This window comes from Phyllobates terribilis, unplaced genomic scaffold (genome assembly GCF_046119375.1).
Source record: "Phyllobates terribilis strain yellow unplaced genomic scaffold, ASM4611937v1 Scaffold_5__5_contigs__length_657084704, whole genome shotgun sequence".
In the NCBI taxonomy this organism is placed as follows: domain Eukaryota; kingdom Metazoa; phylum Chordata; class Amphibia; order Anura; family Dendrobatidae; genus Phyllobates; species Phyllobates terribilis.
The window spans coordinates 43,108,375-44,202,140 of record NW_027362765.1 but is presented as its reverse complement, the minus strand read 5'-3'; the positions used below and the strand labels follow the sequence as shown (position 1 = coordinate 44,202,140).

At 45.8% G+C, this 1,093,766-nt stretch overlaps 9 protein-coding genes, 2 long non-coding RNA genes and 3 pseudogenes across 16 annotated transcripts; 5 read left to right on the top strand and 9 right to left on the bottom strand.

Moving 5' to 3' along the window:
* Positions 1–16,349: 16,349 nt before the first annotated feature.
* Positions 16,350–176,608, top strand: LOC141271428 (uncharacterized). Its single transcript, XM_073681508.1, has 18 exons — positions 16,350–16,404; positions 89,785–89,934; positions 90,064–90,243; positions 90,327–90,450; positions 90,534–90,631; positions 90,830–90,920; positions 92,587–93,925; positions 94,403–94,412; positions 94,455–94,520; positions 124,438–124,581; positions 124,711–124,890; positions 124,974–125,097; positions 125,177–125,274; positions 125,474–125,564; positions 144,019–149,137; positions 152,800–152,892; positions 176,205–176,346; positions 176,476–176,608. Exons 2-15 carry the CDS (start codon positions 89,839–89,841, stop codon positions 145,449–145,451), a joined length of 4,074 nt encoding a protein of 1,357 aa, XP_073537609.1. The 5' UTR covers positions 16,350–16,404; positions 89,785–89,838; the 3' UTR covers positions 145,452–149,137; positions 152,800–152,892; positions 176,205–176,346; positions 176,476–176,608.
* Positions 112,028–112,907, bottom strand: LOC141270712 (uncharacterized). Its single transcript, XR_012321734.1, has 2 exons — positions 112,829–112,907; positions 112,028–112,505 (listed from the first exon to the last, which is right to left on the bottom strand). It is a non-coding gene; the product is annotated as an uncharacterized lncRNA (long non-coding RNA).
* Positions 153,300–247,209, top strand: LOC141270656 (uncharacterized). Its single transcript, XM_073680744.1, has 7 exons — positions 153,300–153,360; positions 240,036–240,182; positions 240,312–240,491; positions 240,575–240,698; positions 240,782–240,879; positions 241,022–241,112; positions 244,342–247,209. The coding sequence occupies exons 2-7, from the start codon at positions 240,105–240,107 to the stop codon at positions 245,352–245,354; spliced, it is 1,584 nt and encodes a 527-aa protein (XP_073536845.1). The 5' UTR covers positions 153,300–153,360; positions 240,036–240,104; the 3' UTR covers positions 245,355–247,209.
* Positions 187,004–231,379, bottom strand: LOC141270653 (uncharacterized). 2 transcript variants are annotated; one of them, XR_012321715.1, is made up of 2 exons: positions 231,210–231,379; positions 187,004–187,103 (listed from the first exon to the last, which is right to left on the bottom strand). XR_012321715.1 is itself a non-coding variant. In XM_073680741.1 (2 exons), the coding sequence occupies exon 2, from the start codon at positions 218,391–218,393 to the stop codon at positions 216,768–216,770; it is 1,626 nt and encodes a 541-aa protein (XP_073536842.1). In that variant the 5' UTR covers positions 218,394–218,401; positions 231,210–231,379; the 3' UTR covers positions 216,750–216,767. The 2 variants fall into 2 exon arrangements, 1 of the variants encoding a protein (XP_073536842.1); XM_073680741.1 differs by lacking the exon at positions 187,004–187,103 and adding an exon at positions 216,750–218,401.
* A 35,422-nt stretch (positions 247,210–282,631) lies between the features above and the next one.
* Positions 282,632–1,023,830, bottom strand: LOC141270660 (uncharacterized). Of its 4 annotated transcripts, XM_073680751.1 has the most exons (8): positions 422,334–422,408; positions 289,747–289,804; positions 286,898–287,048; positions 286,589–286,768; positions 286,382–286,505; positions 286,201–286,298; positions 285,912–286,002; positions 282,633–285,000 (listed from the first exon to the last, which is right to left on the bottom strand). In XM_073680751.1, exons 3-8 carry the CDS (start codon positions 286,973–286,975, stop codon positions 284,126–284,128), a joined length of 1,446 nt encoding a protein of 481 aa, XP_073536852.1. In that variant the 5' UTR covers positions 286,976–287,048; positions 289,747–289,804; positions 422,334–422,408; the 3' UTR covers positions 282,633–284,125. The 4 variants fall into 4 exon arrangements, with proteins under 4 accessions (XP_073536854.1, XP_073536852.1, XP_073536853.1 ...); XM_073680752.1 differs by lacking the exons at positions 289,747–289,804; positions 422,334–422,408 and adding an exon at positions 1,023,801–1,023,830; XM_073680750.1 differs by lacking the exon at positions 289,747–289,804 and having other exon boundaries at positions 422,334–422,409.
* Positions 508,189–589,524, bottom strand: LOC141270624 (uncharacterized). The gene is made up of 7 exons (XM_073680696.1): positions 589,450–589,524; positions 518,846–518,992; positions 518,537–518,716; positions 518,331–518,454; positions 518,150–518,247; positions 517,861–517,951; positions 508,189–510,501 (listed from the first exon to the last, which is right to left on the bottom strand). Exons 2-7 carry the CDS (start codon positions 518,921–518,923, stop codon positions 508,625–508,627), a joined length of 2,448 nt encoding a protein of 815 aa, XP_073536797.1. The 5' UTR covers positions 518,924–518,992; positions 589,450–589,524; the 3' UTR covers positions 508,189–508,624.
* LOC141270706 (uncharacterized) lies at positions 589,553–592,594 on the top strand. 2 transcript variants are annotated; one of them, XR_012321728.1, is made up of 3 exons: positions 589,553–590,640; positions 591,909–591,976; positions 592,064–592,594. It is a non-coding gene; the product is annotated as an uncharacterized lncRNA (long non-coding RNA). The 2 variants fall into 2 exon arrangements; XR_012321727.1 differs by having other exon boundaries at positions 590,622–590,714.
* Positions 644,105–686,338, bottom strand: LOC141270672 (gastrula zinc finger protein XlCGF66.1-like). The gene is made up of 7 exons (XM_073680768.1): positions 686,236–686,338; positions 677,023–677,165; positions 676,713–676,892; positions 676,507–676,630; positions 676,325–676,422; positions 676,038–676,128; positions 644,105–645,473 (listed from the first exon to the last, which is right to left on the bottom strand). The coding sequence occupies exons 2-7, from the start codon at positions 677,092–677,094 to the stop codon at positions 644,602–644,604; spliced, it is 1,437 nt and encodes a 478-aa protein (XP_073536869.1). The 5' UTR covers positions 677,095–677,165; positions 686,236–686,338; the 3' UTR covers positions 644,105–644,601.
* Positions 775,236–797,789, bottom strand: LOC141271427 (gastrula zinc finger protein XlCGF66.1-like). The gene is made up of 4 exons (XM_073681507.1): positions 797,705–797,789; positions 797,620–797,663; positions 797,242–797,332; positions 775,236–775,969 (listed from the first exon to the last, which is right to left on the bottom strand). Exons 1-4 carry the CDS (start codon positions 797,787–797,789, stop codon positions 775,365–775,367), a joined length of 825 nt encoding a protein of 274 aa, XP_073537608.1. The 3' UTR covers positions 775,236–775,364.
* On the bottom strand, positions 805,264–820,548 carry LOC141270629 (uncharacterized). The gene is made up of 6 exons (XM_073680704.1): positions 820,366–820,548; positions 820,057–820,236; positions 819,850–819,973; positions 819,679–819,773; positions 819,390–819,480; positions 805,264–807,138 (listed from the first exon to the last, which is right to left on the bottom strand). The coding sequence occupies exons 1-6, from the start codon at positions 820,546–820,548 to the stop codon at positions 805,526–805,528; spliced, it is 2,286 nt and encodes a 761-aa protein (XP_073536805.1). The 3' UTR covers positions 805,264–805,525.
* LOC141270682 (uncharacterized) lies at positions 882,943–898,702 on the bottom strand (annotated as a pseudogene).
* On the bottom strand, positions 996,560–997,203 carry LOC141271426 (uncharacterized; annotated as a pseudogene).
* Positions 1,023,831–1,023,905: 75 nt separating the features above from the next.
* LOC141270681 (uncharacterized) lies at positions 1,023,906–1,047,840 on the top strand. Its single transcript, XM_073680778.1, has 10 exons — positions 1,023,906–1,024,027; positions 1,026,019–1,026,168; positions 1,026,298–1,026,477; positions 1,026,559–1,026,682; positions 1,026,766–1,026,863; positions 1,027,287–1,027,436; positions 1,027,566–1,027,745; positions 1,027,831–1,027,954; positions 1,028,037–1,028,134; positions 1,047,706–1,047,840. The coding sequence occupies exons 1-10, from the start codon at positions 1,024,013–1,024,015 to the stop codon at positions 1,047,718–1,047,720; spliced, it is 1,134 nt and encodes a 377-aa protein (XP_073536879.1). The 5' UTR covers positions 1,023,906–1,024,012; the 3' UTR covers positions 1,047,721–1,047,840.
* Positions 1,047,723–1,048,490, top strand: LOC141271425 (uncharacterized; annotated as a pseudogene).
* The last annotated feature ends 45,276 nt before the right edge of the window (positions 1,048,491–1,093,766 follow it).

Below are 1,093,766 nucleotides of genomic sequence, written 5' to 3'. Positions count from 1 at the left end.
AATGTTGCATTTGGAGAGCCCCTGATGTGCCTAACCAGTGGAAACCCCCCTCATGTGACACCATTTTGGGAACTAGACCACTCAGGGAACTTATCTAGATGTGTGGTGAGCACCTTGAACCCCCAGGTGCTTGACAGAAGTTTATAACATGGAGCTGTGAAAATAAAAAAATCAAACTTTTTCCATAAAAATGATGTTTTAGCCCCAAATGGACCTCAAACACTTTTGTGCAATTTCTTCTGAGTACGCCGATACCCCATATGTAGGGAAAATATACTGTTTAGGTGCACGGTGGGGTTCAGAAGGGAAGTGGCACCGTGGGACTTTTTGAACAGAAAATTGGCTGGAATTGAGAGCTGATGCCACGTCGTGTTTGAAGAGCCCCCTGATGTGCCTAAATAGTGGAAATCCCCCACAAGTGCCCCCATATTGGAAACTAGACCCTTCAAGGATTTTATCAAGGGGTATAGTGAACATTTTGAACCCAGAGGTACAACACAGAAATTGATAACATTAGGTCATCATATTGAATAACTTATCATTTGTCTTGAGCGAAAGTGCTCACTACATGAGTTTGCATCAGGTACTCAGGTATGCACCATGTATCACAGATGCTCGAGTGACATGCTCTAGTCCCCGCCCCGCATGTTTCCCGGTTGTTAGACACCCAAAACAAAACACGCGAGGATCACTCGTGCATGGCAGGCAATCCCCGCAAGGTTATTTTGGCCATGAAGCATATGGGGCGGAGACTCGAGCATGTCACTCCAGTACTCGTGATACTCGGTGCATACCTGAGCACCCAATGCAAACTCAAGTAGCGAGAACTTGCTCTCAACACTAGTTCCCATATCGTCATCATTTTTTTTTCTTTACTTTTGAAAAAAATCCAACCCCAACACAACCCTAACCCTAGAGTTTATTTTTTACGCCGTTCCTCGTGCGGTATAAATGATTAAACTTTATTCTTCGGGTCGTTGCAATTACAGCCATACCAGATTCATATCGGGTTTTTATGATTGACAGTTGTCACACTAAAAGACGCTTTATTTTGCAAAGACTAGTTTTTGCATCGCCATATTTTGAGAGCTATAATTTTTCCATATTTCGGCCGACAGTCATGTGATGGCTTGTTTTTTGCGGGACGAGTTCACATTTTTATTGGTGCCATTTTCAGGCACGTGACATTTTTTGATCGCTTTCTATTCCGATTTTTGGGAGGCAGAATAAACAAAAACCAACAATTCAGGAATTGGGTTTTTTATGCCGTTCCACGTGTGGTGAAATTGATAAGGCTGTACCATTTTTATTTACATCCGTCTTTTTGATCGCGTTTTATTCCATTTTTTGTTTGGCGGTATGATGATAAAGCATTGTTTTTTGCTTTGTTTTTTATTTTTTACCGTGTTCACTAAAGGGGGTTAACTAGTGGGATACTTTTATAGGTCAGGTCTTTCCGGACGCGGCGATACCAAATATGTGTACTTTTTTGTTTTTTTTTCATAATATTTATTGATGGGTACATTATATATATTTATTTATTTATTTTTTTTACTTTTTGACAGTTTTCCTACTTTTACACTTTGTCCCACTATGGGACTTTTCCTTTTTACAATCTGATTGGCATCCACAATTTTAGGTAGGAGTCTATCAGCATGGCACATTTAGAATTGTCCATTTTGTGATGTGCAGTGTTGGCTTTTTGCCAAACGTATATTTTGGAATTGTGGACAAAATGTTCAACCTTGGTCTCATCAAACCATAATACGTTTTCCCACATGCTTTTGGCAGACTTTAGTAGGTTTTGGCAAGACATTTCCGAACTTAGATGTTTTTCCTTGTAAGAAAAGGCTTCCATCTTGCAACACTACCCCACAAGCCATTAATATTAACAATATGGGAGACTGTTAACCCTTTCGCGCCAGAGCCTGTTTTCGCTTTTGTGACCAGGCTAATTTTTTCAATTCTGACTACTGTCACCTTATGAGGTAATAACTCTGGAACGCTTCAATGGATTCCACTGATTCTGAGATTGCTTTTTTGTGACATATTCTACTTCATGATAGTGGTAAAATTTCTTCGATATGACTTGCGGTACTTTGTGAAAAAATCGGAAATTTGGCGAAAATTTAGCAATTTTCAAACTTTGAATTTTCATACCGTTAAATCAGAGAGATATGTCACACAAAATAGTTAATAAATAACATTTCCCACATGTCTCCTTTACATTAGCACAATTTTGAAACCAACATTTTTTTTGTTAGGAAGTTACAGGGGTTAAAAGCTGACCATTGATTTCTCATTTCTCCAATAAAATTTACAAAACCATTTTTTTTCTTATTTGAAGTGACTTTGAGGGGCCTTTATGACAGAAAATGCCCAAAAGTGACACCATTCTAAAAACTGCACCTCACAGTGCTCAAAACCACATTCAAGAAGTTTATTAACACTTTAGGAGATTCACAGGAATTTTTGTAATGTGGAAGAAAACAATGAACATTTAACTTTTTTCACAAAAATGTTCCTTTTAGACCCCAATTTTTTTATTTTCGCAAGGGTAACAGGAAAAAATGGACTACAGAATTTGTTGTGCAATTTTCTCCTGAGCATGCCGATACCCCATATGTGGGAGAAAACCACTGATGGGGCGCACGGCAGGGCTCGGAAGGGAAGGAGCGCCATTTGACTTTTTTAATGTAAAATTTGCTTGAATAATTAGCGGACGTCATGTTGTGCTTGGGGAGCCCCTGATGTGCCTAAACAGTGGAAACCCCCCACAAGTGACACCATTTTGGAAACTAGACCCCTCAGGGAACTTATCTAGATGTGTGGTGAGCACCTTGAACCCCCAGGTGCTTCACAGAAGTTTATGATATTGAGCTGTAAAAATAACTTTCACATTTTTACCACAATAATGTTTTTCATCCCCCAATTTTGCATTATCGTAAGGGTAACAAGAGAAATTGCACCATGAAATTTGTTGTGCAATTTCTCCTGAGTAAGCCGATACCCCATATATTGGGGAAAACCACTGTTTGGGCTCACGGCAGGGTTCGGAAGGGAAGGAGCGCCATTTGACTTTTTGAATGTAAAATTTGCTTGAATAATTAGTTGAGGCCATGTCGTGTTTGGGGAGCCCCTGATGTGCTTAAACAGTGGAAACGCCCCAAAAGTGACCCCATTTTGGAAACTAGACCCCTCAGGGAACTTTTCCTATTTTTCGGACTCTAAGATGCACTTTTTTCCTCCAAAATTTTGGAGGATGAGCGGGCCACAGGAAGCAGCAGCCAACTGCTGCAGCCTATCCTGTGCCTGCTGCTAAAGAAAATTAATATTCCCTGCCCCCCACAACCATGGGCATGGAGAGCAGGGAATATTCATTTTCCTTAATAAACTGCACACTGTAGCAGCAGCTCGGCTCCTGCTGCTGCTCCGCGGTATGTGTGCCCGCTATTAAAGTCCATGAACATTCGCTACAACCCACTCCCAGGAATGAGGGGCCATACATACCAGGATGGAGGATATTAACAGAATTGGGGGACATTACCCCAATACCAGTGTCAGCAGCAGACCCCCCCCTTCCCCCATAACAGTGCATCATGACCACATTTTTTGCTTACATTTCTTTTTCTATTTTCCTCTTCTAAAACCTAGATGCGTCTTATGGTCTGGTGCGTCTTATAGTCCAAAAAATACGGTATCTAGATGTGTGGTGAGCCTTCACCCCCCAGGTGCTTCACAGAAATTTATAAAGTAGAGCCATGAAAATAAAAAAATCCAGCTTTTTCCACAAAAATGATCTTTTAGCCCTAATTTTTTTATTTTCACAAAGGTAAGAGGAGAAAATGGACCCCAAAAAACTGTTATGCAATTTCTCCTGAGTACGCCGATACCCCATATGTGGTGGAAAACTACTTTTCAGGCACAATGCAAAGCTCATAAGGGAAGGAGTGCCATATTACAATGCAGATTTTACTGTTGTAGTTTGCATGAGACATGACCCACTGGGAGAGCCCCTGCGATCCCAGAAGAGCAGAAACCCCTGCATAAGTGACCCCATTTTACAAACTACACTTCTCAATGAATTCATCTAGGGGTGAAGTGATCATATTGACACCACATGTGACTCACAGAAATTTATACCATTGGGCAGAGAAGAAAAAATAATTATATTTTTACCACAAAAATATTGTTTTAGCCTCGGATTTTACATTTTCACACAGGGCAATGAGTAAAAATGGTGCCGAAATGTGTCACACAATTTCTTCTAAACGTGGCAATACCCCATATGTGGCTGTACAGTACTACTTAGCCATACGGCCAGACCCGGGAGGGACGGAGCGCTATTTGACTCTTGGAGACCAAATTATTGTAGAAGTTTGCGGACTTGACATACAGAGCCCCTAAGTGCTAGAAGAGCAGAATGGCCCCTCAAGTGACCGCATTTTGGAAATTACACTTACAGGTGTAATGACAATTTTGACTTCATGGGTGTTTTCCAGAAACAAGCAGCAGTGGATGTTGCTGAGTGAAAATTTCAAACTGCCGTTGAAGTGACCAGTACGTTGTAGAGACCAGTACATTGTGCCCAGCTCGTACTTCTGGAGACATGCACGTGTAAATTAGGCAGGCTCTCATCGCTACAGGAATGCCAAACATGTGGACCCTAAATGTAGTTTAGGCACATAGTGGGGCTCAAAAGGGAGGGGGGCATTTGGATTTGGGAGCACAGAATTTTCTGAATTTCTTTTGAGGGGCAAGGGCCATTTAGCTTTTCCAGAGACTTTGTGTTACCAGTAACGTGGAAGCCCCTTATATTTTCGTTAACAGATGACGGACCTGAGTGGGGACTAGCTTTTTTTGAGGACTGAGTTGAAGCTTTTGTTGGGAACATTTTACGTAACATTTATCCGGCGCTCTAGGCTGAGCACTTGCATCGGGGTTTCCATCTAAATCTCCAAGTGATGTAATTCAGATGAAACCCCTGTGGGATCCATTCACTGTAATGAGGCAGCAGAGTTACTCTGTACTCAGTCTGGCCTCTGTTTAGCGGTGTCCTTTTTTTCAGAAGTGCACAAATCTGACCAACCGCACTTTTATGCACGCCTAAAAAAACTGACACCGTGGGATCACAGGCCAGACGCCATCCACAGTGGCCTATATCTGCCTCATTACAGGGAATCTTCCGCTGGGAGTTCTGACTGAGTCACGTATTTCAGAGATTTACACAGAAACTCCGATGTAAGCGCTCAGCGCAGAGCACAGGATAAATGTGAGCCGCAGCTTACTGCGTTGTTTTGGGAAGCAGAATGAACAAATTAGCCGCAGGTGAAGAATTGGTTTTATTTATTTTTTACGCCATTCCTCGTGCGGTGTAAGTGATTAGACGACTTTATTCTTCGGGTCGGTGCGATTACAGCGATGCCAGATTTCTATCGGGTTTTTATGATTGACAGCTGTCACACACTAAAAGACGCTAAGACGGTAACTATGCGGATTTACCACATGTAATGACAGCCTATTGGGGGAAATACACAGCGGAGACGCTACAGCAATTGACATGCTGCAGCTCGTAAACACGCACCGCGGGTGAGTTTGCGCAGCATTAAATAAAAGCACAGTGGGCATGAACTTTCTATAAATGCCATCCACTGTGCTTGTAATGTAGAACACAATGTTTTGGACGCAGCAAAAATATTTTGCATCCAAAATGCTACTATTCCCGATCGTGGGCACGTACCCTTAGCTGGATTAGAAGACCACGTAGGGTGGTCGTGTACAACTCGATATATGAACCTTTGTTTAGAATTTACAGTCTCTGGATTTCTGATAAAATGTACTTTAAGCTTTTTTCCCTATCCTGTTTAGCTCTGTGACACAATTTTATGAGAATACCGCGCACAGACGCTTTGTGAACTCCATACCGAAAAAAGGATTGTCCACTGATCCCGAGTTTAATTGGAAAAACCTCTTGAAATTGACTTTCAAGTATTCCACATGCTGGGGGTTAGCCAACATAAGAGTTGATTTTCCAGGGTGAATAAGCAGGACTTGAATGCTTCTCATCTATATGCAAAAGAACTGGTGCGTGATCTGAAAAGGTAATTAGATTAATGAAAGAAGAGATATAATTCTGTCTAATAGGGATCTGCTAATTAAAAATAAATCTATTTGTGAATAAGATTTATGAACTGAAGAGAAAAAGGTATTCCTTTCGTTGTCATTTTGCATTCGATAAATGTCCTCTTTATGTAGAATCAGGTTGCAGGGACGTTTTACGTTTGGGAGAAGTTGAATCCAGGTGTGAAGAATATTGAAGATATAATCCCATGTCGATCGCTGTGCCCTGTTTGGCGGGGGATTATAGAGGTCTACAATGTACAGCTGTAATCGGACAACTTCTGCAGCTAAAGAAGAAGGGAGGGGGCTGAGGGACAGTGAGTGACAAAACCCCCACCTTCTGCTGTGGAGCTGCCACAGGAAGACCCCCTGTGGACCCCAGCCATGCGGCATGTCCTTTGTGTCAGACAAGTATAATTCAATACTGAGTTATGGGAATACGATACATCCCAGCAATACACCAAATAGATTTTTTGAATCACACGAACAGGAGGAATGTCACCCTAGCTTCCAGCACAATCTAGCACGTAGGGATGAGGAGATACACGGCACAGCCTTTCAAAAACCCCTAGGGCCACTGAGTTTGGTCTCCACACATAGCAGGGGCCCGGCTGGATCCAATGACACCAGAACCGGCTCCCTAGGATCGTCCATTAAAGAAGTATAGCCCATTTTAGTTTTTGGAGTTTTTAGCTGAGAAAGGGCAGGGATGGAGATTTAGGTCCAGCCAGGAGGCAATAGGGGGATTGACCTAGAGGGGTTAAGAGCTCCAGCAGCCCTAGCTCAGTGTCTTTTTCCTGGGAGGTCGCGACGACACATCGTGTGGGAGAAGTCCGGCAACAAAGGGGACCACAAGCCTCCCATGTGGCAGCCCCTCCCCCACAAGCCAGGCCTTCCATCTGACTTGTAACTGACTCTTAATATCTGCTTTTATCGTTTGTACCACTACTATTGTGTTTGCATTTCTGACCATTATGTATGTATAACCCTTATGTATATAGTGTATTGTCTAGTGTGCCCTTAAGGTGATTAAATATATAATTTAACCTTGGGCTGCTCTTTTATCTCAATCCACGAACTCTCACATCCATTGTTTGGTCCAACGCTCACGCTACCGGGGCTGGTTCCTGGCCCGATATAATCCCCTGATCCTAGCGGGAATTATATTTAATAGGAACTGGTGGCAGCTCTACCAGGCCGAAAAGGTTCTGCTTCACTGGAGCTAGTGAAGGGGCTTCTCAGCATGTCAGGGGTGGTGAGCGAGTGTGGTGCCACATCAGTGCCTGAGTGGGCCACCTCTTCTCACTCCCGTGCCTTCCTGTACCCGTGTGAACAGGGGATGTCGGTGTAGAACTCTACCAATCTGACCTTACGCGTCCCCAAAGGGGCGTGGAACGTCATGTTGGTGCAAAGGGAAGATCCGTATCACGTGATCCATCTGACGTAATTGTGACGTCAGGCGGGTGGCGGGGTGTGCATCCCTCACAAGTGGTAGCAGCGGTGGGATTTTGCGGGGTCTCTCTGGTGCCATTCATCACACCAGGGAATTATCATGTACCAAATTAAAGTCCCCACAATATACCACATGTGTTTATCAAGAAGAGGACACCGCACAAAAGGCACAGTAATCTGGGCTGGAAGCATATTCTCCACAGTAAGGTGTCCCCCCACATAGTATCATGAGTAGAAAGGTGAAGTACTTCTATATGTAATGTACACCAAAGAAATTGGAGTCAGCCATGATCACCAAAAAAAGGGATTGATAAAAATGCAAAAATATTTATTAATTTAAAGACACAATTCTAAAACATAGATACAGGTCCAAAAAGATTAAATAAAGGTACAATGAGCAGAAAAGCAAAATCAAGAAGTACAGGTAGTACATAGGCAAATACTTCGGCCAAAGCAAAGAAATTCTATATTTTCAAACAGTTATGTAAGAAACTGACATCCCAAGCAAGGATGGCACTAATTAGAAAAGCAGCCAAGAGGCCCATGGTTACTCTGAAGAAGCTGCAGAGATCCACAGGTTAAGGCCAGGGCCCCACTCAGTATTTTGTCGGTATTCGGTTAATATTTTTTCTCAGGAGTGGGAGCCAAAACCAGGTGAGGAAAAATCTGAGAAAAGGTATAATAGAGACAAGTGCACCAATTCTGCATTTATCACCCACTCCTGGTTTTGGCTCTCACTCCTGAGAAAAAAACAGTGACTGAATACTGACCAAATACTGATAGTGGGGCTGTGGCCTAAATGGGAGAATCTGTCCACAGTACCACTATTAGTCATTTACTCCACAATTCTGCCTTTTATGGAAGAGTGGTATGAAAAAAGCCATTGAAAACCAGCCATAAATAGTCTCATTTGAAGTTTACAAAAAGCCATGTAGGGGACACAGCAAGCATGTGGAAGAAGGTGCTTTGGTCAGATGTGAACAAAGTAGAACTTTTTGGACTAAATGCAAAACGCTATGTTGGCGGAAAACTAACACTGCACATCACCCTGAAAACACCATCCCCACCCTCAAACATGGTGGGAGCAACATCATGCTGTGGGGATGTTTTTCAACAGGAATAGGGGAATCTCGTCAGAGTTGATGGGAAGATGGATGGAGCTAAATGCAGGGCAATCCTGGAGGAAAATCTGCTAGAAACTGAAAATGACTTGAGACTGGGGTGTAGGTTCACCTTCCAGCAGAACAACAATGCTAAACATACTGCCAGAGCTACAATGGATGGTTTAGATCAATTGTGTTTGAATGGCCCAGTCACAGTGCAGACCTAAATCCCATTGAGAATCTGTGGCAAGACTTGAAAATTGCTGTTCATAGACGTCTCAATCCAATCTCACTGAGCTAGAGTTAGTTTGCAAAGAATGGGCAAATACGTCAGCCTCTAGATGTGCAAAGCTGGTAGAGACATTCCCCAAAAGATTTGCAGCGAAAGGTGGTCTTACAAAGTATTGACTCTGGGGGCCTGAAACCAAATGCATGTCATATTTTTTTAAATATTTAGAAAACCATGTATCATTTCCTTTACACTTGCTACTTATTGTTGTTATGTTACATAAAATCCCAATAAAATACATTTAAGTTTGTGTGTAATGTGGAAAAGTTCAGAGTATGAATACTTTTTCAAGGCACTGTATTTCCAACAACGGAAAAGTAACTTTTTATGCTCAGAATATGGGAAATGTATTATTCAAAATTCAAGTCTTGTTAGACATTCTAGAAGTCACATAATGGAGAAGCCATACTCATGTTTATAATGTGGAAAAGACAAAAACACATCTTGTAAAGCACCAGAAATATCATGCAAGGCAAGGAACAAACCATTTTTTTGTTTTAAAGAATGTGGGAAATCTCTTGTCCACAAAAATATTTTCTTAAGTGTCAACAAACTTTTCTGGCTTAAGATTTATTGTATGATTTCTTAGTAACAAATTTGAACAGTTCAGGTCCATTTACCCTGCACGATTTTCATAAATGAGTGTTTTTAGGAACAATCATTTCATGATAATTGTGCAATCTAAATAGGCTGCTGATCACACGACGAATGAGCAATACGCACACGACGAATGAGCAATACGCTTGTCCGTCGGGTCAAATGATGGTTGGCCTGGAAGACAGTAGACCGTCACTTGCAGTGAGAGGGAGTGGATGCGTGACAGTGTGGCAAATCAGGGATGTTCATGGGTGGAGCCGATTTTTTTTGGCGAGAACAAGCCGGAACCCCCAACACGAACCCCTAACTTGAAATGCCGAACAAATTCGCTCAACACTAGTGTGGACCTCAAAAGAGGGGAATATAAATGAGGGATGACCTGAAAAGCACATTTTGATGAAACAAGCAGCTCAATACATCCATTTTGTCTGTTCTCCAGTTTAGGGATATGAGAAAAATGTAGCCCCTAATACAAGAGAGAGCAACAAAGGTGGCATCTGACTGTCGAATCCAGGTTTGAGTGAGAGCTTGCTTTATACATAAGATTATCATTCTTGTAAGTGCATCATCCTGTATATACAAGGCCTGCGCTGCCGAGAACAATCGCATTATTACAGATTGTTGGACAGGGAAACATGCTGCCTGTGGGTGAACATTTAACATCGCACAGTGTAAATGGAACCTCAAAAAGTAATCGTCATTTTAATTTTTATTTCTTCAATGAATACTACATATGAAAATAAGCAACTTTGTAAGAAAAACTTTTTAACAGAAATGTGCTTTTTTTCTCCTCCTGAATTGATTTTACATTCTCATACAGTAAAGACAGATTTTCACATACCCCGTGCCCAATTTAGGAGCTATTTTTGCTACAAAATGAAAAATTAATTTTGAAAATTAATAGGTTTATCCAAAATAGCTTTCAAATGTTTGTCTTGGTACAACATAGGAATGTAATTATTTTCTTAATGTGTGTGAACTGAGGGCTTTATGTTGTAACAAAGGGTAAATTAGACAATTGTTTTGAAGTCGTATTTCACTGGTCATTTTCACTAATTTTAGTGTTTTTACCCACAATATCATCTACTATATCTTATTGTTTCTCTCTATAGTCCAGCTGGGATATTTTCTATAGTTTAGAATTATTACAGGTTATTTTAGACTCCTTAAAGAAGCACTCACACCAAATTTTTATCCTCCTAATATATTGCAGCCATCATATTATATAGCACTGTGTACTTACAATTGCTCATTTAGCCTTTCTAACCAGCTACTTCTTCTCTTTTCCATTAGGTCTATGACATCACGTGATTAAAAACTGACTAGCTGAATCCTTGGAAGCTCTATGTAGAAATAGGAGGTCAATTTTTTCTGCACAAGTCATGAGTCACTGTAAAAGTCGATGGCAGGGGAGAGACGCGGAACAGCTGGGTTAGGAGTTGAAGAGGAAGATGATAAATGCAGGAACAAGAGACTTCCTGTTTCTACATACAGCAGAGAAAAGATAATAAACTGGATAGAAAGGGAAAATGAGCAATTGTAAGTACACAGTGCCATATAATATGATGACTGCAATATATTAAGAGGATAAAAACTCTGATAGGGTGATTCTTTAATATGTCTATTTCAGTGCTACAGTATTTCCTTTGGCTCTGATCAGTTCTTTATGCAATTTATAAGGACAGAGCTCTAAAACACTTTTAACTCTTGTATGATTTATTCCAATTTGTTTTACTGATCTCCAATACTGAAGATGAATTTTATCAAGGCATGAGACCCACTGCTGGATCTTATCTTATTTCTTCTTACATTCATCTTGTCGTGCTCCGAGAGTTCAGGATGTGCCTGACCTGCATAATTAGGAAATAGAGATAAGCTGACTTTGTTTTTAAATTTACGTTTGTTAATGGATTTGCTACATCTATTAGCTGCTGTGTTGTCACGGGTGTGTCAGGTGTAATAGACAGTCACTCTGGATCTAGCTGTAGAAGGTCACTGCGCTTAGCATTGCAGACACCTTCTTACTCCTTCTTCCTTTAAGACCCAGCCGCGACCTCCCTCCTGCCGCTGATTGACACACCCTTGCACGGGAGTTAAAAACCCTCAGTTTGCTCCAGGCAATCGCCGGTGATACTTCTATGTTCTTTTGTGCATACTTGGAGCACTAGCTGTTGGCTGGCTTCTTCTCTGGTGCCCTTAGAGGACAGTTGCGTTACTCCTCTGGTGTCTGCTCAAGTTAAGTTAATCCCCTTTGTCTACCTTGTTATCTTTTGTCTGTAGTGAGGCCTGACCAGTGCTCACCCCTCCCCCTCCCTATCTAGGGCTAAGCTCTATGAATATACAGGGTTTAGGGTCCTGCTCGGCGATTGGTGTGGAACCAATATAGGGACGGTAGGGTGTCATTAGATCTGTCTAGGGGTCCCCAAGCCCCCCTTTCCCTAGTGTTTGGGCTTCCTCCCCCTCTTCCCTTCATGTTGCACTTAGTCTTTCCCACACCTTTCGTGACACGTGTCCCAACATGAGAAAATTACTCTAGTCAGGGATTGGAGTACATTTCTGTTGTAATTTACGACATTTTTGCGTTTTAAATTATTATGAATCAGTCGGTCATGTTTGACCACACCCCTCTGCTGGAATCTCCACCCAGTCTTCAAAGTGTTGGTGGTGCTGGCCATGACTTGTGTAATCACTGTTGTAAATACAGAAAAAGTTGAATTCTGGCAAAACGATTTGATGAATTGAGCCTATATGTATTTTTTATATTACAAAAAGAAAATAAATGAAACTGGATGCAACTTTTCTTTAAGAGAATATGTCACCAAGTTTTTGCTATGTAATTTAAAAGCCGCACAATGTACGGACAGAGACCCTGATTCCAGCGATGTATCACTTTCTGGGCTACTTGGTAGAGTTTTTTGATAATCTGATAATAAAACAATAATTTTATCACACTATTCATGACCTGTTTAATCTCTCCCCCCCACCACTTATTCGCAACTTTCTACCTATGCACAGTACACACAGAAAGCTGCTAATCAATGCTGTGGTTGGAGTTATATAGAGCATCAACACTGCAGTAAGTAGCCCAATAAGTGATACATTGCTGAAATCAGGGTTTCTGCTCCCTACATCGTGCTGCTTTCAAAATACATAGCAAAAAAAACTGGTGACAGTTTCTCTTTAATTGCAAAAAAATTGCTGATTTTGTTGGCTCCATAAAGGAAAAATAAATTAATGTATGATTTTTATTATGTTTATTCTAATATTAAATTCAATAACCCCAAAATAAAATCAGCCATGAAATCATTCAAAGAATGGTGACTATATTTATCTACATCTTATTACATTTTGCTCAAAAAAAGACAAAAATAAAGGGCATTTTTTATTTTGCACAAAATTCATGAACCGTGCCAAAAAATGGAGAAGAAAACTTGATTACAAATAGAGAAAAGAAATATTATGTAAAATCTGGAGAATAATGACCACCAGACAGAAGAATCGACGCCTTTGAAATGTGGTGCTGGACAAGAATGCTATCAATACCATGGATGGAAAGAGAAAAAACAAATCAATCTTAGAACAAATCAAGCCAGACATGTCACTCGAAGTAAGGATCACCATACTATGACTTGCCTACTTTGGACACATCATACAAAGAAAGTAATCACTGGAGAAGGACATCAGGATTGGAATAATAAAAGGAACAAGGCGAAGAGGAAGACGAGCAACCCGAGGGCTGGATACTATCAAGATAACGGCGGAGAAGACCCTGGTGAGCCATGCCAAAAGATGATTGGCATGATTCAAAGTAGAGCGAGGCGTCAGACAAGGCTGCGTCTAGTCACAGTTTCTCTTCGGCTATGTGCCCACGATGCAGAAATGCTCCGGATTTTTCCTGAGCGTTTCTGCATCTCCCTGGCAGAAAAAACGCATGCGGATTGTACATGTGTTTTCCTGCCAGGGACATGCGGATGTAAAGCGTTCATTTGCATTTCCGCATGCGGGTTGACAAGCGCTTTCCAAGCAATTTTAGCATCACATGTAAAGTGCTTGACAACTTGGTCACAGTATATAAATCCATGCAAACGACATGGATTTATATATTGTGACCTGAAAGAATGGTAAAAAATAAATATATACTTATCTTCCGATGGCCCCCGCAGTCTGGCTTCGCTCTGTCATGGCTTGCCGGCAGCTCGCGGTACACTGAAGGATCTGCCATCACATGACTAAATGACGTCAGCGCAGGTCCTTCAGTCCACCGCGATCTGCCAGCAAGGGAAGACAAGGAGACTGGGGGCCATCAGAAGGTAAATATCATATTTTTTTTAATTCTTTTTTTTACAGGTTCCATGGTACCCGGGTCCGGAGGAGAGTCTCCTCTCCTCCAGACCCGGGTACCATCCGCACATTGAAACGCATGGAATGCGCATCTACATATGCAGTGATGCGTAATCCATGCGTTCCAATGCAAGTCAATGGCGGCGAAAACGCAGCGCTTTCGCAAAATAATTGGTAGTGCTGCGTTTTTTTCCGCAATGATAACCCGCAGCGGAAATTTCCGCAGCATGTGCATAGCACATGCGGATTATCATTGGGGAACATGGCAGGCCTTCTACCATGCGTTTTTTAAGCGTTTCTGCAGCGTTTATGTCGGTGCGGAAACGCTTAAAAAAACGCATCGTGGGCACACAGCCTTCAATTTATGTGTATAAGTTATTTTCAGGAAGGCTGGACTTGCCGAAAACAAAGAAGGAATAATAATAATAATAATTATAATTTTTATTTCTAAAGAGCCAACATATTCAACAGCACTTCACATTACAGAGGGAACTTGTACAGACAATAAAGACATAACAGAGTAAACACAATTCAACAGATACCAAGAGGATTGAGGTTCCTGCTCACAAGCTTAAAATCTATGAGGAAATAAGAGAGACGTAAATGGTAAAAGTGCTTGTATTGTATGGTCAAGCCATCAATATAATAAATAGGGTATTCAAATAATGAGTCAAAATTGCTGGATGAAACATCAACAATCTTAAATACACAGATGATACAACATTGATAGCAAGAAGCGTAGATGGAATGAAGGACTTATTATGGAGTGTCAAAATGGAAAGCTTAAATATAGGACTTCTACTCAATAAAAAAGAAGACAAAGATATTGACTACTGCCAGGTACAACCTGGACACATTAGAGATGGACGGCGATGAGCTGGAAGTTGTAAATGACTTCAACCTACTCGGATCAATGATAACTCAAGATGCAGCGACGACACCGGAAGTCAATAGGAGAATAGCTATGGGCAAACAATGAAGTCAATGGACAAGGTCTTCAAATCGAGAAACATTTCACTGGCAACGGAGACACGGCTGGTCTTTTCTGTAGTAACATTGGTGCAAAACCTGGACAATAAATTTTACATGCGTTTTTTTCTGCCAGGTAGAAGTGTTTGTCAAGCGTTCTTCCAAAAGATTTTAGCATCACTTGGAAAGTGCTTGACAACTTGGTCACACTATATAAATCCATGCAGCCGGCATGGATTTATAGTAGTGTGACCAAGTAATAGCTAAAAAAAAGAATAAAAATGTTGAAAAATAAAAAAAAAATTACATATGGCTCCGTTCCGTACACCTTCTACACACGCGGCTCCGCTCCATACATGTCCACACGTGGCTCTGCTACATACACCTCGCACACACATGGCTCTGCTCCGTACACCTCGTACAGACACGGTTCCGCTCCATACATGTCGTACACACGTGGCTCTGCTATGTACACCTCATACACACGCGGCTCTGCTCCGTACACCTCATACACACGCGGCTCTGCTCCGTAGACCTAGTACACACGCGGCTCCGCTCCGTACACCTTGTACACACGCGGCTCTGCTATGTACACCTCGTACACATGCGGCTCTGCACCGTACACCTCGTACACACGCGGCTCTGCTCCATACACCTCATACACACGCGGCTCTGCTCCATACACCTCATACACACGCGGCTCCGCTCCGTACACCTCGTACACACACGGCTCTGCTCCATACACCTCGTACACACGGCTCTGCTCCATACACCTCGTACACACACGGCCCCGCTCCGTACACCTCGTACACACGCGGCTCTGCTCCATACACCTCGTACACACGCGGCTCCGCTCCGTACACCTCGTACACACGTGGATCTGCTCCATACACCTCGTACACACGCGGCTCCGCTCCATACACCTCGTACACACACGGCCCCGCTCCGTACACCTCGTACACACGTGGCTCTGCTCCATACACCTTGTACACGCGCGGCTCTGCTCCGTACACCTCGTACACACGCGGCTCCGCTCCGTACACCTCGTACACACGCGGCTCTGCTCCGTACACCTCGTACACACGCGGCTCTGCTCCGTACACCTCGTACACGCGCGGCTCCGCTCCGTACACCTCGTACACGCGCGGCTCCGCTTCGTACACCTCGTACACACACGGTTCTGCTCCGTACACCTCGTACACACGCGGCTCTGCTCCGTACACCTCGTACACGCGCGGCTCCGCTCCGTACACCTCGTACACGCGCGGCTCCGCTCCGTACACCTCGTACACACGCGGCTCCGCTCCGTACACCTCGTACACACGCGGCTCTGCTACATCCACACTGTAAACCCCTCCTGACCCCACACATAACCTTCACCTCATCCAGCACCATGACAACCAGCACAGCAGAGTCCTGCATCCACTGAGGCCCCTGATCATGTGACCCCTGACTCCTCCCCTCCTGTGACCTCATCACAGGTCCTGTGCGCACAGAACAGCCATATATGTGGTGGCGGCTCTGCAGGTGGAGGTATGTGGAGAGACCCCATTACTGGGTACAGGGGGCATTAACCCCTCCATTCCCGGAGATAGTGCCCCCTTCCCCCAGTTCTGCCATGTGTATATGTACAGTAATATAACGGTGGATGTGCTCATGTATACAGGGGACATTAACCCCTCCATTCCTGGAGATAGTGCCCCCTCCCCCAGTTCTGCCATGTGTATATGTACAGTAATATAACGCTGGATGTGCTCATGTATACAGGGGGCATTAACCCCTCCATTCCTGGAGATAGTGCCCCCTTCCCCCAGTTCTGCCATGTGTATATGTACAGTAATATAACGCTGGATGTGCTCATGTATACAGGGGACATTAACCCCTCCATTCCCTGAGATAGTGCCCCCTTCCCCCAGTTCTACCATGTGTATATGTACAGTAATATAACGCTGGATGTGCTCATGTATACAGGGGGCATTAACCCCTCCATTCCCGGAGATAGTGCCCCCTTCCCCCAGTTCTGCCATGTGTATATGTACAGTAATATAACGCTGGATGTGCTCATGTATACAGGGGACATTAACCCCTCCATTCCTGGAGATAGTGCCCCCTTCCCCCAGTCCTGCCATGTGTATATGTACAGTAATATAACGCTGGATGTGCTCATGTATACAGGGGACATTAACCCCTCCATTCCTGGAGATAGTGCCCCCTTCCCCCAGTCCTGCCATATGTATATGTACAGTAATATAACGCTGGATGTGCTCATGTATACAGGGGACATTAACCCCTCCATTCCCGGAGATAGTGCCCCCTTCCCCCAGTTCTGCCATGTGTATATGTACAGTAATATAACGCTGGATGTGATCATGTATACAGGGGGCATTAACCCCTCCATTCCTGGAGATAGTGCCCCCTTCCCCCAGTTCTGCTATGTGTATATGTACAGTAATATAACGCTGGATGTGCTCATGTATACAGGGGACATTAACCCCTCCATTCCCGGAGATAGTGCCCCCTTCCCCCAGTTCTGCCATGTGTATATGTACAGTGATATAACGCTGGATGTGATCATGTATACAGGGGACATTAACCCCTCCATTCCTGGAGATAGTGTCCCCTTCCCCCAGTCCTGCCATATGTATATGTACAGTAATATAACGCTGGATGTGCTCATGTATACAGGGGACATTAACCCCTCCATTCCCGGAGATAGTGCCCCCTTCCCCCAGTTCTGCCATGTGTATATGTACAGTAATATAACGCTGGATGTGATCATGTATACAGGGGGCATTAACCCCTCCATTCCTGGAGATAGTGCCCCCTTCCCCCAGTTCTGCTATGTGTATATGTACAGTAATATAACGCTGGATGTGCTCATGTATACAGGGGACATTAACCCCTCCATTCCCGGAGATAGTGCCCCCTTCCCCCAGTTCTGCCATGTGTATATGTACAGTAATATAACGCTGGATGTGATCATGTATACAGGGGACATTAACCCCTCCATTCCTGGAGATAGTGCCCCCTTCCCCCAGTTCTGCCATGTGTATATGTACAGTAATATAACGCTGGATGTGCTCATGTATACAGGGGACATTAACCCCTCCATTCCTGGAGATAGTGCCCCCTCCCCCCAGTCCTGCCATGTGTATATGTACAGTAATATAACGCTGGATGTGATCATGTATACAGGGTGCATTAACCCCTCCATTCCCAGAGATAGTGCCCCCTTCCCCCAGTTCTGCCATTTGTATATGTACAGTAATATAACGCTGGATGTGCTCATGTATAGAGGGGACATTAACCCCTCCATTCCCGGAGATAGTGCCCCCTTCCCCCAGTTCTGCCATGTGTATATGTGCAGTAATATAACGCTGGATGTGATCATGTATACAGGGGGCATTAACCCCTCCATTCCCGGAGATAGTGCCCCCCTTCCCCCAGTTCTGCCATGTGTATATGTGCAGTAATATAACGCTGGATGTGATCATGTATACAGGGGGCATTAACCCCTCCATTCCTGGAGATAGTGCCCCCTTCCCCCAGTTCTGCCATGTGTATATGTACAGTAATATAACGCTGGATGTGCTCATGTATACAGGGGGCATTAACCACTCCATTCCCGGAGATAGTGCCCCCTCCCCCAGTTCTGCCATGTGTATATGTACAGTAATATAACGATGGATGTGCTCATGTATACAGGGGACATTAACCCCTCCATTCCTGGAGATAGTGCCCCCTTCCCCCAGTTCTGCCATGTGTATATGTACAGTAATATAACGCTGGATGTGCTCTTGTATACAGGGGGCATTAACCCCTCCATTCTCGGAGATAGTGCCCCCTCCCCTAGTTCTGCCATGTGTATATGTACAGTAATATAACGCTGGATGTGCTCATGTATGCAGGGGGCATTAACCCCTCCATTCCCAGAGATAGTGCCCCCTTTCCCTAGTTCTGCCATGTGTATATGTACAGTAATATAACGCTGGATGTGCTCATGTATACAGGGGACATTAACCCCTCCATTCCTGGAGATAGTGCCCCCTTCCCCCAGTTCTGCCATGTGTATATGTACAGTAATATAACGCTGGATGTGCTCATGTATACAGGGGACATTAACCCCTCCATTCCCGGAGATAGTGCCCCCTTCCCCCAGTTCTACCATGTGTATATGTACAGTAATATAACGCTGGATGTGCTCATGTATACAGGGGGCATTAACCCCTCCATTCCCGGAGATAGTGCCCCCTTCCCCCAGTTCTACCATGTGTATATGTACAGTAATATAACGCTGGATGTGCTCATGTATACAGGGGGCATTAACCCCTCCATTCCCGGAGATAGTGCCCCCTTCCCCCAGTTCTGCCATGTGTATATGTACAGTAATATAACGCTGGATGTGCTCATGTATACAGGGGACATTAACCCCTCCATTCCCGGAGATAATGCCCCCTTCCCCCAGTTCTGCCATGTGTATATGTACAGTAATATAACGCTGGATGTGCTCATGTATACAGGGGACATTAACCCCTCCATTCCTGGAGATAGTGCCCCCTTCCCCCAGTCCTGCCATGTGTATATGTACAGTAATATAACGCTGGATGTGCTCATGTATACAGGGGACATTAACCCCTCCATTCCTGGAGATAGTGTCCCCTTCCCCCAGTCCTGCCATGTGTATATGTACAGTAATATAATGCTGGATGTGCTCATGTATACAGGGGACATTAACCCCTCCATTCCCGGAGATAGTGCCCCCTTCCCCCAGTTCTGCCATGTGTATATGTACAGTAATATAACGCTGGATGTGATCATGTATACAGGGGGCATTAACCCCTCCATTCCTGGAGATAGTGCCCCCTTCCCCCAGTTCTGCTATGTGTATATGTACAGTAATATAACGCTGGATGTGCTCATGTATACAGGGGACATTAACCCCTCCATTCCCGGAGATAGTGCCCCCTTCCCCCAGTTCTGCCATGTGTATATGTACAGTAATATAACGCTGGATGTGATCATGTATACAGGGGACATTAACCCCTCCATTCCTGGAGATAGTGCCCCCTTCCCCCAGTTCTGCCATGTGTATATGTACAGTAATATAACGCTGGATGTGCTCATGTATACAGGGGACATTAACCCCTCCATTCCTGGAGATAGTGCCCCCTCCCCCCAGTCCTGCCATGTGTATATGTACAGTAATATAACGCTGGATGTGATCATGTATACAGGGTGCATTAACCCCTCCATTCCCAGAGATAGTGCCCCCTTCCCCCAGTTCTGCCATTTGTATATGTACAGTAATATAACGCTGGATGTGCTCATGTATACAGGGGACATTAACCCCTCCATTCCCGGAGATAGTGCCCCCTTCCCCCAGTTCTGCCATGTGTATATGTGCAGTAATATAACGCTGGATGTGATCATGTATACAGGGGGCATTAACCCCTCCATTCCCGGAGATAGTGCCCCCCTTCCCCCAGTTCTGCCATGTGTATATGTGCAGTAATATAACGCTGGATGTGATCATGTATACAGGGGGCATTAACCCCTCCATTCCTGGAGATAGTGCCCCCTTCCCCCAGTTCTGCCATGTGTATATGTACAGTAATATAACGCTGGATGTGCTCATGTATACAGGGGGCATTAACCCCTCCATTCCCAGAGATAGTGCCCCCTCCCCCAGTTCTGCCATGTGTATATGTACAGTAATATAACGATGGATGTGCTCATGTATACAGGGGACATTAACCCCTCCATTCCTGGAGATAGTGCCCCCTTCCCCCAGTTCTGCCATGTGTATATGTACAGTAATATAACGCTGGATGTGCTCATGTATACAGGGGGCATTAACCCCTCCATTCCCGGAGATAGTGCCCCCTTCCCCCAGTTCTGCCATGTGTATATGTACAGTAATATAACGCTGGATGTGCTCATGTATACAGGGGACATTAACCCCTCCATTCCCAGAGATAGTGCCCCCTTCCCCCAGTTCTGCCATGTGTATATGTACAGTAATATAACGCTGGATGTGCTCATGTATACAGGGGGCATTAACCCCTCCATTCCCAGAGATAGTGTCCCACTTCCCCCAGTTCTGCCATGTGTATATGTACAGTAATATAACGCTGGATGTGCTCATGTATACAGGGGGCATTAACCCCTCCATTCCCGGAGATAGTGTCCCCTCCCCCAGTTCTGCCATGTGTATATGTACAGTAATATAACGCTGGATGTGCTCATGTATACAGGGGACATTAACCCCTCCATTCCCGGAGATAGTGCCCCCTTCCCCCAGTTCTGCCATGTGTATATGTACAGTAATATAACGCTGGATGTGCTCATGTGTACAGGGGGCATTAACCCCTCCATTCCCGGAGATAGTGCCCCCTTCCCCCAGTTCTGCCATGTGTATATGTACAGTAATATAACGCTGGATGTGCTCATGTATACAGGGGGCATTAACCCCTCCATTCCCGTAGATAGTGCCCCCTTCCCCCAGTTCTGCCATGTGTATATGTACAGTAATATAATGCTGGATGTGATCATGTATACAGGGGACATTAACCCCTCCATTCCCGGAGATGGTGCCCCCTTCCCCCAGTTCTGCCATGTGTATATGTACAGTAATATAACGCTGGATGTGCTCATGTATACAGGGGGCATTAACCCCTCCATTCCTGGAGATAGTGCCCCCTTCCCCCAGCTCTGCCTTGTGTATATGTACAGTAATATAACGCTGGATGTGCTCATGTATACAGGGGACATTAACCCCTCCATTCCCGGAGATAGTGCCCCCTCCCCCCAGTTCTGCCATGTGTATATGTACAGTAATATAACGCTGGATGTGCTCATGTATACAGGGGACATTAACCCCTCCATTCCCGGAGATAGTGCCCCCTTCCCCCAGTTCTGCCATGTGTATATGTACAGTAATATAACGCTGGATGTGCTCATGTATACAGGGGGCATTAACCCCTCCATTCCTGAAGATAGTGCCCCCCTTCCCCCAGTTCTGCCATGTGTATATGTACAGTAATATAACGCTGGATGTGCTCATGTGTACAGGGGGCATTAACCCCTCCATTCCCGGAGATAGTGCCCCCTTCCCCCAGTTCTGCCATGTGTATATGTGCTGTAATATAACGCTGGATGTGCTCATGTATACAGGGGGCATTAACCCCTCCATTCCCGGAGATAGGGCCCCCTTCCCCCAGCTCTGCCTTGTGTATATGTACAGTAATATAACGCTGGATGTGCTCATGTATACAGGGGACATTAACCCCTCCATTCCCGGAGATAGTGCCCCCCTTCCCCCAGTTCTGCAATGTGTATATGTACAGTAATATAACGCTGGATGTGCTCATGTATACAGGGGACATTAACCCCTCCATTCCCGGAGATAGTGCCCCCTCCCCCCAGTTCTGCCATGTGTATATGTACAGTAATATAACGCTGGATGTGCTCATGTATACAGGGGGCATTAACCCCTCCATTCCCGGAGATAGTGCCCCCTTCCCCCAGTTCTGCCATGTGTATATGTACAGTTATATAAGGCTGGATGTGCTCATGTATACAGGGGACATTAACCCCTCCATTCCTGGAGATAGTGCCCCCTTCCTCCAGTTCTGCCATGTGTATATGTACAGTAATATAACGCTGGATGTGATCATGTATACAGGGGGCATTAACCCTTCCATTCCCGGAGATAGTGCCCCCCTTCCCCCAGTTCTGCCATGTGTATATGTACAGTAATATAACGCTGGATGTGCTCATGTATACAGGGGACATTAACCCCTCCATTCCCGGAGATAGTGCCCCCTTCCCCCAGTTCTGCCATGTGTATATGTACAGTAATATAACACTGGATGTGCTCAGTGTATACAGGCGACATTAACCCCTCCATTCCTGGAGATAGTGCCCCCTTCCCCCAGTTCTGCCATGTGTATATGTACAGTAATATAACGCTGGATGTGATCATGTATACAGGGGACATTAACCCCTCCATTCCTGGAGATAGTGCCCCCTTCCCCCAGTTCTGCCATGTGTATATGTACAGTAATATAACGCTGGATGTGCTCATGTATACAGGGGACATTAACCCCTCCATTCCTGGAGATAGTGCCCCCTCCCCCCAGTCCTGCCATGTGTATATGTACAGTAATATAACGCTGGATGTGATCATGTATACAGGGTGCATTAACCCCTCCATTCCCAGAGATAGTGCCCCCTTCCCCCAGTTCTGCCATTTGTATATGTACAGTAATATAACGCTGGATGTGCTCATGTATACAGGGGACATTAACCCCTCCATTCCCGGAGATAGTGCCCCCTTCCCCCAGTTCTGCCATGTGTATATGTGCAGTAATATAACGCTGGATGTGATCATGTATACAGGGGGCATTAACCCCTCCATTCCCGGAGATAGTGCCCCCCTTCCCCCAGTTCTGCCATGTGTATATGTGCAGTAATATAACGCTGGATGTGATCATGTATACAGGGGGCATTAACCCCTCCATTCCTGGAGATAGTGCCCCCTTCCCCCAGTTCTGCCATGTGTATATGTACAGTAATATAACGCTGGATGTGCTCATGTATACAGGGGGCATTAACCCCTCCATTCCCGGAGATAGTGCCCCCTCCCCCAGTTCTGCCATGTATATACGTACAGTAATATAACGATGGATGTGCTCATGTATACAGGGGACATTAACCCCTCCATTCCTGGAGATAGTGCCCCCTTCCCCCAGTTCTGCCATGTGTATATGTACAGTAATATAACGCTGGATGTGCTCATGTATACAGGGGGCATTAACCCCTCCATTCCCGGAGATAGTGCCCCCTCCCCCCAGTTCTGCCATGTGTATATGTACAGTAATATAACGCTGGATGTGCTCATGTATACAGGGGACATTAACCCCTCCATTCCCGGAGATAGTGCCCCCTTCCCCCAGTTCTGCCATGTGTATATGTACAGTAATATAACGCTGGATGTGCTCATGTATACAGGGGGCATTAACCCCTCCATTCCTGAAGATAGTGCCCCCCTTCCCCCAGTTCTGCCATGTGTATATGTACAGTAATATAACGCTGGATGTGCTCATGTGTACAGGGGGCATTAACCCCTCCATTCCCGGAGATAGTGCCCCCTTCCCCCAGTTCTGCCATGTGTATATGTGCTGTAATATAACGCTGGATGTGCTCATGTATACAGGGGGCATTAACCCCTCCATTCCCGGAGATAGGGCCCCCTTCCCCCAGCTCTGCCTTGTGTATATGTACAGTAATATAACGCTGGATGTGCTCATGTATACAGGGGACATTAACCCCTCCATTCCCGGAGATAGTGCCCCCCTTCCCCCAGTTCTGCAATGTGTATATGTACAGTAATATAACGCTGGATGTGCTCATGTATACAGGGGACATTAACCCCTCCATTCCCGGAGATAGTGCCCCCTCCCCCCAGTTCTGCCATGTGTATATGTACAGTAATATAACGCTGGATGTGCTCATGTATACAGGGGGCATTAACCCCTCCATTCCCGGAGATAGTGCCCCCTTCCCCCAGTTCTGCCATGTGTATATGTACAGTTATATAAGGCTGGATGTGCTCATGTATACAGGGGACATTAACCCCTCCATTCCTGGAGATAGTGCCCCCTTCCTCCAGTTCTGCCATGTGTATATGTACAGTAATATAACGCTGGATGTGATCATGTATACAGGGGGCATTAACCCTTCCATTCCCGGAGATAGTGCCCCCCTTCCCCCAGTTCTGCCATGTGTATATGTACAGTAATATAACGCTGGATGTGCTCATGTATACAGGGGACATTAACCCCTCCATTCCCGGAGATAGTGCCCCCTTCCCCCAGTTCTGCCATGTGTATATGTACAGTAATATAACACTGGATGTGCTCAGTGTATACAGGCGACATTAACCCCTCCATTCCTGGAGATAGTGCCCCCTTCCCCCAGTTCTGCCATGTGTATATGTACAGTAATATAACGCTGGATGTGATCATGTATACAGGGGACATTAACCCCTCCATTCCTGGAGATAGTGCCCCCTTCCCCCAGTTCTGCCATGTGTATATGTACAGTAATATAACGCTGGATGTGCTCATGTATACAGGGGACATTAACCCCTCCATTCCTGGAGATAGTGCCCCCTCCCCCCAGTCCTGCCATGTGTATATGTACAGTAATATAACGCTGGATGTGATCATGTATACAGGGTGCATTAACCCCTCCATTCCCAGAGATAGTGCCCCCTTCCCCCAGTTCTGCCATTTGTATATGTACAGTAATATAACGCTGGATGTGCTCATGTATACAGGGGACATTAACCCCTCCATTCCCGGAGATAGTGCCCCCTTCCCCCAGTTCTGCCATGTGTATATGTGCAGTAATATAACGCTGGATGTGATCATGTATACAGGGGGCATTAACCCCTCCATTCCCGGAGATAGTGCCCCCCTTCCCCCAGTTCTGCCATGTGTATATGTGCAGTAATATAACGCTGGATGTGATCATGTATACAGGGGGCATTAACCCCTCCATTCCTGGAGATAGTGCCCCCTTCCCCCAGTTCTGCCATGTGTATATGTACAGTAATATAACGCTGGATGTGCTCATGTATACAGGGGGCATTAACCCCTCCATTCCCGGAGATAGTGCCCCCTCCCCCAGTTCTGCCATGTATATACGTACAGTAATATAACGATGGATGTGCTCATGTATACAGGGGACATTAACCCCTCCATTCCTGGAGATAGTGCCCCCTTCCCCCAGTTCTGCCATGTGTATATGTACAGTAATATAACGCTGGATGTGCTCATGTATACAGGGGGCATTAACCCCTCCATTCCCGGAGATAGTGCCCCCTTCCCCCAGTTCTGCCATGTGTATATGTACAGTAATATAACGCTGGATGTGCTCATGTATACAGAGGACATTAACCCCTCCATTCCCAGAGATAGTGCCCCCTTCCCCCAGTTCTGCCATGTGTATATGTACAGTAATATAACGCTGGATGTGCTCATGTATACAGGGGGCATTAACCCCTCCATTCCCAGAGATAGTGTCCCACTTCCCCCAGTTCTGCCATGTGTATATGTACAGTAATATAACGCTGGATGTGCTCATGTATACAGGGGGCATTAACCCCTCCATTCCCGGAGATAGTGTCCCCTCCCCCAGTTCTGCCATGTGTATATGTACAGTAATATAACGCTGGATGTGCTCATGTATACAGGGGACATTAACCCCTCCATTCCCGGAGATAGTGCCCCCTTCCCCCAGTTCTGCCATGTGTATATGTACAGTAATATAACGCTGGATGTGCTCATGTGTACAGGGGGCATTAACCCCTCCATTCCCGGAGATAGTGCCCCCTTCCCCCAGTTCTGCCATGTGTATATGTACAGTAATATAACGCTGGATGTGCTCATGTATACAGGGGGCATTAACCCCTCCATTCCCGTAGATAGTGCCCCCTTCCCCCAGTTCTGCCATGTGTATATGTACAGTAATATAATGCTGGATGTGATCATGTATACAGGGGACATTAACCCCTCCATTCCCGGAGATGGTGCCCCCTTCCCCCAGTTCTGCCATGTGTATATGTACAGTAATATAACGCTGGATGTGCTCATGTATACAGGGGGCATTAACCCCTCCATTCCTGGAGATAGTGCCCCCTTCCCCCAGCTCTGCCTTGTGTATATGTACAGTAATATAACGCTGGATGTGCTCATGTATACAGGGGACATTAACCCCTCCATTCCCGGAGATAGTGCCCCCTCCCCCCAGTTCTGCCATGTGTATATGTACAGTAATATAACGCTGGATGTGCTCATGTATACAGGGGACATTAACCCCTCCATTCCCGGAGATAGTGCCCCCTTCCCCCAGTTCTGCCATGTGTATATGTACAGTAATATAACGCTGGATGTGCTCATGTATACAGGGGGCATTAACCCCTCCATTCCTGAAGATAGTGCCCCCCTTCCCCCAGTTCTGCCATGTGTATATGTACAGTAATACAACGCTGGATGTGCTCATGTGTACAGGGGGCATTAACCCCTCCATTCCCGGAGATAGTGCCCCCTTCCCCCAGTTCTGCCATGTGTATATGTGCTGTAATATAACGCTGGATGTGCTCATGTATACAGGGGGCATTAACCCCTCCATTCCCGGAGATAGGGCCCCCTTCCCCCAGCTCTGCCTTGTGTATATGTACAGTAATATAACGCTGGATGTGCTCATGTATACAGGGGACATTAACCCCTCCATTCCCGGAGATAGTGCCCCCCTTCCCCCAGTTCTGCAATGTGTATATGTACAGTAATATAACGCTGGATGTGCTCATGTATATAGGGGACATTAACCCCTCCATTCCCGGAGATAGTGCCCCCTCCCCCCAGTTCTGCCATGTGTATATGTACAGTAATATAACGCTGGATGTGCTCATGTATACAGGGGGCATTAACCCCTCCATTCCCGGAGATAGTGCCCCCTTCCCCCAGTTCTGCCATGTGTATATGTACAGTTATATAAGGCTGGATGTGCTCATGTATACAGGGGACATTAACCCCTCCATTCCTGGAGATAGTGCCCCCTTCCTCCAGTTCTGCCATGTGTATATGTACAGTAATATAACGCTGGATGTGATCATGTATACAGGGGGCATTAACCCTTCCATTCCCGGAGATAGTGCCCCCCTTCCCTCAGTTCTGCCATGTGTATATGTACAGTAATATAACGCTGGATGTGCTCATGTATACAGGGGACATTAACCCCTCCATTCCCGGAGATAGTGCCCCCTTCCCCCAGTTCTGCCATGTGTATATGTACAGTAATATAACACTGGATGTGCTCAGTGTATACAGGCGACATTAACCCCTCCATTCCTGGAGATAGTGCCCCCTTCCCCCAGTTCTGCCATGTGTATATGTACAGTAATATAACGCTGGATGTGATCATGTATACAGGGGACATTAACCCCTCCATTCCTGGAGATAGTGCCCCCTTCCCCCAGTTCTGCCATGTGTATATGTACAGTAATATAACGCTGGATGTGCTCATGTATACAGGGGACATTAACCCCTCCATTCCTGGAGATAGTGCCCCCTCCCCCCAGTCCTGCCATGTGTATATGTACAGTAATATAACGCTGGATGTGATCATGTATACAGGGTGCATTAACCCCTCCATTCCCAGAGATAGTGCCCCCTTCCCCCAGTTCTGCCATTTGTATATGTACAGTAATATAACGCTGGATGTGCTCATGTATACAGGGGACATTAACCCCTCCATTCCCGGAGATAGTGCCCCCTTCCCCCAGTTCTGCCATGTGTATATGTGCAGTAATATAACGCTGGATGTGATCATGTATACAGGGGGCATTAACCCCTCCATTCCCGGAGATAGTGCCCCCCTTCCCCCAGTTCTGCCATGTGTATATGTGCAGTAATATAACGCTGGATGTGATCATGTATACAGGGGGCATTAACCCCTCCATTCCTGGAGATAGTGCCCCCTTCCCCCAGTTCTGCCATGTGTATATGTACAGTAATATAACGCTGGATGTGCTCATGTATACAGGGGGCATTAACCCCTCCATTCCCGGAGATAGTGCCCCCTCCCCCAGTTCTGCCATGTGTATACGTACAGTAATATAACGATGGATGTGCTCATGTATACAGGGGACATTAACCCCTCCATTCCTGGAGATAGTGCCCCCTTCCCCCAGTTCTGCCATGTGTATATGTACAGTAATATAACGCTGGATGTGCTCATGTATACAGGGGGCATTAACCCCTCCATTCCCGGAGATAGTGCCCCCTTCCCCCAGTTCTGCCATGTGTATATGTACAGTAATATAACGCTGGATGTGCTCATGTATACAGGGGACATTAACCCCTCCATTCCCAGAGATAGTGCCCCCTTCCCCCAGTTCTGCCATGTGTATATGTACAGTAATATAACGCTGGATGTGCTCATGTATACAGGGGGCATTAACCCCTCCATTCCCAGAGATAGTGTCCCGCTTCCCCCAGTTCTGCCATGTGTATATGTACAGTAATATAACGCTGGATGTGCTCATGTATACAGGGGGCATTAACCCCTCCATTCCCGGAGATAGTGTCCCCTCCCCCAGTTCTGCCATGTGTATATGTACAGTAATATAACGCTGGATGTGCTCATGTATACAGGGGACATTAACCCCTCCATTCCCGGAGATAGTGCCCCCTTCCCCCAGTTCTGCCATGTGTATATGTACAGTAATATAACGCTGGATGTGCTCATGTGTACAGGGGGCATTAACCCCTCCATTCCCGGAGATAGTGCCCCCTTCCCCCAGTTCTGCCATGCGTATATGTACAGTAATATAACGCTGGATGTGCTCATGTATACAGGGGGCATTAACCCCTCCATTCCCGTAGATAGTGCCCCCTTCCCCCAGTTCTGCCATGTGTATATGTACAGTAATATAATGCTGGATGTGATCATGTATACAGGGGACATTAACCCCTCCATTCCCGGAGATAGTGCCCCCTTCCCCCAGTTCTGCCATGTGTATATGTACAGTAATATAACGCTGGATGTGCTCATGTATACAGGGGGCATTAACCCCTCCATTCCTGGAGATAGTGCCCCCTTCCCCCAGCTCTGCCTTGTGTATATGTACAGTAATATAACGCTGGATGTGCTCATGTATACAGGGGACATTAACCCCTCCATTCCCGGAGATAGTGCCCCCTCCCCCCAGTTCTGCCATGTGTATATGTACAGTAATATAACGCTGGATGTGCTCATGTATACAGGGGACAGTAACCCCTCCATTCCCGGAGATAGTGCCCCCTTCCCCCAGTTCTGCCATGTGTATATGTACAGTAATATAACGCTGGATGTGCTCATGTATACAGGGGGCATTAACCCCTCCATTCCTGAAGATAGTGCCCCCCTTCCCCCAGTTCTGCCATGTGTATATGTACAGTAATATAACGCTGGATGTGCTCATGTGTACAGGGGCCATTAACCCCTCCATTCCCGGAGATAGTGCCCCCTTCCCCCAGTTCTGCCATGTGTATATGTGCTGTAATATAACGCTGGATGTGCTCATGTATACAGGGGGCATTAACCCCTCCATTCCCGGAGATAGGGCCCCCTTCCCCCAGCTCTGCCTTGTGTATATGTACAGTAATATAACGCTGGATGTGCTCATGTATACAGGGGACATTAACCCCTCCATTCCCGGAGATAGTGCCCCCCTTCCCCCAGTTCTGCAATGTGTATATGTACAGTAATATAACGCTGGATGTGCTCATGTATACAGGGGACATTAACCCCTCCATTCCCGGAGATAGTGCCCCCTCCCCCCAGTTCTGCCATGTGTATATGTACAGTAATATAACGCTGGATGTGCTCATGTATACAGGGGGCATTAACCCCTCCATTCCCGGAGATAGTGCCCCCTTCCCCCAGTTCTGCCATGTGTATATGTACAGTTATATAAGGCTGGATGTGCTCATGTATACAGGGGACATTAACCCCTCCATTCCTGGAGATAGTGCCCCCTTCCTCCAGTTCTGCCATGTGTATATGTACAGTAATATAACGCTGGATGTGATCATGTATACAGGGGGCATTAACCCTTCCATTCCCGGAGATAGTGCCCCCCTTCCCCCAGTTCTGCCATGTGTATATGTACAGTAATATAACGCTGGATGTGCTCATGTATACAGGGGACATTAACCCCTCCATTCCCGGAGATAGTGCCCCCTTCCCCCAGTTCTGCCATGTGTATATGTACAGTAATATAACACTGGATGTGCTCAGTGTATACAGGCGACATTAACCCCTCCATTCCTGGAGATAGTGCCCCCTTCCCCCAGTTCTGCCATGTGTATATGTACAGTAATATAACGCTGGATGTGATCATGTATACAGAGGGCATTAACCCCTCCATTCCCGGAGATAGTGGCCCCCTTCCCCCAGTTCTGCCATGTGTATATGTACAGTAATATAACGCTGGATGTGCTCACGTATACAGGGGACATTAACCCCTCCATTCCCTGAGATAGTGCCCCCCTCCCCCCAGTTCTGCCATGTGTATATGTACAGTAATATAACGCTGGATGTGCTCATGTATACAGGGGACATTAACCCCTCCATTCCCGGAGATAGTGCCCCCTCCCCCCAGTTCTGCCATGTGTATATGTACAGTAATATAACGCTGGATGTGCTCATGTATACAGGGGACATTAACCCCTCCATTCCTGGAGATAGTGCCCCCTCCCCCCAGTCCTGCCATGTGTATATGTACAGTAATATAACGCTGGATGTGGTCATGTATACAGGGGATATTAACCCCTCCATTCCCGGAGATAGTGGCCCCTTCTCCCAGTTCTGCCATGTGTATATGTACAGTAATATAACGCTGGATGTGCTCGTGTATACAGGGTGCATTAACCCCTCCATTCCCAGAGATAGTGCCCCCTTCCCCCAGTTCTGCCATGTGTATATGTACAGTAATATAACGCTGGATGTGCTCATGTATACAGGGGACATTAACCCCTCCATTCCCGGAGATAGTGCCCCCTTCCCCCAGTTCTGCCATGTGTATATGTACAATAATATAACGCTGGATGTGCTCATGTATACAGGGGGCATTAACCCCTCCATTCCCGGAGATAGTGCCCCCTTCCCCCAGTTCTACCATGTGTATATGTACAGTAATATAACGCTGGATGTGCTCATGTATACAGGGGACATTAACCCCTCCATTCCCAGAGATAGTGCCCCCTTCCCCCAGTTCTGCCATGTGTATATGTACAGTAATATAACGCTGGATGTGCTTATGTATACAGGGGGCATTAACCCCTCCATTCCCAGAGATAGTGTCCCGCTTCCCCCAGTTCTGCCATGTGTATATGTACAGTAATATAACGCTGGATGTGCTCATGTATACAGGGGGCATTAACCCCTCCATTCCCAGAGATAGTGTCCCCTCCCCCAGTTCTGCCATGTGTATATGTACAGTAATATAACGCTGGATGTGCTCATGTATACAGGGGACATTAACCCCTCCATTCCCGGAGATAGTGCCCCCTTCCCCCAGTTCTGCCATGTGTATATGTACAGTAATATAACGCTGGATGTGCTCATGTGTACAGGGGGCATTAACCCCTCCATTCCCGGAGATAGTGCCCCCTTCCCCCAGTTCTGCCATGTGTATATGTACAGTAATATAACGCTGGATGTGCTCATGTATACAGGGGGCATTAACCCCTCCATTCCCGGAGATAGTGCCCCCTTCCCCCAGTTCTGCCATGTGTATATGTACAGTAATATAATGCTGGATGTGATCATGTATACAGGGGACATTAACCCCTCCATTCCCGGAGATAGTGCCCCCTTCCCCCAGTTCTGCCATGTGTATATGTACAGTAATATAACGCTGGATGTGCTCATGCATACAGGGGGCATTAACCCCTCCATTCATGGAGATAGTGCCCCCTTCCCCCAGCTCTGCCTTGTGTATATGTACAGTAATATAACACTGGATGTGCTCATGTATACAGGGGACATTAACCCCTCCATTCCCGGAGATAGTGCCCCCTCCCCCCAGTTCTGCCATGTGTATATGTACAGTAATATAACGCTGGATGTGCTCATGTATACAGGGGACATTAACCCCTCCATTCCCGGAGATAGTGCCCCCTTCCCCCAGTTCTACCATGTGTATATGTACAGTAATATAACGCTGGATGTGCTCATGTATACAGGGGGCATTAACCCCTCCATTCCCGGAGATAGTGCCCCCTTCCCCCAGTTCTGCCATGTGTATATGTACAGTAATATAATGCTGGATGTGATCATGTATACAGGGGACATTAACCCCTCCATTCCCGGAGATAGTGCCCCCTTCCCCCAGTTCTGCCATGTGTATATGTACAGTAATATAACGCTGGATGTGCTCATGCATACAGGGGGCATTAACCCCTCCATTCATGGAGATAGTGCCCCCTTCCCCCAGCTCTGCCTTGTGTATATGTACAGTAATATAACGCTGGATGTGCTCATGTATACAGGGGACATTAACCCCTCCATTCCCGGAGATAGTGCCCCCTCCCCCCAGTTCTGCCATGTGTATATGTACAGTAATATAACGCTGGATGTGCTCATGTATACAGGGGACATTAACCCCTCCATTCCCGGAGATAGTGCCCCCTTCCCCCAGTTCTGCCATGTGTATATGTACAGTAATATAATGCTGGATGTGCTCATGTATACAGGGGGCATTAACCCCTCCATTCCTGGAGATAGTGCCCCCCTTCCCCCAGTTCTACCATGTGTATATGTACAGTAATATAACGCTGGATGTGCTCATGTATACAGGGGGCATTAACCCCTCCATTCCCGGAGATAGTGCCCCCTTCCCCCAGTTCTGCCATGTGTATATGTACAGTAATATAATGCTGGATGTGATCATGTATACAGGGGACATTGACCCCTCCATTCCCGGAGATAGTGCCCCCTTCCCCCAGTTCTGCCATGTGTATATGTACAGTAATATAACGCTGGATGTGCTCATGCATACAGGGGGCATTAACCCCTCCATTCCCGGAGATAGTGCCCCCTTCCCCCAGTTCTGCCATGTGTATATGTACAGTAATATAACGCTGGATGTGCTGATGTATACAGGGGACATTAACCCCTCCATTCCCGGAGATAGTGCCCCCTGCCACCAGTTCTGCCATGTGTATATGTACAGTAATATAACGCTGGATGTGCTCATGTATACAGGGGACATTAACCCCTCCATTCCCGGAGATAGTGCCCCCTTCCCCCAGTTCTGCCATGTGTATATGTACAGTAATATAACGCTGGATGTGCTCATGTATACAGGGGGCATTAGCCCCTCCATTCCTGGAGATAGTGCCCCCCTTCCCCCAGTTCTGCCATGTGTATATGTACAGTAATATAACGCTGGATGTGCTCATGTGTACAGGGGGCATTAACCCCTCCATTCCCGGAGATAGTGCCCCCTTCCCCCAGTTCTGCCATGTGTATATGTACTGTAATATAACGCTGGATGTGCTCATGTATACAGGGGGCATTAACCCCTCCATTCCCGGAGATAGTGCCCCCTCCCCCCAGTTCTGCCATGTGTATATGTACAGTAATATAACGCTGGATGTGCTCATGTATACAGGGGGCATTAACCCCTCCATTCCCGGAGATAGTGCCCCCTTCCCCCAGTTCTGCCATGTGTATATGTACAGTAATATAACACTGGATGTGCTCAGTGTATACAGGCGACATTAACCCCTCCATTCCTGGAGATAGTGCCCCCTTCCCCCAGTTCTGCCATGTGTATATGTACAGTAATATAACGCTGGATGTGATCATGTATACAGGGGACATTAACCCCTCCATTCCCGAAGATAGTGCCCCCTCCCCCCAGTTCTGCCATGTGTATATGTACAGTAATATAACGCTGGATGTGCTCATGTATACAGGGGGCATTAACCCCTCCATTCCCGGAGATAGTGCCCCCTTCCCCCAGTTCTGCCATGTGTATATGTACAGTAATATAACGCTGGATGTGCTCATGTATACAGGGGACATTAACCCCTCCATTCCTGAAGATAGTGCCCCCCTTCCCCCAGTTCTGCCATGTGTATATGTACAGTAATATAACGCTGGATGTGCTCATGTATACAGGGGACATTAACCCCTCCATTCCCGGAGATAGTGCCCCCCTTCCCCCAGTTCTGCCATGTGTATATGTACAGTAATATAACACTGGATGTGCTCAGTGTATACAGGCGACATTAACCCCTCCATTCCTGGAGATAGTGCCCCCTTCCCCCAGTTCTGCCATGTGTATATGTACAGTAATATAACGCTGGATGTGATCATGTATACAGAGGGCATTAACCCCTCCATTCCCGGAGATAGTGGCCCCCTTCCCCCAGTTCTGCCATGTGTATATGTACTGTAATATAACGCTGGATGTGCTCATGTATACAGGGGGCATTAACCCCTCCATTCCCGGAGATAGTGCCCCCTCCCCCCAGTTCTGCCATGTGTATATGTACAGTAATATAACGCTGGATGTGCTCATGTATACAGGGGGCATTAACCCCTCCATTCCTGGAGATAGTGCCCCCTTCCCCCAGTTCTGCCATGTGTATATGTACAGTAATATAACACTGGATGTGCTCAGTGTATACAGGCGACATTAACCCCTCCATTCCTGGAGATAGTGCCCCCTTCCCCCAGTTCTGCCATGTGTATATGTACAGTAATATAACGCTGGATGTGATCATGTATACAGGGGACATTAACCCCTCCATTCCCGAAGATAGTGCCCCCTCCCCCCAGTTCTGCCATGTGTATATGTACAGTAATATAACGCTGGATGTGCTCATGTATACAGGGGGCATTAACCCCTCCATTCCTGGAGATAGTGCCCCCTTCCCCCAGTTCTGCCATGTGTATATGTACAGTAATATAACGCTGGATGTGCTCATGTATACAGGGGACATTAACCCCTCCATTCCTGGAGATAGTGCCCCCCTTCCCCCAGTTCTGCCATGTGTATATGTACAGTAATATAACGCTGGATGTGCTCATGTATACAGGGGACATTAACCCCTCCATTCCCGGAGATAGTGCCCCCCTTCCCCCAGTTCTGCCATGTGTATATGTACAGTAATATAACACTGGATGTGCTCAGTGTATACAGGCGACATTAACCCCTCCATTCCTGGAGATAGTGCCCCCTTCCCCCAGTTCTGCCATGTGTATATGTACAGTAATATAATGCTGGATGTGATCATGTATACAGAGGGCATTAACCCCTCCATTCCTGGAGATAGTGGCCCCCTTCCCCCAGTTCTGCCATGTGTATATGTACAGTAATATAACGCTGGATGTGCTCACGTATACAGGAGACATTAACCCCTCCATTCCCAGAGATAGTGCCCCCCTCCCCCCAGTTCTGCCATGTGTATATGTACAGTAATATAACGCTGGATGTGCTCATGTATACAGGGGACATTAACCCCTCCATTCCCGGAGATAGTGCCCCCTCCCCCCAGTTCTGCCATGTGTATATGTACAGTAATATAACGCTGGATGTGCTCATGTATACAGGGGGCATTAACCCCTCCATTCCCGGAGATAGTGCCCCCTTCCCCCAGTTCTGCCATGTGTATATGTACAGTTATATAAGGCTGGATGTGCTCATGTATACAGGGGACATTAACCCCTCCATTCCTGGAGATAGTGCCCCCTTCCTCCAGTTCTGCCATGTGTATATGTACAGTAATATAACGCTGGACGTGATCATGTATACAGGGGGCATTAACCCTTCCATTCCCGGAGATAGTGCCCCCCTTCCCCCAGTTCTGCCATTTGTATATGTACAGTAATATAACGCTGGATGTGCTCATGTATACAGGGGACATTAACCCCTCCATTCCCGGAGATAGTGCCCCCTTCCCCCAGTTCTGCCATGTGTATATGTACAGTAATATAACACTGGATGTGCTCAGTGTATACAGGCGACATTAACCCCTCCATTCCTGGAGATAGTGCCCCCTTCCCCCAGTTCTGCCATGTGTATATGTACAGTAATATAACGCTGGATGTGATCATGTATACAGAGGGCATTAACCCCTCCATTCCCGGAGATAGTGGCCCCCTTCCCCCAGTTCTGCCATGTGTATATGTACAGTAATATAACGCTGGATGTGCTCACGTATACAGGGGACATTAACCCCTCCATTCCCTGAGATAGTGCCCCCCTCCCCCCAGTTCTGCCATGTGTATATGTACAGTAATATAACGCTGGATGTGCTCATGTATACAGGGGACATTAACCCCTCCATTCCCGGAGATAGTACCCCCTCCCCCCAGTTCTGCCATGTGTATATGTACAGTAATATAACGCTGGATGTGCTCATGTATACAGGGAGCATTAACCCCTCCATTCCCGGAGATAGTGCCCCCTTCCTCCAGTTCTGCCATGTGTATATGTACAGTAATATAACTTTGGATGTGCTCATGTATACAGGGGGCATTAACACCTCCATTCCCGGAGATAGTGCCCCCTTCCCCCAGTTCTGCCATGTGTATATGTACAGTAATATAACGCTGGATGTGCTCATGTATACAGGGGGCATTAACCCCTCCATTCTCGGAGATAGTGCCCCCTCCCCCAGTTCTGCCATGTGTATATGTACAGTAATATAACGCTGGATGTGCTCATGTATACAGGGGACATTAACCACTCCATTCCTGGAGATAGTGCCCCCTTCCCCCAGTTCTGCCATGTGTATATGTACAGTAATATTTCGCTGGATGTGCTCATGTATACAGGGGACATTAACCCCTCCATTCCTGGAGATAGTGCCCCCTCCCCCCAGTCCTGCCATGTGTATATGTACAGTAATATAACGCTGGATGTGGTCATGTATACAGGGGATATTAACCCCTCCATTCCCGGAGATAGTGGCCCCTTCTCCCAGTTCTGCCATGTGTATATGTACAGTAATATAACGCTGGATGTGCTCGTGTATACAGGGTGCATTAACCCCTCCATTCCCAGAGATAGTGCCCCCTTCCCCCAGTTCTGCCATGTGTATATGTACAGTAATATAACGCTGGATGTGCTCATGTATACAGGGGACATTAACCCCTCCATTCCCGGAGATAGTGCCCCCTTCCCCCAGTTCTGCCATGTGTATATGTACAGTAATATAACGCTGGATGTGCTCATGTATACAGGGGGCATGAACCCCTCCATTCCCGGAGATAGTGCCCCCTTCCCCCAGTTCTACCATGTGTATATGTACAGTAATATAACGCTGGATGTGCTCATGTATACAGGGGACATTAACCCCTCCATTCCCAGAGATAGTGCCCCCTTCCCCCAGTTCTGCCATGTGTATATGTACAGTAATATAACGCTGGATGTGCTCATGTATACAGGGGGCATTAACCCCTCCATTCCCAGAGATAGTGTCCCGCTTCCCCCAGTTCTGCCATGTTTATATGTACAGTAATATAACGCTGGATGTGCTCATGTATACAGGGGGCATTAACCCCTCCATTCCCGGAGATAGTGTCCCCTCCCCCAGTTCTGCCATGTGTATATGTACAGTAATATAACGCTGGATGTGCTCATGTATACAGGGGACATTAACCCCTCCATTCCCGGAGATAGTGCCCCCTTCCCCCAGTTCTGCCATGTGTATATGTACAGTAATATAACGCTGGATGTGCTCATGTGTACAGGGGGCATTAACCCCTCCATTCCCGGAGATAGTGCCCCCTTCCCCCAGTTCTGCCATGTGTATATGTACAGTAATATAACGCTGGATGTGATCATGTATACAGGGGACATTAACCCCTCCGTTCCCGGAGATAGTGCCCCCTTCCCCCAGTTCTGCCATGTGTATATGTACAGTAATATAACGCTGGATGTGCTCATGCATACAGGGGGCATTAACCCCTCCATTCATGGAGATAGTGCCCCCTTCCCCCAGCTCTGCCTTGTGTATATGTACAGTAATATAACGCTGGATGTGCTCATGTATACAGGGGACATTAACCCCTCCATTCCCGGAGATAGTGCCCCCTCCCCCCAGTTCTGCCATGTGTATATGTACAGTAATATAACGCTGGATGTGCTCATGTATACAGGGGACATTAACCCCTCCATTCCCGGAGATAGTGCCCCCTTCCCCCAGTTCTGCCATGTGTATATGTACAGTAATATAATGCTGGATGTGCTCATGTATACAGGGGGCATTAACCCCTCCATTCCTGGAGATAGTGCCCCCCTTCCCCCAGTTCTGCCATGTGTATATGTACAGTAATATAACGCTGGATGTGCTCATGTATACAGGGGGCATTAACCCCTCCATTCCCGGAGATAGTGCCCCCTTCCCCCAGTTCTGCCATGTGTATATGTACAGTAATATAATGCTGGATGTGATCATGTATACAGGGGGCATTAACCCCTCCATTCCTGGAGATAGTGCCCCCTCCCCCAGTTCTGCCATGTGTATATGTACAGTAATATAACGCTGGATGTGCTGATGTATACAGGGGACATTAACCCCTCCATTCCCGGAGATAGTGCCCCCTGCCACCAGTTCTGCCATGTGTATATGTACAGTAATATAACGCTGGATGTGCTCATGTATACAGGGGACATTAACCCCTCCATTCCCGGAGATAGTGCCCCCTCCCCCCAGTTCTGCCATGTGTATATGTACAGTAATATAACGCTGGATGTGCTCATGTATACAGGGGACATTAACCCCTCCATTCCCGGAGATAGTGCCCCCTTCCCCCAGTTCTGCCATGTGTATATGTACAGTAATATAACGCTGGATGTGCTCATGTATACAGGGGGCATTAACCCCTCCATTCCTGGAGATAGTGCCCCCCTTCCCCCAGTTCTGCCATGTGTATATGTACAGTAATATAACGCTGGATGTGCTCATGTGTACAGGGGGCATTAACCCCTCCATTCCCGGAGATAGTGCCCCCTTCCTCCAGTTCTGCCATGTGTATATGTACTGTAATATAACGCTGGATGTGCTCATGTATACAGGGGGCATTAACCCCTCCATTCCCGGAGATAGTGCCCCCTTCCCCCAGTTCTGCCATGTGTATATGTACAGTAATATAACGCTGGATGTGCTCATGTATACAGGGGACACTAACCCCTCCATTCCCGGAGATAGTGCCCCCCTTCCCCCAGTTCTGCCATGTGTATATGTACAGTAATATAACGCTGGATGTGCTCATGTATACAGGGGGCATTAACCCCTCCATTCCCGGAGATAGTGCCCCCTTCCCCCAGTTCTGCCATGTGTATATGTACAGTAATATAATGCTGGATGTGATCATGTATACAGGGGGCATTAACCCCTCCATTCCTGGAGATAGTGCCCCCTCCCCCAGTTCTGCCATGTGTATATGTACAGTAATATAACGCTGGATGTGCTGATGTATACAGGGGACATTAACCCCTCCATTCCCGGAGATAGTGCCCCCTGCCACCAGTTCTGCCATGTGTATATGTACAGTAATATAACGCTGGATGTGCTCATGTATACAGGGGACATTAACCCCTCCATTCCCGGAGATAGTGCCCCCTCCCCCCAGTTCTGCCATGTGTATATGTACAGTAATATAACGCTGGATGTGCTCATGTATACAGGGGACATTAACCCCTCCATTCCCGGAGATAGTGCCCCCTTCCCCCAGTTCTGCCATGTGTATATGTACAGTAATATAACGCTGGATGTGCTCATGTATACAGGGGGCATTAACCCCTCCATTCCTGGAGATAGTGCCCCCCTTCCCCCAGTTCTGCCATGTGTATATGTACAGTAATATAACGCTGGATGTGCTCATGTGTACAGGGGGCATTAACCCCTCCATTCCCGGAGATAGTGCCCCCTTCCTCCAGTTCTGCCATGTGTATATGTACTGTAATATAACGCTGGATGTGCTCATGTATACAGGGGGCATTAACCCCTCCATTCCCGGAGATAGTGCCCCCTTCCCCCAGTTCTGCCATGTGTATATGTACAGTAATATAACGCTGGATGTGCTCATGTATACAGGGGACACTAACCCCTCCATTCCCGGAGATAGTGCCCCCCTTCCCCCAGTTCTGCCATGTGTATATGTACAGTAATATAACACTGGATGTGCTCAGTGTATACAGGCGACATTAACCCCTCCATTCCTGGAGATAGTGCCCCCTTCCCCCAGTTCTGCCATGTGTATATGTACAGTAATATAACGCTGGATGTGATCATGTATACAGAGGGCATTAACCCCTCCATTCCCGGAGATAGTGGCCCCCTTCCCCCAGTTCTGCCATGTGTATATGTACAGTAATATAACGCTGGATGTGCTCACGTATACAGGGGACATTAACCCCTCCATTCCCAGAGATAGTGCCCCCCTCCCCCCAGTTCTGCCATGTGTATATGTACAGTAATATAACGCTGGATGTGCTCATGTATACAGGGGACATTAACCCCTCCATTCCCTGAGATAGTGCCCCCTCCCCCCAGTTCTGCCATGTGTATATGTACAGTAATATAACGCTGGATGTGCTCATGTATACAGGGAGCATTAACCCCTCCATTCCCGAAGATAGTGCCCCCTTCCCCCAGTTCTGCCATGTGTATATGTACAGTAATATAACTCTGGATGTGCTCATGTATACAGGGGGCATTAACCCCTTCATTCCCAGAGATAGTGCCCCCTTCCCCCAGTTCTGCCATGTGTATATGTACAGTAATATAACGCTGGATGTGCTCATGTATACAGGGGGCATTAACCCCTCCATTCCCGGAGATAGTGCCCCCTCCCCCAGTTCTGCCATATGTATATGTACAGTAATATAACGCTGGATGTGATCATGTATACAGGGGACATTAACCCCTCCATTCCCGGAGATAGTGCCCCCTACCCCAGTTCTGCCATGTGTATATGTACAGTAATATAACGCTGGATGTGCTCATGTATACAGGGGAGATTAACCCCTCCATTCCTGGAGATAGTGCCCCCTCCCCCAGTTCTGCCATGTGTATATGTACAGTAATATAACGCTGGATGTGCTCATGTATACAGGGGACATTAACCCCTCCATTCCCGGAGATACTGCCCCCTTCCCCCAGTTCTGCCATGTGTATATGTACAGTAATATAACACTGGATGTGCTCATGTATACAGGGGGCATTAACCCCTCCAATACCGGAGATAGTGCCCCCTCCCCCCAGTTCTGCCATGTGTATATGTACAGTAATATAACGCTGGATTTGATCATGTATAAAGGGGACATTAACCCCTCCATTCCCGGAGATAGTGCCCCCCTTCCCCCAGTTCTGCCATGTGTATATGTACAGTAATATAACACTGGATGTGCTCAGTGTATACAGGCGACATTAACCCCTCCATTCCTGGAGATAGTGCCCCCTTCCCCCAGTTCTGCCATGTGTATATGTACAGTAATATAACGCTGGATGTGATCATGTATACAGAGGGCATTAACCCCTCCATTCCCGGAGATAGTGGCCCCCTTCCCCCAGTTCTGCCATGTGTATATGTACAGTAATATAACGCTGGATGTGCTCACGTATACAGGGGACATTAACCCCTCCATTCCCAGAGATAGTGCCCCCCTCCCCCCAGTTCTGCCATGTGTATATGTACAGTAATATAACGCTGGATGTGCTCATGTATACAGGGGACATTAACCCCTCCATTCCCTGAGATAGTGCCCCCTCCCCCCAGTTCTGCCATGTGTATATGTACAGTAATATAACGCTGGATGTGCTCATGTATACAGGGAGCATTAACCCCTCCATTCCCGAAGATAGTGCCCCCTTCCCCCAGTTCTGCCATGTGTATATGTACAGTAATATAACTCTGGATGTGCTCATGTATACAGGGGGCATTAACCCCTTCATTCCCAGAGATAGTGCCCCCTTCCCCCAGTTCTGCCATGTGTATATGTACAGTAATATAACGCTGGATGTGCTCATGTATACAGGGGGCATTAACCCCTCCATTCCCGGAGATAGTGCCCCCTCCCCCAGTTCTGCCATATGTATATGTACAGTAATATAACGCTGGATGTGATCATGTATACAGGGGACATTAACCCCTCCATTCCCGGAGATAGTGCCCCCTACCCCAGTTCTGCCATGTGTATATGTACAGTAATATAACGCTGGATGTGCTCATGTATACAGGGGAGATTAACCCCTCCATTCCTGGAGATAGTGCCCCCTCCCCCAGTTCTGCCATGTGTATATGTACAGTAATATAACGCTGGATGTGCTCATGTATACAGGGGACATTAACCCCTCCATTCCCGGAGATACTGCCCCCTTCCCCCAGTTCTGCCATGTGTATATGTACAGTAATATAACACTGGATGTGCTCATGTATACAGGGGGCATTAACCCCTCCAATACCGGAGATAGTGCCCCCTCCCCCCAGTTCTGCCATGTGTATATGTACAGTAATATAACGCTGGATTTGATCATGTATAAAGGGGACATTAACCCCTCCATTCCCGGAGATAGTGCCCCCTTCCCCCAGTTCTGCCATGTGTATATGTACAGTAATATAACGCTGGATGTGCTCATGTATACAGGGGACATTAACCCCTCCATTCCCGGAGATAGTGCCCCCTACCCCAGTTCTGCCATGTGTATATGTACAGTAATATAACGCTGGATGTGCTCATGTATACAGGGGAGATTAACCCCTCCATTCCTGGAGATAGTGCCCCCTCCCCCAGTTCTGCCATTTGTATATGTACAGTAATATAACGCTGGATGTGCTCATGTATACAGGGGACATTAACCCCTCCATTCCCGGAGATACTGCCCCCTTCCCCCAGTTCTGCCATGTGTATATGTACAGTAATATAACACTGGATGTGCTCATGTATACAGGGGGCATTAACCCCTCCAATACCGGAGATAGTGCCCCCTCCCCCCAGTTCTGCCATGTGTATATGTACAGTAATATAACGCTGGATTTGATCATGTATACAGGGGACATTAACCCCTCCATTCCCGGAGATAGTGCCCCCTTCCCCCAGTTCTGCCATGTGTATATGTACAGTAATATAATGCTGGATGTGCTCATGTATACAGGGGGCATTAACCCCTCCATTCCCGGAGATAGTGCCCCCTTCCCCCAGTTCTGCCATGTGTATATGTACAGTAATATAACGCTGGATGTGCTCATGTATACAGGGGGCATTAACCCCTCCATTCCCGGAGATAGTGCCCCCTTCCCCCAGTTCTGCCATGTGTATATGTACAGTAATATAATGCTGGATGTGCTCATGTATACAGGGGGCATTAACCCCTCCATTCCTGGAGATAGTGTCCCCTTCCCCCAGTTCTGCCATGTGTATATGTACAGTAATATAACGCTGGATGTGTTCATGTATACTGGGGGCATTAACCCCTCCATTCCTGGAGATGGTGACCTCTTCCCCCAGTTCTGCCATGTGTATATGTACAGTAATATAACGCTGGATGTGCTCATGTATACAGAGGGCATTAACCCCTCCATTCCCGGAGATAGTGCCCCCTCCCCCAGTTCTGTCATGTGTATATGTACAGTAATATAACACTGGATGTGCTCATGTATACAGGGGGCATTAACCCCTCCATTCCCGGAGATAGTGCCCCCTTCCCCCAGTTCTGCCATGTGTATATGTACAGTAATATAACGCTGGATGTGCTCATGTATACAGGGGGCATTAACCCCTCCATTCCCGGAGATAGTGCCCCCTTCCCCCAGTTCTGCCATGTGTATATGTACAGTAATATTACGCTGGATGTGCTCATGTATACAGGGGGCATTAACCCCTCCATTCCTGGAGATGGTGCCCCCTTCCCCCAGTTCTGCCATGTATATATGTACAGTAATATAACACTGGATGTGCTCATGTATACAGGTGGCATTAACCCCTCCATTCCCGGAGATAGTGCCCCCTTCCCCCAGTTCTGCCATGTGTATATGTACAGTAATATAACGCTGGATGTGATCATGTATACAGGGGACATTAACCCCTCCATTCCCGGAGATAGTGCCCCCCTTCCCCCAGTTCTGCCATGTGTATATGTACAGTAATATAATGCTGGATGTGCTCATGTATACAGGGGGCATTAACCCCTCCATTCCCGGAGATAGTGCGCCCTTCCCCCAGTTCTGCCATGTGTATATGTACAGTAATATAACGCTGGATGTTCTCATGTATACAGGGGACATTAACCCCTCCATTCCCAGAGATAGTGGCCCCTTCCCCCAGTTCTGCCATGTGTATATGTACAGTAATATAACGCTGGATGTGCTCATGTATACAGGGGGCATTAACCCCTCCATTCCTGGAGATGGTGCCCCCTTCCCCCAGTTCTGCCATGTATATATGTACAGTAATATAACACTGGATGTGCTCATGTATACAGGGGGCATTAACCCCTCCATTCCCGGAGATAGTGCCCCCTTCCCCCAGTTCTGCCATGTGTATATGTACAGTAATATAACGCTGGATGTGATCATGTATACAGGGGACATTAACCCCTCCATTCCCAGAGATAGTGCCCCCCTTCCCCCAGTTCTGCCATGTGTATATGTACAGTAATATAATGCTGGATGTGCTCATGTATACAGGGGGCATTAACCCCTCCATTCCCGGAGATAGTGCCCCCTTCCCCCAGTTCTGCCATGTGTATATGTACAGTAATATAACGCTGGATGTGCTCATGTATACAGGGGGCATTAACCCCTCCATTCCCGGAGATAGTGCCCCCTTCCCCCAGTTCTGCCATGTGTATATGTACAGTAATATAACGCTGGATGTGCTCATGTATATAGGGGGCATTAACCCCTCCATTCCTGGAGATAGTGTCCCCTTCCCCCAGTTCTGCCATGGATATATGTACAGTAATATAACGCTGGATGTGCTCATGTATACAGGGGACATTAACCCCTCCATTCCCGGAGATAGTGCCCCTCTTCCCCCAGTTCTGCCATGTGTATATGTACAGTAATATAATGCTGGATGTGCTCATGTATACAGGGGGCATTAACCCCTCCATTCCCGGAGATAGTGCCCCCCTTCCCCCAGTTCTGCCATGTGTATATGTACAGTAATATAACGCTGGATGTGATCATGTATACAGGGGACATTAACCCCTCCGTTCCCGGAGATAGTGCCCCCTTCCCCCAGTTCTGCCATGTGTATATGTACAGTAATATAACGCTGGATGTGCTCATGCATACAGGGGGCATTAACCCCTCCATTCATGGAGATAGTGCCCCCTTCCCCCAGCTCTGCCTTGTGTATATGTACAGTAATATAACGCTGGATGTGCTCATGTATACAGGGGACATTAACCCCTCCATTCCCGGAGATAGTGCCCCCTCCCCCCAGTTCTGCCATGTGTATATGTACAGTAATATAACGCTGGATGTGCTCATGTATACAGGGGACATTAACCCCTCCATTCCCGGAGATAGTGCCCCCTTCCCCCAGTTCTGCCATGTGTATATGTACAGTAATATAATGCTGGATGTGCTCATGTATACAGGGGGCATTAACCCCTCCATTCCTGGAGATAGTGCCCCCCTTCCCCCAGTTCTGCCATGTGTATATGTACAGTAATATAACGCTGGATGTGCTCATGTATACAGGGGGCATTAACCCCTCCATTCCCGGAGATAGTGCCCCCTTCCCCCAGTTCTGCCATGTGTATATGTACAGTAATATAATGCTGGATGTGATCATGTATACAGGGGGCATTAACCCCTCCATTCCTGGAGATAGTGCCCCCTCCCCCAGTTCTGCCATGTGTATATGTACAGTAATATAACGCTGGATGTGCTGATGTATACAGGGGACATTAACCCCTCCATTCCCGGAGATAGTGCCCCCTGCCACCAGTTCTGCCATGTGTATATGTACAGTAATATAACGCTGGATGTGCTCATGTATACAGGGGACATTAACCCCTCCATTCCCGGAGATAGTGCCCCCTCCCCCCAGTTCTGCCATGTGTATATGTACAGTAATATAACGCTGGATGTGCTCATGTATACAGGGGACATTAACCCCTCCATTCCCGGAGATAGTGCCCCCTTCCCCCAGTTCTGCCATGTGTATATGTACAGTAATATAACGCTGGATGTGCTCATGTATACAGGGGGCATTAACCCCTCCATTCCTGGAGATAGTGCCCCCCTTCCCCCAGTTCTGCCATGTGTATATGTACAGTAATATAACGCTGGATGTGCTCATGTGTACAGGGGGCATTAACCCCTCCATTCCCGGAGATAGTGCCCCCTTCCTCCAGTTCTGCCATGTGTATATGTACTGTAATATAACGCTGGATGTGCTCATGTATACAGGGGGCATTAACCCCTCCATTCCCGGAGATAGTGCCCCCTTCCCCCAGTTCTGCCATGTGTATATGTACAGTAATATAACGCTGGATGTGCTCATGTATACAGGGGACACTAACCCCTCCATTCCCGGAGATAGTGCCCCCCTTCCCCCAGTTCTGCCATGTGTATATGTACAGTAATATAACACTGGATGTGCTCAGTGTATACAGGCGACATTAACCCCTCCATTCCTGGAGATAGTGCCCCCTTCCCCCAGTTCTGCCATGTGTATATGTACAGTAATATAACGCTGGATGTGATCATGTATACAGAGGGCATTAACCCCTCCATTCCCGGAGATAGTGGCCCCCTTCCCCCAGTTCTGCCATGTGTATATGTACAGTAATATAACGCTGGATGTGCTCACGTATACAGGGGACATTAACCCCTCCATTCCCAGAGATAGTGCCCCCCTCCCCCCAGTTCTGCCATGTGTATATGTACAGTAATATAACGCTGGATGTGCTCATGTATACAGGGGACATTAACCCCTCCATTCCCTGAGATAGTGCCCCCTCCCCCCAGTTCTGCCATGTGTATATGTACAGTAATATAACGCTGGATGTGCTCATGTATACAGGGAGCATTAACCCCTCCATTCCCGAAGATAGTGCCCCCTTCCCCCAGTTCTGCCATGTGTATATGTACAGTAATATAACTCTGGATGTGCTCATGTATACAGGGGGCATTAACCCCTTCATTCCCAGAGATAGTGCCCCCTTCCCCCAGTTCTGCCATGTGTATATGTACAGTAATATAACGCTGGATGTGCTCATGTATACAGGGGGCATTAACCCCTCCATTCCCGGAGATAGTGCCCCCTCCCCCAGTTCTGCCATATGTATATGTACAGTAATATAACGCTGGATGTGATCATGTATACAGGGGACATTAACCCCTCCATTCCCGGAGATAGTGCCCCCTACCCCAGTTCTGCCATGTGTATATGTACAGTAATATAACGCTGGATGTGCTCATGTATACAGGGGAGATTAACCCCTCCATTCCTGGAGATAGTGCCCCCTCCCCCAGTTCTGCCATGTGTATATGTACAGTAATATAACGCTGGATGTGCTCATGTATACAGGGGACATTAACCCCTCCATTCCCGGAGATACTGCCCCCTTCCCCCAGTTCTGCCATGTGTATATGTACAGTAATATAACACTGGATGTGCTCATGTATACAGGGGGCATTAACCCCTCCAATACCGGAGATAGTGCCCCCTCCCCCCAGTTCTGCCATGTGTATATGTACAGTAATATAACGCTGGATTTGATCATGTATAAAGGGGACATTAACCCCTCCATTCCCGGAGATAGTGCCCCCCTTCCCCCAGTTCTGCCATGTGTATATGTACAGTAATATAACACTGGATGTGCTCAGTGTATACAGGCGACATTAACCCCTCCATTCCTGGAGATAGTGCCCCCTTCCCCCAGTTCTGCCATGTGTATATGTACAGTAATATAACGCTGGATGTGATCATGTATACAGAGGGCATTAACCCCTCCATTCCCGGAGATAGTGGCCCCCTTCCCCCAGTTCTGCCATGTGTATATGTACAGTAATATAACGCTGGATGTGCTCACGTATACAGGGGACATTAACCCCTCCATTCCCAGAGATAGTGCCCCCCTCCCCCCAGTTCTGCCATGTGTATATGTACAGTAATATAACGCTGGATGTGCTCATGTATACAGGGGACATTAACCCCTCCATTCCCTGAGATAGTGCCCCCTCCCCCCAGTTCTGCCATGTGTATATGTACAGTAATATAACGCTGGATGTGCTCATGTATACAGGGAGCATTAACCCCTCCATTCCCGAAGATAGTGCCCCCTTCCCCCAGTTCTGCCATGTGTATATGTACAGTAATATAACTCTGGATGTGCTCATGTATACAGGGGGCATTAACCCCTTCATTCCCAGAGATAGTGCCCCCTTCCCCCAGTTCTGCCATGTGTATATGTACAGTAATATAACGCTGGATGTGCTCATGTATACAGGGGGCATTAACCCCTCCATTCCCGGAGATAGTGCCCCCTCCCCCAGTTCTGCCATATGTATATGTACAGTAATATAACGCTGGATGTGATCATGTATACAGGGGACATTAACCCCTCCATTCCCGGAGATAGTGCCCCCTACCCCAGTTCTGCCATGTGTATATGTACAGTAATATAACGCTGGATGTGCTCATGTATACAGGGGAGATTAACCCCTCCATTCCTGGAGATAGTGCCCCCTCCCCCAGTTCTGCCATGTGTATATGTACAGTAATATAACGCTGGATGTGCTCATGTATACAGGGGACATTAACCCCTCCATTCCCGGAGATACTGCCCCCTTCCCCCAGTTCTGCCATGTGTATATGTACAGTAATATAACACTGGATGTGCTCATGTATACAGGGGGCATTAACCCCTCCAATACCGGAGATAGTGCCCCCTCCCCCCAGTTCTGCCATGTGTATATGTACAGTAATATAACGCTGGATTTGATCATGTATAAAGGGGACATTAACCCCTCCATTCCCGGAGATAGTGCCCCCTTCCCCCAGTTCTGCCATGTGTATATGTACAGTAATATAACGCTGGATGTGCTCATGTATACAGGGGACATTAACCCCTCCATTCCCGGAGATAGTGCCCCCTACCCCAGTTCTGCCATGTGTATATGTACAGTAATATAACGCTGGATGTGCTCATGTATACAGGGGAGATTAACCCCTCCATTCCTGGAGATAGTGCCCCCTCCCCCAGTTCTGCCATTTGTATATGTACAGTAATATAACGCTGGATGTGCTCATGTATACAGGGGACATTAACCCCTCCATTCCCGGAGATACTGCCCCCTTCCCCCAGTTCTGCCATGTGTATATGTACAGTAATATAACACTGGATGTGCTCATGTATACAGGGGGCATTAACCCCTCCAATACCGGAGATAGTGCCCCCTCCCCCCAGTTCTGCCATGTGTATATGTACAGTAATATAACGCTGGATTTGATCATGTATACAGGGGACATTAACCCCTCCATTCCCGGAGATAGTGCCCCCTTCCCCCAGTTCTGCCATGTGTATATGTACAGTAATATAATGCTGGATGTGCTCATGTATACAGGGGGCATTAACCCCTCCATTCCCGGAGATAGTGCCCCCTTCCCCCAGTTCTGCCATGTGTATATGTACAGTAATATAACGCTGGATGTGCTCATGTATACAGGGGGCATTAACCCCTCCATTCCCGGAGATAGTGCCCCCTTCCCCCAGTTCTGCCATGTGTATATGTAAAAGTAATATAACGCTGGATGTGCTCATGTATACAGGGGGCATTAACCCCTCCATTCCCGGAGATAGTGCCCCCTTCCCCCAGTTCTGCCATGTGTATATGTACAGTAATATAATGCTGGATGTGCTCATGTATACAGGGGGCATTAACCCCTCCATTCCTGGAGATAGTGTCCCCTTCCCCCAGTTCTGCCATGTGTATATGTACAGTAATATAACGCTGGATGTGTTCATGTATACTGGGGGCATTAACCCCTCCATTCCTGGAGATGGTGACCTCTTCCCCCAGTTCTGCCATGTGTATATGTACAGTAATATAACGCTGGATGTGCTCATGTATACAGAGGGCATTAACCCCTCCATTCCCGGAGATAGTGCCCCCTCCCCCAGTTCTGTCATGTGTATATGTACAGTAATATAACACTGGATGTGCTCATGTATACAGGGGGCATTAACCCCTCCATTCCCGGAGATAGTGCCCCCTTCCCCCAGTTCTGCCATGTGTATATGTACAGTAATATAACGCTGGATGTGCTCATGTATACAGGGGGCATTAACCCCTCCATTCCCGGAGATAGTGCCCCCTTCCCCCAGTTCTGCCATGTGTATATGTACAGTAATATTACGCTGGATGTGCTCATGTATACAGGGGGCATTAACCCCTCCATTCCTGGAGATGGTGCCCCCTTCCCCCAGTTCTGCCATGTATATATGTACAGTAATATAACACTGGATGTGCTCATGTATACAGGTGGCATTAACCCCTCCATTCCCGGAGATAGTGCCCCCTTCCCCCAGTTCTGCCATGTGTATATGTACAGTAATATAACGCTGGATGTGATCATGTATACAGGGGACATTAACCCCTCCATTCCCGGAGATAGTGCCCCCCTTCCCCCAGTTCTGCCATGTGTATATGTACAGTAATATAATGCTGGATGTGCTCATGTATACAGGGGGCATTAACCCCTCCATTCCCGGAGATAGTGCGCCCTTCCCCCAGTTCTGCCATGTGTATATGTACAGTAATATAACGCTGGATGTTCTCATGTATACAGGGGACATTAACCCCTCCATTCCCAGAGATAGTGGCCCCTTCCCCCAGTTCTGCCATGTGTATATGTACAGTAATATAACGCTGGATGTGCTCATGTATACAGGGGGCATTAACCCCTCCATTCCTGGAGATGGTGCCCCCTTCCCCCAGTTCTGCCATGTATATATGTACAGTAATATAACACTGGATGTGCTCATGTATACAGGGGGCATTAACCCCTCCATTCCCGGAGATAGTGCCCCCTTCCCCCAGTTCTGCCATGTGTATATGTACAGTAATATAACGCTGGATGTGATCATGTATACAGGGGACATTAACCCCTCCATTCCCAGAGATAGTGCCCCCCTTCCCCCAGTTCTGCCATGTGTATATGTACAGTAATATAATGCTGGATGTGCTCATGTATACAGGGGGCATTAACCCCTCCATTCCCGGAGATAGTGCCCCCTTCCCCCAGTTCTGCCATGTGTATATGTACAGTAATATAACGCTGGATGTGCTCATGTATACAGGGGGCATTAACCCCTCCATTCCCGGAGATAGTGCCCCCTTCCCCCAGTTCTGCCATGTGTATATGTACAGTAATATAACGCTGGATGTGCTCATGTATATAGGGGGCATTAACCCCTCCATTCCTGGAGATAGTGTCCCCTTCCCCCAGTTCTGCCATGGATATATGTACAGTAATATAACGCTGGATGTGCTCATGTATACAGGGGACATTAACCCCTCCATTCCCGGAGATAGTGCCCCTCTTCCCCCAGTTCTGCCATGTGTATATGTACAGTAATATAATGCTGGATGTGCTCATGTATACAGGGGGCATTAACCCCTCCATTCCCGGAGATAGTGCCCCCCTTCCCCCAGTTCTGCCATGTGTATATGTACAGTAATATAACGCTGGAAGTGCTCATGTATAGAGGGTCATTAACCCCTCCATTCCCGGAGATAGTGCCCCCCTTCCCCCAGTTCTACCATGTGTATATGTACAGTAATATAACGCTGGATGTGCTCATGTATACAGGGGACATTAACCCCTCCATTCCCGGAGATAGTGCCCCCTTCCCCCAGTTCTGCCATGTGTATATGTACAGTAATATAACGCTGGATGTGCTCATGTATACAGGGGACATTAACCCCTCCATTCCCGGAGATAGTGCCCCCTTCCCCCAGTTCTGCCATGTGTATATGTACAGTAATATAACGCTGGATGTGCTCATGTATACAGGGGACATTAACCCCTCCATTCCTGAAGATAGTGCCCCCTCCCCCAGTTCTGCCATGTGTATATGTACAGTAATATAACACTAGATGTGCTCATGTATACATGGGGCATTAACCCTTCCATTCCTGGAAATAGTGCCCCCTCCCCCCAGTTCTGCCATGTGTATATGTACAGTAATATAACCCTGGATGTGCTCATGTATACAGGGGACATTAACCCCTCCATTCCCGGAGATAGTGCCCCTTTCCCCCAGTTCTGCCATGTGTATATGTACAGTAATATAACGCTGGATGTGCTCATGTATACAGGGGGCATTAACCCCTCCATTCCCGGAGATAGTGCCCCCTTCCCCCAGTTCTACCATGTGTATATGTACAGTAATATAACGCTGGATGTGCTCATGTATACAGGAGACATTAACCCCTCCATTCCCAGAGATAGTGGCCCCTCCCCCCAGTTCTGCCATGTGTATATGTACAGTAATATAACGCTGGATGAGCTCATGTATACAAGGGACATTAACCCCTCCATTCCCGGAGATAGTGCCCCCTTCCCCCAGTTCTGCCATGTGTATATGTACAGTAATATAACGCTGGATGTTCTCATGTATACAGTGGACATTAACCCCTCCATTCCCAGAGATAGTGGCCTCTTCCCCCAGTTCTGCCATGTGTATATGTACAGTAATATAACGCTGGATGTGCTCATGTATACAGGGGGCATTAACCCCTCCATTCCTGAAGATGGTGCCCCCTTCCCCCAGTTCTGCCATGTGTATATGTACAGTAATATAACGCTGGATGTGCTCATGTATACAGGGGGCATTAACCCCTCCATTCCTGAAGATGGTGCCCCCTTCCCCCAGTTCTGCCATGTGTATATGTACAGTAATATAACGCTGGATGTGCTCATGTATACAGGGGGCATTAACCCCTCCATTCCTGAAGATGGTGCCCCCTTCCCCCACTTCTGCCATGTGTATATGTACAGTAATATAACACTGGATGTGCTCATGTATACAGGGGGCATTAACCCCTCCATTCCCGTGGATAGTGCCCCCTCCCCCCAGTTCTGCCATGTGTGTATGTACAGTAATATAACGCTGGATGTGCTCATGTATACAGGGGAGATTAACCCCTCCATTCCTGGCGATAGTGCCCCCTCCTCCAATTCTGCCATGTGTATATGTACAGTAATATAACGCTGGATGTGCTCATGTATACAGGGGACATTAACCCCTTCATTCCTGGAGATAGTGCCCCCCTCCCCCAGTTCTGCCATGTGTATATGTACAGTAATATAACGCTGGATGTGCTCATGTATACAGGGGACATTAACCCCTCCATTCCCGGAGATAGTGCCCCCTTCCCCCAATTCTGCCATGTGTATATGTACAGAAATATAACGCTGGATGTGCTCATGTATACAGGGGACATTAACCCCTTCATTCCCGGAGATAGTGCCCCCTTCCCCCAGTTCTGCCATGTGTATATGTACAGTAATATAACGCTGGATGTGCTCATGTATACAGGGGACATTAACCCCTCCATTCCCGGAGATAGTGCCTCCCTTCCCCCAGTTCTGCCATGTGTATATGTACAGTAATATAACGCTGTATGTGCTCATGTATACAGGGGACATTAACCCCTCCATTCCCGGAGATAGTGCCCCCTTCCCCCAATTCTGCCATGTGTATATGTACAGAAATATAACGCTGGATGTGCTCATGTATACAGGGGACATTAAACCCTCTATTCCTGGAGATAGTGCCCCCCTCCCCCAGTTCTGTCATGTGTATATGTACAGTAATATAACGCTGGATGTGCTCATGTATACAGGAGACATTAACCCCCTCCATTCCCGGAAATAGTGGCCCCTTCCCCCAGTTCTGCCATGTGTATATGTACAGTAATATAACACTGGATGTGATCATGTATACAGGGGGCATTAACCCCTCCATTCCCGGAGATAGTGCCCCCTCCCCCCAGTTCTGCCATGTGTATATGTACAGTAATATAACGCTGGATGTGCTCATGTATACAGGGGGCATTAACCCCTCCATTCCCGGAGATAGTGCCCCCTCCCCCCAGTTCTGCCATGTGTATATGTACAGTAATATAACTCTGGATGTGCTCATGTATACAGGGGACATTAACCCCTCCATTCCCGGAGATAGTGCCCCCTTCCCCCAGTTCTGCCATGTGTATATGTACAGTAATATAACGCTGGATGTGCTCATGTATACAGGAGACATTAACCCCTCCATTCCCAGAGATAGTGGCCCCTCCCCCCAGTTCTGCCATGTGTATATGTACAGTAATATAACGCTGGATGTGCTCATGTATACAAGGGACATTAACCCCTCCATTCCCGGAGATAGTGCCCCCTTCCCCCAGTTCTGCCATGTGTATATGTACAGTAATATTACGCTGGATGTGCTCATGTATACAGGGGGCATTAACCCCTCCATTCCTGGAGATGGTGCCCCCTTCCCCCAGTTCTGCCATGTATATATGTACAGTAATATAACACTGGATGTGCTCATGTATACAGGTGGCATTAACCCCTCCATTCCCGGAGATAGTGCCCCCTTCCCCCAGTTCTGCCATGTGTATATGTACAGTAATATAACGCTGGATGTGATCATGTATACAGGGGACATTAACCCCTCCATTCCCGGAGATAGTGCCCCCCTTCCCCCAGTTCTGCCATGTGTATATGTACAGTAATATAATGCTGGATGTGCTCATGTATACAGGGGGCATTAACCCCTCCATTCCCGGAGATAGTGCGCCCTTCCCCCAGTTCTGCCATGTGTATATGTACAGTAATATAACGCTGGATGTTCTCATGTATACAGGGGACATTAACCCCTCCATTCCCAGAGATAGTGGCCCCTTCCCCCAGTTCTGCCATGTGTATATGTACAGTAATATAACGCTGGATGTGCTCATGTATACAGGGGGCATTAACCCCTCCATTCCTGGAGATGGTGCCCCCTTCCCCCAGTTCTGCCATGTATATATGTACAGTAATATAACACTGGATGTGCTCATGTATACAGGGGGCATTAACCCCTCCATTCCCGGAGATAGTGCCCCCTTCCCCCAGTTCTGCCATGTGTATATGTACAGTAATATAACGCTGGATGTGATCATGTATACAGGGGACATTAACCCCTCCATTCCCAGAGATAGTGCCCCCCTTCCCCCAGTTCTGCCATGTGTATATGTACAGTAATATAATGCTGGATGTGCTCATGTATACAGGGGGCATTAACCCCTCCATTCCCGGAGATAGTGCCCCCTTCCCCCAGTTCTGCCATGTGTATATGTACAGTAATATAACGCTGGATGTGCTCATGTATACAGGGGGCATTAACCCCTCCATTCCCGGAGATAGTGCCCCCTTCCCCCAGTTCTGCCATGTGTATATGTACAGTAATATAACGCTGGATGTGCTCATGTATATAGGGGGCATTAACCCCTCCATTCCTGGAGATAGTGTCCCCTTCCCCCAGTTCTGCCATGGATATATGTACAGTAATATAACGCTGGATGTGCTCATGTATACAGGGGACATTAACCCCTCCATTCCCGGAGATAGTGCCCCTCTTCCCCCAGTTCTGCCATGTGTATATGTACAGTAATATAATGCTGGATGTGCTCATGTATACAGGGGGCATTAACCCCTCCATTCCCGGAGATAGTGCCCCCCTTCCCCCAGTTCTGCCATGTGTATATGTACAGTAATATAACGCTGGAAGTGCTCATGTATAGAGGGTCATTAACCCCTCCATTCCCGGAGATAGTGCCCCCCTTCCCCCAGTTCTACCATGTGTATATGTACAGTAATATAACGCTGGATGTGCTCATGTATACAGGGGACATTAACCCCTCCATTCCCGGAGATAGTGCCCCCTTCCCCCAGTTCTGCCATGTGTATATGTACAGTAATATAACGCTGGATGTGCTCATGTATACAGGGGACATTAACCCCTCCATTCCCGGAGATAGTGCCCCCTTCCCCCAGTTCTGCCATGTGTATATGTACAGTAATATAACGCTGGATGTGCTCATGTATACAGGGGACATTAACCCCTCCATTCCTGAAGATAGTGCCCCCTCCCCCAGTTCTGCCATGTGTATATGTACAGTAATATAACACTAGATGTGCTCATGTATACATGGGGCATTAACCCTTCCATTCCTGGAAATAGTGCCCCCTCCCCCCAGTTCTGCCATGTGTATATGTACAGTAATATAACCCTGGATGTGCTCATGTATACAGGGGACATTAACCCCTCCATTCCCGGAGATAGTGCCCCTTTCCCCCAGTTCTGCCATGTGTATATGTACAGTAATATAACGCTGGATGTGCTCATGTATACAGGGGGCATTAACCCCTCCATTCCCGGAGATAGTGCCCCCTTCCCCCAGTTCTACCATGTGTATATGTACAGTAATATAACGCTGGATGTGCTCATGTATACAGGAGACATTAACCCCTCCATTCCCAGAGATAGTGGCCCCTCCCCCCAGTTCTGCCATGTGTATATGTACAGTAATATAACGCTGGATGAGCTCATGTATACAAGGGACATTAACCCCTCCATTCCCGGAGATAGTGCCCCCTTCCCCCAGTTCTGCCATGTGTATATGTACAGTAATATAACGCTGGATGTTCTCATGTATACAGTGGACATTAACCCCTCCATTCCCAGAGATAGTGGCCTCTTCCCCCAGTTCTGCCATGTGTATATGTACAGTAATATAACGCTGGATGTGCTCATGTATACAGGGGGCATTAACCCCTCCATTCCTGAAGATGGTGCCCCCTTCCCCCAGTTCTGCCATGTGTATATGTACAGTAATATAACGCTGGATGTGCTCATGTATACAGGGGGCATTAACCCCTCCATTCCTGAAGATGGTGCCCCCTTCCCCCAGTTCTGCCATGTGTATATGTACAGTAATATAACGCTGGATGTGCTCATGTATACAGGGGGCATTAACCCCTCCATTCCTGAAGATGGTGCCCCCTTCCCCCACTTCTGCCATGTGTATATGTACAGTAATATAACACTGGATGTGCTCATGTATACAGGGGGCATTAACCCCTCCATTCCCGTGGATAGTGCCCCCTCCCCCCAGTTCTGCCATGTGTGTATGTACAGTAATATAACGCTGGATGTGCTCATGTATACAGGGGAGATTAACCCCTCCATTCCTGGAGATAGTGCCCCCTCCTCCAATTCTGCCATGTGTATATGTACAGTAATATAACGCTGGATGTGCTCATGTATACAGGGGACATTAACCCCTTCATTCCTGGAGATAGTGCCCCCCTCCCCCAGTTCTGCCATGTGTATATGTACAGTAATATAACGCTGGATGTGCTCATGTATACAGGGGACATTAACCCCTCCATTCCCGGAGATAGTGCCCCCTTCCCCCAATTCTGCCATGTGTATATGTACAGAAATATAACGCTGGATGTGCTCATGTATACAGGGGACATTAACCCCTTCATTCCCGGAGATAGTGCCCCCTTCCCCCAGTTCTGCCATGTGTATATGTACAGTAATATAACGCTGGATGTGCTCATGTATACAGGGGACATTAACCCCTCCATTCCCGGAGATAGTGCCTCCCTTCCCCCAGTTCTGCCATGTGTATATGTACAGTAATATAACGCTGTATGTGCTCATGTATACAGGGGACATTAACCCCTCCATTCCCGGAGATAGTGCCCCCTTCCCCCAATTCTGCCATGTGTATATGTACAGAAATATAACGCTGGATGTGCTCATGTATACAGGGGACATTAAACCCTCTATTCCTGGAGATAGTGCCCCCCTCCCCCAGTTCTGTCATGTGTATATGTACAGTAATATAACGCTGGATGTGCTCATGTATACAGGAGACATTAACCCCCTCCATTCCCGGAAATAGTGGCCCCTTCCCCCAGTTCTGCCATGTGTATATGTACAGTAATATAACACTGGATGTGATCATGTATACAGGGGGCATTAACCCCTCCATTCCCGGAGATAGTGCCCCCTCCCCCCAGTTCTGCCATGTGTATATGTACAGTAATATAACGCTGGATGTGCTCATGTATACAGGGGGCATTAACCCCTCCATTCCCGGAGATAGTGCCCCCTCCCCCCAGTTCTGCCATGTGTATATGTACAGTAATATAACTCTGGATGTGCTCATGTATACAGGGGACATTAACCCCTCCATTCCCGGAGATAGTGCCCCCTTCCCCCAGTTCTGCCATGTGTATATGTACAGTAATATAACGCTGGATGTGCTCATGTATACAGGAGACATTAACCCCTCCATTCCCAGAGATAGTGGCCCCTCCCCCCAGTTCTGCCATGTGTATATGTACAGTAATATAACGCTGGATGTGCTCATGTATACAAGGGACATTAACCCCTCCATTCCCGGAGATAGTGCCCCCTTCCCCCAGTTCTGCCATGTGTATATGTACAGTAATATAACACTGGATGTGCTCATGTATACAGGGGGCATTAACCCCTCCATTCCTGAAGATGGTGCCCCCTTCCCCCAGTTCTGCCATGTATATATGTACAGTAATATAACACTGGATGTGCTCATGTATACAGGGGGCATTAACCCCTCCATTCCCGTAGATAGTGCCCCCTCCCCCCAGTTCTGCCATGTGTGTATGTACAGTAATATAACGCTGGATGTGCTCATGTATACAGGGGGCATTAACCCCTCCATTCCTGGAGATAGTGCCCCCTCCTCCAATTCTGCCATGTGTATATGTACAGAAATATAACGCTGGATGTGCTCATGTATACAGGGGACATTAACCCCTCCATTCCCGGAGATAGTGCCCCCTTCCCCCAGTTCTGCCATGTGTATATGTACAGTAATATAACGCTGGATGTGCTCATGTATACAGGGGGCATTAACCCCTCCATTCCCGAAGATAGTGCCCCCTTGCCCCAGTTCTGCCATGTATATATGTACAGTAATATAACGCTGGATGTGCTCATGTATACAGGGGACATTAACCCCTCCATTCCCGGAGATAGTGCCCCTCTTCCCCCAGTTCTGCCATGTGTATATGTACAGTAATATAATGCTGGATGTGCTCATGTATACAGGGGCATTAACCCCTCCATTCCCGGAGATAGTGCCTCCTTCCCCCAGTTCTGCCATGTGTATATGTACAGTAATATAACGCTGGAAGTGCTCATGTATAGAGGGGGCATTAACCCCTCCATTCCCGGAGATAGTGCCCCCCTTCCCCCAGTTCTACCATGTGTATATGTACAGTAATATAACACTGGATGTGCTCATGTATACAGGGGACATTAACCTCTCCATTCCCGGAGATAGTGCCCCCTTCCCCCAGTACTGCCATGTGTGTATGTACAGTAATATAACGCTGGATGTGCTCATGTATACAGGGGAGATTAACCCCTCCATTCCTGGAGATAGTGCCCCCTCCTCCAATTCTGCCATGTGTATATGTACAGAAATATAACGCTGGATGTGCTCATGTATACAGGGGACATTAACCCCTCCATTCCCGGAGATAGTGCCCCCTTCCCCCAGTTCTGCCATGTGTATATGTACAGTAATATAACGCTGGATGTGCTCATGTATACAGGGGACATTAACCCCTCCATTCCCGGAGATAGTGCCCCCTTCCCCCAGTTCTGCCATGTGTATATGTACAGTAATATAACGCTGGATGTGCTCATGTATACAGGAGACATTAACCCCTCCATTCCCAGAGATAGTGGCCCCTCCCCCCAGTTCTGCCATGTGTATATGTACAGTAATATAACGCTGGATGTGCTCATGTATACAAGGGACATTAACCCCTCCATTCCCGGAGATAGTGCCCCCTTCCCCCAGTTCTGCCATGTGTATATGTACAGTAATATAACGCTGGATGTTCTCATGTATACAGTGGACGTTAACCCCTCCATTCCCAGAGATAGTGGCCCCTTCCCCCAGTTCTGCCATGTGTATATGTACAGTAACATAACGCTGGATGTGCTCATGTATGCAGGGGGCATTAACCCCTCCATTCCTGAAGATAGTGGCCCCTTCCCCCAGTTCTGCCATGTGTATATGTACAGTAACATAACGCTGGATGTGCTCATGTATACAGGGGGCATTAACCCCTCCATTCCCGTAGATAATGCCCCCTCCCCCCAGTTCTGCCATGTGTGTATGTACAGTAATATAACGCTGGATGTGCTCATGTATACAGGGGAGATTAACCCCTCCATTCCTGGAGATAGTGCCCCCTCCTCCAATTCTGCCATGTGTATATGTACAGAAATATAACGCTGGATGTGCTCATGTATACAGGGGACATTAACCCCTCCATTCCCGGAGATAGTGCCCACTTCCCCCAGTTCTGCCATGTGTATATGTACAGTAATATAACGCTGGATGTGCTCATGTATACAGGAGACATTAACCCCTCCATTCCCGGAGATAGTGCCCCCTTCCCCCAGTTCTGTCATGTGTACATGTACAGTAATATAATGCTGGATGTGCTCATGTATACAGGGGACATTAACCAATCCATTCCCGGAGATAGTGCCTCCCTTCCCCCAGTTCTGCCATGTGTATATGTACAGTAATATAACGCTGGATGTGCTCATGTATACAGGGGACATTAAACCCTCTATTCGTGGAGATAGTGCCCCCTCCCCCAGTTCTGTCATGTGTATATGTACAGTAATATAACGCTGGATGTGCTCATGTATACAGGAGACATTAACCCCCTCCATTCCCGGAGATAGTGGCCCCTTCCCCCAGTTCTGCCATGTGTATATGTACAGTAATATAACACTGGATGTGCTCATGTATACAGGGGACATTAACCCCTCCATTCCCGGAGATAGTGCCCCCTCCCCCCAGTTCTGCCATGTGTTTATGTACAGTAATATAACTCTGGATGTGCTCATGTATACAGGGGACATTAACCCCTCCATTCCCGGAGATAGTGCCCCCTTCCCCCAGTTCTGCCATGTGTATATGTACAGTAATATAACGCTGGATGTGCTCATGTAAACAGGGGACTTTAACCCCTCCATTCCCAGAGATAGTGGTCCCTTCCCCCAGTTCTGCCATGTGTATATGTACAGTAATATAACGCTGGATGTGCTCATGTATACAGGGGACATTAACCCCTCCATTCCCAGAGATGGTGGCTCCTCCCCCCAGTTCTACCATGTGTATATGTACAGTAATATAACGCTGGATGTGCTCATGTATATAGGGGACATTAACCCCTCCATTCCCGGAGATAGTGCCCCCTTCCCCCAGTTCTGCCATGTGTATATGTACAGTAATATAACGCTGGATGTTCTCATGTATATAGAGGACATTAACCCCTCCATTCCCAGAAATAGTGGCCACTTCCGCTAGTTCTGCCATGTGTATATGTATAGTAATATAACGCTGGATGTGCTCATGTATACAGGGGGCATTAACCCCTCCATTCCTGGAGATGGTGCCCCCTTCCCCCAGTTCTGCATGTATATGTGTACAGTAATATAACACTGGATGTGCTCATGTATACAGGGGGCATTAACCCCTCCATTCCCGGATATAGTGCCCCCTCCCCCCAGTTCTGCCATGTGTATATGTACAGTAATATAACGCTGGATGTGCTCATGTATACAGGGGACCTTAACCCCTCCCTTCCTGGAGATAGTGCCCCCTCCCCCAGTTCTGCCATGTGTATATGAACAGTAATATGAAGCTGGATGTGCTCATGTATACAGGGGACATTAACCCCTCCATTCCTGGAGATAGTGCCCCCTTCCCCCAGTTCTGCCATGTGTATATGTACAGTAATATAACGCTGGATGTGCTCATGTATGCAGGGTACATTAACCCCTCCATTCCCGGAGATAGTGCCCCTTCCCCCACTTCTGCCATGTGTATATGTACAGTAATATAACGCTGGATGTGCTCATGTATACAGGGGACATTAACCCCTCCATTCCTGGAGATAGTGCCTCCCTTCCCCCAGTTCTGCCATGTGTATATGTACAGTAATATAACGCTGGATGTTCTCATGTATACAGGGGACATTAACCCCTCCATTCCTGGAGATAGTGCCCCCTCCCCCAGTTCTGCCATGTGTATATGTACAGTAATATAATGCTGAATGTGCTCATGTGTACAGGAGACATTAACCCCTCCATTCCTGGAGATAGTTCCCCCCCTTCCCCCAGTTCTGCCATGTGTATATGTACAGTAATATAACGCTGGATGTGCTCATGTATACAGGAGACATTAACCCCTCCATTCCTGGAGATAGTGCCCCTTCCCCCAGTTCTGCCATGTGTATATGTACAGTAATATAACGCTGGATGTGCTCATGTATACAGGGGGCATTAACCCCTCCATTCCTAGAGATGGTGCCCCCTTCCCCCAGTTCTGCCATGTATATATGTACAGTAATATAACACTGGATGTGCTCATGTATACAGGGGGCATTAACCCCTCCATTCCCGGAGATAGTGCCCCCTTCCTCCAGTACTGCCATGTATATATGTACAGTAATATAACGCTGGATGTGCTCATGTATACATTGGGCATTAACCCCTCCATTCCCGGAGATAGTGCCCCCTTCCCCCAGTTCTGCCATGTGTATATGTACAGTAATATAACGCTGGATGTGCTCATGTATACAGGGGGCATTAACCCCTCCATTCCTGGAGATAGTGTCCCCTTCCCCCAGTTCTGCCATGTGTATATGTACAGTAATATAACGCTGGATGTGCTCATGTATACAGGGGGCATTAACCCCTCCATTCCCGGAGATAGTGCCCCCTGCCCCCAGTTCTGCCATGTGTATATGTACAGTAATATAACGCTCGATGTGCTCATGTATACAGGGGGCATTAACCCCTCCATTCCTGGAGATAGTGTCCCCTTCCCCCAGTTCTGCCATGTGTATATGTACAGTAATATAACGCTGGATGTGCTCATGTATACAGGGGGCATTAACCCCTCCATTCCCGGAGATAGTGCCCCCTGCCCCCAGTTCTGCCATGTGTATATGTACAGTAATATAACGCTCGATGTGCTCATGTATACAGGGGGCATTAACCCCTCCATTCCTGGAGATAGTGCCCCCTTCCCCCAGTTCTGCCATGTGTATATGTACAGTAATATAACGCTGGATGTGCTCATGTATACAGGGGGCATTAACCCCTCCATTCCCGGAGATAATGCCCACTCCCCCCAGTTATGCCATGTGTATATGTTCAGTAATATAACGCTGGATGTGCTCATGTGTACAGGGGACATTAACCCCTCCATTCCCGGAGATAGTGCCCCCTCACCCCAGTTCTGCCATGTCTATATGTACAGTAATATAACGCTGGATGTGCTCATGTATATAGGGGGCATTAACCCCTCCATTCCCAGAGATAGTGCCCCCCTTCCCCCAGTTCTGCCATGTGTATATGTACAGTAATATAACACTGGATGTGCTCATGTATACAGTGGACATTAACCCCTCCATTCCCGGAGATAGTGCCCCCTCACCCCAGTTCTGCCATGTCTATATGTACAGTAATATAACGCTGGATGTGCTCATGTATACAGGGGACAATAACCCCACCATTCCCGGAGATAGTGCCCCCTTCCCCCAGTTCTGCCATGTGTATATGTACAGTAATATAACGCTGGAAGTGCTCATGTATACAGGAGACATTAACCCCTCCATTCCCGGAGATAGTGCCCCCCTTCCCCCAGTTCTGCCATGTGTATATGTACAGTAATATAATGCTGGATATGCTCATGTATACAGGGGGCATTAACCCCTCCATTCCCGGAGATAGTGCCCCCCTTCCCCCAGTTCTGACATGTGTATGTACAGTAATATAACGCTGGATGTGCTCATGTATACAGGGGACATTAACCCCTCCATTCCAGGAGATAGTGCCCCCTTCCCCCAGTTCTGCCATGTGTATATGTACAGTAATATAACGCTGGATGTGCTCATGTATACAGGAGACATTAACCCCTCCATTCCCGGAGATAGTGCCCCCCTTCCCCCAGTTCTGCCATGTGTATATGTACAGTAATATAATGCTGGATGTGCTCATGTATACAGGGGGCATTAACCCCTCCATTCCCGGAGATAGTGCCCCCCTTCCCCCAGTTCTGACATGTGTATGTGTACAGTAATATAACGCTGGATGTGCTCATGTATACAGGGGGCATTAACCCCTCCATTCCCGGAGATAGTGCCCCCCTTCCCCCAGTTCTGACATGTGTATGTGTACAGTAATATAACGCTGGATGTGCTCATGTATACAGGAGACATTAACCCCTCCATTCCCGGAGATAGTGCCCCCCTTCCCCCAGTTCTGCCATGTGTATATGTACAGTAATATAACGCTGGATGTGCTCATGTATACAGGGGGCATTAACCCCTCCATTCCCGGAGATATTGCCCCCTTCCCCCAGTTCTGCCATGTGTATGTGTACAGTAATATAACGCTGGATGTGCTCATGTATACAGGGGACATTAACCCCTCCATTCCAGGAGATAGTGCCCCCTTCCCCCAGTTCTGCCATGTGTATATGTACAGTAATATAACGCTGGATGTGCTCATGTATACAGGGGGCATTAACCCCTCCATTCCCGGAGATAGTGCCCCCCTTCCCCCAGTTCTGACATGTGTATGTTCAGTAATATAACGCTGGATGTGCTCATGTATACAGGGGACATTAACCCCTCCATTCCAGGAGATAGTGCCCCCTTCCCCCAGTTCTGCCATGTGTATATGTACAGTAATATAACGCTGGATGTGCTCATGTATACAGGGGGCATTAACCCCTCCATTCCTGGAGATAGTGCCCCCTCCCCCCAGTACTGCCATGTGTATATGTACAGTAATATAACGCTGGATGTGCTCATGTATACAGGGGGCATTAACACCTCCATTCCCGGAGATAGTGCCCCCTTCCCCCAGTTCTGCCATGTGTATATGTACAGTAATTTAACGCTGGATGTGCTCATGTATACAGGGGGCATTAACCCCTCCATTCCCGGAGATAGTGCCCCCTTCCCCCAGTTCTGCCATGTGTATATGTACAGTAATATAACACTGGATGTGCTCATGTATACAGTGGACATTAACCCCTCCATTCCCGGAGATAGTGCCCCCTTCCCCCAGTTCTGCCATGTGTATATGTACAGTAATATAACGCTGGATGTGCTCATGTATACAGGGGGCATTAACCCCTCCATTCCAGGAGATAGTGCCCCCTTCCCCCAGTTCTGCCATGTGTATATGTACAGTAATATAACGCTGGATGTGCTCATGTATACAGGGGGCATTAACCCCTCCATTCCTGGAGATAGTGCCCCCTTCCCCCAGTTCTGCCATGTGTATATGTACAGTAATATAACGCTGGATGTGCTCATGTATACAGGGGGCATTAACCCCTCCATTCCTGGAGATAGTGCCCCCTTCCCCCAGTTCTGCCATGTGTATATGTACAGTAATATAACGCTGGATGTGCTCATGTATACAGGGGGCATTAACCCCTCCATTCCCGGAGATAGTGCCCCCCTTCCCCCAGTTCTGCCATGTGTATATGTACAGTAATATAACGCTGGATGTGCTCATGTATACAGGGGACATTAACCCCTCCATTCCTGGAGATAGTGCCCCCCTTCCCCCAGTTCTGCCATGTGTATATGTACAGTAATATAACGCTGGATGTGCTCATGTATACAGGGGGCATTAACCCCTCCATTCCTGGAGATAGTGCCCCCTTCCCCCAGTTCTGCCATGTGTATATGTACAGTAATATAACGCTGGATGTGCTCATGTATACAGGGGACATTAACCCCTCCATTCCCGGAGATAGTGCCCCCTCCCCCCAGTTCTGCCATGTATATATGTACAGTAATATAACGCTGGATGTGCTCATGTATACAGGGGGCATTAACCTCTCCATTCCCGGAGATAGTGCCCCCCTTCCCCCAGTTCTGACATGTGTATGTACAGTAATATAATGCTGGATGTGCTCATGTATACAGGGGGCATTAACCCCTCCATTCCCGGAGATAGTGCCCCCTTCCCCCAGTTCTGCCATGTGTATATGTACAGTAATATAACACTGGATGTGCTCATGTATACAGTGGACATTAACCCCTCCATTCCCGGAGATAGTGCCCCCCCTTCCCCCAGTTCTGCCATGTGTATATGTACAGTAATATAACGCTGGATGTGCTCATGTATACAGGGGGCATTAACCCCTCCATTCCCGGAGATAGTGCCCCCCCTTCCCCCAGTTCTGCCATGTGTATATGTACAGTAATATAACGCTGGATGTGCTCATGTATACAGGGGGCATTAACCCCTCCATTCCCGGAGATAGTGCCCCCTTCCCCCAGTTCTGCCATGTGTATATGTACAGTAATATAACGCTGGATGTGCTCATGTATACAGGGGGCATTAACCCCTCCATTCCCGGAGATAGTGCCCCCTTCCCCCAGTTCTGCCATGTGTATATGTACAGTAATATAACGCTGGATGTGCTCATGAATACAGGGGACATTAACCCCTCCATTCCCGGAGATAGTGTCCCCCCTTCCCCCAGTTCTGCCATGTGTATATGTACAGTAATATAACACTGGATGTGCTCATGTATACAGGGGACATTAACCCCTCCATTCCCGGAGATAGTGCACCCCTCCCCCAGTTCTGCCATGTGTATATGTACAGTAATATAACGCAGGATGTGCTCATGTATACAGGGGACATTAACCCTTCCATTCCCAGAGATAGTGCCTAGTGCCCCCTTCCCCCAGTTCTGCCATGTGTATATGTACAGTAATATAACGCTGGATGTGCTCATGTATACAGGGGACATTCACCCCTCCATTCCCGGAGATAGTGCCCCCCTTCCCCCAGTTCTGCCATGTGTATATGTACAGTAATATAACGCTGGATGTGCTCATGTATACAGGGGACATTAACCCCTCCATTCCTGGAGATAGTGCCCCCCTTCCCCCAGTTCTGCCATGTGTATATGTACAGTAATATAATGCTGGATGTGCTCATGTATACAGGGGGCATTAACCCCTCCATTCCTGGAGATAGTGCCCCCTTACCCCAGTTCTGCCATGTGTATATGTACAGTAATATAACGCTGGATGTGCTCATGTATACAGTGGACATTAACTCCTCCATTCCCGGAGATAGTGCCCCCCCTTCCCCCAGTTCTGCCATGTGTATATGTACAGTAATATAACGCTGGATGTGCTCATGTATACAGTGGACATTAACCCCTCCATTCCTGGAGATAGTGCCCCTCTTCGCCCAGTTCTGCCATGTGTATATGTACAGTAATATAACGCTGGATGTGCTCATGTATACAGGGGGCATTAACCCCTCTATTCCCGGAGATAGTGCCCCCCTTCCCCCAGTTCTGCCATGTGTATATGTACAGTAATATAACACTGGATGTGCTCATGTACACAGGGGACAATAACCCCACCATTCCCGGAGATAGTGCCCCCTTCCCCCAGTTCTGCCATGTGTATATGTACAGTAATATAACGCTGGATGTGCTCATGTATACAGGGGGCATTAACCCCTCCATTCCCGGAGATAGTGCCCCCCTTCCCCCAGTTCTGCCATGTGTATATGTACAGTAATATAACGCTGGATGTGCTCATGTATACAGTGGACATTAACCCCTCCATTCCCGGAGATAGTGCCCCCCTTCCCCCAGTTCTGCCATGTGTATATGTACAGTAATATAACGCTGGATGTGCTCATGTATACAGTGGACATTAACCCCTCCATTCCTGGAGATAGTGCCCCTCTTCCCCCAGTTCTGCCATGTGTATATGTACAGTAATATAACGCTGGATGTGCTCATGTATATGTGGCACCCCAGGGGTCTGGTTTCCACAGTAACAGCAATGTTATGTCTGAGAGCAGGTGGGAGGTCTCTTGGTCAGGGATCTTATGCATGCCACACCTCCTGCCCAGTCCTGGGAGGGGAAGAACTTCCCCTATATAAACCTAGGGCTGAGGCAGGGTTAGAGAGTAGAGAAGAAGTAGAGACAGAGAAGAGAAGCAGATCTAGGAAAAGAACATCAGGAGCTCTGTGGGAGCAGTGCTATAAGGAGTCAGGGGCTGGCAGCTGCAGAGCTCGCCCTGACTGAGAAGCTATCACCGGACCCGGAGTCCGAGGCTGTGGGGACTAATCTTTACCCAGCAGCAGAAACCGCCCGGCAGGGGATTTCAGGTCCTCTGGCCAAGAAACCCGAAGGCACGGTCACACGCGTGGGACCAGCACCGCCGTCGTGGAGCGGACGCCACTAGAAGGCCCCGAGTCACCGGCCATACGGGTGAGCACCACACGGTACACTCAGGGACGTGGGCTACTTATACCCGCCTCTAGCAAGGTAGCCAGAAGAGTACAGTCAGTTTGGGAGGCCTACAACTCCGCCTGGCCAGGGGAGATCCCATCTGCTCAAGGACTGACCAGGCCCCGACCGCTAGCCAGTACTCCGGGAGGGTCTATCTTTATCACCAGTAAAGACCCTGAATTACACCGCATCGTCTCTGAGTGATTCTTGCTACCCCCATCATCCACGTCGGCTGCCCTGAGGCCATACCACTCCCGTTGGGGGTGATACTATCACGCTGCACAATCCTACCACCGGCCTCAGCGGTCTGCCCTGCAGCGGCAGCTCCTTCGCTGCATTCAACGGGTGGCGTAGTTGTCCAACATCTACCGCTAATACATCGCCGCTCAGTTTGACTCCCTGGGCACGGACCGGGTCACCGCCACGAGACTACAACCCTCAACAGATCCGGCTCCGGGTAAGCTCCCGTGCGCGCGATGCCGCGCGACGAAGGCCCAAGGGTGCGTCAACTTTTGGCGTAGTCGGCAGGATCTCGTGCCCGCAACCACCGGGTACTGCGTGCCTGAAAAAGACTGTTCAAACTTACCTGTGGTGAAGATTCCCGCCATCCGGCGCCATCTTCCGCTTCCTTCCCGCCATCGGTGGAGTTTTCCCGCCATTCGGCGCCATCTTCGGCCTTCTTCCCGCCAGCCGTGGAGTTTTCCCGCCATTGGGCGCCATCTTGAGGACTCCGCGCGGGAAGAAGAGGGGCGTGGACTCCGAAAGCGCGCGAAAAACTGAAGCCCCGCCTCACGTCCGGACGTTGCGTAAGGTCCTGGAAGGAGCCCAGCAGACGCCGACGTCACAGGAGCGCGACGGAAGGTCCTCAACCCTGACGATCCACTGCGGAGCCGCGGCCTACGGAAGAGGATCATCGCAAGGTAGGCCACGGTCCACTAGGGGGGAGAAGGATGTCGGATACGGAGGAGAGCTTCACCGCTTCAACCCCCGCCAGCGCCACCGCTGTTGCGGTCATGCCTTTCACCATGCCCTATATCCCGGGGGCAGCCTGGCTACCCCAGTACTCAGGGGAGTCACATACCCTGCATGACTTTAGAGAAAAGCTGGATAGCCTCTTCCAGGTGTATCCCCTCACAGAGGAGCAAAAAGTGAGCATCCTGGTGGCCCAATTAACCGGGGCAGCCCAAAGGGAGGTAAAGTCCTGGCCACCTGGGAGGAGGACTGTCGCAGAGATACTAACCCGGCTGAGGGTCACCTTTGATACCCGCACCTCAGCCGAGATCAAGCTTAGATTCTACGGGTGCAAACAGCGGGCACATGAGAGTATAAGGGACTATGCCCTGAACCTACAAGAGGCCCTGAGAGCCATTAAGCAGACCGACCCTGACGGCGTGGGAGACGAGGACAGGCTGTTGACTGAACAATTTATAGAGGGTTTATATTGCAATGCCCACCGAACCCAGTTGCGGGCAATGGCCTTACAGGACCCTCATCTGGGATTTGCACAGTTCAAGGACAGAGCCATCCGGGTGCTCCGAGAACCAGCACCAGGTGGCGTTGTGACCCACAGACGCCCCACTACCACTTACCACCAGGAGGCGGCGCCCTTGTCGGCAGGGCCTGTGGGAGCTGATGCGCAGGCTTTGAACAATGACCCGGCTCCAGACCTGCACCATCAGGTCCAAGAGCTAGCTAAAAGTGTTGCTGCGCTAACCCGAACTGTGCAGTCTTTACAGGTTTCCACTCCAGGGAAGATCCAGCTGGCATCCGGACCGGAGGACATCCCGTGGCGTCGACCAAGGAGGACCCCACCGGCCAGAGGAAGACCCAGCGACCGATACAACGAGGACGGACAACCCATCTGCCGCCGCTGCAATCAACCCGGACATATGGCAAGGTACTGTCCTTTAAACTGGCACAACCTGGGGTAGAGGGCCAACCCCCAGGAAAAAGATCATCAGGCCCATCGAACTGGCGCGACAGATATGTGGGAGGACGTCCAGTCTTGCCTGTGGTACTGGATGGCATCCCTATGAGTGCCCTATTGGACACCGGGTCACAGGTCACCACTATCCCGTACGTGCTCTTCAAGCAGTACTGGAATGACTCGGATATCACCCGCTACCCTGACGACGACTTGAGTATCATCGCCAGCAATGGTCAGCCCGTGCCACAGATTGGATTTAAAGAGGTGACCATTAAAATCGGTAGAGTCGAACTGGCAGCACAGGGACTGATCATTGTAGACATTGATAAACACGAGAGTCACCCAAAGATAACACTAGGAACTAATGTAATTGAAAATTGTCTTGCAGAGGTGATTTTCCTTTTACAACAGGTTGCCAAGAACGCCAGCTCCGGCCAGCAGCGAGTGCTCCAGAAAGAGATCCGGGCACTGATGCGACGGCAACAGATAGAACTCTCCGGTGGTGAGATTGGTAGCGTAAGAATGTGTGACCCTTTCCCTATTGCCATGCCCCCAAAAAGTGAAATGATGATTTGGTGCCGGGCAGCTATTGGTCTGAGAGGTAGAGATTACCAGGCAATGGTAGAACCAGTTTACTCAGACAGTAGGCCCACCATTTTGACAGCACGGGGGGTGGTCAATGTACGCCATGGGAGGGTGCCCGTTCGCATAATAAATATCGGGAAGAGGGAAGTGTACCTGCCCCGGTATGCCACGCTAGCCAAATTGTATACCATCAATCAAAATTCCATACAGTCCGTGGAGCCCTTGCCTCCATCTTCCCCGGAGGAAGGTAACGGCTCTAAGGAAACAATGGAGGACTGGTGTCAGCAACTACATTTGGGTACTGACTCCACTCCCTCACACCAGAAACAGGGAGTCTATCGGGTGGTTCAAGAGTACGAGAGAGTGTTTAGTAAACACCCGTTAGACTTCGGGCGAGTCAAAGGGGTAGAACACCACATCCCCACGGGAGACCATCTTCCCATAAAAGAGAGGTATCGACCCGTACCCCCTGCACACTACCAACACGCCAAGGGGATGCTTAGGGACATGAAGGAGGCTGGGGTGATCAGGGATAGCTGTAGCCCCTGGGCAGCTCCACTAGTCTTAGTCAAAAAGAAAGACAACACCATGAGGATGTGTGTAGATTACCGGAAAATTAACCGTATCACACACAAGGATGCGTACCCCTTACCAAGGATAGAGGAGTCTTTGGCTGCTTTAAGATCTGCTAACTTCTTCTCTACCTTGGATCTCACTAGCGGGTACTGGCAGGTTCCTGTAGCAGAGGCGGAACGGGAGAAGACCGCATTCACCACCCCGATGGGACTTAGCGAGTTTACCTGCATGCCGTTCGGACTCTGCAACGCACCGGGAACCTTCCAACGATTAATGGAGTGCTGTCTGGGCCACAGAAACTTCGAGACGGTCCTGTTGTACCTGGACGATGTCATCGTATATTCCAAGACTTATGAGGACCACCTGAAACACCTGGCGGAAGTGTTCGAAGCTCTGGCAAGCTACGGCTTAAAGGTAAAACCCTCCAAGTGTCACCTCTTGAAACCAAAGGTGCAGTACCTGGGACACGTGGTGAGCGCTGACGGAGTGGCTCCCGACCCTGATAAGATCACCGCAATTAAGGAATGGCCAAGTCCCTCCAGTGTAAAGGAAGTGCGGCAGTTCCTCGGGTTGGTAGGCTATTACCGCAGATTCATCCCCGGTTTCACCAAAAAGGCAGCTCCTATGCAGGACCTCCTGATAGGCCAGTCCCGGAAGGCCAAGAACCAGAAGCCGCCCTTCAAATGGGAGAAGTTAGAAGAAGAGTCCTTCCGCCAGCTGAAGATGGCCCTCACGGGGGATGAAGTCCTGGCGTACCCTGATTACAGCCAGCCCTTTATCCTCTACACCGACGCAAGTAACATCGGGCTAGGAGCCGTACTGTCCCAGATCCAGCAGGGGAAAGAACGAGTAATCGCTTACGCTAGCCGAAAACTGCGACCCACCGAAAGAAACCCTGAGAATTACAGCTCATTTAAGCTAGAGTTCCTGGCAGTGGTGTGGGCAGTCACCGAACGCTTTAAGCACTACCTCGCTTCTTCCCGGTTCACCGTGTACACGGATAACAACCCGTTGACACACCTGGACACGGCAAGACTCGGTGCCCTAGAGCAGAGATGGATGGCCCGTCTGTCCAACTACGAGTTCACAATCAAATACCGGGCAGGACGCTCCAATACCAACGCGGACGCCCTGTCCAGGATGCCAAACCTACCGGACGTAGGAGAAGATCCAGAGGGACTGGAAGAAGTCGAACTCCCCGCGTTCCACCGTCATGGGACTATCCAGTATTCCCATCGGGTAAGGAGTAAGCAAGCCGCTACGTTTAACCCCTTGCCTCACTACAACTGGGAGGAAACGCAAGACAGTGACCCTGCCGTCCGGCTGGTAAAGGAGATGCTGACTCGGCCAGAGGCTCGCCTTGACCCAGACGCTCCGGAGGAAGCCAAGCAACTGTGGGCTGAGAAGAGTCGACTGTTCCTTTACAAGGGGAAGTTGTGCCGCAGAATGGTTAACTCCCGGACGCATGAACTAATCTGGCAAGTAGTGGTGCCACGGAGAGACGCAGCCATGGTGATGGAGGCATACCACGACGGGGCTGGACACTTCGGATGGAAGAAGCTGGAGTTCCTGCTGCGTGGGCGGTTCCACTGGGTAGGCATGAGGGGAACCATCGAGAGGTGGTGCAGAGACTGTGGCCCGTGCAACCTAAGAAGGAAGGACCGTGCCAGCCAGAAGACTCCCCTGCAGTCCATCGTCACCCGGCAGCCGTTGGAACTGGTAGCCTTGGATCATGTAAAACTGACCCCAAGCAGAAGTGGCTACGTCTACGCGTTAACCATTGTGGATCATTACTCCCGGTTCTTGGTTGTCGTCCCCGTTAAGGACTTAACGGCTCAAACAGCAGCTAGAGCCTTCCAGCAGCACTTCTGCCGTCCACACGGGTACCCGGACCAAGTGCTGACGGACCAGGGACCTGCCTTTGAAGCGGAGGTCTTCCAGGAATTCTGCAATCTGTATGGCTGCCGGAAGATAAGGACGACACCCTATCATCCGCAAACTAATGGACTTTGTGAGAAAATGAACCAGGTGGTAATGGATCTTCTGAAAACGTTGCCCCTGGAAGAACGCAGTCTGTGGCCTGAGAAGCTGCCCGACCTGGTGGACCTATATAACTACATCCCTGTAGGTTCCACCAACTGTACCCCGGCTTACCTAATGAGGGCAAGGCCTGGTAAGCTACCTGTTGACCTGGAGATGGGAGTCCTGACACCCGAGGACACTTCACCGGAAGCAGACTGGGACACAGAGAGGCAGCAGCAGTACCGGAAAGTACAGGAGAGCGTGGAGCGAAGTCTCTGTCAGGCTAGGGAAAGACAAGAGAAAACTTACAACCAGTATGCTCCCGCTGTTCCCCTGGTGTCCGGAGAGCAGGTCTTGAAGAGGAAAAGACGGCTCCACAAGTTGGACGACCAGTGGGAGAAGGACCCGTACACCGTACTGCCCTCAAGCCACGAGAACCCGTAAGTCTGTACCATCAGTAAAGACGGAGGGGAGACCATAGCCATTGTATCCCGGGATCACCTGAAGAAGTGTCCTGAACAGCTACGGAACCCTGAAGAGGAACAAGAAGACCATCGACCCGTAGAGGAAAGGGAAGATATGGTTAGTACTGTGCTCGGAGACTTCCCTCGGTCCTGGACTCAAGTCAATGGTGCAGTTGTGGTACCCGTCCTCACGTTCCTCCAACCAGCATCCCAAGTGCCTACGGAGCAACAGGTAGAGCTGGAAGAGCAGCCGGTCCAGGAGGCAGAAGACTCCACACAAGCAGAACAGGAGGATCAACCCTCTGCTTATAGTGAGCCTGCCGTACCCCTAGTGAGCCAAAGAGCCGGTAGACAGCTGCCCAGTTTACCCTTGACAGCTCCTACACCCTGTAGTTCAGGGCTAGACAGTCAGCTCCGTAGGTCCACTAGGGCCACTAGAGGCCAGTTACCCGCACGTTGGAGGATTTGAAGTGTATAAATTGTTTTATTTGTGGTTACCTGTTTTTCTTGTTGCTTGTGTATAATTATGTGTTTCTAGTTATTTATAGGAGTCCTTGGTGGATTTACCGGGAATCCTTGTACATGGTTGGAGCGTAACCTAGGAATGGACTAAAGACTGTTAAGAACTCGGGGCAGGACAGACCCCTACCTGGTTACGTCTCCCTGTTTTGGTGAAATGGACACCTTGCTTTTCTTCAAAAACTGCACCCGGTTGCGGACACGCCGTGACCATCTTTATATGTTTTTCTTATTGTACTATTATTGTTTATACCTTGTTATGTTTAAAAATATGTTTAGTCCCGGAGTACTAAATTTCACTAGGGGGGAATGTGGCACCCCAGGGGTCTGGTTTCCACAGTAACAGCAATGTTATGTCTGAGAGCAGGTGGGAGGTCTCTTGGTCAGGGATCCTGTGCATGCCACACTTCCTGCCCAGTCCTGGGAGGGGAAGAACTTCCCCTATATAAACCTAGGGCTGAGGCAGGGTTAGAGAGTAGAGAAGAAGTAGAGACAGAGAAGAGAAGCAGATCTAGGAAAAGAACATCAGGAGCTCTGTGGGAGCAGTGCTATAAGGAGTCAGGGGCTGGCAGCTGCAGAGCTCGCCCTGACTGAGAAGCTATCACCGGACCCGGAGTCCGAGGCTGTGGGGACTAATCTTTACCCAGCAGCAGAAACCGCCCGGCAGGGGATTTCAGGTCCTCTGGCCAAGAAACCCGAAGGCACGGTCACACGCGTGGGACCAGCACCGCCGTCGTGGAGCGGACGCCACTAGAAGGCCCCGAGTCACCGGCCATACGGGTGAGCACCACACGGTACACTCAGGGACGTGGGCTACTTATACCCGCCTCTAGCAAGGTAGCCAGAAGAGTACAGTCAGTTTGGGAGGCCTACAACTCCGCCTGGCCAGGGGAGATCCCATCTGCTCAAGGACTGACCAGGCCCCGACCGCTAGCCAGTACTCCGGGAGGGTCTATCTTTATCACCAGTAAAGACCCTGAATTACACCGCATCGTCTCTGAGTGATTCCTGCTACCCCCATCATCCACGTCGGCTGCCCTGAGGCCATACCCCTCCCGTTGGGGGTGATACTATCACGCTGCACAATCCTACCACCGGCCTCAGCGGTCTGCCCTGCAGCGGCAGCTCCTTCGCTGCATTCAACGGGTGGCGTAGTCGTCCAACATCTACCGCTAATACATCGCCGCTCAGTTTGACTCCCTGGGCACGGACCGGGTCACCGCCACGAGACTACAACCCTCAACAGATCCGGCTCCGGGTAAGCTCCCGTGCGCGCGATGCCGCGCGACGAAGGCCCAGGGGTGCGTCATATACAGGGGGCATTAACCCCTCCATTCCCGGAGATAGTGCCCCCCTTCCCCCAGTTCTGCCATGTGTATATGTACAGTAATATAACGCTGGATGTGCTCATGTACACAGGGGACAATAACCCCTCCATTCCCGGAGATAGTGCCCCCCTTCCCCCAGTTCGGCCATGTGTATATGTACAGTAATATAACACTGGATGTGCTCATGTATACAGGGGGCATTAACCCCTCCATTCCTGGAGATAGTGCCGCTTCCCCCAGTTCTGCCATGTATATATGTACAGTAATATAACGCTGGATGTTCTCATGTATACAGGGGGCATTAACCCCTCCATTCCCGGAGATAGTGCCCCCTTCCCCCAGTTCTGCCATATGTATATGTACAGTAATATAACGCTGGATGTGCTCATGTATACAGGGGACATTAACCCTTCCATTCCCGGAGATAGTGCCCCCTCCCCACAGTTCTGCCATGTGTATATGTACAGTAATATAACGCTGGATGTGCTCATGTATGCAGGGGACATTAACCCCTCCATTCCTGGAGATAGTGCCCCCTTCCCCCAGTTCTGCCATGTGTATATGTACAGTAATATAACGCTGGATGTGCTCATGTATACAGGGGACATTAACCCCTCCATTCCTGGAGATAGTGACCCCTTCCCCCAGTTCTGCCATGTGTATATGTACAGTAATATAATGCTGGATGTGCTCATGTAAACAGGGGGCATTAACCCCTCTATTCCTGGAGATACTGCCCCCTCCCCCCAGTTCTGCCATGTGTATATGTACAGTAATATAACGCTGGATGTGCTCATGTATACAGGGGACATTAACCCCTCCATTCCTGGAGATAGTGCCCCCTCCCCCCAGTTCTGCCATGTGTATATGTACAGTAATATAACGCTGGATGTGCTCATGTATACAGGGGGCATTAACCCCTCCATTCCCGGAGATAGTGCCCCCCTCCCCCCATTTCTGCCATGTGTATATGTACAGTAATATAACGCTGGATGTCCTCATGTATACAGGGGACATTAACCCCTCCATTCCCGGAGATAGTGCCCCCCTTCCCCCAGTTCTGCCATGTGTATATGTACAGTAATATAATGCTGGATGTGCTCATGTATACAGGGGGCATTAACCCCTCCATTCCCGGAGATAGTGCCCCCCTTCCCCCAGTACTGCCATGTGTATATGTACAGTAATATAACGCTGGATGTGCTCATGTATACAGGGGGCATTAACCCCTCCATTCCTGGAGATAGTGCCCCCCTTCCCCCAGTTCTGCCATGTGTATATGTACAGTAATATAACGCTGGATGTGCTCATGTATACAGGGGACATTAACCCCTCCATTCCCGGAGATAGTGCCCCCTTCCCCCAGTTCTGCCATGTGTGTATGTTCAGTAATATAACGCTGAGTGTGCTCATGTATACAGGGGGCATTAACCCCTCCATTCCCGGAGATAGTGCCCCCTTCCCCCAGTTCTGCCATGTGTATATGTACAGTAATATAACGCTGGATGTGCTCATGTATACAGGGGACATTAACCCCTCCATTCCCGGAGATAGTGCCCCCTCCCCCAGTTCTGCCATGTGTATATGTACAGTAATATAACACTGGATGTGCTCATGTATACAGGGGGCATTAACCCCTCCATTCCCGGAGATAGTGCCCCCTTCCCCCAGTTCTGCCATGTGTATATGTACAGTAATATAACGCTGGATGTGCTCATGTATACAGGGGGCATTAACCCCTCCATTCCCGGAGATAGTGCCCCCTCCCCCAGTCCTGCCATGTGTATATGTACAGTAATATAACGCTGGATGTGCTCATGTATACAGGGGACATTAACCCCTCCATTCCCGGAGATAGTGCCCCCTTCCCCCAGTTCTGCCATGTGTATATGTACAGTAATATAACGCTGGATGTGCTCATGTATACTGGGGATATTAACCCATCCATTCCTGGAGATGGTACCCACTTCCCCCAGTTCTGCCATGTGTATATGTACAGTAATATAACGCTGGATGTGCTCATGTATACAGGGGACATTAACCCCTCCATTCCTGGAGATAGTGCCCCCTTCCCCCAGTTCTGCCATGTGTATATGTACAGTAATATAATGCTGGATGTGCTCATGTATACAGGGGGCATTAACCCCTCCATTCCCGGAGATAGTGCCCCCCTTCCCCCAGTTCTGCCATATGTATATGTACAGTAATATAACGCTGGATGTGCTCATGTATACTGGGGATATTAACCCCTCCATTCCTGGAGATGGTACCCACTTCCCCCAGTTCTGCCATGTGTATATGTACAGTAATATAACGCTGGATGTGCTCATGTATACAGGGGACATTAACCCCTCCATTCCCGGAGATAGTGCCCCCTTCCCCCAGTTCTGCCATGTGTATATGTACAGTAATATAACGCTGGATGTGCTCATGTATACAGGAGGCATTAACCCCCTCCATTCCCAGAGATAGTGGCCCCTTCCCCCAGTTCTGCCATGTGTATATGTACAGTAATATAACGCTGGATGTGCTCATGTATACAGGGGGCATTAACCCCTCCATTCCCGGAGATAGGGCCCCCTTCCCCCAGTTCTGCCATGTGTATATGTACAGTAATATAACGCTGGATGTGCTCATGTATACAGGAGGCATTAACCCCCTCCATTCCCGGAGATAGTGGCCCCTTCCCCCAGTTCTGCCATGTGTATATGTACAGTAATATAACGCTGGATGTGCTCATGTATACAGGGGGCATTAACCCCTCCATTCCCGGAGATAGTGCCCCCTTCCCCCAGTTCTACCATGTGTATATGTACAGTAATATAACGCTGGATGTGCTCATGTATACATGGGACATTAACCCCTCCATTCCCGAACATAGTGCCTCCTTCCCCCAGTTCTGCCATGTGTATATGTACAGTAATATAACGCTGGATGTGCTCATATATACAGGGGGCATTAACCCCTCCATTCCTGGAGATAGTGCCCCCCTTCCCCCAGTTCTGCCATGTGTATATGTACAGTAATATAATGCTGGATGTGCTCATGTATACAGGGGGCATTAACCCCTCCATTCCTGGAGATTGTGTCCCCTTCCCCCAGTTCTGCCATGTGTATATGTACAGTAATATAACGCTGCATGTGCTCATGTATACAGGGGGCATTAACCCCTCCATTCCCGGAGAAAGTGCCCCCCTTCCCCCAGTTCTGCCATGTGTATATGTACAGTAATATAACGCTGGATGTGCTCATGTATACAGGGAACATTAACCCCGCCATTCCCAGAGATAGTGGCCCCTTCCCCCAGTTCTGCCATGTTTATATGTACAGTAATATAACGCTGGATGTGCTCATGTATACAGGGGACAATAACCCCTCCATTCCCGGAGATAGTGCCCCCTCCCCCAGTTCTGCCATGTGTATATGTACAGTAATATAACGCTGGATGTGCTCATGTATATAGGGGACATTAACCCCTCTATTCCCGGAGATAGTGCCCCCTTCCCCCAGTTCTGCCATGTGTATATGTGCAGTAATATAACACTGGATGTGCTCATGTATATAGGGGACATTAACCCCCCCCATTCCCGGAGATAGTGCCCCCTTCCCCCAGTTCTGCCATGTGTATATGTGCAGTAATATAACGCTGGATGTTCTCATGTATACAGGGGACATTAGCCCCTCCATTCTCAGAGATAGTGGCCACTTCCCCCAGTTCTGCCATGTGTATATGTACAGTAATATAACGCTGGATGTGCTCATGTATACAGGGGGCATTAACCCCTCCTTTCCTGGAGATGGTGCCCCCTTCCCCCAGTTCTGCCATGTATATATGTACAATAATATAACACTGGATGTGCTCATGTATACAGGGGGCATTAACCCTTCCATTCCCGGAGATAGTGCCCCTTCCCCCCTGTTCTGCCATGTGTATATGTACAGTAATATAACGCTGGATGTGCTCATGTATACAGGGAACATTAGCCCCTCCATTCCTGGAGATAGTGCCCCCTCCCCCAGTTCTGCCATGTGTATATGTACGGTAATATAAAGCTGGATGTGCTCATGTATACAGGTGACATTAACCCCTCCATTCCTGTAGATAGTGCCCCCTCCCCCAGTTCTGCCATGTGTATATATACAGTAATATAACGCTGGATGTGCTCATGTATACAGGAGACATTAACCCCCTCCATTCCCGGAGATAGTGGCCCCTTCCCCAAGTTCTGCCATGTGTATATGTACAGTAATATAACACTGGATGTGCTCATGTATACAGGGGGCATTAACCCCTCCATTCCCGGAGATAGTGCCCCCTCCACCCAGTTCTGCCATGTGTATATGTACAGTAATATAACCCTGGATGTGCTCATGTATACAGCGGACATTAACCCCTCCATTCCCGGAGATAGTGCCCCCTTCCCCCAGTTCTGCCATGTGTATATGTAAAGTAATATAACGCTGGATGTGCTCATGTATACAAGAGACATTAACCCCCCTCCATTCCCAGAGATAGTGCCCCCTCCCCCAGTTCTGCCATGTGTATATGTACAGTAATATAACGCTGGATGTGCTCATGTATACAGGGGACATTAACCCCTCCATTCCCAGAGATAGTGGCCCCTTCCCCCAGTTCTGCCATGTGTATATGTACAGTAATATAACGCTGGATGTGCTCTTGTATACAGGGGACATTAACCCCTCCATTCCCAGAGATAGTGGCCCCTTCCCCCAGTTCTGCCATGTGTATATGTACAGTAATATAACTCTGGATGTGCTCATGTATACAGAGGACATTATCCACTCCATTCCCGGAGATAGTGCCCCCCTTCCCCCAGTTCTGCCATGTGTATATGTACAGTAACATAATGCTGGATGTTCTCATGTATACAGGGGACATTAACCCCTCCATTCCCAGAGATAGTGGCCCCTTCCCCCAGTTTTGCCATGTGTATATGTACAGTAATATAACGCTGGATGTTCTCATGTATACAGGGGACATTAACCCCTCCATTCCCGGAGATAGTGCCCCCTTCCCCCAGTTCTGCCATGTGTATATGTACAGTAATATAACGCTGGATGTGCTCATGTATACAGGAGACATTAACACCCCTCCATTCCCAGAGATAGTGCCCCCTCCCCCAGTTCTGCCATGTGTATATGTACAGTAATATAACGCTGGATGTGCTCATGTGTACAGGGGACAGTAACCCCTCCATTCCCAGAGATAGTGGCCCCTTCCCCCAGTTCTGCCATGTGTATATGTACAGTAATATAACGCTGGATGTGCTCATGTATACAGGGGACATTAACCCCTCCATTTCCAGAGATAGTGGCCCCTTCCCCCAGTTCTGCCATGTGTATATGTACAGTAATATAACGCTGGATGTGCTCATGTATACAGGGGACATTATCCCCTCCATTCCCGGAGATAGTGCCCCCCTTCCCCCAGGTCTGCCATGTGTATATGTACAGTAATATAACGCTGGATGTGCTCATGTATACAGGGGACATTAACCCCTCCATTCCCAGAGATAGTGGCCCCTTCCCCCAGTTCTGCCATGTGTATATGTACAGTAATATAATGCTGGATGTGCTCATGTATACAGGGGACATTAACCCCTCCATTCCCAGAGATAGTGGCCCCTTCCCCCAGTTCTGCCATGTGTATATGTACAGTAATATAATGCTGGATGTTCTCATGTATACAGGGGACATTAACCCCTCCATTCCCGGAGATAGTTCCCCCTTCCCCCAGTTCTGCCATGTGTATATGTACAGTAATATAACGATGGATGTTCTCATGTATACAGGGGGCATTAACCCCTCCATTTCTGGAGATAGTGCCCCCTTCCCCCAGTTCTGCCATGTGTATATGTACAGTAATATAACGCTGGATGTTCTCATGTATACAGGGGACATTAACCCCTCCATTCCCGGAGATAGTGCCCCCTTCCCCCAGTTCTGCCATGTGTATATGTACAGTAATATAACGCTGGATGTGCTCATGTATACAGGGAACATTAACCCCTCCTTTCCCGGAGATAGTGCCCCCTTCCCCCATTTCTGCCTGTTAGAACTCTCCTGTTAGGTTTTTTCTATCTTGCTGGTCACATGACCTTTTTTGCCTATTTAATTCTGCTCCGCCCTTCTGGCCTTGCTGGACTTCATCGTAATTTCTACTCTTAAGTTAGCCTGGTGCTTCGTTACCTTTCTCAGTCAGATTAGCTAGGTCTTCGGACCTTTATGTTCTATGTTGTGTGTTTGTCTTTTACTGCTACAATTTCTGCTAGGAGGTGTCCAACTTTATCCCAGTCCCTAGTTCTTGTAGGGATCCCTCCCTTGCATCTATAGGTCTTCGTACAGACTAGCCGAGGACTTTAGCGGGTCTGATCGCAGGATCAGGTTCCCCGTTACATCGTAGGGATCTAGCTTAGTTCTATTGTAGGGACAGATCTCCTTTCTTTCCTTAGTGCTTGTAGCAGATCATAACACTGCCATGTGTATATGTCCAGTAATATAACGCTGGATGTTCTCATGTATACAGGGGACATTAACCTCTCCATTCCCGGAGATAGTGCCCCCTTCCCCCAGTTCTGCCATGTGTATATGTACAGTAATATAACGCTGGATGTGATCATATATACATGGGACATTAACCCCTCCATTCCCAGAGATAGTGCCCCCTCCCCCCAGTTCTGCCATGTGTATATGTACAGTAATATAACGCTGGATGTGCTCATGTATACAGGAGACATTAACCCCCTCCATTCCCGGAGATAGTGGCCCCTTCCCCCAGTTCTGCCATGTGTATATGTACAGTAATATAACACTGGATGTGCTCATGTATACAGGGGGCATTAACCCCTCCATTCCCGGAGATAGTGCCCCCTCCACCCAGTTCTGCCATGTGTATATGTACAGTAATATAACGCTGGATGTGCTCATGTATACAAGAGACATTAACCCCCCTCCATTCCCAGAGATAGTGCCCCCTCCCCCAGTTCTGCCATGTGTATATGTACAGTAATATAACGCTGAATGTGCTCATGTATACAGGGGACATTATCCCCTCCATTCCCAGAGATAGTGGCCCCTTCCCCCAGTTCTGCCATGTGTATATGTACAGTAATATAACGCTGGATGTGCTCATGTATACAGGGGACATTATCCACTCCATTCCCGGAGATAGTGCACCCCTTCCCCCAGTTCTGCCATGTGTATATGTACAGTAATATAATGCTGGATGTTCTCATGTATACAGGGGACACTAACCCCTCCATTCCCAGAGATAGTGGCCTCTTCCCCCAGTTCTGCCATGTGTATATGTACAGTAATATAATGCTGGATGTGCTCATGTATACAGGGGACATTAACCCCTCCATTCCCAGAGATAGTGGCCCCTTCCCCCAGTTCTGCCATGTGTATATGTACAGTAATATAACACTGGATGTGCTCATGTATTCAGGGGACATTATCCACTCCATTCCCGGAGATAGTGCCCCCCTTCCCCCAGTTCTGCCATGTGTATATGTACAGTAATATAATGCTGGATGTTCTCATGTATACAGGGGACATTAACCCCTCCATTCCCAGAGATAGTGGCCCCTTCCCCCAGTTCTGCCATGTGTATATGTACAGTAATATAATGCTGGATGTGCTCATGTATACAGGGGACATTAACCCCTCCATTCCCAGAGATAGTGGCCCCTTCCCCCAGTTCTGCCATGTGTATATGTACAGTAATATAACGCTGGATGTTCTCATGTATACAGGGGACATTAACCCCTCCATTCCCGGAGATAGTGCCCCCTTCCCCCAGTTCTGCCATGTGTATATGTACAGTAATATAACGCTGGATGTGATCATTTGTACATGGGACATTAACCCCTCCATTCCCGGATATAGTGCCCCCTCCCCCCTGTTGTGCCATGTGTGTATGTACAGTAATATAACACTGGATGTGCTCATGTATACAGAGGACATTAACTCCTCCATTTCCGGAGATAGTGCCCCCCTTCCCCCAGTTCTGCCATGTGTATATGTACAGTAATATAACGCTGGATGTGCTCATGTATACAGGGACATTAACCCCTCCATTCCCAGAGATAGTGCCCCCTCCTCCAAGTTCTGCCATGTGTATATGTACAGTAATATAATGTTGGATGTGCCATTGTATACAGGGGACATTAACCCCTCCATTCCCAGAGATAGTGGCCCCTTCCCCCAGTTTTGCCATGTGTATATGTACAGTAATATAACGCTGGATGTTCTCATGTATACAGGGGACATTAACCCCTCCATTCCCGGAGATAGTGCCCCCTTCCCCCAGTTCTGCCATGTGTATATGTACAGTAATATAACGCTGGATGTGCTCATGTATACAGGAGACATTAACACCCATCCATTCCCAGAGATAGTGCCCCCTCCCCCAGTTCTGCCATGTGTATATGTACAGTAATATAACGCTGGATGTGCTCATGTATACAGGGGACATTAACCCCTCCATTCCCAGAGATAGTGGCCCCTTCCCCCAGTTCTGCCATGTGTATATGTACAGTAATATAACGCTGGATGTGCTCATGTATACAGGGGACATTATCCCCTCCATTCCCGGAGATAGTGCCCCCCTTCCCCCAGGTCTGCCATGTGTATATGTACAGTAATATAACGCTGGATGTGCTCATGTATACAGGGGACATTAACCCCTCCATTCCCAGAGATAGTGGCCCCTTCCCCCAGTTCTGCCATGTGTATATGTACAGTAATATAATGCTGGATGTGCTCATGTATACAGGGGACATTAACCCCTCCATTCCCAGAGATAGTGGCCCCTTCCCCCAGTTCTGCCATGTGTATATGTACAGTAATATAACGCTGGATGTTCTCATGTATACAGGGGACCTTAACCCCTCCATTCCCGGAGATAGTGCCCCCTTCCCCCAGTTCTGCCATGTGTATATGTACAGTAATATAACGCTGGATGTGATCATGTATACATGGGACATTAACCCCTCCATTCCCAGAGATAGTGCCCCCTCCCCCCAGTTCTGCCATGTGTATATGTACAGTAATATAACGCTGGATGTTCTCATGTATACAGGGGGCATTAACCCCTCCATTTCTGGAGATAGTGCCCCCTTCCCCCAGTTCTGCCATGTGTATATGTACAGTAATATAAAGCTGGATGTGCTCATGTATACAGGGAACATTAACTCCTCCTTTCCCGGAGATAGTGCCCCCTTCCCCCATTTCTGCCTGTTAGAACTCTCCTGTTAGGTTTTTTCTATCTTGCTGGTCACATGACCTTTTTTGCCTATTTAATCCTGCTCCGCCCTTCTGGCCTTGCTGGACTTCATCGTAATTTCTACTCTTAAGTTAGCCTGGTGCTTAGTTACCTTTCTCAGTCAGGTTAGCTAGGTCTTCGGACCTTTATGTTCTATGTTGTGTGTTTGTCTTTTACTGCTACAATTTCTGCTAGGAGGTGTCCAACTTTATCCCAGTCCCTAGTTCTTGTAGGGATCCCTCCCTTGCATCTATAGGTCTTCGTACAGACTAGCCGAGGACTTTAGCGGGTCTGATCGCAGGATCAGGTTCCCCGTTACATCGTAGGGATCTAGCTTAGTTCTATTGTAGGGACAGATCTCCTTTCTTTCCTTAGTGCTTGTAGCAGATCATAACACTGCCATGTGTATATGTCCAGTAATATAACGCTGAATGTTCTCATGTATACAGGGGGCATTAACCCCTCCATTTCTGGAGATAGTGCCCCCTTCCCCCAGTTCTGCCATGTGTATATGTACAGTAATATAAAGCTGGATGTGCTCATGTATACAGGGGACATTAACCCCTCCATTCCCGGAGATAGTGCCCCCTCCCCCAGTTCTGCCATGGGTATATGTACAGTAATATAACGCTGGATGTGCTCATGTATACAGGGGGCATTAACCCCTCCATTCCCGGAGATAGTGCCCCCTCCCCCAGTTCTGCCATGTGTATATGTAGAGTAATATAACGCTGGATGTGCTCATGTATACAGGGGGCATTAACCCCTCCATTCCCGGAGATAGTGCCCCCTTCCCCAGTTCTGCCATGTGTATATGTACATACACATATGAGTTTATCACAATTTCTGTGTTTTTTTCTCCCACTTTTTGATGATTGACAACAGGTTCTCAATAGGATTAAGATCTGGGGAGTTTCTTGGCCATGGAGCCAAAATGTAAATGTTTTGTTCACACCCAGGCACTTAGTTATCACTTTTGCTTTGTGACGTCTCCATTATGCTGGAAAAATAATTATTCAACACAAAATTGCTCCTGTTTGATTGAAAGATATTATTATTGTTTTTTAATTTTTTATTTAGGAACGAAACAAAAATACGGCAATTACGGTATACAGATAAAGCCATACACTAGACATATTTTTGGCATAACATGGTAGAATACAAAAGTATCATTGAACTCTCAATATATATAAGAAAAAATAAAAAAAATCACCTGTAACGTGATCAAGAATCCACATTGTGACTTTAGTTTCGTCCAATTTTCACATTAAGACCGGAACTAGAAGAAGAGCGGAGAGGAAAGAATAGAACTTTAGGCATGAAGGAAGAGAAAAATAGAAGAGTAGACAGGGGAAGAAATAAAAGGGTAAGGATAAAATAAAAGGGTGCGGGGGAAGGGGGAGAGAGCCATCCAGGCACCCATTTGAACAAAAACCCAAATGGCAATCAAGTCTGAGAGTTGAGTTGCACAAGGCTTCCATATTCATTAGAGTGCTTGAATTCCATCCAATAGAACCATGTTTTATAGAAGTCCTCCATGTACATTAAATCATTAACTTTAGATATCCAGAGGGACGGGCTAGGTGGATTAGCTTTCTTCCATAACAACGGAATACAAGCTCTGGCAGCCATCACCAAAAATCTTAGTAGATACTGTTTGTAGGAGGAAAGAGGTTTCACAGAGCTGTAGAAGGAATAGTTCAGGACCCATTTAAGATGAAATGCCTGTAGTAGACCTGATAATGCTTTTCACTTTAGTCCACAACGGTTGTAAAACCGGACAGGACCAAAAGATATGAAGGAAATCTCCCTAGCCTGATCCACATCTTCAACAGATAGGGTCATTTTAGTGGGACATTTTGTTTAACTTAACCGGGACCCTGTACCACCTTGAAAGAGGCTTTACATTCACTTCTTGAAAACTTATGGAAGATTTATGTGCTAAGGGCAACACCTTTTTCCTTTGTTCTATGGAGAGAGTGATGCCCAGTCCTCTTCCCATTGTCTTAAAAATTTGGAAGGAGGCTGATCCATTGGGTTAGTTAGCATTGAGTGTATGGAGTAAAATGCATGACGAATCTCCCCCTCCCACATACAAAGACAAACACGGAAGGGGTTCTTGTATATTAAGCGTAATTTGGAATGAAGCGAGCAAAGTGATGGAGTTGAAGAGAACGCCATGTGTTCAGTGGTAAGGGATCAGTAATAGCTTGAAGTGACTCTAATGACGGCCAATTATTATCAACGCCTATCGGTAAAGCCCTAAACTTTCCCTGAGAGATACAAAGTGTGAAAACAGGATCTGACAGACTAGGGGAGAAGTTTGCATATCTTTAGTCTGGAGCAGCAAGAGTGTAGCACTAATTGTGCGATGAGATTTCAATGAAGATCATAGTGAAGTAAGCCAAGACTCCAACTCCGACTCCTCAATTTCCATGACACCGACTCAAACTCCGACTACACGACTCTGACTCCCTCATACATGGCTCATGTTTAAGTGATAAATTTACTGTAGCACAGATTCATCTCAGCTAAAAGTCTAGACTCTTAGATCAGGAGTAGGACAGACATTTATAGGACATTTCATAACTTTCCCAAATTCTTATGAAAAAAATATTCCCCACAAACTGCATTGAACTACTGTACCCAATTTATTATATATTTTAGGAGTTGGAGTCGGTCCATTTTATACCGACTCTGATTCCAACTCCACCAAAATGGACACAGACTCCGACTCTCCGACTCCAACTCCACAACCCCGGAAAGGAGTACTGTAAAGAGAACCGATCCACTTTATCATGGAGCTCTGCAACCCAATGGATTTCAGCACCTTTTCCATGAACACCCATTTAACCCAATCGATAGTCTTTTTGATATCTGTGGATGAGAGGATAAAAGGAGTGCCATCCAATTTGGCTCTATAAATGAGATTCAAGGCCTTAGTGGTATTGTCCCTCGCTTCTCTACCGGGCATAAAGCCCGCCTGGTGAGGGTGAATAATGTCTCTGAGCAAGGGCGCTACTCTGGTTTCTAGTAAAGATATTGGATGATAGCTGGAGCACTGAGCAGGGTCTTTACCTACTTTATATATAACCGTAATGTTGGCAGTTAGCGCATCTTTGGGGAGCGGAGATACCGATCAAGCAGATATGTTATTGATGGCCGACAAGGGAGAGAATAAGTAGGAGTAGAGTGTTTTGTAATATATCAGGGTGAGACCATCTGGACTTGGGGCTTTACCTGTAGAATTCTTGACTGCAATTTTAAGCTCCAGCTCAGAGATAGGACTCTCCAGGGCAGTGATATAGTCACTTTTCAATGAAGGGAGGCCAGAGTTTTTGATATAATCATGAATACGGTTCCGGAAATCTGCCCTGGCAGAATCAGAGAAAGATTTATCGATAGAGTATAGAGAGGTGTAGAAATCCTTAATTGAAGAAGCAATGTCTTTTGGCAGAGTTGCTTTACCGCCTGAGGGGGTCTGAATCATTGGGATATAACCCTTTGACCGCTGGGTCCTCGGGCTCTAGCAAGCGTTCTGCTACATTTATTCCCAAATTCATAAAAATATGTTCTACATTTAGCTAGGGCACACTTAGCCTTATGAGACAGAAGGGATCTCAACTCATCTCTTCTGAATGAGAACAATTTTTGTGTTGTGATCAGGGAGGCCCTTATGTTGAGTTTCAAGTGGACGAATGTCGGCCAGCAAATCATTGATAGCTGAAGCTCACTTTTTTTTTTTACAGCGACCCGTGTTTAATAAAGATCCCCCAAACCACACATTTATGCACTTCCCAGATTATGTTGGGGGACATTCCCTCAGTAGAATTAGTGGCAAAATAATCCGTTAAAGTATCCTGGATTCCTTGAATAGTAATCTGATCATTTAATAGTGACCTATTTAATATTCATTGCCAATGTCTGGGAATAAAATTGGATAGTGAGAGAGTGAGAGTAACCAAAGCATAATCTGAGAAAGATATACTGTCAATTGAGACATCTATAAGAGAGTGTGAATAATGGTACTTCAGTAATCATAGAAAAATCCTACTAAAAGATAAAAAAAATACACTGAAGCAGCAAAAATGTGAAAAACAACATTTCTGTCAGTCAATACACTTTTGGCCACAACTGTACAATTTTTTAATTTTCTTTCCTTTCAGGTCCCTACAATATTGGATCCTCTCAGTGGAGATCTTCAATATAAGAGAATTTTCATGATTGACCCATCAAGGATGGATAGGGACAGGGACAAGATGGCAGAGAGGATATTACACCTCACTCTAGAGATCCTCTTCCGGCTTACTGGAGAGGTGAGAGATTCTGATGACATCACATTACATCATTCTTATCTATGGGAATAATAGATGGACAGAACTGGAGAGGTGAGGACTCTGGAAATGTCTGTAGTGAGATTTATTAATGTGTCTCTCCATAACCAGGATTACACAGTAGTGAAGAAGACCTCTAGTGAGCGCTGTCAGGCCCCTGTGTCTGAGGGATGGGGAAGACCCCTGAGCCCAATCACGGGGCCTCCACCTCACCCCCTGATACATGAGGACATCAATGACCAGAAGATCCTAGAACTCACCTACAAGATGATTGAGCTGCTGACTGGAGAGGTGACGCTACTGGGAACGCTGGGACATTATACAGTAATGCTATGAATGAATCGAGAGGATGACGGTATCATTGTATGTGTCAGGTTCCTATAAGGTGTCAGGATGTTGCCATCCATTTCTCCATGGAGGAGTGGGAGTATTTAGAAGGACACAAAGATCTGTACAAGGACGTCATGATGGAGGTTCCCCAGCCCCTCACATCACCAGGTAATAGACAGGACTATATATACATGGCCTATAATTATCTGTATGTAAAGAATGATTTCACTCCCTGTATGTGTTTCCTCCAGTTCTATCCAGTAAGTGGACAACACCAGAGAGATGTCCCCGTCTTCTTCTTCCTCAGGGCTGTAAACGAGAAAATCCCAATGTTCCTCAGGATCATCAGGTAGATGGAGAGAAGGTGTCATGAGATCTCCCCTATGATGTGTAGACGGCTGTGAAGGTCTTGTGTTCAGTCTTCTTTTATCCACCAGTATTATATGTTTTATACTTGTGTAATGAGAACGGAGGAGATGGCAGGATTAGAGCTGATCATAGATGTGTCTTCTCCATCTGTCTGTGACTTTTACAATATTTGTTTCAGGGTGAAGATCTGCCCCATATTAATACTACAGAGACATATGTGAGGGGTGATGAGTGGTGTAAAGAGGAGATTCCTACATATGATTACCCAGGTGAGTAGTAACCACTAAATGCTGAGAAGTCACAGATTCTTCTCAGTCTCTTGCTGATACCATTTTGTATTACTTGATGTGAGCTCTGATCTTTCAGGTTTTTTAGCTTTAGTGTCAATCCTTTTGCCAGAATACTTAATCAATATGGATTAAAATGTGATATTGTTATAGGCGATTAAATAAGGATATAAAAATACAGCTGAAATTTGCCAATAGAGGGAAAAAAACGTGGTGGATCCGTCCATCTGAACTATTTCTTATTAATTATTTTCAGTGCAGCTCAATAACAGCTGATGTTGGAGTTTGGATCATTTAAAGCAGTTAATAGTCCTTTTGCACAGTATTGCCATATTATGACCAATAAATCTCTTATTTCTCAGAATCTACTGACATTTTGATATACATATGCATGAGGTCTTATGGGATATTTCTAAACTTTAAAGCATCACTCCAGCGTTTTATTTCATTGCATCGCTGGAGTGGCGCTTTAAATGTAAGTCCCCTGCCCCCTGTTTCATACTCGCCTGCCTCTGCCTTCATAGTCTTCCAGCGTCGCTCCCGTCGGTCTCCAGCGAAAAGTGACTTGCATTGAGAGCTTGTGACGTAGCTTCTGACTTCCGACCAGTCAGAAGCTGCGCTCACAAAACGGCGCTGTCTCCTGATGATGTCCTGTATCATGGGGAGTGATGGAGAAGAGACTGCTGCTTTAGTGGTTGTCACCACAATTCTTCTGTACTCGTCACTTGCATGTTCAGTGGCCGCCACAATCCTTGATTTTATCACTGCTTTCATGAGATGTCATCAGAGAGCGGTGATAGAAGCCAGCAGCAGTGCCGCACCACAGCTTGAACCACCAAGCAGGGTGAATGATAGCAGTGCTGCCACCTGATGGCGGGGGGAAGGGGGTGATGATAGAAGCTGCGAGGAAGAGACTGCAGGGCCAGCCTCCTGTGATGTCCCCTCAAATGAAACGTCACAGGAAATAAAGTAAAAAAATAACAAATATAGGGATTAGTAGGGTAACGACGTGTAGGAAATATTATACTAAAGCTAATTGCAAAAGTGGTTGGGGCTTAAAGATAGATATTTATATAGGGCATTATATACAAACAAGAGAATACAGCAGCCTCTGTAAGTGCTAAGATGCCTGCAGACATTGAATATATGAACTGCACTACTGCTATATGGTAGATACTTGGCACATAAATTGGCCAACTCATGAGAGCCCATTAACCACGACAAGGGGTACCTTTCTTTGATGGGACCCGAATTTAAAAATGTATCAAATATACCTCTCTCGGGCTATAAGCCTACACATTTAAAGGGCAGGTACTATCTAGCAGTTATTAAGAACATCCTTACGCTGATGGGAGGAGTGCTCAGTCAGAAAAAAAGGCAGTCACCACCTCCAATAAAATACTATAAAAAAACAAAAAATGAAGGGCATTATATATATAGTGGACCCCCTATTTAATAATACTACATGGCATTACATAGTGTTTTAGCAGATGACACTTTGTTTGTCTCAGATTTTTTATACCTTCCCTTTAAATTGAATTTTGCTACTCACCCTATAATTTGTATGAAAAAGTTTATATAGAAATATTTTATAAATCATAATAATATTATTCTATTTTATAAAAATAATGAGTTTTATTCTCTGCAGGTGACAGTGTCAGAACCTTAAAGAGGCATGTGACATCTTCAGATTTTAAAGCTACAGAACATGGTATCACACAAGATACATATGAAGAGAATGCCATTGTCCTAGATATACCATCAGCCCCTCACAGTGAAGATCTATCAGCTAATCCTGTTCAAGAGGTCTTATCTTCTGATTCATTACAGACTGTTAAAGAAAATACTTATAACAGAAAAGATGGTGAACATGAAAGATCTCACAAAGGGGAGAATTCTGTTTTCAGTTTAAAATGTGGAAAATGTTATGTAGATATATCAAATCTTGTTGAACATGAGAAAAGTCACACAGAAGCAAAGGAATATTCATGTTCAGAATGTGGGAAATATTTTACGCGGAAGTCAAATCTTTTTGAGCATCAAAAAACTCACATTGGCAAGAAGCAACATTCATGTTTTGAATGTGGGAAATGTTTTAAGAAGAAATCACATCTTATTAGACATGAGAAAAGTCACACTGGGGAGAAGCCGTTCTCATGTTCGGAATATGGATCACATTTTGGCTCTCAATTGAATCTTACTACACATGAGACAAGTCACAGTGGGGAGAAGCCATTTTCTTGCTTAGAATGTGCGAAATGTTTTTCTCAGAAATCATATCTTATTAACCATAGAAAAACTCACAAAGAGGAGAAACCATATTCATGTTCAGAATGTGGGAGATGTTTTAAAAAGAAGTCCGTTCTTCTTAACCATCAGAGAGTTCACACAGGGGAAAAGCCATTCTTGTGCACGGAATGTGGGAAGTGTTTTGCCCAAAAATCACATCTTCATGAGCATCACAAAACTCACACAGGAGAGAAACCATTTTCATGTTTAGAATGTGGAAAATGTTTTTCTAACAAAAGAACTCTTGATTACCATGAAAAAACTCACACAGGAGAGAAACCATTTTCATGTTCAGAATGTGGGAAATGTTTTACACAGAAGTCAGATCTTGTAACTCATCAGAGAACTCACACAGGGGAGAAGCCATTCTTGTGCACAGAATGTGGGAAGTGTTTTGCCCAAAAATCACATCTTCAAGGGCATCAGAAATCTCACACAGGAGAGAAACTATTTTCATGTTTAGAATGTGGAAAATGTTTTTCTAACAAAAGAACTCTTGATTGCCATGAAAAAACTCACACAGGGGAGAAGCCATTTTCATGCTCAGAATGTGGGAAATGTTATGCATGGAAATCAAATCTTGTTGAGCATCAAAGAGTTCACACAGGGGAAAAGCCATTTGTATGTTCAGAATGTGGGAAATGTTTTAAATTTAAGTCATGTCTTGTACCACATAAGAGAACTCACTTAGGAGTGAAGCCATTCTAATGGGAAACGTTTTAACCATACCTCACAAATTTTAAAAAAGATCAAAAGGGACAGATTACACTGTTCTACATACTTTCAAAAGTTGTCAGGTTCAGTTATGAAATAATTATTTTGACCTCCTGAATTCAAATCTGACAAGACAATTTTTAGTGTGCTTTTGTTTCTATGATATCAAAGAATTTTTCTTTTACTGCTACATATAACTAATGCATTAAAGTTTCAGTACTTTGAAACATTATTATTTTTGCAAATATAAAGATGCAGAATATTTTGTTATGCCAATTTTCTGATATTTATTTAGAGGACACTTAACAATTCAAATAACTAAAGCATGTCTAAACACTATTGTGAATTATAAACAGTTACAGAAATTACACTACAATATTTGGTTCTCATTCAGTGACAACTCTTTTTTAGCTTGTCTCTTGTACTCCTGCATGGGATCATCTCTTACAATTGTCCAACAGTAATCTGCAAGTATTGATAGATTCCATTTTCCTTGATATCTTTTCTCTATAGCTGCAGTATCTTGGTGAAATCCTCAACATGCTCATCGCTCACTGCTCCTCAGTTTGGTGGAAGAAAGTAAGTTTAGATGTGAATGTAAAAAATTAATCTTTATTGACATGTTACAGCCAAGATCTTTGTTTTGATGAGATTTTCCACCAACTCTTCATAGTTATCTGCTCTTGAGTTTCACAATAAAATAGTTACCACTAATGCGAATGCTACCTATGCAGCCTTTTCCTTGCCCTGGAACAAATTGAGAAGCTCCTCATCTTGAACAATCTTACAAATCTGAGGTCCAATTAAGACTCCTTCCTTTATTTTTTCTTCACTCAACTTTGGAAATTTATCAATGAGATACTTGAATGATTTTTCATTTTTATCCATTACCTTTACAAAGTTTTCTTAATTGGGCCCAACTTGATATACAAGTTCTTCTCACTAAATTAGAATGTCATCAAAAAGTTAATTTATTTCAGTTCTTCAATACAAAAAGTGAAACTCATATATAATATATAATCAGTACAAACAGAGTGATCTATTTCAAGTGTTTATTTCTGTTAATGTTGATGATTATGGCTTACAGCCAATGGAAACACAAAAGTCATTATCTCAGTAAATTAGAATAATTAACAAAAAACACCTGCAAAGGCTTCCTAAGCATTTAAAAAGGTTCTATAGTCTGTTTCAGTAGGCTCCACAATCATGGGGAAGACTGCTGACTTGACAGATGTCCAGAAAGCAGTCATTGACACACTCCACAAGGAGGGTAAGCCACTAAAGGTCATTGCTAAAGAAGCTGGCTGTTCACAGAGTGCTGTATCCAAGCATATTAATGGAAAGTTTAGTGGAAAGAAAAAGTATGGTAGAAAAAAGGTGCACAAGCAACCGGGATAACCGCAGCCTTGAAAGGATTGTTAAGGAAAGGCCATTCAAAAATTTGGGGGAGATTCACAAGGAGTGGACTGCTGCTGGAGTCATTGCTTCAAGAGCCACCACACAGACGTATGCTGGACATTGGCTAAAAGCGTCGCATTACTTGTGTCAGGCCACTCATGACCATTAGACAACGCCAGAAGCGTCTTACATGGGCCAAGAGAAAATGACCTGGACTGTTGCTCAGTGGTCCAAGGTGTTGTATTCTGATGAAAGTAAATTATGCATTTCATTTGGAAATCAAGGTCCCAGAGTCTGGAGGAAGAGTGGAGAGGCACACAATCCAAGCTGCTTGAGGTCTACTGTGAAGTTTCCACTATCAGTGATGGTTTGGGGAGCCATGTCATCTGCTGATGTAGGTCCACTGTGTTTTATGGACCAAAGTCAGAACAGCCAGCTACCCGGAAATGTTAGAGCACTTCAGGCTTGCAGATGGAAAAGCTTGACTTGGCACCTGTCCACACTGCCAAAGGGACCAATACCTGGTTTAAAAACAACAGTATCACTGTGCTTGATTGGCCCGCTAACTCGCCTGACCTTAACCCCATAGAGAATCTATGGGGTATTATCAAGAGGAAGATGAGAGACACCAGACCCAACAATGCAGACGAGCTGAATGCTGTTATCAAAGCAACCTGGGCTTCCATAACACCTCAGCAGTGCCATAGGCTTATCGCCTCCATGCCATACCGCATTGATGCAGTAATTGATGCAAAAGGAGCCCCGACCAAGTATTGAGTGCATTTACTGAACATACATTTCAGTAGGCCAACATTTCGGATTCTAAAATCATTCTTCAAGCTGTTATAAAGTATTCTAATTTACTGAGATAATGACTTTTGTGTATTCATTGGCTGTAAGCCATAATAATCAACATTAAAGGAGTTGTCCACTACTTCCACATTGATGCCCTATCCATAGGATAGGGCATCATTATATGATCGGCCAGAGTCCCGCACTCTGCACCCCCGTCGATCAGCTGTTATTCGTGTCGGCGGCGGCCTCCGCCGGCCAGAAGTGCTTGCCTGCGGTGCTTGGCCGTCAAGTTGTAGTGGCCGCCGCAGGGTACTGCACATCCACCTCCTATTCAATTCAATAGGAGGCGGATGTGCAGTACCCTGCGGCGGCTACTACAACTTGACAGCTAAGCACCGCAGGTAAGCACTTCCGGCCGCTGCCACTGGCAGGTAATACAACTGATCTGAGGGGGTGCCGAGTGCGGGACTCTGGCCGATCATACATTGAAAGTAAGGGACAACTCCTTTAACAGAAATAAACACTTGAAATAGTTCACTCTGTTTGTAATGACACTATATAATATATGAGTTTCACTTTTTGTATTGAAGAACTGAAATAAATTTTACTTTTTTGTGATATTCTAATTTATTGAGAAGCACTTGTACAATGGTGGCAATGGTAACAAAATCATATTTGGGTCAACAAACGTTGGATGCAGGGCATCTTGATTCCCCGGCTGAAATGAATGCCTGAGAGGCAAGTCTCTTTTATTGTAGTGATATTCTCTTGCACGACTATCCCACTCACGCAGAAAGCAGCAGTAGTTTGTGTATCCATCTGGAGACCAAGTGTGAGGAGCTGGCCACGGACTAAAAACTATTGGACCAATGGGTGTAGAGCAGAGTCCACGGTTCTAAGGGATACAGACTTTTTCAAGCACGTCGATCTTATTGTTGTGTTTTATTAGAGATTTGCTTGCTTGTCACTTTAAGGTGCATAAATCTCCTGGAAAATATTCAGTCTCAGAAATCAATCTTTCCATTCAGTGACAGTAAGCAGAGGAAGACGTGCGGGCTGGATCTCATATATACATAAGGCCTACATTACCATTTCTGTCCTGCATCTAGTGGGGGCATGTGTGTCTTTGTGCCTCCCTGCAGGGGGGCATTCCTAATAGACAACCCTGCACACAGGTTGGAAACTGGGCTTCTGGAACATTCTTCATCCTTTTGAGCTATCTGTAGCAAATTTTTAAAGGGGTGGAGTGTTAGTATTGTAAAAGACATACTGATATTCATGCTATGGCAACTCCATTTTGTCTGCTTGCTTCAAAATCATGTTATTATACTCTTTGCATAACATACATTCTTTCCTTCTTTCCTCTTGATTCACAAGCTACTTTCCCACACTAACCTTTTCTCTCATGAACATTCTATGACACACCCTGCTCCTGTTATCTAGCTAGTCTGAGCTGGGATGTACGACCTTGTAACTTTCCACCATGTGCCGAACTAACGATAATATGACCATATGTGTATTTCCGTAATAATTGTACTAACATTGGTTCAAGCTTGTAGTATGGCTGACGGTGATTGGACACTAATGAACTCAAAACAATATAAAATGCTAAGTAGAAATAAACGGGGTTAGAGAGATTCTCTGAATCCTCCCATACAGAGCACTGTCTCTGTTTGGTTTTCTGTGGATTGCAATCAACCTTATAACATAATAATTTGACACTCGGTCAACAGTGAAGGGTCATTACTGCCCTCCCTCAACAGTATCTCAGCACAACCAGAGGGCTGATCACAGGAGAGGTAGATCAATTAGCCAAATGTTTAGTGAGTGAGCTTGTGCGGTGACGTCGAGGGGCGAGGATCTGTTGCTGAGGCTAGGTGCTGGTGCCAGTGTATGGATGGACTATGGAGATTGGAGGTCAGTTTCCGGCTGGAGCTGGATATATGTGCTACGGTCGGGGTACCTGTCGTCTGGATTTGAGGAACTATCCTGTTGCCGGCAGGCGCTGGATACACGCGCTTCGGTCGTGGTATCAGTCTTCTGGAGGAGCATAGGCTGTGACTGCAGACTATACCTGCGGGAGATAGAAAAGCTGTAGGCCAACCAAAAGTTGGTATGGGGAAAATGGAACTACCAGCCCCGGTTTGGGATCTTGTGGACTTTGGGCATTGCATTGTGGCCAGCTACCCAGAGTTGTTGTAAGACGATGGGAGATAACAAATAAAAATAGTTGCATTATTAACCTGCCTAGGTGATTATAACAACCCACAACCTCAGATTCTCACACCAAGTAAGAGGGCAACCACCTTTTAAAGGAATGTCACCACATTTGACCTATCCAAACTATTAATATCGTTATATTGTTTATAGACAGCTGAAAAGACGGCTGAAAATCTGTATATCCGATAAGTTCACCTTATAACACAAAGTGAACTTAACGATTTAGTTAGAGATTTGGATCTGCCCAAGAGTAAGGCTAAGCTCTTAGGTTCCAGGCTACAGCAGTGGAATCTCCTAGTGGGCGATGTTTGGATTTCTTTGTTCTGCAACAGTGCCACAGATCTTGTCCAATACTTCTTCATGGAGGACGTACCTGTATGGCAAATATCAGCGGTCTGCTTGCAGAGAAATGTAGTTTCATAAAATCGGTTTTCACATGCTTGGCGCCCGGAGGACGCAATGAAATGCTCGCCTACCTACTTAGGCGGGGATTTCTGAGCTTCCTATCATCATATTTTGCATATTCTCCCCCCTCCTGTGATGTGCAGGGGAGGGGGGAATATGCAAAATAAGATGATAGGTGGGGATTTCTGGGCTTCCTAAGTAGGTAGGTGGGCATTTCTTGGCAGCCCCAGGGCGCCAAGCATGTAAAAAAACGATTTTACAAAACTACATTTCCCTGCAAGCAGACCACTAATATGGGCCATAAAGATACAGTTGTGCTCAAAAATTTACATACCCCAGCAGAATTTTTCCTTTCTTGGCCTTGTTTCCGAGAATATGAATGATAACAAAAAAAACTTTTTCTCCACTCATGGTTATTGGTTGGGTGAAGCCATTTATTGTCAAACTGTGTTTTCTCTTTTTAAATCAAAAACATCCAAATGACCCTGATCAAAAGTTCACATACCCCAGTTCTTAATACCGTGTATTGACCCCTTTAACATCAATGACAGCTTGAAGTCTTTTGTGGTAGTTGTCGATGAGGTTCTTTATTTTGGTAAAGCTGCCCATTCTTCTTGGCAAAAAGCCTCCAGTTCCTGTAAATTCCTGGGCTATCTAGCATGAACTGCGTGCTTGAGATCGCCCCAGAGTGGCTCAATGATATTGAGGTCAGGAGACTGAGATGGCCACTCCAGAACCTTCACTATGTTCTGCTGTAGCCAATGACAGGTCGACTTGGCCTTGTGTTTTGGATCGTTGGCATGTTGGAACGTCCAAGTACGTCCCATGTGCAGCTTCCGGGCTGATGAGTGAAAATTTGCCTCCAGTATTTGCTGATAATGTGCTATATTCATCTTTCCTTCAACTTTTACCAAGTTTCCTGTGCCTTTGTAGCTCACTCATCCCCAAAACATCAGCGATCTACCTCCGTGCTTTACTGTAGGAATGGTGTTCCTTTCATCATAGGCCTTGTTGACCTCTCTCCAAATGTAACGTTTATGGTTGTGGCCAAAAAGTTCAATTTCAGCAGCAGAAGGGAAGGAAGGGAGACACAGATTCTCTACTTCGTGGGTAGGCGGAGCCCCATAGGATAGTCACCTCAGATTGGAAAAAGACGACCGGCCCCTCCAGTATATAGGCTCCTCCTACTCCCATGTTCATCAGTCTTTTTATCTGAGGTCTCAGAGGATAGTCGCTGCTTCGGCAGCTCCTCAGAAGAGTTGTTATTTTATATCCAGCGAGTCCTGGACCCACCGTGGTCTAGAGGTCTCTGGGGGTCTCGGCGCTGCTGAGACCCCTGACCCTCCCCTGGCAGCTCTGTGTACCCCTTGAGGAGGGTTCCCACTTATGCCTGCCGGCCCCGGGGGATACAGGGCGCTTCCTGGCGGAGGCGCACACCACACATCTGAGAGGGTCCCTGCGTGCTCCGCCATAGGGGGGAGCAAAGGGCCATGGCGCCACACATCCCTGAGGATCCCTGTGGCGTTCAGCTGGGTAAGTGCTCTTTGGTCTAAAGAGTATCTTTGACGGCTACGGCAAGTGTACTGCCTGTGTGTTTCTTGTCTTTTTCAGACGCTGCCTTGACTGGGGAGCAGAGACGGAGGCCAGTAATTTTTATTTTTTATTTGCGCATGCTTTTTCGTTTTTGCTTCCTGCCTTCATTGAGGCAGGAAGCTCCCTGTATTGGCGCGCGTTTTCTTGCTTTTATTGACTTGCTTCCTGCCTTCATAGAGGTAGGAAGTTTTCTGCCCTCATTTTTGTTGTTTGAATAAGGCGGGGGGCGTGGCCCAGCGGGGGATTGGCCTAGCGGGGCGTGGCTTAGCGTCTCCTGGCTTCCTGCCGTCATTACTTAGGCAGGAAGCGCTTGGTTGAGCGTGCGCTGGCGGTCCCTGCTTCTCCCTCCGGCGCCCAGCGGCGCCTCCTGCTCTCTGCTTCCCGTCCGTCCACACACTTAGGAGGAGCGGTCGCCGCATTACCGGTGAGTCCCCTCTGCCTCTGGCAGGGGTTCTTTGTCAGTGCTGTCTCTCCAGGCTACCAATTAGGAGTCCTCAGGAGCACTGCCGCTTTCTCTCCTAAAGCTATTTACTTCACTGACCTTTTAGGCTGTGTAGTATTATAGTTGCTGTGATGTTAACCCCTTCTGAAAAAGTGGAACTTTAGGGGAAACACATGGTGTTTAAGGGAGTTTCCCCCTATTGATTTTTTTGCTCGGCATTTCTGGGGTAGCTCTTTTCTAAGGGTGAGCTTTAACCCTTCAGAGCCTGTCGCATATATATATATATAAAAAAAAATAATTAAAAAAAAAATTAATAAATAAATAAATATAAAAAAAAAAAAAAAAAAGTGAGTTTTGAAAACAGGCTGTGCAGCTTTCACACTTTTTTGCCATCCTTGTTGTATATCCTGGCATCTGGTGTGGGTGGCATGTCGGATCAGGGGCCTGGGAGTGCGGATCGGTCTCCTGATCCGTTTCAGGTTCAGTCGCACGCCTCTGATACACTCAGGCCTTCTACTACATCAAGTTCAACGCTCAGTGATGTTAAGGTGGAGGCGCTCACTCGCTCCATTGATAGTCTCTCTAGTCTCCTGGGACAGTGGGTGTCAGCTAGATCAGACCCAATGCCACGAGGTAAAAAGCGCCGCAAGACTATGGTGGCGTTGTCTCCCTCGCAGAGCACATCAGAGGCTTCGGATTCACCAACAGATTCGGTTGATGAAATTTCTGAGTCCGAAGAGGAGGATCAACAGGATCGCTCTGTTTCTCTTTCTGGTCGCGTAGATGGGCTTATTAAGGACATGCGGGAAGTATTAGAGCTGTCTGAAGAGCCGACAAGACCGTCTAGGTCGGGCCGTCTGTATCAGAAGACGCGCCATGTTCGTTCTACATTACCTGCGCATGAGGAACTTAACGAAGTGGTGGAGAAGGAGCGTCAGTGTCCGGATAAACGCTTCCGAGGAACGCGTTTTTTTGATGCCCTATATCCCTGTGCCAAGGAGATGGTTACTAATTGGGCTCCCTCTCCTGAGGTGGATATATCTCTGTCTCAGCTGACCAAGTCTTCCCTGCTTCCTGTTAAAGGGAGAGCCAATCTTCAGGATCCTTTGGACAGAAGATCGGAGTCAGCGGCGAAATCAATCTATGAAGCCGCGGGTCATGGTTTCCGAGCGGCCTTGTGGGCCGGTGAGGCTTCTCTGCGGTGGTTGGATCAGCTGCGTGCGGCGTGGCAGGATGGGACTTCGCGTTCAGAAGTGGAAAAGCTTTTTCAGCGAATGGAAGAAGCTATGTGTTATGGCAGAGATGCAGTTCTGGACACTGCTTCAATTCTGTCCAGGGCTCAGGCTTCGGCAGTCACGATTAGAAGAGCTCTGTGGCTTAAACAGTGGACCGGGGATGCAGTATCCAAACAGGGATTGCTTAGTCTGGCATATAAGGGCGGTCAGCTCTTTGGTTCAGATCTTTCGGAACTAATTGCCAAAGCTAAAGCTAAGGATGTTACTCTGCCTGGGAAAAAGGCAGTGGCATCCACAGCCAGCAGGACAGGGCCCGGCAGAGGTCTTCGGTCCTTTCGGGCCAGGGGACGATTCAGTCAGCCTTCTTGGAGATTGGGTCGTCCCTCATCCTCCGGCAGATCCGCCCAGAAATCTTGTACTCCTTGGAAGCAACGGTCCCGTCAGGACAGACGGGAGGTTGATAAAAAGTCCGCTAAGGCTGACTGACGCCAGGGATTCCCCCGAGGGCTCTCGGGTGGGAGGTCGTCTGCTACATTTCGGGTCGATCTGGGCATCCCACATAGCAGACGCCTGGGTGACACGGGTTATGTCGGCAGGCTATTTCATAGAGTTTCATTCGCTGCCTCCAGACAGGTTTCGTCTGATGGGCATTCCGTCCGTGCCAAGACTGGCTGCCGCACTGTTTCAGGAGGTCGACTCTCTCCTACAGCAGGGTGTGGTGGTTCAGGTTCCTCCTGAAGACCAGGGAAAGGGTTTTTATTCCAACCTTTTTGTGGACCCCAAAAAAGGAGGACAAGTTTCGTCCGGTGCTGGATCTCAGGGATTTGAATATTTACATCCGGACACGGAAGTTCCGCATGGAGTCTCTCCGATCGGTGATAGCGACCCTGTCGCTGTACGATTTCTTGGTGTCCATAGACATCCGCGACGCCTATTTGCATATCCCTATCGGCAGGGCTCACCAGCGTTTCTTGCGTTTCGCTATAGGTCAAACCCATTACCAGTTTGTGGCCCTGCCTTTCGGGTTGGCCTCAGCTCCCAGGGTTTTTACAAAAATTCTGGCTCCTCTCATGGCGCTTCTTCGAAGACAGGGGGTTACGATCCTCCCCTACCTGGACGACCTGTTCATAGTGTCACCCACAGCGGAGGAGGCAATAGCGGCTCGCGATCTCTCCCTTCAGTACCTGATGGACTTCGGGTGGCTGATCAATTGGAAGAAATTGTCATTGGAGCCAGCACAGTCCATTCTTTTCCTGGGGATGCAGTTCGATACTGTTCAGGCAGTTGTGTCCCTGCCTCCTGTCAAACAGACGAACCTTCGTCTTCTGGTCCAGGCTATGAGGTCGGCGCTGTCAATGTCCCTTCGGGAATGCATGCGCCTTCTGGGTCAAATGGTGGCAACTATGGAAGCAGTACCATTTGCACAATTTCATTCCCGGGATCTCCAGAGCCTTATTCTGACCCATTGGGATTGATCGCTAACTTCTCTGGATCGCTCGGTCATTATCTCCCCGAGGGTGCGAGAATCTCTTGGATGGTGGTTACGTCCGGAGACTCTATCCGTGGAGAAATCCTTCCTTCCTCCGAGATGGTCGGTGGTGACAACCGATGCCAGCCGGACAGGCTGGGGGGGAGTTTGGAACAACCTCTGGATTCAGGGAGTCTGGTCGCCAAAGGAGTCGTCTCTCCCGATCAACATTTTGGAGTTGAGAGCAATATTTCTCTGCCTCCAACATTGGGCGGTCTTATTGAGCGGTCTACCGGTCCGGATCCAGTCGGACAGCGCTACGGCTGTCGCGTACATCAACCACCAAGGCGGGACGAGGAGTTCCAGTCTCATGTCGGAGGTCTCTCGGATCCTGGTCTGGGCCGAGTCCAAAGTTCCAGCAATCTCTGCAATTCACATTCCAGGGGTGTTGAATATCTCGGCGGACTTCCTCAGTCGCGAGCAAGTGGACCCTGGGGAATGGAGTCTCCATCCAGAAGTGTTTTCTCTGCTGTGTTCCCGTTGGGGGACTCCTCAGGTGGACTTGATGGCATCCAGGCTGAACGCCAGGGTTCCGACGTTCATGTCCAGGTACAGGGACCCGGAGGCGGTGGCGGTGGATGCTCTAGTGGCCCCGTGGGGTCAGTTCACGCTGATCTATGCGTTTCCGCCGATATCCTTACTACCTCTGGTGATCCGACGGATCAAACTCGAAAGGGTATCAATAATTCTGATAGCACCAGACTGGCCGCGGAGGACATGGTATTCGACGCTGGTGTCTCTTCAGGCGGCACCTCCGTTTCCGCTGCCCCTTCGCCCGGACTTGCTCACTCAGGGGCCCATTCGTCATCCGGACCTGAGGTCCCTTCGTTTGACGGCGTAGCTCTTGAGACCGAGATCTTGACCCGTCGCGGTTTTTCGCTCGAGGTCATTGCTACCTTGCGGGCGGCCCGGAGTCCAGCTACATCCAGGATTTATCACAGAACTTGGGAGTCTTTCTATTCATGGTGTTCTGGATCCTCAAGAAACCGGAGGGTTTTTTCCATCACCAACTTCTTGGCCTTTCTGCAATCTAGTCTCTTTCCGCACTTTTTAGGAAGGCTATTGCCTCTCGTAGGGATGTGCGCTCTTTTTTTCGCGGAGTCGCACGTCAGTTTCCGCCACGGAGGGCAGTTGTGGCTCCATGGCGGCTTAATCTAGTCCTGGAAGCCCTTCAGCATAGGCCTTTTGAGCCTATGGATTCTGCTAAACTTTCACTACTTTCTTGGAAGGTGGCCTTCTTGGTGGCAGTCACCTCTTTGAGAAGGGTATCGGAATTGGCAGCACTTTCTTGCTCACCTCCTTTTCTGGAATTTTTTCCGGATCGCGTGGTGCTTCGTACTCGTGAAGATTTTTTGCCTAAGGTAGTGTCACAATTCCACATTAATCAGGACATTGTGTTGCCTTCTCTTTGTCCAGGACCTAAGAATCCAAGGGAGCGGGCCTTGCACTCGTTGGACTTAGTGTGGGCATTGATGTTCTATCTTACGATCACTCAAGGTTTTCGGAAGTCGGACTCTCTTTTTATAATTCCGGCAGGTCGTCGGCGTGGTCAACGTGCTTCCAAAGACACGATAGCTCGGTGGATCCGTTCAGCTATCCTGGAAGCGTACCGGCTCAAGGGCGAGCCTTGTCCGGTTAAAGTTAAAGCTCATTCCACGAGAGCCATTGGCTCATCGTGGGCTTTTCGTCAGGGGGCCTCGGCAGCGCTTTTAATAAGTTTTATAAGGTGGACGTAAGTGCTTCAGCCGATGCGGCCCTGGGACGCAGGGTCCTGCAGGAGGCGGTAGTTTAAGTTATCCCTTTACTTAGTTTTCCGTTATTTTAGCGCGGTTTGCGCTCTTGCCTAAGTTTTGGGGTATGGAAGCTTCTGCCTCTATTTCCCACCCTTAAGTAGGTACTGCTTTAGGACGTCCCACGAAGTAGAGAATCTGTGTCTCCCTTCCTTCCCTTCTGCTGCTGAAAGCCGGATTTTGGTAAGAACTTACCTGTAAAATCCTTTTCAGCGAAGGAAGGAAGGGAGACACAGCACCCTCCCAGGGCAGAAGTGTTTTTTTGTGTTTCTAGATGCAGCGTGTCTCCTTCCTGATGTCGATCTTCTGGACTGGGTTTAGCGCTCTACGGCTCTCCTTCCAGTTTCGCCAGCTCTACACAGTTGTCAGGTCCAATGGGGATATGCCTAAGACTGTGTGTTTCTATTACATAACCTGTTTTCTCTCATTTCTGAAATTTCAGAAGGGGATATGTTGTTCTGCTGGTTGGTCTGCTCTTCCTTAGCTTGTGTACGGACTGATGAACGTGGGAGTAGGAGGAGCCTATATACTGGAGGGGCCGGTCGTCTTTTTCCAATCTGAGGTGACTATCCTATGGGGCTCCGCCTACCCACGAAGTAGAGAATCTGTGTCTCCCTTCCTTCCTTCGCTGAAAAGGATTTTACAGGTAAGTTCTTACCAAAATCCGGCTTTTGGTCTCATCACTCCAAATTACCTTGTTCCAGAAGTTTTGAGGCTTGTCTCTGTGCTGTTTGGCATATTGTAGGCGAGATACTTTGTGGCATTTGTGCAGTAATGGCTTTCTTCTGGCGACTCGCCCATGCATCTCATTTTTCTTCAAGTGCCTCCTTATTGTGCATCTTGAAACAGCCACATCAATAGTTTTCAGAGAGTCCTGATTTTCAGCTGATGTTTGTGGGTTTTTCTTTGCATCCCGAACAATTTTCCTGGCAATTGTGGCCGAAATTTTTGTTGGTCTACCTGACCGTGCTTTGGTTTTTACAGAGCCCCTGATTTTCCATTTGTTAATCACAGTTTGAACGCTGCTGACTGGCATTATCAATTCCTTGGATATATTTTGTATTCCTTTCCTGTGTTATACAGTTCAACTACCTTTTCTGGTAGATCCGTTGACAATTGTTTTGCTTTCCCCAAAGAGAAAACACAGTAGTTTAACAATAAATTGCTTCACCCAACCAATAACTAGGAGTGGAGCAAAAGTTTTTTTGTTATCATTCATATTCTCTGAAACAAGGCCAAGAAAGGAAAAATTCTGCCGAGGTATGTAAACTTATGAGTACAACTGTATTTATAGATTTACATTTCTATAACCTGTATGCCCATATTAGAGGTCTGATATCTCCCAGGGGGTGACAGATTCCCTTTAACCCCTTTACCCCCCGAGGGTGGTTTGCACGTTAATGACCAGGCCAATTTTTACAATTCTGACCACTGTCACTTTATGAGGTAATTACTCTGGAACGCTTCAACGGATTCCCCTGATTCTGAGAATGATTTTGCGTGACATATTGTACTTCATGATTGTCGTAAAATTTCTTCGATATCACTTGCGTTTATTTGTGAAAAAAACGTAAATTTGGCGAAAATTTTGAAAATTTCACAATTTTCCAACTTTGAATTTTCATGCCTTTTAAATCAGAGAGATGTGTCACACAAAATTGTTAATAGATAACATTTCCCACATGTTTACTTTACATCAGCACAATTTTGGAACCAAAATTTTTTTTTAGTAGGGAGCTATAAGGGTTAAAAGTTGACCAACAATTTCTCATTTTTACAACAAAATTTACAAAACCATTTTTTTTTAGAGATCACATCACATTTGAAGTCACTTTGAGGGGCCTTTATGACAGAAAATACCCAAAAGCGACACAATTCTAAAAACTGCACCCCTCAAGGTGTTCAAAACCACATTCAAGAAGTTTATTAACCCTTCAGGTGCTTCACAGGAATTTTTGGAATGTGGAAGAAAACAATGAACATTTAACTTTTTTCACAAAAATGTTTCTTGACCCAATTTTTTTTATTTTCACAGGGGTAACAGGAGAAAATGGACCCCAAAATTTGTTGTGCAATTTCCCCTGAGCACGCAGATACCCCATATGTGAGGAAAAACCACTGTTTGGCGCACGGCAGGGAAGGAGCGCCATTTGACTTTTTGAATGTAAAATTTGCTTGAATAATTAGCGGACACCATGTTGCGTTTGGGGAGCCCCTGATGTGCCTAAACAGTGGAAACCCCCCACAAGTGACACCATTTTGGAAACTAGACCCTCCAGGGAACTTATCTAGATGTGTGGTGAGCACCTTGAACCTCCAGGTGCTTCACAGAAGTTTATAACATTGAGCCGTAAAAATAAAATTTTCTCATTTTTCCAACAAAAATGTTTTTTAGCCCAAAATTTTGCATTTTCACAAGGGTAACAGTAGAAATTGCACCATGTTATTTGTTGTGCAATTTCTCCTGAGTAAGCCGATACCCCATATGTGGGGGAAAACCACTGTTTGAGCGCATGGCAGGGTTCAGAAGGGAAGGAGTGCTATTTGACTTTTTGAATGTAAAATTTGCTTGAATAATTAGCGGACGCCATGTTGCGTTTGGGGAGCCCCTGATGTGCCTAAACAGTGGAAACCCCCCACAAGTGACTCCATTTTTGAAACTACACCCCTCAAGGATTTTATCAAGGGGTATAGTGAACATTTTGAACCCAGAGGTACGACACAGAATTTGATAACATTAGGTCATCATATTGAATAAGTTGTCATTAGTCTTGAGTGCAAGTGCTCGCTATTTGAGTTTGCATCTTGTGCTCGGGTATGCACCATGTATCGCGCGTGCTCAAGTGACATGCTCGAGTCCCTGCCCCGCATGTTTCACGGTTATTAGACACCCAAAAAAACATGCAGGGATTGCTCGTGCATGGCAGGCAATACCCGCAAGGTTTTCTTGGCTGTATAACAAAAATTAGATAGCCAGTGTGAGAAAAAAATATATGTAGATGTGTCTATTTAACCATAGAACCTATATGTATGACACATGAACTAAATGCAGTATAAAATGTAACATTTATTAATGATAATTTAAAAATACATAATTAGAGTAAAAGATAGGGAAAGGAGTCACAACAAGGAAAGGCCACAGAGGTAAGTATCAGCAATACTAAGATTAACATGCACAAAATGGATACATCAAAACCAATTCTCCACATGAAGTGTTGTAATGTTGTATATGCAAATAATAGAGTGAAACAGTGATAAAGTGCAATGTGCTAATATACTTCCCACAGTATTAGATATATAAAAGTAACAAGACAAGGTGAGAATGGTGTGCAAGGATAGGGCATGTATTACATATTTAAGCTGGTACTGACCCGTGAGACCTGGATCCAACGCGCGTTTCGCCGAAGCTTTCACAAGGATATACTGCATTTCACAAGGATATACTTACATTTTATACTGCATTTAGTTGGCTGTATAACAGCTGCAAAACATTTGGGGCGGAGACTCGAGCATGTCACTCGAGCACTCGCTATACTCGGTGCATACCCGAGCACCCGATGCAAACTCAAGTAGCGAGCACTTGCGCTCAACACTAGTTGCCATATCGTCGTCATTTTTTTTTCTTTACTTCTGAAAAATCCCAACCCTAACCTTGGTCCAACCCTAACCCTAGCCCAACCCTTGCCCAACTCTAACCCTAGCCTAACCCTAACCCTAGCACAACCCTAACCCTAGCCCAACCCCAACCCTAGCACAACTCTAACCCTAGCACAACCCTAACCCTAGCACAACCCTAACCCTAAAGTTTATTTTTTACGCCGTTCCTCGTGTGGTATAAGTGATTAGACGTCTTTATTCTTCGGGTCGGTGCAATTACAGCGATGCCAGATTCATATCGGGTTTTTATGATTGACAGCTGTCACACACTAAAAGACGTATTTTTTTGCAAAGACTAGTTTTTACAGCGCCATATTTTGAGAGCTATAATTTTTCCATATTTCGTCCGACAGAGTCATGTGATGGCTTGTTTTTTGCGGGACAAGTTGACTTTTTTATTGGTACCATTTTCGGGCACGTGCCATTTTTTGATCGCTTTCTATTCTGATTTTTAAAAGGCAGAATAAACAAAAACCAACAATTCAGGAATTGTGTTTTTTTTTATGCCGTTCTGCGTGTGGTAAAATTGATAAGGTAGCTTTATTCTTTGGGTCAGTATGTTTACAGCGGTACCGCATTTATAAATTTTTTTTATATTTTGTCGCTTTTACACAATAAAAACTATTTTATAGAAAAAAGAATTGTTTTTGCATCGCTTTATTCTGAGAGCTACAACTTTTTTATTTTTCAGCCGTTGGAGCTGTATGGCGGTTTGTTTTTTGCGGGACAAGATGACGTTTTCAGCGGTACCATTTTTATTTACATTCGTCTTTTTGATCGCGTTCTATTCCATTTCTTGTTTGGCAGTATGATGATAAAGCATTGTTTTATGCTTCGTTTTTTTTTTTTTTTTTTTTTTTTTACCGTGTTCACTAAAGGGGTTAAATAGCGGGACAGTTTTATAGGTCAGGTCGTTCTGGACGCAGCGATACCAAATATGTGTACTTTTATTGGTTTATTTTTTCATAAGATTATTTATTTATGAGTACAATATATATACTGTATATATATATTTTTTTTCACTTTCTGACATTTTTATTACTCTTTCACATTGTCCCACTATGGGACTTTCACTTTTTGCAGCCTGATCGGCTGCATGGCATAGAGAGCAGCAGCTCCCTATGCCATGCAGCCTGTCAGCGCTGCACAGGGAGAAGTTGCTTTGGTCGTGCACTGCGCATGACCAAAGCAACTTCCTGCCTCCTGGTGACCCGGATGTTGTCATGATGACGTCGGGTCACCATGGCAACATCCGGGACCGGGCTAAAACGCCGCGGGACACTGGCAGAGAAGGTAAGTATAGCGCTTACCTCCTCTTGTCACCGGAATGCTGCGATCGATTTCGATCGCAACATTTCAGGGGTTAATGTGCCGGGAGCGGTGCGGGACCGCTCCCTGCACATAGCACCGGGTGTCAGCTGTGACAATCGGCTGACACCCGGCGGCGATCTCGCCCGCACTGCTTGTGTGCGGGCGAAATCACTAGGGCGTACTAATACGTATCAGGTCCATAAGGCCCAGGGCACAGATACGTATTAGTATGCCCTGGGCCGGGAAGGGGTTAAAGAGCCATGCCACATGACTTAGAATAAAAGCCAAACCAGAATCTGAATTTGCAGACACTGTTTCGGGGTACTGCCCCATATCAGTGCAAAGTGTGAGATCTGGTTTGGCTTGGTGAGAGGCGTGGCTCGCCTCATTAAAGGGTCGATATTGACTTTTAGGATTGCTACTTCCAATATGTGGCACTAGAGTTCTAGTTCTCTTCCTCTCTGAAGAGACAATTTGCATATTTAATTTCCCAGAGGAGCATTGCAAGGCTTAAAAGTCTCCTCACCTTGGTATGCAAGGCTTGGCATGTAACTAATTAAGAAACTGCTTATTTCATACCTGAACCTGACAACTTTTGAAATTATTTAGAGCAGTGTAATACCACAAAATTAAAAGGGTGAAGATCCAAGGTTGTGGGTTGTAATGATCACCGAGGCAGGTTAACAACGCAACTGTTTTTATTCCTTACATCCATGGTCTTACAGAAATTCCTGGTAGATGGTCACAATGCAATGTCCCAGTCCACAAGATCCCATCCCGAGGCCGATAGTTCCACTGACCCCGTATCGACCCAGTGTCTCCCAACTTTTAGTTGGCCCACAGCTTTCTCCCGCCAGTATAGTCTGTAGTCACAGTCCATGCTCAATACCACGACTGTAGAACATGTCTCCCGCTCCAGTTGGCAATAACAGTCCTTAAGATAGTCCCTCACATCTGGACGATAGATATCACAACCGTAGCATGTGTATCAAGCTCCAAACGGCAACCCATCTCCAATCTCCATAGGCCATCCATACAGGGGCACCAGGACCTCACCAAAAGATCCTCACCCCTCAGCGTCACTGCACCAACAACCTCACTAAATGTGGCTTATTGTTCTCCCTCTCCTGGGATCAGCCCCCCCCCCGGATGGGCAGAAGTGTTCACACCCTCCCCCTTAAACATTTGCTTTTAGCTCAAAGAATGAAGAATGTTCCAGAAGCCGAGTCTCTCCAGCCTGTCTGCAGGGTTGTGTATTAGGGATGCTCCCTTCAGAGAGAAACAAAGCCACACATGCTCCCACCAGATGCAGGACAGAAATGCCTGCATCTGTCTCACTATCTTCATGACTCTAGAAATCTTCTGAACACCGGTTTGAATCCCATTTAGGGTAATATACCCTAGAGATTTGTGCACCTTAAGCTGACAAGCAAGCAAATCTCTAATAAACACAACAATAAGATAAACGTACCAGCGCTCCGTGCTGGAAAAAGTCCGTGGCCAGCTCTTCACAAAAACATTCAAAGATTGGTGATTATATTTATCTAAAGTGCACCTAAAAAAAGGCAAAATAAAGGGCATTTTTTTTACTTTGCACAAAATTCATGAACCGTGCCACAACATGTCAAAGAAATTTACAAATAAAGAAAAGAAATATTATGTAAAATATGGAGAATAATTACCACCAGACAGAAGAATTGACACCTTTGAAATGTGGTGCTGGAGGAGGATTTTATCAATACCATGAATGACAAGAAGAACAAACAAATCAAGCATTCGAAGCAAGGATCACCAAGCTATGACTTGCCTATTTTGGACACATCATACAAAGAGAGCAATCACTGAAGAAGAACATCATGGTCGGGAGAATGGAAGGAATAAGGTGAAGCGAAAGATCAGCAATCCGATGGCTTGATACAATCAAGATAATGGTGGAGGAGACCCTAATAGACCAATCTAGGCTTGCGCAAGATCTATCTTCCTACAGAGCATTCATCCATCAAGTCACCATGGCTCCAGGGCGAGTTCAAGGCCAAATACAAGACCTTGGCCTTGCCAACATCAATGAAGGAAGCGATAGTAACTGTTCTTCTTAAGCCTGATAAAGACCCCAGATTTTGTGAATCTTCTAGGCCAATTTTCCTACTACCATCGGATATTAAAATGTTGGGCTCGAGATCGAGCAGAAGGCTGTGAAATAATAAATAGAAATGATAAATCACCACCAGGTAAGATAGAGCTTATATTATATAATGTATAACAGCATAATATAAGTGATAGAGATACAGACAGCTCCACTACATACACACGGCTCCGCTCCATACACATCGTACACACGCGGCTCCGCTCCATACACATCGTACACACGCGGCTCCGCTCCATACACATCGTACACACGCGGCTCTGCTCCGTACGTCTCGTACACGCGCGGCTCCGCTCCGTACACCTCGTCCACGCGCGGCTCTGCTACATCCACACTGTAAACCCCTCCTGACCCCACACATAACCTTCACCTCATCCAGCACCATGACAACCAGCACAGCAGACTCCTGCATCCACTGAGGCCCCTGATCATGTGACCCCTGACTCCTCCCCTCCTGTGACCTCATCACAGGTCCTGTGCGCACAGAACAGCCATATATGTGGTGGCGGCTCTGCAGGTGGAGGTATGTGGAGATTCCCCATTACTGGGCGCAGGGGGCATTAACCCCTCCATTCCCAGAGATAGTGCCCCCTTCCCCCAGTTCTGCCATGTGTATATGTACAGTAATATAACGCTGGATGTGCTCATGTATACAGGGGACATTAACCCCTCCATTCCTGGAGATAGTGCCCCCCTCCCCCAGTTCTGCCATGTGTATATGTACAGTAATATAATGCTGGATGTGCTCATGTATACAGGGGACATTAACCCCTCCATTCCCGGAGATAGCGCCCCGTTCCCCCATTTCTGCCATGTGTACATGTACAGTAATATTACTCTGGATGTGCTCATGTATACAGGGGACATTAACCCCTCCATTTCTGGAGATAGTGCCTCCTTCCCCCAGTTCTGCCATGTGTATATGTACATACACGTATAAGTTTATCACAATTTCTGTGTTTTTTTTCTCCCACTTTTTGAGGATTGACAGCAGGTTCTCAATAGGATTAAGATCTGGGGAGTTTCTTGGCCATGGAGCCAAAATGTAAATGTTTTGTTCACACCCAGCCACTTAGTTATCACTTTTGCTTTGTGACGTTGTCTTCATTATGCTGGAAAAATAATTATTCAACACAAAATTGCTCCTGTTTGATTGAAAGATATTATTATTGTTTTTTTAATTTTTTATTTAGGACCGAAACAAAAATACAGCAATTACGGTATACAGATAAAGCCATACACTAGACATATTTTTGGCATAACATGGTAGAATACAAAAGTATCATCGAACTCTCAATATGTATAAGAAAAAATAAAAAAATCACCTGTAATGTGAACAAGAATCCACATTGTGACTTTAGTTTCGTCCAATTTTCCTATTAAGACCGGAAGGAGAAGAAGAGCGGAGAGGAAAGAATAGAACTTTAGGCATGAAGGAAGAGAAAAATAGAAGAGTAGACAGGGGGAGAAATTAAAGGGTAAGTATAAAATAAAAGGGTGCGGGGGGAGAAGCCATCCAGGCACCCATTCTAACAAAAACCCAAATGACAATCAAGTCTGAGAGTTGAGTTGCACAAGGCTTCCATATTCATTAGAGTGCTTGAATTCCATCCAATAGAACCATGTTTTATAGAAATCCTCCATGCACATTAAATCATTAACTTTAGAAATATAGGTGGATTAGCTTTCGTCCATAACAACAGAATACAAGCTCTGGCAGCCATCACCAAAAATCTTAGTAGATACCGTTTGTAGGAGGAAAGAGGTTTCACAGAGCTGTAGAAGGAATAGTTCAGGACCCATTTCAGATGAAATGCCTGTAAGAAACCTGATAATGCTTTTCACTTTAGTCCACAACAGTTGTAAAACCGCACAGGACCAGAAGATATGAAGGAAATCTCCCTAGCCTGATCCACATCTTCAACACTTAGGGTCAATAGAGGGGGATATTTTGCTTAACTTAACCTAGACCCAGTACCACCCTGTACCACCTTGAGAGAGGCTTTACTTTCACTTCCTGAAGCCGAAAACTTATGGAAGATTTATGTGCTAAGGTCAACACCTTTTTCCTTTGTTCTATGGAGAGAGTGATGCCCAGTCCTCTTCCCATTGTCTTAAAAATCTGGGAGGAGGCTGATCCATTGGGTTAGTTAGCATTGAGTGTATGAAGTAAAGTGCATGACGAATCTCCCCCTCACACATACAAAGAGTTTCAAACACGGAAGGGGTTCTTGTATATTAAGCGTAATTTGGAAGGAAGTGAGCAAAGTGATGAAGTTGGAGAGAACGCCATGTGTTCAGTGGTTAATGATCAGTAATAGCTTGAAGTGACTAATGAAGGCCAATCATTATCAATGCCAATCGGGAAAGCCCTAAACTTACCCTTAGAGATACAAAGTCTGAAAACAGGATCTGACAGACTAGGGGAGAAGTTTGCATATCTTTAGTCTGGAGCAGCAAGAGTGTAGCACTAATTGTGCGATGAGATTTCAATGAAGATTGTAGTGGAGTAAGCCAAGACTCCAACTCCGACTCCTCAATTTCCATGACACCGACTCCGACTCCCTCATGTTTAAGTGATAAATTTACTGTAGCATAGATTAATTTCAGCTGAAAGTCTAGACCCTTAGATCAGGAATAGGACAGACGTTTATAGGACATTTCATAACTTTCCCAAATTCTTATGAAAAAAATATTCCCCACAAACTACATTGAACTACTGTACCCAATTTATTATATATTTTAGGAGTTGGAGTCAGTACATTTTATACCGACTCCGATTCCGACTCCACCAAAATGGACACAGACTCCGACTCCCACTCCACAGCCCTGGGAAGGAGTCCTGTAAAGAGAACCGATCCACTTTATCATGGATCTCTGCAACCTAATAGATTTCCACACCTCTTCCATGAACACCTAGTTGACCCAATCGAAAGCCTTTTTGACATCTGTGGTTGAGAGCATAAAAGGAGTGCCATCCAATTTGGCTCTATAAATGAGATTCAAGGCCTTATTGGTGTTGTCCCTCGCTTCTCTACCGGGCATAAAGCCCGCCTGGTCAGGGTGAATAATGTCTCTGAGCAAGGGTGCTACTCTGGTTTCTAGTAAACATATTGGATGATAGCTGGAGCATTGGGCAGGGTCTTTACCTACTTTATATATAACCGTAATGTTGGCAGTTAGCGCATCTTTGGGGAGCGGAGATACCGATCAAGCAGATATGTTATTGATGACAGACAAAGGAGAGAATAAGTCGGAGCCGAGTTTTTTGTAATAGAGCAGGTTGAGACCATCTGGACTTGGGGCTTTACCTGTAGAATTCTTGACTGCAATTTTAAGCTACAGCTCAGAGATAGGACTCTCCAGGGCAGTGATATAGTCACTCTTCAATGAAGGGAGGCCAGAGTTTTTGATATAATCATGAATATGGTTCTGGAAATCTGCCCTGGCAGAATCAGAGAAAGATTTATCCATAGAGTATAGAGAGATGTAGAAATCCTTAATTGAAGAAGCAATGTCTTTTGGCATAGTTGCTTTACCGCCTGAGGGGGTCTGAATAATAGGGATATAACCCTTTGACCGCTGGGTCCTCAGGGCTCTAGCAAGCGTCCTGCTACATTTATTCCCAAATTCATAAAAATATCTGCTACATTTAGCTAGGGCACACTTAGCCTTATGAAACAGAAGGGATCTCAACTCATCTCTTTTCTGAATGAGAACAATTTTTGTGTTGTGATCAGGGAGGCCCTTATGTTGAGTTTCAAGTGAACGAATGTCGGCCAGCAGTGACGTCATGCGCGGCTCACATGGAGAGATCAGTGCGGGCAGACAGGACGCAGCGCTGGAGGAGAGAAGAAAGGTGAGTAGGAGTGTTTATTTTTTTTTATGTGCAGCATGATGGGGATTAGGGGAACCATGCATACTGTAGCGCCGGCGTCCCTGCCCTCTGCTAGGCAGGGACGCTGTTCCCCTCACCCCTCTGCTCCGAGCCCGGCGTCCTCCTCCCGCTCTGCTGGCAGCGCGCGCTCCTTTCCGGCCACTGTGCTTAGGGCACGCGCGCGCGCGCTCCCTCCCTCTTAAAGGGGCCGCGCGCGCCGTCCTAAGGAGTCCCCGGCCAATGGCCGGAGGACTTCACCATATATAAGGCACCTCCTCCAAAATGGAGGTGCCCTAGCAATGTTGTTGCACTGTTCACTACTCTGCTTCAGCCCTCAGGTCCCGTTGCCAGTTACCTGCCAGAATCCTGCCAGTTTGCTGTCTGTTTCCTGCCTGACATTCCTCCTACCTGCTTGCTAGCCTGAGGTCCGACGGTCTGCCTTCCTACTCCTGTCAGTCTGTCTATGGACCAGCTTGCCCGCTCACCTGGCAGCGCACATCTGCTACCTGCCTGCTAGCCTACCTGGAGGCTCCGCCGTCACGTGCTGTGACCACCTGCCATTCCAGAGACTCCTGCCCGCTCACCTGGGAGCGCACACCTGCTACCTGCCTGCTAGCCTACCTGGAGGCTCCGCCGTCACGTGCTGTGACCACCTGCCATTCCAGAGACTCCTGCCCGCTCACCTGGGAGCGCACACCTGCTACCTGCCTGCTAGCCTACCTGGAGGCTCCGCCGTCACGTGCTGTGACCACCTGCCATTCCAGAGACTCTCGCTTGCTCACCTGGGAGCACACATCTACCATCTGCCTGCTAGCCTACCTGGAGGCTCTGCCATCACAGGTCGTACCTACCCTTTACCCAGAGACTGCCCCGGTCACTTGCCGTGACCTCCTGCCCGTTCATCCAGAGACTGCCCCGGTCACTTGCCGTGACCTCCTGCCCGTTCATCCAGAGACTGCCCCGGTCACTTGCCGTGACCTCCTGCCCGTTCATCCAGAGACTGCCCCGGTCACTTGCCGTGACCTCCTGCCCGTTCATCCAGAGACTGCCCCGGTCACTTGCCGTGACCTCCTGCCCGTTCATCCAGAGACTGCCCCGGTCACTTGCCGTGACCTCCTGCCCGTTCATCCAGAGACTGCCCCGGTCACTTGCCGTGACCTCCAGCCCGTTCACTCAGAGACTGTCCCGGTCACCTGCTGTGACTGCCTGCCCGTCTTCCCTGGTCGCCACCCGCTCCCTTACAAGGACCGCCCCCTTGTATAGTAGCTCAGAGGTTCCGCCTCCCAGACCCGTTACAGTTTGCTCGGGCCATGGAACCCGGTGGCACCCAAGCTCCCTCACTCTCGGACCTGTGTCATGAACTGTCCCGTCAGAGGTCCCAACAGGAGTCCATCCTGGGTCACCTGCGGAATGTCAATTCTCGCCTGGACACTCTGACTGCTCCACCAGCAACCACCGCCTGTGCCATGACTCGCAATCCGGCAGCTCCGCTGCCCACCAATACTATGGTATCCTACCCCGGACCCCGGCTTTCTGCACCTCCTCGCTTCGGAGGCGACTCCGCTCAGGCTCGGGGCTTTATAAATCAGTGCACCCTGCACTTTGAACTCCTGTCCCGGGCCAACTCCGACCGGGCCAAAATTGCTTTCATCATGTCCCATCTCACCGGGGAGGCCCTGGCCTGGCTAAATCCTCTATGGGAGAGAGGAGACCCCCTGGTGCCCGACTTGCCTGCCTTTCTCACGGCTTTCCGGAAAGTCTTCGACGAACCTGGACGGAAGACCTCATCCGCATCATCTCTGCTACGCCTCCGTCAGGGAAGTCTCACCGTGGGCCAATATGCCATACGGTTCCGTACCCTTGCCTCGGAGCTGGCCTGGGATAACGACGCTCTGGTATCTGTCTTCTGGGAGGGTCTGTCCGGCCGTATTAAAGATGAACTCGCCGGTCGAGATATTCCTACCACTCTCGATGACCTAATAACTCTTGCCACCCGGATTGACCTACGGTTCCAGGAGCGTGCCAAAGAAGTCACCCGTGAGAGGAGGTTTCCACGTCTAGCTCCTACTTTTCAGAAACCCGTCACTCCCTCCATTTCTCCCCAGGTACACTCTCCTGAGCCTATGCAGGTCGATCAGACCAAGATGGTCAAAACCCGTCAGGACTTACGCCGTGCCGAGGGGAGCTGCTTCTACTCTGGCAGTAAGGAGCACCGGATCCGTACCTTCCCGGAGAGGTCGGGAAACGCCTGTGTCTAGGTTCGCTCCGAGAGGTCGACCTAGACAAGAATAAATCCTCTCCATCTCTGCTGCTGTCAGTCTCAATTATCTGCGGGGAGAATCGTTATTTCGAACTAGCCCAACTTGACTCTGGAGCGGCCGGGAATCTTATTTCACAGGCCCTGGTAGAAAAATACCGCATTCCCACCAAACCTCTGGCTATACCATTATCTGTCGCTGCTGTGGATGGGGGCCTCTTACCACGTCCCATCCAACTCATCACCGAATCCATAACTCTGCAGGTGGGAATGCTGCATTCTGAGAGCATCTCTTTTCATGTTCTGCCTGGACTCTCTCACGCCCTCTTACTAGGTCTACCTTGGCTCCAGAGACATGCACCCATGCTTGACTGGCAGACCGGAGAAGTCCTTCGCTGGGGACAGGACTGTCATAAGACTTGTTTGGTTCCTGTTCATCCCACCCGTCCTTCTCCTACCCCAACTAATCTACCTGGACTTCCGATTCCCTATTGGTCATTTGCTGATGTCTTTAATAAAAAGGAGGCAGAGACATTACCCCATCATAGACCATACGACTGTCCTATCGACCTGTCACCCGGTACTACGCCTCCCCGTGGGCGTATTTACCCATTGTCCGCTGCTGAGACCCGGTCGATGTCCGAATATATTGAGAATTTGGCCAGGGGATTCATCCGGAAATCTACCTCCCCGGCGGGAGCAGGCTTCTTTTTCGTAAAAAAGAAGGACGGCTTTCTCCGTCCCTGTATAGACTATAGAGGCCTTAACCAGATCACGGTGAAGAATAAGTACCCCCTTCCGCTCATTCCAGAATTATTTGATCGTCTGAGGGGTCTAGAATCTTCACCAAACTGGACCTCCGTGGTGCGTACAACCTGGTCCGTATCCGTCAAGGGGATGAATGGAAGACTGCATTCAACACCCGGGACGGCCACTATGAATATCTGGTAATGCTCTTTGGTCTCTGTAACGCTCCTGCCGTCTTTCAAGAGTTGGTCATTGACATCTTCCGGGACCTTCTCTACTCCTGCGTAGTGGTGTACCTGGACGACATCTTGGTCTTCTCTCCGGATCTCCAGACTCACCGGAGAGACGTTCGTCAGGTCCTGCTCAGGCTCAGGCAGAATCACCTCTTCGCTAAATATGAGAAGTGCCTCTTTGAGCAGACCTCGCTTCCGTTTTTGGGCTACATTATTTCTCAGACCGGCCTACGAATGGATCCAGAGAAACTGTCTGCCATCGAGAAATGGCCCCGACCGGAAGGGGTTGAAGGCCATTCAGCGGTTCCTGGGCTTCGCCAACTACTACCGCCTCTTCATACCGCACTTCTCTTCCCGGACTGCCCCAATTTCCGCGCTCACCCGTAAGGGCACTAATCCCAGAGAGTGGCCGCCCGAAGCAGAGGAGGCCTTTCTTTCCTTAAAACAGGCCTTCTCTTCCGCCCCGGTGCTGCATCGCCCAGATGGCAACAAGCAGTTCTTCCTGGAGGTTGACGCCTCCTCCTCTGGAACCGGAGCGGTACTTACCCAAAAATCATCTTCCGGGAGAATGGTAACTTGTGGCTTCTTCTCCAAACTCTTCTCCTCTTCTGAGTGCAACTATTCCATAGGAGATCGAGAGTTATTGGCCATCAAGCTGGCATTGGAGGAGTGGCATTACCTGCTCGAAGGGGCTCTTCACCCGGTAATAATTTACACTGACCACAAGAACTTGGCTTACCTCCAGCATGCCCAGAGACTTAACCCGCGCCAAGCTCGGTGGTCCTTGTTTTTTGCTCGCTTTGATTTTATTCTTCATTTTCGCCCGGCTGACAAAAACATCAAGGCAGACGCCTTGTCCCGATCCTTTCTGGTGTCTGATCTCGAGGAAGAACCGAAACACATCATCGATCCCGCCAGAGTAATGCAGGTGGCTCCCGTGAGTCTAAATCGTCTCCCTCCCGGTAAGACGTTCGTATCAGTACCTGATCGGGAGAAGATCCTACACTGGGGTCACTCGTCTAAACTAGCTGGCCACGCCGGTCAGAAAAAGACCCTCCAGCTGATTACCCGGCACTACTGGTGGCCTACCCTGCACAAGGACGTAATTGACTTTGTTTCTGCCTGTGTGTCCTGCGCCCGCAACAAGGTTCCGAGACATCTGCCAGCCGGTCGCCTCCTTCCGCTCCCAGTACCTGCTGCCCCCTGGCAGCATATAGCAATGGACTTTATAACTGATCTCCCCGTCTCTGCCGGTTGTACGGTCATTTGGGTGGTCGCTGACCGCTTTTCCAAGATGGCTCATTTCGTTCCCCTGCCAGGCCTCCCGTCTGCACCCGAGCTGGCTAAAGACTTTATCCGCCACATCTTCCGTCTTCATGGCCTGCCCCTCCACATCGTGTCGGATCGTGGGGTACAGTTCACCTCACGCTTCTGGAGAGCCACTTGTAAACTGCTAGACGTCACCCTGGACTTCTCCTCCGCTTACCACCCACAGTCTAATGGTCAAGTGGAGCGGATCAATCAGAACCTGACCAGTTACCTCCGGCACTTCGTTAATGCCCACCATTCAAACTGGGTGGATCTCCTGCCATGGGCCGAATTTTCTTACAACAATCACGAGAGCGAATCTTCCTCCAAATCCCCGTTTTTTGTTGTCTTCGGTCAGCATGCTCGGATCCCATTTCCCGTCTCCACCTCGGTGGACAATCCGGCTGCGGAATCTCTTGTTAACAAATTTTCCTCCATATGGGAGAGTACCCGGTCCGCACTCCTTCTGTCTTCCGAGCGTATGAAAAGACATACTGACAAAAAACGTCTGGATCCTCCTCAATTCCGTCCAGGGGATAAGGTCTGGCTCTCGTCCAAGTATGTCCGGCTCAAGATTCCTTCCTATAAGTTAGGGCCTCGGTTCATCGGTCCTCTGGAGGTCATCAGTCAGATCAACCCGGTGGCCTATAAATTGAAACTCCCGGCCAACTTGCGGATCCCTAACTCCTTCCATGTATCTCTCCTCAACTCTGTGGTACTTAACTCTTTTTCCAAGTCTACAGGTACGCCTCCTGCTCCGGTTTCCGCTGAAAACGAATTTGAGGTAGAGAACATTCTGGCCACCAAAAGGGTAAGAGGGAAGACCTTTTTTCTAGTAGATTGGAAGGGGTTTGGTCCTGAAGAGAGAACGTGGGAGCCCCAGGAGAACATCCATGCCCCTCTCATCCTAGCTAAATTTCTCTCTGGCCTAAAAAAGGGGGGGCCTAAAGGGGGGGGTACTGTAGCGCCGGCGTCCCTGCCCTCTGCTAGGCAGGGACGCTGTTCCCCTCACCCCTCTGCTCCGAGCCCGGCGTCCTCCTCCCGCTCTGCTGGCAGCGCGCGCTCCTTTCCGGCCACTGTGCTTAGGGCGCGCGCGCACGCGCTCCCTCCCTCTTAAAGGGGCCGCGCGCACCGTCCTAAGGAGTCCCCGGCCAATGGCCGGAGGACTTCACCATATATAAGGCACCTCCTCCAAAATGGAGGTGCCCGAGTAATGTTGTTGCACTGTTCACTACTCTGCTTCAGCACTCAGGTCCCGTTGCCAGTGACCTGCCAGAATCCTGCCAGTTTGCTGTCTGTTTCCTGCCTGACATTCCTCCTACCTGCTTGCTAGCCTGAGGTCCGACGGTCTGCCTTCCTACTCCTGTCAGTCTGTCTATGGACCAGCTTGCCCGCTCACCTGGGAGCGCACATCTGCTACCTGCCTGCTAGCCTACCTGGAGGCTCCGCCGTCACGTGGTGTGACCACCTGCCATTCCAGAGACTCCTGCCCGCTCACCTGGGAGCGCACACCTGCTACCTGCCTGCTAGCCTACCTGGAGGCTCCGCCGTCACGTGCTGTGACCACCTGCCATTCCAGAGACTCCTGCCCGCTCACCTGGGAGCGCACACCTGCTACCTGCCTGCTAGCCTACCTGGAGGCTCCGCCGTCACGTGCTGTGACCACCTGCCATTCCAGAGACTCTCGCTTGCTCACCTGGGAGCACACATCTACCATCTGCCTGCTAGCCTACCTGGAGGCTCTGCCATCACAGGTCGTACCTACTCTTTACCCAGAGACTGCCCCGGTCACTTGCCGTGACCTGCCCGTTCATCCAGAGACTGCCCCGGTCACTTGCCGTGACCTCCTGCCCGTTCATCCAGAGACTGCCCCGGTCACTTGCCGTGACCTCCTGCCCGTTCATCCAGAGACTGCCCCGGTCACTTGCCGTGACCTCCTGCCCGTTCATCCAGAGACTGCCCCGGTCACTTGCCGTGACCTCCAGCCCGTTCACTCAGAGACTGTCCCGGTCACCTGCTGTGACTGCCTGCCCGTCTTCCCTGGTCGCCACCCGCTCCCTTACAAGGACCGCCCCCTTGTATAGTAGCTCAGAGGTTCCGCCTCCCAGACCCGTTACACATACCAGGACAGGGATGACGGGTGCCTTGCATACCAGGACAGGGATGAGGGGTGCCGTGCATACCAGGACAGGGATGAGGGGTGCCATGCATCCGGGACAGGGATGAGGGGTGCCTTGCATACCAGGACAGGGATTAGGGGTGCCTTGCATACCAGGATAGGGATGAGGGGTGCCTTGCATACCAGGACAGGGATGAGGGGTGCCATGCATACCAGGACAGGGATGAGGTGTGCCATGCATACCAGGACAGGAATGAGGGGTGCCATGCATACCAGGACAGGGATGAGGGGTGGCATGCATACCAGGACAGGGATGAGGGGTACCATGCATACCAGGACAGGGATGTGGGGTGCCATGCATATCAGGATGGAGGGGTTCCATGCATACCAGGATAGAGGGAAGCCACATATAAAAGGAAGGGGGGGGGCATATATACCAGGATGGGGGATATTGCCAGAATTGGGGGACATTACCCCTATACTAGTGTCAGCAGAAGACCCCTTCCCCTTAAAAGTGCATCGTGAACACATTTTTGACTTACATTTTTTTCTATTTTCCTCCTCTAAAACCTAGGTGCGTCTTATAGTCCGAAAAATACGGTATTTATGGTAATTTATAAGCCCTCCCTGTCTCCAAGACTATCAGTGCGGTAGCACATCCCTCTGGCCCGCCCTTGTATCCTATTACTGGTACCTCCTTCTGTGCCTCTTTGATCTCGCTCCTGAGGACTGCAGTGACGAGGTGAGGGGGCGCCTCACCGGGAAAGTGTAAGTGAAGCAAGGTGCAGGCGTCCCCCTCACTTCGTCACTGTAGTCCTCAGGAGCGAGATCAGAGAGGCAGAGAAGGAGGTACCAGTAATGATACAAGGGCCAGAGGGATGCGCTACCACTCTGATAGTCTTGGAGACAGGGAGAGCTGGGCAGGCAGGGAGAGCTGACCAATCCAAGCAGGATTTGTATTCTACAACCAGCCAATCGCCGGTAAGGTTCATCACTTTAAAATTACCATATTGAAATCAAATCTGATTTTTTTTTTTAATTTTTACCTTATTTGCGTTAGAAGAGGGGTAGTCTTATACGGCGAGTATATCCCAAACTCTATATTTTAACTGGAAAAGTTGGGGGTCGTCTTATACACCCAGTCGTCTTATACTCCGGCAAATACGGTATTTAATATTCATTGCCAATGTCTGGGAATAAAATTGGATAGTGAGTGAGTGAGAGTAACCAAAGCATAATCTGAGAAAGATATACTGTCCATTGAGACATCTATAAGAGAGTTTGGATAATGGTACTTCAGTAATCATAGAAAAATCCTACTAAAAGATAAAAAAAATACACTGAAGCAGCAAAAATGTGAAAAACAAAATTTCTGTCAGTCACTACACTTTTGGCCATAACTGTACAATTTTTTAATTTTCTTTCCTTTCAGGTCCCTACAATATTGGATACTCTCAGTGGAGATCTTCAATATAAGAGAATTTTCATGATTGACCCATCAAGGATGGAAAGGGAAAGAGACAAGATGGTGGAGAGGATATTACACCTCACCCTAGAGATCCTCTTCTGGCTTACTGGAGAGGTGAGAGATTCTGATGACGTCATGTTACAACATTCTTATCTATGGGAATAACAGATGGACAGAACTGGAGAGGTGAGGACTCTGGAAATGTCTGTAGTGAGATTTATTAATGTGTCTCTCCATAACCAGGATTACACAGTAGTGAAGAAGACCTCTAGTGAATGCTGTCAGGCCCCTGTGTCTGAGGGATGGGGAAGACCCCTGGGTCCAATCACGGGGCCGCCACCTGACCTCCTGATAGATGAGGACATCAATGACCAGAAGATCCTAGAACTCACCTACAAGATGATTGAGCTGCTGACTGGAGAGGTGACACTGCTGGGAATGCTGGGACATTATACAGTAATACTATGAAGGGATCAGGGGGATGACAGTATCATTGTATGTGTCAGGTTCCTATAAGGTGTCATGATGTCACCGTCTATTTCTCCATGGAGGAGTGGGAGTATTTAGAAGGAAACAATGATCTGTACAAGGACGTCATGATGGAGGTTCCCCATCCCCTCACATCACTAGGTAACAGAACTAAATACACACGGCCTACAATGAATTGTATGTAAAGAGTGAATTCAGTCCCTGTATGTGTTTCCTCCAGTTCTATCCAGTAAGAGGACAACACCAGAGAGATGTCCCCGTCCTCTTCTTCCTCAGGACTGTAAACAAGAAGATCCCAATGTTCCTCAAGACCATGAGGTAGATGGAGAGAAGGTGTCATGAGATCTCCCCTATGATGTGTAGACGTCTGTGAAGATCTTGTGTTCAGTCTTGTTTTATCCACCAGTATTATATGTTTTATACTTGTGTAATGAGAACGGTGGAGATGGCAGGATTAGAGCTGATCATAGATGTGACTTCTCCATCTGTCTGTGACTTTTTACAATATTTGTTTCAGGGTGAAGATCTGACCCATATTAATACTACAGAGACATATGTGAGGGATGATGAGTGGTGTAAAGAGGAGATTCCTACAGATGACCGCCCAGGTGAGTAGTAACCACTAAATGTAGAGGAGTCACAGATTCTTCTCAGTCTCTTGCTGATACCATTTTGTATTACTTGATGTGAGCTCTGTGATCTTTCAGGTTTTTTAGCTTTAGTTTCAATCCTTTTGCCAAAATACTTAATAAATATGGTTTGAAATGTGATATTGTTATAGGCGATTAAATAAGGATATAAAAATACAGCTGAAATTTGCCAATAGAGGGAAAAATACGTGGTGGATCCATCCATCTGAACTGTTTCTTTTTAATTAAATTCAGTGCAGCTCAGTAACAGCTGATGTTGGAGTTTGGATCATGTATAGCAGTTAATAGTCCTTTTGCACAGTATTGCCATATTATGACCAATAAATCTCTTATTTCTCAATCTACAGACATTTTGATATACATATGCATGAGGTATTATGGGATATTTCTAGCCTTTAAAGCATCACTCCAGCGTTTTCTTTTATTGCATCGCTGGAGTGGTGCTTTAAATGTAAGTCCCCTGCCCCCTGTTTCATACTCGCCTGCCTCTGCCTTCATAGTTTTCCAGCGTCGCTCCCGTCGGTCTCCAGCGAATAGTGACTTGCATTGAGAACTTGTGACGTAGCTTCTGACTTCTGGCCAGTCTGAAGCTGCGCTCACAAAATAGCGCTGCGGAACCGGAGCGGTGCCGAAAAACGGTGAAGACACTAGAGGGTGGGTATATGACCGGGAGCAGGTGACTTACAATTAAAGCGCACCTATCACTAAATTTTTATTATTTAAATTAAATGTAGATGTAATTGTTGAGGGAGGGCAGCAATGACCCTTCACGGTTGACCAAGTGAGTGTCAAATTATTATGTTACAAGGTTATACATCCCGGTTCAGACTAGTTAGATAACAGGAGCAGGGTGTTTCATAGAATGTTCTTGGGAGAAAAGGTTCTTGTGAGAAAATGGCATGTGAAGCAGGAGAAAAGAATGAAAGAATGTATGCTATGCAAGGAGTAATAATAACATGATTTTAGAAGCAAGCAACAAAAATGAAGTAACTATAAAAGTAACTATAGCATGAATATCGATATGTCCTTTACATTTCCCCCCTAAAAATTATGTTATCAACAATAGAGGTGCTTTCCCAGGGTCATGGTTTGAGCTGAGGGACATTGGTCTTCACTCAATTAGTGCCCTTGTTACCAATTGAGGCCGTCGCGGCATGTCCATCCCCCCTTGTCCGTTGATATAATCATAAAGCTCTGATCTTCAGACGTGAGGTTGGTCGGGGCAAGCGGGTGAAGGTCATCATTCCCTTGCCGTCCAGGTCCTCAATGCTGGTTACATCTGGGAGGTCCATGTATAGTAGCACTGGATGTTGGTTGACAGCGTCCTCCTTGCTCTCTGATGACTGGCAGGTTTTCCTCATGCAAATTGGGATACAATAAAAAACTAGTTTTAGTAAAACATATATTAACAAGATGCAAGCAGCAATATGCAACACTCCTTGTAATATTCCAGCAATCCATCCACCAATCCCTTTAAACCAATTAGCAGGATTTAAAAAGGAGAATGTATCAGACCACCAATTGTCTTTGGTCAATTCGTTATGTTTGTTATATTCTTCCCTGAGTTTCCTAATGTCTTCCATTTTAGTCTTTAAGCGTATGGTAGAGTCGGGGTCAATATAGTGACAACAGGCTGGGCCTATAACCTGATACATTCCTCCTTGAGCTGCTGTCAAATAGTCCAGCACTAAAGTATGTTGATTAGCCACTATAATAAGTTGATTCTGCACTGCAACAGTAGTATTAATTACTTCCAATATACTCCAAATCTGGTCATCTAAGTAATCAGTGACTTCCACTAATTTGTCCCACATTTGTGTTACCATAGGGTAGAGGAAGACACTACTGGCTATCTTATTGGGTATACGCATTTGTACTAAATGAGGTCTTCCTGATGGGCGTGGGGTGTTGTCCTTGGCATGTTTATAGATGGTATGAAGAGGGATGGCTCTCATATCTACTTTACTATGGGGAATAAGATAAGTGGCTGGAGTTAGCCGGGCCAACGTACAAGTCCCCCCTACTCCGACTGGGAGCCATTTATACGCATTATCCCCACAGACCCAATATGTGGCTGATGGCAGATCCCATAAAGCCGAGTGCTGTAATACTAATTTATGTACCAAATCGATAAAAACGGTGGTGAGTAATGAACTTGTTATTAAAAGGGTCAGTACTCTGTTGTAGGCTATTCCAGGTATTGACTAGTCTAACCATCCATATTATCATAAAACATCTCTGGATGGTTGACGTTTGCAGTGTGAAGCATGGATCCATGTTGACTTCCCTTCAAGTTTTACTGCTGTTGGGGTTGTAAGGAGCACTTGGTATGGTCCGTCATGCAATGGTTCTAGTCCGTGTTTCCGAACATGCTTCTTCACATACACATAATCTCCGGGCTTGAGGGTATGACAACCTTCTGCTTCAGCTGGATCTGGAATAGAAGATGATACTAAGGCTATGTGCCCACAATGCAGAAATGAAGCAGAAAATTTCTGCAGCATTTCTGCATCTCCCTGGCAGAAAAAACGTATGCAGATTGTGCATGCGTTTTTCCTGCAGAATACATGCGGATTCACATGCGTACCCATATGCGTTAACGCATGTGTTTCCCATGAAGACTGACAAGTACTTTCCAGGCGATAGCATCACTTGGAAAGTGCTTGACAACTAGGTCACACTATAAATCCATGCAAAAGGCATGTATTTATATAGTGTGACCGTAAAAATAAAAAAATAAAGCTATACTTACCCCCGATCCCCCGCCGCGTGTGCTATCGCGCTCGTCCTGGCTTCTTCCGGGTTGCCGCCATCTCGCGAGACAGCCTGCGGTCACATGACCGCGACGTCATCTCAGGTTCTGGAAGGAGAAGCGCTGCAGGGGCCGCCGCACAGGTGAATATAAACTTTATTTATTATTTTATTCTTTTTTTCACAGGTACAATGGTACCCAGGTCTGGAGGAGAGTCTTCTCTCCTCCAGAACTGGGTACCATCCACACATAGAGACGCATATAATCCTCTTGTACAAATGTACAGAAACGGATTCTATGCGTCTCAATGCAAGTCAATGGCGGCGCTTCCGCAAAATTAATGAACATGCTGCGGATTTATGAGCGCTGCAGAAACGCTGCGGAAAAATCCGCAGCATGTGCATTGACATTGCGGAATGCCATTGGGGACCATGGGGTCCGGATTACCATGCGTTTTTGATGCGTTTCCGCTGCGGAAATTCCGCAGCGAAACGCATGAAAAACGCAACGTGGGCACGCAGCCTAACGCATGGATGTTAGCTAAGGCTTTGGCAAGCTGAATCACATATTGCACAACATGATCTGTTTCTTCTGATAAGTGTTGTGGGGTAAATCGAGCTATAGCTGGTTGTGACCCAAATAGTATCTTATAGGGTGACAGTTTATGTTTCCCTATGGGGGTGGTGCGTATGTGATATAGTGCAATGGGAAGGAGCTCAGGCCACTGGGCCATAGTCTCCTGCATCATTTTGGTCAATTGCCTTTTCAGTGTGCCATTCAATCTCTCCACCTTGCCTAGATCTCCCCAAAGTCATGTTCAATTCCGAAGGCGTATCACGAGTCAGTAAATATATTCACACGTTTTCCTTCGGCCTGTTGACAAGCAGCAATCAGAGCTTTGAGCTCTGCTTCCTGTGCTGAAATACTGGGAGGTAAGGCTGCAGCCTCTACCAATGTATCTTCAGTTGTGACAGCATATCCAGTATGAAACCTGCCAGAGGTGTCAGCATATCTGGATCCATCGGTATATAACGTAAGTTCTCGGTCATCCAAGGGTACTTCCCCCACTTAAACAAGTGGAGTTGACTCCGCAGTAATTTGTTCCAGACAATCATGTGGTGGAGCCTCTTTCCCCTCTCCTTCAGGTGCTGGTAGCAGGGTGGCCAGGTTGATGGTGGTGCACCGGTGTAATTTCACATTTTCTGGCAAAATCAACGTACACTGCAGCCGCAGGTGTCTCTGGGTGGACAGATGTTTAGGTTGCTATAAAACCAAAACAGCCGCAATATCGTGTGGAGCATAACTGTGAGTCTCATGTCCAAGGATGATGTCCGCCGTTTTTTCAAGTAACTGCTGTGTGGCGTGAACCGCTCGTAGACAGTTGGGGGAGGCCCTGGCTACCGGGTCCAGACACACTGAGTAATAACCGACCGGGCGCTGCTTTGTACAGTGTCTCTGCGTGAGTACCCCGGCTGCATGCCCTCCTGTCTCGGAGACATACAAATGGAAAGATTGAGCATAATCCGGGTTTCCAAGGGCAGGGGCTGTCATTATCCTTGATTTTAGTTGCTCAAAGGCTTGTTGCAGCAGTTCTTTGTGGTCCTTGTTGTTTACATCAGCCAGAGTGTCTTCTTTTAATTAATCATATAGGGGTTGCATCATACGTGAGGCGTCTGGGATCCATTGCCTGCAATATGTACATAGTCCGAGGAACCGTTGCAGCTCTATGGGATCTTTTGGGAATGGTAGTAGGTAGATGGCGTCTTTCTTTCTTCTGTAAGATGTCTGGCACCCTGAGTAAGGCAGTGGCCTAAGAAAACCACGTGACCGAGGCAAAACTGAAGTTTCGAGGCTGAGACTCCACAATTCAGTTTTGCTAGATGCTTGAGGAGGCTAACACTGGCCCTGATGGACACTTGCTCCGTGGGGGCACACAAAAGAAGATCATCAACGTATTGTAATAGTACTACCTCAGAGTTGTCCAGCTGCCACGGCAGCAGACAGCTAGACATGTTCTTTGCTAACCGATTAGGGCTATTCTGCGCTCCCTGCGGCATCACCGTCCAAGTCAATTGCCTGCCCTGATATGTAAATGCAAACAGAAACTGACAGTCTTTGTGTAGTGGAATGCTAAAAAAGGCGTTTGCTAAATCAATTACTGTAAACCAGGCTGCGGTAGATGATATTTGTGAGAGAAGTGTATGTGGGTTAGGCACCACAGGAGTTTCCAAGACTGTCACTGCATTTACTGCCCTCAAATCCTGCGATGTATTGCTTTATAGCCCCGACTATTATTTTGGCCGCGTCTTGTTTTGGATATCCAAAAACAAATAAATGGCAGGGCTAGGGTTGGGACCGCATGAAGCTGTGATGTGTATGCTATGGTGTTTTGAATTGTTTCTGTAAGCAGGTGTTGTGACCTGGGTACATCCAGGGGATCATATTTTGGACCCAACGCCTGTATAACATACTGACATGATAGCTGTCCCGCTCTTGTAGCCATCACCTCTCCTTCTCTTAACGAACCGTGGTCACGGATGTAATCGTTGGATGCAATTTGTATTGTAGGTCCCCCAATACAACATATTTCTGCAGCTAGGGCCCCCCCATGCTGTAGTTTTGCATTTGCTGCGTTTACAATGATCCCAACTTGCCGTTGCGGTATACTCCCCATGCCTATTCTCAGTATAGTGGAAAATTCCGAAGGACCATTCAGTAAAAGAGACGCCACCTCCTGGTACTCGTGTCCATGTTCTATTTCCCCAGTTCGGGAGGGGGTGAATAGGGTAGAGTTCGGAGGATCCTGGGTCTCCCCGAATGGAGTGCGGGTCATGGCGGGAGCAGGTGGGGGCAATGGTTTATAATACCCGCCGTCAGCGTTAAGTAATGGGAAGGTTGGTGCTACAACACTGGGTCTGCGTGTTCCACAATTATAACACGTCTCGCGCCATCCCGGATTGGTGACCCAGCACACATTACAAAGCCAGCCATCTGGGTTATATGGTGGTGGCTGGCCACCAGTGGAAAGTGCAGGGTATTTAATCTCCTTAGGTATAAATTGCTCAGTTTCTGGATTCAGGGGCTGGGGTACGGCTACATTTGTGGGGGTAGGGGATGCTTCTTTAGGGGCTTCAGATTCAGTTTGTGGACACATAAGTTGGGAAGGGGAATCTACTTCCTCCTCTACCTTTTCCCCATTAGCTTCATTTTGTAGCACAAAACAGCCAGTCTTTGTTACAGTGCTAGATAATTTTCCTTTCTTGACATAAAAATAATTGAAATAACCAGGCTTCATCTCCTCCTCTATTTCAATATATCCATCACCACAAATCTCTTGTGCAACTTTCCTAAACTTTTCAACATCTTCCAACAATCCACAGTCAACTAGTCTTCCCCTTTTCTGCCGGATTCCTTCATCCCACAATGTAGGCTGAAGTCTCCCCTCCACGGGAAAGTTTAACAACTTAAACACTTTTGGTGCATTCTTAAATGATCTTTTCCCCTCTCGACCGACCCTGATAGTCATCACATCCTCTCCCTCCTGAGGGGGAGACACTTTCTTTCTGCTCCACGGAAACATTGATTAATCTTCACTGCTGCCTTTCGACTGTCAAAGATCCTTGATTTGTGCACAGTATGAGTCCGGCCGGCCTCAACTGTTCCACTGACTCGCCCCTCCCTTCGGGGAAGTCACGTACGGTACTAGGTGAAAGGAGGAGAGCTCGCGTCTGCAGCCCTCCGGACACTCGATATACTTATATCTGTGTGCGTGTCCTACCCAATCTTCGATCACCTGCCGCGACTGATACTAATAGTGTTCAGTCTCCTAAGAATCTTTGTCAGAAGTTAAGGAAGATTCATACAATATTCACTTGTCAATCCGAGGTGGTACTGCTTTAAAAGTTATCAATATCAGACCCCTAATGGGACTACACCCCTATAGTCTCACCTTTGACTATATCCAACCAAGACGTCCGGAGATACTGCAAACAACCACGCACCACGTGGAAACCACGCCAAATGGTCAGTATCACTAGTAAAGAACTCGTGCACTTACCGTGGCTTTTGTGGGGGATGATCAGTCCCAATTCCAGTGGGGGAGGCCGAAAGCAAGTCTCTCTTTGTGGACGTCCAGAGGTGGTGGGGCGTCCCTGGTTAGGGATCCGAGTCACGGCACCAAGCTGTTGAGGGAGGGCAGCAATGACCCTTCACTGTTGACCAAGTGAGTGTCAAATTATTATGTTACAAGGTTATACATCCCGGCTCAGACTAGTTAGATAGCAGGAGCAGGGTGTTTCATAGAATGTTCTTGAGAGAAAAGGTTCTTGTGAGAAAATTGCATGTGAAGCAGGAGAAAAGAATGAAAGAATGTCTGCTATGCAAGGAGTAATAACAACATGATTTTAGAAGCAAGCAGCAAAAATGAAGTAACTATAAAAGTAACTATAGCATGAATATCGACATAGGCGGATTATAATGAGGGCAATCTGGGCTACCACCCGGGGCCCCGAACCTCCAGGGGGCCCGGCGGCTCCGGGGTGTCTATGGCCAGATTGCCTTCATTATATGTGCGGCGCCGTGGCACATACCGGCAGGCAGTGGCGGGGGGACCCCCGGACCGCTCCCCCAGCAGCGGCGCCCGGCTGCTGCTTCTTCTTCGGCCGGGCCAGCTCTGTAGCTGTTAACTTCCCTGTGCTGGCCGGGCCGCGTCACTGCTAGGAGACACGGCCCTGTGCGCGGCCGTGTCTCCTAGCTGTGACGTCACGCAGTGCGCACCCGGCCTGCAGTGCTGCACCGGAGAAGAGCAGAAGGACTGGAGCTGAGCCGGGGGATGGTGAGTCTGTGTGTGTGTGTCTGTGTGTGTGTGAGAGTGTGAGTGTGTATGTGTGTGTGTGTGCAGGCAGATATCATTGTGTGATGTCTGTTTATATGTATTTTTGTGTTTCAAATGTGTTTATGCGTGTATGTATATGTCTGTATATGTTTGTGTGCGTGCGTGACTGCGTGCGGCCTCCTGCTGAGTATAGATGGCGCCATGCGGCCTCCTGCTGTCTCTGGGGGGGCACCGTGCGGCCTCCCGCTGTGTATAGATGGCGTCGTGCGGCCTCCTGCTGTCTCGGGGGGGGCGCCGTGCGGCCTCCCGCTGTGTATAGATGGCGCCGTGCGGCCTCCCGCTGTGTATAGATGGCGCCATGTGGCCCCCTGCTGTGTATAGATGGCACCGTGCGGCCCCCTGCTGTGTACAGATGGCGCCGTGCGGCCTCCCGCTGTGTATAGATGGCGCCGTGCGGCCCACTGCTGTGTATAGATGGCGCCGTGCGGCCCCCTGATGTGTACAGATGGCGCCATGCGGCCTCCCGCTGTGTCTAGATGGCGCCGTGCGGCCTCCTGCTGTGTATAGATGGCGCCGTGCGGCCTCCTGCTGTGTATAGATGGCGCCGTGCGGCCTCCTGCTGTGTATAGATGGCGCCGTGCGGCCTTCTGCTGTGTATAGATGGCGCCGTGCGGCCTCCTGCTGTGTATAGATGGCGCCGTGCGGCCTCCTGCTGTGTATAGGTGGCGCCGTGCGGCCTCCTGCTGTGTATAGGTGGCACCGTGCGGCCCCCTGCTGTGTATAGATAGCTCCGTGCGGCCTCCCGCTGTGTATAGATGGCGCCGTGCGGCCCCCTGCTGTGTATAGATATCGCCGTGTGGCCTCCTGCTGTGTATAGATGGCTACGTGCGGCCTCCCGCTGTGTATAGATGGCTACGTGCGGCCTCCCGCTGTGTATAGATGGCTACGTGCGGCCTTCCGCTGTGTATAGATGGCGCAGTGCGGCCTCCTGCTGTGTATAGATGGCACCGTCAGGCCTCCCGCTGTGTATAGATCGCTACTTGCGGCCTCCTGCTGTGTATAGATGGCTCTGTGCGGCCTCCCGCTGTGTATAGATGGCGCCGTGCGGCCCCCTGCTGTGTATAGATGACGCCGTGCGGCCTCCTGCTGTGTGTAGATGGCGCAGTGCGGCCTCCTGCTATGTATAGATGGCGCCGTGCGGCTTCCCGCTGTGTATAGATGGTACCGTGTGGCCTCCTGCTGTGTATAGATGGCGCCGTGCGCCCTCCTGCTGTGTATAGATGGCTACGTGCGGCCTCCCGGCGTGTATAGATGGCTACGTGTGCTCAATATTGAGTCATACAATTAATGTAAGGCTATGTGCCCACGATGCAGAAATTCTCCGGATTTTTTTTCAGCGTTTCTGCATCTCCCTGGCAGAAAAAACGGATTGTACATGCGTTTTTCCTGCCAGGGACAAGAGGAAGTGAAGCGTTCTTCACATGCATTTCCGCATGCGGGTTGACAAGCGCTTTCCAAGCGATTTTAGCATCACTTGGAAAGTGCTTGACAACTTGGTCACACTATATAAATCCATGCAACCAGCATGGATTTATATAGTGTGACCGTAAAAGAATGGTAAAAAATAAATATATAATTACCTTCTGATGGCCTGCCAACGTCAGCGGTCGCGTGACCCGTCACATGACTAAATGACATCACGGCAGGTCCTTTTCAGACCATCGTGAGCTGCCGGCAAGCCAGGACGCATCAGATAAAGACATCGGGGGCCATCAGAAGGTAAGTATAATATTTATTTTTTATTTTATTCTTTTTTTACAGGTTCTATGGTACCCGGGTCCAGAGGAGAGTCTCCTCTTCTCCAAACCAGGGTACCATCCGCACATTGAAACGCATGGATTCTTCATGTACAAATGCCGTGATGCGGATTCCATGCGTTCCAATGCAAGTCAATGGCGGCGAAAACGCCGCTCTTCCGCAAAATAATTGGTAATGCTGCGGATTTTTCCGCAATGATAATCCGCAGCGGAAATTTCTGCAGCATGTGCACAGCACATGTGGATTATCATTGGGGAACATGGCAGGCCTTCTACCATGTATTTTTTAAGCGTTTCTGCGGGGGAATTGCAGCTGCGGAAACGCTTAAAAAACGCATGGTGGGCACACAGCCTAAAAAAAATTATTATAATTAATATTGTGCTAAATTAATTTCACGTGAACTATCACATGATCTATCACAGGGGATCATGTGACATGTCACGTGATACATCAGAGGTGTGTGTGTGTGTTGGCCGCCGCGCCTTCTAAACTGCCCGGGGCCCTTGCTACTCTGCCCTTTCTTGGCAAGATCCTCTCACTCAACTGAGCCGACTTCAGCGGCAGTGAGCTGGAGGCTGCTCTCTTGTTTCCATGCTCACACTATCCAGCACTGTAGCCTGCCAGTAGTGATTGTGCCCCTCCCCCACTGTCACCACAAGCTGAGAGGAGAAAGATCTGACCAGCAACAGAAACTAAACGCTGATAGAAGATATGTGCCAGATAAGAGGGGTGTTATTTATTTCATATGGTCAGTGTACGTGTAATTGTGTGTACATGTGTGATATGTCTGCGTATATGTGAAAAGTGCATGCAGGAGTGTATGGTGCGTGTGAGAACTGTATGTAAACATATATGCAGTGCGTGTGTGTATATCTATGTATATACAGTACAGACCAAAAGTTTGGACACACCGTCTCATTTAAAGATTTTTCTGTATTTTCTTGACTATGAAAATTGTACATTCACACTGAAGGCATCAAAACTATGAATTAACACATGTGGAATTATATACTTAACAAAAAAGTGTGAAACAACTGAAAATATGTCTTATATTCTAGGTTCTTCAAAGTAGCCACCTTTTGCTTTGATGACTGCTTTGCACACTCTTGGCATTTTCTTGATGAGCTTCAAGAGGTAGTCACCGGAAATGGTTTTCACCTCACAGGTGTGCCCTGTCAGGTTTAATAAGTGGGATATCTTGCCTTATAAATGGGGTTGGGACCATCAGTTGTGTTGTGTAGAAGTCAGGTGGATACACAGCTGATAGTCCTACTTAATAGACTGTTAGGATTTGTTTGGGGTGAGCTGGACCGCAGAGTGAAGGCAAAAGGGCCACTTATTAAACCTGACAGGGCACACCTGTGAAGTGAAAACCATTTCCGATGACTACCTCTTGAAGCTCATCAAGAGAATGCCAAGAGTGTGCAAAGCAGTCAATCCCAAGATGGCCGCTCCCATAACTGTAATTCTCTTATTTCATAACCCAAGTAATTCTTCCAAAGGTAATTTATTTCATGTTTATTTATATCTACCGTCTCCTTACTGTAACATACCATAATGTGTGTGGAGGTGATAGGTCCTCTTTAAAGCTCCTCTCCAGGGCTGAAAAACAAACAAACGCTGGAGTGGTGCTTTAAAATATTATACTGTTTATACTCATATATTTGTAGAGGTTTTAACCCCTTTACAGCCTGGGACGTATTAGTACTCACCAGGCTGTAACCCCCTGTTTGGCGCGGGCTCCGGCGCTGAGCCCACACTGAACCGGGCACATGTCAGCTGATTATTACAGCTGATATGTGCCCGCAACAGCCGCAGGTGGAATCGCGATCTACTCGCGGTTGTTAACATGTTGAATGCCGCTGTCAATCTCTAACAGCGGCATTTAACATCGCCGCGCCGGAAGCGCGTCACTTACCCCGCCCATTGGTGACCCCGTCACGTGATCACGGGTCACCGATGGGTCGGCATGACAACCCTGGGACTCCAGTGGTTGTCATGTAAAGATTAATATGAGCACCACCTAGTGGTCGGCGCTCATAGTACAGGAGCAATTCTGCTACATAGAGGTGATTTGTTCATCACCTCTATGTAGCAGAGGCGATCGGACAGTTGCTGCTTCTAGTCTCCTATGGAGACTATTGAAGCAAGCAAAAAGTGTAAAAAAAAATGTTTTCAAAAATATTAAAAAAATATAAAAGTTTAAATCGCCCCCCTTTCGCCCCATTCAAAATAAAATAATAAAAAAAAAAACACATACACATATTTGGTATCGCCGGGTTCAGAATCGCCCGATCTATCGATATAAAAAAAAGAATTAATCCGATTGGTAAACGGCGTAACGAGAAAAAAATTCTAAACGCCAGAATTACGTTTTTTTCGTTGCCACAACATTGCAATAAAATGCAATAACGGGCGATCAAAACATCGGATCTACACCAAAATGGTATCAATAAAAACATCAGCTCGGCGCGCAAAAAATAAGCCCTCACCCGGCCCCAGATCCCGAAAAATGGAGACGCTACGGGTCTTGGAAAATGGCACCATTTTTTTTAATTATTTTTTTTAGCAAACTTTGGATTTTTTTTTCACCAGTTAAATAAAAAAGAACCTATACATGTTTGGTGTCTACGAACTCGTAATGACCTGGAGAATAATGATGGCCGGTCAGTTTTAGCATCCAGTGAACGTGGTAAAAAAAAAAAAAAAAACATCTGTGGTATTGCACTTTTTTTGCAATTTCACCGCACTTGGAATTTTTTTCCCGTTTTCCCGTACACGGTATAGTGAAACCAGTAATGTCATTCAAAAGTACAACTCCTCTTGCAAAAAATAAGCCCTCACACGGCCATATTGACAAAAAATAAAAAAGCTATGGCTCTGGGAACAAGGGGAGCAAAAAACGAAAATGCAAAAACGGAAAATCCCAGGGTCCTTAAGGGGTTAAAGAAATGTCAAGTTGTGGTCCCAAGATGATTATGAATGCCTTAAAGGGGTGGTCTGCTACATGTAATGACTTTTATAAATACCTCTCTTTAAGCCCTAACCACTTTTGTATTTTGCTTTATTATAAAATTCTCTACTATTTTCCCTATACCGCTGTTCCCTATAGCTGTTTATTTTACTTTCTGTGATGCTTCGTTTGATGGGAATCTCTAATGTGATGTCACAGGAGGATGGTCCTTCAGTTACTACTCCACAGTTTCAATCACCCCGCCTGGAATAGGACATCATAATGGGGTGACGGTACGGACACTTACCACAGCTTTGTCACTACTGTCTCCTGATGATGTCCTGTATCATGGGGAGTGATGGAGTAGAGACTGCAGCTTTAGTGGTTGTCGCCACAATTCTTCTGTACTCGTCACTTGCATGTTCAGTGGCCGCCACAATCTTTGCTTTTATCACTGCTTTCATGAGATGTCATCAAAGAGCGGAGATAGAAGCCAGCAGCAGTGCCGCACCACAGCTTGAACCACCAAGCAGGGTGAATGATAGCAGTGCTGCCACCTGATGGCAGGGGGAAGGGGGTGATGATAGAAGCTGCGAGGAAGAGACTGCAGGGCCAGCCTCCTGTGATGTCCCCTCAAATGAAACGTCAAAGGAAATAAAGTAAAAAAATAACAGATATAGGGATTAGTAGGGTAACGACGTGTAGGAGATATTATAATAAAGCTAATTTCAAAAGTGGTTGGGGCTTAAAGATAGATATTTATAAAGGGCATTATATACAAACAAGAGAATACAGCAGCCTCTGTAAGTGCTAAGATGCCTGCATGTCGCAGAGTGCATCTTCTTACAGTCACCACTGTACTTACGAGAGCTTCAATCAGCAAGATATCTTGAGTAAACAGTATTTACTTCAAACTGGTTAAACATGAGATACAGTTCAGTGTCACACAGTCCGTGTGCTGCTGACATAACACATTCAGGAAAGAGAAAAAAAAGAAAAACTCCCAGGAAGTAAAAACAACCAACAATTGAGACCTTTCCTCCCACACATTACAGCAAGCATATAACTTTACACACTATCGCCATCTGCTGTCTGGTTAGTATAAAGTCCTCCTTTCACTTATAATAAGTCCTAATCTGTTGTATATGCCAACACCCTTTCTCAACAGTAAGGACTTATTCAATCTAACCCAACTTTTTTATTAGTCTCTTGTGTTTATCAGCATTCAACGCCTTCGTGAAGATGACTGCTGTCATTTCTTCAGTAGGACAATACTCTAACTACAAGACTCCTTGTTCCTGATGATCTCTCAAGAAATGATATTTCACATCAATATGCTTGGTTCTTGGATTGACTCTTTCCATCTGAGCAAGAACAAGACATCCTTGATTGTCCTCTTTCAGTTTTGTTGGTTCCAACTGTGGTTATCCTAATTCTGTCAACAATTGTCTTAACCACAGTACTTCTTGACTCGCATGTGCTGCGGCAACATATTCTGCTTCTGTTGAAGACAGTGTCACAATTGACTGTTTCTTACTTGTCCAACGTATTGGTCCACCTGAGAGAAAAAAAATATGTCCACTGGTACATCTTCTGTCAGTTGGATCTCCAGCCCAATCTGCATCAACATATCCTGTTAAAATGCAATTATCACTTGTGGGTAATTTCAGCTTAACATTGCTAGTTCCTTTCAAATAACGCATTACTCTCTTCACGGCATTCCAATCAGCTTTATTTGGTTTTGATACATTTCTACTCAGGATTCCTACTGCTGCTGCAATGTCTGGTTTTGTAGCGGTCGCTAGATACAGTATTTTCCTATTGTTGTTCTGTATTCTTCATTATTTGGTTGAATATTTTTTCACTGTTCATCTCTTTGAGATAATTAGTTTCCATTGGAGACTTTACTGTTTTTGCATCCTTTAATCCAAATTTTTCTGTTATGTCTTGAATCATGTGATTTTTCAGTAGGAAACTTCCATCTTCTGCTCTTTCTACCTGTATTCCTAGGTACTGTTTTACATTTCCCAAGTCTTTGAATTCGAAATGTTGCTTCAGGATTTTTAGAATGTTTTCTTTATCCCTTTCTTGTTTAAAACAAATCAAAATGTCGTCTACATATATGAGTACATAAATCCATCTATTAATCAGCCTTTTTGTGTACAAGCATGGATCAGCTTTGCTTCTTTGAAATTTTTCATTTGTAAGTACTTCCGTGATTTTGTCATTCCACGCTTTAGCTGCTTGCTTTAAACCATATATGCTTTTCTGTAGTTTGCAAACTTTGTTTGGATTTATTTCATCTTTGAATCCTGGAAGTTGTTCCATGTAAATGTCTTCTGTTAAATCTCCATTCAGAAAAGCTGTCTTTACATCCAGATGTCTCAGTTCCATATGTTTCATTGCTGCAACTGTAAGTAAAGTTCTTATTGTAGTGTGTTTGACAACTGGAGCAAATGTCTCATCATAATCTTCTCCATATTTTTGAGAATACCCTTTAGCTACGAGTCTTGCTCGGTATCTTTCAGCTGTGCCATCTGTTTGGTATTTTACTTTAAAAATCCATTTACATCCTATGACTTTTCTTCCTTCTGGCAAATCTGTTAGTGTCCATGTATTTGAATCATGCATGGATTCAATTTCTGTTTCTGTTGCTTCTATCCATTTATTAGCTTCTTCTTCAGGAAGTTTAGATATGTCTTCCCAAGAGGTAGACTCATAGATTTTTCTTATGCTTGTCTTGTATGAGAGACGTTTTGGTGTTTTTTCTTTGTTCTCTCTCATTGAACGTCTTGGTTCTGTGTCTGTTTGTAGTTGTGATTCTTCACTTTCAGTATTTTGTTCTTCATTGATTTCTACTTCTTTCTCATCAGATATTTCTTCAGTTATGTCACTATTGTTTTTCTCATTTTTTGTTTCAACTGAAATCATTATGTCTTCATTTAAATCTTAAATGAATGTCACACTGTTACTCACCGTAACTCTGTCTGTTTTGGAATCTAGGATTTTATATCCTTTGCAATTTTCACTATATCCAACGAATATTCCTTCCATGGATCTGTTTTGAAGTTTGGAACGTTTTTCTGTTGGAATGAATATAAAAACTTTACATCCAAAAACTTTTAAATAATTGACACTTGGTTTCATACCTTGCCACAGTTCATATGGAGTTTTCGTCAGTTTTCTGGAAAAAAGTCGGTTCTGTAGATATGTAGCTGTCATTGCTGCCTAACCCCAATATTTCTCTGGTAGTTTGGAATCCGTCAGCATACATCTTATCATTTCTGTTACAGTTCTGTTTTTCCTTTCTGCTACTCCATTTTGTTCAGGTGTGTATGGAACAGTTTTCTGGTGTTCTATTCCATTTTGTCTTAAGTAGTCTTCTATTCTGTGACCTGTAAATTCACCTCCATTATCACTTCTGATGACAATTGGCTTCCTTTGAAATGTGTTACTTGATCTTGTTGCATAGTCTACAAGTTTATCAAAAACTTCACTTTTGTTCTTAATTAAGTATGTGACTGTGTATCTTGAGTAGTGGTCTATAAAAGTCAACATGTATCTATTGCCTCCTGATGTAGTCACTTTCATGGGTCCACATACGTCAGTATGCACCAAATCAAGTGGTCTTTCGCTTTTCATCTCACTTTCTTTTGGAATAGATATCCTTGTGGCTTTGGATTTTATACAACATTCACATCTTACGGTAATTGAGCAATCTGATATCTTTAAATCTTTTGTCAATTCTTTTCTCTGTAGTTCCCTTATACTGTCAGGGTGTCTATGTCTATGCCGTAGACGTCTATGCCACATGTGAATACAGTTTTTGTGATCATGTGTACATACCTTCATCTGTTCCTTTGGTGTGTCAAAATGATCTAATTGTTCATCTGCCTTGACTTTGGTTATCACCTTGTTTCCTGCAATAATTGCACACTCATTGTCTTTGAATTTTACTGTAAGTCCTTTTGCTGTTAAACGTTTCACAGATAATAATCCGCCTTCCAATTTTGAAACATACAACACATCCTGTACAAGTATCTTTGAATCTTGTCCGAACTTGTTTGAACAATTTAGCATACCTTGTCTGATACCTTCTGCGGTTATTTTGCTTCCATCTGCAAGATAAATGGCTTCTTTCTTATCTAAATCAAGATCAGTAAAGAAATTCTTGTCACTTGTCATATGACTCGTTGCTCCTGAATCAATAAACCAACCAAGTGATGATTTCTTGTCTGTTACTTTAAATGTGCCATTCCAATTATTCTCACATGAATCGGAAATTGTGTTTTTTACTTTCTGTGTATGCTTTTTATGTTGTAATTTTTGTTGTTCTGCTTTCCATATGGTACAGTCTTTCTTTAAATGACCTTTTTTCTTACATCTGAAGCATTCTCTTGTCTCTTTATTATAGGGTTTTTTAAATTCTGTAGCTTTAAGAGCTTTTTCACTGTCCTTTTCAGTAGAAGAATCATTTCTTTGTTCTTTTCTTCTCTGATATTCATCTGTTAGTCTTGTTTTCACAAAATCTAATGTAATGTCAGTTTCTGGTCTCGTCTCAAGGGTATTTATCAAGGCTGTATACGAATCTGGTAAACTGCACAATAATATGGCTGCTACATGACTATCTTTAATGTCTTCACCAATAGATCTTAGCTGTGATATCACTTCCATCATTGAGAATGTGGTTCTGCATGTCGTCATTTGCACTCAATCTCATACTGTAAAGCTTTCTTAATAAAAATAACTTGTGATTCAAGCTAGGTCTTTCATACAGTTTTCTTAATTCTTCCCACATTCCTTTAGCTGTTTCTTCATTTCTTATATGTATTAATTGAGCATCATCCACTAATAAGCTAATGGTGGCTCTCGCTTGTCTATTCTTCTTATCCCATGTCTGATTATCTTGATCTGGTCTTTCTGTAACAATTACTTCCCATAAATCATCCTTAGATAACAACATCTCTACTTTGAATTTCCATAACTGATAATTTTCACTATTCAGTTTAGCTACTGTGAATTTCAGTTCTGTGTTACTTATCATCTTTATATAGTCTTACTTGTTTAGAGAGTTGTACTGAAGATATTCTCATGTTTTTTCTTGCTGATAGTTCCTGTATGTCCTGCCTGGGTTGAATTCTCTGTAATTGTATCCAGCTCCTGGGATCATGAATTCCTTTGTCACTCTGTATCTGGATTTATTTCCTTCTGTTTACAGAGCTTATCTGTGTTCTCCGTTATCTGGGGTTATAAACCAGGATCCTCTTGTAGTGCGGGCCTGTAGTGTCTGGGTTCTGGCCTGGGCCCATAACCTGTCGCAGAGTGCATCTTCTTACAGTCACCACTGTACTTACGAGAGCTTCAATCAGCAAGATATCTTGAGTAAACAGTATTTACTTCATACTGGTTAAACATGAGATACAATTCAGTGTCACACAGTCCGTGTGCTGCTGACATAACACATTCAGGAAAGAGAAAAAAAGAAAAACACACAGGAAGTAAAACAACCAACAATTGAGCGCTTTCCTCCCACACATTACAGCAAGCATATAACTTTGCACACTATCGTCTGGTTAGTATAAAGTCCTCCTTTCACTTATAATAAGTCCTAATCTGTTGTATATGCCAACACTGCAGACATTGAATATATGAAATATGAACTGCATTACTGCTATATGGTAGATACTTGGCACATATATTGGCCAACTCATGAGAGCCCATTAACCACAACAAGGGGTACCTTTCTTTGATGGGACCCGAATTTAAAAATGTATCAAAGAAGGCAGTCACCACCTCCAATAAAATACTATAAAAAAACAAAAAAAAATGAAGGGCATTATATATATAGTGGACCCCTATTTAATAATACTACATGGCATTACAAAGTGTTTTAGCAGATGGCACTTTGTTTATCTCAGATTTTTTATACCTTCCCTTTAAATTGAATTTTGCTACTCACCCTATAATTTGTATGAAAAAGTTTATATAGAAATATTTTATAAATCATAATAATATTATTCTATTTTATAAAAATAATGAGTTTTATTCTCTGCAGGTGACTGTATCAGAAGCTTAAAGAGGCATGTGACATCTTCAGATTTTAAAGCTACAGAACATGGTATCACACAAGATACATATGAAGAGAATACCATTGTCCTAGATATACCATCAGCCCCTCACAGTGAAGATCTATCAACTAATCCTGTTCAAGAGGTCTTATCTTCTGATTCATTACAGACTGTTAAAGAAAATACTTATAACAGAAAAGATGGTGAACATGAAAGATCTCACAAAGGGGAGAATTCTGTTTTCAGTTTAAAATGTGGAAAATGTTATGTAGATATATCAAATCTTGTTGAACATGAGAAAAGTCACACAGAAGCAAAGGAATATTCATGTTCAGAATGTGGGAAATATTTTACGCGGAAGTCAAATCTTTTTGAGCATCAAAAAACTCACATTGGCAAGAAGCAACATTCATGTTTTGAATGTGGGAAATGTTTTATGAAGAAATCACATCTTATTAGACATGAGAGAAGTCACACTGGGGAGAAGCCGTTCTCATGTTCGGAATGTGGATCACGTTTTGGCTCTCAATTGAATCTTACTACACATGAAACAAGTCACAGTGGGGAGAAGCCATTTTCTTGCTTAGAATGTACGAAATGTTTTTCTCAGAAATCATATCTTATTAACCATAGAAAAACTCACAAAGAGGAGAAACTATATTCATGTTCAGAATGTGGGAGATGTTTTAAAAAGAAGTTCGTTCTTCTTAACCATCAGAGAGTTCACACAGGGGAGAAGCCATTCTTGTGCACGGAATGTGGGAAGTGTTTTGCCCAAAAATCACATCTTCATGAGCATCACAAAACTCACACAGGAGAGAAACCATTTTCATGTTTAGAATGTGGAAAATGTTTTTCAAACAAAAGAACTCTTGATTACCATGAAAAAACTCACACGGGAGAGAAACCATTTCCATGTTCAGAATGTGGAAAATGTTTTACACGGAAGTCAGATTTTGTATTTCATCAGAGAACTCACACAGGGGAGAAGCCATTCTTGTGCACAGAATGTGGAAAGTGTTTTGCCCAAAAATCACATCTTCAAGAGCATCAGAAAAGTCACACAGGGGAGAAGCCATTCTTTTGCACAGAATGTGGGAAGTGTTTTGCCCAAAAATCACATCTTCAAGGGCATCAGAAATCTCACACAGGAGAGAAACTATTTTCATGTTTAGAATGTGGAAAATGTTTTTCTAACAAAAGAACTCTTGATTGCCATGAAAAAACTCACACAGGAGAGAAGCCATTTACATGCTCAGAATGTGGGAAATGTTATGCATGGAAATCAAATCTTGTTGAGCATCAAAGAGTTCATACAGGGGAAAAGCCATTTGTATGTTCAGAATGTGGGAAATGTTTTAAATTTAAGTCATGTCTTGTACCACATAAGAGAACTCACTTAGGAGTGAAGCCATTCTGATGGGAAACGTTTTAACCATACCTCACAAATTTTAAAAAAGATCAAAAGAGACAGATTACACTGTTCTACATATTTTCAAAAGTTGTCAGGTTCAGTTATGAAATGAGCCGTTCCTTAACCTTCGTCAGGCTGCATAATTTTACAACGTTAACAGGCTGCAGAGGTACAATTGTACCTTCATATATACCTCCACTGTGGGAAGACTTTCTCCTTTACTTGGTTTCAGAAACTAAAGTTCATTCAGCTACAAATGTTATGCTGATATCTATTGGCCAGTGTTGTTACTGCTCACTTATGTTGCTGTCAATTAAGTTGATTCAAACTGGGAGTGGCTTCTACTTCTCTTCCTGCCTCCCTCCTCTCAGTAGCCATTTTGCTGTTCATCTCATTGCTGTGAGCACACACATTTCTAGGCTTGTGAAGTCTTCAATTTCTTGGATACGAAGGTAGGAAAGTCTCACAGCATCTAACAGCCAGTTATACCTTCATTCGCCTTATGTGGGGACAGAACAGTCAGAAATTGTCTTTGAGCCTGGACTTGGCTTACATATATTTTGTATGAAACTTATCACTATAGGTATGATTTTTATACGAAAAATGGATAATAATTAGTATCTACATATTGTTTTACGATGTTTTACTTATATTCAGCACAAAATAAAGATGGTGGCTCTGTTACAATTTTCCTATTGGTCGAAAAAACAGTCGAAGATGGAATGAAAATTCTGAAACCGTATACGGTTTACATAATGTATAAATGACATTTATAAATAATTATCACTAGAAATAATTTACTTTTTTATCTGCACTTTAGAATCGAGTTTCATTCTACTTGCCACGTGTTACTGAACTAAATTACGAAGCCAAAATTAATCTACCAAGTCATCATGAGTGATAGTGATGCTGGATCTAGTTTCTGCCATAATCCAAGAAAACGTGTTTGCAGGTTAGTATAATTTTGTGAAAAGCCAATAATGTAGTATTGTGTAGTATTTCGGAAAATTATTTATTTTTCATTTTTTCATATTTACAGATTTACGTCTGACGAAATAATGCGAATGCTAGAAGAATCTGATTCTGAGCATGAGGAAGAACCATATGTTGCATCTGATGGTGAAAACTATGTACCACAAGTGGATGTTACTGAAGAAGATTCAGACATTGAACAAGAAATGGTCATAGAGCAGGAAAAAGAATACGACTCAGACGAAAGTGTTGAGGATGAGTCTGTGCCTCAAAGTGCAGGCAACATTTGGACTGCTAAGGATAAAACTCAATGGTGTAGTGATCCACTGCCAAATGCACAAACAAAATCTCGTAATGTCCTACGACAAAGAGGTGGCCCTGCAGCAATCAGCAACCTGTATACAGAAAAAGCTATTCAAGTCAATCATGACTCCCGAGATGTGTGACATCATATTACGAGAAACGAATCGAAAGGCCAAGAGAGTTTGTGATGCTTACAACAACGAACTGGTACAACGTTTTCCTGATTCTTCTGAACGGCCACCACAAAAAAACATTCAAGCAATTTACTGAAACTGAACTCCATGCATTTTTGGGCATACTGATTGCTGCTGGTGTGCACAGAGACAACAAAGAGAATCTGGAGGAAATGTGGAATGTTGCTGCTCTGCCTCCTATACGTGCAACCATGTCTCGTGACCGCTTCAAGATGATACTCAGATTTATCAGATTTGACAACGAAAATATACGTGCAGAACGTGTGCAAACAGATAAAGCTGCACCAATACGGGACATCTGGACAATGCTGAACAGAAATCTGGAGAGAGCCTACAAGCCATATAATTGTATCACCGTCGACGAGCAATTATTTCCATTTAGAGGCCATGCTAAATTTACCCAGTGTATACCTTCAAAACCAGCTAAATATGGCATAAAGATTTTCTGGGCTTGTGACTCGTCAAACGCCTACCCATTACAAGGTCAGCTCTACACTGGGAAACCAACTGATGGTCCTCGACAAGTAAACATTGGTGAACGAACAGTATTGGACCTAGTGAGCTCGTATAAAGGCTCTGGAAGAAATGTCACCACCGATAACTTCTTTACAACCATGGAACTAGCTAAGGTATTGAACTCCTAGAACATGACACTAGTTGGTACAGTGAGAAAGAACAAAAGGTTCCTACCTAGCAACATGCAGCCTGCCAAAGAAAGGCCTGTTAACTCGACAAATTTTGCCTACAATCATGATACAACAGTCTGTTCATATGTACCAAAGAAGAACAAATCAGTCTTGCTTCTATCATCTATGCACATGACGGGAGAAGTTGAAGAGACACTAGCAGCCAAGCCAGAGATAATAAAATACTACAACAAAACAAAAGGCGGAGTTGATGTTATGGATAAAATGTTGGAGAGTACACTGTGAAACGACGAACATTACGTTGGCCTCTGGCATTTTTCTACAATATGATTGATGTCACTGGGTTAGCATCCTACACCATCTACAGAGAACACAATCCAAGCTTCAGGACAAAGGATCAACGAAGAAAGTTCCTGAAAGATCTCGCAAATCAGCTGTGTATGCCTGCAATTGAAGATCGTAGTACAAACCGAATGATGATGAGAAACCATTTTCTTCGAGGTGCAGTAGAAATGGTGCTTGGACGATGCATTCTGGTAGTATCGCAAGCAGCAGCTGGCCCTCAAATACCTCATGGTAGTTGTGGACCCTCCCCTGTTGTTGGTAGTTGCTATGTCTGCCGAGACCTGAGGCGAAAACAACGTAAGACTAGAAAGTCTTGTGTGGTTTGTGTGAAACCCATTTGCGATGAACACTCGGTAGCAAAGACAACATGCATTACTTGCGAAGAAAATCAATAAAAAAAGTTTCTTACATTTTCTTTTATAATGTAAATGAACAGTTTTTTTACTTGTTTATAATAATAAAATAGCATTATCATTAAAAAAAATATTATTCTTTTTTCCTTGCATTATCTTCATTCAAAATATATGAGGGTACATTTGTACCTATGCAGCTTGTTATGGATGCAAAAATATCTGGACCCCCTATCTCGGAAGGGGGTGGAGATATTTTATTGAAATTTGGCCAATATATTCTGGACCAAAACTGCCGAGATGTCACGAAATTTCAGCCCTCTACGGCTTTTCGAAAAAAAGTTATTGCAATTTTAAAACGGAATAGTTACAATTGTACCTACTCAGCCGGACGAAGGTTAATTATTTTGACCTCCTAAATTCAAATCTGACAAGACAATTTTTAGTGTGCTCTTGTTTCTATGATATCAAAGAGTTTTCCTTTTACTGCTACATATAACTAATGCATTAAAGTTTCAGTTCTTTGAAACATTATTATTTTTGCAAATATAAAGATGCAGAATATTTTGTTATGCCAATTTTCTGATATTTATTTAGAGGACACTTAACAGTTCAAATAACTAAAGCATGTCTAAACACTATTGTGAATTATAAACGGTTACAGAAATTACACTACAATATTTGGTTCTCATTCAGTGACAACTCTTTTTTAGCTTGTCTCTTGTACTCCTGCATGGGATCATCTCTTACAATTGTCCAACAGTAATCTGCAAGTATTGATGGATTCCATTTTCCTTGAGATCTTTTCTCTATAGCTGCAGCATCTTGGTGAAATCCTCAACATGCTCATCGCTCACTGCTCCTCAGTTTGGTGGAAGAAAGTAAGTTTAGATGCGAATGTAAGAAATTAATCTTTATGGACATGTTACAGCCAAGATCTTTGTTTTGATGAGATTTTCCACCAACTCTTCATAGTTATCTGCTCTTGAGTTTCACAATAAAATAGTTACCACTAATGCGAATGCTACCTATGCAGCCTTTTCCTTGCCCTGGAACAAATTGAGAAACTCCTCATCTTGAAGAATCTTACAAATCTGAGGTCCAATTAAGACTCCTTCCTTTATTTTTGCTTCACTCAACCTTGGAAATTTATCAATGAGATACTTGAATGATTTTGCATTTTTATCCATTGCCTCTACAAAGTTTTCTTAATTGGGCCCAACTTGATATACAAGTGCTTCTCACTAAATTAGAATGTCATCAAAAAGTTAATTTATTTCAGTTCTTCAATACAAAAAGTGAAATTCATATATAATATATAGTCAGTACAAATAGAGTGATCTATTTCAAGTGTTTATTTCTGTTACTGTTGATGATTATGGCTTATAGCCAATGGAAACACAAAAGTCATTATCTCAGTAAATTAGAATAATTAACAAAAAATACCTGCAAAGGCTTCCTAAGCATTTAAAAAGATTCCTTAGTCTGTTTCAGTAGGCTCCACAATCATTACAAACAGAGTGAACTATTTCAAGTGTTTATTTCTGTTAAAGGAGTTGTCCCTTACTTTCAATGTATGATCGGCCAGCCAGAGTCCCGCACTCGGCACCCCCGCCGATCAGCTGTATTACCTGCCAGTGGCAGTGGCCGGAAGTGCTTACCTGCGGTGCTTAGCCGTCAAGTTGTAGTGGCCAACGCAGGGTACTGCACATCCACCTCCTATTCAATTCAATAGGAGGCGGATGTGCAGTACCCTGCGGCGGCCACTACAACTTGACGGCTAAGCACCGCAGGTAAGCACTTCCGGCCGCTGCCACTGGCAGGTAATACAACTGATCGGCGGGGGTGCCGAGTGCGGGACTCTGGCCGATCACACATTGAAAGTAAGGGACAACCCCTTTAACAGAAATAAACACTTGAAATAGTTCACTCTGTTTGTAATGACTATATAATATGAGGTTCACTTTTTGTATTGAAGAACTGAAATAAATTTTACTTTTTTGATGATATTCTAATTTAGTGAGAAGCACTTGTACAATGGTGGCAATGGTAAAATCATATGTGGGTCAACAAACGCTGGATGCAGGGCATCTTGATTCCCCGGCTGAAATGAATGTCGGAGAGGCAAGTCTCTTTTATTGTAGTGATATTCTCTTGCACGACTATCACACGCAGAAAGCAGGAGTACTTTGTGTATCCACCTGGAGACCAAGTGTGAGGAGCTGGCCATGGACTAAAAACTATTGGACCAATGGGTGTAGAGCAGAGTCCACGGTTCTAAGGGATACAGACTTTGTCAAGCACGGAGCACCTGTTACGTCGATCTTATTGTTGTGTTTTATTAGAGATTTGCTTGCTTGTCACTTTAAGGTGCATAAATCTCCTGGAAAATGTTCAGCCTCAGAAATCAATGTTTCCATTCAGTGACAGTAGGCAGAGGAAGATGTGCGGGCTGGATCTCATATATACATAAGGCCTACATTACCATTTCTGTCCTGCATCTGGTGGGGGCATGTGTGTCTTATGCCTCCCTATAGGGGGCATTCCTAATACACAACCCCGCACACAGGTTGAAAACTGGGTTTCTGGAACATTCTTCATCCTTTTGAGCTATCTGTAGCAAATTTTTAAAGGGGTGGAGTGTTAGTATCTCAGCACAACCAGAGGGCTGATCACAGGAGAGGTAGAACAATTAGCCAAATGTTTAGTGAGCGAGCTTGTGCAGTGACGTCGAGGGGCGAGGATCTGTTGCCGAGGCTAGGTGCTGGTGCCAGTGTATGGATGGACTATGGAGATTGGAGGTCAGTTTCCGGCTGGAGCTGGATATACGAGGGGTGATCCAAAAGTAATGATAATCGGTTATTTCTATTGCACACAGAAATTAAAATAAAATGTTTTCTTCTCTCTTAGGTACCCACTAGTCCAGGAAAAAAAAATCACTTAAATAGGCCACGATTCCCGGGAGCTACATTCATTTGAATAGGAACTGCCGAGGAGTGAACATCAAAATGGAAAAAAACGAGCTCAGAGCTGTCATCAAATACCTCTGCTTGAAAAAAATGACTACCAAAGACATACACAGTGACTTGGTGGAAACATTGGGGGACTCTTCTCCTCCATATTCCACAGTTGCACGCTGGGCCAAGGAATTTAAGCTGGGAAGAACATCGACGGAAGATGAACATCGTGAAGGACGCCCATCCACGTCCCTCAATGAAGAAAACGTGAAAAAAGTTGAAGAAGTTGTATTGGCCGATCGAAGAGTGACTATCAGGCATGTAGCTGAGGTCAGAGGGATCTCATATGGCAGTATTCAAAGAATCCTTGCAAAAGAATTGCATATGAGAAAGGTCTCGGCGCGTTGGGTGCCAAAAATGTTAACCGACGAGCAAAAGAAGAAACGAGTTGACATTTCAATAGCAAATCTCGAAAAGTTCCAAGCAGACAAGGAGAAATTTTTGTCACTTTTTTTGACCATGGACGAGACCTGGATCCACCACTTTGATCCCGAAACGAAACAACAATCGATGACATAGAAACGAACCGACGCCGAAGAAATTCAGAGTGTCAAGCTCAGCAGGGAAGGTTATGGCGTCCATTTTTTGGGACGCTGAAGGAATTATTATGGTGAACTATTTGGAGAAGGGAGCCACTATTACGGGCTCCTACTACGCAGAACAAATAAGATTGCGGGAGGCTATCAAGGAGAAAAGGCGCGGCAAACTGCGGGCTGGAGTGCTGTTTCACCAAGATAACGCGCCGGCTCACAAAGCTGCACTTGCCATGGCTACCATTCAAGAAGCGGGTTTGAACTGGTGGAACACCCCCCCTATTCGCCAGATCTAGCCCCCAGTGACTTCTTTCTCTTTCCTCGGCTCAAGGAACACCTCCGGGGCAAGAAATTTGACGACAATAGCGACGTGATAACCGCTGTTGGGGATTTTTTTGAGGGTCAAGATCAAGAATTTTTTTCGAAGGAAATTCTAAGTTTAGAAAAGAGATGGACTAAATGTATAGATTTGTTAGGAGACTATGTAGAAAAATAACATTTTTTTTTTACTATATTCATTGTGTTTAGTATTGATTATCATTACTTTTGGATCGCCCCTCTTATGTGCTACGGTCGGGGTACCTGTCTTCTGGATTTGTGGAACTATCATAAGAACTGTTGCCGGCTGGCGCTGGATACACGCGCTTCAGTCGTGGTATCAGTCTTCTGGAGGAGCATAGGCTGTGACTGCAGACTATACCTGCGGGAGATAGAAAAGCTGTAGGCCAACCAAAAGTTGGTATGGGGGCAATGGAACTACCAGCCTCGGTTTGGGATCTTTTGGACTTTGGGCATTGCATTGTGGCCAGCTACCCAGAGTTGTTGTAAGACGATGGGAGATAACGAATAAAAATAGTTGCATTAGTCACCATGGCTCCAGGGTGAGTTCAAGGCCAAATACAAGACCTTGGCCTTGCCAACATCAATGAAGGAAGCAATAGTAACCATTCTTCCTAAGCCTGATAATAACCCCAGATTTTGTGATTCTTCTAGGCCAATTTTCCTACTACCATCGGATATTAAAATTTTGGGCTCGAGAAGGAGAAGGCTGTGAAATAATAAATAGAAATGATAAATCACCACCAGGTAAGATAGAGCTTATATTATATAATGTATAACAGCATAATATAAGTGATAGAGATACAGACAGCTCCACTACATACACACGGCTCCGCTCCATACACATCGTACACGCGCGGCTCCGCTCCATACACATCGTACACGCACGGCTCCTCTCCGTACACCTCGTACACGCACGGCTCCTCTCCGTACACCTCGTACACGCACGGCTCCTCTCCGTACACCTCGTACACACGTGGCTCCTCTCCGTACACCTCGTACACACGCGGCTCTGCTACATCCACACTGTAAACCCCTCCTGACCCCACACATAAACTTCCCCTCATCCAGCACCATGACAACCAGCACAGCAGAGTCCTGCATCCACTGAGGCCCCTGATCATGTGACCCCTGACTCCTCCCCTCCTGTGACCTCATCACAGGTCCTGTGCGCACAGAACAGCCATATATGTGGTGGCGGCTCTGCAGGTGGAGGTATGTGGAGATCCCCCATTACTGGGCGCAGGGGGCATTAACCCCTCCATTCCTGGAGATAGTGCCCCCCTCCCCCCAGTTCTGCCATGTGTATATGTACAGTGATATAACGCTGGATGTGCTCATGTATATAGGGGGCATTAACCCCTCCATTCCTGGAGATAGTGCCCCCTTCCCCCAGTTCTGCCATGTGTATATGTACAGTAATATAACGCTGGATGTGCTGAAGTATACAGGGGGCATTAACCCCTCCATTCCCGGAGATAGTGCCCCCTTCCCCCAGTTCTGCCATGTGTATATGTACAGTAATATAACGCTGGATGTGCTCATGTATACAGGGGGCATTAACCCCTCCATTCCCGGAGATAGTGCCCCCTTCCCCCAGTTCTGCCATGTGTATATGTACAGTAATATAACGATGGATGTGCTCATGTGTACAGGGGACATTAACCCCTCCATTCCCAGAGATAGTGCCCCCTTCCCCCAGTTCTGCCATGTGTATATGTACAGTAATATAACGCTGAACGTGCTCATGTATACAGGGGACATTAACCCCTCCATTCCCGGAGATAGTGCCCCCTTCCCCCAGTTCTGCCATGTGTATATGTACAGTAATATAACGCTGGATGTGCTCATGTATACAGGGGGCATTAACCCCTCCATTCCCGGAGATAGTGCCCCCTCCCCCAGTTCTGTCATGTGTATATGTATAGTAATATAACGCTGGATGTGCTCATGTATACAGGGGGCATTAACCCCTCCATTCCCGGAGATAGTGCCCCTCCCCCCAGTTCTGCCATGTGTATATGTACAGTAATATAACGCTGGATGTGCTCATGTATACAGGGGACATTAACCCCTCCATTCCCGGAGACAGTGCCCCCTCCCCCCAGTTCTGCCATGTGTATATGTACAGTAATATAACGCTGGATGTGCTCATGTATACAGGGGACATTAACCCCTCCATTCCCGGAGACAGTGCCCCCTCCCCCCAGTTCTGCCATGTGTATATGTACAGTGATATAACGCTGGATGTGCTCATGTATATAGGGGGCATTAACCCCTCCATTCCCGGAGATAGTGCCCCCTTCCCCCAGTTCTGCCATGTGTATATGTACAGTAATATAACGCTGGATGTGCTCAAGTATACAGGGGGCATTAACCCCTCCATTCCCGGAGATAGTGCCCCCTTCCCCCAGTTCTGCCATGTGTATATGTACAGTAATATAATGCTGGATGTGCTCATGTATACAGGGGGCATTAACCCCTCCATTCCCGGAGATAGTGCCCCCTTCCCCCAGTTCTGCCATGTGTATATGTACAGTAATATAACGCTGAACGTGCTCATGTATACAGGGGACATTAACCCCTCCATTCCCAGAGATAGTGCCCCCTTCCCCCAGTTCTGCCATGTGTATATGTACAGTAATATAACGCTGGATGTGCTCATGTATACAGGGGGCATTAACCCCTCCATTCCCGGAGATAGTGCCCCCTCCCCCAGGTCTGTCATGTGTATATGTACAGTAATATAACGCTGGATGTGCTCATGTATACAGGGGGCATTAACCCCTCCATTCCCGGAGACAGTGCCCCTCCCCCCAGTTCTGCCATGTGTATATGTACAGTAATATAACGCTGGATGTGCTCATGTATAGAGGGGACATTAACCCCTCCATTCCCGGAGATAGTGCCCCCTCCCCCAGTTCTGTCATGTGTATATGTACAGTAATATAACGCTGGATGTGCTCATGTATACAGGGGACATTAACCCCTCCATTCCCGGAGATAGTGCCCCCTCCCCCAGTTCTGTCATGTGTATATGTACAGTAATATAACGCTGGATGTGCTCATGTATACAGGGGACATTAACCCCTCCATTCCCGGAGATAGTGCCCCCTCCCCCAGTTCTGCCATGTGTATATGTACAGTAATATAACGCTGGATGTGCTCATGTATACAGGGGACATTAATCCCTCTATTCCCAGAGATAGTGCCCCCCCTTCCCCCAGTTCTGCCATGTGTATATGTACAGTAATATAACGCTGGATGTGCTCATGTATACAGGGGACATTAACCCCTCTATTCCCAGAGATAGTGCCCCCCCTTCCCCCAGTTCTGCCATGTGTATATGTACAGTAATATAACGCTGGATGTGCTCATGTATACAGGGGACATTAACCCCTCCATTCCCGGAGATAGTGCCCCCTCCCCCAGTTCTGTCATGTGTATATGTACAGTAATATAACGCTGGATGTGCTCATGTATACAGGGGACATTAACCCCTCCATTCCCGGAGATAGTGCCCCCCTTCCCCCAGTTCTGCCATGTGTATATGTACAGTAATATAATGCTGGATGTGCTCATGTATACAGGGATCATTAACCCCTCCATTCCCGGAGATAGTGCCCCCTCCCCCCAGTTCTGCCATGTGTATATGTACAGTAATATAATGCTGAATGTGCTCATGTATACAGGGGACCTTAACCCCTCCATTCCCGGAGATAGTGCCCCCTCCCCCAGTTCTGTCATGTGTATATGTGCAGTAATATAACGCTGGATGTTCTCATGTATACAGAGGACATTAACCCCTCCATTTCCGGAGATAGTGCCCCCTTCCCCCAGTTCTGCCATGTGTATATGTACAGTAATATAATGCTGGATGTGCTCATGTATACAGGGGACATTAACCCCTCCATTCCCGGAGATAGTGCCCCCTCCCCCTGTTTTGCCATGTGTATATGTACAGTAATATAACGCTGGATGTGCTCATGTATACAGGGGGCATTAACCCCTCCATTCCTGGAGATGGTGCCCCCTTCCCCCAGTTCTGCCATGTGTATATGTACAGTAATATAACGCTGGATGTGCTCATGTATACAGGGGGCATTAACCCCTCCATTCCCGGAGATAGTGCCCCCTCCCCCAGTTCTGTCATGTGTATATGTATAGTAATATAACGCTGGATGTGCTCATGTATACAGGGGGCATTAACCCCTCCATTCCCAGAGATAGTGCCCCCTTCCCCCAGTTCTGCCATGTGTATATGTACAGTAATATAACGCTGGATGTGCTCATGTATACAGGGGGCATTAACCCCTCCATTCCCGGAGATAGTGCCCCCTCCCCCAGTTCTGTCATGTGTATATGTACAGTAATATAACGCTGGATGTGCTCATGTATACAGGGGGCATTAACCCCTCCATTCCCGGAGACAGTGCCCCTCCCCCCAGTTCTGCCATGTGTATATGTACAGTAATATAACGCTGGATGTGCTCATGTATAGAGGGGACATTAACCCCTCCATTCCCGGAGATAGTGCCCCCTCCCCCAGTTCCGTCATGTGTATATGTACAGTAATATAACGCTGGATGTGCTCATGTATACAGGGGACATTAACCCCTCCATTCCCGGAGATAGTGCCCCCTCCCCCAGTTCTGTCATGTGTATATGTACAGTAATATAACGCTGGATGTGCTCATGTATACAGGGGACATTAACCCCTCCATTCCCGGAGATAGTGCCCCCTCCCCCAGTTCTGCCATGTGTATATGTACAGTAATATAACGCTGGATGTGCTCATGTATACAGGGGACATTAACCCCTCTATTCCCAGAGATAGTGCCCCCCCTTCCCCCAGTTCTGCCATGTGTATATGTACAGTAATATAACGCTGGATGTGCTCATGTATACAGGGGACATTAACCCCTCTATTCCCAGAGATAGTGCCCCCCCTTCCCCCAGTTCTGCCATGTGTATATGTACAGTAATATAACGCTGGATGTGCTCATGTATACAGGGGACATTAACCCCTCCATTCCCGGAGATAGTGCCCCCTCCCCCAGTTCTGTCATGTGTATATGTACAGTAATATAACGCTGGATGTGCTCATGTATACAGGGGACATTAACCCCTCCATTCCCGGAGATAGTGCCACCCTTCCCCCAGTTCTGCCATGTGTATATGTACAGTAATATAATGCTGGATGTGCTCATGTATACAGGGATCATTAACCCCTCCATTCCCGGAGATAGTGCCCCCTCCCCCCAGTTCTGCCATGTGTATATGTACAGTAATATAATGCTGAATGTGCTCATGTATACAGGGGACCTTAACCCCTCCATTCCCGGAGATAGTGCCCCCTCCCCCAGTTCTGTCATGTGTATATGTGCAGTAATATAACGCTGGATGTTCTCATGTATACAGAGGACATTAACCCCTCCATTTCCGGAGATAGTGCCCCCTTCCTCCAGTTCTGCCATGTATATATGTACAGTAATATAACGCTGGATGTGATCATGTATACAGGGGGCATTAACCCCTCCATTCCCGGAGATAGTGCCCCCTCCCCCTGTTTTGCCATGTGTATATGTACAGTAATATAACGCTGGATGTGCTCATGTATACAGGGGGCATTAACCCCTCCATTCCTGGAGATGGTGCCCCCTTCCCCCAGTTCTGCCATGTGTATATGTACAGTAATATAACGCTGTATGTGATCATGTATATAGGGGGCATTAACCCCTCCATTCCCGGAGATAGTGCCCCTCCCCCCAGTTCTGCCATGTGTATATGTACAGTAATATAACGCTGGATGTGCTCATGTATAGAGGGGACATTAACCCCTCCATTCCCGGAGATAGTGCCCCCTCCCCCAGTTCTGTCATGTGTATATGTACAGTAATATAACGCTGGATGTGCTCATGTATACAGGGGACATTAACCCCTCCATTCCCGGAGATAGTGCCCCCTCCCCCAGTTCTGTCATGTGTATATGTACAGTAATATAACGCTGGATGTGCTCATGTATACAGGGGACATTAACCCCTCCATTCCCGGAGATAGTGCCCCCTCCCCCAGTTCTGCCATGTGTATATGTACAGTAATATAACGCTGGATGTGCTCATGTATACAGGGGACATTAACCCCTCTATTCCCAGAGATAGTGCCCCCCCTTCCCCCAGTTCTGCCATGTGTATATGTACAGTAATATAACGCTGGATGTGCTCATGTATACAGGGGACATTAACCCCTCTATTCCCAGAGATAGTGCCCCCCCTTCCCCCAGTTCTGCCATGTGTATATGTACAGTAATATAACGCTGGATGTGCTCATGTATACAGGGGACATTAACCCCTCCATTCCCGGAGATAGTGCCCCCTCCCCCAGTTCTGTCATGTGTATATGTACAGTAATATAACGCTGGATGTGCTCATGTATACAGGGGACATTAACCCCTCCATTCCCGGAGATAGTGCCCCCCTTCCCCCAGTTCTGCCATGTGTATATGTACAGTAATATAATGCTGGATGTGCTCATGTATACAGGGATCATTAACCCCTCCATTCCCTGAGATAGTGCCCCCTCCCCCCAGTTCTGCCATGTGTATATGTACAGTAATATAATGCTGAATGTGCTCATGTATACAGGGGACCTTAACCCCTCCATTCCCGGAGATAGTGCCCCCTCCCCCAGTTCTGTCATGTGTATATGTGCAGTAATATAATGCTGGATGTGCTCATGTATACAGGGGACATTAACCCCTCCATTCCCGGAGATAGTGCCCCCTCCCCCTGTTTTGCCATGTGTATATGTACAGTAATATAACGCTGGATGTGCTCATGTATACAGGGGGCATTAACCCCTCCATTCCTGGAGATGGTGCCCCCTTCCCCCAGTTCTGCCATGTGTATATGTACAGTAATATAACGCTGTATGTGCTCATGTATACAGGGGACATTAACCCCTCAATTCCCGGAGATAGTGCCCCCCCTTCCTGCAGTTCTGCCATGTGTATATGTACAGTAATATAACACTGGATGTGCTCATGTATACAGGGGACATTAACCCCTCCATTCCCAGAGATAGTGCCCCAGTTCTGCCATGTGTATATGTACAGTAATATAACGCTGGATATGCTCATGTATTCAGGGGGCATTAACCCCTCCATTCCCGGAGATAGTGCCCCCTTCCCCCAGTTCTGCCATGTGTATATGTACAGTAATATAACGCTGGATGTGCTCATGTATACAGGGAACATTAACCCCTCCATTCCTGGAGATAGTGCCCCCCTTCCCCCAGTTCTGCCATGTGTATATGTACAGTAATACAACGCTGGATGTGATCATGTATACAGGGGACATTAACCCCTCCATTCCCGGAGATAGTGCCCCCTCCCCCAGTTCTGCCATATGTATATGTACAGTAATATAACGCTGGATGTGCTCATGTATACAGGGGGCATTAACCCCTCCATTCCCGGAGATAGTGCCCCCTTCCCCCAGTTCTGCCATGTGTATATTTACAGTAATATAACGCTGGATGTGCTCATGTATACAGGGGGCATTAACCCCTCCATTCCTGGAGATAGTGCCCCCTTCCCCCAGTTCTGTCATGTGTATATGTAGAGTAATATAACGCTGGATGTGCTCATGTATACAGGGGGCATTAACCCCTCCATTCCTGGAGATAGTGCCCCCCTTCCCCCAGTTCTGCCATGTGTATATGTATAGTAATATAACGCTGGATGTGCTCATGTATACAGGGGGCATTAACCCCTCCATTCCTGGAGATAGTGCCCCCTTCCCCCAGTTCTGTCATATGTATATGTAGAGTAATATAACGCTGGATGTGATCATATATACAGGGGGCATTAACCCCTCCATTCCTGGAGATAGTGCCCCCTTCCCCCAGTTCTTCCATGTGTATATGTAGAGTAATATAACACTGGATGTGCTCATGTATACAGGGGAGATCACTCTGATTTGGAGACAGATGACGCTTTCTCTCTGGGGTTGAGAATTATAGGAAATGTGACCCAGGCCCATCGCTCTCTGCCCCCTCCAGCCAGCCCCTTTCACTATGAGGAATCAATGGAACAAAAAATAAAATTAAATAAAAAATAATGTGTGGGACGGTCTCTCCACAGTGTCGGCTGTTAGAGTGGAGAGCGCCAGGTTACATGATGTTTTGAAAACTCCTGATCCTTAATCTATACTGGTCATTTTCTATTACGGATGAGCAAAACGCTTCAAGAATCAAATTCTCAATTCTGTCCTAGAGAGCAAGAATTTCCCTTCCAATCCTGAGCGTGAATCCACTACGTTTTTTCCCTTCTATAAAAGCATTTTTCGAAACTATTGATGGTTCCCGCTATTTCCAGCTCTTGAGGTCGACTAGTCCATAGATTACTATTTCTTATGGTAAAGAAATCTCGTCTCCTCTGGAGATTAAACCTTTTCTTCTCCAGGTGGAGGGACTGCCCCCTTGTTTCTTGAGGGGGTTTTACATGAAACTCATTTTAATTATATTTTTTGTATGGGCCACTTATGTACTTGTACAAGTTAATCATGTTCCTCTTTAGACTTCTCTTCTCAAGTCTAAATATATATATTTATTTTAATATTTACTCAGAACTAATATCAGTTTAGTGTCTCTTCTTTTTTCCTTTTTAGCTCCAGTTACTCTTTCTTTGAACTTGTGCCTTGAACTGAACTACATATTCCATATGAGGGTGCACTAATGCTTTGTAAAGTGGTATTATTACATCTTTGTCCCACAAGTCCACATCTTTTAATACATGACAATATCCTGCTGGCCTTAGAGGCTGATGATTGTCATTGCAAGCTGTTATATAATCTGTGATCTACAAGTACAACCAGATCCTTCTCTTCATATGACTCCTAGCTTCACTTGTCCTAGATCATTTGGAGCCCACATGCATAACTTTACATTTAACCACACTGGAACTCATCTTCCAAGTGGGTGCCCAATGCTTGTGCCAGTTTTTGTCCAATTACAAAGCTTACATACTAAGCTATAGACCTTTAAAAAGTTGTCCAGTGTAACGATATCATCATTGTTTATGCACAAACTAGGCAATAACTTGCTGATCAGTGGAGGCCACAATGTTGGCACCTGCACCGATTAGCAGTAATGGAATTTTTATCCTTATTTCAATATGGACCAGCAGGTCGGTCTTAGTCTACAGGACTTCTAAAAAAAACAGATCACAGCCCTTGCCAGCCCCATAGGGAATGAATAGATCAGCAGTCGAGTATGGGTGCTGCTGCTGCATTCTTAAGGAGATGAAAGTTCTCCATTTTCCTAACTGGTGCAGGTCCCAGCCATCCTAGCCCCACCAATCAAGAAGTCATCACCCAACCTGCGGCTAGATGACAACTTGCTTTCACTGGACAAACTCTTTAAATTACCGATTAGTCGTCTATGTGGGACAGAGTCAAATGGAAAGTTCAAAAACAATATATCCACAGCTACCCTCTGTCGACGTTTCTACTCACTTCATATTAGCTTATCAAGTTAGTTTAACAAATTATCTTCTTAGAAAAACCGTGCCGACTATCCTTTATTATTTTTTCTATATCTCTTTATAGGTTTTCCTTTATTATCATGAGAATTTTTTTTTATGATTCTGAAGTTGTGGCGAAAAGTTTTGAGACTGCAACAAAAGTCAGATGTTTCTATTTTTACTGAAGTACAATTATAAGCATTTCATAAATTTGATTCACAAATACACCAAGCATATGTAAAGACTCAATATTTCCAGCACTGCTTATTTCTTCTGATTTCTGCCCTTCATCCCGGCAGCTGGATATCATCTTCTGGGCCAGATCCTGATTGATGAGTGCCCATGCTTGTCTAATAAGTGATTTGGAGTTCATCACAATTTCTGTGGGTTCTTTTCAGGAGTGACAACTGGCTCTCAATGGGATTAAGATCTGGTTAGTGTCCTGGCCATGGAGCCAAAATTGTAATGTTTTGTTCACCACCAACCACTTGGTTATCACTTTTGCCTTGTGATGTTGTCTTCATCATGCAGGAAAAGGCATTGTCCATCACAAAATTGCTCTTGTTTCATTGGACAATGTTATTAATGGCAGTGTTCTCAGGCAAAATTGTAAGTGAGCCCACTTCCTTGCATGAAAAGCCCCCACACTTGAATGGCCTCAGGATGCTTCACTATTGGTATGAATCAGGCTTTTGGAGTGTAGCCTGGTGTCAAGTAGGGCAACAAAGTAGTCAATTTATTCTCCAAGAAAAAAATCAAGATTAGGCTTACATTCTGCAGCAAGTACAGGGACTGGACTGCAGAAGAAACTTGTTGCTTCTGATGATGCCAATCAGTTTGGCACATTTGGAAAAATGATTGCTCTGAGAAGAAAAGGTGACTTCTACCATGGATCCTGTGTTATGCCAACTGTAAATCAGCATGCCTGATGGAAGGGCAGAAGTCTTGAAAAATAAGGGACAACACTATTCATATTGAATCTTTGCATAAACTTGATGTATTTGTCAATAAAAGTTTACAAACGTATGAAATGCTGATAACACTGTTCTGTATATTTTCAAAAGCTGTCAGGTTCAGTTGTCAAATGAACCATTTCTTAATGATTTAGTTGGCTCTTGTTTGTATGATATCAGACTTTTCCTTTTTCAGTACATTATTATTTTTGCAAATATAAAGATGCAGAATATTTTATTATGCCTCTTTTCTGATATTTATTTAGCGGAAACTTAGCAACAATTCAAATAACTAAGTAAAACATGTCTAAACACTATTGCGAATTATAAACAGTTACAGAAATTGCCGTACAACATTTGATTCTCATTCAGTGACAACTCTTTTTTGCTCGTCTCTTGTACTCCTGCATTGGATCATCTGTTACAATTGTCCAACAGTAATCTGCAAGCACTGATGGATTCCATTTTCCTTGATATCTTTTCCCTATAGCTGCAGTATCTTGGTGAAATCTCATCATGCTCGTGGCTTACTGCCCCACAATTTGGTGGAAAAAAAGTCTAGATGCGAATGTAAGAAATGAATCTTTAAGGACATGATACAGCCAAGATCCTTATATGTTTTGAGGAGATTTTCCACCAACTCTTCAGTTATCTGCGCTTGAGTTTCCCAAAAAGTTAGTTACCACTAATGCAAATGCTACCCATGCAGCCTTTTCCTTGCCCTGCAACAGACGGAGAAACTACTCATCTTGAAGAAGCTTATGAATCTGAGGTCGACTACAGACTCCTTCCTTTATCTTTGCTTCACTCAACCTTGGAAATTTATCAATGAAATACTTGAATTCTTTTGCATTTTTATCCACTGCCATTACAAAGTTCTTCATTAGGCCCAACTTGATATACAATGGTAGTAGCAAAATCTTATGTGGCTCAACAAGTGCTGGATGCAGAATATTTACTTTCTGGCTGAAATGTCGGAGAGGCCAGTCTTTTATTGTAGTGATATTCTCTTGCACGATTATCCCACTCACACAGAAAACAGCAGTACTTTGTGTATCCACCCTGGAGACGAAGTAAGAGGGCAAGCACCTATAAGTCACCACAGAGAGGCCATAAATGTTAGTCATAGTTCAGGCACCTCAACAGCTGTTTCATGTTGTCATAGATTTCTTTCATGTGGACTGCAAAAGCAACTGGAATTGAAGGTAGCACATTACCATTATGCAGCAAGACAGCTTTTAGGGTTGTTTAGATGAATCGATTAAAATCCTCCATTCCTCTGGATTATGACTTCTCTTCAGAGCTTCGATTAAACTCCAGGGCGGACACTGCCAGTGATGGGCCCCTGTACAGTATTTGTGTCTGGGACCCCATCATCAAGCCCCACCCATGTAAACACACGCACATTTACATGTATATTCTCAATAAGCACAATATAATAAAAATCACACATGCCCATTTACACATTACATATGCATGTACATAGTAAACGCATCTACTAAAGAATATATAAAACTAGATGGTGGCCCGATTCTAACGCATCGGGTATTCTAGAATATGTATGCGGCCGCGACCAATCAGCAGAGTGTTGTTTAAATTTGGCGCGAATCTCGCTGATTGGTCGCCGGCGGCGGCCGCGACCAATCAGCAGAGCGGGGTTTAAATTTGGCGCCAATCTCGCAGAGCGGTGTTTAAATTTGGCGCCAATCTCGCTGATTGGTCGCAGCCGCCAGCCGCGACCAATCAGCAGAGCGGTGTTTAAATTTTGCGCCAAAATCGCTGATTGGCCGCGGACAGCGGCCTCGACCCATCAGCAGAGCGTCGTTGAAATTTGGCGCTGATCGGTCGCAGCCGGCGGCCGCGACCAATCAGCAGAGCGGGGTTTAAATTTGCCGCCCATATCGCTGATTGGTCGCGGTCGCCGGCCGCGACCAATCAGCAGAGCGGCGTTTAAATTTTCCGCCCATATCGCTGATTGGTCGCGGGCGTCGATCGCGACCAATCAGCGTCGTATTAGTGAGGACCGGGGAGCGGCACTGCCTGTGCGGCTACTTCCGCTGCGAGAAGCCGGGAGATGAGCGGCTGCTCGCAGGAGAAGCATCCCGACCGGCGGCGCCGCTCTCCGGTCCTCCGTTCACACTTGCCCTCCGGAGATCAGCGGGCCAAGCCGCTGATCTCCCGACGTTAGCCACATGGAGGTGAGCGGCGCCGCCTGTCGGGGTACTTGTGCTGCCAGCAGCGGGGAGATGAGCGGCTAGCGCCGGTCATCTCCCTGCTGCATTGCCGCTGACCTCCGTCCGGCAGATGAGCCGCTAACGGCCTCCATCTTTTTCTGAAATCCTGCGTCGCTGATTGGCCGCGGCCGGACCAATGAGCGACTCGGGATTTCCTGGACAGACAGTGGCCGGACCAATCAGCGATGCGGGATTTACTGGACAGACAGAAAGACAGACAGAGAGACAGACGGGATAAGACGATTATATATATATATATAGATATGCACATACACAATGACAATTTTGTGATCTACTTTTTCATATCGCTAAACTATTTTTCTGGATTATTCATTAATAGCTGTGACAGCTAAACAGGTATATAAAAGTGTTACAATAATATTAAAGAGAATCTGCATCAGGATTTTATACCCCAAACAAATGGCAAATCCTCACCTTACATGTAGAAATCCATTTTTCTGTTTTAGAGTAATCAATATTTGAAATTGTATGCTAAAGAGCCACAAGTGCAGTGGGTGGGCGCTGCCCTTACAGCTCTCCTGCTTCTCTGCCTTTTCCCCGCCTGCTGCCTGTCTTCTGTCTGTGACGGACAGGTCACTGAAATATGAGTGACCTAGAGATAGGAGTCAGGAAGCAGGAATAGAGAGAGAATCAGGAGAGCTGTAAGTGCAGCGCCCGCCCACTGCACTTTTGGCTTTTCAGCATACAATTTCAACTATGGATTTCTCTAAAACAGCAAAAATAATTTCTACAAGAAAGGGAAAGATGTACACAGCATTAAAGCCCCTTTATACATGTTATCAGTTTGGGGTATAAAATCCTGATGTCAAGTTCTCTAACTTTTGTATTAGTGTAGTGGAGAAAAAAAACAAACACCATTTTTATACTATTTTCCAATCACCGTTAATATACTGTTATCTGTTTACTGTATTGTACAGACTGTTACAATTACAGGGATGCAAATGTTATTTAAAATAATATATTTAAAAAGTGCATAAAAATGTGATTATTACTATATTACAGGTATATAGAGATGTACTACTATATAGAGAGACGTATGTCTGTGTACCAGCACAATGTGCCTGTAACGAAGAATACCATTTAAGACAGAAAAAATCTCCTTTTCTTAGACGTGCAGCCTGTGGATTACTCTTTATGGCGTTTTCTGTTAATTTTTTTTTTTTTCTGTTACTTTTTTACTGACTAATATATGTTTTTATGTCTTTATTTTTAATGGGGTAAGGAGGGTTACTGGAATGGTTTTTTTTTGCAAATTTCAAAAACTTTATTTTTTATTTCTTTTTTAGTGCCTTAGGGGACTTGAACTTGCAATTGTCTGATACTACAGTATTGCAATACATAGATAAAAATAATGTGCTTCTACAAAGCCTGGCCATAGGCTGAGCTTCATAGGAGGGCAAAAATGGCACCCATGGTGGCCTTTAGCAGGCCCCTGGCTGCTCTGACAACCCATTGATGAGTGCTGGGCTCCACAAAAGAAAACAAAAATTTGTCCTAGATAACTACTTTAATGGGACAACATATATTGATGCACAGTACATGGTTAAGTCTCTGGCTTGGAAATGAATCATTGTCTATGAGACTGTAAGGAACAGGAAAGTTCTTGACTATATTTTCTCCAGAAGTACTATAGACAATGAATGGAGCGGAGGCCGAACATATGCACCTCCATTCTGATAAAAATGGGGCTCTGCAAGGTCCATTTCCAATGACTCCTACTCCGGCTTCATGGGACTCCACCACCCATCAGTAACTTATCCCATATCCAGGAGAGACAGGATAACTTACTATTTAAAATAAAACTCATGAATGGGGTTCTTTGGTCATTTGATGTTACTTATTTGGAAGTGCATTGAGGTGAAGGGTGCATTGCTGGAAAAGGGAAAAAAAAAAAAAACTCTTTAAATCTCTTAGTTTGCGAGTGTGAACGAGCTGAGTGTGTCCGGAGCGTAAGTGCGAACGAAAGTGTGTGACTTGTTTTTCAGTGAAGAGGTATTGGGAATCCTGCAGAAAATACCTGTGTGAATTGCGGTGAGTGCTGCATTGTGACCTGCTGAGTGCTTTTCTACCTGTTTAGATTTATTGGGCTTTTTAAAACTTATTTTCTCACTACAGTTTTAGTTTCTTAGTTTACTACCTGTGTATTTAAGGGTTAACTACATTTCACTAAAATCCTGAGGTGTAGCTTTACTCACAAGGGGTTAATTAAGGGGAAAGGGTCATAATTAAGGGTTTATAAGGGGCAGCTGGTTGGGCATCCAGTCCTTTGGAAGTGCATTGAGGTGAAGGGTGCATTGCTGGAAAAGGGAAAAAAAAAAAAAAAACCCTCTTTAAATCTCTTAGTTTGCGAGTGTGAACGAGCTGAGTGTGTCCGGAGTGTAAGTGCGAATGAAAGTAAGTGTGTGACTTGTTTTTCAGTGACTTTGGATTCAGGGAGCTTGGAAGGGAGGACTTTGGACTGAATTGCTGTCTGTATTTCATTAATTCTTTACTTTTCTTTTTACTTAACATTCTGTCTATTGCAAGCCCCATTAGGAAATGAGCTCCATTATTGACAATCCTATCCAGTGTACATCTTGCCACATGTATGTATTCCTTGAACAGTCGGTCGGGGTTGCTTACTGCTGCGCGAGATGTGTGCACGTTTTGCGTTTGGAAGCCCAGATACTGGATCTAAATGAGCAGCTGGCAACACTGAGATCCATTGACAACATGGAAAGGAGTCAGCAGCTCACTGGGGTAGATGTGGGGGAGGGTGGTAGTCGGGAGCTGCAGGACAGTGAGGTCGCTAGTCCTGATCTGGCACACCCCAATAAGTTTGCAAAGTTGGCAGATGAGGGGAGTGACGGTACTGGGGTAGCACTACTGCAGCAATGCATGTCCCCTGAAAGCCGGAGGAGTGTCAGCTCCAGTAAAGAGGGAAATAGGAGAGTAGGGCAGGCCAGGCAGGTGCTGGTAGTGGGGGACTCAATTATTAGGGGAACAGATAGGGCAATCTGTCACAAAGACAGGGATCGTCGAACAGTATGCTGCCTACCTGGCGCTCGAGTCCGGCACATCGCTGATCGGGTTGACAGATTACTGGGAGGGGCTGGTGAGGACCCAGCGGTCATGGTGCACATTGGCACAAATGACAAAGTTAGAGGTAGGTGGAAGGTCCTTAAAGATGATTTCAGGGAATTAGGCTGCAAGCTGAAAGAAAGGACCTCCTAGGTGGTATTCTCTGAAATACTACCGGTACTACGTGCCACGCCATAGAGGCAACGGGAGATTAGGGAGATAAATAAGTGGCTCAAGAACTGGTGTAGGAAGGAGGGATTTGGGTTCCTGGAGAACTGGGCCGACTCCTCAGTTGGCTACAGACTCTACGCTAGGGACCGGCTGCACCTTAATGGGGAGGGTGCAGCTGTGCTGGGGGAGAAAATGGCTAGAAGGTTGGAGGAGTGTTTAAACTAGGGATTGGGGGGGAGGGTATTCATTTTATAGGTGGGGAAGATAGTGCAGATAGTGACCTGGGCACAAATAAAGAAATTGGGGGTGGGGTTGGAACAGTCAATATAGTAAGAAGGAATAGAGGTACAGAGAGATACATAAAATGCATGTACACTAATGCCAGAAGCCTCACGAACAAAATGGAGGAATTCGAATTAATTTTGTTGGAAAATAATTATGACATGGTAGGGATATCTGAGACGTAGCTGGACGAGACCCATGACTGGGCAGTTAATTTACAGGGCTATAGTCTGTTCAGAAATGACCATACAAACAAGCGAGGGGGGGGAGTGTTTATATGTAAAATCATCATTAAAACCTGTCTTGCGAGAGGATATATGTGAATGTAATGAAAATGTAGAGTCCCTGTGGGTGGAGATAAGGGGGGGGGGGAAAAATAATAAATTACTGATAGGGGTTTGTTATAAGTCTCCAAAAATAATGGAAGTAGCGGAGAATATCCTCGTAAAGCAAATAGATGAAGCAACGACTCAAGGAGAAGTCATTATTATGGGAGACTTCAACTACCCTGAAATACATTGGGGGACAGAAACATGAAGTTCAAGCAAAGGTAATAGGTTTTTGACAACTATGAGAGACAATTACCTTTCACAACTGGTTCAGGACCCAACAAGAAGGGGGGCACTGCTAGACCTAATATTAACCAATAGGCCAGACCGCATATCAAATATACGAGTTGGGGGTCACTTGGGTAATAGTGATCACAAAATAATACGTTTTCATGTAACCTTTAATAAGATGTGTAGTAGAGGGGTTACAAGGACACTAAACTTCAGGAAGGCAAATTTCCAACGGTTAAGAGATGATCTTAGTGCAATAAACTGGGACGATATCCTGAGACATAAAGCTACACAAAGCAAATGGGAGACATTTATTAACATCCTGAATAGGACCTGTGCAGAATATATACCCTTTGGGAATAAACATGCTAGAAATAGGAGGAAACCACTATGGCTAAATAGAGCTGTAAGGGGCGCAATAAGTAACAAAAAGAAAGCATTTAGAGAACTAAAGCAAGTAGGTAGTGAGGAGGCATTAAATAAATATAGAAAATTAAATAAATTATGTAAAAAACAAATCAAGGCAGCAAAGATTGAGACAGAGAGAATCATTGCCAGAGAAAGTAAAAATAACCCCAAAATATTCTTTAACTACATAAATAGTAAAAAACTAAAAAATGATAGTGTTGGCCCCCTTAAAAATAGTCTGGGTGAAATGGTGGATGAGGATGAGGAAAAAGCCAATATGCTAAATGATTTTTTTTCAACCGTATTTACACAAGAAAATCGCATGACAGAAAACATGATTAGTGATAACAAAAATTCTCCATTAAATGACACTTGCTTAACCCAGCAGGAAGTACGGCGGCGTCTAAAAATCACTAAAGTTGACAAATCCCCGGGCCCGGATTGGATACACCCGTGAGTACTGCAGGAATTAAGTAATGTCATAGATAGACCATTATTTTTAATCTTTAAAGATTCCATAATAACGGGGTCTGTACCACAGGACTGGCGTATAGCAAATGTGGTGCCAATATTCAAAAAGGGGACAAAAACTGAACTTGGAAATTATAGGCCGGTAAGCTTAACCTCTACTGTGGGTAAAATCCTGGAGGGTTTCCTAAGAGATGCTATAATAGAGTATCTGAAGAAGAATAACCTCATGACCCAATATCAACATGGGTTTGCGAGGGACCGTTCCTGTCAAACTAATCTGATCAGTTGTTATGAGGAGGCAAGTTCTGGACTGGACCAAGGAAATGCAGTGGATGTTGTGTATATGGACTTTTCAAATGCTTTTGATACGATTCCACACAAAAGGTTGATACATAAAATGAGAACAATGGGGATAGGGGAAAATATATGTATGTGGGTTAAGAATTGGCTCAGTGATAGGAAACAAAGGGTGGTTATTAATGGAAAACACTCAGACTGCGTCTCAGTTAACAGTGGGGTACCACAGGGGTCAGTATTGGGCCCCCTTCTTTTTAACATATTTATTAATGACCTTGTAGGGGGCATACAGAGTATTATTTCAATATTTGCAGATGACACTAAACTCTGCAGGGTAATCAATACAGAGGAGGACAATTTTATATTACAGGAGGATCTATGTAAACTAGAAGCTTGGGCTGATAAATGGAAAATGAGCTTTAATGGGGATAAATGTAAGGTAATGCACTTGGGCAGAGGAAATAAAATGTATAATTATATGCTTAATTGTAAAACACTGGGCAAAACTGTAACTGAAAAAGACCTGGGTGTATTGGTGGACGACAAGCTCACATTTAGTGGCCAGTGTAAGGCAGCTGCTACAAAGGCAAATAAAATAATGGGATGCATTAAAAGAGTCATAGATGCTCATGAGGAGAACATAATTTTACCTCTATACAAGTCATTAGTGCGACCACACTTAGAATACTGTGTACAGTTCTGGTCTCCGGTGTATAAGAAAGACATAGCTGAACTAGAGCGGGTGCAGAGAAGAGCGACCAAGGTTATTAGAGGACTGGGGGGTCTGCAATACCAAGACAGGTTATTACACTTGGGGTTATTTACTGTGGAAAAACGAAGGCTTAGGGGTGATCTTATTACTATGTACAAGTATATGAGGGGACAGTACAAAGACCTTTCTACTGATCTTTTTACTCTGAGGCCTGAGACGGGGACAAGGGGGCATCTTCTACGTCTGGAGGAAAGAAGGTTTAATCATAATCACAGACGTGGATTCTTTACTGTAAGAGCAGTGAGACTATGGAACTCTCTGCCGCATGATGTTGTAATGAGTGATTCACTGTTAAAATTTAAGAAGGGCATGGATGCCTTTCTTGAAAAGTATAATATTACAGGTTATAAATACTAGATTCCTTGATAGGGCGTTGATCCAGGGAACTAGTCTGATTGTCGTATGGAGTCGGGAAGGAATTTTTTTCCCCAATGTGGAGCTTAGGGTTTGCCAGATGTTTTTTTTTTTGCCTTCCTCTGGATCAACATGTTAGGCTATAGGTTGAACTAGATGGACTTAGTTTTTAAGGTTGAAGGAAGACTATGTTACTATGTATTAATATCATATTGGCCAGAGGCAGACACTCTGCAGTTCCCCTGGTCAGCTGTTATGTGCTATGGTGACATCCAGGTGCAAACATATGGAACAAAGCTGCATGGCCCAGCTCCATTCAAAGTGTAGCTGCCACTGCCGGGTGCTGCAGAACAACTTGTATTTTCTATTTGCCAATAGTAATTGTACGAATTGTTCAGTAGTACTCGGCAGAAGTCACTACACATTCAAAGGGGATGTGTAGTGCTGTTCCATGCCATGTGCTTACATCCAGCCACCGATGGAGCTTGTAATAGCAGATTGGTGTGTGTGCCAGATCCCCACCCATCTGATATTAATGAAATTCCCTTTGGATAGCAGAAAACCTATGGATAGCAGATATTTACCTTTAGGGTGCAGTCTGACAACTTTATCAAGCGAACTGCAGTGTACGAACTGGCCATTGGTTCTCTCAACCCAAGTGTGACAGCTTCATAGAAATACATAAAGCTGTCACACTCGGGTCAGGAGAGCTGCTGGTCAGTCCATGCATTCCACTCCGATCTCGGTGTGATTTCTACGGCCGTCTGACTACACACTAAGGGCTCGCTTCCACTTGCAATAAAAAATCGGATTGCACTCTGCCAAATGTTAACCTATGGGGCAGGTCACATCTGCGATTATTTTCTCATGCCGATTCGGCATGTGAAAACAATCGCAGCATGCTGCAATTGCATCCATGAATCAGATTGTATGCACCCATATAAGTCTATGGGTGCGTGTGAAACATCGCACTGCACTTGGATATCACCCTAGTGCACTGCGATTCCCACTGACGCTTGCAACAGAGGAAAGGGAGAAATTACTTTCTCCATCTACTCCGCAGCTGTGCTGCGAGTCTTATGCGAAAGGATCAGAGCACTGACAGTAGGACCACGCTCGCAGCAGAGCAGGAGCCGAGTGTCATTAGCATATCGCATCCAATGCTTTCACATCGGATGCTTTACGCTAGTGTGACTCCGGCCTAACACATACTGATAAATTGACTACAGAAACTCCATACATAAATTAGGAGGCTTTAGGCACTGTGGGGAGATTTTTTGAGATTAATGCAAGACAAAAGTAACATACAGTAGTTGCCTTTTGTCAATGAGCCAGTATATAGCTAAGTATAATACAGTATATATCGATATGTACTGCACAAAGATGGAATATACTCATATATAATACACACCCATGTACTATATACACTACTGTTCAAAAGTTTGGGGTCATTTAGAAATTTCATTATTTTTGAAAGAAAAGCACATTTTTTTTCAATGAAGCTAACATTAAATGAATCAGAAATACACTCTATACATTGTTAATGTGGTAAATGACTCTTCTAGCTGCAAACGTCTTGTTTTTATTGCAATATCTACATAGGTTTTTAGAGGCCCATTTCCAAGAACCACCACTCCAGTGTTTTAATGGTACATTGTGTTTGCTAACTGTGTAAGAAGGCTAATGGATGTTTAGAAAACCCTTGCACAAGTATGTTAGCCCAGCTGAAAACGGTTTGGCTGATTTGAGAAGCTATAAAATTCACCTTCCTTTGAGCTAGTTGAGAATCTGGAGCATTGCATTTGTTTGTTCTATGAAATTCTCAAATTGGCCAGAAAAAAGAGAACTTTCATGTGAAACTCGACCGTCTATTCTTGTTCTTAGAAATGAAGGCTATTCCATGCGAGAAGTTGCCAAGAAACTGAAGATTTCCTACAACGGTGTGTACTACTCCCTTCAGAGGAGAGCACAAACAAGCTCTAACCAGAGTAGAAAGAGAAGTGGGAGGCCCCGCTGCACAACTGAGCAACAAGACAAGTACATTAGAGTCTCTAGTTTGAGAAATCGACGCCTCACAGCTCCTCAACTGGCAGCTTCATTAAATAGTACACGCAAAAAAACGCCAGTGTTAACGTGAAGAGGCGACTCCGGGATGCAGGCCTTCAGGGCAAAGTGGCAAAGAAAAAGCCATATCTGAGACTGGCTAATAAAAGGAAAAGATTAATATCGGCAAAAGAACACAGCCATTGGACAGAGGAAGATTGGAAAAAAGTTTTATGGACAGACGAATCAAAGTTTGAGGTGTTTGGATCACACAGAAGAACATTTGTGAGACGCAGTACAACTGAAAAGATGCTGGAAGAGTGCCTGACGCCATCTGTCAAGCATGGTGGAGGTAATGTGATGGTCTGTGGTTGCTTTGGTGCTGGTAAAGTGGGAGATTTGTACAAGGTAAATGGGATTTTGAATAAGGAAGGCTATCACTCCATTTTGAAACGCCATGCCATACCATGTGGACAGCGCTTGATTGGAGCCAATTTCATCCTACAACAGGACAATGACCCAAAGCACACCTCCAAATTATGCATGAACTATTTAGGGAAGAAGCAGGCAGCTGGTATTCTATCTGTAATGGAGTGGCCAGTGCAGTCACCAGATCTCAACCCCATTGAGCTGTTGTAGGAGCAGCTTGACCGTATGGTACGCAAAAAGTGCCCATCAAGCCAATCCAACTTGTGGGAGGGGCTTCAGGAAGCATGGGGTGAAATTTCTCAAGATTACCTCAGCATATTAACAGCTAGAATGCCAAAGGTGTACAATGCTGTAATTGCTGCAAAGGGAGCATTCCTTGACGAAAGCAAAGTTTGAAGGAGAAAATTATTATTTGAAATAAAAATCATTATTTCTAACCTTGTCAATGTCTGGACTATATTTTCTATTTATTTTGCAACTCATTTGATAAATAAAAGTATGAGTTTTCATGGAAAACACAAAATTGTCTGGGTGACCCCAAACTTTTGAACGGTAGTGTATGTGTATATACTATAAATAATTATATAATCTGCAACAATACAAATGCTACATTGGAGGAAGCAGTAATGACTGGAGGTGTCTAGGGTCAGTGATAAGAAGCAGTGAATTAGTGACAGTGAGTCCGGTGCAGGATAAGATTTCTCAGCCACTCACAGCACCGACTAGGAGCAGGAGCACTGGGCACACAGTCACTAAATCACTGCTGTCATCAGGGACAGCGTTGCCACCTGTCACTGCTGCTCTGAAGAATCTGACCAGCAGCAGCTATAACTCCCAGCCATCCCTCACCTTGTGCTCTGGGAGGAGAAGAGGACACAATGGCAGCTGGAGGAGACACAGGATGGGTGCAGGAGCAGCGGGAGATTCAACTAGCTTAGAAGAGGAAGCAGCTATCTGCACTGGGAGGCCTCCACTCTGTAAGTTTCTGAAAAATGTAACACTGCCTAGCCATGCCCCTGCACATGTGACTGTGAAGAGATGCTGTGCGTCTCCTGTATAATAGAGCAAGCCGCAGCATCAACAAGAGGACAGGAAGGGGCCCCTAACAGCGTCTTTTGCAGACAGCACGCCCCCCTCGGTCTGCAAATGAATCAGGTACGGGCTCCCTTCCTCTGCTCTTACTCTTGATGCTGCTGTTGTCTATGACAGAACAATGAGTTTCAGCAGCTGATCGGGCCCCCTCCCCTTCAGGGCCCAGATGCAGCTGCACCGGCGGTATGTCCGCCCCTGATTAAACTGATGATGTTTTTGCATGCCACAAGATCGCTCTCCATGAAGAAGTATTGGACAAATCTATATCACGGTTGCGAAACAAAGAACCTAAGAGCTCAGCCTTACTCTTGGGCAGACCCAAATCTCTAACAAGATTGTTCAGTTCACTTTTGTGTTATTATAAGGTGTGGTTCAGTTGAGGTGGCTAACAGAAAGTCTGGATCATGAGAGGAAGATACTTCATGACACCAAGTGTCCTCTTCTTCCTCACATAACTCGACTGAAAATGTTTCTGGTGCTTTTGGAACCGGCAGTTCTTCGGTATGTGGTACTGGGCGTATTGCAGATGGAAAGTTTGGATACAGTAAAGTCCACTTCTTCTTCCTTGAAACTCCTTTCATAGTGGGGGGCACTATGCAGAAATAGCAATTGGTAGTCTGATTGGTTGGCTCTCTCCAGATCATTGGGCCTGCAAAAGGCATAGATTGCTTTTTCCCATGAAACCACTGAATAAGATGTGATGCACATATTGCAGCATATGAGTGGAGCCCAACTCTTGTCCTAATCTCCTATTCTGTAAAATACAGGTTGTAGTCTTTCCTTATCATGGTAGTCAAGTTTTGCCTTTGTGACGCAAAAGTGGCTTTTCCGTGTATGTAGCAAAACTGCTTTGTTACTGCAAGAACGAGGCAAATCTGAAAAAACACAAGAAAATGCTAAAACTCTATACCTTATACAGAGAGCATTTATAAAAGTAGGTGATGCAACTGTAATTAGGATTACATCATCGGAGCTGAGTTGGCATTTTTTGATTGGTCACCCTAAGATGATGGAATGCTTAAGACTCAATAGACTAAATAGATGATGTAATAGACGAGCTACTAACAATGCAATGATGATTAAATAATAAAGATGCAATTTTTCTATAAGACTGCCGGAAAGTTGTCGTAAGTAATTAATTACAACCTCCTGTGGATCTAGAAAATTAGAGGCAATCAGCAGACTTAAGCATCATATTTGTTTTCAGCGCCACAAAATTAGTTGAGTTCAACAGTTTTAGTTTCTGAACCAATTTGTCTGTAGAACAGTGGAATTGTACTTCAGTGAGCATAGAAACATCGGACTAAAAATAATAAAAACAAAGAAGCAGCAAAATGTGAGAAACTTTTGGCTATAACTGTGCAATTGTTTTATTTTCATTTCATTCAGGTCCCTACAATCTCGGATCCTCTCAGTCGAGATCTACTATATAGGAGAATTTTCTTGATTGAGGATGGATAGGGACCGGGACAAGATGGCGGAGAGGATATTACACCTCACCCTAGAAATCCTCTTCCGGCTTACTGGAGAGGTGAGAGATTCTGATGACGTCACATTACAACATTCTTATCTATGGGAATAACAGATGGACAGAACTGGAGAGGTGAGGACTCTGGAAATGTCTGTAGTGAGATTTATTAATGTGTCTCTCCATAACCAGGATTACACAGTAGTGAAGAAGACCTCTAGTGACACCTGTCAAGACCCTGTGTCTGAGGGATGGGGAAGACCCCTGAGCCCAATCACGGGGCTTCCACCTCACCTCCTGATACATGAGGACATCAATGACCAGAAGATCCTAGAACTCACCTACAAGATGATTGAGCTGCTGACTGGAGAGGTGACACTGCTGGGAATGCTGGGACATTATACAGTAACACTATGAAGGGATCGGGGGGATGACGGTATCATTGTGTTTGTCAGGTTCCTATAAGGTCTCAGGATGTCGCCGTCTATTTCTCTATAGAGGAGTGGGAGTATTTAGAAGGACACAAAGATCTGTACAAGGACATCATGATGGAGGTTCCCCAGCCCCTCACATCACCAGGTAATAGACAGGACTAAATACACACGGCCTATAATTATCTGTATGTAAAGAATGAATTCCATCCCTGTATGTGTTTCCTCCAGTTCTAGGTAAATTAGAGGAGGTTAAAGAGAAAAAGAATGTATTAAAATCTAACTTTTCTTTTTAAGTATTAACCCCTTCATGACCGGGCCATTTTCTGCTTTTGCTTTTTTTGCTCCCTTCTTCCCAGAGCCATAACTTTTTTATTTTTCGGTCAATATTGCTATATGAGGGCTTATTTTTTGCGTGACAAGTTGTACTTTTGAACGACATCATTGGTTTTACCATCTCGTGTACTGAAAACAGGGAAAAAAATTCCAAGTGCAGTGAAATTTCAAAAAAAGTGCAGGAGGAGGAGGGTGCACCGGAAGACACCACAGGCGCTATGGGGTGGCCAGCTGGTGTGGGATGGCCCCCAGGGCTTTATAAGACAGCTGGGAATGCCAGTAAGTGCTTCTCAGAAGCTCTGGCTCGCTGTTTTTGGGGCATGAGTAACCATGAGCTACTTGAGGTTCAGGTGCTGGATCCTCAGTCGCCATCACCGCCGCCAACTCCGCATAAAAAGAAACGTGAAGAGACGGGATGCCAGGACCCGGGCCATCGCCGGGAACGGGATAAAAGTGGAAGCGGGCTCTTTGGCAGGTCATCCCAGCGCAGCAAAGACTCCACTCCAGCATCTACCAGGAGGGAAACCCCGTCTACAAAGATGGCTCCACCATCTGACCCGGTACCCTCTCTTCCATCAGATTGGTAAGTGATCTTCGTGAAAGTCCACCTTGTAACTAGGGCCCCCCAACCCTCTCTTTTTTCTCTTATTAGGGAAGAAAGTACAGGCAAAACTAAGAATAGGACCTGTGCACTTTGCACGGAAGATTTACCCGCTACTTGGGATAAAAGACTCTGCAGTTCCTGTATAGAGCAGACCATATGTGAGGAAACTCCGAAATTTGCCTCAGACCTTAGATACCTGATAAAATCGCAGGTTGAAGATACTATTAAGTCCCTTCGGGGGGGGTGGGGGGAACTTAAAAAAACAAAAACATATCCCCCGAGTCCGGGTCTAGCAGTTCGGAGAACGGCGAAAATTCAGACACGTCCGATTCTTCGTCATCCTCCTCCTCATCTAGGGATAGGGGAGGACGGAGCTGTTTTCCTATCAAGGAAACAGGTTCAATAAGGCCATCAGATCCACCATGGGGTTGGCAGACCCTCGGCCCAAAAGATCTATCCAGGACGTGATGTTCAGTGGGTTAGAACAAAAAAAGAGGAGATCTTTTCCACTTAATGAGCAAGTTCACTCTTTAATTAAAAAGGAGTGGAAAAGACCGGAAAGAAAGGGCCTCCTTTCCCCAAAAAGAAAGTACTTGTTCGATGACCCAGCGTGTTCCTTTTGGGAGAAAGTGCCAAAACTGGATGTAGCAATTGCTAAAGCCTCAAAAAAGTTCTCCATCCCATTTGAGGACATGGGCGTGTTGAAAGACCCCATGGACAAAAAAGCAGACACCTTCCTAAAGGGTTCCTGGGAAGCCGCTGGGGGAGGGTTAAAACCTGCGGTAGCCGCTACGTGTACGGCCAGGTCATTAATGGGCTGGCTAGACCAGCTTGAAACGCAACTGCGAGAGAAAACGTCTAGAGACACAATTTTAGAGTCCATCCTGGTAATGAAAGGGGCGACTGCCTTCCTAGCTGACGCCTCTGCGGACTCTGTCAGATTAGGAGCTAGGGCGACAGGGCTCGCTAATGCGGCCAGGCGAGCCCTCTGGCTTAAATGTTGGCCCGGGGATCTACAAACAAAATCAAGATTATGCTCCATCCCCTGTGAGGGCGAATTTCTGTTTGGGCCCACCCTTGATGACATCCTAGAGAAAGCTGGGGACAATAAAAAGAGTTTCCCTATCCTATCTAACACTGCTTACAGGAAGCCCTTTCGGAGCAAAAGGTTTATCCGCAGGAAGCCCCCTAAAGACCAGGATAAGGGGGAGGACAGGAGAAGGAAAACCAAAGGGTTCCTGTTCAACAAATCCCCCAATGACAGCAGAAAGCCCTCCCAATGAGGGTTTTCCTTCGGTGGGGGACAGGCTATCAGAATTTCTCCCTGCTTGGGAAAGAATATCCAACAGCTCATGGATTGTGAACCTAATAAAATCAGGTCTAAAATTCCAGTTCCTCTCATATCCACATCCAAACTTTGTATTAACACCCAAACGGTCCTCAAACGAGGAGCAGTTGGCCTTAGAGCAAGAAATCCGAGGCCTGATCGGGAAAGCGGTCCTTCAGGAGGTCCCGACAGGGGAAAAAAGTGAAGGCTTCTACTCTCCGTTATTCCTGAGGAAGAAACCAGATGGGACGATCATAAATTTAAAAAAGCTAAACAGGCTATTGAAGGTGCAAGCCTTCAAGATGGAGACAATAAAATCATCAGTGAAAATGCTGTTTCCCGATTGTTTCATGACCTTTCTGCATTTAAAGGACGCCTATCACGTCCCCATACACAAAGATTACCAGAAATTCCTCAGAGTAGCAGTTTCCATTGGTGGAGTGGTCAAACACTAACAATACACAGCCCTCCCATTCGGCATTGCTATAGCCCCAAGGGTATTCACCAAGGTTATTGCAGAGGTGATGGCACATCTAAGGGAACAGAACATCTTTGTCGTTCCATACTTGGACTACTTTTTGGTAATAGGCAGTTCCTTCCTGCACTGCAGAACCCAACTAGAGAAGGTCATGGATTCCCTGACACACTTAGGATGGCTTTTGAATCCGAAAAAATCCAAAACAGAGCCATGCCAGATAAAGGAATATCTGGGCATCGTGTTGGATTCAAAAAGACAAGAGTGTTGTCTCCCCACTGGAAAAATTCACAAGATCATAGACAAGATATCACGGGCAAGGACCCACCCGTTTATGACTCTACGGAAAGCCATGTCCCTTCTAGGCTCCCTTACTGCGTGTTTCTCGGCCGTCCAATGGGCCCAAATACATACCAGGGCCCTGTAGTGGGAAATCTTAGAGGCAGAAAAATCTCTAAAAGGGCATTTAGAAGGGCAGCTAACGCTATCATCAGAGACCACACTTTCCCTAAGATAGACAATCTAGCCCGGGGTATTCCATGGGCAATCCCTACACCTCAAATCCTAACCACAGACGCAAGCCCCGGGTGCTGGGGGGCTCACCTCAACAATCTTGTAGCTCAGGGGGTCTGGACAGAACACCTGAAGCCAGTTTCCTCAAACATGAAAGAGCTTCTAGCCGTAGAGTTTGCACTCCTGGAGTTCGTACACACACTTCAAGGTCACCACGTGAGGGTGTTCTCGGACAACCGAGTAGTAGTAGCGTACCTGAACCACCAGTGGGGTACCCGGTCCCATTCTCTGACGCAAGTGTCCTAGGTCATCTTTCAGTTAGCCGAGGAAAACTTACTGTTAGAACCCTCCTGTTAGTTTTTTCTATCTTGTGTTTTGCGGTCACGTGACCATCTGCCTTTATATTCCATCTCCGCCCTTCTGGCTTTGCTGGACTTCAGGGATTCAGCTTAGTCTTACTGTAGGGACGGCTTTCCCCTATCTTTCCTTAGTACTTGTTGCAGATCATAACAGTAAGTCCAGCCCAAAAAAAAACTAAAAGGAAAGAAATTCGGGGATCAGTATGGTTTCCATCCAGGATTTGACTCAACGCTTGCAGGGATTGTCTGTGGAGGTGGCCAAGCTCCAGCAATACGTGAGTAGCTGTTCTGGAGCGCATTTTGTCGAACCCAAGGTAGGACTGCCTGATGTTTTTTATGGTAAACAGCAAGATTTTTTTTCCTTTAAAAATGCTTGTTTGTTATATTCTCGTTTGAGACCAAGATCCTCTGGGAATGAATCACAGCGCATTGGCTTTATTATGTCACTTTTGCGCAAAGAACCACAGGGGTGGACCTTTTCTCTCCAACCTAATGATCCGTGTTTAAGGTCTGTTGAAGAATTTTTTTCTGCTATGGGGCTTTTATATGACGATCCTGATCGAATCTCATCTGCTGAATCCGAACTTAGACGTTTGAATCAGGGGTCAGATGATGTTGAAAATTATTGCACACACTTCAGGAGATGGGCCTCAGAAGTTAAATGGAATGATTCTGCGCTGAGATGTTTATTTCTTGCTGGTCTGAGTGAAAGGGTTAAGGATTTGCTAATTGCATTCCCTTCACCTGAGACTCTGCAGGAAGCTATGCAGTTAGCTGTTTGTGTGGACCGGAGACTGATACCAGGGTGAATGATGTAAAAACTTCTGTAATGTCAGGTCCTAGTTCCCAGAAAATCTGCTCTGACAGCGGAGAACCAATGGAGGTTGGGCGATGTCACTCCGCTCTCAGGAAAGAAACCTGGAGATTCGCTGAGGGTTTGTGTCTTTATTGCGGTAAAGCTGACCATTTGATTAAGTATTGTGAGCGTCATTTAAGTAAAGAGAAAAAAAAGGTCAGTTACGCCCGTATAGCTTGTTTACGCTCTGCAGGAGTATTTCTTTCTGGGAGTACTACTCTGCAGGGAGATTTGATTGAATTTCAGGTATTTGTGGATTGTGGTTCAATACTTAATGTGATTGATAAAGGGTTTTTGGAAAACCTTAAATTGAAATCCAAACCTTTGTCATCACCTATTTCTGTGGTTGCAATTGATAACACTCCTTTGAAATGTATTACTCACAAGACTGCTGCATTTTCCCTCACTATCAATGGAGTTCATCAAGAAATTTTGGACTTGGTTGTTCTGGATAATTTGCCCTCTCCAGTTGTTCTAGGATTGCCTTGGTTAAAACTGCACAGTCCTTTATTGGACTAGTCTACTAATGTGATTAATTCTTGGAGTCCGAAGTGCTATGATAAATGTTGTAATGGTCGCATTGCGGCTGTGGAAAAGGGGGAATTACCTGTACCTATTCAAGATTTTTGGAGGGTTTTTTCGGAGGAGGAGTCGCAAGTTTTACCTCCTCATATGGATTATGATTGCGCCATTGAGTTTGTTCCGGGTGCTACCCTTCCAAAAAGTCGCTTGTTTAATCTGACTATCCCTGAAAAAAAGGCTTTGGAGGAGTACATAGAGACTAGCCTGGCTGCTGGTCACATTAGACCTTCTAAGTCGCCTGTGGCAGTTGGATTCTTCTTTGTTAAAAAAAATGACGGGGGTTTACGTCCATGTCTTGATTTTCGTGAAATTAATAAGATTACCGTACGCAATTCCTACCCATTGCTGTTAATTCCTGACTTGTTTAACCAGTTAGTGGGAGCCAAGTGGTTCTCCAAAATTGATCTCCGGGGGGCATACAATTTGTTACGAGTGAAGGAGGGTGATGAATGGAAAACTGCTTTTAACACTCCGGTAGGTCATTTTGAGAATCTGGTGATGCCTTTTGGTCTTACCAATGCACCTGCATTTTTTCAGAACCTTATTAATGACATCCTGAGACCTTTGATTGGTAAGAATGTGGTTGTGTATTTGGATGACATTTTGATTTATTCGCCAGATCTGGAGTCCCATTGGCAGAGTGTACGTGAAGTTTTGCAGTTATTGAGTGATAATTCACTCTTTGCTAAGCTGGAGAAATGTGAGTTCGCTGTGCAGAAAATTAGTTTTTTGGGCTACATTGTCTCCAGCGAGGGCTTTGAGATGGACCCTGTGAAGGTTCAGGCTGTGCAGGAATGGCCTAGGCCTATTGGTTTGAAATCTATACAGAGATTTTTGGGTTTTGCCAATTATTACAGGAAATTCATTAAGAATTTTTCTGTAATTGTGAAACCTCTAACCGATCTCACCAGGAAAGGTGCGAATACGGCCCAGTGGACTACTGAGGCCATTGAAGCGTTTGAGTATCTCAAAGGGAGGTTCAGTTCTGCCCCTATCCTTCTGCAGCCTGATGAGACCTAGCCTTTTTTGGTCGAGGTGGATGCTTCATCGGTGGTTGTCGGAGCAGTTTTGCCTCAGGAGAACAAGGGTGGAGTACATCCTTGTGCCTTCTATTCGAGGAAATTTTCGGAAACCGAACTGAATTATGATGTTGGAAATCGGGAGTTGCTGGCTATTAAACTTGCGTTTGAACATTGGTGTCATTTTTTGGAAGACGCTAGATTTCCTATTCAGGTTTTCACAGATCATAAGAATTTGATCTATCTGGATGCTGCCAAGCGCTTGAATGCCCGTCAAGCTAGATGGGCACTTTTTTTTTCTCGGTTTCATTTTTCTGTTACCTATATCCCTGGTACTAAGAATGTTAAAGCCGATGCTTTATCTCGCAGCTTCTCTCCTACCGTCGGTGTTGAGGAGGAGGAGAGCATTTTACAGAAAGGAGTTGTGGTGGCGGCTTTGGACTCCATTTTGGAGAATGGGATTCTGAAAGCTGAAGATGATGCTCCATCTAACACTCCCCATGGGAGGTTGTTCGTGCCTAGAGCCTTTAGGAGAGATTTGTTTGTGGAGTGTCATGAGTCTCGGTTGGCAGGTCATCCAGGAATTTCGGAAACCAAGAGACTTATCAGTCGCAGTTTTTGGTGGCCTGGATGGCAGAAGGAAGTCATCAAGTGGGTGCGTCCGTGTACTGTGTGTGCTAGGTCAAAGGCTTCACATACTCCTGCTGCGGGGTTGCTTTGCCCTCTGGAAGTTCCTAGTGCGCCTTGGATGCATCTCACAATGGATTTTATTATTGATCTTCCTGTGTCCGAGGGTTTTACTGTCATCTGGGTGGTCGTGGACCGTTTTAGTAAGATGTGTCACTTGGTTCCATTCATTAAGTTGCCCTGCGCCAAGACGCTCGCTAAGGTGTTTGTTAAGGAGATTGTCAAACTCCATGGCGTTCCCACGGATATTGTTTCTGATAGAGGACCTCAGTTTGTGGCTCGCTTTTGGCGTGCTTTTTGTGACCGGTTGGGAGTCCATTTGTCATTTTCGTCTGGTTATCATTCTAATGGACAGACTGAAAGAAAGAACTAGGATGTTGAACAGTTTTTGCGTTGTTTTGTGGCAGACAATCAAGAGGTGTGGTCTGAGTTTCTGCCTCTCGCAGAATTTGCTCTTAACAATCATACATCCTCCTCTGCTGGGTGTTCTCCTTTTTTTTGTTGTACTGGGAGACATCCGTCTTTTGGTTTGTTCTCCAAATTAGGGTCGGCGGTGCCGGAGGAGGAGAATTTTTCCGGTGATTTGGAGAGAGTTTGGACTAATGTACGTTGCAACCTTCAAGAGGCTAACAAGAAGTCCAAGAAGTATTTTGACAGGAAACGTAAAGAAGTTTTGTTTACTGTGGGTGACATGGTTTGGTTGTCCTCGAAGAACCTGCGGTTGAGGATTCCCTCTAAAAAACTGGGTCCTAAGTTTGTGGGTCCATTTAAAGTGCTTCAGTTTGTTAACCCGTCTGCTGTTAGGTTGGATGTCCCTACTTCCTGGAAGATTAATCCTGTGTTTCATGTTTCCTTGTTGAAAAAGGCTGACGTTTCTGATAGGGACGCCACTGTCACAGCTCCCCCTGTGGTGGAAGACGGCGAATTTGAAATTTCGCGTATCTTGAATTCTAGATGGCATAGAGGGAGATTACAGTATCTTGTCTCCTGGAAGGGTTTCGGTTCTGAAGACAACTCCTGGGTAAGGACGGATGATGTCTCTGCTCCTAGGCTTGTTAAAGCTTTCCACAGGAGGTTTCCGGATAGGCCTGGGCCTGGAGGATCCAGAGGATCCTCATAAAAGAGGGGGTACTGTTAGAACCCTCCTGTTAGTTTTTTCTATCTTGTGTTTTGTGGTCACGTGACCATCTGCCTTTATATTCCAGCTCCGCCCTTCTGGCTTTGCTGGACTTCAGTGTTGTTTGACTGTTTTGCTAGCCTGGTGCTTCGGTGCCTATCTCTGTCAGTTCGCTTGGTCCTCTGGGACCTCTAGTACTTTTTGTCAGTTTGTCTTTTGTGTTCTGCAGCAACTTCTGTTGTCCCATTTTTGTCCCAGTCCTTAGTCCTTTTAGGGACCCCTCCCTTAATTCTATAGGTCTTCGTTCAGACTAGCCGAGGACTAAGGCGGGTCTGTTCACTAGGAACAGGCAGCCCGCTACATCGTAGGGATTCAGCTTAGTCTTACTGTAGGGACAGCTTTCCCCTATCTTTCCTTAGTACTTGTTGCAGATCATAACACTTACAATCCCTATCAGCCCTACACATAAAAGGGATAGAAAATCGCACGGCAGACTTCCTGAGCCAGACACAGCTAAGACAGGGCGAGTGGGAGTTAAATCAGTCAGTTTTCAATCAGATTGTACAGATGTTGGGACGTCCTTTTATAGACCTGTTCGCCAACAGTCAGAACAAGAAAACAAACACATTCTGCTTTCTAGACCCCAAAGGGAACCTCATAGCTTTAGATGCCTTCATGATTCCATGGAGTCACCCTCTAGCTTACGCTTTTCCTCCGACTGCCCTGATTCCGGCAGTTCTGAGGAAAATCAGGGAAGAGAAAGCAAGAATAATCTTGATAGCCCCCTTCTGGCCAAAGAGGACGTGGTTTTCTTGGCTGAGGATAATGTCAATCTCCGAACCATGGATTCTTCCGGAGCTTCCAGACCTTCTTTCGCAGTGTCCGGTATTTCATCCACAGGTAACAAACTTGCACTCACTTGACAGCCTGGAATTTGAAAGGACTCTCCTGGGGGACAAAGGATTTTCCCCAAATCTCATCAAACTACTTCAAAGTAGGAAACCCATGACTATCAAACTTTGCTGGAAAACTTGGAGGAAGTTCCTTTCAGTCTCAGGTTCCAGGTTAGGAGGGGAGGTTCTGACGCGCCCCCTGGGCCTGTGCTGCTGCTGCTGTGCAGGGGGAATACCCGGAGCCGGATCGCTGGGGGTTGTAGTTCTCCGTGGCGGTGACCCGGTCCGTGCCCAGGGTGATCAAACCAGTGGCAGTCTAAATGTTGTAATAAGTGTCCGACTACGCCACCCGTGGATTGCGGTCAGTGGGGACCGCCGCTGCGCTGCAGACCGCTGAGGCTGATGTTGTTTGCGCAGCTGAGTATGGGATGACTCCCCACGGGAGAAGTATTGCCTCAGGGCAGCTAATGTGGAAGATGATGGGAGTGATGGTGTGAGGGTCCCAGTGCTGGAGCGGCAAGGAATCACAGAGACGTGTGGTGCTGTTCAGGGTCTTTACTGATGGTACAAGGCCGACCCTCCCGGGAGTACTGGCTAGTATAAGGGGCCTGGTCAGTCTGCGAGCAAGCAGGAGTTCCCCTGGCCAGGTGGAGTTGTAGGCCTCCCCGTTAATCTGCACTCTTCCTGGCTACCTTGCTGTCAGCGTTTACAAGTAGCCCACGTCCCTGAGTATACCGTGTGGTGCTCACCCGTATGGCTGGTGACTTGGGGCCTTCTGTTAGCCTCCGCTCCTGGATGGCGGCGCTGGTCTTTTCTTTGTGACTGAGCCTCCGGGCTTCTATGGCCAGAGGACCTGGAATCCCCTGCCGGCTGGTTTCTGCTGCTGGGTGTATATCAGTCCCCACAGCCTCGGACTCCTGTGTCCGGCTTTAGTGTACTCAGCCAGGGCGAGCTATATCTCTGCTCAAAGCCCCTGGCCTTCTGCCTCTGCTCCTCCAGAGCTCCTGTTCTTGCTTTCCCTCTCCAGGCTCTGACTGCTCTAATCCCGCCCCAGACCCAGTTTAAAAGGGCAGATTCCTCCCCTCCCAGGTCTGGGTGGGCCGTGTTGCATGTTTAGGGCTCCTGACCAGAGAAACCTCCCACTTGCTCCCAGACATAATATCTCTATTACTGCGGCAACCAGACCCCTGGGGTGTCGCATTCCCCCCTAGTAAATTTTAGTACTCCGGGACTAAACACATTTTTAAAGAAACATAAATACAAGGTATAACAATAACATATTTACAAGAAGCTTTAGTCTGTAGAGGTCACGGCGTATCCGTGACCAGGTGTCCATATCACCCAAGGTGAAGTTTATGAAACAAAGGGGGTGTCCATGTCACCCAACAAGGCGAAGTCTTGGCACAGAATAGGGGACCTGTCCAAAGCAAACCCCTTGCGTTGTCCTTGGGCGTGGCTGCAAGGGTAGACTAACTACTTTGGGCCGCAAGGAGGCCACGCCAGACAGGTTTTCTCTTCCACGGCCGTCTTCACAAGAGGCACCAAGGTGCAACTATCTACAAGCATTGTTCCGGTTATCCAGTGTCCATAACCTGTTAGTCCATAAAAATCTGCAGGGTAACTGAGAAACATAATTAATAACAGGCAACAAACATAAACCATAAACATTTTTCAATAAACAGTCAACTTTACAGTGCATTGGTTTAGATTCTCCAGCGAGCGGGCATCTGACCTCTAGTGACCCTAGTGGACCTACGGAGCTCACTAACTGGTTCTGCACTACAGGGTGTAGGAGGTGTTATGGGCAAGCTGGGCAGCTTTCTGCGCACTCTTTGGCTCACTAGGGGCACAGCAGGCTCACTACTAGCAGAGGGTTGATCCTCCTGTACTGCTGGTGTGGACTCTTCTGCCTCTTGGGCCGGCTGCTCTTTCAGCTCTACCGGTTCCTCTGTAGGCACTTGCGGGGCTGGCTGGAGAAAGGTGAGGACGGGTACTACGACAGCGCCGTTTACTTGTGTCCAAGACCGGGGGAAGTCTCCGAGTACGGTACTGATCATTTCTTCCCTTTCCTCTGCGGGTTGAGGGTTTTCTTGATCTTCTTCAGGGCTTTGCAGCTGCTCGGGACACTTCTTCAGGTGGTCTCTGGAGACAATGGCTGTGGTTTCTCCTCCATCCTTACTGATTACGCAGATTTTTGGGTTCTCATGGCTTGATGGCAGTACGGTGTACGGGTCCTTCTCCCACTGGTCGTCCAACTTGTGGAGCCGCCTCTTCCTCTTCAAGACCTGCTCTCCAGGTACCAGGGGAACAGCGGGAGCATACTGGTTATAAGCCTTCTCTTGCCTTTCTCTAGCTTGAGACAGACTTCGCTCGACGCTCTCCTGTACTTTCCGATACTGCTGCTGCCGTTCTGTATCCCAGTCTGCCTCTGGCGAGGTGTCCTCAGGCGTCAGGACTCCCATATCCAGGTCAATAGGCAGCTTACCAGGTCTTGCTCTCATTAGGTAAGCCGGGGTACAGTTGGTGGAACCTACAGGGATGTGGTTATACAGGTCCACCAGATCGGGCAGTTTCTCAGGCCACAGACTGCGTTCTTCCAGGGGCAATGTTTTTAGCAGATCTATCACCACCTGGTTCATCTTCTCGCAGAGTCCATTGGTTTGAGGGTGATAGGGCGTTGTTCTTATCTTCTTGCAGCCATACAGGTTGCAGAACTCCTGGAAGACCTCCGCTTCGAAGGCTGGTCCTTGGTCTGTCAACACTTGGTCCGGGTACCCGTGTGGACGGCAGAAGTGCTGCTGGAAGGCTCTAGCTGCTGTTTGAGCCGTTAAGTCCTTGACCGGGACCACCACCAGGAACCGGGAGTAATGATCTACGATTGTGAGGGCGTAGACATACCCAGATCTGCTTGGAGCCAGTTTCACATGGTCCAGGGCTACCAGTTCCAGTGGCTGTCTGGTGATGATGGGCTGCAAGGGAGTCTTCTGGCTGGCACGGTCTTTTCTTCTCAGGTGGCACGGGCCACAGTCTCTGCACCACCTCTCGATGGCTCCTCTCATGCCTACCCAGTAGAACCGTTCACGCAACAAGAACTCCAGCTTCTTCCATCCGAAATGCCCTGCTCCGTTGTGGTATGCCTCCAGAACCATAGCCGCGTCTCGTCTTGGGACCACTACCTGCCAGGTCAACTCATGCGTTCGAGAGTTAACCATTCTCCGGCACAGCTTCTCCCTGTAGAGGAACAGCTTACTTTTCTCCTTCCACAGTTGCTTGGTCTCCTCCGGAGCATCTGGGTCAAGACGGGCATCGGCCTGGGTCAGCATTTCCTTCACCAAATGGACTGCGGGATCACTGTCTTGCGTCTCCGCCCAGTTGTAGTGGGGCAAGGGATTGAACGTCACGGAGCGCCTGTCCTTCACACGGTGGGAATACAGGGTAATCCCATGACGGTGGAACGCAGGGAGCTCAACTTCTTCCAGATCTTCTGGATCTTCCCCTACGTCCGGTAAGTTCGGCATTCTAGACAGGGCATCCGCGTTGGCATTTGAGCGTCCTGCCCGGTATTTGATGGTGAATTCAAAGTTGGACAGGCGGGCCATCCATCTCTGTTCCTGGGCACCGAGCCTTGCAGTGTCCAGGTGTGTCAACGGGTTGTTATCCGTGTACACGGTAAATTTGGAGGAGGCAAGGTAATGCTTGAAACGTTCGGTCACTGCCCACACTACTGCCAGGAACTCCAGCTTGAATGAGCTATAATTCTCAGGGTTCCTCTCCGTGGGCCGTAGCTTTCGGCTGGCGTAAGCGATTACCCGTTCTTTCCCTTGCTGGATCTGGGACAGTACGGCTCCTAGCCCGATGTTGCTTGCGTCCGTGTGGAGGATAAAGGGCTGGCTGTAGTCTGGATATGCCAGGATTTCATCCCCCGTGAGGGCCATCTTCAGCTGGCAGAAGGACTCCTCTTCCAGCTTTTCCCACCTGAAGGGCGGCTTCTGGTTTTTGGCTTTCCGAGATTGACCTATCAGGAGGTCCTGCATAGGGGCTGCCATTTTGGTGAAACCGGGAATGAATCTTCGGTAGTAGCCTACCAACCCGAGGAACTGCCGCACTTCCTTTATGCTGGAGGGTCTTGGCCAGTCCTTAATCACGGTGATCTTATCGGAGTCGGGAGCCACTCCGCCAGCACTCACCACGTGTCCCAGGTACTGCACCTTTGGTTTCAGGAGGTGACACTTGGAGGGTTTCACCTTTAGGCCGTAATTCGCCAGAGCTTCGAACACTTCTGCCAGGTGTTTCAGGTGGTCCTCGTAGGTCTTGGAATAGACGATGACATCGTCCAGGTATAACAGGACCGTCTCGAAGTTCCGGTGTCCCAGACAGCATTCCATCAACCGTTGGAAGGTTCCTGGTGCGTTGCAGAGCCCGAACGGCATACAGTTAAATTCACTGAGACCCATCGGGGTGGTGAATGCGGTCTTCTCCCGGTCCGCCTCTGCTACAGGAACCTGCCAGTACCTGCTAGTGAGATCCAAAGTAGAGAAGAAGTTAGCAGATTTTAATGCAGCTAAGGACTCTTCTATCCTTGGTAATGGGTACGCATCTTTGTGTGTGATACGGTTGACCTTCCTGTAGTCTACACACATTCTCATGGTGTTGTCTTTCTTTTTCACTAAGACTAGTGGAGCTGCCCAGGGGCTACAGCTGTCCCTGATTACCCCAGCCTCCTTCATGTCTCTAAGCATCCCCTTGGCGTGTTGGTAGTGTGCAGGGGGTACGGGTCGGTATCTCTCCTTTATGGGAGGATGGTCTCCCGTGGGCATGTGGTGTTCTACCCCCTTTACTCGCCCGAAGTCTAGCGGGTGTTTACTAAATACTCTCTCGTACTCTCGAACCACCCGATAGACTCCCTGTTTCTGGTGTGAGGGAGTGGAGTTAGTACCCAAATGCAGTTGCTGACACCAGTCCTCCATTGGTTTCTTAGAGCCGTTACCTTCCTCTGGTTGAGATGGAGGCAAGGGTTCCACGGCCTGTACAGAATTCTGGTTTATGGTGAACAATTTGGCTAGCGTGGCATACCGGGGCAGGTATACTTCTCTCTCCCCGATATTTATGATGCGAACGGGCACCCTCCCATGGCGTACATCGACCACCCCCCGTGCTGTCAAAATGGTGGGCCTACTGTCTGAGTAGACGGGTTCTACCATTGCTTGGTAGTCTCTACCTCTTAGACCAATAGCTGCCCGGCACCAAATCATCATCTCACTTTTTGGGGGCATGGCAATAGGGAACGGGTCACACATTCTCATGCTACCTATCTCACCACCAGATAGTTCCACCTGTTGCCGCTTCATCAGTGCCCGGATCTCTTTTTGGAGCACACGCTGCTGGCCGGAACTGGCGTTCTTGGCAACCTGCTGTAAAATGAGAATCACCTCTGCAAGACAATTTTCAATCACATTAGTTCCCAAGGTTATTCTAGGGTGGCTCTCATGACGGTCTATGTCCACTATTATCAGTCCTTGTGCCGCCAGTTCGACTTTACCGATCTTAATGGTCACCTCTTTGAATCCCACCTGCGGCACGGGCTGACCATTGCTGGCGATGATACTCAGGTTGTCATCTGGGTAGCGGGTTATGTCCGAGTCATTCCAGTACTGTTTAAAGAGCACGTACGGGATGGTGGTCACCTGTGACCCAGTGTCTAGTAGGGCACTCATAGGAATGCCATCCAGTACCACAGGCAAGATTGGACGTCCCCCTACGTATTTATCACGCCAGTTTGATGGGCCTGATGGTCTTATGCCTGGGGGTTGGCCCTCTACCCCAGGTTTTGCCCGTTTAAATGACAGTACCTTGCCACATGTCCGGGTTGATTGCAGCGGCGGCAGATGGGTCGTCCGTCCTCGTTGTATCTGTCGCTGGGTCTTCCTCTGGCCGGTGGGGTCCTCCTCAGTCGGCGCCACGGGACGTCCTCCGGTCCGGATGACGGCTGGATCTTTCCTGGAGAAGAGACCTGTAAAGACTGCACAGTTCTGGTTAGCGCGGCAACGCTCTTAGTCAGCTCTTGGACCTGATGGTGCAGGTCTGTAGCCGGGTCACTGTTTAAAGCCTGTGCATCAGCTCCCACAGGCCCTGCATACAAGGGCGCCGTCTCCTTGTGGTAAGTGATAGCAGGGCGCCTGTGGGTCACAGCGCCACCTGGTGCCGGTTCTCGGAGCACCCGGATGGCTCTGTCTTTGAACTGTGCAAAGTCCAGGTCAGGGTCCTGTAAGGCCATTGCCCGCAACTGGGTTCGGTGGGCATTGCACAGTAGACCCTCAATAAATTGTTCAGTCAAAAGCTTATCTTCATTTCCCACACTGTCAGGGTCTGCCTGCTTAATGGCTCTCAGGGCCTCTTGTAGGTTTAGAGCATAGTCTCTTATACTCTCATGTGCCCCTTGTTTGCACCCATAAAATCTTAGTTTTATTTCGGCTGAGGTGCGGGTGTCAAATGTGTCTTTCAGCCGGGCTAGTATTTCTCTGACAGTCCTCTTCCTCCCAGGTGGCCAGGACTTTACCTCCCTTTGGGCTGCCCCGATTAATTGGGCCACCAGGATGCTCACTTTTTGCTCTTCTGTGAGGGGGTACACCTGGAAGAGGCTATCCAGTCTTTCTCTAAAGTCAGTTAGAGTATGTGACTCCCCTGAGTACTGGGGTAGCCAGGTTGCCCCCGGGATATAGGGCATGGTGAATGGCATGACTGCTGCAGCGGTTGCGCTGGCGGTGGCTGTGGCAGTGGAGCTCCCCTCGGTGTCCGGCATCCTCCTCCCCCCTAGTGGACTGTGGCCTACCTTGCGATGCTCTTCTTCCGTAGGCCGCGGCTCCGCAGTCGATCGTCGGGGTTGAGGACCTGGCGTCGCGCTCCGATGACGTCAGCGTCGCTCTTCCTCTCTTCCAGGACCTTGCGCGGCGTCAGCGTGGGGCGGAGCTTCGGATCTCGCGCGCTTTCGGAGTCCACGCCCCTCTTTTTCCTGTGCGGCGTCCCGAAGATGGCGTCCGAAGGCGGGAAGCAGCTGCGGATGGCGGGAAGAAGGCAGAAGACGGCGGGAAACGGTCCAAGATGGCGTCTGATGGCGGGAAACGACTCCGGACGGCGGGAAACTTCACCACAGGTAAGTATAAAAGTCTCTTTTTCAGGCACGCAGTACCCGGTGGTTGCGGGCACGAAATCCTGCCGACTACGCCAAAGTTGACGCGCCCCCTGGGCCTGTGCTGCTGCTGCTGTGCAGGGGGAATACCCGGAGCCGGATCGCTGGGGGTTGTAGTTCTCCGTGGCGGTGACCCGGTCCGTGCCCAGGGTGATCAAACCAGTGGCAGTCTAAATGTTGTAATAAGTGTCCGACTACGCCACCCGTGGATTGCGGTCAGTGGGGACCGCCGCTGCGCTGCAGACCGCTGAGGCTGATGTTGTTTGCGCAGCTGAGTATGGGATGACTCCCCACGGGAGAAGTATTGCCTCAGGGCAGCTAATGTGGAAGATGATGGGAGTGATGGTGTGAGGGTCCCAGTGCTAATGGTGCTGGAGCGGCAAGGAATCACAGAGACGTGTGGTGCTGTTCAGGGTCTTTACTGATGGTACAAGGCCGACCCTCCCGGGAGTACTGGCTAGTATAAGGGGCCTGGTCAGTCTGCGAGCAAGCAGGAGTTCCCCTGGCCAGGTGGAGTTGTAGGCCTCCCCGTTAATCTGCACTCTTTCTGGCTACCTTGCTGTCAGCGTTTACAAGTAGCCCACGTCCCTGAGTATACCGTGTGGTGCTCACCCGTATGGCTGGTGACTTGGGGCCTTCTGTTAGCCTCCGCTCCTGGATGGCGGCGCTGGTCCCTTCTTTGTGACTGAGCCTCCGGGCTTCTATGGCCAGAGGACCTGGAATCCCCTGCCGGCTGGTTTCTGCTGCTGGGTGTATATCAGTCCCCACAGCCTCGGACTCCTGTGTCCGGCTTTAGTGTACTCAGCCAGGGCGAGCTATATCTCTGCTCAAAGCCCCTGGCCTTCTACCTCTGCTCCTCCAGAGCTCCTGTTCTTGCTTTCCCTCTCCAGGCTCTGACTGCTCTAATCCCGCCCCAGACCCAGTTTAAAAGGGCAGATTCCTCCCCTCCCAGGTCTGGGTGGGCCGTGTTGCATGTTTAGGGCTCCTGACCAGAGAAACCTCCCACTTGCTCCCAGACATAATATCTCTATTACTGCGGCAACCAGACCCCTGGGGTGTCGCAGTTCCATTAACAGCTATCCTAGAATTCTTACAGAGGGGTTTAGAACAGGGCCTGGCCACAAGTACCTTGAAAGTCCAAGTTGCGGCACTGGGAGCCCTATACAACTTTGACTTGGCCAGGGATAGATGGGTATCTAGGTTCATTAAGGCATCATCCAGATCCCGACCCATCCCCTCTCGAAATACTGCCCCTTGGGATTTAAACTTGGTCCTTTCAGCTTTAACAAAGGCCCCTTTTGAACATCTGTCAGAAGCATCCTTAAAAATCCTATCCCTCAAGACTGCACTTTTAGTAGCTCTCACATCTGCACGTAGGGTCAGTGATATTCAGGCTCTATCTGCAGGCCCTCCCTTCACACAAATCTTGGAGGATAGAGTTACTCTTAGAACCGACCCTGCCTACCTACCAAAAGTGGCCCAATTTGATTTCTGCCCCAATTCTAGGAACAAGAAAGAGAGAGAGACTTGCATAAGATAGATATCAGAAGGTGTCTAATCTGATACCTAGAGGCGACACAAGAGTGTAGGGAGGATAGTTCTCTTTTTGTTTGCTTTCAGGGCCCTCGTAAGGGGAAAAAAAGCTTCCAAGGGCACACTGGCCAGATGGATAGATAAGGGAAGCCATCACACCGTCGTTCTCCTCATGTGGGGAAGCCGCCCCGGAGAAACCGAAGGCCCACTCAACAAGAGCGGTGGCAGCTTCCTGGGCGGAAAAGGCCGGTGCCACGATAGAGCATGTAGCATCGGCGTCTCTGCCCCCTGCCAGGCAGAGACGCCGTCCCTCTCACCTCCTAGCTCCCCGCGCACCGTCCTCCAGCGCTCCTCTTCCTGCTGCTGCTTCCCGGGCACTGTGCTTAGGGCGCGCGCGCCATCCTAAGGAGTCCCCGGCCAATAGCCGGAGGACCTCCCATATATAAGGCACCTCCTCCAAAATGGAGGTGCCCGAGCAATAGTTGATGCACAGTATACTTACCTCTGCTTCAGCCCTCAGGTCCAGTTGCCAGCCTGACTACTGTTCCAGTCCGCCAGCCTGACTACTCTCCAGCCCGACAGTCTGTCTTCCGTTCAACCCGCCAGTCTGTCTATGGGCAAGTCCGCCTGCTTACCAGGAAGCACCTGACAGTTACCTGCCTGCTACCTGCCGTGCCTGCTAGCCTGCTCACCTGGGAGCACTCGCCTGTTACCTGCCTGCTACCTGCCTTGCCTGCTAGCCCGCTCACCTGGGAGCACTCGCCTGTTACCTGCTTGTTACCTGATAGCCTACCTGGAGGCTCCTGCTGTCACTTGCCGTGGCCACCTGTCTGCTAATCTAGAGACTCCAGCCTGATATCCTACCTGGGGGCTCCTGCTGTCACTTGCCGTGACCACCTGTCTGCTAACCTAGAGACTTCAGCCTGCTCTGCCGTCACGTGCCGTGACCACCCGTCAGCTAACCCAGAGACTTCTGCCTGCTTGTTGTGCCCATCCGCTATACTGGTCAGTCCCAGTCATCTGACCCGTGGGAGCCACCTGCTCTCTTACAAGGTTGTCCCCAGAGTAGCACCTGGTCCCTCTGCTCGGTCCCTCCCTTGTCACGGAGTCGTTGGCCGCCGTACGACCAGGGTCGGTCTGAGTTGATACTTAGTTACGCCCCTCTGGGTCCCTCCTTGCACCGCGGTACAGAGGATCCACCACCCGGATCCGTAACAGAGCAGATATGTAGAGCGGCAACCTGGTCTTCCCCCTCTACTTTGTTCAATCACTACCAGCTAGACTTAACCTCTTCTTCAGACCTTACTTTCGAGAGAAGGGTTCTGGAAGCTGTGTCCCCTCCCTAATGTTTCACCTCTCTGTAATTCTCTCTGTGGTGCCGTCATGGGGGAAGGAGAAAGACGTAGTTACTTACCGGTAACGGGATTTCTCAGAGCCCATGACGGCACCTGTACATTCCCTCCCTTCACGTGTGGGTGTACACACTTATTAGTTACCTATATGTAGTCATATGGTGTTTCTGATAAGTTTCTTAAAAATGTTAAATTTTGTGTTACAAATCTGGTGGTCCTCTCATGCTCTGTAAACAACTGATGCGGGAGAGAGGTACCGCCCTTTTTATCTGTAGGTTTCCTGTCCTTGAAGGGCGGATCCCCTCTCTCCGTGGTGCCGTCATGGGCTCTGAGAAATCCCGTTACTTACGTATTTTTTTATTGCTTTATTTTGAATGGGGCGAAAGGGGGGTGATTTAAACTTTTATATATATATATATTTTTTTTTTTTTATATTTCTAAAAACTTTTTTTTTTTTTACTTTTTGCATGCTTCAATAGTTTCCATGGGAGACTTAAAGCTGCACTTATCTGATCACCTCTGCTACACAGGCGATGATCAGATCGTCCGTGTGTAGCAGAAATGCTCACTTGCTATGAGCGCCGACTGCTGGGCGGCACTCATAGCAATCTGGCAATGACAGCTGCAGGAGTCTCCTGCAGTCCACGGGTTGTCATGCCAACCCATTGGCCACCCGCGATCATGTGACGGGGTTGCCAATGGGCGGAGCCAACAACGCGCTCCCGGTAAGCACAAGTTAAATGATGCTGTCAGAGATTGACAGCAGCATTTAACTAGTTATCAGGGGTTATGACATGTGTCGTACTATTACGGCACACGTCATAAAGGGGTTAAAATTCATAATTGTCCTATAAGTTTCACATGCATCCTTTTTAGGGATGTATATTGGATCGCAGTTATTACTATTGTTTTGTAATTTTGTATCTGCGATTAACTAAGTCTCGATAAGGTCTGATATAGAAACGCAAATAAGAGTGGGATCCCTGACTGTTGTCCCTTATAAATTATAAGTCAGGTTATTAATCCCCATATTATATACAGTATGTATAAAGTCATACATTATTCAGCCATATAGGAGACTTTAGTTATCTACTCTAATCCTCATACTATATATATATACAGTTGAAACCAGAAGTTTACATACACTATATAAAAAGACACATATTAAGATTACCAGAATTTTTAATATTTGCCAAATGACAGAATAATGAGAGAGAGAGAATGTTTTAAGGCATTTTTATTACTTACTGCAAAGTCAAAAGTTTACATACACTTAGGTTACTATGCCTTTAAACAATTCTGGACTGCCCATATGATGATGTCATGTGTTTGGAAGCTTCTGATTTTTGAAAGTTTTTTTTGGCAACATCTGAGTTAATTAGAGACACACCTGTGGATGTATTTTAATGCACACCTGAAACACACTGCTTCTTTGTGTAGCATCATGGGAAAGTCTAAAGAAATCAGCCAAGATATCAGGAAGAGAATTGTTGACTTGCACAAGTCTGGCTCATCCTTGGGTACAATTTCAAGATACCTAAAGGTGCCTCGTTCATCTGTACAAACAATTATGCGCAAATACAAACAAGATGGGAATGTCCAGCCATCATACCGCTCAGGAAGGAGATGGGTTCTGTGTCCCAGAGATGAATGTGCTTTGGTCCGACATGTGCATATCAATCCAAAGACAAAAGCAAAAGACCTAGTGAAGATAATGGCGGAAGCGGGTAAGATTGTGTCAATATCCACAGTGAAACGAATACTGTATCAACATGGGCTGAAAGGCCACTCAGCCAGGAAGAAGCCATTACTCCAAAAGAAACCTAAAAAAGCCATATTAATGTTTGCAAATGCACACCGGAACATAGACCTGAATTTTTGGAGACATGTCTTGTGGTCTGATGAAACTAAAATTGAACTTTTTGGGCATAATGAACATCATTACATTTGGAGGAAAAAGTGAGAAGCTTGGAAGCCTAAGAACACCATCCCAGCTGTGAAACACGGGGGTGGCAGCTTCATGTTGTGGGGTTGTTTTGCTGCAGGAGGGACTGGTGCACTTCACAAAATAGACGGTATCATGAGAAAAGAAGATTATGTGGCAATACTGAAGCAACATCTCAAGACATGAGCCAGGAAGTTAAAGCTTGGGTGGAAATGGGTCTTCCAAATAGACAGTGACCCGAAGCATACTGCCAAAATGGTAACAAAGTGGCTTAAGGGTAACAAAGTCAATGTTTTGGAGTGGCCATCACAAAGCCCTGATCTCAATCCTATTGAAAATTTATGGGCAAAGCTGAAAAGGCAGGTGCGAGCAAGGCGACCTACAAACCTGGATCAGTTACACCAGATTTGTCAGGAGGAATGGGCCCAAATTCCGACCAACTATTGTGAGAAGCTTGTGGATGGATATCCCAAATGTTTGACCCAAGTCATTCAGTTTAAGGGCAATGGTACCAATACTAATGAAATGTACAATGGTGGCCAAAAGTATTGGCACCCCTGCAATTCGGTCAGATAATACTCAGTTTCTTCCTGAAGAAACTGAGTATTATCTGACCGAATTGCAGGGGTGCCAATACTTTTGGCCACCACTGTATGTAAACTTTTGACTTTGCAGTAAGTAATAAAAATGCCTTAAAACATTCTCTCTCTCTCATTATTCTGGCATTTGGCAAATATTAAAAATTATGGTAATCCTAATTGACCTAAAATGGGAAAGGTTTATTCTGATTTCATGTCTGATATTGAGAAAAACATGCATATGTGTCTTTTTATATAGGGTATGTAAACTTCTGGTTTAAACTGTACATTGAGAGTCATAGATTTTTAAGCGTTATAGGAGAGTATAGTTATCTACTTGTCTCCAAATCTCCAAATGAATTATGGCTGGATGCTATATATGCCTATTTGTAGATAACTTGCTGTTCTAATTTTATACAAACAGCCAATAAGTGGCACGTCTGAACTCCGAACAGTGGGTAGTTACATCGCTTCACAGCATGCTCAGCAATTAGAACTGCCTCTAACAACAAACAACATAGGGGTTGCCATAGAGACATCAAATCTAATTGCCGCTTACTTATGCCTGTGACAAAGGCGGAGCCACGGCAGATCTACTAACAATTATTGTAGATAAATTTATTGGCTGTTGTGTATAATTAGAACAGTAAGATAAAGTGCTGCTCACTATTATTAGCACCCCTTCATTTTTTTCACAGACTGTACAATATCTTCAGAAATATACAGAAATGTACCAAAGTTATATCCTCAGGATTTTTTAATTAGTGGTCCAAAGTAATACAGCAATAGCATTGCTGACAGCCTCCAAACGTTTCTTGTAGCCATCTATAAGCTTCTTGCACTTCTCATTTGGAATTTTCTCCCACTCGTCCTTTGCAGTTTGTTCAAGTTCTTTTTCCCAATGGCAGATTTCAGCTCACCCCAAAGATTTTCAATGGGATTGAGGTCAGGATTCATTGCTGGCCATTTTAAAACAGTCCATTTTTTCTTTTTCAACCATTCCTGTGTACCTTTGGATGTGTGATTGTCATTGTCTTGCTGGAGGACCCATGATGTTCGAATCAAACCAAGTTTTCTTACACTGGGTAGGACATTTCGCTCTAAAATCTTTTGATAATTCTCTGATTTCATGATTCCTGTGATAAGGTCAAGGCCTCCAGTACCAGATGCAACAAAGCCACTCCACAGCTAAATTGATCCTCCACCATCCTAAACTGTTGGTAAGGTTTTATTTTCCTTATAAGCTCTGCTTGGTTTAGTGTGCGGAGTATGGTCCTTGTTGAAACCAATTACCCCAGACTGTTCCATGTTGGCCTTCAGGTCTTTGGATGTTTGACGTGGTGTTTTTTCCACCATTCGCACCAACCTTCGAAGACATATCTTGTAAATTTTCCTCTTTCACCCACGTCCAGGGTGGTTCTTCATGGTTCCATGCTTGGCAAACTTCTTAATAAAACTGCACATTGTTGAAACTGGGATACCAAGGTCTTTGAAGATGGCCTTCTACCCTTTGGAAGTCTTGTATTTGCTAATAATATCAGTTCTGATGTCCTCTGACAGCTCCTTTGTCTTCACCATTGTGACAAAGGAACAATGCCTACCATGTGTCTTTTTAAAACACTGAAGTCACCATTCATTGGCTGATTCATGTCACATTGGCACCGACAATTAATCACAGGTGAATCTCTTGTGATTTACCACAGGCGAGTCAAAATGTGTTTCCATACTAATTTAATGTAAAGGGTGCCAATACCAGTGACACAGCAAGCTTTAGGTTTTTCTATATTTCCCTCACTTTTTTTTTTGTTTTAAATTATTGTTTATCATTTGCTCTTTTGTATTTAACACGAGTGCTCTATACAAGAAAGCTATTTCACTTGATTCATTTTTTTCAGGAGATATTCCACATTATGTATTTAAACGTCATGGGTGCCAATAACGATGAGCAGGACTGTATCTACAAATAGGCATATATAGCATCCAGCCATAATTCATTTGGAGACAAATAAATAACTAAAGTCTCCTATATGGCTGAATAATCTATGACTTTATACATACTGTATATAATATGGGGATTAATAACCTGATTTATAATTTATAAGGGACAACAGTCAGGGATCCCACTCTAATTTGTGTTTGTATATCAGACGTTATCGAGACTTAGTGGATCGCAGTTACAAGAATTACAAAACAACATTAATAACTGCGATCCAATATACATCCCTAAAAAGGATGTATGTGAAATTTATAGGACAATTATGAATTTTCATTCTGAAAAATAAAAGTTGTATTTTAATACATTCTTTTTCTCTTTACCCTCCCCCAATTTACCTACAGTGTACTGGTGTGCTCACCAATGTGTATTCACGTCCAATGAGATTTAACAATACTTATATTACATTTCTTCCAGTTCTATCCAGTAAGAGAACAACACCAGAGAGATGTTCCCGTCCTCTTCTTCCACAGGACTGTAAACAAGAAGATCCCAATGTTCCTCAGGATTATCAGGTAGATGGAGAGAAGGTGTCATGAGATCTCCCCTATGATGTGTAGACTGCTGTGAAGGTCTTGTGCTCAGTCTTGTTTTATCCACCAGTATTATATGTTTTATACTTGTGTAATGAGAACGGTGGAGATGGCAGGATTAGAGCTGATCATAGATGTGACTTCTCCATCTGTCTGTGACTTTTACAATATTTGTTTCAGGGTAAAGATCTGCCCCATATTAATACTACAGAGACATATGTGAGGGGTGATGAGTGGTGTAAAGAGGAGATACTTACATATGACTACCCAGGTGAGTAGTAACCACTGAATGGAGAGATGTCACAGATTCTTCTCAGTCTCTTGCTGATACCATTTTGTATTACTTGATGTGAGCTCTGTGGTTTTTCAGGTTTTTCAACTTTAGTGTCAATCCTTTTGCCAAAATACTTAATAAATATGGGTTAAAATGTGATATTGTTATAGACGATTAAATAAGGATATAAAAATACAGCTGAAATTTGCCAATAGAGGGAAAAATACGTGGTGGATCCATCCATCTGAACTGTTTCTTCTTAATTATTTTCAGTGCAGCTCAGTAACAGCTGATGTTGGAGTTTGGATCATGTACAGCTGTTAATAGTCCTTTTGCACTGTATTGCCATATGACTAAGAAATCTCTTCTTTTTCTGAACCTACAGACATTTTTATATGCATGCGGTATTATGGGATAGTTCTAAGCTTTAAATTATTATACAGTTTGTGCTCAGATACTGTATTTTGTGGACTATAAGACACACTAGACCATAAGACGCACCCACAATTTTGGGGAAGAAAATATGAAAAAAATGCTTTAATAAAATGGTGTTGCGTCTTATAGTTCGAATTTACGGTAGCTTACCGGGGGTGGCAGTGGTGGAGTGGGGTCACAGGAGTCATAGTCGCTGCTGCAGGGAGCTGGCGGTGGCATGAATGGGGCGATGCTGCAGGCCCAGGGCTGGGAGGAGGGGGTGTTCCGGCTGTGTTAGACTATGGGCTCTGGGCTTTCAGAAAATGTCGCACTTGCCATTGATTTCTCGGCAGTGGGTTTCGGGAAAATGGCTGCCAGAGGCAGAGCATGTGCAGATTGAGATCTCAGATGCCGAGATCTTCGGAGCTGAGATCTCAGTCTGCGCATGTGCCACCTCAGGCGTCAATTTTCCCGAAGCCTATTGCCAAGAAAACAATGGGAAGTGCGGGGAGTCCGCTCAGCGACAACATTTTCTGAAAGCCCAGGGCCCGCAGCCTCTCACCGCCTCCTACCATCCTGGGGCCCGCAGCGTCGCCCAACTCCTGCCGCCACCGGCCTCCTGCAGCAGTGACCCTGCCTCCTGTGACCCCGCTGTAACGCAGCTGCACCCTCCCCCGGTAAGCTATATTCGGATTTAAAGACTCACTCCCATTTTCCTCCAAAATTTGGGGGAAAAATGTGTGTCTTATAATCCTACAAAATACAATATTTGTAATGGTTTCAAAGAAGTGTAAAGTTGTGTTCTCAAGATGATTATCAATGACTTAAAGAGGTGGTCTGTTACATGTAATGCCTTTTATAAATACCTATTTTAAAGCAAATTACAAAAATGGTTAGAGCTTAATTATAAAATTCTCTACCATTTTTCCTGTACAGCTGTTCCCTATAGCTGTTTATTTATTTTACTTCCAGTGACGTTTAATTTGATGGTAGTCTCTGATGTCACCCCGCCTGGAACCGATGTCATAATCGGGTGGAGGTGCAGACAAGTTACCACAGCTTTGTCACTGCCGTCTCCTGATGATGTCCTGTTTCATGCGGAGTGATGGAGAAGAGACCGCAGCTTCAGTGGCTGCCACTACAATTCTTTTCTAATCATCACCCGCTTGTTCAGTGGCCGCCACAATTCTTATAATAGGGATTAGTAGGGTAGAGACGTGTAGGAAATATTATAATAAAGCTAATTGCAAAAGTGGATAGGGCTTAAAGATAGATATTTATAAAGGGCATTATATACAAACAAAAATAATACAGCCACCTCTGTAAGTGCTAAGATGCCTGCAAGCAATGAATATATGAAATATGAACTGCATTAATGCTATATGGAAGATACTTAAAAAAATGAAGGTACTTAGCACATAAATTGGCCAATTCATGAGAGCCCATTAGCCATGACAAGGCGTACCTTTCTTTGATGAGACTTCAATTTAAAAATGTATCAAAAATGCCTGTCTTGGGTTATAAGCCTACAAATTTAAAGGGCAGGTAGGATCTAGCAGTAATTAATAATAGCCTTCGGCTGATGGGAGGAGTGCTCAGTCAGAAAAGGAGGCAGACACCACCTCCAATAATATGCTACAAAAAACTGAAGGGTCCAATACATTTATTGGACCACCTATTTAATAACACTACATGGCATTACTGAGTGTTTTAGCAGATGACTGTGTTTATCTCATATTTTTCAACCTTCTCTTTAATTTGAATTTTGCTACCTGCCCTATAATTTGTATGGCAAAGTTTTTATAAAAATATTTTAAAAGATCAAAATAATATTAAGATTATATTATAGAAAAATAATCGGTTTTATTCTTGGCAGGTGACAGTGTCAGAACCTTAAAGAGATATGAAATATCTTCAGATTTTAGAGCTACAGAACATGGTATCATACAAGATACATATGAAGAGAATACCATTGTCCTAGATATACCATCAGCCCCTCACAGTGAAGATCTATCAACTAATCCTTTTCAAGAGGTCTTATCTTCTGATTCATTAAAGACTGTTAAAGAAAATACTTATAACAGAAAAGATGGTGAACATGAAAGATCTCACAAAGGGGAGAATTATTTTTTTTGTTTAAAATGTGGAAAATGTTATGTAGATATATCAAATCTTGTTGAACATGAGAAAAGTCACACAGAAGCAAAGGAATATTCATGTTCAGAATGTGGGAAATATTTTACACGGAAATCAAATCTTTTTGAGCATCAAAAAACTCACAAAGGCAAGAAGCAACATTCATGTTCTGAATGTGGGAAATGTTTTATGAAGAAATCACATCTTATTAGACATGAGAAAAGTCACACTGGGGAGAAGCCGTTCTCATGTTCCAAATGTGGATCACGTTTTAGCTCTCAATCGAATCTTACTACACATGAGAGAAGTCACAGTGGGGAGAAGCCATTTTCTTGCTTAGAGTGTGCGAAATGTTTTTCTCAGAAATCTTATCTTATTAACCATCAAAGAACTCACAATGAAGAGAAACCATATTCATGTTCAGAATGTGGGACATGTTTTAAACAGAAGTCCGTTCTTCTTAACCATCAGAGAGTTCACACAGGGGAGAAGCCATTTTTGTGCACAGAATGTGGGAAGTGTTTTGCTCAAAAATCACATCTTCATGCCCATCAGAAAACTCACACAGGAGAGAAACCATTTTCATGTTTAGAATGTGGAAAATGTTTTTCTAACAAAAGAACTCTTGATTACCATGAAAAAACTCACACGGGAGAGAAACCATTTCCATGTTCAGAATGTGGGAAATGTTTTGCATGGAAATCAAATCTTGTTGAGCATCAGAGAGTTCACACAGGGGAAAAGCCATTTGTATGTTCAGAATGTGGGAAATGTTTTAAATTTAAGTCATGTCTTGTACCACATAAGAGAACTCACTTAGGAGTGAAGCCATTCTGATGCTCAGAGTATGAGAAACGTTTTAACCATACCTCACAATTTTTAACCCCTTTCTGACCTGGGGCGTACTAGTACACCCCAGGTCAACACCCCAGGTTCAGCGCGGGCTCCAGCGCTTAGCCCGCACTGAACCGGGCACATGTCAGCTGATTTATACAGCTGACATGTGCCCACAACAGCCGCCGGTGGAATCGTGATCCACCCGCGGCTGTTAACCAGTTAAATGCCGCTGTCAATCTCTGACAACGGCATTTAACATTGCCGTGCCGGAAGCGCGGCATTAGCCCCGCCCATCGGTGACCCCGTCACATGATCGCGGGTCACCGATGGGTTGGCATGACAACCCGGGGTCTGCAGCAGACCCCTGTGGTTGTCATGTCCTGATTGCTTTGAGCGCCGCCCAAGTGAGCATTTCTACTGCATACAGGCAATCTGCTCGTCGCCTGTATGCAGCAAAGGCGATCGGACAAGTGCAGCTTCTAGTCTCCTATGGAGACTATTGAAGCAAGCAAAAAGTGTAAAAAAAAATATATAAAAGTTTAAATCATCCACTTTTCGCCCCATTCAAAATAAAATAATAAAAAATAAACCCCACATACCCATATTTGGTATTTCCGTGTTCAGAATCGCCTGATCTATCAATATAAAAAAAGAATTAATCCGATCAGTAAACGGCGTAACGAGAAAAAAATTCTAAACGACAGAATTACGTTTTTTTGGTCGTCGCAACATTGCAATAAAATGCAATAACAGGCGATCAAAACATAGGATCTACCCGAATATGGTATGAATAAAAATGTCAGCTCGGCACGCAAAAAATAGACCATGACATGGCCCTAGATACCGAAAAATGGAGACGCTACGGGTCTTGGAAAATGGCGCCTTTTTTTTTTTTTTTATCAAACTTTGGATATTTTTTCACCACTTCAATTAAAAAGAACCCATACATGTTTGGTGTCTACGAACTCGTAATGACCTGGAGAATAATGATCGCATGTTAGTTTTAGCATTCAGTGAACGTGGTAAAAAAAAAACATATGGTAAAACCAGTGATGTCGTTCAAAAGTACAACTTGTCCCGCAAAATATAAGCCCTCACATGGCCATATTGATTGAAAAATAAAAAAGTTATGGCTCTGGGAAGAAGGGGAGCAAAAAATGAAAACGCAAAAACTGAAAATTGCAAGGTCATTAAGGGGTTAAAAAAGATAGTCTGTCCCTTTTTATGTGGTGTATGGAGAACACAGCAGCAAAACTTTAGACCATACCCTTAATCACATCCATTTATCGTTTCATTCTACCCTGCCCAAAAAAATTAAATGTTAGAATGTGATGGACAACCCCTTTAAGGCTGTGTTCTCACTATTGCTAAACCCTTCTTTTTGCCTCGCTACATTTTTCGGAAAAGAGTAACAAAAAAAAGGTTGGAGACACATTCATCATTAGACACACACCAGCAAAGCCCAACTATCCTCATTGACCATAAAGTACTCTGTTAACTTTCTGTCAAGATTTCCATCATTTTTCTTGTTCTTAAAAGTCCACACTTGGGACTCATCAGTGTTTGTCTCTGCCCTCAGGACAAGGCACATTCCAACGTGTCCTGGACCAAAAGCAAGGAGAAGCATCTTAAAACCGGCACCAGTGCTGTGTGATTTATAACAATACATGACAGCACATAAAATATAAAAAATTTAATAATCTTTTTCCTCTGTTAAAAACATAAAGAAATACAAAAATACTTATTTGGTATCATTGCATTTGTAAAAGTCTGATCTATCACTCCGGAATTGTAATTTTTGAGGAACCACATCTCCCTAAAGAATGCAATTAAAAGTAGTTAAAATGATGAACATATCGCTAAAACCGTCGGATCACCACACGATAAACAAGCTCTATTTAACCCCTTTAAAGCATGGGGCATAATAGTGCGCACCAGGCTATAACCTCCGGTTCAGTGAGGGCTCCGGCGCTGAGCCCGCACTGAACCGAGCACATCACCTGATTATTACAGCTGACATGTGCCCGCAACAGCCGCGGGTGGAATCGCGATCCACCCGTGGCTGTTAACCAGTTAAATGCTGCTGTCAATATCTGACAGTGGCATTTAACAGTGCCGCGCCGGAAGCGCGTTACTTACCCCGCCCATCGGTGACCCCGTCACGTGATCGCGGGTCACTGTTGGGTGGGCATGACAACCCTGGGTCTGCAGCAGACCCCAGTGGTTGTCATATACTGATCGCTATGAGCACCACCTAGTGGTCGGCGCTCATAGCACAGGAGCATTTCTGCTACATAGAGGTGATCTGCTCATCACCTCTATGTAGCAAAGGCGATCGGACAGTTGCTGTTTCTAGTCTCCTATGGAGACTATAGAAGCAAGCAAAAAGTGTAAAAAAAATGTTTTTAAAAATATTAAAAAAATATAAAAGTTTAATTTACCCCCCTTTTGCCCCATTCAAAATAAAATAATTTAAAAAAACCCCACAGACACATATTCGACATCGCCGCGTTCAGAATCGCCCGATCGATCAATATAAAAAAAGAATTAATCCGAACGGTAAACGGCATAATGAGAAAAAAAATCTGAACGCCAGAAGTACGTTTTTTGGTCGCCGCAACATTGCAATAAAATCAATAACGGGCGATCAGAACATCGGATCCACCCCAAAATGGTATCAATAAAAACTTCAGCTCGGCGCACAAAAAATAGACCCTCACCCGGCCCCAGATCCCGAACAATGGAGACGCTATGGGTCTTGGAAAATGGCGCCATTTATTTTTTTTAGCAAACCTTGGAATTTTTTTCACCACTTAAATAAAAAAGAACCTATATATGTTTGGTATCTATGAACTCGTAACGACCTGGAGAATAATAATGGCAGGTCAGTTTTAGCATTCAGTGAACGTGGTAAAATAAATAAAAAAAAAAACACTCTTTTTGCAATTTCATCGCACTTTGAATTTTTTTCCCGTTTTCCCGATATGGTAAAACCAGTAATGTCGTTCAAAAGTACAACTCGTCCTGCAAAAAATAAGCTCTCACACGGCCATATTGACCACAAAATAAAAACGCTATGGCTCTTGGAACAACGGGAGCAAAAAACGAAAATGCAAAAACAGAAAATCCCAGGGTCCTTAAGGGGTTAAGGAAAAATAAAAACATAACTTTTCTCAGAAAATGGTGACACAATGAAAAAAAAATTTATTTACCAAATTCAGAGGGTTTCTTTTTCACATCTCAAGTAAAAAATTAGTTTAGAATCGATGTAGTGGAGAATCATGTTTCCGGGTCTTTTCTAGCATCCAATGAATAGCATAGAAATAAAACTCAGAAAACAATGACATAATTAGTTTTTTTCAGAGTTTCATCCTACTTGGAATTTTTTCCCCATTTTTCAGAATATTACATGAAACAAAAAGATTGTGTCATTCATAACTACTACTTGTCTTGCAAAAATCAAGCCTTCATATGGCTATGTCAACAGAAAAATCTAAAACTCATGGCTCTGGGTAAAAGGGGAGTGAAAAAAGGATTTAAAGTTGAATAACATGATACCAGGGCATTACCAGTGTGAGACATGTAGATCAGGAGAGCAGACTGTCAGTCATTACATGTCTCACACTGGTAACACCCTCTTTCAATTAAAACAGCTCTGGACGCTGATTCTCAGGAAGATCTGTGACCGGCCCATAGATCTTATCAGCTCATTTATATATTAAAACAAACATGGATTTCTCGGGAATAAGACATCATATCACAGATATCAAAGTATAATTTTAATCAACTTTCTATGACCTTCATGCCCATATAGACAGCATAGAAGGGTTGTTCCTACTGACAGATTCCCTTTAAGCAGGATCTTACAATCCTCAATGTAATGCTGGTGGGTGTGGACCCACTGTGCCATGAGGCGGCCTTAACCTGGAGGGCGAGACTAGGTGTCTACCGGGTCTTCACTAGAGCCTCTGGTGTTGAGAATAGGCTGACACCAAGTACAACTCGAGTACAGTCCCCGGGACTGCAGTAGCTGACCGGAGGGTCAGAGGCACGGGTAAGAGGTACTGAAGGGCGAAGACAAAGACGTGGTCAGAAGGCATAGCTGCGTTCAGAACGGGTATATGAGCCGGGTAAATAGAGGGAGAAACTAAAAAACACACATGCTCAAATAGGTCACTAGCAGGAAACTGACTAGGAACCAACATTCTGGCCAGGAGTGGTGGGAGGAGCTGCCTAATAAAGAGCCTGCTGGCACAGGATAGGCCAGGGAACCTAATCTCTGCAGGACACAGCGGGGTTAAATTCTTACAGAGACCGACCACTCCCCCCTAAAGCCAAATGCAAACTCATTCAAATGCATCAATGCTGAGGCATGCAAAAACACAGTGAGGCGGCCTGACACAAGGAGAAACCATTGTAGCGAGTAGGGTGGCGCTGAAGAGGCATGCGAGGAACCGCCGTGACACTCAGTCATGATTTACAAAAGCTGCTGGAGATAACTTCTTAATCTGATAGACATATATTGGACCTAGAGGATTTTGCAACATCCTATTCCAAAGAAAATGAAGTTCCTGCAAAGAAAAATTTAAAAATGCCTGCCTTTAAGGACTAAGCTGATGATCTGTAAAATTGTCTCAGACAGAATAATGTTCTCATTGTGAGTCTTCCTGAAAAAAAACGAGGGAGATAATCCTGCTGCCTTAATGTTTTTATGATTGGAAAATCATTTTGACAGTTATATTTTTTTTATTCATTTTCAATATTGAGAGGGTCCATAGTGTTCCAAAATGGCCTGATCCTCCAGGTGGTCCACTGTGCCCTCTATTGGCTTGCTTGCTGCCTTAGAGATGCTGTCCTCAACACTGCCTGGAAGAAGGGAGAAATCTACTAAAATAATATTAGAGATTCATTCTATTTTGACTTTTCCGTAGCCATTCTTTAATGACCCTCGTTAGAAATTGAAGAAATTGAGGGTGAAGGGTTATCGCTATGCGATGTTGTATTCAGCCAAATTGAGAGCATTTGATGAAGCTACTACAGTTTTTTTGCTATCAGTTTAGGCCCAGACTTCAGTGTCCCCAGCCCTTCATGTTCCTGTAAAGGCTTCTCTGAGATGTTCTCGGGATTGGCTTGGAGAGTCTTTTGTTAATCAGCAGAGCCACCACTGATGTGATGCTCGTATTTATGTTCTTTGCAATGATTGTTTTCTGCTCCCCCTCCTTCTCCTGCAGTAATGCCCTGGTAACTGTAGTGGAGCAATTCAATGTGATCCCCCGGATTTGGCTCATTGCACTGGACTTAAATACTTAGTTTACCGTTAATATATTAATCTCCCTCTCTGGTATTAGTTGTTATCTTGACCCTGGTTCCCCTGACTCGTACGGTCCGATTTTTTTTGTTGAACTCTGATATTACAATTTTTGCTAAAATACTGTCCACGAGACTAAAGGAAATGATCTTATATCTGATTTACCCAGATCAGACCTAGTTCATGCCTGGTAAAGCTACCAACATTAATATACAACTTTACTTAATTATTGCTGTAGCTAATTTAGACCAAAAGCCAGGTTATGCTGTGTCTCTTGATACCTGTAGGGCCTTTGATTCTGCTAAAGGTAACCTGTCACGTCCTTTATGGCTATTAAACTACCCCCAGTGTCTTGGTAGTGATGCACAATGCATCACCAACATGTTTGTCTCAAACAAAATGTCAGAGTATTTAGCGCACAAATCACTTTTTACACTTTGATGAGTGCCCCACATACCTTCGGATTCAGTCATAGGGGTGGGCAGCTCTAACTTTTCAGTCACAGTGTTTTGAAATTCTCCCCACCCATCCCATTAGCACTTCTTCCAGTCGGCTCCTTACGTCACTGCAATATCCCAGGCGCTTGCAATGACGCTCAGCTTTCTGAGTCGTACATCTCAGCTTCATATCCTATGTGCGCATGCTCCGGAAATGCTGAGCATCAGTGGCCACATGAAAGTTTGTGAGCGCCTGACTTCCCACTCACTGCTCTGACGCTCAGCGGCTACAGAGCATTCGCACATAGGATATAAAGCTAGGGTGTACACCCAGATTCAGTGTGCATGCCCAGAAAGCTGAGCATCATTGCGGTATTTGGACCAACTACTTGTTGACTCACCCACGTTGCAAGCTTTGTCCATCTAGAATCTCGCTATGACCCCACTAATTCTGCCTTTTCGAATATCTTAAGCTCAGGCACACCTTTATTACACAGTTTATACAATTAGGTTGCACTAAGCTAGAGTTGTTGAGGTATACAGACTTGGCTAAACATTTAACACATATATATATATATATATATATCTATATATATAGTACAGACCAAAAGTTTGGACACACCGTCTCATTTAAAGATTTTTCTGTATTTTCTTGACTATGAAAATTGTACATTCACACTGAAGGCATCAAAACTATGAATTAACACATGTGGAATTATATACTTAACAAAAAAGTGTGAAACAACTGAAAATATGTCTTATATTCTAGGTTCTTCAAAGTAGCCACCTTTTGCTTTGATGACTGCTTTGCACACTCTTGGCATTCTCTTGATGAGCTTCAAGAGGTAGTCACCGGAAATGGTTTTCACTTCACAGGTGTGCCCTGTCAGGTATAATAAGTGGGATTTCTTGCCTTATAAATGGGGTTGGGACCATCAGTTGTGTTGTGCAGAAGTCTGGTGGATACACAGCTGATAGTCCTACTGAATAGACTGTTAGAATTTGTATTATGGCAAGAAAAAAGAAGCTAAGTAAAGAAAAACGAGTGGCCATCATTACTTTAAGAAATCATAGAATCATAGAATCATAGAATGGTAGAGTTGGAAGGGACCTCCTGGGTCATCTGGTCCAACCCCCTGCTCAAAGCAGGATTCACTAAATCATCTCAGACAGATGTCTGTCCAGCCTCTGTTTGAAGACGTCCATTGAAGGGGAACTCACCACCTCTCGTGGCAGCCTGTTCCACTCATTAATCACCCTAACTGTCAAAAAGTTTTTTCTAATATCTAATCTGTGTCTCCTCCCATTTAGTTTCATCCCATTGCTTCTAGTCTTTCCTTGTGCAAATGAGAATAAAGATGATCCTTCTACAATGTGACAGCCCTTGACATATTTGTAGACAGCTATTAAGTCTCCTCTCAGTCTTCTTTTTTGCAAGCTAAACATTCCCAAATCCTGCAACCGTTCCTCATAGGACATGGTTTGCAGACCAGTCACCATTCTGGTCACTCTTCTCTGAACTTGCTCCAGTTTGTCTATGTCTTTTTTAAAATGTGGTGCCCAAAACTGTACACAGTATTCCAGATGAGGTCTGACCAAAGAGGAGTAAAGACCAATAATGACTTCACGTGATCTAGACTGTATGCTTCTGTTAATACATCCCAGAATTGTATTTGCCTTTTTTGCTGCTGCATCACACTGTTGACTCATGTTCAGTCTATGATCTATTAGTATACCTAAGTCTTTTTCACATGTACTGTTGTTTAGCTCTATTCCTCCCATTCTGTATATGCTTTTTTCATTTTTATTGCCCAGATGTAGTACTTTGCATTTTTCCCTGTTAAAAACCATTCTGTTGGTTGCTGCCCACTGCTCCAGTTTATTTAGGTCTTTTTGAATCCTCTCTCTCTCTTCTCTAGTATTAGCTATCCCTCCTAGCTTTGTGTCATCAGCAAATTTAATCAGTTTACCCTCAATTCCTTCATCTAAATCATTGATAAAGATGTTGAACAAAACAGGTCCCAGGACGGAGCCCTGTGGTACCCCACTTGAGACATTCATCCAGCTGGATGTGAAGCCATTTACAATCACCCTTTGAGTCCGATCACTAAGCCAGTTATGAATCCACCTAACTAAATGAAGGTCAGTCAGTGCGAAAAATTGGGAAAACTTTGAAACTGTCCCCAAGTGCAGCGGCAAAAACCATCAAGCGCTACAAAGAAACTGGCTCACATGTGGACCGCCCCAGGAAAGGAAGACCAAGAGACACCTCTGCTTCTGAGGATAAGTTTATCCGAGTCACCAGCCTCAGAAATCGCAGGTTAACAGCAGCTCAGATTAGAGACCAGGTCAATGCCACACAGAGTTCTAGCAGCAGACACATCTCTTCAACAACTGTTAAGAGGAGACTTTGTGCAGCAGGCCTTCATGGTAAAATAGCTGCTAGAAAACCACTGCTAAGGACAGGCAACAAGCAGAAGAGACTTGTTTGGGCTAAAGAACACAAGGAATGGACAATAGACCAGTGGAAATCTGTGCTTTGGTCTGATGAGTCCAAATTTGAGATCTTTGGTTCCAACCACCGTGTCTTTGTGCGACGCAGAAAAGGTGAACGGATGGACTCTACATGCCTGGTTCCCACCATGAAGCATGGAGGAGGAGGTGTGATGGTGTGGGGGTGCTTTGCCAGTGACACTGTTGGGGATTTATTCAAAATTGAAGGCATACTGAACCAGCATGGCTACCACAGCATCTTGCAGCGGCATGCTATTCCATCCAGTTTGCGTTTAGTTGGACCATCATTTATTTTTCAACAGGACAATGACCCCAAACACACCTCCAGGCTGTGTAAGGGCTATTTGACCAAGAAGGAGAGTGATGGGGTGCTACGCCAGATGACCTGCCCTCCACAGTCACCAGACCTGAACCCAATTGAGATGGTTTGGGGTGAGCTGGACCGCAGAGTGAAGGCAAAAGGGCCAACAAGTGCTAACCATCTCTGGGAACTCCTTCAAGATTGTTGGAAGACCATTTCCGGTGACTACCTCTTGAAGCTCATCAAGAGAATGCCAAGAGTGTGCAAAGCAGTCATCAAAGCAAAAGGCTACTTTGAAGAACCTAGAATATAAGACATATTTTCAGTTGTTTCACACTTTTTTGTTAAGTATATAATTCCACATGTGTTAATTCATAGTTTTGATGCCTTCAGTGTGAATGTACAATTTTCATAGACATGAAAATACAGAAAAATCTTTAAATGAGGTGTGTCCAAACTTTTGGTCTGTACTGTATATATATATAATTTGTCTACAATCTACATCTTCCCTTAACCAGGATATTAGCCAGGGCTGTGGAGTCGGTAAGCCAAACCTCCGACTCCTCAATTTCCATGACACCGACTTCAACTCCACGACTCCGACTCCCTCATACATGGCTCATGTTTAAGTGATAAATTTACTGTAGCACACATTCATCTCAGCTAAAAGTCTAGACCCTTAGATAAGGAATAGGACAGACATTTATAGGACATTTCAGAACTTTCCCAAATTCTTGTGAAAAACTATTCCCCACAAACTGCATTTATTATATATTTTCGGAGTCGGTATATTTTATACCGGCTCCACCAAAATGGCCCTGGCTCCGACTCCACAGCCCTGGTATTAGCAAAGCATTTAAGTGGAGGGGGAACATACCGAAGCTTGAGGTTGGTGATTGAGGAGTAGTGGATTAAGTGGATTCTTTTTATCTTTGGTGGTGAGCTCAAAAGATATTCTTATACAATATAGATTCCTACATAGAATTTACTACAGCCCCACTGGAATGCAGAAAATGTTCATTTCAGATTTGGATTGTTGCTTTAGTTGTGGAAAAGCTTATGGAACTTTAATACATGTCATCTGGTCCTATCCCAAGCTCTCGCCATTCTGGTCGGAGATGGTCCTCTACTTGCATACCCATTTTGAGTTCCCTGGGGTCCTCTCACAAGTGTGACTTCTAGAGGGGGTCCTGGATGATTTGATCCAGAATTCCTTCAAACGACTTTTCTGTCACATTCTTCTTTTTTTCTGTGCCAGGATAGTATTCATAATGATGTGGAAGTCTGCAGATATTCCTCTGTTGTCTCATTTGTTAATCTTACTTTGACAAAGTATTTTATATGTCCAGGAAATGCCCAGTTCAATTTGAGAGTGTCTGTCACTCTGACTTAAGTCTGAGGCTAGAATTGCTGTTGAGGCATCCCTCTAGATTATTATCTAATAGGGTTTGCTTCAATTTGTATCTCTTGGAGATTAAAATGGAGGAGTGAGTATCCATGGGAATGTCTGTTTGGATGGGTGTTTTTGAATTTCCCTGAGTGCCTTTAGAAGTGTTTGGTCTGGAATTGCCACACTTGTAGTAAATGTGAATCCTCATTGACTCCTGAATTGCTATGATATCTCCCTCCCGAGGTTGACCTATGTGTTTTCTGGATGTATATTTACTCCATTCGCCTATATTTTGCTGAGAAAGTTGTGTTCCCATTACCATACTGTTAAAATGACAAATGCACCTTTTGAAGGTTGTTTATAACGTACTATTTTTTTTCTTGCTACATTTATAATAAATAAAAACTTAAAAAAAAACCATTCATAAGACTGTGAGTGCAGCTTGGTGGGGCTTCCACATAATGTCCTGCAGCTATCATATCACATGCTCAGCCAACAAGGAGGTACTGTCATAAACTGTATAAAAGCAGAAGCAGGGAATGTAGCTACTATTTTGTGGTTATTTGGATACTAAGAGAATGTCACAGCTTGGCTACAGAGATGGAGAGAAAAAAACATAAACCATTGAAAAAATTCTACAAATCATGTGTGTTACAACAGTGAATAAGATTAGTGTAGAGTCTGTGATGAAAAGAGAATACAGAAATTCAATTGATAGGGGAAGAGAGATAGGAGAACTGGCAATGATTTATTACACTGGTTACCGTGCCACTGTGGCATTTCAATAACACATTTTTTTTTTCATTCATTCAGAAGCAGATCATCAATATTCATGAAAAAAAAAATTTCATGTCACAAACTACTGATTTTTTGCATAAGGATTTTGTCAGATTAACTCTGCAGCCTGTTGCCGTTATTATTTTTTGGGCTTACTGTGTACTTATTTTTTTTTTAGTTGATTGTTTTGAGGAAGGTGGAAAGATAATTACTTACTGGTAATTGGATTTTCCAGAACCATGACAGCACCGTACGGAGAGAGAGTAACCGCCCAAAGGATAGAAAACCTACAGAATAAAAAGGTCTCTCCATATGCCTCAGTGTGTTTACAGAGCATAAAGTGGAGGAAATAGGTATTTGATCCCTTGCTGTTTTTCTAAGTGTGCCCACTTTTTTTTGTAAGTTTGCCCATTTTAACATTGAGAGATAGAATATCACAAAAAAATCATGAAAATCACATTGTATAAATTACCGTATTTTTCAGAGTATAACATGCACCGGACCATAAGACGCACCTAGGTTTTAGAGAAGGAAAATAGAAAAAAAATTTAAGCAAAAAATGTGGTCACGATGCATTGTTAAGGTGGAGCGGGTCTGCTGCTGACACTGGTATAGGGGTAATGTCCCCCAATTCTGATAATATCCCCCATCCTGGTAGATATGCCCCCCTTCCTATTATACGTGGCCTCCATCCTGATATGCTTGGCACCCCTCCATCCTGGTATGCATGGTACCCCTCATCCTTATCCTGGTATGCATGGCACCCCTCATCCCTATCCTGGTATGCTTGGCACCCCTCATCCCTATCCTGGTATGCATGGCACAGCAATTCCTATCCTAGTATGCATGGCACCCCTCATCCCTATCCTGGTATGCTTGGCACCCCTCATCCCTATCCTGGTATGCATGGCACAGCAATCCCCATCCTAGTTTGCATGGCACCCCTCATCCCTATCCTGGTATGCATGGCACTCCTCATCCCCATCCTTGTATGCATGGCACCCCTCATCCCTGTCCTGGTATGCATGGCAACCCTCATCCCTATCCTGGTATGCATGGCACCCCTCATCCCTATCTTGGTAGGCATGCCCCCCTCATCCTTATCCTGGTATGTATGGCCCCCTCATCCTTATCCTGGTAGGCATGCCCCCCTCATCCTTATCCTGGTATGTATGGCCCCCTCATCCTTATCCTGGTATGTATGGCCCCCTCATCCTTATCCTGGTATGTATGGCCCCCTCATCCTTATCCTGGTATGTATGGCCCCCTCATCCTGCTACGTATGGCCCATCTTTCTTCTCTCTCCTCCCAGGGCGTGGGGAGGGGGTGAATATTCATGCCCTTTAATAGCGGGCACACGCGATCGCCGGGCAGCAGGGTGGATTTGATTTAAATCAGTGATTTAAATCAAAGTTTCTACCTAAACTAGTTCTTGCTACTTTACTTTAACATGCAAGTAGATGAAGATTTTTAGAATCACTTTTTATATTACTTTTTTCTCCCCAGTTTAATGGGTCAATCATTCATATTTGGACACCACTGTTCTGTTGTACTTAGGAAGGAGAAAAATAATCCTGACCTTAATAACAATTTAAATAGATTTATTCAACTGAAACAATAACAACATTACAGCATAAGTTATTTGCTTAAACAAACATCCATGTTTGTTAACTAATTTGGCTAAACAAAATATATATATATTTTAAGAAACTTAGACTGTCAGCCCAGCCAACACATGAAAAACTTATATACTACTGTCCCTGCTGTCCTCTGTAGCTCACTCGTCGTCATCTTCATCATCATCTTCTTCTTTGTTCCTATTCATAATCTGGAAAAGAAAAACAAGCTTTCCTGCTTTATTGGGTCCCAACCGATTTCTCAATTTAGAATGAATGAGTCCAAAGGAAGAGAATATTCTTTCAACGCCTGCAGAAGAAGCTACTGCTGTTAAAAGTGAAATCATTACTTGAACAGTCTCTAAATCCAAGCGCTTAAGTGACTTCCACCAGTTTACTGGTGTGACCTTCCTTAAAATATCTTCAGCAAACATATATTTCTTGAATGGTTCCCCCTTAGCTCTGAAGTTTATTATAGCTGGCATTAAAGATGGATGATTGCTGGATACCCATGTCATAGCTAACTCCTCTTCCTCAGCACTTAGGTTTTGACCCTGATATTGGATATTGACAATATTTGCCAAAAAATGAGCTGGAGTCAGTGCTTGTCCCATTCGTTTGTTTACTGCTTGTAATTTAATTCTGTCCATGTGTAGTTCTGTTTTTAAGTGTTCATTCAGTTCCTTCCAAATTTCAACAGCATCCGCAATAAAACAGCTATTTTTCTGTATTTTGTTTAAAGCTTGAGAGATGGGTTTCAGGAAGCTCAGCATATGTTCAACATTTCTCTTAAGCCCAATGTTGAGGATTTTGGCCGTGACAGTGCCATCTATTTTATCTCGATTTTCTTCACAAAGTGTCATCAGAATAGGCCAGTTTTTGATATACTGCTCAAAACAGTCCACCACAGAGTTCCATCTAACATCTTGTGGGAGCGTTAGCTTGGTTCCACCCATCCTTTTCAGAGCTGCTGCAGCAAAATGATTATTACGGAAGTATTTAGCAATTTCAACAACATTAGCCTTTATTTCTGGAACACTTAAGTCTTTGGCTAAGAGGTGCAGCAAATGAGCACTGCAACCATATGTTATTAGCAGCTTTGTATTCCCTCCCTGCTCTTCTAAATTTCTTCTCATCTTGGATACGTTTGCAGCATTGTCAGTGACCAAACTGCGTACTAGACATTTGAATTTTTGTTCACATGTTGTTATAGCTTTTACTGCCACTTCTTGTAAGTATTCTGCTGTGTGCGCATTTCCTGACGTATCAGTTGTTTGTGCAAGGAAGACTTTACCTTCTTCTGTTGTTATACAAGCACATACAATAGGATCATTGTGGACATTACTCCACCCATCAATACTTAGGTTAACAATTTTACCCTCCAGAGCTGTTGCACATTGCTCCATTTCTCTGTCATACACTTGATCCAGCAGTTTCCCTGCAACATCAGCTCTGCTGGGTGGATTGTATCCTGGTCTCAGTGACTGAACCATATTAATGAAATGTGGGTTCTCAGTCAGACGGAAAGAAGAGTTCGTTGCATAAATAAACTGGGCAATTTTTTCATCAATCAACTCTTTTTCTAATCTGCTAGTTCTTATCACAAACCTATCTATGGTGGTTCCAGGAGGTAAAGGTTTTTTCTTCCTTTTGGGTGATGGTGATATGTGGCTGTGGGTGTCTGATGATGATGCTGCTGCTAATGAAGCACTATCCTGGATGGATAACTCTGAAACTGTAGAACAGGATGATGGTGATCTTGGAGGTGGATAGTTTCCAGAATCCATGAATTCCCCTAAACAAAAAAAGTCAATGCTGTTATTTTATTGTTTATACAATTTCTGCTTATTGTACACAACACATCACTGCCCCTGCCCCAAAAGGAATATTTGTTTTTCTTCATAACTGTACCAAATGACAGTAACATGCAGTAATAATAAGAAATATAATTTTTCTCACACATGACAGTTCAGTCTTTAGAAATAGGATTCAATAAAAATGTTTTCCAACAGATCCTGCCTGTTCAGAAGTGTTTCTTTGGTCATCTTCATCACCGCACTTCTCATGATGTTGCCTCATTCGCGCCACCAGGCCTTGCATCTCTTTGTTGCATCGTTTGCATTTTGCACGCATGCCTGCCTTACCGATAGGCGAAGGAGCTTCATTAAAATATTCCCAAACTGGGTCTCTTTTACGGCCTGCTGCCATTATAAGGAAAGAATGTAATAAACCTCAGATCGTACACACAAACAGATCCAGACTTGTCTGTCTGTGGCTATGCTGCAGTATTGTGCTCAAAGTTTCACTTTCATTTTCTTGTCTGCTTGCCCTTCCTCCTCCTCACACTTAGATTCACATTCTTCTTGTGTTGTGCAGATCTATTCCACTCCAAACAATCAGAAACATATTGTCTAACTTCTTGGACTTGGCACTGAAGGGGTTGATTCTGTATTCATAGGTTTGTAGAACAATAGGATTAAGGTCTTTTTCTCAACTCTGTTCATGTTGTAACATTTTTGCCGTGAAGAAGAGGCTGGGACCTCTGCGGAGTCAAATTCAGTTTTGAGAACTGCGTAAGTAAAGCGAGCGTCTGTGATAATATAGGAGAGAAACTGCCCACTAATCCTACAGAAACCTCTGGAAGAGCATGGCATTGTGAATGTTACACATATACAGCCTTTATTCTACTGAGTTAAACAACTCAGCTTTATCTCATGATGGAAGAACCTTTGGATGGTAAAATATTTTCCTCAAAAAGCAGTTTATTGAAAAAAATCCGATTTAAATAAAAAAAATCCGATTTAAATAAAAAAAATCCGATTTAAATAAAAAAAAAAACCAGGGGAGGAGTCCTGAGGAGATAATTTGCATATTCCCACTGCATTTTGGGGTAAGTGAAGAGTCTCCGCGAGCTCAAAGAACACTGGATTTTGGCTGTTGGAGCTGAAAAGAGGACATCGGTAAACCAGGGGAGGAGTCCTGAGGAGATAATTTGCATATTCCCACTGCATTTTGGGGTAAGTGAAGAGTCTCCGCGAGCTCAAAGAAGACTGGATTTTGGCTGTTGGAGCTGAAAAGAGGACATCGGTAAACCAGGGGAGGAGTCCTGAGGAGATAATTTGCATATTCCCACTGCATTTTGGGGTAAGTGAAGAGTCTCCGCGAGCTCAAAGAAGACTGGATTTTGGCTGTTGGAGCTGAAAAGAGGACATCGGTAAACCAGGGGAGGAGTCCTGAGGAGATAATTTGCATATTCCCACTGCATTTTGGGGTAAGTGAAGAGTCTCCGCGAGCTCAAAGAACACTGGATTTTGGCTGTTGGAGCTGAAAAGAGGACATCGGTAAACCGCGCGCCGAGAGGCGCGCGCATTTTTAAGCTTTTTTTTAACCTTTTTTCACTGTTTTCAGAACATTAACAATAAGAACATGGAAGAGTCCAGGAGCCATTTGGTGAGCTGCATATCCTGCTACATGTTCACAGACTTGCCAGTGGAAAAGCCAAACTTCACATGCCAGAAATGCAAGCTTGTGTCCCTGTTGGAGGAAAAGTTGCGAAATCTAGAAGAGAGGTTAACTACCTTGAAAATCATTAAGGAAGGTGAAGAGTTCTTAGACAGAGCAGAATTATCTCTTCATGATTCAGAAAGAGAAGAAATTCGAACTGCACCTGACGAAACAGAGGAATGGAAGCATGTGACCCACAGAAGCAGGAGGATCGAGAGGCAGTCAGCACCCATACTGCTCAGGAACCAGTACCAGGCTCTCACGCAGGAGAACCATGAAGAAATACAGCAAAATAAGACTTTGCCAGCAATGAATAACCTTGTAAGCCCTCAGAATCCTCCTGGATGGAAAAAGAAGAATGTTGTGAAGAAAAAACGGAGAGTGGTGGTCATGGGGGATTCCCTGTTAAGAGGAACAGAGGCCGCTATCTGCAGACCAGACATAACCTCAAGAGAAATGTGCTGTCTTCCAGGAGCAAAAATTAAAGATGTGTCTGACAGGATATCAAGACTCTTCAGACCTACAGATCACTACCCATTCCTGCTAATACATGTGGGGACAAATGACACCGCAAGAAAGGACCTGGAAACCATCTGCAGTGACTTTGAAGACTTAGGCAAGAAAGTGAAAGAATTGGGAGCGCAGGTGGTCTTCTCATCCATCCTCCCAGTGGATGGCCATGGAACAATGAGGTGGAATAAGATTCTACAGGTGAACAACTGGCTACGTCGATGGTGCCGTCAACAAGGATTTGGATTTCTGGATCACGGAATGAGTTACCTATACGATGGACTACTTGCTAGAGATGGGGTGCACCTTACGAAGACTGGAAAACATGTATTTGGAAGTCGCCTTGCTACACTCATCAGAAGAGCTTTAAACTAGAACAATGTGGGAAGGGAAGCAAAAGGCCAGAAAAAGCCATACAGCTGACAAATACTATTGAGATCTCTGCTACTGGAAGTGGAAAGGAAGAACAAAGACAAAACAATTTAAATAATAAAAATATGGGAGGAAGAGAAACCAATCACAAACTAAAATGTTTTTATACAAATGCACAAAGCATGGGCAACAAACAAGGAGAATTGGAACTACTAATGCAGGAAAAGGAATATGATGTCATTGGAATCACTGAAACTTGGTGGGACGATACACATGATTGGAATAAAAGGCTAAAAGGATACAACTTATTTGCAAGAAACAGACTTGATAAACGAGGAGGAGGTGTTGCATTGTATGTTAGAAAAGCGTATATCTGCACAGAGATTGAAGCTTCAGAGACTGGGAGTTCTGTGGAAACTGTTTGGGTAAGAATACAAGGAGAGAACAACGGAAAGGACACCATTGTAGGCATTTACTACAGGCCACCTGGGCAAGCTGAAGATATGGATGAACTCTTTATGTATCAAATGGCCAAGTTCTCCAAAAAATTTGACGTAGTGGTCATGGGAGATTTCAACTATCCAGACATTTGTTGGGAATCTCTCTCAAGTAAAACTAACAGGTCAAGCAAATTCTTATCCTCTCTTGCTGACAACTTTATCTTCCAAAAGGTAGGGGAGAAAACAAGGGGATCTGCTACTTTGGATCTAATCCTTATAAACAGGGAGGAAATGGTTGAGGAGGTAAAGGTGGCTGGGACCCTAGGAGGCAGCGATCATGCTATTATAGAATTTTGGATAACTAGAGGAGGAAGACATGTGAAGACTCAAACTTCAAGGTTAGATTTTAGAAAGGCAGATTTTAAGAGACTCAGAAAGAGAATAGGAGGGATCCAATGGCTGGATGTCCTTAAGGACAAAAATGTCCAGGAGGGATGGGAAATTTTTAAAAATTAGATTCTCAAAGCACAATTGTTAACAATCCCAAAAAGTAGGAAGAATGGGAAGCATTTAAGGAAACCAGGATGGATGAACACAGAACTTAAACACATGCTAAAAAGAAAGAAATGTTTATTAAATGGAAAGAGGGAGGCATATCTAAAGAAGATTATAATGCAGTCTGCAGATCCTGCAGGGCATGTATCAGGTTAGCTAAAGCTGACAATGAATTAAGGCTTGCAAGAGATGTCAAAAGCAATAAAAAAGGATTTTGGGGGTATGTCAAAAGTAAAAGTCAAAGATGCTATAGGATTTTTACAGGATGAAAATGGAGAAATGGTAAGAGAGGATGTTGAGAAGGCCGAACTTTTTAATTCCTATTTTGCATCTGTTTTCTCTCAGAAAGAAAATGTAACATCAACTGATCTTCACTGTCCTTTTAAAGGAATAGAGGAATCCAAGTTATCTGTAAACAGAAAGATTGTGAGGGAATATTTAGCTAACATAAATGAGTTCAAGTCTCCAGGTCCAGATGAATTACACCCCAGAGTACTGAAGGAGATCGTAGAAGAAATTTTAGAACCACTCTCCATAATCTTTGAAAATTCTTGGAGAACAGGAGAAGTCCCAGAAGACTGGAGAAGAGCAAATGTTGTTCCTATCTTCAAAAAGGGGAAGAAGGTGGACCCAGGGAACTATAGGCCGGTGAGTCTGACTTCTATACCAGGAAAGATCTTTGAACAAATTATTAAACAACATGTATGTAAGTACATGGATAAGAATGAAGTGATTAACCAGAGTCAGCATGGGTTTGTAACTAACAAGTCATGTCAGACTAACTTAATTTCCTTCTATGACAGAATCACTGACTGGGTGGATCAGGGAAATGCTGTAGATATAGTATATCTTGACTTCAGCAAAGCATTTGACAAAGTATCTCACACCATCCTTATTGAAAAAATGACCAAGTATGCAATGGACCAGGCAACTGTTAGGTGGATTCATAACTGGCTTAGTGATCGGACTCAAAGGGTGGTTGTAAATGGCTTCACATCCAGCTGGATGAATGTCTCAAGTGGGGTACCACAGGGCTCCGTCCTGGGACCTGTATTGTTCAACATCTTTATCAATGATTTAGATGAAGGAATTGAGGGTAAACTGATTAAATTTGCTGATGACACAAAGCTAGGAGGGATAGCTAATACTAGAGAAGAGAGAGAGAGGATTCAAAAAGACCTAAATAAACTGGAGCAGTGGGCAGCAACCAACAGAATGGTTTTTAACAGGGAAAAATGCAAAGTACTACATCTGGGCAATAAAAATGAAAAAAGCATATACAAAATGGGAGGAATAGAGCTAAGCAACAGTACATGTGAAAAAGACTTAGGTATACTAATAGATCATAGACTGAAAATGAGTCAACAGTGTGATGCAGCAGCAAAAAAGGCAAATACAATTCTGGGATGTATTAACAGAAGCATACAGTCTAGATCACGTGAAGTCATTATCGGTCTTTACTCCTCTTTGGTCAGACCTCATCTGGAATACTGTGTACAGTTTTGGGCACCACATTTTAAAAAAGACATAGACAAACTGGAGCAAGTTCAGAGAAGAGCGACCAGAATGGTGACTGGTCTGCAAACCATGTCCTATGAGGAACGGTTGCAGGATTTGGGAATGTTTAGCTTGCAAAAAAGAAGACTGAGAGGAGACTTAATAGCTGTCTACAAATATGTCAAGGGCTGTCACATTGTAGAAGGATCATCTTTATTCTCATTTGCACAAGGAAAGACTAGAAGCAATGGGATGAAACTAAATGGGAGGAGACACAGATTAGATATTAGAAAAAACTTTTTGACAGGGTGATTAATGAGTGGAACAGGCTGCCACGAGAGGTGGTGAGTTCCCCTTCAATGGATGTCTTCAAACAGAGGCTGGACAGACATCTGTCTGAGATGATCTAGTGAATCCTGCTTTGAGCAGGGGGTTGGACCAGATGACCCAGGAGGTCCCTTCCAACTTTACCATTCTATGAAAATCCGATTTAAATCAAAAAAATCCAATTTTTTTGATTTTTTAAAAAAAAAACATTGATTTTTATCCACCCTGCCGGGCAGTAGCAGGAGCCGCGCTGGGGATACACTGTGCCGCTATTAAGGAGCATAAATATTCAGTGAATATTCATTTTCTTTAGCAGCGGGGACAGTGTAGGCTGCAGCAGGCGGCTGCTGCCTCCTGTGCCCCGCTCCTCCACAGCAACTGCTCCCCCCACACCACACAGTCTATATAAAATTTTGGAGGAAAAAAGTGCGTCATATAGTCCGAAAAATACGGTAGATAATTTTTTTTGCATTTTGCCGTGATAAATAAGTATTTGATCCCTCTGGCAAACAACACTTAATACTCGGTGGCAAAACCCTTGTTGGCAAGCACAGCAGTCAGATGTTTTTTGAAGTTGATGATGAGGTTTGCACACATGTCAGGAGGAATTTTGGTCCACTCCTCTTGGCAGATCATCTCTAAATCATTAAGATTTTGAGGCTGTCACTTGGCAACTCGGAGCTTCTACTCCCTCCATAAATTTTCTATGGGATTAAGGTCTGGAGACTGGCTAGGCCACTCCATGACCTTACTGTGCTTCTTTTTGAGCCACTCCTTTGTTGCCTTGGCTGTATGTTTTGGGCCATTGTCTTGCTGGAAGACCCAGCCACAACCTATCTTCAATGCTCTTACTGAGGGAAGGAGGTTGTTGGCCAAAACCTCTTGATACATGACCCCATCCATCTTCCCTTCAGTACGGTGCAGTCGTCATGTCCTCTTTGCAGAAAAGCACCCCCAAAAGTGTAATGTTTCCCCCACCATGCTTCACGGTTGGGAACGATGTTCTTAGGGTTTTACGCCTTCTTCTTCCTCCAAACACGGCAAGTTAAGTTAATACCAAAGAGCTCAATTTTTGTCTCATGTGACCACAGCACTTTCTCCCAATAACTCACAGAATCATTCAGCTGTTCATTGGCAAACTTCAGACGAGCCTGCACATGTGCCTCCTTGAGCAGGGGGACCTTGCAGGCACTGCAGGATTTTAAACCTTTAAGGTGTAATGTGTTGCCAATGGTTTTCTTGGTGACTGTGGTCCCAGCTGCCTTGAGATCATTAACAAGTTCCCCCCGTGTAACATAGTAACATAGCTTTTAAGGTTGAAGAAGACTAAGTCCATCTAGTTCAACCCATAGCCTAACATGTTGATCCAGAGGAAGGAAAAAAAAAACCATGTGGCAAACACCAAGCTCCACATAGGGGAAAAAAATTCCTTACTGACTCCATACGACAATCAGACTAGTTCCCTGGATCAACACCCTATCAAGGAATCTAGTATATATAACCTGTAATATTATACTTTTCAAGAAAGGCATCCATGCCCTTCTTAAATTTTAGTAGTGAATCACTCATTACAACATCATGCGGCAGAGAGTTCCATAGTCTCACTGCTCTTACACTAAAGAATCCCCGTCTGTGATTATGATTAAACCTTCTTTCCTCCAGACGTAGAAGATGGCCCCTTGTCCCCGTCTCAGGCCTCAGAGTAAAAAGATCAGTAGAAAGGTCTTTGTACTGTCCCCTCATATACTTGTACATAGTAATTAGATCACCCCTAAGCTTTCGTTTTTCCAAAGTAAATAACCCCAAGTGTAATAACCTGTCTTGGTATTGCAGACCCCCCAGTCCTCTAATAAACTTGGTCGCTCTTTGCACCCGCTCTAGTTCAGCTATGTCTTTCTTATACACCGGAGACCAGAACTGTGCACAGTATTCTAAGTGTGGTCGCACTAGTGACTTGTATAGAGGTAAAATTATGTTCTCCTCATGAGCATCTATGCCTCTTTTAATGCATCCCATTATTTTATTTGCCTTTGCAGCAGCTACCAATACACCCAGGTCTTTTTCAATGACAGTTTTGCCCAGTGTTTTACAATTAAGCATATAATTATACATTTTATTTCCTCTACCCAAGTGCATTACCTTACATTTATCCCCATTAAAGCTCATTTGCCATTTATTAGCCCAAGCTTCTAGTTTACATAGATCCTACTGTAATATAAAATTGTCCTCCTCTGTATTGATTACCCTGCAGAGTTTAGTCTCATCTGCAAATATTGAAATATTACTCTGTATGCCCCCTACAAGGTCATTAATAAATATGTTAAAAAGAAGGGGGCCCAATACTGACCCCTGTGGCACCACACTGTTAACTGAGACCCAGTCTGAGTGTGTTCCATTAATAACCACCCTTTGTTTCCTATCACTGAGCCAGTTCTTAACCCACATACATATATTTTCCCCTATCCCCATTGTTCTCATTTCATGTATCAACCTTTTGTGTGGAACCGTATCAAAAGCTTTTGAAAAGTCCATATACACAACATCCACTGCATTTCCTTGGTCCAGTCCAGAACTTGCCTCCTCATAAAAGCTGATCAGATTAGTTTGACAGGAACGGTCCCTCGTAAAACCATGTTGATATTGGGTCATCCGGTTATTCTTCTTCAGATACTCTAGTAAAGTATATCTTAGGAAACCCTCCAGGATTTTACCCACAGTAGAGGTTAAGCTTTCTGGCCTATAATTTCCAAGTGCGGTTTTTGTCCCCTTTTTGAATATTGGCACCACATTTGCTATACGCCAGTCCTGTGGTGCAGACCCCGTTATTATGGAATCTTTAAAGATTAAAAATAATGGTCTATCTATGACGTTATTTAATTCCTGCAGTACTCGCGGGTGTATCCCATCCGGGCCCGGGGATTTGTCAACTTTAGTGATTTTTAGACGCCGCCGTACTTCCTGCTGGGTTAAGCAAGTGACATTTAATGGAGAATTTTTGTCATCACTAATCATGTTTTCTGTCATGCGATTTTCTTGTGTAAATACTGTTGAAAAAAAATCATTTAGCATATTGGCTTTTTCCTCATCCTCATCCACCATTTCACCCAGACTATTTTTAAGGGGGCCAACACTATCATTTTTTAGTTTTTTACTATTTATGTAGTTAAAGAATATTTTGGGATTATTTTTACTTTCTCTGGCAATGAGTCTCTCTGTCTCAATCTTTGCTGCCTTGATTTAGTTTTTACATAATTTATTTAATTTTCTGTATTTATTTAATGCCTCATCATTATCTACTTGCTATAGTTCTCTAAATGCTTTCTTTTTGTCACTTATTGCGCCCCTTATAGCTCTATTTAGCCATAGTGGTTTCCTCCTATTTCTAGTATGTTTATTCCCATAGGGTGTATAGTGTGCACAGGTCCTATTCAGGATGCTAATAAATGTCTCCCATTTGCTTTGTGTAGTTTTATGTCTCAGGATATCGTCCCAGTTTATTGCACTAAGGTCATCTCTCAACCGTTGGAAATTTGCCTTACTGAAGTTTAGTGTCCTTGTAACCCCTCTACTACACATCCTATTAAAGGATAAATGAAAACTTATTATTTTGTGATCACTATTACCCAAGTGACCCCCAACTCATATATTTGATATGCGGTCTGGCCTATTGGTTAATATTAGGTCTAGCAGTGCCCCCCTTCTTGTTGGGTCCTGAACCAGTTGCGAAAGGTAATTGTCTCTCAAAGTTGTCAAAAACCTATTACCTTTGCTTGAACTACAGGTTTCTGTTCCCCAATGTATTTCAGGGTAGTTGAAGTCCCCCATAATAATGACTTCTCCTTGAGTCGCTGCTTCATCTATTTGCTTTATGAGGATATTCTCCGCTGCTTCCATTATTTTTGGAGACTTATAACAAACCCCTATCAGTAATTTATTATTTTTTCCCCCCTCCCCTTATCTCCACCCACAGGGACTCTACATTTTCATTAGATTCACATATATCCTCCCGCAAGACGGGTTTTAAGGATGATTTTACATATAAACACACACCCTCCCCTCGCTTGTTTGTAAGGTCATTTCTGAACTATAGCCCTGTAAATTAACTGCCCAGTCATGGCTCTCGTCCAGCCACGTCTCAGATATCCCTACCATGTCATAATTATTTTCCAACAAAATTAATTCTAACTCCTCCATTTTGTTGGTGAGGCTTCTGGCATTAGTGTACATGCATTTTATGTATCTCTCTGTACCTCTATTCCTTCTTACTATATTGACTCTTCTAATCCCACCCCCAATTTCTTTATTTGTGCCCAGGTCACTATCTGCACTATCTTCCCCACCTATAAAATGAATACCCCCCCCCCCCCAATCCCCAGTTTAAACACTCCTCCAACCTTCTAGCCATTTTCTTTTTCTTTAAGGACCTTCCACCTACCTCTAACTTTGTCATTTGTGCCAATGTGCACCATGACCGCTGGGTCATCACCAGCCCCTCCCAGTAATCTGTCAACCCGATCAGCTATGTGCCGGACTCGAGCGCCAGGTAGGCAGCACACTGTTCGAAGATCCCTGTCTTTGTGACAGATTGGCCTATCTGTTCCCCTAATAATTGAGTCCCCCACTACCAGCACCTGCCTGGCCTGCCCTGCTCTCCTATTTCCCCCCTTACTGGAGCGGACATTCCTCCGTCTTTCAGAGGACATGCCTTGCTGCAGCAGTGCTACACCTGTACTGACACCCCTCTCATCTGCCAACTTTGCAAACTTATTGGGGTGTGCCAGATCAGGACTAGCCTCCCTGGCACTCTTCCCTCTACCCCCCCTTCTAACTATCACCCAGCTAGCTGCCTCCCTGTCCTGCAGCTCTATACTACCACCCTCCCCCACATCTACCTCAGTGAGCAGCAGACTCCTTTCCATATTGTCAATGGATCTCAGTGTTGCCAGCTGCTCATTTAGATCCAGTACCTGGGCTTCCAAATGCACAACGTGCACACATCTCGCACAGCAGTATGCCTCCACGACCGGCTGTTCATGGATTGCATACATGTGGCAAGATGTACACTGGATAGCATTATCAATAATGGAGCTCATTTCCTAATGGGGATTGCCCTAGACAGTAATGTTAAGTACAAAGAAATGTAAAGAATTAATAAAATACAGACAGCAATTCAGTCCAAATTCCTCCCTTCCAAACTCCCTGAATCCGTCACTGAAAAACAAGTCACACACTTACTTCCGTTTGCACTTACACTCCAGTCACACTCAGCTCGTTCACACTCACTAAGGAAGAAGATTTAAAGAGTTTTTTGTTTTTTTATTCCCTTTTAGCAGCAATCCACCCTACAGCTCAATGCACTACCAAAGGAATCTATGCCCCAACCAGCTGCCCCTTATAAACCCTTAATTATGACCCCTCACCCTTAATTAACCCCTTGTGAGTATAGCTACACCTCAGGATTTAAATGCAATCTAGTTAACCCTTAAATACACAGGTAGTAAAATAAGAGACTGTAAAACTGTAGAGAGAAAATAGGTTTTAAAAAGCCCAATAAAACTAAACAGGTAGAAAAGCATTCAGCAGTTCACAATTCAGCAACTCACAGCAATTCACACAGGTATTTTCTGCAGGATTCCTAAATACCTCTTCACTGAAAAACAAGTCACACACTTACTTCCATTTGCACTTACACTCCAGTCACACTCAGCTCGTTCACACTCGCTAAGGAAGAAGATTTAAAGAGGTTTTTTTTTCCCTTTTAGCAGCAATCCACCCTACAGCTCAATGCACTACCAAAGGAGTGTAGTTTTAGGTTGATCTCTCACCCTCCTCATAATCAAAGATACCCCGCGAGGTGAAATTTTGCATGGTGCCCCAGATCGATGTCGATTGACAGTCATTTTGTATTTCTTACTATTGCACCAACAGTTGTCTCCTTCTCACCCAGCGTCTTATGGTTTTGTAGCCCATTCCAGCTTTGTGCAGGTCTATGATCTTGTCCCTGACATCCTTAGAAAGCTCTTTGATCTTGCCCATGTTGTAGAGGTTAGAGTCTGACTGATTAATTGAGTCTGTGGACAGGAGTCTTTTATACCGGTGACTATATAAGACAGCTGTCTTTAATGAAGGTAACAAGTTGATTAGGAGCGTCTAACTGGTCTGTAGGAGCCAGAACTCATAATGGGTCGTAGGGGATCAAATACTTATTTCTCACTGCAAAATTTAAAAAAAAAAATGATTTAATTTATACAATGTGATTTTCTTGATTTTTTGGGGGATATTCTATCTCTCAATGTTAAAATTAACCTTCCCTTAAAATTATAGACTGTTCATGTCTGTCAGTGGGCAAACTTACAAAAACAGCAATACTTATTTCCCTCACTGTAAGAGGTAGTTACGCTGTTAGAGACACCAACAGATATATAATTAGAACTAAGACAAGCGCCATATAAATATATAAATATTATTTTTCCATTTTTTTTCACCTAGGTAATAAGGGAAAGACATTCCACCACCCGAAAAAAAAAAAGGGAGGATATAAGCACGGTGCTGTCATGGTTTGGGAAAATCCAATTACTGGTAAGTATCTTTTCTCTACACCCTGACAGCACCGTGCGGAGAAACTAAAATAGAGGAAATCCCTAGGGAGGGTCTACTGCAGAAAGATCCTTTCTTCCAAAAGTAAAGATCAGAGTATCCCAGGGAGCTACTGTAGGGCCCCTCACCGGTCCAGACGCAAAGGATGCTTTGATAAATCTACATACCTATGTGTAGCCAGCAATTTTTTTTGGTCAAACAGAGCCCCTTAGGCAGCGACATTAACCCTTGGTGTACTAATAAACAGGCCCTTTTGCCCATGCTACAAAAGAAAAGTGTCAGCTTTTTTCTCTAGAGGGTCTTTTAAGCGAACCTAGGTCATTAAAAGGGAGTGCCACATTTTTTGAGATTTGAGCTTGAGATTTTTGAACAACTTTCTTTCCTGTATCTTTAACCGTGAAGCATGACACCCATATTCATCATCAGAAGAGGATGACTCTGAAGAATAATCAACAATTAATTCCCTGGAATCTTCTAATTCTTTCTCAAAACTGGTTTCAACCGAGGCGGGGCGTTTACTTGAAAAGGTAAGTGGTAGTGTTGATCTAACGCATCTCTTTCTTAATGGTATTTTTAACTTCTTCCTTGATAAATGATTTTATATTCTGGAACAAGGATGGAGACTCTTAAGCTACAGCTTTCTCAATACAGGAGGGACAGAGCCTCTTAGTATACAAGTTGAAAAACCTTTCCTTACATAAGGCACATTCCCTGTTTTTACTCTTTGCTGTAGCCTTCCTAAGCTTATGCTATATATCAATAACAACCACTCAGTATATAATGTACAATATTAGTACTCACCACATCCTATGCCTTGGCAACTACGGTGCAAGAAGGAGGTTTTGGGTAATTTATGGCATCACCGATGGGCATCGCTGAATCGCCTATACTGCCACTTTAGTAGCTTTTCCATCCACTCCATCGACAAATCACTAAGTACTTAATCTATGTCTCCTCTTCCTCTTGTCCCTTGAATCCTGGAAAAAAATTCAGGACAGGAAGATCAAAGCTATTGCCATCCCTCCTCAGTGGCCCAAAAGGGCCTGGTATCCACTCACATTGACACTGTCAAAGGCAGATTCTGGAAGTTGCTTCTTAGCAAAGATCTTGTGACACAGAAAGGAGTCCTAACCGAAACAGATTTAAGCTTGAAGGCTGAGCAGGAAGGTTGAAGGCTTAAGGTCTCTCAGATGAAGTAGTTAACACCTTACTAGCATACAGAAAACCTTTTACATTCAAAGTGTATTCTTGTGTTTAGAAAGTTTTCTCCTCATGGTGTTGCACCAATAATAAAAATATAGAAAATGTTACATCAGTCTCAGTTTCTTCAGGATGGTTATTAGAAAGGCATAAAGCCTAAGCTCTCAAAGTGTAGTGCAATCAATGTCTTGTCTGAGGGAAGATTTTCACACAAATTCGTTAATTTAAAGATTTATTAAAGACATCAAAAAATTGCAAAGATCTGTCAATGATCCACTTTCTTCCTGGGATTTGTCTCCTGTGTATAGAGCCTTTTGACAATTCTTTCTTAAAGAACCCTTCTTACAAGACATTTATTCTGGTGGTGATATGATCAGCCAGAAGAGTTAGGACTGGCCGACGTCTGTGGATTTAAATCCAATCTCGGACTGGCAGCCAGTTTCCTGACCCGAGTTTGACAGCCTCATAGAAATATATGAAGCTGTCAGAACTCCACAGCCAGTCCATGCATTGCGGTTCTTGATTGGACCAATATGCATGGTGGGATGCTACTCACGGTTCAGCCGTGAGGCTGGGTAGTCAAGAGGTCTGAGGTCAAAAGCCAACAGAGTAAGTCATAGAGGGGTAAGACGAACTGGTCAGAAAACAGTCCGAGGTCAATATTCCAAGAAGGTATTGGATCACAGCAAAAGGCTTAGGCAAACGGATGATCAAGATAAATCCTTGTTCGAGCAACAAAGATCAGAATACCAGACAAGGAGCACAGAGCAAGCACACACCTCATGTGCAAAGCTACAATTGGCAGGAATCAAAGCCAGATAACTGGTTAAATAGCCAGGTAATTACTCATGACAAGAGACCATGGATGAAGCACAGGTACAGTCATGGCCAAAAGTTTTGAGAATGACACCAAAATTATATTTTCACATGATCTGCTGGCCTCTGGTTTTTATTAGTGTTTGTCTGATGTTTATATCACATACAGAAATATAATTGCAATCATATTATGAGTACCAATAGGTTATATTGACAGAATCAGTTAATGCAGCAAGTCAATATTTGCAGTGCTGCCCCTTCTTCTTCAAGACCTCTGTAATTCTCCCTGGCATGCTCTCAATCAACTTTTGGACCAAATCCTGACTGATAGCAGTCCATTCTTGGATTTTGCCAGAATTTGTTGGTTTTTGTTTGTCCACCCGTCTCTTGATGATTGACCACAAGTTCTCAATGGGATTAAGATCTGGGGAGTTTCCAGGCCATGGACCCAAAATCTCTATGTTTTGTTCCATGAGCCATTTTGTTATCACCTTTGCTTTATGGCAAGGTGCTCCATCATGCTGGAAAAGGCATTGTTGGGCGCCAAACTACTCTTGGACGGTTGGGAGCAGTTGCTCTTGGAGGACATTCTGGTACCATTCTTTATTCATGGCTGTGTTTTTAGGCAAGACTGTGAGTGAGCCGATTCCCTTGGCTGAGAAGCAACCCCACACATGAATGGTTTCAGGATGCTTTACAGTTGGCATGAGACAAGACTGGTGGTAGCGCTCACCTCTTCTTCTCCGAATAAGCTGTTTTCCAGATGTCCCAAACAATCGAAAAGGGGATTCATCTGAGAAAATGACTTTGCCCCAGTCCTCAGCAGCCCACTCCCTGTACCTTTTGCAGAATATCAGTCGGTCCCTGATGTTTTTTCTGAAGAGAAGTGGCTTCTTTGCTGCCCTCCTTGAAATCAGCCCTTGCTCAAAGAGTCTCCACCTCACAGTGCGTGCGGAAGCACTCACACCAGCCTGCTGCCATTCCTGAGCAAGCTCGGCACTGCTGGTAGTCCGATCCCGCAGCTGAAACAGTTTTAAGATACGGTCCTGGCGCTTGCTAGTCTTTCTTGGGCGCCCTGGAGCCTTTTTGACAACAATGGAAGCTCTCTCCTTGAAGTTCTTGATGATGCGATAGATTGTTGACTGAGGTGCAATCTTTGTAGCTGCGATACTCTTCCCTGTTAGGCCATTTTTGTGCAGTGCAATGATGGCAGCACGTGTTTCTTTAGAGATAACCATGGTTAACTGAAGAGAAACAATGATACCAAGAACCAGCCTCCTTTTAAAGTGTCCAGTGATGTCATTCTGACTTAATCATGACTGATTGATCGCCAGCCCTGTCCTCATCAACAGCTACACCTGTGTTAATGGATCAATCACTAAAACGATGTTAGCTGCTCCTTTTAAGGCAGGACTGCAATGATGTTGAAATGTGTTTTGGGGGTTAAAGTTCATTTTCTGGGCAAATATTGACTTTGCAAGTACAGTAATTGCTGTTAAGCTGATCACTCTTTGACATTCAGGAGTATATGCAAATTGCCATTACAAAAAATGAAGCAGTAAACTTTGGAAAAATTACTATTTGTCTCATTCTCAATACTTTTGGCCATGACTGTACACCCTGGTCCTGTTTGGACGGCTAAATTGTCACTCCAAATACTGACAGCTCAGCATACCCCAGCATCTGATTGGACAGCTGAGCTGTCCATCACCCTACTTCCAGAACAGCACACCCCATTCCTAAACTGGATGGCAGAACTGGGGTACTGGGTTCAAATCCAACCAAGGACAACATTTGCAAGGAGTTTGTATGTTCTCCCCGTGTTTGAGTGGGTCTCCTCTGGGTACTCTGGTTTTCTCCCACACTCCAAAGATATACTGATAGGGAATTTAGATGGTGAGCCCCAATGGGGACAGAGTCGATAATGTCTGTAAAGTGCTGTGGAATTAATGGAGCTATATAAGTGAGTAAAATAAATAATAAACTGTCATTTACTGCATCCAGATAGAAGGAATCGTGACACAATGATGTTTGAATGCGCCCTTAGTGAGCTCCAACCTCTCTCAAAAAATTGTGTTGCCAGATGCAAGCCAGAAGAAGGGGACCCTGACAATCTTTACTTGGTTGATGTCAAGAGATCGATTCTTCTATATTTAGAGAGAGAACACCTCCAGACAAAAAATACAACAGAGACTGCACATCTACTCCAGATGGCTTAAGGATCTCTTTAAACTTTTCTATACTTTGAAAGCCTTTACTCTGCATATGAAGGCTCACTCGACAATGTCCAATCAAATTTGTAAGGCAACATGTTTGTCTCCATTCACCTTCATGAGGAATTATTATTTGGATATCAGAAGTTTCAACATTTGGCAAAAAGTGCTTGAAGCCAAAGCCAGGCCTACTAATCCCATTGTATTTGTGCTGGTTTAAGACAAACCGGAATTTGTTACCTGAAATTTCCTGGAGTCCATAAGCAGCACAATTAAAATATAAATATGTTTTTTGCTGCAAAAGTATGCACCTCAGTCCAGTTATTCAGGATGTTCATAGTCATGCTAAGTGGATTAAATAATTTATTGTGTGCATTACTTATTGTTAATGGATATTAACCTGTGTTGCTGCCTATGGACGACTTAAAATTCCAGGTAATACATTTTACAGATTTCTCCCCCATGAGTTGCTCTATGACTTATCTAATTATTTGAAATATAAAGTACAATATCCGGTTTTGATTGTAAGAGAATATAATACGATTATTGACTTTTAAATAGGATACAGAAAATCAACTTTTAGTTAAATCAAGTAATAAAACATAATAAATTACGCCTCGTACACGCACGGCTCCACTCCGTACACCTCATACACACACGGCTCCGCTCCGTAAACCTCGTACACGCACGGCTCCGCTCCGTACACCTCGTACACACGCGGCTCCGCTCTGTACATCTCATACGCGCGCGCCTCCGCTCCGTACACCTCGTACGCGCGCGTCTCCGCTCCGTACACCTCGTACGCACGCGTCTCCGCTCCGTACACCTCGTACGCACGAGTCTCCGCTCCGTACACTTCGTACGCACGCGACTCCGCTCCGTACACCTCGTACGCACGCGACTCTGCTCCATACACATGCGGCTCCGCTCCGTACATCTCATACGCACGTGGCTCTGCTCTGTATACTTCTTACATACACAGCTCCGCTTGGTACACATCGTACATACGTGGCTCCGCTCTGTACACACTGCTCCGCACACGTTGTACGCATGCGGCTCCGTACGCCTCGTACACGCGTGGCTCCGCTCCGTACGCCTCGTACACGCGCGGCTCCACTCCATATATGTCGTACACGCGCGGCTCCGCACGCCTCGTACACGTGCGGCTCCGCTCCGTACACCTCGTACACGCGCGGCTCCGCTCCGTACGCCTCGTACACACACACCGCTCCGTACGCCTCGTACACGCGCGGCTCCGCTCCGTACACCTCGTACACGCGCGGCTCCGCTCCGTACACCTCGTACACGCGCGGCTCCGCACCGTACACCTCGTGCACGCGCGGCTCCGCACCGTACACCTCGTGCACGCGCGGCTCCGCACCGTACACCTCGTGCACGCGCGGCTCCGCTCCGTACACCTCGTACACGCGCGGCTCCGCTCCGTACACCTCGTACAAGCGCGGCTCCGCTCACCTCGTACACGCGCGGCTCCGCTCCGTACACCTCGTACACGCGCGGCTCCGCTCCGTACACCTCGTACACGCGCGGCTCTGCTCCGTACACCTCGTACACCCGCGGCTCCGCTCCGTACACCTCGTATACAGACGGCTCTGCTCCGTACACGCGCGGCTACGCTCCGTACACCTCGTACACGCGCGGCTACGCTCCGTACACCTCGTACACGCGCGGCTACGCTCCGCACACCTCGTACACGCGCGGCTACGCTCCGTACACCTCGTACACGCGCGGCTACGCTCCGTACACCTCGTACACGCGCGGCTACGCTCCGTACACCTCGTACACGCGCGGCTACGCTCCGTACACCTCGTACACGCGCGGCTACGCTCCGTACACCTCGTACACGCGCGGCTACGCTCCGTACACCTCGTACACGCGCGGCTCCGCTCCGTACACCTCGTACACGCGCGGCTCTGCTCCGTACACCTCGTACACCCGCGGCTCCGCTCCGTACACCTCGTATACAGACGGCTCTGCTCCGTACACGCGCGGCTACGCTCCGTACACCTCGTACACGCGCGGCTACGCTCCGTACACCTCGTACACGCGCGGCTACGCTCCGCACACCTCGTACACGCGCGGCTACGCTCCGCACACCTCGTACACGCGCGGCTACGCTCCGCACACCTCGTACACGCGCGGCTACGCTCCGTACACCTCGTACACGCGCGGCTACGCTCCGTACACCTCGTACACGCGCGGCTACGCTCCGTACACCTCGTACACGCGCGGCTACGCTCCGTACACCTCGTACACGCGCGGCTACGCTCCGTACACCTCGTACACGCGCGGCTACGCTCCGTACACCTCGTACACGCGCGGCTACGCTCCGTACACCTCGTACACGCGCGGCTACGCTCCGTACACCTCGTACACACACGGCTCTGCTACATCCACACTGTAAACCCCTCCTGACCCCACACATAACCTTCCCCTCATCCAGCACCATGACAACCAGCACAGCAGAGTCCTGCATCCACTGAGGCCCCTGATCATGTGACCCCTGACTCCTCCCCTCCTGTGACCTCATCACAGGTCCTGTGCGCACAGAACAGCCATATATGTGGTGGTGGCTCTGCAGGTGGAGGTATGTGGAGACCCCATTACTGGGTTCAGGGGGCATTAACCCTTCCATTACGGGATATATTTACTGTGTATGTTTTTTATTTCTATAGCGCCAACATATTCCGCAGCACTTTATATTATAGAGGGGACTTGTATAGACAATAAAAGACATTACAGAATAATAATCACATAAATCAGATACCAGGAGGAGTGAGGTTCCTGCTCGCAATCCTACAATCTGTGAGGAAATAGGGGAGAGATAAAAAGTGCTTGTATTGTACGGTCCGGCCATGAATATAATAAATGGGGTATTCTCATAACGCTGTATGAACCGGTCACCAGACAGTGTGTGTACAGTACAAACACAGAGGGCTATTGAATGCATAGCTGGTGGGTAACATGATGGGAGGGACCAGATGCTGAGGAAAAGTTAGGAAGGGAGAACAGGGAATAGATTAATGAGATGAGGCAATAGGCCAGTCTAAAGAGATATTTTTAGGGAATGCATTGAACTGTGGATACTGGGAATTAACCAAATTGTCTGGGGTAGTGCATTTCAGAGAACTCGTGCAGCACGACAGAAGTCCTAGAGACAGAATGAGAGGTTTGGATTAAAGATGATGTTAGTCTAAATTTATTAGCGTAATGGAGAGCATGGGTAGATTGGTCAGAGATGAGGGAGGCTATGTACGGCAGTGTAGAAGAGTTTGTGTGTCAGAGTGATAAGTTCATATTGTACTCTATAGCGGATGGGTAACCAGTCTAATGACTGGCAAAGGGTAATGGCATTGGTGTAACTACTGGACATGACTATGACTCTGGCTGCTGCAGTCAGAATAGATTGGGGAGGAGACGGTGCCGATGTGCACCATGACCACTGGATTCTCACAAGCCCCTCCCAGTAATCTGTCAACCCAATCCACAAAGTGTCGAACTGAAGTGCCAGGAAAACAACGCACTATTCAAAGATCACAGTCTTTGTGACAGATTGCTGTCTGTTCCTCTAAAAATAGAATCCCCCACTACCTGCACCTGTTTGGCCTGTGCTCCTATTTCCCCTCCCTTACTGCAACAGATAATCCCATAGCTTTCAGAAGAAACGTCTTGATGCAAAAATGCTACCACTGTACAGACACCCCACCTGATCTGCCAACTTAGCAAACTTGTTGGGGTGTGTCAGATCAGAACTAGCCTCCCTGATACTCTTTCCTCTACCCCACCTTCAACTGTCACCCACCTTTCTACTTCATTATCCTGCAGCTCAATACTACAATGCTCCCCCACATCTACCCCAGCAACCACCTGCTCATTGAGCAACAAACTCCTTTCCGTATTGTCAGTGGATCTCAGTGTTGCCAGCTGCTCATTTACCTGGACTTCCAAATGTAAAACGTGCACACATCTCGCACAGCAGTATACACTCTCTCAAACAGCTGGTCAAGGATTAAGCACATGGGACAAGCTGTACACTGGATGGCATTGTCAAAAAAGATAGTACATTTTGCCAACTGGGCTTGCATAAACAAGCTAGCGCCCCACAGTCCAGACCCGACGCATGAAGATATAATTAGAAGAGAATTTAAAATGTAGATAGAACAAAATCCACAAAACGGATTTCTTCACTGCAGGTATCATTTTAATCAATATAACCGCGCCAATATAGCTATGACTGTACTTTACTTAGCAAAATCCTCCTGACAGGTTCTCTTTAAACCAAACCACACTTAGAACAAACCACTTGCAAGCTTGTTCACTTGCTATTTCAGATGCTTTAAATAGTAAGGTTTGTTATTGGATCAAAATCTGGCTCAAAGATCACACCCAGATAGTTGTGGTGAATGACTGCTACTCTACATGGTCTCTGGTTGTAAGTGATGACTCCAACAATTAGGGCTTTTACTCAACTTATCTATTAATGATATAGAAGATGGGAATATTAGAGTTGTTTCTACTTTTGCAGATGACGACAAACTACATAGGATAGTGCAGTCTATACAAGATGTGCGTAAGTACAAGTGGAGCATTAGATATAGTGTTTGGGCATCCACTTGGTAGATGAGGTTCAATGTGGAGAAATATAAATTGACACTAATATGCAGGCACCATATGTCTTAGGGGGGAGTAAAATGAGAAGAGTCGCTTTGCAAACATTGAAGTGAGTTGAAGATTGTATCGCAGCTAAGGAAAAGTAACTAGTTTTTCTAATTGTATAGATGTGAAAGGGGTTGTCCGGTGAAAACAAGTTATCACATGTGCAAAAGATAGTTGATAACTTTGTTGATAGGTGGATGTCCCACCATTGAGATCCACACCATTCAGCTGTAGAGGAATATTTATCTCCAACAGGGAACTTTTATCCCCATTACAAAATTAATTAATTCTCTACGGGACTGATTGAAAAAGCAAAGCACCACGCAGACCCATAGGGAATGAATAGTGCAGCAGTCGAGCATGCGCACTGCCACTGCTTTGTAACCGAGATAACAGTACTCCATTCTGTCAATCTATGCAGATCCCAGCAGTCGGACTCCCACCAATCCGTAGGTGATAACTTTCTTTCACCCGATAATTTACCCATTCGGTGTCTGTGAGACAGTGTTAAATAGAAAATCAAAAAACTCTATATCCATAGTTACCCCTCACCTCTTTATATAAATTATCAAGTTAATTTGTCAACTTCTGTCCTTAGTAAAACTGTGCTGGCTATCCCTCATAATATTATTTTCTATATATCTCTTCATATTTTTCCCTATATTATCTCCAGAAATTGTATTTTTTTTATTATTCTACAATTTTTAATCTTTTTCCCATTCAGGTCCCTACAATATCGGATCCTCTCTGTGGAGATCTATATAACAGAATTTTCCCAATTGACCCATCAAGGATGGATAGGGACAGGGACAAGATGGCAGAGCGGATATTACACCTCACCCTAGAGATCCTCTTCCGGCTTACTGGAGAGGTGAGAGATTCTGATGACGTCACATTACATCATTCATACCTATGGGAATAACAGATGGACAGAAGTGGAGAGGTGAGGACTCTGGAAATGTCTGTAGTGAGATTTATTAATGTGTCTCTCCATAACCAGGATTACACAATAGTGAAGAAGACCTCTAGTGGGCGCTGTGAGGCCCCTGTGTCTGAGGGTTGGGAAAGAACCCTGAGCCCAATCACTGGACCTCCACCTCACCCCCTGATACATGAGGACATCAATGACCAGAAGATCCTAGAACTCACCTACAAGATGATTGAGCTGCTGACTGGAGAGGTGACACTGCTGGGAATGCTGGGACTTTATACAGTAATTCTATAAAGGGATTGCAGGGATGATGTTATCATTGTATATGTCAGGTTCCTATAAGGTGTCAGGATGTCGCCGTCTATTTCTCCATGGAGGAGTGGGAGTATTTAGAAGGACACAAAGATCTGTACAGGGACATCATGATGGAGGTTCCCCAGACCCTCACATCACCAGGTAATAGACAGGACTAAATACACACAGCCTATAATTATCTGTATGTAAAGAATGAATTCAGTCCCTGTATGTGTTTCCTCCAGTTCTATCCAGTAAGATGACAACACCAGAGAGATGTCCCCGTCCTCTTCTTCCACAGGACTGTGATGAAGAAGATCCCAATGTTCCACTGGATCATCAGGTAGATGGAGAGAAGGTGTCATGAGATCTCCCCTATGATGTGTGGATGGCTGTGACGGTCTTGTGGTGGAGATGGCAGGAGTAGAGCTGATCATAGATGTGACTTCTCCATCTGTCGGTGACTTTTACAATATTTGTTTCAGGGTGAAGATCTGATCCATATTAATGCTACAGAGATATATGTGAGGGGTGATGAGTGGTGTAAAGTGGAGATTCCTACATATGACTACCCAGGTGAGTGGTAACCACTAAATGTAGAGAACTCACAGATTCTTCTCAGTCACTGGCTGGTAGAATTTTGTATTACTTGTTATGTGCTCTATGTTCTTTCAGGTTTTTCAGCTTTAGTTTCAACCCTTCTGCCAAAATACTAAAGAAATATGGATGAAAATAGGATATTGTTAAAGATAATAAAATAAGGGTATAAAAATACAGATGAAATATACTTTAATAGAAAGAATAAGATGGTGGGTAAATCCACCTGAACTATTCTCAATGCAGCTTAATAACACCTAGAGTTTGGAGTTGTTGGACTTCACTTACAGCAATTAATAGTCCTTTTGCAAAGTATGTCACAGTATTCTTGACTATTTAGGGGACCACAAACTATGGATATTCATGAAGCAAAGCCCGTAATTCTGCATAAGGCTACATGTTGATGACGAAGAGATTAGGAGTTCCTCTGTCATATCAGTAAAATTCTGTTCCTAGAATTTATGTGGAGATCATAAATGTAGATTTAATATTGCTAATAAGCCTCTTAGATGTTGGTACCTTTAGGCTATGTGCCCACGTTGCGGAAATGAAGCAGAAAATTTCTGCTTAATTTCCGCATGTCCTCTCCCGGAAAAACGCATGCGGAATTCCGCAAGCGTTTATCGCGCGTATTTCACGCGTTTTCGACATGCAGAATTGCCTTGCGTTTTTTCATGCATTAAATAAGGCAATTCCGCATGCAGAAACGCAAAATTAATGAACATGCTGCGGATTTTTGAATGTAGCATAAACGCTGCGGAAAAATCCGCAGCATGGGCATAGAACTTGCGGATTCTCATTGGGGACCATGGGGTGCGGCTTACCAAGCGTTTTACAAGCGTTTCCGCTGCGGAAATTCCGCATCAAAAACGCTTGTAATCCGCAACGTGGGCACGCAGCCTAAGAGGGGAATATTAATCATCGATGTAATGACCAATAAATCTCTTATCTCTCAAAACCTCCAGATATTTTTATACACATATACATGGGCATGCTGGGATGTTTCTAAGCTTTGAATTATTATACAGTTTGTACCCATGTACTGGTTGTGTTTTTATAGAAATGGAAAGTTGTGATGCCATGATGAATGGGACATGTTTTAATATCACAATAAATGACACTACCTGACATCATAAGTGTTTTATCAATAGTATTCGTTTACTTTTTTTTTTTACCTTCTATTGAATAATAATATTAAGATTATATTATAACTCCCCTTAACCGAGAGGGGAATAAAATTAATCCCGAGTGGATCTTTCGGTGGCATAATGTTAGCCCCCTCATATATTATATACTTGGGTATCAAGATAGGTCGCTCACCCTCGTCTTTATACACTCTAAACTATCCCCCCCTTATTAAGAAAATTATTAATCAGCTAAAGACCTGGCAAGATCTACCCTTATCCTTTATCGGTAGGGCGCACTTGGTGAAGATAAGTATGGCAAAGCTCATGTATCATCTACAAACCTTACCATTACTTTTAAAACACTCAGACATTACTATACGTAATAGAGCTTTTAGTCAGTTCATCTGGAAGGGAAAACGTCCTAGAATTAGTGTGAATAAACTCATAGCCTCCAAGGAAGAGTGAGGCATCAACTTTCCATGCATTAGAAATTACAACCTAGCTTGCCTTTTTTCGATATATAATAGATTGGCTTCATAAAAGACATACATATTCTGACTGCTCGCTAGATTCTGACTATGCATCCCCCTACAACTTAACAGCTCTCCTCCACTCACGTTTTACCTCGCTACCCTTAGTAATCAAGAAATCCGTGATCTTTAGAGATACTATCTCTACATGGAAAGCAGTCAGGAAAAAATATGGCCTTTCATTCAGAATCTCAAAACACCTGCCGTTGTGGCACAACCCAGAATTCCCCCAAGGTAGTGAAAGTAAATTCTTTATAAAATGGCAACAAGCAGGTGTTGTGAACATATCTCACCTTCTTCACTCAATTGAACAGAGATGGCTAACATGTGCTGAAACTTTAGGAAAATATGAACTACCCCCACAGCACTATTTCCAATATGAACAGATCAAACTCTCCGTCATGGCTAACTTAAGAGATGTTACCTTTGAAACTTCCCGAAATGAACTGGATAATATCCTGTCATCTCCAATGGGTACCCCCTCAATATCTACACTGTATTCATCAATGAAACCTAACCTTGTGGAAACACACCCAGATACCTTTTTTAAGTACTGGAAACAACAATTTGATGTAGATATCCCCCGAGAAGATTGGAACGGGTTGGAGGTTATTCAGAAAACATATTATAAATGAGTATGGGAGAGAAACTCAGTTCAAAATCATGCATGGTGCGATATACCCCTTTAATCTACCAAAAAAAGACCCACTTTCTAATAGACTAATTGCATGTCCCAAGTGCCAATATCCACACTCTGACCTCCTACACGGCCTTTGGTCTTGTCCTGCATCCTTTTCCTATTCGGACCAGGTAGCTGACATGATTAACACCACATGGGGACCAGGATATGTCCTTTCTCCATGTTTAGCCCTGCTGCATGTTTGGACTAACATAAACAACCCTAGCAAATTAATAGGGAGTCCCCCCAAGCTACTACATACCTGGCTTATACTGGTGAAAAAACAGCTCCTAAAACATTGGCTAGATCCCAATATCCCCCCATTACGGAACTAATAGCACAAATGAAGCATTATATGGAGGTAGAACAACAAGACGCCCTATGTAATAAAGAGAAGCAAGCAGGCAAATTCCTTCTAAAATGGAAACAGTTTATTATAAATTGTTCAATAGGGGACAAAAGGAAAATGGTAGAACCCTTTACATCTACAGCATGGTATATACTAAAAGATCTCAAAAATAACTTGGGTCCACTTCGTTTAACTTAAAATGAAGAAGAGAATGGTGAGGAGAACAATCAATGGGCCAGGACTTCTGGCATAGATATAAATGCATTAATTATCCATGATGGCTTCAATGAGATATAAGACATACTGTCAACTAATTCATTTTGTTGTTTGTTATATCTGTTATACCAATTAAATATGTGAATAGAGTTGTTATAGACCCAGTCTGCGTACGGGAACTCTTACCTCTCTATGTACCAGATTAGATGTATGGTATGTATTTGTGTCTTGAAAAATCAAGTAAAGATGTTGAAAAAAAAAAGAAAAGATTATATTATATTAAAATAATTTGTTATATTCTTGGCAGGTGATTGTACCACAAGCTCAGAAGGACATGAGATCTCTTCAGATTTTAAAGAAGAAGATCATCATGATATCGCACAAGAAACATATGAAGAGCATGAAATTGTCCCAGATATACCATTAACCCTTCACAGCGCAGATCTATCATCTGATCCTTTTCAACAGGTCCGATCTTCTGATTCGTTACAGACTGTTAACCAAAATGAAAATAACAGAATGGATAGTGAGCCTGACGTATCTCACAAAGGGGAGAGTCCATTTGCATGTTTAAAATGTGGAAAATGTTACGTAGATATATCAGATCTTGTTAAACATGAGAAAAGTCACAAGGAAAGGAAATTTTCATGTTCAAAATGTGAGAAATGTTTTACGAAGAATGCACATCTTATAAGACATGAGAACAGTCACACTGGAGAGAAGCCATTCTCATGTTCAGAATGTGGAGCACGTTTTGACTGTCAATCAAAACTTATTGGACATGAGAGAATACATACAGGGGAGAAGCCATTTTCTTGCTTCGAATGTGGGAAATGTTTTTCTCAGAAATCAGGCCTTGCTGATCATCAAAAAACCCACAGCGGGGAGAAGCCATTTCCATGTTCAGAATGTGGGAAATGTTTTAAACACAAATTCACTCTTGTTAAACATCAGAGAATTCACACTGGAGAGAAGCCATACTTATGCACAGAATGTGGGAAGTGTTTTGCCCAAAAATCACATCTTCATGCCCATCAGAAAACTCACACAGGAGAGAAGCCATATGTATGCTTAGAATGTGGGAAATGTTTTTCTAGCAAAAGAACTCTTGATTACCATAGAAAAACACACACAGGAGAGAAGCCATTTTCATGCTCGGAATGTGGGAAATGTTTTGCATGGAAATCAAATCTTGTTGAGCATCAAAGAGTTCACACTGGGGAAAAGCCATTTGTATGTTCAGAATGTGGGAAATGTTTTAAGTTTAAGTCATGTCTTGTTCCACATAAGAGAACTCACTTAGGAGTGAGGCCATTCTGATGCTCAGAATTTCGGAAATGTTTTATCCATAACTCATAACTTTCAAAGACAAAAAAGGACAGATCCTGTGGTGTGCATAGCTCGCAGCAATAAAATTTTAGGCCATGCCCTTACCACACCCATTTATCATATCACTCTACGCTGCTCACAAAGAAAATGTTGAAATATGAAGAACAACACCTCTAAGGCTGTCCACAAAAAAGAAACACAAAAACCGGCACCTCTGTACTCAGAAGTTTCTCAGTGCAGACACATAACTCCTCTCCCACAGGTACTGGGTGCTTATCACTAAAAAACAGTCCATATATAATATGAAATAAGGAAGAAAAAGATAGCACTCACCGGTCCATAAAAAATATTCGCCTTCAATCACATTAAAACGTGAAGCGGGGAAAAGAGTGGTACACCTGGAGGACGACGGCCGTTTCGCGCCTAGCTGCGCTTCTACGGGTCACGATACAGTACCACTCTTTTCCCCACTTCACATTTTAATGTGACTGAATGAAGGTGAATATTTTTTATGGGCCTCTAAGCCTGTGTTTGCACTAATACTAAACCCTTTCGTTATCCTGTTCCATTGTAGGAAAAAAAGCAACATAAAGACCCTGGGGACAGAATCATCATTAGTCGCACAACAACGGAGCCCGACTGTCCCCACTGACTATAATGAGCTCCGTTAACTTTTTCTCAAGATTCCCATCATATCTCACATCTAAGTTCTTGGTCTCAAGTACACACTCGGGGCCCCTCTTCAGCGCTCCTCCCTGCCCTCAGGCCATCTCCTCATCGCTCCTCACTGGTTTCCCCTTTCAATCTTCCGTACACCATTTGCGTGCCTGCGCTTCAAATAAATTAATCAACATTACTCACCTCGCACTGCTCTAATGCAGGCTCTCTGCAGCTGCTTCAGTCTTTTGCTTACTGGCTGCAGCAGTGATGTTATGTCTGTAGTGCATGTGACCACTGCAGCCAATCGCTGTGCTCAACAGCTTGTGCTGACTTAAGCGGCAGCAGTGCTCCATTCAGTGATTGGCTAAAGCGGTCAAATGTGCTACAGACATGATGTCAATAGAGATGCATTTAAAGCAATACACATGTGGGTACAAATAATGTGCACATTTGAATCAAGTTCAAAATAAAGAAATAATAAAAAAGACATATTTGGTATCTTCGCATCCATAAAATTCTTATCTTTGAAAATAGAAAATAAGTTAACCCTGTAAAGAGTCAAAAAGACGAAAGGTCAGAATTGTGGTTTTTCAGTCTCAACACCTCCCTAAAGTATGCAATAAAAAATAATCAAAATGTTTTAAAGATCCAACAAAATCGCCTGGTCACCACACGAATAAATAAGCCCTCACACAGCTCTATTAACGGAAAAATACAATGTAACAGGTCTCGGAAAATGGCGACACAACCATTTTTTTTATCCTTTTAAAAATTCAGATTTTTTTCCACCTCTTTATTTAAAAAAAAAATCTAAGTATCGACATAGTTGTACGGACCTGGAGAATCATATGTCCAGGTCATGTCTAAAATACATTGAATAGCGTAGAAACATAATCCAATAAACATTGGTAGAATTGCATTTTTTTTCACCATTTTATTCCACTTGGAATTTTTTCCCTGTTTCTAGTACATTGAATGGAAAAATAGATGGTGCCATCCAAATGAACAACTTATCCTGCATAATCAAGTCCTTTATATGGATATATCAATGGAAAAATTGAACATTTATGACTGGGAAAAAAAGGGGAGCGAAAAGTGCAAATGTAAAAATGAAATTTGACGAGTGGCTGAGCTATGAATATAGAATATATATGTGTGTGTGTGTGTAAATATATATACAGTACAGACCAAAAGTTTGGACACACCTCATTTAAAGATTTTTCTGTATTTTCATGACTTTGAAAATTGTACATTCACACTGAAGGCATCAAAACTATGAATTAACAAATGTGGAATTATATACTTAACAAAAAAGTGTGAAACAACTGAAAATATGTCTTATATTCTAGGTTCTTTAAAGTAGCCACCTTTTGCTTTGATGACTGCTTTGCATTCTCTTGATGAGCTTCAAGAGGTAGTCACCAGAAATGGTCTTCCAACAATCTTGAAGGAGTTCCCAGAGATGCTTAGCACTTGTTGGCCCTTTTGCCTTCACTCTGCGGTCCAGCTCACCCCAAACCATCTCTATTGGGTTCAGGTCTGGTGACTGTGGAGGCCAGGTCATCTGGCGTAGCACCCCATCACTCTCCTTCTTGGTCAAATAGCCCTTACACAGCCTGGAGGTGTGTTTGGGGTCATTGTCCTGTTGAAAAATAAATTATGGTCCAACTAAACGCAAACCGGATGGAATAGCATGCCGCTGCAAGATACTGTGGTAGCTATGCTGGTTCAGTATGCCTTCAATTTTGAATAAATCCCCAACAGTGTCACCAGCAAGGCACCCCCACACCATTACACCTCATCCTCCATGCTTCACGGTGGGAACCAGGCATGTAGAGTCCATCCGTTCACCTTTTCTGCGTCGCACAAAGACACCGTGGTTGGAACCAAAGATCTCAAATTTGGACTCATCAGACCAAAGCACAGATTTCCACTGGTCTAATGTCAATTCCTTGTGTTCTTTAGCCCAAACAAGTCTCTTCTGCTTGTTGCCTGTCCTTAGCAGTGGTTTCCTGGCAGCTATTTTACCATGAAGGCCTGCAGCACAAAGTCTCCTCTTAACAGTTGTAGAGATGTGTCTGCTGCTAGAACTCTGTGTGGCATTGACCTGGTCTCTAATCTGAGCTGCTGTTAACCTGCGATTTCTGAGGCTGGTGACTCGGATAAACTTATCCTCAGAAGCAGAGGTGACTCTTGGTCTTCCTTTCCTGGGGCGGTCCTCATGTGCGCCAGTTTCTTTGTAGCTCTTGATGGTTTTTGCAACTGCACTTGGGGACACTTTCAAAGTTTGCCCAATTTTTCGGACTGACTGACCTTCATTTCTTAAAGTAATGATGGCCACTCGTTTTTCTTTACTTAGCTGCTTTTTTACTTGCCATAATACAAATTCTAACAGTCTATTCAGTAAGACTATCAGCTGTGTATCCACCAGACTTCTGCACAACACAACCGATGGTCCCAACCCCATTTATAAGGCAAGAAATACCACTTATTAAACCTGACAGGACATACCTGTGAAGTGAAAACCATTTCCGGTGACTACCTCTTGAAGCTCATCAAGAGAATGCCAAGAGTGTGCAAAGCAGTCATCAAAGCAAAAGGTGGCTACTTTGAAGAACCTAGAATGTAAGACATATTTTTAGTTGTTTCACACTTTTTTGTTAAGTATATAATTCCACATGTGTTAATTCATAGTTTTGATGCCTTCAGTGTGAATGTACAATTTTCATAGTCATGAAAATACAGAAAAATCTTTAAATGAGAAGGTGTGTCCAAACTTTTGGTCTGTACTGTATATATGTATAGTGTGTGTGTGTATATATATATATGTATATGTATATGTATATGTATATATATATATATATATATATATATATATATATATATATATATATATATATATATATATATATATATACATACACACTGCTCAAAAAAATAAAGGGAACACTCAAATAACACATCCTAGATCTGAATGAATGAAATATTCTCATTGAATACTTTGTTCTGTACAAAGTTGAATGTGCTGACAACAAAATCACACAAAAATCATCAATGGAAATCAAATTTATTAACCAATGGAGACCTGGATTTGGAGTCACCCCCAAAATTAAAGTGGAAAAACACACTACAGGCTGATCCAACTTTGATGTAATGTCCTTAAAACAAGTCAAAATGAGTCTCAGTATTGTGTGTGGCCTTGTGTATGACCTCCCTACAACGCCTGGGAATGCTCCTGATGAGGTTGTGGATGGTCTCCTGTGGGATCTCCTCCCAGACCTGGGCTAAAGCATCCGCCAACTCCTGGACAGTCTGTGGTACAACGTGACGTTGGTGGATGGAGCGAGAAATGATGTCCCAGATGTGCTCAAGTCGGATTCAGGTCTGGGGAACGGGCGGGCCAGTCCATAGCTTCAATGCCTTCATCTTGCTGGAACTGCTGACACACTCCAGCCACATGAGGTCTAGCATTGTCCTGCATTGGGAGGAACCCAGGGCCAACCGCACCAGCATATGGCCTCACAAGGTGTTAAATATTAATTATCGATATTCATTTTATTCAGAATTCTGTAAGATTGCATCAGCCTCGTGCTAAGGGTGTCCAGATGACATGCGCTATTTGTATGTGTATTTTTAGTTCACTACCATATGCAGAATGACCGGCCTATAAAAGCCCATGATAGAGGCAGGGGGGTCTCTTGCCATTCCACACAACACAGGACGAGGGTCTGTGTGTAAACCAGCAGCTGATGTAGGCCAAGGAAACACGTTCTTTACCCGGACACACGTGCTGGATCCCAGGGAAAGATGGGTGAATCTCAGCTATTAAGCTAATTATGGACAAATGGACAATTACTCTAATTATTTAACCATTGTATGTGCCTTCTGCAATTATTATTTTTAATGGACAATCCAAGAATAAATCGATACATTTTTTTTATAAGAATATCGTGATATTGATATTTTGAGAAGTCCTCGATAGAGAAAAATAATACAGAAAGAAGTATTATTTAATATTGGCGAGCTTAGCCAGTCCTGATTTTTCGTGTTTTTAAGTGAATTTCCTTCTTGAACAAAGGGGGGAGAGAAGAGAGGAGACGAGCTGAACAGCTGTTGTTCACGTGTCAGGAAATCCACTAACTTGTCACAAGAATCAGAAAGAACCTACAGACTGAGGACTGACAGGAACCAGAGGTACTACAAGGATCATATCAGACGAACTGAGCATAGTACGTGCTGATCAGAAGCTAAGAAATCTGAAGGTAAGCAAAATATGGATATAATTTCTTCTTTTGCTAAACAAAGTAATATTAATTTCAAAGTTAATGAAGGAAATGACTTAGATGTTTTGTGGCTTAGAGAATGTGAATTGCAGAATTTACAGTTAACTTCTAAATTGGTAAATAGACAAACACAAATTGCAGAATATTCTACATTTGATAGATGTATTTCATCGTTTTGTGTTCGCGAAGTCTAAGCAGGACAATTGTGTAGAAATAGTGTCAAATGGTGATACTGATTCTGACTGTATTGTGGAAATTGAGCAAGAAGTAAGACACATGTCTGTAACTGAAGGTGACCTTGGGTCTGAGGAAGAGACGGACATACAAAAAACTGACATGGGAGGAGACATGATTGACATATGAGAAACCGACATATTAGGTGATTTGGGAGGAGACATGAGTGACGTAGGAGGAGCTGACGTACAAGGGCCACTAAAAATAGCAGAAAATTCAGAAGCTACTGAGGCCCAACTCCAAATTAAAATGAGGAAAAATTTGCTAAAATTATACAAAATCATGCCAAAATATGATGTCAAAATCCATGTCTGTAGAAATTCCGAGATATTTGAGAGCTTCTCTGATAAGTTTGATTTATCCAATGAGGAGAGGAATCAATTATTTAAAATGTGGATTCCTGTGACATTTTCCAGACGTTTAAATTTAATGCCCTGTGAAAATTACTTTCCTAATGAATGGGAAAATGATTCAGACAGATTAAAATATTTGATTTATTGTGCCACAAAGGATTTCCCAGACATAGATGATCTACAAAAATTAAGGATTGTTAGGAAAGAATGTACATATACATTCATGTCCATATTTGAACGGTTGTACAAAGCTCTCATCAAAAATGGAAAATTACAGCAAATGATAACCACTTTTGTACAAAAATTCAAATTCTTAAATCCAGTATCTCGAGTTATTGCATCACAAAAAGAACCTTTATTTCAATGTGCGCAGTTGCTTGATTTTGTTTGAAAACATGAAAATCGTGAAAAGAAAATAAATCAAGCTAAATTTATAAAACCAGAAAAGGTAAAATCTTCTCAAAAGCCAATATCAAACTCTCCTAGACTGAGTCATCCCCATAATGAAATCTATGAAATACGCAGAAGATTTCATATATGTTATAAGCCATATCAGATGATTCAAAAGTCAATTTCTCCACAGAAAGAGTTAAAAATTCAAAGCTGTGACTTCTCCCTAGAAAGGAAAATGGCCGAAATTGACGGACAGAGACAGGTGAGACGACCAGCTCACAGTGACATCAGGGAATGTAGACAGAGGAACAGGCAGTTATCTGAGCTTTTGAAGGAGAGAAAGATGTATTTTTTAAATAGGGCGTTTCTGGAGATTTTTGACAGAGACAGAAGATTTGGTTTAGGGAATGGCTAAGAAAAAACTGTAATTATATGTTGTATCAAAGTGTTATACAAAGTATCATTAGTTATTTATTATTTTATACAGCAAATTTGTGTAGTTACATAGTATCTGCTAGTTCATATGGGTATATATATATATATATATATATGTATGTGTATGTATATATATATATATATGGTCACACTTGTATACAGTAGAGATTGTGTATAATTGTATTAATATATATATATTCATAGTAATAATTAAAATATTAACTAATAAATTAGAACCTCATATATAAATTAAAGTAGCATTATTTTGAATTGCATTAGAACCAACATATGTATAAGATATTTAAATAATTCTGTTTCTGTATGAATTTGATATTTAATTTTTTGTTATTATATTTCCTTAGAGTTTTCATTCCAAAGCAGGATTTGATCAAACAACTCTAAAATGGATTTATTTCTTTATTCACACAGGAAGTTGGAAAAAATTGCATGATTTTATATGTATAACATTTTAAAATAATAACAATATAACTAGTTGAACTATATTATGTGTAACACTTATTAATTATTTCTTTTGTGCTTTATAACTAAAGCAGCTTTACAGCATGACGTGTGGCAGCTGCGGCCTTTGAACTTTGAGCAAATAGTATAGAATCCCAATCATTCTATTTCCAGCTGACGTAACTTAAAACCTGGTATCCTGTAAAAAAAGAATCTAAGACATTTCTATTTTTGCGAGTCCAGAGCATTTTTTTTTTTTCAAGCGTCCTAAATTTCAGTGAATTACTCTCATATTATATTATATGTACTTGGGGAATATTCAAAGGAATATTAAGATATTAAATTTAATTGATATGACAATGCACATTGATAATTGGGATACAATAATTTTGGGTTAAATATATATATATATATATATATCTATAACTTCATATGTAAAATGTTTGAGTTGAACGAATCTATGACCGATGAATGTGAGCAGCTTCTAACTGAATGTGAGGCCTCATCTAATGTGTGCAAGGAAAAAAAAAAAACTTTTATGTGAAGGTACACAAATATATTTTAATTCTGAGAAAATTATGATACATTAATTATTATCTACATAATATATATGTTTCTATACGTAATTAAGTAATTATTATTTTTTGACTTAGCGAATAGTGGATAAGGGCAACCACACATCAAAATGGTTTATAAAGCAAATTTACATTTAGAATAATTTTTCCACATGATAATTTTATAGTATTCAAGGATATCACTTGTCTTTTAATGGTTACCTAAATAGGTACACACCTCTTCAGACAAATATATGCTACACATTGATATGAAATTTATGCAAAATATTTATAGAAGAATAATTATTTATAATTTGGTTCTGATATATACATAAATTATTTTATAAAATAATATTTTTTGGTATTAAGGGGGGAAATGTGTTTTTGATCCTGATTACATAATCACTTTTGATCAATACTTATTTTTCACACATTTTAATGAAGAAGAAATATTAATAAGGTACAATGGTATAATTAAGAAGGGTATTACATGCAAAGTTGCATCATTTAATAATTTTTGGTAATACAAGGTTATGACAAATACGAAATCATCCAGATAATGGAAATATAAGGGTATTTTTATGAAGAATATAATTACTCTGCATTTGTCATCAACATATAAAGGCCTTATTTTTATTCTTATTTTTACTCTTCATTTTATTTTTCATTTTTACATTTTATTCTTACTTCTTATTTTTCCATTTTTCATTTTTAATTCTCATTTTTTATTTTATTTCAGTTCAATATCTCAATTGAGAAAACACATTAATATTCAATAAAGTAATGTCTAATACAAGAATATTGCTTCATTAAATATAATGATATGAATTAATATAAGAAGAAAAATGTTTCAATTTTCTGAGTAAACACAACTCATTCATTCATTCATACATTTATTCATTTTGGTTCATGAGTATACATTTTTTGGGTATTATTGGTTTAATAAAGATATAAACACTTGTTGTTTCAAAACACACTGACACCTATGGGTTGGAAAAGGTAATTACACCTATGACATAAAAATATTATATCACATGGAGAACTTGATTAATAATGAATTACTATCTATTATTGTTTATTATTCCAAACATAATTTATTTTAATATTTTGATAATAATTAGATGGATATTATTGATTGCTATGGTACGCTGTGATATTATAGGTTAGGAAAATTGCCAGATTTGGTATCAGATTAGGGAATGAAGACTTCAATCAAGACATCGCAATTATGGATTCTATCTTAATAAAGACTTTTCATATTTATAAATTAAAGATATTCTCAAAAGTTACAAGAAGAAGCAACCGATATCCGGACGTCTCAGAAGGTAAAGATGTTGTGAATGCTGAGTGATAATAGATTGTGTCCATTACATACAATACAATTCACACCACTGATAACCAGGACTGCAGAGGACGATGATCCTAAATGAACTGGGTTGTGTTCAAGTTTCATCACGTTCCAGTGGTTTCTTATCACCTGCAACGCTTCAATGAAAGCTGGTGAACAGGTAATACCTGACATATGTGTCCTGAACATTAAGGACTGAGTAGTGGTTATGGTGCTATATAAAGCAGGGAAGTGTCAAGTTAACCCTTGCTTTGCTGACCAAAGACGTCACATCTGTTTCAAAAGTGACACGAGACAAGTGCGGATGACACGGAGGATTCCAGAATTATCTAAAGACAATCCAACCTAAGTCCAGGTGACACTGCACAGATATTAAAGCTACATTTCATCCATGGACTTTGTTTTCTTATCAATTGACACACATGATCTTTCTAATAAAGAGTACAGTTTATGGACTGAACAATAATGAATACAATTATGGACTGTACAATATCTACACGCTATCATTTATTTCAAAGGAGTTTTCATCTAAAGACTGTGTTATAAAAGAACCAAGAAGAAGACGAGACGAAGACCCGATGACATCAGATGATGACGATTGGACCCGTGATTACTTCGATTTAGATTTAGGAAAGTATAATTATATATGTTAAATAAATATTAGTCACGGCTTACCATAACATGAATTCACATCATTATATAACAATAATCCGATATTGATATTATTACTATTATTATTATTATTATGGACATTAAATAATATTACCAAGGAAGAAAAAGGAAAAAAATGATCCTGTTATCCTAATGATGAACCTATCTTCTTTGAGGATTCAGTTGTCTGTCATCCTCAAAAAAGGGCGAATTGTTAAATATTAATTATGACTATTCATTTTATTCTTAATTCTGAATTCTGTAAGATTGCATCAGCCTCGTGCTAAGGGTGTCCAGATGACATGAGCTATTTGTGTGTGTATTTTTAGTTCACTACCATATGCAGAATGACCGGCCTATAAAAGCTCATGATAGAGGCAGGGGGGGTCTCTTGCCATTCCACACGACACAGGACGAGGGTCTGTGTGTAAACCAGCAGCTGATGTAGGCCAAGGAAACACGTTCTTTACCTGGACACACGTGCTGGATCCCAGGGAAAGATGGGTGAATCTCAGCTATTAAGCTAATTATGGACAAATGGACAATTACACTAATTATTTAACCATTGTATGTAGCTTCTGCAATTATTCTTTTTAATGGACAATCCAAGAATAAATCGATACATTTTTTTATAAGAATATCGTGATATTGATATTTTGAGAAGTCCTCGATAGAGAAAAATAATACAGAAAGAAGTATTATTTAACACAAGGGGTTTGAGGATCTCATCTCGGTACCTAATGGCATTCAGGCTACCTCTGGCGAGCACATGGAGGGCTATGCAGCCCTCCAAAGAAATGCCACCCCACACCATTGCTGACAGACTGCCAAAAAGGTAATGCTGAAGGATGTTGCAGGCAGCACATCGCTCTCCACAGCGTCTCCAGACTCTGTCACGTCTGTCACATGTGCTCAGTGTAAACCTGCTTTAATCTGTGAAGAGCACAGGGCGCCAGTGGCGACTTTGCCAATCCTGGTGTTCTGTAGCATTTCTTTGGAGGGCCGCACAGCCCTCCATGTGCTCGCCAGAGGTAGCCTGACTGCCATTAGGTACCGAGATGAGATCCTCAGACCCCTCGTGAGACCATATGCTGGTGCAGTTGGCCCTGGGTTCCTCCTAAAGCAGGACAATGCCAGACCTCATGTGGCTGGAGTGTGTCAGCAGTTCCTGCAAGATGAAGGCACTGAAGCTATGGACTGGCCCGCCCGTTCCCCAGACCTGAATCCGACTTGAGCACATCTGGGACATCATTTCTCGCTCCATCCACCAACGTCACATTGCACCACAGAGTGTCCAGGAGTTGGCGGATGCTTTAGTCCAGGTCTGGGAGGAGATCCCACAGGAGACCATCCGCAACCTCATCAGGAGCATGCCCAGGCTTTGTAGGTAGGTCATACAAGCACTTGGAGGCCACACACAATACTGAGACTCATTTTGACTTGTTTTAAGGACATTACATCAAAGTTGGATCAGCCTGTAGTGTGTTTTTCCACTTTATTTTGGGGGTGACTCCAAATCCAGGCCTACATTGGTTAATAAATTTGATTTCCATTGATGATTTTTGTGTGATTTTGTTGCCAGCACATTCAACTTTGTACAGAACAAAGTATTCAATGAGAATATTTCATTCATTCAGATCTAGGATGTGTTATTTGAGTGTTCTCTTTATTTTTTTGAGCAGTGTATATATATATATACAGTACAGACCAAAAGTTTGGACACACGTTCTCATTTAAAGATTTTTCATGACTTTGAAAATTGTACATTCACACTGAAGGCATCAAAACTATGAATTAACACATGTGGAATTATATACTTAACAAAAAAGTGTGAAACAACCGAAAATATGTCTTATATTCTAGGTTCTTCAAAGTAGCCACCTTTTGCTTTGATGACTGCTTTGCACACTCTTGGCATTCTCTTGATGAGCTTCAAGAGGTAGTCACCGGAAATTGTCTTCCAACAATCTTGAAGGAGTTCCCAGAGATGCTTACCACTTGTTGGCCCTTTTGCCTTCACTCTGCGGTCCAGCTCACCCCAAACCATCTCGATTGGGTTCAGGTCTGGTGACTGTGGAGGCCAGGTCATCTGGCGTAGCACCCCATCACTCTCCTCCTTGGTCAAATAGCCCTTACACAGCCTGGAGGTGTGTTTGGGGTCATTGTCCTGTTGAAAAATAAATGATGGTCCAACTAAATGCAAACCGGATGGAATAGCATGCTGCTGCAAGATGCTCTGGTAGCCATGCTGGTTCAGTAGTTCAGTATGCATTCAATTTTGAATAAATCCCCAACAGTGTCACCAGTAAAGCACCCCCACACCATCACACCTCCTCTTCCATGCTTCACGGTGGGAACCAGGCATGTAGAGTCCATCCGTTCACCTTTTCTGCGTCGCACAAAGACACGATGGTTGGAACCAAAGATCTCAAATTTGGACTCATCAGACCAAAGCACAGATTTCCACTGGTCTAATGTCCATTCCTTGTGTTCTTTAGCCCTAACAAGTCTCTTCTGCTTGTTGCCTGTCCTTAGCAGTGGTTTCCTAGCAGCTATTATACCATGAAGGCCTGCTGCTCAAAGTCTCCTCTTAACAGTTGTTGAAGAGATGTGTCTGCTGCTAGAACTGTGTGTGGCATTGACCTGGTCTCTAATCTGAGCTGTTGTTAACCTGCGATTTCTGAGGCTGGTGACTCAGATAAACTTTTCCTCAGAAGCAGAGGTGACTCTTGGTCTTCCTTTCCTGGGGCGGTCCTCATGTGAGCCAGTTTCTTTGTAGCTCTTGATGGTTTTTGCAACTGAACTTGGGGACACTTTCAAAGTTTGCCCAATTTTTCGCACTGAGTGACCTTCATTTCTTAAAGTAATGATGGCCACTCGTTTTTCTTTACTTAGCTGCTTTTTTCTTGCCATAATACAAATTCTAACAGTCTATTCAGTAGGACTATCAGCTGTGTATCCACCAGACTTCTGCACAACACAACTGATGTTCCCAGCCCCATTTATAAGGCAAGAAATCCCACTTATTAAACCTGACAGGGCACACCTGTGAAGTGAAAACCATTTCCGGTGACTACCTCTTGAAGCTCATCAAGAGAATGCCAAGAGTGTGCAAAGCAGTCATCAAAACAAAAGGTGGCTACTTTGAAGAACCTAGAATATAAGACATATTTTCAGTTGCTTCACACTTTTTTGTTAAGCATATAATTCCACATGTGTTAATTCATAGTTTTGATGTCTTCAGTGTGAATGTACTATTTTCATAGTCATGAAAATACAGAAAAATCTTTAATTGAGAAGGTGTGTGCAAACTTTTGGTCTGTACTGTATATATATATATATATATATATATATATATATATATATATATATATATATATATATGTATACATATAATAATATATGTATAATTTCTGAGAAACAAAATCTTATTTTCCCGTGCATCCCCCCTACTCTGGAATGCTCTACCCCAACACATCAGACTCACTCCTACTGTTGAAACCTTCAAAAGGAACCTTAAGACCCACCTCTTCTGACAAGCCTACAACCTGCAGTAACCCTCGCTCCACCATTCGCTCTACCCTCACCTACTGTATCCTCACCCATCCCTTGTAGTCTGTGAGCCCTCGCGGTCAGGGTCCTCGCTCCTCCTGTACCAGACGCTGACTCGTTTTTGTTCAAATTATTGTACTTGTTGTTTGCTATGTATACCCCTTTTAAACATGTAAAGCGCCATGGAATTAATGGCGCTATAATAATAAATGATAATAATTTTCCAGATTTTTTTTTCAGATCAATACATACAGCAGGTGAAGTAAGTATTGAATATATCACCAATTTTCTAAGTAAATATATTTCATTGACATTAAATTCTCACCAGATGTCGGTGACAATCCATCCAATCCACACAGGCAAAGAAATCAAACCATAGATGTCCATAAATTAGGCTATGTGTAATAATGAGAAATGACACAGGGAAAAGTATTGAACACTGAGACATAAGGGTGCAAAAAGCCATGGAAAGTCACGACACCAGCAAACATCAGATCAATTAGAAAGCAATCCTGACTCTTAGTGAAAAATATTATCAGCTGCTTCAACTGATGACCCATAGAAGGTGTCTCATTACCAAGGTGCCACATAAGAAACATCTCATGATGGGTAAAACCAGTGAGCTGTCTCAAGACCTATACAACCTTATTGTTGCAAAACATAAGAATAGCATTGGTCACAGAACAATTTCTAAACTACTTAAGGTTCCAGTGAGCACTGTTGGGGCCATAATCCAGAAGTGGAAAGAACATAATTTCACCATAAACCAGCCACGACTAGGTGCTCCCTGCAAGTTTTCAGACCGAAGACTGAAAAGAATTATCAGAAGAGTTGTCCAAGAGCCAAAGACCACCTTTGGAGAGCTGCAGAAAGACCTGAAATCAGCAGGTACAATTGTTTCAAATAAAATCATAATGCACTCAAGCTCCATAGCCTCTATGCACGCTCACCATTGCTGAACAAAAAGCATGTTCAAGCACGTTTAAAGTTTGCTCAACAACATTTAGACAAGCCTGTGAAATACTGGGAGAATATAGTCTGGTCAAATGAGACCAAAATTTATATCTTTGAATGCCTTAATACACACCATGTTTGTAGGCCAAAATGCACTGCATATCATTCCAAAAACACCATACCAACAGTGAAGTTTGGAGGTGGGAACATCATTCAGCATACGGCACTGGAAAACTTCATATAATCCCATCCACGAGGGGGCGGGGCCTGGCTATGGAGGAGTGAGGATGTGCAACAGTTCAGCTCCTGCCTAGGTGATGCCTGCAGACCCAATTAAGAAACACTATTTACCACCAAATGTCAGCTAAGAAGCGTCCCAGTGTGGTCCAACAAATAGACGTCCTTCGGTGGTGCCTGCGACGGGTATTTCCCGATATCTGAGGAGTTCTGCGGGCCTCACACTGGAGCTAGCAAGGAGATAGCAGATGGAGGACCAGCATTATCTACATCAGGGACCGTGAGTTGCATAAATAATACTGTCGGGACTTACATGATACAGGCCTTTAAAGATGATATCTGTCTCGATTCCTGCATTCTGTGTGGGATTGCTATGCTGTCCTATTGAACTGGTTCTTGCTGTGTTTTGATGGACTGCTTGGCTGTCCAATCCTGTGAGTGGCAAGTCGGGCTCTCGGTGCTTTGATTGACAGCTCGGCTGTCCAATCTTTGACTGTGATTTGCAGGGCAGTCTCCAGGTGTTCAGTGTTCTGGAGATTGCCCAAGCTATTTAACTGAGCTGACGGCCCTTGTTCCCTGCCAGATGTAGTTTGTGCTTCCTGGTGAGTGGTTGCCTCATTCTGTTGTACTGTGGTCTGATCTTCTCCTGCCTGACCCTTTGGACCATGTTCTGACTACCTCCTTGTCTTGCCCTTTGGCTTTGTTCTGCTCTCTCTTGATACTGACCCTGGACTGTGACCTGGACTGGATCTGTCTTTTCCCTTAGTATCTATGGGCTCTCTTGGTATTGACCTCGGAACGTCTGACTATCCACCTCACGGTCGCTCCGTGAGTTAGTGACTAGCATCACATTACGTCTGGCCGTACATCATTTTTTTATTTATTTTTTTCCCCCTCTCACCAATGGATCCAGTTTGTGCACTGTGTGATCAGGTGATGAGTCTGACCTAGATGGTTCAGGATCTGACCAGGAATCTCCAGAGGCTTGAATCCTCACAATCCCAGCTGCAGGGTCAGCTTAGTACTCTGGGTGTCCCAAAGCTCTCCGCCAGCGACAGTAGTTATGTCTTCTGGACCTACTGACGTACAGTTGACCTCCCCCGAACCAGTTGTGGCACTTCCTGACAAATTCTCGGGGGGAGGGATCATTTTAGGGTGTTCAAAGAGAGCTGTAAATTATTTTTTCTCTGCGACCCCGGTCTTCTGGGGATGAGTCCCAGCGGGTGGGTATAATCATGTCCCTATTGCGTGGGGGTCCTCAGGCCTGGGCATTTTCTTTGTCCCCACCAGCCCCAGAACAGTCTTCTGTCGACGCCTTTTCTGACACTTTATGGGATGATTTATGATGAACCTGACAGGGACCAGGTCGCAGAGGCTAAGATCACGAACCTGGCGCAGGGGGGCCGCACCGCTGAGGATTATAGTTTGGAGTTCCGGCAATTTTCCTCTGAGGTTTTTTAGAACGATGCTGCTCTCAGGTGTCAGTTTCGCTGTGGCCTTACGGATACTCTTAAGGATGCTCTGGCCTTGCATCCTCCACCCGTCTTTGGGGGAGGCTATGACTCAGGCTATTCGTATGGACTGCAGGATTCGGGAGAGAACTGATGAGCGAAAAGGGGTTTCGGTCATTCCTCCTGAGGCTTTTTCCTTACCTAAGACGGAATTAATGGAGGTTGGAGCAGCAAGCTCTCGGACCATGGAGAGGAAACGTCGGCCCGATCTCGGACTCTGCTTCTACTGTGGTCGCACTGGACATTATCTTAAGGACTGCTCGACTCGCCCTCAAGCAAATAAGTCGTCGGGAAATGCCTAAGCTTGAGGCTTCCAGGTACCTTTTTACTCCTCAGATAAAGTACTTTTGAACGTGGAACTACGTTTTCAGAACCTATGGTTATCTACACTTGCTTTCATTGACTGTGGGTCTGCTGCAAACTTAATTGATTCTGGACTGGTTCTTAAATTAGGATTAGGGACAGTTAGATTGGAAAGACCCATTCAGATTGTTGCCATTGACAAGACACCGTTACTCCAGAACCTTGTCCAGCTTGTAACGGTGTAATTCACACTAAGAGTGGGAACACTGCACTATGAGTCCATCTCCTGTTATGTGTTGGATAATTTACCTGCTGGGTTGGTGTTGGGGTTTCCTTGGCTGCATGTTCATAATCCTGTTATTGATTGGTGGCAAAAGGATATTGTTAAATGGAGCCCCAACTGCCATGAAAGATGTATTTGTTCTGTGCAAATTTGCTCCGCTAGTCTGGCGGGTCTGCCGGCGTACCTGAAAGACTTCGGAGATGTGTTCTCAGAAAAAGAGGCAGAGATATTACCTCCCCATCATCCTTATGATTGTACTATTGATTTAATTCCTAATGCCAAATTTCCTAAGGCTCGCTTGTACAATTTGTCGGGACCTGAACAGACCGCTATGAAAGAATATATTAAAGTAAGTTTACGGAAGGGTCATAACCATCCTTCCTCCTCGCCTGTAGCTGCTGTTTTTTTCTTTGTGAAAAAGAAAGATGGTGGCCTCCGTCCCTGCCTCGATTTCCGTGAACTAAACAATTACTGTTAAAAATACTTTTCCCCTTCCACTCATCCCCGACCTATATAATCAGATTGCTGGGGCTAAATGGTTTTCTAATAGGGGTGTATAATCTGATAAGAATCCGGGAGGGTGATGAGTGGAAAACAGCGTTTTTAACATCCGAGGGTCTATTTGAGAATCTGGTCTTGCCTTTTGGTTTAACCAATAAACCTGCTGTTTTTCAGAACTTTATGAATGACATTTTTTCTGATATCATTGGAAGGTTTATTGTGATATACCTTGATGACGTTCAACCTCACGACCTTAAAGTACTGCAGCGTTTTTTTAGGATTCACCAACTACTATAGAAAATTTTTAAGGGTTTTTTCGCAGATTGTTAAACCTCTCACATGTAAGGGGGCAGATCTTAAGGTTTGGCCGTCAGATGCTATTGAGGCCTTTAATAAGCTAAGAGTGCTTCATGTCTGCTCCAGTTCTGATTCAGCCTGATCTTCAAAAACTGTTTATTGTAGAGGTGGATTCCTCAGAGGTTGGGTTAGGGGCTGTTTTATCCCAAGATCCCAAAACTCTGACTAATTTACGGCCATGTGCATTTTTTTTCTAGGAAGTTTTTGTCTGCTGAGTAAAACTATGATGTTGGAAATGGTGAGCTGCTTGCTGTAAAATTAGCTTTTGAAGAATGGAGGCATATTTTGGAGAGAGCTATTCATCAGGTCATGGTTGTTACTGATCATAAGAATCTGGCTTTTATTGAATCTGCTAAACGTTTAACCCCTAGACAGGCCAGGTGGTCCATATTTTTTCCTAGATTAAATTTTTCCATCACGTTCAGACCAGGGTCTAAGAATGTTAGAGCTGACACTCAGTCACGCAGCATTGAGTCTGTTTCTCCTCCAGAACCTCCTTCCTCCATTCTTCCTAAGGGTATAGTAATTTTAATGGTGTCCTCAGAATTGGAGGCTGAGATTCGCAAAGTCCAGTCGTCGGCTCCTTCTGCTACTCCTGGATCTAAATTATTTGTGCCCGTGTATCTAAGATTACGTTTGTTGCAAGAGTTTCATGACCCTATCTTGAGTGGTCACCCCGGGGTCACTGCTACTCAGAAGGCTATATGTAGAAACTTTTGGTGGCCATACATGCTTAATGACATTAAAAGTTTTGTATCCGCTTGTGAGGTTTGTGCACACGCTAAAGTTTGTCATAACCAGCCGGCCGGGGAATTGGCTCCTTTGCCTACTCCAGAAAGACCATGGACTCATTTGTCCATGGATTTCATAACTTATTTTCCTTTGTCTTGTGGGGAAACCTTTTATTTGAGTGGTTGACCAATTCAGTAAACAAGCTAATTTTGTTCCATTATCAGGGTTACCCAATGCTGAGATGCTTTCCTGGTTATTTATCAATCATGTGGTAAGCTTTCATGGCATTCCCTTGAACATTGCATCCGATAGTGGGGGTGCAATTTGTCTCAAAATTCTGGAGACCAATCAGTCATTGGAGCAAATTCTTAGATGCTTTATTGCGGCTCAGCAGGAGGACTGGTCCTCATTCTTACCTCTTTCTGAGTTTGCCTTTAACAATTGGGTTAACCAGTCTACTGGAACCTCGCATTTTTTTTGCAATTATGGTTTTCATCCTCATTTTGGTGAATTCTCAAGAATGAGTTCTGGTTGTCCAGGAGTAGAGGTTGTCATACAGAAACTTGGGGATGTCTGGAGGGAGGTTCAGAATTATATTGGGGTAGCCCAGCATCGCCAGAAACGGAAGTCTGATGGGGAAACGTTCAGGGGGCCCCATATTCAAAGTTGCTGATAAGGTATGGCTTTCTTCCAAAAAATATTAAATTGAAAGTGCCATCAGCAAAGTTGGGTCCTAAATTTATTGGTCCATATGAGATTTTGGAGGTAGTTAACCTAGTGGCCTTCAGATTAAAACTCCCTCCATCTTTCTCCATTGCAAATGTATTCCATAAATTTCTGCTAAAAGAGTTTGTCCCTTCCGTTTTGTCTCCTTCATCTCCACTTCCGTCAATGACAGTTTGGAGTTTGAAGTACAAAGGGTTGTTGATTCTCAGAAAGTCCGTAATTCCCTCCAATACCTCATTCATTGGAGAGGTTACGGACCAGAGGAGAGATCCTGGGTCCCTGCTCGAGACGTAAACGCTGATCGTCTAGTCAGGGCCTTCCATCGGAGGTTTCCTGGGAAACCTGGGGGTGCGGTGGCCCCCCATTGAAGAGGGGGTACTGTCTCGATTCCTGCATTATGTTGGGATTATTATGCTGTCCTATTGAACTGGGTCTTGTTGTGTTTTGATGGACTGCTTGGCTGTCCAATCCTGTGAGTGGCAAATCGGGCTCTTGGTGCTTTGACAGCTCGGCTGTCCAATCTTTGACTGGGATTTGCAGGGCAGTCTGCAGGTGTTCAGTGTTCTGGAGATTGCCCAAGCTATTTAACTGAGCTGACTACCCCTGTTCCCTGCCAGACATAGTTTGCGCTTCCTGGTGAGTGTCTGCCTCATTCTACTGTTCTGTGTTCTGATCTTCTGCTGCCTGACCCTTTGGACTGTGTTCTGATTACCTCCTTGTCTTGCCCTTTGGCTTTGTTCTGCTCTCTTGATATTAACCCTGGACTGTGACCTGATTTACGCATCTGTCTCTTCCCTTGGTATCTACGGGCTCTCTTGGTATTGACCTTCAAACGTCTGACTATCCGCCTCACGCTTGCTCCGTGAGTTAGTGACTAGTGTCACAATATCCAGGGGCAGAAAGGGACATCTCATGCTTCTTATACACATGCAGTGAGCAGCTCCTTGCACAGGCTGAGATATTTATCATGTTTCATTCCTGATCATTCAGAGGGCCTGGCAGGCAATGTATCTATTCAGGCACAGACTGTATGGGAAGATCTTAAGGCTCATATATGTGCTATTTCCACAAAAGAAGATATGGAGAACTATATCTCTAGGCTGGAAACATCCTATAGGGCTGAGACTGCTGCCATCAGAGGGGAACTTCAGCAGCTTTCTGAAAGGGTGGCTAATGATGAAAGCCATACAGACGCCATCTCTCAGATTACACACACAAGAACAGACGGCTGCAGCTCACTCTCAGCAATTGAAATACCTGTCTGATTTGGTGGACAATATAGAAAATAGAGGGAGACGCAATAAAATCAGAATTAGAGGCCTCCCAGAATCCATGGAAGAGAATAAGCTGGAGGAATCTTTATGTTGTATCTTTAATTCTATGTTAAATTTACCAGGTGACTCGGACATAGAATTTGACAGGGCTCACAGATCCCTGGGACCCAAGTCTACTAATGTAAACAGACCGAGAGGTGTCATACGCCGGATACACTGATATAAAGTGAAGGAGAACATTCTTGCTAAAGCCCGCACATTGGAACCTATCATCTTCAATGAACATGTTATTCAGATTATGCATGATCTGTCCTGGTGCACACTTCAGAAGGGACGTGTCCTGAAGCCCCTGCTCGACATACTGAGACAACAAAAAATCCTTTATTCTTGGGGCTTTCCTTTTAGACTTCCAGTGAGACAATCTGGAACTATACATGTTTTGCGAAATCTGGGAGATTTATCAACGTTCACTAATGGGCTGGGAATTCCATCGGTCCAAGGCTTCCATCAGAGTGGCCGGGAGTTCCTAGAGGCCTTGGAAGGAATGACACACCTTGTCCTCAAAAAAGGAAGACACACAATTTTGGCAAGAGAAATGGAGGTTGCAATATGGAAGAAATAGGAGCAACACCTCCGGATTGACTGGCTTCACTATTCTCACTCATTGTTCTCTTTGATAATGATTAATGCTTAGCACTCGGGGAATCCTATACAAAGTTGATATAAGCACACATGTATAGATATTGTTATATACCAGTTGGGCATTCAAAGTTTTGCTAGATAATAAATGTACTATTATGAGAAACGTATACTAAGTCATTATGGGTCTGCAGACCGAGCCTGGGAGCTACCCTCCATAGAAAGCGTGTTTCCACTAAGGGTATCTACATTCCGCTGGACGGGTGTGGAATTTTATATTTCTCCCTAGTAGTCCTCCTCTTTGAGGACTTTCTTTGTGGTTGTGGAGGGCTCCAAACTTATTTCTTCTCTCTTTTTGTGTTGTGTGATATACAGTACAGACCACAGGTTTGGACACACCTTCTCATTTAAAGATTTTTCTGTATTTTCATGACTTTGAAAATTGTACATTCACACTGAAGGCATCAAAACTATGAATTAACACATGTGGAATTATATACTTAACAAAAAAGTGTGAAACAACTGAAAATATGTCTTATATTCTAGGTTCTTCAAAGTAGCCACCTTTTGCTTTGATGACTGCTTTGCACACTCTTGGCATTCTCTTGATGAGCTTCAAGAGGTAGTCACTAGTGTTGAGCGAGTATGTTCTATTAACCCTTTCGCCGAGTATGCTCGGGCCGAGCTCCGAGTATTTACAGCTGCTCGGTGATATGTTTGAATCGCTCCCGTGTGCATGATTTGCGACTGTTTGACAGTTTTACTACATCTGAGGAATGTCTATTTCTTACACATTCCTCACATGTAATAAAGCTGTCAAAAAGTTGCAAATCATGCACACGGGAGTGATTCAAACATATCACCAAGCAGCTGTAAATACTCGGAGCTCACCCGAGCATACTCGGAACAGAACATACTCGCTCAACACTAGTAGTCACCTGAAATGGTCTTCCAACAATCTTGAAGGAGTTCCCAGAGATGCTTAGCACTTGTTCGCCCCTTTTCCTTCACTCTGCGGTCCAGCTCACCCCAAACCATCTCAATTGGGTTCAGGTCTGGTGACTGTGGAGGCCAGGTCATCTGGCGTAGCACCCCATCACTCTCCCTCTTGGTTAAATAGCCCTTACAGAGCCTGGAGGTGAGTTTGGGGTCATTGTCCTGTTGAAAAATAAATGATGGTCCAACTAAACGCAAACCGGATGGAATAGCATGCCGCTGCAAGATGCTGTGGTAGCCATGTTGGTTCAGTATACCTTCAATTTTGAATAAATCCCCAACAGTGTCACCAGCAAAGCACCCCCACACCATCACACTTCCTCCTCCATGCTTCACGGTGGGAACCAGGCATGTACAGTCCATCCGTTCACCTTTTCTGCGTCAAACAAAGACACGGTGGTTGGAACCAAAGATCTCAAATTTGGACTCATCAGACCAAAGCACAGATTTCCACTGGTCTAATGTCCATTCCTTGTGTTATTTAGACCAAACAAGTCTCTTCTGCTTGTTGCCTGTCCTTAGCAGTGGTTTCCTAGCAGCTATTTTACCATGAAGGTCTGCTGCACAAAGTCTCCTCTTAACAGTTGTTGGAGAGATGTGTCTGCTGCTAGAACTCTGTGTGGCATTGACCTGATCTCTAATCTGAACTGCTGTTAACCTGTGATTTCTAAGGCTGGTGACTCGGATAAACTTATCCTCAGAAGCAGAGGTGACTCTTGGTCTTCCTTTCCTGGGGCGGTCCTCATGTGAGCCACTTTCTTTGTAGCGCTTGATGGTTTTTGCAACTTCACTTGGGGACACTTTCAAAGTTTGCCCAATTTTTCGGACTGACTGACCTTCATTTCTTAAAGTAATGATGGCCACTCATTTTTCTTTACTTAGCTGCTTTTTTCTTGTCATAATACAAATTCTAACAGTCTATTCAGTAGGACTATCAGCTGTGTATCCACCTGACTTCTGCACAACACAACTGATGGTCCCAACCCCATTTATAAGGCAAGAAATCCCAGTTATTAAACCTGACAGGGCAAACCTGTGAAGCGAAAACCATTTCCGCTGACTACCTCTTGAAGCTCATCAAGAGAATGCCAAGAGTGTGCAAAGCAGTCATCAAAGCAATAGGTGGCTACTTTGAAGAACCTAGAATATAAGACATATTTTCAGCTGTTTCACACTTTTTTGTTAAGTATATAATTCCACATGTGTTAATTCATAGTTTTGATGCCTTCAGTGTGAATGTACAATTTTCAAAGTCATGAAAATACAGAAAAATCTTTAAATGAGAAGGTGTGTCCAAACTTTTGGTCTGTACTGTATATATATTTTTTATTTATTTATTTTTTCTTTCCGAGAGGAAGGAGTTATCATTATTCAGATAGTTTCTCTATCTTTCTCTAAGTTTTTCCTTTCTCTCTTTCATTTAATCCTCCTTCAGACCTAATCCCTGGTCCTCAAAATGAACAGTCAAATTCTGTTCTCTAAATGCTCAAGACCTCAATGTTCCTCAGAAACGTTCTCAGATTCTGTATTCCATACACAAACAAAGGGTTCATATCCTCGTGTTACAAAAGACACATTTTAAATCTGATCAGGTTCCTAAGATAAAAGATAGATATTATAACAGCTTGTTTCATAGTACAAATCCTGAAGCAAAATCCAAAGGGGTTTCCATCGCAATCCATAATTCATTAGCATTCTCCCTAATGGACACACTTATTGATACACAAGGCAGATACGTATTTCTCAAGATAAAAATTGTAGATTCAATATACACAATTGCCAATTGGTATCTGCCTAATAAGGGTCAGATTATTGCATGCCGTTCGTTCTTAACCGCATGGTCTAATTTCTCAGAAGGTACAGTGATTGCAGGAGGAGACTTCAATTTTACCATGAACCCAAAAGTAGATACCTCCTTGGGTAGGGGAGCAGTCCCGGTGAGACAGCTACGATCTTTCGAAAGGGCCCTCCATGCCCACCAACTGATCGATGTTTAGCGGATAATAAACCCTCAGGGTAAGGATTACACTTTTTTTTGCATATACATAATTCACATAGTCACATAGACCTCTTTTTTTTTTGAGCAATCATGCTTTGTCCTGGCAACTCAAGACCGCAATCGGAGATATTTTGTGGTCAGACCATGCTATGGTTTTTCTGACACTATCCAAACACATGCTTCTGATCAAACCTCAATCCCTCTACAGTGGGAGACTTTGAAATGTGTCATGAGAGGGATCCTGATAAAGCATGGTTCAAGGTTAAAGAAAGAGAGGGCTCGGAAAGTGGAAGAATTATTAAATCAAATTCACTCCCTTGAAATTTTACTTAAAATCTTCATGCCTCCACCCTTGTTGAGTTAACAAAGAAAAGAGACAAATTTAAAAGGAATCTTAGATAAAAAAATATTTGCAATCCAGCGAAAAATCAAAAGGTTTTTTTTTCTACGATTTTTCAGATAAATACGGGAGACCGCTGGCCAGATTGCTCCACCCACGTATGACAGCTATATTTATCCCATGTCAGAGGGCAGGAGGGTAGGGATGAACATAATCCCAAAGAAATTGTAGATCTTTTTAGGCCTTACTATGAGAATCTATACAACATTAAGAACCATTTATTATTTGCCATTAATTCCATGGCACTTTACATGTGAAGAAGGGGTATACATAGCAAACAACAAGTACAATAATTTGAACAAAAACGAGTCGGCGACTGGTACAGGAGGAGAGAGGACCCTGCCCACGAGGGCTCACAGACTACAAAGGATGGGTGAGGATATAGTAGGTGAAGGTAGAGCTGGTCGTGCAGCGGTATGGTGAAGCGAGGGTTGCTGCAGGTTGTAGGAAGAGGTGGTTCTTCGGGTTCCTTTTGAAGGTTTCCACAGTAGGCAAGAGTCTGATATGTTGGTGTAGAGAATTCCAGAGCAAGGAGGATGCACAGGAGAAATATTGTATGTGATTGTGGGAAGAGGAGATAAGAGGGGAATAGAGAAGAAGATCTTGTGAGGATCGGAGATTCCGTGCAGGTAAGTACCGGGAGACTAGGTCACAGATATGTGGAGGAGACAGGTTGTGGATGGCTTTGTATGCCATGTTTAGGGTTTTTTGAACTGGAGTCTCTGGACAATGTGGAGCCAGTGAAGGGATTGACAGAGAGGAGAGGCCGGGGAATAGCGGGGGGTCAGGTGGATTAGTCAGGCAGCTAAGATAGATTGCAGAGGTGCGAGAGTGTTAGAAGGAAGGCCACAGAGCAGGACGTTGCAGTAGTCAAGGCGAGAAATGATGAGTTGCACTAGGGTTTTTTTCATGGTTGAGGAATGTGCAGATCCGGGAAATACTTTTGAGTTGGAGTCGGCTGGAAGTGGAAAGGGCTTGGATATGAGGTTTGAAGGAGAGATCAGAGTCGAGGGTTACCCCCGAGGCCGCGAGCTTGCGGGACTCGGGAGAGTGGACATCCATTGACTTTGATAGATAGGTCAGATGGGGGGGGTTGAGTGAGGTGGGGGAAAGATGATGAGTTCAGTTTTATCCATATTATGTTTTACGAATCTAGCAGAGAACTAAGATAAAATAAGAGAAGAAAGATGAAATAGCGGACAGACATTGTGGGATTCTTGTTAGTAAGGAGGTGATATCAGGTCCAGAGAGGTATATCTGTGTGTCGTCAGCATAGAGGTGATACAGAAAGCCGTGAGACTCTATGAGCTGTCCCAGGCCGAAGGTGTAGATTAAGAAGAGCCGGGGTCCTAGAACTGAGCCTTGGGGGACACCGACAGATAGGGGGCGAGATGAGGAGGTGGTGCGTGAGTGGGAGATACTGAATGTCCTGTCTGTTAGGTATGAGGAGATTCAAGATAGGGCAAAGTCTGTGATGCCAAGAGATGAGAGTCTGTAGTAAAAGGGAATGGTCTACTGTGTCAAAGTCAGATGACAGGTCCAGAAGGAGAAGGACAGCGTAGTGTCGCTTGGATTTGGCAGTTAGTAGGTCGTTGGTGACTTTAGTCAGGGCAGTTTCAGTGGAGTGGTGCGATCGGAAGCCAGATTGGAGGCGGTCAAAGAGGGAGCAGGAGGAGAGGTGGGAAGACAGCTCGAGATGGATGTGGTGTTCCAGTAGTTTTGAGGCATAGGGGAGAAGTGATATGGGGCGATAGCTAGACAAAGAGGATGGTTCAAGAGATGGCTTTTTGAGGATGGGTGTGAGTGAGGCATGTTTGAAGCATGAGGGTAAGACACCAGTTGTAAGTGACAGGTTGAAGAGGTGGGTTAGGGTTGGGATGAAGACTGCGGTAAGGTTTGGGATGAGGTGGGACGGGATTGGGTCAAGTTCACAGGTGGTGAGCTGTGACTTGTAGAGTAAAAAGGAAAGCTGATCTTCCATGATGGCGGAGAAGCTGGTTTTGGAGGCGGAGAGTTGAGGAGTTGTGAGGAGGGACAGTGGGGACTTATGGCAAAAGCTTTGTCTTAAGGTGTCAATCTTCTGCTTGAAGAATGAGGCAAAGTCTTCAGCTGAGATGAGTGGAGAGGGAGGGGAAGCTGGGGGACTGAGGAGAGAATTGAAAGTACTGGACAGCTGTTTAGGTTTGTGAGACAGGGAGGATATGAGAGATTAGAAGTATTTTTGTTTTGCTGCAATGAATGTGGACCTGAAAGTAGTGAGGGCTTGTTTGAATGTGATGAAGTGCTCGTTGGAGTGGGACCTTTTCCATCTCCGTTCAGCAACCCTGGAAACCCTTCTCAGTTCTTTAGTCAGGCTGGTGTGCCAGGGCTGCCTGTTGATTGTACGAGCTTTGTTATGTATGAGGGGGGCGACAAATTCAAGAGCTGCAGCTGTTGAGGTGTTATATAAGGAGGCAGCAGCATCTGCATCATGTTAATAATTTGTCAGTAAGAGGGAGGAGGGATTCAGAGAGTGAGTGTAGGTTTAGGTGTTTGAGATTTCTGCGAGGGTGTGCAAGTTTCTGGATGGGGGGGGATTGTGGACCTGGAGAGAGGGGAGGGGAGAGAATGTGAGTAAGTTGTGAAAGAAAGAGGGAGAGGAGAGTTAGAGAGGTTGGATAGGGAACAGAGGCAGGTGAAGATGAGGTCCAGAGTGTGGCCATCTTTGTGAGTAGGGGTGGAAGACCATTGAGCAAGGGCAAAGGAGGAAATGAGGGATAGAAGCTTAGAGATGAGTGGGAAGTATCAATGGGGATGTTGAAATCGCCCATGATGATAGTGGGGATGTCAGCGGAAAGGAAGTGAAGTAGCCAGGTGGTGAAGTGCTCTAAGAAGGTGGTGGCTGGCCCTGGGGGGCAGTAAATGACAGCCAGTTGGAGGTTGGAGGGGGAGTAAATGAACACACAGTGCACTTCAAAAGAGGGGAGGGTAACGGAGGGTGGCAGTGGGATATGTGAGAAGGAGCAGTTGTCTGACAGGAGAAAGCCAATTCCTCCACCATGTTTGCCGCTGGGGTGGGGTGTGTGCGAAAGGTGGAGTAAGCCATACGAAAGTGCAGCTGGAGAGGCTGTATCAAAGGGGGTGAGCCAGGTTTCGGTGATGGCGAGGAAGGAAAGTTTTAGTGATGAAAAGATCATGGATGTACGAAAGTATGTTGCAGACAGTGAGCGTTCCATAGATCTCCTGTTAGTGGTACTGGGGAAACAGGGGCTGGGTGGATGGGTATAAGGTTAGAGAGGTTGTGGAAATGTGTGCTAGATCTAGGTTGAAAGGTAGAAGTGACTGTGGGGATGTGGTGGTGGGGGGGGCGGGATTTGGAGAGATATCGCTGGCAGTGAGGAGGGCAGAGAAAGTGGGAGCAGGAGACAGCATGAGGTGGCTGTCTGTGCTTAGAGATGCAGGATTGTATGTTGAGGAATAGTTCTGAGGAGGAGGTGATGTGGATGGGAAGGATGGAAGAAGAGATGATCAGTTCCTTGCTAGGTGTAGGGATTAGAGGGGGTAAGTAGAAAGTGAAGGTTTATAGATGACAGAGTGAAAACAAACAGGAACATTGTTTACTGTGACTGAGTATCCAGTTACCTTCAGTTCCCTTCCTTTACTCCCCTCTTTAGTTAATAATGATCAAGTAGGCTTTGTCAAAGGACGAGAAACTAGAGACAATACCATTAAGTCACTACTCATTATTTCTAAAGCAAAAATTGGGTCCACTCCACTAGATCTTCTACCTATAGATGTAGAGAAGGCTTTCAATACAGTTCATTGGGGGTTCATGGAGGAAGCTTTAAGACAGATAGGTTTGGGCCCTTGCTACCTACAGAAAATTATGGAACTACCGTATTTTTCGGACTATAAGACGCACTTCTTTCCTCCAAAAGTTTGAAGGAAAATGGGGGGTGCGTCTTATAGTCCGAATGTTGGGGGGGTGGGATTATATGTGGGGGGAGCGGTAGCAGTGGAGGAGCAGGGCACAGGAGGCAGCAGCCGCCTGCTGCAGCCTACACTGTCCCCGCTGCTAAAGAAAATGAATATTCACTGCTCCCTATGCCCCTGGGGCATGGGGAGCACTGAATATTCATGCTCCTTAATGGCAGCAGACAGAGTAGCCGCAGCGCGGCTCCTGCTGCTGCTGCTGGAATCGCCTGTGCCCGCTGTTAAAGGGCATGAATATTCAACCTCTCTCCACACCCATGGGCGTGGAGAGGGGGTGAATATTCATGCCCTTTAAAAAGCGGGCACACGCGATATCACGGCAGCAGCAGGAGCCGCAGCGCAGCTACGCTGTGTGCCAGCTATGAAGGAACATGAAGTCACTGGTCCCTGCGTGGGGAGCAGTGACTTCCGGCAGCTGATCTCTCCTTGTGAGCCGCGCATGGCAGTGACGCCATGCGCTGCTCACAAGGAGAGATCAGTGCGGGGAGACCGGACGCAGCGCTGGAGGAGAGAAGAAAGGTGAGTACGAGTGTTTATTTTATTTTTTATGTGCAGCATGATGGGGATTAGGGGGACCATGCATACCAGGATAACGCTTAGGGGGCCATACATACCAGGATAACGCTGAGGGGGCCATACAGTGCTGGCCACAAGTATTGGCACCCCTGCAATTCTGTCAGATAATACTCAGTTTCTTCCTGAAAATGATTGCAATCACAAATTCTTTGGTATTATCTTCATTTAATTTGCTTGGAAGGAAAAAACACAAGAGAATGAAGCAAAAATCAAATTGATCATTTCACACAACTCCAAAAAAGGGCCAGACAAAAGTATTGGCACCCTCAGCCTAATACTTGGTTGCGCAACCTTTAGCCAAAATAACTGCGAACAACCGCTTCCGGTAACCATCAATGAATTTCTTACAATACTCTGTTGGAATTGTAGACCATTCTTCTTTGGCAAACTGCTCCAGGTCCCTGATATTTGAAGGGTGCCTTCTCCAAACTGCCATTTTGAGATCTCTCCACAGGTGTTCTATGGGATTCAGGTCTGGACTCATTGCTGGCCACCTTAGAAGTCTCCAGTGCTTTCTCTCAAACCATTTTATAGTGCTTTTGGAAGTGTGTTTTGGGTCATTGTCCTGCTGGAAGACCCATGACCTCTGAGGGAGACCCAGCTTTCTCACACTGGGCCCTACATTATGCTGCAAAATTTGTTGGTAGTCTTCAGACTTCATAATGCCATGCACACGGTCAAGCAGTCCAGTGCCTGAGGCAGCAAAGCAACCCCAAAACATCAGGGAACCTCTGCCATGTTTGACTGTAGGGACCGTGTTCTTTTCTTTGAATGCCTCTTTTTTTTCCTGTACACTCTGATGCTTTTTCCCAAAAAGCTCTACTTTTGTCTCATCTGACCAGAGAACATTCTTCCAAAACGTTTTAGGCTTTCTCAGGTAAGTTTTGGCAAACTCCAGCCTGACTTTTTTATGTCTCGGGGTAAGAAGTGGGGTCTTCCTGGGTATCCTATCATACGGTCCCTTTTCATTCAGACGTCGACGGATAGTACGGGTTGACACTGTTGTACCCTCGGACTGCAGGGCAACTTGAACTTGTTTGGATGTTAGTCGAGGTTCTTTATCCACCATCCGCACAATCTTGCGTTGAAATCTCTCGTCAATTTTTCTTTTCCGTCCACATCTAGGGACGTTAGCCACAGTGCCATGGGCTTTAAACTTCTTGATGACACTGCGCACGGAAGACACAGGAACATTCAGGTCTTTGGAGATGGACTTGTAGCCTTGAGATTGCTCATGCTTCCTCACAATCTGGTTTCTCAAGTCCTCAGACAGTTCTTTGGTCTTCTTTCTTTTCTCCATGCTCAATGTGGTACACACAAGGACACAGGACAGAGGTTGAGTCAACTTTAATCCATGTTAACTGGCTGCAAGTGTGATTTAGTTATAGCCAACACCTGTTAGGTGCCACAGGTAAGTTACAGGTGCTGTTAATTACACGAATTAGAGAAGCATCACATGATTTTTCAAAGGGTGCCAATACTTTTGTCCACCCCCTTTTTTAGGTTTACTTTGGAATTATATCCAATTTGGCTTTAGGACAATTCTTTTTGTGGTTTTTTTTTTTCATTGAAGACAAATTAAATGAAGAGAATAATACCAAAGAATTTGTGATTGCAATCATTTTCAGGGAGAAACTGAGTATTATCTGACAGAATTGCAGGGGTGCCAATACTTTTGGCCAGCACTGTACATGCCAGGATAACGCTGAGGGGGGCATACATAACAGGATAAAGATGAGGGGGGCATACATAACAGGATTAGGATTAGGGGTGCCATGCATACCAGGATAGGGATGAGGGGTGCCATGCATACCAGGATAGGGATGAGGGGTGCCATGCATACCAGGATAGGGATGAGGGGTGCCATGCATACCAGGATGGGGATTGCTGTGCCATGCATATCAGGATGGGGATGAGGGGTGCCATGCATACCAGGATTGGGATTGCTGTGCCATGCATACCAGGATGGGGATTGCTGTGTCATGCATACCAGGATAGGGATGAGCGGTGCCATACATACCAGGATAGGGATGAGCGGTGCCATGCATACCAGGATAAGGATGGAGGGGTGCCATGCATACCAGGATGGAGGGATGCCAGGCATACCAGGATGGGGGACCACGTATAAAAGGAGGGGGGGCATATATACCAGGATGGGGGATATTGTCAGAATTGGGGGACATTACCCTTATACCAGTGTCAGCAGAAGACCCCCTCCCCCTTAAAAGAGCATCATGAACACATTTTTTACTTTACTTTTTTTTTTTTTTTTTTTCCCTCCTCTAAAACCTAGGTGCGTCTTATGGTCCGGTGCGTTTTATAGTCCGAAAAATACGGTATATAAAAGCCCAACAGCAAGAGTGAAAGTAAATAATTCTCTTTCTGATCTATTTGCAATTAACAATGGAACTAGAGAAGGGTGCCCCCTAACTCCATTGCTATATGTAGTGGTAATGGAGCATCTGGCCAATGCTCTCAGAAATAATCCCAATATTCACGGATACAAAGTAGGATCTAAGTCCTATAAAGCAGCTCTGTATGCAGATGTTTTACTTCTTTATATATCCCATCCACAAATAACATTTCCAAGGATTCTAAAAGAATTTGATAGGTTTGGATTAGTCAGTAATTTTAAAGTCAATTACCCTAAATCAGAGGCCTTGAACATATCTCTCCCACAGACTGAAGTCTCACAAGTTATGACTAAATTTCCATTTAAATGGCAGAAAGAATCATTGAAATATTTAGAGGTCCATATTCCCTCGGATCCTAATAAATTATTTGAGCTTAACCATCAAGCTTTACTGAATAGAACATATGGAGATCTATTGAAATATGGTAAATTGAAGCTATCTTGGTTTGGAAGAATGAACGCCATCAAAATGGACATTTTACCTTGTTTCTTGTTCATTTTTCAAACAGTCCCAATCATTCCTGACCATAGTTTCTTTCATAAACTAAGGAGTAAGATTAAACCTGGCATAAACATACAGACACTCTCTCGTCATAAATCAATGGGTGGTGCAAGCCTTCCAAATTTCAAGAGATATTTTCAGGCCTCTGCCTTGCTGAGGATCCTAGATTGGCACTTTTATGCAGACACTAAAACAATGGGTGAGGGTGGAACATGAAGGGTTAGAAGTCCCTTTAAGACATCTCCCATGGTGTCAAGAAAACTCAGTGACCTTGGTCAAGTGCAAATTAACTAGGGAAACACTTAGAACATGGCATTCCCTTTGGAAAAAAGTGTTTCCAGATAAAACTATTAGTCCACTCACATCAATATTTTATAACCCTTCCTTTCTACCCGGATATCTACGCGGGTCCTTCCTCGGTCGGATGGTATTGGAGGACACCCGATTTTCCAATATTTGAAACAATGGTATGATACAAAAGAAGGTATCTTTACAAACAAAGTCTCCAAATGTGAAAATCAAAATATCAAATGGTTTGAATCCTTGTAACTGCGATCCTTTCTAGTAGCACATAACCCTAATTTAAATTCGCTCTCAAACTACACCTTCTTAGCACATGTACCTTCAGGAAAATGGACCGACTCACGCTATTTGGGTGATCTATGAGGGATTGAGTAGAGAGAAGGGAACGGAGAAGCTGGCATATCAGCTAGCATGGGAGAGGGACTTGGGGATTAGTTTGTCCCCTCTAGAATGGGCAAAAGAGTTTCTCTTCACACATAAGCTCACTAATGCTGGGAGTGCACAAGAAAAGAACTATAAAATTCTTACACGATGGTATCACTACCCTTCTAAATTACATGCAATATTCCCTAGTCTCAGAAATGTGTTGGAGATGTGAATGTGACGTGGGTTCCATGATTCATATCTGGTGGGAGTGTTCTAGAATTAAACCATTTTGGGAGAAGGTATAATAATTACCAACGTATCACAGGTAAGAGAGTAACAAGGTCTCCCCAAATAGCTATCCTGTCAATTCTCCCTTCTTCAATAGGTACTCAAAAGAAAGACCTACTTTGATTTTGCTTAACAGCGGCATGGACGGTAATCCCGCGGTTTTGGAAACTTAAAAACCCACCTAGCATATTGGATTGGTACAATGAAATGGTGAATTTATGTAGGATGGAAGAACTTTCTGCAGAATGTAATGAAACCAACGATAAATTCAGAAGGGTTTGGAGCGGATGGATTCTGTTTCAGGATCCATATGATTTTCATACCCTGTTTTTTAATAGTTTCAACAGATTTATGTGATTGTGCTCATAATCAGCTACATGGGCATAAGGACCTTCCCCTCCCCCTCCCTCGTCCCTATGTTTTTCTCTTTTTCTTTCTTCTCTTTATACGATTTCTTCAGACATAATATAGAAGTTACTTCAACATAAGAACCTTTTATTGGTGATTATTACATAAACAATATGATGTTCAAGGTATTACAATGTGAATTGATATTGAAAGAGGTGATCTCATTGGAACTGTGGACATTATCTATATTGTTATGTTTTCTTCAAATTCAATATATTTTTTGATTTGCAAAATGTATAATAATCAATAATTAATGTTTAATAAAACAGATTGAATCCACCCCAAAACCCTGTGCTGGAGTACTATTGGCATTCTTAAAAAGGGTGAGGGCAGCACGGTGGCTCAGTGGTTAGCACTGCAGCTTTGCAGTGCTGGGGTCCTGGGTTCAAATCCCACCAAGGACAACATCTGCATGGAGTTTGTATGTTCTCCCCGTACTTGCATGGGTTTCCTCCAGGTTCTCCAGTTTGATTCAGGTTTGGCATCAAGAGAACTGCAGGGATACCGCCTAGGCCTCTTTTGATCACTAGATATGTTTGTTCTAATAACTTCCAGTGTATTGCGTTCCATCTTGTGTTTTTCTGATAACATCTGTGCATGATTAAATTTATTGTGGGCGCCTACAATTTTAATGCAATTATCTATTCATGGTAATTTACAGTTCTCGAAGCTGTAACTTATACTTTGTATCTGAGACTTTACGTTGCTCTATGTTGGGAGATGGGTTATGGTTTGGGAAATGTGTTTCATTTTTTGTATGCAATGATTCTATTTTCGGAAAACATTCAATAAAAAACACTTGATTAAAAAAAGAAATGACACAGGGAAAAACACGCTTACTGAAATTTATTTAATACTTCGTAGAAAAGCCTTTGTTGGTGATGACAGCTTCAATATGCCTCCTGGAATGGAGAAACTAGTCTCATGCATCACTCAGTTTTGATTTTGGCCCATTCTTCTACACAAACACACTTCAAATCCTGAAGGATCTGTGGGTTCCTTCTATGAGCACTGAGCTTTAATTCCTTCCATAAATTTTCTTATGGATTCAGGTCAGGTGATTGGCTCGGCCATTCTAGCAGCTTTATTTTCTCTTTCTCTCAAACCAATTGAGAGGTTCCCTGGGTGTGTGTTTCATCCTGCTGGTAGATGACAGCAGATTTTTTTCAAGAATGTTTGGGTACATTTGTCCATTCATCCTTCCTTCAAGTATATGACATTTGCCAATGCCGTATGCTGAAAAACAGCTCCACACCATAATGTTCCCACCTCCAAACTTCACTGTTGGTATGATGTTTTTAGGGTGATTTGCGGTGCCTTTTGGCCTCCAAACAAGGTGTGTATTATGGCATCCAAAGAGTTCAATTTTGGTCTCATCTGACTAGACTATATTCTCCCAGTATTTCACAGGCTTGTCTAAATGTTGTTGAGCAAACTTTTAATGCACTTGAACATGCTTTTTGTTCAGCAATGGAATCTTGCGTGGTGAGCGTGCATACAGGCCATGGGTGCATTACTTATAGTTTTCTTTGAAACAATTGTACCAGCTGATTCCAGGTCTTTCTACAGCTGTCCAAAGGTTGTCTTTGGATCTTGGATCATTCTTCTGATAATTCTTTTCACTCCTCTGAAATATTGCAGGGAGCACCTACTCGTGCTTGGTTTATGGTGAAATGATGTTCTTTCCACTTCTGGATTATGGCCTTCAGTAGTTTAGAAATTCTTCTGTAACCAATGCTATCAGTATGTTTTGCAACAATAAGGTTACAAGGGTCTTGAGACAGCTCACTGGTTTTACCCATCATGAGAAGTTTCTTGTGTGGCTCCTTGGTAATGAGAAACCTTTATATAGGCCAACAGTTAAACCAGCTGATATTAATTTTCACTAAGTGTCAGGATTGCTTTGTAACTACTGATAGATTTCTGCTGGTATCATGACTTTTCATGTCTTTCTGCTCAGTCCACCTCCTTCGCCACCATAACAATTTAATATTGTACATACAAGAATTTCCAATCAGTCTATTCTGCCTCAAATTCCAATAAATGATAACACCCTGGGGGCTAACGAACATAGGGCAATAGTTAAACTTCAGAGCCGTGTGTGTACAATGTGCATGAGTGGAGCTGTGTGGGCAGAGAGGAGCCATATGTGTATGATGTGCACTGAGCTAAGCCATGTGTGTACAATGTGTATGCAGTGGAGCTGTATGTGAACCATGTTGCACCATGTTTAACCCCTTTACGACATATGACGTAAACTTACATCATATGCTGGCTCCTCGACTTTGATGTGGGCTCGCACGCGGAGCCTATATCTTTCCCCACACATGATGGCTGATTTAATCAGCGATCATGTACCTCTGATAGCCACAGGTGGAGTGGAGCTCCGTCCTTGGCTGTTAACCTGTTAAATCCCACTGTCAATCTATGACAGTAGCATTTAACATGGGTCGACAACGGCGCGTGTCGTTCCATGCTAAACACTGCTATATATAGCACAAGCAATCAGACGATTGCAGCTTCAAGTCTCCTAATGGGACTAATAAATACATTAAAAAGTGAAAAAAAGGTTTTTAAAAATAAAAAAATAAAAGTTCAAGTCACCCCGTTTTCTCCCCATTAAATTTTCCATCATATGGGGCAAACAGTATCTGCTCTATGCTGTTTCAGTCTTCCTTTAGATCACCACATTGGATTATAGGTTAAACTTAATGGAGGGGTGTCTTCTTTTAACCTTAAAACTATGAAGTCGAGTAAACTAGACACTAGGTTACCTTCCAGTATTACAATGAACTAGGAAATGGCAAATATAAAATTACATTTTTTTTTGCACCCTTTGCAGAGCTGACAGTGGATGTGATGACAGTGTCCTGATATTTTCCCTCCAGTAAGTAAAATATAAGATGGTTACACTTTTCAGCTGTAATTCTGTCTCACACCAACTAACAAAGCTTGATGCGAAATGCGCGTTTTCTTTGATAGGCAAAGTATACTCCATGCCATTGTGCATTATATTTATTACAAGAACGTTCATGTGACATCACTCTCTCCCTGTTTATCTGTATGTACCTTAAAGGGCTTTTACTTACAAAACACTGGCTATTTTGGCTTGTACCGTTTGAGTATCCGTCCTCAATACTGTGAGTGCACATATTAAAACTCTATTGATTTGCAGTATTCACAAAAGGGAGTTTTGTCATTATCACTTACCTACCGTTACTGTTTTATGTGTTATTATAGTGTAGCAACTCATTAGGGAAAATAGGTAACAAGCTAAAAACTGCCACTGACCGATTCCTGTACAAAAATAGAGATCCTGACCTTGCAGTCCCTAGTAGTTCCTGAGTGAGCTGAGATAGCCCTAACCACAGACTAGACTATGGCAACTCAGACCTATGCTGCCTGAAAGGCCGTCGAGTGCATCACGTAACTTCTAAAGAACCGGAAGGCAGAGCAGAGTGCAAATTACCTTCAGAGGGGAGAGTGTGCTGAAAAAACAAGAGATCCCAGAGTGAGTAAAACAAACCAAGAAATACAAAGGAATTTAATATGTACTGTTAGAAAATAAGCCACCTACTTCCCAAAGAAACAGAAAATAGATGCAGGGTAAAGAACTTAAAACAGCAATGGGAAAAACCCTAGCTATTCTTTCACTGACTGACTTAAACTACAGTAGAATGGCTGGACATCAAAAAGAGACTAATACCAGCTGTGGGAAAGTATATAACGTCGCACCCTAAAGGTGATAGGGCAAATTAGTAAATGAAAACACCTGTCACCCTAAAAAGACTGCAGCAAGGATAACAGAAACTAAGCACCTGGAGAAAAGATGTATCTGCTGTGGCTCGGCAGACAGAAAAGCCGATCACAAAAGCACAGGCTCAATAGTTCGAACCCAGAAGCATGTCTGACTTTTCTTTGTCTATTTTTATGCTTTTAACTATTCTGTGATCCAATAAATAAATATTTTTTTGCATTGATTTTGAGCCTTGCACATTTCTACATAGGTATTCTAGAATTCTGTCTTGTCTGAGTGGAGTGTTTTTTTTTTTTTCCATGTAGCACCCCGTTCTCTGTAGGTTGAGTGTCTGGTATTTCTAACCTAGCACCTGGTTTAGGGTCTCCACCAAATCTTGCTGGGAACTCTTTAGGAATACATTAGGATCTTACTCTTCTGCCAGAGGTAGACTCTGGCAACCACTGTCCAAGTTCTGTAGACACTCACTAGAGAAGCGATTGAAACAACTTAGCCTTGTTTTACAGGGGTTAGCTATTGAATTAGGAGACTGGAAATTAAGCAAGGAACAAGTCATGTCATATAAATATGACTAGCATTTTTTTACATTCCTAGCAGTGTGCTTGCTGTGCACCAGGATGAAGCAGAGCACCATATCATAGATCCCTCTGTTGTCAGTGGCAATACTTGTGAATCCTGACAGTGTGCACTCTGCACACTGTCATGATTTTGCAGTCACAAACGGACCAGACATGTTCTGTAATGCTTTCACACCTTGAAATATTTGTCTAATAAAAAGAATTCTGGTAAAAAAATGGTCCTCAATTTGAGCCCTTGAAGGTAATCACCTTAGCTAAATTTCTGTAAAAGATTGTATGAACATCATGCTCTGGGCCTTTCAGAACTGTAAATTCCATCCAGAATAGGTCAAGTGGAGGATTTACCCTTTTATATGCCTAAATATATCCCTTCTTTAGCCAATTGTAATCAAGTTTGATCTCCCGTCTTTTTCTCCAGCCAGACAACTCTTCTGAAGATAATTCAAGTGTAGTTCTTCTGATGTGGTGCAATATCTCTATATTTACCTTACTAGAACCACTAGTTTGGAAAAAAAAAATTCTAAAAGAAAATGTAAGAAAAGTTTCTAAAATATACTATGGCTGATGATTTCAAATAAAGCAATTAGTAGACTTATATTTCAGCAATTCAACAAGATTCTTTATTCCTTGAATCTCATCCTCAAGTATTGCTGTACACTTATCGGTCTTGCCTAATACTTCTAATGACCCAATGTAACACATAATACACATAATATTACTATGTAATTCTCTACTAGTTATAAATATAAAATATCCGCCCTCCCTCAATGCTACAGATTCAAAGGCAATATCTTAACATATAAAGAAATCTAGATCCAAACACAAGGAAACACGTTCAGAAGTATAAGTCTAATAATGATTGGTAACAAGTTTGAAAAAGGTGATCCTGCATCTCTCTTCCACTTAATCTGTCATTGTGCCTGAGGAACCACTAGTGAACGTGATCAGGACAGTTTCCAAGGAAATTATTTGATTCTTAAGTTGTTTTAGATACAGTTGAATACAATAGTGGAGCAGGGAGCCATCAGCAGCACCATTCAGCCTTTGTGTTCGAGTTCCAGAACAGCAGGCGCGATGACATCACGCCTGCGCCACAGAGCCTCTGTCCACAAACAGGCCACACTGGAGAAGGCAATCATGGGAAAGGGGCCAGGTGAATTTTTAGGCTATTGTTTTCTCAGGCTTTGCCAAATGTTATGTGTGTAACATCCATGACCGAATAAACATTTCTGGACACATCAGTGGTGAGTGCCTCCTCTGTTCTTTGTTGGAGTCTATAACAAGTGACTATCTTCTTTATGAAGCTGAGCGCAATCTGAATATGAGTGTTTTCTCCCATGTAACAGTATGTGATAACAGTACTGGCCTTCACTCTACTGATGTATATATCATACTCTATATATGTGTATGTAGGTGTATATATACCTCATCTAATAGGTCATGCTATTAATTAAATTAAAGAAGCTGTGAGTCCTAATTACATGAAGCAGAATTTATCCATGATGGATGTCAAATCAGATAGAAAAGAGTGCAAACAGACAATCCTCAAAAGCTAAAGTTAAACACTATGTAAAAGTTATACATTTTATGCACATGGTTTATATTTGGATACTAAATACTTTTCAATAACAAGTGGTTGTTAATTGTATACAGGTTTTTATAGTTAGTGCTCTAAATTGTTTCCCTATCTTTTGTAGACCTATGACTACTTCATTATAACTTGTTTTTTTTCTGAACAAGATAAAAAAAAATATGAAAATGTATATTACCCTGTGTGAGTTTTCTGATGTCTGATAAGATTTCTTTTTTGACTAAAACATCTCCCACAATTTGAACATGAGAATGGCTTCTCCCCTGTATGAATTATCTGATGTCTAACAAGATCTGATTTCAGTATAAAACATTTCCCACAATTTGAACATGAGAATGGCTTCTCCCCTGTGTGAGTTCTCTGATGTGCAAATAAGCCTGATTTATGTTTAAAAAGTGTACCACATTCTGAACATGAAAATCGCTTTTCCCCTGTGTGAATTATCTGATGTGTAACAAGACTTGCTTTCCATTTAAAACATTTCCCACATTCCGAACATGAATATGGCTTCTCACCTACGTGAATTCTCTGATGTTTAACAAGATATGATTTCTGTGTAAAACATTTTCCACATTCAGAACATGAAAATGGCTTCTCCTCTGTGTGAGTTCTCTGATGAGTAACAAGATGTGTTTTCTGATTAAAACATTTCCCACATTCTGAACATGAATATGGCTTCTCCCCTGTGTGAATTCTCTGATGTGTAACAAGATTTGTTTTCCGAATAAAACACTTTCCGCATTCGGAACATGAAAATTGTTTCTCCCCTTTGTGACTTCCCTGATGTGTAACGAGATGTGAATTCTCTAGAACGTATGTCCCATATTCTGAAATTGAAAGTGGTTTATCCTCTGTGTGAGCTATTTGATGTTTTTTAGTATTTCTGTGACTTTTGCTCTGCATAATAGTCTTTGATGAAGAAGAAAAGACCTGTTGAAAAGGATCAGATGACAGATTTTCTCTGTAAAGGGCTTGAGGTGTGGCGCCATGATCTTCTGCTGCAAAATCTGAAAATATCACATGTCCCTCTGACTTCCTGGTGCAATCATCTGCCAAGAGTAACACAGATTTTATAACATCAGTAACACTGCCTGGAAATTATATTTATAATTATATTACAAATTGTATTTTCAGTATGGTAAGCGCTAATATGTGGTGTTTGTCTTATACCCTCCATGACCTCTACATGTAGTCTTGCACAAAGCAGGACACATGGGAGGAGCAGTATGGTCATAAATAAAAAAAAATCCATAGCTTGTATTTTTTTATATTCTTTAATGGAACTATGCTTTTTTTTTTTTTTTAGATGTGATGGCAGCTAATGGAAACACTGGCTTTCAGCAGAAAAAAAAATTGTGCCATTTTAATTAATGGTTTTACTAATCATCATAAATAATATTTTTAATTTATTGTACAGATTGTTAAGATTACAGGGACTCAAAATAATCCCATGTGTATTGTAATTGTGTCGCACCTTTATTTTTAATAGTAACTCTATTGGAAAAAAAAATCTATGACACTTACTTTTCAGTACTTATAATAGAGATATACCTGTACAGAAAGTTTTAGACTGAGAAAATTATCTTGTACATAACAGTAAAGCCTATGGCTGACTGGTAATATTTCTGTCTTTTATATCAGTGGTCCTTGACACAATGATCACTATGAAGCTTCAGAAATATATTTAGAGACATCCACTGAGCATAGTGTCCAGTGTTAGACAATACTGTGAATACAGAAGCATTTCCTCTGTTCCAGCTAAGAAGGGTGCTAAGGCGGTAAAGGAGAAACCTTTTAAAAAATAGTGTAAAAAGAAGCATACTTTTTGTTTTTAAGCGCTAAATTTTTAAGAATAAAATCCACATCAAATAGCTGTGTGTGAACAAACCCAAGAAGTCAACTTATCAATATACAGGCTGGTGGATCTGTGACTTCTCAGCATTCAGTGGTTACTACTCACCTGGGTAATCATATGTAGGAATTTCCTCTTTACACTGCTCATCAGTCCTCACATATGTCTCAGTAGTATTAATATGGGTCAGATCTTCACCCTGAAACAAATATTGTAAAAGTCACAGACAGATGAAGAAGTCACATCTATGATCAGCTCTAATCCTGCCATCTCCACCGTTCTCATTACACAAGTATAAAACATATAATACTGGTGGATAAAACAAGACTGAACACAAGACCTTCACAGCCATCTACACATCACAGGGGAGATCTCATGACACCTTCTCTTCATCTACCTGATGATCCTGAGGAACATTGGGATTTTCTTGTTTACAGTCCTGTGGAAGAAGAGAACGGGGACATCTCTCCGGTGTTGTCCTCTTACTGCATAGAACTGGAGGAAACACATACAGGAACTGAATTAATTCTTTACATACAGATAATTATAGGCCGTGTGTATTTAGTCCAGTCTATTACCTGGTGATGTGAGGGGCTGGGGAGCCTCAATCATGATGTCCTTGTACAGATCTTTGTGTCCATCTAAATACTCCCACTCCTCCATGGAGAAAAAAACGGCTACATCCTGACACCTTATAGGAACCTGACACATACAATGATACCGTCATCCCCCCGATCCCTTCATAGCTTTACTGTATAATGCCCCAGCATTCCCAGCAGTGTCACCTCTCCAGTCAGCAGCTCAATCATCTTGTAGGTGAGTTCTAGGATCTTCTGGTCATTGGCGTCCTCATGTATCAGAAAGTGAGGTGGAGGCCCCGTGATTGGGCTCAGGGGTCTTCCCCATCCCTCAGACACAGGGTCCTGACAGCGCTCACTAGAGGTCTTCTTCACTACTGTATAATCCTGGTTATGGAGAGACACATTAATAAATCTCACTACAGACATTTCCAGAGTCCTCACCTCTCCAGTTCTGTCCATCTGTTATTCCCATAGATAAGAATGATGTAATGTGAAGTCATCAGAATCTCTCACCTCTCCAGTAAGCCGGAAGAGGATCTCTAGGGTGAGGTGTAATATCCTCTCCGCCATCTTGTCTCTGTCCCTATCCATCCTTGATGGGTCAATCAGGAAAATTCTTCTTATACAGAAGGTTTCCACTGAGAGTATCTGATATTGTAGGGACCTGAATAGGAGAAGATGACGATGTAACATCGTAAAGATCCCATGTAATAACACAATTACAGGAGATAATAAGAGAATATAATATGGAGATGTTGTGTTCTGTCTCTTTTCATATGGACTGGAACATTCAATATGTTATGAAGACATCTTCTCCACAACACATCTGCCATCTATACGGATAATGGTGCAGATTATACAGAAGACGTTCTGGTCATAGAGACTTTGAAAATACAAAGTGCATTGACACTGGGAGGGTCCCGGGGAGCGGCCGTGAGGGGGATTTACAGGAGTCATTCATTATAACTGCCGCCATTATAAATGTTGCCTGAAGAAACCGCGACAGAGACAAGTCCGGTGTATAGAACCGCAGAGAGGCTTCCACAGGAGACTTGGTGCTTCTCTCTATTCATCGCCTACGGGACGGAGGAGAACCGAGCGTGGTTCTAACTGCTGACAATGCGGGAAGACGATGAGAGAATCGCTGACGATTTCTACCCTCAATGTGACAGGTTCCCTTATATGAACGGTAAACGCTAGGATGTATGGGCTCCTGCCAGGTATGATGTCATTTCCAAGGGGCGTGTCCTGATGGTGCATTATGGGCGTGTTCTAGTTTAGCTCCAGACGCCATAGTCTCATGCAGAGAGAGACACAGCTGCCGGTGAACCCGCAGGAGGAGGTCAGTGCTGTGGGCTCTGGGGGGATGCTACGGGCTGGTGGTGGCTCTGGGGGCATGCTGTGAGGTTTGTGGGGGCATGCTGCGGGTTCTGGAGGGGGGGATGATGATGCACGCTTGGTGCTCTGTGGGGGCACGCTGCAGGCTTATGGGGGCTCTGGGGGCATGCTGCGGGCTTGGGGGGGGGACTGTGGGCGCTCTGGGGGAACGCTGCGGGTTTGTGGGGCTCTGGGGGCACGCTGCGGGTTTGTGGTTGCTCTGGGGGGATGCTGCGGGCTTGTGGTGGCTCTGGGAGCATGCTGCGAGGTTTGTGGGGGCCCTAAGGGCATGCTGCGGGCTTGTGGGGGAATGCTGGGGGGATGCTGCGGGCTTGTGGGAGTCTCTGTGGGGGCATGCTGCGGGCTTGTGGGAGGCTCTGTGGGGGCACGCTGTGGGCTTGTGGGGGCACGCTGCGGGTTCTGGAGGGGGGGATGATGCACGCTTGGGGCTCTGTGGGGGCTGGTGGGGGCTCTGTGGGGGCTGGTGGTGGCTCTGTGGGGACATGCTGCAGGCTCTGGGGGATGCTGAGGGTTTGTGAAGGCTCTGGGGGGGCATGCTGCGGGTTCTGGGGGGGGATGATGCACGCTTGGGGCACTGTGGGGGCACGCTGCGTGCTCTGTGGGGGCACGCTGCGGGCCGGTGGTGGCTCTGGGGGGACGCTGCGGGCCGGTGGGGGCTCTGGAGGTATTGTGGGGGCATGCTGCGGGCTCTGTGGGTGGAGAATGATGGTGCACACCTGTGGAGGCTCTGGGAAAGGGGGGGATGATGGTGCATGCCTGTGGGGGCTCTGGGGAAGGGGGGGTGATGGTGCACGCCTGTGGGGGCTCTGGGGAAGGGGGGGGGTGATGGTGCACGCCTGTGAGGGCTCTGGGGAAGTGATGGTGCACGCCTGTGGGGGCTCTGGGGAAGGGGGGGGTGATGGTGCACGCCTGTGGGGGCTCTGGGTAAGGGGGGGGTGATGGTGCACGCCTGTGAGGTCTCTGGGGAAGGGGGGGGGTGATGGTGCACGCCTGTGAGGGCTCTGGGGAAGGGGGGGGGGTGATGGTGCATGCCTGTGGGGGATGATACACGCTTTTGGGGCCTCTGGGGGGGGGGTAATGTTTGTAGAGGGCAGTCTGCGGGGATTTGGGGTGGGGGTTTATGCTTGGGGAGGCGACTGGTGTGGGTTTATGCTTGAAGGGGGGGGACTGTTGGGATTTGGGGGGTTTAATGCTGGGGGGATTTGGGGTGGGGGGTTAATGTTTCATTGGGGGACACAAAAAACCATGGGTGTATGCTGCTGGCACTATGCAAAAAGAAAGTTAGCTCTTCCCCAGAAGGGTGCATCATCAACTGGCATGAAGCTAATCCGTTTTAGCTTAGTGTCAGTAGGAGGCTGGACCCAGGCCCATCTCTACCTTAGGGTGTTTTCACATTGCGTTCTGTGTCCTCGTCGGGACATACGTCTGAAATCCCCGGCAAAACGGGGTTTGGACGTATGCGCTGACAGTGACCATAGACTGCAATGGTGATGGCAAAATGAACGTGTGCTTTCCGGAGTGTACGCCCACAGGAGGCGGACACTCAGACATAGGCTACTGTGTCTGAGAGTCCACCTCCTGTAGGCGTACACTCCCGAAAAAAGTGCATGTTCGCTCTGCTATCACCATTGCAGTCTATGGCCCCCGTCAGCGCATACGTCAGACCCCGTTTTGCTGGGGATTTCGGACGTATACCTCGACTGGGACACGGAACGCAATGTATATGTAGCCTTAGGTTTTTTTTTTGTTTTGTTTTAATTAATGATTCCCCTTTTTCTTTCAGATACTGTTTGTGAGGGCGACAGTGGAATTGTTTCACTACTGTATCCTCTGTGATCTACGAGGCAGGACCCTAACACGACAAGAGTGTTTGGGATTCCCTGGAAGACTGTCCTTGGCACTAATCCCCTACCCGCTTTCCCCCCAGATCCAGAAGGTACAGGGAGGGAAGACTGATCCGTTACCTGCTAGCCGCCCGAAGGTCTTTGTTCAGGTTATCTCATGCCCAGCTTCATCATCGGTCTGAGAAGAAAGATTCAGGTTCTTCAGTACAGATATATCCTACCAGGCAGTGAGGGTGCTCGATTCGCCACCTCCATGTTTTCCAGAGGCTCCTGCGGCCCCTCTCTTAAAAAATCCAGACTTCAGTCTAGACTTTCTCGGGTGGCTGAGCCACACCCCTGGCAGCCTAAACAATCACGCATGCCAGCTGTTTCCGCCCTCCACCTATCAGGGCACACTTTGCATTCTGGTGCGCAAGATCATTGCATGTGTTTTTCCTGATGCTGCCTCTTTCATCTACTCGGCACCTTCATTCTGTCGCCAGTTTATAACACTGCCGCAGCTCACTTGAACTCCGCTGCCTCATCACCTGGTTCTGCCGAATCACCGCCACCTTCAGCCTCTCAAGGTCCTCAGGATGCAATGTCTGAGTAAGCTCTGCCACTGGGGGCAGCTCTTTATCCACAGCCTAGCTCCCCTCTAGCACCTGTTTCTTTCTCTTCTCTTTATACCTAACCCCAGGGAGTCTCACTCCCATTGTCCTGCATTTTGCATGTTTATCCTGTAACAAAAGGTTTCACTCTGGTCAGACCTGGTCCCTCTGCTAGGACTGCAGTCCGCCCACAATGTCACCTCCCCAGGAGCTCCTCACTGCCTAGAACGAGAGTGTGCCCCCCCTGCAGCCGCCTATTCAGCCCTGGCAGCCGGCAACATCGCCATCCACATGGCCTCATAGCTGAAATCATGGAACGTGGATTCAGCTTCCAAAAAGTCCACCAGCCTCACCTTCCAGGGCTCCCGCCTTTTCGAACAGCTAGATAAGATGATCTCTAATGCCATGGGAGGTAAGAGTATTTTGCTTCCGCAACAGAGGGACAAATGCCCTCCTCCCAAGAAACGCACAGTCTAGTTTTGGTCCTTTCGGAAATTTTCAATGTAGAACAGCTGCCAAAAGGACAACTTTCCAGCCCGCCAGGAAAAGAAGAGACCTTCCTTTAGGCTAGCAGATTCACTTCGGTATGACGCGGTGTTCCCACCTGGGATGTTTCTGAGGGTGGATGGGCGTCTCCTTTGGTTCTGGGATGAGTAGCTCTCGGTAGTCAACCAACGCTTGAGTCTGAGATGTTGTCGACTACAGCCACATAATAGAATTTTCCACGCTGCCTTGTTTTCAAGACCAATAGCCTTGAAAAACCCAGGAATAAGTGAAGGGGGTCTTTGGGGAAATTGATTTGCTATCCAAAGCAGGCATCATGATCTCCGTTCCAGGACGCTGAAACATCAGACACCGGAGGCAGGCTGAGGGGTTGGGGCAAAGCCAAAAACCTTACCCACAATCCCCCCATAAATGCACTTTTATAAAATTAGAATTATTTCTATACATAATGTTAAAATGTTATTTATACAATATTTCTACAATTAAAAGTTTGGCTATGTGCCCACGTTGCGGACCTGAAGCATATTTTTTACGCTTCTCCCTGGCGGGAAAATCGCATGCGGATATTACATGCGGTTTTCCCGCCAGGTAGAAGCGTTTGTGAGGCGTCTTTGCATGCATTTCCGCATGCGGGTTATCAAGCACTTCTCCAAGCATCACTTGGAAAAGTGCTTGACAAATTGTTCAGAATGGTAAAAAATAAAAAAATAAACTTTATACTCACCTTCTGATGCATTCTCTGCCCCGTCCGGAGGCTTGAGCGGCTCACGCTGTTGTGTGCAGGACCTGCGGTGACGTCATTGAGTCATGTGGTGGGTCACATGACTCAATGACGTGGCAGGTCCTTCAGACAACAGCGCGACGGAGGGAAAACATCAGAAGATAAGTATAAACTTTATTTTATTCTTTTTTTTACAGGTTCTTTGGTACCCAGGTCTGGATGAGAGTCTCCTCTCATCCAGACTTGGGTACCATCCGCACATTGATTCCGCTGCGCTTCCGCAAAATTAATGAACATGCTGCGGATTTTTGACCGCAGCATATACGCTGCGGAAAAATCCGCAGCATGGGCATTGACATTGCGGAATGCCATTGGGGACCATGGGGTGCGGATATACATGCTTTTTTCAAGCGTTTACGCTGCGGAAATTCCGCAGCATATACGCTTGAAAAACGCTACGTGGGCACACAGCCTTTGAGATTTTTGTGGTAATGGTTATTTGTTTCTTTTAAACTTGTTCTGAATGTAAATAAAACGTTTCTGATTAAGTTTCCACATTGTATTTTAGCCTTTCATTTTACTCATAGGGCAGGAAAAGCCCATGATGCACCTGTGTAAACCATGTAAAAGGTACTATAATAACATGGCTTAGACAGGTAACCCACTTTTGAAACAATGAAGTTCACTTGTACAGGCTGCATAGATGAAAACCTGCTTAAAGGGAACCTGTCACCTGGTTTTCCCCATATAAAGTATGGCCACCACCTGTATGCCCTAGAATGCTGTATATAAGAAAGGCAGTTATCTATAATATAACCGGAGATGCGTGTCTCAGTTTGAAATACACTGCTCAAAAAAATAAAGGGAACACTGAAATAACACATCCTAGATCTGAATGAATGAAATATTCTCATTGAATACTTTGTTCTGTACAAAGTTGAATGTGCTGACAACAAAATCACACAAAAATCATCAATGGAAATCAAATTTATTAACCAATGGAGGCCTGGATTTGAAGTCACCCCCAAAATTAAAGTGGAAAAACACACTACAGGCTGATCCAACTTTGATGTAATGTCCTTAAAACAAGTCAAAATGAGGCTCAGTATTGTGTGTAACCTCCACGTGCCTGTATGACCTCCCTACAACACCTGAACATGCTCCTGACGAGGTTGCGGATGGTCTCCTGTGGGATCTCCTCCCAGACCTGGACTTAAGCATCCGCCAACTCCTGGAGAGTCTGTGGTGCAACGTGACGTTGGTGGATGGAGCGAGACATGATGTCCCAGATGTGCTCAATCGGATTCAGGTCTGGGGAACGGGCGGGCCAGTCCATAGCTTCAATGCCTTCATCTTGCAGGAACTGCTGACACACTCCAGCCACATGAGGTCTGGCATTGTCCTGCATTAGGAGGAACCCAGGGCCGACCGCACCAGCATATGGTCTCACAAGGGGTCTGAGGATCTCATCTCGGTACCTAATGGAAGTCAGGCTACCTCTGGCGAGCTCATGGAGGGCTGTGCGGCCCTCCAAAGAAATGCCACCCCACACCATTACTGACCCACTGCCAAACTGGTCATGCTGAAGGATGTTGCAGGCAGCAGATCGCTCTCCACGGCGTCTCCAGACTCTGTCACGTCTGTCACATGTGCTCAGTGTGAACCTGCTTTCAACTGTGAAGAGCACAGGGCGCCAGTGGCGACTTTGCCAATCCTGGTGTTCTGTGGCAAATGCCAAGTGTCCTGCACGGTGTTGGGCTGTGAGCACAACCCCTATCTGTGGACGTCGGGCCCTCATACCACCCTCATGGAGTCGGTTTCTAGGTCATTTTGCAGGGCTTTGGCAGTTCTCCTCCTGTTCCTCCTTGTACAAAGGCGGAGGTAGCGGTCCAGCTGCTGGATTGTTGCCCTCCTACGGCCCCCTCCACGTCTCCTGGTGTACTGGCCTGTTTCCTGGTAGCGCCTCCAGCCTCTGGACACTACGCTGACAGACACAGCAAACCTTCTTGCCACAGCTCTCATTGATGTGCCATTCTGTATGAGCTGCACTACCTGAGCATCTTCTGTGGGTTGTAGAGTCCGTCTCATGCTACCACAAGTGTGAAAGCATAACCAACATTCAAAAGTGACCAAAACATCAGCCAGAAAGCATTGGTACTGAGATGTGGTCTGTGGACCCCATCTGCAGAACCACTCCTTTATTGAGGGTGTCTTGATAATTGCCAATAATTTCCATCTATTGTCTATTCCATTTGCACAACAACATGTGAAATGGATTGTCAATCAGTGTTGCTTCCTAAGTGGACAGTTTGATTTCACAGAAGTTTGATTTACTTGGAGTTATATTCTATTGTTTAAGTGTTCCCTTTATTTTTTTGAGCAGTGTATATACCTGGTAGGAGCCTACAGATTCTCCTATCACCAATAATATATACCTGACAGGGGCCCATACATTCTCCTGCCTCCAATAATATATACCTGACAGGAGCCCATAGATTCTCCTGCCTCCAATAATATATACCTGACAGGAATCCATACATTCTCCTGCCTCCAATAATATATACCTGACAGGAGCCCATACATTCTTCTGCCCCCCATAATATATACCTGACAGGGGCCCATACATTCTCCTGCCTCCAATAATATATACCTGACAGGAGCCCATAGATTCTGCTGCCTCTAATAATATATACCTGACAGGAGCCCATACATTCTCCTGCCTCCAATAATATATACCTGACAGGAGCCCATACATTCTCCTGCCTCCAATAATATATACCTGACAGGAGCCCATAGATTCTCCTGCCTCCAATAATATATACCTGACAGGAGTCCATACATTCTCCTGCCTCCAATAATATATACCTGACAGGAGTCCATACATTCTCCTGCCTCCAATAATATATACCTGACAGGAGCCCATAGATTCTCCTGCCTCCAATAATATATACCTGACAGGAATCCATACATTCTCCTGCCTCCAATAATATATACCTGACAGGAGCCCATACATTCTTCTGCCCCCCATAATATATACCTGACAGGGGCCCATACATTCTCCTGCCTCCAATAATATATACCTGACAGGAGCCCATAGATTCTGCTGCCTCTAATAATATATACCTGACAGGAGCCCATACATTCTCCTGCCTCCAATAATATATACCTGACAGGAGCCCATACATTCTCCTGCCTCCAATAATATATACCTGACAGGAGCCCATAGATTCTCCTGCCTCCAATAATATATACCTGACAGGAGTCCATACATTCTCCTGCCTCCAATAATATATACCTGACAGGAGTCCATACATTCTCCTGCCTCCAATAATATATACCTGACAGGAGCCCATAGATTCTCCTGCCTCCAATAATATATACCTGACAGGAATCCATACATTCTCCTGCCTCCAATAATATATACCTGACAGGAATCCATACATTCTCCTATCACCAATAATATATACCTGACAGGGGCCCATACATTCTCCTGCCTCCAATAATATATACCTGACAGGAATCCATACATTCTCCTATCACCAATAATATATACCTGACAGGGGCCCATACATTCTCCTGCCTCCAATAATATATACCTGACAGGAGCCCATAGATTCTCCTGCCTCCAATAATATATACCTGACAGGAATCCATACATTCTCCTGCCTCCAATAATATATACCTGACAGGAGCCCATACATTCTTCTGCCCCCAATAATATATACCTGACAGGGGCCTATACATTCTCCTGCCTCCAATAATATATACCTGACAGGAGCCCATAGATTCTGCTGCCTCTAATAATATATACCTGACAGGAGCCCATACATTCTCCTGCCTCCAATAATATATACCTGACAGGAGCCCATACATTCTCCTGCCTCCAATAATATATACCTGACAGGAGCCCATAGATTCTCCTGCCTCCAATAATATATACCTGACAGGAGTCCATACATTCTCCTGCCTCCAATAATATATACCTGACAGGAGTCCATACATTCTTCTGCATCCAATAAAATATACATGACAGGAGTCCATACATTCTTCTGCCTCCAATAATATATACCTGACAGGAGCCCATACATTCTCCTGCCTCCAATAATATATAACTGACAGGAGTTCATACATTCTCCTGCCTCCAATAATATATACCTGACAGCAGCCCATACTTTCTCCTGCCTCCAATAATATATACCTGACAGGAGCCCATAGATTCTGCTGCCTCCAATAATATATAACTGACAGGAGCCCATACATTCTCCTGCCTCCAATAATATATACCTGACAGGAGCTCATAGATTCTCCTGCCTTCAATAATATATACCTGACAGGAGCCCATACATTCTCCTGCCTCCAATAATATATACCGGACAGGAGCCCATACATTCTCCTGCCTCCAATAATATATAGCTGACAGGAGCCCATAGATTCTCCAGCCTCCAATAATATATACCTGACAGGAGCCCATAGATTCTCGTACCTCCAATAATATATAGCTGACAGGAGCCCATAGATTCTCCTGCCTCCAATAATATATTCCTGACAGGAGCCCATAGATTCTCCTGCCTCCAATAATATATACCTGACAGGAGCCCATAGATTCTCCTGCCTCCAATAATATATACCTGACAGGAGCCCATACATTCTCCTGCCTCCAATAATATATACCTGACAGGAGCCCATACATTCTGTTGCCTGCAGTAATATATACCTGACAGGAGCCCATACATTCTGCTGCCTCCAATAATATATACCTGACAGGAGAACATACATTCTGCTGCCTCCAATAATATCTACCTGACAGGAGCCCATACATTCTGCTGCCTCCAATAATATATACCTGACAGGAGCCCATACATTCTCCTGCCTTCAATATATATACCTAAAAGGAGCCCATAAATTCTCCTGCCTCCAATAATATATACATGACAGGAGCCCATAGATTCTCTTGCCTCCAATAATATATACCTGACAGGAGCCCATAGATTCTCCTGCCTCCAATAATATATACCTGACAGGAGCCCATACATTCTCCTGCCTCCAATATTATATACCTGACAGGAGCCCATAGATTCTCCTGCCTCCAATAATATATACCTGACAGGAGCCCATACATTCTCCTGCCTCCAATAATATATACGTGACAGGAGCCCATACATTCCCCTACCTCCAATAATATATACCTGACAGGAGCCTATACATTCTCCTGCCTCCAATAATATATACCTGACAGGAGCCCATACATTCCCCTACCTCCAATAATATATACCTGACAGGAGCCCATACATTCTCCTGCCTCCAATAATATATACCTGACAGGAGCCCATACATTCTCCTGCCTCCAATAATATATACCTGACAGGAGCCCATACATTCTCCTGCCTCCAATAATATATACCTGACAGGAGCCCATACATTCTCCTACCTCCAATAATATATACCTGACAGGAGCCCATACATTCTCCTGCCTCCAATAATATATACCTGACAGGAGCCCATACATTCTGCTGCCTCCAATAATATATACCTGACAGGAGCCCATACATTCTCCTGCCTCCAATAATATATACCTGACAGGAGCCCATACATTCTCCTGCCTCCAATAATATATACCTGACAGGAGCCCATACATTCTCCTGCCTCCAATAATATATACCTGACAGGAGCCCATACATTCTCCTGCCTCCAATAATATATACCTGACAGGACCCCATACATTCTCCGGCCTCCATAATATATATTTTACAGGAGCCCATACATTCTCCTGCCTCCAATAATATATACCTGACAGGAGCCCATAGATTCTGCTGCCTCCAATAATATATACCTGACAGGAGCCCATACATTCTCCTGCCTCCAATAATATATACCGGACAGGAGCCCATACATTCTGCTGGCTCCAATAATATATACCTGACAGGAGCCCATACATTCTGCTGCCTCCAATAATATATACCTGACAGGAGCCCATACATTCTCCTGCCTCCAATAATATATACCTGACAGGAGCCCATACATTCTCCTGCCTCCAATAATATATACCTGACAGGAGCCCATACATTCTCCTGCCTCCAATAATATATACCTGACAGGAGCCCATACATTCTCCTGTCTCCAATAATATATACCTGACAGGAGCCCATACATTCTGCTGGCTCCAATAATATATACCTGACAGGAGCCCATACATTCTGCTGCCTCCAATAATATATACCTGACAGGAGCCCATACATTCTCCTGCCTCCAATAATATATACCTGACAGGAGCCCATACATTCTCCTGCCTCCAATAATATATACCTGACAGGAGCCCATACATTCTCCTGCCTCCAATAATATATACCTGACAGGACCCCATACATTCTCCGGCCTCCAATAATATATATTTTACAGGAGCCCATACATTCTCCTGCCTCCAATAATATATACCTGACAGGAGCCCATAGATTCTGCTGCCTCCAATAATATATACCTGACAGGAGCCCATACATTCTCCTGCCTCCAATAATATATACCTGACAGGAGCCCATACATTCTGCTGGCTCCAATAATATATACCTGACAGGAGCCCATACATTCTGCTGCCTCCAATAATATATACCTGACAGGAGCCCATACATTCTCCTGCCTCCAATAATATATACCTGACAGGAGCCCATACATTCTCCTGCCTCCAAAAATATATACCTGACAGGAGCCCATAGATTCTCCTGCCTCCAATAATATATACCTGACAGGAGCCCATACATTCTCCTGCCTCCAATAATATATACCTGACAGGAGCCCATACATTCTGCTGCCTCCAATAATATATACCTGACAGGAGCCCATAGATTCTGCTGCCTCCAATAATATATACCTGACAGGAGTCCATACATTCTGCTGCCTCCAATAATATATACCTGACAGGAGCCCATACATTCTGCTGCCTCCAATAATATATACCTGACAGGAGCTCATACATTCTGCTGCCTCCAATAATATATACCTGACAGGAGTCCATACATTCTGCTTCCTCCAATAATATATACCTGACATGAGTATACCTGACATGAGCCCATACATTCTGCTGCCTCCAATAATATATACCTGACAAGAGCCCATACATTCTGCTACCTCCAATAATATATACCTGACAGGAGCCCATACATTCTCCAGCCTCCAATAATATATACCTGACAGGAGCCCATAGATTCTGCTGCCTCCAATAATATATACCTGACAGGAGCCCATACATTCTCCTGCCTCCAATAATATATACCTGACAGGAGCCCATACATTGTGCTGGCTCCAATAATATATACCTGACAGGAGCCCATACATTCTGCTGCCTCCAATAATATATACCTGACAGGAGCCCTTACATTACCCTGCCTCCAATAATATATAACTGACAGGAGCCCATACATTCTCCTGCCTCCAATAATATATACCTGACAGGAGCCCATACATTCTCCTGTTTCCAATAATATATACCTGACAGGAGCCCATAGATTCTGCTGCCTCCAATAATATATACCTGACAGGAGCCCATAGATCCTCCTGCCTCCAATAATATATACCTGACAGGAGCCCATACATTCTGCTGCCTCCAATAATATATACCTGACAGGAGCCCATACATTATCCTGCCTCCAATAATATATACCTGACAGGAGTCCATACATTCTCCTGCCTCCAATAATATATATCTTACAGGAGCCCATACATTCTCCTGCCTCCAATAATATATACCTGACAGGAGCCCATAGATTCTGCTGCCTCCAATAATATATACCTGACAGGAGCCCTTACATTATCCTGCCTCCAATAATATATACCTGACAGGAGCCCATACATTCTCCTGCCTCCGATAATATATACCTGACAGGAGCCCATACATTCTCCTGCCTCCAATAATATATACCTGACAGGAGCCCATACATTCTGCTGCCTCCAATAATATATACCTGACAGGAGCCCATAGATTCTGCTGCCTCCAATAATATATACCTGACAGGAGCCCATAGATCCTCCTGCCTCCAATAATATATACCTGACAGGAGCCCATAGATTCTGCTGCCTCCAATAATATATACCTGACAGGAGCCCATAGATTCTGCTGCCTCCAATAATATATACCTGACAGGAGCCCATAGATTCTCCTGCCTCCAATAATATATACCTGACAGGAGCCCATACATTCTCCTGCCTCCAATAATATATACCTGACAGGAGCCCATACATTCTCCAGCCTCTAATAATATATACCTGACAGGAGCCCATACATTCTCCTGCCTCCAATAATATATACCTGACAGGAGCTTATACATTCTCCTGCCTCCAATAATATATACCTGACAGGAGCCCATACATTCTCCTGCCTCCAATAATATATACCTGACAGGAGCCCATACATGCTCCTGCCTCTAATAATATATACCTGACAGGAGACCATACATTTTCCTGCCTCCAATGATATATACCTGACAGGAGCCCATACATTCCGCTGGCTCCAATAATATATGCCTGACAGGAGCCCATACATTCTGCTGCCTCCAATAACATATACCTGACAGGAGCCCTTACATTATCCTGCCTCCAATAATATATACCTGACAGGAGCCCATACATTCTCCTGCCTCCAATAATATATACCTGACAGGAGCTCATACATTCTCCTGCCTACAATAATATATACCTGACAGGAGCCCATACATTCTCCTGCCTCCAATAATAGGGGAGAAGTCCTGAGGAGATAATTTGCATATTCCCACTGCATTTTGGGGTAAGTGAAGAGTCTCCGCGAGCTCAAAGAACACTGGATTTTGGCTGTTGGAGCTGAAAAGAGGACATCGGTAAACCAGGGGACGAGTCCTGAGGAGATAATTTGCATATTCCCACTGCATTTTGGGGTAAGTGAAGAGTCTCCGCGAGCTCAAAGAACACTGGATTTTGGCTGTTGGAGCTGAAAAGAGGACATCGGTAAACCGCGCCTATTGGCGCGCGCATTTTGAAGCTTTTTTTTTAAGCTTTTATCACTGTTTTCAGAACATTAACAATAAGAACATGGAAGAGTCCAGGAGCCATTTGGTGAGCTGCATATCCTGCTACATGTTCACAGACTTGCCAGTGGAAAAGCCAAACTTCACATGCCAGAAATGCAAGCTTGTGTCCCTGTTGGAGGAAAAGTTGCGAAATCTAGAAGAGAGGTTAACTACCTTGAAAATCATTAAGGAAGGTGAAGAGTTCTTAGACAGAGCAGAATTATCTCTTCATGATTCAGAAAAAGAAGAAATTCGAACTGCACCTGACGAAACAGAGGAATGGAAGCATGTGACCCACAGAAACAGGAGGATCGAGAGGCAGTCAGCACCCATACTGCTCAGGAACCAGTACCAGGCTCTCACGCAGGAGAACCATGAAGAAATACAGCAAAATAAGACTTTGCCAGCAATGAATAACCTTGTAAGCCCTAAGAATCCTCCTGGATGGAGAAAGAAGAATGTTGTGAAGAAAAAACGGAGAGTGGTGGTCATGGGGGATTCCCTGTTAAGAGGAACAGAGGCCGCTATCTGCAGACCAGACATAACCTCAAGAGAAATGTGCTGTCTTCCAGGAGCAAAAGTTAAAGATGTGTCTGACAGGATATCAAGACTCTTCAGACCTACAGATCACTACCCATTCCTGCTAATACATGTGGGGACAAATGACACCGCAAGAAAGGACCTGGAAACCATCTGCAGTGACTTTGAAGACTTAGGCAAGAAAGTGAAAGAATTGGGAGCGCAGGTGGTCTTCTCATCCATCCTCCCAGTGGATGGCCATGGACCAATGAGGTGGAATAAGATTCTACAGGTGAACAACTGGCTACGTCGATGGTGCCGTCAACAAGGATTTGGATTTCTGGATCACGGAATGAATTACCTATACGATGGACTACTTGCTAGAGATGGGGTGCACCTTACGAAGACTGGAAAACATGGATTTGGAAGTCGCCTTGCTACACTCATCAGAAGAGCTTTAAACTAGAACAATGTGGGAAGGGAAGCAAAAGGCCAGAAAAAGCCATACAGCTGACAAATACTATTGAGATCTCTGCTACTGGAAGTGGAAAGGAAGAACAAAGACAAAACAATTTAAATAATAAAAATATGGGAGGAAGAGAAACCAATCACAAACTAAAATGTTTTTATACAAATGCACAAAGCATGGGCAACAAACAAGGAGAATTGGAACTACTAATGCAGGAAAAGGAATATGATGTCATTGGAATCACTGAAACTTGGTGGGACGATACACATGATTGGAATAAAAGGCTAAAAGGATACAACTTATTTGCAAGAAACAGACTTGATAAACGAGGAGGAGGTGTTGCATTGTATGTTAGAAAAGCGTATATCTGCACAGAGATTGAAGCTTCAGAGACTGGGAGTTCTGTGGAAACTGTTTGGGTAAGAATACAAGGAGAGAACAACGGAAAGGACACCATTGTAGGCATTTACTACAGGCCACCTGGGCAAGCTGAAGATATGGATGAACTCTTTATGTATCAAATGACCAAGTTCTCCAAAAAATATGACGTAGTGCTCATGGGAGATTTCAACTATCCAGACATTTGTTGGGAAACTCTCTCAAGTAAAACTAACAGGTCAAGCAAATTCTTATCCTCTCTTGCTGACAACTTTATCTTCCAAAAGGTAGGGGAGAAAACAAGGGGATCTGCTACTTTGGATCTAATCCTTATAAACAGGGAGGAAATGGTTGAGGAGGTAAAGGTGGCTGGGACCCTAGGAGGCAGCGATCATGCTATTATAGAATTTTGGATAACTAGAGGAGGAAGACATGTGAAGACTCAAACTTCAAGGTTAGATTTTAGAAAGGCAGATTTTTACAGACTCAGAAAGAGAATAGGAGGGATCCAATGGCTGGATGTCCTTAAGGACAAAAATGTCCAGGAAGGATGGGAAATTTTTAAAAATGAGATTCTCAAAGCACAATCGTTAACAATCCCGAAAAGTAGGAAGAATGGGAAGCATTTAAGGAAACCAGGATGGATGAACACAGAACTTAAACACATGCTAAAAAGAAAGAAAGAAATGTTTATTAAATGGAAAGAGGGAGGCATATCTAAAGAAGATTATAATGCAGTCTGCAGATCCTGCAGGGCACGTATCAGGTTAGCTAAAGCTGACAATGAATTAAGGCTTGCAAGAGATGTCAAAAGCAATAAAAAAGGATTTTGGGGGTATGTCAAAAGTAAAAGAAAAGTCAAAGATGCTATAGGATTTTTACAGGATGAAAATGGAGAAATGGTAAGAGAGGATGTTGAGAAGGCCGAACTTTTTAATACCTATTTTGCATCTGTTTTCTCTCAGAAAGAAAATGTAACATCAACTGATCTTCACTGTCCTTTTAAAGGAATAGAGGAATCCAAGTTATCTGTAAACAGAAAGATTGTGAGGGAATATTTAGCTAACATAAATGAGTTCAAGTCTCCAGGTCCAGATGAATTACACCCCAGAGTACTGAAGGAGATCGTAGAAGAAATTTTAGAACCACTCTCCATAATCTTTGAAAATTCTTGGAGAACAGGAGAAGTCCCAGAAGACTGGAGAAGAGCAAATGTTGTTCCTATCTTCAAAAAGGGGAAGAAGGTGGACCCAGGGAACTATAGGCCGGTGAGTCTGACTTCTATACCAGGAAAGATCTTTGAACAAATTATTAAACAACATATATGTAAGTGACGCGCCCCCTGGGCCTGTGCTGTGGTGCAGCGTTGCGCACGCGGGGAATACCCGGAGCCGGATCTGTTGGGGGTAGTAGTCCTCGTGGCGGTGACCCGGTCCGTGCCCAGGGTGTCAAACTAAATGGCAGTCTTTAGCAGTAGATGTTAGAGTGTTTGACTACGCCACCCGTTGAATGCGGCTATGAAGCCGCCGCTGCAGAGCAGACCGCTGAGGCCGGTGGTACGGATGTGCAGCGTGGATGGTATAACCCCCAACGGGAGGGGTATGGCCTCAGGGCAGCCGACGTGAATGATGGGGTTAGCAGAGTTGCACGCAGGCACCAGGAACCACTCAGAGACGGTGCGGTGTAGTTCAGGGTCTTTACTGGTGGCAAAGGTAGACCCTCCAGGAGTACTGGCTAGCGATCGGGGCCTGGTCAGTCTGTGAGCAGATAGGATCTCCCCTGGCCAGGCGGAGTTGTAGGCCTCCCCAACTAATTGTACTCTTCTGGCTACCTTGCTAGAGGCGGGTAAAAGTAGCCCACGTCCCTGAGTGTACCGTGTGGTGCTCACCCGTATGGCCGGTGACTCGGGGCCTTCTGGTAGCTTCCGCTCCACGACGGCGGTGCTGGTCCCTTGCGTGTGACCGTGCCTTCGGGTTTCTGGGCCAGAGGACCTGAAATCCCCTGCCGGTCGGTTTCTGCTGCTGGGTAAGGATTAGTCCCCACAGCCTCGGACTCCGGGTCCGGTGAGAACTCTTCAATCAGGGCGAGCTCTACAGCTTCCAGCCCCTGACTCCTTTTAGCACTGCTCCCACTGAGCTCCTGATCTTTCTTTCCTTGCTTTTGCTACACTCCAGACCAGACTGTGTCTCTGTCTGGGACTCCTCTTCTTCTCCCTAACCCTGCCTCAGCCCCAGTTTTATATAGGGGAAGTTCTTCCCCTCCCAGGACTGGGCAGGAGGTGTGGCATGCATAGGATTCCTGACCAGGAGACCTCCCACCTGCTCTCAGACGTAATATTGCTATTACTGTGGAAACCAGACCCCTGGGGTGCCACATAAGTACATGGATAAGAATGAAGTGATTAACCAGAGTCAGCATGGGTTTGTAACTAACAAGTCATGTCAGACTAACTTAATTTCCTTCTATGACAGAATCACTGACTGGGTGGATCAGGGAAATGCTGTAGATATAGTATATCTTGACTTCAGCAAAGCATTTGACAAAGTATCTCACACCATCCTTATTGAAAAAATGACCAATTATGCAATGGACCAGGCAACTGTTAGGTGGATTCATAACTGGCTTAGTGATCGGACTCAAAGGGTGGTTGTAAATGGCTTCACATCCAGCTGGATGAATGTCTCAAGTGGGGTACCACAGGGCTCCGTCCTGGGACCTGTATTGTTCAACATCTTTATCAATGATATAGATGAAGGAATTGAGGGTAAACTGATTAAATTTGCTGATGACACAAAGCTAGGAGGGATAGCTAATACTAGAGAAGAGAGAGAGAGGATTCAAAAAGACCTAAATAAACTGGAGCAGTGGGCAGCAACCAACAGAATGGTTTTTAACAGGGAAAAATGCAAAGTACTACATCTGGGCAATAAAAATAAAAAAAGCATATACAGAATGGGAGGAATAGAGCTAAGCAACAGTACATGTGAAAAAGACTTAGGTATACTAATAGATCATAGACTGAACATGAGTCAACAGTGTGATGCAGCAGAAAAAAAGGCAAATACAATTCTGGGATGTATTAACAGAAGCATACAGTCTAGACCACGTGAAGTCATTATCGGTCTTTACTCCTCTTTGGTCAGACCTCATCTGGAATACTGTGTACAGTTTTGGGCACCACATTTTAAAAAAGACATAGACAAACTGGAGCAAGTTCAGAGAAGAGCGACCAGAATGGTGACTGGTCTGCAAACCATGTCCTATGAGGAACGGTTGCAGGATTTGGGAATGTTTAGCTTGCAAAAAAGAAGACTGAGAGGAGACTTAATAGCTGTCTACAAATATGTCAAGGGCTGTCACATTGTAGAAGGATCATCTTTATTCTCATTTGCACAAGGAAAGACTAGAAGCAATGGGATGAAACTAAATGGGAGGAGACACAGATTAGATATTAGAAAAAACTTTTTGACAGTTAGGGTGATTAATGAGTGGAACAGACTGCCACGAGAGGTGGTGAGTTCCCCTTCAATGGACGTCTTCAAACAGAGGCTGGGCAGACATCTGTCTGAGATGATTTAGTGAATCCTGCGTTGAGCAGGGGGTTGGACCAGATGACCCAGGAGGTCCCTTCCAACTCTACCATTCTATGATTCTATGACTCTATATACCTGACAGGAGCCCATACATTCTCCTGCCTCTAATAATATATACCTGACAGGAGCCCATACATTCTCCGGCCTCCAATGATATATACCTGACAGGAGCCCATACATTCTCCTGCCTCCAATAATATATACCTGACAGGAGCCCATACATTCTCCTGCCTCCAATAATATATACCTGACAGGAGCCCATACATTCTCCTGCCTCCAATAATATATACCTGACAGGAGCCCATACATTCTGCTGCCTCCAATAACATATACCTGACAGGAGCCCATAGATTCTCCTGCCTCCAATAATATATACCTGACAGGAGCCCATACATTCTGCTGCCTCCAATAATATATACCTGACAGGAGCCCATACATTCTCCTGCCTCCAATAATATATACCTGACAGGACCCCATACATTCTCCGGCCTCCAATAATATATATCTTACAGGAGCCAATACATTCTCCAGCCTCCAATAATATATACCTGACAGGAGCCCATACATTCTGCTGGCTCCAATAATATATACCTGACAGGAGCCCATACATTCTGCTGCCTCCAATAATATATACCTGACAGGAGCCCTTACATTATCCTGCCTCCAATAATATATACCTGACCGGAGCCCATACATTCTCCTGCCTCCAATAATATATACCTGACAGGAGCCCATACATTCTCCTGCCTCCAATAATATATACCTGACAGGAGCCCATACATTCTCCTGTTTCCAATAATATATACCTGACAGGAGCCCATAGATTTTCCTGCCTCCAATAATATATACCTGACAGGAGCCCATACATTCTCCTGCCTCCAATAATATATACCTGACAGGAGCTCATACATTCTCCTGCCTCCAATAATATATACCTGACAGGAGCCCATACATTCTGCTGCCTTCAATAATATATACCTGACAGGAGCTCATACATTCTCCTGCCTCCAATAATATATACCTGACAGGAGCCCATACATTCTCCTGCCTCCAATAATATATACCTGACAGGAGCCCATACATTCTCCTGCCTCCAATAATATATACCTGACAGGAGCCCATACATTCTGCTGCCTCCAATAATATATACCTGACAGGAGCCCATAGAATCTGCTGCCTCCAATAATATATGCCTGACAAGAGCCCATACATTCTGCTGCCTCCAATAATATAGACCTGACAGGAGCCCATACATTCTCCTGCCTCCAATAATATATACCTGACAGGAGCCCATACATTCTCCTGCCTCCAATAATATACACCTGACAGGAGCCCATACATTCTCCTGTCTCCAATAATATATACCTGACAGAAACCCATACATTCTGCTGGCTCCAATAATGTATACCTGACAGGAGCCCATACATTCTCCTGCCTCTAATAATATATACCTGACAGGAGCCCATACATTCTCCTGCCTCCAATGATATATACCTGACAGGAGCCCTTACATTATCCTGCCTCCAATAATATATACCTGACAGGAGCCCATACATTCTCCTGCCTCCAATAATATATACCTGACAGGAGCCCATAGATTCTCCTGACTCCAATAATATATACCTGACAGGAGCCCATACATTCTCCTGCCTCCAATAATATATACCTGACAGGAGCCCATACATTCTTCTGCCTCCAATAATATATACCTGACAGGAGCCCATACATTTTGCTGCCTCCAATAATATATACCTGAGAGGAGCCCATACATTCTCCTACCTCTAATAATATATACCTGACAGGAGCCCATAGATTCTCCTGCCTCCAATAATATATACCTGACAGGAGCCCATAGATTCTCCTGCCTCCAATAATATATACCTGACAGGAGCCCATACATTCTGCTACCTCCAATAATATATACCTGACAGGAGCCCATACATTCTGCTGCCTCCAATAATATATACCTGACAGGAGCCCATAGATTCTGCTGCCTCCAATAATATATACCTGACAGGAGTCCATACATTCTGCTGCCTCCAATAATATATACCTGACAGGAGCCCATACATTCTGCTGCCTCCAATAATATATACCTGACAGGAGCCGATACATTCTGCTGCCTCTAATAATATATACCTGACAAGAGCCCACACATTCTGCTACCTCCAATAATATATACCTGACAGGAGCCCATACATTCTCCTATCTCCAATAATATATACCCGACAGGAGCTCATACATTCTCCTGCCTCCAATAATATATACCTGACAGGAGCCCATAGATTTTCCTGCCTCCAATAATATATAACTGACAGGAGCCCATACATTCTCCTGCCTCCAATAATATATACCTGACAGGAGCCCATACATTCTGCTGGCTCCAATAATATATACCTGACAGGAGCCCATACATTCTTCTGCCTCCAATAATATATACCTGACAGGAGCCCATACATTTTGCTGCCTCCAATAATATATACCTGAGAGGAGCCCATACATTCTCCTACCTCTAATAATATATACCTGACAGGAGCCCATAGATTCTCCTGCCTCCAATAATATATACCTGACAGGAGCCCATAGATTCTCCTGCCTCCAATAATATATACCTGACAGGAGCCCATACATTCTGCTGCCTCCAATAATATATACCTGACAGGAGCCCATACATTCTGCTACCTCCAATAATATATACCTGACAGGAGCCCAAACATTCTGCTGCCTCCAATAATATATACCTGCCAGGAGCCCATACATTCTGCTGCCTCCAATAATATATACCTGACAGGAGCCCATAGATTCTGCTGCCTCCAATAATATATACCTGACAGGAGCCCATACATTCTGCTGCCTCCAATAATATATACCTGACAGGAGCTCATTCATTCTGCTGCCTCTAATAATATATACCTGACAGGAGCCCATACATTCTGCTGCCTCCAATAATATATACCTGACAGGAGCACATACATTCTGCTGCCTCCAATAATATATACCTGACAGAAGCCGATACATTCTGCTGCCTCTAATAATATATACCTGACAAGAGCCCATACATTCTGCTACCTCCAATAATATATACCTGACAGGAGCCCATACATTCTCCTATCTCCAATAATATATACCCGACAGGAGCCCATACATTCTCCTGCCTCCAATAATATATACCTGACAGGAGCCCATAGATTCTCCTGCCTCCAATAATATATAACTGACAGGAGCCCATACATTCTCCTGCCTCCAATAATATATACCTGACAGGAGCCCATACATTCTGCTCGCTCCAATAATATATACCTGACAGGAGCCCATACATTCTCCTGCCTCCAATAATATATACCTGACAGGAGCCCTTACATTCTGCTGCCTCCAAAAATATATACCTGAGAGGAGCCCATAGATTCTGCTGCCTCCAATAATATATACCTGACAGGAGCCCATAGATTCTCCTGCCTCCAATAATATATACCTGACAGGAGCCTATACATTCTCCTGCCTCCAATAATATATTCCTGACAGGAGCCCATACATTCTCCTGCCTCCAATAATATATACCTGACAGGAGCCTATACATTCTCCTGCCTCCAATAATATATACCTGACAGGAGCCCATACATTCTCCTGCCTTCAATAATATATACCTGACAGAAGCCCATACATTCTCCTGCCTCCAATAATATATACCCGACAGGAGCCCATACATTCTGCTGCCTCCAATAATATATACCTGACAGGAGCTCATACATTCTCCTGCCTCCAATAATATATACCTAACAGGAGCCCATACATTCTGCTGCCTCCAATAATATATACCTGACAGGAGCCCATACATTCTGCTGCCTCCAATAATATATACCTGACAGGAGCTCATAGATTCTGCTGCCTCCAATAATATATACCTGACAGGAGCCCATACATTCTCCTGCCTCCAATAATATATACCTGACAGGAGCCCATACATTCTCCTACCTCCAATAATATATACCTGACAGGAGCCCATACATTCTGCTGGCTCCAATAATATATACCTGACAGGAGCCCATACATTCTGCTGCCTCCAATAATATATACCTAACAGGAGCCCATACATTCTCCTGCCTCCAATGATATATACCCGACAGGAGCCCTTACATTATCCTGCCTCCAATAATATATAACTGACAGGAGCCCATACATTCTCCTGCCTCCAATAATATATACCTGACAGGATCCCATACATTCTCCTGCCTCCAATAATATATATCTGACAGGAGCCCATACATTCTGCTGCCTCCAATAATATATACCTGACAGGAGCCCATAGATTCTCCTGCCTCCAATAATATATACCTGACAGAAGCCTATACATTCTCCTGCCTCCAATAATATATACCTGACAGGAGCCCATTCATTCTCCTGCCTCCAATAATATATACCTGACAGGACCCTATACATTCTCCGGCCTCCAATAATATATATCTTACAGGAGCCCATACATTCTCCTGCCTCCAATAATATATACCTGACAGGACCCCATACATTCTCCGGCCTCCAATAATATATATCTTACAGGAGCCCATACATTCTCCTGCCTCCAATAATATATACCTGACAGGAGCCCATACATTCTGATGCCTCCAATAATATATACCTGACAGGAGCCCATACATTCTCCTGCCTCCAATAATATATACCTGACAGGAGCCCATAGATTCTCCTGCCTCCAATAATATATGCCTGACAGGAGCCCATACATTCTCCTGCCTCCAATAATATATACCTGACAGGAGCCCATACATTCTTCTGCCTCCAATAATATATACCTGACAGGAGCCCATACATTCTCCTGCCTCTAATAATATATACCTGACAGGAGCCCATACATTCTCCTGCCTCCAATGATATATACCTGACAGGAGCCCTTACATTATCCTGCCTCCAATAATATATACCTGACAGGAGCCCATACATTCTCCTGCCTCCAATAATATATACCTGACAGGAGCCCATAGATTCTCCTGCCTCCAATAATATATACCTGACAGGAGCCCATACATTCTCCTGCCTCCAATAATATATACCTGACAGGAGCCCATACATTCTTCTGCCTCCAATAATATATACCTGACAGGAGCCCATACATTTTGGTGCCTCCAATAATATATACCTGACAGGAGCCCATACATTTTGGTGCCTCCAATAATATATACCTGAGAGGAGCCAATACATTCTCCTACCTCTAATAATATATACCTGACAGGAGCTCATAGATTTTCCTGCCTCCAATAATATATACCTGACAGGAGCCCATAGATTCTCCTGCCTCCTATAATATATACCTGACAGGAGCCCATACATTCTGCTGCCTCCAATAATATATACCTGACAGGAGCCCATACTTTCTGCTACCTACAATAATATATACCTGACAGGAGCCCATACATTCTGCTGCCTCCAATAATATATACCTGACAGGAGCCCATACATTCTCCTGCCTCCAATGATATATACCTGACAGGAGCCCTTACATTATCATGCCTCCAATAATATATACCTGACAGGAGCCCATACATTCTCCTGCCTCCAATAATATATACCTGACAGGAGCCCATACATTCTCCTGCCTCCAATAATATATACCTGACAGGAGCCCATACATTCTGCTGCCTCCAATAATATATACCTGACAGGAGCCCATAGATTCTCCTGCCTCCAATAATATATACCTGACAGAAGCCTATACATTCTCCTGCCTCCAATAATATATACCTGAAAGGAGCCCATACATTCTCCTGCCTCCAATAATATATACCTGACAGGACCCCATACATTCTCCGACCTCCAATAATATATATCTTACAGGAGCCCATACATTCTCCTGCCTTCAATAATATATACCTGACAGGACCCCATACATTCTCCGGCCTCCAATAATATATATCTTACAGGAGCCCATACATTCTCCTGCCTCCAATAATATATACCTGACAGGAGCCCATACATTCTGCTGCCTCCAATAATTTATACCTGACAGGAGCCCATACATTCTCCTGCCTCCAATAATATATACCTGACAGGAGCCCATACATTCTCCTGTTTCCAATAATATATACCTGACAGGAGCCCATAGATTTTCCTGCCTCCAATAATATATACCTGACAGGAGCCCATACATTCTCCTGCCTCCAATAATATATACCTGACAGGAGCTCATACATTCTCCTGCCTCCAATAATATATACCTGACAGGAGCCCATACATTCTCCTGCCTCCAATAATATATACCTGACAGGAGCCCATACATTCTGCTGCCTTCAATAATATATACCTGACAGGAGCTCATACATTCTCCTGCCTCCAATAATATATACCTGACAGGAGCCCATACATTCTCCTGCCTCCAATAATATATACCTGACAGGAGCCCATACATTCTGCTGCCTCCAATAATATATACCTGACAGGAGCCCATAGAATCTGCTGCCTTCAATAATATATGCCTGACAAGAGCCCATACATTCTGCTGCCTCCAATAATATATACCTGACAGGAGCCCATAGATTCTCCTGCCTCCAATAATATATACCTGACAGAAGCCTATACATTCTCCTGCCTCCAATAATATATACCTGACAGGAGCCCATTCATTCTCCTGCCTCCAATAATATATACCTGACAGGACCCTATACATTCTCCGGCCTCCAATAATATATATCTTACAGGAGCCCATACATTCTCCTGCCTCCAATAATATATACCTGACAGGACCCCATACATTCTCCGGCCTCCAATAATATATATCTTACAGGAGCCCATACATTCTCCTGCCTCCAATAATATATACCTGACAGGAGCCCATACATTCTGATGCCTCCAATAATATATACCTGACAGGAGCCCATACATTCTCCTGCCTCCAATAATATATACCTGACAGGAGCCCATACATTCTCCTGTTTCCAATAATATATACCTGACAGGAGCCCATAGATTCTGCTGCCTCCAATAATATATATCTGACAGGAGCCCATACATTCTCCTGCCTCCAATAATATATACCTGACAGGAGCTCATACATTCTCCTGCCTCCAATAATATATACCTGACAGGAGCCCATACATTCTCCTGCCTCCAATAATATATACTTGACAGGAGCCCATACATTCTCCTGCCTCCAATAATATATACCTGACAGGAGCCCATACATTCTCCTGCCTCTAATAATATATACCTGACAGGAGCCCATACATTCTCCTGCCTCCAATGATATATACCTGACAGGAGCCCTTACATTATCCTGCCTCCAATAATATATACCTGACAGGAGCCCATACATTCTCCTGCCTCCAATAATATATACCTGACAGGAGCCCATAGATTCTCCTGCCTCCAATAATATATGCCTGACAGGAGCCCATACATTCTCCTGCCTCCAATAATATATACCTGACAGGAGCCCATACATTCTTCTGCCTCCAATAATATATACCTGACAGGAGCCCATACATTCTCCTGCCTCTAATAATATATACCTGACAGGAGCCCATAGATTCTCCTGCCTCCAATAATATATACCTGACAGGAGTCCATACATTCTCCTGCCTCCAATAATATATACCTGACAGGAGCCCATACATTCTTCTGCCTCCAATAATATATACCTGACAGGAGCCCATACATTTTGATGCCTCCAATAATATATACCTGAGAGGAGCCCATACATTCTCCTACCTCTAATAATATATACCTGACAGGAGCTCATAGATTCTCCTGCCTCCAATAATATATACCTGACAGGAGCCCATAGATTCTCCTGCCTCCTATAATATATACCTGACAGGAGCCCATACATTCTGCTGCCTCCAATAATATATACCTGACAGGAGCCCATACATTCTGCTACCTACAATAATATATACCTGACAGGAGCCCATACATTCTGCTGCCTCCAATAATATATACCTGACAGGAGCCCATACATTCTCCTGCCTCCAATGATATATACCTGACAGGAGCCCTTACATTATCATGCCTCCAATAATATATACCTGACAGGAGCCCATACATTCTCCTGCCTCCAATAATATATACCTGACAGGAGCCCATACATTCTCCTGCCTCCAATAATATATACCTGACAGGAGCCCATACATTCTGCTGCCTCCAATAATATATACCTGACAGGAGCCCATAGATTCTCCTGCCTCCAATAATATATACCTGACAGAAGCCTATACATTCTCCTGCCTCCAATAATATATACCTGAAAGGAGCCCATACATTCTCCTGCCTCCAATAAAATATACCTGACAGGACCCCATACATTCTCCGACCTCCAATAATATATATCTTACAGGAGCCCATACATTCTCCTGCCTTCAATAATATATACCTGACAGGACCCCATACATTCTCCGGCCTCCAATAATATATATCTTACAGGAGCCCATACATTCTCCTGCCTCCAATAATATATACCTGACAGGAGCCCATACATTCTGCTGCCTCCAATAATATATACCTGACAGGAGCCCATACATTCTCCTGCCTCCAATAATATATACCTGACAGGAGCCCATACATTCTCCTGTTTCCAATAATATATACCTGACAGGAGCCCATAGATTTTCCTGCCTCCAATAATATATACCTGACAGGAGCCCATACATTCTCCTGCCTCCAATAATATATACCTGACAGGAGCTCATACATTCTCCTGCCTCCAATAATATATACCTGACAGGAGCCCATACATTCTGCTGCCTTCAATAATATATACCTGACAGGAGCTCATACATTCTCCTGCCTCCAATAATATATACCTGACAGGAGCCCATACATTCTCCTGCCTCCAATAATATATACCTGACAGGAGCCCATACATTCTCCTGCCTCCAATAATATATACCTGACAGGAGCCCATACATTCTGCTGCCTCCAATAATATATACCTGACAGTAGCCCATAGAATCTGCTGCCTCCAATAATATATGCCTGACAAGAGCCCATACATTCTGCTGCCTCCAATAATATAGACCTGACAGGAGCCCATACATTCTCCTGCCTCCAATAATATATACCTGACAGGAGCCCATACATTCTCCTGCCTCCAATAATATACACCTGACAGGAGCCCATACATTCTCCTGTCTCCAATAATATATACCTGACAGAAACCCATACATTCTGCTGGCTCCAATAATGTATACCTGACAGGAGCCCATACATTCTCCTGCCTCTAATAATATATACCTGACAGGAGACCATACATTCTCCTGCCTCAAATAATATATACCTGACAGGAGCCCATACATTCTGCTGCCTCCAATAATATATACATGACAGGAGCCCATAGATTCTCCTGCCTCCAATAATATATACATGACAGGAGCCCATAGATTCTCTTGCCTCCAATAATATATACCTGACAGGAGCCCATAGATTCTCCTGCCTCCAATAATATATACCTGACAGGAGACCATACATTCTCCTGCCTCCAATAATATATACCTGACAGGAGCCCATAGATTCTCCTGCCTCCAATAATATATACCTGACAGGAGCCCATAGATACTCCAGCCTCCAATAATATATACCTGAGAGGAGCCCATACATTCTCCTGCCTCCAATAATATATACGTGACAGGAGCCCATACATTCCCCTCCTCCAATAATATATACCTGACAGGAGCCTATACATTCTCCTGCCTCCAATAATATATACCTGACAGGAGCCCATACATTCCCCTACCTCCAATAATATATACCTGACAGGAGCCCATACATTCTCCTGCCTCCAATAATATATACCTGACAGGAGCCCATACATTCTCCTGCCTCCAATAATATATACCTGACAGGAGCCCATACATTCTCCTGCCTCCAATAATATATACCTGACAGGAGCCCATACATTCTCCTGCCTCCAATAATATATACCTGACAGGAGCCCATACATTCTCCTACCTCCAATAATATATACCTGACAGGAGCCCATCCATCTCCTGCCTCCAATAATATATACCTGACAGGAGCCCATACATTCTGCTGCCTCCAATAATATATACCTGACAGGAGCCCATACATTCTCCTGCCTCCAATAATATATAACTGACAGGAGCCCATACATTCTCCTGCCTCCAATAATATATACCTGACAGGAGCTCATACATTCTCCTGCCTCCAATAATATATACCTGACAGGAGCCCATACATTCTCCTGCCTCCGATAATATATACCTGACAGGAACCCATACATTCTCCGGCCTCCAATAATATATATTTTACAGGAGCCCATACATTCTCCTGCCTCCAATAATATATACCTGACAGGAGCCCATACATTCTGCTGCCTCCAATAATATATACCTGACAGGAGCCCATAGATTCTCCTGCCTCCAATAATATATACCTGACAGGAGCCCATACATTCTCCTGCCTCCAATAATATATACCTGACAGGACCCCATACATCCTCCGGCCTCCAATAATATATATTTTACAGGAGCGCATACATTCTCCTGCCTCTAATAATATATACCTGACAGGAGCCCATAGATTCTGCTGCGTCCAATAATATATACCTGACAGGAGCCCATAGATTCTCCTGCCTTCAATAATATATACCTGACAGGAGCCCATACATTCTGCTGGCTCCAATAATATATACCTGACAGGAGCCCATACATTCTGCTGCCTCCAATACTATATACCTGACAGGAGCCCATACATTCTCCTGCCTCCAATAATATATACCTGAGAGGAGCCCATACATTCTCCTGCCTCCTAAAATATATACCTGACACATTATCCTGCCTCCAATAATATATACCTAACAGAAGCTCATACATTCTCCTGCCTCCAATAATATATACCTGACAGGAGCCCATACATTCTGCTGCCTCCAATAATATGTACCTGACAGGAGCCCATACATTTTGCTGCCTTCAATAATATATACCTGAGAGGAGCCCATACATTCTCCTACCCCCAATAATATATACCTGACAGGAGCCCATAGATTCTCCTGCCTCCAATAATATATACCTGAACGGAGCCCATAGATTCTCCTGCCTCCAATAATATATACCTGACAGGAGCCCATACATTCTGCTGCCTCCAATAATATATACCTGACAGCAGCCCATACATTCTGCTGCCTCCAATAATATATACCTGACAGGAGCTCATGCATTCTGCTGCCTCCAATAATATATACCTGACAGGAGCAGATTCATTCTGCTGCCTCCAATAATATATACCTGACAGGAGCCCATTCATTCTGCTGCCTCCAATAATATATACCTGACAGGAGCCCATACATTCTGCTGCCTCCAATAATATATACCTGACAGGAGCCCATAAATTCTGCTACCTCCAATAATATATACCTGACAGGAGCCCATACATTCTGCTGCCTCCAATAATATATACCTGACAGGAGCCCATAGATTCTGCTGCCTCCAATAATATATACCTGACAGGAGCCCATAGATTCTGCTGCCTCCAATAATATATACCTGACAGGAGTCCATACATTCTGCTGCCTCTAATAATATATACCTGACAGGAGCCCATACATTCTGCTGCCTCCAATAATATATACCTGACAGGAGCTCATGCATTCTGCTGCCTCTAATAATATATACCTGACAGGAGTCCATACATTCTGCTTCCTCCAATAATATATACCTGACATGAGCCCATACATTCTGCTGCTTCCAATAATATATACCTGACAAGAGCCCATACATTCTGCTACCTCCAATAATATATACCTGACAGGAGCCCATACATTCTCCTACCTCCAATAATATATACCTGACAGGAGCCTATACATTCTCCAGCCTCCAATAATATATACCTGACAGGAGCCCATACATTCTCCTGCCTCCAATAATATATACCTGACAGGACCCCATACATTCTCCGGCCTCCAATAATATATATTTTACAGGAGACCATACATTCTCCTGCCTCCAATAATATATACCTGACAGGAGCCCATAGATTCTGCTGCCTCCAATAATATATACCTGACAGGAGCCCATAGATTCTTCTGCCTCCAATAATTTATACCTGACAGGAGCCCATACATTCTCCTGCCTCCAAAAATATATACCTGACAGGACCCCATACATTCTCCGGCCTCCAATAATATATATTTTACTGGAGCCCATACATTCTCCTGCCTCCAATAATATATACCTGACAGGAGCCCATAGATTCTGCTGCCTCCAATAATATATACTTGACAGGAGCCCATAGATTCTCCTGCCTCCAATAATATATACCTGACAGGAGCCCATACATTCTGCTGTCTCCAATAATATATACCTGACAGGAGCCCATACATTCTGCTGCCTCCAATAATATATACCTGACAGGAGCCAATACATTCTCCTGCCTCCAATAATATATAACTGAGAGGAGCCCATACATTCTCCTGCCTCCAAAAATATATACCTGACACATTATCCTGCCTCCAATAATATATACCTGACAGGAGCCCATACATTCTCCTGCCTCCAATAATATATACCTGACAGGAGGCCATAGATTCTCCTGCCTCCAATAATATATACCTGACAGGAGCCCATACATTCTCCTGCCTCCAATAATATATACCTGACAGGAGCCCATACATTCTGCTGCCTCCAATAATATATACCTGACAGGAGCCCATACATTTTGCTGCCTCCAATAATATATACCTGAGAGGAGCCCATACATTCTCCTACCTCCAATAATATATACCTGACAGGAGCCCATAGATTCTCCTGCCTCCAATAATATATACCTGACAGGAGCCCATAGATTCTGCTGCCTCCAATAATATATACCTGACAGGAGCCCATACATTCTGCTGCCTCCAATAATATATACCTGACAGGAGCCCATAAATTCTGCTACCTCCAATAATATATACCTGACAGGAGACCATACATTCTGCTGCCTCCAATAATATATAACTGACAGGAGCCCATAGATTCTGCTGCCTCCAATAATATATACATGACAGGAGCCCATAGATTCTGCTGCCTCCAATAATATATACCTGACAGGAGTCCATACATTCTGCTGCCTCCAATAATATATACCTGACAGGAGCCCATACATTCTGCTGCCTCCAATAATATATACCTGACAGGAGCTCATGCATTCTGTTGCCTGCAATAATATATACCTGACAGGAGTCCATACATTCTGCTTCCTCCAATAATATATATCTGACATGAGCCTATACATTCTTCTGCCTCCAATAATATATATCTGACAAGAGCCCATACATTCTGCTACCTCCAATAATATATACCTGACAGGAGCCCATACATTCTTCTTGCTCCAATAATATATACCTGACAGAGCCCATACATTGTGCTGGCTCCAATAATATATACCTGACTGGAGCCTATACATTCTCCAGCCTCCAAAAATATATACCTGACAGGAGCCCATAGATTCTCCTGGCTCCAATAATATATACCTGACAGGAGGCCATACATTCTCCTGCCTCCAATAATATATACCTGACAGGAGCCCATACATTGTGCTGGCTCCAATAATATATACCTGACAGGAGCCCATACATTCTGCTGCCTCCAATAATATATACCTGACAGGAGCCCTTACATTATCCTGCCTCCAATAATATATAACTGACAGGAGCCCATACATTCTCCTGTTTCCAATAATATATACCTGACAGGAGCCCATAGATTCTGCTGCCTCCAATAATATATACCTGACAGGAGCCCATACATTCTCCTGCCTCAAATAATATATACCTGACAGGAGCTCCTGCCTCCAATGATATATACCTGACAGGAGCCCTTACATTATCCTGCCTCCAATAATATATACCTGACAGGAGCCCATACATTCTCCTGCCTCCGATAATATATACCTGACAGGAGCCCATACATTCTCCTGCCTCCAATAATATATTCCTGACAGGAGCCCATACATTCTGCTGCCTCCAATAATATATACCTGACAGGAGCCCATAGATCCTCCTGCCTCCAATAATATATACCTGACAGGAGCCCATACATTCTGCTGCCTCCAATAATATATACCTGACAGGAGCCCATACATTATCCTGCCTCCAATAATATATACCTGACAGGACCCCATACATTCTCCTGCCTCCAATAATATAGATCTTACAGGAGCCCATACATTCTCCTGCCTCCAATAATATATACCTGACAGGAGCCCATAGATTCTGCTGCCTCCAATAATATATACCTGACAGGAGCCCTTACATTATCCTGCCTCCAATAATATATACCTGACAGGAGCCCATACATTTTCCTGCCTCCGATAATATATACCTGACTGGAGCCCATACATTCTCCTGCCTCCAATAATATATACCTGACAGGAGCCCATACATTCTGCTGCCTCCAATGATATATACCTGACAGGAGCCCATGGATTCTGCTGCCTCCAATAATATATACCTGACAGGAGCCCATGGATCCTCCTGCCTCCAATAATATATACCTGACAGGAGCCCATAGATTCTGCTGCCTCCAATAATATATACCTGACAGGAGCCCATACATTCTCCTGCCTCCAATAATATATACCTGACAGGAGCCCATACATTCTCCTGCCTCCAATAATATATACCTGACAGGAGTCCATACATTCTCCTGCCTCTAATAATATATACCTGACAGGAGCCCATACATTCTCCTGTCTCCAATGATATATACCTGACAGGAGCCCATACATTCTCCTGCCTCCAATAATATATACCTGACAGGAGCTCATACATTCTCCTGCCTCCAATAATATATACCTGAAAGGAGCCCATACATTCTGCTGCCTCCAATAATATATACCTGACAGGAGCTCATACATTCTCCTGCCTCCAATAATATATACCTAACAGGAGCCCATACATTCTCCTGCCTCCAATAATATATACCTGACAGGAGCCCATACATTCTGCTGCCTCCAATAATATATACCTGACAGGAGCCCATAGATTCTGCTGCCTCCAATAATATATGACTGACAGGAGCCCATACAACCTGCTGCCTCCAATAATATAGACCTGACAGGAGCCCATACATTCTCCTGCCTCCAATAATATACACCTGACAGGAGCCCATACATTCTCCTGTCTCCAATAATATATACCTGACAGAAACCCATACATTCTGCTGGCTCCAATAATGTATACCTGACAGGAGCCCATACATTCTCCTGCCTCTAATAATATATACCTGACAGGAGACCGTACATTCTCCTGCCTCCAATAATATATACCTGACAGGAGCCCATACATTCTGCTGCCTCCAATAATATATACCTGACAGGAGCCCATACATTCTCCTGCCTCCAATAATATATACATGACAGGAGCCCATAGATTCTCTTGCCTCCAATAATATATATCTGACAGGAGCCCATAGATTCTCCTGCCTCCAATAATATATACCTGACAGGAGACCATACATTCTCCTCCTCCAATAATATATACCTGACAGGAGCCCATAGATTCTCCTGCCTCCAATAATATATACCTGACAGGAGCCCATAGATACTCCAGCCTCCAATAATATATACCTGAGAGGAGCCCATACATTCTCCTGCCTCCAATAATATATACGTGACAGGAGCCCATACATTCCCCTACCTCCAATAATATATTCCTGACAGGAGCCTATACATTCTCCTGCCTCCAATAATATATACCTGACAGGAGCCCATACATTCCCCTACCTCCAATAATATATACCTGACAGGAGCCCATACATTCTCTTGCCTCCAATAATATATACCTGACAGGAGCCCATACATTCTCCTGCCTCCAATAATATATACCTGACATGAGCCCATACATTCTGCTGCCTCCAATAATATATACCTGACAGGAGCCCATACATTCTCCTACCTCCAATAATATATACCTGAGAGGAGCCCATCCATCTCCTGCCTCCAATGATACATACCTGACAGGAGCCCATACATTCTGCTGCCTCCAATAATATATACCTGACAGGAGCCCATACATTCTCCTGCCTCCAATAATATATACCTGACAGGAGCCCATACATTCTCCTGCCTCCAATAATATATACCTGACAGGAGCCCATACATTCTCCTGCCTCCAATAATATATTGTCTGGTTTTTTGACTTGTTTGCATTCTGTGCAATTTAAGGGTGTGGCATGCCCTTTGTTGAGCTGATTGGTATATATGTAGCTTACCACGGGCCTAGGTGGTCTGGAGTTGGGACCCGGTCCTATTTGTCTACCCTTTTATATGCATTACTTCAACTTTGATATACAGTAAGGTTTTTAATATAGGCAGTATAGGTACCGTCCCAATTTAGGGTCACCTTGCCGCTGGTGGGACGGCTTGTATACTTTTTTTGATCAAAAATAGTTTACTAAGTACCCTATATTTATTATGCAACTTTGCTTTACATTTATATATAATTATGGTAGGGTATGAGATATATTTTTGTCTTGCTTCTTTTTTGCTAGTGTGAACATGCCTCTGTTTCTTGTATGTCTGCCATCTTAGACCTCAGTTCACATTGTCTGGTTTTTTGACTTGTTTGCATTCTGTGCAATTTAAGGGTGTGGCATGCCCTTTGTTGAGCTGATTGGTATATATGTAGCTTACCACGGGCCTAGGTGGTCTGGAGTTGGGACCCGGTCCTATTTGTCTACCCTTTTATATGCATTACTTCAACTTTGATATACAGTAAGGTTTTTAATATAGGCAGTATAGGTACCGTCCCAATTTAGGGTCACCTTGCCGCTGGTGGGACGGCTTGTATACTTTTTTTGATCAAAAATAGTTTACTAAGTACCCTATATTTATTATGAAACTTTGCTTTACATTTATATATAATTATGGTAGGGTATGAGATATATTTTTGTCTTGCTTCTTTTTCTCCAATAATATATACCTGACAGGAGCCCATACATTCTCCTGCCTCCAATAATATATACCTGACAGGACCCCATACATTCTCCGGCCTCCAATAATATATATTTTACAGGAGCCCATACATTCTCCTGCATCCAATAATATATACCTGACAGGAGCCCATAGATTCTGCTGCCTCCAATAATATATACCTGACAGGAGCCCATACATTCTCCTGCCTCCAATAATATATACCTGACAGGACCCCATACATTCTCCGGCCTCCAATAATATATATTTAACATGAGCCCATACATTCTCCTGCCTCCAATAATATATACCTGACAGGAGCCCATAGATTCTGCTGCCTCCAATAATATATACCTGACAGGAGCCCATAGATTCTCCTGCCTCCAATAATATATACCTGACAAGAGCCCATACATTCTGCTGGCTCCAATAATATATACCTGACAGGAGCCCATACATTCTGCTGCCTCCAATAATATATACCTGACAGGAGCCCATACATTCTCCTGCCTCCAATAATATATAACTGTGAGGAGCCCATACATTCTCCTGCCTCCAAAAATATATACCTGACACATTATCCTGCCTCCAATAATATATACCTAACAGAAGCCCATACATTCTCCTGCCTCCAATAATATATACCTGACAGGAGCCCATACATTCTGCTGCCTCCAATAATATATACCTGACAGGAGCCCATACATTCTGCTGCCTCCAATAATATATACCTGACAGGAGCCCATAAATTCTGCTACCTCCAATAATATATACCTGACAGGAGCCCATACATTCTGCTGCCTCCAATAATATATACCTGACAGGAGCCCATAGATTCTGCTGTCTCCAATAATATATACCTGACAGGAGCCCATAGATTCTGCTGCCTCCAATAATATATACCTGACAGGAGCCCATACATTCTGCTGCCTCCAATAATATATACCTGACATGAGCCCATACATTCTGCTGCTTCCAATAATATATACCTGACAAGAGCCCATACATTCTGCTACCTCCAATAATATATACCTGACAGGAGCCCATACATTCTCCTACCTCCAATAATATATACCTGAGAGGAGCCTATACATTCTCCAGCCTCCAATAATATATACCTGACAGGAGCCCATACATTCTCCTGCCTCCAATAATATATACCTGACAGGACCCCATACATTCTCCGGCCTCCAATAATATATATTTTACAGGAGCCCATACATTCTCCTGCCTCCAATAATATATACCTGACAGGAGCCCATAGATTCTGCTGCCTCCAATAATATATACCTGACAGGAGCCCATACATTCTCCTGCCTCCAATAATTTATACCTGACAGGAGCCCATACATTCTCCTGCCTCCAAAAATATATACCTGACAGGACCCCATACATTCTCCGGCCTCCAATAATATATATTTTACAGGAGCCCATACATTCTCCTGCCTGCAATATTATATACCTGACAGGAGCCCATAGATTCTGCTGCCTCCAATAATATATACTTGACAGGAGCCCATAGATTCTCCTGCCTCCAATAATATATACCTGACAGGAGCCCATACATTCTGCTGGCTCCAATAATATATACCTGACAGGAGCCCATACATTCTGCTGCCTCCAATAATATATACCTGACAGGAGCCAATACATTCTCCTGCCTCCAATAATATATAACTGAGAGGATCCCATACATTCTCCTGCCTCCAAAAATATAAACCTGACACATTATCCTGCCTCCAATAATATATACCTGACAGGAGCCCATAGATTCTCCTACCTCCAATAATATATACCTGACAGGAGCCCATAGATTCTCCTGCCTCCAATAATATATACCTGACAGGAGCCCATACATTCTCCTGCCTCCAATAATATATACCTGACAGGAGCCCATACATTCTGCTGCCTCCAATAATATATACCTGACAGGAGCCCATACATTTTGCTGCCTCCAATAATATATACCTGAGAGGAGCCCATACATTCTCCTACCTCCAATAATATATACCTGACAGGAGCCCATAGATTCTACTGCCTCCAATAATATATACCTGAAAGGAGCCCATAGATTCTCCTGCCTCCAATAATATATACCTGACAGGAGACCATACATTCTGCTGCCTCCAATAATATATACCTGACAGGAGCTCATGCATTCTGTTGCCTCCAATAATATATACCTGACAGGAGTCCATACATTCTGCTTCCTCCAATAATATATACCTGACATGAGCCCATACATTCTGCTGCCTCCAATAATATATATCTGACAAGAGCCCATACATTCTGCTACCTCCAATAATATATACCTGACAGGAGCCCATACATTCTCCTACCTCCAATAATATATACCTGACAGGAGCCTATACATTCTCCAGCCTCCAATAATATATACCTGACAGGGGCCCATAGATTCTCCTGCCTCCAATAATATATACCTGACAGGAGGCCATACATTCTCCTGCCTCCAATAATATATACCTGACAGGAGCCCATACATTGTGCTGGCTCCAATGATATATACCTGACAGTAGCCCATACATTCTGCTGCCTCCAATAATATATACCTGACAGGAGCCCTTACATTATCCTGCCTCCAATAATATATAACTGACAGGAGCCCATACATTCTCCTGCCTCCAATAATATATACCTGACAGGAGCCCATACATTCTCCTGTTTCCAATAATATATACCTGACAGGAGCCCATAGATTCTGCTGCCTCCAATAATATATACCTGACAGGAGCCCATACATTCTCCTGCCTCCAATAATATATACCTGACAGGAGCTCATACATTCTCCTGCCTCCAATGATATATACCTGACAGGAGCCCTTACATTATCCTGCCTCCAATAATATATACCTGACAGGAGCCCATACATTCTCCTGCCTCCGATAATATATACCTGACAGGAGCCCATACATTCTCCTGCCTCCAATAATATATTCCTGACAGGAGCCCATACATTCTGCTGCCTCCAATAATATATACCTGACAGGAGCCCATAGATTCTGCTGTCTCCAATAATATATACCTGACAGGAGCCCATAGATCCTCCTGCCTCCAATAATATATACCTGACAGGAGCCCATATATTCTGCTGCCTCCAATAATATATACCTGACAGGAGCCCATACATTATCCTGCCTCCAATAATATATACCTGACAGGACCCCATACATTCTCCTGCCTCCAATAATATATATCTTACAGGAGCCCATACATTCTCCTGCCTCCAATAATATATACCTGACAGGAGCCCATAGATTCTGCTGCCTCCAATAATATATACCTGACAGGAGCCCTTACATTATCCTGCCTCCAATAATATATACCTGACAGGAGCCCATACATTCTCCTGCCTCCGATAATATATACCTGACAGGAGCCCATACATTCTCCTGCCTCCAATAATACATACCTGACAGGAGCCCATACATTCTGCTGCCTCCAATAATATATACCTGACAGGAGCCCATAGATTCTGCTGCCTCCAATAATATAAACCTGACAGGAGCCCATAGATCCTCCTGCCTCCAATAATATATAAATGACAGGAGCCCATAGATTCTGCTGCCTCCAATAATATATACCTGACAGGAGCCCATAGATTCTCCTGCCTCCAATAATATATACCTGACAGGAGCCCATACATTCTCCTGCCTCCAATAATATATACCTGACAGGAGCCCATACATTCTCCTGCCTCTAATAATATATACCTGACAGGAGCCCATACATTCTCCTGCCTCCAATAATATATACCTGACAGGAGCTCATACATTCTCCTGCCTCCAATGATATATACCTGACAGGAGCCTTTACATTATCCTGCCTCCAATAATATATACCTGAAAGGAGCCCATACATTCTCCTGCCTCCAATAATATATACCTGACAGGACCCCATACATTCTCCGACCTCCAATAATATATATCTTACAGGAGCCCATACATTCTCCTGCCTTCAATAATATATACCTGACAGGACCCCATACATTCTCCGGCCTCCAATAATATAAATCTTACAGGAGCCCATACATTCTCCTGCCTCCAATAATATATACCTGACAGGAGACCATACATTCTGCTGCCTCCAATAATATATACCTGACAGGAGCCTATACATTCTCCTGCCTCCAATAATATATACCTGACAGGAGCCCATACATTCTCCTGTTTCCAATAATATATACCTGACAGGAGCCCATAGATTCTGCTGCCTCCAATAATATATACCTGACAGGAGCCCATACATTCTCCTGCCTCTAATAATATATACCTGACAGGAGCCCATACATTCTCCTGCCTCCAATGATATATACCTGACAGGAGCCCATACATTCTCCTGCCTCTAATAATATATACCTGACAGGAGCCCATACATTCTCCTGCCTCCAATGATATATACCTGACAGGAGCCCATACATTCTCCTGCCTCCGATAATATATACCTGACAGGAGCCCATACATTCTCCTGCCTCCAATAATACATACCTGACAGGAGCCCACACATTCTGCTGCCTCCAATAATATATACCTGACAGGAGCCCATAGATTCTGCTGCCTCCAATAATATAAACCTGACAGGAGCCCATAGATCCTCCTGCCTCCAATAACATATACCTGACAGGAGCCCATAGATTCTGCTGCCTCCAATAATATATACCTGACAGGAGCCCATAGATTCTCCTGCCTCCAATAATATATACCTGACAGGAGCCCATACATTCTCCTGCCTCCAATAATATATACCTGACAGGAGCCCATACATTCTCCTGCCTCTAATAATATATACCTGACAGGAGCCCATACATTCTCCTGCCTCCAATGATATATACCTGACAGGAGCCCATACATTCTCCTGCCTCCAATAATATATACCTGACAGGAGCTCATACATTCTCCTGCCTCCAATGATATATACCTGACAGGAGCCTTTACATTATCCTGCCTCCAATAATATATATCTTACAGGAGCCCATACATTCTCCTGCCTTCAATAATATATACCTGACAGGACCCCATACATTCTCCGGCCTCCAATAATATATATCTTACAGGAGCCCATACATTCTCCTGCCTCCAATAATATATACCTGACAGGAGCCCATACATTCTGCTGCCTCCAATAATATATACCTGACAGGAGCCCATACATTCTCCTGCCTCCAATAATATATACCTGACAGGAGCCCATACATTCTCCTGTTTCCAATAATATATACCTGACAGGAGCCCATAGATTCTGCTGCCTACAATAATATATACCTGACAGGAGCCCATACATTCTCCTGCCTCCAATAATATATACCTGACAGGAGCTCATACATTCTCCTGCCTCCAATAATATATACCTGACAGGAGCCCATACAATCTCCTGCCTCCAATAATATATACCTGACAGGAGCAAATACATTCTCCTGCCTCCAATAATATATACCTGACAGGAGCCCATACATTCTCCTGCCTCTAATAATATATACCTGACAGGAGCCCATACATTCTCCTGCCTCCAATGATATATACCTGACAGGAGCCCTTACATTATCCTGCCTCCAATAATATATACCTGACAGGAGCCCATACATTCTCCTGCCTCCAATAATATATACCAGACAGGAGCCCATAGATTCTCCTGCCTCCAATAATATATACCTGACAGGAGCCCATACATTCTCCTGCCTCCAATAATATATACCTGACAGGAGCCCATACATTCTTCTGCCTCCAATAATATATACCTGACAGGAGCCCATACATTTTGATGCCTCCAATAATATATACCTGAGAGGAGCCCATACATTCTCCTACCTCTAATAATATATACCTGACAGGAGCCCATAGATTCTCCTGCCTTCAATAATATATACCTGACAGGAGCCCATAGATTCTCCTGCCTCCTATAATATGTACCTGACAGGAGCCCATACATTCTGCTGCCTCCAATAATATATACCTGACAGGAGCCCATACATTCTGCTACCTCCAATAATATATACCTGACAGGAGCCCATACATTCTGCTGCCTCCAATAATATATACCTGACAGGAGCCCATACATTCTGCTGCCTCCAATAATATATACCTGACAGGAGCCCATACATTCTGCTGCCTCCAATAATATATACCTGACAGGAGCTCATACATTCTCCTGCCTCCAATAATATATACCTAACAGGAGCCCATACATTCTGCTGCCTCCAATAATATATACCTGACAGGAGCCCATAGATTCTGCTGCCTCCAATAATATATACCTGACAGGAGCCCATAGATTCTGCTGCCTCCAATAATATATGCCTGACAAGAGCCCATACATTCTGCTGCCTCCAATAATATATACCTGACAGGAGCCCATACATTCTCCTGCCTCCAATAATATATACCTGACAGGAGCCCATACATTCTCCTGTCAACAATAATATATACCTGACAGGAGCCCATACATTCTCCTGTCTCCAATAACATATACCTGACAGGAGCCCATACTTTCTCCTTCCTCCAATAATATATACCTGACAGGAGCCCATACTTTCTCCTTCCTCCAATAATATATACCTGACAGGAGCCCATACATTCTCCTACCTCCAATAATATATATCTGACAAGAGCCCATACATTCTGCTGCCTCCAATAATATATACCTGACAGGAGCCCATAGATTCTCCTGCCTCCAATAATATATACCTGACAGGAGCCCATAGATTCTGCTGCCTCCAATAATATATACCTGACAGGAGCCCATACATTCTCCTGCCTCCAATAATATATACCTGACAGGAGCCCATACATTCTGCTGCCTCCAATAATATATACCTAACAGGAGCCCATACATTCTCCAGCCTCCAATAATATATACCTGACAGGAGCCCATACATTCTCCTGCCTCCAATAATATATACCTGACAGGAGCCCATACATTCTCCTGCCTCCAATAATATATACCTGACAGGAGCCCATACATTCTGCTGCCTCCAATAATATAAATCTGACAGGAGCCCATACATTCTCCTGCCTCCAATAATATATACCTGACAGGAGCCCATACATTCTGTTGCCTCCAATAATATATACCTGACAGGAGCCCATGCATTCTCCTGCCTCCAATAATATATACCTGACAGGAGCCCATACATTCTGCGGCCTCCAATAATATATACCTGACAGGAGCCCATACATTCTTCTGCCTCCAATAATATATACCTGACAGGAGCTCATACATTCTCCTGCCTCCAATAATATATACCTGACAGGAGCCCATACATTCTCCTGCCTCCAATAATATATACCTGACAGGAGCCCACACATTCTCCTGCCTCCAATAATATATACCCGACAGGAGCCCATAGATTCTCCTGCCTCCAATAATATATACCTGACAGGAGCCCATACATTCTGCTGCCTCCAATAATATATACCTGACAGGAGCCCATAGATTCTGCTGCCTCCAATAATATATACCTGACAGGAGCCCATAGATTCTGTTGCCTCCAATAATATATACCTGACAGGAGCCCATACATTCTCCTGCCTCCAAAAATATATACCTGACAGGAGCCCATACATTGTCCTTCCTCCAATAATATATACCTGACAGGAGCCCATACATTCTCCTGCCTCCAATAATATATATCTGACAGGAGCCCATACATTCTGCTGCCTCCAATAATATATACCTGACAGGAGCCCATAGATTCTCCAGCCTCCAATAATATATACCTGACAGGAGCCCATAGATTCTCCTGCCTCCAATAATATATACCTGACAGGAGCCCATACATTCTCCTGCCTCCAATAATATATACCTGACAGGAGCCCATACATTCTGCTGCCTCCAATAATATATACCTGACAGGAGCCCATACATTCTGCTTCCTCCAATAATATATACCTGACAGGAGCCCTTACTTTCTGCTGCCTCCAATAATATATACCTGACAGGAGCCCATACATTCTGCTGCCTCCAATAATATATACCTGACAGGAGCCCATAGATTCTCCTGCCTCCAATAATATATACCTGACAGGAGCCCATAGATTCTGCTGCCTCCAATAATATATACCTGACAGGAGCCCATACATTCTCCTGCCTCCAATAATATATACCTGACAGGAGCCCATACATTCTGCTGCCTCCAATAATATATACCTAACAGGAGCCCATACATTCTCCAGCCTCCAATAATATATACCTGACAGGAGCCCATACATTCTCCTGCCTCCAATAATATACACCTGACAGGACCCCATACATTCTCCTGCCTCCAATAATATATACCTGACAGGAGCCCATACATTCTGCTGCCTCCAATAATATAAATCTGACAGGAGCCCATACATTCTCATGCCTCCAATAATATATACCTGACAGGAGCCCATACATTCTGCTGCCTCCAATAATATATACCTGACAGGAGCCCATGCATTCTCCTGCCTCCAATAATATATACCTGACAGGAGCCCATACATTCTGCGGCCTCCAATAATATATACCTGACAGGAGCCCATACATTCTTCTGCCTCCAATAATATATACCTGACAGGAGCTCATACATTCTCCTGCCTCCAATAATATATACCTGACAGGAGCCCATACATTCTCCTGCCTCCAATAATATATACCTGACAGGAGCCCACACATTCTCCTGCCTCCAATAATATATACCCGACAGGAGCCCATAGATTCTCCTGCCTCCAATAATATATACCTGACAGGGGCCCATACATTCTGCTGCCTCCAATAATATATACCTGACAGGAGCCCATAGATTCTGCTGCCTCCAATAATATATACCTGACAGGAGCCCATAGATTCTGTTGCCTCCAATAATATATACCTGACAGGAGCCCATACATTCTCCTGCCTCCAATAATATATACCTGACAGAAGCCCATACATTCTCCTTCCTCCAATAATATATACCTGACAGGAGCCCATACATTCTCCTTCCTCCAATAATATATACCTGACAGGAGCCCTTACTTTCTGCTGCCTCCAATAATATATACCTGACAGGAGCCCATACATTCTGCTGCCTCCAATAATATATACCTGACAGGAGCCCATACATCCTCCTGCCTCCAATAATATATACCTGACAGGAGCCCATAGATTCTGCTGCCTCCAATAATATATACCTAACAGGAGCCCATACATTCTCCTGCCTCCAATAATATATACCTGACAGAAGCCTATACATTCTCCTGCCTCCAATAATATATACCTGACAGGAGCCCATTCATTCTCCTGCCTCCAATAATATATACCTGACAGGACCCTATACATTCTCCGGCCTCCAATAATATATATCTTACAGGAGCCCATACATTCTCCTGCCTCCAATAATATATACCTGACAGGACCCCATACATTCTCCGGCCTCCAATAATATATATCTTACAGGAGCCCATACATTCTCCTGCCTCCAATAATATATACCTGACAGGAGCCCATACATTCTGATGCCTCCAATAATATATACCTGACAGGAGCCCATACATTCTCCTGCCTCCAATAATATATACCTGACAGGAGCCCATAGATTCTGCTGCCTCCAATAATATATATCTGACAGGAGCCCATACATTCTCCTGCCTCCAATAATATATACCTGACAGGAGCTCATACATTCTCCTGCCTCCAATAATATATACCTGACAGGAGCCCATACATTCTCCTGCCTCCAATAATATATACTTGACAGGAGCCCATACATTCTCCTGCCTCCAATAATATATACCTGACAGGAGCCCATACATTCTCCTGCCTCTAATAATATATACCTGACAGGAGCCCATACATTCTCCTGCCTCCAATGATATATACCTGACAGGAGCCCTTACATTATCCTGCCTCCAATAATATATACCTGACAGGAGCCCATACATTCTCCTGCCTCCAATAATATATACCTGACAGGAGCCCATACATTCTGCTGGCTCCAATAATATATACCTGACAGGAGCCCATACATTCTGCTGCCTCCAATAATATATACCTGACAGGAGCCCTTACATTATCCTGCCTCCAATAATATATACCTGACAGGAGCCCATACATTCTCCTGCCTCCAATAATATATACCTGACAGGAGCCCATACATTCTCCTGCCTCCAATAATATATACCTGACAGGAGCCCATACATTCTCCTGTTTCCAATAATATATACCTGACAGGAGCCCATAGATTCTGCTGCCTAAAATAATATATACCTGACAGGAGCCCATACATTCTCCTGCCTCCAATAATATATACCTGACAGGAGCTCATACATTCTCCTGCCTCCAATAATATATACCTGACAGGAGACCATACATTCTCCTGCCTCCAATAATACATACCTGACAGGAGCCCATACATTCTCCTGCCTCCAATAATATATACCTGACAGGAGCCCATACATTCTCCTGCCTCTAATAATATATACCTGACAGGAGCCCATACATTCTCCTGCCTCCAATGATATATACCTGACAGGAGCCCTTACATTATCCTGCCTCCAATAATATATACCTGACAGGAGCCCATACATTCTCCTGCCTCCAATAATATATACCTGACAGGAGCCCATAGATTCTCCTGACTCCAATAATATATACCTGACAGGAGCCCATACATTCTCCTGCCTCCAATAATATATACCTGACAGGAGCCCATACATTCTTCTGCCTCCAATAATATATACCTGACAGGAGCCCATACATTTTGCTGCCTCCAATAATATATACCTGAGAGGAGCCCATACATTCTCCTACCTCTAATAATATATACCTGACAGGAGCCCATAGATTCTCCTGCCTCCAATAATATATACCTGACAGGAGCCCATAGATTCTCCTGCCTCCAATAATATATACCTGACAGGAGCCCATACATTCTGCTACCTCCAATAATATATACCTGACAGGAGCCCATACATTCTGCTGCCTCCAATAATATATACCTGACAGGAGCCGATACATTCTGCTGCCTCTAATAATATATACCTGACAAGAGCCCATACATTCTGCTACCTCCAATAATATATACCTGACAGGAGCCCATAGATTCTGCTGCCTCCAATAATATATACCTGACAGGAGCCCATACATTCTGCTGCCTCCAATAATATATACCTGACAGGAGCTCATTCATTCTGCTGCCTCTAATAATATATACCTGACAGGAGCCCATACATTCTGCTGCCTCCAATAATATATACCTGACAGGAGCACATACATTCTGCTGCCTCCAATAATATATACCTGACAGGAGCCGATACATTCTGCTGCCTCTAATAATATATACCTGACAAGAGCCCATACATTCTGCTACCTTCAATAATATATACCTGACAGGAGCCCATACATTCTCCTATCTCCAATAATATATACCCGACAGGAGCCCATACATTCTCCTGCCTCCAATAATATATACCTGACAGGAGCCCATAGATTCTCCTGCCTCCAATAATATATAACTGACAGGAGCCCATACATTCTCCTGCCTCCAATAATATATACCTGACAGGAGCCCATACATTCTGCTCGCTCCAATAATATATACCTGACAGGAGCCCATACATTCTGCTGCCTCCAATAATATATACCTGACAGGAGCCCTTACATTCTGCTGCCTCCAAAAATATATACCTGAGAGGAGCCCATAGATTCTGCTGCCTCCAATAATATATACCTGACAGGAGCCCATAGATTCTCCTGCCTCCAATAATATATACCTGACAGGAGCCTATACATTCTCCTGCCTCCAATAATATATTCCTGACAGGAGCCCATACATTCTCCTGCCTCCAATAATATATACCTGACAGGAGCCTATACATTCTCCTGCCTCCAATAATATATACCTGACAGGAGCCCATACATTCTCCTGCCTCCAATAATATATACCCGACAGGAGCCCATACATTCTGCTGCCTCCAATAATATATACCTGACAGGAGCTCATACATTCTCCTGCCTCCAATAATATATACCTAACAGGAGCCCATACATTCTGCTGCCTCCAATAATATATACCTGACAGGAGCCCATACATTCTGCTGCCTCCAATAATATATACCTGACAGGAGCTCATAGATTCTGCTGCCTCCAATAATATATACCTGACAGGAGCCCATACATTCTCCTGCCTCCAATAATATATACCTGACAGGAGCCCATACATTCTCCTACCTCCAATAATATATACCTGACAGGAGCCCATACATTCTGCTGGCTCCAATAATATATACCTGACAGGAGCCCATACATTCTGCTGCCTCCAATAATATATACCTAACAGGAGCCCATACATTCTCCTGCCTCCAATGATATATACCCGACAGGAGCCCTTACATTATCCTGCCTCCAATAATATATAACTGACAGGAGCCCATACATTCTCCTGCCTCCAATAATATATACCTGACAGGATCCCATACATTCTCCTGCCTCCAATAATATATATCTGACAGGAGCCCATACATTCTGCTGCCTCCAATAATATATACCTGACAGGAGCCCATAGATTCTCCTGCCTCCAATAATATATACCTGACAGAAGCCTATACATTCTCCTGCCTCCAATAATATATACCTGACAGGAGCCCATTCATTCTCCTGCCTCCAATAATATATACCTGACAGGACCCTATACATTCTCCGGCCTCCAATAATATATATCTTACAGGAGCCCATACATTCTCCTGCCTCCAATAATATATACCTAACAGGACCCCATACATTCTCCGGCCTCCAATAATATATATCTTACAGGAGCCCATACATTCTCCTGCCTCCAATAATATATACCTGAAAGGAGCCCATACATTCTGATTCCTCCAATAATATATACCTGACAGGAGCCCATACATTCTCCTGCCTCCAATAATATATACCTGACAGGAGCCCATACATTCTCCTGTTTCCAATAATATATACCTGACAGGAGCCCATAGATTCTGCTGCCTCCAATAATATATACCTGACAGGAGCCCATACATTCTCCTGCCTCCAATAATATATACCTGACAGGAGCTCATACATTCTCCTGCCTCCAATAATATATACCTGACAGGAGCCCATACATTCTACTGCCTCCAATAATATATACTTGACAGGAGCCCATACATTCTCCTGCCTCCAATAATATATACCTGACAGGAGCCCATACATTCTCCTGCCTCTAATATTATATACCTGACAGGAGCCCATACATTCTCCTGCCTCCAATGATATATACCTGACAGGAGCCCTTACATTATCCTGCCTCCAATAATATATACCTGACAGGAGCCCATACATTCTCCTGCCTCCAATAATATATACCTGACAGGAGCCCATAGATTCTCCTGCCTCCAATAATATATGCCTGACAGGAGCCCATACATTCTCCTGCCTCCAATAATATATACCTGACAGGAGCCCATACATTCTTCTGCCTCCAATAATATATACCTGACAGGAGCCCATACATTCTCCTGCCTCTAATAATATATACCTGACAGGAGCCCATACATTCTCCTGCCTCCAATGATATATACCTGACAGGAGCCCTTACATTATCCTGCCTCCAATAATATATACCTGACAGGAGCCCATACATTCTCCTGCCTCCAATAATATATACCTGACAGGAGCCCATAGATTCTCCTGCCTCCAATAATATATACCTGACAGGAGCCCATACATTCTCCTGCCTCCAATAATATATACCTGACAGGAGCCCATACATTCTTCTGCCTCCAATAATATATACCTGACAGGAGCCCATACATTTTGGTGCCTCCAATAATATATACCTGACAGGAGCCCATACATTTTGGTGCCTCCAATAATATATACCTGAGAGGAGCCCATACATTCTCCTACCTCTAATAATATATACCTGACAGGAGCTCATAGATTTTCCTGCCTCCAATAATATATACCTGACAGGAGCCCATAGATTCTCCTGCCTCCTATAATATATACCTGACAGGAGCCCATACATTCTGCTGCCTCCAATAATATATACCTGACAGGAGCCCATACATTCTGCTACCTACAATAATATATACCTGACAGGAGCCCATACATTCTGCTGCCTCCAATAATATATACCTGACAGGAGCCCATACATTCTCCTGCCTCCAATGATATATACCTGACAGGAGCCCTTACATTATCATGCCTCCAATAATATATACCTGACAGGAGCCCATACATTCTCCTGCCTCCAATAATATATACCTGACAGGAGCCCATACATTCTCCTGCCTCCAATAATATATACCTGACAGGAGCCCATACATTCTGCTGCTTCCAATAATATATACCTGACAGGAGCCCATAGATTCTCCTGCCTCCAATAATATATACCTGACAGAAGCCTATACATTCTCCTGCCTCCAATAATATATACCTGAAAGGAGCCCATACATTCTCCTGCCTCCAATAATATATACCTGACAGGACCCCATACATTCTCCGACCTCCAATAATATATATCTTACAGGAGCCCATACATTCTCCTGCCTTCAATAATATATACCTGACAGGACCCCATACATTCTCCGGCCTCCAATAATATATATCTTACAGGAGCCCATACATTCTCCTGCCTCCAATAATATATACCTGACAGGAGCCCATACATTCTGCTGCCTCCAATAATTTATACCTGACAGGAGCCCATATATTCTCCTGCCTCCAATAATATATACCTGACAGGAGCCCATACATTCTCCTGTTTCCAATAATATATACCTGACAGGAGCCCATAGATTTTCCTGCCTCCAATAATATATACCTGACAGGAGCCCATACATTCTCCTGCCTCCAATAATATATACCTGACAGGAGCTCATACATTCTCCTGCCTCCAATAATATATACCTGACAGGAGCCCATACATTCTCCTGCCTCCAATAATATATACCTGACAGGAGCCCATACATTCTGCTGCCTTCAATAATATATACCTGACAGGAGCTCATACATTCTCCTGCCTCCAATAATATATACCTGACAGGAGCCCATACATTCTCCTGCCTCCAATAATATATACCTGACAGGAGCCCATACATTCTGCTGCCTCCAATAATATATACCTGACAGGAGCCCATAGAATCTGCTGCCTCCAATAATATATGCCTGACAAGAGCCCATACATTCTGCTGCCTCCAATAATATATACCTGTCAGGAGCCCATAGATTCTCCTGGGTCCAATAATATATACCTGACAGAAGCCTATACATTCTCCTGCCTCCAATAATATATACCTGACAGGAGCCCATTCATTCTCCTGCCTCCAATAATATATACCTGACAGGACCCTATACATTCTCCGGCCTCCAATAATATATATCTTACAGGAGCCCATACATTCTCCTGCCTCCAATAATATATACCTGACAGGACCCCATACATTCTCCGGCCTCCAATAATATATATCTTACAGGAGCCCATACATTCTCCTGCCTCCAATAATATATACCTGACAGGAGCCCATACATTCTGATGCCTCCAATAATATATACCTGACAGGAGCCCATACATTCTCCTGCCTCCAATAATATATACCTGACAGGAGCCCATACATTCTTCTGTTTCCAATAATATATACCTGACAGGAGCCCATAGATTCTGCTGCCTCCAATAATATATATCTGACAGGAGCCCATACATTCTGCTGCCTCCAATAATATATACCTGACAGGAGCTCATACATTCTCCTGCCTCCAATAATATATACCTGACAGGAGCCCATACATTCTCCTGCCTCCAATAATATATACTTGACAGGAGCCCATACATTCTCCTGCCTCCAATAATATATACCTGACAGGAGCCCATACATTCTCCTGCCTCTAATAATATATACCTGACAGGAGCCCATACATTCTCCTGCCTCCAATGATATATACCTGACAGGAGCCCTTACATTATCCTGCCTCCAATAATATATACCTGACAGGAGCCCATACATTCTCCTGCCTCCAATAATATATACCTGACAGGAGCCCATAGATTCTCCTGCCTCCAATAATATATGCCTGACAGGAGCCCATACATTCTCCTGCCTCCAATAATATATACCTGACAGGAGCCCATACATTCTTCTGCCTCCAATAATATATACCTGACAGGAGCCCATACATTCTCCTGCCTCTAATAATATATACCTGACAGGAGCCCATACATTCTCCTGCCTCCAATGATATATACCTGACAGGAGCCCTTACATTATCCTGCCTCCAATAATATATACCTGACAGGAGCCCATACATTCTCCTGCCTCCAATAATATATACCTGACAGGAGCCCATAGATTCTCCTGCCTCCAATAATATATACCTGACAGGAGCCCATACATTCTCCTGCCTCCAATAATATATACCTGACAGGAGCCCATACATTCTTCTGCCTCCAATAATATATACCTGACAGGAGCCCATACATTTTGATGCCTCCAATAATATATACCTGAGAGGAGCCCATACATTCTCCTACCTCTAATAATATATACCTGACAGGAGCTCATAGATTCTCCTGCCTCCAATAATATATACCTGACAGGAGCCCATAGATTCTCCTGCCTCCTATAATATATACCTGACAGGAGCCCATACATTCTGCTGCCTCCAATAATATATACCTGACAGGAGCCCATACATTCTGCTACCTACAATAATATATACCTGACAGGAGCCCATACATTCTGCTGCCTCCAATAATATATACCTGACAGGAGCCCATACATTCTCCTGCCTCCAATGATATATACCTGACAGGAGCCCTTAAATTATCATGCCTCCAATAATATATACCTGACAGGAGCCCATACATTCTCCTGCCTCCAATAATATATACCTGACAGGAGCCCATACATTCTCCTGCCTCCAATAATATATACCTGACAGGAGCCCATACATTCTGCTGCCTCCAATAATATATACCTGACAGGAGCCCATAGATTCTCCTGCCTCCAATAATATATACCTGACAGAAGCCTATACATTCTCCTGCCTCCAATAATATATACCTGAAAGGAGCCCATACATTCTCCTGCCTCCAATAAAATATACCTGACAGGACCCCATACATTCTCCGACCTCCAATAATATATATCTTACAGGAGCCCATACATTCTCCTGCCTTCAATAATATATACCTGACAGGACCCCATACATTCTCCGGCCTCCAATAATATATATCTTACAGGAGCCCATACATTCTCCTGCCTCCAATAATATATACCTGACAGGAGCCCATACATTCTGCTGCCTCCAATAATATATACCTGACAGGAGCCCATACATTCTCCTGCCTCCAATAATATATACCTGACAGGAGCCCATACATTCTCCTGTTTCCAATAATATATACCTGACAGGAGCCCATAGATTTTCCTGCCTCCAATAATATATACCTGACAGGAGCCCATACATTCTCCTGCCTCCAATAATATATACCTGACAGGAGCTCATACATTCTCCTGCCTCCAATAATATATACCTGACAGGAGCCCATACATTCTGCTGCCTTCAATAATATATACCTGACAGGAGCTCATACATTCTCCTTCCTCCAATAATATATACCTGACAGGAGCCCATACATTCTCCTGCCTCCAATAATATATACCTGACAGGAGCCCATACATTCTGCTGCCTCCAATAATATATACCTGACAGGAGCCTATAGAATCTGCTGCCTCCAATAATATATGCCTGACAAGAGCCCATACATTCTGCTGCCTCCAATAATATAGACCTGACAGGAGCCCATACATTCTCCTGCCTCCAATAATATATACCTGACAGGAGCCCATACATTCTCCTGCCTCCAATAATATACACCTGACAGGAGCCCATACATTCTCCTGTCTCCAATAATATATACCTGACAGAAACCCATACATTCTGCTGGCTCCAATAATGTATACCTGACAGGAGCCCATACATTCTCCTGCCTCTAATAATATATACCTGACAGGAGACCATACATTCTCCTGCCTCAAATAATATATACCTGACAGGAGCCCATACATTCTGCTGCCTCCAATAATATATACATGACAGGAGCCCATAGATTCTCCTGCCTCCAATAATATATACATGACAGGAGCCCATAGATTCTCTTGCCTCCAATAATATATACCTGACAGGAGCCCATAGATTCTCCTGCCTCCAATAATATATACCTGACAGGAGACCATACATTCTCCTGCCTCCAATAATATATACCTGACAGGAGCCCATAGATTCTCCTGCCTCCAATAATATATACCTGACAGGAGCCCATAGATACTCCAGCCTCCAATAATATATACCTGAGAGGAGCCCATACATTCTCCTGCCTCCAATAATATATACGTGACAGGAGCCCATACATTCCCCTCCTCCAATAATATATACCTGACAGGAGCCTATACATTCTCCTGCCTCCAATAATATATACCTGACAGGAGCCCATACATTCCCCTACCTCCAATAATATATACCTGACAGGAGCCCATACATTCTCCTGCCTCCAATAATATATACCTGACAGGAGCCCATACATTCTCCTGCCTCCAATAATATATACCTGACAGGAGCCCATACATTCTCCTGCCTCCAATAATATATACCTGACAGGAGCCCATACATTCTCCTGCCTCCAATAATATATACCTGACAGGAGCCCATACATTCTCCTACCTCCAATAATATATACCTGACAGGAGCCCATCCATCTCCTGCCTCCAATAATATATACCTGACAGGAGCCCATACATTCTGCTGCCTCCAATAATATATACCTGACAGGAGCCCATACATTCTCCTGCCTCCAATAATATATAACTGACAGGAGCCCATACATTCTCCTGCCTCCAATAATATATACCTGACAGGAGCTCATACATTCTCCTGCCTCCAATAATATATACCTGACAGGAGCCCATACATTCTCCTGCCTCCGATAATATATACCTGACAGGAACCCATACATTCTCCGGCCTCCAATAATATATATTTTACAGGAGCCCATACATTCTCCTGCCTCCAATAATATATACCTGACAGGAGCCCATACATTCTGCTGCCTCCAATAATATATACCTGACAGGAGCCCATACATTCTGCTGCCTCCAATACTATATACCTGACAGGAGCCCATACATTCTCCTGCCTCCAATAATATATACCTGAGAGGAGCCCATACATTCTCCTGCCTCCTAAAATATATACCTGACACATTATCCTGCCTCCAATAATATATACCTAACAGAAGCTCATACATTCTCCTGCCTCCAATAATATATACCTGACAGGAGCCCATACATTCTGCTGCCTCCAATAATATGTACCTGACAGGAGCCCATACATTTTGCTGCCTTCAATAATATATACCTGAGAGGAGCCCATACATTCTCCTACCCCCAATAATATATACCTGACAGGAGCCCATAGATTCTCCTGCCTCCAATAATATATACCTGAACGGAGCCCATAGATTCTCCTGCCTCCAATAATATATACCTGACAGGAGCCCATACATTCTGCTGCCTCCAATAATATATACCTGACAGCAGCCCATACATTCTGCTGCCTCCAATAATATATACCTGACAGGAGCTCATGCATTCTGCTGCCTCCAATAATATATACCTGACAGGAGCCCATTCATTCTGCTGCCTCCAATAATATATACCTGACAGGAGCCCATTCATTCTGCTGCCTCCAATAATATATACCTGACAGGAGCCCATACATTCTGCTGCCTCCAATAATATATACCTGACAGGAGCCCATAAATTCTGCTACCTCCAATAATATATACCTGACAGGAGCCCATACATTCTGCTGCCTCCAATAATATATACCTGACAGGAGCCCATAGATTCTGCTGCCTCCAATAATATATACCTGACAGGAGCCCATAGATTCTGCTGCCTCCAATAATATATACCTGACAGGAGTCCATACATTCTGCTGCCTCTAATAATATATACCTGACAGGAGCCCATACATTCTGCTGCCTCCAATAATATATACCTGACAGGAGCTCATGCATTCTGCTGCCTCTAATAATATATACCTGACAGGAGTCCATACATTCTGCTTCCTCCAATAATATATACCTGACATGAGCCCATACATTCTGCTGCTTCCAATAATATATACCTGACAAGAGCCCATACATTCTGCTACCTCCAATAATATATACCTGACAGGAGCCCATACATTCTCCTACCTCCAATAATATATACCTGACAGGAGCCTATACATTCTCCAGCCTCCAATAATATATACCTGACAGGAGCCCATACATTCTCCTGCCTCCAATAATATATACCTGACAGGACCCCATACATTCTCCGGCCTCCAATAATATATATTTTACAGGAGACCATACATTCTCCTGCCTCCAATAATATATACCTGACAGGAGCCCATAGATTCTGCTGCCTCCAATAATATATACCTGACAGGAGCCCATAGATTCTTCTGCCTCCAATAATTTATACCTGACAGGAGCCCATACATTCTCCTGCCTCCAAAAATATATACCTGACAGGACCCCATACATTCTCCGGCCTCCAATAATACATATTTTACTGGAGCCCATACATTCTCCTGCCTCCAATAATATATACCTGACAGGAGCCCATAGATTCTGCTGCCTCCAATAATATATACTTGACAGGAGCCCATAGATTCTCCTGCCTCCAATAATATATACCTGACAGGAGCCCATACATTCTGCTGTCTCCAATAATATATACCTGACAGGAGCCCATACATTCTGCTGCCTCCAATAATATATACCTGACAGGAGCCAATACATTCTCCTGCCTCCAATAATATATAACTGAGAGGAGCCCATACATTCTCCTGCCTCCAAAAATATATACCTGACACATTATCCTGCCTCCAATAATATATACCTGACAGGAGCCCATACATTCTCCTGCCTCCAATAATATATACCTGACAGGAGGCCATAGATTCTCCTGCCTCCAATAATATATACCTGACAGGAGCCCATACATTCTCCTGCCTCCAATAATATATACCTGACAGGAGCCCATACATTCTGCTGCCTCCAATAATATATACCTGACAGGAGCCCATACATTTTGCTGCCTCCAATAATATATACCTGAGAGGAGCCCATACATTCTCCTACCTCCAATAATATATACCTGACAGGAGCCCATAGATTCTCCTGCCTCCAATAATATATACCTGACAGGAGCCCATAGATTCTGCTGCCTCCAATAATATATACCTGACAGGAGCCCATACATTCTGCTGCCTCCAATAATATATACCTGACAGGAGCCCATAAATTCTGCTACCTCCAATAATATATACCTGACAGGAGACCATACATTCTGCTGCCTCCAATAATATATAACTGACAGGAGCCCATAGATTCTGCTGCCTCCAATAATATATACATGACAGGAGCCCATAGATTCTGCTGCCTCCAATAATATATACCTGACAGGAGTCCATACATTCTGCTGCCTCCAATAATATATACCTGACAGGAGCCCATACATTCTGCTGCCTCCAATAATATATACCTGACAGGAGCTCATGCATTCTGTTGCCTGCAATAATATATACCTGACAGGAGTCCATACATTCTGCTTCCTCCAATAATATATATCTGACATGAGCCTATACATTCTTCTGCCTCCAATAATATATATCTGACAAGAGCCCATACATTCTGCTACCTCCAATAATATATACCTGACAGGAGCCCATACATTCTTCTTGCTCCAATAATATATACCTGACAGAGCCCATACATTGTGCTGGCTCCAATAATATATACCTGACTGGAGCCTATACATTCTCCAGCCTCCAAAAATATATACCTGACAGGAGCCCATAGATTCTCCTGGCTCCAATAATATATACCTGACAGGAGGCCATACATTCTCCTGCCTCCAATAATATATACCTGACAGGAGCCCATACATTGTGCTGGCTCCAATAATATATACCTGACAGGAGCCCATACATTCTGCTGCCTCCAATAATATATACCTGACAGGAGCCCTTACATTATCCTGCCTCCAATAATATATAACTGACAGGAGCCAATACATTCTCCTGTTTCCAATAATATATACCTGACAGGAGCCCATAGATTCTGCTGCCTCCAATAATATATACCTGACAGGAGCCCATACATTCTCCTGCCTCAAATAATATATACCTGACAGGAGCTCCTGCCTCCAATGATATATACCTGACAGGAGCCCTTACATTATCCTGCCTCCAATAATATATACCTGACAGGAGCCCATACATTCTCCTGCCTCCGATAATATATACCTGACAGGAGCCCATACATTCTCCTGCCTCCAATAAAATATTCCTGACAGGAGCCCATACATTCTGCTGCCTCCAATAATATATACCTGACAGGAGCCCATAGATTCTGCTGCCTCCAATAATATATACCTGACAGGAGCCCATAGATCCTCCTGCCTCCAATAATATATACCTGACAGGAGCCCATACATTCTGCTGCCTCCAATAATATATACCTGACAGGAGCCCATACATTATCCTGCCTCCAATAATATATACCTGACAGGACCCCATACATTCTCCTGCCTCCAATAATATAGATCTTACAGGAGCCCATACATTCTCCTGCCTCCAATAATATATACCTGACAGGAGCCCATAGATTCTGCTGCCTCCAATAATATATACCTGACAGGAGCCCTTACATTATCCTGCCTCCAATAATATATACCTGACAGGAGCCCATACATTTTCCTGCCTCCGATAAGATATACCTGACAGGAGCCCATACATTCTCCTGCCTCCAATAATATATACCTGACAGGAGCCCATACATTCTGCTGCCTCCAATGATATATACCTGACAGGAGCCCATAGATTCTGCTGCCTCCAATAATATATACCTGACAGGAGCCCATGGATCCTCCTGCCTCCAATAATATATACCTGACAGGAGCCCATAGATTCTGCTGCCTCCAATAATATATACCTGACAGGAGCCCATACATTCTCCTGCCTCCAATAATATATACCTGACAGGAGCCCATACATTCTCCTGCCTCCAATAATATATACCTGACAGGAGTCCATACATTCTCCTGCCTCTAATAATATATACCTGACAGGAGCCCATACATTCTCCTGTCTCCAATGATATTTACCTGACAGGAGCCCATACATTCTCCTGCCTCCAATAATATATACCTGACAGGAGCTCATACATTCTCCTGCCTCCAATAATATATACCTGAAAGGAGCCCATACATTCTGCTGCCTCCAATAATATATACCTGACAGGAGCTCATACATTCTCCTGCCTCCAATAATATATACCTAACAGGAGCCCATACATTCTCCTGCCTCCAATAATATATACCTGACAGGAGCCCATACATTCTGCTGCCTCCAATAATATATACCTGACAGGAGCCCATAGATTCTGCTGCCTCCAATAATATATGACTGACAGGAGCCCATACAACCTGCTGCCTCCAATAATATAGACCTGACAGGAGCCCATACATTCTCCTGCCTCCAATAATATACACCTGACAGGAGCCCATACATTCTCCTGTCTCCAATAATATATACCTGACAGAAACCCATACATTCTGCTGGCTCCAATAATGTATACCTGACAGGAGCCCATACATTCTCCTGCCTCTAATAATATATACCTGACAGGAGACCGTACATTCTCCTGCCTCCAATAATATATACCTGACAGGAGCCCATACATTCTGCTGCCTCCAATAATATATACCTGACAGGAGCCCATACATTCTCCTGCCTCCAATAATATATACATGACAGGAGCCCATAGATTCTCTTGCCTCCAATAATATATATCTGACAGGAGCCCATAGATTCTCCTGCCTCCAATAATATATACCTGACAGGAGACCATACATTCTCCTCCTCCAATAATATATACCTGACAGGAGCCCATAGATTCTCCTGCCTCCAATAATATATACCTGACAGGAGCCCATAGATACTCCAGCCTCCAATAATATATACCTGAGAGGAGCCCATACATTCTCCTGCCTCCAATAATATATACGTGACAGGAGCCCATACATTCCCCTACCTCCAATAATATATTCCTGACAGGAGCCTATACATTCTCCTGCCTCCAATAATATATACCTGACAGGAGCCCATACATTCCCCTACCTCCAATAATATATACCTGACAGGAGCCCATACATTCTCTTGCCTCCAATAATATATACCTGACAGGAGCCCATACATTCTCCTGCCTCCAATAATATATACCTGACAGGAGCCCATACATTCTCCTGCCTCCAATAATATATACCTGACAGGAGCCCATACATTCTCCTGCCTCCAATAATATATTGTCTGTTTTTTTTACTTGTTTGCATTCTGTGCAATTTAAGGGTGTGGCATGCCCTTTGTTGAGCTGATTGGTATATATGTAGCTTACCACGGGCCTAGGTGGTCTGGAGTTGGGACCCGGTCCTATTTGTCTACCCTTTTATATGCATTACTTCAACTTTGATATACAGTAAGGTTTTTAATATAGGCAGTATAGGTACCGTCCCAATTTAGGGTCACCTTGCCGCTGGTGGGACGGCTTGTATACTTTTTTTGATCAAAAATAGTTTACTAAGTACCCTATATTTATTATGCAACTTTGCTTTACATTTATATATAATTATGGTAGGGTATGAGATATATTTTTGTCTTTCTTCTTTTTTGCTAGTGTGAACATGCCTCTGTTTCTTGTATGTCTGCCATCTTAGACCTCAGTTCACATTGTCTGGTTTTTTGACTTGTTTGCATTCTGTGCAATTTAAGGGTGTGGCATGCCCTTTGTTGAGCTGATTGGTATATATGTAGCTTACCACGGGCCTAGGTGGTCTGGAGTTGGGACCCGGTCCTATTTGTCTACCCTTTTATATGCATTACTTCAACTTTGATATACAGTAAGGTTTTTAATATAGGCAGTATAGGTACCGTCCCAATTTAGGGTCACCTTGCCGCTGGTGGGACGGCTTGTATACTTTTTTTGATCAAAAATAGTTTACTAAGTACCCTATATTTATTATGCAACTTTGCTTTACATTTATATATAATTATGGTAGGGTATGAGATATATTTTTGTCTTGCTTCTTTTTCTCCAATAATATATACCTGACAGGAGCCCATACATTCTCCTGCCTCCAATAATATATACCTGACAGGACCCCATACATTCTCCGGCCTCCAATAATATATATTTTACAGGAGCCCATACATTCTCATGCATCCAATAATATATACCGGACAGGAGCCCATAGATTCTGCTGCCTCCAATAATATATACCTGACAGGAGCCCATACATTCTCCTGCCTCCAATAATATATACCTGACAGGACCCCATACATTCTCCGGCCTCCAATAATATATATTTAACATGAGCCCATACATTCTCCTGCCTCCAATAATATATACCTGACAGGAGCCCATAGATTCTGCTGCCTCCAATAATATATACCTGACAGGAGCCCATAGATTCTCCTGCCTCCAATAATATATACCTGACAAGAGCCCATACATTCTGCTGGCTCCAATAATATATACCTGACAGGAGCCCATACATTCTGCTGCCTCCAATAATATATACCTGACAGGAGCCCATACATTCTCCTGCCTCCAATAATATATAACTGTGAGGAGCCCATACATTCTCCTGCCTCCAAAAATATATACCTGACACATTATCCTGCCTCCAATAATATATACCTAACAGAAGCCCATACATTCTCCTGCCTCCAATAATATATACCTGACAGGAGCCCATACATTCTGCTGCCTCCAATAATATATACCTGACAGGAGCCCATACATTCTGCTGCCTCCAATAATATATACCTGACAGGAGCCCATAAATTCTGCTACCTCCAATAATATATACCTGACAGGAGCCCATACATTCTGCTGCCTCCAATAATATATACCTGACAGGAGCCCATAGATTCTGCTGTCTCCAATAATATATACCTGACAGGAGCCCATAGATTCTGCTGCCTCCAATAATATATACCTGACAGGAGCCCATACATTCTGCTGCCTCCAATAATATATACCTGACATGAGCCCATACATTCTGCTGCTTCCAATAATATATACCTGACAAGAGCCCATACATTCTGCTGCCTCCAATAATATATACCTGACAGGAGCCCATACATTCTCCTACCTCCAATAATATATACCTGAGAGGAGCCTATACATTCTCCAGCCTCCAATAATATATACCTGACAGGAGCCCATACATTCTCCTGCCTCCAATAATATATACCTGACAGGACCCCATACATTCTCCGGCCTCCAATAATATATATTTTACAGGAGCCCATACATTCTCCTGCCTCCAATAATATATACCTGACAGGAGCCCATAGATTCTGCTGCCTCCAATAATTTATACCTGACAGGAGCCCATACATTCTCCTGCCTCCAAAAATATATACCTGACAGGACCCCATACATTCTCCGGCCTCCAATAATATATATTTTACAGGAGCCCATACATTCTCCTGCCTGCAATATTATATACCTGACAGGAGCCCATAGATTCTGCTGCCTCCAATAATATATACTTGACAGGAGCCCATAGGTTCTCCTGCCTCCAATAATATATACCTGACAGGAGCCCATACATTCTGCTGGCTCCAATAATATATACCTGACAGGAGCCCATACATTCTGCTGCCTCCAATAATATATACCTGACAGGAGCCAATACATTCTCCTGCCTCCAATAATATATAACTGTGAGGATCCCATACATTCTCCTGCCTCCAAAAATATAAACCTGACACATTATCCTGCCTCCAATAATATATACCTGACAGGAGCCCATACATTCTCCTACCTCCAATAATATATACCTGACAGGAGCCCATAGATTCTCCTGCCTCCAATAATATATACCTGACAGGAGCCCATACATTCTCCTGCCTCCAATAATATATACCTGACAGGAGCCCATACATTCTGCTGCCTCCAATAATATATACCTGACAGGAGCCCATACATTTTGCTGCCTCCAATAATATATACCTGAGAGGAGCCCATACATTCTCCTACCTCCAATAATATATACCTGACAGGAGCCCATAGATTCTCCTGCCTCCAATAATATATACCTGAAAGGAGCCCATAGATTCTCCTGCCTCCAATAATATATACCTGACAGGAGACCATACATTCTGCTGCCTCCAATAATATATACCTGACAGGAGCTCATGCATTCTGTTGCCTCCAATAATATATACCTGACAGGAGTCCATACATTCTGCTTCCTCCAATAATATATACCTGACATGAGCCCATACATTCTGCTGCCTCCAATAATATATATCTGACAAGAGCCCATACATTCTGCTACCTCCAATAATATATACCTGACAGGAGCCCATACATTCTCCTACCTCCAATAATATATACCTGACAGGAGCCTATACATTCTCCAGCCTCCAATAATATATACCTGACAGGAGCCCATAGATTCTCCTGCCTCCAATAATATATACCTGACAGGAGGCCATACATTCTCCTGCCTCCAATAATATATACCTGACAGGAGCCCATACATTGTGCTGGCTCCAATGATATATACCTGACAGTAGCCCATACATTCTGCTGCCTCCAATAATATATACCTGACAGGAGCCCTTACATTATCCTGCCTCCAATAATATATAACTGACAGGAGCCCATACATTCTCCTGCCTCCAATAATATATACCTGACAGGAGCCCATACATTCTCCTGTTTCCAATAATATATACCTGACAGGAGCCCATAGATTCTGCTGCCTACAATAATATATACCTGACAGGAGCCCATACATTCTCCTGCCTCCAATAATATATACCTGACAGGAGCTCATACATTCTCCTGCCTCCAATGATATATACCTGACAGGAGCCCTTACATTATCCTGCCTCCAATAATATATACCTGACAGGAGCCCATACATTCTCCTGCCTCCGATAATATATACCTGACAGGAGCCCATACATTCTCCTGCCTCCAATAATATATTCCTGACAGGAGCCCATACATTCTGCTGCCTCCAATAATATATACCTGACAGGAGCCCATAGATTCTGCTGTCTCCAATAATATATACCTGACAGGAGCCCATAGATCCTCCTGCCTCCAATAATATATACCTGACAGGAGCCCATATATTCTGCTGCCTCCAATAATATATACCTGACAGGAGCCCATACATTATCCTGCCTCCAATAATATATACCTGGCAGGACCCCATACATTCTCCTGCCTCCAATAATATATATCTTACAGGAGCCCATACATTCTCCTGCCTCCAATAATATATACCTGACAGGAGCCCATAGATTCTGCTGCCTCCAATAATATATACCTGACAGGAGCCCTTACATTATCCTGCCTCCAATAATATATACCTGACAGGAGCCCATACATTCTCCTGCCTCCGATAATATATACCTGACAGGAGCCCATACATTCTCCTGCCTCCAATAATACATACCTGACAGGAGCCCATACATTCTGCTGCCTCCAATAATATATACCTGACAGGAGCCCATAGATTCTGCTGCCTCCAATAAAATAAACCTGACAGGAGCCCATAGATTCTGCTGCCTCCAATAAAATAAACCTGACAGGAGCCCATAGATCCTCCTGCCTCCAATAATATATAAATGACAGGAGCCCATAGATTCTGCTGCCTCCAATAATATATACCTGACAGGAGCCCATAGATTCTCCTGCCTCCAATAATATATACCTGACAGGAGCCCATACATTCTCCTGCCTCCAATAATATATACCTGACAGGAGCCCATACATTCTCCTGCCTCTAATAATATATACCTGACAGGAGCCCATACATTCTCCTGCCTCCAATGATATATACCTGACAGGAGCCCATACATTCTCCTGCCTCCAATAATATATACCTGACAGGAGCTCATACATTCTCCTGCCTCCAATGATATATACCTGACAGGAGCCTTTACATTATCCTGCCTCCAATAATATATACCTGAAAGGAGCCCATACATTCTCCTGCCTCCAATAATATATACCTGACAGGACCCCATACATTCTCCGACCTCCAATAATATATATCTTACAGGAGCCCATACATTCTCCTGCCTTCAATAATATATACCTGACAGGACCCCATACATTCTCCGGCCTCCAATAATATATATCTTACAGGAGCCCATACATTCTCCTGCCTCCAATAATATATACCTGACAGGAGACCATACATTCTGCTGCCTCCAATAATATATACCTGACAGGAGCCTATACATTCTCCTGCCTCCAATAATATATACCTGACAGGAGCCCATACATTCTCCTGTTTCCAATAATATATACCTGACAGGAGCCCATAGATTCTGCTGCCTCCAATAATATATACCTGACAGGAGCCCATACATTCTCCTGCCTCTAATAATATATACCTGACAGGAGCCCATACATTCTCCTGCCTCCAATGATATATACCTGACAGGAGCCCATACATTCTCCTGCCTCTAATAATATATACCTGACAGGAGCCCATACATTCTCCTGCCTCCAATGATATATACCTGACAGGAGCCCATACATTCTCCTGCCTCCGATAATATATACCTGACAGGAGCCCATACATTCTCCTGCCTCCAATAATACATACCTGACAGGAGCCCATACATTCTGCTGCCTCCAATAATATATACCTGACAGGAGCCCATAGATTCTGCTGCCACCAATAATATAAACCTGACAGGAGCCCATAGATCCTCCTGCCTCCAATAACATATACCTGACAGGAGCCCATAGATTCTGCTGCCTCCAATAATATATACCTGACAGGAGCCCATAGATTCTCCTGCCTCCAATAATATATACCTGACAGGAGCCCATACATTCTCCTGCCTCCAATAATATATACCTGACAGGAGCCCATACATTCTCCTGCCTCTAATAATATATACCTGACAGGAGCCCATACATTCTCCTGCCTCCAATGATATATACCTGACAGGAGCCCATACATTCTCCTGCCTCCAATAATATATACCTGACAGGAGGTCATACATTCTCCTGCCTCCAATGATATATACCTGACAGGAGCCTTTACATTATCCTGCCTCCAATAATATATACCTGAAAGGAGCCCATACATTCTCCTGCCTCCAATAATATATACCTGACAGGACCCCATACATTCTCCGACCTCCAATAATATATATCTTACAGGAGCCCATACATTCTCCTGCCTTCAATAATATATACCTGACAGGACCCCATACATTCTCCGGCCTCCAATAATATATATCTTACAGGAGCCCATACATTCTCCTGCCTCCAATAATATATACCTGACAGGAGCCCATACATTCTGCTGCCTCCAATAATATATACCTGACAGGAGCCCATACATTCTCCTGCCTCCAATAATATATACCTGACAGGAGCCCATACATTCTCCTGTTTCCAATAATATATACCTGACAGGAGCCCATAGATTCTGCTGCCTCCAATAATATATACCTGACAGGAGCCCATACATTCTCCTGCCTCCAATAATATATACCTGACAGGAGCTCATACATTCTCCTGCCTCCAATAATATATACCTGACAGGAGCCCATACATTCTCCTGCCTCCAATAATATATACCTGACAGGAGCAAATACATTCTCCTGCCTCCAATAATATATACCTGACAGGAGCCCATACATTCTCCTGCCTCTAATAATATATACCTGACAGGAGCCCATACATTCTCCTGCCTCCAATGATATATACCTGACAGGAGCCCTTACATTATCCTGCCTCCAATAATATATACCTGACAGGAGCCCATACATTCTCCTGCCTCCAATAATATATACCAGACAGGAGCCCATAGATTCTCCTGCCTCCAATAATATATACCTGACAGGAGCCCATACATTCTCCTGCCTCCAATAATATATACCTGACAGGAGCCCATACATTCTTCTGCCTCCAATAATATATACCTGACAGGAGCCCATACATTTTGATGCCTCCAATAATATATACCTGAGAGGAGCCCATACATTCTCCTACCTCTAATAATATATACCTGACAGGAGCCCATAGATTCTCCTGCCTTCAATAATATATACCTGACAGGAGCCCATAGATTCTCCTGCCTCCTATAATATGTACCTGACAGGAGCCCATACATTCTGCTGCCTCCAATAATATATACCTGACAGGAGCCCATACATTCTGCTACCTCCAATAATATATACCTGACAGGAGCCCATACATTCTGCTGCCTCCAATAATATATACCTGACAGGAGCCCATACATTCTGCTGCCTCCAATAATATATACCTGACAGGAGCCCATACATTCTGCTGCCTCCAATAATATATACCTGACAGGAGCTCATACATTCTCCTGCCTCCAATAATATATACCTAACAGGAGCCCATACATTCTGCTGCCTCCAATAATATATACCTGACAGGAGCCCATAGATTCTGCTGCCTCCAATAATATATACCTGACAGGAGCCCATAGATTCTGCTGCCTCCAATAATATATGCCTGACAAGAGCCCATACATTCTGCTGCCTCCAATAATATATACCTGACAGGAGCCCATACATTCTCCTGCCTCCAATAATATATACCTGACAGGAGCCCATACATTCTCCTGTCAACAATAATATATACCTGACAGGAGCCCATACATTCTCCTGTCTCCAATAATATATACCTGACAGGAGCCCATACTTTCTCCTTCCTCCAATAATATATACCTGACAGGAGCCCATACTTTCTCCTTCCTCCAATAATATATACCTGACAGGAGCCCATACATTCTCCTACCTCCAATAATATATATCTGACAAGAGCCCATACATTCTGCTGCCTCCAATAATATATACCTGACAGGAGCCCATAGATTCTCCTGCCTCCAATAATATATACCTGACAGGAGCCCATAGATTCTGCTGCCTCCAATAATATATACCTGACAGGAGCCCATACATTCTCCTGCCTCCAATAATATATACCTGACAGGAGCCCATACATTCTGCTGCCTCCAATAATATATACCTAACAGGAGCCCATACATTCTCCAGCCTCCAATAATATATACCTGACAGGAGCCCATACATTCTCCTGCCTCCAATAATATATACCTGACAGGAGCCCATACATTCTCCTGCCTCCAATAATATATACCTGACAGGAGCCCATACATTCTGCTGCCTCCAATAATATAAATCTGACAGGAGCCCATACATTCTCCTGCCTCCAATAATATATACCTGGCAGGAGCCCATACATTCTGTTGCCTCCAATAATATATACCTGACAGGAGCCCATGCATTCTCCTGCCTCCAATAATATATACCTGACAGGAGCCCATACATTCTGCGGCCTCCAATAATATATACCTGACAGGAGCCCATACATTCTTCTGCCTCCAATAATATATACCTGACAGGAGCTCATACATTCTCCTGCCTCCAATAATATATACCTGACAGGAGCCCATACATTCTCCTGTCTCCAATAATATATACCTGACAGGAGCCCACACATTCTCCTGCCTCCAATAATATATACCCGACAGGAGCCCATAGATTCTCCTGCCTCCAATAATATATACCTGACAGGAGCCCATACATTCTGCTGCCTCCAATAATATATACCTGACAGGAGCCCATAGATTCTGCTGCCTCCAATAATATATACCTGACAGGAGCCCATAGATTCTGTTGCCTCCAATAATATATACCTGACAGGAGCCCATACATTCTCCTGCCTCCAATAATATATACCTGACAGGAGCCCATACATTGTCCTTCCTCCAATAATATATACCTGACAGGAGCCCATACATTCTCCTTCCTCCAATAATATATATCTGACAGGAGCCCATACATTCTGCTGCCTCCAATAATATATACCTGACAGGAGCCCATAGATTCTCCAGCCTCCAATAATATATACCTGACAGGAGCCCATAGATTCTCCTGCCTCCAATAATATATACCTGACAGGAGCCCATACATTCTCCTGCCTCCAATAATATATACCTGACAGGAGCCCATACATTCTGCTGCCTCCAATAATATATACCTGACAGGAGCCCATACATTCTGCTTCCTACAATAATATATACCTGACAGGAGCCCTTACTTTCTGCTGCCTCCAATAATATATACCTGACAGGAGCCCATACATTCTGCTGCCTCCAATAATATATACCTGACAGGAGCCCATAGATTCTCCTGCCTCCAATAATATATACCTGACAGGAGCCCATAGATTCTGCTGCCTCCAATAATATATACCTGACAGGAGCCCATACATTCTCCTGCCTCCAATAATATATACCTGACAGGAGCCCATACATTCTGCTGCCTCCAATAATATATACCTAACAGGAGCCCATACATTCTCCAGCCTCCAATAATATATACCTGACAGGAGCCCATACATTCTCCTGCCTCCAATAATATACACCTGACAGGACCCCATACATTCTCCTGCCTCCAATAATATATACCTGACAGGAGCCCATACATTCTGCTGCCTCCAATAATATAAATCTGACAGGAGCCCATACATTCTCATGCCTCCAATAATATATACCTGACAGGAGCCCATACATTCTGCTGCCTCCAATAATATATACCTGACAGGAGCCCATGCATTCTCCTGCCTCCAATAATATATACCTGACAGGAGCCCATACATTCTGCGGCCTCCAATAATATATACCTGACAGGAGCCCATACATTCTTCTGCCTCCAATAATATATACCTGACAGGAGCTCATACATTCTCCTGCCTCCAATAATATATACCTGACAGGAGCCCATACATTCTCCTGCCTCCAATAATATATACCTGACAGGAGCCCACACATTCTCCTGCCTCCAATAATATATACCCGACAGGAGCCCATAGATTCTCCTGCCTCCAATAATATATACCTGACAGGGGCCCATACATTCTGCTGCCTCCAATAATATATACCTGACAGGAGCCCATAGATTCTGCTGCCTCCAATAATATATACCTCACAGGAGCCCATAGATTCTGTTGCCTCCAATAATATATACCTGACAGGAGCCCATACATTCTCCTGCCTCCAATAATATATACCTGACAGAAGCCCATACATTCTCCTTCCTCCAATAATATATACCTGACAGGAGCCCATACATTCTCCTTCCTCCAATAATATATACCTGACAGGAGCCCTTACTTTCTGCTGCCTCCAATAATATATACCTGACAGGAGCCCATACATCCTCCTGCCTCCAATAATATATACCTGACAGGAGCCCATAGATTCTGCTGCCTCCAATAATATATACCTAACAGGAGCCCATACATTCTCCTGCCTCCAATAATATATACCTGACAGGAGCCCATAGATTCTGCCGCCTCCAATAATATATACCTGACAGGAGCCCACAGATTCTGCTGCCTCCAATAATATATACGTGACAGGAGCCCATATATTCTGCTGCCTCCAATAATATATACCTGACAGGAGCCCATACATTCTGCTGCCTCCAATAATAGATACCTGACAGGATCCCATACATTCTGCTGCCTCCAATAATATATACCTGACAGGATCCCATAGATTCTGCTGGCTCCAATAATATATAATATATACCTGACAGGAGCCCATACATTCTGCTGCCTCCAATAATATATACCTGACAGGAGCCCATACATTCTCCTGCCTCCAATAATATATACCTGACAGGGGCCCATACATTCTGCTGCCTCCAATAATATATACCTGACAGAAGCCCATACATTCTGCTGCCTCCAATAATATATACCTGACAGGAGCCCTTACTTTCTTCTGCCTCCAATAATATATACCTGACAGGAGCCCATACATTCTGCTGCCTCCAATAATATATACCTGACAGGAGCCCATACATCCTCCTGCCTCCAATAATATATACCTGACAGGAGCCCATAGATTCTGCTGCCTCCAATAATATATACCTAACAGGAGCCCATACATTCTCCTGCCTCCAATAATATATACCTGACAGGAGCCCATAGATTCTGCCGCCTCCAATAATATATACCTGACAGGAGCCCATAGATTCTGCTGCCTCCAATAATATATACCTGACAGGAGCCCATATATTCTGCTGCCTCCAATAATATATACCTGACAGGAGCCCATACATTCTGCTGCCTCCAATAATATATACCTGACAGGAGCCCATACATTCTGCTGCCTCCAATAATATATACCTGACAGGATCCCATAGATTCTGCTGGCTCCAATAATATATACCTGACAGGAGCCCATACATTCTGCTGCCTCCAATAATATATACCTGACAGGAGCCCATACATTCTCCTGCCTCCAATAATATATACCTGACAGGAGCCCATATATTCTGCTGCCCCCAATAATATATACCTGACAGGAGCCCATACATTCTGCTGCCTGCAATAATATATACCTGACAGGAGCCCATAGATTCTGCTGCCTCCAATAATATATACCTGACAGGAGCCCATACATTCTCCTGCCTCCAATAATATATACCTGACAGGAGCCAATACATTCTCCTTCCTCCAATAATATATACCTGACAGGAGCCCATACATTCTGCTGCCTCCAATAATATATACCTGACAGGAGCTCATACATTCTGCTGCCTCCAATAATATATAACTGACAGCAGTCCATACACTCTCCTGCCTCCACTAATATATGCCTGACAGAAGCCCATACATTCTCCTGCCTCCAATAATATATACCTGACAGGAGCCCATAGATTCTGCTGCCTCCAATAATATATACCTGACAGGAGCCCATACATTCTGCTGCCTCCAATAACATATACCTGACAGGAGAACATACATTCTCCTACCTCCAATAATATATACCTGACAGAAGCCCATACATTCTGCTGCCTCCAATAATATAAACCTAAAAGGAGCCCATACATTCTCCTGCCTCCAATAATATATACCTGACAGTAGCCCATACATTCTGCTGCCTCCAATAATATAAATCTGACAGGAGCCCATACATTCTCATGCCTCCAATAATATATACCTGACAGGAGCCCATACATTCTGCTGCCTCCAATAATATATACCTGAAAGGAGCCCATGCATTCTCCTGCCTCCAATAATATATACCTGACAGGAGCCCATACATTCTGCGGCCTCCAATAATATATACCTGACAGGAGCCCATACATTCTTCTGCCTCCAATAATATATACCTGACAGGAGCTCATACATTCTCCTGCCTCCAATAATATATACCTGACAGGAGCCCATACATTCTCCTGCCTCCAATAATATATACCTGACAGGAGCCCACACATTCTCCTGCCTCCAATAATATATACCCGAGAGGAGCCCATAGATTCTCCTGCCTCCAATAATATATACCTGACAGGGGCCCATACATTCTGCTGCCTCCAATAATATATACCTGACAGGAGCCCATAGATTCTGCTGCCTCCAATAATATATACCTGACAGGAGCCCATAGATTCTGTTGCCTCCAATAATATATACCTGACAGGAGCCCATACATTCTCCTGCCTCCAATAATATATACCTGACAGGAGCCCATACATTCTCCTTCCTCCAATAATATATACCTGACAGGAGCCCATACATTCTCCTGCCTCCAATAATATATATCTGAGAGGAGCCCATACATTCTGCTGCCTCCAATAATATATACCTGACAGGAGCCCATAGATTCTCCAGCCTCCAATAATATATACCTGACAGGAGCCCATAGATTCTGCTGCCTCCAATAATATATACCTGACAGGAGCCCATACATTCTCCTGCCTCCAATAATATATACCTGACAGGAGCCCATACATTCTCCTGCCTCCAATAATATATACCTGACAGGAGCCCATACATTCTGCTGCCTCCAATAATATATACCTGACAGGAGCCCATACATTCTGCTGCCTCCAATAATATATACCTGACAGGAGCCCTTACTTTCTGCTGCCTCCAATAATATATACCTGACAGGAGCCCATACATCCTCCTGCCTCCAATAATATATACCTGACAGGAGCCCATAGATTCTGCTGCCTCCAATAATATATACCTAACAGGAGCCCATACATTCTCCTGCCTCCAATAATATATACCTGACAGGAGCCCATAGATTCTGCCGCCTCCAATAATATATACCTGACAGGAGCCCATAGATTCTGCTGCCTCCAATAATATATACCTGACAGGAGCCCATATATTCTGCTGCCTCCAATAATATATACCTGACAGGAGCCCATACATTCTGCTGCCTCCAATAATATATACCTGACAGGAGCCCATACATTCTGCTGCCTCCAATAAAATATACCTGACAGGATCCCATAGATTCTGCTGGCTCCAATAATATATACCTGACAGGAGCCCATACATTCTGCTGCCTCCAATAATATATACCTGACAGGTGCCCATACATTCTCCTGCCTCCAATAATATATACCTGACAGGAGCCCATATATTCTGCTGCCTCCAATAATATATACCTGACAGGAGCCCATACATTCTGCTGCCTGCAATAATATATACCTGACAGGAGCCCATAGATTCTGCTGCCTCCAATAATATATACCTGACAGGAGCCCATACATTCTCCTGCCTCCAATAATATATACCTGACAGGAGCCAATACATTCTCTTTCCTCCAATAATATATAACTGACAGGAGCCCATACATTCTGCTGCCTCCAATAATATATACCTGACAGGAGCTCATACATTCTGCTGCCTCCAATAATATATAACTGACAGCAGTCCATACACTCTCCTGCCTCCACTAATATATGCCTGACAGAAGCCCATACATTCTCCTGCCTCCAATAATATATACCTGACAGGAGCCCATAGATTCTGCTGCCTCCAATAATATATACCTGACAGGAGCCCATACATTCTGCTGCCTCCAATAACATATACCTGACAGGAGACCATACATTCTCCTACCTCCAATAATATATACCTGACAGAAGCCCATACATTCTGCTGCCTCCAATAATATAAACCTAAAAGGAGCCCATACATTCTCCTGCCTCCAATAATATATACCTGACAGGAGCCCATACATTATCCTGCCTCCAATAATATATACCTGACAGGAGCCCATACATTCTGCTGCCTCCAATAATATATACCTGATAGGAGCCCATACATTCTTCTACCTCCAATAATATATACCTGACAGGAGCCCATAGATTCTGCTGCCTCCAATAATAAATACCTGACAGGAGCCGATACATTCTCCTGCCTCCAATAATATATACCTGACAAGAGCCAATACATTCTCCTACCTCCAATAATATATACCTGACAGGAGCCCATACATACTGCTGGCTCCAATAATATATACCTGACAGGAGCCCATACATTCTGCTGCCTCCAATAATATATACCTGACAGGAGCCCATACATTCTGCTGCCTCCAATAATATATACCTGACAGGAGCCCATAGATTCTCCTGCCTCCAATAATATATACCTGACAGGAGACAATAGATTCTGCTGCCTCCAATAATATATACCTGACAGGAGCCCATACATTCTCCTGCCTCCAATAATATATACCTGACAGGAGCCCATAGATTCTGCTGCCTCCAATAATATATACCTAACAGGAGCCCATACATTCTCCAGCCTCCAATAATATATACCTGACAGGAGCTCATACATTCTCCTGCCTCCAATAATATATACCTGACAGGAGCCGATATATTCTCCTGCCTCCAATAATATATACCTGACAGGAGCCCATACATTCTGCTGCCTCCAATAACATAAATCTGACAGGAGCCCATACATTCTCCTGCCTCCAATAATATATACCTGACAGGAGCCCATACATTCTGCTGCCTCCAATAATATATACCTGACAGGAGCCCATGCATTCTCCTGCCTCCAATAATATATACCTGACAGGAGCCCATACATTCTGCGGCCTCCAATAATATATACCTGACAGGAGCCCATACATTCTCCTGCCTCCAATAATATATACCTGACAGGAGCCCATATATTCTGCTGCCCCCAATAATATATACCTGACAGGAGCCCATACATTCTGCTGCCTGCAATAATATATACCTGACAGGAGCCCATAGATTCTGCTGCCTCCAATAATATATACCTGACAGGAGCCCATACATTCTCCTGCCTCCAATAATATATACCTGACAGGAGCCAATACATTCTCCTTCCTCCAATAATATATACCTGACAGGAGCCCATACATTCTGCTGCCTCCAATAATATATACCTGACAGGAGCTCATACATTCTGCTGCCTCCAATAATATATAACTGACAGCAGTCCATACACTCTCCTGCCTCCACTAATATATGCCTGACAGAAGCCCATACATTCTCCTGCCTCCAATAATATATACCTGACAGGAGCCCATAGATTCTGCTGCCTCCAATAATATATACCTGACAGGAGCCCATACATTCTGCTGCCTCCAATAACATATACCTGACAGGAGAACATACATTCTCCTACCTCCAATAATATATACCTGACAGAAGCCCATACATTCTGCTGCCTCCAATAATATAAACCTAAAAGGAGCCCATACATTCTCCTGCCTCCAATAATATATACCTGACAGTAGCCCATACATTCTGCTGCCTCCAATAATATAAATCTGACAGGAGCCCATACATTCTCATGCCTCCAATAATATATACCTGACAGGAGCCCATACATTCTGCTGCCTCCAATAATATATACCTGAAAGGAGCCCATGCATTCTCCTGCCTCCAATAATATATACCTGACAGGAGCCCATACATTCTGCGGCCTCCAATAATATATACCTGACAGGAGCCCATACATTCTTCTGCCTCCAATAATATATACCTGACAGGAGCTCATACATTCTCCTGCCTCCAATAATATATACCTGACAGGAGCCCATACATTCTCCTGCCTCCAATAATATATACCTGACAGGAGCCCACACATTCTCCTGCCTCCAATAATATATACCCGAGAGGAGCCCATAGATTCTCCTGCCTCCAATAATATATACCTGACAGGGGCCCATACATTCTGCTGCCTCCAATAATATATACCTGACAGGAGCCCATAGATTCTGCTGCCTCCAATAATATATACCTGACAGGAGCCCATAGATTCTGTTGCCTCCAATAATATATACCTGACAGGAGCCCATACATTCTCCTGCCTCCAATAATATATACCTGACAGGAGCCCATACATTCTCCTTCCTCCAATAATATATACCTGACAGGAGCCCATACATTCTCCTGCCTCCAATAATATATATCTGAGAGGAGCCCATACATTCTGCTGCCTCCAATAATATATACCTGACAGGAGCCCATAGATTCTCCAGCCTCCAATAATATATACCTGACAGGAGCCCATAGATTCTGCTGCCTCCAATAATATATACCTGACAGGAGCCCATACATTCTCCTGCCTCCAATAATATATACCTGACAGGAGCCCATACATTCTCCTGCCTCCAATAATATATACCTGACAGGAGCCCATACATTCTGCTGCCTCCAATAATATATACCTGACAGGAGCCCATACATTCTGCTGCCTCCAATAATATATACCTGACAGGAGCCCTTACTTTCTGCTGCCTCCAATAATATATACCTGACAGGAGCCCATACATCCTCCTGCCTCCAATAATATATACCTGACAGGAGCCCATAGATTCTGCTGCCTCCAATAATATATACCTAACAGGAGCCCATACATTCTCCTGCCTCCAATAATATATACCTGACAGGAGCCCATAGATTCTGCCGCCTCCAATAATATATACCTGACAGGAGCCCATAGATTCTGCTGCCTCCAATAATATATACCTGACAGGAGCCCATATATTCTGCTGCCTCCAATAATATATACCTGACAGGAGCCCATACATTCTGCTGCCTCCAATAATATATACCTGACAGGAGCCCATACATTCTGCTGCCTCCAATAAAATATACCTGACAGGATCCCATAGATTCTGCTGGCTCCAATAATATATACCTGACAGGAGCCCATACATTCTGCTGCCTCCAATAATATATACCTGACAGGTGCCCATACATTCTCCTGCCTCCAATAATATATACCTGACAGGAGCCCATATATTCTGCTGCCTCCAATAATATATACCTGACAGGAGCCCATACATTCTGCTGCTTGCAATAATATATACCTGACAGGAGCCCATAGATTCTGCTGCCTCCAATAATATATACCTGACAGGAGCCCATACATTCTCCTGCCTCCAATAATATATACCTGACAGGAGCCAATACATTCTCTTTCCTCCAATAATATATAACTGACAGGAGCCCATACATTCTGCTGCCTCCAATAATATATACCTGACAGGAGCTCATACATTCTGCTGCCTCCAATAATATATAACTGACAGCAGTCCATACACTCTCCTGCCTCCACTAATATATGCCTGACAGAAGCCCATACATTCTCCTGCCTCCAATAATATATACCTGACAGGAGCCCATAGATTCTGCTGCCTCCAATAATATATACCTGACAGGAGCCCATACATTCTGCTGCCTCCAATAACATATACCTGACAGGAGACCATACATTCTCCTACCTCCAATAATATATACCTGACAGAAGCCCATACATTCTGCTGCCTCCAATAATATAAACCTAAAAGGAGCCCATACATTCTCCTGCCTCCAATAATATATACCTGACAGGAGCCCATACATTATCCTGCCTCCAATAATATATACCTGACAGGAGCCCATACATTCTGCTGCCTCCAATAATATATACCTGATAGGAGCCCATACATTCTTCTACCTCCAATAATATATACCTGACAGGAGCCCATAGATTCTGCTGCCTCCAATAATAAATACCTGACAGGAGCCGATACATTCTCCTGCCTCCAATAATATATACCTGACAAGAGCCAATACATTCTCCTACCTCCAATAATATATACCTGACAGGAGCCCATACATACTGCTGGCTCCAATAATATATACCTGACAGGAGCCCATACATTCTGCTGCCTCCAATAATATATACCTGACAGGAGCCCATACATTCTGCTGCCTCCAATAATATATACCTGACAGGAGCCCATAGATTCTCCTGCCTCCAATAATATATACCTGACAGGAGACAATAGATTCTGCTGCCTCCAATAATATATACCTGACAGGAGCCCATACATTCTCCTGCCTCCAATAATATATACCTGACAGGAGCCCATAGATTCTGCTGCCTCCAATAATATATACCTAACAGGAGCCCATACATTCTCCAGCCTCCAATAATATATACCTGACAGGAGCTCATACATTCTCCTGCCTCCAATAATATATACCTGACAGGAGCCCATATATTCTCCTGCCTCCAATAATATATACCTGACAGGAGCCCATACATTCTGCTGCCTCCAATAACATAAATCTGACAGGAGCCCATACATTCTCCTGCCTCCAATAATATATACCTGACAGGAGCCCATACATTCTGCTGCCTCCAATAATATATACCTGACAGGAGCCCATGCATTCTCCTGCCTCCAATAATATATACCTGACAGGAGCCCATACATTCTGCGGCCTCCAATAATATATACCTGACAGGAGCCCATACATTCTGCTGCCTCCAATAATATAAATCTGACAGGAGCCCATACATTCTCCTGCCTCCAATAATATATACCTGACAAGAGCCCATACATTCTCCTACCTCCGATAATATATACCTGACAGGAGCCCATACATTCTCCTGCCTCCAATAATATATACCTGACAAGAGCCGATACATTCTCCTACCTCCAATAATATATACCTGACAGGAGCCCATACATTCTGCTGCCTCCAATAATATATACCTGACAGGAGCCCATAGATTCTGCTGCCTCCAATAATATATACCTGACAGGAGCCCATAGATTCTGTTGCCTCCAATAATATATACCTGACAGGAGCCCATACATTCTCCTGCCTCCAATAATATATACCTGGCAGGAGCCCATACATTCTCCTTCCTCCAATAATATATACCTGACAGGAGCCCATACATTCTCCTGCCTCCAATAATATATATCTGACAGGAGCCCATACATTCTGCTGCCTCCAATAATATATACCTGACAGGAGCCAATACATTCTCCTTCCTCCAATAATATATACCTGACAGGAGCCCATACATTCTGCTGCCTTCAATAATATATAACTGACAGCAGTCCATACACTCTCCTGCCTCCACTAATATATGCCTGACAGAAGCCCATACATTCTCCTGCCTCCAATAATATATACCTGACAGGAGCCCATAGATTCTGCTGCCTCCAATAATATATACCTGACAGGAGCCCATACATTCTGCTGCCTCCAATAACATATGCCTGACAGGAGACCATACATTCTCCTACCTCCAATAATATATACCTGACAGAAGCCCATACATTCTGCTGCCTCCAATAATATAAACCTAACAGGAGCCCATACATTCTCCTGCCTCCAATAATATATACCTGACAGGAGCCCATATATTATCCTGCCTCCAATAATATATACCTGACAGGAGCCCATACATTCTGCTGCCTCCAATAATATATACCTGATAGGAGCCCATACATTCTTCTACCTCCAATAATATATACCTGACAGGAGCCCATAGATTCTGCTGCCTCCAATAATATATACCTGACAGGAGCCCATACATTCTCCTGCCTCCAATAATATATACCTGACAAGAGCCCATACATTCTCCTACCTCCGATAATATATACCTGACAGGAGCCCATACATTCTCCTGCCTCCAATAATATATACCTGACAAGAGCCGATACGTTCTCCTACCTCCAATAATATATACCTGACAGGAGCCCATACATACTGCTGGCTCCAATAATATATACCTGACAGGAGCCCATACATTCTGCTGCCTCCAATAATATATACCTGACAGGAGCCCATACATTCTGCTGCCTCCAATAATATATACCTGACAGGAGCCCATAGATTCTCCTGCCTCCAATAATATATACCTGACAGGAGCCCATAGATTCTGCTGCCTCCAATAATATATACCTGACAGGAGCCCATACATTCTCCTGCCTCCAATAATATATACCTGACAGGAGCCCATACTTTCTCCTTCCTCCAATAATATATACCTGACAGGAGCCCATACATTCTCCTACCTCCAATAATATATATCTGACAAGAGCCCATACATTCTGCTGCCTCCAATAATATATACCTGACAGGAGCCCATAGATTCTCCTGCCTCCAATAATATATACCTGACAGGAGCCCATAGATTCTGCTGCCTCGAATAATATATACCTGACAGGAGCCCATACATTCTCCTGCCTCCAATAATATATACCTGACAGGAGCCCATACATTCTGCTGCCTCCAGTAATATATACCTAACAGGAGCCCATACATTCTCCAGCCTCCAATAATATATACCTGACAGGAGCCCATACATTCTCCTGCCTCCAATAATATATACCTGACAGGAGCCCATACATTCTCCTGCCTCCAATAATATATACCTGACAGGAGCCCATACATTCTGCTGCCTCCAATAATATAAATCTGACAGGAGCCCATACATTCTCCTGCCTCCAATAATATATACCTGACAGGAGCCCATACATTCTGCTGCCTCCAATAATATATACCTGACAGGAGCCCATGCATTCTCCTGCCTCCAATAATATATACCTGACAGGAGCCCATACATTCTGCGGCCTCCAATAATATATACCTGACAGGAGCCCATACATTCTTCTGCCTCCAATAATATATACCTGACAGGAGCTCATACATTCTCCTGCCTCCAATAATATATACCTGACAGGAGCCCATACATTCTCCTGCCTCCAATAATATATACCTGACAAGAGCCCACACATTCTCCTGCCTCCAATAATATATACCCGACAGGAGCCAATAGATTCTCCTGCCTCCAATAATATATACCTGACAGGAGCCGATACATTCTGCTGCCTCCAATAATATATACCTGACAGGAGCCCATAGATTCTGCTGCCTCCAATAATATATACCTGACAGGAGCCCATAGATTCTCCAGCCTTCAATAATATATACCTGACAGGAGCCCATAGATTCTGCTGCCTCCAATAATATATACCTGACAGGAGCCCATACATTCTCTTGCCTCCAATAATATATACCTGACAGGAGCCCATATATTCTCCTGCCTCCAATAATATATACCTGACAGGAGCCCATACATTCTGCTGCCTCCAATAATATATACCTGACAGGAGCCCTTACTTTCTGCTGCCTCCAATAATATATACCTGACAGGAGCCCATACATTCTGCTGTCTCCAATAATATATACCTGACAGGAGCCCATACATCCTCCTGCCTCCAATAATATATACCTGACAGGAGCCCATAGATTCTGCCGCCTCCAATAATATATACCTGACAGGAGCCCATAGATTCTGCTGCCTCCAATAATATATACCTGACAGGAGCCCATATATTCTGCTGCCTCCAATAATATATACCTGACAGGAGCCCATACATTCTGCTGCCTCCAATAATATATACCTGACAGGATCCCATACATTCTGCTGCCTCCAATAATATATACCTGACAGGATCCCATAGATTCTGCTGGCACCAATAATATATACCTGACAGGAGCCCATACATTCTGCTGCCTCCAATAATATATACCTGACAGGAGCCCATACATTCTCCTGCCTCCAATAATATATACCTGACAGGAGCCCATATATTCTGCTGCCTCCAATAATATATACCTGACAGGAGCCCATACATTCTGCTGCCTCCAATAATATATAGCTGACAGGAGCCCATAGATTCTGCTGCCTCCAATAATATATACCTGACAGGAGCCCATGCATTCTCCTGCCTCCAATAATATATACCTGACAGGAGCCAATGCATTCTCCTTCCTCCAATAATATATACCTGACAGGAGCCCATACATTCTGCTACCTCCAATAATATATAACTGACAGCAGTCCATACACTCTCCTGCCTCCACTAATATATGCCTGACAGAAGCCCATACATTCTCCTGCCTCCAATAATATATAACTGACAGCAGTCCATACACTCTCCTGCCTCCACTAATATATGCCTGACAGAAGCCCATACATTCTCCTGCCTCCAATAATATATACCTGACAGGAGCCCATAGATTCTGCTGCCTCCAATAATATATACCTGACAGGAGACCATACATTCTGCTGCCTCCAATAACATATACCTGACAGGAGACCATACATTCTCCTACCTCCAATAATATATACCTGACAGAAGCCCATACATTCTGCTGCCTCCAATAATATAAACCTAACAGGAGCCCATACATTCTCCTGCCTCCAATAATATATACCTGACAGGGGCCCATACATTCTGCTGCCTCCAATAATATATACCTGACAGAAGCCCATACATTCTGCTGCCTCCAATAATATATACCTGACAGGAGCCCTTACTTTCTGCTGCCTCCAATAATATATACCTGACAGGAGCCCATACATTCTGCTGCCTCCAATAATATATACCTGACAGGAGCCCATACATCCTCCTGCCTCCAATAATATATACCTGACAGGAGCCCATAGATTCTGCTGCCTCTAATAATATATACCTAACAGGAGCCCATACATTCTCCTGCCTCCAATAATATATACCTGACAGGAGCCCATAGATTCTGCCGCCTCCAATAATATATACCTGACAGGAGCCCATAGATTCTGCTGCCTCCAATAATATATACCTGACAGGAGCCCATATATTCTGCTGACTCCAATAATATATACCTGACAGGAGCCCATTCATTCTGCTGCCTCCAATAATATATACCTGACAGGATCCCATACATTCTGCTGCCTCCAATAATATATACCTGACAGGATCCCATAGATTCTGCTGGCTCCAATAATATATACCTGACAGGAGCCCATACATTCTACTGCCTCCAATAATATATACCTGACAGGAGCCCATACATTCTCCTGCCTCCAATAATATATACCTGACAGGAGCCAATATATTCTGCTGCCTCCAATAATATATACCTGACAGGAGCCCATACATTCTGCTGCCTCCAATAATATATACCTGACAGGAGCCCATAGATTCTGCTGCCTCCAATAATATATACCTGACAGGAGCCCATACATTCTCCTGCCTCCAATAATATATACCTGACAGGAGCCAATACATTCTCCTTCCTCCAATAATATATACCTGACAGGAGCCCATACATTCTGCTGCCTCCAATAATATATAACTGACAGCAGTCCATACACTCTCCTGCCTCCACTAATATATGCCTGACAGAAGCCCATACATTCTCCTGCCTCCAATAATATATACCTGACAGGAGCCCATAGATTCTGCTGCCTCCAATAATATATACCTGACAGGAGCCCATACATTCTGCTGCCTCCAATAACATATACCTGACAGGAGACCATACATTCTCCTACCTCCAATAATATATACCTGACAGAAGCCCATACATTCTGCTGCCTCCAATAATATAAACCTAACAGGAGCCCATACATTCTCCTGCCTCCAATAATATATACCTGACAGGAGCCCATACATTATCCTGCCTCCAATAATATATACCTGACAGGAGCCCATACATTCTGCTGCCTCCAATAATATATACCTGATAGGAGCCCATACATTCTTCTACCTCCAATAATATATACCTGACAGGAGCCCATAGATTCTGCTGCCTCCAATAATATACACCTGACAGGAGCCCATACATTCTCCTGCCTCCAATAATATATACCTGACAAGAGCCCATACATTCTCCTACCTCCGATAATATATACCTGACAGGAGCCCATACATTCTCCTGCCTCCAATAATATATACCTGACAAGAGCCGATACATTCTCCTACCTCCAATAATATATACCTGACAGGAGCCCATACATACTGCTGGCTCCAATAATATATACCTGACAGGAGCCCATACATTCAGCTGCCTCCAATAATATATACCTGACAGGAGCCCGTACATTCTGCTGCCTTCAATAATATATACCTGACAGGAGCCGATACATTCTGCTGCTTCCAATAATATATACCGGACAGGAGCCCATAAATTCTGCTGCCTCCAATAATATATACCTGACAGGAGTCCATACATTCTCCTGCCTCCAATAATATATACCTGACAGGAGCCCATACATTCTGCTGCCTCCAATAATATATACCTGACAGGAGCCCTTACTTTCTGCTGCCTCCAATAATATATACCTGACAGGAGCCCATACATTCTGATGTCTCCAATAATATATACCTGACAGGAGCCCATACATTCTGCTGCCTCCAATAATATATACCTGACAGGAGCCCATACATCCTCCTGCCTCCAATAATATATACCTGACAGGAGCTCAAAGATTCTGCTGCCTCCAATAATATATACCTAACAGGAGCCCATACATTCTCCTGCCTCCAATAATATATACCTGACAGGAGCCCATAGATTCTGCCGCCTCCCATAGTATATACCTGACAGGAGCCCATAGATTCTGCTGCCTCCAATAATATATACCTGACAGGAGCCCATATATCCTGCTGCCTCCAATAATATATACCTGACAGGAGCCCATACATTCTGCTGCCTCCAATAATATATACCTGATAGGAGCCCATACATTCTGCTGCCTCCAATAATATATACCTGACAGGATCCCATAGATTCTGCTGGCTCCAATAATATATACCTGACAGGAGCCCATACATTCTGCTGCCTCCAATAATATATACCTGACAGGAGCCCATACATTCTCCTGCCTCCAATAATATATACCTGACAGGAGCCCATACATTCTGCTGCCTCCAATAATATATACCTGACAGGAGCCCATACATTCTCCTGCCTCCAATAATATATACCTGACAGGAGCCCATACATTCTGGTGCCTCCAATAATATATATCTGACAGGAGCCCATAGATTCTGCTGCCTCCAATAATAAAAACCTAACAGGAGCCCATACATTCTCCTACCTCCAATAATATATACCTGACAGAAGCCCATACATTCTGCTGCCTCCAATAATAAAAACCTAACAGGAGCCCATACATTCTCCTGCCTCCAATAATATATACCTGACAGGAGCCCATACATTATCCTGCCTCCAATAATATATACCTGACAGGAGCCCATACATTCTGCTGCCTCCAATAATATATACCTGATAGGAGCCCATACATTCTTCTACCTCCAATAATATATACCTGACAGGAGCCCATAGATTCTGCTGCCTCCAATAATATATACCTGACAGGAGCCCATACATTCTCCTGCCTCCAATAATATATACCTGACAAGAGCCCATACATTCTCCTACCTCCGATAATATATACCTGACAGGAGCCCATACATTCTCCTGCCTCCAATAATATATACCTGACAAGAGCCGATACATTCTCCTACCTCCAATAATATATACCTGACAGGAGCCCATACATACTGCTGGCTCCAATAATATATACCTGACAGGAGCCCATACATTCTGCTGCCTCCAATAATATATACCTGACAGGAGCCCATACATTCTGCTGCCTCCAATAATATATACCGGACAGGAGCCCATAAATTCTGCTGCCTCCAATAATATATACCTGACAGGAGTCCATACATTCTCCTGCCTCCAATAATATATACCTGACAGGAGCCCATACATTCTGCTGCCTCCAATAATATATACTGACAGGAGCCCTTACTTTCTGCTGCCTCCAATAATATATACCTGACAGGAGCCCATACATTCTGCTGTCTCCAATAATATATACCTGACAGGAGCCCATACATTCTGCTGCCTCCAATAATATATACCTGACAGGAGCCCATACATCCTCCTGCCTCCAATAATATATACCTGACAGGAGCTCATAGATTCTGCTGCCTCCAATAATATATACCTGACAGGAGCCCATACATTCTCCTGCCTCCAATAATATATACCTGACAGGAGCCCATAGATTCTGCCGCCTCCAATAATATATACCTGACAGGAGCCCATAGATTCTGCTGCCTCCAATAATATATACCTGACAGGAGCCCATAGATTCTGCTGCCTCCAATAATATATACCTGACAGGAGCCCATACATTCTGCTGCCTCCAATAATATATACCTGATAGGAGCCCATACATTCTGCTGCCTCCAATAATATATACCTGACAGGATCCCATAGATTCTGCTGGCTCCAATAATATATACCTGACAGGAGCCCATACATTCTGCTGCCTCCAATAATATATACCTGACAGGAGCCCATACATTCTCCTGCCTCCAATAATATATACCTGACAGGAGCCCATACATTCTGCTGCCTCAAATAATATATACCTGAGAGGAGCCCATACATTCTCCTGCCTCCAATAATATATACCTGACAGGAGCCCATACATTCTGGTGCCTCCAATAATATATACCTGACAGGAGCCCATAGATTCTACTGCCTCCAATAATATATACCTGACAGGAGCCCATACATTCTCCTGCCTCCAATAATATATACCTGACAGGAGCCAATACATTCTCCTTCCTCCAATAATATATACCTGACAGGAGACCATACATTCTGCTGCCTCCAATAATATATAACTGACAGCAGTCCATACACTCTCCTGCCTCCACTAATATATGCCTGACAGAAGCCCATACATTCTCCTGCCTCCAATAATATATACCTGACAGGAGCCCATAGATTCTGCTGCCTCCAATAATATATACCTGACAGGAGCCCATACATTCTGCTGCCTCCAATAACATATACCTGACAGGAGACCATACATTCTCCTACCTCCAATAATATATACCTGACAGAAGCCCATACATTCTGCTGCCTCCAATAATATAAACCTAACAGGAGCCCATACATTCTCCTGCCTCCAATAATATATACCTGACAGGAGCCCATACATTCTCCTGCCTCCAATAATATATACCTGACAGGAGCCCATACATTCTGCTGCCTCCAATAATATATACCTGATAGGAGCCCATACATTCTTCTACCTCCAATAATATATACCTGACAGGAGCCCATAGATTCTGCTGCCTCCAATAATATATACCTGACAGGAGCCCATACATTCTGCTGCCTCCAATAATATATACCTGACAGGAGCCCATATATTCTCCTGCCTCCAATAATATATACCTGACAGGAGCCCATAAATTCTGCTGCCTCCAATAATATATACCTGACAGGAGCCCATACATTCTCCTGCCTCCAATAATATATACCTGACAAGAGCCCATACATTCTCCTACCTCCGATAATATATACCTGACAGGAGCCCATACATTCTCCTGCCTCCAATAATATATACCTGACAAGAGCCGATACATTCTCCTGCCTCCAATAATATATACCTGACAGGAGAACATACATTCTGCTGCTTCCAATAATATATATCTGACAGGAGCCCATACATTCTGCTGCCTCCAATAATATATACCTGACAGGAGCCCATACATTCTCCTGCCTCCAATAATATATACCTGACAGGAGCCCATACATTCTGCTGGCTCCAATAATATATACCTGACAGGAGCCCATACATTCTGCTGCCTCCAATAATATATACCTGACAGGAGTCCATACATTCTGCTACCTCCAATAAAATATACCTGACAGGAGCCCATACATTCTGCTGCCTCCAATAATATATACCTGACAGGAGCCCATACATTTTGCTGCCTCCAATAATATATACCTGACAGGAGCCCATACATTCTGCTGCCTCCAATAATATATACCTGACAGGAGCCCATACATTCTCCTGCCTCCAATAATATATACCTGACAGGAGCCCATACATTCTGCTGCCTCCAATAATATATACCTTACAGGAGCCCATACATTCTCCTGCCTCCAATAATATATACCTGACATGAGCCCATACATTCTGCTGCCTCCAATAATATATACCTGACAGGAGCCCATACATTCTGCTGCCTCCAATAATATATACCTGACAGGAGCCCATACATTCTGCTGCCTCCAATAATATATACCTGACAGGAGCCCATACATTCTCCTACCTCCAATAATATATACCTGACAGGAGCCCATACATTCTCCTACCTCCAATAATGTATACCTGACAGGAGCCCATACATTCTGCTGCCTCCAATAATTTATACCTGACAGGAGCCCATACACTCTGCTGCCTCCAATAATATATACCTGACAGGAGCCCATAGATTCTGCTGCCTCCAATAATATATACCTGACAGGAGCCCATACATTCTCCTGCCTCCAATAATATATACCTGACAGGAGCCCATACATTCTCCTACCTCCAATAATATATACCTGACAGGAGCCCATACATTCTCCTACCTCCAATAATATATACCTGACAGGAGCCCATACATTCTCCTGCCTCCAATAATATATACCTCACAGGAGCCCATAAATTCTGCTGCCTCCAATAATATATACCTGACAGGAGCCCATACATTCTCCTGCCTCCAATAATATATACCTGACAAGAGCCCATACATTCTCCTACCTCCGATAATATATACCTGACAGGAGCCCATACATTCTCCTGCCTCCAATAATATATACCTGACAAGAGTCGATACATTCTCCTGCCTCCAATAATATATACCTGACAGGAGAACATACATTCTGCTGCTTCCAATAATATATATCTGACAGGAGCCCATACATTCTGCTGCCTCCAATAATATATACCTGACAGGAGCCCCTACATTCTCCTGCCTCCAATAATATATACCTGACAGGAGCCCATACATTCTGCTGGCTCCAATAATATATACCTGACAGGAGCCCATACATTCTGCTGCCTCCAATAATATATACCTGACAGGAGTCCATACATTCTGCTACCTCCAATAATATATACCTGACAGGAGCCCATACATTCTGCTGCCTCCAATAATATATACCTGACAGGAGCCCATACATTTTGCTGCCTCCAATAAAATATACCTGACAGGAGCTCATACATTCTCCTGCCTCCAATAATATATACCTGACAGGAGCCCATAGATTCTGCTGCCTCCAATAATATATACCTGACAGGAGCCCATACATTCTGCTGCCTCCAATAATATATACCTGACAGGAGCCCATACATTCTCCTGCCTCCAATAATATATACCTGACAGGAGCCCATACATTCTGCTGCCTCCAATAATATATACTTGACAGGAGCCCATACATTCTCCTGCCTCCAATAATATATACCTGACATGAGCCCATACATTCTGCTGCCTCCAATAATATATACCTGACAGGAGCCCATACATTCTGCTGCCTCCAATAATATATACCTGACAGGAGCCCATACATTCTCCTGCCTCCAATAATATATACCTGACAGGAGCCCATACATTCTGCTGCCTCCAATAATATATACCTGACAGGAGCCCATACATTCTCCTACCTCCAATAATATATACCTGACAGGAGCCCATACATTCTCCTACCTCCAATAATGTATACCTGACAGGAGCCCATACATTCTGCTGCCTCCAATAATATATACCTGAAAGGAGCCCATACACTCTGCTGCCTCCAATAATATATACCTGACAGGAGCCCATACATTCTGCTGCCTCCAATAATATATACCTGACAGGAGCCCATATATTCTCCTGCCTCCAATAATATATACCTGACAGGAGCCCATAAATTCTGCTGCCTCCAATAATATATACCTGACAGGAGCCCATACATTCTCCTGCCTCCAATAATATATACCTGACAAGAGCCCATACATTCTCCTACCTCCGATAATATATACCTGACAGGAGCCCATACATTCTCCTGTCTCCAATAATATATACCTGACAAGAGCCGATACATTCTCCTGCCTCCAATAATATATACCTGACAGGAGAACATACATTCTGCTGCTTCCAATAATATATATCTGACAGGAGCCCATACATTCTGCTGCCTCCAATAATATATACCTGACAGGAGCCCATACATTCTCCTGCCTCCAATAATATATACCTGACAGGAGCCCATACATTTTGCTGCCTCCAATAATATATACCTGACAGGAGCCCATACATTCTGCTGCCTCCAATAATATATACCTGACAGGAGCCCATACATTCTCCTGCCTCCAATAATATATACCTGACAGGATCCCATAGATTCTGCCGCCTCCAATAATATATACCTGACAGGAGCCCATAGATTCTGCTGCCTCCGATAATATATAACTGACAGGAGCACATATATTCTGCTGCCTCCAATAATATATACCTGACAGGAGCCCATACATTCTCCTGCCTCCAATAATATATACCTGACAGGAGCCCATATATTCTGCTGCCTCCAATAATATATACCTGACAGGAGCCCATACATTCTGCTGCCTCCAATAATATATACCTGACAGGAGCCCATAGATTCTGCTGCCTCCAATAATATATACCTGACAGGAGCCCATACATTCTCCTGCCTCCAATAATATATACCTGACAGGAGCCAATACATTCTCCTTCCTCCAATAATATATACCTGACAGGAGCCCATACATTCTGCTGCCTCCAATAATATATAACTGAAAGCAGTCCATACACTCTCCTGCCTCCACTAATATATGCCTGACAGAAGCCCATACATTCTCCTGCCTCCAATACTATATACCTGACAGGAGCCCATAGATTCTGCTGCCTCCAATAATATATACCTGACAGGAGCCCATACATTCTGCTGCTTCCAATAACATATACCTGACAGGAGACCATACATTCTCCTACCTCCAATAATATATACCTGAGAGGAGCCCATACATTCTGCTGCCTCCAATAATATATACCTGACAGGAGCCCATACATTCTCCTGCCTCCAATAATATATACCTGACAAGAGCCCATACATTCTCCTACCTCCGATAATATATACCTGACAGGAGCCCATACATTCTCCTGGGTCCAATAATATATACCTGAGAAGAGCCGATACATTCTCCTACCTCAAATAATATATACCTGACAGGAGCCCATACATACTGCTGGCTCTAATAATATACACCTGACAGGAGCCCATACATTCTGCTGCCTCCAATAATATATACCTGACAGGAGCCCATACATTCTGCTGCCTCCAATAATATATAGCTGACAGGAGCCCATAGATTCTCCTGCCTCCAATAATATATACCTGACAGGAGCCCATAGATTCTGCTGCCTCCAATAATATATACCTGACAGGAGCCCATACATTCTCCTGCCTCCAATAATATATACCTGACAGGAGCCCATACTTTCTCCTTCCTCCAATAATATATACCTGACAGGAGCCCATACATTCTCCTACCTCCAATAATATATATCTGACAAGAGCCCATACATTCTGCTGCCTCCAATAATATATACCTGACAGGAGCCCATAGATTCTCCTGCCTCCAATAATATATACCTGACAGGAGCCCATAGATTCTGCTGCCTCCAATAATATATACCTGACAGGAGCCCATACATTCTCCTGCCTCCAATAATATATACCTGACAGGAGCCCATACATTCTGCTGCCTCCAATAATATATACCTAACAGGAGCCCATACATTCTCCAGCCTCCAATAATATAAATCTGACAGTAGCCCATACATTCTCCTGCCTCCAATAATATATACCTGACAGGAGCCCATGCATTCTCCTGCCTCCAATAATATATACCTGACAGGAGCCCATACATTCTGCTGCCTCCAATAATATATACCTGACAGGAGCCCATGCATTCTCCTGCCTCCAATAATATATACCTGACAGGAGCCCATACATTCTGCGGCCTCCAATAATATATACCTGACAGGAGCCCATACATTCTTCTGCCTCCAATAATATATACCTGACAGGAGCTCATACATTCTCCTGCCTCCAATAAAATATACCTGACAGGAGCCCATACATTCTCCTGCCTCCAATAATATATACCTGACAGGAGCCCACACATTCTCCTGCCTCCAATAATATATACCCGACAGGAGCCCATAGATTCTCTTGCCTCCAATAATATATACCTGACAGGAGCCCATACATTCTGCTGCCTCCAATAATATATACCTGACAGTAGCCCATAGATTCTGCTGCCTCCAATAATATATACCTGACAGGAGCCCATAGATTCTGTTGCCTCCAATAATATATACCTGACAGGAGCCCATACATTCTCCTGCCTCCAATAATATATACCTGACAGGAGCCCATACATTCTCCTTCCTCCAATAATATATACCTGACAGGAGCCCATACATTCTCCTGCCTCCAACAATATATATCTGACAGGAGCCCATACATTCTGCTGCCTCCAATAATATATACCTGACAGGAGCCCATAGATTCTGCTGCCTCCAATAATATATACCTGACAGGAGCCCATACATTCTGCTGCCTCCAATAATATATACCTGACAGGAGCCCATACATTCTGCTGCCTCCAATAATATATACCTGACAGGAGCCCTTACTTTCTGCTGCCTCCAATAATATATACCTGACAGGAGCCCATACATTCTGCTGTCTCCAATAATATATACCTGACAGGAGCCCATACATCCTCCTGCCTCCAATAATATATACCTGACAGGAGCCCATAGATTCTGCTGCCTCCAATAATATATACCTAACAGGAGCCCATACATACTCCTGTCTCCAATAATATATACCTGACAGGAGCCCATAGATTCTGCTGCCTCCAATAATATATACCTGACAGGAGCCCATAGATTCTGCTGCCTCCAATAATATATAACTGACAGGAGCCCATAGATTCTGCTGCCTCCAATAATATATACCTGACAGGATCCCACACATTCTGCTGCCTCCAATAATATATACCTAACAGGATCCCATAGATTCTGTTGGCTCCAATAATATATACCTGACAGGAGCCCATACATTCTGCTGCCTCCAATAATATATACCTGACAGGAGCCCATACATTCTCCTGCCTCCAATAATATATACCTGACAGGGGCCCATACATTCTGCTGCCTCCAATAATATATACCTGACAGAAGACCATACATTCTGCTGCCTCCAATAATATATACCTGACAGGAGCCCTTACTTTCTGCTGCCTCCAATAATATATACCTGACAGGAGCCCATACATTCTGCTGCCTCCAATAATATATACCTGACATGAGCCCATACATCCTCCTGCCTCCAATAATATATACCTGACAGGAGCCCATAGATTCTGCTGCCTCCAATAATATATACCTAACAGGAGCCCATACATTCTCCTGCCTCCAATAATATATACCTGACAGGAGCCCATAGATTCTGCCGCCTCCAATAATATATACCTGACAGGAGCCCATAGATTCTGCTGCCTCCAATAATATATACCTGACAGGAGCCCATATATTCTGCTGCCTCCAATAATATATACCTGACAGGAGCCCATACATTCTGCTGCCTCCAATAATATATACCTGACAGGATCCCATACATTCTGCTGCCTCCAATAATATATACCTGACAGGATCCCATAGATTCTGCTGGCTCCAATAATATATACCTGACAGGAGCCCATACATTCTGCTGCCTCCAATAATATATACCTGACAGGAGCCCATACATTCTCCTGCCTCCAATAATATATACCTGACAGGAGCCCATATATTCTGCTGCCTCCAAACATATATACCTGACAGGAGCCCATACATTCTGCTGCCTCCAATAATATATACCTGACAGGAGCCCAAAGATTCTGCTGCCTCCAATAATATATACCTGACAGGAGCCCATACATTCTCCTGCCTCCAATAATATATACCTGACAGGAGCCAATACATTCTCCTTCCTCCAATAATATATACCTGACAGGAGCCCATACATTCTGCTGCCTCCAATAATATATAACTGACAGCAGTCCATACACTCTCCTGCCTCCACTAATATATGCCTGACAGAAGCCCATACATTCTCCTGCCTCCAATAATATATACCTAACAGGAGCCCATACATCCTCCTGCCTCCAATAATATATACCTGACAGGAGCCCATAGATTCTGCTGCCTCCAATAATATATACCTAACAGGAGCCCATACATTCTCCTGCCTCCAATAATATATACCTGACAGGAGCCCATAGATTCTGCTGCCTCCAATAATATATACCTGACAGGAGCCCATAGATTCTGTTGCCTCCAATAATATATACCTGACAGGAGCCCATAGATTCTGCTGCCTCCAATAATATATACCTGACAGGATCCCATACATTCTGCTGCCTCCAATAATATATACCTGACAGGATCCCATAGATTCTGCTGGCTCCAATAATATATACCTGACAAGAGCCCATACATTCTGCTGCCTCCAATAATATATACCTGACAGGAGCCCATACATTCTCTTGCCTCCAATAATATATACCTGACAGGGGCCCATACATTCTGCTGCCTCCAATAATATATACCTGACAGAAGCCCATACATTCTGCTGCCTCCAATAATATATACCTGACAGGAGCCCTTACTTTCTGCTGCCTCCAATAATATAGACCTGACAGGAGCCCATACATTCTGCTGCCTCCAATAATATATACCTGACAGGAGCCCATACATCCTCCTGCCTCCAATAATATATACCTGACAGGAGCCCATAGATTCTGCTGCCTCCAATAATATATACCTAACAGGAGCCCATACATTCTCCTGCCTCCAATAATATATACCTGACAGGAGCCCATAGATTCTGCCGCCTCCAATAATATATACCTGACAGGAGCCCATAGATTCTGCTGCCTCCAATAATATATACCTGACAGGAGCCCATATATTCTAATGCCTCCAATAATATATACCTGACAGGAGCCCATACATTCTGCTGCCTCCAATAATATATACCTGACAGGATCCCATACATTCTGCTGCCTCCAATAATATATACCTGACAGGATCCCATAGATTCTGCTGGCTCCAATAATATATACCTGACAGGAGCCCATACATTCTGCTGCCTCCAATAATATATACCTGACAGGAGCCCATACATTCTCCTGCCTCCAATAATATATACCTGACAGGAGCCCATATATTCTGCTGCCTCCAATAATATATACCTGACAGGAGCCCATACATTCTGCTGCCTCCAATAATACATACCTGACAGGAGCCCATATATTCTGCTGCCTCCAATAATATATACCTGACAGGAGCCCATACATTCTCCTGCCTCCAATAATATATACCTGACAGGAGCCAATACATTCTCCTTCCTCCAATAATATATACCTGACAGGAGCCCATACATTCTGCTGCCTCCAATAATATATAACTGACAGCAGTCCATACACTCTCCTGGCTCCACTAATATATGCCTGACAGAAGCCCATACATTGTCCTGCCTCCAATAATATATACCTGACAGAAGCCCATACATTCTCCTGCCTCCAATAATATATACCTGACAGAAGCCCATACATTCTGCTGCCTCCAATAACATATACCTGACAGGAGACCATACATTCTCCTACCTCCAATAATATATACCTGACAGAAGCCCATACATTCTGCTGCCTCCAATAATATAAACCTAACAGGAGCCCATACATTCTCCTGCCTCCAATTATATATACCTGACAGAAGCCCATACATTCTGCTGCCTCCAATAATATATACCTGACAGAAGCCCATACATTCTGCTGCCTCCAATAATATAAACCTAACAGGAGCCCATACATTCTCCTGCCTCCAATAATATATACCTGACAGGAGCCCATACATTATCCTGCCTCCAATAATATATACCTGACAGGAGCCCATACATTCTGCTGCCTCCAATAATATACACCAGATAGGAGCCCATACATTCTTCTACCTCCAATAATATATACCTGACAGGAGCCCATAGATTCTGCTGCCTCCAATAATATATACCTGACAGGAGCCCATACATTCTCCTGCCTCCAATAATATATACCTGACAAGAGCCCATACATTCTCCTACCTCCGATAATATATACCTGATAGGAGCCCATACATTCTCCTGCCTCCAATAATATATACCTGACAAGAGCCGATACATTCTCCTACCTCCAATAATATATACCTGACAGGAGCCCATACATACTGCTGGCTCCAATAATATATACCTGACAGGAGCCCACACATTCTGCTGCCTCCAATAATATATACCTGACAGGAGCCCGTACATTCTGCTGCCTTCAATAATATATACCTGACAGGAGCCCATACATTCTGCTGCCTCCAATAATATATAACTGACAGGAGCCCATAAATTCTGCTGCCTCCAATAATATATACCTGACAGGAGTCCATACATTCTCCTGCCTCCAATAATATATACCTGACAGGAGCCCATACATTATCCTGCCTCCAATAATATATACCTGACAGGAGCCCATACATTCTGCTGCCTCCAATAATATACACCAGATAGGAGCCCATACATTCTTCTACCTCCAATAATATATACCTGACAGGAGCCCATAGATTCTGCTGCCTCCAATAATATATACCTGACAGGAGCCCATACATTCTCCTGCCTCCAATAATATATACCTGACAAGAGCCCATACATTCTCCTACCTCCGATAATATATACCTGATAGGAGCCCATACATTCTCCTGCCTCCAATAATATATACCTGACAAGAGCCGATACATTCTCCTACCTCCAATAATATATACCTGACAGGAGCTCATACATACTGCTGGCTCCAATAATATATACCTGACAGGAGCCCACACATTCTGCTGCCTCCAATAATATATACCTGACAGGAGCCTGTACATTCTGCTGCCTTCAATAATATATACCTGACAGGAGCCCATACATTCTGCTGCCTCCAATAATATATACCGGACAGGAGCCCATAAATTCTGCTGCCTCCAATAATATATACCTGACAGGAGTCCATACATTCTCCTGCCTCCAATAATATATACCTGACAGGAGCCCATACATTCTGCTGCCTCCAATAATATGTACCTGATAGGAGCCCATACATTCTGCTGCCTCCAATAATATATACCTGACAGGATCCCATAGATTCTGCTGGCTCCAATAATATATACCTGACAGGAGCCCATACATTCTGCTGCCTCCAATAATATATACCTGACAGGAGCCCATACATTCTCCTGCCTCCAATAATATATACCTGACAGGAGCCCATACATTCTGCTGCCTCCAATAATATATACCTGACAGGAGCCCATACATTCTCCTGCCTCCAATAATATATACCTGACAGGAGCCCATACATTCTGGTGCCTCCAATAATATATACCTGACAGGAGCCCATAGATTCTGCTGCCTCCAATAATGTATACCTGACAGGAGCCCATACATTCTGCTGCCTCCAATAACATATACCTGACAGGAGACCATACATTCTCCTACCTCCAATAATATATACCTGACAGAAGCCCATACATTCTGGTGCCTCCAATAATATAAACCTAACAGGAGCCCATACATTCTTCTACCTCCAATAATATATACCTGACAGGAGCCCATAGATTCTGCTGCCTCCAATAATATATACCTGACAGGAGCCCATACATTCTCCTGCCTCCAATAATATATACCTGACAGGAGCCCATACATTATCCTGCCTCCAATAATATATACCTGACAGGAGCCCATACATTCTGCTGCCTCCAATAATATATACCTGATAGGAGCCCATACATTCTTCTACCTCCAATAATATATACCTGACAGGAGCCCATAGATTCTGCTGCCTCCAATAATATATACCTGACAGGAGCCCATACATTCTCCTGCCTCCAATAATATATACCTGACAAGAGCCCATACATTCTCCTACCTCCGATAATATATACCTGACAGGAGCCCTTACATTCTCCTGCCTCCAATAATATATACCTGACAAGAACCGATACATTCTCCTACCTCCAATAATATATACCTGACAGGAGCCCATACATACTGCTGGCTCCAATAATATATACCTGACAGGAGCCCATACATTCTGCTGCCTCCAATAATATGTACCTGACAGGAGCCCGTACATTCTGCTGCCTCCAATAATATATACCTGACAGGAGCCCATACATTCTGCTGCCTCCAATAATATATACCGGAGAGGAGCCCATAAATTCTGCTGCCTCCAATAATATATACCTGACAGGAGTCCATACATTCTCCTGCCTCCAATAATATATACCTGACAGGAGCCCATACATTCTGCTGCCTCCAATAATATATACCTGACAGGAGCCCTTACTTTCTGCTGCCTCCAATAATATATACCTGACAGGAGCCCATACATTCTGCTGTCTCCAATAATATATACCTGACAGGAGCCCATACATTCTGCTGCCTCCAATAATATATACCTGACTGGAGCCCATACATCCTCCTGCCTCTAATAATATATACCTGACAGGAGCTCATAGATTCTGCTGCCTCCAATAATATATACCTGACAGGAGCCCATACATTCTCCTGCCTCCAATAATATATACCTGACAGGAGCCCATAGATTCTGCTGCCTCCAATAATGTATACCTGACAGGAGCCCATAGATTCTGCCGCCTCCAATAATATATACCTGACAGGAGCCCATAGATTCTGCTGCCTCCAATAATATATACCTGACAGGAGCCCATATATTCTGCTGCCTCCAATAATATATACCTGACAGGAGGCCATACATTCTGCTGCCTCCAATAATATATACCTGATAGGAGCCCATACATTCTGCTGCCTCCAATAATATATACCTGACAGGAGCCCATACATTCTGCTGGCTCCAATAATATATACCTGACAGGAGCCCATACATTCTGCTGCCTCCAATAATATATACCTGACAGGAGCCCATACATTCTCCTGCCTCCAATAATATATACCTGACAGGAGCCCATACATTCTGGTGCCTCCAATAATATATACCTGACAGGAGCCCATAGATTCTGCTGCCTCCAATAATATATACCTGACAGGAGCCCATACATTCTCCTGCCTCCAATAATATATACCTGACAGGAGCCAATACATTCTCCTTCCTCCAATAATATATACCTGACAGGAGCCCATACATTCTGCTGCCTCCAATAATATATAACTGACAGCAGTCCATACACTTTCCTGCCTCCACTAATATATGCCTGACAGAAGCCCATACATTCTCCTGCCTCAAATAATATATACCTGACAGGAGCCCATAGATTCTGCTGCCTCCAATAATATATACATGACAGGATCCCATACATTCTGCTGCCTCCAATAACATATACCTGACAGGAGACCATACATTCTCCTACCTCCAATAATATATACCTGACAGAAGCCCATACATTCTGCTGCCTCCAATAATATAAACCTAACAGGAGCCCATACATTCTCCTGCCTCCAATAATATATACCTGACAGGAGCCCATACATTCTCCTGCCTCCAATAATATATACCTGACAGGAGCCCATACATTCTGCTGCCTCCAATAATATATACCTGATAGGAGCCCATACATTCTCCTACCTCCAATAATATATACCTGACAAGAGCCCATACATTCTCCTACCTCCGATAATATATACCTGACAGGAGCCCATACATTCTCCTGCCTCCAATAATATATACGTGACAAGAGCCGATACATTCTCCTGCCTCCAATAATATATACCTGACAGGAGAACATACATTCTGCTGCTTCCAATAATATATATCTGACAGGAGCCCATACATTCTGCTGCCTCCAATAATATATACCTGACAGGAGCCCATACATTCTCCTGCCTCCAATAATATATACCTGACAGGAGCCCATACATTCTGCTGGCTCCAATAATATATACCTGACAGGAGCCCATACATTCTGCTGCCTCCAATAATATATACCTGACAGGAGTCCATACATTCTGCTACCTCCAATAATATATGCCTGACAGGAGCCCATACATTCTGCTGCCTCCAATAATATATACCTGACAGGAGCTCATACATTCTCCTGCCTCCAATAATATATACCTGACAGGAGCCCATAGATTCTGCTGCCTCCAATAATATATACCTGACAGGAGCCCATACATTCTGCTGCCTCCAATAATATATACCTGACAGGAGCCCATACATTCTCCTGCCTCCAATAATATATACCTGACAGGAGCCCATACATTCTGCTGCCTCCAATAATATATACCTGACAGGAGCCCATACATTCTCCTGCCTCCAATAATATATACCTGACATGAGCCCATACATTCTGCTGCCTCCAATAATATATACCTGACAGGAGCCCATACATTCTGCTGCCTCCAATAATATATACCTGACAGGAGCCCATACATTCTCCTGCCTCCAATAATATATACCTGACAGGAGCCCATACATTCTGCTGCCTCCAATAATATATACCTGACAGGAGCCCATACATTCTCCTACCTCCAATAATATATACCTGACAGGAGCCCATACATTCTCCTACCTCCAATAATGTATACCTGACAGGAGCCCATACATTCTGCTACCTCCAATAATATATACCTGACAGGAGCCCATACACTCTGCTGCCTCCAATAATATATACCTGACAGGAGCCCATAGATTCTGCTGCCTCCAATAATATATACCTGACAGGAGCCCATACATTCTCCTGCCTCCAATAATATATACCTGACAGGAGCCCATACATTCTCCTACCTCCAATAATATATACCTGACAGGAGCCCATACATTCTCCTACCTCCAATAATATATACCTGACAGGAGCCCATACATTCTCCTGCCTCCAATAGTATATACCTGACAGGAGCCCATAAATTCTGCTGCCTCTAATAATATATACCTGACAGGAGCCCATACATTCTCCTGCCTCCAATAATATATACCTGACAAGAGCCCATACATTCTCCTACCTCCGATAATATATACCTGACAGGAGCCCATACATTCTCCTGACTCCAATAATATATACCTGACAAGAGCCGATACATTCTCCTGCCTCCAATAATATATACCTGACAGGAGAACATACATTCTGCTGCTTCCAATAATATATATCTGACAGGAGCCCATACATTCTGCTGCCTCCAATAATATATACCTGACAGGAGCCCATACATTCTCCTGCCTCCAATAATATATACCTGACAGGAGCCCATACATTCTGCTGGCTCCAATAATATATACCTGACAGGAGCCCATACATTCTGCTGCCTCCAATAATATATACCTGACAGGAGTCCATACATTCTGCTACCTCCAATAATATATACCTGACAGGAGCCCATACATTCTGCTGCCTCCAATAATATATACCTGACAGGAGCCCATATTTTGCTGCCTCCAATAATATATACCTGACAGGAGCTCATACATTCTCCTGCCTCCAATAATATATACCTGACAGGAGCCCATAGATTCTGCTGCCTCCAATAATATATACCTGACAGGAGCCCATACATTCTGCTGCCTCCAATAATATATACCTGACAGGAGCCCATACATTCTCCTGCCTCCAATAATATATACCTGACAGGAGCCCATACATTCTGCTGCCTCCAATAATATATACCTGACAGGAGCCCATACATTCTCCTGCCTCCAATAATATATACCTGACATGACCCCATACATTCTGCTGCCTCCAATAATATATACCTGACAGGAGCCCATACATTCTGCTGCCTCCAATAATATATACCTGACAGGAGCCCATACATTCTCCTGCCTCCAATAATATATACCTGACAGGAGCCCATACATTCTGCTGCCTCCAATAATATATACCTGACAGGAGCCCATACATTCTCCTGCCTCCAATAATATATACCTGACAGGGGCCCATACATTCTGCTGCCTCCAATAATATATACCTGACAGAAGCCCATACATTCTGCTGCCTCCAATAATATATACCTGACAGGAGCCCTTACTTTCTGCTGCCTCCAATAATATATACCTGACAGGAGCCCATACATCCTCCTGCCTCCAATAATATATACCTGACAGGAGCCCATAGATTCTGCTGCCTCCAATAATATATACCTAACAGGAGCCCATACATTCTCCTGCCTCCAATAATATATACCTGATAGGAGCCCATAGATTCTGCCGCCTCCAATAATATATACCTGACAGGAGCCCATAGATTCTGCTGCCTCCAATAATATATACCTGACAGGAGCCCATATATTCTGCTGCCTCCAATAATATATACCTGACAGGAGCCCATACATTCTGCTGCCTCCAATAATATATACCTGACAGGATCCCATACATTCTGCTGCCTCCAATAATATATACCTGACAGGATCCCATAGATTCTGCTGGCTCCAATAATATATACCTGACAGGAGCCCATACATTCTGCTGCCTCCAATAATATATACCTGACAGGAGCCCATACATTCTCCTGCCTCCAATAATATATACCTGACAGGAGCCCATATATTCTGCTGCCTCCAATAATATATACCTGACAGGAGCCCATACATTCTGCTGCCTCCAATAATATATACCTGACAGGAGCCCATAGATTCTGCTGCCTCCAATAATATATACCTGACAGGAGCCCATACATTATCCTGCCTCCAATAATATATACCTGACAGGAGCCAATACATTCTCCTACCTCCAATAATATATACCTGACAGGAGCCCATACATTCTGCTGCCTCCAATAATATATAACTGACAGCAGTCCATACACTCTCCTGCCTCCACTAATATATGCCTGACAGAAGCCCATACATTCTCCTGCCTCCAATAATATATACCTGACAGGAGCCCATAGATTCTGCTGCCTCCAATAATATATACCTGACAGGAGCCTGTACATTCTGCTGCCTTCAATAATATATACCTGAGAGGAGCCCATACATTCTGCTGCCTCCAATAATATATACCGGACAGGAGCCCATAAATTCTGCTGCCTCCAATAATATATACCTGACAGGAGTCCATACATTCTCCTGCCTCCAATAATATATACCTGACAGGAGCCCATACATTCTGCTACCTCCAATAATATGTACCTGATAGGAGCCCATACATTCTGCTGCCTCCAATAATATATACCTGACAGGATCCCATAGATTCTGCTGGCTCCAATAATATATACCTGACAGGAGCCCATACATTCTGCTGCCTCCAATAATATATACCTGACAGGAGCCCATACATTCTCCTGCCTCCAATAATATATACCTGACAGGAGCCCATACATTCTGCTGCCTCCAATAATATATACCTGACAGGAGCCCATACATTCTCCTGCCTCCAATAATATATACCTGACAGGAGCCCATACATTCTGGTGCCTCCAATAATATATACCTGACAGGAGCCCATAGATTCTGCTGCCTCCAATAATGTATACCTGACAGGAGCCCATACATTCTGCTGCCTCCAATAACATATACCTGACAGGAGACCATACATTCTCCTACCTCCAATAATATATACCTGACAGAAGCCCATACATTCTGGTGCCTCCAATAATATAAACCTAACAGGAGCCCATACATTCTTCTACCTCCAATAATATATACCTGACAGGAGCCCATAGATTCTGCTGCCTCCAATAATATATACCTGACAGGAGCCCATACATTCTCCTGCCTCCAATAATATATACCTGACAGGAGCCCATACATTATCCTGCCTCCAATAATATATACCTGACAGGAGCCCATACATTCTGCTGCCTCCAATAATATATACCTGATAGGAGCCCATACATTCTTCTACCTCCAATAATATATACCTGACAGGAGCCCATAGATTCTGCTGCCTCCAATAATATATACCTGACAGGAGCCCATACATTCTCCTGCCTCCAATAATATATACCTGACAAGAGCCCATACATTCTCCTACCTCCGATAATATATACCTGACAGGAGCCCTTACATTCTCCTGCCTCCAATAATATATACCTGACAAGAACCGATACATTCTCCTACCTCCAATAATATATACCTGACAGGAGCCCATACATACTGCTGGCTCCAATAATATATACCTGACAGGAGCCCATACATTCTGCTGCCTCCAATAATATGTACCTGACAGGAGCCCGTACATTCTGCTGCCTCCAATAATATATACCTGACAGGAGCCCATACATTCTGCTGCCTCCAATAATATATACCGGAGAGGAGCCCATAAATTCTGCTGCCTCCAATAATATATACCTGACAGGAGTCCATACATTCTCCTGCCTCCAATAATATATACCTGACAGGAGCCCATACATTCTGCTGCCTCCAATAATATATACCTGACAGGAGCCCTTACTTTCTGCTGCCTCCAATAATATATACCTGACAGGAGCCCATACATTCTGCTGTCTCCAATAATATATACCTGACAGGAGCCCATACATTCTGCTGCCTCCAATAATATATACCTGACTGGAGCCCATACATCCTCCTGCCTCTAATAATATATACCTGACAGGAGCTCATAGATTCTGCTGCCTCCAATAATATATACCTGACAGGAGCCCATACATTCTCCTGCCTCCAATAATATATACCTGACAGGAGCCCATAGATTCTGCTGCCTCCAATAATGTATACCTGACAGGAGCCCATAGATTCTGCCGCCTCCAATAATATATACCTGACAGGAGCCCATAGATTCTGCTGCCTCCAATAATATATACCTGACAGGAGCCCATATATTCTGCTGCCTCCAATAATATATACCTGACAGGAGGCCATACATTCTGCTGCCTCCAATAATATATACCTGATAGGAGCCCATACATTCTGCTGCCTCCAATAATATATACCTGACAGGAGCCCATACATTCTGCTGGCTCCAATAATATATACCTGACAGGAGCCCATACATTCTGCTGCCTCCAATAATATATACCTGACAGGAGCCCATACATTCTCCTGCCTCCAATAATATATACCTGACAGGAGCCCATACATTCTGGTGCCTCCAATAATATATACCTGACAGGAGCCCATAGATTCTGCTGCCTCCAATAATATATACCTGACAGGAGCCCATACATTCTCCTGCCTCCAATAATATATACCTGACAGGAGCCAATACATTCTCCTTCCTCCAATAATATATACCTGACAGGAGCCCATACATTCTGCTGCCTCCAATAATATATAACTGACAGCAGTCCATACACTTTCCTGCCTCCACTAATATATGCCTGACAGAAGCCCATACATTCTCCTGCCTCAAATAATATATACCTGACAGGAGCCCATAGATTCTGCTGCCTCCAATAATATATACATGACAGGATCCCATACATTCTGCTGCCTCCAATAACATATACCTGACAGGAGACCATACATTCTCCTACCTCCAATAATATATACCTGACAGAAGCCCATACATTCTGCTGCCTCCAATAATATAAACCTAACAGGAGCCCATACATTCTCCTGCCTCCAATAATATATACCTGACAGGAGCCCATACATTCTCCTGCCTCCAATAATATATACCTGACAGGAGCCCATACATTCTGCTGCCTCCAATAATATATACCTGATAGGAGCCCATACATTCTCCTACCTCCAATAATATATACCTGACAAGAGCCCATACATTCTCCTACCTCCGATAATATATACCTGACAGGAGCCCATACATTCTCCTGCCTCCAATAATATATACGTGACAAGAGCCGATACATTCTCCTGCCTCCAATAATATATACCTGACAGGAGAACATACATTCTGCTGCTTCCAATAATATATATCTGACAGGAGCCCATACATTCTGCTGCCTCCAATAATATATACCTGACAGGAGCCCATACATTCTCCTGCCTCCAATAATATATACCTGACAGGAGCCCATACATTCTGCTGGCTCCAATAATATATACCTGACAGGAGCCCATACATTCTGCTGCCTCCAATAATATATACCTGACAGGAGTCCATACATTCTGCTACCTCCAATAATATATGCCTGACAGGAGCCCATACATTCTGCTGCCTCCAATAATATATACCTGACAGGAGCTCATACATTCTCCTGCCTCCAATAATATATACCTGACAGGAGCCCATAGATTCTGCTGCCTCCAATAATATATACCTGACAGGAGCCCATACATTCTGCTGCCTCCAATAATATATACCTGACAGGAGCCCATACATTCTCCTGCCTCCAATAATATATACCTGACAGGAGCCCATACATTCTGCTGCCTCCAATAATATATACCTGACAGGAGCCCATACATTCTCCTGCCTCCAATAATATATACCTGACATGAGCCCATACATTCTGCTGCCTCCAATAATATATACCTGACAGGAGCCCATACATTCTGCTGCCTCCAATAATATATACCTGACAGGAGCCCATACATTCTCCTGCCTCCAATAATATATACCTGACAGGAGCCCATACATTCTGCTGCCTCCAATAATATATACCTGACAGGAGCCCATACATTCTCCTACCTCCAATAATATATACCTGACAGGAGCCCATACATTCTCCTACCTCCAATAATGTATACCTGACAGGAGCCCATACATTCTGCTACCTCCAATAATATATACCTGACAGGAGCCCATACACTCTGCTGCCTCCAATAATATATACCTGACAGGAGCCCATAGATTCTGCTGCCTCCAATAATATATACCTGACAGGAGCCCATACATTCTCCTGCCTCCAATAATATATACCTGACAGGAGCCCATACATTCTCCTACCTCCAATAATATATACCTGACAGGAGCCCATACATTCTCCTACCTCCAATAATATATACCTGACAGGAGCCCATACATTCTCCTGCCTCCAATAGTATATACCTGACAGGAGCCCATAAATTCTGCTGCCTCTAATAATATATACCTGACAGGAGCCCATACATTCTCCTGCCTCCAATAATATATACCTGACAAGAGCCCATACATTCTCCTACCTCCGATAATATATACCTGACAGGAGCCCATACATTCTCCTGACTCCAATAATATATACCTGACAAGAGCCGATACATTCTCCTGCCTCCAATAATATATACCTGACAGGAGAACATACATTCTGCTGCTTCCAATAATATATATCTGACAGGAGCCCATACATTCTGCTGCCTCCAATAATATATACCTGACAGGAGCCCATACATTCTCCTGCCTCCAATAATATATACCTGACAGGAGCCCATACATTCTGCTGGCTCCAATAATATATACCTGACAGGAGCCCATACATTCTGCTGCCTCCAATAATATATACCTGACAGGAGTCCATACATTCTGCTACCTCCAATAATATATACCTGACAGGAGCCCATACATTCTGCTGCCTCCAATAATATATACCTGACAGGAGCCCATATTTTGCTGCCTCCAATAATATATACCTGACAGGAGCTCATACATTCTCCTGCCTCCAATAATATATACCTGACAGGAGCCCATAGATTCTGCTGCCTCCAATAATATATACCTGACAGGAGCCCATACATTCTGCTGCCTCCAATAATATATACCTGACAGGAGCCCATACATTCTCCTGCCTCCAATAATATATACCTGACAGGAGCCCATACATTCTGCTGCCTCCAATAATATATACCTGACAGGAGCCCATACATTCTCCTGCCTCCAATAATATATACCTGACATGAGCCCATACATTCTGCTGCCTCCAATAATATATACCTGACAGGAGCCCATACATTCTGCTGCCTCCAATAATATATACCTGACAGGAGCCCATACATTCTCCTGCCTCCAATAATATATACCTGACAGGAGCCCATACATTCTGCTGCCTCCAATAATATATACCTGACAGGAGCCCATACATTCTCCTGCCTCCAATAATATATACCTGACAGGGGCCCATACATTCTGCTGCCTCCAATAATATATACCTGACAGAAGCCCATAGATTCTGCTGCCTCCAATAATATATACCTAACAGGAGCCCATACATTCTCCTGCCTCCAATAATATATACCTGATAGGAGCCCATAGATTCTGCCGCCTCCAATAATATATACCTGACAGGAGCCCATAGATTCTGCTGCCTCCAATAATATATACCTGACAGGAGCCCATATATTCTGCTGCCTCCAATAATATATACCTGACAGGAGCCCATACATTCTGCTGCCTCCAATAATATATACCTGACAGGATCCCATACATTCTGCTGCCTCCAATAATATATACCTGACAGGATCCCATAGATTCTGCTGGCTCCAATAATATATACCTGACAGGAGCCCATACATTCTGCTGCCTCCAATAATATATACCTGACAGGAGCCCATACATTCTCCTGCCTCCAATAATATATACCTGACAGGAGCCCATATATTCTGCTGCCTCCAATAATATATACCTGACAGGAGCCCATACATTCTGCTGCCTCCAATAATATATACCTGACAGGAGCCCATAGATTCTGCTGCCTCCAATAATATATACCTGACAGGAGCCCATACATTATCCTGCCTCCAATAATATATACCTGACAGGAGCCAATACATTCTCCTACCTCCAATAATATATACCTGACAGGAGCCCATACATTCTGCTGCCTCCAATAATATATAACTGACAGCAGTCCATACACTCTCCTGCCTCCACTAATATATGCCTGACAGAAGCCCATACATTCTCCTGCCTCCAATAATATATACCTGACAGGAGCCCATAGATTCTGCTGCCTCCAATAATATATACCTGACAGGAGCCCATACATTCTGCTGCCTCCAATAACATATACCTGACAGGAGACCATACATTCTCCTACCTCCAATAATATATACCTGACAGAAGCCCATACATTCTGCTGCCTCCAATAATATAAACCGAACAGGAGCCCATACATTCTCCTGCCTCCAATAATATATACCTGACAGGAGCCCATACATTCTCCTGCCTCCAATAATATATACCTGACAGGAGCCCATACATTCTGCTGCCTCCAATAATATATACCTGATAGGAGCCCATACATTCTCCTACCTCAAATAATATATACCTGACAAGAGCCCATACATTCTCTTACCTCCGATAATATATACCTGACAGGAGCCCATACATTCTCCTGCCTCCAATAATATATACCTGACAAGAGCCGATACATTCTCCTGCCTCCAATAATATATACCTGACAGGAGAACATACATTCTGCTGCTTCCAATAATATATATCTGACAGGAGCCCATACATTCTGCTGCCTCCAATAATATATACCTGACAGGAGCCCATACATTCTCCTGCCTCCAATAATATATACCTGACAGGAGCCCATACATTCTGCTGGCTGCAATAATATATACCTGACAGGAGCCCATACATTCTGCTGCCTCCAATAATATATACCTGACAGGAGTCCATACATTCTGCTACCTCCAATAATATATACCTGACAGGAGCCCATACATTCTGCTGCCTCCAATAATATATACCTGATAGGAGCCCATACATTCTTCTACCTCCAATAATATATACCTGACAGGAGCCCATAGATTCTGCTGCCTCCAATAATATATACCTGACAGGAGCCCATACATTCTCCTGCCTCCAATAATATATACCTGACAAGAGCCGATACATTCTCCTACCTCCAATAATATATAACTGACAGGAGCCCATACATACTGCTGGCTCCAATAATATATACCTGACAGGAGCCCATACATTCTGCTGCCTCCAATAATATATACCTGACAGGAGCCCGTACATTCTGCTGCCTTCAATAATATATACCTGACAGGAGCCCATACATTCTGCTGCCTCCAATAATATATACCGGACAGGAGCCCATAAATTCTGCTGCCTCCAATAATATATACCTGACAGGAGTCCATACATTCTCCTGCCTCCAATAATATATACCTGACAGGAGCCCTTACTTTCTGCTGCCTCCATTAATATATACCTGACAGGAGCCCATACATTCTGATGTCTCCAATAATATATACCTGACAGGAGCCCATACATTCTGCTGCCTCCAATAATATATACCTGACAGGAGCCCATACATCCTCCTGCCTCCAATAATATATACCTGACAGGAGCTCATAGATTCTGCTGCCTCCAATAATATATACCTAACAGGAGCCCATACATTCTCCTGCCTCCAATAATATATACCTGACAGGAGCCCATAGATTCTGCCGCCTCCAATAATATATACCTGACAGGAGCCCATAGATTCTGCTGCCTCCAATAATATATACCTGACAGGAGCCCATACATTCTGCTGCCTCCAATAATATATACCTGATAGGAGCCCATACATTCTGCTGCCTCCAATAATATATACCTGACAGGATCCCATAGATTCTGCTGGCTCCAATAATATATACCTGACAGGAGCCCATACATTCTGCTGCCTCCAATAATATATACCTGACAGGAGCCCATACATTCTCCTGCCTCCAATAATATATACCTGACAGGGGCCCATACATTCTGCTGCCTCCAATAATATATACCTGACAGAAGCCCATACATTCTGCTGCCTCCAATAATATATACCTGACAGGAGCCCTTACTTTCTGCTGCCTCCAATAATATATACCTGACAGTAGCCCATACATCCTCCTGCCTCCAATAATATATACCTGACAGGAGCCCATAGATTCTGCTGCCTCCAATAATATATACCTAACAGGAGCCCATACATTCTCCTGCCTCCAATAATATATACCTGACAGGAGCCCATAGATTCTGCCGCCTCCAATAATATATACCTGACAGGAGCCCATAGATTCTGCTGCCTCCAATGATATATACCTGACAGGAGCCCATATATTCTGCTGCCTCCAATAATATATACCTGACAGGAGCCCATACATTCTGCTGCCTCCAATAATATATACCTGACAGGATCCCATACATTCTGCTGCCTCCAATAATATATACCTGACAGGATCCCATAGATTCTGCTGGCTCCAATAATATATACCTGACAGGAGCCCATACATTCTGCTGCCTCCAATAATATATACCTGACAGGAGCCCATACATTCTCCTGCCTCCAATAATATATACCTGACAGGAGCCCATATATTCTGCTGCCTCCAATAATATATACCTGACAGGAGCCCATACATTCTGCTGCCTCCAATAATATATACCTGACAGGAGCCCATAGATTCTGCTGCCTCCAATAATATATACCTGACAGGAGCCCATACATTATCCTGCCTCAAATAATATATACCTGACAGGAGCCAATACATTCTCCTTCCTCCAATAATATATACCTGACAGGAGCCCATACATTCTGCTGCCTCCAATAATATATAACTGACAGCAGTCCATACACTCTCCTACCTCCACTAATATATGCCTGACAGAAGCCCATACATTCTCCTGCCTCCAATAATATATACCTGACAGGAGCCCATAGATTCTGCTGCCTCCAATAATATATACCTGACAGGAGCCCATACATTCTGCTGCCTCCAATAACATAGACCTGACAGGAGACCATACATTCTCCTACCTCCAATAATATATACCTGACAGAAGCCCATACATTCTGCTGCCTCCAATAATATAAACCTAACAGGAGCCCATACATTCTCCTGCCTCCAATAATTTATACCTGACAGGAGCCCATACATTCTCCTGCCTCCAATAATATATACCTGACAGGAGCCCATACATTCTGCTGCCTCCAATAATATATACCTGATAGGAGCCCATACATTCTCCTACGTCAAATAATATATACCTGACAAGAGCCCATACATTCTCTTACCTCCGATAATATATACCTGACAGGAGCCCATACATTCTCCTGCCTCCAATAATATATACCTGACAAGAGCCCATACATTCTCCTGCCTCCAATAACATATACCTGACAGGAGAACATACATTCTGCTGCTTCCAATAATATATATCTGACAGGAGCCCATACATTCTGCTGCCTCCAATAATATATACCTGACAGGAGCCCATACATTCTCCTGACTCCAATAATATATACCTGACAGGAGCCCATACATTCTGCTGGCTGCAATAATATATACCTGACAGGAGCCCATACATTCTGCTGCCTCCAATAATATATACCTGACAGGAGTCCATACATTCTGCTACCTCCAATAATATATACCTGACAGGAGCCCATACATTCTGCTGCCTCCAATAATATATACCTGATAGGAGCCCATACATTCTTCTACCTCCAATAATATATACCTGACAGGAGCCCATAGATTCTGCTGCCTCCAATAATACATACCTGACAGGAGCCCATACATTCTCCTGCCTCCAATAATATATACCTGACAAGAGCCGATACATTCTCCTACCTCCAATAATATATAACTGACAGGAGCCAATACATACTGCTGGCTCCAATAATATATACCTGACAGGAGCCCATACATTCTGCTGCCTCCAATAATATATACCTGACAGGAGCCCGTACATTCTGCTGCCTTCAATAATATATACCTGACAGGAGCCCATACATTCTGCTGCCTCCAATAATATATACCGGACAGGAGCCCATAAATTCTGCTGCCTCCAATAATATATACCTGACAGGAGCCCTTACTTTCTGCTGCCTCCATTAATATATACCTGACAGGAGCCCATACATTCTGATGTCTCCAATAATATATACCTGACAGGAGCCCATACATTCTGCTGCCTCCAATAATATATACCTGACAGGAGCCCATACATCCTCCTGCCTCCAATAATATATACCTGACAGGAGCTCATAGATTCTGCTGCCTCCAATAATATATACCTAACAGGAGCCCATACATTCTCCTGCCTCCAATAATATATACCTGACAGGAGCCCATAGATTCTGCCGCCTCCAATAATATATACCTGACAGGAGCCCATAGATTCTGCTGCCTCCAATAATATATACCTGACAGGAGCCCATATATTCTGCTGCCTCCAATAATATATACCTGACAGGATCCCATAGATTCTGCTGCCTCCAATAATATATACCTGACAGGATCCCATAGATTCTGCTGGCTCCAATAATATATACCTGACAGGAGCCCATACATTCTGCTGCCTCCAATAATATATACCTGACAGGAGCCCATACATTCTCCTGCCTCCAATAATATATACCTGACAGGAGCCCATACATTCTGCTGCCTCCAATAATATATACCTTACAGGAGCCCATACATTCTCCTGACTCCAATAATATATACCTGACAGGAGCCCATACATTCTGGTGCCTCCAATAATATATACCTGACAGGAGCCCATAGATTCTGCTGCCTCCAATAATATATACCTGATAGGAGCCCATACATTATGCTGCCTCCAATAACATATACCTGACAGGAGACCATACATTCTCCTACCTCCAATAATATATACCTGACAGAAGCCCATACATTCTGCTGCCTCCAATAATATAAACCTAACAGGAGCCCATACATTCTCCTGCCTCCAATAATATATACCTGACAGGAGCCCATACATTATCCTGCCTCCAATAATATATACCTGACAGGAGCCCATACATTCTGCTGCCTCCAATAATATATACCTGATAGGAGCCCATACATTCTTCTACCTCCAATAATATATACCTGACAGGAGCCCATAGATTCTGCTGCCTCCAATAATATATACCTGACAGGAGCCCATACATTCTCCTGCCTTAAAATAATATATACCTGACAAGAGCCGATACATTCTCCTACCTCCAATAATATATACCTGACAGGAGCCCATACATACTGCTGGCTCCAATAATATATACCTGACAGGAGCCCATACATTCTGCTGCCTCCAATAATATATACCTGACAGGAGCCCGTACATTCTGCTGCCTCCAATAATATATACCTGACAGGAGCCCATACATTCTGCTGCCTCCAATAATATATACCGGAGAGGAGCCCATAAATTCTGCTGCCTCCAATAATATATACCTGACAGGAGTCCATACATTCTCCTGCCTCCAATAATATATACCTGACAGGAGCCCATACATTCTGCTGCCTCCAATAATATATACATGACAGGAGCCCTTACTTTCTGCTGCCTCCAATAATATATACCTGACAGGAGCCCATACATTCTGCTGTCTCCAATAATATATACCTGACAGGAGCCCATACATTCTGCTGCCTCCAATAATATATACCTGACAGGAGCCCATACATCCTCCTGCCTCCAATAATATATACCTGACAGGAGCTCATAGATTCTGCTGCCTCCAATAATATATACCTGACAGGAGCCCATACATTCTCCTGCCTCCAATAATATATACCTGACAGGAGCCCATAGATTCTGCCGCCTACAATAATATATACCTGACAGGAGCCCATAGATTCTGCTGCCTCCAATAATATATACCTGACAGGAGCCCATATATTCTGCTGCCTCCAATAATATATACCTGACAGGAGCCCATACATTCTGCTGCCTCCAATAATATATACCTGATAGGAGCCCATACATTCTGCTGCCTCCAATAATATATACCTGACAGGATCCCATAGATTCTGCTGGCTCCAATAATATATACCTGACAGGAGCCCTTACATTCTGCTGCCTCCAATAATATATACCTGACAGGAGCCCATACATTCTCCTGCCTCCAATAATATATACCTGACAGGAGCCCATACATTCTGCTGCCTCCAATAATATATACCTGACAGGAGCCCATACATTCTCCTTCCTCCAATAATATATACCTGACAGGAGCCCATACATTCTGGTGCCTCCAATAATATATACCTGACAGGAGCCCATAAATTCTGCTGCCTCCAATAATATATACCTGACAGGAGCCCATACATTCTCCTGCCTAAAATAATATATACCTGACAGGAGCCAATACATTCTCCTTCCTCCAATAATATATACCTGACAGGAGCCCATACATTCTGCTGCCTCCAATAATATATAACTGACAGCAGTCCATACACTTTCCTGCCTCCACTAATATATGCCTGACAGAAGCCCATACATTCTCCTGCCTCCAATAATATATACCTGACAGGAGCCCATAGATTCTGCTGCCTCCAATAATATATACCTGACAGGAGCCCATACATTCTGCTGCCTCCAATAACATATACCTGACAGGAGACCATACATTCTCCTACCTCCAATAATATATACCTGACAGAAGCCCATACATTCTGCTGCCTCCAATAATATAAACCTAACAGGAGCCCATACATTCTCCTACCTCCAATAATATATACCTGACAGGAGCCCATACATTCTCCTGCCTCCAATAATATATACCTGACAGGAGCCCATACATTCTGCTGCCTCCAATAATATATACCTGATAGGAGCCCATACATTCTCCTACCTCAAATAATATATACCTGACAAGAGCCCATACATTCTCCTACCTCCGATAATATATACCTGACAGGAGCCCATACATTCTCCTGCCTCCAATAATATATACCTGACAAGAGCCGATACATTCTCCTGCCTCCAATAATATATACCTGACAGGAGAACATACATTCTGCTGCTTCCAATAATATATATCTGACAGGAGCCCATACATTCTCCTGCCTCCAATAATATATACCTGACAGGAGCCCATACATTCTCCTGCCTCCAATAATATATACCTGACAGGAGCCCATACATTCTGCTGGCTGCAATAATATATACCTGACAGGAGCCCATACATTCTGCTGCCTCCAATAATATATACCTGACAGGAGTCCATACATTCTGCTACCTCCAATAATATATACCTGACAGGAGCCCATACATTCTGCTACCTCCAATAATATATACCTGACAGGAGCCCATAGACTCTGCTGCCTCCAATAATATATACCTGACAGGAGCCCATACATTCTGCTGCCTGCAATAATATATACCTGACAGGAGCCCATACATTCTCCTGCCTCCAATAATATATACCTGACGGGAGCCCATACACTCTGCTGCCTCCAATAATATATACCTGACGGGAGCCCATACACTCTGCTGCCTCCAATAATATATACCTGACAGGAGCCCATAGATTCTGCTGCCTCCAATAATATATACCTGACAGGAGCCCATAAATTCTGCTGCCTCCAATAATATATACCTGACAGGAGCCCATAAATTCTGCTGCCTCCAATAATATATACCTGACAGGAGCCCATACATTCTCCTGCCTCCAATAATATATACCTGACAAGAGCCCATACATTCTCCTACCTCCGATAATATATACCTGACAGGAGCCCATACATTCTCCTGCCTCCAATAATATATACCTGACAAGAGCCGATACATTCTCCTGCCTCCAATAATATATACCTGACAGGAGAACATACATTCTGCTGCTTCCAATAATATATATCTGACAGGAGCCCATACATTCTGCTGCCTCCAATAATATATACCTGACAGGAGCCCATACATTCTCCTGCCTCCAATAATATATACCTGACAGGAGCCCATACATTCTGCTGGCTCCAATAATATATACCTGACAGGAGCTCATACATTCTGCTGCCTCCAATAATATATACCTGACAGGAGTCCATACATTCTGCTACCTCCAATAATATATACCTGACAGGAGCCCATAGACTCTGCTGCCTCCAATAATATATACCTGACAGGAGCCCATACATTTTGCTGCCTCCAATAATATATACCTGACAGGAGCTCATACATTCTCCTGCCTCTAATAATATATACCTGACAGGAGCCCATACATTCTCCTGCCTCCAATAATATATACCTGACAGGAGCCCATACATTCTGCTGCCTCCAATAATATATACCTGACAGGAGCCCATACATTCTCCTGCCTCCAATAATATATACCTGACATGAGCCCATACATTCTGCTGCCTCCAATAATATATACCTGACAGGAGCCCATACATTCTGCTGCCTCCAATAATATATACCTGACAGGAGCCCATACATTCTCCTGCCTCCAATAATATATACCTGACAGGAGCCCATACATTCTGCTGCCTCCAATAATATATACCTGACAGAATCCCATAGATTCTGCTGGCTCCAATAATATATACCTGACAGGAGCCCATACATTCTGCTGCCTCCAATAATATATACCTGACAGGAGCCCATACATTCTCCTGCCTCCAATAATATATACCTGACAGGATCCCATACATTCTGCTGCCTCCAATAATATATACCTGACAGGATCCCATAGATTCTGCTGGCTCCAATAATATATACCTGACAGGAGCCCATACATTCTGCTGCCTCCAATAATATATACCTGACAGGTGCCCATACATTCTCCTGCCTCCAATAATATATACCTGACAGGAGCCCATATATTCTGCTGCCTCCAATAATATATACCTGACAGGAGCCCATACATTCTGCTGCCTCCAATAATATATACCTGACAGGAGCCCATAGATTCTGCTGCCTCCAATAATATATACCTGACAGGAGCCCATACATTATCCTGCCTCCAATAATATATACCTGACAGGAGCCAATACAGTCTCCTTCCTCCAATAATATATACCTGACAAGAGCCCATACATTCTGCTGCCTCCAATAATATATAACTGACAGCAGTCCATACACTCTCCTGCCTCCACTAATATATGCCTGACAGAAGCCCATACATTCTCCTGCCTCCAATAATATATACCTGACAGGAGCCCATAGATTCTGCTGCCTCCAATAATATATACCTGACAGGAGCCCATACATTCTGCTGCCTCCAATAACATATACCTGACAGGAGACCATACATTCTCCTACCTCCAATAATATATACCTGACAGAAGCCCATACATTCTGCTGCCTCCAATAATATAAACCTAACAGGAGCCCATACATTCTCCTGCCTCCAATAATATATACCTGACAGGAGCCCATACATTATCCTGCCTCCAATAATATATACCTGACAGGAGCCCATACATTCTGCTGCCTCCAATAATATATACCTGATAGGAGCACATACATTCTTCTACCTCCAATAATATATACCTGACAGGAGCCCATAGATTCTGCTGCCTCCAATAATATATACCTGACAGGAGCCCATACATTCTCCTGCCTCCAATAATATATACCTGACAAGAGCCCATACATTCTCCTACCTCCGATAATATATACCTGACAGGAGCCCATACATTATCCTGCCTCCAATAATATATACCTGACAGGAGCCCATACATTCTGCTGCCTCCAATAATATATACCTGATAGGAGCCCATACATTCTTCTACCTCCAATAATATATACCTGACAGGAGCCCATAGATTCTGCTCCCTCCAATAATATATACCTGACAGGAGCCCATACATTCTCCTGCCTCCAATAATATATACCTGACAAGAGCCGATACATTCTCCTACCTCCAATAATATATACCTGACAGGAGCCCATACATACTGCTGGCTCCAATAATATATACCTGACAGGAGCCCATACATTCTGCTGCCTCCAATAATATATACCTGACAGGAGCCCGTACATTCTGCTGCCTCCAATAATATATACCTGACAGGAGCCCGTACATTCTGCTGCCTCCAATAATATATACCGGAGAGGAGCCCATAAATTCTGCTGCCTCCAATAATATATACCTGACAGGAGTCCATACATTCTCCTGCCTCCAATAATATATACCTGACAGGAGCCCATACATTCTGCTGCCTCCAATAATATATACCTGACAGGAGCCCTTACTTTCTGCTGCCTCCAATAATATATACCTGACAGGAGCCCATACATTCTGCTGTCTCCAATAATATATACCTGACAGGAGCCCATACATTCTGCTGCCTCCAATAATATATACCTGACAGGAGCCCATACATCCTCCTGCCTCCAATAATATATACCTGACAGGAGCTCATAGATTCTGCTGCCTATAATAATATATACCTGACAGGAGCCCATACATTCTCCTGCCTCCAATAATATATACCTGACAGGAGCCCATAGATTCTGCCGCCTCCAATAATATATACCTGACAGGAGCCCATAGATTCTGCTGCCTCCAATAATATATACCTGACAGGAGCCCATATATTCTGCTGCCTCCAATAATATATACCTGACAGGAGCCCATACATTCTGCTGCCTCCAATAATATATACCTGATAGGAGCCCATACATTCTGCTGCCTCCAATAATATATACCTGACAGGATCCCATAGATTCTGCTGGCTTCAATAATATATACCTGACAGGAGCCCATACATTCTGCTGCCTCCAATAATATATACCTGACAGGAGCCCATACATTCTCCTGCCTCCAATAATATATACCTGACAGGAGCCCATACATTCTGCTGCCTCCAATAATATATACCTGACAGGAGCCCATACATTCTCCTGCCTCCAGTAATATATACCTGACAGGAGCCCATACATTCTGGTGCCTCCAATAATATATACCTGACAGGAGCCCATAGATTCTGCTGCCTCCAATAATATATACCTGACAGGAGCCCATACATTCTCCTGCCTCCAATAATATATACCTGACAGGAGCCAATACATTCTCCTTCCTCCAATAATATATACCTGACAGGAACCCATACATTCTGCTGCCTCCAATAATATATAACTGACAGCAGTCCATACACTTTCCTGCCTCCACTAATATATGCCTGACAGAAGCCCATACATTCTCCTGCCTCCAATAATATATACCTGACAGGAGCCCATAGATTCTGCTGCCTCCAATAATATATACCTGACAGGAGCCCAAACATTCTGCTGCCTCCAATAACATATACCTGACAGGAGACCATACATTCTCCTACCTCCAATAATATATACCTGACAGAAGCCCATACATTCTGCTGCCTCCAATAGTATAAACCTAACAGGAGCCCATACATTCTCCTGCCTCCAATAATATATACCTGACAGGAGCCCATACATTCTCCTGCCTCCAATAATATATACCTGACAGGAGCCCATACATTCTGCTGCCTCCAATAATATATACCTGATAGGAGCCCATACATTCTCCTACCTCAAATAATATATACCTGACAAGAGCCCATACATTCTCCTACCTCCGATAATATATACCTGACAGGAGCCCATACATTCTCCTGCCTCCAATAATATATACCTGACAAGAGCCGATACATTCTCCTGCCTCCAATAATATATACCTGACAGGAGAACATACATTCTGCTGCTTCCAATAATATATATCTGACAGGAGCCCATACATTCTGCTGCCTCCAATAATATATACCTGACAGGAGTCCATACATTCTGCTACCTCCAATAATATATACCTGACAGGAGCCCATACATTTTGCTGCCTCCAATAATATAAACCTGACAGGAGCTCATACGTTCTCCTGCCTCCAATAATATATACCTGACAGGAGCCCATAGATTCTGCTGAATCCAATAATATATACCTGACAGGAGCCCATACATTCTGCTGCCTCCAATAATATATACCTGACAGGAGCCCATACATTCTCCTGCCTCCAATAATATATACCTGACAGGAGCCCATACATTCTGCTGCCTCCAATAATATATACCTGACAGGAGCCCATACATTCTCCTGCCTCCAATAATATATACCTGACATGAGCCCATACATTCTGCTGCCTCCAATAATATATACCTGACAGGAGCCCATACATTCTGCTGCCTCCAATAATATATCCCTGACAGGAGCCCATACATTCTCCTGCCTCCAATAATATATACCTGACAGGAGCCCATACATTCTGCTGCCTCCAATAATATATACCTGACGGGAGCCCATACACTCTGCTGCCTCCAATAATATATACCTGACAGGAGCCCATAGATTCTGCTGCCTCCAATAATATATACCTGACAGGAGCCCATAGATTCTGCTGCCTCCAATAATATATACCTGACAGGAGCCCATACATTCTCCTACCTCCAATAATATATACCAGACAGGAGCCCATACATTCTCCTGCCTCCAATAATATATACCTGACAGGAGCCCATACATTCTGCTGCCTCCAATAATATATACCTGACGGGAGCCCATACACTCTGCTGCCTCCAATAATATATACCTGACAGGAGCCCATAGATTCTGCTGCCTCCAATAATATATACCTGACAGGAGCCCATAGATTCTGCTGCCTCCAATAATATATACCTGACAGGAGCCCATACATTCTCCTACCTCCAATAATATATACCAGACAGGAGCCCATACATTCTCCTACCTCCAATAATATATACCTGACAGGAGCCCATACATTCTCCTGCCTCCAATAATATATACCTGACAGGAGCCCATAAATTCTGCTGCCTCCAATAATATATACCTGACAGGAACCCATACATTCTCCTGCCTCCAATAATATATACCTGACAAGAGCCCATACATTCTCCTACCTCCGATAATATATACCTGACAGGAGCCCATAAATTCTGCTGCCTCCAATAATATATACCTGACAGGAGCCCATACATTCTCCTGCCTCCAATAATATATACCTGACAAGAGCCCATACATTCTCCTGCCTCCAATAATATATACCTGACAAGAGCCGATACATTCTCCTGCCTCCAATAATATATACCTGACAGGAGAACATACATTCTGCTGCTTCCAATAATATATATCTGACAGGAGCCCATACATTCTGCTGCCTCCAATAATATATACCTGACAGGAGCCCATACATTCTCCTGCCTCCAATAATATATACCTGACAGGAGCCCATACATTCTGCTGGCTCCAATAATATATACCTGACAGGAGCCCATACATTCTGCTGCCTCCAATAATATATACCTGACAGGAGTCCATACATTCTGCTACCTCCAATAATATATACCTGACAGGAGCCCATAGACTCTGCTGCCTCCAATAATATATACCTGACAGGAGCCCATACATTTTGCTGCCTCCAATAATATATACCTGACAGGAGCTCATACATTCTCCTGCCTCTAATAATATATACCTGACAGGAGCCCATAGATTCTGCTGCCTCCAATAATATATACCTGACAGGAGCCCATACATTCTGCTGCCTCCAATAATATATACCTGACAGGAGCCCATACATTCTCCTGCCTCCAATAATATATACCTGACAGGAGCCCATACATTCTGCTGCCTCCAATAATATATACCCGACAGGAGCCCATACATTCTCCTGCCTCCAATAATATATACCTGACATGAGCCCATACATTCTGCTGCCTCCAATAATATATACCTGACAGGAGCCCATACATTCTGCTGCCTCCAATAATATATACCTGACAGGAGCCCATACATTCTCCTGCCTCCAATAATATATACCTGACAGGAGCCCATACATTCTGCTGCCTCCAAAAATATATACCTGACAGGATCCCATAGATTCTGCTGGCTCCAATAATATATACCTGACAGGAGCCCATACATTCTGCTGCCTCCAATAATATATACCTGACAGGAGCCCATACATTCTCCTGCCTCCAATAATATATACCTGACAGGATCCCATACATTCTGCTGCCTCCAATAATATATACCTGACAGGATCCCATACATTCTGCTGGCTCCAATAATATATACCTGACAGGAGCCCATACATTCTGCTGCCTCCAATAATATATACCTGACAGGAGCCCATACATTCTCCTGCCTCCAATAATATATACCTGACAGGAGCCCATATATTCTGCTGCCTCCAATAATATATACCTGACAGGAGCCCATACATTCTGCTGCCTCCAATAATATATACCTGACAGGAGCCCATAGATTCTGCTGCCTCCAATAATATATACCTGACAGGAGCCCATACATTATCCTGCCTCCAATAATATATACCTGACAGGAGCCAATACATTCTCCTTCCTCCAATAATATATACCTGACAGGAGCCCATACATTCTGCTGCCTCCAATAATATATAACTGACAGCAGTCCATACACTCTCCTGCCTCCACTAATATATGCCTGACAGAAGCCCATACATTCTCCTGCCTCCAATAATATATACCTGACAGGAGCCCATAGATTCTGCTGCCTCCAATAATATATACCTGACAGGAGCCCATACATTCTGCTGCCTCCAATAACATATACCTGACAGGAGACCATACATTCTCCTACCTCCAATAATATATACCTGACAGAAGCCCATACATTCTGCTGCCTCCAATAATATAAACCTAACAGGAGCCCATACATTCTCCTGCCTCCAATAATATATACCTGACAGGAGCCCATACATTATCCTGCCTCCAATAATATATACCTGACAGGAGCCCATACATTCTGCTGCCTCCAATAATATATACCTGATAGGAGCCCATACATTCTTCTACCTCCAATAATATATACCTGACAGGAGCCCATAGATTCTGCTGCCTCCCATAATATATACCTGACAGGAGCCAATACATTCTCCTGCCTCCAATAATATATACCTGACAAGAGCCCATACATTCTCCTACCTCCGATAATATATACCTGACAGGAGCCCATACATTCTCCTGCCTCCAATAATATATACCTGACAAGAGCCGATACATTCTCCTACCTCCAATAATATATAACTGACAGGAGCCCATACATACTGCTGGCTCCAATAATATATACCTGACAGGAGCCCATACATTCTGCTGCCTCCAATAATATATACCTGACAGGAGCCCGTACATTCTGCTGCCTTCAATAATATATACCTGACAGGAGCCCATACATTCTGCTGCTTCCAATAATATATACCGGACAGGAGCCCATAAATTCTCCTGCCTCCAATAATATATACCTGACAAGATCCCATACATTCTCCTACCTCCAATAATATATACCTGACAGGAGCCCATACATTCTGCTGCCTCCAATAATATATAGCTGACAGGAGCCCTTACTTTCTGCTGCCTCCATTAATATATACCTGACAGGAGCCCATACATTCTGATGTCTCCAATAATATATACCTGACAGGAGCCCATACATTCTGCTGCCTCCAATAATATATACCTGACAGGAGCCCATACATCCTCCTGCCTCCAATAATATATACCTGACAGGAGCTCATAGATTCTGCTGCCTCCAATAATATATACCTAACAGGAGCCCATACATTCTCCTGCCTCCAATAATATATACCTGACAGGAGCCCATAGATTCTGCCGCCTCCAATAATATATACCTGACAGGAGCCCATAGATTCTGCTGCCTCCAATAATATATACCTGACAGGAGCCCATATATTCTGCTGCCTCCAATAATATATACCTGACAGGAGCCCATACATTCTGCTGCCTCCAATAATATATACCTGATAGGAGCCCATACATTCTGCTGCCTCCAATAATATATACCTGACAGGATCCCATAGATTCTGCTGGCTCCAATAATATATACCTGACAGGAGCCCATACATTCTGCTGCCTCCAATAATATATACCTGACAGGAGCCCATACATTCTCCTGCCTCCAATAATATATACCTGACAGGAGCCCATACATTCTCCTGCCTCCAATAATATATACCTGACAGGAGCCCATACATTCTGCTGCCTCCAATAATATATACCTGATAGGAGCCCATACATTCTCCTACCTCAAATAATATATACCTGACAAGAGCCCATACATTCTCCTACCTCCGATAATATATACCTGACAGGAGCCCATACATTCTCCTGCCTCCAATAATATATAACTGACAAGAGCCGATACATTCTCCTGCCTCCAATAATATATACCTGACAGGAGAACATACATTCTGCTGCTTCCAATAATATATATCTGACAGGAGCCCATACATTCTGCTGCCTCCAATAATATATACCTGACAGGAGCCCATACATTCTCCTGCCTCCAATAATATATACCTGACAGGAGCCCATACATTCTGCTGGCTGCAATAATATATACCTGACAGGAGCCCATACATTCTGCTGCCTCCAATAATATATACCTGACAGGAGTCCATACATTCTGCTACCTCCAATAATATATACCTGACAGGAGCCCATACATTCTGCTGCCTCCAATAATATATACCTGACAGGAGCCCATACATTTTGCTGCCTCCAATAATATATACCTGACAGGAGCTCATACATTCTCCTGCCTCCAATAATATATACCTGACAGGAGCCCATAGATTCTGCTGCCTCCAATAATATATACCTGACAGGAGCCCATACATTCTGCTGCCTCCAATAATATATACCTGACAGGAGCCCATACATTCTCCTGCCTCCAATAATATATACCTGACAGGAGTCCATACATTCTGCTGCCTCCAATAATATATACCTGACAGGAGCCCATACATTCTCCTGCCTCCAATAATATATACCTGACATGAGCCCATACATTCTGCTGCCTCCAATAATATATACCTGACAGGAGCCCATACATTCTGCTGCCTCCAATAATATATACCTGACAGGAGCCCATACATTCTCCTGCCTCCAATAATATATACCTGACAGGAGCCCATACATTCTGCTGCCTCCAATAATATATACCTGACAGGAGCCCATACATTCTCCTACCTCCAATAATATATACCTGACAGGAGCCCATACATTCTCCTACCTCCAATAATATATACCTGACAGGAGCCCATACATTCTCCTGCCTCCAATAATATATACCTGACAGGAGCCCATAAATTCTGCTGCCTCCAATAATATATACCTGACAGGAGCCCATACATTCTCCTACCTCCAATAATATATACCTGACAGGAGCCCATACATTCTCCTGCCTCCAATAATATATACCTGACAGGAGCCCATAAATTCTCCTGCCTCCAATAATATATACCTGACAAGAGCCCATACATTCTCCTACCTCCAATAATATATACCTGACAGGAGCCCATACATTCTGCTGCCTCCAATAATATATAGCTGACAGGAGCCCTTACTTTCTGCTGCCTCCATTAATATATACCTGACAGGAGCCCATACATTCTGATGTCTCCAATAATATATACCTGACAGGAGCCCATACATTCTGCTGCCTCCAATAATATATACCTGACAGGAGCCCATACATCCTCCTGCCTCCAATAATATATACCTGACAGGAGCTCATAGATTCTGCTGCCTCCAATAATATATACCTAACAGGAGCCCATACATTCTCCTGCCTCCAATAATATATACCTGACAGGAGCCCATAGATTCTGCCGCCTCCAATAATATATACCTGACAGGAGCCCATAGATTCTGCTGCCTCCAATAATATATACCTGACAGGAGCCCATATATTCTGCTGCCTCCAATAATATATACCTGACAGGAGCCCATACATTCTGCTGCCTCCAATAATATATACCTGATAGGAGCCCATACATTCTGCTGCCTCCAATAATATATACCTGACAGGATCCCATAGATTCTGCTGGCTCCAATAATATATACCTGACAGGAGCCCATACATTCTGCTGCCTCCAATAATATATACCTGACAGGAGCCCATACATTTTGCTGCCTCCAATAATATATACCTGACAGGAGCCCATACATTCTCCTGCCTCCAATAATATATACCTGACAGGAGCCCATACATTCTGCTGCCTCCAATAATATATACCTGATAGGAGCCCATACATTCTCCTACCTCAAATAATATATACCTGACAAGAGCCCATACATTCTCCTACCTCCGATAATATACACCTGACAGGAGCCCATACATTCTCCTGCCTCCAATAATATATAACTGACAAGAGCCGATACATTCTCCTGCCTCCAATAATATATACCTGACAGGAGAACATACATTCTGCTGCTTCCAATAATATATATCTGACAGGAGCCCATACATTCTGCTGCCTCCAATAATATATACCTGACAGGAGCCCATACATTCTCCTGCCTCCAATAATATATACCTGACAGGAGCCCATACATTCTGCTGGCTGCAATAATATATACCTGACAGGAGCCCATACATTCTGCTGCCTCCAATAATATATACCTGACAGGAGTCCATACATTCTGCTACCTCCAATAATATATACCTGACAGGAGCCCATACATTCTGCTGCCTCCAATAATATATACCTGACAGGAGCCCATACATTTTGCTGCCTCCAATAATATATACCTGACAGGAGCTCATACATTCTCCTGCCTCCAATAATATATACCTGACAGGAGCCCATAGATTCTGCTGCCTCCAATAATATATACCTGACAGGAGCCCATACATTCTGCTGCCTCCAATAATATATACCTGACAGGAGCCCATACATTCTCCCTGCCTCCAATAATATATACCTGACAGGAGTCCATACATTCTGCTGCCTCCAATAATATATACCTGACAGGAGCCCATACATTCTCCTGCCTCCAATAATATATACCTGACATGAGCCCATACATTCTGCTGCCTCCAATAATATATACCTGACAGGAGCCCATACATTCTGCTGCCTCCAATAATATATACCTGACAGGAGCCCATACATTCTCCTGCCTCCAATAATATATACCTGACAGGAGCCCATACATTCTGCTGCCTCCAATAATATATACCTGACAGGAGCCCATACATTCTCCTACCTCCAATAATATATACCTGACAGGAGCCCATACATTCTCCTACCTCCAATAATATATACCTGACAGGAGCCCATACATTCTCCTGCCTCCAATAATATATACCTGACAGGAGCCCATAAATTCTGCTGCCTCCAATAATATATACCTGACAGGAGCCCATACATTCTCCTGCCTCCAATAATATATACCTGACAAGAGCCGATACATTCTCCTGCCTCCAATAATATATACCTGACAGGAGAACATACATTCTGCTGCTTCCAATAATATATATCTGACAGGAGCCCATACATTCTGCTGCCTCCAATAATATATACCTGACAGGAGCCCATACATTCTCCTGCCTCCAATAATATATACCTGACAAGAGCCGATACATTCTCCTGCCTCCAATAATATATACCTGACAGGAGAACATACATTCTGCTGCTTCCAATAATATATATCTGACAGGAGCCCATACATTCTGCTGCCTCCAATAATATATACCTGACAGGAGCCCATACATTCTCTTGCCTCCAATAATATATACCTGACAGGAGCCCATACATTCTGCTGGCTCCAATAATATATACCTGACAGGAGCCCATACATTCTGCTGCCTCCAATAATATATACCTGACAGGAGTCCATACATTCTGCTACCTCCAATAATATATACCTGACAGGAGCCCATACACTCTGCTGCCTCCAATAATATATACCTGACAGGAGCCCATACATTTTGCTGCCTCCAATAATATATACCTGACAGGAGCTCATACATTCTCCTGCCTCCAATAATATATACCTGACAGGAGCCCATAGATTCTGCTGCCTCCAATAATATATACCTGACAGGAGCCCATACATTCTGCTGCCTCCAATAATATATATCTGACAGGAGCCCATACATTCTCCTGCCTCCAATAATATATACCTGACAGGAGCCCATACATTCTGCTGCCTCCAATAATATATACCTGACAGGAGCCCATACATTCTCCTGCCTCCAATAATATATACCTGACATGAGCCCATACATTCTGCTGCCTCCAATAATATATACCTGACAGGAGCCCATCCATTCTGCTGCCTCCAATAATATATACCTGACAGGAGCCCATACATTCTCCTGCCTCCAATAATATATACCTGACAGGAGCCCATACATTCTGCTGCCTCCAATAATATATACCTGACAGGAGCCCATACATTCTGCTGCCTCCAATAATATATACCTGACAGGAGCCCATACATTCTCCTACCTCCAATAATATATACCTGACAGGAGCCCATACATTCTCCTACCTCCAATAATGTATACCTGACAGGAGCCCATACATTCTGCTGCCTCCAATAATATATACCTGACAGGAGCCCATACACTCTGCTGCCTCCAATAATATATACCTGACATTAGCCCATAGATTCTGCTGCCTCCAATAATATATACCTGACAGGAGCCCATACATTCTCCTGCCTCCAATAATATATACCTGACAGGAGCCCATACATTCTCCTACCTCCAATAATATATACCTGACAGGAGCCCATACATTCTCCTACCTCCAATAATATATACCTGACAGGAGCCCATACATTATCCTACCTCCAATAATATATAACTGACAGGGGCCCATACATTCTCCTGCCTCCAATAATATATACCTGACAGGAGCCTATACATTCTCCTGCCTCCAGTGATATATACCTGACAGGAGCCCATAGATTCTCCTACCTCCAATAATATATACCTGACAGGAGCCCATACATTCTCCTACCTCTAATAATATATACCTGACAGGAGCCCATACATTCTGCTGCCTCCAATAATATATTCCTGACAGGAGCCCATACATTCTCCTGCCTCCAATACTGTATACCTGACAGGAGCCCATACATTCTGCTGCCTCCAATAATATATACCTGACAGGAGCCCATACATTCTGCTGCCTCCAATAATATATACCTGATAGGAGCCCATACATTCTGCTGTCTCCAATAATATATACCTGACATGAGCCCATACATTCTGCTGACTCCAATAATATATACCTGACAGGAGCCCATACATTCTGCTGCCTCCAATAATATATACCTGACAGGAGCCCATACATTCTGCTGCCTCCAATAATATATACCTGACAGGAGCCCATACATTCTCCTGCCTCCAATAATATATACCTGACAGGAGCCCATACATTCTCGTGCCTCCAATAATATATACCTGACAGGAGCCCATACATTCTCCTGCCTCCAATAATATATACCTGACAGGAGCCCATACATTCTCCTGCCTCCAATAATATATACCTGACAGGAGCCCATAGATTCTGCTGCCTCCAATAATATATACCTGACAGGAGCCCATACATTCTGATGTCTCCAATAATATATACCTGACAGGAGACCATACATTCTCCTGCCTCCAATAATATATGCCTGACAGGAGCCCATACATTCTGCTGCCTCCAATAATATATACCTGACAGGAGCCCATACATTCTGATGTCTCCAATAATATATACCTGACAGGAGCCCATACATTCTCCTGCCTCCAATAATATATACCTGACAGGAGCCCATACATTCTGCTGCCTCCAATAATATATACCTGACAGGAACCCATACATTCTCCTGCCTCTAATAATATATACCTGACAGGAGCCCATACATTCTCCTGCCTCCAATGATATATACCTGACAGGAGCCCATACATTCTCCTGCCTCCAATAATATATACCTGACAGGAGCCCATACATTCTCCTGCCTCCAATAATATATACCTGACAGGAGCCCATACATTCTGCTGCCTCCAATAATATATACCTGACAGGAGCCCATACATTCTGCTGACTCCATTAATATATACCTGACAGGAGCCCATACATTCTCCTGCCTCCAATATTATATACCTGACAGGAGCCCATACATTCTCCTGCCTCCAATAATATATACCTGACAGGAGCCCATAGATTCTGCTGCCTCCAATAATATATACCTGACAGGAGCCCTTACATTATCCTGCCTCCAATAATATATACCTGACAGGAGCCCATAGATTCTGCTGCCTCCAATAATATATACCTGACAGGAGCCCATAGATTCTGCTGCCTCCAATAATATATACCTGACAGGAGCCCATACATTTTGCTGCCTCCAATAATATATACCTGACAGGAGCCCATACATTTTGCTGCCTCCAATAATATATACCTAACAGGAGCCCATACATTCTCCTGCCTCCAATAATATATACCTGACAGGAGCCCATAGATTCTGCCGCCTCCAATAATATATACCTGACAGGAGCCCATAGATTCTGCTGCCTCCAATAATATATACCTGACAGGAGCCCATATATTCTGCTGCCTCCAATAATATATACCTGACAGGAGCCCATACATTCTGCTGCCTCCAATAATATATACCTGATAGGAGCCCATACATTCTGCTGCCTCCAATAATATATACCTGACAGGATCCCATAGATTCTGCTGGCTCCAATAATATATACCTGACAGGAGCCCATACATTCTGCTGCCTCCAATAATATATACCTGACAGGAGCCCATACATTTTGCTGCCTCCAATAATATATACCTGACAGGAGCCCATACATTCTCCTGCCTCCAATAATATATACCTGACAGGAGCCCATACATTCTGCTGCCTCCAATAATATATACCTGATAGGAGCCCATACATTCTCCTACCTCAAATAATATATACCTGACAAGAGCCCATACATTCTCCTACCTCCGATAATATACACCTGACAGGAGCCCATACATTCTCCTGCCTCCAATAATATATAACTGACAAGAGCCGATACATTCTCCTGCCTCCAATAATATATACCTGACAGGAGAACATACATTCTGCTGCTTCCAATAATATATATCTGACAGGAGCCCATACATTCTGCTGCCTCCAATAATATATACCTGACAGGAGCCCATACATTCTCCTGCCTCCAATAATATATACCTGACAGGAGCCCATACATTCTGCTGGCTGCAATAATATATACCTGACAGGAGCCCATACATTCTGCTGCCTCCAATAATATATACCTGACAGGAGTCCATACATTCTGCTACCTCCAATAATATATACCTGACAGGAGCCCATACATTCTGCTGCCTCCAATAATATATACCTGACAGGAGCCCATACATTTTGCTGCCTCCAATAATATATACCTGACAGGAGCTCATACATTCTCCTGCCTCCAATAATATATACCTGACAGGAGCCCATAGATTCTGCTGCCTCCAATAATATATACCTGACAGGAGCCCATACATTCTGCTGCCTCCAATAATATATACCTGACAGGAGCCCATACATTCTCCCTGCCTCCAATAATATATACCTGACAGGAGTCCATACATTCTGCTGCCTCCAATAATATATACCTGACAGGAGCCCATACATTCTCCTGCCTCCAATAATATATACCTGACATGAGCCCATACATTCTGCTGCCTCCAATAATATATACCTGACAGGAGCCCATACATTCTGCTGCCTCCAATAATATATACCTGACAGGAGCCCATACATTCTCCTGCCTCCAATAATATATACCTGACAGGAGCCCATACATTCTGCTGCCTCCAATAATATATACCTGACAGGAGCCCATACATTCTCCTACCTCCAATAATATATACCTGACAGGAGCCCATACATTCTCCTACCTCCAATAATATATACCTGACAGGAGCCCATACATTCTCCTGCCTCCAATAATATATACCTGACAGGAGCCCATAAATTCTGCTGCCTCCAATAATATATACCTGACAGGAGCCCATACATTCTCCTGCCTCCAATAATATATACCTGACAAGAGCCGATACATTCTCCTGCCTCCAATAATATATACCTGACAGGAGAACATACATTCTGCTGCTTCCAATAATATATATCTGACAGGAGCCCATACATTCTGCTGCCTCCAATAATATATACCTGACAGGAGCCCATACATTCTCCTGCCTCCAATAATATATACCTGACAAGAGCCGATACATTCTCCTGCCTCCAATAATATATACCTGACAGGAGAACATACATTCTGCTGCTTCCAATAATATATATCTGACAGGAGCCCATACATTCTGCTGCCTCCAATAATATATACCTGACAGGAGCCCATACATTCTCTTGCCTCCAATAATATATACCTGACAGGAGCCCATACATTCTGCTGGCTCCAATAATATATACCTGACAGGAGCCCATACATTCTGCTGCCTCCAATAATATATACCTGACAGGAGTCCATACATTCTGCTACCTCCAATAATATATACCTGACAGGAGCCCATACACTCTGCTGCCTCCAATAATATATACCTGACAGGAGCCCATACATTTTGCTGCCTCCAATAATATATACCTGACAGGAGCCCATACATTCTCCTGCCTCCAATAATATATACCTGACAAGAGCCGATACATTCTCCTGCCTCCAATAATATATACCTGACAGGAGAACATACATTCTGCTGCTTCCAATAATATATATCTGACAGGAGCCCATACATTCTGCTGCCTCCAATAATATATACCTGACAGGAGCCCATACATTCTCTTGCCTCCAATAATATATACCTGACAGGAGCCCATACATTCTGCTGGCTCCAATAATATATACCTGACAGGAGCCCATACATTCTGCTGCCTCCAATAATATATACCTGACAGGAGTCCATACATTCTGCTACCTCCAATAATATATACCTGACAGGAGCCCATACACTCTGCTGCCTCCAATAATATATACCTGACAGGAGCCCATACATTTTGCTGCCTCCAATAATATATACCTGACAGGAGCTCATACATTCTCCTGCCTCCAATAATATATACCTGACAGGAGCCCATAGATTCTGCTGCCTCCAATAATATATACCTGACAGGAGCCCATACATTCTGCTGCCTCCAATAATATATATCTGACAGGAGCCCATACATTCTCCTGCCTCCAATAATATATACCTGACAGGAGCCCATACATTCTGCTGCCTCCAATAATATATACCTGACAGGAGCCCATACATTCTCCTGCCTCCAATAATATATACCTGACATGAGCCCATACATTCTGCTGCCTCCAATAATATATACCTGACAGGAGCCCATCCATTCTGCTGCCTCCAATAATATATACCTGACAGGAGCCCATACATTCTCCTGCCTCCAATAATATATACCTGACAGGAGCCCATACATTCTGCTGCCTCCAATAATATATACCTGACAGGAGCCCATACATTCTCCTACCTCCAATAATATATACCTGACAGGAGCCCATACATTCTCCTACCTCCAATAATGTATACCTGACAGGAGCCCATACATTCTGCTGCCTCCAATAATATATACCTGACAGGAGCCCATACACTCTGCTGCCTCCAATAATATATACCTGACAGGAGCCCATAGATTCTGCTGCCTCCAATAATATATACCTGACAGGAGCCCATACATTCTCCTGCCTCCAATAATATATACCTGACAGGAGCCCATACATTCTCCTACCTCCAATAATATATACCTGACAGGAGCCCATACATTCTCCTACCTCCAATAATATATACCTGACAGGAGCCCATACATTATCCTACCTCCAATAATATATAACTGACAGGGGCCCATACATTCTCCTGCCTCCAATAATATATACCTGACAGGAGCCTATACATTCTCCTGCCTCCAGTGATATATACCTGACAGGAGCCCATAGATTCTCCTACCTCCAATAATATATACCTGACAGGAGCCCATACATTCTCCTACCTCTAATAATATATACCTGACAGGAGCCCATACATTCTGCTGCCTCCAATAATATATTCCTGACAGGAGCCCATACATTCTCCTGCCTCCAATACTGTATACCTGACAGGAGCCCATACATTCTGCTGCCTCCAATAATATATACCTGACAGGAGCCCATACATTCTGCTGCCTCCAATAATATATACCTGATAGGAGCCCATACATTCTGCTGTCTCCAATAATATATACCTGACATGAGCCCATACATTCTGCTGACTCCAATAATATATACCTGACAGGAGCCCATACATTCTGCTGCCTCCAATAATATATACCTGACAGGAGCCCATACATTCTGCTGCCTCCAATAATATATACCTGACAGGAGCCCATACATTCTCCTGCCTCCAATAATATATACCTGACAGGAGCCCATACATTCTCGTGCCTCCAATAATATATACCTGACAGGAGCCCATACATTCTCCTGCCTCCAATAATATATACCTGACAGGAGCCCATACATTCTCCTGCCTCCAATAATATATACCTGACAGGAGCCCATAGATTCTGCTGCCTCCAATAATATATACCTGACAGGAGCCCATACATTCTGATGTCTCCAATAATATATACCTGACAGGAGACCATACATTCTCCTGCCTCCAATAATATATGCCTGACAGGAGCCCATACATTCTGCTGCCTCCAATAATATATACCTGACAGGAGCCCATACATTCTGATGTCTCCAATAATATATACCTGACAGGAGCCCATACATTCTCCTGCCTCCAATAATATATACCTGACAGGAGCCCATACATTCTGCTGCCTCCAATAATATATACCTGACAGGAACCCATACATTCTCCTGCCTCTAATAATATATACCTGACAGGAGCCCATACATTCTCCTGCCTCCAATGATATATACCTGACAGGAGCCCATACATTCTCCTGCCTCCAATAATATATACCTGACAGGAGCCCATACATTCTCCTGCCTCCAATAATATATACCTGACAGGAGCCCATACATTCTGCTGCCTCCAATAATATATACCTGACAGGAGCCCATACATTCTGCTGACTCCATTAATATATACCTGACAGGAGCCCATACATTCTCCTGCCTCCAATATTATATACCTGACAGGAGCCCATACATTCTCCTGCCTCCAATAATATATACCTGACAGGAGCCCATAGATTCTGCTGCCTCCAATAATATATACCTGACAGGAGCCCTTACATTATCCTGCCTCCAATAATATATACCTGACAGGAGCCCATAGATTCTGCTGCCTCCAATAATATATACCTGACAGGAGCCCATAGATTCTGCTGCCTCCAATAATATATACCTGACAGGAGCCCATAGATTCTGCTATCTTCCAGAATGTATATGCTTCTTCCAGGTTCTGACTGCAGGACATGCAAGGAGCCAATACGTTCTAATGTATTCACTAATGAGCCAGCTAGAATGTATGGGCAGCACTCAGGACCTGGAAGGAGCCCATACATTCTAGGCTCAACCTTATATGAACCCCAGAATGACAAATACAAATGTTAACATGTTCTCCGGTCCTCAAAGGGTTAATGCCCCCTGCACCCAGTAATGGGGGATCTCCACATACCTCCACCTGCAGAGCCGCCACCACATATATGGCTGTTCTGTGCGCACAGGACCTGTGATGAGGTCACAGTAGGGGAGGAGTCAGGGGTCACATGATCAGGGGCCTCAGTGGATGCAGGACTCTGCTGTGCTGGTTGTCATGGTGCTGGAGGAGCTGAGTCCAGGCAGTGCACATAATAATAATAATAATAATAGTTTATTTTTATAGCGCAACATATTCCGCAGCACTTTACAAGTTTTAGGGGGGACTTATACAGACAATACAAAATAAGCATATCTCATATCGAAAGGAGTGAGGGCCCTGCTCGCAAGGTTACAGTTTATGAGGAAATGGGGGAGACACAAAAGGTAGAATGAACATATATTGTATAATGCAGCCTTGATATACTAAATAGGATAAATAATACATGGACTGGTCGCCTGCCAGTATGTGTGCAGTCCTGACCGAGGCTATTATGTGCATGGTTGGTATGAACCTGAAATTGAAGATTTTAATATGGGGGAAAACTGGGAAGGACAACTGGGATGGACAGATAGTGTGTGGAGGCGATACACCAGTCTAAAGAAATGGGTTTTTAGGGTCCGCTTGAAACTGTGGGTATTGGGAATTAATCGAATTGTCCTGGGTAGTACATTCCAAAGAATTGGCGCAGCACGCGAGAAATCTTGGAGATGGGAGTGGGAAGTTCGGATTATGGAGGATTTTAGTTTTAAGTCATTTGCAGAACGGAGGGCACGTGTAGGGTGGTAGACTGAGACAAGAGAGGAGATGTAGGGGGGGACTGAAGCATGGAGCGCTTTGTGGGTAAGCGTGATAAGTTTAAATTGAACTCTATATTGGATGGGTAACCAATGCAATGACTGGCACAGGGAAGAGGCATCGGTGTAGCGGTTGGCGAGGAATATGATCCTGGCTGCTGCATTCAGGATGGATTGGAGAGGGGAGAGTTTAGTAAGAGGGAGCCTGATAAGTAGAACGTTGCAGTAGTCCAGACGAGAATGAATAAGAGCTACAGTAAGAGTTTTTGCCGAGTCAAAGGTGAGAAAAGTCCTGATTGTTGAGATGTTTTTGAGGTGTAGATGACATGAACGAGCGAGTGATTTGATGTGTGGAGTGAAAGAAAGATCTGAGTCAAAAATGACCCCAAGACAGCGGGCTTGTTGCTGGGGAGTAATGGTTGAGCCACAAACGGAAATGGCAATATCAGGCACAGGTAGGTTAGTGGCGGGAGGAAATACGAGTAGTTCAGTTTTTGACAGATTCAGTTTTAGGCAGAGGGAGGACATAATGTTAGACACATCAGAAAGACAATCACTGGTCTTTTGTAGTAATGCAGGGGTGATGTCCGGAGCAGAGGTGTATAATTGGGTGTCATCAGCATAGAGATGGTACTGGAAACCGAATCTGCTGATTGTTTGTCCAATGGGAGCGGTGTATAAGGAGAAAAGAAGGGGCCTAGGACTGATCCTTGAGGAACCCCGACAGTAAGGGGAAGGAGAGAGGAGGAGGAGCCGGCGAAAGACATAGAGAAGGAGCGGTCAGAGAGATAGGAGGAGAACCAGGAGAGAACAGTGTCCTTGATGCCAATAGTGCGGAGCATAGTGAGGAGGAGCTGGTGATCCACAGTGTCGAATGCTGCAGAGAGATCCAGGAGAATCAGCAGGGAATAGTGACCATTAGATTTAGCTGTTAGTAGATCATTAGAGACTTTAGTGAGGGCAGTTTCAGTAGAATGTAAAGAGCGGAAACCAGATTGTAAAGGGTCAAGAAGAGAGTTGTCTGAAAGATAGCGGATTAGACGGGAATGGACCAGGCGTTCCAGGAGTTTAGAGATAAAGGGAAGATTGGAAACAGGTCTGTAGTTGGCCGTGCAGTTCTGGTCAAGGGATGGTTTTTTAAGTAATGGATGTATGCTGGCATGTTTAAAAGAAGAAGGAAAGATACCAGATGAGAGGGAGAGGTTGAAAATTTTAGTTAGGTGAGTGGTGACCGCTGGAGCAAGGGACTGAAGGAGATGTGAGGGAATAGGGTCACTGGTGCAGGTGGTAGGGCGAGAAGCCTGATCACTTCATCTTCCGTGACTGGTTCGAAGTCAGAAAGTGAGCAAGATACAATGTGGCGGGGGAGAGCATGCATAACGTTTGGGGATTGGGAGAAAATTTCCTGTCGGATATGGTCATTTTTTTCTTTGAAATAATTGGCCAGATCGTCAGCGCTGAGGTCGGTGGTCGGGGCCTTTGTTGTTTGATTGAGGAGAGAATGAAACGTGTCAAAGAGTTGTTTAGGATTATTGGAAAGTGAGATTATGAGGTTGTTAAAGTAGGTTTGTTTGGACAGGTGAAGCGCAGAGTTATATGTTTTCAGCTTAAATTTATAATGGAGGAAATCTTCGGGCAGATTAGATTTTCTCCACAGCCTTTCAGCACACCTGGAACTCCGCTGGAGAAGACGTGTTTGAGGTGTATGCCAGGGTTGTCGCCGTCTATGTCGAATTGTTCTTTGTGTAGGAGGTGCGGCTTCATCCATGGCGCATAGCATTATTTCATTATAATGCTTCAATGCAGAGTCGGGACATGAGAGGGAGGAGATTGGGGCCAATGATGATTGCAACTTTTTCATCAATTTCTGGGTGTTAATGGCGTGTAAATTTCTATAAGTGTGGAAAGTGTGGGGGGGTCTAGAGTAGAGTCACAGTTCTTGACAGAGAATGAAAGAAGATTATGGTCAGACAGTGGAAGGGGAGAGTTAGTAAAGTCATGTACTGAGCAAAGCCGGGAGAAGATCAGGTCCAATGTGTTCCCGTCCTCATGTGTAGGAGAATTAGCAAGCTGTGAAAGGCCGAAGGAAGAGGTTAGCGATAAAAGGTGAGCAGCAGATGGGGAAATAGGATCGCCAATTGGGATGTTAAAATCTCCCATGATTATCGTGGGGATTTCGCAGGATAGAAAATTTGGAAGCCAGGCAGAAAAGTGATCCAGAAACTGACGGGAGGGACCTGCAGGGCGATAGACAACCGCCACTCGCAGGGAGAAGGGCCGGTAGAGTCTGACTGTGTGAGCCTCAAAAGAAGGGAATATAAGGGAGGGTACTGGCGGGATCACCTGAAAAGTACATTTTGTTGAAAGAAGCAGACCAACACCTCCATGAGAGAAGTGTAGGCCACCATAGGAGAGAGCTGCAGTGGCGGTGGTGTCCGACTGCTGGATCCAGGTTTCAGTGGGAGCCAGAAGGTTGAGGGAATTAGAGAGGAAAAAGTCATGGATGTAAGAGAGTTTATTACAAGCTGAGCGCGCATTCCAAAGGGCACAGTTGATTGAGACGGAAGATATGCTGGGAATATTAATGAGATTAGCAGGGTTTCTGAATGTAACAGGGAAAGAGTTAGTGTTATTATTACTGGAGGGTCCTGGATTAGGAGAAATATCACCTGCAACTAAGAGAAGGAAGATACAGAGAGTGAGCAGGTGGTTGAGTGATTTGTGAGAGCGTTTCCTGTGTTGTATGGTGGGAATGAATGGATCTGTGTGGTATAGCATTGTGAAGAGAGCATGACAGCTGTACATAGGAGAAGAGAGGAGTGAGGGGTTAATATGGATGAAGTCTGCAGAATTTGTGGGAGAACGGTGAATGTGGATGATTGCAGCAGCCAGAATATAAATGGCACAGATACAAATGGTAAATGGCACATAGGTGGTACCAGGGTGCACTTTCCCGTAGAGAGGACCACTCGCTCAGGAGACTTCAGAATATTTAGAAATCAGCACCAGGGCTCCATAATCACCAAGTTTTACCTCAAAACTTTGTTTTTTTTTTAAGATTCAGACCCTCCATTATGAATATTCTTCCTTGTGATCGCAAGGTTTCAGCTCACAGACGATTCCTCGGGCTTAATATAGACAGAAAAACAATATAATATGAGAAAGTATAACAAGGTACTCAGCAATCAGAAAACTGTATTGCAGAAAAAAGTTATAGCACGAGTCCATAAGCGGATCATAATGAGGGCTGTCAGGGCTTCCGCCCCGGGCCCAGGACTCTGGACGGGCCCGAGTCCAGATTGCCCTCATGATAATGTACTTTGGTCCACCATTGGCACTGCTTATCGTCGACAGGTAGCGTTCCGGTTGCTCCACTTCCGGCAATAGAGAGACGCGGAGTGTAGCTGCAAGCAGGAAGCCATTCTTGCCTTCATGTCTAACATTTTCTGCATGACGCAGCCAACTGTGTCATTCAGCACATTGTTCATTCAGTGTAGATCATACGTGTCAAACTCTGGCCCGTGTGCCAAATTTGGCCCGCAGAGTGGTTTTATTTGGCCCGTGACACCAGAACCACCACCCATTTGTGGGGCCATTATTCTGTATGGAGAGCTATGTGAGGCCCATTATTCTGTATGGAGGACTTTGGGGGGCCCATTATACTGTATACTGGTTGGCCCGCGACTTTGTCCAAGTATTTCATTTTGGCCCTCTGTGTTTGAGTTTGACATCCCTAGTGTGCCTGAAAACATAGGGAATGGAAATATGTTCTATAAATCCGGCCAAGATGCTGAAGAAGCCGGAATATATGGTAAAAGCACCTGTGGATTATATAAGAAAGGAATACCCATCATACAGTGGTGGCCAAAAGTATTGGCACCCCTGCAATTCTGTCAGATAATACTCAGTTTCTTCCTGAAAATAATTGAAATCACAAATTCTTTGGTATTATTATCTTCAATTAATTTGTCTTCAATGAAAAAACACAAAAAGAATTGTCCTAAAGCCAGATTGGATATAATTCCACACCAAACCTAAAAAAGGGGGTGGACAAAAGTATTGGCACTGTTTGAAATCATGTGATGCTTCTCTAATTCGTGTAATTAACAGCACCTGTAACTTACCTGTGGCACCTAACAGGTGTTGGCAATAACTAAATCACACTTGCATCCAGTTAACATGGATTAAAGTTGACTCAACCTCTGTCCTGTGTCCTTGTGTGTACCACATTGAGCATGGAGAAAATAAAGAAGACCAAAGAACTGTCTGAGGACTTGAGAAACCAAATTGTGAGGAAGCATGAGCAATCTCAAGGCTACAAGTCCATCTCCAAAGACCTGAATGTTCCTGTGTCTTCCGTGCGCAGTGTCATCAAGAAGTTTAAAGCCCATGGCACTGTGGCTAACCTCCCTAGATGTGGACGGAAAAGAAAAATTGATGAGAGATTTCAACGCAAGATTGTGCGGATGATGGATAAAGACCCTTGACTAACATCCAAACAAGTTCAAGCTGCCCTGCAGTCCGAGGGTACAACAGTGTCAACCCGTACTTTCCGTCGGCGTCTGAATGAAAAGGGACTGTATGGTAGGATACCCAGGAAGACCCCACTTCTTACCCCGAGACATAAAAAAGCCAGGCTGGAGTTTGCCAAAACTTACCTGAGAAAGCCTAAAACGTTTTGGAAGAATGTTCTCTGGTCAGATGAGACAAAAGTAGAGCTTTTTGGGGAAAAGCATCAACATAGAGTGTACAGGAAAAAAAAGAGGCATTCAAAGAAAAGAACACGGTCCCTACAGTCAAACATGGCGGAGGTTCCCTGATGTTTTGGGGTTGCTTTGCTGCCTCTGGCACTGGACTGCTTGACCGTGTGCATGGCATTATGAAGTCTGAAGACTACCAACAAATTTTGCAGCATAATGTAGGGCCCAGTGTGAGAAAGCTGGATCTCCCTCAGAGATGGGTCTTCCAGCAGGACAATGACCCAAAACACACTTCCAAAAGCACTATAAAATGGTTTGAGAGAAAGCACTGGAGACTTCTAAGGTGGCCAGCAATGAGTCCAGACCTGAATCCCATAGAACACCTGTGGAGAGATCTCAAAATGGCAGTTTGGAGAAGGCACCCTTCAAATATCAGGGACCTGGAGCAGTTTGCCAAAGAAGAATGGTCTACAATTCCAGCAGAGCATTGTAAGAAACTCATTGATGGTTACCGGAAGCGGTTGTTCGCAGTTATTTTGGCTAAAGGTTGTGCAGCCAAGTATTAGGCTGAGGGTGCCAATACTTTTGTCTGGCCCATTTTTGGAGTTTTGTGTGAAATGATCAATGATTTTATTTTTGCTTCATTCTCTTTTGTGTTTTTTCCTTGCAAGCAAATTAAATGAAGGTAATAATACCAAAGAATTTGTGATTGCAATCATTTTCAGGAAGAAACTGAGTATTATCTGACAGAATTGCAGGGGTACCAATACTTTTGGCCACCACTGTATATGATTTATTCAAAAGGCCCATGTGTAAAATATTGATGCTAAGAGAGACTTATAAGGAGAGTGAGTGGCAGCATACACCAGAAGATCATGGTGATCTCAGTGAGACTGCATAGCGGTTACTGTCACTTGCACAGGTATTGATGACCTGTCATCAATAGCAGATCAGTAGGGGTCTGACATCAGGCACCTCCACCGATCAGCTGTTGATTGCTCTGGCGGCAGGCTGACGTAAGCACTAGGAACGCTGACTGCCATTACTGACTAATGCAGCACAGATTCTATTCTAAACAACAGGAGCTGTGCTGCAGTACCCAGCAGTGGCCAGTAGGGTCTGCATTTTGAGTGGAGCTGAGGCTCCGCTCATAAGCCTTGGGACAATAATAAAATTGTTGTAAAACACTTCCTATTAGGGAATGTGAAAACAGGTTGTATTTTGTAGTATACTGGAAGAAAAAGATTTTTCCACCACCAGGAGCAAAACAGTAACAATGCAGTGACGACAAGAATCTGCATAACTAATCATTTGCTAAATAGTTGCTATTCAAATTTATGTGTGAAATAGCCAAGATGATTGTCTATAAAATGATGGTAGTCTCACGTTCGAAGCAGTGGTGGATGGTGAGATATGGAGCCTGAAGTAAAGCCCCATCATATGTGTATATGACCAGTCCCTATGAAGGGTGTGTAATAGGCAGCCACAGGGTTGGAGCGGTAGTATAGCCTAAAAGTGGATTAAATAAGAAGAGAAGATGAGAATAAATAGAAACCTGGGAGTATCATGATTCCACCACTCATGGTGTCCTAGGGATGCTGTGATTGACAACTCTGCCACCCTATGGGATCAAGGGATGGCTGAGCTGTCAGGATTATGAGTGGGCAAGTCTACTGCCCAACCTGACGCTGAAGTGTTAGTATTGTGATTGATAGCTCAGCCATTCTATCTGGCTGGGTCGGTGGGATCTTTTCTAGAGCTGAGTAAACCTGAACCGTAAAATTCAAGGTTATTCCCGGACACCTAGTGTCCGGTACCGAACATGGACATTTTATTGTATGCCGGTTTCTTGTCCGGGTTTGCCAGTCTAATAAAGCTTGTTGAAAGGCTGTGTGTTTTTTCTTAGTCTGGCACATTATTATTTGGCATCAGCCATCTACTTTCCATTTTTAGGCCAAATACATAATTTTTCAGGACCGCTGTGTTTTTTATAGTACTGTTGCAAAAAAATTAATCTACTCTTCCGGCATCTCTTTGTGAGTATTATTTACAAATTAAATTTACAAAATTGACGAGAGCATCAAATACGGGGTTGTGAACATGGTGGTGCTGATGTAGCTGCTGCTGCTGTTGGTGGTGTAGCTGATGTAGGGAGAGGATGTGGTCCATAACTGTAGAAAAAAGATGTAGTCATTCTGTACCTGCTACTTGCACAATTACAACACCTTCCTCTGGTGCATGCAGCCGACAGGACGTTATGCATCCTTTCAGAGGGCTGAATACCGCTGCACAAATGGTGAGGCCACAAGAGGTTGAAAAAGTGTTAGAGTGCGTTACGGATCCGTGTGGTTGAACCTCTGTGCTGCGGTGCACGGAGGGACCCAGAGGGGCGTAACTAGGTATCAATTCGGACCGACCAAGGTCAATCGACTCCGTGACCAGGGAGGGACCGAGCAGAGGGAACAGGTGCTACTCTGGGGACGACCTTGTAAGAGAGCAGGTGACTCCCACGGGTCAGATGGCAAAGACTGACCTGTACAGCAGATGAGCATGGCAAGCAGGCTGACGGGTGGTCCGGACAGACGGACTGGCAGACACGGCTGGAACAAGCAGGAGCCTCAGGTAGGCTGACAGGTAGGCACGGCAGGTAACAGACGGGAGCCTCTAGGTAGGCTGGCAGGCAGGCACGGCAAGTGACGAGCAGGAGCCTCTAGGTAGGCAGTCAGGTGGTCACGGCAAGTGACAGGCAGGAGCCTCTAGGTAGGCTGTCAGGTGGTCACGGCAAGTGACAGGCAGGAGCCTCTAGGTAGGCTGTCAGGTGGTCACGGCAAGTGACAGGCGGGAGCCTCTAGGTAGGCTGTCAGGTGGTCACGGCAAGTGACAGACAGGAGCCTCTAGGTAGGCTGTCAGGCTGGAGAGTGTCCTTGGCTGGCGGAGACAGGTAGCAGGTGAGAGCTCCAGATTAGCGGACTGGCCAAGCCCATAGACAGACTGGCAGACGGAGCTGTAAGCAGACTGTCGGGCTGGACGGATAGTCAGATGTAGACTGGCAAACTGGGCTGGTAGTCAGGCAGGCAAAGGGACCTGAGGGCTGAAGCAGAGATTAACACATAAAGCTACAACCTTGCACGGGCACCTCCATGTTGGAGGAGGTGCCTTTTATAGGGGAAGTCCTCCGGCCATTGGCCGGGGACTTTTTAGGACGGCGCGCGCGGCCCCTTTAAGAGGGCAGGAGCGCGCGTGCCCTAAGCACAGGGCCAGGGAAGCTGCGTGCACCAGCAGCAGCTGCAGGGAGGCCAGAAGACGCCGGAGCAGGACCGCATCGGTAAGGGGGATGGCGTCTCTGCCGGGCCGGAGTGTGGATGGCTGAGAGTGGCTTCAGTTCCTTTGAATTATCTTCCACACGGTCCAGTGCAAAAAGTGTGCAGTTGGCACCTGAGGACCATGTTCATCTGACTTCCACCTCACCCCCATGCAAACCAGCCAAGCAGTCTGAGCCCCAAGTCATGCAGTCTCTTCTGCTTTTTGATGACTCTGCTGGCTGGGGTTCTGTGGCCCATCCACGTGCCCCTGCTCCAGAAGTGGAGGAGACTGAGTGCACTGATGCACAACCACTTGTTAGGTTGGATGATGAGTAGGTGGGAGGGCTAGTACACACGGTCAGTGGACCACCGCAGCAGATTTCAGATGATGACGAAGCTCAGTTGCCAACTGCAGCGTCTTTATACAGTATACATACTGTCAAGGAGGGCCGGGATGAGGAGTCGGTGGAAGATGATGCGGGGGATGAGGAGGTACTAGATCCGACATGGACTGGAAGCCATCCTACTGATGTGTGCAGTTTGGAGGAAGAGGAGGTGGCCATTCTGCCACGACAGCACAGCAAAAGAGGGAGCAGGGTGCAAAGGCACAGCGGCAGCCCTCAGCCACTTCATCGGCCCACCACGCCACTGATATAAGCACATCAAAGACAGCTCAAAACATCTCCCTGTCATGGCATTTCTTCAGGGAATCTGCCGCTGACAAGTGACAGGTGGTTTGCACTCTGTGCCATCAGACCCTGAAGCGAGGCATAAATGTTCTGAACCTGAGCATCACCTGTATGAAGAGGCATTTGAATTCCAAGCACGAGGTGCTGTGGAGTACACACCTTAAAAAGCATGACAAATCTGAGCCTCGCCTATTCCCTCTTCTGCTGCAGTCTCAGCCTCTTCCTCCCGCACACGATCAACAGGGCCATCTGACTCCCTGCATTTAGAGGATGTGACAGCATCACTACCACCACTACTGTATCGCCACAACGTCCCATGGAAGTGTTCAGCTTTCCATCCCCCAAATACTCGAGAGAAAGAGGAAATATCAACCTAGCCACCCACGAACCATGGTACTGAATGACAGCATTTCAAAATTACTGGCCTTTGAAATGCTGCCATTGCGGCTGGTGGAGATGGACAGTTTTAAAAAAATGACGTCCGTGGCTTTCCCGCAGTATGTTGTTCCCAGCCGCCACTACTTTTCCCGACGGGCCATCCCTGCGCTGCACAAACATGTTGAGGACCAAATCAAGTGTGCACTGCACAACACCATCAGTGGCAAAGTCCACATAACCACCAATACATGGACCAGTAAGTACGACCAGGGATGTTACATCTCCCTAACTGCCCACTGGGTAAATGGAGTGGCGGCTGGGGCAGAGGCGGAAGCCGTTCTACCTCACATCCTACAACCACCAAGTATTGCTGGACGTTTATCTATCCAGGTTCCCTCCTGCTCTTCTTCCTCCACCGCCTCCTCATTCGGTCATAGGAACACCTACACCCCCAACTGGCACAGCGACAACGACAGTAGGCTGCTCTTAAACTCCTCTGTTTGGGGGACAAATCCCACAATGCTCAGGAGTTGTGGACTGGGATCAAATAGCAGGCAGATGAGTGGTTGCTGCCGGGAGAACCTCCTGCCCGGCCTGGTGGTGTGCAATAACGGGCAAAATCTCATAGCAGCTTTGGGCCTAGCCGGCTTCACACACATCCCTTGCCTTGCGTATGTGCTCAACTTGGTGGTGCAGAGCTTCCTGAAAAACTACCTACACATCGGAGCTGATGATGAAAGCACGGGCAGTGTGTGTGCACTTTCGGTGTTCTAATCCTGCTACTGCTCACCTGTCCGCGCTGCAGCAACACTTCTGCCTTCCCGCTCACCGGCTGATATGCGACGTACCAACAAGGTGGAATTCCACCTTGCATACGCTGGTGAGACTGTGCGAGCAGCTGCAGGCAATAGTGGAGTTTCCGCTGCAGCACGCATGGCTGAGTCGTACTGCAGAACACCACTTCACCACCAATGACTGGGCCTCCATGCTGGACGTGTGTACCATGTTGCGCTGCTTTGAATATTCCACCAATATGGCCAGCGCTGATGACGCCATCATCAGTGTTACTATACTGCATATATGCCTGCTGGAAAAAAATATTTAGGCCATCATGGATGAGGTGGTGGCACAGGAGGAAGAGGAGCATGAGGAGGAGCAGAGCCAATTCATTCCGTTATCAGGTCTTTCGTCCACACAGGGCTCGGAGGTTGGATTATTGTCCAAACAATGGTCAGGTACCCAACTGTATATTCTGTTGACAGTTTGGGAGAATGATGATGAGGAGGAGGACCAACCGTTTTCACAGCAGGGTGGCACTCAGATCAGCTCACAAACATCACTAGAGCGTGGCTGGGGGGTACAAATTACCCAAACGATATACCTTCCACCTAGGACACCTTGTTTTCTCTGGGCAGCCTGGCACACATGAGCCAATACATGCTGCAGTGCCTGCAGAGTGACCAACGATTTGCCCGTATTGTTACCACTGCAGATTACTTGGTGGCCAACCTGATGGATCCCCGCTACATTGTACCATCATTACTTCCGTCACTGGAAAGGGATCACAAAATGCGTGAATACAAGCACACGATGGTAGAACAACTACTAATGGCTTTCTCACCTGACAGCGGGGGCTCAGTAGAACAGCAAGGCAGAGGAGGAAGTCGCCAATGCAGCTGGGGCACCGCTAGCACCTCGGAAAGCAGGGTTAGAAATGGCCAAAATGTGGCAAAACTTTATGAGCACTCCTCAACATCTGACACCACCATCTGATATGGTACGAATTAGCAGGAGGCAGCGTTACAACAAGGTGGAAGACTATCTGTCAACACGTCTCCACATACTAACAGATGGGTCTGCCCCATTTAAGTTCTGGGTCTCCAAACTGAACACATGGCCTGAGCGTGCCCTTTATGCTTTAGTGGTGCTGGTTTGTCCTGTGGCAAGTGTACTGTCGGAATGTGTGTTTAGCACGGCAGGGGGTGTCATCACACACAGATGCATCCGCCTGTCCACATCCAACATTGGTAGCCTAACATTCCTTAAAATGAACCGGGCATGGATCCCACAGAACTTTGAATGACTAGACAACTATAACAGCTGCACCCAGACAGTGTTCAACTCTATTTGCCATGCTCAGTTTTACAAAAACACTCTCTATGTGTACTCTGCACCAGTGTCTGTGATAGAAAAGTGCGTAGCCGCTTTATGTATTATGGAACCCATATCTGTGGGAGTATTTTGCATTTAAGCAGCTTTGCATATTCTGGAACCCATATCTGTGGGAGTATTTTCCTTTTACGCATCTGTGTATGTGGCACCCCAGGGGTCTGGTTGCCACAGTAATAGAAATATTATGTCTGAGAGCAAGTGGGAGGTTTCTCTGGTCAGGAGCCCTAAGCATGCAACACTGCCCGCCCAGACCTGGGAGGGAGGAATCTGCCCTTATAAACTGGGTCTGGGGCAGGATTAGGGAGTTAGAGCTTGGAGAGGGAAAGATACAGCAGGAGCTCTGTAGGAACCGTAGCTGAAGACCAGGGGCTGGAGCTGAGCAGAGCTCGCCCTGGCTGAGGACGCTACAACTGGACACCGGAGTCCGAGGCTGTGGGGACTGATATACACCCAGCAGCAGAAACCAGCCAGCAGGGGATTCCAGGTCCTCTGGCCATAGAAGCCCGGAGGCTCAGTCACAAGGAAGGGACCAGCGCCGCCATCCAGGAGCGGAGGCTAACAGAAGGCCCCAAGTCACCAGCCATACGGGTGAGCACCACACGGTATACTCAGGGACGTGGGCTACTTGTAACCGCTTACAGCAAGGTAGCCAGGAAAGAGTGCAGATAGACGGGGAGGCCTACAACTCCGCCTGGCCAGGGGAGATCCTGCTTGCTCACAGACTGACCAGGCCCCTGCTGCTAACCAGTACTCCTGGGAGGGTCTGCTTTATACCATCAGTAAAGACCCTGAACTGCACCACACGTCTCTGTGTTTCATCGCTTCACCAGCACCATTAGTACTGGGACGCTCATATCATCACTCCCATCATCCACACTAGCTGCCCTGAGGCAATACTTCTCCCGCGGGGAGTTATCCCATACTTGGCTGCGCATACAACATCAGCCTCAGCGGTCTGCAGCGCAGCGGCGGTCCCCACTGACCGCAATCCACGGGTGGCGTAGTCGGACATTTGTTATTACACTAAGACTGCCACTGGTTTCACCACCCTGAGCCACGGACCGGGTCGCCGCCACACTGAGACTACCACACCCAGCATCCCACCAGAGGCCCGGTTCCGGGTTCCCCACGCGGCCCAGGGGGCGCGTCATGTGTATTCTGGAAACCATATCTGTGGGAATACTTTGCAAAAAGTCGCTATGTCTACTCTGCAACCCTGGCTGTGGGGGTACTCTGGACCATGCTCTGTGGCTGAAATTTGTAAGCTGCTAATGTAGGGGTACTCTTCTACATGCTCTGTGTGTGAAATTTTTAACTGCACTGGAAGTAGCAAGCCTCAGTCTATGTGAGGGCACTGTTAAAATGTTTATTATGTTATTAATTTACTTTATATTTAACTATGATTCCTATGGTGAAAGAACCCCTTTAAGTAATTTTCCTATCCACATTTGTTTGCAGGGCAATTGTCCTGCTATTATCCCCATTTAGCTTCCTTTTGCAGCTCCCTAGTCCTGACTATGACCATTTTACAGCCATTTTAAAGCACTGAAGTTCGGGTCCACATTGACTTGTATGGGGTTCAGGTCTAGGGTCAAGCTCAGACTCGTACCAAACTTTTTACTGTATGTTCGTCGAATCCAAACATCCACAGGTTCGCTCATCCCTAATCTTCTCCGGGTGTCATCTATTCTGGGTAATTACAGGGCTATTTAGCACTCTGACAACTGTCAGACCTTGCCAGTTTTAGCTTTGCTCAAGTGGTGTGTGTGTCTGCTGCGTTCTGAGTTATATTCTGATCTCCAATGTCGACCTTGGAATTACCTTTTGACCATCCATTTGACTTACCTCTTTGTCTTGATCTGCTACTTTACGGATACTCTGAACCCGGATTGTTACCTGACTACGCTTTTGTCTTTTCCCTTTGTCTATTACGAGCCCTCTTGGTACTGACCCCGGACCTCTGGACTATTCTGCCTCATGGTAGGTCCGTGAATAGTGACTAGCATCACATTGAGTAATGACTAGTGCCACAGGGAGGACCTGGACTTGTACCCTAAAGTGTGCGTTTTGTGTTAGCTTCCTGGGCTATTGTCTTTGATTCTAATTTAGCCAGGTCCACTATTTCAAAAAACTGTCAACTTTTTGGGGTTTTCTCATGCAACAAAGTTGAGAGAATACCAAAAATCATGTGACAGAGTAAAACCATCAAATAAATGGAGATCTAGTGAATGTTAACAGCTTAACAATGAAAGGGTTGAGAGGAGAATGTGAAAAATCACCCTAACGAACAGGCAGTGCACATTGCAGCTAAAAGCAACGCCTATGATGTTGCACTTAATGTATCCTAACACGCAATCCATTGTTCCTTAACATAAGTAGGCTATAACAGTAAACAACCAGTTCCAAAGCCTAAGAGCCCTGTCTAAGGGTACATTCAGTTTTTCCCGTATGAGTGCTAGCCGTAATTCTCATGGGTGTCTCTAGTAAAGTGCCCAATCAGTTTATAGGTGCTTTATTTTGATGGTTTATTGGTAATTACTTACATTTATTTATCATCATTTAGTGTTTTAAATTGTTTTCTGAGTAAAAAAAATTAAATATGTAAGAAAATTTTCCCCACATTCTCAAAATGAATATTACTTAGCTCGTGCGTGACTTCTCCGACGTGTAACTAGATTTGGTGTGTTTTTAAAACATTTCCCAAATTCTGATCAGAAAAATGTATTTTCCCCTGTGTGAATTTTCAGATGTCTAGTAAGAGTTGTTTTCCTATTAAAACATTTTCCACATTCTGAACAGGAACATGGTTTCTCCCCTGTGTGAATCTTTTCATGCGAGACTAAAACTGATTTGTGAATAAAACATTTCCCACATTCTGAACATGAAAATGGCTACTCCCCTGTGTGAATTTTCAGATGTATAACAAGTTTTGATTTCCAACTGAAATATTTCCCACATTCTGAACATGAAAATGGCTTCTTCCCTGTGTGAATTCTCTGATGCCTAGAGTTGCCTAGAGATGCTTAGAGTTGATTTGTCTGGAAAACATTTCCCACATTCTAAACATGAAAATGGCTTCTCCCCTTTGTGAATTCTCTGGTGTTTAGTAAGATCAGATTTCGTTATACAACATTTCCCACATTTGGAACATGAAAATGGCTTCTTTCTTCTGTGTGCTCTTTGATGTTCACCATAATAATAATAATTTTTATTTTTATAGCGCCAACATATTCCGCAGCACTTTACAAATTTTAGAGGGTACTTATACAAACAATACAGAATAAACATATCTCATATTGAAAGGAGTGAGGGCCCTGCTCGCAAGCTTACAATCTATGAGTAAATGGGGGAGACACAAAAGGTAGAATGTGCATATATTGTATAATGCATCCTTGATATACTATATAGGATAAATAATACATGGATTGGTCGCCTGCCAGTATGTGTGCAGTCCAGACCGAGGCTATTATGTGTATGGTTGGTATGAACCTAAAATTGAAAAAGATTTTAATATGGGGGAAAACTGGGACGGACAACTGGGATGGACAGATAGTATGTGGAGGCGATACGCCAGTCTAAAGAAATGGGTTTTTCGGGTCCGCTTGAAACTGTGGGTGTTGGGAATTAATCGAACTATCCTGGGTAATGCATTCCAAAGAATTGGCGCAGCACGCGAGAAATCTTGGAGACAGGAGTGGGAAGTTCGGATTATGGAGGATTTAAGTTTTAAGTCACTGGCAGAACGGAGGGCACGTGTAGGGTGGTAGACTGAGACAAGGGAGGAGTTAGGGGGTTACTGAAGCATGGAGCGCTTTGTGGGTAAACGTGATAAGTTTAAATTGAACTCTATATTGGATGGGTAACCAATGCAATGACTGGCACAGGGAAGAGGCATCGGTGTAGCGGATGGCGAGGAATATGATCCTGGCTGCTGCGTTAAGGACGGATTGGAGAGGGGAGAGTTTAGTAAGAGGGAGCCCAATAAGTAGAGAGTTGCAGTAGTCCAGACGAGAATGAATAAGAGCGACAGTAAGAGTTTTTGCCGAGTCAAAGGTGAGAAAAGTCCTGATTCTTGAGATGTTTTTGAGGTGCAGATGACATGAACGAGCGACTGATTTGATGTGAGGAGTGAAGGAAATATCTGAGTCAAAAATTACCCCAAGACAGCGGGCTTGTTGCTGGGGAGTAATGGTTGAGCCATAAACGGAAATGGCAATATCGGGCACAGGTAGGTTAGTGGAGGGAGGAAATACGAGTAGTTCAGTTTTTGACAGATTCAGTTTTAGACAGAGGGAGGACATAATGTTAGACACAGCAGAAAGATAATCACTGGTCTTTTGTAGTAATGCAGGGGTGATGTCCGGAGCAGAGGTGTATAATTGGGTGTCATCAGCATAGAGATGGTACTGGAAACCGAATCTGCTGATTGTTTGTCCAATGGGAGCGGTGTTAAGGAGAAAAGAAGGGGGCCTAGGACTGATCCTTGAGGAACCCCTACAGTAAGGGGAAGGAGAGAGGAGGAGGAGCCGGTGAAAGACACAGAGAAGGAGCGGTCAGAGAGGTAGGAGGAGAACCAGGAGAGAGCGGTGTCCTTGAGGCCAATAGTGCAGGGCATAGTGAGGAGGAGCTGGTGATCCACAGTGTCAAATGCTGCAGAGAGATCCAGGAGAATCAGCAGGGAATAGTGACCATTAGATTTAGCTGTTAGTAGATCATTAGAGACTTTAGTGAGGGCAGTTTCAGAAGAATGTAAAGAGCGGAAACCAGATTGTAAAGGGTCAAGAAGAGAGTTTTCTGAGAGATAGCGGATTAGACGGGAATGGACCAGGCGTTCCAAGAGTTTAGAGATAAAGAGAAGATTGGAAACAGGTCTGTAGTTGGCCGTGCAGTTCTGGTCAAGATATGGGTTTTTAAGTAATGGATGTATGCTGGCGTGTTTAAAAGAAGAGGGAAAGATACCAGATGAGAGGGAGAGGTTGAAAATTTTAGTTAGGTGAGTGGTGACAGCTGGAGCAAGGGACTGAAGGAGATGTGAGGGAATAGGGTCACTGGTGCAGGTGGTAGGGCGAGAAGATGCAAGGAGTCTGATCACTTCATCTTCCGTGACTGGTTCGAAATCAGAAAGTGAGCAAGATACAATGTGGCGGGGGAGATCATGCATAACGTTTGGGGATTGGGAGATAATTTCCTGTCGGATATGGTCAATTTTTTCTTTGAAATAATTGGCCAGATCGTCTGCGCTGAGGTCGGTGATCGGGGCCTGTGCTGTTTGATTGAGGAGAGAAGGAAACGTGTCAAAGAGTCGTTTAGGATTATTGGAAAGTGAGATTATGAGGTTGTTAAAGTAGGTTTGTTTGGAGAGGAGAAGCGCAGAGTTTGAGGTGTGTGCCAGAGTTGTCGCCGTCTATGCCAAATTGTTCTTTGTGTAGGAGGTGCGGCTTCATCCAGGGCGCATAGCATTATTTCGTTATAATGCTTCAATGCAGAGTCGGGACATGAGAGTGAGGAGATTAGGGCCAATGATGATTGCAACTTTTTCATAAATTTCTGGGTGTTAATGGCGCGTATATTTCTATAAGTGTGGAAAGTGGGGGGGTCTTGAGTAGAGTCACAGTTCTTGACAGAGAAAGAAAGAAGATTATGGTCAGACAGTGGAAGGGGAGAGTTAGTAAAGTCATGTACTGAGCAAAGCCGGGAGAAGATCAGGTCCAATGTGTTCCCGTCCTCATGTGTAGGAGAATTAGCAAGCTGTGAAAGGCCGAAGGAGGAGGTTAGTGATAAAAGGTGAGCGACAGATGGGGAAAGAGGATCGCCAATTGGGATGTTAAAATCTCCCATGATTATCATGGGGATGTCGCAGGATAGAAAATTTGGAAGCCAGGCAGCAAAGTGATCCAGGAACTGACGGGAGGGACCTGGAGGGCGATAGACAACCGCCACTCGCAGGGAGAAGGGCCAGTAGAGTCTGACTGTGTGGGCCTCAAAAGAAGGGAAGATAAGGGAGGGTACTGGGGGGATAACCTGAAAAGTACATTTTGTTGAAAGAAGCAGACCAACACCTCTACCTGATCTGTTGTCAGGTCTCGGAGTATGAGAGAAGTGTAGGCCACCATAGGAGAGAGCTGCAGTGGCGGTGGTGTCCGACTGCTGGATCCAGGTTTCAGTGAGAGCCAGAAGGTTGAGGGAATTAGAGAGGAAAAAGTCATGGATGTGAGAGAGTTTATTACATGCTGAGCGCGCATTCCAAAGGGCACAGTTGAATGAGACAGAAGATATGCAGGGAATATTAATGAGATTAGCAGGGTTTCTGAATGTAACAGGGAAAGAGTTAGTGTTATTATTACTGGAGGGTCCTGGATTAGGAGAAATATCACCTGCGACTAAGAGAAGGAAGATACAGAGAGTGAGCAGATGGTTGAGTGATTTGTGAGAGCGTTTCATGTGTTGTATGGTGGGAATGAATGGATCTGTGTGGTATAACATTGTGAAGAGAGCATGACAGCTGTAGATAGGAGAAGAGAGGAGTGAGGGGTTAATATGGATGAAGTGTGCAGAATTTGTGGGAGAACGGTGAATGTGGATGATTGTAGCAGCCAGAATATAAATGGCACAGATACAAATGGTGAATACTGTTTGCCAAAAAGATGACCTGGAAGCAAGTTTGTTTAATTGTCTTGCAAGTCTTACCTGTCTCCTGCCCTGTCCAACTGCCATATCTAACTGCCGAGGCACTTTGATAAATTATGGTACTTCGATAAAGTATGCATAAATGCTATATGCATAAATGCCCCCGCACCATCCCTTTTGCTATATTTAGTTAGCTTAAGAAGGACTGGAGGTATGTCTGGTATAATGGGATGTTCTTCAAAGATATCAGGTGTGATACTATGATCATTTGTGTTAAAATCTGAGTCTGAAATCATGGTCCAGTTATCTGGCAAAAAAAAATTGAAACATATATATATATATTTTGCAATAGACATTGAATCATTACTAGAAATTAATATTGATAAAAGGCTTGCGCTGGCAGCGTTAGGTTTGGTTAGAGAGCGAATCACAGGGCCGGTAATAAAAGTTTATGCGTTGGTTAATTAAAACACAAATTTTTATTAGGGTAATAGTACAAATAGGTAAAGAACGGGGATTAAAATGTTCTTTAAAAAGGGGAATGCTACGAATTAAAATGAGGGTAGATGGCTGGTAGTGAGTAGGTAATGGCTTCTTGGATGCGTGTTAGAAGACAAATGAGCAAAAGAGGGTTCAGGGAGTCCCCTAGTTTGAAAGAGAGGGGGGGGGGGGAGGTTAATGTGATCCCATACCTACCATGGTGGAAGAATGGGATGTGATTTACCTGAAGTGGAGTTGATTGGGAGCAAGTCCAATTGAGTGAGGGCATTTAGAATTATTGTGGTAAAGGGTCCATGTGCTGAGGGAAGAGATGAGTAGATAATATGTTGAGGCTAATGAATATTATAAAATAATTTAGGGTAGAAATTACCTGTATGGTATGCTGGTAGTGCCTGGCAGAGTACAGGTAGAGAGTGTCCTGAGGGAGATGAGATCTAAATAGTGACTAGGGGACGACAGGTGTTCAAAGAGTAGAAAGGCAAGGATTAGCTAGCCTATGGTAAATAGATTTAAAATAAGGGAGTGGGAAAACAGAAATTACCTGTATCACACGTAGCAGAGATTTTAGGGTAGTAGAGGAGGCTTTGAGGTTCCCACTGGGCAGCTTATGGCACCGGTAGTGCTGCTTGCACGCATAAAGTAACCGTAGGGCCTCTTAGCTGGGGTGGCTGCAGCTGCATTGTGTCTGAGCCGGTCCAATCCCCAGAGGAAGAGGTAGTAGCATTAGTTCCCCTTAGATGTGGGGGGTGTGGGAGTGTTGAACCAGTGAGCTGCTTGGTCGGAGTTACCTTGCGGTAAATGCACAGTTCTTTTGCAGATGGCACAAGGGTGTTGTGTGAGATAACTTACAGTTGCATGGCGCTAGTTAGAAGGGTTGCTGTCGGGCGGCAGTGTCTTTGCAGCGGAGGACCTGCGGAGAGTGCGGTCGCACTCGTAGGAGTCTTCAGTGAGAGGTGAGGGTGGTGGATGGGAGAAAGAGGGGGGAGACAATGAGCAGGGTCTCGGCCGGTGACTTACTGTTCGCCTGTTGCTCTCACGGCGTCAGCGTGGAGGAAGCAGGTGAGAACCTGCGGTTGGCGCCTTGCGGCCGGACAAAGGGACCTGCGTGACGTAGGCGCAAGTGATTCATACTGGTACGGGAGCCTGGACAGACCAGAAACCTACACGTTTCAGGAACTATGGGTCCCTTCTTCAGGGTTGGTCTTTAGATGTACGTGGATCCCTTAGATATGTGTGCCTATTGAGTACTTGAACATGTGGAAGACTTCTGGAGGTAGGAGGATCAATCCTCATTGAAAGCAAACAATTCTATCTCGGAGTTGAGTCCTTTAGGTTTTAAAGTATCCAGGGTGAAGATCCATTTACGCTCAATTCGTGACATTTGTGTCAAGAAGTCATCTTTGCGTCATTGTTTCTAAAAACTCTTTGTAAACCTGTCCTTTGTAAACGATGTCCTTTGTGGAGCCCCCGTGTTTCTCAGAGAAGTGCTTGGATAGAGGGTGTCCGTCAAATTTTTTTGCAATGTTGCCCAAATGTTCATTTATGCCTACATGTAGAGGACATTTTGTCCTGCCTACATATAGTTTTTGGCACGGACACTTGAGGCTATAGATAACTCCCTCTGTGGTACAGGTAATAAAGTTTGATATAGTGTGAATGACGCCCCCTTCTTGGATGCTTTTTTGATTGGTGGTGTGTAGTTTTTTGCACACCGCACATTTATTGCATGGAAAAAGCCTACTATATCTTTAGTGAAGGAAAGTCGTTCGGTAATGGGGTTGTGGGGATTACTGACTGAGGTGGCGATTACATTCCCCAAGTTTTGTGCCTTTTTGAAAATGAACCTAGGTTTGGGTGGAATATGGTTGCCAATGGTTTGAGTTAAACTGAGTTATGATAGGGACATCAATCTGTGTTATGGGTGGCTTCTTGGGGATTTCTAAAAAGAGTTTCCCTGGGTATTGTTTGTACTTTATTTTTGGCAGAATTGATAAAATGTAGATTATACCCTTTTTCCAGAAATGTATTAGTGAGCTGGGTAGCTTCTTCTTTGAAGTCATCAATGTTAGAACAATTTCTGTGTAGATGCATGTATTGGCTACAGGGAATGCCAACTGGGGAGGTAGCAGCTGTCCAGAGAAATAAAACTGTTTGAGTCTGTGGGTTTGATGTAAGTCCGGGTCTGGATTTGATTGTCCTGTATGTAAATGTTTAGATCTAAAAAATTAACCTGTTGTGTACTGGTGTTTGAAGTAAATTCTAAGAAGAATTCATTTTGATTGATTTCTTTGAGGAAGGAGTCTAACGATGCTTAGTCACCAGATCAGATGAATAGGATGTCGTCGATAAATCTTTGCCAGAGGACCAGGTTCGCTCCTCCCACCTGCCCACATACAAGTGCTTCTCACTAAATTAGAATATCATCAAAAAGTTAATTTATTTCAGTTCTTCAATACAAAAAGTGAAACCCCATATGTTATATAGAGTCATTACAAACAGAGTCATCTATTTCAAGTGTTTATTTCTGTTAATGTTGATGATTATGGCTTACAGCCAATGAAAACACAAAAGTCATTATCTCAATAAATTAGAATACTTTATAACAACAGCTTGAAATTTTTTTTTAAATCCAAAATGTTGGCCTACTGAAATGTATGTTCAGTAAATGCACTCAATACTTGGTCGAGGCTCCTTTTGCATCAATTACTGCATCAATGCGGCGTGGCATGGAGGCGATCAGCCTGTGGCACTGCTGAGGTGTTATGGAAGCCCAGGTTGCTTTGATAGCAGCCTTCAGCTCGTCTGCATTGTTGGGTCTGGTGTCTCTCATCTTCCTCTTGACAATACCCCATGGATTCTCAAAGGGGCTAAGGTCAGGCAAGTTTGCCGATCAAGCACAGTGATATAATTTTCAAAGTCATGAAAATACAGAAAAATCTTTAAATGAGAAGGTGTGTCCAAACTTTTGGTCTGTACTGTATATAAAAATCATTCAACATAGACAAACATATAAGTATTTCAGTATACCAGCTGGTTAGCAAAAGGAGTTGTTTTTTTTTTACCATTCCTATAAGGTCCCTCAATAGGGTCCTCTTCTTACCCCTGCCTGTCAGTGGAGGTTGGCACCCTATTCAGTAGTCGCAGTGGTGCTCCTTCTCCACTTAGGCTGACCATCCAAGTCCCTAACCGTCCCTATATGCTAATTGAAAGATATCACTGGTAACAAGTCAACAAGAACACCTGCAAAAAAAGGGGGGAGGTACTTATAGGTGATTATATAATTACTTTATAAAATGTGAGTCCACTATGCAGCCATCTTGTGGTGGAATGTTGGAGTATTTATATAGGGTGTAAAAGTTGTCCCTAACTTCATCCTGCCTCACAGCGGAGGTTGACACCCTGATATTATTGGCGCCCTCGCTCAGCGTTGGCGTATCCTAATAATCCCGAATATTCCTATATAGACACATTGATATAATATAATAGTATGGGGAAAAAGGGGATCACAGTGCTTCAATCACACTGATTATACTACTAAATCCATATCTCACATAAACCCAGCAAGGGCAATGAAGGCTTCCCCCCAAAAAAATATAAATAGAAAATAACGGTTAGGGACTCATTCTGGTCTCCCTTTATGACTAGTATAATAAAAACACCATAGTTTTTGACAACTAACACAAGATTGTTAATTTACATTGCTCCATCTATGCTCATTATTAATTTAAGAAACAGGGTATCACTTATCTTAATACTGCCCAACGAAATCAGGTCCCGACGCGTCCCCCCCCCCCATTTTTTCTTTAGGGGTTCATCAGGGGATTATAATAAAGCTGGCATCAAAGCGCTACAATGTGCACTGACGACTTATGGCAGAAATGATCTCAATATAGCACTCCGTGCGTTCCATCTATAGCATATTACCCTTTTATAGCAAAAAGGAAGTGACCTCGGAAGTGAAGATGACGTATATGTGGCGCGGTCCACTCATTCGTGGAGCACATCTCAATTTTATCCGCAGTGAAGGTTACCGGAAGTGACAAGGTCCACCTCTCTGTGGAACACATCTCACGTTCCACCTCTTGTAAAGCAAGTGCCACAATCTGTGCCCCAATGATATAAATAAAAGTCCATTCTTTAGGTAATGATAGTGGTATAGCGGCACTGTATATAACATTACCATCCACATTAAGAGTGCATCTTTATAGGGAGGCAATTAATACAGTGCACAGTCAATGGTGGGTTCATCCCCCTATTAACATATAGATAAAACACACCCTATAACAAAGATTTTTAGAGAGGGTATTCATATAGCACTTATAATATGGTCCCTAAAATGCTGCATAGGGCATAAGCTTTACATTTTATAAGCTCTATAAGAGAATGGGAGAGACCCAGGTATAAAAGGTGAAGACCAAAAGTATAAATACATGTTTACCATGTTCTTAAATTTTGAACTATAAAATGATAGGGCAAAGAAACTAAATAGTTTCAATAAGATACTATATTACTACCAAAAACACAGGTATCAAATGCTGGAATTCTGTATCTTCATAGATATGTACAAGTAAAGTGATTGAAGTGCTCTCGTTAAATGAACTGACAAAGCTAAGATGCTCATTTATCCCCTAAGGAGATACTGTATCAAGCCAAAAATTCCATTTGGCCTCTGTAAAATTTTCTTAGCCCAATCCCCCATACGTACTGATGGTGGGATAACCTCTTACTTTAAATGACATAGAATTCCATCATGATTTTGTATAACATGGTGAGCTATTGGTGTGTCCCTGCAGTTTTTGATGTCCCCCAAGTGCTCACTTATACGGACCCCGAGTTGTCTGTTCCTTTTACCCACGTAATTTGTGGGACATGAACATGAACGTCATGGTTCTGCAATTTGCAAACTGCTTCATGTCCTTCTAGTGACAGCACTTGTGAAGGTCTTCACTTTCTCAATGTAATGGCAGAAACTGCAGGAACCACACCTATAGGTGCCATTTAGACCGTGTGCTTGTAGATTTTGGGGCAACATAATGATTGCTGACCAGGTGATCCTTCATCGATCTTCCCCTTCTAAAAGTAACTGACGGTGTAGAAGAAATAGAGTTACTAAAATCAGGGTCTGCCTTTAAAATGCACCAGTATCTAATCAGGATGTTAATCACCTGGTCCGCATGGTCGTCATACGTCCCTATGACACGATTCAACGGTTCATTAGTTGGTTTTCATTTGGGTACCCACAGGTTTGCTCTCTCTTCCGAGCAAGCATGATGGTACGCTAAGTCTATAACACCACGCGGGTAACCCCTTTCAAGGAACCTACTTTTAAGGTCTCTGCTTTCAGCATGAAAGTCCTCCAGGCTAGAACAATGCAGCGACACTGGAGTTCTGGCATAGGGCATCAATTTCGGACACTATCGGGCATCCTCTTAGAGGGCTCAGGCCTTTATGGATTTAAGGTAATGAATAAAAGGTAGCTGATTTAGGATGTTTTGGATAGAGGAAATTAAACTGTTTATTAAAGTGTTTGGAACAGTCTACTCCCCGTTTTTTTGCAAGGATATCAAAGGTGGTGCAGTCTGATAGGATTGCATGGCACATTTCCAGATATTTATCATTGTCCATGATCACAATATTTCCACCCTTATCAGAGGTCTCGATAATAATCTGGGTATTTTTCTCCAAATCAATCACTACATTCCTCTCTTCCATAGAGAGATTTGGTTGAATTTCATTTCTGGGATTGATTTTAGAAATTTCGTCAGTGACCAATTTGCAAAAAATAGGCATTTTAGTTCTTCTCGGTTTTAAGTTGGAGAAAGGACCCTCATCAATACCCCTCTGTCCTTCATCTCATAATTCTGTTAGGATCTTGACATCAAGCAGATCCTTTGATGTTATCCCCAATTGTTCATACCTTTGTTTATCATTATTGATGAAAAATGTCTGCCAGTTTAATCTGCGTAAGAGATTAACATCCTTTATCCAATTAAATGAGTCAAATCTAGTAGTTAGTACAAAAGACAGTCCTGAGCCCAGGAACCTCCTCAAACTGTCAAAGTATATGTTGATAGATTGAAGATCCGGTTCAAATTGTCCTCACCCTTATTACCAGTCTGGTTACATTCTATTTCATTTGGCAATTCAGATGGGATCTGTCCCTTAGGTCGTAGGGTATTGCGACCCTTCCCTCTAAAAAAGATGGCAATGAGGAGGAAAAACTGCCGTAGAGGGTACACGTGAGCCACCCCTGCTTTTGTTTCCTTGCCATTTCTTACATGTAGCCTTGCCTATATCGTCCCCTATATCTACCTTCACCTGTTCTGAAATTTCTTCCCTTAAACTCACAGTCTGATGACTCGATATCTGAAGGTGATATATCATGCTGTGGTGTGGGGTTGTCAAGTGTAAAATGATACGCTTGCTTCGCTTTGAATCCGGAAAGGTCTTTGATAAACCGTTTGTGTTTTCTGTCCTTTATGTTTGTTTGAGATCGCGTCACTGTACTCTTGAGGGTCTCCTCCCTATTAATGAAGTCAGGTTCAGTTTTATTTTTCAGAGTCTCCTCAACGAGGCTCTGTAGTTTTGAAGAGGATTTTTCCAAAGTTATTTTTTCCTTCTCCAATAGAAGCTGCATAAAGCAAACAGATGAGGCTATTGATTCTTTCTCCCACTTATTTAGAAGAGTTTCATACCTACATCTAGGAGCCGGGACAATATAAATCCTGAGACTACTAGAGACTATCCCCTGTTTTATATAATTCTCTAGCGATTGAACTTCCAACCAAGGCTTATTCTTGTAAGCTTCCATACCTCAGAAAACAGATTCCTAAGGGTAGGTCTTGTAGTACCACTATTGTCAGTTTCAATCTCAGAGAACACTTCTTTAGTGTCACTCAGCCATTTGTTAGTGTTTACAGGTCCTGATAGAAAACCAGCCATATCTTAAAAAGAGAAAAAACACTTAGATAAATGTTAAGTGTAAACCAAAATAAAAAAAAACTCTTTAAACATTTAATTTTTATTAATCATACTGTATATAAAAATCATTCAACATAGACAAACATAAGTACATCAGGTATACCAGTTGGTTAGAAAAAGGAGGATTATTTTTTTACCATTCCTAGAAGGTCCCTCTTCATCATGGCTGCTCTTCGATTCGAACCAGTGACCTCATGTTCGAAGAAGTAGTGGATGGTGAGATATGGAGACAAAAGTTCTAAACATCGTTACCCTTTTTCTCGTCAGTGTAAAAGTGATGTTTTATTATTTCTATGTTGTGCTGCATTATTGCTATACAAATCCTGATTCTAAATATTCTTTGAATCCTTATCTTGGGGTCATAAACGCCCATCGTATACTTGCCTCTTCTGTGCAGCCACCGGACCGAGTCCTTGCTTGCCCTATACACATTGCTGCCAAGTCCATGGTCCTCAAGGATTTATATCTCATAAGATATTATATTATTATTTTTATTATTAATAATCCTCTTCCAAGGATGGCCAGTTGCCCCACCAGTCTACATGCTTCTTCTTCGGGACAAACTTGTGATCGATTTAGCAAATCATTGTCCGCAGCAGAGACTAATCCATTCCTGCTGTGGATGGAGTTAGGCTGGAGCAATTACATGACCAAACAGACAGAACTGATTGTACAGAGATCAGCCTTGTATTTTTCTTTGTTAAAAAAGTGTATAACCTCACTTTTGGCCTGTGAAATGTTATGTCCAAAATGCATTAATAAATAAAATTGTTAAAAAGTGTGTTTTTTTGTTTAAGCACTAAATATTTCTGCCAGTAAAAATGCACATCAAAAAGTTCTGAGTGAACAAAATCTAAAAAATACAACATATTATTCTACAAGAAGAAGAATCTGTGACGTCTCTGCATTTCATGGTTACCACTCACTTGGGTGGTTATCTGTAGGAATCTCCTCTTTACACCGCTCATCACCCCTCACATTTGTCTCTGTAGTATTAATATGGGTCAGATCTTCACCCTGAAACAAATATTGTAAAAGTCACAGACAGATGGAGAAGTCACATCTATGGTCAGCTCTAATCCTGCCATCTCCACCGTTCTCATTACACAAGTATAAAACATATAATACTGGTGGATAAAACAAGACTGAACACAAGACTTTCATAGCCATCTACAGATCATTTCATGAAATCTTCTTTCCATCTACCTGATGATCTTGAGGAACATTAGGATTTTCTTATTTACAGTGCTGTGGAAGAAGAGGACGGAGACATCTCTCTGGTGTTGTCCTCTTACTGGATAGAACTAGAGGAAACACATACAGGGACTGAATTAATTCTTTACATACAGATAATTATAGGCCGTGTGTATTTAGTCCTGTCTATTACCTGGTGATGTGAGGGGCTGGGGAACCTCCATCATGATGTCCTTGTACAGATCTTTGTGTCCTTCTAAATACTCCCACTCCTCCATGGAGAAATAGACGGCGACATCCTGAGACCTTATAGGAACCTGACAAACACAATGATACCGTCATCCCCCCGATCCCTTCATAGTGTTACTGTATAATGTCCCAGCAGTGTCACCTCTCCAGTCAGCAGCTCAATCATCTTGTAGGTGAGTTCTAGGATCTTCTGGTCATTGATGTCCTCATGTACCAGGAGGTGAGGTGGAGGCCCCGTGATTGAGCTCAGGGGTCTTCCCCATCCTTCAGACACAGGGGCCTGACAGCGCTCACTAGACGTCTTCTTCACTACTGTGTAATCCTTGTTATGGAGAGACACATTAATAAATCTCACTACAGACATTTCCAGAGTCCTCACCTCTCCACTTCTGTCCATCTGTTATTACCATAGATAAGAATGATGTAATGTGATGTCATCAGAATCTCTCACCTCTCCAGTAAGCCGGAAGAGGATCTCTAGGGTGAGGTGTAATATCCTCTCCTCCATCTTGTCCCTGTCTCTATTCATCCTTGAAGGTTCAATCAGAAAAATTATCTTATATAGAAGATCTCCACTGAGAGGATCCGATATTGTAGGGACCTGAATCGGAAGAAGATGATGATGTAACATCATAAAGATTCCATGTAACAATACAATACCAGCATTGGAGTGAGTGCGACAGGAGATGATTAATGTGAAAATCACTCGCCCCCAGGGCCGTGGGGTACTCGGCAGCCGGGCGTCTTAAGGATGCCTGTATGGGGAATTTCACGGTGGCTGGCCCGGTCCGTGACCCAGGGCGGTCAGTAAAAAGGGGGGAATATTTACAGGGGATTTGAAAAGTTCATGACGCCACCTGTGGAATGCGGCTAAAGGGAGCCGCCGCTGCAGAGCAGTCCTCTGAAGCTGATGTTACGGCAGCAAGGATGGCGTGGCTCTCCACAGGTAGAGCTAGCTCCAGGGCAGTGTAGGAAGTGAGAGTTGCCCTGGGCGTTGTAGTGCAGGGAGGGAAAGATGGCGCAGATGAAAGAATGGACGGAGGCAGTAAGGTGCAGTCATCCGAGTCTTTACTCACAGTTCTCATGGCAGTTCCACTGGTGTACTGTACGAGTGCCAGCCTCCCACGTCGCGCTGCGTTCACCGGGCAGGGGTTCAGCTCTTCCTCAGGCGGAGGAGCACCTGACGGAACCCCACTTTCTTGTGTTCCTAGCTAGACCGTCTTCACGCTGGGTCTTTCTCCCTCATGCTCTGCGCTTCCCCACTCTCAATCCCGCTCGGTGCTCTGAAGTCCCTCCTTTCTTGTCGGAATTCCCAGACCTGCTTGACCCTCACGGAGATTAGAATGAGGCTTCGGCAACTGACTATATAAGCCAGAAGCCTCTTTTTTTCCCAGCCGAGACTTGGAGTAACACGGCTGGCCTAGGGGCCGGTCCCCTTCTTGCGGCCTACGATCCCTCTGTCTTCTGACAGATTCGGGGCATACGGGTGCCGTCTTGCACTCGCCGTACCCCTGGGATCCCTTTTACTAGAACGGAGCCTATTCCACTGCTCCCCTCCTGGGCCTCTAGGACTGTGCCCTTCTTGTGGAGCAGAGCTCCTAAAGAGACTCTGCTCCCTGACTGACTGTCCTCACTCACTGATCTGACTCATCTCACTGACTGATCTGCCACCCTAAGATGGCTTCCCTTTATATACAGTACAGACCAAAAGTTTGGACACACCTTCTCATTTAAAGATTTTTCTGTATTTTCTTGACTATGAAAATTGTACATTCACACTGAAGGCATCAAAACTATGAATTAACACATGTGGAATTATATACTTAACCAAAAAGTGTGAAACAACTGAAAATATGTCTTATATTCTAGGTTCTTCAAAGTAACCACCTTTTGCTTTGATGACTGCTTTGCACACTCTTGCCATTCTCTTGATGAGCTTCAAGAGGTAGTCACCGGAAATGGTCTTGCAACAATCTTGAAGGAGTTTCCAGAGATGCTTAGCACTTGTTGGCCCTTTTGCCTTCACTCTGCGTTCCAGCTCACCCCAAACCATCTCAATTGGGTTCAGGTCTGGTGACTGTGGATGCCAGGTCATCTGGCGTAGCACCCCATCACTCTCCTTCTTGGTCAGATAGCCGTTACACAGCCTGGAGGTGTGTTTGGGGTCACTGTCCTATTGAAAAATAAATGATGGTCCAACTAAACGCAAACCGGATGGAATAGCATGCCGCTGCAAGATGCTGTGGTAGCCATGCTGGTTCAGTATGCCTTCAATTTTGAATAAATCTCCAACAGTGTCACCAGCAAAGCACCCCCACACCATCTCACCTCCTCCTCCATGCTTCACGGTGGGAACCAGGCATGTAGAGTCCATCCGTTCACCTTTTCTGGGTCGCACAAAGACACGGTGGTTGGAACCAAAGATCTCAAATTTGGACTCATCAGACCAAAGCACAGATTTCCACTGGTCTAATGTCCATTCCTTGTGTTCTTTAGCCCAAACAAGTCTCTTCTGCTTGTTGCCTGTCCTTAGCAGTGGTTTCCTAGCAGCAACTTTAACAAAGAGGCCTGCTGCACAAAGTTTCCTCTTAACAGTTGTTGTAGAGATGTGTCAGCTGCTAGAACTCTGTGTGGCATTGACCTGGTCTCTAATCTGAGCTGCTGTTAATCTGCGATTTCTGAGGCTGGTGACTCGGATAAACTTATCCTCAGAAGCAGAGGTGACTCTTGGTCTTCCTTTCCTGGGGCGGTCCTCATGTGAGCCAGTTTCTTTGTAGCGCTTGATGGTTTTTGCAACTGCACTTGGGGACACTTTCAAAGTTTGCCCAATTTTTCGGACTGACTGACCTTAATTTCTTAAAGTAATGATGGCCACTCGTTTTTCTTTATTTAGCTGCTTTCTTCTTGCCATAATACAAATTCTAACAGCCTATTCAGTAGGACTATCAGCTGTGTAGCCACCCAACTTCTGCACAACACAACTGATGGTCCCAACCGCATTTATAAGGCAAGTAATCCCACTTATTAAACCTGACAGAGCAAACCTGTGAAGTGAAAACCATTTCCGGTGACTACCTCTTGAAGCTCATCAAGAGAATGCCAAGAGTGTGCAAAGCAGGCATCAAAGCAAAAGGTGGCTACTTTGAAGAACCTAGAATATAAGACATATTTTCAGTTGTTTCACACTTTTTTGTTAAGTATATAATTCCACATGTGTTAATTCATAGTTTTGATGCCTTCAGTGTGAATGTACAATTTTCAAAGTCATGAAAATACAGAAAAATCTTTAAATGAGAAGGTGTGTCCAAACTTTTGGTCTGTACTGTATATAGTCAGTTGTAATATGAGCCAGGCAAGCCTTGAGACAGGGTAATTAGGAGGTCTGAGGTCAGATACCAGGAGGGTTCATAGTACAGAAGGGAGATACAAAAGGTGTGGTCAGGTAACAGTCCGGGGTCCAGTGCAAGGAAGGTACGTGAAAACGAGGGAGTACAACAAACGAGTTCGGGCTCAGATACCTGAAGTCAGAAAGGGAAAATCCAAAAGAGTAGTCACCACAAAATCCTGTGTCATCAGCAAGATCAGAGTCAGACACAGAGCAAGCGTACACACCTACCTAAAATTTTCAACTGACACAGACTACTAGCAACCAGCCAGCTAATACCTTGCAAATGATTAGGGATGAGAGGCGCCTGAGGAAATGTCCGCAGAGTAAACCAGATTGAACAACAGGGCTGTCAATCAAAAGCTTGACAACCCAGCACGCCCCAAGATTATATTGGATAGCTGGACTGTCACTCACAAAACTGACAGTCCAGCACACTCCAGATGCAATAAGACAGCTGAGCTGTCACTCACAGCGTTCCCTGGCCACAGTCAATGTAGAAACCGTGACACCATACATGTATTCCCAAAAGGGTGTAATTTACAAATTGAGGTCAGTTGAGGGTGTTTCTGATATTTTGGTAATTAGGGGCTCTGGAAACGGAATCTGCAAACTATTCTAGGAAAATCTTCACTCTAAAAGTCAAATAGCGCTCCTTCCCTCCCGAGCTCTGCATTGGGCCCAAACAGTACTGTACAGCTACAAATGGAGTATTGTCACATTCACGAGAAATTGTGCTACAACTTATGGGGCAATTTTTACCTATTTCCCCTTGTAAAAAGGTATAATCTGAGGCTGAAACAACATTTCAGTGGTAAAAATGTAATTATTTTTTCTTCATTGCCAAATGATATAAACTTTTGGGAACCACCTATGGTGTTAATATGCTCACTGCACACCTAGATGATTTCATTAAGTCACTTATGAGGGTTCTGCTGTCCTCCACCTCAGAGGCACTGCCAATGTGACATGGTACCCGCAACCCATTCCAGCTAAATCTGCACTCCAATGTTGGGCATCTTCCCTTCTGAGCTTTGCATTGTGTCTGAAAAGTAGTTTCTGACCACTTATGGCATATTAGCTTACATATTAGCGTACAATAAAAATTGTACTCTAAAAGTCAAATGGTGCTCCTTATCCCTCGAGCCCTGCTGTGCGCCCAAACAAGAGTTTCTGACCACATATGGGGTATTCCTGCTCTCAGGAGAAATTGCACAACAAATTTTGTGGTCCATTTTCTCCTCTTAGCCTTGTGAAAATTAAAAATGTGGGCCTTCTGCAACATTTTCATTGAAAAACGTAGTATTTAATTTTCACATCCCTGATGTACAATACAAAGTTATATTGTGGTACCGTGTTAGCCAGAAAAATCGATGTAAATACTTTTATGCCTAAAAATGACAAAAGTATTCTCGGAGTGATACCTTTATTGGCTAACCAGAAAAAAATATATATATGCAAGCTTTCAGAGCACAGAGGCTCCTTCGTCAGGCAAGATTACAAGAAGGAGCCTCTGTGCTCTGAAAGCTTGAATATATATATATTTTTTCTGGTTAGCCAATAAAGGTATCACCCCAAGAATACTTTTGTCATTTTTGGGCATAAAAGTATTTGCATCGATTTTTTTTGGCCCAAAATTCTTTTGCAGGACGAGTTGTACTTGTCAACGCCATCACTGGTTTTACCATATCGTGTACTGGAAAATGGGGAAAAAAATTCCAAGTGCAGTGAAACTGCAAAAAAAAATGCGATTCCACAGCTGTTGTTTTTTTTACCACGTTCACTGAATGCTAAAACTGACCTGCCATTATTATTCTTCAGGTCATTACGAGTTCGTAGACACCAAACATATATAGGTTCTTTTTTATTTAAGTGGTGAAAAAAAATCCAAAGTTTGCTTAAAGAAAAAGGCGCCATCTTCCGAGACCCGTAGCGTCTCCATTTTTCGGGATCTGGGGCCGGGTGAGGGCTTATTTTTTGCATGTCGAGCTGATGTTTTTTATTGATACCATTTTGGGGCAGATGTGATGTTTTTATCGCTCGTTATTGCATTTTATTGCAATGTTGCAACGACCAAGAATTTTTTTCTCATTTACCGATCGGATTAATCCTTCTTTATTTTGATAGATCGGGCGATTCTGAACACTACGATACCAAATAAGTGTATGTGGTTTTTTTTTTAATTATTTTATTTTGAATGAGGCAAAAGGGGGGTGATTTAAACTTTTATATTTTTTAATTTTTTTTATATTTTTTAAAAACATTTTTTTTACACTATCTGCATGTTTCTATAGTCTCCATAGGAGACTATAGAAGCTGCAGTTTTCTGATTGCTTCAACTGCATACAGGCGACGAGCAGATCGCCTGTATGCAGTAGAAATGCTCACTTGCTATGAGTGCCGACCACTGGGTGGCGCTCTTAGCAAGCGAGACATGACAACCACAGGCGTTGTCATGCCAACCCATCGGTGACCCGCGATCATGTGACGGGGTCACCGATGGGCGGGGCTAATGTCACACTTCTGGCGCGGCGCAGTTAAAGAGATTGACAGCGGCATTTAAATGGTTAACAGCCGCGGGTGGATCACGATTCCACCTGCGGCTGCTGCGGGCACATGTCAGCTGTAAGAAACAGCTGACGTGCCCGGTTCAGCGTGGGCTCACCGCCGGAGCCCGTGCTGAACTGGGGGGTGATGGCCTAGTGCGTAAAAATATGCCCTAGGCTATTAAGAGGTTAATAAAAAATAGGATTTGTAAATTTCATTTAAAAGAATGAAAAATTGCTGCTAAATTTTAACCCTTCTAACATCATAACCAAATAAAAGTTTGAAATATGATTCTGACATTAAAGGAAAGGTGCTATAAAAATAAAAAATAAAAATTTAACAATTGAAAAAACGTAAAGTACTAAAGTTTTATTTATTTATTTTTTTAAAAATATAATCATTTGTTTTCAATGGAGAAAAACATTAAAAATAATTTTAAAAGGTTTCATATTTTCCACTTTTAAACACTAGGGGGAGCAGCTGCTGAAATTTGCCATGAAAACCCAGTGTACAACTAGTTCACCTTACGACTGCAGTAAATGTGGGCGGAGTCTGCTCACATGTGTGTGACATCACTCTTCGCCTCCCCTTTTGGGTGTTTGCAACAGGATGAAGTTTAGGATCACAGTGCAGACAAGTAGACATTGCCACCGAGGATGGCTGGCAGCTCAGATTCTGTTAGTTGGTACTGTTCGCCGTATCAAGCTCTGGAGTTACATGTGTTGCGATTAGATTCGTTTAGAGTAACACTCACTGGAATTAGATGCAGGGCTCAGTGTAGTGTATCACATGATGGCATTAGGTATAGGACTTCTATGGGAGCAGTGGTGTTAAGTGTGACCCCGATCCGTCCACTACATTACTGGACCAGTAGAAGTGGACGGAGCGGTGTCACACATTACACTACTACTCCCTTAGAAATGTGTCACCCCTGTCTAATACTATGAGAACAGTTGTGCATTGTAATGCACATGAGATACATGGCTCCAGGGGAAGGGGGTATCATCGTGATAGGCATTAAATACACAGCTCCAGGGGAGTACATAGGAATCATGGGGCCTCATAGCAGAAGTTCTAATTGCTCCCCAAAAAATAAATAAATCAATGGAAAAAAAATTATATCCAGTGGTGTCACAGAAGAACATATCTCATAATGTTGCAGCCCTTAAAAAGTAATTTTCATCCTATTGAACCCCCTAGATTCACCATATAGTACCTTCCATATAGTACAATGGGACCCACATAGTGCACCATACAATATAATTACTCCACATAGTCCTCCATACAGTAAAATGTGGCCACATAGGGTTAAATACAGTATAATGGCACCACATAATGTTCAATACAGTGTAATGGCCCCACATAGTGCTCATTACAGTGTAATGGCCCCACATAGTGCTCAGTACAGTAGAATGGCCCCACATAGTCCTCCATACAATGTAATGTAGGGGAGGAGTCCTGAGGAGATAATTTGCATATTCCCACTGCATTTTGGGGTAAGTGAAGAGTCTCCGCGAGCTCAAAGAACACTGGATTTTGGCTGTTGGAGCTGAAAAGAGGACCTCGGTAAACCAGGGGAGGAGTTGTGAGGAGATAATTTACATATTCCCACTGCATTTTGGGGTAAGTGAAGAGTCTCCGCAAGCTCAAAGAACACTGGATTTTGGCTGTTGGAGCTGAAAAGAGGACCTCGGTAAACCAGGGGAGGAGTCCTGAGGAGAAAATTTGCATATTCCCACTGCATTTTGGGGTAAGTGAAGAGTCTCCGCAAGCTCAAAGAACACTGGATTTTGGCTGTTGGAGCTGAAAAGAGGACCTCGGTAAACCAGGGGAGGAGTCCTGAGGAGATAATTTGCATATTCCCACTGCATTTTGGGGTAAGTGAAGAGTCTCTGCAAGCTCAAAGAACACTGGATTTTGTCTGTTGGAGCTGAAAAGAGGACATCGGTAAACCAGGGGAGGAGTCCTGAGGAGATAATTTGCATATTCCCACTGCATTTTGGGGTAAGTGAAGAGTCTCCGCAAGCTCAAAGAACACTGGATTTTGGCTGTTGGAGCTGAAAAGAGGACATCGGTAAACCAGGGGAGGAGTCCTGAGGAGATAATTTGCATATTCCCACTGCATTTTGGGGTAAGTGAAGAGTCTCCGCAAGCTCAAAGAACACTGGATTTTGGCTGTTGGAGCTGAAAAGAGGACATCGGTAAACCAGGGGAGGAGTCCTGAGGAGATAATTTGCATATTCCCACTGCATTTTGGGGTAAGTGAAGAGTCTCCGCAAGCTCAAAGAACACTGGATTTTGGCTGTTGGAGCTGAAAAGAGGACATCGATAAACCAGGGGAGGAGTCCTGAGGAGATAATTTGCATATTCCCACTGCATTTTGGGGTAAGTGAAGAGTCTCCGCGAGCTCAAAGAACACTGGATTTTGGCTGTTGGAGCTGAAAAGAGGACCTCGGTAAACCAGGGGAGGAGTCCTGAGGAGATAATGTGCATATTCCCACTGCATTTTGGGGTAAGTGAAGAGTCTCTGCAAGCTCAAAGAACACTGGATTTTGGCTGTTGGAGCTGAAAAGAGGACCTCAGTAAACCAGGGGAGGAGTCCTGAGGAGATAATTTGCATATTCCCACTGCATTTTGAGGTAAGTGAAGAGTCTCCGCGAGCTCAAAGAACACTGGATTTTGGCTGTTGGAGCTGAAAAGAGGACCTCGGTAAACCAGGGGAGGAGTCCTGAGGAGATAATGTGCATATTCCCACTGCATTTTGGGGTAAGTGAAGAGTCTCTGCAAGCTCAAAGAACACTGGATTTTGGCTGTTGGAGCTGAAAAGAGGACCTCAGTAAACCAGGGGAGGAGTCCTGAGGAGATAATTTGCATATTCCCACTGCATTTTGAGGTAAGTGAAGAGTCTCCGCAAGCTCAAAGAACACTGGATTTTGGCTGTTGGAGCTGAAAAGAGGACATCGGTAAACCAGGGGAGGAGTCCTGAGGAGATAATTTGCATATTCCCACTGCATTTTGGGGTAAGTGAAGAGTCTCCGCAAGCTCAAAGAACACTGGATTTTGGCTGTTGGAGCTGAAAAGAGGACATTGGTAAACCAGGGGAGGAGTCCTGAGGAGATAATTTGCATATTCCCACTGCATTTTGGGGTAAGTGAAGAGTCTCCGCAAGCTCAAAGAACACTGGATTTTGGCTGTTGGAGCTGAAAAGAGGACATCGGTAAACCAGGGGAGGAGTCCTGAGGAGATAATTTGCATATTCCCACTGCATTTTGTGGTAAGTGAAGAGTCTCCGCAAGCTCAAAGAACACTGGATTTTGGCTGTTGGAGCTGAAAAGAGGACATCGGTAAACCAGGGGAGGAGTCCTGAGGAGATAATTTGCATATTCCCACTGCATTTTGGGGTAAGTGAAGAGTCTCCGCAAGCTCAAAGAACACTGGATTTTGTCTGTTGGAGCTGAAAAGAGGACATCGGTAAACCAGGGGAGGAGTCCTGAGGAGATAATTTGCATATTCCCACTGCATTTTGGGGTAAGTGAAGAGTCTCCGCGAGCTCAAAGAACACTGGATTTTGGCTGTTGGAGCTGAAAAGAGGACATCGGTAAACCGCGCGCGCATTTTGAAGCTTTTTTTTTAAGCTTTTTTCACTGTTTTCAGAACATTAACAATAAGAACATGGAAGAGTCCAGGAGCCATTTGGTGAGCTGCATATCCTGCTACATGTTCCCACAGACTTGCCAGTGGAAAAGCCAAACTTCACATGCCAGAAATGCAAGCTTGTGTCCCTGTTGGAGGAAAAGTTGCGAAATCTAGAAGAGAGGTTAACTACCTTGAAAATCATTAAGGAAGGTGAAGAGTTCTTAGACAGAGCAGAATTATCTCTTCATGATTCAGAAAGAGAAGAAATTCGAACTGCACCTGACGAAACAGAGGAATGGAAGCATGTGACCCACAGAAGCAGGAGGATCGAGAGGCAGTCAGCACCCATGCTGCTCAGGAACCAGTACCAGGCTCTCACGCAGGAGAACCATGAAGAAATACAGCAAAATAAGACTTTGCCAGCAATGAATAACCTTGTAAGCCCTCAGAATCCTCCTGGATGGAGAAACAAGAATGTTGTGAAGAAAAAACGGAGAGTGGTGGTCATGGGGGATTCCCTGTTAAGAGGAACAGAGGCCGCTATCTGCAGACCAGACATAACCTCAAGAGAAATGTGCTGTCTTCCAGGAGCAAAAATTAAAGATGTGTCTGACAGGATATCAAGACTCTTCAGACCTACAGATCACTACCCATTCCTGCTAATACATGTGGGGACAAATGACACCGCAAGAAAGGACCTGGAAACCATCTGCAGTGACTTTGAAGACTTAGGCAAGAAAGTGAAAGAATTGGGAGCGCAGGTGGTCTTCTCATCCATCCTCCCAGTGGATGGCCATGGAACAATGAGGTGGAATAAGATTCTACAGGTGAACAACTGGCTACGTCGATGGTGCCGTCAACAAGGATTTGGATTTCTGGATCACGGAATGAATTACCTATACGATGGACTACTTGCTAGAGATGGGGTGCACCTTACGAAGACTGGAAAACATGTATTTGGAAGTCGCCTTGCTACACTCATCAGAAGAGCTTTAAACTAGAACAATGTGGGAAGGGAAGCAAAAGGCCAGAAAAAGCCATACAGCTGACAAATACTATTGAGATCTCTGCTACTGGAAGTGGAAAGGAAGAACAAAGACAAAACAATTTAAATAATAAAAATATGGGAGGAAGAGAAACCAATCACAAACTAAAATGTTTTTATACAAATGCACAAAGCATGGGCAACAAACAAGGAGAATTGGAACTACTAATGCAGGAAAAGGAATATGATGTCATTGGAATCACTGAAACTTGGTGGGACGATACACATGATTGGAATAAAAGGCTAAAAGGATACAACTTATTTGCAAGAAACAGACTTGATAAACGAGGAGGAGTTGTTGCATTGTATGTTAGAAAAGCGTATATCTGCACAGAGATTGAAGCTTCAGAGACTGGGAGTTCTGTGGAAACTGTTTGGGTAAGAATACAAGGAGAGAACAACGGAAAGGACTCCATTGTAGGCATTTACTACAGGCCACCTGGGCAAGCTGAAGATATGGATGAACTCTTTATGTATCAAATGACCAAGTTCTCCAAAAAATATGACGTAGTGGTCATGGGAGATTTCAACTATCCAGACATTTGTTGGGAATCTCTCTCAAGTAAAACTAACAGGTCAAGAAAATTCTTATCCTCTCTTGCTGACAACTTTATCTTCCAATAGGTAGGGGAGAAAACAAGGGGATCTGCTACTTTGGATCTAATCCTTATAAACAGGGAGGAAATGGTTGAGAAGGTAAAGGTGGCTGGGACCCTAGGAGGCAGCGATCATGCTATTATAGAATTTTGGATAACTAGAGGAGGAAGACATGTGAAGACTCAAACTTCAAGGTTAGATTTTAGAAAGGCAGATTTTAAGAGACTCAGAAAGAGAATAGGAGGGATCCAATGGCTGGATGTCCTTAAGGACAAAAATGTCCAGGAAGGATGGGAAATTTTTAAAAATGAGATTCTCAAAGCACAATCGTTAACAATCCCGAAAAGTAGGAAGAATGGGAAGCATTTAAGGAAACCAGGATGGATGAACACAGAACTTAAACACATGCTAAAAAGAAAGAAAGAAATGTTTATTAAATGGAAAGAGGGAGGCATATCTAAAGAAGATTATAATGCAGTCTGCAGATCCTGCAGGGCACGTATCAGGTTAGCTAAAGCTGACAATGAATTAAGGCTTGCAAGAGATGTCAAAAGCAATAAAAAAGGATTTTGGGGGTATGTCAAAAGTAAAAGAAAAGTCAAAGATGCTATAGGATTTTTACAGGATGAAAATGGAGAAATGGTAAGAGAGGATGTTGAGAAGGCCGAACTTTTTAATTCCTATTTTGCATCTGTTTTCTCTCAGAAAGAAAATGTAACATCAACTGATCTTCACTGTCCTTTTAAAGGAATAGAGGAATCAAAGTTATCTGTAAACAGAAAGATTGTGAGGGAATATTTAGCTAACATAAATGAGTTCAAGTCTCCAGGTCCAGATGAATTACACCCCAGAGTACTGAAGGAGATCGTAGAAGAAATTTTAGAACCACTCTCCATAATCTTTGAAAATTCTTGGAGAACAGGAGAAGTCCCAGAAGACTGGAGAAGAGCAAATGTTGTTCCTATCTTCAAAAAGGGGAAGAAGGTGGACCCAGGGAACTATAGGCCGGTGAGTCTGACTTCTATACCAGGAAAGATCTTTGAACAAATTATTAAACAACATGTATGTAAGAACATGGATAAGAATGAAGTGATTAACCAGAGTCAGCATGGGTTTGTAACTAACAAGTCATGTCAGACTAACTTAATTTCCTTCTATGACAGAATCACTGACTGGGTGGATCAGGGAAATGCTGTAGATATAGTATATCTTGACTTCAGCAAAGCATTTGACAAAGTATCTCACACCATCCTTATTGAAAAAATGACCAAGTATGCAATGGACCAGGCAACTGTTAGGTGGATTCATAACTGGCTTAGTGATCGGACTCAAAGGGTGGTTGTAAATGGCTTCACATCCAGCTGGATGAATGTCTCAAGTGGGGTACCACAGGGCTCCGTCCTGGGACCTGTATTGTTCAACATCTTTATCAATGATTTAGATGAAGGAATTGAGGGTAAACTGATTAAATTTGCTGATGACACAAAGCTAGGAGGGATAGCTAATACTAGAGAAGAGAGAGAGAGGATTCAAAAAGACCTAAATAAACTGGAGCAGTGGGCAGCAACCAACAGAATGGTTTTTAACAGGGAAAAATGCAAAGTACTACATATGGGCAATAAAAATGAAAAAAGCATATACAGAATGGGAGGAATAGAGCTAAGCAACAGTACATGTGAAAAAGACTTAGGTATACTAATAGATCATAGACTGAACATGAGTCAACAGTGTGATGCAGCAGCAAAAAAGGCAAATACAATTCTAGGATGTATTAACAGAAGCATACAGTCTAGATCACGTGAAGTCATTATCGGTCTTTACTCCTCTTTGGTCATACCTCATCTGGATTACTGTGTACAGTTTTGGGCACCACATTTTAAAAAAGACATAGACAAACTGGAGCAAGTTCAGAGAAGAGCGACCAGAATGGTTACTGGTCTGCAAACCATGTCCTATGAGGAACGGTTGCAGGATTTGGGAATGTTTAGCTTGCAAAAAAGAAGACTGAGAGGAGACTTAATAGCTGTCTACAAATATGTCAAGGGCTGTCACATTGTAGAAGGATCATCTTTATTCTCATTTGCACAAGGAAAGACTAGAAGCAATGGGATGAAACTAAATGGGAGGAGACACAGATTAGATATTAGAAAAAACTTTTTGACAGTTAGGGTGATTAATGAGTGGAACAGGCTGCCACGAGAGGTGGTGAGTTCCCCTTCAATGGACGTCTTCAAACAGAGGCTGGACAGACATCTGTCTGAGATGATCTAGTGAATCCTGCTTTGAGCAGGGGGTTGGACCAGATGACCCAGGAGGTCCCTTCCAACTCTACCATTCTATGATTCTATGATTAATGTGCCCCAGATAGGGCTCAATACAGTAGAATGGCCCCACATAGTGCTCAGTACAGTAGAATGGCCAAAATAGTCCTCCAGACAGTATAATGTGCCATAAACAGGGCTCAATATAGTATAATGGCCCCACATGGTGCTCATTACAGTGTAATGGCCACACATAGAGCTCAGTACAGTATAATGGCCCCACATAGCGCTCATTATAGTGTAATAGCCACACATAGAGCTCAGTACAGTATAATGGCCCCACATAGTGCTCATTACAGTGTAATAGCCACACATAGAGCTCAGTACAGTATAATGGCCCCACATAGTGCTCATTACAGTGTAATGGCCACACATAGAGCTCAGTACAGTGTAATGGCCACACATAGAGCTCAGTACAGTGTAATGGCCACACATAGAGCTCAGTACAGTGTAATGGCCACACATAGAGCTCAGTACAGTATAATGGCCCTACATAGATCTCATTACAGTGTAATGGCCACACATAGAGCTCAGTACAGTATAATGGCCCCACATAGTACTCATTACAGTGTAATGGCCACACATAGAGCTCAGTACAGTATAATGGCCCCACATAGTGCTCATTACAGTGTAATGGCCACACATAGAGCTCAGTACAGTATAATGGCCTCACATAGTTCTCATTACAGTGTAATGGCCACACATAGAGCTCAGTACAGTATAATGGCCCCACATAGAACTCAGTACAGTATAATTGCCACACATAGAGCTTAGTACAGTATAATGGCCCCACATAGCGCTCATTACACTGTAATGGCCACACATAGAGCTCAGTACAGTATAATGGCCCCACATAGCGCTCAGTACAGTTTAATGGCCACACATAGAGCTCAGTACAGTATAATGGCCCCACATAGCGCTCATTACAGTGTAATGGCCACACATAGAGCTCAGTACAGTATAATGGCCCCACATAGCGCTCAGTACAGTATAATGGCCCCACATAGCGCTCAGTACAGTATAATGGCCCCACACAGAGCTCAGTACAGTATAAAGGCCCCACATAGTGCTCATTACAGTGTAATGGCCACACATAGAGCTCAGTACAGTATAATGGACCCACATAGAGCTCAGTACAGTATAATGGCCCCACATAGCGCTCATTACAGTGTAATGGCCACACATAGAGCTCAGTACAGTATAATGGCCCCACATAGTTCTCATTACAGTATAATGGCCACACATAGAGCTCAGTACAGTATAATGGCCCCACATAGAGCTCAGTACAGTATAATGGCCCCACATAGTTCTCATTACAGTATAATGGCCACACATAGAGCTCAGTACAGTATAATGGCCACACATAGAGCTCATTACAGTGTAATGGCCCCACATAGAGCTCATTACAGTGTAATGGCCCCACATAGAGCTCATTACAGTGTAATGGCCCCACATAGAGCTCAGTACAGTATAAAGGCCCCACATAGTGCTCATTACAGTGTAATGGCCACACATAGAGCTCAGTACAGTATAATGGACCCACATAGAGCTCAGTACAGTATAATGGCCCCACATAGCGCTCATTACAGTGTAATGGCCCCACATAGAGCTCAGTACAGTATAATGGCCCCACATAGCACTCATTACAGTGTAATGGCCCCACATAGAGCTCAGTACAGTATAATGGCCCCACATAGCACTCATTACAGTGTAATGGCCCCACATAGAGCTCAGTACAGTATAATGGCCCCACATAGCGCTCATTACAGTGTAATGGCCCCACATAGAGCTCAGTACAGTATAATGGCCCCACATAGTGCTCATTACAATGTAATGGCCACACATAGAGCTCAGTACAGTATAATGGCCCCACATAGAGCTCAGTACAGTATAATGGCCCCACATAGCGCTCATTACAGTGTAATGGCCACACATAGAGCTCAGTACAGTATAATGGCCCCACATAGTTCTCATTACAGTATAATGGCCACACATAGAGCTCAGTACAGTATAATGGCCCCACATAGAGCTCAGTACAGTATAATGGCCCCACATAGTTCTCATTACAGTATAATGGCCACACATAGAGCTCAGTACAGTATAATGGCCACACATAGAGCTCATTACAGTGTAATGGCCCCACATAGAGCTCATTACAGTGTAATGGCCCCACATAGAGCTCAGTACAGTATAATGGCCCCACATAGTTCTCATTACAGTGTAATGGCCCCACATAGAGCTCAGTACAGTATAATGGCCCCACATAGTTCTCATTACAGTGTAATAGCCACACATAGAGCTCAGTACAGTATAATGGCCCCACATAGAGCTCAGTACAGTATAATGGCCCCACATAGCGCTCATTACAGTGTAATGGCCACACATACAGCTCAGTACAGTATAATGGCCCCACATAGTTCTCATTACAGTATAATGGCCACACATAGAGCTCAGTACAGTATAATGGCCCCACATAGAGCTCAGTACAGTATAATGGCCCCACATAGTTCTCATTACAGTATAATGGCCACACATAGAGCTCATTACAGTGTAATGGCCCCACATAGAGCTCAGTACAGTATAATGGCCCCACATAGTTCTCATTACAGTGTAATAGCCACACATAGAGCTCAGTACAGTATAAAGGCCCCACATAGTGCTCATTACAGTAGAATGGCCACACATAGAGCTCAGTACAGTATAATGGCCCCATATAGTTCTCATTACAGTGTAATGGCCACACATAGAGCTCAGTACAGTATAATGGCCCTACATAGATCTCATTACAGCGTAATGGCCACACATAGAGCTCAGTACAGTATAAAGGCCCCACATAGTGCTCATTACAGTAGAATGGCCACACATTGAGCTCAGTACAGTATAATGGCCCCATATAGTTCTCATTACAGTGTAATGGCCACACATAGAGCTCAGTACAGTATAATGGCCCTACATAGATCTCATTACAGCGTAATGGCCACACATAGAGCTCAGTACAGTATAATGGCCCCACATAGTGCTCATTACAGTGTAATGGCCACACATAGAGCTCAGTACAGTATAATGGCCCTACATAGAGCTCAGTACAGTATAATGGCCCCATATAGTGCTCATTACAGTGTAATGGCCACACATAGAGCTCAGTACAGTATAATGGCCCCACATAGTGCTCATTACAGTAGAATGGCCACACATAGAGCTCAGTACAGTATAATGGCCCCACATAGTGCTCATTACAGTGTAATGGCCACACATAGAGCTCAGTACAGTATAATGGCCCCACATAGTTCTCATTACAGTATAATGGCCACACATAGAGCTCAGTACAGTATAATGGCCCCACATAGAGCTCAGTACAGTATAATGGCCCCACATAGTTCTCATTACAGTATAATGGCCACACATAGAGCTCAGTACAGTATAATGGCCACACATAGAGCTCATTACAGTGTAATGGCCCCACATAGAGCTCATTACAGTGTAATGGCCCCACATAGAGCTCAGTACAGTATAATGGCCCCACATAGTTCTCATTACAGTGTAATAGCCACACATAGAGCTCAGTACAGTATAATGGCCCCACATAGTTCTCATTACAGTGTAATGGCCCCACATAGAGCTCAGTACAGTATAATGGCCCCACATAGTTCTCATTACAATGTAATGGCCACACATAGAGCTCAGTACAGTATAATGGCCCCACATAGAGCTCAGTACAGTATAATGGCCCCACATAGCGCTCATTACAGTGTAATGGCCACACATACAGCTCAGTACAGTATAATGGCCCCACATAGTTCTCATTACAGCATAATGGCCACACATAGAGCTCAGTACAGTATAATGGCCCCACATAGAGCTCAGTACAGTATAATGGCCCCACATAGTTCTCATTACAGTATAATGGCCACACATAGAGCTCATTACAGTGTAATGGCCCCACATAGAGCTCAGTACAGTATAATGGCCCCACATAGTTCTCATTACAGTGTAATAGCCACACATAGAGCTCAGTACAGTATAATGGCCCCACATAGTTCTCATTACAGTGTAATGGCCACACATAGAGCTCAGTACAGTATAAAGGCCCCACATAGTGCTCATTACAGTAGAATGGCCACACATTGAGCTCAGTACAGTATAATGGCCCCATATAGTTCTCATTACAGTGTAATGGCCACACATAGAGCTCAGTACAGTATAATGGCCCTACATAGATCTCATTACAGCGTAATGGCCACACATAGAGCTCAGTACAGTATAATGGCCCCACATAGTGCTCATTACAGTGTAATGGCCACACATAGAGCTCAGTACAGTATAATGGCCCTACATAGAGCTCAGTACAGTATAATGGCCCCATATAGTGCTCATTACAGTGTAATGGCCACACATAGAGCTCAGTACAGTATAATGCCCCCACATAGTGCTCATTACAGTAGAATGGCCACACATAGAGCTCAGTACAGTATAATGGCCCCACATAGTGCTCATTACAGTGTAATGGCCACACATAGAGCTCAGTACAGTATAATGGCCCCACATAGTGCTAATTACAGTAGAATGGCCTCACATAGAGCTCAGTACAGTATAATGGCCCCACATAGCGCTCATTACAGTATAATGGCCCCACATAGTTCTCATTACAGTGTAATGGCCACACATAGAGCTCAGTACAGTATAATGGCCCCACATAGTTCTCATTACAGTGTAATGGCCACACATAGAGCTCAGTACAGTATAATGGCCCCACATAGTGCTCATTACATTAGAATGGCCACACCTACAGCTCAGTACAGTATAATGGCCCCACATAGAGCTCAGTACAGTATAATACACTCCAATGCCACTTGGAAGAGACGTGGAGGTCAGAGGGCCTCCTGAAAACAATGTTCCCATTATTAGGAAGTGGGTCTCCCATAGCATTGGCCTATGCAGTGAATGCAAGGGCTGCCAAAAATTGGGAGGCACTCCAATGCCCCTTGGAAGAAACGTAGAGGGCCTCATGAAAAAATGTTCCCATTATTAGGAAGTGTGTCTCCCATAGTGTTGGCCTATGCAGTGAATGCAGGGGCTGCCAAAAATTGGGAGGCACTCCAATGCACCTTGGAAGAGACGTAGAGGGCCTCATAAAAATTTTTTCCCATTTGAAATGAGTGGGTCTCCTATACTTGTAATGCCCATGCTCGAAATGTATGGGCTGACAAACATTTACCCCTGGGGGGTATACATGAACATACTGTATAAAAAATTTTTTTTAACAGACATCATAAACACCCTTTAAAAAAATGATGTGGGTGTTGCATCACGGACCATGGTCACCCTGGTGATATGGTGGTTGAGGATGAGGAGAAAGAGGAGGATTAGAGCAAATAGCCAAAATCAGGAAGCGAATACCCATGTGTGGGTGTGAAAAGGTACATGGGAATACACCTCCCAAAAAAGACACTGGATTTGAGTTTATGTTACACTGCTATCATTCGGTGGTGTTGAGAAGTCTGGCCCAATTCAGCCCTTGTTCATTTTTATAAGAGTCAGCCTGTCAGCATTTTCAGTTGACAGACGGATGCGCTTATCAGTTATAATTCCACAAGCGGCACTAAAAACCCGCTCTGATAAAACGCTAGTGGCAGGGCAGGCTAGGATCTCCAAAGCGTAGAGAGCCAGTTCATTCCACATGTCCAGCTTGGATACCCAAAAATTATAAGGCACAGAGGAATCACGGAGGACATTGGTACGGTCGGCAAGGTACTCACTCAGCATCTTCCCAAACTTTGCACTCCTTGTGAGAGTACCCTGCGCCTCAGGGCCTGTGCGATGGGAGGGGCTGAGAAAATTCTCCCAGAACTTTGACAGTGTTCCCCTGCCTCTGCTGGATTGGAGTTGTGTCTCTCTCACCTGTAGTCCTTGGTTGTCCAACGAACTGTGACCGTTGCCGCCAGCGTTTTCAGATGGGAATTTTTTTTAATATTTCCGCAACAAGGGCCTTCTGGTACTGCCCCATTTTTGTAGACCTGTCCGCCACAGGAATAAGAGATAGAAAGTTCTCCTTGTAGCGTGGGTCTAGAAGTATCACCAACCAGTAATGACTTTCACCCAAAATTTTGAGAACGCGAGGGTCATGGGAAAGGCAGCGTAACATAAACTCAGCCATGCGTGCCAGACTGCTAACAGGCAAGACTTCTGTGTCCTCACCAAGAGGATGACAGACCATGCTCTCCTCCTCCTCCTCTCTGTCCTCAGGTCATCCACGCTGAACAGACCTTATGACAGTTGTGCAGGTAGTACCGTCTATAGCGCATGAAACTAGCTCCTGTTCTTCCTCCTCCTCTTCCTCATTGTCACCCGATCCACGTTGAGATGAGATGAGGCTGAGCTGTGTGTAATCACCCTGTATTGTTCCTTGCTCCATCTCATCATTCTCCGCCTGCAATGCATCCTCTTTGATTGTGAGCAGAGAGCGTTTCAGAAGACAGAGAAGCGGGATGGTGACGCTAATTATGGCGTCATCGCCGCTCACCATCTTGGTGGAGTCCTCAAAGTTTTGGAGGATGGTACATATGTCTGACATTCATGTCCACTCCTGAGGTCTTATGTGTGGAGTCTGAACTGACTACCGATGGCCTTGTTGATGCTGGTACTCAACAACTGCCCTCTTCTGCTCACAAATCCTTCCCAACATCTGCAGTGTAGAGTTCCAAGCGTGGGGACATCACACACCAGTCTGTGAGCCGGAAGCTGCAAACGCTGCTGAAACACGGCAAGGGCGGCGGAAGCTGTAGGTGACTTTCTAAAATGGGCACACAGGCAGCGTACTTTAACAAGCAGATCTGGCAGCTCCCGGTAGGATTTGAGAAACTGCTGAACCACGAGGTTAAGCACATGGGCCAGGCATGGTACGTGTGTGAGCTCGCCTCACCTCAGAGCCGCCACCAGGTTCCGGCCATTGTCACACATGACCATGCCTGGCTGTACATTCAGCAGTGTGAGCCACAGATCTGCCTGCTCTTTCAGTGCTGTCCAGAACTCTTAGCTTCAGCACAGCCTGTTGCCGCTTGGCCGAGGCAGTGCTGCAGTGCTTCTAGCTTGTGACTGATGTGGTCACTTCGGAGATGGAGGCTGAAGAGGAGGAGGAAGCTGAGGTGCAGGAGCTGTAGACTGTGGGGGCAACCTGATTGACCTAGGGCCCGCAATCCTTGGCGTCGGAAGGACGTGTTCCGTCCCAAGGTCCGACTGGGTCCCGGCTTCCACTATGTTAACCCAGTGTGCCATCAGCAAGATGTACCATCCCTGCCCACAAGCACTTGTCGGTGGTTAGGTGGACTTTCCCTGTAACTGCGTTGTTGAGGGCACGGCTAATGTTTTGGGACACGTGCTTGTGTAATGCGGGGACGGCACACCGGGAGAAATAGTGGCGGCTGAGGACCCAGTACCGAGGGACGGCTGCCGCCATCAGGTTGCAGAATGCTTCCTTCTGCACGAGCCTAAAAGGCAACATTTCGAGTGCAAGCAGTCGCTTGGGGCATTGGCTGCGTATTTATGCTTGCGTTACAAGGACTGGGGTATGGACAACTGAACACTGCGCTGGGACAAGAACGTGCTTCCTGATGCTGCTATTTGAGAGTGTGCAACGACAGGTGCAGGGCAGGAGACATCTTCGCATGGACCATGGACAGGGTATTGGCTTGCATGCACACCAGCGGAAGAAGCAGTGGTGCCACCCACTGACACAGTTCCTGGACCCTTGGGTTCGGCCCACAAAGTCGGGTGCTTTACTGCCATGTGCCTGATCAATCATGCTGGTGGTGGTCAGGCAGGTAGTTTTGCCACCCCTGCTGATGCTGGCCTGCCAGATGGTGCAAATGGCCTTTTTGGGGTTATCGGCAGAGTCTTTAAAAAACAACCAGACTTGGGAAGACCTAACAGTTGTACTGGCAACTTCCTTCGTGTTGGTGTTACGGGGAACGGTTGCCTACTTTCTGTCTGCGGCCACCACACTGCTTCTTCCTGCCTGTTGGGATGCTCTGCCTCCCTCCCCCTATGTGCTGCTGTCCTCGCTCTGCATGTCCTCCTGCCAGGTTGGGTCAGTTACTATATCATCCACCACCTTGTCTTCCACTTCAGCACCCTGGTACTCCCACTGTCTTTCTGGCAATTGTGTCTCATCATCGTCCACCTCTTGTGACACTTTTCCACCGTCGCCTTTGTGTGACCGTGGCTGCTCAAATATTTGGGCATCGCTACATGTGATCTCCTCTTGCCCCGCTTCAAGTGGACCGGGCGAGAGGCCCAAATCTATAAATTGAAAAGTGAACAGCTCTTCGGAGTGTCCAAGTGTGGGATCAGTTGTCTCCGGGCACTCGGCATGGTGGGAGGAAGGAGGATCAGGGTGAGGAATATGCAGTCCAGACTCACGGCTACTGAGACTTACCCATGTGGAAGACAGGGTGGTGGTGGTGGTGGTAAAGTGACTGGAAGCATTATCTGCTATCCAACCAACAACCTTTTGACACTGCTCTGGGTTCAATAGTGGTGTGCTGCGGTCCCCTAGGAATTGGGAGAGGAAGGTCGGACGAAAAGATGTGGGTGTTTGTTGTGGCACAATTTCAGCTTGCTCACAGCCTCGGCCTCTGCATGCACCATCACCATTACGTCCAGTTCCCCGTCCCTTGCCACGTGCCTTGCCCATTTTAAATGGAGGACAATATCTTCCACACTCACTATAAATGGCTGAATTTGGAGCGAAATTATATGTGATCTGTGTGACAGACAAACCACAGTTTTAAATACCTGGCCTGTAGGTAACTATTTTGAACAGCAAACCGGTATCAAAAACTTCGCTGACACACTGAAACTTTTTTAATGGAGGCCAGAAATGGCAGAATTTTCTAAAAACGTATATGTGATCCGTGTGATGGAGAAACCACAGTTTTAAATACCTGGTCTGTAGGTAACTATTTTGAACAGCAAACCGGTGTCAAAAACTTCGCTGACACTCTGAAATTTTTTTTTAATGGAGGCCAGAAATGGCAACATTTTCTGAAAACGTATATGTGATCCGTGTGACGGAGAAACCACAGTTTTAAATACATGGCCTGTAGGTATCTATTTTGAACAGCAAACCGATGTCAAAAACGTTGCTGACACACTGAAACAAATTTTTAATGGAGGCCAGAAATGGCAGAATTTTCAGAAAACGTATATGTGATCTGTGTGATAGACAAACCACAGTTTTAAATACCTGGCCTGTAGGTAACTATTTTGAACAGCAAACCAGTATCAAAAACTTCACTGACACACTGAAACTTTTTTAATGGAGGCCAGAAATGGCAGAATTTTCTAAAAACATATATGTGATCCGTGTGACGGAGAAACCACAGTTTTAAATACATGGCCTGTAGGAATCTATTTTGAACAGCAAACCGATGTCAAAAACTTTGCTGACACACTGAAACAAATTTTTAACCCTAGAACGCATGACCATAAAAATCTACTTTTTCACATACCTGGGGCCTTTTAGGCCCGTGTGCAAATAACATGGAATAACTCAAACAAAAATGACAAACAACTATATACCTGAGGAATACCTAGAGTTTCAAAATTCTAACTAAAGTAATCTTGCAGAAAATAGAAAACAATTAACAGGGCGGGCCTGTGAGGCCCCAGGTATGCGTTCTAGGGTTAATGGAGGCCAGAAATGGCAGAATTTTCAGAAAACGTATATGTGATCCGTGTTACGGACAAACCACAGTTTTAAATACCAGGCCTGTAGGTAGCTATTTTGAACAGAAAACCGGTGTCAAAAACTTCGCTGACACCCTGAAACAAAATTTTAATGGAGGCCAGAAATGGCAGAATTTTCAGAAAATGTATATGTGATCCGTGTTACGGACAAACCACAGTTTTAAATACCTGGCCTGTATGTAACTATTTTGAACAGCAAATCGGTGTCAAAAACTTCGCTGACACACTGAAATTTTTTTTCATGTAGGCCAGAAATGGCAGAATTTTCTATAAACGTATATGTGATCCGTGTGACGGACAAACCACAGTTTAAAATATCTGGATTTTTAGCGCTGTAATATGGAAAGGACCTCGCTGTATTCTGCACTGCCAACAAGCAAATAGCGCAGAAAAACTGTGTTCTCTGGATTGCTTTTTAAGCAAATAATGAGGATTAAGATCCCCCAAAAAAATTATTCCTGGCCCCTGAGACCTGGGCCTATGTCTAGAAATGTCTAAGAGCAGCAGCAGACAGAACTGGAATGGAGCCTCTTGTGCTATATGCACTGCAGTCTGCTATATACACTGCCTGCCTGCCTATATACACTGCCTGCCTGATATCTCTGCAGATGGATTAGTCCTCAGAAGGACTGTTTGTTGAGATGGATATGTGTAATATACTTCTGTGCTACCTACACTACCTAATAAACAAGCAAATCTCTCACTAACTCAGCAGCACCTCTCCCTACACTGTCTAATTGCAGAGTAGACTGAAGAGAACGGCAATGCCAGGTCTGATACAGACCTGACGACGCTGTGTGGCCAGCCAATCACTGTAATGCCACAACCAACATGGTTGCGGAATTACAGTGAGTGGCAGGCTATCCCTGCATGTTCAATGGCTCTGTAAAGAGCGCCAAACATGCAGGGAGAGGACCCGAGCATCTCACTAGTACTCGGCGAGCTCCGAGCATCTCGAGTACTAAGATGCTCAGGCGAGTACCGAGTACTTGTGAGTATACTCGCTCATCACTAACCAGGACCTCTGCTACCCAGATCTCAAGTCACTGCTCAGCTCTTGCTGAGCATTGAGCGATGATAGGGGGAAGGTGCAGCCTGCAGCATACACCGCTGGCTTCACAAAAATGGCACCGATCTCCTCCCACAGCTGTGACCTGGACAGCCCAGGGAGTGTACCCACGTCACAGCAGCCACAGTGTAGGAGATGAGGTTAGACAGCGGCCGCAAACTCTTACAGTCCTGGCTGAAAGTGTTGAAACCCTTAAAATTGTTCCAGAAAATGAAGTATCGTATTTTTCGGACCATAAGATGCACTCAGGTTTTAGAGGAGGAGAATAGAAAAAAAATTGAAGCAAAAATTGTGGCCATGACGTACTGTTATGGGGAAGGGGGGGGGGATCTGCTGCTGACACTTTTATAGGGGTAATGTCCCCTAATTTTGTAGTAATATACCCTATTCTGGTACAGTACGCACCAAAAGTTTGGACAAACCTTCTCATTTAAAGATTCTTCTGTATTTTCATGACTATGAAAATTGTACATTCACACTGAAGGCATCAAAACTATGAATTAACACATGTGGAATTATATACTTTACAAAAAAGTGTGAAACAACTGAAAATATGTCTTATATTCTAGGTTCTTCAAAGTAGCCACCATTTTGATTTGATGACTGCTTTGCACACTCTTGGCATTCTCTTGATGAGCTTCAAGAGGTAGTCCCCAGAAATGGTTTTCACTTCACAGGTATGCCCTGCCTGGTTTAATAAGTGGGATTTCTTGCCTTATGAATGGGGTTGGGACCAACAGTTGTGTTGTGCAGAAGTCAGGTGGATACACAGCTGATAGTCCTACTGAATAGACTGTTAGCTGCTTTTTTCTTGCCATAATACAAATTCTAAGTAAAGAAAAACGAGTGGCCATCATTACTTTAAGAAGTGAAGGTCAGTCAGTCCGAAAAATTGGGCAAACTTTGAAAGTGTCCCCAAGTGAAGTTGCAAAAACCATCAAGCACTACAAAGAAACTGGCTCACATGAGGACCGCCCCAGGAAAGGAGGACCAAGAGTCACCTCTGCTTCTGAGGATAAGTTTATCCGAGTCACCAGCCTCAGAATTCGCAGGTTAACAGCAGCTCAGATTAGAGACCAGGTCAATGCCACACAGAGTTCTAGCAGCAGACACATCTCTACAACAACTGTTAAGAGGAGACTTTGTGCAGCAGGCCTTCATGGTAAAATAGCTGCTAGGAAACCACTGCTAAGGACAGGCAACAAGCAGAAGAGACTTGTTTGGGCTAAAGAACACAAGGAATGGACATTAGCCCAGTGTAAATCTGTGCTTTGGTCTGATGAGTCCAAATTTGAGATCTTTGGTTCCAACCACCGAGTCTTTGTGCGACGCAGAAAAGGTGAACGGATGGACTCTAAATGCCTGGTTCCCACCGTGAAGCATGGAGGAGGGTGCTTTGCTGGTGACACTGTTGGGGATTTATTCAAAATTGAAGGCATACTGAACCAGCATGGCTTCCACAGCATCTTGCAGCGGCATGCTATTCATCCGGTTTGCATTTAGTTGGACCATCATTTATTTTTCAACAGGACAATGACCCCAAACACACCTCCAGGCTGTGTAAGGGCTATTTGACCAAGAAGGAGAGTGATGGGGTGCTACGCCAGATGACCTGGTCTCCACAGTCACCAGACCTGAACCCAATCGAGATGGTTTGGGGTGAGCTGGACCGCAGAGTGAAGGCAAAAGGGCCAACAAGTGCTAAGAATCTCTGGGAACTCCTTTAAGATTGTTGGAATACCATTTCCGGTGACTATCTCTTGAAGCTCATCAAGAGAATGCCAAGAGTGTGCAAATCAGTCATCAAAGCAAAAGGTGGCTACTTTGAAGAACCTAGACTATAAGACATAGAATCATAGAATCATAGAATGGTTGAGTTGGAAGGGACCTCCTGGGTCATCTGGTCCAACCCCCTGCTCAAAGCAGGATTCACTAGATCATCTCAGACAGATGTCTCTCCAGCCTCTGTTTGAAGACGTCCATTGAAGGGGAACTCACCACCTCTCGTGGCAGCCTGTTCCACTTATTAATCACCCTAACTGTCAAAAAGTTTTTTCTAATATCTAATCTGTGTCTCCTCCCATTTAGTTTCATCCCATTGCTTCTAGTCTTTCCTTGTGCAAATGAGAATAAAGATGATCCTTCTACAATGTAACAGCCCTTGACATATTTGTAGACAGCTATTAAGTCTCCTCTCAGTCTTCTTTTTTGCAAGCTAAACATTCCCAAATCCTGCAACCGTTCCTCATAGGACATGGTTTGCAGACCAGTCACCATTCTCGTCGCTCTTCTCTGAACTTGCTCCAGTTTGTCTATGTCTTTTTTAAAATGTGGTGCCCAAAACTGTACACAGTATTCCAGATGAGGTCTGACCAAAGAGGAGTAAAGACCGATAATGACTTCACGTGATCTAGACTGTATGCTTCTGTTAATACATCCCAGAATTGTATTTGCCTTTTTTGCTGCTGCATCACACTGTTGACTCATGTTCAGTCTATGATCTATTAGTATACCTAAGTCTTTTTCACATGTACTGTTGCTTAGCTCTATTCCTCCCATTCTGTATATGCTTTTTTCATTTTTATTGCCCAGATGTAGTACTTTGCATTTTTCCCTGTTAAAAACCATTCTGTTGGTTGCTGCCCACTGCTCCAGTTTATTTAGGTCTTTTTGAATCCTCTCTCTCTCTTCTCTAGTATTAGCTATCCCTCCTAGCTTTGTGTCATCAGCAAATTTAATCAGTTTACCCTCAATTCCTTCATCTAAATCATTGATAAAGATGTTGAACAATACAGGTCCCAGGACGGAGCCCTGTGGTACCCCACTTGAGACATTCATCCAGCTGGATGTGAAGCCATTTACAACCACCCTTTGAGTCCGATCACTAAGCCAGTTATGAATCCACCTAACAGTTGCCTGGTCCATTGCATACTTGGTCATTTTTTCAATAAGGATGGTGTGAGATACTTTGTCAAATGCTTTGCTGAAGTCAAGATATACTATATCTACAGCATTTCCCTGATCCACCCAGTCAGTGATTCTGTCATAGAAGGAAATTAAGTTAGTCTGACATGACTTGTTAGTTACAAACCCATGCTGACTCTGGTTAATCACTTCATTCTTATCCATGTACTTACATACATGTTGTTTAATAATTTGTTCAAAGATCTTTCCTGGTATAGAAGTCAGACTCACCGGCCTATAGTTCCCTGGGTCCACCTTCTTCCCCTTTTTGAAGATAGGAACAACATTTGCTCTTCTCCAGTCTTCTGGGACTTCTCCTGTTCTCCAAGAATTTTCAAAGATTATGGAGAGTGGTTCTAAAATTTCTTCTACGATCTCCTTCAGTACTCTGGGGTGTAATTCATCTGGACCTGGAGACTTGAACTCATTTATGTTAGCTAAATATTCCCTCACAATCTTTCTGTTTACAGATAACTTTGATTCCTCTATTCCTTTAAAAGGACAGTGAAGATCAGTTGATGTTACATTTTCTTTCTGAGAGAAAACAGATGCAAAATAGGAATTAAAAAGTTCGGCCTTCTCAACATCCTCTCTTACCATTTCTCCATTTTCATCCTGTAAAAATCATATAGCATCTTTGACTTTTCTTTTACTTTTGACATACCCCCAAAATCCTTTTTTATTGCTTTTGACATCTCTTGCAAGCCTTAATTCATTGTCAGCTTTAGCTAACCTGATACGTGCCCTGCAGGATCTGCAGACTGCATTATAATCTTCTTTAGATATGCCTCCCTCTTTCCATTTAATAAACATTTCTTTCTTTCTTTTTAGCATGTGTTTAAGTTCTGTGTTCATCCATCCTGGTTTCCTTAAATGCTTCCCATTCTTCCTACTTTTCGGGATTGTTAACGATTGTGCTTTGAGAATCTCATTTTTAAAAATTTCCCATCCTTCCTGGACATTTTTGTCCTTAAGGACATCCAGCCATTGGATCCCTCCTATTCTCTTTCTGAGGCTCTTAAAATCTGCCTTTCTAAAATCTAACCTTGAAGTTTGAGTCTTCACATGTCTTCCTCCTCTAGTTATCCAAAATTCTATAATAGCATGATCGCTGCCTCCTAGGGTCCCAGCCACCTTTACCTCCTCAACCATTTCCTCCCTGTTACTCAGGGTCCGGTTTTCCATCCTCCAGCCTCAAATCTCCATTTAACGGCATGGAATTTGAAAGGGCACTGTTCCAGCAAAGGTTTTTCCACAAATTTAGTAAACACTCTCCTATGTAGCAGAAAGCCCGTTACCACCCGCATTTATGCTAGAACTTGAAGAAAGTTCCTGTCCTTTGCAGAGTTCAGACTAGAGGATGGGATCTCTATTGGGAAGATACTAGAATTTCTACAGCTGGGTCTAGAACAGGGCCTAACCACTAGTACGTTGAAGGTACAAGTTTCGGCTTTAGGAGCCTTATTTTCTTTGGATATATAGCAGCTAATTATTGGGTAGCACGGTTTATAAAAGCCTCTTTCAGGTGTAGACCTATTATTAAATCCAGACCCTCTCCCTGGGATTTAAACCTGTTCTTAAATGCCTTGACTAACACCCCCTTCGAACCTCTAGATTCAGCCACCCATAAAATTATTCTTCTTAAAACAGCCCTGTTAGTTGCCCAAACTTCGGCCAGAAGAGTAACTGACATACGGGCTTTTTCTATGTCCCCACCATTTACTCAAATTATGGATGATAGAATTGTACTAAAACCTGACCCGGCTTTTCTTCCAAAAGTAGTCTCACGTTTTCATAGAACTCAAGAGGTAAATCTTCCAACTTTTTGTTTCCCCCCTAAAAATCAGAAAGAGGAGAAACTACATACATTAGATGTTAGAAGGTGCGTGCTTAAATATCTGGAGGTTTCCCAGAGTTTTAGGAAAGATAGTTCCCTATTTATATGCCATCGGGGGGCTACGAAGGGTTGTAAAGCTTCAAAATCTACAATTGCGAGGTGGATTAGAGAAGCCATCACCCTCGCCTACTTCTCGGGAGATAAGGAAGTACCGGAAGGGTTGAGGGCACACTTCACCAGAGCAGTAGCAACTTCCTGGGCTGAGAAGACAGGGGTTTCCATTGAAGACATATATAAGGCTGCCACCTGGTCTTCTCCCTCCACCTACTATAGGCATTATAGGTTAGATTTGGGCGACTCCTCTGATCTCACCTTTGGGAGAAGGGTGCTTCGGGCTGTGGACCCTCCCTAATCTCCTTCGTCTCTGTAATTCTCTCATGGTGCTGTCATGGGAGTACGAATAAAGCCTTAGTAACTTACAGGTAACTGGACTTCTCGGAGCCCATGACAGCACCCTTATATTCCCTCCCTACACTGGTGTTTTGCACCCCCATAAGGTTGTTTCCTTCTTTTTACACCCACGGGGGAAGTTAGTTAAAGTCGTTGGCTTAAATTGAATGTTGTGTTTTATCTTGTTGTAATTAACCATGGCGGTCCTCTCATGCTCTCTTAACTTAAACTGAGGCGGGAGAGAGGTGCCGCCCTTTTTAACCTGTAGGTTTCCTGTCCTTGATGGGCGGATCCTCTCTCTCATGGTGCTGTCATGGGCTCCGAAAAATCCCGTCACCGGTAAGCAACCAAGGCTTTTTGTCTCATCTATTCATAGCACATTCTCCCAGGAGCTTTGTGGCTTGTCAACATGTAGTTTGGCAAATTCCAGTCTGGCTTTTTTATGATTTTTTTTCAACAATGGTGATCTCCTTGGTCATCTCCCATGAAGTCCTCTTTGGATCAAACAACAACGGATGGTGCTATCTGACACTGATGTTCCTTGAGCTTGAAGTTCACATTTAATCTCTTTAGAATTTATCCTGAGCTCTTTTGTTACCATTCGTATTATCCGTCTCTTTGATTTGTCATCAATTTTCCTCCTGCGGCCACGTCCAGGGAGGTTGGCAACAGTCCCATGGATCTTACATTTCTGAATAATATGTGCAACTGTAGTCACAGGAACATCAAGCTGCTTGGAGATGGTCTTATAACATTTACCTTTAACATGCTTGTCTAGAATTTTCTTTATAATCTCCTGAGACAACTCTTTCTTTTGCTTCCTCTGGTCCATGTTGAGTGTGGTACACACCATGTCACCAAACAGCACAGTGAGTATCTGTAGCCCTATATACAGGCCCACTGACTGATAACAAGATTGTAGACACCTGTGATGCTAATTAGTGGACACAACTTGATTTAACATGTCCCTTTTGTCACATTATTTTCAGGGGTCCCATCATTTCTGCCCAGGCCTATTTCATGAGTTTAATTTTTTTTAAAATTCTGTGGAAGCAGGGTTGAAAAGCAATGACTGACTTTCATTTGTTCATTTTCAAAGATTTTTAATTTATTATTACTTTTGTCAGATTCAAGTTATTTCTATGACCATTGTGGGTTTTTCTTTCATTAAACGAGGAGTACCAACAATTTTGACCATGTGTGTATGTCTCGTTCACGCAGACTGCTCACAGTTGCACCAGCAACATGGGACCTGGTTTTGTCTTGTTAAATGATGGCTCCTGGGACACTTTGGAGAAATTACCCTAACTCTGATGCCACTATCAAATCAATGTAATGCCAAATTAAAGTAACTAAATCTAAGTGTTAGTATATCTGAAATCAAGACTAGAGAAGTCCGGCAAGCATGCATTAAGCCACCCCACATCATAATCACAGGGTAGGATTGGTGTGATGTTCTCTCATGAAGGCCTCTTCATGGCACAGCTCATATGGTTATCAGACTTATCATAGGCTATCATTGCATCCAAGAGAAAAGAGGGACTCATCGCAAAAGAGGATAGATGTCCAATGCCGCCTGGATCTGCGCCATGATAGTCTTTGAGAGAAGTGGGGTAAGGTCAATGGAGCACCTTTAGGTGGATGTCTGGGTCTTAACCCAATGTCGTGAAAATATTTTCATGCGTTAGGCTTGGGGTGTGATCTCCAATTTCATTTGCAGCCCCGAATAGATCACCATGCACCATCCTTATAATTTGACAATCCATCCGTGCAGAGATTCGCCTCCTTTCAACCCTTGCTGTCATTCCAGTCCATCATTGATATCTCAACCAATGGAACATGCAACATTAAACAGAGAGGACATCTCAGTCTATGCAAGTAGCGACCAAAAGTGATAAACCAAGGTGCCTCAGTTCATGGATTGTGTCCCTCTCAGTTTGCGACAAATGGCACATGAATGAACAGGAAATATTGCAGAATCATCCCAAAAGACTTGGTATAAAGTTTGAGCTTTTATGTAGCTAAAAAAAATGGCCTTTATTTTGGCTTTTATGCTCCTCTCACACGCCACAGATTGGAGCTCGGTGTTTGAACATTTGATCACTTGCAGATCTTAGCTACACCTGCTACTTCTTCATTTTGTATAACCTTACAGCTTGTCCTTCTTGGTGTTGCAATTCCAATGTTGAGGAGTGTATATAAATATATATTTCCATTGGTAGTATTTTTGCCTAATTTTCTTTGAAATAGTTTGTACTTTCGCTATGTATGAAGCTTGGATCAAATGCCAATGTCTAATCAGTGAGCTTCAGTTTTGTACCAGCAAAATTATTATTTTGGGTTGCTTACATAGTGCCTTCATTTTCTGCAGTGCTTTACATACATTATCATTGCTGTCCCCAATGGGGCTCACAATCTCAATTCCCTACAGTATGTGTTTGAAGCCTGGGAGGAAACACATGCAAACACTGGGAGAATATACAAACTCCTTACAGACGTTGTCATTGGTGGCATTTGAACCCAGGACCCCAGCGCTGCAAAGCTGCGATGCTAACCACTGAGTCACCATGCTGCCCTTGGTTCTGTTACCTATCTAGCATACCCACTAGAACATGCTGCTATCCAAAATGAGAAGCAATACTGGCTTTGATGAGTTTCCTTATCCTTTCTGGAGTTGGCATTCTTGGAGGTATCCTTTTCTAGAAAACCTTGGACCTCACCTCCTGCTCCCTCTTCGGCCGCCTACAATCTGGTTTCTGACCGCACCATTCTACTGAAACTGCACTGACTAAAGACACCAACGACCTACTAACAGCCAAATCCAAGCGACTCTACTCTGTCCTCCTGGACCTGTCATCTGCCTTCGACAAAGTGGACCATTCCCTCTTACTCTAGACTCTCTTCTCATCTGTCGGCATCACAGACTTGGTCCTATCCTGGATCTCCTCATACCTAGCAGATTGGACATTCAGTGTCTCACACTCACACACCACCTCCTCATCTCGCCCCCTATCTGTCGGTGTCCCCCAAGGTTCAGTTCTAGGACCCCTACTCTTCTCCATCTACACCTTAGGCCTGGGACAGCTCATAGAGTCTCATGGCTTTCATTATCACCTCTATGCCGACGACACACAGATCTGCCTCTCTGCACCCGATCTCTCCTCCCTACTAACCAAAATCCCACAATGTCTGTCCGCTATTTCATCCTTCTTCTCTGCTAGATTTCTAAAACTTAACATGGACAAAACAGAATTCATCATCTTTCCGCCATCTCAATCAACCCTCCCAACTAACCTATCTATCAACGTCAATGGCTGTTCAGTCTCCCCAGTCCCTCAAGCTCGCTGCCTTGGGGTAACCCTGGACTCTAAACTCTCCTTCAAACCACATATCCAAGCCCTTGCCATTTCCTGCCGACTCCAACTCAAAAATATCTCCCGGATCCGCACATTCCTCAACCACGAATCTGCAAAAACACTAGTGCCTTCCCTCATCATCTCCTGCCTTGACTACTGCAACCTCCTGCTCTGTGGCCTCCCTACGAACAATCTTGCACCCCTTTAATCTATCCTAAACTCTGCTACCCAAATAATCCACCTGTCCCCCTGCTATTCCCCGGCCTCTCCTCTCTGTGCTCAAAGGCTCCAGTTCAAAACCCTAACAATGGCATGCAAAGTCATTCACAACCTGTCTCCTCCATATATCTCTGACCTAGTCTCCCGGTACATACCCGCACACAACCGCCGATCCTCACAAGATGTCCTTCTCTACTCCCCTCTTATCTCCTCCTCCCACAATCACATACAAGATTTCTCCCATGCATCCCCCCTACTCTGGAACTCTCTACCCCAACATATCAGACTCTCGCCGACCGTGGAAACCTTCAAAAGGAACCTGAAGACCCACCTCTTCCGACAAGCCTACAACCTGCATTAACCATCGCTCCACCATACCACTCCACGACCAGCTCTACCCTCACCTACTGTATCCTCACCCATCCCTTGTAGATTGTGAGCCCTCGCGGGCAGGGTCCTCGCTCCTCCTGTACCAGTCGCCGTCACGTTTTGTTCAAGATTACTGTAAATGTTTTTGTTATGTATACCCCTTTTTCACATGTAAAGCGCCATGGAATAAATGACGCAATAATAATAAATAATAATTTATATTCAACACTCTAAAGATATACGTCATCAAGAGAACTGTAGCAGCTTCCTCTAAAGAACATATTCTACTATTATAATATCAATCATCAGTTTTAAAATAGACAATCTCTTAAGTACAGGTTGGAGTTGCATGTCTTGGGCAACCAATCATCAGGATGCCATTTTGTTATTTTTTTTTTACATTTTTAGATGACATCAAATTTATTATTATCAAAAAAAATTTACTTTGTGTTGTAAAGAGACTAGAAAATGAGGAATGATGAAATGTGTAAAATGTTTTGGCGTAACTTATTACTGTACTTATACAACAGAAATATGACAAATTTGGTGTAATCCAAAAACACGCTTTATAAAGAAAAGAATTGGGACACGTATTAATCACCGAATCCAGTCCCTTACCGTCTGCCTATATTTACATGTGTGACAGAATTTGTAAAGAGCTGATACTTGGCTAAGAAAAGTGTGTGGGAAGGTTCCCGGACACTCTATGGCTGCATTTTTAATGTGGACTGGCTCTGTACCATCCCTGGCCACATTAACCTGTCCACATGTTTTTGGTTGGGTGGTCCTTCCCAGTAAGTGCATTGGGGAGGGCACGGATAAAGTTCTGGGACCCGTGCTTGTGGAAGGCGGAGACGACACCGGGAGAAATAATGGCGGATGAGGACCGAGTATGGACACCCGGCCGTCGCCTTCATGAGACTAAAAGGTCACATTTCAAGTACAAGCAGCTGTGAAAAATTTGGCAGTATAGTATGGCAGACTGTGGGTGGGTGGCTGGCTGCATACTTGCGCTTGCATTCCAAGGAATTGGGTAGGGACAACTGAAAGCTTCGCTGGAACAAGGACGTGGACGGTGATTTTTGCAAGTCTGCAATGACAGGTGCATGGTGGGAGGCATCTTCGCATGCGCCAAGGATCACTTACGATAGGCACACTTTTAGGCAGTGACCTGGGAGTCAGAGATTCTTCCAGGGGTCTTCCCCATGCTGTTCCCATGTCTTTTCAGCTCTGTATGCATGTGTCACACAACACATGGCCAGATAAGGTTGTGAAATGTTAAAATGACATTTCCCAGTGAATGAATTTGTCTTGGTTGAAAGCAATGCAAAAGTGCAAAAACGCATCAAAAACGCTACGTGTGAACATAGCCCAAGGTGTGGAGGTGCATTTTTATTTTTGTTCATTTATTTTGCCTTATATACAAGTCATTACCTTGGAAAGGGTGTTCCTTAACATATTTCCCAGAAAAATCCATTTTGGTTTAATTTTTGCATGTTTTATTGTGAGTCCGTAAAAGTGGCGTAATACCTCTGACAACATTGTTGACAGCAGTGATCTGGGTGTCCGAAATGCTTCCAGGGGTCTTCCCCCTGCTGATCCCAGGTCATTTGAGCACTCTTCCCATCAATTTGGGCAATTTTTAGGCCCTCTGCAGACCGCCGGAAAAATGCTAGTTTCCCATAGACTTACATTGGTCTCGTTACTCGGTCCTAGCACTCAAGCATTCCAATTTGCTCGACCCGAACGACGAGAACCCGAGCATTTTAGTGCTCGCTCATCACTAATAACAACCTATTCTTACAACCTTTTACTTGTAGGACGCCTGTAAGGAATAAACAATAAACACAATTAAAACAATCAGCATCTCTTCAGCTGGAGTTTTTCGCACGTCTTCAATAAGATGTCTCTCACTAGGCTTTAACAGTTCTTTTTTTCTACAAAGTCTTTTAAGGAAAATCAATAATAAAACAAAAATAAATAATAATAATGTTTAACAAAACAGGCACAGTAATGTCAGTCTCTTCAGTAGCATAATTCAGCACAGATTAGATCTTTTCGCAGCACACTTCAATGCATACACAACCACCTGCTTTTCCTTCACAAGCACTCAATAATACACAGCATTCTTTATCCTGCATGGAGATGGAGGGGGGAGGGTTTGATGAGGGAGAAGATCCCTATGACATGATTCCTTCCAGTCCTTATCTCCCTGCCCGATAATACTCCACACTGTTAGCTCAGGGAGTTTATCTAACCTGTGTTTAGCTTCCCTCCTGACTTGAATTCGAATTCAGTTCCCTTGAAATACAGATCACACACCCACTTTCTCTTCGGCTCCAGCCAGACAGTAAACAACTTCCCAACAATCCCCCTGGGGCTTTGCTAAAACACTCCCTGTCTCCTGTGACTGTGTTAACGTGTAGCCCTCTAGTTGCTGGATGCATTTGGAGCACAACACTTCCTGTCTCCTGTGCTTGTTAATTCTAATAGTTGTTGGATGCTTTTGAAGCAACAGCACTACTTCTGCATGTCACAATAGTGTCCTCTACCCCACTCCATCATAGTGTCCTCTGCCCCACATCCATCATAGTGTCCTCTCCCCCACATCCATTATAGTGTCCTCTCCCCCACACCCATCAGAGTGTCCTCTCCCCCACATCCATCAGAGTGTTCTCTCCCCCACATTGTCTTCTTTCTGTGTACTGGGAAAAAAATAAACACTTACCTCTCCGTCTCCAGAGCCTCGGGCTCCGAGCAACAGGCCAGATTTCCCTCATTATTACAGCCCTGAAAGGGTCCCCCTCCATCTCCGCTGCACTGGCGGTATGTCTGCTCCTGGCCGTGCATATCCATGTCATAAATGTCTGAGAAATTCCCCTTCACTGTGAACCTATCAGCATGCTTTCTGCATATGTTTGGTATCGCCACATCTGTAACTGTAATGTTAAAAAAGCTGAAAAGGAAAAAAATAAAATGGCAGAATTTCTGTTTTTTGTTTCCTGGACTTCCTAAAAAAATACTATTAAAGGCAATCATAACTTCTCATGGATTTCACCAAAATATCAATAAAAACTGCAGCTCAGTGCACAAAAAACCTCTCACACAGGTTCATTAATATAAAAATGTGACCTGTCTCAGATAGTAGCGACACAAAATGAATTTTTATTTTCACAAAATTCTGAATTTTCTTAATTACTAAAATATAAAAATATCTTGGAAGTTCGGTCAATCACTACCACAGTCTTATGTTGCCAGATCATCTTTACCGCACAATGAACACCTTAAAAAATAAAACCCAAATAACAATGTAGGTCGCCCCTTTGGATCCCCCCCCCCTTTTTCAGTACATTTATTATATGGTAAAATTAATGGTGTCGCTTAAAACTACAGCTGGTGTCTCAAAAAACAAGTCCTCACACGGATATGGTGAGAGAAAAATTACACAGTTTTGGCTCTTAGATGAAGGAATAGAGAAAACGAAGTAAGGGAGGGGATATGTACAAAATCCCTACCTTGCCAGATCCACAAGTCAAGACAAATTAGCATATTTTGAACAGAAAAATCTTCGCTGACACACTGAAACAAAATTTTAATGGAGGCCAGAAATGGCAGAATTTTCAGAAAATGTATATGTGATCCGTGTTACGGACAAACCACAGTTTTAAATACCTGGCCTGTATGTAACTATTTTGAACAGCAAATCGGTGTCAAAAACTTCGCTGACACACTGAAATTTTTTTTCATGTAGGCCAGAAATGGCAGAATTTTCTATAAACGTATATGTGATCCGTGTGACGGACAAACCACAGTTTAAAATATCTGGATTTTTAGCGCTGTAATATGGAAAGGACCTCGCTGTATTCTGCACTGCCAACAAGCAAATAGCGCAGAAAAACTGTGTTCTCTGGATTGCTTTTTAAGCAAATAATGAGGATTAAGATCCCCAAAAAAATTATTCCTGGCCCCTGAGACCTGGGCCTATGTCTAGAAATGTCTAAGAGCAGCAGCAGACAGAACTGGAATGGAGCCTCTTGTGCTATATGCACTGCAGTCTGCTATATACACTGCCTGCCTGCCTATATACACTGCCTGCCTGATATCTCTGCAGATGGATTAGTCCTCAGAAGGACTGTGTAGCGCCGGCGTCCCTGCCCTCTGCTAGGCAGGGATGCTGTTCCCCTCACCTCTCCGCTCCGTGCCCGGCGTCCTCCTCCCGCTCTGCTGGCAGCGCGCGCTCCTTCCCGGCCACTGTGCTTAGGGCGCGCGCGCGCGCTCTCCCTCCCTCTTAAAGGGGCCGCGCGCACCGTCCTAAGGAGTCCCCGGCCAATGGCCGGAGGACTTCACCATATATAAGGCACCTCCTCCATCTGCCCGTTCATCCAGAGACTGCCCCGGTCACTTGCCGTGACCATCTGCCCGTTCATTCAGAGACTGCCCCGGTCACTTGCCGTGACCATCTGCCCGTTCATCCAGAGACTGCCCCGGTCACTTGCCGTGACCATCTGCCCGTTCATTCAGAGACTGCCCCGGTCACTTGCCGTGACCATCAGCCCGTTCATCCAGAGACTGCCCCGGTCACTTGCCGTGACCTCCAGCCCGTTCACTCAGAGACTGTCCCGGTCACCTGCTGTGACCTCCTGCCCGTCTTCCCTGGTCGCCACCCGCTCCCTTACAAGGACTGCCCCCTTGTATAGTAGCTCAGAGGTTCCGCCTCCCAGACCCGTTACAGTTTGCTCGGGCCATGGAACCCGGTGGCACCCAAGCTCCCTCGCTCTTGGACCTGTGTCATGAACTGCCCCGTCAAAGGTCCCAACATGAGTCCATCCTGGGTCACCTGCGGAATGTCAATACTCGCCTGGACACTCTGACTGCTCCACCAGCAACCTCCGCCAGTGCCATGTCTCGCAATCCGGCAGCTCCGCTGCCCACTAATACCATGGTATCCTACCCCGGACCCCGGCTTTCTGCACCTCCTCGCTTCGGAGGCGACTCCGCCCAGGCTCGGGGCTTCATAAATCAGTGCACCCTGCACTTTGAACTATTGTCCCACCAGTTTAACTCCGACCGGGCCAAAATTGCATTCATCATGTCCCATCTCACCGGGGAGGCCCTGGCCTGGCTAAATCCTCTATGGGAGAGAGGAGACCCCCTGGTGTCCAACTTGCCTGCTTTTCTCACGGCTTTCCGGAAAGTCTTCGACGAACCCGGACGGAAGACCTCATCCGCATCATCACTGCTACGCCTCCGTCAGGGAAGTCTCACCGTGGGCCAATATGCCATACGGTTCCGTACCCTTGCCTCGGAGCTGGCCTGGGATAACGACGCTCTGGTATCCGTCTTCTGGGTGGGTCTGTCCGGCCGTATTAAAGATGAACTTGCCGGTCGGGACATTCCTACCACTCTCGATGACCTAATAATTCTTGCCACCCGGATTGACCTACGGTTCCAGGAGCGTGCCAAAGAGGTCACCCGTGAGAGGAGGTTACCATGTCTAGCTCCTACTTTTCAGAAACCCGTCACTCCCTCCGTCTCTACCCAGGTACACTCTCCTGTGTCTATGCAGGTCGACCAGACCAAGATGGTCAAAACCCGTCAGGACTTACGCCGTGCCGAGGGGAGCTGCTTCTACTGTGGCAGTAAGGAGCACCGGATCCGTGCCTGCACGGAGAGGTCGGGAAACGCCTGTGTCTAGGTTCGCTCAGAGAGGTCAACCTAGACAAGAATAAATCCTCTCCATCTCTGCTGCTGTCAGTCTCAATCGTCTGCGGGGAGAACCGTTATTTCGAACTAGCCCAACTTGACTCTGGAGCAGCCGGGAATCTTATTTCACAGTCCCTGGTAGAGAAATACCGCATCCCCACCAAACCTCTGGCTGTACCCTTGTCTGTTGCTGCCGTGGATGGGGGCCTCTTACCACGCCCCATCCAACTCATCACCGAATCCATTACTCTGCAGGTGGGAATGCTGCATTCTGAGAGTATCTCCTTTCATGTTCTGCCTGGACTCTCTCACGCCCTCTTGCTAGGCCTACCTTGGCTCCAGAGACATGCACCCGTGCTTGACTGGCAGACCGGAGAAGTCCTTCGCTGGGGACAGGACTGCCATAAGACCTGTCTGGTTCCCGTCCATCCCGTCCGTCCTTCTCCTACCCCAGCTAATCTACTTGGACTTCCGATTCCTTATTGGTCTTATGCTGATGTCTTTAATAAAAAGGAAGCAGAGACACTACCTCCTCATAGACCATACGACTGCCCTATCGACCTGTTACCTGGTACTACTCCTCCCCGTGGGCGTATTTATCCTTTATCCGCTGCTGAGACCCGGTCGATGTCCGAATATATTGAGGAGAATCTGGCCAGGGGATTCATCCGGAAATCTACCTCCCCGGCGGGAGCAGGCTTCTTTTTCGTCAAAAAGAAGGACGGCTCTCTCCGTCCCTGTATAGACTATAGAGGCCTTAACCAGATCACGGTGAAGAATAAGTACCCCCTTCCGCTCATTCCGGAGTTATTTGATCGTCTGAGGGGGGCTAGAATCTTCACCAAACTGGACCTCCGTGGGGCGTACAAACTGGTTCGTATCCGTCAGGGGGATGAATGGAAGACGGCATTCAACACCCGGGACGGCCACTATGAATATCTGGTAATGCCCTTTGGTCTCTGTAACGCTCCTGCCGTCTTTCAAGAGTTGGTCAATGACATCTTCCGGGACCTTCTCTACTCCTGCGTAGTGGTGTACCTGGACGACATCTTGGTCTTCTCTCCGGATCTCCAGACTCACCGGAGGGACGTTCGTCAGGTCCTGCTCAGGCTCAGGCAGAATCACCTCTTCGCTAAATACGAGAAGTGCCTCTTTGAGCAGACCTGGCTTCCGTTTTTGGGCTACATTATTTCTCAGACCGGCCTACGAATGGATCCAGAGAAACTGTCTGCCATCGAGAAATGGCCTCGACCGGAGGGGTTGAAGGCCATTCAGCGATTCCTGGGCTTCGCCAACTACTACCGCCTCTTCATACCACACTTCTCTTCCCGGACTGCCCCAATTTCCGCGCTCACCCGTAGGGGTACTAATCCCAAAGAGTGGCCGCCCGAAGCAGAGGAGGCCTTTCTTTCCCTAAAACAGGCCTTCTCTTCCGCCCCGGTGCTGCATCGCCCGGACGGCAACAAGCAGTTCTTCCTGGAAGTTGACGCCTCCTCCTCTGGAGCCGGAGCGGTACTTACTCAAAAATCATCTTCCGGGAGAATGGTAACTTGCGGCTTCTTCTCCAAACTCTTCTCTTCTGAGCGCAACTATTCCATAGGAGACCGAGAGTTATTGGCCATCAAACTGGCATTGGAGGAGTGGCGTTACCTACTCGAGGGGGCTCTTCACCCGGTAATAATTTACACTGACCACAAGAACTTGGCTTACCTCCAGCATGCCCAGAGACTTAACCCGCGCCAAGCCCGGTGGTCCTTGTTTTTTGCTCGCTTTGATTTTGTTCTTCATTTTCGCCCGGCTGACAAAAACGTCAAAGCAGATGCCTTGTCCCGATCCTTTCTGGTGTCCGATCTCGAGGAAGAACCTAAACATATCATCGATCCCGCCAGAGTAATGCAGGTGGCTCCCGTGAGCCTAAATCGTCTCCCTCCCGGTAAGACGTTCGTATCAGTACCTGATCGGGAGAAGATCCTACACTGGGGTCACTCGTCTAAACTAGCTGGCCACGCCGGTCAGAAAAAGACCCTCCAGCTTATTGCCCGGCTCTACTGGTGGCCTACCCTGCACAAGGACGTAATAGACTTTGTTTCTGCCTGTGTGTCCTGCGCCCGCAACAAAGTCCCGAGACACCTGCCAGCCGGTCGCCTTCTTCCGCTTCCTGTGCCTGCTGCCCCCTGGCAGCATATTGCTATGGACTTCATAACTGATCTCCCCGTCTCTGCCGGTTGTACGGTCATTTGGGTGGTCGCTGACCGCTTTTCCAAGATGGCTCACTTTATTCCCCTGCCTGGTCTCCCGTCTGCACCCGAGCTGGCTAAAGACTTTATCCGCCACATCTTCCGTCTTCATGGCCTGCCCCTCCACATCGTGTCGGATCGTGGGGTACAGTTCACCTCACGTTTCTGGAGAGCCACTTGTAAACTGCTAGACGTCACCCTGGACTTCTCTTCCGCTTACCACCCACAGTCCAATGGTCAAGTGGAGCGGATCAATCAGAACCTGACCAGTTACCTCCGGCACTTCGTTAATGCCCATCATTCTGACTGGGTGGATCTCCTACCTTGGGCCGAGTTCTCCTATAACAATCACGAGAGCGAATCCTCCTCCAAATCCCCGTTTTTTGTAGTCTTCGGTCAGCATCCTCGGATTCCTTTTCCTGTCTCCACCTCTGTGGACAACCCGGCTGCGGAATCTCTCGTTAGCAAATTTTCCTCCATTTGGGAGAGTACCCGATCCGCACTCCTTCAGTCGTCCGAACGGATGAAAAGACACGCTGACAAAAAACGCCTGGATCCTCCACAATTTCGTCCTGGAGATAAAGTCTGGCTCTCATCTAAATATGTCCGACTCAAGATACCTTCTTACAAGTTAGGGCCTCGGTTCATCGGCCCTCTGGAGGTCATCAGTCAGATCAACCCGGTGGCCTATAAATTAAAACTCCCGGCCAACTTACGGATCCCTAACTCCTTCCATGTATCTCTCCTCAAACCTGTGGTACTTAACTCTTTTTCCAAGTCTACAGGTACGCCTCCTGCTCCGGTTTCTGCTGAGGACGAGTTTGAGGTAGAGAACATTCTTGCCACCAAAAGGGTAAGAGGAAAGACCTTTTTTCTAGTAGATTGGAGGGGGTTTGGTCCTGAGGAGAGAACGTGGGAGCCCCGGGAGAACATCCATGCCCCTCTTATCCTAGCTAAATTTCTGTCTGGCCTAAAAAGGGGGGGCCTAAAGGGGGGGGTACTGTAGCGCCGGCGTCCCTGCCCTCTGCTAGGCAGGGACGCTGTTCCCCTCACCTCTCTGCTCCGTGTCCGGCGTCCTCCTCCCGCTCTGCTGGCAGCGCGCGCTCCTTCCTGGCCACTGTGCTTAGGGCGCGCGCGCTCTCCCTCCCTCTTAAAGGGGCCGCGCGCACCGTCCTAAGGAGTCCCCGGCCAATGGCCGGAGGACTTCACCATATATAAGGCACCTCCTCCAAAATGGAGGTGCCCGAGCAATGTTGTTGCACTGTTCACTACTCTGCTTCAGCCCTCAGGTCCCGTTGCCAGTTACCTGCCAGATTCCTGCCTGATTATCTGCTACCTGCCTGCTAGTCTGAGGTCCGACGGTCTGCCTTACTACTCCTGTCAGTCTGTCTAAGGACCAGCCTGCCCGCTCACCTGGGAGCGCACATCAGCCACCTGCCTGCTTGCCTGAGGTCCGACGGTCTGCCTTCCAACTCCTGTCAGTCTGTCTATGGACCAGCTTGCCCGCTCACCTGGGAGCACACACCTGCTACCTGCCTGCTAGTCTACCTGGAGGCTCCGCCGTCACGTGCTGTGACCACCTGCCTGTCCAGTGACTCCTGCTCGCTCACCTGGGAGCGCTCATCTGCTGCCTGTCTGCTAGCCTACCTGGAGGCTCTGCCGTCACGTGCTGTGACCACCCACCTGTCCAGAGACTTCTGCCCGCTCACCTGGGAGCGCTCATCTGCCGCCTGTCTGTTGGTCTTCCTGGAGGCTCCGCCGTCACATGCTGTGACCACCCGTTCATCCAGAGACTCTCGCCTGCTCACCTGGGAGCTCACGTCTATCATCAGCCGCCACAGGTCGTACCAACCCTTTACCTAGAGACTGCCCCGGTCACTTGCCGTGACCATTTGCCCGTTCATCCAGAGACTGCCCCGGTCACTTGCCGTGACCATCTGCCCGTTCATTCAGAGACTGCCCCGGTCACTTGCCGTGACCATCAGCCCGTTCATCCAGAGACTGCCCCGGTCACTTGCCGTGACCTCCAGCCCGTTCACTCAGAGACTGTCCCGGTCACCTGCTGTGACCTCCTGCCCGTCTTCCCTGGTCGCCACCCGCTCCCTTACAAGGACTGCCCCCTTGTATAGTAGCTCAGAGGTTCCGCCTCCCAGACCCGTTACAGACTGTTTGTTGAGATGGATATGTGTAATATACTTCTGTGCTACCTACACTACCTAATAAACAAGCAAATCTCTCCCTAACTCAGCAGCACCTCTCCCTACACTGTCTGATTGCAGAGTAGACTGAAGAGAACAGCAATGCCAGGTCTGATACAGACCTGACGACGCTGTGTGGCCAGCCAATCACTGTAATGCCACAACCAACATGGTTGCGGAATTACAGTGAGTGGCAGGCTATCCCTGCATGTTCAATGGCTCTGTAAAGAGCGCCAAACATGCAGGGAGAGGACCCGAGCATCTCACTAGTACTCGGCGAGCTCCGAGCATCTCGAGTACTAAGATGCTCAGGCGAGTACCGAGTACTTGTGAGTATACTCGCTCATCACTAACCAGGACCTCTGCTACCCAGATCTCAAGTCACTGCTCAGCTCTTGCTGAGCATTGAGCGATGATAGGGGGAAGGTGCAGCCTGCAGCATACACCGCTGGCTTCACAAAAATGGCACCGATCTCCTCCCACAGCTGTGACCTGGACAGCCCAGGGAGTGTACCCACGTCACAGCAGCCACAGTGTAGGAGATGAGGTTAGACAGCGGCCGCAAACTCTTACAGTCCTGGCTGAAAGTGTTGAAACCCTTAAAATTGTTCCAGAAAATGAAGTATCGTATTTTTCGGACCATAAGATGCACTCAGGTTTTAGAGGAGGAGAATAGAAAAAAAATTGAAGCAAAAATTGTGGCCATGACGTACTGTTATGGGGAAGGGGGGGGGGGATCTGCTGCTGACACTTTTATAGGGGTAATGTCCCCTAATTTTGTAGTAATATACCCTATTCTGGTACAGTACGCACCAAAAGTTTGGACAAACCTTCTCATTTAAAGATTCTTCTGTATTTTCATGACTATGAAAATTGTACATTCACACTGAAGGCATCAAAACTATGAATTAACACATGTGGAATTATATACTTTACAAAAAAGTGTGAAACAACTGAAAATATGTCTTATATTCTAGGTTCTTCAAAGTAGCCACCTTTTGATTTGATGACTGCTTTGCACACTCTTGGCATTCTCTTGATGAGCTTCAAGAGGTAGTCCCCAGAAATGGTTTTCACTTCACAGGTATGCCCTTTCTGGTTTAATAAGTGGGATTTCTTGCCTTATGAATGGGGTTGGGACCAACAGTTGTGTTGTGCAGAAGTCAGGTGGATACACAGCTGATAGTCCTACTGAATAGACTGTTAGCTGCTTTTTTCTTGCCATAATACAAATTCTAAGTAAAGAAAAACGAGTGGCCATCATTACTTTAAGAAGTGAAGGTCAGTCAGTCCGAAAAATTGGGCAAACTTTGAAAGTGTCCCCAAGTGAAGTTGCAAAAACCATCAAGCGCTACAAAGAAACTGGCTCACATGAGGACCGCCCCAGGAAAGGAGGACCAAGAGTCACCTCTGCTTCTGAGGATAAGTTTATCCGAGTCACCAGCCTCAGAATTCGCAGGTTAACAGCAGCTCAGATTAGAGACCAGGTCAATGCCACACAGAGTTCTAGCAGCAGACACATCTCTACAACAACTGTTAAGAGGAGACTTTGTGCAGCAGGCCTTCATGGTAAAATAGCTGCTAGGAAACCACTGCTAAGGACAGGCAACAAGCAGAAGAGACTTGTTTGGGCTAAAGAACACAAGGAATGGACATTAGCCCAGTGTAAATCTGTGCTTTGGTCTGATGAGTCCAAATTTGAGATCTTTGGTTCCAACCACCGAGTCTTTGTGCGACGCAGAAAAGGTGAACGGATGGACTCTAAATGCCTGGTTCCCACCGTGAAGCATGGAGGAGGGTGCTTTGCTGGTGACACTGTTGGGGATTTATTCAAAATTGAAGGCATACTGAACCAGCATGGCTTCCACAGCATCTTGCAGCGGCATGCTATTCATCCGGTTTGCATTTAGTTGGACCATCATTTATTTTTCAACAGGACAATGACCCCAAACACACCTCCAGGCTGTGTAAGGGCTATTTGACCAAGAAGGAGAGTGATGGGGTGCTACGCCAGATGACCTGGTCTCCACAGTCACCAGACCTGAACCCAATCGAGATGGTTTGGGGTGAGCTGGACCGCAGAGTGAAGGCAAAAGGGCCAACAAGTGCTAAGCATCTCTGGGAACTCCTTTAAGATTGTTGGAATACCATTTCCGGTGACTATCTCTTGAAGCTCATCAAGAGAATGCCAAGAGTGTGCAAAGCAGTCATCAAAGCAAAAGGTGGCTACTTTGAAGAACCTAGACTATAAGACATATTTTCAGTTGTTTCACACTTTTTTGTTAAGTATATAATTCCACATGTGTTAATTCATAGTTTTGATGCCTTCAGTGTGAATGTACAATTTTCATAATCATGAAAATACAGAAAAATATTTAAATGAGAAGGTGTGTCCAAACTTTTGGTCTGTACTGTATATATGTATGTCCCCATCCTGGAATATATGCCCCCCATCATGACATATGTCCCCATCCAGGTATATATGATCCCCATCCTGGTATGCATGCCCCCCCTCATCCTCATCCTGATATGCATGGCGCTACTCATCTCCATCCTGGTATGCATGGCCCCCTTCATCCCCATCTTGGTATGCATGGCCCCCCTCATCCCTATCTTGGTATGCATGGCCCCCTTTTCCCCATCCAGGTATACATGGCCCCCTCATCCCCATCCTAGTATACATGGCCCCCTCATCCCCATCCTGGTATGCATGGCCCCCTCATCCCCATCCTGGTATGCATGGCCCCCTCATCCCAATCCTGGTATGCATGCCCCCCTCATCCCAATCCTGGTATATATGACCTCCTCATCCCCATCCTCGTATGCATGGCCCTCTCATCCTTATCCAGGTATACATGACAGTTCCCCATCTCCATCCTAGTATTCATGGCCTCCCCATCCTGGTGCACATGACCTCCATAATGCTGCACACATTAAAAAAAAATAAAGGATTCTACTCACCTCCCCTCTGCTCCAGCGGGCACAGTGTTAGCCGCAGCCGCCAGCTTCCTGCAGCTGCTCAGCGATCACGTGTGCCTGCTACTAAAGAGAATGAATATTCACAGCTCCTGCCTCCGGTGACCCACACTTCCGCCGCTGCTGCCCCCCCATCCTCAGCCACAGCAACATAAGGTACATTCAGACTATAAGATGCACCCTCCACTTTCCTCCAAAATTTTGGAGGAAAAAGTGCGTCTTATAGTCCGAAAAATACGGTATTTCTCCCAGAAAATTATTGCAATTACACATTTTGTCATACATATGTTTATTTCCTGTGAGAGAAAAATGGCAAATTGGACATTGGTGCCTCCCTCCCTGCACCTGCACATCTGCAAAGACCATCAGTAACCACATCCAATTCCTTGTACCAGCGCAGTGTTCAGCTGTCCCTACCCCAGGCATTGGAACGCAAGCGTAAATACCCAGTCACCCACCCAAAGGCTCAAACACTAAACTGGCACATTTCCAGACTGCTTGCCCTAGAAATGTTGTCGTTTGGGCTTGTGGACACTGACGCTTTCCGCAACCTCATGTCCCTTGGTACTCGGTCCCCAGCCGCCACTATTTTTCCGGTGTGCTGTCCCCGCCTTACACCAGCACGTGTCCCATAACATCGCTTGTGCTCTGACCAATGCAGTTACTGGGAAGGCGCACTTAACAAGTGACACGTAGACAAGTTCTTGTGGCCAGGGACACTACATTTCCCTGATGGCACCCTTGGTGAACCTTGTGGAGGCCGGGACTGGGTCAGACTCAGAGATGGCACAAGTGCTACCAACGACATAAGGGTTTCCTCCACCTCTTGCACCAATTCCTGCACTACCTCATCCTCCATCTCTGAATTGTCATGTTGGAGCACGTCCATATCAGTCGCAAGCTGGAAGCACTGCAGCACTGCCTCGGTGAGCCGGTAACAGGTTCTGCTGAAACTAATTTGTTTAGGTGACAAATAGCACACTGCCGCAGAACTGTGGAAAGGTATAACAGACCAGACAGATCTGTGGTTCTTGCTGCTGAACCTACAACCAGGCATGGTCATGTGTGATAATGGTCGTAACCTGATGGCGGCACTGAAACTTGGCAAGCTTGCACACAAACCATGCCTGGCCCACGTGCTCAACTTTGTGGGTCAGCTGTTTCTGAAAAACAACCATATTTGCCAGGGCTATTTGTGAAGGTACACAGCGTGTGCACCAATTTTGGGCAAGTCAGATACAGCTGCCACTGGTCTGGCAGTGTTGCAACAGCGCTTGCAAGTGTCGGCTTACCAACGACTGGTGGGCGACGTGACCACGCGCTGGAATTCCACATTGCTTAGTTTGGCAAGGCTTTGTGAGCAGCAGAGGGCAGTAGTTGAATACTAGCAATAACATGCCTGTTGGTATTCCGGTCAACATCCGCACAATCGACGAGTGGGCATAGACGTCTGACATCTGTGAGGTTCTACAAAATTTTGAGGAATCAGCCAAGATGGTGAGCAGTGATGACGCCATAATCAGTGTAACCATTCCGCTTCTGTGTCTACTCAAACGCTCGCTGCTCACAATTAAAGAGGAAGCATGTGGACCAGATGGAGATAGAGGAAGAAAGTACACAGGGTGATAGTACCAAGCCCAGCATCATCTCTTCTTCTCAGCGCAGACTGGGTGATAATGGAGGAGGAACAGGAGATGGTTCCTTGCGCTACAGAGGGTACTACCCACACCAGTTTCATCCCGTCTGTTGAGAGTGGATGGGCTGAAGAGGATGAGTAGATGGAGGAGGAGGAGAGTCGTTCTCCTGGTGGGGCAAAAGAAGTCTTGCCTGTTGGAAGTGTGGCACACATGGCTGACTTCATGTCCTGATGCCTTTCCCGTGACCCTTGTGTTATACGCATTTTGGCCAACGCTGATTACTGGGTGTTCACCTTTCTCGACCCACACTACAAGGAGAACTTTCCATCTTCCCTTCCTGCGACGGAGAAAGCTAGTAAAATGGGGCAATACCAGAAGGCCAGAGTTGAACAATTAGTACAAAAATTCTCATCTGACAGCTCTGGTGGCAGAGGTCATAGATCCTTGGGCAACCAAGTAGAAGAGAGATGAGGGAGACACACACCAGGTCAAACCAAGGCAGGGGAACACTATCAAAGGTCTGGGACAGTTTCATTAAACCCTCCCAGCAGCTAGGACGTTGCTCGGGGTAGACGAGGGAAAAGTTTTGGAAGATGGTGAAGGACCGTATCAATGCCCTCTGTGCCATACAACTATTGGGTTTCCAAGCTAGACATGTGGCATGAACCATCCCTCTATGCTTTAGAAGTTCTGATCTGCCCTGCCACTAGCGTTTTGTCAGCGTGGGTTTTTAGTGCTGCCGGGTGTATAATAACTGATAGGCGCTTCCGGCTGTCAACTGAAAATGTTGACAGGTTGACTCTTATCAAAATGAACAAAGCCTGGTTGGCCCACACTTCTCAACCCCACCGGATGGCAACAGCGTAACTTAAAGCCAATTCAAATGCTCCTTTTTTTCTAGTGTACTCCCATGCACTCCTTCCCACCCAAAAAAGGGTATACAGTTCATGGTTTCTTCTTTTTCTTGTCCTCCTCAATCATATTAACAGGGTCATCAGGCGGCCCCTACTCAAAATCTTTATAGGGTCATCAGGTGGCCCCCACTCAAACCTTTATAGAGTCATCAGGCGGACCTCACTCCCAATCTTTACAGGTTCATCAGGCGGCTCTCATTCTAAATTTTTATATGATCATTGTACGGCTCTCATTTAACATTTTTACAGGGTCATCAGGCAGCCCTCACTCAAAATGAACAGGGCCTGGATTGGCCCAGACTTCTCAACCCCCCACCGGATGACAAGGGAACAGAAAGCCAGTTCAAATGTAAGGTCATTATGCGGCCCTCACTCAAAATGTTTGGAGGACTATTATGGGTCACTCTCCCAATTTTTAGAAGGTCTTTATGTGTCACTCTCTCCAAATTTTTAGAGGATCATTATGAGTCACTCTCTCCAAATTTTTAGAGGGCCATTATGCATCGCTCTCTCCCGATTTTTAGAGGGTCTTTAGTCGTCATTTTCTACAAATTTTTAGAAGGTCATTATGCGTCACTCTCTCCAAATTTTTAAAGGATCATTATGAGTCACTCTCTTCAAATTTTTAGAGGGGTCATTATGCGTCACTCTATCCTAATTTTTTGAGCGCCATTATGCAGTACCTCTGGGTGAGGTACTGCACCTCACTCAGAGGTGTGGCATCTCCTTCTTCAGGTAAGGATGGAGTACTGCCCCGGGACCCCAACACCTGCACTCAACACTACACTACTCCAGGTAGGCTGGAAGGGCATTATGCACGTCTTCTGCTGCCCTGTCCCTGGCTGGAGTGAGGGGAACCAAAGAGAGGGGGAACCAGTAGTGGGTGTGGGTGGAGGACGTAGACCAGAGGAGCACTTGAATAGTAGATATATAAAGAGGAGCCATCTTAGTTAGTGAGGGTTGTTCAGTCAGTGAGTAGTTAGGAGAGGAGGGGAGCAGAGTCTCTTCAGGAGCTCTGCTCCATAATTGGGGCCTAGTAAGAGAGACCCAGGAGGGGAGCAGAGGAGAAAGGCTCCGGTAACAGAAGGGATCCCAGGGGGTACGGTGAGTGCAGGACGTTTCCAATCGAAGTGCTCTCCTTCACTAGCTGAATCATCTCTGTGATCGGCTTAGTACGTTTTTTTGGTTATTCCTTTTTATTTTATATAACTTTATATGCTGTATTTTGTCCCCTTTGTAAAATCTTTTGTATATTTTTTTTCATAAACACTATGGTTCTGGATCAAATATAAAATGTAATAGTTCTGTTCCTTTTGTTTTGTAAACCGTGCCCCGAAGGCATACGCCAACAGAAATCAGGCGTCTAATCAGCCTGTATAGAAAAACAACTAGTGGTGGCAGCTAATAATCTATCTTGGGTTATTGTGGAGTTAGCAGAGACCGTACCGGGGGTATATACATATATTCCATGCGTTGGAAAGGGCAGGGTATATACCATATGCTTACTGTTAGTTTCCCAATAACTGGCCTATTAGTGGAAACAGCCTGCGGCCTCCTCCGTTATTCATTGGTTAATTGCGTAATTGTCCAGATGATAGGGGGCAGCAGATAGCTGTTCGTGACCAAAAGATCACAGCTGGTGGACCTGTGCGACCTCCCGGGCTGTGATATTGTGACAATGTGCATCACATTTACCCAGTGGTTGCATGGGAAGAGGCAATTTATGTCTTTTACAGACCAATGATCTGGGGAGAGCAAACCGATCACACTACCAGTTGCTATTTCTGTATGGTGCCCCCCATTAGGAGAAAAGTTTCCAGGAAGAAGTGGACTTTACAGAATCCAAACTTTCCATCTGCAATACACCCAGTACCACATACAGAAGAACTACCGGTTCCACAAGCACCAGAAACATTTTCAGTTGAGTCAAGTGAGTAAGAAGAGGGTGCTTGTTGTCATGAAGCATCTTCCTCTTATGACCCAGACTTTCTGTCAGCAACCTCAACTGAATCACACCTTATAACACAAAGTGAACTGAAGGATCTTGTTAGAGATTTGGATCTGCCCAAGAGTAAGGCTAAGCTCTTAGGTTTCAGGATACAGCTTGCTGTTATGAAGCATCTTACTCTCGCAACCCAGACTTTCTGTTCTGCAACCGTGGCATGAATCAACATCAACAGTTTAATGTAAACTCTGAAGAGAAGTCACAATCCAGAAAAATGGAGGCTCTTCTTCGATTCGTCAAAATAAGCCTAAAAGCTGTCTTGCTGCATAATGGAAATGCACTACCTTCAATTCCAGTTGGTTTTGCAGTTGAGGAGCCTGAACTATCACCAATATCTTTGGCCCCTCTGTGGGGACTTAAAGGTGGTTGCCCTCTTTCTTCGTCTCCAGGTGGATACACAAAGTACTGCTGCTTTCTGTTTGAGTGGGATAGTCATGCAAAAGAATAATCACAACAAAAGAGACTGACTTCTCTGACATGCACTTTAGCCAGGGAGTAAAAATGTCCTGCATCCAGCACTTGTTGACCCACATAAGATTTTGTTACTACCATTGCATATCAAGTTGGGCCTAATGACAAACTTTGTAATGGCAGTGGATAAAAATGCAAAAGCTTTCAAGTAACTCATTGATAAATGTCCAAGTTAGAGTAAAACAAAGATAAAGGAAGGAGTCTTTATTGGACCTCAGATTCATAAGCTTGTTCAAGATGAGAAGTTCCTAGGCTTATTGCAGGGCAAGGAAAAGGCTGCATAGGTAGCATTTCCATTAGTGGTAAGTTTTTGGACAACTCAAGAGCAGATAATTATGAAGAGTTGGTGGAAAATCTCCTCAAAACATATAAGGATCTTGGCTGTATCATGTCCTTAAAGATTCATTTCTTACATTCGCATCTAGACTTTTTTCCACCAAACTGCGGAGCAATGAGCACGGTGGGAGATTTCACCAAGATATTATGGCTATGGAGAAAATATAACAAGGAGAATGGAATCAATTAATGCTTGCAGATTACTGTTAGACAATTGTAAGAGATGATCTGATGCAGGAGTACAAGAGACAAGCAGAAAATAATTGCCACTGATTGAGGAAATGTTGTCATGCAATTTCAGTAACTGTTTATAATTCGCAATAGTGTTTAGATGTTTTAGCTATTTAAATTGTTGCTAAGTGTCCTCTAAATAAATATCATAAAATTGGCATAACAAAATATTCCGCATCTTTATATTTGCAAAAATAATAATGGTTCAAAGTACTGGAATTTTATGCATTAAATATACATATATATAACAGCAGGAATGTGAGAAGTAACTATTAAATACTAACTTTTATTAGTGTTAATTAAAAAATATGTTTGCCACAGTTAAAATTAGATTTTGTTTGCAGCTCTGGAGCTAGCATCTCTGGTGTTGGGACCAACTTTTCCAAACTGCAAAGTGTATCTCTCTCCTACTATAAGAAAGGCTCTAGATATATAAACTCAAAATGTGAGCCCATTATAAGCCCTCCTCTGCTGATGGCAAAAATTTGGAGGTACTCAAAAAATATATGCAATAGAAGGGGGTCAAAGAATCAAAAAACTTAAGATTGTATTAGTTTTGATATGATGGAAATTAACCTCTGTACCCCTCTATGCTTATATTAAACATAAATACAAATGTAACCAACCTAGTAATGGAGACGATTTTAGTGAGTTGTCAACAGTCAACCTTTCCCTCTCATAGGGGACTCTCGGGTCTCAATAGTTGGCCTAGATCTCAATAATGGACATTGTTAACAACAAGTACAGTAAATTGACAGTGATCAACAAGTACCCAATGGTTAACCGTTACATATAAATGATGAGTGCATCACATAGCAAATGAAATCAGGTCTCACTCATTTTGTAGATAGATGAAGGCGGAGTCAGTGTGAAGGAAGGATCCTTGTTTCCATATTTCCCTCAATAACTGGCCCTATGGACCCATTGACTCCCGCCCTTACAAGGGCAGTCCACAGCTGACTCTGTGGCACAAATAGGCCCTTACCCTTCCTCTATAAGCCTTCCAACACGTTTCCTCTGCTAGGATTCATCAGAGGATTTGCTTCTATCAAAGAAATATTTTCAGGGCATCCAGACTCATGCCATATATGAGTAATCTATGCTAACAGTTCATTCTAGCATTCCATGCTTTCACCTAGGGTAAAACCTCTCAAATGAGACCTCTTTATATAACCAGACATCTTATCAGGTCCTCCCGTGTAGTTCTGGGCTGATTAATCACATTTCTCAGAATCATCCTTACCCCATGAGGTGAGATCTTGCATGGAGCCCCAGACCGAGGAAGATTGACAGTCATCTTGTGTTTCTTGTATCTTCTAATAATTTTGCCAACAGTTGTTGCCTTCTCACCAAACTGCTTGCCTATAGTCCTGCAGCCCATCCCAGCCTTGTGCAGGTCTACAATTTTGTCCCTGGTGTCCTTAGTTTTTTTGTCTTGGCCATGGTGGAGAGGCTGGAGTGTGATTGTGTGGACAGATGTCTTTTATACAGGTAATGAGTTCAAACAGGTGCAATTAATACAGGTAATGAGTGCAGAGTACGAGGGCTTCTTAAAGAAAAACTAACAAGTCTGTGAGAGCCAGAATTCTTGCTGGTTGGGAGATGATCAAATACTTACTGTATTTCATGCAATAAAATGCAATTTAATTATTTAAAAATCATACAATGTGATTTTCTGATTTTTTTTACTTTTAGATTTTGTCTCTCACACCTGAAGTGTACCTATGATAAAAATTGACCTCTCCATTCATTGTAGGTGGGAAAACTTGCAAAATCGGCAGTGTATGAAATACTTATTTTCCCCACTGTATATTTATGTGTCTATTAAGCTAACCATACTGAGTATCTCTCATGCTGTGTAAACCACTGAAGCGTATAGAGAGGCTCCGCCTTTAAAAGCTGTAGATTTCCTGTCCTTGGGGGCAGATCCTCTCTCTCCATGGTGCTGTCGTGGGTTCTGGAAAATCTAATTACCAGTAAGTAATTATCACTTTCGCAACTGGAGCTTCCCTGCATAGAAATTAATCATGTGACCCTAGAGTGCAATATAAAATCAAGTGATCAAGTTTCATATTTATCAGTTTTATCAAAAATAGAGGGGTCCCCACTTTTTTTTTTTTAATAATTTAAAAAAACAACGTGGGGTTTCTCCCATTTTTGATGACCAGCCAAGCTAAAGCAAACAGCTGGGGGCGGGTATTCTCAGGTTGGGAAGGGGCCATGGATATTGTCCCTTCCCAGCCTAAAAATAGCATTCCGCAGCCACCCCAAAAAAGGCGCATCCATTTCTGGAACTTTGCCCGGATGTTCTCACTTGCTTTGGTGCGTTGACAAGCGGGGTAATATTTTGGGGTTGATGTCAGCTGTTTTATGTTCGCTGACATCAAGCCCAGGGGTTAGTAGCGGAGAGACAACTATCAGACACCCCTATTACTAACCCCGTAGTGAAAATGATTAAAGACACACAGAGAAAAGTCCTTCAATTGCAAAAAAAAACACTCCCCCACAATAACCCTCTTTTACCCATTTAGTAACCGAAAAATAAAAAAAATCAACATAATCCTCACCTGTCCGCTGCAAATCCATAATGCTGCTGTCCCATGATGAGTCCCAATTCTGCTACATCTAGATGCATTGCTAAGCGGTGACATAAGTAATGTGACCGCTCAGTTTGGCATCCAGATTACACTGAGCTGAGAGTGAGAACGCGGCTGCGTGTGACCGGTGGTGACGTCATTAAGTTACCGCCAGTCACAGACAGCGATTCTCACGCTTACCTCACTGTGTTCTGGCTGGTGTCGTGAGAAGTCGCATTACTGATTTGACTGCTCACAAAAGCATCCGGATCATCGTGGGACATCCGCATTATGGATTTGTGGCGGACAGGTGGGGATCACTTTGATCTTTTATTTTTTGGTTAATAAATGGGTAAAAGAGGGTTACTTTATTTTTTTTTGATCAGTGCCGGTGTTTCCTGTGCTGTCACACAGCTGACAGCGTGTAAATTGCCAGATGTTCAGGCCCCCCATTCATTTGAACCCAACGGAACCGAACATCCACGGGTCCGCCCATCCCTATTAATAAATACTCTTGGACATAACATGAACAAAATAAAACGTGATAAAAAAGTATGTATATGGACAAGTATGTTGTATACGAACCTCTGAATTGGAAAGTGCTGCAGAATATGTTGGCGCTATATAAACAAAGATTATTGTTATGTGAAACAGAGATCCAACCCACCCAGGAACCATGTTAACAACCATATAGCAAATCTATCATAGATACAGTATGTACTAAAAAACCCCAGATGTAAACAGTGGCTTAAAAAAGAAGAGAAAATGAGAATAAATAGACGAAACCTGGGAGGACCTAGACTGGTACCCCAAGAGTAAGCTTCTTCCAGGGGGTACTGTCCTACATGCCCGATTAGCCAGGTCCACTATTTCAAACATTATCAACCTTTTTGGGCTTTCTCATGCAGCAAGGTTGATATTATACCGAAAATCATATGACAGAGTAAAAACATCAAATGAAAGGAATTCAGTGGATATTAACAGCTTAACAACAAAAGGGGTGTCCAAGCATAGAATCCATTGTTCGTTCGCACAAGTAGGATAGAATAGTAAACCACCAGTTCCAAGCCATTGTTGTCTAAGGGCTCATTCAGTTTTTCCCGTACGAGAGCTATCCATGATTGTCGGGGGGTAGCACTCGGACCTATTATAGTTTGTGGGGTAATTCACATGCCCCATTTTTTTCCTTGGACGTAATGGTCCACACAAAAGCAGTGATTTGTCTGACAAGGATCAGAATTTCGGATCAAACTCACCAATGCTAGCCTATGGAACTGTGAAAACATCGGAAAGCAATTGGATGCCATGCATGCACTGTCGCTCTTTAATAATAATAATAATAATTTTTATTTATATAGCACCAACATATTCCGCAGCACTTTACAATTCAGAGGTTCCTATATAACAGTCATAAGTAACAGTTAAAAATACCGTATTTTGCAAATTATAAGACGCACCCCAAATTTTGGGGTGCAAAATAGGAAAAAATGTTTTTTCTAAATAAAATGGTGCACCTTATAACCCTGTTTACCTGGGGGGCAGCGGTGGTGGAGCGGGGGACACAAATACTGGAGATTGGCGGTAGCGGGGCGATGCTGCGTGCCCCGGTTTGTTCGCAGGGCGATGCTGCGGCCCTGTCCTCAGGAATCGGCGGTGAGCAGAGGCAAGGTTCCCTATCCCGTACATTGTATATAGCGCTGTGCTTCGGTAAAATGGCCGCCTGAGCATGCGCAGATCGAGATCTGCGCATGCTCCGGCGGACATTTTGCTGAAGCACAGCGCTATGTACGGAATAGGGAACCTTTCCTCCTGCTCACCACAGCGGGCCCGTAGCAACGCCCTGCTACTGCCGCAGCTGCCACCAACCTCTGGGACCCCGATCCAACGCCCCCCCCCCAGGTAAAATCGTAAGTTCGCATTATAAGACTCATCCCCTTTTTCCTCCCAAATTTGGGGGGGAAAAAGTGTGTCTTTTAATCTGAAAAGTACGGTAATACAATAATTAAAAGCAACAGTAATGATGACCCTGCTTGTTAGAGCTTACAATCTACAATGAGGTGGGGGGGTTCACACAAAGTACAGGTGCTTATTTATAATGATGGTACAGGTGCTTACTTATAATGATGGTGGAGTTTGATGGAGAATTATGTATGGAGAAATAGTGAATGGGCTATATATAAAAGGACTTTGATTAGGGAACGTGATAGGCGACCCCAAACAGATGTGTTTTAGGGAGCGCCTAAAAGTGTGTAAGTTTTGATTAGTCCTAATTTCTTGGGGAAGAGCATTCCAAAGAATAGGTGCAGCTCGGGAGAAGTATTGGAGCCGAGAGTGGGAGATATGGGTTAGTGCGGATGTTAGTCAAAAATCGCTTGAGGAGCGTAGAGAATGGGTAGGCCGATAAACAAATGAGGGAGCTGGGAGATGTAGGGGGGTGCTGCACTGTGGAGAGCTTTGTGGGTGAGAACAAGAAGTTTAAATTGAATCCTACAATGTATGGGCAGCCAGTGCTAGATGGGAAGATACCAGAAGAGAGGGAGAGATTGAAGATTTTATTTAGGTGAGTAGTGATGACTGGAGAGAGAGACTGGAGTAGGTGTGAGGGAATGAGGTCAGTAGTGCATGTAGTAGAACGAGAAGAAGAGAGGAGCTTGGAGACGACTTCTTCTGTGACTGGGTCAAATGTGGAGAGTGATCCAGTGGAGATGTGGGGGAGGAATGGGAGTTATGGAACTTGGTGGATGGGAGCTGATTTCCTGATGGCTGGTGTCTATATTCTCTGTGAAGTAGGAGGCCAGATTCTCAGCACAAATGTCCATGATAGGGGCCTGTGCTTTAGCACTGAGGAGGGAGTGAAAGGTGTCGAAGAGGTTTTTTTGGGTTGTTGGATAGTGAGGAGATCAGGGTGGTGAAATAGGTCTGTTTGGCGAGGTGAAGGACAGAGTTATAGGTTCTTAACATAAATTTATAGTGGAGTTTTCCTCCAGTCGTTCAGCACTCCTAGAGCATCGCTGGAGAAATCGGGTTTGCAGTGTGAGGCTGTTTTACTCTGTGGTTGGAGGTTCTAAGGGTGAGGGGTGCTACTTGGTCCAAGGTGCTGCTGAGAGTGTCGTTATAGTGATTTACAGCCAGATCAGGACAGGAAAAAGAGGAGATTGGGGACAGTGATGAGTGAAGGGAGTCTGTAAGTGTATAAGGACTAATGGCTTGTAGATTTCTGATTGTGTGATAGGTAGGAGTGTGCTGGGGAGGGCGAGGATTTGTGAGCGTTAAGGAGAGAATGTTATGGTCAGAGAGGGGAATTAATTACTTTTTCATGTATTGTTTAATATAAGAAGCTTGAGAAACCGGTCAATATTTTTTATACTGTTTTTTTTGCATACAAGAAACATCAATGTCGCCTGAATGAGAAATGAAAGAAGTAAACAGATTCAATTTCTTGCCACATTTGCGAGAAGATATCCAGTCTGCATGGGACAATATTACTGAATTTCAATTTTTTGTGATAAGAAATTGCTGCACTTAGAAAGGCCATAGGAGGTCCAATGTACTAATAGATGGGTGTCTCTAATAAAGTGCCCACTCAGTTTATAGATGCTTTATTTCCATAGTTTGCTTTTTGATAACAGATGTTTACTGGTAATTGCTTACATTTATTAGTCATCATTTAGTGCTTTAAATTGTTTTCTATTTCTCTTGTATGACGACATGTGAATTTACATTGAGTGTAACTCATACAGTTTGCCAAGTAAATTACTTAAAAGAAATTGTCTACCTACCCATGTGATTTCTCTGAGCAAAAAAGTTAAATATGTAAGAAAATTTTCCCCACATTCTGAAAATGAAAATTACTTCTCCCCTGCGTGATTTCTCCGATCTAGATTTGATGCGTTTGTAAAACATTTCCCACATTCTGATCAGAAAAAGGGCTTCTCCCCTGTGTGAATTCTCAGATGTCTAGTAAGAGTTGTTTTCCGATTAAAACATTTTCCACATTCTGAACAGGAATATGGTTTCTCCCCTGTGTGAATCTTTTCATGCAAGACTAAAACGGATTTGTACTTAAAACATTTCCCACATACTGAACATGAAAATGGCTTCTCCCCTGTATGAATTGTCTGATGTTTAGCAAGATCAGATTTTGAAGAAAAGCATTTCCCACATTCTGAACATGAAAATGGCTTCTCCCCTGTATGAATTCTCTGATGTCTAACAAGATCTGATTTCTCTGTAAAACATTTCCCACATTCTAAACATGAAAATGGCTTCTCCCCTGTGTGAATTTTCAGATGTGTAGCAAGAGTTGTTTTCCGATTAAAACATTTTCCACATACTAAACATGAAAATGGTTTCTCCCCCGTGTGAATCTTTTCATGCAAGACTAAAACTGATTTGTGCTTAAAACATTTCCCACATACTGAACATGAAAATGTCTTCTCCCGTGTGTGAATTGTCTGATGTTTAGTAAGATCAGATTTTGAATAAAAGCATTTTCTACACTCCAAACATGAAAATGGCTTCTCCCCTGTGTGAATTCTCTGATGTCTAACAAGATCTGATTTCTCTGTAAAACATTTCCCACATTCTGAACATGAAAATGGCTTCTCTCCTGTGTGAATTTTCAGATGTGAAGCAAGATTCGTTTTCCAATTAAAACATTTTCCACATTCTGAACAAGAAAATGGTTTCTCCTCTGTGTGAAATCTCTGATGAGTAACAAGATGTGATTTCATTGTAAAACATTTCCCACATTCTGAACATGAAAATGGCTTCTCCCCTGTGTGAATTCTAAGATGTATAGCAAGATTTGTTTTCCGATTGAAATATTTCCCACACTCTGAACATGAAAATGGCTTCACCCCTGTGTGAATTCGCTGATGTTTAGAAAGGTCAGATTTCGTAGAACAACATTTACCACATTCCAAACATGAAAATGGCTTCTCCCCTGTGTGAATTTTCTGATGCCTAGCAAGAGTTGATTTGTCTGCAAAACATTGTTCACATTCTGAACATGAAAATGGCTTCTCACCTGTGTGAATTCTCTGATGTTTAGTAAGATCATATTTCGTTGTACAACATTTTCCACATTCTGAACATGAAAATGGATTCTCACCTGTGTGAATTCTCTGATGTTTAGTAAGATCACATTTTGTTGCATAACATTTCCCACATTGTGAACATGAAAATGGCTTCTCCCCTGTGTGAATTCTCAGATGTCTAGCAAGATTTGTTTTCCGATTGAAATATTTCCCACACTCTGAACATGAAAATGGCTTCACCCCAGTGTGAATTTGCTGATGTTTAGTAAGATCATATTTCGTAGAACAACATTTCCCACATTGTAAACATGAAAATGGCTTCTCCCCTGTGTGAATTTTCTGATGCCTAGCAAGAGTTGATTTGTCTGCAAAACATTTCCCACATTCTGAACATGAAAATGGCTTCTCCCCTGTGTGAATTCTTTGATGTTTAGTAAAATCATATTTTGTTATACAACATTTTCCACATTCTGAGCATGAAAATGGCTCCTTCCCACTGTGAATTCTCTGATGTTTAGTAAGATTAGATATTGTTGCATAACATTTCCCACATTCTGAACATGAAAATGGCTTCTTTCTTCTGTGTGCCCTTTGATTTTCTTCATCCCTTTTGCTATATTTTACTTGCTTAAGAATGACTGGAGGTATGTCTGGTATAATAGGATGCTCTTCAAAGATATCAGGTGTGATATTACGATCATTTGCATTAAAGTCTGAAAGTATCAGATATTTCTCTGAGATCATGGTCCAGTTATCTGCCAAAAAAAAATTTAAATTTATATATTTTTTCAATAGACATTAAATCATTACTAGAAATTGATCTTGGCTGGCTCCTTAACTGCTTCCTGCCTGATTTCTGTGTGTGGCCTGCATAATTTTTTATTTGATAAACTGTAAAATGCCAGTCAGTGACTAATTCCTGTGTCCCAGGAACTCCCTGCAGTGAAGTCTAAACCACAGTTAAAGGGGGACTACCAGGCATTCCTTGCACTGTCGGTTTCAGCCAGCATTGGGCTTTCCACAGTTTGCATCACCTTGCTGGTAAGCATAATCATAACAGAAGAACTAATCAATGCCATTGAAGGGGATGTTGCCTTTTAAATAAAATATGTCAATCGCTGCATTTTGCTATAGAAACGAAGTGTGATGGACTCACCTTTCTTGGGTCCACCAGCGAGTCTCTGCCAACTGCTCCCAATGTCTGCCATTGACTGCGGTGTTGACCTTGGGAGCAGTGGCAGAGACTTACCACAATATGTCAGACTGACCCCAAGCCTCAATATTGAAATTGCAAAACCCAAAAGGAAAAGTTGTGGAATCATGGAAATCATAGGATCAAAAAACTTGTTAGCAATATGGAAATAAAATGGAAACAAAATTTTCACATCTCCATCTTTTCAGTATCGAGTATGAGCAGCTTATGCAAAAATACACTTGCTCGCTTTGGTTGCTATCAATGAGGTTACTAATGGTTGTCTTAGGAATGTACTGACACACTGAATGCACATGGGCAAGAAAATCCTCAAAATCTTCTACTGGCAGCTCCCTTTGCAAATGATAACTGAGCAACAATGTGGGGAAAAAAAGTCAATCCAGGCAATTCTCAAATCTCCCAGACACCTTACTAATAGATAGCGTAGATCAGCACATTGTGAGGATTAAAACATAACCTTTAATCAAGATATTCAATAAGATATAGGTAGACACACAATAAAATTACCCGTAAAGAGCAGGTAAAAAACGAAAATGAATCCAATCCACATAACAAATAAACATAGGACACGACTCGTCACTAGTGTCACAAAATTTCATTCAGCAAAAGGTGACAGACTTCCATCTTGCAAAGATCAGTCCATTCCCATTAGTGGAGCTTGGTAATTGCTCTATTGTGCCCTGTTGAACCTACAATGGCCCTTTTCACCCCAAGACTCCTGCCTTAACAAGGGAAGTCCACAGCTTGCCCTATGCAAAAACAATCTTACAATTGCCCTACATGCCTCCCGACGCGTTTCATCCTTTCAGGATCATCAGGACATTACATTTGGACCCTGAAATAGATCTTTCCTCGAAAGACACACAAACTTCCAATAACAAAAGCAGGAGTAAAGATCAACATGGTAGGAACAAAAGTAGGGGTACGGATTAACATAGGGGTAAGGATAGGTATCAATCCAATCAAGGATCACATTATTTAGAACCTTCATAACCGCTACAGAATCGACTGGGCCCTGTAAAGGACACAGAATCTGACGTAAATCTACAGGTTATTAATATATCATCTCATCATTTGAATGAAACCGAAATGTTGGTTCTGAGGAAGGGCCGAGACCTTTTTGAATCCAGAAAAGTTCTCAACCTACTTGCTCTCAAACTAAAGTGGTGGAAACATTTTTCTAAACATGATAAACAATTATGTAATGAGCTAGATATTCCCACAAGTATGTTGGCTGATTGTAAGATTATTGAACAGTCTAGGTGAATCTGGCCCCAACCTTACAGGTATAGGCCCATTCACTGGGCTAAGAAATAAAAGCACTAAAATGCCACCACCTCAAATTGTCTGCATAATAGAGGTCTTTGTTATTGTTGTTTTCAGAGACTTTAACTCCCTAAAGAACTCGCATACCTATTTGACATACTGTGATGGCCGAAAGTGTTGGCACCCTTGAAATTGTTCTGGAAAATGAAGTATTTCTCCCAGAAAATTATTGCAATTACATGTGTTTTTATACACGTTTATTTCTTTTGTGTGTATTGGAACAACACAAAAAAACACAGATAAAAAAGGCAAATTGGACATAATTTCACACAAAACTATGAAAACGGCCAGCACAAAATTGTTGGCACCCTCAACTTAATATTTGGTTGCATACCCTTTGTAATAAATAACAGGAATCAATCACTTCCTATAACCATCAAAAGTTTCTTGCACCTCTGAACTGTAATTTTGGACCACTCTTCTTTTGCAAATGGCTCCATCCAGATGAAGGGTGCGTTTTCCCAACAGCAATTTTAAGATCTCTGGACTCATTGCTGGCCACTTCAGAACTCTCCAGCGCTTTGTTTCCATCCGTTTCTGGGTGCTTTTTGAAGTATGTTTGGGGTTATTGTCCTGCTGGAAGACCCAAGAACTAGGGCACAAACCCAGCTTTCTGATACTGGGCACTACATTGCGACCCCAAATAGTTGGGTAACCTTCACATTTCATGATGCCCTGCAAACAGTGCCAGAGGCAGCAAAACAACCCCAAAACATCTTTGAACCTCCACCATATTTGACTGTTGGTACTGTGATATTTACTTTTTTAGTAAACAGTTGAATGATGTGCTTTACCAAAAAGCTCTATCTTGGTCTCATCTGTCCACCAGACGCTTTCCCAGAAGGATTTTGGCCTGCTTACTTACATTTTGGCAAACTGCAGTCTAGCTTTTTTATGTCTCTGTGTCAGCAGTGGGGTTGAGGATTCTCCTGCCATAGCGTTTAATTTCATTCAAATCTTGATGGATAGTAAGCGCTGGCACTGATGCACCCTGAGCCTGCATGACAGCTTGAATTTCTTTGGAACTTGATTGTGGCTGCTTATCCACCATCCGCACTATCCAGCATTGCAACCTTTCATCAATTTTTTTCTGTCATCCACATCTAGGGAGATTAGATACAGTGCCATGGAGATCTCTGGAGAAGGACTTGTATCCTTGAGATTGTTGATATTGTTCAACAATTTTGGTTCTCAAGTCTTCAGACAGTTCTCTTCTCCTCTTTCTGTTCTCCATACTTAGTGCGCAATGCAAATGCAAAGATTGAGTAAACTTCTCCACTTTTATCTGGTTTCAGGTGTGATTTTCATATTGCCCACACCTGTTGCTTGCCACAGGGGAGTATGAATGAGCATCAAATATTTGAAATAAAGTTGTTTACCCACAATTTTTGAAAGGTGCCAACAATTTTGTCTGACCCATTTTTTGGGGATGTGTGTGAAATTATATCCAATTTGCCTTTTTTTCTGTGTCGTTCCAATGCACCCAAAGGAAATATACATGTGTATAACAAAACATGAGTAATTGCAATAATTTTCTGGGAGAGATTCTTCATTTTCTGTAACAACTTCAAGGGTGCCATCACTTTCGGCCATGAGTGTATAACTGCAGCAAAGAGAAGGTACAGGCGATTAGGGGTCTGAAGCAGGATTGCCATATTGTGATCAAATCATCTGATAAAAGGTCGCAATGTGGTGATCCTTGACTCGGACCACAATGGCAAGATTTGCTTTGACCTCCTACAGAACAAAGACAGGTATGTGGTTTTACATCAAAACCCCACTAAGATTTTTCTGAGAGAAAGTAAAAAGATTTTGGATAGTGGTCTGCAGGTCAAGGTGACTGACAAGAACGAGTATGATTTTCTGTTACCCCAGAACCCTATCACGGTCACCTTTTATAGTCTCCCTAAAATTCACAAGGCTTAGAACCATCAAAGGGGAGATCAATTGTCTCAGGAGTTAACAGCCTCTGTCAGAACTTGGGTCAATATCTGGACCAAAATCTAAGACCCTTTGTCTCGGCCCTGAAGTCCAATACAAGGGACACCACGGATTTTCTGGAGAATATCTCAGCAGACTCAGGGAGCCTCTTGGTTATCATCAATACCCCACAATATTGGACTGCAGGCCGTGAAGTACTTCTTGTCTATGAGAGTCTGCCACTATCAGGTAAATAAATTCCTTCTCAAAGTGTTGGAATTCTGTCTTAGAAAAAAAAAATTGAAGGGCGGGTGGGGGTGGTTTGATAATGTGTACTACCAACAACTCTGGGGACTGCTATGGGGAGCCCTTGTGCCCCCACTTATGCCAACTTGTTCCTGGGCTGGTGGAAGGAAACCATAATATTTGCTGATGACAGAGAGCCAGGTATTGAGAAGATTGAAATATGGGCCAGTTATATCTACGATGCCTTTTTAATATAACAGGGAAAAGCGGAGGATCTAACCCCATTTGTCACTAGACTTAACATTAATCCCATAGGCTTGCGTTTTACCTTTGAATACAATTGTACAAGTCGGCCTTTTCTAGATGTCTTGATTAGAAAGACTGAGGGGGGCTCACTGGTAACTTGTACCCATAGGAAACCAATATTCACCAATTCCCTCCTAAGGTGGGAGAGCAATCACCCCAAACAATGTGCTGATCTACGCTATCCATTAACTACTGACAACCAATGACATCTCAGATGTGCTCGATGGAACAGAAGTCCAGAGACGCTGCAGGACATAGGAGCACGTTTAGGCCACGTAGGCTGCTCACGGTTTCTGCGATACTTTTGAGAATTGTTTCCACAATCAAAGCAATGTATTGCCGAGCTATTAGTGTACATGGAATGAAGATTAGAGGGGTCTGGCTACCGTACATCATGTAACCCTAATCCATAATTCCAGGAGTTTCACCACTGTGAGGTTCCCTCTTTAAGGCTTCTTCATGGCATGGCACACATAGTCTCCAGACCAATCTCTGGCTACCATTGCATCCAAGACAAAAACTGGAGTCATCACTGAAGAGAACAAACCTCCATTCTAGCTTCCATTGCCATCTTGTTCTGCACCTTGATAGCCAGTGGTTTACTGGCTTATAAAAATTCAGAACTTTGTAAAAAATAAAAAAAAGTGGTTGTATAGTTTACCTGAAAAGTTAATCAATGCTATATTGTAATAGATCTGCTTTTTAAGGACGTGGGGATACAAAATATGCCTACTTTTTACATTTCTTTTTGTTTTACAAAAAGGAGAGTGACTGAGGGTTTTTTTTTACACTCTTAAAAAAACTTTTTTTAAAGTTACTTTTGGTTTATTTTTTAGATTCTTTTTTTAAAGAGTGGCCATGAACATATTAGAAAAAAACAGTAGGAAATTAATTCATCACACATGCAGGTGATGTGAATGTAAAGTTTATTACAGGAACAATAGATAATCAAACCAAGTTTCGGCCACTTATTCGGCCTTGGATTGCATATAAGCACCTTTCATATAATGCTCCTCCCATGGTAACCGCTACCCATTTGTTGCTATCCCTACCACAACAGTCTGTATATGGCCACCCCTAATATATATGCTCTTGTATATTATTATATTCTCATTCCCCTGCGCATTCGCAGCTTTCTAGTCTCCCTGGCAACCCATTTTCACATAGTGCACACTGAGCGCCATGCCTGAAATCCCAGGCAACCTATAGCCAGCACTACCTGCAGTGTAGCTCCGGCGGAACGTCCCTTCCGGTGACACGCCCCCACCGGTGACGTACTTCCGGTCCAGCGATGCCCACCGGTATTTAACCGCAGCCCCTGCTCACTGCCACCACTGACTGTCTCAGCAAGGTGCGGGAGCGCCACTCTTCCCCTCCACGCCACCACTGTTTGGCTCTACACATTTGGGAATGCCACATATAAAGCGCATTTGATGCAGGAGCACCGCACGCATTCTTTATAAGGTATGGTCATGTCTGCACAGTCTTCTTACATTAATCCCATGACTGAGGACACTATAACCATAGCTCATAACCACTTATACTGTGTCTTTTAGATTCTTGTGGCCCCATATCCTCTTGGGACTTATCTGAGGTAACCGTTTTATACTAAGAACAACTTCCCCCTCATCTGATAAAAAATGCAGAACATAGTTAACTGTATTGCCTTGATATTACAGCCCTCTACCTTGAACTTCATTGCATTTACTTTGGTCCATGTATTTAGCACTATCAAGATCTCAAACCACATAACAAGTAAGGAACTCCCATGTATTCCACTGTTGATGGTATTTGTGGATATATTTGTATATGACTTGTATATATGTATAGAACTACCGATGACTGTCTCCCCTTCTCCACTCTCCCCCCCCCCTCGTTATCCTGACCCACTGACCCTTCCCCACGTCATGCCGCTCATTCACTTTGCTCCTTTGGAAGTATTATTATATTTTTACACTGTTTGGTTCTGATTATTTTTCTGACTGAATTAATTTCCTACTGTGATTTGGCACCAGCTGCCAATTACATCAACACCTTGCCTCTTACTATATTAGAAAAGACAACAGGAGTTTTTCCCTGGTGATGTGTCAATGTTAGAAGTCGTTGGTATTAATAAGTCATCACGAGGAGAGTGGAAAAGAATCCTTCTGAGAATAAGACAAAGTAAGTACTAGATATTATTACTCGAGAACCAAAAAGTATAAATGAAAAGACAGATCTCATGTACCTCAGTTAGCATCTTACAATAGTAAAAAAGAAGGACATTTGTATCTCATTTTTATGTTTTTAAGATATAATAAGTGAGTATTCATGTACCCTGTAATCACCAGTGCTTAATAATCTGATAAGTGGTATTGTTCCCCAAGCAATTATTAAAAAGTGTGAATAAGCAAGAAACGCGTCGGCGGCAATGTTGCTATAAGTGTATGTGTCTTTCATTAGCGGATGCCTGCAGAGAAGGAGTATTTTTAACGAGGGAATAAAAGTGATAATCCAGCACCACATAGGCTGAACTATCGCTTTACAAATCTTGATTCTAAATATTCTGTGAATCCTTATGTTGAGGTCATAGAGGCCCATCACTTAAGGGGGTTACTTACCTCTATTGTGCAGCCACTGCCCCCAGTCCATAGTGGGGCTGGTGCACAGTGCTTACCATTTACACATCGTTGCCAAGTCCATGGCCCTCAAGGATTTATATCTCATGAGATAATAATAATCATCTACCAGTGATGACCAGGTGCCCCACCAGTCTCCATGCTTCTTCTTCCGGAAGAACTTGTGACCGATTTAGCAAATCACTGTAGGCTGGAGCAATCACATAACCAAATGAACAGCACCGATTGTACAGAGATCGGCCCTATATTTTTCTCTGTGGAGAAACTGTATTACTTCAATTTTGGCCTGTGAAATGTTGCGGGCAAAATGTGTTCATAAAAAAAAAAAAATTAAAAAGTGTATTTTTTGTTGAACCACTAAATTTTTCAATCAGTAAAAATGCACATCAACAAGCTCTGAGAGAACAAACCCTATAAAAATGCAACGTATAATTCTACAGGAAGAAGAATCTGTGACATTTCTGCATTTCATGGTTACCACTAACCTGGGCGGTTATCTGTAGGAATCTCCTCTTTACACCGCTCATCACCCCTTACATATGTCTCTGTAGTATTAATATGGGTCAGATCTTTACCCTGAAACAAATATTGTAAAAGTCACAGACAGATGGAGAAGTCACATCAATGATCAGCTCTAATCCGGCCATCTCCACCGTTCTCATTACACAAGTATAAAACATATAATACTGGTGGATAAATCAAGACTGAGCGCAAGACCTTCACAGCCGTCTACACATCATAGGGGAGATCTCATGACACCTTCTCTCCATCTACCTGATGATCCTGAGGAACATTGGGATTTTCTTGCTTACAGTCCTGTGGAAGAAGAGGACGGGGCCATCTCTCTGGTGTTGTCGTCTTACTGGATAGAACTGGAGGACACACATACAGGGACTGAATTCATTCTTTACATACAGATAATTATAGGCCGTGTGTATTTAGTCCTGTCTATTACCTGGTGATATGAGGGGCTGAGGAACCTCCATCATGACGTCCTTGTACAGATCTTTGTGTACTTCTAAATACTCCCACTCTTCCATGGAGAAATAGACGGCGACATCCTGACACCTTATAGGAACCTGACACATACAATGATACTGTCATCCCCCAATCCCTTCATAGCGTTACTGTATAATGTCCCAGCATTCCCAGCAGTGTCACCTCTCCAGTCAGCAGCTCAATCATCTTGTAGGTCAGTTCTAGGATCTTCTGCTCATTGATGTCCTCATGTATCAGGGGGTGAGGCGGAGGCCCCGTGATTGGGCTCAGGGGTCTTTCCCATCGCTCAGACACAGGGGCCTGACAGCGCTCACTAGAGGTCTTCTTCACTACTGTGTAATCCTGGTTATGGAGAGACACCTTAATAAATCTCACTACAGACATTTTCAGAGTCCTTGCCTCTCTAGTTCTGTCCATCTATTATTTCCATAGATAAGAATGATGTAATGTGACGTCATCAGAATCTCTCACCTCTCCAGTAAGCCGGAAGAGGATCTCTAGAGTGAGATGTAATATCCTTCCCACCATCTTGTCGTTGTCCCTATCCATCCTTGATGAGTCAATCAGGAAAATCCTCTTCTATAGATCTCCACTGAGGGGATTCGATACTGTAGAGAACTAAATGTGAAGAAGATGAGCCAATGTAACGTCATAAAAAACCCATGTAAAAATACAATTACTGGTGATAAGAAGGGGAAAAATTGTGATGAGATATATAATGTAGATGTTCTATTCTCTTGGTCACGTCTTCAGCCTTTGATTGGCTGCAGGGATCACGTTTTTCCAGACCAAGAAGAAAGTACAGAGACTAGTGGGAACAGCGTCGGACGGGCCCACCGGGACACCGGACAATCCTCCGGTGGGCCCCCATGCCGGGTATAGTGGGGGCTCGCCGGTAACCATGGTCTTTAGAAAGACCACGGGCATATCAGAGGCAGCGCGCTTCAGCGCGTGGTGCATACAGCTGCTACCATGATGGCCACCAGGAACGTAACTGCTATGCACCGCGCGCTGACGTCATCATGCGGCGTATAGCAGTGACGGTTAAAGGCAGCCCGCCAATCAAAGGCGTGCGTGTGAGGAAGATGGCAGCCACCACGGTCTCAAGTGCAATGGGGAAAATCGGGAGGAAGCAGCCTGTAAGTAGAAGATGGGGTCCCGTGAGGCAGCAGCGGCATGACAGAGAAGGATGATGCCTGCTCGGCCACGGAGGGGCGCAGTGAGCGGCTTGGGGAGGTTGAGGCCGTGTCTCCTCACAAAGGATTGTGCTCTGTCAGGAGCCGTGCTGATTGCGGAGGTTCCTTGGGGGTCATACATCCCGTGTTCTCAGTGCCTCAGCACCCTGTGGGTGTGGTGAGGGTCCCTCCCGGCATGCGGGCTATGCAGGGGCCTCCTCTGCTCTACAACTTGAAAAGGGGCCTAGTCTTTGAGCCAAGAAGGTGGGGCCCTCAGGGGCCTGTAGGCCGGCAGGCATTGAACGTCACTGCTATACGCTGGGTGCTGATGTCAGTGCACGGCGCATAGCAGTGCAGTGATGTCAAATGGTCTCCGGCCAGCGGCCTTTACAGGTCACTGCTATGTGCTGCACACAGACATCAGTGCGCGGCCCCTGATGGGTCGCTGGCCATGTTAAAGACCACGCGCATGAAGATGAGAAGAATTTTTTTCCCTATGTGAATGGGCAGGGTAGTGGAGATAGGGACCTAGGATAGGGCATCAGAGGGGCCCAGGATATGGGGGTGGGATAGATAGGTGCCCAGGATATGGGTGGTGGGATACATAGGGGCCCAGGATATGGGGGGTGGAATACATAAGGGCCCAGGATATGGGGGGTGGGATAAATAGGGGCCCAGGATATGGGGGGTGGGATAAATAGGGGCCCAGGATATGGCGGGTGGGATAAATAGGGGCCAAGGATATAGGGGTGGGATACATAGGGGCCCAGGATATGGGGGTGGGATACACAGGGGCTCAGGATATGGGGGAGGATACATAGGGGCTCAGGATATGGGGGAGGATACATAGGGGCCCAGGATATGGGGGAGGATACATAGGAGCCCAGGATATAGGGGGAGGATACATAGGGGTTCAGGATATAGGGGGCCAGGATGGGTGACAATTACAGTATAGGGGCCAGAATGAGATACGTAAATTATATGTTTATGGTGTCAAGTGGGGACATAATTACTTTAGGGGACATTATTAATGCTGTAATATAATTTACTTTTGAGGATATTGTCTTCCATGGAGAAACAACCATGGAGGAACAATAGGGAGGTCCTGTTACTGTGCACGGCGCCACTATGTCACATTTTTTCTTCATCTGACGTAGTGTAGAAATTGGGGAAAAAGTGGGGAATGTGCTTTCGCTGCGATCAGCTATACAGTTAGGTCCATATATATTTGGACAGAGAGAACATTTTTCTAATTTTGGTTCTAGACATTACCACAATGAATTTTAAACAAAACAATTCAGATGCATTTGAAGTTCAGACTTTCAGCTTTCATTTGAGGGTATCCACATTAAAATTGGATGAAGGGTTTAGGAGTTTCAGCTCCTTAACATGTGCCACCCTGTTTTTAAAGGGACCAAAAGTAATTGGACAATTGACTCCAAGGCTATTTAATGGACAGGTGTGGGCAATCCCTTCGTTATGCCATTCTCAATTAAGCAGATAAAAGGCCTGGAGATGATTTGAGGTGTGGTGCTTGCATTTGGAAGGTTTTGCTGTGAAGTAAAAATGCGGTCAAAGGAGCTCTCCATGCAGGTGAAACAAGCCATCCTTAAGCTGCAAAAACAGAAAAAACCCATCCGAGAAATTGCTACAATATTAGGAGTGGCAGAATGAGGAACTTTTATCCTCATTAGACTGGAGTGGCATGTACGATTCGACCACTGATGCATTCATTCCCTCAGTGGCTGCGAGCGCTGCTCTTGGCTTTTTCTGGAAGCCCCAAAGAGGATGAATGGAGCTGTGGTCAGACGTCCCACCTGCCGCTCCATTTTAAAATGAGGATAAAAGTGTCCTGTCAGGGATAAAACTTCCCCATTCTTTTCTGATCAGTGCGGTTTCCAATGCTCTGACTCCACGAATCAATAAGTTATCACCTACCTAACCTATGGATCGGTGATGACATGTTTTCACAAAGAACCGCTTTAATGTAAACTACAGTAATTGTACATCCCAGTTATGATGGCGCACAGTAGATGTGCAGGAGCCGCCTGTGTTTTAAAGTCGATGCTCCACTATAATGGGGATAACTGCCAACAGGTATTTGCATATAACTGTAGGGTGGGCCGCTAGAGTTGATTCCCCCTGTGGGCCCCAGACACCCCAGTCCGACCCTGAGTGGGAACTATACCAGTGTTGGAGTGAGTGTATTAGGAGATGATTTATGCGATTATTACTATTTTTATTAATTTTACAACATTTTGGATTTTTTTCTTCATATATACTACTAAAATCTATTTATTTTAGACCATACACACATACTAATCTATATCTCCCTTTTTCTAATGTCACTATTCCACCCCTCAGTGTGTCTGGGGTGCAGTAACTGAGGGTGCAGCCGTCCAATCTGGTAGAAGGCTATGCTGAGCTGTCTCAAGTGTTTTGATTAACAACTCAGCCGTCCATTCTAAGACTGGGAGGTGTTGGCTGTATTCGGGTGTTCGTTGTCACAGATGATTGCCTGGCTACTTAGCTGGGCTGTTAGTCCCAGACCTCTGCCAGACATAGCTTTAGCTAAGTGTGGTTGGGTTTCTTTGTGCCGAGTGTTTTGCTTGATAATCTTTAGTTGCCTGACCTTGGACCTCGTTCTGACCGTCCGTCTGTTTAACCCCTTTGTTCTGATCTTCCTGGTATTTTGACCTCGAACCGATAGTCACTGATGTCACGCCTCACTTGACGAGACATCAGTGGCGGGTCACGTGATGCTTGTGAGCAGCCAAGGATAGCACGACAAGGTAATTACAAAATCCCTCAGGGGCCCCGGGGGGATACATTGGGGGGGGGGGGGGGGGGCGGTAATAAAAAGTTGTAAACAACTTCTTTAAGGACAGAATCAAAAGGTATTCTGTACTATAAGGCCATGTGCCCACGTAGCGTTTTTACAGCTGCGAAAATGCAGCGAAAACGCTTGAAAAACAGTCTGCCATGCAAAGCAATGTGAATTCGGATGTGCTGTGCACATGATGCGCTAATTTGCGCACCGAATTCGCATTGCGCTGCAAAACGCAGCATGACCATTTCTACCGCGATTACGCTGCAAATTCGCGGCCATTGAGGAACATTAAAATGCAGCAAACCCGCAGGTATATGTGGATTTGCTGCGTTTCAATTAAATTCAATGGCCGCAATTTGCAGCGTAATCGCGGTGCGTGTGGTACCCAGGATGAAGAGGAGACTACAACTCCTCTTCATCCCGGCTACCACGCGGTGAAAAAAAGAAATAAATAAGTTAAAAATAAACAAAACCTGTATATTCACCTCTCCGGCGGCCCCTGGTCTGCTCCCGGCCACGTCTTCTTTCCTTGGCGTTCCGTGGTGTACTGTCAGGACCTGCGGTGACGTCATTTAGTCACCTGATCGTCACACGACCGCTGACGTCGGCGGTCAGGTGATGGTCGCGTGACCATCAGCAGACTAAATGACGTCACCGCAGGTCTTGACAGTACACTGCGGGACGACGAAGAGAGAGGATCGCAGGATTGCGGCCGGGAGCAGACTGGAGGATACCGGAGAGGTGAGTATACAGGTTTTTTTTTCTTTTTAACATTTTAATTCTCTTTTTTTTTTACTATAGATGCTGCATTTAAAGCATCAGGTTGCATGGATTTATATTGTGTGACCAACTTGTCAAGCACTTTTCCAAGTGATGCTCAAAATCGCTTGGAAAACTGCTTGAAAAAACGCATGCGAAAACGCTGAAAAAAAACGCTGAAAAAACACTTCTCTCTGGCAGAAAAAATGCATGTAAATCTGCATGCGTTTTTTTTTCTGCCAGAGAGAGGCAAAAATGCTCTGCATCAAATCTGCTACGTGGGCACATAGCCTAAGCACTTTAAAACTTGGCTTCAAATCAGCACCAAAAATCAAATCCAATGGTTTAACTGCTTAACGAGGAATGACGGGTATAGTACATTATGTATGTGTGGGTGTCCGTTCCCTCATTATGATGTACTATATCCATCATGTACTTTAACTGTCACTATTAGAAATCACACAGTGATTGTTCCATGCTGGAAGCAGTCACAGAGAGCTGAGCAGCGTGGCTAGTGGTTACATAGGGTGAAACGAGACCTAGGTCCATTAAGTTCAAACTTTCTCCACCAATTGAAAATTTTATTACTAAATTATCTATAGCCCATAATGTTATGTGTATAGAGGAAATCATCAAAACCTTTTTTAAAAGCTGTTATAGTGTCTGCCATTACTACCTCATGTGCTACAGCAGTCAGACTGTGGAATGCCCTAACTGTAAAGAACCCTTTCCTGCTTAGCTCCTGTTGTAACAGCCAGGGTCGGTGCCAACAGCGCCTCTGGCTGAATAACCCTCCAGCTGCCGCAATCAATAGCAATTGCAGCACGTAGAGGGTTGTGAGAAGGAGGGGGCATGCTTTCTCAACCCCATTGGCATCACTATGACGTAATTATGTGGAGCCTATGGTTGTCATGGCAACAGATGTCAAACAATGACCTCATGGTGTGCCAGATATGGTAGCCTTTTACACCCAGCCCATAGGCATGGTCTAACAGGCGTTCTGCAAGTGTAATCTGACTGGTCTAATGCATTTCAATACATATGTATATGTATATACAAATATAAGTTAAAGTCCCATAGAGGGACCAGATAAAAAAGTAATAAAGAATAAAGAAAAATAGTTGCAAAAATTATAAAAAAAAATAAAGAACAAAAAAATATTAAATTAATAAATACACATATTTATATAAAAACAAAAATAAACATATATTTGATATTGCTAGAAAGACCTGCTCTATAAAACTGTCACACTAAATACCCCCTACAGACAACACCATAAAAAAAGTGGCAAAAAAGAGTTTTGCAACATACAGGCAAATAAAAAGTAGAATAAAGCACAATCAAAAAGTCGTATCTGAATAAGAATGATATCGCTGAAAAGATCGTCTTGTTCCGCAAAAAACAAGCTTCCATTCAGCGCCATCAATGGAAAAATAAAAAAGTGATAGCTCTCTATTTTTTTTCCATAAAATATTATTGCGGAAACGAGACAAACCTAAAAATCTTACATAACTTTGGTATCACTGTAATTGTACTGATCCGGACAAAAAAAACTGTCTTACCACTTTTAAAATTTGGTGAACATTATAATAAAATGTAAAAAAAAACAAAAAAAAAACCTTTTCTCAATTGCTGTCTTTTGTTCATTTTGCATGCAAAAATAGGAATTGAAAATTAAAAAAAAAAAGGTAAGCACCCTAAAATGGTACTAATTAAAACTTCAAGTCATCCTAGAACCAAACAAGCCATCACATGATTGTGTGTAGAAAAATGGAATAATTATAGCTCTCAAAATATTGTGATAAAAAAAGCGTTTTTTAGTGTGAAATAGTAGCAACACCCCCAAAAATTATATAAATCTGGTATCACTGTGATCATTCTAACCTAGACAATAAATAATATCATCTTATCACGTTTACTGCATGGCGAAAAACATACAACCTTTTTTTGACCGGCTGTTGATTTGTTCATTCTGCTTCCCAAAGATCGCAATAAGGCTTGGCTCACGTTTATCCTATGCTCTACGCTGACAGGTTTACGTTTCTGAAATACATGTTTCAGACAAAACCCCGAAAGAACATTTCCTATGATGAGATAGATGGATATACTGTGGCCAATGATCCATAGCTGTCCATCTTTCTAGCGGGGTGGGCCACAGTTTTGTGCACCACTGAAAAGATGCACACTGCCGAACAAAGGGCAGAAAGAGTCCAGAGTAACTTGGCTTGTCTCATTTTAGCAAATGGATCCGTCGGGGGTTTCATCTAAACAACGCATTTTGTAGAGTTAGATGGAAATGGTGATGTAAGTGCTCAACGTAGAGCGCAGGATAAATGTGATCCAAAATGTTATGTACACCAAAATGTCAACAAATAAAGCTTCAATTCAACCCACAAAAAACAAGACCCATGTAAAGCACCCGTGGTTTCAAAATGCTCATCATACGCCAAGATTAATTCATCGAGGGGTTTCATTTCGAAGATGGGGTGACTTAGGGGGGAGGCAAGAGCAATGAACCCTATAGTCACACACGCCATGAGCCTACAAAGAGAGGAGACATCATAGAGTGAGAGTCGAGGCATCTCCCCCATATTAGGACTGTGCTGCTGTTTGGGGGGTATAAGGGAGATTTCGGGTCTCATTTTCATCATTTCGTCGCCTTTATAGAGAAATAGCCATAACAGGGCCACATTGTCACCTCAGGGCCTCAGAGATAGTCACAGATTAACTACTTCCCCCCCGAGAAGCCGCAGTCTGGTTGTCGGTGCAGAGAGCGGTGTGAGATTGTCTCAGTGATGATCACATGTGGGGAATTGTCACTTCTGATCGGCTTCTCATGTGGTAGATAGATTGTAATATCCACGACTGAATGTCAGAAGGGAGACCTCATGTTATTCATTCTCAGGGGGACGGAGGGGGCGCAGTGTGCGATATGTGTCTGTTCTATCCAAACCGCCGGCTCCGAATCTACATCACTGGAAACGGAGGAAAATACTGAAGCACCAATCCCCCGAAATCACCTCAGCAACGGAGGGGTTAATGCCACCTGTATACATGAGCACATCCAGCATTATATTACTGTACATATACACATGGTAGAACTGGGGGAAGGGGGCACTATCTCCAGGAATGGAGAGGTTAAGGGTCCCTGTATACATGAGCACATCCAGCGTTATATTACTGTACATATACACATGGCAGAACTGGGGGAAGGGGGCACTATCTCCGGGAATGGAAGGGTTAATGCCCCCTGTATACATGAGCACATCCAGCGTTATATTACTGTACATATACACATGGCAGAACTGGGGGAGGGGAGCACTATCTCTGGGAATGGAGGGGTTAATGCCCCCTGTATACATGAGCACATCCAGCGTTATATTACTGTACGTATACACATGGCAGAACTGGGGGAAGGAGGGGCACTATCTGCGGGAATGGAGGGGTTAATGCCCCCTGTACACATGAGCACATCCAGCGTTATACTACTGTACATATACACATGGCAGAACTGGGGAAAGGGGGCACTATCTCCGGGAATGGAGGGGTTAATGCCCCCTGAATACATGAGCAAATCCAGCGTTATATTACTGTACATATACACATGGCAGAACTGGGGGAAGGGGGCACTATCTCCGGGAATGGAGGGGTTAATGCCCCCTGTATACAGGAGCACATCCAGCGTTATATTACTGTACATATACACATGGCAGAACTGGGGGAGGGGAGCACTATCTCTGGGAATGGAGGGGTTAATGCCCCCTGTATACATGAGCACATCCAGCGTTATATTACTGTACATATACACATGGCAGAACTGGGGGAAGGGGCCACTATCTCCGGGATTGGAGGGGTTAATGTCCCTCGTATACATGAGAACATCCAGCGTTTTATTACTGTACATATACACATGGCAGAACTGGGGGAAGGGGCCACTATCTCCGGCAATGGAGGGGTTAATGCCCCCTGTATACATGAGCACATCCAGTGTTATATTACTGTACATATACACATGGGAAAACTAGGGCGAGGGGGGCACTATCTCCAGGTATGGAGGGGTTAATGTCCCCTGTATACATGAGCACATCCAGAGTTATATTACTGTACATATACACATGGCAGAACTGGGGGGAGGGGGCACTATCTCCAGGAATGGAGGGGTTAATGCACCATGTATACATGAGCACATCCAGCATTATATTACTGTACATATACACATGGCAGAAGTGGGGGAAGGGGGCACTATCTCCGGGAATGGAGGGGTTAATGTCCCCTGAATACATGAGCACATCCAGCATTATATTACTGTACATATACACATGGCAGAACTGGGGGAAGAGGACACTATCTCCAGGAATGGAGGGGTTAATGCCCCATGTATACATGAACACATCCAGCGTTATATTACTGTACATATACACATGGCAGAACTGGAGGAAGGGGGCACTATCTCCGGGAATGGAGGGGTTAATGTCCCCTGTATACATGAGCACATCCAGCCTTATATTACTGTACATATACATATATGGCAGAACTGGGGGATGGGGGGCACTATCTCCGGGAATGGAAGGGTTAATGTCCCATGTATACATGAGCACATCCAGCGTTATATTACTGTACATATACAGATGGCAGAACTGGGAGAGGGGGGGTAATATCTCCGGGAATGGAGGGGTTAATGCCCCCTGTATACATGAGCACATCCAGCGTTATATTACTGTACATACAGTGCCTACAAGTAGTATTCAACCCCCTGCAGATTTAGCTGGTTTGATAAGATGCAAATAAGTTAGAGCCTTCAAACTGCAAACGAGAGTAGGTTTTATGAACAGAAGCATAAATCTTACAAACCAAAAAGTTATGTTGCTCAGTTGAATTTTATTAAACTTTAAACATAAAAGTGTGGGTCAATTATTATACAACCCCTATGTTTAATATTTTGTGGAATAACCCTTGTTTGCAATTACAGCTAATAATCGTCTTTTATAAGACCTGATCAGGCCGGCACAGGTCTGTGGAGTTATCTTGGCCCACTCCTCCATGCAGATCTTCTCCAAGTTATCTAGGTTCTTTGGGTGTCTCATGTGGACTTTATTCTTGAGCTCCTTCCACAAGTTTTCAATTGGGTTAAGGTCAGGAGACTGACTAGGCCACTCCAACACCTTGACTTTTTCCCTCTTGAACCAGGCCTTGGTTTTCTTGGCTGTGTGCTTTGGGTCGTTGTCTTGTTGGAAGATGAAATTACGACCCATCTTAAGATCCTTGATGGAGGAGCGGAGGTTCTTGGCCAAAATCTCCAGGTATGCCGTGCTATCCATCTTCCCATGGATGCGGACCAGATGGCCAGGCCCCTTGGCAGAGAAACAGCCCCACAGCATGATGCCACCACCATGCTTGACTGTAGGGATGGTATTCTTGGGGTCGTATGCAGTGCCATCCAGTCTCCAAACGTCACGTGTGTGGTTGGCACCAAAGATCTCGATCTTGGTCTCATCAGACCATAGAACCTTGAACCAGTCTGTCTCAGAGTCCTCCAAGTGATCATGAGCAAACTGTAGACGAGCCTTGACATGACGCTTTGAAAGTAAAGGTACCTTACGGGCTCGTCTGGAACGGAGACCATTGCGGTGGAGTACGTTACTTATGGTATTGACTGAAACCAATGTCCCCACTGCCATGAGATCTTCCCGGAGCTCCTTCCTTGTTGTCCTTGGGTTAGCCTTGACTCTTCGGACAAGCCTGGCCTCGGCACGGGAGGACACTTTCAAAGGCTGTCCTGGCCGTGGAAAGCTAACAGTAGTTCCATAAGCCTTCCACTTACAGATGATGCTCCCAACAGTGGAGACAGGTAGGCCCAACTCCTTGGAAAGGGTTTTGTACCCCTGACCAGCCTTGTGACCCTCCACGATCTTGTCTCTGATGGCCTTGGAATGCTCTTTTGTCTTTCCCATGTTGACCATGTCTGAGTGCTGTTCACAAGTTTGGGGAGGGTCTTAAATAGTCAGAAAAGGCTGGCAAAAGATATCTTTAATCGACACATGTGAAGCTCATTATTCTTGGTGCCTGAACTACTTCTTAATACTTTAGGTGGACCAAACAGAATTCTTGTGGTTTGAGGGGTTGAATAATAAATGACACTCTGAATTAACTTTTAACGTTTTAAAAAAAAAAAAAAAAAGTTGCTGCAGTGCATTTCCCACTTCCAGGCTGATCTACAGTACAAATGTCACAATGTCAAGTTAATTCCGCATGTGTCAACCAGCTAAATCTGCAGGGGGTTGAATACTACTTGTAGGCACTGTATGCACATGGCAGAACTAGGGGATGGGGGTACTATCTCCGGGAATGGAGAGGTTAATGCCCCCTGTATACATGAGCACATCCAGCGTTATATTACTGTACATATACACATGGCAGAACTGGGGGAGGGGGCACTATCTCTGGGAATGGCGGGGTTAATGCTCCCTGTATACATTAGCACATCCAGCGCTATATTACTGTACATATACACATGGCAGAACTGGGGGATGGGGGCCACTATCTCCGTTAATGGAGGGGTTAATGCCCCATTTATACATGAGCACATCCAGCGTTATATTACTGTACATATACACATGGCAGAACTGGGGGAAGGGGGGCATAATCTCCAGGAATGGAGGGGTTAATGCCCCCTGTATACATGATCACATCCAGCGTTATATTACTGTACATATACACATGGCAGAACTGGGGGATGGGGGCTCTATCTCCGGGAATGGAGGGGTTAATGCCCCATGTATACATGAGCATATCCAGCGTTATATTACTGTACATATACACATGGCAGACCTGGGGGAGGGGGGTATCATCTCCGGGAAGGGAGGGGTTAATGCCCCCTGTATACATGAGCACATCCAGCCTTATATTACTGTACACATACACATGGCAGAACTGGGGGAAAGGGGCACTATCTCCGGGAATGGAGGGGTCAATGCCCCATGTATACATGAGCACATCCAGCGTTATATTACTGTACATATACACATGGCAGAACTGGGGGAAGGGGGCACTATCTGCGGGAATGGAGGGGTTAATGCCCCCTGTATAAATGAGCACATCCAGGGTTATAATACTGTACATATACACATGGCAGAACTGGGGGAGGGGGGTATCATCTCCGGGAATGGAGGGGTTAATGCCCCCTGTATACATGAGCACATCCAGCCTTATATTACTGTACATATACACATGGCAGTACTGGGGGAAGGGGGCACTATCTCCTGGAATGGAGGGGTTAATGCCCCCTGTATACATGAGCACATCCAGCGTTATATTACTGTACATATACACATGGCAGTACTGGGGGAAGGGGGCACTATCTCCGGGAATGGAGGGGTTAATGTCCCCTGTATACATGAGCACATCCAGGGTAATATAACTGTACATATACACATGGCAGAACTGGGGGAAGGGTGCAAATTCTCCAGGAATGGAGGGGTTAATGCCCCCTGTATACATGAGCACATCCAGCGTTATATTACTGTACATATACACATGGCAGAACTGGGCGGGGAGGGGGCAATATCTCCGGTAATGGAGGGGTTAATGTCCCCTGTATACATGAGCACATCCAGCGTTATATGACTGTACATATACACATGGCAGAACTGGGGGAGGGGGCACTATCTGCGGGAACGGAGGGGTTAATGCCCCATGTATACATGAGCACATCCAGCGTCATATTACTGTACATATACAGATGGCAGAACTGGGGGAGGGGGGCACTATCTCCGGGAATGGAGGGGTTAATGTCCCCTGTATACATGAGCACATCCAGCATTATATTACTGTACATATACACATGGCAGAACTGGGGGAAGGGGGCACTATCTCCGGGAATGGAGGGGTTAATGTCCCCTGTATACATGAGCACATCCAGCGTTATATTACTGTACATATACACATGGCAGAACTGGGGGAAGGGGACATTATCTCCGGGAATGGAGGGGTTAATGACCCCTGTATACATGAGCACATCCAGCGTTATATTACTGCACATATACACATGGCAGAACTGGGGGAAGGGGGCACTATCTCCGGGAATGGAGGGGTTAATGCCCCCTGCATACATGAGCACATCCAGCGTTATATTACTGTACATATACACATGGCAGAACTGGGGGAGGGGGCAATATCTGCGGGAATGGAGGGGTTAATGCCCCCTGCATACATGAGCACATCCAGCATTATATTACTGTACATATACACATGGCAGAACTGGGGGAAGGGGGCATTATCTCCAGGAATGGAGGGGTTGATGTCCCCTGTATACATGAGCACATCCAGCGTTATATTACTGTACATATACACATGGCAGAACTGGGGGAACGGGACACTATCTCTGGGAATGGAGGGGTTAATGCCCCCTGTACACATGAGCCCATCCAGCGTTATATTACTGTACATATACACATGGCAGAACTGGGGGAAGGAGGCACTATCTCCGGGAATGGAGGGGTTAATGTCCCCTGTATACATGAGCACATCCAGCATTATATTACTGTACATATACACATGGCAGAACTGGGGGAAGGGGGCACTATCTCCGGGAATGGAGGGGTTAATGCCCCCTGTATACATGAGCACATCCAGTGTTATATTACTGTACATATACACATGGCAGAACTGGGGGGAGGGGGCACTATCTCCGGGAATGGAGGGGTTTATGTCCCCTGTATACATGAGCACATCCAGCGTTATATTACTGTACATATACACATGGCAGAACTGGGGGAAGGGGGCACTATCTCCGGGAATGGAGGGGTTAATGTCCCCTGTATACATGAGCACATCCAGCGTTATATTACTGTACATATACACATGGCAGAACTGGGGGAAGGGGGCACTATCTCCGGGAAAGGAGGGGTTAATGTCCCCTGTATACATGAGCACATCCAGCGTTATATTACTGTACATATACACATGGCAGAACTGGGGGAAGGGGACATTATCTCTGGGAATGGAGGGGTTAATGTCCCCTGTAAATATGAGCACATCCAGCGTTATATTACTGTACATATACACATGGCAGAACTGGGGGAGGGGGCACTATCTGCGGGAATGGAGGGGTTAATGCCTCCTGTATACATGAGCACCTCCAGTGTTATATTACTGTACATATACACATGGCAGAACTGGGGGAAGGGGGCACTATCTCCGGGAATGGAGGGGTTAATGCCCCCTGTATACATGAGCACATCCAACGTTATATTACTGTACATATACACATGGCAGAACTGGGGGAGGGGGTACTATCTCTGGGAATGGAGGGGTTAATGTCCCCTGTATACATTAGCACATCCAGCGTTATATTACTGTACATATACACCTGCCAGAACTGGGGGAAGGGGACACTATCTCTGGGAATGGAGGGGTTAATGTCCCCTGTATACATGAGCACATCCAGCGTTATATCACTGTACATATACACATGGCAGAACTGGGGGTAGGGGGCACTATCTCCAGGAATGAAGGGGTTAATGCCCCCTGTATACATGAGCACATCCAGCGTTATATTACTGTACATATACACATGGCAGAACTGGGGGAGGGGGGCACTATCTCCGGGAATGGAGGGGTTAATGCCCCCTGTATACATGAGCACATCCAGCGTTATATTACTGTATATATACACATGGCAGAACTGGGGGAGGGGGCACTATCTGCGGGAATGGAGGGGTTAATGCCCCCTGTATACATGAGCACATCCAGCGTTATATTACTGTACATATACACATGGCAGAACTGGGGGGAGGGGGCACTATCTTCGGGAATGGAGGGAGTAATGTCCCCTGTATACATGAGCACATCCAGCGTTATATTACTGTACATATACTCATGGCAGAACTGGGGGAGGGGGCACTATCTGCGGGAATGGAGGGGTTAATGCCCCCTGTATACATAAGCACATCCAGCGTTATATTACTGTACATATACACATGGCAGAACTGGGGGGAGGGGGCACCATCTCCGGGAATGGAGGGGTTTATGTCCCCTGTATACATGAGCACATCCAGCATTATATTACTGTACATATACACATGGCAGAACTGGGGGAAGGGGGCACTATCTCCGGCAATGGAGGGGTTTATGTCCCCTGTATACATGAGCACATCCAGCATTATATTACTGTACATATACGCATGGCAGAACTGGGGGAAGGGGGCACTATCTCCGGGAATGGAGGGGTTAATGTCCCCTGTATACATGAGCACATCCAGCGTTATATTACTGTACATATACACATGGCAGAACTGGGGGAAGGGGGCACTATCTCTGGAAATGGAGGGGTTAATGTCCCCTGTATACATGAGCACATCCAGCGTTATATTACTGTACATATACACATGGCAGAACTGGGGGAAGGGGGTACTATCTCCGAGAATGGAGGGGTTAATGTCCCCTGCATACATGAGCACATCCAGCGTTATATTACTGTACATATACACATGGCAGAACTGGGGGAAGGGGGCACTATCTCCGGGAATGGAGGGGTTAATGCCCCCTGCATACATGAGCACATCCAGCGTTATATTACTGTACATATACACATGGCAGAACTGGGGGAGGGGGCACTATCTCCGGGATGGAGGGGTTTATGTCCCCTGTATACATGAGCACATCCAGCGTTATATTACTGTACATATACACATGGCAGAACTGGGGGAGGGGGCACTATCTCCGGGAATGGAGGGGTTAATGCCCTTGCATACATGAGCACATCCAGCGTTATATTACTGTACATATACACATGGCAGAACTGGGGGAAGGGGGCACTATCTCCGGGAATGGAGGGGTTAATGTTCCCAGTATACATGAGCACATCCAGCGTTATATTACTGTACATATACACATGGCAGAACTGGGGGAAGGGGACATTATCTCTGGGAATGGAGGGGTTAATGTCCCCTGTATACATGAGTACATCCAGCGTTATATTACTGTACATATACACATGGCAGAACTGGGGGAGGGGGCACTATCTCCGGGAATGGAGGGGTTAATGCCCCCTGTATACATGAGCACATCCAGCGTTATATTACTGTACATATACACATGGCAGAACTGGGGGAAGGGGGCACTATCTCCGGGAATGGAGGGGTTAATGCCCCCTGTATACATGAGCACATCCAGAGTTATATTACTGTACATATACACATGGCAGAACTGGGGGGAGGGGGCACTATCTCCGGGAATGGAGGGGTTAATGTCCCCTGTTTACATGAGCACATCCAGCGTTATATTACTGTACATATACACATGGCGGAACTGGGGGGAGGGGGCACTATCTCCAGGAATGGAGGGGTTAATGTCCCCTGTATACATGAGCACATACAGCATTATATTACTGTACATATACACATGGCAGAACTGGGGGAAGGGGGGCACTATCTCCGGGAATGGAGGGGTTAATGCCCCCTGTATACATGAGCACATCCAGCGTTATATTACTGTACATATATACATGGCAGAATTGGGGGAGGGGGCACTATCCCCGGGAATGGAGGGGTTAATGTCCCCTGTATACATGAGCACATCCAGCGTTATATTACTGTACATATACACATGACAGAACTGGGGGAGGGGGCACTATCTCCGGGAATGGAGGGGTTAATGCTCCCTGTATACATGAGCACATCCAGCGTTATATTGCTGTACATATACACATGGCAGAACTGGGGGAAGGGGGGCACTATCTCCGGGAATGGAGGGGTTAATGCCCCCTGTATACATGAGCACATCCAGCGTTATATTACTGTACATATACACATGGCAGAACTGGGGGAAGGGGGGCACTATCTCCGGGAATGGAGGGGTTAATGTCCCCTGTATACATGAGCACATATAGCATTATATTACTGTACATATACACATGGCAGAACTGGGGGAGGGGGCACTATCTGCGGGAATGGAGGGGTTAATGCCTCCTGTATATATGAGCACCTCCAGTGTTATATTACTGTACATATACACATGGCAGAACTGGGGGAAGGGGGCACTATCTCCGGGAATGGAGGGGTTAATGCCCCCTGTATACATGAGCACATCCAACGTTATATTACTGTACATATACACATGGCAGAACTGGGGGAGGGGGTACTATCTCTGGGAATGGAGGGGTTAATGTCCCCTGTATACATTAGCACATCCAGCGTTATATTACTGTACATATACACCTGCCAGAACTGGGGGAAGGGGACACTATCTCTGGGAATGGAGGGGTTAATGTCCCCTGTATACATGAGCACATCCAGCGTTATATCACTGTACATATACACATGGCAGAACTGGGGGTAGGGGGCACTATCTCCAGGAATGAAGGGGTTAATGCCCCCTGTATACATGAGCACATCCAGCGTTATATTACTGTACATATACACATGGCAGAACTGGGGGAGGGGGGCACTATCTCCGGGAATGGAGGGGTTAATGCCCCCTGTATACATGAGCACATCCAGCGTTATATTACTGTATATATACACATGGCAGAACTGGGGGAGGGGGCACTATCTGCGGGAATGGAGGGGTTAATGCCCCCTGTATACATGAGCACATCCAGCGTTATATTACTGTACATATACACATGGCAGAACTGGGGGGAGGGGGCACTATCTTCGGGAATGGAGGGAGTAATGTCCCCTGTATACATGAGCACATCCAGCGTTATATTACTGTACATATACTCATGGCAGAACTGGGGGAGGGGGCACTATCTGCGGGAATGGAGGGGTTAATGCCCCCTGTATACATAAGCACATCCAGCGTTATATTACTGTACATATACACATGGCAGAACTGGGGGGAGGGGGCACCATCTCCGGGAATGGAGGGGTTTATGTCCCCTGTATACATGAGCACATCCAGCATTATATTACTGTACATATACACATGGCAGAACTGGGGGAAGGGGGCACTATCTCCGGCAATGGAGGGGTTTATGTCCCCTGTATACATGAGCACATCCAGCATTATATTACTGTACATATACGCATGGCAGAACTGGGGGGAGGGGGCACTATCTCCGGGAATGGAGGGGTTAATGTCCCCTGTTTACATGAGCACATCCAGCGTTATATTACTGTACATATACACATGGCGGAACTGGGGGGAGGGGGCACTATCTCCAGGAATGGAGGGGTTAATGTCCCCTGTATACATGAGCACATACAGCATTATATTACTGTACATATACACATGGCAGAACTGGGGGAAGGGGGGCACTATCTCCGGGAATGGAGGGGTTAATGCCCCCTGTATACATGAGCACATCCAGCGTTATATTACTGTACATATATACATGGCAGAATTGGGGGAGGGGGCACTATCCCCGGGAATGGAGGGGTTAATGTCCCCTGTATACATGAGCACATCCAGCGTTATATTACTGTACATATACACATGACAGAACTGGGGGAGGGGGCACTATCTCCGGGAATGGAGGGGTTAATGCTCCCTGTATACATGAGCACATCCAGCGTTATATTGCTGTACATATACACATGGCAGAACTGGGGGAAGGGGGGCACTATCTCCGGGAATGGAGGGGTTAATGCCCCCTGTATACATGAGCACATCCAGCGTTATATTACTGTACATATACACATGGCAGAACTGGGGGAAGGGGGGCACTATCTCCGGGAATGGAGGGGTTAATGTCCCCTGTATACATGAGCACATATAGCATTATATTACTGTACATATACACATGGCAGAACTGGGGGAGGGGGCACTATCTGCGGGAATGGAGGGGTTAATGCCTCCTGTATACATGAGCACCTCCAGTGTTATATTACTGTACATATACACATGGCAGAACTGGGGGAAGGGGGCACTATCTCCGGGAATGGAGGGGTTAATGCCCCCTGTATACATGAACACATCCAACGTTATATTACTGTACATATACACATGGCAGAACTGGGGGAGGGGGTACTATCTCTTGGAATGGAGGGGTTAATGTCCCCTGTATACATTAGCACATCCAGCGTTATATTACTGTACATATACACCTGCCAGAACTGGGGGAAGGGGACACTATCTCTGGGAATGGAGGGGTTAATGTCCCCTGTATACATGAGCACATCCAGCGTTATATCACTGTACATATACACATGGCAGAACTGGGGGTAGGGGGCACTATCTCCAGGAATGAAGGGGTTAATGCCCCCTGTATACATGAGCACATCCAGCGTTATATTACTGTACATATACACATGGCAGAACTGGGGGAGGGGGGCACTATCTCCGGGAATGGAGGGGTTAATGCCCCCTGTATACATGAGCACATCCAGCGTTATATTACTGTATATATACACATGGCAGAACTGGGGGAGGGGGCACTATCTGCGGGAATGGAGGGGTTAATGCCCCCTGTATACATGAGCACATCCAGCGTTATATTACTGTACATATACACATGGCAGAACTGGGGGGAGGGGGCACTATCTTCGGGAATGGAGGGAGTAATGTCCCCTGTATACATGAGCACATCCAGCGTTATATTACTGTACATATACTCATGGCAGAACTGGGGGAGGGGGCACTATCTGCGGGAATGGAGGGGTTAATGCCCCCTGTATACATAAGCACATCCAGCGTTATATTACTGTACATATACACATGGCAGAACTGGGGGGAGGGGGCACCATCTCCGGGAATGGAGGGGTTTATGTCCCCTGTATACATGAGCACATCCAGCATTATATTACTGTACATATACACATGGCAGAACTGGGGGAAGGGGGCACTATCTCCGGCAATGGAGGGGTTTATGTCCCCTGTATACATGAGCACATCCAGCATTATATTACTGTACATATACGCATGGCAGAACTGGGGGAAGGGGGCACTATCTCCGGGAATGGAGGGGTTAATGTCCCCTGTATACATGAGCACATCCAGCGTTATATTACTGTACATATACACATGGCAGAACTGGGGGAAGGGGGCACTATCTCTGGAAATGGAGGGGTTAATGTCCCCTGTATACATGAGCACATCCAGCGTTATATTACTGTACATATACACATGGCAGAACTGGGGGAAGGGGGTACTATCTCCGAGAATGGAGGGGTTAATGTCCCCTGCATACATGAGCACATCCAGCGTTATATTACTGTACATATACACATGGCAGAACTGGGGGAAGGGGGCACTATCTCCGGGAATGGAGGGGTTAATGCCCCCTGCATACATGAGCACATCCAGCGTTATATTACTGTACATATACACATGGCAGAACTGGGGGAGGGGGCACTATCTCCGGGATGGAGGGGTTTATGTCCCCTGTATACATGAGCACATCCAGCGTTATATTACTGTACATATACACATGGCAGAACTGGGGGAGGGGGCACTATCTCCGGGAATGGAGGGGTTAATGCCCTTGCATACATGAGCACATCCAGCGTTATATTACTGTACATATACACATGGCAGAACTGGGGGAAGGGGGCACTATCTCCGGGAATGGAGGGGTTAATGTTCCCTGTATACATGAGCACATCCAGCGTTATATTACTGTACATATACACATGGCAGAACTGGGGGAAGGGGACATTATCTCTGGGAATGGAGGGGTTAATGTCCCCTGTATACATGAGTACATCCAGCGTTATATTACTGTACATATACACATGGCAGAACTGGGGGAGGGGGCACTATCTCCGGGAATGGAGGGGTTAATGCCCCCTGTATACATGAGCACATCCAGCGTTATATTACTGTACATATACACATGGCAGAACTGGGGGAAGGGGGCACTATCTCCGGGAATGGAGGGGTTAATGCCCCCTGTATACATGAGCACATCCAGAGTTATATTACTGTACATATACACATGGCAGAACTGGGGGGAGGGGGCACTATCTCCGGGAATGGAGGGGTTAATGTCCCCTGTTTACATGAGCACATCCAGCGTTATATTACTGTACATATACACATGGCGGAACTGGGGGGAGGGGGCACTATCTCCAGGAATGGAGGGGTTAATGTCCCCTGTATACATGAGCACATACAGCATTATATTACTGTACATATACACATGGCAGAACTGGGGGAAGGGGGGCACTATCTCCGGGAATGGAGGGGTTAATGCCCCCTGTATACATGAGCACATCCAGCGTTATATTACTGTACATATATACATGGCAGAATTGGGGGAGGGGGCACTATCCCCGGGAATGGAGGGGTTAATGTCCCCTGTATACATGAGCACATCCAGCGTTATATTACTGTACATATACACATGACAGAACTGGGGGAGGGGGCACTATCTCCGGGAATGGAGGGGTTAATGCTCCCTGTATACATGAGCACATCCAGCGTTATATTGCTGTACATATACACATGGCAGAACTGGGGGAAGGGGGGCACTATCTCCGGGAATGGAGGGGTTAATGCCCCCTGTATACATGAGCACATCCAGCGTTATATTACTGTACATATACACATGGCAGAACTGGGGGAAGGGGGGCACTATCTCCGGGAATGGAGGGGTTAATGTCCCCTGTATACATGAGCACATATAGCATTATATTACTGTACATATACACATGGCAGAACTGGGGGAGGGGGCACTATCTGCGGGAATGGAGGGGTTAATGCCTCCTGTATACATGAGCACCTCCAGTGTTATATTACTGTACATATACACATGGCAGAACTGGGGGAAGGGGGCACTATCTCCGGGAATGGAGGGGTTAATGCCCCCTGTATACATGAGCACATCCAACGTTATATTACTGTACATATACACATGGCAGAACTGGGGGAGGGGGTACTATCTCTGGGAATGGAGGGGTTAATGTCCCCTGTATACATTAGCACATCCAGCGTTATATTACTGTACATATACACCTGCCAGAACTGGGGGAAGGGGACACTATCTCTGGGAATGGAGGGGTTAATGTCCCCTGTATACATGAGCACATCCAGCGTTATATCACTGTACATATACACATGGCAGAACTGGGGGTAGGGGGCACTATCTCCAGGAATGAAGGGGTTAATGCCCCCTGTATACATGAGCACATCCAGCGTTATATTACTGTACATATACACATGGCAGAACTGGGGGAGGGGGGCACTATCTCCGGGAATGGAGGGGTTAATGCCCCCTGTATACATGAGCACATCCAGCGTTATATTACTGTATATATACACATGGCAGAACTGGGGGAGGGGGCACTATCTGCGGGAATGGAGGGGTTAATGCCCCCTGTATACATGAGCACATCCAGCGTTATATTACTGTACATATACACATGGCAGAACTGGGGGGAGGGGGCACTATCTTCGGGAATGGAGGGAGTAATGTCCCCTGTATACATGAGCACATCCAGCGTTATATTACTGTACATATACTCATGGCAGAACTGGGGGAGGGGGCACTATCTGCGGGAATGGAGGGGTTAATGCCCCCTGTATACATAAGCACATCCAGCGTTATATTACTGTACATATACACATGGCAGAACTGGGGGGAGGGGGCACCATCTCCGGGAATGGAGGGGTTTATGTCCCCTGTATACATGAGCACATCCAGCATTATATTACTGTACATATACACATGGCAGAACTGGGGGAAGGGGGCACTATCTCCGGCAATGGAGGGGTTTATGTCCCCTGTATACATGAGCACATCCAGCATTATATTACTGTACATATACGCATGGCAGAACTGGGGGAAGGGGGCACTATCTCCGGGAATGGAGGGGTTAATGTCCCCTGTATACATGAGCACATCCAGCGTTATATTACTGTACATATACACATGGCAGAACTGGGGGAAGGGGGCACTATCTCTGGAAATGGAGGGGTTAATGTCCCCTGTATACATGAGCACATCCAGCGTTATATTACTGTACATATACACATGGCAGAACTGGGGGAAGGGGGTACTATCTCCGAGAATGGAGGGGTTAATGTCCCCTGCATACATGAGCACATCCAGCGTTATATTACTGTACATATACACATGGCAGAACTGGGGGAAGGGGGCACTATCTCCGGGAATGGAGGGGTTAATGCCCCCTGCATACATGAGCACATCCAGCGTTATATTACTGTACATATACACATGGCAGAACTGGGGGAGGGGGCACTATCTCCGGGATGGAGGGGTTTATGTCCCCTGTATACATGAGCACATCCAGCGTTATATTACTGTACATATACACATGGCAGAACTGGGGGAGGGGGCACTATCTCCGGGAATGGAGGGGTTAATGCCCTTGCATACATGAGCACATCCAGCGTTATATTACTGTACATATACACATGGCAGAACTGGGGGAAGGGGGCACTATCTCCGGGAATGGAGGGGTTAATGTTCCCTGTATACATGAGCACATCCAGCGTTATATTACTGTACATATACACATGGCAGAACTGGGGGAAGGGGACATTATCTCTGGGAATGGAGGGGTTAATGTCCCCTGTATACATGAGTACATCCAGCGTTATATTACTGTACATATACACATGGCAGAACGGGGGAGGGGGCACTATCTCCGGGAATGGAGGGGTTAATGCCCCCTGTATACATGAGCACATCCAGCGTTATATTACTGTACATATACACATGGCAGAACTGGGGGAAGGGGGCACTATCTCCGGGAATGGAGGGGTTAATGCCCCCTGTATACATGAGCACATCCAGAGTTATATTACTGTACATATACACATGGCAGAACTGGGGGGAGGGGGCACTATCTCCGGGAATGGAGGGGTTAATGTCCCCTGTTTACATGAGCACATCCAGCGTTATATTACTGTACATATACACATGGCGGAACTGGGGGGAGGGGGCACTATCTCCAGGAATGGAGGGGTTAATGTCCCCTGTATACATGAGCACATACAGCATTATATTACTGTACATATACACATGGCAGAACTGGGGGAAGGGGGGCACTATCTCCGGGAATGGAGGGGTTAATGCCCCCTGTATACATGAGCACATCCAGCGTTATATTACTGTACATATATACATGGCAGAATTGGGGGAGGGGGCACTATCCCCGGGAATGGAGGGGTTAATGTCCCCTGTATACATGAGCACATCCAGCGTTATATTACTGTACATATACACATGACAGAACTGGGGGAGGGGGCACTATCTCCGGGAATGGAGGGGTTAATGCTCCCTGTATACATGAGCACATCCAGCGTTATATTGCTGTACGTATACACATGGCAGAACTGGGGGAAGGGGGGCACTATCTCCGGGAATGGAGGGGTTAATGCCCCCTGTATACATGAGCACATCCAGCGTTATATTACTGTACATATACACATGGCAGAACTGGGGGAAGGGGGGCACTATCTCCGGGAATGGAGGGGTTAATGTCCCCTGTATACATGAGAACATATAGCATTATATTACTGTACATATACACATGGCAGAACTGGGGAAAGGGGGGCACTATCTCCGGGAATGGAGGGGTTAATGTCCCCTGTATACATGAGCACATCCAGAGTTATATTACTGTACATATACACATGGCAGAACTGGGGGAAGGGGGGCACTATCTCCGGGAATGGAGGGGTTAATGCCCCATGTATACATGAGCACATCCAGCGTTATATTACTGTACATATACACATGGCAGAACTGGGGGAAGGGGGCACTATCTCCGGGAATGGAGGGGTTTATGTCCCCTGTATACATGAGCACATCCAGCATTATATTACTGTACATATACGCATGGCAGAACTGGGGGAAGGGGGCACTATCTCCGGGAATGGAGGGGTTAATGTCCCCTGTATACATGAGCACATCCAGCGTTATATTACTGTACATATACACATGGCAGAACTGGGGGAAGGGGGCACTATCTCTGGGAATGGAGGGGTTAATGTCCCCTGTATACATGAGCACATCCAGCGTTATATTACTGTACATATACACATGGCAGAACTGGGGGAAGGGGGTACTATCTCCGGGAATGGAGGGGTTAATGTCCCCTGTATACATGAGCACATCCAGCGTTATATTACTGTACATATACACATGGCAGAACTGGGGGAAGGGGGCACTATCTGCGGGAATGGAGGGGTTGATGCCCCCTGCATACATGAGCACATCCAGCGTTATATTACTGTACATATACTCATGGCAGAACTGGGGGAGGGGGCACTATCTGCGGGAATGGAGGGGTTAATGCCCCCTGTATACATGAGCGCATCCAGCGTTATATTACTGTACATATACACATGGCAGAACTGGGGGGAGGGGGCACCATCTCCGGGAATGGAGGGGTTTATGTCCTCTGTATACATGAGCACATCCAGCGTTATATTACTGTACATATACACATGGCAGAACTGGGGGAAGGGGGCACTATCTCCGGGAATGGAGGGGTTTATGTCCCCTGTATACATGAGCACATCCAGCGTTATATTACTGTACATATACGCATGGCAGAACTGGGGGAAGGGGGCACTATCTCCGGGAATGGAGGGGTTAATGTCCCCTGTATACATGAGCACATCCAGCGTTATATTTCTGTACATATACACATGGCAGAACTGGGGGAGGGGGCACTATCTCCGGGAATGGAGGGGTTAATGTCCCCTGTTTACATGAGCACATCAAGCGTTATATTACTGTACATATACACATGGCAGAACTGGGGGGAGGGGGCACTATCTCCGGGAATGGAGGGGTTAATGTCCCCTGTATACATGAGCACATCCAGCGTTATATTACTGTACATATACACATGGCAGAACTGGGGGAGAGGGCACTATCTCCGGGAATGGAGGGGTTAATGTCCCCTGTATACATGAGCATATCCAGCGTTATATTACTGTACATATACACATGGCAGAACTGGGGGGAGGGGGCACTATCTCCGGGAATGGAGGGGTTAATGTCCCCTGTTTACATGAGCACATCCAGCGTTATATTACTGTACATATACACATGGCAGAACTGGGGGGAGGGGGCACTATCTCCAGGAATGGAGGGGTTAATGTCCCCTGTATACATGAGCACATACAGCATTATATTACTGTACATATACACATGGCAGAACTGGGGGAAGGGGGGCACTATCTCCGGGAATGGAGGGGTTAATGCCCCCTGTATACATGAGGACATCCAGCGTTATATTACTGTACATATACACATGGCAGAATTGGGGGAGAGGGCACTATCCCCGGGAATGGAGGGGTTAATGTCCCCTGCATACATGAGCACATCCAGCGTTATATTACTGTACATATACACATGACAGAACTGGGGGAGGGGGCACTATCTCCGGGAATGGAGGGGTTAATGCTCCCTGTATACATGAGCACATCCAGCGTTATATTGCTGTACATATACACATGGCAGAACTGGGGGAAGGGGGGCACTATCTCCGGGAATGGAGGGGTTAATGCCCCCTGTATACATGAGCACATCCAGCGTTATATTACTGTACATATACACATGGCAGAACTGGGGGAAGGGGGGCACTATCTCCGGGAATGGAGGGGTTAATGTCCACTGTATACATGAGCACATATAGCATTATATTACTGTACATATACACATGGCAGAACTGGGGGAAGGGGGGCACTATCTCCGGGAATGGAGGGGTTAATGTCCCCTGTATACATGAGCACATCCAGCGTTATATTACTGTACATATACACATGGCAGAACTGGGGGAAGGGGGGCACTATCTCCGGGAATGGAGGGGTTAATGTCCCCTGTATACATGAGCACATCCAGAGTTATATTACTGTACATATACACATGGCAGAACTGGGGGAAGGGGGGCACTATCTCCGGGAATGGAGGGGTTAATGCCCCCTGTATACATGAGCACATCCAGCGTTATATTACTGTACATATACACATGACAGAACTGGGGGAGGGGGCACTATCTCCGGGAATGGAGGGGTTAATGCTCCCTGTATACATGAGCACATCCAGCGTTATATTGCTGTACATATACACATGGCAGAACTGGGGGAAGGGGGGCACTATCTCTGGGAATGGAGGGGTTAATGCCCCCTGTATACATGAGCACATCCAGCGTTATATTACTGTACATATACACATGGCAGAACTGGGGGAAGGGGGGCACTATCTCCGGGAATGGACGGGTTAATGTCCCCTGTATACATAAGCACATCTAGAGCTATATTACTGTACATATACACATGGCAGAACTGGGGGGAAGGGGGGCACTATCTCCAGGAATGGAGGGGTTAATGTCCCCTGTATACATGAGCACATCCAGCGTTATATTACTGTACATATACACATGGCAGACCTGGGGGGAGGGGGGCACTATCTCCAGGAATGGAGGGGTTAATGCCCCCTGTATACATGAGCACATCCAGCGTTATATTACTGTACATATACACATGGCAGAACTGGGGGAGGGGGCACTATCTCCGGGAATGGAGGGGTTAATGCCCCCTGTATACATGAGCACATCCAGCGTTATATTACTGTACATATACACATGGCAGAACTGGGGGAGGGGGCACTATCTCCGGGAATGGAGGGGTTAATGCCCCCTGTATACATGAGGACAACCAGCGTTATATTACTGTACATATACACATGGCAGACCTGGGGGGAGGGGGGTACTATCTCCAGGAATGGAGGGGTTAATGCCCCCTGTATACATGAGCACATCCAGTGTTATATTACTGTACATATACACATGGCAGAACTGGGGGAAGGGGGCACTATCTCCGGGAATGGAGGGGTTAATGCCCCCTGTATACATGAGCACATCCAGCGTTATATTTCTGTACATATACACATGGCAGAACTGGGGGAGGGGGCACTATCTCCGGGAATGGAGGGGTTAATGTCCCCTGTTTACATGAGCACATCAAGCGTTATATTACTGTACATATACACATGGCAGAACTGGGGGAAGGGGGCACTATCTCCGGGAATGGAGGGGTTAATGTCCCCTGTATACATGAGCACATCCAGCGTTATATTACTGTACATATACACATGGCAGAACTGGGGGAAGGGGGCACTATCTCTGGGAATGGAGGGGTTAATGTCCCCTGTATACATGAGCACATCCAGCGTTATATTACTGTACATATACACATGGCAGAACTGGGGGAAGGGGGTACTATCTCCGGGAATGGAGGGGTTAATGTCCCCTGTATACATGAGCACATCCAGCGTTATATTACTGTACATATACACATGGCAGAACTGGGGGAAGGGGGCACTATCTCCGGGAATGGAGGGGTTAATGCCCCCTGCATACATGAGCACATCCAGCGTTATATTACTGTACATATACACATGGCAGAACTGGGGGAGGGGGCACTATATCCGGGAATGGAGGGGTTAATGCCCCCTGCATACATGAGCACATCCAGCGTTATATTACTGTACATATACACATGGCAGAACTGGGGGAGGGGGCACTATCTCCGGGAAAGGAGGGGTTTATGTCCCCTGTATACATGAGCACATCCAGCGTTATATTACTGTACATATACACATGGCAGAACTGGGGGAGGGGGCACTATCTCCGGGAATGGAGGGGTTAATGCCCTTGCATACATGAGCACATCCAGCGTTATATTACTGTACATATACACATGGCAGAACTGGGGGAAGGGGGCACTATCTCCGGGAATGGAGGGGTTAATGTTCCCTGTATACATGAGCACATCCAGCGTTATATTACTGTACATATACACATGGCAGAACTGGGGGAAGGCGACATTATCTCTGGGAATGGAGGGGTTAATGTCCCCTGTATACATGAGCACATCCAGCGTTATATTACTGTACATATACACATGGCAGAACTGGGGGGAGGGGGCACTATCTCCGGGAATGGAGGGGTTAATGCCCCCTGTATACATGAGCACATCCAGCGTTATATTACTGTACATATACACATGGCAGAACTGGGGGAGGGGGGCACTATCTCCGGGAATGGAGGGGTTAATGTCCCCTGTTTACATGAGCACATCCAGCGTTATATTACTGTACATATACACATGGCAGAACTGGGGGGAGGGGGCACTATCTCCAGGAATGGAGGGGTTAATGTCCCCTGTATACATGAGCACATACAGCATTATATTACTGTACATATACACATGGCAGAACTGGGGGAAGGGGGGCACTATCTCCGGGAATGGAGGGGTTAATGCCCCCTGTATACATGAGCACATCCAGCGTTATATTACTGTACATATACACATGGCAGAATTGGGGGAGGGGGCACTATCCCCGGGAATGGAGGGGTTAATGTCCCCTGCATACATGAGCACATCCAGCGTTATATTACTGTACATATACACATGACAGAACTGGGGGAGGGGGCACTATCTCCGGGAATGGAGGGGTTAATGCTCCCTGTATACATGAGCACATCCAGCGTTATATTGCTGTACATATACACATGGCAGAACTGGGGGAAGGGGGGCACTATCTCCGGGAATGGAGGGGTTAATGCCCCCTGTATACATGAGCACATCCAGCGTTATATTACTGTACATATACACATGGCAGAACTGGGGGAAGGGGGGCACTATCTCCGGGAATGGAGGGGTTAATGTCCCCTGTATACATGAGCACATATAGCATTATATTACTGTACATATACACATGGCAGAACTGGGGGAAGGGGGGCACTATCTCCGGGAATGGAGGGGTTAATGTCCCCTGTATACATGAGCACATCCAGAGTTATATTACTGTACATATACACATGGCAGAACTGGGGGAAGGGGGGCACTATCTCCGGGAATGGAGGGGTTAATGCCCCCTGTATACATGAGCACATCCAGCGTTATATTACTGTACATATACACATGACAGAACTGGGGGAGGGGGCACTATCTCTGGGAATGGAGGGGTTAATGCTCCCTGTATACATGAGCACATCCAGCGTTATATTGCTGTACATATACACATGGCAGAACTGGGGGAAGGGGGGCACTATCTCCGGGAATGGAGGGGTTAATGCCCCCTGTATACATGAGCACATCCAGCGTTATATTACTGTACATATACACATGGCAGAACTGGGGGAAGGGGGCACTATCTCCGGGAATGGAGGGCTTAATGTCCCCTGTATACATAAGCACATCTAGAGCTATATTACTGTACATATACACATGGCAGAACTGGGGGGAAGGGGGGCACTATCTTCAGGAATGGAGGGGTTAATGTCCCCTGTATACATGAGCACATCCAGCGTTATATTACTGTACATATACACATGGCAGAACTGGGGGAGGGGGCACTATCTCTGGGAATGGAGGGGTTAATGCCCCCTGTATACATGAGGACATCCAGCGTTATATTACTGTACATATACACATGGCAGAACTGGGGGAGAGGGCACTATCTCCGGGAATGGAGGGGTTAATGTCCCCTGTATACATGAGCATATCCAGCGTTATATTACTGTACATATACACATGGCAGAACTGGGGGGAGGGGGCACTATCTCCGGGAATGGAGGGGTTAATGTCCCCTGTTTACATGAGCACATCCAGCGTTATATTACTGTACATATACACATGGCAGAACTGGGGGGAGGGGGCACTATCTCCAGGAATGGAGGGGTTAATGTCCCCTGTATACATGAGCACATACAGCATTATATTACTGTACATATACACATGGCAGAACTGGGGGAAGGGGGGCACTATCTCCGGGAATGGAGGGGTTAATGTCCCCTGTATACATGAGCACATCCAGAGTTATATTACTGTACATATACACATGGCAGAACTGGGGGAAGGGGGGCACTATCTCCGGGAATGGAGGGGTTAATGCCCCCTGTATACATGAGCACATCCAGCGTTATATTACTGTACATATACACATGACAGAACTGGGGGAGGGGGCACTATCTCCGGGAATGGAGGGGTTAATGCTCCCTGTATACATGAGCACATCCAGCGTTATATTGCTGTACATATACACATGGCAGAACTGGGGGAAGGGGGGCACTATCTCCGGGAATGGAGGGGTTAATGCCCCCTGTATACATGAGCACATCCAGCGTTATATTACTGTACATATACACATGGCAGAACTGGGGGAAGGGGGCACTATCTCCGGGAATGGAGGGCTTAATGTCCCCTGTATACATAAGCACATCCAGAGTTATATTACTGTACATATACACATGGCAGAACTGGGGGAGAGGGCACTATCTCCGGGAATGGAGGGGTTAATGTCCCCTGTATACATGAGCATATCCAGCGTTATATTACTGTACATATACACATGGCAGGACTTGGGGGAGGGGGCACTATCTCCAGGAATGGAGGGGTTAATGTCCCCTGTATACATGAGCACATCCAGAGTTATATTACTGTACATATACACATGGCAGAACTGGGGGAAGGGGGCACTATCTCCAGGAATGGAGGGGTTAATGCCCCCTGTATACATGAGCACATCCAGCGTTATATTACTGTACATATACACATGGCAGAACTGGGGGAGGGGGGCACTATCTCCGGGAATGGAGGGGTTAATGTCCCCTGTTTACATGAGCACATCCAGCGTTATATTACTGTACATATACACATGGCAGAACTGGGGGGAGGGGGCACTATCTCCAGGAATGGAGGGGTTAATGTCCCCTGTATACATGAGCACATACAGCATTATATTACTGTACATATACACATGGCAGAACTGGGGGAAGGGGGGCACTATCTCCGGGAATGGAGGGGTTAATGCCCCCTGTATACATGAGCACATCCAGCGTTATATTACTGTACATATATACATGGCAGAATTGGGGGAGGGGGCACTATCCCCGGGAATGGAGGGGTTAATGTCCCCTGCATACATGAGCACATCCAGCGTTATATTACTGTACATATACACATGACAGAACTGGGGGAGGGGGCACTATCTCCGGGAATGGAGGGGTTAATGCTCCCTGTATACATGAGCACATCCAGCGTTATATTGCTGTACATATACACATGGCAGAACTGGGGGAAGGGGGGCACTATCTCCGGGAATGGAGGGGTTAATGCCCCCTGTATACATGAGCACATCCAGCGTTATATTACTGTACATATACACATGGCAGAACTGGGGGAAGGGGGGCACTATCTCCGGGAATGGAGGGGTTAATGTCCCCTGTATACATGAGCACATATAGCATTATATTACTGTACATATACACATGGCAGAACTGGGGGAAGGGGGGCACTATCTCCGGGAATGGAGGGGTTAATGTCCCCTGTATACATGAGCACATCCAGAGTTATATTACTGTACATATACACATGGCAGAACTGGGGGAAGGGGGGCACTATCTCCGGGAATGGAGGGGTTAATGCCCCCTGTATACATGAGCACATCCAGCGTTATATTACTGTACATATACACATGACAGAACTGGGGGAGGGGGCACTATCTCCGGGAATGGAGGGGTTAATGCTCCCTGTATACATGAGCACATCCAGCGTTATATTGCTGTACATATACACATGGCAGAACTGGGGGAAGGGGGGCACTATCTCCGGGAATGGAGGGGTTAATGCCCCCTGTATACATGAGCACATCCAGCGTTATATTACTGTACATATACACATGGCAGAACTGGGGGAAGGGGGCACTATCTCCGGGAATGGAGGGCTTAATGTCCCCTGTATACATAAGCACATCTAGAGCTATATTACTGTACATATACACATGGCAGAACTGGGGGGAAGGGGGGCACTATCTTCAGGAATGGAGGGGTTAATGTCCCCTGTATACATGAGCACATCCAGCGTTATATTACTGTACATATACACATGGCAGAACTGGGGGAGGGGGCACTATCTCTGGGAATGGAGGGGTTAATGCCCCCTGTATACATGAGGACATCCAGCGTTATATTACTGTACATATACACATGGCAGAACTGGGGGAGAGGGCACTATCTCCGGGAATGGAGGGGTTAATGTCCCCTGTATACATGAGCATATCCAGCGTTATATTACTGTACATATACACATGGCAGAACTGTGGGGAGGGGGCACTATCTCCGGGAATGGAGGGGTTAATGTCCCCTGTTTACATGAGCACATCCAGCGTTATATTACTGTACATATACACATGGCAGAACTGGGGGGAGGGGGCACTATCTCCAGGAATGGAGGGGTTAATGTCCCCTGTATACATGAGCACATACAGCATTATATTACTGTACATATACACATGGCAGAACTGGGGGAAGGGGGGCACTATCTCCGGGAATGGAGGGGTTAATGTCCCCTGTATACATGAGCACATCCAGAGTTATATTACTGTACATATACACATGGCAGAACTGGGGGAAGGGGGGCACTATCTCCGGGAATGGAGGGGTTAATGCCCCCTGTATACATGAGCACATCCAGCGTTATATTACTGTACATATACACATGACAGAACTGGGGGAGGGGGCACTATCTCCGGGAATGGAGGGGTTAATGCTCCCTGTATACATGAGCACATCCAGCGTTATATTGCTGTACATATACACATGGCAGAACTGGGGGAAGGGGGGCACTATCTCCGGGAATGGAGGGGTTAATGCCCCCTGTATACATGAGCACATCCAGCGTTATATTACTGTACATATACACATGGCAGAACTGGGGGAAGGGGGCACTATCTCCGGGAATGGAGGGCTTAATGTCCCCTGTATACATAAGCACATCTAGAGCTATATTACTGTACATATACACATGGCAGAACTGGGGGGAAGGGGGGCACTATCTCCAGGAATGGAGGGGTTAATGTCCCCTGTATACATGAGCACATCCAGCGTTATATTACTGTACATATACACATGGCAGACCTGGGGGGAGGAGGGCACTATCTCCAGGAATGGAGGGGTTAATGCCCCCTGTATACATGAGCACATCCAGCGTTATATTACTGTACATATACACATGGCAGAACTGGGGGAGGGGGCACTATCTCTGGGAATGGAGGGGTTAATGCCCCCTGTATACATGAGGACATCCAGCGTTATATTACTGTACATATACACATGGCAGAACTGGGGGGAGGGGGCACTATCTCCGGGAATGGAGGGGTTAATGTCCCCTGTTTACATGAGCACATCCAGCGTTATATTACTGTACATATACACATGGCAGAACTGGGGGGAGGGGGCACTATCTCCAGGAATGGAGGGGTTAATGTCCCCTGTATACATGAGCACATACAGCATTATATTACTGTACATATACACATGGCAGAACTGGGGGAAGGGGGGCACTATCTCCGGGAATGGAGGGGTTAATGCCCCCTGTATACATGAGCACATCCAGCGTTATATTACTGTACATATATACATGGCAGAATTGGGGGAGGGGGCACTATCCCCGGGAATGGAGGGGTTAATGTCCCCTGCATACATGAGCACATCCAGCGTTATATTACTGTACATATACACATGACAGAACTGGGGGAGGGGGCACTATCTCCGGGAATGGAGGGGTTAATGCTCCCTGTATACATGAGCACATCCAGCGTTATATTGCTGTACATATACACATGGCAGAACTGGGGGAAGGGGGGCACTATCTCCGGGAATGGATGGGTTAATGCCCCCTGTATACATGAGCACATCCAGCGTTATATTACTGTACATATACACATGGCAGAACTGGGGGAAGGGGGGCACTATCTCCGGGAATGGAGGGGTTAATGTCCCCTGTATACATGAGCACATATAGCATTATATTACTGTACATATACACATGGCAGAACTGGGGGAAGGGGGGCACTATCTCCGGGAATGGAGGGGTTAATGTCCCCTGTATACATGAGCACATCCAGAGTTATATTACTGTACATATACACATGGCAGAACTGGGGGAAGGGGGGCACTATCTCCGGGAATGGAGGGGTTAATGCCCCCTGTATACATGAGCACATCCAGCGTTATATTACTGTACATATACACATGACAGAACTGGGGGAGGGGGCACTATCTCCGGGAATGGAGGGGTTAATGCTCCCTGTATACATGAGCACATCCAGCGTTATATTGCTGTACATATACACATGGCAGAACTGGGGGAAGGGGGGCACTATCTCCGGGAATGGAGGGGTTAATGCCCCCTGTATACATGAGCACATCCAGCGTTATATTACTGTACATATACACATGGCAGAACTGGGGGAAGGGGGCACTATCTCCGGGAATGGAGGGCTTAATGTCCCCTGTATACATAAGCACATCCAGAGTTATATTACTGTACATATACACATGGCAGAACTGGGGGAGAGGGCACTATCTCCGGGAATGGAGGGGTTAATGTCCCCTGTATACATGAGCATATCCAGCGTTATATTACTGTACATATACACATGGCAGGACTTGGGGGAGGGGGCACTATCTCCAGGAATGGAGGGGTTAATGTCCCCTGTATACATGAGCACATCCAGAGTTATATTACTGTACATATACACATGGCAGAACTGGGGGAAGGGGGCACTATCTCCAGGAATGGAGGGGTTAATGCCCCCTGTATACATGAGCACATCCAGCGTTATATTACTGTACATATACACATGGCAGAACTGGGGGAGGGGGGCACTATCTCCGGGAATGGAGGGGTTAATGTCCCCTGTTTACATGAGCACATCCAGCGTTATATTACTGTACATATACACATGGCAGAACTGGGGGGAGGGGGCACTATCTCCGGGAATGGAGGGGTTAATGCCCCCTGTATACATAAGCACATCTAGAGCTATATTACTGTACATATACACATGGCAGAACTGGGGGGAAGGGGGGCACTATCTCCAGGAATGGAGGGGTTAATGTCCCCTGTATACATGAGCACATCCAGCGTTATATTACTGTACATATACACATGGCAGACCTGGGGGGAGGAGGGCACTATCTCCAGGAATGGAGGGGTTAATGCCCCCTGTATACATGAGCACATCCAGCGTTATATTACTGTACATATACACATGGCAGAACTGGGGGAGGGGGCACTATCTCTGGGAATGGAGGGGTTAATGCCCCCTGTATACATGAGGACATCCAGCGTTATATTACTGTACATATACACATGGCAGAACTGGGGGGAGGGGGCACTATCTCCGGGAATGGAGGGGTTAATGTCCCCTGTTTACATGAGCACATCCAGCGTTATATTACTGTACATATACACATGGCAGAACTGGGGGGAGGGGGCACTATCTCCAGGAATGGAGGGGTTAATGTCCCCTGTATACATGAGCACATACAGCATTATATTACTGTACATATACACATGGCAGAACTGGGGGAAGGGGGGCACTATCTCCGGGAATGGAGGGGTTAATGCCCCCTGTATACATGAGCACATCCAGCGTTATATTACTGTACATATATACATGGCAGAATTGGGGGAGGGGGCACTATCCCCGGGAATGGAGGGGTTAATGTCCCCTGCATACATGAGCACATCCAGCGTTATATTACTGTACATATACACATGACAGAACTGGGGGAGGGGGCACTATCTCCAGGAATGGAGGGGTTAATGCTCCCTGTATACATGAGCACATCCAGCGTTATATTGCTGTACATATACACATGGCAGAACTGGGGGAAGGGGGGCACTATCTCCGGGAATGGATGGGTTAATGCCCCCTGTATACATGAGCACATCCAGCGTTATATTACTGTACATATACACATGGCAGAACTGGGGGAAGGGGGGCACTATCTCCGGGAATGGAGGGGTTAATGTCCCCTGTATACATGAGCACATATAGCATTATATTACTGTACATATACACATGGCAGAACTGGGGGAAGGGGGGCACTATCTCCGGGAATGGAGGGGTTAATGTCCCCTGTATACATGAGCACATCCAGAGTTATATTACTGTACATATACACATGGCAGAACTGGGGGAAGGGGGGCACTATCTCCGGGAATGGAGGGGTTAATGCCCCCTGTATACATGAGCACATCCAGCGTTATATTACTGTACATATACACATGACAGAACTGGGGGAGGGGGCACTATCTCCGGGAATGGAGGGGTTAATGCTCCCTGTATACATGAGCACATCCAGCGTTATATTGCTGTACATATACACATGGCAGAACTGGGGGAAGGGGGGCACTATCTCCGGGAATGGAGGGGTTAATGCCCCCTGTATACATGAGCACATCCAGCGTTATATTACTGTACATATACACATGGCAGAACTGGGGGAAGGGGGCACTATCTCCGGGAATGGAGGGCTTAATGTCCCCTGTATACATAAGCACATCTAGAGCTATATTACTGTACATATACACATGGCAGAACTGGGGGGAAGGGGGGCACTATCTCCAGGAATGGAGGGGTTAATGTCCCCTGTATACATGAGCACATCCAGCGTTATATTACTGTACATATACACATGGCAGAACTGGGGGAAGGGGGTACTATCTCCGGGAATGGAGGGGTTAATGTCCCCTGTATACATGAGCACATCCAGCGTTATATTACTGTACATATACACATGGCAGAACTGGGGGAAGGGGGCACTATCTCCGGGAATGGAGGGGTTAATGCCCCCTGCATACATGAGCACATCCAGCGTTATATTACTGTACATATACACATGGCAGAACTGGGGGAGGGGGCACTATATCCGGGAATGGAGGGGTTAATGCCCCCTGCATACATGAGCACATCCAGCGTTATATTACTGTACATATACACATGGCAGAACTGGGGGAGGGGGCACTATCTCCGGGAAAGGAGGGGTTTATGTCCCCTGTATACATGAGCACATCCAGCGTTATATTACTGTACATATACACATGGCAGAACTGGGGGAGGGGGCACTATCTCCGGGAATGGAGGGGTTAATGCCCTTGCATACATGAGCACATCCAGCGTTATATTACTGTACATATACACATGGCAGAACTGGGGGAAGGGGGCACTATCTCCGGGAATGGAGGGGTTAATGTTCCCTGTATACATGAGCACATCCAGCGTTATATTACTGTACATATACACATGGCAGAACTGGGGGAAGGCGACATTATCTCTGGGAATGGAGGGGTTAATGTCCCCTGTATACATGAGCACATCCAGCGTTATATTACTGTACATATACACATGGCAGAACTGGGGGGAGGGGGCACTATCTCCGGGAATGGAGGGGTTAATGCCCCCTGTATACATGAGCACATCCAGCGTTATATTACTGTACATATACACATGGCAGAACTGGGGGAAGGGGGCACTATCTCCGGGAATGGAGGGGTTAATGCCCCCTGTATACATGAGCACATCCAGAGTTATATTACTGTACATATACACATGGCAGAACTGGGGGAGAGGGCACTATCTCCGGGAATGGAGGGGTTAATGTCCCCTGTATACATGAGCATATCCAGCGTTATATTACTGTACATATACACATGGCAGGACTGGGGGGAGGGGGAACTATCTCCAGGAATGGAGGGGTTAATGTCCCCTGTATACATGAGCACATCCAGAGTTATATTACTGTACATATACACATGGCAGAACTGGGGGAAGGGGGCACTATCTCCAGGAATGGAGGGGTTAATGCCCCCTGTATACATGAGCACATCCAGCGTTATATTACTGTACATATACACATGGCAGAACTGGGGGAGGGGGGCACTATCTCCGGGAATGGAGGGGTTAATGTCCCCTGTTTACATGAGCACATCCAGCGTTATATTACTGTACATATACACATGGCAGAACTGGGGGGAGGGGGCACTATCTCCAGGAATGGAGGGGTTAATGTCCCCTGTATACATGAGCACATACAGCATTATATTACTGTACATATACACATGGCAGAACTGGGGGAAGGGGGGCACTATCTCCGGGAATGGAGGGGTTAATGCCCCCTGTATACATGAGCACATCCAGCGTTATATTACTGTACATATATACATGGCAGAATTGGGGGAGGGGGCACTATCCCCGGGAATGGAGGGGTTAATGTCCCCTGCATACATGAGCACATCCAGCGTTATATTACTGTACATATACACATGACAGAACTGGGGGAGGGGGCACTATCTCCGGGAATGGAGGGGTTAATGCTCCCTGTATACATGAGCACATCCAGTGTTATATTGCTGTACATATACACATGGCAGAACTGGGGGAAGGGGGGCACTATCTCCGGGAATGGAGGGGTTAATGCCCCCTGTATACATGAGCACATCCAGCGTTATATTACTGTACATATACACATGGCAGAACTGGGGGAAGGGGGGCACTATCTCCGGGAATGGAGGGGTTAATGTCCCCTGTATACATGAGCACATATAGCATTATATTACTGTACATATACACATGGCAGAACTGGGGGAAGGGGGGCACTATCTCCGGGAATGGAGGGGTTAATGTCCCCTGTATACATGAGCACATCCAGAGTTATATTACTGTACATATACACATGGCAGAACTGGGGGAAGGGGGGCACTATCTCCGGGAATGGAGGGGTTAATGCCCCCTGTATACATGAGCACATCCAGCGTTATATTACTGTACATATACACATGACAGAACTGGGGGAGGGGGCACTATCTCCGGGAATGGAGGGGTTAATGCTCCCTGTATACATGAGCACATCCAGCGTTATATTGCTGTACATATACACATGGCAGAACTGGGGGAAGGGGGGCACTATCTCCGGGAATGGAGGGGTTAATGCCCCCTGTATACATGAGCACATCCAGCGTTATATTACTGTACATATACACATGGCAGAACTGGGGGAAGGGGGCACTATCTCCGGGAATGGAGGGCTTAATGTCCCCTGTATACATAAGCACATCTAGAGCTATATTACTGTACATATACACATGGCAGAACTGGGGGGAAGGGGGGCACTATCTCCAGGAATGGAGGGGTTAATGTCCCCTGTATACATGAGCACATCCAGCGTTATATTACTGTACATATACACATGGCAGAACTGGGGGAGGGGGCACTATCTCTGGGAATGGAGGGGTTAATGCCCCCTGTATACATGAGGACATCCAGCGTTATATTACTGTACATATACACATGGCAGAACTGGGGGAGAGGGCACTATCTCCGGGAATGGAGGGGTTAATGTCCCCTGTATACATGAGCATATCCAGCGTTATATTACTGTACATATACACATGGCAGAACTGGGGGGAGGGGGCACTATCTCCGGGAATGGAGGGGTTAATGTCCCCTGTTTACATGAGCACATCCAGCGTTATATTACTGTACATATACACATGGCAGAACTGGGGGGAGGGGGCACTATCTCCAGGAATGGAGGGGTTAATGTCCCCTGTATACATGAGCACATACAGCATTATATTACTGTACATATACACATGGCAGAACTGGGGGAAGGGGGGCACTATCTCCGGGAATGGAGGGGTTAATGTCCCCTGTATACATGAGCACATCCAGAGTTATATTACTGTACATATACACATGGCAGAACTGGGGGAAGGGGGGCACTATCTCCGGGAATGGAGGGGTTAATGCCCCCTGTATACATGAGCACATCCAGCGTTATATTACTGTACATATACACATGACAGAACTGGGGGAGGGGGCACTATCTCCGGGAATGGAGGGGTTAATGCTCCCTGTATACATGAGCACATCCAGCGTTATATTGCTGTACATATACACATGGCAGAACTGGGGGAAGGGGGGCACTATCTCCGGGAATGGAGGGGTTAATGCCCCCTGTATACATGAGCACATCCAGCGTTATATTACTGTACATATACACATGGCAGAACAGGGGGAAGGGGGCACTATCTCCGGGAATGGAGGGCTTAATGTCCCCTGTATACATAAGCACATCTAGAGCTATATTACTGTACATATACACATGGCAGAACTGGGGGGAAGGGGGGCACTATCTCCAGGAATGGAGGGGTTAATGTCCCCTGTATACATGAGCACATCCAGCGTTATATTACTGTACATATACACATGGCAGACCTGGGGGGAGGAGGGCACTATCTCCAGGAATGGAGGGGTTAATGCCCCCTGTATACATGAGCACATCCAGCGTTATATTACTGTACATATACACATGGCAGAACTGGGGGAGGGGGCACTATCTCTGGGAATGGAGGGGTTAATGCCCCCTGTATACATGAGGACATCCAGCGTTATATTACTGTACATATACACATGGCAGAACTGGGGGGAGGGGGCACTATCTCCGGGAATGGAGGGGTTAATGTCCCCTGTTTACATGAGCACATCCAGCGTTATATTACTGTACATATACACATGGCAGAACTGGGGGGAGGGGGCACTATCTCCAGGAATGGAGGGGTTAATGTCCCCTGTATACATGAGCACATACAGCATTATATTACTGTACATATACACATGGCAGAACTGGGGGAAGGGGGGCACTATCTCCGGGAATGGAGGGGTTAATGCCCCCTGTATACATGAGCACATCCAGCGTTATATTACTGTACATATATACATGGCAGAATTGGGGGAGGGGGCACTATCCCCGGGAATGGAGGGGTTAATGTCCCCTGCATACATGAGCACATCCAGCGTTATATTACTGTACATATACACATGACAGAACTGGGGGAGGGGGCACTATCTCCGGGAATGGAGGGGTTAATGCTCCCTGTATACATGAGCACATCCAGCGTTATATTGCTGTACATATACACATGGCAGAACTGGGGGAAGGGGGGCACTATCTCCGGGAATGGATGGGTTAATGCCCCCTGTATACATGAGCACATCCAGCGTTATATTACTGTACATATACACATGGCAGAACTGGGGGAAGGGGGGCACTATCTCCGGGAATGGAGGGGTTAATGTCCCCTGTATACATGAGCACATATAGCATTATATTACTGTACATATACACATGGCAGAACTGGGGGAAGGGGGGCACTATCTCCGGGAATGGAGGGGTTAATGTCCCCTGTATACATGAGCACATCCAGAGTTATATTACTGTACATATACACATGGCAGAACTGGGGGAAGGGGGGCACTATCTCCGGGAATGGAGGGGTTAATGCCCCCTGTATACATGAGCACATCCAGCGTTATATTACTGTACATATACACATGACAGAACTGGGGGAGGGGGCACTATCTCCGGGAATGGAGGGGTTAATGCTCCCTGTATACATGAGCACATCCAGCGTTATATTGCTGTACATATACACATGGCAGAACTGGGGGAAGGGGGGCACTATCTCCGGGAATGGAGGGGTTAATGCCCCCTGTATACATGAGCACATCCAGCGTTATATTACTGTACATATACACATGGCAGAACTGGGGGAAGGGGGCACTATCTCCGGGAATGGAGGGCTTAATGTCCCCTGTATACATAAGCACATCTAGAGCTATATTACTGTACATATACACATGGCAGAACTGGGGGGAAGGGGGGCACTATCTCCAGGAATGGAGGGGTTAATGTCCCCTGTATACATGAGCACATCCAGCGTTATATTACTGTACATATACACATGGCAGACCTGGGGGGAGGAGGGCACTATCTCCAGGAATGGAGGGGTTAATGCCCCCTGTATACATGAGCACATCCAGCGTTATATTACTGTACATATACACATGGCAGAACTGGGGGAGGGGGCACTATCTCTGGGAATGGAGGGGTTAATGCCCCCTGTATACATGAGGACATCCAGCGTTATATTACTGTACATATACACATGGCAGAACTGGGGGAGGGGGGCACTATCTCCGGGAATGGAGGGGTTAATGCCCCCTGTATACATGAGCACATCCAGCGTTATATTACTGTACATATACACATGGCAGAACTGGGGGAGGGAGCACTATCTCCGGGAATGGAGGGGTTAATGCCCCCTGTATACATGAGGACAACCAGCGTTATATTACTGTACATATACACATGGCAGACCTGGGGGGAGGGGGGCACTATCTCCAGGAATGGAGGGGTTAATGCCCCCTGTATACATGAGCACATCCAGTGTTATATTACTGTACATATACACATGGCAGAACTGGGGGAAGGGAGCACTATCTCCGGGAATGGAGGGGTTAATGCCCCCTGTATACATGAGCACATCCAGCGTTATATTTCTGTACATATACACATGGCAGAACTGGGGGAGGGGGCACTATCTCCGGGAATGGAGGGGTTAATGTCCCCTGTTTACATGAGCACATCAAGCGTTATATTACTGTACATATACACATGGCAGAACTGGGGGGAGGGGGCACTATCTCCAGGAATGGAGGGGTTAATGTCCCCTGTATACATGAGCACATACAGCATTATATTACTGGACATATACACATGGCAGAACTGGGGGAAGGGGGGCACTATCTCCGGGAATGGAGGGGTTAATGTCCCCTGCATACATGAGCACATCCAGTGTTATATTACTGTACATATACACATGGCAGAACTGGGGGAAGGGGGCACTATCTCCGGGAATGGAGGGGTTAATGCCCCCTGTATACATGAGCACATCCAGCGTTATATTACTGTACATATACACATGGCAGAACTGGGGGAAGGGGGGCACTATCTCCAGGAATGGAGGGGTTAATGTCACCTGTATACATGAGCACATCCAGCGTTATATTACTGTACATATACACATGGCAGAACTGGGGGAAGGGGGGCACTATCTCCGGGAATGGAGGGGTTAATGTCCCCTGTTTACATGAGCACATCAAGCGTTATATTACTGTACATATACACATGGCAGAACTGGGGGGAGGGGGCACTATCTCCAGGAATGGAGGGGTTAATGTCACCTGTATACATGAGCACATCCAGCGTTATATTACTGTACATATACACATGGCAGAACTGGGGGAAGGGGGGCACTATCTCCGGGAATGGAGGGGTTAATGCCCCCTGTATACATGAGCACATCCAGCGTTATATTACTGTACATATATACATGGCAGAATTGGGGGAGGGGGCACGATCTCCGGGAATGGAGGGGTTAATGTCCCCTGCATACATGAGCACATCCAGTGTTATATTACTGTACATATACACATGGCAGAACTGGGGGAAGGGGGCACTATCTCCGGGAATGGAGAGGTTAATGCCCCCTGTATACATGAGCACATCCAGCGTTATATTTCTGTACATATACACATGGCAGAACTGGGGGAGGGGGCACTATCTCCGGGAATGGAGGGGTTAATGTCCCCTGTTTACATGAGCACATCAAGCGTTATATTACTGTACATATACACATGGCAGAACTGGGGGGAGGGGGCACTATCTCCAGGAATGGAGGGGTTAATGTCCCCTGTATACATGAGCACATACAGCGTTATATTACTGTACATATACACATGGCAGGACTGGGGGAAGGGGGGCACTATCTCCGGGAATGGAGGGGTTAATGCCCCCTGTATACATGAGCACATCCAGCGTTATATTACTGTACATATATACATGGCAGAATTGGGGGAGGGGGCACGATCTCCGGGAATGGAGGGGTTAATGTCCCCTGCATACATGAGCACATCCAGCGTTATATTACTGTACATATACACATGGCAGAACTGGGGGAGGGGGCACTATCTCCGGGAATGGAGGGGTTAATGCTCCCTGTATACATGAGCACATCCAGCGTTATATTGCTGTACATATACACATGGCAGAACTGGGGGAAGGGGCACTATCTCCGGGAATGGAGGGGTTAATGTCTCCTGTATACATGAGCACATCCAGCGTTATATTACTGTACATATACACATGGCAGAACTGGCGGGAGGGGCGCTATCTCCGGGAATGGAGGGGTTAATGTCCCCTGTATACATGAGCACATCCAGCGTTATATTACTGTACATATACACATGGCAGAACTGGGGGAAGGGGGGCACTATCTCCGGGAATGGAGGGGTTAATGCCCCCTGTATACATGAGCACATCCAGCGTTATATTACTGTACATATACACATGGCAGAACTGGGGGAAGGAGGGCACTATCTCCGGGAATGGAGGGGTTAATGTCCCCTGTATACATGAGCACATCCAGCGTTATATTACTGTACATATACACATGGCAGAACTGGGGGGAAGGGGGGCACTATCTCCAGGAATGGAGGGGTTAATGTCCCCTGTATACATGAGCACATCCAGCGTTATATTACTGTACATATACACATGGCAGACCTGGGGGGAGGGGGGCACTATCTCCAGGAATGGAGGGGTTAATGCCCCCTGTATACATGAGCACATCCAGCGTTATATTACTGTACATATACACATGGCAGAACTGGGGGAGGGGGCACTATCTCCGGGAATGGAGGGGTTAATGCCCCCTGTATACATGAGCACATCCAGCGTTATATTACCGTACATATACACATGGCAGAACTGGGGGAGGGGGCACTATCTCCGGGAATGGAGGGGTTAATGCCCCCTGTATACATGAGCACATCCAGCGTTATATTACTGTACATATACACATGGCAGACCTGGGGGAGGGGGCACTATCTCCGGGAATGGAGGGGTTAATGCCCCCTGTATACATGAGCACATCCAGCGTTATATTACTGTACATATACACATGGCAGAACTGGGGGAAGGGGCCACTATCTCCGGGAATGGAGGGGTTAATGCCCCCTATATACATGAGCACATCCAGTGTTATATTACTATACATATACACATGGCAGAACTGGGGGAAGGGGGCACTATCTCCAGGAATGGAGGGGTTAATGTCCCCTGTATAGATGAGCACATCCAGCGTTATATTACTGTACATATACACATGGCAGAACTGGGGGAAGGGGGCACTATCTCCGGGAATGGAGGGGTTAATGCCCTCTGTATACATGAGCACATCCAGCGTTATATTACTGTACATATACACATGGCAGAACTGGGGGAGGGGGCACTATCTCCGGGAATGGAGGGGTTAATGCCCTCTGTATACATGAGCACATCCAGTGTTATATTACTGTACATATACACATGGCAGAACAGGGGGAGGGGGGCACTATCTCCGGGAATGGAGGGGTTAATGTCCCCTGTATACATGAGCACATCCAGCGTTATATTACTGTACATATACACATGGTAGAACTCGGGAAGGGGGCACTATCTCCGGGAATGGAGGGGTTAATGCCCCCTGTATACATGAGCACATCCAGCATTATATTTCTGTACATATACACATGGGAGAACTGGGGAAAGGGGGGCACTATCTCCGGGAATGGAGGGGTTAATGCCCCGTGTATACATGAACACATCCAGCGTTATATTACTGTACATATACACATGGCAGAACTGGGGGAAGGGGGGCACTATCTCCGGGAATGGAGGGGTTAATGCCCCGTGTATACATGAACACATCCAGCGTTATATTACTGTACATATACACATGGCAGAACTGGGGGAAGGGGGGCACTATCTCCGGGAATGGAGGGGTTTATGTCCACTGTATACATGAGCACATCCAGCGTTATATTACTGTACATATACGCATGGCAGAACTGGGGGAAGGGGGCTCTATCTCCGGGAATGGAGGGGTTAATGTCCCCTGTATACATGAGCACATCCAGCGTTATATTACTGTACATATACACATGGCAGAACTGGGGGAGGGGGCACTATCTCCGGGAATGGAGGGTTTAATGCCCCCTGTATACATGAGCACATCCAGCGTTATATTACTGTACATATACACATGGCAGAACTGGGGGAGGGGGCACTATCTCCGGGAATGGAGGGGTTAATGCCCCCTGTATACATGAGCACATCCAGCGTTATATTACTGTACATATACACATGGCAGAACTGGGGGAGGGGGCACTGTCTCCGGGAATGGAGGGGTTAATGCCCCCTGTATACATGAGCACATCCAGCGTTATATTACTGTACATATACACATGGCAGAACTGGGGGAAGGGGGCACTATCTCCGGGAATGGAGGGGTTAATGCCCTCTGTATACATGAGCACATCCAGCGTTATATTACTGTACATATACACATGGCAGAACTGGGGGAGGGGGCACTATCTCCGGGAATGGAGGGGTTAATGCCCTCTGTATACATGAGCACATCCAGCGTTATATTACTGGACATATACACATGGCAGAACAGGGGTAGGGGGGCACTATCTCCGGGAATGGAGGGGTTAATGTCCCCTGTATACATGAGCACATCCAGCGTTATATTACTGTACATATACACATGGTAGAACTGGGGGAAGGGGGCACTATCTCCGGGAATGGAGGGGTTAATGCCCCCTGTATACATGAGCACATCCAGCATTATATTTCTGTACATATACACATGGGAGAACTGGGGGAAGGGGGGCACTATCTCCAGGAATGGAGGGGTTAATGCCCCCTGTATACATGAACACATCCAGCGTTATATTACTGTACATATACACATGGCAGAACTGGGGGAAGGGGGGCACTATCTCCGGGAATGGAGGGGTTAATGCCCCCTGTATACATGAACACATCCAGCGTTATATTACTGTACATATACACATGGCAGAACTGGGGGAAGGGGGGCACTATCTCCGGGAATGGAGGGGTTAATGCCCCCTGTATACATGAACACATCCAGCGTTATATTACTGTACATATACACATGGCAGAACTGGGGGAAGGGGGGCACTATCTACGGGAATGGAGGGGTTAATGCCCCCTGTATACATGAGCACATCCAGCGTTATATTACTGTACATATACACATGGCAGAACTGTGGGAAGGGGGCACTATTTCCGGGAATGGAGGGGTTAATGCCTCCTGTATACATGAGCATATCCAGCGTTATATTACTGTACATATACACATGGCAGAACTGGAGGAAGGGGGCACTATCTCCGGGAATGGAGGGGTTTATGTCCCCTGTATACATGAGCACATCCAGCGTTATATTACTGTACATATACGCATGGCAGAACTGGGGGAAGGGGGCACTATCTCCGGGAATGGAGGGGTTAATGCCCCCTGTATACATGAACACATCCAGCGTTATATTACTGTACATATACACATGGCAGAACTGGGGGAAGGGGGGCACTATCTCCGGGAATGGAGGGGTTAATGCCCCCTGTATACATGAACACATCCAGCGTTATATTACTGTACATATACACATGGCAGAACTGGGGGAAGGGGGGCACTATCTCCGGGAATGGAGGGGTTAATGCCCCCTGTATACATGAACACATCCAGCGTTATATTACTGTACATATACACATGGCAGAACTGGGGGAAGGGGGGCACTATCTCCGGGAATGGAGGGGTTAATGCCCCCTGTATACATGAGCACATCCAGCATTATTTACTGTACATATACACATGGCAGAACTGTGGGAAGGGGGCACTATCTCCGGGAATGGAGGGGTTAATGCCTCCTGTATACATGAGCATATCCAGCGTTATATTACTGTACATATACACATGGCAGAACTGGAGGAAGGGGGCACTATCTCCGGGAATGGAGGGGTTTATGTCCCCTGTATACATGAGCACATCCAGCGTTATATTACTGTACATATACGCATGGCAGAACTGGGGGAAGGGGGCACTATCTCCGGGAATGGAGGGGTTAATGTCCCCTGTATACATGAGCACATCCAGCGTTATATTACTGTACATATACACATGGCAGAACTGGGGGAAGGGGGCACTATCTCCGGGAATGGAGGGGTTAATGTCCCCTGTATACATGAGCACATCCAGCGTTATATTACTGTACATATACACATGGCAGAACTGGCGGAAGGGGGCACTATCTCCGGGAATGGAGGGTTTAATGCCCCCTGCATACATGAGCACATCCAGCGTTATATTACTGTACATATACACATGGCAGAACTGGGGGAGGGGGCACTATATCCGGGAATGGAGGGGTTAATGCCCCCTGCATACATGAGCACATCCAGCGTTATATTACTGTACATATACACATGGCAGAACTGGGGGAGGGGGCACTATCTCCGGGAATGGAGGGGTTTATGTCCCCTGTATACATGAGCACATCCAGCGTTATATTACTGTACATATACACATGGCAGAACTGGGGGAGGGGGCACTATCTCCGGGAATGGAGGGGTTAATGCCCTTGCATACATGAGCACATCCAGCGTTATATTACTGTACATATACACATGGCAGAACTGGGGGAAGGGGGCACTATCTCCGGGAATGGAGGGGTTAATGTTCCCTGTATACATGAGCACATCCAGCGTTATATTACTGTACATATACACATGGCAGAACTGGGGGAAGGGGACATTATCTCTGGGAATGGAGGGGTTAATGTCCCCTGTATACATGAGCACATCCAGCGTTATATTACTGTACATATACACATGGCAGAACTGGGGGAGGGGGCACTATCTCAGGGAATGGAGGGGTTAATGCCCCCTGTATATATGAGCACATCCAGCGTTATATTACTGTACATATACACATGGCAGAACTGGGGGAAGGGGGCACTATCTCCGGGAATGGAGGGGTTAATGCCCCCTGTATACATGAGCACATCCAGCGTTATATTACTGTACATATACACATGGCAGAACTGGGGGAAGGGGGCACTATCTCTGGGAATGGAGGGGTTAATGTCCCCTGTATACATGAGCACATCCAGCGTTATATTACTGTACATATACACATGGCAGAACTGGGGGAGGGGGCACTATCTCCGGGAATGGAGGGGTTAATGCCCTTGCATACATGAGCACATCCAGCGTTATATTACTGTACATATACACATGGCAGAACTGGGGGAAGGGGGCACTATCTCCGGGAATGGAGGGGTTAATGTTCCCTGTATACATGAGCACATCCAGCGTTATATTACTGTACATATACACATGGCAGAACTGGGGGAAGGGGACATTATCTCTGGGAATGGAGGGGTTAATGTCCCCTGTATACATGAGCACATCCAGCGTTATATTACTGTACATATACACATGGCAGAACTGGGGGAGGGGGCACTATCTCAGGGAATGGAGGGGTTAATGCCCCCTGTATATATGAGCACATCCAGCGTTATATTACTGTACATATACACATGGCAGAACTGGGGGAAGGGGGCACTATCTCCGGGAATGGAGGGGTTAATGCCCCCTGTATACATGAGCACATCCAGAGTTATATTACTGTACATATAGATATGGCAGAACTGGGGGAGAGGGCACTATCTCCGGGAATGGAGGGGTTAATGTCCCCTGTTTACATGAGCACATCCAGCGTTATATTACTGTACATATACACATGGCAGAACTGGGGGGAGGGGGCACTATCTCCGGGAATGGAGGGGTTAATGTCCCCTGTATACATGAGCACATCCAGCGTTATATTACTGTACATATACACATGGCAGAACTGGGGGGAGGGGGCACTATCTCCAGGAATGGAGAGGTTAATGCCCCCTGAATACATGAGCACATACAGCATTATATTACTGTACATATACACATGGCAGAACTGGGGGAAGGGGGGCACTATCTCCGGGAATGGAGGGGTTAATGCCCCCTGTATACATGAGCACATCCAGCGTTATATTACTGTACATATACACATGGCAGAACTGGGGGGAGGGGGCACTATCACCAGGAATGGAGGGGTTAATGTCCCCTGAATACATGAGCACATACAGCATTATATTACTGTACATATACACATGGCAGAACTGGGGGAAGGGGGGCACTATCTCCGGGAATGGAGGGGTTAATGCCCCCTGTATACATGAGCACATCCAGCGTTACATTACTGTACATATATACATGGCAGAATTGGGGGAGGGGGCACTATCTCCGGGAATGGAGGGGTTAATGTCCCCTGCATACATGAGCACATCCAGCGTTATATTACTGTACATATACACATGACAGAACTGGGGGAGGGGGCACTATCTCCGGAAATGGAGGGGTTAATGCTCCCTGTATACATGAGCACATCCAGCGTTATATTGCTGTACATATACACATGGCAGAACTGGGGGAAGGGGGGCACTATCTCCGGGAATGGAGGGGTTAATGCCCCCTGTATACATGAGCACATCCAGCATTATATTACTGTACATATACACATGGCAGAACTGGGGGAAGGGGGGCACTATCTCCGGGAATGGAGGGGTTAATGTCCCTTGTATACATGAGCACATACAGCATTATATTACTGTACATATACACATGGCAGAACTGGGGGAAGGCGGGCACTATCTCCGGGAATGGAGGGGTTAATGTCCCCTGTATACATGAGCACATCCAGAGTTATATTACTGTACATATACACATGGCAGAACTGGGGGAAGGGGGGCACTATCTCCGGGAATGGAGGGGTTAATGCCCCCTGTATACATGAGCACATCCAGCGTTATATTACTGTACATATACACATGACAGAACTGGGGGAGGGGGCACTATCTCCGGGAATGGAGGGGTTAATGCTCCCTGTATACATGAGCACATCCAGCGTTATATTGCTGTACATATACACATGGCAGAACTGGGGGAAGGGGGGCACTATCTCCGGGAATGGAGGGGTTAATGCCCCCTGTATACATGAGCACATCCAGCGTTATATTACTGTACATATACACATGGCAGAACTGGGGGAAGGGGGGCACTATCTCCGGGAATGGAGGGGTTAATGTCCCCTGTATACATGAGCACATCTAGAGTTATATTACTGTACATATACACATGGCAGAACTGGGGGGAAGGGGGGCACTATCTCCAGGAATGGAGGGGTTAATGCCCCCTGTATACATGAGCACATCCAGCGTTATATTACTGTACATATACACATGGCAGAACTGGGGGAGGGGGCACTATCTCCGGGAATGGAGGGGTTAATGCCCCCTGTATACATGAGCACATCCAGCGTTATATTACTGTACATATACACATGGCAGAACTGGGGGAGGGGGCACTATCTCCGGGAATGGAGGGGTTAATGCCCCCTGTATACATGAGCACATCCAGCGTCATATTACTGTACATATACACATGGCAGAACTGGGGGAGGGGGCACTATCTCCGGGAATGGAGGGGTTAATGCCCCCTGTATACATGAGGACAACCAGCGTTATATTACTGTACATATACACATGGCAGACCTGGGGGGAGGGGGGCACTATCTCCAGGAATGGAGGGGTTAATGCCCCCTGTATACATGAGCACATCCAGCGTTATATTACTGTACATAAACACATGGCAGAACTGGGGGAAGGGGGCACTATCTCCGGGAATGGAGGGGTTAATGCCCCCTGTATACATGAGCACATCCAGCGTTATATTACTGTACATATACACATGGCAGAACTGGGGGAGGGGGCACTATCTCCGGGAATGGAGGGGTTAATGTCCCCTGTTTACATGAGCACATCCAGCGTTATATTACTGTACATATACACATGGCAGAACTGGGGGGAGGGGGCACTATCTCCAGGAATGGAGGGGTTAATGTCCCCTGTATACATGAGCACATACAGCATTATATTACTGTACATATACACATGGCAGGACTGGGGGAAGGGGGGCACTATCTCCGGGAATGGAGGGGTTAATGCCCCCTGTATACATGAGCACATCCAGCGTTATATTACTGTACATATATACATGGCAGAATTGGGGGAGGGGGCACTATCTCCGGGAATGGAGGGGTTAATGTCCCCTGCATACATGAGCACATCCAGCGTTATATTACTGTACATATACACATGACAGAACTGGGGGAGGGGGCACTATCTCCGGGAATGGAGGGGTTAATGCTCCCTGTATACATGAGCACATCCAGCGTTATATTGCTGTACATATACACATGGCAGAACTGGGGGAAGGGGGGCACTATCTCCGGGAATGGAGGGGTTAATGCCCCCTGTATACATGAGCACATCCAGCGTTAAATTACTGTACATAGACACATGGCAGAACTGGGGGAAGGAGGGCACTATCTCCGGGAATGGAGGGGTTAATGTCCCCTGTATACATGAGCACATCCAGCGTTATATTACTGTACATATACACATGGCAGAACTGGGGGGAAGGGGGGCACTATCTCCAGGAATGGAGGGGTTAATGTCCCCTGTATACATGAGCACATCCAGCGTTATATTACTGTACATATACACATGGCACACCTGGGGGGAGGGGGGCACTATCTCCAGGAATGGAGGGGTTAATGCCCCCTGTATACATGAGCACATCCAGCGTTATATTACTGTACATATACACATGGCAGAACTGGGGGAGGGGGCACTATCTCCGGGAATGGAGGGGTTAATGCCCCCTGTATACATGAGCACATCCAGCGTTATATTACTGTACATATACACATGGCAGAACTGGGGGAGGGGGCACTATCTCCGGGAATGGAGGGGTTAATGTCCCCTGTATACATGAGCACATCCAGAGTTATATTACTGTACATATACACATGGCAGAACTGGGGGAAGGGGGGCACTATCTCCGGGAATGGAGGGGTTAATGCCCCCTGTATACATGAGCACATCCAGCGTTATATTACTGTACATATACACATGACAGAACTGGGGGAGGGGGCACTATCTCCGGGAATGGAGGGGTTAATGCTCCCTGTATACATGAGCACATCCAGCGTTATATTACTGTACATATACACATGGCAGACCTGGGGGGAGGGGGGCACTATCTCCAGGAATGGAGGGGTTAATGCCCCCTGTATACATGAGCACATCCAGCGTTATATTACTGTACATATACACATGGCAGAACTGGGGGAGGGGGCACTATCTCCGGGAATGGAGGGGTTAATGCCCCCTGTATACATGAGCACATCCAGCGTTATATTACTGTACATATACACATGGCAGAACTGGGGGAGGGGGCACTATCTCCGGGAATGGAGGGGTTAATGCCCCCTGTATACATGAGCACATCCAGCGTTATATTACTGTACATATATACATGGCAGAATTGGGGGAGGGGGCACTATCTCCGGGAATGGAGGGGTTAATGTCCCCTGCATACATGAGCACATCCAGCGTTATATTACTGTACATATACACATGACAGAACTGGGGGAGGGGGCACTATCTCCGGGAATGGAGGGGTTAATGCTCCCTGTATACATGAGCACATCCAGCATTATATTGCTGTACATATACACATGGCAGAACTGGGGGAAGGGGGGCACTATCTCCGGGAATGGAGGGGTTAATGCCCCCTGTATACATGAGCACATCCAGCGTTATATTACTGTACATATATACATGGCAGAATTGGGGGAGGGGGCACTATCCCCGGGAATGGAGGGGTTAATGTCCCCTGCATACATGAGCACATCCAGCGTTATATTACTGTACATATACACATGACAGAACTGGGGGAGGGGGCACTATCTCCGGGAATGGAGGGGTTAATGCTCCCTGTATACATGAGCACATCCAGCGTTATATTGCTGTACATATACACATGGCAGAACTGGGGGAAGGGGGGCACTATCTCCGGGAATGGAGGGGTTAATGCCCCCTGTATACATGAACACATCCAGCGTTATATTACTGTACATATACACATGGCAGAACTGGGGGAAGGGGGGCACTATCTCCGGGAATGGAGGGGTTAATGCCCCCTGTATACATGAGCACATCCAGCGTTATATTACTGTACATATACACATGGCAGAACTGTGGGAAGGGGGCACTATCTCCGGGAATGGAGGGGTTAATGCCTCCTGTATACATGAGCATATCCAGCGTTATATTACTGTACATATACACATGGCAGAACTGGAGGAAGGGGGCACTATCTCCGGGAATGGAGGGGTTTATGTCCCCTGTATACATGAGCACATCCAGCGTTATATTACTGTACATATACGCATGGCAGAACTGGGGGAAGGGGGCACTATCTCCGGGAATGGAGGGGTTAATGTCCCCTGTATACATGAGCACATCCAGCGTTATATTACTGTACATATACACATGGCAGAACTGGGGGAGGGGGCACTATCTCCGGGAATGGAGGGTTTAATGCCCCCTGTATACATGAGCACATCCAGCGTTATATTACTGTACATATACACATGGCAGAACTGGGGGAGGGGGCACTATCTTCGGGAATGGAGGGGTTAATGCCCCCTGTATACATGAGCACATCCAGCGTTATATTACTGTACATATACACATGGCAGAACTGGGGGAGGGGGCACTATCTCCGGGAATGGAGGGGTTAATGTCCCCTGTATACATGAGCACATCCAGCGTTATATTACTGTACATATACACATGGTAGAACTGGGGGAAGGGGGCACTATCTCCGGGAATGGAGGGGTTAATGCCCCCTGTATACATGAGCACATCCAGCATTATATTTCTGTACATATACACATGGGAGAACTGGGGGAAGGGGGGCACTATCTCCAGGAATGGAGGGGTTAATGCCCCCTGTATACATGAACACATCCAGCGTTATATTACTGTACATATACACATGGCAGAACTGGGGGAAGGGGGGCACTATCTCCGGGAATGGAGGGGTTAATGCCCCCTGTATACATGAACACATCCAGCGTTATATTACTGTACATATACACATGGCAGAACTGGGGGAAGGGGGGCACTATCTCCGGGAATGGAGGGGTTAATGCCCCCTGTATACATGAACACATCCAGCGTTATATTACTGTACATATACACATGGCAGAACTGGGGGAAGGGGGGCACTATCTACGGGAATGGAGGGGTTAATGCCCCCTGTATACATGAGCACATCCAGCGTTATATTACTGTACATATACACATGGCAGAACTGTGGGAAGGGGGCACTATTTCCGGGAATGGAGGGGTTAATGCCTCCTGTATACATGAGCATATCCAGCGTTATATTACTGTACATATACACATGGCAGAACTGGAGGAAGGGGGCACTATCTCCGGGAATGGAGGGGTTTATGTCCCCTGTATACATGAGCACATCCAGCGTTATATTACTGTACATATACGCATGGCAGAACTGGGGGAAGGGGGCACTATCTCCGGGAATGGAGGGGTTAATGCCCCCTGTATACATGAACACATCCAGCGTTATATTACTGTACATATACACATGGCAGAACTGGGGGAAGGGGGGCACTATCTCCGGGAATGGAGGGGTTAATGCCCCCTGTATACATGAACACATCCAGCGTTATATTACTGTACATATACACATGGCAGAACTGGGGGAAGGGGGGCACTATCTCCGGGAATGGAGGGGTTAATGCCCCCTGTATACATGAACACATCCAGCGTTATATTACTGTACATATACACATGGCAGAACTGGGGGAAGGGGGGCACTATCTCCGGGAATGGAGGGGTTAATGCACCCTGTATACATGAGCACATCCAGCATTATATTACTGTACATATACACATGGCAGAACTGTGGGAAGGGGGCACTATCTCCGGGAATGGAGGGGTTAATGCCTCCTGTATACATGAGCATATCCAGCGTTATATTACTGTACATATACACATGGCAGAACTGGAGGAAGGGGGCACTATCTCCGGGAATGGAGGGGTTTATGTCCCCTGTATACATGAGCACATCCAGCGTTATATTACTGTACATATACGCATGGCAGAACTGGGGGAAGGGGGCACTATCTCCGGGAATGGAGGGGTTAATGTCCCCTGTATACATGAGCACATCCAGCGTTATATTACTGTACATATACACATGGCAGAACTGGGGGAAGGGGGCACTATCTCTGGGAATGGAGGGGTTAATGTCCCCTGTATACATGAGCACATCCAGCGTTATATTACTGTACATATACACATGGCAGAACTGGGGGAAGGGGGTACTATCTCCGGGAATGGAGGGGTTAATGTCCCCTGTATACATGAGCACATCCAGCGTTATATTACTGTACATATACACATGGCAGAACTGGGGGAAGGGGGCACTATCTCCGGGAATGGAGGGGTTAATGCCCCCTGCATACATGAGCACATCCAGCGTTATATTACTGTACATATACACATGGCAGAACTGGGGGAGGGGGCACTATATCCGGGAATGGAGGGGTTAATGCCCCCTGCATACATGAGCACATCCAGCGTTATATTACTGTACATATACACATGGCAGAACTGGGGGAGGGGGCACTATCTCCGGGAATGGAGGGGTTTATGACCCCTGTATACATGAGCACATCCAGCGTTATATTACTGTACATATACACATGGCAGAACTGGGGGAGGGGGCACTATCTCCGGGAATGGAGGGGTTAATGCCCTTGCATACATGAGCACATCCAGCGTTATATTACTGTACATATACACATGGCAGAACTGGGGGAAGGGGGCACTATCTCCGGGAATGGAGGGGTTAATGCCCCCTGCATACATGAGCACATCCAGCGTTATATTACTGTACATATACACATGGCAGAACTGGGGGAGGGGGCACTATATCCGGGAATGGAGGGGTAAATGCCCCCTGCATACATGAGCACATCCAGCGTTATATTACTGTACATATACACATGGCAGAACTGGGGGAGGGGGCACTATCTCCGGGAATGGAGGGGTTTATGTCCCCTGTATACATGAGCACATCCAGCGTTATATTACTGTACATATACACATGGCAGAACTGGGGGAGGGGGCACTATCTCCGGGAATGGAGGGGTTAATGCCCTTGCATACATGAGCACATCCAGCGTTATATTACTGTACATATACACATGGCAGAACTGGGGGAAGGGGGCACTATCTCCGGGAATGGAGGGGTTAATGTTCCCTGTATACATGAGCACATCCAGCGTTATATTACTGTACATATACACATGGCAGAACTGGGGGAAGGGGACATTATCTCTGGGAATGGAGGGGTTAATGTCCCCTGTATACATGAGCACATCCAGCGTTATAATACTGTACATATACACATGGCAGAACTGGGGGAGGGGGCACTATCTCAGGGAATGGAGGGGTTAATGCCCCCTGTATATATGAGCACATCCAGCGTTATATTACTGTACATATACACATGGCAGAACTGGGGGAAGGGGGCACTATCTCCGGGAATGGAGGGGTTAATGCCCCCTGTATACATGAGCACATCCAGAGTTATATTACTGTACATATAGACATGGCAGAACTGGGGGAGAGGGCACTATCTCCGGGAATGGAGGGGTTAATGTCCCCTGTATACATGAGCACATACAGCATTATATTACTTTACATATACACATGGCAGAACTGGGGGAAGGGGGGCACTATCTCCGGGAATGGAGGGGTTAATGCCCCCTGTATACATGAGCACATCCAGCGTTATATTACTGTACATATACACATGGCAGAACTGGGGGAAGGGGGGCACTATCTCCGGGAATGGAGGGGTTAATGTCCCCTGTATACATGAGCACATACAGCATTATATTACTGTACATATACACATGGCAGAACTGGGGGAAGGCGGGCACTATCTCCGGGAATGGAGGGGTTAATGTCCCCTGTATACATGAGCACATCCAGAGTTATATTACTGTACATATACACATGGCAGAACTGGGGGAAGGGGGGCACTATCTCCGGGAATGGAGGGGTTAATGCCCCCTGTATACATGAGCACATCCAGCGTTATATTACTGTACATATACACATGACAGAACTGGGGGAGGGGGCACTATCTCCGGGAATGGAGGGGTTAATGCTCCCTGTATACATGAGCACATCCAGCGTTATATTGCTGTACATATACACATGGCAGAACTGGGGGAAGGGGGGCACTATCTCCGGGAATGGAGGGGTTAATGCCCCCTGTATACATGAGCACATCCAGCGTTATATTACTGTACATATACACATGGCAGAACTGGGGGAAGGGGGGCACTATCTCCGGGAATGGAGGGGTTAATGTCCCCTGTATACATGAGCACATCTAGAGTTATATTACTGTACATATACACATGGCAGAACTGGGGGAGGGGGCACTATCTCCGGGAATGGAGGGGTTAATGTCCCCTGTATACATGAGCATATCCAGCGATATATCACTGTACACATACACATGGCAGAACTGGGGGAAGAGGGCACTATCTCCGGGAATGGAGGGGTTAATGTCCCCTGTATACATGAGCACATCCAGCGTTATATTACTGTACATATACACATGACAGAACTGGGGGAGGGGGCACTATCTCCGGGAATGGAGGGGTTAATGCTCCCTGTATACATGAGCACATCCAGCGTTATATTACTGTACATATACACATGGCAGACCTGGGGGGAGGGGGGCACTATCTCCAGGAATGGAGGGGTTAATGCCCCCTGTATACATGAGCACATCCAGCGTTATATTACTGTACATAAACACATGGCAGAACTGGGGGAAGGGGGCACTATCTCCGGGAATGGAGGGGTTAATGCCCCCTGTATACATGAGCACATCCAGCGTTATATTACTGTACATATACACATGGCAGAACTGGGGGAGGGGGCACTATCTCCGGGAATGGAGGGGTTAATGTCCCCTGTTTACATGAGCACATCCAGCGTTATATTACTGTACATATACACATGGCAGAACTGGGGGGAGGGGGCACTATCTCCAGGAATGGAGGGGTTAATGTCCCCTGTATACATGAGCACATACAGCATTATATTACTGTACATATACACATGGCAGGACTGGGGGAAGGGGGGCACTATCTCCGGGAATGGAGGGGTTAATGCCCCCTGTATACATGAGCACATCCAGCGTTATATTACTGTACATATATACATGGCAGAATTGGGGGAGGGGGCACTATCTCCGGGAATGGAGGGGTTAATGTCCCCTGCATACATGAGCACATCCAGCGTTATAATACTGTACATATACACATGACAGAACTGGGGGAAGGGGGCACTATCTCCGGGAATGGAGGGGTTAATGCTCCCTGTATACATGAGCACATCCAGCGTTATATTGCTGTACATATACACATGGCAGAACTGGGGGAAGGGGGGCACTATCTCCGGGAATGGAGGGGTTAATGCCCCCTGTATACATGAGCACATCCAGCGTTATATTACTGTACATAGACACATGGCAGAACTGGGGGAAGGAGGGCACTATCTCCGGGAATGGAGGGGTTAATGTCCCCTGTATACATGAGCACATCCAGCGTTATATTACTGTACATATACACATGGCAGAACTGGGGGGAAGGGGGGCACTATCTCCAGGAATGGAGGGGTTAATGTCCCCTGTATACATGAGCACATCCAGCGTTATATTACTGTACATATACACATGGCACACCTGGGGGGAGGGGGGCACTATCTCCAGGAATGGAGGGGTTAATGCCCCCTGTATACATGAGCACATCCAGCGTTATATTACTGTACATATACACATGGCAGAACTGGGGGAGGGGGCACTATCTCCGGGAATGGAGGGGTTAATGCCCCCTGTATACATGAGCACATCCAGCGTTATATTACTGTACATATACACATGGCAGAACTGGGGGAGGGGGCACTATCTCCGGGAATGGAGGGGTTAATGTCCCCTGTATACATGAGCACATCCAGAGTTATATTACTGTACATATACACATGGCAGAACTGGGGGAAGGGGGGCACTATCTCCGGGAATGGAGGGGTTAATGCCCCCTGTATACATGAGCACATCCAGCGTTATATTACTGTACATATACACATGACAGAACTGGGGGAGGGGGCACTATCTCCGGGAATGGAGGGGTTAATGCTCCCTGTATACATGAGCACATCCAGCGTTATATTGCTGTACATATACACATGGCAGAACTGGGGGAAGGGGGGCACTATCTCCGGGAATGGAGGGGTTAATGCCCCCTGTATACATGAGCACATCCAGCGTTATATTACTGTACATATACACATGGCAGAACTGGGGGAAGGGGGGCACTATGTCCGGGAATGGAGGGGTTAATGTCCCATGTATACATGAGCACATCTAGAGTTATATTACTGTACATATACACATGGCAGAACTGGGGGGAAGGGGGGCACTATCTCCAGGAATGGAGGGGTTAATGTCCCCTGTATACATGAGCACATCCAGCGTTATATTACTGTACATATACACATGGCACACCTGGGGGGAGGGGGGCACTATCTCCAGGAATGGAGGGGTTAATGCCCCCTGTATACATGAGCACATCCAGCGTTATATTACTGTACATATACACATGGCAGAACTGGGGGAGGGGGCACTATCTCCGGGAATGGAGGGGTTAATGCCCCCTGTATACATGAGCACATCCAGCGTTATATTACTGTACATATACACATGGAAGAACTGGGGGAGGGGGCACTATCTCCGGGAATGGAGGGGTTAATGTCCCCTGTATACATGAGCACATCCAGAGTTATATTACTGTACATATACACATGGCAGAACTGGGGGAAGGGGGGCACTATCTCCGGGAATGGAGGGGTTAATGCCCCCTGTATACATGAGCACATCCAGCGTTATATTACTGTACATATACACATGACAGAACTGGGGGAGGGGGCACTATCTCCGGGAATGGAGGGGTTAATGCTCCCTGTATACATGAGCACATCCAGCGTTATATTGCTGTACATATACACATGGCAGAACTGGGGGAAGGGGGGCACTATCTCCGGGAATGGAGGGGTTAATGCCCCCTGTATACATGAGCACATCCAGCGTTATATTACTGTACATATACACATGGCAGAACTGGGGGAAGGGGGGCACTATGTCCGGGAATGGAGGGGTTAATGTCCCATGTATACATGAGCACATCTAGAGTTATATTACTGTACATATACACATGGCAGAACTGGGGGGAAGGGGGGCACTATCTCCAGGAATGGAGGGGTTAATGTCCCCTGTATACATGAGCACATCCAGCGTTATATTACTGTACATATACACATGGCAGACCTGGGGGGAGGGGGGCACTATCTCCAGGAATGGAGGGGTTAATGCCCCCTGTATACATGAGCACATCCAGCGTTATATTACTGTACATATACACATGGCAGAACTGGGGGAGGGGGCACTATCTCCGGGAATGGAGGGGTTAATGCCCCCTGTATACATGAGCACATCCAGCGTTATATTACTGTACATATACACATGGCAGAACTGGGGGAGGGGGCACTATCTCCGGGAATGGAGGGGTTAATGCCCCCTGTATACATGAGCACATCCAGCGTTATATTACTGTACATATATACATGGCAGAATTGGGGGAGGGGGCACTATCTCCGGGAATGGAGGGGTTAATGTCCCCTGCATACATGAGCACATCCAGCGTTATATTACTGTACATATACACATGACAGAACTGGGGGAGGGGGCACTATCTCCGGGAATGGAGGGGTTAATGCTCCCTGTATACATGAGCACATCCAGCATTATATTGCTGTACATATACACATGGCAGAACTGGGGGAAGGGGGGCACTATCTCCGGGAATGGAGGGGTTAATGCCCCCTGTATACATGAGCACATCCAGCGTTATATTACTGTACATAGACACATGGCAGAACTGGGGGAAGGAGGGCACTATCTCCGGGAATGGAGGGGTTAATGTCCCCTGTATACATGAGCACATCCAGCGTTATATTACTGTACATATACACATGGCAGAACTGGGGGGAAGGGGGGCACTATCTCCAGGAATGGAGGGGTTAATGTCCCCTGTATACATGAGCACATCCAGCGTTATATTACTGTACATATACACATGGCAGACCTGGGGGGAGGGGGGCACTATCTCCAGGAATGGAGGGGTTAATGCCCCCTGTATACATGAGCACATCCAGCGTTATATTACTGTACATATACACATGGCAGAACTGGGGGAGGGGGCACTATCTCCGGGAATGGAGGGGTTAATGCCCCCTGTATACATGAGCACATCCAGCGTTATATTACTGTACATATATGACGCGCCCCCTGGGACATATTCCTTTTTGAGGGGAATACCCGGCACCGGATCAGATGGGGGGTTGTAGTCTCCGAGCGGCTGTGACCCGGCCCGTGCCCAGGGCGTCAAGCTCAGTGTGATGTGGCAGTTCTACAGATGTTACTAAAGTTCTTTTGTGTCGACTACGCCACCCGTTGTGATGCGGTCACTGTGGCCGCCGCTGCAGCAGGGTCCGCTGAGGCTGATGGTGGGTGCGCAGCTTGGTGGGATAACCCCCAACGGGAGGGGTATAGCCTCAGGGAGGACAGGTGCAGAGGATGGGGGTTGTGGTGGTGTAGTGCAGACGGCAGTGAAGACAGAGTCGGGTTGTGCAGTTAAGGGTGTTTACTTACTGCAGATGTTGTACTGGTCACTCCAGCTGCTAGTGACCACCCGAGCCGTGCTGCGTCCACCAGGTCCTGGATCCAGCCAACCCCCAAACAAGTCCGGAGCGTGGCCCTGAGCTCTCCCTCTGTCCTTTCTTCAGCCGTCCCCACCAGTGATCCACCTAGGTCCAGCTCCCTCGGGCCTGCTGTTGGGACACCCTTGGCCTAGGGTTCCCTGACCCTTCATGTGGTGTGCCTTCGGGGTGGATGTGATGGGTGACCGTGGCAGACGCTGCCCACGGTCTCCGGTCTCTGGCTGGGGATTGTTTTTACCCCCACCAGTTTGGGTTCCGGTACCCTTTTGCTGACTCCTCACCCGGTGCTTTTATTTGGGTTCTTGGGTCCCTTCAGTCTTCCCCCTCTGGGTCTTTCTCTGCTCCACTCTCTCTCTCTCCAGGGCTGCTGTTTCCTTCTCTCTGCTGATTTGTTCTCTGCATCAGACAGACTCCTCTCCAACTGACTTGTTCTCTACAACTGACCCTGATTCTAGTTGGTGCCCACCTTATATATCCCTCTATGTGTGAGCTCAGGTGACCAGCACCCAATGAGCTCCTATCACTACCCAGACTGCTCCCCCTATCTGCCCCTACACTACATGGGATGTTCCACCCCCCTCCCACTCCAGCCAGGAACAGACTCGGTCGTACCTGCACATTTCTAAGTGGGAGTACCGTCGGCCTGTTCCTCGGAAATGGGATGTATGTAGTGCATGCAGCCTACCGAGCTCAGATCCACACTCCATCCTTACCCGGGAGTGGAATATCACACCTCTGGGTTGAGGTGCAATACCCCTGTAGCAGCCGAATCCTCAGGGTGCTACATTCCCCCCTGGTAAATCACAGCACGTCCTCGGGCTGTAAGACATAAATAACACCAAAAACATACATTTTTTTTTCATATAAACATAATAAAACATATAAAACATTATACATATATAAAACTTTTCATATAAACATTCTCGTAGTCGTTTCTTGTTTCAGGTTCCTCCTCCGGACACTGTGCAACGTGTGTCCGGGAAAAGTGCAACAGTCTCTTAGAAAAACTGGTTTTCCTATAAAACCGGTAGGGGGCGCTTTAGGACGCGCAACTATATACAGGGATTATGGCCGCTCTCCGTCCTCGGCCAGGTATTGGGGAGGAATGACCGCTCTCAGTCCTCGGTCAGTGGGATTTAGGGGTTAAACGGGTAACAGTTCACACTTGCTGGTCCCAACGGGGACTATTTTTAGCAACAGCAACAGTTTCAGTTTATGGTGCCCCGACGGGCAACTATATACAGCTCCTGCTTCGCTGTACTTAACGACGGCGTCCTCCTGCTCTTTCTTTATTGTTACCTTTGGCTCTAGTTTCAGACCCGTTCGGGCACGTATGCTGGGCAAACAGATCTTCTCCCAGATGCGGCACTTTAGGTCTTATGGGCGCGGTGGTGTTAGCGCCCGGGTTGCCCGGGCCTTGCGGCCAGGCCTGGGGTATCTGGAAGGTGAAGGGCACCGTAAGGACGGCGGCGCCCTGGGCTACTTGGCCCTGCGACCAGGCCGGGGGCTCCGCGGAGGTAGGGGGCGCTGTTGGTATTGCGGCGCCCGGGGGTACTAGGCCTTGCGACCAGGCTGGTGGTACTTCCTGCTTGGTCACGCTCGGGGTCGAGGCGTGTGACGTCACAGGGGTCGCGGCTCCCGTTTGAGGCCTAGTCTGCGGCGGTGACGTTGCAGCGACGGGCACGGCAGGATAGACTTCGGGCTCTGCGACGGGGAGCTGGGGCAGGTACACGGTTTCCCGGTTTGGGGTATAGACGTCCCCTTTACCTGCCTCCACTCGTTCGGCTCCCTTCTCGGCGCCGTCTCCGGCCTTCAGTCCTCCCGCGCCATCCTCAGAGGCGGTCGGTCTCCTCGTCTTGGGTGGCGTGCTCCGCTGACAGGTCTCGGTCTACTGGGCCATCTCACGGCTCCACTCCGCCAACGTCTCTCGCTGCACCCGGGCCATCCTCCTTGCGAGGCCCTCCAGAGCGGTCTGTGCACACTCCCGGTCTCGGGGGAGCTGTGCTAGGACCTCCACTAGGCCTAGTGGGGTCGTTGTTTCCAGCAGGCTCCTGACCAACGGGTCGGTGCTGCTCTGCTCTCCTACTGTTGTCTCCAGCAGGCTCCTGGCCAGCGGGCCGGTGCTGCTCTGCTCTCCCTCCTCGGTTTCTAGCAGGCTCCTGGCCAACGGGCCGGTGCTGCTCTGCTTTCTCGCCATCTCCGGGTAAGCTCCTCCGAAACTCTTCTCCAGGCTTCTTGCCTCCGGGTGCGCTCGCTCCAGACTGCTCCAAGCGGCACCCATCTTTTCTCTTCTCTTTCGTCTCCTCCCACCTCGAGGGCGGTCCCGGGGCAACTCGGTGACTGTCAGCTCCAGGGGTAGTTCTTTCACGCTGACAGACACCTCCAACATCACAGTCTCTGTTGGTGGGGGCGGTTTCCACTTTTGGCGCCATTTTCTGTCCCGGCCCACGATGGGAGGTGGCCTCTTGCCCTCCTTTGGCACGCCCATAATGGCGTCCGCTGCTCTTCCAAGGCGGGAAATCTTCGGATTTGGCGGGAAGCGTCGCCCAGTGGCGGGAAACTCTGCAGATGGCGGGAACAAGCTGGAAATGGCGGACAACCGGCGGGAATCGACTGGTGATGGGGTCCGATGGTGGGGACCCTCCGGAACCGGCGGGAGACTTCTTTCTGAGGTAAACTTGCACTTTTCTTCAGGCACGCAGTACCCGGGTGTTGCGGGCACGTAATCCTGCCGACTACGCCAAAGTTGACGCGCCCCCTGGGACATATTCCTTTTTGAGGGGAATACCCGGCACCGGATCAGATGGGGGGTTGTAGTCTCCGAGCGGCTGTGACCCGGCCCGTGCCCAGGGCGTCAAGCTCAGTGTGATGTGGCAGTTCTACAGATGTTACTAAAGTTCTTTTGTGTCGACTACGCCACCCGTTGTGATGCGGTCACTGTGGCCGCCGCTGCAGCAGGGTCCGCTGAGGCTGATGGTGGGTGCGCAGCTTGGTGGGATAACCCCCAACGGGAGGGGTATAGCCTCAGGGAGGACAGGTGCAGAGGATGGGGGTTGTGGTGGTGTAGTGCAGACGGCAGTGAAGACAGAGTCGGGTTGTGCAGTTAAGGGTGTTTACTTACTGCAGATGTTGTACTGGTCACTCCAGCTGCTAGTGACCACCCGAGCCGTGCTGCGTCCACCAGGTCCTGGATCCAGCCAACCCCCAAACAAGTCCGGAGCGTGGCCCTGAGCTCTCCCTCTGTCCTTTCTTCAGCCGTCCCCACCAGTGATCCACCTAGGTCCAGCTCCCTCGGGCCTGCTGTTGGGACACCCTTGGCCTAGGGTTCCCTGACCCTTCATGTGGTGTGCCTTCGGGGTGGATGTGATGGGTGACCGTGGCAGACGCTGCCCACGGTCTCCGGTCTCTGGCTGGGGATTGTTTTTACCCCCACCAGTTTGGGTTCCGGTACCCTTTTGCTGACTCCTCACCCGGTGCTTTTATTTGGGTTCTTGGGTCCCTTCAGTCTTCCCCCTCTGGGTCTTTCTCTGCTCCACTCTCTCTCTCTCCAGGGCTGCTGTTTCCTTCTCTCTGCTGATTTGTTCTCTGCATCAGACAGACTCCTCTCCAACTGACTTGTTCTCTACAACTGACCCTGATTCTAGTTGGTGCCCACCTTATATATCCCTCTATGTGTGAGCTCAGGTGACCAGCACCCAATGAGCTCCTATCACTACCCAGACTGCTCCCCCTATCTGCCCCTACACTACATGGGATGTTCCACCCCCCTCCCACTCCAGCCAGGAACAGACTCGGTCGTACCTGCACATTTCTAAGTGGGAGTACCGTCGGCCTGTTCTTCGGAAATGGGATGTATGTAGTGCATGCAGCCTACCGAGCTCAGATCCACACTCCATCCTTACCCGGGAGTGGAATATCACACCTCTGGGTTGAGGTGCAATACCCCTGTAGCAGCCGAATCCTCAGGGTGCTACATATACACATGGCAGAACTGGGGGAGGGGGCACTATCTCCGGGAATGGAGGGGTTAATGTCCCCTGTATACATGAGCACATCCAGAGTTATATTACTGTACATATACACATGGCAGAACTGGGGGAAGGGGGGCACTATCTCCGGGAATGGAGGGGTTAATGCCCCCTGTATACATGAGCACATCCAGCGTTATATTACTGTACATATACACATGACAGAACTGGGGGAGGGGGCACTATCTCCGGGAATGGAGGGGTTAATGCTCCCTGTATACATGAGCACATCCAGCGTTATATTGCTGTACATATACACATGGCAGAACTGGGGGAAGGGGGGCACTATCTCCGGGAATGGAGGGGTTAATGCCCCCTGTATACATGAGCACATCCAGCGTTATATTACTGTACATATACACATGGCAGAACTGGGGGAAGGGGGGCACTATGTCCGGGAATGGAGGGGTTAATGTCCCATGTATACATGAGCACATCTAGAGTTATATTACTGTACATATACACATGGCAGAACTGGGGGGAAGGGGGGCACTATCTCCAGGAATGGAGGGGTTAATGTCCCCTGTATACATGAGCACATCCAGCGTTATATTACTGTACATATACACATGGCAGACCTGGGGGGAGGGGGGCACTATCTCCAGGAATGGAGGGGTTAATGCCCCCTGTATACATGAGCACATCCAGCGTTATATTACTGTACATATACACATGGCAGAACTGGGGGAGGGGGCACTATCTCCGGGAATGGAGGGGTTAATGCCCCCTGTATACATGAGCACATCCAGCGTTATATTACTGTACATATACACATGGCAGAACTGGGGGAGGGGGCACTATCTCCGGGAATGGAGGGGTTAATGCCCCCTGTATACATGAGCACATCCAGCGTTATATTACTGTACATATATACATGGCAGAATTGGGGGAGGGGGCACTATCTCCGGGAATGGAGGGGTTAATGTCCCCTGCATACATGAGCACATCCAGCGTTATATTACTGTACATATACACATGACAGAACTGGGGGAGGGGGCACTATCTCCGGGAATGGAGGGGTTAATGCTCCCTGTATACATGAGCACATCCAGCGTTATATTGCTGTACATATACACATGGCAGAACTGGGGGAAGGGGGGCACTATCTCCGGGAATGGAGGGGTTAATGCCCCCTGTATACATGAGCACATCCAGCGTTATATTACTGTACATAGACACATGGCAGAACTGGGGGAAGGAGGGCACTATCTCCGGGAATGGAGGGGTTAATGTCCCCTGTATACATGAGCACATCCAGCGTTATATTACTGTACATATACACATGGCAGAACTGGGGGAGGGGGCACTATCTCCGGGAATGGAGGGGTTAATGTCCCCTGTATACATGAGCACATCCAGAGTTATATTACTGTACATATACACATGGCAGAACTGGGGGAAGGGGGGCACTATCTCCGGGAATGGAGGGGTTAATGCCCCCTGTATACATGAGCACATCCAGCGTTATATTACTGTACATATACACATGACAGAACTGGGGGAGGGGGCACTATCTCCGGGAATGGAGGGGTTAATGCTCCCTGTATACATGAGCACATCCAGCGTTATATTGCTGTACATATACACATGGCAGAACTGGGGGAAGGGGGGCACTATCTCCGGGAATGGAGGGGTTAATGCCCCCTGTATACATGAGCACATCCAGCGTTATATTACTGTACATATACACATGGCAGAACTGGGGGAAGGGGGGCACTATCTCCGGGAATGGAGGGGTTAATGTCCCCTGTATACATGAGCACATCTAGAGTTATATTACTGTACATATACACATGGCAGAACTGGGGGGAAGGGGGGCACTATCTCCAGGAATGGAGGGGTTAATGTCCCCTGTATACATGAGCACATCCAGCGTTATATTACTGTACATATACACATGGCAGACCTGGGGGGAGGGGGGCACTATCTCCAGGAATGGAGGGGTTAATGCCCCCTGTATACATGAGCACATCCAGCGTTATATTACTGTACATATACACATGGCAGAACTGGGGGAGGGGGCACTATCTCCGGGAATGGAGGGGTTAATGCCCCCTGTATACATGAGCACATCCAGCGTTATATTACTGTACATATACACATGGCAGAACTGGGGGAGGGGGCACTATCTCCGGGAATGGAGGGGTTAATGCCCCCTGTATACATGAGCACATCCAGCGTTATATTACTGTACATATACACATGGCAGAACTGGGGGAGGGGGCACTATCTCCGGGAATGGAGGGGTTAATGCCCCCTGTATACATGAGGACAACCAGCGTTATATTACTGTACATATACACATGGCAGACCTGGGGGGAGGGGGGCACTATCTCCAGGAATGGAGGGGTTAATGCCCCCTGTATACATGAGCACATCCAGCGTTATATTACTGTACATATACACATGGCAGAACTGGGGGAAGGGGGGCACTATCTCCGGGAATGGAGGGGTTAATGCCCCCTGTATACATGAGCACATCCAGCGTTATATTACTGTACATATACACATGGCAGAACTGGGGGAGGGGGCACTATCTCTGGGAATGGAGGGGTTAATGCCCCCTGTATACATGAGCACATCCAGCGTTATATTACTGTACATATACACATGACAGAACTGGGGGAGGGGGCACTATCTCCGGGAATGGAGGGGTTAATGCTCCCTGTATACATGAGCACATCCAGCGTTATATTACTGTACATATACACATGGCAGAACTGGGGGAAGGGGGGCACTATCTCCGGGAATGGAGGGGTTAATGCCCCCTGTATACATGAGCACATCCAGCGTTATATTACTGTACATATACACATGACAGAACTGGGGGAGGGGGCACTATCTCCGGGAATGGAGGGGTTAATGTCCCCTGTATACATGAGCACATCCAGCGTTATATTACTGTACATATACACATGGCAGAACTGGGGGAGGGGGCACTATCTCCGGGAATGGAGGGGTTAATGCCCCCTGTATACATGAGCACATCCAGCTTTATATTACTGTACATATACACATGGCAGACCTGGGGGGAGGGGGCACTATCTCCGGGAATGGAGGGGTTAATGTCCCCTGTATACATGAGCACATCCAGCGTTATATTACTGTACATATACACATGGCAGAACTGCGGGAAGGGGGCACTATCTCCGGGAATGGAGGGGTTAATGCCCCCTGTATATATGAGCACATCCAGCATTATATTACTGTACATATACACATGGCAGAACTGGGGGAGGGGGCACTATCTCCAGGAATGGAGGGGTTAATGTCCCCTGTATACATGAGCACATCCAGCGTTATATTACTGTACATATACACATGGCAGAACTGGGGGAGGGGGCACTATCTCCAGGAATGGAGGGGTTAATGTCCCCTGTATACATGAGCACATCCAGCATTATATTACTGTACATATACACATGGCAGAACTGGGGGAGGGGGCACTATCTCCAGGAATGGAGGGGTTAATGTCCCCTGTATACATGAGCACATCCAGCGTTATATTACTGTACATATACACATGGCAGAACTGGGGGAGGGGGCACTATCTCCAGGAATGGAGGGGTTAATGTCCCCTGTATACATGAGCACATCCAGCGTTATATTACTGTACATATACACATGGCAGAACTGGGGGAAGGGGGGCACTATCTCCGGGAATGGAGGGGTTAATGTCCCCTGTATACATGAGCACATCCAGCGTTATATTACTGTACATATACACATGGCAGAACTGGGGGAAGGGGGGCACTATCTCCGGGAATGGAGGGGTTAATGCCCCCTGTATACATGAGCACATCCAGCGTTATATTACTGTACATATACACATGGCAGAACTGGGAGAGGGGGCACTATCTCCAGGAATGGAGGGGTTAATGCCCCCCTGCGCCCAGTAATGGGGGATCTCCACATACCTCCACCTGCAGAGCCGCCACCACATATATGGCTATTCTGTGCGCACAGGACCTGTGATGAGGTCACAGGAGGGGAGGAGTCAGGGGTCACATGATCAGGGGCCTCAGTGGATGCAGGACTCTGCTGTGCTGGTTGTCATGGTGCTGGATGAGGGGAAGGTTATGTGTGGGGTCAGGAGGGGTTTACAGTGTGGATGAAGCAGAGCCGCGTGTGTACGAGGCGTACGGAGCGGAGCCACGTGTGTACCAAGTGTACGGAGCGGAGCAGCGCGTGTTCGAAGCAGAGCAGCACGTGTACGAGGTGTACGGAGCAGAGCCGCGTGTGTACGAGGTGTACGGAGCGGAGCCGCGAGTGTACGAGGTGTATGGAGCGGAGCCGCGTGTGTACGAGGTGTATGGAGGGGAGCCGCGTGTGTACGAGGTGTATGGAGGGGAGCCGCGAGTGTACGAGGTGTATGGAGCGGAGCCGCGTGTGTGCGAGGTGTATGTAGCAGAGCCGCGTGTGTACGAGGTGTACGGAGCGGAGCCACGCGTGTGCGAGGTATACGGTGCGGAGCTGCGCGTGTACGAGGTGTATGGAGCGGAGCCGCGTGTGTACGAGGTGTGCGGAGCGGAGCCGCGTGTGTGCAAGGTGTATGTAGCAGAGCCGCGTGTGTATGATGTGTACAGAGCGGAGCCACGCGTGTACGAGGTGTACGGAGCTGAGCCACGCGTGTACGAGGTGTACGGAGCTGAGCCGCGCGTGTACGAGGTGTACGGAGCTGAGCCGCGCGTGTACGAGGTGTACGGAGCTGAGCCGCGCGTGTACGAGGTATACGGAGCTGAGCCACGCGTGTACGAGGTGTTTGGAGCGGAGCCGCGTGTGTACGAGGTGTGCGGAGCGGAGCCGCGTGTGTGCAAGGTGTATGTAGCAGAGCCGCGTGTGTATGATGTGTACGGAGCGGAGCAGCGTGTGTATGATGTGTACGGAGCGGAGTCATGTGCTGCCAGTGTACCTGAAATGAAGACTAGAGGAGTTCGGGTAAATTTAGGTTACAGTAGTTGACAATTCATCAAACCCAAACTCGCCCATCTGTCTGTAGATAGAGCAGTGTGATTTGTCCGTACGCAGAGCACATTTCCTGCCCCGGTCCGGTGGCTGCAGCTTTACACCATTTCTTCCGATCCATATCATTGTTCTGGAGATGGAAGGTTTGTATGCAGCTGCTCAGCCGTGGAAACCAAAGTTGTGAAGCTCCCGGTGGGGACACAGGTTTTGTGTTGAGGTAAATGTTAAAGGAGGTTTAGGATTTTGCAGTTATGGAGTCAGCAGAGGCAACATTTATGCCTCAGCACTGACCACTGCCCTGTAAAGTTACGTGGTCTCCACTTCATGGCCGATTTGCTGCGGTTCCTTCCACTTCTCAATAATATCAGTCTCAGTTGATGGGGAAAGATTCAGGAGGAAGAAATGTCATTACCAGGCTTGTTACACCTGTGACTCCTATTACAGGACTGCACTGGTATCAGTGAGCTCTGCGCCACCAGGAAGGGAGGGGTTGGCAATATTATATACAGTGTCATGTAAAAGTTTGGGCACTACTTTTCAAAATTACTTTTATTGTCAACAGTTAAACAAGTTGAAGATGAAATTATTTCTAATGGGCCTAATTTTAAAGATGACACATTTCCTTGATATTTTAGGCAAAAAAAAAATATTGTCATTTTTAACATTTTAAAAATTACAAAAAGAAAAATAGGCCGATGTAAAAGTTTGGGCACCCTTGGAGATTTGTGTGCTCAGAAAATTTTGACCAAGGTTTCAGACCTTAATTAACCTGTTAGGGTTATGGCTTGTTGACTATCATTGTTAGGAAAGGCCAGGTGATGCAAATCTCCCCGTCTCCTCTAACCTTGTGCCAAAAAACAGCAGCCGTGGATTCTTCTAGGCAGCTGCCTAGCACTACGAAAATGGTGGAGGCCCACAAAGCAGGAGAAGGCTATAAGAAGATTGCAAATGTTTTCAAGTTACTTTCCTAGGTTCAAATTGTAATTAAGAAATAGCAGTTAACAGGAACAGTGAAGGTTAAAAGTCATCATAACAAAACCTTATATGTAACAAAATACTTGGCACTCAGATGAAGTAGATTTTTTAACTATTTTTAATGGCAGTCCAATATTTAGTACAAGTCAGATGTTTCGTTCCTCCAGACCTTCATCAGTGTACTAAAGCATAGAAAAACAAAACACAAACCATATAAACGATGTATTTACAATCAAACGAAAATTAAAATCAAATCAAAAAGTGTCAAAAATAGCGAGCAAAAAATGGGACATCAGGAACCAGTGGTGGATGCCGCGTTCATCTCACCGCCTCATATAGTGCTGTCTCCTTCTCCTGGTATGTTTTCCGGCATCGGTTCTCCTAACTGTTTTCTATTTGAGGTAGTTCGCTGTCTTATGTCTATTTATTCTTCCAGATCACCTATCTTTAAGGACACTGTGTTCTTCCAACCTTCCCTATTTTCCTCTCTGAGCAGTCTGGCAGGTATCGTACACTATTGATTGACCTTGTGATAATGAATGATGTTATTAATACTCACTGCATTTTTTGCCCTCTCTCTATTTTTGACAGGAAAAGAACGTCTCGCCAACCAATAAGCATGGGGGTGGATCAATCATACTTTTAGGGTTGTATTGCAGCCAATGGCACAGGGGACATTTCATGGGTAGAAGGAAGAATGGATTAAGTGAAATTTCAACAAATTCTTGATGCAAACATAACACCATCTGTAAAAAAGCTGAAGTTCAAAAGAGGATGGCTTCTACAAATGGATAATGAACCTAAACACAGGTCAAAATCCACAATAGACGACCTCAAAAGGCACAAGCTGAAAGTTTTACAATGACCCTCACAGTCCACTGATCTGAAAATCATTGAAAATCTGTGGCTAGCCCACAAAATAGCAGTGCCTGCAAGACGACTCAGGAATCTCAGAATCAGAAGAATTTTCCACAGAAGAATGGATGAAAATCCCTCAAACAAGAATTGAAACACTCTTGTCTGGCTGCAAAAAGCGTTTACAAGCTGTGAAACTTTTAAAAGGGGATGCTACAAGGTACTAACCATGGGTGCCTAAACTTTTGCATCAGCCCATTTTCCTTTTTGTAATTTTTAAAATGTTAAAACTGAAAAAAAAAAAAAGTATATAATATATATATACAGTACAGACCAAAAGTTTGGACACACCTTCTCATTTAAAGATTTTTCTGTATTTTCATGACTTTGAAAATTGTATATTCACACTGAAGGCATCAAAACTATGAATTAACACATGTGGAATTATATACTTAACAAAAAAGTGTGAAACAACTGGAAATATGTCTTATATTCTAGGTTCTTCAAAGTAGCCACCTTTTGCTTTGATGACTGCTTTGCACATTCTTGGCATTCTCTTGATGAGCTTCAAGATGTAGTAACCTTAAATGGTTTTCACTTCACAGGTGTGCCCTGTCAGGTTTAATAAGTGGGATTTCTTGCCTTATAAATGGGGTTGGGACCATCAGTTGTGTTGTGCAGAAGTCAGGTGGATACACAGCTGATAGTCCTACTGAATAGACTGTTAGAATTTGTATTATGGCAAGAAAAAAGCAGCTAAGTAAAGAAAAACGAATGGTCATCATTAATTTAAGAAATGAGGGTCAGTCAGTCCGAAAAATTGGGCAAACTTTGAAAGTGTCCCCAAGTGCAGTTGCAAAAACCATCAAGCGCTACAATGAAACTGGCTCACATGAGGACCGCCCCAGGAAAGGAAGTCCAAGAATCACCTTTGCTTCTGAGGATAAGTTTATCCGAGTCACCAGCCTCAGAAATCGCAGGTTAACAGCAGCTCAGATTAGAGACCATGTCAATGCCACACAGAGTTCTAGCAGCAGACACATCTCTACAACAACTGTTAAGAGGAGACTTTGTGCAGCAGGCCTTCATGGTAAAATAGCTGCTAGGAAACCACTGCTAAGGACAGGCAACAAGCAGAAGAGACTTGTTTGGGCTAAAGAACACAAGGAATGGACATTAGACCAGTGGAAATCTGTGCTTTGGTCTGATGAGTCCAAATTTGAGATCTTTGGTTCCAACCACCGTGTCTTTGTGCGACGCAGAAAAGGTGAAAGGATGGACTCTACATGCCTGGTTCCCACCGTGAAGCATGGAGGAGGAGGTGTGGGGGTGCTTTGCTGGTGACACTGTTGGGGATTTATTCAAAATTGAAGGCATACTGAACCAGCATGGCTACCGCAGCATCTTGCAGCAACATGCTATTCCATCCAGTTTGCGTTTAGTTGGACCATCATTTATTTTTCAACAGGACAATGACCCCAAACACACCTCCAGGCTGTGTAAGGGCTATTTGACCAAGAAGGAGAGTGATGGGGTGCTACGCCAGATGACCTGGCCTCCACAGTCACCAGACCTGAACCCAATCGAGATGGTTTGGGGTGAGCTGGACCGCAGAGTGAAGGCAAAAGGGCCAACAAGTGCTAAGCATCTCTGGGAACTCCTTCAAGATTGTTGGAAGACCATTTCCGGTGACTACCTCTTGAAGCTCATCAAGAGAATGCCAAGAGTGTGCAAAGCAGTCATCAAAGCAAAAGGTGGCTACTTTGAAGAACCTAGAATATAAGACATATTTTCAGTTGTTTCACACTTTTTTGTTAAGTATATAACTTCACATGTGTTAATTCATAGTTTCGATGGCTTCAGTGTGAATGTACAATTTTCATAGTCATGAAAATACAGAAAAATCTTTAAATGAGGTGTGTCCAAACTTTTGGTCTGTACTGTATATGTATATATATATATATATATATATATATATATATATATACATACACACATTGCCTAAAATACAAAGGAAATGTGTCATCTTTAACTTTGGACCTATTACAGATCATTTCATCTTCAAGTTGCTTAACTGTTCACAATAACAGTAATTTTGACCAGGGGTGCCCAAGCTTTTACATGCCACTGTACCTGTGGGAAGAGGCATACCTAAGGATTCAGCTCAGGGGGGACGAAACATCTGAGTGGGCCCCTAACCAGTAACCCTGATTACAATTAAAATGGGGCAGCCTAATCATAGCTATAGGGGAACATCAGCAGATGATTGCGCCTCTACTGAAAATCTCCATGCAAAGACCAACACTGATATTACCATCATATGATGACATATAGTGGTAGATACCAATCCTGCAGAACTTACAAGTGATTGCAGTACAGTTATATATATTGCCTTACAGCTGATGTGTTTTCTGATTGAGTCGTTTGCTTTTCCCATCTTTTTCAACTGGTCCAGGCCGATATCACAACTTCTTCCAGCCAGGACTTGTCTGCAGAGTTTACAACAAAGACCCACATTTCCAGCACCTTCTCTATCTATTCTCAACTTGCACAAACTCCTCATGCTGTAACCCCAATGCTGAACTGCTGCTTCCCTATGTGTCCCTATTACTGATTCTCTTCGTACTCCACATAATAATGCCCACCACTGTGCCTCTTACAATGTAAAATGCCTCCTTTCGTCCTTTTAGATCAGTGATTCCCAAACTCCAGTCCTCACGGCCCCCCCAACACTTCATGTTTTCAGGATTTCCTTAGTATTGCACAGGTGACTGAATTATCATCAAGACATCACAAGCTATGTAATACTAAGAAAATCCTGAAAAAATTATCAGTTGGGGGCCGTGAGGACTATAGTTTGCGAAACACTTCTCCTAGATGGTAAAATTGTGTCCCAGAAAATATTAATCCGCTGTGCAAGTGCCCTAGAAAACAGTGCCCACATTTTGTCCCCTAGAAAGTAATAATTCCTCGAGTGTACCCATTTGACCGACGCAATACTCTCAGTGCACATATAATAGTTATACTTAAATGCACACTTAGCATTTAATAATGTCCCTTAAATCCAACCATATACACCGCGTGCAGAAATATTAGGCAAATGCGTATTTTGATCACTTTGATACTTTTTATACATGTTGTCCTACTCCAAGCTGCATAGGCTTGAGAGCCAACTACCAATTAAGCAAATCTGGTGATGTGCATCTCTGTAATGAGGAGGGGTGTTGACTAATGACATCAACACCCTATATAAGGTGTGCTTAATTATTAGGCAACTTCCTTTCCTTTGGCAAAATGGGTCATAAGAGAGATTTGACGGGCTCTGAAAAGTCCAAAATTGTGAGATGTCTTGCTGAGGGAAGCAGCAGTCTTGAAATTTCCAAACTTTTGAAGCGTGATCACCGAACAATCAAGCGTTTCATGGCAAATAGCGAACAGGGTTGCAAGAAGCGTGTTGGCCAAAAAAGGCGCAAAATAACTGTCCATGAACTGAGGAAAATCAAGCGTGAAGCTGCCAAGATGCCATTCGCCACCAGTTTTGCCATATTTCAGAGCTGCAACGTTACTGGAGTATCAAAAAGCACAAGGTGTGCGATACTCAGGGACATGGCCAAGGTAAGGAAGGCTGAAAAACGACCACCTTTGAACAAGAAACATAAGATAAAACGTCAAGAATGGGTCAAGAAATATCTTAAGACTGATTCTTCAAAGGTTTTATAGACTGGTGAAATGAACGTGACTCTTGATGGGCCAGATGGATGGGCCAGAGGCTGGATCAATAAGGGGAAGAGAGCTCCGCTCCAACTCAGATGCCAGCAAGGTGGAGTTGGGGTACTGGTATGGGCTGGTATCATCAAAGATGAACTTGTGGGACCTTTTCGGGTTGAGGATGGAGTGATGCTCAACTCCCAGACCTACTGCCAGTTTCTGGAAGACAACTTCTTCAAGCAGTGGTACAGGAAGAAGTCGGTATCGTTCAAGAAAAACATGATTTTCATGCAGGACAATGCTCCACATGCATCCAACTACTCCACAGCGTGGCTGGCCAGTAAAGGTCTAAAAGAAGAAAAAATAATGACATGGCCCCCTTGTTCACCTGATCTGAACCCCATAGAGAACCTGTGGTCCATCATAAAATGTGAGATCTACAGGGAGGGAAAACAGTACACCTCTCGGAACAGTGTCTGGGAGGCTGTGGTGACTGCTGCACGCAATGTTGATCGAACACAGATCAAGCAACTGACAGAATCTATGGATGGAAGGCTGTTGTGTCATCATAAAGAAAGGTGGCTATATTGATCACTAATTTTTGGGGTTTTTGTTTTTGCATGTCAGAAATGTTTATTAATAAAATTTTGTGCACTGATATTGGTTTACCTGGTGAAAATAAACAAGTGAGATGGGATTATATATTGTTTTTTATTAAGTTGCCTAATAATTCGGCACAGTAATAGTTACCTGCACAAACAGATATCCTCCTACTATAGCCAAATCTAAAATAAAAACACTCCAACTTCCAAAAATATTAAGCTTGGATATTTATGAGTCTTTTCGGTTGATTGAGAACATAGCTGTTGATCAATAATAAAAATAATCTTCTAGGGGGGCGTGACCGGAAGTCCACACGAGAGGACATGGGTGAGGAGAGCTCTCTACCCCAGGACTTAAAATCGCACCTTTACCATTAGCATTTCACCCATCATTGGGAAAAAACGACAGCCCAAGACCCCCAAAGGCCCAGAGGCACCGGGACCGTTGACCTTGGATGGCTTCTTTAAACAAGGGGCCCGGGACACCTCTCCGTCGCCCCCACTACACAGCAGCGCTGGCATGCCGCCGGACCACTCGGTTCCTGAGTATAACCTACCTGTTACTCACCAGGAGATCGGTGAGCCTCCTTGCAGCCAGAGGAGCGCCCCGCGGACCAGCCCGGAGGAAACCCGTCATCCGGAGTCTGAGAGACAACTGGGTAAATCCACGTCGCGCTCGCCCACCAAGATTGCGCGAGACGCCATAGCTCCGCCCTCCTTCTTCCTCGGATCTCCCGCCTGTGGCACTGAGCTGGCGGGGGAGGAGCAGAGAGACAGGCGAACACGGAGCCCGCCGCAGCGCTCCGGAGGACTTGATCCGGCTACTGCTTCCTTACATACCGACTGGATGGAGACGTCGGAGGTGAGAGAGGACCCCCCACCCCCTTCTTCCCCTCGCTACCTAATTGATCTCCACCCAGAAGCAGAATCTAATGGGGAAGCTGACAAGGGCTCTGAGGGAGACTCCTGCTGGGTCTATAGATCAGACACTTCAAATAGTAGCCCCAGGATGGAAGTGCCCTCCCCCCGCTGGCCATGTTACGGCTGTGATCCGTCCCTCACCATCTGAGCTCAGACCGCCATTGCTCTCCTCTCCTGTTCCCAGTCTGTCGGGGGAAGCCCATCCTTTGCATCAACGGGAGAAGGCTTTCCTAGATTCCCCCAGGCCACAGAGAGGGCCTAAAGCCCCTAAACTGACTCCCCAACGGTGGCATGCTTCTGGGGACGGAGAGATTGGCACAGAGGCTATTACTCTGCAACATGAGTCTCTCTTAGACACTATCCATATCTGTGATTTTACACCCCCTCTTCAAGCCACTAATTCCTCCACCCCAATGGGACCTCCTCGGGACTGGTGGGCATTCATTCAACATCTCCCCACAAAACAGGACTTTCAAAATCTTGTTCAAGAAGTAAAAGACGCCTGTCGCACTGAAGTCGCAGCAGTACGCAAAGACGTAGCTGCACTCTCGCACCGATTTCATCAATTAGAGGAAGATCATACCGCTGCAAGACAGGTCATTGGCCAATTGCAATCTATGGTGACTACACAGGCAAATGTTATGTTCTGCTACCAAAGCTAAGGAAAGAGAGGAGATCTGTCCCTACTATAAGACTCAGCTGAATCCCTACGATGTAACAGGGAACCTGATCCTGCGATCAGACCTGCTAAAGTCCTAATCTAGTCTGTACGGAGACCTATAGATGTGAGGAGGGAATCCCTACAAGTACTAAGGACTGGGAGGAATATGGGACACCTCCTAACAGAAATAGTAGCAGACAGACGAACAAACAAAATAGATAGAACATAGAGGTCCGTAGACCAAGCAAACTAACAGAGTTAGATACAGAGCACAGGCTAGCTAGAAAGTAGATATACAATGAAGTCCAGCAAAGCCAGAAGGACGGAGCAGGATTAAATAGGCCAACAAGGTCATGTGACCAGCAAAGGAAAAAAAACCTAACAGCAAGGTTCTAACAGTACCCCCCCTTCTAAGAGGATCCTCCGGATCCCCTAGGACCAGGCTTATCAGGAAATCTCCTGTGAAACGCTCTGATAAGTCTGGACGCGGAAACATCATCTGACCTCACCCAAGAGTTATCCTCGGGTCCGAAACCTTTCCAGGCCACAAGATACTGCAAACTACCTCTATACCGTCTAGAGTCAAGGATGCGAGAAATTTCATATTCCCCGTCCTCCACCACCGGAGGAACAGAGGCAGAGGCGTCACCATCCGACACAACAGCTTTTTTTAACAGAGAGACATGAAAGACCGGATTAATTCTCCAGGAGGTAGGAACCTCCAACCTAACAGCAGATTGGTTGACAACCTGAAGCACCTTAAAGGGCCCTACAAACTTGGGACCCAATTTCTTAGAAGGAATCCTCAACCGCAGATTCCTAGAGGACAACCAAACCATGTCACCAACAGCGAACAAAACCTCCTGTCGTTTCCTATCAAAGTAGTCTTTAGATTTTCTGTTGGCCTCCTGAAGATTACCACGCACATCCGTCCAAACTCTTTCCAAATCACCGGAAAAATTCTCCTCCTCAGGCACGGCAGATCCCAACTTGGAGAACGACCCAAACGACGGATGTCTCCCAGAACAACAAAAAAAAGGCGAACAACCAGCAGAAGAAGATGTATGATTGTTCAGAGCAAATTCGGCAAGTGGCAGAAACTCAGACCACCCCTCTTGATTGTCTGCCACAAAACAACGCAAGAACTGCTCAACATCCTGGTTTTTCCTTTCTGTCTGGCCATTAGATTCAGGATGATATCCGGACGAAAACGACAAATGAATTCCCAACCTGTCACAAAAGGCACGCCAAAAACGAGCCACGAACTGAGGACCCCTATCAGAAACAATGTCAGTAGGAACGCCATGAAGTCTGACAATTTCCTTGACAAAGGCCTTAGCGAGAGTTTTAGCGCAGGGCAGTTTGACGAAGGGAACCAAGTGACACATCTTGCTAAAACGGTCCACGTCCACCCAGATGACAGTAAAACCCTCAGAGGAGGGAAGGTCAGTTATAAAGTCCATAGCCAAATGTGTCCAAGGAGCACTGGGGACCTCCAAAGGACAAAGCAACCCCGCAGCAGGAGTATGTGAGGACTTAGATCTAGCACATATAGTACATTGGCGCACCCACTTAATGACTTCCTTCTGCCATCCAGGCCACCAAAAACTGCGACCCACCAGTCTCTTGGTCTCAGAGATTCCGGGATGACCTGCCAACCGAGATTCGTGACACTCAACAAACAAATCTCTCCTAAAGGTCCCAGGCACAAACAACCTCCCATGAGGAGTGTTAGATGGGGCATTCTCCTGTGCTTTAAGAATCTCATCTTCCAAAACGGAGTCTAAAGCAGCTATCACAACACCTTCTTGTAAAATGTTTTCCTCTTTCTCAGCACCGACTATGGGAGAAAAACTGCGAGACAAGGCATCCGCCTTAACATTCTTAGTACCAGGGATGTAAGTAACGGAGAAATTAAACCGCGAGAAAAACAGTGCCCACCTAGCCTGACGGGCATTCAGGCGCTTGGCAGCATCAAGATATATCAGATTTTTATGATCCGTAAGAACCTGAACGGGAAATTCCGCACCTTCCAAGAAGTGGCGCCAGTGTTCAAATGCGAGTTTAATAGCCAATAATTCCCGATTACCAATATCGTAATTCAGTTCAGTCTCCGAAAAAATTTTTGAAAAAAAAGCACAGGGATGTAATCCATCCCCGTTATCCTGAGACAATACTGCGCCAACCCCCACAGAGGAAGCATCAACCTCAACCAAAAACGGCCTAGTAACATCAGGCTGCATAAGGATGGGAGCAGAGGTGAACCTCTCCTTGAGATACACAAAAGCTTCAATGGCCTCAGAAGACCACTGAACCGTATCAGCACCTTTCCTGGTGAGATCAGTCAGAGGTTTGACAATACTAGAAAAAATTTTTATGAATTTTCTGTAGTAATTGGCGAAACCCAAAAACCTCTGTATCGATTTCAAACCAATAGGCCTAGGCCATTCCTGCACAGCCTGAACCTTAACCGGATCCATCTCAAAACCTTTGCTGGAGATAATGTAGCCCAAAAAACTAATTCTCTGTACAGCGAACTCACATTTCTCCAGCTTAGCAAAAAGCGAATTGTCCATTAATAACTGTAATACCTCACGCACGCTCCGCCAATGAGACTCCAGATCTGGCGAATAAATCAAAATGTCATCCAAATACACAACCACATTTTTACCGATCAAAGGTCTAAGGATGTCATTAATCAGATTCTGAAAAAATGCAGGAGCATTAGTAAGACCAAAAGGCATAACCAGATTCTCAAAATGACCCACAGGAGTGTTAAAAGCAGTCTTCCATTCATCACCCTCCTTCATGCGCAACAGATTGTATGCCCCCTTAAGGTCAATTTTAGAGAACCACTTGGCCCCCAATAACTGGTTAAACAGATCAGGAATCAATGGCAGTGGGTAAGGATTGCGTACCGTAATTTTGTTAATCTCACGAAAATCCAGACAAGGACGTAAACCGCCGTCCTTTTTTTTTACAAAAAAAAATCCAACCGCCACAGGAGACTTAGAGGGCCTAATGTGACCGGCGGCCAAACTTGTCTGAATGTATTCCTCCAAAGCCTTCCTCTCAGGAATGGTAAGGTTAAATAAACGACTTTTAGGAAGAGTCGCTCCAGGGACAAATTCAATAGAACAATCATAGTCTCTATGGGGAGGCAAAACCTGCGATTCCTTCTCAGAAAAAAACTCTCCAAAAATCCTGAATAGGAACAGGCAATTCTCCCCTATCCAAAGCTGCAATACGCCCGTTACAACACTTGTCATAACATTTATGGCTCCAGGATTTAATTTCACTGGTAGACCAATCCAGTACAGGATTGTGAAATTTTAACCAGGGCAAACCCAATATTACTGGAGAAGGCAAGTTATTCAACACTACCAAATCCAATTTCTCATGGTGAACACCATTAATAGTGAGAGGAAATTCACTGACCTTGAGAGTAATATTCTTCAAAGGGGAGCCATCCACAGAAACCACAGCAATGGGGGATGATAAAGGTTCAGGTTTTAAATTGAGTTTTTCCACGAATCCCCCATCAATTACATTCAGTGTAGACCCGCAATCAACAAACACCCGAAATTCCATTAATTTTTCCTGAGCAATCGTGGAAGCAGCTAAAAATATACCCTTGGAATTTAAACAGGCAATACGGGCGTGACTGACCATTTTTTTTTCTTTCTTCATACGAAGCTCACAGCCTTTAATCAAATGACCAGATTTTCCGCAATAGAAACACAAGCCTTCTGAAAAACGACGGTCTTTTTCTTGAGAGCGAGGTGCCACCGATCCAATCTCCATCGGTTCACCACTGTTAGTACACACATTATCATAACCAGAAACTGACATAGCAGAGGATTTGCTCTCATTAACCCTAGCACGCAGTCTTCTATCCACCCGTATAGCTAATTGCATAGCCTGTTGCAAATCCTCAGGTGTAGGATAAGCAATTAGCAGGTCTTTAACCCTTTCACTGAGCCCAGCAAGAAATAGACTTTTCAGAGCAGAATCGTTCCACCCTGTTTGAGTGGACCAACGACGAAAATGAGTACAATATTTTTCGACATTACCTGATCCTTGTTTTAAACGTCTCAACTCAGTCTCAGCTGATGCCACACGGTCAGGATCATCATATAATAGTCCTAAAGCAGAAAAAAAACTATCCACTGATCTGAAGCATGTATCACTAGGTTGCAAAGAAAAGGCCCACTCCTGAGGCTCTTTGCGCAAAAGTGACATTATGAACCCTACGCGCTGGGATTCATCCCCAGAGGACTTGGGTCTCAAACGAAAATACAATAAGCAAGCATTTTTAAATGAAAAAAATTCTCGATGTTCACCAAAAAATAAATCCGGCAAACATACCTTAGGCTCCAAGAAATATGCTCCAGGACAGTTACTCACGTGCTGACGGAGCTCGGCCACTTCCAGAGAGAGTCCCTGCAGGTGTTTAGCCAAATCCTGAACCGACACCATGATGGAACAAAAAAAAAAAAAATCTTTCCTTAGAGAATTTGCAGGCTGGACTTACTGTTATGTTCTGCTACCAAAGCTAAGGAAAGAGAGGAGATCTGTCCCTACTATAAGACTCAGCTGAATCCCTACGATGTAACAGGGAACCTGATCCTGCGATCAGACCTGCTAAAGTCCTAATCTAGTCTGTACGGAGACCTATAGATGTGAGGAGGGAATCCCTACAAGTACTAAGGACTGGGAGGAATATGGGACACCTCCTAACAGAAATAGTAGCAGACAGACGAACAAACAAAATAGATAGAACATAGAGGTCCGTAGACCAAGCAAACTAACAGAGTTAGATACAGAGCACAGGCTAGCTAGAAAGTAGATATACAATGAAGTCCAGCAAAGCCAGAAGGGCGGAGCAGGATTAAATAGGCCAACAAGGTCATGTGACCAGCAAAGGAAAAAAAACCTAACAGCAAGGTTCTAACAGCAAAAGTCATTGGAGACTTACAGCGACATGTCGAAGACCTCGATAATAGAGGCCGGAGACATAACATCAGACTTAAAGGGATTCCTGAAGTCCGTGAAAAAGAGGATGTAGTGGGTACGCTCCAAGCAATCTTCAACTCCATTCTCCGCCGCCCTCCGGATCAGCCTATACCTATGGACAGAGCTCATAGAGCACTGAAAATGAAAAATATCAGAGGACCCCCGAGAGACGTTATTTGTCATATTACTGATTTTCGCCTGAAAGAGGAAATAATGGCCAAAGCATATGCCTCCAAACAGCCTACCTTCAAGGAGACCAGGGTTGATCTCTTTCAGGATTTGTCTTGGATCACGCTTCAACGTCGCCGTGCATTGAAACCCCTCCTTAATCTATTACGGGACAAAGACATACCTTATAAATGGGGCTTCCCATTTAGCTTATCGGCACAACAAGGCACCACGGGTGCGATATTAAGACATCCGGAAGATCTGCCTGCTTTCTGTAAAACCTTCAATCTTGACCCACCGGATCTACCGGATTGGATCACACCAGCGATCTTCGCGCCCCTCCAACCGACCTGGCAGTCAGTCTCCTCGAGGAAAAGACGAGCGGGAAACGTGAACAGAAACGCCTGAAGACTGGAACTTTAGTAATGGTCTTACTCATCTAATTCCTTGTCTTTCAGGGTGTCACCTCTGCTGAATAGATTTCCCCTATATTACCCCTCCTCCCCCTTTTATTTCCTTTCCCCCTTTCTTCCCTTTCCCCCTTTCTTCCCTTTCCCCCCTTCCTTTTCCCCTACCTTCCCCTTCCTCACCTTATTTTCCCTCCCCACCCCTCAACCCCCCCCTATTTCTTCCCCCCTGCCTCTCTACCCCCGTCCTCTAACCCCACCGTCCCTCCCCTCCTTTTTGGAAGGGTCTCCATTACTGAGCTACACCTTACCTCCCCATACTGATGGACACACATTTGTTAACATTCCTGGGGCGGTAGAATTTATTAGAACATTCTTCCTCCTTTGTCACTCCCTGTGGCGACTTGTCCACCCTCCGACAAGAGTACGGACCCTAATTATTCGCACCCCCTTAAAGGGGATGACAGACTATTTATAATCTGTCTATGTTAAGATTCTCCTATTCAACAGTTCTGCTCTCGTACTCGGTCCAAAGTTGTTTGGACCTGGTTAATAATTATATTTGCAATGTTTCTACATTTGGTTATCTTTATACATGTTATTTTATCTTTAGATCTTAACTGCGTCTACTATATTTTTGTACTAAGAGTTCCTCTAAATACGTTAGTAAAAATTCAAGAAACTCCCCAATTGAAACGTAAGCCTCTATCGCAGGTCCGTATTAACTTTGAATATGGTTAGATTACTCACTTTGAATGTTAAGGGTCTCAACTCCCCTATTAAGCGGAGATTAGCCCTGAAAGAAATGAGAGAATCTAACGCTGAGGTTATATTTCTACAAGAGACCCATCTGACTAACACGGGTACGTTTAAATTTGCACAAACCTGGTTTTGCCGAGCATATTCAGTGTCCTCATAATCGAAAAAGGCAGGGGTAGCTGTACTGATTTCCCGGCACTGTAGACTCCAGATCCAGTCTACCTGTCTAGACCCACTAGGGCAGTACATAATACTTATGGGAGACATTGACGGTGTCCGGATTCTCTTATGCAATATATACGCCCCTAATACCGGTCAAATACCCTTCCTCACTTCTGTCCTGAACAAACTCAATCCTGACCGGAATTACTTGCACATTATTGGAGGGGATTTTAATCTTGCTTTTTCTGACAACTCTGACAGACTCCACATACGTCCCACCCCTGAATCACATCGGAAAAGTGTACACGACTCGTTGCAATTCCGGAGATTATTATGTAAACACGGACTCTATGATCTGTGGAGGATAGATAACCCAACTGCTAAGCAATTTACATTTTACTCCCACCCTCATCAATCCCATGGTCGAATAGACTATTTTTTTGGTAATGTGAGGACGCTACAATCCCTGAAGCAGGCGACTATAGGGACTATCTCTTGGTCTGATCACGCTCCCCTGACGATGGATCTTGAGATCTCACCTACCCGAAAGAAACTTACACACTGGCGGCTTAATGAATCCCTTCTGACAAATAACATGACGAGTGACATCCTGAAGACATCCCTGTTACATTATTTTGCTGAAAATGCACTTACGGCCTCTTCACTCACTTCTCTGTGGGAAGTGCATAAAGCAGTTTTCAGGGGAGAGTGCTTAGCGTTATCCTCCCGTCTGAAAAAAGATGCTAAACTGCAACACTCCCTCTATGAAGCAAAGCTTAAATCCGCTGAAGCTAAACTCATTGTGCGACCCAACCTCAGAGATCTGAAGGAAGTGATAGACCTCAGAACTAAATTGAAAGACCTGTCCCTGAGAAAGGTGCAAAAGCTCCTACGCTTCTCCCGTCAAAAGTACTACGAATATGGGAACAAAGCTCATACTATTTTAGCGAGACAATTGAAAGAAAAAGCATACACGAATGCCCCATATGGCATCAGAAACTCCCAGGGACTCATAGACTACGACCCTGACGGGATGGCTCGTGCCTTCTTCGATTATTACTTTACCCTTTATTCCTTGCCTCCTACTATACCTCCTTCCTCCCCTTCTACAGATGCTTTCTTGGAAGACTTTTTGATCTCATGCAGTCTCCCTAAACTTCCCCCTGACGCACTGTCTAATTTAAATAGATTAGTTTCAACTGAAGAGATTGAAGAAACGATTAAAAATTTACCTTCCTCTAAAACCCCCGTATTTGTATTATAAAACCTACGTGTCAATACTCTCACAACATATGGCTCCTTTATTTAATAGTTTTCTAAAAAGGAGGTCCAATACCCGCAACTATGTTCCACTCTTATATCACGGTAATCCCCAAAGAAGGTAAAGACCCTGTGGAGTGTTCGAGCTATCGGCCTATCAGTCTTTTGAATTCTGACCTTAAGATTTTTACAAAAATTCTGGCGGAGAGATTGAATACCTGGCTTCCGCAGTTAATTCATAAAGACCAGGTGGGTTTCGTACGTTTCCGTCAGGCAGGAGGTAACACGAGACGCATTCTGGATTTGATAGAGGTTGTGAATAGAAGAGGTGATGAGGCACTTCTTCTAGGCCTTGACGCAGAAAAGGCCTTTGACAGGCTGGATTGGACCTTTATGTTTTCTACCCTACGCCATTTTGGCCTGTCAGGGCCCTTTGCTACCGCTCTTACGGCTCTCTACTCTTGTCCTGAAGCAACTATCCGTTTGCCCCATGCCCACTCCCAGCGTCTTCCCATACGTAATGGGACTCGCCAGGGGTGTCATCTCTCCCCTTTACTCTATGTACTCAGCATTGAACCCCTGGCAGCCCAGATCCGTACTAACTCAGACATCACCGGGATCCGGGTGGGGAGTAAAGACTTTAAAGTTACCCTCTTCGCCGACGACGTTATGCTGTCTCTGACGAATCCCTTAATATCTCTCCCTAACCTGCAAAAGACACTTGATGTCTACTCTAAACTGTCGGGATATAAGGTAAATTCGGGAAAGACTGAAGCTCTACCGCTTAACATCACGGGACAGAAACTTGCTTACCTACAGCAATCGTATAGAATTACATGGGGTTTGTCCTCCATTAAATACTTGGGTATACATATTACCTCTATATATGGAGAAATGTTCAAGGCAAACTTCCCCCCATTAATTAGGGATACCGAGAGACGCCTTAAACAATGGTCTTCTTTACTGATCTCATTATTGGGAAAAATAAACTCAATTAAAATGTCTATATTGCCCAGATTCTTATATCTATTTGAAACTATTCCAGTTAAAATACCGATGAGTACGCTTAAAACAATCCAATCCATGCTATTAAGATTCATTTGGCACTCTGGCCACCACCGTATTCCTAGATCGGTATTATGTGCCCCTAAAACGCAAGGAGGACTAAATTGCCCTGATATTGTTAGATACTACTACGCGGCCCACTTGCGCCATATCCCCTCCTGGTCAAAACTTCTCACCTACAATAAATGGATGGAAATTGAAAAGCTGTGGCTGACCCCTGATATGGGGGACTATGGGACCTGTTTAGAGAACGCTTCCGTTTATAACCTTTTCAAGCTAGAAGTTCATTGCTATGACTCTCACTAACCTGTAACAATGATAGATATTGTATACTTGTGAGGAACGCTCACCATGTCATATGAAACTTTATTTACATCTTACGTTTCACTCCAGAACCAAAGAGAGAACTTAAGAGTTATATATTTACTTCCTTTACTGATAATTGTAATGCACACGCCCGGGCTGAGCGGCGTGTGCGTGTATATGTAGTGATTCCACTGGACCGTGCCGGAGAGTGAATGCCTGGAGGGGCGTAACTAAGTATTCACCCGTTCCGACCAGGGTCGCACGACGGTATACGACGCCAGTGCACCAAGGAGGAACCGAGCAGAGGGACCAGGTGCTACTCCAGGACAGACCCCGGACACGGCTGTTGACCCACACGGGAACACAGGAACAGACAGGTTAGGCTGGTACACAGACTGGTGGGTATAGGCAGGCACGACTGGTATGCAGGCATGGGGGTACAGGCAAGCATGGCTAGAGTGCAGACAGGGAGGCACTAGCAGGTTGGAACACAGGCGGGATAGGACCCAGTACACACTGGGACTCAGGAACAGAACCACAGATGTGGCGGACAAACACAGCAGAGTGAGGCCGCCCAGAGGTGAGCGAGAGCAGGGCAAGACGAGACCGCCTAGAGCGGTGAGCGAGAGAAGAGCAGGACGAGGCCACCTGGAGCGGTGAGCGAGAGTAGAGCAGGCCGAGGCCACCTGGAGCGGTGAGCAAGAGTAGAGCAGGACGAGGCCACCTGGAGCGGTGAGCAAGAGTAGAGCAGGACAAGGCCACCTGGAGCGGTGAGCAAGAGTAGAGCAGGACGAGGCCGCCTGGAGCGGTGAGCAAGAGTAGAGCAGGATGAGGCCGCCTGGAGCGGTGAGCAAGAGTGGAGCAGGACGAGACTGCCGGAGCAGCGAGCAAAGGGTCAGAGCAGAGCGAGACTGCCGGAGCAGCGAGCAAAGGGTCAGAGCAGAGCGAGACTGCCGGAGCAGCGAGCAAAGGGTCAGAGCAGAGCGAGACTGCCGGAGCAGCGAGCAAAGGGTCAGAGCAGAGCGAGACTGCCGGAGCAGCGAGCAAAGGGTCAGAGCAGAGCGAGACTTCCGGAGCAGCGAGCAAAGGGTCAGAACAGAGCGAGACTGCCAGAGCAGCGAGCAAAGGGTCAGAGCAGAGCGAGACTGCCGGAGCAGCGAGCAAAGGGTCAGAGCAGAGCGAGACTGCCGGAGCAGCGAGCAAAGGGTCAGAGCAGAGCGAGACTGCCGGAGCAGCGAGCAAAGGGTCAGAGCAGAGCGAGACTGCTGGAGCAGCGAGCAAAGGGTCAGAGCAGAGCGAGACTGCCGGAGCAGCGAGCAAAGGGTCAGAGCAGAGCGAGACTGCCGGAGCAGCGAGCAAAGGGTCAGAGCAGAGCGAGACTGCCGGAGCAGCGAGCAAAGGGTCAGAGCAGAGCGAGACTGCCGGAGCAGCGAGCAAAGGGTCAGAGCAGAGCGAGACTGCCGGAGCAGCGAGCAAAGGGTCAGAGCAGAGCGAGACTGCCGGAGCAGCGAGCAAAGGGTCAGAGCAGAGCGAGACTTCCGGAGCAGCGAGCAAAGGGTCAGAGCAGAGCGAGACTGCCGGAGCAGCGAGCAAAGGGTCAGAGCGGAGCGAGACTGCCGGAGCAGCAAGCAAAGGGTCAGAGCGGAGCGAGACTGCCGGAGCAGCGAGCAAAGGGTCAGAGCAGAGCGAGACTGCCGGAGCAGCGAGCAAAGGGTCAGAGCGGAGCGAGACTGCCGGAGCAGCGAGCAAAGGGTCAGAGCAGAGCGAGACTGCCAGAGCAGTGAGCAAAGGGTCAGAGCGGAGCGAGACTGCCGGAGCAGCGAGCAAAGGGTCAGAGCGGAGCGAGACTGCCGGAGCAGCGAGCAAAGGGTCAGAGCAGAGCGAGACTGCCAGAGCAGCGAGCAAAGGGTCAGAGCGGGGCGAGATCCGCAGGAGCGGAGAGCGAGGCAGTGCAGAGGGGACAGGGCTCTGTTCACACGGAACAGACAGGAAGGGAAAGGCAGAACCAGATACCCACAGGGTACTTGCAGTGAAGTAGCGAGTGGACCACAAACTCACAAACGGAAGTACAGTGACAACGAACAGGAGTTAGGTACGAGTTCAGACTCTGCAGAAAAAGGAAAGGTACAGACATGGAGAAAAACAGGAAACAGGCTAGAAGAGTATTCAGACTAGAACAGACACAGTAGCATGATACAGGTGCTGGTCTAGGTATGCAGCCCCTAGAAGGCGGAAGGAACAGGCTAGGAGCGTGTTCAGACAGGCCTGGAAATACAGCCTCCAGGAAAGGCAGGCAAGCAAACACAGAAAGGGACCTGGCACATTCAGAGTGCAAGAGCACACTGAATGAAACACAATGCTCAGGCAGGGTTTCTTGGGAGGAGCTGGGTTAAATACCAGGTGACAGACAGCAATAGGCTGAGGACGCATCAGTGGTGTGTCTGCAGCAGGTACAAGAATCAGGAAGTGATCGGGCGCCGCCCTTAAGCAGCAGAAACAGAGGCAAGCAGACAGCATGGAGGGAAGCCAGGCTAGCAGACTGGACTGGAGATCAAGTGCGCGCTCTTGCACAGTGGGAGATGGACCACTATGCAAGGACGCTGCCAGGTATGTTACAATAATGTTTATTTTCCATGTCATTGTCTCTCCACCTTGACTCTGTACTTCATCTGTATGCAAACTGAACGACAATGTCATTCTTGTTATGAAAATTGTTTAATAAACATAAAGTTGAAACAAAAATAATCCTCTAAAATACAACTTGCCTAATAATTCTGCACACAGTGTATAGTTCTCCTCTACACTGCATGATGCTCCCATATACACAAAGTGTTGGGCCCACAGCTCCCACATCCACAACATGCCCCCCCCCCACACACACTGTATGGTGGCCCTCAGCAGTAGCCCCTCCCATACTTTACGATGGCCCTGAGTAGTCTCCCCCACACTGTAAAATGGCCCCCAGTAGTCTTATCCACAGTCTATAATGGCCAAGGGAGTCTTCCCCACACTCTACGATGGCCCCCTGTAGCCTCACACTGAACAATGGGGTGAGGGACAGGAAGGGACAGGAAGCTGGAACGGCCAGGAACGGAAAGGCACGGCTGGTATACAGGAAGGCACGTCAGGTACTGGCAAGCAGGCCTGTTATACAGGAAGGCACGGCAGGTGCAGGCAGGCATGGCTGGTATACAGGTACGGCAGGTGCTTGTGGGCCCCGCTGGTATACAGGAAGTCACGGTAGATGCAGGCAGACACGGCTGGTATACAGGCTTGGCAGGTGCTTGCAGGCACATCTGGTATACAGGAAGGCATAGCAGATGCAGGCAGGCACGGCTGATACAGAGGCCAGCAGGTGCCAGTTGGCATGGCTGGTATACAGGAATAGGTGCTGGGAGACGGGGACAGGAGACCTGAGAACTAGCAAGTGTGCAGACTAACTGACAATACACGTTGCTCAGGCACCTCCCAACAGGTGGAGATGGCTTAAATAAGTGTGTCCCAGCCAATGGCAGGGGGCACTTTAGAACGGTGTGCGCTGTCTCTTTAAGAGACCAGGAGCGTGACCGCGCCCTAAGTGCAGTGCCAGGGGATCTGTCAGGGGATGTGCAGACCCTGGGAGGCAGCAGCAGGAAGAGGAAGCGAGGGCCAGGGCGGTGAGTGAGTCAGCGTCCCTGCCGAGGGAGAGGAAGAGGGGAAGTGTGCAGGGACGCCGATACTTCAGTACCACACCTCCTTTACGCCCCCTCTTCAGGCCCGCAAGAAATCTCTCCACAAGGAGATGGGCATGTATGTTTTCCTTGGGCTCCTGCAACCTCTCCTCAGGACCGAACCCCTTCCAATCCACAAGAAAAAAGCATTTTCCTTTTACTCTTTTTGTGGCCAGAATATTCTCTACCTCAAAAACATTTTCAGAGCTGACTGGAGCTGGAGTGGTACCCGGGTCCTTGAAGAAGGAGCTAAATATGACAAACTTGAGGAGAAACATGTGGAATGTATTGCGGATATGTAAAGAGGCCGGGAGTTTGAGATTGTATGCTATGGCATTTATCTGTTTGAGAACCTTGAAAGGACTGATAAAGCGAGGACCCAACTTGTACGAGGGTAGCTTGAGACGGACAAACTTCGAAGACAGCCAAACCTTATCCTCATAACGAAACAGAGGCGGGTCTAAACGTCTCTTCTCTGCTTGTCTCTTCATCCGTTCCGAAGACTTCACTAATGTGGCCATGATGTCCTCCCAGATTCTAAGGAAGCCCTTGATGAGAGCTTCGGCCGCAGAAATGTCAGTGGTAGTAGTTACAGGGAATGGAATATTGGGGTGTTGACCGTACACAATAAAAAAACTGAGATTTAGTTGTGGACTTACATGGTTATTATAGAATTCGGCCCAAGGTAGGAGTCTGACCCAATTACTGTGTTGAGCATTAACGAAATGCCGTAGGAAGCTGATTAGGATCTGGTTGACCCGCTCTACGTGGCCAATGGATTGGGGATGGTAGGCTGAAGAGTCTATGGTTACATTTAGCAGTTTACAGGTAGCTCTCCAGACCGAGATGTGAACTGGACACCTCTATCAGAATCTACAGTGGGTATGGAAAGTATTCAGACCTTTTTAAATTTTTCACTCTTTGTTTCATTGCAACCATTTGGTAAATTCTAAAAAGTTCATTTTTTTCTCATTAAAGTACACTCTGCACCCCATCTTGACTGAAAAAAAAACAAATGTAGAAATTTTTGCAAATTTATTAAAAAAGAAAAACTGAAATATCACACGGTCATGAGTATTCAGACCCTTTGCTCAGTATTGAGTAGAAGCGCCCTTTTGAGCTAGTACAGCCATGAGTCTTCTTGGGAATGATGCAACAAGTTTTTCACACCTGGATTTGGGGATCGTCTGCCATTCTTCCTTGTAGATCCTCTCCAGTTCCGTCAGGTTGGATGGTGAACGTTGGTGGACAGCCATTTTCAGGTCTCTCCACAGATGCTCAATTGGGTTTAGGTCAGGGCTCTGGCTGGGCCAGTCAAGGATGGTCACAGAGTTGTTCTGAAGCCACTCCTTTGTTATTTTAGCTGTTTGCTTAGGGTTATTGTCTTGCTGGAAGATGAACCTTCGGCCAAAGCACTCTGGAAGAAGTATTCATTCAGGATATCTCTGTACTTGGCCGCATTCATGTTTCCTTCAATTGCAACCAGTCGTCCTGTCCCTGCAGCTGAAAAACACCCTCATAGCATGATGCTGCCACCACCATGTTTCACTGTTGGGATTGTATTGGGCAGGTGATGAGCAGTGTCTTGTTTTCTCCACATATACTGCTTAGAATTATCACCAAAAAGTTCTATCTTCGTCTCATCAGACCACGTAATCTTATTTCTCATAGTCTGGGAGTCCTTCATGTGTTTTTGAGCAAACTCTATATGGGCTTTCATATGTCTTGCACTGAGGAGAGGCTTCCGTCGGGCTACTCTGCCATAAAGGCCCGACTGGTGGAGTGCTGCAGTGATAGTTGACTTTGTGTAACTTTCTCCCATCTCCCTACTGCATCTCTGGAGCTCAGCCACAGTGATCTTGGGGTTCTTCTTTACCTCTCTCACCAAGGTTGTTCTCCCACGATTGCTCAGTTTGGCTGGACGGCCAGGTCTAGGAGGACTTCTGGTGGTTCCAAACTTCTTTTATTTAAAGATTATTGAGGCCACTGTGCTCTTAGGAACCTTGAGTAATTCAGAAATTATTTTATAGCCTTGGCCAGATCTGTGCCTTGCCACAATCCTGTCTCTGAGCTCCTTGGGCAGTTCCTTTGAGCTCATGATTCTCATTTAGTCTGACATGCACTGTGAGCTGTGAATTCTTATATAGACAGGTGTGTGCCTTTCCAAATCAAGTCCTATCAGTTTAATTAAACACAGCTGGACTCCAATGAAGGAGTAGAACCATCTCAATGAGGATCACAAGGAAATGGACAGCATGTGACTTAAATATGAGTCTCTGAGCAAAGGGTCTGAATACTTATGACCATGTGATAGTTCAGTTTTTTTTTTTAATAAATTTGCATACATTTCTACATTTCTTTTTTTTCAGTCAAGATGGGGTGCAGATTGTACTTTAATGAGAAAAAAATATGAACTTTTTAGAATTTAGCAAATGGCTGCAATGAAACAAAGAGTGAAAAATTTAAAGGGGTCTGAATACTTTCCGTACCCACTGAATATGGATAGGTAACCCATGAAGAGAGAAGATACTGTATGTTGGATGAACTTCTCAGCAAGCACAGAAGCAGGTGGGAGGCCGGACAAAGGAGTAAAGTTAGCCATTTTAGAGAAGTGATCCACAACTACCTAAATGACAGTACATCCAGCTGACACTGGAAGTTCGGTAATGAAGTCCATCGCGATGTGCTGCCAAGGAGCACACTCAGAGGAAGTAAGCGACTGGACTGAAGCTGAGTCTTATTCTGGGTACTGGATGGACAGGCCTAGACGAAATCCGTAATATCTTTGCGCAGGGATGGCCTCCAATAATGCCGTAAAATGAGAAGAGCCGTTTTCTTCTGACCAGCATGACCAGCCAATTTATAGATGAGTGACCGCACTGAAGAACCCGATTCCTGTCTGGTTCCGCGACGAAGATCTTTCCAGATGGAACCTGGAACAAATCCACCGGAGCAACAGTAAGCATCTTGGAGGACTCAATGATGTGTTGAGGCTCTTACTCCTGGTCAGAAGACAGAAAGGACCTAGAAAGCGCATCCGCCTTGATGTTCTTGTCCACCGGACAGAAATGAAGGACAAAATCAAAGGCGGGCGAAGAACAGAGACCACCTGGCTTGTCGCGGATAGGCTAAGTTCTTGTGGTCAGTATAAATAATTAATGGATGAATCGCTCCTTCAAGCAAAAAGCGCCACTCCTCCAAAGCAAATTTAATCACCAACAGTTCTCGATTGCCTATTAAGTAGTTGCGTTCTGCAGCTGATAAGACTTTGGAAAAGAAACCAGACTTCTAAGAGACTTCTAAGAGAGAATGGCTCCGGCCCCAGAGAGAGAAGCATCCACCTCCAAAAAGAATTGCTTATTATTGTCAGGTCTGTGCTGCACTGGAGCAGAGGAGAAGGCCTGTTTTAGGGACACAAAAGCACTTTCAGCCTCCGGAGAACATACCCTAGGGTTGGCACCCTTGTGGGTAAGGGCAGAAATTGGGGAGGTCCGAGAGGAGAAATGTAGAATGAACTGGTGGTAGTAATTAGAAAAATCCCAGAAACCAACGGATTGCTTTCAGGCCGACAGGACGTGTCCACTTCAGGACGGCAGACACCTTCTCAGGATCCATCCTCAGTCCAGTCTCAGAGATGATGTATCCTAGGAAGGGAAGACAGGTTTGCTCAAAGATGCACTTCTCAAATTTAACATACAAACGGTTCTTCCTCAACCTCTGCAGGACCTTGCGGACTTCCCTCCTGTGTGTGGGCAGATCAGGGGAGAACAATACTGTATGTAGGTAAACCACCACACACGAGTAGAGAAGGTCCTGGAAGATATCGTTCACCAGTTCTTGGAAGACTACTGGGGCATTACAGAGCCGAAATGGCATTACATAATACTCATAATGGCCATCCTGGGTGTTAAAGGCAGTCTTCCACACCCTGGCATATTCGGATCAGGTTATATGCCGGCAGCTGATAAAGTTTAGTAAAGACTATGGAACCTTTGAGACTATCAAACAACTCTGATATGAGGGGCAGAGGATGCTTATTCTTGATCATTATCTAGTTGAGACCCCTATAGTCAATACAAGGACGAAGTGAGTTGTCCTTTTTAACAAAAAATATTTGGACATGGCTCAAGTCTCTGCCTGGGACAGATTGTAGATACGACCTTGTGGAGAAGAAGAATCAGGAAGGAGGCCTTTATGGCTGTCATAAAAATATTAAGAAAATATTGAGAAATTCTCTCTCCCGGACCCGTCTTCACACCCCCCCCCCTATAGTATTTGTCAAGAGAAGAGCTGACACTTTAGCCAGTGGCGTGTATGCAAATTAACACACACAGGAGAAGTGGCTAAGGGTCAGATGCCAGTACAAAGAAAGGTGGTTTTTCCATAGCTGTATGCCCCTCCAGGGAGCTGTGGCGCAAAAGTACTAGAATAACGGACCGCAGCTACGCCATGTGTGGTTTCTACGGAAAGGTAAATTCATAATGGAAAATATGGCGTCGCTTGCAAGCTTCTGCGATCAACCAACGATAAGTTATCCCAGAAGTTAGAGATTCTAATAAAAATATGAAGGCTGGAGCCCAGCCCACGTGAGGTCATCACAGGGGGTGTGTGGGCAGGTCTCCCCCTTCGGCATAAAAGACACAGCCGAAAGGGGGGGGGCAGTGTTCATTGCCGGGGGTATAGATTCCATAAGCAAAGGATCATATTCGATAACGGTCATTCATTGGGGCGCCCCCCCTTCAGCTATACTGAGTCGTCTCTGCGAACTTTATAGTAAGTTTCTTCTTTAATCCTGTTTTATTTGTGTAACTGTATACTCTGTACTGTAAAAGTCCATTTGTAAAATCTTTGTATATTTTTAAACACTGCCTCCCGTTTGGATTAAATATAAAATTTAATAGTTCCGTTTCTTTTGCTCAGTAATCGTTCCCTCCCCTGAAGCCATACGCTACAAGAATGCAGGCGTCCGACCCGGCCTGTATTATATTTCAAATTGGGTCGGTGGTGGTAGCGAATAATAATAAGTGGGCTATCGTGAAGGTGGCAGAGACCGTATGGGGGCGTATACACATATTCCATGCGTTGGAATCTGGAGGTGTGTATGCCATACGCAGTGGCGTACCGCCAATAGCGGCAAGTCACGCCACTGCTATGGGGCCCCTGAGGCAGGGGGGCCTGATATCAGCTGGCCACCTGACGGTGTAGAAGCTGGGTGCCGACACTGTACATACAGAAGGTGTACAAGTCGCGGCAGCCACATCCCAGCACTGCAGACACGTCCACACTGTGTGCAGAGTCTGCTGAACTCACCAGTGTCGGGCTGCTTCTTCTGGCTGGAGAAGGAGAGGAGTCGGGGAACAAGATGGAGGTAAGCATGGAGTCGAGGCACTATCTGCCGTCGCTGTGTCTGTGGTTCAGGATGATTTATTGGAGTAACCTGAACCCTGACACAGATCAGGTCAGTGGGGTCATCGGCTCCATCGTCACCCGATCTGTATGGAAGTTAATTCTACAGCAATAAGTCAGTGAGAGTCAGATACAGACTGCAGACAGAGTATACAGGACTCTTCACTGACTGATCCTAGGCCTACAGGACATCATATACACTGTGTTCCAAATTATTATGCAAATAATATTTTCTCAGATTTTCCCAAATTACCTATATGAATTGCAGTCATTGTAATTTTCCAGTCAAATAACTATTAGAGTACAATTGAAAGGTTTTTGTACAAACTGCCTATGATAACAGTATATTTTTAAAAAAATAAAAAACTCAAACTGCACTCAAAATGCATGTTCCAAATTATTATGCACAGCAGAGTTTTCAACCTTTTCATTTTAATAAAGAACAAAAAAATGGTCATTTTTGAAATTATAAGCATTAGCAGGTTATTACAAACTGAAATCAAACAGTTTTCAACTCAAAACTTTATTCTAGGTGATGTTACATTTGCACATAGGACCGCTTGTTCGAAAGGAGCTTCTGAACTCTATCGTCCATTGAATTTGTCAGGTTTTGGATGGTTTCTGCTTCAATTGTTTTGCATGAGGACAGAATACCCTCCCAGAGCTGTTGCTTAGATGTGAACTGCCTCCCGCCATCATAGACACTCCTTTTGATGATGCTCCAGAGGTTCTCAATGGGGTTGAGGTCAGGGGAGCATGGGTGCCACACCATAAGTTTGTCCCCTTTTATGCCCATAGCAGCCAGAGATGCAGATGTGTTATGTGCAGCATGAGACGGGGGATTATCATGCATGAAATGATCTCGATGGTCCAGATGGATGGAGTGGAGGATGGCTGGTTGATGGACACCCCATGCAAACACGGCTACGGCGCTAACAAGGAGGAGGTGGAGTAATGTTTTGGGCTGGAATCATGGGGAGAGAGATTGTCGGGCCCTTTTAGGATCCCTGAAGGGGTAAAGATGAATTCCATAATGTATGTTGAGTTTCTCAAACAGCACTTCCTTCCATGGTTCAAGAAGAAGAACCATGCATTCCGCAGCAAGATCATTTTCATGCATGATAATGCCCCGTCTCATGCTGCACATAACACATCTGCATCTCTGGCTGCTATGGGCATAAAAGGGGACAAACTCATGGTGTGGCATGTAGTCACAATATATAATACACCGGTGATATATTAACTGTATACTGAATGTGGTCTAATATGTCCACAGATATCAGATGTTATATACAGGATAATATGCGGCTGGTATTATATCTGAAGTGTGTATTCATGGGATGTAGTATTATACTATCATATATTATCCTGTATAAACTGATATTTTTTGTCACAGTATCTATAATATAATCGTAGAAGCGTGTCTCTGTCCGAAGCCTCGATAGACTGCGCATGTGTGACGCGCAGTCTGGCTCCAGACAGAAGCAGGCATCCAGCCGTTACAGGTAAGAGGAGGTGTATGGCGCCGGAGATCGCGCGGTATGCATAGACACTGAACGCTTACCGCGGATCTACGGCGCCATACTTACATACTTACCTGACCGGTAGGAGCGTTGCCGCGGCGCCTCTCTTCGCTGGAGACCAGGGGCGGAGTGAAGGCGTCGGACCGGCGCGTGCGCATTGCGCTATCCGGCGCCATTTTACTGAAGACACATTTACAGTGTATCTTCAGCAAAATGGCGCCGGACAGCGCGGTGCTCCAGCGCCGCACTCCTCCCCCGGCCTCCGGCAGAAGAGGACGCAGCAGCGCTGGAGTACAGAGAAGAAAGGTGAGTATAACTGTTTATTTTTTTTGTATGTGTGTACAGTGTGAAAGAGATGAGGGGGCCACACATACCAGGATTGGGGTGAGGGGTACCACACATACCGGGATTGGGGGTGAGGGGTACCACACATAACAGGATTGTGGGGTGAGGGGTACCACACATACCAGGATTGGGGGTGGGGGGTACCACGCAAACCGGGATTGGGGGTGAGGGGTACCACGCATACCGGGATTGGGGATGAGGGGTGCCACGCATACCGGGATTGGGGATGAGGGGTGCCACGCATACCGGGATTGGGGATGAGGGGTGCCACGCATACCGGGATTGGGGATGAGGGTGTGCCATGCATACCAGGATTGGGGGTGAGGGGTGCCACGCATACCGGGATTGGGGAAGAGGGGTGCCACGCATACCGGGATTAGGGATGAGGGGTGTCACGCATACAAAGATTGGGGATGAGGGGTGCCACACATGCTGGGATTGGGGATGAGGGGTGCCACGCATACCGGGATTGGGGATGAGGGATGGAGTGCAATGCATACTGGGATGAGGGATGGGGTACCATACATACCAGGATGAGGGATACCATACACACCAGGATAGGGATGAGGGGGCCACACATAACAGGATTGTGGGGTGAGGGGTACCACACATACCAGGATTAGGAGTGAGGGGTACGACACATACCAGGATTGGGGGTGAGGGGTACCACGCATACCAGGATTGGCGGGTGAGGGGTACCACACATACCAGGATAGGGATGAGGGGTGCCACGCATACCGGGATTGGGAGTGAGGGGTGCCACGCATAATGGGATTGGGGGTGAGGGGTGCCACGCATACCGGAATTGGGGGTGAGGGGTGCCACACTTACCAGGATTGGGGCTGAGGGGTGCCACGCTTACCGGGAATGGGGGGAGGGGTGCCACGCCTACAAGGATTGGGGATGAGGGGTGCCACGCATACCGGGATTGGGGGGATGAGGGGTGCCACGCATACCGGGATTGGGGGGATGAGGGGTGCCACGCACACCGGGATTCGGATGAGGGGGGCCATGCACACTAGGATGAGGAATACCATGCATACCAGGATAGGGATGAGATATGGGGTACCACGCATACCAGGATTGGGGGATGAGGGGTACCACGCATACCAGGATTGGGGTGAGGGGTACCACGCATACCAGGATTGGGTGAGGGGTACCACACATACCAGGATTGGGGTGAGGGGTACCACACATACCAGGATTGGGGTGAGGGGTACCACACATACCAGGATTGGGGTGAGGGGTACCACACATACCAGGATTGAGGTGAGGGGTACCATGCATACCAGTATAGGATGGTGGGGACCGTTGACTTGACAGATGTCCAGGAGGCAGTCATTGACACTATGTAAATGCAAAGTAAATTTTGAATTTCATTTGGAAATCAAGGTCCCAGTGTCTGGAGGAAGAGTGGAGAGGCCACAATCCAAGCTGCTTGAGGTCTAGTGTGAAGTTTCCACAATCAGTGATGGTTTGGGGAGCCATGTCATCTGCTGGTGTAGGTCCACTGTGTTTTATCAAGACCAAAGTCAGAGCAGAAGCCTACCAGGAAATTTTAGAGCTCTTCATGCTTCCCTCTGCCAAGCTTTTCATTCTCCAGGAGGACTTGGCATCTGTCCACACTGCCTAAAGTACCAATACCTGGTTTAAAAACAACAGTATCACTGTGCTTGATTGGCCAGCAAACTCGCCTGACCTTATTGTCAAGAGGAAGATGGAGACACCAGACCCAACAATGCAGATGAGCTGAAGGCTGCTATCAAAGCAACCTGGGCTTCTGACGCACCCCTGGGTCTGCGTCGCGCTGCGTTGCGCACGCGGGAGCTTACCCGGAGCCGGATCTCTTTAGGGTTGTAGTCTCGTGGCGGTGATCCGGTCCGTGCCCAGGGAGTCAGACTAAGTGGCGCTGTATTAGCGGTAGATGTTGGACGACTACGCCACCCGTTGAGTACAGCTAAGGAGCTGCTGCTGCAGGGCAGACCGCTGAGGCCGGTGGTAGGATTGTGCAGCGTGATAGTATAACCCCCAACGGGAGGGGTATGGCCTCAGGGCAGCCGACGTGGATGATGGGGGTAGCAGGAACCACTCGGAGACGGTACGGTGTAGTTCAGGGTCTTTACTGGTGACAAAGATAGACCCTCCCGGAGTACTGGCTAGCGATTGGGGCCTGGTCAGTCCTTGAGCAGATGGGATCTCCCCTGGCCAGGCGGAGTTGTAGGCCTCCCAAACTAACGATACTCTTCCGGCTACCTTGCTAGAGGCGGGTATAAGTAGCCCACGTCCCTGAATGTACCGTGTGGTGCTCACCCGTATGGCCGGTGACTCGGGGCCTTCTAGTAGCTTCCGCTCCACGACGGCGGTGCTGGTCCCACGCGTGTGACCGTGCCTTCGGGTTTCTGGGCCAGAGGACCTGCAATCCCCTGCCGGTCGGTTTCTGCTGCTGGATAGGAGTTAGTCCCCACAGCCTCGGACTCCGGGTCCGGTGATAACTTCTCAGTCAGGGCGAGCTCTGCAGCTGCCAGCCCCTGACTCCTTGTAGCACTGCTCCCACAGAGCTCCTGATGTTCTTTTCCTATATCTGCTTCTCTGTCTCTACTTCTTCTCTACTCACTAACCCTGCCTCAGCCCTAGGTTTATATAGGGGAAGTTCTTCCCCTCCCAGGACTGGGCAGGAGGTGTGGCATGCATAGGATCCCTGACCAAGAGACCTCCCACCTGCTCTCAGACATAACATTGCTGTTACTGTGGAAACCAGACCCCTGGGGTGCCACATTCCCCCCTAGTGAAATTTAGTACTCCGGGACTAAACATATTTTTAGAAAAACATAACAAGGTATAAACAATAATAATACAATAAGAAAAACACATAAAGATGGTTACGGCGTGTCCGCAACCGGGTGCAGTTTTGAAGAAAAGCAAGGTGTCCATTTCACCAAAACAGGGAGACGTAACCAGGTAGGGGTCTGTCCTGCCCCGAGTCCTTAACAGTCTTTAGTCCATTCCTAGGTTACGCTCCAACCAATTGTACAAGGATTCCCGGTAAATCCACCAAGGACTCCTAAAAATAACTAGAAACACATAATTATTTACAAGTAACAAGAAAAACAGGTAACCATAAATAAAACAACTTATACACTTCAAATCCTCCAACGTGCGGGTAACTGGCCTCTAGTGGCCCTAGTGGACCTACGGAGCTGACTGTCTAGCCCCGAACTACAGGGTGTACGAACTGTCAAGGGTAAACTGGGCAGCTGTCCACGGGCCCTTTGGCTCACTAGAGGCATGGCAGGTTCACTATAAGCAGAGGGTTGATCCTCCTGGTCTGCTGGTGTGGGGTCTTCTGCCTCCTGGACCGGCTGTTCTTCCAGCTCTACCTGTTGCTCCGTAGGTGCTTGGGATGCTGGTTGGAGGAAGGTGAGTACGGGTACCACAACTGCGCCATTGACTTGAGTCCAAGACCGAGGGAAGTCTCCGAGCACAGTACTAACCATATCTTCCCTTTCCTCTACGGGTCGAGGGTCTTCTTGTTCCTCTTCAGGGTTCCGTAGCTGTTCGGGACACTTCTTCAGGTGATCCCGGGATACAATGGTTGTGGTTTCCCCTCCGTCTTTACTGATGGTACAGACCTTTGGGTTGTCGTGGCTTGAGGGCAGTACGATGCACGGGTCCTTCTCCCACTGGTCGTCCAACTTGTGGAGCCGCCTTTTCCTCTTCAAGACCTGCTCTCCGGGTACCAGGGGAACAGCGGGAGCATACTGGTTGTAAGTTTTCTCTTGTCTTTCCCTAGCTTGACAGAGACTTCGCTCCACGCTCTCCTGTACTTTCCGGTACTGCTGCTGCCTCTCTGTGTCCCAGTCTGCTTCTGGTGAAGTGTCCTCGGGTGTCAGGACTCCCATCTCCAGGTCAACAGGTAGCTTACCAGGTCTTGCCCTCATCAGGTAAGCCGGGGTACAGTTGGTGGAACCTACCGGGATGTGGTTGTATAGGTCCACTAGGTCGGGCAGCCTCTCAGGCCACAGACTGCGTTCTTCCAGGGGCAATGTTTTCAGAAGATCTATCACCACCTGGTTCATTTTCTCACAAAGTCCATTAGTTTGCGGATGATAGGGTGTCGTCCTTATCTTCCGGCAGCCATACAGAGTGCAGAATTCTTGGAAGACCTCCGCTTCAAAGGCAGGTCCCTGGTCTGTCAACACTTGGTCCGGGTACCCGTGTGGACGGCAGAAATGCTGCTGGAAGGCTCTAGCTGCTGTTCGAGCGGTTAAGTCCTTGACGGGGACGACAACCAAGAACCGGGAGTAGTGATCCACGATGGTTAGTGCGTAGACGTAGCCACTTCTGCTTGGGGTCAGTTTTACATGATCCAAGGCTACCAGTTCCAACGGCTGCCGGGTGACGATGGACTGCAGGGGAGTCTTCTGGCTGGCACGGTCCTTCCTTCTTAGGTTGCACGGGCCACAGTCTCTGCACCACCTCTCGATGGTTCCCCTCATGCCTACCCAGTGGAACCGCCCGCGCAGCAGGAACTCCAGCTTCTTCCATCCGAAGTGTCCAGCCCCGTCGTGGTATGCCTCCATCACCACGGCTGCGTCTCTTCGTGGCACCACTACTTGTCAGATTAGTTCATGCGTCCGGGAGTTAACCATTCGGCGGCACAACTTCCCCTTATAAAGGAACAGTCGACTCTTCTCAGCCCACAGTTGCTTGGCTTCCTCCGGAGCGTCTGGGTCAAGGCGAGCCTCTGGCCGAGTCAGCATCTCCTTCACCAGTCGGACGGCAGGGTCACCGTCTTGCGTTTCCTCCCAGTTGTAGTGAGGCAAGGGGTTAAACGTAGCGGCTTGCTTACTCCTTACCCGATGGGAATACTGGATAGTCCCATGACGGTGGAACGCGGGGAGTTCGACTTCTTCCAGTCCCTCTGGATCTTCTCCTACGTCCGGTAGGTTTGGCATCCTGGACAGGGCGTCCGCGTTGGTATTGGAGCGTCCTGCCCGGTATTTGATTGTGAACTCGTAGTTGGACAGACGGGCCATCCATCTCTGCTCTAGGGCACCGAGTCTTGCCGTGTCCAGGTGTGTCAACGGGTTGTTATCCGTGTACACGGTGAACCGGGAAGAAGCGAGGTAGTGCTTAAAGCGTTCGGTGACTGCCCACACCAGTGTCAGGAACTCTAGCTTAAATGAGCTGTAATTCTCAGGGTTTCTCTCGGTGGGTCGCAGTTTTCGGCTGGCGTAAGCGATTACTCGTTCTTTCCCCTGCTGGATCTGGGACAGCACGGCTCCTAGCCCGATGTTACTTGCGTCGGTGTAGAGGATAAAGGGCTGGCTGTAATCAGGGTACGCCAGGATTTCATCCGCCGTGAGGGCCATCTTCAGCTGGCGGAAGGACTCTTCTTCTAACTTCTCCCATCTGAAGGGTGGCTTCTGGTTCTTGGCCTTCCGGGACTGGCCTATCAGGAGGTCCTGCATAGGAGCTGCCTTTTTGGTGAAACCGGGGATGAATCTGCGGTAATAGCCTACCAACCCGAGGAACTGCCGCACTTCCTTTACACTGGAGGGACTTGGCCATTCCTTAATTGCGGTGATCTTATCAGGGTCGGGAGCCACTCCATCAGCGCTCACCACGTGTCCCAGGTACTGCACCTTTGGTTTCAGGAGGTGACACTTGGAGGGTTTCACCTTTAGGCCGTAGCTTGCCAGAGCTTCGAACACTTCCGCCAGGTGTTTCAGGTGGTCCTCATACGTCTTGGAATATACGATGACATCGTCCAGGTACAGCAGGACCGTCTCGAAGTTTCTGTGGCCCAGACAGCACTCCATTAATCGTTGGAAGGTTCCTGGTGCGTTGCAGAGTCCGAACGGCATGCAGGTAAACTCGCTAAGTCCCATCGGGGTGGTGAATGCGGTCTTCTCCCGGTCCGCCTCTGCTACAGGAACCTGCCAGTACCCACTAGTGAGATCCAAGGTAGAGAAGAAGTTAGCAGATCTTAGAGCAGCCAAAGACTCCTCTATCCTTGGTAAGGGGTACGCATCCTTGTGTGTGATACGGTTGATTTTCCGGTAATCTACACACATCCTCATGGTGTTGTCTTTCTTTTTGACTAAGACTAGTGGAGCTGCCCAGGGGCTACAGCTATCCCTGATCACCCCAGCCTCCTTCATGTCTCTAAGCATCCCCTTGGCGTGTTTGTAGTGTGCAGGGGGTACGGGTCGATACCTCTCTTTTATGGGAGGATGGTCTCCCGTGGGGATGTGGTGTTCTACCCCCTTGACTCGCCCGAAGTCTAACGGGTGTTTACTAAACACTCTCTCGTACTCTTGAACCACCCGATAGACTCCCTGTTTCTGGTGTGAGGGAGTGGAGTCAGTACCCAAATGTAGTTGCTGACACCAGTCCTCCATTGTTTTCTGAGAGCCGTTACCTTCCTCCGGGGAAGATGGAGGCAAGGGTTCTACGTACTGTATGGAATCTTGATTGATGGTATACAATTTGGCTAGCGTGGCATACCGGGGCAGGTACACTTCCCTCTTCCCGATATTTATTATGCGAACGGGCACCCTCCCATGGCGTACATTGACCACCCCCCGTGCTGTCAAAATGGTGGGCCTACTGTCTGAGTAAACTGGTTCTACCATTGCCTGGTAATCTCTACCTCTCAGACCAATAGCTGCCCGGCACCAAATCATCATTTCACTTTTCGGGGGCATGGCAATAGGGAAAGGGTCACACATTCGCACGCTACCAATCTCACCACCGGAGAGTTCTAGCTGTTGCCGTCGCATCAGTGCCCGGATCTCTTTCTGGAGCACTCGCTGCTGGCCGGAGCTGGCGTTCTTGGCAACCTGCTGTAAAAGGAAAATCACCTCTGCAAGACAATTTTCAATTACATTAGTTCCTAGAGTTATCTTTGGGTGACTCTCGTGTTTGTCAATGTCTACAATGATCAGTCCCTGTGCTGCCAGTTCGACTCTACCGATTTTAATGGTCACCTCTTTAAATCCAATCTGTGGCACGGGCTGACCATTGCTGGCGATGATACTCAAGTCGTCGTCAGGGTAGCGGGTGATATCCGAGTCATTCCAGTACTGCTTGAAGAGCACGTACGGGATGGTGGTGACCTGTGACCCAGTGTCCAGTAGGGCACTCATAGGAATGCCATCCAGTACCACGGGTAAGACTGGACGTCCTCCCACATATTTGTCGCGCCAGTTTGATGGGCCTGGTGATCTTTTTCCTGGGGGTTGGCCCTCTACCCCAGGTTGTGCCAGTTTAAAGGACAGTACCTTGCCATATGTCCGGGTTGATTGCAGCGGCGGCAGATGGGTCGTCCGTCCTCGTTGTATCGGTCGCTGGGTCTTCCTCTGGCCGGTGGGGTCCTCCTTGGTCGACGCCACGGGATGTCCTCCGGTCCGGATGCCAGCTGGATCTTCCCTGGAGTGGAAACCTGTAAAGACTGCACAGTTCGGGTTAGCGCAGCAACGCTTTTAGCTAGCTCTTGGACCTGATGGTGCAGGTCTGGAGCCGGGTCATTGTTCAAAGCCTGCGCACCAGCTCCCACAGGCCCTGCCGACAAGGGCGCCGCCTCCTGGTGGTAAGTGGTAGTGGGGCGTCTGGGGGTCACAACGCCACCTGGTGCCGGTTCTCGAAGCACCCGGATGGCTCTGTCCTTGAACTGTGCAAATCCCAGATGAGGGTCCTGTAAGGCCATTGCCCGCAACTGGGTTCGGTGGGCATTGCAATATAAACCCTCTATAAATTGTTCAGCCAACAGCCTGTCCTCGTCTCCCACGCCGTCAGGGTCGGTCTGCTTAATGGCTCTCAGGGCCTCTTGTAGGTTCAGGGCATAGTCCCTTATACTCTCATGTGCCCGCTGTTTGCACCCGTAGAATCTAAGCTTGATCTCGGCTGAGGTGCGGGTATCAAAGGTGTCCCTCAGCCGGGTTAGTATCCCTGCGACAGTCCTCCCCCCAGGTGGCCAGGACTTTACCTCCCTTTGGGCTGCCCCGGTTAATTGGGCCACCAGGATGCTCACTTTTTGCTCCTCTGTGAGGGGGTACACCTGGAAGAGGCTATTCAGCTTTTCTCTAAAGTCATGCAGGGTATGTGACTCCCCTGAGTACTGGGGTAGCCAGGCTGCCCCCGGGATATAGGGCATGGTGAAAGGCATGACCGCAACAGCGGTGGCGCTGGCGGGGGTTGAAGCGGTGAAGCTCTCCTCCGTATCCGACATCCTTCTCCCCCCTAGTGGACCGTGGCCTACCTTGCGATGATCCTCTTCCATAGGCCGCGGCTCCGCAGTGGATCGTCAGGGTTGAGGACCTTCCGTCGCGCTCCTGTGACGTCGGCGTCTGCTGGGCTCCTTCCAGGACCTTACGCAACGTCCGGACGTGAGGCGGGGCTTCAGTTCTCGCGCGCTTTCGGAGTCCACGCCCCTCTTCTTCCCGCGCGGCGTCCTCAAGATGGCGTCCAATGGCGGGAAAACTCCACGTATGGCGGGAAGAAGGCCGAAGATGGCGCCGGATGGCGGGAATCTTCACCACAGGTAAGTTTGAACAGTCTTTTTCAGGCACGCAGTACCCGGTGGTTGCGGGCACGAAATCCTGTCGACTACGCCAAAAGTTGACGCACCCCTGGGTCTGTGTCGCGCTGCGTTGCGCACGCGGGAGCTTACCCGGAGCCGGATCTCTTTAGGGTTGTAGTCTCGTGGCGGTGATCCGGTCCGTGCCCAGGGAGTCAGACTAAGTGGCGCTGTATTAGCGGTAGATGTTGGACGACTACGCCACCCGTTGAGTACAGCTAAGGAGCTGCTGCTGCAGGGCAGACCGCTGAGGCCGGTGGTAGGATTGTGCAGCGTGATAGTATAACCCCCAACGGGAGGGGTATGGCCTCAGGGCAGCCGACGTGGATGATGGGGGTAGCAGGAACCACTCGGAGACGGTACGGTGTAGTTCAGGGTCTTTACTGGTGACAAAGATAGACCCTCCCGGAGTACTGGCTAGCGATTGGGGCCTGGTCAGTCCTTGAGCAGATGGGATCTCCCCTGGCCAGGCGGAGTTGTAGGCCTCCCAAACTAACGATACTCTTCCGGCTACCTTGCTAGTGGCGGGTATAAGTAGCCCACGTCCCTGAGTGTACCGTGTGGTGCTCACCCGTATGGCCGGTGACTCGGGGCCTTCTAGTAGCTTCCGCTCCACGACGGCGGTGCTGGTCCTACGCGTGTGACCGTGCCTTCGGGTTTCTGGGCCAGAGGACCTGCAATCCCCTGCCGGTCGGTTTCTGCTGCTGGATAGGAGTTAGTCCCCACAGCCTCGGACTCCGGGTCCGGTGATAACTTCTCAGTCAGGGCGAGCTCTGCAGCTGCCAGCCCCTGACTCCTTGTAGCACTGCTCCCACAGAGCTCCTGATGTTCTTTTCCTATATCTGCTTCTCTGTCTCTACTTCTTCTCTACTCACTAACCCTGCCTCAGCCCTAGGTTTATATAGGGGAAGTTCTTCCCCTCCCAGGACTGGGCAGGAGGTGTGGCATGCATAGGATCCCTGACCAAGAGACCTCCCACCTGCTCTCAGACATAACATTGCTGTTACTGTGGAAACCAAACCCCTGGGGTGCCACACTTCCATAACACCTCAGCAGTGCCACAGGCTGATCGCCACCATGCCACCCCACATTGATATAGAAATTGATGCAAAAGGAGCCCCCACCAAGTATTGAGTGCATTTACTGAACATACATTTCAGGAGGCCAACATTTCGGAATTTAAAAACATTTTTAAAGCTGTTTTTACAAAGTATTCTAATTTACTGAGATAATGACTTTTGCGTTTTCAGTGGCTGTAAGCCATAATCAACATTAACAGAAATAACCACTTGAAATAGATCACTCTGTTTGTAATGACTTTATATAATATATGAGTTTCACTTTTTGTATTGAAGAACTGAAATAAATGAACTTTTTGATGATATTCTAATTTTGTGTCATGCACCTGTATTTGCACACAACATCTGGTCAGCCAAGTTTTTCTAGGAAAAGACGCTTCAGGAAAACGCCGGCGCTCTTTTTCCTGAAGCAGTTTTCCTGGTGGCTTTGCCAACGTCTTTTCTCTTCATTTTACACAATAGTGGTTAGTAACTTCAGCAAAAAATGAACATGTCACTTCTTTTAAACTCTTCACAGTTTCAATACCCTGAAGCAGTAAAAAGAGGTAACAAAACACTGAACACATGCACAGCAACGTCAATTGTGCTTTGCTGTGCATTATGTTCATCTTTTGTGGCGTTTTTTCAGCTCTTTTTCAGGTGGAATCCAGCTGAAAAAGTTGTGCATCTACACTGAGCTTGGTTTTGATACCATATCTGTGTAGTAGCTTTGGACTTTTCACTGCTTCTATGTAGCCCAATCAATGGAGAATTTCATCCTGTAAACACAATAAGGATGGGCCGCTGTTCATGGACCACTGCTGTCTGCTTGCCCCCCAGGCTAAAATTTGCCAGCCAGCCCCTCTCCACCACCATCATCCTTCCTTGGCATCTGATTTGTCAGAGCAGCGGGCGCGATGACATCATTACAGCACGCCCACTGCTCTTAAATGTCCAGCGCTTCCCCACCAAAGGCTCAGCAGACTGGAGCATCAGGTGGAACCAGGAGAGGTGAGTATTGTATTTATTTATTTAAATCAGTGACTGGTGGCCATAATAGAGTATGGGGGGTGCATTGTACTGTATACAGGATCATGGGGGGTGCATTATATTATATGGAGGAACGTGGGGGGTGCATTATACTGTATACAGGATCATGGGGGGTGCATTATATTGTATGGAGGACCGTGGTGGGTGCATTATACAGGACCATTGGTGGGTGCATTATATTCTATGGAGGACCATGGGGATGTATTATACTGTATGCAAGCAATTATACAGTGTGAAGGTGTGTGGGGTCCATCATACTGTGTTGAGGGCTGTGTGGGGGCCATTATACTGTTTGGAGGGCTAGTGCAGGTCAACTATACAGTGTGGGGGCCATTATACTGTATGGAGGGCTGTGTGGGGCTCACAGTTGGGTGATTATACTGTGTTGGGATCACCATACTTTGATTTGGGAGTTGAGGTGGGGTAAAGTAGGGTCATTATATTGTAAATGTGGAGGAATTCACCATGAGGGTATCATACTGTGTTTGGGGGGCACTTTTGTTGGCATCATACCTTATGGGGGCAATGAAAAATGAATCTAGGACTTCAGCAGGAGGAAAATTACTATGTAATGGCTGGAAAGTTGTGAGATCTGCTCTTCTGTGACCCCGACAATTATTTTTATTTATTTTTAATGGGGCGAGGGGGGCCCCAATTAGAACTTCTGCTATGGGGACCCATGATTTCTATGTACACCCCTGGCCATACGCTTTTTGCTCGCTTGCCGATAGCTATGTAGTGAGTAATTGGGATCGTGTGTGCGTGAATCCCTGCTCAATCCTGACAGTGACATTAGCGGTGGGATATTGTGTGATCTCCCCGGTGTTTCACTGACGTCCCTGACAATGGCAGTCGTATGGACTGTGTGGTGGTAGCATCTCCACCTCCTTCTTATCGAAGATATCTGCATAAGTTCAATAAGCAGGTGGCAGGCCAGGTAAATTAGATGGAGTAGTCGGAGATCGAGCAGGACGAATGGGGACAAGGCATCTCTTGTGACAGGACTGACCTCAACAAAGTACTTCTCCGGATCTCCAATCCAAGACAGGCTTGTGTGCTTATAGCCATGGCAGGCCCAGGAGCAGAGAATGGGGCAGACCTGGTAGCACATAAAAGGAGATATTCTCCGAGTGCAACATTGCTACCTGAAGTTCTATAGGCTGAGGAATTAAAAGAATGGCTTTGGATAGAGGTCTCCCATCCACGGATGATACCACCAAAGGACTCTGTAGACATGGATGGGGATCTGATACCGCTCCAATACGGCCTGTTGTATGAGATTTCCTGCAAAACCAGAGTCCAGATAGGCCAATTCAATGAAACAAGTATTGAAACGGACACTGACAGAGTCAGCGGAGGAGAAGAGTATTTCTCGCCCAGGATAGCCTCTCTTATAGATCCTAGGCCTTGGAGCGAATTAGATGTTTGAGACTACCGCAGTAGAAGAAACTCCCCTCGGCATGACAGACCTCCTGACCGTGCTTGGCTAGCTTCAACCAGTCGACTTGCATAGATTTAGAGGGGAGTGTCGAAGCTGAGGTCAGGAACATAGTGTAGCGTTGGCATCTCTGCCATATGCCTCCCTGCCCCGGCAGAGACACCGACCCCCTTGCGGCCCTGGTTCTGAGTGCGCCGCTCCCTCTGCCTCGCTCCCAGCTGGGTCTGCCCGGGGTGCGCGCACCGCGTGCAGATCCCCGCACACTGTGCTGAGGGTGGGTGCTCCCTGTTTCTTAAAGGGGCCACACACACCATCTTAAGATGTCCCCAGCCGATGGCCGGAGGACATCTCCTCCTTGAGACACCTCCCCCAAGATAGAGGTTCCTGTGCAATGTTGAAAGTTAGTGTTCTAACACGCTTGTCAACCTTCAGGTCCCAGCAGTGCCCGCCAGCCTGTCCATCAGCTGTAGGAAGGAAGTAATTCCAGGCACTCACATGTTCAGTGAATAATTGCACTTTTATTTCATTGCTCCATAAGATGTTTCAGCCTGTCCCATGAGAAATTATTCACTGAACACGTGAGTTCTGATCCATTATTCCTGTGTCCATCAGCTATGTCCGCCAGCCTGTCTATTAAGCCATGCCCGCCAGCCTGCCTGCCTGCCAAACCTGCCTACCAACCATGCCCGTTCCCGTCTATCTGCCGTGCCAGTCAGCATCAGCTGTCTGTCTTGTGGGAGTCGCCTGCTCTCACATGAGGTTGATCGCGGAGTAGCACCTGGTCCATCTTCCCGGTACTTATTTGGTTCACGGAGTCGACTAAGCTGTTTTATAGCCAAGGTCGGTCCGAGTGAGGTCCCTAGTTACGCCCCTCCGATCTCTCCTTGTACCACGGCACAGTGTTTCCACCACCCGGCATCGTAACAGTTTGCATAGGCCATGGAATCTGGGGGCTCCCAGGCTCCCTCGGTCTCGGACCTTTACCAAGATGTCTCCCATCAGAGATCCCGTCAGGATACAATCCTGTCCTTTCTGCGGACTGTAAACTCCTGCTTGGATGCACTGTCTACCCCGGCTGTGTCTGCCTCTACCAAGCTCCGCACCGGCGGTACCTCAACTCAGTGCCAGTGTCGCACCCAGCTTTGGACCCCGACTGTCTGCTCCTCCACGCTTTGGCAGTAATCCCAAATCAGTGCAGGCTGCCCTTCAAGCTCCTGACTCATCAGTTTGCTTCTGACCGAGCTAAAGTGACCTTCATCATGTCTCATCTCACAGGAGAGGCATTGGCGTGGCTCAATCCCTTATGGGAGAAGGGGAATCCTCTGGTGTCTAATCTCTAGGCTTTCATTGAGGCCTTCCGGAGGGTTTTCGATGATTCCGGTCGCACGTCCTCAACAGCCTCCTCTCTTCTCCGTCTGCGCCAGGGGAACCCCATTGTGGGCCAATACGCTGTATGTTTCCATACCCTCTTGTCTGAACTCACCTGGAATAATGAGGCTCTGGTGTCTACCTTTTGGGAAGGCCTTTCTGGGCAGATCAAAGATGAGCTGGATGGTCGTGACATACCCACCTCTCTGGATGACCTAGTGTCTTTGGCCACGCGGATCGACATCAGGTTCCAGGAGCGTTCTAAGGAGGTGGTCTGTGAGAGAAGACCTTTATGCCTTGCTTCTACCTTCCAAAAACCGGTCTCGCAACAAGCCACTGCCTCACCATCCACTCCAGAATCTATGGAAGTGGAACAAGTGACAATGGTCAAGACTCACCAGGAGGCCCGCTGCACTTAGGGCAGATGCTTTTATTGTGGCAGTTCAGAGCATGTAATCCGCTTCTGTTCTGAGAGACCAGGAAACTCCAGAGTCTAGGATTGCTTGGAGAGGTCGTCTTGGGCAAGAATTCTTCCTCTTCATTTCTGACTTTGTCCGTATCGATATCCTGTGGCAACATCCACTCTCATCCAGCAAGCATTTGTGGAGCAGTATCCGATTCCTATCCAACATCTTCCGGATCCATTGACGGTTTCTTCAGTGGATGGGAGGCCCCTTTCTGAGTCCATCCTGTTTATCACCGAGCCCGTGGTTCTCCAGATAGGAATGTTACACTCAGAGAGAATCTCCTTCTTTGTGCTGTCCTGTCTCTCTCATCCCTTGTTGCTGTGACTGCCTGGGCTACAGAGACATGAGCCGGTCTTGAATTGGAGTTCGGACGAGATGTTCCGCTGGGGTCAGGAGTGTCACAAAACCTGCCTGGTTTCTGTTCGTCCTGCTCGACCTCCATCCACTCCATCTAGTCTACGTGACTTACCAGCACCCTACTGGCCATACGCTGACGTCTTTGACAAGAGGGAGGCTGAGACGCTACCTCCACATAGGCCGTATGATTGCCCCATCAACCTCATTCCCAGTGCCTCACCGCCTCGTGGTCGAATCTATCCCTTATCGTTGGCCAAGACCCGTGCCATGTCTGAATACATTGAGGAGAATCTTGAAATCCACCTCTCTGGCTGGAGCAGGATTCTTCTTTGTCAAGAAGGACGGCTCACTTCGGCCTTGTATAGACTATAGGGGACTAAATCAAATAACCATAAAAAAATAAGCGCCTCAAGGGCGCTAAGATCGTCACTAAGCTCGACCTCCATGTAGCATATAACCTTTTCCGGATCCGCCAGGGGGACGAATGGAAGACAGCATTCAATACTCGGGATATCCTCTAAGAGTACCACGTGATGCCCTTCGGTCTCTGCAACGGACCAGCAGTCTTTCAAGAGCTGGTGAATTCCGAGATCTTCTCTACAAATGCGTGGTGGTGTACCTAGACGATATCGTGGTGTTCTCTCCTGATCTGCCTTCACATCGGAGAGACGTTCGACAGGTATTGCAAAGGCTCAGGATGAATCGTCTTTATGCCAGATTCGAGAAATGCATTTTTGAGCAGACTTCTCTTCCATTTCTGGGATACATAATCTCGGAGACCGACCTTAAGATGGATCCCGAAAAGGTATCTGCCATTCTAAAATGGCCCCAACCTGAGGGGCTGAAGGCTATTCGGCGGTTTCTAGGATTTGCAAATTATTACTGCCTGTTCATTCCTCATTTCTCTTGCTGGACTGCTCCCATTTATTCCCTGACCCGCAAAGGCGTTAATCCCAAGGAATGGACTCCCGAGGCGGAAAGTGCCTTCCTGTGCTTGAAGCAAGCCTTCTCCTCTGCTCCGGTGCTGAATCGTCCTGACTGTAACAAGCAGTTCTTCCTGGAGGTAGATGCTTCTTCCTCAGGTGCCGGAGCAGTCCTCACCCAGAAATCTTTGTCCAGGCGAATGGTGACCTGCAGTTTCTTTTCCAAGCTCTTCTCTCCCTTGGAGCGCAATTATTCCATTGGAGATCGGGAACTGATTGCCATCAAACTGGCGCTGGAAGAATGGCGATTCTTACTAGAGGGGACCCTGCATCCGGTGGTCGTCTACACGGACCATAAGAATCTCGCCTACCTGCAGTCTGCTCAATGACCTCCTCGTCAGGCCAGATGGTCTTTGTTTTTTGCCCGCTTCAATTTTACACTCCACTTCCGGCCGAAAAGAATATCAAAGCGGACCCGCTCTCCAGATGATTTCTGTTGACCGACCAAGAGGAGGAACCTCAACACATCATTGAGCCCTCCAGAATAATTATGGTTGCCACATTTGATCTGTCTCGTCTTCCTTCTGGTAAGACTTTTGTAGCGGCTCCACATAGGAAGAGGTCTGGGGTCATTCGTCTAAACTGGCAGGCCATGCCGGACAGAAGAAAACGGTTCTGCTCATTTCCCAACATTATTGGTGGCCTACCTTATGCAAGGATGCTGCGGATGTTGTCTCTGCCTGCTCTTCCTGTGCCCGAAACAAGACTCCTAGGCAACTTCCAACGGGTCGACTACTTCCTTTACCTGTGCCTTCCACTCTGTGGCAGAATATTGCGATGGATTTCATCATGGATCTTTCTGTATCGGCTGGTTGTACTGTCATTTGGGTGGCAGCTGATCGCTTCTCCAAGATGGCTCACTTCATTCCTCTGCCTGGTCTACCGTCAGCGCCAGTGCTGGTTAGAGTTCATTCTTCACATCTCCCGTCTCCACGGCCTACCTCTTCATATTGTCTCGGACAATAGGTCCAGTTTACTTCATGCTTCTGGAAAGCCACGTGCAAACTTCTGAATGTCGCATTAGATTTCTCATCGGCTTATCATCCACAGTCTAATGGCCAGGTTGAGCGTATCAATCGGATCCTCACTAGCTTCCTCTGGCACTTCGTCAATGCCCACCATAGCAACTGGGTGGAACTCCTGCCTTGGGCCGAATTTTTCCGAATTTTTCCCATGTGAGAGAATCTTCTGCCATAGCCCCGTTTTTTGTGGTATACGGTCAGCATCCCAATATTCCGTTCCCTGTCTCTACTTCTGTTGACAATCTGACCGCATAGTCTTTGGTTAAAGACTTTTCTGTGATATGGGAGGACAAGAAATCCTCATTGCTACTGTCCTCTGAGCGAATGAAGAAACATGCAGACAAGAGACGTCTGGATCCGCCTGTATTCCGTCCGGGGGACAAGGTCTGGTTATCATCCAAGTATGTATGTCTCAAAATACCTTCATACAAGCTGGGTCCGCGGTACATTGGTCCTTTCGAGATTTTGAGACAAATTAATACAGTGGCGTACAAGCGGAAACTCCCAACCTCGTTACGGATGCCCAATTCCTTTCATGTGTCTCTCCTCAAGCATGTGGTCCTCAATCCTTTCTCTGATGATCCGGGTACCATTCCAGCTCCAGTCTGCGCTGAGGACGTTTTTGGGGTAGAGAACATTCTAGCTTCCAAGTTGTAAGCGGAAAAAACTTTTTTCTTGTGGATTAGAAGGGGTTTGTTAATGAGAAGAGGTCTTGGGAGCCCAAGGAGAACATCCACGTTCCTCTTCTCCTAGAGAAATTCCTTGTACTATAGCATCTCTGCCTTCTGCCTCCCTCCCCTGGCAGAGACGCCGACCCCCTTACTGCTGCGGCCCCGGTCCTGGGTGCGCCGCTCCCTGTTTCTTAAAGGGGCCGCGTGCGCCGTCCTAAGATGTCCCCGGCCAATGGCCAGATAACATCTCCAACTTAAGGCACCTCCCCCAAGATGGATGCATGTGCAATGTTGAAAGTTAGTGTTCTAACACGCTTGTCAGCCCTCAGGTCCCAGCAGTGCCCTCAGCCTGTCCATCAGCCATGCCCGCCAGCCTGTCCCATCAGTCATGCCCACCAGCCTGTCCATCAGCCGTGCCCGCCAGCCTGTCCATCCGCTGTGTCCTCCAGCCTATCAACTGTATCAGCTGTGACCGACATGCTGAACCTGCCTACTAACCGTGCCCATCTATCTGCCGTGTCAGTCAGTGTCAGCTGTCAGTCTCGTGGGAGTCGCCTGCGCTCACACAAGGTCGGTCCCGGAGTAGCACCTGGTCCATTTTCCCGGTCCTTCCTTGGTTCACGGAGTTGACTAAGCCAGGTCAGGACTCTGCAGTGCTCAGAGCAGAGGGCGGTAGTGACGTCACCTCGCCCTCTGCCCTGAGACGTCAGAATCAGAAGATGCTGATGTTACTGGAACTGCGAGGAATGAGAAGAGGTGCGTATCTGAGGAGGTGGGGGTTCTCGTTCTCCCTCCACTGACTCATGGACCCAATAGCATGCCAGTGTCCATTCCCCCTGGGACCCCAGCACTTGCCTGGGTGCGCCGGGTGGTGACGCCAGCCATGGTCATCGCTGCGGGTCAGGTCTGCGTGCGTGCGCTACCTGTGGTCAGAGGGGCTCCTCGGGAGTCCGACGGCTTCTCCCCTTCCGACCAAGTGGCTGCCAGGTCAGACTGAGGCCAAGAGACAGGTCCCGCGGAACTGGCAGAAGATGTGGCAGTTTCATCTATTCTGGCCACGTCCAGTCAGGGGTTTCAGGCGGCGTTAGAGACTGACAACAGCCTGAAAGCTCTTAAAGAGCAGGCGGCACAGCCTCCTTCGGACTCAGACCTCGAGCGGTTGGTCTGGGACCAAGGACGGCTGTACCGGGTAACGGTCCACCGAGGTTCACCAGAGGTGTGGCCCAGGGACCCACAGTTAGTGGTACACTATCCATTCAGGGCAGAGTTGTTGCAGATAACGCATGAGATTCTGATGGCCGTACATATAGGGATCACTAAGACCAAGGCCAGGCTAGCCCAGCATTTCTACTGGCCAAGGATGGGGGCCGAGGTGATTGCCTACTGCCTGTCGTGTGACATCTGTCGGAGAGTGAGGAAGGCGGGGCGGCGCCCCAATGGTAACTGCCCATCATTGAAAAGCCTTTCAGGAGGGTGGCTGTGGACTTGTTTGGCCCGATGGCCACTCCTAGCAGCTCCGGTAAACACTTCATACTGACGGTAGTAGACTATACCACCTGGTACTCGGAAGCAATAGCCTTGTCGTCCATTCAGGCCGACAAGGTAGCCACCGCCTTACTGGAGATTTTCTCCATAGTGGGTTTTCCCCAGGAAATGCTCACCGACCGGGGGACCCAGTTCATGTCGCAGCTGATGGAGTCCCTCTGTAAGCAAATACAGGTGCAAAATCTGGTGACCAGTCCGTACCACTCACAGACCAATGGCCTGTGCGAACGGTTCAATGGCACCCTGAAGCAGATGCTTAATGTCTGGCAATTGTGTGGGCCCTGCAGCATCTGCAGCCATACTTGTACGGATGCCAATTTACCGTGGAAACAGACCACAACCCCCTCAGCTGGTTACACACTGTATCCGGAGCGAATGGGAGGCTGCTACGCTGGAGCCTCGCGCTCCAGCAGTACCACTTCGCTATTCGCCACAAAAAGGGCCGCGAACATGGCAATGCCGATGGCTTATCCCGACAAGGGGATGTTGCAGACGGGCGAGCGGGGGAACACCAGGTGGTGCTGCCCCCTAGCGCCCTCTCAAGGGGGGAGGTGTGAAGAATATTCAAGATAATCCCATGTCAATCACTGTGCACTTTTTGCCAGTGATTATAGAGAACTCCAATGTACAGTGTAATTCGACACTTCAGCTTGCAAGGGAGGGGGCTGAGAGGCAGGGAGTGACATACAGTACCTCACTGCAGCTGTGTCACCGGACAACTCCTCCCCCAGGCCACGCGGTCTTTTGTGTAAGATACTATAATTCAACATTGAGTTATGGTAATATGATACAGCCCAGTGATACACCAAGTAGATTTTTGGAAACGAACGAACCGCCGGAATGTCATCCTAGCTTTCAGTACAGTCCAGCATCTACGGATGGGGAGATATCCGGCACAGACTTGCGGGGGCCCCTAGGGCCCCGGTGCTTGGTATCCACGTGTAGCAGGAGTCCGGCTCGGTCCAATGACACCAGAACCAGCTCCCTTGGACTGTCCATTAAGGAGGTATAGCCTATTTTAGCTTTTGGGAGTTTTAGCTGGGAGAGGACAGGGGCGGAGATTTGGGCGCAGCCAGGAGGTAGGAGTGGGAGTGACCCAGAGAATTTAAGAGCCCCGGCAGCGCTGGCTCCATTGTCTTTTTTCCTGGGGAGGCCGTGGAAGGGGTCCGTCAACCAAGAGAGAGCCCACAAGCCTCTCATGTGGCAGCCCTTCCCCTGAAAGCCAGGTCGTCCATCTGACCAGTAACTTACTCGTAATAACTGCTTTACATCTTTGGTACTCCTACTATTGTATTTGCAACTCTGACCATTGTGTATGTATAACCCTTATGTATATAGTGTAATGTCTAGTGTGCCCTTATGGTGATTAAATATATAATTTAACCCTGGGCTGTTCTTTAATCTCGATCCACGAACTCTCATGTCCGTTGTTCGGTCCCACAAACACACGACCGGGCAGGTTTCTAGCCCGATATAATTCCGTTATATCTAATATAAACTGGTGGCAGCTCTCCCAGGCCGACCAGGCTCTGCATCACTGGAGCTAGTGAAGAAACCTCTCAGCCTGTCATGAGTGTGAGCGAGTGTGGTGCCACATCAGTGACTGAGTGGGCCACCTCTTCTCACCAGGGCTGTGGAATCGGAGTGAGAGTCGGTGCTCATTTTGGTGGAGTCGGAGTCGGTTTAAAATGGACACTGCTCAAAAAAATAAAGGGAACACTCAAATAACACATCCTAGATCTGAATGAACGAAATATTCTCATTGAATACTTGGTTCTGTACAAAGTTGAATGTGCTGACAACAAAATCACACAAAAATCATCAATGGAAATCAAATTTATTAACCAATGTAGGCCAGGATTTGGAGTCACCGCCAAAATTAAAATGGAAAAACACACTACAGGCTGATCCAACTTGGATGTAATGTCCTTAAAACAAGTCAAAATGAGGCTCAGTATTGTGTGTGGCCTCCACATGCCTGTATGACCTCCCTACAATGCCTGGGCATGCTCCTGATGAGATTGCGGATGGTCTCCTGTGGGATCTCCTCCCAGACCTGGACTAAAGCATCCGCCAACTCCTGGACAGTCTGTGGTGCAACGTGACGTTGGTGGATGGAGTGAGACATGATGTCCCAGATGTGCTCAATCGGATTCAGGTCTGGGGAATGGGTGGGCCAGTCCATAGCTTCAATGCCTTCATCTTGCAGGAACTGCTGACACACTCCAGCCACATGAGGACTGGCATTGTCCTGCAATAGGAGGAACCCAGTGTAATGCACACGCCCGGGCTGAGCGGCGTGTGCGTGTGATTCCACTGGACCGTGCCGGAGAGTGAATGCCTGGAGGGGCGTAACTAGGTATTCACCCGATCCGACCAGGGTCGCACGACGGTATACGACGCCAGTGCACCCAGGAGGAACCGAGCAGAGGGACCAGGTGCTACTCCTGGACAGACCCCGGACACGGCTGTTGACCCACACAGGGGAATACAGGAACAGACTGGTTAGGCTGGCACACAGACTGGTTGGAATAGGCAGGCACGACTGGTATGCGGGCAGGCGGGTATGCAGGCAGGGGGTTACAGGCAAGCACGGCTAGAGTGCAGACAGGAAGGCACTAGCAGGCGGGAACACAGGCGGGATAGGACCCAGTACACACTGGGACTCTGGAACAGAACCACAGATGTGGCAGACAAACACAGCAGAGTGAGGCCGCCCAGAGAGGTGAGCGAGAGCAGGGCAGGACGAGACCGCCTGGAGCGGTGAGCAAGAGCAGAGCAGGACGAGACCGCCTGGAGCGGTGAGCAAGAGCAGAGCAGGACGAGACCGCCTGGAGCGGTGAGCAAGAGCAGAGCAGGATGAGACCGCCTGGAGCGGTGAGCAAGAGCAGAGCAGGACGAGACCGCCTGGAGCGGTGAGCAAGAGCAGAGCAGGACGAGACCGCCTGGAGCGGTGAGCAAGAGCAGAGCAGGACGAGACCGCCTGGAGCGGTGAGCAAGAGCAGAGCAGGACGAGACCGCCTGGAGCGGTGAGCAAGAGCAGAGCAGGACGAGACCGCCAGGAGCGGTGAGCAAGAGCAGAGCAGGACGAGACTGCCGGAGCAGTGAGCAAAGGAGTCAGAGCGGAGTGAGACTGCCGGAGCAGTGAGCAAAGGAGTCAGAGCGGAGCGAGACTGAGCAGGGGGAACAGGGCTCTGTTCACACGGAACAGACAGGAAGGGAAAGGCAGAGCCAGATACCCACAAGGTGCTTGCAGTGAAGTAGCGAGTGGACCACAAACACACAAACGGGAGTACAGAGACAACAAGCAGGAGTTAGGTACGAGTTCAGACTCTGCAGAAAAAGGAAAGGAACGGACATAGAGGCAAAACAGGTAAAGGATAGGAGAGAGTTCAGACAGGAACTGAGTGTACGGAAGAGACCGACACTGCAGCGTGATACAGGAGCGGGTCTGGGAATACGGCCCCCAGAGAGGCGGGACGAACAGGCAAGGAGCGTGTTCAGACAGGACAGACAAGATACAGGAGCGGGTCTAGGTAATCGGCCCCTAGATGGCGGGAGGAACAGGCTAGGAGTGAGTTCAGACAGGACAGACAAGATACAGAAGCGGGTCTAGGTAATCGGCCCCTAGATGGCGGGAGGAACAGGCTAGGAGCGAGTTCAGACAGGACAGACAAGATACAGGAGCGGGTCTAGGTAATCGGCCCCTAGAAGGCGGGAGGAACAGGCTAGGAGCGTGTTCAGACAGGCCTGGAAATACAGCCTCCAGGATAGGCAGACAAGAGAACACAGAACGGGACCTGGCACCTTCAGAGTGCAAGCACACACTGAATGAAACACAATGCTCAGGCAGGGATTGATTGGAGCAGCTGGGTTATATACCAGGTGACAGACAGCAATAGGCTGAGGACGCACAAGGGGTGTGACCCACAGCAGGTACAAAAAGCAGGAAGTGATCGGGCGCCTCCCTTAAGCAGCAGAAACAGACACAAACAGACAGCATGGAGGGAAGCCAGAGAGACATTCTGGACTGGAGATCAAGTGCGCGCTCTTGCACAGTGGGAGATGGACCACCATGCAAGGGCGCCGCCAGGTATGCTACACCCAGGGCCAACTGCACCAGCATATGGTCTCACAAGGGGTCTAAGGATCTCATCTCGGTACCTAATGGCAGTCAGGCTACCTCTGGAGAGCACATGGAGGGCTGTGCGGCCCTCCAAAGAAATGCCACCCCACACCATTACTGACCCACTGCCAAACCGGTCATGCTGAAGGATGTTGCAGGCAGCAGATCACTCTCCACGGCGTCTCCAGACTCTGTCACATGTGCTCAGTGTGACCCTGCTTTCGTCTGTGAAGAGCACAGGGCGCCAGTGGCGATTTTGCCAATCCTGGTGTCCTATGGCAAATGGCAAGCGTCTTGCACGGTGTTGGGCTGTGAGCACAACCCCCATCTGTGGATGTTGGGCCCTCATACCACCCTCATGGAGTCGGTTTCTAACCGTTTGTGCAGACACATGCACATTTGTGGCCTGCTGGAGGTCATTTTGCTGTGCTCTGGCAATGCTCCTCCTGTTTCTCTTTGCACAAAGGCGGAGGTATCGGTCCTGCTGCTGGGTTGTTGCCCTCCTACTGCCCCCTCCACGTCTCCTGGTGTACTGGCCTGTCTCCTGGTAGCACCTCCAGCCTCTGGACACTACGTTGACAGACACAGCAAACCTTCTTGCCACAGCTCACATTGATGTGCCATCCTGGATGAGCTGCACTACCTGAACAACTTCTGTGGGTTGTAGAGCATTGGTACTGAGATGTGGTGTGTGGTCCCCACCTGCAGAAATACTCCTTTATTGAGGGTGCCTTGATAATGGCCAATAATTTCCATCTATTGTCTATTCCATTTGCACAACAGCATGTGAAATTGATTGTCAATCAGTGTTGCTTCCTAAGTGGACAGTTTGATTTCACAGAAGTTTGATTTACTTGGAGTTATATTCTGTTGTTTAAGTGTTCCCTTTATTTTTTTGAGCAGTGTATAATAAATTGGGTACAGTAGTTTAATGCAGAATGTGCTGAATATTTTTTCATAGGAATTTGGGAAAGTTATGAAATGTCCTATAAATGGCTGTTCTATTCCTGATCTAAGGCTACATTCACACACAGCGTTTTTGCTGCGTTTTTTGAGGATACGTTTTTCAGCTGCAAAAGCAGATCAGCTTTTTAAAAAACCGCATCAATAGCAAAAGCAGATTAGAAAAACGACGCACAAACGGACATGCTCATTCTTTGTGAGGATCCGTTTTTGAGCCCAAAAACGAATCCTCACAAAATGATGTCTGAATGTCATATCTTGAAACCCATTGACTTTGCTGGGATGCCCAGAGACACTGTATTTTACTGCAAAAAACGGATCCGCAAAAACGCTCTGTGTGAATCATGGCTGTAGCCAGCGAGGGGCAGCTGCCCCCCCCTAGAAGCAGGGGCACGCACCTATCAAAACTCACTTGTATGCTGCAGTGCTCCCGTCATGCACCGGCTGCAGGCTGCAGGGGGCAATCTCCCCTCCTCTGTCCTGTCTTCTGCTGTCTTCACCAGAGAGAGGAGGGGGAGGGGTGCCTGCCCTGCACAGGATCTGATTCCTGGGCCCCGAGCTGGAGAAAGTGAAAGTACTACTGCTCATCTGTGTGACAGGAAGGTGACTAATGCTAATATTGTAGGTGATTATTATGTGCTCTCTGTACAATATGTAAACTATATGTGCGATATGTGCAATGTACTATTTGCTGTCTGTAGCTGTCATCTGTCTATCACACTCTATCTATCCCCCCATGTATTCATCTATCTATCCATCCCTCTATCTATCCCTCCATCTAGCTGTTCATCTATCCTTTCATTTATCCCTCTATCTATCCATCCATCTATCTATCCATCCTTTCATCTATCCCTCCAGCTATCCATCCAGCTATCTATCATCTATCTATCCATATATTTATCCATCCATCCCTGTATCTATCTATCTCTCCATCCCTCTATTTACCTATCCATCCCTCTATTAATCTATCTATTCCTCCATCTATCCCACTATCTATCCATCCCTCTATGACTTTATCTATCTATTTAAATATAAGCAATATATGTGGGAGTCGGAGTTGGTGTAAGGGAAATTGAGGAGTCGGAGTCGCAGGTTTGGCTTACCGACTCCACAGCCCTGCTTCTCACTCCCTGGTGCCTTCCTGTACCCGTGTGGACAGGGGGTATCTGTGTAGAACTGTACCAATCTGACCTTACGCGTCCTCGAAGGGGGTGCGGAATGTCACATTGGTGCAAAGGGCAGATCCGTAGCACGTACTTCGCCTGACGTAATTGTGACGTCAGGCGGGATGTGGATCCATCACAAGTGGTGGCAGCAGTGGGATTCTGCAGGGTCCCTCTGGTGCCATTTTATCACATTGGTGGCAACAGTGGGATTCTGCGGGGTCCCTCTGGTGCCATTTCATCACATTGGTGGCCACCAATGGGCGTTGCATGTCTTGCTTGGTGCCTCCTCTATCCCCACAAGCGCTGTCCTCTTGCCCTGCTTCATTTGGATTACATGTCCTACGTCATCCAAACAGCGCCACCAATCTCACTCCTGTGCAGTTGTACTTTGCTCTGCCCTACTGTACTGTTTACTTCTGAGTCATCAGTGGTCTTTGGCATCTCCCGGCGCATGCGCATTACAAGACTCTGCTCTGTCCTCAGCGGAGCAGAGCGAAGTATGCCTGTGCAGGAGTGAAATTGAGGGCGCTGTATAGATTACGTAGGACATGTTATCTACATGAAGCAGGGGATGGCGATTGCAGGGATAGAGTAGGTGCCAAGAAAGACCATCGACAAGCATCAAATGAGACCGTGGCAGGCCAGCAAACAATGTGAGAGGTTGCATGTCAGACGAGCTCCTCAGGAAATCCTTATTTAATCCTTAAATAGTCCATAACCTTCGGGTAGAGTCGGCAACAGAGATTCACCCAGACCTGAATCCATTCTCACTTCTGCTCGGTCTACACCAGTCTGAGCCTGAACCAGAAGAGGGGAAACAAAAGAGCCATGGAGTCCCTGAAGCTCTTCCTGAACGCAGCATCACACCAACAAAGTATAACATTCTTTATTTATAAATATTCACATACAAAACATGAACAAAATAATACATGATAAAAACAGTGTGTGACGGAGAGATCCAACCCACCCAGGAATCCCATTAACAATCATTAATCTATCATAGATATGTACTCAAAAAACAGATTTTTATGTATAAAAGAAATAATTTTCCCCACAGTCTGAAAATGAAAATTGCTTCTCCCTTGCGTGACGTCTCCGATGTGTTTTCAAAATATTTAGCACATTCTGATCAGAAAAATGGCTTCTCCCATGTGTGAATTTTCAGATGTTTAGTAAAGGCGGTTTTCCTATTAAACCATTTTCCACATTCTGAACATGAAAATGACTTCTCCCGTGTGAATTGTCTGATGTTTAGCAAAATCAGATTTTGAAGAAAAGCATTTCCCACATTCTAAACATGAAAATGGTTTCTCCTTTGAGTGTAATCTCTGATGTTTAACAAGATGTGATTTCTCAGTAAAACATTTCCAACATTCTGAACATGAAAATGGCTTCTTCCCTGTGTAAATTTTCAGATGTGAATCAAGATTTCTTTTCCAACTAAAACATTTTCCACATTATTAACATGAAAATGGCTTCTCCTCTGTGTGAAATCTCTGATGTGTAACCATATATGATTTCATAGTAAAGCATTTCCCACATTCTGAACATGAAAATGGCTTCTCCCCTGTGTGAATTCTTAGGTGTACAGTAAGATTTGCTTTCTGATTGAAATATTTCCCACATTCTGAACACGAAAATGGCTTCTCCCCTGTGTGAATTCGCTGATGTTTAGTAAGATTAAATTTCGTAGAACAACATTTCCCACATTGTGAACATAAAAATGGCTTCTCCTCTGTGTGAATTTTCTGATGCCTAGCAAGAGAAGATTTGTCTGCAAAACATTGTCCACATTCTGAACATAAAAATGGCTTCTCCCCTGTGTGAATTCTCTGATGTTTAGTAAGATCATATTTCGTTATACAACATTTTCCACATTCTGAACATGAAAATGGATTCTCCCCTGTGTGAGTTCTCTGATGTTTAGTAAGATCAGATTTTATTGCATAACATTTCCCACAGTGTGAACAGGTAAATGGCTTCTCCCCTTTGTGAATTCTTAGATGTTTAGCAAGATTTGTTTTCCCATTAAAATGTTTCCCACACTCTGAACATGAAAATGGCTTCTCCAATGTGTGAATTTGCTGATGTTTAGTAAGATTATATATTGTAGAACAACATTTCCCACATTGTGAACATGAAAATGTATGTTTTCTTCTGTGTTCTCTTTGATGTTTACCATTCCTTTTGCTATATTTGTCTTGTTTAAGAAATACTGGAGGTATGTCTGGTATATTTGGGTGCTCTTCAAAGGTATCAGGTGTGATACTATGAACATTTGCTTTAAAATCTGATAATATCACATATTTCTCTGAGATCATGGTCCAGTTATCTGTCAAAAAAAATGAAATGTATATATATTTTTCAATAGACATTGAATAATGATTAGAAAATGATCGTGGCTTTCTCCTAAACTGCTTCCTACCTAACTTCTGTGCATGACCTGGATCAATTTTGATTTGATAAACTGTAAAATGACAGTCAGTGACTAATTCCTGTGTCCCAAGGACTCCCTACAGTGAAGTGCAAACCACAATTAAAGGGTGATTACCAGGTATTCCTTGCACCCACTGTCTGTTTCGGCAAGCATCGGGATTTTCACATCTTGCACCACCTTGCTGGTAAGCATAATCATAACAGAATAACTGACCAATACCATTGAAGGGTTGTTACCTTTTAAAGAAAATATATTCATCGCTGCATTTTGCTATAAAAAATAACTGTGGTGGACTCAGCTTCATGGGGCCCATCGGCGAGTCTCTGCTCCTGATATCTGGCATTGATTGCGGTGCTGACGTCACATTGACAGTGTAGCAGTCAGTCACCTCACTGATTGATTGCTGTGCTTTTGACGTGATGTCAGCCTTGCAGGCAATGCTGTACCTTAGGAGCAGTGGCGGAGATTTACCACAATGTGTCAGACTGACCACACTCCTTAATATTGAAATTGCAAATCCCAGAAGGAAAAGTTGTGGAATTATGGAAATCACAGGATCTAAAAACTTGTTAGTAATATGAAAATGATGAACAATTGAAACAAAATTTTCCAAACATGTCCATGTTTTCAGTATGAGTGGCTTGTGCAAAAATACACTTCCTCGCTTTGGTTTCCAACAATGAGATTATATTAATGGACGTCTGGGGAATGTTCTGCTGCACTGAATGCACTTTGGCAAGAAAGCCATCATGATTTGCTACTTCCAGCTCCCTTTGCAATTGATAACTGAGCAAAAATATGGGGAAAAAAAGTAAATCCTGACACTTCTCAAACCCCCAAAAGATCTCCTAGACACCTCACTAATAGATAGTGTAGATCAGCACTTTGTGAGCATTAAAACATAACTTTTAATCAAGATAAGATATTCAATAAAATATAGGTAGACACAATAAAATTACTTGTAAAGAGGAGCTAAAAAACTAAAATTAATCCATTCCACATAACAAATAAATATAGGACACGACTCGTTACTAAACCTGATTCAGCAAAAACTGACAGTGGTCAGCTGCCTCATGCAATCATCAGTGGCTAAAACGTGAAATAGAAAAATTAAAACCATCTCACACAATTGTCAGTGTCAGGCCCTAGTGCAGATTTCCATTGACTACTACATCGAGCCTCGACTACTGCAACCTCCTGCTCTATGTCCTCCCTTCCAACACTCTCGCACCCCTCCAATCTATCCTAAACTCTGTTGCCCGACTAATCCACCTGTCCCCCCGCTATTCCCCAGCATCTCCTCTCTGTCAATCCCTTCACCGGCTCCCCATTGCCCAGAGACTGCAATTCAAGATGCTAACTACGGCATACAAAGCTATCCACAACCTGTCTCCTCTATATATCTGTGACCTAGTCACCCAATACATACCTGCATGCAACCTCCGATCCTCAAAAGATCTCCTGCTCTACTCCCCTCTTATCTCCTCTTCCCACAATCGCATACAAGATCTCTCCTGTGCTTCCCCCCTACTCTGGAACTCTCTACCTCAACATATTAGACTCTGGCCTACCATGGCAACCAGGGCTGTGGAGTCGGAGTCGGTGTCCATTTTGGTGGAGTCGGTATAAAATGGACTGACTCCGAAAATATATAATAAATTGGGCACAGTCGTTCAATGCAGTTTGTGGGGAATATTTTTTTCATAAGAATTTGGGAAAGTTATGAAATGTCCTATAAATGTCTGTCCTATTCCTGATCTAAGGGTCTAGACTTTTAGCTGAGATGAATTTGTGCTACAGTAAATTTATCACTTAAACATGAGCCATGTGATTTGGGGAGTCTGAGTCATGGAAATTGAGGAGTCGGTGTCATGGAAATTGAGGAGTCGGATGTTTGGTTTATCGACTCCACAGTCCTGGAATAATATGGTGCTGATTTGCTACTACAAGTAAGGATACAAGTTACAATAATCCCTATCGTAACATGTAGCAGCGAGTCAGTGGAATTTATTCTGCTCAGTATTAAGTGATACAAATAATATAAAATAGTAATATATTAATATTGAGCAGAATTAATTTCAGCCTATTGGTTCGGCTCTCTACAACAGTCACAGTCTCTCATGTGGCCCCTTGGGAAAATTGGACACCCCAGTTATACATAATACTAAAATCTCACTATGAGGGAAATCTGTATCTTATAATGAAGCTTCCAAGCATGAATAGAGAGAACTTGTTTTAATCAGACAACCCCTTTATCACCTAACAGGATAAGTGATCGGTGGTGTCCAACAGCTGTGACCTGCACTGATCAGCACAATGGGGCACCTTTATCTCTATAAGGCCTCGCTCACACTGGCATATAACTCGGTTGAGTGCAATTCGATAATTGACTAGACTTTTAGCGGAGATGAATGTGCTGCAGGTTATGTACATGATAAGTAGTGAAACTCCTCCTCTATAGATAAGGGGAAAAAAAACAAACACATAGGGAAGGAATGCCTGCACTCATCTCAGAACTGCTGGAGAAGCTGACTGCTGATAAGCTGACGTCACAAAGTGCTATTCTTAGCTCAGTGTAAGCTATTGCCATATATGAAGAGCAAATGCTATGAGGGGCAACAATAACCCCTGTAAGACATAGGGAGGGGCAGTCTTTTCATTCTACACTACACAGCTCAGTCCTAGGATCCCCATGCTGAGGAAACAGCTGACAAGGCCCGGACACATGGTGTCATCCTGACACACGTGCTGGACACAGATAGACACAACCTACCATCCAGGATCCCAGGAAAAGATGGGTGAATTTCAACTAATAAGCTAATTATGGACAAATGGACACTCACTTTGTAACTATTTCCCCTATTTTATATAACTACTGCAATTATTATTTTTACTGCGCAACCAAGAATAAACCGCTACATTTATTTTATAAGAATATCGTGATATATTCTTTGAACAATCGCATCTGATAAGAAGTCCTCCATATAAAATATACGGAAATAAGTATATTTTAACAGACTTCTTCATGGCATGGGACGCGTAGTCTCCAGACCAATCTTTGGCTATCATTACATCCAAGACAAAAACAGGGACTTATCACTGTAGAGGACAGACCTCCATTCTAGCCTCCATTGCCATCTTGTGGGAGTTTTGCATTAGGGGTTTTATGCGAAAAACAGAGGGATTTCCCTATGGTAGGATACCCAGTACTCCTTCATATGCATATCCTCCCGAAAATCCCTGTTGGAGGAAAAGTTGCGAAATCTAGAAGAGAGGTTAACTACCTTGAAAATCATTAAGGAAGGTGAAGAGTTCTTAGACAGAGCAGAATTATCTCTTCATGATTCAGAAAGAGAAGAAATTCGAACTGCACCTGACGAAACAGAGGAATGGAAGCATGTGACCCACAGAAGCAGGAGGATCGAGAGGCAGTCAGCACCCATACTGCTCAGGAACCAGTACCAGGCTCTCACGCAGGAGAACCATGAAGAAATACAGCAAAATAAGACTTTGCCAGCAATGAATAACCTTGTAAGCCCTCAGAATCCTCCTGGATGGAGAAAGAAGAATGTTGTGAAGAAAAAACGGAGAGTGGTGGTCATGGGGGATTCCCTGTTAAGAGGAACAGAGGCCGCTATCTGCAGACCAGACATAACCTCAAGAGAAATGTGCTGTCTTCCAGGAGCAAAAATTAAAGATGTGTCTGACAGGATATCAAGACTCTTCAGACCTACAGATCACTACCCATTCCTGCTAATACATGTGGGGACAAATGACACCGCACGAAAGGACCTGGAAACCATCTGCAGTGACTTTGAAGACTTAGGCAAGAAAGTGAAAGAATTGGGAGCGCAGGTGGTCTTCTCATCCATCCTCCCAGTGGATGGCCGTGGAACAATGAGGTGGAATAAGATTCTACAGGTGAACAACTGGCTACGTCGATGGTGCCGTCAACAAGGATTTGGATTTCTGGATCACGGAATGAATTACCTATACGATGGACTACTTGCTAGAGATGGGGTGCACCTTACGAAGACTGGAAAACATGTATTTGGAAGTCGCCTTGCTACACTCATCAGAAGAGCTTTAAACTAGAACAATGTGGGAAGGGAAGCAAAAGGCCAGAAAAAGCCATACAGCTGACAAATACTATTGAGATCTCTGCTACTGGAAGTGGAAAAGAAGAACAAAGACAAAAAAATCTAAATAATAAAAATATGGGAGGAAGAGAAACCAATCACAAACTAAAATGTTTTTATACAAATGCACAAAGCATGGGCAACAAACAAGGAGAATTGGAACTACTAATGCAGGAAAAGGAATATGATGTCATTGGAATCACTGAAACTTGGTGGGACGATACACATGATTGGAATAAAAGGCTAAAAGGATACAACTTATTTGCAAGAAACAGACTTGATAAACGAGGAGGAGGTGTTGCATTGTATGTTAGAAAAGCGTATATCTGCACAGAGATTGAAGCTTCAGAGACTGGGAGTTCTGTGGAAACTGTTTGGGTAAGAATACAAGGAGAGAACAACGGAAAGGACACCATTGTAGGCATTTACTACAGGCCACCTGGGCAAGCTGAAGATATGGATGAACTCTTTATGTATCAAATGACCAAGTTCTCCAAAAAATATGACGTAGTGGTCATGGGAGATTTCAACTATCCAGACATTTGTTGGGAATCTCTCTCAAGTAAAACTAACAGGTCAAGCAAATTCTTATCCTCTCTTGCTGACAACTTTATCTTCCAAAAGGTAGGGGAGAAAACAAGGGGATCTGCTACTTTGGATCTAATCCTTATAAACAGGGAGGAAATGGTTGAGGAGGTAAAGGTGGCTGGGACCCTAGGAGGCAGCGATCATGCTATTATAGAATTTTGGATAACTAGAGGAGGAAGACATGTGAAGACTCAGACTTCAAGGTTAGATTTTAGAAAGGCAGATTTTAAGAGACTCAGAAAGAGAATAGGAGGGATCCAATGGCTGGATGTCCTTAAGGACAAAAATGTCCAGGAAGGATGGGAAATTTTTAAAAATGAGATTCTCAAAGCACAATCGTTAACAATCCCGAAAAGTAGGAAGAATGGGAAGCATTTAAGGAAACCAGGATGGATGAACACAGAACTTAAACACATGCTAAAAAGAAAGAAAGAAATGTTTATTAAATGGAAAGAGGGAGGCATTTCTAAAGAAGATTATAATGCAGTCTGCAGATCCTGCAGGGCACGTATCAGGTTAGCTAAAGCTGACAATGAATTAAGGCTTGCAAGAGATGTCAAAAGCAATAAAAAAGGATTTTGGGGGTATGTCAAAAGTAAAAGAAAAGTCAAAGATGCTATAGGATTTTTACAGGATGAAAATGGAGAAATGGTAAGAGAGGATGTTGAAAAGGCCGAACTTTTTAATTCCTATTTTGCATCTGTTTTCTCTCAGAAAGAAAATGTAACATCAACTGATCTTCACTGTCCTTTTAAAGGAATAGAGGAATCCAAGTTATCTGTAAACAGAAAGATTGTGAGGGAATATTTAGCTAACATAAATGAGTTCAAGTCTCCAGGTCCAGATGAATTACACCCCAGAGTACTGAAGGAGATCGTAGAAGAAATTTTAGAACCACTCTCCATAATCTTTGAAAATTCTTGGAGAACAGGAGAAGTCCCAGAAGACTGGAGAAGAGCAAATGTTGTTCCTATCTTCAAAAAGGGGAAGAAGGTGGACCCAGGGAACTATAGGCCAGTGAGTCTGACTTCTATACCAGGAAAGATCTTTGAACAAATTATTAAACAACATGTATGTAAGTACATGGATAAGAATGAAGTGATTAACCAGAGTCAGCATGGGTTTGTAACTAACAAGTCATGTCAGACTAACTTAATTTCCTTCTATGACAGAATCACTGACTGGGTGGATCAGGGAAATGCTGTAGATATAGTATATCTTGACTTCAGCAAAGCATTTGACAAAGTATCTCACACCATCCTTATTGAAAAAATGACCAAGTATGCAATGGACCAGGCAACTGTTAGGTGGATTCATAACTGGCTTAGTGATCGGACTCAAAGGGTGGTTGTAAATGGCTTCACATCCAGCTGGATGAATGTCTCAAGTGGGGTACCACAGGGCTCCGTCCTGGGACCTGTATTGTTCAACATCTTTATCAATGATTTAGATGAAGGAATTGAGGGTAAACTGATTAAATTTGCTGATGACACAAAGCTAGGAGGGATAGCTAATACTAGAGAAGAGAGAGAGAGGATTCAAAAAGACCTAAATAAACTGGAGCAGTGGGCAGCAACCAACAGAATGGTTTTTAACAGGGAAAAATGCAAAGTACTACATCTGGGCAATAAAAATGAAAAAAGCATATACAGAATGGGAGGAATAGAGCTAAGCAACAGTACATGTGAAAAAGACTTAGGTATACTAATAGATCATAGACTGAACATGAGTCAACAGTGTGATGCAGCAGCAAAAAAGGCAAATACAATTCTGGGATGTATTAACAGAAGCATACAGTCTAGATCACGTGAAGTCATTATCGGTCTTTACTCCTCTTTGGTCAGACCTCATCTGGAATACTGTGTACAGTTTTGGGCACCACATTTTAAAAAAGACATAGACAAACTGGAGCAAGTTCAGAGAAGAGCGACCAGAATGGTGACTGGTCTGCAAACCATGTCCTATGAGGAACGGTTGCAGGATTTGGGAATGTTTAGCTTGCAAAAAAGAAGACTGAGAGGAGACTTAATAGCTGTCTACAAATATGTCAAGGGCTGTCACATTGTAGAAGGATCATCTTTATTCTCATTTGCACAAGGAAAGACTAGAAGCAATGGGATGAAACTAAATGGGAGGAGACACAGATTAGATATTAGAAAAAACTTTTTGACAGTTAGGGTGATTAATGAGTGGAACAGGCTGCCACGAGAGGTGGTGAGCTCCCCTTCAATGGACGTCTTCAAACAGAGGCTGGACAGACATCTGTCTGAGATGATCTAGTGAATTCTGCTTTGAGCAGGGGGTTGGACCAGATGACCCAGGAGGTCCCTTCCAACTCTACCATTCTATGATTCTATGATTCTATGAAATACATAAACCTCCCCCCTATGAGACTTATCATCTCGGGGATTAGTTCTTCTACTGTACATTTTAGTGAGTGGCTTGATGCAGCAATGCAACCCCTGGCACAAAGAACTCCGGGGTTTTTGAGGGATTCATGTGATATCCTTAGACATTTTTCAAATACATTATGGTGCTAGAATTTCTCCTGCCTTAGGTGCGATGTTGTGTCCCTATATACATCGATACCACACGGTTGCAATTAGGGCACTAGAATTTTACATATCACGGTACAGCAGTTTCTCGCTAGATTTACAAAATTATATTTTGCAGGTCAGGTCACGAAATTTCTCATGACCAATATTTTTTCATTTTTAATTGGTCATACTACATACAATGCAAAGGCATTTCAATGGGCGCGAAATATTCTCCCTCATTGGCCATTATAGTCATGCTCTTCTGGGAGTCAGAGTTCTTGTATTCTTCATCTAATCCCTCACCTCATGTGGTATGGCAGATGCATTGACAAACGCCTAATAATATGGGGGGGGGGGGTCATGTATCTGCCATATCACAATTCATGAATTACATTAACAATAATAAATATAATTTAAAATTCACCCATACTTCACATCCCAATGAAATTTCATTTTTGCATTTACATTTATCAGGTACCCCTGGGGAAATTATTTCCACTTCAACATTTGTAAAAGATATCACGGGAAATACAATTTTGCATGCACACATCAGTCACCCCTTGCACACAATACACTCTATTTCGGTGGGTGAATTTAATAGGATCAAAAGAAATTGTAGTAATCCTGATATTTTACAGAATTAAATCACGGAATCCCGAGTTAGACTATCTGAAAGGGGCTATTTTCCATAGTTGTTGAATAGAGCATCAAATATCATACAACACAAACAAATCGGATTTAATTAACAGGAAAGTTAAAAATTCCTCCAATAATCTTAAACCTATTCTTTCAATTATAGGCCTCAATTTAATTGTATGAAAAACATCATTCAGAAATTTATTCCCATTTTATATGAGGATTCAACATTATTTTCTATTTTAGAATCAAGTTGCTCTGTAGTCGCAAAAAAGTGGCCACAATAGGAAACATAGTTTCTCCCAGCTTTTTTTGCCCAAATAAACCATCCGGTACTTGGCTTTCCAGTAATAGACGTGGGGTTAGGAACTGGCATACATGTACACATGCATTAGTTACCAAAATTTTCACAACCATGATCAAACGTGCAGTCACCCTATTAAACACCTCATTAACTGCAACACTAAAAATGTAGTTAATGCTATTAAACGTATACTCTACAAATAAATGTATATAGGATCTACAGCACGCAAACTCAAAGTTCGCATATCCAAACATATTACAGACATTATCACTAGCACAGGAAACCGCAATTTAACATTTGCTTCCAAACATTTTGTTTCTTGTCATCATGCCTTCAAGTATTTGGTATTGAGCAAGTTAAAAAGCCAATAAGAGATTACATGAGACATTTACGTACAAGGGAAGCGTATTGGATATATAATTTATTTACCTGCACACCTAGTGGATTAAATGTTCACAAAGAAATGATGTACTATTATTAGTTAATTTTTTGTTAGGATATTAATGCTGCTGATTTTATGTTTTATTGTTTTTGTATCTGGTGTTAAATCACAACTATGGGGGTGTGTTCTCTCCCCATCTTTATGAATACAGTTATATGAAAAAGTTTGGGCACCCCTATTAATCGTAAGCTTAATGTTTTATAAAAATTGGTGTTTTTGCAACAGCTATTTCAGTTTCATATATGTAATAACTGTTGGACACAGTAATGTTTCTGCCTTGAAATGAGGTTTATTGTACTAACAAAAAATGTGCAATCTGCATTCAAACAAAATTTGACAGGTGCATAAGTATGGGCACTTCACCAGAAAAGTGACATTAATATTTAGTAGATCCTCCTTTTGCAAAAATAACAGCCTCTAGTCGCTTCCTGTAGCTTTTAATGATTTCCTGGATCCTGGATGAAGGTATTTTTGACCATTCCTCTTTACAAAACAATTCCAGTTCAGTTAAGTTTGATGGTCGCTGAGCTTGGACAGCCCTCTTCAAGTCATCCCACAGATGTTCAATGATATTCAGGTCTGGGGACTGGGATGGCCATTCCAGAACATTGTAATTGTTCCTCTGCATGAATGCCTGAGTAGATTTGGAGCGGTGTTTTGGATCATTGTCTTGCTGAAAGATCCATCCCCTGCGTAACTTCAACTTTGTCACTGATTCTTGAACATTATTGTCAAGAATCTGCTGATACTGAGTGGAATCCATGCGTCCCTCAACTTTAACAAGATTCCCGGTGCCGGCATTGGCCACACAGCCCCAAAGCATGATGGAACCTCCACCAAATTTTACTGTGAGTAGCAAGTGTTTTTCTTGGAATGCTGTGTTTTTTTGCCGCCATGCATAACACCTTTTTGTATGACCAAACAACTCAATCTTGGTTTCATCAATCCACAGGACCTTCTTCCTAAAAGAAATTGGCTTCTCCAAATGTGCTTTTGCATACCTCGGCCGACTCTGTTTGTGGCGTGCTTGCAGAAACGGCTTCTTTCGCATCACTCTCCCATACAGCTTCTCCTTGTGCAAAGTGCGTTGTATAGTTGACCGATGCATAGTGACACCATTTGCAGCAAGTTGATGCTGCAGCTCTCTGGAGGTGGTCTGAGGATTGTCCTTGGCTGATCTCACCATTCTTCTTCTCTGCCTTTCTGATGTTTTTCTTGACCTGCCACTTCTGGCCTTAACAAGAACTGTCCCTGTGTTCTTCCATTTCCTTACTATGTTCCTCACAGTGGAAACTGACAGGTTAAATCTCTGAGACAGCTTTTTGTATCCTTCCCCTGAACAACTATGTTGAATAATCTTTGTTTTCAGATCATTTGACAGTTGTTTTGAGAAGCCCATGATGCCACTCTTCAGAGGAGATTCAAACAGGAGAACAACTTGCAAGTGGCCACTTTAAGTAGCTTTTCTCATGATTGCATACACCTGGCTTTGAAGTTCAAAGCTCAATGAGGTTACAAAACCCAAAAAAGTGCTTTGGTAAGTCAGTAAAAAGTAGGTAGGAGTATTTAAAACAAGAAAATGATAAGGGTGCCCATACTTATGCACCTGTCAAATTTTGTTTGAATGCAGATTGCACATTTTCTGTTAGTACAATAAACCTCATTTCAAGGCAGAAACATTACTGTGTCCAACAGTTATTACATATATCAAACTGAAATAGCTGTTGCAAAAACACCAATTTTTAAAAAACATTAAGCTTAAGATTAATAGGGGTGCCCAAACTTTTTCATATAGCTGTATGTATAATTATCAGGAACATGTGATCTTACCTGCGGTCAGACGTAGAGCTGTTTCCACCTGCTTGTTATCAGGATTACTGTTGAGCGAATTTGTTCGGCATTTCAAATTCGGGTTCGTGTTCGGGGTTCCGGCTTGTTCGCGCCAAAAAATCGGCTCCGCCCATGAACATCCCTGATTTGCCATGCTGTCACGCAGGTAACGTCACTGCGTGGCAAATCAGGGATGTTCGTGGGCAGAGCTGATTTTTTTGGGCGCGAACAAGCTGGAACCCCGAACACGAACACGAATTTGAAATGCCGAACAAATTCGCTCAACACTAATCAGGAGGCTATTTAATCATAGCACACAATTCTTATAACAGCTTTGACAAAGAACACCCAGGTTGCGTTCGAAACGCGTTGCCTAGATGTCCTAACTACCTTGACATGTGTCCGTTCCGTAATCCCTCGCACTGAGTGTTCTCTATTTATGCATGAGTTTTCTCAATTATCTTTTTAACTTTTTTGAGATTTAATAAACATCATTAGTTTTATTTGGAGCTGTAAATTCCTTTACTTCGCATTCAACTCACGTCTGGTCAGGACGCTTCTCCGTGCTCCTATCCCCGGGACTACTTCAGGTGAGCTGGCAATTTTTTCTAATTTTTCTACTCCAAGTATTCGGACTTTATATAAATATAAGGCTGCTGCAACCTAAAAACAAAAGTCCGTTTCAGGGCTACATACTTTCTTTTCCCTATTAATACCGGAAACTTTGCAGGCATATATTATATACAGTATTTTTCGGACTATAAGACGCACTTTTTTCCTCCAAAATTTTTGAGGAAAATGGGGGGTGCGTCTTATAGTCCGAATGTTGGGGGGGAGAGGGTATATATGTATACACGGTGTGGGGGAGCAGTAGCGGTGCAGGAGCGGAGCACAGGAGGCAGCAGCCGCCCGCTACAGCCTAGACTGTCCCCGCTGCTAAAGAAAATGAATATTCACTGCTCCCCACGCTGTGTGCCGGCTATTAAGGAGCATGAAGTCACTGCTCCCCGCGCACACAGTCCCGGCGTGGGGAGCAGTGACTTCCGGCAGCTGATCTCTCCTTGTGAGCCGTGCATGGCAGTGATGTCATGCGCGGCTCACATGGAGAGATCAGTGCGGGCAGACAGGATGCAGCGCTGGAGGAGAGAAGAAAGGTGAGTAGGAGTGTTTATTTTTTTATGTGCAACCTGGTGGGGATTATGTGGACCATGCATACTAGGATAAGGATGAGGGGGCCATACATACAAAGGTAAGGATGAGGGATGCCATGCATACCAGGATAACGCTGAGGGGAGCATACATAACAGGATAAAGATGAGGGGGCCATACATACCAGGATAAGGATGAGGGGCCATACATACCAGAATATGGATGAGGGGTGCCATGCATACCAGGATAGGGATGAGGGGTGCCATGCATACCAGGACAAGGATGAGGGGTGCCATGCATACCAGGACAGGGATGAGGGGTGCCATGCATACCAGGATGGGGATTGCTGTGCCATGCATACCAGGATAGGGATGAGGGGTGCCATGCATACCAGGATAGGGATGAGGGGTGCCATGCATACCAGGATAGGGATGAAGGGTGCCATGCATACCAGGACAGGGATGAGGGGTGCCATGCATACCAGGATAGGGATGAGGGGTGCCATGCATACCAGGACAGGGATGAGGGGTGCCATGCATACCAGGATAGGGATGAGGGGTGTCATTCATACCAGTATAAGGATGAGGGGTGCCATGCATACCAGGATGGGGACCACGTATAAAAGGAAAAGGGGGCATATATACCAGAATGGGGGATATTGTCAGAATTGGGGGACATTACCCCTATACCAGTGTCAGCAGAAGACCCCCTCACCCTTAAAAGTGCATCATGAACACATTTTTTGCTTACATTTTTATTTTATTTTCCTTCTCTAAAACCTAGATGCCTCTTATGGTCCAGTGCGTCTTATAGTCCGAAAAATACGGTACCTAACTTAAAATGCACAAGGTGTGTGTTAAGTGACAGGGAAGTGGACGTGCTGCAGATGGTGCACGTAGAGACCGAGGCTATGGGCCAGGTGAAACTGCGTGCTATGGGAGCACAACAAATATGCTCATCCACGAGACCTAGATTCCTATCCCACTTTGCAGGATTAGTTGGGGGACACCATTCTTGAAGCCAGAACAGTGCAAACAGGTAGTTGGTTGGATGGCAGATAATGCTTCCAGTATGTTACCCAGCACCACCCTGACCACATAATCCTCACCCTGATCCTCCTTTCTCTGAGCAAGGCAAGTCCCAGGAGACAAGTGATCCCACACTCCGAGGAGCTCATTACATTTCCATTTATTGATTCTGGCCTCTCGCCCTGCACATTTCAAAAGGGACATAAGAAGCTTGTGTGCAGTGAAGCGCAAATATTTGAGCAGCCATGGTCAGAAGAAGACAACAGTGGGGAACGGCAAGTAGTCAGAGATGCATCCAGGCATCTTCCCCATGCTGTTCCCATTCCGTTTGAGCACTGTTTCCATCCATTTCAGCAATTTTCCTGCCTTCACAGCCCCTTTGTTAGGCTCTTCTGGAAATTGCTTGACTTTCCCACCTTCTATTATACTCGGTATTATACTCGGTACCAGTGCCAGACCAACTCGATTTGAGTACTGATTACTTGAGAATTTTAGTCCTCGATTATTACCAATGGCTCCTTAACGCTTCTTCATTGCATAGCATGCATAGTCTCCAGACCAATCTCTGGCTATCATTGCATCCAAGACAAAAACTGGAGTCATCACTGAAGAGAACAGACCTCCAATCTAGCCTCCATTGCCATCTTGTTCTGCACCTTGATAGTCTGGTTTAGTGGCTTACAAAAATTCAGAACTTTGAAAACAATAAAAAAATGGTTGTATTGTTTACCTTACATATGCTATATTTTAAAGCGCACCTGTCAGCAGGATTGCGCTCAATAAACTACATACACTGTCTGGTGGGCAACATTGCACTGAATAAAATGATACCTTAGTTGATTAAATCCGTCCAGTGGTTCTTGTGTAATCTTTACTTTCAGTTTGGAGATAATGATATGCATGTGCTTTGGAACAGGACTGTGGGGGGCGCTCTATCTGTTGCTCTGCTTACACATACAACTGTATGCTCTTATGACAGCTCACTGTGCCTTCACTGACCAGCCTCTTATTTTACATAATCTATCTAGTAGTGTGGGGCTAGGTAAAATAGGAGGCATTTCAGTGAAGTCACAGTGAGCTGTCATAAGACCATACAGAGTGAGTAAAACAAACCACAAAATACAAAATAAGGTATAAAATACATACTGTTAGATAATATGCTGACCACTTCCTCAAAAGGAAAAGAAGATAGGTGTAGAGAATAGAACAGAAACAGCAGAGATAAACCCTAGCTGGAATTTCACTGACTGACTTTAAACTACAGCAAAATGGCTGGACATACAAAAGAGACCATCACCAGCAGTAAATGCCAGCAAGGGGACAGAACATAAATCCACACCCGAAAGGATGATCGGGCAGACAAATAAGAACACCTGTGTTAAGCTAAACAGACAGCAGCCAGGATAACAGAACCTAAACACCTGAAGAAAAAGGTGTGCCTTCTGTGGCTCGGCAGACAGAGAAGCTGACCACAAAACACAGGTTCAAGGGTTTAAATCCAGGAGCATGACAAAGTCGTAATAAGCCCTCATGAGAAGAGTGGAAAAGAATCCCTCTAAGACAGGAGACAATATGAGTACTACATTTTTATACTCGAGAACCAAAAAATATAAATGAAAAGACGAATCTCATGTACCTCTGTTAGCATCTTACATACAGTTAGGTCCATATATATTTGGACAGAGACAACATTTTTCTAATTTTGGTTCTAGACATTACCACAATGAATTTTAAACAAAACAATTCAGATGCAGTTGAAGTTCAGACTTTCTGCTTTCGTTTGAGGGTATCCACATTAAACTTGGATGAAGGGTTTAGGAGTTTCAGCTCCTTAACATGTGCCATCCTGTTTTTAAAGGGACCAAAAGTAATTGGACAATTGACTCAAAGGCTATTTCATGGACAGGTGTGGGCAATCCCTTCGTTATGTCATTCTCAATTAAGTAGATAAAAGGCCTGGAGTTGATTTGAGGTGTGGTGCTTGCATTTGGAAGGTTTTGCTGTGAAGTAAACATGCGGTCAAAGGAGCTCTCCATGCAGGTGAAACAAGCCATCCTTAAGCTGCAAAAACAGAAAAAACCCATCCGAGAAATTGCTACAATATTAGGAGTGGCAAAATCTACAGTTTGGTACATCCTGAGAAAGAAAGAAAGCACTGGTGAACTCATCAATGCAAAAAGACCTGGGCGCCCACGGAAGACAACAGTGGTGGATGATCGCAGAATAATCTCCATAGTGAAGAGAAACCCTTTCACAACAGCCAACCAAGTGAACAACACTCTCCAGAAGGTAGGCGTATCAATATCCAAATCTACCATAAAGAGAAGACTGCATGAAAGTAAATACAGAGGGTTCACTGCACAGTGCAAGCCACTCATAAGCATCAAGAATAAAAAGGCTAGACTGGACTTTGCTAAAAAACATCTAAAAAAGCCAGCACAGTTCTGGAAGAACATTCTTTGGACAGATGAAACCAAGATCAACCTCTACCAGAATGATGGAAAGAGAAAAGTATGGCGAAGGAGTGGTACAGCTCATGATCCAAAGCATACCACATCATCTGTAAAACACGGCGGAGGCAGTGTGATGGCTTGGGCATGCATGGCTGCCAGTGGCACTGGGTCACTAGTGTTTATTTATGATGTGACACAGGACAGAAGCAGCCGAATGAATTCTGATGTATTCAGAGCCATACTGTGTGCTCAGAAGCAGCCAAATGCAGCCAAACTGATTGGTCGTTGTTTCATACTACAGATGGACAATGACCCAAAACATAAAGCCAAAGCAACCCAGGAGTTTATTAAAGCAAAGAAGTGGAATATTCTTGAATGGCCAAGTCAGTCACCTGATCTCAACCCAATTGAGCATGCATTTCACTTGTTAAAGACTAAACTTCAGACAGAATGGCCCACAAACAAACAGCAACTGAAAACCACCGCATTGAAGGCCTGGCAGAGCATTAAAAAGGAGGAAACACAGCGTCTGGTGATGTCCATGAGTTCAAGACTTCAGGCAGTCATTGCCAACAAAGGGTTTTCAACCAAGTACTAGAAATTAACATTTTATTTACAATTATTTAATTTGTCCAATTACTTTTGGTCCCTTTAAAAACAGGGTGGCAAATGTTAAGGAGCTGAAACTCCTAAACCCTTCATCCAATTTTAATGTGGATACCCTCAAATGAAAGCTGAAAGTCTGAAATTCAACTGCATCTGAATTGTTTTATTTAAAATTCATTGTGGTAATGTCTAGAACCAAAATTAGAAAAATGTTGTCTCTGTCCAAATATATATGGACCTAACTGTATATTCTCTTTTTATTACTGTATCTCATTTCTATGTTATTAAGATCTATTTTCTACTGATGAATTAATTGATTATCCCTGTACAATGTAAGCGCCAGCGTTTAATACTCTGAAACGGGTATTGTTCCACAAGCTATGAGTAAGGGATGAATAAACAAGAAACGTGTCAGTAGGGATGTAGCCATAAGTGTATGTGTTTTTTGTTAGAGCATGCCAGCACGGAAGGAACAACCAGGCAATAAAATTTATGTTTCAGCCTTTCTATATGGTGCTGGATTATCACCAGGGCTGTGGAGTCGGTAAGCCAAACCTTCGACTCCCGACTCCTCAATTTCCATGACACCGACTCCAACTCCACGACTCCGGAATGGTGCACAGTGCTTGCCCTATACACATTGTTGCCAAGTCCATGGCCCTCAATGGTTTATAGCTCCTGAGATACTATTATCATTATTAATCCTCTTCCACTGATGGCGAGATGCTCCACCAGTCTTATGCTTTTCCTCCAGGATGAACTTGTGACAAACTTAGCAAATCACTTTCTGAAGCAGAGACTAATCCATTCCTGCTGTGAATGGAGATAGGCTGGAGTCATTGGAGAAATCACATGACCAAACGGACAGAACTGATTGCATATATACAGTACAGACCAAAAGTTTGGACACACCTTCTGATTTAAAGATTTTTCTGTATTTTCATGACAATGAAAATTGTACATTCACACTGAAGGCATCAAAACTATGAATTAACACATGTGGAATTATATACTTAAATAAGTGTGAAACAACTGAAAATATGTCTTATATTCTAGGTTCTTCAAAGTAGCCACCTTTTGCTTTGATGACTGCTTTGCACACTCTTGGCATTCTCTTGATGAGCTTCAAGAGGTAGTCACCGGAAATGGTTTTCACTTCACAGGTGTGCCCTGTCAGGTTTAATAAGTGGGATTTCTAGCCTTATAAATGGAGTTGGGACCATCAGTTGTGTTGTGCAGAAGTATGATGGATACACAGCTGATAGTCCTACTGAATAGACTGTTAGAATTTGTATTATGGCAAGAAAAAAAGCAGCTAAGTAAAGAAAAACGAGTGGCCATCATTACTTTAAGAAATGAAGGTCAGTCAGTGCGAAAAATTGGGAAAACTTTGAAAGTGTCCCCAAGTGCAGTAGCAAAAACCATCAAGCGCTACAAAGAAACTGGCTCACATGAGGACCGCCCCAGGAAAGGAAGACCAAGAGTCACCTCTGCTTCTGAGGATAAGTTTATCTGAGTCACCAGCCTCAGAAATCGCAGGTTAACAGCAGCTCAGATTAGAGACCAGGTCCATGCCACACAGAGTTCTAGCAGCAGACACATCTCTACAACAACTGTTAAGAGGAGACTTTATGCAGCAGGCCTTCATGGTAAAATAGCTGCTAGGAAACCACTGCTAAGGACAGGCAACAAGCAGAAGAGACTTGTTTGGGCTAAAGAACACAAGGAATGGACATTAGACCAGTGGAAATGTGTGCTTTGGTCTGATGAGTCCAAATTTGAGATCTTTGATTCCAAGCACCGTGTCTTTGTGCGAAGCAGAAAAGGTGAACGGATGGACTCTACATGCCTGGTTCCCACCGTTAAGCATGGAGGAGGAGGTGTGATGGTGTGGGAGTGCTTTGCTGGTGACACTGCTGGGGATTTATTCAAAATTGAAGGCATACTGAACCAGTATGGCTACCACAGCATCTTGCAGCGGCATGCAATTCCATCCAGTTTGCGTTTAGTTGGACCATCATTTATTTTTCAACAGGACAATGACCCCAGGCTGTGTAAGGGCTACTTGAGCAAGAAGGAGAGTGATGTGGTGCTACACCAGATGACCTGGCCTCCACAGTCACCAGACCTGAACCCAATCGAGATGGTTTAGGGTGAGCTGGACCGCAAAGTGAAGGCAAAAGGGGCAACAAGTGCTAAGCATCTCTGGGAACTCCTTCAAGATTGCTAGAAGACAATTTCCGGTGACTACCTCTTGAAGCTCATCAAGAGAATGCCAAGAGTGTGCAAATCAGTCATCAAAGCAAAAGGTGGCTACTTTGAAGAACCTAGAATATAAGACATATTTTCAGTTGTTTCACACTTTTTTGTTAAGTATATAATTCCACATGTGTTAATTCATAGTTTTGATGGCTTCAGTGTGAATGTACAATTTTCATAGTCATGAAAACACAGAAAAATCTTTAAATGAGAAGGTGTGCCAAACTTTTGGTCTGTACTGTACATATATATTTTTTTTATTTTATAAATACTGTATTATATTGACGAGCAAAAGGGTAACGATGTTTTGAACTTTTTACTTACAGGCTCCATATCTCACCATCCACTACTGCTTCGAACATGAGACTTCCATCGTTTTATAGACAATCATCTTGGCTATCTCAATCCTCAATCCAACACTACAACCCTCCTGGGCATGCTCTTGATCAGATTCAAGCATATTGTGACTGCAATCTGATCCCAGGTCTCTTCTACATGTTCCCAAAGTTGGTGCATACTGGTCGACTTACTTGGGTTTATATACAGTCTTTTCTTCACCTCTACTCACAAGTGTTCGATTGGGTTGAGGTCTGGGGATTGTGGGGGCCAATCCAGCATCTCTACTTCATTGTCATTGAATGGTTCTGTAACGGGTCTGGGAGGCGGAACCTCTGAGCAACTATACAAGGGGGCGGTCCTTGTAAGGAAGCGGGTGGCTCCCGGGGAAGACGGACAGGTAGTCACGGCAAGTGACAGGGACAGTCTCTGGGTAGAAGGGCAGGTAGTCACGGCAAGTGACAGGGACAGTCTCTGGTTAGAAGGACAGCAGGCAGGTGGCTGGTGAGCGCTCCCAGGTGAGCGGGCGAGAGTCTTTGGACAGGCAGGTGGTCACGGCAAGTGACGGCAGAGCCTCCAGGTAGGCTAGCAAGCAGGTAGCAGGTGAGCGCTCCCAGGTGAGCGGGCAAGAGTCTCTGGACGGGCAGGTGGTCACGGCAAGTGACGGCGGAGCCTCCAGGTAGGCTAGCAGGCAGGTAGCAGATGAGCGCTCCCAGGTGAGTGGACAGGCTGGTCCATAGACAGACTGACAGGTGTCGGAAGGCAGACCGTCGGACCGCAGGCTTGCAAGCAGGTAAACGGATATCAGGCAGGTATCAAGCAGGAATCTGGCAGATGACTGGCAGGTAACTGGTAACGGGACCTGAGGGCTGAAGCAGAGTGAAGGCTTTGCAACAACATTGCTCGGGCACCTCCATTTTGGAGGAGGTGCCTTATATATGGTGAGGTCCTCCGGCCATTGGCCGGGGACTCCTTAGGACGGCGCGCGCGGCCCCTTTAAGAGAGGGGGAGCGCGCGCGTGCGCGCCCTAAGCACAGTGGCCGGGAAGCAGCGCGCGCTGCCAGCAGAGCGGGAGGAGGACGCCGGGCACGGAGCAGAGAGGTGAGGGGAACAGCATCCCTGCCTAGCAGGAGGCAGGGACGCCGACACTACAGTACCCCCCCCCCTTTAGGCCCCCCCTTTTTTAGGCCAGACAGAAATTTATCAAGGGTGAGAGGGGCATGGATGTTCTCCCGGGGCTCCCAAGTTCTCTCCTCAGGACCAAACCCCTTCCAAGCTACCAGAAAAAAGGTTTTTCCTCTTACCCTTTTGGTGGCCAGAATATTCTCTACCTCAAACTCGTTTTTAGCGGAAACCGGAGTAGGAGGCGTACCTGTAGACTTGGAAAAAGAGTTAAGTACCACGGGTTTGAGGAGAGATACATGGAAGGAGTTAGGGATCCGCAAGTTGGCCGGGAGTTTCAATTTATAGGCCACTGGGTTGATTTGTTTGATAACTTCCAGTGGGCCGATGAACCGAGGCCCTAACTTGTAGGAAGGAATCTTGAGCCGGACATACTTGGACGAGAGCCAGACTTTATCTCCAGGACAGAATTGTGGAGGATCCAGGCGTTTTTTGTCAGCGTGTTTTTTCATCAGCTCGGACGACTGAAGGAGTGCGGATCGGGTACTCTCCCAAATGGAGGAAAATTTGCTAACGAGAGATTCCACAGCCGGATTGTCCACCGAGGTGGAGACGGGAAATGGGATCCGAGGATGCTGACCGAAGACTACAAAAAACGGGCATTTGGAGGAAGATTCGCTCTCGTGATTATTGTAAGAGAATTCGGCCCATGGCAGGAGATCCACCCAGTCTGAATGGTGGGCATTAACGAAGTGCCGGAGGTAACTGGTCAGGATCTGATTGATCCGCTCCACTTGACCATTGGACTGTGGGTGGTATGCGGAGGAGAAGTCCAGGGTGACATCTAGCAGCTTGCATGTGGCTCTCCAGAAGCGTGAGGTGAACTGGACCCCACGATCCGACACGATGTGGAGGGGCAGGCCACGGAGACGGAAGATGTGGCGGATAAAGTCTTTAGCCAGCTCGGGAGCAGACGGGAGGCCTGGCAGGGGAATGAAATGAGCCATTTTGGAAAAGCGGTCAGCGACCACCCAAATGACCGTACAACCGGCAGAGACAGGGAGATCTGTTATGAAGTCCATAGCTATATGCTGCCAGGGGGCAGCAGGTACTGGAAGAGGAAGGAGGTGACCGGCTGGCAGATGTCTCGGAACCTTGTTGCGGGCGCAGGACACACAGGCAGAAACAAAGTCTATTAAGTCCTTGTGCAGGGTAGGCCACCAGTAGTGCCGGGTGATAAGCTGGAGGGTCTTTTTCTGACCGGCGTGGCCAGCAAGCTTAGACGAGTGACCCCAGTGTAGGATCTTCTCCCGATCAGGTACCGTTACGAACGTCTTACCGGGAGGGAGACGATTTAGACTCACGGGGGCCACCTGCATTACTCTGGCGGGATCGATGATGTGTTTAGGTTCCTCCTCAAGATCAGACACCAGGAAGGATCGGGACAAGGCATCAGCTTTGATGTTTTTGTCAGCCGGGCGAAAATGAAGAACAAAATCAAAGCGAGCAAAAAACAAGGACCACCGGGCTTGGCGCGGGTTAAGTCTCTGGGCACTCTGGAGGTAAGCCAAGTTCTTGTGGTCCGTGTAAATTATTACCGGGTGAAGAGCCCCCTCGAGCAGGTAACGCCACTCCTCCAATGCCAGCTTAATGGCCAATAACTCTCGGTCTCCTATAGAATAGTTGCGCTCGGAAGAGGAGAAGAGTTTGGAGAAGAAGCCGCAAGTTACCATTCTCCCGGAAGACGATTTTTGGGTAAGTACCGCTCCGGCTCCAGAGGAGGAGGCGTCAACTTCCAGGAAGAATTGCTTGTTGCCGTCCGGGCGATGCAGCACCGGGGCGGAAGAGAAAGCCTGTTTTAAGGAAAGAAAGGCTTCCTCTGCTTCGGGCGACCATTCTCTGGGATTAGTGCCCTTACGGGTGAGCGCAGAGATAGGGGCAGTCCAGGAAGAGAAGTGCGGTATGAAGAGGCGGTAGTAGTTGGCGAAGCCCAGGAACCGCTGAATAGCCTTCAACCCCTCTGGTCGAGGCCACTTCTCGATGGCAGACAGTTTCTCAGGATCCATTCGTAGGCCGGTCTGAGAAATTATGTAGCCCAAAAACGGAAGCGAGGTCTGCTCAAAGAGGCACTTCTCATATTTAGCGTAGAGGTGGTTCTTCCTGAGCCTGAGCAGAACCTGACGAACATCCCTCCGGTGTGTGGGGAGATCCGGAGAGAAGACCAAGATGTCGTCCAGGTACACCACTACGCAGGAGTAGAGAAGGTCCCGGAAGATGTCATTGACCAACTCTTGAAAGATGATAGAGACCGACAGCAACAGAGATGGAGAGGGTTTACTCTTGTCTAGGACGACCTCTCTGAGCGATCCTAGACACAGGCGTTTCCCGACCTCTCCGGGCAGGAACGGATCCGGTGCTCCTTACTGCCACAGTAGAAGCAGCTCCCCTCGGCACGGCGTAACTCTTGACGGGTTTTGACCATCTTGGTCTGGTCGACCTGCATAGGCTCGGGTGAGTGCGCCTGGGGAGTAGCGGGAGAAGTGACAGGTTTCTGAAAGGTAGGGGCTAGACGTGGAAACCTCCTCTCACGGGTGACCTCTTTGGCGCGTTCCTGGAACCGGATGTCAATCCGGGTGGCAAGAGTTATTAAGTCGTCGAGAGTGGTAGGTATGTCCCGACCGGCGAGTTCATCTTTAATACGGCCGGACAGACCCTCCCAAAAGACAGACACCAGGGCGTCGTTATCCCAGGCCAGCTCCGAAGCAAGGGTACGGAACCGTATGGCATATTGGCCCACGGTGAGATTTCCTAGATGGAGGCGTAGCAGAGATGATGCGGATGAGGTCTTCCGTCCGGGTTCGTCGAAGACTTTCCGGAAAGCCGTGAGAAAGGCTGGCAGGTTGGACACCAGGGGGTCTCCTCTCTCCCATAGAGGATTTAGCCAAGCCAGTGCCTCCCCCGTGAGATGGGACATGATGAAGGCTACTTTGGCCCGGTCGGAGATAAACTGGTGGGACAGGAGTTCAAAGTGCAGGGTGCACTGGTTTATGAAGCCTCGAGCTTGAGCGGGGTCGCCTCCGAAGCGAGGAGGTGCAGAAAGCCGGGGTCCGGGGCAGGATGCCATGGTATTGGTGGGCAGCGGCGCTGCCGGGCTGCGAGTCATGACACTAGCGGTTGTTGCTGGTGGAGCAGTCAGAGTGTCCAGGCGAGAGTTGACATTCCGCAGATGACTCAGGATGTACTCCTGTTGGGACCTCTGACGGGACAGTTCATGACATAGGTCCGAGAGCGAGGGAGCTTGGGTGCCACCGGGTTCCATGGCCCGAGCAAACTGTAACTGGTCTGGGAGGCAGAACCTCTGAGCAACTATACAAGGGGGCGGTCCTTGTAAGGAAGCGGCTGGCTCCCGGGGAAGACGGGCAGGTAGTCACGGCAAGTGACAGGGACAGTCTCTGGGTAGAAGGGCAGGTAGTCACGGCAAGTGACAGGGACAGTCTCTGGGTAGAAGGACAGAAGGCAGGTGGCTGGTGAGCGCTCCCAGCTGAGCGGGCGAGAGTCTTTGGACAGGCAGGTGGTCACGGCAAGTGACGGCAGAGCCTCCAGGTAGGCTAGCAGGCAGGTAGCAGGTGAGCGCTACCAGGTGAGCGGGCAAGAGTCTCTGGACGGGCAGGTGGTCACGGCAAGTGACGGCGGAGCCTCCAGGTAGGCTAGCAGGCAGGTAGCAGATGAGCGCTCCCAGGTGAGCGGGCAGGCTGGTCCATAGACAGACTGACAGGTGTTGGAAGGCAGACCGTAAGACCGCAGGCTTGCAAGCAGGTAAACGGATATCAGGCAGGTATCAAGCAGGAATCTGGCAGGTGACTGGCAGGTAACTGGTGACGGGACCTGAGGGCTGAAGCAGAGTGAAGGCTTTGCAACAACATTGCTCGGGCACCTCGATTTTGGAGGAGGTGCCTTATATATGGTGAGGTCCTCCGGCCATTGGCCGGGGACTCCTTAGGACGGCGCGCGCGGCCCCTTTAAGAGAGGGGGAGCGCGCGCGCACGCGCCCTAAGCACAGTGGCCAGGAAGCAGCGCGCGCTGCCAGCAGAGCGGGAGGAGGACGCCGGGCACGGAGCAGAGAGGTGAGGGGAACAGCGTCCCTGCCTAGCAGGAGGCAGGGACGCCGACGCTACAGGTTCATTGTCATTGAACCTTTTCTGTGCCAATCTCGATGTATGCTTTGGGTCATTGTCCTGCTGGAACACCGCTATATTGTTTTCATAGCCATAGTACTCGAGTGTACAAAATAACTTGTCGTGTAGGATACTCACATATAGCTCAGCATTGAGACCACCATAAATCGTGGTCAAGTATCTAACGCCTTTGACTGTGAAACCAACCCATATCATCAGGCTTCCTCCACCGAACTTGACAGTTCCTTCAATTTCTAGATCTGTTTGCCCCTTTTCCCCTTGTTTTTTTTCAGACCCATTTGCACCGATCAGAGCCTAGTCTCAACGCTCCAAATCACCCGTTTCCAATCTTCTACTGTCCACTTTTCTGGAAACTAGAGACGACGCTTCTTATGATGATATTGGGGTTGAGGCTTCTTTACCTTTTTTCGGGTCACCTTCCAGATTTGTGCAACGTGTGTAACACGGTGCTAGCATGGTTATCTGTGATCTCACTATTACGAAGCATACGAGCCACCTCCACTGCCGTGTTTATCGCGTCAGAACTGATAGACCTGGTTGACTCTGATATTTTCCCTGGACATCCACCTCTTGGCTTTTGAACGGATGGATGGACTTCATTTTGTATTCTTCCAACTGTCATGGCACTCACATGGCAATTTTTGTTGCCGAGTGATCGATACCGTTTCTCTTTTCTTGGAAAATCTTCTTCATGGCTGCTTCTCGATTATAACCAGTGACCTTTTGCTTGGTTATCAGCCTAATAACCCACTGAGCTATTAGGGAATGTGAGAACAAGTTGTATGTTGTAGTATACAGGAGCAAAACAGTAACAATGCAGTGACATGACAAGAATCTGCGTAATTAATCATATACTAAATAGTTGCAAGTCAAATTTATGTATCATACCCTTTGCTGTCAAAAATGCACAAGGTCACCTTATCTATGATCCCCAAGAACAAGCAGACATATTCCAAGAATATTATTACAATGTATATTCCCTGCCCTCTAGCCTACCTGCAGATCCGAATAAGAGATCTGAGAGACTAAAACCTACCTGGACTCCTGCCAATTACCAACCTTAAATAGAGAAGCCCTCTCAATACTTAATAGTACAATTACAAAAGACAAATTGATGAATACAATCAAAGAACTCCAACAGGGTAAAGCACCAGGTCCTGATGGGTTTACATATTTATACTATAAAACTTTTCAAGAGGATTTGATTCCATATATGCTACTGACTCACCCCCTGGGCCGTGGGGCACTCAGATCTGGGCAATAGGGGGAACGATGGGAGTAGTAGTGGCAACCCGGTTCCGTGGCTCAAGGTGGTCAGGCCAGTGGTAGTCCGTTATGTGTTATTAATTATGTCCGACTACGCCACCCGTGGATTGCGGTTATTAGGAACCGCCGCTGCATGCAGACCGCTGGGGCTGATGAGGTGTGCAGCTAGGGTAGTGTGACTCCCCACGGGAAGAGTGCGGCCCCAGGGCAGTATAGTGGATGGTGGGAGTGATGGTAGTGAGAGTCCCAGTGATGATAGTGCTGGAGGAGCAAGGAGCACACAGACAACAGGTTGCAGTCCAGGGTCTTTACTAAACAGGTAAACTGACCCACAAACAGTCCCAGCTAGGAGGGGACCTGGATGTCTGAGAGCAACGGGGAAATTGGCCCTGGTCAGGGTGAGGGTGTAGGCCTACCGTGCTTTCTGCGCTCCTTCTGGCTATCTCCTCCTTATAGGGTAACAGCCCACGTTTCCGAGCTTTCCGTGTATTCTCGCCTGTATGGCCTGCGACGTGGGTTCCTTTCTGCTCCCAGCCTTGTACGGCTTTACTGGTCCCTTCGGTTGTGGCAGGGCCTCCAGGCTTCTTAGGCCAAGGAATGTACAGTCCCTTGCGGACTGGTTCTCTGCTGGGGGATGTGGAATCCTTCCAGCCTCAGACACCAAAGTCTGGTAAAATTAAGTCTTTTCTCTGCCAAGACAGGCTCTCTTCACCTCTTGTCTCTGGCTTGTGGCTCTCCTTCTGCCACACTTCCTCTTAGGTTACAATGCAACTTTCTGTCCCTGCTCTGATGAGACACGTCTCAGTCTTGAGACAGGTCATCTTGTTCTCTCTAACCCTGCCCTCAGTACCAGCTTTTATAGGGGCAGCCAGCTCCCCCTACTGGCCTGAGACAGGAGGCATTGCATGCTAATGTTCACCTGACTAGAGAACCTCCCCCTTGCTCTCAGACACAGCTTTAATTACACTTGTGGCATCCAGGTCAGGGTGACACACTACCACTTTTCAATTCTTTTATATCAGGTTCCACTATCCCCCCTCCATGTTAAGCTCTCATATCACAGTAATACCCAAACAAGGGAAGGACCCCGCTGATTGTGCTAATTACAGACCTATATCTTTACTGAACGCAGATTTAAACATTTTTACAAAAATCCTAGCAAACAGATTGAGTTCGTTCCTCCCAGATTTGATCCATACAGACCAGATTGGTTTTGTGTTACATAGGCAGGCAAGAGACAATACTAAGCGTACTATAGACTTTCAAAAAAAAATAAATAGCATGGACCCCACCTCCAAAAAATCATACAATTGATCTAACGCCTCTAGGCAAAAATATATATAACTAAACATGAGGTTCTTAGTTTAACATTCTGATCAAACTGTATGAAGCCCACTGCCACGTCTTGGCAAACCTCTTAGTGGGTCCTAACTTTTCCTGCCTAAAAGGAGCGGCGCCGTGCCTCAACCACTGTCACGCCAACAATGCACCAGTAGGGCTGGCGGCCTGGTGCCTCACAGCACCCATTCTGCAAGACTGAGTCCCCATGACTCCGGACCGCGCCACCCCACAAGCACAAAATCACAGCAACAATGGCCGACACACTACACCAACACCACAGTGTGTTTGCTGTGAGGCACCAGGTTGCCCACCCTGCTGGGGTATTGTCGTTGAGGAGGTGGTTGGCACACGACGACGCTCCTTTAGGCAGGAAACGTTAGGACCCACTAAGAGGTTTGCCGTGACGTGGCAGTAGGTTTCATGCAGTCTGATCAGAATGTTAATCTAAGAACCTCATGTTCAGTTATATATTTTTGCAGAGAGGCATTAGATCAACGTATGATTTTTTTTGGAGGTGCGGTCCATGCTCTCTTTTTTTGTACTATAGACTTGGTTGGTGCTCTTGGAAGAAGTAATTAGCCTGGTCTTTTTCTTAGCCTCAATGCCGAGAAGGAATTTGATTGGCTGAACAGGCCGTTCATATTTGCATTTTTAGAACGATATGGCTTCTCAGGCTCATTCCTTCAAACCATACATGCTCTTTATTCATTGCCTAGTGCAGTTGTTAAACTTCCCCATGCTTCCTCCTCACGTTTTAATATTTTCAACTGGTCCAGCCAGGAATGTCCCTTTATCCCCCTCCTGTTTTTGCTTTGCATAGAGCCAATGGCATCTAATATAATAACCCTAATATTCAGTGTTTTCAATAAAACAAAAAGGGTTTAAGTTGTCTCTTTTTGCAGACGATATCTTACTGGCTTTATGCAACCCACAAATTTCCTTATCTAACCGACATACTACTATGATGGAATATGGTGCACTTTCGGGATATAAGATAAACACTACAAAAATGGAAGCTCTCTCTATTAACCTACTTTCCTCAACAGTAAATATCTTACGCGAAACGTTCAAACTTGCCTGGAAGGACACAAAGCTTAAATATCTTGGTATCTTTATAACTGGATCCTATGATTCCTTATATAAATATAACTTTCCAGACTTTTTTCAAGAAATCAAGCTGTTACTCTCCAAATGGTCAAAGCTTGACCTCTCAATTTTTGGGAGAGCAGCTGCTGTAAAAATGACTATTTTGCCTACATTTCTATATATGTTAGAAACCCTGCCTATATCAATTCCGAGTTTAGTTTTCAAGAAATTTAAAACTGATCTTCTTAATTTTTTCTGTTTTTCTGGGGAAGCAGACGTCATCACATTGCAAAACAGTCATCTTCTCCCCAAAATCACAGGAAGCCTTGCTTTTATAGACATTTGGAGTTATTATCTAGCAGTTCATCTTTGTAGAATTCCAGCCTGGGCCTCATTACGAGCTTTTACTAGGTGGTCTGAAATTGAAACACTTTGGATAGCCCCCATACATCCCAATTCATTATTATGGTCACCTGCAAAAATTATAAACCCTTCAACACCCTTGCTATGGCCTATGTTATTGACGCAATTGGAGAATAAGTAGTAAGGTTTCCCCCCTGATATCACCCAGATCTCCTATGATTCCTTTTCTCTTTACGCCTCTGAAACAAGATAGTTTCACAGATATGAAAAAGCCGTGGTTCCAAGCTCATGCAGTTATAGTCGACCATTTTACTTGAGATATTCTTCCTTTCCAAACTATTAGAGAACGGTTACAAATTCCAAAACTATAAATATTTTGCACTGACTTTGCATAAAAGCTCAAAATTCTCCACACCTACCCCATTTGAGCGACTGTGTAAACAGAACCCCTCCAGAAAGGGTCTTATTACAAATGTATACAGTAGTCTGTCTTCTCACTCCTCGGATACACCTGTTACACATGCTTACATGGACAGATAGGAGAGATATTTGGGCAGGGAATTGCCTATTACTCCTTGGCAGATTATTTGGTCTAGGGCGGCTAAATAGTCTCTATGTGTAACACAAAAGAAAAAACAATATAAAATAATACTGCATTGGTACTCGTACCATACAACAGAAGTCCTACATAGGTTTTCCCCCTCTACATCTGATCGATGTTGGAGATACAGGGGGGCAGAGGGCTCATTAACACACATATTTTGGGACTGTCCCCTAATCATCCCTTTTTGTCTAAAAGTCAGGGATTTGATCACCCAGATCTTCGGCACTACGGTCCCTTTAGATCCTTTGGTCTATTTGCTTAATGTTCCCCCTACATTCTATGGGGAAACATCCTGCCAGGCTGTTCCTCTATATGTTAACAGCACCTACCATTAAAAAACTTAAAGTGAAGATTAAGGAAATTAGACAGATGGAGAATCTTACTACATGTCTTAATAACCAGATTGAAGGGCTTAATCGTATATGGGCTCCATGGGATAATTATCTTGACTTAGGAATGTAGTACACCTCATCTTTTCTTCTTCTTTCTCTTCCACCCCTTCTCTTTTTATCCGCCCTCTCCCCTTTATAGTTGTATTATTTTATTTACTATTAATGCTTGATTGGGAAAACTTGGAAAATATTTTATTCACTATATATATCGGAGACTTTCGTACAGTTTTTTTGATAAAACTCTTCAATGATGACTCCTTCTCCGATAGGATATCCCAAGTTTATAACATGTTTTAAATAGATGCATTATTGCGTGGCCATGATAAAGATAAAAAAATGTTAAATAAACAGTTTAGAAAAAATAATCATGTAGCATATAGCCACGATGATTGTCTATAAAATGATGGTCTCATGTTTAAAGCAGTAGTGAATTGTGAGATATGGAGCCTGAAAGTAAAAAGTTTAAAACATTGTTACCCTTTTGCTCGTCAGTGTACGTCAACTTTGGCCTATGAAATGTTGTGTCTAAAATGAGTTAATAAAAAAAAAATTGTTAAATAGTGAGTTTTTTTGTTGAAGCACTAAATATTTCAGTCAGTAAAAAAGCACATCAAAAAGCTCTGAGTGAACAAACCCTAAAAAAGGCATGTGACGATACAGAGTAAAATCTGAATTATGCTAGACATACTTTCTGATGGCAAGAGCAGAACACCTTTATTTTTATGTTGACTCTTTAATCTCCGTTCTTCTTTAGTTGAATAACAGACTATTATTTATATAACCCTGAATGTTATCTGCTCTTTGATTCTGAAACAATGATGTGTAGTTACTAGAGTCCCTGTGATACAAACTATGTAAATAGATTAGCAAGAACAATGAATATCTGCTAGATATGTTAAATACCATTGTAGGGTGTTTGCTAGTCAATCTTGGGGAATGAGCTGTGGATACTCGAGCCCTGCACCTTTACCTCTTAGTTGTGCCTGATGACCTCACACAGATGTAAATCTAAACAGGGATGTCTGTAGTGCTGGAGACAGAATGAGATTTGAGACAGAGTCAGAAGGATGTTGGAAGGAGGATGGGAGACATCCTTCAGGAAAGTAGATGGATGGCATGGCATCTAAAGAGACACAGATTTGTATTCTACATGATTCTAGTCTAAGGGTAGCGGCCCTGACTGGAAAGATTCGGATCTGCTCCATTAACCATCAGAGAGACATGGATACATTTTGAGGAGTCCAGGAGAGGACAAAGAAGTCACCTGGCCCCATGGATATGTTGTTTTGGGGTTGCTAGGAGGGACCCACCGGTCGTCTAGAACTTATGGAGACATTTTGAGTTGCCAGGAGGGACCCACCGGTCGACTGGCCCCATGGAAACTCTCGGAGAGGCCAGATTTGGACCCTCGGGTCTCCTGGTCCTGTACCTCGATGGACTGCTAGCTTCCTAAGCTTGAAGCTACCTTCTCTTTGTCGGGGCCACTGGTTGAGGTAGTCAGCCCTGGAAGTCTCCAAAGTCGCGGCTGTTCTATCCCAAGCGGGCGGAGCAGAAGGGTGAGACTGTGTAATGTTGTACCATCTTGGGCATTTGCTGGGACTGTTCAGTGTGTTTATTGTCCGCTTTGTGGTTCAATAAAGTATTGCCACGCCGTTTTACCCTCACCCTGCGTTGTCTGAGTAGCGTTACGCCTACGGAAGACCCTGGGTCTTCACTAGGCAACATATAATTTTACAGGAAGAAGAACCTGTGATTTCTCTGCATTTAGTGGTTACTACTCACCTGGACGGTTATCTGTAAGAATCGCCTCTTTACACTGCTCATCACCCCTCACATAAGTCTCTGTAGTATTAATATGGGTCAGATCTTTACCCTGAAAAAAATACTGTAAAAGTCACAGACAGATAGAGAAGTCACATATATGATCAACTCTAATCCTGCCATCTCCATCGTTCTCATTACATAAGTATAAAACATATAATACTGGTGGATAAAACAAGACTGAGCACAAGACCTTCACAGCCGTCTACACATCAAAGGGGAGATCTCATGACACCTTCTCTCTCTACCTGGTGATCCTGAGGAACATTGGGATCTTCTTGTTTACAGTCCTGGGGAAGGAGAGGACGGGGACATCTCTCTGGTGTTGTCCTCTTACTGGATAAAACTGTAGGAAACATATAAAGGGACTGAATTCATTTTTTTAGACACTGATAATTATAGGCCGTGTGTATTTAGTCCTGTCTATTACCTGGTGATGTAAGAGGCTGGGGAACCTCCATCATGACGTCCTTGTACAGATCTTTGTGTCCTTCTAAATACTCCCACTCCTCCATGGCAAAATAGACGGCAACATCCTGACACCTTATAGGAAACTAACATATAAAATGATGCTGTCATCCTCCGATCCCTTCATAGCGTTACTGTATAATGTCCCAGCATTCCCAGCAGTGTCACCTCTCCAGTAAGCAGCTCAATCATCTTGTAGGTGAGTTCTAGGATCTTCTGGTCATTGATGTCCTCATGTATCAGGGGGTGAGGTGGAGGCACCATGATTGGGCTCAGGGGTCTTCCATATCCCTCAGACACAGAGGCCTGACAGCGCTCACCAGAGGTCTTCTTCACTACTGTGTAATCCTGGTTATGGAGAGACACATTAATGAATCTCACTACAGACATTTTCAGAGTCCTCACCTCTCCAGTTCTGTCCATCTGTTTTTTCCCATAGATAAGAATGATGTAATGTGACGTCATCAGAATCTCTCACCTCTCCAGTAAGCCGAAGGAGGATCTCTAGGGTGAGGTGTAATATCCTCTCCGCCATCTTGTCTCTATCCATCCTTGACAGGTCAATTGGGAAAATTCTCTTATACAGAGGTCTCCACTGAGAGGATCTAATATTGTAGGGACCTGAATGGGAAAAAGATGATGATGTAACATCATGAAGAATCCCATGTAATAATACAATTACTGGTGATAATGAGAAACTTTTGGTGAGATGTACAACCCCTGGCAAAAATTATGGAATCACCGGGCTCAGAGGATGTTCATTCAGTTATTTAATGTTGTTGAAAAAAAGCAGATCACAGACATGGCACAAAACTAAAGTCATTTCAAATGGCAACTTTAGGGCTTTAAGAAACACTAAAAGAAATCAAGATTAAAAATGTGGTACTCAGTAAGGGTAATTTTTTTCAGACCAAGCAGAGGGAAAAAATTATGGAATCACTCAATTCTGAGGAAAAAATTATGGAATCACCCTGTAAATTTTCATTTCCAAAACTAACACCTGCATCAAATTAGATCTGCTCATTAGTCTGCATCTAAAAAGAAGTGATCACACCTTGAAGAGCTGTTGCACCAAGTGGACTGACATGAATCATGGCTCCAACACGAGAGATGTCATTTGAAACAAAGGAGAGGATTATCAAACTCTTAAAAGAAGGTAAATCATCATGCAATGTTGCAAAAGATGTTGGTTGCTCACAGTCAGCTGTGTCTAAAATCTGGACCAAATACAAACAACATGGGAAGGTTGTTAAAGGCAAACATACTGGTAGACCAAGGAAGACATCAAAGCGTCAAGACCGGAAACTTAAAGCAATATGTCTCCAAAACAGGAAATGCTCAACAAAACAAATGAGGAACGAATGGGAGGAAACTGGAGTCAATGTCTGTGACCGAACGGTAAGAAACCACCTAAAGGAAATGGGATTTGTGACGCGAGTCACTACAGAAATAACAGTCTCAGAAGAGGAGAGAAAAGACTAATATTACTGAAAGAAATATAATATTAGAGCTACTTACTAGATAAAAATAGGGAGGTCAAACAATCCAAAGTCAAGTCCAGGAAGATGGCGCAGTACAAAGGGAGCAGACAAAAGAGTAGTCAGTTAACAAGCAAATGGTCAAAATCCAGGTAAGGGAAAATAGTCAGGCTGGGTCAGGCACAGAGCACAGAGAGATCAGTCCTACACAGGTAATACCAAGTGTACAATTGACACTGGGTGAAGGAGCTAGCATGCTTAAGTAGAAGACTAATCAAGGGAAGTGAACACAGATGATTGCAGAAACAACCCAGCAAACCCAAAACAGACTGACAGCCTCCACACAATAGTAACCTAGCAGACAAGGAAAGTGTGGAGACCGTGACAGGATTTACATACAGAAAAGCTAAACATAAGCCATCATTAACACCTAAACAGAAAAAAACAAGGTTACAATGGGCTAAGGAAAAGCAATTGTGTACTGTGGATGACTGGATTAAAGTCATATTCAGTGATGAATCGCGAATCTGCATTGGGCAAGGCGATGATGATGGAACTTTTGTTTGGTGCAGTTCCAATGAGATTTATAAAGATGACTGCATGACGAGAAGATGCAAATTTCCACAGTCATTGATGATATGGGGCTGCATGTCAGGTAAAGGCACTGGGGAGATAGCTGTCATTACATCTTCAATAAATGCCCTAGTTTACATTGATATTTTGGACAGTTTTCTTATCCCATCAATTGAAAGGATGTTTGGGGATGATGACATCATTTTTCAAGATGATAATGCATCCTGCCATAGAGCAAAAACTGTGAAGACATTCCTTGAAAGAAGACACATAAGGTCAATGTCATGGCCTGCAAATAGTCCGGATCTCAATCCAACTGAAAATCTTTGGTGGAAGTTGAAGAAAATGGTCCATGACAAGGCTCCAACCTGCAAAGCTGATCTGGCAACAGCAATCAGAAAAAGTTGGAGCCAGATTGATGAAGAGTACTGTTTGTCACTCATTAAGTCCATGCCTCAGAGACTGCAAGCTGTTATTAAAGCCAGAGGTGGTGCAACAAAATACTAGTGATGTATTGGAGTGTTCTTTTGTATGTTTGTTTTTCATGATTCCATAATTTTTTCCTCAGAATTGAGTGATTCTACAATTTTTTCCCTCTGCTTGGTCTGAAAAAAATTACCCTTACTGAGTACCACATTTTCTATCTTAATTTCTTTTAGTGTTTCTTAAAGCCCTAAAGTTGCCATTTGAAATGACTTTAGTTTTGTGCCATGTCTGTGATCTGCTTTTTTTCAACAACATTAAACAACTGAATGAACATCCTCCGAGCCCGGTGATTCCATAATTTTTGACAGGGGTTGTATAATGTAGATATTCTCCCTTTTCTCTTAAAGATATGAACATGGCATGAATGGCTTACTGAGACGGCTTCTCCATTCTTACAATCACTGGCTGCTGGGCCCTTCTTGGAGTGGAGTGAGTGCAGCAGGAGACGATTAATGCAATTATTACTATTTTCATTATTCTATAGCATTTTGAATTTTTTTCTTTGCTATATACTACTTAAACCTACTTATTTTAGACCTCACACTAATCTGTATCTCTATTTTCCTATCCTTTCCTCCTCATCCTGCAGACACCAGAATATAATACCTGCATTACTACATTTATGACATGGACAGATAGGGCCTATAGTGTAATTCGTCTCGCAATAGATTAGTCTCCTGCTCAGACAGAGGCTTAGAAATGACCGGTCTTATGGCCGGATTATAAATAGAACCAGTACAATCTAGTAACTGTTTAGGCCGGATGTTGTAAATCTTCTATCATCTCAAGTATTGTTAATGGAACATCGGAGATCCAAAGCCTTAAGATAATTTTTGTCATATTGGCAGTAAGCAAAGCTCCAGACTTTCATAGAACAGAAAGAAGTACAAACTACAGAGTGCTCGTTGTGCGTCACAGGAAAATATTGGCAAAGTCCTTATCCACACCACTCACCACACCCCTGTACCATTTCTTACTACCCTGGGATGAGGAGTTGCCAGAGGAGGGATGGTGGCAGTGAGGGACATTCATCAGATGTCTGAGACTGCAGGGAGTAGACCCAAATCCAGGACTCTCCGCTGTATCCAGAGGGGTTGAGACCTATGGATTTTTTCTTGTTCATTCACTCATAGTTGTAGCAGCCATAACGTTTTAATTTTTACACAAGCTTCGATACATGAGGTCTTGGCTTTTTTGTGACATGAGCTGTAGTAGTGCCATTTTGCCAAACAAGGCTGTGTTCACACACAGCAGAAATGTGGCATATTTTTCTGCTGCGTTTTTTTGTGCAGAAGAAAAAGTGCTGAAAAAGTGGATGTGATTTCATGAAAACTCGGCCCTCTGTGAGCCTAAACATGCAGGTCAACTGTGCATTGATACTTAAGGTGCACCTGTCAGCAGGATTGTGCTTAGCAAACCACATACACTGTCAGGTGGGCGCCATTAAACTGATTAATATGATACCTTTGTTGAGGAAATCTGTCCAGTGGTTCTGTTATAATCTTTATTTTCATTTCTGACATAAGGGGCAGCCTTTGGCGGATTAATGTGGTGCTCTGATTATGTATTCATATTTCAAGCGATAGATGCTACTGCACATGCGCAGGTGCCATTTTGCTGGAGGAAAAAGAAATTTGCCTGCAGCAATATGGCACCACCACCCGCGCAGTATCATTTCTCGGTTGCCAAGAGATGCCACTGCGCGTGCACGGCACCATATTGCTGCAGGCAAGCAAAGATGCATCTTTAAGGACAGAATACACTGTGTTCCAAATTATTATGCAAATAATATTTTCTCAGATTTTCCCAAATTACCTATATGAATTGTAGTCATTGTAATTTTCCAGTCAAATAACTATTAGAGTACAATTGAAAGGTTTTTGTACAAACTGCCTATGATAACAGTATATTTTTAAAAAAATAAAAACCTCAAACTGCACTCAAAATGCATGTTCCAAATTATTATGCACAGCAGAGTTTTCAACCTTTTCATTTTAATAAAGAACAAAAAAATGGTCATTTTTTAAATTATAAGCATTAGCAGGTTATTACAAACTGAAATCATACAGTTTTCAACTCAAAACTTTATTCTAGGTGATGTTACATTTGCACATAGGACCCCTTGTTCGAAAGGAGCTTCTGAACTCTCTCGTCCATTGAATTTGTCAGGTTTTGGATGGTTTCTGCTTCAACTGTTTTGCATGAGGACAGAATACCCTCCCAGAGCAGTTGCTTAGATGTGAACTGCCTCCCGCCATCATAGACACTCCTTTTGATGATGCTCCAGAGGTTCTCAATGGGGTTGAGGTCAGGGGAGCATGGGTGCCACACCATAAGTTTGTCCCCTTTTATGCCCATAGCAGTCAGAGATGCAGATGTGTTATGTACAGCATGAGACGGGGCATTATCATGCAAATTACAATGACTGCAATTCATATAGGTAATTTGGGAAAATCTGAGAAAATATTATTTGCATAATAATTTGGAACACAGTGTAAAAGCTATTCTGCACTATAAACGCTTAAAAACATGGCTTCAGATCTGCACCAAATATCAAATCGAATGGTTTAACCCCTTAATGGCGAATGACGGGCATAGTGCATCATATGTGGGTATTAGTCCCCGCATTATGACGTACTACATCCATCATGGACTTTAACTGTCACTGTGTGCAATAACACAGTGACAGTTCCGTGCTGGCAGCAAACACTGAAGGCTGACCGGAGTGGCTACTGGTGCGGGGTCCAATTACAGTGGTCCCTGCTTTCTGATCACTGTGATTGGCTAGCCATTCTGACTAATCAATCATAGAATGTGATCGTCGGGAGGTGCTGAAACTAGCAGAAAACCATCGCGAGGTGCTGAAACTAGCTGACAGCCGTCGCGAGGTTCTGAAACTAGCTGACAGCCGTCGCGGGGTGCTGAAACTAGCTGACAGCCGTAACGGGGTGCTGAAACTAGCTGACAGCCGTCGCGGGGTGCTGAAACTAGCTGACAGCCGTCGCGGGGTGCTGAAACTAGCTGACAGCCGTCGCGGGGTGCTGAAACTAGCTGACAGCCGTGGGGGGTGCTGAAACTAGCTGACAGCCGTCGGGGGGGGGTGCTGAAACTAGCTGACAGCCGTCGGGGGGTGCTGAAACTAGCTGACAGCCGTCGAGGAGTGCTGAAACTAGCTGACAGCCGTCGCGGGGTGCTGAAACTAGCTGACAGCCGTCGCGGGGTGCTGAAACTAGCTGACAGCCGTCGCGGAGTGGTGAAACTAGCTGACAGCCGTCGAGGGGTGCTGAAACTAGCTGACAGCCGTCGAGGGGTGCTGAAACTAGCTGACAGCCGTCGAGGGGTGCTGAAACTAGCTGACAGCCGTGGGGGGTGCTGAAACTAGCTGACAGCCGTCGGGGGGGTGCTGAAACTAGCTGACAGCCGTCGGGGGGTGCTGAAACTAGCTGACAGCCGTCGGGGGGTGCTGAAACTAGCTGACAGCCGTCGAGGAGTGCTGAAACTAGCTGACAGCCGTCGAGGGGTGCTGAAACTAGCTGACAGCCGTCGCGGGGTGCTGAAACTAGCTGACAGCCGTCGAGGGGTGCTGAAACTAGCTGACAGCCGTCGAGGGGTGCTGAAACTAGCTGACAGCCGTCGCGGGTGCTGAAACTAGCTGACAGCCGTCGCGGGGTGCTGAAAGTAGCTGATAGCCATCGCGGGGTGCTGAAACTAGCTGACAGCCGTCGCGGGGTGCTGAAACTAGCTGACAGCCGTCGCGGGGTGGTGAAACTAGCTGACAGCCGTCGGGGGGTGCTGAAACTAGCTGACAGCCGTCGCGGGTGCTGAAACTAGCTGACAGCCGTCGTGGGTGCTGAAACTAGCTGACAGCCGTCGCGGGTGCTGAAACTAGCTGACAGCCGTCACGGGGTGCTGAAACTAGCTGACAGCCGTCGCGGGGTGCTGAAACTAGCTGACAGCCGTGGGGGGTGATGAAACTAGCTGACAGCCGTCGGGGGGGTGCTGAAACTAGCTGACAGCCGTCGGGGGGTGCTGAAACTAGCTGATAGCCGCCGCGGGGTGCTGAAACTAGCTGACAGCCGTCGGGGGGTGCTGAAACTAGCTGACAGCCGTCGCGGGTGCTGAAACTAGCTGACAGCCGTCACGGGTGCTGAAACTAGCTGACAGCCGTCGCGGGTGCTGAAACTAGCTGACAGCCGTCGCGGGGTGCTGAAACTAGCTGACAGCCGTCGCGGGGTGCTGAAACTAGCTGACAGCCGTGGGGGGTGATGAAACTAGCTGACAGCCGTCGGGGGGGTGCTGAAACTAGCTGACAGCCGTCGGGGGGTGCTGAAACTAGCTGATAGCCGCCGCGGGGTGCTGAAACTAGCTGACAGCCGTCGAGGGCTGCTGAAACTAGCTGACAGCCGTCGCGGGTGCTGAAACTAGCTGACAGCAGTCGCGGGTGCTGAAACTAGCTGACAGCCGTCGCGGGGTGCTAAAACTAGCTGACAGCCGTCGCGGGGTGCTGAAACTAGCTGACAGCCGTGGGGGGTGCTGAAACTAGCTGACAGCCGTCGGGGGGTGCTGAAACTAGCTGACAGCCGTAACGGGGTGCTGAAACTAGCTGACAGCCGTCGCGGGGTGCTGAAACTAGCTGACAGCCGTCGCGGGGTGCTGAAACTAGCTGACAGCCGTCGCGGGGTGCTGAAACTAGCTGACAGCCGTCGCGGGTGCTGAAACTAGCTGACAGCAGTCGCGGGTGCTGAAACTAGCTGACAGCCGTCGCGGGGTGCTAAAACTAGCTGACAGCCGTCGCGGGTGCTGAAACTAGCTGACAGCAGTCGAGGGTGCTGAAACTAGCTGACAGCCGTCGTGGGGTGCTAAAACTAGCTGACAGCCGTCGCGGGGTGCTGAAACTAGCTGACAGCCGTCGCGGGGTGCTAAAACTAGCTGACAGCCGTCGCGGGTGCTGAAACTAGCTGACAGCAGTCGCGGGTGCTGAAACTAGCTGACAGCCGTCGCGGGGTGCTAAAACTAGCTGACAGCCGTCGCGGGTGCTGAAACTAGCTGACAGCAGTCGCGGGTGCTGAAACTAGCTGACAGCCGTCGCGGGGTGCTAAAACTAGCTGACAGCCGTCGCGGGGTGCTGAAACTAGCTGACAGCCGTCGCGGGGTGCTAAAACTAGCTGACAGCCGTCGCGGGTGCTGAAACTAGCTGACAGCAGTCGCGGGTGCTGAAACTAGCTGACAGCCGTCGCGGGGTGCTAAAACTAGCTGACAGCCGTCGCGGGGTGCTGAAACTAGCTGATAGCCGTCGCGGGGTGCTGAAACTAGCTGACAGTCGTCGCGGGGTGCTGAAACTAGCTGACAGCTGTCGCGGGGGGCTGAAACTAGCTGACAGCCGTCGCGGGGTGCTGAAACTAGCTGACAGCCGTCGCGGGGTGCTGAAACTAGCTGACAGCCGTGGGGGGTGATGAAACTAGCTGACAGCCGTCGGGGGGGTGCTGAAACTAGCTGACAGCCGTCGAGAAGTGCTGAAACTAGCTGACAGCCGTCGCAGGTGCTGAAACTAGCCGACAGCCGTCGCGGGGTGCTAAAACTAGCTGACAGCCGTCGCGGGGTGCTGAAACTAGCTGATAGCCATCGCAGGGTGCTGAAACTAGCTGACAGCCGTCGCGGGGTGCTGAAACTAGCTGACAGCCGTCGGGGGATGCTGAAACTAGCTGATAGCCGTCGAGGGGTGCTGAAACTAGCTGACAGCCGTCGAGGGGTGCTGAAACTAACTGACAGCCGTCGAGGGGTGCTGAAACTAGCTGACAGCCGTCGCGTGGTGCTGAAACAAGCTGACAGCCGTTGAGGGGTGCTGAAACTAGCTGACAGCCGTCGCGGGTGCTGAAACTAGCTGACAGCAGTCGAGGGTGCTGAAACTAGCTGACAGCCGTCGGGGGGTGCTGAACCTAGCTGACAGCCGAGTCAGGATTGGTAACAGCGTTCTAGAGTTATTACCACATAACGGGACACTGGTCAGATTTGAAAAATGGGCTTGGTCTTTAGCGTACAAAGTGACTCGGTTACTTAGGGGTTAATGTTGAAAGAGAAAATCAATTACGCTAAGTTTGATGCCATAAATAATCTGTTCACTGTATTGTACAGGAAGTTACAATTACAGAAACATCAAACATGTTATTTGCTGATTTGTGATTTAAAAAAAAAAGTGAGTTAAAAAATTGTTTTATTAGTTTTTCCTTTTTTTATTTTATAGGAAGAAAAAAAAAATCAGATTTTTATTTTACCTGTAAAATACAGTCAGGTTCAAGTAAAGCTAATTGTCTGATAGGTGTGAGCGCCGCCTGCGGCTCATTACTGCGGTATGAGGGAGAGTTCCGGTCTCATTCTCATCTCTCCCGGTCACAGGGCCACATTGTCACGGAAGGAAGAGATGTCTCCTGGAATATAGCAGCACAAATCCCCCGAAAGCATCTTGGCAATGGAGGGGTTAATGCCCCCCTGCGCCCAGTGTTGGGGGTTCTCCACATACCTACATTTTTTGATCAAAAATAGTTCACTAAGTACCCTATATTTCATATGCAACTTTGCTTTACATTTATATATAATGATGGTAGGGTATGTGATATATTTTTTGTCTTTTGTAGGTTTTGTATCTTTTTGCTAGTGTGAACATGCTCTTATTTCTTGCATGTGTACCATCTTAGACCTCAGTTCACATTGCTTGTTTTTTTGTCTTGTTTGCATTCTGTGCAAATTAGGGGTGTGGCATCCCCCTTGTTGAGCTGGTCAGTATATATGTAGCTTACCATGGGTTTGGGTGGTCTGATATTGGGACCCGGCTCTATTTGTCTACCCTTTTATATGCATTACTTCAACTTTGATATACAGTAAGATTTTTAATATAGACAGTGTAGGACCGTCTCAATTAGGGCCACCTTGTCGCTGGTGGGACGGCTTGTATAACTTTTTTTGATCAAAAATAGTTCACTAAGTACCCTATATTTTATATGCAACTTTGCTTTACATTTATATATAATGATGGTAGGGTATGTGATATATTTTTTGTCTTTTGTAGGTTTTGCATCTTTTTGCTAGTGTGAACATGCTCCTATTTCTTGCATGTGTACCATCTTAGACTTCAGTTCACATTGCTTGGTTTTACATACCTCCACCTGCAGAGCCGCCACCACATATATGGCAGAGGAGAAATCCAAGTGACTAAAGGACCTTTGCTGACGTCATGCCCATGTGACCATGCAATGTGTTGATGTCACCGGAAGGGGCGGGGCCTTCTGTTCCATTGCAAACCTGATACTGGAAGGCGCGCTCTGCTGCTGAGGCTGTGGTGATGACACGAATGGGATTTGGGGGCGCAGATAAGTGGGTGTTATTGTATGGGGGCTGCACAGGGTTGTTTTTTTTTGAAGGTGTGGGTCCAGTTACTTGCATGGAACTGCGTGCTGGGGGTCTGCGTGGGGAAGGTGCATGGGGCTGTTTGCTGGGGGTCTTTGTGGGGAAAAAGGGGGTCCTGTTACTTGCATGGGGCTTCATGGGGAAGAAGGGGGCACTGTTACTTGCATGAGGCTGCGTGCTGGGGGTCTTCGTGGGGAAAAAGGGGGCCCTGTTACTTGCATATGTTTGCATGGGGGGGCCCTGTTACTTGCATGGGGCTGGGGGGCATCGTGTGGAAGGAGGGGGTCCTGTTACTTGCATGAGGCTGGGGGTCTTCGTGGGGAAGAAGGGGGTCCAGTTACTTGTAAAGGACTACATGCTGGGGGTCTTTGCGGGAAAGGAGGGGGCACTGTTACTTGTACGAGTCTGCGTGGGGAAGGGGTGGGCACTGTTACTTGCATGAGGCTGCGTGCTGGGGGTCTGCGTGGGGAAGGAGGGGGTGCTGTTACTTACATGGGGCTGCATGCTGAGGGTCTGCGTGGGGAAGGAGGGGGTCCAGTTACTTGCATGGGTCTGCGTTGGGAAGGAGGGGGTATTGTTACTTCCATGAGGCCGGGGTTCTACATGGGGAAGGAGGGGGTCCAGTTACTTGCATGAGGCTGCGTGCTGGGGGTCTGCTTGGGGAAGGAGGGGGTCCTTTTACTTGCATGGGGCTGCGTGCTGGGAGTCTTCATGGGGAAAGAGGAGGTCCAGTTATTTGCATAGGACTGCATGCTGGGGGTCTGCGTGGGGAAGGAGCGGGGGCTGTTGCTTGCATGAGGCTGGGGGTCTATATGGGGAAGGATGGGGTGCTGTTGAATGGGGCTGGGGGTCTGAGTTGGGAAGGAGGGGTCCAGTTACTTGCATATGGCTGCGTGTTGGGGGTCTGCGTGGGGAAGGAGGGGGCCCTGTTACTTGCATGGGGCTGCATGCTGGGGGTCTGCGTGGGGAAGGAGGGAGTCCAGTTACTTGCTTGGGGGTCTGCGTGGGGAAGCAAAGGGGATGGTTACTTGCATAGGGCTGCATGCTGGGGGTCTGTGGGGAAGGAGGGGGTCCAGTTACTTGCATGGGGCTGCATGCTTTGGGGGGGTCTGCGTCGGGAAGGATGGGGTGCTGTTACTTGCATGGGGCTGCATGCTGGGGTTCTGCGTGGGGAAGGAGGGGGTGCTGTTACTTGCATGAGGCTGGGGGTCTGTGTGGGGAAGGAGGGGTGTTGTTACTTGCGTGGGGCTGGGGGTCTTCGTGGGGGAAGGAAGGTGTTCTCCCCGTGGCTGTCGGACCCCCTTTAGTGCTCCCCCCTCCCCGTCAACCCCCCTTTTGTTCTCGCCCCCTTTTCAACCAGAAAGGAATTTTATGGTGAATGCAGAAATAAACATTTTTCAACAATTTTTACAACTAAAGCGCCATGGACTCGGGTACAAAAGGTTTCTGTTTTTCTTGGCCCTAATGTCCAGCGAGGCTTAATTCTACTTATTGCCTGGTAAAGTTGATTGTTCTACATTTGTATGTATAAATATATTATATGTCTCCTTTTTGTTATATAAATAATTGTTTTAATAAAACAGTTTGAGAACTATGGGCTGAATTTTCATTTCTATAATTATAAATCATGGTGTGATATTAGTGAAGAGAAACTGCAGGTGGATCTGGACTAGTTCACACATTGCGATTTGGTGTGGAAACGATCTGCAGCAAAGTCGTCACATGTAGACCCGCACTAAATCCTTCAGATCTCACCGACAATTTGGTTTGTATTCGGCAGCAACCTTTAACCCCTTTCCAGCATGTGCCGGGCGCACCTTTCAGGGGACTTGATAGCTGATCTGTACAGCCATCATGTGTCCCTAACAGCCGCTGGTGGAATCGTGATCCACCCGCAGCTCTTAACATGTTAAATGCCGCTGTCAACCTCTGACAGCGGTATTTAACTCGCGCTTACAGGAAGTGTAGCGCCCCGAGGGTTCGGCCGCTACAGGGGTATTGCACCTCAGTCCAGAGGTGTGATATTCCACTCCCGTGTAAGGATGGAGTATGGACCAGGGCTCAGTTAGCTGCATACAGCACACACACCCCATTTCCGAGGGACAGCTCAACGGTGCTCCCACTAGACATAAGTGCAGGCACGACCGACCATGTCCCTGCTGGAGTGGGGAGGGAGGGGTGGAACACCCAGTGCTGTAGGGGCAGATAGGGGGCGGTTCTTGAGCGTAGGTAGGAGCCCATTGGTTGCTGGTCACCTGGGCTCATGGCTAGAGGGAGGTATAAAAGGTGGGCACCATCTTAGATCTAGGTTCGTTCTGTGGAGAGGAGAAGACAGGGAGCAGCAGCTCAGGCTGAGTGCTGCTCCAGAGGCAGGCCTAGGGAAGAGGCCGGGGCCTGAGAGGAGAAGGAGAAGTGGGCCTGGAGAAGAGGCCGAGGAGGAGGTGAAGGGGAGCTGAGATTCTGGCTCATCTCAGCTCCAAGAGAAAGGAACAGAAACATAAAGGAACTGCAAAGAAGGAGAGGCAGAGAAACAGAAGGGCTCAGGAACAAGAAGGTGGAAGGGACCCTAAGAACCCACGAGAATCCAGGGTGCAGGGTCAGGCAGATTAAGGGTACCGGATCCCAAGTTGGTGGAGGAGAAACAACCCTCAGCCAAAGACCGGTCGTCGTGATCATCTATTGGTGCGACACCTCATCAAACCTGCTAGGAAGGCACCATATAGGACAGCGGAGGACGGGGCCCACGTTTAACCGCACAGGTCCGCGGCAGCTGGACAAAAGTGGGTCACTGGTGAGGCAGGCCAGAGAAAGGATAAAAGGGGGTCCTGTGCCATGCTCCTGAACTGCCTGGGAGTTGACCGAGCCCCTCACCTGGTGGACGCAGCACGGCTCGGGCGGTCACTGCCGACGGAAGTGACCCGGAACAAACGAACTGTGAGTAAAGACCCTGGACTGTAACTTGTTGTCCGTGTGCTCCTTCGCTCCTCCAGCACTATCAGCACCGGGACTCGCACTACCATCACTCCCACCATCCACTACACTGCCCTGGGGCTGCACTCTTCCCGTGGGGAGTCACATCACCTCAGCTGCACCCATCATCAGCCCCAGCGGACTGCCTTGCAGCGGCGGTTCCTAATAACCGCAATCCACGGGTGGCGTAGTCGGACATTATCTGAAGCACGTAGCAGACTACCATTGGCCTGACCACCCTGAGCCGCAGGACCGGGCCGCCACAACTACTACCCCCGTCGTTCCCCTATCGCCCGGATCCGCGTGCCCCACGGCCCAGGGGGCGAGTCAGAAGCGCGTCACTAACGCCGTCTTTGGGCACCCGTGTCACATGACCACAGTTCGCCGGTGGGTTGGCATGACAACCCGGGTCTGGAGGAGACCCATGCGGTTGTCATTGCTATGAGCGCCCTTATGTAACTTGGCTTTCCATGTGGCCCATACAGTCTGATTAGGTGTCCAGGTCTTATATGGGGCAAAACAGTTTTTGACAGATTTTTTTTGTTTATAAAGAGGCATTTTCGTAAAGTTGCTTCTCGCTGAGGGTCTGACTGCTGCTGCTGCTCCATAGGACAGAATCTGGCAGAGGTCACATTACATATTTTACAGAGTGGTAAAAGTGCGCCTCTTACAAATTGTGAGTATTTTTAGCCAAGGAGGAGGACCTAATTTGCAGTGACTGAAATCTTAGAGTACATGGATAGATAGATATGCATAATACTGGTTCATCTGATCAATAGTATCTTATAACAATGCTATCAAGCATGAGTAGAGAGAACTTGTTTTCACCGGATAACCCCTCATCGCTCATCCTATCCGCACAATGCAGAACTTTTATCTCTTGTTGAATTGAGCAGCAGTGCACGTTCTCAGTCTGACCTCCATTACCACCCTTTATGGCTCTCAAGCCATGCTGTTTTTTTCTGGCAGCCACATAGCAATGTTCCTACTTCTTAAGGCACGTTTCAGACGTCCATAACCACATAGCAATGGTCCTACTTCTTAAGGCGCGTTTGACATCTGTTTCCAGTACTTGTGGTGTCCGTTTCCACATGTATTGGAGACACTGACACATGTAGACCCATTTTAATGAATCTGTCTGTGCACGTGTCAGTGTGTTTCCTCAGTGTGTCAATAGACAAAACACGCTGACATGTCCGTTTTTTCTCGCAGCACTGGCCGTAAAACGTCTTGCACACGTGCACAGTGATGACACATGGATAACCTTCGTGTGACACATACTGGCGCCTGGGAATCCACGGTACAGTTAGCGCTGTTCCCAAGCGCCCGGTGCTGGACGCTGCCCTCATCATTGTCCCCTGCTTGCGCTGTGATCAGCTATAACAAGGGACAATGATGAGAGTAGCATTCAGCCCCCTCTGTGTCCAGCAAGTGTAAAAGACGTAGTTAATTATCGGTAACAGGATTTCTCAGAGCCCATGATGGCACCACGGAGAGAGGGGATCCGCCCATCAAGGAAAGGAAACCTACAGATAAAAAGGGCGGTACATCTCTCCCGCATCAGTAGTTTACAGAGCACGAGAGGACCTCCAGGTTAATAACATAATATACAACATTTTTATGGTGCTTATTGTTAGGATTGAGCAGGGATTCACACGGATTCGTGCACACATGATCCCGATTACTCCCTACGTAGCTAATAGCAAGTGAACAGAGAGCATATGGCGTACACGCCTCCGGATTCCATTGCATGGAATGTGTGTATACGCCCCCGTACGGTGACTGCCAGCTTCACGATAGACCAATTACGATTATTCGCTGCCACCACCGACCAAATTTGAAATATAATACAGGCCTGGTCGGACGCCTGCTTTCTGGTAGAGTATATGGCTTCGGGGGAGGAACGATTACAGGACAAAAGAAACAGAACTATTAAATTTTATATTTAACCCAAAAGGGAGGCAGTGTTTCTGAAAAATATACAACAGGTTTTACAAAGGGGGACATTTACAGTACAGAATATACAGTTACACAAAATAAATGAGATTAAAGAAGAACTTAAGAGATCACAGAGATGATTCAGTTCAGCTAGAGGAGAGGTGCTCCACTTGATTTGACCGTTATCGAACGTGACCCGTGCTATATGAAATATATACTTCCGGCATGAGTACTGACTCATCTTCGGTTAGGTCTTTTATGCCAAAGGGGGAGACCTGCCTACATACCCCCTGTGATGATCTTACGTGGGCTGGGCTCCAGCCTTCATATTTTTATTAGAATTTCTAACTTCTGGGATAACTTATCACTAGTTGATCGCAGAAGCTTGCAAGTGACACCATATTTTCCATTATGAATTTACCTTTCTTTAGAGACCACACATGACATAGCTGCGGTCTGTTATTTTGTACTTTTGCATTACCGCTCTCCGGGGGGGTATACAGCTACGGGAAAGTATGCATATTGTTCCTTGGCAGAACCTGCCACTAAAAATATGGGCCCCATTATTATCGGAGGTATAGAACTTGAGATATTCCATATTTCATGTCTGTGCCGGACAGACTGCAGATTTCTGTTGAATTCTTTTGAAGCCATGGACTACATCTTTCTTACCTATGTGCAAATTCATCACAAGTCTGTGCTACTGGAAAACACACTCGCATGTTAATTGGGTTAGTAGCTCCATTTGTGCTCGCATCTGCCTATTAGCCACTTCTCCTGTGTGCTAATTTGCATACAGACAGCTCTGTAGATTGTCAGCTCTGCTATTCTGACAATTGGTAGGAGGGGGAACCATGGGTTTCAGGGGGAGAGAGAAATTCTTAATATTTTCTTAATATTTTTATGGCACTTATCAGGAACACCATGTGACTACGTATAAATAACAAAAAATAAGTGTGCACACCAACGCGTGAAGGGAAGGAATGTACAAGTGTCATCATGGGCTCTGAGAAATCCTGTTACCGGTAAGTAACTACGTCTTTCTCCTTCCCCCATGACCGCACCACAGAGACAATTGCAGAGAAATGTATTATCAGGGCGGGGACCACTGCTTCCAGAAACCTTCTAGTAAAAGTAAGGTCTGAAGAAGAGGCGAAGTCCAGCCGATAATGATTAAAGAATGTAGAGAGATTAGACCACGTAGCAGCTCTACATATCTGTTCTATTGAAGCCCCCACTCTTTCCCCCTAGGAGGCTGCCACTGCTCTTGTCGAGTGAGCGTTCATATTCTCCGTGGTGGCTTCCCCGCGTGAGGAGTATGACGGAGTGATGGCGTCCCTTATCCATCTCGCCAATGTGCCTTTAGAGGCTTTCCGCCCCTTTTGAGGACCCTGAAAGCACACAAAGAGAGCCCTGTCCTTCCTACACTCTTGCGTGGCAGTTAGGTACTGGATTAGGCACCTTCTGATGTCTAGTGTATGCAAGTCCCTTTCTCCCTTGTTTTTGGGATCTGGGCAAAAGACAGGGAGGGTGATCTCCTCCTGAGACTTATGAAAACGTGATGCTACTTTTGGTAGGTAGGTTGGGTCTGTTTTAAGGACAACTCTATCCGCCAAGATTTGTGTGAATGCAGGGCCTGCAGATAAAGCCTTGATGTCACGGACTCTACTACACGCTGACGTGAGAGCTACTAGAAGTGATGTTTTAAGGGATAGGATTCTCAGAGATGCGTGCACCAGGGGTTCGAAAGGAGGCTTGGTTAGAGCTGTGAGGACTAAGTTTAGATCTCAAGGAGGCGTGTTCCGAGAGGGGATAGGCGTAGATCTAGCCGATGCCGTGATGAACCTAGATATCCACCTATTTCTAGCCAGTAGTTGTACAGGGCTCCTAAAGCTGCTGTCTGGACCTTCAAGGTACTTGTAGCTAGGCCCTTTTCCAACCCCTTCTGCAGAAATTCTAAGATGGCTGACAGTGGTACCCCTCCATCCAACCCAGAACCTAACGATGAAAGGAACTTCCTCCAGGTTTTCCCATAAAGTCTGGTGGGTACTGGTTTCCTACTTTCTAGTAGCGTGGAGATTAAAGTAGCATGCTCAGGCACACGGCACCAAAGCACCCGACTAGGTGAGCCGAACGCCAAGGTCCAGAAACAGTGTCTGCGGTTGACACCACTGCTTGTTCCGCGTGCATGCCAATCCCCTGTACATGGTGCATGCGAAGATGCCTCCCGCCCAGCACCTGTCATTGCACACTTGAAACCACTACCATCAGCAACCACGTCCTTGTCCCAGCGCAGCGTTCAGTTGTCCCTACCCCAGTCCTTGGAACACAAGCCCAAATACGCAGACACCCACAGGCCACAATACTAAATTGCCACATTTCTCGACTGCATGCACTAGACTTTTTGCCTGTTAGGCTTGTTGAGTTGGAAGCTTTCCACAACCTGATGGTGGCAGATGTCCCTCGGTACTCAGTCCCCAGCCGCCACTGTTTCTCCCGGTATGCCGTCTCAGCATTACACAAGCACGTGTCTCAGAACATTAGCCATGCCCTCAACAACGCAGTTACTGGGAAGGTCCACCTAACCACTGACACATGGACAAATGCTTGTGGGAGGCGACGGTACATCTGGCTGACAGTACACTGGGTTAATATAGTGGAAGCCGGGACCCAGCTGGACCTTGGGACGGAACACATCCTCCCGACGCTGAGGATTGCAGGCCCTGGGTCAAGCAGAGTTGCCCCCACATTTTACAGCTCCTGCACCTACTCCTCTTCAGCCTCCATCTCTGAAATGGCCACCTCAGTCGGAAGCTGGAAGCACTGCCTCGGCCAAGCGGCAGCAGGCTGTGCTGAAGCTAATATGCTTAGGTGACAAACCGCACACCGCTGAAGAGTTGTTGACAGCTCTAAAAGAGCAGGCAGATCTGTGGCTGTCACCGCTGAACCTACAGCTAGGCATGGTCGTGTGTGACAATGGCTGGAACCTGGAGGCGGCTCTGAAGCTAGGCAAGCTCGCACATGTACCATGCCTGGCCCATGTTGCTCAACCTAGTGTTTCAGCGGTTTCTCAAAATCTACCCGGATCTGCCTGATCTGCTTGTCAAAGTACGCTGTGTGTGTGCCCATTTTAGAAAGTCAGCTACAGCTTCCACCGCCCTTGCCGTGCTTCAGCAGCGTTTGCAGCTTCCAGCTCAACGACTGGTGTGCAATGTCTGCACGCATTGGAACTCAATGTTGCATATGTTGGGAAGGATTTGTGAGCAGCACAGGGCAGTTGTTGAGTACCAGCTTCAAAACGCCCGTCGGTATTCATGTCAGCCTCCTCACATAAGAGCTCAGGAGTGGGCATGGAAGTCAGACATCTGTGCTGTTCTCCAAAACTTTGAGGACTCCATGAAGATGGTTAGCGGTGATGACTCCATAATTAGCATCACCCTCCCGATTTTCTGTCTTCTGAAACGATCGCTGCTCACAATAAAGGAGGAGGCACTGCAGGTGGAGCACAATGAGATGGAGAAAAGAACCATACAGGGTGATTCCACACAGCCCAGCCTCATCTCATCCCAATGTGGATTGGGTGACAAAGAGGAGGAGGAAGAACAGGAGCTAGTTTCCTGCGCTATAGATGGTACTTCCCACACAACTGCCATACAGTCTGTTCAGCTTGGATGGCCTGCGGAAAGGGAGGAGGATGAGAAGGAGAGCATGGTCAGTCATCCTCTTAGTGAGGACATGGAAGTCTTGCCTGTTAGCAGTCTGGCACACATGGCTGAGTTTATGTTACACTGCCTTTAGCGTGACCCTCGCATTCTCTAAATTTTGGGTGACAGTCATTACTGGTTGGTGACACTATTAGGCCCACGATACAAGGAGAACTTTCTATCTCTCATACCCGTGGTGGACAGGTCTACTAAAATGGTGCAGTACCAGAAGGTCCTTGTTGCAGAATTATTAAAAAAATTCCCATCTGAAAACACTGGGGGCAGAGGTCACAGTTCGTTGGACAACCAAGGAGTACAGGCGAGAGAGACACAAATATGATCCAGCAGAGGCAGGGGAACACTGTCAAAGGTCTGGGAGAATTTTCCCAGCCCCTCCCATCGCACAGGTCCTGATGTGTGGGGTACTCTCACAAGGAGGGATAATTTTACGAAGATGCTGAAGGAGTACCTTGCCGACCGTACCAACGTCCTCCGTGATTCCTCTGTGCCTTGTAATTATTATCCAAGCTGGACATGTGGCATGAACTGGCTCTCTACGTCTTGGAGGTCCTGGCCTGCCCTGCTGCTAGCGTTTTGTCAGGGTGGGTTTCACTGCATAGGCAATAAAAGTATAGGAGACACACTTCCAAATAATGGAAACATTTTTTTTTACTGAGGCCCTCCTCTATGACTCTTCAAAGGGGTATTGAGATGCATCCAAATTTTTGGCAGCCCTTGCAGTCACTGCATAGCCCTTGCAGTCACTGCATACACAATACCAGTACAGGAGACCCACTCCTTTATAATGGGAACATTTTTTTTACTGAGGCCCTCCTCTATGTCTCTACAAAGGAGTATTGGAGTGCATCCTAATTTTTGGCAGCCCTTGCAGTCACTGCATACGCAATACCAGTATAGGAGACCCGCTCCTTTATAATGGGAACATTTTGTTACTGAGGCCCTCCTCTATATGTCTCTAAATTGGTATTGGGGTTTTTCCAAAATTTAGACAGCCGTTGTAGTCACTGCATACGCAATAACTGTATAGCAGAACCGATCCTTTATAAAGGGAATATTTTGTTACTAAGGCCCTCCTCTATATGTCTCTAAATTGGTATTGGGGGTTTTCCAAAATTTAGACAGCCGTTGTAGTCACTGCATACACAATAACTGTATAGCAGAACCGCTCCTTTATAATGGGAATATTTTGTTACTGAGGCCCTCCTCTATGTGTCTTCAAAGGGGTATTGGGATGCGTCCAAAATTTAGGTAGTCGTTGCAGTCACTGCATACGCATTAACTGTATAGTATAACTGCTCCTTTATAATGGGAACATTTTGTTACTGAGGCCCTTCTCTTATATCTTTTCAAAGGGGTATTGGAGTGCATCTTAATTTTTGTCAGCCCTTGAAGTCACTGTATACCCTATAACAATATAGGAGACCCACTCCTTAATAATGGGAACATCAAAGCATAGCCAGCTGATGGCCCTCTAACAATAGTGAGGGCCGACTGCTGGCCCTTTAACAATAGGAATGGCCGCCTGATGGCCATAGAAAAATAGGCTTTGTGAATTTCAGAGTCCTTCCTTCATAAATAAAACAGGATGTGTCTGATCATGTGTCACACACCACATGGCCAGATAAGGTAGTAAAATGCTAAAATGACATTTAACTGTAAATGTATTTTTGACCATTGAAAGCAATGCAAAAGCGCAAAAACGCTACGTGTGAACATAGCCCAAGGTGTGGAGGAGCATTTTTGTTTTTGGTTATTTATTTTACCTTATATACAAGTCATTACCCTGGAAAGGATGTTCGTTAACATTTTTCCCAAGAAAATGCATTTTGGTATTGTTTTTGTATGTTTTATTGTGAGCATGTAAAAGTGGCGAAATACTCTGACAATATTGTTCACAGCAGTGATCTAGGAGTCAGAGATGCTTCCAGGGGTCTTCCCCATGCTGTTCCCATGTCATTTGAGCACTGTTCCCATTGATTAGGGCAATTTTTGCACCTCCTGCAGACCGCTGGGGGGAGCCGCCGGATAAATGCTCGAGTTTCCCATAGACTTACATTGGGCTTGTTGCTCGGGTCGATTCGGGGTTAATTCTGTAACACGGATAAAAATTCTCCATTTTTCAAAGCAATGTGAGTTGGACACTCACTGATCAGCAAGTTATCATCTGTCTCTTGTATCGTTGGTAACTTGTTTTCACTACACAAACCCTTTAAGGCCCATAAACACCCAATCCCTACAATCCTATGGATGACAGCTCTCTCATGACTATCATACAGCAGTTCTTAGCCAAACGTTTTTGTGCTCTCTATTAGAGAGCAGGTGTCGAGCTCCACTGGTGGCAGCTTATCTCCAGAGAGAACAAGAGGATCAATTACTGGAATGCCAGATCTTTCTCTCCCCTGACATCAATTATCAAGGGAGACGTGGGAAGCCCCAATACACGTCAGATTGTTGGCTGATCCTGCTGACTTTAGCTTTGTGTGTATGGAAGCCTTAGTGTAAACTGTATAAGGACTCATTCAGACGTCCATGCACCTCAGTCTGATAGCAGAACACAATGCATGGACTTGACAAGGCTCTGCTAACCAGAGCGTGATAGCCTCATAGAAATATATGAAGCCTCATGCTTGGGTCACGAGACCCGCGGCCAGTATGTGCATTGCATTCCGAGATGAGTATGGATGTCTGAATGAGCCATGATAGACAGTACTGGCGGAGAAGAAATCATGAACCTCAGTGCAGTAACTCCGATCTAGTCATCTCTGTAGTGAGACAGCTGCAATGGAGTTGCTGTACAGATGATGTCCTTATTCTGTGTGCCCAGAAATCATGAGCCTCAGTGCAGCAACTCCAATCTAGTCATCTCTGTATTGAGACAAAACTCAAGAAAAAAAAACAAGTTGAGCCTATAGTAAGTAAATGAATAATTAGTAATAGCACACTATTTATTTCCATAGTTACATAGGAGGAAAAAAGACCTAGGTCCATCAAGTCCAGCTTTTCTCCACCAATTATACAGTTTTGTCACTAAATACGGTATATACACAATATTTTTATCCTGTGTTTTCTCTCTGGAATGGCCATAGTGTGAACATGTTCTTACACTTTCCACATATATTAATTTATGCTTCGGCTCATTTACTTGGTTTTCTGTAGGGCGTCAGCTAGAATAGAGTTGTTGCACGGAAGACATCCTTATACTCCAGGAACCCTGCACATTTCTGGAGTAATTCACATTGTTTTTCTGTTGTAAATTCTGATGACTGTCGGTTGCGCTCCGTTACGCTTTTCCCAGTAAAGCTCCGCCCACTATTAAAACCGGTGGAGCTGCCGGCCAGCACTGGTCTACATTCGTAAAAAGTTGAATTTTGGACAAACTGAACAGTCAGCACTGAGTGTAATTATTTGTATAGTAAAATTGCTAGTTTTATTCATCACAAAAAAATAAATTTTGCTGAATCGAAATACATTAAAAATATAAAATGGTATTAAAAATGAATGTACAACTTTGGATGTTTACTCAAAAAATCAATTTACTTCAAATAAAGACATCATGAAATCAACTGCTGGGATTTAGCTTTCTTATATAAAGCAGGCTAAAACCTAGAGGGAGGAAGGACCTGGTCCATTAGCCTACTAGGTCTAGTATTAAAACACTTATAGGGACCTGGTCCTTTAGACCAGTGGTCCCCAACCTTTTTTGCACCAGGGACCGGCTTGAAGCAAGATAATTTTTCCATGGCCCAGCAAGGAGGGGGTGGGGTGGGCGGGGCTTTGATCATATGGGGGCGGGGTAATGGAGGGATTTGGAGTTTAGTGCATACTTATCATATAGTGTAGACCAGGTCCCCGCCAGGAGCTATGCCAGGAGCCCCACATAATGTGCTGTGCCAGGAGCCGCATCACTGAGGCCCCATCACGCCCTGCAGCAGGACAGGGCAGCTGTCCTGACAGCTGCTGTTCAGCTGCATTTACTTCATCCCAGGGGCGGACACAGACTGTAGTGGGCCCCTGTGCAAGAAATTTTTGGGGGCCCCCCCCGCCCTTCATAAGGCAACAAAGTTATGTAAACATAACCCCCCCATGTGCATCTCTCACCCCCCCATGTGCAGCTCACCCCCGTGCATCTCTCATCCCCCTCCGTGCATCTCTCATCCCCCTCCGTGCATCTCTCATCCACCCCCCGTGCATCTCTCATCCCCTCCGTGCATCTCTCATCCCCCCCGTGCATCTCTCATCCACCCCCCGTGCATCTCTCATCCCCCCCGTGCATCTCTCATCCCCCCGTGCATCTCTCACCCCCCCGTGCATCTCTCATCCACCCCCCGTGCATCTCTCATCCCCCCCGTGCATCTCTCACCCCCCCGTGCATCTCTCACCCCCCCGTGCATCTCTCACCCCCCCATGCATCTCTCATCTCTCCCCTCCCTCCCATGTGCATCTCTCATCTCTCCCCTCCCCCCATGTGCATCTCTCATCTCTCCCCTCCCCCCATGTGCATCTCTCATCTCTCCCCTCCCCCCATGTGGATCTCTCATCTCTCCCCTCCCCCATGTGCATCTCTCATCTCTCCCCTCCCCCCCATGTGGATCTCTCATCTCTCCCCTCCCCCATGTGCATCTCTCATCTCTCCCCTCCCCCCCATGTGGATCTCTCATCTCTCCCCTCCCCCCATGTGGATCTCTCATCTCTCCCCTCCCCCATGTGCATCTCTCATCTCTCCCCTCCCCCCATGTGCATCTCCCATTCCCCCCACTCCTAGTTAATTGTATTTAAAAAAAAATAAAACTTGTTATACTTACCCCCATGCGATCCCTGCAGAATCCTGGCGCTCGTCCAAATCGCTGACACCAGGTTCTCCTGACTTCCGGCCATGTGACGGCGCCGTCACATGACCGGAAGTCAGGGGAATCATGAAGGTGCTGCCGCAGCAGCGCAGCACTAAGATGTCCCGGACCCGGCGCTTAGCATGCGGCCGGGGGCCCCATGAGGAGAGAGACGCACAAGAGGGGGGCTCCGAGGGGGCTCCTACCGGCCGGGCCCCATACTGGAGTCAGGGCAGTCATGCCCTGATGGCGGCCCTGCTGGAGGCTGGAGGGGCCCCCTCTCCCCGCGGACCGGCTGAAAAACCCCAACGGCCCGGTCCTGTTCCGCGGACCGGCGGTTGGGGACCTCTGCTTTAGACAACTGGGATTTAGCTTTCTCATAGAGAGTAGACTAAATCCAAATTGGCAGAAGGACCTGGTCTATTAGCCTGCTAGGTCTAGTATTAAAACACTCACAGGGACCTGGTCCTTTAGACAACTAGGATTAGCTTTCTCATAGAGAGCAGGCTAAATCCAAGTTGGCTGAAGAACCAGGTCTTTTAGCCTGCTAGGTCTAGTATTAAAGCAGTCACCGGGACCTGGTCCTTTAGCCTGCTAGGTCTAGTATTATACCACTCACAGGGACCTGGTCCTTTAGCCGACTGGGATTTAGCTTTCTCACAGAGAGCACAGTAAATCCAAGTTGGCAGAAGGACCTGGTACATTAGCCTGCTAGGTCTAGTATTAAAACACTAACAGGGACCTGGTCCTTTAGACAGCTATGATTCAGATTTCTCATAGAGAGCAGGCTAAATCCAAGATGGCAGAAGGACCTGGTCCATTAGCCTGCTAGGTCTAGTATTAAAACACTCACAGGGACCTGGTCCTTTAGACAGCTATGATTCAGATTTCTCATAGAGAGCAGGCTAATTCCAAGTTGGCAGAAGGTCCTGGTCCTTTAGCCTGCTAGGTCTAGTATTAGAACACTCACAGGGACATGGTCATTTAGCCAACTGGGATTTAGCTTTCTCATAGAGAGCAGGGTAAATCCAAGTGGGCAGAAGGACCTGGTCCATATGGCCAATAGTTATAGTATTAACCCCTTCACAACGCATGATGCTGTTACGTCATATATCATAAAAATATAAGAAAAAAAATACAAAATATCCCTTTTGCTCCATTAAAAAAAAAATACACAAATTTGGAATTGACGTGTTCAGAAAGGTCTGACCAATCAAAATATAACATAATCTGATCGGTAAACGGCATAACAAGAAAAAAATTGAAACGCCATAATTATGTTTTTTTTGGTTGCCGCAACATTGCAATAGAATGAAATAAGAGGTGATCAAAACATGGTATCCGCGCCAAAATGGTATCAATAAAAACGTCACTCCAAAATAAAAAAACCCTCAACAGCGATTGTAAAAAAAATACTTATTTCCAATGTAAAAAAATACTTATTTCCGTATATTTTTCTATCGAGGACTTCTTATCAGATGTGATTGATCAAAGTATCTATATATAGAATAATAAAACACTAATAGATAGTAATTCATTATTAATCAAGTTCTTCATGTGATAGAATATTTTTATGTCATGGGTGTAATTACCTTTTCCAACCCATAGGTGTCAGTGTGTTTTGAAACAACAAGTGCTTATATCTTTATTAAACCAATAATACCAAAGAATGTATACTCATGAACCAAAATGAATAAATATATGAATGAATGAATGCAAGAATGACTTGTTGTGTTTACTCAGAAAATTGAAACATTTTTCTTCTTATATTGGAACCATATCATTATATTTAATGAAGCAATACTCTAGTATTAGACATTACTTTATTAAATATTAATGTGTTTTCTCAATTGAGATATTGAACTGAAATAAAATCAAAAAATGAGAATTAAAATTGAAAAATGGAAAAATAAGAATAAAAAATAAAAAATGAAAAATAAAATTAAGAATAAGAATAAAAATAAAAATAAGGCCTTTTATATGTTAATGACAAATGCAGAGTAATTATATTCTCCATAAAAAATACCCTTATATTTCCATTATCTGGATGCTTTCATATTTGTCATAACCTTGTATTACCAAAAATTATTAAATTATGCAACTTTGCATGTAATACCCTTCCTGATTATACCATTGTACATTATAACTATTTCTTCTTCATTAAAATGGGTGAAAAATAAGTATTGATCAAAAGTGATTATGAAATCAGGGTCAAAAACACATTTTCCCCCTTAATACCAAAAAATATTATTTTATAAAATAATTTATGCATCAGAGCCTAAATTAAAATAATTAATTATTCTATACATATATTGTATAGATTTCATATCAATGTGTAGCATATATTTGTCTGAAGAGGTGTGTACCTATTTACGTAACCATTAAAAAGTAATATCCTTGAACACTATAAAATTATAATTTGGAAAAATTATTCTAAATGTAAATTTGCTTTGTAAACCATTTTGATGTGTGGTTGCCCTTATCCACTATTAGCTAAATCAAGAAATAATAATTACTAAAGAAATATATATTATGTAGATAATACTTAATCATGAATCATAATTTTCTCAGAATTAAATATATTTTTGTACCTTCACATAAAGAAATGTTTTTTTTCCTAGCATACATGAGATACATATAAATACATATGAGGCCTCTGTCACACAAATCTCACTTAGCAGCTGCTCATAAATTCATCACATTTCACTCTGACTGTCACAGATTCGTTCAACTCAAACATTCCACATATGAAGTTATAGATATATATATATATTTAACCCAAAAAAATTTGTATCCTAATTATCAATGCGCATTGTAAACTAATACATTTAATATCTTAATATTTTTTTGAATATTCCCCAAGTACATATATTATAATATAAGATTTTTCTGAAATTTAAGACGCTTGAAAAAAAATGCTCTTGAGTTACAAAAATAGAAATGTCTTAGATTCTTTTTTACTGGCTGACAGGTTTAAATTACACCAACTAAAGATAAGATGAATGGAAATCCATACTATTTGCTCAAAGTTCAAAGGCTGCCGCTGTCACATGTCATGCTGTAAGGTTATCTTAGTTATCTTAGTTATAAAGCACAAATAACTCCATGCACAGAAAATACTAGCAGCACAAAATAATTAATTAATAAGTGATACACATAATATAGTTCAACTAGTTACAGTGCAGACCAAAAGTTTGGACACACCTTCTCATTTAAAGATTTTTCTCTATTTTCATGACTATGAAAATTGTACATTCACACTGAAGGAATCAAAACTATGAATTAACACATGTGGAATTATATACTTAACAAAAAAGTGTGAAACAACTGAAAATATGTCTTATATTCTAAGTTCTTCAAAGTAGCCACCTTTTGCTTTGATGACTGCTTTAATTCATAGTTTTGATGCCTTCAGTGTGAATGTGCAATTTTCATAGTCATGAAAATACAGAAAAATCTTTAAATGAGAAGGTGTGTCCAAACGTTTGGTCTGTACTGTATATATATATATATATATATATATATATATATATATATATATATATATATATACTGCTCAAAAAATAAAGGGAGCACTTAAACAACAGAATATAACTCCAAATAAATCAAACTTCTGTGAAATCAAACTGTCCACTTAGGAAACAACACTGATTGACAATCAATTTCACATGCTGTTGTGCAAATGGAATAGACAATAGATGGAAATTATTGGCAATTATCAAGACACCCTCAATAAAGGAGTGGTTCTGCAGGTGGGGACCACAGACCACATCTCAGTACCAATGCTTTCTGGCTGATGCTTTGGTCACTTTTGAAGGTTGGTTGTGCTTTCACACTCGTGGTAGCATGAGACGGACTCTACAACCCACAGAAGTTGCTCAGGTAGTGCAGCTCATCCAGGATGGCACATCAATGCGAGCTGTGGCAAGAAGGTTTGCTGTGTCTGTCAGCGTAGTGTCTAGAGGCTGGAGGCGCTACCAGGAGACAGGCCAGTACACCAGGAGATGTGGAGGGGGCCGTAGGAGGGCAACAACCCAGCAGCAGGACCGCTACCGCCGCCTTTGTGCAAGGAGGAACAAGAGGAACACTGCCAGAGCCGTGCAAAATGACCTCCAGCAGGCCACAAATGTGAATGTGTCTGCACCATCTGTTAGAAACTGACTCCATGGGGGTCGTATGACAGCCCGACGTCCACAGATGGGGGTTGTGCTCACAGCCCAACACCGTGCAGGATGCTTGCCATTTGCCACAGAACACCAGGATTGGCAAAGTCGCCACTGGCACCCTGTGCTCTTCACAGATGAGAGCAGGTTCACACTGAGCACATGTGACAGACGTGAAAGAGTCTGGAGACGCCGTGGAGAGCGATCTGCTGCCTGCTACATCCTTCAGCATGACCAGTTTGGCAGTGGGTCAGTAATGGTGTGGGGTGGCATTTCTTTGGAGGGCCGCATAGCCCTCCATGTGCTCGCCAGAGGTAGCCTGACTGCCATTAGGTACTGAGATGAGATCCTCAGACCCCTTGTGAAACCATATGCTAGTGCGGTTGGCCCTGGGTTCCTCCTAATGCATGACAATGCCAGACCTCATGTGGCTGGAGTGTGTCAGCAGTTCCTGCAAGATGAAGGCATTGAAGCTATGGACTGGCCCGTCCGTTCCCCAGACCTGAATCCGATTCTGGGACATCAAATCTCGCTCTATCCACCAACACCACAGACTGTCCAGGAGTTGGTGGATGCTTTAGTCCAGGTCTGGGAGGAGATCCCACAGGAGACCATCCGCAACCTCATCAGGAGCATGCCCAGGCATTGTAGGGAGGTCATACAGTCACGTGGAGGCCACACACAATACTGAGCCTTATTTTGACTTGTTTTAAGGACATTACATCAAAGTTGGATCAGCCTGTAGTGTGTTTTTCCACTTTAATTTTGGGGGTGACTCCAAATCCAGGCCTCTATTGGTTAATAAATTTGATTTCCATTGATGATTTTTGTGTGATTTTGTTGTCAGCACATTCAACTTTGTACAGAACAAAGTATTCAATGAGAATATTTCATTCATCCAGATCTAGGATGTGTTATCTGAGTGTTCCCTTTATTTTTTTGAGCAGTGTATATATGAACTAGCAGATTATATATATATGAACTAGCAGAAACTATGTAACTACACAATTTTACTGTATAAAATAATAAATAACTAATGAGACTTTGTATAATTTTGATACAACATATAACTACAGTTTTTTCTTAGCCACTCCCTAAACCAAATCTTCTGTCTCTGTCAAAAATCTGATCTCACCATTCTTCTTCTCTGCCTTTCTGATGTTTTTCTTGGCCTGCCACTTCTGGCCTTAACAAGAACTGTCCCTGTGTTCTTCCATTTCCTTACTATGTTCCTCACAGTGGAAACTGACAGGTTAAATCTCTGAGACAGCTTTTTGTATCCTTCCCCTGAACAACTATGTTGAATAATCTTTGTTTTCAGATCATTTGACAGTTGTTTTGAGGAGCCCATGATGCCACTCTTCAGAGGAGATTCAAACAGAAGAACAACTTGCAAGTGGCCACTTTAAGTAGCTTTTCTCATGATTGCATACACCTGGCTATTAAGTTCAAAGCTCAATGAGGTTACAAAACCAAAAAAAGTGCTTTAGTAAGTCAGTAAAAAGTAGGTAGGAGTATTTAAAACAAGAAAATGATAAGGGTGCCCATACTTATGCACCTGTCAAATTTTGTTTGAATGCAGATTGCACATTTTCTGTTAGTACAATAAACCTAATTTCAAGGCAGAAACATTACTGTGTCCAACAGTTATTGCATATATCAAACTGAAATAGCTGTTGCAAAAACACCAATTTTTATAAAACATTAAGCTTAAGATTAATAGGGGTGCCCAAACTTTTTCATATAACTGTAAGTCAGTTTCATCAGTAACTTTGAATTTAATCTTACTTTGTTTAGCAAAAGAAGAAATTATATCCATATTTTGCTTACCTTCAGATGATCAGCAACTCGTCTGATCTGATCCTTGTAGTACCTCTGGTGCCTGTCAATCCCACTGGAGAATATATCAGTCCTCAATCTGTAGGTTCTTTCTGATTCTTGTGACAAAGTTAGTAGATTTCTTGACATATGAACAACAGCTGTTCAGCTTGTCTCGTCTCTTCTCTTCCCCCTTTGTTCAAGAAGGAAATCAGGACTGGCTGAGGCTCGTCAATGTAAAAAAATACTTATTTCCTTATATTTTTCTATAGAGAACTTCTTATCAGATGTGATTGATCAAAGTATCAATATCACAATATTCTTATTAAAAAATGTATTGATTTATTCTTGAATTGTCCATTAAAAAGAATGATTGCAGTAGTTACATATAATAGTTATATAGTTACAGACTGATTGTCCATTTCTCCATAATTAGCTTAATAGTTGAGATTCACCCATCTTTTCCTGGGATCCTGGATTGTAGATTGCGTCTGTCTGTGTCCAGCATGTGTGTCTGGATGACACCATGTGTCTGGGTAAAGGATGTGTCTCCTTGGGCCTACATCAGCAGCTGTTTTCTTCACACATAGATTCTGTGTCCTGTGAAACGGCAAGACCGCGCCCCCTGTCTCTAACATGAGATTATATAGCTGGTCATACCAGCTGTTCTTCTATTTATGGTACTAACTAAAAATACACAAATAGCGCATGTCATTTAGAAACCCTAGCCCGATGGCTGATGCAATCTTATGCAATGTATGGTACAGAATTCAGAATAAAATGAATATCCGTAATTAATATTTAACAGTGATGTGGATGGAAAATAAAAAAGTTATGGGAAGGAAAAAAATGAAAAAAAAAAAAAACGGGAAATCGCCCGAGGGTTAAAACACTCTTAGGTACATGCATGGAAAAATCTGTGGTCGTGTGATCTACAAAAATGATTACCAGTAAATAAAACGGGATGCGGATGTGATTGGCGCAGAATATTGTAGATACCGAAATTAAGGGGAAAATTCTTGCGTATAAACGTCACATAAAAATATATATCTGTAATCAGACGTCATATCTAGTCCACGGCTCAAAATTACTGTGACATATAACATGACAGGATTCATATATATCTATATACAATCAGTGTCCTTCTGTCTATTAGGATTTAGCATCTTATAGAGAGAAAGGACCTGGTCCCTCTGCCCACTAGGAAAGAGCCGACTGTGTGAGAAAGAGAAATCCCAGTGCACAGAAGGACCTGGGGCTTTAGCCACAACCCACCACATATATGGCTGTACTGTGCGCACAGGACCTGTGATGAGGTCACAGGAGGGGAGGAGTCAGGGGTCACATGATCAGGGGCCTCAGTGGATGCAGGACTCTGCTGTGCTGGTTGTCATGGTGCTGGATGAGGGGAAGGTTATGTGTGGGGTCAGGAGGGGTTTACAGTGTGGATGTAGCAGAGCTGCGTGTGTACGAGGTGTACGGAGCGGAGCCGCGTGTGTACGAGGTGTACGGAGCGGAGCCGCCTGTGTACGAGGTGTACGGAGCGGAGCCGCGCGTGTACGAGGTGTACGGAGCGGAGCCGCGCGTGTACGAGGTGTACGGAGCGGAGCCGCGCGTGTACGAGGTGTACGGAGCGGAGCCGCGCGTGTACGGGGTGTACGGAGCGGAGCCGCGCGTGTACGGGGTGTACGGAGCGGAGCCGCGCGTGTACGGGGTGTACGGAGCGGAGCCGCGCGTGTACGGGGTGTACGGAGCGGAGCCGCGCGTGTACGGGGTGTACGGAGCGGAGCCGCGCGTGTACGGGGTGTACGGAGCGGAGCCGCGCGTGTACGGAGCGGAGCCGCGCGTGTACGGGGTGTACGGAGCGGAGCCGCGCGTGTACGGGGTGTACGGAGCGGAGCCGCGCGTGTACGGGGTGTACGGAGCGGAGCCGCGCGTGTACGGGGTGTACGGAGCGGAGCCGCGCGTGTACGGGGTGTACGGAGCGGAGCCGCGCGTGTACGGGGTGTGCGGAGCCGCGCGTGTACGGAGCGGAGCCGCGCGTGTACGGGGTGTACGGAGCGGAGCCGCGCGTGTACGGGGTGTAGGAGCGGAGCCGCGCGTGTACGGGGTGTACGGAGCGGAGCCGCGCGTGTACGGGGTGTACGGAGCGGAGCCGCGCGTGTACGGGGTGTACGGAGCGGAGCCGCGCGTGTACGGGGTGTACGGAGCGGAGCCGCGCGTGTACGGGGAGTAGGAGCGGAGCCGCGCGTGTACGGGGTGTACGGAGCGGAGCCGCGCGTGTACGGGGTGTACGGAGCGGAGCCGCGCGTGTACGGGGTGTAGGAGTGGAGCCACGCGTGTACTGGGTGTACAGAGCGGAGCCACGCGTGTAAGGGGGTGTGCGGAGCCGCGCGTGTAGGGGGTGTGCGGAGCCACGCGTGTAGGGGGTGTGCGGAGCGGAGCCGCGCGTGTAGGGGGTGTGCGGAGCCGCGCGTGTAGGGGGTGTGTGGAGCGGAGCCGCGCATGTAGGGGGTGTGTGGAGCGGAGCCACGCATGTAGGGGGTGTATGGAGCAGAGCCGCGCGTGTAGGGGGTGTGTGGAGCAGAGCCACGCGTGTAGGGGGTGTGCGGAGCAGAGCCGCGCGTGTAGGGGGTGTGCGGAGCACAGCCGCACATGCAGGGGGTGTATGGAACAGAGCCGCGCGTGTACATAGGAATCATGGGGCCCCGTAGCAGAAGTTCTAATTGGGACCCCCACCCCAAATAAACTTTCCAGCCTTTACATAGTAATTTTCCTCCTGCTGAAGTCCTGGATTCCTCTTTTCTTGTCCCATAAAGTATGATGCCAACAAAACACAGTATGATATCCCCATGGTGAATTCCTCCACATGCACAATATAATGATGAAACACACACGCCGCCTAAGTTCAGATAGGGGCGAGACCAGTTACATGAATTCGTTGGAGTCCCGGGGGAACCGTTACTCAGGGTGACCATAGGCTGCAACTTTTCTCAGGCACACGATAGATTCAGTTGCTGATCAGACACATCTGACAACAGTCTTCATAAACGGTGGAAGAGTAACATTTAATGAGGCACGGCCAGTGCAATGCAAATGTCTCTTGAGCAACAGGCTTCAATAATAACAATATAATCTCCTTTGCAGCACAGCAGTAGACAGTCTATTATCCGGTAGCACAGTACAGCACAGTTTTAATGCATACAGAACCACAGGCTTTTCCTTCACAAGGACTCAATAGTACACAGCATTCTTTCTCCTGTATGGAGATGGAGGGTGGGGGTTTTTTGATAGAGATGATCCATATGACAGGATTCCTTCCTGTCCTTATCTTCCTGGCCGATAATCCTCCACACTGTTAGCGCAGGGGGTCTAAGTGACCTTTGTTTAGCTTCCCTCCTGACCTGAATTCTGTTCCCTTGCCTTCTGTGAGATACAGATTACAAGCCACCACCTTTCTCTTTGGCTCCAGACAGACAGTAAACAACTTCCCCACAATCCCTCTGGGGCTCTGCGAAAACACTCCCCTTCTCCTGTGACTGTGTTAACCCCTCAAGTTGCTAGATGCTTCTGGAGCACAACACTTTCTGTCTCCTGTGCTTGTGTTACTTCTAATAGTTGCTGAATGCTTTAAAGCAACAGCACTACTTTTGCATGTCACAATGACCCTACTGTACCCCACCTCAACTCCCAAGGCAAGGCAAAGTATGGTGATCCCAACACAATATGATGCCTCAACTGTGACCCCCCCACACAGCCCTCCATGCACTATAATGGCCCCCCACACAAACCTTCACACTCCACACAGTGTAATGCACTCGCCATGGTCCGCCACACAGTATAGTGCACTCGCCATGGTCCTCAACACAGTATAATGCACTCGCCTTGGTCCTCCACACAGTGTAATGCACTCGCTTTGGTCCTCCACACAGTGTAATGCACTCGCCATGGTCCTCCACACAGTGTAGTGCACTTGCCATGGTCCTCCACACAATATAATGCATTCACCATGGTCCTCCACACAGTATCATACACTCCCCAAGGTCCTCCACGCAGTATAATGCACTCACCATGGTCCTGCACACAGTATAGTGCACTCGCCATGGTCCTCCACACAGTATAGTGCACTCGCCATGGTCCTCTACACAGTATAATGCACTCGCCATGGTCCTCCGCACAGTATAATGCACTCGTCATGGTCCTGCACACAGTATAGTGCACTCCCCATATGAAATCCACCAACATCTGCGATAACTTCTCTCAGCCTGATCGCAGAAGTTTGAAATTGCCTCCAAATTTTCCATCAGGATTTTACCTTTCCATATATAGTAAACATGGCAAAACTTATGTCAGTTATCTGGCCAGTGTGGATTTGGGGCTTATAGGCAGGGTCTATAGTTATGAAAAAACATAATTATTCATAAATGTCCAACTGAAAACAAAAGGCACTAGACACTGTATTCTCAATTATATCAACTCCATCCAATATAGCTCAATATGCTATAGCACAACTGAGAGTCCAGTTGGATACAAACTTAGCTTTTATTGAGTATAAAGATTAAAAAAGGCAAACATTGACATTAATAACAGAGAACAATAGACAATCCTAAAGTTGCACAGTGCTAATAGTACTAGTTGTCAGTATTGGCTATGTACCTTTAAATCTACTGCTTATTGCATATGCATAGCTAAAATACTTGTAAATAGGAACTCAAAATGCCTGTAACTGCTGGAGCAGTATAAATAAGTAGAGGGTAACTGCTGCGTGTAGCTAGATCTCTCATGCACCTACCCCTACGCCGTTTCGCACCACGCTTCTTCCGGGGGGGGGGGGGGTGTCCTGTGACGCTCACAGCCCTACCCTGAGAGATGGGGGGTACCCGGAGCCGGGTCAGATGTTGGGGGTTGCAGTCGTGGCCTGGACCCGTTCCATGCTCAGAGCCGTCACATAAAAGATGTAATGGGCTTTCAGGGTTTGGTGTTAATCGAGTGGATGTAATGACTACGCCACCTGTGGTGCCTGGTGATTCTCCACCAGCGCTGCGTTCAGTCCTCTGAGGCGGGATGTAGTGGCAGCAGAAGATGGTACTACTCCCCACAGGCGGAACAGGGCCTCAGGGCAGAGAGAACAGGAGGATGGGAGTTGTAGTGGGAGATGTGGTGCGGTGTGGTGCAGTGCCTCGCTTCAATAAAGGACCGGAGGCCATAGGGGTAGTCTTCCAAGCCTTACTCACGGTAGAATGCACAGCTGCAAGGCTTCTCCCTGCTCCTCACGGCGCGCTGCAGCCACCAGGAAGGGGTTCACCACACTCCGGGTAGTTCAGGTGCATGAATCAGGACCCCCTGCACCAGAGTGTTCCTAGACTTTCCCACTAGGTCCTCTCCTGTCCGTATGTGGTGCGTGTACTAAGGCCGGGTCTCCCTGTGGTCTATGCACAGAACAAGGGTACGGGTGGCGACTCCGCTCCGTCAATTACCCGGTGGGATCCACTGAGCCTCCGGGCTTCTCCGACTAAGACTTGAAGTGACAGAGTCAGATATTGGGGGCCGGTACCCCTTTTGCAGCAGGAATCCCTCTGACTAGGCCAGAATAGTGAGGACAGGTGGCGTATACCGCTCCGTCTGCATCCCCCTGGGATGCTTTTGCCTGTGGAGCTTGTCTCCTCTGCTCCCCTCCAGGCCTTCTTGGGTAGGGACCTTGACCGGGTAGAGACAGCCGTTAACTCTAGCCCGCTCCTCGCCTCAAGGCCAGAGGACGAGGACCGTGTATCCTCAATCAGCTGCAGGTTCACACAGAAAGCCACGTTCAGTGATGAAGATCACAATCAAAGACCATAAGCCCAAGATGGCCGTTTATTAAATATGAATTTTTTGGTGTAACCTAAAGTGCGTCCTCCACCCTCACCCACTACATGGTTCCCCCTATCTTTGGTTCCCCCCCCATCTCCTCTTATCCCGGCTGGGGCAGCACCCTGGTGCCTTTAAAAGCCCCCCTCAGGTGGGAGAGGTGTAGTGTTGAGTGATGTGGTGGGGTCCTGAGAGGTGCTCCTTCCTTACCTCAGAGAGGAGATACCACACCTCGGACTGAGGTGCAGTACCCCTGTGCAGTACCCCTGTGGCGACTGAACCCTCAGGGGCGCCACAGTCCTACACTAGGGAGTCTATGTAAATATAGTATATCCCATCCAATGGAGTGGCTTCATATATGAGAGGAAAACAAAAAGAAAAGGAAAGGTGCCTATAATTGGTGCATACTGAGCAGGGGGACGGGCGGTCTTTAATATAATGTACTTTTATGGGGTCGTATGTCCGAAATCTGCAGACCGACACCAGCTGAACCATCACGGCGCATCCCTCCCATGCTTTGACCTCAAATGGCAAAGGGGACCTCCGGGAGAGCGCGCAGTGGAAGCCTCTGTTAGTAACAAACAATTGATCCGTCAATACAGGAATGCACTGTATAAAAAACAAAGGTCTGGTGGAATAAAACATCTCTTGAGAACTATTATAGTAAAGAAATTATTACCCGTGGTCTACAGATACAAGTCTATCCTTCTTTTGATCTTGAAGATGAGGCCCTTACGAGTAGATGGATAAAAGCCGCTACCACCTGCTCGTTGGATTTCATCCAGATTATTATTGATAAAAGTACCAAAACTTTAAGCGACATTGATAGTGAATTGGAAAAGCTGGAAAAAACGGTACATAAAGAGATCACTGGGGATTACTTTGAAAAACTAATGGCTGACATTAATAAGGATATTGATAAATGGGAAAGCGACATTTGTCAAATAAAAGCCAAAAAATTTCAAAGGGATATAATGGATTTTGAGAATAAGATATTCCGTTGGCAAATTAAGAAACCTAAAAACATCACTACTGCATCTGGCTCTAATCACCAATTTGAAAGACCTTATCAGTCCCACACTGGTGAGTATTCATCATCAAGCGACATTGAGGGAATCAGTGGTAATAAACCTCTTAGAACAAAAGGCAATAAACAGGAACAGAGATTCCCGGGTAATTACGGGAAATTAATCTGTCCACACATCAGCTGACCAATACTTAACTTCAGGTACTTGAAAGAGGTCTGATTTTCTCCCCTTCCTCATATTTAGACACGTTTTCGGCGGTAAGAGACGTTCATCTCTTCGCCAGGAAATTGGTGTTCAACAAATGGCATTATAAAGATGATCATAGGGATCTCTTTCCTACTGATGAGGAAAGAAGCTCTGGAGATCTTGGAATCTCTTGAGGAGCAAAATCAATCTCCCAAAGTGGGTAATATTCATACAAATCTCTTTTATTAATCCAAAAAGTTCCCACCATTAAGTGCCTGCCCGGCTGTAGATATCTTTACTAAATTAGTGATTGAAGATATCCAGTGTCTTACGCCGGGCTCTGTATGGAAAACTAATCTCAACAGAAGTGAGCGAGTTGCGTTAAAAGAACTTCAATCCCTCCCTGACGTAGTATATAAACCAGCAGATAAGGGAGGGATTTTAGTAGTTTGCTTCATGCATCATCTTCCCATTTGTTTTCCACCATTAGAGGGATCCCAATAGGATAGTTTCTTAGAGCAAAGAGAATCTGTACCGAGGAACAGGATTTTGATAGAGAGGCCTCCAATTTAGCACAACGCTTCCTAGATAGAGGTTACAGCCGGCGACAGATAAGACGTGGATACATGAGAGCTAGAAAAACATCAAGGGAACATCTAATCCACAACAAACCGAAAAAAATCAACCAAAAAGGATAAGGTAGTAAGGTTTATATCTACCTATAATAGCCAGCGGGATGAATTAAGAGCAATTCGGAACACTAGAAGGTTTTGTTCACAGACCCAGTTCTATCTAAGACTTTACCCTCATGTCCCTCAATGGTGGCTAAGAGAAGTAGGAATCTGAGATCTGAGGGATATTCTAGTCCAGAGTTTCTATGACCCATCCAGCTACAAGAACAAAGAATCTACAATCCCAAATGGCTTCTTCCCCTGTGGCCTGTGCAAGGCATGTTGGAACCTTGTAAAGGCTAAAGAATTCTGTAACTTTGATGGAACAAAAAAATATGACATACGTAAACATCTAAATTGTAACTCGAGAGGAGTCATTTATTATGCTGGATGCCCTTGCCAGAAAATTTACAATGGTCTTACAACAAGGGAGCTGAAAATACGGGTAAGGGAGCACGTACGGGACATAGAGAAAGCCCGCAATATTGATGACCCTGCGTTACTCAAAACAATTCCACGTAATTTTAAGCTATATCATAATTGTGCTGCCAGGGGGATTAAAATTCTGGCTATTGACCAAATTGACCTAGGCCCCAGGGGATGAGACTTGGGCAGAGCCCTGGCCCAACTGGAAAGTCATTGGATTTTTCGCTTAGGTACTTTAAACCCACAAGGTCTCAATGAGGCCACTGAATTTGGATAATTTCTGTAATATGGAAAAGTAATATCATATTCATTTAGATTACTTAGGTTTCATGTACTTTTAGGTGGTGGTTTTAATTTTTTAATGTATAGGTAAAATATTTTTTTACCATACTTTTATCCCTTTGGGGGCTCCTGTATCCTTTTTATCCTTTTCGGTGTCATGGTTGGTGCGCATATCCCTAATTTAGGAATATGGCGTGTGTTCGGGGGATTTTAACACCAATTGTTGTCCACAAGCTAATACCAGGTACTTACATTGTGTTTTTTTCTTTAGATATCCAGGTAATAGTTCCCTTTCTTCTAGCACGGAGGTCCATTGATGATACGGACTTGGCCTTTTACTTACCTCTATGAAAATTTGAATTCTGGTATCAAACACTGAAAGACGCTGATATTGGGTCCTGGTGGTATTCTTGAGGTTTTGGAAACATGGGCCTCTCTTTTCTTTACCCTTGATGAAGTTCTGGAAATAATTAGGCTGGTGTGGGATATGGAGGAATACGGGGCCAATGGCAGTCTTTTCTAATATTGTAGATTTATGAGGGGACTATTGCTGTTTTTGAACAATATTATTATCTTACGTGTATTTGTATTGCAATATTCTAGGTTTATGTATCATGGGAGATGATGCTATAAGTTCTTGGGGTATACATGGATGCCTCAGTATTGCCCTATAACATTGACTGTGTCTATTCATTACTAGCTCATGTTACTTACCTTCCCTTTTTTTCTTTTGTTTTTTATTCATTTATTCCATGATTGATATGAGGTGCAGTCTAATGGAATCTGAGACGTGGAATTTGTATAAATAGATTTAACTATACGTTTTATACATTCATTGATAAAACTGATCTAGCGTTCCTTTCCACTGCATCTCATTCGGTCAAATTGTTAATTACCAGTCTTTTTTTTAGACTTGTGTTTAGACTTGTGGAGCTTTTTTACAATGCAAGTATATATTGATATAAGTAAGCATTTCTGACTTATATCAGAAACGCTCCCCTCTTAGCAACCGCTCGTATTGCCTGGATACTCTGTTTATGGACCCTAGTTGGAGAGATAATCCACCAGCATGAGCTGTGCGCATGCGCATATGATGTCACCTCTTCCGACTCCCGGGGAAGCGCATTAGGTGGACCGCACGCCTTCGGGTGTGCGTTCCAGTGCGTGCTCTCCCGGAGGTCCCTTTTGCCATTTGAGGGACAGAGCATGCGCGGGATGCGCCGTGATGGTTCAGCTGGTGTCGGTCCGCAGATTTCGGACATACGACCCCATAAAAGGACATTGTATTAAGGAATGCTCGTCCCCCTGCTCAGTATGCACCAAATATAGGCACCTTTTCTTTTTGTTTTCCTCCCTTATTTGAAGCCACTCCATTCGATGGGATATTCTATATTTACATAGACCTCCTAGTTTAGGACACCGCCCGGAAGAAGCGTGGTGCAAAACGGCGTAGGGGCATGAGAGATCGATCTACACACAGCAGTTACCCTCTACTTATTTATACTGCTCCAGCAATTACAGGTATTTTGAGTTCCTATTTACAAGAATTTTAACTATGCATATGCAATAAGCAGTAGATTTAAAGGTACATAGCCAATACTGACAACTAGTACTATTAGCACTGTGCAACTTTAGGATTGTCTATGGATGTTCACCTTGGCGTATTTTCATAATAATATTTAGTCTTGTAGTAGATCTCTCTGCCGTTGGAGGTTCTCTGTTTTTAATGTCAATGTTTGTCTTTTTTGATCTTTATACTCAATAAAAGCTAAGTTTGTATCCAACTAGATTCTCTGTTGTCCTATAGCATATTGAGCTATATTGGATGGAGTTGTTATGAAAAAAAAATGCATATTCTTCCCCTATTAGCCCTGAGGCCAAAAATGTCTCATCAGAACCAGATTTATACAAATTTCGATATTCAATATTTCCTTTCAAAGACATTACGGCTGAGGGAAGCTGTTCTGATGAAAGAAATATGCATACTGGTTGACAATAGTTCTATCCAGAGGATGTGTATTATTTGCTTTAGTCTTCTCGAAACTTAAAAGGCCTTTTTCTGTCTTAACTATTTTTCCAATCTGTAACTCTTTGTCCATACACAATAGACATCCTCGTTAGTATGCCAGGGTCTATTGTAAATCTCAGTTTTTCTTACAAAAGGCATCTTCTTCCAGTCATCCGGCTTCAAAAGGATTCCATGCATTTTAACTAAGATGGTTGGCATCTCTTTGTCTGTTGTACAATCCTGCATCTAAGAGTGTCAGCTGCTTGTCTTACTGGAAATCTATGTGATAAGAAAAAGAAGGGGGGGGGGGTGAGTGACTTTAGAGATTTTTTCATATTTTCTATGAAAGACTACCTGTTATACGTCATCCTCACAGCGCTCTCAATCTCACTCCTGTGCAGTTGTACTTCGCTCTGACCTACTGAGGGAAGAGCAAAGTACTGTACAGTATACTTCTGAGTCATTAGTGCTCTTTGGTGTCTCCCATCACATGCATATTACAGGACTTTTCACTGTCCTCAGCGGAGAAGAACGAAGTGTGCCTGCGCTGGAGCGAGATTGAGGGCGCTGTGTAGATGACATAGGACGTTATTCACACGAAGAAAGCATGAAGACAGTGATTGCGGGGATAAAGGAGGTGCCAAAAAGTGTCAAACATCAAATCAGACTGCGCCAAATGGGTGAGTTATAAAAATTATTATTTGTGATATGCGGAGGTGATTGGGGACTTCTATACAGGTAATGGTGGCCTTAGTTTATATTGGGAAAACCTGGTGACAGGTTCCCTTTAAGTGACAGCAGATTAGCTTGAATACAGCTGATCGGTCGTCATTCAACTGCTGTCAGCTACATGTCTATACCGCGCATGAGATTAGCCTTTCAGGACTTTTTACACTGTGTGATAAAAGCTAATTTCAAATGGGGTGAAAATGGTGGAAAATACAATTCTGATATAATTATTTGGGTTTTATTTCTACAGTATTCTGTGTGTAACTAACATGATTGTTCAGGTCATTATTATTAAGATGATTCTAATCTTATAGAAAGAACATTTAAAGGAAACCTGTCACATGATTCTTTCTGCCCAAACCATGGACAGCATAAATCAGTATATGACTGTATTGTAGGCATACCTAGGAAAGCACAGGTCAAAACAAAACACAAAGAATGTGCATTAAGTAAAAGTAAATTATCATCTGCATACAGCAAAAATTATGCCAATCTTGTATTGAAAGAACCCTAGCAGAAGAATCTTCTTCCCTTATGGAAAGTATGAAGTCCTGCACTGCACATGATCAAACTAACTTGCTGGTGCCTGGTGATCCGGATGATGTCGGGTAACCATGGCAACGATCGGGATTCCACACTAACAGCGCGGGGTCTCCGATCCAAGAGCAGTGGAACTTTTTTCCCTCTGCTTGCTCACTAAATGCTGTGATCGCAGCATTTAGAAGGTTAAAGTCCCGAAAGCGGTGCGGGCACTGCTCCTGACACTGAGTGCAGGGTGTCAGCTGTCAGAATCAGCTGACACCCGGAGGTAATCGCGCCCGCATAGCTTGTGTGCGGGCACAATCACCTGGGCGTAATAATACGTACCTGGCCCATATAGCCCAGGGAACAGGGATGTATTATTAAGTACCATTTTAGAAAGGCATTAAACTCTTGGATAAAGCATCAGACTGAAAAAATGGGGTTCCCACTAACCAGTATTCCCAAGTTCAAAAAACCCTTTCGATCATCAAGAAAGAACAAACAAGTCATGTCCCCAAGGCAAATGGACCCGAAGTGGATAGGGTCCAGGAGTAGAGGAAAGAATTCCTTGGGAGTCAATGATGCCAGAACCCAGGTAGATGGAAGACTAAAGAAATGTCTTCCTGCCTGGGAAAAGATATCTTTAGTAGTGATGGGCGAGCACTAAAATGTTCGGGTGCTCGATGCTCGGGTCGAGCAAATTGGAATACTCGGGTGCTCGAGCCGAGCAACGAGCCCAATGTAAGTCTATGGGAAACTCGAGCATTTTTCAGGCGGCTCTCCCCAGCGGTCTGCAGGGGGCCTAAAAATTGCCCAAATCGATGGGAACAGTGCTCAAATGACATGGGAACAGCATGGGGAAGACCCCTGGAAGCATTTCTGACTCCCAGGTCACTGCTGTCAACAACGTTGTCAGAGCTATTACGCCACTTTTACGGACTCACAATAAAACATACAAAAACTAATCCAAAATGGATTTTCCTGGGAAATATGTTAAGGAACATCCTTTCCAGGTTAATGACTTGTATATAAGGCAAAATAAATAACCAAAACCAAAAATACTCCTCCACACCTTGGGCTATGTTCACACGTAGCATTTTTGATGTGTTTTTGCACTTTTGCATTGCTTTCAACCAAGACAAATGCATTCACTGGGAAATGTCATTTTAACATTTTACAACCTTATCTGGCCATGTGGTGTGTGACACATGCATACAGTGCTGAAAAGACATGGGAACAGCATGGGGAAGGCCCCTGGAAGCATCTCTGACTCCCAGGTCACTGCCTAAAAGTGTGCCCCTCATAAGTGATCTGTGGCACATGTGAAGATGCCTCCCGCCATGCACCTGCATATCTTCTCCAGCTGTCATTTCTCCCAGGAAGTCCTCTAAAGCTGCTTTCACCTGAAATGTGGCCTTTTAGGCTCGTGGAGGTGGAAGCTTTTCACGACCTTATGCCGGCGGCGGCCGGGTGTCCATACTCGGTCCCCAGCCGCCACTATTTCTCCCGGTATCGTCTCCACGTTCCACAAGCACGGATCCCACAACATTACCCGTGCCCTCCCCAGTGAACTTACTGGGAAGGACTGCCTAACCACAAACACGTGGACAGGTGAATGTGGCCAGGGACGGTACGGAACCAATCCACAGCTTTTTTTGCTGAGAGTTGTATTTCACCACAGCCATATTCTTTAGCTCAGTGAAAGGACTAGCATAGAGGGAAACCGTATCTACTCTGGGTGTCATTTCTCCCAGGAAGTCCTCTAATGCAGCTTGTTGCAGAAACAATGGCAGCCTGTCCAACATCAGCTCGTACTTGTCGGTGGTGCTTTGACACACAAACATCTTTCTTTGCGCCTTTAATTTCATGACTATAGAGTTGGGCAATGGCCTGATCTGCAATGCGGTTTGAGAAATAACATGCATAAGCACATCCAATCCACATTAAAAAGGCAGCCATAGAGTGTCCGGGAACCTTCCCACACACTTTTCTTAGCCAGGGCTGCTTCTCGGCAGGGTTGGACGGGCCCACCAGAGAACTGGAGACTCCTCCGGTGGGCCCTGGTTCATAGTGCCAAGGTGAGGCCATGATGATGATAGAGGCCACCATCTGCTTAGTTTTCTGTTACTTGGAATGCAAGCGCAAGTATGCAGCCAGCCACCCACAGGCCGCAATACTAAACTGCCAGATTTCTGGGCAGCGGCTTGCACCTTTTAGGCTCGTGGAGGTGGAAGATGTCCACAACTTCATGGCGGCGGCCGCCGCCGGGTGTCCATGCTCGGTCCTCAGGCACCACTATTTCTCCCGGTATTGTCTCCGCCTTCTACCAGCACGGGTCCCTGAACATTACTGCTGGTACTTTTCTTTGGGAATCTGCTTGCCTCCTACCGGCCTGGAATATTTCCAGTAAACTATGGTATGACGCCATGGTATTAGCACTGCCCCCAGTACCATTAGCGAAGCCATCCCCAATTTCCTTCTCAGGAATTTTATTTGATAGACTGAATGGCTGCCCAAATACATTAGTTTCTCACAAAGGAGCTGAAGATAGAGTGGCAGTAGATGCAAGTTTCTCCAGCCTGTTAGATATCAGAGCGTCAACGGCAGCATATTGGATCAGTGGTTAGCACTGAAGCCTTGCAGTGCTGGGATCCTGGGCTCAAATCCCAGCAAGGACAACATCTGCAAGGATTTTGTATATTCTCCTTGTGTTTGCATATTTTCCACCGCTGTAAAAAAGCAGCCATAGAGTGTCTGGGAACCTTCCCACACACTTTTCTTAGCCAGGACTGCTTCTCGGCAGGGTTGGACGGTCCCACCAGAGAATCCTCTGGTGTGCCCTGGTTTCTACATCAGGAGAGTTATGATAGCGCTAACTTTGCAGCTACTCTGGGTCTCTTTAGCGGGGGAGAAAGGTGAGCCCTCAAATCAAATCCTCTGGTGGGCCCAATGTTTTTCAATCTGAAACAGCTTCTCAGTGGGATTTGTATTTCACCACAGCCATATTCTTTAGCTCGGTGAAAGAACTGGCATAGAGGGGAACCTTTCTACTCCGACTGTCATTTCTCCGTCACCAGGTTCCGCCCATTGTCACACACAACCATGCCTGGCTGTATGTTCAGTGGTGAGAGCCACAGATCAGGCAGCTGTGCTACAGCTTTCAACAACTCTGCAGCGCTGGGCGGCTTGTCACCTAAGCATTAAGCATGTTATCTTCAGCACAGCCTGTTGCCGCTTGGCCAAGGCAGTGCTGCAGTGCTTTCAGATCATAAACACCCTTTAAAAAAATGATGTGGGTGTTGCATCATAGACCATGGTCACCCTGGTGATATGGTGGTGGAGGATGAGGAGAAGGAGGAGGACAAGAGCAAATAGTCAAAATCAGGAAGCGCATACCCATGTGTGGGTGTGAAAAGGTGCATGGTAATACACCTCTCAAAAAAAGACACTGTATTTGAGTTTATGTTACGCTGCTATCATTTGGTGGTGTTGAGAAGTCTGGCCCAATCCAGCCCTTGTTCATTTTTATAAGAGTCAGTCTGTCAGCATTTTCAGTTGACAGGCGGATGCGCTTATCAGTTACAATTCCACCAGGGGCACTAAAAATCCGCTCTGATAAAACGCTAGCGGCAGGGCAGGCCAGGACCTCCAAGGCGTAGAGAGCCAGTTCATTCCACATATCCACCTTGGATATCCAATAATTATAAGGCACAGAGGAATCACGGAGGATGTTGATATGGTTGGCAAGGTACTCCCTCAGCATCTTCCCAAACTTTGCATTCCTTGTGAAAGTACCCCGCGCCTCAGGGCTTGTGCAATGTGGGGGGCTGAGAAAATTCTCCCAGAACTTTGACAGTGTTCTCCTGCCTCTGCTGGATTGAAGTTGTGTCTCTCTCGCCTGTAGTCCTTGGTTGTCCAACGAACTTTGATCTCTGCCGCCAGCGTTTTCAGATGGGAAATTTTTTAATAGTTCCGCAAAAAGGGCCTTCTGGTACTGCCCCATTTTTGTAGACCTGTCAGCCTCAGGAATAAGAGATATAAAGTTCTCTTTGTAGCATGGGTCTAGAAGTGTCACCAACCAGTAATGGCTGTCATCGAAAATTTTGAGAATGTGAGGGTCATGGGAAAGGCAGCGTAACATAAACTCAGCCATGCGTGCCAGACTGGTAACAGGCAAGACTTCCGTGCCCTCACCAAGAGGACGAGTGAGCATGCTCTCCTCCTCCTCCTCTCTGTCCTCAGGCCATCCATGCTGAACAGACGGTATGACAGTTGTGCAGGTAGTACCGTCTATAGCGCATGAAACCAGCTCCTTTTCTTCCTCCTCCTCTTCCTCAATGTCACCCAATCCACGTTGGGATGAGATGAGGCTGGGCTGTGTGTAATTACCCTGTATGGTTCCTCCATCTCATCGTGCTCTGCCTGCAATCCATCCTCTTTGTGAGCAGAGAGCGTTTCAGAAGACAGAGAAGTGGGATAGTGACGCTAATTATGGCGTCATCGCCGCTCACCATCTTGGTGGAGTCCTCAAAGTTTTGGAGGATGGTACATATGTGTGACATCCATGTCCACTCCTGAGGTCTTATGTGTGCAGTCTGAACTGAATACCGACGGCCTTGTAGATGCTGGTACTCAACAACTGCCCTCTTCTGCTCACAAATCCTTCCCAACATCTGCAGTGTAGAGTTCCAACATGTGGGGACATCACACACCAGTCTGTGAGCCGGAAGCTGCAAACGCTGCTGAAGTACGGCAAGGGCGGCGGAAGCTGTAGCTGACTTTCTAAAATGGACACACAGGCGGTGTACTTTGACAATCAGATCCGGCAGCTCCGGGTAGGATTTGAGAAATCGCTGAATCACGAGGTTAAGCACATGGGCCAAACATGGTACGTGTGTGAGGTCGCCACGACTCAGAGCCGCCACCAGGTTCCGGCCATTGTCACACACGACCATGCCTGGCTGTAGGTTCAGCGGTGTGAGACACAGATCTGCCTGCTCTTTCAGAGCTGTCCACAACTCTTCAGCATTGTGCGGTTTGTCACCTAAGCATATTAGCTTCAACACAGCCTACTGTCGCTTGGCCAAGGCAGTGCTGCAGTGCTTCCAGCTTGTGACTGATGTGGTCATTTCGGAGATGGAGGCTGAAGAGGAGGAGTAGGAGGCTGAGGTGCAGGAGCTGTAGACTGTGGGGGCGACCCTGATTGACCTAGGGCCTGCAATCCTTGGCATCAGGAGGACGTGTTCCATCCCAAGGTCCGACTGGGTACTGGCTTCCACTATTTTAACCCAGTGTGCCGTCAGCGAGATGTACCCTCCCTGCCCACAAGCACTTGTCCACATGTCCGTGGTTAGGTGGACTTTCCCGGTAACTGCGTTGTTGAGGGCACAGCTAACGTTTTTGGACACGTGCTTGTGTAATCCGGGGATGGCACACCGGGAGAAATAGTGGCGGCTGGGGACAGAGTACCGAGGAATGGCCGCCGCCATCAGGTTGCGGAATGCTTCAGTCTCCACGAGCCTAAAAGGCAACATTTCTAGCTCAAGCAGTCGCAAAATGTGCGAATTTAGTAGTGTGGCCTGTGGGGCGTTGGCTGCGTATTTGCGCTTGTGTTCCAAGGACTGGGGTATGGACAACTGAACGCTGCACTGGGACAAGGAAGTGCTTCCTGATGCTGCTAGTTCAGAGTGTGCAACGACAGGTACAGGGCAGGAGGCATCTTCGCATGCACCATGGACAGGGAATTGGCTTGCATGCACAACAGCGGAAGAAGCAGTGGTGCCACTTGCAGTCACTGTTCCTGGACCCTGGGGTTCGGCCCACAAAGTCGGGTGCTTTGCTGCCATGTGCCTGATCATGCTGGTGGTGGTCAGACTGGTTGTTTTGCCACCCCTGCTGATGCTGGCCTGGCAGGTGGTGCAAATGGCCTTTGTTATCGGCAGAGTCTTTAAAAAACAACCAGACTCGGGAAGACCTAACAGCTGTACTGGCAACTTCCTTCGTGTTGGTGTTACGGGGAACGGTTGCCTGCCTTCTTTCTGAAGCCACCACACTCCTTCTTCCTGCCTGTTGGGGTGCTCTGCCTCCCTTCCCCTGTGTGCTGCTATCCTCACTCTGCATGTCCTCCTGTCAGGTTGGGTCAGTTACTACATCATCCACCACCTCATCTTCCACTTCCGCACTCTGGTTCTCCTTCTGACTTTCTGACTTTGTGTCTCATCGTCGTCCATCTCTTGTGACACTTTCCCACCGTCGCCTTTGTGTGACCATGGCTGCTCAAATATTTGGGCATCGCTACATGAAATCTCCTCTTGCCCTGCTTCAAGAGGACCGGGCGAGAGGCCCAAATCTATAAATGGAAAAGTGAACAGCTCTTCTGAGTGTCCAAGTGTGGGATCAGTTGTCTCTGGGCACTCGGCATGGTGGGAGGAAGGAGGTTCAGGGTGAAGAATATGCGGTCCAGACTCACAGCTTCTGAGACTTGACAGTGTGGAAGACAAGGTGGTGGTGGTGGTGGTGGCTAAGTGACTGGAAGCATTATCTGCTATCCAACCAATAACCTTTTCACACTGCTCTGTGTTCAATAGTGGTGTTCTGCGGTCCCCTATTAATTGGAACAGGAATGTCAAGCGATAAAATGTGGGTGTTTGTTGTGGCAGAATTTCAGCTTGCTCATGGCCTCGGCCTCTGCATGCACCATCACCATCACGTCCAGTTCCCCGTCCCTTGCCACGTGCCTTGCCCATTTTAAATGGAGGACAATATCTTCCACGCTCACTACAAATGACTGAATTTGGAGCGAACTTATATGTGATCCGTGTGACGGACAAACCACAGTTTTAAATACCTGGCCTGTAGGTAACTATTTTGAACAGCAAACTGGTGTCAATAGCTTCACTGACACACTGAAACAAATTTTTAATGGAGGTCTGAAATGGCAGTATTTTCTGAAAACGTATATGTGATCCGTGTGGCAGACAAACCACAGTTTTAAATAGCTGGCCTGTAGGTAACTACAACCCCTGGCAAAAATTATGGAATCACCGGGCTCGGAGGATGTTCATACAGTTGTTTAATGTTGCTGAAAAAAAGCAGATCACAGACATGGCACCTAACTGAAGTCATTTCAAATGGCAACTTTATGGCTTTAAGAAACACTAAAAGAAATCAAGATAAAAAATGTGGTACTCAGTAAGGGTAATTTTTTTCAGATCAAGCAAAACAAACAATCTGAGCAAGTTTACATTCTGCATTGTTCTACATGAATATCTTCATATATAGCCAAAGTGGGTAAAGTGCTATCCCAGCAATGCAATAAACACAGAAAGTACAGGACCAAAAGAAGCCCACATAAAATCTAACAACCTTTATTTATAAATGATTATGAAAAAAAAAAGTATATGACACAGATATCCAGCCCACCCAGGAACCCCATTAACAATCATATAGTGAATCTATCATAGATATGTACTCAAAAAACAGATTTATATGTATAAAGAGATAACTGGCCTTTGTACTTACCACACTTAATGTATACAAATCCAGAGGACAAAACACAGTATAGCACAACAGTGGCTTTAATAAGAAGAGAAGACGAAACCTGGGAGGACTTGGGCTGGTACAACAGCGTGTTTCGCGTTGGCTTCATCCAGGGGGTATTGTCCTACGTGCTAGATTAGCCAGGTCCACTATTTCAAACACTATCAACCTTTTGGGGCTTTCTAATGCAACAAGGTTGAGAGTATACTGAAAATCATACAACAGAGTAAAAACATCAAATGAAAGAGGATCCAGTGGATGTTACCAGCTTAAAGCGCACCTGTCAGCAGGATTGTGCTCAGTAAACTACATAAACTGTCAGGTGAGCGCCATTACACTGATTAAAATGATACCTTGGTTGATGAAATCCGTCCTGTGGTTCTTGTTTAATCTTTACTTTCAGTTTGGAGATAATGATATGCTCGTGCTCTGGGGAGGCCTGTGGGGGCGCTCTATCTGATGCTCTGATTACATATTCACTATATAATCTTATGACAGCTCACTGATCCTTAGCTGACCTGACTCCTATTTTACATAATGCATGATGTTTAGCAAGATTAGATTTTGAACACCAGCATTTCCCACATTCTAAACATGAAAATGGCTTCTCCCCTGTGTGAATTGTCAGATGTGTAGTAAGATTTGTTTTCCATGAAGACAGGGCTCTCTTTGCCCCACATCCTCTGCTGTAGCCCTGGCAAACTTTACTGGCCCGAAGCCTGCGCCTTCACCGGTGATTGGGAGGGGAAGAGTTACTCTCTCTGTCGCCTCTCCACTACAGTCCAACAGGGCTTCATTCTCTCACTGCCCTTCCAGGGATTGGAGGGACTTTGGAGATCTCTAGGACACCTAGACTGGTGGGATTGATATGAACTAGCTTTTGGCAGCAAGGGAGAACTCAGGTGAGGGAGGAGGCCCCCTGGATTTATATAATTAAAACAAAGAAAGCTCCATCATAGAGGAAGATATCAACCCTTCCTCACCTCATAAGACCTTTCTGGAACTTGGGCACAGACCTTAACATCTTGTTAAGTCAGGGGTTAACCTAGTGGAAAAATGTCCCACAGGTTTCTCTTAAACACAGAAAGAAAAAAAAGAGTCTGAGTCACTCTATAAGTATATAAAAGAGACTTTACTCCTGTGCTTTGGGCAACATCTAGTGGTCTTAACAGAAATTACACCTAAAAGTTTTTTACACAGTAAAGACCAACAGCCAGGAATGAGACATTAACCACTAGAAGAGAACTGCTACCAACTCACCCACCCAATCTAAAACAAAAAGGAATGTGGTTGACTGCTAATTATATACTCTTCTAAGGCATTGGGGGACCCTTCCACTCACCCCCCTTCCCTGAGCATCTTGGTGTAAATGAAAGAGAATACACCATAAGTTAACCCCCATGAGAATTCAATAACTTTCTTTTACTTCGCCCGGGGGAATGTGACTCAATCTGTTTCAATACACAATAAGGCAATCTCAAAAACCTCACAATGGTCAAGATTGTCAATAAAGCATCGGGGGCAACTTCTAGGTCTTCCAACGCTCTCACCCAAATAGACATGGACAAGTTTCTTAAAAAACAACAGGCTAAATCATCTATCTCCAAGCCCGCATCACCCACACCCTCAGATCTACCCTCTACGCATGACTCAGATTCAGAAGCAGAAAGCGATGTAGAGGACGGCAAATCATCAAGTGGAAATCCAGTATCCAGGTCCTTCATAAAAAGGATCCTGGCCAAGTCACTAGAGCCTGTTGTAAAAGATCTTACTGACATTGAGCAAGAAATTGGTCAGATAGGACAAAGAGTGGACTCTTTAGAAACAACACACTCCTCTTTAATTCAACAAAATAATGCCGCCACAACCTGTGTCCAATCCAAGAACACTAAATTAATCAAATTTACTCCATACTGGAGGATCACGAAAACAGAGAAAGACGCAATAATCTACGCATAAAGGGCTTACACGAAAACGTAGCAATCACACCAATACTTATTGAGATCTTCTAAAATTTTGAACTCAGATGACTTCCCCCACATTGAAATAGTGAGAGCACACAGGTCGCTACGACCTAGACCTAGAAAGGGGGACTCCCCACGTGATGTTATTTGTCGACTCCTCGATTTTCGCACCAAAGACCTGTTACTAAAAAGAGCAAAAGAAGCGACGGACATCAATTTTGAAGATTCGGCGATCCTGATTTTCCAGGACTTAGCCTCCTCAACCCTTAATAAACAGTGATTGTTGAACCCCGTCACTGAAGCTTTGCGTCAAAAACAATACCAATACTACTGGCTGTATCCCTTTGGTATAGTGATATCTGCTAAAGACAAACTAATCCAGAGAAGAACTTCAGACGAGATCCAGGATGCGTGCAAAGAACTGGGAATCATTTTGGAGAAATACCCTGATCTGGAAGTGTCTCATTTTGCATCTTCTTTAAGCCACATCCCCCTGCCCACACCTTGGAACGTCGCAACAGCATCCAAACCTCAACAGTCTAGACGCAAGCCAGCAAAACATCCATCTGCCCCCAAGGAGGTAGACTATGGCTGATTGAAGTTTTTTTCTAGCCTTAGTCCAACTAAATCCCATTCAATATATCTTTTTCCATACAGTCTTTTTTGTGAAATTTTGACTATATTAGTCTAATGACAAATTGCATTTTTGTCCTTTTATTAATATTTAAAATGTTATGCCCACTCACCGCATATGAGATAGTATGCTCACAGACAAGACCTCCAAGAAAAATACTCTCTTCTCTCTACAATAATCTTCTCACAAAAGATATACCCCCGAAAAGAGCATTCTTACTAAAATGGGAAAAAGAACTGGGGTTCTCATTTACAGAATCACAAATCAATCTTATATATAAATTTTTTCATGGTCCATCTCAATGCGTCAGAGTTCAGGAAAACTCCTATAAAATAATCACACATTGGTATACCACACCTCATCAGACCCACAGGTGGTTTCCCTCCACCTCTGACCTTTGTTGGAGATGTGAAGAAGACAAGGGTTCCTACCTCCACATATGGTGGTCTTGCCCACTCATTCAGAAATTCTGGAAAATGGTCTCCCAAATCCTAACAGAGCTTCTATAAAGACGTCTAGACCTGTCTCCAGAACATATATTTTTAAATTTCCCAATTAAACCAAACAAAAAAATTGCTTTCAAAACTAGTCTCTTTTGTCTTTGCTGTGGGCAAACTTTATTCCACCACTTTGGCGAACAACAGACATTCCAAGTAGGAAACACTTGCTCCTCAGAATTGACCAACTTTTTCATATTGAAGAACTTGCAGCTCTGTCAATGCACAACCTTTTCACTTTCCATCAGGTTTGGGCTCCATGGCAGGTTTTCCGACACTCCACTAATTACATCTCTTCGGTAACTTAGAACTCACTGAGGCCTTGGAATCCTCTACTTCCTAAACAACAATTGAACCTATCCCTCAATATCCCACCCCTCCCCTTATATCCCACCCCTCTACTCCACCCCTGTTATCGTTAAGATTTTCACTTCTTTTTGAACATTAGTTTTCTAGTTATAGTTTAATAAAGTCTTAGATTTGTCTTTCCTAGTATAAAAATATAAAAAATGAGATATAATACTTGGTTATATGATTAGTATCAGTATATAATATCTAAAGAAATATTAACTTATTTTCCATAAGAATTTTTTTATTACTTCTTTCTTATCTGTTATTGATTTTCCAATCTTGCATCAAACTTGTTCATCATCTGCTTTAATACCTCAAAAATGTAGATGCTTGTAAATGTTCTGTGATTATTTCTCAATAAACAAAACATTGAAAACAAAACAAGTAAGATTTGTTTTCCGATTGAAAGATTTCCCATATTCTGAAAAGTGGTTTCTCCCCCTTGTGAATTGTCTTATGTTTCTGCAACTGATTGGTATATACTTCCCATTCGTCTGCTGTATTTTAACCCTTCTGAAGTCTGCATTGCATCTTCATGCCCGTATTGCTCTGCAACTGATTGGTATGTACTTCCTATTCATCTACATATTTTAAGCCATGATTCTTTAAGGTCATCACACTTACTCGACCAAGTTTTATGATCCATGTAGATCTGCTAGTCTGTTTTTTTTTCTGCAGTTTTATTGTCTCTGTTGTCTTAAGCTAGTTGATTGATTGCTAACAAGTTAAATCCGCGTTAGATCTAAGCCCATACTTCCCTATATATTGAGACATAGTTAAGGGGCAGCGTTTATGCGGGGGCATTTATGCATATAGCATTTATGCATAGTTTTTCGAAGTCCCGGCACAGTTAGACATGGCAGTTGGACAGGGCAGGAAACATGTAAGACATGCAAGACAATTAAACAAACTTGCTGCCAGACCATCTGTTTTGCAAACAGTGTTCACCATTTGTATTTGTGCCATTTATATTCTGGCTGCTACAATCATCCACATTCACCGTTCTCCCACATACTCGGCACACTTCATCCATATTAACCCCTCTCTCCTCCCTTCTCCTATGTACAGCTGTCATGCTCTCTTCACAATGTTATACCGCAGACCCATTCACTCCCACCATACAACACAAGAAACGCTCTCACAAATCAGTCAACCATCTGCTCACTCTCTGTATCTTCCTTCTCTTAGTCGCAGGTGATATTTCTCCTAATCCAGGACCTTCTTGTAATAATAACACTAACTCTTTCCCTGCTACATTCAGAAACTCTGCCAATCTGATTAATATTCCCTGCATGCCTTCTGTCTCATTCAATTGTGCCCTTTGGAACGTGCGGTCAGCATGTAATAAACTCTCCTACATGCATGATTTCTTCCTCTCAAATTCCCTTAACCTTCTGGCTCTCACTGAAACCTGGATCTAGCAGTCGGACACCACGGCCACTGCTGCTCTCTCATATGGTGGCCTACACTTCTCTCATACCCCAAGACCTGACAACAGATCAGGTGGAGGTGTTGGTCTGACCCTTTCAACAAAATGTATTTTTCAGGTTATCCCCCCTGTTCCCTCACTTATCTTCCCTTCTTTTGAGGCTCACACAGTCAGACTCTTCTGGCCCTTCTCTCTGCGAGTGGTGGTTGTGTATCGCTCTCTGGGCCCCTCCCATCAGTTTCTGGATCACTTTGCCACTTGGCTTCCAAACTTTCTATCCTGTGACATCCCCACTCTCATCATGGGGGACTTTAACATCCCAATTGGTGATCCCCTCTCCCCATCTGCAGCTCATCTTTTATCACTAACTTCCTCCTTCGGCCTTTCACATCTTACTCTAACTCTCCTAAACATGAAGATGGAAATTGTAACATACCTGGCGGCGTCCTTGCATAGTGGTCCATCTCCCACTGTGCAAGAGCGCGCACTTGATCTCCAATCCAGAATGTCTCTCTGGCTTCCCTCCATGCTGTCTGTTTGCTTCTCTTTCTGCTGCTTAAGGGCGGCGCCCGATCACTTCCTGCTTTTTGTACCTGCTGCAGGCACACCCCTTGTGCGTCCTCAGCCTATTGCTGTCTGTCACCTGGTATTTAAACCAGCTGCTCCAATTAACCCATGCCTGAGCATTGTGTTTCATTCAGTGTGGTCTTTCACTCTGAATGTGCCAGGTCCCCTTCTGTGTTCTCTTGTCTGCCTATCCTGGAGGCTGTATTTCCAGGCCTGTCTGAACACGCTCTTTGCCTGTTCGTGTCACCTTCTAGGGGCCGCATACCTAGGCCCTGCTCCTGTATCTTGTCTGTCCTGTCTGAACACGCTCCTGGCCTGTTCCTCCCGCCTTCTAGGGGCTACATTCCTAGACCCGCTCCTGTATCTAGTCTGTCCTGTCTGAACACGCTCCTGGCCTGTTCCTCCCGCCTTCTAGGGGCTGCATTCCTAGACCCGCTCCTGTATCTTGCTACTGTGTCTGTTCTTGTCTGTATACTCTTCTAGCCTGTTTTCCCGTGTTTCTCTATGTCCGTACCTTTCCTTTTTCTGCAGAGTCTGAACTCGTACCTAACTCCTGCTCGTTGTCACTGAACTCCCGTTTGTGAGTTTGTGGTCCACTCGCTACTTCACTGCAAGTACCCTGTGGGTATCTGGTTCTGCCTTTCCCTTCCTGTCTGTTCCGTGTGAACAGAGCCCTGTCCCCCCTGCTCTGCCTTGCTCACCGGTCCGGCGGTTCTAGCCTGCTCTGCCTTTGCTCACCGCTCCGGCGGTTCTAGCCTGCTCTGTCTTTGCTCACTGCTCCGGCGGTTCTAGCCTGCTCTGCCTTTGCTCACCGCTCCGGTGGTTCTAGCCTGCTCTGCCGTTGCTCACCACTCCGGCGGTTCTAGCCTGCTCTGCCTTTGCTCACCGCTCCAGGCGGCCTCGTCCTGCTCTACTCTTGCTCACCTGTCCCCCCTGCTCTGCCTTGCTCACCGCTCCGGCGGTTCTAGCCTGCTCTGCCTTTGCTCACCGCTCCGGCGGTTCTAGCCTGCTCTGTCTTTGCTCACCGCTCCGGCGGTTCTAGCCTGCTCTGCCTTTGCTCACCGCTCCGGTGGTTCTAGCCTGCTCTGCCGTTGCTCACCACTCCGGCGGTTCTAGCCTGCTCTGCCTTTGCTCACCGCTCCGGCGGTTCTAGCCTGCTCTGCCTTTGCTCACCGCTCCAGGCGGCCTCGTCCTGCTCTACTCTTGCTCACCACTCCAGGCGGCCTCGTCCTGCTCTACTCTTGCTCACCGCTCCTGGCGGCCTCGTCCTGCTCTACTTTTGCTCACCACTCCAGGCGGCCTCGTCCTGCTCTACTCTTGCTCACCGCTCCTGGCGGCCTCGTCCTGCTCTACTCTTGCTCACCGCTACAGGTGGCCTCGTCCTGCTCTACTCTTGCTCACCGCTCCAGGCGGCCTCGTCCTGCTCTACTCTTGCTCACCGCTCCAGGCGGCCTCGTCCTGCTCTACTCTTGCTCACCGCTCCAGGCGGCCTCGTCCTGCTCTACTCTTGCTCACCGCTCCAGGCGGCCTCGTCCTGCTCTACTCTTGCTCACCGCTCCAGGTGGCCTCGTCCTGCTCTACTCTCGCTCACCGCTCCAGGCGGTCTCGTCTTGCCCTGCTCTCGCTCACCACTCTGGGCGGCCTTACTCTGCTGTGTTTGTCCGCCACATCTGTGGTTCTGTTCCTGAGTCCCAGTGTGTACGGGGTCCTATCCCGCCTGTGTTCCTACCTGCTAGTGCCTCCCTGTCTGCACTCTAGCCGTGCTTGCCTGTACCCCCCTGCCTGCATACCAGTCGTGCCTGCCTATATCCACCAGTCTGTGTGCCAGCCTAACCTGTCTGTTCCTGTATTCCCCTGTGTGGGTCAACAGCCGTGTCCGGGGTCTGTCCTGGAGTAGCACCTGGTCCCTCTGCTCGGTTCCTCCTTGGTGCACTGGCGTCGTATGCCATCGTGCGACCCTGGTCGGATCGGGTGAATACCTAGTTACGCCCCTCCAGGCATTCAATCTCCGGCACGGTTCAGTGGAATCACACGCACACGCCGCTCAGCCCGGGCGTGTGCATTACAGCATGCTCAGGCCATGGTTCCCGTTGAGCCCCACGGCCTTCGCTCTCTGAGACGTTTTCCACCGAATACGTGCATTAAAAATAAATAAATAATTTTTTTTTTCTCTAGCTGAGTTCCAGGCGAATTATGCACCCATCCAGATGGATCTATCTGCTCTCGTTCCTGCGGATCCGCCACGTTACTATGGGGATCCAAGACAGAGTCGTGCATTTGTGGAGCAATGCATGCTACACTTCAAGTTCTACCCTCTATGTTTTCCCACAGATCGGGTTAAGGTGGGATTCATGATGTCTTACCTAGCGGGTGATGCCTTGAATTGGATCACCCCACTATGGGACGCACAGGATCCTATCGTCCTGGACATAATGGCCTTCCTGGTGGCCTTTCTAATGGTCTTCGATGATCCTAACCCGGAGGCTCCTGCTGAAGCTTCACTTCCCAATATCCCGGAGCAGCCCCGATGGGTAATGTGTGTGAGTAGCGCAATAGTCCTCCAGCCCAATGAGACTACTGCCCACCCAGAATCCTCACAGGGTGACTACGCTCTCCGGAATACTTCTCCCAACCTCAAGAGGCAGTCCAGACGTGCTAGACGTAGAGGCAAGCCATCCCGCCAGGGTCTGTCCTCCCTGAGACCTCCTGACCCCAACCTTCAAGTCCCTACTGAAGCTTCATCTCCCTGTATCCTGGAGAAGCCCCAACGGGTAATGTGCGTGGGTAGTGCACCAGTTCTCCTGCCTGAAGAGACTACTGCCCATCCAGACTCCACACAGGAGAACTTCCTGCATCCGGCATCAGATACTTCACCCACTTTAACCAGTGTGCATGTCCAAGGATGCTCCGAAGCTGTGATTACCTCCGAGTCTGTGCACCTCTACTATCTGGCGGAGGACCCCCTGTTGCCTCCTGAATCCTCCGGGATACCACTCGATGACAAATGGAGAGAGACTTCTCTACACCCGGTACTCGATACTTTGTCCGCTCCGTCCTGTGAGCCTGACAATGGGTACCCCAAAGTGGTAGTTACCCCCGAGTCTCTACACCCCTCCGACCAGGCAGAGGACCTCCAGTTGTCTCCAGAACCCTTCGGGGTGCTACCTGGTAGCGAAAGGACAGAGACTCTCCTATACTCTGTACCTGATACCTCGCTCGCTTCGTCCAGTGAGTCCAACCTAGTGTACTCCGAAGCAGAGGTTACCCATGAGTCTCTACACCCCTCTGACCAGGCGGAGGACCTCCAGTTGTCTCCAGAACCCCTCGGGGTGCCACCTGGTGGTGAATGGACAGAGACTTTCCTATACTCGGCACCCGATACCTCGCCTGCTTCGTCCAGTGAGTCCGACCTAGTGTACTCTGAAGCAGATGTTTTCCCCGAGCCTCTGCACTCTTCTGACCCGGCAGAGGACTTCCAGTTGTTTCCTGAATCCTCCGGGGTACCATCAGATAACAAAGAGACAGTGACTTTTTCTCAACCTGTACCTGATAATCCGTCTATTTCTTCCTGTGAGTTTGACAAGATGTACCTCGAAGCAGAGATTACCCCCAAGTCTCTGCTCCCCTTCAACCCGGTGGAGGACTTCCAGTTGTCTCCTGTACCCTCTGGGGTGCCACCTGAAAATATATGGAGAGAGACTTCCTTGTGTGCTGTTCCTGGTACTCCACCCATTTCGTCTGTTGCTGAGGATGGCTGGATAGGAGGTAGCATCCTAGCTACCCAGAGGAGACCAGTTTTTCCGGTGGACAGTGGAAGTGATCTCCTTGAAGTGAAGGATTGGCCCTCGAATTCCCTGCGGAACATTCTGGCAGGCCTGAAGAAGAGGGGGCGTAAGGGGGGGGTACTGTAACATACCTGTCGGCGTCCATGCATAGTGGTCCATCTCCCACTGTGCAAGAGCGCGCACTTGATCTCCAATCCAGAATGTCTCTCTGGCTTCCCTCCATGCTGTCTGTTTGCTTCTCTTTCTGCTGCTTAAGGGCGGCGCCCGATCACTTCCTGCTTTTTGTACCTGCTGCAGGCACACCCCTTGTGCGTCCTCAGCCTATTGCTGTTTGTCACCTGGTATTTAAACCAGCTGCTCCAATTAACCCATGCCTGAGCATTGTGTTTCATTCAGAGTGGTCTTTCACTCTGAATGTGCCAGGTCCCCTTCTGTGTTCTCTTGTCTGCCTATCCTGGAGGCTGTATCTCCAGGCCTGTCTGAACACGCTCCTTGCCTGTTTGTTTCGCCTTCTAGGTGCCGCATACCTAGACCCGCTCCTGTATCTTGTCTGTCCTGTCTGAACACACTCCTGGCCTGTTCCTCCCGCCTTCTAGGGGCTACATTCCTAGACCCGCTCCTGTATCTAGTCTGTCCTGTCTGAACACGCTCCTGGCCTGTTCCTCCCACCTTCTAGGGGCTGCATTCCTAGACCCGCTCCTGTATCTTGCTACTGTGTCTGTTCTTGTCTGTATGCTCTTCTAGCCTGTTTTCCTGTGTTTATCTATGTCCGTACCTTTCCTTTTTCTGCAGAGTCTGAACTCGTACCTAACTCCTGCTCGTTGTCACTGTACTCCCGTTTGTGAGTTTGTGGTCCACTCGCTACTTCACTGCAAGTACCCTGTGGGTATCTGGTTCTGCCTTTCCCTTCCTGTCTGTTCCGTGTGAACAGAGCCCTGTCCCCCCTGCTCTGCCTTGCTCACCGCTCCGGCGGTTCTAGCCTGCTCTGCCTTTGCTCACCGCTCCAGACGGCCTCGTCCTGCTCTACTCTTGCTCACCGCTCCAGGCGGCCTCGTCCTGCTCTACTTTTGCTCACCGCTCCTGGCGGCCTCGTCCTGCTCTACTCTTGCTCACCGCTCCTGGCGGCCTCGTCCTGCTCTACTCTTGCTCACCACTCCAGGCGGCCTCGTCCTGATCTACTCTTGCTCACCGCTCCAGGCGGCCTCGTCCTGCTCTACTCTTGCTCACCGCTCCAGGCGGCCTTGTCCTGCTCTACTCTTGCTCACCACTCCAGGCGGCCTCGTCCTGCTCTACTCTCGCTCACCGCTCTAGGCGGTCTCGTCTTGCCCTGCTCTCGCTCACCACTCTGGGCGGCCTTACTCTGCTGTGTTTGTCCGCCACATCTGTGGTTCTGTTCCTGAGTCCCAGTGTGTACTGGGTCCTATCCCGCCTGTGTTCCTACCTGCTAGTGCCTCCCTGTCTGCACTCTAGCCGTGCTTGCCTGTACCCCCCTGCCTGCATACCCGCCTGCCTGCATACCAGTCGTGCCTGCCTATACCCACCAGTCTGTGTGCCAGCCTAACCTGTCTGTTCCTGTATTCCCCTGTGTGGGTCAACAGCCGTGTCCGGGGTCTGTCCTGGAGTAGCAACCTGGTCCCTCTGCTCGGTTCCTCCTTGGTGCACTGGCGTCGTATGCAGTCGTGCGACCCTGGTCGGATCGGGTGAATACCTAGTTACGCCCCTCCAGGCATTCACTCTCCGGCACGGTCCAGTGGAATCACACGCACACGCCGCTCAGCCCGGGCGTGTGCATTACAGAAATACTCTTGACCTGATCTTTGCCCGGCTCTGTTCAATACATGACTTTACTAACTCTCCTCTTCCTCTCTCTGACCACAACCTTCTTTCTTTCTCTGTCAAGAACTGTCTCCCTGCTCAAGACACCCCCACTTTCCACAACTAGAAAAATATACATGCCATTAACACCCAGAAATTTTTGAAAATGTTGTAATCATCATTGGCCCCGATCTCCTCCCTCTCATGTCCTGACTCTGCACTGAAGCTTTATAACGAAACATTGCAATGCCCCTGGATGAAGCCACACCTCCTACACAGAGAACAACTTGGCAAAGACGGGGACAACCCTGGCACACGCTTCAAACACGTTTTCTCCAGCGGTGCTCTAGGTGTGCCGAACGGCTGTGGAGAAAATCTAATCTGGCTGAAGATTTCCTCCATTATAAATTTATGCTTAAAATCTATAACTCTGCCCTTCACCTCTCCAAACAAACCTACTTTAACAACCTCATCATCTCACTGTCCAATAATCCTAAACGCCTATTCAACACTTTTCACTCTCTCCTTAATCAAACAGCACAGGCCCCGACCACCAACCTCAGCGCTGATTATCTAGCCAATTATTTAAAAGAAAAAATTGACCGTATCCGACAGGAATTTTTCTCCCAATCCCCAAATGTTATGCATGCTTCACCCTCCCACAGTGCATCTTGCTCACTTTCTGACTTTGAACCAGTCACGGAAGAAGAAGTGACAAGGCTCCTTGCTTTCTCTCGCCCTACCACCTGCACCAGTGACCCTATACCCTCACATCGCCTTAAGTCCCTTTCTCCAGCTGTCACCACTCACCTAACTAAAATATTCAACCTCTCCCTCTCATCTGGTATCTTTCCCCCCTCTTTTAAACACGCCAGCATGCATCCATTACTTAAAAAACCATCCCTGGACCAGAACTGTGCTGCTAACTACAGACCTGTTTCCAATCTTCCCTTTATCTCTAAACTCCTGGAATATCTGGTCCACTCCCCTCTAATCCGCTCTCAGATAATTCTCTTCTTGACCCTTTACAATCTGGTTTCCGCTCTTCACATTCTACTGAAACTGCCATCACCAAAGTCTCTAATGATCTACTAACAGCTAAATCTAATGGTCACTACGCCCTGCTGATTCCCCTGGATCTCTCTGCAGCATTTGACACTGTGGATCACCAGCTCCTGCTCACTATTCTCCACTCTATTGGCCTCAAGGACACTGTTCTATCCTGCTTCTCCTCCTACCTCTCTGACCGCTCCTTCACTGTGTCTTTTGCCGGCTCCTCTTCCTCTCTCCTTTCCCTTGTCGGGGTCCCTCAAGGATCAGTCCTAGGCCCCCTTCGTTTCTCCTTATACACCGCTGATATTGGACAAACAATCAACAGATTCGGTTTTCACTACCATCTCTATGTTGATGACACCCAATTATACACCTCTTTTCCAGACATCACCCCTGCATTATTACAAAATGCCAGTGATTGTCTTTCCGCTGTCTCTAACACTATGTCCTCCCTCTGTCAAAAACTGAACTACTCATATTTCCTCCCTCCACTAACGTACCTATGCCCGATATTGCCATTCCCGTTTGTGGCTCCACCATTACTCCCCAGCAACAAGCCCGCTGTCTTGGGGTCATACTCGATTCAGATCTGTCCTTCACGCCTCACATCAAATCATTCACTCGCTCGTGTCATCTACACCTCAAAAACATCTCTAGAATCAGAACTTTTCTTACCTTTGACTTGGCAAAAACTCTTACTGTAGCTCTTATTCATTCTCATCTGGACTATTGCAACTCTTTACTAATCGGGCTCCCTCTTTCTAAACTTTCCCCTCTCCAATCCATCCTGAATGCAGCAGCCAGGATCATATTCCTCTCCAACCGATACACAGATGCCTCTTCCCTGTGCCAGTCATTGCACTGGTTGCCCATCCAATACAGAGTTCAATATAAACTTATCACTCTTACCCACAAAGCTCTCCACGATTCAGCACCACTCTACATCTCCTCCCTCATCTCAGTCTACCACCCTTCCCATGCCCTCCATTCTGCTAATGACTTCAAACTAAAATCCTCCTTAATCCAAACCTCCCACTCCCGTCTCCAAGATTTCTCACGTGCTGCGCCAATTCTTTGGAATGCACTACCAGGGACAATATACCCATAGCTTTAAAAACATTCCCTAAAAACTCATTTCTTTAGACTGGCCTATCGCCTTAACACACTTGTCTAACTGTCCCAGTTTGGCCCATATCAAAATTTTCTTCAAAATCATGTTCATACCATCCATGCACTGATTTGCCTGTCTGTACTGTGCACATACTGGCTGGCGACCAGTTCATGTAGAGCTATGTACTTACCCTATTTAGCATATTATGGCTGTATTATACAATATTTGTACATTTTACCTTTTGTGCCCCCCCCCCCCCCTATTTACTCATAGACTGTACGCTTGTGAGCAGGGCCCTCACTCCTTTTAATATCTGAGTTATGCTTATTTGGTAATGTATTTTTGTCTGTTCAATCCCCCCCCCCCCTAAAATTGTAAAGTGCTGCGGAATATGTTGGCGCTATAAAAATAAAAATGATTATTATATTATTATATGTTTAGCAAAATCAGATTTTGAAGACCAGCATTCCCCACATTCTAAACATTAAAATGACCTTTCCCTGGTGTGAATTTTCAGATGTGTAGCAAGATTTGTTTTCCGATTAAAACATTTTCCACATTGCTGGTAAGCATAATCATAACAGAATAACTGACCAATACCATTGCAGTGGTTGTTGCCTTTGAAATACAATATCTCCATCGCTGCATTTGGCTTTAAAAAAATTAACTGCAGTGGACTCACCTTCCTGGGGTCAACTGGCGAGTCTCTGCCACTGCTCCTGATGTCTGGCAATGGGTGCGGCGCTGACATCACATTGACAGCCAGTCAGCTTACTGATTGGTTGCAGTGCTGTTGACATGATGTCAGCCTGGCAGGCAATGCTAAACCTCGGGACACATACCACAATATGCCAGACTGACCACACTCCTCAATATTGAAATTGTAACACCCAGAAGGAAAAGTTGTGGCATTATAGAAATCACAGAATCAAAAAACATGTTAGTAATTTGGAAATGATGAAATATGGAAACAAAATTTTCAAAACATAAATATCTCCTTATTTTCAATATCGAGTATGAGTGACTTGTGCAAAAATACACTTACATGCTTTGGTTGGTATCAATGAAGTTATTAATGGTCGTCTGCCACACTGAACGCACTTGGGCAAGAAAATCCTTAAGATCTGTTGCTTAATAGAAGAAAACTTGGCACTCAAAGATATTGCAATTTCTTGATCAATTTAATAATGATAAGTATGTACAGAGAAACAAACGTTTCAGTCCAAAAGGACCTTCATCAGTGTACCTGCAGATATAGGCTGTATGGAGATAAATATCTCAGTGAAATAGTCAAACAGTCCGTCAAAAGGGAGTTTAGAAATAAGGAGATGTCAGCAAAAGGAACGCAGCGTTCACCGGTTTGGGACCCTACTTGTGCACCAACTCGGCAGGAAGTGCGGTAATTTTCTACTTGATTTAAGATCTGCTGCTGGCAGCTCCCTTTGCAATTGTCAACCAATGATGTCTCAGTTGTGCTCAATGGCAGAGAAGTCCAGAGACGCTGCAGGACAGGGGAGCACGTTTTTGTGCTCAATGGCAGAGAAGTCCAGAGACGCTGCAGGACAGGGGAGCACGTTTTTGTGCTCAATGGCAGAGAAGTCCAGAGACGCTGCAGGACAGGGGAGCACGTTTAGGCCACACAGGCAGCTCACAATACCACGAGCAATATGCAGACTGGGGTTGTCATGTGTGTTGAAAAACAGCTCCTGTAATACTTTGGAGGAATGGCCATATCACTGCAACACCGAGCTATTATTGTACCTGGAATGAATATTAGAGGGGTCCGGATCCGGTACGTTATGCCCCCCACACCATAATCATGGGAGTAGGATCAGTGTGATGTTCCCTCGTTAAGGCTTCTACATTTCATGGCCCCCGTAGTTTCCAGGCCAATCTCTGGTTATCGTTGCATTCAGGACAAAACCTGGACTCATCGCTGAAGAGGACAAACCTCTATTCCAGCCTCCAATGTCATCATGTTCTGAACCTTGATAAGCCGGTGGCTTAGTGGTTTATAAAAATTCAGAACTTTGTAAAAAATAAAATAAGTGGTTGTATCGTTAACCTTACAGGTTAATCAATAGACACGGCAGAGATATTTAGAGCTGTAAAATTAACCGCATCTGAGACATGGCGGCGAATGCTCTTTTTAAGTGGTCCCACTGTTCATCCGATATATTGTACCATACAAATGGTGCACTCCACCAGGTAATTAACACCCATACTTTTGATAGGAAAATGTTCCTGTGTGACCATTGAGGTAAATTGCGTTTTTTATTTTCAGCGTAAAGACATGCTTTACATGGGACGTGACCACATCTGTAGAACCCCTTAACGGAGAGCCAGGTAGATTTACTAGGCAATTTAGATGAGTGAAAATAGCTAGGAGATAATAAATTCTGCAGAGTGGGAGCTTTTTTTTAGAAATAAAATTAAGTTTGGATTTTTTTTTAGAATTACCGCAAGCTTGGAATCTTCATTAAGAATCGGTAAGTATTTCTTAATAATATTAGTGATATCAGAAAATTGCGGACTAAACTGGGTAATAAAATGAATGGAATTATTATTATGTTGTTTATTTCTTCTATCCAGAGAATTATTCTTGCGTTCCAATAATAAGCTAGTACGATCTATTTTGTCCACAATATTTTCTGCTCTTTTGAAGATACGACCGGAATATCCTCTATGAATGAATCTATTGGTCAATTTTTTTAGCCTCTGTAGAATAATTACTTATAGAGGAACAATTCCTTTTTGTTCTAATTAATTCCCCTATGGGGATATTACGCATGACATGGGAAGGATGGTAGGAATCTGCGGCTAGAATAGAATTGCTGAGTTTAGTAGTGAAACGGAGATTAAATTCATTGTTATTCAATAAGCTGCAAACTCCATCGCTTCCTTATCTGTCCCTTCCTAAATAATAATCACGTCATCTATATAACGTCCATAAAAATTTATCAGATGACTAAAAATGTTAGTGGAGGAAAAAATAAATTGCACTTCCCGTACAGCAACAACGATGTTTGCAAGGAAGGGGGAGAATCTGCCTCCCATGCTAACGCCGCAAGTTTGCAAAAAAAATAAAAAATCATTATCAAAAGGAAAAAAAAATAATTCTGGGAAAGAAGAAAGGAGGTTGATGATAAAATGAAGTTTCGGATCTTTTCATCATAGCTGCTATGTTTGTAGAGAAAATATTTTAAACTAGTCATCGCAATTTGATGAGGGATAGAGGGGTATAAATTAATAACATCACATATTAGCCATTTGGATATGGAATTCCATTGTTGTGTATGTAAAGAAGTGATCAAAATTGTAGTGTCTCTTATAAAGCCAGGAAGATTTCTCACTAATGGCTGGAGATAGAAATCTACCCACTCTCCCTATTTCTCTCTATAGGTTTAAAGGGAGGGGGGAAAAATTAATTTGTAAATTTTAGGGCGGGAATGATAAATAGGGACAATAGCATATTCAACATATAAATGTTCTGATAATTTCTTATTAATCGCCCCCGCCAGAACTCCCTCTAAGAGAAGGTCAGACAATTCAGATTGAAATTCCTTAGTAGGATCCTTCTTAAGTTTGACATATGAATCACTATTATTCAGAATGGAGAAATTTTTTCTCCGATATAAAGCAGCATTAATCAAAACAACCCCCACCTCCTTTATCAGCAGGTCTAATTAGTAAATCTGTATTGTCAGATAATTCCTTGAGTGCAATCCTTTCCTGGAAAGATAGATTATCATGTGTCCAAAGGGTGTAATTCTTTCTCCACAAGTTCTTGAAATGTATCCAGAATCCACGGTCTAGATTGAACTGGATAGAAAAAAATTATCATTCCCTCCCTAAAATTCACAAATTCATTCCCCCCCTCCCTTTAGACCTATTATTTCAGGTATTGGAGGTTTGATAGAGAAATTGGGAGAGTGGGTAGATTTCTATCTCCAGCCATTAGTGAGAAATATTCCTGGATTTATAAGAGATACTAACATTTTGATCACGTCTTTACATACACAACAATGGAATTCAATATCCAAATGGCTAATATGTGATGTCTAAAGACCCAAGTCTGGCAAAGACCGTGTATCTGGCTCTAAAGGGTCTAATAAAATATGCCAGAAATATATCCCCCCACTCTTCATCTGACAATCTGTTTGCTTTAGTCACAGGTATGTCTCCATCCTGCAATAGCCTGCATTATGATTGGACCCCATTCACAACTGTGTGTTTCTATTTTTACGCTTGATATGTCTTATCCAATCTGCAAATTTTATCACCTCAATCCTTTGATCCCTATACACATTGCATCCGAACTCCTGTCACTCACTTCATCTCATTACTCAGTGGTCCTCCTCAGCCACCCACACAGACATACATACCACTAGACCTCATCTTCACCAGACTCTGCTCCCTATCTAACCTCACAACCTCCCCCTACCCCTATCTGACCACCATCTACTCACGTTCTCATCCTCTTCACCTGTCACCCATGTTCAGCAACTAGCACTCCCCTGCAGAAACCTTGCACACCTAAAAACTCACACACTCTCTGACTCTATTCTACCACTGACATCCATATCTTCACTCCACGACACAGGAAGCGCCACTGCTTTATACAATGCCACTCTCGCATCAGCTATTGACTCGGTCGCCCCTCTTGTACATGGCAGAGCGCGACGATTCAATAGGCAACCGTGGCACAACAACCTAATTAAACAGCTTCGGCAAGCGTCCAGGGTTGCAGAGCGGCGTTGGAAGAAAACACATTCGCAAGATGACTTCACTGCATTCAAACAAACAACACTCACATTCAAATCAGCCCTCACCTCTGTTAAACAGGCCTACTTCACAACCCTCGTATCTTCCTTATCCTACAACCCCAAACAGTTATTCAACACTTTCAACTCTCTCCTCCGCCCTACACTGCCCCCTCCGACCTCCATCATCTCTGCTGAGGAGTTTGCCATACGCTTCAAAAACAAGATTGACCAAACAAGGCAAGTCTTTACTGCCCAACCACAATAACCTCTTTGTTTTCCAGACCATTGCCCTTCCCTCATAACCTCCCTTTCCAACATCACTGAAGGAGACCTTACTCGTCTCCTTTCCAAATCACACCTCACCACTTGTGCACTCGACCCCATCCCATCTCCTCCCCAACCTCACCCCCACACTCATCCCATCCCTAACCCATTTATTCAACCTATCACTAACTTCTGGTACCTTCCCCTCTGCCTTCAAACATGCCACAATCACACCCATCCTCAAGAAGGCATCCCTTGACCCAACCGCCTTGTCCAGCTACCGCCCCATATCACTGCTTCCATTTGCCCTCAATCTCCTTGAGTAACACGTTCACGCTGAACTTTCCTCTCTCTTCTCATCTAACTCTCTCTTCGACAACCGACAACCCGGCTTCCGCCCCCACCATTCCACTGAAACTGCCCTTACCAAAATTACTAATGACTTACTTACAGCCAAAGCTAACAGACAATTCTGTGTACTCCTTCTTCTTGACCAGGATAGATAAAGTATAACTCCTGCTCTCACACATGAATGTCTGATGCTGGTACCCACATTCTCTCCTCGGGACTGTAAGGCTGTGTGCCCACTATGCGTTCTGCTGCAGAAACGCTTAAAAAACGCTTGGTAGAAGGTCTGCTATGTTCCGTAATGATAATCCGCATGTGCTATGCACATGCTGTGGAAATTTCCGCTGCGGATTATCATTGCGGAAAAATCCGCAGCACTACCAATTAATTTGCGTAATCGCGGCGTTTTCGCAGCCATTGATTTGCATTGAATCACTTAATATCCTCATGACTACATGTGCACATGCGCATATTAAGCGATTCAATGTGCGGATGGTACCCGGGTCTGGAGAAGAGGAGACTCTCCTCCAGACTCGGGTACCATAGTACCTGTAAAAAAAAAGAATTTAAAATAAAAAAACACATTATACTCACCTTCTGATGGCCCTCGGTCTTCTATCCGGTACGTCTTGGCTCCCGCTGGAGTAAAAGGATCTTCCATGACGTTAGTCATGTGACAGGTCACTCGACCACTGATGTCGGCGGTCGCGTGACCTGTCACATGACTAAATGACGTCATGGAAGGTCCTTTTACACCACCACGAGACACCGGGAAGACCGGAGAAGGAGACCGGGGGCCATCGAAAGGTGAGTATATTGTTTTTTTTTTATTTTTTACCATGTTTATTCTTTTTTTAACTAACTTGGTCACACTATATAAAATCCATGTCCCTGCAAGCGTTGAGCCAAATCCTGGACGGAAGCCATACTGATCCTCGTATAAATAGTTTTTTTGGGCTGGACTTACTGTTGTGATCTGCAACAAGTACTAAGGAAAGAAGAGGAAAGCTTTCCCTACACTAAGACTAAGCTGAATTCCTACGATGTAGCGGGCTGCCTGTTCCTAGCGAACGGACCCGCCTTAGTCCTAGGCTAGTCTGAACGAAGACCTATAGAATAAAGGGAAGGGGTCTCTAAAAGAAGTAAGGACTGGAACAAAAATGGGACACCTCCTGAACAGAGAAGGTTGTTGCAGAACACAAAAAGATAAACTGACAAAAAGGTACTAGAGGTCCCAGAAGGACCAAACGAACTGACAGAGATAGGCACAGAAGCACCTGGCCAGCAAAACAGTCAAACAACACTGAAGTCCAGCACAGTCAAAAAGGCGGAGCTGGAATATAAAGGCAGATGGTCAAGTGACCGCAAACCACAAGATGGAAAAAACAAACAGGAGAGTTCTAACAGTTAACACTACTGACACCCAACTTTCTGACTTTCGTTTCTTCCTTATGTTTTCTCTGAGTCTTTAGACAAAGACATTCCTGAGGGACATCTTATCTCACACACATACTGACTCAAATTCTAGTAAGCAGAAGATGCACGTACAAAAAAGCCAGGATAGATAGAGTATAACTCCTGCTCTCACACATGAATGTCTGATGCTGGTACCCACATTCTCTCCTCGGGACTGTAAGGCTGTGTGCCCACTATGCATTTTTTAGGCGTTTCCGCAGCGGCAATTCCGCTGCAGAAATGCGTAAAAAACGCTTGGTAGAAGGTCTGCTATGTTCCCCAATGATAATCCGCATGTGCTATGCACATGCTGCGGATTATCATTGTGGAAAAATCCGCAGCACTACCAATTATTTTGCGTAATCGCGGTGTTTTCGCTGCCATTGACTTGCATTGAATTGCTTAATATCCGCATGACTACATGTGCACATGCCGATATTAAGCGATTCAATGTGCGGATGGTACCCGGGTCTTTAGATGAGAAGACTCTCCTCCAGACCCGGGTACCATAGTACCTGTAAAAAAAAAAAAAGAATGTAAAATAAAAAAACACATTATACTCACCTTCTGATGGCCAATTGTCTTCTATTCGGTACGTCTTGGCTCCCCAGTGGCTCGCGATGGAGTAAAAGGACCTTCCATGACGTTATTCAGTCATGTGACAGGTCACGTGACCGCTGACGTTGGCGGTCGCGTGACCTGTCACATGACTAAATGACATCATGGAAGGTCCTTTTACACCACCGCGAGACACCGGGAAGACCGGAGAAGGAGATCGGGGGCCATCGCAAGGTGAGTATAATGTTTTTTTTTTATTTTTTACCATGTTTATTCTTTTTTTTAACTAACTTGGTCTCACTATATAAAATTCATGCCGGTTGCATGGATTTATATAGTGTGACCAAGTTGTCAAGCACTTTCCAAGTAATGCTAAAATCGCTTGGAAAGCGCTTGACAACCCGCATGCGGAAATGCATGTGAAAAACGCTTCACTTACGCTTGTCCTTGGCAGGAAAAACGCATGTAAAATCCGCAAGCGTTTTTTCTGCCAGGGAGATGCAGAAACGCTCGGGAAAAATCCGGAGCATTTCTACATCGTGGGCACATAGCCTAACCATTCCTATTAACCAAATATTGAAGAGACCGGTGTACCAATGGTGAATCGATAATCTTCCCTATCTGGAATTCCAGATCAACAATGACTGGGAAAAGTGGTGGTGGAGTGGAAGCAATATATTTTTTGTGTTTTTTGAGAAGCGATTGTTGAAGCACATTATGAATTTTAATATGGGGAGCAAAGCAGGGCGAAACACTACAGGATTAACAACGGCAACTATCTTATAGAAGCCAATCAACCTGAGTCCCAGTTTACAAAAAAGGAACCTTCAACTTAAAGCTAACGTGTCAGCAGGATTTTGCTAAGTAAACTACAGGTAGTGTCATGTTGGGGTTGCTGCACTGATTAATAGGATACCTGAGGTGAAGAAATCTGTCTTGTGGTTCTTGTGTAATCAGTGTTTGCAGTTTTGAGTTAATGATATGCCGTGCTTCGGGGTGGGTCTGTAGGCAGGGTGTTTCCTTGGTGCTCTTGGTCAGATTAGCAGGAAAAGACTTGCCCACAGGCCCGCCCCTACATGTCTCTATCTCTGGCTGGCTGTATGATGAAGAACATACTTGTGCTTCATGGCGGACCTGTGGGCAGGTCTTATCTTGCTAATCTTGCCTAGACGGTCATATCCGTCAGTGGTTTGGTCGCTACTGAAAAGTTCTTGATGAATTTCCGGTAATAATTGGTGAACCCTAAAAACCTTTTTAAAGTTTTTAAGTCTTCAGGTCAATCTCAATCCAGTACCGCCTGGACTTTTACTGGATCCATGCAAAAACCAGTGGACGATAAGAAATATCCCATAAAAGGGATCTCTTGAACTGAAAACATACATTTCTCTGGTTTAACATATAATTTATTGTCCATGAGTATTTGTAAGACCTGCCTGACATGTACCTGATGTGACTTGAGGTCCGGCAAATAACTCAATATGTCGTCCAGATAAACTACCACAAATCTACCTGATGACAAAAAATGTCATTTACAAAGTGCTAGAAAACGGCGTTAGCATTAGTCAACCCAATGGCATAACAAGGTTTTTTGTAGTGTCCCTCTGATGTATTAAAAGCAGTCTTCCACTAATCCCCCTCCTTTTTATGGATGAGATTATATGCCCCCCTGTGGTCCAGTTTAGAAAACTTTGCTCCGAAGATCTGGTTAAAGAGGTCTGGAATTAAAGGGAAAGGATAAGGATCCTGAACCATATGGTACCCCCCGTCTTTTTTCTTAACAAAGAATAACCCTGCTGCAACCGGAGACAAGTAATGTCTGATATGACTCTTTGACAGATTTTCTGAGATATAGTCCTTCATGACCTGCCTTTCTGGACCTGAAATATTATACAACTTGCTCTTAAGCAATTTGGCCCCAGAAATTAAATTTGGGGAGCAATCATAAGGATGATGAGGAAGTTCCTGACACTCCTGTTCCGAGAACACATCCTTAAAATCAGACAGGTATTCTGGCAGGGACCGGGTATCAACCCTGGTCAAACGGGTGCCCAAGCAGTGACTTTAATAGTACTCGCTTCACCTAACTACCTCCAGAGTCTGCCAGTTCGCCACGAGATTGTGCAACGTCAGCCAAGGTAATCCAAGTACCACCAGGGAGGGCAAGCCCTGTAGCACGTAATCAATTGATTCCAAGTGCATGGCCCCTACCTCGAATGATCTGAATAAAATACCCCTGGCACAAGAGTACAGAATCAATAGCGATTATAAGTATGGGTCTAGACAATTTATGAGGATTGAAACTCTGGTCCTGGACAAAGCAGGGGTCAATCAGATTCAATCCTGCCTCACTGTCCAAAAAGGCTGAAATAACCATCCTATTTTCGCCAAAATGGATCTCAGCCTGAAAAAAGAATTGAGATCTACCCGCAGAGGAAATATGTACAGCCAGGTTGCTAATCTCCCCGCTACTTGGGCTCTTTAGTTTTCCGGCAACTGTTGGCAGTCACATATAGTTGCGCCAAACTGCAGGAAGATTGGTAAAACAAGTCCCTCCAACTGCATGGCATCCTCTGTAGACTCAGCCCTAGGTTCAATTGTCCCCTGAACCCCCCCAAAATAGAGGTATTTCTTTATGTCTCTGATGTAGACGGTGGTCCACTCAGATAGCTAAAGACATGGCCGCCTCCAGGGAAACCGAGGTCTCATGCAGAGTAAAGGCATCTTTTACCCTCTCAGAAAGCCCCTGACAGAACTTATTATGGAGCGTGGGGTCATTCCACCTAGAATCCGTAGACCATCTATGGAACTTGGAACAATACTCCTCCGTTGACTGGTCTCCCTGGTGCAGATGACATAGACTGGACTCAGCCATAGAAACACGGTCGGGATCGTCATAGCTAAGACCCAAAGTCAGAAAATATTCCTCGACTGTCTGAAGTGACTGGAAATCAGAGAGGAAATAAAAAGGCCAGGCTTGAGGGTCACCCTGCAGAAGAGAGATTCCGATCCCCACTGGTTGCTCCTCGGTACCCTAGGAATGAGGACGTAATTTAAAATAAAGTTTGCAGGCCTCCCTGAAAACCACAAACTTATCCCAACCCACAGAGAATCCAACCGGTAAAGCAATTTTGGGCTCCACCAGGGGTTGCTCTGGAGCCGAGGGTCCTAAGCCTTGAGTTATGGGCGCAGTAAAGCTAAGGAGCGCAGGTCTGCCACCTCCAAGCAGAGTTGTTTTAGCTGACCTGCCAGAGCAGCCACAAGATTCAGAATAAATCTGAAGAGGTTTGGCCAGTGGCTAGTATATATACCAGAGGGGAGGGACCAACACAGAACAGCTGAGATAATACAGGATGGAGAGCTCCAGGAGATCAAATGAACTGATTAACCCTTGCACTGCCAGCAAGGAAATCTGCACTGTTTAATAGAACGGTGAAGCAGTTCTAATAAGTGCTGGAGTTCGTGTAACCAGACGTCACGATCTTCTGGCCCTCTTTATTGCGGTGTCCCCATGACAACCACTTTGTTGTTTCAGGTAAGTGAAGGAGAACATCTGATGTTTCCTGTGCAGGAGTCTACCAGCTTAAAAGCATAGCACTTAAATAACTATTTTGTTAACAGATAACATGAGATATTCGTGTAGATATGCCTGGAAAATTTGATTTGCAGAGAAGGTATTCACTATGAATTGAATGTCCCTTACTGTGCGCTCCAGACCCCAGAGTATAATAAATGTAAGATGTTAAAAATAAAATAATTACTTATATGTACCTTACCAGTCACTTCTCCAGCTGTTCCATTCCTCATCGTCGCCCATCCGGTCCTTATCGCATCTTCTTATTACTGCCGCTGTCAGGGATTCCACAGCGATGACACCGGGGAGATCACGGAATATCTCGCTGTTGCCGTCATGGTGTCAGTATTTTGTCCGTAATCGCGAGCACACCATCCAGACTACTTACTCCTTAGGTATCGGCAAGCGACCAGTGAGAGTATGGCGTCACACCTCCGGATTCCAACGCATGGAATACGTGTTTACGCCCCCGTACTGTCACTGTCAGTTTCACGATAGCCCAATTATTAATATTATTCGCTGCCACCACCGTCCAGCTTTGAAATATAATACAGAGCTGGACGGACACCTGCGTTTTGGTAGCGCATATGGCTTCGGGGAAGGGAACAATTACAGAACAAAAGAAACAGAACTATTAAATTTTATATTATAATCCAAAAGGGAGGCAGTGTTTAGGAAAAATATATACAAGGATGTTACAAAGGAGACATTAAAATACATAAGCAGTTACATAAAATAAACAGGATTAAAGAGGAAACTTACGCTATACAGTTCGCAGGAACGAATCAACATAGGTGGAGGGGAGACGCTCCGCTTACTGTTATCGAACAGGGTCCTTCGCTATGATAGACATATACTCCCGGACAAAGAACACGGCTCTAGTCTCAACAAACTATTTTATGCTGAAGGGAGAGACCCCCCTGTGATGACATCACAGGGGCTGGGCTCCACCCTTCCGATTTGTATTAAAAACCTGTTTTCTGGGATAGCTTATCACGCGTTGATCCCAGAAGCCCAAAAATGATATAATATTTTCAATTATAATTTTACCTTCATTTAGAGACCACACATCGCATAGTTGCAGTCTGCTATTCTGGTATTTTTGCGCTACAGCTCCCTGATTTTGCTTACAGCAATGAGAAACTATGTATACGTTCCTTGGATGACGCGGACGCTAAAAATATAGGTCCCGTTATTGTTGGACGTATGGAACTTACAATATTCCATATACCGTATCGGCGTTGGCGTGTCTATAGGTTTCTTTTTGAAGCTCGGAAAGCAGCCTCAACAGTTACACGCAAATTATTGAAAGCCTGCGTTTTAATCACCCCCTGCGTCTTCCAGGGGAAATCTGCAGGCATTTTAAGCACCTTGGTGGCACCTCTTGGCTGCCAGCGTTTGTGTAAGGCCTTACTTATGACTGTGTTAATTGGGGCTTTGTGCTGAGGTTTACAAGGAGACAGCTTTTGTACTGACCAAAAGGGGAATAAGGGAGGGGGTGAAGAGAGGCTTGGGAGAAATGGTCAATATCTATGTCAGGGCCAGGAAGAATATTTTCAATATTCCTCAATATTTCCCTGACAGCCGCTCATGCTGAATGCTGGACCAGGACTTCCTACTCTGATGAGGCTCTGGATGGTTCTGTACAAGCACTTGTAAAGTCCTGACGTCTTGCCGGTCGTCAAGACTTTCTGCGGAGACGTCCTTTGGCCTCGTCAGAGCCGGAAATCCTGGCCTAGGGTGAAGAGGCCTAGGATTTCAGTATGAGCAGCAGTGAGAAAAAGATGCGATGATGACGCACAAGTGATGGTGAGGAGTGGAGGGGCCAGAGATGTAAGCGATAAGGTTAGTACAAGTATTTTTTTATCTTTTTAACCTTCTGATGGACCATTACAGAGGCCAGAAATTGCCAACTTGCTGAATCTGCATGGAAGTAAATTACAGAAAATTTGACTAAATTCCACTTGAATATATTCGCTCTTTTCTACAGATGATCTTCTATTATGATCTGGATCATTTTAGTTCCATTTTTGTCCAAAAACGGATTAAAAACGAGACCTAACTACTGGACTTGTGAGCATAATGACACTTTGGATAGACCAATAATTGGGGAACAAATGTTCCTAATAACGCTTGTCCCCAACTATCAGGTCATCTAAACAGACTTGCAATCATTTAGACAAATAAGTAAAATGCTTACTTGATAGACATGACATTTAGCTAGCTTTAAAATCATCGTATGGGTCAGCACATCAGCCAAAGTAAAGAGGTGATGCCTATGAGCACAAAACGGTTGCATTAGTGATCATTCTGTGAGCATAGAAATCTGTGCTAAACAGGACATAAAAGGGAACCTGTCACCAGGAATAAACTATAGCCACCACCTTTAATGCCTCTTTTACAGCAGTATAGAAAGCTGTGAATGTCTCCAAACCCCTCTGCATATATTTTACCATCTAAGGGTTTATTTGAGAATCTTGTCATGCCATTTCGGTTAACCAATGCACCAGTAGTATTTCAAAACTTTATTAAGGATATTTTTGCTGATTTCATTGGAAGATTTATGTGATTTACCTTTGTGATATTTAAATTTTTTCGCCTGATTTGGATTCTCACCATGTCCATGTAGTATTACAAATGTTGAGGGAGAACTCTTTGTTTGTTAAATTAGAGAAATCTATTTTATCTGATCATGAAATTTCATTCCTGCTTTTTATTTTATCGGCTGAAGGGTTTAAGATGGATCCTGGGAAGGTGCAGGACATTACAGATTGGGTCCAACCTAATGACCTTAAAGCGTTGCAACGTTTTCTAGGATTCAACAACTATTATAGAAAATTCATTAGGGTTTTTTCTCAAATTGCTAAACTTCTCACTGACCTCACATGTAAGGGGGTGAATCTCAAGGTTTGGTCACCAGAGACTATTAGGGCTTTTAAAAAATTGATAGAGTGTTTCATGTCAGCTCCTGTTTTAATCCAGCCCGATCTTCAGGAGCCATTCATTATGGAGGTGGATGCTTCGGAGGTCGGGGTAGGCCATATTATCTCAGGCGTCCAAAATTCTGACCAACTTGCAGCCATGTGAATTTTTTTTCTAGAAAATGTCATTTGCCAAAAGAAACTATGATGTTGGGAATCGTGAGTTAAATTAGCCTTTGAGGCATTAAATAAGACATTATTAGATAAGACATTATACATTATATTAATGACATTTATATAATGACATATAAATACATAAGACATTAATAAGGAATTATTAATACATAAGGCATTATTAAGACATTTTTTTGGAGGAGGCAGATTATAAGAATTTAGCTTACACTGAAGCAGCTAAATGGTTAACCCCCAGACAGGCCAGATGGTCCTTGATTTTCTCTAGATTCAGTTTCTCTATTACTTTCAGGCCGGGATCCAAAAATGTGAAGGTTGGTTTCTATGGTAAACCTACACAAGAAGAATATGCCAAAATGTACAATATATATAAGAGCCTAAAGATATACCCGCATATAAACCTAAAATACGATATCCAAAAATTAGGCAAAGAATAAGAGTGTAAAACTGATTGTCGCTTTTTTTATGTCAAATTTAAAAGACATAGAACACACATAACATGATAAAAGAAATGGGAGGAAAAAGGGAAAATTGGGGTAGGAAAAGATAAAAATTGTTGGGAAGGAGGATGAGTGTGCACTCAGTAATTGATGAAAAAGTGCACAGTGCATAGACATAAATAATAGAGGAGAAGGAAGGAGAGGTATTTTATACCTCTCCACATCGCGCCTGATGCCGTGATGTGGGTCACTGAACTGTGACCGAGGTCACACTTTGGTGACGTACGTCTGGGCGCGTGAGCCAGTGGTGGCGCCTGATAATATGGCATCCTTGATTTATAAGTAATTACACCTATAATCACCTTATAAAATACCTCTCCTTCCTCCTCCACCTCACTCCCTTACGAAGCAGCAGCGAAAAATACGTTGGCGTATGTGGAGGTGGCTGTGATGTGCCTATTAGTGATGAGCAAGCATGCTCGCTACTGTCTGGTGCTCGCCCGAGCATCTCACTGCTCGAGATGCTCGACGCTCGCCGAGTATTTCCGGGGTTGCTCGGCGGGAGCTCGGGTCCCCTCCCTGCATATTTGGTGTTCTTTAGAGCCCCAATCAACATGCAGGGATTGTCTGCCACACAGTGCTGCAGCCATGTTGGTTGTGGCATTACAGTAATTGGCTGGCCACACAGCATCATCAGGTCTATATCAGACCTGCCACTGCCGTGCTAGTCACAGCCTACTCCGCAATCAGGCAGTGTAGCGAGAGGTGTTGCTTAGCTAGGGAGAGATTTGGTAGATTATTAGTAGTGTAGGTATTCCACAAGATTCTCTACATATCCATCTCAACTAACAGTCCTTCTGAGGACTAATTCAGCTGCAGAGATATCAGTGCTAGGCAGGCAGGCAGGGTATATAGCAGACTGCAGTGCACATAGCAAGAGGGTCCATTCCATTTCTGTCTGCTGGTGCTTTTACAGATATTTGTAGAAATAGCCCCACGTATCAGGGGCCAGGAATAATTTTTTATCTTAATCCTTATTATTTGCTTAAAAAGCAATCCAGAGAACACCGTTTTTCTGCGCCATTTGATTGTTGGCACTGCAGAATACAGCCAGGCCCTTTCCATATTACAACGCTAAAAATCCAGCTATTTAAAACTGTGGTTTGTCCGTCACATGGATCACATGTCATTGCACTGAAAATACTGCCATTTCTGGCCTCCATTGAAATTTTGTTGCAGCGTGTCAGTGAACTTATTGACATGAGGTCGCTGTTAAAAATAGTTACCTACAGGCCAGCTATTTAAAACTGTGGTTTGTATGTCAGACGTATCACATATAAGTTTGCTCCAAAATCAGCCATTTGTAGTGAGCGTGGAAGATACTGTCCTCCATTTAAAATGGGCAAGGCGCGTGGCAAGGGACGGGGAACTGGACGTGATGGTGATGGTGCATGCAGAGGCCGAGGCCGTGGGCAAGCAGAAATTGTGCCACAACAAACACCCACATCTTCTCGCTCGACTTTCCTGTTCCAATTAATAGGGGACCGCAGAACACCACTATTGAACACAGAGCAGTGTGAAAAGGTTATTGGTTGGAGAGCAGATAATACTTCCAGTCAGTTAGCCACTACCACCACCACCATTCTTTCTTCCGCACGGTCAAGTCTCAGTAGCCATGAATCTGGACCGCATATTCCTCACTCTGATCCTCTTTCCTCCCACCATGCCGAGTGCCCGGAGACAACTGATCCCACACTTGGACACTCTGAAGAGCTGTTCACTTTTCCCTAACCTTCATAGAAAGTGCGTTTCCCCTAAGAGTATCTACATTCCACTGGACGGGTGTGGAATTTTCTATTTTTCCCTAGTAGTTCTCCTCTTTGAGGACTTTCTTTGTGGTTGGGGAAGGCTCCCAACTGATTTCTTCTCTCTTTTTGTGTTGTTTCCCTCCTTTCCTATATTTTTTTTCCTTTCCGAGAGGAAAGAGTTATCATCATTATTCAGATAGAGAAACTGTCTTTCTCTTAAGTTTTTCCAATTTTTATCCCTTTCTCTCTTTCACTAATCCTGCCTCAGACCTAATCCCTGGTCCTCAAAATGAGCACAGTCAAATTCTGTTCTCCAAATGCTCGAGGTCTCAATGTTCCTCAGAAACGTTCTCAGATTCTGTACTCCATGCACAAACAAAAGGTTCATATCCTCATGTTACCAGAGACACATTTTAAATCTGATCAGGTTCCTAAGATAAAATTAGATAGATATTATAGCAATTGGTTTCATAGTACAAATCCTGAAGCAAAATCCAAAGGGGTTTCCATTGCAATCCATAAATCATTAGCATTCTCCCTAATGGACACACTTATTGATACACAAGGCAGATACGTATTTCTCAAGATAAAAATTGTAGATTCAATATACACAATTGCTAATTGGTATCTGCCTAATAAGGGTCAGATTATTGCATGCCGCGCATTCTTAACCACATTGTCTAATTTCTCAGAAAGTACAGTGATTGCAGGAGGAGACATCAATTTTACAATGAACCCAAAAGAAGATAACTCCTCGGGTAGGGGGAACAGTCCCGGTAAGACTGCTATGATCTTTCAAAAGGGCCCTCCACGCCCTCATACTGACCGATGTTTGGCGGATAATGAACGCTCAGGGTAAGGATTACACGGATTTTTCGCATATACATAATTCATATAGTCACATAGACCTCTTTTTTTTGAGCCATTACCCTTTGTCCTGGGAATCCAAGACCACTATCGGAGATACTTTGTGGTCGGACCACGCTCCGGTTTTTCTGACAGTATCTCTTCCACCTCTAGCCCAACGCTCTTGAACTTGGAGATTGAATGATAACCTTATCAAGGATATTCTGTGTGAATCAGAGTTAAAAGAGGCTATTGACTCTTTTATCCAAACATAGATATTAAATTATTTTCAAAAATCTTGGCCGATAGGTTAGCTCCTTTACTCCCCTCTTTAGTTAATAATGATCAAGTAGGCTTTGTCAAAGGACGAGAAGCTGGGACAATACCATTAAGACATTACTCATTATTTCTACAGCAAGAATTGGGTCCACTCCATTAGGTCTTCTATCTATAGATGCAGAGAAGGCTTTCGATAGAGTTCACTGGGGGTTGATGGAGGAAGCTTTAAGGCAGATAGGTTTGGGCCCTTGCTACCTACAGACAATTATGGCACTATATAAAAGGCCAACAGCAAGAGTGAGAGTAAATAATTCTCTTTCTGCTCCATTTGCAATTAACAATGGAACTAGACAAGGGTGCCCCCTATCTCCATTGCTATATGTAGTGGTAATGGAGCATCTGGCCAATTCCCTCAGAAATAATCCCAATATTCACGGATGCAAGTTGGATCTAAGACTTATAAAGCAGCTCTGTATGCAGATGATTTACTTCTCTATATATCCCAACCAAAAAATAACATTTCCAATGATTCTAAAAGAATTTGATAGGTTTGGATTAGTCAGTAATTTTAAAGTCAATTTCTCTAAATCAGAGGCCTTGAACATATCTCTCCCACAGACTGAAGTCTCGCAAGTTATGACTAAATTTCCATTTAAATAGCAGAAAGAATCATTGAAATATTTAGGGGTCCATATTCACTCAGATCCTAATAAATTATTTGAGCTTAACCATCAAGCTTTACTGAATAGAACATATGGAGATCTATTGAAATATGGTAAATTGAAGTTATATTGGTTTGGAAGAATGAACGCCATCAAAATGGACATTTTACCTCGTTTCTTGTACATTTTTCAAACAGTCCAGATCTCTCCTCCCCATAGTTTCTTTCATAAACTAAGGTCAGCTATGATTAAATTCATTTGGGGTAAGATTAAACCTTGCATAAACATACAGACACTCTCTCGTCATAAATCAATGGGTGGTGCAAGCCTTCCAAATTTCAAGTTATTTTCAAGCCTCTGCCTTGCTGAGGATCCTAGATTGGCACTTTTATGCAGACACTAAACAATGGGTGGGAGTGGAACAGGAAGGCTTAGAAGTCCCTTTTAGACATCGACCATGGTGTCAAGAAGACTCAGTGACCTTGGTCAAGTTCAAATTAACTAGGGAAACACTTAGAACATGGTATGCCCTGAGGAAAAAAATGCTTCCAGATTTAACTATTAGTCCACTCACATCAATATTTTATAACCCTTCCTTTCTACCCGGATATCTACGCGGGTCCTTCCTCGAACGGAGGGTAGTGGAGAACACCCGATTGTTTCAAATATTCGAAAATAGTATGATACCTTCTTTTGTATCTTTACAAAGTCTCCAAATGTGAAAATCAAATGCGATCCTTTCTAGTAGCACATAACCCGAATGTAAATTCGCTCTCAAACTACACCTTTTTTGAGAACATGTTCTTTAAGGAAAATGGACCGACTCACGCTATTTCTATGATCTATGAGGGATTGGGTAGAAAGGAGGGAACGGAGAAGCTGTCATATCAGCGAGCATGGGAGAGGGACTTGGGGATTAGTTTGTCCCCTCTTGAATGGGCAAAAGGGTTTCTCTTCACACATAAGCTCACTAATGTTGGGACTGCACAAGAAAAAAACTATAACATACTTACATGATGGTATCACTACCCATCTAAATTACTTGCAATATTCCCTACAGTCTCAGAAATGTGTTGGAGATGTGAATATGACGTGGGTTCCATGATTCATATCTGGTGGGAATGTTCTAGAATTAAACCATTTTGGGAGAAGGTATTAAATAATTACCAACGTATCACAGGTAAGAGAGTAACAAGGTCTCCTCAAATAGCTCTCCTGTCAATTCTCCCTTCTTCAATAACAGCGGCATGGACGGTAATCCCGTGGTTTTGTAAACTTAAAAACCCACCTAGCATATTGGATTGGTACAATGAAATGGTGAATTTATGTAGGATGGAAGAACTTTCTGCAGAATGTAATGGAACCAACGATAAATTCAGAAGGGTCTGGAGCGGATGGATTCTGTTTCAGGATTCACATGATTTTCATACCCTGTTTTAATAGTTTCAACAGATTTATGTGATTGTGCTCATAATCAGCTACATGGGCATAAGGACCTTCCCCTCCCCCTCCCCATCCCTCGTCCCTATGTTTTTCTCTCTTTTTTTCTTTCTTCTCTTGATATGATTTCTTCAGACATAATATAGAAGTTACCTCAAATAACATCTTATTGGTGATTATTACATAAACAATATGATGTTCAAGGTATTACAATGTGAATTGATATTGAAAGAGGTGATCTCATTGGAACTGTGGACATTTTCTATATTGTTATGTTTTGTTCTAATTCAGTTATATTTTTGATTTGCAAAATATATAATAATCAATAATTAATGTTTGGTTAATGTTTAATAAAACAGATTGAATATAAAACACAGCAGATAAATATATATACCAATGAATAGCAGAGCAATACAGGCATGAAGATAGCATAACAATGAAGAAAAAGGAAACGCTGCACTCACCGTACCATTAAAGAAATAATCCTTTATTTCATATCAATGTAAAAATGATGGCGTGCAGGGAGTGCGGGGAGGAGGAGGACGGACGACAGCTGTTTCACGCTGAATCAAGCGCTTCCACAGGTCCAGGTAATTAGTGACGCTACATCACTTCCTTAAATAGGTGGCTACCAGCCTGAGTCACATGTTAAAAACAAAATTTACATATTCATAAAAACATAGAGAAATCTTAATGGACATTTAATCCCAAAGAACCATTAGCATTCACTCGGTCAATCCATTTAGCTTCCATTTGCAGGAACAATTTATTATGGTTACCACCTTTTGAAGGAAAATGTACTTGTTCAATCCCAGCTAATTTTAAAAGTCTTGGATTTGCACTGTGATGATTAATCATGTGTGATATTAATCTTTGAGAACCTTTTTGTGTCTCAATCGAATGCAAATGTTCCCTTATACGAACGAACAGTGGGCGAATTGTCTTTACAATATAAAAGAAACCACAGGGACAAAACATCACATACACAATAAATCTAGATCTACAGGAAATAAAATCCTTAACAAAATGGTTAATAGGGCCAATGTGTAGCGGATTAGTAGCCAAATGGATGTCCCAAAAAGAGCATGATCCACATTTAAAGTTGCCTTTCGGTCAGGGCCGGCTCCAGGTTTTTGTGGGCCCTGGGCGAAAGAGTCTCAGTGGGCCCCTTTAACACATACCACGATTCATGATGCACAGATACCGCAGAGAAATATATATATAGTACAATGCAAAGATTTCACTTCTTACATTACATGACAGATATCTATTGTAAATTCCACAATAGCTCAGAAACCGGCGAATTGCTCCATACAGAATACTGGCCCCCATATAACACTCCATATAATGCTCCACACAGCATACTGGCCCCCATATAACGCTCCATACAGAATACTGGCCCCCATATAATGCTCCATGCAGGCTGTGCTCCCACATAATGGTCCATACAGGCTGTTCCCCCCACATAATGCCTCATGCAGGCCATTCCCCCCACATAATGCCCCACTCAGACTGTTCCCCCCTTATAATGCCCCATGTAGGCTGTTCCCCCCCATATAATGCCCCACGCAGGATGTCACCCCCCTTATAATGCCCCATGCAGGATGTCACCCCCCCTTATAATGCCCCATGCAGGATGTCACCCCCCTTATAATGTCCCATGCAGGATGTCACCCCCACCCACTTATAATGCCCCATGCAGGATGTCACCCCCCCTTATAATGCCTCATGCAGGATGTCAACCCCCTCCCTTATAATGCCCCCCATGCAGGATATCACTTGCCCCCCATATAATGCCCCATGCAGGATATCACTTCCCCCCATATAATGCTGCATGCAGGATGTCACTTCCCCCCCTTTTAATGCCCCATGCAGGATGTCACCTCTCCCCCCTCCCTTACAATGCACCATGCAGGATGTCACTTCACCCCCTTATAATGCCCCATGCAGGCTGTTCCCCCTATATAATGCCCCATGCAGGATATCACCCCCCCTTATAATGCCCCATGCAGGATGCCACCCCCCTAATAATGCCCCATGCATTATGTCACCCCCCCTTATAATGCCCCATGCAGGATGTCACCCCCACCCCCATATAATGCCCAATGCAGGATATCACACACACACACCCATATAATGTCCCATGCAGGATGTCACCCCCCCCCCATATAATGCCCCATGCCTCCATACATTAAAAAAAAAAATCAAATACTCACCTCACTCCTCCTCACCTGGACTCCAGCGTCGCCGGCGTCTTCTCGCTCTGCGCTTTGACTGCTCAGGAGAGAGTGCGGTGTAAAGACGTCACCGCATTCTCTGACCTGAGACGTCGCAGTGCAGCAGCCGCGAAATAGACCGGACCTACTGCGGAGACACGAGGGGGGGGGGTAAGTATTGTGCCGGCTGCCGGGGCCCTGAGCAAGCGAGGGGGAGCGGGCGCTGACACCTCTCTCCTCTGCTCACGGCTGCCGGGGCCCATAGCGCGGCGGGGTGCCTGACGGCGAGTGGGCCCCCTCGCCTGCTCAGGGTCCCGGCACTTGCCCGGGTGCGCCGGGAGCTGACGCCGGACCTGCTTTCGGTCTAAAATCTCATACCCAATTTTTAGATTTAGTTGATAATATATGTATACTAACTATGTCACTTAGATTGTGGTATCTTTTATACGAAATAAGTGGCTTATCTATAGCGGTTTCTGCTAAATCTTTATCTGTCTCCAATAGGTGCCAGTTGTTATAAATGGCTTTGCAGATAGTGTTATCAAGAGGACTGTGTTTAAAATGAAAAATGAATCTATTCATATCATTAGTCTGAGTATTTGTCTTATAGAGCAAGTCATGTTGAGAGAATTTTTTCGTTCTCTAAAAAGCAGCATCCAAATCCCAACCTGGGAAGCCCCTTGCTAAGAAGCTATTTTTAAGTTCATTTGCTTCTTCTAAGAACATTTGGTCAGAATTATTTATTTTCCTAAGCCACAAGAACTGGCTGTATGGCAGCCCTGCTTTTGTATGCGGTGGGTGTGCGCTCTGATAATGCAACAAAGAATTACTGGCAGTAGGTTTTTTAAAAACTTTGGTATGAATATTTTTAGTATGACATCATTCAGATATGTCACAAACTCAGAAAATTGTGAGGCCGACCCTGCCCATACTATGAATATGTCGTCATCTGAATGATGTCAACACTGCCAATATGAAATTTACCTTGTCATTTGGTGGATAAGTCCTTAATTTTCTGGATGTAGAGATAAATAGTAATATTCATACCAAAGTGTTTAAAAAACCTACTGTCAGTAATTCTTTGTTGCCAAAAATTTGGACGCAACCCAATACCCCTTTGAAGAAACATAGAGGAGGGTCTCAGTAAAAAAAATGTTCCCATTATAAAGGAGTGGGTCTCCTATAGTGGTAATGCCCATGCTGTGACAAAAAGGGCTGCCAAAATTTAGGAAAAACCCCACTAACAATTTAAACACACATAGAGCTGGGCCACAGTAACAACATGTTCCTATTAGAAAGGAGAGGGTCTGCTATCCAGTTATAGGGTATGCAGTGAGTCCAACAGCTGCCAAAATTTATGAAAAACCCCACTAACAATTTAAACACACATAGAGCTGGGCCACAGTAATGACATGTTCACATTAGAAAGGAGAGGGTCTGCTATCCAGTTATAGGGTATGCAATGAGTCCAACGGCTGCCAAAATTTAGGAAAAACCCCACTAAGAATTTAAACACACATAGAGCTGGGCTACAGTAACAAGTACGACATGTTCCCATTAAAAAGGAGTGGGTCTCCAATACTGTTTGCCTATGCAGTGAATGCAATGGCTGCCAAAAATTTGGAGGAACTCCAATGCCCCTTGTAAGAGACGTAGAGGTCAGAGGGCCTCCTGAAAACAATGTTCCCATTATAGGAAGTGAGTCTCCCACACTATTTGCCTATGCAGTGAATGCAACGGCTGCCAAAAATTTGGAGGAACTCCAATGCCCCTTGCAAGAGACGTAGAGGTCGGAGGGCCTCCTGAAAACAATGTTCCCATTATTAGGAAGTGGTTTCTCCCATACTGTTTGCCTATGCAGTGAATGCAACGGCTGGCAAAAATTTGGAGGAACTCCAATGTCCCTTGCAAGAGACGTAGATATGGTGATATGGTAGTGATATGGATGAGGATGTGGAGGATGAGGAGAAGGAGGACAAGAGCAAATAGACAAAATCAGGAAGTGTATACCCATGTCTGGGTGTGAAGACAGAGGTGCATGGGAATAGAGTTAGACCTCACAAAAAAAACAACTGTATTTGAGTTTATATTATGCTGCTATCATTCGGTGGTTTTGAGAAGTCTGGCCCAATCCAGCCCTTGTTCATTTTTATAAGAGTCAGCCTGTCAGCATTTTCAGTTGACAGGCGGATGCGCCTATCGGTTATAATTCCACCAGCGGCACTAAAAACCATATCTGACAAAACGCTGGCGGCAGGGCAGGCTAGGCCAAGACATCCAAGGCGTAGAGAGCCGGTTCATGCCACGTGTCCAGCTTGGATACCCAATAATTATAAGACACAGAGGAATCATGAAGGACATTGGTATGGTCGGCAAGGTACTCCCTCACCATCTTCCGAAACTTTTCTCTCCTTGGGAGAGTACCCCGCGCCTCAGGGCCTGTGCGATGGGAGGGTCTGAAAAAACTGTCCCAGAACTTTGACAGTGTTCTCCTGCCTCTGCTGGATTGCATTCGTTGTCTCTCTCGCCTGTACTCCTTGGTTGTCCAACAAACTGTGACCTCTGCCACCAGTGTTTTCAGATGGGAATTTTTTAAATAATTCCACAACAAGGGCATTCTTGTAGTGCACCATTTTATTAGGCCTGTCCTGCGCAGGAATAAGAGACAGAAAGTTCTCCTTGTAGAACGGGTCTAGAAGTGTCACCAACCAGTAATGACTGGCACCCAAAATTTGGACAATGTGAGGGTCACGGGAAAGGCAGCGTAACATAGACTCAGCCATGTGTGCCAGACTGCAAAGAGGCAAGACTTTCGTGTCCTCACCAAGAGGACGACTGACCGTGCTCTCCTCCTCCTTCCTGTCCTCAGGCCATCCATGGTGAACAGACGGTATGACAGTTGTGCAGGAAGTACTGTCTATAGCGCAGGAAAATAGCTCCTGTTCTTCCTCCTCCTCCTCTTCCTCATTGTCACCCAATCCACGTTGGGATGAGATGAGGCTGGGCTGTGTGTAATCAACCTGTATGGTTCCTTGCTCCATCTCATCGTGCTTCGCCTGCAATGCATCCTCTTTAATTGTGAGCAGACAGAGTTTCAGAAGACAGAGAAGCGGGATGGTGACGCTAATTATGGCATCATCGCGGCTCACCATCTTGGTGGAGTCCTCAAAGTTTTGGAGGATGGTACACATGTCGGACATCCATGTCCACTCCTGAGGTCTTATGTGTGGAGTCTGAATTGAATACCGATGGCTTTGTTGATGCTGGTAGTCAACAACTACCCTCTTCTGCTCACAAATCCTTTCCAATATCTACAATGTAGAGTTCCAACGCGTGGGGACATCGCAGATCAGTAGGTGAGCTGGAAGCTGCAAACGCTGCTGAAGCACGGCAAGGGCGGAGGAAGCTGTAGCTTTCTAAAATGGGCACACAGGTGGCGTACTTTCACAAGCAGATCTGTCAGATCCGGGTAGGTTTTGAGAAACTGCTGAACCACGATGTTAAGCACATGGGCTAGGCATGGTATGTGTGTGAGCTCGTCTCGCCTCAGAGCCGCCACCAGGTTCCGGCCATTGTCACACACAACCATGCCTGGCTGTAGGGTCAGTGGTGTCAGCCACAGATCTGCCTGTTCTTTCAGAGCTGTCCACAACCCTTCAGCATTGTGAGGTTTGTCACCTAAGCATATTAGCCTCAACACAGCCTGTTACCGCTTGGCCAAGGCAGTGCTGCAGTGCTTCCAGCTTGCGACTGATGTGGTCATTTCGAAGATGGAGGCTGAAGAGGAGGAGGAGGAGGTGGTGCAGGAGCTGTAGAATGTGGGGGCATTTGCGAAATGTATGAATTTAGTAGTGTGGCCTGTGGGGCATTGGCTGTATATTTGCACTTGCGTTCCAAGGACTGGGGTAGGGACAACTGAATGCTGCGCTGGGACAAGGATGTGCTTGCTGATGGTGCTAGTTGAGAGTGTGCAACGACACATGCAAGGCATCTTGGCATGCGCCATGGACAGGGGATTGGCGTGCACGCACAACAGTGGAAGAAGCAGTGGTGTCACCCGCAGACACTGTTTTTGGACCCTTAGGTTCGACCCACTTAGTCAGGTGCTTTGCTGCCATGTGCCTGATCATGCTGGTGGTGGTCAGGCTGCTAGTTTTGCTATCCCTGCTGATGCTGGCCTGGCAGGTGGTGCAAATGGCCTTTTTGGGGTTATCTGCAGAGTCTTTAAAAAATAACCAGACTCGAGAAGACCTAACAGTTGTACTGGCAACTTCTGTCATGTTGGCGTTATGAGGAAAGCTTTCCAGCCTTGTGTCTGTGGCCACCACACTGCATTTTCCAGCCTGTTGTGGTGCTATGCCTCCCCTGTGTACTGCTGTCCTCGCTTTGCATATCACCTTGCCAGGTTGGGTCAGTGACTTCATCGTCCTCCACTTCCATACCCTGGTCCTCCTCCTGACTTTCTGGCAATTGTGTCTCATCATCATCATCATCCCCCTCTTGCGTCAGTAATTTCACTTTCCCACCATTGCTTTTGTGTGACCGTGGCTGCTCCAATATTTGGGCATCGCTACACGCGTTCTTTTCTTGATCCGCTTGGAGCTGGCCGGGCGAGAGGCCCGAATATACAAATGGAAAAGTGATCAGCTCTTCTGAGTGTCCAAGTGTGGGATCAGTTGTCTCCGGGCACTTGGCATGGTGGGAGGAAGGAGGATCAGGGTGAGGAATATGCGGTTCAGACTCACGGCTACCGAGACTTGACCATGTGGAAGACAGGGTGGTGGCAAAGTGACTGGAAGCATTATCTGATATCCAACCAACAACCTTTTGACACTGCTCTGGGTTCAATAGTGGTGTACTGTGGTCCCCTAGTAATTGGAACAGGAAGGTGGAGCTACAAGATGTGGGTGTTTGTTGTGGCACAATTTCAGTTTGCCCACGTTCTCTGCATGCACCATAACCACCACGTCCACTTCCCTGTCCCTTGCCACGCACCTTGCCCATTTTAAACGGAGGACAATATTTTTCACGTTCACGAGAAATGACTGATTTTGGAACGAAGTTATATGTGATACGTCTGACAGAGAACCATGATTTTAATTAGCAGACCTGTAATTTACTAATATTATTCTACACAGGGACCTAGTGTGACTATCTTTACCGACACACTGCAACTGAATGAAAATGGAAGAAATGGCTGATTTTGGAACACTCTTATAGGTGATAAGTCTGACAGACAACCACTGTTTTAAATAGCAGACCTGTAATTTACTAATACTATTCTTCACAGACACCTAGTGTGAACAGCTTGACTGACACACTGCAACAGAATGGAAAAGGAGGCCAATATTTTTCACGTTCAGTTCAAATTTCTGGATTTTTATAGATGAAATATGGAACAGATCTGGCTGTATTCTGCAGTGCTAACAAGCAAATGGAGCAGAAAAATGGAGTACTCTGGATTGCTTTTTAAGCAAATAACCAGAATTAAGATGAAAAAAAAATTTGCCCTGGCCTCTGATATCTGGGGCTATGTCTACAAATATCTGTAATTATTACAGCAGCAGCAGACAGGATGTTGAATGGACCCTCTTGTGCTGTATCATACACTGCAGTCTGCCACATACACTGCAGTCTGCCTGCCTAACTCCTCCCCAGAACTGATTATATGCAGCTGGATTAGTCCTCAGAAGACTGTTAGTTCAGATGGATATATACAGTATATGTTGCGGAATACCTATACTAACAGGACGTTCAATGGACCCTCTTGTGCTGTATCATACACTGCAGTCTGCCACATACACTGCCTGCCTCCTGTCTAGCACTGATTATATGCAGCTGGATTAGTCCTCAGAAGGACTGTTAGTTCAGATGGATATATATATATGTTGTGGAATACCTATACTAACTATAAAGAAGCAAATCTCTCCCTGACTCAGCAGCACCTCTCCCTACTCTACCTGTTTCCGGGGTAGACTGTGACATCCATAGCGGTGCCAGGTCTTATAGACCTGATGATGCTGTGCGGCCAGCCAATCACTGTAATGTCCACAACCAACATGGCTACGGCATTACAGTGCGTGGCAGGCAATCCATGGAGGGAGGGGACCCGAGTTCCCGCCCGAGCAACCCGGAAATACTCGCAGAGCGCCGAGCTTGTCGAGCACAGTGATGCTCGGCCGAGTACCGAGCAGTGGCGAGCACGTTCTCTCATCCCTATTCAGCACAGTCACTGGTGGATGGGCGACTACTACTTCCATCCAGGGGTGCCAGCACTCGCTATTTACAATGACAGCAGGTACTATTACCACCATCAGCCAACGCCAATGACCCGCGGTAAGATTTTTACCGCGGTTCACTGTCCCAGCTGTGACACCGAACCCGAGCCCGATAAGTAACACGGACTTTCTCTGGAAGTCTGTGTTCGGGGTCCGTGACCGAACAGTAGGTGTCCGGTACAGACGGCGAACTTTACTGTTTGGTTCGCCCAACACTAGTCATCATGAATAATGTAACAGGTTTACTTTAAAATTCAGTGATACTGCATATATAAATGTGAAACAGCCATCAGTGTTTTTCATCCCAGAAAAACTGCTGAAAATTCTTACCAAAACTCTGACGACAAAGATCAAAAGCACTGATGAAACTCGTACCATTTTTTTGCATACAAGAAAAATCACTGACATCTTAATTAAAAATGGAGGAAGAAAACAGATTCAATTTCTTGCCACATTTGCGAGAAGATATCCAGCCTGCATGGGCCAATATTCCTCCATTTCAAATTTTTCTGACACGAAATTGCTGCACTTGGAAAGGCCATAGGAGGTCCAACGTACTAATAGACAGGTGTCTCTAATAAACTCCCCAATCAGTTTATAGGTGTGTGATGAACCTGTAGCCGCCATCTTGGTAATGATAAATCATATCCAGGGATGGCCACACTTCAGCAGCCCCCACCCTTGGGACCTTCTGTTAAAACGTCAACTAGATAGTTTCCCCCCATCCAGGCTCCTGTAAGATAAGAAGCCTACTTAACACTTGAATGCTAGGAGCTTCAAAGACTTCGAGAGGAAACACAGCCAGCAGGGGGGGGTGCTTCGTCTATCTGTACCTGACCATTTGTCCCATAGGACTAGTTTCTTTGTCTGTCACAAGCATGGAGGCATAAGATATAGAAACATGAATAGTACACGCATGTTGCGTGGGATGGGCCAATAAAAAAATATCACGGCGTCCCGGAGCCATTGCGCACACAAGCCTCCGCGGTAGACGTTTGTACGTGCTCTGGAAGCCAAGATATAGCGCGGAGCCATTCCTGAGGACCGTATGGTATCAGAATTGATATCAAAAGGTCGGTTACGGCGGCCCGAATCCATGGGAACCCCTGGGGGTATCCTGAGACCATCCCAGAAGAAGTTATTGGGTTCCTTAGAATTTGGGCTTCTGATCGAAGTTAGACCTGAGGGTGGAGACTGAGCCAGCTGACCTCACCAGCAGTGGGCGGGACGGGGCAGGTAAGATAGCAGGACAGACAAGAGACAAGGCAGTCTTGACCCAAGAGTGGGGTGCTGAACATCTGAGCACCAGCTGAGGCCACCAAGGGGAGGAGCAGTTTGACCATGCGGTGGTAGGCCTCAGCCTGTAACAAAGAACCGTGCCTGCGACCGCAGAATCCTCTCCCTGCGTCACAAGAAAATCAAGAAACCGGTAACTGATATGCTGTGGTGATTCTGTGTGTTGTATTCCATTGTTGTATAGTTTAGCCTGACCTTATACCTGTGTATATTTAGTTGTATATCGTGTATCTAGTGTATTATTATAATCAATTACCTCAAGTAATTGTGGGCCTGCCTTTTATTCTGCATAACGAACGCACGTCCGTGTGAGCTCGGCTCAAGCCAAAAACGCTACCCAGGGTTGGTTCCTGACCCGATATAGGCCCATTCACGGACTGGGCGTATATCTAAAATAGGGACTGGTGGCAGCATACCAACTGGGGATTGGGGAAGGCTGGTAGTGACGGTCGGAGGTTCAGATATATATATTCCTGGCGCGGCCAAGGAAGATATATATACCGCCCTCACTACAGAGGGCCCCGATACCCAGTAGGTTACAGGACAGTCTCCCTGGCGACCGCTTATCCTAGGTGCAGTTCCTTGACTGACCTGAGGCTAAGAGGGCGCTAGCGAGTTGTGCTGTGTAGTGACGTTACGGTTTAGTGACGTTGAAGGGATAACACACTACCGTGTTCCCTGCGCTGGTTGCAGCTTCCTGGCACTACTTTCTCTAGGTGCAGTACCTTGACTGACCTGAGAGGTAAGGGGGCGCCAGAGAGCTGCACCCACCGGCCGGCTTTCATCACATTGGTGGCAGAGCGGTGGGATTGCAGAATAATAGTGTTGTGGGACCCCTACTCCCAGGCACTAAAGACTGCCAGTGGTAACTTCCACTGCTGGAGTCTTAAGGTCAGCCCAACGTTAGACGGTCAGGCTAAAAGTATAACAAGGTGTGTGCAAACTCAGGGTTGCAGCGGTGTCGGTTACCAAGATGGCAGACGGCACCAGGAGCAAGACCCTGCAGGAGGATAATGCTACGGTCCGTGTGGCAGGAGGGGAGGACATTGTTACTCATGGCGAGGAGGAGTCCAGCCCGGGCACCTCAGGGAGCCAGTCCCCAGTATACGGTCCCGCAGTGGGCTGCCCACCACCTACCCAGCCCAGCCTGTCCAGATCACAAGCCCTTTTACAAGCGGCTATGGCAAGTCTCCAGTCTCATGGCGATGCCGTCTACAAAACCCTCCTGGCAGCATCAGAGAAGGCAGCGGAGGAGGAGCGCGAAGCTGCGGAGCGCCGGGAGGCTGCGGAGCGTGAAGCTGCAGAGCGCCGGGAGGTTGCGGAGCGTGCAGAGCGAGCTGCGGAGCGCCAGCACCAACTGGACCTGGCCCAGCGGGGGCTTCCGCTAGAGCAACCAACCCATCAGGAGACCAAGTCGTCCAAAGTCCGAGCTGAGGACTTCCCTCTACTGGAGAAGGATGGGGACCTGGACTCCTTTCTGGTGGCATTTGAACGGACCTGTCTTCAGCACCATCTGGCCCGGGATCAGTGGGCCAGATACCTGACCCCCCGTTTGAGGGGTAAGTCCCTGGATGCCTTGGGGGACTTAACTGCCGGGGAGGTACAGAACTACGACTGCATCAAGCGGGCCCTGATCCGGCAGTACAACCTCACTCCCGAGTCGTACCGCCAGAAGTTCCGGAGCCTGCTGCGTGGCCCCAAGGACACCTGGACCGATCATATGCGGGCGCTGTTGAGAGCCGCAGAGCACTGGACCTCGGGTCTAGCGCTTACTACCCGCCAGGAGGTCCAGGAACTGTTCGTCACGGAGCAGTTTTTGTGGAACTGCCCAGAGGACCTCCGACAGTTCCTCCGTGACCGAAAACCAACAGGGGCTTCTGCTACAGCCGCCCTGGCAGACGAGTATGCCAATAACAGGGCGCCTGAGCTGAAGAAGTCTGCCAGCAGCACCTGGAGAGGGGGTAAGCCCAGTCATGCCCCTGTTTCCCCGGCCCCTAGAACACAAGGGGTGTATCCCCCTGTTGCCCTCTCCAGGCAAGGACCAGACGTAAGACGTTGTCATCTATGCAACAAACCAGGACACTTTAGGGCTGAGTGTCCCCAGCGCCAAAAGACCCCATCCCAGTCCCAGAGAGCGCCCAATGTTTTGTGTGTGGGAGGGGGTGGTGGTAGGTCCCTGGACAACATCCAACCCGTCACCATAGGCCGTTCTGCGGTCATGGGACTGCGGGACACGGGCGCTGAACGAACACTGGTACGGCCTGAGGTGGTGTCCCCCCAGGACTTGGTACCAGGAAAGACTCTTTCCGTCTCCGGGGTTGGAGGCGTGGAGCCGGCACTTCCCGTTGCCATGGTGTATTTGGACTGGGGTGCCGGAAGGGGGATGCGGGAGGTGGGAGTAACGCCAAATATTCCCGCAAATGTTTTATTAGGGACCGACTTGGGGCGTCTAGTATCGCAGTATGTACCCTCTGAACCCCCAAGTTCGGCCCCCCAAGAGTGTATTGATTTGTCTGCTGCTAATGCCAACCATGTTGTATGTAGTGTGTGTCCTGCTGAGGAGGAGGGAGTGAAACCTGAGGGTAACACCTGCACAGACACAACACAAACAGGGTTAGTGAAAGCAGGTGGGGAGTGTGGGGATGCCCGCAGAGGTGCTCAGCCGGCGTGCCGTGACCTCTTGTCCTCCGGTGAGGGAGGGGGCGGGCAGGATTCTGTAGAGGGAAGCTCAGGGATGGAGAGGGGGGCAGCTACCGGCAGTGTAGGGCTCCCAGGGGTATCCAGGCTGCTGAGTATAGGCCCACTGCAGGGGGAGGAACAGGCCATGGGAGGTGGGGGTGTCCCAAGAGAGGAGCCGCCAGGTAAGACCCCAGGGCAGGAGTTCCCCACATCCGAGATGTCCAAAGGCCTAGGAAGCCTGCCTGATCGGGCGGCTTGGTCAGAAACAGAGGGGAAGCAGGCACTACCCACGGTCACAGCGGTCATAGCCGCTGTCACCAGGAGTGGGAGCGCCGGAGCCCAAGGAGCCTTGCAGAGGTCCGACGGCTTCCCCACTTCTGACCAAGTGTCTGCCGGGTCAGACAGCGGCCAGGTGACATGCCCGGAGGGGCTGACAGAGGATGTGGCAGTTTCGTCGATTCTGGCCACATCAAGTCAGGAATTTCAGGCTGCGTTGGAAGCAGACGACAGCCTGAAAGCTCTCAAGGAACAGGCGGCACAGCCTCCCATGGAGTCAGACTGCGAGCGTGTGGTCTGGGACCAGGGACGGCTGTACCGGGTAACGGTCCAGCAGGGTTCACCGGAGGCGTGGCCCAGGGACCGACAGTTAGTGGTACCCTATCCGTTCAGGGCGGAATTGTTGCGGATCGCACACGAGATTCCGATGGCCGGACACCTAGGGATCGCTAAAACCAAGGCCAGGATAGCTCAGCATTTCTACTGGCCTGGGATGGGAGCCGCGGTGGGTGCCTACTGCCGTTCGTGTGACACCTGTCAGAGGGTGGGGAAGGCGGGGCCGCGCCCCAAAGCCCCACTGGTAACTCTGCCAATCATCGAAGAGCCTTTCTCGAGGGTCGCTGTGGATCTTATTGGACCTCTGCCCACTCCCAGCCACTCCGGGAAATGCTTCATACTCACGGTAGTGGACTATGCCACCCGGTACCCGGAAGCGGTAGCTTTGTCGTCCATTCGGGCCGACAAGGTGGCTACCGCCTTACTGGAGATCTTCTCCAGAGTGGGTTTCCCCCAAGAAATGCTCACCGACCGAGGGACCCAGTTCATGTCGCGGCCGATGGAGTCCCTCTGTAAGCAAATGCAGGTGCAACATCTGGTGGCCAGCCCGTATCACCCACAGACTAATGGCCTGTGTGAGCGGTTCAATGGCACCTTAAAGCAGATGCTTAAGATGTTGGTCGACTCCCACGGGAGAGACTGGGAGCGTTACCTCCCACACCTCCTATTTGCTTACCGGGAGGTTCCGCAGGCCTCAACGGGGTTCTCCCCCTTTGAGCTCCTGTACGGGCGACGGGTACGGGGCCCCCTGGCTCTGGTGAAGGAAGCATGGGAAGGGGATTTGGCCACCCCCGAGGTGTCGGTCATCGAGTATGTCGTGCGCCACCGGGACAGGATGATGGCCTTGGCAAAGCTGGTGCAGGACAATATGGCCCAGGCCCAGGCCGACCAGAAGCGGTGGTACGACCAGAATGCTTGTGAGAGGACCTACCAGGTGGGTCAAAAGGTGTGGGTACTGGTCCCCGTACCACAGAACAAGCTTCAGGCAGCCTGGGAAGGTCCCTACTTCGTGCACCAGAAACTCAATGCCGTCACCTATCTGGTCACCCTGGATCACGCCCGTGGAAGGAGGAAGGCCTTCCACGTGAACATGATGAAGGCTCATCATGAGCGGGAAGCGACTGCCCACCCAGTGTGCAACCTTCCTGAGGAAGGAGAGGTAGAAACCCTCCTGGATCTGCTCACCCAAGCCAAGGCGGGTGGGTCCATCGAGGATGTGGGGGTTGGCCACCAGCTCACGGAGGACCAACGGTCCCAGCTGGGGACCACCCTGCACCCCTTCCGGGGGCTGTTCAGCAGCCTGCCCGGAAGGACTGAGATGGCTGTCCACGACGTGGACACTGGCGATCACCCGCCGATCCGGCGTTCAGCATATCGGGTCTCTTTCGAGGTGCAGGGAAACATGCGCCAAGAGATAGACGAGATGCTGAAGCTGGGGGTGATCCAGGCATCCAGCAGCGCGTGGGCCTCGCCTGTAGTCCTCGTACCAAAGAAGGACCGAACTACACGGTTCTGCGTGGACTACCGGGGGCTCAACGCTGTAACGGTCACCGATGCGTTCCCCATACCACGCATCGATGACCTGCTCGATCGGATGGCCGGGGCTAAGTACCTGACCATCATGGATCTGAGCCGGGGGTACTGGCAGATTCCTCTGACCCCAGCGGCAAGGGAACGCTCTGCCTTTATCACCCCTTTTGGACTGTACGAGTCCACAGTGATGCCATTCGGCATGAAGAATGCCCCTGCCACTTTTCAGCGGATGGTCAATACGCTGCTTGAGGGACTTGAAGGGTACGCGGCTGCGTACTTGGACGATATTGCAGTCTTCAGTCCCACTTGGGAGGATCACCTAGAGCACCTGCGGCAGGTGCTCGGTCGGATCCACCGGGCAGGCTTGACCATCAAGCCGGAAAAGTGCCAGCTGGGCATGAGTGAGGTCCTCTACCTGGGTCACCGGGTAGGCGGGGGGGTTCTGAAGCCAGAACCGGGGAAAGTGGATGCCATCGCATCCTGGCCCACTCCTAGGACCAAAAAGCAGGTGATGTCCTTCTTGGGGACCGCCGGGTACTATAGGAGGTTCGTCCCACACTATAGCACCCTGGCCAAGCCCCTGACGGACCTCACCAAGAAGAAGCTGCCCGTCGCAGTCGACTGGACAGTCGCCTGCGAGACAGCTTTCGGGGCACTCAAGGCCGCCCTAAGTAGCTCCCCTGTACTGCAAGCTGCCGACTTCGACCGGCCGTTTGTGGTACAGACCGACGCCAGTGACTTTGGCCTCGGTGCTGTGCTAAGTCAGGTCAACACGACAGGCCAGGAACATCCTGTCTTGTACCTGAGCAGGAAGCTACTGCCCCGGGAGGTGGCTTACTCCACGGTGGAAAAAGAATGCCTGGCAATTGTATGGGCCCTGCAGCGTCTGCAGCCCTACTTGTACGGGAGCCATTTCACCGTGGAGACGGACCACAACCCCCTCAGCTGGTTACACACGGTCTCTGGGTCGAATGGCAGGTTGCTACGCTGGAGCCTCGCTCTCCAGCAGTACCACTTCTCCATTCGCCACAGAAGAGGCCGTGACCACGGTAACGCTGACGGGTTATCCCGGCAAGGGGAGGGTGCAGAAGGACGCACGGGGGAACATAGGAATGTGCTACCCCCTCGCGCCCTCGTATAGGGGGAGGTGTGATGAACCTGTAGCCGCCATCTTGGTAATGATAAATCATATCCAGGGATGGCCACACTTCAGCAGCCCCCACCCTTGGGACCTTCTGTTAAAACGTCAACTAGATAGTTTCCCCCCATCCAGGCTCCTGTAAGATAAGAAGCCTACTTAACACTTGAATGCTAGGAGCTTCAAAGACTTCGAGAGGAAACACAGCCAGCAGGGGGGGGTGCTTCGTCTATCTGTACCTGACCATTTGTCCCATAGGACTAGTTTCTTTGTCTGTCACAAGCATGGAGGCATAAGATATAGAAACATGAATAGTACACGCATGTTGCGTGGGATGGGCCAATAAAAAAATATCACGGCGTCCCGGAGCCATTGCGCACACAAGCCTCCGCGGTAGACGTTTGTACGTGCTCTGGAAGCCAAGATATAGCGCGGAGCCATTCCTGAGGACCGTATGGTATCAGAATTGATATCAAAAGGTCGGTTACGGCGGCCCGAATCCATGGGAACCCCTGGGGGTATCCTGAGACCATCCCAGAAGAAGTTATTGGGTTCCTTAGAATTTGGGCTTCTGATCGAAGTTAGACCTGAGGGTGGAGACTGAGCCAGCTGACCTCACCAGCAGTGGGCGGGACGGGGCAGGTAAGATAGCAGGACAGACAAGAGACAAGGCAGTCTTGACCCAAGAGTGGGGTGCTGAACATCTGAGCACCAGCTGAGGCCACCAAGGGGAGGAGCAGTTTGACCATGCGGTGGTAGGCTTCAGCCTGTAACAAAGAACCGTGCCTGCGACCGCAGAATCCTCTCCCTGCGTCACAAGAAAATCAAGAAACCGGTAACTGATATGCTGTGGTGATTCTGTGTGTTGTATTCCATTGTTGTATAGTTTAGCCTGACCTTATACCTGTGTATATTTAGTTGTATATCGTGTATCTAGTGTATTATTATAATCAATTACCTCAAGTAATTGTGGGCCTGCCTTTTATTCTGCATAACGAACGCACGTCCGTGTGAGCTCGGCTCAAGCCAAAAACGCTACCCAGGGTTGGTTCCTGACCCGATATAGGCCCATTCACGGACTGGGCGTATATCTAAAATAGGGACTGGTGGCAGCATACCAACTGGGGATTGGGGAAGGCTGGTAGTGACGGTCGGAGGTTCAGATATATATATTCCTGGCGCGGCCAAGGAAGATATATATACCGCCCTCACTACAGAGGGCCCCGATACCCAGTAGGTTACAGGACAGTCTCCCTGGCGACCGCTTATCCTAGGTGCAGTTCCTTGACTGACCTGAGGCTAAGAGGGCGCTAGCGAGTTGTGCTGTGTAGTGACGTTACGGTTTAGTGACGTTGAAGGGATAACACACTACCGTGTTCCCTGCGCTGGTTGCAGCTTCCTGGCACTACTTTCTCTAGGTGCAGTACCTTGACTGACCTGAGAGGTAAGGGGGCGCCAGAGAGCTGCACCCACCGGCCGGCTTTCATCACAAGGTGCTTTATTTATATTGTTTATTGGTAATTGCTTACATTTATTAATCAATTAGTGCTTAAAATTATTTTCCATTTCTCTTGTGAATTTACATTGACTGTAACTTGTACAATTTGCCTAATAAATGATTTCAAAGAAAGTCTCTACCTACCCGTGTAATTTCTCGGGTAAAAAAAAAAAAATGTAAGAAAATTTTCCCCACATTCTAAAAATGAAAATTACTTCTCCCCTGTGTAACAAGATGTGATTTCTCTGTAAAATATTTCCCATATTCTAAACATGAAAACGGCTTCTCCTCTGTGTGAATTCTCTGATGCTTGGCAAGACCTGATTCATCTGAAAAGCTTTTTACACATTCTGAGCAGGAAAATGGCTTTTCCCCTGTGTGAATTCTCTGATGTTTAGTAAGAGCAAATTTCGTTCTACAACATTTCCCACATTCTGAACATGAAAATGGCTTCTCCCCTTTATGAATTCTCTGATGTCTAGTAAGAGCAGATTTTGTTATACAACATTTCCCACATTCTGAACATGAAAATGGCTTCTTCGCTGTGTGAATTTTCAGATGTGCAGCAAGATTTGTTTTCTGATTAAAACATTTCCCACATTCTGAACATGAAAATGGCTTCTTTCTTGTATGTGCTCTTTGATGTTCACCAACTGTTTTGTTACATTTATTTTTCTTAAGAAGGACTGGAGGTATGTCTGGTATAATGGGATGCTCTTCAAAGGTATCAGGTGTGATACTAGGATCATTTGCATTAAAATCTGAAAATATCAGGTATTTCTCTGAGACCATGGTCCAGTTATCTGCCAAAAAAAATTTAATGTATATTTAGTTTTCAATAGACATTGAATCTTTACTAAAAATTGATCTTGGTTTGCTCCTGAACAGCTTCCTGCCTCATCCCATGCTTAGACTTCCAGTTGCCTCACTTCTCTGCATGACCTGGATTATTTTTTAGCTTCATAGACTGTAAAATGCCAGTCAGCGACTAATTCCTGCATCCTAGAGAGTCCCAGCATGCCTGACTGCCATGCATTCCATGTATCCAGTGTCTCTTTCGGCAATCATCGGCTTTTCACAGTTTGCACCACATTGCTGGTAAGCATAATCATAACAGAATAACTGACCAATATCATTGAAGGGCTGTTGCCTTTCAAATAAAATATGTCCATCGCTGCATTTGGCTTAAAAAAAAAACTAACTGCGATGGACTCACTTTCCTGGGATTCACTGGTGAGTCTCTGCCACTGCTCCTGATGTCAGTTCCGCAGCCAATGCCAGATGTCATATTGACAGCATGGCAACCAGTCAGCTTACTGATTGGTTGCAGTGCTGTTGACATGAGGTCAGCCTGGCAGGCAATGCTAAACCTCGGGAGCAGTGGCGGACATATACCACAATATGTCAGAATGACCACACTCCTCAATATTGAAATTGTAACACCCAGAAGGAAAAGTTGCAGAATTACAGTAATCACAGGATCGTAAACCATGTTAGTAATTTGGAAATGATGAAATATGGAAACAACATTTTCAAAACATAAATATCTCCTTATTTTCATTTTTGAGTATGAGTGGCTTGTGTAAGAATACACTTACATGCTTTGGTTGCTATCAATGAGGTTATTAATGGTTGTCTGAGGAACGTTCTGTCACACTGAATGCACTTGGGCAAGAAAATCCTCAAGATCTGCTGCTGGCAGCTCCCTTTGCAATTGCCAACCAATGATGCCTCAGATGTGTTCAATGGCAGAGAAGTCCAGAGATGCTGCAGGACATGGGAGCACGTTTAGGCCATGCAGGAGGCTCACAGTTCCACGAGCAATATGCAGCCTGGGGTTGTCGTGTGTGTTGAAAAACAGCTATTGTGATACTTTGGAGGACTGGCCATACCTGTCACGCCAGGTGTGGGAAAGACTTAGTGCAACACAGAGGGAAGAGGGATAGGGAGCCCAGACACTAAGGAAAGGGGGAGTGAAGATCTCCTAGTCTGGTGTAGTGTCACCCTATCTCAACTACTGTCCATATATTGGCTCTTCACCAATCGCCGCACACATGCCTCGCCCTGACTTTCCCTGGCGTATGGCTATGGCTAGGGATGGGAGGAGATGCTCACTAGTTGATCTCCACTAAACTCTATAGACAACAAGGCTAGACAAACAGGGGGGAATTGCTTAACTTTAGATGACTCCAAATGTGCACATGGCCTCAAGCTCCAGAGAGGACGAAATACTGCTCTTGCTAAAGTCTCACAAGTAGAAATGAATATAGTTAGCATCTCCCTCTCAGACACACCAGGTATTTATACACCCAGGCAAGGGAGCTAATTAACCAGAGGGAGGTAGCCGCTACGTCCTAGAGACAGCCTCTCATCTAAGAAGATGTCTGTAGTGCCAAACGTAGAGATCTCCTGCACTCAACTGCAGGGCACCTGTCTGTCACCTCTGATACAGCCGTGATAATAACACTGCAACGCCGAGCTATTAATGTACCTGGAATGAATATTAGAGGGGTCCAGATCTGGTACGTTATGCCCCCCCACACCGTAATCATGGGCATTCAAGACCAAACCTGGACTCATCATTAAAGAGGACAGATCTTCAATCTAGCCTCCAATGCCATCTTGTTCTGGACCTTGATAATCCGGTGGATTAGTGACTTATAAAAATTCAGAACTTTGTAAAAAGTAAAATAAGTGGTTGTGTCATTAACCCTATGCTGGGGATACCAAATATGCTTATTTTTTAATTTCCTTCATTTTTAAGAATAGCTGTGTATTTTAGAGTGGGTTTCTTATACTCTTAAGAACCTTTTTTTAACCCCTTCGTGATCTTACGATTTTCCTTTTTTTTGCTATTTCATTATTTTCTCAGTTTCTTCCCAGAGCCATATATCAATATAGCCGTTTGAGGGCTTGTTTTTTGTGGGAAGAGTTGTACTTTTGAATGAAACTATTGTTTTTAACATATATCGTACTGGAAAACAGGCCAAAAAATTCCAAGTGCACTCAAATTGCAAAAAAAAGTGCAATTCCACAATTGTTTTTACGGATTCTTATTTATTATGTTCAATAAATGCTGAAATTGACTGGGCAAAATGATTCCCCAGGTCAGTACGAGTACGCAGATATGAAAAATTTATAGGTTCTTTTGTATTTAAGTGGTGAAAATAAACCAAAATTTGTAAGAAAAACCGTTCCATTTTTTTTAATCTGGATGATGGCTTATATTTTGCACCCTGAGCTGACGCTTTTATTGATACCATTTTGGTAAGATATGATGTTTTGATTGACTGTTTTTGCAGTGTTGCCGAGGCCAAAAAATGTAATTCAGGGGTTTCAATTTTTTGCTCTCGTTACGTTATTTACCGATTGAATTAATTTATTTTATATTTTGATAGATTGGACATTTTTGAACAGAGCGATACCATACGTGTATTCTTTTTTTTTTCACGGGGGTGATTGGAATTTGTGCTTTTTTAGTTTTTTATATCTTTTTACGGTCTTCAATAGTCCCTTTTGGAGACTTGAAGCTGTTATCAGCTGATATCCTGTCCTACACATAGCATGGCTTCAGCACTGCTATGTATAGCACAAATCACGATCTCTTAAGAACGTCGGCCATGGGATGGATCTCTGATCCACCTGCGGCTGATAGAGGCACATGACAGGTGATCAGATCAGCTGTCATGTGTGGGAAAAGATGTGTGCTCAGCGTCGGAGCCTGCATCAAAGGCAGGGACATAATTTTTGACGTACCTATATGTCAAAGGTCGTGAAAGGATGAAACTAATTTTTGTTGACTTTTCCCCCCTGAGAAAGCTGGTTTTCTTGGCAGCAATACGCTTGGAATCTTTCCCCATTCATCCCTCTAGCTGGCACTACGGGACCTAAATATGTACCCTCCATTGATGGCCTCTTAATTAGAGATGAGCGTTGTTCGACTCGAACTGTTCGCCAATCTCAAATTCGAGCTGTTTTGGGCGGTGTTCGAGGCAGGGGATGGATCTCTGCAGGAATAATGAAGATCTCAATTTTTTTTTCTCTTTCCCGCATTTACAGTGGGGAGGTGCAATCTGTCAGCCTATCAGCAGCGCACACACGGAGCGAAGTGCTTTTTTTCACACAAGCAAGGGCATGTGTCATTGGCAGTGTATGTCACATGTCCTTGCCCTATAAGACCAAGCCATTTTCCCCGTCGCCACCATTTTCTCACTGCTGCAGCTGCGTGATAGACGGCACCGCTGTTGCTGTGTGCGCTATACCTTGTTAATTTCAAGTCAATTTTCGCACAAATCTACAGATAGCTTGGGAGTAGGGAATAGTTGTGATTGCAGTCCTTTTAAGGACTAGGTTACAGCATTTCCTACGACTTTTATCAGGCAGGTCTGTGCTCTTAAATAGATAGGTTGGGAGTAAAGACTAATTGTAATTGCAGTCCTTTTCAGGACTAGGTTACATCAGTTCCTATCAGTTTTTGCCAGGCAGGTCTGTGCCAGTGATGTGCAAGTTTTTTTCACAGCATTTGGCTAAATCTAGCAAAGCTAATCCTTTTTGGGCTATTGCAGAGTGTTGCAAGCTACACTACCTGTGTATAGAATACCAATTTTTTTACTGCACCTAGTGAAGTAAAACCTTTTGGGCATAGCATCATTCTATTAGTCCATCTATACTGACCTCCATCAGGTTGCAAATTCAATATAATTTTTTTCTGCATCTAGCTCTGAAAAAATATTTGGGCTTCTAGCAGTGTGTGGGACTTGGTCTATTAGTCCATCTATACTGACCTCCATCAGGTTGCAAATTGAATATAATTTTTTTCTGCATCTAGCTCTGAAAAAATATTTGGGCTTCTAGCAGTGTGTGGGACTTGGTCTATTAGTCCATCTATACTGACCTGCATCAGGTTGCAAATTAAAAATAATTTTTTTCTGCATCTAGCTCTGAAAAAATATTTGGGCTTCTAGCAGTGTGTGGGACTTGGTCTATTAGTCCATCTATACTGACCTCCATCAGGTTGCAAATTCAATATAATTTTTATCTGCATCTAGCTCTGAAAAAATATTTGGGCTTCTAGCAGTGTGTGGGACTTGGTCTATTAGAACATCTATACTGACCTCCATCAGGTTGCAAATTGAATATAATTTTTTTCTGCATCTAACCCAGCCAATAGTTTTGGCCTAATACCACAGTTTGGCCACTCAGCTCTGCTCGGTTCCCATCCATTGTTTTTTTGTGCAAACAACTCCAGAGTTGTTAATTAGTTAACCACCAAAATGAGTGGAAAAAGGCCTGCTGCTGGTGGAAAGGGGAATAGGCGTGTTGGGAAGGGGAAAAAAGGTTGTGTCCGTGGGGTAGGTGTTAAAGCAACAGTAACATCTGCAGAAGAAAGACCATCTTCCAGCCAAACTAAAATGTCTACTTCTTTTAGCGGACAATGTGATAAGATCCCTTTCTTACAGCCACGCCAATCGCTACAAATTCCAGATGAGGCACAAAAACAGCAGGTGCTTCAACGGATATCAAGTGCTCCTTTAAGTGGGCTCTCCTCCACATCAACTTCAACATCACAAATACTCCAGTCCTCAAAGGTGTCACCCCAATCGCACTTGCTTCCTCACAGCTCCCAAATCTCCAGCTGCCCGTCTGAGTATGAGGTAGAACAGATGGTTGAGTCTGCAGAGCTGTTTACTCATACTATAGCCTGGGAATCAGAGGTCGGCTCCAGCGCTTCTGTGAATCCAGACGAGGAAATGATCTGCACTGATGCCCAGAATCTTTATGAGTCAGATCCAGGACCAGACGCAGAAGGTTCTGACCATAATGTAGACCCTCATTCCCAAACTGTAACTCCTGTTGGTGGAGACAATGAGGAAGACGATGATGAGACTAAAATACCTGATTGGAGCGACAACTTTAGTTTTTTGTCAGGGCAGGAACAGGTTGGCTCTGAGGACGACGGGTGTGATAACACACAGTGTGGTGATGATGATGCTGGAGATCCCACTTACTGTCAACCCACAGTCAGCCAAGAGATGAGGTCAGCAAAGGAGGTGGAGGAGAATGCTAGTGACGACGAGGTCAGGTTGCGCCTTCCTGGACAGAGACGTAGTACTGGAAGCACGTCAACAACTGCATCCTCAAACACAACTCTGCCTCTCACCACAAGTCGTGGTGGCTCTTCAGGTCGCATGGGTGCTAAGCCTTGCATAGCCTGGGCATTTTTTCAGATCCATAAAGATGACCCAACTCGTGTTATCTGTAACATTTGTCAGCAAAAGCTAAGTAGAGGCCAAAAAATACATAGTTTGAGTACTTCATGCATGAACCGGCACATGGACATGAAGCATAAGTTGCAGTGGGAAGCTCACTGTGCTACAATGCGGCCTAGCCAACCACCGTCTGCCACATCTTGTGCATCCGCGGCCTCTTCATCCTCTGTGACTGGGGGGACAGCAGTCACACCTGTTTTGGGACGCAGACCTGCCACCTCTTTACCCGCAACAGCCAGCGTGATTGGCAGGTCATCATTTTCTTTGGAGGTGGTAACACCAGCTGGTGTTGAGCGCTGTCCGACATCGATAGCACCACCTTTGGATCAAGGCAACCTAACATGTCCGCCTGCATCTTCCTCACAGACCGGCAGTTTGCCGGGGACACCCTTATCAACCTCGTCTAAGCACAACAGCCAGCCCTCGGTCCCTCAGATGTGGACAAGTAAAAGACCATTTCCTCCTAGCCATGAGAAAGCTAAGAGGTTGAATTTCACCATCTGCAAGCTCTTGGCTACAGAAATGCTGCCTTTCCGCCTGGTGGACACAGAGGATTTTCGAGACCTTATGTCCGTCGCAGTGCTCCAGTACCAGATGCCCAGTCGGCACTACTTCTCAAAGAAAGGTGTGCCTGCGCTCCACCAGCATGTCGCACACAACATCACCGCTTCTTTGAGAAACTCTGTGTGTGACAGGGTGCATTTCACCACAGACACTTGGACGAGTAGGCATGGACAGGGTGGTTACATGTCGCTGACTGGGCACTGGGTAACTATGGTGACAGCAGGACAAGGGGCTGCTGTCCAAGTCTTGCCGTCCCGACGAGTTGAGCGTCAATCCTCTTTATCTCAAAGTTCCTCCACTGCTTCTGCCTCCTCAACCTCCTCTCGGTCCTCCACCTGCACCCAAAGCCTGTCTGGTCATGCCACAAGCTTTCTAAATGCACAGAAGGGATCCTGCACACCTCCTTACTATGCTGGCAGTAGGGCTCAACGTCATCAGGCGGTTTTTACTTTGAAATGTCTGGGAAATGTGAGTCACACGGCTGAGGAGTTGTGGTCAGCTCTGGAGAACCAATTTCATGAATGGTTGTCTCCACTGGACCTGAAACCAGGGAAGGCCGTGTGCGACAATGCTGCAAACCTGGGTGCGGCCCTTCGCCGGGGCAATGTCACACACGTGCCTTGTATGGCTCACGTGTTGAACCTGGTTGTCCAGCAATTTTTAGCCCCCTATCCCGGACTAGATGGCCTTCTGCAGAGGGCACGGTCGCTGTGTGCTCACTTCCGCCGTTCGCATCCCGCAGCTCAGCGACTTACATCTCTACAGAAGTCGTTGGGCCTGCCACTTCACCGGCTAAAATGCGATGTGCCTACCCGGTGGAATTCAACTCTGCACATGTTGCAGCGACTGTGGCAGCACCGACAAGCCCTGGTGCAATACGTTCTGACGTATAGCCTGGGCCAACGAGATCCAGAGGTGGGGCAAATCACGCTGGAGGAGTGGTCTCAGATCAGGGACCTATGCACCCTTCTGCACAGTTTTGAAATGGCGACGAAGATGTTTAGTGCTGACGATGCCATTATCAGCATGACTATTCCGGTGATTTACATGCTGGAGCACATGTTAAACAGAATTCGGAGTCAGGTGGTGGCACAAGAGGAGGTGGAGGAAGTAGAGGAGGAGGAGTTGTATGCGGAAGGGCTAACATCTGCAAGGTCCAGACGGTCGGCAGCACCAAGGCGGCAGGCATGTGAGGGTGAGGGAGATGGTTTTACCAGGGCACATGGTAGCAGCCAAACTAGTGAGGAAGGTGCAGGAGCCCAGGAAGAAGTGGAGGACGAACTGATGGAAGACTCATCAGATGAGGGAGACCTTGATCACATTTCTGTTGTGCGAGGTTGGGGGGAGAGGACAGAGGAAGGAAGCATGATTGTTACCTCGCAACCAACACAACAGGGACTTGGTGCTCCTGGATGCGCAAGACACATGAGTGCCTTCTTGCTGCACTACCTGCAACATGACCCTCGAATTGTGAGAATTAGAAATAATCCTGACTACTGGGTTGCCACACTGTTAGATCCCCGGTACAAAAGTAAATTTGCAGAAATTATTCCTGCCATAGAAAGGGATGCACGCATGCAGGAGTATCAGCAGAGACTGTTGCAGAATCTTACATGTGCTTTTCCACAAAACACCAGTGGTGCACGTAGTGAATCTCACAGTTCCAACTTGCCAACCGTGGGACCATCGAGTGTTCAGCACTCAAACCGTAACAGAAACACAGTATCTGCTGGTAACATCAATTTTGCGGAATAATTTCACCACTTTTTTAGCCCATCCTTTGCAAGGCCACAGGAGACAAGAAGTCTGACACATAGTCAACGCCTAGAGACGATGGTACAGGAGTATCTCCAAGTAAACATTGAAGCCATGACTGTGTCACTGGACCCTTGCTCTTTTTGGGCTTCCAATCTGGATAAATGGCCGGAGCTAGCCATCTTGTCATGCCCCGCAGCCAGCGTTCTGTCTGAACGTGTGTTCAGCGCTGCTGGTGGTGTGCTGACAGATAAGCGCACGCGGCTCTCTACTGATAATGTAGACAGACTCACATTCATAAAGATGAACAAATCATGGATCCAAAACGACTTTTCTACCCCTGTGTCATCCTGGGGAGAGTAAAAGCTTGATGATTGGTTAAAATCACCTCACCAACCGTTTTAAGCTTTCAAATTGCTAATCATGTTTATCTGTATCTTGACTGGAAAATAATTTGGGCTTTGTAGCAGTGTGCAGTACTGATTCTATTAGGCCATCTATACTAAGCTCCACCAGATTTAAAATTACTAATCATGTTTATCTGTATCTTGGCTGGAAAATAATTTGGGCTTTGTAGCAGTGTGCAGTACTGATTCTATTAGGCCATCTATACTAAGCTCCACCAGATTTAAAATTAATAATAATTTTTAGCAGCATCTAGCCCGGAAAATAATTTTGGGGCTCCGAGATGCGCAAGACACATAAGTGCCTTCTTGGTGCACTACCTGCAACATGACCCTCAGATTGTCAGAATTCGAAGTAATCCTGACTACTGGGTTGCCACACTCTTAGATCCCCCACACTCTTCGATCAACCTTTTCATTTTAATAAAGACCAAAAAAATGGTCATTTTTGAAATTATAAGCATTAGCAGGTTATTAGAAACTGAAATCAAACAGTTTTCAACTCAAAACTTTATTCTAGGTGATGTTACATTTGCACATAGGACCCCTTGTTCGAAAGGAGCTTCTGAACTCTCTTGTCCATTGATTCTGTCTGGTTTTGGATGGTTTCTGCTTCAATTGTTTTGCATGAGGACAGAATACCCTCCCAGAGCTGTTGCTTAGATGTGAACTGCCTCCCGCCATCATAGACACTCCTTTTGATGATGCTCCAGAGGTTTTGAATGGGGTAGAGGTCAGGGGAGCATGGGGGTCACACCATAAGTATGTCCCCTTTTATGCCCATATCAGCCAGAGATGCAGATGTGTTATGTGCAGAATGAGACGGTGCATTATCATGCATGAAAATGATCTTGCTGTGGAATACACGGTTCTTCTTCTTGAACCATGGCAGGAAGTGCTGTTTGAGAAACTCCACATACATTATGGAGCTCATCTTTACCCCTTCAGGGATCCTAAAGGGGCCGACAATCTCTCTCCCCATGATTCCAGCCCAAAACATTACTCCACCTCCTCCTTGTTGGCGCTTTAGCCGTGTTTGCGTGGGGTGTCCATCAACCAGCCATCCTCCACTCCATCCATCTGGACCAGCGAGGGTTGCACGGCACTCATCCGTGAACAAAACAGTTTTGAAATCAGTCTTCATGTATTGTTTGGCCCACTGGAGCCGTTTCTGCTTGTGTGCAGTGGATAGAGGAGGTCGACAGGATGGCGTACGCACAGCTGCAAACCTCTGAAGGACCCTGCATCTTGTTGTTCAGGGGACGTTGGAGGCACCAGCAGCTTCAAAAACTTGTCTGCTGCTATGACAAGGCTTTTTTGCCGCTGCTCTTTTAACCGGACGTAATTGCCTGTAGGAAAGAGTCCTCAATTTGCCCTTATCAGCACGCACACGTGTGTACTGTGAATCAGCTACATACTTCTTGATTGCCAAGACACTTCATCCTGATCATCGCACAATGTTGATTGTAGTCATGCCTTGACCTAAACACTCCACAATTTGTTGCTTCTCAGCAGCCGACACATCCTTTTTCTTTCCCATTTTGGCAGAAAATGTAGGCTGCTTAATAATGTGGGACAGCCTTCTTAAGTAGTCTTGCCTTTCATTGGACACACCTGCCAAACTAATTAGCACAGGTGTCTGCAATTGCTTACAGTGATATAAAGAGCCCTGACACACATCACCATCAATGAGTTTAACTGACAAACAAACAAATTCTTCCCTTATCACTCCTAAACACTTTTTGCATAATAATTTGGAACACAGTGTACATGTGCTTTTCCACAAAACACCAGTGGTTCACGTAGTGAATCTTACAGTTCTAACTTGCCAACCGTGGTCTGTATGGAGTTGTTCAATAAAGGGCCCAAAATTAAGATAACATAGACGGGAGAGGTCTCTATGAATAGGAATTCCTAAGTATTTGATACCCTGTGAGGGCCAGGCAAAGGGAAAGTTGGACTGGATGGAATAATGTATGGATTTGGGGAGGGAGACATCGAGGGCCTCAGACTTCGCTGCATTGATTTTAAAATTTGACCATGTAACAAAGTGATCTATTTCAGCCATAACAGCAGGGATGGATATATGTGATTGTGTGATATATACTAGGACATCATCAGCAAATAGAGAGCACTTGTACTCGGTGCCTCCCACCTTAATCCACCTAATATTGGGGTTATGGTGAATTGATGAGAGCAGGTGCTCCGTCACTAGGATGTATAAGGTGGCACGGGCAGGAACGGACTGGCCGTGTCGGCTTCTCACTTTTTGGATTTTAGAAGGGCATGACATGCCTATATCTGTGTCTCCCCCTCCTTTTACTCCTCCACCTCTTTTCTTTTCGCATGACTATATGTACTTGTCACTTTTCCATGTGTTAGTTATGTCTTCTGAGCAGTTTGTCAGCTTTTGGACACCTTTGAAGGTGTTTTCTATGTGTTTCTATGTGTTTTTGTTTGCCTGCCATTGGTTTTAACGGTGTTCGACGAACAGTTCGACGAACAGTTCGGCGAACACACGGGTGTTCGACGAACTGAACCGAACTCGAACACTACGGGGGTGGCTCAACACTAAACTTAATGCAGTCCCTATAACAAACATAATTTGTGCAATCCTTTATTCCACATATTCCAACGGTCATATATTATTTGTTATACAGTGGTGTGAAAAAGTGTTTGCACCCTGCCTGATCTCTTATTCTTTTGCATGTTTGTCACACTTAAATGTTTCAGATCACAAAACAAATTTAAATATTAGAGAAAGATAACACAAGTAAACACAAAATGCAGTTTCTAAATGAAGGTCTTCATTATTAAGGGAAAAAGAAATCCAAACATACAGGGCCATGTGTGAAAAAGTGATTTGCTCCCCCCTTAAAACACAAAAATTAACTGGTTTATGACATCTTTGGGAAGCCGAGTTCAATTTCCCTAGCGACACACAGGCCTGATTACTGCCACACCTTTTCTCAATCAAGAGATAACTTAAATAGGACCTGCCTGACAAAGTGAAGTAGACCAAAAGATCCTCAAAAGCTAGACATCATGTTGCGATCCAAAAAAATTCAGGAACAAATGAGAAACAAAGTAATTGAGATCTACAAGTCTGGAAAAGGTTATAAAACCATTTCTAAAGCTTTGGGACTCCAGCAAACCACAGAGAGCCATTATCCACAAATTGAAAAAACATGGAACAGTGTTGAACCTTCCCAAGAGTGGCCAGCCGATCAAAATTACCCCACGAGTACAGCGATGACTCATCCAAGAGGTGACAAAAGACTCCACAACAACATCCAAACAACTGCATGCCTCACTTGCCTCAGGTAAGGTCTGTGTTCCTGACTCCACCATAAGAAAGAGACTGGTCAAAATTGGCATGCATGGCAGAGCTCCAAGAAAAAACCCACTTCTGACCAAAAAGAACATACATGCTTGTCTCAGTTTTGCCAGAAAACATCTTGATGATCGCTAAGACTTCTGGGAGAATACTCTGTGGACTGGCGAGACAAAAGTCAAACTTTTTGGAAGGTGTATGTCCTATTATATCTGGCGTAGAAGTATCACAGCATTTCATAAAAGGAACATCATTCCAACAGTAAAATATGGTGGTGGTAGTGTGATGGTCTGGGGCTGTTTTGCTGCTTCAGGACCTGGGAGACTTGCTGTGGTAAATGGAACCATGAATTCTGCTGTCTACAAGAAAATCCTGAAGGAGAATGTCCTGCAATTTGTTTGTGACCTCAAGCCGAAGCGCACTTGGGTTATGTAGCAGGACAATGATCCAAAACACACCAGCACGTCTACCTTTGAATAGTCTAAATTTTGTTTTTCTAAGACTTCAGAGTGGCCTAGTCCTGACCTGACTGTGATGCTGTGGGATGACCTTAACCCCTTAACCCCCGAGGGTGGTTTGCATGTTAATGACCAGGCCAATTTTTACAATTCTGACCACTGTCACTTTATGAGGTAATTACTCTGGAACGCTTCAACGGATCCCCCTGATTCTGAGAATGTTTTTTCGTGACATATTGTACTTCATGATTTTGGTAAAATTTCTTCGATATCACTTGCGTTTATTTGTGAAAAAAATGGAAATTTGGCAAAAATTGTGAAAATTTTGCAATTTTCAAAATTTGAATTTTTATGCCCTTAAATCAGAGAGATATGTCACACAAAATACTTAATAAATAACATTTCCCACATGTCTACTTTACATCAGCACAATTTTGGAACCAATTTTCTTTTTTTGTTATGGAGCTATAAGGGTTAAAAGTTGACCAGCGATTTCTAATTTTTCCAACAAAATTTACAAAACCATTTTTTTAGGGACCACATCACATTTGAAGTCACTTTGAGAGGTCTTTATGACAGAAAATACCCAAAAGTGATACCATTCTAAAAACTGCACCCCTCAAGGAGCTCAAAACCACATTCAAGAACTTTATTAACCCTTCAGGTGTTTCACAGGAATTTTTGGAATGTGGAAGAAAAAAATGAACATTTAACTTTTTTCACAAAAATGTTACTTTAGACCCAATTTTTTTTATTTTCACAGGGGTAACAAGAAAAAATGGACCCCAAAATTTGTTGTGCAATTTCCCCTGGGCACGCAGATACCCCATATATGGGAAAAAAAACACTGATTGGGCGCACGGTAGGGCTCGGAAGGGAAGGAGCGCCATTTGACTTTTTGATTGTAAAATTTGCTTGAATAATTAGCGGATGCCATGTTGCGTTTGGAGAGCCCCTGATGTGCCTAAACATTGGAGCTCCCCCACAAGTGACCCCATTTGGAAACTAGACCCCCCAAGGCACCTATCTAGATGCATAGTGAGCACTTGGAACCCCCAGGTGCTTCACAAATTGATTCTAAAAATGAAAAAGTGAAAAAAAAACCACTTTTTAATTTTTACGAATCAATTTGTGAAGCACCTGGGGGTTCCAAGTGCTAACCATGCATCTAGATAGGTGCCTTGGGAGGTCTAGTTTCCAAAATGGGGTCACTTGTGGGGGAGCTCCAATGTTTGGGCACACAGGGGCTCTCCAAACGCAACATGGTGTCCGCTAACAATTTGAGCCGATTTTCCATTCAATTTGTTAGCGGACACCATGTTGCATTTGGAGAGTCCCTGTGTGCCCAAACATTGGAGCTCCCCCACAAGTGACCCCATTTTGGAAACTAGACCCCCTAAGGCACCTATCTAGATGCATAGTGAGCACTTGGAACCCCCAGGTGCTTCACAAATTGATTCGTAAAAATGAAAAAGTGTTTTTTTTTCACTTTTTCATTTTTACGAATCAATTTGTGAAGAACCTGGGGGTTCCAAGTGCTCACTATGCATCTAGATAGGTGCCTTGGGGGGTTTAGTTTCCAAAATGGGGTCACTTGTGGGGGAGCTCCAATGTTTGGGCACACAGGGGCTTTCCAAACGTGACATGGTTCCAATTTGTTAGCGGACACCATGTCACGTTTGGAGAGCTCCTGTGTGCCTAAACATTGGAGCTCCCCCACAAGTGACCCCATTTTGGAAACTAGACCACCCAAGGCACCTATCTAGATGCATAGTGAGCACTTGGAACCCCCAGGTGCTTCACAAATTGATTCGTAAAAATGAAAAAGTATTTTTTTTCCACTTTTTCATTTTTACGAATCAATTTGTGAAGAACCTGGGGGTTCCAAGTGCTCATTATGCATCTAGATAGGTGCCTTGGGTGGTCTAGTTTCCAAAATGGGGTCACTTGTGGGGGAGCTCCAAAGTTTAGGCACGCAGGGGCTCTCCAAACGCAACATGGCGTCCGCTAACAATTTGAGCCGATTTTCCATTCAATTTGTTAGCGGACACCATGTCGCGTTTGGAGAGCCCCTGATGTGCCTAAAAACAGTGGAGCTCCCCCACAAGTGACCCCATTTTGGAAATTATACCCCTCAAGGATTTTATTAAGGTGTATAGTGAACATTTTGAACCCAGAGGTACAACACAGAATTTGATAACATTAGGTCATCATATTGAATAAGCTGTCATTAGTCTTGAGCGCAAGTGCTCGCTACTTGAGTTGGCATCGGGTACTCAGGTATGCACCATGTACTGCGTGTGCTCGAGTGACATGCTCGAGTCCCCGCCCGGATGTTTCACGGTTATTAGACACCCAAAAAAAAAACATGCGGGGATTGCTCGTGCATGGCAGGCAATCCCCGCAAAGTTTTTTGGGCCGTGAAGCATATGGGGCGGAGACTCGAGCATGTCACTCAAATACCCACAATACTCAATGCATACCAGAACACCCGATGCAAACTCAAGTAGCGAGCACTTGCGCTCAACACTAGTCGCCATATCGTCATCTTTTTTTCTTACTTTTGAAAAAATCCCAACCCCATCACAACCCTAACCCCAACCCCAGCCCTAACCCTAACACAATCCTAACCGTAACACAACCCTAACCCTAGCACAACCCTAACCTGAGAGTTTATTTTTTACGCCGTTCCTCATGCGGTATAAGTGATTAGACGACCTTATTCTTCGGGTCGGTGAGACTACAGCGATACCAGAATCATATGGGGTTTTTATGACTGACAGCTGTCACACACTAAAAGACGCATTTTTTGTAAAATCTAGTTTTTGCATCGCCATATTTTGAGAGCTATAATTTTTCCAGATTTTGGCAGACAGTCATTTGACGGCTTGTTTTTTGCGGGATGAGTTGACGTTGTTATTGGTGCCATTTTCAGGCACGTGACATTTTTTGATCGCTTTCTATTCCGATTTTTGGGAGGCAGAATAAACAAAAAACAACAATTCAGGAATTGTTTTTTTTGTTCTTTTTTTATTCTGTTCCGCGTGTGGTAAAATTGATAAGGCAGCTTTATTCTTCGGGTCAGTACGTTTACAGCGGTACCACATTTATATCGCATTTCTATGTTTTGCACTTTTACATAATAAAAGCAATTTTATAGAAAAAAATATTTTTTAGCATAGCTTTATTCTGAGAGCTATAACTTTTTTATTTTTCGGCTGATGGAGCTGTACTGCGGCTTGTTTTTTGCGGGACGAGATGACGTTTTCAGCAGTACCATTATTATTTTTATTTGTCTTTTTGATCGCGTGTTATTCCATTTTTTGTTTGGCGGTATGGTGATAAAGCATTGTTTTTTTTATTTATTTTTTTTACCGTGTTCACTGAAGGGGTTAACTAGTGGGACAGTTTTATAGGTCAGGTTGTTCCGGACGCGGCGATACCAAATATGTGTACTTTTATTTATTTTTTTTTTCATAATAATATTTATTGATGGGTACATTATATTTTTATTTTTGGTGGATTATTTTTTTTATTTTTTTTTTATATTTTTACAATTTTTTTTTTTCCACTTTTTGATAGTTTTTATACTTTACTACTTTGTCCCACTATGGGACTTTCACTTTTTTTTCTCTGATCACCTGCATGGCACAGGAATGCAGCACCATCCCTGTGCCATGCAGGCTGTCAGCGCTGGACAGGGAGAAGATTGTTTGGAGATGCACTGCGCATGTTCAAAAAATCTTCCAGCTGTCTGGTGACCCGGATGTTGTCATGACGATATCGGGTCGTCATGGCAACATCCTGGAAGCCACGGCAGACAGCGCTGGAAGCCGGAAGAGGAGGTGAGTATCTGCGATCACCTCCCCTTGCCACCGCAATGCTGCGATCGACTTCGATCGCAGCATCGCGGGGGTTAATGTGCTGGGAGCGGTGCGTGACCGCTCCCTGCACATAGTACTGGGTGTCAGCTGTGACAATCAGCTGACACCCGGCGGCGATCGCGCCCACACAGCCTGTGTGTGCGCGAGATCGCCATGACGTACTAATACGGGTCTGGCTCTTAAGTCCCAGGGCACAGACGCGTATTAGTACGTCTAATGTTGTTAAGGGGTTAAAAAGGAGGTTCAAGCTCGGAAACCCACGAATGTAGTTGAATTACAACAATTTTGCAAAGATGAGTGGGCCAAAATTCCTCCAGAGCGCTGTAAAATACTCATTGCCAGTTATTGCAAACGCTTGATTGCAGATGTTTCTGCTAAGGGTGGCCCAACCAGTTATTAGGTTTAGGGGTGAATCACTTTTTCACACAGGGCCCTGTAAGGTTTGAATTTCTTTCTTCCGTTAATAATAAAGAGCTTCATTTAAAAACTGCATTTTGTGTTTACTTGTGTTATCTTTGTCTAATATTTAAATTTGTTTTGTTATCTGAAACATTTAAGTGTAACAAACTTACAAAAGAGTAAGAAATCAGGAAGGGGATAAACACTTTTTCACACCACTGTATTTGGTTATTTTGGTAGACAACACTTTTAGAGCTTTCTGGTGCGCTTTATATTTATTATTTACTAGCTATTGAACCTGTTCTACGCCCGGGTGACGAGCATTTTTATTGGTATATGATCTCCCATGCTGGTATGTGCTGCCCCCTCCTGGTATTTGTGCAGCCCCCATCATGTCCCCACCATCCTATCCTGATATGCATGGCACCCCTCATCCCCATCCTGGTATGCTTGGCACTCCTCATCGCTATCCTGGTATGCATGGCATCCCTTACCCCTAATCCTAGAAAGCGTGGGACCCCTCACCCCCAATCCTAGTATGCGTGGCACCCCTCACCCCCAATCCTGGCATGTGTGGTACTCCTCATCCCTAATCCTGGTATGCGTGGTACCCCATCCCTCATCCCTATCCTGGTACGCGTGGCACCCCTCACCCCCAATCCTGGTACGCGTGGCACCCCATCCCTCACCCCCAATCCTGGTATGTATGGTATCCCTCATCCTGGTATGCGTGGCACCCCTCACCTCCATTCCTGGTATGCGTGGTACTTCTCATCCCTAATCCTGATATGCGTGGTACCCCATCCCTCATCTCTATCCTGGTATGTATGGTATCCCTCATCCTGGTACACGTGGCACCCCTCATCCCCAATCATGGTACACGTGGCACCCCTCATCCCCAATCCTGGTACGCGTGGTAGCCCTCATCCTGGTATGCATGGCACCCCATCCCTCATCCTGGTATGCATGGTACCCCTCATCCCTATTCTGGTATGAATGGCACCCCTCATCCCCCAATCCTGGTATGTATGGCCTCCTCATCCCCCAATCCTGGTATGCATGGCACCCAATCCCTCATACTAGTATGCATGGCACCCCTCATCCCTATCCTGGTATGCATGGCACCCCATCCCTTATCCTGGTATGCATGGTACCACTCATCCTGGTATGCATGGCACCCCATTCTTCATCCTGGTATGCATGGTACCCCTCACACCCCAATCCTGGTATGCATGGTCCCCTCACCCCGCAATCCTGGTATGTGTGGTACCCCTCATCCTGGTATGCATGGTCCCCTCACCCCCCCAATCGTGGTATACGTGGTCCCCTCACCCCCCAATCCTGGTATGCATTGTCCCCTCACCCCCCAATCTTGGCATGGCACCCCATCCCTAATCCTGGTATGCATGGCACCCCATCCCTCATCCTGGTATGCATGGTACCCCTCATCCATATTCTGGTATGTATGGCACCCCTTATCCCCCAATCCTGGAATGCATGGCACCCCATCCCTCATCCTGGTATGTATGACCTCCTCATCCCCTCATCCTAGTATGCATGGCACCCCTCATCCCTATCCTGGTATGCATGGTATCCCTCATCCCTATTCTGGTATGCATGGTACCCCTCATCCTGGTATGCATGGTACCTCTCATCCCTATTCTGGTATGCATGGCACCCCTCACCGCCTCATCCTGGTTTGCATGGTCCCCTCACACCCTCATCCTGGTATGCATGGTCCCCTCACACCCCAATCCTGGTATGTGTGGTACCCCTCATCCTGGTATGCGTGATCCCCTCATCCCACAATCCTGGTATGCATGGTCCCCTCACCCCCAATCCTGGTATGTGTGGTACCCCTCCATCCTGGTATGCATGGTTCCCTCACCCCCCAATCCTGGTATGTGTGACCCCCTCACCCCCCAACTCCTGGAATTTATGGCACCCCTAATCCCTTTCACACTGCACACACATAGAAAAAAATAAACACTTATACTCACCTTTCTTCCCTGTGCTCCAGCGCTGGTGTGTCCTGTTCTACCGGAGACCGGGGGAGGAGTGTGGCACTAGAGTACGCGCGTGTCTTCAGTAAAATGGCGCCGGATAGAGCTATGCGCATGCGCCAATTCCAACGCCTCACTCCTGCCCCGGTCTTCGGCGAAGAGAGGCGCCGCGGCAACTCTCCTCCCGGTCAGGTAAGTATGGACCGGAGATCGCGGTATGTGTTCAGCGTCTACGCATACCGTGATCTCCGGCGCCATACACTCCTCTTACCTCTATAACGGCTCCATGCGTGCTTCTGTCTGGAGCCAGACTGCGCAGGCGTGTCGCGCTTGCGCAGTCTATAAAGGCTTCACACAGAGACACGCATCCCCGGTTATATTATAGATATTTTTTCTTACTTAAGAAATCAGGAAGGGGATAAACACTTTTTCACACCACTGTATTTGGTTATTTTGGTAGACACCACTATTAGCGCTTTCTGGTGCTCTTTATATTTATTATTTATATATTTTTTATTTAATTGTGATATTACATCTATTTTTCATTTATGTTTTTTATTACTTTACCTATGCATGATTAGGGCTGTTGGAGTTGCTATTTTGGCGTTTTCTGAATATTTTGCACTTATTTGGACATTCAATTGACTTTGGTATGGTATACTATGAGGCTGTTATTATATGGATCAACAGTCATGGCCGAAACTTTTGGCACTCTTAAAATTGTTCTAGAAAATTAAGTATTTCTCACAGAAAATGATTGCAGTTACACATGTTTTGTTATACACATGTTTATTTCCTTTGAGTGTATTGGAAAAACAGAAAAAAAAAAAAAAAGGCAAATTGGACACAATTTCACTTAAAACCTCAAAAATGGGCCGGACAAAATTGTTGGCATCCGCAACTTAATAAATATTTGGTTGCACACCCTTTGGAATAAATAACTGCAATCAATCACTTCCTAAAACCTTCAACAAGCTTCTTACACCTCTCAACTGGAATTTTGGACCACTCTCATTTTGTAAACTGCTACAGGTGTGTCATAGAAGGGTGCCTTCTCCCAACAGCAATTTTAAGATCTCTCCACAGGTGTTCAATGTGATTTAGATCCAGACTCATTGCTGGCCTATTCAGAACTCTCTATTTCTGGGTGCTTCTTGACTTGGAAGTATATTTGGGGTCACTGTCCTGCTGGAAGAAACATGACCTAGGATGCAAATCCAGATTTCTGAGACTGGGCACTACATTGTGACCAAAAATCCTTTGGTAATCTTCAGATTTCATGACGGCTTGCTAATAGTCAAGACACCGAGTGCCAGAGGCAGCAAACAGCCCAAAAGCATATTTGAACCTCTACCATATTTGACAGTGGGTACTGTATTCTTTTATTTGTAGATCTTGTTGTTTACCCACAATTTTGGAAAAGTGCCAACAATTTTGACCCGGCCCATTTTTGGGGTTTTGTGTGAGATGATGTCCAATTTGCCTTTTTTTCGCTGTTATTTTTTGATGTTGTTCCAATACACACAAAGGAAATAAACGTGTATAACAAAAATGTGTAATTGCCAAAATTTTCCGAAAGAAATACTTCATTTTCTGGAACAATATCAAGGGTTCCAACACTTTTGGCCATGACTGTATATCTGACTGCACTTATTTATTTCACCTAGGGATTAGTGTTGAGCGAGTATGCTCATTGCTTGAGATTTACGAGGATACTCGGGCGAGTACTTCTTATCATCGGACTGCTCGGCGTGTAAGTTTTTCCCGTTCCGTGAACATGATTTGCGACTGTTTGGCAGCTTTATTACATGTGAGGAATGCTGAGAAAACAGGCATTCATCACGTGTTAAAGCTGACAAACAGTCGCAAATCATGTTCACGGAACGGGAAAAACATACACGCCGAGCACTCCGATGATAAGGGGTACTCGCCCGAGTATGATCGTAAATCTCGAGCAACGAGTATACTCGCTCAACACTACTAGGGATCCATTAGTGCCTATACTGCTATATTGTATGAATTTGATTGTATTTATTCAATCTTGAGGGATCTAATAGTATCTTTTATTCTATATATTCATCATTGTCCTATATTATATCTATGTATTGTAGGGTTTGGTACTCACTCAGCTGCGTTTGAGGTAGGCACAGGAAGCAGTTTCATAAAAATGTTCAGGAAGGTTTATTCAGACTTCATAAACCACTCAGCATAAGCAAACAAAAAGACAACCTTTTCTGGCACAGAGTGAAAATAGAAAATAAACAGTCCATACAATATGGTGGGTTCACCAGCTCAGGTTAGTGTCCTTCAGCAAAACACATGGGAGGTTTCCACACCTCCAGCCACAGACACTGAATGAGACACTTAGTCTCCATTTTATTTACCAAACCACGCCCCTGGGGTGGGGATATGTGAGCAGTCATTCCCACCCATCTCATATGACTTCAATTTTTCTATATGGTTCTGGATTATCACTATACACATACTGATTCTACATATTTTCTGAATCCTATCTTGAGGTCATAGATGCCCATCTTATAAGGGGGTTACTTACCTCTTCTGAGCTGCCACCGCACCAAGTCCAAGGTGGGGCTGATTTCCACTGATGGCCAGGTGCCCCACCAGTCTCCATACTTCCTATTTCAGACAAACTTGAGACCGATTTAGTCAATCACTATCCGCAGAGGAGACTAATCCATTCCTGCTGTGGATGGAGTTAGGCTCCATGACCAAAAGGTCAGAGCAGATTGTACAGAGATTGGAGCTATATTTTTCTTTGTGGAAAAACTGTATTACTTTAGTTTCGGCTTGTGAAATGTTGTTGCTGAAATGCTTTAATAGAAAAATATGTTGAAGAGCGTGTTCTTCTGTTTAAGCACTAAATCTCTCGATCAGTAAGAATGCACATCAAAAAGTTCTGACTGAACAAGCCCTAAAAAATGCAAAATATAATTCTACAGAAAGGTTAGTCTGTGGCTTCTGTGCACTCAGTGGTTACTACTCACCTGGGCAGTCATCTGTAGGAATCTCCTCTTTACACCACTCATCACCCCTCACATATGTCTCTGTAGTATTAATATGGGTCAGATCTTTACCCTGAAACAAATATCGTAAAAGTCACAGACAGATGGAGAAGTCACATCTGTGATCACCTCTAATCCTGCCATCTCCACCGTTCTCATTACACAAGTATAAAACATATAATACTGGTGGATAAAACAAGACTGAACACAAGACCTTCACAGCAGTCTACACATCACAGGGGAGATCTCATGACACCTTCTCTCCATCTACCTGATGATCCTGAGGAACATTGGGATTTTCTTGTTTACAGTCTTGAGGAAGAAGAGGACGGGGACATCTCTCTGGTGTTGTCCTCTTACTGGATACAACTGGAGGAAAGGTTTTGAATTAAATTTTTTACACACTGATAATTATAGGCTGTGTGAATTTAGTTCTGTTTATTACCTGGTGATGTGAGGTGCTGGGGAACCTCCATTATAACGTCCTTGTACAGATTTTTGTGTCCGTCTAAATACTCCCACTCCTCCATGGAGAAATGGACTGTGACATCCTGACACCTTATAGGAACCTGACACACACAATGATACCATCATCCCCCTGACCTCATCATAGCGTTACTGTACAATGTTCCATCATTCCCAGCAGTGTCACCTCTCCAGTCAGCAGCTCAATCATCTTGTAGATGAGTTCTAGGATCTTCTGGTCATTGATGTCCTCATGTATCAGGGGATGAGGTGGAGGCCCCATGATTGGGCTCAGGGGTCTTCCCCATCCCTCAGACACAGGGGCCTGACAGCGCTCACTAGAGGTCTTCTTCACTACTGTGTAATCCTGGTTATGGAGACACACATTAATAAATCTCACTACAGACATTTCCAGAGTCCTCACCTCTCCAGTTCTGTCCATCTGTTATTCCCATAGATAAGAATGATGTAATGTGACGTCATCAGAATCTCTCACCTTTCCAGTAAGCCGGAAGAGGATCTCTAGGGTGAGGTGTAATATCCTCTCCACCATCTTGTCCCTATCCCTATCCATCTTTGATGGGTCAATCAGGAAAATTCTCTTATTTAGAAGATCTCCACTGAGAGGATCTGATATTATAGGGACCTGAATGGGAAGAAGATGACAATGTAACATCATAAAGATCCAATGTAATAAAACAATTAATGGATATAACAAGGGGAAACTTGTGATGAGATGTATAATGTAGATGTTCTCTTCTCTTAAAGACAGTAAGACATTCATGTCATGTTGAGAAGACAGCTTCTCCATTTTCTCAATCACTGTCTGTTGGTCACTTCTTCAGACACTGATTGGCTGCAGGGGTCAGGTTTCTCCAGACCAAGAAGAAAGTACAGAGACTGGAGGGGATTCAGCATTGGAGCGAGAACGGAAGAGATGGTTAATGTGAATATTACTATTTTGATAATTTTATAGCATTTTGGATTTTTTTCTTCATCTACTATTAAATCCAACTAATTTTAGACCTCACACAAATCTGAAGCCGCAGTCTGGTTATCAGTGCAGAGAGCGGTGTGAGATTGTCTCAGTGATGATCACATGTGGGGAATTGTCGCTTTTCATGTCGTAGATTGTAATATCCACGACTGAATGTCAGAAGTGAGACCTCATGCTATTCATTCTCAGGGGGACGGAGGGGGCGCAGTGTGCGATATGTGTCTGTTCTATCCGAACCGCCGGCTCCGAATCTACATCACCGGAAACGGAGGAAAATACCGCAGCACCAATCCCCCGAAATCACCTCAGCAACGGAGGGTTAATGTCCCCTGCATACATGAGCACATCCAGTGTTATATTACTGTACATATACACATGGCAGAACTGGGGGAAGGGGACACTATCTCCAGGAATGGAGGGGTTAATGCCCCCAGTATAGATGAGCACATTCAGCGTTATATTACTGTACATATACACATGGCAGAACTGGGGGCAGGGGGCACTATCTCCGGGAATGGAGGGGTTAATGGCCCCTGCACCCAGTAATGGGGAATCTCCACATACCTCCACCAGCAGAGCCGCCACCACATACGGTACAGACCAAAAGTTTGGACACACCTTCTCATTTAAAGATTTTTTGTATTTTCATAATTATGAAAATTGTACATTCACACTGAAGGCATCAAAACTATGAATTAACACATGTGGAATTATATACTTAACAAAAAAGTGTGAAACAACTGAAAATATGTCTTATATTCTAGGTTCTTCAAAGTAGCCACCTTTTGCTTTGATGACTGCTTTGCACACTCTTGGCATTCTCTTGATGAGCTTCAAGAGGTAGTCACCGGAAATGGTCTACCAACAATCTTGAAGGAGTTCCCAGAGATGCTTAGGACTTGTTGGCCCTTTTGCCTTCACTCTGTGGTCCAGCTTACCCCAAACCATCTCGATTGGGTTCAGGTCTGGTGACTGTGGAGGCCAGGTCATCTGGCGTAGCACCCCATCACTCTCTTTCTTGGTCAAATAGCCTTTACACAGCCTAGAGGTGTGTTTGGGGTCATTGTCCTGTTGAAAAATAAATGATGGTCCAACTAAACGCAAACCGGATGGAATAGCATGCCGCTGCAAGATGCTCTGGTAGCCATGCTCGTTCAGTATGCTTTCAATTTTGAATAAATCCCCAACAGTGTCACCAGCAAAGCACCCCCACACCATCACACCTCCTCCGCCATGCTTCACGGTGGGAACCAGGCATGTAGAGTCCATTCGTTCAACTTTTCTGTGTCGCACAAAGACATGGTGGTTGGAACCAAAGATCTCAAATTTGGACTCATCAGACCAAAGCACAGATTTCCACTGGTCTAATGTCCATTCCTTGTGCTCTTTAGCTCAAACAACTCTCTTCTGCTTGTTGCCTGTCCTTAGCAGTGGTTTCCTAGCAGCTATTTTACCATGAAGGCCTGCTGCACAAAGTCTCCTCCTAACAGTTGTTGTAGAGATGTGTCTGCTGCTAGAACTCTGTGTGGCATTGACCTGGTCTCTAATCTGAGCTGCTGTTAACCTGCGAATTCAGAGGCTGGTGACTCGGATAAACTTATCCTCAGAAGCAGAGGTGACTATTGGTCTTCCTTTCCTGGGGAGGTCCTCATGTGAGCAAGTTTCTTTGCAGCGCTTGATGGTTTTTGCAACTGCACTTGGGGACACTTTCAAAGTTTGCCCAATTTTTCGGACTGACTGACCTTCATTTGTTAAAGTAATGATGGCCACTTGTTTTTCTTTACTTAGCTGCTTTTTTCTTGCCATAATACAAATTCTAACAGTCTATTCAGTAGGACTATCAGCTGTGTATCCACCAGACTTCTGCACAACACACCCGATGGTCCCAACCCCATTTATAAGGCAAGAAATCCCACTTATTAAACCTGACAGGGCACACCTGTGAAGTGAAAACCATTTCCGGTGACTACCTCTTGAAGCTCATCAAGAGAATACCATGAGTGTGCAAAGCAGTCATCAAAGCAAAAGGTGGCTACTTTGAAGAACCTAGAATATAAGACATATATTCAGTTGTTTCACACTTTTTTGTTAAGTATATAATTCCACATGTGTTAATTCATAGTTTTGATGCCTTCAGTGTGAATGTACAATTTTCATAGTCATGAAAATACAGAAAAATCTTTAAATGAGGTGTGTCCAAACTTTTGGTCTGTACTGTATATGGCTGTTCTGTGCGCACAGGACCTGTGATGAGGTCACAGGAGGGGAGGAGTCAGGGGTCACATGATCAGGGGCCTCAGTGGATGCAGGACTCTGCTGTGCTGGTTGTCATGGTGCTGGATGAGGTGAAGTTTATGTGTGGGGTCAGGAGGGGTTTACAGTGTGGATGTAGCGGAGCCGCGTGTGTACGAGGTGTACGGAGCGGAGCCGCGTGTGTACGAGGTGTACGGAGCAGAGCCGTGTGTGTACGAGATGTAGGGAGCGGAGCCGCGTGTGTAAAAGCTGTACGGAGCGGACCCTCGTGTGTACGAGGTGTACAGAGCGGAGCCGCGTGTGTACGAGGTGTACGGAGCGGAGCCGCGTGTGTACGAGGTGTACGGAGCAGAGCCGCGTGTGTACGAGGTGTAGGGAGCGGAGCCGCGTGTGTAAAAGCTGTACGGAGCGGACCCTCGTGTGTACGAGGTGTACGGAGCGGAGCCGCGTGTGTGCGAGGTGTACGGAGCGGAGCCGCGTGTGTGCGAGGTGTACGGAGCGGAGCCGCGTGTGTAAAAGCTGTACGGAGCGGAGCCGCGTGTGTACGAGGTGTACGGAGCGGACCCTCGTGTGTACGAGGTGTACGGAGCGGAGCCGCGTGTGTACAAGCTGTACGGAGCGGAGCCGCGTGTGTACGAGGTGTACGGAGTGGAGCCTCGTGTGTACGAGGTGTACGGAGCGGAGCCGCGTGTGTACAAGCTGTACAGAGCGGAGCCGCGTGTGTACGAGGTGTGCGGAGCCGCGTGTGTACGGAGCGGAGCCGCGTGTACGAGATGTACGGAGCGGAGCCGCGCGTGTACGAGATGTACGGAGCGGAGCCGCGCGTGTACGAGGGGTACGGAGCGGAGCCGCGCGTGTGCGAGGGGTACGGAGCGGAGCGTGTGCAAGGTGTACGGAGCGGAGCAGCATGTGAGGTGTACGGAGCTGAGCTGAGTGTGTACGAGGTGTACGGAACAGAGCCGCGTGTGATGTGTACGGAGCGGAGCCGCGTGTGTATGAGGTGTACGGAGCAGAGCCGCGTGTGTATGAGGTGTACGGAGCAGAGCCGCGTGTGTATGAGGTGTACGGAGCAGAGCCGCGTGTGTATGAGGTGTACGGAGCAGAGCCGCGTGTGTACTAGGTGTACGGAGCGGAGCCGCGTGTGTACGAGATATACGGAGCAGAGCCGCATGTGTACGAGGTGTACGGAGCAGAGCAGCGTGTGTATGAGGTGTACGGAGCAGAGCCGCGTGTGTATGAGGTGTACGGAGCAGAGCCGCGTGTGTACGAGATATACGGAGCAGAGCCGCATGTGTACAAGGTGTACGGAGCAGAGCCGCGTGTGTATGAGGTGTACGGATCAGAGCCGCGTATGTATGAGGTGTACGGAGTGGAGCCGCGTGTGTACGAGATGTACGGAGTGGAGCCGTGTGTGTACGAGGTGTACGGAGCGGAGCCGTGTGTGTACGAGGTGTACGGAGCGGAGCCGTGTGTGTACGAGGTGTATGATGTGTACGGAGCGGAGCCGTGTGTGTACGAGGTGTATGATGTGTACGTGTAACGCTAGCCACCGTTTCCAGACAAGCCGTGAGGCGAATTTGTCAAAGTTTAAGGGTCATATACCAAGAGAGCACGTTATATGCAAAGGGCAAAGACAAAGTCATGTCACGGTCTGAAGTCAGAATACCTGGAGAAAAGCGGATCAGAGCAGAGGGGTTGAGCAAGTGGATAGTCAGAACCAGCGCTACGCCTCCCCCTGTGTGCTGCTGTCCTCGCTCTGCATGTCACCTTGCCAGGTTGGGTCAGTGACTTCGTCTTCCACCTTGTCTTCCACTTCCACACTCTGGTCCTCCTCCTGACTTTCCGGCAATTGTGTCTCATCATCATCATCATCATCATCATCCAACTCTTGCGAAAAATAAAGGGAACACTCAAATAACACATCCTAGATCTGAATGAATGAAATAGTCTCATTGAATACTTTGTTCTGTACAAAGTTGAATATGCTGACAACAAAATCACACAAAAATCATCAATAGAAATCAAATTTATTAACCAATGGAGGCTTGGAATTGGAGTCACCCCTAAAATTAAAGTGGAAAAACACACTACAGGCTGATCCAACTTTGATGTAATGTCCTTAAAACAAGTCAAAGTGAGGCTCAATATTGTGTGTGGCCTCCACGTGCCTGTATGACCTCCCTACGACGCCTGGCCATGCTCCTGATGAGGTTGCGGGTGGTCTCCTGTGGGATCTCGTCCCAGACCTGGACTAAAGCATCCGCCAACTCCTGGACAGTCTGTGGTGCAATGTGACGTTGGTGGATGGAGCGAGACATGATGTCCCAGATGTGCCAGAATCGGATTCAGGTCTGGTGAAAGGGCGGGCCAGTCCATAGCTTCAATGTCTTTATCTTGCCACATGAGGTCTGGCATTGTCCTGCGTTAGGAGGAACCCTGGGCCAACCGCACTGGCATATGGTCTCACAAGGGGTCTGAGGATCTCATCTCGGTACCTAATGGCAGTCAGGCTACCTCTGGTGAGCACATGGAGGGCCGTGCAGCCCTCCAAAGAAATGTCACCCCACACCATTACTGACCCACTGCCAAACCGGTCATGCTGAAGGATGTTGCAGGCGGCAGATCGCTCTCCACGCCGTCTCCGGACTCTGTCACGTGCTCAGTGTGAACCTGCTTTCATCTGTGAAGAGCACAGGGCGCCAGTGGCGACTTTGCCAATCCTGGTGTTCTGTGGCAAATGCCAAGTGTCCTGCACGATGTTGGGCTGTGAGCACAACCCCCATCTGTGGACGTTGGGCCCTCATACCACCCTTATGGAGTCGGTTTCTAACAGTTGGAGCAGACACATGCACATTTATGGCCTGCTTCCAGCCTCTGGACACTACGCTGACAGACACACCAAACATACTTGCCACCGCTCGCATTGATGTGCCATCCTGGATGAGCTGCACTACCTGAGCAACTTCTGTGGGTTGTAGAGTCCGTCTCATGCTACCACGAGTGTGAAAGCACAACCAACATTCAAAAGTGACCAAAACATCAGCCAGAAAGCATTGGTACTGAGATGTGGTCTGTGGACCCCACCTGCAGAACCACTCCTTTATTGAGGGTGTCTTGATAATTGTCAATAATTTCCATCTATTGTCTATTCCATTTGCACAACAGCATGTGAAATTGATTGTCAATCAGTGTTGCTTCCTAAGTGGACAGTTTGATTTGACAGAAGTTTGATTTACTTGGAGTTATATCCTGTTGTTTAAGTGTTCCCTTTATTTTTTTGAGCAGTGTATATATGTTGTGGAATACCTATACTAACTATAAAGAAGGAAATCTCTCCCTAACACAGCAGCACCTCTCCCTACTCTGCCTGTTTCCGGGGTAGACTGTGACGAGCATAGCGGCGCCTGGTCTTATGGAGACCTGATGATGCTGTGCGGCCAGCCAATCACTGTAATGCCCACAACACACTCTAAAGAGCGCCAAACATGCAGGGACGGGACCCAAATTCCCGCCCGAGCAACCCGGAAATACTCGCCGAGGGCCGTGATGCTCGGGCGAGTACCGAGCAGTGGAGAGTACGTTCTCTCATCACTGTTCAGCACAGACACCGGCAGATTTGAGACTGCTGCTTCCATACAGCGGCGCCTCCACTCTCTATTTACAATGACAGCAGGTACTACTACCACCATCAGCCGGCGCCTATGACCCGCGGTAAGGTTTTCACCGCGGCTCACTGTCACAGCTGTGATACCAAACCCGAGTCCGAAAAGTAACACGGACTTCCAGAGGAAGTCCGTGTTCGGGGTCCGTGACCGAACAGTAGGTGTCCAGTACAGACGCCGAACTTTACTGTTCGGGTTCGCCCAACACTAGTCATCATGAATAATGTAACAGGTTTACTTTAAAATTGAGTTATACTGCATATATAAATGTGAAACAGCCATCAGTGTTTTTCATCCCAGAAAAACTGCTGAAAATTCTTACCAAAACTCTGATGACAGAGATCAAAAGCACTGATGAAACTCGTACCAATTTTTTGCATACAAGAAAAATCACTGACATCTTAATTAAAAATGGAGGAAGTAAACAGAGATTCAATTTGTTGCCACATTTGCGAGAAGATATCCAGCCTGCATGGGCCAATATTCCTCCATTTCAAATTTTTCTGACACGAAATTGCTGCACTTAGAAAGGCCATAGGAGGTCCAACGTACTAATAGACAGGTGTCTCTAATAAACTCCCCAATCAGTTTATAGGTGCTTTATTTCCATTGTTTATTGGTAATTGCTTACATTTATTAATCAATTAGTGCTTAAAATTATTTTCCATTTCTCTTGTGAATTTACATTGACTGTAACTTGTACAATTTGCCTAATAAATGATTTCAAAGAAAGTCTCTACCTACCCGTGTGATTTCTCTGAGTAAAAAAAAAATGAAAATGTAAGAAAATTTTCCCCACAATCTAAAAATGAAAATTACTTCTCCCCGTGTGACTTCTCCAATGTGTAACTAGATGTGATGTGTTTGTAAAACATTTCCCACATTCTGATCAGAAAAATGGCTTCTCCCCTGTGTGACTTCTCAGATGTCTAGTAAGATTTGTTTTTTGTCCAAAACATTTTCCACATACTGAACATGAAAATGATTTCTCTCCTGTGTGAATTCTCAGATGTCTAGCAAGATTTCTTTTATCATTAAAACATTTTCCACATTCCGGACATATAAATGGCTTCTCCCCTGTGTGACTTCCGCGATGTCTAACAAGATGTGATTTCTCTGTAAAATATTTTCCATATTCTAAACATAAAAACGGCATCTCCCCTGTGTGACTTCTGTGATGTTTAAGAAGTTGTGATTTCCATGTAAAACATTTCCCACATTCTGAACATGAATATGGCTTCTCTCCTGTGTGAATTCTCTGATGCTTGGCAAGACCTGATTCATCTGAAAAGCTTTTTACACATTCTGAGCATGAAAATGGCTTTTCCCCTGTGTGAATTCTCTGATGTTTAGTAAGAGCAAATTTCGTTCTACAACATTTCCCACATTCTGAACATGAAAATGGCTTCTCCCCTGTGTGAATTGTCTGATGCTGAGTAAGACATGATTTGCTTGAAAGACTTTTTACACATTCTGAACATGAAAATTGCTCCTCCCCTGTGTGAATTTTCTGATGCTGAGTAAGAGATGATTTTTTTGAAAAACTTTTTACACATTCTGAACATGAAAATGGCTTCTCCCCTGTGTGAATTTTCTGATGTGCAAAAAGATTTGTTTTCCAATTAAAACATTTCCCACATTCTGAACATGAAAATGGCTTCTCCCCTGTGTGAATTTTCTGATGCTGAGCAAGAGTTGATTTGTCTGAAAAACTTTTTACACATTCTGAGCATGAAAATGGCTTCTCCCCTTTGTGAATTCTCTGATGTCTAATAAGAGCAGATTTCGTTCTACAACATTTCCCACATTCTGAACATGAAAATGGCTTCTCCCCTGTGTGAATTTTCAGATGTAAAGCAAGGTTTCTTTTCTGATTAAAATATTTCCCACATTCTGAACATGAAAATGGCTTCTCCCCTGTGTGAATTTTCAAATGTGTAGCAAGATTTGTTTTCTGATTAAAACATTTCCCACATTCTGAACATGAAAATGGCTTCTCCCCTGTGTGAATTCTCTGATGATTAGTAAGAGCAGATTTCGTTACACAACATTTCCCACATTCTGAGCATGAAAATGGCTTCTCCCCTGTGTGAATTTTCTGATGCTGAGCAAGAGTTGATTTGTCTGAAAAACATTTCCCACATTCTGAGCATGAAAATGGCTTCTCCACTGTGTGAATTATCTGATGCTTGGTAAGAGCAGATTTTGTTCTACAACATTTCCCACATTCTGAACATGAAAATGGCTTCTTCACTGTGTGAATTTTCAGATGTGCAGCAAGATTTGTTTTCTGATTAAAACATTTCCCACATTCTGAACATGAAAATGGCTTCTTTCTTGCATGTGCTCTTTGATGTTCACCATCCCTTTTGTTACATTTATTTTTCTTAAGAAGGACTGGAGGTATGTCTGGTATAATGGGATGCTCTTCAAAGGTATCAGGTGTGATACTAGGATCATTTGCATTAAAATCTGAAAATTTCAGGTATTTCTCTGAGAAATCTGCCAAAAAAAATTAAATGTATATTTAGTTTTCAATAGACATTGAATCTTTACTAAAAATTTATCTTGGCTTGCTCCAGAACAGCTTCCTGCCTCATCCCATGCTTAGACATCCAGATGCCCCACTTCTCTGCGTGACCTAGATTATTTTTTAGCTTCATAGACTGTAAAATGCCAGTCAGCGACTAATTCCTGTATCCTAGAGAGTCCCTGCATGCCTGACTTCCAGGCATTCCATGGATCCAGTGTCTGTTTTGGCAAGCACCGGCGTTTCACAGTTTGCACCACCTTGCTGGTCAGAATAACTGACCAATATCATTGAAGGGCTGTTGCCTTTCAAATAAAATATGTTCATTGCTGCATTTGGCTTAAAAAAAAAGTAACTACGATGGACTCACTTTCCTGGGATTCACTGGTGAGTCTCTGCCACTGCGCCTGATGTCAGTGCTGGAGCTAATGCCAGAAGTCATATTGACAGCATGGCAAACAGTCAGCTTACTGATTGGTTGCAGTGCTGTTGACATGATGTCAGCCTGGCAGGCAATGCTAAACCTCGGGAGCAGTGGCGGACACATAACACAATATGCCAGACTGACCACACTCCTCAATATTGAAATTGTAACACCCAGAAGGAAAAGTTGCGGAATTATAGTAATTACAGGATCGGAAACCATGCTAGTAATTTGGAAATGATGAAATATGGAAACAAAAATTTTAAAACATAAATATCTCCTTATTTTCATTTTTGAGTATGAGTGGCTTGTGTAAAAATACACTTACATGCTTTGTTTGCTATCAATGAGGTTATTAATGGTTGACTGAGGAACGTTCTGCCACACTGAATGCACTTGGGCAAGAAAATCCTCAAGATCTGCTGCTGGCAGCTCCCTTTGCAATTGCCATCCAATGATGCCTCAGATGTGCTCAATGGCAGAGAAATACAGAGACGATGCAGGACATGGAAGCACGTTTAGGCCACGCAGGAGGCTCACAGTTCCATGAGCAATATGCAGACTGAGGTTGTTGTGTGTGTAAAAAACAGCTCTTGTGATACTTTGGAGGACTGGGCATACCTGTCACGCCAGGTGTGGGAAAGACTTAGTGCAACACAGAGGGAAGAGGGATAGGGAGCCCAGACACTAAGGAAAGGGGGAGTGAAGATCTCCTAGTCTGGTGTAGTGTCACCCTATCTCAACTACTGTCCATATATTGGCTCTTCACCAATCGCCGCACACATGCCTCGCCCTGACTTTCCCTGGCGTATGGCTATGGCTAGGGATGGGAGGAGATGAGCACTAGTTGAACTCCACTAAACTCTATAGACAAGGGTAGACAAACAGGGGGCAATTGCTTAGCTTTAGATGTCTCCAAATGTGCTCATGGCCGCAAGCTCCAGAGAGGACGAAATACTGCTCTTGCTAAAGCCTCACGAGTAGAAATGAATATAGTTGGCACCTCTCTCTCAGACACACCAGGTATTTATACACCCAGGCCAGGGAGCTAATTAACCAGAGGGAGGTAGCCACTACGTCCTAGAGACAGCCTCTCATCTAAGAAGATGTCTGTAGTGCCAAACGTAGAGATCTCTTGCACCCAACTGCAGGGCGACTGTCTGTCACCTCTGATACACCCGTGACAATACCACTGCAACGCCGAGCTATTAGTGTACCTGGAATGAATATTAGAGGGGTCTGGATCCGGTACGTTATGCCCCCCACACCGTAATCATGGGAATAGGACCAGCGTGATGTTCCCTTGTTAAAGCTTCTTCATTGCATGGCCCCTGTAGTCTCCAAACCAATCTCTGTATATCATTGCATTCAAGACCAAAACTGGACTCATCCAGATCTTCAATCTAGCCTCCAATGCCATCTTGTTCTGCACCTTATTAAGCCTGTGGATTAGTGACTTAAAAAAATTCAGAACTTTGTAAAAAATAAAATAAGTGGTTGTGTCATTAACCTTACAGGTTAATCAATACTATGCTGGGGATACCAGATATGCTTACTTTTTAATTTCCTTCATTTTTAAGAATAGGTGTGTAATTTGGAGGGGGTTTCTTATACTCTTAAGAACCTTTTTTTTAACCCCTTCGTGATCTTACGATTTTCCTTTTTTTACTATTTTATTATTTTCTCCCTTTCTTCCCAGAGCTATATATCAATATAGCCGTTTGAGGGCTTGCTTTTTGCGGGAAGAGTTGTACTTTTGAATGAAACTATTGTTTTTAACATATATCATACTGGAAAAAAGGCAAAAAAATTCCAAGTGTGGTGAAATTGCAAAAAAAGTGCAATTCCACAATTGTTTTTAGGGATTCTTATTTATCATGTTCAATAAATGTGTAGCATCGGCGTCTCTGCCTCCTGCCGTTCCCCTCACCAACGCGGCCCAGGTCCGGCGTCCTCCTGCTCCACAGCTGTTGTGGCACGCACCGCGTGCAGCTTCCCGGGCACTGTACTTAAGGCGCGCTCCCTCCCTCTTAAAGGGGCCGCGCGCGGCGTTCTATAGAGTCCGCGGCCAAAGGCCGGAGGACTTCCCCTATATAAGGCACCTCCTCCAATATGCCTGTGCAAGGTTGTTGTTCCGTGTGCTAACACTTGCTCCAGCCCTCAGGTCCCGCTGCCTGTCAGTCCTGCCTGCCAGTCTGTCTGTCAGTCCAGCCCGCCAGCCTGTCTAACAGTTCTGTCCTCCAGTCTGTCTACAGTTGTGCCCGCCAGCCAGCCTACCTGGAGCACCTGCCTGTAACCTGCCGTGCCCGCCAGTCTACCTACCTGGAGCACCTGCCTGTTACCTGTCGTGCCCGCCTGCTTCCTACCAGGAGCACCCGTTTGGCTATCTGCCGAACCAGCCTGCTTATCCACCGGAACCACCCGTCAGCCTTCCTGCCGTGCTCATCCGCTGTACCGGTCAGTTCCTGTCATCTGACCCGTGGGAGTCACCTGCTCTCACACAAGGTCGGTCCCAGAGTGGCACCTGGTCCGCCTGCTCGGTCCCTCCCTGGTTCACGGAGTCGATTAAGCCGCCGTATGACCTTGGTCAGGCCGAGTAGGCACTTAGTCACGCCCCTCTGGTCCCTCCTTGCACCGTAGCACAGAGGTTCCACCACCCGGACCCGAAACCAGCTATGGAACCCGGTGGCCCCCAGGCTCCTTCACTCTCTGACCTGTACCAGGAGGTCTCACGTCAGAGATCCCAACAGGAGACTATGCTCTCCTATCTGCAGACTGTCAACTCCCACCTGGACACGCTGTCCACCCAGTCTGTGTCCGTCTCTAGCCGAGCGGCACCCGCTCCGGCGGCACCTCAACCTACTGGCGCTATGGCACCCGGCTCTGGACCCCGGCTCTCCGCACCTCCACGTTTTGGTTGTGACCCCGTCTTATGTCGGGGCTTCTTAAATCAGTGCACGCTGCACTTTGAACTCCTGGCACATCAGTTCCCCTCCGACTGGGCCAAGGTGGCGTTCATCATGTCTCACCTCACCAGGGAGGCGTTGACATGGCTAAACCCTCTGGTGTCCGTTCTTCTGGTTATCCTCGCTGCCTTCCGGAAGGTCTTCGATGAGCCCGGACAAAAATCTTCTACTGCCTCCTCACTTCTCGGTCTCCGGCAAGGGAGTCTCACCGTGGGCCAGTATGCCATACGTTTCCGAACCCTCGCATCTGAGCTTGCCTGTAACAATGAGGCCCTGGTGTCCACCTTCTGGGAGGGTCTTTCCAGACGGATCAAGGATAAGCTAGCCGGTCGTGACATTCCTTTCACCCTGGACGACCTGGTGTCATTAGCTACCCGGATTGACATACGTTTTCTTGAACGTGCTAAGGAGACTACCCGGGAGAGAAGATTTCCTCGTCTCGCTCCTGTATTCCAAAAGCCAGCCTCGCAACCAGCAATTCCCCGGGCATGTTCGCCTGAGCCCATGCAAATTGACCAAACCAAGATGGTCAAGTCTCGCCAGGAGAAGCGCCGAGCCGAGGGGAGTTGCTTCTACTGTGGCAGTAAAGAGCATCTGATCCATTCCTGCCAAGTGAGGCTGGGAAACTCCAGTGTCTAGGACCGCTCGGAGAGGTCGTCCTAGGCAAGAGTAAATCCTCTCCATCCTTGACTTTGTCTGTTTTTATTTCCAGTGGTGAGACCCACTTCTTCGAGATTGCCCATCTGGATTCCGGAGCCGCTAGGAATCTCATTCAACAGGCTGTTGTGGAGCGGTATCAGATTCCTACTGCACGTCTGGCTGAACCGCTGGCGGTTGCCTCCGTGGATGTGAGGCTTCTTCTGGAGACCATCTTGCTCGTCACAGAGAAGATCTCCTTTCATATGCTGTCCGGTCTCTATCAGCCCCTCTTGCTTGGTCTACCCTGGTTACAAAGACATGAGCCCGTCCTGAATTGGAGATCTGGTGAAGCGCTCTATTGGGGTCAGGAATGCCATGAGTCCTGTCTGGTTCCGGTTTGTCCAGCTCGACCGCCGTCTACTCTGGCTAATCTACCTGGTCTGCTGGCACCCTACTGGTCTTATGCGGACGTCTTTGACAAAAAGGAAGCAGAGACACTACCACCTCACAGGCCGTATGATTGCCTCATCTACCTGGTACCTGGTGCTTCTCCTCCCCGCGAGAGTATCTACCCCTTGTCGCTGGCTGAGACCCGGGCCATGTCTGAGTACATAGAGGAGAATCTTGCTAGGGGACTTATCCAGAAATCCACCTCTCCAGCTGGAGTAGGATTCTTCTTAGTCAAGAAGAAAGACGGCTCTCTACGTCCCTGTATCGATTACAGGGGCCTTAACCAGATTACCATCAAAAATAAGTACCGCCTGCCTCTCATCTGGGAGCTGTTCGATAGCCTTAAAGGCGCGAAGATCTTCACCAAGTTCAATCTTCGTGGAGCGTACAATTTAGTCCGGATCCGCCAGGGAGACGAGTGGAAGACGGCATTCAACACCCAGGACGGTCACTACGAATACCTCGTCATGCCCTTTGGTCTCTGTAATGTCCAGCTGTCTTCCAGGAGCTGGTTAACGACATCTTCCGTGATCTTCTGTATTCTTGCGTAGTGTTGTGCCTGGACGATATCTTGGTCTTCTCTCCGGATCTGCCCTCACACCGGAGGGATGTTCGTCAGGTTCTGCTTAGGCTCTGGCAAAATCGCCTATAAACTAAATTTGAGAAATGCCTCTTTGAGAAGACCTCTCTACCGTTCCTGGCCTATATTATCTCCGAGACTGGTCTGCGGATGGATCCCGAGAAGGTCACTGCTGTCTTAAAGTGGCCCCGACCGGAGGGGTTGAAGGTGATTCAGCGATTCCTGGGCTTCGCAAATTATTACCGCCTCTTCATTCCTCATTTCTCCTCTCAGACTGCTCCCATCTCCGTGCTCACCCGTAAAGGAGCAAATCCCAGGGAATGGACTTCCGAAGCAGAGGAGGCCTTCGTCTCCCTAAAACTAGCCTTCTCCTCCGCGCCCGTGCTACACCATCCGGATTGCAACAAGCAGTACTTCCTGGAGGTTGATGCATCCTCTTCCGGAGCGGTGCTCACCCAGAAATCCTTGTCTGGGAGAATGGTAACCTGCGGCTTCTTCTCCAAGCTCTCCTCCTCGTCCGAGCGCAACTACTCCATAGGAGATCGTGAGCAGCTGGCCATCAAATTAGCGCTGGAGGAGTGGCACTACTTGCTGGAGGGGGCTCTGCACCCGGTGGTCATCTTCACTGACCACAAAAACCTCGCTTATTTACAAAACGCCCAAAGACTAAATCCACTCCAGGCAAGGTGGTCTCTATTCTTTGCCCGATTCTGCTTCACTCTGCATTACCGCCCAGTGGACAAGAACATTAAGGCTGACGCTCTATCCCGCTCATTCCTGTCTTCCGACCAAGAGGAGGAGCCTCTCCATATCATTGACCCCTCAAAAGTAATGACTGTGGCTCCGTTTGACCTGTCTCATCTTCCACCCGGTAAGACCTTTGTAGCGGTTCCAAATCGTAAGAAGGTTCTACTCTGGGGCCATTCATCCAAACTAGCCGGCCATGCTGGCCAGAGGAAGACCTTTCTGCTCATCGCCCGACATTACTAGTGGCCTTCACTGCGCAAGGATGTTGCGGACTTCATCGCGGCTTGTTCCTCCTGTGCCCGTAACAAGGTTCCCAGGCATCTTCCATCTGGCTGTCTCCTTCCTCTTCCCGTGCCTTCCGCTCCGTGGCAACACATTGCAATGGACTTCATTACGGATCTCCCTGTTTCTACCGGTTGTACTGTCATTTGGGTGGTCGCTGACCGCTTTTCTAAAATGGCCCACTTCATCCCTTCGCCTGGTCTTCCATCTGCATCTGTGCTGGCTATGGATTTCATCCATCACATCTTTCGTCTTCACGGCCTACCCCTCCACATTGTGTCTGATCGAGGGGTCCAGTTCACTTTGCGCTTCTAGAGAGCTACGTGTAAGCTGCTGGATGTCTCCTTGGATTTCTCCTCTGCTTATCATCCTCAGTCCAATGGTCAAGTGGAACGTATCAACCAGGTCCTTATCAGCTTTCTTCGGCACTTTGTCAACGCTCACCAGAATGATTGGGTTGAGCTCCTGCCCTGGGCTGAGTTCTCCTATAACAACCATGAGAACAAGTCTTCTTCTAAATCCCCGTTCTTTGTGGTCTACGGTCAAAACCCCCATATTCCGTTTCCCGTCTCCTCTTCAGTGGAAAATCCTGCTGCGGAGTCTCTGGTCAGCAAATTTTCAGCTATTTGGGAAGACACTAGATACGCACTTCTTCAGTCCTACGAGCGGATGAAGAGACATGCTGATAAGAGACGTCTGGATCCGCCTCAATTCCGTCCTGGAGACAAGGTCTGGCTTTCCTCCAAATATGTTCGTCTCAAGATACCTTCCTATAAGTTGGTTCGAGGTTCTGAACCAAATCAATCCCGTGGCTTACAAGCTGAAACTCCCGGTCACCTTAAGGATTCCCAACTCCTTTCATGTATCCCTCCTCAAACATGTTGTCCTTAATTCTTTCTCTGACGATCCAGGTACCGCTCCAGCTCCAGTCTCTGCTGAGGACGTCTTTGAGGTAAAAAACATTTTGGCCACCAAGAGGGTAAGAGGAAATACTTTCTTTCTTGTGGATTGGAAGGGGTTTGGACATGAGGAGAGGTCTTGGGAACCCAGGGAGAACATTCATGCCCCTCATCTTCTAAAAATAATTTCTTGCGGGCCTAAAGAAGAGGGGGCGTAAAGGAGGGGGTACTGTAGCATCGGCGTCTCTGCCTCCTGCCGTTCCCCTCACCGCCGTGGTCCAGGCCCGGCGTCTTCCCGCTCCCCTGCTGCTGTGGCGCACACCGCGCGCAGCTTCCCGGGCACTGGGCTTAGGGCGCACGCTCCCTCCCTCTTAAAGGGGCCGCGCGCGCCGTCCTATAGAGTCCCCGGCCAATGGCCGGAGGACTTCCCCTATATAAGGCACCAATATGGAGGTGCCTGTGCAAGGTTGTTGTTCCGTGTGCTAACACTTGCTCCAGCCCTCAGGTCCCGCTGCCTATCAGTCCAGCCCGCCAGCCTATCTAACAGTTCTGTCCTCCAGTCTGTCTACAGTTGTGTCCTCCAGCCTGCTTACCTGGAGCACCTGCCTGTAATCTGACGTGCCCACCAGCCAGCCTACCTGGAGCACCTGCCTGTAACCTGCCGTGCCCGCCAGTCTACCTACCTGGAGCACCTGCCTGTTACCTGCCGTACCCGCCTGCTTGCCTACCCGGAGCACCCGTCTGGCTATCTGCCGAACCAGCCTGCTTATCCACCCGGACCACCCGTCAGCCTTCCTGCCGTGCTCATCCGCTGTACCGGTCAGTTCCTGCCATCTGACCCGTGGGAGTCACTGGCTCTCACACAAGGTCAGTTCCAGAGTGGCACCTGGTCCACCTGCTCGGTCCCTCCCTGGTTCACAGAGTCGACTAAGCCGCCGTGTGACCTTGGTCAGGCCGAGTAGGCACTTAGTCACGCCCCTCTGGTCCCTCCTTGCACCGTAGCACAGAGCTTCCACCACCCGGACTCGAAACAAAATGCTAAAATTGACTGGGCAAAATGATTCCCCAGGTCAGTACGAGTACGCATATATAAAAAATTTATAGGTTCTTTTGTATTTAAGTGGTAAAAATAAACCGAAATTTGTAAGAAAAAAATTTGCTAATGTCGCCATTTTCTGAGACCCATAGCGTTTCCATTTTTTTTAATCTGGATGATGGCTTATATTTTGCACCCTGAGCTGACGCTTTTATTGATACCATTTTGGGTAAGATATGATGTTTTGATTGACTGTTATTGCAGTGTTGCAGAGGCCAAAAAATGTAATTCAGGGGTTTTTATTTTTTGCTCTCGTTACGTTATTTACCGATTGAATTAATTTCTTTTATATTTTGATATACTGCACATTTTTGAACACAGCGATACCAAACACGTGTATTCTTTTTTTTTCGCAGGGGTGATTTGAATTTGTTTTTTTTATGTTTTATATGTTTTTACTGGCTTCATTAGTCCCTTTAGGAGACTTGAAGCTGTTATCAGCTGATATCCTGTCCTACACATAGCATGGCTTCAGAACTACTATGTATAGCAGAAATCACGATCTCCTAAGAACGTCGGCCATGGGATGGATCTCTGTTCCACCAGCGGCTGATAGAGGCACATGACAGGTGATCAGATCAGCTGTCATGTGCGGGAAAAGATGTGTGCTCAGTGTCGGAGCCTGCATCAAAGGCAGGGACACAACTTTTGACGGACCTATACGTCTAAAGTTGTGAAGGGATGAAACTAATTTTTGTTGACTTTTTCCCCCTGAGAAAGCTGGTTTTTTTTGCAGCAATACGCTTGGAATCTTTCCCCATTCATCCCTCTAGCTGGCACTACGAGGCCTATAATATGTACCCTCCATTGATGGCCTCTTAATGCAGTCCCTATAACAAACTTAATTTGTGCAATCCTTTACTCCACATACTCCAACGGTCATATATTATTTATTATACAGTGGTGTGAAAAAGTGTTTGCCCCCTGGCTGATTTCTTATTTTTTTGCATGTTTGTCACACTTAAATGTTTCAGATCACAAAACAAATTTAAATATTAGAGAAAGATGACACAAGTAAACACAAAATGCAGTTTCCAAATGAAGGTCTTCATTATTAAGGGAAAAAGAAATCGAAACATACAGGGCCATGTGTGAAAAAGTGATTTGCCCCCCTTAAAACACAAAAATTAACTATGGTTTATCACATCTTTAGGAAGCGGAGTTCAATTTCCCTAGCCACACACAGGCCTGATTACTGCCACACCTTTTCTCAATCAAGAGATCACTTAAATAGGACCTGCATGACAAAGTGAAGTAGACCAAAAGATCCTCAAATCTAGACATTATGATGCGATCCAAAAAAATTCAGGAACAAATGAGAAACAAAGTAATTGAGATCTATACATCTGGAAAAGGTTATAAAGCCATTTCTAAAGCTTTGGGACTCCAGCAAACCACAGAAAGCCATTGTCCACAAATGGAAAAAACATGGAACAGTGTTGAACCTTCCCAGGAGTGGCAAACCGACCAAAATTACCCCACGAGTACAGCGATGACTCATCCAAGAGGTGACAAAAGACTCCACAACAACATCCAAACAACTGCAGGCCTCACTTGCCTCAGGTTGTTTGTGACCTCAAGTCGAAGAGCACTTGGGTTATGTAGCAGGACAATGATTCAAAACACACCAGCAAGTCTACCTCTGAATAGCCTAAATTTTGTTTTTCTAAGACTTCGGAGTGGCCTAGTCCTGACCTGAATCTGACTGTGATGCTGTGGGATGACCTTAAAAAGGAGGTTCATGCTCGGAAACCCACGAATGTATTTGAATTACAACAATTTTGCAAAGATGAGTGGGCCAAAATTCCTCCACTGTATTTGGTTATTTTGGTAGACAACACTTTTAGAGCTTTCTGGTGCTCTTTAGATTTATTATTTATATTTTTTCTTATTTAATTGTGATATTACAATTATATTTCATTTATGTTTTTTATTACGTTACCTATGCATGATTAGGGCTGTTGGAGTTGCTATTTTGACGTTTTCTGAATATTTTGTACTTATTTGGACATTCAATTGGCATTGGTATAGTATACTATGAGGCTGTTATTATATGGATCAACAGTCATGGCTGAAACTTTTGTCACTCTTAAAATTGTTCTAGAAAATTAAGTATTTCTCCCAGAAAATGATTGCAGTTACACATGTTTTGTTATACACATGTTTATTTCCTTTGAGTGTATTGGAAAAACAGAAAAAAAGAGAGGAAAAAAGGCAAATTGGACACAATTTCACTTAAAACCTCAAAAATGGGCCGGACAAAATTGTTGGCATCCGCAACTTAATAAATATTTGGTTGCACACCCTTTGGAATAAATAACTGCAATCAATTGCTTCCTAAAACCTTCAACAAGCTTCTTACACCTCTCAACTGGAATTTTGGACCACTCTCAGTTTGTAAACTGCTACAGGTGTGTCATAGAAGGGTGCCTTCTCCCAACAGCAATTTTTAGATCTCTCCACAGGTGTTCAATGGGATTTAGATCCAGACTCATTGCTGGCCTGTTCAGAACTCTCTATTTCTGGGTGCTTCTTGACTTGAAGTATATTTGGGGTCATTGTCCTGCAGGAAGACCCATGACCTAGGATGCAAATGCAGATTTCTGAGACTGGGCACTACATTGTGACCAAAAATCCTTTGGTAATCTTCAGATTTTATGATGGCTTACTTATAGTCAAGGCACCAAGTGCCAGATGCAGCAAACAGACCAAAAGCATATTTGAACCTCTACCATATTTTACTGTAGGTACAGTATTCTTTTCTTTGTAGACTTTGTTGTTTACCCACAATTTTGGAAAAATGCCAACAATTTTGACCTAGCCCATTTTTGGCATTTTGTGTGAGATGATGCCCAATTTGCCTTTTTTTCTCTGTTATTTTTTTGTGTTGTTCCAATACACACAAAGGAAATAAACGTGTATAACAAAAATGTGTAATTGCCAAAATTTTCTGAAACAAATACTTCATTTTCAGGAACAATATCAAGGGTGCCAACACTTTTGGCCATGACTGTATATCTGACTGCACTTATTTATTTCACCTGGGGATTCATTAGTGCCCATACTGCTATATTGTATGCATTTGCACTTCAATCTTGAGGGATCTAATAGTATCTGTTATTCTATATATTCATCATTATCCTATATCATATCTATGTATTGTAGGGTTTGGTACTCACTCAGCTGCGTTTGAGGTAGGCACTTGAAGTGGTTTCATAAAAATGTTCAGCCAGGTTTATTCAGACTTCATAAACCACTCAGCATAAGCGAACAAAAAGACAACCTTTTCTGGCACAGAGTGAAAATAGAAAATAAACAGTCCATACAATATAGCGGGTTCGCCCGCTCAGGTTAGTGTCCTTCAGCAAAACACATGGGAGGTTTCCACACCTCCAGCCACTGAAAGTGAATGAGACACTTGGTCTCCATTTTATTTACCAAACCACGCCCCTGGGGTGGGGATATGTGAGCAGCCATTCCCACCCATCTCTTATGACTTCAATTTTTCTATATGGTGCTGGATTATCGCTATACACATACTGATTCTGCACATTTTCTGAGTCCTATCTTGAGGTCAAAGATGCCCATCTTATAAGGGGGTTACTTACCTCTTCTGAGCTGCCACCGCACCGAGTCCAAGGTGGGGCTGATTCCTATACGCATTGATGCCAAATCCAAGGCCCTCAAGGGTTTATAACTCATGAGATTATTATTATTATTATTATTATTATTATTAATAACCCTCTCCCAACTCAAGGCCAGGTGCCCCACCAGTCTCCATACTTCCTATTTCAGACAAACCTGTGACCGATTTAGCCAATCACTATCCGCAGCGAAGACTAATCCATTCCTGCTGTGGATGGAGTTAGGCTCCATGACCAAAAGGTCAGAGCAGATTGTACAGAGATTGGAGCTATATTTTTCTTTGTGGAAAAACTGTATTACTTTAGCTTTGGCTTGTGAAATGTTGTATTAGAAAAATATGCTAAATAGTGTGTTCTTTTGATTAAGCACTAAATCTCTCCGTCAGTAAAAATGCCTATCAAAAAGTTCTGACTGAACAAGCCCTAAAAAATGCAAAATATAATTCTACAGAAAGGTTAGTCTGTGGCTTCTCTGCACTCAGTGGTTACTACTCACCTGGGCAGTTATCTGTAGGAATCTCCTCTTTACACCGCTCATCACCCATCACATATGTCTCTGTAGTATTAATATGGGTCAGATCTTTACCCTGAAACAAATATTATAAAAGTCACAGACAAATTGAGAAGTCACATCTATGATCAGCTCTAATCCTGCCATCTCCACCGTTCTCATTACACAAGTATAAAACATATAATACTGGTGGATAAAACAAGACTGAGCACAAGACCTTCACAACCGTCTACACATCATAAGGGAGATCTCATGACACCTTCTCTCCATCTACCTGATGATCCGGAGGAACATTGGGATTTTCTTGTTTACAGTCCTGTGGAAGAAGACAGGGACATCTCTCTGGTGTTGTCCTCTTACTGGATTCAACTGGAGGAAAGGTATTGAATTACATTTTTTGCATACAGATAATTATAGGCCGTGTATATTTAGTCCTGTCTATTACCTGGTGATGTGAAGCGCTGGGGAACCTCCATCATGATGTCCTTGTACAGATCCTTGTGTCCTTCTAAATACTCCCACTCCTCCATGGAGAAATGGACTGTGAACTCCTGACACCTTATAAGAACCTGACACACACAATGATACCGTCATCCCCCTGACCTCATCATAGCGCTACTGTATAATGTCCCAGCATTCCCAGCAGTGTCACCTCTCCAGTCAGCAGCTCAATCATCTTGTAGGTGAGTTCTAGGATCTTCTGGTCATTGATGTCCTCATGTATCAGGGGGTGAGGTGGAGGTCTCGTAATTGGGCTCAGGGGTCTTCCCCATCCCTCAGACACAGGGGCCTGACAGCGCTCACTAGAGGTCTTCTTCACTACTGTGTAATCCTGGTTATGGAGAGACACATTAATAAATCTCACTACAGACATTTCCAGAGTCCTCACCTCTCCAGTTCTGTCCATTTGTTATTCCCATAGATAAGAATGATGTAATGTGATGTCATCAGAATCTCTCACCTCTCCAGTAAGCCGGAAGAGGATCTCTAGGGTGAGGTGTAATATCCTCTCTGCCATCTTTTCCCTGTCCCTATTCATCCTTGATGGGTCAATCAGGAAAATTCTGTTATTCAGAAGATCTCCACTGAGAGGATACGATATTGTAGGGACCTGAATGGGAAGAAGATGACAATGTAACATCATAAAGATCCCATGTAATGATACAATTACTGGAGATAATAAGGGGAAACTTGTGATGAGATGTATCATGTAGATGTTCTCTTCTCTTAAAGACAGTAAGACATTCATGTCATGTTGAGAAGACAGCTTCTCCATTTTCTCAATCACTGTCTGTTGGTCACTTCTTCAGACACTGATTGGCTGCAGGGGTCAGGTTTCTCCAGACCAAGAAGAAAGTACAGAGACTGGAGGGGATTCTAGCAGCATTGGAGCGAGAACGGCAAGAGATGGTTAATGTGAATATTACTATTTTTATAATTTTATAGCATTTTGGATTTTTTTCTTCATCTACTATTAAATCCAACTAATTTTAGACCTCACATAAATCTGAAGCCGCAGTCTGGTTATCAGTGCAGAGAGCGGTGTGAGATTGTCTCAGTGATGATCACATGTGGGGAATTGTCGCTTCTGATCGGCTTCTCATGTGGTAGATAGATTGTAATATCCACGACTGAATGTCAGAAGGGAGACCTCATGTTATTCATTCTCAGGGGGACGGAGGGGGCGCAGTGTGCGATATGTGTCTGTTCTATCCAAACCGCCGGCTCCGAATCTACATCACTGGAAACGGAGGAAAATACTGCAGCACCAATCCCCCGAAATCACCTCAGCAACGGAGGGTTAATGTCCCCTGCATACATGAGCACATCCAGCGTTATATTACTGTACATATACACATGGCAGAACTGGGGGAGGGGGGGCACTATCTCCGGGAATGGAGGGGTTAATGCCCCCTGTATACATGAGCACATCCAGCGTTATATTACTGTACATATGCACATGGCAGAACTGGGGGAAGGGGGCACTATCTCCAGGAATGGAGGGGTTAATGTCCCCTGTATACATGAGCACATCCAGTGTTATATTACTGTACATATACACATGGCAGAACTGGGGGAAGGGGGCACTATCTCCGGGAATGAAGGGGTTAATGTCCCCTGTATACATGATCACATCCAGTGTTATATTACTGTACATATACACATGGCAGAACTGGGGGAAGGGGGCACTATCTCCGGGAATGGAGGGGTTAATGCCCCCTGTATACATGAGCACATCCAGCGTTATATTACTGTACATATACACATGGCAGAACTGGGGGGAGGGGGCACTATCTCCGGGAATGGAGGGGTTAATGCCCCCTGTATACATGAGCACATCCAGCGTTATATTACTGTACATATACACATGGCAGAACTGGGGGAAGGGGGCACTATCTCCAGGAATGGAGGGGTTAATGCCCCGTGTATACATGAGCACATCCAGCGTTATATTACTATACATATAAACATGGCAGAACTGGGGTAAGGGGGGCACTATCTCCGGGAATGAAGGGGTTAATGCCTCCTGTATACATGAGCACATCCAGCGTTATATTACTATACATATACACATGGCAGAACTGGGGTAAGGGGGGCACTATCTCCGGGAATGAAGGGGTTAATGTCCCCTGTATACATGAGCACATCCAGCGTTATATTACTGTACATATACACATGGTAGAACTGGGGGAAGGGGCCACTATCTCCAGGAATGGAGGGGTTAATGCCCCCTATATACATGAGCACAACCAGCGTTATATTACTGTACATATATACATGGCAGAACTGGGGGAGGGGGCACTATCTCCGGGAATGGAGGGGTTAATGTCCCCTGTATACATGAGCACCTCCAGCGTTATATTACTGTACATATACACATGGCAGAACTGGGGGAAGGGGGCACTATCTCCGGGAATGGAGGGGTTAAGGTCCCCTGTATACATGAGCACATCCAGTGTTATATTACTGTACATATACACATGGCAGAACTGGGGGAAGGGGGGCACTATCTCCGGGTATGGAGGGGTTAATGTCCCCTGTATACATGAGCACATCCAGCGTTATATTACTATACATATACACATGGCAGAACTGGGGGAAGGGGCACTATCTCCAGGAATGGAGGGGTTAATGTCCCCTGTATACATGAGCACATCCAGTGTTATATTACTGTACATATACACATGGCAGAACTGGGGGAAGGGGGCACTATCTCCGGGAATGAAGGGGTTAATGTCCCCTGTATACATGATCACATCCAGTGTTATATTACTGTACATATACACATGGCAGAACTGGGGGAAGGGGGCACTATCTCCGGGAATGGAGGGGTTAATGCCCCCTGTATACATGAGCACATCCAGCGTTATATTACTGTACATATACACATGGCAGAACTGGGGGGAGGGGGCACTATCTCCGGGAATGGAGGGGTTAATGCCCCCTGTATACATGAGCACATCCAGCGTTATATTACTGTACATATACACATGGCAGAACTGGGGGGAGGGGGCACTATCTCCGGGAATGGAGGGGTTAATGCCCCCTGTATACATGAGCACATCCAGCGTTATATTACTGTACATATACACATGGCAGAACTGGGGGAAGGGGGCACTATCTCCAGGAATGGAGGGGTTAATGCCCCGTGTATACATGAGCACATCCAGCGTTATATTACTATACATATAAACATGGCAGAACTGGGGTAAGGGGGGCACTATCTCCGGGAATGAAGGGGTTAATGCCTCCTGTATACATGAGCACATCCAGCGTTATATTACTATACATATACACATGGCAGAACTGGGGTAAGGGGGGCACTATCTCCGGGAATGAAGGGGTTAATGTCCCCTGTATACATGAGCACATCCAGCGTTATATTACTGTACATATACACATGGCAGAACTGGGGGAAGGGGCCACTATCTCCAGGAATGGAGGGGTTAATGCCCCCTATATACATGAGCACAACCAGCGTTATATTACTGTACATATATACATGGCAGAACTGGGGGAGGGGGCACTATCTCCGGGAATGGAGGGGTTAATGTCCCCTGTATACATGAGCACCTCCAGCGTTATATTACTGTACATATACACATGGCAGAACTGGGGGAAGGGGGCACTATCTCCGGGAATGGAGGGGTTAAGGTCCCCTGTATACATGAGCACATCCAGTGTTATATTACTGTACATATACACATGGCAGAACTGGGGGAAGGGGGGCACTATCTCCGGGAATGGAGGGGTTAATGTCCCCTGTATACATGAGCACATCCAGCGTTATATTACTATACATATACACATGGCAGAACTGGGGGAAGGGGCACTATCTCCAGGAATGGAGGGGTTAATGTCCCCTGTATACATGAGCACATCCAGTGTTATATTACTGTACATATACACATGGCAGAACTGGGGGAGGGGTCACTATCTCCAGGAATGGAGGGGTTAATGCCCCCTATATACATGAGCACATCCAGCATTATATTACTGTACATATACACATGGTAGAACTGGGGGAAGGGGGCAATATCTCTGGGAACGGAGGGGTTAATGCCCCCCTGTATACATGAGCACATCCAGTGTTATATTACTGTACATATACACATGGCGGAACTGGGGGAAGGGGGCACTATCTCCAGGAATGGAGGGGTTAATGTCCCCTGTATACATGAGCACATCCAGCGTTATATTACTGTACATATACACATGGTAGAACTGGGGGAAGGGGGCAATATCTCTGGGAACGGAGGGGTTAATGCCCCCCTGTATACATGAGCACATCCAGTGTTATATTACTGTACATATACACATGGCGGAACTGGGGGAAGGGGGCACTATCTCCAGGAATGGAGGGGTTAATGCCCCCTGTATACATGAGTACATCCAGCGTTATATTACTGTACATATACACATGGCAGAACTGGGGGAAGGGGGGGCACTATCTCCGGGAATGGAGGGGTTAATGCCCCCTGTATACATGAGCACATCCAGCGTTATATTACTGTACATATACACATGGCAGAACTGGGGGAAGGGGGGCACTATCTCCGGGAATGGAGGGGTTAATGTCCCCTGTATACATGAGCACATCCAGCATTATATTACTGTACATATACACATGGCAGAACTGGGGGAAGGGGGGCACTATCTCCGGGAATGGAGGGGTTAATGCCCCCTGTATACATGAGCACATACAGCATTATATTACTGTACATATACACATGGCAGAACTGGGGGAAGGGGGGGCACTATCTCCGGGAATGGAGGGGTTAATGTCCCCTGTATACATGAGCACATCCAGCATTATATTACTGTACATATACACATGGCAGAACTGGGGGAAGAGGGCACTATCTCCAGGAATGGAGGGGTTAATGCCCCCTGTATACATGAGCACATCCAGCATTATATTACTGTACATATACACATGGCAGAACTGGGGGAGGGGGGCACTATCTGCGGGAATGGAGGGGTTAATGTCCCCTGTATACATGAGCACATCCAGCGTTATATTACTGTACATATACACATGGCAGAACTGGGGGAGGGGGGCACTATCTCCGGGAATGGAGGGGTTAATGCCCCCTGTATACATGAGCACATCCAGCGTTATATTACTGTACATATACACATGGCAGAACTGGGGGAAGGGGGGGCACTATCTCCGGGAATGGAGGGGTTAATGCCCCCTGTATACATGAGCACTTCCAGCGTTATATTACTGTACATATACACATGGCAGAACTGGGGGGAGGGGGGCACTATCTCCGGGAATGGAGGGGTTAATGCCCCCTGTATACATGAGCACATCCAGCGTTATATTACTGTACATATACACATGGCAGAACTGGGGGAAGGGGGGGCACTATCTCCGGGAATGGAGGGGTTAATGCCCCCTGTATACATGAGCACATCCAGCGTTATATTACTGTACATGTACACATGGCAGAACTGGGGGGAGGGGGGCACTATCTCCGGGAATGGAGGGGTTAATGCCCCCTGTATACATGAGCACATCCAGCGTTATATTACTGTACATATACACATGGCTGAACTGGGGGAAGGGGGGCACTATCTCCGGGAATGGAGGGGTTAATGCCCCCTGTATACATGAGCACATCCAGCATTATATTACTGTACATATACACATGGCAGAACTGGGGGAAGGGGGGCATTATCTCCGGGAATGGAGGGGTTAATGTCCCCTGTATACATGAACACATCCAGCATTATATTACTGTACATATACACATGGCAGAACTGGGGGAGGGGGCACTATCTGCGGGAATGGAGGGGTTAATGTCCCCTGTATACATGAACACATCCAGCGTTATATTACTGTACATATACACATGGCAGAACTGGGGGAAGGGGGGCACTATCTCCGGGAATGGAGGGGTTAATGCCCCCTGTATACATGAGCACATCCAGCGTTATATTACTGTACATATACACATGGCAGAACTGGGGGAAGGGGGCACTATCTCCAGGAATGGAGGGGTTAATGTCCCCTGTATACATGAGCACATCCAGCGTTATATTACTGTACATATACACATGGCAGAACTGGGGGATGGGGGCACTATCTCCGGGAATGGAGGGGTTAATGCCCCCTGTATACATGAGCACATCCAGCGTTATATTACTGTACATATACACATGGCAGAACTGGGGGATGGGGGCACTATCTCCGGGAATGGAGGGGTTAATGCCCCCTGTATACATGAGCACATCCAGCGTTATATTACTGTACATATACACATGGCAGAACTGGGGGATGGGGGCACTATCTCCGGGAATGGAGGGGTTAATGCCCCCTGTATACATGAGCACATCCAGCGTTATATTACTGTACATATACACATGACAGAACTGGGGGGAGGGGGCACTATCTCCGGGAATGGAGGGGTTAATGCCCCCTGCATACATGAGCACATCCAGCGTTATATTACTGTACATATACACATGGCAGAACTGGGGGGAGGGGGCACTATCTCCGGGAATGGAGGGGTTAATGCCCCCTGCATACATGAGCACATCCAGCGTTATATTACTGTACATATACACATGGCAGAACTGGGGGAAGGGGGCACTATCTCCGGGAATGGAGAGGTTAATGTCCCCTGTATACATGAGCACATCCAGCGTTATATACTGTACATATACACATGGCAGAACTGGGGGAAGGGGCATTATCTCCGGGAATGGAGGGGTTAATGCCCCCGGTATACATGAGCACATCCAGCGTTATATTACTGTACATATACACATGGCAGGACTGGGGGAGGGGGGCACTATCTCCGGGAATGGAGGGGTTAATGCCCCCTGTATACATGAGCACATCCAGCGCTATATTACTGTACATATACACATGGCAGAACTGGGGGGAGGGGGCACTATCTCCAGGAATGGAGGGGTTAGTGCCCTCTGTATACATGAGCACATCCAGCGTTATATTACTGTACATATACACATGGCAGAACTGGGGGGAGGGGGCACTATCTCCGGGAATGGAGGGGTTAATGCCCCCTGCATACATGAGCACATCCAGCGTTATATTACTGTACATATACACATGGCAGAACTGGGGGGAGGGGGCACTATCTCCGGGAATGGAGGGGTTAATGTCCCCTGTATACATGAGCACATCCAGCGTTATATTACTGTACATATACACATGACAGAACTGGGGGGAGGGGGCACTATCTCCGGGAATGGAGGGGTTAATGCCCCCTGCATACATGAGCACATCCAGCGTTATATTACTGTACATATACACATGGCAGAACTGGGGGGAGGGGGCACTATCTCCGGGAATGGAGGGGTTAATGCCCCCTGCATACATGAGCACATCCAGCGTTATATTACTGTACATATACACACGGCAGAACTGGGGGAAGGGGGCACTATCTCCGGGAATGGAGAGGTTAATGTCCCCTGTATACATGAGCACATCCAGCGTTATATACTGTACATATACACATGGCAGAACTGGGGGAAGGGGCATTATCTCCGGGAATGGAGGGGTTAATGCCCCCGGTATACATGAGCACATCCAGCGTTATATTACTGTACATATACACATGGCAGGACTGGGGGAGGGGGGCACTATCTCCGGGAATGGAGGGGTTAATGCCCCCTGTATACATGAGCACATCCAGCGTTATATTACTGTACATATACACATAGCAGAACTGGGGGAGGGGGCACTATCTCCGGGAATGGAGGGGTTAATGTCCCCTGTATACATGAGCACATCCAGCGTTATATTACTGCACATATACACATGGCAGAACTGGGGGAAGGGGCCACTATCTCCAGGAATGGAGGGGTTAATGCCCCCTGTACACATGAGCACATCCAGCGTTATATTACTGTACATATACACATGGTAGAACTGGGGGAAGGGGGCAATATCTCCGGGAATGGAGGGGTTAATGTCTCCTGTATACATGAGCACATCCAGCGTTATATTACTGTACATATACACATGGCAGAACTGGGGGAAGGGGGCACTATCTCCGGGAATGGAGAGGTTAATGTCCCCTGTATACATGAGCACATCCAGCGTTATATACTGTACATATACACATGGCAGAACTGGGGGAAGGGGCATTATCTCCGGGAATGGAGGGGTTAATGCCCCCGGTATACATGAGCACATCCAGCGTTATATTACTGTACATATACACATGGCAGGACTGGGGGAGGGGGGCACTATCTCCGGGAATGGAGGGGTTAATGCCCCCTGTATACATGAGCACATCCAGTGCTATATTACTGTACATATACACATGGCAGAACTGGGGGGAGGGGGCACTATCTCCAGGAATGGAGGGGTTAGTGCCCTCTGTATACATGAGCACATCCAGCGTTATATTACTGTACATATACACATGGCAGAACTGGGGGGAGGGGGCACTATCTCCGGGAATGGAGGGCTTAATGCCCCCTGCATACATGAGCACATCCAGCGTTATATTACTGTACATATACACATGGCAGAACTGGGGGGAGGGGGCACTATCTCCGGGAATGGAGGGGTTAATGTCCCCTGTATACATGAGCACATCCAGCGTTATATTACTGTACATATACACATGACAGAACTGGGGGGAGGGGGCACTATCTCCGGGAATGGAGGGGTTAATGCCCCCTGCATACATGAGCACATCCAGCGTTATATTACTGTACATATACACATGGCAGAACTGGGGGGAGGGGGCACTATCTCCGGGAATGGAGGGGTTAATGCCCCCTGCATACATGAGCACATCCAGCGTTATATTACTGTACATATACACATGGCAGAACTGGGGGAAGGGGGCACTATCTCCGGGAATGGAGAGGTTAATGTCCCCTGTATACATGAGCACATCCAGCGTTATATACTGTACATATACACATGGCAGAACTGGGGGAAGGGGCATTATCTCCGGGAATGGAGGGGTTAATGCCCCCGGTATACATGAGCACATCCAGCGTTATATTACTGTACATATACACATGGCAGGACTGGGGGAGGGGGGCACTATCTCCGGGAATGGAGGGGTTAATGCCCCCTGTATACATGAGCACATCCAGCGTTATATTACTGTACATATACACATAGCAGAACTGGGGGAGGGGGCACTATCTCCGGGAATGGAGGGGTTAATGTCCCCTGTATACATGAGCACATCCAGCGTTATATTACTGCACATATACACATGACAGAACTGGGGGAAGGGGGCACTATCTCCAGGAATGGAGGGGTTAATGCCCCCTGTACACATGAGCACATCCAGCGTTATATTACTGTACATATACACATGGCAGAACTGGGGGAAGGGGGCACTATCTCCAGGAATGGAGGGGTTAATGCCCCCTGTACACATGAGCACATCCAGCGTTATATTACTGTACATATACACATGGCAGAACTGGGGGAAGGGGCCACTATCTCCAGGAATGGAGGGGTTAATGCCCCCTGTACACATGAGCACATCCAGCGTTATATTACTGTACATATACACATGGCAGAACTGGGGGAAGGGGGCACTATCTCCGGGAATGGAGGGGTTAATGCCCCCTGTACACATGAGCACATCCAGTGTTATATTACTGTACATATACACATGGCAGAACTGGGGGAAGGGGGCACTATCTCCGGGAATGGAGGGGTTAATGCCCCCTGTATACATGAGCACATCCAGCGTTATATTACTGCACATATACACATGGCAGAACTGGGGGGAGGGGGCACTATCTCCGGGAATGGAGGGGTTAATGCCCCCTGTATACATGAGCACATCCAGCGTTATATTACTGTACATATACACATGGCAGAACTGGGGGAAGGGGGCACTATCTCCGGGAATGGAGGGGTTAATGCCCCCTGTATACATGAGCACATCCAGCGTTATATTACTGTACATATACACATGGCAGAACTGGGGGAAGGGGGCACTATCTCCGGGAATGGAGGGGTTAATGCCCCCTGTATACATGAGCACATCCAGCGTTATATTACTGCACATATACACATGGCAGAACTGGGGGGAGGGGGCACTATCTCCGGGAATGGAGGGGTTAATGTCCCCTGTATACATGAGCACATCCAGCGTTATATTACTGTACATATACACATGGCAGAACTGGGGGAAGGGGGCACTATCTCCGGGAATGGAGGGGTTAATGTCCCCTGTATACATGAGCACATCCAGCGTTATATTACTGTACATATACATATGGCAGAACTGGGGGGAGGGGGCACTATCTCCAGGAATGGAGGGGTTAATGACCCCTGTATACATGAGCACATCCAGCGTTATATTACTGTACATATACACATGGCAGAACTGGGGGAAGGGGGGCACTATCTCCAGGAATGGAGGGGTTAATGCCCCCTGTATACATGAGCACATCCAGCATTATATTACTATACATATACACATGGCAGAACTGGGGGAAGGGCGCACTATCTCCGGGAATGGAGGGGTTAATGTCCCCTGTATACATGAGCACATCCAGGGTTATATTACTGTACATATACACATGGCAGAACTGGGGGAGGGGGGCACTATCTCTGGGAATGGAGGGGTTAATGCCCCCTGCGCCCAGTAATGGGGTCTCCACATACCTCCACCTGCAGAGCCGCCACCACATATATGGCTGTTCTGTGCGCACAGGACCTGTGATGAGGTCACAGGAGGGGAGGAGTCAGGGGTCACATGATCAGGGGCCTCAGTGGATGCAGGACTCTGCTGTGCTGGTTGTCATGGTGCTGGATGAGGTGAAGGTTATGTGTGGGGTCAGGAGGGGTTTACAGTGTGGATGTAGCAGAGCCGCGTGAGTACGAGGTGTGCGGAGCGGAGCCGCGTGTGTACGAGGTGTACGGAGCGGAGCCGCGTGTGTACGAGGTGTGCGGAGCGGAGCCGCGTGTGTACGAGGTGTACGGAGCGGAGCCGCGTGTGTACGAGGTGTACGGAGCAGAGCCGCGTGTGTTCGAGGTGTACGGAGCAGAGCCGCGTGTGTACGAGGTGTACGGAGCAGAGCAGCGTGTGTACGGAGCAGAGCCGCGTGTGTACGATGTATACGGAGCAGAGCCGCGTGTGTACGAGGTGTACGGAGCGGAGCCGCGTGTGTACGAGGTGTACGGAGCGGAGCCGCGTGTGTACGAGGTGTACGGAGCGGAGCCGTGTGTGTACGAGGTGTACGGAGCGGAGCCGTGTGTGTACGAGGTGTACGGAGCGGAGCCGTGTGTGTACGAGGTGTACGGAGCAGAGCCGTGTGTGTACGAGGTGTACGGAGCAGAGCCGTGTGTGTACGAGGTGTACGGAGCAGAGCCGTGTGTGTACGAGGTGTACGGAGCAGAGCCGTGTGTGTACGAGGTGTACGGAGCAGAGCCGTGTGTGTACGAGGTTTACGGAGCAGAGCCGTGTGTGTACGAGGTGTACGGAGCAGAGCCGTGTGTGTACGAGGTGTACGGAGCAGAGCCGTGTGTGTGTACGAGGTGTACGGAGCAGAGCCGCGTGTGTACGAGGTGTACGGAGCAGAGCCGCGTGTGTACGAGGTGTACGGAGCAGAGCCGCGTGTGTACGAGGTGTACGGAGCAGAGCAGCGTGTGTACGAGGTGTACGGAGCTGAGCCGCGTGTGTACGAGGTGTACGGAGCAGAACTGCGTGTGTACGAGGTGTACGGAGCGGAGCGTGTGTGTACAAGGCGTTTGGAGCAGAGCTGCGCGTGTACGAGGGTATGGAGCGGAGCCGCCTGTGTACGGGGCGTGCGGAGCGGAGCCACGTGTGTACGAGGTGTGCGGAGCGGAGCCGCGTGTGTGCGGAGTGGAGCCGCGTGTGTACGAGTTGTGCGGAGCAGAGCCGCGTGTGTACGAGGCGAGCGGAGCCGTGTGTGTACGGAGCGGAACCTCGTGTGTACGGGGTGTATGGAGTGGAGCCGCGTGTGTACGAGGCGTGCGGAGCCGTGTGTGTACGGAGCGGAGCCGCATGTGTACGAGGTGTATGGAGCGGAGCGTGTGTGTACAAGGCGTTTGGAGCAGAGCTGCGTGTGTACGAGGCGAGCGGAGCCGTGTGTGTACGGAGCGGAACCTCGTGTGTACGGGGTGTATGGAGCGGAGCCGCGTGTGTACGGAGCGGAGCCGCGTGTGTACGAGGTGTGCGAAGCTGAGCCGCGTGTGTACGAGGTGTATGGAGCGGAGCGTGTGTGTACAAGGCGTTTGGAGCAGAGCTGCGCGTGTACGGGGCGTGTGGAGCCGCCTGTGTACATGGTGTACAGGGTGTGCGGAGTGGAGCCGCGTGTGTACGAGGTGTACGGAGCGGAGCCGCGTGTGTGCGGAGTGGAGCCGCGTGTGTACGAGTTGTGCGGATCAGAGCTGCGTGTGTACGAGGCGAGCGGAGCCGTGTGTGTACGGAGCGGAACCTCGTGTGTACGGGGTGTATGAAGCGGAGCCGCGTGTGTACGAGGCGTGCGGAGCCGTGTGTGTACGGAGCGGAGCCGCATGTGTACGAGGTGTATGGAGCGGAGCGTGTGTGTACAAGGCGTTTGGAGCAGAGCTGCGTGTGTACGAGGCGAGCGGAGCCGTGTGTGTACGGAGCGGAACCTCGTGTGTACGGGGTGTATGGAGCGGAGCCGCGTGTGTACGGAGCGGAGCCGCGTGTGTACGAGGTGTGCGAAGCTGAGCCGCGTGTGTACGAGGTGTATGGAGCGGAGCGTGTGTGTACAAGGCGTTTGGAGCAGAGCTGCGCGTGTACGGGGCGTGTGGAGCCGCCTGTGTACATGGTGTACAGGGTGTGCGGAGTGGAGCCGCGTGTGTACGAGGTGTACGGAGCGGAGCCGCGTGTGTGCGGAGTGGAGCCGCGTGTGTACGAGTTGTGCGGATCAGAGCTGCGTGTGTACGAGGCGAGCGGAGCCGTGTGTGTACGGAGCGGAACCTCGTGTGTACGGGGTGTATGAAGCGGAGCCGCGTGTGTACGAAGCGTGCGGAGCCGTGTGTGTACGGAGCGGAGCCGCGTGTGTACGAGGTGTGCGAAGCTGAGCCGCGTGTGTACGAGGTGTATGGAGCGGAGCGTGTGTGTACAAGGCGTTTGGAGCAGAGCTGCGCGTGTACGAGGGTATGGAGCGGAGCCGCCTGTGTACGGGGCGTGCGGAGCAGCGTGTGTACGAGGTGTATGGAGTGGAGCCGCCTGTGTACATGGTGTACAGGGTGTGCGGAGTGGAGCCGCGCGTGTACAGGGTGTGCGGAGTGGAGCCGCGTGTGTACGGAGCGGAGCTGCGTCTGTACGAGTTGTGCGGAGCAGAGCTGCGTCTGTACGAGGCGTGCGGAGCCGTGTGTGTACGGAGCGGAGCCGCGTGTGTACGGGATGTATGGAGCGGAGCCGCGTCTGTACGAAGCTGAGCGGCGTGTGTACGAGGTGTATGGAGCGGAGCTTGTGTGTACAAGGCTTTCGGAGCGGAGCTGCGCATGTACGAGATGTACGGAGCAGAACTGCGCGTGTATGAGGGTATGGAGCGGAGCCGCCTGTGTACGGGGTGTGCGGAGCGGAGCCGCGTGTGTACGAGGTGTACGGAGCGGAGCCGCGTGTGTGCGGAGTGGAGCCGCGTGTGTACGAGTTGTGCGGAGCAGAGCTGCGTGTGTACGAGGCGTGTGGAGCCGTGTGTGTACGGAGCGGAACCTCGTGTGTACAGGGTGTATGGAGTGGAGCCGTGTGTGTACGGAGCGGAGGAGCGTGTGTACGAGGTGTGCGAAGCTGAGCCGCGTGTGTACGAGGTGTATGGAGCGGAGCGTGTGTGTACAAGGCGTTTGGAGCAGAGCTGCGCGTGTATGAGGGTATGGAGCGGAGCCGCCTGTGTACGGGGCGTGCGGAGCGGAGCAGCGTGTGTACGAGGTGTATGGAGTGGAGCCGCCTGTGTACATGGTGTACAGGGCGTGCGGAGTGGAGCCGCGCGTGTACAGGGCGTGCGGAGTAGAGCCGCGTGTGTACGAGGTGTACGGAGCGGAGCTGCGTCTGTACGAGTTGTGCGGAGCAGAGCTGCGTCTGTACGAGGCGTGCGGAGCCGTGTGTGTACAGAGCGGAGCCGCGTGTGTACGGGATGTATGGAGCGGAGCCGCGTGTGTACGAAGCTGAGCGGCGTGTGTACGAGTTGTATGGAGCGGAGCTTGTGTGTACAAGGCTTTCGGAGCGGAGCTGCGCATTTACGAGATGTACGGAGCAGAACTGCGCGTGTATGAGGGTATGGAGCGGAGGCACCTGTGTTTGGGTCGTTCGGAGCGGAGCTGCGCGTGTACGAGGCGTACGGAGCGGAGCCGCGTGTGTACGAGGTGTACGGAGCGGAGCCGTGTGTGTACGGGGCGTATGGAGGCGCCATGTGTGTACAAGCTCTGCGGAGCCGCAAGTGTACGAGGCGTATGGAGCGGAGCCTTGTGTGTACAACTTATACGGAGCAAAGCCATGTGTACAATGTGTATGATGTGTACATGTAACGGTAGCCACTGTTTACGGACAAGCCATGAGGCAAGTTTGTCAAAGTTTTAGGGTCAGATACCAAGAGAGCACGTTATATGTAATAAGGACAAAGACAAAGTCATGTCACGGTCTGAAGTCAGAATACCAGGAGAAAAGCGGATCAGAGCAGAGTGGTTGAGCAAGTGGATAGTCAGAACCAGGTCCAAAGTCAGGCAGTAATAAATCAATGAAAGGAGAACTATTACTGGCAACTGGAATTAAAGGGAAAGGATAAGGATCCCAAACCATGCGGAACCCGCCGTCTTTTTTATTAACAAAGAAAAACCCTGCTGCAACCGGAGACAAGTAATGTCTGATATGACTCTTTGACAGACTTTCTGAGATATAGTGCTTCATGACCTGCCTTTCTGGACCTGAAATATTATACAACTTGCTCTTAAGCAATTTGGCCCCAGAAATTAAATTTGTGGCGCAATCATAAGGATGATGAGGAGGAAGTTCCTGACACTCCTGTTCCGAAAACACATCCTCAAAATCAGACAGGTATTCTGGTAGGGACCGGGTATCAACCCTGGTCAAACGGGTGCCCAAGCAGTGACTTTAATAGTACTCGCTTCACCTTACTACCTCCCGAGTCTGCCTGTTCGCCATGAGAGTGTGCAACGTCAGCCAAGGTAGTTCAAGTACCACCAGGGAGGGCAAGCACTGTAGCAAATAACAATCAATTGATTCCAAGTGCATGGCCCCTACCTTGAATAATCTGAATAAAATACCCCTGGCTCAAGAGTGCAGAATCAATAGCGATTATAAGTATGGATCTAGACAATTTATCAGGATTGAAACTCTGGTCCTGGACAAAGTGGGCGTCAATCAAATTCAATCCTGCCCCATTGTCCAAAAAGCTTAAAATAACCACCTTATTTTCGCCAGAATGGATCTCAGGCAGAAAAAAGAATTGCGACCTACCCGCAGAGGAAATATGTACAGCCAAGTTGCTAACCTTCTCGCTACTTGGGCTATTTAGTTTTCCGATGGCTGTTTGCGGTCACGTATAGTTGTGCCAAACTGCAGGAAGATTGGTAAAACAAGTCCCCCCAACTGCATGGCTTCCTCTGTAGACTCAGCCTTAGGTTCAATTGTCCCCTGAACCCCCCAGAGGTGTTTCTTTATGTCTCTGATGTAGACGGTGGTCCACTCGGATAGCTAGAGACATGGCCACCTCCAGGGAAACCGAGGTCTCATGCAATGCCAAGGCATCTTTTACCCTTTCAGAAAGCCCCTGACAGAACTTACTATGGAGCGTGGGGTCATTCCACCTAGAATCCGTAGACCATCTATGGAACTTGGAGAAATACTCCTCCGTTAGCCGGTCTCCCTTCTGCAGATGACATAGATTAGACTCAGCCATAGAAACACAGTCGGGATAGTCAAAGCTAAGGCCCAGAGTCAGAAAATATTCCTTGACTGTCTCAAACGACTGGAAATCAGACAGGAAAGAAAATGGCCAGGCTTGAGGGTCACCCTGGAAAAGAGAGATTCTGATCCCCACTGGTTGCTCCTCGGTACCCTAGGAATGAGGATGTAGTCTAAAATAAAGTTTGCAGGCCTCCCTGAAAACCTCAAACTTATCCCAACCCACAGAGAACCCAACCGGTAAAGCAATTTTGGGCTTCACCAGGGGTTGCTCGAAATCTGAGGGTTCTAAGCAGTGAGTCGATGGGTGCTGTAAAGCCAAGGAGCGCAGGTCTGCCACCTCCAAGCAGAGTTGCTGTAGCTGGCCTGCCAGAGCAGCCACAAGATTCATAATAGATCCAAACAGGTTGGGCCAGTGATAATGTCACGTAGTGACTAGGGATTCTGGGCACCTAGAAGAGGTATAGGAAGGAGAAACCAAATGTGAGAGGATAAGGAAAACACATTAACCAACTCCACCCAGCAATCTCCAGAGAAGATCTCCAACTGCCAATTCCAAACACAGAACTTTCTCCTTCACCACCAAATCAGGAAGTAGAGCTATCACTGGCAACTTCCAAGTGCCAGTGGCTAGTATATATACCAGAGGGGAGTGGCCAACACTAAACAGCTGAGACAATTCAGGATGGAGAGCTCCAGGAGATCAACTGAACTGATTAACCCTTGAACTGCCAGCAGTGAAAGTTCGTGTAACCAGATGTCGCAATCTTCTGGCCCTCTTTATTGCGGTGTCCCCATGACAACCACTTTGTCGCTTCAGGTAAGTTTCCTGTGCAGAAGTCTACCAGCTTAAATGCATAGCACTTAAATAACTATTCTGTTAACAGATAACATAAGATATTCGTGTAGATGTGCCTGGAAAATTTGATTTGCAGAGAAGTTATTCACTATGAATTGAATGTCCCTTACTGTGCGCTCCAGACCCCAGAGTATAAGAAATGTAAGATAAGATGTTAAAAATAAAATAATTACTTATATGCACCTTACCAGTCACTTCTCTAGCTGTTCCATTCCTCATCGTCACCCATCCGGTCCATATAGCATCTTCTTATTACCGCCGCTGTCAGGGATTCCACAGTGACGACAGCGGGGAGAATACGGAATATCTCGCCGTTGCCATCATGCTGTCAGTATTTCGTCCGGAATCGCGAGCACACGATCCAGACTACTCACTCCTTAGGTATCGGCAAGCGAACAGTGAGAGTATGGCGTCACACCTCCGGATTCCAACGCATGGAATACGTGTCTATGCCCCCGTACTGTCACTATGAGCTTCACGATAGCCCGATTATTAATATTATTCGCTGCCACCACCGCTTTGAAATATAATACAGGCCTTGGCGGACGCCTGTGTTTTGGTAGCGTATATGGTTTCGGGGAATGGAACGATTACAGGACAAAAAAAATTAACTATTAAATTTTATATTTAATCCAAAAGGGAGGCAGTGTTTAGGAAAAATATATACAAGGATGTTACAAAGGAGACATTAAAATACATAAGCAATTACATAAAATAAACAGGATTAAAGAGGAAACTTGCGCTATACAGTTCGCAGGGACGAATCAGCATAGGTGGAGGGGAGACGCTCCGCTTACTGTTATCGAACAGGGTCCTCCGCTATGATAGACATATACTCCCGGACAAAGAACACGGCTCTAGTCTCAACAAACTATTTTATGCTGAAGGGAGAGACCCCACCCTTCCGATTTGTATTAAAAACCTGTTTTTTGAGATAGCTTATCGCGCGTTGATCCCAGAAGCCCAAAAGTGAGATCATATTTTCTATTATGATTTTACCTTCATTTAGAGACCACACATTGCATAGTTGCAGTCTGCTATTCTGGTGTTTTTGCGCTACAGCTACCTGATTTTGCTTACAGCAATGAGAAACTATGTATACATTCCTTGGCTGACCCTGCCACTAAAAATATAGGTCCCGTTATTGTCAGACATATGGAACTTATATGACGCGTCCCCTGGGCAGTGGGGTACCCGGTGCCGGGCCGGTAGATGCTGGGGAAATGTCACAGTGGCGGTGACCCGGTCCGTGACCCAGGGCGGTCAATAAAAGGGGTTATGTATAGGGGATTTATAGAGTGTTTATAGAGTTCGTGACTCCACCTGTGGAATGCTTCTAAAGGGAGCCGTCGCTGCGGAGCAGTCCTCTGGAGCTGATGTTACTGCAGCAGGGATGGTGTGGCTCTCCACAGGAAGAGCTAGCTCCAGGGCAGTGTGGATAATGTTGCAGGTTGTGCTGGGCGTTGTAGTGCAGGGGTTGATGGCGCAGCTAGAAACACAGAGACAAGGTGGTGCAGTCCCAGGGTCTTTACTGGTGCTGATTAGGCAAGCCTGGACTAGGGTACTGGCTAGAATTGGGAGTCCAGGCAGCCTGGAAGCAAGTAAAGAATCCTCCTTGCCAGATGAAGTTGGAGGCCTTCCTTTTCCACTAAACTCTTTGGCCCTGCTACTTGTAGCTGTGCGGTGGCCCTCGTCCCTGAGTGTAACGTTTCTGTGCTCACCCGTGTGGCAGGCAGCTCGGGCCTTGCTCGTGCTTCGCTCCCACATGGCGGTGCTGCTGAGCCTCTCGGCTTCTGATGGGGCCAGGAGACCTACAATATCCTGCCCTCCGGTTTCTGCGGCTGGGCCTTCAGTGCCCAACAGCCTCGGACTCCGGTGTCCGGTTCTTCTGTGCGGTACGTCTGGGGTGAGCTGCCGCGCAGCTCCAGTCCCCAGCTCCTCTCTCTTCGACGTCCTCTCTTCAACTCCTAACACTAAGACTAACTAACCCCGCCCCCAGATACCAGTTGCCAAGGGGAGGAGCTCCCCTTGCTGGTCTGGAGCCAGGAAAGTGTTGCATGTTTAGTATACCTGACTAGGGGACCCCTGCTTGCTTCCAGGCATGGCATTACCTCTTTTGAGGGAGGCAATGCCACTGTGGCAACCAGACCCCTGGGGTGCCACATTCCCCCCTAGTTAGCTTCAGTACTCCCGGACTGAGGATACTTTTCAAAATTAACAAATAACAATAACAGTTCACATTACAAACTGGTTACAAATCATTATAAAACACTGTTAATAACATTCTTCTTTAGTGAGGTGCAGTTTTGAGCAACATGAGGGACCCGTCCGAAAACACTCAACTTAGGCCCTGGGCGTGGCTGCAGGGCATAGATGATCCAGGTGTTGGCCCACGTCTTCGGCCACGCCAAACGGGTTTTTGTTCTGAGGTCATTTGTTGTAATCATAAAACCAATAGGGGGCACTCTAATAAGTGCAACTATTTACAATGGAAAGTTCTTTGGTTATTCACCGTCCATAGCCTACAAGTCTTTATACCCTTATCGGGTAACTAAATGCACACATGACCAACTTTTGAAATTCACTTTGAAAACACAACTTTTCTGCTTTACCCTTACGGGTAACTATATACAGCATACATTTTAGTTCTCTTATACTTTAATTCTTTACATTTTAGTTTCTCCAACGGGCAGGGAGCTGACCTTTTGTACTCCTGGTCGATCTATGCAGTACATTGGTAGTCACTACTCTACCCTGGTCCCTTGTGTCTACCCCTGGTGTGGTGGTTTCAGTGTGAACCACTCTACGGGTAGTCTGAGGTAACACTGGATTGCTGGGTAACCTCCTACGAATTCTTTGGCTCACAATGGGTACGACAGGTTCACTGCTAGCAGAGGGTAGATTCTCCTGGTCTGCTGATGATGAAACCTCTGTCTCTGGGGCCGACTGGTTTTCCAGCTGTTCTGGGACTTCTGCAGCTTCCGGTGAGGCCGCTTGGAGAAAGGTAAGGACCGGTACTACAATTGCATTGTTCACCTGCATCCAAGACCGGGGAAATTCTCCGAGTACTGTTTGGACCACTTCCTCCACTCCTTCTGTGGGCTGAGAGTTGTCTTGATCTTCTTCTGTGTGTTTCAACTGTTCAGGACAGATCTTCAAGTGGTCTCTTGAGACTGCCGCTGAAGTTTCCCCTCCATCTTTGCTGATGAGGCACACTTTGGTGTTGTCGTAATTCGAGGGTAGCACAGTGTATGGTTCAACCTCCCACTGGTCATCTAATTTATGGAGTTGTCTCTTTCTCTTTAGTACCTGCTCTCCAGGTGACAAGGGAACGGCAGGTGCGTGCTGACTGTAAGTCTTCTCTTGCTTCTGTCTTGCCTGGGACAAACTTCTTTCAACACACTCTTGCACTTTGCGGTATTGTTGCTGCCGCTCAGTATCCCAATCCGCATCTGGTGATGTCTCTCGTGTTTGGACTCCCATGTCCAAGTCAATGGGTAGCTTACCAGGTCTTGCTCTCCTCAGGTAAGCGGGTGTACAGTTGGTGGAGTTCACCAGGATGTGGTTATATAGGTCCACCAAATCTGGTAACTTCTCTGGCCACAGGCTACGGTCTTCAAGGGGCAGCGTCTTCAACAGGTCTATCACCACCTGGTTCATCTTTTCACACAACCCGTTGGTCTGGGGATGATACGGCGTTGTCCTGATTTTCTTGCAGCCGTACAAGTTACAGAATTCCTGGAACACCTCTGCTTCAAAGGCTGGACCTTGGTCGGTAAGCACCCATTCAGGGTAACCGTGCGGGCGACAAAAGTGCTGTTGGAATGCTTTGGCTGCCGTCTGAGCCGTCTGGTCTTTTATTGGCACTACTACCAGGAACCGGGAGTAGTGGTCTACTATGGTTAGAGCGTAGACATAGCCTGACCTGCTTGGGGCTAGCTTCACATGGTCCAAGGCTACCAGTTCTAGTGGCTGTTTGGTGATGATGGGCTGCAGGGGAGCTCTCTGGCTGTCACGGTCTTTTCGTCTCAGGTTGCATGGACCACATTCTCGACACCATCTCTCGATTGCTTTCCTCATGCCAGCCCAGTAGAATCGCTCACGTAGCAGGACTTCCAACTTCTTCCACCCGAAGTGTCCTGCTCCATCGTGGTACGCTTCTAAGACCATTGACGCATCCCGCCTCGGGACTACCACCTGCCAGACCAGTTCATGTGTCCAGGAGTTGATGCTTCTTCGACACAGCTTTCCCTCGTAGATGAACAGTTTGCCCTTCTCCTTCCACAACTGTTGGGTCTCCTGTGGAGCATCTGGATCAGGGTGCGAGTCAGCTTGCGTCAGCAACTCCTTGACTAGGCGGACAGCCGGGTCGCTATCCTGCGTTTCTGCCCATCCATGGTGGGGCAATGGGTTGAACGTGGCCTCTCTGTTGGCGGAACGCTTGTCCCTTACACAGTGGGAGCACTGGGTCACCCCATGATGATGGAAAGCGGGTATCTCTATCTCCTCCAGCTCTTCCGGGTCTTCTCCCCCATCTGGCAAGTTGGGCATTCTGGACAGTGCATCAGCATTTGCATTTTTATGCCCCGCCCGATACTTGATGGTGAACTTGTAGTTAGACAGTCGGGCCATCCATCGTTGCTCTAGGGCACCAAGCTTCGCAGTCTCCAGGTGCGTCAGAGGGTTATTATCTGTGAAGACTGTAAATTTGGAGGAGGCGAGATAGTGCTTGAAGCGCTCTGTTACAGCCCAGACTATGGCAAGAAACTCCAACTTGAAGGAACTGTAGTTGTCGGGGTTCCTTTCCGTGGGCTGGAGCTTCCTGCTGGCGTATGCAATCACTCGCTCTCTGCCTTACTGTACCTGGGACAGCACCGCTCCCAATCCCACGTTGCTGGCATCTGTATGGAGTATAAAGGGTTGGCCATAGACGGGGTAGGCCAGGACTTTGTCTCCGGTCAGAGCCATCTTCAGTCGGGTGAAGGATTCATCTTCTGGTTTACCCCATTTTAACGGAGGTTTCGGGTTCTTGGCCTTCTTGGACTGGCCTACCAGGAGGTCCTGCATAGGTGCTGCTATCTTGGTGAAACCCTTGATAAATCTCCTGTAGTAGCCTACCAGCCCGAGGAACTGCTGCACTTCCTTGATAGTGGAGGGTCTTGGCCAGTCCTTGATCACGGTGACTTTTTCAGGGTCTGGCGCTACACCTTCGGCGCTTACCACATGACCTAGGTACTGCATCTTGGGCTTCAACAGGTGGCATTTGGACGGCTTTACATTCAGGCCAAAACCAGATAGGGCTTCAAACACCTCGGCCAGGTGCTCCAGGTGGTCTTCATATGTCTTTGAGTAGACAATTACATCGTCCAGGTACAGCAGGACAGTTTCGAAGTTCTTGTGTCCTAGGCAGCACTCCATTAACCGCTGGAAGGTTCCTGGGGCGTTGCAGAGCCCGAATGGCATGCAGTTGAACTCGCTGAGGCCCATTGGTGTAAACGCGGTCTTTTCTTTGTCCGCCTCTGCCACAGGAACCTGCCAATACCCACTGGTGAGATCCAAAGTGGAGAAATAATTAGCAGATCTTAATGCAGCTAGTGACTCCTCAATCCTGGGTAATGGATAGGCATCCTTATGTGTAATGCGGTTAATCTGTCTGTAGTCAACACACATCCTCATTGTACCATCCTTCTTTCTCACGGGAACTAATGGAGCTGCCCAGGGGCTACAACTATCTCTGATCACCCCAGCCTCCTTCATCTCCCGTAACATTCCTTTGGCACATTGATAGTGAGCTGGAGGTACAGGCCGGTACCTCTCTTTAATGGGTGGATGATCTCCCGTGGGGATATGATGTTGGACCCCTTTTACCTGCCCAAAGTCTAATGGGTGTTTACTGAAGACCCGCTCATACTCTTGGACCACCCGGTATGCTTTTGGTGCAAAGGGGTGGAGTCAGTGCCCACTTGTAGCTTCTGACACCAATCGTCCATCTGCCCCTTGGAACCATTATCCTCCGCCGGTTTGGATGGAGGTAAGGGTCCCACTGTCTTTATTGAATTGTTACTAACAGTGAATAACTTAGCATGGGTAGCATACCGGGGTAAATGGACCTCTTTCTCTCCACAATTCAGGATGTGGATCGGCACTCTCCCCTTGCGGACATCGACTACCCCCCTGGCTGTCAAAATGGTGGGCCTACTGTTAGAGTATGCGGGTTCTACCAGGGCCTGATAATCTTGACCCCTGAGACCAATTGCTGCTCGACACCATATCAACATTTCACTCCTAGGGGGCATTGCAATGGGGAACGGATCACTCATCTTGACATTGCCAATTTCCCCTCCAGACAGCTCTACCTGTTGTCTTTTCATCAAGGCTCTGATCTCCTTCTGCAGAACTCGCTGCTGACTGGAACTGGCAGTCTCTGCGACCTGTTGTAACAAAACAATAATTTCTGCAAGACAATTTTCTATCACATTAGTGCCTAAGGTTATCATAGGGTGATTTTCTCGGCAATCAATATCAACAATAATCATTCCTTGTGATGGCAATTCTACTTTGCCAACTTTTATGGTCACCTCTTTATACCCCACCTGAGGCAAGGGCTGACCATTGCTGGCATAGATGTTAAGATGTTCATCTGGACTGTGGGTAATGTCTGAATCAGTCCAGTATTGTTTATAAAGGACATATGGCATCGTGGTCACCTGGGACCCAGTGTCCAGCAACGCATTCATTGGGATGCCATCAAGCACGACAGGCAGGACCGGTCGTCCTCCCACGTACTTGTCTCGCCAGCTTTGTGGACCTGGTCTTCTTACTCCTGGGGGTTGGCCCTCTGCCCCAGGTGTTGCCCATTTAAATTGCAGAATCTTGCGTAGTGTCCCGCCTTTTTACAGCGGCTGCAGATGGGTTGTCCGTCCTGGTCGTAGCGATCGCTGTTCCTCCCTCTGATTGGTGGAATCCTTCTCTGTCGTCGCCACGGAACATCATCTGGACTGGAAGCCAGCTCGATCTTTTCCTTTGGAGACACTTGCATGGCCTGCACGGTTTTGGTTAACGCGGCCACGCTTTTGGTCAGCTCCTGGACCTGAAGGCGCAGGTCGGCAGACGGGTCATTGTCCAGAGTCTGCGCGTCAGCCTCCACAGGTGCTGGGGAAAAGGATGCCACCTCCTGGTGGTAGGTGATAGCTGGGCGCCGGTGGGATGCAGCGCCTCCTGGTGTTTATTCCCGCAGGACCCGGATGGCTCTGTCTTTAAATTGTGCAAAGTCCAGGTCAGGGTTTTGCAGAGCTATAATGCGCAGCTGTGTCCTGTGAGCGCTGGACAGGAGCCCCTCAATAAACTGCTCAGTTAGCAATCTGTCCTCATCATGCACACTGTCAGGGTCTACCTGTTTGATGGCCCGCAGCGCCTCCTGCAGGTTTAGAGCATAGTCCCGTACACTGTCCTGCACCCTTTGTTTGCACCCGTAAAACTTCATTTTAATTTCTGCTGCAGTGCGGGTGTCAAAGGTATCCTTTAATCGGGCCAGTATTTCTTTTACAGTGCCTTTGTCTCTGCCTGGCCAGGACTTCACTTCTATCTGGGCTGCACCGATTAGCTGGCCTATGAGGATGCTGACTTTCTGCTCTTCAGACAGGGGGTACACTTTAAACAAACTGCGCAGTCTTTCCTCAAAGTCATTCAGCGTGTGCGACTCCCCTGAGTACTGGGGCAAACACGCCGCCCCCGGTATGTATGGCATTGATAATGGCATTACAGTGCCAGCGGCCGCGCCTGCGGCTGAACCCTCCTCCATGTCGGGCATCTTCCTCCCGCCTAGTGAACCGCGGCCTACCTTCCTGCTTATAGAGCCGGCTGCAGTCCCTCGGACGGGAAGAGGAGAACTGCTCGACTAGCAGTTCCCGGTGCAGGACCTGGCGTCCCCTTGCGTCTGACGTCAGGGCGTGCGCTTCCTGGCACAGCGGTCTCCTTACAGGACCTGACGCTGCGTCAGTGCGTGAGGCGGGGCTTGGGCTTCGCGCGCTCCCAGTGGTTACGCCCCTCTTCTTCCCGTGCGGCGACTCGAAAATGGCGGACAATGGCGGGAACAGCGGCAATTGGCAGGAAAACTTCACCACTGTATGCAACACAGTTCTTTAAGGCGCACAGTACCCGGTGGCAGCGGGTACGATATCCTGTTCGTGACGCCAAGTATGACGCGCTCCCTGGGCCGTGGGGTACCCGGTGCCGAGCCGGTAGATGCTGGGGGAATGTCACAGTGGCGGTGACCCGGTCCGTGACCCAAGGCGGTCAATAAAAGGGGTTATGTATAGGGGATTTATAGAGTGCTTATAGAGTTCGTGATGCCACCTGTGGAATGCGGCTAAAGGGAGCCGCCGCTGCGGAGCAGTCCTCTGGAGCTGATGTTACTGCAGCAGGGATGGTGTGGCTCTCCACAGGAAGAGCTATCTCCAGGGCAGTGTGGATAATGTTGCAGGTTGTGCTGAGCATTGTAGTGCAGGGGTTGATGGCGCAGCAAGAAACACAGAGACAAGGTGGTGCAGTCCCAGGGTCTTTACTGGTGCTGATTAGGCAAGCCTGGACTAGGGTACTGGCTAGAATTGGGAGTCCGGGCAGCCGGGAAGCAAGTAAAGAATCCTTGCCAGATGAAGTTGGAGGCCTTCCCTTTCCACTAAACGCTTTGGCCCTGCTACTTGTAGCTGTGCTGTGGCCCTCGTCCCTGAGTGTAACGTTTCTGTGCTCACCCGTGTGGCAGGCAGCTCGGGCCATGCTCGTGCGTCGCTCCCACGTGGCGGTGCTGGACCCTGCGGTGCTGCTGAGCCTCCGGGCTTCTGATGGGGCCAGGAGACCTGCAATCTCCTGCCCTCCGGTTTCTGCGGCTGGGCTTTCAGTGCCCCACAGCCTCAGACTCTGGTGTCCTGTTCTTCTGTGCGGTACGTCTGGGGAGAGCTGCCGTGCAGCTCCAGTCCCCAGCTCCTCTCTCTTCGGCGTCCTCTCTTCAACTCCTAACACAAAGACTAACTAACCCCACCCCCAGATACCAGTTGCCAAGGGGAGGAGCTCCACTTGCTGGTCTGGAGCTAGGAAAGTGTTGCATGTTTAGTATACCTGACTAGGAGACCCCTGCTTGCTTCCAGGCATGGCATTACCTCTTTTGAGGGAGGCAATGCCACTGTGGCAACCGGACACCTGGGGTGCCACACTTACTACATTCCATATTCCGTATCGGAGTCGGCGTGTCTATAGGTTTCTTTTTGAAGCTCGGGAAGCAGCCTCAACAGTTACACGCAAATTATTGCAAGCTTAGCTTGCGTTTTAATCCAGGGAAAATCTGCTCACATTTTAAGCACCTTGGTGGCACCTCTTGGCTGCCAGCGTTTGTTTAAGGCCTTACATATGACTGTGTTAATTGGGGCTTTGTGCTGAGATTTACATGGAGACAGCTTTTGTACTGACCAAAAGTGGAATAAGGGAGGGGGTGAAGAGAGGCTTGGGAGAAATGGTCAATATCTATGTCTGGGGGAGGAAGAATATTTTCAATATTCCTCAATATTTCCCTGACAGACGCTCATGCTGGACCAGGACTTCCTACTCTGATGAGGCTCTGGATGGTTCTGTACAAGCGCTTGTAAAGTCCTGACGTTTTGCCGGTTGTCGAGACTTTCTGCGGAGATGTCCTTTGGCTTCGTCAGAGCCAGAAATCCTGGTCTAGGGTGAAGAAGCCTAGGATTTCAGTATGAGCAGCAGTGAGAAAAAGATGCGATAATGACGCACAAGTGATGGTGAGGAGTGGAGGGGCAAGAGAGGTAAGCGATAAGGTTAGTACAAGTATTTTTTAATCTTTTTAACCTTCTCATGGACCATTACAGAGGCCAGAAATTGCCAACTTGCTGAATCTGCACGGAATCAAATTACAGAAAATTTGACTAAATTCCACTTGAATATATTCGCTCTTCTCTACAGATGATCTCCTATTATGATCTGGATCATTTTAGTTCCATTTTTGTCATCCCAAATCGGATTAAAAACCAGACCTAACTACTGGACTTGTGAGCATAATGACACTTTGGATAGACCAATAATTGGGGAACAAATGTTCCTAATAACGCTTGTCCCCAACTATCAGGTCATCTAAGCAGACTTGCAATCATTTAGATAAATAAGCAAAATGCTTACTTGATAGATATGACATTTAGCTAGCTTTAAAATCATTGTATTAGTCAGCACATCAGCCAAAGTAAAGAGGTGATGTGCTGCCGACCACAATGATGTTCTATGAGCACAAAACGGTTGCATTAGTGATCATTCTGTGCGCATAGAAATCTGTGCTAAACAGGACATTAAAGGGAACCTGTTACCAGGAATAAACTATAGCCACCACCTTTAATTCCTCTTTTACAGCAGTATAGCAAGCGGTCATAGAAACATAGAATGGTAGAGTTGGAAGGGACCTCCTGGGTCATCTGGTCCAACCCCCTGCTCAAAGCAGGATTCACTAAATCATCTCAGACAGATGTCTGACCAGCCTCTGTTTGAAGACGTCCATTGAAGGGGAACTCACCACCTCTCGTGGCAGCCTGTTCCACTCATTGATCACCCTAACTGTCAAAAAGTTTTTTCTAATATCTAATCTGTGTCTCCTCCCATTCAGTTTCATTCCATTGCTTCTAGTCTTTCCTTGTGCAAATGAGAATAAAGATGATCCTTCTACAATGTGACAGCCCTTGAGATATTTGTAGACAGCTATTAAGTCTCCTCTCAGTCTTCTTTTTTGCAAGCTAAACATTCCCAAATCCTGTAACCGTTCCTCATAGGACATGGTTTGCAGACCGGTCACCATTCTGGTCGCTCTTCTCTGAACTTGCTCTAGTTTGTCAATGTCTTTTTTAAAATGTGGTGCTCAAAACTTGCACAGTATTCCAGATGAGGTCTGACCAAAGAGGAGTAAAGTGCGATAATGACTTCCCGTGATCTAGACTGTATGCTTCTGTTAATACATCCCAGAATTGTATTTGCCTTTTTCCTGCAGCATCACACTGTTGACTCATGTTCAGTCTATGATCTATGAGTATATATAAGTCTTTTTCACATGTACTGTTGCTTTGCTCTATTCCTCCCATTCTGTATATGCTTTTTTCATATTTATTGCCCAGATGTAGTACTTTGCATTTTTCCGTTAAAAACCATTCTGTTAGTTGCTGCCCACTGCTCCAATTTATTTAGGTCTTTTTGAATCCTCTCTCTCTCTTCTCTAGTATTAGCTATCCCTCCTAGCTTTGTGTCATCAGCAAATTTAATCAGTTTACCCTCAATTCCTTCATCTAAATCATTGATAAAGATGTTGAACAATACAGGTCCCAGGACAGAGCCCTGTGGTACCCCACTTGAGACATTCATCCAACTGAATGTGAAGCCATTTACGACCACTCTTTGAGTCCGATCACTAAGCCAGTTATGAATCCACCTAACAGTTGCCTTGTCCATTCCATACTTGGTCATTTTTTCAATAAGGATGGTGTGAGATACTTTGTCAAATGCTTTGCTGAAGTCAAGATATACTATATCTACATCATTTCCCTGATCCACCCAGTCAGTGATTCTGTCATAGAAGGAAATTAAGTTAGTCTGACATGACTTGTTAGTTACAAACACATGCTGACTCTGGTTAATCACTTCATTCTTATCAAGGTACTTACTTACATGTTGTTTAATAATTTGTTCAAAGATCTTTCCTGGTATAGAAGTCAGACTCACTGGCCTATAGTTCCCTGGGTCCACCTTCTTCCCCTTTTTGAAGATAGGAACAACATTTGCTCTTCTCCAGTCTTCTGGGACTTCTCCTGTTCTCCAAGAATTTTCAAAGATTATGGAGAGTGGTTCTAAAATTTCTTCTACGATCTCCTTCAGTACTCTGGGGTGTAATTCATCTGGACCTGGAGACTTGAACTCATTTATGTTAGCTAAATATTCCCTCACAATCTTTCTGTTTACAGATAACCTGGATACTTCTATTCCTTTAATAGGACAGTGAAGATCAGTTGATGTTACATTTTCTTTCTGAGAGAAAACTGATGCAAAATTAAAAAGTTCGGCCTTCTCAACATCCTTTCTTACCATTTCACCATTTTCATCCTGTAAAAATCCTATAGCATCTTTGACTTTTCTTTTACTTTTGACATACCCCCAAAATCCTTTTTTATTGCTTTTGACATCTCTTGCAAGCCTTAATTCATTGTCAGCTTTAGCTAACCTGATACGTGCCCTGCAGGTTCTGCAGACTGCATTATAATCTTCTTTAGATATGCCTCCCTCTTTCCATTTGATAAACATTTCTTTCTTTTTAGCATGTGGTTACATTCTGCGTTCATCCATCCTGGTTTCCTTAAATGCTTCCCATTCTTCCTACCTTTCGGGATTATTAACGATTGTGCTTTGAGAATCTCATTTTTAAAAATTTCCCATCCTTCCTGGACATTTTTGTCCTTAAGGACATTCAGCCATTGGATCCCTCCTATTCTCTTTCTGAGTTGCTTAAAATCTGCCTTTCTGAAATCTAACCTTGAAGTTTGAGTCTTCACATGTCTTCCTCCTCTAGTTACCCAAAATTCAATAATAGCATGATCGCTGACTCCTAGGGTCCCAGCCACTTTTACCTCCTCAACCATTTCCTCCCAGTTTATAAGGATTAGATCCAAAGTAGCAGATCCACTTGTTTTCTCCCCTACCTTTTGGAAGATAAAGTTGTCAGCAAGAGAGGATAAGAATTTGCGAGAGATTCCCAACAAATGTCTGGATAGTTGAAATCTCCCATGACCACTACGTCATATTTTTTGGAGAACTTGGTCATTTGATACATTAAAGAGTTCATCCATATCTTCAGTATGCCCAGGTGGCCTGTAGTAAATGCCTACAATGGTGTCCTTTCCGTTGTTCTCTCCTTGTATTCTTACCCGAACAGTAAATGTAAATGTCTCCAAACCCCTCTGCATATATTTTACCATCTAAGGGTTTATTTGAGAATCTTGTCATGCCATTTCGGTTAACCAATGCACAAGTAGTATTTCAAAACTTTATTAAGGATATTTTTTCTGATTTCATTGGAAGATTTATGTGATTTACCTTTGTGATATTTTATTTTTTTCGCCTGATTTGCATTCTCACCATGTCCATATAGTATTACAAAGGTTGAGGGAGAACTCTTTGTTTGTTAAATTAGAGAAATCTATTTTATCTGATCATGAAATTTCATTCCTGCTTTTTATTTTATCGGCTGAAGGGTTTAAGATGGATCCTGGAAAGGTGCAGGACATTACAGATTGGGTCCAACCTAATGACCTTAAAGGGTTGCAACGTTTTCTAGGATTCGACAACTATTATAGACAATTCATTAGGGTTTTTTTTCAGAATACTAAACCTCTTACTGACCTCACATGTAAGGGGGTGAATCTCAAGGTTTGGTCACCAGAGACTATTAGGGCTTTTAAAATATTGATAGAGTGTTTCATGTCAGCTCCTGTTTTAATGCAGCCCGATCTTCAGGAACCATTCATTGTGGATGTGGATGCTTCGGAGGTCGGGGTAGGCCATATTATCTCAGGGGTCCAAAATTCTGACCAACTTTTTTTTTCTAGAAAATGTCATTTGCCAAAAGAAACTATGGATGTTGGGAATCGTGAGTTAAATTAGCCTTTGAGGCATTAAATAAGACATTATTTGATAAGACATTATTAATACATAAGGCATTATTAAGACTTTTTTTGGAGGAGGCAGATTATAAGAATTTAGCTTACACTGAAGCAGCTAAATGGTTAACCCCCAGACAGGCCAGATGGTCCTTGATTTTCTCTAGGTTCAGTTTCTCTATCACTTTCAGGCCGGGATCCAAAAATGTGAAGGTTGGTTTCTATGGTAAACCTACACAAGAAGAATATACCAAAATTTTAAATATATATATAAGAGCCTAAAGATATACCCGCATATAAATCTAAAAATTAGGCAAAGAATAAGAGTTGTCTCTTTTTTATATCAAATTTAAAAGACATAGAACACACATAACATGATAAAAGAAATGGGAGGAAAAAGGGAAAAGTGGAGTAGGAAAAGCTAAAAATTGTTGGGAAGGGGGATGAGTGCACTCAGTAATAGATGAAAAAGTGCACAGTGCATAGACATAAAAAATAGAGGAGAAGGAAGGAGAGGTATTTTATACCTCTCCACATCGCGCCTGATGCCGTGATGTGGGTCACGGAACTGTGACCGAGGTCACACTTTGGTGACTTACGTCTGGGCGCTTGAGCCAGTGGTGGCACCTGATAATATGGCATGCTTGATTTCTAAGTAATTACACCTATAATCACCCTATAAAATACCTCTCCTTCCTCCTCCACCTCACTCCCTGACGAAGCAGCAGTGAAAAATACATTGGAATATGTGGAGGTGGCTGTGATGTGCCTATTAGTGATCAGCGAGCATGCTCGCTACTGCTCGGAGCTCGCCCGAGAAACTCACTGCTCAAGATGCTTGGTTCTTGCCGAGTATTTCCGGGGTTGCTCGACGGGAGCTCGGGTCCCCTCTCTGCATGTTTGGTGCTCTTTAGGGCGCCAATCAACATGCAGGGATTGTCTGCACTGTAATGCCGCAGCCATGTTGGTTGTGACATTACAGTGATTGGCTGGCCACACAGCGTCATCAGGTCTATATCAGACCTGGCGCCGCCGTGCTCGTCACAGTCTACTCCACAATCAGGCAGTGTAGGGAGAGGTGCTGCTTAGTTAGGGAGAGATTTGGTGGTTTATTAGTTAGTGTAGGTATTCTAAATCATTCTCTACATATCCATCTCAACTGACAGTCCTTCTGAGGACTAAACCAGCTGCAGAGATATCAGTGCTAGGCAGGCAGGCAGGGAATATAGCAGACTGCAGTGCACATAGCAAGAGGGTCCATTCCAGTTCTGTCTGCTGGTGCTTTTACAGATATTTGTAGAAATAGCCCAGGTATCAGGGGCCAGGAATAATTTTTTTCTATCTTAATCCTGATTTTTTGCTTAAAAAGCAATCCAGAGAACATCGTTTTTCTACGCCATTTGCTTGTTGGCACTGCAGAATACAGCCAGGTCCTTTCCATATTACAGTGTTAAAAATCCAGCTATTTAAAACTGTGGTTTGTCCGTCACACGGATCACATATAATTGTGCTGAAAATAATGCCATTTCTTGCTTCCATTGAAATTTTGTTGCAGTGTGTCAGCGAACTTATTGACACAAGGTCGGCGCTGTTAAAAATAGTTGCCTACAGGCCAGCTATTTAAAACTGTGGTTTGTCAGTCACACGGATCACATATAAGTTCGCTCCAAATTCAGCCATTTTTAGTGAGCGTGGAAGATATTGTCTTCTATTTAAAATGGGCAAGGCGCGTGGCAAGGGACGGGGAACTGGATGTGATGGTGATGGTGCATGCAGAGGCCGAGGCTAAGCTGAAATTGTGCCGCAACAAACACCCACATCTTTTCGCTCGACCTTCCTGTTTCAATTAATAGAGGACCGCAGAACACCACTATTGAACACAGAGCAGTGTGAAAAGGTTATTGGTTGGATAGCAGATAATGCTTCCAGTCACTTAGCCGCCACCACCACCACCCTTTCTTCCACACGGATTTTTCAAAAATCTTGGCCGATAGGTTAGCTCCTTTACTCCCCTCTTTAGTTAATAATGATCAAGTAGGCTTTGTCAAAGGACGAGAAACTAGGGACAATACCATTAAGACATTACTCATTATTTCTAAAGCAAGAATTGGGTCCACTCCACTAGGTCTTCTATCTATAGATGCAGAGAAGGCTTTCGATAGAGTTCACTGGAGGTTCATGGAGGAAGCTTTAAGACATATAGGTTTGGGTCCTTGCTACCTACAGAAAATTATGGCACTATATAAAAGGCCAACAGCAAGAGTGAGAGTAAATAATTCTCTTTCTGCTCCATTTGCAATTAACAATGGAACTAGACAAGGGTGCCCCCTATCTCCATTGCTATGTGTAGTGGTAATGGAGCATCTTGCCAATGCCCTAAGTCCTATAAAGCAGCTATGTATGCAGATGATTTACTTCTCTATATATCCCAAACAAAAAATAACATTTCCAATGATTCTAAAAGAATTTGATAGGTTTGGATCAGTCAGTAATTTTAAAGTCAATTTCTCTAAATCAGAGGCCTTGAACATATCTCTCCCACAGACTGAAGTCTCACAAGTTATGACTAAATTTCCATTTAAATGGCAGAAAAAAATCATTGAAATATTTAGGGGTCCATATTTCCTCGGATCCTAATAAATAATTTGAGCTTAACCATCAAGCATTACTGAATAGAACATATGGAGATCTATTGAAACATGGTAAATTGAAGCTATCTTGGTTTGGAAGAATGAACGCTATCAAAATAAACATTTTACCTCGTTTCTTGTACATTTTTCAAACAGTCCAGATCTCTCCTCCCCATAGTTTCTTTCGTAAACTAAGGTCAGCTATGATTAAATTAATTTGGGGTAAGATTAAACCTGGCATAAACATTCACTTTCTCGTCACAAATCAATGGGTGGTGCAAGCCTTCAAATTTCAAGAGATATTTTCAGGCCTCTGCCTTGCTGAGGATCCTATATTGACGCTTTTATGCAGACACTAAACAATGGGTGGGAGTGGAACAGGAAGGCTTAAAGGTCCCTTTAAGACATCTACCATGGTGTCAAGAAGACTCAGTGACCTTGGTCAAGTGCAAATTAACTAGGGAAACACTTAGAACATGGCATTCCCTGAGGAAAAAAGTGTTTCCAGATAAAACTATTAGTCCACTCACATCAATATTTTAGAACCCTTCCTTTCTACCCGGATATCTACGCGGGTCCTTCCTCGGTCGGAGGGTAGTGGAGGACACCTGATTGTTTCAAATATTGGAAAATGGTATGATACCTTCTTTTGTATATTTACAATCAAAATCTCCAAATGTGAAAATCAAATGGTTTGAATACTCGCAAATGCGATCCTTTCTAGTAGCACATAGCCCTAATGTAAATTCGCTCTCAAACTACACCTTCTTTGAGAACATGTTCCTTCAGGAAAATGGACCGACTCACGCTATTTCTGTGATCTATGAGGGATTGGGAGGAGAGGAGGGAATGGAGAAGCTGGCATATCAGCTGGCATGGGAGAGGGACTTGGGGATTAGTTTGTCACCTCTTGAATGGGCAAAAGAGTTTCTCTTCACACATAAGCTCACTAATGCTGGGAGTGCACAAGAGAAGAACTAGAAAATACTTACACGATGGTATCACTACCCATCTAAATTACATGCAATATTCCCTAGTCTCAGAAATGTGTTGAAGATGTGAATGTGAAGTGGGTTCCATGATTTATATCTGGTGGGAGTGTTCTAGAATTAAACCATTTTGGGAGAAGGTATAATAATTACCAATGTATCACAGGTAAGAGAGTAACAAGGTCTCCCCAAATAGCTCTCCTGTCAATTCTCCCTTCTTCAATAGGTACTCAAAAGAAAGACCTACTTCGATTTTGCTTAACAGCGGCACGGACGGTAATCCCACGGTTTTGGAAACTTAAAAACCCACCTAGCATATTGGATTGGTACAATGAAATGGTGAATTTATGTAGGATGGAAGAACTTTCTGCAGAATGTAATGGCACCAACAATAAATTCAGAAGGGTTTGGAGCAGATGGATTCTGTTTCAGGATTCACAAGATTTTCATACCCTGTTTTAATAGTGTCAACAGATTTATGTGATTGTGCTCATAATCAGCTACATGGGCATAAGGACCTCCCCCCCCCCTCCCCATCCCTCGTCCCTAGGTCTTTTCTCTCTCTTTTTCTTTCTCTTTATATAATTTCTTCAGACATAATATAGAAGTTACCTCAATATAAGAACCTCTTATTGGTGATTAGTACATAAACAATATGATGTTCAAGGTATTACAATGTGAATTGATATTGAAAGAGGTGATCTCATTGGAACTGTGGACATTTTCTATATTATGTTTTCTTCTAATTCAATTATATTTTTTGAGTTGCAAAATATATAATAATCAATAATTAATGTTTGGTTAATGTTTAATAAAACAGATTTTTGGCTGCATCTCTGATCAGTCTTCTCCTTGTTCGAGATGAAAGTTTAGAGGGACGGCCGTGTCTTGGTAGATTTGCAGTGGTCTGATAATCCTTCCATTTCAATATGATCGCTTGCACAGTGCTCCTTGAGATGTTTAAAACTTGGGAAATCTTTTTGTATCCAAATCCGGCTTTAAACTTCGCCACAACAGTATCTCGGACCTGCCTGGTGTGTTCCTTGGTCTTCATGATTCTCTCTGCACTTGAAACAGAACCCTGAGACTATGAGACTATCACAGAGCAGGTGCATTTATACGGAGACTTGATTACACACAGGTGGATGCTATTTATCATTACCAGTCATTTAGGACAACATTGGATCATTCAGAGATCCTCACTGAACTTCTAGAGTGAGTTTGCTGCACTGAAAGTAAAGGGGCCGAATAATATTGCACGCCCCACTTTTCAGTTTTTAATTTTTTTAAAAAAGTTAAAATATCCAATAAATTTCGTTCCATTTCACAATTGTGTCCCACTTGTTGTTGATTCTTCCCCAAAAAATTAGAATTTTATATCTTTATGTTTGAAGCCAGAAATGTGGCAAAAGGTAGAAAAGTTCAAGGGGGCCAAATACTTTCACAAGGCACTCTGTATATATATCAATGAATAGCAGAGCAATACAGGTATGAAGATGCAATGCAGACTTCAGAAGGGTTAAAACACAGCAGATGACTGAGATATATATATACCAATGAATAGCAGAGCAATACAGGCATAAAGATAGCATAACAATGAAGAAAAAGGAAAACTGCACTCACCGTACCATTAAAAGAAATAATCCTTTATTTCATATCAAGGTAAAAATGATGGAGTGCGGGGAGGAGGAGGATGACGGACGACAGCTGTTTCACGCTGAATCAAGCGCTTCCACAGGTCCAGGTAATTAGTGACGCTACATCACTTCCTTAAATAGGTGGCTACTAGTGTTGAGCGAACATGCTCAACACTGCTCGGTACTTGCCCGAGCATCACGCTACTCGGGATGTTCGGCGAGCACCAAGCATTTCCGGGTTACTCGGGCGGGAGCTCGGGTCTCCGCCCTGCATGTTTGGCGCTCTTTACAGAGCCAATGAACATGCAGGGATTGCCAGCCAGTCACTGTAATGCCGCAGCCATGTTGGTTGTGGGCATTACATTGATTGGCTGGCCGCACAGCTTCACCTCGAGTATTTAAAACCGGGCGCCGCCATCTTGGACACAGACGGCTGGGATCAGACAGTGTAGGGACAGCCCTGCTGATTTAGGGAGAGATATATACTGCAAAATAGTTAGTGTAGGGTCTTTAAAGGCTGCCAGATCAAACAAACAGTCCTTCTCAGGACTAATATCCATCCCAGATATCATGCAGGCTGGCTGTATAGGAGACGCAGTGGTTATACCAGCAAACGCTGCATTACAGTCCTGTGTGCTCCTGTTGCTGAAATTGCTGGACTTAGCTCCAGGTCTTTTTTTTTTCATCTAAATCCTCTTTTTTCCTCCTTCACACTGTACAAATACCCATCTTATTAACCTTTTGGTGCCCCCCCCCCCCAAAAAAAAAAAAAAAGTGTGTCTGTGACAGTTCAGACACAAATATATTTTTTAAAAGAGTCTGGTGTAGGCCAGAGAAATAGAAGTGTGGTTTTGCAGATCCGCGGTTCAAACCTCTGTATTATCCACTTTTGGGCCATTTTTACCTAAAAAAAAACAGTTTGAGTGTGTCGCTCACTGTTCAGCGGCAAATGTATCTATTTAAAAAAGTCTGGTATACACCAGTAAATTATAACTATGGTTTTGCCGTCCCACGGTAAAAAATCTCTATTATCCTGCTTTTGCCATTTTTTCCGTAAAGAAAAACAGTAATAGTATCTCCTGATTATTCAGACACAAATATATCTGTTGAAAATAGTCTGGTGTAGACCCGAGAAATAGAACTGTGGTTTTGCAGTTCCACGGTAAAAAATCTCTATTATCCAGCTTTTGGTATTTTTTCCGTAAAGAAAAACCGTAATAGTGTCTCCTGATTGTTCAGACACAAATATATCTGTTGAAAAGAGTCTGGTATACACCAGTAAATTATAACTGTGTTTTTGCAGTCCCACTGTAAAAAATCTCTATTATCCAGCTTTTGGTATTTTTTTCCGTAAAGAAAAACAGTAATAGTGTCTCCTGATTGATCAGATTGTTTAAAAGAGTCGGGTGTAGGCCAGAGAAATAGAACTGTGGTTTTCCTCTTCTAATCTACTTTTTATTACCCTTTTTCCATTGATAGTGCGAGTGTAAGCTATTTTACTTCCTTTACAATGGGCAAGGCGCATGGCAAGGGACGTGGAACTGGACGTTCTGGTGATGGTGCGTGCAGAGGACGGGGCCGTGGCCAAGGTGAAAATGTGCCACAACCAACAGCCACATCTTCTCGCTCCCACTTCTTGACTGAATTACTAGGGAAGCACAGAACAACACCAGTATTGTGAACTGATCAGTGTGAACAGGTTATTAATTGGATAGCAGATAATACTTCCAGTTACCTGGGCACCACCACCTCTGGTCTATATTCCACACTGTCAAATCTTAGTAGCCGTGAGTCTCGACTGCATACTCCTCCTCACCCTGATGCTCCTTCCTCCCACCATGCCGAGTGTCGTCAGACAGCAACTGATCCCACACTTGGACACTCTGAAGAGCTGTTCACTGGTCCATTTCCAGATATGTGCCCCTCGCCTGCTCTGCTTGAAGTGGTGGAAGAGGAGATCCCATGTAGCGATGCCCAAATATTTGAACAGCCACGGCCACAGGAAGTCGACGCTGGCAATTTGTCACAAGAGGTGGACGATGACGAGACACAATTGCCAGGAAGTGAGGAGGAGGATCGTGGTGCGCAAGTGGAAGAGGAGGAGGTGGTGGATGATCTAGTATCTGACCCAACGTGGCAGGAGGACATGCAGAGCGAGGCCAGCAGCACACAGGGTGAGGGAGGCAGGCTACCCCAACAGGCAGGAAGAAGCAGTGTGGTGGCCGCACACAGAAAGCAGGCAACAGTTCCCCGTAACACCAACACGAGGGACGTTGCAAGTACAACCTGTAGGTCTTCCAGAGTCTGGAATTTTTTTAAAGACTCTGCTGATAACCCCAAAAAGGCCATTTGTACCACCTGCCATGCCAGCATCAGCAGAGGTGACAAAACTACCAGCCTGACCACCACCAGCATGATCAGGCACATGGCAGCAAAGCACCCGACTTTGTGGGGTGAACCCCAGGGTCCACGACCAGTGTCAGCGGATGTCACCACTGCTTCTTCCGCTGTTGTGCGTGCAATAGAACCCCCTGTTGTGTGTGCAAGGCAATCCCCTGCCCATACTGCATGCAAAGATGCCCTCTCCTCTCAGTCTTCACTTGTTATGGCAGTTTCTCAAGAAACAGCATCAACGTCCATGTCCACATTCCACCGCAGCGTTCAATTGTCCATATCCCAGACCTTTGAACGAAAGCGGAAATTCGCAGCCAATGCCCCACAGGCCACAGTCCTAAATTTGCACATTTCACGACTGCCTGCGTTGGAAATGCTGCCTTTTAGGCTGGTGGAGACGGAATCCTTCCGCAACCTTATGGCGGTGGCCGTTCCTCAGTACTCGATCCCCAGCCAACACTATTTTGCCCAGTGTGCCATCCCCGCACTACACAAGCACGTGTCCCAAAACTTCTGTCGTGCCCTCAACAACACAGTTACTGGGAGAGTCCACCTGACAACGGACACGTGGACAAGTGCTTGTGGCCAAGGACGGTACATCTCCCTGACGGCACACTGGGTAAACATAGTGGAAGCCAGGACCCAGTCAGACCTTGGGACGGAACACAACCTCCCCACACCGAGGATTGCGGGCCCTATGTCAGTCAGAGTTGCCCTCACAGTGTACAGCTACTGCGCATCATCATCCTCATGTTCAGCCTCCATCTCAGATATCACCACATCAGTTACAAGCTGGAAGCACTGCAGTACTGCCTCCACCAAGCGGCAACAGGCTGTGCTGAAACTCATAAGCTTAGGTGAGAAACCTCACACTGCTTGTGAGTTGTTGACAGCTGTGAAAGAGCAGGCAGATCTGTGGCTGAAACCGCTGAACCTACATCCAGGCATGGTCGTGTGTGACAATGGCCGTAACCTAGTGGCGGCTCTGAGGTGAGGCAAGATCACACACGTACCATGCCTGGCTCATGTGCTTAACCTCGTGGTTCAACGGTTTCTTAAATCGTACCCCGAGTTGCCAGATCTGCTCGTCAAAGTACGCCGCCTGTCAGCTCATTTTCGCAAGTCGGCTACAGCTTCCGCCGCCCTTGCTGTGTTGCAGCAGCGTTTGCAGCTTCCGTCACACCGACTGGTGTGTGATGTCCCCAGACATTGGAACTCTACCCTCCACATGTTGCAAAGGATTTGTGAGCTGAAGAGAGCAGTTGTGGAGTACCAGCTGCAACAAGGCCGTCGATATTCAGGTCAGACTCCACACATAAGACCTCAGGAGTGGACCTGGATGTATGACATATGTACCATCTTGACAAACTTTGAGGAGTCCACCAAGATGGTGAGTGGCGATGACACCATCATTAGCGTCAACATCCCACTTGTCTGTCTTTTGCAACGCTCTCTGCAGAGAGCGTTTTTTTAAAGACTCTGCTGATAACCCCAAAAAGGCCATTTGTACCACCTGCCATGCCAGCATCAGCAGAGGTGACAAAACTACCAGCCTGACCACCACCAGCATGATCAGGCACATGGCAGCAAAGCACCCGACTTTGTGGGGTGAACCCCAGGGTCCACGACCAGTGTCAGCGGATGTCACCACTGCTTCTTCCGCTGTTGTGCGTGCAATAGAACCCCCTGTTGTGTGTGCAAGGCAATCCCCTGCCCATACTGCATGCAAAGATGCCCTCTCCTCTCAGTCTTCACTTGTTATGGCAGTTTCTCAAGAAACAGCATCAACGTCCATGTCCACATTCCACCGCAGCGTTCAATTGTCCATATCCCAGACCTTTGAACGAAAGCGGAAATTCGCAGCCAATGCCCCACAGGCCACAGTCCTAAATTCGCACATTTCACGACTGCCTGCGTTGGAAATGCTGCCTTTTAGGCTGGTGGAGACGGAATCCTTCCGCAACCTTATGGCGGTGGCCGTTCCTCAGTACTCGATCCCCAGCCAACACTATTTTGCCCAGTGTGCCATCCCCGCACTACACAAGCACGTGTCCCAAAACTTCTGTCGTGCCCTCAACAACACAGTTACTGGGAGAGTCCACCTGACAACGGACACGTGGACAAGTGCTTGTGGCCAAGGACGGTACATCTCCCTGACGGCACACTGGGTAAACATAGTGGAAGCCAGGACCCAGTCAGACCTTGGGACGGAACACAACCTCCCCACACCGAGGATTGCGGGCCCTATGTCAGTCAGAGTTGCCCTCACAGTGTACAGCTACTGCGCATCATCATCCTCATGTTCAGCCTCCATCTCAGATATCACCACATCAGTTACAAGCTGGAAGCACTGCAGTACTGCCTCCACCAAGCGGCAACAGGCTGTGCTGAAACTCATAAGCTTAGGTGAGAAACCTCACACTGCTTGTGAGTTGTTGACAGCTGTGAAAGAGCAGGCAGATCTGTGGCTGAAACCGCTGAACCTACATCCAGGCATGGTCGTGTGTGACAATGGCCGTAACCTAGTGGCGGCTCTGAGGTGAGGCAAGATCACACACGTACCATGCCTGGCTCATGTGCTTAACCTCGTGGTTCAACGGTTTCTTAAATCGTACCCCGAGTTGCCAGATCTGCTCGTCAAAGTACGCCGCCTGTCAGCTCATTTTCGCAAGTCGGCTACAGCTTCCGCCGCCCTTGCTGTGTTGCAGCAGCGTTTGCAGCTTCCGTCACACCGACTGGTGTGTGATGTCCCCAGACATTGGAACTCTACCCTCCACATGTTGCAAAGGATTTGTGAGCTGAAGAGAGCAGTTGTGGAGTACCAGCTGCAACAAGGCCGTCGATATTCAGGTCAGACTCCACACATAAGACCTCAGGAGTGGACCTGGATGTATGACATATGTACCATCTTGACAAACTTTGAGGAGTCCACCAAGATGGTGAGTGGCGATGACACCATCATTAGCGTCAACATCCCACTTGTCTGTCTTTTGCAACGCTCTCTGCAGAGAATTAAAGAGGAGGCATTGCAGCCAGAGTATGATGAGATGGATCAAGAATCCGTAGCGGTCGATTACACACAGCCCAGCCTCATCTCATCCCAACGTGCATTGGGGGACAATGAGGGAGAGAAGGAGGAGGAGGAAGAACAGGAGCTTGTATCATGCGCTGTAGATGGTAGTACCTGTACAACTGTCATACCGTCGGTTCAGCGTGGGTGGCCTGAGGACAGGGGGGAGGAGGAGGAGAGCATGGTCAGTCGTCATCTTGGTGAGGACACGGAAGTCTTGCCCGTTACCAGTCTGGCACGTGTGGCTGACTTTATGTTACTGTCACGGGTGTGTTGCCACGAAGATCGTCACGAGTACACAGCCTGACTTCTCGCAGCTGACTTGTTGGTGCTTTGTGTTTCTCGGCAGTGAGGGAGTTAATTCTCTCTCTCTCTCTCTCTGGGCTAGATGAGGTCCAGCCTCGCCCAGCTGCAATCAATACTTCTGTAGTGAGACTCCTTCATATACCTGCTGGTCTGTTTGGGAGGTGTCGGTGAAAGCATTTCATTCAGACTGACAGAGCGGATCGTGGTGTTTGGAGTTGCTGAGATAAGTGTGTTTGGAAGTGTTTTTTCCCTTTCCTCGCTTTATCATTTATCTCCTTTCCCGTTGGTTTTCCCTCTGTTGTAGTTGAGAAGTTGTTTGTATGCAAGGTGGTTTTGGTTTTTCCCTTGTACTGTCTCGTTCGTCTAAATACTGTGTTTGGGCATATTATTTCTTGTTCCCTTTGGTTGTGATCGGGGTCCTTCTCAGGACTAGATTACTGAGGTGCAGGGATCTTCAGGAGGTAGGGGTTACGCTGGCGGCCTGGACCTCTGTACCTTTAACAGTACCTCCAGGTTGAGGGATTAGTCAGGGCCCCAGCTTAGGGTCAGCTTAGGCCCCCTACCTCCAGTATACAGAGACAGCGTGACATTTTCACCGACCCACTTAGTTTTTCTCCAGCTACTATGGATCCAGTAGCCGGTCTAGCTCGGCAATTGCAGAGTTTGTCCATGGAGCTGGCGGACGTTAGGTCCAAGGTTTGGCATCCTCAGGAGCAAGCCGGACCAGAACCTAAAGTAGCTCTCCCTGATAGGTTCACTGGGGGGCGGGACAAGTTTTTTGTTTTCCGGGAGGCATGTAAATTGTACTTTCGGCTGCGGCCTCGGTCATCGGGGAGTGAAGAACAAAGGGTGGGAATTGTCATCTCGCTCCTACAAGGGGACCCACAATCTTGGGCGTTCTCTCTTCCCCCGGGTTCCCCGGCTCTCCAGTCAGTGGATAGGTTTTTCGCTGCCCTGGGACTCGTATATGATGACCCAGATCGGATCTCCCTTGCTGAGTCTAAGTTACGTAGGATCCAGCAGGGAGATCGTCCGGCGGAGGAATTCTGTTCGGAGTTCCGTAGGTGGGCCACGGACACCCAGTGGAATGACCCGGCTCTTAGGAGCCAGTTTTGTCATGGTTTATCCGACAAATTACAGGATGTGTTGGCACAGTATGACTCTCCCGTGTCTCTGGAAGCCGCTATGGCCCTCGCTATTCGCGTGGACAGACGGCTTCGGGAGAGGTGCGGGATAACTCTACCCCCTGTGATGACTCCACCTCCTACAAGGTCCCCTCATATGGTGGTTCCCCTGGTCAGTCCAGAGGAGCCTATGCAATTAGGAGGGACATCATTTCGGGGGAGGGGACCGGTGGTGCGCCATAAGGCAGGAAGGTGTTTCTTCTGCGGGAGAAAGGGACATTTTATTGGGGGGTGTCCATCCCGTCCCTTGCAGAGTGAAGAGTCGTCGGAAAACTGTTGATCCCAGGTTGTGTGGTGGACGGCAATCTGGGAGTAGGTATTTCGTCCCTAGGTTCGTCTCAGTTTCTCGTACCGGCGGAGGTGGTGGTGGGTACGAGAACTGAGAGGATATCTGTTCTTCTGGATAGTGGGGCCGGGGCTAATCTGGTTGATGCTCGGTTTGCCCGGGTTCAAGGTATGCGGTTGAGTGAGTTGGCTAAACCCATCCCCATATTCTCGATCGATGCCAGGCCTCTCGGGCAGGGAAGTTTTTTGCAAGTTGTGCATGACGTAAAACTTCAAGTGGGGGCAATACATAAAGAACTGTTGTCTTGCTACGTGTTGGAGGGTCTTCCCACTCCTATTGTGTTGGGCCTTCCTTGGTTAGCTAAGCATAACCCGGTTATTAATTGGCAAACCAGGGAGATAAGCCAATGGAGTAAATTCTGTAATAAAAACTGCATGAACACGGTCATCGGTGCGGTTACTCCTTGGGTCTTACCTCCATTTCTGGCGGACTTTGAGGATGTATTCTCGGAGAAAGGGTGTCAGGAACTACCTCCTCATCGCGTGTATGACTGTTCTGTAAAACTGCTCCCTGAGGCCAAGTTACCTAAAGCTAGGTTGTATAACCTTTCTGGTCCTGAGAGGCAGGCCATGAAGGATTATATCTCAGAAAGTCTGGCTAAGGGGCATATTAGACCTTCATCTTCACCGGTGGCTGCGGGGTTCTTCTTTGTTAAGAAGAAAGATGGAGGCCTACGCCCTTGCCTGGATTTCCGTGAACTTAATCGGATTACGGTCCGAGATCCGTATCCGCTCCCACTTATTCCCAATCTCTTTAATCAGATCGTGGGCGCCAAATGGTTTTCTAAGTTGGATCTCAGGGGGGCGTACAATCTGATTAGGATGAAGGAGGGGGATGAGTGGAAGACGGCGTTTAACACTCCGGAGGGGCATTATGAGAACCTTGTCATGCCATTCGGTCTGACTAATGCCCCGGCGGTGTTCCAACACTTTGTTAATGACATTTTTCGCCGCTTGGTGGGACAGTTTGTTGTCATATATCTGGATGATATCCTAATTTACTCGCCGGATCTGGTGTCTCATCAGGAGCACGTTAGGCAGGTGTTACAGATCTTGCGGGATAATAAACTGTATGCCAAGTGGGAAAAGTGTGTGTTCGCCGTACAGGAACTCCAGTTTTTAGGCTTCCTGGTTTCAGCGTCCGGTTTTCGTATGGACCCTGGGAAAGTGCGGGCAGTTCTTGAGTGGGATCGGCCAGAGAATCTTAAGGCACTACAACGTTTCCTGGGGTTTGCTAATTATTACCGGAAGTTCATTCGTAATTTCTCGTCCATGGTTAAGCCTCTCACTGACATGACTAAAAAGGGGACGGATTTTTCTAGGTGGTCTGACAAGGCTTGTCAAGCATTCTCTTCTTTGAAAAAATGTTTTGCCTCGGCGCCCATACTCATTCAACCTGATGCGTCTCAGCCATTCATTATAGAGGTAGACGCTTCCGAGGTAGGGGTGGGAGCAGTATTGTCACAGGGTTCGTCCCCTGGTAAGTGGCATCCGTGCGCCTTTTTCTCTAAAAAATTGTCGTCCGCTGAGAGGAATTACGATGTCGGCAATAGGGAACTCTTGGCCATTAAGTTAGCTTTTGAGGAGTGGCGCCATTTTCTGGAGGGGGCTGTTCATCCGGTCACCGTCATCACCGATCACAAGAACCTGCTATATCTGGAGTCCGCGAAACGTCTGAATCCCAGACAAGCTAGGTGGTCATTGTTTTTTACCAGGTTTAATTTTGTCGTTACATATCGTCCTGGGTCAAAAAATGTAAAGGCGGATGCCTTATCTCGTAGTTTCCCGGGGGCCGGGAATACGGACGACCCGATTCCTATCCTTCAGGAGGGGGTGGTGGTTTCGGCAGTATGCTCTGAGCTGGAGGAGGAGGTATTGGAGGCTCAGGGGGACGCCCCTGTTGGACCTCCAGGGAGACTGTTTGTTCCAGATCAGTTGCGACAGAAGGTGATCGAGGCACACCATAACTCAGTTTTTGCAGGACACCCGGGGAGTAAAGCTACTGTGGATCTCCTCTCGCGTCGGTTTTGGTGGCCTAATTTACATAAGGAGGTGGTAACTTTTGTCGCGTCCTGTGGGGTTTGTGCGCGCTCTAAGACCTCACATACCCGTCCGTCTGGGGCCCTCTTACCTTTGAAGATCCCGGAGCGTCCTTGGACTCATCTGTCTATGGACTTTATTACGGACCTCCCTCCGTCTTCGGGTAAAACGGTCATACTCGTTGTAGTGGACAGGTTCAGCAAGATGGCACATTTTATCGCTCTTCCGGCTCTCCCTAATGCTAAAACTCTTGCGCAGGTGTTCATTGGGGAGATTGTGAGGCTTCACGGGGTACCCTCCGAGGTGGTGTCTGATCGGGGGTCTCAGTTTGTGTCCAAGTTCTGGAAGGCGTTTTGTGCACGGCGGGGGATGCAGTTGTCATTCTCATCGGCTTTTCATCCTCAGACCAATGGTCAGACGGAACGTATGAACCAGAGCTTGGAGACATATCTCCGGTGTTTTGTGTCAGAGAACCAGGAGGACTGGGCTTCTTTCTTACCTCTGGCAGAGTTTGCTCTTAATAATAGGCGGAGCGAGTCCACTGGTAAGTCCCCGTTTTTTGGGGCATATGGTTTTCACCCCCAGTTTTGTACTTTCAGTGGGGGGGGCTCTTCGGGGGTTCCTGAGGAGGAACGATTTTCCTCATCACTCGCTTCAGTATGGAGAGGGGTGCTGAAGAATCTGAATACTATGGGGAACCGATACAAACGTATGGCTGATAGGAGGAGAGTGTCTGGTCCGGACCTAAGTGTGAACGATCGGGTATGGTTGTCTACCAGGAATATAAAACTTAAGGTTCCCTCCTGGAAACTGGGTCCCAGGTTCATCGGGCCGTACAGAATCAGTTCTATTATTAATCCGGTGGCATTCCGTCTTGACCTCCCCCCTACGTTTAAAATTCACAACGTGTTTCACAGATCATTGCTTAAGAGGTATGTGGCGCCGGTGGTACCGTCACTTTTACCTCCCCCTCCAGTGGTTGTCAATGGTAACTTGGAGTTCCAGGTATCGAGGGTCATTGATTCACGCTTTAATCGCCGGTCCCTTCAGTACCTGGTTCATTGGAAGGGGTATGGTCCTGAGGAGAGGATGTGGGTTCCTGCGTCGGATATTAACGCAGACCGATTAGTTCGGGCCTTCCACACGACTCACCCGGATAAACCTGGCCCTGAGGGTCCGGAGGCCCCTCGTAGAAGGGGGGGTACTGTCATGGGTGTGTTGCCACGAAGATCGTCACGAGTACACAGCCTGACTTCTCGCAGCTGACTTGTTGGTGCTTTGTGTTTCTCGGCAGTGAGGGAGTTAATTCTCTCTCTCTCTCTGGGCTAGATGAGGTCCAGCCTCGCCCAGCTGCAATCAATACTTCTGTAGTGAGACTCCTTCATATACCTGCTGGTCTGTTTGGGAGGTGTCGGTGAAAGCATTTCATTCAGACTGACAGAGCGGATCGTGGTGTTTGGAGTTGCTGAGATAAGTGTGTTTGGAAGTGTTTTTTCCCTTTCCTCGCTTTATCATTTATCTCCTTTCCCGTTGGTTTTCCCTCTGTTGTAGTTGAGAAGTTGTTTGTATGCAAGGTGGTTTTGGTTTTTCCCTTGTACTGTCTCGTTCGTCTAAATACTGTGTTTGGGCATATTATTTCTTGTTCCCTTTGGTTGTGATCGGGGTCCTTCTCAGGACTAGATTACTGAGGTGCAGGGATCTTCAGGAGGTAGGGGTTACGCTGGCGGCCTGGACCTCTGTACCTTTAACAGTACCTCCAGGTTGAGGGATTAGTCAGGGCCCCAGCTTAGGGTCAGCTTAGGCCCCCTACCTCCAGTATACAGAGACAGCGTGACAGTTACGCTGCCTTAACCTTGACCCTCGCGTTGTCAAAATGTTGGGTGACAGTCATTAATGGTTGGTGACACTTTTAGACCCCCGCTACAAGGAGAACTTTCACTCTCTTATTCCTGAGGTGGAGAGGTCTACAAAAATGAGGCAGTACCAGAAGGCCCTTGCTGCAGAACTGTTAAAAAAATTCCCATCTGAACACGCTAGCGGCAGAGGTCACAGTTCGTTGCCCAACCAAGGCGTACATGCGAGAGAGACGCAACTCCAATTCAGCAGAGGTAGGGGAACACTGTCAACGTTCTGGGACAGTTTTCTCAGACCCTCCCTTCGGACTGACCCTGAGGCGCGGGGTACTCTCACAAGGAGTGAAAAGTTTCAAAAGATGGTGAGGGAGTACCTTGCCGACCATACCAGCGTCCTCCTTGATTCCTCTGTGCCTTTTAATTATTGGGTATCCAAGCTGGACACTTGGAATGAACTCGCTCTGTAGGTCCTGGCCTGCCCTGCCGCTAGCGTGTTATCAGAGCGTGTTTTTAGTGCCGCTGGGGGAATTATAACTGATAAGCGCACTCGCCTGTCAACTGACAATGCTGACAAGCTGACTCTTATCAAAATAAACAAGGGCTGGATTGGGCCAGACTTCTCATCACCACCAAATGACAGCAGAGTAACATAAAGTCAAATCCACTGTTATTTCGGGAGGTGTATTCACATGCACCGCTTCACACCCACACATGGGTATACGCTTCCTCATATCGGCTGTTTTATGTTCTTCTCCTTATCCTCAGCCTCCACCACCGCTATACCACCAGGATGACCGTGGTCCGTGTTGCCATTATTGAAAGTTCCTCCGTCCTTATTTTTGTCAGCTTTTGCTTGGAAGGCATAAGCAAAGACTGTGGACTGTGGGAGACCCACTCCCCAATAATGGGAATAATATTTTTAAGATGCTGTACTGTATGGCTCTTGTAAGGGGCATTAAAACCGTCTTGTTAAGCTACTGCGACCTCCACCACTTTTCAAAGGGGCATTAAAACCATCTTGTTAAGCTACTGCGACCTCCACCACTTTTCTAAGAGGCATTAAAACCGTCTTGTTAAGCTACTGCGACCTCCACGTCTCTTCCAAGTGGCATTAAAAGCGTCTTGTTAAGCTACTGGGACCTCCACGTCTCTTCCAAGGGGCATTAAAACCGTCTTGTTAAGCTACTGCGACCTCCACTTCTCTTCCGAGGGGCATTAAAACCATCTTGTTAAGCTACTGTGACCTCCACCACTTTTCTAAGAGGCATTAAAACCGTCTTGTTAAGCTACTGCGACCTCCACGTCTCTTCCGAGGGGTATTAAAAGCGTCTTGTTAAACCACTCTGAACTCCACAGCTCTTCCAAGGGGCATTGAAATGTTGTTTTTAATTAACTCTAACCTCCACGACTCTTCGAACGGACATTGCATTTCCTCCTAATTTTTGGCAGCTTTTGCTTGGAAGGCATAAGCAAAGACTATGGGAGACCCACTCCCCAATAATGGGAATAATGTTTGTAATATGCTGTACTGCATGGCTCTTGTAAGGGTCATTGCAAGTTCCTCCGTCCTAATTTTTGGCAGCTTTTGCTTGGAAGGCATAAGCAAAGACTATGGGAGACCCACTCCCCAATAATGGGAATAATGTTTGTAATATGCTGTACTGCATGGCTCTTGTAAGGGGCATTGCAAGTTCCTTCGTCCTAATTTTTGGCAGCTTTTGCTTGGAAGGCATAAGCAAAGACTATAGGAGACCCACTCCCCAATAATGGGAATAATGTTTGTAATATGCTGTACTGCATGGCTCTTGTAAGGGGCATTGCAAGTTCCTCCGTCCTAATTTTTGGCAGCTTTTGCTTGGAAGGCATAAGCAAAGACTATGGGAGACCCACTCCCCAATAATGGGAATAATGTTTGTAATATGCTGTACTGCATGGCTCTTGTAAGGGGCATTGCAAGTTCCTCCGTCCTGATTTTTGGCAGCTTTTGCTTGGAAGGCATAAGCAAAGACTATGGGAGACCCACTCCCCAATAATGGGAATAATGTTTTTAAGATGCTGTACTGTATGGCTCTTGTAAGGGGCATTAAAACCGTCTTGTTAAGCTACTGCAACCTCCACCACTTTTCCAAGGGGCATTCAAACCGTCTTGTTAAGCTACTGTGACCTCCACCACTTTTCCAATGTGCATTAAAACCGTCTTGTTAAGCTACTGTGACCTCCACCACTTTTCCAAGGGGCATTAAAACCGTCTTGTTAAGCTACTGCGTCCTCCACCACTTTTCCAAGGGGCATTAAAACCGTCTTGTTAAGCTACTGCGACCTCCACGTCTCTTCCGAGGGGCATTAAAACCGTCTTGTTAAGCTACTGTGACCTCCACCACTTTTCCAAGGGGCATTCAAACCGTCTTGTTAAGCTACTGTGATCTCCACCACTTTTCCAAGGGGCTTTAAAACCATCTTGTTAAGCTACTGCGACCTCCACGACTCTTCCAACGGGCATTGCATTTTCTCCTAATTTTAGTCAGCTTTTGCTTTTCAATGCATAGGCGAACACTAAGGGAGACCCACTCCCCAATAATGGGTAGAAGCTTTTTAGTACGCTGTAATCCACGTCTGTTTCAAGGGGCATTGCAGTTCCTCATAATTTTTGGAAAGCCTTCCATTCACTGCTTAGGCCAACAGTGCACAGGAGAGCCAGTTGCTATAAATGAAAAAATGGTTTAGTTAAGGCCCTCTGACCTCCATGTCACTTCCAAGGGGCATTGGAGTGCCTCTAAATTTTTGGTAGGCATTGCACTCACTGTATGCCCTATAACTGTGTAGCCGAACCGCTCCTTTTGGTGCAGAAACATATCCTACAAGACATGTGTGGTTGACTGGCCTGATATTGATGTGAATGGTCCCTGTTCCTCCTGCTCTTTCTCCTTTGCCACCACCTCATCCATCATTCATCACCTGAAGCTTTGTTTTAATGGGAGTCATAGAACTGGGATAGTAGCAGGAAAACATCCAGCAATCCTCGGAGGAGGTAGGATATGCGCCAAAACGCTGACCACCTCAGGCCTAGCCGCTACTACATACATGCGCTTGCATTCCAATAAAACAAAGCAGATGCTAACTTCTATCATTATCATCATGCTCCTCATCTTGGCACTCTCAACTCCCCTGATGGAGAAGCCAGGGCCCACCGGAGGAGTCTGGTTCTCTGGTGGGCTCGTCCAATGCCTCCCAAAAAGCAGGCCAGGCTAAGAAAAGTGTGTGGGAAGGTGACAGGAGAAATAGGGGTGGCTGGGGACCGTTTATGGACACCCGGCCGCCCCCAGGTGGCTGGGGACCGTGTGTGGACACCCGGCCGCGGGGCGGCTGGGGACCGAGTTTGGACACCCGGCCACCCCCTGGCGGCTGGGGACCGAGTGTGGACACCCGGCCGCCGGGCGGCTAGGGACTGAGTATGGATACCAGGCCGCTGAAGCAGCCATGAGGTAGTGGCCAGCTTCGGCCTACTCCAAACTAAAAGGCCCCATTTCAAGTGCAAGCTAGCAGTATGGCATTGCAGCCTGGGGGTGGGTGGGTGGCAGGCTGCACACTTACGCTTGCATTAAAATAAAACAAAGCAGATGTTAACTTCTATCATCATCATCATGCTCCTCATCTTGGCACTCTCAACTCCCCTGATGGAGAAGCCAGAGCCCACCGGAGGAGTCTGGTTCTCTGGTGGGCTCGTCCAATGCCTCCCAAAAAGCAGCCCAGGCTAAGAAAAGTGTGTGGGAAGGTGACAGGAGAAATAGGGGCGGCTTGGGACCATTTATGGACACCCGGCCGCCCCCAGACGGCTGGGGACCGTGTGTGGACACCCGCCCATGGGGCAGCTGGGGACCAAGTATGGACACCCGGCCACCCCCTGGTGGCTGGGGACCGAGCGTGGACACCCGGCCGCCGGGCTGCTGGTGACTGAGTATGGATACCTCGCTGCCGAAGCAGCCATGAGGTAGTGGCCAGCTTCGGCCTCCTCCAAACTAAAAGGCCCCATTTCAAGTGAAAGCTAGCAGTATGGTATTGCAGTCTGCGGGTGGGTGGGTGGTTGGCTGCATATTTGCGCTTGCATTGCAAGGAATGGGGGAGGTACAATTGAACACTGCCCTGGGACAAGGACTTGCACGGGAATAGTTGTAAGTCTGCATCTTCTGATGCGGCAAGGATCACTTCTGATGGGCACACTTTTAGGCAGTGACCTGGGAGTCAGAGATGCTTCCAGGGGTCTTCCCCATGCTGTTCCCATGTCTTTTCAGCACTGTATGCATGTGTCACACAGCACATGGCCAGATAAGGTTGTAAAATGTTAAAATGACATTTCCCGGTGAATGCATTTGTCACGGTTGAAAGCAATACAAAAGTGCAAAAACGCATGAAAAATCCTACTTGTGAACATAGCCCAAGGTGTGGAGGAGTATTTTTGTTTTTGGTTATTTATTTTACCTTATACACAAGTCTTTACCCTGGAAAGGAAATTCCTTAACATTTTTCACAGGAAAACCGTTTCAGTTTCGTTTTTGAACGCTTTATTGTGAGCCCGTAAAAGTGGCTTAATACCTCTGACCACGTTGTTGACAGCAGTGATCTGGGGGTCATAAATGCTTCCAGGGGTGATCCCCATGCTGCCATCATGTCTTTTGAGCACTGTCACTATCGTTTTGGGCACTTTTTAGGCTTTCTACAGACTGCCGGGGGTGCCGCCGCAAAAATGCTCGGGTCTCCCATATACTAACATTGGGCTCGTTGCTCGGGTCGAGCACCCGAGTATCACGGTGAGCTCGGCCCGAGCTTCGAGCACCCGAGCATTTTAGTGCTCGCTCAACACTAATTATGATTCATCCACCAGGGTAGACCCAGTAGAATTGGAGTGGGAAGACCGCCCAGGACATAGCAAGGGATTATCTCAAAATGAACCGACCCCACCCTCAGTCTTACATTATGTACAATCTGAGTTAAAGCTTTCTGTGCAAGTGGCGCTGAGTCGATGGCGAAGATGGGAATGAGCTTAGCTAAAGTACAGCAAGCAAGACAATGAGTTCTCCCAAACTCAGCATCAACCATGCTGACTCCAGCTCCACTGTCGACAAACACAGAAACTTTCTCAGTCTTGCTCTTTAGCACCACCTCTGCTGTCAGGACAAACCGAGAACTGCATACTGATGATAAATGCACCCCTTGATTATCCAACTCCAGACTACCAAGGGTTAATCGAGTTTCCTTTTGCTTAAGAATCGAGGGACAGGCCCCAATAAAATGTCCCTTTTTTCCACAAAAAAACACACACCCTTTTTTTTGCGGATCTCAGGGGAACCCCCTAACTGCATGGATTCTTCCACCTCCCCCAGTGCTGGTTCACTCCCAGACTGCTCCCCCGGCAAAGGAGCATTACCCCAAAAAGAGGACTCCGGAGAAGGTGGTCTCACTCACCTATCCCAAAGGCGTCTATCAACACGTATGGCCAAAGACATGGCAGCCTCTAAGGACTCTGGGGCATCATATACAGCCAAAGCATCTTTCAACCTTTTAGTAAGGCCCCAAAATTGGGTTCTGAGAGCCGGGTCATTCCATTTTGTATCAGTTGCCCATCTGCGGAATTCGAAGCTATGTGTTTCTACTGACCGATTCCCCTGCTGAAGGCAATGCAGCCTGGACTCAGCCACGGAGATTTGGTCAGGGTTATCATAGATGAGGGCTAGAGCCCCGAAAAAAAACCTCCACAGACTGGAGACAAACCGAACCCTACGGCAAAGAGAAAGGCCAGGATTGCGGATCTCCTTGCAGTAGTGAGATCACAATCCCCACTCGGTGCTCCTCATCTCCAGAGGAGTAAGGACAAAGTTTAAAATACAATTTGCAAGCTTCCTTGAACACAACAAAAATTGTCCCTACCTCCTGAAAACCTGTCCGGGAGGACAACTTTGGGTTCAAGCTGGACCGGCCTACCCGCAGAGACCCCAACATTAGCGACCTGCAGTCGCTGTTGCTGCTGCTAAACTTCATAGCATAGGTCAGTCGCCTCTAGAGACAGCCTGTGCAGCTGCTCTGCCAGCTCTGCAACAGGATCCATGAACTAAGGGAGAAAAAAAAAAAACACACCCAAAAAAAACACACACAAATAAAACCATATGTCAGTTTTTTTTCTTCTATTTATGCATGGCCGGTGATAATGTCACGCAAGATGTGGGAAAGACAAAGTGCAACATGAAGGAAAGAGGGGGAGGAAGCCCAAATACTAGGGAAAGGGGGAGTGGAGACTCCTAGGCAGATCTAATATCTCCCTGCCTACCCTATCGTCCCTATATAGGTTCCACACATATAGCCGAGCAGACCCTAAGTCCCGGATGTCCCTAGAGCTTAGCGCTAGATAAGGAGGAGAAGGTGTGAGCACTGGTCAGGCCCCACTACAAACTAAAGACAACAAGGTAGACAAACAAAGGGGGTAAACTTAGCTTGAGCAGACACCAGAAAAGTAGGGCACCAGAGAAGAAGCTAGCCGACTGCTAGTTTGCACAACTGGAATTGCGCAACTGGAATTGTTTTGTAAAGAGGAATGGTCAAAAATACCTTCATCCAGGATCCAGGAAATCATTAAAAGCTACAGGAAGCGACTAGAGGCTGTTATTTTTGCAAAAGGAGGATCTACTAAATATTAATGTCACTTTTCTGGTGAGGTGCCCATACTTATGCACCTGTCAAATTTTGTTTGAATGCAGATTGCACATTTTCTGTTAGTACAATAAACCTCATTTCAAGGCAGAAACATTACTGTGTCCAACAGTTATTACATATATCAAACTGAAATAGCTGTTGCAAAAACACCAATTTTTATAAAACATTAAGCTTAAGATTAATAGGGGTGCCCAAACTTTTTCATATAACTGTAAAATAGGAATTTAAAAGTTCCGCCTTCTCAACATCAATTTTGACCACTTCACCCTTTTCATCCTGTAAAAATCCAATAGCATTTTTGACTTTTCGTTTCCTTTAGACATACCCCCAAAATCCTTTTTTATTGCTTTTAGTCTCCCTTGCAAGCCTCACTTCGTTACTGGCTGTAGCTCTTCTAATACTTTCCCTTCATACAGCATTATATTCTCCGTTAGATATGCCCCTCTCTTTCCATTTAATTATTTTTTCCTTTTTAACAACTGTTAAATGTCATCTATGTATCAATAAGTGTCATATGTGAGTCTGATATATCTCTCTGGAGAATTTGTCTTTGATGGTGTCAATAAGTTGGTTTGTGCATCTAAGAATAATTTCCAAAATGTTGTCAGTAAATAAATTATTCCAACCTTCAAGTACAGTTTTAGCATTCTTAGTGCCTCCAATAACTCCAGGAAGGTGAGTGAGAATGATATACGATTCCCTTCAATGTTTGTTCTTGGGCGGCTTCTTGCTCCACTTGGTCTTTTTATCTTTGCCCAAATAATAATAATTTTCTGTATCAGTCTCCTCACCATCATGCTCTGTTCCTGAATCACTTTTACATTCATCCACTTCATCTTTAGATGAAATGTCCCTCTCTTTCCCTAAATCTTCACTCAGTGTGGGGTCTCCCTCACCATTGTTTAACAGCAGATTAATTTCTTCAACATGAGGGGGATTATATAAACCATACATTTTACTGGCCATTTCAGAAGAGAATCTGAAGTGAGAGAGTTAGTACGTGTTAAGGATCAATGTGCCTTAGAGGCCACCCTCTATTTTCTAAGAAAACGCTACTTATTTCCACAAACTTTGCATTATTCATTCATATAACAGGCTAAATAAACAATTATGATGAATAAAAAGAGAAAATACTAACCTTCAAATGTGAGACGAGCTCAGGCGCAGTCAGCCTGAGAAGCCACAAAGCTCAGATCTGCTCTCCAGAAGGTCTGCTGTAACACTGTGAGATCAGGTTTCAAAGAGCAAAGACAGGAAATAACTGGGAGGAGGGCAGATTCTCTGATAAATTGGAGAGGAGAGAAACAAAATGAAAGAAGCTGTGCCGTCAGATCAGCTGTGCCTGATGGAGGGTTAAATCTTGTTGGGATTTCCGAAACTGCAGTGATAAACTGATTTGTGAACATGACTTGAGGAATACAGAATACAGACTATTATATAGGGGTTATTACAAATGGATATTAAATCATACGTCCAACATTGCTTGTGCGAAGGATAGAGTCAATTTGATTGAATATAATAAAAAAATAATAATTTTTGAATGTGGTTAATTAATTCCCTCGACCAGTATTCTCAATTCAATACAGCGCAAATTTTTTTGCTGTTAAACAAATTATCATGAAATATTTACCTGTACCGCATGAGGACAAAATTTTAGCTTCTATCCTCAAATTTGGCTGTAATATTGTTGCAAAGAAAGCACCTTCCCTGGGCAATGTTCTGTCATCTAGTTTTTAGATCTGTTAGATCCCATAGTACATGGCTCAATTTCGAGGGTTTCTACCAATGTGGGGCAGGACGCTGTAAAACATGCAAGTATGCCAGTGTTAAATATACTTATTTTTGTACATTTATTTATACATGACTTCTTACCAGATACAATACTCCAAAGAACATGTCACGATAAATCTTATATATAAAAAAAGTAGCGGTTTATTCGATTGTCCATCAAAAAAAATCATTGCAGTAAAACATAAAATAGTTGAAGTAGTTACAAAGAAATTGTCCTTTTGTCCATAATTAGAATGGTAGGTTGCGTCTGTCCGGGCCTTCATATTAGATGCTCAATGTGCAGACCCTCCGTCTGATGTCAGTGTGAAGTGGGTTATATATGTCCCACATAGCACCTGTTTTTGTGTATGACCTTAACCATCTACCATGAGCTAAATGTACAAGAATAACACATGTAATGTCAGCTAAACCTACCATGCAGCTGATGCAATCTATGCAGTACAGAATTAAGAAACCATAATTAATATTTAACAGCCAGTCTTTGCAATACTTTCTCAAATTATGACAATACTCAAACACATCAGATTAAACAATTTATTTATTGTAATTCTAAAAATATCATCTATTGTATCCGCTGTGTAGCTTGCTAATTGCTCTACATCAGATGCACTAGCCGTAAAATGAAAATTAGAATTAATTAACATGATACTTTCAATACAAATAGTTTTGCCAACAAAAATACATCTCCTGATTCTAAACATTTCATTACTTGTCATCAAAGACAACTCACCTCCGTCCATGTATTTGGCATCGAAAGGGTGTGGGATCTGCCGCGGGGTTGAGATATGAGAAGGTTACTCCTCACCAAGGAAGCCTTCTGGATATTTACATTGGGAACAAGATCCCCCGGGGGTTTCTGTGATATTATGTGCCATTCCTAGCCATTTCAACTGTTCTTTTGTTACATTATTTTTTTGGTCACCTTTGTTAAATGTTTTCAAATGTGTTTGTCATTTTTGCATAGTTTTAAATGTCATGTTATTTTTATCCTATGGGATTCAGTCACTATGGATTTAGGATTGATGGTAAATTTTACCCATAATGGCCTTGAGGAAGAACGACGTGTTGCGTTCGAAACGCGTCACCATGTTGTTTCCTGCCCCCTGTTTTAGTGTAATGGGTGTTAAATCTTTCAATAAATTTCATATTTTTTAATATTTACCATCAGAAGCTAACTTACAGCTTTTTTCTTCCATTGTCCTTCGTTTGTCTCAGCGTCATTCCATGTAATCTGGACTGCAAGATACGGTGAGCTGGCAAATTTTCTATTAGTTTTTTATTGCTGGATGAGTCGCAGTTTTTAATTAATCCATTTATAATATACCGAATAACATGAAGAAAATTCCAAGTGGGGTGAAATGGTGGTAAGAAAAAAATTCTGATATTATTTGGGTTTCATTTTTACAGTGTTCAGTGTGTAACATGATTGTTCAGGTCAGTATTATTACGATAATTCTAATCTTATAGACGGCACATTTAAAGGGAACCTGTCACATAATTCTTGCTGCCCAAACCAAGGACAGCATGAATCAGTGCCTGACAGCGTCATTGCAGTCAGGTATTTTATTAGTTTGAAGAGATGGCTGGGAGAGAAAAAAAATGAGTCTGCTGCTGCTTCTCCCTGCCCAGGTCCTGGTAATTGACGAGTCTCCTCCTACGTACACACACGGGAGAGACCTGTCAATCACTAATAGCGGGGCAGGAAGAAGCCGCAGTGAACTCATCTCTTCTCTCCCAGCCATTTGTTCAAACCTGACTTATGGTCCCCTTGGTTTGGGCAACATGAATAATGTAACAGGTTCACTTTAAAATTCTGCTATACTGTATATATAAATGTGAAACCGCCATAAGCTATATTTCATCCCAGAAAACCTGATGAAAAACTCTTACTAAAACTCTGACGTTAGTGATCAAAATCACAGATGAAACTCAGACTGTTTTTTGCATACAAGAAAATCACTGACGTCTGAATTAGAAATGGAAGACGTAAACAGAGATTCAATTTGTTGCCACATGTGCAAGAAGATATCCAGCCTGCATGGGCCAATATTCCTGCATTTCAATTTTTTGTGACAAGAAATTCCTGCACCTAGAAAGGCCATAGGAGGTCCAATGTACTAATAGATGGGTGTCTCTAATAAACTCTGTGAGAAGCTGGCCTTGTTCTAAACACTAGTGATGAGTGAGCGTGCTCGTTACTGCTCTGTACTTGCACGAGCATCTCAATGCATGTTGAGTATTTCTGGGATGCTTGGGCGGGAACTCAGCTCTTTAGAGAGCCAATGAACATGAAGGGATTGTCTGCCACTCACTGTAATGCCGTAGCCATCTTAGTTGTGGCAATACAGTGATTGGCTGGCTTTATAGCGTCATCGGGTCTGTATAAGACCTGGTGACTCTATGCTCGTCACATTGTACCCCGGAAACAGGCAGAGTAGGGAGAGCTGCTGCTGTGTGAGGGACAGAATTGGCGGTGTAATAGTTAGGTATAGGTATTTCACACCAGGATACATATCGACCTGAACTAACAGTTCTTCTGAGGACTAATCCAGCCGCATATATTCAGTGGTGATAGCAGGAGTTAGGCAGGCAGAGATTGTGGACAGTGTATACAGCACAATAGTGTCCTTTGCACATTCTGTCTGCTGCTGCTGCTGCCTGTTACAGATAGCCATTGGACTAGATATCAGGGCTTTTTTTTTTTGCTCTTAATCCTAATTATTTTCTTTAAAAGTAATAGATTCCAACATTTTACTGCTCCATTTGCTTGTTAGCACTGCAGAATACAGCCAGATCTTTTCCATCATCAGACATGATCCCATATTGCTGCTGTACAAATCCAGCAATTTGTAGGGACCTTGCAAAATATTATCCTCCTTTTACAGTTAGGCAGCAGTGTGTCGGTGAAGCTACTCACACGTGGTCGCTGCCAATAATAGGAAACTACAAGGCCGGTATTTAATACCGTGGGCGTCCATCAGACGTATCACATACACTATCACTGCAGTACAAATCCAGCCATTTGTAGGGACTGTGCAAAATATTACCCTCCATTTAAAATGGGCAAGGCGCGTGGCAAGGGACAGGGAAGTGAACGTGATGGTGATGGTGCATTCAGAGGCCAAGGCCGTGGACAAGCTGAAATTGTGCCACAGCAAGCACCCATATCTTGTCGCCCGACCTTCCTGTCCCAATTACTAGCTGACCACAGCACACCACTATTGAACCCAGAGTAGTGTCAAAAGGTTGTTGGATAGCAGATAATGCTTCACGTCACTTTGCCACCACCACCACCACCCTGTCTTCAACACGGTCAAGTCTCAGTAGCCATGAGTCTGGACCGGATATTGCTCACCCTGACCCTCCTTACTTCCACCATGCCGAGCGACCAGAAACAACTGATCCCACATTTGGACACTCCAAAGAGCTATTCACTTTTCCATTTATAGATTCGGGCCTCTCGCCCGGCCAGCTTTAAGTGGGGGTAAGAGGAGAGCGCATGTACCGATGCCCAAATATTTGAGCAACCACAGTCACGCGAAGACAATGATGGGCAACTGTTCCCCGGAACACCAACACGACGGAAGCTGCCAGTACAACTGTTAGGTCTTCCTGAGTCTCTGGTTGTTTTTTAAAGACTGTCCAGATAACCCCAAAGAGACCATTTGCCACATCTGCCAGGCCAGCATCAGCAGGAGTAGCAAAACTAGCAGCCTGACCACCGCCAGCATGTTCAGGCATATGACAGCAAAGCACCCGACTAGGTGGGCCGAACGCGAGGGTCCAGAAACAGTGTCTGCGAGGTGATACCACTGCTTGTTCCACTGTTGTGCATACACGCCAATCCCTTGTCGATGGCGCATGCGAAGATGCCTCCCGCCCTGCACCTGTCGTTGCACACTCGCAACTACCACCATCAGCAACGACATCTATGTCCTTGTCCTAGTGCAGCGTTCAGCTGTCCCTTCCCCAGTCCTTGGAACGCAAGCACAAATATGAAGCCAACAACCCACAGGCCACACTACTACACTCACACATGGGCATTACAAGTATACGAGACCCGCTCCTTTATGATGGGAACATTTTTTTAATGAGGCCCTCCTCCTCCAAGAGGCATTGGAGTGCGTACAAATTTTTGGCAGCCCTTGCAGTCACTGCATACGCAAGAACAGTATAGGAGACCCTCTCCTTTATAATGGGAACATTTTTTTTACTGAGGCCCTCCTCTACATCTCTTCAAAGGGGTATTGGGATGCGTCGAAAATTTAGGCAGCAGTTGCAGTCACTGCATACGCAATAACTGTATAGCAGAACCGCTCCTTTATAATGGGAACATTTTGTTACTGAGGCCCTCCTCTAGGTCTCTTCAAAGGGGTATTGGGGTTTTTCCAAAATTTGGGCAGCCCTTTCAGTCACTGCATACGCAATAACATTATAGGAGACACGCTACTAAACAATGGGAAATTATTTTTTTAAATCAGGCCCTCTATATCTCTTCAAAGGGGCATTGGGGTTTTTCCAAATTTTGGGCAACCCTTTAAGTCACTGCATATGCTATAACACTATAGGAGACACGCTCCTTAATAATGGGAACAACAAAGCATAGCCAGCTAATGGCCCTCTTACAATAGTGAGGGCCGACTGGTGGTCCTTTAAGAATACACTGTGTGCAGAATTATTAGGTAACTTGTATTTTAGAGGATTATTTTTATTATTGATCAACAACTATGTTCTCAATCAACCCAAAAGACTCATAAATATCCAAGCTTAATATTTTTGGAAGTTGGAGTGTTTTTTTTTTAGATTTTGCTATCTTAGGAGGATTTCTGTTTGTGCAGGTAACTATTACTGTGCAGAATTATTAGCCAACTCAATAAAAACCAAATATAATCCCATCTCACTTGTTTATTTTTACCAGGTAAACCAATATCAGTGCACAAAATTTAGAAATAAACATTTCTGACATGCAAAAACAAAAACCAAAAAAATTAGTTATCAACATAGCCACCTTTCTTTATGATGACACAACAGCCTTCCATCCATAGATTCTGTCAGTTGCTTGATCTGTTTTCGATCAACATTGCGTGCAGCAGCTACCACAGCCTCCCAGACAATGTTCCGAGAGGTGTACTGTTTTCCCTCCCTGTAGATCTCACATTTTATGATCGACCACAGGTTCTCTATGGGGTTCAGTTCACGTGAACAAGGGGTCCATGTCATTATTTTTTCTTCTTTTAGACCTTTACTGGCCAGCCACGCTGTGGAGTAGTTGGATGCATGTGATGGAGCATTGTCCTGCATGAAAATCATGTTTTTCTTGAACGATACCGACTTCTTCCTGTACCACTGCTTGAAGAAGTTGTCTTCCAGAAACTGGCAGTAGGTCTGGGAGTTGAGCTTCACTCTATCCTCAACCCGAAAAGGTCCCACAAGTTCATCTTTGAGGATACCAGCCCATACCAGTACCCCACCTCCACCTTGCTGGCGTCTGAGTCGGAGTGGAGCTCTCTGCCCTTTACTGATCCAGCCTCTGGCCCATCAAGAGTCACTCTCATTTCATCAGTTCATAAAACTTTGAAAAACCAGTCTTAAGACATTTCTTGGCCCATTCTTGACCTTTTATCTTATGTTTCTTGTTCAAAGGTGGTCGTTTTTCAGCCTTCCTTACCTTGGCCATGTCCCTGAGTATCGCACACCTTGTGCTTTTTGATACTCCAGTAACGTTGCAGCTCTGAAATATGGCAAAACTGGTGGCGAATAGCCTCTTGGAAGGTTCACGCTTGATTTTCCTCAATTCATGGGCAGTTATTTTGCACCTTTTTTGGCCAACACGCTTCTTGTGACCCTGTTGGCTATTTGCCATGAAACGCTTGATTGTTCGGTGATCACGCTTCAAAAGTTTGGAAATTTCAAGACTGCTGCATCCCTCTGCAAGACATCTCACAATTTTGGACTTTTCAGAGCCCGTCAAATCTCTCTTCTGACCCATTTTGCCAAAGGAAAAGAAGTTGCCTAATAATTAAGCACACCTTTATAGGGTGTTGATGTCATTAGTCAACACCCCTCCTCATTACAGAGATGCACATCACCAGATTTACTTAATTGGTAGTTGGCTCTCAAGCCTATGCAGCTTGGAGTAGGACAACATGTATAAAAAGTATCATGTGATCAAAATACTCATTTGCCTAATAATTCTGCAGACAGTGTAGTAGGGGCTGCCTCATGGCCCTATAAAAATAGGTTTTGTGACTTTCATTGTCCCTCCTTCATAAATGAAACAGGATGTGTCTGATGATGTCTCACACACCACATGGCCAGATAAAGTAGTAAAATGTTAAAATGACATTAACTGGTAAATGTATTTTTCACCGTTGAAAGCAATGAAAAAGTGCAAAAACGCATCAAAAACACTACGTGTGAACATAGTCCAAGGTGTGGAGGATTATTTTTGTTTTTGGTTATTTATTTCGCCTTACATACAAGTCATTACCCTGCAAAGGATGTTCCTTAACATTTTTCCCAGTTTGGTTTTGTTTATGTATGTTTTATCGTGAGCCCGTAAAAGTGGCGTAATACTCTGACAACAGTGTTCACAGCAGTGACCTGGGAGTCAGAGATGCTTCCAGGGTCTTCCCCATGCTGTTCTCATGTCATTTGAGCACTGTACCCATCGATTTGGGAAATCTTTAGGCCCCCCTTCAGACCTCCGGGGGGGGGGGGGCTGCCGGAAAAATTCTTGAGTTTCCCATAGACTTACATTGGGCTTGTTGCTCGGGTCGAGCACCCGAGCATTCCAATTTGCTCAACCCGAGCAAGGAGCACCCAAGCATTTTAGTGCTCGCTTATCACTACTAAAGACTATCAGACTTTTCCAGCACGGAGCATCAGTGCCATCGATCTTATTGTTGTGTTTTATTATTGATTTGCTTGCTGTGTTTTATTAGTGATTTGTTTGCTCGTCAGTTCAGCCTCAGGAATCAATGCTTCCATTCAATGACCGTATCTCAGGGGCCTCAAGCCATTGTTTTCTCAGTCACTAGGCCCATTGTGGCTGAGTGGATGGGGAAAGTAGTTCCAGTGGAGCCGTCACCACAGGGGGTCTCACATGCAGACCCAGATGATGAGTTTGGCCTGAGAAACATGCCTCCACTAATGCACACTTAGCTTTGAGGGGACTGATCCCAGTGAAGGAGAAAAAGAAGACAGTGAGGTGTTGATGAAATTATGTCGAAGGGATAGGATCTAGTCTGAGGACCTAAACCATGGATGGATTGATGGCATATGGAGAAGAGATCGGCTACTGACTGGGCTGGATAAACGTGCTACAGTTGGGATCTGTTGTCTGGATTTGATAAACTATCTTTAAGGACTGGTGCTATTTGATACCTGTGCTTCTATCATTTTATATTTTGTCTGAAGGAGCATGAACTGTGACTGCAGACTATACTGGCTGGAGATATGAAATCTGTGAGCCAACCAAAAGTTGGGAGACAGTGAGTATCACCTGATACAAAGCCAGTGGAACTACTGATCCCAGGTTGGGAACTTGAGGACTGAGAGAACTGTATTTTGGCCATTTACCTGGAGTTGTTGTAAAACCTTAATGTGATTAATAATATATTGTTGCATCATTAACCTGCCTAGGTGATTATTTACAACCCACAACCTCAGATCTTCACAAACTCCCCAATCAGTTTATAGGTGCTTTATTTCCATTGTTTGCTTTTTGATAACAGATGTTTATTGGTAATTGCTTACATTTATTAGTCATCATTTAGTGTTTTAAATAGTTTTCCATTTCTCTTGTATGACGACATGTGAATTTACAATGACTGAAACTTGTACAATTTGCTGTCTACCTACCCGTGTGATTTCTCTAAGAAGAAAAATTAAACATGTAAGAAAATTTTCCCCACATTCTGAAAATGAAAATTACTTCTCCCCTGTCTGACATCTCTGATGTGTAACTAGATTTGATGTGTTTGTAAAACATTTCCCACATCCTGATCAGAAAAATGGCTTCTCCCCTGTGTCAATTCTCGTATGTCCAGTAATAGTTGTTTTCTGCTGAAAACATTTTCCACATTCTGAACATCAAAATTGTTTTTCCCCTATGTGAACTGTCTTATGTTTAGCAAGATTAGGTTTGGTAGAAAAGCATTTCCCACATTCTAAACAAGAAAATGGCTTCTCCCCTGTGTGAATTTTCATATGTGTAGCAAGATTTCTTTTCCGATTAAAACATTTCCCACATTCTGAACATATAAATGGTTTCTCCCCTGTGTGAATCCTTTCATGCGAGACTAAATCTGATTTGTGATAAAAACATTTCCCACATTCTAAACATGAAAACGGCTTCTCCCCTGTGTGACATCTGTGATGTATAACAAGATGTGATTTCTGTGAAAAACATTTCCCACATTCTAAGCATGAAAAAGGCTTCTCTCCTGTGTGATATCTGTGATGTATAACAAGATGTGATTTCTGTGTAAAACTTTTCCCACATTCTGAACATGAAAATGGCTTTTCCCCTGTGTGAATTCTCTGGTGTATAACAAAATGTTTTTTTTTTCTAAAACATTTCCCACATTCAGAACATGAATATAGCTTCTTTCTTGTATGTGCTCTTTGATGTTCACCATCCCTTTTGTTATATTTATTTTTCTTAAAAAGGACTGGAGGTATGTCTGGTATAATGGGATGCTCTTCAAAGGTATCAGGTGTGATACTAGAGTCCTTTGCGTTAAAATCCGATAACATGAGGTATTTCTCTGAGGCCATGGTCCAGTTATCTGCCAAAAAAATTAAATGTTTATTTATTGTTCAATATGAATTGAATCATTATTAAAAATTGATCTTGGCTTGCTCTTGAACAGCTCCTGCCTCATCCCATGATTAGACTTCCAGTTGCCTCACTTCTCTGCATGACCTGGATTATTTTTTAACTTCATAGACTGTAAAATGCCAGTCGGCGACTAATTGCTGGTTGATCGCAGAAGTTAGCAAGTGATGCCATAGCAGCGATACGCTTGGAGTCTCTAGCCATTAATCCTTCTAGCTGGCACTACGGGACCTATAATATGTACCCTCCATTGATGGCCTCTTAATCCGGTCCCTATAACAAACTTAATTTGTGCAATCCTTTATTCCACATACTCCAACGGTCATATATTAATTGTTATACTTGGTTATTTTGGTAGACACCACTATTAGCGCTTTCTGGTGTTCTTTATATTTATATTTTTTCTTATTTAATTGTGATATTACATCTATTTTTCATTTACCGTACGTTTATAATTACTTTACTTATGCATGATTATGGCTGTTGGAGTTGGTATTTTCGTGTTTTCTGGATATTTTTTTTACACATTTGGACATTGAATTGGCTTTGGTATGGTACACTGTGAGGTTGTTATTAAATGGATCTACAGGTACATCTCACTAAATTAGAATATCATCAAAAAGTTAATTTATTTCAGTTCTTCAATACAAAAAGTGAACTCATATTATATAGAGTCATTACAAACAGAGTGATCAATTTCAAGTGTTTATTTCTGTTAATGTTGATGATTATGACTTACAGCAAATGAAAACACAAAAGTCATATCTCAGTAAATTAGAATACTTTTTAACAACAACAGCTTGAAAAATGATTTTAAAATCCGAAATGTTGGCCTACTGAAATGTACGGTATGTTCAGTAAATGCACTCAATACTTGGTCGGGGCTCCTTTTGCATCAATTACTGCATCAATGCGGCGTGGCATGGAGGCGATCAGCCTGTGGCACTGCTGAGGTGTTATGGAAGCCCAGGTTGCTTTGATAGCAGCTTTCAGCTTGTCTGCATTGTTGGGTCTGGTGTCTCTCATCTTCCTCTTGACAATGCCCCATAGATTCTCTATAGGGTTAAGGTTTGCTGGCCAATCAAGCACAGTGATACTGTTGTTTTAAAACCAGGTATTGGTACTTTTGGCAGTGTGGACAGGTGCCAAGTCCTGCTGGAGAATGAAATTTCCATCTCCAAAAAGCTTGTCGGCAGAGGGAAGCATGAAGTGCTCTAAAATTTCCTGGTAGATGGCTGCGCTGACTTTGGTCTTGATAAAACACAGTGGACCTACACCAGCAGATGACATGGCTCCCCAAACCATCACTGATTATGGAAACTTCACACAAGACCTCAAGCAGCTTGGATTGTGGCCTCTCCACTCTTCCTCCAGAGTCTGGGACCTTGATTTCCAAATGAAAATTGGAACTCTGGGACCTTGATTTCCAAATGAAAATTGGAACTCTGGGACCTTGTGGAGTGTGTCAATGACTGCCTTCTGGACATCTGTCAAGTCAGCAGTCTTCCCCATGATTGTGGAGCCTACTGAAACAGACTAAGGGACCTTTTTAAACGCTTAGGAAGCCTTTGCAGATGTTTTTTGTTAATTATTCTAATTTACTGAGATAATGACTTTTGTGTTTTCATTGGCTGTAAGTAGTGATGAGCGAGTATGTTTTGTTAACCCTTTCGCCGAGTATACTCGGCCGAGCACCAAGTATTTATAGCGTACTTGGGCTTTAAGTTTTCGTCGCTCCGTGAACATGATTTGCAACTGTTTGACAGATTTAATACATGTGAGGAATGCTGGAAAAACAGGCATTCCTCACATGTATTAAATCTGTCAAACAGTCGCAAACCATGTTCACGGAGCGACCAAAACATAAAGCCCGAGCACACTATAAATACTCGGTGCTCGGCCGAGTATACTCGGCGAAAGGGTTAACAAAACATACTCGCTCATCACTAGCTGTAAGCCATAATCATCAACAGTAACAGAAATAAACACTTGAAATAGATCACTCTGTTTGTAATGACTCTATATAATATATGAGTTTCACTTTTTGTATTGAAGAACTGAAATAAATTAACTTTTTGGTGATATTCTAATTTAGTGAGATACACCTGTATATCTGACTGTACTTATTTATTCCATCTAGGGATCCTTTAGTGCCTATGCTGCTATATTAGTATGAATTTGATTTTATTTCTTCAATCCTGAGGGATCTAATAGTACCTATTATTCTATATATGCATTATTGTCACATATCATATCTATGTATATATTAAATGTGTTAATTAGTGATTAGTAATTAGTGATGAGCGAATATGCTCGCCACTGCTCGGTACTCGTCCGAGCATCACAATGCTCGACAAGCTCGGCGCTCTGTGAGTATTTCCGGGTTGCTCGGGGGGGAACTTGAGTCCCCTCACTGCATGTTTGGCGCTCTTTAGAGAGCCAATGAACACGCAGGGATTGCTTGCCACGCACTGTAATGCCATAGCCATGTTGGTTGTGGGCATTACAGTGATTGGCTGGCTGCACAGCATCATCATGTCTATATAAGACCTGAAGTCGATATGCTTGTCACAGTCTACCCTGGAAACAGGCAGAGTAGGAAGAGGTGCTGCTGAGTCAGTGAGAGATTTGCTTGTTTATAGTTAGTGTAGGTATTCCACAACATTATATATATATATATATATATATATATATATATATATATATATATATATATATATATATATATATATATATATATATATATACATACACGGCTCAAAAAAATAAAGGGAACACTTAAACAACAGAATATAACTCCAAGTAAATCAAACTTCTGTGAAATCAAACTGTCCACTTAGGAAGCAACACTGATTGACAATCAATTTCACATGCTGTTGTGCAAATGGAATAGACAATAGATGGAAATTATTGGCAATTATCAAGACACCCTCAATAAAGGAGTGGTTCTGCAGGTGGGGACCACAGACCACATCTCAGTACCAATGCTTTCTGGCTGATGTTTTGGTCACTTTTGAATGTTGGTTGTGCTTTCACACTCGTGGTAGCATGAGATGGACTCTACAACCCACAGAAGTTGCTCAGGTAGTGCAGCTCATCCAGGATGGCACATCAATGCGAGCTGTGGCAAGAAGGTTTGCTGTCTCTGTCAGCGTAGTGTCCAAAGGCTGGAGGCGCTACCAGGAGACAGGCCAGTACACAAGGAGACGTGAAGGAGGCCGTAGGAGGGCAACAACCCAGCAGCAGGACCGCTACCTCCGCCTTTGTGCAAGGAGGAACAGGAGGAGCACTGCCAGAGCCCTGCAAAATAACCTCCAGTAGGCCACAAATGTGCATGTGTCTGCACAAACGGTTAGAAACTGACTCCATGAGGGTGGTATGAGGGCCCGACGTCCACAGATGGGGGTTGTGCTCACAGCCCAACACCGTGCAGGACGCTTGGCATTTGCCACAGAACACCAGGATTGGCAAAGTCGCCACTGGCGTCCTGTGCTCTTCACAGATGAAGCAGGTTCACACTGAGCACATGTGACAGATGTGACAGAGTCTGGAGATGCCGTGGACAGCAATCTGCTGCCTGCAACATCCTTCAGCATGACCAGTTTGGCAGTGGGTCAGTAATGGTGTGGGGTGGCATTTCTTTGTAGGGCCGCACAGCCCTCCATGTGCTCGCCAGAGGTAGCCTGACTGCCATTAGATACCGAGATGAGATCCTCAGACCCCTTGTGAGACCATATGCTGGTGTGGTTGGCCCAGGGTTCCTCCTAATGCAGGACAATGCCAGACCTCATGTGGCTGGAGTGTGTCAGCAGTTCCTGCAAGATGAAGGCATTGAAGCTATGGACTGGCCCACCCGTTCCCCAGACCTGAATCCGATTGAGCACATCTGGGACATCATGTCTTGCTCCATCCACCAACGTCACGTTGCACCACAGACTGTCCAGGAGTTGGCGGATGCTTTAGTCCAGATCTGGGAGGAGATCCCACAGGAGACCATCCGCAACCTCATCAGTAGCATGCCCAGGCGTTGTAGGGAGGTCATACAGGCACGTGGAGGCCACTCACAATACTGAGCCTCATTTTGACTTGTTTTAAGGACATTACATCAAAGTTGGATCAGCCTATAGTGTGTTTTTCCACTTTAATTTTGGGGGTGACTCCAAATCCAGGCCTAAATTGGTTAATAAATTTGATTTCCATTGATGATTTTTGTGTGATTTTTTTGTCAGCACATTCAACTTTGTACAGAACTAAGTATTCAATGAGAATATTTCATTCATTTTCTGAGCAGTGTATGTATATATAAATATATATATATATATATATATATTGTAGTGCCGGCGTCCCTGCCCTCTGCTAGGCAGGGACGCTGCTCCCCTCACCGCTCTGCTCCGTGCCCGGCATCCTCCCCCCGCTCTGCTGTCAGCGCGCGCTCCGTCCCGGCGTCCTCCTCCTGCTCTGCTCTCAGCGCGCGCTCCTTCCCGGCCCCTGTGCTTAGGGCGCGCGCGCGCGCGCTCCCCTCCTCTTAAAGGGGCCGCGCGCGCCGCCCTAAAGAGTCCCCGGCCAATGGCCGGAGGACTTCATCATATATAAGGCACCTCCTCCAAAATGGAGGTGCCCGAGCAATGTTGTTTGCACCTGTGTCTCACCTGTGCTTCAGCCCTCAGGTCCCGTTGCCAGTTTCCTGCCAGTTTCCTGCCAGTTACCTGCCAGTTACCTGCCTGATTCCTGCCTGAATACTTGTTACCTGTCTGCCAGTCTGAGGTCCGACGGTCTGCCTTACTACTCCTGTCAGTCTGTCTAAAGGACCAGCCTGCCCGCTCACCTGGGAGCGCATATCAGCTACCTGCCTGCTTGCCTGAGGTCCGACGGTCTGCCTTACTACTCCGGTCAGTCTGTCTATGGACCAGCTTGCCCGCTCACCTGGGAGCGCTTCTCCGTTATCTGCCTGCTTGCCAGCCCGGAGGCTCCGTTGTCACATGCTGTGACCACCAGCTATTCCAGAGACTCTTGCCCGCTCACCTGGGAGCGCTTCTCCGTTACCTACCTGCCTGCCAGCCCGGAGGTTCCGCCGTCACGTGCCGTGACCACCTGCTATTCCAGAGACTCTCGCTTGCTCACCTGGGAGCACACATCTACCATCTGCCTGCTAGCCTACCCGGAGGCTCTGCCATCACAGGTCGTACCTACCCCTTACCCAGAGACTGCCCTGATCACTTGCCGTAACTCCCTGTCCGTTCACCCAGAGACTGCCACCCGCTCCCTTACAAGGGCCGCCCCCTTGTATAGTAGCTCAGAGGTTCCGCCTCCCGGACCCGTTACAGTTTGCTCGGGCCATGGAACCCGGTGGCACCCAAGCTCCCTCGCTCACGGACCTGTGTCATGAACTGTCCCGTCAAAGGTCCCAACAGGAGTCCATCCTGGGTCACCTGCGGAATGTCAATACTCGCCTGGACACTCTGACTGCACCACCTGCAGCCACTGCCAGTACCATGACTCGCAACCCAGCAGCTCCGCTACCCACTAATACCATGGTAACCTATCCCGGTCCCCGGCTGTCTGCACCTCCTCGCTTCGGAGGCGACTCCGTCCAGGCTCGGGGCTTCATAAATCAGTGCACCCTGCACTTTGAACTTTTGTCCCATCAGTTTAATTCCGACCGGGTCAAAATTGCCTTTATCATGTCCCATCTCACCGGGGAGGCCCTGGCCTGGCTAAATCCTCTATGGGAGAGAGGAGACCCCCTGGTGTCCAACTTGCCTGCTTTTCTCTCGGCTTTCCGGAAAGTCTTCGACGAACCCGGACGGAGGACCTCATCCGCATCCTCTCTGCTACGCCTCCGTCAGGAGGGTCTCACCGTGGGCCAATATGCCATACGGTTCCGCACCCTTGCCTCGGAGCTGGCCTGGGATAACGACGCTCTGGTATCCGTCTTCTGGGAGGGTCTGTCCGGTCGTATTAAAGATGAACTTGCTGGTCGGGACATTCCTACCTCTCTCGATGATCTAATAACCCTTGCCACCCGGATTGACCTACGGTTCCAGGAGCGTACCAAAGAGGTCACTCGTGAGAGAAGGATTCCACGTTTAGCTCCTACTTTCCAGAAACCCGTCATTCCCTCCATCTCTCCCCAGGTACACTCTCCTGAGCCTATGCAGGTCGACCAGACCAAGATGGTCAAAACCCGTCAGGACTCACGCCGTGCCGAGGGGAGCTGCTTCTACTGTGGCAGTAAGGAGCACCGGATCCGTGCCTGCCCGGAGAGGTCGGGAAACGCCTGTGTCTAGGTTCGCTCAGAGAGGTCCACCTAGACAAGAATAAATCCTCTCCATCCCTGCTGTTGTCAGTTTCGATCATCTACGGGGAGAACCGTTATTTCGAACTAGCCCAACTTGACTCTGGAGCAGCCGGGAACCTTATTTCACAGTCCCTGGTTGAGAAATACCGCATCCCCACCAAACCTCTGGCTGTACCCTTGTCTGTCGCTGCCGTGGATGGGGGCCTCTTACCTCGCCCCATTCAACTCATCACCGAATTCATTACCCTGCAGGTGGGAATGCTGCATTCTGAAAGTATCTCCTTTCATGTTCTGCCTGGACTCTCTCACGCCCTCTTGCTAGGTCTGCCCTGGCTCCAGAGACATGCACCCGTGCTAGACTGGCAAACCGGAGAGGTCCTTCGCTGGGGACAAGACTGTCATAAAACCTGCCTGGTTCCCGTCCATCCCGTCCGTCCCTCTCCTACCCCAGCTAATCTACCTGGACTTCCGATTCCTTATTGGTCTTATGCAGATGTCTTTAATAAAAAGGAGGCAGAGACATTACCACCACATAGACCATACGACTGTCCCATCGATCTGCTACCCGGTACTACTCCTCCCCGTGGGCGTATCTATCCTTTATCCGCTGCTGAGACCCGGTCAATGTCCGAATATATTGAGGAGAATCTGGCCAGAGGATTCATCCGGAAATCTACCTCCCCGGCGGGAGCAGGCTTCTTTTTCGTCAAAAAGAAGGACGGCTCTCTCCGTCCCTGTATAGACTATAGAGGCCTAAACCTGATCACGGTGAAGAATAAGTACCCCCTTCCGCTCATTCCAGAATTATTTGATCGTCTGAGGGGGGCTAGGATCTTCACCAAACTGGACCTTCGTGGGGCGTACAACCTGGTTCGTATTCGTCAGGGGGATGAATGGAAGACGGCATTCAACACCCGGGACGGCCACTATGAATACCTGGTAATGCCCTTTGGTCTCTGTAACGCTCCTGCCGTCTTTCAAGAGTTGGTCAATGACATCTTCCGGGACCTTCTCTACTCTTGCGTAGTGGTGTACCTGGACGACATCTTGGTCTTCTCTCCGGATCTCCAGACTCACCGGAGGGACGTTCGTCAGGTCCTGCTCAGGCTAAGGCAGAACCATCTCTACGCTAAATTTGAGAAGTGCCTCTTTGAGCAGACCTCGCTTCCGTTTCTGGGCTACATTATCTCTCAGACCGGCCTACAAATGGATCCTGAGAAACTGTCTGCCATCGAGAAATGGCCCCGACCGGAGGGGTTGAAGGCCATTCAGCGATTCCTGGGCTTCGCCAACTACTACCGCCTCTTCATACCACACTTCTCTTCCCGGACGGCCCCAATTTCTGCGCTCACCCGTAAAGGTACTAATCCCAAAGAGTGGCCACCCGAAGCAGAGGAGGCCTTTCTTTCCCTTAAACAGGCCTTCTCTTCCGCCCCGGTGCTGCATCGCCCAGATGGCAACAAGCAGTTCTTCCTGGAAGTTGACGCCTCCTCCTCTGGAGCCGGAGCGGTACTTACTCAAAAATCATCTTCCGGGAGGATGGTAACTTGTGGCTTCTTCTCTAAACTCTTCTCCTCCTCTGAGCGCAACTATTCCATAGGAGACCGAGAGTTATTGGCCATCAAACTGGCATTGGAGGAGTGGCGTTACCTGCTCGAGGGGGCTCTTCACCCGGTAATAATTTACACTGACCACAAGAACTTGGCTTACCTCCAGCATGCCCAGAGACTTAACCCGCGCCAAGCCCGGTGGTCCTTGTTTTTTGCTCGTTTTGATTTTGTCCTTCATTTTCGCCCGGCTGACAAAAACGTCAAGGCGGACGCCTTGTCTCGATCCTTTCTGGTGTCTGATCTCGAGGAGGATCCGAAACATATCATCGATCCCGCCAGAGTAATGCAGGTGGCTCCCGTGAGTCTAAATCGTCTTCCTCCTGGTAAGACGTTCGTACCAGTACCTGATCGGGAGAAGATCCTACACTGGGGTCATTCGTCTAAACTAGCTGGCCACGCCGGTCAGAAAAAGACCCTCCAGCTTATTACCCGGCACTACTGGTGGCCTAACCTGCACAAGGATGTAATAGACTTTGTTTCTGCCTGTGTGTCCTGCGCCCGCAACAAAGTTCCGAGACACCTGCCGGCCGGCCGCCTCCTACCTCTGCCAGTACCTGCTGCCCCCTGGCAGCATATAGCGATGGACTTCATTACTGATCTGCCCGTCTCTGCCGGTTGTACGGTCATTTGGGTGGTCGCTGACCGCTTCTCCAAGATGGCTCACTTCATTCCACTGCCAGGTCTTCCGTCTGCACCCGAGCTGGCTAAAGACTTTATCCGCCACATCTTCCGTCTTCATGGCCTGCCCCGTCACATCGTGTCGGATCGTGGGGTACAGTTCACTTCCCGTTTCTGGAGAGCCACTTGTAAATTGCTGGACGTCACCCTGGACTTCTCCTCCGCTTACCACCCACAGTCTAATGGTCAAGTGGAGCGGATCAATCAGAACCTGACCAGTTACCTTCGGCACTTCGTTAATGCCCACCATTCTGACTGGGTGGATCTCCTGCCATGGGCCGAATTCTCGTACAACAATCACGAGAGCGAGTCTTCCTCCAAATCCCCGTTTTTTGTAGTCTACGGTCAGCATCCTCGGATCCCGTTTCCCGTCTCCACCTCGGCGGACAATCCGGCTGCGGAATCTCTTGTTAACAAATTTTCCTCCATATGGGAGAGTACCCGGTCCGCACTCCTTCTGTCATCCGAGCGTATGAAAAGACACGCTGACAAAAAACGTCTGGACCCTCCTCAATTCCGCCCTGGGGATAAAGTCTGGCTCTCGTCCAAATATGTCCGGCTCAAGATCCCTTCCTATAAGTTAGGGCCTCGGTTCATCGGCCCACTGGAGGTCATCAGTCAGATCAACCCGGTGGCCTATAAATTGAAACTCCCGGCCAACTTACGGATCCCTAACTCCTTCCATGTGTCTCTCCTCAAACCTGTGGTGCTTAACTCTTTTTCCAAGTCTACAGGTACGCCTCCTGCTCCGGTTTCTGCTGAGGACGAGTTTGAGGTAGAGAACATTCTTGCCACCAAAAGGGTAAGAGGAAAGACCTTTTTCCTGGTAGATTGGAAGGGGTTTGGTCCTGAGGAGAGAACGTGGGAGCCCCGGGAGAACATCCATGCCCCTCTCATCCTAGCTAAATTTCTGTCTGGCCTAAAAAAGGGGGGGCCTAAAGGGGGGGGTACTGTAGTGCCGGCGTCCCTGCCCTCTGCTAGGCAGGGACGCTGCTCCCCTCACCGCTCTGCTCCGTGCCCGGCATCCTCCCCCCGCTCTGCTGTCAGCGCGCGCTCCGTCCCGGCGTCCTCCTCCTGCTCTGCTCTCCTAAAGAGTCCCCGGCCAATGGCCGGAGGACTTCATCATATATAAGGCACCTCCTCCAAAATGGAGGTGCCCGAGCAATGTTGTTTGCACCTGTGCTTCAGCCCTCAGGTCCCGTTGCCAGTTTCCTGCCAGTTTCCTGCCAGTTTCCTACCAGTTACCTGCCAGTTACCTGCCTGATTCCTGCCTGAATACTTGTTACCTGTCTGCCAGTCTGAGGTCCGACGGTCTGCCTTACTACTCCTGTCAGTCTGTCTAAAGGACCAGCCTGCCCGCTCACCTGGGAGCGCATATCAGCTACCTGCCTGCTTGCCTGAGGTCCGACGGTCTGCCTTACTACTCCGGTCAGTCTGTCTATGGACCAGCTTGCCCGCTCACCTGGGAGCACTTCTCCGTTATCTGCCTGCTTGCCAGCCCGGAGGCTCCGTTGTCACGTGCTGTGACCACCAGCTATTCCAGAGACTCTTGCCCGCTCACCTGGGAGCGCTTCTCCGTTACCTACCTGCCTGCCAGCCCGGAGGTTCCGCCGTCACGTGCCGTGACCACCTGCTATTCCAGAGACTCTCGCTTGCTCACCTGGGAGCACACATCTACCATCTGCCTGCTAGCCTACCCGGAGGCTCTGCCATCACAGGTCGTACCTACCCCTTACCCAGAGACTGCCCTGATCACTTGCCGTAACTCCCTGTCCGTTCACCCAGAGACTGCCACCCGCTCCCTTACAAGGGCCGCCCCCTTGTATAGTAGCTCAGAGGTTCCGCCTCCCGGACCCGTTACATATATATATATATATATATATATATATATATATATATATATATATATATATATCTTCATCTGAACTAACAGTCCTTCTGAGGTTCTGAGGACTAATCCAACTGCATATATTCAGTGGTGATAGCAGGAGTTAGGCAGGCAGTGTATGTAGCAGACTGCAGTGCATTAAGTGCAAGAGGGTCCACTGAATGTTCTGTCTGCTGATATTTGTAGACATAGCCCCAGGTAACAGGGTCCAGGGATTTTTTTTTTATTTTAATCCTGGTTATTTGCTTAAAAACCAAGGCAGGCAGGGTATGCGACAGACTGCAGTGCATGATACAGCACAAGAGTGTCCATTGCATATTCAACTTTTGACTGATCCTGCTGTGACAAATATTTGTAGACATAGCCCCAGGTAACAGGGTCCAGGGAAATTTTTTTTTTATCTTAATCCTGGTTATTTGCTTAAAAAGCAATCCAGAGTACACCATTTTTCTGCCCTATTAGCTTGTTAGCACTGCAGAATACAGCCAGATCTTTTCCATATTACAGCGATAAAAATCCAGAAATTTGAATTGAACGTGGAAAAAATAGGCCTCCTTTTCCATTTTGTTGCAGTGTGTCAGTCAAGCTATTCACACTAGGTCTCTGTGAAGAATAGTATTAGTAAACTACAGGCCTGCTTTAAAAAACTGTAGTTCTCTGTCAGACGTATCGCATCTAACTGCGTTCCAAAATCAGCCATTTCTAGTGAATGCGGAAAATATTTTCCTCCATTTAAAATGGGCAAGGTGCGTGGCAAGGGATAGAGAAGTGGACCTTTGACTCGGTAAAAACTCTTATTGTAGCTCTTATTCATTCTTGTCTGGACTACTGCAACTCTCTATTAATCGGTCTCCCTCTTACTAAACTCTCCCATCTCCAATCCATCTTGAATGCTGCAGCCAGGATCATATTCCTCGCCAACCGCTACACTGATGCCTCTTCCCTGTGCCAGTCATTGCACTGGTTGCCCATCCAATACAGAGTTCAATATAAACTTATCACTCTTACCCACAAAGCTCTGCACGATTCAGCACCACTCTACATCTCCTCCCTCATCTCAGTCTACCACCCTTCCCGTGCCCTCCGTTCTGCTAATGACTTAAAACTAAAACCCTCCATAATCCGAACCTCCCACTCCCGTCTCCAGGATTTCACGCATGCTGCGCCAATTCTTTGGAATGCACTACCCAGGACAATTCGATTAATCCCCAATACCCACAGTTTTAAGCGTGCCCTAAAAACCTATTTCTTTAGACTGGTCTATCACCTTAACACACTTATCGAACTGTCCCAGTTTGGCACATACGAAAATTTTTCTTCAACATCAAGTTCATACCTTCCATGCACTGAATAGCCTCTGTCTATGCTGTACACATTTTGGCTGGTGACCAGTTCATGTAGTGTTTTGTACTTATTCTATTTAGCATATTATGGCTGTATTATACAATATTTGTACATTTTACCTTGTGTCCCCTCTATTTCCTCATAGACTGTAAGCTTGCGAGCAGGGCCTTCACTCCTTTTAATAACTGAGTTATGCTTATTCTGTAATGTCTTTTTGTCTATTCAAGCCCCCCTAAAATTGTAAAGTGCTGTGGAATATGTTTGGCGCTATAAAAAAAAAAAAAAAATATTAATATTATTATTAAGTGGACGTGATATGGTGATGGTGCATGCAGAGGCCGAGGCCGTGAGCAAGCTGAAATTGTGCTTCAACAAACACCCACATCTTGTTGCTCCATCTTCCCGTCCCAATTACTAGAGGACCGCACAACACCACTATTGAACACAGAGCAGTGTCAAAAGGTTGTTTTTTGGGTAGCAAATAATGCTTCCAGTCACTTTGCCACCACCACCCTTTCTTCCACACGGTCAAGTTTCAGTAGCCGTGAGTCCGGACCACATATTCCTCACCCTGATCCTCTTTCCTCCCACCATGCCAAGTGCCTGGAGACAACTGATCCCACACTTGGACACTCCGAAGAGATGTTCACTTTTCCATTTGTAGATTCGGGCCTCTCGCCCGGCCAGCTTCAAGCGAGTCAAGAGGAGAACGCGTGTAGTGATGCCAAAATATTTGAGCAGCCACGGTCACATGAAGGCAACGGTGGGAAAGTGCAATTACTGTCGCAAGAGGTGGATGATGATGAGACACAATTGCCAGAAAGTCAGGAGGAGGACCAGTGTGCGGAAGTGGAAAACAAGGTGGTGGATGATATAATAACTGACCCAACCTGTCAGGGGGACATACAGAGCGAGGACAGCAGCACACAGGGGGAGGGAGGCGTAGCACCACAACAGGCAGGAAAAAGCAGTGTGGTGGACACAGACACAAGGCGAGAAAGCGTTTCCCATAACGGCAGCACGACGGAAGTTGCCAGTACAACTGTTAGGTCTTCCCGAGTCTGCTTGTTTTTTAAAGACTCTGCCGATAACCCCAAAAAGGTCATTTGCACCAACTGCCAGGCCAGCATCAACAGGGGTAGCAAAACTAGCAGCCTGACCACCACCAGCATGACCAGGCACATGACAGCAAAGCACCCGACTAAGTGGGTCGAACCCCAGGGTCCAGAAACAGTGTCTGCGGGTGACACCACCGCTTCTTCCACTGATGTGTATGCATGCCATTCCCCTGTCCATGGTGCATACGAAGATGCCTCCTGCCCTGCACGTGTCGTTGCACACTCTCAACTAGCATCAGCAAGCACTTCCACGTCCTTGTCCCAGCGCAGCGTTCAGTTGTCCCTACCCCAGTCCTTGGAACGCAAGCGGAAATACGCAGCCAACGCTCCACAGGTCACACTACTAAATTCACACATTTAGTGAATGCTTTCCCTCAAAATGTTGCCTTTTAGGCTCGTGGAGACGGAGGCTTTCTGCAACTGAAGGCGGCGGCCGTCCCTCAGTACTCGGTCACCAGCCGCCACTATTTCTCCCGGTGTGCCGTCCGAGCATTACACAAGCATGTGTCCCACAACATTAGCCGTGGCCTCAACAACGCAGTTACTGGGAAAGTCCACCTAACCACGGACACATGGACAAGTGCTTGTGGGCAGGTACGGTACATCTCGCTAATAGCACACTGGGTTAATATAGTGGAAGCCGGGACCCAGTCAACCTTGGGATGGAATATGTCCCCCCCTATGCTGAGGATTGCGAGCCCTGGGTCAATCAGGGTTGCCCCCACATTCTACAGCTCCTGCACCTCTTCCTCCTCTTCAGCCTCCATCTCCATCAGTCAGAAGCTGGAAGCACTGCAGCACTGCCTCGGTCAAGAGTCAACAGGATATGCTGAAGCTAATATGCTTAGGTGACAAACCGCACAACGCTGAAGAGTTGCGGACAGCTCTGAAAAAGCAGGAAGATCTGTGGCTGACACCGCCGACCCTACAGCCGGGCATGGTCGTGTGTGTGGCCGGAACCTGGTGGTGGCTCTGAGGTAAGGCGAGCTTACACACATACCATGCCTGGCCCATGTGCTTAACCTCATAGTTCAGCGGTTTCTCAAAACCTGCCTAGATCTGCTTGCCAAAGTACGCCACATGTGTGCCCATTTTAGAAAGTCAGCTACAGCTTCCGTCGTCCTTGCTGTGCTTCAGTAGCATTTGCAGCTTCCAGTTCACCGACTGGTGTGCGATGTCCCCACGCATTGGAACGCTACAATGCGGATGTTGGGAAGGATTTGTGAGCATAAAACATATAAAACATATAATACTGGGGAAAAAACAAGACTGAGCACAAGACCTTCACAGCCGTCTACACATCATAGGGGAGATCTCATGACACCTTCTCTCCATCTACCTGATGATCCCGAGGAACATAGGGATTTTCTTGTTTCCAGTCCTGTGGAAGAAGAGGGTGGGGACATCTCTCTGGTGTTGTCCTCTTACTGGATACAACTGGAGGAAACACATAAAGGGACTGAATTAATTTTTTACACATTGATAATTAAAGGCCGTGTGTATGTAGTCCTGTCTATTACCTGGTGGCGTGAGTGGCTGAGGAGGAACCTCCATCATGATGTCGTTGTACAGATCTTTGTGTCCTTCTAAATACTCCCACTCTTCCTTGGACAAATAGACGGTAACATCCTGACACCTTATAGGAACCTGAGACATACAATGATACTGTTATACCCTGATCCCTTCATAGCATTACTGTATAATGCCCATCATTCCCAGCAGTGTCACCTCTCCAGTCAGCAGCTCAATCATCCTGTAGGTGAGTTCAAGGATCTTCTGGTCATTGATGTCCTCATGTTTCAGGGGATGAGGTGGGGGCCCCGTGATTGGGCTCAGGGTTCTTCCCCATCCCTCAGACACAGAGTCCTTACAGTGCTCACTAGAGGTCTTCTTCACTACTGTGTAATCCTGGTTATTGAGAGACACATTAATAAATCTCACTACAGACATTTCCAGAGCCCTCACCTCTCCAGTTCTGTCCATCTGTTATTCCCATAGATAAGAGTGATGTAATGTGACGTCATCAGAATCTCTCACCTCTCCAGTAAGCTGGAAGAGGATCTCTAGGGTGAGGTTTAATATCCTCTCCGCCATTTTGTCCCTGTCCCTTTCCATCCTTGACGAGTCAATCAGGAAAATTCTCTTATATAGAAGGTCTCCACTGAGAGTTTCCGATATTGTAGGAACCTGAATGGGAAGAAGATGAGCCGATGTAACATCATAAAGAATCTATTCAATATGTTATGACAAAATCTTCTCCACGTCACATCTTCATGGTGATAGCGTTTAGGTCACATGATCTCCATAAACCATCATGTAACAGAACAGTTACATCACAGACATACTGACATCTATAGGCTGATTATAATGAGGGCAATCTGGGCTAAAAGCCTGGGGCTCCAGGGGGCCCAAGGCCAGATTGCCCTTATTATAATGTGTGCACCGCCGATGCGGACTGGGGCAGGGGTGGGCCGCTCCACCAGCAGCTGTACAGGGCCTCTGTTTCTTCTTTGGCCCGGCCAAACTTGCTTGTGTGCTGGCCCGGCCACGTCACAGCTAGAAGACACAGCCCTATGCGCGGCCGTGTCTGCTAACGTTACGTCACGCAGTGCGCCCACAAGTACTGCTACTTACCACCAGAGAGGAGCTGGACGTCGGGAGCCGAGCAGGGGGATGGTGAGTGACGTGTGTGTGTGTGTGTGTGTAACACACAGTGTGTCTGTGTGTATATGTATGATTGTGTTTATCTATGTAAGTGTGATATGTGTTTATATGTATTTTTTTTGTTTTGAATATGTTTATGAGTGCATGTATGTGTCTTTGTATATGTCTGTATATGTTTGTGTGTGTGCACATTTCTGTGATCTGTATATGTGCAAGTCTACATGTGTATACGTGACTGCATGTGTGTATCTGAATGTGCATGACTGCGTGTGCGTGTACTGTATCTGGGGAGCTACGTGCGGCCTCCTGCTGTATCTGGGGAGCTACGTGCGGCCTCCTGCTGTATCTGGGGAGCTACGTGCGGCCTCCTGCTGTTTCTGGGGAGCTACGTGCGGCCTCCTGCTGTATCTGGAGAGCTACGTGCAGCCTCCTGCTGTATCTGGGGAGCTACGTGCGGCCTCCTGCTGTATCTGGGGAGCTACGTGCGGCCTACTGCTGTATCTGAGGAGCTACGTGCGGCCTCCTGCTGTATCTGTGGAGCTACGTGCGGCCTCATGCTGTACCTGGGGAGCGACGTGCGGCCTCATGCTGTATCTGAGGAGTGCCGTGCAGCTTCATGCTGGACGTGGGGAGCGCCGTGCGGCCTCATACTGGACATGGGGAGCGCAGTGCGGCCTCATACTGGACATGGGGAGCGCCGTGCGGCCTCATACTGGACATGGGGAGCGCCGTGTGGCCTCATACTGGACATGGGGAGCACCGTGCGTCATCATACTGGACATGGGGAGCGCCGTGCGGACTCATACTGGACATGGGGAGTGCCGTGCGGCTTCATACTGGACATGGGGAGCGCCGTGCAGCTTCATACTAGATATGGGGAGTTACGTGCGGCCTCATACTGTATATAGCTGGCTACATGTGGCCTCATACTGTATATAGATGGCTATATGGGTGCTTATACTGTATATAGGGAGCTATATGGGGCTTATACTGTATATAGGGGGATTATGTGGGAGCTCATATTGTATGTAGGGTCCCACACTGTATATAGGGTGATGTCAGCATACTTCTCTTAAACAGTTTTTATTAGATGTTTTTATATACAGTACAGACCAAAAGTTTGGACACACCTTCTCATTTAAAGATTTTTCTTTATTTTCATGACTATGAAAATTGTACATTCACACTGAAGGCATCAAAACTATGAATTAACACATGTGGAATTATATACTTAACAAAAAAGTGTGAAACAACTGAAAGTATGTCTTATATTCTAGGTTCTTCAAAGTAGCCACCTTTTGCTTTGATGTCTGCTTTGCACACTCTTGGCATTCTCTTGATGAGCTTCAAGAGGTAGTCACCGGAAATGGTTTTCACATCACAAGTGTGCCATGTCAGGCTTAATAAGTGGGATTTCTTGCCTTATAAATGGGGTTGGGACCATCAGTTGTGTTGTGCAGAAGTCTGGTGGATACACAGCTGATAGTCCTACTGAATAGACTGTGGCCATCATTACTTTAAGAAATGAAGGTCAGTCAGTCCAAAAAATTGGGAAAACTTTGAAAGTGTCCCCAAGTGCAGTTGCAAAAGCCATGACCTGGCCTCCACAGTCACCAGACCTGAACCCAATCGAGATGGTTTGGGGTGAGCTGGACCGCAGAGTGAAGGCAAAAGGGCCAACAAGTGCTAAGCATCTCTGGAAACTCCCTCAAGATTGTTGGAAGACCATTTCCGGTGACTACCTCTTGAAGCTCATCAAGAGAATGGCAAGAGTGTGCAAAGCAGTCATCAAAGCAAAAGGTGGCTACTTTGAAGAACCTACAGTGGTGGCCAAAAGTATTGGTACCCCTGCAATTCTGTCAGATAATACTCAGTTTCTTCCTGAAAATGTTTGCAATCACAAATTCTTTGGTATTATTATCTTCATTTAATTTGTCTTCAATGAAAAAACACTAAAAGAATTGTCCTAAAGCCAAATTGGATACAATTCCACACCAAACCTAAAAAAGGGGGTGGACAAAAGTATTGGCACTGTTTGAAAAATCATGTGATGCTTCTCTAATTCGTGTAATTAACAGCACCTGTAACTTACCTGTGGCACCTAACAGGTGTTGGCAATAACTAAATCACACTAAAACCTAAAACGTTTTGGAAGAATTTTCTCTGGTCAGATGAGACAAAAGTAGAGCTTTTTGGGAAAAAGCATCAACATAGAGTGTACAGGAAAAAAAAAGAGGCATTCAAAGAAAAGAACACAGTCCCTACAGTCAAACATGGCGGAGGTTCCCTAATGTTTTGGGGTTGCATTGCTGCCTCTGGCACTGGACTGCTTGACCGTGTGCATGGCATTATGAAGTCTGAAGACTACCAACAAATTTTGCAGCATTATGTAGGGCCCAGTGTGAGAAAGCTGGGTCTCCCTCAGAGGTCATGGGTCTTCCAGCTGGACAATGACTCAAAACACACTTCCAAAAGCACTATAAAATGGTTTGAGAGAAAGCACTGGAGACTTCTAAGGTGGCCAGCAATGAGTCCAGACCTGAATCCCATAGAACACCTGTGGAGAGATCTCAAAATGGCAGTTTGGAGAAGGCACCCTTCAAATATCAGGGACCTGGAGCAGTTTGCCCAAAAAAAATGGTCTACAATTCCAGCAGAGCATTGTAAGAAACTCATTGATGGTTACCGGAAGCGGTTCGCAGTTATTTTGGCTAAAGGTTGTGCAACCAAGTATTAGGCTGAGGGTGCCAATACTTTTGTCTGGCCCATTTTTGGAGTTTTGTGTGAAATGATCAATGATTTGATTTTTGCTTCATTCTCTTTTGTGTTTTTTCCTTGCAAGCAAATTAAATGAAGATAATAATACCAAAGAATTTGTGATTGCAATCATTTTCAGGAAGAAACTGAGTATTATCTGACAGAATTGCAGGGGTGCCAATACTTTTGGCCACCACTGTAGAATATAAGACTTATTTTCAGTTGTTTCACACTTTTTTGTTAAGTATATAATTCCACATGTGTTAATTCATAGTTTTGATGCCTTCAGTGTGAATGTACAATTTTCATAGTCAAGAAAATACAGAAAAATCTTTAAATGAGGTGTGTCCAAACTTTTGGTCTGTACTGTATAACATACAAAAAAATAACAAGTGTCCATGCAGGGACAAGGAAAAGCAAAAATAGCAAAACAGTCAAATAGAACAGTAAGACAATCAAGTAAAACATAACCGCCTTCATGAGTCAAATTCACTCAAAAACCATTGATTGATTGTCCAGAACGTTGCCATAATGCTGTCTTGAGTGTTATATTCCTTATTATCATAAACATCCGAGAAACAAATTAAAATGGAAAGAAAAAAGAAGAAAAGAGTGTAGAGTAGATAATAGAAAATAAGGAAAAAATGGATAAGAGGAGATAGGGGTGGTCTGGTAAAGAGGGTGGAAGAGGAAAAAAAAAGGGGGAGAGGGGGTAACTGAGGGGTGAAGTATGAGGAGAGTTGAGTCTCTCCCGCTTGTGTTAACCTCCTCTTTGTTCTACCTTACACTGCTAATTTGTCTCCGAGAGTGTTAGGAATTCCGGCGATTTGCGAAACATAATCCATTCCTGCCATGTTTTGTAAAATGTATAGTCACGCTGTGTTGTAACGGTGGATAGCTTCTCCATCCTACATAAGAAATCCATTTCAACTATCCAATCTCCGATATCGGGGGCTGTATTAGAATGATAGTGTGAGTGGCCGTTATGCAATGTTTTAGAAGTCCTATCTTGATGTTGCTAAAGGAGCCTTCAATCATTGACTGTAGGCCCAGTTGTGGGTTACTTTGAATGATGTCACCAGAAACCTTTGAATATATGTCAAAGACTTTATTCCAAAGTCTTTTAATTGGTGGACAATCCCACCAGATGTTGAGCAGGTACCCTCAGATGCCTTGCATCTCCAGCAGAGGTCAGATACCAGTGGGTATATCTTATGAAGGTGTGCTGGATATCTGTACCACCTAGTTAAAAGTTTGTTTCCTGGGCCCTACAAGCCAGGGGAAGCCTGTGTGCACAGAAAAAAGCTCTTTTCCATTGCTCAGGAGAAAACTCTAGCCCAATCTCCCGTTCGCAATCCAAGGCAAACCATGGTTTATTCTCAGCTCTCTTGGACATAAGAATTGAGTATACCTGTGACACTGAGTGTGCAGGGCTCGTCTCTTGCATCAATGATTCCAATGGCATCAGATCTGTTTCATGTATTGAAGCCAGCTGGTGGGACGACATGAAGGAACGTAGCTGCAAATACGCAAACCATGATATATGGAGTTCTGGAAATTCCTCCTTCAGTTCTGCCTGTGATTGCTGTCTTTCTAACATTCTAGTGACGTGCATCATTCAGAGTTTAGGTGTGTCGGACCACACCAAAAACGACCCTACTCCAACACCCGGGGGGAACTCGGGATTGTCAAACACTGGGGTCATGGTACCAGGGCTATTTGAGAAACTTTGTGTCAAAATAAAAGAGTCCCATATTTTCAGTAAATCCCATGTCAGAAAAGGTAGGGATTTGGTCAAATTACAATGTGTTTTAGGAATCCAAAGTAATGAAGTCAGTGCCTGTGGTGAAAGAGACCTCTCTATCGAGACCCAATGTTTTCCTCCCTGATCATGGAACCAGTCCAAGGCCCGTATCACTATGGCTGCCCGATGGTAGTTTCTCAAATTCGGCATCCCGTACCGCCATCCGATTTGAGTTTGCGAAGCAGTGAGCAAGCAAGTCGAGGTCTCTTCAGTCCCCATATGAACTTACTACAGACTGTATCTAGATGGTTAAACAAATTTCCTGTGAGTATCACCGGGACTGCCTGGAACAGGTACAACAGTCTGGTGAGAATATCCATTTTAATGACATTTATTCTACCAAACCAGGACAACCTAGCTCTCTCATATTTTTGAAGATCGACTGTAATACGTGTTAAAAGATGGGTGAAGTTGGCCTGATATAATTGGGAAGTCTCTGATGTCAACTGTACCCCCAGATATTGCATTGATGTGGAACGCCACCGAAAGGGAAATGAATTTTGTAGCACCACCTTCTCCTGACTCGGCACCGTAATATTAAGTATCTCAGACTTAGATGGATTTATTTTAAAATTACTTACTCTGCTATACTTATCAAATTCCTTCATGACCACGGGTAGTGAAAGTCTCAGGTTTGTGATATACAACAATAAGTCATCTGCATATAAGGAGAGTTTATGTATTCTAGGCCCAACCTGTATACCAGTGATATTGGGGTTGTTTCTAAGGGCTACTGCTTTATGCTCCATCACTATAATATACAGCAGTGGTGATAGTGGGCAGCCCTTTCTTGTTCCATTTGATATCTTAAAAGAATCTGAAAAGATACCTTTCCATTTTACTCTAGCTGTGGGGTTATGATATAGAGCCATTATCTTCTCCTGTAGGTTAGGTTCCATATTGATCTGACGGCGTGCACTATATAGAAAGGACCATTTCACCCGGTAAAATGCCTTTTCAGCATCAACTGATAGAATACGTGTGGATGATTTTGTCGTTTTACTGTTGGACATAAGTAAAAGTGTTTTAACAGTATTGTCCCTCGCCTCCATCCGTGGGACAAACCCTACCTGATCATTATGAATTAGGTCTGGTAGCTAGGTGGCCAATCTTGTTGCTATAATTTTGGAGTATAATTTTACATCGAGGTTGATTAGTGAGATTGGCCTGTAACTGGGGCATAATTTAGGGTCCTTCCCGGCTTTAGGATTGAGTGAAATATGGGCCTCCAGAGTCTGATCAGGAAATGGATTCGCTGAGGAAACACGTTTGTCAAAAAGGACGTTAATTGGGGGGCTAGTAATTTATAAAATGTGGCTGTGTAACCATCTGGGCCAGGACTTTTATTAGTTGGGGACATTTTGATTGCTCGCGTAAGCTCCTCCTCACTGAAAGGCAAGTCCAGGGTCTCCCTGAGGGCAGCCGATAACGAGGGAGGGACAGTCTCTCTGATATATTGATCTATTTTTGTCTGTTCACGTGTGGTGCACATGTCTGCATAGCGGCCCGTGATGTTATAGAGCGCTTCATAATAGTCTCTGACTAACTTAGCAATCTGACCTGATTCATTTACCTCTACCCCTTAGGTATTGCGAATAGAGGGTATAAAAGTATTGGGGTTTCTTGGGTGGATTCTTCTAGCCAATGGGCCCCCACACTTGTCAGCAAACTCATAAAAGAAACCCTGCAATCTTTCCCTGTATTTGGTAAAACCTTGATCTATTAATTTTCTTCAAGTCCTCTCTTGCCTTTTTTAGCTTGATAAGGGTTGCACTAGCTAGATCACGTTTATGTTCCTGTTCCAGGGTGTGTATCTGCGCAAGCAGCTCCTTCATTAGGAAGTCTTCTCCCTTTTAACCCTCCCATACTAAAATCCCCCTAATTACACATTTTAGGGCTTCCCACTGTGTGGGCAACGGAGTAGCGTCTCCCTCATGATTTACTAAAAATTCTTGGGTGGTGGTTTTAATTGTGTTCATTGTGTCAGGGTCCTGAAGAAGGTTCGGATTTAGGCGCTACTGCCTAGATCTGTGGTTCAAATTGGGGGGCTGGAATGAGAAAAAGATGGGAGCGTGGTCTGACCATGCCATTATCCCTATGGATGCTGTGGGATTCCAGCTAAGAAAGTGATGTGAGACCAGAAAATGGTCTATCATACTATAGAAGTTGTGGAGGTAGGAGAAGTATATATAGTCTCTGTCCCCCGGGTATAGGATGCGCCAGATATCTACTATCTGTAGTCTGTGCAAGTCAGCTTTCAGCGCAGTTAAGAGTGAGGGAGGAATGGAAGACTTACCCGAGGAAGAATCGAGTGTCTTGTTCATTATCAGATTCAAGTCACCTCCTATTATCAGTTGGCCCTCTGCGAAGTCCTCCAGCTTTCTCAGATATCGTCGGCATGCCCTGATCTGGCCTTTATTAGGAAGGTAGAGATTAGCCAAAGTATATAATTGATTTGATATATAGAGTTTCAGGAAAACTACCTTCCCCCACAAGCAAAAACTGAAGGTTCTAATGAATAGCTACACTGACTCCCCCGGAACTGGACTCAGGATTAGTGCTGTGAAACCAATGTCAGCATACTTAATGGTACTCAATATTAAGTCATACAATTAATATAAACAAATAATTATAATTAATATGTTATTAATATTGAACAGAATTAATTTCAGCCTATTAGTTTGGCCTCCACAACAGTCACGGTCTCTCATGTGGCCTCATGGGAAAATTAATCTCCCTCCCCTGCTCTATTTTGTATAGCCCTGTGTTATGCATAATACTGTACACAATGAGAAAATTTGCGCGACGCTATCTCTAACTTTTTCCATTTACAGATCTGCACCAGAGCACATGTACATTACTCACATAAACTATCACATGATTTATCAAAGGGAATCATGTGACATGTGATACATCAGGTACCGGGAGGAGGCCCACATCTTCTAAACTGCCCGGAACCCTGGCTACTCTTATCACTTTACAACATGGTGCATATTAGTACACACCACGTCGATACCCCTGGTTCAGCGCGGGCTCCGGCGCTGAGCCAACACTGAACCGGGCACATGTCAGCTGATTTATACAGCAGACATGTGCTAGCAACACCCGCGGGTGGAATCCACCCACGATTGTTAACCAGTTAAATGCTGCTGTCAATCTCTGACAGCGGCATTTAACTCACGCTTGTGGGCAGCGCGTCATTAGCCCCACCCATCGGTGACCCCATCTCATGATTGCGGGTCACCGATGGGTTGGCATGACAACCCGGAGTCTGCAGCACACCCCTGTGCTTGTCATTCTAGACTGCTATTCTGTTGACTGTTGTCATTCTAGACCGCTACATATAGGCGATCTGCTCATCACCTATATGCAGCGGAGTAGATCAAACAACTGCTGCTTCTAGTCTACTATTGAAGCAAGCAGAAAGTGTAAAAAAATGTTTTTAAAAAAAATAAAAAATATATACAGTGGGTGCGGAAATTATTCAGACCCCTTTAAATTTTTCACTCTTTGTTTCATTGCAGCCATTTGGTAAATTCTAAAAAGTTCATTTTTTTTCTCATTAAAGTACACTCTGCACCCCATCTTGGAAAAAAAAACAGAAATGTAGAAATTTTTGCAAATTTATTAAAAAAGAAAAACTGAAATATCACATGGTCATAAGTATTCAGACCCTTTGCTCAGACACTCATATTTAAGTCACATGCTGTCCATTTCCTTGTGATCCTCCTTGAGATGGTTCCACTCCTTCATTGGAGTCCAGCTGTATTTAATTAAACTGATAGGACTTCATTTGGAAAGGCACACACCTGTCTATAGACCTCACAGCTCACAGTGCATGTCAGACCAAATGAGAATCATGAGCTCAAAGGAACTGCCCAAGGAGCTCAGAGACAGAATTGTGGAAAGGCACAGATCTGGCCAAGGTTACAAAAGAATTTCTGCATTACTGAAGGTTTACTCAAGGCAGAGTGGCCCGACGGCGTAATGAGAAAAAAATTCTAAACGCCAGAATTAATTTTTTTTGGTCGCCGCAACATTGCAAAATAAAATGCAATAACGGGTGATCAAAACATTGGATCTACCCCATAATGGTATCAATAAAAATGGCAGCTCGGCGCGCAAAAAATAAGCCCTCACCTGGCACTAGATCCTAAAAAATGGACGCGCTACGGGTCTCGGAAAATGGTGACTTTTTTTTTTTTTTTAAGCAAACTTTGGATTTTTTTTTCACCACTTAAATAAAAAAGAACCTATACATGTTTGGTGTCTACGAATTCGTAATGACATGAAGAATAATAATGGCAGGTCAATTTTAGCATTCAGTGAATGTGGTAAACAAATGCGCTTTTTTTTGCAATTTCACCGCACTTGGAATTTTTTTCCCGTTTTTAAGTACACGATATGGTAAAACCAGTGATGTCGTTCAAAAGTACAACTCGTCCCGCAAAAAATAAGCCCTCACACGGCCATATTGACCAAAAAATAAAAAAAGCTATGGCTCTGGGAACAAAGGGAGCAAAAAACGAAAACACAAAAGCGGAAAATGCTCTGGTCATTAAGGGGTTAATCCGACCCTTCTGTTGCAGAGATGTAAATAGAAACTGAAGGAAACAATGGGCGCCTGAGTGATGGAGTTGAAATATGTCATAAAGATGGAGCGCGGCCTGAACTTGATGTGTTTTGTGTCCTTTCCCCAGAATCTGCCATCTACACGGATAATGGTGCAAAGTATCAATACAGGAGACGTTCTGGTCATAGGGACTCCGAAAATACAAAGTGCAATGACACTGGGAGGGTCCCGGGGAGCGGCCGTGAGGGGGATTTACAGGAGTCATTCATTATGTGGGCAGCACGGTGGCTCAGTGGTTAGCACACAGACTTGCAGTGCTGGGGTCCTGGGTTCAAATCCCACCAAGGACAACATCTGCAAGGAGTTTGTATGTTCTCCCTGTGTTTGCGTGGGTTTCCTCCGGGTTCTCCGGTTTCCTCCCACACTCCAAAGACATACTGATAGGGAATGTAGATTGTGAGCCCCAATGGGGACAGCGATGATAATGTATGTAAAGTGCTGCAGAATATGTTGGCGCTATATAAAAATAAAGACTATTATTATTATAACTGCCGCCATTATAAATTTCACCTGAAGAAACCGCGACAGAGACAAGTCCGGTGTATAGAACCGCAGAGAGGCTTCCACAGGAGATGTGTGCACTTCTCTCTATTCATCGTCTACGGAGAGACAGAGGAGAACCGAGCGCGGCTCTAACTGCTGACAATGACGATCAGAGAATCGCTGACGATTTCTACCCTCAACGTGACAGGTTCCCTTATATGAACCCCAGAATGACAAATACAAACGTTATAGGGCCTGCGCCCAGTAATGGGGGATCTCCACATACCTCCACCTGCAGAGCCGCCACCACATATATGGCTGTTCTGTGCGCAGAGGACCTGTGATGAGGTCACAGGAGGGGAGGAGTCAGGGGTCACATGATCAGGGGCCTCAGTGGATGCAGGACTCTGCTGTGCTGGTTGTCATGGTTCTGAGTCCGGGCAGCGCCAGGGTGCATGTTCCCGTAGAGAGGACCACTCGCTCAGGAGAATTCAGGACACTTACAAAGAGATGCACAGCGCTCCATAATCACCAGGTTTTACCTCAAAACCTCTTTATTGTGAGGATTCTTCCTTGTGATCGCAATGTTTCAGCTCACAGACGATTCCTCGGGCTTAATATAGACAGAAAAACAATATAATATGAGAAAGTATAACAAGGTGCTCAGCAATCAGAAAACTGTATTGCGGTGAAAATTTATAGCGCGAGTCAAGGGGAGCCAGAATCTACAGTAAAAGCATCTGTAGTTCATATAAGAAAGTAGCCAAGGAACTCCCAACATGTAAATACTTCTTGATATTATTTAACGGCCTTTGGTTCGATCTCGAGCCATGGCGACTTCATGGATGACCGATGTGTAGGAAGATCGATCTTATGCAGCCTAGATCGGTCCTTGTTTCGAGTGACATGTCTGGCTTGACTTGTTCTAAGATTGATTTGTTTTCTCTTCTTGCCATCCATGGTATTGATAACATCCTTTTCCAGCACCACATTTTAAAAATGACGATTCTTCTTCTGTCTTGTTTCTTTATCATCCAGGTTTCGCATCCGTATGCGACCACCGAAAAGACCAAATTATGTATAGGCTGTGTCTTCATCACCAGTGAATATTGTAGCACCGGCATCCCTGCACTCTGTCCCTCTTTCCCAGTAGGGATGCCAGCTCACTCACCGCCGCGGCCCCATCCCGCACTTCCTCCTTATTTCGGTTCTATGACGCATCCTAAAAGTGTCTCCAGCCAATAGCTGGAGGACAATTACTAGATATAGCAAGTTCAGCGATGTGGGGATTTCCTTTCCCATGGTCTGTTTTTGATGACTCACTCCTATGAATCACCGCTCTCTGCGCCTGCTTCTCAGGTAATACTAGGTACAAGATGAAAAATTAGACACCATTGATTCAAACCTTTTGGTTTTATTTAAATTAAATAACTTTTTAATAAAGTTTAGAGTAAATTATACTAAATTAAATTTCTAAAAATGTAATTAATTAAATTCCTCATCAAAAACATGATTTAATAAATGTCCATAATACATTGTTATATTTACATTGTACACGTTTTGATAGACATACAGTACAGAGCAAAAGTTTGGACACACCTTCTCATTTAAAGATTTTTCTGTATTTTCATGACTATGAAAATTGTACATTCACACTGAAGGCATCAAAACTATGAGTTAACACATGTGGAATTATATACTTAACAAAAAAGTGTGAAACAACTGAAAATATGTCTTATATTCTAGGTTCTTCAAAGTAGCCACCTTTTGCTTTGATGACTGCTTTGCACACTCTTGGCATTCTCTTGATGAGCTTCAAGAGGTAGTCACCGGAAATGGTCTTCCAACAATCTTGAAGGAGTTCCCAGAGATGTTTAGCACTTGTTGGCCCTTTTGCCTTCACTCTGCGGTCCAGCTCACCCCAAACCATCTCGATTGGATTCAGGTCTGGTGACTGTGGAGGCCAGGTCACCTGGCGTAGCACCCCATCACTCTCCTTCTTGGTCAAATAGCCCTTACACAGCCTGGAGGTGTGTTTGGGGTCATTGTCCTGTTGAAAAATAAATGATGGTCCAACTAAACGCAAACCGGATGGAATAGCATGCCGCTGCAAGATGCTGTGGTAACCATGCTGGTTCAGTATGCCTTCAATTTTGAATAAATCCCCAAGAGTGTCACCAGCAAAGCACCCCCACACCATCACACCACCTCCTCCATGCTTCACGATGGGAACCAGGCATGTAGAGTCCATCCGTTCACCTTTTCTGCGTCGCACAAAGACACGGTGGTTGGAACCAAAGATCTCAGATTTGGACTCATCAGACCAAAGCACAGATTTCCACTGGTCTAATGTCCATTCCTTGTGTTCTTTAGCCCAAACAAGTCTCTTCTGCTTGTTGCCTGTCCTTAGCAGTGGTTTCCTAGCAGCTATTTTACCATGAAGGCCTGCGGCACAAAGTCTCCTCTTAACAGTTGTTGAAGAGATGTGTCTGCTGCTAGAACTCTGTGTGGCATTGACCTGGTCTCTAATCTGAGCTGCTGTTAACCTGCGATTTCTGAGGCTGGTGACTCGGATAAACTTATCCTCAGAAGCAGAGGTGACTCTTGGTCTTCCTTTCCTGGGGTGGTCCTCATGTGAGACAGTTTCTTTGTAGCGCTTGAAGGTTTTTGCAACTGCACTTTTGGACACTTTCAAAGTTTTCACAATTTTTTGCACTGACTGACCTTCATTTCTTAAAGTAATGAAGGTCACTCGTTTTTCTTTACTTAGAATTTGTATTATGGCAAGAAAAAATCAGCTAACAGTCTATTCAGTAGGACTATTGTAATGCACACGCCCGGGCTGAGCGGCTTGTGCGTGTGATTGTAGTGATTCCACTGGACCGTGCCGGAGAGTGAATGCCTGGAGGGGCGTAACTAGGTATTCACCCGATCCGACCAGGGTCGCACGACGGCATACGACGCCAGTGCACCAAGGAGGAACCGAGCAGAGGGACCAGGTGCTACTCCAGGACAGACCCCGGACACGGCTGTTGACCCACACAGGGGAATACAGGAACAGACTGGTAGGCTGGCACACAGACTGGTGGGTATAGGCAGGCACGACTGGTATGCAGGCAGGCGGGTATGCAGGCAGGGGGGTACAGGCAAGCACAGCTAGAGTGCAGACAGGGAGGCACTAGCAGGTAGGAACACAGGCGGGATAGGACCCAGTACACACTGGGACTCAGGAACAATACAGGCAGAGGGGTACAGGCAAGCACAGCTAGAGTGCAGACAGGGAGGCACTAGCAGGTAGGGACACTGGCGGGATAGGACCCAGTACACACTGGGACTCAGGAACAATACAGGCAGAGTGAGGCCGCCCAGAGAGGTGAGCGAGAACAGGGCAGGACAAGGCCGCCTGGAGCGGTGAGCAAGAGTAGAGCAGGACAAGGCCGCCAGGAGCGGTGAACAAAGGGTCAGAGCTGAGCGAGACTGCCGGAGCAGTGAGCAAGAGCAAAGCAGGACGAGGCCGCCTGGAGCGGTGAGCAAGAGTGGAGCAAGACTGCCGGAGCAGTGAGCAAAAGGATAAGAGCGGAGCGAGACTGCCGGAGCAGCGAGCAAAAGGGTCCGAGCGGAGCAAGGCTGCCGGAGCAGCGAGCAAAGGAGTCAGAGCAGGCTAGAACCGCAGGAGCGGTGAGCAAAGGAGTCAGAGCAGGCTAGAACCGCCGGAGCGGTGAGCAAAGGAGTCAGAGCAGGCTAGAACCGCCGGAGCGGTGAACAAAGGAGTAGGAGCAGGCTAGAACCGCCGGAGCGGTGAACAAAGGAGTAGGAGCAGGCTAGAACCGCCGGAGCGGTAAGCAAGGCAGAGCAGGGGGGACAGGGCTCTGTTCACACGGAACAGACAGGAAGAGAAAGGCAGAGCCAAATACCCACAGGATACTTGCAGTGAAGTAGCGAGTGGACCACAAACTCACAAACGGGAGTACAGAGACAACAAGCAGGAGTTAGGTACGAGTTCAGACTCTGCAGAAAAAGGAAGGCAACGGACATAGAGGCAAAACAGGTAAAGGATAGGAAAGAGTTCAGACTGGAACTGAGTGTACGGAGGAGACCGACACTGCAGCGGGATACAGGAGCGGGTCTGGGAATACGGCCCCCAGAGAGGCGGGACGAACAGGCAAGGAGCGTGTTCAGACAGGACAGACAAGATACAGGAACAGGTCTAGGTAATCGGCCCCTAGAAGGCGGGAGGAACAGGCTAGGAGTGTGTTCAGACAAGATACAGGAACGGGTCTAGGTAATCGGCCCCTAGAAGGCGGGAGGAACAGGCTAGGAGCGTGTTCAGACAGGCCTGGAAATACAGCCTCCAGGATAGGCAGACAAGAGAACACAGACAGGACTCAGTTCAGACACGGGAACTGATACCGCAAGGCAGGAGACATAGACAGGACTCAGTTCAGACACGGGAACTGATACCGCAAGGCAGGAGACATAGACAGGACTCAGTTCAGACACGGGAACTGATACCGCAAGGCAGGAGACAAAGAACGGGACCTGGCACCTTCAGAGTGCAAGCACACACTGAATGAAACACTATGCTCAGGCAGGGATAGATGGGAGCAGCTGAGCTATATACCAGGTGACAGACAGCAATAGGCTGAGGACGCACAAGGGGTGTGACCCACAGCAGGTACAAAAAGCAGGAAGTGATCGGGCGCCGCCCTTAAGCAGCAGAAACAGACACAAACAGACAGCATGGAGGGAAGCCAGAGAGACATTCTGGACTGGAGCTCAAGTGCGCGCTCTTGCACAGTGGGCGATGGACCACCATGCAAGGACGCCGCCAGGTATGTTACAGTACCCCCCCCCTTACGCCCCCTCTTCTTCAGGCCTGCCAGGATCTTCCGCAGGGAATTCGAGGGCCAATTCTTCACTTCGAAGAGATCACTTCCACTGTCCACCGGAAAAACTGGTCTCCTCTGGGTAGCTAGGATGCTACCTCCCATCCAGCCATCCTCAGCAACAGACGAAACGGGTGGAGTACCAGGAACAGCACACAAGGAAGTCTCTTTCCACATATTTTCAGGTGGCACACCAGAGGGTACAGGAGACAACTGGAAGTCCTCCACCGGGTTGGAGGGGGACAGAGACTTGGGGGTAATCTCTGCTTCGAGGTACATCTTGTCAAGCTCACAGGAAGAAATAGACAGGTTATCAGGTACATAATGAGGAAACGTCACTGTCTCTTTGTTATCTGGTGGTACCCCGGAGGATTCAGGAAACAACTGGAGGTCCTCCGCCGGGTCAGAAGAGTGCAGAGGCTCAGAGAAAACATCTGCTTCAGAGTACACTAGGTCGGACTCACTGGACGAAGCAGGCGAGGTATCGGGTACTGAGTATAGGAAAGTCTCTGTCCATTCACCACCAGGTGGCACCCCGAAGGGTTCTGGAGACAACTGGAGGTCCTCCGCCTGGTCAGAGGGGTGTAGAGACTCAGGAGTAACCTCTGCTTCGGAGTACACTAGGTTGGACTCACTGGACGAAGCGAGCGAGGTATCAGGTACAGAGTATAGGAGAGTCTCTGTCATTTCGCTACCAGGTAGCACCCCGAAGGGTTCAGGAGACAACTGGAGGTCCTCCGCCTGGTCGGAGGGGTGTAGAGACTCGGGGGTAACTACCACTTTGGGGTACCCATTGTCAGGCTCACAGGACGAAGCGGACAAAGTATCGAGTACCGGGTGTAGAGAAGTCTCTCTCCATTTGTCATCGAGTGGTATCCCGGAGGATTCAGGAGGCAACAGGGGGTCCTCCACCAGGTAGTAGAGGTGCACAGACTCTGAGGTAACCACAGCTTTGGAGCATCCTTGGACATGCACACCGGTTAAAGTGGGTGAAGCATCTGATGCCGGGTGCAGGAAGTTCCCCTGTGTGGAGTCTGGATGGGCAGAAGTCTCTTCGGGCAGGAGAACTGGAGCACTACCCACGCACATTACCCGTTGGGGCTTCTCCGGGATACAGGGAGATGAAGCTTCAGTAGGGACTTCAAGGTTGGGGTCAGGAGGTCTCAGGGAGGACAGACCCTGGCGTGACGGCTTGCCTCTACGTCTAGCACGTCTGGACTGCCTCTTGAGGTTGGGAGAAGTATTCCGGAAAGCGTAGTCACCCTGTGAGGATTCTGGGTGGGCAGTAGTCTCATTGGGCTGGAGGACTATTGCGCTACCCACACACATTACCCATTGGGGCTGCTCCAGGATATTGGGAAGTGAAGCTTCAGCAGGAGCCTCCGGGTTAGGATCATCGAAGACCATTAGAAAGGCCACCAGGAAGGCCATTAGGTCCAGGAGGATCGGATCCTGTGTTTCATATAGGGGGTTGATCCATTCCAAGGCATCACCCGCCAGGTAAGACATAATGAATGCCACCTTAACCCGATCGGTGGGAAAACATAGAGGGTAGAACTTGAAGTGTAGCATGCATTGCTCCACAAATGCACGACTTTGTCTTGGATCCCCATAATAACGTAGCGGATCCGCAGGAACGAGAGCAGATAGATCCATCTGGACGGGTGCGTAAATCGCCTGGAACTCAGCTAAAGGGAAAAAAAAATTTATTTATTTATTTTAATGCATGTATTCGCTGGAAAACTTCTCGGAGAGCGAAGGCCGTGGGGCTCAACGGGAACCATGGCCTGAGCATGCTGTAATGCACACGCCCGGGCTGAGCGGCGTGTGCGTGTGATTGTAGTGATTCCACTGGACCGTGCCGGAGAGTGAATGCCTGGAGGGGCGTAACTAGGTATTCACCCGATCCGACCAGGGTCGCACGACGGCATACGACGCCAGTGCACCAAGGAGGAACCGAGCAGAGGGACCAGGTGCTACTCCAGGACAGACCCCGGACACGGCTGTTGACCCACACAGGGGAATACAGGAACAGACTGGTAGGCTGGCACACAGACTGGTGGGTATAGGCAGGCACGACTGGTATGCAGGCAGGCGGGTATGCAGGCAGGGGGGTACAGGCAAGCACAGCTAGAGTGCAGACAGGGAGGCACTAGCAGGTAGGAACACAGGCGGGATAGGACCCAGTACACACTGGGACTCAGGAACAATACAGGCAGAGGGGTACAGGCAAGCACAGCTAGAGTGCAGACAGGGAGGCACTAGCAGGTAGGGACACTGGCGGGATAGGACCCAGTACACACTGGGACTCAGGAACAATACAGGCAGAGTGAGGCCGCCCAGAGAGGTGAGCGACAACAGGGCAGGACAAGGCCGCCTGGAGCGGTGAGCAAGAGTAGAGCAGGACAAGGCCGCCAGGAGCGGTGAACAAAGGGTCAGAGTTGAGCGAGACTGCCGGAGCAGTGAGCAAGAGTAAAGCAGGACGAGGCCGCCTGGAGCGGTGAGCAAGAGTGGAGCAAGACTGCCGGAGCAGTGAGCAAAAGGATAAGAGCGGAGCGAGACTGCCGGAGCAGCGAGCAAAAGGGTCCGAGCGGAGCAAGGCTGCCGGAGCAGCGAGCAAAGGAGTCAGAGCAGGCTAGAACCGCAGGAGCGGTGAGCAAAGGAGTCAGAGCAGGCTAGAACCGCCGGAGCGGTGAGCAAAGGAGTCAGAGCAGGCTAGAACCGCCGGAGCGGTGAACAAAGGAGTAGGAGCAGGCTAGAACCGCCGGAGCGGTGAACAAAGGAGTAGGAGCAGGCTAGAACCGCCGGAGCGGTAAGCAAGGCAGAGCAGGGGGGACAGGGCTCTGTTCACACGGAACAGACAGGAAGAGAAAGGCAGAGCCAGATACCCACAGGATACTTGCAGTGAAGTAGCGAGTGGACCACAAACTCACAAACGGGAGTACAGAGACAACAAGCAGGAGTTAGGTACGAGTTCAGACTCTGCAGAAAAAGGAAGGGAACGGACATAGAGGCAAAACAGGTAAAGGATAGGAAAGAGTTCAGACTGGAACTGAGTGTACGGAGGAGACCGACACTGCAGCGGGATACAGGAGCGGGTCTGGGAATACGGCCCCCAGAGAGGCGGGACGAACAGGCAAGGAGCGTGTTCAGACAGGACAGACAAGATACAGGAACAGGTCTAGGTAATCGGCCCCTAGAAGGCGGGAGGAACAGGCTAGGAGCGTGTTCAGACAAGATACAGGAACGGGTCTAGGTAATCGGCCCCTAGAAGGCGGGAGGAACAGGCTAGGAGCGTGTTCAGACAGGCCTGGAAATACAGCCTCCAGGATAGGCAGACAAGAGAACACAGACAGGACTCAGTTCAGACACGGGAACTGATACCGCAAGGCAGGAGACATAGACAGGACTCCGTTCAGACACGGGAACTGATACCGCAAGGCAGGAGACATAGACAGGACTCAGTTCAGACACGGGAACTGATACCGCAAGGCAGGAGACAAAGAACGGGACCTGGCACCTTCAGAGTGCAAGCACACACTGAATGAAACACTATGCTCAGGCAGGGATAGATGGGAGCAGCTGAGCTATATACCAGGTGACAGACAGCAATAGGCTGAGGACGCACAAGGGGTGTGACCCACAGCAGGTACAAAAAGCAGGAAGTGATCGGGCGCCGCCCTTAAGCAGCAGAAACAGACACAAACAGACAGCATGGAGGGAAGCCAGAGAGACATTCTGGACTGGAGCTCAAGTGCGCGCTCTTGCACAGTGGGAGATGGACCACCATGCAAGGACGCCGCCAGGTATGTTACAGTACCCCCCCCCTTACGCCCCCTCTTCTTCAGGCCTGCCAGGATCTTCCGCAGGGAATTCGAGGGCCAATTCTTCACTTCGAAGAGATCACTTCCACTGTCCACCGGAAAAACTGGTCTCCTCTGGGTAGCTAGGATGCTACCTCCCATCCAGCCATCCTCAGCAACAGACGAAACGGGTGGAGTACCAGGAACAGCACACAAGGAAGTCTCTTTCCACATATTTTCAGGTGGCACCCCAGAGGGTACAGGAGACAACTGGAAGTCCTCCACCGGGTTGGAGGGGGACAGAGACTTGGGGGTAATCTCTGCTTCGAGGTACATCTTGTCAAGCTCACAGGAAGAAATAGACAGGTTATCAGGTACATAATGAGGAAACGTCACTGTCTCTTTGTTATCTGGTGGTACCCCGGAGGATTCAGGAAACAACTGGAGGTCCTCTGCCGGGTCAGAAGAGTGCAGAGGCTCAGAGAAAACATCTGCTTCAGAGTACACTAGGTCGGACTCACTGGACGAAGCAGGCGAGGTATCGGGTACTGAGTATAGGAAAGTCTCTGTCCATTCACCACCAGGTGGCACCCCGAAGGGTTCTGGAGACAACTGGAGGTCCTCCGCCTGGTCAGAGGGGTGTAGAGACTCAGGAGTAACCTCTGCTTCGGAGTACACTAGGTTGGACTCACTGGACGAAGCGAGCGAGGTATCAGGTACAGAGTATAGGAGAGTCTCTGTCCTTTCGCTACCAGGTAGCACCCCGAAGGGTTCAGGAGACAACTGGAGGTCCTCCGCCTGGTCGGAGGGGTGTAGAGACTCGGGGGTAACTACCACTTTGGGGTACCCATTGTCAGGCTCACAGGACGAAGCGGACAAAGTATCGAGTACCGGGTGTAGAGAAGTCTCTCTCCATTTGTCATCGAGTGGTATCCCGGAGGATTCAGGAGGCAACAGGGGGTCCTCCACCAGGTAGTAGAGGTGCACAGACTCTGAGGTAACCACAGCTTTGGAGCATCCTTGGACATGCACACCGGTTAAAGTGGGTGAAGCATCTGATGCCGGGTGCAGGAAGTTCCCCTGTGTGGAGTCTGGATGGGCAGAAGTCTCTTCGGGCAGGAGAACTGGAGCACTACCCACGCACATCACCCGTTGGGGCTTCTGCGGGATACAGGGAGATGAAGCTTCAGTAGGGACTTCAAGGTTGGGGTCAGGAGGTCTCAGGGAGGACAGACCCTGGCGTGACGGCTTGCCTCTACGTCTAGAACGTCTGGACTGCCTCTTGAGGTTGGGAGAAGTATTCCGGAAAGCGTAGTCACCCTGTGAGGATTCTGGGTGGGCAGTAGTCTCATTGGGCTGGAGGACTATTGCGCTACCCACACACATTACCCATTGGGGCTGCTCCAGGATATTGGGAAGTGAAGCTTCAGCAGGAGCCTCCGGGTTAGGATCATCGAAGACCATTAGAAAGGCCACCAGGAAGGCCATTAGGTCCAGGAGGATCGGATCCTGTGTTTCATATAGGGGGTTGATCCATTCCAAGGCATCACCCGCCAGGTAAGACATAATGAATGCCACTTTAACCCGATCGGTGGGAAAACATAGAGGGTAGAACTTGAAGTGTAGCATGCATTGCTCCACAAATGCACGACTTTGTCTTGGATCCCCATAATAACGTAGCGGATCCGCAGGAACGAGAGCAGATAGATCCATCTGGACGGGTGCGTAAATCGCCTGGAACTCAGCTAAAGGGAAAAAAAAAATTATTTATTTATTTTAATGCATGTATTCGCTGGAAAACTTCTCGGAGAGCGAAGGCCGTGGGGCTCAACGGGAACCATGGCCTGAGCATGCTGTAATGCACACGCCCGGGCTGAGCGGCGTGTGCGTGTGATTGTAGTGATTCCACTGGACCGTGCCGGAGAGTGAATGCCTGGAGGGGCGTAACTAGGTATTCACCCGATCCGACCAGGGTCGCACGACGGCATACGACGCCAGTGCACCAAGGAGGAACCGAGCAGAGGGACCAGGTGCTACTCCAGGACAGACCCCGGACACGGCTGTTGACCCACACAGGGGAATACAGGAACAGACTGGTAGGCTGGCACACAGACTGGTGGGTATAGGCAGGCACGACTGGTATGCAGGCAGGCGGGTATGCAGGCAGGGGGGTACAGGCAAGCACAGCTAGAGTGCAGACAGGGAGGCACTAGCAGGTAGGAACACAGGCGGGATAGGACCCAGTACACACTGGGACTCAGGAACAATACAGGCAGAGGGGTACAGGCAAGCACAGCTAGAGTGCAGACAGGGAGGCACTAGCAGGTAGGGACACTGGCGGGATAGGACCCAGTACACACTGGGACTCAGGAACAATACAGGCAGAGTGAGGCCGCCCAGAGAGGTGAGCGACAACAGGGCAGGACAAGGCCGCCTGGAGCGGTGAGCAAGAGTAGAGCAGGACAAGGCCGCCAGGAGCGGTGAACAAAGGGTCAGAGCTGAGCGAGACTGCCGGAGCAGTGAGCAAGAGTAAAGCAGGACGAGGCCGCCTGGAGCGGTGAGCAAGAGTGGAGCAAGACTGCCGGAGCAGTGAGCAAAAGGATAAGAGCGGAGCGAGACTGCCGGAGCAGCGAGCAAAAGGGTCCGAGCGGAGCAAGGCTGCCGGAGCAGCGAGCAAAGGAGTCAGAGCAGGCTAGAACTGCAGGAGCGGTGAGCAAAGGAGTCAATGCAGGCTAGAACCGCCGGAGCGGTGAGCAAAGGAGTCAGAGCAGGCTAGAACCGCCGGAGCGGTGAACAAAGGAGTAGGAGCAGGCTAGAACCGCCGGAGCGGTGAACAAAGGAGTAGGAGCAGGCTAGAACCGCCGGAGCGGTAAGCAAGGCAGAGCAGGGGGGACAGGGCTCTGTTCACACGGAACAGACAGGAAGAGAAAGGCAGAGCCAGATACCCACAGGATACTTGCAGTGAAGTAGCGAGTGGACCACAAACTCACAAACGGGAGTACAGAGACAACAAGCAGGAGTTAGGTACGAGTTCAGACTCTGCAGAAAAAAGAAGGGAACGGACATAGAGGCAAAACAGGTAAAGGATAGGAAAGAGTTCAGACTGGAACTGAGTGTACGGAGGAGACCGACACTGCAGCGGGATACAGGAGCGGGTCTGGGAATACGGCCTCCAGAGAGGCGGGACGAACAGGCAAGGAGCGTGTTCAGACAGGACAGACAAGATACAGGAACAGGTCTAGGTAATCGGCCCCTAGAAGGCGGGAGGAACAGGCTAGGAGCGTGTTCAGACAAGATACAGGAACGGGTCTAGGTAATCGGCCCCTAGAAGGCGGGAGGAACATGCTAGGAGCGTGTTCAGACAGGCCTGGAAATACAGCCTCCAGGATAGGCAGACAAGAGAACACAGACAGGACTCAGTTCAGACACGGGAACTGATACCGCAAGGCAGGAGACATAGACAGGACTCAGTTCAGACACGGGAACTGATACCGCAAGGCAGGAGACATAGACAGGACTCAGTTCAGACACGGGAACTGATACCGCAAGGCAGGAGACAAAGAACGGGACCTGGCACCTTCAGAGTGCAAGCACACACTGAATGAAACACTATGCTCAGGCAGGGATAGATGGGAGCAGCTGAGCTATATACCAGGTGACAGACAGCAATAGGCTGAGGACGCACAAGGGGTGTGACCCACAGCAGGTACAAAAAGCAGGAAGTGATCGGGCGCCGCCCTTAAGCAGCAGAAACAGACACAAACAGACAGCATGGAGGGAAGCCAGAGAGACATTCTGGACTGGAGCTCAAGTGCGCGCTCTTGCACAGTGGGAGATGGACCACCATGCAAGGACGCCGCCAGGTATGTTACAACTATCAGCTGTGTATCCACCAGACTTCTGCACAACACAACTGATGGTCCCAACCCCATTTATAAGGCAAGAAATCCCACTTATTAAACCTGACAGGGCACACCTGTGAAGTGGAAACCATTTCCGGTGACTGCCTCTTGAAGCTCATCAAGAGAATGCCAAGAGTGTGCAAAGCAGTCATCAAAGAAAAAGGTGGCTACTTTGAAGAACCTAGAATATAAGACATATTTTCAGTTGTTTCACACTTTTTTGTTAAGTATATAATTCCACATGTGTTAATTCATAGTTTTGATGCCTTCAGTGTGAATGTATAATTTTCATAGTCATGAAAATACAGAAAAATCTTTCAATGAGAAGGTGTGTCCAAACTTTTGGTCTGTACTGTATATATACAGTATATATATTAATATATAACAAGATACTATATATTACTATACATAATTATTCACAATTTTTTATACACCTAATCCTAGTGGCTCGGCCGTTTAGTACCACTACACTAGTTTATTCTGCACACTGCTTAATCAAAATGATGAATAGCCTCACACGTAGCATGTAATCTTGTTTTTTTTTTCCCTTCTATTGGTCACTAGTTTCATATCCCATGGATTGCTTCTCTTCACACAGATACTTTTTCTTTTTTTATTTTATTGTTCAGCACATTAAAGTATACATATGTCTCCTTCATTGCCTATTTAGAAATTATGCATTTATATAAGCATATAGTTTGCTCTGTTTCTGGCTTGTGAAGGAGTCGGTGTGACTCTGAAACACATTGACAATAAACCTACATTTTACTTTCATTATTGGATTGTCGTGACTCCAGAAAGTGCAGAATACTTCCATTTTACCAACATTTATTTCTGCACCTAAGATTGTGTCTGTTGCAGGAGTTTCATAATTCCGTCTTGAGTGGTCCTCCTGGGGAAAGTAGAAAGCTATTGCTAGACTCTTTTGGTGGTCTTCTATGTATAATCATTTTAAATATTTTGTTTCCTCTTGTGAAGTTTGCGTACACGCTAAACTATGTCTTAGCCGACTAGCCGTGGAATCGGCTCTGTTGCCAATTCTAAAAAGACTGTGGACTCATCTGTCCATGGATTTCATCACAGATTTGCCTCAGTCTGGGAAAACTGTTATTTGGGTGGTGGTTGATCGATTCAGTAAACAGGCTAATTTTTTTCCTCTATCAGGGTTACCTAATGCTGAGACAATCTCCAGGTTGTTTATTTGTAATGTTATGAGATTGCATGGAATTCCTCTTAACATTGTGTCTGATAGGGGAGTGCAATTTCCCTCCAAATTCTGGAGAGCCTTTTGTATTAAACTGGTGATTGACTTGTCATTTTCCACCTTGAAAGCAACAGTCAGACAAAAAGGACAAATCAATCTTTGGAACAAATTTTAAGGTGATATGTTGCGGCTGAGCAGGAGGACTGGTCTTCATTCTTCCCTCTTGCTGAGTTTGCCTTTAACAGTTGAGTCAGTCAGACTACTGGAACCACTCCGTTTTTTTGTAATTATACTTTTCATTGCCATTTTGGTGAATTTTCTAGGATAAGTTCTGAGTGTCCTGGGGTGGAGGTCGCCATAAAGAAACTTGGGGATGTCTGGAGGGAGGTTCAGAAGAATATTGGGCAGCTCAGATTCTCCCAAAATGGAAGACTGATAGAAAACGTTCAATGAGGCCTGTCTTTACAGTAAGTGATGAGGTTTGGTTGTAATTCAAAAATATTAAGCTTAAAAGTTCCTTTGGCAAAGTTGAGGCTGAAGTACATTGGTCCTTATGAGATTCTGGAAGGGGCCAATCCAAAAGCTTTTTGATTGAAGTTACCTCCATCTCTTGGTATCCCCAACGTCTTCCACAGATCCCTATCAATTTTTTCTCCCTCATCTCCACCTCCTCCGATTTCTGTCAGAGGCAATGTGGAGTAAAAGGTACAGAGAATTGTGGATTCTCGGAGATTCTGAAATTACCTCCACTACCTCATCCATTGAAAGTGATACGGACCCAAGGAGAGATCCTGGGTTAACGCTAGATCCGTAAAGGCCGATCGTCTGGTCTGGGCCTTTCATTCTAGGTTTTCTGGGAAACCTGGGGGTCCGATGGCCTACTCTAGAAGAGGGGTTCTGTCACAATTCCACCACTCACTCTTTCCTAAGGACGCTTTGAGTGACAACTCAGCCGCCTATAGTATCTGGGGTGTGCTGTCAGTATTGTGAGTGACAGTCCAGCTGCCCAATCAGAGACAGGGTTGTCAATATTTTGAGTGACTGCTCTACTGGCCAATCTGGTTGGGCTGCGGGATTCCTCCAGGTGTCACCCGTTCAGTGTAATTGCTATTTAGCTGGCTAGGAATTATCATACCATTGACAAAGAGGAAATACGTCACTCCCGGTCAGAAGTAGGTGCCCGGATAGGATCCCAATCCGTACTACTAAAGTAGAAAGAAAAATACGATGCTCTGAGGTGAATATGGTGAGAAAACATGAAAGTTTTATTACAGTGGTCCTAGTAGATGCTGTGTATCATACGTGACGTTTCGATCAATGAAGAGCTTTATCAAACATATACATTTGTATCAGGCCACAGGATGTGGGAGAATATAATCTTCATTATATGAATGCTTTTGGTCTCTCAAAAGATTTGTCTCTTATACCAGATATACAGCTAAATCCAATTGTATGTTTTTTATATTGATATTCTGTATTTTTGTCTGCATACCCTTAGAGTCTAAATTGTGGTCTATTCTTGATCTTACCTCTTTATATTTTAATTTTATTTGCTGTAATTGTAATTTGTATAATTTAATAAACTATGTAATTTTGTCGAGTGAAAAACTCCAAGTGCTTTTGTAGGCATTAAATGTATACATGGAGATTACTCTAACATTGATCCAAGATAGTATTCCCACTTGGGATTAAATATGGAGGACCACCTGGTTTAAATAACTTGGTGTTCTCAAATTGAATTCTGTGAATTTAATGATATTACTTATTGTTTCAGAGTTAAGCAACCCACACAGAGGGACAAAATGACACAATTCACTGAACCTGTCAACCTCCACCCAGATAACAGTCATCCGTTTTGATGGTGGGAGGTCAGTAATAAAGTTCATGGAGAAGTGGGTCCAAGGACTCCTAGGGGTGGGTAAGGGCTGGAGAAAACCAGCAGGATGAGTTTGGTGCGTCTTGACTCGGTCACAAGTTTCACAAGCAAGCACATATTCCCTACAGTCTTTAACTATGTTTGGCCACCAAAAATTCCTGGTTACCAGTCGGATGGTATTGTTTATACTAGGGTGACCTGCAAGCACACAATCATAAGACTCCTGAAGAATACATAGGTGAAACTGGGGAGGAACAAATAGTTTTTTGGGTAGGAGTAGTGTCAGGGGCCTGCTTTTGGGATGCACAGATCTCTTCAACAAGATCTAAAGAAACAGACGACACAACTATTCCCTCAGCTAGAATAGGAACTGATGCAGAGTCCTCAGACTGAGAAGGACAGAAACTCCAGGAGAGTGCATAAGCTTTATGTTCTTAGCACCAGGTCACCACAAAATTAAATGTAGAAAAGAACAAAGCCCATCTAGCTTGCCTAGGATTGAGTCCCTTAGCTGATTCCAAATTAGTCAGATTTTTGTGGTCTGTGATAACCAGGGCTGTGGAGTCGGAGTCATGGAGTCGGAGTCGTTGTCCATTTTGGTGGAGTAGGAGTTGGTATAAAATGGACCGACTCCAATTCCTAAACTATATAATAACAATTTGGGAAAGCTATGATATTTCCTATAAATGTCTGTTCTATTCCTGATCTAATGATCTAGGCTTTTTAGATGAGATGAATCTGTGCTGCACTTTATGTACATGCTCAGTAGTGAGGCAGTGCTGTGGAGTCGGAGTCGCAGTCAGGAGTCAGGGAAATTGAAGAGTCAGAGGATTGACTTACCGACTCCACAGCCCTGGTGATAATAGTGGCTTTGTGTTTGGCACCTTTGAGAAAGTGGCACCATTCCTCGAAGTTCCACTTAATTACCAACAAACAATTCACGATTACCAATGTCATAATTCCTCTTGGCAGATGAAAATTTTGAAGAAAAGAGGACACTTGAACAAAGTTGAGTGAGAGATGGGGTACCTTGTGATATAACACTGCTACAACTCTAACCTCAGAGGCATTGACCTCCACAATAAAAGGAAGCTCAAGATCGGGCTGAACCAATACAGGGTCAGACAAAAAAACATTTGTTTAACTCCGAAAAGGCATGGATTGCCTCAGGCTTCCTATTAACCACATCTGGTTTGGCAATCTTGGAAATATTTTTAATAAATTTACGATAATAGTTTGCAAACCAAATAAAGCGCTGCAAGGCTTTTAGAGACTTGGGTTGCACTTACTCGTTAATGGGCTGGACGTTAGAGGGGTCCTTGCGGAAGCCTTTAGAGGACAATATATACCCCAGGAAATTTCCTTCTTCAACAAAAACAACAATACATTTTTCAAGTTTAGCAAATAAAAAAATGTCTCTGAGTCTTTCGAGTACAGCATGTGCATGTCGGATATGTGAATTAATATCAGGTGAATATGTAGCGCCCCGAGGGTTCGGCCGCTACAGGGGTATTGCACCTCTGCCAGAGGTGTGGTATTCCACTCCCGGGTAAGGATGGAGTATGGACCAGGGCTCAGTTAGCTGCATACAGCACACACACCCCATTTCCGAGGGACAGCTCAACGGTGCTCCCACTAGACAGAAGTGCAGGCACGACCGACTATGTCCCTGACTGGAGTGGGGAGGGGGGCGGAACACCCAGTGCTGTAGGGGCAGATAGGGGTTGGTTCCTAAGCGTAGGTAGGAGCCCATTGGTTGCTGGTCACCTGGGCTCGTGGTCAGAGAGAGGTATAAAAGGTGGGCACCATCTTAGAATAGGGTTCAGTTCAGTCTGTGCAGAGAGAGGAGAAGACAGGGAGCAGATGCTCTGTAGGAGCTCTGCTCAGAGGCAGGCCTAGAGAAAAGGCTGGAGCCTGAGAGGAGAAGGAGAAGTGGGCCTGGAGAAGAGGCCAAGGGAAGGAGGAGAAGACAGAACAGAAAAGGAGAAGAAGAGACAGAGAAACAGAAGGGCTCTGGAACAAGAAGGTGGAAGGGACCCTAAGAACCCACGAGAATCCAGGGTGCAGGGTCAGGCAGATTAAGGGTACCGGATCCCAAGTTGGTGGAGGAGAAACAACCCTCAGCCAAAGACCGGAGGCTGTGACCATTTATTGGTGCAGCAGCTCATCAAACCTGCTAGGAAGGCACCATATAGGACAGCGGAGAACGGGGCCCACTTTTACCCGCACAAGTCCGTGGCAGCTGGACAAAAATGGGTCACTGGTGAGGCAGGCCAGAGAAAGGATTGAAGGGGGTCCTGTGCCATGCTCCTGAACTGCCTGGGGGTTGACCGAGCCCCTCACCTGGTGGACACTGCACGGCTTGGGTGGTCACTGCTTGCGCAGAAGTGACCCGGAGCACCTGAACTGTGAGTAAAAGACATTGGACTGCAGTACGTTGTCTGTGTGCTCTTTCGCTCCTCCAGCACTAACGGCACGGGGACTCTCACCACCATCACTCCCACCATCCACTACACTGCCCTGGGGCCGCTCTCTTCCCGTGGGGAGTCACACCATCCCAGCTGCATACATCATCGGCCCCAGCGGTCTGCCCTGCAGCGGCGGTTCCTAATAACCGCAATCCACGGGTGGCGTAGTCGGACATTATCTAAGACATCTAAAAGACTGCCACTGGTCTGACCACCCTGAGCCACGGGACCGGGTCACCACTACTACCCCCATAGTCTCCCTATTGCCCGATTCCGAGTGCCCCACGACCCAGGGGGCGAGTCAGCTTTGGCGTAGTCGGCAGGATTTCGTGCCCGCTAATAACGGGTACTGCGCGCCTGAAAAGAGACTGTTTCACTGTACTAAAGATGGCGCCCGCCCCAGGAGAACGAGCGCCATAATGTGCGCTCCAAAAGACCACAGGAGGCCGCCTCCCATCGTGGGCCAGGTCCCAGAATGGCGCCAAAGAAGGAACCCGCCCCCAACAGCCATGAGCGCGGCTGTGGAGATGTCCATCAAAGTGGGGGGTCTGCCCCTGAAAGTGATTGTCACCAAGTTGCCCCGGGACCACCCCCAATGGGGGTGGGAAGAGAAGAAAACCGTGAGGCAGGGCGCAGTCTGGATCAGTCCAGACAGACCGCACCCGGGGATGGACGCCTTCAGCAGCACCGAAGCCTGCTGCGGGCTGAACCGCCCTGCAGCCTAGCAGAAGTCTTAGCGCAGCTCCCCCGAGATCCGGAGCGTGCGCAAGCTGCACTGGAGGACCTGGAGAGGAGGATGGTCCGAGCGCAGCGGGATGCGCTCAGCGAGTGGAGAGAGGAACTGGCCCGGCAGGCTGAAACCCACCAGCGGCAGGTACCACCCGCACCCTGGAGTCCGCCTGCCTCTGAGGACAGAGCAGGAGAAGTGAAGGCCGGAGGCGGCGTTGCGGAGGAAGCTATGAGGACCGAGGCAGGTGCAGGGGATGTCACCACCCCAGGCCCAGCAGCTGCAAGCCTGCCCCAGCCTCCCGTAGCAGAACCCGAGGCCCCACTTACCCCACCGGTTGCCGCGCCGCCACTGCTCCTCGCTTTGCCTCAAGCGGCGAGGGCCGCGGCCACGCCCCGCCCGGCGCCTCACCCCTTGACCCCGGGCGCCGTAAAGCGAGAAGCGTCATCGGCCCGGTCGCAAGGCCTGGATGACCCGGGCGCCATTGCTAAGCCTGCGCCCCTGTCCCGGACGGGACTGCCATCAGAGGAACTACAGCACCACGGCTATGAGGAGAGCCAGGAAGACCCGGACGGGTCTGGAGACCACCAAGAGGAGGAGGAAGAAGGAGCATATGGAGGACACCGCTACTAGTAAGTAGCAAAAGCATGTGTGTAAATAGTTACCCATCGGGGTAAAAAGAACTGTTTCCAGAGAGTGTGTGGTCCCCGTTGGGACTGTTAAGAGACTGTTACCTGTGTGCCCCTCATCCCCTAACAGGCTGAGGACTATGAGCAGCCATTCCCCTCCCCAAAGCTGGCCGAGGACTGAGAGCGGCCAATCCCCTGTAAATAGTTGCGCTTCCTAAAGCGCCCCCTATTGGTTTTATAAAAAGACTACCACGTCTACCTCGGGACAGCAAGTCCCTCGTGTTTACCAGTTTGCCAAAGTTCCTGCACTTACAAGAAGAGTGCACACCTGGTCGCAAGTTGCACCGCCGCCAGGATCCAAGAATGTGTTGTAAAAATGTTTTCTTGCAAATGTTTTATATGAATAAGTTTTATATGCTGCTAAATAGTATTGTGAATGTTTTCTATAATGTTTATATGTCAAAAGAGTTCCAGATGTATTAGTATGTGTTTTATAATAGTGTGACAGGAAAAGAAAAGCGTTTCCCATAAAGGGAATTGAACCGTGTTGCCTGTTTCCTGATGTGAAAAGTTTTGAAAAAGTTCTGCATGTCCTGTAATCAACTGTTTTGCTCTTTTCCAGCCCGAGGACGTGCTGTGGTTTACCAGGGGGGAATGTAGCGCCCCAAGGGTTCGGCCGCTACAGGGGTATCGCACCTCTGCCAGAGGTGTGGTATTCCACTCCCGGGTAAGGATGGAGTATGGACCAGGGCTCAGTTAGCTGCATACAGCACACACACCCCATTTCCGAGGGACAGCTCAACGGTGCTCCCACTAGACAGAAGTGCAGGCACGACCGACTATGTCCCTGACTGGAGTGGGGAGGGGGGTGGAACACCAAGTGCTGTAGGGGCAGATAGGGGTTGGTTCCTGAGCGTAGGTAGGAGCCCATTGGTTGCTGGTCACCTGGGCTCATGGTCAGAGGGAGGTATAAAAGGTGGGCACCATCTTAGAATAGGGTTCAGTTCAGTCTGTGCAGAGAGAGGAGAAGACAAGGAGCAGAGGCTCTGTAGGAGCTCTGCTCGGAGGCAGACCTAGAGAAAAGGCCGGAGCCTGAGAGGAGAAGGAGAAGTGGGCCTGGAGAAGAGGCCAAGGGAAGGAGGAGAAGACAGAACAGAAAAGGAGAAGAAGAGACAGAGAAACAGAAGGGCTCAGGAACAAGAAGGTGGAAGGGACCCTAAGAACCCACGAGAATCCAGGGTGCAGGGTCAGGCAGATTAAGGGTACCAGATCCCAAGTTGGTGGAGGAGAAACAACCCTCAGCCAAAGACCGGAGGCTGTGACCATTTATTGGTGCAGCACCTCATCAAACCTGCTAGGAAGGCACCATATAGGACAGCGGAGAACGGGGCCCACGTTTACCCGCACAAGTCCGCGGCAGCTGGACAAAAGTGGGTCACTGGTGAGGCAGGCCAGAGAAAGGATTGAAGGGGGTCCTGTGCCATGCTCCTGAACTGCCTGGGGGTTGACCGAGCCCCTCACCTGGTGGACACTGCACGGCTTGGGTGGTCACTGCTTGCGCAGAAGTGACCCGGAGCACCTGAACTGTGAGCAAAAGACATTGGACTGCAGTACGTTGTCTGTGTGCTCTTTCGCTCCTCCAGCACTAACGGCACGGGGACTCTCACCACCATCACTCCCACCATCCACTACACTGCCCTGGGGCCGCACTCTTCCCGTGGGGCGTCACACCATCCCAGCTGCATACATCATCGGCCCCCTAATAACCGCAATCCACGGGTGGCGTAGTCGGACATTATCTAAGACATCTAAAAGACTGCCACTGGTCTGACCACCCTGAGCCACGGGACCTGGTCGCCACTACTACCCCCATCGTCTCCCTATTGCCCGGTTCCGAGTGCCCCACGACCCAGGGGGCGAGTCAAATGCACCAAACTGTCATCCAAATAGACAACTACATATTAACCACTGATATCTCTGAATATTTCCTTATTACATTTTTAAAAACAGCCGGCGCATTACTTAGCCCAAAAGGCATCACAAGATATTCATAGTGACGCTCTGGTGTATTAAATGACGTATTCCAATCATCTCCTTCTCTGGTACGGATCAGGTTATACACACCCCTGAGATCAAGCTTGTTGAACCAATAGGCTCCTAGCAGCTGGTTGTAGAGATCATGGATGAGTGGCAGGGGATACTAATTCTTTAGAGTAATTGAGTCAAGTTAGCGATAGTCAACACAAGGTCTGAGACCACCATATTTTTTATCAACAAAAAAGAAACTGGGGGCTACTGGTGACATGGAAAGCCTGAAGAACCCTTTTTGAAGACTGTCTGCTATATAATCTTTAATTGCCTGACGTTCTGGATCAGAAAGATTATATTTTTTTACCTTTGAGGAGATGGATGTTACGTACCAGGTATATAATCATAATCTTTGCATGGGAGTAGTTTTTCAGATTCAGACACAAAAAATACATCAGCAAAATTTCTGAATACATGAGGTAAACCATTGGGTATAGCTTTAGACAGATTCACAGAACAGGACATATATTTCTGCTGACACTCAGGGATCCACAATATCACCCTGGTGCCAGTCAATTAAAGGGTTACAGTGGGGAAAAAAAATATTTAGTCAGCCACTAATTGTGCAAATCCTCCCACTTAAAAAGATGAGAGAGGCCTGTAATTGACACCATAGGTAGAACTCAACTATGAGAGACAAAATGAGAAAACAAATCCTGAAAATCACATTGTCTGATTTGGAAAGAATTTTTTTAAAATTTTGGTGGAAAATAAGTATTTAGTCAATTACAAACAAGCAAGATTTCTGGCTCTCACAGACCTGTAACTTCTTCTTTAAGAGGCTCCTCTGTCCTCCACTCATTACCTGTAGTACTGGCACCTGTTTGAACTTGTTATCAGTATAAAAGACACCTGTCCGCAACCTCAAACAGTCACACTCCAAACTCCACTATGGTGAAGACTAAAGAGCTGTCGAAGGACATGAGAAACAAAATTGTAGCCCTGCACCAGGCTGGGAAGACTGAATCTGCAATAGGCAAGCAGCTTGGTGTGTAGAAATCAACTGTGGGAGCAATAATTAGAAAATGGAAGACATACAAGACCACTGATCATCTCCCTGTAACAATTACAATGGATAGCTCAAGAGTCCTTTTGCGTGGAGACACGACAGAACACAGTTTATAGGTAGAAAGTCTATATTATTAACACACGGTGAATAAACACTAGTGCAGAGAAAAAAAGTCCATAAACACTTGAAGATGCTGGACACAAGAAAGTCTTTGTTTAGTCTAAACACAGTTAGGTACATATATATTTAAGCAAGTCCATATATATATATATGTATATATACATATATATATATATATATATATATATATATATATATATATATATATTTATATTTAATTGTCCAGGGAGGCCTGAATAGAAAGTCTCAGAAAGTCCAGAACAGACCTGTGCTCTGATTCTATTAATCGTAGGTAGGAACAGAGCAGAAACCAGCTTACGTGCTCAGCAAATGCAGGTAGGGGCAGAGGCACAAAGGAAGCCGCACGAGCAGCAGAGGCAGAAGGAATGCTGGAAACCAGGGTATTCAGCAGGATCTCTTGTGAGCAGGAGACTGGAGAATCACACAGGATTGCAGGAGAGTGCAGAAAGCCAGGAAACCACCAGGAACTGGTCACAGGCAGAATACTCAAGCACTGGCTGTAGGGTGGGCTGGAGTTATAAAGCAGAAGACAAAGGGCACATGAGACCAAGGACGCCATCTTGAAAGAGGGCAGGAATGCCCAAAAGGTAATAGAAAATACTCAGAGTCCTGACATTACTCCCTCCTTAGAAGCGGCCTGAGGACGATCCTGGACCTGGTTTCTCAGGGAATCTCTGGTGGAAACAAGAAATTTTCTGTTGGGCATTGATGTTTTCCACAGGTTCCCAGGAGTCCTCTTCAGGGGGATACCCCTGCCATCATATCAGATACTGGAGCCGATTCCTGAGAATCCTAGAATCAATAATTTCCTCCACCACAAATTGTTCTTGCCCATCAATAACCACAGGCTGCGGAGGTGGCACAACACGTCCCTGGAAGTTATTAGGAAACATAGACTTCCATAAGGAAACATGGAAAACTGGGTGTACCTTCATAGTCCTAGGAAGCTTCAGACGGCAGGCCACAGAGCTCACAATACCGTTGATCTTGAAAGGGCCGATGAATTTCTGTCCAAGTTTCTGTGAAGGAATGTTTAACTTCAGATTTTTAGTGGATAACCACACGGAATCTCCTACCTTGAACATGATTGCCGGTTTATGGAATCTATCAGCCGATCTCTTGTAACATTCTTGAGCTGAGGTCAGAGATTCCTTCAAAACCTCCAGATTTTGCCTCATCGCAGTCAGCCTCTCCTCTACAGCTGGAACCGGAGCATTAATCGGAGACCTAGGTAAGATACTCGGATGGTAACCCAGATTAGCAAAGAAAGGTGTAACCTTAGTGGTGGCACTCTGAGAATTGTAATATGAGAATTCCGCTAACGGAAGTAACTCCAACCAATCATCCTGAAGATGGCTGACATAGCATCGTAGGTATTGTTCCAAAGTCTGATTGGTACGCTCGGTTTGACCGTTCGTCTGGGGGTGATAGGTGGAAGAAAGACAGACATTAATATTGAGTGCAAAGCAAAACCCCTTCCAGAATCTTGAGGTGAACTGCACTCCAGGGTCAGAGATGATCTCATCCGGGACCCCATGCAGCCGAAAAACATTCTGTATAACCAAGTTCACTGTATCTTTAGCTGAGGGAAGGCCGGTGCAAGGAACAAAATGAGCGGCCTTGGTCAGGCGATCAACTACCACCAGGATCGTATTCTTACCACGCGATGTAGGCAGTTCCACAATGAAGTCCATTGAGATAGACCCCCATGGGCGGGACGGAACAAGTAATGGTTGAAGAAGACCCATAGGTGACACACGAGGAGTCTTGTACGAGCACATACCTCGCAAGAGAGAACATAGTCCTTAGTATCCATCAGGCAAGTTGGCCACCAGAAAAATCGGCTTAGGAACTCTTGTGTCTTCTGTATCCCCCTGTGACCAGCCAACTTGGAGTCATGGACCAGCTTGAGGATCTGCAGATGGACGGCCTCAGGGACGTAGATACATCGATCTCTGAACCACATGCCACCCCTAAGGACAAGATTGATATCAACAGGTGGACTGGCCAGAAATACATCAGTGTCATAGGCCTCCTTGAACTCCTTCCACATGTCCTGATCGTGAATAACTTCGATGAAGTTGGCATCAGATAGAATGGTCTTGGATGGGGCTCCAGGTACGGAATCCGCAGCATGGATTCGGGATAAAGCATCAGCCTTCCCATTACGAGAACCTGGACGGCACAAAATAACAAAGTTAAATTGATTTAAAAATAGATTCTAACGAGCCTGCCGAGGAGAAAGACATCTAGCGGATCTGAGGAACTCTAAATTGCGATGGTCAGTCAGCACTACGATCTGTTGTGTGGCTCCTTGCAGATGGTGCCTCCATTCCTTGAAAGCTACAATAATAGCCAACAGTTCCTTGTCTCCCACATCATAGTTCTTCTCTGCTGAGGTAAGTCTACGGGAAAAGAAAGCACAAGGATGTAGTAGACCCTTCTCTCCAGTTCTTTGAGAAAGAATGGCCCCCAAAGCATTATCAGAAGTGTCCACTTCCACAATGAACGGATGTGCTGGGTCTGGGTGGATCAACAGCGGTGCTGAGGTGAAACAGGTCTTAAGCCGATCAAAAGCTTCTTGAGCCAGTGATGACCACTTAAAGGGCCTTTCCTTCATTGTCAAGGAAGTAATGGGACTGACAATATCAGAAAAATTTCGAATAAAATGTCTATAGAAATTTGGAAAACCGATAAAACGTTGGACTTCTTTAACGTTCTTGGGTACTGGCCAGTCAAGGATTGCCTGAATCTTACCAGATTCCATGTTCAGCCCCTGAGGAGAGATGAAATAACCTAAAAAATGGATCTCAGAGCGATGGAACGCACACTTCTCCGGCTTGATATACAGTTGGTTCTCTTTCAGACGTTTCAAAACAGATTTGACATGTTCTTCGTGTTCCTGTAGAGAGTCAGAAAAAATTAGAATATTGTCCAAATAGATCACCACGAACTGATCCAATAAATCTCTAAAAATGTCATTGGCAAGATGTTCAAACGTCGCAGGGGCATTACAAAGACCGAAGGACATCACAAGATATTCAAAGTGTCCATACCGACATCTGAATGCTGTCTTCCATTCATCACTGGGACGAATACGCACCAGATTATAAGCCCCACGAAGATCCAGTTTAGAGAATACCTTGGCATGACAGACTCTTTCCAATAATTCAGGGATCAAAGGCAAAGGATAACGATTCCGTATGGTTACCTTATTGAGTTCCCGATAGTCAATACAGGGTCTTAGGGTCCCATCCTTCTTTTTTACAAAAAATATAGGTGCCCCTGCTGGTGAGGAAGAAGGACGTATGAAGCCTTTGGCCAGATTTTCGGCTCAGGAGCCGCCAAAGGATATACATTGCTAAAGGGTATGGCTGCCCCAGGAAGCAGCTCAATGGGACAGTCATAATGCCTATGTGGAGGAAGCTGATCTGATTTTTCCTTGTCACAGATGTCAGAGAATTCTTTATACACTGAAGGTAAAGTAAAAACCTGTGTAGGAGATTCCGTATCCATGGACTCGGGGACAGCTTCAGTTATTGCTGAGTTGCTCCTTGTCGGGAAGGTAATCTCCTTGGTCTCCCAGTTGATAGTTGGGTTCTGAGAATGCAACCAATGAATGCCTAGAATCACAGGGAAATGAGGAGAAGAAATTAGCAAGAAAGAAACTTGCTCCTGATGATTAGGCTCCAACAAAATCTTAAGAGGTACAGACTCCTGATCCACAGGCCTGGAGATTAAAGGTGACCCATCCACTGTTTCCATGGTAATCGGAGAGGCTCTTTGCTGTATCTCAATACCATGTCCCTTGGCAAATGTAATGTCTATAAAGTTGCCCCCTGCACCAGAGTCAATCATAGCTGCACTGGAAATCCACTGTCCTGAACACAGGATCTTAATAGGGAGTGAACATTAGAGTTCTTTTCCTTCAGCTCCCTGGGAGGTGTAGTCATAGAGAGAGAATGGAATACAGCATTTAATGGCAGGCTACATTCAGAGATGTCAGACTCATCATCACAGTTATCATACTCCCCAACCGCTGCTAGCACCCTGTTAGGCCGCTTAGGACAGTTGATTAGAAAGTGGTTAGATTGGCCGCAGTAGAAACATAGACTTTCCCGAAGGCGGTGCTCCCGACGCTCATTACTCTCATGCCTCTGCACAGAATCAATTTGCATGGGTGCCTCCTCAACCTCCCGAGATGTTTTACCTGCAGGTTCTTTGTGAGGAAGGGAAAAGTTAGACATACGGTTAAATACAGCCAATTTCTCCTGCCTACGTTCAGTAAGGCGTATGTCTATGCGTACACAATGCTGTATAAACATTTCTAGCTCTTGTGGTGACTCAGAGCGGGCCAATTCATCTTTTACAATGCTAGACAGACCTCTCTTAAAAATAGGTAATTGTGCATAACTGTCCCAATTGGTATCTACCGCTAATCTCCTAAATTCAGTAGCATATTCAATAACAGAACGTTTACCCTGGCGTACAGATAGTAAAGCAGACTCAGTGGTGGCACAGCAGTTAGGGTCATCAAACATTAATGCCATAGCGGCCAAAAAATCATCCAAGTTATTTAATCGTGGGTCACGAGACTCGATCATCGGATTCGCCCAGGCGAGTGCTCGTGAGGTCAGCATCATAATAACACATAGTACTTTGGATCTATCAGTAAGGAAACAGTCAGGATGCACATCAAAATATAGCATACACTGATTCACAAAGCCACAAAATTTGTCGCGGTCACCATTAAATCTGAATGGTGGCAACTTAGGTGGGCTAGCTGGTGGCGGTTGCCCAGAGGGTAAAGTCACTTGTGCCGCCATTTGCGTACTTATGTCCTAAAAAGCCCATCCGTACTGGGACTCCAAGCCAGCAAGTTTATTTTCCTGGGCCGCCATTTGGGTACCTAGATCCTGTAAGTTTTGTCCAAACACTTGTTGATTGCGTTCAATGCCTCCAAGTTTCTTTTGCAGACCTTCCACATCCTTCTGCAGAGATCTAATTATGGCATACACCTGCTCTAATTTGCTTTCTGCAGACATTGCTCCAGCGGACTACTTTTAATGGCTTGAGTATCCTGTAACAATTATAATGGATAGCTCAGGAGTAGTGTTGAGCGAGCATGCTCGACAGTGCTTGGTACTCGCCCGAGCATCTCACTACTCGGGATGTTCGGCGAGCACCGAGCATTTCCGGGTTACTCGGGCGGGAGCTCGGGTCTCCGCCCTGCACATTTGGCGCTCTTTACAGAGCCAATGAACATGCAGGGATTGCCAGCCAGTCACTGTAATGCCACAGCCATGTTGTTTGTGAGCATTACAGTGATTGGCTGGCCGCACAGCGTCACCTCGAGTATTTAAAACCGGGCGCCGCCATCTTGGACACAGACAGCTGGGATCAGACAGTGTAGGGACAGCGCTGCTGATTTAGGGAGAGATATATACTGCGAAATAGTTAGTGTAGGGTCTGTAAAGGCTTCCAGATCAAACAAACAGTCCTTCTCAGGACTAATATCCATCCCAGATATCAGGCAGGCAGGCAGGCTGTATAGGAGACGCAGTGGTTATACCAGCAAACGCTGCATTACAGTCCTGTGTGCTCCTGTTGGTCAAATTGCTAGACTTATCCCCCGGTCTCAGGGGCCAGGAAAAAATCCTTTTTTTTTCATCTAAATCCTGTATTTTTTTTTCCCCAGTCAGACTGTACAAATACGCATCTTATTAACCTTTTGGTATCCCCCCCCCCAAAAGAAAAAAAATTGAGTGTGTCTGTGATTGTTCAGACACAAATATATCTGTTTAAAAGAGTCTGGTGTAGGCCAGAGAAATAGAACTGTGGTTTTGCAGTTCCACGGGTCAAATCTCTGTATTATCCTGCTTTTGGCATTTTTTCCATAAAAAAAAACAGTAATAGTGTCTCCCTGACTGTTCAGACTCAAATATATCTGTTTAAAAGAGTCTGGTGTAGGACAGAGAAATAAAACTGTGGTTTTGCAGTTCCACGGGTCAAATCTCTGTATTATCCTGCTTTTGGCATTTTTTCCGTAAAAAAAAACAGTAATAGTGTCTCCCTGACTGTTCAGACACAAATATATCTGTTTAAAAGAGTCTGGTGTAGGCCAGAGAAATAGAACTGTGGTTTTCCTCTTCCACGGTTCTAATCTCCTTTTTATTACCCTTTTCCATTGATAGTGCAAGTGTAAGCTATTTTACTTCATTTACAATGGGCAAGGTGCGTGGCAAGGGACGTGGAACTGGACGTTCTGGTGATGGTGCGTGTAGAGGACGGGGCCGTGGCCAAGGTGAAAATGTGCCACAACCAACAGCCACATCTTCTCGCTCCCACTTCTTGACCGAATTACTAGGGAAGCACACTACAACACCAGTATTGCGAACTGATCAGTGTGAACAGGTTATTAATTGGATAGCAGATAATACTTCCAGTTACCTGGGCACCACCACCTCCGGTCTGTCTTCCACACGGTCAAGTTTTAGTAGCCGTGAGTCTAGACCGCATACTCCTCCTCACCCTGATGCTCCTTCCTCCAACCATGCCGAGTGTCGTCAGACAGCAACTGATCCCACACTTGGACACTCTGAAGAGCTGTTCACTGGTCCATTTCCATATTTGTGCCCCTCGCCTGCTCCGCTTGAAGTGGTGGAAGAGGAGATCCCATGTAGCGATGCCCAAATATTTGAACAGCCACGGCCAGAGGAAGTCGACGCTGGCAATTTGTCACAAGAGGTGGACGATGACGAGACACAATTGCCAGGAAGTGAGGAGGAGGATCGTGGTGCGCAAGTGGAAGAGGAGGAGGTGGTGGATGATCTAGTAACTGACCCAACGTGGCAGGAGGACACGCAGAGCGAGGCCAGCAGCACACAGGGGGAGGGAGGCAGAGTACCCCAACAGGCAGGAAGAAGCAGTGTGGTGGCCGCACACAGAAGGCGGGCAACAGTTCCCCGTAACACCAACAAGAGGGACGTTGCCAGTACAACCGGAAGGTCTTCCAGAGTCTGGAATTTTTTTAAAGACTCTGCTGATAACCCAAAAAAGGCCATTTGTACCACCTGCCATGCCAGCAACAGCAGGGGTGACAAAACTACCAGCCTGACCACCACCAGCATGATCAGGCACATGGCAGCAGAGCACCCGACTTTGTGGGGCGAACCCCAGGGTCCACGACCAGTGTCAGCGGGTGTCTCCACTGCTTCTTCCGCTGTTGTGTGTGTAATAGAACCCCCTGTTGTGCGTGCAAGGCAATCCCCTGTCCATACTGCATGCAAAGATGCCCCCTCCTCTCAGTCTTCACTTGTTATGGCAGTTTCTCAAGAAACAGCATCAACATCCACGTCCCACCGCAGCGTTCAATTGTCCATATTCCAGAGCTTTGAACGAAAGCGCAAATTCGCAGCCAACGCCCCACAGGCCACAGTCCTAAATTCGCACATTTCACGACTGCTTGCGTTGGAAATGCTGTCTTTTAGGCTGGTGGAGACGGAATCCTTCCGCAACCTTATGGCGGTTGCCGTCCCTCGGTACTCGGTTCTCAGCCGACACTATTTTGCCCGGTGTGCCATCCCCGCACTACACAAGCACGTATCCCATAGCATCTGCCGTGCCCTCAACAACGCAGTTACTGGGAGTGTCCACCTGACAACGGACACGTGAACAAGTGCTTGTGGCCAGGGACGGTATATCTCCCTGACGGCACACTGGGTAAACATAGTGGAAGCCGGGACCCAGTCGGACCTTGGGACGGAACACATCCTCCCCACACCGAGGATTGCGGGCCCTATGTCAGTCAGAGTTGCCCCCACAGTGTACAGCTCCTGCGCATCATCCTCCTCCTCATGTTCAGCCTCTATCTCAGATATCACCACATCAGTTACAAGCTGGAAGCACTGCAGTACTGCCTCAGCCAAGCGGCAACAGGCTGTGCTGAAACTCATAAGCTTAGGTGATAAACCTCACACTGCTTGTGAGTTGTGGACAGCTGTGAAAGAGCAGGCAGATCTGTGGCTGAGACCGCTGAACCTACATCCAGGCATGGTCGTGTGTGACAATGGCCGTAACCTGGTGGCGGCTCTGAGGCGAGGCGAGATCACACACTTACCATGCCTGGCTCATGTGCTTAACTTTGTGGTTCAGTGGTTTCTTAAATCGTACCCCGAGTTGCCAGATCTGTTCGTCAAAGTACGCCACCTGTCAGCTCATTTACGGAAGTCGGCTTCAGCTTCCGCCGCCCTTGCTGTGTTGCAGCAGCGTTTGCAGCTTCCGGCACATCGACTGGTGTGTGATGTCCCCACACGTTGGAACTCTACCCTCCACATGTTGCAAAGGATTTGTGAGCAGAAGAGAGCAGTTGTGGAGTACCAGCTGCAACAAGACCGTCGATATTCAGGTCAGACTCCACACATAAGACCTCAGGAGTGGACCTGGATGTCTGACATATGTACCATCCTGACAAACTTTGAGGAGTCCACCTAGATGGTGAGTGGCGATGACGCCATCATTAGCATCAGCATCCCACTTGTCTGTCTTTTGCAACGCTCTCTGCAAAGAATTAAAGAGGAGGCATTGCAGCCAGAGTATGATGAGACGGATCAAGAAGCCGTAATGGGCGATTACACACAGCCCAGCCTCATCTCATCCCAACGTGCATTGGGGGGGCAATGAGAGAGAGGAGGAGGAGGAAGAGCAGGAGCTGGTATCATGCGCTGTAGACGGTAGTACCTGTACAACTGTCATACAGTCGGTTCAGCGTGGGTGGCCTGAGGACAGGGGGATGGAGGAGGAGGAAAGCATGGTCAGTCGTCATCTTGGTGAGGACACGGAAGTCTTGCCCATTACCAGTCTGGCACGCATGGCTGACTTTATGTTACGCTGCCTTAACCGTGACCCTCGCGTTGTCAAAATGTTGCGTGACAGTCATTACTGGTTGGTGACACTTTTAGACCCCCGCTACAAGGAGAACTTTCACTCTCTTATTCCTGAGGTGGAGAGGTCTACAAAAATGTGGCAGTACCAGAAGGCCCTTGCTGCAGAACTGTTAAAAAAATCCCATCTGAACACGCTAGCGGCAGAGGTCACAGTTCGTTGACCAACCAAGGCGTACAGGCGAGAGAGACGCAACTTCAATCCAGCAGAGGCAGGGGAACACTGTCAACATTCTGGGACAGTTTTCTGAGACCCGCCCAGCTTACAGGCCCTGAGGCGCGGGGTACTCTTGACGCGCCCTCTGGGCCGTGTGTGTGTAGGGAAATACTCGGAGCCGGGTCTCTGGTAATGCTGGGGGTTGTAGTCTCCATAGCGGCAACCCGGTCCCGTGGCTCAGGGTGGTCAAACCGGTGGCGGATCTGTTAGTTGGTTTTGAATGGTTAAATGTCCGACTACGCCACTGAGAACCGCCGCTGCGGGCAGGCCGCTGAGGCTGATGTTGTGTGCGCAGCAGAGGGTAGTATGACTCCCCACCGGAGTATAGCCTCAGGGCAGCGTGTGTAGATGGTGAGGGTTGTGGTACCTGTACGCAGCAGAAACGACTCAGAGTCCATGCAGTGCAGTTCAGGGTCTTTACTGGTGGTAATAAAGCAGACCCTCCCGGGAGTACTGGCTAGCATTAGGGGCCTGGTCAGTCTGTGAGCAAACAAGAGTCCCCCTGGCCAGGTGGAGTTGTAGGCCTTCCCGTCTGACTGCACTCTTCCTGGCTACCTTGCTGAAGTCGTGTAGTAGCCCACGTCCCTGAGTGTACCGTGTGGTGCTCACCCGTATGGTTGGTGACTTGGACCCTCTGGTAGCTTCCGCTCCTCGCTGGTGGTACCGGTCCCTTCCGTGTGACTGAGCCTCCAGGCTTCCTATGGCCAGAGGACCTGAAATCCCCTGCCGGCTGGTTTCTGCTGCTGGATATGTAAATCCTCACAGCCTCGGACTCCTGTGTCCGGTTCTTAGCGTCTTCTGCCAGGACGAGCTCTGCTTAGCTCCAGTCCCTGGTCTTCAGCTCCTGCTCCTACAGAGCTCCTTGCTGCTGCTCTGTCTCTCCCTCTGGAACTAGACTCCTCTCTGACTGACTAACCCCGCCCCAGACCCAGTTTATAAAGGGCAGATTCCTCCCCTCTCTGGACTGGGGCAGGAGGTGTTGTATGCTAAGTGCTCCTGACCAGGAAACTCCCACTTGCTCTCAGACGTGATATTTCTATCACTGTGGCAGCCAGACCCCTGGGGTGCCACACTCTCACAAGGAGTGGAAAGTTTCAAAAGATGGTGAGGGAGTACCTTGCCAACCGTACCAGCGTCCTCCGTGATTCCTCTGTGCCTTTTAATTATTGGGTATCCAAGCTGGACACTTGGAATGAACTCGCTATGTACGCCTTGGAGGTCCTGGCCTGCCCTGCCGCTAGCGTGTTATCGGAGCGTGTTTTTAGTGCCGCTGAGGGAATCATAACTGAGAAGCGCACTCGCCTATCAACTAACAATGCTGACAAGCTGACCCTTATCAAAATGAACAAGGGCTGGATTGGGCCAGACTTCTCATCACCACCAAATGACAGCAGAGTAACATAAAGTCAAATCCACTGTGTTATTTCAGGAGGTGTATTCCCATGCACCGCTTCACACCCACACATGGGTATACGCTTCCTCATTTCAGCTGTTTTTTGCTCTTCTCCTTATCCTCAGCCTCCACCACCACTATACCACCAGGGTGACCGTGGTCCGTGTTGCCAGCATTGCAAGTTCCTCCGTCCTAATTTTTGGCAGCTTTTGCTTGGAAGGCATAGGCAAAGACTATGGGAGACCCACTCCCCAATAATGGGAATAATGTTTTTAATATGCTGTACTGCATGGCTCTTGTAAGGGGCATTAAAATCGTCTTGGTAAGCTACTGCGACCTCCATCACTCTTCCAAGGGGCATTGATATTGTCTTTTTATTCCACTGCGACCTCCACCATTCTTCCAAGGGGCATTAAAACCGTCTTGTTAAGCTACTGCGACCTCCACGTCTCTTCCAAGGGGCATTAAAACCGTCTTGTTAAGCTACTGCGACCTCCACCATTCTTCCAAGGGGCATTAAAACCGTCTTGTTAAGCTACTGCGACCTCCATCAGTCTTCCAAGGAGCATTGATATTGTCTTTTTATTCCACTGCGACCTCCACCATTCTTCAAAGGGGCATTAAAACCGTCTTGTTAAGCTACTGCGACCTCCACGTCTCTTCCAGGGGGCATTAAAACCGTCTTGTTAAGCTACTGCGACCTCCACCACTTTTCCAAGGGGCATTGATATTGTCTTTTTATTCCACTCCGACCTTCACCATTCTTCCAAGGGGCATTAAAACCGTCTTGTTAAGCTACTGGGCTCTCCACCACTTTTCCAAGGGGCATTAAAACCATCTTGTTAAGCTACTCTGACCTCCACGTCTCTTCCAAGGGGCATTAAAACTGTCTTGTTAAGCTACTCTGAACTCCACGTCTTTTCCAAGGGGCCTTAAAACCATCTTGTTAAACCACTGTGACCTCCACGTCTCTTCCAAGGGGCATTAAAACCGTCTTGTTAAACCACTGTGACCTCCACGTCTCTTCCAAGGGGCATTAAACCATCTTGTTAAGCTACTGTGACCTCCACCACTCTTCCAAGGGGCATTAAAACTGTCTTGTTAAGCTACTGTGACCTCCACCACTCTTCCAAGGGGCATTAAAACCGTCTTGTTAAGCTACTCTGACCTCCACGTCTCTTCCAAGAGGCATTGAAATGTTGTTTTTAATTAACTCTAACCTCCACGACTCTTCCAATGGGCATTTCATTTCCTCCTAATTTTAGTCAGCTTTTGCTTTTCAATGCATAGGCGAACACTAAGGGAGACCCACTCCCCAATAATGGGTAGAAGGTTTTTAGCACGCTGTAATCCACGTCTGTTTCAAGGGGCATTGCAGTTCCTCATAATTTTTGGAAAGCCTTCCATTCACTGCTTAGGCCAACAGTGTACAGGAGACCCAGTTGCTATAAATGGAAAAAACGGTTTAGTTAAGGCCCTCTGACCTCCATGTCACTTCCAAGGGGCATTCGAGTGCCTCGAAATTTTTGGTAGGCATTGCACTCACTGTATGCCCTATAACTGTGTAGCCGAACCGCTCCTTTTGGTACAGAAACATATCCTACAAGACATGTGTGGTTGACTGGCCTGATATTGATGTGAATGGTCCCTGTTCCTCCTGCTCTTTCTCCTTTGCCACCACCTCATCCATCATTCATCACCTGAAGCTTTGTTTTAACGGGAGTCATAGAACTGGGATAATAGCAGGAAAACATCCATACTTATTCTACACATAGCTTCAAACAGACTACACAGAGACAAAGGCTCATCGTGTATAGTTGGCTTGAACTAATTCAGGATTTCTGGAGTAACATCCCAGTTTGCCAGCCTCATGCCTCATCATGAAACTGCCCATCCCTGGGTTTGCTACTCCCCGTTGCCACATACTACCGATTAAGATATGTAGGCAGCCACAACCAGCTGTAACTTCAAGGCCTAGGTGCACAATATATACCTATCCACACCTTTCTACCTATCTTAGTCCATGCCGAAAAGCCAGCTCACTCGTGGATATGGCTCTATTATCAAAGGGAAAATGTTAATACACTTAGGAAAACTAAATGTCAAACTAAGGTTCACTGTTTTAAGTTGTATCCTGCATCAAGATTTAAACAAAACCAGGTTATCCGTCTAAACTTCAAGGTCTAAGCACACAGTATAACACGACACTCCATCGTGTACGTCAGTTACCTGTCCATGCTTCTCTGCCTGTCTTAGCTCACGTAATACACCCTTTATTCAATCCAAAATGCACAGAAAACACAAAAAACAAACCATTAACAAATTATCCGCCTGAACTTCAAGTCCTAGGTGCACAATATATACCGGTCCACACCTTTCTACCTCTCTTAGTCCATGCAGCAAAACCAGCTCATCCACGGATCTGGCTCTATTACCAAATGAAAACAAAAAAAATAAAATACACATTCCTGCGATCTGTGCTACTCTTAACCTTATGAATCCTATGGAAAAACTGGAGCTAAAAATAAAAGTACCAGCAAATAAACCTCATTTACTTGACAGGGGGTCGGATAGAAAACAGAAAACAACCAGCATACTAACAAATCCTGTTATACATTGCATACACATTGAGACTCCTATAAAGCCTTTCTGCCACCTGTCTGAGCCTCACAGGTTTAACTAACTGTAAAAGAACAAACCTAGTAACAACAGAACAGTAAAATAAACTAATAAGACAAAACAAGTGTATACATAAAGATCAGTACAGGTCTGTTAGAAACTCTGCTGATTGGGTTTAAATCAAGGCATACTAGGGAGCAAAATTTACCCTTTCATCCCTTGCTTGCAGTCGGCCATTTTGACACATCTGCACATGGTGGGGCACATGAGACTGAGAGAAAATACTATTTTGTCTCTGTAAATGTCTGTTCTCCATGCTGGACTTCTCACAATTAATTCCCCAATGACAATTCCTTGCAATGTGTCCAAAGTGACCACATTTAAAACATTTAACAGAGCAATATTTATTCTCTCTCATTGTACCTGACGATTTGCAGTACCTGGCAATATGACCTGAGCCATCAAAGGCATAACATCTAATGGATGCCATGCTTGATGTAGGGCCCCTAACAGAACATACTTCCTTTTGTCTGGATATTTCAAACTGTTCCATCACTAGGGATGCACTTTTAACAATTTTATGCTTGCATTTTCTCATTAGTTTACACTTGTTGTTACATTTATTGATTGGATCAAAATTTGATGAAATATTTCATCCATCACTCCCCCTTTTTGCCCTGCACAGGGCACAATTGGTAGAGAATCTGGCCTTGGTCTCAGAGACAAAGAGAAGGCCGGAACCATGTTTGAAAAATCATTGATGATATTTTGCAAATTTTTAATCAGTTGGGATCTAGTATCAAGATCAACACTCAACTGATTGATTATGGCATCACTAGCTGCTGCCTTGTCCTTAAAAGCTTTGATCTCAGCCTCAGACCGAGTCAGCTGTGCACCAATATCAACACAATGATTTTTCATCTGAAGCAGTTGCGATTCAAGCATGCAGATCTGCTTATCTCTATCCATATCACATTTACCATTCTCTGCCAGTTGTGTCTGTAAGGCACAAACTCTCTGCAAATTTGTTACACAACACTGGCAGTGAAACTTTGGGGGATCTTCCTTACACAATGAGTCCTCATATACACAAATCAGTTTTGCTAGCATGTGGAGCCTTTTGCTTGTTTTATTCAAAACAGACCATCTGTCTATACACTTGCTATCATGAGCACATGCTTGCTCCAATAGAGCAGACCACAGCAATTCTGCAGATTTGGGTGTACTGGGGTGCACTGGGTTAAATTTACTGTGTTTTGCCAAGCATTTCAGGGTGAATAAATCCATACTCACTCTTCCTGGAGCCATCACGGTCATCCTCCTTGTCCCTTCTGTGCTGCTTGAAAAAGGTCCTTTTACCTCCGGAACGCCTTTTCCTGACCAGCTGGACTTTCCCTTGAGAACGACTATGCCTCTTTGGAAGAATGCCTTGGTACAGATCACCCCAAATGCTCAAAGATTATAAAAAAAACAGAAAAATGTTAAAAATCAGAAGAAAACAAAAGATTGGGTTCTCTGTTATGGATTTTGTCCCGTGTACAGCTCATGCTGAAAAGCTGTGTCATTCGTCTGAACTTTCAGCGCTCTGAACACACTGAATTACACAACAGTTCACTCTGTATTAATGTAATCTGTCCATGTCCCCCTGGCCTGATCAGTTCACAAACTATAACCACAAATAATCATAGAGCAAAACACGAAAAACAAAATCACAACAGTTGGGACTGGCTCGCCATTGTTAAAGGGCGAGTTCAAAAGAAAACAAAAGATTGGGTTCTTCTGTTGTGGATTTTGTACTGTGTATCACTCAGGCTGAAGAGCTGCGTCGCTCATCCGAACTATCAGGGCACCGAACGCACAGAATAGCACAACACTTCAACGTGTATCAATGCTATCTCTGTCCACATCCCTCCGGCTTGATCAGCTCACGGACACAGGTCTTCACAGAGTGAAACACGAAAACTAAATCAACAGTCAAAGAGAGGCTAGCGCTGGGGACTGAGTATGGATACCAGGCCGCCGACACAGCCATGACATGGTGGTCGGCGTCTGCCTCCACATGCCTAAAAGGCCCAATTTCAAGTGCAAGCAAGCTAGCAGTATGGTATTGCAGCCTGGGGGTAGGTGGGTGGGTGGCAGGTTGCACACTTACGCTTGCATTCCAAGAAAACAAAGCAGATGCTAACTTCTCTCATCATCATCATGCTCCTCACCTTGGCACTCTCAACTCCCCTGATGGAGAAGCCAGGGCCCACCGGAGGAGTCTGGTTCTCTGGTGGGCTCGTCCAATGCTGCCCTAAAGCAGGCCAGGCTAAGAAAAGTATGGGGGAAGTTTACAGGAGAAATAGGGGTGGCTGGGGACTGTTTATGGACACCTGGCCACCCCCAGGCAGCTGGGGACTGTGTGTGGGCACCCGGCCGCGGGGCGGCTCGGGACCGAGTATGGACACCTGGCCTCCCCCTGGTGGCTGGGGACCAAGCGTGGACACCCAGCCGCCGGGCGGCTGGGGACTGAGTATGGATACCAAGCTGCCGACGCAGCCATGACATGGTGGCCGGCGTCTGCCTCCACATGCCTAAAAGGCCCAATTTCAAGTGCAAGCAAGCTAGCAGTATGGTTTTGCAGCCTGGGGGTGGGTGAGTGGCAGGCTGCATACTTGCGCTTGCATTGCAAGGAATGGGGGAGGTACAATTGAACACTGCCCTGGGAGAAGGACTTGCACGGGGACAGTTGCAAGTCTGCATCTTCTGATGCGGAAAGGATCACTTCTGATGGGCACACTTTTAGGCAGTGACCTGGGTGTCAGAGATGCTTCCAGGGGTCTTCCCCATGCTGTTCCCATGTCTTTTCAGCACTGTATGCATGTGTCACACAGCACATGGCCAGATAAGATTGTAAAATGTTAAAATGACATTTCCCGGTGAATGCATTTGTCACGGTTGAAAGCAATACAAAAGTTCAAAAACGCATAAAAAATGCTACTTGTGAACATAGCCCAAGGTGTGGAGGAGTATTTTTGTTTTTGGTTTTTTATTTTACCTTATACACAAGTCTTTACCATGGAAAGGAAGTTCCTTAATATATTTCACAGGAAAACCGTTTCAGTTTTGTTTTTGAACGTTTTATTGTGAGCCCGTAAAAGTGGTTTAATACCTCTGACCACGTTGTTGACAGCAGTGACCTGGGGGTCAGAAATGCTTCCTGGGGCGATCCCCATGCTGTCCCCATGTCATTTAACACTGTCACTATCGTTTTGGGCACTTTTTAGGCTTTCTACAGACTGCCGGTGGTGCTACCGCAAAAATGCTCGGGTCTCCCATAGACTAACATTGGGCTCGTTGCTCGGGTCGAGCACCCGAGTATCACGGTAAGCTCGGCCCGAGCTTCGAGCACCCGAGTATTTTAGTGCTCGCTCAACACTACTCAGGAGTCCTTTTGCGTGGAGACACGACAGAACACAGTTTATAGGTGGAAAGTCTATATTATTAACACACGGTGAATAAACACTAGTGCAGAGAAAAACTCAAAGTCCATAAACACTTCGAAGATGCTTGACACAAGAAAGTCTTTGTTTAGTTCAAACACAGTTAGGTACATATATATTTAAGCAAGTCTATATATAAATTTAATTGTCCAGGGAGGCCTGGATAGAAAGTCTCAGAAAGTCCAGAACAGACCTGTGCTCTGATTCTATTTATAGTAGGTAGGAACAGAGCAGAAACCAGCTTACGTGCTCAGAAAATGCAGGTGGGGGCAGAGGCACAAAGGAAGCAGCACGAGCAGCAGAGGCATAAGGAATGCTGGAAACTAGGGTATTCAGCAGGATCTCTTGTGAGCAGGAGACTGGAGAATCACACAGGATTGCAGGAGAGTGCAGAAAGCCAGGAAACCACCAGGAACTGGTCACAGGCAGAATACTCAAGCACTGGCTGGAGGGTGGGGTGGAGTTATAAAGCAGAAGACAAAGGGCACATGAGACCAAGGACGCCATCTTGAAAGAGGGCAGGAATGCCCAAAAGGTAATAGAAAATACTCAGAGTCCTGACACTCCCTCGATCTGGGGCTCCACACAAGATCTCACCCCATGGGGTCAAAATGATCTCAAGAACGGTGAGCAAAAATCCCAGAACCACACGGGGGCACCTAGTGAATGACCTGCAGAGAGCTGGGACCAACGGCTACCATCAGTAACACACTATGCCGCCAGGGACTCAGATCCTACAGTGCCAGACGTGTCCCCCTGCTTAAGCCATTACATGTCCGGGCCCGTCTGAAGTTTGCTAGAGAGCATTTGGATGATCCAGAAGAGTATTGGGAGAATGTCATATGGTCAGATGAAACCAAAGTTGAACTGTTTGGTAGAAACGCAACTCGTCGTGTTTGGAGGAGAAAGAATGCTGAGTTGCATCCAAAGAACACCATACCTACTGTGAAGCATGGGGGTGGCAACATCATGCTTTGGGGCTGTTTCTCTGCCAAGGGACCAGGAGGACTGATCCGTGTACATGAAAGAATAAATGAGGCCATGTATCGTGAGATTTTGAGTGCAAACCTCCTTCCATCAGCAAGGGCATTGAAGATGAAACATGTCTGGGTCTTTCAGCATGACAATGATCCCAAGCACACCGCCAGGACAACAAAGGAGTGGCTGTAAGAAGCATTTCAAGGTCCTGGTGTGGCCTAGCCAGTCTCCAGATCTAAACCCTATAGAAAACCTTTGGAGGGAGTTGAAAGTCTGTGTTGCCCAGCGACAGCCCCAAAACATCACTGCTCTAGAGGAGATCTGCATGGAGGAATGGGCCAACATACCAGCAACAGTGTGTGCCAACCTTGTGAAGACTTACAGAAAACGTTTGACTTCTGTCATTGCCAACAAAGGATATATAACAAAGTATTGAGATGAACTTTTGTAATTGAACAAATATTTATTTTCCGCCAAAATTTGAAAAAAAAATTCTTTCCAAATCAGACAATGTGATTTTCAGGATTTGTTTTCTCATTTTGTCTCTCATAATTGAGGTCTACCTATGATGTCAATTACAGGCCTCTCTCATCTTTTTAAGTGGGAGAACTTACAACAATTGGTGGCTGACTAAATACTTTTTCCCCACTGTATGTTTAAGTGATCAAGGCATGCCCAAGACCACAGTCACGGACAAGTTTTCAAGGACCACAAATGACGTAGATTCAAAATGTAAAGTACCAAGAACCAGAGACACCTCCTTAGTGACATACTTCACCGCACCCTGGGTCAGAGGTGTATCATGAATAGCAGGGATTTTCATAGAACACCTAATTTTAGCAAGGGTAAACCAAGATCCTTTGCCATCTTGACATCAACAAAATTTGCTGCAGAACCGCAATCAATAAAGGCCTGAAGTCGCTCAGATTTTTGTAGATATGGTAAACAAACTGGTAACAATAATTTCGCAGAATTATAAGGAAATACCTGTGTGCCAAGTAGGCATCCTCGCGCCCACCTAGATGCTGATTTTTTTCTGATGGCAGTTGTCTTGGGCAGGAAGACCTCAGACGACCAGACTCTCCACAGTAGTTACTAAAAAACCGGCTTGTGTTGCTTAATCCCTTGAAATTGATGGAAGTGAGTCAACCCAATCTGCATGGGTTCCTCAGTGAGGGTAATAGGTGCACAAGTCTTAGGAGAAGGTACAGAGTCAGCATTATTTTCCTGTTTGCATTCGCACAAACGCCTATGAAGACAGAAAGCCAAGGAAATGGCAGTATTAAGAGAGTCAGGAGAAGGGGACAGAACTAACATGTCCTTAACTTGGTCAGTAAGTCCGGAAAGAAACCAACAGCAAAGGGCCAGGTTCACTGTGAGTCTGTGGCCTAATGCCGAAACTCTGTACAATTTTCATGGTATCACCACTGACTGTGGCCTAGGGACGCTGTGAGTGACAGCTCAGCCGCCCTATGGGATCTGTGGTGTGCTGGACTGTTGGTTTTGTGAGTGAAAGTCCAGTCATCCAATCTGATCCTTAGGTGTGCTAGACTGTCAGCATTTAGATTGACAGCCCTGCTGTTCAATCTGGTCTAGCCTGTGGGCGTTCCCCAGGTGCCTCCCGTCGTCTAATGATTTGCAAGGTATTTAGCTGGCTTGCTGTTAGCTGCAGATTGTCAGTTGTAGCTTTGCTTTAGATAGATTTGTTTGCTTTCTGTGTCTGGCTACTGAAATTGCTAATGACCTAGGAACTCGTGACCATCCTGTCTCACGGCTTGACTCAGTGTGATATTACCCATGTGGATTATCCCTTCTGCTTTTAACGCTCTCTGACTTAAGGTATCTGACCCCGGACTTGGCCCTTGACTATCCGTTTGGTGTACTCCATGGTTTTGACGTACCTTACTGGCATTTGACCCCGGACTGTTGCCTTTGTCTTACCCCTCTGTACTATGAGCCCTCCTGGCATTTGACCTCAGACCTCCTGACTACCCTGTCTCATGGCTTTTCCGTGAGTAGTGACTCAGCGTCACAACAATAATCCTCATAAGGAAGTCGCCCCTGAAGGAGTGCTGTTAATTTAGCTTTAGTGAAAGCTAATAGGTTAGGGTCGTCATGCAGGAGCCCTAAAGCCTCAAATAACTACAGTGGAGAGTTCTGAGGTGTCAGGGGGTAGGGAAAAGGCTCAAGTCCCACACACTGGGTCTCTGAACCAAACAAAAGTGGGTGGAGCCTGAAATAGAAGCGACAGCTTGCCTTAAAGGAAAAAAAAACTTTATGGTTGCCCAAAAAATCTGTCAGAAAGGTTTACCTTGGGCTCCGGAAAAATCAAGTGAGGTGCTGCACAGGCTTGGGGCTGAGTGGATTGATGTTGCTGAACCCGCTCTGCAAGACCTTGGACATGGTCCAGGTCTTGCATTTTATCCATTACTGTTTGGAGGGGTAAAGGATAAAATGCATTCCTGACACCATAGGCTCAAAAGGCTGCCTTGGGCAGACTTGGCACAAGCCACTCCGTCTGGCAGACTCCAGAAAAATCTCAGTACCCTTAAACCCCTGTACAGAATTCTGGTTTACAATAGGACCCAGTAGCATGCTACCATGAAAGGCTACCGTCCAGAGGTAGGAACGGTCACCAAGAAGGGTCAGAGCTGTGAGGTCACATCAAGGACAAAATCAGGTTCCATAAGAATAGTCAGAAACAAGCCAGGGTCAATCCAGGAATACAATAAACAAAATAGGAGCAGAAGACGCACACCTAGCCAGGGAAACACTAAGCTATTACTGGAAGCTTCCAGCAGCAAGCTGGAAGCCTTACTAGGGTGTGGTGCTCTCCAATTGGCTGGCGCTGATAACTTCAGCTGGAAGCACACACCCATACTGCCAGACTGACGGCAATACAGGTCCCAGCCAATCTAACCTTAGTGGAACGAGCCTGGTGTCCAGAGCTTCTGGTTCTGACATTTCCATCACCAGTGCCGCCTGCAGAGTGAATATGGCGGCTCCTGGGGGCAGAAGTCGCAGGTTCTGGTAGAGATGTGACAACAACTACTCAAAGAAATTGAGCATGGTAGGGGGGGGTCGCCAAACTAAATTCTGTCCCTGGTGCAAGAAAACCTAGATAAACCTCTGTCTGCGGTTATTTAACTGCCGTCATCTACATGTCTATACCATGCATGAGATTGGCCTTCTGTTCCTTTCAGGACGTTTTACTCTATGTTAGCAAAGCTAGAGAAGAACAATATTTTTGGAATTTTTAAGTGTACAAAACCATCAAAATGAAAAGCAAAAAAAAAAGTCTTTCTTGATGAGCTTTAATGTTTTATTTCAAGAACTATATATTTAATTTTTCTATTGATCTAACTGTATGAGGGCTTTTTATTGCTTTATGAGTCGTAGTTTTAAATTAATCCATTCCTAATATCTTGAATAACATGAAGAAAATTCCAAGTGGGGTGAAATGGTGGAAAAATTATTTGGGTTTCTTTTTTTACAGTGTTCAGTGTGTAACATGATTGTTCAGGTCAGTATTATTACGATAATTCTCGTCTTATAGACGGCACATTTAAAGGGAATCTGTCACATCATTCTTGCTGCCCAAACCGAGGACAGCATGAATCAGTGCCAGACAGCGTCATTGCAGTCAGGTATTTTATTAGTTTGAAGAGATGGCTGGGAGAGAAAAAAAATGAGTCTAGTGCTGCTTCTCCCTGCCCAGGTCCTGGTAATTGACAAGTCTCCTCCTACATACATGTAGCAGAGGCGAGAGAGCTTGTAAGGGAACTCCTACATCATGTTTCAAAGATGGAGAGAGACTGTCATCTGCTGGCCAGGCACAGTCAAGCGGAACCAAGATATGCAAGGGAAGTTGAAGGGAGAGCAGATTTAGACGCTGGACCCGATCAGGTGACTTCCAGGAAGGAGTTCCGGGAGATAAGAGGCCAGCGCGCCAAACCTGAGGGGTCTTTGGTGCCAAGCAGCAGAAAGGAGCAGACGTGTTCCCTGCGTGCTAAGCCCCGCGTGACAGGCCTAAGCCAGAGGCCTGTGAGGTGCCACAGCCAGGCACCGGTAGAAGACCTCCAGATCCCTCACAGATGTGACCCGAGTGCTGTGCCTGCTGAGGAGACTCGGAACCTGCTTGCGGTACTGAGTGAGTTCGCGGAACCCGAAGTCGCCCGCCGACAGACGAGGTCTGGACCCCCCTACCCAAGGCTCGAGAGATTGCCTCCAACAGCCAAGCAGAGAGGAGTTGAGAGACGGCTGCCCCAGGAAAGTCACGCCAGCGAAAGCAGAGGAGCTGCATACGTGAACAGGGCCGTCACTTCTACTGTTCACCCACGGTACCGGGGACAATTGGGTTTAGGTACTCAGGTTGGGAGGGGAACAGTTGGGGCTAAAGAAGCTCAACGTGATCTAATTGAATTTATCCGGAAAAGACTCACGGCCTAGTGGGAATAACCGGTGACCCCCTCTAGGGCCATATGCACAGTTAAGGAACTCACGTGGTGTCTCCCATGATCTAGGGCACCACATTACCTTGAGAGACTTTGCATTTTGCTAATATTTCAAATTACTGTTCATTACCCTTGTTGCCAATCCCTTGTTCAGCATACCTGTTATATACGTATATATATATAAACTGTTTATATTCAACTCTTACTGTTCTCGCCTTGTGTCTCTGTGCATTGCATTCCGGCACCTGCATTACATACACACACGGGAGAGACCTGTCAATCACTAAGAGCAGGGCAGGAAGAAGCCACAGTGAACTCATCTCTTCTCTTCCAGCCATTTGTTCAAACCTGACTCATGGTCCCCTTGGTTTGGGCAACATGAATAATGTAACAGGTTAACTTTAAAATTCAGCTGTACCGTATAAATAAATGTGAAGCCACCATCAACTTTTTTTTCATCCCAGAAAAACTGATGAAAATTCTGACCAAAACTGACTACAGTGATCAAACGCGCTGATGAAACGCGGACAGTTTTTTCTTTGCATACGAGAAAATCACTGACGTATGAATTAGAAATGGAAGACGTAAACAGACTCAATTTATTGCCACATATGCGAGAAGATATCCAGCCTGCATGGGCCAATATTTCAGCATTTCAATTTTTTGTGACACAAAATTGCTGCAGTTAGAAAGGCCATAGGAGGTCCAACTGCCCAATCAGTTTATAAATTATTTATTTTCATTGCTTGCTTTTTGATAACAGATGTTGTGGAGACAAAGGGGTCAGAGTGGGTGCTTTCGTCCGCTGGTCCAGCTGTCTTTAGAAAAAACACAAACTAGTGCTCATCCCACTGAACGCCCGCTCTCTTTTAACGTGGGCAGAACACTACTCAGGCAACACAGGGTGAGGGTAAGACAGTATGCAATAATCTGTTGAACCACCAGCAAACAATAACATATAGAACAGTCCCAGCATATACCCAAGAATTTGCAAATTACAGAGTCTAACCCTTCCGCTGACTTGCCAGGATTAGAGCAGCTGCGACTTCAGGGCTTCTAGGGCCGACTACACTCACCAGTGGCACCCCGCTTTTGGCGAGCAATCACGGAGAGGAGGTAATATTAATCTTTTATTTTTATATAGCGCCGACATATTCCGCAGCGCTTTACATACATTATCATCACTGTCCCCATTGGGGCTCACAATCTACATTCCCTATCAGTATGTCTTTGGAGTGAGGGAGGAAACCGGAGAACCCGGAGGAACCCACGCAAACATGGGGAGAACATACAAACTTCTTGCAGATGTTGTCCTTGGTGGTATTTGAGCCCAGGACCCCAGCGTTGCAAGGCTGAAGTGCTAACCACTGAACCACAAGTTTAGGAACACTAACCAAGAGCAGTGAGGTATGTGGCCATGAGACCTGATGGTCCCAACCTGGATTTCTTCAATACGTCTCTGAGGGTTCAGCAATGGTCAATGGAGCAAATCTGTGTTCTTCCAGCTGGGGCCGTGGTCCCATAGAGTCACATCTGTGTCCCTCTTGATGGAGCCATGGTATCCTGGCAGCAGTCCTATAGCGTTTTCCTGGCTGTGTTCTGTCAAGTCACTTGGGGTCGAGGCAGATTCTCCTTATATAGTTCACAACTGTCATTCAAGCCATCATCCACAGGTCAAAGGTAAGGGGTGATGATATTAACTCACAATATCTGAGTATCCACAGTTCATTCCCCAATGTTGACTTGCAAATATTGAAGGATAAACTATAAATCACCCAAACAATGCAAGTCAACAAACTGCATGGCCTAGTATAATGTGTATTCAACATATTAGCAAACATCATTGTTCAATGACCCTGCGTCCCTGTCTTGTAAAGATAACAGTACAATAAAATGTAGGAGCTGAAATAAGAGGTAAATAACAGCCATTCATCAATTTACAAATATCAAGTCAACCTACAAGAAGAGTCAACATTCAGACTCATGACAAAAGTCCATGTTTCTTGACCAACTTAAGAAAGAAACCCATAAATTCAATAGTCAATAATTCAGACAATAATCATGATTCTGGGCCTACGGAATTGAAGTCTGGCAGAAATAAGAAGAAATGCTGTGTCATCACAGATGTTTATTGGTAATTGCTTACATTTATTAGTCATCATTTAGTGCTTTAAATTGTTTTCCATTTGTCTTGTATGACGACATGTGAATTTACTTTGATTGTAGCTCATACAATTTGCCAAGTAAATGATTTCAAAGAAAGTGTCTAGCTACCAGTGTGATTTCTCTGACTAAAAAAATTAAATATATAAGAAAATTTCCCCACATTCCGAAAATGAAAATTACTTCTCCCCTGCATGACTTCTCCGATGTGTAACTAGATTTGATGTGTTGTAAAATATTTCCCACATAATGATCAGAAAAATGGCTTCTCTCCTGTGTGACTTCTCAGATGTGTAGTAAGATTTTTTTTCTGTCGAAAACATTTTCCACATACTGAACATAAAAATGGTTTCTCCCCTGTGTGAACTATCTTATGTTTAGCAATATTCGATTTTGAAGACCAGCATTTCCCACATTCTAAACATGAAAATGGTTTCTCCCCTGTGTGAATGATTTCATGCGAGACTAAATTTGATTTGTAGGGGAGAGAGGGCACCAGCGCTAACTAATGTGTCATTTCATCAAGCATATCAGCAGCTAGTGGCAACCAACATCCCTGTAGTGATGAATAGTAGTAATGTAAAATTGAAAACAATGCCACTGCGCTAAAATATCCAGTTTATGCACCACAAAGATGGCCAATTGGGGCAAACCAACGGTGTCCGCAACTGATCAAATATTTAACTAAAAGTGATAAGCTAGCATATGTTGCGGAGAAACCCTGCAGTCTGACCCGTGTTGATCAAAACATGTATCTTACAAACACATCAATTCACAATTGCATATATACATATAGTGGGAGACTGTATACCAAAGCAATACCTCACTGGTAATGTTTCATAAACCAAATAAGTGAACGCAAAGAAAAAAATATAACCAGTGCGGTTTACATAAATATATTTAGCACCAAAAAGTCCAACTCTAGTATCCACTGGCGATATATGAGGAGGGAGGGTGGGGGGAGGGGGTGGCGGGACCTGAATTAAAAAGTCTGCATTCACTCACTGTATTGGTGCTCTGTGTGTCCACAGCCCACAGATGCTTCTGATGCCTGCACTGGTCGCGTGTGTGCAGGAGTAGCGGCGCCCGCACGCAGGGAGCCCCGGCCGGTGGCTTACCTGCGGCTGAGCTGTCTGCTTGTGGATGGAGCAACCAACGGCGTGTGCTGTTACAGGCACAGGGAAGGAGGCTCGAAGCTTCCAATCCAATCCCTTATGTGTTTCGGAGATGCTCTAGTCTCCTTCGTCAGAGGGTGCTGTACTGCCACTGTGACGCGCCCCCTGGGCCGTGGGGGACACCCGGAGCCACGCCTGTTAGATGCAGGGGGTTGTAGTCACCGTGGCGGCGACCTGGTCCGTGACCCAGGGCGGTCAAATCAGAGGGGTAGTCTATGTGTACAAATGTTAATGTCCGACTACGCCACCTGTGGATTGCGGTTATCGGTAACCGCCGCTGCGGAGCAGTCCGCTGAAGCTGGTGGTATGTGCAGCTAGGTGATATGACTCCCCACAGGAGGAGTGTAGCTTCAGGGCAGCGTGTAAGGGTGATGATGGTAGAAGTACAGGGTATCGGTAATAACAACACGGAGTCTTTGCAGTGCAGTCCCAGGGTCTTTACTGTTGGCAATGATATTGGCCCCAACGGGAGTACTGGCTAGTGATGAAGGCCTGGTCAGTCTGGGAGCAATCTTAGAGTCCTCCTGCCCAGGTGGAGTTGTAGGCCTTCCGTTCTGACTGTACTCTCTGGCTACCCCGCTTATAGTCGTGTTGTAGCCACGTCCCTGAGTGTAACGTGCTGTGCTCACCCGTATGGCTGGCGACTCGGGCCTTGTGTATTCCTCGCTCCTCTGTGGCGGTACTGGTCCTTTTGTGTGGCTGAGCCTCCGGACTTCTGATGGGGCCAGGAGACCTGCAATCTCCTGCCTTGCGGTATCTGCTGCTGGGTATACAATCCCCACAGCCTCGGACTCCGGTGTCCGGTTTTCTGTATGCGGTCCAGGACGAGCTATTCCCAGCTCCAGTCCCTGGCTTCCTACTCCTGTGTCCTCAACTCGACTACAGGCCCTGTCTTGTCTCTGTCTCTGACTCTGTCTGAGCTAACCCCGCCTCCAGATCCAGTTATAAAGGGCAGGATCCTCCCCTTTCTGGCCTGGGGCAGGAGGTGTTGCATGTAGTGTGTTCCCTGACCAGGAAACCCCTGTTTTGCTCCCAGACATGGTATTACTACCACTGTGGCAACCAGACCCTCTGGGGTGCCACATTCCCCCCTAGTAAATTTCAGTACTCCGGGACTGAACATATTTTGCAAAAATACAACAGGTAACAATACATTAACATATTTGCAATCATTAGAGTCTTTATAGGTCACGGTATGATCCGCAACCAGGTGTCCATTTTCCTTGGTTGATATGGGGACCTGTCCAAAGCAAACCCCAAACGTTGGCCTTGGGCGTGGCTGCAAGGTTTAGGCAGTCCCGTTGGACCACAAGGGGGCCACGCCAGACAGGTTTTTGTTCCGTGGTCTGCTAAAAAGGGGCACTTTACAGGTGCAACTATTTACAAGGTGAGTTTTTGGTTACTCATCGTCCATAACCTGAAAGTCTTTGAAACCTGTCGGGTAACTGGAAAAACATATTTAATACACACATAAAACATTTCACATTACAGTTATAGTTACATTTAAATTCTCCAGCGAGCAGGGATTTGACCTCTGGTGCTTCTGGTAAACCTGCGTAACACACTGTCTAACTGTGTTCTACCTTGGTCCCCTGTATTTACCCCTGGTGTGGCGGGCTCTGTATGAACTGCACTACAGGTGTTTGGTGGTGTCTCTGGTAGGTTGGGCAGCTTCCTACGGATCCTTTGGCTTACCGTGGGCATGACAGGTTCGCTACTAGCAGAGGGTAGATTCTCCTGGTCTGCTGATGAGGAATCCTCTGTCTCCGGGGCCAATGATTCTTCCAACTCTACTGGGACTTCTACAGCTTCCTGAGAGGCTGGTTGGAGAAATGTCAGGACTGGCACAACAATGGCGTTATTCACTTGTGTCCATGACCGTGGAAATTCTCCGAGTACCGTGCTGACCATTTCTTCCACTTCCTCTGCGGGTTGAGGGATATCCTGGTCTTCTTCAGCATGCTGCAGCTGCTCCGGACATTTCTTCACGTGGCCTCTGGAAACTGTAGCTGTTGTTTCTCCTCCGTCCTTAATTATGAGGCACACCTTGGTGTTATCATGGTTTGAGGGTAGAACGGTGTACGGCTCTTTTTCCCATTGGTCATACAACTTGTGGAGTCGCCTTTTCCTCTTTAGGACAGGGGATCAGCAGGTGCATGTTGATGGTAAGTCCTCTCTTGCCTTTCTCTTGCTTGGGACAGACTTCTTTCAACACTTTCCTGTACCTTGCGGTATTGCTGTTGCCGCTCAGTATCCCAATCTGCATCTGGTGAGGCGTCCTCTGATGTCAGAACTCCCATATCCAGGTCGACGGGCAGCTTACCAGGTCTTGCTCTCATCAGGTAAGCAGGTGTGCCGTTGGTGGAATTCACTGGGATGTGATTGTAGAGATCTACCAGGTGTGGCAACTTTTCTGGCCACAGGCTGCGTTCCTCCAGGGGCAACGTCTTCAGTAGGTCTATCACCACCTGGTTCATATTTTCACACATCCCATTGGTCTGGGGGTGGTAAGGCGTTGTCCGAATCTTCTTGCAGCCGTACAGGTTGCAGAATTCCTGGAATACCTCCGCTTCAAAGGCCGGACCCTGGTCAGTTAGCACACGTTCTGGGTAACCATGCGGGCGGCAGAAGTGCTGCTGGAAAGCTCTGGCTGCTGTCTGAGCCGTTTGGTCCTTGACTGGCACTACTCCCAGGAATCAAGAGTAGTGGTCTACGATGGTGAGAGCGTAGACATAGCCTGACCTGTTTGGAGTTAGCTTCACATGGTCCAGGGCTACCAGTTCGAGTGGCTGCTTGGTGATGATGGGCTGCAGGGGAGCCTTCTGGCTGTCACGGTCTCTTCTTCTCAGGTTGCATGGTCCGCATAATCGACACCACCTCTCGATTGCTGTCCTCATGCCTACCCAATAGAACCGTTCACGTAGCAGGACTTCCAGCTTCTTCCACCCAAAATGCCCCGCGCCATCGTGGTACGCTTCCAGGACCATAGATGCATCGCGCCTCGGGACTACCACCTGCCAGACCAGCTCATGTGTCCGGGAGTTTACAATTCTTCGACACAGCTTCCCTTCATAGATGAACAGCTTGCTCTTTTCCTTCCACAGCTGTTTGGTCTCTTCAGGAGCATCTGAATCAGGGTATGAGTCCGCTTGTGTCAGCAACTCTTTGACTAGGCGGACAGTCGGGTCACTGTCTTGCGTTTCTGCCCATCCATGGTGTGGCAATGGATTGAATGTGGCCTCCCTGTTGGCAGAGCACCTGTTCTTCACACAATGGGAGCACTGCTTTATCCCATGGCGGTGGAAAGCGGGGATCTCTATCTCTTCCAATTCCTCTGGGTCTTCTCCCCCGTCTGGCAAGTTAGGCATTCTGGACAGCGCATCTGCATTTGCATTCTTGTGCCCAGCCCGGTACTTGATGGTGAATTCGTAATTAGACAGTCGGACCATCCATCTTTGTTCCAGGGCACCAAGTTTTGCCGTGTCCAGGTTTGTCAGCGGGTTATTATCTGTGAACACGGTAAATTTGGAAGAGGCGAGATAATGTTTGAAGCGCTCGGTCACAGCCCAGATGATGGCAAGGAACTCCAACTTGAAGGAGCTGTAGTTTTCTGGGTTTCTTTCTGTGGGCCGGAGCTTCCTGCTGGCGTAGGCAATTACCCTTTCTCGGCCTTGTTGTATCTGGGACAGCACCGCTCCTAGTCCCACATTGCTCGCGTCCATGTGAAGGATGAAGGGCTGGCCATAATCAGGGTAGGCCAGGACCTCGTCGCCTGTGAGAGCCATCTTCAACCTGGTAAAGGACTCATCTTCTAGCTTGTCCCATTTGAATGGTGGTTTCTAGCTCTTGGCCTTCCTGGATTGGCCTATCAGGAGATCCTGCATGGGTGCCGCCATCTTGGTGAAGCCTGGTATAAACCTTCGGTAGTAGCCTACTAACCCGAGGAACTGCCGCACCTCTTTGATGGTGGAGGGTCTCGGCCAGTCCTTAATTACTGTGATCTTGTCGGGGTCTGGTGCTACACCATCTGCGCTTACTACATGTCCTAAGTACTGTACTTTGGGCTTCAGCAGGTGGCACTTTGACGGCTTCACCTTGAGGCCAAAGCCAGCCAGGGCTTCAAACACTTCCACCAGGTGCTCCAGATGATCCTCATATGTCTTGGAGTATACTATGATGTCATCCAGGTACAGCAGGACTGTCTCGAAATTCTTATGCCCTAGACAGCACTCCATCAACCGCTGGAAGGTTCCTGGGGCGATGCAGAACCCGAATGGCATGCAGATGAACTCGCTGAGGCCCATCGGGGTGGTGAATGCGATCTTTTCTTTATCCGCCTCTGCTACAGGAACCTGCCAGTACCCACTAGTAAGATCCAAAGTAGAGAAATAATTAGCAGATTTTAATGCAGCCAGTGACTCTATCCTGGGTAGCGGGTATGCATCTTTATGTGTTATGCGGTTAATTTGCCTGTAGTCTACACACATTCTCACCGTGCCATCCTTTTTCCTTACAAGAACTAATGGAGCTGCCCAGGGGCTACAACTGTCTCTTATTACCCCAGCCTCCTTCATCTCTCGTAACATCCCTTTGGCATTTTGGTAGTGTGCTGGCGGTACAGGCTGGTACCTTTCTTTAATGGGCGGATGGTCTCCCGTGGGGATATGGTGTTGAACCCCTTTTACCTGCCCAAAGTCGAGTGGGTGTTTACTGAAGACCCTTTCATACTCCTGTACCACCCGGTATACTCCTTGTTTTTGGTGTTGAGGGGTGGAGTCGGTGCCCACATGCAGCTTCTGGCACCAGTCCTCCAACTGTCCCTTGGAGCCATTATCTTCCGCCTGTTAGGATGGAGGTAAGGGTTCCACTGCCTTTATAGCATTTTGGCTGACGGTGAATAGTTTAGCCAGGGTAGCATACTGGGGCAAATGGACTTCTTTTTCCCCAATGTTCAGGATGCGGACGGGCACTCTCCCATGGCAGACATCAACCACCCCCTGGCTGTCAAAATGGTGGGCCTACTATCAGAGTAGACGGGCTCTACCAGGGCCTGGTAATCTCTACCCCTTAGACCGATGACTGCCCGGCACCATATCAGCATTTCACTTTTTGGGGGCATGGCAATAGGGAATGGGTCACTCATCCTAACACTGCCAATCTCACCACCAGACAGTTCTACCTGTTGTCTTTTCATCAGGGCTCTGATCTCCCTTTGTAGAACCCGCTGCTGGCTGGAACTGGCGGTCTCTGCAACCTGCTGTAACAAGACAATTATTTCTGCAAGACAATTTTCAATGACATTCGTGCCTAAAGTTATCATGGGATGACTTTCTCGGCGATCAATGTCGACAATTATCAGTCCCTGTGCTGGCAGCTCGACTTTGCCAACTTTTATGGTCACTTCTTTAAACCCCACCTGGGGTACGGGTTGACCATTGCTCGCATAAATACTGAAATGTTCATCTGGACGGCAGGTAATGTCTGAATCAGTCCAGTACCGTTGGAAAAGAATGTAGGGAATGGTGGTCACCTGGGATCCAGTGTCCAGCAACGCGCTCATTGGAAAGCCGTCCAGCACGACAGGTAGGACCGGTCATCCTCCCACATATTTGTCTCGCCAGCTTGATGGGCCTGGTGATCTTATGCCTGGGGGTTGGCCCTCTGTCCCAGGTTTTGCTCGTTTAAATGACAGTACCTTGCATAATGTCCTGGCTGGTTGCAGCGGCGGCAGATGGGTTGTCCGTCCTGGTCATAGCGGTCGCTGTTCCTCCCTCTGGATGGTGGAATCCTCCTCTGTCGGCGCCACGGGACATCCTCCGGACTGGAAGCCAGCTGGATCCTTTCGGAGACACCTGTAAGGACTGCACAGTTTTGGTTAGCGCAGCTACACTTTTGGTTAGTTCCTGGACCTGAGGGTGCAGGTCTGTAGATGGGGCATTGTTCAGAGCCTGAGCATCAGCTCCTACAGGCTCTGGGGAAAAGGGTGCCACCTCCTGGTGATAGGTGATAGCTGGGCGCCGGTGAGCTATAGCGCCACCTGGTGCTGGTTCTCGTAGCACCCGGATGGCTCTGTCCTTAAATTGAGCAAAGTCCAAGTCAGGGTTTTGCAGAGCCATTATGCGCAGCTGGGTTTGGTGGGCGCTGGACAGTAAGCCCTCAATAAATTGCTCAGTTAACAGTCTGTTTTCGTCACGCACACTGTCAGGGTCTACCTGTTTGATGGCCCTCAGCGCCTCCTGCAGGTTTAAAGCATAGTCCCGTACACTGTCCTGTGCCCGTTGTTTGCACCCATAAAACTTCATTTTGATCTCTGCTGTAGTACGGGTTTCAAAAGTGTCTTTTAGGCAGGCCAGTATCTCTTTTACAGTCCCTTTTTCTCGGGCTGACCAGGACTTTACTTCTCTCTGGGCTGCACCAATCAACTGGCCTATGAGGATGCTCACTTTCGGCTCCTCGGACAGGGGGTATACTTTAAATAAACTGCTTAGTCTCTCCTTGAAGTCACTCAGGGTGTGCTACTCTCCTGAGTACTGGGGCAATCACGCTGCCCCCGGTATATAAGGCATGGTGAATGACATTACTGCGGCAGCGGCCGCGCCGGTGGTCGAAGTTCCCTCCATATCGGACGTCTTCCTCCCCCCTAGTAAACCGTGGCCTACCTTCTTTCTCTTTTCTTCTGTAGGCCGCAGTTCCGCAGGTGATGATCCCCGTCGAGGACCTGGCGTCGCATGCGTCTGACGTCAGTGCTCGCTGGGCTCCTTCCAGGACCTGGAATTGCGTCAGCGCGCGGGGCTTTGGACTTCGCGCGTTTTCAGCGATCACGCCCCTCTTCTTCCCTCGTGGCGACCCGAAAATGGTGGACAATGGCGGGAAAACTTCACCACGGTTTGCAACACAGTTCTTAAACGCGCGCAGTACCCGGTGGTACAGGGTATCGGTAATAACAACACGGAGTCTTTGCAGTGCAGTCCCAGGGTCTTTACTGTTGGCAATGATATAGGCCCCAACGGGAGTACTGGCTAGTGATGAAGGCCTGGTCAGTCTGGGAGCAATCTTAGAGTCCTCCTGGCCAGGTGGAGTTGTAGGCTTTCCGTTCTGACTGTACTCTTTGGCTACCCCGCTTATAGTCGTGTTGTAGCCCACGTCCCTGAGTGTAACATGCTGTGCTCACCCGTATGGCTGGCGACTCGGGCCTTGTGTATTCCTCGCTCCTCTGTGGCGGTACTGGTCCTTTCGTGTGACTGAGCCTCTGGGCTTCTGATGGGGCCAGGAGACCTGCAATCTCCTGCCTTGCGGTATCTGCTGCTGGGTATACAATCCCCACAGCCTCGGACTCCGGTGTCCGGTTTTCTGTATGTGGTCCAGGACGAGCTATTCCCAGCTCCAGTCCCTGGCTTCCTACTCCTGTGTCCTCAACTCGACTACAGGCCCTGTCTTGTCTCTGTCTCTGACTCTGTCTGAGCCAACCCCGCCTCCAGATCCAGTTATAAAGGGCAGGATCCTCCCCTTTCTGGTCTGGGGCAGGAGGTGTTTCATGTAGTGTGTTCCCTGACCAGGAAACCCCTGTTTTGCTCCATGTGCTCGCTAGAGGTAGCCTGACTGCCATTAGGTACCGAGATGAGATCCTCAGACCCCTTGTGAGACCATATGCTGGTGCAGTTGGCCCTGGGTTCCTCCTAATGCAGGACAATACCAGACCTCATGTGGCTGGAATGTGTCAGCCATTTCTGCAAGATGAAGGCATTGAAGCTATGGACTGCCCGCCCGTTCCCCAGACCTGAATCTGATTGAGCACATCTGGGACATGTCTCGCTCCATCCACCAACGTCACATTACACCACAGACTGTGCAGGAGAAGGCGGATGCTGGGAGGGGATCCCACAGGAGACCATCTGCAACCTCATCAGGAGCATGCCCAGGAGTTGTAGGGAGGTCATACAGGAACGTGGAGGCCACACACAATACTGAGTACTGAGCCTCATTTTGACTTGTTTTAAGGACATTACATCAAAGTTGAATCAGCCTATAGTGTGTTTTTCCACTTTAATTTTGGGGGTGACTCCAAATCCAGGCCTCCATTGGTTAATAAATTTGATTTCCATTGATGATTTTTGTGTGATTTTGCTGTCAGCACATTCAACTTTGTACAGAACAAAGTATTCAATGAGAATATTTCATTCATTCAGATCTAGGATGTGTTATTTGAGTGTTCCCTTTATTGTTTTGAGCAGTGTATAAATCTATTCTAAAAATTCATACGTCACTCATTGAATTTGAACACATACACTTTAGCAATAAATCTTAAAGAATGAATAAATAAGCCTGAGTCAGGAGAATTTGGCAATATACTGGGTAACACATTTTGTTGATATATTTTAAAAAGCAAATAATTCTACATCATAATTTATCCCATTAGGAACCAAAGTATTTAAATTAAAAATTCACTTAGACTCTTTGCGTGACATTTGTGTCAAATAATTGCCCCCCTACAGTTTTTCGGCACATGTTCAACCCCAAAAAATACGACATTCCTACATGACTTATTATGTTTAATCAAAAAAATGTTGTGATAAGGGGTGACCCTTAAAGCCTTGTTTTATATTGTATAAATGCTCCCTAATACGCTCTGATGATGTTCGTTTGGTCCTGCTGACGTACATTTTACCACAGGGACAAATAATCACATAAATAACACCCGTCATGCGGCAGGACAAAAAAACACTTAAAACGAAAGTGTTCGTCTTTTCTGAATCCATAACCTCCTTAACCTTGTTACTAATTTTACTAGAGGTATTTCTGCAGCCATAGCATTGTCCACATCTAAAAATGCCAACCGGAGTATACATGGATTAACCTTTTGTGTCCATCGCCCTTTGTTGCGAGTTTTTATTTTTATTCAAGGACAGGAAACCTACAGATAAAAAGGGCAATATCTCCCTCCCGCATCAGTTGTTTACAGAGCATGAGAGGACCGCAGATTAGTAACACAAATTTTAACTTTTTTTTTTTTCTTCAAACATCATTTTTATTAGGTTTTTTCAGAAAAACATACATAAAAAAACATATGAAACAAAGCCATAATGCACAATATTAAGGAACTTGTACACAAATCAGGTACAATACGTGATTAATGGGTTCCGGTTAGCTGGCCTAACAAATAGACATCTAAACAAAAATACCAAGATTAAGTATTAACAAGTTATAGTCATCTACAATCAAGGAAATTAAGAAAATGTCGTTAAATTATGTTGGTTAACTCCCCTGCTTCAGTTAACGTGCAAAAGTCCTAGGCTGTTGTTTAGATCCTCCAGAATATACCATTCTGTAGAAGTAAATGGTTGGACAATTTTATTCTTTTCAGACAGAGAACAGCAAGTTATAATAAACTGCTTCCATTTTGATAGAAACTTCCCAGCTTGCTGTTCTTTGTCACTAAGGGCATCTAATTGCTCCACTCCCATAAAATGTTTCATTTGGATTATTAGCTCTGCTATAGGGGGAATGATAGGGTCCAGCCAATGTTTAAGTAACTGTTTTTTTTGCCAGGAAGAATAGAGTATGAAGCAGTTTTGGGGGGCCTTTTGATTTTTTGTCGGGAATCTCTGAGTTGTTCCAATGATGTAGTAGGGCTAAGTATGGAGAGAGATTGTATCCTGGGCCCCAAATATTATTCATCAGGTCTAAGACTTGATTCCAGTAAACTGTTGAATCAGAGCAGGACCATAAGCCATGCATAAGGTCAGAGTATGGGTGATGACATTTAGATCATGCAATTAGTCTATTTGACAAGGGACCATTTTTCGGTATATTAAAAGCGTAGATGGCCCCTTGTATTATTTTATACTGAGTTTCTCTCCATGATTCGTTTATAATGTACTTTCTAAATATCTTCCAGCCTAGTCTGATTTTAGTGGGAATTTCAACGTCTTCAAATTGTTGCTTCCAATATTTAAAGAAAATGTCAGGGTGAATCTTTAATAAATTGGGTTTCATAGCCGAGTAAAGACTAGATATTGAAGGAGTACCTAAAATTACATCTAGTTCATTTTGCAAGGTCTCGAATGTAACATCCTTTAAGTTTGACATAATGGATAGCCTAATTTGTTCAAATTGAAGGCCATGGTGAAGAGGTAGATTATACTTATCCATACACTCTGGGTACGTCAACCATCTCCAATCGTTTGGGTGGATTAGGTGAGATATGTTATGTATACCTGCTTGCTGCCATTTAGAAAATAATTTATTTTCACAGCCCTGTGGAAATTCCAGATTCCGCCATAGCGGCAAGTGCTTAGAAATTCTGAAAGAAAGGCCATATTTTTTTCTAACCGCTTTCCAAGCGGAAAAGGTGTCTTTGAAAGTTACTGATTTTTTGATTGCTGGGGGTAGGGAGGTGTAGCGAGAGTGTAAAAGTGGAGTTAAATTGAAGGGGTAAGCATAGTCTGATTCCAAAGAGTAATCAGAGTATGTATGTCTTTTGTGGAGCCAGTCAATTATGTAACGAAAAAGGCAAGCAAGGTTGTAATTCCTGATACTTGGAAAATTGATGCCTCCATCATCCTTGGATGACATAAGTTTGTCTAAATTAATCCTAGGACGTTTTCCTCTCCATATAAAATGACTAAAAGCCCTATTAAGTGTGACTACATCAGAGTGTTTCAGTAGCAATGGTAGAGTTTGGAGTTGATACATAATTTTAGAAGTACTTATCATCTTAACGAGATGCGCCCTACCTAAAAAAGATAAGGGCAAATCCTGCCACGATTTCAATTGATCAGTGATTTTTTTGATGAGGGGGGGATAATTTAACGAATATAAAGAGGATGGCAAACGGCCTATTTTTATGCCCAAAAATAGGTGATATGAGAAGTAGCTATATTAATATCATAGAAAGATTTTTTTGGGTAGAGTTTCAGTCCTTTTTCAGTTAATGTTAGCAATTCACACTTTTTAGCATTTATTTTGAATCCAGAATATGAGCCAAAATTTTTAAGTAGATCTAACACTAGAGGTAAATGTAGGATGGGATCCAACATAAACAAAATGATGTCGTCTGCAAAAAAAGCTGCCTGAATTGATTTTTTATTAAATTGGATGCCTGAAAAAGTTTTAGGGTCTGATAAAATACGAACTAAGGGTTCTAGTGCCAGGTTAAAAAGTAAAGGGGGATAGAGGATACCCTTGTCTTGTTCCCTTTTCAAGAGGGAAGGGAGAGGATAGAAAACCTGGGGTATATACCTGGGCTTTAGGAGACGTGTATAAATTATGAATATAATTAAAAAAAGGGCCTGACAATGACATCTTGGTTAAAACCATATATAACCAATCCCAGCTTATATTATCAAAGGCCTTTTCAGCGTCAAGGGAGATAATTGCCGCGGGCCCATTTAAATCTGGTGTAGAGTGGATTTTATCAAGCGCCAGTAATACTTTCCTAATATTAGCGTAGCCGAGCGGCCCTTGACAAAGCCTGCTTGTACATGGGATATAAGGTGAGGTAAAATAGAGGCCAGTCTGTCAGCCATTATTTTAGATAAAAGCTTAATATCGACATTTATAAGGGAAATCGGTCTGTATGAATTGGGGGATAATGGATCTTTGTCTGGTTTTAGCAGTAATTTGACATAAGCCATGTTTGCGGAAGGGAAAATGGGATTACCATTAATTATTTTGTTGAAGATCGATACCAACAATGGAGAAATCTCTTCCGTTAAGGATTTAAAGAAGTCAGAACTGTATCCATCAGGTCCAGGGGCCTTGTTTGGTTTCAGATTTCTAATTGTATTAGTAATTTCTTCTAATGAAATAGGTTTATTTAATATAGATTTATGTTCCTCCGAAAATACAGGTAGTTTGACCTTATCTAATAGTGTATTAGAGGGGGGCAAAGATTGTTTTGGATTTTGATATAGGTCCTTATAGAATGAGCCTAAAATCTCATTAACTGATTTAGGATTTGTGTGAATAACCCCGTTGATATCTCTTAATTGGAAAATTCCCTGTGGCTTTTTCATACCTTTTGCTAAATTGGCCAACATTCTCCCTGATTTGTTGTCAAACCTATAAAACAATGCTTCTGTTTGAGATAAATGAAATTTTTCTCTCATATCTGCGTATCGGTTGAATTCAGATTTCAGTTCAGAGGACAATTCACTATATTTTTTCATAACTCTTTTTTTGTGAGAAAAAGTATACGCCATAATTTTCCCCCTAATTACCGCCTTGGTCGATTCCCATAATAATGTGGGGTTATCTTGGTGTGCCAAATTGTCAGATAAAAATTAGCTCCACCATATCTTGAGAGAGGAAATAAATGAGACATTTTTGCAAAAGTAATCTGGAAACCTCCATAAGAAGTCGGGGCCTCGAGGGAAATTTTTTAATAATTACAACCCTACTGGGGCATGATCAGAAATAACAATGTCACCAATTTGCACCATTACTAATTTCGCCAACAGAGAGGGAGATACAAAAAAATAGTCAATTCGAGACCAAGAGTTATTGGCGTGTGAAAAGTGCGTATATTCTCTGTTACTAGGGTTTAGGAACCGCCATGAATCAATTAAATTGCAAGTAGACATAAGAGGTGCTAGTGCTTTGTCATGTGAGGTTGTTGATTGCGGAGTACCAGCAGTATTTTTCCTGTCCTCATGAACTGAAACCACCGAGTTAAAATCTCCACCTACTATTTTGTTAGGGTTGGAGTCAAGTAAGAGTCTAGTCTCTAATTGTTTGAAAAAGGATTTGTTACCTACGTTAGGGGCATAAACATTATATATAGATAATGTTAATTGTATCAACCTCCCATCTCCATCCTGCTGCTGACTTATGATTTGGTGTATAAATTGTTTATTGATAAGGATTAGGACTCCAGCCTTTCTATCTACGGACGGTGACCCATAAACACCCCCAACCCATAATTTTTTCATCCGGGGGAAATCCGCTTCAGGTAAATGCATTTCTTGTAGGAGGGCTATGTCGGGCTTTAAACGTTTTAAGTGTCTAAGGACTTTCATCCGTTTTTGGGGAGATCGCAAACCTTTAATATTCCAAGATACGATAAACATATTCAAAGACTGTAGAGATAAACATGTTTGGTGAACAGTTTACAAAATAATGATGACATGTATTTAGATTATGTACTAAAGAGCTAAACTCGAACAGGTGAAACAAATTCAAATAACAATAAACCAAAGTTTTATAAAATTAGCCTAGCAAGAGCGTGAACATTTTTAACTGCTCGCTAGGAAAAAAAAACTATCACCTGGGCTTCACTTCTGCCCGACCATGTGTGTAATATAACAAATTACATTTAAAACCCCCTTAATTAAGTTATTTTATCAGAATTTCTCTTAAACAATTGTCTCCACAAAAAACTTTTACTCCAGGGCCTCCAGGTGTATAAAAGGAGAATCTCATTAAATCAACGATTGTTATGACTCTGGTTTCCTTTGTCTCCTCGTTTCGTGGGTCTCATAGGGGACCGTGAGCTAGAGGGAGTTATCGCCTGGTAGGTCTGTTCAGGGCTGGCCCCTGGATCTAGGAGACTGCTGACAAAAGATTCTGCCTTATCAGCTGAGGTAAATTCCCGGAAAGAGCCATCTGTGTCTTTCAAGCGTAGAGTAGCCGGGTAGCGGAGTTGAAAGTGAATTTTTTCTTTGTGCAGTCTGGTGCATATAGAGCTGAAGGACTTCCTTTTCCTGGTTACTTCAATGGAGTAGTCTTCGAAAAGCAAGATTTTATGGCCTTGAATGATCAATGGGTGGTTTAATTGTTTGTATGCTCGGATAATGTCAGCTTTATCATTGAAATCCAGATATTTCATAATGACCTGTCTTGGTCTGGTTGTATTGTGGGCTCCAGAGACAGAGGGTGGAGGACCAATTCTGTGTACCCTTTCCACCTTTTTACCTTCAGATAGTTTTAGGTCTTTTGGGACTTCGTTCTCGCATAGGGGTTTCAAAGTGTTCTGATGATACGATTCAGGTAGACCCACCAAACGCAGGTTGCTTCTGCGAGAGCGGTTCTCAAGGTCATCTATACGGTCTCTCAGAATTGTGTTTTCACGAACAATAGCCATTATTTTGGAATGGTCCTCATTTGAATCATCTTCAATGTTCGAAACTCGTGATTCTAGCTCAGTGAGCTGTTCGGCTTGTTCTTCCTGTCTGGCCTGAAGATCCATCAGGGCAGTATTTAGCGTGGATTGAATTATAGTTTTGATTTCAGGAAGTAGCCTAGCAGTGACATCAGCCGCTAGTTCCGAAGGGTCCATTTGTGATTCCCCTTTCCTTGAAGTAGAATTGCGAGGCGTTTTAGGGGGTTGACGTAGATCACCTCTGTCTTTAGATTGGGCGAGCTGTTCCTCTTGGTTTAGAGTAGGAGCCATATTATGAAGATTGGAGAGGTCAGAATGATTGGAAAAGGAAGATTGTTTTTGCCCGCTACGCAGAAGGTAGCGGTCCATATAGGCCAAAGCTATTGTTCGAAGACGACCTTCAGCTGTGTAAGAATTTCAAAAAATTTCTGAGCTGCAGGGTCGAAAATCAGAAGCTTGGAGACGATGTACAGGGAGAGAACATGAGCAGATAATCAGAGATCACATGGTCGGCGCCTGAACCGGAAGCTCACAGAATCATGGTTTGTAGACAGTAGTTACTTCATGATAAGAAATGGAGGGAACGCCCGAGCAGGTTATCTATTGTCCAGTAATAAACTGAATATATGGGGTCAAGTCTGGATATTAGATGACCATGGGGAGTTGGGTGGTATCATAGGAGTAGTAAGTGAACAATAGTGGTAGAAAATTGAGACTGCAATATTCCTGTGGGCCTCAAGATGGCATTTGAAGTAAATGATAAAAGAAAAATGGTTGTTATAATTTAAATGTCTACTGGATGGTGTTATGATGAAATTAGCAATGGAGGACGGATATTTGGAGTTTAACAAAATTCCATATTACTCCTGTGGCGCCCAGCTGCGCTTGGTACCACAGATCCTAGAAGAGTGCATGAAAGGATTCCTCCACCAGAGGGCCCTCTAAGCATACACACACCTTCACCTCCCACCTCAGACCACCAGAGGGAGCCTGTTAGGGATATAAATAGGGGAGGTGGAGCTAGGTAGTGAGTTCAGTTAGTTCAGTTTGTTCAGTGTCTGGAGTGTACAAAGAAAAGAACAAGTGTGCAGACCAGTACCAGGTTGCTGTGTGAGGTAAGCTAGGCCTCCAGCAATCCTGAAGCCAGTCCAGACTCAGGCGCTCAGGTCAGTTAGAGCCCAAGGCGTGCGACGCCGTTAAGAGCGGCAGAAGAGGCAGCCAGCTAACTGCCAGTGTGTATAGCCTAGTGAGGGCCCCGAGTAGGCCGAAGGCGAGTGGAGAGAGTTAGTAACACAGGGGGCAGAGGAGCTTAACCAGCTCACCCCGAAGCATCTACCGGACACCGGGTCCGAGCTTACCGGGATCTCCAAGACCCAGTAAAGTACAACCGGAATCCCTGGAGAACTACAGGTCCCAGGATCACTAAAGCGCTGATATGTAACAGAGCCAGGAGACACATAGGCCCCGCAAGCTGGGAGTGTGCACTCCAAGAGAAGGCCCTACCACAACGTCAGCCAGTGCAGGACAGAGACAAAGTTAGGCCTAGCTCCAGGCAGGTCAGAAACTTACCACACAAAGACAAGAAACAGGAGGCCCTATCCACGCTCCCTGGGGGGAGAATCCGGCAATGCACCCTTCACCCTACAGTGCTCCGGGATGTGCCTGAATTTCCACCAGTAAAAGGTACTGAAGGGAACTGTGTGTGTTTGCCTGTCTTTCCGTGGGCCCGACTGGGTCTCCTCATCCTGCACTCCCCACTACATAAGCTGCCCTGAGGCCTAGCTCCACCTGTGGGGAGCTATACCACCGAGCTGCCTTATCACCGGCCTCAGCGGACTGCCGCAGCGCTGGTGAGACTCACCAGATACCACAGGTGGCGTCACGAACTTTGATAAATTCATTAAACCCCTTTTTTAAAATTTTTTTGTCAATTATCAAAGACAATTATTTGTCACAACTTGTGCAGGAACCAACTAGAGGGACGGCCCTTTTAGACTTAATATTAACTAACAGGCCAGACAGAATAACTGAGGTGCAGGTCGGGGGCACCTGGGAAATAGTGACCACAACATTATACAATTCCACATGTGCTTCAGTAGGGTGCCCAGCAAGGGAGTCACAAAAACACTGAACTTCAGGAGGGCAAAGTTTGATCAGCTAAGAGATGCCCTTCACCTTATAGACTGGGATAGTATCTTCAGTAATAGGAGCACGGATAGAAAATGGGAAATTTTCAAAACAGTCCTACATAGTCACTGTAGAAGGTACATACCTTATGGGAATAAAAGGGCTAGGAATAGGAGGAAGCCAATGTGGCTAAATAAGGAAGTCAAGAGGGCAATGAAAAACAAAAAAAGGGCTTTCGGTAAACTTAAACAAGAAGGCAGCGAGGAAGCGCTAATAACTTATAGGGAAAAAAACAAAATCTGTAAGAAACAAATAAGAATAGCAAAAGAGGAGACAGAGAGACTAATTGCCAAAGAAAGTAAAACGAATCCCAAACTGTTCTTTAACTATATAAACAGTAAAAGGATTAAAACTGATGGAGTTGGCCCATTGAAAAATAACCTGGGTAAAATCATAGAGGGCGATGAGGTTGGTATATAAAATGAGAATGCTTGGTCTGGGGGATAATGTGTGCAAGTGGGTAAATAGCTGGCTGAGTGATAGAAAGCAGAGGGTGGTTATCAATGGAGTAAGCTCAGGGTGTGTCAGGGTTACTAGCGGGGTGCCTCAAGGGTCTGTCTTGGGCCCTATATTATTTAATATATTTATTAATGATCTAGTGGAAGGGTTGCATAGTAAAATAGCAATATTTGCAGATGATACTAAACTTTGTAAAGTAGTTAATACAGATGAGGATAGGGCACAGCTACAGGAGGATTTAGATAAATTGGGGAGTTGGGCCAAAAAATGGCAAATGGGGTTCAATGCCGATAAATGTAAGGTCATGCACATGGGAAAGAAAAACAGCAGTCACCCATACATATTAAATGGGAAAACGTTGGGGAAATCTGACATGGAGAAGGACCTGGGCGTCTTGGTTAATAGCAAATTAAATTGGAGTGCCCAGTGTCAGGCAGCAGCTGCGAAGGCAAATAGAGTCATGGCATGCATCAGAAGAGGAATAGGGGCATATGATGAGAACATTGTTCTTCCTCTGTATAAAGCGCTGGTAAGGCCGCACTTAGAATATTGTGCACAGTTCTGGGCTCCGGTGCTCAGGAAAGACATATTGGAGGTAGAGAAGGTACAAAGGAGGGCGACTAAGGTAATAAAGGGAATGGAGGGACTAGAATACCCAGAGAGGTTGTCAAAATTAGGCCTATTTACGTTGGAAAAGAGAAGGCTTAGGGGAGACCTCATAAACATGTATAAATACATCAGGGGGCAGTACAGAGATCTCTCCCATGACCTGTTTATACCAAGGATGGTGACTAAGACGAGGGGGCACACTATGCGTCTGGAGGAAAGGAGGTTCCTGCACCAGCATAGAAGGGGATTCTTTACGGTCAGAGCCGTGAGACTCTGGAACTCTCTGGGAGAGGAAGTGGTGATGTCCAACTCACTTAATGAGTTCAAGAGAGGCCTGGACGCCTTTCTTGAGAACAATAAAATTACATCTTATGCTTAGTGATAGTTAATTAATCCAGATTGGTGTCGGGAAGTGAATTTTTTCCTCAATGATGTCAATTGGCCTATACCGCATGTTTTTTTTTTTTGTTTGTTTTGTTTTTTTTTGCGTTCCCCTGGATCAACGCTGCGGAATAGCTGCAGTGCACAAGAAATAGGCTGAACTGGATGGACGCTTGTCTTTTTTCGGCCTTATAAACTATAAACTATAAACTATAAAAGAGAGGCCCAGAGTACGGTTCCGGGAGCCGACTACCACGACATCCCCAGCAACAAGGCCCGGGCTCCTAGTAACCCCCATCCCCTGGGCGACACACTCCACTGATGTAAAAAATGACCCTGTAGTGAACAGAGTATAAAGGAGAGTTATCGGGATATTGGTGCTCTGTTTGGGCCAAAATTAAAGCGCAGCAGTAGCCTCAAAATGTTCTGTTGCACTGCCTCACTGATGTTGCTGACCTTCACAAAGATGGGAGGAGGAGGGCTCCAGATTGCTTATCAGGCCCCCGCTTCTCTCCACCTCACCTCCACCACCGCCGGGTAGACACAGAGCCCGGGATCAGCAGCCTCCCCTTCCCGCACAGTCAGAGGGAAAGTCCCGGCGCCCCGCTCCGCAGGACTCCACAGAGGACGCGGTGCACTCCACGCAGGCCTCCCCGACGTCTCCAGACCCCCCAGGAGGACGAGGTAAGTGTCACTTGTACAGGTGCTCAGGGGGTGCCGCTCCGAAGCACTTACCCCTGGCTAGCAGAGATTCCTGTCAGGGAGTGCAGCAGGAGCGGAGACAGGCTCCGGTAATGCGTCTCCTCGTGTCCAAGATGGCGGCCACGCACAGGCCAGGACTCAGTCTTCTGCTGGAGGCTCCGGTATCACACACCAGGGAGTGCCGGGGGGACCCGGGGGACGCTCCAGCAGTCTCTGAGAGGTTAGCAAACCGAGGCAGAAGTCAAAAGGAGCCTAAAGGGGTGCTAAAACTTCCTTTAAGATAGGGCTCAGCAGGAGCTCTTCCCAGACACGGCCTGCTCCCTCAGCTTCCGGTCTAGACCCTCTCCAAATTTTAACATTTTTAAGAAACTTATCAGAAACACCATGTGACTACATATAGGTAACCAATAAGTGTGTGCACCCAGACGTGAAGGGAGGGAATGTACAGTCATTGGCTCTGAGAAATCCTGTTACCGGTAAGTATCTACGTCTTTCTCCTTCCCCCATGACGGCACCACGGAGAGAATTACAGAGAGGTGAATCATTAGGGTGGGGACCACAGCTTCCCGAACCCTTCTCCCGAAAGTAAGGTCTGGAGAAGAGGTTAAGTCTAGCCGGTAGTGAATGAAGAAAGTAGAGGGGGAAGACCAGGTTGCCGCTCTACATATCTGCTCTATCGTGGCACAGGACTTTTCTGCCCAGGAGGCTGCCACCGCTCTTGTTGTGTGGGCCTTCAGTTTCTCCGGGGTGGCTTCCCCACGTGAGGGGTATGACAGTGTGATGGCTTCCCTTATCCATCTGGCCAGCATGCCCTTAGAAGCTTTTTTCCCCTTACGAGGGCCCTGAAAGCAAACAAAGAGAGAACTATCCTCCCTACACTCTTGTGTTTCCTCTAGGTAACGGATTAGGCACCTTCTGACATCTAGCGTATGCAAGTCTCTCTCTTTCTTGTTCCTAGGATTGGGGCAGAAAGAAGGGAGGGTGATTTCCTGAGACCTGTGGAATCTTGACGCCACTTTTGGTAGGTAGTCAGGGTCAGTTCTCAGAGTAACCCTATCCTCCAAGATTTGTGTGAAGGGAGGGCCTGCAGATAGAGCCTGAATATCACTGACCCTACGTGCAGATTTGAGCTACTAAAAGCGCTGTCTTGAGGGATAGGATTTTTAGGGACGCTCCTGACTGACAGAGGTTCAAAAGGGGCCTTTGTTAAAGCTGAAAGGACCAGGTTTAAATCCCAAGGTGCAGTATTTCGAGAGGGGATGGGTCGGGATATGGATGATGCTTTAATGAACCTAGATACCCATCTATCCCTGGCCAGATCAAAGTTGTATAGGGCTCCCAGCGCCGCAACTTGGACTTTCAAGGTACTTGTGGCCAGGCCATGTTCCAAACCCCTCTGTAAGAATTCTAGGATAGCTGTTAATGGAACCTCCCCTCCTAGCCTGGAACCTGAGACTGAAAGGCACTTCCTCCAAGTTTTCCCATAAAGTTTGGTGGTCACGGGTTTCCTACTTTGAAGTAGTGTGGTGATGAGATTTGTGGAAAATCCTTTCTCCCTCAGAAGAGCCCTTTCAAATTCCAGGTTGTCAAGTGCAAGTTTGTTACCTGAGGATGAAGTACCGGACCCTGCGAAAGAAGGTCCGTAAGATCCGGAAAAACCCATGGGTCGGAAATTGACATCATCCTCAACCAAGAAAATCACGCCCTCTTTGGCCAGAAGGAGGCTATCAAGATTATTCTTGCTTTCTTTGATTTTCTATCCCTTTTATGTGTAGGGCTGATAGGGATTGTAAGTTTTCCTTGGCTAATTGAAAGATGACCTCCGTCGCTTGCATCAGGGAATGGGACCGGGTACCCCCCTGATGGTTCAGGTACGCTACTACTACTTGGTTGTCCGAGAACACCCTCACATGGTGATCTTGAAGTGTGTGTATGAACTCCCGGAGTGCAAACTCTACGGCTAGAACCTCCTTCATGTTTGAGGAAACTGGCTTCAGGTGTTCTGTCCAGAGCCCCTGAGCTACAAGATTGTTGGGGTAAGCCACCCAGCCCCCAGGGCTTGCATCTGTGGTTAGGATATGAGGTGTGGGGATTGCCCATGGAATACCCCGGGCTAGATTGTCTATCTTCCCCCACCACCCTAGGGAAAGGTGGTCTCTGATGATAGCGTTAGCTGCCGTTTTAAATGCCCTTTTAGAGATTTTTCTGCCTCTAAGATTTCCCACTGCAGGGCCCTGGTATGTATTTGGGCCCATTGGACGGCCGGGAAACACGCAGTCAGGGAGCCTAGAAGGGACATGGCTTTCCGTAGAGTCATAGACGGGTGGGTCCTTGCCCTCGATATTTGGTCTTGTGAATTTTCCCTGTGGGGAGACAACACTCTTGTCTTTTTGAATCCAACACGATGACCAGATATTCCTGTATCTGGCATGGCTCTGTTTTGGATTTTTTCAGATTTTAAAGCCATTCTAATTGTGTCAAAGAATCCATGACCTTTTCTAGTTGGGTTCTGCAGTGCAGAAAGGAACTGCCTATTACCAGAAAGTCGTCCAAGTATGGAACAACTAGGATGTTCTGTTCCCTTAGATTTGCTATCACCTCCGCAATAACCTTGGTGAATACCCTTGGGGCTATGGCGATGCCGAATGGGAGGGCTGTGTATTGTTAGTGTTTGACCACTCCACCTATGGAAACTGCTACTCTGAGGAATTTCTGGTAATTTTTGTGTATGGGGACGTGATAATAGGCGTCCTTTAAATCCAGAACGGTTATGAAACAATCGGGAAACAGCATTTTCACTGATGATTTTATTGTCTCCAGCTTGAAGGCTTCCACCTTCAATAGCCAGTTCAGCTTTTTTAAATTTATGATCGTCCTGTAAGTCCCATCTGGTTTCTTCCTCATGAATAATGGAGAGTAGAAGCCTTCGCCTGTTTACCCCGTTGGGACCTCCTGAAGGACTGCTTTCCCTATCAGTCCTTGGATTTCTTGCTCTAAGGCCAGCTGCTCCTCGTTTGAGGACCTTTTGGGTGTTAATACAAAGTTTGGATGTAGAAATGATAGGAACTGGAATTTCAGACCTGATTTTATTAGGTTCAGAATCCATGAGCTGTTGGATATTCTTTCCCAGGCAGGGAGAAATTCTGATAGCCTTCCCCCCACCCAGGGAAAACCTTCATTGGGAGAGCTTTCTGCTGTCATTGGGGAATTTGTTGAACAGGAACCCTTTGGTTTTCCTTCTCCTGTCCTCCCACTTATCCTGTTCTTTAGGTGGCTTCCTGCTGATAAACCTTTTGCTCCAAAAGGGCTTCCTGTAAGCAGTGTTAGATAGGATAGGGAAACTCTTTTTATTGTCCCCAGCTTTCTCTAAGATGTCATCAAGGGTGGGCCCAAACAGAAATTCGCCCTCACAGGTCATGGAACATACTCTTGATTTTGTTTGTAGATCCCCGGGCCACCATTTAAGCCAGAGGGCTCACCTGGCCGCATTAGCTAGCCCTGTCTCCCTAGCTCCTAATCTGACAGAGTCCGCAGAGGCATCAGCTAGGAAGGCAGCCGTCCCTTTCATTACCGGGATGGATTTTAGTATTGTGTCTCTAGACGTTTTCTCTCGCAGTTACGTTTCAAGCTGGTCTAGCCAGACCATTAATGACCTGGCCATACATGTAGCTGCTACCGCAGGTTTTAACCCTCCCTTGGCGGCTTCCCAGGAACCCTTTAGGAAGGTGTCTGCTTTTTTATCCATGGGGTCTTTTAACACGCCCGTGTCCTCAAATGGAAGGGAGAACTTCTTGGAGGCTTTAGCAATTGCGACATCCAGTTTTGGCGCTTTCTCGCAAAAGGAACAAGCCGGGTCATCAAACGGGTACTTTCTTTTTGGGGAAAGGAGGCCCTTCCTTTCCGGTCTTTTCCACTCTTTTTTAATTAAAGAGTGAACTTGCTCATTAAGTGGAAAAGATCTCCTCTTTTTTTGTTCTAAACCGCTGAACATCACGTCCTGGATAGATCTTTTGGGCCGAGGGTCTGCCAGCCCCATGGTGGATCTAACGGCCTTAATGAGACTGTTTCCTCGATAGGAAAACAGCTCCGTCCTCCCCTATCCGTAGATGAGGAAGAGGATGATGAAGAATCGGACGTGTCTAAATCTCTGCTGTTCTCCGAACTGCTAGACCCGGACTCGGGGGATATGTTTTTGGTTTTTTTAACTCCCCCCCCACCCAAAGGGACTTAATAGTATCTTCGACCTACGATTTTATCAGGTATCTAAGTTCTGAGGCAAATTTCGGAGTTTCCTCTCATATGGTCTGCTCTATACAGGAACTGCAGAGTCTTTTATCCCAAGTAGCGGGTAAAACTTCCGTGCACAGTGCACAGGTCCTATTCTTAGTTTTGCCTGTATTCTTTCTTCCCTAATAAGAGAAAAGGCCCTAGTTACAAGGTGGACTTTCACGAAGATCACTTACCAATCTGACGGAAGAGAGGGTACCGGGTCCGCAAGTGGGGCCATCTTTGTAAACGGGGTTTCCCTCCTGGTGGATGCGGTAGTGAAGTCTTTGCTGCGCTGTGATGACCTGCCGGGGCACCCGCTTCCAGTGTTATCCCGTTCTCGGTGATGGCCTGGGTCCTGGTGTCCCGTCTCTTCCCGTTTCTTTTTGTGCTGAGCTGGCGGTGGTGGTGGCAACTGAGGATGTAGCAACTGCACCTCAAGTAACTCCTGGTCACTCATCCTCCAAGACAGCGTGCCAGAGCTTCAGAGAAGCACTTACTGGTGTTCCTAGCTGTCTTTTAAAGTTCTGGGAGCCCCCCCCATAGCGCCTGCAGTGCTCCGGAGCGCCCCTCCTCCCCCGCGGGGGGGGTGCTCGCGCCTGCGCAGACTATTTTCCCAGTCATGCCTTGCGGCGATGTGTCATCCAGAGGCGCCCGGCGCACCTGTGCATGTGCGGTAGAACCATGAAGTTCTCTTAGACTGCCGCCGGGCAGCGCTGTGATCACACCTGTCGCATCCAGGGAGGTCCAGGTAAGCCAGCTTTGGCAGGCCCCCGACAGGCACCGCTCCTCTTCGCCTGGACACCCCCCCCCGCACACCCTAAAGGCTTCTGACCCCAGCGGTGGCGCTTCAGGACACTGCACTAGCTGAGGCAGGGAACTCCCACTGCACACACTTATTAGTTACCTATATGTAGTCACATGGTGTTTCTGATAAGTTTCTTAAAAACGTTAAATTTTGTGTTACTAATCTGGTGGTCCTCTCATGCTCTGTAAACAACTGATGCGGGAGAGAGGTACCGCCCTTTTTATCTGTAGGTTTCCTGTCCTTGAAGGGCGGATCCCTTCTCACTCCGTGGTGCCATCATGGGGGAAGGAGAAATCGAACTTTAACCCGGTAAATGAATATTCCACCGCTATTAAAACGTTTGAAACAATGGTAATCAGAGAAGTATGCCAAAAATATCAGCAGAGAGGAGGGGAGAGTCAAAGAATTTGCAATATTAAACCTAATCTCAATGTAAGGGTAAGAGCAGCCATTAGGGCGCTACAAGAGAACCATGACATTGTCATTCGATTGGCTGATAAAAGGAGGGAGTATTGTAATACTGGATTATGCTGCATACAATGCAGAATGTCTTCGTTTATTAAGTGACAAACAAACATATGAAGTACTATCAAATGATCCAACAATAACATATTGTTACGCTGACGCCCGGACTGACTGGCGTGAGCGTGATTAGTGATCCCTCTGGACCATGAACCGAGGAGTGCCTGGAGGGGCGTAACTGAGTATCAACCCGGTCCGACCAAGGTCGCACGGCGGCTCAGTCGACTCTGTGAACCAGGGAGGAACCGATCAGAGGGACCAGGTGCTACTCCAGGTCAGACCTCGGTCACAGCTGTTGACCCACACCGGGGAATGCAGGAACAGGCAGGTTAGACTGGCATATAGACAGGCGGGCACTGGCAGGCTCGGCTGGTATGCAGACAGGTAGATATTGGCAGGTACGGCTGGCATGCAGACAGGCGGATACAGGCAGGCACGGCTGGTATGCCAACAGGCAGATACTGGCAGGTTTGAACGCTGGCTGGATAGGGATCAGTTCAGACAGACATACAGGAACAGAGCCGCGGGTGCGGTGGACTAGGAGAGCAGAACCGCAGGTACGGTGAACAAACATAGCGGAGCAAAACCACAGGTGCGGTGAACAAACAAAGCGGAGCAAAACCGCAGGTGCGGTGAACAAGCAGAGCGGAGCAAAACCCGTAGATGCGGTAAACAAGCGGAGCAAAGCAAAACCGCAGATGCGGTGAACAAGCAAAGCAGAGCAAAACCCGCAGATGTGGTGAACAAGCAAAGCAGAGAAAAACCCGCAGATGCGGTGAACAAGTAGAGCAGAGCAAAACCGCAGATGCGGTAGACAAGCAGAGCGGAGCGGAACCGCAGGTGTGGTAAACAAGCAGAGCGGAGCAAAACCCGCAGATGCGGTGAACAAGAAGAGCAGAACAAAACCCGCAGATGCGGTGAACAAGCGAAGCAAAGCCGCAGATGCGGTGAACAAGCAAAGCAGAGCAAAACCCGCAGATGCGGTGAACAAGCAAAGCAGAGCAAAACCCGCAGATGCGGTAAGCAAGCAAAGCAGAGCAAAACCCGCAGGTGCGGTGAACAAGCAAAGCAGAGCAAAACCCGCAGATGCGGTAAACAAGCAAAGCAGAGCAAAACCCGCAGATGCGGTGAACAAGCAAGGCAGAGAAAAACCCGCAGATGCGGTGGACAAGCAGAGTGGAGCGGAACCGCAGGTGCGGTAAACAAACAGAGCAAAGCAGAACCGCAGGTACACAGGACAGGGCTCTGTTCACATGGAACTGACTAGAAAACATAGGAAGATAGCTAGAACACAGAAGGTAAACACAGAGGCAGGGAAACACAACGAGCAGAACCAGATACACACAAGATACTTACAATGAAGTAGCGAGTGGACACCAAACTCACAAACAGAAGTACAGAGACAATGAATTGGAGCTAGGTACAGGTTCAGACACTGCAGGAAAAGGGACGGTTCAAACATAGAAACAAACAAGAAACGATCTAGGACACTGTTCGGACAGGAACTGAAACAGAAACAAGATACGGAAAAGAGCCTGGGAACTCAGCCCCCAGGGTGGCGGACACAAACTAGCACGAATACAGGTAACAGGCCCGGGTACTCAGCCCCCAGGGTGGCAGAACAGACTAGATACAGGACAGGACCTGGCAATTCAGTTGCAAAGAACAAACTGAGTGAAAGTGTTGCTCAGGCCCCTCCTACTGGGTGGAGGGGGTTTAAGTATCCAGTGACTCACAGCAATCGGCTGGGGACGCATTAGGACTGTGCACACAGTAACTATAAGAAACAGGCAGAAGCCGCGTTGACGCCCTAAGCAGTCAGACAAGATACACGGACAAAGCAGGTACTGAAGCAAAGTGTGCAGCCTGGATTGAAAGATAAGATTGCAGTCTTGCATGGTGGGAGGTGGTGCACCATGCGAGCACGCCGCCAGGGATGTTACACATATGTGGAAGAGTTAAGCAACTTGGTGCAGTTAGGGCGCCATAATGGAATATTAAATAAAAATGAATAGGAGTACATCTATAACAAAACACCTCGGTTGGCAGTCTTTTACTGCATACCGAAACATCATAAGGACTGTCAAAACCCCTTTGGACGCCCTATCGGGGGAGTTAACTTCAAACCTTTCAAGGTATGTTATGACTTGCAACCATGTGCAGCGACCCTCCCAGCGTATGTGAAGGATACTAAACACATCATTCAGATTTTGCAGACCTTAGAATGGAGAGAAAATTATATTTGGATGTCTGCTCACTTTTTACAATTATTGAGCTCAACAAGGGATGCGAAACAGCGGAGTTTATTCTTTCCGCATATGGCAAGTGTACACCCAACCAAATTAACAAGAGCATACATTTCATAATATCACATAACTATTTTATTTATGGAAAAAAGGTCTACCGCCAGAGATGGGGGACCACCATGGGGGCCACTTTTGCCCCGAGCTATGATATCCTGTACATGGGGGGGTGGGAACACCACATCATCTTCCCAGGAGGCAAGCTTTGGGGCGAACTGGCCCTGTGGCGGCGTTTCATTGATGATGTTATTTTTGTATGGAAGAGATCAGAGGACTCATTGAAACTATTTTTGGTTGAAATTAATACAAATGAGTTTAATCTCAAATTTACCCCTACGTACAGCTTCACGGAAGTTAACTTTTTGGACCTAAGTATTTTTATTGAAAACAATACAATTGGCACTAGATGCTATCGGAAACCTGTGGACTTGAATAATTACATTGACATCACTAGCTGCCATTTACCAATATGGCTGACTAACATACCTAAAAGTCAATTTACTAGGGTTCGCCATAACTGTACGCATAACAAGGATTTTCTAAGTGAGGCCCAATTCATAAAACAGCAATTTTAAAATAGGGCTTATAAACAAGAACCTTTGGATATAGTAGCCTCAGAAATTCTAGCACAGCCTAGAGATAAGTTCCTAGAGGAAAGCCCTAAAATGGAACAACCTTTTGGAGTACCACGACTATATGAGAATCAGATGGATATAAATATATAAAAAAAGTAAATAAGAACCAAAGACCCAAAACACAATAGCGAATATTCCTATCATTGTTCAGTACAATTCGCAAATTGGTCTTTTCAGGAATATAGTGAGTAAATTTTGGTCAATTTTGAAGCAGGACCCTATAATTGGGAGTATGGGCCCGGACAAACCAAAGTTTGCGTTCCGCAAAGCAAATAATTTGGGGAACTTGGTAGCTCCATCAGTAAGAGGTGACCATATAATTAAAAATAAAAACTCACAACAAAGGGCGATGGACACAAAAGGTCAATCCATGTATACTCTGGTTGTTTTTTTAAGATGTGGACAATGCTATGGCTGCAGAAATACCTCTAGTAAAAATAGTAATAAGGTTAAGGAGGTTATGGATTCAGAAAAGACAAACACTTTCCGTATAAATGTTTTTTTGTCCTGGCTCACGAAGGGTGTTATTTATGTGATTATTTGTCCCTGAGGTAAAATGTATGTCAGCAGGACTAAACAAACATCATCAGAGCGTATTAGAGAGCATTTATACAATATAAAACAAGGCTTTAAGGGTCACCCCTTATCACAACACTTTTTGATTAAACATAAGTCATGTAGGAATGTCGTTGTAACATCCCTGGCGGCATGCTTGCATAGTGCACCACCTCCCACCATGCAAGACCGCAATCTTACCCTTAAGTCCAGCCTGCAAGCCGTTTTCCAGTTCATGCTGTGTGCATTCCTCTTGTCTGTCTGCTTAGGGTGGCGGCCCGGTTACTTCCTGATTCTTATAGCTGCTGTGGGCACACCCCTAATGCGTCTCCAGCCTATTGCTGTCAGTCACTGGATATTTAAACCCCCTCCACCCAGAAGGAGGTGCCTGAGCAACACCTTCACTCAGTTTGTCTTTGCATACTGTATTGCCAGGTCCTGTCCTGTTACCTCTGTCTTCTAGTCTGTTTCCGCCATTCTGGGGGCCGTATACCCAGACTTGCTCTTGTATCTCTTGCAGTAGCAGTTCCTGTCTGAACTGTACCTTAGCCTGTCATCTGTTGTTCTCTATGTCCGTACCTTCCCTTTTGCTGCATTGTCTGAACCTGCACCTAACTCCTACTCGTTGTCTCTGTACTTCTGTTTGTGAGTTTTGTGTCCACTCGCTACTTCATAGTAAGTACCTTGTGTGTATCTGGTTCTGCTTGTCCCTTTTCCCTTCCTCCGTATCTTCCTGTATTTTCCAGTCTGTTCCATGTGAACAGAGCCCTGTCCTCTCTTCCTTGTCCACCGCACTTGCAGTTTCGCTCCGCTCTGACTTGCCCACCGCTCCGGCGGCTTCTCTCTGCTCTGACTTACCAACCGCTCCGGCGGTTTCTCTCTGCTCTGACTTGCCCAGTGCTCCGGTGGCTTCTCTCTGCTCTGACTTGCCCACCACTCCGGCGGCTTCTCTCTGCTCTGACTTACTCACCACTCCGGCGGCTTCTCTCTGCTCTGACTTACCCACCACTCCGGCGGCTTCTCTCTGTTCTGACTTACCCACCGCTCCGGCGGTTTCACTCTGCTCTGACTTGCCCACCGCTCCGGCGGCTTCCCTCTGCTCTGCCTAGCTCACCGCTCCGGCGGTTCCTCTCTGCTCTGCCTTGTTCACCGCACCTGCGGTTTCGCTCTGCTCTGCTCACCGCTCCGGCGGTTCCCCTCTGCTCTGCCTAGCTCACCGCTCCGGCGGTTCCTCTCCGCTCTGCCTAGCCCACCGCTTTGGCGGTTCCTCTCTGCTCTACCTGTCTACCGCAACTGCGGCTCTGCTCCAGTCTCCCAGTCTGTACTGGCCTCTATCCAGCCTGGGCTCCAACCTCCTAGTGCCTCCCTGTCTGCACTCCAGCCGTGCTCGCCAGTACCCCCCTGTCTGCATACCAGCCGTGCTTGCCAGTATCCTCCCATTTGCCCTCCAGCCGTGCCTGCCAATTCCCACCTGTCAGCATACCAGCCGTGCCTGCCAGTGCCCACCTGTCTGCATGCCAGCCTAACCTGCCCGTTCCCGCATTCCCCGGTGTGGGTCAACAGCTGTGATCGGGGTCTTACCTGGAGTCGCACCTGGTCCCTCTGCTCGGTTCCTCCTTGGTTCACGGAGTCATTAGCCACCGTGCGACCTTGGTTGGATCGGGTTGATACTTAGTTACGCCCCTCCAGGCACTCCTCGGTTCATGGTGCAGTGGGATCACTAATCACGCACACGCCAGCCAGTTCGGGCGTGTGCATAACAGTTTGCTCAGGCCATGGTTCCCGTTGAGCCCCACGGCCCTTCGCTCTCAGAGACATTTGACTCCGTATCTGGCGAATACGTGCAGCAAGAATTTTTTTTTTCCGCAAGCCGAGGTCCCGGCGATTTACGCACCAGCTCAAATGGATCTATCAGCACTCGTTCCTGTGGATCCGCCACGGTACTATGAGGATCCAAAATGTAGCCGTGCGTTTGTGGAGCAATGCATGCTGCATTTCAAGTTCTATGCTCATTATTTTCCTACCGATCAGGTTAAAGTGGCATTTATGATGTTCTACCTAGCGGGTGATGCCTTGAAATGGATCACTCCCCTAAGAGAAGCATGGGATCTTATCATCTTTGATCTGCAGGCCTTCCTGATGGCCTTTCTAATGGTGACCCTAACCCTGAAGCCTCTGCTAAAGCTTCCCTTCCCAATATCTCAGAGCAGCCCCGATGGGTAATGTGTGTAGGTAGCCTACCAGTCCTCCAGCCCGAAGAGACTGCTGCCCACCCAGAATCCAAACAGGATGACTATGCTCCACAGAATACTTCTCTTCCAAACCTCAAGAGGCAGTCCAGACGTGCAAGGCGTAGAGGCAAACCGTCACGCCAGGTTCTGTCCTCCCAAAGACCTCCTGTTTTCCAGCCTGTAGAGGCAGCTTTCCGCACAGAATCCATGAAGGATGACTATGTTCGTCAGGCAAAGCAGAAGCCAGAACTCAGTCACAAAATCGGATTGCGGTCCCGCTGCGGTGGTTTGGGACCCCCTGACAGTCTTTGTCCAGCGAAGGTTGAAGAATCCCAAGACATTAGGCTTGTAGGAGAGGCTGCCCTTGGCGTTAGTATTTCCTCTCCACAGATGACCATGACTGTCTCCATGGCAAGTGAAGGCCTCGGATTAACCGGTGTTATGATCTGCTACAGGGACTAAGGAAAGACAGGAGAACTGTCCCTACAATAGAACTAAGCTAGATCCCTACGATGTAACGGGGAACCTGATCCTGCGATCAGACCCGCTAAAGTCCTCGGCTAGTCTGAACGAAGACCTATAGATGTGAGGGAGGGATCCCTACAAGAACTAGGGACTGGGATAAGTTGGACACCTCCTAGCAGAAACAGTAGCAGCCAAAGACAAACACACAATAAAAAGCATAGAGGTCAGAAGACCTAGCAAAACTAACAGAGAACGGCAACAGAGCACCAAGCTAGCTCAAGAGTAGTAAATACAATGAAGTCCAGCAAGACCAGGAGGGCGGAGCCAGATTAAATAGGCAAAAATGGTCATGTGACCAGCAAAACAAAAAAAAAACTAACAGGAGAGTTCTAACAGTACCCCCTCTTCTAAGAGGATCCTCCGGATCCCCTAGGCCCAGGCTTACCAGGAAACCTCCTGTGAAACGCTCTGACAAATCTGGAAGCAGAAACATCATCCGCCCTCACCCATGAGTTATCCTCAGGTCCGAAACCCTTCCAAGCGACGAGATACTGCAAACTCCCTCTATACCGTCTAGAATTTAGGATGCGGGAAATTTCATATTCCCCGTCCTCCACCACCGGAGGAACAGTGGCAGAGGCGTCACCATCAGACACATCAGCTTTTTTCAACAGAGAAACATGAAACACCGGGTTAATCTTCCAGGACGTAGGAACCTCCAACCTAACAGCAGATTGGTTAACTATCTGAAGCACCTTAAAGGGCCCTACGAACTTGGGACCCAATTTTTTAGAAGGAATCCTCAATCGCAGATTCTTAGAGGACAACCAAACCATGTCACCAACAGCAAACAAAACCTCTTGCCGTTTCCTATCAAAGTACCTCTTAGATTTTTTGTTAGCCTCCTGAAGATTACCACGCACATCCGTCCAAACTCTCTCCAAATCACCGGAAAAACTCTCCTCCTCAGGCACAGCCGAAACCAATTTGGAGAATGACCCAAAAGACGGATGTCTCCCAGAACAACAAAAAAAAGGCGAACACCCAGCAGAAGAGGATGTATGGTTGTTAAGAGCAAATTCAGCAAGTGGCAGAAACTCAGACCACCCCTCTTGATTGTCTGCCACAAAACAACGCAAGAACTGCTCAACATCCTGGTTCTTCCTTTCTGTCTGGCCATTAGACTCAGGATGATATCCAGATGAAAACGACAAATGAACTCCCAACCTATCACAAAAGGCACGCCAAAAACGAGCCACGAACTGAGGTCCCCTATCAGAAACAATGTCAGTAGGAACACCATGTAGTCTCACAATTTCCTTGACAAAGGCCTTAGCGAGTGTCTTAGCGCAAGGCAGTTTGATGAAGGGAACCAAGTGACACATCTTGCTAAAACGGTCCACGACCACCCAGATGACCGTGAAACCTTCAGAGGGGGGAAGGTCAGTAATAAAGTCCATAGCCAGATGTGTCCAAGGTGCACTAGGAACCTCCAGAGGGCAAAGCAACCCCGCAGCAGGAGCATGCGAAGACTTGGATCTAGCACACACAGTACATTGGCGCACCCACTTAATGACTTCCTTCTGCCATCCAGGCCACCAAAAACTGCGACCCACAAGTCTCTTGGTCTCAGAAATTCCTGGATGACCTGCCAACCGAGACTCATGACACTCAACAAACAAATCTCTCCTAAAGGTCCTAGGCACAAACAACCTCCCATGGGGAGTGTTAGATGGGGCATTCTCCTGAGCTTTAAGAATCTCATCCTCCAAAACGGAGTCCAAAGCAGCAATCACAACACCTTCTTGTAAAATGCTCTCCTCTTCCTCCTCAACACCGACCATGGGAGAAAAGCTGCGAGACAAAGCATCCGCTTTAACATTCTTGGTACCCGGGATGTAAGTAACGGAAAAATTAAACCGCGAGAAAAAGTGCCCACCTAGCCTGACGGGCATTCAAGCGCTTGGCAGCATCAAGATAGATCAGATTTTTATGATCAGTGAAAACCTGAATGGGAAATTCAGCACCTTCCAAGAGGTGACGCCAGTGTTCAAATGCGAGTTTAATCGCCAGCAATTCCCGATTACCAATATCGTAATTAAGTTCAGTCTCAGAAAATTTTTTTGAAAAAAAGGCACAGGGATGTACTCCATCCTTGTTTTCCTGAGACAACACCGCACCGACCCCCACCGAAGAAGCATCAACCTCAACCAAAAACGGCTTAGTCACATCAGGCTGCATAAGGATGGGAGCAGAGGTGAACCTCTCCTTTAGAAACACAAAAGCTTCAATGGCCTCAGAAGTCCACTGAACCGCATTAGCACATTTCCTGGTGAGATCGGTCAGCGGTTTGACAATAATAGAAAAATTTTTTATGAATTTTCTGTAATAATTGGCGAAACCCAAAAACCTCTGTATCGATTTCAAACCAATAGGCCTAGGCCATTCCTGCACAGCTTGAACTTTAACCGGGTCCATCTCAAAACCTTCACTGGAGATAATGTAGCCCAAAAATCTAATTCTCTGTACAGCGAACTCACATTTCTCCAGCTTAGCAAAAAGCGAATTGTCCATTAATAACTGTAATACCTCACGTACGCTCCGCCAATGAGACTCCAGATCAGGCGAATAAATCAGAATGTCATCCAAATACACAACCACATTTTTGCCGATTAAAGGTCTAAGGATGTCATTAATAAGATTCTGAAAAAATGCTGGAGCATTGGTAAGACCAAAAGGCATAACCAGATTCTCAAAATGACCCACAGGAGTGTTAAAAGCAGTCTTCCATTGATCACCCTCCTTCATGCGCAACAAATTGTATGCCCCCCGGAGATCAATTTTAGAGAACCACTTGGCCCCCACTAACTGGTTAAATAAATCAGGAATCAATGGCAGTGGGTAAGGATTGTGTACAGTAATTTTATTAATCTCACGAAAGTCCAGACAAGGACGTAAATCGCCATCTTTTTTTTTTACAAAAAAAAATCCAACAGCCACAGGAGACTTGGAAGGCCTAATGTGACCGGCGGCCAAGCTTGTCTGTATGTATTCCTCCAAAGCCTTTCTCTCAGGAATAGTAAGATTAAATAAACGACTTTTAGGAAGAGTCGCTCCAGGGACAAATTCAATGGTACAATCATAGTCTCTATGGGGAGGCAAAATTTGTGACTCCTCCTCAGAAAAAACTCTCCAAAAATCCTGAATAGGTACAGGCAATTCCCCTTTATCCACAGCAGCAATACGTCCGTTACAACACTTGTCATAACACTTAGGGCTCCAGGACTTAATTTCATTGGTAGACCAATCCAGTACAGGGTTGTGCAATTTTAACCAGGGTAACCCCAATATTACTGGAGAAGGCAAATTATCCAATACCACCAAATCCAAATTTTCTTGGTGAATACCATTAATAGTGAGGGGAAATTCACAGACCTTATGAGTAACACTCTTCAAGGGAGAGCCATCAACAGAAACCACAGCAATAGGGGATGACAAAGTTTTAGGTTCTAATCTAAGTTTTTCCAAAAATCCCCCATCAATCACATTCAGAGTAGAACCACAATCCACAAATTCCCGAAATTCAATTAATTCATCCTGAGCAGTAGTAGTGGCAGATAGGAATACTCCCTTAGAATTTAAACATGCAATACGGGCATAACTGACCATTTTTTTTTCTTTCTTCAAACGAAGCACACAGTTCTTAATAAAATGACCAGAATTTCCGCAATAGAAGCACAAGCCTTCAGAAAGCCTGCGATCTTTTTCCTGAGAGCGGGGTGTCATCGCTCCAATCTCCATCGGCTCTCCATTGTCAGCACAGACCCTCTCAAGACTCGGAGCTGACATAGCAGAGGATTTGCTCTCATTAACCCTTGCACGCAGTCTCCTGTCCACCCGTATAGCTAATTGCATAGCCTCCTGCAAGTTTCCAGGTGTGGGATAAGCAATCAGTAAATCCTTAACCCTTTCACCTAGCCCTGTAAGAAACAAGCTTTTCAAAGCTGAATCGTTCCACCCCACCTGGGCAGACCACCGACGGAAGTGAGAACAATATTTTTCCACATTACCTGATCCCTGCCTCAAACGTCTCAATTCAGACTCAGCAGATGAGACACGATCAGGTTCATCATACAACAAACCCAAAGCAGAAAAAAAACTATCCACTGATCTAAAGCACGGATCACTAGGTTGGAGAGAGAAGGCCCATCCCTGAGGATCTTTGCGCAAAAGTGACATTATGAACCCTATGCGCTGTGCTTCATCACCAGAGGATCCGGGTCTCAAACGAAAATACAATAAACAAGCATTTTTAAAAGAAAAAAAATCTTGTTGTTCGCCAAAAAATAATTCAGGCAGACGTACCTTTGGTTCCACAAAATGTGCTCCAGAACAGCTACTCACGTGTTGTTGGAGCTTGGCCACCTCCAGAGAGAGTCCCTGCAAGCGTTGAGCCAAATCTTGAACCGAGACCATGATGGAAAACTGGAGGTCTTTCCTTAGAGAAATTTTTTTTTTTTTTCTTTTAGGGCTGGACTTACTGTTATGATCTGCTACAGGGACTAAGGAAAGACAGGAGAATTGTCCCTACAATAGAACTAAACTAGATCCCTACGATGTAACGGGGAACCTGATCCTGCGATCAGACACGCTAAAGTCCTCGGCTAGTCTGAACGAAGACCTATAGATGTGAGGGAGGGATCCCTACAAGAACTAGGGACTGGGATAAATTGGACACCTCCTAGCAGAAACAGTAGCAGTCAAAGACAAACACACAACAAAAAGCATAGAGGTCAGAAGACCTAGCAAAACTAACAGAGAACGGCAACAGAGCACCAAGCTAGCTCAAGAGTAGTAAATACAATGAAGTCCAGCAAGACCAGGAGGGCGGAGCCGGATTAAATAGGCAAAAATGGTCATGTGACCAGCAAAAAAAAAACCTAACAGGAGAGTTCTAACAACCGGAAGTTTCGGGCTTAAATCCTTGAAGAGTCGGTGTCTGATTCCCGTCCGACAACTTCAGAAGCCGGTTTGGGCATTGTCAGCAGAGGGACGAGCCCTGCTTAGAAACAGTCAAAATATGTCTGGACAAATTAAGCTCCAGGTTGGAGCATTACACATGAAGAAGTTTACATTCCAGGTGCTGACTGGCTTACCCACAGGTCGTCCAGAGCCGAGACATCTAGTGCCCGCTCGGGTCTGGAGACCCTGTATGCTGTATCCTGGGGGACTGCTAAGGTACAAGGGGTGTCCAGTCCCCATATCTTCAGGACAGTCAGCAGTTTCTTCTTGTCCACAAGATCAGCTAGTCGCAGACTCGCTGTGCGCTGAAGTCTCCGAAGGAAGAGAAGCGGAGGCGATGTCTCCACACAGTCTCGACGATTGTACCAATGATCTGGCTACTGGTATCACCCCGCCTCTCAGACATGTCATCTCTGAAACCAGTTTGAAGATGGTCCCTAAGCAAGGACCCTCCATCTCTAATAAATCTGGTCTCAAGTCCATAAAGGCGGTGGCTACCTCCGAGTCTCTGCACCCCTCCAACAGTTGTCTCCTGAATTCCCCGGGGTGCCACCTGATAAATGGAGACTCTCCTACACCCGGTACCTGGTACGCCTCCCACCTCTTCCAGTAAGCTTGGCAAAGTGTATGTCATGGCGGTGGTTGCCCCCAAGTCTCTGCACCTCTCCAACAAGGCGGAGGACCTCCAGTTATCTCCTGAATCCACCAGGGTGCTACCTGATGACAAGTGGAGAGAGACTTTCCTGTGTGCTGTTCCTGGTACTTCACCCACTTCATCTGTTGCTGAGGATGGCTTGACAGGAGGAAGCATCCTAGTCACTAAGATTATGAGACTGGTTTCATTTCCTCTAATGGACAGAAGAGGTGGTCCTCTTGAAGAGAAGGATTGGCCTCCAAATTCGCTGCAGAAGACCCTTGCAGGCCTGAAGAAGAGAGGGCGTAAGGGGGGGTACTGTAACATCCCTGGCGGCATGCTTGCATGGTGCACCACCTCCCACCATGCAAGACCGCAATCTTACCCTTCAGTCCAGCCTGCAAGCCGTGTTCCAGTTCATGCTGTGTGCATTCCTCTTGTCTGTCTGCTTAGGGCGGCGGCCCGGTTACTTCCTGATTCTTATAGCTGCTGTGGGCAAACCCCTAATGCGTCTCCAGTCTATTGCTGTCAGTCACTGGATATTTAAACCCCCTCCACCCAGAAGGAGGTGCCTGAGCAACACCTTCACTCAGTTTGTCTTTGCATACTGTATTGCCAGGTCCTGTCCTCTTCTAGTCTGTTTCCACCATTCTGGGGGCTGTATACCCAGACTTGCTCTTGTATCTCTTGCAGTAGCAGTTCCTGTCTGAACTGTACCTTAGCCTGTCATCTGTTGTTCTCTATGTCCGTACCTTCCCTTTTGCTGCATTGTCTGAACCTGCACCTAACTCCTACTCGTTGTCTCTGTACTTCTGTTTGTGAGTTTTGTGTCCACTCGCTACTTCATAGTAAGTACCTTGTGTGTATCTGGTTCTGCTTGTCCCTTTTCCCTTCCTCCGTATCTTCCTGTATTTTCCAGTCTGTTCCATGTGAACAGAGCCCTGTCCTCTCTTCCTTGTCCACCGCACTTGCAGTTTCGCTCCGCTCTGACTTGCCCACCGCTCCGGCGGCTTCTCTCTGCTCTGACTTACCAACCACTCCGGCGGTTTCTCTCTGCTCTGACTTGCCCAGTGCTCCGGTGGCTTCTCTCTGCTCTGACTTGCCCACCGCTCTGGCGGCTTCTCTCTGCTCTGACTTGCCCACCGCTCCGGCGGCTTCTCTCTGCTCTGACTTGCCCACCGATCCGGCGGCTTCTCTCTGCTCTGACTTACCCACCGCTCCGGCGGTTTCTCTCTGCTCTGACTTGCCCACCCCTCCGGCGGCTTCTCTCTGCTCTGACTTGCCCACCACTCCGGCGGCTTCTCTCTGCTGACTTACCCACCGCTCTGGCGGCTTCGCTCTGCTCTGACTTACCCACCGCTCAGGCGGTTTCACTCTGCTCTGACTTGCCCACCGCTCCGGCGGCTTCCCTCTGCTCTGCCTAGCTCACCGCTCCGGCGGTTCCTCTCTGCTCTGCCTTGTTCACCGCTTTGGCGGTTCCTCTCTGCTCTACCTGTCTACCGCAACTGCGGCTCTGCTCCAGTCTCCCAGTCTGTACTGGCCTCTATCCAGCCTGGGCTCCAACCTCCTAGTGCCTCCCTGTCTGCACTCCAGTCGTGCTCGCCAGTACCCCCGTCTGCATACCAGCCGTGCTTGCCAGTATCCTCCCATCTGCCCTCCAGCCGTGCCTGCCAATTCCCACCTGTCAGCATACCAGCCGTGCCTGCCAGTGCCCACCTGTCTGCATGCCAGCCTAACCTGCCTGTTCCTGCATTCCCCGGTATGGGTCAACAGCTGTGATCGGGGTCTGACCTGGAGTCGCACCTGGTCCCTCTGCTCGGTTCCTCCTTGGTTCACGGAGTCGTTAGCCGCCGTGCGACCTTGGTCGGATCGGGTTGATACTTCGTTACGCCCCTCCAGGCACTCCTCGGTTCATGGTACAGTGGGATCACTAATCACGCATACGCCAGCCAGTCCGGGCGTGTGCATAACAGTCGTATTTTTTTTTTGGTTGAACATGTGCCGATAAACTGTAGGGGGGCAATTATTTGGCGCAAATGTCACGCAAAGAGTCTAAGTGAAATTTTAATTTAAATACTTTGGTTCCAAATGGGTTAAATTATGATGTAGAATTATTTGCTTTTTAAAATATATCAACATAATGTGTTACCCAGTATATTGCCAAATTCTCCTGACTCAGGTTTATCTATTCATTGTTTAAGATTTATTGCTAAAGTGTATGTGTTCAAATTAAAATGAGTGACGTATGAATTTTTGGAATAGATTTATATAAATATTTTATTAATTATTTTTTAGGGGATTTACTCAAATGTATGCAGAATCGTTTTTAAAGTAATTTCTTAAAGTTGTAAACTTTATTCATATTTATAATGGTTTTACATTGGTTTCTGTATGTATTCATGGTCATAATCATGTGGCAGATATATGACCCACACAGGGATCATATAAAAGGAGGAGCCCAGCGGCAGTACGGCACCCTCTGACGAAGGACACTAGAGCGCCTCCGAAACGCGTAAGGGATTGGATTAGAAGCTTCGAGCCTCCGTTCCTGTGCCTGTGACGTCATACGTAGTTGGTTGCTTCCTCCACATGCAGACAGCTCAGCCGCAGGTAAGCCATCGGCCGGGGCTCCCTGCGTGCGAGCGCCGTTACTCCTGCACACACGCGACCAGTGCCGGCATCTGAAGCATCTGTGGACACAAAGAGCACCAATACAGTGAGTGAGTGCAGACTTTTTAATCCAGGTCCCACCACCCCCCTCTCATATATCGCCAGTGGATATTAGAGTTGGACTTTTTGGTGCTAAATATATTTATGTAAACGTCACTGGTTACATTTTTTTCTTTGCGCTCACTTATTTGGTTTATGAAACATAACCAGTGAGGTATTGCTTTGGTATACAGTCTCCCACTATATGTATATATGCAATTGTGCATTGATGTGTTTGTAAGATACATGTTTTGACCAACACGGGTCAGACTGCAGGGTTTCTCCGCAACATATGCTAGCTTATCACTTTTAGTTAAATATTTGATCAGTTGCAGACCACCCCATTGGTTTGCCCCCAATTGGCCATATTTGTGGTGCATAAACTGGATATTTTAGCGCAGTGACATTTTTTTCAATTTTAAATCTGATTTTGATTGAAACATTTCCCACATTCTAAACATGAAAATGACATTTCCCCTGTGTGAACTGTCTTATGTTTAGCAAGATCAGATTTACAAGCCCAGCAATTCCCACAATCTAAACATGAAATGGCCTTTCCCCTGTGTGAATTTTCAGATGTGTAGCAAGATTTGTTTTCCGATTAAAACATTTTCCACATTCTGAGCATGAAAATGGCTTCTCCCCTGTGTGACATCTGTGATGTCTAACAAGATGTGATTTTTCTGTAAAACATTTCCCACATTCTGAACATGAAAACGGTTTCTCCCCTTTGTGAATTCTCTGGTGTCTGCCAAGATGTGATTTCTCTGTAAACCATTTCCCATACTCTGAACATGAAAATGGCTTCTCCCCTGTGTGAATTCTCTGATGTTTAGTAAGATCAGATTTCGTTATACAATATTTCCCACATTCCGAACATGAAAATGGCTTCTTTTTTGTGTGCGCTTTTTGATGTTCACCATCTCTTTTGTTATATTTATTTTTCTTAAGAGGGACTGGAGGTATGTCTGGTATAATTGGATGCTGTTCAGAGGTATCAGGTGTGTTACTAGGATCATTTGCATTCAATTCTGAAAACATCTGGTATTTCTCTGAGATCATGGTCCAGTTATCTGCAAAAAAGTATATATTTTTTTTCAATAGACATTGAGTCATTAGTAAAAATTCATCTTGGCTTGCTCCTGCCTCATCCCATTGTCACGTCAGGTGTGGGAAAGACTTAGTGCAACACAGAGAGAAGAGGGAAAGGGAGCCCAGACTCTAGGGAAAGGGGGTGAGTGGAGACCTCCTCCTAGTCTGGCCTAATGTCAGCCTGTCTCAACTACAATCCCTATATTGGCTCTGCACCAATCGCCACACGCGTGCCTCGCCCTGTCTTTCCCTGGTGTGTGGTTAAATCTAGGGATGGGAGGAGATGAGCACTAGTCGATCTCCACTAAAAGCTATAGACATCAAGGGTAGACAAACAGGGGGAGATTGCTTAGCTTTAGACAACTCCAGACAAATGTGAACTCGGCATCAAGCTCCAGAGAGGACGCAGTACTGCTCTTGCTAAGCCTTCACAAGTAGAAATGAATATAGCCGGCACCTCCCTCTCAGACACACCAGGTATTTATACACCCAGGCCAGAGAGCTAATTAGCCAGTGGGAGGCAGCCACTGGGTCCTAAAGACAGCCTCTCATCTAAGAAGATGTCTTTAATGCTAAACGCAGAGATCTCCTGCAACTAACTGCAGGGCGACTGTCTGTCACTTCTGACATACCCGTGACACCCATGCTTAGACGTCCAGCTGCCTTACTTCTCTGCATGACCTTCATTATTTTTTAACTTCATAAATTGTAAAATACCAGTCAGAGACTAATTCCTGTTTCCTAGGGACTCCCTGTCACTTCTGACACACCTGTAACCGTACCCCCCCCCCCCACCATCTACAAGTGGCCTCCAATCACCCAGAACCGGATTTCTCAGGAAAAGAGGTGTGGAATGAGCGAACCAATCTGGAAGCGTTCACCTCTGACGCTGAAACCCACATCCTCTCCTCTGGACCATAGCCTTTCCATTGCACCAAGTATTGTAGAGAACGACGTTGGAGACGACAATCTATAATCCTCGAAATCTGGAACTCCAGATTGCCATCAACCATTACTGGGGGCGGTGGTAGAGGTGAGGGCTCAAAAGGTTCCACATACTTTTTGAGTAACGACCTGTGGAACACATTGTGAACCTTAAGGGCCTGAGAAACTTCAAGATGAAACGTTGATGGGTTAATGACGGCAGTTATTTTATAGGGACCAATAAACCTAGGTCCCAGCTTCCAAGAAGGAACTTTCAATCTTATATTCCTGGTAGCTAAGACAACCAGACAAAGTCATTCACATTCAGGTACGGACCTGGCAAGCGTTTTCTGTCAGCCATATATTTATACCTGTCTCCCATGATCTTTAAATTACTCAGAACATCTTGCCATATCGAGGAGAGCGACGAAGCAAACCGTTCCTCCTCAGGAACTCCTGAAGCTTCTCCCCCACTAAAGGTACCAAACTGTGGGTGATAACGGTATGCACCTAAGAATGGTGACCTGCCAGTGGATTCTTGCCAATGATTATTAATGGCAAATTCTGCCAGCGGTAAGTAGGATGCCCAATCCTCCTCATTTTCAGAGACGAAACACCTGAGGTAGGTCTCCAAATTCTGATTGACACGCGTGGTCTGACCATTCGACTATGGGTGGAAGGCAGAGGATAAGGACAGCTGCACCCCCAGTCGAGAACAGAATGCCTTCCAGAACTTGGAAACAAACTGGGTCCCCTGATCTGACACCACATCGGAGGGAACCCCGTGAAGCTTCACAATCTCATTAATGAACACCAGAGCAAGTGTCTTGGCATTTGGAAGTGTAGGCAATATGATGAAGTGAACCATTTTACTGAACCTATCTACTACCACCAAAACCACAGTTTTGCCTGCAGAAACTGGTAAGTCAGTAATAAAATCCATGAACATAGCATAGCATCCGACCATTTGGAAAAATCAGACGCCTTCTTAGTCATGTCAGTAAGGGGTTTCACAATCACAGAGTAATTTTGAATGAATTTCAGGTAAAAATTAGTAAAGCCCAGAAAACGTTGTAGAGCTTTCAGATTTTCAGGACGTTCCCAGTCAACAACTGCACGGATCTTCTCCGGATCCATCCGAAAACCCAAAGATGACAACAAGTACCCCAAAAACTGCACCTCCTGAATAGCGAAAACATATTTTTCTAGTTTGGCATAAAGTTTGTTATCCCTTAATATCTGGATCACTGGCTTAACATGCCCCCGATGAGTCTCAAAATCAGGGGAGTAAACCAAAATATCGTCCAGATAGACAACCACAAACCTCCCCACCAAATGATGGAAAATATAATTTATGAAATGTTGGAATACCGCACCAAAGGGCATAACCAGACTCTCGAAATGTCCTTCCAGAGTATTGAACGCTGTCTTCCATTCGTCCCCTTCTTTGACTCTAACCAGGTTGTAGGCGCCACTTAAATCCAACTTGGAGAATACCTTAGCTCCTACAACCTGGCTGAACAAATCAGGAATCATAGGAAGAGGGTATGGATCACCGATGGTAATTTGATTTAATTCCCGGAAATCTAAACAGGGACATAGATCGCCATCTTTTTTCTTCACAAAGAAGAACCCTGCCGCCAAGGGCGTAAATGAGGGCCTGATATGTCCCTTCTCCAGACTTTCCTCAATGAAATACTTTGTGGCTTGTGTCTCAGGACCAGAAAGATTATACAGTCTGGACTTAGGTCGTTTAGCTCCGGCGGTCAGGTTAATAAGACAGTCATAAGCATGATGAGGAGGCAAATCCTGACACCCCCTCTCAGAAAAAGCATCCTCAAAACCAGACAGAAAATCAGGTAATATTTCCGTAGAGACAGTAGCAAGGGAAATATCTAAACAGTTCTCCTGGCAGTAATCTCCCCATTCAATAATCTCCCTGGCTTGCCAATCCACCAATGGATTATGTTTAACAAGCCAAGGGATACCCAAGACAATCGATGTGAGAAGATTGTGAAATAATTCCTTGCTACGTCCTGGACAATGAACTGACCCCACCCTCAGTTTTACATTATGTACAATCTGAGTAAATACTTTCTGTGCAAGTGGTGCCGAGTCGATGGCAAAAATGGAAATAGGTTTATCTAAAGTACAGCAAACAAGACCATGAGTTTTCACAAACTCAGCATCAACCATGCTGACCCCGAATCCACTGTCAACAAACACAGAAATGTTTTCGGTTTTGCTCTCTAGCACCACCTCTGCGGTCAGGACAAAGCGGGAACTGCAGTTTGGCCACAAATGCACCCCTTTTTTTATCCAACTCCAGACTGCCAAGAGTTAATCGAGTCTCCTATTGTTTAGGAATTGAAGGACAGGTCCCATCAAACTGTCCCTTTTTTCCACAAAAAAACATAAACCTTTTTTCTTGCGAATCTCTGGGGAGATGTATGATGCAGAGACACCCCCACAATGCATGGGTTTCTCCACCTCCCCCAGCACTTGTTCACCCCCAGACCGCTCCCCTGGCAGAGGTACACAACCCCGACAAGAAGGCCCCGGAGAAGGTGGTCTCACCAGTCTATCCCAAAGGCGTCTATCAAGACATATGGCCAACGACACGGCAGCCTCCAAGGACTGAGGCGTTTCATATACTGTCAAGGCATCTTTCAACCTTTCAGTATGCCCCTCACAAAATTGACTTCTAAGGGCTGAGTCATTCCATTTGGAATCCGTTGCCCTTCTACGGAATTCCAAACTGTACTTCTCCACTGACCGATTCCTCTGCTGAAGGCGACGTAGCCTAGACTCAGCCAAGGCGACTCGGTCAGGGTCATCATAGATGAGGGCCAGAGCCCCAAAAAAATCCTGCACAGACTGGAGACAAACCGAGTCCTGCAGCAAAGAAAACGCCCAGGACTGAGGATCTCCCTGGGAGTAGAGAGATCACAATTCCAACCCGTTGCTCCTCATTTTCGGAGGAATAGGGACGAAGTTTAAAATACAGTTTGCAGGCCTCCTTGAATACAAAAAAACTTGTCGCTACCTCCAGAAAACCTGTCCGGGAGGGCAACCTTGGGTTCAGGCTGGGCAGGCCTACCTGCAGAGACCCCCATATTGCAACCTGTAGCTGTTGATGATGCTGCTGTACCTCACCGCAGAAGTCATTCACCTTCAGAGACAACCTGTGCAGCAGCTCTGCAAGCTCTGCAACTGAATCCATACCAAGGGAGAAAGGGAAAAAAAAGGTCCACGCCCAAAAACACACAAAGAAAAAAAAAAAAATGTCAGTTTTCTTTTTTTTTTTCCATTATTCAAAACGCTAGGTGTGGGAAAGACTTAGTGCAACACAGAGGGAAGAGGGAAAGGGAGCCCAGACTCTAGGGAAAGGGGGAGTGGAAACCTCCAAGTCTGGTCTATTGTCACCCTGTCTCAACTACAGTCCCTATATTGGCTCTGCATCAATCGCCGCACTCGTGCCTCGCCCTGTCTTTCCCTGGAGTATGGCTAAGGCTAGGGATGGGAGGAGATGAGCAGTAGTCGATCTCCACTAAACTCTATAGACAACAAGGCTAGACAAACAGGGGGAGATTGCTTAGCTTTAGACGACTCCAGACAAATGCAAACTCGGACTCAAGCTCCAGAGAAGACAAAGTACTGTTCTTCCTAAGCCTTCACAAGTAGAAATGAATATAGCTGGCACCTCCCTCTCAGACACACCAGGTATTTATACACCCAGGCCAGAGAGCTAATTAGCCAGAGGGAGGTAGTCGCTGGGTCCTAAAGACAGCCTCTCATCGAAGAAGATGTCTGTAATGCCAAACGCAGAGATCTCCTGCAACCAACTGCAGGGCAACTGTCTGTCACTTATGACATACCCGTGACACCCATGCTTTGACGTCCAGCTGCCTTACTTCTCTGCATGACATTGATTATTATTTAACTTCATAAATTGTAAAATACCAGTCAGAGACTAATTCCTGTTTCCTAGGGACTCCCTGTATGCCTGACTACCAGCCATTCCTTGCACCCACTGTCTACTTGCCCAGTATCGGGCTTTCCATTGTTTCTACCACCTTGCTGGTAAGCATAATCATAACAGAATAACTGCCCAATACCATTGAAGGGGTTGTTGTCTTTCAAATAAAATATGTCCATCTCTGTATTTGGCTTTAAAAAAAACTAACTGCAGTGGACTCACCTTCCTGGGGTCAACTGGCGAGTCTCTGCCACTGCTCCTGATGTCTGGCATTGGCTGTGGCGCTGACGTCACATTGACAGCATGTCAGCCAGTCAGCTTACTGATTGGTTGCTGTGCTGTTGATATGATGTCAACCTGGCAGGCAATGCTAGACCAGGGGAGCAGTGATGGAGATGTACCACAATAAGCCACACTTACCACACTCCTCAATATTGAAATTGTAACACCCAGAAGGAAAAGTTGTGGAATTATGGAAATCACAGGATCGAAAAATGGAAACAAAATTTTCAAAATATCTCCATCTTTTCAGTATTGAGTATGACTGGCTTGTGTAAAAAATACACTTACTCGTTTAGTTTGCTATCAATAAGGTTATTAATGGTCGTCTGACGAATGTTCTGCTGCACTGAATGCACTTTTGCAAGAAAGTCCTCAAGATCTGCTGCTGGCAGCTCCCTTTGCAATTGCCAATCAATGATGTTTCAGATGTGCTAAATGGAAAAGAAATTCAGAGACGCTGCAGAACAGGGGAGCTCGTTTTGGCCACACGCAGGAAGCTCACAGTATCACAAGCAATATGCAGACTGGGGTTGCCGTGTGGGTTGAAAAACAGCTCCTGGGAGTAGGACCAGTGTGATGTTCCCTCATTGAGGCTTCTTCATTGCATGGCCCCCGTAGTTTCCAGACCAATCTCTATTTATCATTGCATCCAAGACAAAAACTGGACTCATCACTAAAGTGGACAGATCTTCATTCTAGCCTCCATTGCCATCTTGTTCTGCACCTTGATACCAGGTATTCCTTGCACCCACTGTCTATTTGCCCAGTATAGGGTGAACTAGTGGCTTATAAATGTAAGAACTTTGTAAAACATAAATGAAGTGGTTGTATCATTTACCTTACAGGTTAATCAATGCTATGCTGAGGATTAGTGATGAGCGAGTATGTTCTGTTAACCCTTTCGGCGAGCATGCTCGGGCAAACACCGAGTATCTTCAGCGTGCTCGGGTGTTATGTTTCAGTTTCAGTTTCAGTCTCTGTGTCCATGATTTGCAACTGTTTGACAGCTTTAACACATGTGAGGAATGTCTGTTTCTTAGGCATTCCTCACATGTATTAAAGCTGTCAAACAGTCGCAAATCATGGACACAGAGAGACTGAAACATAACACCCGAGCACGCTGAAGATACTCGGTATTCGCCCGAGGATGCTCGCCGAAAGGGTTAACAGAACACACTCGCTCATCACTACTGGGGATACCAAATATGATTATTTTTAAGAATAGGTGGTGTGATTTGAAGTCCATATTGGGGCTAATGCTTGCCCTATACACATTTATGCCAAGTCCATGGCTCTTAAAGGTTTACATCTCATGAGATATAATTATTATTAATAATCCTCTTCCCCTGATGACCAGGTGCCCCACCAGTCTCCGTGCTTCCTCTTTCAGACGAACTTGTGACCGATTTAACCAATCAATATCCACAGCGGAGACCAATTCATTCCTGCTGTAAATTGGGTTAGGTTCGAGCAATCACTTGACTAAACAGTCAGAGCAGATTGTATAGAGACCGGAACTATATTTTTCTTTGTGAAAAAACTGTATTATTTTAGTTTTGGCTTGTGAAATGTTGTATCTAAAATGTTTTAATACAAAAAAAAATGTTAAAAAGTGTGTTCTTTTGTTTAAGCACTAAATCCTTCGGTCAGTAAAAAGGCACATCAAAAAGTTCTGAGTGAACAAACCCTGAAAATGCAACATATAATTCTATAGGATAATCTGTGACTTCTCTGCACTCAGTGGTTACTACTCACCTGGGCAGTCATCTGTAGGAATCTTCTCTTTACACCGCTTTTTCGCGGAGGTCCAAAGTTACTGCGAATCCTGCCCCGAATGTCAGTTGACCACACCCACCGCAAGTTTCCATAGCCCATTGGTACCCCTGCTAGTGATAGAGGTACCTTTTCAATGGATTGCAATGGACTTGGTAGGGCCCATTGTAAAATCCGCCTGGGGCCACCAACATATACTGGTGGTCGTCGACTATGCCACCCGGTACCTGGAGGCTATACCGCTACGCCACACCTCGGCAAAACTGATTGCACGGGAGCTGTTCTGTCGCCTTGGACTACCTAAGGAGATCCTAATGGATCAGGGGACCCCTTTTATGTCCAAAGTGACAAGGGAACTGTGCAGACTGCTAAAAATTAAACAATTGCGCACCTCGGTGTACCACCCTAAAAAAGACGGGCTAGTAGAACAGTTCAGTAAAACCCTCAAGTCCATGTTAAAAAAGGTGGTTTCTAAGGCCGTAAGGGATTGGGACATGTTGCTACCCTATTTGATGTTCGCCGTCCGTGAGGTACCCCAGGCTTCCATAGGGTTCTCTCCCTTTGAGTTATTGTACGGCAGACACCCTAGGGGTCTGTTGAACGTAGCCAAAGAGACATGGGAACAAGAGCCAACTCCACATAGGAGTATAATTGAACACGTGGCTAGTATGCAGGACCGGATCGCGGCGGTCATGCCCATCATGAAAGAACATCTGTTAGATGCCCAGGCAGCCCACAGGCGCACATATAATAAAAGAGCCAGAGTCAGGTCTTTTAACAAGGGCGATCGGGTGTTAGTACTGGTACCCACAGCCGACAATAAGCTCATGACCAAGTGGCAAGGGCCATATGAGGTTCGAGAAAAAGTGGGGGAGGAAAATTACCAGGTGTATCAGCCCGGAAGGAGGAAACCTGAGCAGCTTTACCATGTAAACCTGCTAAAACCTTGGAAAGATCGAGAGTGTTTAGTTATAGACGTCACTCCGGGCATGAAGCCAGAGAATTCTCTACCTTCAGCCAGGGATGCGTCCGGAGAGGTCAGGATAAGTGATGCTCTCACTAAACAGCAGCGATGGGAGGCTCGCTCACTGGTGCAGCAGAATACCGACGTGTTCTCAGAGCTACCGGGTAGGACTACAGTTCTCCAACATGACATTGTTACTGAACCTGGGGTAAGGGTGCGAATGAGACCGTACCGGGTACCCTAAGCCCGGAGGCAAGCCATCACGGCTGAGGTAAAACAGATGCTCCAGCTAGGCATCATCGAGGAATCACGGAGTGAGTGGGCTAGCCCCATCGTACTGATTCCGAAACCAGACTGATCGTTACGCTTCTGTAACGATTTCCGAAAACTAAATGAAGTGTCGAAGTTTGACCTTTATCCGATGCCCAGGGTGGATGAGCTGATTGAGAGGCTGGGGCAGGCCCAGTACTTTACTACACTCGATCTCACCAAGGGTTACTGGCAGGTACCTCTCACAGAATCGGCGAAGGAAAAGACCGCCTTCGTAACTCCGGAGGGTCTATATCACTATGTGGTCTTACCTTTTGGGTTACATGGGGCCCCGGCTACATTCCAGAGGTTGATGGACATAGTGCTCAAGCTTCATCAGGAGTACGCGTCCGCGTATCTAGATATTATCAGCTTTAGCACCGACTGGCATACGCACCTATCACAGGTACAAGCGGTGCGGGATTCTCTTAGAGCCGCGGGGTTAACGGCAAACCCAAAAAAATGTGCGATAGGGCTAGAGGAAGCCCGATATTTGGGGTATGTGACAGGCCGAGGAGTTATAAAACCCCAAATCAATAAAGTTGAGGCCATAAAAAACTGGCCTAAACCGTCAAGTACAGAGCAGGTGAGGGCGTTCCTTGGCATCCTTGGGTATTACCGCCAGTTTACACCTAATTTTGCTGGGAGAACAGCGGCCCTGACCGATCTCTTGAAAGGAAAAAAAAAAAAATCGGTAATGGTTCAGTGGAACCCTCAGGCAGAAGAAGCCTTTCAGTCCATGAAGTTGGCCCTGTGTGGACAGACGGTCCTCATCAGCCCCAACGTCAAGGAAACCTTCATTGTACAGACAGATGCCTCGGAGGTAGGCTTAGGGGCGGTATTGTCACAAAAAGTGAATGGTGAAAAACACCCGGTCACCTACTTGAGTAGAAAACTTGTCCCGGCAGAGAAAAACTATAGCGTGGTAGAGAAGGAGTGTTTGGCTATTAAGTGGGCCTTGGAATCGCTACGTTATTATTTACTCGGGCGTCAGTTCCGCTTGGTGACGGACCACTCACCCTTGGTATGGATGAGGAATGCCAAGGAGAGGAATGCGCGAGTCACCAGGTGGTTCCTGTCACTGCAAAATTTCAGTTTCTCTGTAGAACATCGCCCTGGGGAGTCGCAGGCAAACGCGAATGCCCTGTCCCGGGCACCCTGTATGGTGGCAAATGTTCAATCCCACAAGTTTGAACAGAGGGGGGGGGATATGTGAGGCAGTGACCGAGATTGTATATGAGGGATGTTATATCTCCCCCAGAATGTGCACAGAGACCTATTAAAACCATTGGAGTGCATTGCAGTCACAGACACACCTGCGGCTACAATGCAGGAATGAAGGTGAGCATTGACCTAGTCAGGCTATCTGGCTAAGGCAGATTAGTAAAAACCCGGCAGGGCCTTCATTCCTTGGAGGAAGGTTACAGGAGGCAGCCTCCTCCCTTCAACCCGGGTTTTCCAGTGGCTCTTGCCACAGGTCCTTTAAAAACCCTGCACTAAGGATTAGTGTTGTTCAGTGTTGGAACCTGCTAGGAGCATAGCAGAAGAACTCAGCAGGACTGTGTATAGCTGAACCCACGCCTGGGAGGGCTCTGCACCCATCAGGCTCTGAGCGGCCCGGCGCGGCCGTTGCCCAAGGCAACCATTGTGTATGGTCTTTCTGTTAACCCGGCTGCGAACCGGAGGACTTTCTGTTAACCCGTTAGTTGCTGAAATAAAAGCTGTTTATGCTGGACTTGCTTGGGTCACTGCCTCAGTTACTGCACGGTGTGAACACCGCCACCTTACACAGAATAATTGACCAATATCACTGAAGGGGTTGCTGTCTTTGAAATAAAATATGTCCATCGCTGCATTTCGCTTTAAAAAAAAAAACTAACTGCAGTGGACTCACCTTCCTGGAGTCCACCAGCGAGTCTCAATCACTGCTCCTGATGTTTGGCATTGGCTGCGGCGCTGACATCACATTGACAGCATGGCAGCCAGTCACCTCACTGTCTGCCTTGCAGGTAATGCAAGCCCGTCGGGAGCAGTGGGGGAGCCGTACCACAATATGCCAGACTTACCACACTCCTCAATATTGAAATTGTAACACTCAGAAAGAAAAGTTGTGTAATTATGTAAATCCCAGGAGTGAAAAACATGTTAGTAATTTGGAAATTATCAAAATGGAAACAAAACTTCTACATCTTTTCAATATAGAGTATGAATGGCTTGTGTCAGAATTCACTTACTCGCTTTGGTTGCTATAAATGAGGTTATTAACTCCATAATAGTACGCTCCACGTTTGGAGCGGGCTCCGACGCTGAGCCCGCACTTTTCCGGGCACGTCAGCTGATCTATTCAGCTGACATGTGCCCACAACAGCCGCTGTTAACTAGTTAAATGCCGCTATCAATCTCTGACAGCGGCATTTAACTCGCGCTTCCGGGAAGCGTGTCATAAGCCCCGCCTATCGGTGACCCCGTCACATGAGTGCGGGTTGCCGATGGGTCGGCATGACAACCCTGGGTCTGCAGGAGACCCCTGTGGTTGTTACTGCCAGCGGTTGGCAGCAAGTGAGCAAATCTGCTACACACAGATAATCTGATCATCGCCTGTGTGTAGTCCATGTGATCAGGCAAGTGCTGTTTCTAGTCTCCCATGAAGACTATTGAAGCATGCAAAAAGCGAAAAAAATATAAAAAAAAGTTTAAATAACTCCCCTTTCGCACCATTCAAAATAAAACTGTAAGAATACCCCCCACATACACATATTTGGTATCGCTAAGTTCAGGATCGCCAATCAATATAAAAAAATAATTAATCCGTTCATTAAAAAAAAAAATTCTAAGCCAGAATTACAATTTTTTGGTCGACACAACATTGCAATAAAATGGAATTACGGGCGATCAAAACATCGTATCTACCCCAAAATGGTATCAATAAAAACATCAGCTCAGCGCACAAAAATAAGCTCTCACCCGGCCCCAGATCACGAAAAATGGAGACGCTGCGGGTCTCGGAAAATGGTGCCATATATTTTTTTTTTTTTTTTAGCAAACTTTGAATTTTTTTCACCACTTAAATAAAAAAGAACCTACACATGTTTGGTGTCTAGAAACTCAGAATGACCTGGAGAATCATAATCACAGGTCAATTTTAGCATTCAAGGAACATGGTAAAATCCCAAAAAAACAACTGTGCAATTGCACTTTTTTTTTTGCAATTTCACATTTGGATTTTTTTTCTTGTTTTCCATTACCTAATATGGTAAAACCAGTGATGCTGTTCAAAAGTACAACTTGTCCAGCAAAAAATAAGCCCTCACACGGTCATATTGACAGAATAAATAAAAAAGTTATGGCCACGGCAAGAAGGGGAGCATAAAATGAAAACGCAAAAACGGAAAATGCTCATGAAGGGGTCAATGGTCATCTGAGAAATGTTTTGCCGTACAGAATTCACATGGGCAAGAAAATCCTCAAGATCTGCTGCTGGCAGCTCCCTTTGCAATTGCCAGCCAATGATGTCTCAGATGTGCTCAATGGGAGAGAATTCCAGAGGACACTTCTAGGTCACACAGGAAGCTCACAGTACCACACGCAATATGCAGCCTGGGGTTGTTGTGTCTGTTGAAAAACAGCTCCTGTGATACTTTGGAGGACTGGCCATACCACTGCAATGCCGAGCTATTAGTGTACCTGAGATGAATATTGGAGGGGTCCGGATACCGTACATTATGTCCCCCACACAGTAATCATGGGAGTAGGACCAGTGTGATGTTCCCTCATTAAGGCTTCTTCATTGCATGGCCCCTGTAGTCTCCAGACCAATCTCTGTCTATCGTTTCATTCAAGACAAAACCTGGACTCATCGCTGAAGAGAAGAGATCTTCATTCCAGCTTCCAATGCCATCTTGTTCTGGACCTTGATAATCCGGTGGATTAGTGACGTATAAAAATTCAGAACTTTGTAAAATATAAAATAAGTGGTTGTATCGTTAAGCTAATAGGTTAATGAATACTATGCAGGGGATACCAAATATGCTTACTTTTTAAATTCCTTTATTTTTAAGAATTGGTGTGTGATTTGGAGTGGGTTTTTATACTCTTAAAGGGAATCTGTCACCCCCTGGCACTTATCTGACCTCTGATATGGGCATACAGGTGATAGAAATGTGAATCTATACTTACCTGTATGTCCTATATTAGAGGTCTGATTGCTTTGAAAATGCTTTTTATAAAAGGATATGACCTTTTGACATACATGTACGTCAAAGGTCGTGAAGGGTGTTAAACTCATTTTTGTTGACTTTTTTCCTCTGAGGAAGCTGGAGTCTCTCCTAATTGATCCCCCTAGCTGGCACTACGGGACGTATAATATGTACCCTCCATTGATGGCCTCTTAATGCGGTCCCTATAACAAACTTCATTTGTGCAATCCTTTATTCCAAATACTCCAACCGTCATATATTTTTTGTTACATTTGGTTATTTTGGTAGACACCACTCTTAGCGCTTTCTGGTGCTCTTTAAATTTATATTTATTATTTATATTTTTTTATTTAATTGTGATATTACATCCATTTTTCTTTTCTGTATTTTATTACTTTACCTATGCATGATTGGAGTTGGAGTTGCTTTTTTTTAGCTTTTTCTGGATAATTTGAACATTCAATTGGCTTTGGTATGGTACACTGTGAGGTTGTTATTATATGGATTTACAGTCATGGTCAAAAGTGTTGGCACCTTTGAAATTTTTCCAGAAAACGAATTATTACTCCCATAATATTATTGCAATTACACATTTTGTTATACACATGTTTATTTCCTTTGTGTGTATTGGAACAACACAAAAAAAAGAGAAAAAAATGGCAAATTGGACATAATTCCACTTAAAACCCCAAAAATGGGCCGGAGAAAATTGTTGGCATCCGCAACTGGATATTTGGTTGCACACCCTTTGGTATAAATAAGTACAATCATTTGCTTCCTATTATCATTACAAGCTTCTTACATCTCTCAACTGGAATTTTGGATCATTCTTCTTTTGCAAACTGCTCCATTTTTTTTATTTGAAGGTGTCTTCTCCCAACAGAAATTTTAACCCTTTTACCGCTCAAGCCTATTTTCACCTTTATGACAAGGCCAAATTTTACAATTGTGAACAGTCAATTTATGAAGTGATAACTCTGGAACGTTTCAACGGATCCCACTGGTTCTGAGATTGTTTTTTCGTGACATATTGTACTTCATGATAGTGGTTAAATTTGTTCGATACGATTTGCATTTATTTGTAAAAAACTGAAATTTGGCGAAAATGTAGCAATTTTCAAACTTTAAATTTTTATGCCCTTAAATCAGAGAGATAAGTGACACAAATAGTTCATAAATAACATTTCCCACATGTCTATTTTTGAAACATAATTTTTTTGTTAGGAAGTTATAGGGGTTAAAAGTTGACCATTGATTTCTAGTTTTTCCAGCAAAATTTACAAAACCATTGTTTTAGGGACCACATCACATTTGAAGTGACTTTGAGGGGTCTATATGACAGGAAAAACCCAAAAGTGACACCATTCTAAAAATTACACCCCTCAAGGTGCTCAAAACCACGCTCAAGAAGTTAATTAACCCTTCAGGTGCTTCACGGGAATTAATGGAATGTGGAAGAAAAAAATAAACATTTAACTTTTTTTCACAAAAATGTTACTTTAGACCCAATTATTTTTTCTTTCACAAGGGTAACAGGAGAAAAGAATTTGTTTAGCAACTTCTCCTGAGCACACAGATATCCCATATATTGGGGAAAACCACTGTTTGGGCACACGGCAGAGTTAGGAAGGGAAGGAGCACCATTTGACTTTTTGAATGTAAAATTTGCTGAAATAATTAGCGGATGCCATGTTGCGTTTGGTGAGCCCCTGATGTGACTAAACAGTGGAAACTAGACCCCTCAGGGAACTTATACAGACGTGTGGTGAGCACCTTGAACCTCCAGGTGCTTCATAGAAGTTTGTAACGTTGAGCCGTGAAAATTAAAAAAAAAAAAAAAAATCACATTTCTCACACAAATGTTTTTTTATCCCCAAATTTTGCATTTTCATAAGGGTAACAGGAAAAATTGCACCATACAATTTGTTGTGCAATTTCTCCTGAGTACGCTGATTCCCAATATGTGGAGAAAAACTACAGTTTGGACGCACGGCAGGGCTCAGAAAAGAAGGAGTGACGTTTTGGAACGCAGATTTTGAGGAATGGTCTGCAAGTTTCATGTCGTATTTGGAGCGCCCCTGTTGTGCCTAAACAGTGAAAAAAAGCCACAAGTGACCCCATTTTAGAAAATAGACCCCTCAAGGAATTTATCTAGATGTGTGGTGAGCACCTTGTATCCACAAGTGATTCACTGAATTTTACAACGCTGATCTGTGAAAATTAAAAAATATATATTTTTCCCACAAAAATGTTGTTTTAGCCCCAATTTTTTTCATTTTCATGAGGATAGCAGGAGAAAATGGACCCCAAAATTTGCTGTTCAATTTCTCCTGAGTACGACGATATCCCAAAGCCATACTGTGATCTTTGTGAGGCAGAATGAACATATCAGCAGCAGAAGAAGAATTGGTTTTATTTATTTTTTTACGCCGTTCCTCGTGTGGTATAAGTGATTAGACGATTTTATTCTTCGGGTCGGTGCAATTACAGTGATACTAGATTTATATCTGGTTTTTATGTTTGACTACTATTACACACTAAAACATGCTTTTTTTGCTTCATCATATTTTGAGAGTTATAATTTTTCCATATTTCGGCCGACAGAGTTGAGTTGATGTTTTAATTGGTAACTTTTTCGGGCACATGACATTTTTTGATCGCTTTCTATTCCGATTTTTGGGAGGCAGAATGAACAAAAACCAGCAATTCAGAACTTTCTTTTTTTCTTATGTCGTTCCGCATGTGGTAAAATTGATAAGGCAGCTTTATTCTTCGAGTCAGTATAATTACGGCAATACCACATTTATATAATTTTTTTTTTATGTTTTGGCACTACAATAAAAACCATTTTATAGAAAAAATAATTAGGCTATGTACCCACGATGCATAAATGCTCTGGATTTTTCCTGAGTGTTTCTGCATCTCCCTGGCAGAAAAAGCGCATGCGGATTTTACATGCGTTTTTCCTACCAGGGACAAGCGGAAATTAAACGTTTTTGCATGCATTTTCGCATGTGAGTTGTCAAGCGCTTTCCAAGCAATTTTAGCATCACTTGGAAAGTGCTTAACAACTTGGTCACACTATATAAATCCTTGCAACCGGCATGGATTTATATAGTGTGACCGTAAAAGAATGGTAAAAAATTTTTTTTTATTTACATTTGTCTTTTTGATCACGTTTTATCCACTTTTTGTTCGGCGGTATGATGATGTTTTGTTTTTTTACAGTGATAACTAAAGGGGTTAATTAGTGGGACAGTTTTATAGGTGGGGTTGTTCCGAACGCGGCAATATGAAATGTGTACATTTTTTGTTTATTTTTTTTTTCATAAAAATATTTACTTATGGGTACAATCTATTTTTATTATTCTTTGATTTTTATTTTTACAATTTTTTTTTTCACTTTTTTACTTTGTCCAACTATGGGACTTTCACTTTTTTCAGGCTGATCGCTTGTATAGCATAGGAATACATGAGCATTCCTATGGTATACAAACTGTCAGCGCTGCACAGGCAAACTTGTTAGATCATGCACTTCGCATGATCTAGCAAGTTTGATAGCTCTGGTGACCCGGATGTCGTCATCTGGTCACCTTAGCAATGATCGGCCACCCGCAATGATGTTGTAGAGGCACCGATCCAAGGGCTGTGGGGGCTTCCTCCCTCTGCCTGCACTCGAAATGCTGCAATTGATTTTGATCGCAGCATTTAATGGGTTAAAGTGTAGGAAGCGGTGAGGCACCGCTCCTGGCACTGAGTGCCGGGTGTTCGCTGACTTTGAGGCGATCACGCGCACACAGCCTCTGAGTGCAAAATCCCCTGGACGTATCCAAGGGTAGACTCGAAAAGACGTATATCATGTAAATCTGTCAACATCTTATATACTGTATATTCTACTTTTTATTTTTGTATGTCCTTTCTGTATTGTTGAGGTCATTTTCTAGTGTTGGATTAAGTGATTATTCCTGTACCATGTAATCACCAGTGTTTAATACTCTGATAACTGGTATTGTTCTCCAGGCTATGAATAAGGCCTGTGAACAAGCATGAAACACGCCGTCAGGATGAGGCCATAAGTGTATGTGTTTTTCGTTAGAGCATGCCTGCACAGAAAAATGATTTTTAAAGAGGCAATAAAATTGATGTTTTAACCTTTCTATGTGGTGCTGGATTATCGCTATACAAATCCTTATTCTACATATTCTCTGAATTCTATCTTGAGGTCATAGATTCCCATCGTATAAGGGAGTTACTTACCTCTTCTGAGCTGCCACCGCACCAAGTCCACGGTGGGACTGATGCAAAGTGCGTGTCCAATACACATTAATGCCAAGTCCAAGGCCCTCAAGCGTTTATATCTCATGAGATATAATTATTATTAATAATTATATTCCACTGATGGCCAGGTGCCCCACCAGTCTCCATACTTCCTATTTCGGACGAACTTATGACCGACTTAGCCAATCACTATCTGCAGTGGAGACTAATCCATTCCTGCTGTGGATAGAGTTAGACTCCATAACCGAACAGTCAGAGTAGATTGTACAGAGACAGAGATCAGTCCTATATTTTTCTTTGTGGAAATACTGTATTATTTTAAATTTTGGCCTGTGAAATGTTGTAGCTAAAATGCGTTAATAGAAAAAGATGTTAAAGAGTGTGTTCTTTTGTTTAAGAACTAAATCCTTCAGTCAGTAAAAATGCACATAATGTTCTGAATAAACAAGACCTAAAAAATGCAATATGCAATTCTACAGGAATGTGTGATTTTTCCCGCATTTAATGGTTATTTCTCACCTGGGCAGTTATCTGTAGGAATCTCCTCTTTACACCACTCATCACCCCTCACATATGTCTCTGTAGTATTAATATGGGTCAGATCTTCACCCTGAAAGAAATATTATAAAAGTCACAGACAGATTGAGAAGTCACATTTATGATCAGCTGTAATCCTGCCATCTCCACCGTTCTCATTATAAAACATATAATACTGGTGGATAAAACAAGACTGAACACAAGATCTTCACAGCCATCTACACATCATAGAGGAGATCTCATGACTAGTGATGAGCGAATTTGTTTGAAATCTGAACTTACAACTTAAATTCGACACGAATATGGCACATTTGGATTTGTGATCGGAAAGGCAAGCAAATTTTCTTAAATTCGGGAAAATCTGCAACATTCTGCGAATAAATGCGGGAACGTGATTGCGGGGCAACTAAAGCGTTTTAAACAGTTTGGCTAGCATAGTGCCCGTTTATGATGAGCGGGCGGGATTTGTTAGATGAGTGAAGGGACTGGGGAAAGCTCAGAAGAGGTCAAAGCAGCGGTGCGCTTGTAATCTTTTTTTTTCCCTGTAAGTTTTAGTGAGGAAAGCACGGCTAGCCAATCAGCACAGGAAGCATCCACACTGTCCAGACACAAGGGCTTCCGCCATTGGCTGCTGAAATCACATGTCCTCTCTATATAAAGAGCGGCCATGTTCCCTCAGCGCCATTTTATGCATGTCACTGCTGGTGATAGACGCTTCTGAGTGTGCTCCTGTGTACAGAGGAATTTTAGATACATACAGGTAGATGGGCGCTTTTGTGGAAATCAGTTAGTGTAGATAAGTCCTGAGTGGTGTACCTGTGAAATCGATGTTGCAGAATATTTTTTATCTTGTGCAATTACTCAGATTCAGACAGAAACAGCAGGGTCCATGCCATAGAAGTGTGTTGTGCACCAGTTGTATTGTGCTCCATGCACGAGTATGCCTTAAATCTGTTTTTTCACGTGCTAATGTGATAAACCAAACAAGCTAGCCCTTGTAGCCCACCTTTTGATTTTGTGGGGTTGAAATTGAGCTGTATGCAGACTCTGTAGAGTTTCTCAGTGCAGAGCACAAAAACCTTTTCTTTTCATTTGCTAATGTGATCGTGCAAGCTATAGTAACCCACTTTGTCATTTTTTGGTGGGAGAAATTCAGCTGTATGCCCAGTAAAAAAAAAAATTGTTTTTTTTCTGTAGCCAGCCAGAGTCCACCAAAGATTGTTTTGTGTCGCAAATGTGATACACTCTGCTAAAAGCCACCTACTACTTTAGTGGCATTGAAGTTCAGCTGTTTTCAGAGTAAAAACAAATATTTTTTCTCTTGCTTGGCAGAGTCCAAAAAATATTTGTGTGTGTGTGTGTGTGTGTGACAAACGTGATACACTCTGCTATAAGCCAGCTACTATGTTAGTGGCGGTGAAATTCAGCTGTATGCAGAGCTTATGCAGAGTAAAAAAATCTATCCTAACGTGATACGGCAGGCTAGATCCGAGTTTGAAATAGTTTGGAGAATATCTTGTATGTTATACAGGCCTCATCCACAGTAAAAAAAATAGTTTCTTCTGTTAGTAACGTTATACAGCAAGCCATATCTTACTCTGTCATTTAATGCCGCTGAAATTCAGGTGTGTGCAGAGCTGTTGAAGAGAAAAAAATCTAATTTTGTTTTGCTAATAGCGTGCTCCTACCACACTATCTGAGCAACATGAGTGGGAAAAAGAGAGGTCGTGGTGGAAGGGGGAATAGGCTTGGTGTTCAAGGTAAAAGTGGGTTAGGTGGTAATGTTAGTGAAAGCACTAGTGAACCAACACCGTCATGTCCTATCCGAAGACAACTGACAACTTCTGTTACTGGACGGGCTACTCCACTCCCTTTCTTTGGCAGCTGCACAGCGATATGCCTTGTTGATAAGGGCCAGAAAGAGCAGGTGCTCCAGCGCATGGCAAGCGCTGCTTCAAGTGGCCTCTCCTCTTCTTCCTCCACCTCAACAGCACACACAGTACAGTCCACAGAGGTGGCACCCCAATTACCCTTGCTTCCCCCTGCGTCACTACTGTCCAACTGCCGAAATGACTGTAGGGAACCAGAGATGGGCGAGTCTGTAGAACTGTTCACCCATTCTATACCATGGGCATCAGAAGTGTACTCCAAACATTCAGAGTCAAGAGGAGGAAAGCATCTGCACAGATGCCCAAAATTTTTTTAGGTTAGATTCAGGGCAGGACGAAGTAGGGTCCGAGCAGGTTCCTGACCCTCGTCACCAGACGCTAACCACCGGGGAGGGAGATGATCCTGATGAGACTCAGATACCTGAGGCTCATGCGGACTGTACTGCGCTGTCAGGGCAACAAGAGGAGAAGGGTCACTCTGAGGGCCTGAGGGCGAGGAATGGGATAACACATTAGATGATGACGAGGTTGAAGATCCTACTTGGTGTGAACCCAGAGTCAGCAGCCGAGTAGCTCATCTGAGGTGATGGAGGAGAAAGAAGACGAGGAGGTTACGTTTCACCCTACGGCGCAGACATGGAGTAATGCAAGCACGAGGAGCACTGCATCCTTAGCCACAACTGTGGCTGTGGCCAGCAACGGTCGCGGGTCTGCAGCTCGCAGGGGCGGCAAGGGTTGCCTAGCCTGGGCCTCACGTTATCTGCAAACTTTGGAAGAAAAAACTCAGTAGAGGGAAAAACTGCAATAACTTGACTACTACGTGCATGAACCTTCACATGAGCAATCAACATGCATTACTCTGGCAATCTCACTGCGATAAAATGCCGACCTCAACAACCAACAGCTGCCCCTTCAACCGCATCTGCTGCTTCTTCCTGCTCCTCTGTTACCATGCCAAGTATTGTCACGCACGTCTCCAACCACAGAACCTCTGGTTCTCTACCCGTTCCAATCAGGCTGAGTGAGAGCTGTAACGGAAGCGGACATGCCTGCTGTGTTTGTTTCACTGAGCACACTACGTTTCTCAATCCACCGTAACATCTCCGCCTGCACCTCACTCACGGGCCAGCAGTTTGTCCGTTTCACCGTACTCCGCCCTCTCTAAGCACTGCAGCCAGCTCTCGGTCCCGCAGTTGTGGTCATGTAAAAGATTGTTTCCTCCTACACATGACAAAGCTAAGAGGTTGAACTCCACCACTCCAATCTGTTGGCCATGGAAATGGTGGTGTCAGATCTTAATTTTTTTAACACTGAACACTCCTGTATGGCTGCTTTTTTACTGAGGAGGAAACCGGAGAACCTGGGGGAAACCACCGCAAACACGGGGATAACATCCAAACTACTTGCAGATGTTGTCCTCTATCATCATAAAGGAGTTAGCTCGTTGTCTAGGAGACCGACCACTGCTGCAGTCTACCTTGTGAACATTGTGCTGAAGCTTGCAGGGTGTCACGGATTTACCGTGACAGAGAGGAGCTAGAAGACAGCAGCATCTGATTCCTCCCACTCCTGCACTCATTAGAAGCCTATTGCCTTCATATTAATTGGTGCAGGGGTTAATCTGCTCAGTTGTGAGATCCTGGAAGCTTACCGTGATTTAGGCTCTCAGCAGATTTGTCCTGTGCATCTCTGCTATTGTGTAACGCTGTACTCCAACATATCAGACTGTCGCCTACCGTGGAAACCTTGAAAAGGAAGCTGAAGATCCACTTCTTCTGACAAGCATACAATCTGCGGTAACCCTCGCTCCAGCATACCGCTGCACGATTAGCTGTACCCTGACCTACTGTATTCTCACCCATCCCTTGTACACTGTTTGTGCGCCCTCGCAGGCAGGGTCCTCTCTCCTCTTGTACCAGTCGTTAACCCCTTTTCACATGTAAAGCGCCACGGAATAAATGTCTCTGTAGTAGCAATAATAATTATAGTACTTGTACTCTGGGTCAATTGATGGCACTTTCCTGGTGTCTACCCCTAATTTGATGTGTTTTGGAAGCTTTTGAACCCGTTTGAAGGTGCTGTATATGCGTGGTTTTTTTTTGGGCCTCCCATTGAATACTATGGCGTTCGGAAACGTTCGACGAACACTCGGCGAATGTTTATATATTCGGCGAACATTTCCGAAACGAACATTGAAATGTTCACTCATCTCTACTCATGACACCGTCTCTCCATGTACCTGATGATCCTGAGGAACATTGGGATTTTCTTGTTTACAGTCCCGTGGAAGAAGAGGACAGGGACATCTCTCTGGTGTTGTACTCTTACTGGATACAACTGGAGAAAACACATAAAGGAACTGAATTTTTTCTTTACATATAGATAATTATAGGCTGTGTGTATTTATTCATGTGACGCGCCCCCTGGGCCTATGCGGTGCAGGGGGGGATACCCGGAGCCGGATCGCTGGGGGTTGTAGTTCTCCGTGGCGGTGACCCGGTCCGTGCCCAGGGCGGTCAAACCAGTGGCAGTCTATAGGTAAGAACAATGTCCGACTACGCCACCCGTGGATTGCGGTCAGTGGGGACCGCCGCTGAGGCTGATGTTGTTTGCGCAGCCGAGTATGGGATAACTCCCCACGGGAGAAGTATTGCCTCAGGGCAGCTAAGGTGGATGATGGGAGTGATGGTGTGAGCATCCCAGTAGTAATGGTGCTGGTGCGGCAAGGAATCACAGAGACGTGTGGTGCAGTTCAGGGTCTTTACTGATGGTATAAAGCAGACCCTCCCGGGAGTACTGGTTAGCAGTAGGGGCCTGGTCAGTCTGTGAGCAAGCAGGATCTCCCCTGGCCAGGTGGAGTTGTAGGCCTCCCCGACTATCTGCACTCTTTCCTGGCTACCTTGCTCTATGCGGGTAGAAGTAGCCCACGTCCCTGAGTATACCGTGTGGTGCTCACCCGTATGGCCGGTGACTTGGGGCCTTCCGTTAGCCTCCGCTTCATGATGGCGGTGCTGGTCCCTTGCTTGTGACTGTGCCTTCGGGTTTCTAAGGCCAGAGGACATGGAATCCCCTGCCGGTTGGATTCTGCTGCTGGACCTGGATGTCCTCACAGCCTCGGACTCCGTGTCCGGTATTAGTGTCTTCAGCCAAGGCGAGCTCTCTAGCTTCCAGCCTCTGGCACTCGCTCCTGCTCCTACAGAGCTCCTGTTGTCACTTTCCCTCTCCAGGCTCTGACTGACTTAATCCCGCCCCAGACCCAGTTTATAAGGGCAGATTCCTCCCCTCCCAGGTCTGGACGGGCAGTGTTGCATGCTTAGGGCTCCTGACCAGAGAAACCTCCCACTTGCTCTCAGACATAATATCTCTATTACTGTGGCAACCAGACCCCTGGGGTGTCACACATGTCTACCTGGTGGTGTGAGGGGCTGGGGAACCTCCATCATGACGTCCTTGTACAGATCTTTGTGTTTTTCTAAATACTCCCACTCCTCCATGGAGAAATAGACGGTGACATGCTGACATCTTATAGGAACTTGACGCATACAATGATACCGTCATCCCCCTGATCCCTTCACAGCGTTACTGTTTAATGTCCCAGCATTCCCAGCAGTGTCACCTCTCCAGTCAGCAGCTCAATCACCTTGTAGGTGAGCTCTAGGATCTTCTGGTCATTGATGTCCTCATGTATCAGGGGCTGAGGTGGAGGCCCTGTGATTGGGCTTTGGGGGTCTTCCCCATCCCTCAGACACAGGAGCCTGACTCACTAGAGGTCTTCTTCACCACTGTGTAATCCTGGTTATGGAGAGACACATTAATAATCTCACTACAGACATTTCCACAGTCCTCACCAGAGCTGTGGAGTCAGTAAGCCAAACCTCCGACTCCTCAATTTCCATGACACCGACTCCAACTTCGACTCCACGACTCCGACTCCCTCATACATGGCTCATGTTTTTAGTGATAAATTTGCTTTAGCACAGATTCATCTCAGCTAGAAGTCTAGACCCTTAGATCAGGAATAGGACAGACATTTATAGGACATTTCATAACTTTCCCAAATTCTTTTTTTTTTTTAAACCAATTATTTTTATTTAGGTTTCAAAAATTTACAGCAAACAGTTATCAATATACATATAACAATTCACATAACGTGTAGTAATACAGTCAACTTTCCCAAATTCTACTGAAAAAATATTCCCCACAAACTGCATTGAACTGCTGTACCCAATTTATTATATATTTTAGTAGTTGGAGTCAGTTCATTTTATACCGATTCCAACTCCACCAAAATGGACACCGACTCCGATTACACGGCTCCGACTCCACAGCCCTGGTCCTCACCTCTCCAGTTCTGTCCATCTGTTATTCCCATAGAAAAGAATGATGTAATGTGACGTCATCAGCATCTTTCACCTCTCCAGTAAGCCAGAAGAGGATCTCTAGGGTGAGGTGTAATATCCTCTCTGCCATCTTGTCCCTGTCTCTATCCATCCTTAACAGGTCCATCAGGAAAATGCTCTTATATAGAAGATCTCCACTGAGAGGATCTGATATTGTAGGGACCTGAAGGGGAAGAAGATGAGCTGATATAACATCATAAAGAATCTATTAAATATGTTATGACAAAATCTTCTCCACGTCACATTTTCATGGTGGCAGCATGTAGGGCACATGATCTCCATCATGTAACAGAAGAGTTACATCACAGACATACTGGCATCCAATATCGTCATTGCAGAGATGTAAACAGAGACTGAAGGAAACAATGGGTGCCTGAGTGATGGAGTGGAAATATGCCATAAAGATGGAGCGCGGCCTGAACTCGATGTGTTTTGTGTCCTTTCCCCAGAATCTGCCATCTACACGGATAATGGTGCAGATTATCAATACAGGAGACGTTCCGGTCACAGGGACTTCAAAAATACAAAGTGCAATGACACTGGGAGGGTCCAGGCAGGGGCGTATCTAGTGGGGGCAGGCCCTGGGTGCAGCCGGCTGGGGGGCGCTGTTGGGCCGCCTAATGCTGCGGTCCGAGGTGTCCGTCCCCCCCGGCGGCTGCATTCTGTCGTCCCCCGGACCGAGATTCGAACGTTCTCTGAGCGGGCGTCAAGCTGACAGCCCGCTCAGAGAAGCTGCGGTGTGCCGGCTCCCAGTGATTGTACTTGCGTCTTGGAGATGCAATTACAATTGAAGCTCTGACCGTCTGCTCAGAGTGATCAGGTCATGTGATCATGCTGCTGAAGTCACTCGCCGGCGCCTGCAGGAGGGAAGAGCAACGGTGGTAAGTGCTCCTGTAAAGCTGAAGACACTGAAGATTCAGACCGGGTGGGGGATGGGGGAAGCATATTTATTATTTGTGCAGGGGGGATATTTATTGTGCAGGGGAGGCATATTTATTAATTGTGCAGGGGAGCATATTTATTTATTGAGCAGGGGGGGCATATTTATTGTGCAGGGGAGGCATATTTATTTATTGTGCAGGGGGGTATTAATTGTGCAGGAGGAGTATTTATTAATTATTCAGAGGGGCTATTAATTGTGCAGGGGGCATATTTATTTATTGTGCAAGGGGGTATTTATTGTGCAGGGGGGTGCATATTTATTCATTATTCAAGAGCGGGGCTATTTATTTATTGTGCAGGGGCCATATTTATTCAGTGTGGAGGGGGGGCGGATTTATTCAGTGTGGAGGGGGGGCGGATTTATTCAGTGTGGAGGGGGGGCGGATTTATTCAGTGCGGAGGGGGGGCGGATTTATTCAGTGTGGAGGGGGGGCGGATTTATTCAGTGTGGAGGGGGGGCGGATTTATTCAGTGTGGAGGGGGGGCGGATTTATTCAGTGTGGAGGGGGGGCGGATTTATTCAGTGCGGAGGGGAGATTTAATCTGTGGGGAGGGAGTGGGTGCAGACATTATTGGTAGTGAGGGGGAAAATGTGTGCGGACACAGTATGGGAAGAGAGGGTGATGGGATGTGTGCGGACACAGGATGGGGAGTTGGGGGGGATGTGTGAGGAGGAAAAATAAGGAGGTAGGGGGAAACTTGTAAGAAGACTATTGAGGGGAATAGTGTGAGGAGACAGTATGGGGGAAGAAAAGTGTGAGTGGGCACAGAATAGAGACTGAGTAGTGGATGGGGGATAGCATGGGGGGACAGTGTAAGGTCACACCCAGGAGGGAACAGTATGCTAAGGGGGGGGGGGAGTGTGATGAGGTGGCACACTATAGAGACTGAGCCCTATAGGGGGGACACAGTGTGAAGATAGTGTGAAGAGGGGGCCAAGTATGGAAAGGAAAGGGCGGTGTGGAGAGCATGTACCATAAGAGGGACACTGTGGGGGTCATATTTTATACAGGGAATATAGTGAGGGGCAATTATTTATTCAGGGGCTCAGCATAGGGCAGATATCTTTATTCAAGATCATTATAATTACACTGCTATCTTTCAGGGCATCGTGTGGAGAAGTGCTGCAGAAGACCGGAGAAGATGGAAGTCTGCAGAGACAGCTGTGGATGAGAAAAGTCATCATGGAGTCTGGGCAAGAGGAAGAAAGCAAAGAGAACGACTCCAGAGACAGCATCCATCTATCAGGTACCTGGATGTAAATGTTTTTTTATGATGCTGACATTTTTTTTTTTTTATTTATGTTAGGAGCATTAAAGAGGTTGTCCACGTTTATGATGAGTCTGCAGTCATTCTATGTGACTGCAGACTTCTGAACTCTCACAGTTCACACTGCGCACTGTCAGGATTCTCTTGTGTCGGCTATTTGTATACATGCAGTCACGTGCCGACCAGACATGCGTTGCCTCACTCAATGAAAATTAATTGAGGGAGACCGGACACGTCTAGTCGGAATGTGGCCAGAAGTATGCAAATCTCATTCTTGTGCTGACATGACCATTCACTGTTGCCACGGCAACGGAGAATCCTAAAAGTATGCAGTGCATGCGCTGTGAGAATTCAGAAGCCTGTAGTCACAGAGAGTAAGTGCAGACTTTCATCTCAAACCTGGACAAGCCTTTTAGTTGTAAGATGAAGCCCTGTATCCAATCCTGACAGCGTGTAATATACTCACTGTCAGGATTCAGATTCTGATTGCAGGTTCCATCAGTCATCACATGGCCACTTCACTCATATGAGGTTTTCATACGGACAGTCATGTGACAACGAGCTTTTCTTAGAGAGAATTAGGAAGAGCAGCTCGTCGGCATGTGACTAAGGCCCGGCCCCACTATCAGTATTCGGTCAGTATTTTTTCTCAGGAGTGGGAGCCAAAACCAGGTGAGGAACAATCAGAGAAAAGGTAGAATAGAAACAAGTCACCAATTCTGCATTTATCACCCACTCCTGAGAAAAAATACTGACCGAATACCCCAGAATGACAAATACAAATGTTATAGGGCCCGAGCCCAGTAATGGGGGATCTCCACAGACCTCCACCTGCAGAGCCGCCATCACATGGCTGCATCTAGAGTGGAGTTGATTTTCTGAGGACCTCCTTTTAGCCACTCCACTTTAGACTAGATTGCCGTGGCTCCTGTGAGAGAGATGACGTCACCGGAAGGTCGGAGCCTCTTGTATTATGCTAGTGCAAACCAGATGGCAGGAAGCAGCGTGTGCTGAGGCGAGGAGTGAGGCGCTGCACCATGGAGCCCTGTGAGGTGAGGACTGAGATCTGCACCATATAGCTGTGTGAAGTTGGCAGCGAGGACACAGGACTCAGTGTGAGGGCTCTGAGGATGTATTTTGGAGGCAAAGAAACATGGATGCTGTTACTATTTGGGGGCTTCATGTTGGAGGGTTGCACAGGAAGATGACCACTGCTGCTTGTGTGGGGCTGCTTATAGGGGGCCTTTCACAGGAGAAGGGTTGATGTTAATTGAGTGGGACTGCATGGAGAAAGTGATTGATGATGAGGGGCTGTGCGGAGATATGGGGGGGGTGAGGATGATGAGGGGCTGTGCGGAGATATGGGGGGGGTGAGGATGATGAGGGGCTGTGCGGAGATATGGGGGGGTTGAGGATGATGAGGGGCCGTGCGGCGATATGTGGGGGGGTGAGGATGATCAGGGGCTGTGCAGATAATCCTGCATGCTGGGCAGTTGCAATGGGAAGTGGGTAATGTCACTCGTGTGGGGCTGTATGCCGGACCTTTTCTCGGATTGTAGGTAATGTTATTTGCATGTGGCTGCATGCTGCTTGGTTGTGCGGAGAAGGGGTGATGTTAGTTGAGTGTGGCTGCATGTGGTGGGAAGGGGTTGCTTTCATATGCATGGGGCTGAACCTGGGGGGGGGGGTTGGTCTGCACAGAAGGAGATGTTAGTCACGTGGGGCTGCGTGTTGAGCTGCTGTGGGGTGGAAGAGCGTGATGTCATTTGTGTGCTTTTTGCTTTCATCATCACTTATCTCCAATGTGGCTTAATTCTACGCATATATTTATATCTTTCTCCTTTTTTTAATTTATTTACAGTATGTGTGTTAAAATAACTGTCTGAGAACTATGGGCTGAATTTTCATTTCTACATTTCTAAAGCTCGGGTTGTGTTCACACATTGCAATTTGTTGGGGAAACGATCTACAGCAAAGTCCTCACCAGTAGACCGGCACTAAATCGCTCAGATCTCGCTGAAAAAATTCTTTCCTCAGCATCTTTTAAATATGTAAATGAAACTCCGATCCTCGCTTTTGCAGCCAATTTAGCCCCCTCACTACAGCACTCCACTTTAGCCAGTTCTGTAATTAGGAGACTAGAATGGAGGATACAATGAGCTCCTGTCACTGCTGAGCCGCCTAGAGTGGAGTTGTTCCTCTGAGGGACCTCGCTCCAGCCAACTCCATTCTAGTCACCTGAACACTAAACTGTCTAGAATGGAGTCTGCGGTGAGATCCTCACTACAACCACTTCATCCACTAGATGCAACCCTCTCCACCGCCTCATCAGCAGCCACAGCACAACGCGGCTTCCTGGTATCAGGTCTGCGCTGGAGGAAGAGGTCCTACCCCTTCGGGTGACATCATCTCACATATGCATGACATCAGCAAAGGTCCTGTAGCCCACTTTGATTTTGCTTCTACCGCGCTCAGTTCTCCTCTGTCCCGTAGATGATGAAGATAGAGAAGCGCACACGTCTCCTGTGGAAGCCTCTCCATTTCTGTATAGCAAACTTGTCTCTGTCGTGTTTTTTTTCAAATGACATTTATAATTGCAGCTGTTATAATGAATGATTCCTGTAAATCCCCCTCACGACCGCTCCCCGGGACCCTCCCAGTGTCATTGCACTTTGTATTTTCAGAGTCCCTATGACCGGAACATCTTCTGTATTGATACTCTGCACCATTATCCATGTAAATGGCAGATTCTGGGGAAAGGACACAAAACACATCGAGTTCAGGCCGCACTCCATCTTTATGACGTATTTCCACTCCATCACTCAGGCGCCCATTGTTTCCTTCAGTCTCTGTTTACATCTCTGCAATGACGATATTGAATGCTAGTATGTCTGGGATGTAACTGTTCTGTTACATGATGGTTTATGGAGATCATGTGCCCTACATGCTGCCACCACGAAGATGTGACATGGAGAAGATGTCTTCATAACATATTGAATAGATTCTTTATGATGTTACATCAGCTAATTTTCTTCCTATTCAGGTCCCTACAATACCGGATTATCTCAGTGGAGATCTTCAATATAGGAGAATTTTCCTGATGAACCTGTCAAGGATGGATGGAGACAGGAACAAGATGGCGGAAAGGATATTACACCTCACCCTAGAGATCCTCTTCCGGCTTACTGGAGAGGTGAGCGATTCTGATGATGTCACATTACATCATTCTTATCTATGGGAATAACAGATGGACAGAACTGGAGAGGTGAGGACTCTGGAAATGTCTGTAGTGAGATTTATTCATGTGTCTCTCCATAACCAGGATTACACAGTAGTGAAGAAGACCTCTAGTGCGCGCTGTCAGGCCCCTGTGTCTGAGGAATGGAGAAGACCCCTGAGCCCAATCACAGGGTCTCCACATCACCCCCTGAAACACGAGGACATTAATGAACAGAAGATCTTCGAGCTCGCCTACAAGATGATTGAGCTGCTGACTGGAGAGGTGACTGCTGGGAATGCTGGGACATTGTACAGTAACACTATGAAGGGATCGAGGGGATGACTGCATTATTGTGTGTATCAGTTTCCTATAAGGTGTCAGGATGTCGGCGTCTATTTCTCCATGGAGGAGTGGGAGTATTTAGAAGGACACAAAGATCTGTACAAGGACATCATGATTGAGGTTCCCCAGCCCCTCACATCACCAGGTAATAGACAGTACTAAATACACACGGCCTATAATTATCTGTATGTAAAGAGTGAATTCAGTCCCTGTATGTGTTTCCTCCAGTTCTGTCCCGTAAGAGGACAACACCAGAGAGATGTCCCCGTCCTCTTCTTCCACAGGACTGTAAACAAGAAGATCCCAATGTTCCGCAGGATCATCAGGTAGATGTTGCTGCCATGAGGATGTGATGTACAGCAGGGCTGTGGCATCTGTATCCATTTTGTTGGAGTTGGTATAAAATGGACCCACTCCTGAAATATATATATATATATATAATAAATTGGTGCAGTAGTTCAATGCAGGATGTGCTGTAAATGTTTTCATAAGAATTTGTGAAAGTTATGAAATGTCTGTTCTGTTCCTGATCTAAGGATCTACGCTTTTAGTTGAGATGAATCTGTGCTGTACTTTATGTACATGATGAGAAGTGAAGCTCCTCCTACCAGTGTATCGGAAGCGGAAGTCAGGGAAATTGGAATCAGAGTCAGGGGTTTGACTTACTCCACAGCCCTGATGTGCTGAAGATGTTTTTATAACATATTGAATAGATTCTTAATGTTACATCGGTTCATATTCCCATTCAGGACCCTATAATATCGGATCCTCTCGGTGGAGATTTTCTATATAAGAGAATTTTCCTGATTGCCCCTTCAAGGATGGATAGGAGCAGGGACAAGATGGCAGAGAGGATATTACACCTCATCCTAGAGATCCTCTTCCGGCTTACTGGAGAGGTGAGAGATTCTGATGACGTCACATTACATCATTCTTATCTATGGGAATAACAGATGGACAGAACTGGAGAGGTGAGGACTCTGGAAATGTCTGTAGTGAGATTTATTAATGTGTCTCTCCATAACCAGGATTATACACTAGTGCAGAAGACCTCTAGTGAGCGCTGTCAGGCCCCTGTGTCTGAGGGATGGGAAAAACCCCTGAGCCCAATAACGGGGTCTCTACCTCACCTCCTGATACATGAGGACATCAATGACCAGAAGATCCTAGAACTCACCTGCAGGATCATTGAGCTGCTGACTGGAGAGGTGATACTGCTGGAAATGCTTGGACATTATACAGTAATGCTATGAAGGGAATTGGGGGGGATGATGATATCATTGTATGTGTCAGGTTCCTATACGGTGTCAGGACGTCACAGTTTATTTATCCATGGAGGAGTGGGAGTATTTAGAAGAACACAAAGATCTGTACAAGGACGTCATGATGGAGGTTCCCAAGCCCCTCACATCACCAGGTAATAGACAGGACTAAATACACACGGCCTATGATTATCTGTATGTAAAGAATGAATTCAGCCCCTTTTGTGTTTCTTTCAGTTTTATCCAGTAAGAGGACAACACCGGAGAGATGTCCCCGTCATCTTCTTCCTCAGGACTGTAAACAAGAAGATCACAATGTTCCTCAGGATCTTCAGGTAGATGGAGAGAAGGTGTCATGAGATCTCCCCTATCATGTGTAGATGGCTGTGAAGTTCTTGTGTTCAGTCTTGTTTTATCTTGTTTAGAGAAGTCACATATTCTCCTTCCTGTAGAATTATATGTTGTATTTTTTAAGGTTTGTTCACTCAGACCTTTTTGATGTGCACTTTTACTCATCTAAGCATTTAGAGCTTAAATAAAAGAACACAATCTAACTTTTTTTTTATTAAAGCAAGCTACAACATTTCACAGGCCAAAATTAAAGTAATACAGGTTTTCCACAAAGCAAAATATAGGGCCGATCTCTGAACAATCTGCTCTGACCGTTTGGTCAAGTGATTATTCCAGTCTAACTCCATCCACAGCAGGAATGGATTAGTCTCCGCTGCGGACAGTGATTGGCTAAATCAGTCACGAGTTCATCCGAAAGAGAAGAAATGGAGACTGGTGGGGCACCTGGCCATGAGTGGAACAGCATTATTAATAGTGATGGGCGAGCACTACAATGCTCGGGTGCTCGATGTTCGGGTCCAGCAAATTGGAATACTCGGGCGCTCGACCCGAGCAACGAGTCCAATGTAAGTCTATGGGAAACTGGAGCATTTTTCAGGCGGCTGCCCAAATCAACAGTGGGAACAGTGCTCAAATGACATGGGAACAGCATGGGAAAGACCCCTGGAAGCATTTGTGACTCTTGCGACACTTTTACGGACTCACAATAATACATTCAAAAACAAAAGTAAAATGGATTTTCCTGGGAAATATGTTAAGGAACATCCTTTCCGGGGTAATGACTTGTATATAAGGCAAAATAAATAGCCTAAGGTGTGGAGGAGTATTTTTGTTTTTGGTTATGTTCACACGTAGCGTTTTTTTGCACTTTTGCATTGTTTTCAACCGTGACAAATGCGTTCAACGGGAAATGTCATTTTAACATTTTACCACCTTATCTGGCCATGTGGTGTGTGACACATCATCAAACACATCCTGTTTCATTTATGAAGGAGGGACTCTGAAAGTCACAAAGCCTATTTTTATAGGACCATCAGCCGGCTATGCTTTGTTGTTCCCATTACTAAAGAGTGGGTCTCCTATACTGTTATTGCGTATGCAGTGAGTGGAAGGGCTGCCCAAAATTTGGACGCACCCCAATACCCTTTTGAAGAGACTGTTTTCAGGAGGCCCTCCTCTAAATGTTCCCATTATTAGGAAGTGGGTCTCCCATACTGTTTGCCTATGCAGTGAATACAAGGGTTGCCAAAAATTTGGAGGCACCTCATAAAAAAAAATGTTCCCATTAGAAAGGAGCGGGTCTCCTATACTTGTAATGCCCCTGCACTAAGTGTATGGGCTGACAAACATTTACCCCTGGAGGTATACATGAACATACTGTATACATTTATTTTTTATGGCCATTATAAACACCCTTTAAAAAATTATGTGGGTGTTGCATCACGGGCCATGGTCACCCTGGTTATATGGTGGTGGAGGATGAGGATGAGGAGGACAAGAGCAAATAGCCAAAATCAGGAAGTGTATACCCATGTGTGGGGGTGAAAAGGTGCATGGGAATACACCTTCCAAAAAAAGACACTGGATTTGAGTTTGTTACGCTGCTATCATTCAGTGGTGTTGAGAAGTCTGGCCCAATCCAGCCCTTGTTCATTTTTATAAGAGTCAGCCTGTCAGCATTTTCAGTTGACAGACGGATGCACTTATCAGTTATAATTCCAACAGCGGCACTAAAAAAACCGCTCTGATAAAACGCTAGCGGCAGGGCAGGCCAGGACCTCCAAGGCGTAGAGAGCCAGTTCATTCCACGTGTCCAGCTTCGATACCCAATAATTATAAGGCACACAGGAATCACGGAGGACGTTGGTACGGTCGGCAAGGTACTCCCTCAGCATCTTCCCAAACTATGCACTCCTTGTGAGAGTACTCCGCACCTCAGGGCCTGTGCGATGGGAGGGGCTGAGAAAACTGTCCCAGAACTTTGACAGTGTTCCCCTGCCTCTGCTGGATTGGAGTTGTCTCTCTCGCCTGTACTCCTTGGTTGTCCAACGAACTGTGACCTCTGTCGCCAGCTTTTTCAGATGGGAATGTTTTTAATAGTTCCGCAACAAGGGCCTTCTGGTGCTACCCCATTTTTGTAGACCTGTCCGCCTCAGGAATAAGAGATATAAAGTTCTCCTTGTAGCGTTGGTCTAGAAGTGTCACCAACCAGTAATGACTGTCACCCAAAATTTTGAGAACGCTAGGGTCATGGGAAAGGCAGCGTAACATAAACTCAGCCATACTTGCCAGACTGCTAACAAGCAAGACTGTGTCCTCACCAAGAGGACGACTGACCATGCTCTCCTCCTCCTCCTCCCTGTCCTTAGGCATCAACGCTGAACAGACGGTATGACAGTTGTGCAGGTAGTACCGTCTATAGCGCATGAAACTAGCTCCTGTTCTTCCTCATTGTCACCCAATCCACATTGAGATGAGGCTGGGCTGTGTGTAATCACCCTTTGTGGTTCCTTGCTCCATCTCATCGTGCTCCGCCTACAATGCATCCTCTTTGATTCTGAGCTGAGAGCGTTTCAGAAGACAGAGAAGCAGGATGGTTACGCTAATTATGGTGTCATTGCCGCTCACCATCTTGGTGGAGTCCTCAAAGTTTTGGAGGATGGTACATATGTCTGACATCCATGTCCACTCCTGAGGTCTTATGTGTGGAGTCTTAACTGAATACCGACCGCCTTGTTGATGCTGGTACTCAACAACTGCCCTCTTCTGCTCACAAATCCTTCCCAACATCTGCAGTGTAGAGTTCCAACGCGTGGGGACATCGCCCACCAGTCGGTGACCCGGAAGCTGCAGCTGACTTTCTAAAATGAGCACATAGGTGGCGTACTTTGACAAGCAGATCTGGCAGCTCCGGGTAGGTTTTGAGAAACCGCTGAACCACGAGGTTAAGCACATGGGCCAGGCATGGTACATGTGTGAGCTCGCCTCGCCTCAGAGCTGCCACCAGGTTCCGGCCATTGTCTCACACGACCATGCCTGGTTGTAGGGTCAGCCACAGATCTGCCTACTCTTTCAGAGCTGTCCACAACTCTTCAGCATTGTGCGGTTTGTCATCTAAGCATATTAGCTTCAGCACAGCCTGTTGCCGCTTGGCCGAGGCAATGCTTCCAGCTTGTGACTGTTGTGGTCATTTCGGAGATGGAGGCTGAGAAGGATGAGGTGCAGGAGCTGTAGACTGTGGGGGAAACCCTGATTGACCTAGGGCCTGCAATCCTCGGCGTCGGGAGGACGTGTTCCGTCCCAAGGTCCGACTGGGACCCGGCTTCAACTGTTAACGCAGTGTGCTGCTGTCCTCACTCTGCATGTCCTCCTGCTAGGTTGGGTCAGTTACTATATCATCCACCACCTCGTCTTCCACTTCCGCACCTTGGTCCTCCTCCTCACTTTCTGGCAATTGTATCTCATCATCATCCACCTCTTGTGACACTTTCCCACCGTTGCCTTCGTATGACTGTGACTGCTCAAATATTTGGGCATCACTATATGCGATCTCCTCTTGCCCCACTTCAAGTGGACCAGGGGAGAGGCCCGCATCTATAAATGGAAAAGTGAACAGCTCTTCGGCGTGTCCAAGTGTGGAATCAGTTGTCTCTGGGCACTCGGCATGGTGGGAGGAAGGAGGATCAGGGTGAGGAATATGCAGTCCAGACTCACGGCCACTGAGACTTGACCGTGTGGAAGACAGGGTGGTCATGGTGGCTAAGTGACTGGAAGCATTATCTGTTATTCAACCAATAACCTTTTCACACTGCTCTGTGTTCAATAGTGGTGTTCTGCGGTCCCCTATTAATTGGAACAGGAAGGTCAAGGGAGAATATGTGGGTATTTTTTGTGGCACAATTTCAGCTTGCCCATGGCTTCGGCCTCTGCATTCACCATCACATCCAGTTCCCCGTCCCTTTAAATGAAGGACAATATCTTCCATGCTCACTACAAGTGGCTGAATTTGGGGCAAACTTATGTTATCCGTGTAACGGACAAACCGCAGTTTTAAATAGCTGGATTTTTAGCGCTGTAATATGGAAAGGTCCTGGCTGTATTCTTCAGCGCCAACAAGCAAATGGCGTAGAGAAACGGTGTTCTCTGGATTGTTTTTTAAGCAAATAATCAGGATTAAGATAAAAAAAAATATTCCTGGCCCCTGATACCTGGGGCTATATCTGTAAAAGCAGCAGCAGACAGAACTGGAATGGACCCTCTTGCTATGTGCACTGCAGTCTGCTGTATAGCCTGCCTGCCTGCCTAGCATTGATATCTCTGCAGCTGGATTAGTCCTCAGAAGGACTGTTAGTTGAGATGGATATGTAGAGAATCTTGTAGAATACCTACACTAGCTAATAAACAAGCAAATCTCTCCGTAGCTCAGCAGCAGCTCTCCCTACACTGCCTGATTGCGGAGTAGACTGTGACGAGCACAGCGGCGCCAGGTCTGATATAGACCTGATGACACTGTGGGGCCAGCCAATCACTGTAATGCCACAACCAACATGGCTGCGGCATTACAGTGTGTGGCAGACAATCCCTGCATGTTGATTGGCACTCTAAAGAGCGCCAAACATGCCACGAGGGGACCCGAGCTCCCACTCAGCAACCCCGGAAATACTCGTCAAGCGCCGAGCATCTCGAGCAGTGAGATGCTCGAATCAAAATATATATATATGTATGTATGTATGTAATGCACACGCCCGGACTGACTGGCGTGTGCGTGTTTAGTGGTTCCACTGTGCCATGAACCGGAGAGTGCCTGGAGGGGCGTAACTAAGTATCTGCCCGATCCGACCAAGGTCGCACGACGGCATACGACGCCAGTGCACCAGGGAGGAACCGAGCAGAGGGACCAGGGTCTACTCCAGGTCAGACTCCGGACACGGCTGTTGACCCACACCGGGGAATACAGGAACAGGCAGGCTGGGTAGGGTCCAGTACAGATTGGGAGGCAAAATTCAGAGCCGCAGATGCGGTCAACAAACAGAGTAAAGCGAAACCGCAAGTGCGGTAGACAAGGCAGAGTAAAGCGAAACCGCAGACGCGGTAGACAAGGCTGAGCAGAGCGAAACCGCAGACGCGGTGGACAGGGCTGAGCAAAGCGAAACCACAGACGCGGTGGACAGGGCTGAGCAAAGCGAAACCGCAGACGCGGTGGACAGGGCTGAGCAAAGCGAAACCGCAGACGCGGTGGACAGGGCTGAGCAAAGCGAAACCGCAGACGCGGTGGACAGGGCTGAGCAAAGCGAAACCGCAGACGCGGTGGACAGGGCTGAGCAGAGCGGACAGGGCTCTGTTCACACGGAACAGACTGGAAGGGAAAGGCAGAACCAGATACCCACAGGGTACTTGCAGTGAAGTAGCGAGTGGACCACAAACTCACAAACGGAAGTACAGTGACAACGAACAGGAGTAGGTACGAGTTCAGACTCTGCAGAAAAAGGAAAGGTACGGACATAGAGAAAAACAGGAAACAGGCTAGAAGAGTATTCAGACAAGAACAGACTCAGTGGCAAGATACAGGAGCGAGTCTAGGTATGCAGCCCCTAAAAGGCGGGAGGAACAGGCTAGGAGCGTGTTCAGACAGGCCTGGAAATACAGCCTCCAGGAAAGGCAGGCAAGCAAACACAGAAAGGGACCTGGCACGTTCAGAGTGAAAGAGCACACTGAATGAAACACAATGCTCAGGCAGGGATTCATTGGAGCAGCTGGGTTAAATACCAGGTGACAGACAGCAATAGGCTGAGGTCGCACAAGGGGTGTGACCCACAGCAGGTACAAAAAACAGGAAGTGATCGGGCGCCGCCCTTAAGCAGCAGAAAGAGAAGCAAACAGACAGCATGGAGGGAAGCCAGGCTAGCAGACTGGACTGGAGATCAAGTGCGCGCTCTTGCACAGTGGGAGATGGACCACTATGCAAGGACGCCGCCAGGTATGTTACACTATATATATACAGTACAGACCAAAAGTTTGGACACACCTTCCCATTTAAAGATTTTTCTGTATTTTCATGACTATGAAAATTGTACATTCACACTGAAGGCATCAAAACTATGAATTAGCACATGTGGAATTATATACTTAACAAAAAAGTGTGAAACAACTGAAAATATGTCTTATATTCTAGGTTCTTCAAAGTAGCCACCTTTTGCTTTGATGACTGCTTTGCATACTCTTGGCATTCTCTTGATGAGCTTCAAGAGGTAGTCACCGGAAATGGTTTTCACTTCACAGGTGAGCCCTGTCAGGTTTAATAAGTGGGATTTCTTGCCTTATAAATGGGGTTGGGACCATCAGTTGTGTTGTGCAGAAGTCTGGTGGATACACAGCTGATAGTCCTACTGAATAGACTGTTAGCTGCTTTTTTCTTGCCATAATACAAATTCTAAGTAAAGAAAAACTAGTGGCCATCATTACTTTAAGAAATGAAGGTCAGTTAGTGCGAAAAATTGGGAAAACTTTGAAAGTATCCCCAAGTACAGTTGCAAAAACCATCAAGTGCTACAAAGAAACTGGCTCACATGAGGACTGCCCCAGGAAAGGAAGACCAAGAGTCACCTCTGCTTCTGAGGATAAGTTTATCCGAGTCACCAGCCTCAGAAATCGCAGGTTAACAGCAGCTCAGATTAGAGACCAGGTCAATGCCACATAGAGTTCTAGCAGCAGACACATCTCTTCAACAACTGTTAAGAGGAGACTTTGCGCAGCAAGCCTTCATGGTAAAATAGCTGCTAGGAAACCACTGCTAAGGACAGGCAACAAGCAGAAGAGACTTGTTTGGGCTAAAGAACACAAGGAATGGACATTAGACCAGTGGAAATCTGTACTTTAGTCTGATGAGTCCAAATTTGAGATCTTTGGTTCCAACCACCGTGTCTTTGTGAGATGCAGAAAAGGTGAACGGATGGACTCTACATGCCTGGTTCCCACCGTGAAGCATGGAGGAGGAGGTGTGATGGTGTGGGGGTTCTTAGCTGGTGACACTGTTGGGGATTTATTCAAAATTGAAGGCATACTGAACCAGCATGGCTACCACAACATCTTGCAGCGGCATGCTATTCCATCCGGTTTGCATTTAGTTGGACCATCATTTATTTTTCAACAGGACAATAACCCCAAACACACCTCCAGGCTGTGTAAGGGCTATTTGACCAAGAGGGAAAGTGATGGGGTGCTAAGCCAGATGACCAGGCCTCCACAGTCACCAGACCTGAAGCCAATCGAGATGGTTTGGGGTGAGCTGGACCGCAGAGTGAAGGCAAAAGGGCCAACAATTGCTAAGCATCTCTGGGAACTCCTTCAAGATTGTTGGAAGACCATTTCCGGTGACTGCCTCTTGAAGCTCATCAAGAGAATGCCAAGAGTGTGCAAAGCAGTCATCCAAGCAAAAGGTGGCTACTTTGAAGAACCTTGAATATAAGACATAATTTCACATGTGTTAATTCATAGTTTTGATGCCTTCAGTGTGAATGTACAATTTTCATAGTCATGAAAATACAGAAAAAACTTTAAATGAGGTGTGTCCAAACTTTTGGTCTGTACTGTGTATATATATATATATATATATATATATATATATATATATATATATATATATATATATAATATATAGCAAGCACTGTGCATCAGTCCCACGATGGACTTGGTGCGGTGGCAACTCAGAAGAGATAAGTAAGCCCCTTATAAGATGGGAGACTGTGTGTAGAACTAGGATTTGTATAACGATAATCCAGCACCATATGACAAGGTTAAAGCATCACTTTTATTATCTCGTTAAAAATTATTTTTTCTGTGCAGGGATGTGCTAACAAAAAACACATACACTTATGACTACATCCCCTCTGACGTATTTCAGTCATCAGTATTAAACACTGGTGCTTACATGGTACAGGAATAATCATTTAATCCAACAGTAGAAAATTGACATTAACAACACGGGAAGGACCTACAATAATAAAAAAGAAATATATCCAGTATATAAGATGTTGACAGATTTGCATGAGTTCTGTCTTTTCGAGCCTCAAGATCTAGTACTCGTTTGGTCTCCTTTTTTTTTAGAAGGATTCTTTTCTCCTCCTCCTGAGGGCTTGTTAACCCTTTCATTACTATCTAGAAAAAAGCAATATAGATAAAGGTGTGCAATTAAGAGTACAAAAGCAATTACATTTTATTAAACACCATATCGCTCCAAGATTGAAAACTATTAGGCTGAGTTCACATGATGCGTATTTAATGCGTTTCCGCGGCGTTTTTGCAGTTGCGTAAACGCCACGGAAACGTATTAAAAACGCATGGTAGAAGGGCAGCAATGTTCCCCAATTGAAATCCGCATGTGCTGTGCCCATGATGCGGATTTTTCCGCAGCGTAAACGCTGCGCTCAAAAATCCGCAGCATGTCAATTAATTTTGCGGAAACATGGCGTTTTCGCCGCCATTGACTTGCATTAGAACGTGCCAATTCCGCAAGACTGCATCTGTACTTGCGTAATTGGCGCGTTCTAATGTGCGGATGGTACCCGGGTGAGGAGGAGAGGAGAGTCTCATCCACACCCAGTTACCATTAAAAAAGCTGTAAAAAAAGAATAAAATAAAAAATAAATGTATTCTTACCTTCTGTCGGCCCGCACACCGCTCCTGCTTGGTTCCCGGCACTTGCAGTGAGTTGTAGGACCTGCGCTGACGTCAGAGTCATGTGACGGGTCACGTGACGCTGACGTCGGCAGGTCTTTCAATTCAAAGTTGCCGGCGAGGGAGAATGGATTGAGCAGGACAGCGCAGGCCATCGGAGGTAAGTATATACACTCTCTCGGGTCACACTATATAAATCCATGTCGGCTGCATGGATTTATATAGTGTGACCTAGTTGTCAAGCACTTTCCAGGTGATGCTAAAATCGCCTGGAATGCGCTTGTCAATCCACAAGCGGAAACGCATGTGAATCCGCATGTATTCCGCAGGGAAAACGCATGCACAATCTGCATGCGTTTTTTCTGCCAGGGAGATGCAGAAATGATGCAGAAATTTTCTGCTTCATTTCTGCATCGTGTGCACATACCCTAAAAACCAAAGCCTCACCGTAGACTTTAATGGATCACTATACATAAATATAATAGGTGACAATGATGAATATATAGCATAATAGGTACTATTAGATCCCTCAATATTGAAGAAATAAAATCGAATTCATACTAATATAGCAGTGTAGGCACTAATGGATCAGTAGTTGAAATAAATAAGTGCAGTCAGGTATACAGTCATGGCCAAAAGTGTTGGCACCCTTGAAATTGTTTTAGAAAATGAAGTATTTCTCCCAGAAAACTATTGCAATTATACATGTTTTGTTACACAAATGAAACAAAATGTGTATATTATAACACAAGAGGAAGAAAGGCAAATTGGACATTTCACACACAACCCCAAAAATGGCCAGACAAAATTGTTGCCACCTTTTACAAAATTGTGGTTAAATAACTTTGTTTCAAATATGCAAATGCTCGTTCAAACTCACCCTTGGCAAGTAACAGATGTGGACAATATGAAAATTACACCTGAAACCAGATAGAAAGGGGAGAAGTTGACTCAATCCTTGCATTGTGTGTGCCACACTAAGTATGGAGAACAGAAAAGGGAGAAGAGAACTAACTGTCTGAGGACTTGAGAACCAAAATTGTTGAACAATATCAGCAATCTCAAGGTTACAAGTCCATCTCCAGAGATATCGATGTTCCTTTGTCCACGGTGCACAACATACTCAAGAAGTTTACAGCCCATGGCATTGTAGCAAATATCCTTGGACGTGGATGGTAGAGAAGAATTGAAAGTTTGCAACGCAGAATAGTGCGGGTGGCGGATAAGCAGCCCCAGTCAAGTGCCAAAGAAATTCAAGCTGTCCTACACGCTCAGGGTGCATTGGTGTCAGCGCAAACTATCCGTAAACGTTTGAATAAAATGAAACGCAATGGCAAGAGGACCCCACAGCTGACACAGAGACATAAAAAAGCTAGACTGCTGTTTGCCAAAAATGTACATGAGTAAGCGAAAAATCCTTTGTGGAAAGCGTCTTGTGGACAGATGAGAACAAGATAGTGCTTTACCATAAAGCACTATCATTCTACTCTTTGTAGGCCTCATTCCGTTTTCAGCAAAGAAAAGAACACAGTACCTATAGTCAAATATGCTGGAGGTTCAAAGATGTTTTAGGGTGGTTTTTCTACCACTCGGTACCTTGACTGTGTGCAAGACCTCATGAAATCTGAAGATTACCAATGGATTTTGGGTTGCAATGTAGTACCCAAGTTGGGTTTGCGTCCTAGGTCATGGGTCTTCCAGCAGGGCAATAAACCCAAACCTACTTTAAGAAGCTCCCAGAAATTAATGGAAACAAATAGAGTTCTGAAGTGGCCAGCAATGGGTTTGAATCTAAATACAATTGAACACCTGTGGAGAGATCTTAAAATTGCTGGTGGGAGAAGGCACCCTTCAAATATGAGAGATCTGGAGCTGTTTGCAAAAGAAGAGTGGTCCAAACTTCCAGTTCTGAGGTGTAAGAAGCTTTTGTTGATGGTTATAGGAAGCGATTGATTGCAGTTATTTATTCCAAAGGGTGTGCAACCAAATATTAAGTTGAAGGTGGCAAAAATGTAGTCTGGCCCATGTTTGAGGTTTTAAGTTTAAATTATGTCCATTTTGCCTTTTTGTTACTGTTTTTTTTCTGTTCCAATACAATTCCCAACATCCCTAATCATGCATAGGTAAAGTAATAAAAAACATAACAGAAAAATAGATATACTGTAATATCATAATAAAATTTGAAAAAAAAATAAAAATTTAAAGAGCACCAGAAAGCGCTAATAGTGGTGTCTACCAAAATAACCAAATATAACAAATAATATATGACCATTGGAGTATGTGGAATAAAGGATTGCACAAATGCTAAAGGGGACGGCATTTAGGTACAATCAATGGAGGGTACATATATTATACAGTAGGTCCCGTAGTGCCAGCTAGAGGGATCAATAGAATGGGAAGAGACTCCAAGCGTATCGCTGCAAAGAAAACCAGCTTCCTCAGTGAAAAAAAAAAAATCAACAAAAGTAGTGTAACCCCTTTGCGGCCTTTGACGTATAGGTATGCCAAAGGTCGTGTCCCTGCCTTTGATGTGGGCTTTGACACTAAGCCTGCATCTTTCCCTGCATATGACAGCTGATCTGATCACCTTTATGTGCCTCTTAACAGTCTTAGGTGGATCCGAGATCCACCTTGTGGCTGGCGTTCATAGGAGATAATGATTTCTGTTATACTTGTGTAGGACAGGCGATCAGATGATCACAGCTTCAAGTCTCCTAAGGGGACTATTGAAGCCAGTTAAAAAGATAAAGAAAAAAGTTTAAAAAAACACAAGTTCAAATCAACCTTCTAAAAATAAAAAAATAATAAATACACAGATTTGGTATTGCTGCATTCAGAAATGTCCAATCTATCAAAATATAAAGTAAATTTAATCCGATCGATAAATGGCATAACGAGAAATAAAATCAAAACGCCTGAATTACGTATTTTTGGTCTCTGCAATATCTACCCCAACATTGTATCAATAAAGTCAGCTCAGAGCATAAAAAATAAGCCCCCATCCAGCCCAAAATCCCAAAAAGTGGAAACGCTACTGGTCTCAAACAATGGCGACAATTTTTTTTCTTCAAGTTGCAAAACAAGATTGCAATGGAGGCTTGAATGGAGGTCTGTTCTCTTCAGTCATGAGTCCAGTTTTTGTATTTGATGCAGTGTAAGATGGCTGCTGAACATGTCCTTGAGGGGAGATGTGCATCGCTGAGGTTGGCAGCTTCAGTGATGTAAAACCGGGAAAGCATGCTCCAGCACACATAGTGCTGAGAGGGTTAATAAGGGGTATCAGGGCCGTTTTTTTCGAGCAGTCATAAGAGTTGGGTGGGATTGGCTGCTCACATATCCCCAACCCAGGGTGTGTGTATAAAATGGAGACCGAGGGGGTCTCATTCAGAGTCTGTGGCAGGAGGTGTGGCGACCTCCAGCGTGTCTGTGCTACAGGACACTGTCTGTGCTACAGGACACTGTCTGTGAGCAGGTGAACCCGCAGTACTATATGGACTAGTTATTTTCCTGTATTGTTACTTTTTTCCGGACAAGGCTGTCTTTTGTTTACTTTGCAAGCGCGGTTTATGAAGCCTGAATAAACCTGCCTTGGACATTTTTAAGAAACTGACTCCTGTGCCTACGTCAAAAGCAGCTGAGTGAGTACAAAACCCTACAATTGGTCTCACGTGAGGAAAACGGTAAGAAGAGCATTACAAAAGATGACCCTGGGTGATGTCGAGGCGTTCCTGATGGTCTTTGAGAGGGTGGCAGAGCGGGAGAAGTTGCCTCCGGAGCAGTGGGCGGAGGTTTTGGCGCCATATTTAACAGGGGAGCCGCAGAAAGCCTATTATGACTTGGCCTTGCAGGACTCAAAAGAGTATCTTGGGAGTGACTCTGACTGTCTGGGCGCAACGGGTGCACCACTGGGCCTATTGCAGTGACAAACCTCCCCGGTCCCAAATGTGCGACCTCCCACACCTGGTCCAAAAGTGGTTGCAACCTGAACTTCCTCCCCAGCACAGATAGTGGAGAGGGTTGTCCTAGACCAGTTCGTACACTCCCTTCCGAGGTCAGTGCAGTCCTGGGTTGCCCAGGGAGATCCCCGTAATGCCGATGACTTGGTGGAAAGGTACCAGGCGGTTGAGAGTTTCTTTGGGAAACAAGGGGTCGTAGCCTCTCCGTACTGGCGTTCCCAAAAGAGGGGAGCTAGAGCCACACCTTGGGGGGCATCCTAGAGCTCAGGAGGGCTCTGAGTTGCTGCCAAAGGTCCCACCCCATAGCATAGTATGTTGGAGATGTCACACCCCAGGTCACATAGCCGCCCCTTGCCCCATGACCAACGATCCAATGAACTGCAGCGCAGGATGACACTGTTTGTACTTTGCATATCCTGCCTGCAGTGCTGTTCCTCAACCAGGCGACGGATCGCAGGCATGCCTCGTGTTGGTGAATCGTATGCAAGTGGCTGCTCTGTTAGACTCGGGGAGTTTGATAACCCTAGTGAGGGCCACAGTTCCTCATCGGCTGGTTTCGGGGAAAAAGGTCGGCGTCTGTTGTATCCATGGGGACGCTAAGGACTACCCTGTGGCCCGAGTGGTCATAGACAAAAACTGTGGGGCTGAGTCCCATGAGGTGGGCGTGGTCAAGTACCTGTTGCACCCTGTTATAATAGGGCGGGACTTTGCCTTGTTTTGGGACTTGTGGGAGAAAGGGAGGAAGCCAGGTTGTCTGGACAACAACCCGGACGCTCCTGAAGAAACCGCATCACAGGCCGTCGCTGCCGGGTTTCCTTTTTGTGTGCTTGTTGGGGATGAGGATGAGGCGGCATCCCTGGAGGCCAACATCCCTGAGCTGGAGGTGTCCGAGGGAAACTTTGAAACTGCCCAGCTCAGAGACTTGACTCTAAAAGGGGCATTTGATGTTACTGTCTTGAATGGTGTTGCTCAAGAGCCGGGGGCTGACACCCGCTATCCGTACTTTGCTGTAAATGGAGAGTTACTATATCGGGTCAACAAGCTCAGAGGGGAGGTAATTGAGCAGTTACTGGTGCCAGGGCCCTACAGGCGCAGGGTGTTAGATGTGGTCTTCTGGGGATAGAGAAAACCCAGGAAAGGTTCCTCCAGAGGTTCTATTGGTCCGGTTGTCACCGAGATTGTACATTTTTGTAGGTCATGTCCCAGCTGACCTCCCCGGTGGCCCACTTCCGTAGCCTCTTAGTGCCATTGCCAATCATTGAGGTGCCATTTGATCGCATAGCCATGGATCTAGTGGGACCCCTGGTCAAGTCCGCCAGAGGACATCAGTATATCCTGGTGTGACTGGACTATGCTACGCGGTATCCAGAGGCCGTACCACTACGCAACTCCTCTGCAAAATGTATAGCCCAGGAGTTGGTCCATATCTTCTCTAGAACGGGGTTGCCTAAGGAGATCCTAATGGACCAAGGGACCCCATTTATGTCACGTGTGATGAGGGAGTTGTGCAAAACCCTGCAGATCGCACAACTCAGTACCTCAGTCTACCACCCCCAGACAGATGGCTTAGTGGAGAGGTTTAATAAAACCATGAAGGCCATGTTAAAGAAGGTCGTGGAGAAAGACGGCCAGGACTGGGAATGTCTACTGCTGTACCTTCTATTCTTCATCAGAGAAGTACCACAGGCCTCTACTGGGTTCTCCTCGTTTGAGCTGTTATATGGCCGACATCCCCGCGGACTCCTGGATGTAGCAAAGGAGACCTGGGAGGCGGAGTCTACACCCTACAAGAGTGTAATCGAACATGTGGCCCAAAAGCAAGAGACGATTGCAGAGGTGATGCCCACTGTGAAAGAATACCTCCTCAAAGCACAAGAGGCACAGTCGAGGGTGTACAATAGATCAGCGAGGGTGAGACACTTCAACCCTGGGGATCGGGTACTAGTGCTGCTACCTCTGGTGGAGAGCAAGTTCCTGGCCAAGTGGCAGGGCCCCTATGAAGTGGTTGAAAAGGTTGGCGATGTCAACTATAGGGTCCACCCACTTGGGAGAAGGAAGCCCAACCAGGTGTACAACGTCAACCTCATTAAGCCGTGGTGAGACAGGGAGCCGGTGGAAGCTCCATGTCTGATGGCGAAGACTGAAACCGATGTGGAGGAAGTCAAGATGGCAGAGTCACTGTCACATGCCCAGAGGCAACAATGCCGAGAGTTGCTGCAGCAGAACAGGGACCTGTTCTCAGATCTACCAGGCTGTACTCAGGTCATAGAGTGAGGTCCGAGTGAATATGAAGCCATATCGGATTCCTGAGAGGTGATCTCGAAGGAGGTGAAGCGCATGCTGAATCTAGGGGCCATCAAGGAGTCCCAAGAGTGGCTGGTCAAGTCCCATAGTCTTAGTGCCGACACCAGATGGAAAATGGTGGTTCTGCAATGATTATAGGAAACTGAATGAGGTCTCTAAGTTTGATTCATTCCCAATGCCCAGGGTAGGTGAACTCATTGAGAGACTGGGGCCGGCCAGGTACATTACTACCCTTGACCTCACAAAAGGGTATTGGCAGATCCCTATGTCCCAAGAGGCCAAGGATGAGACTGCCTTTTCAACGCCAGATAGGTGTTTTCAATACACCAGAATGCCGTTTGGATTGCAAGGAGCTCCAGCTACCTTTCAAAGAGCCATGGACTGGATTCTAGCTCCCCACAAGAAGTATGCTGCAGCCTACTTGGATGATATCGTGATCTACAGCTAGGATTGGGGTAGCCATCTGAGCAAAATCCAGGCGATATTCAATGCTCTACGGAAGGCTGGGTTTCCAGCTACCTGAAGAAATGTGCCATGGGCATGGAGGAGGCCAGATATTTGGGCTATGTCATAGGTAGGGCATGATAAAGCCCCGAATAAATAAATGGACACGATCCGGGGTTGACCACAACTTCTCACAAAAAAAGCAGGTCAGAGCATTCGTGGGCTACTACCACCAGTTCATCCCTAACTTCGTCATGACAGCCGCCTCTTTGACAGATCTCCTTAAGGGGACAAAATCGGCCTTGGCTAAGTGGTCTCCAGAAACCGAGACGGCCTTCCATGAACTCAAGCACACCCTGTGTAAACAGCCGGTGTTGAAGGCACTGGATTTCTCGAAGGAGTTTGTGGTCCGGATGGACGCGTCAGATGTCGGGCTGGGTGCGGTCCTTTCACAAGAGATGAACGGCTAAGAGCACCCCATAATGTATTTAAGCCGGAAGCTGACATTTTGTGAGAGAAATTACTCCATAGTGGAGAAGGAAGGTTTGGCCATCAAGTGGGCACTAGACACTCTAAGATACTACCTCTTAGGCAGGAAGTTCAGGCTGGTGTCAGACTATGCTCCACTTAGGTGGATGAGCGAGAAGAAGGGGAACAATGCTCAAGTGACCAGATGGTTCCTAGCTCTTCAGGAGTTCAGCTTTCAGCATGGGAAACTGCATGGCAATGCTGACGCATTGCCAAGAGTCCACTGTATGTTAGCGGAAGGTGCAAAGCGACCCAGCTTTGGGCAGGGGGGGGGGTATGTAAGATGGCCGCCGGACTTGTCCTTGAGGGGAGATGTGTATTGCTGAGGTTGGCAGCTTCAGTAATGAAAAACTGCGAAGGGCCGTTTTTTTCATCAATCATAAGAGATGGGTGGGATTGGCTGTTCACATATCCCCACCCCAGGTTGTGTATAAATTGGAGACAGAGGGTGTCTCATTCAGAGTTTGTGGCTGGAGGTGTGGCGACCTCCAGCTTGTCTGTGAGCGGGTGAACCCGCAGTATTATATGGACTAGTTATTTTCCTGTGTTGTTACTTTGTGCCAGACAAGGCTGTCTTTTGTTTACCTTACTAGTGCGGTTTATTGTTACGGGTCCGGGTGGTGGAACCTCTGTGCTGCGGTGCAAGGAGGGACCCAGAGGGGCGTGACTAAGTGTCAACTTGGGCCGACCTAGGTCATACGGCAGCTAACGACTCCGTGACCAGGGAGGGACCGAGCAGAGGGACCAGGTGCTACTCTGGGGACGACCTTGTAAGAGAGCAGGTGACTCCCACGGGACAGATGGCTGGAACTGACCTGTATAGCAGGCAGGCTGACGAGTGGTCCTGGTGGATGGACTGGCAGACATGGCAGGTGACAGGAGGGAGCCTCCAGGTAGGCTGTCAGGTGGTCACGGCAAGTGACAGGCAGGAGCCTCTAGGTAGGCTGTCAGGTGGTCACGGCAAGAGATGGGCCGGAGCCTCTCGGTAGGCTGTCATGTAACAGGCAGGTAACAGGCGAGTGCTCCCAGGTGAGCGGGCTGGCTGGCACGGAAGGTAACAGACCAGTGCTCCCAGGTGAGCGGGCTAGCAGGCACGGCAGGTAACAGGCGAGTGCTCCCAGTTGAGCGGGCTGACTGGCACGGCAGGTAGCAGGCAGGTAACGGGCCAGTGCTCCCAGGTGAGCGGGCGGGCTGGCTGGCACGGCAGGTAACAGGCTGGCAGGCAGGACAGGAAGTCAGGCTAGCAGCGGGACCTGAGGGCTGAAGCAGACGTCAGAAACACTGTGCAACAACTTTTGCTCGGGCACCTCCATTTTGGAGAAGGTGCCTTATATATGGGAGGACCCACGGCAATTGGCCGGGGTCTCCTTAGGACGGCGCGCGCGGCCCCTTTAAGAGGGAGGGAGCGCGCGCCCTAAGCACAGTGCCCGGGGAGCTGCGCGCGCCAGCAGCAGGAAGAGGAGCGCTGGAGAAGGCAGAGCGGGGAGCACGGAGGTGAGTGGGACGGCGTCTCTGCCTGGCAGGGGGCAGAGACGCCGATGCTACATTTATGAAGCTTGAATAAACCAGCCTTGGACATTTTTAAGAAACTGACTCCTGTGCCTACGTCAAAAGCAGCTGAGTGAGTACAAAACCCTACAACAGATATACAGAGAATGGTCTGGAAATTACAGGGACCATGCAATGCAGAAACGTTAACACACTGGTCCTACTCCAATGATTATGTTGTGCAATGTCATAATGTACGGTAGCCGAACCCCTCTAATCTTCATCCCAGGTACACTAATAGTCTGTATTACATTGATTGTGGAAGCAGTGGTATGGCCAGTTCTACAAAGTATCACAGGAAATGTTTAACACACACAACACCCCCAGGCAGCATATTGCTTGTGGTACTGTGAGCTGCCTGCGTGGCCTAAGCATTTTTCCCATATCCTGCAACGTCTGTGGACTTCTCTCCCATTGAGCACATCTGAGACATCATTGGTTGGTTGGAAGTTGCAAAGCAGCAGATCTTGAGGACCTCCTTGCTCAAATGCATTCAGTGCAGCTGAATGTTCCTCAGACGACCACTAATAATCTAATTAATAGCAACCAAATCGTGTAAGTGTATTTCTACACAAGCCACTCATACTCGGTACTGAAAAGATGTGAGTTGGTTTCAAAATTTTGTTTACATTTCTCATAATTTCCAAATCACTAACGTGGTTTTTGATCCTCTGATTTCCAGAATTCCACAACTTTTCTTTCTGAGTGTTACCACGCTCCTTGTGAAGACACAGGGTCTTCTGTGGGCAGAACACTACTCAGACAACAGGGTGAGGGTAAAACAGTGTGGCAATATTTTATTGAACCACCAAACAGACAATAAACATATAGAACAGTCCCCGCAAATGCCCAAGATGGTGCAAAATTACAGTCTCACCCTTCTGCTGTGCCTGCCGGGATTAGAGTCTTGAAATATTTGGCCAGGTGACCTGATTGTCCCAACCTGGATTCTTTAAATCATCTCTGAGAGTTCAGCAATGGAGCAGTTCTGTATCTTTCCAGCCAGGGCTGCAGTCCTTTAGGCTGTCATCCTGTAGAGTCTCCTTGAACAGATGCAGAGACTCCCTTTTTATAGATCACATTTGTCCTTTCAAGCCATCATTCACAGGTCAAGGATCATGATATTAATTTACAATGCTCAAATATGTACAGCTCATCCTCCTCCAATGTTGGCTGGCAAACACCCTATAATGGTATTTAACATATCTTAGCAAACGTCCATTGTTCAGAGTCCCTGTATTGTAATACTGGCAGATGATGCGTTGTAAGAACTGATATAAGATGTGAATAGCAGCCATTCATAAATTACCAATATCACCTCAAGTGATCAGCGTTCAGGTTTATACCAACAATAGTCTATGTTGAGCAACCAAAGAACATAGGTTCAAAAGTCAACATAAAAATAAAGGTATATTGCTACTGGCCTACAGAAAGAATGCTGGCATAATTAAGAAAAAAAGCTGTGTTGTCACACTCCTCCTCAATATTGAAATTGTAAATCTGGCATATTGTGGTACATCTCCGCCACTGCTGCGAATTTTAGCATTGCCTGCCAGGCTAATATCATGTCAACAGAACAGCAACCAATCAGTAAGCTAACTGGCTGCCGTGCTGTCAATATGATGTCAGCACCGCAGCCAATGCCAGACATCAGGAGCAGCAGCAGGCAGAGACCGCCTTTGGACCCCAGGAAGATGAGTCCACCGCAGTAATTTTTTTTTTTTATGCAGCAGTGAACATATCTTATTTGAAACGCAACAACCCCTTCAATTGTATCGGTCAGTTATTCTGCTATGATTATGCTTACCAGCAAGGTGCTAGAAGCTATGGAAAGAACAATGCTGGGCAAACAGACAGTTGATCTAAGAAATGCCTGGTAGTCCGGCATGCAAGGAGTCCCTAGGGAACAGGAATTAGTCTGACCGGCATTTTACAGTTTATGAAGTTCAAAAATAATCCAGGTCATGTAGAGAAGTGAGGCAGCTGGATGCCTAATCATGGAATGAGGCACAAAGCATTTCAGGAGCAATCCAAGATGAAATTTTAGTAATGATTCAATGTGTAGAAAAACTAAAATTAAAAGTATAATTTTTTTTTGGCAGATAACTGGACCTTGACCTCAGAAAAATACCTGATATTTTCAGATTTTAATGCCAAGGGCCCTAGCATCAAACCTGATCCCTTTGATGAGCATCCTATTATACCAGACATACCTCCAGTCCTTCTTAAGAAAAAGAAATCTAACCAAAGGGATGGTGAACATCAAAGAGTGCAAACAAGAAAGAAGCCATTTTCATGTTCAGAATGTGGGAAATGTTTTACAAAGAAATCACTTCTTGTTAGACATCACAGATGTCACACGGGGGAGAAGCCGTTTTCATGTTTAGAATGTGGGAAATGTTTTACAGAGAAATATACTCTTGTTATACATCAGAGAACTCACACAGGAGAGAAGCCGTTTTCATGTTTAGAATGTGGGAAATGTTTTACACATAAATCAAAACTTGTTAAACATCAGCGATTTCACACAGGGGAGAAGCCGTTTTCATGTTTAGAATGTGGAAAATGTTTTAATCACAAATCAAGTTTACTCTCACATGAAAGGATTCACACAGGGGAGAAACCATTTATATGTTTAGAATGTGGAAAATGTTTTAATTAGAAATCACTTCTTACTACACATCTGAAAGTTCACACCGGAGAGAAGCCATTTTCATGTTTAGAATGTGGGAAATGCTGGTCTTCAAAATCTGAACTTGCTAATCATAAGATAGTTCACACAGGGGAGAAGCAATTTTCATGTTCAGTATGTGGAAAATATTTTGGTCTAAAAAGAAATCTTTCTAGACATCTGAGAAGTCACACAAGGGAGAAGCCATTTTTCTGATCAGAAAGTGGGAAAAGTTTTAATTACAACCACATCAAAGCTTGTTACACGTTGTAGAAGTCATTTTCATTTTCAGAATGTGGGGAAAATTGTCTTACATATTTAATTTTTTTTATTCAGAGAAATCACATGGGTAGGCGCAGACACTTTCTTTTAAATCATTTACTTTTCAAATAAAATAAATAAATTGAGTTTCAGTCAATACAAATTCACATGTCATCTTACAAAAGAAAATGGAAAATTATTTAAAGCACTAAATGGTTAATAAATGTAAGCAATTAACACCTTTTGTCAAAAAGCAAACAATGGAAATAAAGCACCTATAAACTGATTGGGGAGTTTATTAGAGACTCCCATCTCAATCAGATCATTTTTTATTGTGAAAGATATTAAGGTACATTCAAATTTTAGTTTGTTTTTAGAAGAAACAATGAAAACTAAATAAAAGAAAACACACAAAAAAAACTTAAGTCAACCAAATACAAACCGGTTCCTATTAACAGTCATCGTAGGTATTATCATTCATTTACTACAAATTACATATATGAATACAAATATAAATGAATAATATCTGACTACTTGTGTATTGCATTAAAATACAGAGAATCACAGCATTTTTGACAGCATTTAATTATTTTTGACACTTTTGTTTTCCAAGATCTAACACTTTGGGCATGTAAGTTATGGACTTGAGATGAGTTAGGAGATTTTACAGGTTCATAACAAGGAGATGTACAGACGGTCTATCATAGTGTTTCTGAGAAGGCTTTCTGATGCAATCCCCAGAGTAGTTAACCATTGCTCCCATATCTTTATACATTTTTTAAGGGCGTTTCTTTTAATATATGTTCCCCTTTCCATACATAAGACATTATTTAGTTTGGATTTCAATTCTTCTATTGTTGAGGGGGATTTTTCTATTCAATGTACTGCTAAAAGTTTTCTAGCTTGAAATAGTACTCGGGAGATAGCTATAACTATAGGGGAACCCGAATCCAGCCCCTCCTCCAACAGACCAAGTATGTAGATTTTGGGTTCCAATTGTATATGGATTCCAAACACAGATTTTATTAAGTCAACTACCCTCTTCCAATAGTTTCCAATGTTTACACACTCCCACATTATGTGCATTAAATGAGCGTCGTTTTTCCCGTAGAGACACCTGTCTATTAGTACCTTGGACCTCCTATGGCTTTTCTAAGTGCAGCAATTTCTTGTCACAAAATAATTTAAATGCAGGAATATTGGCCCATGCAGGCTGGATATCGTCTCGCAAATGTGGCAACAAATTGAATCTCTGTTTACGTCTTCCATTTCTAATTCTGACGTCAGTGATTTTCTTGTATGCAAAAAAAAAACCGGTCCGAGTTTCATCAGCGCTTTATCGTTGTCGTCAGAGTTTTGGTAAGAATTTTGAGCAGTTTTTGTGAGATGGCGGTTTCACATTTATATATACAGTATAGCTGAATTTTAAAGTGAACCTGTAACATTATTCATGATGACAAAACCAAGGGGACCATAAGTCAGGTTTGAACAAATAGCTGGGAGAGAAGAGATGAGTTCACTGTGGCTTCTTCCTGCCCCGCTCTTCATGATTGACAGGTCTCTCCCGTGTGTGTACGTAGGAGGAGACTTGTCAATTACCTGGACCTGGGCAGGGAGAAGACTCAGCAGACTCCTTTTTTCTCTCCCAGCCATCTCTTCAAACTAATAAAATACCTGCCTGCAATCACGCTGTCAGGCACTGATTCAGGCTGTCCTTGGTTTGGGCAGCAAGAATTATGTGACAGGTTCCCTTTAAATGTGCTGACTATAAGATTAGAATCATCGTAATAATACTGACCTGAACAATCATGTTACACACTGAACACTGTAAAATTGAAACCCAAATAATATCTGAATTGTTTTCTTTCCATTTCACCCCACTTGGAAATTTCTTCATGTTATTCAAGATATTATGAATGGATTAATTCAAAACTACGACTGATCCAGCAATAAAAAAAGCCCTCATACAGTTATGTTGATGGACAAATAAAATATATAGTTCTTGAAATAAAACATTAATGCACATCAGGAAAGAGATTTTTTTTGTTATAAAAACCAATATAACTTTTTTTTTTTTCTTTTTTTTTTTGATGGTTTTATGCGCTTAAAAATTCCAAAATATTATTGTTCTTTAGCTTTGATAACATAGAGTAAAAAGTCCAGAAAGGGACAGAATGCTGATCTCATGCATGGTATAGACATGTAGTTGACTGCAGTTAAATGACCGCAGAGAGAGGCGTATGTAGATTTTCTGGCACCTTGGTCAAGAATTCAGCTTTGCTGCTCCCCCACCCCGCCATGCTCAATCTGTTTGAGTAGTAGTCACATCTCCACCAGAACCTGCTCCTTGCGACTTCTGCTTCTGTCTACAGGCGCCGCTGTATTCAGGCTTCTTAAGGGCACGAAGACGTCAATGGCCAAATGGTCTCTTGAAGATGAGATGGCGTTCCTAAAGTAGAAAACTCAGGGCTACAGAGCTTCATCATTCATGTGAACACAATCCTGGGAAGCTGCATGGTAACACAGATGCCAGTGTAGACTCCCCTGTTTGGTGACTGAAGGTGCCAAAACCTACGGCACTGGGCAGAGGGGGGGGGGGGTATGTGAAAAAGTCACTGGCAAAGTACTGGAGGGGAGATATGTAGCACTAAGGTTATTAGCTTCTGCAATTAAACATAGGAAAAAGGTTCCAGCACACAAGGGAGTTAAGCAGCCATCTTGAGTGCTAGGGTGATTAAACACCTGTAAAGAGGGAGGAGGTCAGAGGGTAAAATCCCAGTCTTTAGAGCATTTGGTGTGGGAGGGCCTGGAGGTGAAAGCTCTGAGCTGTTTGTGTCACACATGCTGGCTGTATGGAGATTGCAAGTCTCCTGGTTTGAATCTCTTTGTTAAAGGACATGGAAGCTGGACTCTAAGCCAGGTGGGCTAACCAGCACTATTGTATGGACTTGTTATTTTATGTTTACCCTTCTGCCGGACAAAGGCTGTATTTACTTTTTCTGGTGACGTGGTTTATTAAGAGTACAATAAATCAGTCGCACTTTAAATAGAAACAGTTCCTGTGTCTGCCTCATTAAGAAGCTGAGTGAGTCAATCTACCACACCATAAATAAATATTATGAAGAAAAAAACAATAAAAGTACACATTTGGTATCGCCGCGTCCGTAACGACCTGACCTATAAAACGGTCCTACTAGTTAACCTGTTTAGTGAACACAGTAAAAAAAAAAAAAAAAGCAAATACCGGTGCTTTATCATCACACCACCTAACAAAAAGTGGAATAAAACGTGATCAAAAAGACAAATGTAGATAAAAATGGTACTGCTGAAAACTTTATCTTGTCCCACAAAAAAAACAAGCCACCATACGGCTCCATCAGCCATAAAGTAAAAAAGTTATAGCTCTCAGAATAAAGCGATGCAAAAAAAATATTTTTGCTATAAAATAGTTTTCATTGTGTAAAAGTGCAAAACACAAAAAAATATATAAATGTAGTATCGCTATAAACGTACCAACACGAAGAATAAAACTGCCTTATCAATTTTACCACACGCGGAACGGCATAAAAAAAAACAATTCCTGAATTGTTGGTTTTTGTGTATTCTGCCTCCCAAAAATCAGAATAGAAAGTGATCAAAAAATGTCACGCGCTCGAAAATGGTGCCAATAAAAACGTCAACTCATACCGCAACAAACAAGCCACCACGTGACTATGTCGGCAGAAATCTGGAAAAATTATAGCTTTCAAAATATGGCGATGCAAAAAAAAGTATGTTACTGTATGGCAATTGCCAAACATAAAAACACGATATAAATCTGGTATCTCTGAAATTGCACCGACCAGAAAAATAAAGTCGTCTAATCACTTATACCGCACAAGGAACAGTGTAAAAAATAAATAAAACCAATTTTTCACCTGATGCTGATTTGTTCATTCTGCCTCCCAAAGATCGTAGTAATGTTCAGCTTACACTTATCCTGCTCTGAGCGCTTACACTGGGGTTTCCGTGTAAATATCTGAAATGTGATTCAGATGGAACCCCCAGCGGAAGATTCCCTGTAATGCGGCAGATGGACGCCATATGGCCTGTGATCCCACAGTGTTCATTTTTTTATTAGGCGTGCATAAAAGTGCCGTCGGACACAGTTTTGTGAACCTCTAAAAAAAAGGACACCTAAACAGAGGCTAGATGGAGTCCAGAGTAAGGCCGGTTTCATACGTCTTGATACATCCAGTACCAGAAAAACTAGCACCGGAGATATCCGTGTGCACCTGTGTGCCGCATCAGGAGCACATATACCGGCGCCTGGGAATCAGTGGTACAGATAGTGCCCCGGGTGCTGAACAGTAGTGATGCAGTGCTATCTTTCGTCAAACTCAATTTGACAGGTGCCACGCCCCTATCAAAGTGTGTAGCCACACCCCTCCTCCCCCTCCCCTATCAGGCCCTGTGTTGTATCTTATTCAGCTTTTTATATGAATTTTATATGAGTTTGATGTTGCTATCAGATTATTTACTCTTATTTGATAGTGTAATTCTCATTTTATATGAGTTTTAAATCTCCAATACTGTTTATTTGATAGTGTGGATCTTATTGCTTGGGCATATTATCTATATGGCCAAGTTACAACTACCCCCAAGTATATAAAGTGTGTGTTTTATACGGATGTAAAAAGCAAAGACACAGTAAAAGTATTAAAAGATTTTATTGTTTTAAAAAATAAATACATCTCAAAGACATTTCAAAGACAAAGACACAGTATCACAAATGGTGAGATTCATGAATCAGACAAGTTACTGCAGTTTATTACACTGTGAAAATATAACACATTTACCAAGCACTGCTAATCACCAAGTGATAGCCGCACATTGAAGGAATTTCTGAACACACTTATTGTTCTTAAGATGATTACAACTAAGGAGAATGTGACCCAATGTCTCTCCCAGCGGGCATCAGTGTAAAAGTCTTAATTTATAGTTCTTCACAGACCAGATACCGGCAGGAGGTGAAGCAATTAGCTGTGGTCACAAAATCGCACACATTTTTGCTTATAAAGACAGCTATTATTATTATTATACTTTGAATGTGTAGACAAGAGCGATGTTACAAGACCTGAGACTATTGCATCATTTTTACATTTATTATCACCAAAGCACTTTAAAATCTTATTGAAGGGTAAACCACGGGCTAGATGATACATAACAAAAATACAGTAATGGCCACATACAGAGCTGTATGTATCCTGGAATTGAGAGTTTTGATAACAATAAGACTCACAATTCTTGTTCAGGAATGTCACAAAATCGCGAGGAAAGATAACACTATCCGGACAAAAGCCATAGCTATCAAAAAATATGCCCTTCTTATCATCGCAGAGTACGATCAACAGCCAGTGCCGACCAGGCTTGTCGGCTGAGTCAGTGTTCACAATATATGCAGATGGTCTTTGATTCACTCTGCGCGATGGTAGCAAATCACACGGAAACACACCGGCGAATATGCGTTCTGCATAGCGATCGGCCTTCAGCAGTGTTGTGAGTTGTAGATTATCCATTATCAGTTAAAATCGTACAAGATCTCTCTCCTATTATTAATTTCCAGAATGCTGGGATTGATTGCAAAAACAAGCATATTTATTGTGTGGGGGGTCGGTAGAGCAAACCGAACTTCAGCGCGTAGGTTACCTGTTTTAATAAGCGAGAAATGCCCTCCCGGTTCTTGATCAGGTGATAAATCAAACGCAAATAAAGTGAAACCAGCCATAAATTCTTCACGATCTATTGCCATGGCACAATCAGCCTTTTGCTTCCCGGATATATGGGCAAAAACCATATACTCTCTGACGGATAAATCAATATTAAAATTAGGTTGAAAGGGTCTTGCAGGGATCTGCTGGCCGTCCAGGTAGAGAGCTGCGTGGTTCACATTGTAGTGGCTGAAACAAAGCGGGTTTTTAGCATAAGAGCCGCTAAATGCTTCATTATCTACAAAGCACAATATAACAGCCTTAGGAATCTGTCCTAGGAAGAGGTTCTCGTGGTTCGTGATCCGTGTACCGGCAGCGATGCTGTACACCTTCATGCAGGTTCGGTCAATAGCATACTTGGCTGTTGCAGATAAGAGGGCCTGGCTGTGACCTATCCGGACTGCTGGAGAGACCTGCACTCTCTTTACATAGAGAGCCGCTTGTAAGATTTGCACTTTCAGAGGATCGACTTCTGATAACATCAAACAGAAAGTATCCTTATTTCAAGACCGTTCAATATTAGCTTTGGTTGATTAAATATATCTCCAAAAATGGGGCCCAAGAGATCAACAGGCCTGGAATGGGAAGTTGCCAGGGATCTTTTGATAAACCCAACATTTGCGCCATCCAAGTTCCGATCATTATGATGGCCTGCAGTGTCTTAATAGAACAATCCTGCAGTAAACTGTGTTGACAGCGTCTGAGAGCTGTAATTTAAAAAGGCCTCTATGTACACTCTATAGCTGTAGAGATTGTCTGACAGTGAGATAAGGCGATCTCCCAGAGTAATATCGACCTGATTAAAAAGAGTGGCTAGAGGGTAGTTTATAAGCGCCACACGTGCTCCATCATCGATAGGCGTATTTTCCTGTTTGACGATCCGACAATTTATGTACAGCAGCGTGTTATTCAGGTCAAAATAATAATCACCACTCCCCGATATGTAAAATTCCAGGGGAGCATTGTCTGACAGAGCTGCAATAGGTTGTACTTCTACAAAAAGAGATTTCTCTATACTCGTTTGTGTCGGGGGAATGTCAAAAATATCCAGTTCAGATTTTGCGCACTCTACAGAAGCATCATGCAGGAAGGCCATGATAATCGGTTAGAAGATGTCGCCCGCAGAGCGTCTTACTCTTTTCTGACGGGTTCGTCTCTTGGTTGTATTTTTATTCATTAGCATTGGTGGTACTGGATGGTTCGCGCGTCTCTTTCTTTTTTGTGATTTTTTAGCAACATAAACTATACCAGATCCCTCCTGCGGTGGTGTATTTATCCTATTCATAATGGCTGATGAGACAGTTGTGACAGCATCTTTAGCGATGTTTCTGACAGCCGTCTTCACGTGGGGTTTTACTAATTCTAAGCCCTTTCTGAAAAGGGGCACGGCGCGACGAAATAAACCTTTAAATATTCCGGCCAATCCTGAGCCATACATGTACTCACTGCCGGTGAAACCCTCTAAACCATGGCCCGACTGCGCAATATAGTAGCGGGCATAAATGGTGGGATCTCCGTACACCCTTTGAGACACCATTTTACCGTGTCAATACTGGCGCGGTCTAAAATGTAATCGCACAATACTTTTTCCGTACTTGAATTTAACTGGGGAACCTTGGTCTGATAAGATAGAGATTGTCACAGAATCAAAATGGTGCTTGCATAAGGGCACGTAATCGGGTCTTGCGTACTGAAGGGTGATAATTTCACCGCTCTTGCCGGTTACCTGAGCCGTTCTCAAAAGTTGGACATAACTGTCCCCCACAAGTTGATGCTGTATTATATCTGTGTACACAAATAATGTATAAAATCCGTCTTTTATATCTGCATAAGCCTTCTTCCGCTCAACTAGGCTGTTATCTACAGAGGCCTCAATATAGGCAGGGAGGCCTAAAATGTGTGCCAGTTTCTGACCTGGTGCAAAATGTATTGTTGGTGAATCCGTTAGGGTGACACTTTTCTTCACATCATCATAACGCAACTTAAAACCATCACCAGAAATTTTCAGAATATCAATTCTCTCATTAATCGCTCTTATAAGTTCTGCGATTGTTGAATAAAACCCAGATTTTACGTAATATTCCTTTAGCACATCTCCACGCTTTCCTATATAGAAATTCCCGTCATTCTGTTCAAATGTGTACCATGTATGCGGATACTGGATTTCAGTGAGTGCCACCTCAAAGGGTCCGGAAAGGTGAACAGGTTTTGATAATTTGGTGGTAAAAGTAGAAATTGTGTTTTCGGGGTAGATTTTAGATGAGGCGTTACTCGGCAGTGTTATATAAAATGATCCACCTTCCATGGCTATATATCTGTTAGCTGAGATGCGTCAAGCCAACTGTTGAATTTTGATGGGTACCCGAGCCATTTGACAAAGCAAAGTGTCTTACCCCTGACACGTTTAGTTCTTAATATTTTTTCTACTCTGTAGACACGATTCTCATCCATAGGTATTTCCTGCAGCTCCTCCTTATAAAATGAACCCTCTACAGCCTCGCCACTCAAATCAGCAATTTTATAGAGAGGTTTTTGAAATTTAGTGTTGACAGCGCTAATGATAATATCTCATTAGTGTACGTTTGTTCATACCCCTTAGCAAAAGTTCCTTTAAATTGCGACACTCTCACATGATCGCCGATTTTTAAAGAGGGTTTAATAGGTTTAACAGGAATGCTAGAACTGTAAATATTTCGCCAGATTTGTAGCGAGTTATGTTTTGTCACATCAACCGGCCTGCAACGAATTGTAGTGTGATAAGTATGATTGTAGCTATGTACCAGATCAGCTAAAATATCAATATACCTAAAGGTATAATGCTTTGTAAGATAGCGCCACATCCGGGTTTTCAGTGTGCGGTTAAATCGTTCAATAATGGAGGCTTTTACTGTATTGTGTGTAAAAAAATGATGTATTTTATGTATTTTACAAACACCCTTCACAGCGCTATTCATAAATTCTTTGCCCTGATCCGTCTGTAATTTCTGCGGTATACGCTGATCATTTTCAAATATTAATTCGAGTGCACGAGCGACAGATGATCCGGTCTTGTTTGGTAAGGCCACGCACCACGCAAATTTTGACAGTACATCAATTACCGTCAGGATGTATTTGATATCATCATTTTCACGTGAAATTTCAATCAAGCTAACCAAATCTGCCTGCCATTGCGAATCGATGTCTGAGACAAAAATGTTATTTGTCAAAAAGCGTTTTCTAACAGGTTTGTGTAGGGTGTACGAATCTTGTTTATTCAGACAATCAATCACTTCAGGCTTTTTAATACCGTGCTTTCTAGTTTCTCTATATAATTTTTCAATACCGCCCAATGAGGCGGCAGCTTTAGGTGTGAAATATTGTTTCTGTAATATTTCTTCATTGCGTTTAGGTGTCATGATTGAATAAATGAGTGACTGGAGCCGATGAACACGCGCTTCCCTCTATCAGAAATACAACTGTATAAAATGTTTCACTGGTTTTAATCCAACTATATCATGATTGTATTAAGAGTAAGACAATCAATAATGATTGTGGAGAGGCGTAACTGGGCTGTGTTTGTGGGTGTTAACAGAAGGTGTGTTTTTCTGGTAGACTCCTTTATATTCATGTATTCTTCCAGTCTGGCAACATGACACACAGTTCAGAGTCAAAAAGCCTTGACCTCCAACAATTCTCAGAGACAGAAAACCGTGACAGCTCAGATCCAGTCTAAAAGTAAGTATATTCAGTCCATTACGCTTTATCTAGTTATTTTGTCTTACCACTATACCCAGTTGTTTAATTATGTTTAAGCGTGCATAGTTAAAGGTATTATTTGTTTTAATAATTTAGCCATATATGCATTATGTTACAATTGATATAACATAATAGTTACTAGATGTTAATGATCACTAAATCGACTATTCACTGCACGCTGTTTTTAATCATGTATAAAGAGTTTAACCTGTATTAGTTTTGTAGTTTCGCTTGCTTAATATAGTAATATTTATGCAGTTGCTGTTAATTTACTTGATGTGTAACATAATCTAGATCTTTTTTAGATATATTAATTATATAAAATGCCGAAAATTTGCTAGTTTCAGTATTGTACCGTACTTGAATGCAGGCAGTCATCATTCAAATCACTATTGTATTACTATAGATTATACTAAAATGTATTATATTTATATCCGCTATATAAACTGTATTTGTCTGCGGTACAGATTTAGTACAGATAGCGCAGAAAATTCACACATACTTAATTTTATTTTAGATGGAAGGGCAAAATTTTGTGGACCCATACGTTGACATGCTTACGGATACAGAATTAGGTATGCATTACATCGAATATAGCTTGAATTGTTATTATCTTATTTCAATTATATATAGATGTTTTATATATTATTTTTATATTTCATTCTTTCTTGTTAAAGCGGCGCATATGGATTGCGAGCTTGACGAAATTCTAGCAGATATAAATATTGGTATTACTGGTGTCGTAGCTGCAGAAACTATGGCGTGTACCAGCACTGCAGGAGAGACAAGCGAAACTAATTTACAACAGCCAATCAATGGTAAGCTGCATCTATATAAATAAATATATATATATATATATATATATATATATACACACACCTATCTATTTACACCATGTTTCATCCTATGTATTTATGCATGAATGTAAATTCTAATATGTATACAGATGCAGGGGTGCTGCAGGCGACGTATACGCCGAAAAACACGCTGGCTTCTAATCCACCTAAAAAGTCGAGAACACCACACCACCTGATGAATAGGAAAAGAAAAGGTCACGTCTCTTTGAAAAACAACAGTTGTTCATATGTATTTACACATGAAACTAAATACTAATTTTTATACAGGCGGCAAATTGCTTCATGCGGGGTATGTTGCTGGAACCAACCGTGATTCTAAAGCAGCTAAAAGGCCGGGAAAATCACTACGTGTGCTGGGTACAAATAGTAAAGGTAAGCCTAATATGAAAAAAAAAACAAAAAAACATGTGGAGCACGGGTTCTAAAAGAAAAGCATTTCTTCACCAGGCTAATGGCTATATTTCATTCACAGGCCGTAAATTGAAGCCCAGAAAAGTCAGCTTTTCAAAAGAGAATAGACCTATACCACCAAGTGCAGACCAGAGGGACTCTAGCAGCAGCAACACCCCAGCCTGTGAAACACCAGCTAATATAGCGCAACCAGCCGCCAAAATGACCTTTCATACTTGTAAGTAGCTACAAAAATATTTCTGCTCAATATTTATTCATACAACGTTACAAAGATTTCACATGTAACTGACATATGTATAATACTTTTCTTTTAGCTACACACTGTGACCAAAATGAAGCAACTACATCTGCTCTACAACAGTCAGTGGAGCCTCAGAACACCACAAGGGCGCAGATCCCGCTACAACCAGCTAATGGGGCTGTGAGAAGAATACCTCTTTCTCCAATCTCTGTGATTCAGCAGGGTGGAAGCCGTGTGACACCAAAGCGACCTGTAAAGCTCTGGCTGCAACCATAACCCCCAAAAAATAAGAGCCGTACAACTGAGAACACTACAGCACCTTTACCAACCACAACGCCCCAGATCATTTCCACAAATGTCCCGACACAACAGAGTCGTGAAGCTCTCGACAGAGAAATTGATCAGCTCGCTGATGGTAAGCACCCTATCACAAATCCGAATATACGTGTATGTCATACTGTAGAGAGCACAAATCCAGGTCTCACTCACACATCTAATGATTTTACTGCTGTAAGAGCTCCATAGAGACAAGCACGTTCAGCTCCTACTAGAAGTAAAAGGCAGAAAACAGACGACGCGGCACCATACCCTACCCATATTGGTTGGGTTGGAGCTGAATTAAAAGTGTTTCATGACCTGTGTTGGCGCTACATAGAGTGCGGAAACTTGCGCAACCAGATACATTTTTTCTGTGATACTTATGAAAGATTATTTTCAGCACTTCCAACACGTGCAAATATTGCTGAACTGCACACATTCAGACGCTTGTATACAGATACAGCATCAACATCTGTGGATTCAAATAACTTGTGACTGAGACAGATTAGTTGTGGCCTGCAGAAAATGGTTAAAACCCCAATACATCTGTATAACAGACCTAGAGTCATAAAACGAACTCTAAAACTATTGATGAGCGCTAAGCGGTCACTAGCGGCTAGAAGGCGACGAGAGGCCTCTCGTGTCACAACAACTAATCAGGAGCCACAGTTGCTGATACAACAACCCCACCAACATTTTCACAGTCAAGATGCCCCGGCAAATGTTAGCACCAGCATGTTTCAAAATTCACAAAACAACTCTCCCAATGAACCCCATGCTGAAAATGTAGAGGATTATGTTGCTGATGATGTTGCTGCAGGTATTGGTGGTGATGATAATGTAGCGGGGATAGATCATTCAGTATTTTTGCAGCATTTTCACCGCCATCAAAGACACCTCCGCAATTTCAATGCGCACATGTATACTGATCATTTCAGATTTGAAAATTTAGACCGAATACATTCATTTGTAGACGCCATGAATGCTGTGCATGCCGCCATCCAGTCATTACTAGACAGAATCATCCAAGACATCGATCCTGGTGAATTTGTACAGTTAAGACTCGAAGGGGGTGACACCTTAGATCCCATTTTTGCTGCCAAACAAAGTCGGGAGGATTTTAGTTCGGAATCATTTTTAAACGCTGTTGCTCGCACACTGCAAAGTAATGCTGAATGTTTAGCATCCAATTCCCTGAAATTAGTCGTTACAATCATTAAAAACAGGCGAGGTGGTGTAAAAAGACGACTTAAATCTATAGCGAGCAGTCAAATCATCAAACAAAAGAGACAGTGGCTGTACGACTTTAACAATTACAGCACAAATCTGTGTTTTGCTGCTAGTGTGTGTGCCCTGTTGGCAGACAGTGATGTTGGTGATGCAGTTTTACTGAGCCGCGCTAACAGCCTACACACAGACTTGGGCATACCTGATAGCCAGCTAGTAAGCTTCAGCGATATTGCAGCTTTTGAGAAGCATCTGGACGTCAACATTAAAGTGCGGTACTACAGTCAGGGTGATTGGCGTTACTTTCAAACAACCAACACAGCTAGTGGTAAAACCATTTTCCTATTGCATCATGATGACCACTACTATGGTATCAAAAATATGAAGGGTTTTATCGGTGAGTTTCACTTTTGTGAGCGCTGCAATTCGGTGTTTCATCACAAGTACAACCATTCTTGCCAGTATTTTTGTAGAGCTTGTCAAAGAGAGAGTTGTGTGGAAAGCACTGGCGCGCAACAACCTCGATGTCCTATCTGTCGGGTGTATTGTCGCTCGAGCGAGTGCTTAGATTATCACAAACAATTTGCCGCAGAAAATTCAACATTCTGTAGGCTTAAAACATTCTGTGATGAATGTCACCGTTTTGTATCCCGAAATAGTGAGAGTGAACATAACTGTAATGGTCTGCGCTGCACTGTTTGTCACATTCGTCTAAATAAATTTGATGACCATCTTTGTTACATGCGGAGGTATGTACCAAAGGAAGAGTCAGATCTCTATATCTTTTACGACTTTGAATGCATGCAGGAGACAGGCACGTACATCCCGAATTACATTTATGCTACAACGCTGTGTGGTAACCTTTCCTGGGAATTTGAAGGTAAAACTTGCACTCATGACTTTGTTCAGTTCTTTGCCAGCGGTAAATTTTCACACTATACGTTTATAGCCCACAACGCCGGCCGATACGACGCTTACTTTATTGTTAAGGAGTTGATTTCTGAAAAACTAAAAGTGCAGCTGATAACCCAAGGTGGTCATCTCTTGTGCGTGACGTTGCCTGATTTGGAAATGAGGTTCATAGACTCTCTAAATTTTATTCCCATGAAGCTTAGTAAACTACCACAAGCTATGGGTTTCTCAGGCTCAAAGGGACACTTCCCACACTTTTTTAACACCGAAGAAAATCAAAACTATGTTGGGCCACTACCTGCTGTAGAATATTATGGTGTGGAGTACATGTCAGCTAGTGAGAAAGGCGAGTTCATGGAGTAGTATGACAGCCAGACAGATTCAACTTTTGACTTTAAAGCTGAGCTAAAATCTTATTGTCAACAAGATGTTGAGATTTTGAGACGCTCGTGTGAACTTTACAGAGAGTGTATTATGGAAATGACGAGAAAAAATGTTAAAACATACTGTAAGCTGCAAAAGAAAAAAATTGTAGTGTCCCGATGTGTTGATCCTTTTCAACTCATCACCCAGGCCTCTGTATGTATGGCAATGTACAGATTTAAATTTCTACCAAAAAACACCATCGCCATTTTACCCGGTGATAATTATCACAAGACAAAAAAGCGCTACTCGTCACCCGCTATACAGTGGCTCATGTATGTAGCACATACAGAGAACATTACCATTCAACATGCTTTGAGGGGCGGCGAAAAACAAGTCGGGAGATATTTTTTAGATGGTTACGCCTATGTTAACAAACAGCACGTAGCATTTGAATTTCAGGGTTGTTTTTATCACGGCTGTCCTGTATGTTACAATGAAAATGACACAAATAAGGTCACAAATACATCTTATGGCCAGTTATATTATGCCTTTTTAGCTAAAAAGCATTACTTGCAGTGCTGTGGATACAGCGTAAGAGTGATGTGGGAGCATGACTGGAGTGAAATGGTTGAATAAGATTCTAACCTTCAAACATTTCTTCTCCAAATGGAATTCCCAACACCTTTAGACCCACGCGATGCTCTTCATGGCGGGCGAACTAACGCCATTAAACTCTATCACAGCCTGAGAGATGGTGAGACATTACATTACTATGATTTCAGCAGTCTTTATCCCTTTGTAAACAAAACTAAAACATACCCTGTAGGCCACCCAGATATCATCTATGATGATTTTGGTTTCATTAAAAAATACTTTGGCATTGCTAAAGTCAAGGTCTACCCTCCGAGAGATTTATTCTTTCCAGTTCTCCCTGTAAGACTCAACAAAAAGTTAATGTTTCCCCTTTGCTACACATGCGCTGTAAATTCACAAACGGATGTTTGTGCACATAGTGATGAAGAGCGTTCCCTGACAGGTACATGGTGCACTATAGAGCTTGAGCTGGCCATAGAAAAAGGGTATAGGATCGCACACATCTACGAAATATGGCATTTTCCTAACAGCACTGATGATCTGTTTGCCCCCTACATTAAATTACATCTTCGGGATAAGCAGGAGGCTTTGGGTTATCCCAGCTGGTACAGTGACGATGTCAAGAAAAAACAGTACATTGACTCCTTTCTTGAAAAAGAAGGTGTACAATTACGGCCTGAAAATATAGGCATGAATCCTGCTAAGAGACAGATCTCCAAACTTTTCTTAAATTCTTTATGGGGAAAGTTTGGTCAGCGATCTAATTTATCACGTACCAGCATTGTTAGTGACCCCGATGAGCTTTTTCAGCATGTGTTTCTACCTTACTATGACATTTCAATGTTACATTTCATTGATGATGAAACTGCGACCATTAACTGGAAATATGCAAAAGGCCATCACACCGTCAACAAAAACACAAACATTTTTATAGCGTGTTTTACAACCGCGTATGCCCGGCTAGAGCTCTATTCTCTGCTGGACCGGCTGCAGGAGAGGTGTCTTTATCACGACACAGATTCGGTTATTTTTGTGCAGAGGGAAGGTGAGTGGCAGCTGACTTTAGGCGATTACCTGGGCGAGCTGACCAGTGAGATACCCGATGACACTCACATCGCAGAGTTTGTATCTGCGGGTCCCAAAACTTACGGATACAAACTCAACACTGGTAAAACTGTCTTAAAAGTTAAGGGCATAACACTTAATGTCGGTAACACTCAATCTATTAATTTTAGCAGTCTGAAAGATTTAGTTCTGGACTACCCGCGTAATTCTGACACAGAAACTCAGAAGCGTATTGTCGTACAACAGCCGGGCATTGTGAGAAATAAAAAGTTCTGGGACATTGAAACAAGACCGCTGCGCAAAACGCAAAATTGCGTTTACACAAAGCGGCGCCTATTAGACGATTTCACCACCCTGCCATTTGGCTATTAGTTGAGTATTGTGATGGATCCGCGGCTACAACACCCATTCTCCTGTATTCTAGCCGGCCCATCTAATTCTGGAAAGAGCTATTTTGTAAAACAGCTGTTACATAATATTGAAACTCACTTTTCTCACAAACCCAATAATATTGTTTGGTTTTATTCATGCTGGCAAAAACTATATGATGAAATCTCTCTCTCTTTTCCCCACATCAGATTTGTGGAGGGTCTGCCGCATACATTCGTAGATGATGGTTTATTCCCGCCTGACAAGGTAAATTTGACTATTGTTGATGATCTCATGGAGAGTGCTAGCGATAACTGCGAGATAGAAAAAGCATTTACCAAGTATGTTCACCACAGAAATCTCAGCATTTTCTACCTGGTACAAAACATATTTTGTCAGGGTAAGAAAAGCCGCACAATAGCTTTAAACACAAAGTACATGGTGCTTTTTAAAAATCCACGAGATAAATTACAAATTTTAACTCTAGCCCACCAGATGTACCCCGGAAAAACACGTTTTTTCTTAGAAGCTTTTGAGGATGCAACGAGGGAACCTTATGGGTATTTGCTGTTAGACTTGAGAGCTAATACCCCTGAGGATCTGCGCTTAAGGACGGGGATGTTTCCACCAGCATTGCCCGCTGTCTATGTTCAAAAGAAAAATAGTTCTAAAAAGTGAATTTTACATGGAATCAGGCATTCTACACTGCGGCCATAGTGTTGTAAAGATGTCTGAGAGACTCCGTCGTAACTGGGCTCTCTTAAAAATGCTGGTGAAGGCAACACCCGATGACAGAAAATCTATTTTGCGCAATGCAAGCAGAGATTTAATTACAGCCATAGGTGAAATTGCTTTAAACATTTTAAAAGGCCGAATACCCCTGAAAGAGCGACAAAAAAACATATTAAAGAAGTGGAGTAAAGCTATAAGAATCCTGAGTGATAGATCGCAGCCCATAAAGAAAAAGAAGCGCCTACTAAAGCAGACCGGCGGGTTTATAGGTCCTCTTTTAGGATTTGCAATACCGATAATAACAAGTCTGCTCACAGGCAAATAATGGAGCACACAGAGAAAATGTATCTAGTTCCCAAACAGGATCTAGTCAAACTAAGACCCTCTAATACAGATAACATACGTGAGAGTGTTATTCGTCGTCTTGATGATGAAATTAGCGCAGTTTTACAACGTCGTGACATACCCGATGATGCGAAAATTAAAATGTATAGTTCCGTGCTACAGCGATACTCGGTACATGTGAGGCACAGCTCAAAAGAAGTAACAACTTTAAATCTCGTTAGCACTCCTGAATCTGATCAGCAACAATTGCCAAATTCAGGCCCTGATAAAAATCAAGAGGTCACTGAAATTGTAAGCCATGTAAACCAACGATATAAAAAGAATGCTGAATTTTTACTAAACAGGCTACTGCAGAATAAAAATGTTACATCCTGGAATGATAAAAGTGAATTTATTTTCAAAGGAACTGTAATACCAGGATCTAACTTAATGGATTTGGTACGTAGTACAACACAGAGCCATGCCCTGACCAGCAGGAATCTGCCTCGGGGTTGGGATTCATTTATGCAGGCAATGGCCGAGCTAAATATTCCATCTACAGTTGTGGGCAATCCCGCTACTAGACAGCTTTTAGATGGATTAAAAATCTCCATCAGTGAAGGTAGCGATGTATCTACACCCCGGACGCTATCCACACCGACCCGCGCTATTCAATCTTTACACTCTCCATCATTAGGTATCACACAAGGAACTTTGCTGCCTAAAAAAAGGTCTCCACCATTACTACAATCCATGTGGCTCACGATGTAAGTGATGTATTGGATAAATGATCTGACTGAATTATAACACTCTATATTAATCTGCAAGAAATGTAATGATGTATATTATTATTATTACATGCATTTTGGTACATGTGATGTAATACTTTTTATATTATGTTGTAAGAATTGTAATGATGTATATTAATTGTACTTGTGATACTTTTTATAATATTCTGTAAGGATTTTTATATTATTGAAATGTCTTTGAGATGTATTTATTTTTTAAAACAATAAAATCTTTTAATACTTTTACTGTGTCTTTGCTTTTTACATCCGTATAAAACACACACTTTATATACTTGGGGGTAGTTGTAACTTGGCCATATAGATAATATGCCCAAGCAATAAGATCCACACTATCAAATAAACAGTATTGGGGATATAAAACTCATATAAAATGAGAATTACACTATCAAATAAGAGTAAATAATCTGATAGCAACATCAAACTCATATAAAATTCATATAAAAAGCTGAATAAGATACAACACAGGGCCTGATAGGGGAGGGGGAGGAGGGGTGTGGCTACACACTTTGATACACTTTGATAGGGGCGTGGCACCTGTCAAATTGAGTTTGACGAAACATAGCACTGCATCACTACTCTGAACACTGCCCTCATCATTGTCCCCTGTTGGCGCTGCGATCAGCGCGAGTAAGGGACAATGTTGAGAGTAGTATTCTGCACCCGCTGTGTCCTGGTGTAAAAATAAGAATAATATTAAAAAAAACTTATACTCACCTGTCCGAAGATATTCCCCGCTGTAACCTATCTGACTGCTCACGCCGAGGAGCCTGGGAGAATAACTCGCTCCAGCAAGTGGGCCCCGAAGCTTGCTCAGCGAACGGTGTCCTGTCACTCACTGAGCACAGCGCAGCTCCTAACGATAGCCTTGTCAATTCCATAATTGGTCATTTTTACAATAAGGATAGTATGAGATACTTTATCAAATGCTTGTCGAGATATACTATATCTACTGCATTTCCCTGATCCACCCAGTCAGATTAGTCTGGCATGACTTGGCTGGATCTGGTTAATTACTGTATTCTTATCCAAGTACTTACATACACGCTGTTTAATAATTTGTTCAAAAATCTTTCCTGGTATAGAAGTAAGGCTCACTGGCCTTTAATTTCCTGGCTCCATCGTATTTCCTTTTTTGAAGATAGGGACAACATTTGCCGTTCTCCAGTCTTTTGGGACTTCTCCTGTTCTCCAGGATTTTTCAAAGATTCTAGCTACTGGTTCTGCAATTTCCTCTGCTATTTCTTTCAGTACCCTAGGATGTAATTCATCTTGACAAGGAGATTTAAATTAATTTAAATTAGCTAAGTGTTCCCTCACCATCTCTCTGTTTATAGATAGTGTGGATTTTTGTATTCCTTCGATAGAACCGTGAAGATCAGTTGATGTTATATTTGCTTTCTTAGAGAACACAGATGTAAAATAGGAATTTAAAAGTTCCGCCTTCTCAACATCAATTTTAACCACTTCACCCTTTTCTTCCTGTAAAAATCCTATAGTATCTTTGGCTTTTCTTTTGCTTTAGACATCCCCCCAAAATCCATTTTTATTGCTTTTGTCTCCCTTGCAAGCCTCACTTCATTACTGGCTGTAGCTCTTCTAACACTTTAACTGCATTCCCTGCAGACAGCATTATATTATCTATATATATATCAATAAGTGTCATATGTGGGACTGATGTCTCTCTCTGGAGATGTCACGGATGTGTTAGAAGTGACAGACAGTCACTCTGCAGTTGGTTGCAGGAGATCTCTTCATTTGGCATTACAGACACCTTCTTGAAGCTGTGTCTCTAGGACCCAGTGGCTACCTTCCTCTGGCTAATTAACTCCCTGGTCTGGGTGTATAAATACCTGCTGTGTGCCAGAGGGAGGTGCCGGCGATTGGTTAAGAGCCAATATAGGGATGTTAGTGGAGACAGGGTGATAGTAGATCTATCTAGGAGGTCTCCACTTCCCCGTTTCCCTAGAGTCTGGGCTCCCTTTTTCTCTTCCCTTTGTGTTGCACAAAGTCTTTTCCACACCTTGCGTGACAGGAGAATTTGGCTTTGATGGTGTCAATAAATTTGTTTGTGTATCTAAGAATAATTACCAGAATGTTGTCAGTAAATAAATTATTCCAACCTTCAAGTACAGTTTTAGCATTCTTAGTGCTTCCAATAACTGAGGAAGGTCAGTGAGATTGTTGTGTGATTCCCTACAATGTCTGTTCTTGGGCGGTTTCTTGTTCCATTTGGTCTTTTTTATCTTTGCCCAAATAATAATAATTTTCTGTATCAGTCTCCTCACCATCATGCTCGGTTCCTGAATTACTTTTACATTCTTCCACCTCATCTTGAGATGAAATGTCCCTCTCTTCCCCTAAATCTTCACTCAGTGTGGGGTCTCCCTCACCATTATATAACAGCAGATTAATTTCTTCAACATGAGGGGGATTATATAAACCATACATTTTACTGGCCATTTCAGAAGAGAATCTGAAGTGAGAGAGTTAGTACGTGTTAAGGATCAATGTCCCTTAGACGCGACCCTCTTTTTTCTAAGAAAACCCTACTTATTTCCACAAACTTTGCATTATTCATTCATATAACAGGCTAAATAAACAATTATGATGAATAAAAAGAGAAAATACTAACCTTCAAATGTGAGACGAGCTCAGGCGCAGTCAGCCTGAGAAGCCACAAAGCTCAGATCTGCTCTCCAGAAGGTCTGCTGTAACACTGTGAGATCAGGTTTCAAAGAGCAAAGACAGGAAATAACTGGGAGGAGGGCAGATTCTCTGATAAATTGGGGAGGAGAGAGAAACAAATCTAATTAAGCTGTGCCTGACAAATCAGCTGTACCTGATGAAGGGTTAAATCCTGTTGGGTTTTCCAAACTGCAGTGATAAATTGATTTGTGAACATGACTTGAGGAATAGAGAATCCAGACTATTATATAGGGGTTATTCCAAATGGATGTTAAATCGTGTATCCAACATTGCTTGTGCCAAGGATAGAGTCAATTTGATTGAATATAATAAAAAGAAAAATTGTTTGAATGTGTTTAATAAATTCCCTTGACCAGTATTGTCTATTCAATATAGCTCACAATTTTCTACTATTAAACAAATTATCATGAAATATTTACCTGTACTGCATGAGGACAAAATTTTAACTGCTATCCTCAAATCTCCTTCCCTGGGCAGTGTTCTGTTACCTAGTTTTTTAGATCTGTTGGATCCCATAGTACATGGCTTAAATACCAGGGTTTCTACCGATGTGGGGAAAGACGCTGTGAAACAAGCAAGTATGCCAGTGTTAAATATACTTATTTTTGTATATTTATTTATACAGGACTTCTTACCAGATGCAATACTCCAAAGAACATGTCATGATAAATCTTATATAAAAAATGTAGAGGTTTATTCGATTGTCCATCAAAAAAAATCATTGTAGGAAAACATAAAATAGTTGAAGTAGTTACAAAGAAATTGTCCATTTGTCCATAATTAGAATAGTGGGCGTAAATAAAAATCATGGGGCCCCATTGCCGAATTTCTAATTGCCCCCCCCCCACCTCCCCCATAAAAAAAAATAGCAGTATTCGGCAGGGTCACAGAAGAGCATATCTTGCAACTTTGCTGTGTTTACAGTTATTTTCTAGTGTTGAGCGAGTATGTTCTGTTAACCCTTTCGCCTAGTATGCTCGGGCGAGCACCGAGTAGTTACAGCTGCTCGGTGTTATGTTTAAATCACTCCCGTGTGCTGATTTGCGACTGTTTCACAGCTGTAAGACATGTGAGGAATGTGTAAGAAATAGACATACCTCACATGTAATAAAGCTGTCAAACAGTCGCAAATCATGCACACGGGAGTGATTTAAACATAACACCGAGCAGCTGTAACTACTCGGTGCTCGCCCGAGCATACTCGGCAAAAGGGTTAACAGAACCTACTCGCTCAACACTATTATTTTCCTCCTATGGAAGCCCCTAGATCTCCCTTTCATTGCCCAGAAAGAACAGGTATGTAGTACAACTGACAAATCTCATCCTGCACACTAATCCTTCCTCAGATCTTCTAATATTGTTTACCTGGGCATGACTGACAGCCTGCATGACGGTTCTACCATAGCGAGCATTCTATGCAACTGTCAATTGTCCAGGGAGGTGAGATTAGAAGATTGTGGGCACAATGGGCCCACCAGAGTTGATGTGTGAGGCCGGATTAGTGGTGGAAAGAACGAGCTCAGAGAATCAATACAGTATACACACACAAGGGTGTCCAACATAAGATTCCACTTTAATTGAGAGCGGGAGGGGTTTATATACCCCCTTGGTTAGAAAGGGCTGTATTCAAACAAGCAAAAACTAGTTTGTGGGATTCAGAGATAGTTGTGTCTAAGTGTCTGGTTCGATCCAGAATCTCAAGGACTTGGAATGTGTAGGGGGAAGGTTTCTGTGTTAAAAGTTTTGCGTGAGAGATTTTAGAACATAAAATGGGAGCTGAGAAGACAAAATGGATTCTGATCTCCCACAATTCCCTCCTTTTGTGATTCTTGAAGGCCGAAAATGTTCCTGTGCCCGTACTTCAGGGGCTAATCCATCCATCCGGACTTATTAATGCTTCACCAGATTCCAGACTTCAGACAATTTCAGCTTCTCTTAAACATCACAACACTTTCTTTTCTCAGGAGAGGTCTTCTCGAAAATGCAGCCTTTAATTTACAAAAGAGAACATATTTAGAACTATCATAAGAATAAAATGAATAAACAACAGTCTTAATGATTAGAAAAGTTAATTGACTGATTTCATGAAGAGCTAAATCTCATAAAATTATCATTCCAGTGATATTCAGTAAGGTGATCTACAGAAGAAAACATATGCACTAGCTCATCTTTAACAAAAGCTGCATCTACCAAAGCTTCTTGTAAAGTTAGATTATGATCCTTTATATGAAAATTGTAATCACATGCTTTCTACTCAGGAAAAATAAAATTTTTCATTATACCACTTCAAACAGGTTACATTAGTCAACAGGTTATTTTCAATGCTTCCAACACCGTTTGGCCTGGGGTTCACCCATGTCTTTATCGAAAAGATACATAAAAGGATATATATTCTCATTTTTGAAGGATGTATCTTTTACAGAGACTGGCGTGAATCCAATTGGCTCTTCCTTCTAACTTCACAGAAGTGGATGTGGTCAGCAGGATTTGGTATGGACCGTCGTATATGGGATCTAGGGATTTCCTGACGTGCCTTTTTTACCATAACCAGATCTCCAGGCTTTAGATCATGAGTCTCTTCTAGACTGTTTGGGTCTGGAATGACAGAAAAGACCTGCTTATGCAGAGATGTTAGCTTATTGTGTAAACTTTGCACATAACAGAACAAATAATCATACTTCAAAGTAAGAACCTGAGGAAAATACAGTCCTGTCTTCCCTGTCCTCCCGAAAAGTATCTCAAAGGGGTGTCAATCCTGTCTTTTTGTTCGGGGCTTTGGTTACCGGATATGCCTCTGGCCATCCTTAAAACAGGTCAATGCAAAGCAACACGAATTCATAAGTAACTACTTTAGGTAACTGTATGTAGTCTATCTGTAGCCTTTGGAAAGGTTACTGACTTTTGGGTGTGCTCTTAGGTGTTTTTACTACTTGGCCTACATTGTGGTGAGCACACACCAGGCATGACTGGACATGTTTTGCTGCCAAGGTGCCAAATCCAGGGGCTACCCATGTTGTCTTTACCAGATCACACATAGCCGTTTTGAAAACGTGGGTTGGGTTGTGCACCAGCGCAGCCATCTGGTGATATAACGTCTTAAGGAGGCAAGCTCTTCGCTCCTTTTGCCAAAGCCCATCCTCCCTGCACTCTGCTCCCAGGTCTGACCACTTTTTCCTCTCCTTCTCCCCAGATTGTGACTGACGCTTTAGAAGAAGCCTAAGACTTATCGGCCCTGTTGACTCTGGTTGAGCTGGTTGGGTGGCCTGGGCTGTCAAGACCTCAAGATCTGAGGGGTCCTTCAAAGCTACCTCTTTAGCTGCCTGATCTGCTAGTGCATTACCCTTGGTCTGTGAGGTTTTGACAGATGTATGGACTTTCACTTTGATTATGGCCACCTTGCTGGGTTTCATCAGTGCTTCCAGCAGTTCCATAACTGCCTGAATGTTTTTAATGGGTTTTCCCATTGCTGTGAGGAAAGATCTAGCCTATGCCGAATCCATATCTGCTATCTGTATCAATGTTAGCAGTGTAATCAGTAGCTAGTGTGCAAGCTTCTGCAAGGGCCTTCAACTCTACTTCCTGTGCTGACTTGTGTGCTGGGAGTGGCCTTGCTTGTATGACTGCGTGTTCCGTAGTGATTGCATAACCTGTATGGAAGGTCCCATCTATGGCATATCTGGAACCGTCCACGAAAAATTCAAAGTCTGGATGTTGCAAAAGGATTTCTGTCACGTTTGCCAATCCAGCTGTCTCTTGTTGAATTAACCAGAGACAATCATGTCCCACGTCCTCCTCCGCCTCCATTCCCTCATCACCCTCCTTTGGGAGAAGAGTGGCTGGATTGAGAGTAGTGCTCTTTGTGAAAGAAAGTGAAGGGGGGAAAAGTAATGCATACTTAAGTCTGAGATGTCTAGCAATGGATAGGTGTTTGGGCTGGACTTGGACAGAACTCCATGTATGTCATGTGGTATATGAATGACAGTTGGAAAATCAAGAACAATGGAGGATGCCTTGTGAACTATTATGTTAACAGTAGCAAAAGCTCTGACATATGAAGGAGCACCTCTTGCTACTGGGTCCAGGTGTGCCGAATAATATGCAATAGGGCGTTATTGGGAGCCATGGTTTTGGGTCAAAACTGCTGATGCAAAGCCTAGGGACTCAGCACAATAAAGGTTAAAAGGAATCTCATAATTGGGGATACCCAGTGCTGGTGCAGACATGATGGCATGTTTAAGGGCGTAAAAGCTATCAAGAACATCTTTGGACAAATGAAAGGGTAACTTAATTGAATCGTAGAGAGGCTGGATGTGTGAAGCAGCATTAGGGATCCATTCTCTACAATAGCAGACTAGGCCCAGAAAGGTATGAAGCCGATTGACTGATGTGGGAACAGAAATGGATGCATGCAGGCATGCACACATGTGCACATGGTACACAGATATGCACATATACAATACGCAGACATGCACACACACAAACACAGGGCCGAACAGGGACAAAAAAGCAGCCCTGGCACACAAACCCCATATACTGTAACACTCCCCACCCCCGATCAGTGAATTTTGCTTTAATTTATTATGCTCCTTACCACTCTCTTAAAAAGAGTTATTTGAAGAGCCACATATGAATGGTGCAGCAGTGCGCATGATCCATCACAGCGCCACTTACATGGTGCTTTTCAGTGCTCCAGTTCTCAAGATGGTGGGGGTCCCAGCGGTCAGATCACCAGTGACTGGATAACATCCAAACTTGGGACCAGGGCCGGCTCCAGGTTTTTCTGGGCCCCGGGCGAAAGAGTCTCAGTGGGCCCTTTTAACACATACACGATTCATGATGTACAGATACGGCGGAGAAATATATATATAGTACACAGGGCCCAGCCTGCCACCTCATCCTTCACATATGCAGACATGCGTACACACACGGTACGCAGACATGCGCACGCACACACGGTACGCAGACACATGCACGCACACATGGTACGCAGACACGCGCACACACGGTACGCAGACACGCGCACACACGGTACGCAGACACGCGCACGCACACACGGTACGCAGACACGCGCACGCACACACGGTATGCAGACACGCGCACACACACGGTACGCAGACATGCGCACAAACACACGGTACGCAGACACATGCACGCACACACGGTACGCAGACACGCGCACGCACGGTACGCAGACATGCGCACGCACGGTACGCAGACATGCACACACACACGGTACGCAGACATGCGCACACACATACGGTACGCAGACATGCGCACACACACACGGTACGCAGACATGCGTACACACGATACGCAGACATGCGCACACACACACGTTACGCAGACACATGCACGCACACACGGTACGCAGACATGCGCACACACGGTACGCAGACATATGCACGCACATATGGTACACATATGTACACATACAGACATACACACATTTTTACACAAATTCTTAAAGACATATATAAAACAGACAAATATATATACACAGTCATACACACTGACATTCACATACATGCACTCACACAGACCCATTACAAATATTTTTAATATGGGGATTGGGGAAGCCTCATTCACCTGTCCCCGGTCCAGTGTCCTGTCCAGCCGCTCCTCAGGTATGGGGCAGTGCAGGGCCCCCGGCGTGTCACAGACATCATGGCCCTGGACCATCAGAGGGGCCCACTTGCGGTCGGGTCCGGGTCCAAGCCGCTCCCCCCCATCTGTGCAGGACCTCCGAAGGTGTTTGATTGCCAGCACTCCCCCCAGACATGGCCTCGCGCTGTGCAGTTGTGTCTGCTAGTAATGACGCGGCAGGGGCGACACACAAGCACAATTAAAGGTGCAGTGCCGTCGACCCTGCCGCGTCATTACTAGCAGAAACAGCCGCACAGCGCGCGGCCGTGTCTGGGGGGAGTGCCGGCAATCAAGCAGTGCCTGCGTCACTGAACAGGTGCCGAAGAAGCAGCCAGGGCCCCGACAGTGAGTGGGCGGTGGGCCCCGACAGTGAGTGGGCGGTGGGCCCCTCTGACTTTCCAGGGCCCCGGCACTTGCCCGGGTACGCCGGGTGCTGACGCCGGCCCTGCTTGGGACAACCAATTTAAACAGGTTTTCCAACATTTTTTATATTAGAAAATAATAAGCCAATAGTGATGCTCCCGAACAGAGGCGTATATAGAAATCATGGTGTCACGCAAGGTGTGGGAAAGACTGAGTGCAACACAAAGGGAAGAGGGAAAGGGAGCCCAGACTCTAGGGAAAGGGGGAAGTGGAGACCTCCTAGGTAGATCTACTATCACCCTGTCTCCACTAACGTCCCATAATTGGCTCTTAACCAATCGCCGCACACGTACCTCACCCTGTCTTTCCCTGTCGTTTGGCTCTGGCTAAGGAAGGGGGGGGAGAGCGCTAGTCGATCTCCACTGACCACTACAGACAACAAGGGGGAACAAACAAGGGAAAATTGCTGAGCTTTACATGACTCCAGACAAATGAGCACACGTCCTCTAGCACCAGAGAGGAAGACGTACTGCTCTTGCTCAAGCCTTCACAAGGGAACATGTGAATATTGCCGGCACCTCCCTCTGGCACACAGCAGGTATTTATACACCCAGACCAGGGTGTTAATTAGCCAGAGGAAGGTAGCCGCTGGGTCCTAGAGACACAGCTTCAAAAAGGTGTCTGTAATGCCAAACGAAGAGATCTCCTGCAACCAACTGCAGGGCGACTGTCTGTCACTTCTGACACACCCGTGACACATGGGGCCCCATAGCAGAAGTTCTAATTGGGCCCTCCCACTCCCCCACCCCCAAAAGAAAAAAGAAAATTCAGTGGGGTCGCAAAGGAGCATATCTCCCAACTTTGCAGCCTTTGAAAGTAATTTTCTAAAGTATGATGTCAACAAAAGTGCCCCACAAACACTGTAAGATACCCCCACAGTGAATTCCTCCACTGTAACCTCCACACATACAGTATGATATCCCTACAGTACCCCACCCCTCAACTCCCCCAGAAAAGAATGGTAACCCCCACACAGCTCTCCATGCAGTCAAATGGGCCTATAGACTGTGTAGATAGATGTAGATATGTGAATGAGATATATAATCAGTGTTTTGTGTGTGTAGCTTACTGTACATAGATTAGTACAAAATAAATTATTTTTTGCTCAAAAAAATGGCGTGGGGTCCCCCTAAATTTTAATAACCAGCAGAGGGAAAGCAGATACCTATGGGCTGATGTTTGCAGCCTTGGAAGGGGGTAATACCCATGGAGGTCCCTAGGCTATTAATATCAACTGTCAGCTGTATACAGCAAATGACTGCAGTGTATACAGCATATAGGGGACTGACTGCGGCGCATACAGCATACAAGTGGCTGACTGTGGCGTATACAGCATATAGAGGACTGACTGTGGCGCATACAGCATATAGGGGGCTGACTGTGGCATATACAGCATATAGGGGGCTGACTGTAGCGCATACAGCATATAGGGGGCTGACTGTGGCGCATACAGCATATAGGGGGCTGACTGTGGCGTATACAGCATATAGGGGGCTGACTGTGGCGTATACAGCATATAGGGGGCTGACTGTGGCGTATACAACAAATAGGGGGCTGACTGTGGCATATACAGCAAATATGGGGCTGACTGCGGTGTATACAGCATATAGGGGGCTGACTTCGGTATATACAGCAAATGGGGTGACTGCAGCGTATACAGCAAATAGCGGGCTGACTAAGGCGTATACAGCAAATAGGGGGCTGACTTCGTTGTATACAGCAAATAGGGGGCTGACTGCGGAGTATGCAGCAAATAGGGGGCTGACTGTGGCATATACAGCAAATATGGGGTGACTGCGGCATATACAGAAAATAGGGGGCTGACTGTGGTGTATACAACAAATAGGGGGCTGACTGGCGCATACAGCATATAGGGGGCTGACTGTGGCGCATACAGCAAATAGGGGGCTGACTGCGGTGTTTACAGCATATAGGGGGTTGACAGCGGCGTATACAGTATATAGGGGTCTGACTGTGGCTTATTCAATAAATAGGGGGCTGACTGTGGCGCATTCAACATATAGGGGGCTGACTGCGGCGTATACAGCAAATACGGGGCTGACTGCGGCATATACAGCAAATGGGGTGACTGCAGCATATACAGCAAATAGCGGGCTGACTAAGGCGTATACAGCAAATATGGGGCTGTCTGCATTGTATACAGCAAATAGGGGGCTGACTGCGGAGTATACAGCAAATAGGGGCTGACTGCGGAGTATACAGCAAATAGGGGGCTGACTGTGGCGTATACAGCAAATATGGGGTGACTGCGGCATATACAGCAAATAGGGGGCCGACTGTGGTGTATACAGCAAATAGGGGGCTGACTGCAGCGTATACAGCAAATAGGGGGGTGACTGTGGCGTATACAGCAAATAGCAGGCTGACTGTGGCGTATACAGCAAATAGCGGGCTGACTGTGGCGTATACAGCAAATAGGGGGCTGACTACGATTTACACACCATATCCCTAGATGATGTATAAACCATAGTCAGCCCCCTATATGATGTACTAGCTATTGAACCAGTTCTACGCCCGGGTGACGAGCATTTTTATTGGTATATGGTCTCCCATGCTGGTATGTGCTGCCCCCATCCTGGTATTTCTGCTGCCCCCATCCTGGTATTTCTGCTGCCCCCATCCTGTCCCCACCATCCTATCCTGGAATGCATGGCACCCTTCACCCCCAATCCTGGAATGCATGGCACCCCTCACCCCCAATCCTGGGAAGCATGGCACCCTCATCCCTAATCCTGGAATGCATGGCACCCCTCACCCCTAATCCTGGTATGCATGGCACCCCTCACCCCCAATCCTGGGATGCATGGCACCCCTCACCCCTAATCCTGGTATGCATGGCACCCCCTTATCCCCAATCCTGGTATGCATCAAATAGGCAGCTGACTGTCGCGCATTCAGCATATAGGGAGCTGACTGCAGCATATACAGCGAATAGGGGGCTGACTGCGGCGTATACAGCAAATAGGGGGTGACTGCAGCGTATACAGCAAATAGGGGGCTGACAGCGGCATATACAGCAAATAGGGGGCTGACTGCGACGTATACAGCAAATAGGGGGTGACTGCAACGTATACAGCAAATAGCGGGCTGACTGCGTCGTATACAGCAAATAGGGGGCTGACTGCGGAGTATACAGAAAATAGAGGGCTGACTGTGGAGTATACAGCAAATAGGGGGCTGACTGCGGAGTATACAGCAAATAGGGGACTGACTGCGGAGTATACAGCAAATAGGGGGCTGACTACGGAGTATACAGCAAATAAGGGGCTGACTGCGGAGTATACAGCAAATAGGGGGCTGACTGTGGTGTATACAGCAAATAGGGGGCTGACTATGGTTTATACACCATATCCCTAGAAGATGTACTGTATAAACCATAGTCAGCCCCCTATATGATTTACTAGCTATTGAACCAGTTCTATGCCCGGTTGGCAAGCATTTTTATTGGTATATGGTCTCCCATGCTGGTATATGCTGCCCCCCTCCTGGTATTTCTGCTGCCCCCATCCTGGTATTTGTGCTGCCCCCATCCTGTCCCCACCATCCTATCCTGGTATGCATGGCACCCCTCATCCCCAATCCTGGTATGCATGGCACCCTTCATCCCCAATCCTGGTATGCATGGCACCCATCACCCCCAATCATGGTATGCATGGCACCCTTCACCCCCAATCCTGGAATGCATGGCAACCCTCACCCCCAATCCTGGAATGCATGGCACCCCTCATCCCTAATCCTGGTATGCATGGCACCCCCCATCCCCAATCCTGGTATGCATGGCACTCCTCACCCCCAATCCTGGAATGCATGGCACCCCTCACCCCCAATCCTGGTATGCATGGCACCCCTCACCCCCAATCCTGGTATGAATGGCACCCATCACCCCCAATCCTGGTATGCATGACACCCCTCAGCCCTAATCCTGGTATGCATGGCACCCCTCATCCCCAATCCTGGAATGCATGGCACCCCTCATCCTGGTATGCATGGCTCCCTCATCCCCAATCCTGGTATGCATGGTACCCCATCCCTCATCCCTATCCTGGTATGCATGGCACCCCATCCCTCATCCTTGTATGCATGGTACCCCATCCCTCATCCCTATCCCGGTATGCATGGTACCCATCATCCCAATCCTGGTATGCATGGCCCCTCATCCGAATCCTGATATGCATGGCCCCCCCCACATCCCTATCCTGGTATGCATGGTACATCTCATTCCTATCATGGTATGCATGGCCCCCTCATCCCCAATCCTGCTATGCATGGCACCCCTCATCCCCAATCCTGCTGTGCATGCCATCCCTCATCCCCAATCCTGCTATGCATGGCACCCCTCATCCCCAATCCTGCTATGCATGGCACCCCTCATTCCCAATCCTGGTATGCATGGCACCCCTCATTCCAAATCTGGTATACATTGCACCCCTCATCCCAATCCTGGTATGCATGGCCCCCTCATTCCAAATCTGGTATACATCCCCCAATCCTGGTATGTATGGTACCCAATCCCTAATCCTGGTATACATGGCACCACTCATCCCCCAATACTGGTATGCATGGCACCCCATCCCTCATCCTGGTATGTATGGTACCCATCATCCTGGTATGCATGGCACCCCATCCCTCATCCTGGTATGCATGGTACCTCTCATCCCTATTCTGGTATGTATGGCACCCCTCATCCCCCAATCCTGGTATGTATGGCCTCCTCATCCCCCAATCCTGGTATGCATGGCACCCCATCCCTCCTGGTATGCATGGTACCCCTCATCCATATTCTGGTATGCATGGCACCTTATTCCTCATCATGGTATACATGGCACCCCTCATCAAAATTCTGGTATGTATGGCCTCCTCACCCCAGAAACCTGGTATGCATGGCACCCAATCCCTCATCCTGGTATGCATGGTACCCCTCATCCCTATCCTGGTATGCATGGTACCCCATCCCTATCCTGGTGTACATGGTACCCCGCATTCCTATCCTGGTTTGTATGGTACCCCTCATCCCTATTCTGGTATGCATGGCACCCCTCAGCCCCCCAATCCTGGTATGCATGGTCCCCTCACCCCCCAATCCTGGTATGCGTGGTACCCCTCATCCTGGTATGCATGGCACTCTATTCCTCATCCTGGTATGTATGGCACCCCTCATCCCCCAATCCTGGTATGCTTGGTAACCCTCATCCCCAATCCTGGTATGTATGGTACCCCTCATCGCCCAATCCTGGTATGTATGGTACCCCTCATCCCACAATCCTGGTATGCTTGGTACCCCTCATCCCCCAATCCTGGTATGCTTGGTACCCCTCATCCCCCAATCCTGGTATGTGCGGCCCGATCATCCCCCAATCCTGGTATGTGTGGCCCCCCTCATCCCCAATGCTGGTATGCATGGCACTCCTCACCCCCCAATCCTGGTATGTGTGGCCCCCCTCATCCCCAATACTGGTATGCATGGCACTCCCCACCCCCCAATCCTGGTATGCATGGTACCCCTCATCCCTAGCCTGGTATGTATGGCACCCCTCATCCCTGTTACGCTGCACACATACAAAAAAATAAACACCTACTCACATTTCTTCCCTGTGCTCCAGCGCTGCGGTATCCTGTTCTGCCGGAGGCCGGGGGAGGAGTGTGGCGCTGGAGTACACGCGTGCCCATACCGCGCTGTCCAGCGCCATTTTGCTGAAGACACACTGCAAATGTGTCTTCAGTAAAATGGCGCCGGATAGCGCTATGTGCATGCGCCGATTCCGACGCTTTCACTCCTGCCCTAGTCTCCGGCGAAGAGAGGCACAACGGCAACGCTCCTCCCGGTCAGGTATGTAAGTATGGCGCCGGAGATCGCGGTATGCGTTCAGTGTCTACGCATACCGTGATCTCCGGCGCCATACACACACCTCTTACATGTAACGGCTCCATGCGTGCTTCTTTCTGGAGCCAGACTGCACAGGCGTGTCGCGCTTGCGCAGTCTATAAAGCCTTCAGACAGAGACACGCATCTCCCGTTATATTATAGATACACTGCAGTCGCAGCCCCTATATATGTACAGTATATGATGTATGTGACATTGTGACTGCTGCAAACCCTAAGGGTTCCATGTAGCCAGGACTCACCCAGATCCTGGAGAGGGGGAAGATGATAGGCTTCAAGTGGTTGCAGAGCTAAGCTCGCAGATGAGCAGATCCAATGGTGACGCATGCGGGAGACACACGCTGGAATCACAAGTCGAGGACGCACGCCGACGCCGGGCGCGAACTCCACCGAGACATATTTTGATGCAGGTACAGGCCACCGTCACACTTGGCATCATCCCTACGCGCAGCAAGTGAACGCGCGGGTGCGCGCGCACACTGCCTGCATATAGGGGTCTTGAAGGGCTGGCGATTGACATTTAAAGGGCCTGTAGCCTAAAAGCGGGGCTGGCGGCCCACTCCTCAGTTCAGTGCTGCAGCCCAGCGGACATCTGCCCGGTTGAGCAGATACCCAGACCGGGCCATATACAAAAATATATACAAAAACACATATAAAACAGGCATAAATATATACACAGTCATACACACTGACATACACAGATATTTGTTACGGGTCCGGGTGGTGGAACCTCTGTGCCGCGGTGCAAGGAGGGACCCAGAGGGGCGTAACTAAGTATCTACCCGAACCTACCCTGGTCGGACGGCGGCTAACGACTCCGTGACCAGGGAGGATCCGAGCAGAGGGACCAGGTGCTACTCTAGGAACGACCTTGTAGAGAGCAGGTGGCTCCCACGGGTCAGATGACTGAGACTGACCGGTAAAGCGGGTGGGCACGACAAGCAGGCAGAAGTCTCTGGGTTAGCTGACAGAAGAAGTCTCTTGGCAAGCGGGTAGGTGGTCACGGCAAGTGACAGCGGAAGCCTCCAGGTAGGCTAGCAGGTGGTCACGGCAAGCAGGCTGTAGTCTCTAGGCTGACAGGCAGGTGGTCACGGCATGTGACGGCAGAGCCTCCAGGTAGGCTAGCAGGTGGTCACGGCAAGTTACGGCAAGCAGCTTGTAGTCTCTAGGCAGACAGGCAGGTGGTCACGGCATGTGACGGCAGAGCCTCCAGGTAGGCTAGCAGGTAACAGGCGGGTAGCAGACGTGCGCTCCCAGGCGAGCGGGTTTAGCAGGCACGATAGGTAGCAGGCAGGTAACTGGCAGGTGCTTCCTGGAAAGAAGGTGGACTTGCCCATAGACAGACAGGCGGAAGACTGGAGGCAGACTGTCGGGCAGGAGGGAAGAGAAGCTGGCAGACAGGACTGGTAGTCAGGCTGGCAACGGGACCTGAGGGCTGAAGCAAAGGTAAGTATTCTGTGCAACAACTTTGCTCGGGCACCTCCATTTTGGAGGAGGTGCCTTATATATGGGAGGCCCTCCGGCAATTGGCCAGAGACTCCTTAGTCCTCCAGCGCTCCTCTCCCCGCTGCTGCCGGCGCCCTAAGCACAGTGCCGGGGAAGGAGCGCACGCCGGCAGCAGCGGGGAGAGGAGCGCTGGAGGACGCCGCGCCAGGAGCGGGAAGGTGAGAGGGACAGGGGGCAGAGACGCCGATGCTACAATATTCACATCACACATGCACATGTAAGGTGCCTCAGCGAGGTAGTCGTGGGCGAGCTGTAGCCCCTGCTTGCTCTGGCACTCTACAGACAATACGTGTCCTCCCTTTGATGTGTGGCTGTGTGCTCTCCACTTACTTCAGACCATCCGATCGCGGCTGTCTCCAGGCATTTCTCTTCTGTGACCAGGGCAGCAATGAATTCAGAGGACACAATGTTCTTAACCATAACTGGGACTTTACTTGGGGAAGAGGAATATATACAGTATTTACAGGCAGATATCATGGATAAGGCCCGACAGGTTGTCATCTCCCTCACAGGCGCTAGAAACATCTTCAGCCCTGGTTCCCTCTTTAAGTGAAGCATCTCTATGACTCTAATCTGCAGCCCAAGAGAATCTTCCTCACCAGCGACAGTATATCCGGATCCTATATCTCCCCCACGTCTTAGCCTGGAGTGGTATCTTCCTCTGCTGCCTACAGACTGAAAGTGCCCCGGATCCTCAATACCTCCGTTGAGTTTCTCCGGCCGGCTAACAGAACTCTTGCATAGGGAGATCTTCACACTGGTGATCCTATTGTCTAAGGTTACGGAGCTCCCATCTACCCTAGCAGCCACTATATTAGGCTGTCCGTAAGGTTCACTGTCCAAACTCTCACTGAATCTTTCTGGGAAACTCACTACTCATTGCCTAGAATTCCCACCCTCTATGGGCTGTCCTTTTACCCGTTTAACTCTTCACTGTCATCCTGCTAGTAGACTCTCACTAACAGCTGTACCCAACAGTAGCATCTTGTGGCTGATTACAAGTACTGCAGCCCACAAGGAATTATGTTGAATTAAGCTCCAGCCACAGTGTCTGATCATGGCACTAAGTTCCCCCCCTACTGACTGGACCACTGCAGCTAACCCCTTAGCTTGGCGTAACAACAGTTCAGAGAGGTCTAACTCCGGGAACATTCTCTTTTAACTATATCAGTGCCAAAAGAAGGCTACATCCTTCCCCACTATTACACACACACACACACATTAGAAATATTTTTAATATGGGGATTGGGGAAGCCTCGCTCACCTGCCCCTGGCCTGTCTCCGGTCCAGCTCCTCAGGCATGTGGCAGTGCAGGGCCGCCGGCATGTCTTTGATGGCCATCACAGACATGGCCCTGGACCATCAGAGGGGCCCACTCGCCGTTAGGGTCCGGGCCGCTCCCACAGAATCTCTGCAGGGCCTCTGGTGCAGTTTGAGTGCTGTCACTTCACCAGCACGGTGACACACCCCTGCTGTGTCATTACTATGAGACACAGCCGCACAGCGCACCGCGAGCGGCCATGTCTGGTGAAGTGCCGGCAATCATGCAGCGCCGGCGGTCCTGAACATATGCTAGGGGAGCAGCCCGGGCCCCGATGGCTAGTGGGCCCCTCTGATGGTCCAGGGCCCCAACACTTGCCCGGGTGCTGACGCCGGCCCTGTTTACCCCCCTCCTCCACACTGTAATGTGCAAATTGTGTGCAGGCAGACCATTTACCCCTCCCCACATCCCCTGTAATGTGCAAACTGTGCAGCAGCCACTATTTACGCACCTCCTCCACCCTCCCAATTGTGTGCAGGGCTGCAGGCAGAATAAGGTGAAAACTGCAGCCTTGCAGCCAGACATATTATTTACAAAGGAGAAGTGCCAGTGGCAAGGGGACACATTAAAAAAAAATCCACTGAAGGGCCCGGCTCACCGTTTTGCGTCTCAACACAGTCAGACAGTGCTCAGCTCAGTAGCTCACGTTCCATCAGCCTCACATGGATGTGCTAATGACTTACGACTGACAGCCGGGCCCTGCATACTGCTGCTCTCTGGCTGGAAAGCTACGTCAGCCAAGAGGCGTGGTGTTCTTATGCAAATCCAGCCAGAGAGTTCAGCTGGCAGCAGACCAGGAACCAGGAACGAAGAGTTAGAGGCTGCAGCGAGGAGGTACACGGCGGCGCTTACATTTGATTAAAAAGGGGCACAGCACAACCACACACACGACATTGCGCAGCTGCCGGAACGCACTGGGCCGGGACCCCTCACCCATCAGGCCCTATAGCAGTCGCGTGGCTTGCAGCCATTGGCGGTACACCACTGCCTCCGTCTGATGAAGTGAGGAGTGGAAAAGGCAGCCCTCCTTTGTCTCACGTGGGTTATATATGTCCCACATAGCACCTGTTTCTGTATATGGCCTTAACCAGAATTAAGAAACCATAATTAGTATTTAACAGTCAGTCCTTACAATACTTTCTCAAATTATGACAATACTCAAACATCAGATTAAACAATTTATTAATTGTAATTCTAAAAATATCATCTATTGTATCCACTGTGTAGCTTGCTAATTGCTCTACATCAGATGCACTAGCCATAAAATGAAAATTAGAATTAATTAACATCTAAATTACATTTTCAAAACGAATAGTTTTGCCAACAAAAATACGTCTTCTTCTTCTAAGCATTTCATTACTTGTCATCTAAGACACCTTACCTCCATCCAGGTAGTTGACATCAAAAGGGTGAGGGATCTGCCACGGGGTGGAGATATGAGATTACTCCTCAACAAGGAAACCTTCTGGATATTTAAATTGGGAACTAGATCGCACGAGGGTTTAAACTTGCGCCGTAATATTATGTGCCATTATTATTCATTTCAACTGTTGTTTTGTTATTATATTATTTTTCTTTTTGTTCTACACACACGGGAGAGACATGTCTCGTAAATTAACTCATCAGAGGAGATTGGGGGAAATTGACACCCGTGTTGGCTGGGGCGATCTAGTTGTTTCCTCTAATACAGAGGCCTGTTTCCCACCTCTGTAGTAGAGGAAACCCCTAGTTCGCCCCAGCCAACACGGGTGTCAATTTCCCCAATCCCCTGATGAGTTAATTTACAAAATATGTAGGGAGTGGGAATATTCTGGGGCATATGCAATAGATCCCTCCTAATCCTATATGAGAATTGTTTTGTGCATTGTGTGGGTAACCCTTCCCCCCTTTATTATTATCTCATTTTTGGACCACACTTCCTGGATGAATCCTGGTACATATGGGATCTAACCTGGAATGAGTTAGGACTATACTCCAACACACAGTGAGATTGTTCCTTTTTCATATATTTCTTCTTTGCATCACCTACTTACAATTAAGACAACATTGGTATGTCAATTGCACTTTGATCCTGTAGGTGACATCTTTTTAATTGTGTTGTTTGGTATTATTATTGTTGACGTCTTTTGAGCCCTATGACTCTTTTTAAATTAAGTTTAAAGTTATATTTTATCATACCTACTACCCTGCTTTACACTAATTTTTGGTTGGTAGCTCAACTCCTATATTTTCTAGTCAGTTCAGCCTTAGGAATCAATGCTTCCATTCAATGACCGTATCTCAGAAGCCTTAAGCCATTGTTTTCTCAGCCACTAGGCCCATTGTATGGATGGGGAAAGTTGATCCAGCAGAGCCGTCACCCCAGGGGGGTCTCACATGCAGACCCAGGTGATGAATTCGGCCTGAGAAACATGCCTCCACTAATGCACACTTAGCTTTGAGGGGGCTGATCCCAGTGAAGGAGAAAAAGAAGCCACATGTTTAGTCAGGTGTTGGTGAAATGATGTAGAAAGGATAGGTTCTAGTCTGAGGATCTGGACCATGGATGGATCAATGGCATATGAAGAAGAGATCGGCTGCTGACTGGGCTGGATAAACGTGCTACAGTTGCGGTATCTGTTGTCTGGATTTGTAAAGCTTTCTTAAAGGACTGTTGCTTGTGCTTCTATTGTTTTATCTGTTATCTGATGACATGTGAATTTACACTGCCTGAAACTTGTACAATTTGCCAAGCAAATGATTTGAAAGAAAGTGTCTACCTACCGGTGTGATTTCTCTGAGAAGAAAAATTAAACATGTAAGAAAATTTTCCCCACATTCTGAAAATGAAAATGACTTTTCAGCTGGGTGACTAGATTTCTCACCTGCGATGTGTAACTAGATTTGATGTGTTGTAAATAGTGATGAGCGAGCACTAAAATGTTCGGGTTGAGCACATTGGAATACTCGGGTGCTCGACCCGAGCAACGAGCCCAATGTAAGTCTATGGGAAACTCGAGCATTTTTCAAGCGGCTCCCCCTGGCGGTCTACAGAGGGCCTAAAAATTGCCCAAATCAATGGGAACAGTGCTCAAATGACATGGGGACAGCATGGGGAAGACCCCTGGAAGCATTTCTGACTCCCAGGTCACTTCTGTCAACAACGTTGTCTCCTTTGTAGCGTGGGTCTAGAAGTGTCACCAACTAGTAATGACTGTCACCCAAAATTTTGAGAACGCGAGGGTCTTGGGAAAGGCAGCGTAACATAAACTCAGCCATGCGTGCCAGACTACTAACAGGCAAGACTTTTGTGTCCTCACCAAGAGGATGACTGACCATGCTCTCCTCCTCCTCTCTGTCCTCTGGCCATCCACGCAGAACAGACGGTATGACAGCTGTGCAGGTAGTACCATCTATAGCACATGAAACTAGCTCCTGTTCTTCCTCCTCCTCCTCTTCTTCATTGTCCCCCAATCCAAGTTGGGATGAGATGAGGCTGGGCTGTGTGTAATCACCCTGTATGGTTCCTTGCTCCATCTCATCATGCTCTGCCTGCAATGCATCCTCTTTGATTGTGAGCAGAGAGCATTTCAGAAGACAGAGAAGCGGATGGTGACGCTAATTATGGTATCATCGCTGCTCACCATCTTGGTGGAGTCCTCAAAGTTTTGGAGGATGATACATATGTCTGACATCCATGTCCACTCCTGAGGTCTTATGTGTGGAGTCTGAACTGAATACCGACGGCCTTGTTGATGCTGGTAGTCAACAACTGCCCTCTTCTGCTCACAAATCCTTCCCAAAATCTGCAGTGTAGAGTTCCAACGTGTGGGGACATCACACACCAGTCTGTGAGCCGGAAGCTGCAAACGTTGCTGAAACATGGCAAGGGCGGCGGAAGCTGTAGGTGACTTTCTAAAATGGGCACACAGGCGGCGTACTTTAGCAAGCAGATCCGGCAGCTCTGGGTAGGATTTGAGAAATCGCTGAACCACGAGGTTAAGCACATAGGCCAGGCATGGTACGTGTGTGAACTCGCCTCGCCTCAGAGCCGCTACCAGGTTCCGGCCATTGTCACACACGACCATTGCTGGCGGTGTGAGCCACAGATCTTCCTGCTTTTTCAGAGCTGTCCACAGCTCTTCAGCATTGTGTGGTTTGTCACCTAAGCATATTCGCTTCAGCACAGCCTGTTGCCGCTTGGCTGAGGAAGTGCTGCAGTGCTTCCAGCTTGGGACTGATGTGGTCATTTCGGAGATGGAGGCTGAAGAGGAGGAGGAGGCTGAGGAGGAGGAGGTGCAGGAGCTGTAGACCATGGGGGCAATCCTGATTGACCTAGGGCACGCAATACTTGTGGTCGGGAGGACGTGTTCCGTCCAAGGTCCGACTGGGTCCCGGCTTCCACTATGTTAACCCAGTGTGCCGTCAGCGAGATGTACCGTCCCTGCCCACAAGCACTTGTCCACGTGTCCGTGGTTAGGTGGACTTTCCCGGTAACTGCGTTGTTGAAGGCACGGCTAATGTTTTGGGACACGTGCTTGTGTAATGCAGGGACGGCACACCGGGAGAAATAGTGGCGGCTGGGGACCGAGTACCGAGGGACGGCCGCCGCCATCAGGTTGCGGAATGCTTGTGTCTCCACGAGCCTAAAAGGCAACATTTCGAGCGCAAGCAGTCGTGAAATGTGAGAATTTAGTAGTGTGGCCTGTGGGGCGTTGGCTGCGTACTTGCGCTTGCGTTCCAAGGAAAATTGCGAAATTTCCGCCAAATTTCAGTTTTTTTCACAAATAAACGCCAGTCATATCAAATTTTACCATTATCATGAAGTACAATATGTCACAAAAAAACAACCTCAGAATCACTGGGATCCATTGAAGCATTCCAGATTTATTACCTCATAAAGTGAGGTAATAAACCACTGGTCAGAATTGTAAAAATTGGCCTGGTCGTTAACGTGCAAACAGCCTTCTGGAGTAAAGGGGTTAAGTATATGTTTGTCTCCTTCATTGCTTATTTATAAACTATACTGTATATGTATATAAGCACATAGTTTGGCACTACCATCTGCTCTGTTTCTGACGTGACTGTATACACATCTTCCTTTTACCTTGACAGCCTCTTTTAACCTCTTCACCCCTGAGCCTGTTTTCACCATCATGAACAGGCCAAATTTAAAAATTCTGACCAGTGTCATTTTATGTGGTAATAACTCTGGAACGCTTCAACGATCCCACTGATTCTAAGACAGTTTTGTCATGACATATTTTGAGGGCCACCATCAGGGCATTACTGCCCTCACTGGTGTATGGTGCCTGGTGAGCAGAGGGGCCCCCATTCTTCTGCTCATCGGGCCCCAGCAGCAGGATTCTGCCGTTTCAGTTACGGAACGTGCGTCCTCGGACACATGTTCACTTTAAAACTATTGCCGTGCAGGAATACTAGCACACGTTGCTAGTATATAACATCACTGTCATGCGCCAGCGACCGGGCTTCGGGTGATGGGAGAGCCCGGCGCCACTGAAGAGCAGCAAGGTAGGCAAGAAGAAACAAGTCCTGGCTGGAAGACGATATGGCGGTCTGTGATGGATGAACAAGAAAAGCGAAGATGATATTCCATTTTCCCAACATTTATTTCTATACCTAGGATTGTGTCTGCTGCAGGAGCTTCATGATTCTGTCTTAATCAGTTGCGATCATCCTGGGGTCACAACCATATGGAAAGCTTTTGCTAGACTCTTTCGGTTTAAAGATTTTGTTTCCACTTGTGAAGTTTGTGCACACGCTAAAATATGTCATAATTGGCTAGCCAGCTCATCCGTCCATGGATTTAATCACATCTTTGCCTCAGTCTGGGAAAACTGTTATTTGGTTGGTGGTTGACTGATTCAGCAATTAGGCTCATTTTATTCCTTTGTCAGGGTTACCTAATGCTGAGACACTCTCCAAGTTGTTTATTTGTCGTGTGAGATTCCATGGAATTCCTCTTAACATAGTGTCTGATAGGGGAGTGCAATTTGTCTCCAAATTCTGGAGAGTCTTTTGTAGTAAACTGAGGATTGAATGTCGTTTTCCTCTGCCTACCACCCTGAAACCAATGGTCAGACAGAAAGGACAAATCAATCTTTTGAACAAATTTTAAGGTGATATGTTGCTGCTCAGCAGGAGGACTGGTCTTTATTCTTACCTCTTGCTGAGTTTGCCCTTGTCAGTCAAGTCAGTCTACTGGAACCTCGCCATTTTTTTGTAATTATAGTTTTCATCTCCATTTTGGTAAATTTTCTAGGATAAGTTCTGAATGTCCTGGGGTGGAGGTCGCCATACAGAAAATCGGGGATGTCTGGAGGGAGATTCAGAAGAATATTAGGGCTGCTCCGATTCTCCAAAAACGGAAGGCTTATAGAAAATGTTCAGTGCGTCCTGTCTTTAAAGTAAGGGATCAGGTTTGGTTGTCATTCAAAAATATTAAACTTAATGTACCGTTGGCAAAGTTGGGGTTGAAGAAGATTGGTCCCTATGAGATTTTGGAAGTGGTCAATTCAATAGCATTTAGGCTATGTGCCCACGTAGAAGAAGGAATCTGACAGATTTGGGCAATATACGTATAGTACAATCATTATATGTATTATATACCATCATGAAAATCACCCACCTGGGACCTAGAATATGGAGGGATCATCATACAAGAACATGGAGGAGAGGGAGAGAGCGAGGGCTCAAAAATCGATGATCCATCACAGATGTATAGAAAAAAAGTATAAATTTTATTAGAATATTGCAATTAGGGTGAATACACATACATTGAATCTGTGTGTTAAAATGGCGCGCACAGTGGAGACAAAGATTTCCTAAGGAATACAGTTACCATAACATATATAATCATATTAAAAATTATTAACATGGCAGGTACCTACATTTGTATATCCTGCTCACTGAAGCCTTACAAGGCATGTGACAATACAATAATCAACCTGACAGCAGGTAGATACCGCCATATGGATCAAAGTTACCTTGGATAGCTGCCACGTGCGCACCAACCCCGACGCGCGTTTCGGCAACGAGCCTTTGTCAAGGGGTATATAGAAAGTGAATGTGTGCTGTGTTTAAAAGGTACCGCCAACCAATCAGATGGTGTAACCAATACCACACCCCCACGCCCTTCACATGTATATGTTTACGGCATTGAGAGTGTGTAATGGCGCCTGAAACTTCCCAGGGATACCTTGCGCCAACCGGAAGTGATGTAATACGTCCCCATGGTAGCCAGATATGCATAGAGGGGGTACCACCCATGTACCCAGAGATGCAATTGTGGCACCCCAGGGGTCTGGTTTCCACAGTAATAGCAATATTACGTCTGAGAGCTGAGGCAGGGTTAGGGAGAAGAAGAGGAGTCCCAGACAGAGACACAGTCTGGTCTGGAGTGTAGCAAAAGCAAGGAAAGAAAGATCAGGAGCTCAGTGGGAGCAGTGCTAAAAGGAGTCAGGGGCTGGAAGCTGTAGAGCTCGCCCTGATTGAAGAGTTCTCACCGGACCCGGAGTCCGAGGCTGTGGGGACTAATCCTTACCCAGCAGCAGAAACCGACCGGCAGGGGATTTCAGGTCCTTTGGCCAAGAAACCCGAAGGCACGGTCACACGCAAGGGACCAGCACCGCCGTCGTGGAGCGGAAGCTACCAGAAGGCCCCGAGTCACCGGCCATACGGGTGAGCACCACACGGTACACTCAGGGACGTGGGCTACTTTTACCCGCCTCTAGCAAGGTAGCCAGAAGAGTACAATTAGTTGGGGAGGCCTACAACTCCGCCTGGCCAGGGGAGATCCTATCTGCTCACAGACTGACCAGGCCCCGATCGCTAGCCAGTACTCCGGGAGGGTCTACCTTTGCCACCAGTAAAGACCCTGAACTACACCGCACCGTCTCTGAGTGGTTCCTGGTGCCTGTGTGCAACTCTGCTAACCCCATCATTCACGTCGGCTGCCCTGAGGCCATACCCCTCCCGTTGGGGGTTATACCATCCACCCTGCACAACCGTACCACCGGCCTCAGCGGTCTGCCCTGCAGCGGCGGTTTCATAACCGCATTCAACGGGTGGCGTAGTCGAACACTCTAACATCTACTGCTAAAGACTGCCATTTAGTTTGACACCCTGGGCACGGACCGGGTCACCGCCACGAGGACTACTACCCCCAACAGATCCGGCTCCGGGTATTCCCCGCGTGCGCAACGCTGCACCACAGCACAGGCCCAGGGGGCGCGTCACAATGTGCAAACTGGAAGTGACGCACCTGTTCCCACGGTAACCAGGACGCACAGCAGCGGCGACATCACTGGATGCCAGTTGGAGATGTTACAAGCAGGAGCGCGTACGGGGACCATGGGACACGTGCGTACAGGTAAGCAAAGCATTGTGATGTAAAGGGGGGGGGGACGAGAAAAGAAGAAGAGAAGAACTATCCTGTGTGAGTATATCAATGATGACATTGTAGTACCAACATCATGCAGATGGATCTATACATGGAAGCAACAATAATTATATACACACTCGTAGAGAATAACAAACAATAGGGTACCCCGATAAAGACCTGTAAAAATATGCAATAACATATCATATGATTATGTAATTATATAGGGAATCACCTATATAATAATGACTTCATGTAAGCATGCTGGGTATATACAAACACGGGTAGGAAAGTTCATATATTAATTAATATAGCATGATATTACAACATCTCATATACACCTCATATACATAGTGGTAATAGTACATAAATACATAGTCACATATATACAATAAGCCATGTAACTTGTTGTAGGTGTAGAGCAGTCTTGTTTGCATACATCAGAAGGAGGCAGTGACTGGGTTCATTCTTGTATGGCCAGGGGCATCATATAAGCGCATATAGATAAGCCAAAGGGGACAAATGGGCGGCGTACCTAATGTTAAAAGTACATGGTTAAAATCAAATAAAAATAACAACAGAGTGGATCAATGATATGCATGTCGATGAAGGGAGGGGAAGGGGAGGGAAAGGAGGGGGGGAGGGGAAATGTTTGTCTCCACTGTGCGCGCCATTTTAACACACAGTGTGATTCAATGTATGTGTATTCACCCTAATTGCAATATTCTAATAAAATTTATACTTTTTTTATATACATCTGTGATGGATCATCGATTTTTGAGCCCTCGCTCTCGCCCTCTCCTCTATGTGCCCACGTAGCAGATTTGATGCAGAGCGTTTTTGCCTCTCTCTGGCAGAAAAAAACGCATGCAGATTTACATGCGTTTTTTCTGTCAGAGAGAAGTGTTTTTACATGCGTTTTCGCATGCGTTTTTTCAAGCAGTTTTCCAAGCGATTTTGAGCATCACTTGGAAAGTGCTTGACAAGTTGGTCACACAATATAAATCCATGCAACAGGCATGGATTTATAATGTGTGAACAACTGATGCTTTAAATGCAGCATCTATAGTAAAAAAAAGAGAATTAAAACGTTAAAAATAAAAAAAAACCTGTATATTCACCTCTCCGGCGGCCCCCGGTCTGCTCTCTGGTCTCCTCCAGTCTGCTCCCGGCCGCGTCTTCTCTCTTCAGCGTCCCGCAGTGTACTGTCAGGACCTGCGGTGACGTCATTTAGTCAGCTGATGGTCACGTGACCATCACCTGACCGCCGACGTCAGCAGTCGCGTGACCATCAGGTGACTAAATGACGTCAGCGCAGGTCCTGACAGTACACCGCGGGACGCCAAGGAGAGAGAACGTGGCCGGGAGCAGACTGGAGGAGACCGGAGAGCAGACCGGGGGCCGCCGGAGAGGTGAATATACAGGTTTTGTTTATTTTTAACTTTTTTATTTCTTTTTTTCACCGTGTGGTAGCCGGGATGAAGAGGCGTTGTAGTCTCCTCTTCATCCCGGGTACCACACGCACCGCGATTACGCTGCAAATTCGCGGCCATTGAATTTAATTGAAACGCAGCAAATCCACATATACCTGCGGGTTTGCTGCATTTCAATGTTCCTCAATGGCCGCGAATTTGCAGCGT

Bases quoted from the DNA above. Each gene is read 5' to 3' on its own strand.
- LOC141271428 (XM_073681508.1), top strand. From the start codon at position 89,839: ATGATTGACCCATCAAGGATGGATAGGGACAGGGACAAGATGGCAGAG. The intron at 90,921-92,586 runs GTGAGTAGTAAC...TATTCTCTGCAG, and splicing joins TCCTACATATGATTACCCAG to GTGACAGTGTCAGAACCTTA. The intron at 124,891-124,973 runs GTGACACTGCTG...TGTATGTGTCAG, and splicing joins TTGAGCTGCTGACTGGAGAG to GTTCCTATAAGGTGTCATGA.
- LOC141270653 (XM_073680741.1), bottom strand. From the start codon at position 218,393: ATGGATTCTGGAAACTATCCACCTCCAAGATCACCATCATCCTGTTCT.
- LOC141270656 (XM_073680744.1), top strand. From the start codon at position 240,105: ATGGATAGGGACAGGGACAAGATGGCAGAGCGGATATTACACCTCACC. The intron at 240,183-240,311 runs GTGAGAGATTCT...CTCCATAACCAG, and splicing joins TCTTCCGGCTTACTGGAGAG to GATTACACAATAGTGAAGAA. The intron at 240,699-240,781 runs GTAATAGACAGG...TGTTTCCTCCAG, and splicing joins CCAGACCCTCACATCACCAG to TTCTATCCAGTAAGATGACA.
- LOC141270660 (XM_073680750.1), bottom strand. From the start codon at position 422,359: ATGTGGTGGCGGCTCTGCAGGTGGAG. The intron at 286,769-286,897 runs GTGAGAGATTCT...CTCCATAACCAG, and splicing joins TCTTCCGGCTTACTGGAGAG to GATTATACAGTAGTGAAGAA. The intron at 286,299-286,381 runs GTAATAGACTGG...TGTTTCCTCCAG, and splicing joins CCAGCCCCTCACATCACCAG to TTCTATGCAGTAAGAGGACA.
- LOC141270624 (XM_073680696.1), bottom strand. From the start codon at position 518,923: ATGGATAGGGACAACGACAAGATGGTGGGAAGGATATTACATCTCACT. The intron at 518,717-518,845 runs GTGAGAGATTCT...CTCCATAACCAG, and splicing joins TCTTCCGGCTTACTGGAGAG to GATTACACAGTAGTGAAGAA. The intron at 510,502-517,860 runs GTTAGTGGTAAC...TTTTTTTGGCAG, and splicing joins TCCTACAGATAACCGCCCAG to ATAACTGGACCATGATCTCA.
- LOC141270672 (XM_073680768.1), bottom strand. From the start codon at position 677,094: ATGGATAGAGACAAGATGGCGGAGAGGATATTACACCTCACCCTAGAG. The intron at 676,893-677,022 runs GTGAGAGATTCT...CTCCATAACCAG, and splicing joins TCCTTCGGCTTACTGGAGAG to GATTACACAGTAGTGAAGAA. The intron at 676,423-676,506 runs GTAATAGACAGG...TGTTTCCTACAG, and splicing joins CCAGCCTCTTACATCACCAG to TTTTATCCAGTAAGAGGACA.
- LOC141271427 (XM_073681507.1), bottom strand. From the start codon at position 797,789: ATGGAGGAGTGGGAGTATTTAGACGGACACAAAAATCTGTACAAGGAC. The intron at 797,664-797,704 runs GTAATAAACAGA...TATAATTATCAG, and splicing joins CCAGCACCTCACATCACCAG to TGTGTAAAAAATTTAATTCA. The intron at 775,970-797,241 runs GTGAGTAGTAAC...TTTTTTTGGCAG, and splicing joins TCCTACAGATGACTGCCCAG to ATAACTGGACCATGGTCTCA.
- LOC141270629 (XM_073680704.1), bottom strand. From the start codon at position 820,548: ATGATGTTACATTGTCATCTTCTTCCCATTCAGGTCCCTACAATATCG. The intron at 819,974-820,056 runs GTGACACTGCTG...TGTGTGTGTCAG, and splicing joins TTGAGCTGCTGACTGGAGAG to GTTCTTATAAGGTGTCAGGA. The intron at 819,481-819,678 runs GTAGATGGAGAG...TATTTGTTTCAG, and splicing joins ATGTTCCTCCGGATCATCAG to GGTAAAGATCTGACCCATAT.
- LOC141270681 (XM_073680778.1), top strand. The intron at 1,026,864-1,027,286 runs GTAGATGTTGCT...ATTCCCATTCAG, and splicing joins ATGTTCCGCAGGATCATCAG to GACCCTATAATATCGGATCC. The intron at 1,027,955-1,028,036 runs GTAATAGACAGG...TGTTTCTTTCAG, and splicing joins CAAGCCCCTCACATCACCAG to TTTTATCCAGTAAGAGGACA.